This window comes from Thermobia domestica, chromosome 8, assembly GCF_964235325.1.
Source record: "Thermobia domestica chromosome 8, izTheDome1.hap1.1, whole genome shotgun sequence".
Lineage (NCBI taxonomy): Eukaryota > Metazoa > Arthropoda > Insecta > Zygentoma > Lepismatidae > Thermobia > Thermobia domestica.
In genome coordinates this window covers 223,453,093-224,606,525 of record NC_137461.1, presented here as the reverse complement: position 1 = coordinate 224,606,525, position 1,153,433 = coordinate 223,453,093, and the positions used below count along the sequence as shown (strand labels likewise).

Here is a 1,153,433-nt window from a genome sequence, read left to right as displayed (position 1 = left end):
TGAGGCTCATCCTATTATTTTGGCTTTTCTCCCAGAGCCGAATCAAGACTACTTTAGAACTAGTTAATTTCATGACCTCCGTCATACACTAATACATATAACATGCCATTACACATTTATACGAACACTATCATAGTAAATCAATATTAATCGCTACCACTTAAAACTAAATTTATCACTCATTCTCACACGCACATACATACTGGACAGCGTATCGACATGGGTGAAAATAGTTTAAAGAAACCATCTAACTACAATTTGGTGAACGTTTATTACATTTACTGAGAAATTAAACACAGAATTTTATAAACATACATATAAATATGTCAATCCACACACGAGATTGAACAATAGTAATGCAAGGACATACACACACACACACACACACACATATATATATATATATATATATATATATATATATATATATATATATATATATATATATATATATATATATATATATTAACAGACAGATTAAAAGGAAAAAAAATATAATTTTATTTAACTTTTGATAAATATGATATAGGTCCATGAATAAGTACAGTATACGTACAATACGATAAATGAAAGAAAGAAGAAAAAGGAAACTTATGAGGGTTAGAAATGAGTCTTTATCTCATATATGAAAACGTTTAAAGTAATGATACGAGTCCTCTCTCGTAGCTCTAGACGAGCTATAATATCATACGTATTATCGCAGCACCCTTTCTTGTGTCCATGCATTTAACTTACTGCATTCCTTATACACACATAAGATTACGTTTACTAATCGTAACTGACACATATTCTGTTCGTCGAAGTATCTATCCAAGACATTTCTCCCATTTCTGGGATTAAGAGATCAAAGTCTTGTCACTGATATCACGGTGACTAATGTTACTTATTCTTTCATTCACTTACTATCCCATTCATTGACGATCTTTCAGTTAATATCACATTATTTATTTATTTATTTACCCCCAACAGAGTACAAGCTCCAGTTCCAGGAGGCTTACACAAGGTACATTTGTATACATATTATGCAGAAACACAAAAATATATAAGAATGTAACATCTAAAAAGCTTCACTTTTCACTTCTGCAAAAACTAAATAAAAATAAATTTAAAAATTCACTTGATGTTAATTAAATCATTATGTACTCATTTACAAATAAAACATTTTATCAAATCAGTTATAAAATATTTTACATTTTATAAAACTTGTCTAATTTCTTCTTAAAATTCATGATATTTTCGCTAAAATCCAAATCTATCTCTTTCTTTGTCGAAATTATTAAATTATACTTCGAACACATTCTTATAAGTGGTGAATTTCTATATATTTCTGTTCTGGCTACCTCACAATAAAATAGATCTCTACTTCTTAAATGATTTTGTTTTACATTAAAACTAATTTTATGTAAAAAGGAACTGTTTTGTATTACTCCATTTATGATTTTATAAAGAAATAGTTGTTTAAAATATTCTCTCCTGTTAGTTAACGATATAAAATCAAACTCTTTCAATAGTGCAACATACGGTATTTTATTTTCATAGGCAGACATATTGTATTTTTTAAAATATAACCATCTTAAAAATTTCTTTTGAATTTGTTCGAGCTGTCCCTGGAGAAATTTCTGATATGAATTCCATATAAGAGAGCAATATTCTAATTTTGATCTAAGCATAGCATTATAAATTACAATAATGATATACAAGTTATGAAAATATTTTGAATTTCTAATTACAAACCCTAATCGTTTATACGCATCTTTTATAATGTTTCGTATATGGTCATGAAATGGTTTCGTATGGTTCGTATATGGTTTCCTATGGTTAAAATTCATTGTAACTCCCAGGTCTTTTATTGAATATAATCTTGATATAGCATTACCATTAATTGTATATGTACGTCTTTCATTGTCTGTTTTACTTACATACCTTAAGTAGTAACACTTTCTGAAATTCAATGGGAGGTCATTATCTACACTCCAATTGTATATAGTAGTTACATCATTTTGTAATAGCAACGTATCTTCGTAACTATTAATTTCTTTATATACTTTGATATCATCAGCATATAGGAGACATTTTGAACTTTTAATTTTGGTCGGAAGGTCGTCTATAAACAACAAGAAAAATAATGGTCCCAAATTGGATCCTTGTGGAACTCCTGAGTTTACATCATATTTAAAAGATTCTACATACTTATATATTACATACTGTTTCCTATTACTAAGATACGAAGCCACAAGATTTAACATTTCACTAGACATACCAAAGTTAGAAAGTTTTCGTAATAAGATATCATGGTTAATTTTATCAAAAGCTTTAGCAAAATCTATATATAATATCCATCTGTATTTTTCTATGAAATGCATCATAAACATCCTGGGTAAAATTTATTAAGTTAATTAATGTTGATCTACCCGGGTAGAAACCATGTTGGTTTTCAGAAACAAAACATTTGATATGATTAAAAATACGCATATATATTATTTGCTCTAATATTTTCGCAGGTGCACATATTATGCTTACAGGTCTATAATTTTCTACCTTATTTTCTCCTCCCGACTTATAAATTGGACAGACTCTGGTAACTTTCCAGAGACTGGGAAATGATTGTGTCTTCAGGATTAGATTGTAGATTGTACTACCAGGTGCGCACATTGAACGTGAGATTCACACAATGTATATGTAGGAACGAGAATTTTCCAAGTTCAGAAGGACTTACGTTTGTATTGAGAAACACGACTACTGAGGTGGAAACATTGGTCAAGTTTGAGCATTCGTATGGGAGGGATGGAATCTAAATGTAGCCTTACAGAAGGATTTCAGTTTACTAACTTGACTGTAGACTTAAGGATACATTAGGGTGACGATGACCTGCCGAAATCCTATGCTACACGCAGTTAGTGTAATATAGATGATGTTAGTCATGACATATGTTACTTAATAATATTACAAAGTTTGAAGAGAATATCTATAACATGCAGCGGTATCTACTAACATTACATTTTACATTTATCGGATATCTCGGAATTATAGCAACAACCAAGAACCGTTCCGGGTAGGTACCAAGACCCTTTACACATATTTATTCAATTCTCCATTATACATTTTATTTCAATATTATAGTTATATTCCATACATATTTATATCTTAATATACATATATTCAATAATCATTTAAACTTTCAGATCAATAACCCCGAAAAATTAAATTTTCTAGGTTGCAACACTTCACCTAAGAGAGAATCCGAATATATCACACATTTACAAATAACTAACTGACCGCACATAATAATAAGATTAATATTCCCAAGCATTTTATTAAGACTGGTAGACATTTAATTCGCATGACAGGCACGTAAACACAGAATATGTATAAATATACGGTTCTGAAAGGTTAACACTACTTTTGGGCCCAAAACAACTACAAAATTTACGTTTATGGTTACCAATGGAAACAAAAGTAAAAATGACTGACAACCCGAAGGGGAATTCCGAACGAATAATGAAAAAAGGAGAAAAAAAGTAAAATTTAATCGTGTACTGAACCATCGCTTACTATTGCGGTGGGTCGAAATATGATGGAAAAACGTTTCCTCAATATTCCACATCAACGAATACATCCACGAATCGTGTCTCGCGACATCTCAGTTGGTAAATCAAGTTCAAATGATCCGGGCCGGATCAACGGGGGGTGGGGGGATAATTCGGAGCATTTGCCCCGGGGTGCAGCTCGTTGAGAGCATGTAGGGGGCGCCATTTAGAGGCAAGATTAATGATGGCAAGTTTGGAAAGCCATATGGACGATGATGGGATGGTTGGTGGAATGAAGAAAGTGGGAGGAAATCTGAGCTGAAAAATGTTCTCGCACTATTTGATGAAATTATAACCACTTCCTGTAATTCAGAAGTCAAATCAGTTGCCAAAAACTTAATGAAATCAATCAAAGATCTGAAATTTGTAATTAATTTAGTATTTTGGAACTCGGTTTTGCATGAAATAAATGGAGATGATAAAGAAATACAGAATAAGCTGTGTTTCTTTTAGAAAAAAAAAACGTTCCTTGGAGGCACACTTGGTATTTGAAGCGGCACATATTATTTTCACACGGTACTATTCTATTTATTATTATAGACGTATTATTTTGTTCTCCTCCGGAAGGGCTTTCTGAAAGCTCTGGTGGGTAGTGCCCACCTAGAAACATGTCTGGAAGAAACACTGAGAATGAGGATTTGACTTTGCAAAGGTCTCTTGATTAGTTATCTGATCTTTTAAACACAATCTCCAGGTTTAGAATTATGGATTTGACAGATGGCTGTCGGAAGCGAAGGTTACTGTTAATTTGATCGATGTAGAAGATCAGTTCAGAGAAAAGTGTATCTTGAAGAAGAGAATGTCAGGAAAGGATAAAGCAAGACTTTTTACTGAAGAGGATCGCCTTAGAAAATCTTTCTTCAGAATTCTTGACCTTTTACGGGAAGAACTCTTGAGTAGAATGGACAGGCTCAAAGAAGTAAGCAAGAACTTCAGCTTCCTCAGAGGAAGCTCATTGTGTGAAATTTCTTCGGTGGACCTGAAAAAATCGTGCGCGGATATCGCTTTGAAATACCAAGACGATTTGAATGCTGTAGACTTATGTGTAGAAATTGAGTGTCTTAATGACCAGGTTGTTATATTCTTGCCGGATCTCAAGAAGTCCACCCCAAGGAATATACTCGACATGATTACCGAAAATGACCTTCAAAGTGTCTGTTCAAACGTCTCAGTGGCTCTTAGAATTTTCTTATCCTTCCATGCAGTGTGACAACTTGTGAAAGAAGATTCAGCAAACTAAAACTCATTAAAACATACTTACGTTCGTCCATGGAACAGAAAAGGCTCTCAGTTTTAGCAACATTAGTTATAGAGAGCAAGGTTGCTCAATCAATATTTTTGAAAAAAAAATGAGGACTTAGCACAAAGGAAAGCCAAAAAACAATTTTTGTGAGCGCATGTTACAAAACGAGAAGGGAATTATATAGAATACCGTCATTAATAGAACTCACCTGTGTGTAAATACAGTAATTCTTCTGTAATATGCCTAAGTTTAAGGTAGATAGTTACACACGTTTCACATCCATTTATATGTAACAATAACTATAGAGAACAAATATTTTTATTTATAGTATTTGTTCTCTATATTTATTGTTACATACAAATGGATGTGAAACCTGTGTAACTATCTACCTTAAACTTAAGCATATTACTAGAAGAATTATTTACACAGAGGTGAAAGGCCCACATATACAGGGTGGTAGGTAACTTCACCGACAAACTTTGGGAGGTGATTCCTTATATGAAATGAAAGAAAGAAGTTCTGATAAACATAGGTCGAAAAACGTCTCCTTTCAGAGTTATGAACCGTCGAAAATTCGAAAAATCATGCTTCGAAACGCCCTGCCTTAGAAACTATGGGACCTATCCCAAGCGGTTTAAGGAATTACACAGGAAGTACTATGCGATCTATCTAAATATCCATGTTTTAACATCCTCCGTTACCGGCGAAACGAACGGCGCCATTAGTACTTAAAGGAGTATCCCTATACCTCAACTTCCTTTTTACAGTTCGTTTCGCCAATAACGGACCACGGTAGAACATGGATGTTTAGATGGAGCGCATACTAGATCCTTTGTAATTCCTTAAACCGCTTGGGATCGGTCCTGTAGTTTCTAAGGCAGAGCGTTTCGAAACGTGAATTTTCGGCGGCCCATAACTCTGAAAGGAGACGTTTTTCGTCCATGTTTATTAGAACTTTTTTCTTTCATTTCATATAAGGAACCACCTCCCAAAGTTTGTTGGTGGAGTTACCTACCACCCTGTAGAGTGAAGCAGGGGCGTCATTTCAGATTTCGCTTGAAGGGGGCAAGAGCACCACCGACATAAGAAGACTTTCACGTTTGTACTAGTATATTAGTAGTCAATCCATTAAAGTATATGTATTACTCAAACTCTTGGGGGGGGGGGCAATTGCTCCCTCATGCCCTCCCTAAATGACGCCCCTGGAGTGAAGCCAATATACACATGCGAGAAAAAGGCAATATAGACACGTGAAAAGCCAATATACACATGAGAAAAGTCAATATCACTTGAGAATAGTTGATTTTGAGTTACATACTCATCTATACAAAGGTGGAAGGCCCGCAAATAAAGTGAAGCCAAGAATACAACTGAAAAGCTAATATACATACACAGGAGGAATCATAAAGTAAATCAATGAAGAAGAATTTCCTGAGCCAACAGAAAAAGAGGAAGCTACAGATTATCAAGTTAAGAGTCCGTATTTATAGATTTTTTTTTATTTATAAAGGTAACCAAGAAAGTTCTGTCGCTTTTTCACCCACCACATTCGAACATCAATATGTCACCTAAGACGTACCTGGAAGATCAAAAATAGTCCCCATCAGCATCGACGACCTTCTGCCAACGTACTGAAAGGCCATGAATTACATCACGGCAGACCTTGGTGAACCGTGAAGCGAAGGTGTCAAGAAGGTATCAAAATACACCTCTACTAGGAATTTGAACTGGCGATCTCTAAGGCGTCCAAGGAATGGAACAGGTGATAATTAGACGGTGCAATGTCCGGAAAGTATGATGGATGCAATAGTGTTTCCCATCCAAGGCTTGGAATGGTGTTCTGGGTCATCCTAGCCACGTGGGGCTTAGCGTTGTCCTGTAAAAGAAGGACCCCTTTGTGATTCAGAAGTGCTGACTCCAAACTGCTGACAGTTCACAGTTGCATTAATGCCCTGACCAGCTGGTAGCAGTTCCCGATGCACGATGCTGCGAGCAGTCCATCAAACACACAAGAGGACCTACTTCTGGTGTAGTTCTAGTTTCGGCTTTTTTTCGAATCGGTTCATGGGATGTTAACCAATGATGACGGCACCGTGGAGCTTCGTACAGCATTCGACCTGCCTGGTATAACGATATTTTTGATTACGGTGAAAATGAATGAAACTATGATACGTTGTAGATGTCATGATCCTGAGAAAAATTGTCTAGTGCTTTCCAGGGTTTTCCTTTGTACCTCAAGATGAACATCCGAATTCTGTCTATGCTTAAATGATGTTACACGCTACTCTCCCCATCCCTTTTCCGGGTTGTTGGATAGGACTTTTCGTGGCTTCATACAACTCCACCAAAATTCCAGAATATCCTTACCTTCTGCTGTTTTAAGAAATGTGGTCCTGTAGTTGCCAAATGATTAGTGATTTGTGGTTGTGTCCATTGAGACGTTTTCTCAGGATCACAATATCTACAATATATTAATCCAGACAGTCCTTCTGCTGTTTCAAAAAACGTGGTCCTTAAGTCGTCAAACGGTCAGTGGTGGGTGGTTGTGCCCATTGAAACTTTTCTCAGGATCCAATATTAACTACATATTATGGCTTGAAGCAATTCCACCGAAATTCAGAATACAGTTACCTTCTACTGTTTCAAAAAAAAAAAAAAAAAAAGTGGTCTCCTAGTGGCCAAACGATCAGCAACATATAACAGTTTCAAGCAATTACAGAAATCCAGAGTACCGTTACCTTCTGCTCATTTAACCTTTACAGGACGAACGTCTCAAGAGTTGAGCCAGCAGTTTAAACCCCCATCACTTCGCTCCTAATTAACCTAAAGAAATTATTTAGATGTCTATCTCTTTAGGAAGGATCAAACTTTCAAACGGTGTGCATTTCGTCTACATCGAGAGTCCAGAAGCGGAAGAGTAGGGGGAGAAGTTGGATGTATATACAAGTTTCCCCTCCCCTTCAGCATTTGGGGGAGGAGACTCTCCCTCCAAAGGAGCTACAAGCATAAAGATAGTATCAATAAAGATAAATAAACACCCTAACTAATGATACCCTGTGTATGGCCATTCTTGTGAACGACAAAACAGTGTTGCCAACTTCGGAAAATGTATTTTTTTAAATTTCATTTTTTAAAATTTCTTTTTCAAATTCTTTTACGGGTTGGGCACGAGAGGCACAGAAGTTACCTCGTTGAAATATGTGTCTCACAAGCTTTCAAATGAGGTATGGCTTATATCTTTGTGTCAATTAGGAACTTCAGGGTAGACCAAAATATTTCGAAAAATATGTACAGGGTGATTCTCGTAAAAAACATATTTTTTCTCACTTGATATTGAACTTTCGCCTTTCACTATTTGCATGATTGTACCAATGACTGGAGTACACGTGAAAATATTTTCCTGCGTACGATAAGTAACAGTGTTGCCAGCTTTTGACAAATTTCCTAAAACAAAATATCTCATTTTCTTCAAAACTTTCATCTTCTTCTTCTTCTACAAGTGTAAAATGTGGCCCTATAGTAGCCAAACGGTCAGTGATAGATGGTTGTGAGACGTTTTCTTAGGATCACAATATCTACAACACATCACGGTTTCATTCATTTTTACCGAAATCCAGAATACCGTTACCTTCCACTGTTTATAAAAATGTGGCCCTGTAGTGGCCAAACTGTCGGTGATTGGTGCCTGTGCCTATTGAGACTTTTTTTCACTATCACAATATCTATAACATATCACAGTTTCAGTCATTTTCATCGAAATCCAGAATATCACTATCTTCGGCTGCTTTCAAAAAAGCGGCTCTCTAGTGGCCAAACGATCAATGATTGGTGGTTATGTCCGTTAAGAATTTTTCTCAGGATCAATATATATACAACATATCACAGTTTCAGTCATTTTTACTGAAATCCAGAATATGGTTATCCTCGGGTTTTCAAAAAAAGTGGCCCTGTAGTGGCCAAACGGTCAGTGATTATTGGTTGTGCCCATTGAGACTTTTTCTCAGGTACACAATATCTACAACATATCACGATTTTAAGCAATTCCACCGAAATCTAATTTCCGTAAAGATTGTGCGGGTCCTTTGTCATTTTGAAGGGAGCCATTGCCCCCTTAAACTCTTTTCTCACAAAAACGACAAAACCCGTATTTCCTACTTTGAAGTCATCTTTGCATCGGCAGAGTTTCGTTCCTTTAATGTGGCCCTTTTAATCAAGAGAGCCCATTTTTGGAAAGGGGGCCTTTGCCCCGCTTAACCTATTTTCCGCAAGAAACAAAAAAATACGTGTCGATTTATTTTTGGTTTACTATATATGTGCCAAGTTTGAAGAAAATCGGATGAGTGGAAACCGTTGTGAAGCTATCTCCTTTACACTTTCACTTTTTGGACTTAACCTGTTTTTGCCCCAAAGTCTTCAATTGGTGTAGTGGTGGTTGGGGGGATTGAGAATTCGGGGCCGGGGCCAACTAGTAGCCAGTCCGGCCCTGATTTCACTGCAAGAATGAAATTTTTCTAACATTAATTTAGGCAAGTGTTCGGTTCTTCAAGTCACAAAGATTGTTCTTGTGTAGCCTATTAAGGATATCTAATTAGCATGAAAACTCTCAATGCAATTATTCATGTGGGTGTACGGAGAAATAAGAAGTGTTTTTAAGGACTATGACCTGCCGAAAGAAGTATTACTGAAAATTGGGATAATGATAGTCTACCCAAACACAACCGATCCAGAATTCAACGATGGTGCATCCAGTTCCAGCGCCTGTGCTAGCTGCGATGTAATCGATGATTACTTATTTCAATTCGACTATTAATTAATATGGCTGTTGACTTTCACAAATCAGATGAATTGTTGATGGATTTTATTGTAATTTAAAGTAATGTATGTTCCTTGTTAGACTTCAGCGAACATTTGAAATTTTACTATAACTTACTTATAATCCTACAGACAAAAAAAAAAAAAAAAAAAAAAAAAAAAAAGTTCAAAATCTACAATGTGGGCTATAGGTTAGCAATTCAAAATCTAGCCAGTTTTTGCATAAGAAAGCTTATTTCTAAAGATCATCTAGCCTATTTTCTTCGGAGGTTGTTGGCAAGACTGTCTGCTCCTAGTAGAAGTTCGACTCGTAACGGCTGTGTGTGTACAGCAATGTTCGTAGTTTTAAGGAAATTTCCCTAATCAAGGAAAATTTTGCAGGTAAATTTAACAAAAAGGAAAAAAGGGAAGTTTCTCGATAAAACATGAAAATCCAGGGAAATTCTCACGCTGATTGAGTGACAAATATAAATACTGTTTTTTTTTTTTCTTTGTTCTTCAGAAATAAATAAATACAATAACAATATTTTGTGTACGTGTGTCTGTTCAAAGTAGCAAATTTGCTACAATTGTTGGCAGGGTGTATTTGTGAACATTGGTGCAAATCCCGGGGTTGAGGGGACATGTCCTTTCGAATCTTGAAACTAGGAGGACTGTTCCCCCCAATAATCTGATTTGAAATGTGTGTTTTTGGGAGAAATGTGATGATTTGTGTCCGATTTCCGAAAAGCAAAGTGAGATGAAATAGATGCTCTCCCCCTCCCAGAATAAGCCTCAAATTTGCCCACTTCCCAATGTTGAAGACAACTCTGTTCCCCTGATCCTCTACACCATTGTTTTTGAACTTTATAAATATTTTGAACACCGCTTTTTTTTTTTTTTTTTTTTTTTTTTTTTTGCTTGGTCTTACCCGTCCACCCCAATGTTGAAGACACTTGCGCTGCTGTTTGTATTTTGTTTTGTTAAAAAAAAAAAAGTGAAGGAAAAAGTAAAAAAAAAAAAACAAATAAAAGCTAAAAGCAAATGATTGAAACAAATGTGGTTGATTATTCCATTAATACAGCTAGAACTTCTGTCCTAGGAATTAGACACTGAACCAACTACGGAAAATTTGATAGGAAAAGAGAAAATTTTGTGTCAGTGGAGGGAAATTTTTTTAGAGAAACCTACGAACGCTGGTATAGAGTATTCTTTCTGAATGCCTGTTATTTTTCTTGCGGAATGGCCGTTCACCTTGATGAAGAAATGTGTGTTGTGTTTCTAATTTCAAGCAGATCATGAGCGCCCGCAGGATATTTTACAAGGCAGGGCAAGACACACACCCACACACAATCGCTAGAATGAAACCCAACAAAACAAAACTTCATTGCTATCAGCACCGCGTCAGCAAACAACCAAAAGCGAAATTGTCTTTTCAACTCAACTGACGGATACCATCATTCAAAATACTTAGCATTGCATGCAGCGGAATATAATTATTACTGAAAAAATATGAAACATCACATGGGGCAGAGAAGTAGATTAAAATCTTAAAGATGTATTTGACTAAATTCTATTACTCTAAATCATTTAGTGAATGATGATTTTAAAAGTATACTATTGTCACCAGAAGAGCCTATAAATGTTAACCTTTTTCGAAAATCCAGGGACGGCAGTTGCCCCCTCTTGCCCCCATCTGTGGGCGCCCATGAAGCAGATATTAACTAAAATTACATTTCATGTCTTAGAAAGGTTAATGATTTTTATTCGTATAATTTTTTGTATAATAGTTCGTTAAGTTCGATAGCAATAATAATTTAAAGTCAATTGTAGTGCAAATAAATATATATATTTATAAATTCTGGTTCTTACACACCCCTATTACTAATGTTTACAATATTACTTAATTTCGTGACAAAAAATATTCTGGTCATATATAGGTTAAGAAGAATCTACTAATGTATCCAAGCCTTACGAAAGGAAACGAATTCCTGTGCACACCCATAAGAAATTCTCATTAAATGGGATATATTGGTCAAAACCCTCCAATTTTTTTTTAAAAAAATGGCAATTTTATGCCCATGAAAGGGAACAAGATGGACCACCCAAAATTTACAATAGTACCAGTATATATTATGGTCCTAAAATATCCACCAAGTATTATTTTTTGTCAATTCCCAAATTTTAAGAGGGATGCACCAATTTACGATGTCCTACAAAAGGGAATGGACCAAGATATATACATACCCATATAATCATATAAAGTAATGACACCTCATCAAAGAGGGTAAATGAGGTTAAAAACCATCGGAATTTGAACTTCTGGCAACTTTTTGCCCATGAAAAGGAATAAGATGAACTACTCAAGCTTACAGAGGTAGAGTACATATCCTGATCCTACATTGCCATACCAAATGTTTAGTTCTGGTAATTTCCAAAGTTTAGTAGCAGTAGTCCTAGGTACCTCCTGAAATTTAGAGGCTGGGCTCTGGTACCCTTGCCAAAATATAGAGGGGCGGACCTATGCACCGCTGGTTCTTGGCACCTGAACGGGTATCATGGCCTTTGGACCAGGGATCCAGGGACACAAAAGTGCGATAGGGTGGATCCATTAATACTTTAGACTGGTCGTAGAAAGAAGATGTCCCATGTTACGTAATGTGGAAATTTGAACAGCACGTCTATCTGTAGGGTAGCAATTCCAATGGTAGACCCTATTTATGTGGACTCAGTAGCTCGAACCGTTCCCGAGAGCTATTAAAAGAACTCTCTTGGAGTTACAACACTGCATAAAATCCTGCGTGCCTTCCAAACCACAGAAACGACAGCGTAAAGCCTAAAAAAGAACAGAAAAGCTGTAACAAAAGGGTAACAAATCTGTGACACACAAGTACTCAGAATCGATTCGCAAAGATAAATGACCTGTCAGTCGAGAGTAACTATGATCAATGTAAGGCTTATCCACGCCGTATTACCGGCTTATAATCGAAGAATGAATTAGAAATACTAAATTTGTTACTTTTCCTGAAGGGTCTAATTCTTTGCTCCTATGGCGCGGGGACCCAACAGTGGCGAAGCGAAAAGAGGGTCTGCAAAACTTTGCCTACCAGTGCCCCTCTGCTCAGTAGTGGCCATGTTACGTCCAGCTAAAATATAAAAACCACAACGATGCTCTATAATTATTTGTACTATCAAACATTCATAATTACTTGTAATGCAATCATAAATATTGTTAAAATCCCAAAAGTATCAACCTTTGAACTGAGTGCAGAAAACATTTATTATAATGTGTTTTAAGTAAAATATTCGTTATAATGCTATACTGTTTGGTGGAATTGAATTTGACAAACGCTGTGTGCGTTAGTTTTGTCGAGGTTCTCCTTTCTTTTCAATTTCTCCATTTCACCTTTTCGCTCGTCATTAACATCACATGCCCGTAGACAGGGAGGAGCTAGAACGGTCGGTTATTGAAACGCACTATTTCTTAAAAAATAAATAAATAAATAAATAAATAAATAAATAAATAAATAATAATAATAATAATAATAACAATAACAATAATAATAATAATAATAATAATAATAATAATAATAATAATAATAATAATAATAATAATAATAATAATAATAATAATAATAATAATAATAAAATAAATCGTTTTATAAATCATGAATGGGCAAAGCCTACTTTTGAAAAGTGCTCTTACGTCATAAAAGAAAAAGAAGACATATTAAGTAAATAAATAAAAAGAATCATTTGAAACTAAATGATGAATTTAATTTCCCTAGCCACACACAAGAGCGCCGATTTCTCTGTAAATTTGGAGGGCGGCCTTTTCAGATGCAGAAGGTATATATATGAGGACTTTAAGACAAATTGCATTCGCAAATGTTGTATATTCATAAATACAATAGGTGGACCCAAATGAGCTTTGGCGGGGGGGGGGCGCCCTTGGCCACACATCCCGAATGGAGATGCCACTTGTGTATTATACTAGATTTCTTCATTTTTAAGGTAATAATTGAATTCCATATTTAGATATCCTTATCGCCAGTTGGATCAAATGCACTTTATATTGTTCATTTGCTTGCTACGAGAAAGAAAGAAAAAAAAAACAACAACAAAGATTTCTCTGCTTATTTAATCCAAAACGCGCAACTAATCAATGCAAGAAAAGAAAACTCAGATTCTTGCTAAAGTAGTGTACCAGTTATGAGATTCACTGTTCATTTCATCATTACACTGTACACACTTTTGCATCCTCGAAAACCACTTTTGGAAGCAGTGTTGCCAGTCTTTTTCTTTAAGTGTTGAAAGTTCATTCTCGTAAGCCACTACAGCTTCTTCAGGGCTGCAAAATCTCTTCCCATGCATGCGATCTTTGATCCTGGTGAACAGAAAAAAATTACACGGAGCCAGGTCAGGGCTATACGGCGGAAAGCCATAAGTTTGACCTCCGTAGATTCTAAAAACTGAATTGTGATGTTGGCCGTATGTGCAGACGCGTTGTCATGATGCAGGATCCCACGCAATCCAGTTCTTGAACGCCGTTCCCGAAGCTTCTGGAACACTTTTGTTAGGCAAACAGTGGTGCACCACTGAGCAGGCCCGTAGCCAGCCTCCAAATTTAGGGGGGGCTAAATATAAATTAGGGTGGGCACACACACAAAGAGAGACATACATTATATATATATATATATATATATATATATATATATATAATATGTGTCTCTCTGTGCGTGATGGTGAATAATTTGTTATGCTCTTAAAACTAAAACTACAGCGTGAAGGAATTATTATTAAAATTTTCCCCTATAGCGTTAGTACAACTGTACCTGAAAGCTAGAATACTATGTGTTTCCTTTTTATTTATTTGTTATGGCAATAAAATATTTCTTCCGTTTTCTCATCTTGAACGAAAGAAAATTTAAAAAAAAATAGTTGGTCGAACGCACCAATCATTAAAATTTCCAAAGAATTAGTACAGGAAATACGTTTTTTTAATTTTTGATTGACTGAAAAAATATTTGTGAAACTTGAAAACATCTAGAGAGTAATGGAATTTAATACTATCTTTAAAGAGATTCTCACTGGCGTCTCTGCCATGTAAAATTTGGGTGGGACATCAAAGAAAGTGATTTAAATGGTACTACCTACCCTAACTTGTTTATTATCTTTCGATTCCATTTGTTGCCTTTCTGCTTACCTTGACGGACCCCCTAAGGTATATTAAGAACACTGTTATAATTGTTTCGCAGCCTGAATATTATATTCCAAATAAATATAATGATTATTATTTATGTTATTTTGTCGATAGTAACTAAATTAAATTAGAAAAAATATTGAATATTTTGTACTCCAAAATATTGGAGGGGACGCGTCCCCCTCGTCCCCCCCGCCAGAGACGCCCATGGAAATTCTACAGAGAAGGGTCTCAAAATCTTAAATCAATATTTTGAAATGCATGTGGCCTAAACAAATATATGCATATTGGAAAAATGAAATTAACATCTTACCTGTATTATTTACATCTCCTTAGATATGAAACTTTATATTTCTTCAAATATCATGGGCTTTATTTTACACTTGTACTTCTAAACATTTTTGATCTGTTTTTTATGGTGATGTTCGTAAGAAATAATGATATGTTTATGGGTTTTTGCTATCTACAAATTTATAAATTTCATAAGATTAAGATACACAAACACAACACGCATATATACACTCCTCATGTTGGAACACTATAGTAGAAACAAGTTGAACATTTGAACAATCACTAACAACACAATCACAGTATAAGCCTCCTTGTTTAGAATGCCAATCTTAGAACAATTGTGTCCAGATAGAGGTTTCTGGTGATGTCCTTGTTGTAACTCAACAAAACAAGATCGACACGGTGCAGTTAATGTACAACTCCTTTTGAAAAAATGCCCTAACAAAGAAGGAATTCCTCTCACCTGAAGTAGTCCTATATAGCGGTTGACCGGCTTCAGGGCAGAAATTTAGTAAAGAAAATATTCAAATTTACAAAAGTAGGTATAATTTCTAATTGCTTTCTTTTTAGTAACTGAAAACACTTTTTGCATAACAGCTGTGAGTTCCATTTTATCACAACACATTTCAATTTTTAGACATCGCGGACCCCGTAGCCAGGTCACGCCGGGGTCCGCGGACTCCAGTTTGAGAACCACTGCTCTAGACTCTTTGAAACACTATCAACAATCATTTAGGACGATTGCTACTAAAGTCATGTTTAAGTAAAAATAATCTGTTCTGTTTTGGTACTCGAGCATTCAAATAAGAAATAACTCCAAAAAATCCCTGTTCTAGCGCAGTTACCTTCTTTCTCGAAACGAAATTGATAAGAGAAGTAACAGTTCATTAAATTTTCTTTGTATAGTACAATTCATATCAAAGTATACATGAAATTCTTCTTTACATTGTACAAATAAGAATTCGAGATCAGTTTCTTTCGTAGTTACTGAAAAGTTTAAGAACTAATGATTTAAACAGCTATTTACTTATTTCTATTGAAGATATCTTTTCTTCAAAATGAAACTACATTAACAAATTGCTACTTTTGTGGACTACCCTCATGGGTACAGCGCTCGCCTTCGGCGCGTCTGGTTTCGGGTTCAAACCGTACTGGGAGTCCTCGGATTCAAACCGATAGTGATTTGGATGTTACTTTAAGCTATAGGTCCTGTGTCTATATAGCCTCCCTGCTAAACTCCCCAACGCAGCCTGTTTTAAGTCAAAAGTCAAATTTCAAATTTATAAAGCATTATACATATTATCATCCAATAAGGTTCAATTTTTAATTGAAAATTCTGTTTTTCCTATAAGTGCAACTACTACCTCCGTTTAGTCCGCTCATTTTTTGTTTACATACCAGAAGATTTCAAGGTATTATTTTACAAAGTAGTAACTTTGGATGATTTGGCTTACGTCTGATGATTTGCATGAACATTTGATTCTGGCACCAAAGATTGGCAACAATTATTAAATTATTTTAATGTAAGTATCTAATAATTCATCCCCGATAAAGATTAAGTGAATCGAACTTATCTTTAGTTTAAAGATATATTAAAAATATTACTTACCTATTCCAAATTATTTAACAAATAGTCAAGTTGCTGCTACACTACAATTCTCATTCTCCAAGTCAACTTCGGTGCATCTTCAGAAACCAGCATCGATCAACTTTCAATTGCAACCATGTTCAACTCACAACACAACAAGAGTAAATACAATTCAGAATAGGAAACTTTTCTTACTCCGTTATCAAGTGACATAAAACGTAGTCAAAATTCACCCCCTCTCTCTACCATGTCCAATATACACAAAACTAACCCCATACACCTGTGTGATTATTAGAGCGAAGCAGTTGCGACCCCCTCTTGAAGGATGCTGTCTTTTCAATCTCTCGCATATCCACGGAAAGCCAATGACTCACAGCAAAAGGATGTTTCCAGTTGCAAATTCCAAAAAGGACAGGAAGAAATAAACTCTTCATCCGCAGATTAAGGTAAAAGTATGTTGTTTGTGAACACAAATGCATGTTTGCCGATAGAATAACCATAAATTATTTTTCTCTTGCAGCGAGGGTCGTTTGCACATGAAGCATTAAAAAAAAAAAAGTCTGATGATCAAAGAAATATTAGCAATTCAAAGAAGCGTAGCGCATAAATAGGCCAATACTTTAAATGAGGATAATAAAAGTAAATTGTAATTTAGCACTCTAAAGTACATTTGGAAATACAATTTCTTCCAACATTTTAGTCAGTGTTCGAATTAAACTTACGAACGAGACGGGGATGCTTATGTATTGTTGCTGTAAATGTAGAAGGCGAAAATTTATCCCAGACAGGGATGTTATGTTACTTCTGTGATACGAGCCGGACATAAATTTTTACCGAAGGGGAATTTCCCCGACATCCCCCGTTAATTCGAAATATGATTTTAGTTAGGGGGCTGCAACAAATTTAGGGGGGCTGAGCCCGCCCTAGCCCCCCTGACTACGGGCCTGCCACTGAGCAGTAACAGTCCTTTGTTTCTCAAGTGGAACAGTTGCAACATTGCCCGATTTGGAGAAGAAATTTGCAACCATCTTCTTCCCCACACATCGCGGTCCCTTCACTTTTGTGGGTGGATTTCCGCCTGGAAAAATCCAAATTGTGGACTGGCGTTTATTTTCAGGGTCAAACTGATAGATCCAAGTCTCATCACCAGTAACAATGTCAGAGACGCGTCGAGAATTGCCTCCATCAAATCTTGCCAGCATTTCTTCACACCATTCCACACTCATGCGCTTCAGCTGTTCAGTCAAAGTGTGAGGCACCCAACGAAATGAAACATTCCTGAGCCGAAGATGATCATGAAGAATTTTGAATTTTTGTTACTGCTGGCTATCCAATGTTCACTGTAGATTCAATGTCCTTGAAAGTTGTTCGAGGATTTTCTCGAATCATCTGTTCCACAGCGGCAATGTTTTCATCTGACACAGCTGTTGCCGTCCAGCTCTTTCTTCATCTTTAAGCGATGTCCGGCCCCTTCTGAACTCACCAAACCACCGAAAAATTGTAGCACGGGAAGGAGCAAGGTCCCCTGCAATCGTCAAGGCTTTGTGTCTCGTTCAAACCACTTTTGAAATCGTAAAGGATCATTGCCCGAAAATGTTCCCTTTCGAGCTCCATTTTAGACAGCCGAATACTGCTCACATCAACAAACAAATGAAGGCGATACGGCCACGCCGATAAGCGATGCGAGTTGAAACTTGCTTCGCTTCTTTGCTCTGGATACCACTACCGAACGCAATTATTGGAATTCAAATACTGTGCCACAACAATGCGTATTTGAAAACTTTCGTAGTGACCCTTGTATATATATAATAAACAAATAAACTGTTTTACTCAAGTTGCTTTTATTGCTTTTAGGTAGTATCACTGTTACAACTCATAAACTACATTAATCTAAATATCCAGAACGATGAAAGTCATTATTAACTTCATCAGAAATAGATTACAATAGTATTCCAAATCAATGTTCATACACGTTTATGTTTTCATAAAATTTCAGTTTGTAATGAAATTTTGAATGTATTATTCGATTTAATTAATTACAATCTCGAATAGTTTCATTATTTGATTTTGTTATTTACTTGGATCATTCACATTGGAACTTTTATTTATTATAGTATTATGAATGTTAACCATCTACGGAATCTAATTAAGACTGACTTATACAGATATATTACATTACATATATATATTACATATATATAAATCTAACCGCATCTGTCAATCTGTCACCTGTGGATTGAATGTCTTTGAAAATGTATCGCTACAATCTGTTTTTATAACTTAACATCAAATTTGCAACAAATACTAAGCATCTCTGGCTACTACACCTAGCCATGAAACATCCCATTACACTATAGTTACTACTTGATGATGATCTATGAAATATATACATATGAAATGCAGCAACAAATGAAAAAAATCTACGTAACAGACTACTGACATAACTATGGAACGCATTCTTGGTACTCTACATGTCAAGACCTACATTTAGAAGACAAAACATTTACATTTTTGATCAGCACCATCCCTTAATTTAACCAGAATGATAATTATTAGTTAGTCTTCCTATAGGAAGGGCAGCAAACTGAAGCTGAATTCCCTTTAAACGCGTACATGAGGCTAACTAACTTATATTCTCCACGATTTCTTCAGACAATCATATAACAACAATCATTCTATATTATCCTAGCTAATACGAATAATAACAACGGAAAGAAATTTTGTTCGATGTTGCTTTCATATCAGTACCAAAAGTTATGAAGATGTAACAAAGCGATTTCATTCTCGAAAAGAAACAACGAAGTGAAATCATTCATAGGAGATAGATAAGATGCATAACGCAACACTAATTTAGCTAAATATAATAATATGAGACATTTATATATTTAACTGAGCTGAGATTATCGTCACAATTACTACACATGCACTATATCATCATGGTAACATTATCATGGTAGCTCAATCGTCGCCATCTTGGGCTGGCAACTTCAATCTCCTGATAATTAAATGTAGAAAAATTCGGTTACCTGAACTGCAGGTATGTTTACCCGTAGACAGAGAATTCCTGACACAAGCGAGATTCCGACTCTGATCTCCTCTTCCTCAGTGTTGGATCCTCTCCGTATCTTGATTTCTTCATTTACTAGATTCTGGTCCACATCAAAATGGCTGACATGGAACCCACTGGCTTCTCGGTGGCATTAGCAAAAACAGGTTAAAATAATAAATTTTGACGGAAACTCTTTAACATCAAATACAACGAAGGTTCAGCCTAAATATCAATTTAGTCCCAGGTTTAGTTCCAAATTGCACAAATTTCCCGTCTTAATTTTTAAAATTTCTAGGAGTTTCCTACCACCGTTCTTCCGCTAACTCTATCATGGGGTCGGTTTGAACAGACTTATCGATTCGGGTTTGTTTAGGTTAAGCTATGAATGTTTTCCTTATGTATGGTTTCTTATTTTGAAACTTTACACCACTAAGATTGTCGTGATAACTATTAGGATTGCACTCCAGGTCAGCTATTCTAAGTATTAAGTCCTGAACGGTACTAACCAATCCTAGTTTAAGAATTTTTGATTCTTCACTTGGAAGACAATCTAAAACCAAATCTTTCAATTCTTGGTCAGATGGCGACTTGACTATAGAATTGTACGTTTCTATAATATATTGAACAAATTCCAGTAAGGAAGAATATTTACTTTTATCATATCAACGAATAGAGACGACGTTTTTGCGCCCTCTCCATCCGTTCAGATATGTACTGTAATTTAAACAATTGCACGAAATCTTAAAAAGTTTTGATTTGACTTGCCACACTTCCGTACCAATTTTTTGCAGATCTCCCTAAATATCGACCAATTATGTACATACGATCTTAATCCGTTAATACGTACATATTCATGGTCTGTATCAAGTCATCAAGGAAAATCTGTGCTACGCCTTGAGTCATTTGTCCGTCAAATCGTGGAAAATGGTGTAGTTCGCGCAAATAAGATCCTGTGCGCATCTTGTGCGATGGACTATTTTCCTAATGCATACTTTCTTTATTTCGACCCGAAGCTTCTATCCCTATTCTATCTTTTACAACTGTTCCAGCCTTCTGACATTGATTAACATATGGTTTGCGACACGAAATTTCCTTTCCGCCATTTTGAGTTTGTAATACGTTTGTGTCTAGCCTGCTGTTTATTCTTTTCTTCATCCAAATCTGATGAAGAAAAAAGTTTGCCTGCACAAGTTTTTTTGTTGACTGATTCGCGTTCCATCTAACTTAAATGTTTGAGTTTCATTACTCTATACAGATATATTACATTCAACTCTATTTGTTTCAGGCGAATTTCCTAGAAAGTTTTGATTAGTATTGATTCACTGATTATTACGTCTACTCTAATTTTTTTAAATTTTTGCGGAACAAATTTTCGTATCTACCTTGCGCTTCATCCACTTGTTCCTGTAACAATTGCTTTAGGTTTTCTGCATTCCGCTCACATTGGTCCCGTCCATGTTTATAGGCATCAATCACATCCCGTTCCAAAATTTTCACCATATATACCGTTTTTTCATTTAATTTATGGCATTTCCAATTCTCTTCAGCTGGCTGCTGTTTTACAAAAATTTTAGTCCTTAGGTTACATAAGGCCACCAGAAAAGAAATTTATAAATCAGGTTTCTAAACCCAGTCATACGCATCCTTCACTATTTATATAACATCATAAAAAAACTTAATAAACTAATAAAACCATAACAAGAACAAAACAAACAAATTTCAAGCTTATAATTTCAATTGTAGGAGGAGCTAGTACAGGCGGTGAGATTTTCGCCTGTCTACGGCGGCGAAGCGCTTCAATTCAGTTCCACCCACCGCCTCCTCGATTCACTAGAGGGAGCGGACGACGGATGTAGAAGGCAGTGGTTCCACCTCATCTGAGGCCTCTTTCAGTATCGATCTTCGCCAAACTTGCGGGGTCACAACGCAACGCAACGCAAATAATACAACAAGCAGTTATAACTGTTATGCCAATTATCGCCAACTAAAATGTAAATTTTACGCTGCGATAACGCAAACCAGTACACAATAAGATCCCTGATGTTTTAGTTCTATTTATAATAATATTTTTATTCTCTTTCCTTTTTTTCCCTTTCTTTGTCAGTCCTTGTGACTGAATGCGCGCCCCTAATTTTTTCAAAGTTTCTCTATTTTATACTTTCTTACAAGACCGCGTCCTGTCGCTTTTGTTTACTCAAACACCCGAAAGTCTAGACTTTCGTCAGCCTTCGTCCACTTTCGTTGCATTGTGTTGAATTTGTTTATTGCTCATGGTTTTCGCCATGCTAGAATAATCTCTTATTTCTACCATTGTTTTCGTCTGCTGCGGGTGACGGGATTACATGATAAAGGCGGATGGCTAGCAGCCCATAGAATACAATAAGTTCTTGCAGAAGCTTCGATCTATTCTGACGTGATGTTTAAACAGTGCATCCTAAAATAAATCCATTTTAATAAAATTAATTGTATCGATCTCCAAAAGCAACATTTCAGGCTGATGTATTAATAAATGGATAGGCTAAGCCTTATAGCCTTAATGGACACTACGTTCCTGCATGTATGTGTAACGTGTCTGTTTTGACGCAGGTCAATAGTCACACCAAGGATGTTATAAGTAGAGGATCTGCCCATATGTATCTTCATCCTATTAAATCGATGAAGCCAAAAAAACAACCGAGTATCGACACGTCTGATTAGCTACTCTCGTTTCTGCCATTGTCTGATTGGATACTTTCGTTTCCGCCATGATTGTTGGCTCAAAACATTGCGATTCTATTGGGCGGAGTGGGCAGAGTAAGGGTGGCGAAACTGTGACGTATGGCTTCAAGATTTTACTATAAGGGCATATCCTCTATTTTATAAGATCCTTGAGTCACACTAAGCATCCTCCGCTTTTCCGGCGCGTAAGTCACTTCGTTTCTTTTCTGTTAGCGCTTCATTAAATAGGACGTCAAAAACGTCAAGAACTCTTTTGGTTATCTTGTAAATACAACAACTTTAAGATTAGAATTTTTGCTTCTTATTATCATTTTTTGGCGACAGTGATATGAAATCTACATAGGATGACAAAAATGATCGAAAAAAGTTATTTTTTTAAAAAAGTAAAGGTATAGTGGAGAAGCATAATTTTCTTTCAATCCAATGGGGTGCATGCGCGCCGCCTACGTGGGTGCCCCGGGACTCCGACACCCAGTGAAATAATCTTGTGGGTGCACCGCACCCACAAGAGTTTTAGTTTGGATTCGGGTTTGAACCCGTTTCTGTTGCGTTTAAGTCAGCCGTGTTACCGACTGAACTAGGGCAGCCCCAACTTATCCTTATAGTAGCGGAATATTTTACTTTATCACAGCACAGGCATTTATGACAGGGTTCATAAAAGATTTTAACTAAAAATAAATTAATCAAACATTCAGACTTCCCTGAAAACACGTCTCGCTAACACGTAACATAGGCTAACACGTCCCGCTATTGAAATGTACCCACATAAATTTTGGAAAGTCGGCGCCGTTGATGGGGTGAATGCTCTCCTAGTCATAGTCCCTTACAAGAAGTCGGCTATTTGCGTATTGTGCAGCGAAGAATAAGAAAACGTTGTACTGTGAAACTTGGCAACACGAATCATGACCTTCAGTCATTCATCTTGTAGTCAGCCGATTGCATGTTGCATTAAAATGTCATCCTGAATTGCAGTAACGGAAGGACAAAGGAGACATTGTTGTAATGCATGGATCAACTATGTAAAACATAATAAAAAAGACTTTGTTCCAGCTATGTACAGTCAGAAACAATATTAAGTATAGGTTGGAGCTATAATTTCTTATACCTCTAACTTATACTTAATATTATTTCTGACTGTACACGTGTACTTGTTATGTAAGGTAAAATTAACAAATGATATTATTTTATGATTTGTATCTATTAAGGGAACGAAAAGCATAAAACTAATTTTAACATTTCTTAGCATTTCGTTTGTATAAGTGGGGTTGAGTACTGAAATTAAAAAAAAAAAAAAGAAAAAAAAAACGGAGTGATTTTCTAACAGTCAGATTTCTGGACTGACTGTGAGTACTGGAATTACATTTGCGTGAAAATGCGTTCATATCGTGCCCACATCAAGTATTCTCTTTCACATTGTTAGTCATACGTGTATATACGGTAAAATCCACAAATTTAAATTTTCTAGTAATAGTGCATAGGCTGAATACTTTTGATTTGAAAACCAGAAGTCAGTCCTATTGGTATTATTACAATTACAAATATCAATTTCCTAAAGTTTCTGAAGTTATTATTATTTTTTTTTTTTACTCATTCCTTTCAGATAAATAGAAAGAAATAGATGTATAGGGAAGGAAATTGGAAGTCATGAAAGGAAATCGTAGTCAAATTCACCAATATTCAGAAGATGCTCTCTACAATGCACTGAGAGCAATTGGTTATATATAGGGCTCCCAGATTTCTAGACTAAAAACCTGGATTGCTTTATAAAAATTTGCATATATATGGGTTTGCTTCTTGGTGAAATATCAGAATTAATTACAAAGTAAGTCAGTAATCACCAAAAGTGAGTGATAAGGAGTCAATTATTTTTATTAGTTGAGTATTGATGATTACTGAAAGTGGATTTTAAAAAATACTCCAAGAATGGTATTAACTTATGTTTTGGAGGAAAACCGAGATATTTGAAGATTTTGAAAATTTTTTGGAGGGGGAAGATAGATAACGCAAATTCAGGATTACCCCGTTTAAACCCTACTATATGTGAAGTAACCAGAGAAATTCATGTTCCACCTAGGACAATGCAAGATAGAATTCATTGTCGAGTATCTAAAAAGAAAAACTGAATCTAGTGTTAACTATAGCAAAGGACAAGGTATAGTTGAGTGGATTATTCAAATCACCGAAGTTGTATTTGTTCGAAATAAAACGGGCATTTTGAAATGAAATCTTTAAGTTTTATGTCCCACGGTTATGCCGGTTAGGCTAAAGGAGACGGTATGATGAGTAATAAATGAAATGGTGGAATGAAGAAAGTGGGAGGAAACGGGAGAACCCCGAGGAAACCCACGCACACGGTGTTTGTCCACCACAAAGTTCACTTGACGGGGGCTAGGATCGAACCCGGGACCCCAAGCACCAGAGGTGAACGCTCTATCACTGAGGCACCGCGGCATTTTGAATACAACGCACAATGTTATAAAATGCAACAACAGAAAGATGTCTTCCAAAGATAGCTACTCAGGATAGAAATGATATGAATCGTTTTAAACAAGAAATCCAGTATTAGTTTGGAGAATTCTTGCAGTTATTACCTTGGCTAAAGCAACAGTAACTGAGGACTTTTTCAAAAGTGCTTTTAAAAACTAGAAGAATACCTTCAAAGTATTAACGCATCCAATATTCTTTAAGATACCATCCGAACCTTTAATGGCAAGGAAACTACTATAGTTTTAGCTTTTGCTCTAAATCGGTAAATTTATGGAATCGAAAGATTGGGGAAAATGTCCAAGAAATCCATCGCAGGAATGATTAGAAACAATCATTGGTCTTTTGGTTTTGTCTGCAAATGGCCAGACTTTATTTCCAATGGTTACATTTTTTGGCATATTAGATTACCACGTCTTGTCATGGAAACTGTCAAACAGGGCCGGCGCGAGGGGGGGTCGAGCCGTGCTACTGCCCAGGGCGGCAAGTCTAATGGGCGGCAAAATTTGAAAAAGAAAGGAATACTATCAAAATATAATGTTTCGTAATCGGCCCAAAAATGGGAAAAATAAACTTTTCACCTGAGGATGTCATTGAACTTACTTCACTCACATTCAGGAAAATACTCACTTAGGAAATTCAGAGCATACCCTCTCATTTTCAATTATCAAACTATTAGCCACAGGTATCTCACGTTCAATATTTTGCTTGCAGCAGCGTAGATAAGATTTTCAAATAGAATGGATAAGATGATCAAGGTGTCTTTTATATTTTTGTTCTATTCAGCAATGTCCTAACGTTCCACTCCAAGTATGCAAAAAGTACGCTCCCAATTGAGACCTACAGCATCTACAACGTCTAGAGACATTTAAGTTCTAACAGCGAGTTTTTAACCAATTTACAAATTGTTCATTCCGAATATAGGAAATTGTGCAGCATGTTTTTTTTCTTGAGGTACCCAGAAGAGAATTTAGAAATAAATTTCCGAGCCTTCTATGTTGTTTGCAGTAGTCATTCACTAACCCTCATCGTTAATGGTGCAGTCACAGCATCTCAGTACGTCGTTTCATTTTATTATTTTTTTTTGTGTGTGTAGTTAAAAAAATGACTTTTTGCGTCAGTTCAACGTTGGACCACGCTAAAGGAACATATTGGCAGTCTCACTTTAAAACCATTAAGCACCACAAGGTGGGAGAGCCGAATTGATGCTCTGACTCCAGTTAGATATCAAGTTGGGGAAGTTTAGGGTGCCTTACTTCAAATAAGTAACTACAATAGAAGAGATAGAATGGTCACCCACAATGCTCTGTGTATAGCAAATCAGCTGCGTGATTTTACTTTCCTTTATTCATTCGTTGTCTAGTATGACTTTTTACTCCACATAAACATAGTAAGCAAAAATCTCCAAAGCATTGATTCTCATGTGTTGGACACAGCCGGGTTTCTTAAAAATATATCTGAGTACTTTAAATGGAGCAGAAACGATGCAAAGTTTCACTCTTACTTAGTTGATGCGATGGAGTTGGTTTTAGTATTAGTATAGGTGATCCACGAATAGATAATACAGTGCAAGCTCGAAGTCGAAAGAAGAGACAGTTTCAGTACGAGGCAGAGAATGAAGCTACTGAAAGTCCACAAACAAGATACAAGATCGATTTTTATTACAAAGTTCTAGACGCGATTGTGTTAGCTTTAAGAAAAAGGTTTGAGCAACTTAAACATCACAGTGAGTATTTCGGTTTTCTTTGCGACATAAGTAATCTTAAAGATATGCCACTTGAACATTTGTCTGACAAGTATACTAAACTTGCCAGCCTTTCAACACACGAAGAATCGAAAGATATTAACCACAGTGATTTGAAAGACGAACTGAAAGTGTTATCCGCTATAATTAAGCCTAAAAGTTCACCAAAAGGGAATTTAAAATGAACTAAGGAACATGACTTTGCTCGCAATGTCAGTGTTGCTCTTAGGATTTTGTTAACCTTACCGGTAAGAGTGGCAAGTAGAGAAAGAAGTTTTTCGAAACTTAAACTTATTAAAAACTATCTACGTTTTTCCATGTCTGAAACAGGCTTGAGCTATGTGGTCTAGCGATGATATCAATAGAACACGAATTGGCAGAAACATTGGACTACGCGAATGTGATACAGGAATTTGCTCACATCAAAGCAAGAAAAATTTCTTTCAACTAAGATATGTTGAATTAATGTATATATATTGTGTTTTAGTACATTATACGGCTTAAGCTAATCGCTTTGTTTTGCCGTAATATCTGATTCACTATATTATCTTCATGCACAGTACTCTATTGGAAACACCTTTCGATATATAATAAGCTTAAAAAGTAATATTCTTGGTCATGACTAAAACATATTTTTATTTTATTTTCTGCATGCGCTACTGTATATCACAGATATAGAGCGAAATCGAGCATACTGAATATTGTGTCATATATTGAGTCGTTTAAATATTACGTAAGCATTCGAGAGAGGCAGTTCAATTTTGTTTATTTTATTTTATTTATTTTATTTCATATGTGTTTTTAAATGGAGTGTCTTACTTTTTCGTGACACTTCAACGTTTTCTGTCTAAAATAAGGTTTGCGGATTAAAAGGGCGGCATATGAAAGTACGGCCCAGGGCGGCAAAACTGCTAACGCCGGCCCTGCTGTCAAAGGACTGGTTTTTGCAAAGATAAGAATCAGGCAGAACGAGAAGTGATAATTTTCGTGAATATATCTTAAATGATTTACACAAATGGCTGAAATAAAATAATATTAAAATAAATAGACAGGAATTGTATTTCTTGATGGACACCGCATCCACTTAGCTATGGAACTTAGTGTGTTTCTCGGCGAAAATGGAATAATTCCATATGGATTAGTACGTAATACGACACATATTCTTCAACCAGCAGATGTTAGTGTCTTCGAACCTTTAAATACAGAATGGAAGAAGACATTCGTGATTGGCAAAGCCAACTGAAGAACGTAAATAACTGTTATGATATATATAACTTCTCACATTTGTCGACAGTAGTCAACAATTGTTTCCCCTGTTCTATCGGAAATGATTTTAGGAAATGTGGCTTGTTTCCTTTCAACCAAATGCTGTCAACTATTCCAAATACACTGAAAGTAGCCTAGAAAGAGACGTTTGGAATAATACTGCAGTTTCTCGGTTGCCGTTTACTCAGAACACTAAATTACATCAGTCAATAATTTCAAATGTTAGAGATAAATTTAAACAAAATTGTGTAAACATTGAAAATGTTAAGTGTTATTAAGAAGGAAACTTCAATATATAGATCCACTGGAAATATGGAAAATCTGTAAACTGTTAGTAACACATCTCAAGCCAAATCTCAAGTCTACTCGTCTGTGAGATCCCCTTGTCAGGTAGATGTTACTGAAATATGGGTTCATAATCCAGGTTCACTTATGAGGTTCTGAAAGATTGTACATTACGTGAAGTTCAAAGCGCTAATTTTGATTTTCAGAACATAGTGATAACACAAAAGCTTCCGAAGTGTTTGAATAAGAATGGTCATAAGGAAGTACCACCAAATTTTAAGGTTCATATAATTTGGGTTGGATCAATTGCGAAGACTTGGAAGAAGAAACATAAGAATAAGAAATTATCAAATGTTATATCGCCATATGAATGAAGAAAGATAATGACGGCCAAGATCTTGAAACGAGATAAAGTAAAACAAGAGCGGAAAAAAGAAAGGATAAAGAAGAAGGAAAGAACGCATAACGCAGGGATGCAAATAAGTAACAAAATTTCACTAGCCCAGGAAAAAAGCTACATCCCACATCCCACAATAGAAATCATTTACTCAGCTTCGGCATGATATTAAATACTCGCCCGGCCCGGGCGAGTGGTTATTTGCATCTCTGGCATAACACAAGTGCGATCCAATTAGGAAGATCCACATAATGAAGGCTATTTCTGTAAAAGAACACTGCGGTACACGTGAGGAAGACCTTTTGAATGACATAGATAAGGAGAACACTAGAATGTTGCTTGCGATGCATGTCCACAGTGGTTTCATTTAAAATGTTCCTCATTTCATGGCACTTCCTGCGAACAATTAGCTTGTTTAAAGAACTTTGCTTTGCTCTGTACGTACCAGAAGATTAATGCGGGATGGGGAAACGGTAAATTTTATTTTAAGTTGTTTTAGAAATTCGTATATCTTTGTTTTAGAAATTCGTATACCTATAGGATTAAACATGATCTCTCAAGAACAAGGTATAAGCGTTTATTCCTTAATTTCAAATGCTCACAAGGGACGGGCATAAACGTGTCATCTGGACATCCAAATCAAACCTAGTCCATTCGATGAAAATAACAAAGATATGTTCATGCACAAAACATTAGGTACCATGGACAAAGGAGTAAGTTCCTGGGGCCCATTAACCCTGTTAGTATAAAAAAAATCGTTGACTCGCAGTGAAATAGCTATTGCATCAACACTGTTCATTGGAAAGTCATGGTTTATAGTTATCTTCAGCATGAAACAAGCTTTCCAGAGGTGCTATGTATTAGGCCCATAACATACTTGAACCAGGAAAATTGGGAGAAGGTCGAGAAAATTCCCTCCAGAAATCCATCCCATTAGCTTTGGACCCCTCTGGAGTGGTCCCGGGTAAAAGCACACAATCCAAATGTATCTCGAAAAATACTATAGGTGATAAGAAATGAGTATAGCAAGTTTGTTTTAATAGACGAAATAGGTATGAGGGGAAAGGTTGTATACCAATGCGCTCTGAACATAGAAAACCGAACCTATGATCTGACCTATAAACAGAACAGAATATGAGAACAGAGTACAAACACAGTATACTATATTGATATCAGGATTTGTCAAACATTCTCTGTAGAATGAAGCAAGCGTTTTAAACACCAACTGTGCTACATTGTATTGGGATAAACCCACATTATCCACCAACACTCCCACCCCCACCCATGCCCTTCTGTTCTCTATGCCGTTCTTACTGTGTCATACTATATCATCTCCCTTGTTTTAAGTATATACCACCTGAATTGGATACAGGGGTGTCGCTAAAGGGTGGATAAGGGAGGAGCTTCCCCCGAAAGTTTCCAATTTCTTAACAAGTTGGTAATTTGAAGAATGCCATTTTATTCAATTGACTTATTTGGTTTAACATTTTCTTAGGTACCCAGTTGCTGTAAATTATTATCAGTTCTTTTATAGACTTGGCATAAATTTTGTGTAGTTTCCTATCTGGAAATAAATTGATATATTCGTTTAAAGCTTCTTTACTTGTTGCAACTGATCACACTTCACTTTTGTTCATTTGATATTCTTAAACATTTTAAAGAATCTTGAGTGAAAAATCGGGAATTTGTACCACGGACAAAAGTAGAATACAGGTTACGAACAAAATTAAAACAAAGACAGTCAGAAGAGGCGTTTCGGTGGCAGGTAAAGCCTTGGACGCAAAAGCATTTATGTAAGACCGTATACAAGACAACAGGCAGATTGTGGAGATTAATAAGAATTGATAATAAAACAAGAACAAGGCAGTAACTGGTTAGTATAATTTTTTTACTATGTATAGTATGTAAATTTGACAAATTAGTCCGTTGTCCGGATATTGCACGCCAATCAGTGGCATCCTTACAAGCTGCACATGCAACATAAACTGAACGAGGATGTCCTTGATCGCCGGTTGGAGTTCTGCATGTGGGCTACTGAACAACATGAACTGAATCCTGCGTTTGCCAAGAGCATACTGTTCAGCGACGAGGCGTATTTCACTTTGAACGGGGAGGTTAATCGACATAATTGTCGATACTGGTGTGACGCAAATCCGAACTGGGTTGACCCGAGTCGAGAACATAGTCCAGCAAAGGTGATGATGTGGTGTGGCATATGGGACACCCGCATCATTGGACCATTTTTCATTTACAACACCTTAACTGCACCACAGTATCTGATGCTGCTGCAAGAACTTGTGTTCCCTGCCACACTGAATGCTGACGGCATTTTCCCATCTTATTTTCAGCACGATGGAGCCCTTCCACACTATGGACTTTGTGTCCGTGAATGGTTGGATGAACAATTGCCAGGGAAGCGGATTGGTCGCCGTGGTCCTGTGGAATGGCCGCCCAGAACCCCTGACTTTACGCCCCTTGATTTTTGCCTTTGGGGACATCTTAAGCAGATAGTGTATGCTGAGACAATCCGTGATTTGATACACCTGGAGGAACGCATCCAACAAGCCTGTGATCAAATTTCAGGAGACATTCTCCTCCATGTGCAGTCAGAGTGGTTGCGGCCACTATAGTTGTGCATTGCACGGGATGGACAACACGCAGAACATGTGTTGTAACATTCAGTATCAAGGTAATTTCCCACCTTTGAACATTAATAACTTCTAAACTGTACAAGATAGAAAAAAAAACAAATTACACCACTAAATTCCTGAGCTCAAGCTAGTGTTATTTGGTGTGTCATACACCCTCTTCCCATTTAAAAAAAAATTCTTGAATCCAAAATGAAGGATTTCAAGATGGCGGCCATGAATGACACACTCCAAAAGTTGCGGCTCCTCATCAAACCTCTGTTCCCATCATCACTTTTTACTTTTCCCGTCGATTTTCAAACTTATGCAGGTGTCCAAGGACTTTTGACTCACCCTGCACAGATGTTTGTTTGTGTAAGAAATTAGAATAATTGACAGCCTACATTCCTTTTTCTTTCTATTCAAGATTCTCGAATAATAGGCTTTTTCCTTGACTTGAAACAATGTTTTGAATTTCTAAGAAAAGCGTATGATTGTTTGGGGAAGAGGTTGAATGCAGATGTGCGTTGTTATTCTTCTATTGTTCACAGAGAAGTAGTTGGAATGTTAACCTTGAGTGAACGCATGTTAAAAATTCCAGGAATTTTCGAGAATAGGGCGGCATTCTTTGTTGAGAAGAAAGTCATTGGAATGTTCACGAGATTGGATACGTAAGTCGGTAGCGGACGTGTGAACTTGTTTTTGTTAGGACGCCATGTTGTTGTGACGTAAATGCTTAAATACTGAGTTTCAGGAGATTGTTGTATGTATTTCGGTATGGCTCCCGTACGCAAGTTAGTTTTCAGCGAACTTGACGACGAGGAGACGCTATCATCTCCTCCGCGAAGGAAGAAGGTAAAGTCCGAGAACAGTCGGATTTCCCTGGAAGTAGTATACTTATCATCATCTTCGGATGATGAAATTTAATCATCATCCTCGGATGAAGAAAGGAATTGGAGGAACCAAAAACACCATCTTGAACGGTGTCGCCATCGCCACCTGCATCACCGTCATATTAAGAGGATTGACTTCAAAATTTTGGAGTTTGAATTGTTTATGCAGTAGTCAAAAAGTGGATCGTGAATGTATAATTGACGCCATTACTAATTGGGACACTGATAAAATTTTATGTTGCGGTGGGAGTGCAGAAGGATTGGAAAATCAAATGGGACGTGAGAGCTTGTTTACGAGTCCAGAGGAATCAGAAGAACGTGCGCTGAAATCCTTGATGGACGTTAAAGTGAAAGACATATTTTGTGTATACGCAAGATCACATATTATAGGTATATTTACTCAAGAACTTTTTTATGAAACATTTTGATTTAATTGAAGAAAAGGACGTTAATTTTATGAGTGAAGTAGTGAGAATTTTTGAAAATAAAGACAAAAGAAATCATATGGAAAGTGAATGAACTGAGTGTGTTCCTGTAAATAAGTCCCTTATTAGTGACAAATCATATGCAAACTGATTTATTGAAGTGACTGTGTTTCTGTAAATAGTTTGTGTTTAAAAAAGAGGTATTCTCATATTGGTAGTGGTAATTATATTTGTGTATCTTGTAGTTAGAATAACATTAGTGAACTGTGTGTTTTAAAAACTATAAATGTATACTTACGATTAAATATCGTTTCCTGAACAATGTAAGTTGAATCTTACGCATCAGTGTTCATGATATTGTAACTTTTGCTGTACAGCATTTATCGAACGAATAACTCTTATTGATTTGTTTGGTGTTTGAAGAACATCATAGTGAAATCTCAATCAGAAACTTTAGTCGAAAACGCGTGAATGTTTAAACAACATGGAATTTTTTGGATAAATTATACCGTTTTTCTTGCATCGTAAACATGAATTTTCACCATACGTTAATGAATACATTATTGACATACAATGTTTTCTAAGATTTCAAATAACGAATTTATTATTCGTGAATTTTGTTCAACTGCGTGTGATGATATATTAAATTTGCATTGTTTAGTAATATCACCGTTTGAAGACAATCAATCATATATAGGATGTCAAGAACAAATTTATTGGTTAACATCAAACTTACACTGACTAACTTGGAATAATAAAAACGGGTATACTGTATCACATATACGTAACCCTGTATATCAATTATGTTTGCAAGATGAAACCTTTTATTGTAAAGTTGCAGAGAAATCCATTTGGAATAAGAAATTATTTTCGTTAGATAATGTTATTGGTCTTGAATCAAAACAATGTCCACCATTAAATGAATTATGTGCAAATGTTATGAATGAATATTGTTCTTTTCATGAACAAAATACAAAACTTGATAAAAATCAGGTTGTGCATATCGAAATGCACAACTTAATTATTGGTGGAAGTTCCAACGATCAACAGCATTAACCAACACATTTTCAATGTTACAAGATTACCTTTATGTTTATGTTCGTGAAATGAAACAAAAGTAAAATTTCAAAGTTTTATCTTAAAAAGTTTTTCCCATTTATATACATTTATGTACATAATATATAAACAAATAAATATATTATTGCAGGCAAATGTTTTGTTTTCTTTTTAAAAATATTTACATGGTTATATACAATTTTATCACTTGTTAATTTTTTATGAAACAAACCAAGTTTTTCAAATGAATTTTTCCGTACTATATGATACATGAAAAATAATACAAAATATTCACACAACACGGATTCTTCGTTTTGGTATGTTTGAATATTTACATAATAAACTTTAGATTTTTTCATAAGAATGAATGATTTGTTTTGGCACTGGCATTCGTAAACTATCAAAGTAAAATCCTTCATGATTTTTGTTTATGTATAATCCAACTCAATGAGTTCCTCCGGAGTGACTATCGATATTAATGATTTGTTCAACAGGACATTGCATTGTTTGTGGAATTGTATCAATGGAATAAATACCACTCACATATGACCCAGTTTTTTATCACTGACAAGTAAACCTTACGTTTGGGTGAATCGAGTTGCTGACTGAGACACATATGAGAAAGTAATACTAAATGTGGTCAGTATTTCAGTGAAGTTGTAGGTGCGAAGCTCCAGGGGTTTAGGAGATACAGCTACCAGAACATCACATGGAAGTACAGAATAGTCTTCATACAGTTGGAGGTAAAAGCTCTGTAAGACCTCTTGTAACGACAAAAGAGGAATAACAAATACATGGGTACATATTAGGACTAGGGGGAAGTCATATAGTAAGAATATACCTGACGGCGGCCATCTTGAAATCCGCCATTTTGAATTAAGGTTAAGTTCTTAAAATAGGAATAGGGTCATGTGATACATGATTTAAGGCTCAAATTTAATCAGAAGAACAATGGTGATGTTAATTTTGATTTACGCGCAGTTGGTAAAAAGTTACAGGGAAATTAAATATTGTTGCAGTATATGTGTTAGTCCTTTACCCCACCTTGTAAATTGTGTGTTAATGATAATAATTAAATAAAAAGCAGGTGAATAAATATTAGGTCAATGGTAAGAGTTGCCTTGATGGCGGCCATGTTCAAATCCGCCATTTTGAATCAGACAAAAGTTTTAAACAAAACGCATAACAGTGACACCTTATCAATAGCAAATTTTACCATAACTCCAACGGTATAACCATTTTGCTTTATCATTAACCAGCACAAAATTAAATGGATCGCTCCTTACGACTACTGCTTTGACGGAATTGTTAACGAAAAATGTCAAGTGTAACTCGATTGAATTTGCCAGGTGTGCTCACTGTGAGCAGAGCATTTGTGCAAGTCATGCACCCTTTTCTGAATTACATATTGATTGTACTAATTGAGGACTTTTCTGGAAGGAAGACCCAAGTTCAATTATGACTCAATTCCACTTTGGTGATTTTCCCTAAATTAGAAACTTGTTTATGCGATAACAAATGCTGGTTAATGATAAAGCAAAAATGGTTATACCGTTGGATTTATGATAAAATTTGCTATTAATAAGATGTCAATGTTATGCGTTTTGTTTAAAACTTTTGTCTGATTCAAAATGGCGGATTTGAACATGGCCGCCATTAAGGCAACTCTTGCCATAAACCTAATATTTATCCACCTGCTTTTTATTTAATTATTATCATTAACAAAATTTACAAGGTGGGGTAAAGGACTAACACACTGCTTTGACGGAATTGTTAACGATACTGCAACAATATTTAATTTCCCTGTAACTTTTTACCAATTGCGCGTAAATCAAAATTAACGTCACCATTGTTCTTCTGATTAAATTTGAGCCTTAAATCATGTATCACATGACCCTATTCCTATTTTAAGAACTTAACCTTAATTCAAAATGGCGGATTTCAAGATGGCCGCCGTCAGGTATACCCTTACTATATGACTTCCCCCTAGTCCTAATATGTACCCATATATTTGTTATTCATCTTTTGTCGTTACAAGAGGTCTTACAGAGCTTTTACCTCCAACTGTATGAAGACTATTCTGTACTTCCATATGATGTTCTGGTAGCTGTATCTCCTAAACCCCTGGAGCTTCGCACCTACAACTTCACTGAAATACTGACCACATTTAGTACTACTTTCTCATATGTGTCTCAGTCAGCAACTCGATTCACCCAAACGTAAGGTTTACTTGTGAGATGAACTTCAAAATTTTATCTGTATACATTTTTTATTTCTTTATTGGAAAAGGAATAAATTTATCATTGCTATTGTTCACAAATAAAACATAGTATTACACTTTTACATATTCACTGTATAACAAGGCTTCATGTACACTACACTTGTCCAAAGCGATGATTATAACGTGCACACTTTGGCGCATGGAATCCTAGAGATGTGTAGTGTGGACAGTCCAAATCCTCGAGATTGATAATATCACGTTGAAGAATTTCCTGCAGAAAGTCCTGGCGAGTTTTCCCATATGTATAAACAGATGAAATATTTGTGCAGTATTTTCGAAAAATTTCTTTAAGGTGTATTTGACATCTCCTTCGCGCCATTGCATTTCGTAAAAATTATCATACAAGTATTTGCCTCTATTATTGTTTCACACAGTTCAGTAGTAGCGCACGGAGGTTTAAATGTCCAGGTTTGTATGAATGGTACATCTGGATTAGTAACTCTTTAACAATAAGTTCATCGTCGTCTTCACCATAGAAAACGGAGAAGTGAACAACAACCCTCATGCTACTGAAATGATTTAATTTAAAAATGAATTATCACTATATACATTTCTATCTTTATCTATGTGTATGAGAGAATCAAATTGTTCTTGTACAAGTGATTGGTTGTGCTAATGATTCTTTAAATGAAACTTTTAAATTAACAGGAGCATCGCGTACAATATACCATATAGTATCATCCAATGTAGCAGTAGGAGATACAATAAATGAATAAAGAGTGTATCCATGTGGGCATTCATCATAGGTAATAGTATGGCCATCATCTTTATGAAATATTCCTGTACCGGAGAACAGAATCTGGAACCATAGAACGTATAAATTATTTGAAAAATCAGGGGTAGGGAGATTGAGAAGAAATGATTTTGAACTAACTTGTAGTTGCAACTTGTTAACATTACATTTTTGGAATTAAAAGGAATAAACTTCTGATTTTCCATCAAAGGCCGCGTTAGAGACAAATCTGATAACGATCGCTGTAGGTACATTTCCAACGAACAAATGATCAAGATTCTATGAATTTACTTGTTGAGGTATTGTATATGATCGAGTTTCAACTCTTGTGAAAGGCAGTTTGGCCGTTTCATGCATCATACCTGCATTTATTTCCATAGCAACACGTACAGATGTGTCTACACGTCGTGCATACACCGTAACTTCTTCAAGCACTACTTTATAAGATGTATTTGGAACATGCATTAAACAAAACATATCATTTTTCGATCTAATTTAATATGCAGACCAACTTTGTTTGGAAGGACACGACCTAAACTTGCAATATCAGCATGAATACGTCCATACATTTCAAACGGTGCACTATTCTTAACAAAAGCAGCACGTTTGTCAAAGCCAGTATTTTATCATATAATGTATTAAATTGTTATGTGGTATCTTTGTACCATAAAGAAGATGTCAAATGTGTTTTCGATGCATCATTTGAATAATTTAACAAGATTTCAATATATGCGTAATAAGGATAAGATCGTGATGATGAACTTATTAATTTATCATTTAATGAAGTATCAACTGGACTAAATAATGAGTGTAGAAATTTATTTACTGGTGCAACTACATCGCTGTCATCTGAATTATTAGCATTTCATTTTGTAATTTTACAACGCATGTAAAGATAAAGATATGGTGGAGGAATAAATTCCCCTGTTTCACTAGGAATAACAAATTCGATAAATCCTACTGAAGTTAGTGTAGAAATAGGAAAATATTCCACGTGTGAAGTTGCTTCTATAGCAGTTTGTGTCATTGGAACTGAAAATAAGACAAATTCCAAAGTATAACACTCATGGTTATTCGAATTAAGTAGTACCATTATGAAAATATATCTTTAGTCTTCCTTCTTTTTGTTTTACGTTGAAGAGTACGAGATGGTTTACGTTTCACTGGTGGTCCAAATCATATTACGGGAGTTTTACGTTTTCGTGGCAGTCTCTTACCGCTAGCAGATAGTAACTGACTAACTTTATTTACAGCTTTTGTCTTTAATGTTTCACCAGCCTCTTTTACATGCGTACGAACCCATTTTTATTAGATGGTTTTCTAATACATGTCCTGTTACTTAAATTTCTGTTTGTAATGCGACCTAATGATTTTGCAACTTGTTTAAGAAACGGTAATGCAGTACGTGCTAAACCTTTAAAGAAACTACCAATACCATGTCCCCGTTGATATGCAGATCCTAAAAGTAAGGTATTTTTCGACCGCGTTCATAACATATACGTGTAGATTTCATTTTTACTTTGCAGCAGCATCGGCGCGCTTAAAATGAAGTGTTACCGCCAATGTCCCAGAACTAAATGGCAAATTTCACTCTGCATGGTCCTTTAGTAGTACTTCGATATTGTTACAACAAAATTTTGCAACTGGTAAATAACGAATATATTGAAATGTGATTGTTTGAACTTTACTGTATTTTGCATCAAAAATTGCTGCAATACGTAATAGTGGTGCTTTGGTATCACCTAAAAATGATATTGCAAAATATCACTATGGACGAAAATTTGATGTGCGTAGCCAATATCAACGTTAGATTGTTTAAATCCATGTTTATGTAAAACAAGATCTTTATTTTCTGGAAATACTAATTGTAAGGACAATGTCAGTGATTCAACACGATAATCGCAACCTACAAATACAGTATTTGAAAAATAAAAACTTATAAATTTGGAAACACGGTTGGATAATATCCAGGTGTAATTTTAGTTTTCTGAGGTTGTGTATCTTTTATTGTAAACCATACAACATTTTCCCCATCGGTAACGTTATGACACGTTAATGGAATATTATTTCACTTAAGCCAACACAGCAATAAGATTCAGATAATCGAAGAGTATTATTTAATTCGTTAATAAAATGTGATGGATTATTCTTATTATATACATCAATACTAGCGTTTGAAACGAGTGTAATGTAAGAACTATCATCAATACAATTAGAAATCATTTTTGTTTAAAGTGTAGTGTTAAGTTTGAAGTTCCGAATTGAAGTAGTAGCTTTAGCCCGTATTCATCTTTTAAGTTTACTTCTATTGTGTGAAAATACTATTTCTCTTTTAACATAGTGCGGTGTATGAGAAAGAAAACATTTTATGAGTGCATGCTCTTCGTCATAACCATTAAGTTTTCGAAATAAAGGTCCAACGTCTTGTTGTTTTACATCAACACGAACATTTACTTCAGTTGGAATATTATAATCTAAATTGCATGGGAATTTTCCAAGTGGAAATGTTCTATTTTGTGAGTTTGGCTGTTTTAAGTATACAACAGGAGAAAAATCTGTTGAATGTTCATTATTTAATCCTAAAATGTGTTGTAATCCTTTTGCAATACCAATCATACATTGATCTGATGCTTTTAAAATATGTAGTATAAATACTTGATTTTTATTTTTATATCATACGTACATTTTCAGGTATCCTAAGTAAAATACTTTTGACATAATAATATCCCGGAGTGATATTAATTTCGTGTTGTTAATGTTTACCGTCAATTATACTATATATGATATATTTTTCGTTTTCACCAACATTATAAAAACTCCAAATAATGTTAATTTTTGTTAATTCAACACCCCATTCCGCCTCCCTTAAATCAATACGTTGTGTAAGTTTCACTCTATAGGATGCTGTTGTATTATCAAACAGTTTACTACTTGCATTTGACGGAAGACTAACGTAAAAGTCGTGTTTAAATGTTGAATTCATCTTGGAGACTGAACAGATTTCGTTTAAATTCATGAATTCATACCTGACGGATACCTTAACCACGTTACATAAATCCATTCCTTTTTTCGTTTAAGTACTTTTGCAATCAATTAATTTTTATTTGAGTTAATTATTACCTTTTATAGTTCTTCTGCATAAAATATACCCTTAATTTTATCACGATTTCAAATTTTTAATAGCTATAGGATCCAGTATATGTTATAGGATTCGATTTAATACAGCGATCTACAAGAAATATTTCATGTGACCATTTTGGCAAATATCTTTTTCCTAACTTATGTTTGTATTTACTGACACGTACATAATCACCCGGATGAAATTTACATTTTTGTTACATTTTTTTTCATTTTTATTGTTCCGTATAATGTTCTCCATACTTAATTAATGTTTCAATAATTTACATGTACAGGTGCCATTTTAATACTTCTGTGATACGAATGATTACAGTTATGTACAATTTTATCGAGAACTTCAATGCAACGATAAGTATTTTTTGCTTTAAAATACCTATACAATTTTTCTTTTATTCCGCGTATAAAACGTTCTGCTAATGAACACTTAATTTCTGAATGTACACTATAATGATTAATTTCATTTTCTTGAAATAAACGTTTTACATACTTATTATAAAATTCACCGCCTAAATCCGTTTGTACATGAAACACAGGTAACTTTAACTGTTTTAAAATTTTTGTGATTGCCTTAACCATTTCCGGACACTTTTTGTATTTAATGGAACGCAATATGCATACCGTGAGAAAATATCGACATAAAATATATTTATAGTTATTATTATACTTTACAATATTATGCATATCTGCTAAATCCTTTGTAATGTTTCATTCAGTGTACTAACATAGTATTTCTTTCACTCGAAAACTTTTCGTGTTGGTGCATTCAATGTATACGCGTCTTGTGACGCTAACCATTCTTGTTTTTTGTGATAATTTAGTTTTACGTTGTAATGTTATAATACTAGATAAAGAAGCACGATTTGAATAATCATAATATAGTTTTGATAACTTTGTCATTTTTATTACATCTTATATTCTTTCCAACTTTTTAAAAAATCTGGTTTACGAATTTTACTAGTAATGATTTTAGGTGTACTGACAGGTGTAGAAATATATTCTTTTGGAACATTAAGTTCTTCTAACAAAATTTTAAACTCTTGAATTCCTACACGTTGTCTTTAATTTTTTCGCGTACGAACAACATCATTCACTAAATCTATAATATTTGAAAAAGAAAGAAGGAAGGAAAAGAATACAAATAGCCTTCTCATACAGGATGTTTCTCTATATATCTTTACAATTTCCAAGAATTTCACTAAACCCAATTATTTCATAAAATGTTTAGGGTGTCATTCACATACATCTACAACAGGGAGTTTCTGTTCATCTCGCAGCAAGAATAAAATTCAACATCTTTTCTTCTCATCTGATGCTCATAACTAATAAGTCGGAATCCCTAACAATTTCTAAAACCGATCTATTTTGTTTTTTCTTAGAACTCAATAAGGCGGTGTTTCGATATCAAATTCAAAGAAAGGATCTCTTTGCTCCATTGTGATTTTATGGAACAATACATGCTACAAGATGTAAAAATCATATAATTTTTCTAATTGTCACACATTGTCCTCTCTTCTATTTAGTAAATTCGACTTCAAACGATACTCTTTCAAGAACACATCATATAAATTTACCAATCTTAAAATAAATATAGATACAGCTGGTCACAAGTAAGACAATTGAATTTCCTCTTCTATTTCGAAAATTCGAGTCAAAAGATACTCTTTCAAGTACACATCACTAAATTTATCAATCTTCACATTCCGTTATATTATCTCGAGTTATAAACAACTACCACCTGCATACTTTCAATGACAGTTACACAATTCAATTTCCTCTGTTCTATTTCGAAAATTCGACTTAAAAGATACTCTTCCAAGAACACATCACATAAATTTATCAATTTTGGCATTTTCTTGAATTCATGTTTTATTATCTTCTGTTATAAACGATCTACAGCTGTCTAACTTCACAGGATGATAGACAATGTCCCTTTATCTTCAATTTCATCTTGTAAATGTCCAAAATAAACTAGAAAGAGCCCTGCTGTTATTTTCCCGAGAACGGTGTCATACTTCTACTTGTCTCGCCCCCCTGAGACCTACCTGGATCGAATTTTGAAAAAACGCTTCGTGTTGATCTGGAGCCTAGACCAAGGTACCCTGACCAAAATTTGGTAACTCTCAGTTCACTGGTCTGGTCCCCAGATCGTTCCCGGTGAACGCCCCCAGAGATCCCCCTGGTTCGAATTTTGAAATGATACTTTGTCTTGGTATGGAACCTGGACCAAGGTACCCGTCACCAAAATTTGGTAACACTCGGTCCACTCGTCTGGTCCCCAGGCCGCACACAGACCGACATATAGACTGACAAACAAACTCTTTATTTTACTTATATTAGATTACCAAACCTTCGTGATTTTACATGTTCTTGTCATGTAGTTTCAAATTTCAATGGCTGACTTCAGGTTCTTAAATGGCTAACTTTTAGAATGCAGTACCGACATATTCAGGAAATTTATAAATATTCCTAAAACCGAAAATTAACATAATACATTGATTTTGTTATAAATTAGGTTAAATAATGTACACAAATCTCTTATTTTGTTTAAAAATTAGAACAAAATTCACATTTGAACTTGGAGGCTGAACACTGGCACATTCACCCTTTTTTGTGTTAATGATGAACTTTCGAGTTCGGAGATTTATGGACCGCTCTGTCAACATAGTATGCTCTTCATAAAGCAAGCTCAGCTCTGTTACAGGTTCCAAGATTGTGGTGTCACTCACTGGCATCTCTGGTGTGGAAAATTTGCATGAGACATCAAAGAAAGTGATTTAAATGGTACTACCTAGCCCAGCCTGTTTACTATCTTCGATTTAATTTGTTTCCTTTCTACTTCACGGATTCCCGGAGGTAACAACATCCTATATGGCTGGAAATGATTCATAAGGTCAAACATGTTTCAAATTTTTCTTCGGATGTAGCAATAAACTCTTTAAGAACACGCAATCCAATATCACAAACTTAACGTGTTCCTTCGTGGATGTATGAAGAACAGAGTTCGTCGCGAGAGACCTCAGTTCGATTCCCGGTAGAGACTCATTTAATTCGGAACGCACGTTAGGCTATATAGTAAAATAATAATGCCTAATAATAATGATGATATTGAGTTACTACATGCCTGAATTCCTAATCATAATTCCCAATCCATCCACAAACTATTGAAGGCCGCGGTGGCTTAGCGGTAGAGCGCTCACAAGCGTTGCGAGGGATCTCTGGCTTGATCCCAACTCTCACTAACTGAGCTTCGTGTTTGAGAAGGACTGTGCGCGTGGACTGTCTTGGAATTATGTTTTCTCTGAAACGTTATTTACTTTCGTTACGTTACATTCCATGATTCGAAATGTATATTTATACAGTTCACGAGATTATCATGAATCAAACAACACAATTATGCACTTTTGAATGTATATATTCACTTCCAACATATATCTTGTTTGTCACATTAAAATATTATACATTCATTCTATACAATATGTCATTTCGTTCTTTTTTTCTTTCATAGTTACAATAACAACGACATCAAACAGATAAACAAGTCGTCATAGCAACGAGATTAACAAATATTTCAATATGATACAAACATTTAAATTATTTCTTTATATTTTCTTCTTCTCCTCCTTAATTGCTTGTGCCTCTAAAATAGCTCTTTTGCCCTTAAATATTAACAATATTTAGAAAATACATACAAAAATATACATTATCGTTGTATCTCCCACTTCCTGCATTCCAGCATTTCCTTGATTATCATCCCCATCTCCCATTCCTTTGTATAGGCGCATAAATGTGGAGTAAAAGTTAATATTTGTAATTCACGTGTTTCTTTTCTTTTTTCTTCCTTTTTTGCTTTTAAATACACGTTGAAAAGGAACTGGCCACTCTATCAACGCTCTATGGCCCTTCCCTCTGGCCTAGTCGTTAGCGCGTGTACTTCGTGTGAAGAGTAAGACTTCCTGTGAAAGAATATTAAAACTAAAACGCAAATTATGGTGATTCATATTGTATCTAAAAGTTTAGATCTAAGTCTCTAATACTGTATAGGCCTAATCTCGGTACCGGAAAGAGACGCTAAACTGCAACCTACAACAATCTGTGATCTACGGTGATAGTGACTCCAAAAAACCGACTAAAAGAGAAACACTGGCGGAGCCAAGGAAGGGCCAGGGGGCCAACCTCCTTGCTCAAATTCTTGGCCGCCCTAGTGGCCCCAACACAGTGTGATACTGCTATAGGTCGACAAGGAGAGAGTTGATAGTCACCACAAGTGAAACTACTTTCGGTGGCGGTATTATTATGCGGTATTGAACCAAATCTGAAACATGTTATATTTATTTACTTCCATCATTCCATCCGGCAAATTAGTCTGAACTGCACAAGTAGGAATGTTTTGACTGCTGCCATGTTATAACTGAGCTTCGCCTTATCTCAAGTAGATGCAGACATGTCAGACGGTTTGATTTTTTTTTAGATTCACTAGTTCAAACACTGTCGAAGATGAAGTCTGGAGAATATGACTCTCAAAGAACATTCGAACAAATTTATCAAAAATGTTTGGAAATATGCAAAGAAAATGGTCTTGAAATTCCAGAGTCGCAAAGAGATAAGCTATAGGGGTTCCTCGCGAAAGCGAATTAGACATTTCCCATCGAAATATTACAAATTTATTTTGGATGAATCTCTTCCTTCATTGGAGGCAGAAAACGAATTTTCTAAAGATAATATACTAAGAGACATTTTCCTACTTACTGTTGATAAAGCAATCACTGAGATAGAAAACAGCTTTGAATCATGTAGCAAAATCATTAGATCAATTACCGCTCTACATCCAAAAAAGTGAAAACTTTCTAAATTACAGCATTGTCGAGCCTATGGCCCAGAATCATGGAAGTGATTAGAAAATATTCAAATGGGAATTCAAAATCCTCCCAAACACAATTAAATTGTATGAAGACGAGAGATTGATTCTTGATGATTGACCCCAAGTTGATTTCTTGATGTATTTCATTGATCTTTTTTTGCTTACAAAAACGCATTCCTAGAAACCTACAGGCTAGATATAATCTCTGTGACTATACCAGTTTTTAGTGCTACATGTGAACGGTCATTCTCATGTTTGAGAAGATTAAAGACCAGTATACGCAATTCAATGAGTAATGATAGGTTGAAAAACTTAGGATTACTATATATTGAAGAAAATTTTTAAATCGTTAGATCTTGAAGAAGTTGTTAAATTTGCTGCTGCCCTCAAGAACAAAAAGATCCTCTTTTAAGTAGAGCCATGAACCTGTAAGTTATTTTCTTCACCTATAAAAGTGTATTTATCTGCTTCCACTTAAATCAACCAGCCACACTTATTTTAAACGCCGTGAGAAATCAATTGTGTTAATGTATCCTAATTGAGATATTACTGTAAATTTTCACTGTAAAAGAGTAAAATCATGAACACAAAAATGAAAACATTCACCTTCAACCCACACACACACATTAATATATATATTAATGTGAATAAAATTTTTCATTAATTATAGATGGTACCCTCCTCAAAATTTTCTTCGGCCCGTCATTGCTCTCCCTGAAAAAATTCTAGCTACCCTACTAAATTGAACCCACCTTAGAGCAACCCAGAGGCTGATCTAGAACATAAAAACTGGGCGGGGGCAGCTAGAACCCAGATTATGATAGGTATATTATGAGCTTACTATAAACTTTCAAAAATATATAAATAAAGTTTAAAATTTTTGTCACTCAAAAAACTGGGTGGCCACTGGAGCAACCTACTGTACCGGTGCTGTGTCATCAGTTGTAGATCAGAATAATCTCTAAAATACTCATAGAATAATGTAACTATTGGGGATGAAACTGATGCACAACACGGTACTTAACTGCGATATTATGGTTGAATTTAAATAAAATTCAAATATTTTAATTTTGAAAATGACTAGTTAGGAAAAGGTGTGAGAGAGAGATTGGTTATGATTAAGAGATAAAGGATGAGCACTAGCCTGACATTCCGATATGACTAGTGTCTTCCTGGTCATCTGGATGATGAATGGTTTTCCCTGGAGGAGTCTGGATGTACTGGAGTCAGTCAACAACTGGATCTTAATCCTGCTGGACTACCAGGGGCCTCGAGTTCTCTCGTCTTGATGCGTTTCCAATGATGTTCTTCTACACCTTCATTCCACTAGTCAGATATTGGACTATTGAATCTGCGGCGATGAACCGATAGAATGTTATTCCTAAGACATGCAGTTGGTTGTTCTTCAATGAAGCGACGTGCCTCTCGTGACGATCCTGCACTTTCCTAAACCTTGTGGCGAATAAACCTTGTCGATCTGTTCTCCGTGTTTTGTTTGACTGTGAAATCCTGAGCCTGTCATTCAGAGAACGGTGAAAAATCAAGCTATGCGAAAGGGAATGCGGAAAATCAAGAAGGAAACTAGTCGAGTTTATTAACAATTTCAAAAGCGAGAATTAACAAATACATGATTACAGAAGCTGTCTGGAAATGTACAACATTAACATGGGCGTCTCTGGCGGGGGGACGGGGGGGACGCGTCCCCCCAATATTTTGAGTGACATAATCTAAAATTCCGCTGAGATACTAGCAGTTAGATCATTTCCTTTGATGTCCCCCCCAAATTTTACATGCCACAGACGCCAATGGTTCTTCTGATTAAATTTGCGCCATAAATCATGTATCACATGACCCTATTCCTATTTTAGAAACTTAATCTTAATTCAAAATGGCGGATTTCAAGATGGCCGCCGCCAGGTCTACCCTTACTATATGACTTCCCCCTAGTCCTAATATGTACCCATATATTTGTTATTCACCTATTGTCGTTACAAGAGGTCTTACAGAGCGTTTACTTCCAACTGTATGAAGACTATTTTGTACTTCCATGTGATGTTCTGGTAGCTGTATCTCCTAAACCCCTGGAGCTTCGCACCTATAACTTCACTGAAATACTGCCCACATTTAGTACTACTTGCTCATATGTGTCTCAGTCAGCAACTCGATTCACCCAAACGTAAGGTTTACTTGTGAGTCTATCTGCTGCATTCCTCTGCTTTTGCGACACTTTTCTATCGGTTCCCCTCATGCATCTGGATCTTCCTTTTTGCTTTTGCAATTGTAAAAATTTTCAAAAAGAATCAAAGATAACGCTTCCGCATGCGCAATATCAAGCAGATCGTCAAGCGCTTCTACCTAGGTACAAACTTTGTTACTAGTCCAGTCAATATGTATACGTACATTAACCCGAAAAAAAATCATAACAACCTGAAATTTCGTACATATCTTTGGGAAGCTGTATATAACAACATACTAAAAGTCCTGAAAAATCTGGTGACGGGTTTGGCAGCCATATTGGAACATAGCCGCCAAACCATGTCTTTTAAAAAGTAACTGGTTCTCACTTTAATAGCTGTAACTTACGTTCTATTTGCACTATGGATATTATTTTTACTTCATTCGAATAACAAAGAATTAGGCTTGCAGACCATGCGTCATACTCACCTATTTACTGCACATGTGGAAATAACAAAGGGGTTTCTTTAAAAAAAACAAAACAAAAAAAAAAAAACAACTAAAATTCTCCTTCTTCCGATTAGTTTTCTTATATATTAACCCAGAAAAAAATCACAACAACCTAAAATTTTGTACATATCTTGGGAAGGGTGTACATAACAACATATTAAAAATCCTGAAATACCCGGTGACGGATTTGACCGCCATATTGGAAAATGGCCGCCAAACCGTTATTTTAAAGATAATAATTGGTTCTAACTTTAATAGCTATAACTCACGTTTTATTTGCACTATTGATGTTATTTTCACTTCATTTGAATAAGAAAGGACAACACTTACAAGACACTATTCTACTACACATCGGGGAAGTAATGGAGGGATTTAAAAAAATCCCCAAATTTTCCCTTCCGATTACTTTTTCTTAATCAGTTGACAATTTCGTCCTCTAAGAGTAGCAATTAAACTTATATTAAATACAGCATAATCAGGGGCGTCATTTAGGGGGGGCAGGGAGGGGCATTTGCCCCCCCTGAGTTTGAGATGTATATAGATTTTATCAATAGAATAGTAGTAAATCAGAGAAAAATGCAGAATTTTACTTACATCAAGGGGTCTTGCCCCCCCCCCAAGCAAAATCTGAAATGACGCTCCTGAACATAATACACAAAATATAGCTTCCATGCTTCATTGGAACCATAATAATAGAAAAGAAACAACAAATATTTATTTAACTGGTGTCGTAGAGGTCTATCGGAGGCCAGTTTACCCCTAATCTTAGGCAAATCATCTACGAGTCCAAATTCTCTCTAATTTATCAATAGTATCACTTTTAAGAAATAAGAAATCTGATAACGTGGACAGTTTACAATAGTTCCAATTAAAGAGGCATTTACAATGTCTTCATGTTTTCAAAATGAAAGGCAATCATAATTGTAGATTTCGTTAAGAACAGAGTGCCTTTTTCAGTAAACAGTATTTCTAAATGCAGTCTGGATTCTCAATAACGATTATTACGTTTCAATAGTGTCCACGTTCGTATTTTCATCGGGATTGATTCCTTCATAATAGGAATTGGTGTAACCATTGTCATTACAATGTACACACAACGGGGTACATATCAATCCTATTTTTGGCACTTAAATACGCGTTCACCTCCCATCTTGCAGCTACAGTATATAAGTTAAAATAGAGAGTCCAGTGCTGGAGCTTTCACTGTCATGATTGGTTCCAATCATGTTTCAATCCTCTGCGATCTCCAGGAAGTAGGGGGTAGCTTGTTACCCTTTCAGAGTTGTACCTGATGGGCTACTGCACTGGTAGGTGACAAAACTTCCAACTGAATTTCACTTGTGACAGGACATTTCGCAATAGCTCTCATGACTGCTCGATAACACAGTTGATCTAAAGTAAGCACTGCCCTTACAGCACCGAACAAAGAAGAAACAATTCATCAGGAGCAGTGACGGATTCAGAGATCGCATTCTCATCATTGAAAATGCCGACTTGTTTTTGTAGGTCTTTGCGATTGTTCTGCAAATGGTATGTCTTTCACTTTCCTTGGCCGTAAGGAGCTGATGATGTATCGCACCTGTGACAGCATATAATAATGTTAAATGTGTCTTCATGTTTTCAAGCTTTTCTTGTAATTTTCTGGAACTGACGACTTTAGAAGGTACTTTTCCCCTGCCAGGTTTAATGAATGTAACATCTATAAAGGTAACCGACAAAGTTCTGTCGCTTCTTTACCCACCACCTTCGAACATTGATATGCCACCTAAGACGTACCTGAAAGATCAAAAATAGTCCCCGTCAGTATCAGCGACCTTCTGCCAACGTTCTGGAAAGCCATGGATTCCATCGCGGTAGGTTGTGAAGCGGAAAACATATCAAGTGCATTTTGTACCTCTACTAGGGATTTGAACTGGAGTCCCCCAAGGTAATTATCTAAGGAATGGAACAGATGGTAATTCGACGATGCAATGTCCAGGGAGTGTGGCGAATGCAATAGTGTTTCCCATCCAAGACTTAGAATTGTGTTCCGGGTCATCCTAGCCACGTCCCCATGAGGAATTGTCCGCTGCACATCGTCGGGCCAATCGCTACTATGGCGGTATATAAGCGGATTTCGAGCGGGAACGAGGCGGGACATCGAGTCGGTTGAGTAACTGCAACCACTGGCGGACCGATGACGGTTTTGTCGGGGTACCCCTAAACGCGGTACTGCGACGGATGTAGCCTTCGGACCATACGCTGATCGGGGCGGTTATCCCTGCTTACAGTCGTGTGGCGGGAACGGGTCGGCTTTGCATTACCCACAATTCTTGACTCTTCGCGTGGTGAACGTCATTTGTTCTGGTTTTCATATGAACAGAAGGGAAGTCGGTAACGTCCGCTGACCTAGGATATAAGAGCAACAGGTGGCAGCACTGTACTCATGTAACTATTGTCAGACAGTTCGTTGGTTTACAAAACTATTTTCCTGACCGGTTACAGCAAAACATATTACGTTATTTGTTACTTGGCAAAATGGCCTAAAGCTTTGCTCATTGCAAAGAATCAACTCCAAAGTTACAATTCTCACTGACAATTACGAGATACTTTAGATATGTCTGGAAATTATTGCCTTCTACAGCCCACCCATCCCCGGATGGGAATGGAATTCTTTAAAAAAATGGTGTTAAATCTTTGTATTTTAATCATGTATTGGTACAAAGGTTTCAGCGCTTACGTGCCAATACGTTGTTGACAAAATTGAGAGTAGATGATGTCGCAAGTCACAAGTCGATGGACCTACGGCGGCCCACTGCCGGAATGTTTATGGGTGTGGGTCTTATCGTTGTCCTGTAACAGGAGGACCCCTTTGCGATTCAGAGTGTTCAAAACTCCAGAGTTTTGAGTTTTTCTTAAACACGACTCAATTGCTGAGAGTACACAGTTGCATTGATTCTCTGACCAGCTGGTGGCAGTTCCCGATGCACAATGCCGCGAACAGTCCACCAAACACACAGAAGGATATTCTTCTGGTGCAGTGCTGGTTTCGACTGTTTTGGAACCAGTCCTGGGATGCTAACCAATGATGACGGCGCCGTGGAATCTCGTACAGGGCCCACTTCTCATGACATATCAACTCCCTGTCCATACTCTGGCTCCTTCCTCAAACGACACACACACACACACACACACACAAAAGATGTCTGCTTGCGTTGTCTTCTGACCAGGAGTCAAATCTGTGGGACCCATCGATTCATCTTGTAATGCATCACAAGTTGATGGAGGAGCTGCTGAATGGTTTCTTTACTCACACTGAATTGTAGTCCCAGTTCCTCAGATGTCTGTCCACTCTTCGCCTCAATAGCTACATGAAGATCTTCATTTTGTACTCTGTCAGAAAAGTAAATGTACATCAATTTTATTTGTCTGGCATTCTTGCGCTCTAACCGTGGAGAATATGAGAATTAAATCAATCAAAATTGTAGAGAAGGGTAAGCAGAATAGCCTAATCTGAGCAAGACAGTGCAGAGGGGCACAAACTGTGAGTATTAATAGCTGCGTGGTGTAAATAAACTTGTGTGAATCAAATGTTTTGGCATTCGGGATATGAGTGGTATGTGGTTCGGATCTTGGAACGTTAGGTGAACGGATAGTTTAGTATAATGCTTGCAATAATCAGTTTGATGTTTTATAGCTGTTTGTATTAGGCATTATTATTATCTAAGCGTCTATTTGACATCTCGTCGATTTGAAGCACGCATCTCTTTCTCAGTTTCGGGAACATTTCTCTCTCTTTCAATCTCTGTATATATATATAGGCTATATATATATATATATAAAGAGAGCTCCTCCGTGGCTAAGCGGTTAGCGTACGCGCCTTTGGCGCGGGAGACCCGGGTTCGATTCCCGGCGGGAGCTCATGTGGTTCGGATTCCACGTTAATCAGTAGATCCACGTCTCATATAGCCTCGCTGCTGAACGGGACGATAAACTCAAAATCAACTCAACTCATATATATAAAGAGAGCGGGAGAGAGAGGAAGTTTGGAACTGAGGATGATTTTCGTCTCAGTGGGTGATGATAGACAAAAATGCATAGAAATTTTGTGGCTTTTCTGACATGATGGTCTCTGCAATAGGCACATTTCTGAGGAAATTTGGCTATTGTAGAGATTCACATGTGCGAAATACGGGAAAATTTCGTTTCTCCGACCACCGGCCTGTGATATATACTCCTGATTAGATATACTGTACCTGCTTCTTCGTTTACATTGTTTCACTTCTCTAATAAATGTCACTGGAATTTTTACATAGTTTTCACTTAACATATTAAACGGGTAAATACGCTCTCTTTTACAACCTCTAACATGCTGTATACATTATTAAGAAAAATAAGTACTCCTGGGATTAGATTCGAACTGACGTCCTTTGGATTTATAATCCAGCGTGTTAATCACTATACCAAGATCACTCTATGGTAAGTGACTAGTTGTTGGCATATTTGTTCGCATTTGTATTTAATGTCCCCACTTCGACAATTTTTTACTGTTTTCTCTTCGTTTACCTGTTATTTCTGGATTTATCTTTCGGTGTTGTCCTTTATATACACTATGCACTATTAATATTCTTAGTTTGTGCCCCTCTGCACTGTCTTGCTCAGATTATGGCTTTTCTCCTTACCCTTCTCTACAATTTTATTGATTTAATTCTCATATTCTCGGTTAGCGCAAGAATGCCAAACACATAAAAGTGATGTACATTTACTTTTCTGACAGAGTACATATGTTGGTCTTCCGGCACGTTGTGCGTCTTCGAGTGTTTTGGCATTGTCCTTAAACTTGTTAAACCATCGCTGCACTGTTCGCGTAGTCACGACACCCTTACCAAAAGCCTAGCATATCTTCCGCACCGCTTTGACCCCAATTTCAACTCGCACAGCTTACACGACCTTTGACGCTCCGTGGAGGTCCGATTTTCACTCTGTCCCTAAGCAAGTTCAAGGTGTAACTGAACTGTCACAACCAGGTAATATGTTGGATATGCCCAAACCAACAACTAACCTTCACCTTATCTTCATTCGCATTCAACTCACGGTGTAAGGGCCAATTGCACACAGACCTCCACAAAAGAGATAGAAATTTCTTGGTTACTTTTATATTTCCTGACTTGCTAATGATGCCAAAAGTATAAGCAAATCAATATCTTCTCCAATAATTGATACTGGATGTGGCTGTTTGAGAGAGAGTCCTATTGCTGTACGTACAATCTGGGTACCTGCATTTCCAGAGTAGGGATGGCCAAAATATCCGGATTACAGATATCCCGATAAGAAATTATCCGGTATCCATTTTTGAGGAAACGGATAATCCGGATAACGGATAATATCCAGATGACGGATAACGGATAGAATCCGGATGACGGATAACGGATAATATCCGGATGACGGATAATAGATAATATCTGGATGACAAAAAACGGATAAAATCCGGATGACGGGAAATAATGACTGATAATATCCGAATTACGAATAATATTCGCATGACATATAATCGAATAATGGATAAAGGATATCCGGATAAAGGATAATGTCCGGATAACAGATAATATCCAGATGACAAATAACGAATTATATCCGGATAATGAATGATATCAAAATTAGGGATAACGGAGAATATTTGCGTGACGAATAAGAAGATAATTATTGATTATCTGGAAGTTAATTATTGGTGACTATAAAATAATTGCAAGATAGTGTTGTTCGGGTTTTTACAATTGGTTATTAAATTCAATTTATTTCTTACAACAAATATATGATTAAAAAGTTTCAGAAAATTATATATGTTGTGCGTGTGTGTATTTTAAACACATGAATGTTATGGAAGAAAGAAATAAAGTATGTATTTAATCAATTGTAAGTGAAAAATGAGATTTACTGCATCTGTTTGTAACTCACTATTATGCCTTGTAGCCTGTACCATAAATCTTTATTAACGAAAGTGAATGATTACTAAGGATTTAATGGCATAAAGAAACGGAAAAATTCCGAGATAACCCATGAATACGACATTAGCCATACAATATTGTCTGATAACCAGAGATCCCTTTCAGTAGTCTACCACTGAGTCATTTTGTCCCCATTCTTTGAGTTTAATTAATATCGTCATTTCGCATCCAAGTCAATTCATGGCCTGACTTAAACAGTATTTTCACTTATACATGCTATTTACTGCCTCAATACTTCTAAAAAATTAAATAGGTAATAGTGTTGCCCACGAGACAGAAAATATATTGTCTCGTCTCGAAAATGATACGGATGTCGTGACGAGAAGTAGATTTTCAATTTGAGACGAGACGAAAATTTTCTGTAGTCCATAATAGTTCGTCAAAGTTTTAGATCCCAAACCATCTTTTGTCGTTACATGATTCGTAATATAAAAACTATAAATTCATGGAGTGATTATACGAACAAAATGAAGAGCATTAATAAACGTTTGAAGATAAGCAAGTCACTATAAAATATACTGTAATAATAAACACATTTAAATGTTATTACATTTTACTCTTCGAGGAGTTATCGCGGCGCTGAAGGATTTTTATCAATTCTTTATTAAATTAAGAAAACCAACACGGCAAAAATTGTCTATACAACTTACAAAACGAGGCAAGAAAAACCGAGACCAGACGAGAAAAAGTTCCGAGAATCGAGACGAGACAATATTTCTACAATGGTTCTCGAGGTGAGAAGAGAATACGAGAAAATCTTCTGTCCTCTCTCGTTTCGTCTTGTGACCAACGTCAATTGACAAACATATTGTCTATTCGTAAATATGTCTCTAATAATACAAATCGCGTTATGGAAGGTATTTCAATATATGTATATATATATATATATATATATATATATATATATATATATATATATATATATATGTGTGTGTGTGTGTGTGTGTGTGTGTGTATGTAATACCAAAGGAGGTCCCTCTGAAGGCCTAAGAGCTACAATTCTTTCTTGACTTTAGCGCTCATGAAGGTGATGCTCTCGGTATCAAGTGCATGTGACCTCAACCTCACGAATTGATCGTGAGCTCATTGTGCGTGATGTCAAGATCATGATGTAAGTATAAGGTCGAGTGATTAAGGTCGAAAGGATATTAAGTATGGTGTCGAATGTGAGAGATGTTAATGTAATGAGTAAGAAATTAAGTGATCGTGTAGTCGAAAAGGTGTTGTGAGCGTGATGTCGATTGTCGAAATGATGTGAGTGTGAGGATGAGTGAGTGTAAAGTTGAAAGGGTGTTGTGATCGTGATATTCGAGTTATGTTATAATCGTGATGTTGAGTGAACGTAATGTCGAAATGATATTATGACTTAATGTGTATCAGTTCGAGTAAGTGTAATATAGGATTGATTAGGTAAGTATAAAATTGATAGTATTCGCACGATACGCACAAAAATTAAGATTTTCTCGTGTTGTCTGTTGAAGTGTTGACTCGACTCTCGAATTTTTTTTTTCGTCTAGTCTCGATCGATTCTAGAAAAACTTTCTCGTTCTCGTAAAGTTATACATAAACTTTATCAAGCCCCTTCGTGGCTAAGCGGTTAGCGTACGCACTTTTGGCATGGGAGATATGGGTTAGATTCTTAGTGGAAGCTCATGTGGTTAGGATTTCAGGTTAATCTGTAGGTTCCGTCTAGTATAGCCTCGCTGCTGAAAGAGTCATTAAACTCAAAATCAATTCAACTGTATATCCTGAATTTGTTTCTTAATTTCATCTAGAAGTTACCAGAATCTTTTCGTGTCAGAGAGGTTCATGTTCAGGAAGGGTATGATGTACCTAGATAACAACATTTAAGCCATATTTATTATTGAAGTATATTATATAAGACTTGCGTATCTTTAAACTTTGATAAATGGTCTTCATGGTGTTCGCGCAATCACTGTATCAATAGTGATTCTTATACTTTTACTTTTATCCTATGGATCATATAACAATAAAGCAGTGTTTGAGATGTAGGACCTGGTGAATTCGAGTTCCCCATGTGATCTATTATGGTTCTCATCTCGTCTCGAACTGAAAAAGGTATTAATCGTCTCGAGACGAGAATCGAAAAAAATATTCTCGCAGTTTGTTGTGAATTGTAAGCGTGATGTTAAGTAGGCATTCAACGTGATGGCAAATATTTAATATCCATCTGAACAGAACAGCCTGTAGAGTTTGATTTTTATGCGTATTTAGGCTATAGGGGACGTTTTATCCTCTTGGGTTGGTTATTCAAAGCAATTTCTTAAAAATATTTTCATAGTAAAGATAGATAATATTTCCTGTCTGAGTAGTGCAAAGTATCTGTGTAGTAACAGTGATTTCACTGTGAGATGACTGTGAACTATTGATTTAATTTGTTAAATTCCGTTTTATTATTTTACAATTATCTTCGACAGTATCATGAACTCTTTAAAATACAACAGAATGAAACAAACTTTTATTAATGTTCATTGGCGTCTCTGGCATGTAAAATTTGGGGGGGACATCAAAGGAAATGATCTAACTGCTAGTATCTCAGCGGAATTTTAGATTATGTCATTCAAAATATTGGGGGAACGCGTCCCCCCGTCCCCCCCGCCAGAGACGCCCATGAGAAGAACAATGGTGACGGTTATTTTGATTTACGCGCAATTGGTAAAAAGTTACAGGGAAATTAAATATTGTTGCAGCATATGTATTAGTCCTTTACCCCACCTTGTAAATTTTGTGTTAATGATAATAATTAAATAAAAAGCAGGTGGATAAATACTAGGTCTATGGTAAGAGTTGCTTTGATGGCGGTCATGTTCAACTCCGTCGTTTTGAATCAGACAAAAGTTTTAAACAAAACGCATAACATTGACACCTTATTAATAGCAAATTTTACCATAACTCCAACAATATAACCATTTTTGCTTTATCATTAACCAGTACAAAATTAAATGGATCGCTCCTTACGACTACTGCTTTAACGGAATTGTTAACGACAAATGTGTCAAGTGTAACTCGTTTGCCTTTGTCAGGTGTGCTCACTGTGAGCAGAGCATTTGTGCAAGTTATGCACTCTTTTCTGAATTACATATTGATTGTACTAATTGAGGACTTTTCTGGAAGAAAGACCCAAGTTCAATTATGACTCAATTCCACATGCTGGTTAATGATACAGCAAAAAAGATTATAGCGTTTGATTTACGGTAAAATTTGCTAATAATAAGGTGTCAATGTTATGAGTTTTGTTTAAAACTTTTGTCTGATTCAAAATGGCGGATTTGAACATGGCCGACATCAAGGAAACTCTTACCATAGACCTAGTATTTATCCGCCTGCTTTTTATTTAATTATTATCATTAAGAGGGAGAAGGAGTGAGCCACAGCGGTCGGAATATTGGTGTTCAATTTAACATGGGATCTCAACCATTTTTTAGGGAAATCATGGTTTCATTTCGTTGTTTCGCAAAAATGTCTCAACAGCTCACTCAATATGATGCATCTCATTTTAAAGGTGCAATTTGAACTCTGTGCGTGATAATTTCTTCCTATAAATACAGATAATTATAATCCAAATTCCCATAAGAAAATGATCAAAATTAGGGGGAAAATTCTTCTGTTTTTTTACAGTAAGGAAAAGAGCTAAAAACTTCGGACTTTTTTGCGAATGGTGTACTATCTTTGTATTTGTGCGCTACTGTACTATCTTTTCGCTGTTTCCAAATACATCCATTACACAATCGATAAGAAATTATATCCTTCATCATTGAATCTACAGAAATCAGAAATCAGACTTTTTCGTGTTCACGTACTTGGCCGTCTAACTGCTAGATGGCACTATAGTCATTCCTCATCCCACTTTCCTTCTCAGCGGGAGCCAGTCCTTTTGAAAACCTACTTTGAACTTCTCAATAGGGGCGGGAGGAAGGAAATCATTGTGAAGAACGGGAACTTCAAACACGAGGAATGGCAAAATTTATGACCTCTTTAGTTGATGGTTTCTGTTTCAGCAGTACAGTGTATTTCTAGATGGTTTCTATAAGAAGTAATTTAGGAAGTCAACTCTTCGACAAAGATTTGTGAAGGAGAAGCCAAACCAAAGTCTTCGTTTATGTATTCCAAGAAAGAAATGAAAACTTCCTGCAGGACTGAGAATATACATGCAAGAGAAAAGATAAGATACATTAGTATAATCTTTAGGGTAGATTAATCCCCGAAATATTCTTTGTTTACCTGTCAAAAAAAAAAAAAAAATCAAGAATAATATAGAGCTCTTTCATCAGCTTCCATCGTACAATACTAGACACACACATATCAAGGCCGGCCTTAGGTGGTGCGAGGCCCGATTGGGAACATTTTGTGGGGCACCGGGTTTATAACTAATTTGCACCAAGGCCTGTAGAGCCTATATATATATATAGGGTCTAACTCAAATGTCAATACAGAGAGTGAATAAATTTTTAAAATACATGTTTCACCCTTGTGCTTTGCAATTTTTTAAGAAGGTTCTGTACCAGTATTTCATAGTTTTCATCTCTTACAAGTAAAATTATCGATGTCGAAATCTAGTTTCTTGATCAACTTGGCAGAGAAATGTAGAATATCAAGAAACGAGCGTAAGCAAAATTTAAAGTGCTTCTGTCCATAAAGATAGCCGCAGTGGCGAAAAACCTGACTGACCAGAACAAGCCATAACAATGCGTTTTAAATTTGAAAATTTCGTTTTATTTGTAAAACGGGTAAACGGATGAAAACCAAAACCACATTAACCGACACCGGGGGAAGTAGACATCTATTTGAGGGTATGCTTATCATGGCTGCCATCTTGTATCTCACTTAACTTCTATTTTCCTTTTAATAGGAAGGTGGTCACATGTAATATATCAAATTGGGGTAGACTTTTACAAGAAATACAGTGGTGCAGTCTATGTTTCCATAAGTTTATATTTGTAAGACATACTGAAATACACATTGATATAAATTAGTTGGTTCAAAGATTCCTCAACAGCTGTATCTTTTTGAAAACAATTGAAGTCAGGGAAACCTAAAGTACGCTAGTGAGAACATCGTAGATAGCTAGTTATGAAAGGTATAATCAGCTTGAAATCGTCATCGACTGTAGACAAAATAAAATGGTGATGAGAGGATTACAAACTTCAAGGAACTGATTGCAGATGAATGACATTTTCCATTGGATTCTTCGAGTTAGAACACAAACCTTCATAAGCAGCCACCTATTCAGTATGCACGAGTATACATTCGCTTTTCCTGACTTCATTAAAAAAAAAAAAAAAATCCACGGGATTTTTTGCAAAAGAGGGCAAAGTTTGTCCTATGGTTTTGTATTTTTAATATAGCTATAATAAGAGAAAGGATATGCAAAGAGGCTGATTTATTTGATACCATCTCGGTAGTATGACATGACGTAATCAGTAAAAATTCCAGGAACTTTTCAAAATAAAATAAAAAGGGTGTGCACCCAGAATAATGATATACATTTTTACACAAACTCAAAGAAAACAATATTTTTAAGCCCAGGGATGCGTGTAAGGAAATTTAGGGGAGTGTTAAGGTGTGCAAGATACTCCCTAGACATAATATCTATTTTTACAACAGGAGTTATAAACATTAAAAAAAAACTAAAGAAACTACTTCAGCATTAAATTCAGAAAATATTTGCATATGCCCGGAAACTTAATATAAACTATTCATTTACTTGTTAGGGAGATCCATGGATATACCTGTATTGTAATATGCTGTTGTGTGTACTTGATTCCAAGAGTAGCAGAACAGATTCACTTGACTGGGGTCCTCGCGAACATAATGGCATGTATTAGGAGCAAAATTTAGTCATAGGGACCACAACACACTTGTTTGCTTTGAGCTTAATATACTGTTAAAACGGTACTGGAGAGTAGATTAGACTGGACAATAGAGTAGACGACTCTAGCGCGGGGCCCGATTGGGAGCAATCGGTCCAAGGCCGGCCTTGATATATATATATATATATATATATATATATATATATATATATATATATATATATATATATATATATATATACAGTGGCGGATCCAGGATATGATCAAGGGAGGAGCTAAACCATTGTTTGCCTCTTTATTCAGAGTAAACAGACTTGAAGCCCATTTTATCCAGTGTATACTTGAGCGTCAAGGGGGGGGCTATAGCCTCTATAGCCACTCTTGGATCCGCGCCTGTATATGTATACTATTTACAGTGCCGGATTTACGTGTAAGATAAACAAGCTATAGCTTAGGGACCCGCTCTCTTGGGGGCACCAAAATCTAAAGAAAAACTGGATATACATTTCTACAATATAAGAAAATTAAAAAAATAAATTAAATTTAAATACGTAGCAACAGTGCTTCCTACTGTGTACTCTACATTCATGGGGCTCCATGTAAATAATGGGGCTCCTTCTGCTAGTCTCCTTCCTAAATTATCTCTAGTTTCTTTATTTTTGTATGTAGGGTGCCTATGTTCATCTGGACACATAAAGGGCCCCATTACCTTAAACAGCTTGGGGCCTCACTAAAACTAAATCCGACTCTGACTACCTATTTATGCATGTTTGCTCCCTCTCTTTTCGAGTGTTTCTTTGATATTGCTTCCAATTCCGGCAGGTTTTACCAAGGGGGGAAAAGTCCTTACTCATTCCAGGCATTCAAACTAGGGACTGGGCTACTTGCTTCCAACATTCTGTCCCCTATGTATCCCGGTCTGAATCAATTGTCTAAAGCCCATAAAACATTCAAATACAAATGTAGATGTTGCTCATCAGTGTCGACACCTAAATATTTCTCAATCAACGGTAGGGGTGTTTGGTACCCTCAATCTATCTCCCTCTTATTGGCTTAGAAACACTCTATATTCGGTAGTAATTCTTAAAAAAAAAAAAAAGTGCTGTTTAATGTATGTAGTAATGCATAGGAAACTAAATTTTAATATACTCTAGTATTATAGAAACGCATCATACAGTACCTTACCAAAATAAACACCCTATGCCAAGGATGGAAACATTAACAATAATAAAAAGATAATAATAAACATTTTAAAGAAATTCTTTCATTAATCAAGTCTCACTTAAAAGTAAAAAACAATTTTGTTTATGCATGACCCCCCAAAAAGAGAGAGATGCACTCTAACATAGGTTTAAGTTACTTTATAAATTCTTAAAATGACGCGCCCCATTCTTTTTATTTAGTCTTGCACAAATAAAATTATTTTTAACTTTTTAGTACGAATTGATTAACAAAAGAATGTGTTTAAAAGGTGTTTTATCATTTTTTTATTCGTTGGACAAATTTTCCAAATCCTAAAGTGATATGCAACCAGGGAAACCAAGGCTGGTTAAAGACTATTATTTATTTTAGGATAAAGAAGTTGAAAATAAAAACATATTAAAATTTGCTTTTAAAATAAATAGATATATTGCAAAGTATGAAAGTAGCAATGGAATGTTGTATTGTCATCGGACTTACGTCGCTCTGGAACAGTTCTTACTTGTTAGTTCTATGACGTTAGGAAATAAGTTCAATTTATACGAACACTTATTCAATGTTTGAAACAAACACCTGTTACGTCATTGTACACTCATGTCCAAAATGATTGTCGCATATCTATAACTGTCTTATAAGAGTATAATGTAATAATGATTTTGCTGGGTACTTTTAATACTGATACTATGTGTACAATTGGGAAATGTATATGTGGTAAATTTCATAGGAAAATATTTATAAACACGCAAATTAGAATGAGTAAAACAAAATGTTGCTAAATGGACACGAAACTTTTATTTTCGTTTTATTGTTCTTATTTACTGCTCGTTTGACATGAAATTTGCCACATACATGTCTCTGCCGATTGTACACATATTAACATTATAAGAAATACCGGATGAATTCGTTATCAAATTATATTCCTACAACAACATATTTATAGATATGCGACAATAATTTTGGACATGAGTGTACCTTCCTGAAGAAGGTGACACATCTTTTAATTCTATTGTTAATGAAGTGGTCTATTTCCCCAAATAAAAACCAACACCAAGCAGGACATATGCTCCCTCCTGTCCTTCTAAGCCGGTCCCCAAGGCTGAATGTAACATTGCGGCCCTTTCCTGTTATGATAGGAAAAACTCAGGATTGTCGGCTACTGGTATCGAATGTGAAGGTGAGAGGGTATATCTGGTGGTCATATTTTGAAAAGAAAATAAGGAAATGGATTCCACTAAAAAAGAGTCACATTGTCAATACATTTCAAATCTTTGCCTGGGTTTTCTGCCTTTCAATTCCAAGTTTTTTTAAACCACGAAGGCTCTAAATAAATTAGAATATCGACTCTTCCGCGTTTTTTTTTTTTTTTTTTAATATTGGCATGGTTCTTCATTTTATATCAGACTCTTCCCGCACTATTCTGTTATTTACCATAGGTAGAATTCTTTGAGAAAGAGACAGGCGACAAGTGCTTTAGTTCTCTATGGTATGTTTGTGATCGTTGTAGATATTTGAGTGGCTCTCTAGACACGGGGCTGAGGGCTGATATCATGTTGGTCCCTCTTTCTTTTTCTTCAGTTCTGTTTTTCTTTTAGCCAAAACAAGGAATTTCACTCTTCTGTCTCATTTGCAGCCGTAACCACCCCCTCCTGCTCTGTCCAACTTTGACCACATGCAGGGTAAAGAAGGAAAAGGAAGGGTGCCATTTGCTTTGACGGCATTTCAGCAACAACCCCATCTGTTGCCAAAATAAGGAAACACTTTGTAACTGAGGAAGGCTGATATCTTCGATTTGTCAAGGTCACTTGAGTCCCGCTGACTCTTAACACAAAATTTACAAGGTAAGGTAAAGGACTAATACATATGCTGCAACAATATTTAATTTCCCTGTAACTTTTTAGCAATTGCGCGTAAATCAAAATTAACGTCATCATTGTTCTTCTGATTAAATTTGCGCCTTAAATCATGTATCACATGACCCTATTCCTATTTTAAAAACTTGACCTTAATTCAAAATGGCGGATTTCAAGATGGCCGCCGTCAGGTCTACCCTTACTATATGACTTCCCCCTAGTCCTAATATGTACCCATATATTTGTTATTCACCTATTGTCGTTACAAGAGGTCTTACAGAGCTTTTACTTCCAACTGTATGAAGACTATTTTGTACTTCCATGTGATATTCTGGTAGCTGTATCTCCTAAACCCCTGGAGCTTCGCCCCTATAACTTCACTGAAATACTGACCACATTTAGTACTACTTTCTCATATGTGTCTCAGTCAGCAACTCGATTCACCCAAACGTAAGGTTTACTTGTCAGATGTTGAAGAGCGCAGAAAAAGGGCTTATACGGAAGTGGAAGAAGGTAATATATTTTTCATTCCTCTTGCTACATAAGCTACTTGCTATGAAGAGCCTTTTGCAGTGGCGGCTAATGTTAGTGTTGCAGCGTTGCGCAACGACCAAAGTATTTCAAGAAAAAAATATCAATAGTAGTGAAGAACAGAAAAAAATACTTTTTAACACTCGCATATATACACTTTAAATAACATATTTTTTATTTCTGTAACTGTCCGTTCCGTTAATCCGTTTTAAAAAGCGAAAAATAATCCGTCGCAGAGTCTCTAATTTATATTGTGTTGCAGCGAGCATACAACGACCAGATTCCTTCAGCGCGGGAATTGGAGCAAATGTTAAGTCTCCTTCCCCCTATCTCAGAAGTTAAAGAGACTGGTCGTTGCAGTGCTTCTGCAACACAGCACGGTTTGCAGTGAACGAGAAGGTTTTTCGCGCTAAATAAGATTTCTGAATTTTCTTTCACTAGCAATTACAAATGGAATTTGTTTTTATGCATTCATTGCAGAATTACAAAATAAGAAAGAAAATATCTAGTAGAGGAGAAAACAAATGAAAGTAGACCCGCATTTACAAGTTAATTCTTAGCTTATATTGATAATGAGGGTTTCTTCTACAGTAATTTGTGAACCAAATATTAATAAGTCAGTATGTAGAATCGCCCCCCACCCCCCTCTGTGGATAGTATTTTAGTATAAACATATTTCTTTTTATAAAATAAGTATATTTTATACTCTTGATAATTTCCACATAAAACTGTATGATGGGGAACGCCACATTGAATTTGGGACTAGTAAGCAATGCTCAGGGGCGTAGCCACGAGGGGAATCCACGGTCCGGACCTCCCAAAAATTTCGAAACTTGACTAACATTTGTAGACTTTCTTAACGAACTATACTTGTTTAACAGAAACGATTGATGTAGGCTAAATATTTTATTTTACGCCTCATCATGTACTCTTCTTATAAAAATAATCGTTCTGTAATTTTTTTCTAAAAATATAGGTGACAGTAAGTAAGAATTACTTATCGTCTTTTCGGGTGCAGTATAAGACAGATTCCATATTATTGGACGTATTGGACCTCCCTCAAATACTTTGGACCCCTCCCAGTTAATATTTCTGGGTATAGAACTGGCAGTGCTGTTTGTTTTTACGTTCTTTGATTTTTGGCTTCTGTTACATGCGGATTCTTCATCTGGCGCGTTTCGAGGTTTCCTTTCCAGAACATATCACATTGGTAAGCGTTGCTTTGCCTCATGTGGAAGTATATTGTGTTCATCGTGCATTGCGTAACAATCAAGACGGATGATTTGGAATGTAGTTTTTTTTTCTTTTACGCACATGTGTGTGTGTGTGTGGGTGTTGATGTATGAATATGTGACATTCGGAATACCAGTACCTCCTTTGTATCATCTGGTTTGGTTTTTAATTATTAGGTTTAATTTTATTGTGTGTGCTTTAATTCTGAAAATAACCTACAAATTCTGAATGAAGTGTATACCATGACTTCTGTAAATAACTTACAAAAAACATTGACCAGCTTTCAACTGACAGTGAGGAAAGATTTGCAATTAATTCTTAGACAAGACAAGCAAACCTTCAGGAGAGTGTTCGAAAAAAAATCCAGTTTAAATTCACAGGATATCTTATGGCAGTAGTGTTGTTTGCACCAGATACATTTTCTCAATTTATTTTAAATTTTCCTGGATAAACTGTGAATAAAGTGTGTTCAATGTACTCCCATGCGAAAAAAAAATTGCGCGTATACAGTAACTCAAGATTTTTCGCATTTATTCCATTTTCCGTACGTTTATGGGTAAAATTCAGTTATTAGTGTGTGGAGATAATAGAAAGCAATTCATCTAAGGAGATATTTCCAAAATATCTAATAAAATAATAAAAATATAAGCAAAAAACAAAATTATGCTCGGTTTTGTGTATACTGGCAACGATGATTTCTAGGGATTTTTTCAGTAGCAGATCACAATTGCGGAGGGAATTCAGTAGGGGAATCGAGAAGTTGGATCAAGGAACTGATATTGGACTAAAATGTTGCATTTATTGGTTAAAACCTAGTGTGTAGATTGCCTGCCAAATATAAATTAGCTTCTGTAACTAAGATGTCGTACGAAAATATAGAATTAAACAGAAAAACTCTTATCTTAAGGTTCGAAGCGATACGCACCATGGTTATGAAGATTATTTCTTTTAAAAAAGAGCCAACACAACGTAGCCTCCGTGGTTAGGTGGTTAGAGTGGCGGAGTCGTAGTTATAGAATACGTGTACTATTGGAAACAGTTATTGTTTTCAGTTTATAGTCTTGCATGTTACTTCCCGTTCTTGCAGCAGACAACTCACTTCGGGTTTGTGTGTCAGGAAGAACATACGCGACCTTGACAGTCTGTTCAGTCTTACCCATTGTTACATCGACCTGATGTTAAATGATCGTTTATGTGCGTGTGTGTGTGTGTGTGTGTGCTTGTTTTTTGCTTTTTAGAGTATTGACTCTCTCTCTTTTTTTTTCATATCCACAAGTGCAAGAATGCTTTCGTTGAACATAACTAAATTATACAATCTATGTATACGGAACACGAATATTTCCAAATATAGAATGAATATGAACGATAATCATACCATATTTCTACATTATATAGTAGCGTGAAAAACTGATATTAAAATGATATAACAAACAGGCATAAGCTTTTTTTTTTTCTAGCATGGCAACACATTAAACGTAACTCATTAAATTTTGGGAATTACAAATTATCACCTTACGTGTCGTTGTATTCCTATTCTTTTTCACGTTCAAGCGACGAAAGAAGAAATTGTAGTAATAGTGATAAAAATCGAATTCGAGATTTCAATGAATTCAAGTTTCACGCCCCCACATATCGAAAAAGTGATTTTGATGTCTGTCCATCTGTTCGTTTGTCGGTTCGTCATGCTTTTACATGCATTCAAATAGAGGCCATACTGTTCGACGTATCTGGACCTAAGTCTAGACATGAAGTTTTTATAACACTTTATCGTTTCGAATTCTATATTCTCCGACACATAAAAATAAGGGTAGTTTACTGAAGGATGAAAATTTAAAATAATTAAATTGTTTCAAAAATATCTGTAAAGATTTTGCTTATTTTTTTACAAATATAGTTTGAATCACTGCTCTGAAAAAATACGTAAGGTGTAATTTACTGTATGGGATGCGTTTTTTCGAACAATTTTCTCAATCACATTTTATAAATAAATGTATCATTAATAACCTAACAATATGACACAACTCGTTCGTCCTGTAAACATTCAGAAGGGTAGTTTAGCCTACTCTTCGACGATTTTCCCATTAGCGCCTCACCCAATTTTGTTCATATTTCATAAATAAATGTCACATAAATAACCTAACGATACGGCATAATTCCATCATCCTAAAAAGCTAGAAGTGGTATAATACATTTCGGAGTAAGATTTACCCTACGATTTTGTGGAGAACGACTCAGGCAATTTTGTTCGTATTTCATAAATAGCATAACTCGTTTGTCCTGAAAAGATACACAAGGTATATTTTATTCTTGGGGATGACTTTTTTGACGATTTCTCAGAAAGTACTCGGACACTTTTGCTCATAGTTCACATACAATTATTTCCTTAATAATTCTAATATATGGCATAAGTTATTTCTAACAGAAATATGACCAATGGGTACTTTACTTTTGGACATAAGTTGCTTCGAACAAAGTTTTCCAAAAACACATTATTTTATTCGCATTTCCCAAATAAATGTTTCAGTAATAGCTGCAGCCTAACACGAGTCAGTTTAAGAAATTCGAGCGAGAAAATTCAGTGCGTTTCATCCGTACCCATTCTTAAATAGTTTTTAAATGTTACACCTAATCACAATTTTCCTAACAAAATCGAAACTTCTATTTAAATGTGCCTTGTTGTTGCCAAATGGTTCAAGTCCATTGGTTCTGGATTTGATTCCCGGTGAGAGCTAGTGTATTTTTATCCAACGTTAAGGTATAGGTAATAAGTAGGTGCAAAGAGAAAAGTGTTGAAACAAGCCTAACCAACCTAATAAATAATACAAAGAAATAATACAATATTACGAAATTATAGAAGAAACGTTGTTAATATTAGATATTTGCGTGTGAGATTGTCCAACCGATGACTGTCAACTCCAAAGGTAAGAAAGTGAAACATCCAATACCAGGTTAATTAGTGGTCTCTAGGTAAACCTATCCTACTAGGAAGTGATTGAGATACCAAAAAATGTTGTAATCGCTGGGAGACATGTTAGGAGAATACATTGGGTGAGAGACTTTAATTCATGAATAGTCTGCACCTTCGTTGGTGTATTGAAGTGCGTAGGTGGTGTGTGTTTAGCACATCGGGTTCCTTTGTTGTTAGTCCCAGCTTTCTAGACCGGATGCAGTTATTCCCGGTAGAAAATACAATATATATACCAAAAAATGTATATATTGAGATATATATTGTATTTTCTACCGGGAATAACTGCATCCGGTCTAGAAAGCTGGGACTAACAACAAAGGAACCCGATGTGCTAAACACACACCACCTACGCACTTCAATACACCAACGAAGGTGCAGACTATTCATGAATTAAAGTCTCTCACCCAATGTATTCTCCTAACATGTCTCCCAGCGATTACAACATTTTTTGGTATCTCAATCACTTCCTAGTAGGATAGGTTTACCTAGAGACCACTAATTAACCTGGTATTGGATGTTTCACTTTCTTACCTTTGGAGTTGACAGTCATCGGTTGGACAATCTCACACGCAAATATCTAATATTAACAACGTTTCTTCTATAATTTCGTAATATTGTATTATTTCTTTGTATTATTTATTAGGTTGGTTAGGCTTGTTTCAACACTTTTCTCTTTGCACCTACTTATTACCTATACCTTAACGTTGGATAAAAATACACTAGCTCTCACCGGGAATCAAATCCAGAACCAATGGACTTGAACCATTTGGCAACAACAAGGCACATTTAAATAGAAGTTTCGATTTTGTTAGGAAAATTGTGATTAGGTGTAACATTTAAAAACTATTTAAGAATGGGTACGGATGAAACGCACTGAATTTTCTCGCTCGAATTTCTTAAACTGACTCGTGTTAGGCTGCAGCTATTACTGAAACATTTATTTGGGAAATGCGAATAAAATAATGTGTTTTTGGAAAACTTTGTTCGAAGCAACTTATGTCCAAAAGTAAAGTACCCATTGGTCATATTTCTGTTAGAAATAACTTATGCCATATATTAGAATTATTAAGGAAATAATTGTATGTGAACTATGAGCAAAAGTGTCCGAGTACTTTCTGAGAAATCGTCAAAAAAGTCATCCCCAAGAATAAAATATACCTTGTGTATCTTTTCAGGACAAACGAGTTATGCTATTTATGAAATACGAACAAAATTGCCTGAGTCGTTCTCCACAAAATCGTAGGGTAAATCTTACTCCGAAATGTATTATACCACTTCTAGCTTTTTAGGATGATGGAATTATGCCGTATCGTTAGGTTATTTATGTGACATTTATTTATGAAATATGAACAAAATTGGGTGAGGCGCTAATGGGAAAATCGTCGAAGAGTAGGCTAAACTACCCTTCTGAATGTTTACAGGACGAACGAGTTGTGTCATATTGTTAGGTTATTAATGATACATTTATTTATAAAATGTGATTGAGAAAATTGTTCGAAAAAACGCATCCCATACAGTAAATTACACCTTACGTATTTTTTCAGAGCAGTGATTCAAACTATATTTGTAAAAAAATAAGCAAAATCTTTACAGATATTCTTGAAACAATTTAATTATTTTAAATTTTCATCCTTCAGTAAACTACCCTTATTTTTATGTGTCGGAGAATATAGAATTCGAAACGATAAAGTGTTATAAAAACTTCATGTCTAGACTTAGGTCCAGATACGTCGAACAGTATGGCCTCTATTTGAATGCATGTAAAAGCATGACGAACCGACAAACGAACAGATGGACAGACATCAAAATCACTTTTTCGATATGTGGGGGCGTGAAACTTGAATTCATTGAAATCTCGAATTCGATTTTTATCACTATTACTACAATTTCTTCTTTCGTCGCTTGAACGTGAAAAAGAATAGGAATACAACGACACGTAAGGTGATAATTTGCCGAATACAGCCACCGCGGCCCCTCTGAAATTATTTATAGGAGAGAGGGACTGCTTTTATGAAAACTTGATATCGAACACATTTGCTTAAAAATACCAGCTTTTTGTGAAATATTGCTTAATATTCAGGAAAACCTAAGTCAATAATAAAATAATAATAATATCTTAAATTAAAAACTCTCTGGACCTAGTGCATTGGCACAATTCCACGAATCAAAAAGAATGTGTTAACTTATCATATAAGTGTAGAAGGACTTAATCCCTGTTGCTTTCAATATAAAAAGAAAGTGTCCAACTGTCAAATGATATGCTACATAAAATGCCCTATGCAACATAATGTAGTATAGAGTCATCATTCCAGGTTGTCTAAAGAACACTTTCGTTTTAGCAAGAAAGGAAGAAAATAGAAAATACTGAGTTTTAACCTAGTAGAAAGTTTGCAGATTTAAGGGAAAATGCACAGAGTTGTTGGATATAAAATGTAGTTCGGATTAATGGAGTAAGACACCGTAAATATTTTATTGTTTGAAATATACTGGGAGTGACCAAGCCATTACATATGGAAATATCGAAAGAGATACGTTAATGGTGTTAGTTGCAAACTTTTTTAGAAATGAAAAAATTAAGGAAAGCTCTAAAACTCTGATATCACAGATCCAAATTGACTGACTGTTAAGTAAAACTGCTAAATCTGAGTAAAGCAAAAAAAAAAAAAAAAAAATGTATTAATGACCTGTGTTAGTTTCAGACATATCATTCTCATATCAAAACTACGATAGAAGTAAATTATGAATAAAGGTGAATTCACAATTCTGGAATACCAACAAATGATTTTGCTAGATGTAACTTTTCAGAAAACTTTTTTATAAGGCTTTAGATTTATTTATTTTTATTTTATATATATATATTTTTTTTGTTTGTTTGTTTATTAGCTTCCCCATGCCGTAAACGTCGCCAACTTCTAGTGGTTCACTTGCCGGTAAATGGCGATTGTCGATATAGCGACGCGTCGAAGGATTGCCGCTAGCGTGCCACTAGTGGCAGGGATTCGTCGAGTCGAAGCAGATATCTAGACTCGGGGGTATTGAAGTTACCACAACGTAAGAACGAGGACTTCATTTTGGTCCGCGCTCGTTTGATTTGTCACGGAGAATCGTAAAGGGACCAACATGAACTATCGCCAGTCATGTGCATGCGGTTATTATTATATATTATTTTTCCCTGACGAATTGTTATTATAAGGACAATATTTGAGCTCCGGGGGTCAAGAGTAACTCCTGCCTTTACATCATGAAGTGAAAAATCTTGAGGTGGGTGCGTATAATTGTATGAATTTAGTTGGCAACTGTCGCCGATCACTAGCAAGTGAATATGGGAGAACTATGAAAAAAGTAAATAGTCGCTTGCCATTTTGTTATAAAATTACATGACGAGTGCATTTGATTTGATTCCGAACAGTTGTCTTCAAATATACACGGTTAAAGAAGCACTCTGATTAGAAATATTAAAAAGACTTCAACGATTTATCACTCTACAAGCTGTGTCTTCATAATCGCCTCCGTGACGAATTCGGAAGAACACGCAATTAGTAACCCTAAGGTTGATGGTTCACGCCCAGCTCAGGGCACTTTCGTTTTATTTTTTTAAAAATGTTTTTAGACTCATCTTGATGCAAAGAAATTATGCATATAGGCGATTTAACGTATTTTAGGGGAATAATTTTGTGGTTCGTTGGCGTTCCGTCGCTTCTCTGCCGGTGGTGGTATAATTTTCAAAACGGAAGTGGGACCAATTTTTGGCTGCGGGACCGCCAATTTTTGGGGACATGTCACTAGTTGCCTATCGGTGGTCCACCGACGCTTACGGCATGGGATTGTCCCCTCACGAGTGAGGCAGATTGTAATCGACCAAGAGTGTTTTGGAAAAATGGGAAACATCTTCCGACTTCGACTTCTGAATAATCCGTTTAGGATCAAGTCGAATCAAGGCTGCGCCACGGGAAGGTAGAACAAGTGAGGCAATCGTTCCAAGCACTACGCTCGACAGCTTTCGTCTCATTCACGACTTAGACTCTTCAGGAAAAGTAACAAGTTTATTACTTGTAATTTATTCTTTGTGTCAAAGTATTTTGCAATAAACCATCGTTTTGTAAGATATTTTTACGATTGTATACTATTAATTTCGAAAATTGTACTCATAATTTCCCATCATGGATTTGAAAAAATCAAAGTTGGAACAAAGACAGATCTCCGATCCACATGTCTCTTCATGTTTGATATTGAAGTCTCATCTTCATTATTGACTCTTAATTTATTTTAGTCCTAGGCAACGCGAATCGACGGGATGGCTCTAAGTGAAAACATTCATTTAGATGGTTAGTAATCAGGAAATTCCTGCTGTTATTTCACGAAACACAACAGAACTTGAGGGAAAAAAAAACAATTTTGCTTACCAGGGGAGGGAGTAAATCATCTGCTTACGTTTGCTTAACTAGGAAGAAGGCAAGGGCGCCGATCCTGGGGGGCCGGGCCCGCTCAAAGCTCATGTAGGCCTCCTTTGTATTTATGAATATACAATATTTGGCATTATTTGAGTGTAATTTGTCTTAAAATTCTCATATATATATCTTCTGCATTTGAATGCCCCCTCCCCCCAAATTTAAAGAGAAATCGGCGTCCTTGGAAGATCTAGTGAAATGAATAAAAATGTGATAACGTAATACTTGAACAACTCTATCTAATGGAGGAAAGTAAATTAGTATTCAACACTTCTTTCAGTTTTAAGCATTTCAAAGATTCTCGTAATTTAGTAGCGTCCCGGATTTGCATTTTTGAAGTACGGGAACTTTATCTATACCTTAACGTGGGAATCGGTTTCGGACCATGCACTTAAGCCGCTTTGCCATAAGAGGCACAAGGAGTTTTTCTTTCGATTTCCTCAGGAATATTGTGAATGGTATAACTTTTAAAACTATGTTTAAAAAAGAATACACATCGACATAATAAGATGATAATCTGATACCTAGGAAATATATTGAATTGTTTTTAATTTGTTCTCACGCTTCCAAATCAGTACTTATGCTTTTTTTTATTCCAGCCTTTTAATATAAGCATTTCAGACTATTGTCTGTTCTAGGACGATACAATTCTAGTTCATGTATATGCTAGCTTTGGAAATACAGTAGAGTTTCGCTTATCCGACATAAACAGGCAGGCAGAACGCTGGATAATATGGATGTGTTAAGAAAAGACCTATTAAAATTAAAACTTATGATATAATTTTACATATTACGCATCTAATAATAATGTTTTATAACAAATAACTGCACTGCACTGAATCAGGGACGTATCCAGCGTGAGAGCCTGAGAGCTGTCTCTCTCCGAAACTCAAGCACTTTTTAATAAACTTGCCTTTACCCTTTTGAGGTTCTTTTATATCAGTTTAGTAGTAGTCAGTGTCCAAACTTTGGGCAATGTGCTGTTGTCTTGTTATAATTCTAAGAACATACCATAATGCCATTATACCAGGTGCAGTGGCGTATTTAGGGGAGTGGCTTCCGGGCTTAAGCCCCCCACGAAATCTTACTTAGTATAGTAAAGTAAATGAAATATCTTGCAGAATTTTCACATTTCCAGGCAAAGCCCCCCTGAAAGGTAGCAAAGCCCCTCCCGAAACAAAATCGTAAATACGCCACTGACCAGGTGAAATTAAAGAACAGTTTTAAATAGGATTAACATTTCGTTTCCGTTCTGTTTTTAACTTTAATATATTAGAACGATACACTCCATGTCTTCTTGCTATTTTTGTTATGTGATATACGTAGCAGACAGTTTTCTTTAGTTACATTTCTCTCGAAAATATGTTTCATTTTATTTGTGCTATAATGCAGTTTCCAAAATAAACCGGTTTATAAATGAAAAGTAGGAAAAAGTTTAAGAGAGGTACAGAACTGTTGCATTATTATTATTATTATTATTATTATTATTATTATTATTATTATTATTATTATTATTATTATTATTATTATTATTATTATTATTATTATTATTATTATTGATATTTAAAAACATTAGAATTACGTGCTTACGAGGATTCGTGTTGGGCCCCCTCCGAATAGAAAACCTGGATACGTGTCTGCACTGAATGATAGACGTAAGAGTCAAGGTGTAGACGGCGCGCTAGGCGATAGACTCCACAGCATGAAAAATAGATTAAGACCACAACTTGCAGATCTTCTTGCCGATTGGTGCTATTTGCAATGATATATCGGATCATATGGTATGTGGAACAAAGGATGGTCGGATAAGCGAGATCATGGTGTATTGGTGTTTCACGCACCTAAACCTGTAAAATGTTTGTATAAACAATTATCTTTCACTCCCTAGCTAAATTTGTTTGTATGATCACACACCTTGCCTCATAAAGTATAGTCTTATAAAGAAAAAAATCTTTTTTTTTTTTTTTAGCTAAAACCTAAAGAAAAGCCAACTTCATATTTTTTTCTTTTTATTAATGGCAAACTAGTCCACTTCATCACGATAAATCACGTTTGGTACTAAGATGTCTTTTTCTGTCCGTATATATTCTTCACACTTCGTTGGAGACAAAATTGTTTTTTCCCCAAGAAAACAGGATGAGAGAAACTATACAACAACATGAACAGAAAACAATAGCTATTAACAATAGTTCTCTAATCCTGGATAAATACGTCATTACAGCAAAATATCAGTAAGTTGTCCTTATTATATTGCTTCGGTTCTTATTAACATGAAAATTATAATGTTTTGTAAAAAAAAGAAAAAGAAAAAAAGAAAAAAAGAAAGAAAGAAAGAAAGAAAGAAAAGGAAAAGAAATGTGATGGGATGGGATGGGATTCGATGTGGTGTCAAAATAATAAAATAATTACGACTCCGCTACTTTACCCACCTAGCCACGGAGGCTACGTTGTGCTGGCTCCTTTTTTTAAAAGAAATAATCTTCATAACCATGGTGCGTATCGCTTCGAACCTTAAGATAAGAGTTTTTCTGTTTAATTCTATATTTTCGTACGACATCTTAGTTACAGAAGCTAATTTATATTTGGCAGGCAATCTACACACTAGGTTTTAACCAATAAATGCAACATTTTAGTCCAATATCAGATCCTTGATCCAACTTCTCGATTCCCCTACTGAATTCCCTCCGCAATTGTGATCTGCTACTGAAAAAATCCCTAGAAATCATCGTTGCCAGTATACACAAAACCGAGCATAATTTTGTTTTTTGCTTATATTTTTATTATTTTATTAGATATTTTGGAAATATCTCCTTAGATGAATTGCTTTCTATTATCTCCACATACTAATAACTGAATTTTACCCATAAACGTACGGAAAATGGAATAAATGCGAAAAATCTTGAGTTACAGTATACGCGCAATTTTTTTTGCGCATGGGAGTACATTTTTTTATAACACTAATATCTGCTACGAACTCTCTTCAGTCAATGCTGAAGAGGAATTCGGATCACTGTCAGGGACTGAGTTTGCTAGAATAAATCGTTCACAATAATCTAGAAAAAATATTTAGTAAATCTACAAAGCTTTGAAATTAATATTAACAGTACCTATGGCGTCAGCAAAAGACGAAAAGTTTTTTTCCACATGAGAAAGAATTGGCACTTTTCAAGGAATTGAATGTCCCAAGAAAGGTTATCACCATTGGTTATGCTTTCCATCGAAAAAGACCTGACAATAAGAATACTAGAGTTCAACCAGCATGTATTAGACAGATTTGCTCCAATCAAAGAGAGAAGAATGAACTCACTAATTAATTAAGGTGATTAATCGGATAAAATGTTCTGCATTTTTTATTTTTTAAAAAAATATTTAATTTAACGTGTCACATAGCATTTGCATCTAAAGTTAGGCTGATTAGTCAATGAGTCAACTTTATATCTTCTGTCTCTTATCGTTCGTACTGCAACACCCGAAACCACAATCCACCGACCGCCACTGGGCTTTTGTATTTCGTTCACTTAAACACAGTGGCATAGTCAAAGGGGGTGGGGGTATGAAGTTGACATACAGAGGTAAAGTATTGTTCCTCAAAATGAGGTATTTTTTTCTTTACAGATAAGTTATTGGCAGCCCTCGATAAGTACAGAATTAGTGATAGAGATGTCGTTCATGTGATAACAGCAACTGAACTACAATCCGTGAACACTGATTTTAAGTATGTCATCCATAAAGCGTGTAAGGCAAGAATTTAGGAACAGGAAGGCCCAGGACATTCAGGACCAATTTTATTTAAACAATATGACCTCTCTCATTGTGCACTGGGATACTGAACTTCTTCCTGAAGCAAGTGCACACGTAAATGTAGACAGATTACCAATCGCAGTGCCATTTGCTGAAGAAAAAAAAAAAAAAAAAAAAAAAAAAAAAAAAAAAAAAAAAAACCTGCTTGGTGTTCCGTAACTGGACAGTGGTATGGGTAAACATCAAGCGAAGGCAGTGTTTGACATATGAAATGAATGGGATGTTACAGACAAAGTTAAAGGGTTGTGTTGCGAAACAACGGTCTCCAACACTGGACGCGTTAAAGGTGCCTGTGTTCAGCTGGAACAACTTACCGGACGAGAGCTGCTTTACTTACCTTGTCGAAGGCATATTTACGAAGCCTGGAGTGAAGAACAGTTTTGTGTAGCCGTGTGTTCAGAGTACTCGTGACAATATGCGTCACTTTACACTTTCAGTACCGATCACTTTTCACTTTCAAACAGCAACAGTGTAGGGATAATTACAATGAATTCTTGGAGCTCATCATAATATTTCTGGAAGGACCGAACGAAAATAATTTCCACTATTCAGGTGCCTCATATCATGCGAGATGGATGTCAAAAGCTACCGTTTGAAGATATTTATGTTCCGAAAACAGTTCCTTCTTTCAAGTATTGAAGAGAAATCCCTACCAGACATTTGTGTATTTCTTGTTAAACTGTACGTCAAAGCTTGGTTCGCATGCAACACTGCTATTGCTGCACCACACTGGCGCAAGTCCCGGGGAGATGAGGGGGACATGTCTCCTCCAATCTTGGAACTTGGGGGACTGTCCCCCAATAATCCAATTTGAAATGTGTTTTTTTTTTTGGGGGGGGGGATGTGGTGATTTGTGTCCGATTGCCACAAAGGAAAGTGAGATGAAATTGATGTCACCACCAGAATAAGCCTCAAATCTGCCCACCTCCCAATATTGAAGACAACTCTGTTCCCTGATCCTCCACAGGATTGTTTTTCAACTTCACAAATATTTTGAGCATCGCTAAACACACACACACACACAAGGAAACGGTTTTATTTGTCACCCTCAATGTTGAAGACAGATTTCCAATTTTTTAAAGAAATTGAGGGAATATCCGGGCCAAACCATTTCCCAAACTGCACTGCGCAAGTTTTGTGGCCAACTGTGGAACCCGTCACTCGAAATAATTGACATTTCTTTATTTGATAAACGTCTACCAAAGAAACCAGAGTGAACATAGTGAAAGCAGTGAAGTCATGTGATGTATCCGAAGAAGCTTGTAACAACATGCTTGTCCTACGTTTGGATGGCATTAATGTTAGTAATTATCAAAGATTTTAGTGAATTCGTTGCTCCCCAGACAGTGAACTTCTTTACAAAGTTTCAACTTTCAACTGGAAACAAAAGAAAGCTATAAGGAACCATTTGATTTGATTTCAAACTTTTTTTTGGCCAATGATATTGCGGAACGTTGTATCAAATTAATTCAGGTATATAATAATGTGTTGGCGAAAGATCAAAGTCAAAAGCAGTACTTGTTACAAATGGTGAGTGATTACCATGCATAATACCCAGACAGTAACAAAACAAATATAATGAATATTTAAGCTGGGCTAATCCATTATTATTACTTCTGCTGACATTACTTGTCTATTGTTCGCATGCTATCATTCTGTTTTCAATGTAAAAAAAAAAAAAAAAAAAAAAAAAAAAAAAAAAGATGTACTTGGATTCATGTGTCGCGAAATTAATATTTCCATGTATATCCAACACTAGCAGCGTTCACCCCGCTTCGCTGCGGTCACCCCGGAACGCAATAAACTTTGTTACTTAGATAATTTTTACTTTTTCGCTTTCAAGTGATATGATAAAAACCATAGAAGATTGCAGTAAATGTTAACATTATATCGCCTGTCATTTATGTTAACCCGCCCCGCTTCGCTGCGGTCACCCCCGAACGCAATAAACTTTGTTACTTAGATAATTTTTACTTTTTCGCTTTCAAGTGATATGATAAAAACCATTATAACGCCTGTCATGTATGTTAACCCGCCGAGTGACACGGTCATGCGGGTTGCATATAAATACGTTTATTTTTATACCTATGATGAACTAACAAAGGATTTGTACGTAATGGACACCTGAATGGTCAATTATCTCAAGACACTGGTAATTGAAAATTAAAGTGATATGATAAAAACCATCTAGGGTCCAAATCCTAATAACCCCCCAAAAATAAAAGAAATTGGTTCAGCCGTATTAGCGTGATGAGCGGACAAAGGATTTGTACGTTCTCTTTTATATATATAGATTACCAATGCAGTCTAAAGTAAGTAAAATAAATTCGCCTTGGGGCACCATTTATCATTATCCAATTTGCCTTAAAATTTAAACATAAACATGACATCAGAAAAGAAACAATCCTAGGGGGTGAGAGCAGCGCGATCTGAAAAATGATATTTATGAACCACCCTAATATATATATACAGGACCGGATCCAGGATTATCTGAGGGGGGGGGGTGCGCCAAATAACTGCAAGTACATTTGAATTAAATTTGAGTTTTTAAAATGCCTTTAGGCATCTGTGGTGTGAATGAGGAAATGCCCTGGAAATGCTAAGTGTCTGCTCTTTGATGAATTCTTTTCCTTCAACCTTCAAAAAATTGACTGAAACTATTGATTTTGCAAAACTCACTGCTAGATTCTCACTTTAGGTAGTGTATATTTCCAACGAAGGGGGATGGGGATGCACGTGCACCTTTGCACCCCCTGAATTCGACCCTATATATAAAAATGTTTCCCCTATATATGTTTCAAAATAATACCGACAACGTTTGGAAATGAAATCTGGAATTTTACGTCCCACGGTTATGCCGGTTAGGCTAAAAGAGACGGTGATTATGAGAAATGAGTGAAATGGTGGAATGAAAAAAGTGGGAAGAAACGGGAGTACCCCGAGAAAACCCACGAGCACGGTGTTTGTCCACCACAAAGTCCACACGGCGCGAGCTGGGATCGAACCACGGATCCCAAGCACCGGAGGTGAACGCTCTACCACTGAGCCACCGCGCCCCCTCACCGACAACGTTTGGGAGGTGATTCCTGACATCAAGATAAGACAAAAAGTGTAGACCAACCTGGGGGCACAAATGCTTCCTTTCGGAGCTATAGACTGCCTAAAACATGAAAAAGTGAACTTTAAAGACCCATGGCTCCGACCTGTGGGACCTACCGCAGTCGGGTCAAGACTTCGCTTAGGAAATACTATGTGCCCTATCCAAAAATCCATGTTTCAGAATCCTGCGGTATTTCCGCAACAATTTTTATAGAGGTAGTTGATGAGTACTTCGAATTATATGCCGGTAGCCAAACTCAGTCTATAAAAACTGTTGCGTATATATAAATACCTTAGGCTTCTGAAACATGGATTTTTGGATAGGGCACATAGGCCTACTAGTTCCTAAGTGGTCTTAACCCGACTATGGTAGGTCCCATAGTATTGGAGCTATGGACCTTTAGATTTCATTTTTTTCATATTTTTGACACCCTATAACTACAAAAGAAAGCATTTTTACACCCAGGTTCCTACTTTTTGTCTTACCTTGGTGTCAGGAATCACCTCGCAAACGTTTTGAAACACCCTGTATAGGGTGAATGTGCCAGTACTCAGCCTCCTAACTCAAATTTTAAGTTCTAATGTCATTTTTGATTTTAATTTTGAACAGAATGAGACTTCTTCATGACATATGTATTCATTATTTAGTCTAGTTTACAATGAAAGGAATGTTTTTAATGTCATTTTTAGGATTTTAACAATATTTATAAATTTCCTAAAAATGCCGAAAAATACCAGTACTCAGCCACTACATTCTAGAACTCAGCCATTAACAAACCTAAAGTCAGCCAACAAAATTCGAAACTAATGATAAAAACAGATGTAATATAATGGAGCGTTTTTTTATTTTGCGACATTACACTACAAATATAACAGACTACATTATAATTGTCTAACAACAACAAATAATAATAATAATAATAATAATAATAATAATAATAATAATAATAATAATAATAATAATAATTTCTCGGAAAAACAGGAACAAAATTGTATTGAGCGTACCCTTCGTAAAAATATAAGCAACCATGAAGCTAAAACATTTCAAATAGAACTAAAGTTGTTAGATCATAGCTAAATTTCATGACCAGTATATCACAATATCATTTGACCACTCCAGTTAAAAGTTAGAAAACGCAAAAAGAAAAAAAAACAAAAATATGAAATAAAATCGAATTATGTCTTCATAAAAATGCTACGAAGTTTGGAATATTTCTCATAGAACTAGAGTAGAAATATGTCATAGCCATCAGTTTATCACCATTATTGTTTGAACACCTTTATTAAGCTAGAAAAGGCAAATAAAACATTTAATAATAATAAAATTGTAGTAGTTGTCTTTTCACAAAAAATCCAGAAAGTTGGAATTTTCTTCTTTGCTCTTTTTTTTTCTTTAGCCATTTGTTTATACCATTTACAATATACTCATAAAAAGTATCAATCCTCATCCAGGCCTGTTTCTGATCTTCCCCAAAACCAGACCTTTGGCATACTTTCTATCAGTAAGTACGCCAGAAATTTTTACTTGGGGAGTGTTCAAAATAAAAGGGGGGGGGTGTTCTCAGAATAGTGATATAATTTTTAAACAAACTCAAACAAGAAAACAGTATATTTTGTTACGCAACTATTGCAACACTACTACTACTACTTCTACTACTACTACTACTACTACTACTACTACTACTACTACTACTACTACTACTACTACTACTACTAATAATAATAATAATAATAATAATAGTAATAATAATAATAATAATAATAATAATAATAATAATAATAATAATAATAATAATAATAATAATAATATCAGCTCTTCGCACTGGTAGGTTCAAGAAAGTAAGTTCACACATTTCAGCATTTATTATTATTATGAAACTAAGTAATACAGTGAAACCTCTCAAAATGGACATCGGTGGAACACCATTATTTGCCCGTAAATGAGGGGTGTCCCTAAAAGGAAGGGTTCTCTTTTCACCCCAGCAAGTTTTAGTGGGTTATTTTTTTCAAAAGTATTAATTAGGAAAAATTCTCTCGTCCCATGATGAAATCACATTCGTTTAGTAATTTATACCGTACATAGTTCCAATTTCTTTATTTTAATGTTCTAACGCTGTTGTTAACGTTAATTGTTGTAATATTATTTGATCTCTTAATGTCCGTTCCTGCCCCTTCCTGGCTGCGTTATTGGCTCTGAATATCTTTCATAGGAAAATTATTCATTGATTTAGTTGTTTTCCAGAAATCCAGTTTTTCAATTTACAAATATTTTGTATCTTTCTGTTTTGTCTTCTTTAATATACCCTAATTTTAAAAATCCCAGGGCTCATAGTGATCTGGTCTCTTGTAAATACTTGAAAAGTGACCAAAAATGGGCAAAGCACACGAAAAAGTGACCAAAATTTCATCATGCCCCTTTTTTGTTTTGTCAATTTCTCCATCACCTCTCTCTTTCTTTGTTTGTTTTGTTTCCTCTTTCCTTCTTCTTTTTGAGCTTCCTCCTTTAGGTTTTCAGAGTAAGCTTTGTAGTTATGTGGTAAGCAGACTTAGCACATGTAAAAAGCTCCTGAGTAAGTGGAACCAGTTCTGGCTTATTTCCGAATTTCTTCGTCTCAGACATTATCGTTCCTCTCAAAAAAGTATCTTTTAGTGACAAATTTGAAAAAAAAAAAGTAACTTTCAGTGACCAACTTAAAAAAAAAAGTAAATTTTAGTTAAAAAAGTGACTCGTTATGAGCTCTGTTCCACTCAATCAGTTTACGTGAACAAAAATATACTTTACAAAAATTAAGCTAGCGCCAAATGCGTTCCTGCATAACACTAGACTCAGTCTAAAATATTCTTAATTCGATCGATCTCCTCATTTCTAAAAACGTTTTGGCTACACCCTTCTAACGTCCGTCCGTTGATACACCACTTACAGAGCAGGCTCAAAACCAGCCACAGAGCTTTGGGGAGCCACGAATATGTTAGGAGGGGCCAAGTCATTAAAAATTTTATTTTCAAATATCTAAATTGTGCATGTTGTATTGAGGTCTGGAGGGGACATGAAAAATTAAGGGAGAGCCGGGCCCTCCACAGTCCCCTCTGGTTGCGAGCCTGTTACAGAGTAGTACTTACCAACTGAATCTGGTATAGGCTTATTACTATATTGTCACATTTTTCCTTGTTGAGGAGGAGGTAGGTGAATGACCTCTCAAGACGTTGCCAATTTCAGTCATCTGCATCTGTACATCAATCTCTTTTCTCGGAAACGACCGCGGAGCCCAGGAGGGTAGGTATAAAGCGGGTCCGTTTTGTCAATTATTTTGATCGAAACACCGCCCGAAACAATGAGGTCATGTGGTTCTTGAAGCCCGTACATGAGAACGAGGTCGTTTCATATTTTGAAGTGAAATAAATAAAACCTTGCCTTCTTTCCTAAACGCTAAACCTTTTTTAACTTGATGTAATAAATAACCTATATGATACTGATTGATACAATTGGATTTGGGGGAGTATTCCTTTTCCATCCAAGGGTGTGTGTAAAGAAATTTGGAGGGGTGTTAGGGGGGTGTTGGGGGGGTGTAGATTACTCCCTGCTTTCTATGCTGTCACGCGAAGGTTTAACATACGGGAAAATAACCATTGGAAATACAGTTTCGCCGTTCGCAGAGAAAACTAGAAGAACAGTGATCAGTAAGTACGCCAGAAATTTTTACTTAGGGGGGTGTTCAAAATAAAAGGAGGGGTGTGTTCTCAGAATAGTGATATAATTTTTAAACAAGCTCAAACAAGAAAACAGTATATTTGTAACGCAACTATTGCAATATTATTATTATTATTATTATTATTATTATTATTATTATTATTATTATTAATAATAATAATAATAATAATAATAATAATAATAATAATAATAATAATAATAATAATAATATCAACTCTTTGCAGTGGTAAGTTCAATAAAGTAAGTTCACACTTTTGAGCGTTTATTATTATTATTATTAAACTAAGTAACACAGTGAAATTTCTCAAAACGGACAACGGTGGAACCGATTATTTGTCTGTAAATGAGAGGTGTCCCTAAAAGGAAGGGTTCTCTCTCATAACACCACATCACACCTATTTATGGCATGGAAAAATAAGAAAGTTTGTCCTTTTACGAAGATGTCCACTCAATCTCTTTTCTCGGAAACGACCGCGGAGCCCAGGAGGGTAGGTATCAGCGGTCTGTTTTGTCAAATGTTTTGATCAAAACACCGCCAGAAACAATGAGGTCATGTGGTTCTCGAAGCCGTACATGAGAACGAGGTCGCTTCGTAATTTGAAGTGAAATAAATAAATAAGAATATTGCCTTCTTTCCTAAACACTAAACCTTTTTCCAACTTAATGTAATAAATAACCTATATGATACTAATTGATACAATTGGATTTGGAGAAGTATTCCTTTCCATCCAGGTGTGTGTGTAAAAAAATTTGGAGGGGTTTTAGGGGGGTGTTGAGGGAGTGTAGATTACTCCCTGACAGTGATTGTTTCTTTGTCAATTGCACGTCGGACTTCATAAACATTTTTCAAACCTTTGGATGCGATAACTTTACCAGCTTCGAGGCAAAGGCTAAAACTAGTTTCATCACCAGTAAAGATTCGGGTGGGATCTTGAAGAATATCGGATGCGTTAATGCTTTGGAGGTACTCCTCGAGTTCTTTAAACCACTTCCAAATAAATTCTTTGGTGACTTGCTCTTGCCTTCGGGAACTCTGCAAACTAATTCTGGGTTTCCTCGTAAGAACAATTTATACCAGTTCTCTCCTAGATAGCTCTCTTTGAAAGGTTTCTTTCTATTGTCATTTTGTACAATATTGTATACTGTATTCAATATATCCATTTTATTTTGCCCAAATCTAACTTTGGCTATTTTAGTAATTCACTAAACTAGCTTATTTTCTTCTGGTAGTGTTAACACTCTTGACTGGAAGACCAATCGGAAAACGACCATTAGGAAGACCTAGGCGCAGATGGGGGGACAATATTAAGATGGATCTCGCAGAGATTGGAATGCAAAGTAGAAACTGGATCCAATTGGCTAAGGATAGAAGTCAGTGGAGAGCTTTTGTGAACGCGGCATTGAACCTCCAGGTTCCATAGGCCATAGAGTTAGTTAGTTAGTTAGTGTTAACACTGGATCTGGTCCCATTTTCCTTTCCTTTTCATTTACTCGACCATGAATCCTATCTTGTAGTGTGTTGTGAGAAACATTGAATGTTCTGCTAGCTTCACATATAGTCATTCCATTTTCTACCGCCCTCAGTGCATTGTAGAGGGACTCTTCTAAGTACTGGTGAATTGACCACCATTTTCATTTCTGAACTTCCATTTTTCTTCCTTTTTCATTCATTTATATTTACTTACATAAAATGAGTAAGTGGGAACCTGGTTTTAGCAAATTTGGATATAGATATTTAAAATTACAGTAAAATTACCAACAGGGCTGACTTTTGAGGCACCAGTACTCGGCCTTTGCATTTTTACCGGGGCTGACTACTGGAAAAACAAAAATCTGTGAGTCATGCTGTATGTTATTAACAGAAGGGAAGGGGATATTTGGTCTGGGCATGTGATGGACGAAATTGCACACATATGTGATAATTCCAGTACTCAGCCCTGGGGGCTGACTATTAGAAAATCACTCATTTTTCAATTCCAGTACTCGCTCTCCCCCCCCCCATACAAACGAAATGCACAAAATCTACAAAAATATTTTTTTCTGTTTTAATTTCCTTAATATATACAAATTAAAAATAAAAATAATATTTATTATTTTTACATTAGATAACAAATACACACTTATAACAAAAAGTCTCGTCTGTTATTTTTTACGTAGCAGATTCACGCATTACGACATAGCGTCTTTTTTGTCCACCTATTGCGACACTAGGTGACATTTCGGTGTGACATGTGATCGGCTGTGTACAGGATGAGTGTCTAAAAGCTAAGTTTCATATTGATAAGGGTCAAAACGTAACATTTTCTTATTTTTGTTTCGAAAAATGCGTAAGTGGCTGACTACCGGTGAGGGGCTGACTAGTGGCACATTCACTCTATAAATTTTTATCATGAATGACTCCTTCACGGTCCCCTAAAATTAATCCTGGCTACGCTACTACCTCTCAAGAGCACTGACTGGGGCAACTGATCCATTTATTCCACTCACGCGACGGCTCTGAATATATGAATTTTATCACCGCTCTTCCTAAGAACGATCCAGCCCCGACCCTGCTAGAACTTACAGGTCATAGCGTTTGCCTCTGGTCCAAGGGGTCTCTGGTTCAAAAATCTCAGACCAAGTGAGTTCGTGTTAGCTAATATGTTCGTGAGTTTTCAATGGGTTCTCGTTTTCTCTAACATTGTCATTCCACGATTTATTTCATAATAATTCACTTTTACTAATATATATCTCCTTTAACTTAAGGGAGGAAATTAATATCGGACGTAAAACTAGAAATTTTATTTCATTTCCTGTTAGGAACTTATCATCCTGCAGCACCGTACGCCACTTACGCTGAAATGAATGCAAATAGCCTATTTGGGTGAATCGTTTCAAATCGCATTCAGACAGTTCTCCATGTCGTAATAATCAATGCCATTCAAGGACGAAAGTTCACTCACTATAACATACGAATATACGTGTTATAGGTGTGCATACATGTAACTTTCGTTCTTAAGTGCACTTGTTTCTACGATGCCCGTTCTTTTTATCCTCATTACTTCATGATCTTCATTCTCGAATAATACCTGGTGACGTCATTGAACAAGTCACGTTGAATGCGGCGTGTTCAGGTGCTGTTAGAGTTCGTGGGACGTTGGCTGTTTGTTTTTGTTGTAGGTGGGCGCGTAAGTGTATGATAAACGTGTTAGTGTAAACGTTTTTTTACATTGCAATAGTGACAATTTGAGTGAGACAAAATGAACAATCTTTGGTTACAAGTGGTATTTACGGGGTAATTATGAGTGCAGAGAAAAAGCCCAAACATACTGTTCATTGGTTCAGAAAAGGACTTCGCTTGCATGATAATCCCAGTTTGAGAGAAGGACTGAAAGGTGCAACTACATTTCGTTGCATTTTTATATTAGATCCTTGGTTTGCTGGCTCTTCTAACGTTGGAATTAACAAATGGAGGTAATAACCTATTTACACTAACTTATAAAGAGAGAGTGAAATGCAGGTTTTGAGAACAAAACTCAGATGATGCGAATCAGAGTTCTGTACAAGTAACAAAATAAGATCGTTTATGACAATACAGTCCAATAAATGCAAGTAAAATTGTAGTGTTGATTGCATATAATGTGGTTAAATAACTTTTTACATAATTTTATACGAAAATACGGATTGAATGACGTAAAACTAATTTAGTAGCTGGAACTTCTTGCTTCCTACTTGACGAGCAAATACGATTCTGCTAAGCAATACGGGAGCCAGGTGTGAAAGTTGACGGGTGAAATTATTTCTTCATAAAGAAAGACTGATGTTTAGAGAAGAAACACAAACCATGTACCTCTAAATAATAATGAAAACGTTACTATGATTTTATTTACAATAAGAGTGAGAAAACCCTAGAAACAGTATACATACTTGACATAAGATTTACCCTACGGTGTTATGAAGTCTTCGTGGCTTCAAATAGCGCCAAATCACCATGTTATATTCCTTTCCTCCCTCAAGCCCCCACACTGCTCTTGTATTTTGTTCGCATTCACATCTCCATATGTATCAAATGTATATCGAACGTTTTAAGGGACATGACACATAATAAGCGAGTGCAGATTTACAATAGGAAACCAAATATAAATTCACTGCACATATAGGCCCTACTGCTTTTTTCATCTTAGTGCCTTTAGGAATCTTTATAATGCATGGGTTTGCATGCTTCAATGCATCTTAATTCCAGTAGGGCTTTTCAATGAATATTTCGTTTTTTTTTTTTTTTTTCCAGAAAGTTTATCGCAAATATCCTCACAAACTTATGCATGTTTACGAGCGTGTACAAGTATGACAACCAATTCCGTTCTGGTTTATAATATGCTGTGAGAACGACAAGCACGAATAATACGCACCAAGTAGTCATTACAAGCTACATTTCAGTGTATTCTAGTTCAAGGGAGGGCAAAGCTGGTGGGCCCATTCGGGGGTGCGACCGTAGGGAATAGCGTGAAGCATCGGTGAGTAGGCGCGTAAACAGGTAAACTTTTGTTAAGTATTCACTACAAGCAGGATTTCCATTTTCCGGTATTTATAGTCCAGCTGTTAGTCACACACTATCTACACAATTCAGTATTCAAACAGTCCGTGTGTGCTTATCTCACGGACACTTCTGTGGTTGCGAATCGTGAGTTAACACGCTGCTTTCGCCTTCCCATATCGTGCAGAATGGTTTGCTTATGGAGAATTTTCGTGGTTAATACCTTCCATTTTCCTTCCTCTGTTTCTTCATAACTACACACGGTATAGACAGATAATTTTGTATGTAGTTTAACGTCGTACTATTATACCTTTTAGGCTAAAAGAGACGTACGAATAATGAAAGTGAATGATTGTGGAATTAGTTTTTTGTGTTCTGCCGGGAATCGGACCCGAGACCACGTGCAACAAAAGCACACTAGCCACAAGACCAGTAGGAAGGGCTACACACGTCATAGATAATTTTGCATTCTTACACAGTGCTCGTATTAAATTAAAATCAATAATTTCTAGTGTATATTTTACAAATTTTGGAATTGTAAATTGTTACCGTTGTAAGTTTACTTGATTTCACAATCTTCGGAAAGTTAATTTAAAATATGTGCTTTGTAAACTAAAATACATGTCAACACAACTTCTTTAGCAAAATATTAAAGGAGATAATTGTTGCATTATTAGTTGTGGCTTTTTTTAACAAGTTTAGTCAGTCACATAAAATCGATACCATAAACTAGGACTACTTGGAAAGTTTTTTTTCGTACTACTACTTGTTATTTATTGCAATTAATTTTTCTTCTTCTTGTGATGTTTCTAGAACTTAGTTCATGTTACCTTTCTCTGTAGTCATAACAAAATTTTACTGAGACTGAAGCCTCCCAAGAGCGAAAATGCGCTGTTTCCAAGTAGCTCCGCTTTGGGGGCTACTTGGAAAATATCCGGTTCCGGTAGTAAGAGCTGTGTGAAAGATGGGGCTGTGTGGAAAGAACCACTTGCAAGATCACACTTTTCTGAGAAGATTGATATGCAACATACCTATGTTTCTTTCATAGTGTGTTCCCCTAGGCTGTTTTAAATTTAAAAAAGTCTTTTTTGTACAACCTTTTAGTTAAACATAATAAATTCTTGAATCAATCTAAACTAGCTACAATGCTAAACTTGTATTCCTGAAGGCCTAGAGAACCAGTATTTTTTTCAATATGCTTTTATAAAAGTTTTAGTTCTTTTTAACAATGCAAGGGAAATTTTCAAAAATGCCAATACACGCATAAGCTCTTGGACTTCTTTAAGGCACTAAAAATGTCGTACATAATTTTATGAACGTTATGTATGTATCAGATCAGTAATTCCTTACATTGGTTCACAAAATTGGATGGCATTTGGTATCCCCCAACTCGTTTCATGGTTCCAGAGCTATCCCTTGGAAATCTGGAATGGCCCATTTCCATCCAGTTTGATAGGTCCATAAACCGCAAATTTGGATGGCACTGTTTGAATGTCATCACAGGCAGGCCAATTGAAACCACTTAGTTCTTTTTTCAACAATTTAATCTTGCACGGTCCTTTATCTGGAAAAAGCAATAACCCTCCGAACATACCTGTCAAGATCGTAGTACACAGCGTAATACATTTCCGAAGATTTTGCTCTGGTTGGATCAATTTCTTCTGGTAAACTTTCATATCAGATGATGATGAAATTAGTTGATCCAAAGCATATTCTCCACTGTCACTATCTATACACGTGCTCTGACTGAATTTCCAGAGTATGAACTTTCCTGTTTACTTTTTACCTTTATAAAAAAAAAAGCAGGTTATACTGGTCACATGCGCTAAATAACCATAAATTTGAACTGGGGTAATAAGAGACAGCTGTTTTATTATCCCTTCGAAATTTCTAAAAGGGGTAATAAGAGATATGCCCTCAATTGACCCTAAATACAATGTTTCAGTAGTTTTCAAAATTTCACATCGATCTTCATAATCTTAGTCACAAAGTTACATAGCAGTCATTTCCACATTTGTAACTCACTTTTCACAATAAAATTTTATTTTAAAACAGTCACGAACTTCTATGGTAAGTTCAAAGTGAAGGTATTTTTTTATACTGTGACAACAACATAAAAACCGATATTAGTTCATACGTACAAGTGGGGTAGGAAAGTAAAGTATTGGCGTTGCCATTATTATTTTTTTTTTTCTTATAATTTTGATTTGATATTTAGGGTATTTTTTGGCCATGTCTCTTATTACCACGGTTTCCCCTACTGCTTTTTCCTAACTTCTAGTGTTTCTCTTTGCTGTCGTCTTCTTTACATGAAGAATCTTTGAGGGATTTGTCGTACTTAAATTTTTAAATAACTTACACAGTCTCTAAGTGGGCCTTCTCCGTATCCCGTGGATTCCTAATATATGTTTAGTCTCGGTTTCTTTTCTGTCTGAATGTGTGTTAACAGCTTATCGAAATTCTGCTTCTGTCTTATGTAAAACTTTGCTGGGTCAGGATGTTCCCTTTGATTCAGATTTTTTTTTTTTTTTTTTTTTTTTTTTACGTAGGCTGCATCCCTTTATTTCTTAGTACAAATCCATTATTATTATTTCATACATCCATAGTATGAGTAGCTTGTTTTTTAGTACATTCATTTTTCCGTGTTTCATAATCTAACCTGCTTTCATTCACATGTTAACATTTATCATTCTCGATCTTAATATATCCTATACTTCCCCTTGCTACCTGTTTCCTTGTATGACGATGTTTTCCAATGTTTCGGTTGTTTCATTAATACTTTCATCTTTGCCATCGTTTCCTCCCTGCAGAGCTTCTTTTTTTGAATATTAGTCTGCTATTAATTCTGAATCTTCCAGAATTTTGGGTCTTTTAATGTCGAACTTACCCAAGTTTACGGTTTTTGCGTTCTTATTCCCAAACGTCTTTGCTATATCTTTACAATCACAAAATTTGTTCCAGGTTACAACGTACTTTTACCAGATCTAAGATATTGGACCTGTCTCAGGTGATCTAGCAGAACGTGATAAGTTTGTTTTCTGCTTCAACCATGCATAGATTTAATCGAATTATTTTCGTATGTTCTCGGGTTTCCCCTAAGATTAGGCTTTTTGTAGTTTCCTTTAATATTTAGAGCTCCAAGAAAACTATTACAATAAATAAATGCAAGCTAGTTACAGTCCTTAGAATCGAGAAATTAGAAACAGAACAATGCATACGTTCCGTGACTCTGTTGCTGTGAGTTATTGTACTGAACTAGAATTAGAAATTACTTCACTTAGGAAATATGCATGCGTGATTTTTCGTGTATTAACGTCATGAGATGCATCGTAGGATGTCGACGAATAAAAAAACTTACCGGACATTTTGAACTTTCATTACCGGTATTTTATCACGTACATATGCTATTGTGAGTATTTACCAACCGTTATAATTCATTCATATGTTGAGCACTGGCCAACCGTTATCATACATTAGTCGTAAAGACTTAGCTATTTTGAGCTCAAGTCTTTATTCCATGCTCAAATAGCGTAAATTGGTGTGGAAAAGTATGTTGACACTCCGTGGAAAGACAGATTCTGCTATTGAAAGAGTTGAAAGGAAAATCTATAAAAGCTTTTGTCTTTTGTAGTGTACGAATATAACAGTTGGTCTCTCTTGCGCGCAGGCATGAACATAGACAGGAAATTTCGTATAGAAATTAATTGATTCATTATTAAACATTAATAATCAGGGTGGATTGATTTAAATCAGTCTGATTTAAATCACGATTTAAATCAAGATTTAAATCACTTGATTTTTTTAATAAAAATCGTTTATTTAAATCGAATTTCGAAATAAATTAATTTAAAGTGAAAATAAGTAATATCCAGTTTCTGTTCTGTTCTTTTGATTATGGAAGTTAATAATCATAATACAATGAGACTCAAAGGTACAGTATAGTATGAAAACAAGTGCCATGCAGAGGATGATTAGGGAAATCCCGTTTTGAACAGGGAACGGAGCAATCCTGCTTTCTTCTTTTCGTAACATTGTGTTTGGGTTTTAAAATCGTTAACTATTCCAACGGGGAAATCACCATCAACTTTTAAGACGAAAATTCTTTTTTGTGCGTGTCTGTTTGTTTGTTCCCAGATAATAAGGTGTATTTAGAGGGGTCCTATCCTCTCTCCATATATATATATATATATATATATTTTAATTTTATAACTTTAGGCAAAATTTATGTATTTCATGCCGCAAGCTAGTTCTGAGTTTTTAAAAATAGGCTCCTGCCAAATATCAGTAACTTCTGTGGAAAAAAAAAAAGTGTCATTTTGATAAACATTGCTGTACTTTTTTCCTTAATGCTTAATCTTTTAAACTATATCACCTATTTTTAGGTAATAGGGTAGAATCTTCATTATTCGATTAAAAAAGTACCAATAAGGCTTTTTACTTCGTTTTCTTCAAGACTGGTGGCATTTTAGAACACGTTACATACGCTTTCACGCCTTTCTGCGTTGAGGCATAGTGTGTGATGACATCATAAATTTAAAAAGGTATATTTTGTTATGCGTATTATTTTTTGGCGGGTTACATTTTGCATTCAGAAGACAAATTGTGCACACTCGTTCAGTGCACCCCTTAATAATTTTCAGATCTCTGCGTGGAAACAGCGGGGTCCAGAAGGGCAAAAATGTTTTTAAAAAGGATATTTTTTAACAAAAATAGCTTTTTTCGTGATTTTTCCGCCTCAGATAGAGACATATGAATGGTACCGTTTGAAAGGCTGTTCTATTCTGAAGAAAATTATGTACGTACTATGCTCCTAGGATAGATAGGGATGTCTCAGGAAACTGTTACCTGAGATCCTGTTTTATACGGAAATCTGGGATATTTGGGGAATATTATTTTTCGCTGGCTTACTTTTGCACCTACAAGATTGAAATTTTGCACATTTACTCAATGTACCCCTCAATATTTTTCAGATCTCTGCCTTAAAACAGGGGGAGGGATCCACAGAGGTATTTTTTTTTTAATTATATTTTTAACAAAAAATTCCTTTTTCGTGATTAACCCGCCCCAAATACATGACGGAGACATTTGAAGGGTACCGTTTGAAAATTTGTTTTATTATGATGTGAATAATGTACAAATCATTATCATAGACAAGGTTGGCTGATTTAAACCAGCTGGTTTAAACCAAAAAACGAAAAATGTTCGTAAAAGTGAGTTCGTAAAAGCTTGATGAACACACATTTGTGGGTTATCACGTTTCACTCCCGTATATTATTCGTATTATATTCAGACCTACATTCCCCATTCATTACTCAAAGAGATTATACTGCAAAAGCATCTTTTTTTTTAAAAAAAAAATATATATAAGTTTATGAATGTTTCTTTTGTGATTTTTTATAGTTTGTTATTATTGTTATGCAATTCCAAACGAAGAAATTCTAAATATTGTTTCGTTTTAATAATGTTTACTACTGATAAAATACATTGAAATTCCGTACTTGGGAGGTGGGGGTATACAAACCCCACGAAAGGCATTTATTGAAATCAGAAGTATCTTTTGTAACTATTTATGTATAAATGGGTCAGAGCCAAAGTGTACTCAAATAATTCGTATCTTTATTCACTTTTCTTACTGATATGCAAATTATGCCGTTGTATTTCTTTAACTTGGACTAATAAAAGTCGTTAACTAACTTGGATTAAATTAGTTCTTCTGTACTATGCACTACTTTGAAATATCCAAATGTAATTCTGTATAATGGTTTCACTTGTGCAACTGACTATCTTTTTTCCTTCTGAAATGACTCTTGACAATTATATTAACAAGTATGTAAAGATTAGTACAACTTTTTTTTTTTTTTTTTTTTTTTTTTTTTTTTAATCAGGAGTCCTTTGTGAGTGAGTCGGCAGACGTATCGCATTTGTAACCAATTAGTCCCGGTTCCGAGTTCAAACGGAGGATAATTTCTCTCGGCTGTAAGCCGAGAAGCTGTCTGAATTTCACTTTGGGCTTATGTGACCCCTTCTAGCATAACCCGGTTGTTGCATAATAATACCAAGGCGAAAAAAACTTGTTTCTGTCCATATGTGGTATAAGTACGTAAAGCAAATTATTTAAACAAACAAACAAAAAAAAACGGATTTAAACCAAAAAAAACTTTTTTGTTTTTTTTCTTTTTTTCAATAAAAATCATGGTTTTTGCCAACCCTGATCCTAGGATAAATAGGGATGTCTGAGGAAATTGTTATATTACATCCGGGTCATCTGGGGCATTGTAGGAATGTTCTTAACTCATTGTTAAATAGTTTCCTCACCCTTACTACTCAAGGTAGAAGCTTCAAATTTTGTACACACATTTAGTACACCCCTTAGTATTTCCCAGTTGATTTTGAGATCTGTGCATTAACACAGGAGAGTCCAGAGGGGATCAAAATTTTAAAACAAAAAAAAGTTTTAAAAATGCCGATTACTCTCAAAATTTCCCGCTTCAGGGACATGATAGGGAAATGTGAATGTTACCGTTTCAAAAGCTGTTCTATTCTAAAGAGAGTGAGTGATATATGTACTATGATTCTAGGATAAATAGGGATGATGCTGTAGTTGCTTGATTGAAAGTCTATAATTTACCTTTAAAAAGAGCCATAATTTAAAAGGGTTAAGAAACATTGTTTGCGATTGATATAGGTTAACGATTGGGGATATTCAAAATTCAACCCCAATACTTTCACTTAAATGACATAATTAGCATTTAATACTAATTCCTAATGCTTTTTCTTCAGTTCGCGACTTGTATTATACGAGGAGAAAGATTTGATTTAAATCAAAAAAATCAACAAAAATGATTTTTTAAAAAAAAATCATGATTTTTTTCCACCCTGTTAATAATCAGGGTGTCTACTGGTCATGAAAGTCATGAAAGTCATGAAAAAGTCATATATTTTGCTTAGTGGTCATGAAAGCCATGAAAAAGTCCTTTATTTACCCAACTGATCATGAAAATCTGAAATCTCAGAGTATATTTTTATATTTCATACTTTTATACCTCATACTGCATGTACTGAAACAGTTGTATCACGTCAGTAATTGTGAGAATTTCCCCCACCAGCTAGTGCTGGCTAACTGGTACTTTACTGTCTTCCTAGCTGCTCCCTATTTCATCTTCTAGTCTCTGTAATGTAGTAACAACTTTTTACTGTCCAACTTTGTGATCTGCTATTTCTTTACTTCTAAGAAATGTAAATTGTGTATTTTTGGGCCTTTAGACTTATGCAAATAATATTATTCGTTTGAGTTTGCAGATTTTAAATTTGATGATCTATTTTTTTAAAACGAATTTCTTGTATAATTTGTTTTGTCTTTGGGCAGTTCTCTGAGTGCTTAATTTCAGACAAATTTCTGCTAGATGGATAATTATACTCAAAATTAAAACTTCAAATGCAGTATAGAGTGATTAACTGGTAAGAGCAGGCCCGTATTTTGGTAAGTGCTATTCTGTGCTCGAGCACAAGGCGGCAGAATTTTAGATTCTTTCTTTAAGATTCACAATAAGTGATATTTAAGACTAGCAACCCGCATAGTTCCGATGCACCACTGATGGTAGGGGTTTATTATTACTAATGGTAAATTTTTATCGCCATGGTCATGAAAATTTGAACAAAAAGGTCATGAAAAGTCATGAAAAAGTCATGAATTTACTTTCTGGTATTCCAGTAGACACCCTGATAATGGACTTTACCTCGGATTGTATCAAATGTCAAATTACCTTTGTTTCGATAGGGTCTCCCATCTTTTTCAGCGGGTAAGGTGAAACCTGAACTTGTTAATTTACCTCACGTCTCCTGGTACTATCTTTCACTTCATGAAACTTAACCGATATCGTCCAGATGAGTGAGCAGGTTACCACTTTTATTAAAATGAAGCAACATAGGCATAGTATAAAGTAAGAAACTATCACAAAAAATGCATTTTTGAAGCAAGTAGCGAAGAACGAAACGTATGTAACATTATCGTTTCTTGGAGAGTAATCCAGGTAACGAATCTGCTACCTACCTTTGGGTACTGGCTCCTAGAATAGTCTCTAAAGAAACAGTTAACAACAACCTGGTACAGAGTTCATGTCCTGTTCAAACGCAAATAAAGAAATATGACATGGGTAGCCTCAGTGGTTCGGAAATCAAGGCTTGCCTGTATTTTACTTTTGTACATATGTATGCATATATACAACTGGCAAGCTGATGATTCCATAAATATTAACACACGCACAAATAAAAAAGAAACAAGATACCTTAAATGAATTCCTATTTATTGAATATATTCGCATGTATATGTAGTAAAAGAAAGGATACTGATAACACACAAATTTTCACTAAGCATGAACGCTTGAGCAAACAACACTACGCATACAATTCAGAAATATGAAATACTTTGTACGACAAAACAAACAAACAAAAAACAAAAAACAAAAAAAAAAAAAAAATGAAAGAATTTAGAATATAGCCCTTATGGTTATTCCTTTTATCACATACACTAAAACACTATTTACGTTGGAGTACGCTTTCACTGTAAAACAGGGGCAGTAAGTAAGGGGGTTGGGTAAAGCACCAGTTTCCAGCGAGGTCTTGCTGTTTCAAGAACGACACACTTTATAAAATTATATAGAACATTTTGTTCACTTTCTCTGTTGAGGCTATGGTTGTAATCCACACAAAAATTTAATACTTAGTCGAAGTTGTATGCATATTAGGATATAAGTTCGTCGACTGAGGCTTTTGCGTACCTAACTTTATTAACACCAGCGCAAACTCCTCGTTTCTACTAACACTCGGGAAGATTCCAGTACAATGTCTTTGGTTGGCAATGTGGAAAATTTAGTTTTTATATTCATACTTAATGCAAATATAGTTATGATATATTGAGTAGTTCTGACAACACGTCTTTTAGTCTCGTGAGAAACTAAGAACTCGAGACTGCAATTAAATAAGTGTTTCAGATCAATTTGGTAAGAATTCAGTCTTATAACTAATGGATACTTCGCATGATAGTCCAATATAAAACAGTGTAATAAAAAAAGAATACAAATTGGCAATTGTGGAGATTCAGTCTGCAATTCACACAGATTACAAGCGCAGTTCCCACCGTAGTTGAGATAATAAAGCAAACCTCGAGGTGTGTCGTACTCGCACCTGTGTACAATATAATTATTTCGTATCTAAAAAGGTTTCCAAGCGTTGATAATCATTATATTATGAAAAGTATACACAAAATAGTCTTAGTAGCCAAAATCATGGCTTGGTAACTTCACTCAAGCAAAGAAAAAAGTTTGCTGTTTCAAAGCACTTTGCTAATGAGATCAACATTTAGTACAATAAAGAATGTTTTTTTTTGTGTTATTGACGGCGCCAATCTGTCTAGAGAACACCTGTATGCAAAGAAATGTAATAGTTTCTCACTGGCTCCAAAGCGTTCAGGGCGAAGCAAAAATGTAACTTTTTCTTTTACTAGGATAAAATATTAATTCTGCATGATGATTAAAAATCGGCGAAAATATACTGTTTGTCCAAGAAGTGAGTTGTTATGGCCGACCTGGCGAACATAAATCTATTAGTTTTGCTGCTGATTATTATGTGAGAGAAATGGTGGATAGTTTTATACAAGGACGTTACATTTGAACTTTTTGGTTGTTTTAAGTCTACTGTCTTTATAACAGTTTCAAAACGTTCAGGTTGAGCCTGGAGATGTAAAGTTGAACAGTTGAGATTTCGATTTGACCGTTGAAGAAAATAAAAGATTCTGTCGAAACCTTTCAGTGATTTAACATTGTGACACAACCCAAGTTAGTCCATATTAATCTTCTTCTTAGGTCATATTCTTTCAACTGATTTGATGCAACTTTCAGTTATTCCTATTCTGAGCCAGACTTTCAATCTTCCCAAAACTTAGGATATTCACTAAGGAAAAATAAAGAATGTAACCTAAGGTGGAAGTCCACGATATGTACTTGCCTTCAGATTTAATGCAGGTAATTAGACTGGTGTGGTTAAAATAGACAGGACCATGATCCTGTGAAAAATAAGTACAGGATTCATATAATGTTGGAAGGTGTTTGAGTAGGTCGAGGCATAATACCTGGCAAAGTCTGAGAAAAGGTTGGTAATAACAATCAATATTTGATTAGAATAGAACTCCTACTCTTTCGGCGTATGAACCTTCGGATACCTTGAGCTGTTGAGTTACCGTATGCTATGTGTAGAAATATAAGTTTTTGTTTAAACGTAATTATGGAGTGACTAATTTTTAAAGCAATAGTTCATACAAATAGACATATAAATATATATAAATTACATATACATTTCATATATATTTATAAATTATATACTATTAGTAGAAGTGCCCGGCTTCGCACGGAAAGAATAATATTTATGCACAATATTAGAATGCCAAGCAACGCCTTTGGTCTTACTCCTGTCACAGATGAAGAATTGGACTAAAAGACCACGACCAATAGTACCAGGCCAGCTGAAGTACTGCTCCATGAACTTACTACGTTTGGTATCCCATCTTTCGTGGGGTGCTGGTGCGACACTACCGTAGCCTTATCCGTTCACAATTGGATTATGGCTATGTTGCATGAGGTTCTGTTCGAACTTCTTTTTTACGTTATTGCATACTCATCATCATCTTGGACTTCATCTAACCTTTGGAGACCAGCCTTATTCCTAGTCTTTATGTTGATGCCCATGAATCTTCTCTCTCACACCTTTGGGATCCTTGCTCCTGCGCTATTACATCCATATCCGCGCACAACCTGGTCATCCTTTAGCATTCGCCCTTGAAGCTGGTGCTCGCTCCGTTATCAAGCACGACCTACTATTACTCGGCCTCTTGGCATTCGTGCTGTAGACCTTATCGCTTCTCTTGGAATGGACGTCCCTGCACTTTGTCCATTAGGCTTCCTGCCCAATCATCCGTGGACTGTTCTTCCACCAGTCATTAGCTTTCATCTAGCACGGGTTAAGAAGTCTGTCATCACTACTCAAGAATTTTGTCAGGAGTTCTTCTCTTTTCTGGATCAGGACCGAACCTACACTGTCTTTTACGCTGATGATTCGAAACATGCGGACTCTGTTGATTGTGCCTTCATTACGGCTTCTCATAGCGCTGGTTTCAAGCTCCATCCAAACTCTTAGTGTTTCTGCTGAATTAGTAGCTGTTTTGCAGACTCTGCATTATATTCGTCGACACCATCTTCGACATGATGTTCTTTGCTCTGATTTCCATCAGTGCTTAATGTAGCCTTACTGTGTCGACTTTGCACCACTTGTTCAGCAAATTCTACTTTCCTGCGACTCCTTACGTGTGGTTGGCTGTGATGTACAATTTTGTTGGGTACCTGGCCATATTGAAACGAGAGTACTGACCGGGCTGCCAAGGAGACTGCCCTTACAAGATCTGACTGCAGGTTACCACTCTCCAGCTCAGATCTTCGTCCTGCCGTCGACCGTAGTCTCCTTCAGCGCTGGCAAACAGACTGGAACGAACTCCTACGTAATAAACTGCGCAGTTCATTGTACGCTAGCAAGTTTCAGCTTGGTGTTTGGCACGAGTTCTCGTCCTTCACGGCTAGAAGAAAGAAGATTAGCACGCGTATGTATCGGGCATAGTCATCTGACCCGTGGGCCTTCCCTCACCCTTTGTGGTTCATTACTCACATTCTGCCATCTTCTCGTGGAGTGTCTTCCTTTTACTTGAATGCACCTTGAACTACCAGTTGATATGCTTACTTTGCTTGGAGACGATGCCCAGATGATCCTTAAAGTGTTCTTCCTACACCATGCTCAAGTCCTATCTTTCAAGGCCCTTCTCCTCCCCTTAGCATAGGAACCAAAATGTTCTATATAGTTTGATTCTCTAAAATCACGTTGAAGTATGTGAAGTCAACAGTGTGAATTCGTGTAGGGGACAAACATACATTCTCTTATATATATATGTAAGATTAGTTATTATAAATTAGTTTTTTGAGTCTCTATTTCTAAAATGTTTCTTGTTCACTTTACAAAACTTTCAAAAAATCAAGTTTTTTAAAGTTTTTTTTTTTTTTTTTTTAATCTTTATTTTAACGCCTGAAAAACAGCGCAATAAGTTTGTAAAATGTAAATTAAATACCTGAACATGGGATAAATTATCCCAAATTGGGTATTAACAAACCATAAACAATGAAAATAAAAACTCATTCCAAACAAGTGACAAGAAAATTTTTAGAATTTGGTGACTCATTTGATATTACAGGCCATAGAGTTGGTGATAATTAGCTTCACTATCTTGTCACCCGAAAGACAGAGCTATGAGGTACACACTACTACCACGTTGTTGTGTAGAAAGGTTACAGACATTTAGAAATATGACAAATATTATTAGACTAATATGTACTGACAGAATTGGGTCAAGTTAGATCTTCCAAACTCGAGAATTAAGCAAATTTTATATTCTTAACTTTCTGTAGATATCGTGTATGAAAGTGTATATATAATAAATCTTTTGCTTCTAGATTTCTTCTTCAATGCCTTGAAGATTTGGACCGAAATCTTAGAAAACTTAACTCCAGATTATTTGTTATTCGAGGCCAACCCGCAGATGCTTTGCCGAAGTTATTCAAGGTAAGTTTATTAGTTCACATATAATACATACCAGTACTGTTTTATCCATTTCATTGAGGCGTTTACAAATGGATTATTCGGTTTTGTGCAGGAAGACTATATACCTACCTATCTTCAGTTCGTATGTAATTAACTTGTTTTAATTTCGAACAATAATAGGAGTGAACGTTCGGTGACAGTGAAATTCGTCCTTCGTGTTGATTTGTATATGTTTGCCTAGAATAGTTTTCAGCATATCCAGATCAGATTTTGAACTCCAGATTTTTGTAAGATTGTTTCTTAATTTTCGTTTTACGTTTAAACATACGGATAGTTCACTGAAGAGTGAAAATTAAAGTGTATGATTTTCTCGAATACAGTTGTAACGATTTTGCTTACATTTCATAAGTCAATATTCCATCAAGGATCTTATAATATGGTATAAGTTGTTTTTCTGGGGAAAAGCAACTTACATGATTTTGTTCATATTCCATAAATATTTCGTTAACAATCCTATATTGTGGTGTAAACCAGCGCCACAGCTGTTAGAACAATTGCAGACTCTATAGCGTTCGAAATGTGGGTGTGCAGAATAATGGAAAGAATTAGTTGGATCGAGCGGAAAACGAATGAGAGTGTCTTAGAATTGGTGGGGGTGAAAAGAACAATTGTAGGTATTATTAAGGAGAGAAAAAGAAACAGGTTGAGACATTGGAGCTGAGAAGGAACTGTATCATGAGGGACGTAGTAGAGGGTATGGTAGCAGGAAGGGGGCGAAGGAGACTACAATAAATGGATGATATCAAGACAGAAAAATTGAACATCAAACCGAAGAGGTTAGCGAAAGACCGTACAGCATGGAAGCTTCTGAGTTGCGGCAAGTGACCTGCCAATACTGGTAGAATACCTATGATAATGATATTAAGGTAGTTGAAATTTATGGTCGAGTATTCTCTGTAAGTGTGCAAGAATAAAGGTACACTTATGATCAAAATTATTGCCGCATGTCTATAAATATGTTGTTCTAGGAATATAAGTTGATAACGAATTCTTCTGGTATTTCTTATAATGTTAGTATGTGTATAATCGGCAAAGACATGTATATAGCAAATTTCATGTTAAAAGAGCAGTAAATAAGAACAATAAAACGAAAATAAAATTTTCTTGTCCATTTAGCAACATTTTATTTTACTCATTCTGATTTTCGTATTTATAATTCTTTTCCTATGAAATTTACCACAAATATACATTTCCCGATCATACACATAGTATCAATATTAAAAGTACCCTGCAAAATCATTATCAAATTATATTCTTACAAGAAGACAATAATAGATATGCGACAATAATTTTGAACATGTTACATAATTGTTTAACCCTCTATAGCACGCGTGGTCACTTATAACATCAAGGCGCACGCGCGGAGTCTCACTCCGCAATATTTATTTATCTTATTGTAATGGGTATTTTGTTCTGAAGTGATATTAAATTGTTTAATATTTTCTTTGCAATGTTTCTGACAATTCACCACGTATATTTTACAGCACAAACTCCTTTAACAGTTCTAAGAAAACTAAAATTTCTCTATCCACGGAGTGTGAGCCCGCGGCGCGTGCTACGGTGGGTTAAAGAGGAGAAATTGTTTGTAATTGAGAAGAAATGTGTCTGAATACTTGATAGACTACTCCTGCTCTGTATTGTGTTTGAGTTTTTTTTTTTTTTTTTTTTTAATTTTCCTAAATTAGAAGAAAGGAGAATGGAACTTAACCAAGTCTGCGAATACAGTTTTGTTTTTTATACAGGGTGTATCAAAAGTTCATGGTCATAGGCCAAATTCGTTATGAAAAGATACAAAAAATGGAAAGAGATTAAAGTTGTTAGAAATAGGTGGTTTTTAATCTAAAATGGTGGAATTTTCCCAATCGCACCAGCCGTTTGTACTCGACACTAGTATAGTCTAGGGTGCAGCGTTTTACCACTTTTTTTTTCGGAACGAAATGTAATACCTGGCAAAAGTGGCCCACCCACATGGACATTACAGGTATAGATTTTTTTTCAAATCGGATAGTATCTTCTATGAGAACTATTGTCTCAATTTCACTGAAAATTACAAAAAATACCAAAATTGTTCGTTATTTTTAGTTATGTTAAAGTAAACATTTTTTGATTAAATACATGTCAGTTGCTTAGAAAACTGACATTCAAGTATAAAAATGCCAGTTATGTGCCCTTGGGTGGGATAGGGATGCCTCCTCTGGGGCCAGAAAAGGGGGCAAATTCAGTACATTTAAGCGGTTGTGCAGTTCCTCGCTCACCTGGTCATATAGCCTGTCCAAGCGTCCCAGAGTCTACCACGTGGAGGTGGCTGCACCTGCGCCAGCCCTATCCAACCAACCAACCATACATAGGGACGGATGGACTAATCCAATTCGTCACTGTCATGAAAAATTGTCACAAATTGGGACTTTGATTGAAATTTAGACACAGCTTGCCTAGAAAGTAAGGTTGACCTGATGATCCTGTTCCTAGCATCACTACCACATACTCGAGAGGCTGCTTCAGTGACTAATTTCACTATCCGTTCTATTGCCATCATGTGGCATGGATAGACGGTGGAGGACTATTCTGGCACAGTGTTGTCAGAAAGAGAAAGTTTGTCCATGAGCTATTTGTTTGATACTGTCCTTAGAACTGGTGGTATAGTTATTGAAACATCAGTGCTTTCCCAAAAGATCATTTCATTGTAATCTTTTGCCTCAAAATTCAGTCTGGGAATGATGTTATATCTAATAGTGTTATGAAGATTCTCTGCTTCGTGTTTTCGAGCACTAAGAATCTTATGTAAATCATCTTGTCGGACAGCAAGTGGACCATCAGTCATCATGGCGAAAAGAACATTCTCTGGGAGTGCGAGAAATACATTCGTCTGAATGGATGAACGGATTACAGCCTGGTATTCATTTGGTAAGATCTAGACCTATGAATAGTCTCAAAGACGTGACGAGGACCATTAGCAATGGAAGACTTGAGATAAGTATCTCAGGTCTTTACTGAGTTTTCTGAGCTCTTCTGAATATGATGAGATAAGTCACATTTTATTGGTTTGAATGTCACCACTGGAAGCTTTTCACACAGTCAGATAGTTTTGAAGCTATGGGACCTGTGTAAGAATAGAGGCTTGAATTAGCGCCAATATGCGTGAAGAGAGCTCGGAAAGGCAGTTCATTAAAATGCAAGAGACAAATAGCCTGTTAGTTACTTTAATTTTCGACGAATACCTCCCTTCCATCACACCCAAGAACCTCAACGTCATCAAAGCCACCTTCGATTTGGTTCATGATGTACTCGAAAATAGCCGTGGTCTCGCCATGGCCAGAGCCAGACGATGGTGTCACGTCACCAACGTATTGAGAGTTAGGTTCAGCCACAAGTGATAAGTGCTCTTCTCTAACGATGCGTGCGTGTGTTTTAGTGTCTTCCATTTGACCACCAAAGTATAGGCTTTTAATGGGATCATCATTTCTAGAACTTTCTTTTAAATTCCGAGCAATTTTAATTTTCGCATGCCTTATTTTGCTCCTGTCCACAATTAAAGCAGAGTTATGTTGCTAGATTGTTTAGAAGTTATAATTCCGGTCTTTAAAGCTGACTGAAGCACAGTTGATGTTATATGTGCCGCAGCCCTTTCGTTTACATTGTATCTCTGAGCAATCATAGCAGTTTCAGTCAAATCTAGCTTCGGTTTAGATGTTCTGTCTCTGGGTTTGGTCTCTTCCTCAGAAGAGCTTTCCTCTGCTTTCTCTTCAAGGTCTGCTTCATTGTCACTGAAGTCATTTTTGTGATATAATAAATAATATTGACTTTTTAAAAAAAGAAATACAGAATTTTCTGTGAAAATAGTGTTTAGCAAACTATTATTTGTAACAACTAATTCATATAAGCTGAAGGCAACAGTAACCAAATATAGCGCTTGAGAAATGGCGCCCAATTTGAAGCGTATCTGACTCGTTCCTGATACTGACGCTGAGTTACGCAGATCGGGACAAGAGAAGGGCGTTGTAGTATTGTGAGGTGGAGGGGTGGGAGTGTCATAGTGAAAAATAACAATGCTCTGATACCACTATGAACCACCAGTAGAAGGAAAAGGTAAGGACGAAAATACCTGTAGAAACGCTTAATTGTACTGAATTTGCCCCCTTTGCCGGCCCCAGAGGAGGCACCCCTATCCCACCACAGGGGCATATAACTGGCATTTTGAAACTTGAATGTCAGTTTTCATAGCATCTGGCATGTATAAATCCAAAAATATGTTTACTTTAACATAACTAAAAATAATGGACAATTTTGGTATTTTTTGTAATTTTCAGTGAAATTTTGAAACTTTGAGGCAATAGTTCTCACAGAAGATATTATCTGATTTAAAAAAAAAATCTATTCCTGTAATGTCCATGTGGGTGGGCCTTTTTTGCCAGGTATTACATTTCGTTCCGGAAAAAAAGTGGCAAAACGACCCACCCTAGTATAGTACCCTATGCTAAATGAAAAAGCAACTTTTCAATTCAGCAGGCTCTTCGAACAGAGCGTAAAGACACGCAAAAATAGTCCAAAGTACTTGCACGTTGTTGTGTAAGGGAACCTGGAACACTTCGAATTTGTTGCCCAGGATGTATTGTTGGCAGAGTGAGAATCTAAGGCAACGTGCTAAACTGCTCACATTGCATTTTCATTTAACATAAGGCGCCCTGCTAATGTAGAGCACAAACGGCTGGTGCGATTGGAAATATTCCACCATTTTAGATTGAAAACCACCTAATAGTTTCTTCATAATTTTTTTTTCGTATCTTTACTCATAGCGGAGTTGGGCCAATATCCCCAGGTTTTTTTTACACCTTGTATACATTTCATTATATTTTGTTAATTTTTGTTCATTCTAATGTTTGAAATTTTTCTATTGTTTATCAATTATTTATATTAATAATAATATTATTATTGTAACTACAAGAATTAATGTAGAACGCGTCGTACACGTGTATCATCTGGAGGTAGGATGGATGTGCCCTTATCGTTTTGAGTTTAACGTTCCACAATTATGCTCTGAGGCTAAGGGAGACTGTTATTGTGATTATGAACGAAATTGTGGAATAAAGGAAGTGGGAGGAAACAAGAGAGACCGAGTAAAGCCACGCGCAGTGTTTGTTCACCACAAAGCCCACTTGGCGCTACTTGGGATCGAAATACGGACCGCATGTACCAGAGATAAGCGTTCTACCACTAAGCCACTGCAGCCTATATCCTATCTTGTATTATATTGTATTTTTAGAGGTAGACTAAAGATAAACTCAGCATTCTGGCGCTACAGCCTAAGAAATGAAAATTAAATTAAATTTTTAGTTAACATCTGATGGTTATGCTCTTTAGGCTAAAGGAGATGGATAATTAAGGAGAGTGAATGACTGTGAAACGAGAATCGAACCAGGACCACTTGCAGCAAAGGCACACACCAGTGAGTAGGAATGCTATAGCGTACAAAGAGCTACGATTGACAAGAGGAGCTTGCTTATTAATTTGAGTGATCGATAGCGCATCTGCTCTCATTACAAGAGTTCACGGTTTGGAGACCAGAGTTCGCTACATCTTAATTCAGGCAGCTTTTCAATTGCTTCACGATGATGGATCAATATCAAAATTTGGTTCTTCCCTTGGGAATCGAACCCGAGATCCCGCACACAATTACTTTACCTTTAAAAAAAAAAAAAAAAAAAAAAAAAGTCGAAAGTATGCACTTTTAGAGATAGGCCTTACTAAAATATTTAAGAGGATCGATCGCATATAGTCCGAGAAATACTATTTTATCTTTCGTTCACTCCTTAAATGTAATTTGAATTTTTTAAATATATCTTGGTATCTACAGAGCAGGAAAAAATCTTGAGAACTTGTAATTAGCCTGGTAAACGAAAGTTGTACTAAAATGTGGGAAGTTACTTTTTTAAATTGCCACTCTTGGTTACTTGTTAGCCTACTCTGTAAACAATTAAAAGGAGGAACGTTTAAATAGAGACTAGCATTTATTAAACCGGCAAATTTAAGTACAATGAATTTGACATTTCAAATCAATAACACTATTTATTAGTTTCATTTTTGTGGTGGACAAACACCGTGTGCGTGGGTTTTCTCGGGGTTCTCCCGTTTCCTCCCACTTTCTTCATTCCACCATTTCATTCATTATTCATCATCACCGTCTCCTTTAGCCTAACCGGCATAACCGTGGGACGTAAAACTTAATGATTTCATTCCATTTTAGTTTCATTTTTATCTTGTGTCAGATAATTTCTTGATATTTGCTGTATTATTTTTAATACATTGTTGTGCATAGTATGAATAAATTTTTAATATGCAATATTTGTAATAACTGGGCATTCCCTGTTCAAGAAGTATATAGGTAATATTAACTATGTAGATTACCGTGTGATAGGAAAGTCGCACAAGTAATGATGAGATAGTACAAGCATAGCAATTCTAAACTTTTAAACTGTAAATGCTGAATGCATATTTGACAAAGCATGAATCATACCGTTTAATAAAACTTAAGTTTTTTTTTTTTAATTTGTTTTATTTTTTTTATTTCTTTTATTTAGTAATTGGGCGTTTTGTAGAGGAAGGAGTAGTTGAGGAAGTAGAGGAGAATTAATAATAGTTTGAGTGTAGTATATACAAGGTAAATCGTTTATTTTGAAACGCCGTTGTAACTTTTAAACTAATAGAACAGTGAATACGTATAAGTTCCTAAAAAGGATACCCGCCAGTTTTTATTGTAGATCTTACTTTTCTTTTGACGCTTTCCATGTACAGAGTGGTTCGATTGTCTTGATATGCCGTTGTAATTTTTAAATTAACAGATAAAAAAACGCTGAAGTTTTGTTTCATAATTGTTTGACACGAAACCCCCAGGTTAACAGTTTTTTTTTCCAACTGACACTGCGTCATGTTAATACGTATTTCAGATCTGTGTGTGTTAAACGAAACATACAATACAATATTGTCTCCGTGAATTTTCTTCGGATTCTCTCAGGTGCTTCCACAAACTTTTATCTCCAGCTCTTCCTTTCTTTCATACACTTTGTTATTCATCTTCTTTAAATCTAAATAACACATCGTTAAATTAATGACGTGAGGTAGAATCAGGGACTGTTGTAATCTGTTGTACAGCGGGGGACACTTCTAAATGGTACACCTTAGCCGTAAATCTCCATATGACTGTACCATTTAGAAGTGTCCCCCGCTGTACAGACATACCTGAAAAGAATGTCTGATACAGATACATTTCTTTACACGCTTTGTTGGCGGGAGGATTGTGTCAGTAAGGGTATATCTGTAGTGCTTTTGTTGCAAGCATAGGTATGGTAATATCATGCTTACAGTTGTAAGTACACTGTTTGTAAATAAGTTAAATGTTTTCCATATCCAACATTAATATTTCGAAAATCTTGAATCGATACTCCTGCAAAGAATGTTGAAAGTGATTTTTCTTATATTCTTTCTACAGTCGTAAGTTAATTTTCCCTGTGTGATTTGGAATAATAGGTGAATATAAATGAAATGAATTATGCAGGGAAATAGTTTGAATTTTGTCACTATATATTCTTTTTCTGAGAAACTAGAAGTTGTTATACATAATAAGTGTCTAATGCAGCTCTACTAATCAATAGTTTGTTTGTAGTCGATATTAATTGTGTCGAATGTGTGTTCCAGGAGTGGGGTACTACCTGCCTCACTTTCGAAGAGGATCCTGAACCATTTGGTCGAGTGCGAGATCAAAATGTTATGGCAATGTGTAAAGAACTTGGCATCACCGTCGTAACAAGAGCATCACATACGCTTTACAAGCTTGAAACGTGAGTATATATACATTGACCTATTTCGTGTGTTTGTAATAATACTAATAAAAGTTTGCACCCTGTACTGTCTAGTTGGCCAAATCTCTTTGCAGACTGTAACACCTGTCAATTTTCCAGTCTTAAAGGCATAGGAAGCATATAACGAATTATTTTAATATATAATCGATAATTTCAGTGGTGCTGTCAAGTGTCGGGGACTATAGACAAGTCCGTTATGAGTAGAGGTGCGAAAAAATGGAAAGAGGAAAATTGTTCGATATATGGTTTTCGATCTGAAATGATGGAATTATTTCAGTCGTTCAGCCGTTTGCGTCCCATAGTGATAAAGCGCCTTATGTTAAATGGAAAAGCAGCGTTGCTAGTTCAGCATATCAACAATTTGAGTTGTTCAAGAATCGATTTTGAGGTGTTGTAAAACTCGTCACACAGCAATATGCACGTTCTCGGGTTATTTTTGTTCTTTCGTTTCGGTTCAAACAGCTTACTGAACTGGAAACATTGCTTTTTTTTTCTTTTAACATACGACTCTTTATCAGTGTGTGCCGTAAAAGACTAATGCGAGTGAAAAATTCGACTAGCTATTTCCAACACCTCTTTATTTATTTATATTTTCAGACAGTATGCAAACGCTGCCAGGAATTTTTAACCATCTAAAGTTTGACTCCTTTACAATCATTGCGTTTCCAAGCTTTCGTCTCTCTCGAGTTTTTTTTTTTAATTATACAAAATAGAAAACTATATTTATTGGAAAAAACAGTTCTGTTACATACGTGAAGCTTCCTTCGTTTCTCTACATAATCACTACCTTCATATAGACATCTGTCATAGCTGTTCACGAGCTTCAAAACTTCTATGTTATACTCTTCTACCACCGGTTCATTAAGCCAGATGGTTATTGCAGTCTCCAACTCTTCATCACTTCAAAACATTTACTTCCCAGGTACTTTTTCAGCTTAAGGAAAAAGTGGAAATCGCAATAACAATCTGCATTGATCGTATTACCTTTTGGTATGAAATTCCCAAAAAGTGATTGGCGCTTGCTCTCTGGAGTGATATGATACACTCAGGTCTCATCACCAGTCACAATCCGATCAAGAAAGGCATCTCCATCTGTGTAATATCGTGTCAAGAATGTGATGGCAGTGACCAACCGGCTTAATGAATGACAGCAGAGTATAATGTGGTAATTCTGAGCCTTGTGAACAGATAGACAAATGTTTAAATGAAGGTAGTGATTATGTAGAAATGTAAAGGAAGCATCACGTATGTAACAGAATTGTTTTTCCAATAAATATTGTATTTTTCATTTTGTATAACTAAACAGTCTTTATTTTGTATAACTAAACAGTCAGACCAAGTGGAGACCTCGAGAGTGAGAGAGTGAATGGCTGTTCTGGGAAGCGGACTGGGTGACGTAGTGGTTAACGCATCGGCACGGTATGCCGGAGGTCCCGGGTTTGAGTCTTGGTCCAGTCAATCACTTTTTCACTCTTTGTGCGTAATATAATATTCTAGTTTATGGGTTTATTTGCTCCGGCTGTTCCAAGCTTAAGATATAAGTGAAAACTCATTAAAAATAAACTAAGTCTTCCTTATGGATAACAATAAATGATATAAAATGCAATGAACTGTTCAATACGGTACTGTATACCTACTTTTGGGCCACCCTGTATATATATATATATATATATATATATATATATATAATATAATATAATATACTACCGCTCAAAAGTTTTTGAACAAACAGGATTTTTGTAATCATCTACTGTGATCATATTATTTTAATACGAGAACTTTGCCGCTTTGTATCATAGATGCTGCTGCGTTTAGCATAAAATTTGATGGCAGTTGATTTGAGATCTGAGAGGTACTGCAGATGATGTCAAATTATAATTCTTCAATTGAAACCAAAAAAACACACTTTGATACAGATATTGCATAGTGTAAACAAGAGTGTGGAAGGTGAGGCAAGATATTAATTTTGTTTGGAAAGTGTAGACATAGAGGGTCAATACAGTGACAGAAATTGGTAAGAAGTAGCTTTCCAAATTGTACCTTGTTGATACGCGAACATTTAAAACTCCACAAATACCATATTTTAAAAAGTGTTTACGATGGTTTCACTATTGTTGCTCGTTGAAATAGTAACGATCAGCATTACATATACGCTTCCACTGAGCGACAATTGAGCAGAGAAGGATGCATATTGACCCTCAAAAATATTTCTGAAAGAATAGTGTTGTTGGCTTTTTTAAACACCAGCATATCTACGAGATATAGAGAACTCCAAATTTTGGAAAACTACTACTTCTTTCAAAATGTCTGTCATTGCATTGACCCTCTATGTCTACACTTTCCAAACAAAAATAATATCTTGCCTCACCTTCCACACTCTTGTTTATACTGCACAATATCTTTATCAAACTTTTTTTTTTCTTTCTTTAGTTTTAAGAATTATAATTTGACATATCATCTGCAGTACTTCTCGGACCTCAATTCAACTATCGTCAAATTCCATGCTTTAGGCCGGAGTACCTCTGATGCACGGCGGGAAAGTTCGCGTGTCAAAATAATAGGATCACAGTAGATGCTTACAACAATCCGGTATGTTCAAAAACTTTTAAGCGGTAGTGTATATCATCTTATCTTCGACTTCTGATTATTTTATTTTGTTTTTATAAATAACCTACCATAATGAAAATTAAAGATCCACTAAAACTACTGTTATATTATTTGGTGATAGTGACATTCCTTCGTTCCTTAACCACTCAAGCAGTTGTGATGTGTGTGAATGTCACAATGTAGCTCGGTTCTCAGGTAATGTTTATATTGTTGGTTTTCAGTATTTACTGGCGCCACTTTGTACTTTTATAATTGAAATGAACAGAGGAAGGTAGTGTTGGGATTGAAATATCCATTGTATGACCCCAAAAGGCGAGAAAAACAACTATTTGAGCGGTATTGTTTTCAGAATGTTTACGTTAGGGTGTATAGCGTTTTGTTGATAAAATAACAGTGTCAGAATGAATTATTGCCAAGTTTGTTCTTTCTCTAAGAATGGGTAACTTTTGTAACTGAAGAGCCTTTTCTTGGAGGTAAATTTTTCCATTCGGTATGTTGAAACCTGTTGTTGTCGACTATTAAATTTAAATCATATTTAATGGTAACTTTTCAGGGTAAAAAAAAAAAAAAAAAAAAAAAAAAAAAAAAAACTATTTTATGAAATTATTAATTATCATTATTTGTGTGCTTTGCAACAGGAGATTTGATGAAGATATTTAGGCACGATAAGTTCCACCGTTATAGAAATATTTAGTTCCATATTTTAGAATGAAACAGGTAAAATCCATTCGTGATATGTATGATTTAATTGTAACCTGGAATGCACAGCCCGTACAGCAGTCTTCTATTACAGAATAATTGATAAAAACGGTGGAAAGCCTCCGCTTACATATCATCAGTTCCAGAATGTAGTTGCCTCAATGGAATCTCCACCTCCTGCAGAACCTAGTATTACATCCAGATTCACGGGAAATTCTTATACTCCAATCTCTGACGATCACGACGAGAAATACGGAGTTCCATCGTTAGAAGAACTAGGTACGTGCAACTGATAGAATCGTTATGTAAGTGGTATTAGCTTGTAGTGCGTAAGTTCGCTAATAAATTGTGAGGCAATTTAAGGAATTGTGTATAAATATGTCTGTCGAAGCAAGAATGTTACGCTTTATGTATTATTTAAGTATTGTTTAAGACTTAGTAGTGCACATATTAATATCAATCTCCAGTCATTTGTTGAGTTCATAAGGCATGCTTGTATATTGAGTAGATGCACGCTTTCTGTTTTACCAATTATTTACCTACAATAATTCTGGTGTAGGTAAAGTAATTAATACATGTCGGAGAAATGAAGGACAGCTTTTCCCTATGCATGTGCTGAAAAGCGAGAATTCCTTATAAATGCATGTAGATGTATTTATTGACGATAAACTATCATATTATTTCAGTTTGCCGAGTAGTAATATGACGCTTTGGTTATGGGGCCTGGAGAGGCATTTCTATCAGTTGTGTACTTCTTTTTTAAGGTAAGGAGATTCACTTTCAGAGAAACTGGAGTCAGGTGTAGAAACTTGATACATTTCTACGCACGAGATCAGAATTACGTGGACAGCAAAATTTATATTCATCGAAATATCAATGTGTGGCAAAGCTTGTTAAAAATTAAAATATTTCATTAATTTTATAATGCTGAATAAGTTAAATCCGTCATATGTCGCGCTAGTCAAGCATGTATATGACTAGCACGATATACATTTTCAAGTTGCTGGTACACATCCTTTGTTCATGAAGTTATATATTTATTTACTTTCTAAATTTCGTTTACATCTGTTTGTTTGTTTCTTCATTGTTAATCACGTGAAGAAGTAAATTTCTAAATTGTGCCTAAATGCTAAGATATCGGGAAGTATTGGACTGAACGGATGTGCATATATGGAAAAACTGTTCTCGCAGAGAATCCTGCAGTTTCTTTTTCTTGCAATACTTAATCTGAAATTTTTATGGTAGGCATGGGTATACCAGCTGTAGAAATAAAGAACTCAATTTCCGTTTATTACAGTTCTCTGACATACGTTACTTTTTTGTGTGCATTTAGTATTTTACGTTCTTTTATATCACTACTAAGGAACAATGTGCTTAGCAAATCTTGTGCGTTTTTAGACTATCGTAAAATCAACTTTTATATCGTTTAAAACCACAAAGTAAAGATCAATTGTTCCTCTCACAGTAAGCCATTACACTTACGATAGATCAATGTTACTGGAGGTTATACAAAGATGATATTGACTAATAAAATGTATGGAATACATATTTAGAAATTAGAATAGAACGCGCATAATTGTATTTCGGAAAACAGCAGAAGACTGTCCACTCGCGGCTCAAGAAACGCTAGGATTAGGAATTAAAGTTTTAGACTTTCGGCAGGTATGATGAAGTATGATGGATGACGTCCCTGGACGATCATACTGCCCAGGGAGTTTGGGAGGAAGAAGGGAATGGGGAAGGAAGAAAGCTGCTAGAACCATTATGTAGCATTTGCGTGGTGTGAATAAGGAAACCCTAGGTAAACCTCAGTCGGGACGGTTTGCCTGGGAAAGCTGTTACATTTTTTCGACCGAGTGTCCCACCGGGACTGTTCTCGCACCAAAGGGGAGCGGTAGCTGCTACACTACTTGGGCCACGGCTCCACAAACGGATTTGATACTTATTATATTAGGACAAAAACTCCTAAATTGAACAATAAAATAGAGAATGGAGTACTGTTATTACCAATCTTTAATATAAAAAAATAAAAAAAATAAAACGTTGTTAGACTTGTATCACATATCTTCATTAATGTACTGTATGTACATTACTAACAATTTATTGCTTCGTATTTCTATATTGCACCGAAATGTGTGTGTGTGTGTGTGTGTGTAAGTTTTGTCCATTTTTGAGAATAAATAAATCATAGTAATAAAGATACTGTAAGTGATTTGGCAACAATGATCTTCGCATGGGTTTCATATTGGTTTTGTGTATAAGGCTGAAGATACATCACGATTATCGGCTAGGAGAATTTTCTCATTTATCTGTAATAGAAGTTATTTTTTTATATATAACAGATAATTCTATGATAGGTGCATTTGCATAAATTTGAATTTAATAGGGCAATAATATAAACATGTTTTCCCCCCACATAAAACAGACATCACTTTAAAAAATACATTACAAGAAATTTAAAGGATGCCACTAATATTGATTGAAGAACCATGTGAAAAACCTTTTGGATAACATGTGTTAAGCCTTAGTTTTCCTCGTAAAAAGGACACTCGTGTATGTATCCGAAATATTAGGCAGTCTTCTGCTCTTTGCAGGAATACAATTAGGTGGGTTCTTCTCTAATTACACAAACGTGCTTCATGAAAATTGAAATGAAATGAAATATTTAAGTTTTACGTCCCACTCTTATGCAGCCTAGGCTAAAGGAAACGGTGGTGATGAGAAATGAATGATATATTGGAATGAATAAAGCCCACTGGGTGCCTCAGGGAATAATATATTTAGTATCAGTGGGTAAAGAGAGGCAGTCATTATATATTTTCAAAGATGAAATAGAATTTTTCGTGCCGATACTGATTTACACATTTCATAAATATACACTGGAATTAATCATTGGCATTTCGTTACTTCATATCGTACCGGTAACATTTTTAAATATCTTACCCATTTGCAGATGTTCTAATCATTATCGAATTACTGCGTATAAATAGGATAAAAATAAGAAACACTTTACAATTAAAAGATAATTTAGAATGGACCTACGATATTGTGAGAAGAAATAAAACTTTAACATATAGTTATTAGATCTTCGTAAAATTTCTCTCATCGCGACTTCATCCATATCTGCAGATCGATACATATTTCCTATATTATAATTTTGTTTGCAGTAAGACTTATTGAATATCAGTGTGTTTCTTTTCCAATTGTTATGCGTGGGAGAGGAATAGTTCTGCACTTAAAGTAATTCATATTGATAGTAACATGTCGATAAATTTTTTGTTCTGAATAAGTGAGAATTTTTTAGTTTGTCACATCCATAGTTATTATTTTGACATTACTATAAAATAGTTTGTGTTTCTTTGCTACTCAGAAATGGTATGAGCATCCATAGATGCAAGTTTCTATTGTTGTAGTAGTATCTTGTGTATAGCAGAGTAGCTTTTGCTTAAAAAAAAAGCAACTTTAAAATGGTACGCTTGGTATTTGTTCATTGTAGAGTGAAGGACTCTTTGTGTTTGAGGATTGCGTCTAGCGTACCTGATAAGAATATGATCTTAAGAGTATAAGTCTACCTACTGACATTATGTAGATAAATTATCCTTTCTTCTAAGATCTAAACAAATACTAAGTGTGTGCTTATTTTCCATTATTTCAGGTTTTGAGACTGAAGGTTTGCCTCCACCAGTATGGCAAGGGGGAGAGTCGGAAGCCTTAGCGAGATTAGAGAGGCATCTTGAACGCAAAGCATGGGTAGCTTCTTTTGGACGCCCAAAGATGACTCCACAGTCGCTGCTAGCTAGTCAAACAGGACTCAGTCCTTATTTGAGATTTGGTTGCTTATCAACAAGACTATTTTATTATCAGCTCACAGATTTGTATAAAAAAGTAAGTTTCAGTTCAGTTTGAGTTTTAAAGCAAGTTTTGAAACTCGTTTATAATTAAAATTACATAAATCTTGGTGGCTTTGTGCCAAAGTAGAGTTGAGATTTCTAAAAGTCTAATTCAGAATTATTTAATGCTAAAAGAACATATTTGTCGTACAATGAGTAGTAAGATATAGAAAAGAAAAGAGCAAGATTGTTAGTATTGGGAATGAAGTATAGCTTTAATTCAGATAGAATGACAATTTTTTTTTACGTTAACTGGTCATTCTATTGGGACGTTTAATCAGACGTGTTTAAAATTGAAAATTTACGAAAACTATTTTTGAAAATATAAAAGATGCTTACTCAGGAATTAATAAACATATAAACACTATATAAACATGCATTTTTATCAATAAGTTATAATAGAATATGATTTATTTATTATTTTTATTTATTTATTTATTTATTTTGTTTCAGATCAAGAAAGCATGTCCACCACTCTCTCTACACGGGCAGCTTCTATGGAGGGAATTTTTTTATTGTGCGGCAACAAGAAATCCAAACTTCGACAAAATGATAGGGAATCCTATCTGTGTTCAAATACCGTGGGACAAAAATCCTGAAGCTCTAGCAAAATGGGCCAATGTGAGTAAATACAGTATAGCCTACATTCTATGTATTGTAAGTTTAAAAACTTAATTTTTCTTTTTATAGTAGTGTATTGAGTGTTTATTTTAGTGTAATGTTTTTTTATTATGTTTTTATTTATTCTTTTACTTTTTATGGGTTTTTCAAAAACGTTTAGTGTTTCTTTCATTAATATCATGTCTCTCAAACACACACACTATTCTCTAACGTTCATTGAAACTAAGAAAAGTCCTATAATTGTAGAAGATAATCGAATTCAATTCAATGAATTTAGACGTTGGTCATTCATATGTACAGAGATCTATTTGCCATACTGGCGAACGGGTCGAAATCATGTTTTAAATTTTGGGACTTCGGAAGATTCCGTATTTTCTTCGCATTGTCAGATAAAAGTTTCAGAACGAGTGATTATAAAATAGTATACATTTTCAGAGAAAATATATTTACAACTCTTTTTTGCATAGATTCTCATATGTTGTAACAGTTAACTCACTTTTTAAGTAATCTACTAGACACAAGATTTTTCATCTTACGAACTGCCTACTGAGACATCTTTCCAAGTTCGATACCCGTTAGTAACATTTTTCAATAGGTAGGCGCGAAATAAAGCCTTAAAAGAGACAAGAAATTTAAGCTTTCGAAAATTACATTTCCCAGTGATTGGTGGGTGGACACATTTTTCTGACTGAGACTGTACATATCAAAAGTAGGCTCTCTCATGAATTCGCCATCATGAGATTGCCGTTAACCCCACTCAGCAAAATATTAAATATAAGTTTGAGAGTCCCAGTTACCGTGAGTTTGAGGAGTAGTGGGGTGTTGTGAATTGATGGGAGTGAGCTTGAATACTAGTGCAAGACGTGAGGTTGAAGTTGAGATGTGATTAGATGGTTTGAAATCGAGATTGAGAGTGGTTTGCAAACACTGCCTAGCTCTATACAGTACAATATTAGATCAATGTTTTATAGTCTCCAACGTAAGTGCATCCATTAATATAATTACATAGAAATCGCGAAATGAAGACAGCAACCCTCTGTGTAGATATTTCAGTTTGTTAAATGGGAACTAAGTTATATCAAAGTACTTGAAACTGTACTCAAATCGCTCTAATACAACGTTCTTAGATGTGTATGTGCAACTGTAGCTAGCTCAGATGGCTAGCTTGAAAATAAGTGCATTTTAAAACAAAAACTATTATAGATTGTAACTTACTCATTTCTAATGCAATAACTTAATCTACGTCGTAGTTCGTGTCTATAAATAATATGTAATAAAACTACAACGTAAAAAAATATAATGAATATTTAATTTTTCTAACCAGACACTATGATTTAAATGTAATTTCAGTATGGTAAATTACTTACAAAACGCTAGGGTAGACTTTTTTATTGCATATTTAATTTTGTTTCGCCTGTGACGACAGATGCAGGCAAAATAATGAAGGAAATACTTTAAACATTCATGCTGTGTTAAGTAGCGAAATACCAAAAGCAGCCCTTGGTTGTAGATCTACAGATAAGTACGTTCATCCTATTAGTAAATGTTGAGCAGCACGGAATTATACTGTTATCTTCTTTGCTTTTTACACCATCTAACAAATGTCCTGCAAGTTCCTAGGCGGTAATGCTTCAAACATGAGGAAGACAAACCGCGTACACAGCTCAGTAAATTCGTCCATTATAGATTACGAAATGTCTTGCAGTGTAGAAAAGAGATGAATGGAAAAGCATTCGTCGTAGACCCACCGATAACTTGACAAAAGGCAGTAAACTGTACAACCGCCTGCTGTATTTTTGGAAAAGTTACCTTCGATAGACAAGGTTTCCCTCATTTCCCGAGTTCATTAACCTTCCAGAACATAAGGAGTGAAAGATGTTCTGCAAGAGTTTGTAGGAAATGGTCACTTGTACTGTTGAATGTTCAGGTTTCCAATATGCAGAGGTAAATTTATTGTGAACAGCGTAAAAGTAACGTTGCTTCAATGCGGTCAAGATTCAACATAAACAGATGGCCAACTCCCAGAGCAAGAAATGATATATATCTTATAGGAAAATGCAGATTCCACAAAAATGAACCCATGTTAACAGGTTTTACCCCACTTCTTAAAATTTGTAGTCTAGTTATCATATTTTATTAGAATCACGCTAGTGGGTCTTGTAAGATCGTATTGTTAATATCACATCTATCCGTCTATCCGTTTGAACGAAAGTGAATTTTTGAACACAGTTTCTTGCAATTGCAGAGCGATTATCTTGGCCGAATTCGTTAATGGACTCAGTGTGTTACATCTTCACGGGTAACGATGGCGATCCATATCTCATTCATTCACAAACGTACGTGTCACGTAGTGCTCCGTACAATCTTAAGCGAAGTTGATAAAAAGAGCTAACAAACATATTCCCGATCATTTATTTAAAACGAATGTGACTTTTTAGATTTTCTTCCCAATGAACTTTTCGTCTGTTAATGTTAAGGTTTTTCTTACTTGCGTTATTACGTTTTGTAGTACTATTACATAATGATTGAGTCAATAAGAAAGTTAAATACGATATAACGTGTAATAAGTTCTTTCCATTTTGTACACTCCTACATATAATACGGTCTATTGAACTGTAATCTCAAATGATTCGTTTCAGGGTCAGACTGGCTTTCCTTGGATAGACGCCATTATGACACAGTTAAGAGAAGAAGGCTGGATTCATCACTTGGCACGACATGCTGTTGCCTGTTTTCTAACCCGAGGAGACTTGTGGATATCATGGGAAGAAGGAATGAAGGTTAGCTTATTATATATTTATATTATTTCGATTGAACATACGTGAGATTGTCATTCTATCCGTACAGTTTCTGGATATAATATTGAACATAAAATGGAAATGCAGAATAAAGATTTCAAAGTAATACGAAAATAATTTGAGAACAATACAAACAGTGGGAGGAAATATGAAATTGATAATGATGTACTTGCTGGTGATGGTAATAGTAATGGTACGTACTGATGAAGATACCTTGTGAAAAACTTACCAAATACATTCACAAACTGGAGGGATAGAAACAACAGACAGATTACGACTTTATATATTCAATCGAATTTGGTTAGTTCACCGGGTGCAAAGATCTTCATGGATGCAGTCTTGCATTTACGAAGAATATGGATCATACAACTCATTTTAGTGTTGATGAAGAAAATGAAAATACATTAGAAATAATAGCTAGTGAATTTCCTTGAAAATCTATGCTTATTTCTCATTCACATTATTCTATTCTTCTTCGTCATTTGAACCTACATTACATCAATGTACAGTCATGATCACTCCATTACTGTTATTTATTTATTTCTGTTAACTTAGGAAGCTATCCTCTGTAAATGAAATTATATCTGATATTTTTATCTTTCTTCCCAGCCTTATAAAAACATTCTATTAGTAAAATGTAACAAACTATATTAGTAGAAGGTAACAAATGAGAGTAGGTGTTCAAGAGTTGCGAATTTGATTGTACTTCACCTCCGCTTCGAATATGCAGTATAATTTCAAAGCCAAGAATTTTCCTCCACACTATGAGGATTCATTGATGTATTTTAGAACAACGTCTTCGTGTAAGTTATTTGAATTACTGAATCCGAACATGAACAATACTCTCTTTGTAAGGAAACAGATATGTTTAAATTCTCAGTAAACTCACATGTCAGTGTTTAATGGCTGTTGATCACTGACAGGTTTAAATATAAATTCCGTTTCGTACATTATAGAACCTAGATATGTATTGATGATAACATTTAGTTGTATAACTTGGAAAATTCATCAACTTGATACTTGTAACAATGTAAACCTAGTTTTGTTTTGCAGTCCGGTTAATTTAAGCAAAGTGAATGTCTAAATAATTGAAATGTATATTCAACATTATGTTAACATGCAGTGAAATACAAGAATTCAAATCGTAGTAGTCGATCATTAAATTTTGCAATATGGTGACATACAAGGTCTGGAAAAGAAGTAATAGCAACATTGTTATAATTCGTATCTGACTTCGTGCACAGAATAACACTTGTTACATATCGTCAGTGTAGTTGCTTCTCATCTCTCTCATCTTTTGGCACACGGGTGGAAGGTGTACTCCGTCACCGCATCAATCTTTCTTTCTTCATGTACCGCAGGAACTGCCGTACGGCACGGATAATTGTTTACCTTATGTCATAGTGCTTTCTGCTAAGTTATTTCTTCATTTCTGCAAGAAGATCGTCACGAAGTTCCTGAAAATATTGTTGTGCACTACACCCATGTGCCACTTTAGTCTTAACTAATTCATCCACGTTATGCGTATTTGCCAAACATATTGTTACGGTACTTCCACTTTCTTTTTCGATTTTGCGACGCTACTGCTTTTGACTGAATAACACAGAGCCATTACTATTCGCCACACGTTTCCTTATCACCTATGGTAATCTTATAATGCTGAGACACAGCTCTCTGACGTGAAAACAGTGTTGCCATTACTTATTATCCAACGTATGTATTTTAAAAAGTAAACATCTCCGAATTTTTGAACATTATTTTTTCTAACACATACATAATTTATTATTAATAAATAAATAATAGAAGCGACGTCTGACAGTTTCTTGTAATAGCAAGTAATATAGAGGCGCGTAACATTTCCTAACTAAATATAAAACTACATGAACTCACTCACTGACATAAAATAACGGGTAAGTCCAGTTGACGTGGAAAATTGAAATTTGACATGATTGTAGCTTTTCGGGACTAACCCATAGGAAAATTGCCAAAAGCAGAGCCGGCATTAAATGATGCGGGGCCCCAAGTTTAAACTAACTTACACTAAGGTCTGTAGAATATATATATATATATATATATATATATATATATATATATATATATATATATATATATATATATATATATATATATATATATAACACTCTCCCTGCTGGTCTAGTGGATCTAGTGGTTAGCGCGTGCGCCTGTGGTGTACATAGTCTCAAGCCCGATTCCCGGTGGAAGAGCACAAAATTTAATTGCATTATCACTCCCTCTCATTAATCATCCTTGATTACTTGAAAAATTCTTGGTGTCGTATCTTCTTGGCGATGATTGTGGAAATACCCTTAGGTTTGATTGAGGGTAATGTAAAAATTATCTAAGGCTGATGGTATAATGTGCAGCTTCTTCTGTAGAATCCCATTTTTACGTACAGTTTCAGTAATAAACGTTGTAGCACTGATAACACGTATCTGCAAATTTCAACTTTCAAAAATGTGTAGAGAAAAAACAATGCAATCTTATCTTAATCACACGTCCTGAAAACGAATTTTTTTTTTTCATCATCATCCTCAGATTTTGTGCTAGGATAATGATGATGATTAATTGCTGACAGGAGTAAATGTAATTTGAGATATAAAATAAAAAGATGTTTATAAAGATAAATTCTAAGTTTTACATGTATGTCGTAGTAAACATTGCAAACACATCATTTACAAACTTATGTGTATATCATTATTACGTACCCATATACAAGGTATTCCAGGAAAAGCCGACAAACTTCGCATAAATGTTCAGAACCTCAATACAAGAAAAATCTTCAACTTCAATCGAAAACACTTAATTATGGAGATAGGGATAATAAAAGGGTAAGGGGAACGAACAATTCCAGTAATAACTTTTAATTAGCTTTCTCTCCGTAATTAAGCGTTTCCGACCAAAGTTGCAGAAAAAAAATTTTCTTGTATTGAGATCCTGAACACACACGATAAATTTGTCAGTTTATCCCCGGAATACCCTGCATGTTTACTTATAAATTTGATTAAGAAAAATGATTAACAGCAAAGACAGTTTCGAAACATTTTCCCGTTTCTATTATCTGGAGTCCTCTTTGAGGAGGAACTAACAATAACCTCTCATCATGGACGGGTTCTATTTCCCTTTATAACGTTTTCCCATCTGCAAAATGTTCTGGTGAAAACACTTGACCCTGTTCATTGCTTATAGCAGCTAATTTTTCAGAGAAATAACTCAAATGGGAGTGCAGACGGTGAATGAATTTTAAAAAATATTTCATCTTTGTGCCTCGCAATTTTTCAAGAAGGTTCTGTACCAGTATTTCATAGTTTTGTTCTCTTACAAGTAAACCTATCGATGTCGAAATTTAGTTTCCTGACCACACTTGGCAGAGAAGTGTGGAATATCAAGAAATGAGCGTAAGCAAAATTTAAAGTGCTTCCGTCCATAAAGACGGCCACAGTGGCCAAAAACCTGATTGATCAGAATAAGCCATAACGATGTATTTCAAGTTCGAAAATTTCATTTTATTTGTAAAACGGATAAAGGGATGGAAAACAAAAACATATTAACCGATACCGGGAGGAAGTAGACATCTATTTGAGGGTATGCTTATCATGGCGGCCATCTAGTGTATATTTGGTTTTCCTGACTTGATTTTAAAGAATACATCCAAGAGATTTTTCGCAGGAGAGGGTAAAGTTTCCCCTCTGTTTTTTTTTTTTATTTTTATAATAGCTTAATAAGAGAAAGGATATGCAGAGAAGTCGTACTGAGTCTGGTTTATTTGATACCATCTCAGCATTCACGGTAGTATTACATGACAATCAGTAAAAATGCCAGGTACTTTTACGTAGTGGGGTGTTCAAAATAAAAGAGAATAAGCACCCAGAATAATGATATACATTTTTACACAAGTCAAAGAAAACAATATTTTTACGTCCAGAAGTGTTTATGCAAGGAAATTTGGAGTAGTGTTAGGGGTGTGCAGAATAATCCTTGGACATAATATCTATTTTTACAACAGAAGTTGTAAACAAAAAAAAAAAAAAAAAAAAAAAAAAAAAAAAAAAAAAAAACCCTACTGCAACATTAAATTCAGAAAATATTTGTTTATGCCCGGAAACTTAATACGAACTATTCATTTACTTGTTAGGGAGAGGCCACACCTTCCCTTGTGGCGTCCATGGATATACCTGTATTGCAATATGTTGTTGTGTGTACTTGACGACAAAGAGTAGAAGACCCAACTTAACGGTACCATAGCCACTTGGCCGGGGGCCCCGCGCGCAGAATGGCATGTATTAATATATGTATTAGGAGCAAACTTTGGTCATAGGGACCACACAACACTTGTTTGCTGTTAAAACGGCACTGGAGAGTAGAGTAGATGACACTAGCGCGGGGCCCTATTGGGAGCAATCGGTCCAATCGGCTTAAAGCCGGCCCCGGCCAAAACTGAATATTTTTAATATTTAGGGAGTATAAAGGGGGGATGAAGAAATTCTCCATGTCATTTAAATGGGCTTTTTCTTACTTATAATCTCACGTTTTAAGAACTTGGAATTGGAATAAAAACTGAAAATTCGGCATGCTTATACGTTTTCGTTAGGGTTACCTAAGTAAATTACCAAAAATAAAAATTTCGAACTTTAGTGTGTTTTTATGGGGAACTGAAAAATCTTTCCCATGTTATTTATATAGGACATCTTCTACATCCCAAAATGTTTAGACACTGCCGGTAGAACTAGAATGGTGAAATTTAGCATGATTGTAACCTTCTGGGACTAACCCACAGGAAAATTGCCAGAAGTAAATGTTTTTAGTTTTTAGAAGTCTAAAGGTGGGACGAAGAAATTTCCATGTTATTTAAATGGGCGTTTTCTTGATGGGATACAAAATCTTATCTTTTAGATAGTTGAAATAGGAAAAGAAACTTGAAATTTGGTAGAATTGTGAGTTTGAGGTGCGAGGCCGTAGGTCGAGCAAACGCGGAGGTCCGCGGGATGACCCCCCCCCCTTCCTCCCAGTCAAAGGCTAGTGTTAATCTACATCAGTATGTTACATTGTATCTTGTGGAGGTTTCACTCTAAATATTATTTTTCAGGTATTTGAGGAACTTCTGCTGGATGCAGATTGGTCTGTCAATGCAGGAATGTGGATGTGGCTGTCGTGTTCTTCCTTCTTTCAGCAGTTTTTCCATTGTTACTGTCCTGTAAGATTTGGAAGGAAAGCAGATCCAAATGGAGATTATATCAGGTACAGTCAGAACAATTTTTTATGAAGAATTCTTAATATTTTACCTTTTGGAATCATGTGTTTATTTTTAAAAATGTATGTGGAAGGAAAAAATAAAAGATTTCAGTGTCAATCTTTGAATGTGAATCAAAAGTAAGTTGGTTTAGTTAATTAAAAAGCTTCATCTTTTGAAACCACTCAGCTTCTTCGGTACTACGTTTAATTGTATAATTACAAGATACCTTTCAGATGATCAAAGAATGTATGCATTTGTATGGAACATTCCTGCGTACGAGTTTTGTTACGGAGCTTATAAAAGAAATTGTTTTCTTTTTTCCGTATTGAACAGTGTTCTGATTATTATTAAAAGTTGAAATAAAATACAAGATCATCTTTTTGGAGGAAGTGTTACTGGATGATAAAATGTTCATTTGTAGTTCATTTCCAGTTTGTCAGTTTTGTGCGTCGACCTTCTGCGCTATGTCTGCACGTTTTCTCGGAACACTTCCGTATTATCACTTTATGATTCGAAAATTACTTTAAAACAATTCGGTCATTTGCGTTTATCATTACTTTCATCTTTATCATAAAGGCCATAATTGGGAAACATTAAAGATTTAGTTTTCTGTATACTTTCAGAGGATAAAGGGAAGCAAAGATGTAAATTTCGAAACTCTGCATAGTGACAATTGCTATTCATTGTATATTTAGTGTGTTCAAAAATATTTAATATGTAGAAATTAATGATAATCACGGAAAGTTACTGGATTTATAAGTGTGAAATTGGTACTCGTGGATAAAGAAATTGTAAGGTCATAATTGCTTCATTTTGCTTTTGAAAGCCTTTTATTGATGTGTTACGAGATCATCCTCAGTTAACCTGTCATCCTTAATGGTGTAGCGGCTGGTCCGCGTACCTTTGGTGCACGGATCGTGGGTATGATTCCGAAATTTGAACGCATTAGTTTTCCGGATTCTAAACATTTAAGGAAAGAGTCAGTCGCCGTCCAGACATATTCAAAAATTAGAGATGCAAGAAAGTACTGTTAAGTACATAATTGGAAATAAAGAAACCAACGATTCTAATACTACTATAAAACATGTAATACTAACCTACCTAAACACACTAAATATAAACGTTGGAAGATTCGTTTTTAAGCTTTTGGTAAAACCACCAGGGTGTCTTATCAGTCCCGAAATCAGAAAACGGTCATGAAAGTCAAGAAATTTGTCTTTTGGATCACGATTATATATATATATATATATATATATATATAATATTTACAAATATAATTAGAGACTGTAAAACTTTGTTCTATGGAAACGTCAAAATTCACCGCCAAAAATGTGAGCTCAAGAAAGGTTTAAATAATATTAGCTAACTTTAAAGAGAGAGAGAATCAATCAGTACAACTGTTTAGAATCAATGTGACATTTTTAAAGGACTGCTAAGGATTTGTCAATATATGTGTATTTAGATATGTAAGTTTAAGATTAGTGAATTTGTGAGTGTTTGCTGTTGGTTAGTTACCGAACTTAAACCGACTATATACAGTGAATATATTAAAAGTGATGTGAGAAAACACCAAGTTTTTAGTGTATATGCCTTTGACGTGGAAGACCCGGGTTCAGTTTCTGGTAGGAGCTCATGTGGTTCGGATTCCACGTTAATCAGTAGGTCCATGTTTCATATAGCTTTGCTGCTGAATGGGACGTTAAACTCAACTCCACTCAACTCAACCAAAATTTTATCACTCAGTGGAACAGCGTTTAAAAGTAGAGATAAGATAAAGATAAATGCTGAAGAATATAGGTACTGGTATTAATTTTTGAATGTTACGAAATTTTATGGTTTGATAGAGAAAAAGGTCACGAAATTTCATTTTCGAATTTTAGTAAGACACCCTGCACACCTACCAAGTCGTGATGTATGAGAGCCGCTTTTATTCAGTTTAATTGTATTTGAAAATGCTACAGCCATGCTGAAGTTTAACAAATTAGCCAGATAAAACGTTTACATTTTTAAAAAAAATAATCTATTTATTAATTTATATGTTCACACGTGAGGATTCTGAAACAATTACATCACATATCCATCGTTCTTTAAATTGTGTTTTCAGGTAAGATTTCTAGAGTTGCTTTATTATTACAAAAAGAGTTAAGGAAACGAAATTGGAGAACTTAAATACAGTAACTCACTCACTCTATAGCCTATAGAACCCGGAGGTTCAATGCCGCATTCACAAAAGCTCTCCACTGACTTCTATCCTTAGCTAACTGCATCCAGTTCCTACTTTGTATTTCAATCTCTGCGAGATCCATCTTAATATTGTCCTCCCATCTGCGCCTGGGTCTTCCTAATGGTCGTTTTCCGATTGGTCTTCCAGTCAAGACTTTGAAAGCGTTTCTATTTTCTTCCATTCTAGCTACATGACCCGCCCACCTAAGCCTCCTAGACTTCACGACCCTAACAATGTTGGGTAAACCATATAACTTATGTAGTTCTTCATTATGAAGTTTCCGCCATTCCCCATTCCCGTTCCTCTTGGGTCCGAATATTCGTCTCAGGATCTTGTTCTCAAATACTTTGTCTATGTTCTTCCCTCAGAGTAAGTGACCATGTTTCGCAACCATACAGAACAACCGGCATGATTATCGTTTTGTATATTTTAAACTTCAAATTCCTCGACAGAATTCGCGACAACAATAGATTTTGAACCGAATAATAACACGAATTCCCTGCTTTTAGTCGACATTTAATTTCTTTGTAAATATGATTTTCGTCTGTTAATATTGATCCTAGGTATTTGAAACTATCCACTTTATCAAAAGTATTATTTAATATTTTAACGCATCCGTAATTTGCTGTATTACGGTGGCGACGCACTTCCGTGTTTAGTTTTCTCTGCGTTTACTTTTAAACCCATGTCCCTGCAAGCGTTTAGTAAGATCTCTGCATTTCTTTCTATTGTTCTCCTATCATCCTATTAAATTTACATCATCAGCATATGCCATAACCTGGTGAATACCGTTCAACTCTAGGTCCTGGTTGCTATCTTTGATTTTCCTTATAGCGTATTGCAGAAGAAAGTTAAATAATAATGGCGACAACGCATCTCCTTGTTTCAGGCCATTTTCGACGTGAAAGCTCGTGGACAAGAATTTCCCTACTTAAATACAGTAAGAAAAGTTTAATAATCTCAAAATACTTGCATCAAATGTAAAACCTACAACCTTATATCTCTAGATCCTAATGCATTAAGATTACTTTTTAAGTAAACTCGCATATCACATTTTTATATTTTAAAAAATACTGTCGTGTATTACATTTTTATCATTACTTCCAACAAAACACTGCAGTTTATACAGGGTTATTAAAAAAAAACAGATTTCAAACATTTATTTTTTCCAAACTACAAAAGATAGAAACATAATTCGAACGTTACTTGCTTAAGAAAAGTTTACAATTTAAACAGCCCGGATAGAAGTTCCAATTACGGCCGCATTGGCGCTGTTGTTTGTTGTTATTTGTCTGTAGTGAAATGGCGGCGTCTCCACAGAAGAAGTCTTTTTGGCAAAACTTGAGTCCATTGTTGCAGTTCAGAGAGCATTTCGCCGTCAATTTAATAAACAACAAGGTCTACGACATCGAATTGTTGAAGCTATGAATTCGAAAACTAGACCAGCTGATTTGTGTGGGGCAAGAAATGAGCCACCGTTTTGACATTTGTCGTGTAACACACGGTGCTCATATTGAATCCACACCATAATTACCAACAATAAATTGTAAACATTTCTTAATCAATCATGTTTCTATCTTTTGTAGTTTGGAAGAAATAAATGTTTGAAATCTGTTCTTTCTTTTTGGATAACCTTGTATTTTAATTTAGGAATAACGCGTATATTGTAAATGTCATTATTTCCATTTGAGATCTCTGCGTTGCATAGTATCAGTATTTAAGTATTGCTGATAAGTTTCTTTTTTCTTGCAGGAGGTATCTTCCAGTGCTGAAAAATTTTCCCACAAAATACATTCATGAGCCTTGGAATGCTCCAGAAGCAATTCAGCGTGCAGCGAAATGCATAATTGGAAAAGACTATCCAATGCCAATGGTTAATCATGCCATAGCAAGTCGCATCAATATTGAAAGAATGAAACAAGTGTATCAACAACTTGCTAAATATCGTGGATCAGGTCAGTATTTATAACCACTTCATGTATGTTAGTTTTTTTACATCCTATACAAGGTGAAACAATACTCACACAGCCTCAGTATGTCCGTTATATATATATATTGTAAAGTAAAAATAACGAAATAAATAAGAATAAGATATTGTGTGAGTTTCTTGGATAAACTAAGATAAAATTTATGAGAGAGGATTGGTAAAAAAAAATAAGGGAATGTAGTCATATGTAAGTGGTTTTGAATAAAATCATGGATTTGAAGTGTAACTTCTGGACTCCTGCCAACACTGACAAACGTAATATTGGGACTGGAAATTACAAATTACTCTCGTGACTAAATTCTTGTAATGTTTTAAGAAAAATTGCGACGACACATTAAGAGTAAATTCATATGGATTGTACATTTTCGGATTTTTGTGCACTTTTAATTTAAGTAGTTGAGCGTCTTCTTCAGTCATCTAGAAATAAAATGGTGTTTAGATACTTCATGTTAAAAGTTTTTGGAGACCTAACCTCTCTCGAATGTAAGACTGTTGGTACCGGGCAGATTTTCACCAAAATGGAGAGTCCTTTTCAGAGGTCTGTGGGTGAGGCTCTAATAGGCCTAGAAATTTTAAACAAAAAGCAAGATATCCAGAATAAAATAGGCTTTAAGAGCTGCCCGAATCATCGTTTCAAAGGGATGGCAGATTGAGAGCGCGCCTCGCTGGGTTCATGTTTGGGTTCATATCCTGTCATAAATACCTTCCCCCTCTGCCCCTCCGAATACTGTATGTAACCGAAGCTGATTGACAGAAGTGCCAACAATCAGTGTTGGTCTAAAGAACGACTTTATAGTATTAAGTATGTGTGTGCAAACTAAGAACACTACAGTATCAAAAATACCCATTTTATTATTATTATTATTATTATTATTATTATTATTATTTTTTAAGTCTCCACAACACTAACAGCACAACTGAAACGAACTGGGGAATCCACATTTAAAGTACTTACTGATGGATACCATGCATATGATACGATGTTTTTCGAATAAATCTGAACAAAGTTACACAGTGTTGATTTTTTTGAAAGGCTTTATTTCGAAAAAATGTTACATAAATATCATATTTAAGTACGTGTTTGGTTTCCAAAGACAAATCCTTTTGCCGTTTACTGCAATTTTACCTCAAATCGATCTGGAGGTACGATAAACTTGGTCAAGTTTGCAAAACTGCTTAAAATTATTGTGAGAACTTGTAGTTACAACTACCAAAAGCTTTACTGTAGTGTTATAAAAGCAAAGCAAAACAACAATCATTATAAACATTTTCCACAAATACGTCATTTAAGCAGTATTGCAAACTTTGCCATGTTTATCGACTTCCGGAACGGTTTAAGATACGATAAAAGTACTTAGATATACTTATGGAGACATTTTTGTTGAAATATATATATACAAGCATCATCTTAAGGTTGATTTAGATAGAACTTCTTTCCAGTAAAACTATTTATTAACTTTATACCATATTGTGAATGTAGTACATATATGGCACAAATCATTAAGCATACTGTTAATAAGTTTAAAATGTTCATGAGTTGAAAATTTTCTCACACTTCATTTAAAGTTGTATGACCTATTGTATCAAATAATTCAATCCAATGGAATTTTAGTGTATTATGAAACTATACAAGAAATGTGATGCTGTGTTTGAGATATAGGTACCATTGCAGGAAGTAGCACTTTTCTCTAATTTGGTAAAGGTCCTCAAGTCTTTTTCCATCCAGTTCCCTGACTACTCTTTAAAGAAAATTTGAAACGTAAAAGACAGACTGTATATTTTGAATATACAATATAAATTAAATTTGCATCTAAGCTGTAATATTTGACATGATTTATACTACTTAGGTGTATGAATATTATATGTTCTCTTAGATTGACATAGTAACATTGTTGTTCTTTGCAGGTTTAAAATCAAATCTACCAGCTAATCAAGAAAAATCGACGCAATCTGAGTTGAAAAAGCTCTTGATAAATGATATGAAAGAAAATCAAATAACACAGGTAAGAAAAAAAAAGTATCATAAATGCATATAGTGCATTAAGAAAGTAGATATGATCCATAATACATAATGTTTAATTAAGATTTGGGGGCTTGGGGTCTCTGGTTCGATCCCAGCTCGCGCCGTGTGGAGTGTGTGGTGGGCAAACACCGTGCTCGTGGGTTTCCTCGGGGTTCTCCCGTTTCCTCCCACTTTCTTCATTTCACTAATTTCTCATTAGCACCGTCTCCTTTAGTCTAACCGGCATAACCGTGGGACGTTAAACTTAAAAATTTCATTTTTAAATTAAGATTGAAATGGCATTGCTGTATTCTCTGCGTAATATGAAAGAATAAGTGATGACTTTTTTTTATTTTTTTATTTTTCATATAAATAAAATAATTAAAGACCAATTAAACTGACCTAACACAGAAATGCGTCGTGTTAAATTAAGTTCCAAAGGATGATTTACTTCCGAGAACAACCATTTCGAAGCTTCCAGCTCTCCCCTGGGGCCTTGGTTACAGAGATTAAAAACAGAAGAAGGAAGAATAAAAACATCAGGAAAAAAGAAATTATTGTTCCTTCCTGATGTTTTTAATGTTTTTTCAGCTGTTTTCAATCTCTGTGACCAGTGCTCCAAGGGAGATCCGAAAGCTTAAAAGTTGTGGTTTTCAGGAATTACAGTTACTTATAAGTAAAAGGATTGAAAGAATTCCTCAGCGTGTTACGGCTTCAGCGGCAATTTTTATCCTCCTTAATGTGTAACATTTTGCCAAATTCTAATCATCTCCCAAATTTTCGTATTATCATCATAGAATTGAAGATTAAGAACAGTTGTAGATTGGGTACAGTAACATTTGAAAATTTGAACCATTGTCCTTCAAAAGTTTAATTGAAAAGGTTGGGTTGCTTTCATTCTCACTTACGCTAACAGCTGATATCCTTGTTTCCATGAAAGATCAATGTTTTAGTTAAGAGGGTATTATGATAGATAAATAGAATAATTGCTGTGAATATTCACTTCATATTGAAGAGGAACAGTCTAAGAACAAGTTAGAAATAATATTTTGTGGACAGACATGATGCAGGACTGTGATTGCTTACCTCTAATAGTAATATAGAAGGTGTGAACAGAACAAATTAAAATGCTTAGGCAAAGTAATAGTAGTAGTTAGTAGCAAACACGAACAAAATTACTAAGAACCAAGCAGATTAATGCATATTACTATCATCCACTGAACTTTTCGTTGTCGCGACTATTGAAGAAATAAAAGAAAATAAATAAAAGCAAAGTATTATTAGCAAGGCGTACGCTTAACGCTTACCGTCCATGTTGGAATATAGCCACCATCTTGGTTTTGCAAGTTTTTAGTTTGAGTTAGTAGTATTTAGATTGTCATTTTGTGACCATGATGTATTGTACCGTACTTTAACCTAATACTTTTTAAAAGTTTGTTGTAGCGAGTATAAGCTTGCCTAATGTGTTTAGATTTTTATAGTACAAATAAAATAATTTTGCCTCAAAAGAACAGTTGGTTTGTATTTTTGAATTAAAAGATGCCCTCTCTTACTGTGCCTGAGTCGTGTGACACGGTAAGCCAGAGACGTGGTTGCCAATTCCGTATACGGTCGTACTTTTTTATCAGGAATTTTCATAGTTCAAATTTTTGTCTATTTCCCAAACATTCTGCAGATTACTATTGTTATTATCAGTCAAAGAATAACCTTACAATTCATCTGTATAATTGTTTAGAAGTTACAAATTCAGAAGTTAGTAAAAACGTGTTTGTAAATCATGTTAATTGTTAAGGAATTCGTTGCCAAGAATTAACATGAAAATGTGTTCGCATACGTATTTCTTGTAATGGAGAACATTTTAATAACACTGTTTACCTCAGTAAATAATATTTTGTAAATATTGGAAAGAATTAAAGATAATTATGTGAATTTGTAACTTAAACTAGAAATACAAATCACTCAACAAAGTAACGTTTATTTAAAAAAAAAAGGAGCGATGTTGATCGATCAACAAAGAGAAACTTCATAGAAAATATGGAGGAGAGGATCGTGTGGATTAGTAGTGACAAAAGGCAGGGAAGACAGGAATTTCACAAGCAATTTTAGAGACCAACGGATATGATAAAGGAAAACTAAGGATAGAAAGGATAAGTAGAAAGGACCGGAATAATGAGGAAGATAAGAAAGATAGAGGGGAAGAAAAGAAGCAGCCATGGTGGGGTATAGAAAGTATGGAGGGAGACACTGAGATAATCAAGAGAGTTCTAAAGAAAATAGGAAACGTTTCAACATACAGGAAAGTGAGTAAGAGACCATTGGATGTGTTACCTATGGGGTCAAAGAAGAAAGAACAACACAGCACAAAGATTATTTGGTCTAGGAATTAATTCGTGCGGGTGGACAAGAGATGGCGCAACGAACGGAGCGTCCCACAGTTCCATGTATCCACACATGTGTTGCAAACCCCTGTCATCGCGTATCGTTCGTAGTATAGGGCAGTGGATTAAAGCGTCAACAACACCAGTTTGTAGTTAAGTGAACATGGCGCAATTTGTGCCTGATAAAGTGTTTTTGCGGGGTGTCCTGCTGCATTACTTTAACATGCAGAAAAGTGCGACTGAAAGTCATCGTATTTTGGTGGAAGTGTATGGTGACCATGCTCTAGCTGAGCGAACGTGTCAGAAGTGGTTTGCACGGTTTAGAAGTGGTGATTTCGGCTTGGCAGACCAAGAGCGAGCTGGACAGCCAAAAAAATTTCAAGACGAAGAATTGACAGCATTGCTCGAGCAGGATTCGTGTCAAACGCAGGAACAACTTGCAGCAGCATTAGGCGTTGATCAAACAACAGTCTCCAAACGCTTGAAAGCCATGGGAATGATTCAAAAGATGTCACATTGGGTTCCACATGAATTGAAAGACAGAGACGTTGAAAGACGAAAAACCATTTGCGAAGTGCTGCTTCAACGACAGAGCAGAAAGGGGTTTCTGCATCGAATTATTACGGGTGATGAGAAGTGGATCCATTACGAGAACCCTAAACGAAAAAAGGCCTGGGTGAAACCAGGTGAACCAGGTCCATCACAACCAAAATGAGATATTCACTGTGCAAAGGTTATGCTGTGCATATGGTGGGATATGAAAGGTGTGGTGTACTATGAGCTGCTGCAACCGGGTGAAACTATGAATGGAGAACGTTATCGACGACAATTAATGCGTTTGAAGCAAGCTCTGGCCAGAACACGACCAGAATGGGAGAACAGACATGATAAACTTATTATTCAACATGATAACGCTCGCCCACATGTCGCAAAACCGGTCAAAACCTATTTAGAAAATGTCGGATGGGAAGTTTTACCCCACCCGCCGTATTCACCAGACGTTGCTCCTTCGGACTACTACTTGTTCGATTGCATGTACAACGATTTGATTGGACAGCGGTTTACTTCTTCAGAAGATATCGAAACATGGGTCTCTGACTGGATCGCTTCCAAGGATGAGGACTTCTTTCGCCATGGAATCCGTACATTGCCTGACAGATGGGCGAAAGTGGTGGCTAGCGATGGACAATATTTTTCTTAAGGTATTTATGTATTTTGTGTTTGTACTACAGCTTCAATGTGTGCGTACCAACCGCACGAATTAATTCCTAGACCAAATAGAAAGAGAAAGAAATGCCAACTTTAAGTATATGAGGGACACGGTACATTATTGGTGCGAGGTTGAATGGACGGAATGAGGAGTGGAACAATGGACGTTAATAAGAAAGTGGAAGGAGGCCAGATTTATTGAAAAACAACAAAGCTGTGTTATGTATTGGAAAGCAGGACATAAAATTGACAAGCAGTGGGGCAAGTTATTGGAATAACGTAATTTGTAGCTTATTTTTCTTGCGGACCAGGCAGGGAAAGGGATGTATGATGATCAGTTTCACTTTTGTCAACTTCCTGTTATGATTGGCTAAATCTGTTCGGACCAGCCAATCAGCATTCAAAACTAGTTTCTAGGATCCTTTTATATTTGTGTGCAACTCCCTCTTGTTTATTACAGTTTCTTTTAAAGCCAATATATTCAGTTAGTTGGCGAAACTGTTACACGTTTATTACCTTTAAATGAACATTGCTTTGTACAGTTCTTTGTATTTCTAGTTATTTAAAATAGCAAAGCTAGTATGAACCTATTAATTATTGAATTTGTTGTATTGTGGAAAACCTGGTGAAGTGGTTGGGAAGCTGATGTACAGTTAGTTATAAATAAAATAGAATTGAGTACTCTATTGCTTAGTAGTTTTGGAATACATTTAAGTTGTAAACTAATTCAATTAATAATTAAGTGTATATTATCTATCTTTCACATTGTGATGGTAAGCTTATTGTGGGATCAAGTGATGAAATTAAGGAGTGTTTGACCATTTGTAGCTTGTGCATTCAACCATTAATTTATGTGTATTTAGTTGAGGAAATATTTCGATAAATATTTATAAAATTATTGTTCGTTTTAGGTTTCAGAATGATGCTGTTGAAGTCCTGTTGATGTGACAAATACTTAAGGAAATGCATATCGTAATAACAAAATGAAATCTTTGCCAGTACCAAACAAGTTTGTTTGTTTATGTACGTGTGTGTATGTGCGCGTGATATTATCCATTTTCTGAAACGAGTTCGTCGTGTTGTTGTAAGTTTCTGTAAGTACGTCTTTTTACATGGGAATTTTCGAACTGTTTTGTATTCGACATTAATAAAGTATCCCACAAAGCTACGTCCAACAGATTGTTGAAATGTGAATCTTCTAGAAAATTCAAGAGCTTACAAAGAGTCGACCTAATTGTATTCACAATCACAAATTATAATCGAAGACTGCTGTATGTGAACGTGAAAAAATATATACTCATATATATAGTGTCCAGGAGTGGATGAGCCAGTGCGTGTAACAGTAAAATACTCAGAACATGGTGTCTGGTGCGAACACTGTTTAGTTTGTTCCAAAAGATATACGTAATAGTTATGTAATAGTTGGCCATGAACTGAATTGTTGGAATATGAACATATATTTTATGTAGCATTTAATTTATTACTGCAAAAGATAACTAAAGAGCGTTGTATTGTATAACAGTGTACGTCAAGTTGTGACAACTATATAATAAAAATTGTAGAAAATCTCATTGCATTTTTAATATTTTTTTGCCAATAGGAGATGATGTAGAAAACGACTCATATACTGCCACTTGGAATCAATCAGGTTATGAAAAATGCGAGAACGCAGATCATTGTCATTTTTCATTTTGCTTTCTCTCTCTCTCTCTCTCTCTGTGTGTGTGTGTGTGTGTGTGTGTGTGTGTGTGTGTGTGTGTGTGTGAGTGAGAGAGAGAGAGAGGAGGAGGGAGGAAGGAATTCGAGTAAGTGACAAAAGCACTACGTATTAATAAATTGAGACAGTTCCTTGCTTTCATTATGTAATTGCTTTCATTATGCATAGAAAGTATTGGCAGTATAACATTAGCATATATATATATATTTTTTTTTCATTCACGCTTTTACATAGTATCCCTGCATTGGAAGAGTTGGCTTTTGCTGGCAGGAAATTGTCAATCTGTGATTTTCCTCTCTGTGCAGGAAATTTCTACTCGCTCTGTATCGGTCATCAGGATCGCTTGTGCCTGTACGTGCTCTTAATGTTGTTTGTAAACTTTTTGCTTTTCTGAGTTCATTTCTTTAACGCGATACCTTACAACGTGTTGAAGCCTGGTGATACTGAGCAGATTATTGGCTTCTTTAAAGTGGGCACAAAATACAGATTTCTATGCAAATGAGCATGAAACTGAGAACAGTAGAACATCTGGTGCAACGCTTCAAGGACGAAGATGAGGTCACAATACTGCATCGGAACCCAATGTCTGCGGGTATCTAAGAAAGTGCCTCGAAGTGCGTTGAATATCATGAAAAGGCAGCTGGAGAAGCAACTTTCTCGAACTTTTAGGAAGTTAAAGGGAAAAAAATCCTGCTCTGTTTGGTAATGTGTCCCTCCGAAAGGTACGGAGGGTTACGAAGTTACGTCATCTTGACATATGGTTACGCAGTTACAAAGCTTGCTGAAAATCTCTCCTTACAGAGAAGCATCATCAGGAAAGACTTAACTTTCTGAAAGATGTATAGTACCTGGACTGTTAATGACTTGGAAAAAAGTGTTGTGGACTGATGAAGCTACCTTCTTTGTTAAGGGCACTGGTTGCATCCTCCTGGTACAAATCCTACGCCTTCCTGTGTAGACATGTAAATCTCTAAAACATCCTACTAATATTATGGTCTGGGGTTCCTTTAATTCCGGTGGTGTAAGAAAGTTTTTCTGCCTAGAAACTGCCCATTTTGATCTATTAAACGGTGTTTTGGAGTTGTCCTTTTCAAGAAAGAGGTTTTTATATGTTTATGTCTCATATTTTAACGATTGACCAAGACGAAATCCAGATGTGATCCCCATAGAAAACTTACTGTCTACCATGAAGATATATTTAAGAGACATGATCAGTTCTACATTGCTTATACTAGAAGCTACCATTAGGGAAGCTTATACTAGTAGCTACCATTGAGACAGTTTCCCGCTTGCTACCTTCCAAAGCTAGATTTAAGTGTTCCAAAGCGACTGAAAGAATGCAAGTATAATTAGTCCAATACATTAAGTTTTGTTCGTTCTTTATTGATTGTTTCCTTCCAGTCTCTTATAACACTTCATTTCTTTCTAATCCTCTTATTCCTTTTCATTGTATTTCATATACTGGTTATTTTACATTCTTGTACACATACATAACTTGAGGTTCATCATGGCAGTGGCGGATCCAGAAATTGTTTTTGAGAGGGTCTGGAACAAAATAATTTAGAACAGTGGAAGTCATTTTTGCTGCTTAAATTTGATAGTAATATGTAATACACTTGCATATAGGTTAGTTCATCAAACTAAACAAGGCATTACGTTTGAGTTTGTTAAACCAAATCTCGAGGTCAGTTCACTTATGAGGTGATCCAGAAAAGGAATATACACATTGATCTTGAAATTTCATGTGGGGTATGTGCTTCTACATTTGGACGGTGAGTTTGGCGTTTTACAGTTCAAGGAAATATGATATCAACATCATGAGAAATAGCAACCTCTTCGGTCTTATTAAAGAATTTACTATAATGATCACTGCTAATACGATACTGATTGGGTAACTTACACTGTCAGCCATGGTATATCATTGACGAAGCTCCACGGTAGGATTTTGAAGCTGACCGGACAAAGTAACAGTCACTCCCAAGAATTGTATCTACGATGTAGAGAGTAATGATGGAGTCGAACCTTAAAACAGCAAGAAGGAGAGCAGCAGATTTTGGTGATGGAACTACTTCAACAGACTCGAAAAATGCCATAACTACATTTTACATGTCAAGGAAGAAAATAAGGGCATCATGGCATTCAATAAAACGTGTTTCACATAAGGATTTCAGTTTATTGTGCTTGTTTCCAGGATTCACTTCACTAATGTTTTATTTTTTCAGTTCTTTGAGGTGAGTCTCTTATGAAGTTAAGCACGTTTGATACAGTCCCTAGCATATTCCTTATATTCTGCTCAGAGGTTGCGTGTGTAAGGGGCAGATTTAACTGGTGACACAGTGAATGAATAAAGATAGTGGCTGTAATTCTTTCAGACAAGCTTGTACCCCCTTACACTTTCCTGCAACCCAACATTATATGCTTGACACCTCAAATATGACAAATACAATCCACTCTTCAATTTGTTTAAGGATAATTTTAATGAGACCCTCACCAGTAACATTATCTGCTTCTATAAACCATAAGAACATTTCTGGTTTCTTCGATATCTAAATATCTAACACAAAAACTGATTTATTCAATTGTACTTGAATCCCGAGTTTCGTCTGCAATCAATGAAAACCCACAACATTCTATATAATTTTTAATTGATTTGCCAAAAATTTTGCATTTTGAGGAGCTGTGCTTAAATGGCTTTCCTGTATCAACTTTAAATCGGAGTAAAGCTCGAAATTTTCCCTCGTTTTTATGAGTTACGCCATCTGATATTAGAGGTTTTCCATCATGGTGTGCTCACACTGGAATGTTTTTCCTGCCACACAGCATAATTGTCTTTATAGTAGGTATGAGACGATTACGGTTTATGGCTGTAGGTGTCTGTTTACAACTTAGTTCGGGATGGCTGATAAGGCCATCAGCACTAGTAATTGGAAAGACCAGCTGTTAATATCTGAAACCAAACACAAGAGGAAGCCTCGATCATCCATTTTCATAATTCAGAGAAGACTTATTTATCACTTCATCAAAATTCTCAACATTTTTTTTTAGTGTGAATGACGTCAAATTCCTCTTGCTCTGATATTTTTTTGTGTGGCTTCAGCCCCAAAGAACACCTTAAAAACCGCTACTGCCTCGTGGCTATATAGTTAATATCTTTGGCGCGGGAGATCGGGGTTCAATTCCCGCTGGAAGCTCATGTGGTTCGGATTCCACGTTAAGCTGTAGGTCCGCGTCCCACATAGCCTTGGTGCTGACAGGACGCTAAACTCAAGTCCAATCCAAAAATCACTTAATTCTTTTTAATCTCACGTCATATTTATGTTTTGTTTGTTCTTTAATTTTCCCATGTCCCTCAAAGTGCTTCATATTCATTCTTTACAACTAACTCTATATACTATTCTTTACTCTTCTAGCCTTATTCTTTTTTCTTATTCTCTCTTAAGGGTATTCGAGTAGCTCACCTCCACTTTTTTAATTTTAGTGAATTTAGGCAATGAAAAATATGAAAAAAGTAGAAAGTGAGAAATATATTTTTATAAGGTAACCAAGAAAATTCTGTCACTTTTTCACCCATCACTTTCAAACATATAAGGTCACCTAAGACGTACCTGGAGGATCAGAAATAGTGGCCATCAGCATCGACGACCTTCTGCCAACGTTCTGGAAGGCCATGGGTTCCATCGGGGTAAAACTTGGTGGGCCGTGAAGCGAAGAATGTATCAAGAGCATTTTGTACCTCTACAAGGGATTTGAACTGGCGTCCTCTGAGGTGATTGTCCAGTGAATGAAAGAGGCAATAATCGGACAGTGCAATGTCTAGGGAGTATGGTGGATGCAATAGTGTTTCCCATCCAAGGAGTAGAATGGTGTCCCGGGTCATTCTAGCCATGTGGGGCCTATCGTTGTCGTGTAACAGCGTTGTTCTGGATTCCTCTTTGCGATTCAGAAGTGCTGGCTCAGAGTTTTGAGTTTTTTGAACACGACTCAACTGCTGACGGTACACAGTTGCATTGATGCTCTGACCAGCTGGTAGCAGTTTTCGATGCACGATGCTGCAAGCAGTTCATCAAACACACAGGAGGACCTCCTGCTGCAGTGCTGGTTTCGGCTGTTTAGAACCAGTTTATTGGATGCTAATCAATGACGGCGGCACTGTAGGGCTTCATACAGGACCCTCTTCTCATTACACGTCAACACCATGTCCAGAAATGGCTCCTTCCTTAGATGAGAAAGCCAAGATACGCAGGTGTCTGCTCGCGTTGCTTTCTGGCTCGGACTCATATGGGACCCATCGACTCAACTTGTAGTGGTTCCGAAGTTGATGGAGGTGTTGCCAAATGGTTTCTCCACTCACGCTGAATTGTAGTCCCAGTTCCTTCACATGTCTGGCCACTGTTCGCCTCAATTGCTGCCTGAAGATCTTCATTTTGTACATGTGTTGATCTTCCGGCACGTGGTGCGTCTTTGAGTGTTCGTGACCGTCCTTAAACTTGTTAAACCACCGCTGCACTGTCCGCGTAGTCATGACACCCAAAACGAAGGTCTGGCATATCTTCCACCCCGCTGCAGCGGCGTTTGACCCCAGTTTGAACTCGTACAGCATACACGTCCTTATGACGCTCTGTGGAGGCCCAATGTTTACTCTGTCCTCATGCAATTTCACGGTGTAACTGAACTATCACAATCAGGCGGTAATGTTGGATATACCCACACCAACAACTGACCTCCGCTTTATCTCCATTCGCATTCAAATCACGGTGTGAGGGCCAATTGAACACAGACCTCCACAAACAGCGACAGAACTTTCTTGGTTACTTATATACAAAATGCTATAATAAACTAAAAACTTTCCTTCTTTGTGTCAGCATTCGATAAAATCTTATCAAATTTTGATAAAATTGTACCCATATTAGTATGATAAAATAATTGGATATTATCAGTGCGGATTTAAGCAAAATCTTTTATTAAAGATGCGTTAGTTTCAGTCTTGAAATAGATAAAACATTAGTATTAGCTAGATACTCAAAAACAAATTAGAATACAACACCCCTGTGCATAATTTAGTTGTTGATTCAGGAAGGAAACTATATAGTACTCTTATTGATTATCACTAGAGTCCGGATTTTTATGTAATATCAACCCCCTAAATAAATATGTAACAAAAATCGCTTAAAATGTAAGAAATATGTAATATATAAGAATATGTAGTATTATATATGTTACATATTTATGAAAACGTAATATTAACACGCGTATGAGTATGCAATATTTAAACGAATTATGAAAACAAAAAGGAAAATTTACTACACTTGATCCTGCTCAATGCAAGTCCCCCAGTGAAATGAAATGCTTGAACAACTGAAACAGCCATTCGTCACTGACGTGGCTGATTGCAGGATAATAAAAATCAGACGCGAATGAAGGAAGATGTGAATCGGCTAGAGAGAAACAGGAAAGCCCCGAGAAAAACAATGCATACAGCATTTGTACGTCAGAAATCTCATGTGGTGTGGTGTGGACCCGTTTCAAATCTAGAACCTCTTACACTAAATGCGCATCCGTCACCTCGGCCCAATCATGAAATGAATTATACGTAATATACAAATCGAAATACTAAATCAACTTAAGTCGAAATGTATTGTTATATACAGACTGTCCCATAATTCGTGTGTAAACTTTAATTTCATAGTACTCAGAACTGGTAAAAGCTAGAACTGTGAAATTTGCAGGCAATTTAGAGGAAGGTCAGAAGATTTGTTTGATAGCAAAATTAGATCGCGGGTATTATTGTTTGCGGATTTACAGGGTCAAAGGTCAAAATGCGATTTTTTCCTTATGGGATTTCAATGTTAAATAGTAGTCTCACATGTCATTTTTTTGAATATCTATCTCCGGTAGCCAAAATTGGTATATCGACATAAATTCTGATCCGAAATAATGTGATAACGAGAAATTTGGGCAATCGTGACCCGGTGACCTCTAGCAGGTCATCTGTGACCCTTGAAGAAAAAGCTCCCTTTTCAACAGCTTATTGTACACAACTAATTTAGTTGAAGATAATGTTAAAAACACATATGCACAAAGGATCTACTGAACATCCTTTTTAGCAAAACGAAGAGGTCAGCAATATCATCAGAGGTCAAAGGTCACGTAGTTAAAATGTCATATTTGATGTGTTAACAAATAAGAAACTGTGACATTGGAAATAATGCTTTGAAGTGCCATAGAACACATGCATAATGATCCTTCCAACGAGTGTGTATGGGCATAGGGAAAAGGCCATCATAAGAGGTCAAAGGTCACGCAGTTAAAATTTCATGTTTGATGTGTTAGCAACTATGAAACTGTGACGTTTGAAAAATGATTTGAGCTACCATGGAACACATGCATAAAAGGTCCTTCGAATTGGTGTATATGGGCATAGGAAAAAGGTCAACAATGTCATAAAAGGTCAAAGGTCTCAAACATCAAACATGACCTCTTATGATGACCTTTTCCCTATGCCCATACACACTCGTTGGAAGGATCATTATGCATGTGTTCTATGGCACTTCAAAGCATTATTTCCAATGTCACAGTTTCTTATTTGTTAACACATCAAATATGACATTTTAACTACGTGACCTTTGACCTCTGATGATATTGCTGACCTCTTCGTTTTGCTAAAAAGGATGTTCAGTAGATCCTTTGTGCATATGTGTTTTTAACATTATCTTCAACTGAATTAGTTGTGTACAATAAGCTGTTGAAAAGGGAGCTTTTTCTTCAAGGGTCACAGATGACCTGCTAGAGGTCACCGGGTCACGATTGCCCAAATTTCTCGTTATCACATTATTTCGGATCAGAATTTATGTCGATATACCAATTTTGGCTACCGGAGATAGATATTTAAAAAAATGGCATGTGAGACTACTATTTAACATTGAAATCCCGTAAGGAAAAAATCGCATTTTGACCTTTGACCCTGTAACTCCGCAAACAATAATACCCGCGATCTAATTTTGCTATCAAACAAATCTTCTGACCTTCCTCTAAATTGCCTGCAAATTTCACAGTTCTAGCTTTTACCAGTTCTGAGTACTATGAAATTAAAGTTTACACACGAATTATGGGACAGTCTGTATATATATATATATATATACATATATATATATATATATATATATATATATATATATATATATATATATATATATATATATATATATATATATATATATATATATATTATTGTTTTATATAAACGACCGGTGGAAATACCGCATACAAATAGAGTTGAAAAATCGGAATCATCCTGAATATCAACTGTAAATAGATTTTAACACTGTAAAAGACATCTGTACTTATCTCAAAATTTTGTGATCCTTAACGCAGGGTCGTATCAAGTGACCGGAGATCTAGAAATGTTCATGGCCGTGCAGAAGAGCTCAAGGGAGAAGGGTGAGAACTGATCTTCAAATATAGGGGGAAAATCAGCTTTTATTTCGGAAACAAAACCTTTATTGTCTCACGTAAGCTGAAATTTAATGGTGCCATTCGGACCACCAGCACTCGAATCAAAGTGCACTTGCCTTCAAACTTACCTCGATGTACGGCTACTTCTGGAAGTAAACCTAACAATATTGGTACCATTGGAAAGATAATATAATGCTCTACACATTTAATTAGGGGTGTTCTTTCCATATCTCAACTCATTGGGGAGATACAGAGCAAAAAAGAAAATATTAAGGACAAAATATGTTACTTTTGAATGTTTATGTTAAATTTTCCGAAAAACCGTTGGTTCTATCCAAAGCATGAATAAACGAAATTGTAAAACACACCTTACAGATAAAACCGGAAAAATAAATTTATTAATATCTTGATTAGTAGTGATGAGCGCAAGAGTTTTGGTCTTGCAGTGTCTGCAAGAGTCTTGCATGCAAGACTAAGACCAGGAATCCCGATGCAAGACCAAGACCATACCTGCAAGACCAAGACCAAAGCTCTTGCGCAAGAGTCTTGCACAAGTACCAGCTCAGTGGCAGAGTATTCACTTCTGGTGCGGGGGTTCTCTGATTCGATCCTAGCTTGTTATACGTGAGCTTTTTTGGTGGACAAACATCGTGTGTGGGTTTTTTTCGGGGTTTCCCGTTTTCTTCATTCCACCATTTCATTCATTTCTCATCATCACCGTTTCCCTTAGCTTCGGTGCATAATCATGGGTAATTAAACTAGATATTTCATTTCAAACCAAATTAGTGGTGTTCTTCCAAAACTAAAGAGAAATGTAGTATTGAACATCGGCAATTCCATACACCATAGGTGCCGACTACATGGGTATGGTCTTGGCTCCAAGGTTCAAGCATCCGATGGAAATTTTTCACGTGTGCTCATAAAATATCTAAATAACATTTTCATGACATTGACAAAAACTTAGTATATGTGACCGCAAGTTTGATTTCATGGGCGGATAGTTATACGTTGAATAATTGTTTATCAATATAACTTTTAGCCTCCTTAGGTACACTGAGAAAAATCCGCTATCTGGACACCGGTATATTGTACAAATATACGGGATCTTTTTGTTTACTACAGAAATTAGTATGGAGCATGTTACATATGCTACATAAATACTACCCTCTTTCCAGCCTATGTGTTACACCGTGCAGGATGTCTGACATCTAACAGTCTTCCGTATATTACTTACATATACGTATGTTATATATGTCAGCTATATGTTACATACGTTCATCTGTATGTGAGATCCTGACAGCCTATATACAGTTCTTTCGTTCGTACAGCAAGTACGTTTATTCGAACACTTACACGGAAAGAACGTGCAAAATATACTTTTTCAGATATACGTTTGCAGTAATTTAAGTCCAAGAACTACAGGATTTCCACATGTAACCTACGTTTTTACGTACGCCACATACGTTTTGTTTTCCCAGTGTATACGGTACATCGAGGATTGAGCGATATAACATTATACAACAATAAATAATCCATATTTACAAGTGAGAGTGATTTTGTACAGTTATTTCAAATAACTTAAACTTTGATGTCGTCATTTTGTATTTCTAATATAGGTCAAAAGTATTTATATGAATTAAGTTCACAGAAAAGACATAGGTAGTTGAGTCGTTTTCAGTTTTCACTCAAATTATTTTAAGATATTAAGACGTTTGGTTATAATCATTATTACTTTATTTTTTCTCTTTTTTTTTGGGGGGGGGGGCAATGTTGCTAAATATATACTCATCATCATCATCATAGCTGTTCTGCCATTATTGGTAGATCCCTTGCTGCAACTGAGAAGCTTCGATGTACGGTGATCCTCAGCTTGTCTCTTCGTCTTAACGTAGCAATTTTCTGTTTTAATACATTCATTCTCCTTCACCTCTCCCTCTCTTTACTTCCACCATACCCTATAGCACGTCCCTCAGCCAATGTCCCAACCAGTTCCTCTTCCTCCTCTTAATTACATCTAAAATTCTTCTTTTCTTCCTTACTACTACCATTTCTAACACCTCTTTCGTTTTCCGTTAAACCCAGCTAATTCTCTCTTTTTTTCTCCATGTCCACGTTTCGAAAACTTCCAACTTTTTTTTTTCCTGCTCTTTAGAGTACATATTGAAATCAGTGAAACAAAATCTCAGCACATAATTGGAAGTTTGTTTAATACAAAGATTAGCTAATCGTGGTTCAAAACAAAAAATCTGACGCCTTTATAATCTAAAAATAATTTTGCAATTAATGGTATTTCAATAATCTGTGCCGTCTTGATTTTCTTTCATGCGTCTCAGGGTAGCCTGCCATTTTGGGAACCAGTGGAGTATTGGATTTGTTAATATATATATATATTACGAAACGCGTGAGTAAATACTGTTGAATTCTATTGCTAAGCGAGAGAGCCTAGGCGAACAAAACTAACTAAACTAACTAACTCTATGGCCTATGGAACCCGGAGGTTCAATGCTGCGTTCACAAAAGCCCTCCATTGACTTCTATCCTTAGCTAACTACATCCAGTTTCTACTTTGTATTCCAATCTCTGCGAGATCCATCTTAATATTGTCCTCCCATCTGTGCCTAGGTCTTCCTAATGGTCGTTTTCCGATTGTTCTAGTCAAGACTTTGAAAGCGTTTCTACTTTCTTCCATTCTAGCTACATGATCCGCCCACCTAAGCCTCCTAGACTTGACGACCCTAACAAACCGTATAAATTATGTAGTTCCTCGTTATGAAGTTTTCGCCATTCCCCATTCCCGTTCCTCTTGGGTCCGAATATTCGTCTCAGGATCTTGTTCTCAAATACTTTCAGTTCACTAGCGTGCGCAGGACATTGGGAATGTGGGTGCCAGATCTAAAGTACCACCATATGGAATGTCGTCCTCCCCCCGTTTCCCCTAAGGAAAGATAGCGTCATTGCACCCGACGCTGCGTCGGCGACGCACGGCACACATGCAGACGGGAAATAAATTACACGTAATCTCTTCTCAGTTTGTATTAATTCTACATAAAAAAGTTTGTCTAATGGGAGTGCCAAGGCACCCATGGCACCCACGTTGCGCACGCCTATGTTTCAGTCTATGTTCTTCCCGCAGAGTAAGCGATCATGTTTTCGCAACCATACAGAACAACAGGCATGATTATCGTTTTATATATTTTAAGATTCCTCGACAGAATTCGCGACGACAGGAGATTTTCAACCGTACAGTAACACGAATACCCTACTTTTAGTCGACATTTAATTTCTTCGTGAATATGATTTTCCTCTGTTAATACTGATCCTGGATATTTGAAACTATCCACTTTATCAAAAGTATTATTTAATATTTTAACGCATCCATAATTTGCTGTATTACGGTCCCGACGCACTTCGATGCATTTAGTTTTCTCTGCATTTACTTCTAAACCCATGTTCCTGCAAGCGTTTAATAAGATTTCTGCATTTCTTTCTATTGTTCTCTTATCATCCCCTATTAAATTTACATCATCAGCATATGCCATAACCTGGTGAATAACGTTCAACTCTAGACCTTGGTTGCTATCTTTGATTTTCCTTATAGCGTATTCCAGAACAAAGTTAAATAATAATGACGACAACGCATCTCCTCGTTTCAGGCCATTTTCGACGTGAAAGCTCATGGACAAAAATTTTCCTACCCGGACTTTACTTTGGGATTCATTTAAACATATCTTAATTAATCTAATTAGCTTTCTCGGCATTCCAAGTTCTGTAAGAACGTTGTATAATGTTTCTCTCCTAACCGAGTCATACGCCTTTCTAAAATCAATAAATAGTTGATATACCGGGGTATTGTATTCCCACTTTTTTCGAGTATTTGGAGAACGCTAAATATTTGGTCGATAGTTGATGGATTTCGTCTAAATCCGCACTGATAATCTCCAATAATTTTACCTGCGTATGGGGCCATCTTGCTAATAGACTATTTGAAAGGATTTTATAGGATGTTGACAGAAGAGAAATGCCTCGATAATTATTACAGTCAGTTTTGTCGCCTTTCTTGTGAATTGGAACACTGATTGATTCTTTCCACTCTTGTGGCAATTCTTCCTTGTTCCAGATAAGGAGAATGAGTTTGTGTATCTTGTTCCACAATTTTTCGCCTCCAGCTAAAATTAACTCAGCCGGAATTTCATCTACACCCGGAGATTTGTGTTTCTTTAATTTCTTTACAGTGGTTTCTACTTCTATTCAGTTGGGTTCTGGAATATACGGTTCTGCGGTGTGTATCTCCTTTTCCCCACGCACACTAGTTTTTGGTTGCGTGTTAAGTAAATCGTCAAAGAAATCTTTCCATCTATTTAAGATGCTATCCGTATCAGTGAGAACTGTACCGTCAGATTTCTTTAATATATAAGCACGAGGTTGATAGCCATTCTTAAATTCGCTGATCCCCTTATACATGTCCCGGATGTTTTTATTTCTACTAAAGTTCCTTAATTTTAGCTTTCAAAAAATCGCGTTTCTTTGTTCTAAAAGTTTTGGAAGTTTCCCGCCTGATATCTGCGAAATTTTTTGTAGTTATTTCATTCGGATTTTGTAGCCAGCGTAATTTTGCCTGTTTTCTCTTCTCTGTTATTTTAATGCATTCCTGGTCGAACCATGGTTTGTTCCTACGTATTTCCGCGTGTCCCAATTTTTCTTTTGGTGAAATTTTAATGCTATCTCTAATTTCAATCCAGGTATCCTCAACACTAGTGCACTCCGAATCTTCTAAAGCCGAGAATCTATTCGAAACCTCAATCTGGTATTCCTCTCTTACCTGACTCTCTTCTAATTTCTTAAATTGAATCTCTCCGTTTTCGGACAATGAATATTACCTTTATTCAACGATAATCTCTCTCGTATTATCGCTGCTACCAGGTAGTGATCAGTGTCACAATCAGCCCCTCTAAACGACCGGACATCTATTATGCTAGATTGCCTTCTTCTATCTACTAAAACGTGATCAATTTGATTATGTGTTTTTCCGTCTGGTGATGTCCAAGTGTATTTATGAACGTCGCGATGTGGGAATTTTGTACTCTTCACGATTAGGTTTTTGGATGTTGCAAAGTTCACGAGTATAACACCGTTGTCATTACTTTCCTTATACAGACTTTCGTTCCCTATAATCGGTTTGAAAATATCCTCTCGTCCTACCTTCGCATTGAAATCCCCTAATAGAATTTTCATATGGTATCGCGGGAGTTGGTCATATATCCGTTCCACTTCTTCGTAAAAACTGTCTTTTATATCATCATCTTTATCTTCAGTTGGGGCATGTACATTTAAAACAATAATATAATACCACCGTCCCTTAAGAGTAATAAAAGAAAGTCTGTCAGTAACAAATTCAACCCGTTTAATTGCTGGTAATATTCGTTTGTGAACGAAAAACCTTGTTCCTAACTGGTGATTTTTATTTCCTTCCCCGTAGAAGAACGTAAAATTTCCGGAATTCACAGATCTATTTCCTTCCCACCCAACTTCCTGAACTCCTACTAGGTCCATCCTGTATTTCTCTAACTCACTCGTTACGGATTTTAACGCACCTGCCCTATAAAGACTTCTAATATTCCATGTTCGAAATCTCATGTCCATTTTCTTTTGCTGAGGTCGTGCCAAGTTATCAGTCCTTGTCCGAGGCTTTTGTGAATATTTCTGAACAAGTGGTTTTTTTTTTTTTTTTTTTTTTTTTTTTTTTTTTTTTTACAGGATGAGGTTGTTAGCCTTACCCAAACCCCCAAGTTGGAGGACCACTCCCAGTCGGCTGTCCGCGACTGCTTATTCAGTATATTCGCAGCTAACCTCTATATCTAGAGGCCTTCTCCTCGATCCGCAACCTGAGGACGCGCCATGCCGTGGTGACAGGAACCCACGTTACACGCGAGCCTTGGCGAAAGGGTGTGGATGATTATTTCCGAAAAGTGATTGAATTCTTTGCATCCACTTCTATTTATCTTAATTTTCCTTATCCTCATTTCAATATTATTAGAAGCCATCCCAGTTGCTTAGTCTTTTCTCATTTCCTTATACAACCAACAACCTATCTGCATAACATAATTAGATTCTCTTCTCACTTCCGCCTCCCCACTTGTTTGGGATAGTGCCGAGACTGATTAGCCTTGGTCTGTCTTGTCTTTTCTTGAAATTTCGACGAGATCGATACTGGCTTTTATAAATCGAAACGAGACCAAGACTTTTAAGTTACATGTAAGATAATGGAACAATTGCCCGTGGATGGTCTACTCATGGGCGTATACATGGCAGGAGGAGGAACAAATGCCACCTGTGATCACGTGGTATACCGCAAGTGTTTTAAGCAGCATACAATTTTGAGTTGGGATTCAATGGGCCTTATGCAGAGTCGTTCTGACGCGTTATTAGTGCCATACTAAAGACTTCGACTAACATATGTTTCCTCCATTAGTCAGGCCTTTAGTATGACGCTAGTCACACATCGAAACGACTCTGCATAAGGACCAATATGTTTTAATACCTTTCCAGTAATTTTACTTACTCAAAGAACATGTCAACATATTTCGAAACATAATTCTGTAAAGAAAACACATAAGATTTCGAGCCTCCACAGGGTTTTCTCGGGGAAATCTCGTTTCTCTCTCACATTCTCATTCCACCAATTCTTCCATCATCATTCACTTGCCTTAATTCATCTCCCTTAGCCTAACGAGGGATGTTAAATAGAAAGATATAAGACACCCTAAGTTATAAATGTATGAGAAATGAGGCTATAGTACGCGGCAAGCGAACTGGCGTATGACCTTCAGCGCCGCTATCACGTCGATCAACCCGGTTGCAGTGACGTTGGCAGCCGAATGAAGTGGAAGACTAGTTCGGCCGAAATTAATATCTGGAAACATTACGTTTACAATCTGAAACAATAATTGAGACTTGACGAATATACTTTTCTGATAGTATTGGTGAGACAACTATGATTTTAGCTTTATTTGTTCATATCCTGCAGTCGTTTCGTTTTCCTATAATTTCTTATTGTATTTATTGCTTCATTATGGAAGTACATTTTACCAATGAGATTTAGCATAAATATATTAATTCTATGGATCACTTTTTACTTAAATTTGCGTCATGCATAACATTATATCAAGCATAGGATCAGTTCTAATATGCAAAACTGTTCAAGGATGTTAACTTCAAACATTCTTTTAAATCACATTATTATTATAAGTATGTTATAACAGCGATTCCTAACCTTGTAGGTCTACCAAGAAGCCGTGGATTGCCGTAAAATATTCGTTGACGTGTTTATATATGTAATATGATTATTACTTTTAGGTACACTCATGTCCAAAATTATTGTCGCATGTCTATAATTACGCTGTTCTAGGAATATAATTTGATAACTAATTCGCCCGGTATTTCTTATAATATTAGTGTGTGTATAATCGGAAAAGACATGTATATGGCAAATTTCATGTCAAAAGAGCAGTAAATAAGAACAATAAAACGAAAATAAAACCTTCTTGTCCATTTAGCAACATTTTGTTTTACTTATTCTAATTTTCGTATTTATAATTCTTTTTCTATGAAATTTACCACATATATAGATTTCCAGATTATACACATAGTATTAAAAGTACCCTGCAAAATCATTATCAAATTATATTCTTACAAGAAGACAGTTATAGATATGCGACAATAATTTTGGACATGAGTGTGCGTCGTAATTCTAAATAATACTTCAATTGTTTATTTCACAGACATTTCTTTGCGCTCATCAAATAGAGGTGATAACTTGACTCTTCTCAAAGTTCATAATAATGAAAGATAACTTATTAGCAAATAACTTAAATACAATGAATAATATGAAGAACGTAGAAAGTGAGCTAGATAGTATTAGTGAATAACTTCAAAACAATGAATATAAAGATGTAGAAAGTGAGCCAGATAGTATTAGTGAATAACTTAAAGAGAATGAAGAATATAAAATGTAGAAAATGAGCCAGGTAGTATTAGTGAATGACTTAAAGACAATGAATATACAGATGTAGAAATTGAGTCAGATAGTATCTGGAAAACTCTTACGACTTGTTTTCAAGACCTTCCACATAGTTAGGCTTGCCAGACGTCTCAGTTTTGAGGGGTTGTCCCGGCTGATTTCGTGTTTAGTCCCTGTCAGTTGAAGAAATTTAGTTTCTAGCCGTAAAGTTATTTAACAACCTCTAGCGCTTTTTTCCAAAGAGAAGATTAATGGATAAGTCAACAGTGAGAGGACTAATGCTGTGCAAACTGAACTTGGCAATGACTTGCAGTGAATTCTTTGATAAAGTAAAGAACAATAAGTGGTTTTTTTTTTTTTTTTTTTTTTTTTAGAAAGGTTCATTCAGTGAAAAGAGTGATAAGCCTAAATAATGAGTAGTAGTTTTTCCTTTCTTCCTCGTTTTGCGGATATTAAACTTGTTACTTATTAAATTTTGTCTTGCTAACAATTTGTATATTATATATCCACAAAATAATATATACAATAGTCTATGACGTCATCAAAAATATAATTGTTAATATCTCGCTTACTATGAGATAGAGGTTTTACTGTGTTATTAAGCCCTATGAATTCTTTAAACTTCCATGAAAATCACGTACTGAAATAGTTTTTTATTTATTTATTTATTTTTTTAAAGAAATTATACTGAGGTACTCACTTAACCTTTAGAGATACGATCACACTTAACGGCAGAACGCCCATTAAATTATTTATTAAGGAACACATATTAGTTTTCTGAAATTTTTCTCCTTATAGCAAAAACCCAAAAGTTCAAATCCATAAGGGTCTCTATTTTTATGATGTCATGAAATATATAATTCCTTACTCATTTGCTATATTAGATATTGACACGAATTTCTGCTGTTTTACACAATTCGATGCAATCTTGAAACTTCCCGAAGAAAACTTAGAACTAGTCTTTCGATGGAAATTGTACTGAGCTACTCACTGAACCCATAGAGGAACCATCATATTTAATTTTTTTTAGCATTAATAATTGTTTCCGAAATTCTGACATCTAACACGCATTTATTTCAAGGTGCTTCTCTAACCGTTAACTGTAACTGTATTTCTAACACACTTTTAACATGTAAAGATATAGCCTATTTTTAAAAACATTTAAAATTTAACCTTGATTTTGCCAGATTATATGATAATCTAAAATCCTATGTAGATACCTAATTACTTTAGGGTGAAATTGCTTTTGGAGTCTTCTTAAACTTCCGTGACCGGTTTATATTTATTGAACAGATTCCCAGATACAGCATAATTGCGCCATTTTACACAAGGAAATGTTAACAAGCAGGAAAAGAAAGAGGAGGAGAAAACAAAAAGAGGAGGAAACAAAAGAGAAAAGGGATAAAACAATAAAATAAATAATAACAACAGTAACAGCACAGTTATCACCAAAGAGTGCACAAGTAATATTATTTGGCCAGCATGCGTTTTATTGCTCTTTCAAACACCGGGTAGCTCGAAAAAGTGTCCACCTCACTAGTTTGATTATTACAATAGTTCGGTACTCGGTTAAAAAGAGACCTCTGAATAATTGTCAACCTAGGGCGTGCAAGATGGAATAGGTGTGTATTCCGGGTTTTGCGGAAAGGGACACTTAAGGATAGTTGCTGAAGTAGGGTTTCTGATCTTAGGTTCCCATTAACTATCTTATGAAGAAACTTCAGATCAGAAGGGGCCTTGGTGGCTCAGTGGTAGAGCGTTCACCTCTGGTGCTTGGGGTCCCGGGTTCGATCTCAGCCCCCGCCAAGTGAACTTTGTGGTGGACAAACACAATGTGCGTGGGTTTTCTCGAGGTTCTCCCGTTTCCTCCCACTTTCTTCATTCCACCAATTCATTCATTATTCATCATCACCGTCTCCTTTAGCCTAACCGGCATAACCGTGGGACGTAAAACTCACAGATTTCATTTCATTTCATTTCATTTTCACTTCAGATCAGAGTTATTTCTGCGTACTTCCGGCGTCTGGATACTAAGATATCGCAGAATTTCCTCCTTAGGTAATATTCAAAGTGCAGGAACACGAAAACGTACTATTGCAATAAAGAAATTGAGAACAGACTCAAGTCTAGAAAGATGTGGAGGTGCGGCCATGGCCCATATGAGAGAGCAGTATTCGATCTTTGGTGCTATTAGAGTTTTATAGAATGTTGCTAATGATGCCACAGTGAATCGGTAAAGAAGCCCCAGCACACGCATTGATTTCTTAACTATAGAGCAGATGTGGCCAGAGAACGAGAGTTTCGAATCAAAGATGACACCAAGATCATTATGACTAGCAGAATGTGTTATAGGGGAATCGTTAATATGATATTTGGAGGGAACAGGAGACTTTTTCAGAGTAATTGTAATACTGTCACATTTCTTACTGTTAAGTTTCAATTGCCACATTTCACAACAGTCTACAAAATAATTTATGTCTTCCTGTAGGGCAATTGCATCATGGAAACATGATATTTCTCTATATAATTTGCAATCGGCAGCAAAAAGTAAAAGGCCACTAGGATTAGCTGATAAGTGAAAGTAGAGATCGTCTATATACAGGACAAATAGCAGGGGCCCTAGTACGCTTCCCTGAGGCACCATCAAGGTCACAGGTTGGGGGTTAGAAGACGCCCCTGAAAAAACAACTTTTTGTTTACGGCCCTTCAGATAGCTTGTGATTAAAGAGAGAAATTTGCGATGTACATTAAACCTATTGAAAAGCTTGTGGAGAAGAAGAATGTGACTGACAATATCAAAGGCCTTGGAGCAATCAAAATAAATGACATCTAATTGAGTATTGTTATTTATGCATTGAACTGCACAGGAAAGAAGAGTACTTAAGTTTGTGAGACTTGAGCTTTTCGGTAGAAAGCCGTGCTGATAAGTGTGAATGTAAGGCGACGTGAATTTGAGAAGCCTGTCTTTGATTTTTTCATAGGTTTCAAAAATTTTACCATCTAACATAATTGTATGGTGCATATCTTTCATTTGATATCTTGATAGCTGTTAGATATATCGAATTCCAGTTTTCGTTGGATACATGTCTGCAACGTTCTTCAAAACTTTGTTAAGAAATATTTTGGAAATATGTAGGCTATAAATTAATAGTTGTACAAACTCCATGGTATGCCGTAACCCCATAAGGATGTACATTTGTTTCGGATTAGAACATTCTGGGAGTTGTTGTTAGGCCTTAGTAATTAATTTTTCGAAATTGTACCGCCTAGTACGCATACCCCCCCACTCCTATGGTGTCGGTTTTATGTAAGGGAGTCTCTGTAAGCCGTTAGGTATCCCGATTTGCTGTTTTCTGTAAACACATATCTGTAATGATTTTCAGAACTTTGTTAGGTCATATTTTGGAAATATTTAAAATGAGTTTCACGAACCCCATGAAACTCCCAAACTCCATAGAAATGTACGTTTATTTAAGATTGCAAGTGTTCTTGGAGTTGTTATTAGATGTCAGTAATTAATTTTTCAAAATAATTGCAAATTGCACATTCCTATTATGTCACTCTTTATTTCCCCATATTTCGGTAATCGTAAGCCTTGCAGCTGTCGGTAAACAGTCAGCTATAACGTTCTTTAAAACGTTTTAAAGACTTTTTTTTTTTTTTGAAATGTTCAAGAATGGAAGTTTTGCGAACCACATGGTACCCTCAAACACCATGTGGATGTATGTGTATATTTTGAATTGGAACTACTCTTGACTTGTTGTTAGGCCTCAGTAATATATTTGTATTTCAAAATTTCACAATCTAGTGCGCAAACCCACACTATTATAGTGTTTGTCTTTATTTTCACATATTTCGGTAACTATAAGGAATATCGAGTTGTGATTTTGGGTAAACAGATATTAGTAACATTCTTTACAAAATTTTAATTCTATATTTCAGAATATTTAAAAAGGTTGAAATTAGGTATCTCATGGTACCCCGACTTCCAGTGGGGTACCCACCAACTTTTGCATAGTAATACAGTTTGTTGTCGTAAAGCCTCAATAAATACTTTTTTGACATTCATCGTTCTTCTATCCTAATCCCAAAGTCCATACCCGATTCTTCTTATATTTTTTCCCCTAGTTTTCTCCTCCTAATTTGGCCTTGTAAATTTCTTTGCACCAAAATAAACTGTGTAACATAAGGAGTCCGTTATTCAGGGTCATAGCAAACTTAGATTGTAGTTGGCAACAATATCAACAATAAATGACAAGCGGAAGCAGGATTACATGACAACGCAAATCCACAATGCGCAATATAAACAGTTCAAAAGGTCGAGGTTCAGACAATTTAATAGAATTAGTATTTGAAGAAGAAGTTTGCACAGAACTAATGATAAGAGCTTCACACCAGCATGTTGATTAATATAACATTTATTCACCATAAAATGAGAGTGCCTGACACAGAGTTGTAGTGAAAATGAGAGGTACATTTATAAAACCATTAAAAAGTGCTATACTTTTATATCAAAGGTTACTCGAAAAATACCCATGGAGAACAACATCTATACAAACAGGTATGTAGGTTCACTGTCGAGGGTTATCAGAGTAGTGCACTTCTTAGCATACAAACCCACATGTGCTCCTACCCGGAATTTGAACGCTGGTCTGTGTATGAAATGCGATATGGTTTCAGATTCTGTATTTGCACTTGCTATTTGATTATTTTGCACTTAAAAATACGTTACTTGAAATGAAGCGAGATTGTATGTAAAACCAAAGTCAGATTAATAATATCCTCGCATAAAAGTGGAAATTTCTCGTTAAAAATATTATGTCACACAAAACTAATATGCATGGAATGTATTTATGCACCTGCATGCTTATTTAACTAGTTTTAGAGAGAATAGTGTGGCATGTGTCGGCCTGAGGGACCAGCAATTTTTCCAAAAAAAGAAAAAAGTTACTTTTAAAATATTGCCTATTTTAGGATAGGTAGAGTTAGTTTAGTGTTAACTGCTGTATCACTAGATCAATTTTAGGAAATTTACCGGGTCAATTGGAGAATTTATTTAAGTGTGAGGAAGAATGAGTGAAAGTGAGGTAAGGGAAATAGTAGAAGTTAACAAAGTTGTTGTTTTTTGGGGGGGGGGGGGGGGTATGTTTAGTACAAGGGGTCCAGAAGCACGTAAAAAACACAAAATTTACAGGAGAAATGAGTGATGCAAGTACTTAGATGTAACATAACGTAACCAAATCTAATCTAACCTAACATAAACTAACGTAAGCTAACCTGATCTAACCTAAACCAACGTAATATTAGTAGAAATAGCGAAATTCTATCATTTTTTAAAAAAAAAATTATGCGGGACTCCTACACTAATATAACATAAACTAAACTAACCTAACGTAACCTAAACTAGCCTAACCTAACTTAAACTAACCAACCCTATCATAAACTAACCGAATGTGAACAGAAATTACCAAAATTGTAACAATTTTACGGAAAAGAGCTGGACCCCTTCTGCTAAACATAGGCCGTTTTTTTATGTTGTAAGCGGCACTGTATATGGAGGCGGATGGATTATTTCGCGGAGAGGTACACTTGTTTTACTCTACGGCTCCATAGATTGTAAAATGTACAAAAAAATCTGGGCAAGTCTTTAATTTGCCCATTTCATGTCGAGAACAGAACCCAACCAACACCTGTGGGGCTTCTGACATGTTCCTCCTCCTACTACCACTACTACGGATCCGTATAGTAAAACTGCACGCCTAACGTAACGTAATCTAACGTAACTTAATGTAATCCAACCAAATATAACTGTATACGATACATTTTGGTACTTTTTTTCCATTTTGAAATTTGTCCGGCGATACAGCAGTAATGCCTTAGTTTAGTTTAGGTTAGGTCAGGTCAGGTTAGCTTTATTTCAATGTAAATTATGTCTGTACTTATCTTGGCCCCCCTCTGTTCGACATAACCCGAATAACTTTAATAATGTAAGCATCAGTGCCATATAATCCTTCGTAAGGGAGGCAAGGCACACAACGATTATGTACACATCGACCCCTTACATACACTTTTTTTAAAGGTGTTTTGAGGCTCAGTTAAATGTCTGCACCTGCGCCTTTAAGAGCTTTCCCTCTACAGGTATGTTATTTGTCTATCTTCGCTTGTTAGCTTTTCCTCAGGTCCCTAAATTAAGATTAAAAGTATTAGGAAAGGAATTTTGTAAATAAAAATAAATTAGGAAAAATGTAGCGTTAGGGATTGCTTTCTTCTATTTGTTCCATTTATACAGTGAGGGCCGCTGTGGCTCAGTCGTAGAGCGCTCATCTCTAGTATGTGGGGCCCCTAACTCCTGCCAAATGGGGTTTGTGGTGCACAAACAGTGTGCGTGGCTTTTCACGGCGTTCACCCTTTACCTCCCATTTTCTTAGTTTCTCCATTATCATCGTCTCTCTTAGCGCCTATTAGAGCATGCTGTACGTATTGAAGCTAAGCCGTACATTTCGCCTATTTTGGTCAATGTATCCTTCAGAAAATTGCGGGAAATTCCTCTCTTCCTTTGAGAAGTCCTTTGCGCCCTCAGTATACACAACCAATTACTGCATCTTTGGATTCTCTGTGTACTGTTTGTTTGCCGTCTGTCGCCGCAGTTCTATGACTCGTCGTTTTGCCACAGTTCTAAATGGACGTTCATTTCTTTACACTTGCCGATGCCTGTAACTCCGGATAGATGCGCTATTCGACTTTGTATTACATAGACACTTTTCCGTGTTTTTATCTCTAGAATCACCTCCCAAGTGTTGTAAACACTGAGCTGTTACACCCTGTATATATAATCTACAGGCTGACCATTTATCTTGAAACACCCGTGTAACTTTCAAACTAATAGATAAAATTTGATGGAATTACGTAACATGGAAATATGGACAAGAAAACATTGTTTGACTATCAATTCAATACCGACCAATTTAACCATAACCTGCACACGAAGGAAACTAAGACAAAACAACGTAACCGATGTAATAATTTACGAAGTCACTAAATTCTTTGAATGCTGTCTCGACTATCGTTATTTCTAACTTGAAAAACATATCTGCAAGCTCAGAGACGATTTTCAGATGGAAGCCTATTATCCTCTCTACATAGTACCAATATACTTGTGGATAATTTCGAAAGGAAGATTTTTAGCAAAGGGAAATACGAATTCCTTAGATACTTTGGGCATGTTGCTGATTGATCATTTACAAAGATAAGAACACCTTCTCGGACCTGGTCAAAGAATTCAACAGTATTTACGACAGTATAAAATTTAAAACGGAAGCTGAGTCAGAAAACGGTCCAATATTTTAGACATTCACATTTCCAGGAAAATTTATTATGAAACTACGCCTAATAGCCCAGGGGATCAGCATAACATCTAAGTGGCACGAATCACGTCAGGAGAAACATCGGCGTCCTCCCCTGCACAATTATTTTGGAGCAAAAGACTTCCTTCGTTTCACAATAAACGTACATGCTCATGTTGCAGGTTTCTTTGCTGTTGACTGTACCAGAACTTAACACAGAAGTAACAGAACTTAAGAAATACATCGAAATATGTTTGATTGAGGGAAGAAAAATGGTTTTGACATACACATGTTAAAAAATGAAAAAGTTCCGCGTGGGAATATTTCAAAAGATTAAACAAGAAAGTTGAGAAAAAATGGTTTCCCTTACCTGTTTGGTCAGGCCTTTCTGAAAGGTTAAAAAAAAAAATAGGCAATACATTTGAAATCAGTTTCTAAGTAAAATCGGATACCACAGTCGAAAGTTCCTTTATACATACAAAAATTATTTCCAGGATGAAATGTCTTCTTCAGATATGTACAATATATCTGCATTAAAGGAGAACATCCGGCTTCTCGAAACATCTGCTGGATACAGAATGTAACATAGAATGCACCACAGTTTTATACCCATAATCTAATACTATAGAAATAAATGTTCTTGTGTAAATTTTCATCAGGATCAAAGGACCTAAACTTAACTTAGATAAGAGTAAGCTAGATCACAGTGAAACAATATAATCAACATCTCAATTAAAACATAAAATTTATTGACAGTATCTAGGTATTTATTTATATTCTATTACATTATAATTTTGTACAGATCGTTTCAAGTTTACACAAGTTTTCCCGTTAAGAATATTAGCAATCTTAGTAGGGAACCAAAATAGGATCTCAGAGTTGAATTGTCAATTGAAAATTGTTTCGCAAACTCACACTTAATGCCAAAAAAAAATGTAGAACTAGCTTTCATAAGAAATCTCATTAACAAACTACACAAGTCAAAATAAGTGTTCAGCACCTTAGTTATAAAATTCATAAAATTTGCGAAGTGTTAAATCTGCCAGTTGTGTTTACAACAGCTAAAAACAAATTGAATGACAACCGTATAGAGCATAAATTAAATATATATTGTGGAATTCCGCATAAATTATTAATGGGGATAGTGTTTTCGTAAAAAATAGTGAATCGATGGGAGTACGCGACATTTATTAATTGAATTAAAAAATCAAAGTTAAGGGAGTACGGGACAATTATTAATTGCAGTCAAAAACCAAAGTTAAGTCGAGGTGTTGAGTCTATTTTGAGTTTAACGTCGCTTTCAGCAGCGAGACTATATGAGACGTGGACCTACTGATTAATGTGGAATCCATGAGCTCCCGCCTGGAATCGAAGTAGGGTCTCGGACGCCAAAGACATGTACACTAACTGCTTAGCCATGAAGACGCTGTCAAAATTAAGCCACTGAATACTTTGCGCTAATTGTTCTTTTCATTAAAAAAAAAAAAAAAAAAAAAACTTACAACAGATGTAAAATTAAAGATCCGTGCTACAGTAATATAAATGGTGCTGATAATGTTCCTAGAGGTACAAGGTGAACTATTTTTCTTATAAATATTCCTTTCATTATTATCAATCCCCACATACAATGATATAGAATTTATCTAAACATTTATCAAGAAATAATTTTAACTTTCATAATAACACGTACATATTTTAGAAATGTCTTTATTAGTGAAATAAATACACATCTTTTAGTAAATTGAGTTAAACATTTGTCGTCTATTTGGTAGGCGGGGGTTGTAAGATGATGATGTAATGGCAAAGGATGTCAGGGTTGGAAGGGTACTTATAATACTCACATAGTATTAATTTGATTATGATAACGACAGAAATTCAAGTGACTTTAGAAGAAAGAAGAAGAAAAAAAGGCCTGCCTTGTGTAACCCTCTAATAAAGCGATGATCTAATTTTGAACTTCCATTTTAACTACAACGCATGAATTCACGTTTTACTGGGCACTAAATATGCAATGTGTCACGAATGAATATTCATTATAATTTGTTTTAAATATAGATATACACTACAAAATGTCATATACAGAGTTTATGAAAAGGCCGAAATCATAGACCAACTCCGTTATGATTAAAGATACGAAAAAATGGAAAGAGAGGAAAGTTTGTGGAAATAAGTGATTTCTAATCTAAAATAGTTTAATTTTTCCCTTCGCACCAGCCATTTGGGCTCCAGACAGGTGAGATCCGTATATTAAATGAAAAAGCAACGTTGTCATTTCTACAGGCTGTTCCTTTGAGTCCTAATGATACCAATAATACGGCATTATTTAGAAATGGACTAAGGTGTTCTAGGTTCCCTTACACAACAATGTGCACGCTCTCTGTGTCATTTTTGCATGCCCTTACTTTCAATTCCTGCTGAACTGGAAACGTTGCTTTTTTTATTTAACATAGGGCATTTTACCAATGTGGAGCCGGCTGGTGCGATTGGAAATACTCCAGCATTTTAGGTTTAAAACCACTTATTTCCAGCACCTTTTCCCTTTTAACCCATTAGTGCACAAAGTTTATCAGCTATGTTATTTCAGATTATTTGGTTGTTTTTCATGCAGGGGACTGCTATGAACAGCTTTTGATCAATATATATTTTTGTTACGTCATAATAGGGTAGTTACGTAACGTCCAATAAATCGGACGCTGTGCACGATATTCACTTAAATTGTTAGGACTCGTTTTATAATGATTCTGTATTTTCTTAAAATGTTCTTACAACGAAAGACGGTAATATACATAATTTTGAATAACGAAGAACGCATATATATATATATATACAGGGGCCACGAAGGAGCTCTATGATCAAGGAAGGGGCTCAACCATATTTTGCCGTTTTATCCAGTGTAAAGCACGATTGAAGCTCATTTTATTCAGTGTATACCTGAGCGTCAAGGGGGGGCAATAGCCCCTATAGCCCTCCTTGGATCCGCCACTGCATATATATATATATATATATATATATATATATATATATATATATATATAATTAGAAACGAAAAAATACAACAAAATTTTTATACAATTTACAGTTTGTATATTACGGGATTGTTCTCAATTCGTATACATTGTTTATTCTTATATTACATTATCATTTTACTGATGATACGCATGGAAATGTTTAGGATGAACTACTCTAAGGCACTTATGAACTTAGACTTTCCTCAGCATTTATTATAAGCACATTTTCGTTCAGGTTTGCTTACTATTGGCCAATGATCATAGCGATCATTGCGCTCATCTTGAAGGGCCTTGTTTATTGACTTTCCTTGTCGAAACACTGTTCCGTATTTCGTCAATAATGAAAGGGCCTTCTAAAACTGAGAAGTGAAACAATGTATTTCTTGGATTGAAGCTTATTTGCCAATAACCAAGAATTCACAACTGAAACAAGTAGGAACTATGCAAATATTGACCAGTGTCATTTTCGCTTCCTTGGTCTTGTTCAGTACGATACCACACTGATCTAGTAAATCTACCCCTTCAATTCCTTTATTGTAGCTGGCTATATTGGTAGGCTGCTCCACGCTTATCCTTGACATCTTTTAGTGAGACCACCGACTTGTTGAACCAAACGAATTTTTTTCGTAGCTCGTTGCCACCATAACTCCATTGCTGTCGTTCAACTAACAAGGTTGGCCTTTTCGTTGCTAGGATAGTCATGTGTAAATCCTGGTTCTTTCTTCATTTCTTTGATGTCCCTTAATGGGCGGTTGCGGATTCGTCCTTTCTGAATTGTACCTTGTGCACGAATACCCATATTACTCAAATGATTCATGATATCTATGGAAATAAAGTAATTGCCAAAGAATATTTTATACCTAGCATTACGTGGAATGCTTGCTGAAGTTAGCAAAGATAATACGACACTCCCATCCAGTCCATACTGATAGTCTCTTTCTTTTTCTTTTTCTGTATTCAGTTGGAAACACATCATATAACCTGAACTGGTACAAATGATCCAGCTTTGGTACCCTAAGTGAATGGGCTTTCCTCTTAGAAATTGTTTTGCATAAGTATCATACTTTCGTCAATTGAAATTATTTCCTCAAGACCACAACGTTTTTGGAACTAAGACGAAAGGTTGCCTACATATGGTTTCAGCTTGTATAAAGGATCCGCATTAGCGACTCGTTGGGCATCGTTGTTCAAATGAAGTTACACTGTATATTACATTACATAAACATTTAATAATTAGAAGTAATTGCGTTATTCCTACGTAATAGTAGATACTCATTAAAAAAAAAAAAAAAAATACAACGCATTTAATGTAAAGTGTTTCTGAAATTAACCATAGACTCAATACAAGCAAAATTCAAAACAAACAATGTGTATTACCTAGTCAAAAATTGAGCTTGTAGTGAATGCGAAATGTCCCTCATGCACAACGTCCGATAAATCGGACGCCTAAAATTTACATCTCACCTATCTCGTGCTAATGGAAATCATAACTAAATATATAGTTAGTAATAAATGTTGATATCTATACTTTAATTTTTATACAAAATTTAAAGCTTTACGAATACTATTATATTTATTTATATGTAAAAGGTAAAGCCATACGTGAAACAGCATACTGCCTCGCCACCATGTTTTATTCTTCGACAAATGAAGTACAGACAATCAATGTAATTGAGTCAACCACAAAAAACGTAGGAAGAATAGATAGTAGAATCACGAACTACAAAGAATTAAAGGGCTGAAAACATACAGTTTCTTCGAAAAATGAATAAAAGCACGCGTCCGATTTATCGGACGCTGTGCACTAATGGGTTAACATATTGTTGTACCTTTACTTGTAATGGAGTTGACCTATGGCCTTGATTTTTGATATACCTTGTATATTACACACGATAGTATATATAATATTTATACACGCTAAATTCATAAGTTATTGTACAACTTCAGTACTCTATATATTCGAATACACAGATGGCAATCTTGTTTGAAATTTGCAACAAATGTAGAATCTCGGCAGGATTAGTTTGCCTCACACCCTCGCACTATTCTTAAATGAAAGAAATATTAAAATTAGTTTACGAGTTTCTATTTCTAGAAATTCAGTTTTAAAATTCGTTAAATTCAGATCTTTAGTACGTGAATGTTAATCCACAATTCCCTTAGAGACGAAAATTAAATAAAGTTATTGTTGGTAGCAGAGGTTGCTCAGCAACATCAAGTGCAAGCAAACTGGCGCGAAGACATCGATTTTACATGACACTACATTGGAAAAAAAATTCCCTCCTTAACAAGGCCAGTGACTTACTTTCCCTTTTTTGCTATGCTAAAGAAGGGAAAACTAGAGAGTTCGTTTTGTTAATTACCAGCGTAAGAAAATGTATAGTGTAAGTAAAAAGTAATAATGTTGAAAAAAATGTATTAGAAATTGTACAGTAGGATAAAACTAAAATTTCTCATTATAGTCTGGTAATCTGCAGTAATTCTAGTTTTTTTTTTCTTTCTTTCTTTCTTCTTATTGGTATACTTATGGGTTATAATTTTAGGAATTCTAATGGGAGCAGGTGATGTTATATCGCAAACGCTGGTAGAGAAAAAGCAACTAAAAGATTTGGAAGTTATACGGACTGCAAGATTTGCTGGAATTGGATTTTGTGTAGCAGTAAGTTCTTGTCTTTGTGCTTTTAAAGTTAATTTTTAGGTTGAATGTTATAGTTTTATTGCTTAGGGATAGTGCTTTGTATAATTTATTATACTTATAACAGACACTAAAATCGTCTTAAAAAGCATTTAAGTTAGAAGTAAAGGCAGATAAAATTCACTTCGTGAATCTCCTTTACTAAAAAATTGCATCAGAAAAAGACTAGAGTATACGTTAGGTTGAAAAATTTTTAAGCTACATATCATTAACATTTAAGCTACATGAACTTGAGTAACTCGAAAAGTGTTAGTTACATATGGTGCTTCCTAGCCGTAACCTACCGTAAATCACGTAAGAACTTTAGGAAAATTAGTGAGTTTTATTAGCTTTAATTTAATTTGTATTGCATCATATTATTTTTTTTAGTACTTAGCTAGAATTCCAGAAATAGAGTGAAGTGGGGCAATTATGGTAGGTAAACGTAAACCTTAACTTTAAATGCTTATATCCCAAAATCTTATGTTTTAATTTTGACAAATACCCTAATTATTGTGTGTTACCTCTTTATTATTTGCAGGAATTAATAATAATAATAATAATAATAATAATAATAATAATAATAATAATAATAATAATAATAATAATAATAATAATAATCACCATCATCATCACTATTATTATTATTATTATTATTATTATTATTATTATTATTATTATTATTATTATTATTATTATTATTATTATTATTATTATTATTATTATTATTCACAAACAAAAAGAACAATTTAACTGTAAAAGCTCACAAATAGGCTTTAAAACTCGTAAGCCTTGAGACATGTAAAATATTTACAGTTTCTGCATATTTTGGAAAATGTAAAGAGCTTATATTGTCAGCTATATTATGACACTTGCTAAAAGCACAACGTAACTATCGACTTCTCAGTCAGAATCTGAATCCGGATCTATTGGGAAAAGGTCATCTTTATATCTAAAACCCACTTGTACATTTTCCCAGCCATTTCACTGTTTTCTGCTATAAATGGTTCACGTCAGTTTAAGATAAGAGGGCGGAAAAAATCCACTTCAGTACATCAACATCGAAAAAGTTCTTCAAGTGTATTGTAGGTATCTATGTTACAGATGTTTACAAAGGTATTCAAATTTAGCAGACCTTAAGCAGAGTTACAATAAGTATTGTTCTGATGCATTTTCTTCTTTAAATGTTATAATCTTGCCAAAAGAGAACGCTGCCATAATTACTCCATAGCATAACAAAATGGGGCAGTTATAACACCTCTAGTAAATCTTATCATTTATTGTAATAACTAATGTGCTTATTTTTTTTGCAGTGCTTTGGAACATTTAAAACCACCAACAAACAGTATTAAATTTTAAAGAAATGACTAGCTTAAAAATTAACTCCAGGCAAAATGTTACGAAGTCCCCGTGCGATGGCTGAAAGCACTTTTTTATTCCTTATAACAGCTACTAAAACCATTTTTTTAAAAAAACAATTATGGTTGCCTTGCATGTGTTGTGCTAAATAACTTACATTATACTAAATTGAGCTATAAAACTGAAGTACATGGAAATTTTATGTTCCTGCCGTAATTGTCTTGTGCCCAAATTGCCCCACGTCACCCTCTTATTTTTAATTGTGAAGGTAGATATGATGCGGTTTGCACATTAAACTCCAAACAACCGAGTAAAATGGCAGTAAGCTTTGTCTTGTTTGCTTTTCCCATATAACTTTTTAAATTTGTACTGAATGTATTTTAAACTACTATCATGATATAAATGTTTTGAACTTGTAAAACGATTTTATAATAATGTTTTATCTAACTATAAGAAATATAGAAATGAAGCAGTTTAATGTTTAACTAGACAAAGACATCTATATAGGGTAAAGGAAACGTGGTTAGTGGCTACAGTGTGATAGGCAAACAAAATTTTATAGTTTTATTTGCCTAGTTTGAAAAAGTCAAAAGCCACAATAAGATAACTTTGTGTTTTAAACAACATATAGATTAACATAATTAATGTAAAATAAAAATTGAAACATTGTATATAAATTAAAGTCAGCACTTTCATTCCTTTTTCTTACTTGAATGGAGAATGGCCCAAGGATTTTCTTAATGTTACAATGATTACATTGCCCAAGAAAAAGCAAGCAAAGAAGTGCAGCGATCACAGAACCATTAGCCTAATTTCCCACACTGGAAAGATTATTGCACGCATACTAAACAAGCGGTTGGAAGGTAAGATAGATGAGAGGTTAGAAGAAGACCAATTTGGTTTCCGGAAAGAAAAAGGCACCAGAGATACAATGGGTTGATGAGAATTATATCAGAAAGAATTCTTGATGTAAAGGAAGAGTTATGTTTGTGCTTCATCCACTGGCGAAAAGCTTTCGGCCGACTCAATTGGACGAAACTTCTGAAAATAAAGAAATCGGAGTCAACTGGAGAGATTGACGACTCATTCAAAATTTGTACATAGGACAACGAATGAAGTTACGCTTTCATGAAGGAGAAACCAATAGTGTGGAGATTGGAAGAGGAGTCAGACAAGGATGTAGTATGTCGCCCCAAATTATTCAACATTTACAGTGAATGTTGAATGAAGGAAGCACTAATGGGAATTGGAGATTTCAAGTTTGGAGGGCAGATCATTAACAAGATAAGGTATGCAGATGATATGGTTATAATAGCTAAAACCAAAGGAGGACTACAAGAGATGATTGACAAAATAGTTGACACTGGAAAACTATGTGGAATGGAAATTAAGATCGAAAAGTCGCAAGTCATGAGAGTATCCCGTAGAAACACGCCCTTACGGATCAGAGTAGAACAAAGAGAACTTGAAGAGGTTGATAATTTCAAGTATCTGGGAAGTATTTTGACGAGACACACTTACTGCACCAAAGAAATCAGGTCAAGAACTGCCATAGCTAAAGAAGCATTCAACAAGAAATGATCATTGTTAACTAGCAGGCTCAATATTGGACTTAAGAAGAAGTTGGTCAAGTGCTATATATGGAGCATTGGACTGCATGGTTCAGAGACTTGGACATTACGGAAGTTAGAGAAAGAAATATTTGGAGAGCTTCGAAATGTGGAGTTGGAGGGAAATGGACAGAGAGAGCAAGAAACGATGATATTTTAAAACGGATAGGAGAGAAGAGGACACTTGTAGCCACCATCTTTTGTACGAGAGTCAATTGGATGGACATTTCTTGGAAAGAAATTGTCTTCTTCACACCGCCATAGAAGGAAAGATGGAAGGGAAACGAGGAAAGGAAGAACACAGCTGATCGATGATTTGAAAAATAGAACAAAATATTTTGAGTTAAAAGAGAAAGCTGAAGATCAAGAAACGTGGAAGAATCATTTCCAGGTCCAAATAAAATAAAATAAAAAAAAAAAAAAAAATAAAATAAAATAAAAAAACCTCATTAGTTCCAGGACCTGCCAAAAAACAGAATACTTAATAATAATAATAATATAAATTAAACTTACTTTTTAATGCATAGTTTTAAACTACAGCTAAAAAAAAAGAAAAAAAAATCACCTGCCATACCGCCCATAGGCGGCCACCTAGTTCGCCTATATGATCTAGTCGGCCTTGCCCGTATGTTCTTTAAGTCGTTTATAAATAATTGAATGTGAGAATCATCATTAATTATTATAGAAAAATATGACTCTAGTAAATCGTAAATAATTGATTTAATATGATATCCAGAGGATTGCTAAATTCAGTTTTTATTTTATTATTTACCATTTTGTTTCTTCAGATTTCACCTACGGTTTGTTTTTGTAGAGAAAATCAATTTGGAAATGTATTTGTATTTTTATTACAGGGACCAGGATTACGACTATGGTACAGTATTCTAGATCGACATATTGGTAGTAAGGGAAAAATTGTTGCTTTAAAGAAATTAGTTCTGGACCAAGGCTTTTTTGCACCGACGTTTCTAGCAGTTTTTCTGACAACTTTGGGTGCGCTTCAGAACAATACCTGGCCAGAAATAAAACTGAAATTTAAAAATGAATACGTGGACATTCTTATTGTAAGCTATTCGGTAAGTTGCTCCTTCTACAGACTTATCACGTACAGTGATTTCATATTGAAAGTCTAATTTTATTTTTTGGTGAGTTAATATCCTTGTAAAGTTCTGAATAAGATTTATGTAATTTACTGTAAACTATTCGTGCACTAAATTAATTTATTTTTATTCTTTTATCGTGCACCGATATCATTTGTAACGCATGCAAATTAAAACAAAAGGTGGTATCTGTATTCATATAAGTAATTTTCAAGGGAATTTAGTTATTTTCAATGAGTGATAGTTATTGAAAAAATGTGCTTATGAAAATGACTACATGGAATCAAACATGCTCTTCCTTACTAAAAGCAGGAAGGCTGACATTTTAATTATGAGGTTTTATAAACTGTAGCAGTTCAACAGTCTACCGGTACGGATATTAGTGTTTGTAACTAAATGTGCTAAATGTAACTAAAGGGGGATTGGGAGGGCACCAAAATAAAAAGCAGCACATTACGCTCCGCTTTGTGTATTAATACTGTACTTGCATTAATATTCACTGCATAAGCTACTATACCTTTCATTTCACTGTTACGAGTTTTGAACCTACAGTTGCAATCCTGTTACACCTTCTTGTGTCGAAGTCCTGGAAAATTGGTGATTTGTCCTGGAAACGTCCTAGATTTTTTTTTTTTTTTTTTTTAAAAAAAAGAGTGGGAATCCTGATTATGATTTGCGTAGATCTACTCGTCATAGATTGTATATAATATTCTGTGCCTAATAACTCGTCAGTACTATTATGTGCAAATTTGTGTCGTGCATTTATATTGAGATTCGTTGTCAAATGTCTAATCTCAACGAAGTAAATAACAGAGCTACTTCTTCGCGTCTTGTTTACTGTTCTAAGTATTTAACTATTTGCCAAGTTCTGAATTATAATATCACTGGGGCGGACTGAGGTCCCACTGCATACTCCGAGACACGCCTGATCTTCTGCGGTTACTTTGTTACCTTTTCTTTACATTAAATATTAGTCGAGGACGACTTCGGTTGTGAGGAGATGCATTACAATTGATCTAACTTGTCGATTCTTGTCGAAGTGAACTCTTAATGAAACGAAACAACGTCCACCAACCAATCACGATGTTGATGATAGTGGGAAGTTTCACTTACAGAGTATCCAGTGATCGGTAGTTTCAGGGAAATTGGCAGGTACAGCTCTGACAGTCGATTTTTGATTTCGTTGGAGATAAAACGCTAAGCAGTCGCGCAGTGTATGATAAAAATATACTTCGAATGGATGAATTTAAACTCATATTTTGTTATCAGGGACTACATATTTGTAAACGTACTATACCTGTTTTCATATTTGTTGTTCCATAGCTATATCATGTCAATTAATGGAAACCCAGATATGAGGAGTATCCTGATACGTGGAAATTTAAGCGTCGACTCGACCTGTGTGCGAAGACTTTTCACTTGTAAACTAATTAAAATGATGAAAATGTGTTACGTAAGTTACTAATATTGGTAGCAAGTTTTACAGAAAATGAGAAATCTTTCACTCCCACTGGTAAACGGTCATTATGAGAGTACATGAAATGGTGCAATGAAGAAGGTAAAAGGAAATGGGGAACACCCCGAAAAAAATCCACGCACATGGTTTTGTCCACCACAAAGCCCACTTGGCGCGAACTGGGATCGAACCAGAGATCCTATGCTCCAAGAGTGAACACTCTACCGCGTCTCCAAGTTTTATAGATAACTTTTATGGGCAAATTTTCATGTACTGCAGCTTCGTCGTTCTCGTTTAATGGAGTAAGAGTGAGTAAATTTTGTGACCAAGTAAGTTGATATGAAGAAGAAAATTATCATTCCTAACCAAATAAAGATGAGTTTTGAGAGTTCAGTTTGTATTTTTTGCATGTTCCCTCGTCCGTAACACGCCAGGAAACGAATAACAGTTCACTATAAATTTGAGTTCCATACAGTGGTGGCTCTTGAGGGAAGTCACATGGGTAAAAAAAAAAATAATTTTGCCGTTGTATGTTAAAGGGAGAAAACTTATCTAATATACAAAGTCTTGCATACAGTTTTCTGAAGCTATATGAAGCTTTTTTGTATTTTCTGAAACTGTATAAAGCTTTGTTCCAGCTTTTTGAAACTATATGAAGCTCTCTTTCAGCTTCCTGAAGCTGTATGAAGCTCTCTTTCAGCTTCCTGAAGCTGTATAATGCTTTCTTCCAGCTTTCTGAAGCTGTGTGAAACTTTCTTCCAGCTTTTTGAGGCTGTGTAAAGCTTTCTTCCAGCTTTCTGAAGCTGTACGAAACTTTCTTCCTGCTTTCTGAGGCTATAAAGCTTTCTTCCGGCTTTCTGAAGCTATATAAAGTTTCTTCCAGCTTCCTAAAGCTATATGAAGCTTTGTTCCAGCTTCTTAAAGCTATATAAAGCTTCCTTCGAGCTTTCTGAAGCCATATGAAACTTTCTTCCAGCTTTCTGAAGCTGTGTGAAACTTTCTTCCAGCTTTCTGAAGCTGTATAAAGCTTTCTTCTCGTAGCTTGTAGCGATGAAGTTTAAATTTTTACCATCAAGAGCTTCCACTGGTTTCATGATACAGCGAAAATAGTGTCCGTTTACCAATTTGATCGAAACAATTTCTCATCATTAATACTAGTTAATTCACAGTAGAGTAAAAGGTATGCTCTTTCTGATATGCGGGGAGGAGAATAGAAGACACCATACTAAGATTTGAGAGAAAAATTGTTAGTTGCTTCGGAAAATTAAGTTTTTCAGTTTATATTGACTTCTTACCTCAGCAAACGGTTGTTTATTCCCACATTTTGTCTCGAAATCCGAGTCTGATGAACTGAAAGTCCGTACATAAAATTTATCTAGAGAAATTGTTGCTTGAAACCTCATTATTATTTTTCCTCTGTGTTTGGGGTCAAAATAAGGAGAGAAGAAATTAGAAACTTTCTGGGTTCGTTTAACTATTTCTGAATATAGAGGGATATATTTATTTCTTAGTAGCCTCGTTTTTTTTTTTTTTTTTTTTTTTTTTTTAATAATAAGTAAATCGTTAATAATAAGAAAATAATATGTGTCTGTCTGTCTGTCATCAGCTTTTCACATAAAAGGAAGCCATCCAATTTCATACACAGATAGATCTTAACCACATCTAATCCCACATGAAGTCACTTTTTTGGCTTGGGAGCTCCTTCGTGGCTAAGCAGTTAGCGTACGCGCTTTTGGCGTGGGTGACCCGGGTTCGATTCCTGGCGGGAGCTTATGTGGTTCGGATTCCACGTTAATCAGTAGGTCCACGTCTCATATAGCCTCGCTGCTGAACGGGACGTAAAACTCAAATTCAACTCAACTTTTTTGGCTTGGGTGCAGAGGTCTGCACGGGCCGGAATTTTTAGCCCGGGCTTGGCCCGGCCTGTGAATTTACAATGTGAGGCCCAACCCGAGTCCGAAATATGTTTTATCATTTAGACCTGAGCTCGTGTGATAATCAAATGAGCCCGAAATAAGCCCGGAGTACAGAAACTTAATAATTAAAGTAAAATTGTATTTTTATTTACAGTAATTAGATGTGTAATTTTGCAGTTGTGCTTTAATAATTCTCCAGAAAGAACGGTGTAATATATATCGTTGTATAGTACATTTACAAAGTTAGGCCCGAGAAATATGGTTGTATATTTAAAAACTTACGACCCGAGCCCGAAGTGATATATGATTTGTAGGCCAGAGACCGGCTCGCGGGCCGGGTCGGGCTCGGCCCGAACCCGTGCAGACCTCTACTTCGGGGTTCTTATGTCTAAAAACGCGTTGTCTATTGCCTATATGTAACCTACATAATTTCTGTGTTATGCTGGTTGACATAACACCAGAAGATAAATACCCAGATAGTGCAGTTGCTATGGAGAAATCCTTTAAGGACATCCTTCTTCCTCAGTTTTTATCCAGGTTCTGAATTAAGACTCAATAACGACGGGTGCTTACAAGTAGTAAATAAATAAATAATTTTACAGGGATGTGGGAAAGTCTCTTTTGATTAGCTCAAATCTATACGAAAAGAATTAGGCAAAGAAACTCGTCCATGACCAACAATACTAGCTCAGAACATTCTATATTTTTTGCCTAACAGGAAAAGATATCATTATTATTATTATTATTATTATTATTATTATTATTATTATTATTATTATTACTACTACTACTACTACTACTACTACTACTACTACTACCACCACCACCACCACCACCACCACCACCAGTAGTAGTAGTAGTAGTAGTAGTAGTAGTAGTAGTAGTAGTAGTAGTAGTAGTAGTAGTAGTAGTAGTAGTTTCGTATAATGCTTGTTAATCCCAAATATTAAAAGTATTTGTTTCAGAGTAATAAGAATGCCAATGTCCCTTGTTTCAAAGTACCGAACATTGTAGTCATCTGTTGTTGTATGTTATTGCTTATCTACAACAACTCTAGAAATATGGTTCGTCTTTGTTGAAACGAATAAGAAATGTATCGATTAGACACTTCAGGGGCGGATCCAGGGGGGGGGGGGCGATCGGGGCGATTGCCCCCCTCCAGAAGAGGAAACTTTCTTATTTTGTATATATAAATAAAACCCATCCCAAAGTTTGGAGCCCTTAAAAGTAGCAGTATGACAACCCACTGCCCCCCCCCCCCAGAAGTCGGTCCTGGATCCGCCCCTGCACTGCATAGTATCAAGTCGACTCATATTCCCCCTATTTAAACAATGAAATTGATCAGACCTAGTAAAATTGCAGTGACACCCGCGCGGTATACGCAGACAAATAATGTATAATTTCATGTTGTTTACCGTACAGAAGAAAGAAAAAAAATGTCCAAATACATTGTTTATAAGGCGAGGCAAGAAAAGACAATGAAAACGATGTAAATATTGTGTGTCAGCAGAACAAAGTCACGTAACCTTTGCAAAATTTACTTTTCTATAGGGAGGATTCAAACATGGATGTAACAGGGAGTTGAACTGAGAAATAAAATTATTGAGCATTTTTTTTTTTTTTTTCGTTGAGTAATACAGTTGATGCGTTTAGTGTTGACATAATGATTGTAAGAAAAATACAAATACAGCTTACAACTGTAAGCGATGGGCAGTAATAATCAAAAACTTATTATAAAGTGGAAGTTAATTGTGGGAGTCGCAGGCAAGAAGGCGTGATAAAAGAGGGTCGTGACATAAAATAAATTGAGGAATCCTCATCATACTATTGCATCATAGTAAGTGTTTGGCAGTCTTTTATCTTAGTGGTCGTTGTTTGAACGAAGTATAAGAGAATTTAATTCGATTATTATAATAATGGAATATCAGGATGCATACTTAAACATGCAGGTATAAAAAAAAATAAAGAACTCATACATATACTTTTTGTGTGACAGTTAGATACTAACAGACACGTTGTGGTCTGAAAATAGTTGTACAAAATAAAACTAAAATTAAATTTTGTATTCATACCAACACAGTATCAAATGATCCTGAGTAAAACGACTCTTTCGTCCTTCTATTTTTTAATGTTTTGATAAAAGGAAGAGGGAAGGTACGGAGGAGGATAGGGTGAGAACGTAGCACATCACTAATTTGTCAGATAGAAAGCGGAAAGTATTCTGAATGCCTAGCTGACCCCAGTGCCACATTGAAATTAGTATTCACACATCAAGTTATTTGTGTCTTGTTATATTTGAAACCATGTGCTCCGACTACGTGGGTGCTCCGGGGCTACGACACCCACAGAAGTAATCTTATGGGTGCGCTGCACTCACAAGAGTTTTAGTTTGGACCCGGGTTTGAACCCGTTTCTCTTGCGTTTAAGTCAGCCGTGTTACCGACTGACCTAAGGTAGCCTAAACTTATCCTTATGGTACTGGTATATTTTACTTTATCACAGCACTGCCCTTTATGACAGTGATCATAAAAGATTTTAACTAAAAATAAATCAATCAAATATCGAGACTTTGTTGAAAACATATAGATTAACACATACTGCCATTAATATGCATTCACATAAATTTTGGAAACTCGGCTCCGTTGTCTGAAATTTATCAGCTTTGTTGAAATAAAGCTGTCCATGTATAGTTAATGAAAGAAATACCCAAATTATATTGGTTTGTCACTTGAAAAAAAAAACTGAATGATGAAAGAAGAATTTTTGGGAAATGCTTTTTTTCTTTCTTAATATTAGTGGATATCCTATCCCGAAAGCTTTCTTTTATGTAAGGAATATAATTTAGCGATATTATCCTCAGCCATCATACATTATTGAAATTTTGTTTTGTGTTGTGATGGTGTATATTGTTTCCTTTACAATTGTAAATGAAAATAAATTCTCTATTACAGTTATGGCCAGCTGTACAACTTTGTAATTTCTATATAGTTCCAATGAATTACCAAGTTTTGGTAGTGCAAGTGGTAGCTTTGTTTTGGAATACATATTTAGCTTGGAAGACACACAAACCAGTGGAGGAAAAGGCACTTCTTAAAGAAAGTACAACGTGACTAGACATGAAGAGCCAAATCCCAGACTTCAAGAAAAATAATGAAATGCTACTAGTCATGAATATGTTTTGTGGTACAACATTTTAATATCTTTTTGTGTGGCAATTGTTATTCATAAGAAACTTTATGGATTTTATAGTATATAGCGCAGTTTTTTGAAGTTGTACCTCAATGTAGTGTGAAATAGAAAATATTTTTTCAAAGCTTTGCTATTTTTTTTAATATAAATATATTCAAGAGTTTAGGAGTAGAAAATAAATTTTCTTGTATTTACTTTTGGTCAAGGTTTTCTAATAATAAATCCCAATCATATTTCTTCATATTTGGGTAGCTATGTAGTAAAATGGAGTTTACAATTCGTAAATACAGTATATAGAGCTGTAAATGTAGATCAAAATATTTTTATATGGGCATATGTTTTATATTTCTTTTGAATAGTAACAGAATTAAAGATTTTTTCTATCTTATGTATTAGAAAGTGTGCCATAGCTGTGTTTTGTGTGCCATGACTTTTTGTTGAAATCAAATATTAGTATTAGCTATATGAGTGTTATAATTGTTTATAAGTTTTCTAGAGGGTGTATCAAAGATAATATGTTACTAGACTTAGTGTTAAATCATTCCTTTCCTATTTCAATGTTAGTAATTGTGCAGTAACGATTAAAACACAGCGTAAGATAGTCACATTCCATGTGGAATGAACAAAGGAAATAGAGAAAATTTCAAGAGAGAGGGAGTTTTCAGCTATATACGTAATATATTTTGAAAAGTATGATTGTATTCTTTCGCTTTCAAGAACAACAAACATTTTCTTTTAAAATGATGTGTATATATGTATATATATTACGCTAAGCTTTAACCTGTATTTTCGTAAGTGTAAACTACGCATGGTTCCAGTGATAATGTTGCGATATGGGTAAGATAAATACCTACTGGTAATATGTGATGTGGGTCGGATAAATACCCAGTGAGTAGGTAAATAAAAAAATGGATATTTTACCCTTTCTGTGGATAAATATCTAAAATTGGGTATTTATGGAAATTCTAATTGTTACGTACGATGTTACTTTCAATCGGAAACACTAAGATCTATCAGAAATAAGTATATTAATTGCAAGCAAGAGCAAGAAACCGTCGCTTATATCATGTTATTTTATACATACACTGAATTTTTAAAATGAACAATTCAATAACTTAGACATATTGTCATAAGAACAATATTTTCAGAAGAGATTGGCTCGTACTCGCTATTTATGTCAAAATCAACAATCAACTTAGATGTCAATGATATTGTAATCATTTTAGTAAGTCTTCTCGGGTTATCAGCCAGGTGAAGGTATTAGACATTCGACGTTTCGAATGCAAACATCGCATTCATCTTCAGGAACTGTAATGCAGAGACCGGAGACGTGAGCATGTATATATAGTGACAACTTAGGGGCAGAGCTATGAATGGGGGCTTGTGATTGGTTGAGGGAAATGCTGGCTTCTGATTGACTGATGGATGCTGGCTCCTGATTGACTGTTATTGTGGCTACGAGAAATGGCTTTGTTGAATGTCTGTCTGTGTTCCTGAAAAGGGCCGAGCGATAGGGGCTGAATTTCATTCATAGCTCTGCCCCTAAGTAGTCACTATATATACACACATGATTGCATCTCCGGTCTCTTCATTACAATCCTTGAAAATGAATGGGATGTCTGCATTCGAAACGTCGGATGTCAATACTTTTACCTACCTGAAGCCCAGAAGACTTACTAAATTACGTCGCCAGGAAAAATTCAATTCTTTCTTCATATTGTAATCAGCTTTTTGCTTATTGAGTGCGCCAGAACAAAATAAACAGGCATCCGTTTACGTATCTGAGACGTGAGTTTGTTTCGTATTATTTCACTGTCCTTTTAAAGTATAAACCAAAGAATGATATAAATCATTAAATGAGAAAGAAGAGAAGTCCTGCGTGGCATTTGTTTTTCAAAGAAAAAAAAAAAAAAGCAAGTACTTCATCAAAGAATACAAACATAATAATGTTAGAAGAGAGAAAGAAAAAATGACAGTACATATTAAGAAGTGTTTTAATGTTTATTTTGAAACTTATTATTCACTGTTGCTGATGCTGTAAATAAGCATTGTATTTTCAATAAAGGAGAAAAGAAAGTCATATACATCGTTGAAATTGTAAATACCTATTAAAGTAACCGGATATTTACCAAAGGTATTTACCTGTTAAAATAAACAGGGTATTTTACAACACTAGTGATATGTGCGAGAATGTTGTAGTCGTAAGGCAAGAAGAGGAAGCAAGCAAGCAAGAAAAAAGGAATAAAATGAAACATCCATTGTCCTGTTTATAATCAGTATGCTATTTCATTTGTGATAAATGGTTCAGTATGCTGCATAGATGGCAGCATGATAAATTTCATAAATATGTATCAAGTTTTTTTCAGAATATTTTTGTAAATTCAGTTTGTGGCTATTGTGATTACTGAAACATACTAAAGGATGCATTTTTTTTTTTTTAAATAAACTTTTACCTCCATTTTTGTTTTAGATTCTGTTTTCATAATATTCCCGTCATCTCTGTGACCATAACATTTATGTGCATGATGTGCGATGTAAGCTAAAACTATCGCTATAATTTCATTCAAAATAATGTTCCTTGTTCTGTAAGTGGAAAACTGCCCCCAAATATTCCCGAAACCACTCCTTCATTGTCAGTTAAAATTGAACACAGTAAATTTGAATCAACTACTTCCTTGAACTAAATTTCTATCCATGAGATGTTATCGTAATATGTTTCAATATCATTTACATACAAGTCTACATTTAACAAACAATGTATTTTTTATGGTGATTAACTCCTGGCGTGTTACGAGTTCTTCGGAGAACTTACATACATATGTATGTTCCGCTATCACATAGAAATGCATAATAACACAATCACTATCGTAGTTTTCACTTAAATTCTGTATTAATTGTGTGTTCTTTGAGACGAATTGTATTTTTTTTTTTTTATTAACTTGTCTTTTCAGAGCACATCTTACCTAAACTGAGGACTTCAAATGAACTGTGTGGATCAGTGTTGTTAGATTAAACTTTAATGTGTGAGCTTCCTCAGAAACTGATGTCATTAGATACAATCTTGTGCTGTGTATAAATCAAGGAATAAAGTTCTCTCTCTCTCCCTCTTTATTTCTTATTTATTTATTTATTTATTTATTCTTTTTGACAAATGTAATTTATTGTTTTAATTCCATTAATTACAAATTTCCTTATTTCAGAAACAGCACAAGCTGCAACGCATTGGGATTAAAACAATAAATTAAATTTATTAAGAAAAAGAAACTTTATTCCTGGACTTATGCATAGCACAAGATTGTATATAGTGACACTAGTGTATAAAGCAGCCTCACACATTGGATTTTGATCTGGCTACATTGATCCACAAAGACTTTTTTGAAATCCTCAGTTTTGGAAGATGTGCTCTGAGAAGACAAGCCAATAAAACAATTCAACTCGTCTCAAAAAACACGCAATTGAAGTGAAAACTACGATAGTGATAATGTTAGTCTTATTATATATTTATGGTAGTGGATGTACATATGTATATAGGTTCTTTGAAGAGTTGGTAACGCGCCACGAGTTACCCACCATAAAATTATATAGTTTGTTAAAAGTGGGCTTGTGTGGTAAGTGATATTGAAATATATTACGATAACATCTCATGGATAGGAGTTTAGTTCAACGAAATGATTGGATTCAAATTTACTGTGTTGAATATAACTAGCAGTGAGAGTAGTTTCTGGAATATTAGAGGGCTGTTTTCCACTTACAAGACAAGAAATATTATTTGAATGGAATTACTGTGATAGTGTTAGCTCACATGCTACATCACACATGGGATCATGATCACAGAAATGACAGAAGTATGAAAACAGAATCTTAAAGAAGAATGGAGTTCGTGGAGCAAAGTAAGTGTTTATTATGGCTAATATGTTTATAAGAAAAGTAGAATAGAGTGTCTAGTGAGCATGCTGTGTCATCGTACAAATGTTCAAATATTGGCATGCAAGTTTTATAATCGTGTTTGATACATAGATTTTGATATTAATTTTATCGTTACCGTCAGGGGAGTGAATAAAACCACATTTTCATCTTCGTGAGTATAGAGCTCCTGAGATGCTCTAGGATTGCTATAGGATGAATAATAGCAATCTCGTAGAAATGATTGAAATTTGAAATTTAGCGGACGACACGCTGGTTAACTCAGCTTTATTTTTTCTATGGGTAGGGGTAGGAGTAAGTAGAAATAATAATTTAGAAATCTTGATTGGTTTTTACTTGACCGTTACAGGTAAACAGAAATGTTTATTTTAGCTTACAGAAAATCTGTTCACCTGTACATACTTTTTTTTTTTTTGTACAGAAAATATCAATGAGGGAAAAGCTTTTGTATATCGAGACATGTACAGAAATAATGGAACTTTCAAAAGCACTCAAGTCACTGAAATCATCATAAAATCTTTCTTTGGAGGAAGTACAATGGAAAGTCTTAAGGTCATCCTCCTAGAGTAGACTTCTTGAAGTAAAATTTCTTATTTCTGTATTTTAAAATGTTCTTTTGTAGAATAGTTCTACATATCCATCATCACACACTTTGGCCACGTATATTTTATTAATGTTTTTTTTCCTTCTCATTTTTTTTTCACTACAATGTCACTACTTTAAAGAGAGTAAGAAAAGTTTTATCGTCTAATTTTTCAAGTTCAAGAGGCTTATGTTATTTTTCTTCAAATGATAGCAACAAGTAAAAATATTCATTAGTGCTTACAACTTTAAAATACACCATAAACATCAAGGAAGCACGTAATAAAAATAAAAATAAAAAAAAAAAGTGGATTTAGTTCATCAGTGGCTTTTGAATGGTATCAATTGACAAACTCTTAGCATTACAGAAACATTTACAAGAGTGAAAGTTATGTTGTGTTTCTATTCACCCCATAAATTAAAAAAGTTTTGCTTTCTCCGAAACACCTAATTTTATAAAACATATTTCAATTTCAATTTAACTGAAGCAAAACACGGACAATTACTACCGTAATTAATAAAGCTAACAGAAGTTTTCTAATAGGATTAATCCATATGGAATAATCAAATACTTTTTTTTTTTTTTTTGTTGCTTGACCATTTTTGACTTTTTTTTATTTATTTTCATTTTTTAAATAAACTATTATCATATTTATTAGCTGCACAAAACTGCTTTTCAAAAATTTTATTCCCATCCCGTTTGTGAGTGGCGGCCATTTATGTTGAGCACCGAGTGCCAATTAGTGACTGTAAGACATCAGCGTAAACTTATATATCAGGACTGAATTATTCTAAAACATTTGCAACAAACACCATTTTCTTCAGCACACACTGTTTTTTTTTTTATTATTATTATTTTTATTTATTGTGTTTCTTACCATGAAAAGCCCTAATTGAACCCTCATAGGTCAGAATTACTCTCTAAGTTTAGTATTGACATTTAACGAATTCCAAATTTTAGAGCTGAAGTTTTTAATGAAGGGATGAAGCATCAAAGCTAATTTTTTTATTATAATTACATATGATACTATAGTTACTATAGTTAGTGACAACACTGATACATGTCTCCTAATTTGTATGACTTTTTAACATTTTTTAAAATTTTGTAATATTTCTAAAATTTGAAGTATGGTATCTGTACTGGGACATGGATTTTTTTTTAACAGAATATACATCTATAAAAAGAAAAATATAGAAAAAAATTTCAGCTTTTATATTTAACTGTGAACAAAGATAGAATTTTCGAAAATTGGTCTATTAACGTGAATTTTCGTTTTAACCAAATTAAAAAAGAATACTTTAACTTGCACAATACTAGGGTTGTAAACTCACATTTGAAACGAGCTTAGCTCAGTTCAAACTTAGAGTGTAAACAGTAAGTTAACTCACACCCAAACTCAAGGTTTTTAAAGGAGCGCGCTCGCTCAATTATTTTGAGCTACGCTCAACACAAGGAAAACACACTGATTTAATAACTAAAAATATTTATAGTGATGCAGATTGGATAACAACTGGCAATATTAGGGTAAAATGCAGTAGCGTATTTAGGGAGTGGCTATCGGGCTCAAGCCCCCCTTCCCCCGAAATAAATTTGTTATATGCAAAACTTCATTAAATTTTCGGCCCAAAAAGAAAAATTAAGTGCTTATTCACGTGTTGTGCATAGCCTCCTCCCCCGAAACTAAATCCTAAGTACGCCACTGGTAAAATGTATTATTTTACAAAGGAAGAATAAAATCCAAGGAACTCATTTATACAACCGGCAATCTGTAATTACAATAATAAGATAGAACGTGACCTCCATATATGCCTCCATAAGAAAAGCACCCTACACATCTTATTTCCCTGACAACTAATGAGCACTTGTTTGAAGTATAAATCAGTGCGACTTTGAATAGAGCCTGTTACGTATTCGGAGACTTGACATTATGTCGCTTGCTTGCCTTCGTTCTCTCAGCCCTTGCACCTACCTGTGTGTTATGAAACCACTATCGTTGCCCATATGTTTAGCGAAATGGCAGTCTTCTAACAGAATAATTATATTTGAAGCATCAAAATATTTGTTTGGCGAAAAATAAACATTATTGTGTTGTAAAAATAAACATCATGGCAGTTCATAAACCGTATGAAAAAGATTAAAGTAATCTTCATTGCGCAAGGTTTCAATAAATGCTTTAAAAAGGAGTCAATCCATATGAAGTTGCTTGGCATCAATAAAGATTGCTCCACCATTTTTAATTTTTAGATTTTTTTTTTTTAAATATACGTACTGTTACATATATTGGTAGCACAAAAATTGATTTAAAAAATTTTAATCCCAGCCAGGTTGTGACTGGCGGTCATTTTTTGAGCACTGCGTGCCCATAAGTGACTTTGCAAACGTTAGCGTAAACTTGTATATCTTAGGACTGAGCTATTCGAAAACATTTTAACAAACACAGTTTATTTTAGCACTTCTTTAATTTTGCCTTTTAGCGTGAAAAGCCCTAATTGAACCCTTATATATGAAAATTACTCCCTAACTTTAGTGTCGAAAGTTAACAAATTCTACTTTTAGAGCTAAGGTTTGTAGTGAAAGTGTGAAATATCAAAATTAGTTTTTTTTAATTATAATTCAGGGTATCTATCGGTCATGAAAGTCACAAAATCAGAAAAAGGTAATGAAAGTCAAGAAAAAGCCACGAAATTTAGCCTTTGGGTTATGATTTTTTATCTGTATAAATAATAATAGTAGAGACTGGAACATGTTGTTCTATAAAACGTCAAAAGTCGCCACCAAAATATCTATGGTCGGCTTTAGATGCTACCAAATCGCAAGCAAAGCACGCTTCTATCGCATGCATGAAAAATTCAGTGAGGAACACGAAAGACAAAACAAAATCAAGATAGGAGCAGATTTCCTTAAAGAGTTGAAGAAGAAGAAGAAAAGGAGATTGTTACAACTGACCGAAGAGGAAATTGAAGTACTTCAGAAGGAGATCGAAAAACTCAAAAAGGATAAAACAATATTAGCCAACTTAAAAGAGAGAGAGAATTCATCAGTACAACTGTTTACAATCAGTGTGACATTTTTAAAGGATTGCTAAGGATTTGTCAATTTATGTGTACCTAGGTATTTAGATATGTAATTTTAAGATTAGTGGATTTGTGTTTGTTGGTTAGTTACCGAACAAAACAGGCTATATACAGTAAATATACTGAAAGTGATGTGAGAAGACACCAAGTTTTTATCGCTTCAGGGACAACCTTTGAAAGTAGAGATAAGATAAAGATAAGTGCTAAACAATATATGCAATGTTATTAGTTTTTAAATGTTACGAGATTTTATGACTTGGTAAAGAAAAGATCACGAAAAAGTCATGAAATTTCATTTTGGAATTTCAGTAGACACACTGTAATTTCATATGGTACTATAGTTACTGTAGCTAGAATAACAACGCTGATACAACTTTTATGATTTTCTAAAATTTGAAATTTTTGCAGTGTGATGTATGATACATTTAGCGGAACATGAAATATAATATATATAAAGAGAAAACTACAGTAGAAATTTCAACTTTGATTGTAAATGAAGTTGTAAATTTTCAAAAACTGCATGAAAAACGCATGTTTATACTACTCTCAGCCATATGTTTCTGAACTAAATACTTAACCAATTTGAATCGTAGAACACATTGTTTTAATTTATTATTTCGATTTTAATGTTGAATGACTTACATCTTAGAATACGCTTACAACATTCAAATAAAAACAGTTAATTTTGAAAATAAATAAAATCGATTACCAATAACGAATAAAAATAAAGCAGAGTATCACATAATAAATTAATAGAGCATTGAAAACATGAAACTAATTACTATAATTGAATTAATAATAAGTATAGTAGGTAGGATTCTGTACACTCATTATTTACTTTTTGGATGGACGTGGCAGCCAATATAAGAATAGAAAAAAATTCAAACATTTGCAACCACAAAACAGATTTTAGACTAGATTTTTGCTTTTATTTTCCTTTTGCCATGGGAAAAATGGCAACGATGGATAAGGTGGCACAATAAAGCGTGCTGTAAGTAAAGCCAGATTGCAAAGAACAAATCAAATCCTCAGTGTAGAGAAAATGTGCGATTTGTGCAAATAAAACATTAAATGTATTACCTATTTTCTTGTCCCACAAGAATAAATTGTTACTCGTATCATGTCTACCTTAAAAGCTGCGAAAATACGATATGATTACACAGTGAGTTCTAATCTACACAAGGTGATGGTTAGAATTTCAGGAACCTTATCCAGTATGTTGAGTTAAAGTATATTTTAATAACCTACAAGCATCGCCTTGTAAGAAAATTCATGAAAAAGCAGGAAAGAAAACAAGTTAAAAATAAAAGGTAGAGCCTGTCTATTCCGCTGTGCCTTCGGAAAATATGTGAACTATGCTTCGGCCCCACCCCCGCCATCCCCTGGCAGACGAAACCTTTCCTTTGCTTAGAGAAAAGAAGCGAATGACCTCAGCTGTGTTGCCAATTTGTCCATTCAGTCGTTTGGTCTTGATGAGTGAAGATCGTAGGCTACTTAGAGTGGCTAACAAGACAGAGCACAGCGAAGTCCATGAAATAATTCATTGTGGCAACGTTTATGTATCCAATAATTGAAAGATCTCGGCCGCAGCAATTCGTCCCTCTTCTTTCGAGGAAGGTACGGGAAATCACATATCGACAGGAGCGCCAGCAAGGGCACAGTTGAAATAGAAAAGCTCTACTGGTTACCGCATCGGTTTCTTAAGTAAAGTTAGGTTGCATTTATTACGGAGATATTTATTTATGAAACACGAAAAAAAATTATAAGACACCGGAAAGCTTTCTGAGAATATTTAAGCCATTTATTAGAGTTAAATATGAAATATTTGTTTATAGATTATCAACAAAATTGCACTCGTCATTAACTTTTTGCCATCAACATCCCATAATACACTGCGTGTGTCCAACTTAAAGTTCTCCGCAGAGATCAAAACACATATTTTCACTGAATTTGCAACTACAGGGGTTCTACCCACTTTATTTTCTTGTTTCTTTTTTTACTGGTACATGCTCAATTACTGGTGCCATTACCTTACGCATAAAGTTTCGGAGCCTGAAAAAAGCGTGCCAAACTAACATTGCTTTGTAACACTGTTAACATCTACAAGAGTATTGGCATCTTATCAGAACATCTTTCGACTTTGAAACAATAGTCAAAGGAGATAACAATGAGAAATCACATGATTACAGGTTTCTTTTTCTGGGTCGTTCCAAAATATTTATGAAGTTTGGTTTTATTCTCCCACTGTTTCTATTCACCCCAAGTAACGGTGTCTAAAATATACACAATCAAACGTTTCACTATTGTTGAAATACGTAAGTTTGAGTCTGATGGTATTATTTATTAGTATTAGTCACAATTAAAAGTGATAGTTGTTGATTTATGATGTTAACGAAGAAGATGTTTGTCACGAAAAAGTAAGTCAAGTATCAAGAAATCTTTCCAATGTTTGTATCAAGTAATGATTTTTAGATATTTGACTTTATTTGAGTTAAAATAACGGAGTCAGTGGCAATGAATGTTTGTCATGTCTTAAGTGTAGCTGAACAAAAAACATTATAACATTTATTTATTTATTTAGAAGATGAAAACAAAATTGTATTCAATGTACATTTTTCAACCAGTCAAATAGATTATTGTGCAAACTACCAGTTCGTACATGCTTTATTTATTTATTTTAGTGTGTAGTTCGGCTGGTGAGCAGAGTAATTATGGATAATAAAGTGTGAGCTGCTTAAAAAATAATCTTGTCAATAAATTCAAAAGAAATTCACCTTGCTCTTCAGTATCATATCATATATTGTTAAAGAAAATAAGTTAAACGTCGAATTTTACCTGCTGACAGCTGTCATCCTTGTCAAGATATAACAGTTCTATGTCAGATAGAGCCCGAAGATTTAGTGGCGGACGGATTTACATAAGCTGTCTATTGTCTTCTGTCCTTAGCCAACTGGATCCTTTGCTACTTTGTATTACTATTTCTACGAGATCCATCTCAATATTGTCTTTTCCGATTGGGTTTCCAATTAAAATTTCGAAAGCATTCCTACTGTCTTCCAGTCTGGCTACATAATCTTCCACTTGAACCACTTATTGACTCTAACAATGATATGTAAACAATAAACTATGCAGTTCTTTGTTATGAAGTTTCCGCCATTCCCGTTCTTCTTGGAGTCCGAATATACACCTCAGAATTTTATTTTCAAACACTCTTAGTCTGCATTCTTGCTTCAAAGTAAGGGACCATCTTTCGCAACCATATAGCACAGCAGATATAAAGGTAACCAAGAAAGTTCTGTCGCTTTTTGTGGAGGTTTTGTGTTCAATTGGCCCACAAACCGTGAGTTGAATGCGAATAGAGATAAGGCGAAGGTCAGTTATTGGTGTGGGTATATCCAGCATACTACTTGGTTGTGGCAGTTCAGTTACACCGTAAACTTGCGTACGGACAGAGTGAACATGGGACCTCCAAAGAGCATCATAAGGGCGTGAGTAGGTAGGTTCCCTTCCGTCACCAAAGCATGATGGCGGACGTTGAATTAAACTGATATCACGCTGTATTACGGGCTTCTAGCGCTGCGGCGTTGCCAAATTAGGCTCTAAAAGGGTTGAAATTCCCTATATTTTGCATATTTATAGTGTAAATCAGGCAACATTGTAAGATATAATTTAATTAAATTTTGATATCAATTTAATTAACCCTTTAATCAAACTCCTATCAAAATGATTACCCCTTTAATCAAACTCCTATCAAAATGATTACCCCTTTAATCAAATTGGTATTAATTTATTCAATTAAAGATGATTTCGTAGAATTAATGTAATCGCGTATGATGATATACGTACCGTTATTACCTTATAGTACTATTTAATTATATCAAATTTAATTAACCCTTTAATTAAACTCCTATCAAATTTCATTACCCCTTTAATCAAATACCTATTAATTTATTCAATCACATATGATTTCCTAGAATTAATGTAATCGCGTCTGATCATACACGTGACGTCATTACCTTGTAATGGTGTTTTATTACGAACGGGTTTAGCGTATTATTGAATTTTAAAGCTAATTAACTTATTGAATTAATGAACTTATAATACTCAACTTACCTGAAACCGAAGCGCGAGGAGAACTACCACCGAAAGCACCCGAGCTTATCCGAGCAGCGTTTTGATCCCGGAGTTTTTTTTCTTTTCAACACGGACGATTACATCATCCTCAGTCCTGATCTTTTAATTATTTCTAAACGAACTTGATTTCCACCGAACAACTTACAATTATTTAATGTTACATTAATATTTTCATATATTATAATTATTTAGGGATAAATAGTTGATTTAAATATTATTTATGCACGTGGAATAATAAATACTAGAAAGTACACAATTACAGTATAAAGTATTTGATAGGAAATTTTTTTTTACGGTACAATGGTGACATCTGTTATCCATAAACTTTTTACGCTCCTTTTTTGTTGAAAGAAAGAAACCAAAGGCAAGCCGGCTATACATCTTCCTTTGCGTGTTGATACCTCCGAAGCTAGATTCCTCTTTGCGTATAAGGAGGTGGCGACATCAGGTAACAAGTCTTTGTACTACAAGGGGCAGGAGGGAAAGACAGGATATATGACCTGGAATGAAACAACATTTTCAGGTTTCGGCGTGATTGATGAATAGAAATTTTTGTTATTTATTTAATGTTTACCTAATACAAGCGGAACGTTTATTGTCATTGAAAATTTGGAACACAACCTTGAAACCATGTGGAATTTATTGATTCTTAGAATGTGATTTACCTCTAGTTGAAATACAACTTGTTGAAATATTTTCTTTGATGCTTATGCCTATTTTGTTGTACATAATCCCTATGTTATTAGTGAGAAGTAAAATAGAGCAATACAAATATTTTTTGAAAAAGGACGGTGGTGCACTATTTGTGCGGACAATATCTGATTAGTACCCACAACCGTTGTAATAAAAACATGCTTTGATCCCTTGCGTTATTTTTTTGAACCACTATGTGGCTGTCTCCTATAAAGGTTATTATTCGGACTGTAGATACAGTGAGCGATATTATCTGAAAGAACAACCTTACGATGTTTATGATTTTTACCTTGATCCTTTATGGTGTTTACGATTTACTTATGTGAATGGATTTATGTCTGCAAGACGCCTCTAACTATGTACTAATACACGAATTGAAAGGAACGACCTCTAAACGGATGAATTTTAATTTAAAGGAAGAAAAAAACTGCTACGTTAATTGGTGTCGTTATTTACTGGGTTATTGCTAAGTAACCACCAAAAGGTCCCCACAATTTTCTCTTTTATGTGATCCCTCATTCAATATTTTTGAATAACATGTCGGGTAGAAAAGAAATAAAGTAAATTGAATAGATTCATGCAATTGTGTGATGTGTTTGTGCAATCCAAGAAAACAGGACAGGCGAGGGGACTGAACCCTCATTTATTATAGCTGATGAAACATGAGGAAATCGAATTTTATCCATCTTTTATTTTTTTCTTTTAAATGAACATGGTGCAGGCGTCTGAAAGACATCCGTAACTGGTCATAGATGGGAGAAGTGGGAGGGAATGAACTATCACATTGAACGGATTTGGGGTTTATAACAACACGACCGAGCAGGGCCATTTTATTCTTCTTTTAGTATTGCGTTTGGTTTTAGAGAAGTTTTATCGTGTGGCTGTATTAAAATTTGTTGGAGTGGTAGTTCGGGTGTTTGATTTCAGCGGTTACCAGTATTGACAACGAAGACTGTTTCAGCGCTTATGCAGAATTAAGGTAAGAAAACTTTAACTAATTTATACATAGGAAATATACAATTAAATATTGCAGAGATTGATTAATTCATAAAATTGATATTTCATTTTCAAACTTTGTTTTATTGAAAGAGATTTGTTTCATCATGTTGACTTTAGTTAATTTTGAGTTTAACGTCCCTTTCAGCAGCGAAGCTTTTTTTTTTTTTTTAAACGAAACGGACAAACTTTGATGACTGTAAGCAATGGAAAGTTGAATTGAATATTGCTTCGTAGGAATAAAAATTAAATGCCAAAGGCGCGTACGCTAAAAGCTTAGCATGAAAGAAGCTCTATTATTATTATTATTATTATTATTATTATTATTATTATTATTATTATTATTATTATTATTATTATTATTATGAGTTGAAGTTTTTTTTTTGTACATTTTGAGTTTGATTTCAAACGTTGTTTTCCGTTTGGAGATTTTTGTATCTTATTATTATGCAGTACAGAATTAGAATCAAAGGCTGTAGGAAAACGATATTTGTTGAAGTGATTTTATTGGAGTTGAGTACTGTGAGATGCGGATTTTACTTTTACGTTGACTACTTTAGCACATTGGTGTTTAAGGTTTTCTAACTAGGAATTAATTTGAGATTATATATAAAGAAAATCCTTCGTTCAGCAAAGAGAATGACGTGTAAGAACATTAACTATGAGTTATTTGATTGTCTCCCATAGCCCTTTATCAACATTAGTTTTGTTTTCCTTATTTTGTAATATGACCATCAAATTGTGATGTCAGTTCTATTGAATTACATTTATGATGTTTCCTTATGACAAGTTGTTATCAGACTTTTTATTGCCGACCCCATATACTGATAGTATTTTTATTATAGCTTTGTATAAAATATTGACTTTATATGAAACGGAGCATTGCCAGTGTTACAGGAATTGCTGCATGACAGAATAATTAAGTTTAAAAGGTTTGAATTCTAAAATTTTGGGAGTATCCAGCGAGTTGGTAGCAGTAAAAATAAGGAGTGTTCAGCTAGGGACAAGTCATGAGATGAAATTGCGGTACTTTGTACATAATTTGCATTAACATCTAGAATGTTATGGATTGACTTTTAGCTGTGTTATGTATAATAAATGCCGTCGACGTTTTAGATTGAAGTTTACTAGTTTTAATTTTTTCTTAGATGCTTCACGCTGCATAATGAGAGGAGTCTACGCTTATTGACCGTACTGTTATTTATTATATTAGCCTTGTAATTGAAGATAGCGGAATTTGAATTTAGATCTTTTCTTGATTATGACTCCCCGAAAATGTACTCTTAATTTTACGGTTATTGAGTAAAAGTACGTTTAAAGTCCAAGATAATGCATACAGTTCATTCAACACTGTGGCTATATGAAGCATAGCTTAGCGGTGTTTGCCCATTGGTGGGTCTCCCGCAACTAAAACGTGTACGTTAGTTGCTTAGCAAGGAACATGATTTATTATTATTACTTTTAACAGCTAGGCTGTATGAGACATGGACCTATATTTTATTATATTTGTGAACCACAGGAAGTAACATGGTGGAACCCCACAGGGCTAAAGCCTTATATGCTACCCCGAGGAAGCTTAATACTTTATAGATGTTATCTCTTTTGGACGCATGTAAAATTAAATTTTATGGGGAGGAGCTTAAATGAAAGTAGAAATTGCGTAGAGCGAAATAGTAGTTTTAATTTATTGGATGTCAGAAAATTTAGTGTGAAACAAAGCGAATAGATTCATGACTTTCAAAATAGCGTAATACAGGTAGCATTGACACTTAAGGAAATTGGATAGAGTGTATGAACTAAGGTAATTAGTTTTCTTAAATGGGGAACCTCCAGTGTCGGAGACATAAGTTTTAAAGTTATGGCTATTTGAGACATGACCCTCCAACGGTATGATTATATGAGGCACTTAATATATATACAACCGTATATTATTGAATTAGTAGCGCTGCTTTGTTTGGATTGAGATCCTGAAGGCTGTTGGTAATTTTAAAAATGAACGGCACACACGAATTTTAAAGTTTTGGAGATTGATAGAACAAATTTAAAGAATCCCCTTAACTTTGTTTACTGCACCATATTGTTTTAACATTCCCCCCCCCCCGGGAAAAACTCACAGTCATAGTGATCTGGGGAATAATTCCGACTTTTGCAATTATAGTTGCTAACTTATGAGGGAGACGGTGGTGATTTGCTCCTTTAAAATAGATAGAACCCCTAAAAATCTATGGACATTGTTATAATGCCATAGCTTGCTTTCGAAGTAAGCACTCTACCACTGATTCCCCACAATTAAAGAAATATAGAAAATATTTTGGTATGAAGACAAATTGATCAATACTGAGGCTATATAAAGGAGGAGTTGTACTGATTTGCTATTTAGACTAATCACATTGTATTTTAGTTTGTAGGTTACATTTTTATTAAAAAAATAGTGATGATTACAGGGTCCGTAGACACAATTTTAGATACAGCGAGTTATAGTACTCTTGAATTTTGTTTGTAGCGTACTATTTGAGTTTATTGAAATTAGTATTCCCTGAAACCAAATTTGATTTGTACCCGATTGAGTTTCAATATTATTGGAAACATAATTTTATATCGGAATTATCAAATTAGCTATTAGTTCCGTATTTGTGTAAAATAAGTTGAACAGTATACATAAATTGTGTTTTGCATCCTTGTTTACAGTAATATTTGAATATTAGCGTACCCGATTTGTTTTATATCTATTTCCGTTTGATAATACAAATGAGAAATTGTTTAGATGGACAAAAAATTAAATGAAATTTCTTAATTAACAAATAGAGTCTTTAGCTTCCTTAAAATATTTGATGCCGTCGAAAAAAAAAATGTTATAGCACTCCTCAATACTTGTAAGGTTGATTAGTGGGATGTTCAGGACAATACTCAGAAATACATATAGAATTGGAATTAAGATTTTAGATTTTCTAGGCCACTTTGGATAATGACTTATTTGAGGACATGCCGAGACTTGTATATTTTGACATTTAAAATGCTTAACGTACAGGAGGTTTAACTATACAGGGAAGAAACACATATACTTTAGGAACAATACCAAACATATTTAATAGAAAAGTGCCTGAAATGTTATGTAGACTAGATAAGCACGTATGTACCGCTGGGTTGCATACAACTAGGGATAACAGATTGAGTCTGATACTACCGTATCTCAACTTATTCTTTGAAATTTACTATTATAATGAGATGAAATATTTTAGTTTAGCGTCCCGCAATTATGACTTTCGTAGAATACTCACCAATCTTCTTTCAAATGTAAGCCAAAGGGGAGGGGTCCCACCACAATTTATATAAGATTTAAACTGTTATGAAAACACTTGACCGGACTCTTAAACATGAACGCTTTAGCACCCCTAAGATTGGGACAGAGGGAATTTTGTATGCACTTGTTAAAGAATCAGTATCTTTCAGCTTACGGTGATCATGAGAAATGAATCTTTATATTGACTTGCTTTACAAAGAAAGCTGATGAAAAAAGTATATAGAAAGTGGAAGGAAACTCCGGGAAAGCCACGATTACGCTGTTTGTTTACCACAATTTATACAAAACACTTGCTTTTGTCATGAGAACGCTACAGGATTTGTTGAACCAAGAATTCCTAGCATCGGCCCCACAATTTTACTATTGAGTATGTCATGCATTCGAGTTAAATGGACGCAATTTTAACTATAAGTAGGATACGCATTTAGTTAGAAGATTTCAATATAAGCAATGACGGAAGAACTGCACGCTGTTAATATTTGTGAAAGTATGGGTGGGCCCTATTAATAGTCAATATGAATAATAGAAGCAGAAACACTTGTTTCAGTTCAATGTGAATACTATTGTTCAAGACACTAACACATGTAAAACTAAGAAAAAACTGTTTCATTTAGTTTCAACTTACATTTGCAGATTCTATTGAGAACAGTATTAGGGCCAAGTTATTGATATTGTCAGAAAATATAGTTGTTTATATTAGAGTGATACATTGTAAAGACTCATTTTCAAGCTTAGCAATAATAATTATTAAATTTAGGCATGCCTTTTTTCTTATAAATAGTCACTAATTTAGTTCAATGTAGAATGCTTACCCTGGAACCCTACATTAGATAAATGCTTACTCAATGAGAGTCTACGTATATGGAAACTTATTGTATATGTAACAGAAAGTATCTAATTAAAAGTAAATCTGTATTAGCTGAGGCCGTTACATATGTATTTACCTTGTGTTCTTAAGTAACTAAGTTCTGAATTACAGATACTTTATATATGTAAAACACATGATCGTTGAAGCTACATGAACTCCTATTATTACTACTACTACTATTGCTACTCCCGCGACTCCTAATACTACTGCTAGTACCACCACTACAACAACAACTAATACTACTACTACCGACTATTAGCATTATTACTGTCACCATCACTATTGCTACTAGTACTCTATCAGTACTACCACTGCTACTACTACTATTACTAGTACTACTACCACCTCTACTACAACTATTACAGACTACTAGTATTACCACTGTCACCGCCACTACTGCTACTAGTACTCTATTAGTACTACCGCTGCTACTACTACTACTACCACCTCTACTACTACTATTACAGACTACTAGTATTACCACTGTCACCGCCACTACTGCTATTAGTATTCTACCAGTACTACCTCTGCTACTACTACTACTACTACTAATACTACTGCTAGTACCACCACTACAACAACAACTAATACTACTACTACCGACTATAAGCATTATCACTGTCACCATTACTATTGCTACTAGTACTCTATCAGTACTACCTCTGCTGCTACTACTACTACTAATAATACTACTGCTAGTACCACCACTACAACAACAACTAATACTACTACTACCGACTATTAGCATTATCACTGTCACCATTACTATTGCTTCTAGTACTCTATCAGTACTACCACTGCTACTACTACTATTACTAGTACTACTACTATTACAGACTACTAATATTACCAGTGTCATCGCCACTACTGTTATTACTACTCTATCAGTACTACCACTGCTACTACTACTATTACTAGTACTACTACTACTATTACAGACTACTAATATTACCAGTGTCATCGCCACTACTGTTATTACTACTCTATCAGTACTACTAATACTACTGCTAGTACTACCACTACTACTACTACTACTACTACTATTGGTTGCATGTGAACTATCGAGTATCTGGTACTGCTTGTTGCTTTGCTGTTATTTCTTTTCTTCCGCTTGTAATCTAACCTTATTTCTTCTACTACTATGTCTACCTTTGCATGTATGCCTCTCTCTCTCTCTCTCTATCTCTATGTCTACCTTTGCATGTATGCCTCTCTCTCTCTCTCTCTCTCTCTCTCTCCCTCTCCCTCCATCTCTGTACCTCTCTCTATGTTTGCCTTTGCATGTATGCCTCTCTCTCTCTCTCTCTCTCTCTCTATGTCTACCTTTGCATGTATGCCTCTCCCTCTCTCTCCCTCTCCCTCCATCTCTGTACCTCTCTCTATGTTTGCCTTTGCATGTATGCCCTTTTTTTCTAACCAAAATTTCTTTTCTTTGTGTTTCTTCTTAACTATTTTTACCTATTTGCTCTATGTGGAATGCTATTAGATTTCTATTTCACCTATTGTTCTATCTGCACCCATTTATTTATTTCTATTTCACTCCTTCATTGATCGGCTTCTAAATTGTCTCTTTCTTTCGTTGGTTTATTTCTATTGAATATTTCTCTTTTTTCTCTTGCATGTCTGTCTCTTTCTATAGTATAAAATGATGAAGTAGGTAAAACTAAGTAAAGTCCCTTTAACAAACCATCTCTTACAGATTAGTATCTTCTCTTGCTTGGGTCTGACAACTTTCTATGTAACCTGTCCTAACCTAAGTTATTCCAATTACCCTAATTTTGATGGCCTTGCAATTAAATTTTACATAAATTACGTCCTGATCCGCTCTTTCTTTGGTGTCTTTCCAACTATGCTTTAGCTAACATATTCTTGCTTCTCTTTGATTAACCCACCCGCCTTTACTTGTTAGGTAATATATATCTGTCCTTCATTGTCTCCATGGTATGAATCGCTAAATATTTTCTTTCTGTTTGTTGTCCTACATGATTTCCTCTTTTACTTTGCCGCCACTTCTATTCCTGCTATTATTGTACTTCCTAATGTGAACTAAATTTAATTTATTGTATTTGCCTCAGTCGTCAACCGCCAATGACCTACAATACTTATTAAACGCCGATACGATATTATGATCATGATCTGAATAACTTGTTTTGAATTAATTTAAACTTTTAAGATCTTGTCCGCTTTAAATGTATCCTAAACTAAATGACTTGAGCTCATGTCCTGCTTTTACTCGCTAACTAATTAGTTCGTTACTTCTTAATTAATGCTAGACCAGTGTGTTCTTTTAACTATTGCATACTCAAGTTTATGTTCCTATCCTGAACTAAGCTTAAGTTATTTGAAAGTTTTTTTTTCTGCCCCCCTGTTTGCTATTATATGTCTGTTACCAATTCTATTATTAGATGCCTCTTAGAATTTCCAATTGTGCGCCTCTTTGTAGATGTCTTTTAACACTGGTGTATGTGTTCTTTATTGTGCTGGCATTATATATTTCTTAACATGGTTGCTTGCTATTCTATTCTGTTTACTATATTCCTTACATGGTTTGTAACGTATTATGACTACTGCTATTTCTTAAGATGTTTGCCCGCTACTGCAATCTATTAGTATCCGCTGTACGTGGATTCTTATCCTTTTTGTCTGTATATCCTATGCCTTTCATGTTTCTGTATGTGCTTGTAACTTATTTGATATTAGTCTGTATATCCTATGCCTTTTTATGTTTCTGTATGTGCTATTGTTTCTTTTTATGCTCTTATAATCCGTTTCTTATGTTTTGTCATATGTCTTTATGTATGCTATTGTTTCTTTCTATGCTCTTATAACCCGTTTCTTATGTTTGTCATCTGTCTTTATGTATGCTATTGTTTCTTTTTATGCTCTTATAACCCGTTTCTTATGTTTGTCATCTGTCTTTATGTATGCTATTGTTTCTTTCTATGCTCTTATAATCCGTTTCTTATGTTTGTCATCTGTCTTTATGTATGCTATTGTTTCTTTCTATGCTCTTATAATCCGTTTCTTATGTTTTGTCATCTGTCTTTATGAATGCTTTTGTTTCTATGAATAATTGAAGTTCTTATGTATGTATGACTGCTTCTGACTTCTCTCTTAATATTGTTTTGAACTCTAACCATGTTTTTCTAAACTTCTATGAATGTTTCCTTTAGGTCTCACACTCGTAGAGTGTGCATTTACAAAATTTCATTGCCATCTAGTGTGCTTACTCACATATACTTTATTCATCTTTTGACTGCCCAACTGTTTTCAACCTTATTATCCCACTACTCCTATTTGAATGCTTTTGTTTCTATGAATAATTGAAGTTCTTATGTATGTATGACTGCTTCTGACTTCTCTCTTAATATTGTTTTGAACTCTAACCATGCAGTGGGATAATAAGGTTGAAAACAGTTGGGCAGTCAAAAGATGAATAAAGTATATGTGAGTAAGCACACTAGATGGCAATGAAATTTTGTAAATTCACACTCTACGAGTGTGAGACCTAAAGGAAACATTCATAGAAGTTTAGAAAAACATGGTTAGAGTTCAAAACAATATTAAGAGAGAAGTCAGAAGCAGTCATACATACATAAGAACTTCAATTATTCATAGAAACAAAAGCATTCATAAAGACAGATGACAAAACATAAGAAACGGATTATAAGAGCATAGAAAGAAACAATAGCATACATAAAGACAGATGACAAACATAAGAAACGGATTATAAGAGCATAGAAAGAAACAATAGCATACATAAAGACAGATGACAAACATAAGAAACGGGTTATAAGAGCATAAAAAGAAACAATAGCATACATAAAGACAGATGACAAACATAAGAAACGGGTTATAAGAGCATAGAAAGAAACAATAGCATACATAAAGACATATGACAAAACATAAGAAACGGATTATAAGAGCATAAAAAGAAACAATAGCACATACAGAAACATAAAAAGGCATAGGATATACAGACTAATATCAAATAAGTTACAAGCACATACAGAAACATGAAAGGCATAGGATATACAGACAGAAAGGATAAGAATCCACGTACAGCGGATACTAATAGATTGCAGTAGCGGGCAAACATCTTAAGAAATAGCAGTAGCCATAATACGTTACAAACCATGTAAGGAATATAGTAAACAGAATAGAATAGCAAGCAACCATGTTAAGAAATATATAATGCCAGCACAATAAAGAACACATACACCAGTGTTAAAAGACATCTACAAAGAGGCGCACAATTGGAAATTCTAAGAGGCATCTAATAATAGAATTGGTAACAGACATATAATAGCAAACAGGGGGGCAGAAAAAAAAACTTTCAAATAACTTAAGCTTAGTTCAGGATAGGAACATAAACTTGAGTATGCAATAGTTAAAAGAACACACTGGTCTAGCATTAATTAAGAAGTAACGAACTAATTAGTTAGCGAGTAAAAGCAGGACATGAGCTCAAGTCATTTAGTTTAGGATACATTTAAAGCGGACAAGATCTTAAAAGTTTAAATTAATTCAAAACAAGTTATTCAGATCATGATCATAATATCGTATCGGCGTTTAATAAGTATTGTAGGTCATTGGCGGTTGACGACTGAGGCAAATACAATAAATTAAATTTAGTTCACATTAGGAAGTACAATAATAGCAGGAATAGAAGTGGCGGCAAAGTAAAAGAGGAAATCATGTAGGACAACAAACAGAAAGAAAATATTTAGCGATTCATACCATGGAGACAATGAAGGACAGATATATATTACCTAACAAGTAAAGGCGGGTGGGTTAATCAAAGAGAAGCAAGAATATGTTAGCTAAAGCATAGTTGGAAAGACACCAAAGAAAGAGCGGATCAGGACGTAATTTATGTAAAATTTAATTGCAAGGCCATCAAAATTAAGGTAATTGGAATAACTTAGGTTAGGACAGGTTACATAGAAAGTTGTCAGACCCAAGCAAGAGAAGATACTAATCTGTAAGAGATGGTTTGTTAAAGGGACTTTACTTAGTTTTACCTACTTCATCATTTTATACTATAGAAAGAGAAAGACATGCAAGAGAAAAAAGAGAAATATTCAATAGAAATAAACCAACGAAAGAAAGAGACAATTTAGAAGCCGATCAATGAAGGAGTGAAATAGAAATAAATAAATGGGTGCAGATAGAACAATAGGTGAAATAGAAATCTAATAGCATTCCACATAGAGCAAATAGGTAAAAATAGTTAAGAAGAAACACAAAGAAAAGAAATTTTGGTTAGAAAAAAAGGGCATACATGCAAAGGCAAACATAGAGAGAGGTACAGAGATGGAGGGAGAGGGAGAGAGAGGGAGAGGCATACATGCAAAGGTAGACATAGAGAGAGAGAGAGAGAGAGAGAGAGGCATACATGCAAAGGCAAACATAGAGAGAGGTACAGAGATGGAGGGAGAGGGAGAGAGAGAGAGAGAGAGAGAGAGAGAGGCATACATGCAAAGGTAGACATAGGGAGAGAGAGAGAGAGAGAGAGGCATACATGCAAAGGTAGACATAGTAGTAGAAGAAATAAGGTTAGATTACAAGCGGAAGAAAAGAAATAACAGCAAAGCAACAAGCAGTACCAGATACTCGATAGTTCACATGCAACCAATAGTAGTAGTAGTAGTAGTAGTAGTGGTAGTACTAGCAGTAGTATTAGTAGTACTGATAGAGTAGTAATAACAGTAGTGGCGATGACACTGGTAATATTAGTAGTCTGTAATAGTAGTAGTAGTACTAGTAATAGTAGTAGTAGCAGTGGTAGTACTGATAGAGTAGTAATAACAGTAGTGGCGATGACACTGGTAATATTAGTAGTCTGTAATAGTAGTAGTACTAGTAATAGTAGTAGTAGCAGTGGTAGTACTGATAGAGTACTAGAAGCAATAGTAATGGTGACAGTGATAATGCTAATAGTCGGTAGTAGTAGTATTAGTTGTTGTTGTAGTGGTGGTACTAGCAGTAGTATTATTAGTAGTAGTAGTAGCAGCAGAGGTAGTACTGATAGAGTACTAGTAGCAATAGTAATGGTGACAGTGATAATGCTTATAGTCGGTAGTAGTAGTATTAGTTGTTGTTGTAGTGGTGGTACTAGCAGTAGTATTAGTAGTAGTAGTAGTAGTAGCAGAGGTAGTACTGGTAGAATACTAATAGCAGTAGTGGCGGTGACAGTGGTAATACTAGTAGTCTGTAATAGTAGTAGTAGAGGTGGTAGTAGTAGTAGTAGCAGCGGTAGTACTAATAGAGTACTAGTAGCAGTAGTGGCGGTGACAGTGGTAATACTAGTAGTCTGTAATAGTTGTAGTAGAGGTGGTAGTAGTACTAGTAATAGTAGTAGTAGCAGTGGTAGTACTGATAGAGTACTAGTAGCAATAGTGATGGTGACAGTAATAATGCTAATAGTCGGTAGTAGTAGTATTAGTTGTTGTTGTAGTGGTGGTACTAGCAGTAGTATTAGGAGTCGCGGGAGTAGCAATAGTAGTAGTAGTAATAATAGGAGTTCATGTAGCTTCAACGATCATGTGTTTTACATATATAAAGTATCTGTAATTCAGAACTTAGTTACTTAAGAACACAAGGTAAATACATATGTAACGGCCTCAGCTAATACAGATTTACTTTTAATTAGATACTTTCTGTTACATATACAATAAGTTTCCATATACGTAGACTCTCATTGAGTAAGCATTTATCTAATGTAGGGTTCCAGGGTAAGCATTCTACATTGAACTAAATTAGTGACTATTTATAAGAAAAAAGGCATGCCTAAATTTAATAATTATTATTGCTAAGCTTGAAAATGAGTCTTTACAATGTATCACTCTAATATAAACAACTATATTTTCTGACAATATCAATAACTTGGCCCTAATACTGTTCTCAATAGAACCTGCAAATGTAAGTTGAAACTAAATGAAACAGTTTTTTCTTAGTTTTACATGTGTTAGTGTCTTGAACAATAGTATTCACATTGAACTGAAACAAGTGTTTCTGCTTCTATTATTCATATTGACTATTAATAGGGCCCACCCATACTTTCACAAATATTAACAGCGTGCAGTTCTTCCGTCATTGCTTATATTGAAATCTTCTAACTAAATGCGTATCCTACTTATAGTTAAAATTGCGTCCATTTAACTCGAATGCATGACATACTCAATAGTAAAATTGTGGGGCCGATGCTAGGAATTCTTGGTTCAACAAATCCTGTAGCGTTCTCATGACAAAAGCAAGTGTTTTGTATAAATTGTGGTAAACAAACAGCGTAATCGTGGCTTTCCCGGAGTTTCCTTCCACTTTCTATATACTTTTTTCATCAGCTTTCTTTGTAAAGCAAGTCAATATAAAGATTCATTTCTCATGATCACCGTAAGCTGAAAGATACTGATTCTTTAACAAGTGCATACAAAATTCCCTCTGTCCCAATCTTAGGGGTGCTAAAGCGTTCATGTTTAAGAGTCCGGTCAAGTGTTTTCATAACAGTTTAAATCTTATATAAATTGTGGTGGGACCCCTCCCCTTTGGCTTACATTTGAAAGAAGATTGGTGAGTATTCTACGAAAGTCATAATTGCGGGACGCTAAACTAAAATATGTCATCTCATTATAATAGTAAATTTCAAAGAATAAGTTGAGATACGGTAGTATCAGACTCAATCTGTTATCCCTAGTTGTATGCAACCCAGCGGTACATACGTGCTTATCTAGTCTACATAACATTTCAGGCACTTTTCTATTAAATATGTTTGGTATTGTTCCTAAAGTATATGTGTTTCTTCCCTGTATAGTTAAACCTCCTGTACGTTAAGCATTTTAAATGTCAAAATATACAAGTCTCGGCATGTCCTCAAATAAGTCATTATCCAAAGTGGCCTAGAAAATCTAAAATCTTAATTCCAATTCTATATGTATTTCTGAGTATTGTCCTGAACATCCCACTAATCAACCTTACAAGTATTGAGGAGTGCTATAACATTTTTTTTTTCGACGGCATCAAATATTTTAAGGAAGCTAAAGACTCTATTTGTTAATTAAGAAATTTCATTTAATTTTTTGTCCATCTAAACAATTTCTCATTTATATTATCAAACGGAAATAGATATAAAACAAATCGGGTACGCTAATATTCAAATATTACTGTAAACAAGGATGCAAAACACAATTTATGTATACTGTTCAACTTATTTTACACAAATACGGAACTAATAGCTAATTTGATAATTCCGATATAAAATTATGTTTCCAATAATATTGAAACTCAATCGGGTACAAATCAAATTTGGTTTCAGGGAATACTAATTTCAATAAACTCAAATAGTACGCTACAAACAAAATTCAAGAGTACTATAACTCGCTGTATCTAAAATTGTGTCTACGGACCCTGTAATCATCACTATTTTTTTAATAAAAATGTAACCTACAAACTAAAATACAATGTGATTAGTCTAAATAGCAAATCAGTACAACTCCTCCTTTATATAGCCTCAGTATTGATCAATTTGTCTTCATACCAAAATATTTTCTATATTTCTTTAATTGTGGGGAATCAGTGGTAGAGTGCTTACTTCGAAAGCAAGCTATGGCATTATAACAATGTCCATAGATTTTTAGGGGTTCTATCTATTTTAAAGGAGCAAATCACCACCGTCTCCCTCATAAGTTAGCAACTATAATTGCAAAAGTCGGAATTATTCCCCAGATCACTATGACTGTGAGTTTTTCCCGGGGGGGGGAATGTTAAAACAATATGGTGCAGTAAACAAAGTTAAGGGGATTCTTTAAATTTGTTCTATCAATCTCCAAAACTTTAAAATTCGTGTGTGCCGTTCATTTTTAAAATTACTAACAGCCTTCAGGATCTCAATCCAAACAAAGCAGCGCTACTAATTCAATAATATACGGTTGTATATATATTAAGTGCCTCATATAATCATACCGTTGGAGGGTCATGTCTCAAATAGCCATAACTTTAAAACTTATGTCTCCGACACTGGAGGTTCCCCATTTAAGAAAACTAATTACCTTAGTTCATACACTCTATCCAATTTCCTTAAGTGTCAATGCTACCTGTATTACGCTATTTTGAAAGTCATGAATCTATTCGCTTTGTTTCACACTAAATTTTCTGACATCCAATAAATTAAAACTACTATTTCGCTCTACGCAATTTCTACTTTCATTTAAGCTCCTCCCCATAAAATTTAATTTTACATGCGTCCAAAAGAGATAACATCTATAAAGTATTAAGCTTCCTCGGGGTAGCATATAAGGCTTTAGCCCTGTGGGGTTCCACCATGTTACTTCCTGTGGTTCACAAATATAATAAAATATAGGTCCATGTCTCATACAGTCTAGCTGTTAAAAGTAATAATAATAAATCATGTTCCTTGCTAAGCAACTAACGTACACGTTTTAGTTGCGGGAGACCCACCAATGGGCAAACACCGCTAAGCTATGCTTCATATAGCCACAGTGTTGAATGAACTGTATGCATTATCTTGGACTTTAAACGTACTTTTACTCAATAACCGTAAAATTAAGAGTACATTTTCGGGGAGTCATAATCAAGAAAAGATCTAAATTCAAATTTCGCTATCTTCAATTACAAGGCTAATATAATAAATAACAGTACGGTCAATAAGCGTAGACTCCTCTCATTATGCAGCGTGAAGCATCTAAGAAAAAATTAAAACTAGTAAACTTCAATCTAAAACGTCGACGGCATTTATTATACATAACACAGCTAAAAGTCAATCCATAACATTCTAGATGTTAATACAAATTATGTACAAAGTACCGCAATTTCATCTCATGACTTGTCCCTAGCTGAACACTCCTTATTTTTACTGCTACCAACTCGCTGGATACTCCCAAAATTTTAGAATTCAAACCTTTTAAACTTAATTATTCTGTCATGCAGCAATTCCTGTAACACTGGCAATGCTCCGTTTCATATAAAGTCAATATTTTATACAAAGCTATAATAAAAATACTATCAGTATATGGGGTCGGCAATAAAAAGTCTGATAACAACTTGTCATAAGGAAACATCATAAATGTAATTCAATAGAACTGACATCACAATTTGATGGTCATATTACAAAATAAGGAAAACAAAACTAATGTTGATAAAGGGCTATGGGAGACAATCAAATAACTCATAGTTAATGTTCTTACACGTCATTCTCTTTGCTGAACGAAGGATTTTCTTTATATATAATCTCAAATTAATTCCTAGTTAGAAAACCTTAAACACCAATGTGCTAAAGTAGTCAACGTAAAAGTAAAATCCGCATCTCACAGTACTCAACTCCAATAAAATCACTTCAACAAATATCGTTTTCCTACAGCCTTTGATTCTAATTCTGTACTGCATAATAATAAGATACAAAAATCTCCAAACGGAAAACAACGTTTGAAATCAAACTCAAAATGTACAAAAAAAAAAACTTCAACTCATAATAATAATAATAATAATAATAATAATAATAATAATAATAATAATAATAATAATAATAATAATAATAATAATAGAGCTTCTTTCATGCTAAGCTTTTAGCGTACGCGCCTTTGGCATTTAATTTTTATTCCTACGAAGCAATATTCAATTCAACTTTCCATTGCTTACAGTCATCAAAGTTTGTCCGTTTCGTTTAAAAAAAAAAAAGCTTCGCTGCTGAAAGGGACGTTAAACTCAAAATTAACTAAAGTCAACATGATGAAACAAATCTCTTTCAATAAAACAAAGTTTGAAAATGAAATATCAATTTTATGAATTAATCAATCTCTGCAATATTTAATTGTATATTTCCTATGTATAAATTAGTTAAAGTTTTCTTACCTTAATTCTGCATAAGCGCTGAAACAGTCTTCGTTGTCAATACTGGTAACCGCTGAAATCAAACACCCGAACTACCACTCCAACAAATTTTAATACAGCCACACGATAAAACTTCTCTAAAACCAAACGCAATACTAAAAGAAGAATAAAATGGCCCTGCTCGGTCGTGTTGTTATAAACCCCAAATCCGTTCAATGTGATAGTTCATTCCCTCCCACTTCTCCCATCTATGACCAGTTACGGATGTCTTTCAGACGCCTGCACCATGTTCATTTAAAAGAAAAAAATAAAAGATGGATAAAATTCGATTTCCTCATGTTTCATCAGCTATAATAAATGAGGGTTCAGTCCCCTCGCCTGTCCTGTTTTCTTGGATTGCACAAACACATCACACAATTGCATGAATCTATTCAATTTACTTTATTTCTTTTCTACCCGACATGTTATTCAAAAATATTGAATGAGGGATCACATAAAAGAGAAAATTGTGGGGACCTTTTGGTGGTTACTTAGCAATAACCCAGTAAATAACGACACCAATTAACGTAGCAGTTTTTTTCTTCCTTTAAATTAAAATTCATCCGTTTAGAGGTCGTTCCTTTCAATTCGTGTATTAGTACATAGTTAGAGGCGTCTTGCAGACATAAATCCATTCACATAAGTAAATCGTAAACACCATAAAGGATCAAGGTAAAAATCATAAACATCGTAAGGTTGTTCTTTCAGATAATATCGCTCACTGTATCTACAGTCCGAATAATAACCTTTATAGGAGACAGCCACATAGTGGTTCAAAAAAATAACGCAAGGGATCAAAGCATGTTTTTATTACAACGGTTGTGGGTACTAATCAGATATTGTCCGCACAAATAGTGCACCACCGTCCTTTTTCAAAAAATATTTGTATTGCTCTATTTTACTTCTCACTAATAACATAGGGATTATGTACAACAAAATAGGCATAAGCATCAAAGAAAATATTTCAACAAGTTGTATTTCAACTAGAGGTAAATCACATTCTAAGAATCAATAAATTCCACATGGTTTCAAGGTTGTGTTCCAAATTTTCAATGACAATAAACGTTCCGCTTGTATTAGGTAAACATTAAATAAATAACAAAAATTTCTATTCATCAATCACGCCGAAACCTGAAAATGTTGTTTCATTCCAGGTCATATATCCTGTCTTTCCCTCCTGCCCCTTGTAGTACAAAGACTTGTTACCTGATGTCGCCACCTCCTTATACGCAAAGAGGAATCTAGCTTCGGAGGTATCAACACGCAAAGGAAGATGTATAGCCGGCTTGCCTTTGGTTTCTTTCTTTCAACAAAAAAGGAGCGTAAAAAGTTTATGGATAACAGATGTCACCATTGTACCGTAAAAAAAATTCCTATCAAATACTTTATACTGTAATTGTGTACTTTCTAGTATTTATTATTCCACGTGCATAAATAATATTTAAATCAACTATTTATCCCTAAATAATTATAATATATGAAAATATTAATGTAACATTAAATAATTGTAAGTTGTTCGGTGGAAATCAAGTTCGTTTAGAAATAATTAAAAGATCAGGACTGAGGATGATGTAATCGTCCGTGTTGAAAAGAAAAAAAACTCCGGGATCAAAACGCTGCTCGGATAAGCTCGGGTGCTTTCGGTGGTAGTTCTCCTCGCGCTTCGGTTTCAGGTAAGTTGAGTATTATAAGTTCATTAATTCAATAAGTTAATTAGCTTTAAAATTCAATAATACGCTAAACCCGTTCGTAATAAAACACCATTACAAGGTAATGACGTCACGTGTATGATCAGACGCGATTACATTAATTCTAGGAAATCATATGTGATTGAATAAATTAATAGGTATTTGATTAAAGGGGTAATGAAATTTGATAGGAGTTTAATTAAAGGGTTAATTAAATTTGATATAATTAAATAGTACTATAAGGTAATAACGGTACGTATATCATCATACGCGATTACATTAATTCTACGAAATCATCTTTAATTGAATAAATTAATACCAATTTGATTAAAGGGGTAATCATTTTGATAGGAGTTTGATTAAAGGGGTAATCATTTTGATAGGAGTTTGATTAAAGGGTTAATTAAATTGATATCAAAATTTAATTAAATTATATCTTACAATGTTGCCTGATTTACACTATAAATATGCAAAATATAGGGAATTTCAACCCTTTTAGAGCCTAATTTGGCAACGCCGCAGCGCTAGAAGCCCGTAATACAGCGTGATATCAGTTTAATTCAACGTCCGCCATCATGCTTTGGTGACGGAAGGGAACCTACCTACTGGCGTGTATGCTGGACGAGTTCAAACTGGGGTCAACCACCGCTGCAGCGGGGCGGAAGATATGCCAGGCCTTTGATTGAGGGTATCGTGACTACGCGAACAGTGCAGCGGTGGTTTAACAAGTTTAAGGACGGTAACGAAACACTCGAAGCAGCACCACGTGCCGGAAGACTACCACATGTTCAAAATGACGATCTTCAGGCAACAATTGAGGCGAACAATGGCCAGACAGGTGAGAAACTGGGACTACAATTCAGTGTGAGTAGAAAAAACAATCGGCAGCACCTCTATCAACTTGGGAAGCACTACAAGTTGGGTCGATGGGTCCCACATGATTTGACTTTGAGCCAGAAGGCAACGCAAGCAGACACCTGTGTTTCTTTGCTGTCTCGTCTGAGGAAGGAGCCATTTCTGTACATTGTGTTGACATGTGATGATAAGTGGATCCTGTACGAAGCTCCACGGCGCAGTCATCATTGGTTAGCATCCCATGAACTGGTTCCAAAACAGCCGAAACCAGCATTGCACCAGAAGAAGGCCCTCCAGTGTTTGGTGGACTACTGCATCGAGAACTGCTACCAGCCGAGAGCATCAATGCAATCGTATACTGTCAGCAGTTGAGTAGTGTTGAAGAAAAACTTAATGAGCAGGGTCTTTCCAGAAATGTCCATAGGTTTCCTCGCGGTTCTCCCATTGCATAGCATATTTTCATTCCCTCAACTCCTTCCATATTTCTTTAATTATCCGCTTCCGTTAGCCTAAGAGGTAACACTGTGGAGTATTAATTTGTTTCAAACAAAGCTGAAAGGACAAGTTACTAACTCTTATCGAGGTATTTATCTTCTTAATATGACTTTTCCCTCTTTTTGTTACATAACCAGTATTGTTATTTTTATTTGTCATACGATGTAAACAATCTGTTGTTCGCTACGTGGGAGGGAGAAAAGGGGTACATGGTAACTCAGTGTTAGTATGCACCTATATGGCAAGGAGTTCCACTTTAGATCTACGACCAAGTGAGTTTGTGATGAAGAACATTGTATCTATTATTCTTATAATCTTTTTTTTTTTTGGGGGGGGGGAGATACTCCATTTTTCTCGCAAATCCTCAAGGGTTCAATTTCTCAAAAATCATTACGCATTATTAATCTCTGTCTCCATGGAGATACAGATCATGACTATGGATCATGAACCTGCATATGTAATGGTTTTGCTTAATTTCCTTTTATACACTAAATTCAGCCCCAACTATAGTTATGCAACTACGCACAATACATCAAAAATCCTTCGCTATCTTGATTTTGTTCAAAATATTGTCTTTCAAAGGTTTTCTGTTACTTCGTGGTACGTTGTTCTATCTGTCATGAATCGGACCCATCTGTTCTAACGGAATATCCGGGACCCCTCACTTCCTGTGGGGGACTCTCTTGCGCCGCCATTGAACGATTCAGAATCATGCATTTTTGGATAGAGCAGATTACAAGTCTAAGACAATAATATACCGCCTCAGCTCAATACATAATAGTTTTCGAGATATTCGCCCTCGAAGTTCATTTTCTCACGGTTTGGACAGTCATAGCTTTGAAACTATGCACTTTTTACCCCGGGTCCGTGTGAACTTTTTTCTTATTGTGATGTGAGAAGTCACCTGTTTCAGTTTGTCGGTGTAGTTCATTAACACCTTTGATAAGGAACAAAATCAAGAAGAATAACAAGAGCAAGTTGAACCTTAAACTTTCCACGTTAGTATTTAATTTGACCAATAAGAGTGCTACTTGAGCCATGTATTAGATTAAACTCTTGGGATCGGCGAAAGTGCTCCCGGGATTTCACAATAAAGATGGATATCTTTTAAAACGTAGAGTAAGGATGCGCATCCAGATGTGGATGTGTGAACTTTTTGTTGCTTTTGTTCTGTTCATAATACATTGTTAACTCTACAATCACAACGTGGGGCCACCGGCGACCCCAGTCCATATAAAATGCGTTCTGCGCCCGCGCCGTTGTGAGAGTGAAACATGATATTTCGTCTAACTTCAGGACAGATCATGCTGTTGAATCTGCATATTGCATTGTTGGGTTAGTGCGGTAATTTATGTGGTATTTTGAGTGCTGGGGTCATATATGACCCCACGTTGTGATTAACGAAACATTTTTTTCTTTTGAGCAGCCATATAGCAAAGTATATTCGTGAGCAAATTTCTTTAGAAATGGCGAAATCAAGAAGATATTCGAGTCAGGAAGACATTGCACTCATTTTTAGATGAAACAGATGAGGATATGTCCGATGTTGATGAACTGGTAAGTGAAAATGAGGGTAATGAGAAACAGGATGAACAAGAAGATGAATTTGAAAATGATGCTAATAATGATGATGTTACAGACTTGTTACAACGAAAAGTGATTTATGGGGAGAATAGAGGATGACAGTAAGTGTACACTAAACTGTTCCACCAAAAATCTAATAGAACCTTGAAGAAAAACATCGTTAGTTAACATCGTACATTATATTGTATAATTAATAAAGAAACTAATTATATCCACAAATGTAAAATGGATAAGATGATACACCTAAAATATATAACATGATATAACCTATCAAATCTAACCTCACCACACCTAACCTAATCAAACCTAACATAAACTCACTTCACATCACCTCACTTCACCTAAACTTACCTTACCTTACCTAGCCTTACCTTGCCTAATCTTAACTAACCTAACCTAATCTCTCTTAACCTTTCCCAACCTAATACAACTACTCTCCAGATTCGGGTCGTATATGACCCCACGTTGTAATTGTAGGGTTAACATGAGTACTCCAATTGAGTATCCCGCCAGTAGTGAAATGATGTCGGTCATACGATTTCTGTTGGCGAAAAACACTAAACCAGTTGACATTAGGGATGGGCACGAGCGAGTTTTCATTGAAATTCGACTTGACTCCAAACAGACAACTTTCAGCTCGGCTCGAAAAATTTCCTTCAACTCGACTCGAGTTTCGAGTCGAGTCGAGCCAAATGTGTGTAGCTTCAAGTACTTTCTTCAAGTATTCTAGACAATATAATTATTATCAATGATACTACTACTACAAATTATTATTATTATTATTATTATTATTATTATTATTATTATTATTATTATTATTATTATTATTAGTAGTAGTAGTAGTAGTAGTAGTAGTAGTAGTAGTATAACAAAACCGTTGTATAAACATGAAAGATAGGTGGTTTGTATCTGAATACTAAAAAATAGTTGAATGCTGATCTTGGTAGTTGTGAAGTCTAGGAGGCAAGGACATCATTCACGAGGTTCTGGGTTTGAGTTCGGAGGAGCAAGTATCCGGGCTCGAACCAAAAATCGTTAAAGCTAGAGGGCGCCGGCCAAAATAGTGCTCTCAAACGGGTCGGGTTGTCGGGTCGCGTCAGTCGGGTCAGCTCAGGTCGGGTTGTCGAGTCAGGCTACTCGGGTCGGGCCAGTCAGGTCAGTTCACTTTGGTCAACTGAGTTTAGGTTGAGTTTAAACTCGGCTGGAGTCGAAAGCTGCTGTTTTTCACTGGCTGCCTAATTAAAAATAGCAATTTTCAATTGATTTTATAGAAGCCATAAATCTATTTTGAACACTTGCATCTAGTGTTTTTACGGTAAATGCTTATTTTTGTACTTGTCTGTACTTTAATTTTTAAATGTGGAAGATTGATTTTACCAATCGACTGTAATATTAATATCTACGCCAATATGGAGTCCGGATTTAGAACAAAACTAGTTGTTGTTTAAGCAAGGCCAAAAGAAAGATTGGATATGGACACCAAGCCCAAGCAGGGCTGCGGTAGCTCAGTGGTAGAGAATTCATCTCTAGTGCATTGTGTTCATGGTTCGATCCCAGCTTGTGCTAAGTGGGCTTTGTGGTGGAGAAACGGCGTGTAGTGGGTTTTCTCGAGGTTCTCCTGTTTCCTCCCACTTTCTTCATTCCACCATTGCATTCATTTCTCATGGTCACCATATCCATTAGCCTCGGTGCAGAATCGAGGGACCTTAAACTGAATATTTAATTTGATTTCACCAAGCCCAAGAACATCGATACAAGAATAAGATAAAGATTGGATATGCAAGACGAAGTGCATAGTAATCTTGCTCTTGGCCTTGTTTTGGTGATCACGAAGTAGTGATGAGCATATTTTCTTGCTTTCCGTATAGTATGAAAGACCATAATCAAAATCACACTTTGTTTTCATTTGTACCGATGAGGCGAGCATTGTTGGCTCTTGTATAGCATGAAAGACCACCAAGACTACGAAATGTAGGACCAAGACTTGACTGTGCAAGACAAAGAATAAGACGCAGTATTGATGTCCAAGACCCAGGGTGCGAATTGTTTGAATTTCATGGGCTGAAAGTGATGAAATAAAATTAGTACTTTATAATTAATTATCATACTGTATTTTTAAATTTTAAATTACAAAATTCATATTATGTATCTTCTTACTTGCAACTATATATACTGTAAAATACGTTTTAATTACCGAGAAAGAAAAATCAAAGTGGCGCGGGTCCCGGAATCATAAGAATCTATTTTGGAGTGAAAGTTGAAGGGTTGGAAAAAATCACAGGTGTTCTCCCGTTTCCTCAACCCTTATTATTGTAAACGATTTCCTTTTGTCTCCGCCAAGGGACTCTTGCTACTGCCTTCTGAGAAGACCTCCTGCCGTCCGAGCAGGTGAGAACGCTGACCTTGAATAAAAATTTCGTCACATAGAACTAAAGCAAGAAAACAACAAATTTCTCCCACGTCGGACACTGGTATCAGTTATAAAAAGAAATAACCAAACCTCAGCGCCAAATATTCATTAAGATGCATATACAAATCCCCCGCTTGATCTAGCTAGTGGTTAACGTGTAAGACTTCGGTACACGTGGTCCGGGTTTAATTCCCAATGGGAGTGCATTTTGGCGTTCACCCAGTGTGTTCACCATAGTGCTCTCAAACGGGTCGGGTTGACCCGACCGACTCGGGTCGGGTCAGCTCGGTTCGGGTTACGGATCTGGTCGGGTCAGCTCGGGTCGGGTTATTTGGGTCGGGTCGGGTTGTCGGGTCAGGTCAACCCTAATAGCATGTTGGTTTGCAGCAAGTCTCACAATATTTGATTTGAACTTGCTAGACTTTCCGTGCACTGTACACCTGCTGCAGGCCTTTTGAAAGAGTTACCCGCAAAAAATGTAATTTGATTTTCACTTGCTAGATTTTACTTGCCTCGGAGGCTTGGTGCAACTTTGTAGCAAGTGTGTCAGTTCTAGTTTCTACCAACAGGTGGCCAAAAGTCTAATCTTAGAAATCTCCCCGCCAGGCCGCCATTTGTAGTAGGTGCGAAGTGTATGAAGCATTAAAACAAGTGGATAATTAAGAAAATTACGTAAGTATCCAGTATGTAGAAATAATATATATTTTAAACGTGTGTTGTTTGACAAAGTTGTTGAGAAAAATATACTGTGTGTGTGTTCGTATACAGTAAATGTTCGGTTTGTAAAAGCCATGCAATGCAATGCAAGCATATACTTGCAGAAGACTTACTACACTCACATGCTGAAGACTTGCTGTAGACTTGCAATACAAGTATATACTTGCAGAAGACTTACTACAAACTTGCTGTAGACTTGCAGTGCAAGTGGTATCCTTGTTGAGACTTGCATCAAACCTGCACTAACTTGCTGCCGACTTGCTGTGCACTTGCAGTAGGCTTGTTGTGCAAGTAAACCCCTTGCAGAAACTTGCTTTGGAAACTTAACATACACTTGCACTACAGACGTGCTGCAAGTTCGAAGAGCGTCAACTAGGAAGTTTGCATTAAACTTACATCAAACTTGCAGACTTGCGTCACAAATCTGCTGCAAGTTTGCCAGACTTGAGTTGCAAATCTGCTGCAAGTTTGTTGCAAGACATTTTTGCTATCTGGGAACTAGGCCGGCTCGAGCCGATGGCTCACCTGAGATGAGTCGGTGCCTCATCTCAACCGAGCTGGCTCGAGCTGTTCGCTCAGTTGAACTACCCGGATTTGGCTTCTGCGTCGGCTCAAAACTTCGACCGTGCAAGTCTTAGCGTTGGTAGTAAGAACTACAGTATTCCTGTAAGTTGGTGCTCACGACATTTGAGGCTGTCCCGTTATAAAAATCATTGTCATCTTGTTAATCGAGACGAAACGAGATGCGAGCAGTGTCCCATCTCGTGAGCAACCCTAAAAATATTCCACATTACTGCTTACCTTTCTCATAGCTTTCGCTTTCCAGTCTAATTAAGCAATGATTTCAAAACGAGCTAAACCTGAGAGCCATTTATCAAACGACTCGAAACTCGATCTCCAAACGGTGACTCGGCTTGGAACTCGACTCGAGGAAATTACCTTTCGCTTCGAGTTTCGAATCGAGTCGAGTTTTAGCTCGACTCGTGTCCATCCCTAGTTGACATTAATCGACAACTGTATGAAATTTACGGGGGCGCGGTGGCTCAGTGGTAGAGCGTTCACCTCTGGTGCTTGGGGTCCCGGGTTCGATCCCAGCCTCCGCCAAGTGAACTTTGTGGTGGACGAGCACCGTGCTCGTGGGTTTTCTCGGGGTTCTCCCGTTTCCTCCCACTTTCTTCATTCCACCATTTCACTCATCTCTCATAATCATCGTCTCCTTTAGCCTAACCGGCATAACCGTGGGACGTAAAACTTAAAGATTTCATTTCATTTCATGTATGAAATTTACGATAAAAATATGATGAATGAAAATAGAGTGAGTGAGGCGTTGCTACCTCGTGTTTAAAGATGGCAGTGGTGACGATGATAACCGAAGTGGGCGACTGAACATTGTGGACTCAATAACTCTTACAGACCTTTCATTGGAAGGTTTGCAACCATCCGCCATATAGTCCGAATCTCCCATCAAGTCACTACCACTTGTTACCCTACACCCAGTGTGACCACCACTAGTACTCTCGAACTAAATCTAGTACTTTTCTCCTCCTCTTCTTTTCTCATAAATACATTTGGGAGAGAAAAAAGAATCTCATGAAAATTTGGCAATATCCGAAAATTTCACTGTTCCTGGTAACTTTTTTCCTCTTTTTTTTTTTTTCAACAGTTGCATTTATACTGCTTGTAGACGATCCAAGAAAGCTCGAACAAGACTCTTGTTCAAGACCATTCAAGACTATTTGATGAAAAAGACGTCAGCAATGACGTCATTTTTCTCTTCAATTCAATAGTTTCGTTCAAGAAATTTCGTTTCGGTCATGTTCTAAACAACCCAATTCAAGAGCCAATCAGCGTTCGAGTTCGAGTGCAGGAAAATACAAAACAAGTATGATGGCGTCGTGAGACAGAGCTGCAGTTGAATAAATATACTTTCGTTATGCTGTTTGTAGACGATCCAAGAAAGCTTGAACAAGACCATTCAATACCTCAAATTTACACGTTCAAAGGAGTATTGTTCAAGACACTTGAACAAGAGTCTCGAATGGACTTGAAACAACTTTTACACGATCTTAGAGGTATTGAATCTGTTTTATATTCTTGTTAATAGATGGCAGTCCAAAACAAATGACTGTAACTATGAAAACAAATGAAAGCGAAACTGCGTACTGATAATAGTTCAGACCTGCGCATGAATAGTTATAATATTAGCATATTTTTCGTAACTTTCTGTAGGCATTTGTAATTTAATAGATTATATTAAATAATTAAGAAAACAGGTCAATTGATTTTGCAGCAAACCAATCGAATTTTCACTAAGTAGTTTGTCCCTTTTACATTAAATGCGAGTTACGTTAGTTAACGTTAAAAAAGTAAAGTGCTGCTTAGGTATAAAATCGTTCCCTATACTAACCTTTTTTTTTAAAAAAAAATATATATATATGGCATGCTGTTGACAGAACCACGCTCAAAAAGAAAAATCGAACTATTTCCTAAAATTGTGTGTATCATGAGGCATTTGATGTTATTTATGCTATGGCATTGAAGACTTTAAAGAAAAGGCTGAAATCACAGAAAACCAAATGAAGCAATGATAATATTTTTTCAGCTACTGGACTTACCGCCCATATCTGCATCAGACTTTCTTCACAAATCTATCCCTGATTTGGTTCTGATTAAGAATAACCCGTCAAACATCTGACAAGGAACCCTAGGTATCTATCAGAGCCCGATTTTCATGAAACTTTGTATATAAATAGAGTACCTCGGGAAACACGCACATCCAAAATTGTAGCTGCAGAGTCCAAGACGTTGGGACACTAGGGCTCGAGAAAGACCAAATGTGGAACTTCTGTACATTAAGGACATGGTGAGAAAATGCAAGTTTTTCTTTAAAACTCGTCATTGTAACCACACGAAATGAACATGCATGGATACGAGATGGTAGATATGATCTGTTAAAAGTGATGAAAAGAATATCTGCCATCTCGAAAAAGGCTATGTTGAAACTGGTGCGATTGGTATAAATGAGAAGAGGGTCATGCGATGCATCAATTTGAACGTAAATAGATGCAAAACCCCGTTGGTGAAGTCTGTTGTGGGATTACATTATTTCTGTGCTTCTGGTAGAGTGGTTTATGTACAAAATGAGCAAAGGTATCTCATGACAGTCGAACAGATGGAGGGTATGGAGCGCTATGAGTGAACTGATAGGCGTTGTGATTTCTGTTCGAATTAATGGAAATATAATAAACAGTTACAAATTAATGCTAACCATGGCATTATTATGAAGAACCCGTTGTATCAGCACATCCACAGGAATTATATGTTGACTCTGACACAAATCATGTAGTGCTAAAATTATATTTCGCTCTGTTTTTCTAGTTGCACTGCTCCCACTCATAGCGTACCATAACCTGCATCTGCTCGAGTGTCATGAGACACACTTTGCTCATCTTGTACCTAAACCACTCTGCCAGAAGCACAGAAATAATATAATCCCACAACAAACTTCACCAACTGTTTTTTGTGTATATTTATGTTCAAATTGATGCATCGCATGACCCTCTTCTCATTTATACCAATCGCACCAGTTTCAACATGGCCTCTTTCAAGATGGCGGATATTCTTTTCATCACTTTTAACAGATCATATCTACCATCTCGTATCCATGTATGTTCATTTCGTGTGGTTACAATGATGAGTTTTAAAGAAAAACTTGCATTTTCTCACCATGTCCTTAATGTACTGACGTTCCACATTTGATCTTTCTCGAGCCCTAGTGTCCCAACGTCTTGGACTCTGCAGCTACAATTTTGGCTGTGTGTGTTTATCGAGGTACTCTATTTATATACAAAGTTTCATAAAAATCAGGCTCTGATAGATATCTAGGGTTCCTTGTGAGATACCGTAATTAATGCCCACTGTCGGAACATGCCTGTATAATGTAGGAAACCAGTATTTTATGTTTAGAAGTTTAATGTTACCAATATCACATCATGACAAGGGCTATAGTTCAGTTCAAATGGGTGAATACGAAGTCAAGGGTTTGTTGCACTATTCTCATTTATACATGATTCTTATTCTTGCATTATAACCTTCGTCGATGACGCGCCTGCTCCGTACGGACGTTTTCTCCCTTTGACCCCTTCAATGCTCCTTCCCCGACACTGTTAAATAGCATTATCGATATATATATATATATATATATATATATATATATATATATATATATATTGCACTGTCTTGTACGTAGCATATGTTAGGATGCACATTTGTACCTTACGGGAAAGAAGTGGTAAAATCAATCTGCACGCGTGAAAGCAATCTCTACCTTAAGAAATAACTTCTGAAATACTACGTGTGGATTTCGTGATAAAATAATTAGATTACAATAGGATAACACGTAATCATTTCCAGGATATTTCAGTTTGCGAGGATATTGTCAATCTGTACGCAATTATTTGATATTATCAGATTAATAACAGTACAAAACGTCTTATTAAATCGAGAAAAGTCAGTTATATATTTTTTTTATTTAATGGACTCTTCTTTCTTAATCTACACCTGGTTTTCTTATATATTAAATTCTCAAATTAATATTTATACTTCCCATTGCCTCAAAATTTAACAAAAGTTATGGGCATGCAAACATTATATAAATCGTGTATGTTATCAACAAAAAATTCTAACAATATCTCCCTGCGCAAATATTAACTTTTGTTCATTATTACAATGCACACTTGGAATATCAGATGTTTATGGAAAAGAGTAACGAAAATATATTTATTCAACTGTAGCTCTGTCTCACGATGCCATCATACTTGTTTTGTACTTTTCTGCACTCAACTCGAGCGTTGATTGGCTATTGAATGCTCTTGAATTGAATTGTTTAGAACAGGACTGAAACGAAATTTCTTGAACGAAACTATTGAATTCAAGACAAAAATGACGTCATTGCTGACGTCTTTTTCATCAAATAGTCTTGAATGGTCTTGAACAAGAGTCTTGTTCAAGCTTTCTTGGATCGTCTACAAGCAGTATTACTCTTTCCATAATTATCTGATATTCCAAGTGTGTATAATAATGAACAAACCTAATATTTACCCCGGAAGATATTGTTAGTATTTTTTGTTGATAATATTCACGATTTATATAGTTATAATGCTTGCATGCCCATAACTTTTGTTAAATTTTGAGGCAATGAAAGTATAAGTATTAATTTGAGAATTTAATATACAAGAATACCGGGTGTAGATTTAGAAAGAAGAGTCCATTAAATAAAAAATATATAACTGACTTTTCTTGATTTAATAAGACGTTTTGTATTGTTATTAATCTCTGATGATATCAAATAATTGCGTACAGATTGATAATATGCTCGCAAACTGAAGTATCCTGGAAATGATTACATGTTATCCTATGTAATCTAATTATTTTATCACGAAATCCACACGTAGTATTTGAGAAGTTATTTCTAAAGGTAGAGGTTGCTTTCACGTGTGGAGATTAGTTTTACTAGTGCTTTCCCGTAAGGTACAAATGTGCATCCTAACATGCTACATACAAGACTATGCAAAAATAATAATAAATAAATTAAAATCAAGATGCTATTTAACAGTTTCGGGATAGGAGCATTGAAGGGGGTCCACGGGAGAGTAGTCCGTACGGAGCAGGCGCAAGGTTATAGTACAAGAATAAGAATCATGTATAAATTAGAATAGTGCAACAAACCCTTGACATCGTATTCATTCATTTGAACTGAACTATAGCTCTTGTAATCATTTGATACTGGTAACATTAAACTTCTAAACATAAAATATTGGTTTCTTACATTATGCAGGTATGTTTCGACAGTGGGAATTATTACGATATCTCAGATAATTGTCCTTCATACACACTCACACATTTTAACAAAAAAAAATTAGGCCTACTATTCATTTTACGGGTTATTCTTAACCAGTACCAAAACTGATAGATTTGTGAAGAAAGTATGATGCAGATATGGGCGGTAAGTCCTGTAGCCGAAAAATATTATCATTGTTTCGTTTGGTTTTCTGTGATTTCAGCCTTTTCTTTAAACAGTCTTCGATGCCAAAGCATAAATAACTTCAAAAGGCAGTCATGCCTCGTGATACACACAATTTTAGGAAACAGTTCGATTTTTTCTCTTTCGACGTGGTTCTGTCATCAGCACGCCATTTGAAAAATCAGATTTTTTTAAAAAAGCTTAGTATAGGGAACGATTTTATACCTAAGCAGCACTTTACCTTTTTAACGTCACCTAACCTAACTCGCATTAAAAAGCAGGGGTGCCCACAAGGGGGGGGGCTATGACGCAAACTGCGTCATTGAAATATTTGGGGGGGTTAAATCTATATAAATATGTTTGATGAGGGGGTAAAATTAATCGAAAAGATTTTTTTCATGGAAGAACACCTACGGATAGACAATTGGGGGTGTGCGTCATTGACATAAGGGGGGGGGGCACCACTGTAAAAGGGAAAAACTACATAGTGAAAATTCGATGGGATTGCTGCAAAATCAATTGACCTGTTTTCTTAATTATTTAATATAATCTATTAAATTACAAATGCCTGCAGAAAGTTACGAAAAATATGCTAATATTATAGCTATTCATGCACAGATCTGAACTAAATCAGTACGCAGTTTCGCTTTCATTTGTTTTCATAGTTACAGTCTCTTATTTTGGACTGCCATCTATTAACAAGAATATAAAACAGATTCAATACCTCTATGATCCTGTAAAAGTTGTTTCAAGTCCGTTCGAGACTCTTGTTCAAGTGTCTCGAAAAATACTCCTTTGAACATGTAAATTTGAGGTATTGAATGGTCTTGCTCAAGCTTTCTTGGATCGTCTACAAGCAGCATTACAAGAGCTGAAGTGGGACATAGGTATGTCGTCTCCTCCAACGTGAAGGAATTCTGGCAGTTATTAGTTGCTCCTCGCTTGATAATTCATAGAGCTTGCGAAACGGGATGATAGACATAGTGCTTCTTTATGAATCGCGGCAACTGCGTTTGGGGCAAGTGTTAGGGTGGGGGTGGGGAAGAAGCTCCAATTAAGCAGGAATTCCTCCAGGATTTTAGTTTGGAGGTGTAAAGTCAAAATTGGGAAGGTGTAAGTGGTTCGCACGATTTTTATCGATTTTTGGCTGTAAAAAAATTAAAGCTGGGGTTCTTTCAAGAATGTAGGGGTCACTTACCCACCCAAAGGTTAGGGGGAGCTGCCGCAAACCTTTTAATAAGATATTAATATCGTAAAATATCATAAATAGGGTGAAACGGGACCAGGTAAAATTTTAGTATATTTTCCCCAGATCTAGCAGGATACCTAATCAATTTGATGAGTGGGAGAACGATCCGATTTGTGTTTGACTAAGGACAGTTTTTCGCCCATAAAAAACTTCCATAGCACATACCTCATATTTCGGACTTTTTCCATATTCAAGTCATTATAATTTACAGTAAAACCTGTGAACTTGGCCACCTGCTTATCTTGGCCTGGTTCGGGTTGAACCTGCATTTTCCCATAAGACATTCGTTACTTATTCCTCTGTAAGTTGGCCACCTGTCTATCTTGGAAGTTGGCCACATTGAAGCAACGTTTGCCCTATGATGATAATGATAAATTTACCTGCGTTTCTTGGCCACGCAAAATACCGTTTTGTTATTTTTCATAACTCTTTCTTATCCCCATATGAGAGACAGATGTTCTCTATTTGTGACTGGACACAAAGAAACATGGATTCGCACGATTGTTCTTGGAGGTCAATGGCCAGAACACTACCCTCATAAAGGGTTGGTGAAGGAAGATGTGAATATGAAAAAGCACGTACAGGAATTCAGGAAATGGTTATACGTATTTGTTTACCCTGTCTGTTTTGGAAAAACGATTAGCTATATCGGCTTCTTTCATTTGGTGGAGAGCTTTAGTAATTCCGAAAAATTCTCAAGGTTAAAGCTAACCATGTCAATTGTCAAATATTGGCACCTGACGGCTTATCGAAAGGTAGCGGAAGTTTGAAGATATGAATACCCATAAGATTTTCTAAAAACAAATTTTGCTCCAAGGAAACACTTGTTGCTCATTAACAAGAAGTAGTTAACTACAAAATTAGAACGTGTATATGTGCTGAAAAGAATAATGGAAGTACGTTTAGAATGAACCACGATGAATAAATTTGTATAATAACTGATTTTCTAGTTTTTCGAAAGGTATCTACAGAAAATATTTGTCACTTCGAAAAACAGACATATAAACTGCACATAATTTGTTCACTTTATAATTTTGCTTTTCTTGTTTTCAATCTGAAATGAAATCTTTACGTCCCACAATTATGCCGGGTCCACCACAAAGTTCACTTGACGCGAGCTGGGATCGAACCAGAGACCCCATGCACCAGAAGTGAACGCTCTACCACTGAACCACTGCGGCCTCTGTTTTCAATCTAAATAACTCTGTATGCTCCAATATCAATTTCAATAAATTGCGTGAATATGTTTCTATTGTATGGTTGTTTGTGTTATTGCGCTTTCAATCCGAATAACTAAGTGTACCGGACTAGTTTTCAGGAAGATAAAGGTACATATATTAAACATACTGTATGACTTTTTTCTAGTACTGTATGACTTTTTTCTGTTAACTACTTCTTGTTATGATTATATACATTATTTAAAAGTAGCTATGCTGTCATTGCTTATTAAAATTTTACAATCAAGTAATACTAGAAATCCTATCTTAAAATCACACCAATCACACTTATTTTCTGTAAGTTGGCCACCTGTCTAAGTTGGCCACTTTTCAATGGAACCGATGGTGGCCAACATAGACAGGTTTCACTGTACCTTTATGCAGAGTTTCACGTCTCTATCCCATTGGGGAGCACCTAATCAACTTTATGAGTGAGTGAGTGAAACGATTTCTTGCTTAGCTAAGGACAGTTTTTTGCCCATAAAAAATTTCCCATAGCACATTCCTCAGATTTCGAACTTTTTGCATACTCAAGTCATTATAGGGTACCTTTATGCAAAGTTTCACGTTTCTATCTCATTGGGAAGTACCTAATCAATTTGATGACTGAGTGAGTGAAACGATTTCCTGCTTGGCTAAGGACAGTTTTTTGCCTATAAAAATTCTTATAGCACATTCCTCAGATTTCTGACTTTTATCATACTCAAGTCATTACAGAGTTTCACGTTTCTATCTCACTGGAAAGTACCTAATTATTTTGATGACTGACTGAGTGAAAGGATTTCTTGCTTAGCTAAGGACAGTTTTTCTTTGCCTATAAAAACTTTCCCATAGCACATTCCTCAAATTTCGGACTTTTTCCATACTCAAGTCATTATAAGGCACCTTTGTGCAAAGTTTCATGTCTCTGTCTCATTGGGAAGTACCTAATCAATTTGATGAGTGAGTGAGTGAAACAATTTTTTCCCTGGCTAAGGACAGTTTTTTTGCCCATAAAACATTTCCCATGGCACATTCCTCAGATTTCGGACTGTTTGCATACTCAAGTCATTACAGGGTACCTTTATACAGAATTTCACGTTTCTATCTCACTGGAAAGTACCTAATCATTTTGATGACTGAGTGAGTGAAACGATTTCTTGCTTAGCTGAGGACAGTTTTTCTTTGCCTATAAAAACTTTCCCATAGCACATTCCTCACATTTTGGACTTTTTGTATACTCATATCATTATAGGGTACCTTTACGCAAAGTTTCAAGTTTTTATATCTCATTTGGGAAGTACCTAATCAATTTCATGAGTGAGTCAGTGAGTCAGTGAGGCCGAAAACTGCATATTTTAGGAGTCCAGTACTCGAATATGGTTGAAGGTAGGAATGTGAAATTTGACATATGAGTACATCTCTCGGCGCGGAACTTGGCTGCCATGCACTGCCGCGCATGTTGATTAGTTTCATGAAGCGTGAAGAGTGAATATTCAATTGGATTTAGAACAATCGCTACTACAAATTTAATTGACAACTAATAGCTTATGTTCATTATTTCTGTCCATTTTCTACAAATTACTTGCAGAGACTATTCGGAGTAAGTGTTTTATTTTAGTAATGTTTCATTAAAGTTTAGTCATATGTTAAATACCGTTTCAAATATTTATAAGTTCCCCCTTCCGATTGGGATAATGATTAAAAATGAAGCTTCCTCTTTTTATAAAATTCTTGATAATTGTAATACTTTATTTAAAGGACGTAATTCTGTGTTTTTGGAAATATTCAAATAAATTAGAATGAAGACGATAATACTAAGCAACATTATTAGAACAAAACATTGCTGTTTAAGAAATTGACAGAATCAAGCTTTTCTAAAAGAAAACAAGCACCGTAGAGTATGGGATTCGAACTGATGATCGTGGATAAAAACGAAATACTCAGGGAGCGTGCTTTAACTGTCTACTCTACGAAGATATGTTTATGTTCATTCTCTTAGTAAACGTATATTAGAAAATCACTGCCACAAACTGCCTGATCGTTTTGCATATTTTGTGGCTTATTTCCTTTTATTTGTTTGTTGACGTATAAAATGTTTAATATCTATTATTATTAGAGCTGTGCAATATGTATAGTAACTAACATTATGAAAGATTTACGTTGTATTTCTAATAAAGCATAAAATTCTGTTTCTCTCTGTAAATTTTGCTGCGCGTTTGCCACACTTAGGAAAATGGAACTTAGAATTTGGCGATGAGTTTCGGAGATTTCTTTTATTAATTATAACTTCTTTATTTTTTTAATTTTTTACAGAAATATTTTTTTTTGAAATATATGGATTCGTTTTTCTGCATATTTCTAAGAAGGTATTTAACATTTTCTATCATAAGAAAGAGAGTTATTTCTATTTATGTAATTTTGAAAGACATTCGATAGAAATTCTGGATAGAAGTGTAGTTCCTTCTTTTATTTATACTCACTCCATTTCTACACACAGACAAAACAGCTTTCCTCCATTTTATTGTTTCTTTAAACAAATCACGTAATGACCCATACCTTTGATTCGGTCCTACTTGTTAGCTCTAAAATTCATGCGTCTCGATTTGTTTGTTTTTTCCTTTTCTACTTGTGCTGAAGAAATAAAAATGGGTCTGCGAGCGCGGGAATCCGTCCGTGGACTACAAGATCTTCAGACCACCTTGCTATCGAATACTCTGCGAGGGAGGATGCCCAGAGCAGAGAAACTATTTCTTTGTTCAAGAGACCTACGCACATTACTCTGGCTTCGTTACCTCGATCTGTGTGCGAATTTACACAAATAACTCGGTCTTCAAATTTTACACGTGATTTCGCTAACAAGTAATTATTAGCTTCAACGCTACATGCAACGTTGATAAAGCGTTAAAGAAATAACACAAATTACAAATAGTGATCGAACTTACCACTTTATTCACAAGGAGGATTCTATTCAAGGTGTCACCTCACCTTCCTATCTAGCAAAAGACCCGGATTCGATTCCCGGCAGGAGCTCATGTATTTCGGATTGCACGTTAATCAGTAGGTCCCATAGGCCTATTGTCTCATATAATCTTGGTGCTGAAAGGGACGTTAAACTCAAAATCAACACAACCTATCTGGAAGTAGGACGAAACAAAATTCATTAATGCTACCAGCTAACACATATTTATACTCCACTTTTTGTTCTCATAAAATTATAATTCTATCCGTCAATCCATAAATGTAATAATATTATTACGTTCATGTGTAGACCTAAAAAGAATCTGACATAAAGTATATCTCTTCTGTTCCTATTAATAACTTCGACTATGTGTCTTTTTCTTTCCTTCTTTTGTCATTCTATTAATAATAAAATTATTATTATTATTAATAATAATAATAATAATAATAATAATAAGTGGACACTGTTTTCGTTAGAAACTTGCGACTTTAAGGTCTAGAGTCACAGTGTAGAGCTCTGCCAACGACAACACACTGGACATTATTTATAAAAAGACCGAAAAACATTATTCGCTAACTTATTGTCTACGGTTTGAACTGCAAGAAATGATCATATTTCTTCGCGATAATGTGAATACAAAAGTGAAATGTGTTTCTACACAATTTCCTTTTCTCGAATGACTGGATAGTTTAAAAAAAAACTTCTATTGTTGTAAAGAAAATAAAAAGCATGTCTTCAGGGGGAATCGATCTGAGGAACCCTTGAACGTGAGTGCACGCTGTTACCGATTACACCATCAAGACCTGTTTGCAAGGAAAGCGCTACATTGAGTGATTTGTAGAAAGAGTCCACTCACTTTACATCGCATTGTATTTTTCCTTGTTTCGTTTTTATTGCGTTCACTCTGTGTTTTTCATAGAATGCACGAAAAACAAATACGTTTTTCGCCACGATGCCCGTGAACAAGGGCGCCCATCAGGGGGGATCGCCCCTATTTAGAGGAAATTGTGCTTGGGAAGATCGAAAACCCAATTAATATTTTAGAATAGTTACCGCAAAATTTGAGATTACATTTGAAATGTCGCTTATATTTACCCCCTTGAAAACCACAACACGGGCCCCCTTGCCCATGAATACTGTTTTAACTGATAAACCAATAGGAAGCCACTGGCGAAATGATATTGGGCAATGTGTAGTATTTTTTTTCATAGCAGCAAGGGGCAAGATACTATCCCGCGGAAAACATGCATAAACTTTCTTCACAGAGAATACACAATCGCTTAGAAAAAGAAGCAACAAATGCATCAAATGTGGGAGATGAATTTAGAACACCTAAATGTAGCATGTGTAGCACTTCTTGTGCTGTTAGAGTATCTGAAACAGTATGTACCTGAAGGACGTACCTAGAACATGACAGATATATATCCCAAGTGACAACATAAAAACAATTGACTGTTAGAGTGCGAAACTGAGCCAGGTTTATAAACGCTATATTTGTGGTACATAGTTGCAAATATCAATTAGGTGTAACAAGTACCTAAAAGTGTAGGTAACTGTAGTACATACTTAGCACATGAATATCATATGTACCAAGTGTTGGGTACCTAAAAAGCAGCTGGGACACCTAAATGGCACATGCCTAGCACATCTTGTGCTTTAGGAAAGAGACGAAGACTTACAGCTTCAGGGGACCGCATATTGCCGGCAGGATAGCTTATCCAAGCCAAGGAGCAGTACATGCAGAAAACTGTAACAATGAAATTTAGACTTACCGGTACTCTTGCCGACTTGCTCTCGTTTTTTCCATTCAAATAGGATATATGATCCCGAGGGAATTTCATGGATCTCGGGCAGAACTTCCCCCGGCCGAGCCATGAAGTCACCACTGGTCCCGTAATTCTCAAGGTAATCTATAATCTAATCTAACATCTATTACCAATAGTCTTACACCAAGTACGCTATCACTCGCTTATTTTATATCAGGTAGAATTTATTAGCCCACAATTTGATCTTGTATTTAATATTTGTAGTAACGGAAGCAAAATATCCTGCAAGCTTCTTTCAAAAATCGGTACATATTTTTCAATTGGTTGCCATCAAATACAGGGTGTTTCAAAACAACTCCGATAACGTTTGGGAGGTGATTCCCGACTCCAAGATAAGACAAAAAGTATATACCAGCCTGGATGCACAAATGATTTCTTTCGGAGTTATAGGCTGCCGAAAACATGAAAAAATGAACTTTAAAGGTCCATAGCTCCAAAACTATGGGGTCTACCGTAGCCGGGTCAAGACTTTACTACGAAACTGATATGTTTTCTATCCAAAAATACATGATTCAGGATCATGCAGTACTTCAGCAACAATGTTTATAGAGGTAGTTAATGAGTACTTCAGATTATATGCCCGTAACCAAACTGCCTGCACAAAACTTGTTGCGTGAGTTCCTTAGGATTTGGAACATGTACTTTTGGATAGAGCACATATTAGTTCCTAGGTGAAGTCTTGACCCGACTACGGTAGGTCCCGTAGTTTTAGAGCTATGGACCTTTAAAGTTCATTTTTTTCATGTTTTCGGCAGCCTATAACTCCGAATGGAAGCATTTGTGCACCCAGGTTGGTCTATACTTTTCGACTTATTTTGGTGTCAGGAATCATCTCCCAAACGTTGTCGGTGTTGTTTTGAAACACCCTGTATATCATTCATTATCGCTGAATCAGCTCAACGAATTCGATAAACTCATTAACATTTTCAAATATTTGGTTTGCACGGAATATATGCATTTTATACAACAACAGGAACTGCTACGTGAGCTTCTTTGTGGCTAAGCGGTTAGCATACTTGCCTTTGGCGTGTAAGACCCGGGTTCGATTTTCGGCGGGATTTCATGTAGTTCGAATTTCATGTTAATAAGTAGGTCCACATCCCATGTAGGCTCGCTGCTGAACAGAACGTTAAACTCAAAATCAACTCAACAGCAGTGTTTCTTTCAGAAAAAATGTTTCGGGGGGCACACTGCTGATACTGTTCTAGTATTTATTATTATATTATAGACATATCATTTTGGTCTCCTCCAGCAGGGGGCACTCTGAAAGCTCCGGAGAGCAGTCCCCCCAAAAAAAACTGTCTGGAAGAAACACTGCTTGACATGAACTGCTATGGGGTAGCAAAAGTCCCATACTGACTAAGCTATCCCCTTGAAGCACCCCCAGCTATCCCCTTGACTTAAGGGGAGGTTGCGAGCTTGTTTGACCTTGCGGGAGAACGCAAATTAAGGGTACCATACGCAGGGTGACCATACGTCCTACTTAACCGGAACTGTTCCGTTTTAGGGGCGTGTTCCGGCCGTCCCGTCAGAAGATTAAAAAAGTAGTATTTGTCCCGTTTTATGCAAGTGGAAGAAGTAAATAATAAACGCTTGTCGGAACGGTGGGTACAAGTTTTTGGTATTGGAAGCAGTTGGAATGCCGTTGTTCCTGCCTCGTACATCTACTCCTATCGAGCGTGTTTCTTCAATCATGAGTTACATATGGACAAATGCAAAATCTTCCTTACATGTTGCAACAATGAAATGTATTATTACTGGTACGAGTAAACTTCACAGAGAACTGCTACTGCAATGAATTTTATGAAAGACTAGTGAAGAATAAAGCTATTCTCAAGAAGATATGTTCAAGAAGAGAAATACTCCTGGCAATCTTCAGGTCAACAGTCAACTTCTCACCTGATGTAATACTAAGACTTAGAGCTAGGACAAAGGAGCAAATGCAGGTAGCATCATGTTCTACTATACATTGTAAGTTAAATGCTGTTTATGTTTTATAGCTTATATATATGTATATTATGTTATATTACAATATAAATATAATGAGGAACAAATTTAAGCACTGATCTGTTTCTCATTTCTCATGATTTTTTAAAAAGCCGGAACCTGTCCCATTTCAGCTGAAAATTTTATGGTCACCCTACCCGTACGTAGCCTTTAACAAGTAAAGGGTCCAAATGGATGAATCGAGTTGCGGGATGAGACATAGTACGCCTGATAGAGGCGTGAAGATATGTGTATGTGCAAAGTTATAGCGGCTGAGCGCCATAAGAAACGTTAGGGAAGGGGAGTCAAAATTGGTGGGAGATGGACTATGGAATTAGAAATACTTCAAGTAAAATGTTGAATCGTAAAAATAGAGAAAGATAAACAATGCAAACAGCGGTAGTTTCACATATTGGCAAAAGAAGAATTGGCAGAGTAGATCACGAACCTCCGCCGCCATCTTGAAATCCGTCATTTTGAATTCTGTGATATTTTTTTTTTTTGAAGTGGAAAGGTAGTCATGTGATATATCAATTAAGATCAGCATGTTCTCAAAAAGTCAATTATGAACTTTAGTGATCGTTATCTGTACTTATTTGGAAGATTTAAGATCATTTTTATAATTATTTACGAAAATCTAGGAGACAGATACTTGCATGTTGAAAGTTTGAATTATCACGAAAACAAATGTGAGTTAAACATATCTGTATATTATTACATTATTATTTATGACACTACTTCCAGTTTGCTTAGATACGTTTTGTTAAATGACATACGTACTAATATAAACCATAACGCAATAAAATCTGATAGATTGGAATGCAATTATTACGTGCTGTACGTAGATCACTATTTTTCTTACCAGTTGCTATATTTTCACTAAACTTTCTAGGCCTTATGCAGAGTAATTTTGACGCGTGATTAGTGCCATACTAAAGAGTTCGACTAATGTAAATGTTTCCTGCAGTAGTCAGGCTTTTAATATGGCGCTAAACATTCGTCAAAATGACTCTGCATAAGGCCCTCTTTGTCCACCTTCGTAGGCAATAGAAACTCGGGACGAGGGTAGCATGTGATATCTGGATATAAAGTAGATTACTGCAGTCGAGTCAACGGCGCCGACTTTCAAAATTTATGTGGGTGTATATCAATAGCGTGGCCTGTTATATGTTTTCAGGGAAGTTTCGATATTTTTTGATTGATTTCCTTTTAGTTAAAATATTTTATGAACACTGTCCTAAAGAGATGTGCTCGATTTTATTCATAATATAGTTCATTTTTTAAAAAAAATTGGGGGCTTTTTGACTAGGCCAGAGAGAGACAAGGAAGGGGTGAGTGTGTTGCTTGGTTGCCTTTACACAAACACATTTGAAACAACCAATTATGTTTTAGAGGTTAGAAATTTTAACTTTCATCTCAATGTTTTAATTACTTGTTATTTTTTGATAACGGCAGGTGAGAAATATTTATTTTATTTTGTTTCCATGAAACTAAAAATCTTGTGGGTGCGCTGCACCCACAATATTACTTGTGTGGGTGCTGGAGCCCCGGAGCACCCACGTAGAAGGCGTGAATAAGTCGAATGTCCTTTGGTGATAATGCAAACTTTCAACGCATGAGTACCAGTCTGTAAATTTTCGTAAATAACAATAAAGGTGATCCTAAATCTTCCAAGTAAGTGTAGATAACCATCACTAAAGTTCATAATTGACTTTTTGAAAACATGCTGACACTAATTGATATATCACATGACTACCTTTCCATTTCAAAAATATCACAGATTTCAAAATGACGGATTTCAAGATGGCGGTGGAGGTTCGTGATCAACTCTGCCAATTTTTCTTTTGCCAATATGTGAAACTACCGCTGTTTGCATTGTCTACGATTCAACAGTTTATTTGAAGTATTTCTATAACATTGCATAGTCCATTTCCCATTAACTTTGTATCCCCCCTTCCGTTTCTTATGGCGCTCAGCCGTTATAACGTTGCACCATGGGCGGCGATTAGGGGGGAAAAGGGGGGCAGTTGCCCCCGCACTTTTTTGAAGTAACCCGTTAATGTATATAGTTTCATTTAGAAAAGTAAAGTTTTTGTATGTATTTACTGGTTCATAGAAAAAATGGTGCCATATATTTGCTGTTCCGTGAGTATGTATTGGTTGTCTTCCCGTGGAGTAAAGAAAACTACAGAAATTGCGTTTTAATTTCTTAAGGAACAACTATCTTTTCCATTGTTTTGTAGTGCAATATATGAGTGTAGTGCTGTGTTAGGGGTGTACGAGTGTATATACAATTAAATTTAGTGACTTCAACATAATTCTAGATTTTAGTGTTATTTTGTATTTATTTTATTTATTTATTTATTTATTTATTTATTTATTTATTTATTTATTTATTTATTTATTTATTTATTTCGTCTTTTTAGTCATACATATTGCACGATTACATGCGTATGAATAAGACTCGTCAAGGGTACAAATATATAAAATACGTAGTAATGACAAATACATACCTATTGAATTAAGCTACTATGCTACATCTACGATATAAAAGCAGTACATAACAATGTATATTTCCAAAACAATCAATAGACAATTGAATTAAACTACTATGCTACCCAAAACTATCAATAGACAAATTCACTTACATATCTAAAAATTCGTTTACAGAATAAAAACAGTGCTGCAACAGATAAGTTTTCATTAACCTCTTGAACTCTTTTTGTTCTGTCCTTCGATTATTCTGAGGAAGTTTATTGTACAATATAGTACCCATAAACATTGGATTTCTTTCATTTAACTTAGTGAAGTGCTGTTTGTTGGGGATTTTATCCTTACGCCTGGTATCATATTTATCTGTTGATGGTGTGTTAAATAAGTCAATGTTGTTTTTGACAAAGAGCAGCAGTCGAAATATGTAAAGAGAGGGTAACGGCAAAATTTTAAATTCCTTAAATATTGGCCTACATGGGTCGTTTATTTTGACTCCTGCTATAGTTCTTAATAGCCTTTTTTGAATTACAAATAACATATTACTTTTTCGAGAATTTCCCCAGAAGATTATGCCATATGTAAGTAAAGACTGAAAGAGCCCGAAATATAAGTTACGAATCGTGTCAAGTTGTAAAACATGTTTAATTGATTTTAATGCATAGAGCATTTTGTTGAGTTTTTGGGCCAGTGAAAATATGTGAGTTTCCCAGGAGAGGTTGTGATTTAGCCAGAGTCCCAAAAATTTGGTTGAGTTTGAGTACATAATTTTATGATTATTTAGCATTATATCAATCTCTACGCACTGCTTATTTTGAATGTGATGGAAATTTAGAGCTGTAGATTTGTCTGTGTTTAATTTGAGTTTGTTTTGGGCAAACCAGTTTTCTAAACTACGAGTTGTCTCGTCAATTTTATCGCAGACAATATCATAGTTTGTACCTGTTATTGTTAACTGGAGTATGGAGTGATTCTAAGTATTGTCGTGTTTTGAAGTGAAAACTGCACCTAACGGCAACGAACATGTTTCGGGAAGTTGCAAAAGCAAAAATATTTCAAAAACATACATTTAATAGCATATGTGAAATTAAAAATTAAGTTGTTCATTAAGCCCTGTTTCAATATGACTTGCAAAACAAGCATTATTATTTATTACTATGATTAATATTATCCTTTCTCTTTATTTGTTTCGCAAATTTGTTATTCAATAATTTGATCTCACACTTTTTCCAGACAGAATTTTAAGATGTTCATGAGCAAGGAATCAAATCTTTTCTTACAGTTTTGTAGTTTTAGAGTACAAAGGGCTACTACCTACTGGCGTTGCTTTTGCTTTCGTCAATTTACTTAATAAAATATGAAATACTATATAAGGTATTTTAACTGAAAGAATATAGTATCCTATTAGTTATACAACTTTTCGTCAAACAAAATAGAAACAAGCAGGAAAATTAACATTTATATGCAAATATTCAGACCATGTCTTGCCCCCCCCACTTTTAACGCCCAACCGCCGCCACTGCGTTGCACATACACATATTTTCACATTCTCTATCAGGCGTACTATGTCTCATCCCGCAACTCGATTCATCTCTTTAGACCCTTTACTTCGCGTAAGTATTCCGCAAACTATGTATGCCACCCTGAGATACCGGGAGTACAACGTGTGTGGTAGTGTAAAGATGTATTACTTTGAATCCACACTATTTTTATATCGACTTTCTTTTTACGTGCAGGTATATCCTACATTTTGATAATTTTTACACCAATGCATTCCTTTTTGTTTTTTTTTAAATAACAATTTATTTTAGTGCCACTTCATTTCTATATTTACTTAATATTTTATAATTGTTACGATATGTGCAGAATGAGGCAATTCGGTTCGTCCATGTCATACATTTTTATTTTTATTTTTTTCACTTTGGAGTTTTATTGGGTAATCCTTTTATTGCATATTTTAGGGTCGTACAGACAATTGTTCTGACGCGGATTAGTGCCACACGAAAGAAATCGACTAACATAAATGTTTCTTGCAGTAGTCAGGCCTTTAGTATGACTCTAATCATACTTCAAAACGACTCAGCATAAGGTCTTGAATGTTTTCATAATCATTAGTGATACTATTTCAGTGATTCTGTCGACACATCTCCGAGGCTGGGACCCAAGTTAGTAATTGTCAATACGTTTTAAAGAAAGAAAGTAAAAGAATTTTGAAGTAGATTTTTTTAAAAAAGAAATTATAATAATTAGTATGGATATAGCAACACTGGGTATAAAGTAGCAGTGGCGGATAGTGTTGACAGATACTGATTAAAAGTTGTATGAGTAAACAATTAAAAATGAGTTTTGCATTTGCTATGAATGGTAGTGGTAATAGTTACAGTACTTCTCTATTGAGAAGTTGTTATTCTGACTGTGTGTATGATATATGCTAAAGAAACAGAATGGAAAAAGAATGTGCAGAGAGTGAATTTACAACTGCAGAAGTCAGCAACGAGGATGTATCCAATATAAATAATGAACGACCTTTTAAGAACTTTAAAATAGACGATTCAGAATTTTTAGAACACATTGATCAACGAAGCATATGTGTAAAATGTAATAAGTCAAGGAAGTATTTCTGTTATACATGTTACTTACCTGTGAAGGAACTGGAAGGTAGAATACCGAAGTTAAAGGTATCGTATTTAGGAAGCCTGTAATAGTGTGTAATTTTACAGTAGGCTTTTTTTTTTTTTTTTTTTTTTTTATAATGATTCGCTGAGACATTCTACAGTGTATTTCCTGGCACGTGCGCAAATAAGACTTTCGTGCTGCAGAGTAGGTTCAATATGTTCAATCTTGAAAACATTAAAATTTTGTTAGAAAATTCACTGCCATTAATATAGAAAGTGTTTCTCAAGAAGGGAGTTACATTCCTCTCAATCACTTCAAGGGGGCTTTAGCGTACTGCAAACGAACATCTACGTCCGGACATATGCCATACAAACTACTATGTAATAAATTCCAACCTGTGCTAGGTACACACTAAAAGTACAGATGATGTCTTACAGAGTCAGGACAGGGAGAAGCCGGTGTGCCTGTACGTCCATAAGTAGACGTGTCAGCGATAGTGGGTATATGAATATACGAGAATGTTGCTAAAAACGAGGGCCTATGTTTAGCAGAAGGGGTCCAGCTCTTTTCTCTTAAAAATGTTACAATTTTGGTAATTTCTGTTCACATTTGGTTAGTTTAGAGTAGATTAGGTTAGGTTAGGTTAGTTTAGGCTACGTTAAGTTAGTTTAGCTTATGTTAAATTAGTGTAGGGGTCCCGCATAATTTTCCAAAAAATGATAGAATTTCGCTTATTTCTACTAATATTAGCTTAGTTTAGGTTTGTACAGGTTACCTTAGGTTAGTTTATGTTAGGTTAGGTTAGATTTGGTTACGTTATGTTATGTCTAAGTACTTGTATCATTCATTTCTCTTGTAAATTTTGTGCTTTTTACGTGCTTCTGGACCCCTTGTACTAAACATACTCCAAAACGAGATACTGTTGTAGTTTCGGCGCATCACATTTTGGAGGATTTATAGGTTAAATTCAATACTTTGCATGGAAAAACATGTTTATTGGTACAAATTTGAGCACTGAACGGAAATAAATACGGTAATTGTTTTTGATGGGGGCCAACACTTATGAAGGTATTACTGCTGTATCGCGGACCAATTTGAACATCGAAAAATGTACTAAAAAGTACTGAATTCTATTATATTTTCTTGGATTACATTACGTTACATTAAATTACATTATTAGGCGTTTAGTTTTACTATATGGATCCATAATATAAGTAGTAGTAGTAGGAACGGGTTAGAAGCCCCGCAGGGGTTAGTTGGGTTCTGTTCTCGACATGAAGTGAGCAAATTAAAGACTTGCCCAAATTTTTCTTGCCCCCTTTTACAATCTATGGATCTGTATAGTAAAACCCAGTGTTCCTCTCCGCGAAATAGTCCATCCGGCTCCACATACAGTGCCGCTTATAACATAAAAACAACCAAAAAATACAACCGTTTTCTTAACTGACCTTCACTCAGTTACTCCCCTTACCTGACTTTCACTCATTCTCCCTCACAAACTTAAATAAATTCTTCAATTGACCCGGTAAATTTCCTAAAATTGGTCCGGCGATACAGCAGTTAACCCCTTATGAAGACAAAAAAGAACGTGCCTTGCGTGGCTCTAACCCGACCTCACTCGCTGACACTTCGCTCGTCAATACTGTCTGAATTAAATGTTATTAACCTATCCTAACCGAATGTGAATAGAATACCAGAAAAAAGTCGGTTAAAAACCTGGGCTCCCAAAGCTAAACGATAGCCGAAAGATGATTCTATTAGATGCTATTTTCCACTGATGTTATATTTCTGCATAGTGCACAGAACTTTTATTTTATGTTTACAAGTGGAGCGTACTGTTATGAAACCATGACAAGTGCTGTTGATACTCGTATTATTGCCAAAACGTACTTCTTTTCACTACCCTGTCGTACACGCATACTTAACATCGCTAACGCATCTGCACCCCCGCGCGAGATTATGTACTTCGCCCTGTTGGTTGGGTAGGATTCATGTCTTAGTGGCCACTAGGGTTGACAAAAACCATAGTTTTTATTGAAAACCCAAGAAACCCGTTTTTCTTTTTTTTTTTCTTTTTTTGTGAGGGTGGGTTTAATCCAGGTTTTATTGGTTTAAATAATTTGTTCTATGTATTTATATTGCATATGGACATAAATAAGTTTGTTTCGACTTGGTGTTATTATGCAAAAACAGGGTTATGCTGGAAGAGGTCTTATAGACGGAATCCAAACGGCTTCTCGGCTTACATCCAAGAAAAATTGTCCATTTGGACACGATACCGGGACTAATTGGTCACAAATGCGATGAGTCCGCCGACTCACGAAGGACTCCTGATAAAAATACATTCTAGTGACCTTTACATAGGCCTACTTGTTAGTATAATTGTCAACAGTCATTTCAGAAGGACAAAAAGATATACAGTCACAAAAGTAGAAACATTACACAGAATTATATATAAATCAGGAACTCCCGCCTTAGCTGTTGGGAAAATCTTGTTATTATTTTTAACGTATTTTCATGTAAAATTTTAAGGTCAGCGTATCATAATCAGTACGCTAAAACTGAGGTATTAAATTACAAATTTAGTATGTAGATATCATTGAATAAAATTAAAACAAAGTCCAATTCAATCTAATGTTGGAAGCTACGTAGGCAGTTGATAAATTTTCCCAATTTCTATCAATATATTTAAGCAACGTTGTCTTTATAAAACAACAGGCTTTCAGGCAAGCAGAAATATATAATTTGGTTTCATTTCCTATATTTAGGCTTAACATTCTTATGAAATACCAAGGATCTGAAGAAGTGAAGAAGGGACCAGTGAAAGAATTATAATTTTTCAACAATTTTTTCTAGTTGTGCGCCAAAATAAATTAGTACGAAAAACACTAGGTTAAGTTCCTCTAGTTGCTTTCATAATACATTCACACCGTCAATCGATATTCATATTGAAATATGTAACTGTTTCTTAATCATTTTAAATGTCTTCCTACAGTTACCACACTTTTTGCTGAATTTCAGTAATCCGTGCCTTTCCACAAAACGTAATAGCTCTTGTTCTTCACAATATACCTGGTTATAAAACTGGAATTGGAAATGTCAAATGGAATTGCTATCTTTCATTACGTGGAACTAATTGCGTCATTACACTCTAATGTTACGTCAGCATGCCTCTACTCAGGTGGTAGAGTGTTGACTTCAAATTCGGGAGGTTGTGGGTCCAATTCACGCTGCTGAATCTCCTGACTGGGGTTTTCCTCAGTACTACTAGGCAAATGCCGGGATGGTACCTACCAGGGTGGAAAAAAATCATGATTTTTTAAATAAAAATCATTTTTGTTGATTTTTTTGATTTAAATCGATTTTTTTGATTTAAATCAAATCTTTCTCCTCGTATAATACAAATCGCGAACTGGAGAAAAAACATTAGGAATTAATATTAAATGACAATTATGCCATTTAAGTGAAAGTATTTTGGTTTAATTTCGAATTAATCCTCAATCGTTAAGCTATTTCAATCCGAAACAATATTTCTTAAGCATTAAGGAAAAAACGTACAGCAACGTTTATCAACATGACACTTTTCTTTTCACGAAAGTTCCTGATATATTTTTAAAAAATCAAAACTAGCCAATGGCACGAAATACATGTAAAGTACATAAATTTCGCCCAAAATTAACTAATTAACTCTATGGCCTATGGAACCCGGAGGTTCAATGCCGCGTTCACGGAAACTCTCCACTGACTTCTATCCTTAGCCAACTGGATCCAGTTTCTATTTTGTATTCCTATTTCTGCGAGATTCATCTTAATATTGTCATCCCATCTGCGCCTAGATCTTCCTAATGGTCGTTTTCCGATTGGTCTTCCAGTTAAGAATGTGAAAGTGTTCCTATTTTCTTCCATCCTGGCTACATGACCTGCCCACCTGAGACTTGATGACCCTAGCAATGTTTGGTAAACCGTATAAATTATGTAGTTCCTCGTTATGAAGTTTCCCCCATTCCCGCTCCTCTTGGGTCTGAATATTCGTCTCAGGATCTTGTTCTCAAATACTTTCAGTCTACGTTCTTCCCTCATAGTAAGCGACCATGTTTCGCAACCATATAGAAGCAGGGTGTCTACCAATCAGAGAAAGTCAGGGAATTTGCAGGGTCAGGGAATTTCATTGTGTGTCAGGGAAAAATCTTTTCCAGGCTGTGACGGGTGAAGGGATGCCACTAAAATAGTCATAAATTACAGGTAAATGAATGGGTTCGTTTGTACGTTCGTAGAATATTGTATAAGCACATAAACAATGGTGAAAACTTACAGTTCACTTTAAAAAAACATGGGGGCGCGGTGGCTCACTGGTAGAGCGTTCACTTCCGGTGCTTGGGTACCCTGGTTCAATTCCAGCTCGCGCCGTGTGAGTTTGTGGTGTACAAACACCGTGGTCGTGGGTTTTCTCGGGGTTCTCCCATTTCCTCCCACTTTCTTCATTTCATTCATCACTCACCCATCACCGTCTCCTTTAGCCTAACCGGCATAACTGTGGGACGTAAAACTGAAAGATTTCATTTTCATGATTTAAATATAAGTTACTTTTCATGAGTTACTAAGAAAAAAGAATGACAGAGTCAGGGAAAATTATAATTTTGTAAGGGAAAGTCAGGGAATTTGATTATGCTTGCTTGCTAGACACCCTGAGAACAACAGGCATATATATTTTAATCTTCAAATTCCTGGACAGAATTCGTGACAAGAGATTTTGAACTGAATAATAACACGAATTCCCTGCTTTTAGTCGACATTTAATTTCTTCGTAAATATCGTTTTCGTCTGTTGATATTGATCCTAGATATTTGAAAGAATCCACTTTATCAAAAGTATAATTGGATATTTTAACGCGTCTAAAATTTGCCCTATTACGATCCCGAGGAACTTCAATGCTATGTATTTAGTACATAAATTTCGCCTACAGTTTTATTATTATTATTATTATTATTATTATTATTATTATTTTGGAAAGGGGATCGGGCCCCTCTAAATACGCCCCTATTATCTGGAAACAAACAAACAGACGTGGACATAAAAAAATTTTTGTCTTAAATGTCGATGGTGATTTCTCCGTTGGAATAATTAACGATTTAAAAACCCTATGTTACGAAGAGAAGAAACCAGGATTTTCCCGTTACCCGTTCAAAACAGGATTTTCCCTAATCATCCTCTGCATGATACTCGTTTTCATACTGTGCTGTACATACATTTGAGTCTTATTGTATTATGATTATTATCTTCCATAATCGAAATAACAGAACAGAAACGGGATTTTACTTATTTTCACTTTAAATTAATTTATTTCAGAATTTGATTTAAATCAACGATTTTTATTAAAAAAATCAAGTGATTTAAATCTTGATTAAAATCGTGATTTAAATCAGACTGATTTAAATCAATCCACCCTGGTACCTACTAAACAGGCCCTGGCAGATACCTTCCCAAGTCCTTTCCATTGTTGTTGTTAGGTATCCAGTATGGGATGGCCTCTAAGCTGTATCTGGTGATTGTTAAATAAATAAATAAACAAGACGCAGCTTTTATCATTTAAATATAACACGTTGAGCTTGTGTAGTTCTTATGAATTTCACGCAAAATAACCGATTCATCATTTCTTTCCTGTAAGTTTTGTATATTTTTCATGTTTCTGGCCATACCGTTCTGCACTTAACCTCTATATAATTGCGTACAAACTGGCGTGCAATATATAAGATTAGTCATGCAAAAGCACGCATCAGTTTATGTTTTTTTTCCTTAAAATAAATCCTTAAGGCTCTCTGCGCTCTTTTCATAAAGCCTGTCCAAATATTTGCGTAGAGATTAATAATATGCGTGCAGTGGAAAACGTACACAACAGCGTGTGCCAGGATATAGTAGAATAAGGTTAGGTTAATAATGTAGAGATCACATACCAACAACTCTGCTACTTCGGATAATTTTAACCTATTTAGTCTTTATGTTCCTTCCAATAGATATGTAGCTTGTCGTATTCTTATTCTTCCAAAGGAATACTTTAATTGAAAACATTTGTACCGAAGATAAATACCACGTTTTAGGATTAATAAAATAACTTGTCATCTGATGATTTCCTTTTTGATTCTTTGAAATACAGAAATATTTTGTTTAACGGTTAAAAGATTTGATTTGATTGTTAGTTTAGCGACCCTGTCAGCAGTGAGACTATATGAGCAGGGTTTGAAAAAGCCCAACCCACCTGGGCCCATATGGGTTTTTCGGGTTTAATTGGGTTTTTTCGGGTTTAATCGGGTTTTTTCGAAATATTTCAATGTCTTTGGGGTAAAAGTGTTAAAATGTGATTTATATTTCAAGATTGTCATTGTCACAACTTGCAACAATTTTCTACTTACTGCTGTTTTGAAAAAATGGCCGCCATTTTGAAATTTTACATTCAATCGCCGAGAAAATCTATACAGCAAATTTAACATATTTCGTGCTTCCACCGTCAAAATTTCAATTTAAAAGACTAAAAATTCCGCTTCGTAGCATAGATACTTGCTGTTTTGAAAAAAAAAATTGCCGCCATTTTGATATTTTACGTTGGTATGCCGCCAAAGTCTATACAGGAAATTTAGAGTGTCTCGTGCTTGTATTCTGAAAATTTTAACTTCAAAGGCCGAAAGTTGTACCCTGTAGTGTGTGTGGTAGAGGCAGACAAACGAGTTGAGTTGATTTTGTGTTTAACGTCCCTTTCAGCAGCGAGGCTATATGAGACGGGACCTACTGATTAACGTGGAATCCAAACCACATGAGCTCCCTCCGGGAAGCAAACCCGGTTCCCACGCCGAAGACGCGTACACTAACCGCATAGCCATGAAGGAGCTCGGCAGACAAACGAACAAATGTAGATCAAGTCATCCAGAAGCCTGACTGACGTTCGCCAAATATGAATACCAAAAGGGGTCTATTAATTTAAAACATAGATACAATTCATGTTGTATGAAATAAATAAATGTTTTAAAATGTCTTATATGAAATGAACATCCTCCAGCGTAAATAAACCTGCCATATTTTCTCCATGAGAATACGGGACACCTCAGACCCCCCCTTCCTCAAGTTTCCAACACAATGCAATGAACTGTAGTCTGGTTATGAACAAAAGTATAATAGGCCGCGGTGGCTTAGTGGTAGAGCGTTCATCTCTAGTGCATGGGGTTCCTAGTTCGATCCCAGCTCGCGCCAAGTGAGCTTTGTGGTGGACAAACACCTTGTGCGTGGGTTTTCTTGGGATTCTCGTTTCCTTCCACTTTCTTCATTCCGTCATTTCATTCATTTCTCATCATCACCGTCACCTTGAGCATAGCAGGCATAACCGTGAGACTAAAACTAAAAGATTTCATTTTATTTATTTATTTTTTCAATAATATAATAAGCGAAAGTTCACTAAGCAGCGGCTGCTTTTCTCTGTTCGTACCCTGCAATTAATTGTATAGACTGAAGATGCCTAAAAACTTAAGATGTGCTATAAAAATGCTTTACAGGAAAACAATATGCAGATTATTTAAATCAGTTGTACAATCTACTTTCAATATTTTTCGCGCGTTGAGCAATATTTATATGGCTGTATCTGCCAAAATTACGTTCGTCAGTTTAATCTGATGAAAAGCAGATTTTTCTTCTTGTGTCGTGTGTAATTGTCAGGACCAGATTTACATTTTTCTAAGACGTGGACCAAAGCACAATTCTGTGCCCCTAGCCTCTGAAAAAGATTATAACTCTTGTTAGCTTATCTAATGTGTTGCTGAAGAAAAGGTTCGTCATCTTCCCTGTGTTTGTAAATGTAGAAACACTTAAAGCCATCTTTTTTATGTTCCGGAGAGTATCCGAATTTCCATCAAGTGCAGTGGAAAAAGTAGCATTGCAAATTTCGCTCGCCATCAAGTCGAACAGGGTGGTGTTATAACTTCCTCGAAACTGTTATGCAACAGCGTACTGTTCATTCACTTATTACAGGATTCCCAATTTTTTGTTTTTCACTTTTCGAATAAGCTGATATTGATAGCTGAAATGGAACGGAGTTAAAATACGGGACATTTCCCTGTCCCGACTACATTTACGGGGACACTCGGGCCCAAAAACGGGACATTCCCTTTTTTTACGGGACGTATGGCAGGCTTAAGCGTAAAATAAATAGTTTTATTGTTGAAGTATTCATTTCCGATCCTTCTGCGTTTAATTCGGGAATTTCCCGAGCACTTCTTTCACGGCGTGTACATCAAAACTTCCACTAGTACGGAAATTTGAACTCAGCACTTGAAACAGTAAGCGTTACATAGTTTTCGGAACCCCGAGCATTAAGCTTCTTAAATTTGACAAGAATTTTTACGCTATTCCTGGTGTTGATTCTACAGAATGCTTATTTGAAGAGTACTAACTAATGACTGAACTAAACTACTGTTGTTGGAAAATCAAATTTTAGTTGAAGAACCTCGTATTTTACATCAAAGGTAAGAAATAATACTAATAGTTTTACTAATGTATTTACATATGTACTATTAGTACCGGCACCTATGACCTTAAACTCGTCAAGCGTATGAGTGATAATGTCCCTCGGTGTCGCAAGTCGACGAGCATACTATTCACGGAAAATATTTTTTAAAGTACAAAATTGCTTATTTTACTTCAAATAGGCTATAAGCATAATCCATACATTAATTTGTTCTATAACTATCTCAAGCTAAGGTAAGTTTTTTTTTTTTTAAATTGATTTAGTGGATTCAGAACTTTAAAAAAGGTCTTATGTTGAATGTTGTTGTATACCTTAATGTGAAAGCCTCTAATTCGCCCAAGGAAAGTCTAAAATCTGATAAAAATCACTTACAATGTGATCACCTTAGTTGTATCAATAATATACTAACAAATAGGTCAAAAACCCAGGTGGGTTTTAAAGTGGGTTTTTTCAGGTGGGTCCAACCCGAAAAATCCCACCGGGTTTTTTCGGGCTGGGCCCACTTGGGCAAACCCTGTATATGAGACGCAGATTTACAGCTTAACGTGGAATCTAAACCACATGAGCTTTCGCCAAAAGTCAAACCCGGGTCTTCTGCATCAAAGGCGCGTATGCTAACAGTTTAGTCAGAGGGAACTCACGATTAAAAGAAATTGAGGTTTGAGGCAAGGTATGGTAATTGTATTATCATATATTTTATGCTATAGCAGCAGGGACTCATCTTCTGGTAACACTTTTTGTAACCGATTCTATTCGTGAGAAACTGGTTCCTCGTGATATTTAACGAATTGTTCCGGGGAAGAGTTTCTTACGAATCAGTTCGTTGAACGATTTATTGAATGAAATGGCCAAAGTAAAAACTTACCAAACTTAATAATAAAAATTATAAAGAGCTCGTATTCTCCATTTTGTTGATATTTGGTGGATTTTGCATTTTGACAGAAATAAATAAGAGCTTGAACTCGTAATCTTCGGTTTATTATAATGAATAGAGTATCTGTGCTTATTTGTACAATTGATTTATTATTACATAAGATTAGTAGATCATTTTCGTTATATTTCAGCTTCCGGTGAAGATAGATATTATAAAACATTCTCGGGAAATCGATGGCAAAAGTACAGCCACACACGCAGCAGTATTAGCACCAAATGATGTATCGATATACACGTATCCATGCATACCAGATTATGATTCGAAGAATGAAGTGGTAAGAAAGACTAACTCCCTTTTTTTACAATAATCATTGTAAGTTGTAATCAGAACAGATGCTAAGTTTAAACTGTATTGCACACGCGCAGATTTTAGTTTGTTCTTACTTTCATGAGTTATTGTGTAAATTAAAGTTCTCTAATTAGTTCCAAAAGTGGTTGTAATGTATTTTAGATGTAATGTAATTAACTTATATGACAACTAAGGACTGATTTTGCTTGATATTTAACAGGATGAAAGTAGAAAAATAATAATAATTGTGAAATATTAATAAAGTCTTCTTGGTGTTTAATGGAGAGTAATAATACATGAAAACGTATAATCATTTTCTCAATTTCATGTATCCATCATACAAATTAAAAAATGAATCTTCCCGCTAATCTAGTGGTTCAGTAATAAAGCACTTACTTCAGCTGGACAATCTCAGGTCATATGAATTTGTGCGTACATATCGTCGTGCCCGTAGACTTCCTTGTAAGTCTTCCGTTTATATGTAAGATACTGTGCATTCCACGAATAACTCTAAGGCCTGTCTCCTGAAGAAACCAAGGCAGATAGAAACATGAAATCTTTCGTATCCTTCAACTGACATAAAGAACAACATTATGTTGATATGAAAAACCCCGCATGGGGTGCGCCCAAGGGGGTTACGGGGGGTAACTATAAAATTTTAAATAGCAATCCCCATCGTGTGGTACCTCGTTTGAAAGCTAATGACGTGTAGAGACCAGTTCTGGAAACTGCTTGTCGCTGTCGTGTCTCTGTCCATCATGGCGGCCATCCGGAAGTACGGTCGAAGTACTCGTAACCCCCTTAGGCCCCTATCATGGGGGATTTTCCTTATCAGCATAATGTTATCTTTTGTGTCCCTTCAAGGTTACCAAAGGTTTCATGCTTCTGTCTGCCTTGGTTTCTTCAGGAGACGGGCCTTAGTGTTATGCGTGAACGTACTTCGACCCTACTTTAGGGATGGCCGCCATGTTGGTTAGGGGCACGCTAGCGACATGTGGTTTCCAAAATTGGTCTCTATACGTGATTACCTTTCAAACGAAATACCACGTGGTGGGGGTTGTTATTTGAAATTTTGTAGTTACTCCCCGTAACCCCCTTGAGCGCACCTCATGGGGGTTCTCCATATCAATATAATGTTGCCTTTTATGTCCCTTGAAGGTTACAAATGGTTTCATGTTTCTATCTGCCTTGGTTTCTTCAAGAGACAGACCTTAGTGTTATTCGTGGAACGCACTGTATATATAAAATTAAACTTCAGCACTTCTTGTATTCGTTATTCAGTTGAAATTAGTAGTAGTCTTGTATAACATCTACGGTCCTGTTCTACTTAGTTAAATTTATTTCCTTTTAAAATTAGATTTTGTGTGAACACTCAACTGTTAAGTATATATATTTTTTAAAATCCTCATCTTGTATGAAAACTTGTTCTGTAATAATTATTATCAGTACTTCTTTACTATCTCCAGTACATCACTGTAAATTGAAATTCTTGCACTAGATTGCAGGGCATGCCAACAAACTTTCCAAACAAAAATGGATAACGACGGTATCGAAAAAAAAAAAAAAAAATGCTCTTCCTCTTTCGAACACAGAATTGAATTAATTTTGTTTGCTTGAAAATTAAGATAAGGGGAAAAAGTGGATTGAAGACTGAATTAAAACGTCAGAAACATCACGATTTAAAATGCAACCAGGAAATTTTAAGTGACTTAAGAACCGAAATACTTTAAATGAGAACCATAAAAAGTTTCAAGAACCGAAATCATAAAACTCTCTGTGCGCGACATTTATTTATTTATTTATTTTCAATTTGACACTCATTGTACCTAATCGACAAAGGTGCGATGGAAAAGAGTTTTTCTTAAGTTGAAAAGAAAGAAAAGTTATCTACCTAGAGGAAATAAGCACTATCGTTAAATTAAAGATTTCATTTCATTTCATGATTCTAATATTATCTGATGAAATCATTCCTATTTCGTTTATCATGTCATATTATACTAGGTGGATCAGATTTTCATATTTCAGTTTATTCTTGTTTTAAGTTTTACGATTACGAGATAATTACAGTTGTGGTTAACTTATTTATAATTTTATGTTTATTTATTTTTAAGAAAACTCAAACAATATAGCAAGAAGTAAAAGAACAATTTAAACTCCTGTTGCGTAGATCTTGAATCCTATTTGAAACATTTTACTTGATTTATAATTATTGATACAAACCTTACTGTGTCCCTAATTTAAAGTACTTGACTCTTCACACAAAGGTTACAATGAAGAATTCGAAATTATTGAGTCATGAGTCAAAATCTCTAAATTAAAAATAAATACAATAACCTGTGTATCATATAATTACAGATTAAAATATATTCCTTGCGTACAATGTCTAATTTTACTTGATAGTTCTATTGTTTTTCTTGTTATAAGTAATTGATTACCTGAACCGAAAATATTCATTGATTAACATGTAAAACTGTAAGAATTTAAATATTTCTCGTTAACATTGTTATTGTTTTAGGTTGTCCTAGTATTTCCAGGAAAAGATGCCCAGACCGTGAAAGATTTTGTGACAAATAGGAGGTGAGTTTTTCTTCCCTTCTGCCTTTTGACAATAAAACTAAAATATCATAAACAGAGCAGTGAAACAGTATACATTTTATTGCTTACACAAAATATACAAGAAAATTAGTAAGTAAATAGTTCTACATACTCTACTTGAAATCTGTAGCCATTTTATATAACCTAAAACGCATAATCTATAAATAATCTTAATATTAGGAATGTTTAGAAATGATTTTAGTCGTTTTGAATAAATTTAGAACATAGTCTACAAATAATTGAAATATAGGAAGTATTATGATCCGTCTGAAGTTGTCACGATTTAACACAGTAGCTAAGATTATCGATACTACAAGTATTCATTGTTAGCAATTAGTCAAAATAAAAGCAAATCAATTAGAACTTCCGATACTCTTTTATTGTAGTAAATTCCTGTTCTTTTCTGAGATAATTACAAAGGTTAATACAATACTAGTATAAAGTATCAAAGATCCTGAGTTCGAGGATCGTGCTGTCCAAAACATAATATATTGTTACTTTAATTGACAGCATTAATACGTAACATAATAATACACAGTATAATTATTAGTGTATCCAAAGAGTTATTCGCCATGAAGACGAATTTCGAAAGAAAGCAATATTAAGCTCCCTATCTACTCCAGAATACACTGGGCCAACGTCATAATGAGACCTTATCTTGAATCACCTTAATCAGTTATGCATACTGAAATATATGACTTCTTATATTTACAGAATTACAACCATTCCTACACTATAAAAAAAATATAACCCGACTACACAAAGTGACTTAAGCACAACAACACTTTGGCCGTAAATTAATTTAGCTAAATGAAATAAATTTCGGGGCTAATTGTTTACAGTCCTACAGACCCTTCGCGGGTTATGAAACACGATAGACTGTGTGGAGAGATCCAGCTCACGCATGGGTCTGAATCGTACTGATTACTGAACGAACTAAACAAGTCGTTATAAACCATCTCAAGTCTCTTCCACATTACAAACTGTAACTTTGACCCAACTACGTCATAGCCCTGTATCCTATTTTTTTTTTCTTTTTCGAAAATCTTAATATGCATCTGGTTATAGCATATTTGTATCATAGCATTGTTTCTTTCAGACGTAATTTTGGGGAGGTGTGCTTCCTTGGAGCTAATAAAAATTAAATTTGCTGTTGTCATTATATATCAAAAAAGTGTTTCAGTGCAGCCTCCTCACGGCCCTCCGGGATTTTTTGGAAGAAAGCCTGAATGATAGTGCAAAAATTGTATTGGAGCAACGTCGTAACGTTAGGACGTGCAATGCAGACGGCCTCGTCATGGCTTGTCTGCAGATTCTATTATTTTCTGATTGAGAGAGCCCAGGTTATGCATTACGGCAGTTTTGTAGGATACTCCTAAATATTTATTATGGGTAAAACAGAGGAATTATCAAATTATAGAATAATTTCGTATTTTAATTTTGTGCTGAGGTCTGTGCAGTTTTTAAGAATGTTCACTGATATACAAGCTGTCCAATATCGGCTCTCGCGCAAGCGAAATGTTTTCCTTTCTTTTGATATTGACATACATACGAGTAGCAACCGTAAAATCTGGAGATTCCAACATTGAAATCCAGAAGGAATGTCTAATGAAAACTGAAGAATAATATTGCAGTTAACGACTCGCAAAACTGTAATACAATTCACATATATGATACCCATTCCACTCAGTTTAGTAATTTAAAATTAGTTTCTCGTCAGTATTTTTCATTGCGTACACGCAGCTGTTATGAAATGAAATCTTTCAGTTTTACATGCCATGCTTATGACGTGTAGGCTAAAGGAGACAATGCGAATGAGAGTGATCGAAATTGTAGAATAAAGAAAGTAGGAGGAAACGGGAGAACTCCGAGAAAAGATTCTTATGATGTTTGTCCATCACAAAGCTCACTTGGCATCAGCTAGGATTGAACCGTGAACCCAAGTAATTTTTAATCTAGGAAAATATTCTGTGAAAGAATGGTACTAGAGATTTTAGCAATGACATTAGGAGGCATGGTGGCTCAGATGTATTGCTCTTACCTCTGGCGTGTAGTGTCCCTGGTTTGATTCCCGGCCGTGTAAATTTGTGGTGGACAACATCGTGTCCGTGGGTTTTCTCGGAGTACTCCCGTTTCCTCCCACATTCTCATTCCACCATTTTTTCCATCATCATTCACTTGCTTTATCATCGTTTCCCTTAGTTTAACAGACATAATCGTGGGATGTTAAACTGAAATACTTAATTTCATTTTCATTTAGTAATAACCTTAGCACCTACAGATGTCTACAAGGTCTTTTTATGCTTAATTTTGATTTAATTTTGCCTTAATTTTGATTTAATAAAATTCCCCTGTTTAAGGTATCGGTACACTTAAGAATTGAAATTGGGAAGACTCAGTAGGCAAACATACATGTAATATGATTTACAGAGTGAATAATAAATAAAATAAAATAAACATTGATAATAGTAAAAATATCTGATACTTTCAATCATGATACGTGTTTTTCTTACCTGCAATAAATCTTTTACCACTCACTTAAGATAAAGTCCTGTATTCAAAGTAATTTCAACATCAAATTTAATAGTTTTCCTATTCACTGTAATTCCCATTGATTGAAAACGAGAAATCACTCCAAATATTAATATTTATTAAATAATGTTTATAAGTTTTTTTTTTTTTTTTTTCAGTAGGCAAAAATTGATGGTAACTGGAAATTGAATTTCTGTCTCCTATATCCATTTAAAGAATGCTAACAAGATGATGATCTCAAATTAGATAGCTGTTGCTGTACTATAAAGAAAATATACTTCCTTCGAACACCGTGGCAGAAATACTATCTGCGGTAGCGATTTCTCTATTGAGAGAGACTTGGTGAACAGTATTCCAGATTTCAATCAGCAAGCAATACAGAGGTTGTTTCCGATGTATGGTGACGATTTCAAACTGCACCTACCTTAATAGAACCCATGTCACTTCCATAGAGAGTGCTCTATTTGATGGCCCTGCATCTGGGCAATTGCCCGACAGGGAAGTTTTTGCTGTAGGATACTGGCACGCAATGTAGTCATGTAAAGCCGCAACCACTCCTCCTGACAGGCTTTCTATAGCCCTTCAACGGTGTGGGGTCTCCTGGACACAAGGCTCGTATCAGGAGGCCGAAGGCGCAAAAGTCCATCGGACACATTAGATGACTTCACTGGAATGTCTGTGAATGAAATGGCACGAATTCTAGTTTCTGATGCCATTTGTTGGATGAAGGGGCAGGTTGAGCGCGTTGTGTGACTTGGCGTCTTGTCTTGATGCACCCACACGCAATTCTTGTCCCTCCCGCAGAGATGGAGAATGTCATGGTGATAAACGGGTGTCAGGACGTTAGCCTGACAATATTCCGGATTCGCCTTTGTATTTTTGGCTACTCGATGTATGATTAGCTTGCTCTGGTACGAGTATCCAGCAATGATCATGAAACCTGACCAAAACTTTCCTTGCATTCAGTGAACCATTTTTCAAAGTCCCTCGCACCTGTCGATCGATAACAAAATTGCACGTGGCCTGTGACAGTCATCCAGGTAAACATATGCCTCGTCCAGTGTTACTACAAACTTCCGCTTTTCACGGCAAGTACCGCTCATACAACTTTCGACAGTTGGTGCGACGTTCCTGGATGTGTTTTGGCAAGAGGTTATAAGATACCCCTTCTGTCGCGATGAATGATGGTGTGCACTATCTTCAGTGATGTCTTTAGCCGGTTCGCGATACTTCTCTGTGTGAGTGGATTCTCCATGGTCACCAGAGCCCCGACTTCCCGAATTCTAGCTCGTGTGCAGCTAGTGGCAGGTCGGAGGTTGGCCTCTTTCTGCCCCACAGGTATCATCCCACGCCTCGCCTTACCTGCCCCTTTCAACATCCGTGATATGCCATTTTTGGGCACAGTGGATCCACACTTCTAGTAGATAATGGCACTAGCACTCTTACTAGAGTTCACATCGGAAAGGGTAGTTATGTAGCCCTCCCAATAAGCACTTATTTTCGGCGACATTTATCCCAACATGCACTTACCACACCTGTCACGCACAGCGAATGGTTCAAAGTGCCCACACGACTGGCAATTTCTTCTCTTCCCGCTCGGGTGCTGCACAAGGTGTGTAATTTCGTCACCATAGATCAGAAACAACCTCTGTAGAAAAATTTGCAGCTCGAAAAGAATGAAGAATTGACTTACCTTTAAGTAACGTATGGTTTAATTAATTAATTGTGTTTAACATCGTGCATGAGTATATACATTTGTTGTTTTTCTTTTTCCGTAACGCCCTCATTCATGCATTACAGCACATGCTATATATTCTTTTTATTTATTTATTTATTAGTTTAACGTCTCACAATTATGTTCGGAGACTAAGGGAGAAGGTGGTGATATGGTTGACAATGTTGGAATGACGAAAGTGGGAAGAAACGAGTGAATCGTGAGAAAATCCTCACACACACATACATACAGTGTTTGTCCACCACAAAACCCACTTCAAGGACTGAATCGAACTAAGAACTCCATGTGCCAGCGTTGAGCGCTGTACCATGAGCCATCGCGGCTCCGATGTGTATCTCTTGTTCAACACATTGATGTAGAAGTTTTGGTACAAATAATGTGTAAACGTACATTGATAGTGATTGTTCATTTTTCTTAAAAAATAGAAATATAAATCAATATTAGTGAATATGCTTAAATAATAAATATGAAAATAGAGCTTGAAGGGACTTTCTTTTCATAGTTCCTAAATATTGTTTGGATAAGACTCAAAGCATCGGAGGAAGGAACATTTACGCGTACACACATAATGCAACTCCTCCTTCTGCTGACCACATCCTGCTACTGTTCTACACATTTTAGCGATAAATTTTATAATGTGTAGGTTAATTGTAGGTAGCATATAATGATGTACACCGTACGTACATACAATTTTAAAATAAACAAAACATTAACATAAGCGTAGACCTAATTCCAATATATCTATATATATATATAAAACACATTAAGTGTCGAGTAGATCGTTAAAAAAATCTTTATTTTATTATTTATTTATTTTATTGGAACTGAACCGAATACTCACGACCCGGATAGTCGAAAGTCTACTGTAAATGATTTAAACTTCCTTTTCTGTTCATTGATAAATTAATACATAAATGTGAAAAAGTTGACCTAAACGAGTCAAAACACAGTTTTTAGTTTTTGAAAAAGTCTTTATAGATTAATGCTTTTTCTTCCCAAAGTCGCGCTTTATGAAGGCGTTACAAGTAGAGTACATCGTTAAAAAACCAGTTTCTCTTAATTTTTAATTTTTTTAATTTTTTTTTTCTTATTTGGAACTAGTCCGGGTAATAAGGAGGTCGGATAGTCGAAAGTCTATTATACCTACTTTTTCTCCATTAACGATTTGACCTCATGTTCGATGCTTGGGGATTTATCGTTTCTTTGAATGTGTTTCTTGGTTCAGAATTTCCCATACTTTCTTTTTCTTTGTTATTGTATGATTTTTGTCTTAAACTCTTCGACCAAGAACTTTTATTACCATCTACTCCCACAATAGGTACCATTTCCATGTTCCCGAGTGCTTTTCTCCATATTCTATTAGTAATTATGTAGTTTGTCACTGATTTCATCTTTCCGTCCCAACTGTTATCTGGTTTGTATTCGACGTTTCTTTTCCTCAACCATATACTCCGAGCTTAATTCATTCTTTCAACAAAAAATGTTGTTTCTTGAAAACCAATGTAACTCAATAGCTTTTTGTGTTTTCTTCTGGTCTTACTAGTTTCACATTCATGTTACTTAGTATTATTTTTACTTTCTGTATTTTCTTCTTCTGTTCTTCTTGATTGTAACCTATTTGTGGAGTACATACGTGCATAATTTTTAGTTTCTTCTTCTTGTTATAATTTTTATACTTCTGCCTAAAATTATATCTGACTTCCTTGACGCGTCTTCTAATTTTTACTGGCGTTGACAATCCAAGTTTCATTCTCATCTGGAGCTCATATGGTTCATGTAATGGGTTGCCAAAGATTTTAAAGACACTGCAACAAGTAAAATCTTATATTGTGCATATGTTCGATCCCATTTGGAATTTGCTAGTTTAATTTGGAATAGTAATCTTACTAGTATCACTCAAGTTCTCGAGTCAGTCCAGATTTCTTTCCTGACTTGGTTAAAATATAAATTTAAATTACACGAGAAGTGTAATAGGGAGATTCTTGCTAAGCTTGATTTACTAGTTCTTCAAGTTCGGAGAAATTTAAAGCAAATAAAATTTATTCATGATATAATACATGCTAGAGTGAATTTAATTGAATATTTATATATTAAAGTTCCCCCTATAACTCTAGGATTTACCGTTCTATATTAGGTAACAATCAATTGGTAGGTTCTCCACTATTTACTAGTGTTGACAATACAGGGTGTCCGAGAAGTCCTTCCCTGATTACAGAAATTGATAACTCAGGCTAGAAATAAGATAGAAATATGAAACTGGTGTTGAATTGTTTACAAACTATAAAAGTTTTTGTCTGTGTTAATTTTGTTCTGTTTTACCAAGTCTCAATTTTTTTTTTTTTTTTTGTTTTGTTTTAGGTTTGTAGTACGTAAGTAAGAAGCCCAAGAAGCCATGCCAACTAACCAGGAGAAGGCACAGTGTGTCCTGTGGTACCATGAGACACGATCACCAACCACGGTGCAGAGACAGTTCCAGACAACATTTGGGAGGACTCCACCTGATGTCAAGAGCATTAAAGCCTGGTATGAGAAGTTCAAGAACACAGGGTCGGTTGCTGACCTTCCGAGGTCTGGTCGACCAAGAACCTCAGCAGACACGGTGGAGGCTGTGCGGCAGTCTTTTCTGAGAAGTCCTAAGAAATCGGTGCGCAGGGCCTCACGTGAATTACAGATGCCAAAAAGCTCTGTGCTTACAAAGTGCAACTCGTTCAGGCCTTGTTGCCCGACGACGGTACACGTCGATATGACTTTGCGGTCGAAATGCTATCACGTATTGAGGACGATAATGGTTATCTCAGACGAATTGCCTTTTCCGACGAAGCGACATTCTTTGTCAGTGGAGTAGTGAATCGCTATAATGTACGCATTTGGGGTTCAGAACCCTCCAGGGAGGTCAGGGAGTTCACCAGAGGCAATCCAAAGGTGAATGTTTGGTGCGCGTTATTGCACGATCGAATTATCGAGCCATTCTTCTTCGCTGAGGGCACACATATCGCCTAGATGTGCTACGTGCTACCAAAGGTGCTCATGTGGAAGTGTACTGATGTGACCAAAACTTTTATAGTTTGTAAACAATTCAACATCAGTTTCATATTTCTATCTTATTTCTAGCCTGAGTTATCAATTTCTGTAATCAGGGAAGGACTTCTCGGACACCCTGTATAAATAAAAATTCTCTCAAAATTGATTTATTTGATCCGAATTTTTCTTTACTGAAAAACCAATATTTGGAATGGTCTACTTAATAAATATATTAAATTTACCATGGTTTGGTATATTGTCTATTGAATTCCTATTGTCTGTTTTATCTGCATTGTTTATATCTGTTTATGTTTATTATTATATAATTTCTTTGTAATTTGTTCATTTTTTATTATTATGTTCATCATATTTAATTTCTTAATAATACATTATGCTCGATTTAATAGCTATTTAATCGAGGTTATGTCGTAATTTTACTTTATAATTTAGTTTGTATCAAACTTATGAGCTAATTTTTTATTTGGTATTTGATCGAGATGATTTGATATACTTTTAATTTATTTGTTTTGTTTTGTCTGTATCTCTCTTGTAATCTTTTATTGTATATTATTGTACATTATGACCATTTTGGCTTCGGCTGTGGTCTTTATTATCAATAAATTCAAATTATTATTATTATTATTATTATTATTATTATTATTATTATTATTATTATTATTATTATTATTATTATTATAGTAAAAAGTGCACACCTTCTTCTGATCCATACAGTTAAACCTCTGGTGCGTTACAGTGTTTCTGATTATCACATTGTCGCTAAATTCAGATAATATCGAAACCTAACTAGGTTGATGTATCCAGGTGTCTAGAAGAAAAATAGTTGGTGGTACGCCACTCTGCATATTCCATTATTATGGCTCTTGTTAGTTTGAATTGCCATTGTCAGTGTCTGTTTCCAAATGTAGTTTTGGTGGATTTTCTTTTATATGGGCGGTTTTTGAAAGATAGCATCAGTGGTACTTGGTATCTATCTATTACGCTGTATATTATATTTAAAATAATATAATAGTAATAATGTGTTATTTTATTTTTCAGATGTAGCACATCAGATACAGACGAAGAAAGTTACGAACCCAAATCTAAGCGCCCTTTGATAGAACCAAGTAAACAGTTTTCAGTAGACAGAGCTATTTTCATAGACAGCACATGGAATCAGAGTCGAGGCATTTATAAAGACGAAAGACTTCATGGTTAGTATGAAAATTTGATAGTTAAATTAAATCATTCACTCTAACTTTAAAAAAATCGCTATTAGTATGTAGTGATCATTTGTTAATATTTAAGCAAGATTCATACAGTAATTGCAAATCTTCTAATAAGACCTGAAAAATTCTGTCAGGTTCTGGGCGTTTAAATTTGTTGTTGTATTTTCTGTGTTGGACAACTTAAGACCGACATAAAAATCGATCATTAATATTAATCTCAACCTCAGCACTGTGTATTCATGACAAACATAGTTGAAGAAATTAAAGAAAAATTTTACGGATCAAAAATTAAGATAGGGAAAAAATAATTCATTAAATGGAAAGTTAATGTAAGAGAAAATAACGATTAAAATTAAAAGTAATTTTAAAATTATTCCATTAAAAGTAAAATTTTAAAGATCCATTAATCCATTAGATGTATTAATCCATTAAAATTAAAATTGTAATATTAATCCCTTAAAATTTAAAATTGCGGTTTTCATATTTATGAATGAAAAATGCCTTGAGTTGTGAAAGTTAAGTAAAATGTAATTAATACAATTAAGGGCATTAGAAAATTAATCGATAATTATAAGAATTTATGATTTTCAAAGAAACTTTTAATTAATAAAAATATAATAAAAATACCATAAAATTTAGGAAAATATCAATGAAAATTATGTATGTATTTAATGTAATTTTTGTGTATTTGTTTAATTCTACGGGAAAGAATTTTTAGATTATATATATGTTAAAATGCTAATAATAACTCCCATTAGCCCATGATCCAGACTTCAAGGCAAGTTGCAGCCACTTTGGAAAAAGAGCCTGCTTTAATCCACTTTGTAGTACAACCGCCCATGAAGTTCTGGAGATAAGCTACGAAACAGTTCTTGCAGAGTATCCATTTCATATAGTTTGGAGAAGAAAATAACAATTATTTTTTTTAATTGTACGATTTGTTAAGGATTATCAATTAAAAATTAACTTCGGGGAAATTCAATTAAATTGGGGAGGCCGGGGTAATAAAAGACAAACGGGTAATAAGAGAGAGAAAATCTAGCACTTGTATTGATTTCTTGAGAAACTAGAAAAAATGTATGTGATTGTACTAAAAAATGAAACCTGCTGATGTATTAATACATTTTTCCAGTTGCTTTTTCATGGGAAAAAAAAAACTAAAAATTTTTTTAGTCAGTGTCTCTTATTACCCCTAAGGGGTAATAAGAGACAGGGCTCTCACTGCTCATGCAAATAGAATAGAAAATGAGTAATAGTTTTAAGAAACATCTTCAGACAATTTTGAACAATTTACTTTTTTCATATCAGAAATATGTACATATGTTCCCGAAATATCAAGATTTAAAAAATGAAATTCAGTAGTTGGTTCGGAAAATTTAGTTGCCTGAGTATTAAATATCAAAAACCATTAAAACAAAGTATAGTTGAGTTTTACGTAATCTAGATGCATCATGGACAAAACTCTCACTATCAAATAAAAAAGAATGATGTCAAGAAATTTTCTGGAGAATGTCGAAAATGAACTTGAAAAGTGCCTAAATTCGCAATAAAGAAAAAACCGCATTTAAAAAATAGTTTTAGCTAACTTAAATGGATTGAAAAAGCTGTTAAATTGTAATCATACAAGAAGAGAACATTGGAAAATGTAAACCTATTGGTGATCAAATTTTATGTAAAATGTAGCCTATGTAGAAAATTACATTTTCGAAAAATATGTAAGATGAATATTAAACCTCTTACGATGTACAGTCGAACGAACATATGAAAAATGTGCAAAAGAGTTTGGAAATGTTATGCTAGCATATGTAAACTCCAAGTTAACATTTAAAAACCTCATAAATGTAATTTAAACTTTAGTGTAACATAATTATAGCCTTATTAATTATCTTAGGCAGGACCACTTAAATAAACATATGAAAAATGTATAGACCAAAAAGAACTGTTGGCATATAGGCATGAGTTTAACAAATGTTAAGAATAGTCCTACAAACACCTACACCTACCAAAAGAAGAGGAGTAATATTTAATTTTTCTGTTTTGGTTTCAGAAGTCCTTTTTCACTTTGCTATAAACACAACGATTTTTTTTTGAGCTATCCTCTGGAAATCTGGAATGGCCCATTTCCATTCAGTTTGAAAGATCCATAAAACACAAATTTGAATGTCACTGTTTGAATGTCATCATAGGCAGGCCAATTGAAACCACTTAGTCCTTTCTTCAAAAATTTAACCTTGTACGGTCCTTCATTTGGGAAAGCAATACCCCTCCCAATATACCAGTCAAGATCATAGAACACGGCGTAATACATTTCTAAGCAAGATTCTGCTATGGTTGGATCAATTTCTCCTGGCAAACTTTCACTAGTTGATGATGAAATTAGTTGATCCAAAGCATATTCTCCACTGTCACTATCTATGCACAGTCTCTTGACTGGATTGCCAGAGTAGGAATTTTCCCATTTACTTTTTATATATTAAAAAGAAAAATTAACAGGTTATACTCGTCATACTCATGCGCTAAATAAACATAAAGTTGAACTGGGGTAGTAAGAGAGAGCTGTCTCTTATTACCCCTTCAAAATTTCTAAAAGGGGTAACAAGACACACCCTCAATTGACCTGAAATGCAATGTTTAAGCATTTTTCAAAACTTCATATCAATCTTCATAATCTTAGTCACAAAGTTACATATCAGTCATTTCCACATTTGTAACTCACTTTTCACAATAAAATTTTGTTTTAAAATAGTCACGAACTTTCGTGGTAAGTTCAAAGTGAAGGTATTTTTGCATCGAGTGATAACAATATAAAAACTCCTATTAGTTCATAAATACAAGTGGGGTAGGAAAGTAAAGGTATTGACGGTCTCATTACTTATTTTTTTGATAATTTTGATTTGATATTTAGGATATTTTTGGCCGTGTCTCTTATTACCCCTGTCTCCCCTAAATTAAAAAATAACAAAAAAAGAAAAAAAATAGGTGATTAATTTAATAGATAGCTGATGACAAGTCTGCACATTTACCACTTATTACGTCTCATCTGAACAAAAAGAAGGAAAAAATAATTTAAAAGAATATAAAGAACAAATTTGTATAGGAGATTGGGAACAAATTTCGTTGGAGGGGATAGATTATTGACAGAAGATTGATAGTTATAACTTGTAGCCGTATTATTAAAATGATTAAAAAGGAATTTTGGAATCAGAAAAACATCAAGAGAACTGAAAACAAATAGGTTGAACTATAAACTACTAAACGGACCAAAGTCACTTGTCACAAACACTATATCATTACGTAACGAACAATATTTCGCTAGATTTCTGCGGGTACGGCGACTCTGAGTAGAATGCGTACCTCTGGTGTGGCATTCCTGGTCCAGTCGTAGGCTATGTGAGTATATAATGCACAACATCGTGTTTGTAACTTTTCTTGGGGGTTCTTCCGTTTCCGTCTGCATTATTATTCCACGAATTATTTCATAATGACTCTTTTTCATTTATTCTTCTTTAGCTTCAAGTGCATATGTATGGAACCTTAAACTAGAAATTTCAATTCTTTTCGTTTTTCACTTCGGCAGACACACAGGCATCTTATCTTGACACTGCATTTTTCCGAAGACTGCGTTCCTTTTTATATTGTAATGTTTATATATATTTTTTTTTTTTTTTTTTTTTTTTTTTACAATCTTTAAGACTTTATTGGAAACAGATGTAAAAGGAGAAATATTACTTGTAGAAAATTGATAGATTTATCCTACACGTTGTAGCCGTATAACTAAGTGATATATTTAGGTAAAAAGAAATTTTGAAACCGAGAGAGCTTAAGACAAATGAATTGAATTATAAAGCACTAACAGGAATTAAAGACATGCACTTGTCACACAAAAGAACTTAAAGCCACAGTTCCCCACAGGAGCAATATTATTGCTTAACGAGCGGCACTTCAGAAAGCGTGGAGCAGTAGTGTCTTCTTCCTTTTTTTTCCCTGGATAAGTTTGTTTCCATGGTTTGTATTTTAACCATGACCAAGGCTCTAAAAGAGCCGAAAGCAAGATAGTACGAAATTCTATAAGCAATAAAAATGAGAGGCCAATAAAATTCCTGAATGTGCTTCTATGTTTATTGACTGAGATAATGGACTTATCTTAAGGCACGCTTATGTCGTTACTTATGTGACCCGCTACCTCAGAGTACATAGCAAACTGCAAACTTGGAAAGATATGATGATTTCTTGTGTAGCGAATGAATCTCTAACTGGCTGCTTTTTCGCTCAAGGAAAAGCATATTTCAATGATCTCAATTCTCCTACTAAGCCTTAAATGGTGCATGTGTGATGTTTTATGACAAATTGTCATCATCATTACTGAACTGAAGGCACTTCGTTGCAATCTCTCTCTCATGGTCAAGGACCATTAGTTATATCAACAATTCCGCTTCCTTTGATGTCGCATGGGGACGGTTTGGTCATGGCAACTTTAAAAAGTAGTTGCGATTTCAAATGTTCCGTGTATTGTATTAATTAAATTATATTTAGAACTGGAAAGGGGAAGCTCGTTACGATATCCAGATGTGTAATTGAAATACACAATTTTACCAGTATGCTTGTAATCATAGCACACGCTAGAAAGAATAATACGGACTGCTTGTTTGGAATTTAAATATATCTCTTTTCAATGTCGAGGCAATGTGAGATTTCTGGATACAACCAGGGACGTAGGGTCCATTAAGGCTACAAGGCTAAGTCTATCCAAATATTTATACATCAGTCTCAAATGATGTTTTTTAACATTGATACAATGAAGTTTATTAAAATGAATTTAGTTTATAATGCACTGTATGAACATCAAGCGAGTAATAATATATTTTGAAGTAGAGCTCCTGAAACCTCACATTTTAGGTTATTTTCACCTAGCCTTCAGCCTTTCTCATGGAATCAAGTAGAGTGGGCGGCAATAGCTACTCACCCATCACTCTCAGCAGACGAAAACTATTTAAGGGATACAGAAATTCAACACGATGTGACGAAAGTGGACGAATGCTGATGAAGCTGTTACGGCTAGCCTTTCGGCTGTTCGGGAAGACAAAAGCGACAGACGCGGTGTTGTTGGGAAATAGAAAACAAAGTCTAAGAAAAATTTAGCAGCTTGCATTCAGTAAAACTTCTTACGGAAAAAAAAAATATGTTATCATGTATAGTATCTTATTCCGTACTGGTTTGCGTTATCCCAACGCAAAATTTTAATTTTAGTTTGTGTTAATCGGCATAGTAGTTACAATTGCTTTTATTTTTTGCGTTGCGATCAGCAAGTTTTGTGAGGACTAATACAAAATGACGCAAGTGAGGCTTTTTTTTTTTAAATTTATTTATTGACATCTAAAGAATAGCTATTTCCGTAAAAGCATATAAGAGAACAATTGATTGTGTATTGCAGCACTACTGTTTTGTATTAGTACGCTGATACGTGTTGTTGTGGGGTAAGTGGTTAAGTTTGTGTGAATGATTTGGGAAAAATATACTTAAATATAGGTCTATATCCGTTTTTACTAGTTTCTTTGACAATGTAGTTCGTCAGTTTTGTGTGATACGCGTGTATGTAGGTTCAATAGTGAGGTGACATGAAGATCTTCTACGGCATTATCGCGAAACTTAGTGGACGATGTTATTGAGAACGAGACCTATTTCACCCGTCTCACAATAGAGGAAAAAGTTGAAACAAACAAGAAGCAACCCACTTCATCTCTCTTCGTTGTGGAAAAAGATGAAAAGAAGTAAGACATTTGCAGTCTGCGGTACCATACAAAAATATGGTTAACTGGGAGAGCAGAGTAATGGATAATAACTTCAGTTCACTGTACATTCATATTTACATGCAACAAGATTTCATGCGACTGATACTGATCGTAAGAGGACTGGGCCCCTCCCATTTCTAAATTTCACGCTACGTTACTGGATATAACGTAGCTGATATCTGAACCTCATTCTCCACTAGGGTTCGAACTTAGAACTACGAGAACAGAAATTGTACGTGGTATCTACTTGGTCACTAAGGATACCGGAATCAATAATAATAATAATAATAATAATAATAATAATACAGTAGACTCCGAACTATTTGCCCTAATGTAGCGAAAGGGCAGGCCGTATGGCAAAAAGACTCGATAGGTCGGAGTTCTATAATTACTCACTTCTTGCCACACCTATACCATTAAAACACACACTTTTTTTTTTATCCGAAAGTGGCTCTTATTGATATTTTCTAACCTCTTAGTAAAGCCAGTGCTTTGTAAATGTTTGTTATGTATTGTACATTAAAAAAATGTTATTGTTCCAGAAAAAGGAAGTCCAAGAATAAAAATATTATACACATTATAAGATAAATTTTATAATTTCTAATTTAATTGCAGGAAACAAAATGATGCACATTGTACAAACATATAATTTTAAAATGAACAAAAGATTAACGTAAAGCGTACACTGTTCATTGATAAATGATAACACAAGCGTGAAAAATTAGACCTACAAGAGTCAAAACTTCACAGTTTTTTAGTTTATGGAAAGGTCCTTGATAGATGACTGCTTTTCTTCGGCAAAGTCACGTTTTTATAAATGCATTAAAAGACGAGTAGGTCTTTCAAAAAATTGTTTCTCGTTTTATTTCGGAGGTTTTGTTCTTTTATTTCGTTCCGTTTTGGAAGTAGGGCGGATAATATGGAGGCTGTATAGTCGGTAATAATAATAATAATAATAATAATAATAATAATAATAATAATAATAATAATAATAATAATAATAATAATAATAAAGGTATAAGCTTTGCACTTTAAAGAAACTCGTCCCGCCGAAGGCGTTAGGAAAACATATATAGGCCGACACACACAACGCAAAACATCAGTCGGTCTCTATCTACTGTGTATTTCAGTGGACGAGAGCTGTTTGTTACGTGACACAGGGTGTCTTAAAAAAAAATCACCCACTGTTGATTCCGCTTGAATGTCAGGTTGAGTTGATTCTAAATATTCAGATGCTGTATTGGCCTGCAGAGATGGCAATTCCGGTGAACCTGTTCCAGTACTAATTTACATTAAAATGTAGGAAGCAGGAGTCTGTCGTCTTATGCCACGCCCCATATTCTAACAGTCTAGGGATATAATTAAATATTATAAACTTTAATAATTCCAAAGCAGGCAGCGCGAAGCTTTTCGTGTAATACGAAGCAGTAGTAACCGATCCTGGAAAAGAAGCACTAGGTTAGGGTTTCGCGAGTATTTATTTATTTAATATGGATATCCGATTATGTACAGGGAATAGATTACCTCATAATCCGGAAGAGGAGAATGCAAAGAATCAGTTCTAGTTATGAAATACATCATTTTGGAAGAAAATGCGTAATTTCACCGTTACATCATTTTAGGATTCTTCGTTTCGTATTGGTTTTTCGTTATAGGAAAGATGACCGTAGATAGACCATCTTAGTGATGCTTCGATTCTACGTGTTAAACTTGACTTTGATTGTTTCCAGTATCTCAAAATTTGCTAATGCAATGCGATGTGTAAAGACATTATGGAAAATGTAAATAATGAATAATATAACCATTTGACGGTTTACAATTCTCGACTGATATGGCAAAAGTTGATATGTCCATTTTTGCACTTTTTCAGAAAACGCGTTTCAATATTTTCGTGCCCTCTAAAAAATCGATTTTTTCATGCACTTTTGTGAAATACCTCCAGTTGCTTCCACTGCATGTTGACTGTTACGGCACATCTTGATTTGAGTCGTAGGTTGTCATAATCGTTTCAAAAGGACATATCAAGTTATGCCACATTACGATTGTTCACAACGTAAAGCTGATTTAGGTGCTAAACAGAAAAGCACTTAGTTTCAACTGCAATAATATAATGAATAAATACAACTCATCTAATCAATATATGCAAGTAAGTTATGAACAAGGAGTAATACAGGGAATCTTTTTTTGGCAAACAAGTGAGTAACGCATACGTGCATAAATGCTCAACTGCACTAATTACAGTTACATTTACTGAACGATTACCGTCAAATTTGGCTGCCAAACGATCATCCTAAAGATTACGGTATTACCGCAATATTCATGGTAATACATGCATAAAAGGCTGTATTTAAGTCCCATTACCTTGAATATTACGATAATACCATAAATTTTAGGGTAATCGGTTGGCAGCCAGATTTAACGGTAATCGGTCAGTAAATGTGACTGAAATTTTTTATAGTGAGTATAATATTGTAGTATTATTATGTCTAAAAATAAAACACCAAAATATGTTTAAGTAAAGAAAAGAAAATTCAACGAAAAAGTCAATGAACGCTGAATACATGATCAGACATGTTGAGTATGCAAACTTAGTCTGCTTCCTCCTTCTCGGATGGAGAATTGTCATCAAAAACAAGACGAGCGCGGGTATCCGTGCGTAACTCTTTGTAGAACCCGTGATAGCAAGGATCCATGAAAGGTAACAAGTCCAAAAGATTGGACTTCTTGCGCGGATTTATTGGCAGGGATTCACTGTAGATGCTGAAAGCTCAGGCAAAGTTGGTGGGCGACCACGACGATTTCTGCGAAAGTCAAAAACACGAAATGGTGTACATTCGTCTAATGTGTCCTTAAATTTGACAACACCAATCTCTTTTGTGTACTGCATCCACATGATCGCAAGCCAATTAATGGGGTTACCTTCAGTATCTTTCACACGACGCACTAAAACGTCTGATATCAAGGACTTCGGATCAAGAAAGTCACTGGGAATCATATCCTTATTAATGAATTTCTTCTTTCCACGAACAGTACGAACCAGCAAGTACCAGTCCTAAGGAATGTGAATTGGTACATCTGCGGACTTCAGTTATATATTGATCCTGAAGTTTTTGTTCCTTCACAGACCAGAAGGTATTAAATATCAATTCTCTATTTTCAGTAGACAGTTGCTGCGTACAATTATTATGACAGCATTTACTTATGTCAACAAAATTTTTCTTTGGACGTTTCACTCCTTTTCTATTAGAATATTCTTTTCCAGAATCTTTGAGTCGTTTCATTTGCTTCCCACTAAATTTCTGTTCAGTGTTTACTACATCAGCATTCCTGTCACAGTTTTCAACAGAAGGGTTTTCATTGTTATTGTCGTGTAGTTGTTCAAAACTTAATAGTACACACTCAGTGTCCGTTCTGCTTTTGTATCCCATTTCATGTATATACAACAGTTGAAAACAAACTTGGACTTGCGGAGTCGTTGTCATTCAGGTTCTTTCCAGTTGCATACATCGGTGGTTCGCCATGCTCCTCCATTCCCCGTCTCCCTCCAAGTGGAATGTGGCTATCGGTAGATACTTCATCCCTCTCAAGAATGCACTCAGGATCACATACGTCAGAAGAATCCAGTTCAAGGGCTTGCCTAATACTCGTTTCATCCATATTAACTATCACCTTTCGTCAGACTTTCCTTCACTAAATGTACTTTCTTCTTGTGAAAAACAGTTACATTACGGCCAATTTATTAATACCTGGCAAGGTAATCTTCCATGAAACCTGATACCTAACTACTGTATATTACAACACAAAAACCAATATTAAAACAGCAACGCGACGCTCACATCCAAATTATTTTCTTAGTTATCCTTTGTCTTCGGCAGAGAGAAACTCAAGTTTGTTCAAATTACATTTATTATAATACTAACAAAATTATTCAGTGTCATCTATTGACAACAATTTAGCAATAATTACGATGACTAGAATTGACATGTCTTCTAACAATTAATTTCCCGAGGTCGCAAAACATGATATGTCAAACATATCAAGTTCTGCCAACTCAGTGTTGTGCACATTTTGACTTACCAAGTTTTGACAAAAGAGAGCTGAGACTTTTTTTTTTTTTTTTTTTTTTAACCATACCTGTATCAACTTTTGCCATAGCGTAGATCTGCATAAAAGCAATACTTTACACCATATATCTCAGAAACGGTAAAAATTGACATATCAACTTTTGCCATATTAGTCTAGAATTGTTTCTCACACGGCAGGAATATTTGGCTGTTTACAAAGGTTTTATCCTTATGACATTAATTTTTTTTTAAATAATAACTTTGGTTTGCGGAGATTTTTACCTTGACGTCAGAAACTAAACAATCTCTCCTGCTCAAGCGCATTCCTTAATATATATATATATATATATATATATATACACATATACACATACAGGGTGTTTCAGATAAAACGTCCAGTGCTTATAAATCCGAAACGGCTCAGAACAAAAAGATGAAACAAAAACTGAGATAGGAATATGTCATAGGGCGCATCACATGGTGTTGTTGTGGTGACCCCCAGGGCCCTCTTTCAAGGGGGCCCAGGGGCCAACTTCAAATTTTCAAATGAGAACACGTAATGAATCATACCTCATTCAATAGTACTTGAAAAACGAAACAACTTTTGTAGGAAACAATTTTCGATTTGGGCCACCGTTTTCAAAATGGCTGCAAAAAGTGGGTTCTGCATCAGATAAAACGTCCAGTGCTAATAGGCCTAAATCAGAAACTGCTGAGAATAGAGAGATGAAACAAAAACTGAGATAGAAACGATGATAAAGCATTCAAGTGATGTTGTTGTGGTGACCCTCAGGAAACTCCGTGAAGCGGGCCCAGGTGCCAACTTTAAACTGATACAGGACTTTTTGCGGCCGTTTTGAAAACGGTGCCCCAAATCGAAAATTGTTTCCTACAAAAGTTGTTTCGTATTTTAAGGACTATTGAATGAGGTATGATTCAATACAAGTTCCCATTTGAAAATTTGAAGTTGACCCCTGGGCCCCCTTGAAGGAGGGCCCTGTGGGTCACCACAACAACACCATGTGATGCGCCCTATGACATTTTCCTATCTCAGTTTTTGTGTCATCTTTTTATTCTCAACCGTTTCGGATTTATAAGCACTGGACGTTTTATCTGAAATACCCTGTATACACTTCAAAGTAATAGCATTATGTACTATTTATGAGTGAAACAGGTGCGAAAACATGCAATTTAACAATAAATCGTGTACCAAGATTCTAAACTATCACAATGAAGACCAATGAAGATTGCTTGTCAGTAATTATGCTAAACTAAAATGACATATTATTAAAGCACATAAAATATTCTGTTCCTTTTTCTGATTTGAAGTTTCTTTGGCAGGTTTACCGTGTATTGTTTTAGAGAAGAGAATATCACAGTTCTGGCGTCATCAGGCTGGAAGTCCTCGTTGGTATTTAGCAACCGTCGAAGCGATCCATCAGTTTCTAGTAGAGCTGTCCGAAAGCCAACAGATAGAACATAACGGGGAGTATGATAATCTCCTTTTCTTCTTTCAGTTTATGTTTAACAAAATACATCAATTGTATGATCCTAGTACGCTAAAAGCATACAAAAGATCGTGTGATAAAATTGAAAACAAGAAATGTAAATGGAAATCATAAAATAATATTATTTCTTATAGACAGTGTCATAGTTGGAGAACTGAAGGTTAATTTGTATTTAAAATCGACATTACCTAAAATATATGTTATCCTGTTTTTATCTATTGTTTTATTTAGTACCTTTCCAATAGCGAGTTGAGAGGATTGCATCCCATGTGAAATTTATGAGCGTTGTAAATAAAATATTGGCAGCGATGTCGGAAGGTGAGTATACGCATCATCTAATGCGAGAAGTGTATGGAAGTTGGCACTTGGAACGATTCAAAGTTGTGTAGTGCCAAAAGTAGTCGGTAAAGCGAGTAGTTTGGTTGCACTACGTAGTTATGTGAAGTGTCCTAAAACCATGATTACCAAACTTGAACAGCGTTCTTGGGTAAGGAAAGTAACAAACTATCTTATTTTTGTATATAAGCTGTTGGAACTGGTGATGCTCGTATTGTTTTAAATAGACTTTTACAGTAATAACGCGTATACTGTGTTATTTGTACATAATTAGACCTTCGTTAAAGGTATATAACTAAATACATAAATGAACTCCTAAATAAGTGCCTAAATAAATCAATTCATTCATTAGTAATTTGTGTAATGTAATAAACGATTGTAAACTTAACAAATATTGATTTAATATTATACAACTGTACCGAACTCATAATCTTAATAGTTACACTTTCTACAGGACTTATTTTACAGTATTGATGAATATGTAAGTCAAGATTTCAAATTACTACTAGAATTGGAAGTCACTCTATGTAAATTTTTACAGGATCTGATAATTTTATGCATATGTACATTATATTTCTAGTTTTATCAGCACGTATGGGAAGATTTTCTTTTTGCTACCTGAAAGAGACCGAGGACACGATGGCTTAATTGTAGTGCACTCACCTCTGGTGCAAGGAGAGCCTGGTTTGATCTTAGTCGATATGAGTTTGTGGTAGACAACATCGTGGCTGTGGGTTTTCTCAGGGTTCTGCCCTTTCCTCCTACATTTTTATTTCACTAATTATTTAATAAGTCACTTATTTTCCATAAAGATCAATCCCCTTTAGCCTACAGAGCATAGTTGTTAGACATAAAACTGGAAAATTTATTTTTTGTGTACAATTGAAGATTTTTTTTTTGTTTACAACTTCTATATGTTTGAAAGCATTTTCTGTATTATTTAATTTATATTTTATCATCTTTAAAATTGTATATTATCCTAAACTTTTGTGTTGAGGGAATTCAGTTTAAAACTATTGTAAATAGGCCTCGAATAACAAGGTTTCTCACAACATGGACTTTCAAGAAACCAATTAACTGGCTCATATATATATATATATATATAAAAATTAAACTGATGGTTAATTATCGTGGTATCTGATTGGTGCGTAGAGCGTATATGTACACTATATTAAACTAAATGCCTCATACGTATATACTTTATATTGTAACTCCCAACACGAATTAAGATTTCAAAGTCCATAACCGTATAACAGGTTGAGTAGTGATTTAAAGTTTACATTAAAGTAAAATTCAAGCCTTTCTTTATATTTCGTACTCTATCTGCACATACTATAGTCTTTAATAGGCGAAACGATTTTCACATACCCTAATTCCCATATTGCCAAAATCTGAGTTTCGTCCATTTTATGACTCGTCAATCAAGTGCATTTTGCACCTATACTACGGATTTGAACTGGCGTCCTCTAAGGTGATTGTCCAAGGAATGGAACCGGTGATAATAGGACAGTGCAATGTGCGGGAAGTATGGCGAATACAATAGTGTTTTCTATCCAAGGCGTAGAATGGTGTACCGGGTCATCGTAGCGACGTGGGGCTTAACTTTGTCCTGTAACAAGAGGACCCCTTTTTATTCAGAAGTTAACTCCAGAGTTTTGAGGTTTTCATGAACACGGCTCAACTGCTGATGCACACAGTACACAGTTGCATTGATGCTCTGACCAGCTGGTAGCAGTTCCCAATGCATGGTGCCACGAGCAGTCCACCAAATACTACAACACCTTCTGATGCAGTGCTGGTTTCAGCTATTTTGGAACCGGTTCATGAGATGATAACCAATGATGATGACGCCGTGGAACTTTGTACAGGACTCACTTCTCATCACATGTCAACACCCTGTCCAAAAATGGCTCCTTCCTCAGGCGAGACAGCAAGGAAACACAGTTATCTGCTCGCATTTCCTTCTGGTCCGGAGTCAAATCATGTGGGACCCATCGATCCAACTTGTAGTGTTTCCTAACTTGACGTAGGTGCTCCCGAATGGTTTCTCCACTCACATTGAATTGTGGTCCTAGTTTCTCATATATCTGGACACTGTTCACCTCAATTGCTACCTGAAGACCATCATTTTGCACATGTGTTGCTGCACTGTCAGCGTAGTCACGACACCCTCACCAAAGGCTTGGGTATCTTCCGTCCCGCTGCAGCGGTGTTTGACTCCAGTTTGAACTCGTACAGCATATACGCCTTTATGACGCTCTGTGAAGGTCCCATGTTCACTCTGTCCTTACGCAAGTTCACGGTGTAACTGAACTGCCACAACTAGGTAGTATGTTGGATATATCCACACCAACAACTGACCTTCGCCTTATCTCCATTCGCATTCAACTTCGGTGTGAGATCCAATGGAACACAGACCTCCACAAAAAGCGACAGAACTTTTTTGGTTACCCTTATATATTCCTAAGAAAATTAGAAGTGGTCGACCGAGCTCATTATGTGGTCAGTTTTGTTAAAATACACTTGGAATAGGAAATGTTCTCTTAACTCATTGAGAATCCCCAGTAAATAGCAACAAATAATGCTTTGAAGTTATACAACACATCAATTTGTGGTTTTTACAGTTTTCTTACGTTTAAAAATTGTTCTAATCTTTTTGTATTCCTAGTAGCAAAAACAATTTTGGGTAGTTCAACTACTAAGAATACGAAAAGAGTTAGTACAGTTTTTATTTTGTAAATGTATTCCATACGTTCTATTAGTCAATATCTTATAATTGGTGAATCAGGGACTTCATTCGGAGCTGCAAGGGGGGAGGGGAATTCCCGAGTTCGAAATATATATATATATATATAATGCGTGTGTGTGTGTGTAACAATATAATAATAAACAATGTGAAATCTCACTTATATGGAAGAGTCTTGCTTCGTCCCCTCTCCCAAGCAAGACTTGGAAGGACGCTGTTCTGCTGCAGGCCATTCTAAAACTTCGTAGCCTAAGAATGAAACAACATGAATTAATGAGTCAAAATACATTTATTCTTCAGTATATTCTTCCTTAAGCTCAATACATTTTGTCATTAAGCTCAATTAATTTACCCTATCTCTGAAGTGATTTTCCTTAAGATCTTTAAAGTACTCATCCACTGCTGTTATAACTTCTCCATTCGATGAAAAACGAACTTGGCGTGCAAACTTTGTAGGATACCTGAATCCAAAGAAAGAGCTATTAATATTTTCGCCGAAATGAACAACAGGGAGCTCTTTTACTAGAATGTAAGGTATTAGGTAAGGTAGGTCCTATTTGGTATTAGGTTAGGTGTTGTAAGGTGTTTTACTTCTATCGTTTTTTTTTTTTTTTTTTTTTTTTTTTTACTTTACAGCTCATTTCTAAGGTATTTAGAAATGACTATCCCTAAAGAGGGCATGGGGAACTAATGCCTCATTTCTAGCAAATGTGGTACCATTCAAAAATCTATACTAAAATCTATACTATACAACAAATTTCATTAATTATAAAATTTTATACTTAAAGGAACAGAGTAAACATTTATTGGAAAGAATATTGAAAACTCAAACATTAATACTATATTTATGAATTATCTGGGGTCATCTTACTTGGAATAGTGATTAGTGTATATCAGCATCCTTTATACAGTACGAAATATCATAACTAAAAATAGAAGTAAAAAGCAATACGAAATACCCTACAGATATATATATATATATATATATATATATATATATATATATATATATATATATATATATATATATATATATTTGGTCTAGGAATTAATTCGTGCGGTTTTACAAAAGATGGCGTAACTAGCTTATTGTCCCATAGTTTCGTTGATCCAAACATGCGTTGAAAACTACTGTCATTGAGCATCTTGTTTAGTATATGTCAGTTGCTTGAAGCGGAAACAACAACATTTTTTCTTCAACTGAAAATGGCGCATTTTGTGCCTGATAAAGTGTTTTTGCGGGGAGTTATTCTTCATTGCTTTAACATGAAGAAAAGTGCTACCGCAAGTCATCATATTTTAGTGGAAGTGTTTGGTGACCATGCTCTAGCTGAGCGAACGTGTCAGAAGTGGTTTGCACGGTTTAAAGGTGGTGATTTCAGCTTGGAAGACCAAAAGCAATTTGGACAGCCAAAAGAATTTGAAGATGAAGAATTGAGAGTATTGCTTGATCAGGATTCGTGTCAAACGCAGGACGAACTTGCACAAGCATTTGGAGTTGAGCAAACAACAGTTTCCAAACGTCTCAAAGCCATAGGAATGATTCAAAAGATGTCTTATTGGGTTTCACATGAATTGAAAAGAAAGACGTTGAAAGAAGAAAAACCGTTTGCGAATTGCTGCTTCAAAGACAGAAAAGGAAGGGATTTTTGCATCGAATTGTAACTGGTGATGAGAAGTGGATTCATTACGAGAATCCTAAACGAAAAAAGGCCTGGGTGAAGCAAGGTGAACCAGGTCCTTCACAACCGAAACGAGATATTCATTGTGCAAAGGTTATGCTGTATATATGGTGGGATTTGAAACGTGTGGTGTACTATGAACTTCTGAAATTTGGTGAAACTATTAATGGACACCGCTATCGACAACAATTAATGCGTTTGAAGCAAGCTCTGGCCTGAAAACGACCAGAATGGAATAACAGGCATAATAAACTTATTTATCAAGATGATAACGCTCGACAACATGTCGCAAAACCGGTCAAAACCTATTTGGAAAATGTCTGATGGAAAGTGTTACTCCACCCGCCATATTCACCAGACACTGCTCCGTCTGACTACTACTTGATCGATTGCATGAATAACGATTTGATTGGACAGCGGTTCACTTCTTCAGAAAATATCGAAAAATGGATCTTTGATTAGATTGCGTCAAAAGATGAGGAATTCTTTCGACACGGAATCCGTAAATTGCCTGAAAGATGGGAGAAAGTAGTGGCTAGCGATGGACAATATTTTTGTTAACGTATTCATTTACTTTGTTTTTGAAATAAAGCTTCAATTTTTATTAAAAACCGCACGAATTAATTCCTAGACCAAATATATATATATATATATATATGTGTGTGTGTGTGTGTGTCTGCCCAGCTTTTTACTGCACGCTTTGCCACTGAATTATAGATCGTATGAAAGAAAATTCATGGAAAAATAAACAAATAAATAAATAAATAAATAAATAAATAAAAAACAAGAAAATGTGTTAAGCTCCAGTTAACTGTATAAAACAAGAAATAAGAATGCGAACTAATGGTCGTTCATGGAACAATATTGCCCAAAGACCACAGTAGGTGGCAAAGGTAAGTAGAGACTTCGAAAGACCTCGAACAAGAGAATAATTTAGAGAAGGCATGCATGGTTGATCAAAATCATAGTTGAGTTGAACGTACGTGAAGTTGCGAATATCGTGTAAATTTAGCCGCTATCTTCTATATTTTTTAATATTGATATTAGCACGCAAGCAAACAATTGTTCCTGACTTTATCTAGTGACATAGGAGCCTCCGACCTAGGTCTGCACTTGAAGATGTAAAATACGAATTGAGGTTACATATATACACACTAGCGTGAATTATTCACTTCGCTGGGTTAAAATAAGAAAAATTAATATATATTTCGTTAGTCAATCACCATCCCAGGCCTGAACCTGATCTCTGTTGAAAGTTTGATCGAGATCGGTCAGTTTGTTAAAGAGTTATTAAGTCACAAACTTACTTTTATTTGTACTATATCGCTCGCGTATATATAGCTCCTATAGTCCCCTTTGGATCCGCGCCTATGTATATAAAGAGTTTATTTGGGTGTTTGTTTGTTTGTGTGCGGCCTGGGGACCAGACGAGTGGACCGAGAGTTACCAAATTTGGCCACGGATAACTTGGTCCAGGCCCCAGACCAAGGTGAAGCGTTTTTGTCAAAATTCGTACATGGGGGGGGGGGATCAGGGGGACGTTTACCGGAACATGTAAAAGTAGCAGAAAATGACCGATATTAGTGTCAAATCCATAGTTTTCGCGGTCGCTGAGATCAATTGTGACACTTCCATTAGCGATGACTTGCAAATTCAGTTACAATTGTATGTGGGCCGGGAGTCAGCGAAGGGAGATGGAGAAATACTGAGACATGTAAAAATAATCCAAAATGACCGATATTGGTGTCAAATTCATAGTTTTCGCTGTCGCTGAGATCAATGGTTACACTTTCATTATGGATGACTTGCAAATTCAGCTACCATTGTATGGGGGCCTTGAGTCAGCGGGGATGAAGGGGGGGATACCGAATCATGTAAATATAATCCAAAATGACCGATACTAGTGTCAAATCCATGGTTTTCGCGGTAGCCGAAATGAATGGTAATACTTCCACAAGCGTTGACTTCCAAATATTGCCCCCATGCTGCGAAGAATGGGTATATTCAGCTAGTATATATATATATATATATATATATATATATATATATATATATACAGGGGTGCCCACAAGGGGGGGCTATGACGCAAACTGCGTCATTGAAATATTGTGGGGGGGTTAAAAATCCATATAAATATGTTTGATGGGGGGGGGTAAAATTAATCGAAAAGAAGATTTTTTTCATGGAAGAACACCTACGGATAGACAATTGGGGGGGTGCGTCATGGACATAAGGGGGGGTGGGCACCACTGTATATATATATATATATATATATATATATATATATATATATATATATATATATATATATATATATATATATATATATATATATATATATATATATATATATGTATATGTATAAATATATATGTATGTAATAATCTTGTGGAGAAAAAAGATGTCTGTATGAACGTTTTGTGTTTGTGATGTGTGTATGGACTTTTAGCCACGAAATTTGTATACTATTTGTATTTGGCGTACAGAGTATGAGTATCTCATGTGAGAAGTCGATTTTGCTAAGTTTTGAAACTGGAAAAACGGCAGTAAAGAAAAAAAAAAGTTATTTAGGAGCGATTGTAAGGTAGTTTTCTTGACTGTAATGAAATCAAACTTGCATCAACAGGTACTTTTAAACCAGGGAAAACAGCTATCGCTCGCATGCTACTCGTAAGAAAAAAGATAAATTTCCAATTGTACTTTTTATACTAATTCGAGAATACTGAATCCAATGGAACTATTTTAAAACACATCCATCTTATGGAAATCACGAGAGAAATGACCTGCAGGAACGGATATGGTTAAAAATAGCTCCATTTGATTCAATATCTTGTAGGGTAAAACGCGCAAATAGAAATTTATTTAAGCGGTATGTTTCACAAGTAGTATGAGCTTTCATTCTTCGTTTATACCTTTCAAATATTTTCTATATAGCTTGTTCTTTCTGTGCGAATAACAGACATCCTGCTAGTTACTTTTTAAATTAGAATAACTATTAGTTTATAGCAGAGCTGGATTTATTTTTGCTGGGGCCCTAAGCTATAGAAGGTAATGAGGTCCTTTATGTGTCCAGATGAAGTAGGCGTCCTATATACAGAAATGAAAAAACTAGTGATATTTTAAAAATTAGGCTAGCAGAAGAGGGCCCATTACTTATATCATAGGACTTACACAACACGAAGTACTGTTACTATATGTAGATTTTATCTTTTTTACTGTCTCTTTTATATTTCGGAAATGTAAATCCAGTTTTTTCCTCTATTTTTTGGGTCCCCAAAAGAGTGGAGCCCTAAGCTATAGCTTGTTTAGCTTATACGTAAATCCGGCACTGGTTTATAGTAACGTTAGACCAGTGGCGTAGCGTTAACTTTCACAAAGGGGAGACAGCACAGGCGGACCCACGAGGGGGGGGGGAGTCAACCGGGTTCCGACATCCCCAAAATTTCTTAAGTCAATATACTTTTATTAATTTTTTAAATAAAACTATGCTTGTTTAGTAGAGAAATTATTGATGTAGAATGAAAATTTGATCTTACATATCATCTGTACTATTTCTCTTATAAAAACAATGTAGTTCCATATTTTTTTCTGAAAATATAGATGAAAGTACTTTACAGTTACTTGTCTTATCGAGTGCAGAATAATATCCGTTTAATACTACATAGACGTAGTGGCTTGGTTCCAGGGCCGTAACTTGTGGAGGGCAGGGGGCAATTGTCCCCCAGAGAAGCTCCGCGCCGTTCGAGGGGGACCCATTTTAAGACAAAATTTTCTTACTCCATATACGATACGAACATGAAACTATAAATGAAGCATCAAACAGATTCACTACATTACATAAATAAAACAGCACACTAAAGGAAATAAAACAAAAGAGTCGTGGGCCCATTTTAGTAAAAAGAATGTCTCCTATTAGGGGCCCTAGAGATAATATTTATTCGTATGGCTTTGAGATTTGTCAATATTGTCCCCTTAATTAATTTGTCATGTATGGAACGAGCCCAGAGGTGTAACTAACGGCCCCGCAGACCTTGTCGTACTTGAGGGCCCACATGCCCCAGGGGGGTCATAAAGAGTAAGAGAAAGATGAAAAGAAGGGGCCCAAGAATTAGGAAAACAACTTTTCTAGGGGACCCAAATACGCGTATTAACGCTTGCCCCCCAGAAAAATTTAAGTTAGGGGGCGCTGTTTGATTCCCCCAAACCCTGCACCCCTCAGCCATGAATGGAGTTAGGAATTGTCTGCTCGGGCAGACCTTTTGGTCAGTGTCGGACCTGTGGAACACTTTCTACACATATGTGGAGTTAGCATATAGATGGCATTTTATTTTTTGTCAAAAAGTTGGGGGCAACTCCGCCCTCCCAACAAAAAATTGGGTGCGTACCTGGTAGATATTATTATTATTTCTTCTCGAGTTCAGAACCAACATGAAGTTGTAGGGTCATGTTTCATACAGTTTCGGTGATGGAAAGGCATATGAAACTCCTAACCAAATTTCGTTATAAACTGATTTTTGCGAAGTTGCACTACTGTATATAACATATGGAGACTTAATTTTGATCAACAAAGCCCTCAACGTTTAAATCAAACAACCATACCGATATTAATTCATTCTGAAGAATCTCAGTATATACACTGGATACGTTAAATTGAATTAATAATTTACTTCCTATGTAATATCTTCTTATTTGCTTAGCGTTTGTAAAGTGTGATCTCTAATTCAAAAAGTAACCTCAGAAATTGGCTATGTTTTAAACTTGATACTAATTTTCATACGACAACTTAGCATGCCATTTAATAACAACTGGTGCAATAAAACTATATCTAATCATTTAGTTTTCATATAATACATAATTAATACACGTATCCAAATTCACACAAAGATAGCTAACGATTTTAAAAGCAACAACAGAATAACATACTATAAAACATCTTGCGCTCGCTTATGCCTTTCGCAGTGTTGATACACTGATATTGCGATTAAAAAGAAACCGAAGCTAAATCGTGGAAGATTTATATGAATTACTGGTATTCATAAAACTTTCAGCAATTATTCCGGTTTGGTTTTTTTCTTCTATTTCTTGATTGAATATCTAAAAAGAAGAGGAAAAGGTGTGTTGGATTTACAATAGTACAATTGCGCTGCGTGTGGTATCACTGCTGAAACATGTCTCATTGCCAGGTTCTTTCAGCGAGCGAGAACCCCACACAGCCACATGCGCGCGCAACTCTCAAGTAGGAGCTCCACTGACTTGTTCAGCCGCGTTGAGACAGATTTCTTCATGTCTCTCTGTGGCCTGTTTGACGGAGACAGAACTTTAATTTCCCAGTTTTGAAAAATAAAATTATTTACAAATTAGATTCTACCACTATTGCTATTAACCAACCTATCACGGACCCTATTATTCCTATATTTTTCTACAACATGAAATGTATATTGATTCTTATTAATTACAAAATTCTAAAACTATGTTCTTTTAATTTGAAAGGGTAGACAGTGTCTCAGTGTCTCATAGCACTCTACGCTACTGCGTTAGACATCAATGAGGGTCTGCTTATCTTAGTCTTGGAATACATATTTTATTGTCTATTTTTGCTTTTAAAAAGTTACATTCTTGCATTTATTTGTTAGTAAAATACATTGAACACAATTCCATTATCCATAATAGAGTTACATATTAATTGAAGTATATATTTTTTTAATAGTATTACAAAATTGAAACTAATTTTGTAATGCGCTTAAATTTCATTCGAGTTAGTAACATTGAATTTTGATAATTCCGTGTTGTTGCCTTTTGAATCGTAAGCTAATGTCATAGTCACAATCTATTTGCCTATTTCCTCAAGGATCTTTCTGTTTTCTTCAATTTGTCTCTGTCTTTCATGCAGTTTTGCTTCTGCTTCTCTCCGTTGGGCATCATTTCTTACCGTATCGAGTAGGTGTGTTATGGATAAGAGTAAGTCTCGCTTTTCTTTCTTCCCTTGAAATGAAATGCATACATTTCAATATTTATTGACTTTAATGTGTAGATTAAGTTTAAGGGCATCACTAAAACATTTTCCTGAAAAATAACATTCTTTCACTAATTACGATGAGGTATCGTAAAGTTTTAATTATCACCAGGAAGTTATTAAATATGATGATGAAATTTTGTCAGTGTTACGTTTGGTTCTTACGTGCATGGTGTTAGGGAAATTAGCTCCTAATGATTGTTATTAAAGTGTGCCAAAAGTGACCAAAGTGCAAGATGGATAAGATTGAGGCTCGCAGTGTTCCTGCATTTGAAGGGTAATAATCAGTGGTCGAAGTGAGACGGTATGTGGTGGTATGCCATACCGCCTCTGGTTTTTTAGTGATGAAGGCATACCACCTCTGGTTTTTCAGTGATCAAGACATACTGTCACTGGAGAGCAGATGCTAGATACCTTTAATAAATCTATTTTTATACACAGTAAGTGACGAATAGCTTTGCACGTAAAAAGATTTTATTTCTTATGTAGAAATAATTTCTAAGTTCACAATACAACATTTTCGTTATCTTTTTCCTACCTTTTGTTTTTTAAAGTGAGATTTAGTTTGTATTTTGATGTGCCCTATTGAATTGTTTCTTTCTTATGTATGTGTGTGTCTTCTTGCCTGAATGCATAATGTGTTTCGAGCATGAGCGGATTTAGGGGTTGTGTGCTAAGAGGGACGGATCTTTCGGGGGGTTTGGAATATCCCTTAGTCGAGTGGAGGGTCCGGGACTTTCCCCGCGGAAAGTTGTTAATATAAAAACTCGGTTTTTGAGCATTTTCGTGTATAATTCTCTATAATACAACGTAAGGTTTTTTAAAAGGATGTTAGTGGTAATAAGTCAAATTTTCTCCATGCCCTCCCCCCCGTAACTACAGAAAAGCTCTCCAATGGTCTTCATGTAAATAGAAATGCAATCTTTTAGGCAACATACCCTCATTGTATTTTAACATTTAGATAGCCGGTATGTCGAGTCAAAATCATAATAAAACATACCGCCTCTGCTTTTTTCCCACTTAGAACACTGGTAATAATGCCAGACAAATTCTTGACGAGGTGAAGGCTGTGTATGGCGATGATTGTCCACCTTAGACACCATCGTAAAGTGGAAAAGGAAATTCCAAACTGGTCACATGTCCCTCACAGACGACCCAAGACCTGGGAGGCTATCCCTGACGGACGATGCAGCCACTGTGAAGAAAGTGGAATGTTTAATTCTCTAAAACAGACGTGTAACCATCCAAACAATTATGAATGAGACTGGTCTGTTATGGTAGAGTGTGGAAAATTATCCATTACCAACTTTACATGTCTAAAGTATCTGCGTACTTGGTTCGTCGTTTGCTGACACCTTTTAAGATGCAAGCACGGCGTGACCTTTCCCAACGGATGTTGACGCTGTTACAAGAGAATGAAGAGGATTTTTTTCGGGTGTCTGGTAACCATGGATAAAACGTGGATATATCAGTATGATCCGAAGACCAAAATCATGAGCATGCAGTGGAAACATGCCGATTCCCTCTCTCCAAGGTGCAAAAGTCAGTTGGGAAGATCACGCTATCCGTTTTTTTTATGATTCTCGTGGGGTAATCCTCACAGATTACCTTGCAAAAGGAAAAACCGTCACTGGGAATTACTGCAGCAATCTCCTGGACGAATTGCGCGATGCTCTGAAAACGAAATGCCGCGGCATGCTCTCGAAAGGCGTTCTTCTCCCAGCTGATAATCAGGGTTGTTGGAATTTTCCCCAACCCAAAATTCCACAGTGAGTTGGGTAAAATCCACAACAAAACCCAAAAAAGCCCACCTCAAAAAATATACTTAAAAAGTTGGATTGAAATAATAATCTTAATATGATCATAATTATTTTCTTTAATCGTACTTCTTAGCGTTTGTCTAATTTCAAAATGATCGCTCTTGGAGACACACCCCTGGTAGAATTGGCTTAAAATATGTATTTATCATCAGAACGGAATACCATTGAAAAAAAAGTTTTGGGAATCATTCATAATGAATTTTGCGCTCGATCAAATTCGCTGTAACACTGTTCAACTGCAATATATTATATAAAAATGAAAATAATCTTGTGCGCCCAACACAGGAAAACGGTTAAACTGTTTGGAATGAATTTTTGGATATAGTTATCACGTACCTCGAACTAGAGGTTTTCAATCAAGTTAACGTTGATTAAAATGTGTGTTCTCTGGGGGGGAGCGGATTGTCAAAATCTATGCGAAAATCTTAGTATCGGTACCTCATGATTCTAAGTTAGGAAGATGACTTTTTTAATGTAAACTTCCCATTAAAAGTAAGTGGATCCATGTCTTACTGTTTTTGAGAGTCCATTTTATGTGGAGAAGGGACTCTATAATTTGAATCATATGAAAGCGATTTTCTATATTGAAAGCGATGTTCCCCGTTGTTTGTGATCGCATCACGGGGAAACGGTTGAACAGTTTGAAATGAATTTCGAAACATAGATCATTATTATTAATTTACTGTGTTACTTTGACTAAAGGGCACATCGTAATGGAAGTAAAGGGGAGTTCAAAATTTCAGCCGAAATTACAGTATGTTGTGAGCACGTCAAGTTAGGAAGATGAAATTCGGTAGTCTATATAAAAACCTAACGAAAAGTAAGGGGACACACTACTTCCTGTTTTCGAAAATTTCAATGTTAAGGGAAGAAAGAGGGTGTTTTCTATAATTTCTTTCTTCGCATTTTAATGGACGACGTCTGTTGTTTGCGATCGCGTCACAGGAAATGGTTGAATAGTTTGAAACGAGTTTTAGAAAATACCTACCTCAAGCTGGGATATTATCATGTAACTCTCGCTAAAGGGTGTATCCAAGGGAGAATGGAGTTAAAAATTCATGCGCATCCTACTATTCACTACACTTTCATTGATATGCGTATCCTAAGTGGGAGAGGAGGCTCAAACATTTTCATTCAACCTGTGAAAAGAACGGTCACTTCAGCTAGTATGGAATCAAAAGTAAGGGGGCTACATTTCCCTTGTTTTTGTTACATACTTGTGTATTAATATAAACAGATAAAACGTCTTTCTCCATGTGTCAGTTAATTACAAATCGAGAACCCTTCAATTGAAAAAGAAAATTACTGAAGATACACCTCTATCTTCTCAACACTAACGGCAATCAGATCGTGGAACACTAACTCTTGAGTATCCCCAGATAGCACAGAAAATTTTTTTAAAATGTTTAAAAATTTGCAAAGGCAAACTAAAAAGTTTGCAAAAAACTTGCCTTTTCAAATGAGAAAATTTGCCGAAAGTTCAATGCAAATAACGAAGTTGACGCTGGCTGAGTTTGCAGCAAAGTTGCCTCAGAAAATGAAAACATCTGCTAATACAAACGAAATGTTTGCGACTGCAAAGCAAGAAAGTTTTCCAGGACTTTGCTGCAAATATTTTGTGCAAATTTTCTTTGACAAAATTTCCGAAAATGAGCTGATAAATTTGGTGAAAATATTAAAAGGTTTGCAGCAACATTGCAGAAAGTGTTTTCACGATCGCAAGATCATGTTTGCTGTAAATGTATCAGGTAATGTTTGCTGCAAAATTATAAAGTGAAACCTAACTTTATGAAACATCAAAATTTTTATAATGTGGATCCGTCTTTTCTTAGTGGCAAGCATTATACATCTTTAGCTACTTGCCAAAGATAATAAACTTACGAACGATAAATGCACAGACAAAGGATATCGCAATTTATCTACTTACTCAACGATCATATCCCTGTACTTACTCTCACACACATTCACAAAATAACGTCAGGCTGCCTGGGTCAATAAAAACATCTGATAAGAGACCAGTGAGTTTATTCTGGAGTTCTCTGGTGCATTGGTTTTTCTCGATTCTCACTTCCCGCTTGTTTTGTCACAGTTGATGTAGCACAGTGAATTCTGGGTACGATGCGCGCGCACTCGGTAATATCATCACATATTTGCTTTCAGCAAGTTTTTCGAAACAAGTTTTTTACAGAGTAGCAAACTGTTTGCGACGGCAAACTTTCAACGCTATATTTTCAAAAAAGATGCAAGTTAATTGCAGTGGTGAATTTATTTTTACAAATCAGCGAAAATTTGCAGATCATATTGAAAGCTTTTAATAAATATTAAGACATTTTGCCTTCGCAAACTTTCAGATTGTTTGCTCCACTAAACGAAGCAAAAATTTGCCGCAAGCATTCGTGCTATCTGGGTCTAATGGAGTATGTAAAGCACGGTGCAATTGTTATGTCACAAAACCCCGTAAAATCTATTGTAAGTAACCAAAATGACAACAAAATGAGAAAAAATCCATTTTCAAAATTTCAGTTCTTGAAAAAAGGACTTTTTATTTCTTTTAGTAAAACAACATCCATTCAATAAAGCCATTTTTTTTTTATCTCTGGCTCCTGAACTTGAAATGCTATTCCAGTATTTGCCTGGCGTGTTTTGAGTGAAACTCAGGACGGCTGGCTAAGGAATTTGAATCATACGTGTAAGAGGGGATTTTATTCCTATTCTGTATTACGTAAAATTATCCACCTCTTTCTTACTCCAGAAAATTGGGTACTTCTTTCTTTCTAGAAATCGAAATATAAGCGAGTATCAGTGATGCAAAGTGTGTTCCAAGAAACGCGTATGTACGGGTTCCTTGTGCATAGCCTTTTCTTTCTTTTTTGTTATTCCTGAGTTTAGTTCAATTTCTCATGATTATGCACCAGGGCCAAGGGAGACTGTGATGATATGGATAATAATGGTGGCATGACGAAAATGGTAGGAAACGGGAGAACCCCGAGAAACTCATGCACACAATGTTTGTCCACCACAAAACGCACTTGGCGGAAGCTGGGATCAAACTAGGTACCCGCGCCGGACGTGATCTACCGCAATCCCAAGGGAATTCCATAGTTTCATGTATACAGTAGAACATAAATGCTTAAATGTTATTTTAAATAGGAATATGGCTTTAAATATACCTACAAAATTTAATAAAACCCATATCTATACTAGGCGCTCGTGGAACGAGGATGGCGAGGTCACTACGATAGATTTAAACCCCATTAAAATCATAGCAGCAGGTATGAATGTAGTTTTAAAAAATCACATTTTCAAAAATGAAACACATAAAAATTATAGATAGTCAAGCAACCAATTCACAAGTTGTGTCACAGACCAAGACCTGGAGTACCTGTCCCTCAACTAAGTGAGATCTTATACAAACATAGATATAGTTGTGTTCTTTTCGCAACTATTTTAACTACTGGTCGCGAAATACCTTTCTCACTAAATGATAACAAGATGTATCAGTATCCTGTCCAAATGACACAAATTTGTAGTAGTACGATACAACTGTTAGCCGTTAGCGTGATGCTTTTATATTCCTTAGCGAATGTATATTGTAATATCCCATGTGAAGTTGTTTACAAACAAATCCACGCATCAAGTGTTTATAAACACTACCTCGTGCTTCATCAAGAGGAACTTCCACCAGGGGGACCTGCAATCACCTGCAGACGACGTTTAGCCCCTCCCACGGAGCAGAAGACGAAAATTGAAGCAGCAGCGCCACCGCCACCCAAGGGACGCTATAAATTGGACAGAAGAATCCAGCTCAGTACCAGTTTTCTGGTGACCCTCCTCTAGTCTGCTACGGGACTTTAGGAGTAACCTAACCCCAGGCCTCTAGTCTGCTACGGGACTACGCCTATCCTATCTCCTGGCTTAGCCTGCTATGGGGCTCTGTCTGGGAATCCTAACCTCAGCCGCTTAGCCTGCTACGGGGCTCTGTTGGCCACTTAACCCCTCTTTGCTTGCTACGGAGCATTGGTTCCTTAATTCCACTCCTTTTAGCCTGCTACGGGGCTCTGTTGGAGATCCTGTCTGCGACCTTACGGTCAAAGACCACCTATACTTACCCTGATTCTAGAGAAATCAATTTGTATAGTATTTTTGTAAAAATACTTTTATAGAGGAACATTTTATAATAAAAATACTGGTAGTGGGAGTCGATTCCGGACGCTCTTTTTATTAACAGCTCTACCTCTTCCTTATATACGAGACAAAACTACACAAAGTTTTACAATTTATTCATATTTGTTAACTTGAAAATCATCCGTTGCCTTTATGTTATTATAAACCATTATTAATATTTGGCACGAAGTAAAAAAATCTTTTCAAGCACAAATAGTGATCTCCTAAGAAAAATAATTTTCCTACTCTTCAATGTGACTGATGAGTGTTTGTATTTTGTACAGGTAAGTGTGCGTTATCTGCTTATACATATCTTTTTTAAGGTCACTGTAACGTATAGGTCTCTTTCTATAGATTTCAGAAATTTTTTTAATAACTGAAGACTTTGGGGCAAAAACCCGTCAAGTTCAAAAAGTGAAAAGGTGAATGAGATACCTCCACAATGGTTTCTAGTCATCCGATTTTCTTCAAACTTGGCACATATATACTAGACCGAAAACGAATCGACACATTTTTTGTTTCTTTCGGAAAATAGGTTAAGGGGGCAAAGGGCCCCTTTTCAAAAAAGGGTCCTCATGATTAAAAGGTCCATTTTAAAGAAACGAAACTCAGCCGATGCAAAGATGACTTCAAAATAGAAAATACAGGTTTTGTCGCCTTTGCGAGAAAAGGGTTGCAGGGACAATGCCCCATTCAAAATGACAAAGGGCCCCTCTCAATCCTTACGGAAATTGGATTTAAATGGTATTGCTTCAAACCGTGATATGTTATAGATATGGTGTTCCTAAGAAAAAGTCTGATACGTTGATATGTTGTAGATATTGTGAGCCTGGGAAAAAGACTTAATGGGCGTAACCACCAATCACTGATAGTTTGGCGACTTTTTTGAAAGCAGCCGAAAATAGTGGTATTCTGGATTTCGATTAAAATGACTGAAACTATGATATGTTGTAGATGTTGTGATCCTGAAAAAAAGTTTGAATAAGCACAACCACCAATCATTGATCGTTTGCCCACCACAGGGCCACATTTATGAAAACAGCAGATTTATTCTGGATTTCGGTAGAATTGCTTGAAACTATGATATGTTGTAGAAATTGTGATCCTGAGAAAAAGTCTCAATTTGTACAACCACCCATCACTGACCACTGGCCACTGCAGGGCCAAATGTTTTAAAAGAGCAGAAGGTAACGTTATTTTGGGTTTCGGTGGAATTACTTGAAACCGTGATATGTTGTAGATATTATGACCCTGAGAAAAAGTCTCAATTTGTACAACCACCAATCAGTGACCATTTGGCAACTACGGAGCCACATTTTTTAAGCAGCAGAAGGTAAGGATACTCTGGAATTTTGGTAGAATTGTATGAAACCCTGAAAATTCATATCCCACAATCAGTGGAAATTCATATTCCACAATTTTCCGATTCATAAAAACATGGTCCACTTATTCTTACATCGTTGTTTAGCCGTGATGTGAGGTGGAAAATTTTCTTCTATATTTTTCCGGAAAATTTTCCGTTCTAAACAAATTGTTAAAAAGTGTAAGATCGTTTAAAAAATCTGAAAATTTTCATGGCTCAGACAATTTTCAGTACTATGTAGGAACAAGTGAAAAAGTTTTTCATGAATCGAAATATTTTCTGTCTTCTATGGAAAAGTTGAAAAACGTTTTATGAGTCGATAAACTTTCATCATTTTGAAGCAAAAAGTGAAACAACTTTTTGTGAATCGGAAAGTTTTATTGCTCTATAGAAACAAGTGAAAGGAATTTTCATGGATTGGAAAATTTTCATTCCGATGTAGAAACAAGTGGAAAAACTTTCATAAGCCGGACAGTTTTGGATATTATGTACAGTGATGTTAGGTGGAAAATTTTCCACTATATTTAACTGCACATTGAGATATAAAATTCAATTCCTGTAGAGGAAAGTTAGACAGCAACAAATTATAATTTTCCATTTAGCTTTCGGAGACCGGAAAATTTTGTAATATTTCAAGTTGTGAAGTAAAAATTTAGACAGTCTCTCTCTCTCTCTCTCTCTCTGTGTGTGTGTGTGTGTGTGTGTGTATGTGTAGTGCAGGGAACATACATCGAGTTCGTAGAGAACAAATATCCCATTCCAGTATTTAAAATTTAACATGAAATCGAACACCAAAACAACAAAACTTAAACCTTTCTGAATTTATCAATTATTTGAAAAACAGAAAATTCCACTATTTCTTCATATATAGGCCTGCCTATGTAATGAAATAACTACATAAAAGTTCCTTATGAAGATTATTTTTGTAACAGAAAATAAGAGGAAATGCTTTGATTTTATTGTGTTTAACACTCGTAAATCATAATTTCAATATTGGAATTTTGTATAATCATCTTAGAGCAGATATTTATATTGTAAAACTACCATTATTATGTATAAAAATGTATTGGAAATAATGACGATTCGATAGAACAAGTACATACATATATAAAAAAAGAAATATGTTTTTTATTTTGTAAATTAAAATGAAATTACTTGATAGTGCAGCTTTTTACGTTTCTTTTATTATTTTATTAGAAGAACAAATACACAAATCCCCTTCCTTATTAGTTATATTTCACTTTCTCTTCTGAATGAATATATGAATAAATAAATATTTATTTCCAGAAAATGGTCAGTATTTGTTTTCATGAGTTACTTAAACTCGAATTTTGGATAGTCAAAAATTTACAGTATGTACTTTATATTATCTCTACTTATTGATAAATGTTGCAGTATGTAAATCTAGAAAAGTAGTAAAGCTATGAGAAAACTTCGTCTTGCGCGCATTAAACTGACGAAATATAATTTTGTGAGATCAAAGGTGGATTTTGAGGGAAGAACGCATTGAAGTTATTGACACATTTTTGAAGAAATGAAGAATTGTTAGATTTTCACTTCATGAAACTTTTTAAGACAATATTTATTACCAATAAATTTTACGGCTAACCACCGATGTACGAATAAATGAAGTATGTTTTTATGAATCGGAAAATATTAATCACTTTTAATAAATTTAAATTTTAAATAACAGAATGGGATATTTGTACTCTACGAACTGGATGTATGTTTTCGGCACTTTACACACACACGCACACACACACACACACACACACATATATATATATATATATATATATATATATATATATATATATTATATATATATTATATATATAGTTCAATTGAGTTGATTTTGAGTTTAACGCCCCTTTCAGCAGCGAGGCTATATGAGACGGGACCAACTGATTAACGTGGAATCCGAACTACATGAGCACCCACCGGGAATCGAAGCAGGTCTCCCATGCCAAAGGCGCATATGCTAACAGCTTAGCAACGAAGGAGCTCGCAGAGGGAGAGAAAGATAGATAGATAGAGAGAGAGAGAGAGAGAGAGAGAGAGAGAAACACTGTAAACTTTTACTTCCCAACTTGAAATATTAGAAAATTTTCCGGTTCCCGAAAGCTAATTGGAAAATTATAATTTGTTGCTGACTAACTTTCCTCTACAGAAATTGAATTTTGTAGCTCAATGTACAGTTAAATATACTGGAAAATTTTCCACCTAACATCACTATATATAATATCCAAAATTTTCCGGCTTATGAAAAGTTTTTTCCACTTGTTTCTACATCGTAATGAAAATTTTCCGATCTATGAATATTCTTTTCACTTGTTTCTACAGAGCAATAAAATTTTTGGATTCACAAAAAGTTGTTTCACTTTTTGCTTCAAAATGATGAACATTTTCCGACTCATAAAAAGTTCTTAAATTTTTCCATAGAAGACAGAAACTATTTCGATTCATGAAAAATTGTTTCGCTTGTTCCTACATAGTACTGGAAATTGTCTGTCATGAAAATAATTTTCAGATTCTTTAAACGATCTTGTACTTTTTAACATTTCTATACATGAATTCAATCATTTTTATGATTAATGAGGAATTGTTACTTGATTACTGGTATTTTAAAAGAACATTGTTATGATATTCCGCGAAAAATTTTCCACCTCACATCACAACTCGGAAAGGGATGGGGAGGGTAACGGCGAACATGATTTAAGCATAGCCCATATTCACATGCTCATCTCACAGGATAAAACAAAACCATAGACAATTTTTCTCAGGACCACGACATCTACAATTTTCATTCATTTACACTGAGATCAAAAAATCGTTATATGCGGCTGTAGTGGCCGAATAGGGCTGCCAACTGGCCGGTTTTTCACCGGCCTGGCCGGAAATATTGCTGTTATTTTGATTAAAGTCGGTGATTGGTACACTCTTCTTACCAACCTCTTTATGAATTTTTTTTCTCAAAGTTGCATCTAGTTCGAAGTATAGATTTAAAATATAACTTTCATTCCGTAAATTCAAAACTGTCACCTTTCCCCATCCATAAATGATTAATATACTGTATTTTGTTAATTTGTTTAGATAATTTTAAAGAAGGCAGGGACTGTATCAGTGAAATTTTGAAATTTTCTTGAATTTGAATTTTATATATTTATTGAGAGTGAAAAACGATTTCTTAAAGCAATTTCCTGTAGTTGAAGTATAAGTTTAAAGAATAAATTTCATTTTCCAAATGCAAAATTGTTACGAAAAGTTAATACACTTTTGTTCATCTGTTTCAATGACTTTAAAGAACTGGTAGTTACTGTTAAATACAATAAAATGATCAATGCGATTTCAGTTTCTCATTTATAGTATAATATACCTATTAAGCTTATTAGTGATTGTACTAAGGATATGCAGAATACAGGTGTTAGTGCATTTTTGTTCACGATAGTACATTTCCTTCCCATGAATGGGTCCGAACAGAGTTTCATACTCAGACCTATACCATAGGGAATTTTGAGGGGGAGCTGTTATTATTATTATTATTATTATTATTATTATTATTATTATTATTATTATTATTATTATTATTATTATTATTATTATTATTATTATTATTTTCCAGGGTTGGCAGTCCTATGGCCAAACGATCATAATACGATGGTTGTGTACAGTAAGACTTTTTCTCATGATAAGATCTTCAACATATCTCAGTTTTACTAAATCTTACCGAAAACTAGAACATTGTTACATTCAGCTGTTTTCAAGAAAGTAGCCCTGTAGTGACCAAAGGATTAGTGATTTGTGTCCGTGAAGGCTTTTTCTCCGGATAACAATAGCAACAATATCAGAGTTTCAGTCATTTTCACCGAAATATAAAACATCATTATCTTCGATTGCTTAAAAAAAGAAATGCATCGTAGTGGCCAAAGGGTCAGTGAGTGGTAGTTGTGCCCATTAAGACTTTTCCTCAAGGTCACAATATTTACAACATATCACGGTTTCAAGCAATTCCACCGAAATCCAGAATATTGTTAGCTACTGTTTCCAAAAAAGCGATACTGTAGTGGCCAAACAGTCAGTGATTGGTGGTCGTGCCTTTTGAGACACCTTCTCAGGATCACATCTTCAGCATATCATAGTTTCAGTGATTTTAATCGAAATCCAGTATATCACTATCTTCGGCTGCTTTCAGAAAAGTGGTCTCGTAGTGGCCAAACGATCAGTGATTTGTGGTTGTGTCCGTTGAGACTTTTTCTTAGGAACATCATATCTACAACATATCACGGTTTGAAGCAATTCCATTTAAATCCAATTTCCGTAAGGATTGTACAGAGTAATTTGTCATTTCGAAGGGGGTCATTGCCCCCAGCAACCCGTTTCTCGCAAAAGCGACAAAACTCGTATTTTCTATTTTGAAGTCATTCTTGCATCGGCAGAGCTTTGTTTCTTTAAAGTGGCCCTTTTAGTCATGAGGACCCTTTTTTGAAAAGGGGCCCTTTGCCCCCTTAACCTATTTTCCGAAAGAAACAAAAAAATACGTGTCGATTTATTTCCGGTCTAGTATATATGTGCCAAGTTTGAAGAAAATCGGATGACGAGAAACCGTTGTGAAGCTATCTCATTTACACTTTCACTGTCTGGACTTGACGGGGTTTTGCCCCAAAGTCTTCAGTTTGACCTTTTAATCTTCGGAGTGACACTAGATGGCTAGTTCGGTTATTGGGTCTTGGTATTGACCTAAGCTACCTATATATCAAATTTCAGTCCCCTAGCTGTTATAGGTAAAAAGTTATCTTGTTTACAGAGAAACGTATTTCACCCCATTTGCGAATTTGTAAAGCTCGTTCCTTGCCATATTATTATTATTATTATTATTATTATTATTATTATTATTATTATATTAGTTACCTATTAACGCTCTGTTTTGTGTAGCTTTATACCATACATGAAAAAAGATTTCATTGAAGAATTCAAGATTTAAAAAGGGGAAAGAGGGCATAACTTTCGTTTTATGTATTTTTACTGAAGTTAAGCGTTCGTTTTGAGCAACAAGCATATGAGACATGTATCTATAATTTAAGATGGAATCCGAACCACCACAATGCTTTCCAATTTCATAGCCTTCCGCCGAAGATTCGAACCGGGGACTCCATGCACCACTTGGACCGATGTTATAAGTATCCAAAGAGAACCATCGTAAATCTGATCGATTTGTTCATTGGTTCAGGTAAAAACAAACTATAAATTTAAATTTGCTGAATATGCTTAAATCAAGTAAAATTACTAAATTGCCTGTAAAAAAATAATACAACCATTTCTTTATGCGATATGTTGTGTCGAATGTCTATGATTTTAGAAATTTGTTCAACTTTCAAAACCTAACAAAATAGTGTAACTTACAAGCTGCCCTTCCTCTGCAAGGTCGTCTGAAGAATTAGATGCTGTTGATCTTCAAGTGGAGTCGCAAAACTGGATGTTTTCAGTTTCTTACAAGGAGTACATTGTAAGAGCAAGAGAAGGCTATTGATGATAAATCCAGATAGTCAGACTATTATTGAAGTTGTTGTAGGCAAGGATAATCCAGCATTTGATTGGATAAACAAGTTTTCTTCTTTCGTTGTTACTCACCAGTCAACAAGTGCCGACGGCCAGTTATCTAACTAAAATGTAAAAGTAGTGTTTGTAACTGGTTACCTTGGAATTAATATATTACATTTCTCATTGTTCTATTTGTTTTAACCCTTTGCGCTCTTACGTCATCATTTGTACTCCGATGCTACATCTTACCTGACTTACTTTCATTCTCCTCGTGGGTCTTCGTTTCTACAAATGCTGGGAAAAGTGTCTTTACTTGTTACAGACACGTAGCCAAGGTGGGGGTCCGGGGGTTCCGAACCCCCCCCTTCGAGACCAGAAATGAAAAAATTAAGGAAGGATAAAACAAAATGAAATGACAAAAAGAAGGATCTGCGTTAAAAATTAAAAAGAAAACTACAGGTACCTTTTGCTTACTCTTTGTATTACTTGCAATATGGTGGCGAGGTAAGTGAGGTATTCCGGAAGAGTCAGGGAATTTGAAATTTCAAGAAAAGTTATGGAATTCTCAGAATTCCTGCTACTAGTCAGGGAGATTTCAAGCTTTCGAAAGCATAAATGCCGTTGTGTAACAGCGTGGACATTTTTAATCATAACTTTTCGTCATCGCATCCTTGCAGTATCAAACATGTTATTTCAAGGACAATTTTCTGTTGCTCCTTTAACCTGTCATTTGGAACCGATAGTAGTTGACGGAATAATAATAATAATAAAAAAAAATGTTGAAAAAAAGTTATGTTAGCATTTGATTCAACAGAGAAAGGAACGCATATATTGTAAAACTAGTTGAATATACACATGCTTCGCACAGGGGCTGTATTTGGAAGTCAACGCCTGTGGGAGTATTATCATTGATCTTAGCGACCGCGAAAACTATGGATTTGATACTAATATCCGTCATTTTGGGCTATGTTTTACATGTCTCGGTATCCACCCGCCGCTGACTCCCGGCCCGCATACTTGCAAGTAATCGCTAATGGAAGTGTCACCATTGATTTCAGCGACCGCGAAAACTATGAATTTGACACTAATATCGTCCATTTTGTATTACTTTTATATGTCTTGGTATCTCACCCCCCTTCCGGTGACCCCCGGCCCGGAGCCGAATAGCGTGAATTTGGAAGTTAATGCGACTGGAGTTTCACCATTGATTTCAGCGACCGCAAAAATATGGATTCGACACTAATAGCTCAAGTGGTAGAGCGTTGGCTTCGCATTCGGGAGGTCGTCGCTTCGAATCCCGCTGCCTACCATCCTGACTGAGGTTTTCCAGGGTTTCCCTGGCAAATGCCGGGATGGCACCTACTAAACAGGCCCTGGCCGATACCTTCCCAAATCCTTTCCATTGTTAATGTTGTTGGATATTCAATGTAAAATGAACTCTGAGCTGTATCTGGTGATTGTTATATAAATAAATAAATAAATATCGGTCATTTTCTACTACTTTTACATGTCCCGGTAAACGCCCCCCTGAGACCCCCCTGGTTCGAATTTCGACAAAAACCTTTAACTCTGATCTGGAGCCTGGACCAAGGTATTTGTGACTAAAATTTGGTAACTCTCGGTCAATTTGTCTGGTTCCCAAGCCGGTTTCGGTGAACGCCCCCTGAGGCCCCACTGTTTCGAAATTTAAAAAAAACGCTTCGTCTTGATCTGGGTCCTGGGCCAAGGTACCCCTGACCAAAATTTGGTAACTCTCGGTCCACTCGTCTAGTCCCCATGCCGCACACAGTCAGACAGACAGACAAACACACAAACTCTTTATTTCATTTATATTAGAAGATAGTTTACAAGACAGTATTCAGTATGTACTTTTTATAATACTTGAGATCATAACGAAAGGCACATTGTTATATTTGAATAAACAGGAGAAGGACGCAAATATTGCAAAATCTTTTTCAATACTTTTTTTTTAAATTATTTTGCTCGAAATTTCTTCATAGTTTATTAACATACTTGCCAACATATCCTCATTTTATTGTCCTAACAAACCAATATATGTTGATAGTAAAGTAGTTTAGAGTGATCGAGCTCCTGGGCCTTCAGAATTTCATGTCACCCCCCCCCCGTTACGAAATCCTGGCTAAACGAACCAATATATGTTCCAGTAAAAAGTTTAGAGTAATCACCAGAGTATTTCATGTCACTGACCCCCCCCCCCCCTTCACGAAATCCTGGCTACGTGCCTGCTTGTTAGCATTTTGAACATTTTAAAATTGAAATTTCTGAGGACAAAGACGCCGTGGAATAGGTGATACTCTTCTATGGAATAAAAATAAAGTATAAACAAATAGATAAACCATCTCATGCTTCACGCTTATGTTGAAGTCAAAACAAATAAAATTTCAAACGGTTTGTAAGTTGTTTTCAGAACATTTTAACTGTAATATCACCTGCAATAATGCTAAAGTAGTTTGGCGTTGTTTCAGTATATGCTGCTTCAGAATTCTGCTTGTCTGCGAAAATCTGGCGAGTTGATTTGTTAATCGTGATTGTAAGGGTCATGCCACTCAACATATCTGGACCAAATTTGAAATTTTAGGGGAAATGTCCGAATTCCTTCCTATCCTCCCAAATATTGTAGTTTATAGAAGAGTGAAAACGAAAACGTAATTTTCTGGAAAAAAGGGCTCTGAAGTTTTTTCATAAATCAGTATTTCATTAACACTCCTCTAATATATAGGGAGGCAGGGTGGCTCAGTGGTAGAACGTTTATCTCTGGTGCGTGGGGTCCCTGGTTCGATTCCCAGCCATGTAAGTTTGTGGTGGAGAACATCGTACTTGTGGGTTTTCGCGGGGTACTCCCGTTTCCTCCCACTTCCTCATTCCACCAATCCTTCCATTATCATTCACTTGCTTTAATCCTCCTCCTCCTTGGCCTAACGGGGATAACGTGGGACGTCAAACACAAAGATTTCATGTAATTTTTTCCTTTAATGTAAGCTATAAGTTGTTTTAAAAAAATCCAGAGGAGGTAGTTTGTTGCAAATGAAACTTGTAGTTCCTTATTCTTGGGGTGATTTTTATCAAATATGATTTAGGTTATTTATTTCTAGATCATAAATAAATTAATTCATATTAATCTGTAATAAAAATAATTCATTAACAACCCTATCATGTGGAGTAGTTGAATTTTAATTTTTTAAAAAAATAACGAGTTTTGGAGTGAATTTTTTCTAGGTAGTTTTTCCAAAGTGTTTCAGTTGATTTCGTTGATGTTTCATATATAAAAATATCTAACAATCGTACAATATGACATAAATGATATCCCATGATAATCAACATGGGGTAGTTTGTTCTTAGGAAAGAGTTTTCTTCAGACAAAAATTTCCGAAAACGTTTATTACAATATTTGTTCATATTTCGTATATATAAGTGTTTCTTTTTTTCTCTTCTAGCTTCAGCACAGATCTACACGTCGTGTCCTTCGGAAATATATTTCAATGATTGGTAAGTATACAAGTTTAAATAATTAATATACATTTCTCATTATCTCTATTATCAATATATATACATTTTTCTTTCATATCGACTATCTTCTTTTAAAAGAATATTTAATTTCTTATATTTTTCTTTCCTAGTATATTAAAAATTTCTTCTTTTATTTACCTGTAGGTTAACAGACTTCCACTACATTAATAGATTAAAATTCCAGATATAAACAACGTACGTGAGTAATGTAGAACTTCTATATAACTTATTTTAAGAGATCATAAATTTCTATTCTCAAAACATTAAAATAACATGTTCGAAATCATTATTGAACTGTTATCTTAAATTGTGTCACATAACTAGAATCCCAACTATTTTTCTAACATGAGTTTCAGTTGTTATATCATAAATTCATTTTGTGTTGATATCTATTCAAAATGCATCAGATACAAAATTTTTGACGAGTTCTTGTAAACATAAAATTTTGAGGAGTTTAATCATGTTAAGGTGGCAGATGGTTTAGGGAGAGAAAGAAAGTCTCTCCAGTCCTCAATTAACATAAATTGGGAATTAATGCTCCTAAATATTTCTCTCTTCTTCTACCACAAAACGAACAACCATAATTATGTATATATAAATGTTACCTGTAAATGGTTTTCTTCAAACTACCTTAATGTTATAATCTTCAGGAAATCTGTAGAACTTATTAAATTATCGTATTTATATTTTCTTTACATTACAGGTCAACTTTTAAAACCAATATGTTGTTTACTTAAATTTATTTAATATTTAATAAGCATATTATAAGGCATCTTAGTGGAAATGGCAGTGGATTACATTATGTAACATAAATATTTAATGATATCAGAATAAGATATACAGTATATATCGCGTACACAATGATGAGTATGATATAAAAGATTAGCGAGTAGCGAATTATTGAGTTTACAATTAGAGCATAACTGTCCTCCAACAAAGCATAGTGCTTATAAAAACAATTTAAAATATACTATTAATTAGTCAAGCAGTCTTCCACCTTCGCAAGAGTTTCTCAACTGTTCTTTGGTTGTACAGTTGTTGTTCAGTTAAATATATGTTCAGTGTTGTTCCTTATATTAGAGAAGAAACGCCTCATCCAGCTCTCTTCCAGCCGGCAAGATACCAAAACCCGACGACACGTTGCCACATTGGACACCAATAGCTATACGTTGAATTAGGAAAGATGTTTAACGAACATTTCCAGAAACGATAGAAATGCGTCTGTCTACCTCTATAATAAAATCAAGACTTCTAGATCCCCAACCACTAACTGTCTTGGTGACAATTGGAGCAAAAATAAATATTTCAAGGTGGTTGTTGTGGTTGTTTTATTTCATTTGCTTTTCTTCGTCTCTATTACTAGCAACATTGCCAGCATTCATAACAGACAAAGGCAAACTTGAATGGGCAAATGTATTTGAACATGTAAAGTCCCATACTAGTAATTTGCTTCTCATCCAGGGCACAAATGTTATATCATCGGGTCGTTTCCCATCTGAACGACAACAGCCTACAAGTTCACGTATGGAAGGAATTCCTTCCATAGTAAGAGTTCGTAAAATATTAGCAGATGAGTATGCCAAAGCTCTTCATGCGTGAAAGCCCATGCAGGCCACGTTGGGTTACTTGATTCCACGTTGGGTAACAAACAGCTGAACCTAATCTTAAGGCGACAGCAATTCGAAAGGCTTCATTAGACATATGAAAACCTAATGGTGAGGAAGATAGTGCATTCAACCAAGCCCCAGCATGGGGAATGAAGCAACATGGAGCCTGGCTTTATCCTTCGGAACAACAGACTGTAAAAAAAAGTTCATGGAAATGAGCTACAAATGGTGTATACCAAGATGTCTGAGTAGCTCTTTTGCTGATTTCTGGAAGATTCGTATCTGTTAGATTTTTCCATTCCCTAAAGCCTTCTTGAACTGTTCCATCTGGGTCCAGGTGGTAACCTTGCGGAAGGAGAGTCTCGACTGAATGAAGAGAATGGTAGAATCCTAAGAAGGTACGAATCGACATATCAACGGTTCGTCGAACACTTGAGATCCCTAATCTACAGGTAAGGATGCTTGCATCCAAGAGTCGTTACTTAAGGAGCAGTTCAAAATTACTTCAGATCCGTTTTAAGAATAAGATTATATTTCTCCAGCAGTGTAGTCTCATTCCAAGATGGAAAGCACTTTAAAATGTTTAAACGAGGGATTGACAAAGAGGCACGTAGTAGAAAAAAAAAGCTGTATCGACTGAAATCAAGGCAAAACGAGACAAAATATATTCCAACTTAGATATTTTGTTTAACGGCACTTCAGTAAATGCTTCATTCGTGAAAGCAGCATCTAAAAGACAAACATCCTGGTTAGTTAGGAGGCGTATTCCTAGGGCAGCTTCGTCAAATCTTCTAAATAATTGGTCGATTGTGTGCTTCATCTGATCCAAGAAAACCAACTTTAGATGTTATTTACTTATATCGATTCGAAAAATTTTCTTTTTGTGAATGAAATATTGAGGTAGAGAACAAAGTATTTGTCACCTACATTAACTAAATTTTCCCAATTTTCAAAATTAATATTTACTATTTCATGGATTATTTCGGAAGTAGAAAAATAACTAAATAAATAACATAATAAATAACAAGTATATCACGAAATATACTGTGGTACAACTATAAAATGTCGTGTAATTACGCTGTGGTACAGATGCAGAATAGTGGCATTCCAGTATATAGAGTAACAGAAGTTTAATGTGTACGTATTAAAGAAAGATGTGTCAGCAAATTTAATTATGAAGATAATACTTGAAGTTTACTTGATAGTTATCCGTTATTTGTAGACTTTAATTATTTTTACCTAAAATGATAATATTGCAAGTAATAATATACTCTTACAACGTTATTAAATGCCATAAAATTTGCCTTAACAATATACTAATTTTAATGCAAAGAGTAACCATAATGATTTGCCTCAGTAATGATTCCTTTGAAAATTACTTAATTATGGAAACCAGGTGTATTTTTGTGTTACCACTAAGCTCATATAAAGTTCCCCAATCATATTGTATTTAAAACAAAATGCAAAATTATTAGTTTTCTTCCCAAGTTAAGCGAGATACTAACACTTACTATTAGCGATATGATGTGTTAATTACCTAAAACTGTTAAATATATAAAGTTAAAGAGTTTAGCCAGAATAGAAAGACATAAAAAATAATAATTCTAATTAAGTAAGTATATTTTGTTTCTTCAGTCATCCGCATACGCCCAGCAGTCTTCGATTTCATTCATGATTATTGTGATGTTATGGTATCACATAACTTGATATAGAATATTCACGACATACACTTTTCCAATATTATCATTTCATTGTTTCCAGTGGGAAGAACTAGAATTGTCAAATTCGATGTGACATCACAAGTAAGTGGTATGGTGTGCTTCGTTTCATCTTCCTGTTCCCCAGTCACTGGATTGAGTTACATAGTCCCATTAAAGTTACATCTACATCGCTTAACCGAAGGCCGAAATCAACCTTGATACTTCTTCTAGAAACCTTTATCTTCTATTGCGGATGAAAGATGCATGTGTCGATACCGTTTTTCTCTTGTTCATTCAGCATACAATATTGTAAAATTCTGTCTCTTTAGAATAAAGCTAGAAGATGGTACACGAGAATTTTGGACTTTTCCCAATTACCTTCTTTTATTATAAAAGTTTCTTAGTATATACAATAGTACTGAATATTACAGATAAGATATAAATTCTTCTAAGATATTTTGGTGGTTTGTAGGTGCCCAATGACCAAGCGTCTTAGGGCGACATAAACCAAGGATCTTGTAACCGAGGTGTGTATAGGTACTTCTCAGAGACCAGGCATCTTAGAGAGATAAATTAAACCCAGAGATTAGGCGTCCTAGGGAGTGGTGAGGGGTTTACAGTAATCAGACTTTATTGCAAAAGGAACTGTCAGAAACACGTCGTTCTAGAGAGTGATAAGAATAAAGGATCTCTCAGAGACCAGGCGTCCTAGAGAGTGATAAGAATATAGGATCTCTCAGAGACCAGGCGTTCTAGAGAGTGATAAGAATAAAGGATCTCTCAGAGACGAGACGTCCTAGAGAAAAATGAAATGAAATCTTTAAGTTTTACGTCCCACGGTTATGCCGGTTAGGCTAAAGGAGACGGTGATTATGAGAAATGAATGAAATGAAGAATGTGGGAGGAAACGGGAGAACCCCGAGAAAACCCACAAACACGGTGTTTGTCCACCACAAAGTCCACACGGCGCGAGCTGGGATCGAACCACGGACCCCAAGCACCGGAGGTGAACGCGAGACGTCCTAGAGAGTGATAAGAATAAATTATCTCTCAGAGACCAGGCGTCCTAGAGAGTGGAGGTGATGATCAATCGATGGAGATTGATGCCTTCTGCAGCGTTCTGAGTCCTTTTATCCACAAATGTTGCTGACTGCATTAATCTTCGTCATTTGGCGATTATTGATGATGACTGACAATGTCTTCCTCGTAGTTGTCGTCTGACGTTTGTTTACAGCCAGCACGTAGTGTTGGAAGCACATGTCAAACCTTACACTCTCCTGGCGTAAATAAAAATTAATCAACAGGATTATTTTTTGTTTCGAATCTGCACGTTGGTTGCGGTATAGATTGGGAAGCATCATTAGATCAGTGAACACACAAAGTGAAAAAAGCACTGGTCACTTAGGCAACTTTCACATTTTGTCCTCTGGCCCAAGCACGACCAGTAGAATAAAGTACCTCATGTTCTTCAGTGGAGAGGCTGTAGAAGCTTTGATGCTATCAATTAATATTTATACACTAGGGTCACTGACCGTAATGGCCGTAGTATGTTGTGACGAAGTTTGCATGTCACTTGGAAATGTTAAGTGAAGTAAGTCCATCGGAATAGGTGGAGAGATCTCGACTGTAGACAAATCTACTGCAGGTAGGTTCCTGACATGTTGATATAGGATACACAGAAACACAAAACTAGAATGACTATGGTAGCCGTTGTAACGATCGAAAGGAGAAGTTTTGCAGACGGTAAGAAAGTTTGTCAAGTAATGGATCTTATTTCTAAACATTTTGTATATAGTTTATTTCATTGACAATCATAAAGATTGCTGCAATGAAAAGGAAGTGTTGTTGTTGCTGTTGTCGTGAGAGCGTTAACTTGATGCGGAAAGAAAAGGAAACGCTAAGGTTGCAATTTTATTCGATGAATGGAATTGTAATTATGCAGGCAATCTGAATGATAGATAGCAGTGAGACGTGCAAGGAAAGATAAATCGAAAGCAAGGTATCACTCGTTTTAGTGATACTAAGGTAAGTAGAACATTTTCATTATGTTAAAGATTTAGCCATATGATATTGTATGTCTTTCTGTAGTATCTTGTTTACTCCTCCCTCTTTTTTCTGGCTGTAATATAGGTTGTTTTCGATCATTTTTGTCACCTTTTCCCCCTCCCTATTTGTTCATGAAGATCTTACAACCACAGCACTATTTTCCTGACTGTAAGTAATATGCATACAAAATTTGGTTAAAACTGATCGAGGCGTTCCACGGTTATACTTGAACATACACACAAACATATATACATACACATATACATTTGTATTTGTGCATGTTTACATATGTACATATTTATATAAACATGCATACATAAAGATTAACCTTAGGAACCTCAAATAGTTTTATATTGTCCTGCATGTTTTTCGATTTTAAACTGGAAACAAACGTTAGTAAACGTTAAGAAAATCATATGTCATGGATTCGATACGGACTAATAAATGAGCGAACAGTACCACCGGTGGCTTAACAAATTTAAGAACCCCGCTGAATCTCTCCAGAACCCTCTACACCCACAAGCTACATGTATATACATTCAAATCGGGCTATTGAGGCTGAAACTAGTCAAACAAGTGAAGAAAAAATGGTAGAAACATTCAGCTACAGTGTACAAACCATTCGCCAATATCTATACCAGTCTGAAAAAAAATAGAAGATGGGTTCCAAAGATTTGACTAAGGCTCAAAAAACGATTCGAGCAAGTGCCTGTTTTTTGGTGATCTCATCAGGGAAAGAATTGGTTTTTGGAAATAGTGCTAGCGTGTAATAAGAAGTGGATTCTTTACGATTCTTCACGGTAACATCATCATTGATTGGCAGTAAATGAACCTACTCTCAAGGAAACAAAACCACTTTGGCTCTGTCTTTAGTGGACTGATTTAACTAACTAAACGATCAATGTGGCCGTGTACTCGTAGAAATTTGATAAGTGAAAATATTAAAAATAGTGAATTCAGTGGTTATGAACTGAAGAAATGTTATTCTCCTTCAAGAAATGCCAAGCCAAACCTTATGTTGCTAATATTACCTGTGGTATCATTATCCGGCTTGGTTGGGGAACATTAATACACATTACAATATTCTTCAGACTTTGCAATGTCAGATTACCATTTGATACATTTTTAAGGTAACTATTTAAAAAAAGACGGTTCCTAAAACTCGAGGAGGTGGTCCACACACACTGGAGGATTGCGGAGGATTGCTTTGTTTTCACGTCTGTATTAATTTGTACTGCAATGAGACCCATACAATGCTCGGGCTTTGCAGGTAGGTTATTAATACTGATTAGTAGAGCAACCCACATTATGCTTTATTTTTTTGTTTAATTATGCTTTATTTTTCCAAATTATGCTTTATTGTTAATTTCAATCATTGTTTTACATTAATTGTGTATAATGCATAATATTTACTATACATTAAATATTCTAAATATCTTGATCTATTTATTCATATTTTATGCAACTAGTTTCTTTCATATTTAATGAACTTTCTACCTAATGTACCGTAAAGAGATTTTTTACTTGAGTCTGTTTTTTTTATCACTTGTGTGCGCCTTAGAGGTGCATATATGTATAAAGGGAAAATAAAAGATGCTACCAAAAAGTACAGAAAGTGCTCAAGTTCAAGAGCTACATATAACAATATAGTGTGGAGTTCTTGTGCACTTTTTGTACATTTCGAATCTACACTTCTCTGATTGGCAGAGGGGGGGTGCCGTACTAACTATAAAATCTTTAAACGTTACTTCAACTTTTTCTCTCAGAACTCCGCAGTTACACTTAGAAGAAAACTATTTTACTTCTTCTTTTCCTTTTTTCTTTTCTTCACTTCAAAGGATTACACTGAAAAATTTACAGAAATAAAAATAAATTTAGCTTTTCATTGTTGCATTGTTATGTTCTTAAAGATTTTGCATTGTAAATATTGTTTTTTTTAATATATTAATACAGTGTCTTAAACTTGCAGTTAAATAGAATTTTCCAAGAATTGTGCTATATGTTTAAAATTATGCTTTATGCTTTATTTTCTAAAATTATGATTTATTATGCTTTTAAACTTAGTTGCTTCTGGACCCTTAGACAACCACAACCATGTTCTAGGTGCCAACCATATGTATAAATTGCTGTTATGCGTTTTATGCTTTTGGGTTGCTCTACTGATTAGGGTTGCATGCGGAACAAGATTTGAAGCTATCTCTTCTCGGAAATGTGTCGTGAAATTGATTTCTTGTCGTGGAAAATGTATATTTGAATTAGCTCGTCTTGGCTTGTAGGCAAAACCACTGCTGATGGAGAATATTTCCAATTTTCAAGGTACTTACTTTATATTATCGAATTCCTCTATGCAGGGCCAAAATCCTAAAGAACCCTCGGTACCTTGTGACAGAGTTACTCAAATTTATGGTCTGCGAATTACAAGTGGTAATCGAGGCCTGCCTTTGTAGTCCTCTTAAATTGGATATTAACAACTAAAGACAGAAAATTAAAATTCAATCAAGTTGCATATGACACACTACAGTTGAGAATCTCAAGCAGATATAGATTATTCAAATACTGGATAAATTTAGATAATCGTAGATTGTACGATTTAATGTGTTAAAGATGATATCAATTGTAATACTTTATAGCCCTATAAAATAATATATATATTTATTTTATATATGTATATATATACAATATATATTAAAATATGCCTGATCTTCAATTGTATAATTCTATATCTGTATCTATCTATATTATTTTGTTAATATCAACGTAAGATTAAGGGAATTTCGATTAATTTAACTTTAGAATATAAGTATACTGATATATAGTGGTAAGTATACTGATATATACACTCTTAAAAATTCTGGTGGTTTCCCAGAAAATTCACCGAAAATGTACAGTTCTTTTATCAGAATGGGCATTTCAGGTGAAATTTCATTACAGTGTATTCCGCTTCTGAACATATCTTGCTGAATTTTGTCTAAGAAAACAAAGAAGTACAGAAGGCTGTTTCATCCTTATGGTAGCAATTTGCAGTCGCCACTAGAGGCGCTAGTTTCGCGTCAGCAACGTGACGCACGCAGTACGGAGTAGCCAGACACTTGTGTACAAGCCGTGCAGAGGAGAGACGTCTGTGAGCAGAATGCCGCCGAAAATCGACCCTTTTTGGGAGGGCTACATCGTAGCACTTTCTGATATAGGTTACAGCTATAGCCGAATAAGAACACAGTGCATGAAGAAAGGTTTCACAGTGTCTGATAAGGGAATTAATGCAGCCATCCGTCGTAATGCAAACCCAGAGCAAACCATTGCGTCATCAAAAGGGGCAAAAGAAGCAACCGGCTCCACAACGCAGTCAAGACGTCATTGCCAAGGTCCGCCGGTTTGTGACCCAGGAGAATCCACCCACCCAACGTGACATAGCGAAGCGTGTTGGACGGTCATCTGCAACTGTACACCGAATCATACGCGACAATTTGGGACTCAGAAGTGCTCACAAGTGGCGGGTCCATGTTCTGAAGCCAACGCACATCGCACAATGGCGGATGGCATGCAAAAGGCTGTATGAAGGTTACCTGGCAGGTGACAAATGGCGTTATGCGATCACCTTAGATGAAGCATGGGTCTATTTGACAGGATCCCAGCAGATGCGTGCAATTTACTACCGCCGCTTTGATGGAACCGATCATGCAAAGTGGGTTCGCTCCTGCAAGAAGAGTTTTCCAAAGGAATTTATGGTAGTGACGGGTTTCTGTGCAAAAGGAAAGCTTCCGACACACCGGGTGTCATCAAATGTCAAGGTGAATGCAGCGTATTATATCGAGCATGTACTGGAACCCATCTATCGCCAACATGCCTCGGCTTTGTAAGGCAATGGCACTGATAGAGTGTTTATCCGCCAGGACAAGGCCAGCAGTCATACTGCCAAACGAACGGTGGCCTACGTGACACGTATGGAACAGGAGACAGGTGTAAAGGCTATCCCATTTCGAGACATCCCAGTCAAGTCACTAGATGCACCCCCTATGGACTTCTGTGCTTTCGGCATCCTCAAACGGAACGTCAATAAGCGTCATCCGACCACACTTGGTGGCCTTTGGAAAGTGTGCAAGGAGGAGTGGGCGAAATTGGATGAGGCAGTGCTCAATAGAGGTCTCCTTCAGTGGAAACTACGATGTCGTGCAATCGTTCACCAACGGGGCTCTCACATCGAACATGATTGCTGGTGGAAACGGGGTTTTACGCCGTAGGACACGAATCTGTACTTCACTACAATAAAGCTGAAACAGCCTTCTGTATTTTTCACTCCAGTTATGTGATTGGTTTGTGTAATTTTGAGTCTTATTTTTATACAAAGAAATCATACACAGAATCTTGGCTGCCGTGCACTGCCGTGCAAGTTGATTACTTTATCAATGATATTTCTTCTTCTTCTTCTTCTTCTTCTTCTTCTTCTTATTATTATTATTATTATTATTATTATTATTATTATTATTATTATTATTATTATTATTATTATTAAACCTTGTGTAAACATGAACGATAGGCTGTTTGTATCTGAATACTAAAAACTAGATGCTTGCCGACTTCGATAGTCGTGAAGGCTAGGAGGCAAAGACATCTTTCACGAGGTTCCGGGTATATATTCCGGAGGAGCATCAGACACGTTGCCAGACGGGATCAGGAAGTGAACCCTCCCTCAAGGTTAATTGACTCTCTGGAACTGTGAGTTGTGATAACATGTGTTTTAGAATTTCATGTTAAAACAGGAATTTGCAATAGAATGCAATTGAAGAAACCACGCTTTCATGATTAATTTACGTCATATAGCCAAAACAAGCCAAATTGTGTTTGTAGTTTTAAGTACTCTGGGCCAAAGAGAATGGAAGAGACGAGCATATGAAGGATTAAGGATCACACGCAAATTCAATGTCTACCCTCCATAGCGCTGACGTCATCATCAAAGGCGAGGGGACAGGTAAAAAACGGAACTGAATTAAATTTAATTTCAGCACACTGACATCTTGGCTTACGCCGTTGGAAAGAGATGGGGGAAGTTGCAACACCATCTTGCAACCTACGATGTCCCAGAAGAAGGACAAATCCATCTTTATTTCTTTATTGAATGCCGTTCGAAAAAAAATCCCTCATAAAAAACAAACACTACAATAAAGTTTTATAAGTAAGGAGAGATCCGATGCATGTAGAACCACTATTTCGGAGCAAAATTTGAGAATCTTAAACATGGGCGTCTCTGGGGCGTGCCCCCCAAATATTTTGAAGTACAAAATATTCAATATTTTATTCTAATTTACTTTATTTACTAACGACAGAATAACATAAATAATAAAATTATATTCATTAGGTGTATAATATTCAGGCTATGAAACGATTAGGCTATAAGAGTTCTTGATATACCGCAGGGTTCTTGATATACCTCAGGGGGTCCGTTAATGGAATTGAAGATAATAAACAGGTTGGACTAGATAGTACCATTTAAATCACTTTCTTTGATATCCCCCCCAAATTTTACGTGCCAGAGACGCCAGTGATCTTAAATGAAAGACACTTCTGAAATTTCAGTATAGTGTATCCAACATTTGACAAAAAGTTTCTTTGTTGTTGCTAATATATTTCTAATAATACAGCGTGTCCAATAAGATTACAACATTTTGAAAGTATATATATAGTGGTAATTTTTAGTGCGCGCAATTGCAATCTGAAACAATCTATTATTTCAAAATGTAGGCTAAAGGAGCGTGCACAGTTGGTGTGGTGTTATGCTGAAAGACAAGTGATTCAAGTCGATCGAAACTTTCGTCGTGTGTACAGCAAGGATCCTCTGTCATTTAAGACTATAAAGAAATGGTGTGATCAGTTTTTGCGACCGGCAATGTTATGAAAGGACACGGTAGTGGTAAACCCAGAATCGACGATCGGGTTGTAGGAATTGTCCACAGAAGTCAGTTAGACAAGGAGCGAGAGAACATGTCACGAAACTTTCGACAGTTCACAAAGTGCTTCACTATCGACTGCCCTTGTACGCATACGTATTAAGTTATACCAAAGAAAATAACTTTGGGTTAATCGTAAAACAACTTGATGAATTATTAAATACTTTTAGTTTTCCATCTAGTGGTTGTGGATACTGTTCTTAGTTATGACAAACGAAGGCCGTTTCGGCAACCGCAGCTTCTGCATATCTCTTGTTGAATCGCGTCTAAGAAAACCAAGAAGTATTTTTCGCGTCAGGTATACGATTGATTTGTGTGTATCTGAGACTTATTTTTATACAAAGAAAGGCACTGTCATTCAGATTATGTGTAAGTACATTTCTTTTTATAAATATACTGCTAAGATATTATAGAGATATACTGCTAAGTATATCTGTATCCTACTCAAAATTTACCCAAGTATACCAAATTTTAATTGAATCACTAATTTTGTTCCAAATATCTATCAAAAATTAATTGACATTTATCACTTCATCGTAAGCCATTATATTATTCAAAAAATTAAAAATGGTGTGATTGGTTTAATCAAAACAAATAATGGTCGTACACAGAACAATATTTCAAATTACACTTCGTAATGTGATGTAATCCTAGTTAGGGAAGCAACAGTGATGAGTAGAATAACAAATACTTTGGATATGATGCATAGAACAGTATATTGTTTAAATTGCAACAAGCTGTAATCAACTGAATATAATATGTAGGAGATACGAACAATTTGAATCGTTCTGTTCGATTAATGACTGAATCTTTATTTTTCATGAAAAATATAATACAATGTTTTATCGTTTCCAAGGATACACATTTGCAATTTACAGTACTATGAAATCACACAACAAGCGTAAAGCATAATTATTAACACGCATACAAATAAATATTTGGTATAAAATAATATACATGGTGAGATCATAACACATAATAATAATAAACTTTAAAAAAATAAATACTTCTTTTTAATTTTTTGGAATCACTGTAACAAAAATCAGAAAAAAATAATTTTTAAAAATTTTCTAGTAACATACATCACAGAAGTTTGAATACTCAGAAATACATTCCTGGCAAGTTCTCCCATGTTTGGAAATAAATATTGATTGTATCATATGAAATACCAATCTCTAATTTCATACAGGAAAATGTAATTATGTTTTAATGCTGTGAAACTAACTTTTATCCTCCTAAAAAGGCATCTTCCTCTTATACGACATTGAGTTTTCCCAAAATGTTATTATTGAGAAGGTGTAATTGAAGCATTTATTCAAACCAACTTCTACCAAGATGAAATATAAATTCAAAATATTGTGTGCTAATTACAATTTACTTTAAATGATATTGCAACATATGGCAATACACAATATAATTCAAAATAAATGCAAACTAAAAGTCTAGCAGCGTACATAAAATAATGTCACATAGGATTAATCAGTATGTGTAAACATAAAATTTCATTCATAAATTACAAGTAATACCTTATGATAAATTATTTAGAAGACAATATAATATTTATTCAATGTACTTGTTAAATATAAACGTGCATTTTATGTGGTTTTAAATATAAATATTTGTTGCAAATAATTTCAACAAAATCATAATGTGTACTGCTCACTAAAGTACGTATCATTTTTGCTGTAAAATTCTTGAGTTATCAAGGAAAAAATAGGTAAATCCAAATGCTCTTCGTTGAAAATTTTCGGTATATATTATATTGCAATTATTCTTATGAAGTTACAACTCAAGAAAATCTATTTATAAAGGTAGAGTATGTAAATATTAATAATTATTGTGTTAGGGCCTTTGTATGGAGGTTTTATATTTTGCAAAAGCACTTCCTATTTTAGCACACAATACTACAAGTACCAGTATGTTTAAGAAATTGCTTATGACACTAATAAATTCTATGGACATTATTGAGGAATTTTCTGCTTTTTGTATTGTATAAGCTTCAAGGAATAAAAATAAAATTGCAATCAATAATAGTATTCGTATTTCTGGTAACCCATATAAAATTTAAAAGTATAGTTTTTCCTTCTACATCTGCAATAAATACTTTGTTCGTTTGTAAGTCAAGGAAACCTTATGTTATTCGTTGTGTTTTCGCTTATTTGCACTAAATGAAATTAATATGGAAGTAGTGGTAGAAGTGTTTTTTCTACTATTAAATATTAGTACGTTTCAGGACCTTATAATAAACTATATACGATCTCCAGGAATTAAACTAAAGCTTTGAATTACTATTTGTGTGTTGTGGACAGTAATTTGTTCGGCATTTCAGAATCTTGTTTCAATTTTGGTTCCATATGTCGTGTTATAAAATTTTTATGATCTAGCCCTAAAATACAAGCTGTTTTTAGCATTATTAAGGACATATAAAAAAACCTTTTTTGAAGCAAAATATGAAGGACTACAAACAAAATTTCTTTTTTAGCATTTTCCTAAAAGATGGTAAAACTAGCTCACTGAAATATGGTTGCAGTCGCTTTTATTAAAATAATAATTAAGGATTGATCCAACATTTTTATGTGTACAATTGCGTGCTCATTGTCTATTATCCAAATGGTTTTAGCATCGAAGACTGTACTAAAAGGAGTTGCAAAATTGTAAAATATTATATATTTGCCACTACCTTCTATCCTTCTCTTGCAATATAACATGCCAATTAATGTTCAAGCGTATCTAGCTCAGCAAATGTATCTTGCTTTTCTTGCAATTAAAAAAAAAACTTAAGTTTCAATGGCAATTTTGCACATGCTGATTAAGTATCTTCTACGAAAGAAATTATGAAGAATTCAATGTTCTTTTCATATCTAACCATCCATTATCGTACATCATATTTTACTGCACAAAGAACCAGAATTTGATAATTGTATTGGATAAACTGTTACTGTTTCGGAAGCATTAGTAGACGTACAATCTTGAGCAACGTCTTGAGACCACAATATATTATGTATGATATCTATTACTATTGTACGTCATAAACTCTACTGACATTATTGTTGTAATTTTTTACTGTTTAATGTGTTTTTAGTGCTGAGGTCCAAATTCTACTTAGTCTGTAAATGTAATTTCTATCAGTTATTATAAATAATGATTACGCAAAGTATTGAATATGATTTACGACAGCTGAATGTAATATTTTAAAATATCACATGAAGTCTGACAAACTAAATTTGACTAACTAGTTGTTTCCAGCCCCTTAATACTATTGGAACTTGCTCTGTATTTCACAAACATTAGCAAATGATTACACAATAGGTAACAGAAATAGGTAAAAGTTTATACACATTTACACACACATGTTATACTAATAATATATATATTTTTTATCAACTCGACTAATATAGCATCATTTAGTAAATTAAACATAACATCATCTTTTATTGAACAAAGTTAACTTTGGTTCAATATGGACGCAATAAAATGTTACAACTCATTGTACTTAAAATTTACTGAAAATACATAAGCATTTTTGACATTGCTATTTAAAACAAATCTGAATGTAGCTTTAATAATTCTCAGATCATAGAAGCATTTTGAAAACTGAATCTATGCTAAATAATACAAGCTACTTCATATTATATTATAATTTTAGAGAAAATAATATTTTCTTGTTACATGTTAAACTATTTTGATGAAAATATTCATTCTGCAACAATGAATGGTTTAGCTCTCATCCCATACCTGTTGTAGCATAAGCATTTAGGTGTATTAAAAGTAAAATAATAAACAAAATGATTTCTCATAAAAAGTAATCAAAAGATATTAAGGCTCAAGAAGAAAGTGTGTTTACACGTTAAATACTTTTAACATGTAATTCTTTAGGCCTAATTTTCTATTATTCCGAATCTCAGAAAAAAATAACACATGCTTTTAAAACTGAAATTAATCAGTTGATATACTATTAATTTTAAGAACAATTTTTTGATTAGTTTTTCTTTAGAAAATAAAAATTATTTTGTAATCAAGAAACAAAGCTTTATCACACACGTTACAAGCGCAGGATAGTTTAAAAACAAGACTTAAAAGAATACAGTGATATTCAATTTTGAAAAATAATCTTGCTTGTTTGCATAGCCTGCATGTGAATTTTCCTGTTACGGTGGTGAATGTTACTAAGATATTCACAGTTTACAAGCTGACATGGGAGACTTATTCCTGCTCAATGAAGATTTTTAATTTAATAATATTTACATATTATTGATTTGTTTTTTTAAAGAGATGTGTATCGGCTTTGTACATTCAGAAAGCTGGTCCTGCAGCTTTTGTTCTTTATTTGGGTAAAAATAAACCGGTAGAAAACTAAGCAACATAATGTTATTAAAAATATATCTGAACTGCCTGATCTTCACTGGAGACCCACACTTCTCACTCGGGATGCTAAATTTACTTCAGAAAGTTTCTTGTTGCTGAAAATAAAATAAAACAAGTGAATTTCATTTCATAGTGTGAAATTACGGTAGACTTCAAATTATACAAATTGAATACTCAAACTTGAAGTAGTACATCTATAACTAGTGGTGACAATAGAGGTATAGCATCAAAGATAGAACTGTTCCTTAGACGCTGAATTCATATCAAAAATATCTTAGGCTAGTAAGTTATGAAGTGATAATAATTTTACTCAAATTACTTTTACTCAAAAAAGCAACATCAACAGTATTTTAGGCAAACACCTTACTACTAGCAAATTATAATTATTCCTAATCATCCAGATGCTTCCCACTCAGACTTTCCGTCAGGATTCCAAAATCAAAGGGGGGGGGGGGGTAAAAATTTAAGGGGATGTAGGTGCTTGACTTTCAGAAAACATATAGCTATTATTATTTTTACCTTTCTCGTATTATCCTTAAATTCTGCAATAACAAGAAAAATGACAACTTTCCACTGCAACCCTAACTTTAAGAAAGTAAAAAAATGTTGAATTCGCCTTTTCGTTTCTTGTTTTTTCTATTTTGCGCGAATACCCATTAGAATCAAGATAAGTTATAATGTTAATGATCTAATTCATTTGCCTGATGTTGAACTAATATCCGTCGTAGTTTTCTTGATTATTCTATGCATGGGGAAATAAACGTCGCATGTTTTCTAAATTTATCTTTTCTTTTGTTTCTTAGATTTCTATTTGCCCCGCGTAAAATAAAAAAAACTTCATTTTTCACGACTGAGATCAGTCAGTGGTTAGGTTTGGTTAGATTAACTCAATCTGATATCTGAAGTGCTAAAACAACATGATATATTAGAACATTTATTCTAATTGCAGATATTGCACATTTATCGCAATGTTGTAGGGGTAACTTAATTCGTTAAAATTTATAGTCAATTCAAATGTAATTTTGTATTTACCAATTTAACTCATATCCATGAATGAGTTGAGTTGATTTTGATTTTAACGTCCCTTTGAGCAGTGAGGATATATGAGACGGGACCTACTGATTAACGTGGAATCCGAACCATATGAGCTCCCGCCGGGAATCGAACCAGGGTCTCCCACGCCAAGGCGAGTACCCTAACCGCTTAGTCGCAACGAAGCTCTTATCCACGAATATATTAATAGTCTTGATGATTATGTATAGTTTGACAAACTCTCCTCTGAACCGTTATTAGGCTTCTTTACATTTTAACACATTGTAACAGCCACTTTATAATCTATACATGCCTTATGCGGGTTCGTTCAATAGACAAATTAAATGCTTCTTGTGTTCCTAATGAAAAAACAAATATTGGAAATATATTTACGAACATGCTTGTAAATCGCGGCACACTCTTTAAAAAATTGAAAATTACTATTCCAAGTTCCTTAATGTTCTTTGAAATGCAAATTCATTTATTTTGATTCAGCTATGGTGCAAATGAACCGATGCCACTCGTATACGACTTCTCAACCATTCCTCGTATGCCCAACTTACAAAATTTTCAAAATTAGCCTCAACACTTTTACTTTAACTTGGAACATTAGGAAAAGGTCTCTCGAAGGTCACCATTAAATCATTAACGCGTTCTGGATTGAGACGGCACTATTTCAAAGTTAAAATTCTATTCGTTGTTGAAAAGTCTCTCTCCACTGAAGTGGTACCGATTGGAAGAAGCAGTTTTGTTGCCAGAGCTGACAAATTAGTAAACATAATGTATTTATTTCCTTCACAGGAAAGTTTCAATGAGAAATCCGTTGAAGAAAGTTCTTCTTTCAATCGTTTGAGAGTTTTGCATTCAAGTTGGATTTCTTCGCACAAAACATGATATACGTGAAAAATTCCCTGTTCAGGTTCGGAAAACAGAAGTTTGGAGGGGTGTTAAAGGAAGTTTAGGGGGTGACACTCCCGTATTGGGGGAGTCTGGCGGAATCCTTCTTCCCACTAAACTCTTAAATCCTTTATACCCACATATGACAGAATAATACTATATGCTGCAGAAATGGAGGTCTACTTTTATATCAGCCATACCAGAATTAGATAAGTACTTTGTATACAGAACTACATTGGGTAAATTAAATGAAGCACGTTATTCTAAACCCGTCAAATCTACTTTTTCCTCTGAAATGTAAATTTCACTACAATATTTACAGACCTCTTCATCAATGACTAGGAGCTTGATCATCAAACCCCATTCCGCCTTATGCAGAGTCGTTTTGACGTATGATTAACGTTATACTAAAAACCTGACTACTGCAGGAAATATATGTTGGTCGAATTCTTTAGTATGGCACTAATCACGCGTCGTAACGACTCTGCATAAGGCCCACTATATTCTTACAAAGAATCTTTTAAATTCTGTCCAGACTAAAGGTTTTTCACATAAATGGAGGAAGCATCAGTTATGTCCAATTCTGTAAGCATCAGTTAACGACTTCTAATTAATATGTTGTCTAACTTTGAAAACATATCTATTCACCGTTTATCTTCGAATTTATTTTTCAAATAATTTTTCCCTCAACATTAAGTAAAATTGTGAGTTATGCTCTCTTACCATGCTAACCCTATTATTTAGAAAGCATTCACTCATACCTCAGTGATTCAAGATGAATAGAAATCTGGTATTTATTATGTGTTACTGAAAAGAGTGTTTGTTGATACTACATTACAATTATTGACACATATTTTAGTTTGAGAGTAAAAATTATGTCTTCTAAGATGTACTAATTTTTACTATTCTTTAAAATTTGAAGAAATGAATGTAATGGGTTATGGTATGGCAGATGTCGAATTAAATTCGAGAAATCGACTTTGTTTATGGTGATTATTAACACGTATACGTTGGTAACAATATTCCAAAACATAAGTTTAGTTTTCTGCAATAACATACAATTTGTTTTTAATAATCTATTTAGGTATTATTTTATTATATCAATTCAATACCTTTTAATAAGTAAAAAAAATCTTTAATGCGTATTTGAACAATATGGAAATTCTATCATAACTGTCCTAAATGAAAGCGTTTGTTGAACTTCAACACCATAAATTTTGATTCATCTTCTTTAATTTTATTAATAAAATCGTTGATCAATGAAAAACGTAATTTATTATTAGCAAATAATAATTAAAGTATCGGAGATATAATTTTTCTCCCTTAAAATACAAAGAAATTTGATTTTTATAAAATTTTCGAAACTTTAAAGTGTTGAATATTTCAGATAGAATTTAAATATTCATATTAAGTTATGAGATAGTGAAAATCTGTTAACTCAAAAATATGCAATGTTTGTAATATCACTAATTAAAGAGAACACAATGAAATAATAATCTTAAATGCAACGAAATTAATAGATATATTTTTCTAGAAGCAAATTAACAAAATTGAAACTCCTTTGAGCTTTTGTATAGGCTACATTTCAATTTCAATAATAAACTTCCCTGTTGCAATAAAAATTATCATAGATTCTAGATATTTTATTCAATAGCTACTTATTTTAAAATTGAAAGTTTCCAAGTAAAGTTGAGAATTTTTGAGGTAATATAGGGAAGATTATAATGTACTTTTACGTATTGATTAGAGTAGCTTGGTTAAACTCACGTGTGTTTGGTGCAACTGTGATGCAAAGTTGTTCAAAACATCTCCCATCCATCTGTGATTCGAACTCTTCAAAGGATAGTATGATGATTCCGATCTATAAGAGAAATTAAAAAGGTGTTTGAAAACTGATATATTAGCTATAGCTGCAATCAGAAACATAAAAGTGTTGGTATAACGCCAACGGTTTTCTTATTGCAGTAGTTTCTGTTTGACATAGTGTACATCAAAAATATTGGTTATTGAATAACATTACCTATTTTGCAGTGTATAATGTATTTACAATTGTCATCTAAGTTTCGTCATCTAAGGTGTTCCTTGTAAATTATGTAAATTTACCAAATTTAACAGTGCTAACACGTTTGTTTGACGAAACTAGAAATTATAAAGAGAAAATAATTTCACTAAACGTATGCCTTCTTATGAATTGACCTTTCAGGTGTAGAAAAAGAAAACAAAACTAAACAAGACAGAAAGATATTTGTGCTTATAACATTTGATGATGTTTTTACACTGATATACATTACTCTTCTGTTCCGTGGCGTGTTGAAGGGGAGTTTCCAGGATTAAATCTCTGCTTTTGAACAAGATACTATGAAAAAAATAAAGTCTGCTAAAGACAGCAAAAGAGATCACGCCTAGAAGTCTTAATTTCGTCCAGTAGATATCAACCGCTGGAGTATGTTTGCTTTTATCTAACGATGCATAACTTGTAGTATTCTAGAATCATATACCTTTGTTTTAATTGAAGAAAATTAAATATCGGCAGTCACCGTTAAAGTCACCGTTACCACTGAATAAATTAACGAATTGACTTCATTAACGAACTCGGACAAAAAACCATTCTATTCGTATCAACTCACGGGTCGCGGAAGAGCGATGAGGAGACTCAACACTCGTCGCAAAACAGCAGGTAAGTTGATCGCTAAATATCTGCGAAAATCTTCAATCTTTCTGCTCAGCTGTACAGAGGGGGAAGTTTCCTTTCCTGCAGAGGGAAAGCGGTTTTGAAAAATATTTGGGACCTCATTCTGTAACGGTTTGTGTTAACAGAACGTAAAATTTGTGCTTTGATTTTGATAATAGGTATAGAAGTATTGTTTGATTTGTGCACATCTTGCTCTGAGTTACGCTCTGCAATTTTTGCGAAGGCTAGCACGGATTGACAATCTTGCAACTGTAAGCATATGACGTAAAATCTATTGTTATCGTCAACACAAAATTAAGTTGGATTGGATTTTGAGTTTAGCAGCAAGGGTATATGATACGTGGACTTATACCTTAACGTGGGATCCGAACTATATGAGATTCCACAAGGAATCGAATCTGGCGCTGTTGCTATTCACATAGCCACGAAAGAGCTCTTACAAAAGTAAGTGTATTTAGTATATTTTATTATATTCAGTAGTTAAAGGGCATCTTCATCCAATACATTTTTGACTCCCTACTTTCTTGACCGGTGAATACCATGGTCGATATGGGTATGTAGAGAACCTCACGTACACGTTTGTTTTGATGTCACAAAGTGAAGTGTGTTCGAACAGGAGTCGAAAAACCGATTGATGGTCCCGACAGTGTAGTCACTTCTCGGGTCACTGTGCGCCACTGTAGAGGTTTCCTGTGAAATCTTTGGGTCTGTCCTCATTCCTGACTCTGCTGCATAATTCTATGCCGAATATTACTAGCCTCATTATCCAATAGGATCCAAGACGTGACAAGAACCGGCCCAGAACACGAATTGCTTACTTGTAGGGACGCGTATCTTCGGTGACTGACGGGCCCCTCGGGCATTGTAGGTATATGGAGAACGTGCGGACACGCTAGTTTCTAATATGTAAACTCTGATGTCACATTTGAAGTTGTTGAAATTATTGTGCCAGAGCCCAAAACAGCCAGACACTGCTGATCGCTCTCCGCTATTTCGCCCCATGCTTCAGTTGAGCTTGGTTTGTGTGTATATGTTTGTCAGGGAACAAATTGAACTGTGCCTCCCTCATAACACACTCCTAGCTACAGGCCTGCTGCGTATGACAACTAAGAATGGGTTTCAACCCGATAAACCAACAAAATGCAATCTAGCCACTCGACTAACAAGAAAACTTAAGAAAAAATACACTAGAATTTGTGACTGTAATGCTGTGTATATAAATTTAAGCTTTAAAGAAGTAAGAAGAACACAATAGAAACAGACTCAACAATAATTGCACATTCTAGAAATATGTACAACATTAAGCTATGTCACATGAACCTAACAACATTACATACGTGCAGTACTTATTACTTCTCGCAGTTATATGCTTTGGGAGGAGCTTAAATTCTGAGTTATTGTATCATGTTCAGATAGCTAGGAATCTAACAATAATCTTCTTACACCTTGATAGAGATGCTCCATATGTCAGCGGTAGATAGCAATAGTGTTTGATATCAAGAAAATAACGAGATCTGAAGAAAATAACAATGTAAGTAGGATTTTCTCTCTCTTTGTCTCTCTCTCCCTCCCTCTCTCTTTTTCACGTGTGAAATTTCTATTAGCTGCAGAAATCTTCGTACGTTACTTCATTGTATCCCCAGAGAAGGTGCCTATATGTAAGGCAGCAGATCTGATTGTGTCTGCACCATGAATTAAAATTGTGTGGGATTCACATTCAAAGTACCTTATCCATGAGTATAATGTGGAATGTTCGTACTCATACAAGCTCTCGTTGTGCTTGAAGCTCGCAAGTACATGATTTTGAGTGTAGCTCCGCCAATCTCACATGGTTGCTTGGATGACTCTGAGATGACATTAAATGCTTTTCCATCGATTATTGTTATCAGGGTTCCCACCGACCTGGAGAAACGGGAAAACCTGAAGAAATGAGAGCATTGAACTTACTCGTAAAAAGTCCTCTAAAAGTAGGGAATATTATGAAAAGCTGTGGGAACCTGGTAAAGTCAGGGAATTTTAAGCATGGGTTTATTTCTGAAAACAAATTGTTTTAAATCTTTATTTTGTAATAGCTTACCGGTTATTCAGTAGAGGATATTTTATAAAATAAATTAGTTTATTTTGCAAGACTTCTCTACCTACAAACATACCAAGTGCAGTCAGAAACAATATTAAGTATAGGTTGGAGCTATTATTTCTTATACCTCCAACCTATACTTAATATTGTTTCTGACTGTATATGTATAAAGATGAGGATCCCTCTGGACGAGAAAAATATAACTGCTTCTTAGACCTGGAAGTTTGTAAATCGTGAAGTGGGAAATATAAAAATGTCAAGGAATTCGTGATTCCCAAATATGTGGGAACTCTGAGTAAGCAGAATTAGTGGTGTACGTCCAAATCCAAGTTTCAATTCATGTGGCGAAAATGTTTCCAATTTGTTCCTTTAGACTACTTCTTTTCTTATGACCTGAATAGCCTATTTTTGGAACAGAAGTTGTAATTTATCTAAATATTCATCTCCTTTAATATCGAGAAAACTATCTTGTAGCTTAAATTTTACAGTATGTAGTATCTCATTTCATATTCTGTGTATACCAGGAAATTGAGAACAAGAATGCACTAGACTATCGCTCTTATGATTAATTGCACTTTGGTAATAATTGAAATGGTGTAGGATGATTTCGTACATAGCAATCGAAATTCCAAACCACTATTCACGTAAACACACTGGGGTACCGTTAATACCATTTACGTACAAAATGACCAGAACACTGACAACACAATATGTCTTGTGAAAGCGGTGATAAATTGTCATTTGATACCATGCTCTCTATTACCTGGCAAAACAGGAATTTGCATGACGACTCTTGTTCAAGAGCAAGTCTTTTCTATGAGTTCCCACTGCAATTAATTACTATGCAATTTTTCTTGGATATTAAAACATGATTTTTAATGAACTTGCTTTGCTTCCTCGTAACTGTTATATTTAGTTAATTTTGACTAAATTAAAAGCAGGCTTAGTAGTACAAGATTACATATTCTACTTAATAATGTTTGAAAAATAAAGTACTATTAAATGGGCAATTTAAAATTTCCGGTTAAAACTTTGAAAATATTTCACCTTTCATATTTCAAGTAAAAATTCTTAGCTAAGTTAATTGCATTACGTGGTGAAAAGAGATGTTAAGTCCTTGAATAAATAAATCAACAAAAATCTTCCAAAAAATATTTATGTACAGCTTCCTCGTTTGTACACAGTGATTCATGCGTGTCATGGAAAGGCATCATTTTAACCACTAACAAGGGAAGGTCCCACAAGTTGTCGCTCAAATCTGATTCCCAAATAGCACACCTGATAGAGCATCGTGAGAAATGAAAATGAGCAAAATTTAAGGGACTATGGACCAGAAGGGTAACTTATACGGACTCAACGTTTGAATATATAAAATATTTTATCATGGAAATATAAAATTTTTAAGTGAATATCTTGAAAACCGTTAAAGCAATCAAAACAAAAGGTGCACAATATAATGAGAAAAAAGACGTATCGAAAACCACAAACAGTGTTGCCAACTCAGCATAAAAGTATTTTGTTTGAAATAGCAACATATACAAATATGCACAGATTTAAAATGGACTATTATCAAAAAACATAACAGTGAAGTGTAGTGGTACACTGTTGCACACTGTTGGAGCTACGTATGCTGAAAATGTACAATGGAAAAATCTGATATGTGGCGATAGAGGATAATAAAGGAAAGCATTAGAAAAAAGCAAGGGATCTACATTACTTTTCCGTAGCCCCGGTGAATAAGCAAACAACTCGCGAATACAAAATATTACACGCGCGGAAAGAAACCTTTTTTCTAATTCTGTAAACTGCTTTTCCAGATTATCGTATCCAGATTTGGTAGAGTACTTTCTTGGTTTGTCTTTCGTGTTAAGTGACATATTCTTTTATTTCCTTTCCTACACATCATATGATTATGCTTCTGTACACTGTAATATTACCATATTCAAATTGGAAATATAATTATTTTATTACTACCTCATTTCGTTTTTGATCGGCCCGGAGGGCCGTGTAGTCTAGAAGGCTAGGGCACCGACTTATTAGGGATCGTGGTTACAATTCCTGCCTCGGATATGGAGGCTTTGTTGTACTTTTCACCTTGCATTTCAGTGTAATCTTTTGTTTTTCATAGTGGTTCGGATCCCATTTTACGCTGTAGACCCTGTTCTATATAGCTTCGGTGCTAACACATGACGTAGAAATAACAACTCAATTTTGTTTTTCAAATCCATCAATCTTTTGTAATACTGCTGAAATTTTGCCATGTTATACTATCGAGTTATTATGGATTTGAATTAAATTCATAATATGAGACCCAGACTCCTTTATTACCCTTTGCCACATATCAGACTTCTCCATTGTACATTTTCAGCACACGTAGCTCCAACAGCGTGCAACACTGTACCACTGCACTTCACTGTTATGTTTAGTGATAATGGTGCATTTTAAATCTGTGTACATTTGTATGTGCTATTTCAAACAAAATATTTTTATGCTGAATTGGCAACACTGCTTCATCTATGGCAACATGGTTTGTGGTTTTTCGATACGGCATTTTGTTCTTATTATTTTGTGCACCTTTTGTTTTGATTGATTTAACGGTTTTCGATATATTTACTTAAAACATATATTTCTATGATAAAATATTTTAGATATTCAAAAGTTGAAGCCCCGTAGGTTCTACCCTTCTGGTCCATAGCTCCTTAAATTTTGTTCATTTTTATTTCTCATGATGTTCTATCAGATGTGCTATATGGAAATCAGATTTGAGCGACAACTTGTGGGACCTTCCCTTGTAAGTTTCTGTACTGTGGAAAAGATTCATTCTTCATTGACTTTTTAAAAGCAAATCTTCATTATAAATCGCAACGATAACGTTTATGTATATTTAGTTATATGGCAAGAAGGACAATAGTTCGGTACCTTATGATAACAAATCTTGTGGCCAGACTTGTTTAAATTTGTTTTATTTATGCTGTTAAAGATACAATAAGAGAAGAAACCATAAGTGATTGAAGCATATTTTTAATTTCTGGAAAATGAATGATAAGTATTAAAGAAATTCAAAGTTTAAAAAGTAACAAAAATAGTTTAATTTATTGAAATAACTATCTTGGTAAGCTTTTGTGATTATTATTTAATTTGTCATTATTTAGTATCTTATTCCTCAAATTAACGTTTAATACTTTCGATCCTAAGACCGAGTCAGATCCGTTTTGTATGTTTATTCCAAAACGCCGGAGCCCGAGTCTAACTCGTTTTTTACGTAATAGCCTCTGTGTAACTTATTATGTGCTCCGGTCGGTTTTCGGCCGTGTTAAATGCTTATTGACAAGGAGACTTACGGAAGTGTCATTCACCGATCTGAATGAAACTTTGCACACTTGTAGAACATCGAAAAATAATCGACAAGTATATATATATATATATATATATATATTGGCAATGGTGAAGATTTAAGGGTAGAAACCATCCTTTGATCGTTAGGGGTGATTTCCAAGCATAGACAGAAAACAATCATTTAACATAGAAGAAAACATATTGCCATGGGTTTTTTAATAAAGCTGATTCAGAATCTGACGTCAAAATTAAAAATGGCGGATCCAATATAGTGATTATAATTACAAAATGTCTTCTGGTTTGAAATTCTCTGCAGTTAGCCAAGAACAATTATAGTTTGCACGGTTTACTACGAGAAGATTGCAGAGCGATTTGAAATCCGTTTCTACTGATTTGAAACCCCTTTATTTTAACGGAAGGCTTGAATAAAGTTAGTCTCTTCACCTCTTCCTATTCGGGGTGCTTACGTATAGCGTATCCCCTCGCCTCTCACTATGTCAGTACTACATATATCCTCAATTGTTATAATTATGCATTTATTGAGAAAATACTTCACAGTAATAATATTTCGTAAAAAAGTGTGTGATGCATAAACATTGTTTACATCAAGCTCACCTTATTACAGCAATAACTGTGACAAATCGCACGATGCAGCACAATCATCTTCCAAGTAACTGTTTTCGTATCATGCATATCTAATAAGATTTGCAAATCTGAGAGAAGAAAACTGATCATGAATCAGGACAATATCAGTAAAATGTCTCAAGAAGTTTTTCCACGGCCTAAAGACGAACTCATTAAGAGGCTGAATCCTACCAGTTGTTAGTGCCGAATGGTTTCTACCTTGAGGTACTCTTTTGTTCGTAAAATAGGTTGAAGAGTTGATGAATTGTGACCACGCCACGAATCTAATAACAAAATATACTTTACATTAGACATTGGGAGAAAAAGCTCTTGAAACCATGATCTCACAAGACCTGATGTTGATTTGATGCTTTCACAAGGACATTCTCAGATTAAAAAAGGTTGTTTTGGAGTATAGGCTAAAATGTTCCATTTTTCCTGTAAAATAATTAACAACGGTGATAACAACACCATTTTCAGAAATTAAAGGCTGTATGGTGTAGCTATGAGTCATAGATTTATTGACTGTGCCACATTTTATACTATTTGCATCCCTTTAAACGCTACAGTGAGAAGTGCAGGGACTCATTTTAATCAAGCATCCCATGAAAATAAGTACAGAAAGGGGTTTCAAATTGGTCTGCAACCTCCTCGCAATAATCTCTGACAACTATAATTGTTCTTGGTTAATTGCAGAGAATTTCAAACCAGAATATATTTTGTAATTGTAATCACTATATTGGATCCACCATTTTGAATTTTGTAATTTTGACGTCAAATTCTGAATCAGCTGTTCTAAAAAAAAAAAAAAAAAAAAAAAAACCCTAGCAGTATGTTTGCTTCTAAAGTAAATTATTGTTTTCGGTCTATGCTTAGAGACTACCCCTAACGTTCAAAGGGTGGTTTCCACCATTAAATCTTCATCATTGCCGAAAAAAAATACGTGTCGATTATTTTTCGATGTTCTACAAGTGTTCAAAGTTTCATTCAAATTGGTGAGTGACACTTCCGTAAGTCTCCTTGTGAGACTCAGTCCTTAAGGAAATACTATTCACCTGACATCCAGCGAAGAGTAAACGAACTTTTGCAGGTTGATTGTTGTGATCAACTTTCTGTGTTTGACTGCAGCACTTTCGATGATATAATGGAATACTTTGTTTCGATAACTATTTAATTTTACAGAAACTGTCTTGTTTGAAGCAAGTAAAATGAATATAGAAGAAATATCAAAGATTTTTGAAGAGTAAGTTTAGATCTCATTTTGCAAGATGAAATTGATGATTCAGATTTTGACCCTGATTTCGAAATTTAAAACGTGAATACATGTGCAGTGCTGTGCCGTGGAAAATCAGCGCACGACATGTGAGTGAAGTCGACAGACCAGTCGCGAAGGACACCCTGGTTGGCGTCCGAACATTTTGAAAAATAAACCTGCTTTTTCTTAATTTTGAGCCCTTTTCCTTTTTTCCTTCCGAATTTTGCGCCCACTTCGGCGCCCGGGGCGTCGCTCCGCCCACGGCACGGTACTGTACATGATAACACCCATATAAAATATTTGTACGAGGCCCATCCAGAAAGTAACTTTCCCATGCGTTTCATAGCTCGGAAACCGTATGTGGCGCGCAGCGACTGCATTGACGTGAGAGAATAAGATCCTAGCTTGGCTCATGCGCCAGCTGAACTTTCCTAGTGCTCTCAGGAGCGTCGTGGCAGTGGTTGAAGATGGAAGTGGTTTCCTATTCCAGGTCCCGCCGCGTATGAAATGCGAGCAGTTATAAAGTGTTTGAATGCATAGGGCATAGCGCCCATTGAAATCCATCGTCAGATGTGCCATGTCTATGAGCCGAACGTCATAAGCAAGCAGATGGTGCGTTGCTGGTGTAGACAATTTGCAGCAGGACGCTAAAATGTGAATGATGATGAGCGCAGTGGCAGGTCAACCGTCATCACAGATAACTTTGTGGACCTTGTTCGGGGAAGTATAAACGGTTCACAATAACGGAACATAGCGGTCAGTTTCCGCAGACTTCCCGCTCCTTATTACTCAGCAGTGTTACTGGTCGCCTTCACACTTAGCGGGAGTATTATTTTTCTATTGTAAATTTTTTTCGTTTGTTCAAAAAGTACATACTTCAAACAACAGTGTAGCGAACTACCCCTTCTTACATCACCAAGTTATATATATATTCATAATAAAATCTAAAGTCCAAAAGCTTGTTTTCAATGTTTTTAGTGCGTCTATTATTATTTACCGATGTGCTATACATTTTTAAAAAGGCCTAAAAACCTCAAGATATTGGAAAAACAAGGTCAGATTAGCCCAGTATCGAAAGTGTTAATAAAAGCCTTGTTGGATGTATTTTTTTCCTAAATAGCAATTAAAGACTTTCTTTCTTTCTTTGCTTTCTTTTGTTCTTTTTACTTCTTTTCTTTTCTTTTTCTTTTTATTATTATTATTATTATTATTATTATTATTATTATTATTATTATTATTATTATTATTATTATTATTATTATTATTATTATTATTATTGCAAAAATTAGTTCCAAACTCCAACTTTGGTAGCCGGGAACAATGATTTGCATACCATAATAATTTATATGCGTATTAAGCTACCATGTCAAGTTTGATTCAGATCGGGTAATTTCGATTCAACTCGTACGACTACTCCCTGTGATTAATTTCATTGAAAACATCAAAGAACTAAAATGGAGGAACGAAGAAGACATTTTTTAGTAATTTATCCATACGAATGTAGGAACTACATTTAGAGGTAGTACATTAAGATTGAAGTGGCTCTTAATTAAGTATAATAAAATTGTTAGCAAGGTTAATTTGAGGTCAACTAACAAATTTAATTTATTTGTTTTTTTATATTTTGATATCTCATTTTAGTACTGACATTCTATGTAACGTATCGTCATGTGTACAACTAGGGAACAAATTATGTTTGCGCAGAACATGAATACTGTACTTCAAATTCGCTAGCTATCCAGTTATTGGGGAAACCTGTCTCATTTGTAAGAGAATAACCATCTGTAGTCTTTGATTTCAATATGTCTGAAGATATACCATTCAAAATAATAGATCTAAATTGAATTGATTATCAGAATACTTTAAAAGTTAAAAAAAAAACTATTTTAATAAAAGATCTAAGAACAGTAATTTCTTTATCTTTCTATAAAATTTACTTCATTAATATTTTTATTTTTATTTTTATTTCCTTTTTTTTTTTGACCAAACATATTTGCCTTCCGACTACCCAATAATGATGACAAAGCTGTGATTCGTCAGATTGTATTTCTGAGAGTGTCTGCAAGAAAAAAAGAAATCTTCAAGATGAATAAATTGAAAATTTGTTCCAACACACTGAACATCTGGGAACGCTTTTCTCTAACTCAAATCATTTGCACCGTTACTTTTTCTTTCGAAATATTTGTAGTGGGAAACGAATTTAAAAGAGCATTATTGAAAAATTCCAAGCAGATAAGATTTGACAAGTTCAGTCAGGTGAATGTAGGCTCCTTGGTTGACTCTAAAAATACATGATTTGAAGTAAGCAAAAGAAGGTAAAAAACTAATTCTTATTTATCAAGGTATAGACAACTGACAATTCAGAGAGATTATTAGGAAGAGTGAAAACAGATTTTGATTAAATTAATTCATCCTTTACATTGCTGGGTTACTAATCCTAAAACTAATTTGTGAAAAAGGGAAAAAGTTATTTATTAAATTTAAATAACAAAATAACTCTCGTGATAGTTGTTACCAGTTAATATAATTCCTAGAAGCGTTACACTTTTCAGCATTTTCAGCAAGAAACACGTAACTCCTTCTAGTATATGTTACAATTAAGACAATATTAAATTATAACCAGTTGAGAATGCTCCAAAAGCATTGTCAGAACGAATTTAAAAAGAATGGAGAGATGGAGTGGGAAGGATAACTGTGATTGTTCCTACATGTAAAAGGAACTACATGTTCCTACATGTTCTTTTTATCCGCACCTTCTGTTTCTCGCAAAATTTCGCAAAATATCATCTCTCTATGACTTACAGTTCCCGAGATATGGCTCTTTAAATCTCCCAAAATTCGAAATATTTTGGCCAATAACTTTGGAACGGTGGTCAGTTGGCCCGTGGACACCGGTTGCTATCTGGCACCAAAATATTCACCATCCTTTTAGGTAATGATCAACACCAATATGATCTCTCTATGACTTACGGTTCCAGAGATATGGATCCTTAAATCTCCCAAAATCGGAACTATTTTTGGACCAATATCTCGGGAACGGTAAGTCATAGAGAGATGATATTGGTGTTGATCAATACCTAAAAGGATGCTAAATAGTTCGATACCAATATTACCTGATAGCCACTGGCCAAACCAATTGCCAGTTGGACAGTGGCTTCGGGTATATTTGGTACCAAAATATTCACCATCCTCTTAGGTATTGATCAACGTCAATTTAATATCTCTATAGTTTATTGTTCCCGAGATATGGCTTCTTAAATCTCCCGAAATTAAACATTTTGTGGCCAATATGTTAGGAACGGTAAGAGTGACGCGAAAAATTCCATCACTCTCTCAGATAGTTTTTGATGCTCTATCGAGTGGACGGCTCAAAATTGAAAAATTCGCTAATAACAGACGAAGAGACATAGAGAATTTAGTAACGAACTTCTAAAGTTCGTTGATAATGATTACTGTTTTCATTATACTTCCAAATTTTGGTATGAGTAAAATACCAAACTATGTTATAACCTTCGAGACGAAGGTTCAGAAAGGATCTTTTGAAAATACTTCCCATATAGTAAAAGCGTGAAATGATTTTGTATTTAGTACATTGATTATAATTTTTATACAGAAGTATACAGTATTATGTGTCATATATTCCCTTGATTGTTTGGCGGAAATACCAGTGAGGAAATTGCAAGTAATTAAACAAACATGGCATTAAGTGTTAAAAATATATTACTAGGAATGCAATGGATGTACCCGATTGCAATGAAATGAGCTGAGCGAGCTTAAACTACGTAATCATTCCTGGCCATTATGCAATAATAAATGCCATTTTTAATTATTGACAAAAAAATCGCGTGAAAACTTTTTCCCCATGTTAAGTCTATGCAAGCGTTTTTCGGTGATTATTCCTCGATGGTACATCGGATTTTTGATTTCGACCTATGTTTTCACTCAGCACGACATACTCTATCAGCGTGCTAAGTTTGGTTGAGATCGGCCAAACGGTCTAGGAGGAAGCGTTTTTCGGTGATTATTCCTCGATGGTACATCGGATTTTTGATTTCGACCTATGTTGTCACTCAGCACGACATACTCTATCAGCGTGCTAAGTTTTCTTGAGATCGGCCAAACGGTCTAGAAGGAAGCGTTTTTCGGTGATTATTCCTCGATGGTACATTGGATTTTTGATTTCGACGTATGTTTTCACTCAGCACGACATACTCTATCAGCGTGCTAAGTTTGGTTGAGATCGGCCAAACGGTCTAGGAGGAAGCGTTTTTCGGTGATTATTCCTCGATGGTACATCGGATTTTTGATTTCGACCTATGTTGTCACTCAGCACGACATACTCTATCAGCGTGCTAAGTTTGGTTGAGATCGGCCAAACGGTCTAGAAGGAAGCGTTTTTCGGTGATTATTCCTCGATGGTACATCGGATTTTTGATTTCGACGTATGTTTTCACTCAGCACGACATACTCTATCAGCGTGCTAAGTTTGGTTGAGATCGGTCAAACGGTCTAGGAGGAAGCGTTTTTCGGTGATTATTCCTCGATGGTACATCGGATTTTTGATTTCGACCTATGTTGTCACTCAGCACGACATACTCTATCAGCGTGCTAAGTTTGGTTGAGATCGGCCAAACGGTCTAGGAGGAGTTCGCGGACAACCAAACGGCTAACCCGAGTACAAGAGCTTCGCTTCGCTCAGCTCAACTAGTTGAACGGGAATATGTTTATGGAAAATATTTTAAAAGGTATTTGATCACTTTTTAAATTTTTTTTGGCTCCTTTCGATGTATATTTGATTCAAAGTGAAATGAAGAAAACTCAACCCGACTCAAGTGCTATGCTCAAAAATACATTTCAGATGATGAAGCCATTAGTCTTTCGTGACAAATTTTAACTCCCTTTTTCTCCTTCAAGCAAAGTGAACTGACAAAAACACAGGATGGAAACCATTTTATAACTCACTTCACTTCACTTTAACCATTTTATAAAAAACAAATGGGAAATTAAAACAGTTTAGAAATTGGCATGGAAAACGCTGCAGCACGTGACCATCTATTCTGAATGACGAGTTTTGTGTTTCCTCTCTCTTAGAGATGAGAAGCTTCTGAGACACACTATTCTTTTTTTTTTTTGCTGTACATTTTTAGCCTCTCCCCCTTTAGAATAAGTATTTTAATGAAAGTGACATGATGGAAATCCGCCCGATCCAAAGTGCTAACTACGTTCAAAAATCCATTTCAAACAACTCATTTGTTTTCGCGTGATGAAACAAATAATCCCGATGTAATTTTTGTAAATTCACAAACAATATTAAAAAATGCCCCCTCCCTCTTCTTAAAAGGAGCGGATTTTTTTAAAAAAAATCTCTCCTTTTATTTTCTATTTGTTTGTCATAGGAAATTTATAAACAACGTTTCTTCTCCCTAACGTGAGATGCTTATGAGACACTTTAGTTTTGACGTACATTTTAAATCCTTTCTCTGCCCCCTTGATACGCATTCTAATGAATGAATGTGACGTGATAAATAAAAGAACAACTCGAGAACAGTGCTAACTAAATTCAAAACTTCATTTCAAACAATTTAGCCAATTCCTGTGGTGATGAGACAGACAGCATAGAATTCAAGCAGAATTTTCAATACATTGTAATGCCCCACTTTGTTGCACTACTAGTATACAGTATAATATCAGATAGTATAAAATGTAGTGAGCCTCTTGCGCACGAGATAGCGTTAGTGTCCTATATTTCAGGGTATATGAGTCTCAGCCTGTCAGATCTAACGTCAATTGACTTTAGACAGGCTAGTCAAATAATAATAATAATAATAATAATAATAATAATAATAATAATAATAATAATAATAATAATAATAATAATAATAATAATAATAATAATAATCTCTTTATAAACAAGATACGCTATCAAAAGGAAGAGTCAAAAGATTATTTAGTAGCTTTCGTTCTGGAAAATTTGATCTCTAAGATACTCCTCTCAAAGGCTGACTAATCATAGAAAAAGTGGATGGTATTCTGACAAAAGTCGAGCAAAACTGGTAAGTAAGTAGTGCTGATATCACCAATGACCTAAACAGTGTTAAACCATTTGGAGAAACCTGTCTACAGAAAGAAGCCAACATTTGAGTGCCAGATGAAATTACTCAATTTTACTCAATCGAATATTTATCTGTGAAGATCTACTGAAATATAAAGATATCTAGGTGTTTCTGTCGCGGTTTATCACGAGTGAGGAAAAATGGATAAAGTACGAAACAACGTATGAAAGGGATTGTGGTTGAAGCGAGGAGAGGTTGTCAGAAATACAGAGAATTTGTCTGGGAAGTTTTAATGCATCCACTGTATAGCTCGGACCTAGCATCGTTATACTATCATTTGTCTCGTTCCATACAGAACTCCCTGGATGATATTAAGGTTCAAAAGAAGTCTGTGGAATCCACATGTCACATTTTTTGACCAGAAAGCACAGAAGTTCTATAGCTATGGATTATGGTGTTACTGGAAAAATGAGTTCGTCATTCCTCGAAGAAGACTTATACATTCTGAGATACATGTGACTGGGCACTATCCCACTGAATATAGCGTCCGGGGCTGTCTGAAGGAAGGATATGACCTCGGCTACTATAGCAGTCACTGGTGAGGCTGCTCTGCATGTGTAGCAGCGGAGATAGCGTGTTGTGCCTAATAGTGAGTGCTCCACGCTCAAATCTGTCGTTCGATTGATTGAATTCGGGTTTGGCATCCTTTTCAGCAGCGATGTTACATGTGATGTGGACCTACAGTTTAATATAGGATCCGAACCACATAAGGTCCTACCAGGAACCGAACACATACCCACCTGTCATTTGTCCTCTGTAAGATAGGATAAAGGATAGTAGATTGCGCTCCCCACGTTAGTATACGGCCATGACTGCCATGACTGTAGGATATAAAGCGCGATGAATCCGAAAGGATGACTGTCTGGCACTTACGTATACTAGCAACTGTGTTCATGCACCGTCATGAGCTCGTGGCTATGGGTCAATAAAATGTATGTGTGCTACCAGACCAGACTTCAGCAAGCGCTATCGAACTGTAGACTCAGATAGTCTCACCCTTATTATCATGCATCATGATTGACCTAATACTTTGAATGATGCCGTGTATTACGTCATGGCTATGAAGATGAAATTTCTATCATCCCGTGGTGAGGTCGCAGTGATCCCACTGTCTAATCGTCGCAGCGCATGTTTCTTTTCTGTTAATTGTTTCCATATATTTTTATCGCTTTTATCAGAAGTTAAGTTAATACGTAAGCTGTTCAATAAAGACTGATCATCAGTGTTTATGAGGTGAATACAACAGCATGGCACAGAAAAACGAAGCACGTCTATGTAGTGGGAGAAGTGATGAACAGATCGAACAAGTTTAAAGGCCATGAAGTCATCAATATGACCTTGACAGTCGTTCAAGCACACGCAATTTTAGTTTCGCATGAGGCAACATGAAAGTGACACGCGTAAAACAGTACAGTGCGTTCAAATTCTGTTTTTGCTTGAAGAAAACAGCAGCTGAAGCATATACGATGTTAGAGGAGGCATATGAGGAGTCTGTTCTTCTCTATAGCACAGTAAGAAGATGGTTCAAAATGTTTAAAGATGGGAGACAATCAACTGCAAAGGAAGGTGGGCCCGGTGCTCCAGTAACTGCTCTGACGGAAGTGAACATCAACACCGCTGCTGTGATAGTGAGAGAAGATAGTCGAATCATGGTAAGAGAACTAGCACAAAGAATGGACATTTCATTTGGTTCCGCTCATACGCTGCTCACAGATAAACTGCATATGTCACGTGTGTGTGCGCGGCGGGTTCCACGATTGCTCATTCCCGATCAAAAGGCTGTGCTTGTGAAGGTTTGTTAGGAGTGGAAATCAATGCTGCAAAACGATCCCATGTTTCTGTCGAAAATCATCACTGCCGATGAAAGTTGTCTTCATCATTATGACCTTGAGTTCAAGCAGCAGAGTTCTGTGTGGAAGTCTCTTTCGTCAACACCCAAGAAGTCGAGAGTGATTACTTCTGCTAACAAAGTTATGGTCATCTAATTTTTCGATATTCGAGGCATGATGTACCAACATGTCGTCCCACCTCATACAACTGTCGCGGGAGTGTATTATAAGGAAGTATTGCAAACCCTCCAAGGTCACATTCATTGGAAACGACCACATTTGAAAGAAACAGGATGGATGTTACATCATGATAACGCCAGGTCCCTTATTGCCAATGTCGTTATTGACTATCTTGCAAAGATCAACGTTCCGTGTGTACTCCATCCTCCACATAGCCCTGATTTAGCCTCTTGTGATTTCTTTCTTTTCTGAACTTTGAAGAAACAAATCCAGGGACGACATTCCGCATCTTCAGAGGCAGTGATGAAAGTTGCGGAGGCAATTTTGAAGACTCTGTCCAACAATGGCTTCCAGCATGTCTTTGATCACTGGCAAAAATGTTGGGATAAGTGCATTGCATGTAATGGGGACTATTTTGAAAAAGACTACCAACATTTGATGGATTAGACACGTAGTTATGTTTTATTCATTTATGATCATTATTGATCAGCCTTCGCAAAATTCACTTCTACACTGTTGAAATTCAGTAAATTACAAGAAAAGAAAACATACCGCATAAAAAATGGTTAAATATAATTTATAATTACAAGCATTTTCTACAGGATAAATATGGAGTAAGTGAAGTGTAATCAGCTAAATAAAGTTAATAAGAGTGGATTTAAATTTGCCCAATTAAGGCTAATATCTTCAGCATAGATATCCATAAGTTAAAGAATACTAGGATTATCCAAATAAAGAATGCGCTTATATGAAAATCAACTAAATTGAAGTCAAGTTCATCAGGTTTTGAAAATTTACTTTCGACACACACTTGACTTGACATGATGACTTCTCAGTGATTTTGTTTTGTAGTCAGTTCCTGCAAAATCCCCTCTAGTTATTGCTCCCGCTAGACGGAAATAACTTTTAAATTCCACAAGTCGACTTCATTTCTTTCAAATATTCCTTGTAGACCTAATCTGTTAGTATTGGTGTTTTCAGTATGTACAATGGATTTTCAGAAAATTTAATAAACATAAATTATTAAACAAATAAACAAAGAAGTTAAACTTTACCTTGTGTTTCCTGTTTCTTCTGAGTTTAATCTGTTTTCGTTAGAGTTGTTGACGTTGTCTCTGGGGAATTCCTCATTCTTGCTTTTGGACTCATTATCCGATGCTTGTGCAGTCACATCCCGTTTGCCAACAGTATCAAGTATCTTGGCGTTGGCCTGAATTTGGTTTGCAGATACTCGCATCTTCCTTCGTGCGAGCTCCAAGAGCAGACGTTGACGTAACACTTCCAAAGGGTTCACTATCGACAGGGAGGGTCCATTTCGCTTTACTCTTTTCCCCTGAAACAATATACATGTTTTAATATTCATGAAATTTAGAATAGAACACTATGCATGAAAGCAAATTTCTTGCAAAGTGCCTTAATCTATGAAACATTGTATCACTATGTGAAAAAAATGTCGCATATCTTGTAAATGATGTTTCATAAAAAAAATAGCTTCTTTTTCGTTATATGTTCGAAATATTTTAAGATTTCAATAGGAGGAAATAATACTAAAATGAAAGTGAAATGAAATGAAATATTTCAGTTTAACGTTCCACGTTACATCCTTTAGGCCAAGTGAATGATGATGGAAGAGTCGGTAGAATGAGAATGTGGAAGGAACGGGAGTACCTCGAGAAAAAACCCTCTTTGTTGTGTACTAACTTTGAGCCAGATTCATGAATTCCTACTGTGTTCTTAAATGTATTTGCGCTAGTGTAATTCTGTAGTTCTCATATTCTATACATTTTTTTGAGCTTATGAAATCTTACCTTCCCGTGAGAAATCATGTAACGACTCTCTTCTCATTTAATTACAAATTCCGAATATTTATTTTCTTCTTTTGTCCTATATTCTAAAAAAAAAAAAAAAAAAACCCATGCAAATAGGTATATAATCTACACTTTAATTCTTCACTTAATTATATATTTTGGATTCTATCCCCCCCCCCCCATAGCATCGGTTCTGAGAGAAACGTTAAACTTTGTAACAACTAACCAACCGATCTCGACAAGTGAATATCCCATATTAACGAAATATCAAGCTAACATATAATATACGTATTTTACATTAGTGGCGTACAAAGAATTTCACCCAGAATTACACCTTGTATTTTGAGACATGAACATCTAATTTTAAAACTACTATACTTCGAGATTGTTCACACAAACGTACCTTTGAAGACTGTTAAATTGCATTACAATTTATTTTGTTTTATTTTTAAAAGATTCTGTAATTCTATTATATAGTCTCTCTCTCTCTCTCTCTCTCTCTCTCTATATATATATATATATATATATATATATATATATATATATATATATACATATTACAGAATACATTGCTTGATTGTTTTATTAAGATAGACATAACGAAATCAATGAAAGAGTGCATTATAAAAAGTGTTATTTTTTTTTATATTGAAAGTAGTGTTTACGTCTAGATATTTGATTTGAAAGAACGCGAACCATTTCCAAGACAGATTGAAGTTTTAATCGATAGTTTCATCAGGTGTATGAAAGTTCCTAAGATTCTAACAAACATATTTTTTCTACAAATGCATGGGGGGAGTGGTAGAGAGCTTACCTCTGGTGTGAGGGGTTCCTAGTTTGATTCCTGGCCAAGTAAGTTTGTAGTGTACAACATCATGTCCGTGAGTTTCCTGGGGGCACTCCCGTTTCCTCCCATATTCTCATTCCGCCAATTCTTCCATAATCATTCATTTGCCTTAATCATTCGACTGCTTTAGGTTAAAGAGCGCAATCGAGGGACGAGTTGAACTGACAGATATTTCTACAAATGCATAGGCCTTTCTAAAATCGTGACTAAAGAATGAATAATTCATTAGTTATTTTTATGTTTAATGGAAGAGAAATGATCAAACTCTTGCTGAATGAGGAGCAATTGTAACTTAAACATTTGAACTTCTGCGTTTATATGAACTTTCTTACTGTATTCACTATAAAAAATATTGCAAATCGTGGCCATGAGTACGGCAATAAAAGATTTAAAAAAAAAAAGTTATTGCCGTTCGTGATCTCAGAAACAGACAAACGTACAGCGCATGGTGCTTAGCGTTAGATTTCGAAGGAACCTTCATCAGCATCAGACACCTTCTGTAACATATCTGCAGCTGCGGTATGCCCTGGCGATGAAGCTTAGGGGTCTTGAACAAAGAAGTCCGTGAGTGTGTGTGACAGGTCTGCCTCATTGAACAAGGATTCCGAACGGAGGTGATTGTCCAAGGAATGAAGCAGGTGGTAATATGATGGTCCGGTAAGTATGGTGGGTAGAAGTGTCTTCCAACTAAATCGCTGAATAGTATCCCTGCCGTCCTTGCCACCGTGATTTAAAGAGTTAGTGAAGATATAGCACCCTTGCGATTAATCAACGCTGTGCAATAACACATATAGTTAAAAATGTGGACAAAAGTAATTTTTCGAACTATATATATATCATCGACTCAAATTAATTGTAGAAATCGCCTCCTATATTCAATCTATTAGAATGAAACCACTATTTTCACAATTACGTAATGCATTGTATTTACGTGCGTTCAAAAGTAGCTCAACTTCTTGTTTCAACGAATTCTCGATTCCGTAACCCAATTTTGAATATCCCCCCCCCTCATATCAACAGTATGCATAAAAGTGTATATATATTATTTTTATGTTTAGGTTATAATGTCTAAGTCTCTGATAATAAATATAATGTGCACTGTAGTGCTACAGTTTCTAAAAAAAAATACAAAATATTTATGGAGTTATAAACATATTCATAAAAGGATATCTCCAAACTTACAGGTTGTAAATAGTAGACCTTTAAAAATTGACAGAAGGTTTAATTACGTCATTGAAAGGACTTACGTCAATTTCAAGATCTGGAAAACGTGTTTCTGTATCCCCCCATCACGAAGTGCACACGAGAAGCATTTTCGGACAATTACTTTTATCGACCTTGAAACAGAGAGATTACTTATCTGTCACACTTAACCAACTTATCCTTAAGTACTTTAATTTGTCAAGAGCAGGGGCGGATCCAGGACCGACTTCTGGGAGGGGCGGTGGGTTGTCATAGTGCTACTTTTAAGGGCTCCAAACTTTGGGATGGGTTTTATTTATATATAAAAATAAGAAAATTTCCTCTTCTGGGGGGGGGGGCGATCGCCCCGATCGCCCCCCCTGGATCCGCCCCTGGTCAAGAGCTATCTTTTGTATATTTTGCTTCTGTCTATTGTATAGTGTGATGAGTAAGAAAGACGTTGCTTGTCTCGTCGATAATTTCATGACATAATTACAGGAAAGAAGAGCCTTGCGTGCAACAAGAAAGACATATTGAGTAATATGTAAGAACAAAAATCTTTGAGTTTTACGTCCCATGGTTGTGCCACTTAGGCTAAAAGAGACGGTGATGATGAGAAATGAGTGAAATGGTGGAATGAAGAAGTGGAAGGAAACGGTAGAACCCCGAGGAAGCCTACGTACACGGTGTTTGTCCACCACAAAGTTCACTTGGTGCAAGCTGGGATCGAACCAGCGGCCCCATGCACCAGACGTGAACGCTCTACCACTGAGCCACCGCGGCCCCCTATATAAGAACAAATTTCGGTTAAATTTCTACATGATGTATTGATAATGTGTTTTTTCTTACATGTTATCAGCGCTGGAACAAGTGTTACAGCACGGAATATGCGTTCGTTCATAAATATAGAGACTAGTTATAGATAAATATGAAATTACCAATTGCAGATATTCTGTCCACCTCTTCATCTGAGGAGGTGGGGAGGCACGCGTGTCCGTCAAAATAATTTCGTGAATTTAATGACAAACGTAAGATATAGAAAATTAAAATTCGCAAGGAAAATAATAAGTGTAGCTGAACTTTCTTATAACTCCGATGTTGTATTCAAGGGCAAAGTTGGAGCAAAATTATATATATATATATAAAAGACTAAAATAACAGTTACAGGAGATAAGAACATTCAAGATACATGGTCACAAGAAACAAACAAACAAAAAAAGCCACTAAATTATCAGAACGAGAAGTTTTATTAATTATTATGACTGCAAATTTAACGATACATTAGTGCGTGACGATTAGAAAGCTTTCAATGAAACAAAGTATGGCCTATATCCAGATAACTCTTCAGTTATGAAATTAAAATAATCAACTATCATTAAAAGAAAAGTGTTAGTAAATGACGTTAATGTGAAATGAAAATGCATTTTTTAATAATCCACATAATAACTAGAATTTTAGAACTTCTACTAGAAAACGATAGACCAACTACAAACAGAATATTTTACATTGCAAATAGGGTTTTGACGATAGTTGTGTCCTTTGAGATATAAACTGATGAGGGCTCAATGTGGCAGTCGTGACGAAAATTTATTTATGACATATATTGTTCCTTTACTATTGGATAATAATGAAACCAGAGATCATGCGTGGAGGACTGAATGCACATCATCAACCGTTTTTGTAGGCCTATTTGTTGCCAGTGGATTCATGGATGTAATTATCTAAGTAGAAAGAGAATACATGAAAAAGCAGAGAAGTGACAATATGATATACATTATTTCTTGTCATTGTCGATGGTTGGTGTCTAAATATGTCATGCCACCACTAATTCCATGAAAGGTTGGAAAGAAGAAAGAAAGTTATCCGAGACATCTTTAAAAGTAGAATGGAACTTATTGTGGATGTACCTAAGTCTGTTAATGGTATTACAAGTGATGATAATATTGCCCAAAGGTTTTTCTAGAACACTGAAATAGGTTCAAAATCGACAGAAATAAATCGAGAGCTCTCGTTTCACAACAGAATTGAAAACAATTTTATGTGGGCATAAAATGAATATAATAATATTACAAACCTACTACATGGAAGCAGTTGAGTTATATGTGAGATCGTATCCGCATGTATGTCGCTAATAGTACAGAAAATTCTTATCGACAGAGCAGTAGTTCTACATGCAACCATATTACAAATTGAAGAGATTTCCGAAGAATCAATTAAATCTCGAAACAAAGATATTAGAAAATATAGAGAAATCTACGAAAATGTTTAAGGAGAAACACCAATTTAGATTTCTTCCACACGTTAAGTTCTGACTTACTAACTTGAAGTTTAGTTGAACTTCAAAGGAAAACAACTTCAGGAGTGACTGGTCTTCTGTGCATATCTAAAGAAGTAGAGGAGAAAAAAGATGACAATGACAACTCTTTAAAGTTTGCTTCCGAAGGTGAGTTAGACGAGAGCTCTAGAGAGTTATTATTTTATATTATATGATGATGTAATTTCTTTAGTTAATTGTGTCAAAATACTTTTGATGTGTTTTTCGCTATACTGCTCTGTTTTCTTCTGCTGCATAGCATATTGTACCCATTGCAACTGCTGCAAATACAAGTTCGCAGTAATCGTGGCCAGTGGCATAGGAGCTCGTAATGCACAATTTGGCGACTAGTCCACTAGACACAGAGCATGACTTTGCGTGAGTGAAAAGTTTGTCTTGAAATATGAGGCATAGGGCGGATGGTGACAATGTCTGGTACGCTAAGAGGTGTCATATTGGACCCAATTTTTGTCATTCGTGAGTGTTTGACAATTATGGGTGTGTTGGGGTAACGAGACAGAAACGACAACCAGGTTGTTACTCGTTGTTCCTTGTTGGCTGTCGACAATTTAAGGGATACCCATTTGCTCAACTTATACCTTTCTCTATGCGGTGGATGTAAAGTATAGCTGTTTCCACAGGGACCTGGAAGCGTTCAGCAAGTTCATTACACTTTTGATTACTGTCCTTCTCTATGGTTGCCTTCAGATCGTCATCCAATACCTGTGATCGCTACTGCTAGATCATCAAAAAGGGCCAGATTTCCCGACCTGAACCTCTCAAAATAAAATCCTGGTGGTATGTTAGTTCACGGCATCCTCCCAAAATTTCTGACGTATTCTACGTCTTTATGAGGCTGCAACTTAAAGTCACACAACAAGCAATAGCCATCAAGTTGCTTCGATACCTCCATTTCTCTTCGATATTGAACCAGCTGTGATTGGTGTACGTGCGCAACATGTATGTATTGGAAGAGGTGAATAGTCACACTAGCCTTCCATTGCTTCTCCAGCGCGTAAGTCACTTTGTTTCCTCTCTTCGACCACTTTATGAAATAGAACGTCAGCAAGGGCAAGAACTTCTTTGGTAATCTTGTATATTCTAAGTGCCTCTACTATTATCTGAATCAGTGTCATAGAGATACGTGATAATTATTATAGTGATTACTAACTATTGTCTTATACAAAATTGTAATCCGCAGGAACCTGTGTCATAGTTCGTAACGCAACTCTCTTACAGACAAGATAGTGAGAGAAGAAACGACTTGATTTATGGTAAATGATGTTGTGTGAGGTCTTCGAATTGATTAACTGCATCAGATTTATAAGTTCAGATGTGGTTCGGAGGCTACGAAAAGTTTCCTATAGATGTAAGATGCTTAAAAAAAGACCTTTAAAAAACGAAGATTTTTCTATAGCTTTTTCGTTTGGTCTTTTAAAAATTTTAATTTTAATGAGGAAAAACTAAGTTATTCAATATCAGTTTTCCTATTATAACACGGAAAAGGAAAATAACATTAAATCATCATGTTCTAGAGGAAAGCGAACAAACTTTAGCGAATAAAAAAAGTAATTGCATAAATAAATAAAAAGGAAACGAACGTGGAGACTGCTAGTTCTCTACTTCCAATGAATATATACTATCGTAATTTCATGACGTTTCATGACGTAGTTTCATGACATGTTCCAAAACAAAAGTCTTTTAGTCGAAACTTTAATAGTGACAGTGATGACTGTTGAAAGTACGGTGGTCATATTTTGTTTCTCAGAATGAGCATTTATACCTTAGCTAGTCACATACTTTAAAAGAATAGACATTTTTATGGGAAAACATAGGCCAAAAAGTCATAACATTTAGGAAACCTCAAAATATATGAGTAGGTAGAATTTTGTTGTACTTTACTATTAGGAATATTCATATTTAGTCAATTGATTAAACGTCCTTGTCAATATCGAAACTACAGCTTAAAGTGGTACATGAACCACTACTTGCTATTTTATCCGAAGCTACGCACTACCGGAGATCGAACCTGAGTTCACGAGGAACAAACTGCACAAGCATTATCGATTTGACTATGAAAAGATTTGTGTTTTGTTTCAAATACCAAGTGAATAAAAGAATATTTATCACTATGCTATGCTTAGAATACTTTTATAAAATCAGAGCTGGGGAGCACGGTGGTTCAGTGGTAAAGCGCTTTCTTTTCGTGTGTCGGGCCCCTGGTTTGATCCCCGGCCAAGTAAATCTGTGGTGGACAACATCGTATCCGTGGGTTTTCTTGGGGAACTACCGTTTCCTCTCACATTCTCATTCCACTAACTCTTCCATTATCATTCACTTGCCTTAATCACCCGTCTTCCTTAGCCTAACCGACATAATTGTGGGACGTTAAACTGAAAGATTGTATTTTGAGAAAAATCAAAGCTTTTCAAGCTGAATGCAAAATAGAGTGATTATTGAACAAATTTTGTAGGATTAGTTTGAATTTTAATGTCCGTTTTCAGCACGGAGGAGCATCATATTTAAAGTTGGTTGTTTCCAAATCAACTTTCCTCACCTGAAATTGAACCTGCGGTCAACCGCGTAGAAAGCATGCGTATTAACTATGCTTGAACTCAGAAAGTGATATAAGCGTGCATCTAATAGGGAGTTAAAACAGTACTTTCATGCTTTTACATGTAGTTATTTGTTTCCTTACTTTGCTTGTTCATTGAAGTTTAGCATCCGTATTCAGCAATGAGTCTACCTAGGTATAGCAGACACGGATCTACAATTTAACGTGGAAGGGAGGGTCAGGTCCTCAAAATAGTATTTCAATTGCAACTATGCAATCCACGAAACTAGTGGCGGATCCTCATGGTAGTCACATCGATAAAAATTTAAATTTTAGCGATGCAAAATAAGGGTACAAAACTTAAGTAGTGTACTGAGTGTTGAATAGAGCATCTGAAGCTTACTTCCCTTAGCTTGCTTGTTTATGCAAATGCACGCAAACCATAAACAGAGCAAATGCAGACCAACGATAAACAGAGCACAGAGAGAGGTTCTAATTAGAACCTTGTACGTATTTACAATCATGTGAACAGAATCTCTACAGGTTTTGGTGCAAGATGAACCCACATATTACCAAGTAGTATTACAAACAATTAAAATTCGGATTAAAAAAAAAATAGTGAACATTTTAGAAATATCTAATTGGAGAAACTTCGAATAATGAACCAGAACCAGAAAATGGTACGCAGTCATGGAAAGAAAATGGTAACATGAGTAGGAAAATTAAATTAGAGGATGTACATTGAACCAGACCATTAAAGTACGGAAAGAAATAAGAGTATAAAACATAGAAAGTGGAACCAAAGTACTCACATGTCATGATCTCCTCAATACTCACATTAAAAGATTAAATATAGAATATAATCAAATATTTTACTGCAAACTACACTAAACGCCGGAAAATGTAATTTAGAGTAATGTTAGGTATGAGCAAACAAATGAGGCTTGGAATAATATAAAAAGGACAATATAAAATTAAATAAATTTCAGAACTTACAAGTAAACCTTACGTTTGGGTGAATCGAGTTGCTGACTGAGACACATATGAGAAAGTAGTAATAAATGTGGTCAGTATTTCAGTGAAGTTGTAGGTGCGAAGCTCCAGGGGCTTAGGAGATACAGCTACCAGAACATCACATGGAAGTACAGAATAGTCTTTATACAGTTGGAGGTAAAAGCTCTGTAAGACCTCTTGTAATGACAAAAGGTGAATAACAAATATATGGGTACATATTATTACTAGGGGGAAGTCATATAGTAAGGGTATACCTGACGACGGCCATCTTGAAATCCGCCATTTTGAATTAAGTTTAAGTTTTTAAAATAGGAATAGGGTCATGTGATACATGATTTAAGGCGCAAATTTAATCAGAAGAACAATGGTGATGTTAATTTTGATTTACGCGCAATTGATAAAAAGTTACAGGGAAATTAAATATTGTTGCAGCATATGTATTAGTCCTTTACCCCATATTGTAAATTTTGTGTTAATGATAATAATTAAATAAAAAGCAGGTGGATAAATATTAGGTCTATGGTAAGAGTTGCCTTGATGGCGGCCATGTTCAAATCCGCCATTTTGAATCAGACAAAAGTTTTAAACAAAACGCATAACATTGACACCTTATTAATAGCAAATTTTACCATAAATCCAACGGTATAACCATTTTTGCTTTATCATTAACCTGCAAAAAATTAAATGGGAATAGAGTAATGCAATAGATGATTTCGGGCTGATACAGCAGTAACAGAAAGTGACGTGAACATATGGCACCGTGATAGGTTCATACAACTTCAGTTGTTTACAATTTACCAGTTCAGTGCTCCTCGTTTTCGCAATATGATTCGATTCGCTTTCAATCAGACTGGAATGCAGAACCTGGACGTTGGATCGCTCCTTACGACTACTGCTTTGACGGAATTGTTAACGACAAATGTGTCAAGTGTAACTCGATTGCCTTTGTCAGGTGTGTTCACTGTGAGCAGAGCATTTGTGCAAGTCATGCACTCTTTTCTGAACTACATATTGATTGTACTAATTGAGGACTTTTCTGGAAGAAAGACCCAATTTCAATTATGACTCAATTCCACTTTGGTCATTTTTCCTTAAATTAGCAACTTATTTATGCGATAACAAATGCTGGTTAATGATAAAGCCAAAATGGTTATACCGTTGGAATTATTGTAAAATTTGCTATTAATAAGGTGTCAATGTTATGCGTTTTGTTTAAAACTTTTGTCTGATTCAAAATGGCGGATTTGAACATGGCCGCCATCAAGGCAACTCTTACCATAGACCTAATATTTATCCACCTGCTTTTTATTTAATTATTATCATTAACACAAAATTTACAATATGGGTAAAAGACTAATACATATGTTGCAACAATATTTAATTTCCCTGTAACTTTTTATCAATTGCGCGTAAATCAAAATTAACATCACCATTGTTCTTCTGATTAAATTTGCGCCTTAAATCATGTATCACATGACCCTATTCCTATTTTAAAAACTTAACCTTAATTCAAAATGGCGGATTTCAAGATGGCCGCCGTCAGGTATACCTTTACTATATGACTTCCCCCCTAGTCCTAATATGTACCCATATACTTGTTATTCACCTTTTATCATTACAAGAGGTCTTACAGAGCTTTTACCTCCAACTGTATGAAGACTATTCTGTACTTCCATGTGATGTTCTGGTAGCTGTATCTCCTAAACCCCCGGAGCTTCGCATCTACAACTTCACTGAAATACTGACCACATTTATTACTACTTTCTCATATGTGTCTCAGTCAGCAACTCGATTCACCCAAACGTAAGGTTAACTTGTTAATGCAGAATTTGTGAAGAAGAAGATTAGAAAAATAAGAAAAAGAAGATTTATATGATTCTAAGACATCAAACTGTAAAATTTTATAGAAGAAGACATGGAAATCTATTATAAAGAAAACAAACTTTCCCGGGAAATAACCCGGAACAATTGAAAAATGAAAATGAAATCTTTGAGTTTTACGTCCCACGGTTATGCCGGTTAGACTAAAGGAGACGGTGATGATGAATAATGAATGAAATGGTGGAATGAAGAAAGTGGGAGGAAACGGGAGAACCCCGAGGAAACCCACGCACACGGTGTTTGTCCACCACAAAGTTCACTTGGCGGGGGCTGGGATCGAACCCGGGACCCGAAGCACCAGAGGTGAACGCTCTACCACTGAGCCACCGCGGCCCGCGGAACAATTGAATCTCACTTTCGTCTATGTGCGTGTGTTCCTTATATTATATGTGTTTGTGACTGTGAACGTGTTTGTGTTTAGTGTGGCAACAAATCAAAAGGAAAATTGAACTAAACAGAACAAAATTATGTTTTGAACAAAGAAAACAAATCCAAGAACAAGCATTAATAAAACATCCCTTTTGATTATGTCCTTATTTTAAATTTTATTTCTGTGCGAGCGGTCCCGGGTTCGATTCCCGGTGAGGCAATCGGTCGAAGAAGTGTAGAAACTTTTTCAGGCTAGTCATCCGAATTAGGATTTCCTGGGTTTTCCTCATTCACACCAGGCAAATGCCGAGGTAGTACCTAACTTATAGGTCCCAGGACGCTTCCTTCCTTCTCTTTCCCCGGATAGCGTGAACGTCGAGAGATGTCATCCCTCATATGTGACGAGCACACTATTCGGGGAAAGGGAAGGAAGAAAGAATTGGGGAAGGGAGGGTGTCGCCAACGGGAATCAAACCGGCACCGCTCGCACGAAACGCGAGAGCGTTAGCAACTACGCTACGCGGGGGCACAATATATGATTTAATAAAATTAGTGGAATAAAAATGTGAAAGGAAAAGTGAAGATCCCGAGAAAACTCCTGGCACAACGATGTTGTTCATCGCAAACTCAGATGGTCTGGGATCGGACCAGGAATCCCTCAATGTAGAGGTAAGAGCGATGCCACTGTGCCACCATGATGGAGCTCAGATTTATATTGAATTTCAATCTGTGAGGTTGGATTCAGTTTTGTGTAGGTGTGATTCCAGTTCTCATTGTCTTCTATAGCATAATATAATCATATTATGGAAACAATTTTTAATCAATAATTAAAATATAAGCATATTTGCCTTCTTTTAAATATAAAATATTTACCTCAAAAGAATTTTGTAAGATAAAATATAACTGATTCTACTTACATCCAAATTTCTGTCACTGTCGGTAAGAACGAAGAAGCGTGGGTCATCCACAGTTTCCCATTCGGATAAGTCGTCATGAGGATCCAAGATGGGCGTCGCTGCTTGTCCGTACTGGGAGAGCATCTGAGATTCCTCTTCTCCACTCAAAACTGGTTCACCTCCCAGGAGGATGGGGAAGGATGGCGTTCGAGGTCGCTTCATTAAGGGCATTAGTCTGTTGTAAGGGATGGTGAGTGTTGCAGCATTGGAAACTGTGATGCAGCATACGAGGAACGTCACAAACGTTGTAAGGTATGATGGACTCATACTTAATACTGAGGAGAAATCCTGAAAGTAACAAAGAAGACAGCGGAATGTTATTTTATTGTAAATCATGTAAAATGAATTATAGAAGACTAAAACTTAAGAATATTAATAAATTATGTCCCACAAAGAACGCAAATTTTGAAATGCCCGCCATATATGTTGTAGTAAGTTGGCAGTACTGAACGGTACACGATTTTCATTTGTTGTCCTTATGTGTTGTAGTCACGGAACGCTGAATAGCTCATAACTATCATCTGTTTTTTTTTTTTTTTTTTGTACGGGTAGGAATGGAGCACTTCACGACGCAAGAGCGTGTTGTAATAGTGAAGAGTGTAGTTAAATTTACATTAAAGTTGCATCATCTAGTCGTGACCTAATGTCACGTAGTAATTAGTCCACTTTGCACACACAACTGTATTGATAAAAAAAAGTTATTTACATACGTTACGAAACATAGCTGAGCGAGCGTTAGCGAGCGAAAGGGGTTAGGAGACCCGCAGGGCTCGTTTGATTCCACCTTTGCACCCTGATAATATCACGTGACATTACGTCACGCTCAGGTTGTGCTACTTCGACGTAAATCTAACCTTACCTCATAGTGAAAACTTATTATAAATGTCCTGAAGCGCTCCATTCCTACTCGTACAGAAAACAAATCACGATCATGCGCTATTCGGCGCTCTGTGACTACTAACCACATAGAGAACAGATGAAAATCGTGTAACTTTCAGTGCTGCCAACTTACTAGAACAGAAATGGCGGGCATTTCAAAAGTTGGTTCTTTGTGGGACATCCCTATAAATACCACATACTAAGTACACGTAGAGGGAGTATCAGTACTAACATATGTGTTTAACAACAACATTATGATGTTTAAGAAAAGATAAAGATGAACAAATAGAAAGAAGAATGCAGTAGAATGCACTTCTACAGTAGTCTTTTTTTAGGTGTACGCGTATTTAGAATCATGGGTCCAAATCAAGCTATATGCTACGAAAAATAATTATTAGATATATAAATTATATGTATATAAATTTGTTGGGATGGGTTGGATTGATGTTGATCTCTTTCAGCACCCAGGTTTTATCAGACGTGGACCTGTAGCTTAAAGTGAAATTCGAACCACATGAACTCTCAACGGGAATCAATTTAGCACTCCTGAACCAAAAGCTCCTGCACTCCTGTACGCTAACATGTATAAATCATATGTATAAAACACATTGTACATAAAATTTGTCGATAGTACACAACGTTTGTATGTTATACTGCCAGTTTCTGAGATTTATCCTGCATTTATAAAATGCTTTTAAAATATTGATTCTTGTTCCATATAAAGTAATAAATCAGTTTTATAATAAATTAATCTCAAGGGCACTACATTGTAAAAAGCGGTAATTGAAACTTTATTTTCGCCAAGAGATAACCACTTATGTACCTGCACCTTCACTTAATATATATATATATATATATATATATATATATATATATATTTATATATATATATATATATATGAAGTCAGGGACATCTTAAAATATCATAGTGTCTTGTAAGGTAGAATTTTACTTTCATAATATATTTTAGATCTCCTTGAAGCAGATAATCATAATCGCAGAAAAGAGGTAGAGGCGACTCGTGAGGGAAGTCACATTGATAAAATATAATGTTTCCTCGCTTCAAATTAACAGAAGAAAATCTAGTTAATGTTGTAATTTTTGTATACAAGAATAGAACTTTAGGTAACTCTCCTATCTTTAGCTTGAAAAAGTAAAACACCATTCTTTTTTTAGTGATATAACTTCTCTCACAAGCCGCGCCTGAAAAAGAGGTAACTAAAATGTGATTAAAATTTAAACGTAAGCTTTATGTCATCATGAAATTAAGAAGTTTGTTAATCTAATATAGAAACTAATTCACTCTTTGTTGCTGTTAGAACTCAGATCATTTATTGAGTTGATTTTGAGTTTAACGTGCCTTTCAACAGCGAGGCTATATGAGACGGGACCTACTGATTAACGTGGAATCCGAACCACATGAGCTCCCGCCGGGAATCGAACGTGGGTCTCCAACGCTACGAGAGTTCATTCATTTTCGTATTTGTTTATTGCAATATCCCGCACATAGTTATATTTATTAGATGCTTTAATTTGTAAACAGCAGCACATGCGATTTTACTACAAGTTGCTATAAGAAGCAGACGACAGGAAGCATCGCCATCACTGTGTGTTAAGATGGAAGAAGAACACCGGCGCCACCGCTATCCAGGAGAAGGTATAAAATTCCAAGCATAACAACAACCGACATCAGCTTCTTCTGATCACTCCTACTCTCTTAACCTGCAGTGCAGCTCTGAGAGAACTCTAACTTAACCCAAGCCTCTTATCTTGTAGTGGAGCTCTGAGGCCTCCTACCCATTCTGCTTGCCCTTTAGCTTTGAGAACTTAACCTATCTCTTAGCTTGCAGTGGAGCTTTGGAAGATTTCCAACCACAACCACCCAGCTTGCTGTGGAGCTTCGTGGTTTTCCTTCTCGCTCAACTTGAAGTGAAACTTTGCAGAGGAGTCTTATCTCTCTTTGATTGCAGCGGAACACTGAGAATCCTAGCTCTATCCGTTGGCTGCCAGGGCTTTGGGACACCTATTTATCCTGATTACTTGGAGGAAATTGTAATTGTCTGTGCTATACTGTTTTATAAGAGTTTCTTTTTAAAATAAAAAATGTGGTAGAAAATCGATTTCTCTGAGTTCCTTTCTTGTACCTAGCAAGATAATTTTTTACATTAGTTATTGATATCAATAAATCTTTCAGCTAGAACTGACTCACGCCAACTGCCCTTAAAGTACGTCAGGTCACGGGTCATTATCCTGGAGCTGTCCCGAAATAAGTAACAGAAAGCTGTATCCTCTTCTTTGATTATCATCTCTTATTATCTATAATGTGTAGATGTCACCATACAAATTTTCGGATGCAGAGAAGCAGAAAAAAAAATAAAATTTTAATTGTTAATTTGTCCTGAACAAAGGCACTGTAATCTTCCAAACTAAATTGATTAATAAATTCAACTTTATGCTCTTCAGTTATTACTTTTCCAGTTAATATGGACGTGCATTATCAGATTTACGCTCCACGCTTAATGTTTTTTTTTTTTTTTTTCTGTTAAGTGGATAACACATGCAAGCAATGGAAACTAGGATCCCGGTAGCACTCCTTACCTTGAATAAAATAGAAATCTCATTATAATATTCAATAGGTCCAGTCCTATATACTCTTGGTGCTGAAAGGGACGCTTAATTTTAATTAAACGATCAGATTCGTCATAATATCTCAGGAACCTTTAGATACATCATAGGGGAGAGCTTTGCTCATACTCAAGGTGCATTTCGCCAGCCCCCCCACCTTGGAGTTTCGAAACAAAACCTATGCCAATCGTTTGTGCTACGTTTGTGCCGGAATGTACCGCAACAATTTTCGTTCGTACCACTTCCAGTAGGAAGTTATAATAGTTTTAAAGTGGGGGGGGCTGGGGAAACGGCAGCCCCCCCACCTTGGAATTTCGAAACGAAACCTATGGCAATCGTTTGTGCTACGTTTGTGCCGGAATGTACCGCAAAAATTTTCGTTTGTACCACTTCCGGTACGAAGTTATAAGGGTTTTAAAGTGGGAGGGGGGGCTGGAGAAGCGGCAGCCTCCAAACTTGGAATTTCGAAACAAAACCTATGGCAATCGTTTGTGCTACGTTTGTGCCGGAATGTACCGCAAAAAATTTTGTTTGTACCACTTCCGGTACGAAGTTATAAGGGATTGAAGTGGAGGGCTAGGGAAACGGCAGCCTCCAACCTAGGAATTTCAAAACAAAACCTATGCCAATCGTTTGTGCTACGTTTGTGCCGGAATGTACCGCAAAAATTTTCGTTTGTACCACTTCCGGTACGAAGTTATAAGGGTTTTGAAGTGGAGAGTCTGCAGAAACGGAAGCCTGCAACCTTGTAAATTTCGAAACAAAGACTATGCTAATCGCTTGTGCTACGTTTGTGCCGGAATGTACCGCAAAAATTTTCGGTTGTACCACTTCCGGTACGAAATTGTAAGGGTTTTGAAGTGGCGGGCTGGGGAAACGGCAGCTCCCCCACCTAGGAAGTTCAAAGCAAAATTTATGTCAATCGTTTGTGCCTGAATGTACCGCAAAAATTTTCGTTTGTACCACTTCCGGTATGAAGTTATAAGGTTTTAAAGTGGGGGGCTGGAGAAACGGCAGCCTCCAAACTTGGAATTTCGAAACAAAAACTATGGCAATTGTTTGTGCTACGTTTGTGCCGGACAAAAATTTTCGTTTGTACCACTTCCAGTACGAAGTTATAAGGGTTTCAAAGTGGGGGGCTGGAGAAACGGCAGCCTCCAACCTTGGAATTTCGAAACAAAACCTATGCCAATAGTGTGTGCTACGTTTGTGCCGGAATGTACCGCAAAAATTTTCGTTTGTACCACTTCCGGTACGAAGTTATAATAGTTTTAAAGTACGGGGCTGGGGAAACGGCAGCCCCCCACCTTGGAATTTCGAAACAAAACCTATGAAAATCGTTTGTGCTAGGTTTGTGCCGGAATGTACCGCAAAAATTTTCGTTTGTACCACTTCCGGTACGAAGTTATAAGGGTTTTAAAGTGAGGGGCTGAGGAAACGGCAGCCCCCCACTTAGAAATTTGAAAACAAAACATATGCCAATCGTTTGTGCTACGTTTGTGCCGGAACGCACCGCAGAAATTTTCGTTGGTACCACTTCCGGAACGAAGTTATAAGGGTTTTGAAGTAGGGGGCTGGGGAAATGGCAGCCCCCATCTAGGAATTTCAAAGCAAAATTTATGTCAATCGTTTGTGCTAGGTTTGTGCCTCAACGTACCGCAAAAATTTTCGTTTCTACCACTTCCGGTACGAAGTTATAAGGGTTTAAAAGTGGAGGGGCTGGAGAAACGGCAGCCTCCAAACTTGGAATTTCGAAACAAAACCTATGGCAATCGTTTGTGCCGGAATGTACCGCCAAAATTTTCGTTTGTATCACTTCCGGTACGAAGTTATAAGGGTTTTAAAGTGGGGGGATGGAGAAGCGGCAGCCTTCAAACTTGGAATTTCGAAACAAAACCTATGGCAATCGTTTGTGCTACGTTTGTGCCGGAATGTACCGCAAAAATTTTTGTCTGTACCACTTCCGGTACGAAGTTATAAGGGATTGAAGTGGGGGGCTAGGGAAACGGCAGCCTCCAACCTAGGAATTTCAAAACAAAACCTATGCCAATCGTTTGTGCTACGTTTGTGCCGGAATGTACAGCAAAAATTTTCGTTTGTACCACTTCCGGTACGAAGTTATAAGGGTTTCAAAGTGCGGGGGGCTGGAGAAACGGCTGCCTCCAAAATTGGAATTTCGAAACAAAAACTATGCCAATAGTGTGTGCTACGTTTGTGCCGGAATGTGCCGCAAAAATTTTCGTTTGTAAAACTTCCGGTACGAAGTTATAATAGTTTTAAAGTGCGGGGCTGGGGAAACGGCAGCCCCCCACCTTGGAATTTCGAAACGAAACCTATGAAAATCGTTTGTGCTACGTTTGTGCCGGAATGTACCGCAAAAAGTTTCGTTTGTACCACTTACGGTACGAAGTTATAAGGGTTTTAAAGTGGGGGTCTGGGGAAACGGCAGCCCCCCACTTACAAATTTCAAAACAAAACATATGCCAATCGTTTGTGCTACGTTTGTGCCGGAATGTACCGCAAAAATTTTCGTTGGTACCACTTCCGGTACGAAGTTATAAGGGTTTTGAAGTAGTGGGCTGGGGAAATGGCAGCCCCCACCTAGGAATTTCAAAGCAAAATTTATGTCAATCGTTTGTGCTAGGTTTGTGCCTCAATGTACCGCAAAAATTTTCGTTTCTACCACTTCCGGTACGAAGTTATAAGGGTTTAAAAGTGGGGGGGCTGGAGAAACGACAGCCTCCAAACTTGGAATTTCGAAACAAAACCTATGGCAATCGTTTGTGCCGGAATGTACCGGAAAAAGTTTCGTTTGTACCACTTCCGGTACGAAGTTATAAGGGTTTTAAAGTGGGGGGGCTGGAGAAGCGGCAGCCTCCAAACTTGGAATTTCGAAACAAAACCTATGGCAATCGTTTGTGCTACGTTTGTGCCGGAATGTACCGCAAAAATTTTTGTCTGTACCACTTCCGGTACGAGGTTATAATCGTTTTGAAGTGGAGGGGCTGCAGAAACGAAAGCCTGCAACCTTGGAATTTCGAAACAAAAACTATGCTAATCGTTTGTGCTACGTTTGTGCCGGAATGTACCGCAAAAATTTTCGTTTGTACCACTTCCGGTACGAAGTTATAAGGGTTTCAAAGTGCGGGGGGCTGGAGAAACGGAAGCCTCCTACCTTGGAATTTCGAAACAAAAACTATGCCAATAGTGTGTGCTACGTTTGTGCCGGAATGTGCCGCAAAAATTTTCGTTTGTAAAACTTCCGGTACGAAGTTATAATAGTTTTAAAGTGCGGGGCTGGGGAAACGGCAGCCCCCCACCTTGGAATTTCGAAACGAAACCTATGAAAATCGTTTGTGCTACGTTTGTGCCGGAATGTACCGCAAAAATTTTCGTTTGTACCACTTCCGGTACGAAGTTATAAGGGTTTTAAAGTGGGGGGCTGGGGAAACGGCAGCCCCTCCACTTAGACATTTCAAAACAAAACATATGCCAATCGTTTGTGCTACGTTTGTGCCGGAATGTACCGGAAAAATTTTCGTTGGTACCACTTCCGGTACGAAGTTATAAGGGTTTTGAAGTAGGGGGCTGGGGAAATGGCAGCCCCCACCTAGGAATTTCAAAGCAAAATTTATGTCAATCGTTTGTGCTAGGTTTGTGCCGGAATGTACCGCAAAAATTTTCGTTTCTACCACTTCCGGTACGAAGTTATAAGGGTTTAAAAGTGGGGGGCTGGAGAAACGGCAGCCTCCAAACTTGGAATTTAGAAACAAAACCTATGGCAATCGTTTGTGCTACGTTTGTGCCGGAATGTACCGCAAAAATTTTTGTCTGTACCACCTCCGGTACGAGGTTATAATCGTTTTGAAGTGGAGGGGCTGCAGAAACGAAAGCCTGCAACCTTGGAATTTCGAAACAAAAACTATGCTAATCGTTTTTGCTACGTTTGTGCCGGAATGTACTGCAAAAATTTTCGTTTGTACCACTTTCGGTACGAAGTTATAAGGGTTTCAAAGTGGGGGGGGGGGGCTGGAGAAACGGAAACTCCTACCTTGGAATTTCGAAACAAAACCTATGCCATTTGTTTGTGCTACGTTTGTGCCGGAATGTACCGCAAAAATTTTCGTTTGTACCACTTCCGGTACGAAGTTATAAGGGTTTGAAAGTGGGGCGGCTGGAGAAACGGAAGCCTCCAACCTTGAAATTTCGAAACAAAACCTATTCCAATCGTTTGTGCTACGTTTGTGCCAGAATGTACCGTAAACATTTTCGTTTGTACCACTTCCGGTACGAAGTTATAAGGGTTTTAAAGTAGCGGGGCTGGAGAAACGGCAGCCTCCAAATTTGGAATTTCGAAACAAAAACTATGGCAATCGTTTGTGCCGGAATGTACCGCAAAAATTTTCGTTTGTACCACTTCCGGTACGAAGTTATAAGGGTTTTAAAGTGGGTGGCTGGAGAAGCGGCAGCCTCCAAACTTGGAATTTCGAAACAAAACCTATGGCAATCGTTTGTGCCGGAATGTACCACAAAAATTTTTGTTTGTACCACTACCGGGACGCAGTTATAAGGGTTTTGAAGTTTGGGGCTGGGGAAACGGCAGCCCCCCATCTAGGAATTTCAAAACAAAACCTATGCCAATCGTTTGTGCTACATTTGTGCCTGAATGTATCGCAAAAATTTTCGTTTGTACCACTTCCGGTACGAAGTTATAAGTGTTTAAATGTGGGGGCTGGGGAAACGGCAGCCCCTCACCTAAAAATTTCAAAACAAAACCTATGCCAATCGTTAGTGCCGGAATGTACCGCAAAAATTTTCGTTTGTACCACTTTCGGTACGAAGTTATAAGGGTTTTAAATTGGGTGCCTGGAGAAACGGCAGCCTCCAAACTTGGAATTTCGAAACAAAACCTATGGCAATCGTTTGTGCTACGTTTGTGCCGGAATGTACCGCAAAAATTTTCGTTTGTACCACTTTCGGTACGAAGTTATAAGGGTTTTAAATTGGGTGCCTGGAGAAACGGCAGCCTCCAAACTTGGAATTTCGAAACAAAACCAATGGCAATCGTTTGTGCTACGTTTGTGCTGGAATGTACCGCAAAAATTTTCGTTTGTACCACTTCCGGTACGAAGTTATAAGGATTTTAAAGTGGGGGACTGGAGAAACGGCAACCCCCTACCTTGGAATTTCGAAACAAAACCTATGCCAATCGTTTGTGCTACGTTTGTGCCGGAATATACCGCAAAAATTTTCGGTTGTACCACTTCCGGTACGAAGTTATATGTCATTTAAAGTGGGGGGGGGGCTGGAGAGACGGCAGCCTCCAACCTTGGAATTTCGAAACAAAACCTATGCCAATCGTTTGTGCTAAGTTTGTGCCGGAATGTACCGCAAAAATTTTCGTTTGTACCACTTCCGGTACGAAGTTATAATAGTTTTAAAGTGGGGGGCAAACTTCAGAAACATCAAATTCAATACAAATAGAGATAGAAACATTGAGTTAACGGGAATCGTTAGTGCACTTATAAGCACTAACGTTAGTACTATCATATTTTTTGATTTATTCAAGATTTTTGGTGGGGGGGCCAACTTCAGAAATATCAAATTGTATACAAATAAAGGTAGAAACATAGTGTTAACAGCAATCATTAGTGCATCATTAGTGCACTTAAACGCACTAAGCACTATCGTTAGCGCTACTATATTTTGAGATTTATTCAAAAAATTTGGTGGGGTGGTCAACTTCAGAAATATCAAATTCTATACAAGTAGGGATAGAAACATGGGGTTAATGGCAAACGTTAGTGCATCGTTAGTGCACTTAAACGTACTAAGAACTATCGTTGGTGCTACCATATTTTGGAATTCATTCAAGATTTTCGGTGGGGTGGTCAACTTCAGAAATATCAAATTCTATACAAATAAAGATAGGAACAGAGTTAACGGCAATCGTTAGTGCATCGTTAGTGCACTTAAAATATTAAACACTGACGTTAGTGCTACAATATTTTGTTATTTATTCAAGATTTTAGATGGGGGCCAACTTCAGAAATATCAAATTCTATACAAATAGAGGTAGAAACATGCAGTTAAAGACAATCGTTATTGCATCGTTAGTGCACTTAAATGCACTAAGCATTTAGGTTAGCATTACCATATTTTGGGATTTATTCAAGATTTCTGGTGGGACCAACTTAAGAAATATCAAATTTCATACAAACATTTAGTGCTTTCTAGAAGCACTAACGATACATTAATGAATGGCATTAATTTTTTGTTAGTGCTTGAAGTTGACGCAAGTTCACCGTGCCCTCCAAAGATATTGTACCTGTAGCACCTACACTAATGAAGTACTAACGTTAGGGGTTGGTGCACTAAGAACCAGTAACAATTGCACTAGAAGATATCATTAGTGCTTTTGAATATGGCGGAAATTTGATGCAATTAAAAATTCCCAATAAATGTCTTATAGGAGTTTAGTGACATGTAATTGTCCATAACTACACTAATATTGAAGGACAAACGAAACTGTTAGTGTTTTCTAGAAGCACTAACGATGCACTAACGATTGCACTAGAATAGATCATTACTACTCTTGAATTTGACGGAAATTTGACGCAATGAAAACTTTCCCATAAATTTATTATGTGTTTCGTTACATGTAATTGGCCATAAGTAAACTAATATTGAAGTTCTAACTAAATTGTTAGTGTTTTCCAGAAGCACTACCAATGCACTAACGAATGGCACTAAGTTTTAGTTAGTGCTTGAAGTGGGGGCGCTAAGTTCACTCTGGCCTCAAAAGGTATTTTAATTGTAGCACATTTACTAATGAAGCACTAACCTTAGGTGTAGATGCGCTAAGAAGCACTAACAATGCACTAACGATCGCTCTAGAAGAGATCATTAGTGATTTTGAATTTGGCAGAAATTTGATTCAATGAAAAATTTGCCTAAATTTCTTGTGAGTCTCGTGATATGTAATTGGCCATAACTACACTAATAGTGAAGCACTAACGAAATTGTTAGTGCTTTATAGAAGCACTAACGAATTGGACTATTTTTTCCGTTAGTGCTTAAAGTGTCGGTGCGAAATTCACGCTGACTTCTCCATCGGTTTTTTTACTTGTAACACCTACACTAATGAAGCACTAACGTTAGGTGTTTGTGCTCTAAGAAGCAATTACGATGCACTAACAATTGCACTAACAGAGGTAATTAGTGCTTTTGAATGAGATGGGAATTTGATACAATGAATAATTCCCCATGTGTTTTTTATGGGAGTTTTGAGACTTATAATTGGCCATTTCTACACTAATGGTGAAACACTAACGAAACTACTTGTATCTTCTAGAAGTACTAATAATGCACGAATTTTTTCGTTAGTGCTTGTAGTGGGGGCTAAGTTCACGATAAATTCGAAAGTTTTCTTTCCTTGTAATATTAGTGCTTCCTAGTGCACCAACACCTAAGTTTCGTGCTTCATTAGTGTATGTGCTACAAGTAAGAAACCTTTGCAGGCCAGCGTGAACTTGGTTCCCACTTCAAGCAGTAACGAAAAATAAGTCCATTCGTTAATGTATCCTTAGCGCTTCTGCAAAACACTCATAGTTCCGTTAATGCTTAACTATTGATGTAGATATGGCCAATTATATGCCACAAAAATCCCATAAGAGATTCATGTGGAATTTTTCATTGCGTCAAATTTCCGCCAAAATCAAAAGCACTAATGACCTCTTCTACTGAAATCGTTAGTGTTTCTTAGTGCATTAACACCTAACGTTAGTTCTTCATTAATGTAGGTCCTACAAGTTAAAAAACCTTTGGAAGCTTTCATGAACTTGGCGCCCCACTTCAACCAATAACGAAAAAATTAGAGCTGTTTTCGTTAGTGCTTCACTATTAGTGTAGTTATGGCCAGTTACATCTCAGGAAACTCACATAAGAAATTTAAGGAGAGTTTTTCACTGTGTCAAATTTCTGCCAAATTAAAAAGCACTAATGATCATTTCCAGTACAATCCTTAGTGCATCGTTAGTGCTTCTTCGTGCACCAACCCCTAACGTTAGTGCTTAATTAGTGTAGGTGCTACAAGTAAAATATCTTTGGTGGTCAGCGTGAATTTGCGCCCTCTTCAAGCACTAACAAAGTAATTAGTGCATTCGTTACTGATTCCTGAAAATACTGACACTTTGTATGGAATTTGATATTTCTGAAGTTGCCCCCACCAAAAATTTTGAATAAATTTCAAAATGTGGTAACACTAACGTTAGTGCTTAGTGCATTTAAATGCACTAATCACGCTCTAACGATTGCCGTTAACTCCATGTTTCTACCTCTATTTGTATAAAATTTGATATTTTTGAAGTTGGCCCCCCACCAAAGATCTTGAATAAATCCCAAAATATGGTAGCACTAATGTTAGTGCTTATTGCGTTTAAGTGCACTAACAATGCACTAACGATTACCGTCAACCCCATGTTTCTACCTCTATTTGTATAGAATTTGATATTTCTGAAGTTGGCCCCCCCACCGAAAATCTTGAATAATCCCAAAATATGGTAGCACTTACGGTAGTGCTTAGTGTGTTTAAGTGCACTAACGATTGCCGTTAACTCCATGTTTCTACCTCTATGCGCTAAGTTTAGCGAAAATCTGTCTGCATAAAGATGGGTGGGGGCTAACTTCATATGAAGTAGGTCCCAAACCAAAATCTTCAATATCTCGTAAACGCTGATAGCACTAACGTTAGTTCTAAATGCACTAACGTGCACTAACGATGCATTAACGATGTGCAACGTTTGGTGTGATTTGGGAGAGGTGGGGGGCCAACTTCAGGCACGTAATTTTTTTGCGGTACATTCCCGTAAAAACGTACCACAAACGATTGACATAGTCTTATCTCGAAATTCCAAGATGGGGGGTTCTGGAAACGGCAGCCCCCTAGTTAAAAATGTCATACTTTTGTACTGGAAGTGATACATACAAAAATGTTTGCGATACATTCCGACACAAATGTTGTTAAACGATTTGCATAGGTCTCGTTTCGAAATTCCGAGGGGGCATCAAAACGGCAGCCCCGTATCTTTGTACCGGAAGTGGTACAGAAAAGAGTTTAGCGAAACGTTCCTGTTCAAAAGTAGTGCAAAGAGTGGGCATAGGTTTTGTTTCGAAATTCCAAGTTTGGAGGCTGCCGTTTCTCCAGCCCCCTCACTTTAAAGCCCTTATAACTTCCTACCGGAAGTGGTACAAATGAAAATTTTTGCGGTACATTCCGGCACAAACGTAGCACAACCAATTGGCATAGGTTTTATTTCGAAATTCCAAGGTAGGAGTTTCCGTATCTCCAGCCCCCCCACTTTGAAACCCTTATAACTTTCGTACCGAAAGTGGTACAGGCGAAAATTTTTGCGGTACATTCCGGCACAAACGTAGCACAAACGATTGGCATAGGTTTTGTTTTGAAATTTTTAGGTGGGAGGCTGCCCTTTCCCCAGCCCCCACTTTTAAACCCTTATAACTTCGTACCGGAAGTGGTACAAACGAAAATTTTTGCGGTACATTCAGGCACAAACCTAGCACAAACGATTGACATAAATTTTGCTTTGAAATTTTTAGGTGGGTGGGCTGCCGTTTCCCCAGCCCGCCACTTCAAAACCCTTACAATTTCGTACCGGAAGTGGTACAACCGAAAATTTTTGCGGTACATTCCGGCACAAACGTAGCACAAACGATTAGCATAGTTTTTGTTTCGAAATTCCAAGGTTGCAGGCTTCCGTTTCTGCAGCCACTCACTTTAAAACCTTATAACTTCATACCGGAAGTGGTACAAACGAAAATTTTTGCGGTACGTTCAGGCACAAACCTAGCACAAACGATTGACATAAATTTTGCTTTGAAATTTTTAGGTGGGGGGGCTGCCGTTTCCCCAGCCCGCCACTTCAAAATCCTTACAATTTCGTAGCGGAAGTGGTACAACCGAAAATTATTGCGGTACATTCCGGCACAAACGTAGCACAAACGATTAGCAAAGTTTTTGTTTCGAAATTCCAAGGTTGCAGGCTTCCGTTTCTGCAGCCCCCCACTTTAAAACCTTATAACTTTATATCGGAAGTGGTACAAATGAAAATTTTTGCGGTACATTCCGGCAAAAACGTAGCACAAACGATTGCCATAATTTTTGATTCGAAATTCCAAGTTTGGAGGCTGCCGTTTCTCCAGCCCCCCACTTTAAAACCCTTATAACTTCGGACCGGAAGTGGTACAAATGAAAATTTTTCCGGCACATTCCGGCACAAACGTAGCATACACGAATGGAATAGGTTTTGTTTCGAAATTCCAAGGTTGGAGGCTGCCGTTTCTCCAGCCCCCACTTTAAAACCCATATAACTTCGTACCGGAAGTGGTACAAACGTAAATTTTTGCGGTACATTTCGGCACAAACGATTGGCATAGTTTTTGTTTCGAAATTCCAAGTTTGGAGGCTGCCGTTTCTCCAGCCCCCTACTTTAAAACCTTATAACTTCATACCGGAAGTGGTACAAACGAAAATTTTTGCGGTACATTCCGGCACAAACGTAGCACAAAGATTGGCATAGGTTTTGTTTTGAAATTTTTAGGTGGGGGGCTGCCCTTTCCCCAGCCCCCACTTTTAAACCCTTGTAACTTCGTACCGGAAGTGGTACAAACGAAAATTTTTGCGGTACATTCAGGCACAAACCTAGCACAAACGATTGACATAAATTTTGCTTTGAAATTTTTAGGTGGGGGGGCTACCGTTCCCCCAGCCCGCCACTTCAAAACCCTTACAATTTCGTACCGGAAGTGGTACAAACGAAAATTTTTGCGGTACATTCCGGCAAAAACGTAGCACAAACGATTGCCATAGGTTTCGTTTCGAAATTCCAAAGTGGGGGGGGGTTCCGTTTCCCCAGCTCCCACTTGAAAACCCTTTTAACTTCGTACCGGGAGTGGTACAAACAAAAATTTTTGCGGTACATTCCGTACAAACGTAGCACAAACGATTGCCATAATTTTTGTTTCGAAATTCCAAGTTTGGAGGCTGCCGTTTCTCCAGCCCCCCACTTTAAAACCCTTATAACTTCGTACCGGTAGTGGTACAAATGAAAATTTTTGCGGTACATTCCGGCACAAACGTAGCACAAACGATTGCCATAGTTTTTGTTTCAAAATTCCAAGTTTGGAGGCTGCCGTTTCTCCAGCCCCCCACTTTAAAACCCTTATAACTTCGTACCGGAAGTGGTACAAATGAAAATTTTTCCGGCACATTCCGTCACAAACGTAGCATACACGAATGGAATAGGTTTTGTTTCGAAATTCCAAGGTTGTAGGCTGCCGTTTCTCCAGCCCCCACTTTAAAACCCATATAACTTCGTACCGGAAGTGGTACAAACGTAAAGTTTTGCGGTACATTCCGGCACAAACGTAGCACAAACGATTGGCATAGGTTTCGTTTCGAAATTCCAAGGTGGGGGGTTCCGTTTCCCCAGCCCCCACTTGAAAACCCTTATAACTTCGTACCGGAAGTGGTACAAATGAAAATTTTTGCGGCACATTCCGGCACAAACGTAGCATACACGAATGGAATAGGTTTTGTTTCGAAATTCCAAGGTTGGAGGCTGCCGTTTCTCCAGCCCCCCACTTTGAAACCCTTATAACTTCGTACCGGAAGTGGTATAAACGAAAATTTTTGCGGTACATTCCGGCACAAACGTAGCACAAACGATTGGCATACTTTTTGTTTCGAAATTCCAAGTTTGGAGGCTTCCGTTTCTCCAGCCCCCCCACTTAAAAAACTTATAACTTCATACCGGAAGTGGTACAAACGAATTTTTTTGCGGTACATTCCGGCAAAAACGTAGCACAAACGATTGCCATAGGTTTCGTTTCGAAATTCCAAGGTGGGGGGGCTGCCGTTTCCCCAGCCCCCCCTTAAAACTATTATAACTTCGTACCGGAAGTGGTACAAACGAAAATGTTTGCGGTACATTCCGGCACAAACGTAGCACAAACGATTGGCATAGTTTTTTTTTCGAAACTCCAAGGTTGGGGGGGGCTGGCGAAATGCACCTTCATACTCACGTAGGAGAAGAAAATAAAATAAAATAGGATCAACTGAAGAAAACGAATTGTTACATGAGGTGCTTCTGGTAATGCATGAGTCCCACTAGATAATGGATCATAACTCTTCTATGATTTCTGATAATAATTGATGCCCTATTTCCTTTAACTCGTCTGTGCTGCACTTCCACCTATTTCAAAAATTATTTTCTCGAAAAATTAAGGGGAAGTTATGTAAACATACAGCAAACAATACTTACTGAAGGGACAACGTATGTTACAAGGAAAACGCTACGTGTGTACAGTTCAGAATTATGGTGCTTGCTGATACAGTATAAACTTAAGAAACAGGAAAAGTACACAAGTTCCAAGTCAGTAGGGGCTCTATTGCAGAGATTCTTGTACATCATGGAGACCTAAGTAGTCGCTGAACACGAGATACGTGATGTTCCATAAACCGAGATTTGTAATCTCCTGAGGAAGAAAATCAAGGAAGGTGAATAACGTTGACAACTGACAACGGATGCGAAGGATTTACTTTCGCTGCAAATGGCTTTGGAAGGAGAGGTGCATTAACATGGAAATATAAAAAGAACGCACTTTGAAATGAAATCCTTATTTAAAATTCTTGCCATTATAGTATAGGTGTGATGTAAACAGTAAAATAGCTAATGTTCCAGTGAAAACAAGAAAAATAAAGCCCCCTGGGTGACGTTTACGTATTTTTGAATTTGTAATTGTAAGTTGGCGTGTTGAAAGGCCTTCTCTCTAATGTGGCTGGGAATTAACAATATTTTAGATGAAAGAAAATAAGTTATGATCTTTAAAGTTATATATGTATTTAGGTAACAGATTTTAGTCCGAGGAATGATTTCCCTTAACAGAATTCCAGTAGAGAAGAAATAGGGCACAGAAGAGGTACGTAATATGCATCAGAGGTACGGTGGAATATACAGAGTGAGAGGAAAGTAAATCCCTATATTTAATATTTTCCCCTCCTAAAATATTGTAAGTATAAACTCAACATTTTGCACACATGTATGTTGTTTATTATATACCATTATTTTTCCAAAAGTTACAACTCAATGCGTGTTCCAGTATTTTCTGGACATTATCTCAAACGAGCAGGTACGTTTGATACGACCTTCCTCAAGACCTCAGCAGGAACAACGCTTATGACCTCACAGATCTTATTCGCCAAGAGTTTGTGGTTTGGTGCGATACTATAAAAAGAAATCGTATAGGGTGAGGTCTGGACTTTGCGCTATTCATTCTGTTGGACCCCGGCGACCTATCCAGCATCCTGCGAGCGTTCATCAAGTCATTGTCTTACAGGTAAGGCATAATAAAGGCAGCTCTATCTTGCATAAATAACAGTTCATGTGACTCGTCCCACTCAGAAATTGTAGGCCTTAAAAATATTTCTAACATTTCCAAGTATCTTTCAGCGTTTATAGTGACTCTCAACAGATAGGGTCCAATAATGCGGGAAGAAATTAATTCACACCACACTGTCACTTTCTTCTGCTCTGCATTTTTTCAACAGTCCCTTTAATGGCTATTATGACGATTAACGAATACTCTTGTGCATGAAACACAGATTCATCACTCCGCAGAATCTTTTCAAACAGCTGTGGATGATTTTCATGTCACGCGAGCACCATTTCACAAAATTCAATGCAACTATTGCAATCATCTGGATACAATTTTTGGACATAATGAAGCTTCCATTGTCTGTAATGTAACTCTTTGTGGAGAGTTGTGCCACGCTTTCTTGCAGTCTGCCTTGTTGATTCTGAAGGGCTTAGCTTGAACATCTCCCTCACTGTGGTCACCTTTTCGTCTGATACCAAAGTCGAGGGTTTATTTGATCTCTTAATGTCCACGACACTTCCGGTAGTCATTAATTTTCTGTATCAATTTTAAACTGTTTTTGCATCCAGAATAGCTTGACTGCCATGTTGGCCTCTCCATCTCCAATGAACCTCAATTACAGACTGCCACATCCAGGGGTAAAAGTGAGGGGGAACGCGGGTGGACGCCGTCCCCCGCCTCCAAAAAATATATACGGCGTCCCCCAGTTCATAAAAAATTACAATGAGTAAAGATAGGCAGTGGGACGGCGTGATGTCATGTCGCTACCTACCATCCCTCTACCTTTTCAGATCCACTTTTACCCCTGGCCAATCTCAAACCTTGCTGCAATCTTTTCTCTCTTGATCGTCCTGGCATTTCCATGGCTTGAAAGGTACAACAAAAAGCTTCACAGAACCTAAAAAAAAGGGGAAAAAATGCATACTTTATGTCTATAAAACAAGATAATTCATAATTCAAAATAGGGTGTTACATCCCGCCCACCCTGTATATAACTGTTTACTCGATGGTTGTGAAAGTTAATCTTATATTTACAAAGAAAAACAGACACTGAGCATTTCGAAAGGGAGTTTACAAGAATAGTTTAGGTAAAAAGAAGAACCAGTCAATGAAAAAAAAATATTGAGGAAGTCACAATAATTGCAAAGCATCGAATATCATACGAATAATAAGATCGAGACGTCTAAAAACAACCAGGGCACTCCTGTGCATCCAAACATGAGCGGAATACATTGAGTACGTTGAAAACTTGTTTGCGTAGAAGAGGTGGATATAAGAATAATATAAAACAGGATGTTCACAAGGGAGGTAACAACAGTGAGTGGATTGGCTCGGCAAAAGATAAGATCTAAAGAAAAACGTTGTTTCTGCATTGATAAACACAAAACTACAGTCAGCCATCAAAATGAAAATAGTTGAAATAATGCTGTTAAAGATCTTTAACTTATTAAAAGAAAGATATAAATTTTGTGAAAATGGCCGTAGGATTCAAAGTGGCAACCTCGCACTGTATGTTGTCATTCGTGAAGTATAGAACATTCCGCTTTCAATTTTGGTTGGTTACAGTTTAGCGTCCCTTTCATTATTGAGACTGAGACGTGGTTCAACAGTTTAAGATAGAATCCGAATCATAGTAATATCTTTAAATCGCTCCCACCGAGAATCAAACGAGAGATCCAGTGTACCAAAAGCTCGCGAGTTATCTACTAGAACAACGAGAGATGATGGTGAAGGTGGATATACTTATTAAAAATTATTAACATATGTTGTCAAGTCCAAGGATTTAGAATATATACCAAAATGTCAATATTTCCATTAACTTGCGGCGAAGATACTGAGGAATGAAATTATGACTTTGAATGAATTTTAGTTTAGAAGTCCAATCTTAATGGGTAATATCTTTAAAATGCTATCTTTCATGGTATTAATTTCAACAAACCAGTTCTCTAAAAAGGTCAAAATAAAGGACCTGTAAGAAAATCTGATAGACATTTAACAGAACATTTATAAAGAGTCTTCACTACAGCGAAATTAAACTACCGCTAATTTTGGAGTTTTTTCTGTAATATCTTCAAAACAAATAAAAAATATTCGAAAAGCAGAAAGGTAGTGAAGTAGACAACACGATTTTGAATGTGATACCGTTATCACAAATCATCTATCTGCTTTCGATTTGCAACTCTAGATAGATTTAACATTTTTTTGCGGGTTCTGTGAATAGCGGCATACCAAAAGCAGATAGGTGAATTGTAGTAAAGGTATCACATGCACAATCGTATTGTCTAGTTCACTACGTTTCTACTTTTCGAATAGTTTTATTTGTTTTGAAGACATTACACAAAAACTCTAAAATTAACGGTTGTTTAATTTCGCTGTAGTGAATAAGACCCTTAACAATTAATATATCTCTAATATTATATAAATAGTAGAAGTAAGTCACTAATCACCCAGGTCATACTACTGTAAATAGAAACGCGAAATTTGGACAGAATAATTCTCTTTTATTTATTTATTTTATTTATTTATTTTTTACGAAAGTAAGAAACAAGAAAGGATGCTTTGAAACTCTCGAGGTAAAGGAGGGTTCAAATATTCTGCTAAGAATTGAGTATATCACAAATATCTGAATTAGAAAATGAAATGAACTCTTTCAGTTCTGCGTCTCATGATTATGCAGTGTAGCCTAACGGAGACGGTGATAATGAGAATAAATGAAAAGATGGAATAAAGAAAGGAGGAGGAAACGGGAGAATCCCGAAAAAATCCACGCACACGATATTTGTCCATACAAAGCCCCCTTAGTGCGAGCTGGGGTGGAGCCACAGACCCTTGAATTAGAGGTAAAGCTGAGCATATTCACTTTTCTATAAAAGTAAGAGAACACATGTTCTAGCGTTTAAATAAATCTGATCGCAAGGGGAGAAATGGGAAACATTTCTATTTTAAGCAGAAAGTACGGAATATAACGATTAAGTGGGAGGTGTAAATTAAACGTAATCCAGTGTTTTCGAAAATCCCACTTGTGAATGAGGAAAGAAGGAAATTTCCTCAACATTCAAATTTTCGGTTATATATTTACTGCATGTTGTTCTTATTGAAGAAAGGACACTCCTACTAATTTTATCTATAAATTTTAAAATAACTGACTTGATAAAGTAGATTTGTTTCTGAAAGAAGTGTGAATGTTAGCATACATTTTTCTTATGTTGAGGCGACTTTCTAATCTGACAAGTAAAGGTCCATATGGTTGTCGCGCAAATTAGGTGCAAACATACGGCATCTGATTGTGTATGAAAAGTCATGGAGATAACCAAAATTTAAGCTAACACGGACGAGGAGCTAGGAAGGAGAAAACTTTGAATGTCACCGAAATGAGAGAAAGGCATCAATCTTAATCTATGCACGTTGTTCGTCTTTCCGAAACATATTGTTACCACGATTACACTTTCTTCCTCTACTTTACGGCACTGTTGCTTTTCATTGAATAGCACACAGACATTTCCATTCGCCACATTTCATCGTTTCATATTCCATTATTAGCTACGGAACTCTTGTGGTGCTGAGACACAGTCCTCTGACATAAAAAACAGTGTTGCCACTACTTTTTACCCAACCTGTATACACACACAGAAGACTAAGAAAACATCTACACAAAGCATCAAAGATTATGGAAAGCTGAATAAAGCTTAATTAGTTTACTTTTAGGCACAAAAGGCACATCACCTTGACGTATGCTTTTGCATATGACACTATTTTATGTAATACTAGCAGAAAAGATACGAGAAATTAGAAGAGTGGAGAAGAATTTTGGAGAACAGAAGATTAAAAATTTGTAGGAAGAAAACAGAATATATGAATTTCGGAGAAGATGGACAGAAAATTATACAAATAGAAAGACAAGAACTACAGAAAGTAAACACAATTAAATACCTAGGTTCCCCTGTGAATAAGAATGGTAGTTTAGATGCGGAAGTAGAGCACATAATGAAGGTCGGATGGACGAACTGGAAGAAGATCTCAGATCTTATTTGTAGTAAAAGGATAAATATCAAGGTGACAGAAAGAGCCTACAAGACTGCGATGCTGAGCGGAGCAGAAACTTGGGGAATTAAGAAGGAGCGAAAGAAGAAGTTAGACTGGCCGAAATGAAAATGCCGAGATCGATGTCTGGTGTTACCAGGTTGGATAACACCAGAAACGAAATAATAAGAGACAGCGTTTAAGTGACTGAGATGTTGAAGAAACTATAAGAGAAAAAGATTACAATAATAATAGTCATGTTATGAGAGGAAATGATGATTATATCGGTAAGAGAGTGGGAAAGATGGAAGTAGAAGGCAAAAGAGGAAGAGGAAGACTAAAAGCAAGATGAATAGATTGCGTAACTACGAAAAAGCACAGAAAAAGGTTTAGTACAGGATGGTGTTTGGGAACAGAGCAAGGTGGAAGCGAATCATCAAAAATGTCGATCTGCGTAAGCGAGAAAAGACAGAGTAAGAACAGAACGGGAATTATAAATTGCTTTCGTAATCAATTTTTTACAGTTTTATTGTTTATCTTTTTTTAGTATGTTCGAACTTCTTACCTACGGTATGTTTGATTACATGTTGTTGAACAATAGTAAGTGTAGAAACAATAGTAATGTACAGGTGGTTTAAAGAGTACTTTTTCAATGATGAAAATTAATAAGTAACTAAACACATGGACTAGAAATATTCTTTTTTTTTCCTGCAAGTGCTTCGTCAACATTTTAAGCACACCACGTGTGGTTTCAGTTAACTTTAACTGAGTATTCGACATTCCATTACGCTTTGATCATGAAGATGAAGCAAAGCAATTTAATTCATCACAGGAGTTATGAGTATGAGTATGAGTATAGTAACAGGTAAACTTGATATAGTCATCAAAAAACAATGATCATATGCTGTAGCTAATATTCAAATAATTAGACTCTAAAACACCATTATTTTCATTAATTTATGAGGAAGGAACTAAGGAAGGAAAGCATATTTTAGAAAGCCATTATGACCATTCTAACCATTAATGTGTTTGATGTTCTAATTTCCTTTATGGTATCAAACTCAACAGATGAAATGATTAATATTTGTCGCAGTATTCTTCTAGAAATTGTAAATAAGGGACCTATACGGGAATCTTTATGTTGAGAAATAAGAGTTTAGTACATTTACTTTATATTTACTATATAAAAAAAGTTGGCTTATAGGAAATTAAAGTCAGCTAATATTAATTTTGGACCATTTATAAAATATACTTCTCAAATATACCCAACATTACTTCTAGGACAATTATCGTCTTACTATAATTTGATTCTACAAAGCTCTATTTTATGAATTACTTATCGTGCTTCTTTAAAAATTACTTTAAAAATAATAACTAATTGTGATTTTTTGACAATTTTCCATTATCACTTAATTCTATCCTTTTGTATCACAAATCAAGGATTTATGTAGGGGAACATATTACAATGACTAGGGTGTATATCAGTGGGGGATGTGGACCTTACTTGTGACAATTTAGCAATTGCTATACTACCATTTAATAGAAAACATATTCAAAACAGTTCAGAATCTAGGAATTCCCTCTGACCCTGCTTATTCCTATGGACGAACAGTAAAAATGTTCAGCTGAAGTATTATTGAATCTTATACTGTTACAAATTGAAAAATTACAAAAATGAAATGTTCGTATGAGGAACCAAACCTCAACAATCCAAATTCTACCCGTTAATCATTTTTTTTTACAATTTCACATTTTGCACAATTAACAGAAAATATTTGGTCTAGGAATTAATTCGTGCGGTTGGTACGCACACATTGAAGCTGTAGTACAAACACAAAATACATAAACACCTTAAGAAAAATATTGTCCATCGCTAGCCACCACTTTCGCCCATCTGTCAGGCAATGTACGGATTCCGTGGCGAAAGAAGTCCTCATCCTTGGAAGCGATCCAGTCAGAGACCCATGTTTCGATATCTTCTGAAGAAGTAAACCGCTGTCCAATCAAATCGTTATTCATGCAATCGAACAAGTAGTAGTCCGAAGGAGCAACGTCTGGTGAATACGGCGGGTGGGGTAAAACTTCCCATCCGACATTTTCTAAATAGGTTTTGACCGGTTTTGCGACATGTGGGCGAGCGTTATCATGTTGAACAATAAGTTTATCATGTCTGTTCTCCCATTCTGGTCGTGTTCTGGCCAGAGCTTGCTTCAAACGCATTAATTGTCGTCGATAACGTTCTCCATTCATAGTTTCACCCGGTTGCAGCAGCTCATAGTACACCACACCTTTCATATCCCACCATATGCACAGCATAACCTTTGCACAGTGAATATCTCGTTTTGGTTGTGATGGACCTGGTTCACCTGGTTTCACCCAGGCCTTTTGTCGTTTAGGGTTCTCGTAATGGATCCACTTCTCATCACCCGTAATAATTCGATGCAGAAACCCCTTTCTGCTCTGTCGTTGAAGCAGCAATTCGCAAATGGTTTTTCGTCTTTCAACGTCTCTGTCTTTCAATTCATGTGGAACCCAATGTGAAATCTTTTGAATCATTCCCATGGCTTTCAAGCGTTTGGAGACTGTTGTTTGATCAACGCCTAATGCTGCTGCAAGTTGTTCCTGCGTTTGACACGAATCCTGCTCGAGCAATGCTGTCAATTCTTCGTCTTGAAATTTTTTTGGCTGTCCAACTCGCTCTTGGTCTGCCAAGCCGAAATCACCACTTCTAAACCGTGCAAACCACTTGTGACACGTTCGCTCAGCTAGAGCATGGTCACCATACACTTCCACCAAAATACGATGACTTTCAGTCGCACTTCTCTGCATGTTAAAGTAATGCAGCAGGACACCCCGCAAAAACACTTTATCAGGCATAAATTGCGCCATGTTCACTTAACTACAAACTGGTGTTGTTGACGCTTTAATCCACTGCCCTATACTACGAACGATACGCGATGACAGGGGTTTGCAACACATGTGTGGATACACGGAACTGTGGGACGCTCCGTTCGTTGCGCCATCTCTTGTCCACCCGCACGAATTAATTCCTAGACCAAATACAACTGAAATTTGCATTGTTCCTAGTCTTACTTATGTCCAGCTTCTTATTAATTAGCTTATAATTTCAGAGTAATTAATTAAAATTTACGCTAAAAATATTATGGAAAATTAGGAGTGATTTGAATTTTAATCATGTCCTTTATGAAACACTTTCCTAATTATGAGTAATAAAATTAGCTAACATGTTATGATTTACATTTAATCTAGTAACTAATATTATTAACAGTTTTCGAACCTAAACATAATAGCTAAATTCATTAGACCATTATTATCGTAATAAGTGACCAACATTTTTTGTGGAATAGAATCCAATTCCCTTTATTAATTTTGTTTGATTAGGTTTACACGCGTTTGTGCAATGTTTACATAAAGTCTCTACAATAATTAGAAAATTCATTTTGTTATTTGAGAACTCATTTGAAACAAATTAAGAGATAAAATATTTGCCCCATTAAATCCTTTGCGTATGAGTTCAATGTGCTGTGTTACTAGTTGAAAACACGCAAATCCTCATTTTGAATCAGTAAGCAGATATGGGTTAGATACTACCGTTTCCTTTTTGTTATTTTGTAGTTTATACCTGTATATCATGAAATGAAACGTAATTTAACCAAAACAAGGCTTTGGCAAAATAATCTCTTTGTGATTTGAAAGCCACAATAGAAAAGCTGTCTGTAATATGAACATGCTCTTAGCAAATACTACTGAAATTAACTTAAAATACAAGCAAAGAAACAAAGGCAAAATCAATAATAAACTTTGTAACACAAAGGATTAAATAAAATTTTGCATGCTTTTAAATTTCGTCTGTTTAAACTTAAGAAATGATAAAAGGGAAAGAAGAGAAAATGATAATTTTTGTTTGTTACAATTACTCGTAAATATATATATATATATATTTAAATTCTTGTTTTCATTGTTATGAGATAGGCCAACTTCAGGACTGGACTGTAAGTAAATACGTATAATAATCAACGCAGAAATGCTTTTCAATTGGAGGAGATACAAATGTATTAACAGGTGACATTGTACAAGGATTCCTGACTTATTAATGCCATTTCAGCTCTCCATGCTTGAACTTGTTGATCACTATTTCTGGTACACAGCTTGTGGTCTGTAGCAGTGTTGCCAGACTCACAGCTCGGAATTATTCCAAAACCTGATCGAAATTATGCTAGATTCGGTCAAATTATGCTAGATCCTCATAATTACTAATTGAGGAGTTTTTAAAGAAAGAAAAAAAGTAAGATCCTATAACGTAACTTAAAATACGCAGAGCGCAAGAATGCGAGGATAGAATTCAATACTTCAAGCACCAAATCCTTAATTCAACTAAACTAGTGCAGTAGTTGCCAGACTCAGAACTTGGGATTATTCTGAATAATCTTTCATTTTAAGAGCAGAAAAAGCTTGCCTTCTAAGAATAAAGATAGAAAAATATGTCGTATAAATGAATATAAAGTTTTTGTTTACATATTTTGAAACAAAATGATATCGCAGTCAAAGGATTAGAAAACCCTGGATGGAGCAACAAAAAATGCTCTCTGGGGTGGACTGGGTCAATTTACTCCCACGATCCTTCTCTAAAGGCATCGGTAAAGGGTTAACCTCCCGAGGTTTCAAACTTGCTTCGAACAAGAAGACTGCCTGTATGGTTTACCGAATGTATGAATCAATGGGAGAGGATATATTTCTGCTGTTCTTTTTCTTCCCACGATCAACTTCTTTCTCATCTCCAAGTTTTGCGACTTTTTGAAATTATGCTAGATTTGGGCAGGATGCTAAAGGCAAGATGCTAGATGCTAAAGACATGCAAATTATGCTAGATCTGGCACCGCTAGTCTGTAGCCACATATGTCTGGCTGTTTACCTGAACTTTACGGTAGTAATCATTGTCAATATACATTTAATCTCCTTATAATATACTGTTCCCTGAGGGCTTGGGCCTAATATACTCTCCCGAAATTTATCATTATTTTTCCTCAAACGTACTATCTGCCATTCAAATGTATCTTTCTGCTGCGAAATTTACTATTCTTCCAATTACATTTTCGATGAAAAACTATGTCCCATAAATAATTTTATGAGCGCAACCTACGCTCTAAAACCCCGCCTGTGGACATCCATGGGAGAATATTTCCATCATCCACCACCCATGACTACGCCACACAGTGGGGTAAAAACTCAAAAACGCAAATAAGATTAAATTACTTTTCCCTCCTCGAACCAATTAGCTGCAAATATGTACTGTTTACCATCTAGGGCTATATGTACTCGAGTTTCAGAAGTCTATGTTGATTGCAAGACCGTGGGGAGTCGTTGAAGGTGAAAAAAATGGAGAAAAATTATAAAATATTTAGTAAATTTGCATGTAAAAAATATTTTAAAAAAATATTTTCTTGAGTTGAGTATGAGTCGGAATGTTTTGGTCTGGTTAACATACTATAATATTAAAAGTGAGAAAAAGTTTTTTTCTTTTAATATTTAAAATCATAAATAAGAGAAGTCAGAACTGTAAAATTGCCTAGGCAATGAGTTACAGGATTTCCATGGGTCTCCTTTATTCCAATGTTAAATGTCACAAAATATCATATTGAGGTGTGCATAAAGATCCCATACCATGATAAGATGCAAAACCTTGTACACTTTGGACCCAGAGCTCGAAACACCCTACAAACACGAGATAGTGAGTTCACATTCTAGGTAAGTAGAACGGTAGCGAGGATGCATTTCTAGACACCATTCTTCCTGAGAATGGGGATAATAATCGATCGGTTGAAGATGACGCTGAAGATTTAGTAAATAATGTCGTGGAAGTGAGTAGAGCTGCTTTTGATCCCATGGAGATTGATAAGTACTAAGTACTTCAGTAGTTTTTAATTAATAGTTTTTAATTTGGAATATATTCCATCACTTATTTTTTTAAACATTGTTTTCATTCACACAGAGATTGTCGTTTTAACTTACCACCAAGAAGTAGGTACGTGTGCTTCATTACCTACATAAATATGTGATTTAATTGTTAGAAAAACATTGGTTAATATGATTTTCTAAAGAAAAATGAAACTGTTTTCTTTTTAATATAATTATATCATTTAATATTTATTTTGTCACATGAACATAATTTTCCGAAAAAAAATATATTTTGCTAAGGGCTAAGTTTTCAATTTTAATATACGATGCAGACGTTACAACAACATCAAAAATATTAATTTTGGAATAAAAGTCTATTTCCATTCCTTTCCACACCGTTGTTTTATTTTTTCAACCGTTTAATATGATCAAATTGGCTTAGCCGACTAAACCATTAACTTTATGGGTGAGACTAGCGAGTAAGAAAATTTTTGTTCCCGGCTCAATTTTTTCCAAAAATTATTCATTTTTGAACTTTTTTTTGCCGTTTTCCATAACTGTTCATGCTATGCGCCGTTTTCCATAACTGGAAATTGATAAGCTTAAAAGAAATAAAATTCACGTGACGCTCACGAGAGTTTAATTTTTTGGGTTAAATATACTGTATATTTCATCATCATTCTTTCCTTTTCTTCTTCGACATGCGCTGTACCCAGTGTACCCGTTTATTAGAGGGGGAGCGTAATGAAGAGGTAAATCTACATAGTTCTTATGCTTTCGTTTTCGTTCAAAGAAAATACCGTAATGTTTAATATCGGCTGTAAGAGTAGAATTTAATATACTGTCGCATATTCAGCACTCTGCAAATTTGAAAGGAACTTGTGAAGAAATTTGCTTTCCTGCACACAGAAAAATTTCAAGTGAATGAAAAGATTTGTTCTACTGTGCCAAAGGCCTTCTAATGGAAATTTCGAAATCGACTAGTAATGCAAGTAATATCAGGTGAGAAAGAATAGAAAATGCATTTGTAGTAGTATGTAATATTACATTTGGGTTTTTAAAATATTATCTAGAAGAATCGTACTCCATATAATGAGATTTCAATTTCAAGAATTCTACAGTTTACTTTGATAAAAAAAAAAGTTAAATAACTTCTGAAACCAACATAAGATAGCTATGTCTTTTAGATCATATATAATGATGTGAACCATTGTTCTCTTATTAGAGTTGCATTTACACAAGAAATCTTTATAACTTTGTTGGTCTTCCAATTATTCACTTCGTCAGATATAACATTAAGGCCAAGGGAATTTGGTCCATTCAAAGTAGCCTTTAACTGGAAACTAAACAAACGAATGCATAATCCAGGTTCGACAGAATTCACAAAAGAACATTTCAAAGATGTCTCGCTGTGCTTACAGGCTTACAACAAGAACAGAAAGGACAATCTATTCATTCAACTATAAGAGTTCATCCACACCACACAAGGTCTTAGATTTCAAAGTCATTTTAATGTCAGAAAAACGAGAACTTAGTAAGTGTAATCAAGATTTGCTGTAAACTCTATTGTTGACGTAGCAAACATGAATAAAGAAACCGAGAAAAGTCCTTTAAAGGAAGGAAATATTAAAGAAACGCAGCTAAAAATGAACTAATAACTAATGCATACACACACACACACACACACACACACACACACACACATACATACATACTTACATATATATATACAGAAAGAGAGAGAGAGAGAGAGAGAGAGAAAGAAAGAAAGAAAGAAAGAAAGAAAGAAAGAGGGGGAAAATTTCAAGAAAAGTCGTAAGTGGGACACAAAGTCTTGTACCTACAGTATATTCATCTCCAAGATACAGATCGAACTGCAAGAAGAAAATTGACTACTTTAAGACGGCATGTAAAGTCCGCGTTCGTTTGATATAATGAATCATAAAAAAAATAAAAAAACTTCTTTTTCACAGTATTCTTGAAAATGAAATATTCTCAACAATATAAACTCTCAAATCTTGACTTACCACATATTTCAGGGTTCACGATCTCGAAAGAAAGAAAGTTCAATATGTCAAATTTCTAATTTCTATGTCGAACGGTTTAACAGAAATATGTTAAGATAGTGAAATTTTCGATGTGGTACTAATTTTTTCAGAACACCTGTGATTTATCGTCAATTTCATAAACTCAAAGTATATACAGAGAGTTTTCTTTCTCTTGGCCGAAGGTGAATCAGCAAATAATATGATAGGCTTATTTGAATGGAGATTAACCCGCTTAGTGATCCTGACTTCCTTAGTCAAATAACATTAAAATGATTATCCCTCTCATTGGAGCTAAAACTAAAACACGTACGGCCTTTTTTCTTCTTCCTATTATTATTATTATTATTATTATTATTATTATTATTATTATTATTATTATTATTATTATTATTATTATTATTAATCTTCTTGTTCACCTCAACCATAGGTTGGTGGGTAACATGGAAATCTTAAAACTTTTCTCTCCCTTGGGAGAGCTGCTTTATACTTTGATAAGGTCTCTTCTTCGTAACTGCATCTACTATCCATTTCATAAAGATAGGCCCTTGACTTCGTGGTGCTGCCGTGACGTCCAGTCAAAACTTATATTGCATTGTCGTACCTCGTTGGAATTGCTGGAATGTTGTCTTTTCAATACTTCTGACATAAAAATTTTCTTTGTACTATGTAGTGAGAAAAAAATAAAAAATTCATGAAAAAGTGCGTATTTTTTCGTACTTTTTTGGTAGATCAATGTTTATAGGACTATATCTCAGAAAAGAGACCACGTGAAATAATTTCCTGTGTACAATATGTAGATGCATCCATTAACTGTAAGTTGTGAAAAATCCAGTTTTCATCACTTGATATTTTTTGTGTAATTAAAACAAATGTACGACGCTCTGATCTCCTTTACCGTGGTAGGTAGAGAAACGTACAAAACACTGTTCGAAAATTTGGAAGTCTAGTGTTCCAAATATTTGGAACTATTAACAAAAAAGGGTTTAGTTGGTAGAGTATTTATTTTTTTAAAAAAATTACTTCAACATATTCCCTGCGTTAAGCAGTGAGCCATGTTGCAGCCCAACCTTTAAATTCCCTGCGCTTATATGAAGAAACAGCACATAGTAATGGAAGCAGCGTTGCCAGACTCACAGCTCGGAATAATTCCAAAACCTGATCAAAATTATGTTAGATTTGGTCAAATTATGCTAGATCCTCATAATTACTAATTCAGGAGTTAAAAAAAAAACGAAGCTGAGATACGATAACGTAACTTAAAATACGCAGAGCGCAAGAATGCGTGGATAAAACTCAATACTTCATGCACCAAGGCTTTAACTCAACTAAACTAGTGCAGTCGTTGCCAGACTCAATGGCGTATATATCGTATAAATGAATGCAAAGTGTTTGTTTACATATTTTGAAAGAAAATTACCTCGCAGCATAAACGGAGTTGGGAATTGTCTGCTGGGGGGCAAATTTTTGGTCGGTCTTGGACCTTTCATTTCAGGAATAAAGATTGTCATGAAGTCATAAATAAAGATGGTGAAGTTGTCAAATAGTTGGGGGGATAATGGCCCCCATATCCCCGCCCATGCCTCGCAGTTAGAGGGTTAGAAAACCCTGGGTGGAGCCCCCCCCAAAAAAAGCCCAAAGCCGTTTCTAACTTACTTCGGAAAATGAGACTGCCTGTATGGTTTACCGACTGTATGAATCAATGGGAGAGGATACATTTCTGCCGTTCTTCTTCTTCCCACGACCAACTTCTTTCTCATCTCCAGGTTTTGCGGCTTTTTGATAAACTTGCTGAATTTATGCTAGATTTGGGCAGGATGCTAAAAGCAAGATGCTAGATGCTAAAGACATGCAAATTATGCTAGATCTGGCAACGCTGAATGGAAGTGCGGCAACGCTGTCGTGCAGTGTTGTCGCGTTCAGGAAGCTTGTAGCGCGAAGCCTACTTCATAAGAATGTAATAGGAAAAAGTATTTATTATAACCTTTCACAACATCATAAAAATAATAATGCACCTACACTCATGTCCAAAATTATTGTCGCATGTCTATAAATATGTTATTATAGGAATTTAATTTGATAACGAATTCGCCTGATATTTCTTATAATGTTAGTATGTGTATAATCGGCAAAGACATGTAAGCTATGTGGCAAATTTCATGTCAAAAGAGCCGTAAATAAGAACAATAAAACGAAAATAAAATTTTCTTATCCATTTAGCAACATTTTTGTTTTACTCATGCTAATTTTCGTATTCTTTTCCTATGAAATTTACCACAAATATACATTTCCCGACTCTACATATAGTATCAGAATTAAAAGTTCCTTGCAAAATTATTATCAAATTATATTCTTACAAGAAGAGAGTTATAGATATCCGACAATAATTTTGGACATGAGTGTACACATCTCAATGTAATCGAAATAAAACGTTGAAGTAACACATCCGAAACCTCATCTCTTAATTTATTTACTTCATTCACTTTCGTCATGGCTTTGTTGACCCATCGCTGCTCCTGCTGTCTTCCTGAATAATTATTAACGATGGCTCCATTTCTACCTCAAGATCTATCACTATACGCACTTTCCAGCTACGAACATGTTAAAGGTAAAAAAGAAATGTACTGTAGCCTTGGCAATCATGTGTTCACCCAAGTTCTGCGATCAATTTCCCTGTCGAATGTAACACAGAATGGGTCCTTTGTTTTCTTTCAACGAAAGTAAACAATTCAATGAGTAGGTGACGAGGGCTGTATTTGCGTCTAATCACGTCGCACTGATTAAGTCTTCAACACTTCCCTTCGGTTCGTAGGCGTCAAAAAGTTACACACGCACTCACATCATGGGTTCATTGCAATGAGATGGACGAATTGGCATTTATATTTTCCTGAGTATATCTTGTGCTTTTTGATTGAAAAAAAAATGGATATTCCTTTACGAGCGGCGGTATTACAAAGAGAAGAGGCAAAATGTTTAGCGATAATGAAATTGCAGAACTGATGAATGACTCCGACTCAGACGGTTATGAGGTAGTAATTAATAGTAATGATATTGTTTATTCTTTGCTCAGTGGCGTATCCGGGAGTGAACAAGATAGTAACTCTGTTTCAAGTAAACCTGAGGCTGCGCCGGGAAAGAGAAAAAATGCGTCATTCCTATTCAAATGCAGATTCTGATGTAGCTTGGAGCGATAAAATTCAAGTAAATGCAAAACCCCTGTTTAGTAGTGTCCCGAGCATTAATCAAAATGCTGGGCTATCTACAGAGTATTCCGCATATAAAGTGATTCAGCTGTTTTTACCGATGAAGTTTTATAGTAAAAAGAAAAGTTGAGTTGATTTTGAGTTTAACGTCCTGTTCATAGGGATGCATTCGAGTCGAGTCGAGTCAAGTCGAGATTTAAGCCTGTCTCGACTCGTCTCGAGAAAATGTTGTCTCGACTCGTGTCTCGACTCGAAAATATGTTTCTGTCTCGACTCGACAGTCTCTGTCTCGACTCGACTCGAATTCGAGTCGAGACGTCTCGAAATTCGAGTCGAGACAAAATGTACGAGTTAAAATATACGCACACATCAGCCAGACCATCATGACTACCTACCTAATTGTCAGTATGTCGACTTTTGGCATGGATAAAAACAGCGACACGTCTTGGCATACACGCAATGATCCTTGATAGGTCGCTGGAGAGAGCTGGCACCACATGTGCTCACTCAGGTCACCTAATTCCCGTAAATTCCGGGAAGGGGGGCGATGTGTTCTGACGTCACGTTCAATCACATCCCACAAGGGACATCACTCAAATGTCCGGCTCCAATTTCAATGAAACTTTTTTTGCTGATAGAAGGCATGTATGCATCATTACTTGTGATGACAAATTTTTGCCATGGTGCATGTTTTCTATTTTTTTTAATAACTTTTAAGAGTTGTGATGTGGTTATTAGAGATTACCACAGAAGTCCCTTACTACCCTTTGTAAACGGAGCGTTAATGAAGAAAAGTGAAGAAAAACCATGTGGATACATACAAGTCCTGGGGGGAAGTCGTATGGTAGATATGACCTTGATGGCAGCCATCTTGAAATCCGCCATTTTGAATTAAGGTCAAGTTTTCAAAATGGGAATATGGTAATATGATACATAATTTCGGGCTAGAATTTAATTAGAAAAATAATGGTGAGGTTAGTTTTAAGATACATCCATTTGGGGGAAAGTTACCGGCATATTAATTGTTTTTACTTACTGTGTGCGTAAGACCCTTCTTACTTTCGTCTCAAGACCTGTAAATCGATCGCAACGGCAGAGCCCGGTTTCGCACTAGTGTTTAGAAATCTTTAAACTCACTTGAGGCAATATTTGTGGATTATTGTATTGTATTTTGCCTTTAATTAAATTTGAACCCACTTCATGATCTTGTGTAAAGTATCACTAAAAGAGAATTTCTGTTTTTATGGAGAACGTAAGCATAGCAATTATAAAAGGTGAGTAAGGTGCGTATGTATTTATAAGAAAGTTTATTTTACGAGTCTTTTGTGGTTCCGCCAACCTATTCTTTAGTTTTTTTTTCAAAATACTCATATCTCATAAATAAAAGAGCTATTATAAAATCTCTTACCACCTATTCTTTAATACTTATAAAATTTTATTTATTGTAAAATCACTGGCGAGATATTTCTTATCGCCCACTAAAATTATGGTGGAGCTCCTTCGTGGCTAACGGTTAGCATACTTGCCTTTGGCGTGGGAAACCTGGGTTTGATTCCCGGTGGGAGTTCATGAGGTTCGGATTCCACATTAATCAGCAGGTCCACGTCTCACATAGCCTCGCTGCTGAACGGGACGTTAAAATCAGAATCAATTCAACTCAAAATTAGGGTTTTGACTTTATTATGATGTCATTAGTTTAAACGCCCAACTGCCCAGTAATTATAAACATTGACTACATTATAAAATTGTAATTTGTGACGACTAAAATATCAGAAATTAAAGATTATTCTTTGGGTTTTGGAACATTTTGAAAAACGTGAAAAACTGGTACTGCACCGATACAACACACCTTTTGGATTTGTCATTGTGTAAAGTGATACAAACTAAAGAAGAATTACAACTTTATGAAATTGTATTAGGACTTATTATTTAGAAATAAACACCAAATAAGTGTAATAGTTCATATCCGTATCAAATACCAAGTTTATGATGAATCAACTACACAAAGTAGGATCCAAAAACGCTCATTGCAATTTGTTGCATCCTTCAGTCGAACCAGGAACTGAAACATAAAGAGTGACATTTTCTTTTTAAAGATACTTTGTCCAGCTAAGTATTGTGAAGGTTTATGTCAGTAGAAGGAATTGCATTCCATTATACAAGCGCAATTTCACAACTTTATGTACACATTACTAAATATCGAACACCCTTGTTCATATGATTAGCGTACGCGTCTTTGGTGCGGGAGACCTAGGTTCGATTTCCGATGGGAACTCCTGTGGTTCTGAACCCACGTTAATTTGTAAGTTCACGTCTCATATAGCCTTGATGCTGAAAGGGACACTAAACTCTAATCTAACACTAAATACAAATATTTAAAGAAAAATGATGACGCACCAAGATGACGTGAATTTGGCTATCAAATCCATTTTTTTGTGTTTTCAGTTATTTTCTAGTAGTATTTTTTCTAGGCATCCTTTCAAAAGACAGTGATGCAAATTTTGTAACTGCGAATTCCTGTTAGAAGCCATGAAATTATCCGATTAGATGCAAAATTTCCCGTCCACTAAAATAGATACCGTAAATTTACAATATCTAACAATAAATAATTTTGAAAGATATCGCTTTCGAGGGAAAAAATGAAGTGAAATCTTTGAGTTTTACGTCCCACGGTTATGCCGGTTAGGCTAAAGGAGAGGGGTGATGATGAGAAATTAGTGAAATCGTGGAATGAAGAAAGTGGGAGGAACGGAAGAACCCCGAGGAAACCCACGCACACGGTGTTTGTCCACCACAAAGTTCACTTGGTACGAGCTGGGATCGAACCAGGGTCCCCAAGCACCAGAGGTGAACGATCTGCCACTGAGCCACCGCGGCCCCGCTTTAGAGGGGCCATGACGTATAGTTGAACTCATTCTCGTAGTATGAAAGGCATTATTTATAATTATGCATGATAGGATCACAAACAAAATTTAAAAATATTATGTGCACTTTCTTTTAACAAACATTATATTGTCTTTTATGGTGTGGAAGGGAATGTTATGTTCGAAAAAAAAGTCCTTAACACGATTCTTGTTGCTACACACTGCATGTTTCTAGCCACAGAAAAGATGCAGCGATAGGTAGGCTATTTTTCAATTGCTTTACATTAGCTTGATGTTTCAAGTCTTTTGTGTGTTTCTGAAGTTCACTTTTACCACAAAAGAGCTCAATATTAACATGTCTTACATAGCTTTGGTTCGATTCTCAACACGGACTGCAACTACCCGTTAAATTGTGCATCCGAAAACCTTACAAATACAAAAGACTGCGCTTCAAAGAAAGTTTAGACACAGGTGTTTCAATTTTCTTTTAGCATCGTTCTTCAGCAAAAGAGTCGGTTCATTGTATTCGAAAAAGAGAAGGGAGAAAGGGTGAATTTATATTTTATGTGGGGGGTAACGTTGTAAGTAGTATAAACAATACATACCGCTTTCGACTCTGTACGCATACACTAGCCGCGGAGTTCACACACACACACACACAATCAGAGTCCTCACACACCAAGGGTGAGAGCTGTGCCACTGAGTCACAGCGGCCACGGGGCTAGGTCGAGTCCACTTTACGTTCATAGTTTCTTAGTACATAAATGTTACGATTATGAAATAGATTTTCCTTAATGAGCTGCATAAAAACAAAAGCTTTCGAAATGCATTAAACAATTAGCTCGATTTGAGTGTGAACTTAAAGTTATATCAGAGTGTAAATACGGATACGCACCAAAGCTCGAAAACTTAATACACTATTTCTCCTATATAGTCAGCATGTATCAAGCAATCATTCAGCTTTCATTTGAGAGGATGGAAATCGAAGGCCCCTGAACAACTATGTTACTAATGTGCGGAATGTATTTATCTTACAGTGAACTGCTTTGATGCCAAGTGGCCTAACTCCAAAATTGAAATTTTCCAGGAGTGAAAGTTGAAGTTCAATATCTCATGAACAATCCATATTTCTTTTATGTTCTGAACTAAAACCATAACTACTGTATGTAGTTCATTGTTTTATAACTTAGTGTTTACAAAAATCCTTTTAAAAAATACCTATTCATAGAAGTGGATGGTACTTATCTGTACTAGTTCTTGGCATCCAAGCAGTCCATTTATTGTAATATGAGCTTAATATACCCATTCTTCGCATGGGGGCTGTATTTGGAAGTCAACACCTGTGGAAGTATCACCATTCATTTCAGTGACCGCGAAAACTATGGATTTGACACTAGTATCAAGCAATATGGGCTATTTATACATGTCTCGGTATTCCTCACCCGCTGACACCCGGCCCGCATACAGTAGTAGCTGAATTTGCAAGTCATCGCTGATGGAAGTGTCACCATTGATTTCAGCGACCGTGAAAACTATGGATTTGACACTAATGTCGATCAATTTGGATTACTTTTACTACATATCTCGCTAAACGCCCCCCTGAGACCCCCAGGTTCCAATTTTGACAAAAACGCTTCGCCTTAGACTGGGACCTGGACCAAGGTATCCGTGACCAAAATTTGGTAACTCTCGGTCAACTTGTCTGGTCCCCAGGTCGGTCCCAGTAAACCCCCCCGAGACTCCCCTGGTTCGAAATTAAAATAAAAAAAGCTTCGTCTTGATCTGGGGTCTGGACTAAGGTACCCGTGACCAAATTTTGGGAACTCTCGGTCCACTCGTCTGGTCCCCAGGTCGCACAGACAGACAGACAAACACACAAACAAACTCTTTATTTCATTTATATTAGATAAGATATACTATGTAAAATAGTCTCGTATCATAATATGTGATGTACAACAAATGTTACATTATATATTATCCGTAGCTCGTGATATGCTGCAATATATTAAAGCCTCAAAATAGTTGGGCAAGCGAATAATCCAGAAGTTACGTAACCCTATTGCGTTCATGGGAACGAAAACACAATAATTATAACTATGCTAAATTACTATAGACTACCAACTGCTCATTCAGAGAATTTATGAAGTTCACTCTATCGCAATAGTTTTATACAAACTAGATTTAGACTACGGATAATAGTTTTATACAAAGTAGATAATCAATTATTATTATTATTATCATTATATTTGCAGTACAACCAAATACAACGACATTAACTATTAGTTCTAATTAACTGAATTGAGCTGAAAATTAAATCTTGATCTTTAAAGATTAACTATTAATTTTATGGGTTCTGTACCTTTCTGAAGGAATAAAACCTGGAATTGGTTTCAAGGCTGTTTCTGAGTGAATACTTTCTTCAAAATAATATTAAAAATTATAGAAAGATTTTCGAGACATTCGAGTCGAGTCGAGATTTTTAAGAGCCGTCTCGACTCGACTCGTGTCTCGACTCGAAAATTCGAGTCGAGAAATATGTTTGTCTCGACTCGTCTCGAATTTTACAAAGTGTGTCTCGACTCGAATCTTGACTCGAATTCGAGTCGAGTCGAGTCGAGATTGGAGACATGTCTCGACTCGAGCGCATCCCTACCTATTCAGCAGCGAGGCTATATGAGACGTGGACCTACTGATTAACGTGGAATCCAAACTACATGAGCTCCCGCCAGGAATAGTAGTAAAAGAAATTAATCAATACGCAAAACAGCAGATTGAGAAAAAGAAAAATTACTAAAACAAAAATCTTTGTTTTCTAAATGAAATCGTGTTACTTCAATTAAAAACAAGGAATTTTAACACTAATTATTCACATATGCCTTATACGGAAGCCAGCTTTACGCGACTTTTACAAATCAACTACGCAAGAGCTATTAGTATGTCTGTCAAGTGGTGGAAAAAGCTGTTTTTTCTGCTGTTTGACTTATCACACATGTCAATGCTCACATACTGTACAGGAACAAAGCAGGAAAACATATCGCACTTCGAACTTTTTATGCGAATGTAGCAGATAAACTGCTGTACTCAGCAGGCATTGAAGTACAGGGACCTTCACCCCGTAGAATTCTGGTAGCAAGGGGCCATTAGAGAGTTTCCACCAATATCTGCAAATTCTAACAGAGTAGGACAAAGGAGATGCAAAGTGCGTAGCATCTGCACGGTATTGCAGGGATGCAAATAACCACTCACCCGGGGCATGTGGTTCATCGGTGCGGGCGAGTATTTCGTATCATACGGAAGTTAAGTAAATTATTTTTATTATGTGATGTGGGGTAGTAACTTTTTTCTTGGGCGAGTAAACTCTTGTTGCTTATTTGCATCCCTGGTTTATTGTATGATATATAAAGTTGGACTTTGCGTGGGAAAGTACTTCGAAATGTACAACACTAAAGAGAAGTACTGGGACTCTTAGATCTGAAAACAGATTTTCTGTGAAGTGTAAACTCAATATTACATATCAACTAAGGCTGTGTCATATAATGAACTTTGTGCGTGTATTTGTTTCTGTGCAAGTGTATTTTGTACTGCGTGCAATAAGTGAAAAACTGACAAAAAGCAACAAATTTTCGAGGACTATCACATGCAAATCCAAACAAGATATCCACAATTGGCACCTTATGAATAAATAAAGGGAAATTTCGAAACGATTGAAATTTTTCCCCTTAGAAGCAAAATTTCAGAAAACGCTCAAACATATATTTTCTTATTTTGATTTGAGTTCACATATCGAATTTCACATCTTCAATTTAAGTGAATCCTCACATTTATGGCACTTTATGAATAAGTAAAAAGTAACTTCAAAATGATTGAAATATTCTTCTTTATTCTCCCTTTGGAGCGGAATTATCAGAAATGCTAAAATACGTGTTTTTTTGTTTTTAATTGAAAGTCTATATATAACATTTCAAATCTCTAGCTTAAGCGAATAGTCACACTCCGCACTTCTTGATTAAACAAAATGAAATTTCAGTATTTTATAAATATCTCTCTTGTCGCCCTTGGAGTGGTATTTTTAAAAATACTGAAACACATGCTTCCTTATTTTTAATGAATAGTTCATATGTCGAGTTTCATCTTTCTAACGTTATAGATTCGTGGGGTACGCTGTTCTTGTGGGAAATTTAAACACTCGTTTGCCTCTTTAGGATAAATATTTCCAAAAAATCCTTCTTACCCCTTACTTTGTGAAAAGACGAATATTCTCTCCAAACTTCACGTTAATACCTATTGGATTAGGAATTAGATTTCTGGGCTTTTGTCATCTATGGCCATGTTAGCCCATCGTGTATGAAGAATGACGTTTCTAGCCGATCACACTACCTAGGGAACCGGGGAGGGAGAAAGAAATGGGTAAGGAAGCAAGCGACCTGGGACCATTATATTGGTAATCATTCCAGTATTTGTCTAATGTGAATGAGTAAAACCCAGACGAACTTCACTCAGGATAACTGCCCTGAAAAATCCTTTAAACTTTTTTGACTGCTTCCCTACCGGGCATCGAACCCGGGAGCTCTCGCACCAAAGGCAAGAGCGTTAGCGACGTTAATAACTATGGTAGTATGGCCTGGATGATGAAGAGTTATGCACTTCTACTCTTTTATATAGTCATCATCATCATCATAGGTATTCTGTCTTTATTGGCAGGTCACTTGCTGCAGCTGAGAAGCTTCTATGCTCCACGGTCCTCCGCTAACCTTTACGTCTTCGCGTATGATCTTTCTGTTTTAATATCATCCATTAATTGTATTTTCCTTCGCCCCCTCCCTCTCTTTCCCACCACCATACCTTCTAGGACGTCCCTCATGATACAATCTCTTCTTAGGCAATGTCCCAACCAGTTTCTCTTCCTCTTCCTAATAATATCTAAAAGTGTTCTTTTCTCACCCACCATTTCTAACACTCTCTCATTCGTTTTCCGCTCTACCCAAATAATTCTTTCCATTCTTCTCCACACCCACATTTCGAAGGCTTCCAGTCGATTTTCGTCACCTTTACGTAATGTCCACGTTTCCGCCCCATACAGTACAACACTCCACACGAAGCATTTTATGAGTCTTTTTCTCAACTCTTTGTTCAAGGTCCCACAAAACAGACTTTTCTTTCTTTTAAAGGCTTCTTTCGCCATTCCTATCCTTGCTTTTATTTCACGTTCGCATTTCATGTCATTACTAAGAATACTACCCAGGTATCGAAAACTATTCACTTGTTCTATTTTCTCCCCTCCTACTTTTATATTTGACACAGACCCCTTCGTTCCAATCACCATGGCTTTTGTCTTTCTAACATTTATTTTCATCCCATATTCTTCAAAGCCCTTTCTCATTTTTTCTATATACTATATACTTTTATATAGTAGTATAGATTAATTGCATTGGTACAGGTTGAAACTGAATTCAGCCAGCTAGAGTAGCTTCTCATTTACCTCACGATTTTGCCGTAAATTTAGTTGAGATCTGGAAACATTCTTTCTTCTAGTCATCTCCTTCAATTTTTATTTGCTACAGATGTCCATGCTCACAGAAATATGAAGTTAACAGCCAAGAGAAGTAGTAATATCTCAAACTTGCTAAGAAATTACTTAGATTGTGAATATATAAGTTTCGAAGTTTCTGTATACATATTCTCTATTTTTTTCCCAGTAAAAAGTTTCCATATTCTTCATGCTGACAGATTGTCAATATTTCTAGAAGCAAGGTTATTTTGGAGAAAGTTGTCAGGTCGTTTCAGTGAAACCAATATATATTCAAACCCAAGAAGAAAGAGAGAAAATGATGACAGGTTGCAGTTAGACATATGATAAACGTCAAATAAGAAATAAGAATGTCTTGAATGAACATAGTCTACGGCACAACTCATCTAATGTTTATTTTTAGCCAAGAAATTCTCATGTTTGTTACACATTTCATGACAATATCAAACTAACGTCTTTGTTTGGTAATAATTCGTTTTGGTCGAAGTTAAGATATGTAGATGAATCTGCAATGTAGCGCCAAATTCCATACAGTCTTTGTTAGAATGTGTGTGTGTGTGTGTGTAAAAAAAAAGACAAGAAATCAAATTCATCTGTTTATAGTGAAAACTTAGACTTTCACTTCTGCAATCTCGGAGTAGATCATTATGTAGATATTGTTTAACTGCCACATTTCTAGAAATCATTATATTTCATTAGGAGTTGACTCAGCATTATGAAGCAATTACGGCAATTATGAAGTTTTAGCCGACTCCGGGTTGTTATCTTAACTAATGACGCTGGGAGTAAACAAGTCGAATATTCATTACTTTATTACGTAGGTGCATTCTGGCCAGCCATAGCCGTTGTTAAGGTGTCACATTTACGCTGTCTGTTCATGTGTGTGGTGTCTGTTGTCCAGAAGACAAAAAAATTGCAAGAACTATCGATGGATCACTACTAATTTTGGGCATCATGTAAAGAGTAAAAAGTTAGAAAGTAACGGAAGTGGTACAAACTAGCATTTCTAATTTTAATGCTGCTCACTGTAGAAAAGAACGGTAATAGATAGCGAGAAACTGTTTCCTGCAATCATTAAATGTCCCATGCCTACACTTAATCTCCATCCTTAATTCTCTACTAAAACCGGAAGTGAAAGAAATCCACTCTAACTTTCAGTTTCAATATCTTCTGTATATGACGACACTCCACTTACTCAACAACTACAGTAACACCCAGCAGATGGCGGATGCCATCGACCAACATGTAATCAGAGTTGAGTTGATTTTGAGTTTAACGTCCCTTTCAGCAGCGAGGCTATATGAGACGTGGACCTACTGATTAACGTGGAATCCGAACCACATGAGCTCCAGCCGGGAATCAAACACGGGTCTCCCATGCCAAAGGCGCGTACGCTAACCGCTTAGCCACGGAGGAGCTCAACATGTGATCCGAGAAAGGACGAACTTTATCACCATCCCAATGTTCTACGACGAGTCGAGGACTCACGAAGAATGGGTATATAGGACATCGCAACACCTTCAATTATCTCTCTCCAATTATTATGGGTAGGAAAAATTCCTAGCATTTCGGTCACGGAACTGAGACTCCTTTTCCACGTCTGTAAAGTTGTCCCGCCCACCTAACGAATTTTTCATTTTCTTTTCTACATCGTTAGTTTATAGTTAGTTTACGTTAGTTTTGCTAAATTATCGTTAGTTTCGAAAATATAAAATTTTTATTCAACAAATAAATGGGCAGGCCAACTTCACGGTTCCCCACCCACAAACGAATTTCAAAAGTTTTTCATGTCACATCGTTCGTTTATCGTTAGTTTACGTTAGTTTTGCTAAAACTATCGTTAATTTCGCAAAAATAACGATTTTACTCTAGAAATAAAGTTTCCCGCCAACTGTGAATTAGCCCGCCCATATTGAATTATCATAAAATAACAAACCCATATCGTTAGTTTATCGTTAGTTTACGTTAGTTTTGTTAAAACTATCGTTAGTTTCGCAAAAATAACGAATTTATTCGAGAAATAAAATGTAAAGTTTCCGGCCCATAAAGGGTTATCATAAATTTCCATTTCAATCCTTAGTTTATCGTTAGTTTACGTTAGTTTTACTTTCCTTAGGGACATACTGGACACATTCCAGTGTACCTGACGGAACATGATAGGCATATGCCTGCTATGTTATTGTGCTGTTAGGGTTTACATTTGGCGGAAATCTTTATTAATCGTATAAAATCGTTATTTTTGTAAAACAAACCTTAATTTTAGCAAAACTAACCTCAACTAATGATATGAGTTGGAAGTTTAAGAGAATTCAATATGGGCGGGCTAATCCACAGTTGGCGGGAAACATTATTTCTTGAATAAAATCGTTATTTGTGCGAAACTAGCGATAGTTTTACCAAACTAACGTAAACTAACGATATAAGTTGGAATTTTATGAGAATTCAATATGGGCGGGCTAACTTTACATTTGGCGGGAAACCTTATTTCTCGAATACAATCATTATTTTTCCGAAACTAACGATAATTTTGGCAAAACTAACGTAAACTAACGATAAACTAACGATGTAATATGGAAATCTTTTGAAATTCGTTTGTGGGCGGGGAACCGTGAAGTTGGCCTGCCCATTTATTTCTAGAATAAAATCGTTATTTTTGCAAAACTAACGTAAACTAACGATAAACTAACGATAAACTAACGATATGAGTTGGAATTTTATGAGAATTCAATATGGGCGGGCTAATTCACAGTTGGCGAGAAGATCATTTAAAATAGCCCTGAATGTTACTGTTTTGGCAAAAACTCCAAATCTACTTTCAAGAATGAAAATATAAGTCAACCAACATAACTAGACTGTTAAAATAAAAGGCATCTTATCCCTTGTAGGGCAGATTAAACAGGGCCCATCAGTAACTAAAATAATATTTTTCAGTTTTACGTCCCAGAACTAGACTAAAGTAGACATACGACGCTTTCGATGCATAAGGAAGTCAAGTACAATTTATGGTCATTTTGAACATATTTAATCTCTATTTGAAGATCCTTTTAGAGCTTAAAAAATCGTGTCCATTTATTGTAAATAACGCTCGCAATGTTAAAAAACAGTGTTTACTTTTCCATTTCTCACAACTTTGGTACTTAATTTGCATTTCCTTCAGTTTTCAACGCCACATATGGCTTCTTTATGGATAATTATTAATTTACTGAGTTAAGAACCTCAAAGGTTTGTAGTGGTAGAAACTGATACCGTTCATTAAATCTTGACAAACCGTCACCTGCTTAGTGTGCAAATTATTGTTTTGCTGTGCACATATTTGGATCCTGAGTTATACACCTGCAAAGTTGAGATTTGGAATAACTCAAAATTTCAATAAATAAATAAATAATAAAATGGGCATGAAACAAACCTGTTAAACGTTAATTTCAGCTATAACTAAGCAAATAATGGGATAATTGTTTAACCATGTTTGAAATGTAGCCCTGTTTTAAAGGTGGCCGTGGCGCAGGAACACATCACAGGAATAGTCACGTATCTAATGTTACAAGCTCTGTACTAAAGTAAATTAAGCTCCTGGCGTAATAATCATGAGGAGACCGGGGAACGATAGTCGAGTTCTGGCACACATGGCCTTGAGGGTGATTTCTGATCAGCACACCACATTCTCGACGTTAATGTTGGCTTTCTAGGCCGAGTTCGATACTTCTTTCTTTCAGATTGCTTTCCAAACGTTCTCATGATATTGGGTCAATGCTAACACTGTCTGGTAAGTACGAACGATCGCCCATCTTCCCTCTGACTAGACCTAGCACTGCTTGGTTTTGCACGTATTCTAGGGCAGCTATGGCATTGGCTCACAAACTCTGTACACTTTCAGCAAACATACTGGGTTATTCAGTCAGTCAGGAAGCAGTGCACTGTTGATAGAGTACTATGGAAATGCACCAGGGAGAACCCACAATTATGAGTGAGTTTTCTTTGCGAATTCAAACTAGAATATAATGCACAGCAAGCCACAAAAATCATTAACGGTACATTTGGGTCAGGAATGGCGAATAAACGAAGTATTTATCTTCAAATTTCATTCCGGTGACATAGTATCGTAAAATGTGTTCTGCGGGCACCGACAAACGTCATGTTGGGATGAGTTCCTCGTGAATTCTTCACGAACACCGGAAAAGCGGAAACTTGGAAAAATGTTCGTGTCATTGCATATACCATATTCCATAGTTTGTCATTTGGCGGCTCTGTCCAATCGATAAGGTGAAAAAGGTGGAAAAGGTGCAACATGAGTTCACACTGGCCAACAAAAAATTCGGCGTTTGGTTTGTGAGGTTCTCTGAGTGAAAGGAATAACAAGGAAGTTTCTTGCGACGGATTGTTATTCAGATGAAAAATTCATCTACTGACAGTCATAAACGGACAAGACAATGGTGTAATGTGTTCAGCAGTCAGAACGCTTCCAAATCAAGTTTGTGTTGTTGTTGCTGGTATGGTGGTCTATAGGTAGAGAAACCTATCATCTCTTTCTCAGGCGTGGTGAAATCATCAAACTATATCATTAAGGTCCTGAACTCCATGAAATACGCAGCAAATTTGTCCTTAAGTTTCTTACAATTGTCAAGACACGGTTGCTCACTAACATCCATGTTCCGGAAAGGATGGTGCAAGATGTACATGAGTTACAGTATGAAAGCCTTCCTCACTCACCGTATTCTCCCGATGTCTCTCTCACTGACTACCACCCCTTCTATCACCACCCTCTCGATGATTTCATGGGAGGAAAATTTTTTCTTTGATGGTCGAGTGATGCAACATGCAGTTAAGGATTTCTTCGCATTACAGACTCCGGCCTCCTTTGGCACGGAATTAAATCTTTGGTTTAGCGATGGTTAAAATGATGGTTTCAGACGGTTTGATTAATTTTAAGTTTTTTGGCCTTTGAAAATGATACACCTAGGGTAGACATTCCATTCGCATAACCTAATGGTTCTGTAGTCCTAACATTCGTACCTTCCTGGGTTCGAATTCATAGCCAGAGGTACCTGTCGTCTTCAGAAAATCCTTTATTTCACATTTCATTTGTTTCAATTCCACAGTCGAAACTATTCCTTCTTGTCTTTCTCCCTTCTCCATTCGATTGAACATAGATTTGTGTTTTTGTCCATCAATCTTCCTCTCGAGAACATCTGTATTTATCCGATTTTAATGAAACTTCGCAATTTATTTCCTGTAGGATTAGGGAATAAACCTATTGTTTGAGTCTGAAATCTAAGTACAATGGGATAAAAGGCGTGCAAAATCAATCCTACGTTGTAAGTTTGTGCGTATACGGGTTGCAATAAGAAAACTGTTTTACTCTGTAACTTTCATAAAACTTAATCTACTTTGACGCAACATTGCGTATAGTTCTTGAGCAGAAGCGTAATTTCAGCTTTTGCTTGGGGGCGGAGGGGAGGGGGGGGAAAGATTCCTTGATATAAGTAAAATTTCGCATTTTTCACTGATTTACTACTATTTTATTGATAAAATCTATATAAATCTTAAACTCAGGTTGGGCGATTGCCTCTCCTTGCTCCCCCTAAATGATGCCCCTGTTCTTTAGTGTTTCCAAGACGATTTACCAGTAAATGTTTAGAGTTGAAATTAATCAAAATAAGGCTGGAAAAGGAGATCAATTCACTGGAACTTTGAAATTTCCTCATTTTCATAGTATCCTTACTTATTATTATTATTATTATTATTATTATTATTATTATTATTATTATTATTATTATTATTATTATTATTATTATTATTATTATTATTATTATTATTACCACAACTGTCATAAAGATTCATGTAATCACGGTGTCTATTTGTCTCTTAAGTTTCCCAACTAAAGTTTCCAATTGCATTTGCGTTGTGTATGGTTCCCTTCTCCATGTTCCTTAAATATACCCTATGTTCCCTGACAACCATCAAATTTGTAGAATAAGTTGAGATGTGGTCAAAAGAGATTATATTAATCCTTAATTTCCAAAATTCATGTGTACGTATAATTATTATTCAAGGTAAATACAATAGAAATATTCAAATTTGATCTTGTATATGGCGTATACTTGTGTTTTTTTCGAGGATGTTCAGTTTTATTGTATGAGATTTAAATCGGTCAAGGGTTAAGAGATGAAATTAACTTTTCTTTAAAAAAGACACATAAAAGCTTTTATATGTTGTATGTTCCACGATGATTTTTTAATAAAAAAGTTTGTTTTAAGGAAATAATAGTGTATTTTCTTTGAAAGTATCATTTGAAATTAGGGCTGATGGGGCAAATTCATATCTTCTTGAAACAACCTTTAACTTTTCTAAAAGCTACCTAATTTTTGATGAAATACGACGTGAGCTTTGTTTTAGTTTTTTAAAATTTTTTCAATGAATACTGTTCACAACCAACAGTCAAGGGTAAGTGGAAGAATTCATTCCACTTTTTTAGGAAAAAAGTTTCAGAAAAGAACAGAACCAACTTTTTTTTCTTAAAAAAAACTGTTTGTTGTCTACGGCAAATTGCTTTTATATATAAAAGAAACAAACCAAAGATGGTAGATTATTTATCTCTTATAACTAGAGGAAGAATAATTGCATATGAGAAGCTGGAATGCCTAAAAAGCAGGAGCGATCGTCCGCCCCCTCCAGAAGAGGAAACTTTCTCATTTTATATAAAAGTAGCTCTTAAAAGTAGCTCTAAGTATCAGTATTAGAACCCACCGCCCCCCCCAGAAGTCCCTCGAGCCATGAGCTTGGATATGAAAATAGTAAGATATTTTCAACTAAACAATTCGAAAAGAATTACAAACCAATGCGAAACTGAGTAGACAGCAAATGACAACGGAAGACGAAAATCCTTCGATTTTTTGAAGCTAACGCAGCAAACCCATTCGCTGCTGCAACAAACCTGAAAACAACTTTAGGTCTGGAACGCAGTGTGGAGACATGTAACTGTACTCGTAATATTTGTTATGCTTTACAGGTCAAACTAAAAGATGCACATATACATGTTCGTTTAGAGTTCGCAAAGACGCACCTCAAAACTTCTGGAACTGTGTAATCGGGAATGATAAAGTGATTAGTTTATACAAAGGGGGAAACCTGTTTAAAACGTTCTACGATATGTTGTTTTACGAAGACACATGCTCAAAATGGAGGGCTCAAAATTGAAAAATTCGCAAAATATCATCTCTCTATGACTTACCGCTCCCGAGGTATGGCTCCTTAAATCTCCCGAAATCCGATTTGGCCAATATCTCGAGAACGGTAAGCGAGGCGCGAAAATTCCGTCACTTTCTCAGATAGCTTTTGGTGCTCTATCGACTGGAGGACTCAAAATTGAAAAATTCGCAAATAACACACACACACACACACACACACATAGAGAGAGAGAGAATTCAATAACGAACTTTCTAAGTTCGTTGAAAATTGTATTTCCATATTTCTGACTTAAGAATAAATACTAACTTATTGGTTCGGATTAAGAATGTGAAGGATAAGATTCTAAATTCCCTATCCTAACTTTACAAACAGAGAAAACGCAAATGCCTTAATTGTGGATGACTCAAATAATATTATTTATTAAGATTATATTTGGGCCTTACAACTTTCTAACATTGTAATCCGTCCTTCCGTCTGTTACCCCACACGATAACTCTTCAACGAAGCCGATTTTAAAAAAAAATGTTTGCAATAAATAGTAACGACAATTATCTCGCTCGAATTGGATGGAATCAATCCTTTAACATCTTTCCCAATAACGGTGACTTTCAAGACTACTCGTTATTTCAAACGATAACCCTGAATAAAAGGGACTTTTAAATTCTGATTTTTGCAATAAATAACTACGGCGATTATCTCGGCCAAATTCAATGTAGTGAATCCATTAACATCTGTACGAATAACGGCGACTTTAACGTCTGTCTGTTATTCCATACATAACCCTTGCACGAAGGAGACTTTTTAATTCTAATTTTTGCAACAAATAGCTATGGTGAGTATATCACCCATGTAAGATGAAATCAATCCGTTACCATTTCTACAAGTAATGATTACTTTAATGTCTTTTCGTTATTCTATAGATAACCCTTGCACGAAGAGATTTTTTCATTCTAATTTTTGCAATAAATAGCTAGGGTGAAAATGTCGCCCATGTTCGATGGAATCAATCCGTTAACGTCTCTACGAGTAATGATGACTTTAACGTCTGTTCGTTATTCTATAGATAGCCCTTGCGCGAAGGAAATTTTTTAAATTCTAATTTTTGCAATAAATAGCTAGGGTAAATATGTCTCCCATGTTCAATGTTCGCTATCCATATCCCATTGATTCATATATTTGTGCGTTTCGGGTGATACTGTTTATGGTCTTCACCAGAGTTTATTTTATTTTATTGCTATCCACGCGCTTATTGCAGAATCTGAAGGGAAAATCAATAAGATGTTAGAAAACTTGAAGAAGTTGTGTGAAGAATTTGGGATGAAAATAGTATGTTAGAAAGAAAAAAAAAACGATGTCTATTGGAACAAGGGGCCGGTGTCAAATATAGGATAGATGAGTAGTTTGCGATATCCGAATAGTATTTTTGGTGATGATATGCAGTGTGAACATGAAACAAAACCAAGGATGTGAACGACGAAAGAAGTCTATAGGAGGAAGAAAATATTATTTTGTGAGACCTTGAAAAGAGTTGAGAAAAATATTCATAAGGTGCTTCGTATGGAGAATTGTAATGTATGAGGTAAAAACATTTACATTACGTAAAAATGATGAAAAACAACTGGAAGTTTTTGAAATGTGGGTGTAGAGAAGAGTGGAGAGAATTAGTTAGGTCGGGCGGAAAACGAATGAAGGGAAATGGTGGAGGAGAAAATAATAATTTTAGACATTATTAAGAAGAGGAGGAGAAGCTGGTTGGGATATTGGCTACCGAGGAACTGTGTTATAAGGGACGTGTTAGATTTTTTTGTGGCAGGAAAGAGAGAGAGAGAGAGAGAGGGAACGAAGGAGACTAAGGTTTTACAATTGATAGACAATATCAAAACAGAAAAATCGTATGAAGACGAAGAGGTTAGCAGAAGACTGTGGAGCATGGAAGCTTCTCCGTTGTGGCAAATGGCTTGCCAATAACGGTAGAATATCTATGATCATGTTGCGTGGGATGTGTCTTGTTAGGAGACAAGATCTGGATATACAAGTCATATTGTGATTATCCCGGAAGGATTTCAGTAGTATCCCACAGGAAGAATCGTTCCTGGAACATAAACAAACGTATGGATTCTTATGTCTCTGTGCGATACGTGGGGATTGTTCAGAAAGAAAGAAAGAAAAATAGGTATAATTTGCACTGATAAGTTTAAGTAGAATTATTTTTGTATGTCAATCATCTTGTGCAATATGTTCTCATTATTGTTTTTGACAATAGCTTCCATGAAACAAACAGAACTGAAAGTGTTGTTTTAGATACACACCTTTCCGCAAGTCTGTAGCTATATCTATTGCAATTTTCTCAACTAGAATTCACTTCTCTTTGACTTCTTGAAGTCCCATTCGAACAAGAAAGATCTTTTTAAACAATTTTAGTACGGTGGCAATAACGATTGTGAACGTTTACTTTTGACACCGTTCATAAAGAGAAATAAGTGACAAGGCGATGGTTGAAGAAAAAAAAGTAAGTATGACTATCCTGAGGTTGGAAAGAAGAAAAACGTCATTTCCACCTAATGAGCTTGATTTCCCCTTCTTTGATCTTGTACTAACAGTTCTTGCTTGTCTCAGTGGAGCAACAAAAATAGATTAAATTACTTCTACTTGTTCTTAGATATAGAATCTTCGTCCTCGTCCTTTAGAAAGTCATTAGCAAACTGTCCGGAAACACCCTCCCTTGCATCTGTCCTCGTTCGAGATGATTTTCTGCTTGTCTTCAATCCATTTTAGTTCAGTTTATTTTTCGGAAGGAGAGAGAGAAACAAGTGTTCCAAGAATCCAAGACCTTAATGAATATAAACTTCATGCTTTTCTGTTAAAATGTACAGCAGAGACATTCCGAGCCTTCTAGTTTAGTTTGCTCAAACGTAGTTACTTATCCTTAAGAAGATTTCATTTTTTAGAGGAAATGTAAGCTGCTTTCTTGTTGTCGTTACAAACGTTTCGTATAACCCATTTTATAAGCGTCTGAAAAAAAAGAAGCACAATGGCTAAAAAAAAGATATTTTATCATGTGTAACAAAAACCTATGAAAATTGTTATTGAAGAAACAAAGTTTATATAAAACTGAAACATTATCTCCTTAGCAACTTTTTCTAACTAAACAACTCTACGTACAAGAAGCCTTTCTAAACTTTATATACGTATAGGAAGTCCTATAGACCGAATGTGTCCGTCCCTCTGTTCATCTGCCGACAAGTTTCACAGCAAAAGTAATAATACATATATACAGGTTCGAAACATATGTTTCATCTTTGCTCTGATACTCTATTAAGTCTCTCAATATTGCATCTTCAAACAGGAACAACATAAATAATAGCAAGAAAAGGCTTTTTATCCTATTAAAGGTCAACATAGGTAGTAGTTAATGTAGAATCAGTGACCCATGAATAGATCCCGGCTTTGCGTCTATTTCTCTATTCATACTAGAAGTGGTATCTATTTCATCAGTTTTAATACAGGATATCCATAGATATTAAGTCTATTATACATTTAGAACATAAAACGAAAGTCACTCGTCCTTAATTGGGATTCTACTTTCTTTATCCGACATAATTTTGTGGTTGCGTACTGCCTGAGTGATATGGTACTTAATTCTGGTAAACAATAACACAGACCCCGATCCCATTCTATGTTCGGCCTCTTATGAATGAATATTATATTGGGTTGATTCATTAATTCGTACTTACATTAATTGTTCACTTTTAGAATTTTTTCTTTGGTCGGGACGTCGATGCTGTAGAATATGCCAAAATGTAACTACAGGGGGCGTTCAAGAAGTTTTGCAAAGATGGGTATAATATTTTTATTAGTTACAATATGATGATGAAATTTTAGGTGAACATACTTTGATTCTTTCATTTCAAAATGGTAATAATTGTTGTTTCCTATTGTTCATAGGTAATCTACAATGGACATTAAAGTAGACTCTCAGGATCCGACAATGGTCGGTAATAGAATTCCTGTTCAAAACCAATGATGAATCAGCCACATTAATTCATAGGAATTTGCTTTCAGTTTACGGAGATCACACATTGGAGTAAGGCAATATCCCAATGCAGTGGTTTTTTTAAAAAAATCTAGATTTTCCACATTAAGTCATAAAATTACGGCCATTTTTTTCTGGGACCAGTGCGGTGTCATTTTCATAAACTACTTGGAACATGGCTCCACAATGAACAAATACCGTCATTGTTTGTCACTGGTTAAGATACGACTTGCTCTTTACACCAAATGACTGGTGCTGCAAGGGACGGTCATCAATGACGGTACTTGTCCATGACAATCCCAAGCCTTACACTGCCATGATGATACAGAAAAAAATCACGAAAATGGGATGGGAAGTCCCTTAGCCTCCCTATAGTCCGGACTTGGCTCCTTCGAATTTCTTCCTGTTTTTTGTCTGAAGGCCTACCTGCGGTAAAAAGAAAACATTCGACCAGTGATAAAAAGTCATATAACATAACATTCTGTTTTTCAGTCAGCGCGACAGTGCTAGATGGTACAGAAAGAGAAATCTCATTCTTACATCCTGATGGTTCGGACTTGGCCGAGCACTTTTGTAGTTCTGGTGATAATTAACAGGTAAGTTGAAAACCACGTTTAGAACTATATTCTTTGAACGGTCAATGCAACACCGCAATGCTATACGTAATCTCTTCATCAAGTTCTGAGAAATAGGAAGTGCGTTAGGTGCAAAATGCAGCAGGTGACAATCAAGATAAGAAGAAAATGTGCGTAGCATTCATGAGCAGATTGTACAGAGTCCCTCCAAATATGTCAGACAAATATCACCTCAGACCAGCACGTCAAAGTCTACATTGCATAGGATTCTCCAAAACCAATTTTGCATACATCCATACAAGGTGTCAGTTGTTAAAGAGTTGTCACAAAAAACCTATCAATTGATTGCGTGTTGGATATTTCAAGTAATTTCAATTTTTTCTTGTAATAGTAGGCTAGAGAATTCTGGATATCACATTCTTTACAGATAAGGCATGATTTTATCTCTCCGGCTTTGTGAACAACCAAAATACAAGGTTGTGGTATGCACATAAGCAGCATGCTCTTCATTAACAAGCTTTTTATGATCATCAGAAGGTTATGTGCTTCATATGCTAAATGAATTGTAGGGTCGATTTCTTTCACGACGTAACATCAGAAATACGGAAATGTGCCGTCACGACATATTGCAAACATTCGTTTGGCATCTCACTGAGGCATTATTACAGATGCTTGGTTACAGCAGTACGGAGTTACATCACACACAGGCTGGCAACCATGGCATTGTTCGAGGATTATTTTTGTAATTGACTTATCTCCTGTGGCATCTGTCCTACATGGTCCCCTTATCTTACTCTATCAGACTTTAATCTGCCGGATTACTCCAAGAGACGTGTTTATGAGCACAAACTATAGAAACTTGCTGAGTTGCAACATGCAATCTCCATCGAAATATAGCACGTCACTCCAAAAATCTCTTTTATGGTAATCATTTCCAATACCTGTAATATACGCAACCTTGAAGTATCACGATACGCTGACATTTGCTGATTTCCATATTTCACAACAAACTCTTTAGAGTGAGATATCAGTAGGGAAACACTTTTCGGACATCCTACATACACACACACACACACATATATATATATATATATATATATATATATATATATATATATATATATATATATATATATATATATATATATATGTATATACCTTCTAACGTTTTTACACCTATATCCAGATTTAACTCAATTTTAATCAACGTACTTCGTAGCCGGTATTAGATGCAATCTCTGAGCATTATTTTATTACCATAAATATTTTCGGTTTCCAGACGCGTATTTTTTTTTTTTTTTTTTAAACAATGTACTGGTGAACAGTGTTGTATCCAGAAACATGTAGAAAAAGAAGCACAACACATCGAAGCAAAATCTATAGTTGATCAAAATATGGTATTTGGTTGAGGTGCAGCAATGAAATAAGCAGAAATAATGCAGTCTCGCATTTACAAAAGAGAACACATAAACGAATTTTGTACACGGTTTTAGCTTAACAAAAGCACAAAATACTAAAAAAAAGATTCTGATGAAGACAGATACATCATTTGTATTTTTTAAAAAAGATCGCTCTTACAAATAGAAAGCTGCTGACAAAACAGCAATTGCCGTAGGAAAATCAATGAACTAATCAGCTTGCATTCAATTACATTGTCTTCAATAGTTTGCATCTTCCCTCCTTATATTACAGTAGCGTCCATTCAGCTGCTAATCTGGTATCAATAGAACCAGTTTCAAGAGCGTAGCTTGTCAAAACAACAGAGCCTTTCACACAACGAGATTGCTGCATTTTTTCTTTCAAGTTTTCGGGACGGAAAAAAAAAAGCTTGAGTTTTGAATAGAGCAAATGAGCTGTTGTAAATTTAGTTGAAAATTGCTGTCCCTTGCGTCGTTATCATGTGAGCCAAGACAGTGGAAGAGGAATGGTTTCCCCCGTTCATTTGTATCGATTCTATGTCTTTCCGTTTGAACTGAGAGCAATTTCTTGGAAGGAGACGCATAGTTAATGAATCGAACAAAGATAATTAATTTGTCCATTTAGATTGTATGTAAGAATAAACGCAAGCGCTTTTAACGAGAAAAGAATAATTTAAGTTGAGGTTTCTAAGATTCTAAATTCTGAAAGTAAGCTAAAGACCGAACCCTTCGCAGAAGCGGGCATTGAAACTCAAGGACTGCGTATGTGTGGAGGAGAAGTCTTCATATTTTCTTGACTTCGGCATTCTTTGAGACGAAATACTTAACACACTGTTCGGCCATTTTACTTTCCCCCAAGTTGGCCCAAATACCTATTTTAAATGATACGATGCAGTGATGCCAACCTGAGACTTTACAAAATTCCATATGGAGAGGTAGAAATTCCCATTTTGCTCCTGAATTTCCCATGTTAAACTAATTACAAAATTTAACATGTTGTATATCACTCAATATATGGGTCTATTCGTAAATTTTCATCTCAGAATTTATCAGATTGTTTATGAATACCTTTTCTAAGTATTTTTCTTAATTGAAAGAGAAAATTGATTTTAGATTAGGATTTAGATTTTTAGGCTTTCGGTATATATTACCGTGATGAGAATGAGGAAAACCCAGGAAAACCTCTTTCAGGATGGCTGGCCTGAGACAGCTATTTACACTTTTTCGACCGCGTGCCCCCACCGGGAATCGAACCCGGGACCGCAGTATCGAAGGTGGGAGCATTAGCGACTACGCTACGCGGGGCCACAGAGAAAGTTGAAAATATGGACGAAAGGTAGCAGATGTTTGCCAGCAATTGGCATTTACCTTATGGCTTTGTGAGATCATCGTTTAATGAACGTAACGATATTGGAAGAATTTCATTCCCATTTAGTTTCTGTAGAACATTTTCTAAGCTGGTTGTTTCTCATTTTATATTTTATTTTCGTTATTTTGTTTAAAAAATATTTATTAAGCACCAGAGCCCAAATTACGTTTTGTTTTATGAAAATCACATGTGTATTTTCCGGTAACAATATTTTACAATTAGCACATACAGTATTTCAAGCTTATTTAGGAGTCATTATTCTACCTCCTCTTCTTAGAAAATTCTATTGATGACGACGAAGTATAAAAAATTCTATAATTATATGTTGCGGATCGTGAAGAAAATTCTCTTTATCCATTTTCGAAAAATTAATGTCAAAAAATCCCACAAAGTGGAATTTTCCCACTGGTTGTCATCACTGGTAGGAAGAAAGTCAGATACGCGTTGGAAAGAGTGTAGAACGAAATTTCCCGATTCCACCAGGAAACAAATTCAGTTGGCAGGAAGATGCTTTACCAACTGTACTAACGCTCCTCTAATTATAAATTCTGAACTTTCCAAAAGAGTGAAAGAAAACAAAATGACAGATTTTTGTAGGTTTCATTCTTTATACGGATATCAAGAAGCTGCAGCTGGAATGAACTGACTATTGTGATCTAGTTTGTATGGATTCAAGCGAATATTTAAGATAAAACGTTAAACGATTTTTAAAAAAATAATGTGCAAATATAGCTTGAAATGTAGAGCCCATATTTCATATTTAATGGAAAAACTAGGTTAAAATCGCATATGCATAGTCGTAAACTATTGCTCAAAAGCTTGTTCCTAAGGGTCCTTCCCAATGCATTGCTAGCTCCTAGATCATGATCCCAGGACACATATCCACTGATTGATCTCCCTGGCCCCAAAACCCTTTGCCTAGGATAAGGTCACTGAACTTTATTCAATATTATTTTCTATACCTTTCAATAGTTAAAAAAAGATTGCTCAAAAAAATCCATACAATAAGAAAACATTTTTGGAAATAACATTTTTGAATAACTGATTTTCAGTAACGACTATTCTATAATATGGGTTTTATCAAACTAGATTTGGCTTAGGATAATTCAGCTTATCGGATCCATAATACCGAAATAAACTTTAATCTATTTCACACTGTCCTCCCTATTAGTTTGGTTTTACTTAATCGCGCGCATTGTTTATTTCTTGAAGTTTATTGTCCCTTTCCGTCACCAAGGTTACATGAGCGGATCTACAGTTTAAAATGGAATCAGATCTACCGTAATGTGTTCAAATATAAATGCTTTCCCAGCTGGAATTGAACCGGGACCACGTGTGTCAAAAGCACTCGCATAACTGCTAGATCAGCGGGAAAGCCTCTAGGATAGTGCAGGGAATATATTTGAGTTTGATGCAGTAAGGTGCATACACAATATGGTGCATGTATTGTTCATTTTTTAAAAAAAAGTATTTTCAATAGTTTCAATTGCTTAATACTGAAATGGGCAAAGAATAATGAGGTATCACATTCTCTCAAATTTTATATAGCAACATTTCCTGAAATTAAAAAAAAACGCTTAGTTTTTTAAAAGAACTATATTTTGTTGGACATTAGGGACTTAACCCTATAGTTTGAGGATTAAAATTAGTGATAAGGAAGTCGTTCGCTTCAACAATGTCCACCAAAACCAGTTTATAATTTTAGTAACTAATTCAAGCGAGAGAAGCGATCTTCTACCATCTGATCCTTGGTCCAGTCCCCAGATCAAGACGAAGCGTTATTAAAAAGAAAAATCGAACCAGGACCGGCCTCCAGGGGGTCTCAGGAGGGGCGATTACCAGGACCGGCCTGGGAACGAGACAAGTTGACCGAGAGTTGCCAAATTTTGGTCACGGATACCTTGATCCAGACCCTAGAACAAGGCGATTTCTTTTTTGTCAAAATTCGAACCAGGGGGTCTCAGGGGGCGTTTACTGGGACATGTAAAAGTAGTAGAAATTGACCGAAATTTGTGTCGAATTCATAGTTTTCGCGGTCGCTGAGATCAATGGTGAAACTACAATCGCACTCCGAACTTCCAAATTCACCCTATTCGGCTGCAGGCTGGGGGTCACCGGGGGGGATATCAAAACATGTAAAAGTAATTCAAAATGACCGATATTAGTGTCAAATCCATAGTTTTCGCGGTCGCTGAGATCAAAGGTGACACTTCCATTAGCGATGACTTGCAAATATAGCTACTATTGTATGCGGACCGGTGGTCTGCGGGAGGGGGGGGGGAGATATCGAGACATGTAAAAATATCCCAAAATCACCGACATTAGTGTCAAATCCATAGTTTTCGCGGTCGCTGAAATGAAGGTGATACCCTTACAGGCGTTGACTTCCAAATACAGCCTCCATACGAAGAAAGGGTATATTCAGCTAGTTAAAAAATAAAGGAAGGATTAGCTACTCCACGAGTTCCACGAAGTTTAACGATAACGTTTCATAAAACTGATTCGATTTTGATAGAATATAGGTATATATTCTTTGAAACTTTCTCATAATCCTCAGTGCTTGGGATTAAAAGCAGTTAAAAATGAACGGTGAATTTAGCCCCTAATGTAGAATGAACCTATCTCCATATTGGAAAAAAAAATATTTTCTATATGTTTCATAAGAACTTTACATGATTTTGATAACTTTTAGATTTTGATACGATATATTGCATACTTTTTGACTTTACCATCACCCTCGTTCAATAGATTTAAGTGATCGGAAACGGGAGAGTTTATTTATCTATCTCCTCTGCACAAGTTTACAAAATATGTTAAACAATAGTTTTCGTAAGAAAATATTCCATTTTGACACAATTTGGTGCATATGTTTATTCAAGCTTTCACACAATTCTTAGTGTTTAGAATGGAATTGAAAATAAATGAAATCTTTCTGTTTTACGTTCCAGGATTATGCCGGCTAGGCTAAAGGAGACGGTGATGATGAGAAATGAATGCAATGGTGGAATGAATAAAAAAGGAGGAAATAGAGGGACCTCGAGAAAACCCATGAACACGGTGTTTGTCCACCACAAAGCCTACTTGGCGTAAGCTGTGATCGACCCAGAGATTTCACGCACAAGAAGTGAACGCTCTACCACTGAGCCATCTTGCCCCCTGCGTTCAGAGTTGAAGTCAGTTAAAAATGAAAAATTACTTCACCCTTCTTCTTATGGTTTTTAAAAAGTATGTCCCATGATAGGATTCGTATATTAAAAAAAAAAAAAAAACATCTATTGTGTACTAGACCTAATATGACGTAATATTTTCTGAGGATTCCCAATCGTCTGTAAAGCTTGGAATTAAAATTTGTCAATAATACCGGAACAATTCCCTAATTCTAGAAGCGTTCCTTGAAAATTGTCTAAAACTACTTCGATTTTTATAAAACATGATGTGTGCTTTATTCGAGATTAGAGACATACTTGTACAGTCAGCGACAGTAGAAAATGGAGGTTGGATACATAAGAAATGACAGCTTTTTCCAGTAGCAGAATAGTTTCACTGTATGTCTGATAGTTGGACAACCAACATGACAGCAAATACATGCCCGAAAACATAACATGCCAGGATATTCCTCCATTTGGAGGAAAAAGTATTACTATCTGAGAGCATCACTTAGAGAAACAACCACGAGATAAATCTACAGAAATTCCATTTACTTTAAGATCAAAGAGATAGGATTAATGCAAAGGAAACGAAAACAATAATACGCATCATGCAGAGACCGAAAAAGTATGGAAAGCTAAACAAAATGAGAAAAGAAGGAAAGGAAAGAGCAAAAGACATGGGAATAAATTAAATTTTAACACTTAAGGATAAACAGTGTCCATCTTTCCCCCTGACCCCATCGTGGGTTTTCTCCCTTCATAGGATAAATCTCTTTCAGTATCAAACGCGAACATCATTTATAGTGTTGAAAAAATTTAACTCAGTCTAGGCCGAGACTCGAACCCCACACCCTTAGAATGACAGTCTCACGCGGTATCCACTTACCTACACAGGCTCTATCAATAAATCACCTATTACCAGCGCTGTTACCAAACGTGTTAAATCAGCCATTGTCGGTGAGCCACCCCAGTTCCATTTGAAGTTTAAATTTGATTTACCTCACTTAGCCATCTATGGGTAGCAGTCCCCTTGCTTTCATAAAAAACATTTGTTGTGTAGATTAAAATCAAGAATGAAGTAATCTGTACTCTTGGGAGCTTACTGGTGCACCAACATATGTATCTATCTATCTATATGTCTATATATATATATATATATATATATATATATATATATATATATATATATATATATATATATGTGTGTGTGTGTGTGTGTGTGTGGGTGTATGTGTGTGTGTGGGGAATTGATTTTGGATTAAAAGAGCGACTTCGTAAATTTACGGAACGCGTGTTAACACAACAGTAAGGACATCTCGTAACGTTGTTACGTAACACACGCAGTGTAAATAAAGTTTCAAAACCAGAAGTCGGAAGATATGCCGTGGGTAAGTCGGTAAGACGTCTGCTTGCTGAGTGGAGAAATCCGGGTTCAAATCTGGGCTGTTACGTTTTTTTTGTTCCGTTGAAAATACATTTCTATATTTTTGCGTTTGAAATTGCTTTCTTTCATTTTTTGTAGATTATCTTAAATTAGTGAAGGCCAAGTAAGGTCAGATTACGTATATGTCTGCTTTATCTGTGTGTACAGTCCAGAGATGGAGTGAGTCAATTGGGTCAAGATTTATGAGTAGGTCAGTGGATCGTGGGTCAACAGGACGTGACTCACTGTGACACACCACCCACCGTGACCTCTCTGACTCACACTGGCCCTATGTTTTAAATTTTAAGTTTTCCCTCTTTATTCGGCCTCCCTCCTTATTATTAAATTCAATGTATAGATAATTATCGAGTTGAGTTGATTTTGAGTTTAGCGCCCTTTTCAGCAGCGAGGCTATATGAGACGGAACCTACTGATTAACATGTAATCCGAAACACATGAGCTCCCGTTGGAATCAAACCAGGGTCTCCCACGCCACAGGTATATAATAATGTCTTATATAGCAGTTAATATTCTTGCTATAAAGTATAAAGTTAAAGAAAACTTGTAGCTTCACGAAACGCATTTGTTGGTCCTTCAAGGTGAACACAAGAACAAAAATGAAAACCTAATACTAGGTGTGCCTTTACAAGTGACTACTATGATAACAACAGAATGCTGCCTACGTTTAACATATTATGCCTCCGGGGGTTAGTAAAACGCTTAACTGTGTGAAAATCACTGCACACAACAGGTCTTAGGAACACTCACAAATACGTAAAATTGAAAGAACAGAAAATAGTGCATTTTTGAAATGAGCATACAATTCACACTTCACGCAAAGTTCCAATATGGGAAATCAGTCAATATCTTCAGTTGGAATTACTGAAAAAGACAGAAACTGGCTATTTAAAATTCCAAGTGTAAACCTGCGCTTGGAGCGATTTTATTAGCTATATCACAACGCATTTTCGTGAGTTGTCTCTGTGGTCAAGCGTGCTTAATAGCGCTGTTAAAGTTCTAGAACCGGAGGGCGGCGGTTCGAGCCTGAGTACAGTAATTTTTTTTTTCAAAATAGGGATGGCTTTTTAAAAGTACAGTGAAACCTCTCTAAAGCGGACAGCCGTGGGGAATCAAAAATTGTCCGCTATAGAGAGGTGTCCGCCTTACAGAGGTTTCAATATTTTCTTACGTAAATTAATAAACAAGGTAATATGCAATTAGAAAAAAATATTTTTGCATGAATCACATATTTATGAATATTACCAAAATGTTGCTGTACCTGCATTATCTTGCGTCATCCAATTTCCTATGTTTGAGGCACAACATAGGAATAAGATGTTATAGTTCTCTGCACTTTACATTTATCGTTACTTACTACGTTTTTCGGTGAGTTGCTTTAATTTATGATTTAATTACAGCCCAGTAATGACTTTTTTTAAAGACTATGCGTACCCTTGGTAAAAATACCAAACTTGTCTTCTGTTTGGTTAGAGATTCCAGCCAGACAGTAGAATGATGTGTCATTCCAAACAGTGGGCAACTGTCAATCACTTTTGTTTTTGAAGCAGGTTAGGTGGGAGTGGAATACAAGCAAAGGATATAAGGGTGTTGTGAAACAGAAACCCTTCCTCAGGGTTGCTGAACAGTTAGTTGAGGAGGTAAAATGTTGTCATACCCTCATGTTCTTCCTTGGTGACATAGTATGAATTACTAAAAGTGTATTTATACTCTACTTTTCAACTTCTTTTTAGAGAAAGTGTCCATAATGCGAGGTAAATAATACCTATAATAGACAAGAAAGACTGTCCGTGTCCGTACTAGAGAGTGTCCGCTTTAGAGAGGTTTGCCAATGTTTTTTCCTATTACGGTGTTTGGGGATTACAAAATATGTCCGTTATGGGAGGTGTCCGCTTTATAGAGGTGTCCGTTAGTAGAGGTTTCACTGTATATATAAAGTTGTATTTTGATGTGATTGTAAAACAAATTCAGATGAACTTTCACATTTCCAAGCTCACTCGTATTTATTCGCCATGTCCCAAATTTCACAGAAATAAATCCCTACGTTAAGCGGGTTTACATATCCAGACTCATAACAAGGAAGGGTCACGCAGTGGCTCCGCTGAGATCCGAACGAGACAAATGTGTTTTCATTTGCTATATTATAACTAGATAGATCCCAAAGTTATACGTGCCACCGAGCGGAATATCGTGAGTTACAATATATTTTGTAATGTAAGAACTACAAAGCTGGCAGAATATTTTGACCGAATCATTTGTTCGGAAACGGTTGGGTAAATGGAAAACTCGGATAATATGTATCCCGTCATTTTCAAGAACACACTTTTTCGGATAAAAAAGTTTGCCCAGGATCCTCGCAGGGTCCCACACGGGGTCCAACTCAAAATTTTCAAATGACAAGAGGGATTAAGTAGCACATCGTTTGAAAGCTGTTGCAAAATGAAAGAAGATGCAGCAAGTCTCGACTCTCTACGACAACCCTGTGCAAAATGGCGAAGGGTCAAAATGTAAACAGAAACTTAATTGAAAAGTCAATGGTCACTCCTATAAATCGGAAACGGTGAAAAATGTGAAAATAGGAAAGGAAGTGTGGCATTATTTTCAAAGTACAACAATTTAAGGTAAAACGTCTTGTCCCAGGGTCCCCACATGGTCCCAGGTGGGGTCCAACTAAAAAGTTTCAAATGGCAAGAGGGGTTAAGTAGCTCATCGTTTGCAAGATCTTCTTAAATGAAAGTAGATGGAGCAAGTCTCTACTCTCTACGACAACTCTGTCCAAAATTGCAGCGGGTCAAAAAGTAATCAAAAGCTTATTTGATAAACTATGGCCACCTCGAATCCAAGATGGCCGGTTAAAACTTATGTCGTTTATAACAGTGCAAATTTAAATCTCTATTTTTCTCTATTATATATTTAGAAACAATAGGAAGATTAAAGAACAATTGAATTTCGATTCACCTCAACTATAATTTCATTCGGTAACAACACATGTATGTTTTGTTTGGTTCCCTCGCCATCATTTACTTTAATATAACGAATATGCGATGAACACACAACTCTGACTTCCTCTAATTTTGTCATACGTAATTCATGCATAAAGGACTTGCTGCACCAGTAGGTGGGTGGCTCTATTGTAATTCGTAACTGCGTATTCGTGGCGTTTACATATTTATGTCATTCGTTGGTTTGATCACAATACTCCAAGCAATACCAAATATACAAAAAAAAATCATTTGCAAGATTGGCGAGTAGCACCAAACCATGTGTAAGTCATTTCAGTATTTCGAGTTGCGCCAAACTTTGTTGGTTTAATTACAGTATTCCAAGAAATAACATATTTATATATAAACTCATTTTTCACGCTGGCAGCCATATTGGATTACCTCCAACACCAGTGGTTTGAGCTGGACATGCGTTCGATACATACTATGGCATTTTGAACTCAAGACGTTTCGTTTTTTGAACATTTCGCATCTTTTCGTCATCCACTGATCAACATTCATGCCAAATTTGGTTTTCCTAGCTTCAGCAGTTTGGTATGCCTATCCTTTCGATATAGGTTTTAAGCTGTCTCTTGGATTCAAGGTGGCCATAGATTTTCAATTAAGCTTTTGCTTATATTTTGACCCGCCGCAATTTTGGACAGGGTTGTCGAAGAAAGTCGAGACGTGCTCCATCTTCTTTCACTTAACCAGAGCTTTCAAACGATGTCCTACCTCTCTTGCCATTTGAAACTTTTTAGTTGGACTCCACCTGGGACCATGTGGGGACCCTGGAACAAGACATTTTCACGTTGTGCTTTGAAAATAATGCCACGCTTTCTTTCCTGTTTGTACATTTGTTTTACCGTTTCCGATTTATAGGGGTAGTCATGGACTTTCCAATTAAGATTTTGTTTACACTTTGACCCGTCGCCCTTTTGCACACGGTTGTTGTAGAGAGTCGAGACTTGCTGCATTTTCTTTCATTTTACAACAGATTTCAAATGATGTGCCACTTAACCCCCCTTGCCATTTGAAAATTTTGAGTTGGACCCTATCTGGGACCCCGCGGGGGACCCTGGGGCATTTTTTTCTTACCACAAAAAGTTTCTCGTTGAAAATGGTGGGATAAGTGTTGGCAGAGTTTTTCACTTACTCAACCATTTCCGAACAAATGACGGTTCAAACTATTCTGCATGGTAACTTTTTGTAGTTTTTACATTACAAAATATGTTGTAACTCACGATATTCCGCCCGGTGGCACGTATAACTTTGGGATCCATCTAGTTATAACATATAAAATGCAAACACAATGGTCTTGTTCCGATCTCAGCGGAGCCACTGCGTGACCCTTCCTTGTAAGTATGAAAACATTTACGCTCACTCCAACCTCAATCATTTCATGATATCAACCTGATTTACATATGTTATTAGGACGTAAAATTGAATGATTTATTCTACAAACACTTTTATACATTGCAAGAGCTGTGGCGTCTAAATATTCACTGAGAACTCATAGTCGTATCGCAATAAACAAAAGCGAGTATGGAACAGTAAACTGCTTTCACAAAGGTTAAAAGAAAGCCTGCAAAAGCATGCAAAATGGTCGAGTGGTTTAGGTCGATACTCTATCAATCATATGTTTGTGTGTTAAAACCCGATAATAAGTTTTTCTAAGTCTCTTCCTATTTTCATTTGGAGGCGGAAAACATTTCTTTGAATAACCCATTGGAAACTTCTTTTGTTTCAAATTCGGCTAAGACGGAACAATATATCAATTGCAAATCTAAAATCCATAGCTGAAAACAAAATATAAAGTATGTTTTCCCATTATTATCCTCCGATTTGTGACGAGACCCGGGTTCGATTCCCGGAGGGAGTTCATGTGGTTCGGATTCCACCTTAATCATTAGGTCCACGTCTCATATAGTCTCGCTGCTGAACGGGACGTAAAACTCAAAATCAATCAATCAATCTCCAAGAGAAAGAAATAAAAAAAAAACTTTGTTATGGTAAATTCTAGTTCAAAGTTCGAAGCACTTGCTTTTGCACGTGATTTTTTGTTTCTTTTTTCAGGGAACAGAAAAGTTCTGGCGCCTAAGAAATTATACCATATGATATTGCAAATTTGCAAGTGGATGTATTTACATTGCAATTTGTGGTAATAAAGATATTATGATTAGAAAACAATATTGTAATAAGTAAGTTTAATTTCTTCATCCATCGCAAGTCTTAGGGGCCCCTTATACCTCGCCGCCCCCCGAATATCGATATCGAAAATTTGGAATGATATATTCATGTCCATATATTCGCGATATCGAATGTTGATATATGATAATATATATATATATATATATATATATATATATATATATATATATATATATATCGACGATAGCGATTTATCGACATATCACAGGCCCAGGTCTGAGAAGTGATGCTTGAAATATACTGGAATCAACAATCAAATTCTAAATAAGTTCCCCATTTCCGTATTCAATGTTGAGGGGGAAGAGTGTGAACCCGAATAGAAATTTTAAGAAAAACAAATGTTAAGATAAAAGTAGGTTTTCCGTCTCCCCTTGAATATAAAAATTAACAGAAAACTATTACTGCAATTTACCTTTTACTTCTGTTTCTGATTGTTATCACAAATCAGCGACAGTACACATACTTTACATAGTATACCAATACACTCTATAACTTTTCACAACCAAGCAAGCCGGAAGATGAATTTCCTGTAATATTAAAGTGGAATATTCTACAAAATAGTCATAATTCATTGGCCATATTTCTATCAGTACTTTGGTACGGACTAAGAGCTACAAGACTAACAGAACTAGAAATTAAAGATTTCATTCCTTTTTTTCTCTCAGACTAAAAGACTTCTGCATTTTCCTAAGATTTTCATTTTCTTAATATAAGTCCCCTATCCTGGGCTAATTCTGGCTACCGCGGTTTCGAGGTAATCGGTAAACGAAAGAGCAAAGTTTGTCGACTCTCAACTCTCGACAGTTTGTAAGAAGATATTTCACAGTTCGTGTTGTTATTTCTTCGTTACAAAAACACTTCTAGTTGAATCTATTCATGGTGAATTACTGAACTTATAAACATTGACAATTATTGAAAAATGAATAATTATTTTTAAACATAAAAGGCATTACAGTTCACTAGAATGCAGTAGTAGAATGCAGAAGTGAAAGAAAACATTGTTTATTTGTTGAGATGCGCAAACTGAATGTGAATAATAAGTTTTTCCCATTCTCTTGTCCAGAGGTGGATCTACAATGGACTTCTGGGGGCTCGGTGGTTGGTAATACTCCTATTTAGAGCTACTTTTAAGAGCTCCAAACTCTGGAATGGGTTTTATTTCTATATAAATAACAAATATTCCCTTTCTGGGAGGCTATCGCCATGATCGCCCACTGGATCCGCCCCCGCTCTTGTGTAGCAGACTTTGAAGATATTTAGCTCCTGCGATGGTGATTAAGGATTGTAACATCTGGATAATTTTTATACTGATATCGGATAGAAACTTATCCGGATTTGCAATATCCGGTTGACGGACAACAAAACGGATGACGGATAACGGATAATATCAGGATAATGGATGACTGATAATATCCGGATAGCGAATGACGGATAATATAGAGGTAACGGATATTATCCGCATGATGGATAACGGATGACGGATAAGATCCGGATAACGGATGTTATCCGGATGTCGGATAATGTCCGGATAATGGATTTATCCGGATAATTTATAAAATTAAGATAACGGATAATATCTGGATAATAGAACATTCGGATAACTGATTACATCCGGATGACGAATAAAGGATAATATCCGGATAAAGTATGTGGTTTGAAAAAGACAATATAGGAGAGAGACTTATCAATGCTTTCTCCTCATGGAGTTATTAAAAGACGATCATCGGGCAGTGGTCTTTACCATTGAAAGATATTGCTTCTTAAAATGTTTCCTAGTAACTTCCAATTTTCTTGTTCTTGTTGAGTGCGGTGGCTAATGGTAGACCGCTTACTTTGGCGCGTGGGGTCCTTATTGTTTCGATCCCCGGCAAATAAGTTTGCGGTGGACAAGATCGTATCCGTAGCTTCTCTCAGGGTATTCCCGCTTCTTGCCACTTTTCACTCCATCAATTCTTCTATTATCATTGACTTACTTTAATCATTCGACACGGCAGCTCAGTGGTAGAGCGCTTCCTCTTTTGCGTGGGGTCCCTATTGTTTTGATCACCACCCAAGGAAATTTGTAGTGGACAATATCATATCCGTGGTTTTTCTCAGAGTACTCCTACTTCTTCCCACTTTTCATTCCACAAATTCCTCTATTATTATTGACTGGCTTTAATAATTGCGCGCGGTGGCTCAGTGGTATAGCGCTTCCTCTGGTGGACCAATTAACATTGAGGTGGATGAGATCGTATCTGTGGGTTTTGTCAGGGTATTCCCGCTTCCTCCCACATTTCATTCCTCGAATTCTTCTATTATCATTGACTTGGTTCAATCATTGGGCGCAGTGGCTCAGTGGTAGAGCGCTTCCTCTGGTTTGCCAAGTAAGTTTGTAATGGACAAGATCGTATCCGTGGGTTTTCTCAGGGTACTCCCGATTCTTCCTACTCTTCATTCCACCAATTCCTGTATTATCATTTACTTGCTTTAATCATTGGGAGCGGTGGCTCAGTGGTAGAGCGCTTCCTCTGGTGCGTGGGGTCCTTATTGTTTCGATCTCCAGTCAAGTAAGTTTGTTGTTGACAAGATCGTCTTCGTTGTTTTTCTCAGGGTACTCCCGTTTCTTCACACTTTCCATTCCACCAACTTCTCTATTAGAATTGACGCTTTAATCGTTGGGCGCGATAGCGTAGTGGTAGAGCTCTATCTCTGGTGCATGGGGTCCTTATTGTTTCGATTCTCGGCCTAGTAAGTTTGTGGTGGACAAGGTCGTATTCGTGGGTCTTCCCAGGTACTCTCGCTTCCTCCCACATTTCATTCAACCAATTCTTCTATCATCATTGACTTGCTTTAATCATTGGAGATGCCTTGGTCCCTTGAGGATTGCGGTGATGTCAGAAATCAGATTCGATCCCAAGCATTTGGGTTGTGATGTAAACATTTGCTGTGGTTCAGTCTTAGTATTTTATTACGCGAGATAAAGCCATCCATACAGCTATAAATGTTGTTCTATCTTGCGCAAGCAGGTATTGATTTTGAGCCAATTCGGAACCACATTTTTGGCGCTTTGAGGCCAGAAACCGATTTCGGACATTACGCTGTCCTCAAACTACTAGGATCTTTTCAATGTTACCATCCGCGTCCAACAACCCCATGTTTAAAAGGGAAATAGAAAGAGCCCGTGTCTAAAACTTCCGGACCCAGTTTCTTGAGGTTCAAGAGTAGGGATCCATTTCTGATATCACCATTGTGCTCAACGGATCAAAACCTTTGAAATGTCGCCAACGCCGTCCAATAACTTCATCTTTAATAGGTGAATAGAAGGGACCTGAGCCCATAACGTCAGGACCCCATTCCTTGAGCTTCGTGGTCTGAGCCTGATTTCTGACATTACTACTGCACTCAGGGGCAGTGGTTAGGGATGGGCACGAGCGAGTTCGAGTGAGTTTTTTTTAAAACTTGATTCGACTCGAAACAGACATCTTTTAGCTCGACTCGGGAACTCGACTCGAAAAATTTCTTCCGACTCGACTCGAAACTCGACTCGAATTTGCCAAATCGAGTTGAGTTGATTTTGAGTTTAACGTCCCGTTCAGCAGCGAGGCTATATGAGACGTGGACCTACTGATTAACGTGGAATCCGAACCACATGAGCTCCCGCCGGGAATCGAACCCGGGCCTCCCACCGAGCCAAATCGAGCCAAATCTTGTGTGTAGTTTCAAGTTCCTTTTTCACTTATTCTGCATAAACAATATAATTATTATCAATGTTGCTACTTCCACTACAACTTATTATTATTATTATTATTATTATTATTATTATTATTATTATTATTATTATTATTATTATTATTAAATTCTGTAATTAAGCTTGAAAGATAGGCGGTTTCCATCTGAATACTAAAAACTAGTTAACTGCCGATTTCGGTAGTCGTGAAATCTAGGACACAAGGACATCGTTCACGAGGTTCTGGGTTTGAGTTCCGGAGGATCAAGTATTCGTGCTTGGGCCAAAATTTGTTAAAAGTTATAGCGTGCCAGGCAAACATGTTTAAAACTGTTCTGCCTGGGTCTACGGTTGTCAACGACTTGTGCGGCTTGGCTCACAGCTTATTCAATATCGAACCGAACCGAGAACCGAATCGGATGTGCACGAGTCGAGACACAATTTGTAAAATTCGAGTCGAATCGAGACTGCTCGTAAAAATCTTGATTCGACTCGAATGTCTCAAAACTCTTCACATATTTTTAAAAATGGTTTTGAAGAAACTAATCACTCAGAAACAGTTATATATATATATATATATATATATATATATATATATTATACAGGTGCGGATCCAAGGGGAGCTACAGCCCTCTTGACACTCAGGTATACACTGGATAAAATAGGCTTCAATTCTGCTTTACACTAGATAAAGCGGCAAACAGTGATTTAGTCGCTCCCTTGATCATATCCTGGATCCGGGGCTTTAAGGGTTCATAGCTGTAAAACTATGGGACCTATCGTTAGGGATGCGCACGAGACGAGTCGAGACAGAATTTTCCTGACAAATTTCGAGTCGAGACACAGCTCTTGCAATAAAAAAGAATACATTTTTCGAGTCGAGACATCACATTTACAGCACATTTTCGAGACGAGAAAGCCTCAAATCTTCTCTCGTGCTCATCCCTACCTATCGTAGTCGGGTTAAGACTTCACTTAGAAACTATGTGCGCTATCCAAAAATACAATGTTTCAGAATCTAGAGTACACATGCGACAATTTTTAGAGAGGAACTTTGGCTATGTGCATATAATTTGAAGTACTCACCAAATACCTGTATAAAAATTGTTGCAGAAGTATGTTAGAATTCTGAAACATGGATATTTGGACAGCGCACGTACTAGTTTCTAAATAAGGTCTTGACCCTACTACGGTAGGTCGCCTAGTTTTGGAGCTATGGACCTTTAAAGTTCATTCCTTCATGTTTTTGGCAGCCTATAACTCCGAAATTAAGCATCTGTGCGCCCAGGTTTGTTATTACCTTTTGTCTTATCTTGGTGTCAGGAACAGTATTTCTTCCAGATATGTTTTTGGGGCACTGTCCCCCTCCCGGAGCTCTGAGAGTGCTCCCCGGAGGAGACCAAAATATTACGTCTATAATACAATAATAAATAGAATAGTACCAGCAGTGCTCCCCTCACCCTGAACATTTTTTCTGAAAGAACAACTGGTCAGGAATCTCCTTGCATTTTTTAAATGGAGTATCGCATCGCAGTTTGCAGTGCAAATGGGAATGCAATGCAGCGCAAACATGGAAATGCAACATTGCATTTACATGTTTGCACTGCAAATTGAAAAATGTATTGCAAATTGCGATACATCTTTGTGTCTTAAATTACTACATAAGCTAAAATAAGGAGCAAGTTAAAAATATATTTCAAGAAACTTCCCCGACTTGAAGGGTCGGTTATTGCAAGAAGAAATGCCTCGACTTTGGATTACAATAGTTTTCCACTTTTGTATTTCCTTTCCTTTGTCAGTTTATTGTTACTGGGTCATTCTCCAGATCTTCTCAGGTTTCGGGTGATTATCCTTGTTTCTGAGCGTGTAATAATAAAAAAAATGTTCCTTGAAGAAAAGGTGCATTGGCAGCAGATTGGACCTAGCCGATATATGGTATATATAGCATGATTGTGGGTTGGTTAGTAAAACGCAGAAGTGCATACAGTAGATCAATAAAACAGTAACGGTATTCTTCAATGCCAAAAATACAGTATAGGAAATTACTCATCTTTATCTCTCTTTTCTTTTTGCTTTTCATTTGAAGTACTGATATACCTGATACCTATTTACGTTCCTTGTTAAAAACAACATATGTTTTAGCAAGATTTCTTCTTGGGAGACGCCGCGAACCTCAAAAAAACATCCCGAACAAATAGACTCTCTCTTTCTGTGTGTGTTTGAACCAATGAGTGTTTTTTCCTAAACCTAATTGTTGAATTTGCCGCTGTGGTAAAACTATTTCACTCAATTTGACAAATAATATAATAAAATATAATACTTATCCAGCAATGAGCGTGGATTGCAAGGAAAAGCAGTGAACTCTAAAGTACCCCTGTAGCAGGGGCGGATCCAGAACGGACTTCTGGGGGGGACGTGGATTGTAATACTGCTACTTAGCTAGTTTTAAGAGCTCCAAATTTTGGGATGGGTTTTATTTATATATAAAATAAGAAAGCTTCCTCTTCCGTGGGAGGGGGGCGATTGCCCCGATCGCTCCCTGGATCCGTGTCTGCCCTATAGCCTCTCCTCGAAATTAAATGCATTGATCTATTATTTCCAATTCGAAGTCATTTTCGCTTCCATGTTAATGGTGACGGAGTTCTTGTTCTTTGTATCTCTGTACTCAAGAAAATAATAATAATAATAATAATAATAATAATAATAATAATAATAATAATAATAATAATAATAATAATAATAATAATAATAATAATAATAATAATAATAATAATAAAGCATCTGAATAATAACGATATTTTTAACCTCCCTTCTTTAAACTTTCTGTGTATTTCTCTGAATCTGGATATGTTGTTTTATAGTGTATAATGCAAAAAGGCTTCAAACAGCAATCAGGCAAAAATTATTTGTGTAAAAGACACAAACGCCTTATCAGTGGCTCTGCAAAGAAGTACTAAACAACTGACGTTGTTTCTGCTTGCCTTTAAACATAATGTTACGATTTACAAGGCACAGACAAAAGTAGAGAGCAACGTGAAATTTCGCCTAAGGGCACCTTCGTTGCTAAACTGAAGACTAGCACTCTGTCAACATATTGCATAGCTATCAATAAGTCACACTCAAAGGTTCTTTCTAAACGTTTTGGTATAACAGGTTAATCAAACTACGCTGTTGTAGGTAAAGGGATGAGACTCTGAATGACCGATAAGTGTTGGAGTTCAGAGCCGTAGCTAGAAATTTCGTTGCCCGGGGCGAAGTAGAATTCGGCGTCCCCCGACACTCACCTTACCAAACTTTGACTTTTTCTTTCTGTGCTTTTATTTTTAACATATAAGAGAAACAACTTTTTGTTGTTATGCTACGCTGTTTTTTCTTTTTTATCAAGCCGCTTAGACAGACCATTGCAACAGCCAAAAGCGATCGTTATGTATTCTTTAACAAATAAGAGCCACTCTCAAGAGGCTTATTTTAGATCTGCTGCTAAACTTGCCAAACTACCTTGTATACAAATCCATTTGGAGAATAATTGTGAAAAAAGCATGGAGTCGATTCTCCTACGTCAGGACGACCATGTTAGACATGGAGTTGCTGGACGCGAGTGGTAGCGTTGGAAAGGTTGGGTCACCGGAGTGCAGTAGTAATGTCAGAAGTCTGGCCCAGGCCACGAAGCTCAAGGAATGGGGTCCTGACGTCATGGATACGGGTACCTTCTATTCACCTATTAAAGATGAAGTTGTTGGACGGCGTTGGCGGCATTTGAAAGGTTTTGATCCGTTGAGCACAATTGTGATGTCAGAAGTCGATCCCTAAACTTGAACGTCAAGAAACTGGGTCCGGAAGTTTTAGACACGGGCTCTTTCTATTCCCCTTTTAAACATGGGGTTGTTGGACGCGGATGGTAACATTGGAAATATCCTAGTCGTTTGAAAACAGCGTAATGTCCGAAGTCAGTTCCTGGCCTCAAAGCGCCAAAAATGAGGTTCCGCATTGGCTCAATATCAATACCTGGTTGCGTAAGATAGAACAACATTTATAGCTGTATGGATGGTTTTACCTCGCGTAATAAAATACTGAGACTGAACCACAGCAAAGGTTTACATCACAACCCAAATGCTTGGGACCGAATCTGATTTCTTACATCACCGCAATGCTCAAGGGACCAAGACCTCTCCAATGTTTAAAGCAAGTCAATGATGATAGAAGAATTGGTTGAATGAAAAGTGGCAAAAGCGGGAGTACCCTGAGAAAACCTACGGATACGATTTTGTCCAACGCAAACTTACTTGGCCGGGGATCGAAACAATAAAGACCACACGCACCAGAGTAAGCGGTTTACCATTCAGCCCCACAACAAGAACAAGAAAATTGGAAGTTACTTGGAAATATTTTAGAAGCAATATCTTTCAATGGTAAAGACCACTGCCCGATGATCCTGTTTTAATAACTCCATGAGCAGAAAGGACTGATATGTCCCTCTCCTATATGGTATTTTTCAAACCATATACTTTATCGGGAATATTATCCTTTATTCTTCAATTCATGAATTGTTTGAGGTTGAAGTGAGCGTAAATGTTTTCATACTTAGGAGTCTGGATATGCAAACCTGCTTACCATGGGGATTTACTTCTGTGAAATTTGGTCCATGAAGTTATACAAAAACCGGTAAAATAAGGAACGTTAACATTCTTACAATGAGAACAGATTTCAATTCCCGGTGGGAGTTAGCGTACGCACGACTTTATCGTGGGAGACCCGGGTTCGATTCCCGGTGGGAGCTCATGTGTTTCGTATTCCATGTTAATCAGTAGGTCCACGTCTCCTATAGCCACGCTGCTGACCGGGCAGTTAAACTCAAAATCACAATCACCACCACACGGCGGGAGTTTACATGGTTCGGGTTTTACCTTAATCAATATGTCCACGTCATATATGGTCTTGCTGTTGAAAGAGACGTTAAACTCCAAATCAACTCAACTCATTAAGATCAGAGTTCTGAGTTTAATACCAACTTGAAACCATACGTTCAAAACAAAAATTGAAATAAAATGAAATCTTTATGTTTAACGTCCCATGGTTATGCCGGTTAGGCTAAAGGAGACGGTGATAATGAGAAAGGAGTGAAATGGTGGAATGAAGAAAGTGGGAGGAAACGGGAGAACCCCGAGAAAACCCACCAGCACGGCGTTTGTCCACCACAAAGTCCAAACGGCGCGAGCTGGGATCGAATTAGGGACCCAAAGCACCGGAGGTGAACGCTCTACCACTGAGCCACTGCACCCCCCAAAATGAAAATTATTCATGCTTCTGATACCTATATAAAAATGGAGAGAGAGAGAGAGAGAGAGAATAAATATGGTTGTATTTTTCATAGGGCCAAAGTGGCTTAGTGGTAGAGCGTTCACCTCTGGTGCATGGGGTGCTTGGTTCGATCCCAGCTTGCACAAAGTCAGATTTGTGGTGAAGAAACACCGTGTGCGTTCGCTTCTTCAGGATTCTCCTGTTTCCTCCTACCTACATCGTTGCACAATTTTCGTTCACTTCTCATCATCACCGTCTCCTTTACCTAGTCGACATAAGCATGGGACGTCAAACTTAATTTAATTTCATTTCATTGAAAAAAATACTATAATTCATAATCTGCATCTTTATAAAGCAACTTTAACAATCATATGGATGTATAATGCTTAAAATTGAATTAAATCGCAATTGCAGTAATCTGCAATATTTTAGGTTTCTCATTTATTTACATCAAATGTTTAGTTATTTGATACTTTATAGCAAGAATATTAACTGCTATATAAGACACTATTATATACCTGTGGCGTGGAAGACCCTGGTTTGATTCCCAACGGGAGCTCATGTTTTTCGGTTTCTATGTTAATCAGTAGGTCCCGTCTGATATAGCCTCGCTGCTGAAAAGGGCGCTAAACTCAAAATCAACTCAACTCGATAATTATCTATACATTGAATTTAATAATAAGGAGGGAGGCCGAATAAAGAGGGAAAACTTAAAATTTAAAACGTAGGGCCAGTGTGAGTCAGAGAGGTCACGGTGGGTGGTGTGTCACAGTGAGTCACGTCCTGTTGACCCACGATCCACTGACCTACTCATAAATCTTGACCCAATTGACTCACTCCATCTCTGGACTGTACACACAGATAAAGCAGACATATATGTAATCTGACCTTACTTGGCCTTCACTAATTTAAGATAATCTACAAAAAATGAAAGAAAGCAATTTCAAACGCAAAAATATAGAAATGTATTTTCAACGGAACAAAAAAAAAAAAAAAAAAAGCAACAGCCCAGATTTGAACCCGGATTTCTCCACTCAGCAAGCAGACGTCTTACCGACTTACCCACGGCATATCTTCCGACTTCTGGTTTTGAAACTTTATTTACACTGCGTGTGTTACGTAACAACGTTACGAGATGTCCTTACTGTTGTGTTAACACGCGTTCCGTAAATTTACGAAGTCGCTCTTTTAATCCAAAATCAATTCCACACACACACACATACACACATACACACACACACACACACACACATATATATATATATATATATATATATATATATATATATATATATATATATATATAGACATATAGATATAGATAGATAGATAGATAGATATGTTGGTGCACCAGTAAGCTCCCAAGAGTACAGATTACTTCATTCTTGATTTTAATCTACACAACAAATGTTTTTTATGAAAGCAAGGGGACTGCTACCCATAGATGGCTAAGTGAGGTAAATCAAATTTAAACTTCAAATGGAACTGAGGTGGCTCACCGACAATGGCTGATTTAACACGTTTGATAACAGCGCTGGTAATAGGTGATTTTTTGATAGAGCCTGTGTAGGTAAGTGGATACCGCGTGAGACTGTCATTCTAAGGGTGTGGGGTTCGAGTCTCGGCCTAGACTGAGTTAAATTTTTTCAACACTATAAATGATGTTCGCGTTTGATACTGAAAGAGATTTATCCTATGAAGGGAGAAAACCCACGATGGGGTCAGGGGGAAAGACGGACACTGTTTATCCTTAAGTGTTAAAATTTAATTTATTCCCATGTCTTTTGCTCTTTCCTTTCCTTCTTTTCTCATTTTGTTTAGCTTTCCATACTTTTTCGGTCTCTGCATGATGCGTATTATTGTTTTCGTTTCCTTTGCATTAATTCCTACCTCTTTGATCTTAAAGTAAATGGAATTTCTGTAGATTTATCTCGTGGTTGTTTCTCTAAGTGATGCTCTCAGATAGTAATACTTTTTCCTCCAAATGGAGGAATATCCTGGCATGTTATGTTTTCGGGCATGTATTTGCTGTCATGTTGGTTGTCCAACTATCAGACATACAGTGAAACTATTCTGCTACTGGAAAAAGCTATCATTTCTTATGTATCCAACCTCCATTTTCTACTGTCGCTGACTGTACAATTTGCGGATCAAGTTAGCAAAAGGGAAGCGGGAGAGTCGCTTGCTACTCCATTCCACATTACTATTTGTATTAAAACAGCCACAATCTTCTCCAATGCACTCATAGAAACATTTTTTAAAAAGTAAAATTGATTTCAGCATATTACATTTTTTTTTTTTTTTTTTTTTTTTTTTTTTAGTTTCAAGTTTGTTGTTAGAGTCATTGAGCGTCCGGAATTAATCGATATGTAGGTGTTTGTAAGCAACTCATGCCTATGGGTTCTTCAACAGCTTAAACACGAAATCGAGGAGTTGGAAGAATGGAGATTTAATGTTAAATGGTTGTATTAGCGTCGAACAACTGGACAAGGGGAAAATTCTCTAACATGCAAAACCTTTTTCTCTGGGTATTTTTAAAGTTGAGCTTTTGAAGTTTTAGATTAAAATGCACGTAAAAATGATGCAAGAGCAATCCTGATCACAATATTTTTTCTTGATATTTCTCTTTAGCTATATAATTTACACTGTTGAACGAAATGAGAAACGAAGTCAAAAGTCCTATAACATCGGTATATACATTATTAATTGCCATTACCATGACTGGTATATAGAATAACTTGTTATAACTTGTTTAACGGCCTTTATAGAATTCTTCAATTAGTTTAACAACAATAAATGCAATCTACTACGTAACATTTTATATTATATTTTTTTACGGTACATATTCTATCAAAATAACTATCAACTGACATCTAACGACATACTTTTTTAACGTTGTTGCATCATTTGGCCTACTCCTCATTTCGCTTGACAAATCATCTGACACTTTTATGACAAATCAATGATAAGATTTGTTTTCGCTATTTTAGTCGAAATGAGGATCGTTGTTTGGCCTAATTCTCGTTTTGCCTAAAATGGCATATTATTAAAAGATCACGGAAATGAAACTGGAGGGAAATTTCGAAACGAGTATTTGCTTTTGGAAAAATGTTTGACCAGTTGTGTTACGATTATTTTTACTTTCCATTTTGAGAACATTAACATTAGATATACTTTTCATTTAAACTTAATGCCCTCACAGCGTGGATAATGTCAATATTTCAGGTGAGAGAAAAACAAGTTACACGTAGTTTATTCCTTGTTATCAATATAGTTTAAAGATGAGTGTTTATCAAAAGTAAATTTTAGTTTGCAGTTTGTTTCCAAATATCTGATATCTTCATCGTCATAGGTACCATTATGTCATTATTGGCAGATCACTTGCTGCAACTGAGAAGCTTCCGTGCTCCACAGTCTTTCGCTAACCTTTTCGTCTTCACGTACGAGTATTTTGTTTTTATATCATACATTAATTGTAGTCTTTTTCGCGCCCATCCTATGTTTCCTGTCACCATACTCTCTAGCTTTCCCCTCATGATACAGTTCCTTCTTACCCAACGTTCCAACCAGTTTCTCTTCCTTTTCTTAATAATATTTAAAATTGTTAATTTTCCCTCAGCATTTCTAACATCCTCTCATTGGTTTTCCGCTCGATCCAGCTAATTCTCTCTATTCTTCTCCACACGCACATTTCGAAAGCTTCCAGTCGTTTTTTTTTTAGCACTTTTGCGTAATGTCCATGTTTCTAACCCATACAGTACAATACTTCACACGAAACATGTTATAAGACTTTTTCTCAACTCTTTATTCAAGGTGTCACAAAATAATATTTTGTTCCTCATAGAGGCTTCTTTCGCCATTCCTGTCTTTCCTTTTATTTCACGTTCATATTTCATATCATTACTAATAATACTACCCAGGTATCGAAAACTAGTCACCTGTTCTATTTTCTTCTTTCCTACTTTTATATTTGAAACCGACCTTTTCGTTCCAATCACCATGGTTTTTGTCTTTCTAACATATATTTTCATCCCATATTCTTCACATCCCTTCTTCAAGTTTTCTAACATCTTACTGATTTTCTCTTCAGATTCTGCAATAAGCGCCACATCATGAGCAAATCGTATACACCTAATCATTCTACCTCCTACTGAAATGCCGTCTTCATTATGTAGGTTCTTTCTCACTATTTCTTCTAGATAGATATTAAATAATGTAGGCTCGAAACAGCATCCCTGTAGAACTCCCCTGCACTGTCTTCTGTCATTTTCTCCGCTATTCTGACACTTACTTATTGGTTCATATATAAGTTTGTTATAAATATTCGATCTTTCCATTCCAACGCAACTTCCTTTAGAACTTCCAACAGCAATTTCCAATTCATACGGTCAAAGATCAATAAATAGCACATACATCTTTTTCTCTTTTTCTATAAACCTTTCAGCGACCACCATTAATAATCCAATTTCATCTCTCGTGCCCCACCTCTCTGGAACCCGAACTGTTTCTTCACAATCTGATATTGTCATTTTTTTATTGTCCGCCATTTTAGGCGTTATGAGAATTAGAACAAACGAGGATCCTTTTTTTGGCCCCTAAATTGACAAACACAAATCTTATAGCATTTATTTGTCTTAAAAGTTTCAGAAAGGGAAACGAGGATTAGGCAAAATATGGCGACACTCTTTCTAACACCAGAAAATTAGTTTTTCTTTCGATTTCTGGACAACTCTTCAATGAGAATTTATTTTCAATCATGTCATGTTGTTCAGCTCGATGGGATTTGTCGATAAATAGAAGTCTTATGATTGCAAAATATTATAATAAAGCAAAAAATGAAATTTAATAGTTAATCATAACTTTTGGCTGTATCTCATTAGCTATGTTATATTCTAGCATCTTGTTGGTATTGTAATTTAAAGCTTGATGAAGTACTTCTTAGTGTCAGCTTCATCTTAATAAGTGGAACAATTACAGTACAGCATCAGCTTTTAGGTTTAAACTCGATTTTACACTCACCCCATATACTTTTGTTCAGGTGAACGAGATCTACCAATTGGTATACCTCTCATCTTTCGACACTTTTTCGCATTAAACACCAATAATTTTGTACACTGAGAAAAAAAAACGCATGTGGCGTACGTAACAACGTAGGTTACATGTGTAAATCATGTAGTTTTGGGATTTAATGTGCGGCAAAGTATAACTGAAAAAATATATTTTATACATACTTTCAGTACAAATGTTCCGAATCAACGTACTTTACGTACGAACGAAAGAACTGTGTATAGGCGGTCAGAATCTCACATACAGATGGCGTATTTAACATATAGCTGACGTATATAATATACGGAAGACTGTTAAATACATCTTGCAACGGCATGATGTAACATCTAAACGGGAAAAATATGTAGCATATGGATAACATATGTTCCGTACTAATTTCCATAGTAAACCTAACGATTCCATATAGCCTATTTGTATATACATACAATATATCGCTGTCCGGATCTTTCTCAGTGTATAGGCATAAATTCATTACAGCACTCAAACTCTTTAAGACGTGAATCTACAGCCTAATGTGAGATATGAACTATATTACAATCGCATCGGAAATCGAACATAGGTCTCATTATGCAACACCAAAAGTCACTGATGGCGTAATGTTAATTCTAATAATTGATGAATGTGGTAATCCAAAACCACGACTAATGAGAAAGTTCTTCAAGGTATGATATAGTAATGAGTTTGCTAATGAGCTTCGCCAATTTGTGTGTGCAGTGTGGAGGAGAAGTAGCTCTCTATCTTGAAATTCATCAATTTTGTATAGTTTTGTAGATACTACATTGAAAGATTATATTAATACTGTAACTTCGAAAGAACCCATTTCGCTCGTCTAACAGCTTGCGCGCGCGCCTTTTAAAAACGGGGCTCCGGAATCGATTCCTGGCGGAAAAGCCAGTGACTACCGCCGATAGTGTAGCAGGCATCCTAAGAATTGGTAGACTTTTACCACAGCGGTCTAAGGTAAAACGATACCACTACAAGAAGTGTTAGATCAAAATCCCTTCAAACCGACAAGGCTAGGCTACATTAGATGACTATGTTGCACATGCTGTTTTCCATGAAGAGTTAGAGTTTATTATTTCCAAGAATTGTTTCCGCAAGATTGTTACCCGAATGGAATTTTGAAGAATGACGCTTGTGTAAGAGAAAGAGTGTACCAACTTATTCAATATCCTTAGGAACTTGACTTCATATAAGTTGTTTTGTTCTGAGAATAAAAACCATTATTACGCAGATGAGGATCCTTAAGAGTAAAAGAACACCGAACAAGCCAATAGCAGTCTGACACAGAATAATTTCTTCTTGTACGCTTGAGCTTTATGTCACGTGAGATACCATGATTACCGGACGTTACTTCGAAACGTTACAAACGTTTGTGGGTCAAGATCTTCTCCATGGGAAGAAGATCACAAGGTGATATGTTTGAAAATATTTCAGTTTAAAGTTTGACGATTATGCCCTTAAGGCCAGGGAGATGGAAGAATTTCTCTGTCGAGAGTTGGATGCTGATGAGAAAATCCAGAGAAAACATACGGACATTATGGTGGTCTTAACCATAAGTTTACATGACTCCCTAAAATCTAACCAGCAATCTCTGACAAGGATGCTTTACTAGCTAACCATCATGCTCACTAGACAGTGTTTTGCTAAGTAATATGCTATCAAAATACTTGTGTCTCCCATCGACGCCAGCTACGAATTTCTAGACTTCTTAATTTGAATAGCTCCTCGATTTGTCTCACGATGCTGAGTCAACACAGAATAGTCTGTGCCTTCATCGGGAATACAACTTGTAAATGAGTTTAATGGAATTCGAAACTGCATTTGTTGTTTCCCATGAATAACCCCTTAAAGCCAAGATCTGTTTGACACCCGAGTATATTAATGAAATCAAATTTCTATCTCTTAATAAGGAAGCATTGTACCTTTGTCCTTTATGCGTGAACAACAGGCACGCACTCTGAAATTTTTGTTGGGAGGGGCCCAAAAGTACAAGCCACTTCCTTCTATGGTATTGAGCAGATATTATTCTGTACACAAAAAGACTATAAGTAATTTTAAAATACCTTCATCTATATATTTATTAAAAGCATTATAGAACTAGATTGTTTTTATGAGATAGGATACAGATGAAGTGTAAAATCAAATTTTCATGCTACATCTAACATTTTCCTGTTAAACAACTACAATTTTGTTGAGAAAGTGTATAAATGTATGTTGAGTTAGGAACTTTTTGAGGGGGTCCGTACCCGGTGGATCCCTCGTGGGTGCGACCCTCACTCATAATTCTAATTGTGACATATTACTACTAGTAGGTTTTTGCTTTTAAAATTATAAAGAAACAACAATACCAGTGTGTAATTATGATACTTAAATATTAAAAACATGTTTAGGTCGTAAAACGAACCTGAACTTCACCCTTGCTGGGTATATACGCTTATCGCTGACTACTAGTGATAGAATTCAGGGGTAATAATGTGAGGGAACGCGACGGGAAGCCGTCCCCTACCTCCAGAAAATATGTACGGAGTCCCCTCGGTTCCTAAAAAAATTACAATTGGCAAAGATACGCAGGGAGACTGCGGGACGTCATATCGCTACCTACCGCCCCCTTACTTTTCCAGATTCACTTTTATCCCAAATAGAATTTAGTTTTTGCTTTGTTTTATCTCATACTTAATTCAAGAAATAGTTTCATATAATTATTTTGTAAAGGGTGTTTACTGGTGCTTGGATACTTTTTTTTTATTGCATCAACATTTCTTTTTGTAACTTTTACAATAACTGTTACTAACAATACCTAACTTCTACAAATATACGAAATCCTTCTGTTTACTATGAAAATCTGTATGGAACTTGCGTTATCCATATGCTACATACGTAGTGTCCTTTTCTCGCTTAGATCTTACATCATGTCGCTGCAGGATGTTTGACATCTAACACTCCTTCGAATATTACTGTACGTATACGTTTGTTACATACGTCAGCTGTATGTTATGTACGTTCATTTGTAGTCTATGTGAGATCCTGACTGACCATATACAGTTCTTTCGTTTGTACGGAAGGTACGTATAAAACATACGTTTTCAGTTATATATTTGCTTCAGGATGTTACTTCCAAAGCTAGATGATTTATTCATGTAACCCACGTTATTACGTACGCCACATTGTTTTTTTCTCAGTGTAAATACATTAAAACGCATATTAATGTGAAACGAAATGAAAAGAAGTTTCTAAATTTTATGTCCTGTAAGCTATGGATGTTTTCGTGTAGGCTAAACGATGCGGATGATTAATAAAATTGAATGCTTACGAAATAATTGGTGGAATAAGAATGTTGGAGGAAACGGGCTGTCTTGAAAAAAACTCATGAACACGATGTTGGCCATCAGAAACTTACAAGGCCAAGGATCAAACCAAAGACCCCTCGAGTCAGCGGTGAGCGCTTTAGCACTAAATCAAAAAAAAAGAAAAGAAAAAAGAAAAAGAAAAGAAAAAAGAAAAAGAAGAGAAAAAGAAAAAAAAAGAAAAGAAAAAAGGAAAGAAAAGAAAAAGAAAAAAGGAAAGAAAAAAGAAAAAAGAAAAAAAGAAAAGAAAAAAAGAAAAGAAAAGAAAAGAGAAAAGAAATGAAAATTCTTCTCTTCCTCTAGTTCCTCTTTCTTGTATTTTTCGTGTCTATCAGATTCGACAGGGACACAAGCACAGAAACAGCGAGAGAAGGACTCCAACCTTTGATGGGGTTTGCCTCATGATCGTCAACTTAATACCTCAAACCACTTGACTACATCGTAAGGAACCACTAAGCCACTGTGTTCCCCAAGATATATATACAAATGTACGTCAAATGATTGACAACAATATTTAAGAATCTGTATTTCTATTTATCGTCATTCTACACTAATATTCCATCAATGCCATTCCTTTTATGCTTATAACTGGTTACTTTAGAGATACGAAAAATATACTACGCGTAGAGCTAAATTGAATAGAGAAAATAAGATATAGACTGAATAATATATTATCTAAAGGAAGTGATGGTTCAGGTGAATCAAAATGAGGAAAGTGAAGTAAAATAGAATTTGGAATGGGAAAGCAAACATTCATAGGAAATGCAAGAAAACAGAAGAGGCAAGAAGAGTTCTCCAGCCAGGTCGTTTATAAGGAAAGAAAACAATGAAAAGGAAATTTTTTTGCTGAATTTCCTTTCGAGGACTAAAATAACATTTTAAATAAACATTATTTTCAATTTGCCTGTCGTTTTCTCAAATATCACTAAAGTAAAAGAGTCATGTTTCCCTTCAACATATAGACTAAACTCTAGACGAATGAAGAAACACTATCACAGAGTGCAACTACTCAAATTGAGACTTTTGTTTGCTTTTTTTGAGACAATTATATTATCGAGAAAAAGTTGAAAAAAACTGCACTTCATTTTTGCTAATCCGGTCCATAATATATTGGATTCTCAGTAATTCGATAATCGAAAGATATTTTCCTTTTACGTTGTCATTATCACTATGAAATGAAGAGATTGCATGATAAAGCAGGTTTCTACGAGCATCGTCAGTAAAATAAAGCAAAAATGTGACGTTTCAAAACGCTGATACCACGGGTATCTATTTTGAGCTTACCTTACTCAATGTCATACTGATAATATCATTTCGAAATCATGATACGTCAACCTCACAATCACAATGTTCGATATCACGCTTATCTGAACTTACGTTGATATGATTGCGAACTCACTTGACTTCATACTCACATCATTCTCGCTTGCTCATTTCGTGAAGTTGAGATCGAATGAGCGTGAGTTTCCAATTCGTGATCACCGACCTCATGATTTCGGGCACCTTTGGCCTTTACAAGATAACAATTCGGACTCTTATGTACTGTATCCGGTACTGTATTGTGCACGTAAATGTCTCAGAGTGACTCAGCTGAAATAGATACCGCGAATTGGACGAAAATTGAAGATACAATTGATGCGCTATTTTCACAGACGTCAAGTGTAAAGAAGAGCTGACATTAGTAACCAGTTAAAAATACTCGAAAAAGTATTTTGTTTTAAAATGGAAAAAGTGTTTTAGAATGTCATGCAAACGAAAATACAAGTGGTGAGCAGGGTGCCCATAGACGGGTTTTACACTGAGAAAAAAAAAGATGTATGTGGCGTACGTTAAAACGTAGACTAGATCAGTGGCGACCGGTGGTTTGTGGTTTCGGGTGTTGCAGTACGAACGATCGGAGGCAGAAGATATAAAGTGGACTCATTGACTAATCAGTATAAATTTAGATGCAAATGCTATGTGACATATTAAATTAAATAAAAATCTGTTTTTAAAAAAATAAAAAATGCAGAACATTTAATCCGATTAATCACCATATTTTATTAGTAAGTTCATTCTTCTCTCTTTGATTGGAACAAATCTGCCTAATACATGCTGATTGAACTCTAGTATTCTTATTGTCAGATATTTTTCGATGGAAAGCATAACCAATGGTGATAACCTTTCTTGGGACATTCAATTTCTTGAAAGTGGCAATTCTTTTTGATGTGAAAAAGAACTTTTCTTCTTTTACTGACACCATAGGTACAGTTAATATTAATTGCAGAAGCTTTGTAGATTCACTAAATATTTTTTCTAGATTTTTGTGAACAATTCATTCTAGCAAACTCAGTCCCTGACAGTGATCCGAATTCCTCTTCAGTGTAGACTGAAGAGAGTTCGTAGCAGAGATTAATGTTATAAAAAAATGTACATTAAACACGCTTTATTCACAATTTATCTAGGAAAATTTCAAATAAATTGTGGAAATGTACCTAGTGCATACAAAATTACTGCCATAAGGTGTCCTGTAAACTTAAACCGTTTTTTTTTCGAACACTTTTGAATTGCACTTTGCTTGTTTTGTCTAAGCCTTAATTGTAAGTTTTTCCTCAGTTGAAAGCTGGGAATTTTTTTGTAAGTTATTTACAGAAGCCATGATATGCAATTCATTCAGAATTTGTAGGTTATGTACAGAATTAAAGCACAAACAATAAAATTAAATCTAATAACTAATAACCAAAACAGCTGATACAAAAGAGACACTAGTATATGAATTGCGAATGTCACATATTCATACATAGGGCTGTAAACTGGCCGGCTTTTCATTGGCCTGGCCGGAAAAATTGATGTTATTTTGATTAAAGCCGGTGACGGGTACAAACGTCTCACCAGCCCTTTTATAACCGTTTTTTTTTCAAATTTGTATCTAGTTCGAAGTATAGATATTGAAAAGTAGCTGTCATTCTGTAAACTCAAAACTGTTACCTTTCACCATGTATCAACGATTAATATATTTTGTTCACCTGTTTAGAAAATTTTAGAGAGATGACAGGGACTGTATCAGGGAAAATTTGAAATTTACTTTCAAGGAATTTTATACACTTATTAAGAGTGGAAAAGGACTTCTTAAAGCAACTTCCTATAGTTGAAGTAGAGACTATATGTTTAAAGAGCGAATTTCATTTTTCAAATCCAAAATTTTCACGAAAAGATTATTATACTTTTGTTCATCTGTTTCGATAATTTTAAAGGAATGGTAGTTACTGGTAAATACAATAAATTGATCAATGCCGATTGATCAATTTCAGTTCTCATTTATAGCACAATGTATCTATTAAGGTTATTAGTGAATGTTCTAAGGACATACAGAATATATGTGTTAATGCACTTTCGTTCACGATAGTACATTTCCTTTCCATGGATAGGTCCGAACAGAGATACTTCACGCTGAGACCTATATCACAGAGAATTTTGAGGAAGTGTCGGTTTTTTTTATTTTACAGAGTTGGCAACCCTATTCATATATCAACACAGACACACACACACACACACTTGTCCGTAAAAGAAAAAAAGAACTACATTCCAAATCATCCGTCTTGATTGTTACGCAATGCACGATGAACACAATATACTTCCATATGAGGCGAAACAATGTTTATCAACGTTCTGGAAAGCAACCTTGAACCCGCCAGATATAGGAACAACATGTTAGCTGGGAGGGGTCCAAAGTATTTGAGGAAGGTCCAATATGTCTACGTAATAACGAACCTATCTTTTACTGTATCCGAAAAGATAAGTAATTCTTAATTACTGTCACCTATATTTTTTAGAAAAAATGATAGAACGATTATTTCTGTAAGAAAAGAAAGAGTACATGATGAGGCGTAAAATAAAATATTTAGCTTACATCAATCATTTCTCTGTTAAACAAGTATAGTTCGTTAAGAAAGTCTACAAATGCTAGTCGAGTTTCGAAATTTTGGGGAGGTTCGGACCCGGTGGATCCCCCTCGTGGCAACGCCTCTGAGCATTGCTAACTAGTCCCAAATTCAATGTGGCGTTCCCCACCATACAGTTCTATCAAAGTATAAAATATACTTATTTTATAAAAGAAATATGTATATACTAAAATACTATCCACAGAAGGGGGGGGGGGAGATTCTGCATATTGACTTATTAATATTTGGTTCACAAATTACTGTAGAAGAAATTTTCATTATCTATATAAGTTAAGAATTAACTTGTAAATGCGGATCTACTTTCATTTGATTACTGCTCTACTATATATTTTCTTTTTTATTTTGTAATTCTGCTATCACTTTTTTTAATTGTCATTATATTGATTTGCTTCAGTATAAGTACCGTAATATAAAAATATGAATGCATAAAAACAAATTCCATTTGTTAACTGCTAGTGAAATAAAATTTAGAAATCTTATTTAGCGCGAAAAACCTTCTCGTTCACTGGGAACCGTGCTGTGTTGCAGAAGCACTGCAACGACCAGACCCTTTAACTTCTGAGATAGGGGAAAGGAGACTTAACATTTGCTCCAATTCTCGCGCTGAAGGAATCTGGTCGTTGCATGCTCGCTGCAACACAATATAAATCAGAGACTCTGTGACGGATTATTTTTCGCTTTTTAAAACGGATTAACGAAACGGACAGTTAGAGAAGTAAAAAAAATGTTATTTAAAGTATATATGGGAGTATTAGAAAGTATTGTTTCTGTTCTTTACTACTATCGCTAATAATATTTTTTTCTTGAAATACTTTGGTCGTTGCGCAACGCTGCAACACTCATTAGCCGCCACTGGACTAGATGTGTAAATCCTGTAGTTCTTGGACTTAACACACAGCAAAGTGTAACTGAAAAAGTACGTTTTATACGTATAAGTGTTATGAGTGAACGTATTTTCCATACGAACCAAAGAACTGTATATAGGCGATCAGGATCTCACATACAGATAGACGTATGTAACGTATAGCTGACTTATGTAACATACGTATATGTATGTAATATACTGAAGACTGTTAGGTATCATACATCCTGCAACGGTATGATGTAACATCTAAGCGTGAAAAGCATATGGATTACGTGTGCTCCGTACTGATTTCCGTAGTAAACAGAAAGGTTCTATATATTAGTACAATATACCGCTGTCCGGATAACGGATTTTTCTTTGTAAGACGCAGCTGCGCCCATGAAGTTTTTTTAAAGGATTATACACTTTCTAATAGAGTATAACACAATCAAACTTCGATTGTCTGTTTTCCTTTTTTTAAGGAGAAAGGAGAATTGTAAATTTGGTGGTATTGTGCCAATACACTTGTAGAGTCGACACTGATGGTAAGAATATCAACTGTGTTTATTGCACTCGCCTGGTGCAATACATCAAGATATATCGTCGAAACGAAAAACAATACAAATGCCCTATTAGGCAGTACAAATACAAGCCAAGTACCATGAGCCAAACTATGTTGTCCATACTGTAGTTCGAGGTCGGGTCTGTGTTTTGTATTAGACGAGAACGTCCTCGGCACTAGCTGTGAGAATTAAGCGAAATAGAAGATAGATTTGCTAAAAGAGATATCATTTTTGAATACTCAAAAGCTGATATGCTGCTAGTGTATGGAGGATGTAGAAAGAATGCTGTGCTGTCGTACACGATTGACCTGCTTCTTCTTCTGTTATTGGTTCCATCTTCAACAATTGTCTCATGCGTACACATTAACAGTGTTAATTTGTCATGACTATCCTGTGGTAGGTATCTCGAATAGAGTACTAAAGAAGTCTAGGTAAACCCAATGGAAACAGTCGAGCAGTTTGAGAGAGTACTTTGATAATTATAGGCTTAAGTTCTGGAGTAGGCCAAGTTTTTTTTTCTATTTTTTCGTACTTCTAAGTTAACCTGGCGGTTGGGAACATTTTTAAAATAACCCTTTAGCAACTTCTTTACTTTCAAATTTGATTAAGAAACAATAATATACAGTTGTAAATGTAAAACGTCATAGGTAAAAACAAAGTAAGATGTTTGCTATTATGTCTATTAGTATCCCCTCAAGGGTGGAAGACCAGGGTTCAATCCTCAGTAGAAGCTCATGTGGTTCGGATTCTACGTTAAGTTTTGGGTTGATATCTCACATAGGCTCCCAGATGAAAGGACTGCTTAACTTTAATTAATCAACTATTTTCCTTTGATTCGTAACTTAAAAGCATCCGCAAGGTATTCTTAATAAATTGGATAGTTCATTTCCTTTTTAAAAATAAATATTTTGACATGGTAAAATCCTAACCTTGGTAGAAATGAATATACACATATTTCCGTTGTTCTTATTATAATTATTGTGTATTATACCGATTTCCGCATTAGGAATATGCTTAACTCGAATTTAAAGTCAAGTACTGTTTTTATTCCACTTTAAACTCCACTCTTATACAGTGGTGCCACGATAACACGAAGCTGAAGAGAATAGATAAAAATTCTCTATAGGTATTAATGGTGACTGGCGAAACGTAAATCGGAGCAAGCGTCAAATTGTATTAAAATGCTAGTTTTATAAACTGTTAATAAAATCACATTGTTAAAGCAGCGGTTAAGTTTCGATTTCCACTTCAGATGGCATGATATCTCACATTGTAAATCTATCTTCATTCTAAAGACGAAATAGCATTGAACAAACATTGTTGACCAATCCATTGAGTATAGTGTCTGACATCAGTTACGCACTTAGAAACTCTTGAAGAGGAAGGTTTACACTCATATGTATATACATTATATAGGACTTGAAAAATCCTTTGCATTAGGGCAGTATGGTGACTGGAAATATGAGTCTGGCACCTACCTAATTTAAGGGCAAAACATATAATATTGTATATCAAATTGTTCACCAAATCGAAAATTTCAATTGCCAGGTCACCATTGGTGACTTAATATTTTAATTTGAAGAAATTATTTGCATAAAGTACATCTATATGAAAAAAATGGCCACAAAACTGTCTATCTGGTTATTGAATTCAGACCTGAAATTTCGAAGCCTGTCCGTAATATAATTAAAACATTATATAGAGGTCTTTACTTATGGCTTGGAAATATCTGAAATATATCAATTGAAGCCAAAAGTTAGCCGCGTACAGGGCCGACCTAACACACTCTGGCACCTAAGGATATACTTTAGAACTCTCCCCCTTCAAAGAATATGTGTATTTCATGTGTTGTAAACTTCAATGATCGAATTGTCGTTGACAATCGGTTCAGTATTTAGTCGCGGCTACACAACATCTCATTGCTGAATGCACGTTTATGCGCAAAGATAAAAGTGTATAATAATATGCAATGCACAAAAACTCACATAGGAAATTTCTAGCATATGATATAAATTTATTCTGTAACATCTAAGTAGCCCGATCAAACACGAGAGAGTCAAATAGTAGAGAGGCCAATACAAAACCGTATAAGAACTGAGCATGCGGTTGATACTGGATTGTCCTAAAACAATCTAAGGATCTAAAGACAAACTGAGACCCGTTTTTGGTTCCTCTCCACGAAATTCGGAGAAGTCTGGTGGTGCCGACTTAATCTGAACATACAATTTCTCATAGCAGGCCAAAGACTATTTTAGCATCTAGACCAACATATTCAGAACGTTTTAGTGGTTATGCAACCAAGCTTACTTTCAAGTCAATTGGGTTGCAGATAGGTAAATGGTAACCGATAGAATTAACAGTAAGAAATCAACTGAAAGAAGTTTATTTCCTCTTCTTCAAGGAAAAAAATCTTCCCGGGTTTGGAGAAATAAACAGTTAAACATAGATAGAATTCCGAAATATTCAGGCCATTCTTACACATATATGTTGTATAAATTACAAGATGTGGAAACAAGGACACCCAATGCATCCAAGATTGAATATATAAAGACCTAACAATACATTTATAATTGAGGAGCAGAAATACAAAGGCCGACAGGGATATGAACAAAAGAAAAGAAAAGTAGAGTCCCCAAAAGATAGAGATAAAAAAGATGGAGCACCACCAAATCAAAACAAAGCTTTCAGCAGAAGAGAAGATGAAGGAAAATATTAGGGAGGGAGGAAAATATTAGGAGCAAATGTAGGGAGAAAGAGCAGGAGGAAGTAAGGAAAGAAGATCTTACGCAAATATAAGTATCTACTGGAATTTGTCGATACTACAGTTAAAAAAATAAAGCAAGTAGTATTAAAATTGCCAAAAATATTAAAAGAGAGCTCACAAAATGACTAATTCAAGAATTCAAGAAAGAAGGAATAAACAGTCATTTAAAAATGGAAAACGACAAATTAAAACAAGAAAACGAAATACTCAAAGGCGAAATCGCACAAATAAAGTCAGAAAATGGAAAAGAAGTTCAAAATATACCTACATACTCATCAGTCTTAACAGCACCACAAAATATCATACAGGGAAGCAAAAGAACACAAGATGTACAACTTGTACTTACGAAACAAAAACACAACAGAATGAAGAGATAATAGAAGTAAGCAGAACATTTTGTATAACGATAATTCGGCGAAGGAGCAAATAAAGATGACAACATTGAAACAAATGATTAATAGATTGATTGTTGAAACAGCTACCAAGAAAGATATAAATATAAGAAATAAGAAGAAACTTCAGGAAATAGTAGTTGTTAAACACCCAGAAAGAAGCCACTTCTTGTCTTATACAGTGTCCCATCTGATTTTAAAGAGAAGAAATAATAGATACATTGATAGAGTAGAATTTTCACAGAGAAGAAATAACAGAAGTACAGAGAGAAATTATATTTATGTTCAGAAATTGACCCAAATATCAAGCAATGTCTTATTTCAATAGACGCCACCTCCATAGTTAGAAGAAAACTTCTACAAAATGGCAGAGTATACCTCAAACAACACATTTAGTTTACTCATATCTTTCCTTTACTTAATCAGAATCCCACGCTTCACTTCTTGATTTCTCAGCACTGGGAGACTGTTCTGTATTATACTGGCTCAGAAGTCTCTGAAAGTAAGGTTGCTCTGTAGGTAAAGTGAGGACAGGTATTTTTCAATATACCTGGCTATAGCAGCTTTTAGCAGAATTTCAGTTCAATATGCTACCCCGAGTTTTTATCATAAACTTTTACTTTTTCTGGCATTATGAATGTTTATGTAACCAAACCGCTTGTCGTCTTGCTTACAGTTATGGTTTTTGATCTGTATTCAATTATTTTATAAAATGTCACTTTCCACTTATCTTGTTTAGTAAATGGAGACGGTTCTTTAATTTTTTTTTTAAAAAAACGGCCTTAAAAGCTTTAGTCATACTTTGTTCACTTTAACCACATTAATATTTCTTGATGTATTTTATGATTTATATCCATTTATCAGGTATGTATACAACATCCTGCTTACGCTTAATTAGTTGAATGTGAACGAAGTCAGGCTAAACTCGTGCCAGCTGATTGCTTTCAAGAACAACACAGGTTCATGGACTTCTGTTCTAATGAAACTCAACGCACTACTAACATGGCGAAGATACGGGAATCTGTGTTGTTTTGAATGTCAAACGATAGAGCTCAGACCATTACAACGATGTATATAACTCATATACATATATAACTCATGGAACAACTGGCGTCAATTGTTTTATGGAATAGATAATTAAAGCAATTACTTCAACCGAGCTCGTTAATGGAGTAAACCTGTTAACGTATTAACAGATAACAGTGACTTCCTGTAGCCCATATCCCATATACTATGTAAGCAAATTTTTAAATTCTGCTCACTTCAACATATAGCTAAAGTAATTACTTCGATCGAGTGCTAATGTAAAGTTATTCCGTTAACGTATTAACAGACAACGGTGGTTATCTATAGATCACATATGTAACGGTTTGTAGCGATTATCTTGGTGGAGTTCGTTAATGGATTGAAACCGTCAACGTATAAACAGATAACGGCAGCTATTTGTAGCCCATGTCCCGTATATATCAGCGATTTTTTTCAATAGATAGCTCGGAGAATTACCTCGACTTACGATCCTCTAGTTCGTTAATGGAGTAAAGTCGTCAACGTATTAACGGACAACTGCGACCTTAAGGGCGACTTTTTTGAATGGTGGCCTATATATGTAAACGACTTTTAAAATCCTGTTTTTTTTTTCAATAAAGTGATAGAGCAATTACCTCAGCTGACTTCGGTAGTAGAAAAATCCATTAACAACTTAACGGGTAAAGGTGACTTTAACGCAAGCCATCTCTATACCATGCATGAAACCGAATTTTAAGATTCAATTTTTTGCAACAGGTTGCTAGAATGATTATCTCGCCGAGTTCGTTGAGTCAATTTGTTAACATTTTAACGAGCAACGGAGAATAAAGTTGTCTATTCATATCTCATACTTAGAAATAGCGTTATTCCCTTAAATGTCTTCAGTACTTTTACCTTTTAGTATTTTTTTAATTTGACACTTCACTTTTATTGTATTATTTTGTAATGTATTAACATTTTCTCAGCTTATGAGTATGATAGAAGTAATGCTTTTGATAGTTCGTTTCGTGAGGGTAGTCTCTTTTATGAAATGTGTGTGTCGGAAATTAACCTTTGCGTGACGGAGACAAATACAGTGAGAAAACTCCGTTCTTCGGACAGCGGTATCTTGTACAAATATATGGAATCCTCTTGCTTACTACAGAAATCAGTACGGAGTATACGTTATCTGTATGCTACATAGGCACTGCCCTTAGGTGTTACATCATGCTGTTGCCCTTAGATGTCTGGTTTCTAACAGTCTTCCTTATATAGCATACATATATGTATGTTACCTTGGTCAGCTATATGTTATATACGTCCATTTGTAAGTGAGATCCTGATCGCCTGTACTGTTTCATACGGAAAGTACGTACAGATTGAACACTTATACAGAAAGTATTATAAAACATGGTTTTCAGTTATACATTTGCTGTACGTTGAGTCCAAAACCCACAGGATTTACAAATGTAACACAATTTTATGTACGCCACATACAATTTTTTTCTCAGTGTAGTTTTGTGTTGACGTCCAATTAAAACTTAAATATTTGTTTATCCATTCATTGAATCATATGATGTTAAAAGTAAAGAGGCACTCTAGATATACATACTTAGGTGGGAATTTCTCCTACATCTGTTTACTGTGCTCTAATCTCCATTTTCAATAATCTCAAGCAGACGCCAAACTCGCGAGTCCAACACTTACTCTCAACCGGAATCGGGATCAATAACGTAGCACAAGCACGAGTGAGTCAGAACCCTTTTAAGGGTAGCGAGCCCAAGCCCTAATCAAGTAAATGGCAGAGTCCAATTGAGGAAACTTTGTCTAAACGCGAGTGATCGTGGACGCATTGAAATTACTTAGCCTAAGCCTTGTTAACGCGACCCCAACGAGTTTACTGAATGAGGGCCCCACTGAGGGTAGTAAGATGAACACCAAGAGTGTGCGAGCTGCAACGAGCTTGCTAAGTGCGAGCGACATTGAAAGAAGTAAATTTGAGCCCAAATGAGTGCGAGCCCTATTAAAGGATGTGAGGATATACGAGTTAATGAAAATAGCAATCACTGATCTCAATACAAGCGGACAACATGAATATATAATTTACTACCCTTACGGAGAAAACAAATGGTTTTCGCTGCGATCGTTGGCGTTGACATGTAATCTAGATCTCTTGTAGGCGAAATAGTGTGGTGGGGAATAACCTACACTGTAACGGTTAACCTTATATGATGAACGATGCTCCAAGCGCTGTATTCAAGCTCCGGAGCGCTTAATAGTAGAATCTGACTTTCATAACTTCAATGTTGAATAAAGACATGACCCGTTATTCGAGAACTTCGATCTGTTTGTTAAGGAGGTTTCTTGTCAAGCGTATTAATGGTGTGCAGGAAGTCTTAGAGAATTGTTCTAATAATTCAGTCTATACTATTGTGTACCACAATGTAATCAAACAAAATATTTAATTGAATGGGAAAATGTATATAAACTTGACAATGTATGAAGTGAAGGCAGTTTGAATAATCTTTAGGATTTATAATCCAATGGAAAATTTAGAGTGCCTTGACTTCTGAAATGCAAATGACCGGCTATTGACTTCTAGAACTAGGAAGACGAACAAAGAATGTTGCCATGACGGAAAAATCATATAAATACTACCGGATTCTCTTCCGGGTATTGGAAGTTCTATTTTGACTTCGAGACTCTGTGAGTCAGAGCATTCATCATTAGTTTTTTCTACTCTGTCATTCTGTCCATCAAAGGTTCTGCTTATCACCGTTAACAAATGTAAGTGATTATGCATTGTCTTCTCAAGTCTTAAAGTCATACCAGTCCATACCATGCTCTGTGATTGTTCAATTATTCAACATCAGATCATTAAATTATAATTTTAAATTATTTCTGTGCTATCGATTTTTATGTTTGAATTTCTCTTCGAATGTTTGTAATCAATTCTGACCTACGTTTTTACGCCCCCACGACGTGCATTAACTTAAATTTCTTCTCGGAGGAACTGGGTGGATGTCAAGACCATTCAGTAATTTCATATATTCTCATATATGAAATAGAGACCCAGACTAAAGGTCTCCGTTTGACAGACTTTGAAAACATTCCTATTTTCTTCCATTCTGGCTACAGGACCTGCCCACCTAAGCCTCCTAGACTTGATGACCCCAACAATGTTTAGTAAACGTATAAATTATGGAATTCCTCACTGAGAAAATTCCGTTCTCCGGACAGCGGTATATTGTACAAATATACGGAATCCTATTGCTTACTACAGAAGTTAGTACGGAGTATCTGTTATCCTCCGATGCTACATAGGTACTTAGATGTTACATCATGCCATGTGCAGAATGTCTGATATCTAACAGTCTTCCTTATATTACATACATATATGTATATTAGCTTCGTCAGCTATATGTTTTACGTCCATTTGTATGTGAGGTCCTGACTGTCTATATTGTTTCATACGGAAAGTACGTACAGATTAAACACTTATACAGAAAGTATTATAAAACATGAGTTTTCAGTTATATATTTGCTGTACGTTAAGTCCAAAAGCTACAGGATTTACAAATGAAACATATGATTTTACGTACGCCACATACAATTGTTTTTCTCAGTGCTTGTTATGAAGTTTCCGCCATTCCCCATTCTCGTTCTTCTTGGGTACGAATATTCGTCTCAGGGTCTTCTTCTCAAATACTTTTAGTCTACGTTCTTCCCTCAGGGTAAGCGACCATGTTTCGCAACCATACAGAACAACAGTCATAATTATGGTTTTATATATTTTAAGCTTCAAATTCTTCGACAGAATTTGCGACGAAAACAAATTTTGTACAGAACAATAACATGAATTCCCTTCTTTTAGTTGAGATTTAATTACTTCTTGAATATGGTTTTGTCTGTTAATATTGATCGTAGATGTTTGAAAGTATTCACTTTATCAAAAATATTATTTGATATTTTAATACATCCATAATTTGCCATATTACGATCCCGATGAACTTCCATGTTTAGTTTTCTCTGCATTTACTTCTAAACCCATGTCGCTGCAATCGTTTAATAAGACATTTGCATTTCTTTTTATTATTCTCCTATTATCCCCTATTAAATTTATACCATCAGCATACGCCATAACCTGGTGAATACTATTCAGCTCTAGACCCTGGTTGCTAACTTTGATTTTCCCTATTGCATACTCCAGGACAAAGTTGAATAATAATGGCGACAACGCATCTCCTTGTTTCAGGCCATTCTCAACCTGAAAGCTCGTGGTCAAAAATTTTGCTACCCGGACTTTACTTTGGGATTAAGTTAAACATATCTAAATTAATTTAATTGGCTTTTTCAGTGTTCCAAATTCTAAAAGAATGTTGCACAATGTTTTTCTTCTAACCAAGTCGTACGTCTTTCTAAAATTAAAAAATAATTGATGTACCGGAGTATGGTATTTCCGTTTCTTTTCGAGTATATGTCAGAATGGTAAATATTTGGTCGATAGTTGATCGATTTCGTCTAAATGAATGTTTCACCGTATTACAAAAAAAATCTATCAACAACATTATGTTAGTCTTGATCTTAATACCAGTTACGTGTTCGTGATAATTTTATGTTCGATGCAACACGGACCATCAAATCTCCTTCGCAGCCCTGATTTACAAAATAAATTTAAAAAATAAAACTATTTCATGGTCAAGGAAGGTAAAAATATTTTAGAATAGTAAAAACGATTTCTTGTTAGTCATACGACGTGCATGCTACTGGATGATTAAATATGAAAGAAAATGATACTTCTTGATGATATTTCTTTTGTTCCAGGACAATGAAATGGGACTGAAAACAAGGAAAGCACTGCAATATACTATATATAATGGGAACAAACATCTGTTATCAATTTGCTGCATCATCATTATCCAGCATAGGTTGCAGAGATCCAATCTTATTTACATATTTTTCTGTTTCATTTTTATCACAGAACGTCACACAAGGAAAGGAATTGCTTTCTTATGATTGAAGGAATCAATAGAATTATATACTATTTTCTCAAATTGAATTTTATCTTCTATTGTACGTAGAACATTGTTCTTGTATTTATTTTGTATTGTTTTGATACAACAAATAGAGATTCATCACAAGAAACTTGTCATCAAAATGTTATGCGGGAGGAAAAATGAGATTTTTAAGCTGGCTCACAAGTAAAAATATATATATGTAAAGTGCATAATTTATACAATATTATTTTAAAATCAATTACGAACGTGAAAGAGAAGGATTAAAAATCAAAATCATAGAGACAGATTAAAATAAATATTATTTTCGTGGCAACACATGTCACGAGAAGTCATCCGATGTACAAACTGTTAAGACAATGGAAGCAAACTACGCAAAATACAATAAAGAGAAACGTACATTTTTGAATGATTAGGCTTGCATTTACTATATAAGGATTCAGAATATTAAATATTTTCGCCTACACGATTATACAACCTTAACTCTTCAATGTTTTGAGGGTTGCATAAACGAAAATAACATTTTCTATGAATTTGTGGGGTATGATTAGCCAGCGTTAAAGTCACCGAAACCCACGTAGGTGTTAATAGATTGACTTCATTTACGAACTCGGCCGAGAAAGACGCTTTATAGATATCTATTGAAAAAAAAAAAAAAATCAAAAATCGACTTTGTTCAACGGTTATGTGGACTAACAGACGGTGAATGTGCTAATATTACAATCTTACAAGGACCACTAACGTGATCCTAATTTTAGAAAATAAATGTATTATTCATACCTTTGTTTCAATATTTTTGTACACATTTTAATGAACTTTATTATAATGATAGGGTGTTGTGAGGCTCATATGCGCTTCGCAAGGGTATGCCGTACACCAACTAAATACTGCTACGCACCTGTTTCTACGGAACTGTTATCAAATTCGGCCGCTGCAGCGCTCCAATCGGCACCTGGCGCATGCGTGGTGTGTGTCTACATCTGTTGGCAAGCCACAGACGCCATTTACGGAAACATTCGACAGTGTTTACGTTGTGTGTGTGCCTCTGGCGATTGAGAATCCCACCGATTGAAATATGAGCTATGAGCGATGGAATGGTACGGAAATTGGTCAGCTTTTAAAGATGTCAACATGAATGTTCATGATGAAAAATGAAGTTGAGTGCTCAGCGCCACGACGACGATGATGAGGTCAAAACTGCCGTGTTGCAATGGTTATCAAATCAAGCGGCAGACTTCTATAAATATGGTATTCAAAAGATTGTTATACGATATGATAAGTGCCTTAATATTGGTAGAAACTATATAGAAAATTAGACTAGATATAGCTATCTCGTCGGCGGCAATTCAAAACCTGCTATGTGCATTTTGCAGGAGAAGCGAAAAACAGTATCCTGGTTAGATTTTTCGCTTTATAAAAGTGATGTTATAAGTAATATTTGATGCTGCACGTAACTGGTACCTTCTCAAGTTACTTGAAAAGGTATCAAGTTACGTGCAGCATCAAATATTACTTATAACATCACTTTTATAAAGCCAAAAAGCTAACCAGGATACTGTTTTTCGCTTCTCCTGCAAAATGCACATAGCAGGTTTTGAATTGCCGCCGACGATATGTACGGACGTTTGAAAACGAAGATCAACAATGTCATGCAGTTACTGATCATCAAATAATTCTAAGAATTTGGAGGAATACGTACAAGATCTGATTGAAATGTCTGATGTTGGAGAAATATCAATTTGGATCCCGGAAAGAAAAAAATATATCAAAAATGTTATCAAAGATGTTAATTAAAATGATATTAGAAAGAAGTCTTGACGTAAAGGACGAGTTGCGTTTGTAAAAAGAGAAAAAAATATTTAGAGAGCTTCAAATTGTAGTGATGGAGGAAGATGGAGAATATTAAATGGACAGAGAAAGTGACAAACGAAGATGTTTTAAAACGGATAAGGGAGAAGAGGATGCTTTTAGCCAGCATCCTTCGTAGGAAAGCAATTGAACTGGACACATCTAGCGAAGAAATTGTCTTCTCCATCCCGCAATAGTAAGAAAGATGGAAAGAGAGCGAGGAATAGGAAGAAGGAAAATACAACTAATTGATGATTTAAAAAATAGAAGAAAATATTTGGAGTTAGAAGAGGAAGTTGAAAATCGAGAAACGTGGAAAAAACATTTTCAGGCCCAAACATAAAATAAATAAATAATAAAAAAACTTATTAGTTCCAGGGCCTGCCAAAACGCAAAATACTTAATAATAATAATAATAATAATAATAATAATAATAATAATAATAATAATAATAATAATAATAATAATAATAATAATAATAATAATAATAATAATATTTTTTCAAACGATTTCAGGAAAACAGTTTATATTTTTTAAATCAATATTTCATTAGCAGAATACCACTACTATTTGTGTTTCAATTAATGAAACCATGGGAACGAAAACGTACTGTATTCAGTACGTTTTCCTTAAAAAAAAGAGTTAATACGTATATCACTGAAGAAATAAATGCTTTTCTTTCTGTCCTCGGCATATATAACTATGAATTATGAGTATTGAAGATAAACACTAGTTTTACAGGAGAGATTCTCTGTTTCTAAACGGCGTGGAAACCAGGGTTCGATTTTCTGTGGAAGCTCAAAACATAGGTCGAAACTCATGTGATTAACCTCTACGGCCACATTTCATGTGGCTGGAATGGGACGTTAAACTCTCAACTAACAAACCAAACAAAGTGAAAATGCTACGAATATTAAATTGCATACCAGAATGGTTGTCCAAGCAGATAAAACGTATCGAGTTTGTTGGGAATTACATTTTGGAATTTGGATTTGATTCTAGTGTCTCTCTCAGCGGCGAGGCTATATGAGAGTGGACCTACAGATTAATGTGTGATCTGAACCACATGAGCTACCGCCAGGAATTGAACCCGGGTCTTTAGCGCCAAAGGCGCTTCCAACTGTTCACATAGCCAGGAGGAAACTCGTGAAACAACTTGAATTAAATGAAAGGTAATGTTGAATAGGCACACGAGATCAATTTACTGATTACCAACTTAAATACAATGCAGTTCTCGTTTTGCAGGCTGTGAAGGAAGTCATAAAATTTGTTCCTAGAAAAATGATTTTGCTGTGTCGTCATGTTGCATCTCCACTAAGACTTTTGGGGTCATGATGTCGGCCGGCAATGAGATGGCGAATCCGGTCAAGAAAGCACAGTGCGTTGTTTGGTAAACTGAAGCTAAATCAGTGATCATTATAGAGCATAAGTTTCGTTTGCTAGTGTGGGAGAGACCCATCAACAGATAAGAAATGAAATCTTTTAAGCTTTACGTCCCACGGTTATGCCAGCTAGGCTAAAGGAGACGGTGATGATGAGAAATGAATGAAATGGTGGAATGAAAAAGTTTAAGGAAACGGGAGAATCTCAGAAAACTCATGCCACGGTGTTTGTCAGCCACAATGTCCACTTGCCGCAAGCTAGGATTGGATCAAAGACCCCCTTCACAGAGGTGAACGCTCTACTACTGAGCCACCGCGGCCCACCGTCCCATTTCAGTTGTCGCCACTGTTGCCACACTTGGTACAATTGTACCAAATTCAGCCCTTTTTGTCATTCATCGGCCCGTTGGTACCACGCTGACATTTTCAGCCCCTTTTGTGAAAAAGTTGGTACAATTCTACCCAATCCAGCACTATTTAACAAATACTTGCCACATTTTCATGTGTATATGTATTATGTGTATGTGTACTGCACTAGATAGAAATAATAAATACCATTGGTATTTAAAATCATTAATAATATGTTGTGATGACTTTCAGGGAAGATTCTAGGACAACGGACCGGTTTTACATTTTTTACAAATGTCAGTTTACTTACCTTATATTTTTCTTACAGTCTGTTATCCTTCTTCGGACGTGGAATAAGCAAAAATAAGGCGCGATAATTTATATTTTAATTTAACGTACTGTTTACACACGAACTTGGAGATCATGGATTTGTTCCTCGTTTTTTTTAAATATATATATATATATATATATATATATATATATATATATATATATATATATATATATATATATATATATATATATATGTAGCCATAATGCCGTTTTGGTTTACTGGTCACTTTGAAATAGAGGCGCGTTTTGTTTCCTTACAATACATACCTAAGATGATAACTGTTTTCCCTTTTAATTTGCGGCCTCTATTATACTTCCTACGTGCGAGAAAAGTTTCGTCTACTTCCGCGGTTGTTCGGGGTCGTCCTATTTGGATGTATTTAAAAAGTAACTTAAAAAAAAAAGCATTTTCTTAATTTGGAAGAGGTGGGGGAAGGCAGTGTTCTAGAACTTTGCCTATTTTAATTTCGTGTTATAGAGCCATGCATTACACTGGTACAAAATAATGAATTCAGCCCTTTTTGTTTCAATTTGGTACTATTTTTCAGCCCATTCCAGAGCTAGGACTGTGGCAACACTGGTTGTCGCGTTTGTGCAGCTATGGATAAAGGATTTCCTGGCAGATAGTTCGACAGAGGAGGACCAATTACTTGTCCTCTTCGCAGCCTTTGGAATTTTTCCTTTGATAACATTTAAAAGATCTGGTGTACGCTAAACATTCAAGTGGTAGATCACCTACAACATCGAATAAAGAGCACAATCACATCTATCCCACCAGAAAACTTATGGAACGTCCTGTATACTATAGAGCTAACTTGAAATTAGCATAGGATATATTCTTTGTTGCTTAATAACTCTGTTTGAAACCATAGAGAACATATAATTTTGTTATAATACAGTATTATAATACTCACTTGAAACTTTTTGAGCGGGTGGATCTATTCGTCAATTGTTTGCAGGAGCTGTAAAGAAACAAAATAATCTAATTAGTATCACCAAACATAATATGCTCTGAAATTGGAGTTTTGTTTCATTTATTGCAGAAGCAAATAAATCAGACAAAACTAACAAAAGGTTTGAAAATGAGCAATGTATAAGAATAATCGATTCCAAATTAGTTCAAATACAATATCTTGTTTCATTTAAAGCTTGTGACATTTAACTGGAGCCACTTCCGTCCAAAGCACTTGGTTCTTCTGGAAGGGTTCGTGCTAATCCCATATACATGTTTCTTCTGTAGTATAGGTGAAGTTTCATACCTACTCAACCATATTGGATCATTTTAAGTTGGTGGAAAATTTTAATGCTTTAAGAAAACGAAACTATGGAGATAAAAATTAACACTTGTATTATTGCAATAAGTAATAAAATTGAACAACATTGTTGTTCGTTAAATCTGAAGAATAATTACTAATGCCACTATTTTTCACTGCACCTGGAAGTAACAAATAAAAATATGTACATCTATTTCAAGTTTTATATTTCAATGATTGGAAATAGGGGATATATAATGAGTGCTTAACATTGACGAACTTAAAAGTATTCTGTCGAAGTAAGAAGAGATTATTCAGATATTAGATGTTAGGTGTTGTTATTCAAACATGAGCGTTCCCTTAATTTTGTTCAACAATTGTGTACGTACGTCAATGGATATCTTGTCTTTGAAATTTATAACAAAATTGTCTGAAACATCCTTTGAAAAGTCAGCATGGACTTATCAACGGGGAAAATAGAGTAATCCATTAAATTATTTACACCTAGTTAGTGCATTGCATCCTCGGAATAAGTGAAAAAGACTAAGTTCCAGGATAGCGCAGGTTAAACAAGCATTCTAAAGAGGAATGCTAATATCAGGAAATGTGTCGTTGGACGTTTCGTAAACGATTTATTAAGACCCTGGTATGGAGCGTGGCCACTGGGGTCGTTAGCTTTTTAAATCTGGGGGAAGGGGGTTGGATGAATCAAAATCAAAACCCTCTTTCCGACAAAAGTTATATATACACAAAGTAGTACAGTTTCTTTAAATATATTCCACTAATATCTGGGGGGAAGCGTCCTCCCCGACTCCCCAGCTAACGACGCGACGCCTTTACGGATCAGAGAGTATACGACGCTTTATTCTTATACTAAGAAAAGCTGAAATACCTAAGTTGGAAGCATTTGAAATGTGGTGTTGGAGAAGAATGCTGCGCATATCATGGGCCGAAAGAAAAAGGAATGAAGACGTACTTGAAGAACCTAATGAAGGACGACAGATAATGAAGATAATAGGAAAAAGAAGAAACGGCATGCTTAGCCAGCTTATTCGGCACTCTGATTGGATGACCGTGCTGATAGAGGGAAAGGCAGAAGGAAAACCAGGAAGAGGAAGACCAAGGACAATATTTAGATGCATTTTTGAATAACAGACCTTATCAAAGTATAAAACAGCTCTCTCAAGGGAGAAAGAAGTTTTAAAATTTCCATGTTCCCCATCAACTTATGGTTGAGGTGAACAAGAAGAAGTGCATTCCATATGGCTTGTGTAAGCTTTATGAAGTGATGTACATAATATTTAACTCGAGTCGTTATAGCATACACAAAACAAGATTTAAGAGAACAAACTCGATTTCTCTCCAACTAACTACTTTATTGAAACACTTGCTTAGTTATCTGTTCACTAATGCAGGAATGCCCACTTTCCTTTTCTCCATTAACAAAATCTAGGTATGAAAAATTTACCTTATAAATGCTTACAAAAAGCGTTAGTTGCTTCTAAACTCATGTAATAGTTCTATCTTCGAATAGATCTTGATCAGGGGCGTACCCACAGGGAGGGTACACTGGGTCCGGAACCCCTCCAAACCTCCTAACTCAGTAAAACTATACTTGTTTAAACAGGAAAATGATTGATGTAGCATAAACATTTGATCTTACACTTCATCTCTATTCTTTCTTTATAAAAACAATTTAGTTTTATCATTTCTTTTCTGAAAATATATGTGGAAGTATTTTAGACTTACTTAATCTTTTCGAGTGGAAACTAATACGCGTTCAATACTATATAGACGTAGTGGCTTGTAGTATTGGACAGTGGCGTATTTACGATTTTGTTTCGGGGGGCTTTGCCTGAAAATGTGAAAATTCTGCAAGATATTTCATATACTATAGTAAGTAAGATTTCGGGGGGGGGGAGGTTAAGCCCGGAAGCCCCCCTAAATACGCCACTGGTATTGGACCATCTTCCGAAGCTTAGACTCCTCCCAACAAAAATTTCTGGGTGAGCGCCCGGTCTCGATTAAAAAGTGTCTATCTTGTATATTAAAAAAAGAAACAGTTTTATATCTTTCCCCGCACACTTTACAATTAAATTTGAGTTGAGTTGAGTTGATTTTAGTTTAGCGTCCCGTTCAGCAGCGAGGCTATATGAGACGTGGACCTACTGATTAACGTGGAATCCGAACCACATGAGCTCCCGCCGGAAATCGAACCCGGGTCTTCCACGACAAAGGCGCGTACGCTAACCGCTTAGCCACGTACAATTAATTTTCTACGAATCCGCTCTGAAATAATAGTAATACATTATTAGCTCCTTGTACGCCGTATTACATGAAAAATAAGTTCTATATTCAATGCTAAATATATCAATCACTAAAGTATTGCATACGAAAACACTTTATTGCATTACAATTAATTAATTTGGGGAAGATTTCAACAGACGGCAGTGTAAATAGCAGTTTGTCATCAAACAGAAAGTGAATCGATTTTGCAATAATGCTATTTACTTGCTTTTGATTGGACCTTGATGAAAATCAATAATAATCAACACACGTGAATTTGTTTTACACTAGTAATCTTTTATTTAGTGTAGTAATACTTTAGTCTAACTTAAGCTCAATGTAATACATACCGTATCTGATTTATAGCCACTTACGTTTTAACGTGTCTATTTCGCTGTAATTAAGTTCATTTAGTTGAAATTTATATCGTTAGGATTATTAACCATTAGTATTTCTTATTGGATGTAGCCTATATATAGCGCGTTCAGTGCATAAAGGAATCAAGTCCATTTTGTTTGGTCATTTTGAACATGTATTTCATATTCAAGATCTCTAACTAAAGCTTTTTCCAGAGCTGAATAGATTCATGTGAAATATTGTAAATGCAATAACTCATAATGCAAAACATAGTGTTTACTTTTAGATGTGCTTAACAGGTTGACTGGTATGAGATCCAAAACTGGTCTCAAGTACGGTCATTGGTGAGTCTCCCATTTTAGTGTCTCACCTTACCAGCAGCTTCAAGCCGCGTCACCCGTATATGGGTTTCACTTGTCATTTGTTAACATGGTAAAAAAAAAAAATAATAATAATAATCTTTTGGCTCCAGAATGCTACACGATACTCGTACCTCGACCCTAGAAAGCAACCGGTGCTTATAACAATGGCGTTAAAATGTTGATTCATTTTCGCAAATTTTTATTACTTGGCTCCATAGAGCGTTATACACAATCTGGCCTTGGCACTGAACCTGTTAAGGTATCGTACAAACTTTATGTAACTTTTTTTTTAACAATTGTGGTAACTGAATTTGATTCTCTTCTGCTCTGAACGCCCCATTTTATGTTTATACTATAAGGTAACCAAGGAAGATCTGTAGCTTTTTGTCGAGGTCTGTGTTCAATTGGCCCTCATACCGTGAATTGAATGCGAATGGAGATAAGGCGAAGGTCAATTGTTAGTGTGAGCATATCCAACATACTACCTGGTTGTGGCAGTTCAGTTACGCCGTGAACTTGCGTAAGGACAGAGTGAACATGGGACCTCCACAGAGCGTCATGAGGGTGTGTATGCTGTACGAGTTCAAACTGGAATCAAACGCTGCTGCAGCGTTGTGAAAGATATGCCAGACCTTTGGTGAGGGTGTCGTGACTAAGTGGACAGTGCAACGGTAGTTTAAAAAGTTTAGGGACGGTGATGAAACACTTGAAGACGCACAACGTGCCGGAAGACCAACACATGTACGTAATGAAGATCTCCAGGCAGCAATTGAGGCAAACAGTGGCCAGACATGTGAGGAACTGGCACTACAATTCAATGTGAGTGGAGAAACCATTCGGCAGCTTCAAATTGGAAAGCACTACAAGTTGGGTTGATGGGTCTCATTTGACTCCGAGCCAGAAGGCAACGCAAGCAGACACCTGTGTTCCTCTGCTGTCTCGTCTGAGGAAGGAGCCTTTTCTTGGCAGGGTGTTGATATGTGATGAAAAGTGGGTATTGCACGAAGCTCCACGGTGCCGTCATCATTGATTAGCATCCCATGAACCGGTTCCAAAAGAGCTGAAATCGGCACTACACCAGAAGAAGAAGAAAGCCCCTCTATGTGTTTGGTGGACTAATCGCCGCATCGTGCATCGGGAACTGCTACCAGCTGACCAGAACATCAATGCAACTCTGTGCTGTAAGCAATTGAGCCGTTTTCAAGAAAAAAAACCAAAACTCTGGAGCTTGTTCTTCTGAATCGCAAAGGGTCTTCCTGTTATAGGACAACACTAAGTCCCACGTGGGACCTGGGACACCATTCTACTCCTTGAATGAGAAACATTATTGCATCCGCCATACTTCCCGGACATTGCGCCGTCCGATTATCACCTGTTCCGTTCCTTGTACAATCACCTTAGAGGACGTTAGTTCAAATGCCTAATAGAGGTGCAAAATCCCCTTCTTCCCTTCACGGCTCACCAAGTTCTACCGCGATGGAATCGGTGGCCTTCCAGAACGTTGACGGAAGGTCGTCGATGCTGATGGGAACTATTTTGGATCTTCCAGATACGTCTTAGGTGACATATCGATTTTCGAAGGTGGTGGGTGAAAAAGCGACAGAACTTTCTTGTTTGCCTTTATACTTACATAAAACTACGTGCGACTTCCTATTCTTCTTCTCCTTCTTCCTCTTATTGTTATTTGCACGGAGTTGACATATTAGCACCACAGCTTTGCTAAATTTTCGACAAGTGTGACCTGAAAATATTTTGAGTTTCGGAACCATAACCTAAATATAAGTTTTAATCCGGTTCTATTCCGGGAACAGTACTGAAATATTTTTGTTTACATAACACCTTTATTCCCGGACCCTAAAACTACAGCATCTTGGGTTTCGGTACCAGAATCTAAATAAAAGTTTTAATTCGGTGCGGTTGTGAGGACAGAACCGAAATAAATTTTTACATATTTATTCCGTTCCGGAACCGAAAATCTCAGTGTTTTGAGTCTTTGCACCGTAACCTAAATAAAAGTTTTAATTCGGAGTATTTCTGAGAACAGAACTGAAACACATGTTTACTTATCGGTTTTGTTCACGGAACCAAAATCACATTAAATTATGTTTTCAAACGATTTAGATCAAATAGTAATTTAGTAATTCTTTCTCAAATTGTGAATGGCAATCTCAGGCAGTCAGAAATATTCTTAGAACGTTCCTTGAATATTAAAGTCAAATATTCGGAATGTATTTGTACTTGGTTAGTTTGGTTACTTAAAGAATATCCAGAGAATATTCGGCAAAGGGGAAAAAGTAGTATGCAAGGAATATTCAGAGCATGTTCTCCGTCTGCAGACAACTAACTGTCAGGATACTTTTGGATATTATCTACAAAACATGTCTTGGTGTCACAAGTTTATAGCTCTGGAAATTAATATTTCCTTGTTGATTACTAGTTATTTCAAAGTTAAACTGGGATGTCACTTTCTGAACATAGCATGCTGTCTTTATTTCATATTTTTTTTTCGCTCGGACTCTTCTCTTCTCGTCCTTTTATCCTGATCCTTCTGACGTGGAATCAGCTGAATGTTACAACTATTATTGGAGAAATATCTCACAATCCTATGCGAATTAACAAGGTAGAAATACTTGACATCGGAATACATTTCGAAAGGCTTTGAAGACAGAGAGTAAACTATTTTGAACAAAAAACAGAACTTATAAAGTTTCCTCTAAAACCTCAATATTTATCATCATCATCATCAAACGCATTTCATTCCCATCCAAAGATGGGCGGGCCTTAGAAGGTGACGCCTTCTCTTGGCCAGAGTAAGAAATATATTATGGATACAAGTGAAGGTAGATGGTCAAAAGAATATAAATGAAATCTGGTGAAGTATTGTAAGCGGCCTATGTGTCCAGCTGGATATTAAAAAGTATAGTGGTCGGTAGCACAGGAGACGATTAAAACATTAAAGTGAGTGCAGTTTAGTGAGGATAGATTGACGGATGGCTGTGATATATGCGACGAGCAGGGTTGTAGTCAGCTGTATTTGCCTCTCGTTCATATATTGCGAGTAGATGGTCCAGGGGTGGGTAAGCTCTGCGTGGTACTGCCGGGGTTTGATCCAATAATTCGGCTATGATAGGATGGTTGCCTAGTACATGTTGTACAATATAACGTGTGCGTTCTTTGTCTATAGTATATATACACAATTTATTATTTATTATTAGGGTTGTTAATACAGGGTGTTTTTTTTTTAAAAAAACTCACTGATTTCATTTGACTGTAGAATTTCTAACTGAATTCCAATTTTCATGCGGTTTGTTACGTGTGTTAATGTATTTTTAATAAATTCGATAGCAAAAAAGCTGTTTCCCCTATCACTAGAACTTCCAATGCCATCTTTTATGAGTTGAATAATGCTCTGACTTACGTTTTCTGCTAACAGATAAATTGTCTAGTTGATTTCTGTTCTTTCTTTTTAAAACTGTGGAACTTTAACCCATAGTATCATGCAACCGTGCACGTATTATTTAATTTTTATCCTAAAATTTTTCAAATTGTTACTAGTTGTTGTGCAAAAAAGACTTCCCTGCTCTGTATCGCCACAATAGTTTTGTATCTAAAGATTTGTTCATGCTATCGTCATCTATTTGCATCAACGAGGCAGCGAACCTAGTGATCAGGGGTGGATCCAAGACGGACTTCTGAGGGGGCGGTGGGTTGTAATACTGCTACTTAGAGCTACTTTTAAGAGCTTCAAACTCTGGCATGGGTTTTATTTATATATATAAAATAAGAAAGTTTCCTCTTCTGGGAAGGGGGGCGGACGCCACGATCGCCCCCCTGGATTCGCCACTGCTAGTGACATCTATTAGCGCAACTGTTAACTATTAGGAATTAGTGTTAGGCAGAGACTCATATGTCTTGCTTTTATTATAAGGATTATTGTTTTATCTTTATTTCTTTGTTTCTCTAATTGTTTTGGGACTTTAGCTCCCCTATTCCACACAAGTGCTTTAGTATATATATATATATATATATATATATTGTAATTATCCCCACATCACAACATGAGCACATGTTTATGGACGACACGTGCTAACGTTTACAAACAAGCAGACGATATACTGAAAGAGAACACACGAAGATCAACACAATGGGAACCTAAAGAGAACGAGCTACCTGAAGATTACCTATAAAAGAGGAACCACAGAAGAAGGAGGTATCAGTTAACCACTGATCGCCAAGCCACAAGAGCTCTGGAGGTCGCACTGGACTAAGGGGCTCTACCTATCCTAATATCCGTGGAGGCTGCTTTGAAGCGAAGGGGATTCCTCAACACAAACTATACCTCACGAGGCTGCCATGAGCCGGGAAGGTTTCCTAGGACTATAACCTGAAGTCGCTACAAGAGGATTCCGTATATTTGTACAATATACCGCTGCCCGGAGAATGGATTTTTCTCTGTGTGAGAGGAGTTGACAATTGTTGTACCTGATCCATCATATTTTATCATTGGTAAGAGTCCAATGCAATCCTCCCCGGTGGCTGCCGTGAGCCAAGGGGTTCCCATATGAAACGTGGCTTCCTTCACCCTTGGTCATAAGGGAGACCCTGATATATTAACTTTGTAAAACACAAAGACTATTTTGTGTTTTTATAAATAAATCGGTGAAGGACTGGATTCCTGGTCCAGTATTGACTCTATCTACTTAAAATATTGCAATATATATAAATACATGCATATAGATATAGATATATACGCCACTCATTGTTTACTTCTCAAAATTTTCAAGCACTCACTGGTTATACCATTAATCTGAACGTTTCAAATATTTGTAGCGAACAAATATTTCTTCAATTTTCAATATTTTCCCACTGACTTGACTTCTTTTTTTAAACTTTTGCATCTTGCCACGTTCAAAATAGATCTAGCTATGAACGTAGGTGCAGGTAATATGTTTTTCTTGTGTCTTGGACTCAGGGCCTAAAATTCAGTGGAGTACTCCACACTTTGTGGAACTGTAGGAAAGGAGTGTGGAACTATAATTCTTAAAGTGTGGAGTGTTATTAATGTGAATACCTTACTTTTCTCGGATTATGCATTTAAAGGCGTTTAGTGTGTCAAATTAAGTCTTACTGATTCAATACATTCATTATGCAATGGGTTACTCAATTCCATATAACTGCCAGTATATGACACTAAGCCAGAGTTAATACGTATAGGTGTCTCCCAGATGGCAGGGAAAACCATTGACAATTTTGAGGTGAAGGAACCTTTTAACTATATTTAGTTTTCAAACATTTTCGTTTGCATTCATATAGTTTTAAAATATGCAACTAACTGTACGTTTATCTGTTGTTTCAATAGGACATTACACTTTTCCGATATAATGAAATGTGTTTTTGTAGATAAAAATTACACGATCCTTTAAATCCGTTGTAGAAATATGTTCTACCAGAGATAACATACATCAATAACCGCCAAAAATTTAGCCGAAGCATGGTAGATGCTGAACAACCAATTATAACCCAGGAAATATTATCCATTCGTAAGTTTCATGGGGAAAAAATCTCGCTAGCCGGCCCGGGTTAATTCTTTTGTCTATAGATCAGTGTTCGCTGTTTGGTGACTATGCATTGTTGTCTTTGGTAAAGTAATTTCCTTTAGTTCGTCTTTATGCTTGTATACACGACATCTGACACATGGTTCTCATCTAGTTGATTTACCGGTACTTTGTGCCTACAAGCAGCATAGGGTATTCAATTTTCCATGTTGCTGGGCGTTGGACATTAGGTCTATTTATTTTTATATGGAACATTGGAATTCAAAGCCTCAGTAAAATTTTACAGGGATACCTCCAGGAATTTCTTAGTGTGGGCACCCACTACAGGCAAACCACCATCTCACACCGAACTGTTAGATTGCATTGTTGAGGCAGATATAGAAAATGTACGAAAAGCCCTAAAAAAAACACACTAGCTATATCACTGAGAAGCGATGATAGTGTCGACAGAATGCAGTTGCACAATCATCACGTTATGGCCAATATTGTTGACGAAAAGCGTAAGAACAAGCTATTGTTTTTGGGCTTTGAAAAACCAGAAGGAAGAGCTTCCGAAGCGCATGTTACAGCTTTACGAAAATCAGTAGAAAGAGTAATGCCATGGAAAGAACTGTTTCCCAGAGTGACTTCGATAGTTACTGATGGTGAAAACGTGAATACAGGAGAACACAAAAGAATGTGGAAATTGTTAACTCATGAAAGAGTTGCTTCAGGTGAAACGTTGCCTCTGTTGAAAATTTGGTGTGCTGCCCATCGCATTAATTTAGCATGGAAAAATGTCAACAAGAATATCCTAGAAGTTTCATCTCTCATACAAGCAGCATCTGGACTGTGTGCTTTCTATCACTCTTCAGGGCAGCGAACGAAAGGTTTAACGATGGGTAGCTTCAGAAAATAACTTAGAAGTTTTGCTCTACCCAGAATATTTTGACGTCAGGTGGACAGTATTTTCATTTAGTATGCTCACTACTCTTCTAAAAAAAATGGTATCCAAGCTGCCTTTAGCTTGCAAACGGAAAGTTATGGATGTAATGAAGCAAATGGTCATCTGCGTAAATGGATAGAAGTAGATCGCCTTCATCTTCTGTGTCTTGTGACAGACGCTCTATATGTTTTCAAGAACTGCCAGCAGAAGTTTGAGAGTGATGAAATGTTTCTTTTGGACATAATAACAAATAAAAATAGAACTGTAGCACAATTGGAGAGTATGAAAGAGAAACCTCTGTTAGGCGGGTGGGAAGAAACGTTTTTAAACGAACATGTGCAAGAGAAAGTCAACGGAGAAATACAGTACTCATTACATGGTATTCAACTTCATTGTAACACACGTCGCAATAAATCCCATAACAAATATGTGAGTGAGAAAAGAGATTTTACTCTAGTACGCTACGAAGTCCTGGATTCCATAGTTAACTTTGTTAGTCAGCGTTTGGTGTATGAAGACAGTATTATTGCTTTGGAGCCTTTGCGTGTTTTGCAAGAGGATGTAACTGATGATGCCCCAAGAGAATACCAGAAAGTTATTTGTCCTGATACAGATCTTTTGCAGTTCGCAATGCAATATAGAGAGGCATCATCGTGCAGTATGTTGAAAGGTGTGGACGCTAAAAGCCTCCTCATGAAAATCTGTGGAAATCAGTCATTTCATGCTCTGTCAACAAGTCTAGCCCGAGTTGTTGCTTCGAAACCATCTTCTTCCTATGTTGAAAGACTTATAAGTGACTACAACACATTGAAAACAGATAACAGACTCTCTTTGGCTCCCACTACTGTGAAAAATTACCTTCACGTTATAAATATGGGTCCGTTGGGAGATTTTAGCCCAATGTCTGCTGTTATAAAATAGCTGACCAGAAAGGAAAAGCGTTTTGAAGTTGGTAGGAAGTCAAAGGAACAGCCCTGGTATAACGGTCTATTTGCCTCGGCAGAAAACAGAATGAGACAGCGTGATGATCACGGAAAAATGACAGTGAAATTCTTATGTAAGAAAAAGTTACTTTTTTCTTCCAGTGTGACTATTTTTCTTACCGGTTTGTTTCCTGTATTTTATGGTTTAATACAATACAAAATTTTGTTTGCTCTGGATGTCAAAATTTTCCTACATAATAATAATAATAATAATAATAATAATAATAATAATAATAATAATAATAATAATAATAATAATAATAATAATATTTTTTGGTCGGAGGTAAACATGATGTACTGGGCAGAACACTGATTATATGTCAAAACAAATGCTGACTAAACTAGTTTTTCTATACTATATAAGATTTTTACCAGTGTAGAGCTGTGATTTCGTTGAATTTTAGGCCCTGCTTGGACTGTGATCGTTTATTTCTTGTACAGATACGTACTTCTGATTTGTTCTTGATGAACTGTTTTTATCATCCTTTTGTACATCATCAATCCATTCAATTACAAAGCCGAAACTTTCTCTCAACATACTTCGTTACATTCCAGAACTGTTAAGATATTCCATGCATCCAGAGAAGCTAATGATCAGCTTTACGTTTAATCATTATTATTAAACGAAGGTGTGTTGGAGTTAATTCTCCTTTGTGTGTACTCTGATGGCAATAAAATTAAAAGAGATTAGCGTTTAAACATAATCCCAAAGATCTACAATAGTCATTAATTCATTTAAGGATGAACGTTACTGAAACTTATCCCACATAAAGTTTATGCACGATATATTCGTATTGTTAACTCAGGGACTTTTGTTCCTAATCCGTTCTTATCGATCTAATGTTAATGCAGTTGTCCATTGAGCAAATGGAGTCTTGAAAGAAGCACCAACACAGTTGCTCTTCTTCGCTTTTCTTCTCAAATGTTTGAAATTTAAAAAAAAAAACATAGTATTATGATGCATCTTAATTTTTATTGTAGCAATCTATTTTATTAATTATAGTAGAATAGAAAATATTCATACTTCAGTTCCTGAGTTTTCTTTCTTTTCACGCCTTGTAAGGAGTGCCTACGGAAGTGGGAAGAGTTCAAAAGGAACCAGTTGAGAATGCTCAAAGAACATTGCCATAACAAACTTAAAAAGAACTAATAGTTCCGAAATTTATAAAAAAAATGTATATTAAATTTATTTGATTAAATTCAACCGATAATACTTACATATTTGGAACCTGCGTATTAGGGGATCTATTGAATTAGCTATATTGAGCTGTCACTTTTTATCACCGTATATATACTGAAAATACAGATATAACTATTGACTACCGATTGGTACCAAAATATTCACCATCTTCTTAGGTATTGATCAACACCAATGTTATGTCTCTATGACTTACGGTTCTCGGGATATGGTTCCTTAAATCTTCGAAAATCCGAATTTCTTTTGGCCAATATCTGGAGAACGAGGGCTAGTTGGTCAGTGGTCATCGGTTACTATTTGATATTAAAATGTTCACCATCCTCTTAGGTACTGGTCAACACCAATGTCATGTCTCTAATTTACGGTTCCCGAGATATGACTCCTTAAATCTCACGAAATCGGAACATTTTTAGCCAAAATTTCGGAATGATAAGAGTGACGCGGAAAATTCCATTACTTCTTTGAGATAGTTTATGACGCTCTATCGAATGGTGGACTCAAAATTGAAAAATTCGCAAACAACAGACTCACACACAGACATAGAGAATTCAGTAACGAACTTTTTAAATTCGTTGAAAATGAGTCATTATTATTTTTTGTTTTGTTAAAGGTCGCCCACGAAAAGTTACTTGAAACATATGAATCAACTATTATTTTAAATTAAAACACATAAAGCAACTAATTTAATTAACAATTCATAGAAGAAAAATACAAAGTGTAATATTTAAGACCCAAATGGAGTATTATATTTTAGAAACTTGAGTAAAATTTTAATCAGGTATCGCTTTTTGAAAAGACTAGAGATAAGGAGAATTCGATTATTTGAGAGGGAACGTAGTGGACCATTCTTCTTTTGATTGTGAAATGAAATAAAATTTTCAATTTGATGTTCCACGATTATATCCTTTACGCTAAAGGGGACGGGTGATTAATGAAAGTGATTGTTTTACAACAATAAAAAATGGAATTATAATGTGGGAGAAAATAGGATAACCTCGAGAAAACCCATAGCCATGATCTTTTCCACCTGAAACTCCCGTGGTCAAGGATCGCACCAGAGTAGTCACTCCATCACTAAGAGATCGTGCTTTCCATTTTCTGTGTGTTTTAAGTCCTGGACACATCTTGCAAAGAAATTGTCTTCTTCATAACGCCATAGAAGGAAAGATGGAACAAAAGCAAGGAATAGGAAGAACAACTCTGCTGATGGACGATTTGAAAAATAGAAAAAATATGGGGGTTAAAAGAGGAAGCTGAAGATTGAGAAATGAGGAAAAAATATTTGCAGGCCCAAACCTGTAATAATAATAATAATAATAATAATAATAATAATAATAATAATAATAATAATAATAATAATAATAATAATAATAATAATAATAATAATATAATGCATCACAGAGGTTATGAGGGACAACAAGTTGTCATTAACATGGCTCCAAACTACGACCGAGACTTGAATTCTGTAAAGTTGGAGGGTACACAAACCATCACGTAAGATCTACCCTCAAAGTATATCACAGTTCCTCACCACACTATTTCACCACCTAGGGATAATGGAGAAATAATTTTCCTGTTCTGAGAATAGTGGTCTTCTCAGTTGTAATGTCTGTCGAATGACAAGGGATGAAAAAGTGTCATGTAACAGAAAGAAGAAAGAAAAAGGAAGGCAAGATTTTGAAGATTTTATACGTGTCATGATCTATATGTGCTCTAACGTTTCTCTTTTCTTAGATTATTCTGTTCGTTCGTTCAGAAATTGAACAGTGACAATGTAAAATAATCGAAAAAAATATTCAAAACTTGATTGTTTTACGCTCTATGAAGGAGCTGCTTTTATTTTTCCAGGTTTTACAGTTAGAAAATTCATATTTTCTTAACGCTTTTTCAATGGCTATGCACTGAGAAAAAAATGTACGTGGTGTATTTCAAAAGGTAGGTTACATATGTAATTCCTGTAGTTTTTGGACTTAACGTAGAGCAGACGTATAACTGAAGACACATGTTTTACAATACTTTCCGTATAAGTGTTCCATCTATACATACTTTCCGTATGAAACAATATAGGCGGTCGGGATCTCACATACAAATTGACTTATATAACATATAGCTGAGGAATGTAACATGTGTAACATATGTGATATACGAAAAACTGTTAGATGTTATACATCCTGCAATGGCATGATGCAACATCTAAGAACAGTGCGTATGTAGTATATGGATAACGTATGCTCCATACTGATTTCTGTAGTAAGCAAGAGGATTCCGTATATTTGTATAATATACCGCTGTCCGGAGAACGGATTTTTCTCAGTGTAAGAGGAGTTGACAATTGTTGTACCTGATCCATCATATTTTATCATTGGTGAGAGTCCATTGCAATCCCCTCACCATGACTATTTTTTAGAACAGGAGGAAGAGAGAGATGTGAACAGCACTATCGACAAAAATAGCTACACGCAGAAGTAAAAATGAGGGACAACAGGGAGAATGTCGTACTTCTGCTTCGAAAAGATATCCAAAAAATTACAATATGCAAAGATAAGCACGGGGGAAGGCATGGCGTCATCTGTCTCTCTACCTTTTCAGATCCACTTTAACCCCTACACGCATAACCAAAGGAGCATTGCATTGCATATAGTAATTACACTTTACTCAAATTTTTCCTTGTGAATAACTTACAACCACCAAACTAATGATAACGTCTCTCTGTTATGTAATGGTTTAATTTAACGATCCTCTTCATAAGTGCATCGGAAAAGGATTGCAAACACTATCTGTATTCTTATTATTTCAACCATTTGCTGTCTTTGCAAAATTCTCAAATCAGTGATATTTATTGTACTACAAGTGTTAATTTGTTTTCCCGCCTGAAACCCTTAGTAGGTTAACGTTTTTCACTATATCAGAAACAGAAGATCACAACTGTAAATCATCTGAACTTTAGCATCAAGGAACCATTTTATTTAACTAATAGTATGCTGATGAAAAGACACTAGTTAAACTTTGTGTACCGAACAAAAAAAATTAAATTATCATAGGCATAAAGGGATGATATACATGTTATTTGTTTCGTACAGCTTTATTATGATAATGAAATAATTTGTGGAACGAAAATGGGAAAGAAAAGAAGGGAACTAATAAGCAAAATGTGGCCTATGTTAAACTGACATGGACTGGAATAAAATCAAGAAGATCGAGATACATCTCATCAATACATTCTTCCAATTAAACATTGTTTCACTTTCAAATGTTTATTATTGAATTTTCAGTGCTTTTTCTTCATTACTTACTTTATTTATTTTTAGTCTTTTGGCTTGTTTTCAAACTGAAAATTTAACAACATGTTGAATAATAATTTATTAATTGTGGATATATATTTCTTGAAGGCAAGTGAATGATAATATAGGGGAAAACTGGAGTATCCTGAGAAAACTCATGGACACGATGTTTCCTACAAACTTACTAGGCAGGGGATCGAATCAGAGACCCCACGCACTAGAGATAAGTGTTTCAGCTACTGTCACCCCCATTTTAAAGTAAAAAAAATAAATAGATATTGGGCATTGTCACTTTTTGATGTGTGAAACAGTTCAGACTTGCCAGTTGGTAGACCTTGAGAACTATATATATATATATATATATATATATATATATATATATATATATATATATATATATATATATATATATATATATATATATATATATATATATGGCAGGATTTAGGGGGGTGCAAACGTGCACGTGCACCTCTCCTTCGTTGTAAATATACACTAGCTGAAGCGAAAAGTTAACAGTGAATGTTGCAAAATCAATAGTTTAAGTCAATTTTCTGAAGATTGAAGGAAAAGAATTAATCGAGAACACACACTTGACATATCATACGACATACTCGTATTTTGACAACTTTTGATCAAAAACATTATATGTTTTAATGTAGGGATTAACTGAACATTTCCTAATTATTGGGATATCTAATATTACTAAGTATTACCGAATCTATTGTCTGAGCGTATTGGAATATATATATATTAATTCGGTATATATATTAAATTCTCGATTTGGCTAGAGATTTCGTTTTACGAATGAACTGAAAGTAACTTTTTAATTTAATTCAAAATCTTTAAATTGGCCCTCCTGAAAAGTTGTATTAGATATATATATCAACGTTTGCCACTGTAATATACACACACACAGTTTTGTTTTGAAGGAGAACAAATTTGAACTTTTTGAATTAAATTTTAAATACTTTCAGTTCACTAATAAAAATGAGATATACATTGCTAAATAAGGAATTTTTTATTTAACTACTCCAGACTCACTCTTTCCAGACCTCAGTGTGACGAACTATCGGAGCGAAAGATTAGAAAATGGACCAAAACTGACACGTCATATTTTGCTTTACTTTTCTTTGTTTTGCTTTGCTCTATTTTCTTGTTTTGCTTTAAGAAGAGGAAGAGAAACTGGTTGCGACATTGCCTAAGAAGGAACTGTATCATGAGGAACGTCCTAGAAGGTATGGTGGCGGGAAAGCGTGGGAGGGGGCGAAGGAGACTACAATTAATGGATTATATAAAGACCGAAAGATCATACATGAAGACGAAGAGATTAGCGGATGATCGTGAAGCATGGAGGCTTCTCAGCTGCGGCAAGTGACCTGCCAGTAAGGTCAGAATACCTATAATGATGATTATGACTTTTCTCCGAAACTGTACTACGATATGTTTGAATAATACAAGTTTCAAAATAGGTAACATAATTGTCAGAACATTTAAATTAAAATTATCATTTCTGTCAAAGAAAGCTGTATACACTATATGTTAAATTACCAATATTTCAGTCTTGTACTGATATATAAAAATTCCTAATATGAACGTCTAAGAATTCCGAGAACGAAAATATTTAACAGACAGGATAAACAGTTAATTTCGAAAACTTGAAAATAGTGCAAACACCGTGCGCGTGGGTTTTGTAGGGGTTCTCCCGTTTCCTCCCACTTTCCTCATTTCACCATGTAATCCATTTCTGATCATAACCCTGGGATGTAAAACGTAATGATTTTCATTTTTGAAAATAGTAAAATTATTGAATTCCTCTTTAATCAAAATGGTATAAAAAATGGACGTGCCAAGAAACCTATGTGAATAAAAACTTAAAATTGTAATTGCAAAAATATAATTTCTTCGAATGTATCAATGTTTCGGAATCTACTGTTTTAGATTCTCCAACCTAACATGATTTGTGATTTTATGTTTAAGTCTATCATCTTTAATTACTTCATTTCTTCTTCCTCTTCTTGTTTCTACTATGGCTGGGCTTGCTTTATTGATTCAACGTTATGTACTCATATTAGCTGGAATTTGCTGTGAGATACAATTCTTACAAGTCAAATTTTTTCACATTTTCTTCTACAATTTTTTTCTATCAAATTATGACAATCGGCATTGTAATTTTCTGTATCCACAGTATATTGAATAATGCGTTAAGATTTAATAGGTCAAAAACGATCATTTAAGCAAAAAGTAATGACATATGTCCAGGAACAGCATTTACTCATGTGTTATGTATTTCTAACTATTGTAAGTCAATAGAAGATTATGTGTGTCTACACATTTTATTTGTGTTTACTTCAAATTTGTCACATTTATAAATAAGCGCTTTAACTTATCAATTTGATTATTATTCTGTTTTTATGAGAAGGAAAAACGATCATAGTTTGTTTTATAAACGTTTATGAATTCAGTCTAACAGTCCTGATTTTAATGTAAAAATTATTGCAATATACGCAGGTAGTGTATGTTTGCAATGTACCAGTTATTTTTACCCAATCACATTGGGCAGTGTACTTGATTAAATGTACAGGATTGTATATTCCTTCTTTCTTTCGGAATGTTGTTATGGGTGTTAGCAATTGCAAACATAGTGTCGAAAATTACGGATAGTCGGTAACATCAAATCGGAAGTGCCATCTTTTAATCGGATAAGACAAGAGATGAGGGTATAAAGGGTTTTATCATTTCTAACCGAATAATATGCTTAAATTTTTTATTCTTAAATTGACCTCTAAATGCCTTACCTTCTGCAAAGATTTCTTTGTTGCAATTATCCAACATGTGCGTAGGCTGTTGATCAAAACGTATCACCAAAGGCAAACGAAAGCGAAAAGTTCTAGTAAACCATTAGTTGTAAACACATCGTTATGGAAGCAGAAACATAAAAATGTCGGAATTTTTAGGAAGCTACTTCTGACCAGAGTTTATGTTTGAGCTTTTCTGTTTTATGTCTTTATGCAACACCTAAGTTACGAAGAACAGGACCTACGATTAACGTTGTCTCTGAACCACGATCGGGGCTCAGACAATATCATAAAATATCAAAGTAAACAGTATTGAACGTTCTTCACCAAACTCTAAGAGATTAGATCGAATTGATGTTACAAAATAATACGCTTCCAGTTCAGCTGGAAGAGTTCCACAAACAGGGTATTCTCTCAAAGTTCTTTTTGGTACATAGTTGGCTGAACTGAAAGTGACGTCAATTCAACTGATTCGAACACATACCGACTATGTCAAAATACCCAGTAGCGTACAATATAATATTTCTTTCGGTTACTCGGTACCCACGTCTAAGTTATGTTTTTGAGTGTTATAGCAAATCACCAACAATTTGGGACGTTTCTGCAACCTAAACATATATATTCTACGTTATGTTTATCAGGCTTCAATAGTGGGTCTATCAAGACTATGTTACTCCACATCCAATAGACATTGTATAGTTCCCTTAATAACATGTGAATAAAAGTGGATTTTTCAATTATTCTTTTTTTTTGTAATATACGCTAAGAGAAAAAAACGTATGTGGCATACGTAAAAACGTAGGTTACATGCGTAAATCCTGTAGTTTTGGATTTAACGTACGACTGTAGGTAACACCTGAGGCAAACGTATAATTGAAAAGGTATGTTTTATTAAAATTTCCATATAAGTATTCCATCTATATGTACTTTCCATATGAAACAAAGAAATGTATATAGGCGGTCAAAATCTCACATACAGATGGGTATATAGCTGACGTGTGTAACATACGTATATGTATGTAATATACGGAAGACTGTTAGATGTCAGTCATAGTGCAGCAGCATGACGTAACATCTAAGCGTGGGAAAGGCAGCACGTATGTATCATATGGAAAACGTATGTTCCGTAAAGATTTGCGTAGTAAACTTATAAATTTCGTATATATGTACAATATACCGTTGTCCGGATAACAGATTTTTCTCAGTGTGATTAGACCTTAGATGAATTTGTTAAAGAGTTAATCCGTTAACATCTTAATGGGTAACGCCGTCTGTCCACACGCTAACTCTTGAACAAAAAAAAATTTCTAAATTGTGTTTTTGCAAGAGATAACTATATCTCGGTGCGTTCGTTAATGAAGTCTATCCCTTAACATCTCACAACAGGAAGCACGTGAGATACATACGTGATACATACGTGTTGCCTAAACGGATAACGGAGGTTGCCCATATCATATACATTGGCGAGTGATTCTCTTTACTGTCTTTAGCAGAGTTTATTATTGTAAGGTTTATCTTTCATTTGCTGCAATGAATAATCTCCCAAAAACAGTAGCTTATGAAAAACAGTATCGAATGCTCTCAGCCTAAAATCAATTAACCACTATTAACAAGAGATAAGCTACTCGTACCATATCATAAAATTATCCTAGGTTGACAAATGAAGCAAATTGTGTTGATCACTAATTGCTTTGTCACCGCACTGATTGCAATTTGCATTATACATTAGTGCTTCATAGCCTCGAGAAATCTTTTAATTTACGTAGTTAGAAGGCATGATTACCTAACAAAAGGACTTCCGGAAATATGGAAATATTAAACATTATTGGCTTCACCAGAGATGAACGCTCTGTTTTCGTGGAAAATCTGTGCATTTGATTTCGTTATAAGCACTGAGAAATAACAATGGATGGTCATTGTCCAATAATTATCATCTTTGAATTTAATATAATGATCGTGGTTCAATTCTAGAGGAGCGTTCAGTGATCAATGACTTCATGTAGGAAGTTAAAGACAATATGTTATAGTTTAAGGTATTAATATATCTGCATCATTCATTGATCGTAAAAGTAGTGACTAACGAAGTTCCTGTCTGATCTCCACTTTTATTTTTCAATTTGCTCGGAAAAGAAAGTGCCTATTTGAAATATGAATTTCGGTAAACTAAGAGAAATATTTTTTTCCGATATATTTTTATATATTTTTAGTCTTGAAAGTTACAGTATTTTAAATTAAAATTTCATTCAGTAAGAAACAATGATGTATCTTTGGAATAAATTACTTATTGCATTATTTTTCTTGATCTTTTTCTTGTCAGTGATAATTCTAATTAGTATATTTTTAATACAATGTAAAATTTCAGATAGCATTGCAAAGGGGACCGCAGATTGCTTCCCGAATAAACAGGGGTCTGCGTTATCGGAAAGTTTGAGAACCACTCATGTAGAACAATATCGAAACCGGGATATGTAGTGGATTTCTATCACTTCTAGTTTCAGTAGAGAATTAAGAATGCAGATTAAATATATTCTTAGCACGTGCAATCGGTTGAATGAATGAAATTGCTTCTCGCTATTACTATTTTTGGATCAAAAGATCCAATATATTTCAATCAAAAATTTTCTTGTTCGCTTTATATCTGGAGAACTACATATAGTGTAACCAAACCCAAACTATCAGTTAACTCAGTAAGATGTGCTTATTCCGTAGAAGATACGAAAACTCGATTTAGGGGCCGTCCAAAAATTTTGTGGCCCCTGATTAAAAACTAGTTATTGGCCAAGATCACAATCTTTTGATCCATTTTTTGGGAGTCATTTCTAAATGACAGCGAAAACAAAAGTCTTAAGCAGATCTTCTATATGGAGAGTTAGTGCAACCTACAACAGGTTAGTTAAAGAAAATTTCAACCTGGATTTACTTACTGGCAATGGATGTAAGTAGTTTTAAGAAGTCTATTAATTCTGTAAGACAAATATAATTATGACCAATAGCTTTGTTAACCTATATAATCTGTGTAACGTATATACTATGTAACAATCTAATTAGGCCTGTGCCTGTTGTGTTATATGTCAATAAATCAAATAAATCAAATCAAATAAAATTCTTGTTACTGTCTAGTGGTCAACGATTAAATCGGAAATTGTTGATTACTACCACTTTCGGTTTGAATATCATCTCTATCAAAGAACTCGATTTCTAAATTTTTAACCCTCTATATTCGGAGTAAAATTGATGGTGATCCGTCAAGTGGTTCCTGAGAATTTTTGTCTTCTGAACGGACGGACTGACACACGGACAAACAGGATAAATATATAAAAGAGTTTTGATAAACCAAGCTCAGTAGAAAGTAAATAAAGTCTATATCCAGTATATACTTTGGAAGTATTTCGAAGACATCTTAGACGCTTAATATCAATGTTCTCCGTTCTTCGTCATTAACACCTTAATATCATTTTCTGTCCTTAATGCTTAGTTTTTCAAATATTTGCATTGAAAGAAAAGTTTCAAATAAACATAGTATAAGCAACAAAGTTTATATTGACGTGACAAAGTAATTCAATTTATGGCTATGAAATATATGTATATGCTGCAACTATCCTAGCAAACAATTAACTCTAATATAAATATGCATATACTACGTACGTACTATACATACAAAATGAAACAGAATGTTAAACAGAATGTTAAACAATCACTGATCGAGATTCAGTGGGGAACTCGTATTTGTCAACGTCATTGTCACCCTGTTGCCTCTTGTCATCAATCAGGCGTGTGAAAACGAGAGGGAGGTTGAACGTGCTCTGAATAGTTAGTAAATATTTTTGTGAAGTTGATAGCAAAAGATTAATTTCATTTATATTGAGTTTCATTTTTTCTTAGCTTTCAGCTTTAAAATATTTCAAAAATATTTAGTTATACTATCGTGATACTACTTAATGTCATATACTGAAATTTATTAAATGGAGAAATTTTAAACAAATGAATTTATGATGTACGTTAAACACAGTTATTTTCACTATATATACCTTTCTTCAGGAAATCTGTCTTAAATATTGTACGATCATTGTAATTTGTCTTTCAAGTTACACAAAGATATTTATGTCAATTTTTTAGTGTTTACATTCAAGTTATTTCTCTCATTTTTTCATAGAACATTAAACTAAAAATTTTGAAATTGTACTAATGATTATACAGTACAACCCCTCAAATCCGAACTAATTGGGGTTGAAACCTGTCCGGATTTCGGGGGGTTCGGATTACCCGGGAAATAATATTACGTACTTATTTCGTCACTGAATTGGCGGTAAAACAACGACTGAGGTTAGACAGAGTGGCCCAGTGGTCGAAAGGGCAGTGACCTTGACTGGCGGGTGTACACTCATGTCCAAAATGATTGCCGCATAACTATAACTGTCTTCTTGTAAGAATATAATTAGATAATGATTTAGAATAAGCATTAAGTCTAAACATGTTAAAACCTTTAAAAAAAACTAAATTTGTGTGATTAAATCTATTTTTTTAAATTTTCCAGCTGTAGTTATTTTTTTCTCCTGAGAACGTGTTCGGATTTGCCGGGTTTTCGGATTTCCGGGGTTCGGATTTGAGGGGTTGTACTGTAATAATTATAATTATAATTTTGGCATAATTATAATTTTGAATGTTTCAACAGAAATAGGCTACTAGGAATATTTTATTACTATACAAGCGACATCTAATATTTTATTCTACTTATATATTTGCAGAGTGACTTGGGGTTAAAATGGACTCCGTTTGAAATTTATCACAGTTTATGTTATTGGTTTTCTGCACTTTTCACATGAAATACTTTGTACAAATCTTTCAGATTAACGTCCCATGATTATGCCTGTTAGAATAAAGCAGACACATATTTTAGGCAAGTGAATGATGATGGAAGAATTGATGGAATGATAAAGCGGGAGGAAACGGGAGAGCCCAACAAAATCCATGGACGCGATGTTGTCCACCATAAACTTATTTGCCCGGGGATCGAATCAGGGACCCAAGCACCAGAAATAAGAGCTATAACACTGGTGGCTCGCTGCTTCCCCAATTCTTCCCCACATCGGAATCACATTGTTTGAGTTGTGACACTTGTGGAAGTCAGACGTGTACCACCAGTTGAAGCAATAACAAATAAATGAAAGAGAGACATTGACACGTACCGTTACACCACCTGATTAACAGTGTTGCCAAGGTTATCATCTTTTCAAAATAACAGCCAACATGTAGTTTTATTTTTAAAATGGCACTATGGCAGGTTAAATTTGCACGTTAACAAAACCTTAGATATAATATCATATTTATTATTCATTGTTTCAAACTTAGGATGCTATAGTATCACAGACGTCCATAAACATCTAAATTTTGGAGACCTCTACAACAGTCCCGTAGCCAGCCCAAAAATGTAGGGGGGGGGGCTGAAGTTAAGGCTGGCGATCCAACCATTTTATAGTTCATTTTAGGGGACGCGCAAAATTTTAGGGGGCGCGCAAAATTTTAGGGGGGCCCCTAGACCCCCCTAAATACGGGCCTGCTCTACAACAATAATAAAGTAAATGATATTGGAAGTACCTTAATATCGAATATTACGTATTTCTTACAAGTAATAATACAGTTGAAAGAGATTGAAAAATTTATTTTTTTCAAAAAGTTTCGTTTTTTAAAAAGTGCTTAGATAATCACATCAAGTCACATAGGTGGTTTTCAGTAAACATAAGAAATTGTAATGTCGTTTAGAGAAATTTAATATTTCAACCCATTACGGAGATATACTGAACATTGATAAAGCTTATAACATTGCTTAAAATCCATAAATGTATGTTTACGCCTCCAGACAGGGAGTGAAGGATCTCCAGCAAGGTGCTGATACCCATTGTCCTGTATTTGCTAAAATGCATTTTACGATAAGCGAGGAGCAGTCTCGTCTCAGTGTGCAGTAGATGAAGTGAAATATAACAGATGCTTAGAGGTGTTAATGGAAATTGGTATTTACTGCTTCCGCTACAGATGAATCCAGCCTGAAGAAGTGCTGTCAGGGTCGGAGGTCAGATGACTATCCCTTTGATAAGTGTTAGATGTAACTGATGTTGTGAATAAATAGAGCATGATTACACAATAGTAGAAACTAGGTGAACTGAATTACGATATATCTATCCGTAGCGGTAGTTGTTGGGAAATAAACCTGTTTCTTCAACATCTTCTCTGCGGACTTGTTGAAGATGAACTCCAAGTCTCGTGTGCATTCATATTTACAGCAACAGATTAACATTGATGAAACCGTTCGATGAGGTCTACCTTAACAAATTCGATAGCAGCATCGATGAGTTGTTTGACTTCTGTTACGGAATCATTTACTGGTTGATGATTTACTGAATTTGTATGAAGTGGAGCGTCTGCTTTGGTCGCTGAGAATCTTCAATTCTCGTGCTAGATGTCTTTTGGCTCTGTAAAGAGACAGTTTATTGAGTGACAGCATCTCTAAGAACTGTATTGCCCTAATGTACGGTATAGCATTGAAGGGACTTTAACCCTTTAGGAATTTCAACTTTTTCAGATAAATTTTAGACTTTCACTCAGCTACTACTTCTTTACTATTTATCGTAGGATCATGGTTCATACCTCATTGTTTTCAGGATATATCATACTTTCCAGTAGTACTACTCGCATGCCCGTATTGCGCACCAGAAACGGGAAAATCGAAAAAACCAAGAGATTTTTCGAAAAAAATTCGAAATATTTGTACCCTCCGGCCCAAGCTTAGGGATTATTCATGTAGGGATCTGAATTTTTTAAACAAATACGTTGTTAAGTACATAATGCGTGTGCAAAATTTCATTCTTGTATCTTGAAAACTGAGATGGGGAGAAATTTTTGAAAGTTTGAAGGTGATCCATTTTTTTTATAAATGTATACTTCAAAATGTACTGCGTCATTCCTATTTAACCTAGAGTCATAGTTCAAACGCTATTTTCTTCAGTATAACGAGCCCTTTTCAACGGCGCCACTCATATGTCCATATCATATATTTAAACTGGAAAAATCGAAATGAAAAAAAAAAAACGGAAATTTTCTGAAAAAATCATCTCCTTGAAACACTTGCCCGACCCCGGTTTCACGTAGGGATCTCAGAAAAATTTGAGAAATACCCAAAGGTACACCCATTTCGTATGCAAAGTTCCAATCTGATGTGAAAATTAAGGGCGTGAAAAGTTTTGAAATTTGGCAAAAATAAAAAGTCATGCAGCTCCACCCCCCATTCGGTGCCGCCAAGTTGACCATCCGGTTCCAAAATGCATCTGGGATGTTCTTTGGTCCATCCTTGACTTGACTAATAAAAAAAATCTGGCCTAATTACCTGTTATAGAACCTAAATAAGCGGTCAAAGACGATACTACGCCATGGCAACAAAAGTTATCGAAAATCCTAAAAGGGTTAGGGGCGATTCCCACTTCTCATGCGTCTTATAATTTTGGAGGTAGCACAGAACATTTTGTTGATGTCCTCGAGAAAATACGTGTAATTTATTTCCAAATCTGGGTACTTTATTAAGAAAGTTTTGGATCCAATCCGACGTATCATATTCGATCAAAACGAGTAATCTGGTATTCCTACGATATCATAAATTCCGTGTTATTATAGATAACTTAAAGAACTTGACCCAAAGCTTTTTTTCAAAGTTTAGAGACGAGGCGAAAACACTCTTCAGTTCGCTCTTGTAACTCATTGAATGGAAAGTAGATGTTTGTATGTTTGAGTAAGTGTGCGTCGAAAAGGGAGAAAGGAAGCCAAGAATAAAGAAAAGACAAAAGTTGTCATTTTAGTGTGTGTGTGTGCGTGTATGTGTTGCATGTTGACTTTGGAGCCAAATCGATGAGCACGTAAAGATAGTGGAAACAGAGTGACAACTTTGTTACCCTCGACAGCCAAGAACACACACAATAACACATTGAAATAAAGTCTGAAGATTGGAAGAGAAACTGTGCGTCTCCATACCTTATGGTTCCTTTCTTCAAAGCAGCTTTCCAAGTGCACAAGCATATTTGTTCTCCTTTGAAACCTTAAAGTCGATTCTTAATATATCATTCTTTCCCTAGAGACGCTCAATAATTTTCATCCTTTGTTCCAGCAGAATAAAAGAAAACGGGAAATCACAAAAAGAGACATATAAGAGTCCTATGCGTTGTTTAGCACTAAAGAAAACGTATGATCAGGAAGACCGTGCTGCCTTCAGGTGATCACAATGGGAAACTATATAGTTAAAGGAGAAGATGATTTTCATTCACCTTTATAGCTTTAAGATATATGCAGATAGTTACTACAAGAGTAGAAACACCTAGGAAAGTGCAACTTCCAGATTAATATCATATTATAGTACTTTCCGCCCTCAGAACAACTCCATATTTGCGAACTTAAATTCCGTGGACATTACAAGAGCATTTTGAATCGCACACATCTTATTCTGGTGTTCTTGGTTTACCTAGTATAAGTATCACATAATTTGTTATATCTAGATTACTTAGACATGTATCGTACAACAACGATGAAACGAAATGCTGTCACATTATAAAGTGTCATCAACGAACTTCACGAATGATGTAAAATCAACAAACTTCTTAAATGCTAAAAAATGCACGTAGTTTCATATCTAGAAAAAAATACTTCTTTCAATTTCACTATCAATCAACAATGCTCTATTAAAACGATTGTTCATGTCTGTGATCTTGAAGTAACAATAAGAACATATCTTTCATTTGACCTTCAAATTAAGCAAATAAGAAGTGAAGCATATAGAAATCTCGCACATGTAATGAGCTTTGGAAAACAATCCAGAAATCCTAATGTTCTTTAAATATTTTATACTGCCTATGTATGCATTATACTAGAATATGTAGCTATAATTTGGAATCCCATACTAAAACCGATTAATACAATCTAAATGTTCACGTTTTTTAACATACTAGCATCAATTACCCGCTTTGCTGAGTTAAATTTAAAAAAAGTAGTAATATATTTCGTTAGTCAGCCACTTTTTACTATTGCTAAAGCGCTCTCTGATATCGGTCATTTTCGATTATTTTTATTTCTCCCTCCTCCCTTCTCCGTGGCTTAATTTAGATTTAAATGGCATCGGTGGTGTCATTGTTCATCTCAGCGACACTGAAAACGATGTATTCCACACTGATATTGGTAATTTCGATCATGTTTATGTTTATGCATATCTCCCCCTCCCCTCCCAAAGTTACGTGGCTGAGTTTGGCTTTGAACGGCATCAGAAGTGTCAGTGTTCACCTCAGCGACCTCGAAAACTATGGATTTGGCACTAATATCGATCATTTTCGATGATTTTATACATCTCCTTCCTCAACCGCCACAAGTTATGTGCTGAATTTGGATTTAAACGGGATAAGAAATGACACTGCTCATCTCGATGACCCCGAAAACTATAGATACGACACTAGTATTGGTCATTTTAGATCATTTAGATCATTTATGTATATATATATATATATATATATATATATATATATATATATATATATATATATATATATATATATATATATATATATTCCACTCCCCAAAGTTGAGCGGCTGAATTTGGATTGAAATAGTATCGGAAATGTCACTGTTCATCTCAGTGACCCCGAAAACTATAAATTCGCCACCAATATCGGCCATTTTCGATCGTTTTTAAATGTCTCCCTTCCCTCCCCTAAATTGCACCGTCAAAGTGATATGATAATAACCATCTCAGGTACGAATTTCATCTATGTTGAAAATTTCATCGAGATCGGTTGGGTGATTCAAGAGTGATGAAGTCACACAGACAGTTACTTTCATTATATATATATATCCCCTCTCCCTCACTCCTAAGTTGCACCGTCAGCGTAAAATAATGAAAATAATCCCAGACCCCTACTTTATCTATGTTGAAATGTGATCGAGATTGGTCTGGTGGTTCAAGAGTTATTAAGTTTATTTATTCTTATATATCTTCGCCTCCTCCCCCTTCCCTAAGTTGCACCGTCAAAGTAAAATGATAAAAATCGTCCCAGGCCAGAACCTCATCTATGTTGGAAATTTCAAAGAGATCGATCGAGTGTTTCAAGAGTTATTTCAAGAGTCAAGTTCGATTTATTTGTGTATATATATATATATATATATATATATATATATATATATATATATATATATATATATATATATATATATATATCTCAGTCCAGCAATTTCTACCGTCTAAGTGATACAATAAAAACCACCCCAAATCCGAATCTCATCTATGTCGACAATTTGACTGAGATCGATCAGATGGTTCAAGAGTGATGAAGTCATAAAAATAGTCACTTTCATTTCTATTTTTTCACACATATATATATATATATATATATATCCCTCCTCCCGTTCCCTACGCTGAATAGTCAAAGTAAAATAATAAAAATCGTCCCAGGCCCAAACATGATCTATTTTGAAAATTTTATTGAGATCGGTTGGTTGGTTCAAGTGTTATTAAGATTTGTTTATTTAGGTTCGTTCTACCGCCAAAGTGAAATTGTAAAAAAAAAAAAAAAAAAAAAAAAAAAAAAAAAAAAAATTCCAGTACTAAACCTCATCTATGTTGAAAGTTTGATTGAGATCGGTTGAGTGGTTCAAGAAACATTAAGTCACAAACCTAGTCACTTTTATTTTTATTTATAATGATTTTTGTATATCTTCCCCTGCTCCTTTTCCCCCACGTTGCTATGCTAAAGTGAAATTATAAAAGACATCCCAGTCCTGAATCTCATCTATGTTAAAAAGTTGATTGAGATTTGTCGTTTGGTTCAAGAGTTATTAAGTTTTATTTATTTTTATAAGTCCCCTCCTTCCCCTCCCCTAAGTTCTACAGTCAAAGTGGAATGAGAAAATCACTTCCAGGCCCGAACGTTATCTCCTTTGAAAATTTAATCAAGATCGGTTGGGTGGTTCAAGAGATTGAGAGTCACAAACATAGTCACTTTCAATTTTATAATATATACAATGAATCAGGCATCTATCCAAGAATTGAGAAAGACACAAACCTCTTACATTATTCACTAGAGTCGCTTGAAACTAGGAGATCTAATTTTCATATGTGCTTTCTACATAAATTGATATATGGTTACATAAACTCACAGAACATGACATCAGAACTCTGCTATCACATTCTTAACAACAAAATCCTTATCGTCTAGTAATGGATCTTCTAACTCACCTTCAATTGTTTGTCTACATAGAGACTAGATAGCAGACAACTTCCCAAACAAGTTTCAGATCTGAGAACCATATACTTAATTTTTTGGGAATTTTTTAAACATTGCAAAATTTTGAAAATCATGTATTTTCACCATCAAATATCTCAGGAAGGACAGAAGTGAAAAATCTGAAAATTTGCACAAATAAATGATAGTTATTCAGTAACAAGTGAGTAAACTTGCATCACTGAGACTTGAGTAGTTTCTGAGTTATAAGCTTTCTCTTCACTGGGACTTAATATCATGAAGTGCCATGAGACGTGGATATACATGACGTTGTAGCAAAAGTCAAAATAACACGACAGTAATGTTTAATGGGTAAAGTATGCATAATTTATGAATCATATCTTGTACATAAAACGAAACGCCTCTGTTATTTCTTTTCTGCCTATAGCGCTGCTGTTAAGACATCAGTGAGGTAAACGATTGACTAATTTGTGTACAGAGTTTGGCACTGAAAGTACGACCTGTAAGAGTTGTGAACTCTGTGGGTGTGAGTTTTCGGATTGAGTGATTGGCACCCACACTTTGTCATTCGTAGATAGTTTAAAAATGGTTCTTGGATCATGGGTATGGAAAAAGTGAATAAAGAGATCGTTATTTTCCTGGCTGATGCCTTTAATTTCCCATTCCACCATTTTTCGTCATAAACACAGGCTACGGTATCATTAGATGCAACTGACAATATGCTATGTTCTTCATAACATCTGATTTGTGTTTGCGTCAGAGGTACAAATCTATGATATGATCTGGCAATGATAATTGTTTTACAAGTAGCAAATTTCGAATTCTTTCAGTTTGACTGCACTTCTTCTGATGAAACATAGATAAATTGTATGTCTGAGATACAATCAACACAAAACCTGTACATCTGTTCAGCAGTTAAAATCGCGAATTTCACATCATTGTAACAACTTATAACTCATAAACCATTCAAGTCTCAGAGATGCAATTTTACTCATTTGTTACTGCATAACCATTGTCTATTTTGTGCAAATTTGAGATTTTTACTACTGTCCTTCCTGAGATACTTGATGGTGAAAATACACGATTTTCGAAAATTTGCAATATTTAAAAATTTCCAAAAAATCACGTATACGGTTATCAGATCTGAAGTTGTTTAGAACGTTGTTTACTATCTAGTCTCTATGTAGACAAACAATTGAAGGCGAGTCTCATTTATTTCGTTTCAAAATGTACATTCCAAAATGGCCATTTCTAGGTTTCTAACCTCAATGTTCAGAGCTTCTTCTTTTAACGTTCTGAGGTACGTCTCAATGTGCACAGAACAATATTGTCCATTCTATTAACTTGCATATGGTTTTGATTTGAACTAATTATCTTTAAAACCTAAAAGGTTGCAGCGTTTTACGGAACCCTCTGAAAAGTACAAAATGCGCACACGTGCCTATATAAAATATCCGCTACAAACAAAACTGCGCGGCTAAAAAATAAATGAATACTTGTTTTCAACTCCCTGAATGTGGTACAATCTTAAGTAAAAAAATTTAAAAAAATAATAAATTTTGTCAGCAACTTTTGACCTGGAAATTGGTTGATTTCATTTGGATTGCCCCTGATGGATCACTTGATTTTTCTTTTTTGTTGTTGAAATAATGAGTCAAATAGTCTTGTTAACAAATTTTATATCATTAACTGTGTAACAGTAGTGCTAGTGGCTTTACTGAACTGTATTATTAGGTGTGTTCCTATAATACTTAAATAAAATTAAAAAATATTGTTACATTTTTAAAAGGATAAAGTGACTTCATTTCGTTGTCTCTGATTAATTTTAATTCCAAATAATGAGGATAATCCTGAAACCTAAAAAAAAAAAAAAAAAAAAACCGCAACGTTTAATAAAAGTGGGAGAATTTTTAAGAACACACACACACCCCGACACACACACACACACACACACACATATATATATATATATAGAGAGAGAGAGATAGATAGATATAGATAGATATAGATATATGGAGAGACAGAATTTAATTGAGAGTATAGCTCACATTAAGGTGAAAACATTTTCTGCAAATGTTATCGTGGAAATTTGCCTTTATAGCATATCGTAGTGGAAAATGAAAAATGAATATCTAGAAGTAATGGTCTTATATGAATGAAATTTTATACACATATTCTAAACGTTGTACACTATACGTGATCATGCATTGTGTACCGTCCTTCAGCTTTAACGAAGGCCTGCATTCTTGAAAACGCCATTTCCCTTCCTGTAACTAACTGGTTCATATTAGTTTTGCTATCTTAAATAACTTGAACCACAAAAACAAATCACAACGTTATTTTAAATTAAACATTGCTTTGTACAGTGATTTATTTCCCTTTCTGATCCTGGGAAATGCATTGCACGTCTCTTTTACCTCGTAACGTAGATATGAAAGTTTGTCGGTGGAGTTGCAGACTGGATCAGACGCTACGTAAACGACGCTGACTCATGCTTCAAGAGGAAAACTCTGGTTTGGCAGGCCATTGGAGGTAATGCATACCTTGAAGAGCACATTGTGTGATATGAGCTATATAAACATGTATTGAGCTGTTTTGAGTGGTCATTTCCTTGCTAGTACAGGAAGGCAAAAGAGTTGCATCGATGATATTCTGAATGTTCGCTGCGCTGACTAATGCTCTCTGTATGATTACTAGAAGCTAACAGTCATTAGATACTGTGGTTGTTCACACTATGGTGCCTGATATTGGTCCTTGTCTCATTGATACCATGGATATTGTGTAAGATGACCACTCATTCAGTTGATGATATACTCACAAACAACAATCGCTAGATCCGATTCTTACTAAACATACGACATACTTTTAATTTCTTTAATTGATTCTTTCGCAACACTATTGATGGCCAGATACAAGATGTCGAGGTGAGAAAGGATGTTTGTCAATAAATATCCGTAAGAGCAGTGCTGCGTCCAGCAAACTGTTGGCTAAAGTTTTCGCTCATGCCTTGGATAGGACATAGTTCCTAATCTGTGATGCGGTCGCCATATAATAGCAATTCATCTGAAGCTGTTGTCAGGGCGTGCATTCTTACTTCCATGTCGTATGTGTACAACTTCTTTGGGATAATGATTCTAAGAATAATGCAAACTGAACACTTCCCACCCAACATGTTCCTCAATTACGACCACCAGACCTGTTACAGCCCTAAGATGCGCCCTCATTCAAACTCTGTTAACTATCCGAAATGAGATTGTCTATATTGTCCTAGCTGGTACTAAGTGTCCAACATGCACAACAAATTTTATACCGTATTTATTCCATTAATTAAAGCCTTAGAAGAAGAAAGGACGAAAAATATGCTGGTTGTGATGCTTACCCTTAAAAGCACAAGGTTTTTGACTCTTATTTTTTATGGGTCACCTCTTTCACTTTGTAAAAATGTTGTACTCAGAAAATAAAAGTTCGAGGAATAATTAGCCTAAAGAGTTAGAGTATTTAGTACTATTAGAGATGTTTAAATATAATCAACATTACACTTTAGGCACTTCTAATTCTCAATATCCACCAATGATACAAAATTTTCCCTAAGTATTTCATATTGTTCCTCATTGTTTGTGCATTTTTTAAATATTGGTGGTGAAAAGAAGAATTTGGAGTCGCATGTTTTCAGTATGTAATCTCATTTGAGATAGTTGTCTCATCAATTAGTTTTCTCTACAATGAATTATATATAAGAATATATAGTTAAGGTATCCATGGATTGATTTTGCTTCAAGAACGGAATCACATTGATTACGTGAATTAAAAATGAAGTCAGAATTGGAAACAGATGAAGTTGGCTGGTGCACCTTGATTGATTGTAGATTCGACCCTTGTCCTAATATATTTCATTATTTTATTTTGGTCAAACAAATACCTCTGTTTTACCAAGTACCTCATATGGTATAGTATATTCCAGTTTGGTACTAGGTGAACTATTATTCGTTTAGCGATCATCTGTAACTGATAGAAAGCAACCATTATTTGCAGTGATAAAATACTTCGGTTTGGGACTAATCGACGACGAGCTCCTCGTGACTAAGCGGTCACCGTCCGCATCCCTGGCGTAGGAGGTTCGGGTGCGATTCCTGGCGAGAGCTCATGTGGTTCGGATCTCGTACTAAATTGTAGGTCCACTTCTCATAGCCTCGTTGCTGAACGGGAGGCTAAACTAAACAAAAACGAAAATTAATCGGTGACTGATTATTTGAACGAAATTCTCAGTAATCAAGGAACCGGTCAGTGATTCTCAGGGATCAATGATTCTGCAATTTTAATTGAGAATAGACATAAGGTAATCATCGTCAATTGAATCTGGATCTCCCGCGCCGATCACTCTTTTGTATATAGTGGTCAAATACAGGATTTTTTCAAAATTCTATAAATCAAGTAAATAAATAAAATAAAATTAAGTTCGATATAAATGCAAGCAATATAGTGCAATCTTCATAAAATTATTTAGCAAAACGTAATGTTTTTTTCATATGGTAACAAAAGAGATCTCCACTGCGAACAGAAAAGGAAATTAAACTTCAAAAGGAATTTCATGCATGATACATCACCTTGCAGAACCTCTTTTGAACAAAGTCTTGCCATTTTTTTTCGTCCGCTATTACTTTTCCATTTCTTTTGAAATTTCCTTTTCTATTCTTTCTCTATCGAAGCCTCTTGATATCCATTAAGATATCAAAAATGGCACATTTCTTATTTGAGGATATTCTGTGTTTTATCTGAGAGATTAGGTCAGTGTGATTTTACTTGTCCAATAAGTTTTGACCAGTCAGCGCCACTTGATAAATTGTCTCAGGTCATCACAGAAGTTTACTCAAGAAGTTTTCAAATCCTTTTCTTTCAATTTACAGAAAGAAAAAAACTAGAGAATTTTACAAAGAGAGTAAGAATGGGGAGAAAAGCATGGAGACAATCGTAAAATTAGGGATAAATTTGGTTGACTTTCAGATTTGATTTATATGAAATGAATAGTTTTTCGTCCCACGACATGCCGTGTAGGCTAGAGGAGACGGAAGTGTAACGAAGTGTAGTCGTTTGCCCATGTCTTCTCATTATTTAAATTTATTCCCATTTTATTTAAGGAAACTAGATTCTTGTTCTCTCTCTTATTATGTGTTTTTGTTTAGTTTTGATACTGGAAAATTTGTGAAACCATTAAGAACTCTGTCAAACAGTGTAGGTCAAAAGTGATCTATATTTCTATAGTATCTTTAATCAGTGATTGATATTCTACTTATAAAATTCAGACTGTTAACTTTATTCAAAATCTAAATAACGTAAAGTGAACTTTGGCTGAGTAATTCTCTACGCTGATCAAATTAATGGTTTCCTAGTCTCGCCCACTCAATCATGGTTAACCGCACAAAGCATTATCTATCTATCTCCCGTACCCACAGGTTACTGGTCAAAGCTATACCTTCCTTTTCATTTATTTAAAGAGCTTATGTTTCCACATTCTCTAAGGTACCGTATTTGTAGAACGTATTGCTTAAACTAAAAAAGAAGTAAAGTGGAGTTCCAAGTTGATGTTTTTTTTGTGCAAGATCTGGAGCTTTTGAAACTTCAGGAATAACTGTTTTTGAATATTTAATGAGAATATAACAGAGATCGTTGTTTTGTCAGGTACTTATCACAGTGCTATAAAATATAGTACACTAGCGTAGATTACTCGCTTTACTGGGTTGAAATAAAAACTTTAAATATATAACTCCTTATATCGTATGATTGGTAAAAATGATAGTAAAAATTAACGTTACTATTGTGTTACTATTACTGAATTTGATTTGAATGGCATCGGAAGTGTCATTGTTTATCTTAATGACTTCGAAAACTATGGATTTGACACTAATATAGGTCATTTTCGATTATATATATACACTCCTCCCTAAATTGCGAGGCTGAATTTGATTTAAACGATATCGGAAGCAGGGTCGTGCCGTGGGGGAAGGCGAGCGGGCGACGGCCCCGTGCGCCGAAGTAAGGGGGGTGAAAATTCGGGAGAAAAAAGGAAAAAAGATAGGAAAAATTGATTGGAATATATGTATGGGGCGCCGTCGTGTACTCTCGCCCCGGGCGCTGATTTTCCACGGCACGGCCCTGACTGGAAGTGTCGTTCTTCATCTCAGCGACCCCGAAAATTATGGATTCAATACTAATATAGGTCACTTTTATGTATCTCCCTCTTCTTCCCCCCGAAGTTGCACTGTCAAGGTGAAATAACAAAAACACTCTCAGGCCCGAAACCCTTCTATCTTGAAAATTTGATCGAGATCGGTCGGGTTGTACTGTACAAGCGATGCGAAGTCACAAAATACTTTCATTTTTATATGTATCAATTTTTAACGAACCTTGCCACAGAAAGAAAACACCTTATCTCTCTACCATTCTACTGTCGAATTTGATCTTACCCTTTTCGAACAATTCATAGTCCACATTGTTTTTATCCATCTCTCTCAGATCTTATTTTGTATGTAGGTCTGTTATTTCTCATTTCCTGCTCGATCTAAACAAAGGACTTTTACTACTAGCTCTCAAACCTAAAGTGTTGTCCACCCCGGGCGTTTTCTTTATTTCTCATGTGATATATGAACAGAAACGGCTCGTTAAATGAGGCATATTAAACTCAGCATCATACACATTTTTAAATAAATAAATAAACAAATAAATAAATATATTTTTTTAAAAAAACGTCAAAATATTTTACTGTTACAAACCAGAACTTCATGTTAATATGTTGTTGAAAAGTTTTTCATTTCATAGGGCAAGACAATTCTGGTAACTGCACTGCACCGTAGTGAGTGCAGGGCAGTTATCCTGTGCTGAGACCACCGACTTTACTTCACTGGAAATATTCACGTAAGCCTTTACATTATACGGGAGACAAGAAATCTAAATGGAGCTTTCTCTTTGCTATCAAAGTTAGCGTAAACACTAGTTTGAAATGGGCTAAATTACTGAAAAGTAAATAATTAATTTAATTAATATGTCTTTAAAGATAGCTAAAATTTGATTTTAGAGTTCCAAACTATACTATACAGAAGTATGGAAAGTCTTATAGAACACCTTATGTGCATCCATCTGTTAGTTTATAGGTACAATAGCAAAATTAGTAAGTAAAACCGTTTATTTATTTGTTTTTGTTATATATATATACATACATATATATATATATATATATATATATATATATATATATATACATATATATATATATATATATATATATATATATATATATATATATATATATATATATATATATATATATATATATTATATATATATATATATATATATAAAGGTGTATATATAAAGATACCAAGAAAGTTTTGTCGCGTTTCCACCCACCACCTTCGAACATCAATATGTCACCCAACACAACACAGGAAAATAAAAAATAGTCCCCAACAGCATCAACGGCCTTTCACCAACGTTTTAGAAGGCCATCGCGGTAGAACTTTGTCAGGCGTGGAGCGAAGAAGGTATCAAGTGTATTTTGCATCTCTACTAGGGATTTGAACTGGCGTCCTCTAAGGTGATTTTCCAAGGAATGGAACAGGTGATAATCAGACGGTGCAACATCCGGGAGTATGGCGGATACAATAGTGTTTCCCATCCAAGGCGTACAATAAGGTCCGGTAACAGGAGGACCATTTTGTGATTCAGAAGTGCAGAGGTTTTTCTTAAACACGGCTCAGGTACAGTTGCATTGATGCTCTAACCAGCTGGTAGAATTTCCCAATGAATGATGCCGCGAGCAGTCCATCAAACACACAGGAGGACATTCTCCTGGTGGAGTGCTGGTTTCAGATGTTTTGGAACCGGTTCACGGGTGGGATGCTAACCAATGATGTCGGCGCCGTGGAGCTTTGTACAGGACCCACTTCTCATCAAATGTCAACACCCTTTTCAGAAATGGTTCCTTCCTCAGACGAGACGGCAAAGGTACACAGGTGTCTGCTTGCGTTGCCTTCTGGTCCGGAGTCAAATCATGTGCGACCCATCGACCCAATCCGTAGTGCTTCCCAAGTTGATGGCGGTGCTGCCGAATGGTTTCTCTACTCACACTGAATTGCAGTCCCAGTTCCTCACATGTCAGGCCACTGTTCGCCTCAATTGTTGCCTGAAGATCTTCATTTTGAGCATGTTTGGGTTTCCCGGCACGTGGTGTGCGTTTTCGACTGTTTCGTCACCGTCTTTAAACTTGTTAAACCACCACTGCATTGTCTGCGTAGTTACGACATCGTCACCAAAGGCCTGGCATATATTTCGTCCTACTGCAGTGGCGTTTGACCCTAGTTTGAATTCGTACAGCATACATGCCCTTATGACTCTCTGTGGAGGTCCCATATTCACTCTGTCCTTTCACAAGTTCACGGTCTAACTGAACTGCCACAACCAGGTAGTATAGTGGATATACCCATACCAACAACCGACCTTCGCCTTATCTCCTTTCGCACTCAACTCACGGTGTGAGGGCCAATTGAGCACAGATCTCCACAAAAAGAGACAGAACTTTCTTAGGTATCATTGTAGATCCAGTGAACCAAGAATAAGTCCTTACCACTATATTCAAACTAGAAGTAGTAGAAATTACCATTTCTGTTTTCAACGTTCATCAATATAGAGCAAACGCGGTAATAGATAGCGAGAAGTGGTTCTTTGGAATAGATTCAGCGCTCCAAGAATACATACCAACTTCACATGTTACAAGTAGATTCTCTTCCTGTTTTCAATAATATCTAAAATTGTTGTTTTGTACACACCATTTCTAACAACCCCTCATTCGTTTTCCGCTCAGCCTAACTGGTTCTCTCCATTCTTCTCCACACCCACAATTTCAAAAGCATACAGTCGTTTCTCATCACTTTTGCATAATGTTCATGTTTGTGCCCCATACAGTATAATCCTCTCGAAGCATCTTATCAGTCTTTTTCTCTTCTTTAGTCTTTATTGAAGGTCTCACAAAAGTAATTTTTTTCCTCCCAAAGGCTTCTTTCGCCATTCGTACCTTTACTTTTATTTCACGTTCATATCATAGCTAGTAATGCTATCCAAGTGTCGAAAACTTCTCACCTGTTCTATTTTCTTCCCTCCTACTTTTATATCTGACTCCGATCACTTCATTTTGTAGCAACTGAAAATTAAAACAACTTACACTAACATTGTCTTGGAGAACGTATTGATTCAGTGGTACAACTCTCACTTTGAGTGCGTGGAGGATTCGATTCCAGTTCGCACCAAGTGGACTATGTGGTGGACAAACACCGTACGCATGGATTTTCTCGGTGTCCTCCACCTTTCTTCATTCGTTATCATCATCACTGTCATTTTCACCTGCTGTCAATTAGACGTTTACCCAAACACAAAGAACGTCCATTTCAATCGGAATTCACGTGTTTTGGCACTTGTTTTGTATCCTTCCTAACATCGATCTTTTTTAAATCTGTAAGTGTTTTGACGTTCTGTTACTTATTACGATTAAAACCACTCGATTCTACTCATTGTACTTTATCTATGATGTCGGCGAGGAATTACTACTGAAATATGTGTAAAATTTTCGCCTGAAAAACGTGTATTCTCTCTAGGTTCGCTCATTTTCTACCTACTTCCTCCATTTCATCATTTAGTATTTTCTTAAAAGGGACTAAAATCAATATAAATTAAAGAATCTCTTACAAGCACTTACTTTGTACTTTTTGTATTGTATAGCACATAATGGCATATGAAACAAAAATTTAATGGATAAGAAAATTTAGTGGAGCCCCTTTTGCTGCGGGCCTGTTCGGAATCCCGATTTACTTAGAGATGGCGACGAATAGACTGGGACGAAAATAATACCATGGTGTTTCAAAATAAGTGCTGCTGCAAATAGCATTTCAATTCATATTTTTCTAATAGAAATTTTGATGCAGGAGAAATAAAATGCTGTTAAGAGCAAATAACTAGAAATTGGCAATTATCGATGCAGAATTTCTGACCAATTATATCTAAAAGCTAAATCCCATTTTTCCTAGCTAATCAGCATATAAAATGACTAGATTTAGCCATAAAATGACTTAATTGGCCACACTGCTTGTAGATAAGGAAATATACAACTAAATGCTGTAGAAAGTGATACAATCAAATATGACTTTCAACTTGGACAATAAATAAATAAGATATACTATGTATAAAATTTTTCATATCTTCGTTCAGCAAATGCTGGTCAACACTGGTCAATATTAGAAATGAAATTGGGCGAGATAGTCAAGAGTATATAGCATACGCAGAACTGTGTTCTAAATGTAAATCTGTAAACAACTTTTGAAATTAGGCTACCAGATTTGAACGGAAAGTTGCGTTACATGCATATAGATATAGCCTCCTGGAAATGCTTGGGAATTAAATGATTTTTCTCCCCTTCTCTTTTGTTTATAAAATCACTAATATATTTTCCCTGGGGGAAGGAGGGACAAGAAACATTGTCTATGTTAGCAGTGGCTTTCACAACGTGGAAGGACAAGAAAGAGCCAACCCTGAACTACAAATAGCAGCGAAGCAGAGACGACCACTGGGCTTTTTAGCGTAATTAAATTGCTAAGGGTGGATAGTCCACTGCACTTTATCAGTTTTAGAAACTCCCAGGATAGCTAATGTTACGATGAAACTTGCGTAATGTGCTTTTCACTGTTATTTAACAGCAAAATACATAGTTTTGCCCTCCTTCGTGAACACATACGGTTTTCTCTCTTTCAATGTTTAGTAACGTATTGTTTCCGTTTCTTAATAATCATATTTAATTTCATGTACGTTCTTTCTCTTATAGAATACTTGGCTATCTTATAAATACAGAGTATTAATGAACTATACCGACTAAAACGAGATGCTCCCTCACATCAAAATAAGAAAAAAAGTTAATATGGACCTGTGGGGAGAAGTGCATAATTTCAAAGCTAGGATTGCCCAAAATCGTGGAAAACATGATTTCAACATACATTATTTTTAATTCGAGAAACCATCGAGTGGTAACCCATATCAACCTGAAAGAAATTGACACATACACCATCCAAAACTGCCTATTTCAGCAACGTGAAATGGACGCACATTGAATTCTCTAGAGGACAATATTCCCAGACATTTTCCCAATAGAATTCTCAGATATGCACTCAATTCTAGGTCGCTCCAAAGTAGGCGAAAGGTAATCCTTGACAGTAGTGAAACACGGAATGTTTTTTGCAGGAAGTCGGAAGTATCAGGGACGGTCCTTCGCTTTCGGAATAACGAAATGCTCCAATGTATTTTGTCACGGTATATTTCACGTTTCTCCACTTACAAGAGTGAAACAAAACACCGCAGCACGCTTTATTCTATACTTGTGGCTAATCTAAGCTTGCAGTGACGTAGCACTGGCCCACTCATAATCAGAAGGAAAGTATTGTATTCATGCGCGCGTTCAGGAGAGTTTTCTAGGGCTGACAGCCGTGTATGAAGCAAAGAGCTTTCTCATTGACGATCACGTAGCAGTCAGTCACTTTCGAGGATCAGTTAACAAACAGTAGAACAGAAACAACTGAAATTTCTTTATCCGTGGGATCCTTGTGCCTCACATTGCACCAAAATTTATACACTTTCTGACCCTAATCATAAATAAGAGCCATACCACTAAGCCACCGTGCCCCCATATAGAATGGAAGAGAATGAAACTTTCTTAGAAAAGCGCATATTCTAACTATATAGCAAGGAAGCTCAGGAACTTGCGTAGATTTTATATTGTTTCCCTTGTTCACATTGAAGTTTGTGGAAAGAGGCGGTACAAATTGTATTGTACAGCATAAAAATATTTTTGTAACTCAGGATCACTGTTGATTTCAGCCGAAATTTCTTTAATCGAGCGGAGCATTGTTGTTTCCATTGCACCAAAATGTATACACTTTCTCACAGATGACATTCTTTGTAAAATCGTCCATTTTTTTTCTGTGGATGTTGACACTTTCCCCTCTTCCGAGAATTCTTTTTCAACGAAAAAAATCAGTCACTGACCAACTGTCATATCAGCAGTAGTTCTAACATCATTCACATTCTTACAAGGATCGGCACGTCCTGAATATGAATATATGTTTGAAACAATTTGCCTTGCTTGGCTATTTAATGGACTACCACCTCTATGTAATCGAAAATAACACGCAGGTGAACAGACACTTTGACGGCAAATTGTACAGTAGAAAACGAACTATTTTATACATATATATGAATTATTGTACTTCACAGATGTAGTTTTTTTTAAAAATCAAATCATAACTGCGTAGTTTATTCTACACTAAGGGTAATTTTCTTTAAAATATGTGAATACTTGTTTGTGCGCATCAATAAACCTCAATGCTTGTTGTAGAAAATGTTGTGGTCCTCTGTTTGTTTCTATAACATAAGATCATTGCGTATTTTCGAGCATGGATTATGTATATATTAACAATTTGTTACTTCAAAGTACTAATAATTTTAACTATGTCTCGGTAAATGTAAAAAATCAGGTTTTGTAGTAGGAAAATCCTTCATAATGGTGCAGTTTCAACACTATTTGAAATTACTTACGGTTAGTGATTTGGTGCTTCTGAAACTACGTCACTGAAAGCTTGTGTTGACCATGAGATGTGATGCTGATGGTTAGTAAAAATTCCAACTTCTCGGCAAAGCATTCTTTATTCAAAGCTGTCACGGATTACCTTTTGCCTACTTTGGAACCACCTTGAAGTAAGAGTATATCTGAAAATTCTCATGGAGGCATATCTGGAAATCCTCTATGGAATCCGATGCATATTTATTGCATATTGCTGAAATATGCGTCCTTGGATGGCGTATGTATTATTTCCTTTACAAAGATATGTTCTTTCATCCCCCAGTTTCTCGAATTTGAAACAATGCGTGTGGAAATGTAGTTTCTCCACGATTTTGGACGACCCTAACATTGAAACTATGCATTTTTCCAACAGGTCCATACGATTTTTTCTTTTTTTGATGTGGGGAATGACCTCTTCGAGTTTGTCGGTATAGTTCATTAACATTCTGTATATATATAACGGTACATAATGTAGATAATATGGAAAATTTTTCTTTATACTTACTTTCCACATTATCTTTAGTGGATTATAGATAATGTTAGAAGCAGAATAGATATTGCCAAATATATTTTGTTAAGGTATTAACAGATGGAATATTAAAATGGAATCATTGTTTTCTTTGAAAGAGGGTAACTTATGTTTACATTCATAGTTACGCAAATGCTATTATTATGAAATGGTTTTCCTTAATGAGCTATATAAAACAAAAGCATTTGAAATTCATTGAACAATTAGCACAGGTTAATATGATTTAAATAACTTCGGAAAATTGAAAATTAATAATAAAATTAATACATAATGCTATCAAATAATCAAATGATATAAACCATGCCTGCCTGTGAAAACTACTTGAAATTTTCTTGAAGAGAAGAAGGAGAGGAGAACGTAAATACAGGAGCAGCCAGGTAAGCGCAATAAGTGAAATGCTCTTTCTGATAAAACACTTAAATGTATGAAAATAAGATACATGTAACTAAATCTATTCTTCCTTCAGCGATATAGGAATTATAACTTGTGAAATCAATAAGAACAGAAACTTCCACGATAACAATGCTGCCAAATAATAATAAAAAAAAGTAACAGTGTCACGTGAACACCATGTGAAGGATTTTGTTTTATATGGCGTGATACACTTCTCAATTAATAATACAAACCATATTAATATTAACAGAAGATTTCTGCTTCTTCTGGTTTTAAGAGAGGTTAAGGTGGAGATGAAGTGTACCCTTGGAATGTTTAATCGATTGCAGGATACCGCTTTTCGGAATCTATTACTGATTTTTAATCCATAGTGACCAATGTTAAAACCGGAAATTGTTGGTTTCTCGTTTTGACTCGATTTTAAACTTTTGGTCGTCTACATCCCGGCCAATATTGATGGTGATCGTTCAAGTAGCTCTTGAGATTTTTTGTTTTCCAGACGGACGGAAGACAGACGCAGGCCGGTAGCCAGCCCAAAAGTGTAGGGGGAGGGACTGAAGTTAGGGGGCCCTATCCAACAATATTATAGTTCTTCACCATATTATAGCTCATTTGCAAGCCTATCATTAAAATTTTAGGGGTCAGCAAAAAATTAGGGGGGAGGCCCCCCTAGAACTCCTGGATACGGGCCTGGATAGATGTAAATGTATAAAGGTGTTTTGATTGGTAAATCTACCTCCTTAAAAATACTCCTGACGCCTTTCTTGAGAAAACAACGGACTGGCAATACTAAATTCTAAATTGGGTTCTTTATTCCTCCTGGATGTATGATTCTATGATTAGCATTTAACTACAAATTCTATATTTAGAATATAACAACTAATTCTATATTCACACATAAAACCGGTTCTAACTACCTGTTCTATGATTAGTGTTTAACAGCCAATTCTATGATTAGTATATAACTACTGGTTCTATGATCAGTATACAATTACAAATTCAGTGATTAGTGCATAAGAACCGGTATCCACGTGGATGTAGAAGTTCGAAAGGTAAGAATTGAGTTCGTTCATGGAGCTGATATTGGAACCGGAAGTGGCTGAAATCGACCACTTCCGGTTTTTAACATCGATCACTATATTAAAAACGGTAATATGTAGCGACAAAGCGGTTTTCTTCAATCAATTAAACGTCCCAAGAATATATTCCATCTCCACTCTAATCTCCTTACTAAAACGGGAAATAGTAGAAGCTTATTACAAGTTCTAGTTTCAATATTAATTGAAAAAAATATCAGGCCATCCAAATCAAACTCCTGCACGTGATGCACACCTTACAAACTGATAAAAGTAATGGAGGCTGAGCCAGCTTTTAGCTATAGGGCTCATTATAAGGTGTAATTTCAGAAAATTAAATTAAATGTGATTAATTCAGAAGGAAGGTCAGTGGTTTCAGGGGTACTTGTGTCACTTATAGCATTATTTTGAATAGAATTATGCTCATTTGATTTTCATTTCACAGTCCCACGAGGGTTGTCCATACAAGATATGGACAATAATAAAAAAAATCCTCACCATGTATTCTTATGGGAGCAGTTATAGATACCATCCTAGTTTGGCAGACTATCCGCAGTACTGATTAGATTAGCTGGTTAGTATAATGCTCAGCGTGCAATACTTATCTGTCATAATTCAACGCAAAAATGAAACTAAATTATTTTCTGTTCCACAAACCTAAACACTTTATATATATAGGCAGGTGCCATATTGGTAAGGTGCTATATATTAGAGGTAAGGTGCTATATTTAAGCCTAGGCTTGATAAAATTTAGCTTGTTAAGAAGTTTGGTTTACCACAAACCAAAGCAAACTCCTTTACGTGGAGTACACTGAGACAGCGCTATTTGTTATATTATCTCCATAATCTCCATTCGTCTATATATACACAAATAACTGTCAAATTCATGGATACCCTCGTGACCGGCAATAATATTGTTTATACGTTAATAATAAGCTTTACTTAGGAAATCCAGGCTGGCTTCTGTTTTATTGTGTTGGGTGATGATAAATAGTATGTGAGGTGGTGTAGTAACAATTCTTTTGTTTCATAGCTCAGAATATGACAGTGAACAACAGGAAACGTCTCTGATTTTTAAAGACTGTAAATTATGGGTGCGGGATTCTTTCACGAAACATAAAATGCCTATGTCTGTCAAATTTGCTAATGCTTAATTGCGAATAGTTGTTATTGGTGTATTTATAATTTTACAGTTAATTTATGATAGTAGCTTGCAGCACCTTGCTCGCTCTTTACGTTTCTTTCAGAGGGTGTGCACTAACTTATGAATCACCTGTGAAATTTCTACAGTGGTGTCATTTATTTGTACTTGTATAATTTTAGTGATTTTGTTAATTACTTAACTCTAGTTTGCACACAGTAAAATGTTTGGTTGATTTCTGAGTGAGTACCCTAGTGGCAGTATATCAAAACTCTATTTATAAGGTAAATATTATCTAAAAAGAATGAAATATTTATCTATTGTCTTTATTGGTGACTGTTGTCTAAATTTATGAGCAAAAATGTTTATGTCATCTTTGGAACGTAACTGTAAAGAAATACGTTTGACATTTCTGTTTCCTTTCGGGCCATAATTTTAATGTTGAAAATTGGGAGGATTTTTTAAAAAACGTCATAAGTTTTGTATTTTCAAGTAAGTAAAATATATTGTGTTCAAAGTTAATTTACGTGTCTAAAGCCTTACTTAGCATATTTTCAATAATTTACATCAAATCTTGACCTTTCTAATTGATCATAAATCAGTAGCGTTTTTGTGATACATATACGTAAACATTCCAATTATAAATTACTACTAACATTATTTTACCAAGTTCTACGTATTTGAACTCTTTTTTTTTATTTGTACAATAAATTAGCTTTCACACTCCTCTGAAACAACAAACAATCACTACGGAGATTGGGTGGTCATAATCACGTGCGTTCCATGCAAAAGATGTTCACTAACAGCGGTGGAGTCTTCATAGGTGACAATGCATCAATACGGACAGCCAGTTACGTTCAAGCAAATTACGAGATTGGTTGGATTTCAGGTCAGCGATCCTTTCAACACCGATGCTATATAAGACATGGACATATTGCTTAAAGTGGAACCCGAACACTATGAGTTTCCTCCTGGAATCGAATCCGGACCTCTGCTGCTAGTACTGCAAACATGTACGCTGAGGATATTGCGACAAGGAATCTGTAATTCAAGCGAATTTAAAAATCATGAAGATAAATTTCAATACCTTCCCTGGTCCGCTTAATTCCATTACTAGTACATTATTGAATATTAGAATCAATTTTAGATCAGAACGACGGGTGACACATTTTCTCCTCCATTATCACTGAGGCAAATAAGCTTTACACTACAGAAAGAAAATAGTAAATTATTCCGCGAAAACGATTCATGAGTCATACGCTTCAAAATATATTAGAGTGTTTGGAGAATTGAAAGCAGTTTTGAAGTCTCTGTTTTCGTAATCTTTCAAATAATTTATGAAATGAAAATTTTAACACATAGTGAGGAAGAACTTAACGTAATCCTGTGTCTTTTTTTTCCCACCCAAACCTACATATTGCCACACGTTATCGGCCTTTTTATGACACGTGTTTCAAATTAAAAAAAAAAATAATTAGACAAAACTCTGGCATCACTTTTTTTAAACTACAGTATTATCAATGGAAAGATTACCAATGAAAAAATTATCAATGGATTAGTAGCGTACCCACGGAGATCCACTAGGTTCAGACCCTCCCTCAAAAAATTCTAACTCAACATACATCTTTCTCAATAAAACTATACTTGTTTAATAGGGAAATGATTAATGTAGCATAAGAATTTGGTTTCACACTTCATCTGTACTCTTTCTCTAATAAAAAAACAATTTAGTTCTATCATTTTTTCTGAAAATATAGGTGGAAGTATTTTACAATTAAGAGGCCTCATCACTGCGAAATTAAAATACCGCTAATTTTACAGTAATTATGTGATATCTTCAAATAGATAAAAGATAATCGAAAAGTGGAACAAGACCTCCCTAGACAATATTATTCTCCTTGAGATACCGTTATCATGACTCATTTATCTGCTTTCGATTTCCAGACATTTAGAAAATCGGCATTTATTTTCGCGTTTCCAAATAACTGCAAACGGAAAGCTACTAGGTGACTCGTGATAACGGTACGTCATGCAAAATAACATCGTCTAGGGAGGTCTTGATCCGCTTTTCGATTATCTTTTATCTATTTGAAGATATCACATAATTACTGTAAAATTAGCGGTATTTTAATTTCGCAGTGATAGGGACTCTTAATTATTATCTTTTTGAGTCCAAATAATATCCGTTCAATACTACATAGACATAGTGGTTTGTGGTATTCAACTTCCCTTTTCCAAAAATATGGATCCCTCCCAACAAAAATTTCTGGGTGCGCTCCTGGTTGTTATACTTACTTCTTTAATAATACTTTTGAATACAATTACAAAGAAATATTTTATTGGTGACCATGTAAATGTATTTTGTTGCTAAGTTTCAGATCTTTTTTTTTAAATTGACATTTATTTAATCACTTTTAAGTAATTCCTGAGAATTTTTTTTAAATCTTTCTATTGAATTTTTTAATCTTAATTAAAATTGTAGAAGAACGTAGAAATACCTTGCCGAAGGGAATAAAATAGAAGTTTCTTATTCTTTCATAATTATAAATTCTTTCCCTCAACTTTTTAAGACAATATTTTTAATTTGTCTTCCTTCAAGTAATTACTCCACTTTCGCTTTCTTCTTTTCTGAAAGTTACGTTTTATCTTCCGTTTATTCTTGTTATTTTTACTTTGTAGTAAACTCATTGTTTTGTCGTAATTAAAGATTTTTTTTTCAACAAGAAGATATTTGAAAAAGTTTTCAGATGAAAATAAAAATTCCAGCAAGTACTGAGGTAAAATAATATTGTATGAGTTTCTTAAATCTTTCTCATATTTCGTATTTTTAAGGAAAGAAGGAAACTATTCAGAAAGTTTCCTTAAGACCTTAAGAAGTTCAGAAATTGAAACATTAATAATTTCTGTTCCAAAGCTTATAAAAATATTATTCCATTGCTCTCTCTTAAGAATTGAATTGTTATTTAGGTTGATTAGATAATGTATTTCGTTATTTTTTATCGATTGTCAGTGTTAGCTAATACAATGCTATAATCGTACTGATTAGGAATAGGAGGGAAAGTGGGAGACAAATGTAATATTTAAAGGTTATTATTAAACTAGTTCTAACTAACTCGCTCTATGGCCTATGGAACCCAGAGGTTCAATGCCGCGTTCACAAAAACTCTCCACTAACTTCTATCCTTAGCCAACTGGACTCAGTTTCTAATTGGTATTCTTATTTCTACGAGATCCATCTTAATGCTGTCCTCCCATCTTCACCTAGGTCTTCCTAATGGTCGTTTTCTGACTGGACTTCTGGTTAGAAGATATTTCTACTTTCTTCCACTGTTTGTATATGACCTGCCCACCTGAGCCTCTTACATTTGATGACCCTAACAATGTTTGGTAAACAGTGTAAGTTATGTAGTTCCTCGTTATGAAGTTTCCGCCATTCCCCATTCCCGTTCCTCTTGAGTCCGAATATTCGTCTCAGGATCTTGCTTTCAAATACTTTTAGTCTACGTTCTTCCCTCAAACTGTTATTAGTACTCGAAATATGAACGACAATTAAGTTTGCAGCCGCCTGTGAAATTTAGGTAGCCCACGTTATCTTTTAAATTATAATAATAGGCAACATTTATAGAGTAAGTAACATTTCTGAGAGTGCTGTAACCTATCTGCATATTTGACAGCCAGTGATAACACAAGCTTTAATTACTTTGGGAAGGGACAACAAGCGGGAGCCAAAGACATTTTGGGGGCAGCTATTTTTTTGTATACCAAATATAATAGTTTTATAGTACTTGACCTACATTACAATAAAATATATTTGCCAGGCAGTCAAGGGGAAGCAGATGATCTCACCGGGTGGTGTCCGCCCTCTTGCTCACCTTTAACGTCGCCACTGGTAACTATGATAACATTGGTATCGTCTCGTAAAATGTTGAATTTCATTCTGTGTACCCTAAATCCAGAGCCGTCACAATCAGCGGTATAAAGGGTCTCCGCCACTGCTGTTTAACCCGCGATCAGCCACCTTGCGGAGTAACGCTATTGGTCGCGTGTATAGATTTTTCTAACGCACCAATTTATCTTCATTATACCAAGATACTTAATAATTCTGGGCTCGACCGTTTTCAGTATTTCTGAAATGTTGCGGAGATGGCATGTTGTTTCTCTCCATGGCACTATATTAAAAAAATATAATAATTTCACAGTGAAGAAAAAGAGAAGACAGTAAAAAATGTATTATTGTTAGATTTTTTTCTAACGGCGGAACCGATCTCGTACTAACGCCGTGCTGCTTTCTCGAAAAGCGCACTACGCAATTTACAACAATTGTTATTATCTTTCCTATAAAGTTTTGATACTGTAGATATCAAAGCAGAAAGCTTATTGTACAGTGCATTCCCAAAGAAACTAACGTTAAGTTAGTTTCCTCTCACTTTCTGCCAAATCATTTAGTATAGAGCTGTAATACAGGCTCAACAACGCAAATAAAATGTACTTACTATTGTTACAAGAAAAATATAATGCTTCTAAATCATTTACAACTACCAAGTGCAACATACACTGATATCCAAAACATTACGATCACCCGTTACTTTTTGAACGAAGTCATTGAGCCGATGGGGCGTAAAAGAATCGTTCGCTAGACAGTGACAGCTCATTCGATCAGCCAGTATGATGTTTATGCGTAAAATGGGGAAGGTTGTCGATATATGTCAGACCAGGCCGGTAGCCAGCCCAAAAATGTAGGGGGGGGGGGCAACCCAACGATTTTATAGTTCATCACCATATTATAGTTCAATTGCAAGCCTACCGTGAAACTTTTAGGGGGCAGTGAAAATTTAGGGGGGGCACCCTAGCCCCTCTGTGGCTACGGGCCTGTTACTTTCATTGGGGCCGGATTGTGATGGCCAAAGAGTAAGGAACGAGCGTCTCGGAAACAACATGGCTTATCGAATGCTCTCGAGCTGCCACGCAGTGGTCGAAATAGCAAAACAAGCTGGACAAAACTCCAAAAGTGAACTCTATCATTGGAACGAACGTCTATTAGTCTTTTAATAGGGAAATGTCCACTCTATAGAGAACAGATTTGTTTTTCATCCTGGCTTCAATTGTTCATGAGAAAACACCTGTCGAAAGTGGATAATTAGCCGTCGTTGTAAAAATGCTTTTCGTGTCTAGTAGTACGACGGACCTGTTACTCTTAAGTATGTTGATAGTTGAGATGTTAAATATTAGTATTGTTGATCAGAACAATAGCAATCCTTTAAGGCCAATAGCAGGCCTCTGAGGCACTTCGTATACGCACTGGGGGCATTTTTACAGCACTATATTCAAAATCAATGCTTTGCTATATATTTACAGACTTTTAAAATTTTCCTAGCAAGTCCAAGGTTTCATTTTCATTTTAATAATTTACGTGGTCTCTCAATTAATGATTTTTGTTAGAATTAGCTGCTGCTACCTGGCAAACGAAGCGAGCTTCAATGAGTCTGGGCGTGCGCTCAATGCTCACAGAGACTGACTTCTAGTCCCGTTATCTCGTGTCGTCTTGCCACCTAGACAAGTCTTCGCGCACATGGTAAATCGCAGGAGAATTTACTATACCCGCAGTTCCTCTCCCAATAGAGATGCTAAGTGAAAAAGCTCAGAAGTCTCTAAACAGGCTTCCACAGGTATCGCGAGAAATGGTGCCGGAAAAACTCTAAGAAAGATATAAACCTAGACTTGCTACACATTTTTTGTCATCGTTTGGCCCGATAATTTCATCGTTCAGACCCAGTATGCACCAAATCATAATAATATGCCGAACGTAATGTTACAACTTTTAAATAGCAATCGCCAATTTCGTGTATGAGCACCAGAAACTTTTGAAAGTGATAAATTTCTCAATCGAATCTTTTCATTTTTATTGTACTTGATTGAACGACTCCCACTGTTTTGTTTTCAGATATGCATGTTGCGAGATAGTTTCGTTTCTGTGAACATTTCACACACGGACTGACTTTTGGTTATATTCATTATTCATGTTTACATGTAATTTTTCGTTATTGTTCAAAAACATGATTATTTTGTTTATAATGAGATTTTTACTCTGCAATTTTAATAAGAATAGCATTACCATAAGTTCTAAATTATTTTATTTTTCATAACGACCCAAGGTGGTATTTCTAAACCCGATTTTGAAAATGTCGATTTTTTTTACTAACTACATAGGTAACTCGCATCACTGACCATAAACGGTTCACATTACAGCAGAACAATCGAAAATAGCTTAATATGCCTTCAAAAAATACCATGACGACAAAAATACGCTTTTAATACGCCCACAAATAGTCTCGCCGCATTTTCTCGTCATTCATACCACTGTGTGTCTTGGTTAGTGTCTTCTGAAGTTGGAAAAATGACGGTGAAACTAGCACCAGACGTTGGGAGGCCATACCTAATTAAAGATGTCGGACATCGTAACTGTCGAGATTAGTGCAATAGGATGGGTGCAAGCTGTGACATAATTAACGGACATCCTAGACTGTCGAGATTAGTGCAATAGGATGCGTGAAAACTGTGGCATAATTAACGGACCTCATAGACTGTCGATATTAGTGCAATAGGATGGGTGCCAACTGTGGCATAATTAACAGAAGACTTTAAGAGTGAAAAAAGCGGAGTGTATCTGAACACACACTGCATCGCAAGTATATTGTTAGATATGGGCCTCCGCATGTGTACCAATGTTAATCACATGGCATAATCGATAACGACTAGAATATGTCTATCGACATTGAATCGCCGAGCAATTGTACAACGTTCCATGGCCTGACGAATCACGATACTGCCTTCATAACATCGATAGCCGGGCCAGAATCCGTCATCTTCCAGAACAGCTACCCGAAAAGTGCACAGGCGGATGATAACAGATCGTTTGGGGTTCTATTATGGTTTAGAGAAACTTCATACATGGGCCAAGTTGTAAGTGTGAAGGGAGCCCTGACGGCCCCTAGTTATCCCCAGGTTATTGCTGATCATATACCTCTATTCATATCGGCCATATTTCCAGCTTTGAATGGTATCTTTCAGCATGACAACTTTCCCCTTCACACGGCCAACGTTGTGCTGCAGTGGTTCGAGGAACACAGTGGTGAATTTCAATTGCTCGAATGATCCTGTCGAAACTCACCCAATCTTAACCAAACTGAACACCTTTGGGATGTCATTGAACGTCAGATCCAAGCTCATCTCCACCCTCAGAGAAATTTACACGATTTAAGTTACTTGTGTGTGTGCAGGTGTGATGCTTTATATACACAGCCACGTATCAAGGTCTCATTGCTTCCATGCCAAACTGCATTGGTGCTGTCCTGCGAACATTAAAGGATAATTAGTAGATAGTCATAAAGTTTTGATTGATCATTGTATATTCTCCTTCTTTCAAAAGACTAAGCCTTGTCTTTGAAGCCACAGCTTCCTACTCTCAGCAGTTCTTTTCATCTTCTTGTAAGAAGTACATCACATCTCATTAATCATATTTTTATAACACGATGTTTTCGGTCGTCCGTTTATGTTCTTCCGTAATATAAGGCACAAATGGCATGTACTTAATTAGACTATAGGAACTTAAGTTCCTAGATCGTAGAATGTATTTCGAAACCCGGGCACTATATGAGCAAGGAGATCTGGAACTCTTTCAGCATTTGTTTTAAAGGTTGGTGGTTTTGCCACTAGTCGTCCCTTTAATTTTTGATATCAGCTAATATCGCTTGGGATTAAAAGTTTTGCTATCATATCTCGTGAAGAGGTAAGATGTGATGAGAATCCCCATATAGCAAAAGCAATAAAGATAGCAAGGAATGGTTTATCGAAGTGGAATGAATCTCTCAAGGGAGATTTTTGTCCCCACAATTATCCCTCCATTGAAACCAGTTCCAGTACTGCATCCCGATAGAGTAAAAATAATAAGACACATCGAGAATTTCTTTTTTAAAAATATAGATTTAGCGTTCCAAGATTATGTTACATCTTTGGCCTTATCCTTGCTTTGAAACAGGTTTCAGTATTGGATCCCGATAGAGTAAAAATAAATGATATCGAGATTTTATTTAAATATAGTTTTAGCGTTTCAAGATTATGTTCCATCTTCGTCTTTATCCTTGCATTGAAACTGGTTTCAGTACTAGATCCCGATACAGAAGAATTTGTGAACGTAGCTATAAATTGTTTTTTAATGTGAGTTCAGTGTTAAAAAAAAATATTCCATCGTTACACTTATCCTCCTATTGAAACTAAAAGTGAGAACCTCTCTTTTCCTTTTACAATAATGGAATTCCTATACTTGAGAAGTTTCCTCCAGGTTTACAATGTGAAACTAACCTCATTTGTACCAAAGTATAAAATTATTTAAAAATAAAAGTTTAAAAATGTGTGGTGAGCAAGATTTTTAAAATTTAAATAATATGAAAAATTACAAGAAAGAAACCATTTTGTCCAGTGATGAAAAGTGCTATTCTATGATAGAACGTGACAACAGCTGAGGTGACGTCATTTTTGCTGGGCGCAGCTGCTAAATCTTTTCAAGTGAAAGTGGAGCTTTACGGTATATTAATTCACACATCTCGGAACAAAGAAAATAAGTTTCAAAATCTCCTTCTGGAAAGCGTTCTCCAGTTTTCAGCTTTTCTGCTACATAGGTGCAATTTGAAACTGTCTCCTGTGATATTCAAAAACCCATCTCGCCTCTCTGCAATAGTGATGATCTTTTTCATATCTTAGAATTGCTTTCTATTTATTGATCTCCTAACATCCCTGGCTGTTTCTGCATTTTTAATACTATAGTATTCAGTCTCTCAGCGTCACCACGGAATTATTACAACAAAGGAGATACCGAAACCAATCTCGTTGTACGGTCCTTGCTGAAAATATATATATATATATATATATATATATATATATATATATATATAAATGTTTTCTTGTTTACAATTTTGATACAGGTGTATGAATTTGAGTGTATTTTTTTTTTGCGTCAGAGAATATAATTCGGTGGAAACCAAAATCTGCATAAAATATAGAGGGCACGGAATCTGTGTAGTAGAGCGCTCACCGCTGGTACTAGAGGTCCCTGATTCGGTTCCAGGCTAATTGAGTTTGTGGAGCACAATACTATTTTTGTTTTCTGGTTTCCTCCCACATTATCATTCTGGTTTCCTCCCATTCCTTTATTATTTACATTCATTGATCGTTCGTCTCCTTTAGCCTAAAGCGGGGCGTCGGTGCCTCAGTGGTAGAGTGTTCACGTCTGTTGTATGGCGTCCTTCGTTCGATTCCAGCTCGTGCCAAGTGAGCTTTGTGCTGAACAAAAACTGTGTGTGGGATTCCTGAGGTTCACCCGTTTCCTCCCACTTTCTTCATTCCACCATTTCATCCATTTCTCATCATCACCATCTCCTTTAGTGTAGCTGGTATAACTGTGTTACTAAAACTTAAAGATTTCATTTCCTTTCATTTAGGTTAAATGACATAATTCTGAGATATTAACTAACTAACTCTATGGCCTATGGAACCCGGAAGTTCAATGTCGCGTTCACAAAAGCTCTCCACTGACTTCTATCCTTAGCTAACTGCATTCAGTTTCTACTTTGTATTCTAATCTCTGCGAGATCCATCTTAATATTGTCCTCCCATCTGCGCCTAAGTCTTCCTAATGGTCGTTTTCCGATTGGTCTTTCAGTCAAGACTTTGAAAGCGTTTCTACTTTCTTCCATTCTAGCTACATAATCTGCCCACCTAAGCCTCCTAGACTTGACGACCCTAACAATGTTGGGTAAACCATATAACTTATGTAGCTCCTCGTTATGAAGTTTCCGCCATTCCCCATTCCCGTTTCTCTTGGGTCCGAATATTCGTCTCAGGATCTTGTTCTCAAATACTTTCAGTCTATGTTCTTCCCTCAGAGTAAGTGACCAGCTTTCACAACCATACAGAACAACAGGCATGATTATCGTTTTGTATATTTTAAGCTTCAAATTTCTCGACAGAATTCGCGACGACAAGATATTTTGAACCGAATAATAACACGAATTCCCTGCTTTTAGTCGACATTTAATTTCTTCGTGAATATGATTTTCGTCTGTTAATATTGATCCTAGATATTAAAACTATGATTTCACTTTCATTTAAATGTCCGTATGGAAAAAATGACTAGAGAATGTCTACGATGCATTAATTTAAAAAATGAATATGAGGGGTTCGAAAGAATATAATAGAAGCTTAGCCTGCTGGTCTGGTAGCTAGCGAGAGTGCTTTTGGTGGACGTTATGCCGGGTTTGATTTGCAGTGGTTGTGACCTTTGATATGTGAATGCGTTACTCTTCAACCTTAAACTGTAGGCCTAATTCCACGTCTCACATAGGCTTAGTGCTGATAAGAGACGCTAAATCCCAACCTCCTAATTAATATAATACAACTTTCTTCAGAAAGTATGAGTATCTGGAAGTACCAATAGAAAAACATTGATAAACCACCTTATGTCTATATATTGTTAGTATACGAACTTTTCTGCGTGGTAGATTTTGGCTCGACTTCTACTGGGAACTCATGTTGTTCGAATCTCAGGATAACTTGTATTTCATGATGTTTTGGAACTTAAAGGGACGTCCAATGTCCAAATGATTTAAGACAACTATATTTATTAAAAAGTCGGAGTAAGAAATATCACTCATAACTGTTAAGTTTCTTGTTACACGTAGCAAGATTTGTGTAGATTGTCCAGTTCTAATTGAATATTTGAAAAACGTGTCTGTTATTTCTTTATTACATTTTTAAGGGATACACCGGAAGTGTTGAAATTTTATGAAGCATCACAGCCATTATGAGTTATACATTCCAACACAACACAATTGTATATAGGGGTTTGTTTCATTGCAAAATGATAATGAAAAACGAAGATAACAATTTCTCCAGGCTAAGATGAATCTGTACTGTTTGTAGTGTTTTGCCCAATAAACACCATATATCACTGACATTTATATATTATAATTAATTGAGTATGTAATTGCTTATTACATACTGCATGCAAGAAGAAAGAAAATACTGATCATACATGAATTAGAAACTTTAACCGGAAGTAGATTCAATCTTGCAAACGGTTCGAGATATTGAAAACGTAATCCCCCCTTTATGGTACTCCCCTTTATGGTACTCCTTGCCGACTTTTATCAAGACGTCTTTCATTTGTGTCTGTAAAGGAACATGTATACATATTGTGAGGAATGACAAGGAGATCTACGTTCATATGTGAATGATGCGCTGTGTATAGAGCGCAGGTTCAGCTAGTTACTTACAAAAATAATATGTCCAAAAATATAGTTTGCGTTAATGCGTTAATAGACAGAGAGGTAATGCGGTCAGCATTTTAAGTTCCTTCCCTTCTTCAAAAATGGAAGAAGTTTTTTATTTGAGATGAACTTGGATTTATGAACACTTTCGACTGAAAAGTTTGTAAACTAAATTTTGTCAACTCCGTGATATTTTCTCCTGTTACTTCCAAACATGTGGAGGATGGACTTATTCGCTATTTTTAGTTATGAAGTTAATTTGTTCTATATATATACACACACACAAATTACTAGTTGCATTTTCCATCATTGTTACTGTCATTATCCTTATTATTTATTTTGTAAAGTATATGTAGCAACCAGCAAGTAATATGTACTTTACATATGCAAATTGACAATGTTATATTTAAATGTAATCAAATATAACTGGTAGTTGTGGCAAAAAGATAAAGATGTAAGAGATTATATTCCATTACATGCTAAAGAAAGTTGTATATTCTCAGAAAAAATTGAAAAATTAAAAAAGTTTGTGTTAATATATGTCTAGTTGCAATATATGAAAACTAACCGTAGCTGTTTATGTCTATTTTCGAAAAGGGAGTGCTCTAAATTTTCGATGATATAAGGAAGTAACAGAAGAGCCAAGGGACACTATGCACTCGACGCTCATCCACTACAACGACTATCTATTGAGTGACCTCCAATCTATAACGAAACTCGGAAGCCTTCGCTCCTGAGACATTCTACTATTAGTTCACTGTGGCGGATGACTTACTGTCTGTTACATTTTATTTCTTCTTCTTCTTTTTTCCTCTCAAACCGACGTTACTAAGCTTTTCCCCCCGTGTTTATATGTTTTCAAAGATGATGAAAATATCCACTTTTTCCCGAAATGAAAATATTTTGTTAGAGAACTCGTTTGATGAACTCTGCTACATATATGTAAATACCTGTGAGCAAAGGTGAAATTGAAAACGTTTAGATAGATGAAACCTCCAGTAAAATACGCTTATTGATTGATGTTCAATATTCGCTTGAGGGGAAAAATATCATGAAAACGGGAATACGAGTCACTAACTACAAGTATGGTTCTGTATACAAACAAAACAAAGGGATAATGAAAAAGGACGCAAACCTGAAATGGGATTCTGGGTGACTAATTTTGATGCAATGTAAAACTTTTGATCTTGTGACTCCTAAAAGATTCTTGATCATCGTTAGAAGCGTTTTACAATCAATACATTAAGCACATAATATCCCACTTTATTTGTTGTTTTCTAAATTATTAAAAAGTGAATGTGAACACAGAAATTAGCTTTGAAAAATATCAAAGATACACATTTTGGAAGTTGTGGTTTGTGCAATTGATACAATACAAATTCTCCTGTAGTTACAACTGAAGTGTGAAAAACTGTAATATAGTTCATGATGCATCAATATATTGCATAATTTTCACATACACTTGCATATGTATATATGAATATATGCACATACAGTACATCTGAAGAGCTCGGGACGAGATAGTGTTATACAAGATTTGGATCATTTTGAAATATATGAAAATTCAGTTTTTAAAAAGTTCCATAAATAAAAGTTTTATTTTCTTCTAAGCTTTGACAATTGTGGCATAGCATTATATTGCTCGAGACTATATTATTTATAAAAGATGCACTCGGGATAAGGTAATGATATGTCACATTAGAATGATATCGGGAAGAATGTTAATAAAGGTTCCAAATTATTCAATAATTGTCGTTTAATGCTTTTTCTTTATAATTCTATATTTTTGTGTTTAAAATGAAACAAATATGAAGAAAATATTATGAACACTAACTTTTTTAAAAAAATAAGTTAAATTAAACAACAGTTTGCACTCTACATAAGTTCAGCAACATATTTAAAGTAAAATAATCTTCTCTGTACACTACAGAGTTATTTTTTCACATACTCTTAACATAAACTTAACTCCCGTATTCAACATATTTTCAGCCTACTTATATCATACTTCTCACTGTAAGTTTATTGTAATACCAAATTTGTTGGTGTGTGTGAACTGAGCAGGACTACTTTTGAAAATTATAAATATTTGCATCCCATGCGTTTCTACTGCGTTTGTACCGGTTTGTACCGTAAACATTTTCGTTTGTACTTTCTTCAAATTCGAGAAAATCGAATAATAAAGTTGGTGCTAAGTTCACTTAAGCATAGCAGGACTATTGACTAATTTCTTCAAAATATATGCATTCCAACAATAATCATATGTGTAAAAGTCCTAAATTTGAGATTTTACATTGATACATACCTCCATTGACTTTCGTTTTGTAATCTCTAATTTTCTTGTCGTTTTCACATTATGTTAAAGGTATGTCATGAAGAATCTTGGAATTTCTAGTTTTTGGTACTACAATTGTAATTTTCTGTGTATGTAGCTTGGTATTCATTTGAATGCTTTTTATGGCTAAGATCATTAAAATTATTAATAATTTCAAATTAATAAAGATAATTCTGTGAGAGTTGCAATTACCTACAACCTCTGGTTAGTTATCCTTTCAATTAAGTTAAGCAATTTACACTACAAGGAACAGAATTATAATTTTCCTATGGAAGTATCGAAGAACCGTAAGAAGGTTGTAAATGAATACGAACTAATGAATTAGATTAGGATTTGGAATTAGATTTCTGTGCTTTCGGTATTTATGGCCAGCTGAGTCCGTCACGTATGAGGGATGAAGACCCTCAGCGGTTACACTACTCGGGGAATTGGGGAGGAAGAAAGGAATGCGGATGGAACGAAACCCCTGGGACAATTATGTTCGGTACTGTCCTGGCATTTGCCTCATGTGAATGAGAAAAAACATGGAAATTGTGACTCAGAATGGCTCACCTAAAAGAATACACTTTTTCAACCAAGTATCTCCACTGGGAATTGTGTTGCATTTGTAAACTTGTGGAAACAGTAAGAAACACGAATTCTGACCCTGCTATGTTCACGTGAACTTATCAGAACCACTTTATTTTTCGATTTTCTCGAATTTGAAACCGGTACAAATCAAAAGTTTTACGGTACAGCGAACCACAAAAGTATCCCCCCTAAGTGCTATAATTCCATTACTTGGGGTCCAGGTCAGTTGTGAGAACGCCTAGACAGACGCAATATAACTTACAAGTAACTTTTCTCGGCACTGACAGCAGTTGGTAGACCTGATCCAGGTGTTTATGTAGGTAAAATTGTAAAGTAGATGACTAACAAAACAGTTCTCCATACTAAGATGAATCTGTATGGTTAGGATCGTGTTTTCCAAAGAACTCCATATATTAATCTCAATATCGCTATGTATGTAATGTATTATTTCATTATATACTGTATGTTTAGAAAAATAAAATTACCAACCACGCATGAATCAATAAATGCCTGTAAGTAGCTGAAAATATCAAATCTAGAACAACTGCTGGAAATAAGTTTGTAAATGATTGCCTCTATTGAGAGACCTCCAATTCTCCTCATTCCATCTTTCTCTTTTTAGAGGAGAGAAGATCTTGCTTACCACACTGAGTATGTATTGAAATTGAAATCGAAACATTTGAAAAAGTTTGAAGCTGGCCGGGATTTGAGCCCGGATCAGCCGAATAGAAGTTCAATACACTAACTACTTACCGCGTCACTTCATCTTTCATCTAAACTATAAAGTAATTATAATCGTTGCACGTACGACTATACAAAGTACTAATGCTTGTATAAGGAGACGTTCCTTATGAATGACACAATGACTTACTCGAGATTTCCTTCTTTAACTCAAAAACAAGTTATATAGGCCTTCGTCAATGAGGAAAATATCACGAAACGTTCTTCAAGTTGAGGCTATCTCACCGCTTTTAACTGCTCCCGATTTGCATTACTACTATTTTTCCTCATCGTAACTTCTAATTTCCAAAGAAGTAAGACCGACAGCATTTACGCCGATCCCAAGAGTTTCAGTATTCGCGCGCTACCCTAGCTAGCTGTTTGAAGTTGGCCATGTAAAATGTACAGAAAAATTTGGGCAAAAGAACAGAACTTAACCAACTCCTGCGGGGTTTCTAATCCGTTCCTACTACTACTACTACTACTACTACTACTATTATTACTATTACTACTTCTACTACTACTACTATTACTACTTCTACTACTACTATTATTATTATTATTATTTCTACTACTACTATTACTTCTACTACTACTACTACTACTGCTACTACTATTACTTTTACTACTACTACTACTTTACTATGAATCCGTATAGTAAAACTGCAAGCTTATTTTAATGAAAAAGTGTTATGAAAATTTAAAGAAATAATCGGTAAATCACTTTTTTGAGTATTATTTCAATGAAAAAAGTGTTATGAAAATTTTAAAAATATAAAAGCTTACCTTGGGCAGGGTTTGAACCCACGACAAAAACGATGTTCATTACTAGCATGTTGCGCAACCACGATTGGCTACGAGGCCCGGCAGCAGTTGGCTTTTACTTTCCGCTATATGTAAATGATGGCTCTTGATGTCCTATCTGTACCGGCGAATAAGATCAGAGGATATTTGAAACTCTTGGGATCCGCGAAAATACAAGCCGGCAGACATTATTTTTGCATTCTTTGAATTGCATCAAAATGTGTAGAAAAGGAAAGTTCCTTTTTTACCTTCCGTAACTATTAGTTTATTGTTTTATCTTCGTATGAGGAATTTGTGGTGGATTGGCAAATTTTGAAACTCGTATGGCAGAGACACGGGTTCGAATCCCGTCGTGGCAATTATTTATTCCTAATTGGAAGGAATTGTTTATGTAATTGCTATTCTAATTTTGTTATTCCTTTATTATTATTATTATTATTATTATTATTATTATTTCAAGGTCGAGACTTGGTTACATATTTTATATTTTATGAATTTTCTGATTGGATTTCTTCTTTTTGTTGAACAATCAACACACTCCGTTGTAGGAGGTTTGGGGAGAGAAATATCATCCTGTTGCTTTTTATTTGTTTACTTGTACGCTACACCAAGCCTGGATACTACATTTCACCTTTCTATATCTACAGGAAGTACCCTAAAGGTGTTGATGATCATAAGAGGGTAAGTGAATAAGTCTGTATTGGGTTCGAAGCAATCTAAAGGCTAATTTCTCCTTCATGGCCTTACGTGTATATATGTCTTTTTACTTGTCAATTTAAAATTTAATTCTCTGGAGTATGTCTCTGCATAATACTTTACTATTTTATCATAATTGTAATCGTAAAAGTTATTGCAATCGTAAAAGAGAATCAGAAGTAATTTCTGAATCGTAATCAGAAATTATGACATTGGAATTGAAAAAGTGTATAATTACTGAATTCCTTTCACATCCAGTTTTTCTCCTTCTCCCAGAACAATGATGTCTTAGAGTACTGGCTTAAGCTTTTGTTTCATAATGTTGCGTTCTGGGTTCGATTCCCGATGAGGTAATTAAGGAAATTTTTATAATTTGCAATATTGATACTTCTGATGTATACTAACATGAAAAATATTAAATTTCTCTGGGTATCAGAGTTGAGACGACTTCCTTCACAGGTGTAATGGCAACAATACGAAACTACGTCATCCGTATCAACCTTGATTCGTACTGTCTGGGAACGTAACGTGTTTGGACAACAATTGATTAATACATAAGGGCTAAACACGTCCTTACTGCTGTAGTACGGGCCAAAAATGAGTTCCTAAACATTGTTCCTAGCTGTGCACAAACTACAAATAGTCATCGAACTTACAACTCTAGTCACGAGAATAATCGTATTTAAGATGTCACCTCACCTTTCTACTTAGAAGAAGGGCGAAACAAAACACATTACTGTTATCAGCTAACAAATCTTTATATTCCATTTCTTATCATAAAATGATAATTCTATATGTAAATCCATAAACGTAATAATATTATTGGGCCTTTGCAGAGTCGTTTGGAAGCGCGATTAGTGCCATACTAAAAAGTCCAACTAACATAAGTCTCCTGCAGTAGTATGTAGTATAGTATGACGCTAATGGTACGTCGAAACGACTCTGCATAAGGCGGATTGCGTTCATGTGTAAACCTACGGAACATCTGACATACTGAATATCTTTCCTGTTCCTATGAATACCTTCAACTATGTTACTTTTTCTTTTCTTTTGTGGTAATAATAATAATAATAATAATAATAATAATGGAATAACATAATTACAATACCAATTACATAAACATTACCTTCCCATACAGAAAAAATAATAATTGCCAGAACGGGATTTGAACCCAGGTAGCTGCAATGGGAATTTTCTTTCACAATTTTTTTTAAACAAATCGCCCCAACAGCGGTATTGTTCGCCACTGTCACCTCATGGCCTTTCGACGTATTCCAAACACTACAGGGACACGAACACAAAAATACCGAGAACAGTTAAAATTCCGACCTTGCTCTTCAGAGGTATTCGAACCCTCGGTCACTCGGCAAGTGCCACCGGCTCAATTTGCCACTTATTCCTCATATGAATATAAGAAAATAAACTAGTAATTATGGAACATAAACATAGAAGTGTCTACTTCTACATGTGTTGATACAATTCAAAGAATGTGAAAATAATTTCTGTCGTCTTTTCTTCTTTGGAAATTAGAAATTATGGTAATGAATAAATCTATTGTAAATCGGACCATCCCTGAAACCGATTACGTAGCCTCAATTTGAAGAACGTTTCGTGATGTTTTCCTCATTGAGGAACATCTATATAGTTTGTTTTTTTAGTTAAACAAGGAAATCTCGAGTAAGTCATTGTGACACTTACATAAACATTAGTATTTTGTGTATATTCTTCCACAAAACGACCTTTACTAGGTATTAATTTGGGTGGAAAATGAAGTGGCGCGGTAGGTGAGTGGTTAGCGCATTGAACTTCAATTCGGTAGACCCGTGTTCAGATCCCGACCAGGCTGAAACTTTTTCAAATATTTCAATTTCAATTTCATTGCATACTCAGTGTGACAACCAAGATCTTCTGTTCCCTAGAAAGAAAAAAGATGTTGGAATAAGGAGAATTGGAGAAGGTGTGTCAATGCAGACAGTAATTTACAAACTTATTTCCAGCAGTTCTAGATTTGATATTTTCGTTTACTTTCAAGTATTTTCTGATTCATGTGTGATCAGTGTTTTTATTTCTTTTAATATACAATGCATAATGAAATAATACATTACACACACAGCAATATTGAGATTATTATATGATGTTAATTGGACAATACGCTCTGAACCAGAGCGATTCATCTCAGAATGGAGAAATGTTTCGTGCGTCGTCTACTCACTTTTATTTGCATAAAGACCTGACTCAGTGCTACCAATTGCTGTCAGTTCCGAGAAAAGATACTGATTTGGGTTGCATCTGTCCAGGCGTTCTCACAACTGGAAATTACCTGGACCTCAAGTAATGGAATTATAGCACTTAGGAGAGGAGATATTTTTGTGGTTCGCTGTACAATCCTTTACAAACGCAGTACAAACGATTCGTATAGAATTTGTAGAAATTTGTAGAAATTTGTATTCTCGCCCTGCTAAGTTCACGTGACCACTTTATTTTTTTTTGATTTTGTCGAATTTGTGGCCGGTACAAATGAAAATTTTTAGGTTACAATCCGGTACAGATGCAATACAAACGAATTGTTCAAGAAAATCTTCAGATTTGTGGATTTAGCAGTGGTCTTGCTAAGGTAACGTGAAATTTAGGAGGACCACTTTATTTTTCGATTTTCTCGGATTTGAAGCCTGTAGAGACGAAACTTTTACCGGTACACACCGGTACAAACGCAGTACAAACGTATGGAATTCAAATACTTGTAATTTTTAAAAGTGGTCCTGCTAAGTTCACACCCGTAATTTTTTGTTCGTAGTTTAAATGATTTGCTGAACAACATATCAAACTTTCAACGCTATATCTCAAATTTGAAAGTAAAGTTGTGATATTCCAGCTGTGCATATTAATATCTCAAGGAATATTAAGAGTTATATTCTTTAACTACCTACAACTCAGGTTAATAGAAAACAGAGTAACTTTAAAATATATTATTTTAATGGCTTGAACTGAGTGTTCCTTATAAGAAATTTAAATTTGGTATTAATATTCGTAAACCTAATTTTCATCTCAGAATTTTGTTCTCAAATACTTTCCGTCTACCTTCTTCCCTAAGAATAAGCGACCACGTTTCTCAACCATAGCACAAAAGGTATGATTATCGTTTTATATTTTAAGCTTCATATTCCTCAAAAGAATTCAAAACGACAAAAGATTTTCAACTGAATAATAACAAAAATTCCCTGCTTTTAGTCGACATTTGATTTCTTCATGAATATGGTTTTAGTCCATCGATATTGATATATATTTGAAAGTATCCACTTTGTCGAAAGTATTATTTGATATTTTAACGCACAAATCATTTTCCTTTAATTGTGGAACAGGAATGTTATTACTGACACCCATTGTTGCCACACTTGGTACAATTGTACCAAATTCAGCCCTTTTTTATCATTCATCGGCCCTTTTTATCATTCATCGTTGGTACCACGCTGGCATTTTCAGCTCCTTTTGTGAAAAAATTGGTACAATTTTACCGAATTCAGCACCATTTAACAAATACTTGTCACATATTTTAAAGTGTCAGTAAGACTTTCTCTACATCTCTTTCTTTTGATGTCTTTCAGGGAAGCTTCTAAGACCCTGGACCGGTTGTACATATTTTTACAAATGTCAGTTTACTTACCTTATATTCTTACAGTCTCTTATCCTCCTTCGGTCGTGAAATAGGCGAGAATAAAGTGCAATAAGTTATATTTTAATATTTTATAACGTACTGTTTACACTCGAACTCGGAGATGATTGATTTGTTCCTAGTTTTATATTTTTTTCATATATGGTCATAATACCGTTTTGGTTTATTGGTCGCTTTGAAATAGAGGCACGTTTGGTTTCGTTACAATACATATCAAAGATGGTAACTGTTTTCCCTTTTAATTTGAGGCCTCTGTTATACTTCCTATGATCAACAAAAATTTCTTCTACTTCCAAGGTTGTTCGGGTTCCTCCTATTGGGATGTTTTTAAAAAGTATTTTTTTAAAAGAGTACTTCCTCGACTTGCACTCTTGGGAGAGGGGGGAGTGTATCAGAACTTCACCTCTTTTAGATTCGTGTTATTATAGAGTCATGTATTACACTGGTATAAAATAATGAATTCAGCCCTTTTTGTTTCAATTTGGTACTATTTTTCAGCCCACTCCAGAGATTGGACTGCGGCAACACTGCTGACACCCACTATTTACGCTCTGAAAGAAAGCTGTTAGTCACTGTTGTTTTTATTCTGGTACAACAAAAGCCGACTAACTACCTCTTGACTATTGTTATATCGTCCAGTTTATAAGTTATTTCTTTGAAAGCCTTAGATTTCTGTAGCAATCTGAAATTCATAGAAACTTCTAAGGATCTGCTGATAACAATATTTTTACACTTGTAGTTTTCATCTCAAAGCATGGAGCCCTCGTTACATAGCTACTCTGTAAATGGGAAGATGAAAGTTTTGTGTTGCCAACCCCTCGCAAGAGGACCTTGCTTTTTGTTTTGTCCTTAGGTTAAGTTGTAACGGTATGCTTAATATTGCGTGGCACAATATTTCTGGAAGATAACCTATATATTTCCTATATACATAAAAATGAAAGTGATTATGTCTGTGCCTTAATAGCTAACCACCCAACCTAACTCTCTTGAACCACCCAACCGACCTCGATCAAATTTCAAACATAGACAAGGCTCGGGCCTGGAATGTCTTTCATAACTTCACTTTGACGGTGCAACACAAGATGTATATATATATATATATATATATATATATATATATATATATATATATATATATATATATATATATATATAAATGATCGCGACTGACCGATATTATAGTCGAATTCATAGTTTTCGGGGTCGCTGAGATGAACAGTGATACTTCTGATAGCGTTTAAATCCAAATTCAGCCCCACGATTTGGAAGATGTTGAGAAATACGTAAAAAAAAAAAAAGATCGAAAATGACCCATATTAGTACCGAATCGATAGTTTTGGCGTCATTGAGATGAACAGTGACAATTCCGATGCGGTTTAAATCCAAATTCATTCCTGCAACTTGGAGGACGGTGTAAATATATAAAAATGATCGAAAATGGCCGATACTAGAGACAGCTTTAGTAATAGTAAAAAATGCGTGACTAATGGAACATATTACTAACTTTTTAAAAAAATTTTAACCCAGCGATGCGGGCCATTGACAATAGATTTTATATATTATGTGTAAACGTTCAACGTTCAAACTATGAATTCTCTGAGGTAATAAAACAATTTAGTAAAGAATTTTGAGCTAAAGAATTAAATAGTAACATTAAAGGACACTGCTTCCTCCGAGAATATATAAGCTTTTATTTTTTCCCTTCTCCAACCATGTTGACTATGTCTGTCTCTCTTGGAGCTAACTTGATAAAATTATCGACTTGTTTAATTGGTAACCAAACCATAAGCCGTAGAACTGTGTTGGTGGATTCTGAAGTTAGCCTGGTTGGTTGGTGAATTCAAAAGAAGCCTTCTTTCGACTGAATCGCGTAAACAAGCTGATATTCTGAATGAAACTTTGTAATTACCTTTACTGAGTTAAGCAGAGTTTATACGATGGGGGACAAGCATCGAGTAACACACAGAGGGAGGAAATTAGCGGGAACTGAAAATTAGCTTCTGTCAACTTTAATTTTATACATTGTTTCCACGACAGCAATCGATATACTCAGTAAGAAAACTTAAAGCAAATATGGTGCAACCAAAATAAATTACATTGATGGAGAAAGTTAACATTTTGCGTATAAGTTGTTCTTTCTATATTGGTATATAAGTAAGAAATGACGTTCGATGCTATTTCCATATTGTATTATCAAATATTGTATTACTCCAGAGTGAAACTAAACTAGAAATCTGAGGTTCCTCGCACCTATATGGTTATTGTAAGCACCTATATGGTTGTTGTGAAAACCCATATTTGATTCCCGGTGATTGTTTATGGGTTCGGATTCCGCGTTAAGTTGTATGTACTAAAAGGGATGCTGAACTTCAAACTAACAAGTAAAATAAAAAATAAAAAAAAAACTAGTCGGTGCAGGAACCTTGAATATTTATTGTCGTCCAGGTAGATTTTGGTTTGTATGATGTGTGGTCAGCACGTGTTATGACTTGAAAAAGTGTATTTAGTGTCATTCTGGGCAGTGTGCATTTACAGCTTTCTCTCTCTCATTTCTCCCTTTCAATCGCGCTTCCCTTTCGTTTGAATTCATGTACGAGAATGACAAATTGATATTGGCTAATGATAGAGAAAAAGACAGTTTCTTTCAATTCAACAGTTTAACGGAAATTTTCCCCTCCTCGATTATATTGAATTCTTGAGACTAAATAACATTATTTATACCACAATCAGTTGACAAAAAATCCACATGTACCAAATTTCATATTCTTACGTAAAAATGTCTGTTTCGTTTCATATTCTGAATTTACGGTATACTTAAAATTAAGGGGATGCAATATAGAAATTAGAAGCAATAGATGGGTAATAGAAAATAATATCGGAGATATACTCTGTTGGTGGGACGCTGAAACTATCTGAAAACAATTTCAAGCTGTTTTTCTTTACAGTTTCTGCCCTATAGGAATTAGGGACGCTGAATCCATATGAAAAACAATTTCAAGCTGTCTTTTTTTATTTTTACAGTTTTAGGTCTATAGGAATTAGAAACAATGAATCCATATGAAAGTAGTTTCAAGCTGTTTTTCTTTACAGTTTCTCCTTATAGGAATTAGGGACGCTGAATCCATATGAAAAATAGTTTCATAATGTTTTTTTCCACAGCTTTTGCTCTATAGGTATCAGGAAGGTGAATCCACATGAAAAACAGTTTCAAGCTCTTTCTCTTTCTTTTTTTCTTGACAGGTTTTGTTCTATAGGAATTAGGGACGTTGAATTCATATGAAAAACAACTTCAAGCTTTTTTATTTTTACAGTTTTAGGTCTATAGGAATTAGAAACAATGAATCCATATGAAAGTTGTTTCAAGCTGTTTTTCTTTACAGTTTCTGCCTTATAGGAATTAGGGCCGCTGAATCCATATGAAAAATAGTTTCATAATGTTTTTTTTCCCACAGCTTTTGCTCTATAGGTATCAGGAAGGTGAATCCACATGAAAAACAGTTTCAAGCTTTCTCTCTTACTTTTTTTTCTTTACAGGTTTTGCTCTATAGGAATTAGGGACGTTGAACATACGCAAACAGTTTCAATCTGTTTTCTTAAACAGTTTTTGCTCTATAGGAATTAATCTAGAAACCGGGGGTTGTACTGGTTTTAATCCTTTGGCTTTTAATAATAAGAATAAAAGCTGAAATTGAAATGTATCATATTCTTAAAATCCTGAATCCAGAAGAGAAACTTTTGTCTCCTCCTGTTATCGTTTCCAGGATATGCGAATCAAGTTTGGAACAGGAAACGGAATAACTTTCGATTTTAGTAGATAGACCAGGTATGAAGTAGAACATATTCTTCGAACAGTGAATGATTATCAAAGAAATAGATGTTGCTTTTTTTCTTTAGCATCTTTCCTTTCTGACAATCAGCCTTAAAGTGGAAATCGTAGATTCAGACCACTTCTGGTTTGAAACAGAGTGTTAAGAGAGGAAATAAGACTTATTTTTTGACAAACTGAATTCATATCAAGAAGCCATTTATTGTTCTCTTACCATTTTTGTTGTATTGACTCCTGTATTGAAACAGTAAGTTACAGTATTTTTTTTTAATTTCCGGTTTTAGTAGAAGAATAATAGTAAAGACGTAACCTATTCTTTGAGACCCTGAATTCTTTTTTTTTTCCAAAAAAAAAAAAAACCTCTCGCTATATATTTCCATTTTTGCATATATGATCAACGTTGAAACCGGATATTATTTATTTCTATCACTTCCGGATTGAATAGAGAATTAATAAAATTAAATGGAACCCATTCTTAGGACACAGAATCCATATCATAAAAACGTTTCTTTCTACCTGTCAGCGTTTTTCCACTGATGCCCGTCGTCAGCCATTCTATAAGAGGCCTAATACTTATGCATAGGATAGTTTTGGAAGTCTAAAGGCAGTAATAATAATATTGAAATATTTTTACTTGTCTGCAAGCGATATATAAAATGTTGCAAGAGGTGATGTGTCATCATATGACAAATATTCGTGACAAGCGAAGTAGCTTTTTGCTAACGGTACAGTTCAAATGGAGTAGCTTTTTATGTAATCGATTGGATATGCAAAAACATCTTTTAGTTTAATTTCCAACGATTATGCCCGTTAGGTTGAGCGAGACAGATGATTAAGGTAAGTGAATTATGACAGAATTGGTGGAATGATAATGTGGAAGGAAAGGGGGTACTCCGAGAAAACCCACTGACGCCAAGTAGGTTTCTGGTGGACTGGAATGATCAAACCAGGGGCCCCACGTATCAGAGGTAAGTGCTCTTGCCATTGAGCCACAGTACCTCCTGTATATGTTAATGAATGAAGTATTTGATAGCAGTACTTGGTTGTAACATAAGTAGTTCATTCAGTTCGGCTAGGAGTGAAAGACTTCCAGAAACTTACTGGGTAAGACTTAATAATTGAGAAAATCAATTAAATGTTTCCTGGTTGCAAATGACAGCCTCAAGTTTTAATTATACGGCTTCCTCGTTTGCCTTACTAATGCCTCATTGCAATTAATTGCTTCGCGTTAAAGAAGGAAAGAGAAACGCCACTGAAAAGAAATTTCTTGATCTCTGATTGCCTTCCTTAATGAATGAGTTCTTACGGTTACCAGAAAGGTAAATACAAAGTATTCTTGTATGCTAATTTTATGCTGTTTCTGTAATGTAAGGCTGAAGTCTCTTACATATGACTGAATAGTAGACAAGTAAAATAAATAACTCTGTTCAAATCACGCGCATACTTTACGTATGGTAGACGTACTTTAAGTATGCGGATAATTCTGGGTTCCACGCTTAGTGAAGACACGCACAACTTAGGTGTTACTTTAAAGTATAGGCAATGTTTCATATGTTCATTATCACCTTGCTAGTATCTGCATGCATGATCCATCCACACTTCTTATTGCTGCTCCGACCCGTCTTGGTGGTACAGCGGTTAGTGTACTTGCCTTCGGTGCACAGACTTCCAAGTTCGATTCCCGGGTGGAGAGCATTGAAATTTTAACGCATTACATTGTTTCAGATTCCATCTTAAACTGTACATCCACATGTCATATAGCCTCGGTGTTGGAAAGAAAGCCAAACTTCAATAGACAAGCTTAGTGCTCCTGAAAAGCTAACAGTAGTGTGTGGCTCTAAAGAGTGTTTAAAATTACAGCTATTCCAGTACCTACTAGAAAGGTAAATCGGTCCATCATACTTTAGTGAAACGTTTAACGGAATATCGTAAGACGACGTTACTTTGCTCTTCAGGGGTAAATTTGCACAAAATATTAAAATAATTGCACAGTCCTCTGTCGGTAAAACCATGAACTGTACAGAGAAAGTTTCAACTGCCACCGTAAGATAGAACATTTAACTGTATTTTGGCTATAATGTTGACGGTTAACATCAGTTCTAATTACCCGGTGGATTGTTGTTATAGAGGTATGGAAAGCAGTCACTGTAAAGGCAGACAACATTTGAAAGATATCACCTACAAGAATTTATGTCAAAGTCAGTTTCGTAGAATACTATTGTGTACAATGGGACTTTGAAGCAATAGTTGAAATTGAAGTGTAAAACGTTCTAAAGTCATAAAAAATAAAACTGGGAGAAGGCGGTTTCAGCCTCTAATCGGGGTTACTTTGCTTAGGTCCAAAGTAATTCTTTGATAGAAAATTACTATTACTGGTACCTCCTGCCTTCTAATTTTAGGTAAATTTCCTATTTAGGTAGATGCCTCAATGGATTCCTTGTTGGAAAATAAATTACGAACAGTGGTGGATCCAGAAAAATAGTCTGAGAGGGGCTTCACCCATGTAAGCTTTTATATATATATATATATATATATATATATATATATATATATATATATATATATATATATATAAACCACTAGACTTTTGCGGGAGAGGGGTAGGCTTGAAGCTTATACGTATAGGAATGACTAACATTATATTTTCTAAAAAAGGAAATCATGCCACTTGGGTGGGCTTCAGCCTGAAAGTCCCAAACCCCGTGAATCTTCCACTGATTACGTTTGAGATGATATTCTTGGACATAAAGAGTAACCAAGGCAAATCAGTTCACTTGGATTTTTTTTTGTTCTTGAGTTGGCATTTTTGTGGGGCATAATGTGGATCCTGTGCCGATACCAGAAAATACATTGTTTTCTTTACAAATATCGATAATTCATACTAAGTATTGATACCGGTACCATCATTCTAATATTAATATTTTTAGACTGCATGCAGTTTTGTGTAGGAAGTGAAATGTATAAATACTGAAAGGAAAACCTTGCACAGTATGTTCGTATCTGGAACATACTTTTTTGTATGTTGTTGAAAAGTATCCCCACCTATGGGGTAACTTTTGCACCAAAGTTTATATTTCAGTAACTATGGTAACACTGAATGTTTACTAATGCACTGGCACGAATGTTTTCCTTATATATCTAGCTATTATATGTTTAAAATACAGTGTTCTAAATCATTTCGTTTTTAAGTTACATGCTATTTTCTTTAAAATTCCTTAAATCTGGTGCAAAGTAACCCCATCTTACGGTACTGTATTTACTCTGTCAGTATGTTGAGAACATTTGCCTGCACCATTGTAGTATTTTCAGCAGTATTTAAATTTACAACAGAAGCTATAACAAATTACTTTATTAATAAGAAATATTAAAGGAGTAATACTGTATAATCAAAGAAGATCTTTCCTTGGAATGTAAATACTTCTGTAAGAATTAATTTTGTTGAGTTTCAAAATCCCTGGTGTGGGTTTATGTCTAAAAGGCTTTCTTTCTGTGCGAGAGTTGACAAATACAAGTTCTTCTAGAAGTTCTACACCTCGGATATAGGTCTAAACCTGAAAATGGCACGGGAGATCGGCACTTGATTCCAAGTGGGAGCTCATGTGGATTCTGATTCCACGTTAAATTGTAGATCCACGTCTCATATTGGCTCGGTTTTGGAAGAGATGTTAAACCCAATCCAAGCAATCAATAAATCCGAGTAGTTTTCCAGATACTTCTTGGACAATTAGTTATGTTCTTCTTAATTAAGAAGTTGCATTAAGGCATAAATCAGAATCACAAATGCCATGATCCGTGTTCACACCCAGACCCGTATTTGCGAATTGGATATAGGAGCCTAGGTCAATTGTGGTAAATTTCTAGGGTCGGCATATTTAAAAAATCGATATTGTGGTACGCGTGGAAATTTAAGGGAGACCTATACTGAAAACAATATTGGTACAGACCGCGTCACAGAAATCAATACAAAGCTTTCCCATTGAAATTGCTATTACCGTGTTGTTTTGCAGATATATAGGCAACCCTACTTAAATCCTCGATGGATTAGTAACGTCTAGTTTTCAATTCCTCCCCTCCTTTATGTTACACCTGAAGCAGTTTTCTTTCAGCTTTTTGCTGTTGTGAAGTAATATACTTCCTCCATTCAGAGAGAAATTTGCCTGGGGCAATTTTTGAATCGTACATTACAATATGTTCATGAAGAAAGAAAAGATGCACGTGGAAGGTGAGTGGACCAGAGTACCAGTAGCACTCAAGGAAAGAGCAAGAAACGTTGTTGGGGAAACAAAAGAAAGAGGTCTCATTGATATAGAAACATGGTAGTGGAATAAAGAAGTTAAGATTATCACCTATTCCATTCCTTGGACAATCACCTTAGAGGACGCCAGTTTAAATCCCTAGTAGAGGTGCAAAATGCATTTGATACCTTCTTCGCCCTCCAAGTTCTACCATGATGAAATCCATATCTATACAGTCTATTCTGAATTATCTATACAGTCTGCAAGTTATCAATTCTTGAACATCCAAGGAGAATGAGACAAACCGAAAATATGCCTCTTTCTAGAAAATGGCATAAGAATAGAATGGAATATGCCTCTAAGAGATTAATGCATATAACAGTTTGTAAATAAAATTTCTAAGAACAGAATTAATTTTTCATAAATTTTTTAAAAAGTATGTTTATTTCAGGATTATACGAAAAAATATTTTTCTCCGCGCCTTTTCATTTCCGAGCCACTGTTCCCGGGATTAACAACTGCTGAGTTTACGTTAATTCTTTTGTATAAATTGATTGTATACTGTGAACGGATTAAAGAAAGCAACACAAGGCTTCCTTCCTTCCTTCTTCCACTTCTAGCCTGTTATTGATATCCGATATTATTTGAGTTTAAAATATACTCTGTGTCTCTAGATGCCATTACAAAGGAATATTATGGAGTTACCTAATAAATATAAAGATTTGCGGTTTAGTTGCTTCAATTGAAAGACTAAATTTTACGAAAGAAATATATGCTAGTGTGAATAGTTCATAGTTTGCTGATATTATTCATAATTCTCTTCTATTCACGTAGTTAGTTTGTTTCCCTTTCATGCACATGAATTTCAGAGTTAATGCACCATTTGCAGACATAAACTAAACTAGGCCTAGTTGTATTTTCTAGAACTCCTGCCAAGTAGGCATATATTGAATCGAGAGATGCGACTTCCAGTTCCGTTTGAGCTGCTTTTATAAATCGGAGTTTAGTACCGTCATATCCTACTCTGCATGGGGAAGCGAAAATGGGAGAGCCAAGATTCTCTGCCGACATAAGTAGAGTTACCTTTTCATTAGTGTATTACTATACTTTTGCTCAAAAATGATATTGCTCAAACTCATAGGAGTAATTGTCCTCCCTTTTCTCTCTACAATGACGCCCCTGTGGAGTTCATTGCACCTCAATTCAAATAGCTTCCTAATTGCCTAATGGTTCTGAGTCCAAACAAAAAAGTCTTCACTCCCACCGAAATCGACCTGGAACCACACGTAAATAGGGTATGCACCTTCTAACAATTCGCCTATGCGGAAGTACTCTGCCCTTGTGCCCAGTTAGAACACACCCTTTTGGTACAGGAGACCCACATTTGATTCCCAGTGGCTACGCTAAATTATAGACCCAAATTTCATGTAGCCTTGGTGCTCGAAAGTACTCCCAATTTCAATTGCGACATGCCAATAACACACACAGGTGATTTGGGGGTCAGGTCTTAAACACACTCGACGCTGGAGATGATATAGGTTGAGTCTCATTCCTCAGCTCACATCATCAATCCAATGTCGCGCTCCTTAACTTCACACTCACAACATGATGTTGACGTCGTACTTAATCATACCTACACTTACAACATGGTAGAATTGACCACGAGATGAGACGAGATAAAATTTTCGTTACGAGATATGAGACGAAATTAACTTTTCGTTACGAGATATGAGACAAGACAGAGTCCTTCCAATATAAATGTATACATTTTGAGACGAGATACCTTGAGACGAAGTGTTTTCACGACACCTTTTTGAAATGAGACAATCCCTAATATTGTTGCAGCGGCAAAACTACAACCTGATTACCACATCACACCTACTTAACCTCGTTCAGATTACTAGTCTGATATCAAACTCATTCAACTATATCCTCAACATGTGCCCCGCTAACGCTCTCGTCTTTGGTGCGAACGGTCTTGGGTTCGATTTCTGGTGGGGACATTCAGTCTAAAAAGTGTGAAAAGCTTCTTCAGTCCAACCATCTTGAGTGACGTTTTCCTGAGTTTTCTTCATTACCAGGCAAATGATACCTGACGTATAAGTCTCAAGCCATTTCTTTCCTTCTCTTTCCTGGGATAGTATGATGGCGGAGGGACGTCATCCCGTCATACTTGACGAGATTACATGACCATAGATTCCGAAATCCCAGGAATCTAATTCCTAATCCTAATCCTTCATCCTCAACTTGACCTCATGGGCGCCTTTGACCAGCACTATGTTCTTCCCTCTTTACTACCGCTTTCCACGTGTACCAAAATTTCAAAGGCTGGGTGAGCCCCTGCATTGCATTATAAGTGGGATACAATGATAAATCCGGAAATCAAACCGACGCCTCAGATTGGTGAGTAGATGCGTACCAAACACGCTACTGTGTTTCTCTCGCTGCTGAACGAGACGTTAAAGCTCTAATCAACCAACTAATGAAAGTATTCTTTGATTAATTAAAAAAAACAAAAAAAAAACAAAGATACAGCAATCGTCATCAGTCTATTGATTACAATCCTTTTCCTGCTGTACTTCAAAGACAAGATTTGTTCATTAAATCTGCAGCAATAAATCCTTAACTTCATATGGATAGAGGCCGTTTCAATAATAATATCGATAATAATACTTTCAATAACGATTCGTATAATATTTATAGCTTCTCTATTTTCTATACATCTATAGTTTCCGTAGAAAGAATTTGCACTTGTACGCTGTCAGAATCAAGTACAAACATGATGTTTATCTTAGGCTCAATATTAAAGAATATCCTGCGTATGTACTTTCTGTCTCTTGTAACAGGGATCTAATGGTTATACATGTTCTATTTCGGTAGAATCTATATGATCATAAAGGGAGAACAAACTGAAACGCCAGTTCACTTCCTTCTCTTTCAAAATCGCTCTTCTGTCTGTTTTATGCATGACACTGTAATCGGATCACGAAGCACATATTAATATGAGAACACATTTACACAGAGACAATAAAACGTTCTCTAGGGAACTTTATTCTCATGAATTGGTTGGTAGAAAAAATAACCTTGGATACTGTAGAACTATACAGACTATTATGACCTTACAAAATTATTCAAAATGTCAGTAATAGCTATTACACATTTTTTCCGTTTTTTTAAAAAATATTTATAGGATAGTTCAAGTTTGGCTAGTTAGATTTATATAGAATAAAGCAGACAGATGATAGACTCAAGAAAATAATGATGGAAGATTTAATGAAGTGGAAAAATTAGGAGAAAACGAAATGTAGAAAACCATGAGCACGATAATGTTCGCAGATCCTAAGGAGAGTTCAGGGGGCCTTTTGCCCCAATGATTGCCTAGGGTCTCCAGGGTTTGGCTATCTAGCAATGAAACACATACTTTAACGCCCTTTCTAAAGTTATACAGAAATCAACGCCCCTGGACACGATATTATCTACTCACGTGGACTGGAATCGAAAGCCACAGACTCATCCTACGGATGCCTTTTACACAAAGAGAATTAACCTTAGTGTAAAATAGTAAGCGTAAGAGTAGGGGGATTAATGGGGACCTCAACATCGAGGCTATATGTCACTATTAGTGTAAAATAGATAAAAGGTGACTTTTTATAATAATCTCTATAATATAGATGGTAACTTATAGGTAACAAGAGTATTTAGTCTTCATTTCTATAATTATTGTGTGTGTGTATAAAGCTAAAATTTTTGTGTGTGTAAAGCTAAAATTTGATACTGTACGATAACCACGTTTCAAAGCATCCTGTTTAAACAGCGTTACAGAAACTATAAGCATTCATATCGAGATAAGATTCCGACCTACTAGGCATTTTGTATGTTCTTTTGTTGTAGCTTAACGAACTTTCTAATAAGAATAAACTGGCACATGATATCCTTCTATGATGCAAATTACCTTCTTTTCTTTGTTCTAGTTATTTTGACGTTTTCGTAGCGTTAAAATTATTGCTTGGTCTGAGAATTATCAAGTATGGCAACTTTTCGGTTACACAACGATCTTGCTGCTTACGAATTCCGACACACCAGTTAACACGGAATAAGGTGAAGGTTCACGAAAGCGCTTGGTGCAAATGGAAAGTCGAAATAAGTGCAGGACAATATGGTTTGCAGGAGATGACAAGATTTTATTGTCCTATGGGTAAGGTTTTATCTAAAAAAAAAAAAAAAAAAAGTATGCATAAGGAGGAAACTCAAATTTTCTAATTTACTTTTCAAAATTCTGTAACGTTTTCAAAAATGTTTTGTCCTGATCTCAGGAATAAATTAAATGAATGTGCACAAGCATCTGCCATTGTAAGGCAATCTAAACGACCCAAACTGCGTAGTAAAAGGAATTCAATTAATGCAAGCAATATATATCGTTGCAATAGTTATATGTTGAAGGTACTTTATGGTGAATGCCACATTTGTTGCCATATGTATAAATTGAGTAATTTATTACGCACTCATGAAAGCAAACTCTCTCCTATAATCATCCGATAACAAGCCTTGTTCCGGATCAACAGAGGAATACAACATTCTGTTAAATCTTTCGACATATGATTGCATAGAGGACAAAACAAATATCTTTATCTTAATGTTTGACTTAACCTAAATCAATCTAAAGGTATGTTATGGTATATTTAAGTTTGTTACAGCTAAAGTCATTGGATCTTTATTACGTATTGCTAATAAACTAAACAGCTGGTGCGAGCCGCCAGATAATAGCTGTTTTTGTAAATGTAGTTGACTTTGCTCCAACGATCTACTAAATGTTATCTTTATTTACTTCTATTAGGTGCCTGTGCCAATATGAATCCTTATGCTATTGATGCATATAGGTAAGTGTTCATTTCCCTTCGAAATCGGCGAAGGTTTTAATAGATTCCTCTTTAAACCTACTCAAATACTGTAGTATGCGAAAATTATAACATAAAATAAATTATTTTAATAATTATAAATTCTGTAACATTATGAGGGTATGACGAAAATAATTTAAGAACTTTCTTTCTTCAAATACTTTTTAGAGATTTCACACACGTAACGTAGCTATTTAAAATGTCACCAACAACATAAGGAGTACAACGAACTATAAAGTGCTCCGAAACTTTGCAGTACAACCCCTGTACCATTATGCAACCATAATCACTCTTAGGAGTTTATGGTTACCTATAAGTATGTTCAGGTGTTTCGTATTCTAGCTTCAAAGATTACCATCAGATCCTAAAGAAACTATATATATTCTCGAAATAGTGTATGCCATCTTTAAGTAACAATTGCTCTGTAGACTGAATCTTATCAATTTGACTGAATTCAACGACTGTGGCATCTATCTTTTTAATCTTTCAAAACTTCCTGACAGCTGTCAGAAATTATTGTAACGTTTCAGGCTCCGGAAAAAACACACATATGGATGAAGTACAAAGGAACCAAAATTAGTTCTAAATAAACTGGCATGAAGCGCATCAATAAATAACTGACAATTTACCCAGAAGAAAGTGTACTAGGTAGCACAGAAAGAATAAATTGTTACATTACTGGTTGGAAGTAATGTTTTGAACAAAGAAATACGTTTGAAGGGTTGATTAATCGTTACCTCTAGCCCACTAACTAAAATTGAAATTGGTTTCTCTTCCACTGATGTCAAGCATTGGAAAATAATTAACTGAAATGAGTACCAATTATTTTAAAAGGGATGGAACTGCGATTCTTTAACAAGAATGAGCTCATATGATAGAGCTATAATTGCTGTTATTTTGAAATAAAACACAGAACATGTTAGAAAAGGTGAGAGGGTTTGCAAGGAATTCTAATTAAGGAGATTGGTGAAATAGAGTATGTCATTGTATCTGTTACTAGGTCAGTATCTTGGTAAAGATATAAGATAGTAGAAGTCTCTATGGTATACAGATATAAAGTCCATGATATAATGATGTTTACTCCGTGATCAACTCTTTGTAATCAGCCCCAAATCTTTTCTATTAAGTACTTTTGATAGTTCGGTGGAAACCGTACCTCCTCCTCTGAATTACTCCATCACCATATTTATTTCATTTCTAATGACTGTAAGGACACCCAACAAATACATCAGATCGATGTAGAAGTGATGTCTCTGAAATAGAACGATGTCGAGGTCGATGGAAAGTAAACAAGCGGATACGTTACCAAAATCAACTTCTGGATTCCTGCTGATATACTCCAATAGTGACGTCAGAGGCGCTAGCTTGCTAGAATTCTTCCCTGTTTTAAACAAAACTAAAACCATGCATTGAAAAAAGATAATAGTTCCTACTGAGATGAATGAAAGTGAGATTTAACGACACATCAGAGTTTAATTGAAGTCAAGAAAATAAATTTAATTGAAGGGTAAGGGAAAGTAAAGGAATGCTGGATGCGGGAAAAGCAATGTTGTTGGTAAACGTTATTTAGCTGTCTGTACTGATTTTAATGCTTGTGAATGTTGGAAATAGGATTTTGGATAGAAATGCTTACAAATATGAGTATGTCCTATATGTAGTTAAGGATACATAGTCTGTACAAATTGAACACAGAATTGCGATGGATGCATAAGTTGACTTTACGATGTAAATTATTATGAAGATATTGTAGGTATTAAATATGCAGTATCTGTGAAATGATAACGATGAATTGTGATAAGTAAAGAGTGCACTGGGCACAGATTAATAATAAAGGTGTATTGAAGAACGCAAGTATTTTTTGTACATACAATAAGATTGAATATAGTTGCAAAGAGGATTAGTCATATACTGTCCAGTTATAACGGTTGGCTTAGTAGTAATAAACATTTCAAGTATTAACAGTGAAATACAGAATTATTTTGCAATGAAACAGGAAACGATAACGATTTTTTTAAATGTCTACATATCCTTGGTGAATGTCTGGAACTAACTCGAGGGATGTACCCTCCTGGAATCGAATCTGTATATTCTACCATGGACATCCTACAATACCCCGAACCCCTAACCAGGCATATTCAAAAGAGGACGATTCCTGATGATTAGGCCTGAAAAAGTGATAAAAGTAGGGGATGGAAAGAAAAGAAAAGAATGAAAGATTTAGATAGAATCCTGAGAAATACCATTCACACGGTGTTTATTCAACCAAAGTTCACTTAGTACAACTGGGATAGAACCAGGAACCCCATCCTGTCAAGTTAGTCAAATTGATCATTAATAAGATTGGTAGGATGAGTACTGATTTACTAATGATTAAGTTATAAAAAACTTAAAACTTCATTGTCACTTTCATAAAAAACTTCATTGTCATAAAAAAAACTACATTGTCATTTTCTACATCTACATTGTAATTTCCATTAAATCAAACATGTATCATTTAAGTTTTTCAACATCAGTTTCGAATAGCTACTCCATTATTCAGTGTTATTTTATATTAGATTTGTACATCTTAACGTATGTTAAATTTACTATTCAATATTCTAAGGAATTACAGCATACGTGGTCTATAGCCCTTACAATATTGATAATGAACAACCAAAATCTGAGCTACGGCTAGGTGCTAATATACGAGTTATTAGTAAGGTAATGGTTACGAGAAGTTCGCTCTGCTTCTCGTAGTTAAGAGGAGCCCGTAAGAGATAAGAGCAGAACTCTAGTCTAGAAAATCAGAAACAAAGCTAAGCTTGTGCTCGACAACATTGTGTCCGTGGGTTTTTGGGCTACTCCCGTTTCCTCTCACATTGTCATTTCACCAATTCGTCCATCATCACTCATTTGCCTTAATCATCCATCTCCCTTAGCCTCGTGGGGAACGGAAAGATTTCATATTTCAAAGAAACAACGCTGTCGGGAACCGATGGGGTAATCACGTACCAGGCAGTAGAACGTACTCATTCTGATCGAACATAGCTATTTGTGAAAATGTAATTACGTGGTTAATGTAATGTTTTACAGCTCGTACTGCACATTAAGTAGACAGATAAGAAATGTAGATGAATGATGACGGGGAAATAGAAACGCCTTGAGAAAGCTATCGAATTCTATGTTATTTAGTGCAATTACATGGTCTGGTATCTAAAAAGAATCCATAATATCAGTATAAAAAATCTGCCATGATCGCCTCCCTCCTTACGATTGAGCGCCAGATAAGTTTAGAATTTGATTAGGGTTAGTCACACTGCTTAAATTCGTACCTGCTTTAATAGGAACATTGACATCGAGAACCTTGAAATCGATCTGTCCACTAATGTAATTTCCTCTGGTGCCCCTTCCACGTACTTGGTTTATGCCCTTCTCTTTCTCTTTACGTTCTGATTGAAATTAAAGTTGTTAATAGGCCCAACTAGAGCGTTAAAATTCTCATACATCGTGAAATGTAAGTAAACAAATGAAAATGATCATCTAGTAAGGATATAAATTGACGAATAGCATTTTCAAGTTTTAATCAATCCATTCTACTGTGCAGTGCTGCTTGGGTGAGAACTTGGTTATAAATTGACAGCGGTCGTCATAAAACAGCCATTAAGCAACTCGCGTTCTACTTCATTAATGAGATGTTCTCTGCTAATACAGTGGAAAGGTTTTTTCTTTTATAAAGTACTTACATACAGAGAAACAGTTCTTACACTATTCTTCTAATTTAAAGCAGGTAGGTGGTTTAAACATCTACAGCAAGTTCTCTTTTGTCCGCAATATTTTCTTACTCCCAGAAGTAACTTGTTACTCTGGAATTGCACTTGGATTTTTTATGTTACATAAGACTTGAAAGTGTATATTTACTAAAATGTTTTCGAACTTAAAAGTTTCTTCAATAGATCAAGTTAATAGAAATGTATTTGATATATAAATTACTTGTGTTGAAATTTACGACGACATCTTCTAATGTTATTTCGTAAACTAGTTGAGTAATACATGAGAGTTTTTCTATATCCAGAATTTGCCTGAACTAATAACATATTGAAGAACTTTATGTAGTTTGTGTATGTTTTTAGAATACTTACATTTAAATTAAATATTCTCAAATAACGTATGTGGAAATTTATCTGTTTAATTTCTCTTATCCAGACTTCTGTTATTTGGAAATAGTTTGCTTGAATGGAAATTATTTTTCGTGCTATTGGTATTGATAAACGAGGAAAAACTGACTACCTTTTCACTTTAGATTTAATGATTTGAGATTCCTTAATGTTTTACCAATGCAGTTGTCTAAGGAAATCAAATCTGCTACACAAATGCTCACATCATTCATTAACTTCAAGAAGAAATTGTTTACACTTGTATTTCGAGCATTATTGGTTTGCAAAGCTTTCCAAATTGAGGATCAAGTGCTTAGTATACATCATTATTATAGGTATTCTGCCATTATACATCATAATCCTAAGTATTGTGCCATTATACATCATAATCTTAGGTATTATGAAAGTATACAACATAATCCTAGGTATTATGACAGTATACATTATAATTCTAAGTATTATGGCATTGTGCATCATAATCTTAGGTATTATGACATTATACATCATAATCGTAGGTATTATGACAGTATACATCATAATCCTAGGATTATAGGTATTCTGTCACTATTAGTACTGTAGTTCTCTTGTTGCAAACTGAGAAACCTCCATGCACCTGGGTCCTCAGCTAGCCTTTCTGTCGTGACCTGGTGTTAGGCTATTTAAATATCGTCCACTAATTATAGCCTCTTTCATTCCTCCCTCTTTGTCCTTTCAGCATACGTTTTATTAAGTTCCACATGAGAAGTGTTCTAATAATTTCTCTTTCTTTTTAAAATTACATTTAAAACTGTTTTCTTCTTTCGTAATGGACACATCTTGACAAAAAGAAGCTTACTTGATTAATGCGACATGTATTCCGCAAGTCAAGGTCAGCGATAGTGAAGAGAAGAAAATCTACACCGAACTGATAATAGATATTAAACAATGTCAGAGTGTTGTCACGAGCTGTGAACGTAGTCATCACCTTGGATACTTTTGTTCTCGGTATACTTCATACATTGCCATTCTTCGATACACTTAACTCTACTGATCACAGATAAACAATTTTTCCTTTTCAAAAATCAAAGTGTCGCATTTGGACCATCTGGTCTATACACAGACGAATCCGTACTACACTATCTGGCGTACTATTTGCTGTCACACAACACACCACTAACATAAAACAAATACAGTGCATGGATCCCGCTGATTGATGTGCAACTACCGCAACTTCCTCACTGAGATTATATGTTGCAGTATGTTGGTGTTCTCAATCTTTTGATAACTATATATAAGTATGCAAGTTTATAGTCAGTATGAGGAGCCCATGTTTGAGCTTCTAGCTCTCGTGCACAGGATCATGGATTCGATCATAGATGATGTGATTTTGTGGTGGAAGATATAGTCCGTTCTTGTTCATTATGGAATGCTCACCTCTGGTTTATGAGGTTTCCGGTTTGATTCATGCTCGCTTCAAGTCAGTTTTATGATGGACACCCCTGTTATGTGGGTTTTGTAAGATTTTTCCAGTTTCCTGGCACTTTGCTCGTTCTATGATTTCATTCATTATCATTATTATTATCTCCCTTAGCCTTGGTGCACAATTGCAGGACATTAAACTAAAAAGCATGCAAGTAAACAAAGAAGTATCTTGTTCAATGGGTTCCTACCAACACTTCCTTTCATCATTTATTTTTTATCTTGTATTTACATGTAAACTATCATTACCTTATTTTGCCTAAAAGTTGCATTTGTGAAATATTATATATATATATATATATATAGTCTTCGTAAATATCAATTTTATATTATAAGATACTACAAAAAGTAGGAGTATCTCTGGTATATTAAGTTTAAGGTTTTAAAACGGGATGTTTATTTTGCTTATATTAAAGATGTTTGTGTGCTTAACAAAAGTGTTTTCTTATATAACCTCTGTAACCTTTCCTATGAGAAGATATTAGGACACAGATTTTTTTCTTCTAGAAATTCACAAGCTAGTGAAATTCTAATGCATGTTCATATCTAATGAGAGTTCATATCAATTTGCGTTTTAAAGGAAAATCTCACTTCCGCTGATTTTTTTTCTGCATAAGTTTTCTAGGTCTAATCTAACTCCAATTATTCTAACTCTATTCATTCGGATCACCAAATATCTGGATCGGTATCATGAAATAAGATATACATTAGAAACAATAAAGACGAAAAGAAAAAATAAATGAAATATGAACTAGATATATATATTCGTTCATAAAAAATGTGAATTTCTTGACATTTCCATTTAAATCAATGTTAAAATTTTAATATGTTTTGCGAGTATAAGTATTTTAGTATGTTTTGCTAGTATATTAGTATGTTTTGCTAGCATTTTAGCATCTTTGCTAGTATTTTAGTATAGTTTGTGAGAATTTTAGTATGCTTTGCCAGTATTATAGTATGTCTTGCTAGTATTTAGTAAATTTTACTAGTATTTTAGATGAGTTGAGTTAATTTTGAGTTTACTGCCTCTTTAGCAGCTAGACTATAGGAGACGTTGACCTACTGATTAACGCAGAATCCGAACCACATGAGCTCCCGCCGGGGAGCTCGAACACGGATCTCCCACGCGAAAGGTGCATACGTTAAGCGCTTAGCCACAGTATTTAGTGTGATTTACCAGTATTTTAGATGTTTTGCTGGTATTTTAGAATTTTTCCCTAGTATTTTAGTATATCTTGCTAATATTTTAGTATGTTTTTCTAGTATTTTGGTAGGTAGGTATATGTCTTGTAGTAGGTATATGTTTGGCGAGTATATGAATATTTGTTGGTAGTATTTACGTATGTTTTGCGAGTCATGATGAAAATATTAGAGGATTGTACTTCGCAATAAGTTTGTTTATTGCCATTTACAATTAATATTGAAATAGCCTATATACAGGCATGTCATAGATCTAAATATTTTCTCATCTTCATCCAACTGTATCTGAGTTCTTTCAAATTCTGCTACTTCTATATGCTTGCGATTTCCCACTTCTTCTTCTCTTATTGTTAATACAAGTGCCGATTTCATCCAGTGGGTGTTTGAATAAACGGGGTGGAAAGGTACAGTAAAATTACTGGCAACTCAAATTGAGCCCAAACGTAATTACTCCTGAAAGTAATCATTGACTAGACTACTACTAATAATAATAACACGTTTTTGCAGCATTCTTTCAAAGTCCAAGAAGGACAATCAACTAGGTGATTATTGTCAGAGAATTGGCCCGCGATTCCACTTCTGGTTTTCATTTATATACAGTATAACTGTTAATAATAATAATAATAATAATAATAATAATAATAATAATAATAATAATAATAATAATAATAATAATAATAATAATAATAATAATAATAATGAATTGCTGTTGTTTCGTTATATGGAGAACGGCTTCCATAATGTATAATGAACTTTGAGCGCATTAGTAGCAGCAATAGTGTAGAGTTCTCTAATTCCCGCCTAGAGGTGAAGTATCACCTGTACAAAAGAATGTGTTTCTTCCGTGTAAGACGACAAATGGCGAGTGATGAGAGGCCCTATGTGACGATGACGTCTGTGTCTCAGTTAATGAGAGGGAGAGATCGCCGAGAGGGACAGAGCAGAGAAGCGCTAATCCAATCACAAGCGAGGCAAACGAAATAGGTAATCCCGTTGGTAATTTGCTGAAACACGATGTATGTACGAGTCAAGGGAGTAAAACCCTAATACGAAGATGATGGACTTTATATGCACTCTCTGTCAGCAAGAAGGAGTACAAAATCCTCAAAAGGAAACTTATTAAAATAATGTCTGCCTTTACATTGAGTGATTAAAATGCTTTAATGATATCGAGTTTCAATATACTGCATTTGCTGCTTTCTCACCATTTTTACAAACATCTTTTCTCCCTTTTGAATAGAATAATTAATATTTATGTCCACGTGATACAATGAGAGACTAATGTAATAAAACTCTCTGAGTATTAGATTGAATTTCAAATTATTGTGTGTATTTAGTGACATACAATAGAAACTGAAACCACATTTGAAAATAAATAATAGAATTCATTTCAAAGATAGAATAAATTAATATAATTTGGTGAAGGAGTAATTTCGACTTTTCTCATAAGTGACTATTAAGTTACTAATTGGTGATACTAAAGTTTCTAATTCAATTATCATTATTTGCATCTTTAATAAACCTAAACCCTAACCTCACTTTACATCCTACGAACCACTACGTCTGGTTTGAAAGCTGTTAACTGAGTGAAACGCTTTCGTCACCGCTATTGTTGGCCAGAGTTCGGTATACCATGCCTCTTAGCTCAGGTAGCATTCCAATTGGTTCTCAATATTCGAGAGCAACGAAACTCTGCGCTTTTATCTGGAATGAAATCCGGGAATAGAGGGAAGAAAGGAAATCACATCAACTATTTGTCTATATTCAGGGTAACCATAACTTCCTCTTCTATCCGTAAATGTCATTAAGAAAAAGGTAAAATAAGCTTCTGGGTAGTTTTAGTCTCATAATGAAATTGTCCGGGTTCTCTAACGATTCGAGAAAACTGGGAAGTTAAAATAAACAATATAATTTCGATTCTTGCATATATTTGTATCTATCAACACATATGAAGGGTGAAATAGTTGAACGTAGTTCAGAAGCCGTTTATCTGCTAATACTCCACCAAGCTTATTAGAGAGAAAGATTGGGCCTAGGGCCAAGGCCTGGGTCAGTTACCCCACTTGTCCCACTCAAGGCACACCTTGCAGTGCTACTATGATTTCCAACTCAAATAAGTAACTACATAAGACCAATAGATTAAAAATGTCTCAAAACATAGCATTTTAAGTTATGTACCTTGTGCATACATAGAAAAACATACATAACGTACCTTATTTCTCTTTGAAATATAGAATGCTACCCATATTTGGACTTCCTTTTGATAATACTGCATTGGTTTGTACATACATTTAAGTGTCTTATGCGAATAAATAATATATTTTATCACACATTTTTCAATTGTCGGATTTGAATGGGAGTATTTTTCTCATAGCATTTTACTCAAAATCTTAACCACTCCTGTCTTCTGGCTTTGTTCCAATAAAAACCAGCGAAAAAGTACTTTAAACTCCCGAGCAATAAACAACCAGTTTTTCGATGAAACAATTGGTAAAACAATATGGTAAAAATGTGACGACGCAAAGTGGGCGCGGGAAAACTTTCTAGTGATATAATGTGGATCTGTTCGCCATTTCACAAGTAGAAATGTTCATTTGATCTAGTTTTTGAACCTCTTAAATGATAACTGGAGTCATGTGACGCATCATCTTAAGACTATAGTAACCCTGGCATCAAAGTTAGTACAGTAGTGCCGTAGGGAAAGAAGAAAACGAGAACAGGTCCGATAAAAGTGTAGAATTGCCATATAAGTGGTACTTCAACGGCTGGCGGATAATTTGTCAGGCTCCAGGATATGATCAAGACAGGGGCTAAACCATATTTTGCCGTTTTATCCAGTGTATACCTGAGCGTCAAGGGGGGCTAATATATATATATATATATATATATATATATATATATATATATATATATATATATATATATATATATAGGTGTGTGTGTGTGTGTGTGTAATTTTTTAAACACAATTATTCTTCATCTGTTTTGAGGATTATGAGCAGGTGTTGGGATTTTATTTTTCAGAGTTGGCAACCCTATAGATGTGGCAACACGATCTATACAAGATGAATTGCGATAATACAAGAATTTTATGTATTATGTTCATTTGACACTGCTAATTGCTGTTTATATAAATATATTGGGCCTTATGCAGAGTCGTTTTAAGGTATAATTAGCTCCATACTAAAGGTTTGACTTATGCATTGTTACCAGAAGCGTATTAAGAACCTCTGATTAGCACGTAGTACTTGATTAAGTTAATCACATGTGACTAAATAATTTAGAAGAGAGGGTACCCTGGATTAGCCACGATAAACTTACGTTATGAGGACACAAAGGCAATTAATTACCTGCTTCCTTTCTTTTTTCTTTCCTTTCACCTCATCGAGTGAGTTAACTACGAAGCAGCTATTAAGTCGAGTTCTTTGCAATAACAGCGTTGTTTTTTAAAGTGAACAGTGAGAGATGAGTAGAAAATTTCCAGTTTTCTAAGGACTGAATACAACTGATGTATAAATTATCTTCCCTTATAATTACAATATGATCTCTCTATTATCGCTAATTACAATATGATCTTTCTATTGACTTCTACTTATTCCGAATACATCCCTTAGAAATGAATATGTTAATTATTCGATTATGTAACTATTTTGTAAGTTGTTGTGACGTCAAACTACAAAGAAACCATTTCGTATTTCATATATGTTCATTTTTACATATTACGCATGCGCACATCCAGATTTCGATAGTTACTATATTCATTTTTCTCGAGGTATTAGGTTTATATTAATTAATCAAACCAAAATCAACTTATTAGCTGAACTCCAAGCGGACTCTAAATACCAAAAAGTGCATCTTCCTTACTACAGAGTTAATACGACATTAACGAGGAAACGGTCTTAAGTGTAAACAACCGATTTGGCTGGGGTCCGGATATGTGTTATGGGAGACCGAAGTAGGAGACACGTATTTTGGCGTTTGGGCCCATACGCAGAAATTTCCGAAATAGGGGCCCCATGCATGTATTACCCATGCAATTCTGAACAGATGTCCAGCTGGAACGAGCCGTCGAGGGGGATCTGCTGACCACGAGGGTGTCAACGGAGCGAAAGAATGTTTGCGTTTTTCGCTTGTATTTCTATGGCTAGGCTGTGTGGAAACCGGGCACAGTGGCGGAAGTAAAGTTTGCCGCCCTGTCAGGATTTGTCGGAAGATAAACTATATGTCTTCGACTTGGGCTTATAATAGCCATATCCGGATCCCAGCAAAATCGGTTGTGTACAAGTAACGTCATTCGCTTCCTAGTTATAGCATGTAGGGTTACTTTGGGATCCCGTATTTCGAAAATTTCTGCGTATGGGCCCAAACGTCAAAATACGTGTCTCCTACTTTATTCTTCCGTAACATATATCCGGACCCCAGCCAAATCGGTTGTGTACAAGTAACGTCATTCGCTTCCTAGTTATAGCATGTAGGGCCACTTTGGGGCCCCGTATTTCGGAAATTTCTGCGTATGGGCCCAAACGCCAAAATTCGTGTCTCCTACTTTGGTCTCCCATAACACATATCCCGACCCCAGCCAAATCGATTGTGTACAAGTAACGTCATTCGCTTCCTAGTTATAGCATGTAGGGGCACTTTGGGGCCCCGTATTTCGGAACTTTTTCCGTATGGGCCCAAACGCCAAAATACGTGTCTCCTACTTTTGTCTCCCGTAACACATATCCGGACTCCAGCCAAATTGGTTGTGTACAAGTAACGTCATTCGCTTCCTAGTTATAGCATGTATGGCCACTTTGGGGCCCCGTATTTCGGAAATTTCTGCGTATGGGCCCAAACGCCAAAATACGTGTCTCCTACTTTGTTCTCCCGTAACACATATCCCGACCCCAGCCAAATCGGTTGTTTACACTTAAGACCGTTTCCTCGTAAGTAATCGCTTGACTAACGCTTGATTAATGAATTATCTCTGAATACTGTCCATTATTCTATTTCGATCATATATATTATTGAATACCATAGTTAAGCATTGAACTGTTGTATTCTTCCGCTACAAATAAATAAGTAAAATAATAACTATACAAGAATAAAGCTACCGAAAATAAAACTCAGATGCTTTTTGTTCTTCTGTAAGGCTATGTATTGTTAAATGCAAAGTCTTCAGGAGAGAGGAAAAATGCCTTTTGTTTTTCGTTTTATGAAACGTAATCCGACGAGAGAAAGAGATAATTTGCGGACAGACTGGGAGACATTTTAATTAAGTGGTATAAAAGACTGATTAAGAAGATGCCACAAAAACCTGTTTCGATCTTTATCCAACTATTCTCTTGACCCTGCGTTCTCTCCTTATCTACAAACGAGAAAGTCAAATCCTGAAAATAAACAGGCAATTAGGACGAGAGACACAACTTCCTCAAATAAACAATGATAAAGTTCATGATATCCCTTATGTTAAAAAATAATAGATTAAATTAGATAGTTAAATATGTTTATATGAGGTTATTACTAGGTGTTCTAATTCACAGTCCAAAACTGAAGATCTGTGTGGAGTATGTAACATCCTTGGCTTAGCGGGGGCCTCTCCCAAAGAAAATTTGGAAATTAACCCTTCTGATAATGCGGTTTTAGATATTTTAAATCGAAATTGGAGCTCTTTCCACAGTGTAAAATATTCTTAAATGAGGGTGTAACCGGAGAAGTTCTAGGTTCTAACCCCCCTATCCTTACTTCTTGTCATGTTGTCCTGAACTACAAGCTTTGAATTTACAGATTTTAAAAGGAAAGAAAGCGAACGAAGTTAGTTAAATAATGCATATAACTTTAAGAGCGCATTATTCTGTAACGATAGTGTACACAATGAAGCAAATTGAAATGGAAGGCTTGTTTTTAGTTAAAAAATTAAAGTCTTAGGGGGAATTTCTAATTGTCATTTAACTCATAAAGAAAGTGCTTTATTAAACATTAGATCGTTTGATGAAAATGTTAGCCTCAGTTTGGAAGTTCAATTCAGTTCCAACTTACAGTTTGAGAACATGGATGACTGCGTTTTCCTTTGTGTGTGTGTGAGTACTGAGCACCCTCAAAAAAATTCTATTAACTCGAACACTGGAGAGTATCCTTGCGGTCGACGTCCTTGATTATTATTAGTGAATAGAATTTATGAAATGAATTTACAGTTAATAGGTCATTACTTGCATTGTTATATTACATCGATTAGTTTCTAGATATGGTAGCATAGTTTTATACACCAGAAATTGCGTGTTATGAGCGAAATAAACTCTTTATCGAACTGGCTACAAAAATTGCATCTGTTTACAACGCATAAAAATATTTTGTTCACCACAATATTTGAAAACAATAATTGGTAAATTGCTTTAAAGATGGTTGGACTTCGTAACTCGAAGACGACTTAAAGTTTCTCTTATTGAATAGACTTCCATTACTTCTATCTCATGCTGAAAACCAAGTTGAAGTTAATCTTTTAATAACCTGAGTGATTTAACTTTGAGTAACCCTAGTACAGGGCGCAAAATTTCAAAGTCAGACGCACTGGCCAATTCAAAAATGATTGTTAGCATTATGTCTCACGCACAAATTATGAGACGTCCCCCCCCCTCTGGCCTTTGTTTGACAAAGAAAGACATCATATTTCGTGTTTTATCTCACTCAATGACAATTATTTTCGTGCGAAACAGAAACTGCGCAGCCCTGTGAGTGAGTATGGCAGAAACCATTCCTACCAAACACAGATCGCCAGCTCTAAATTTCTAGTCGCAAATGGCGACCTGACGACAGGAAATTTTGCGCCCTGCCCTAGAATTAATTCAATTTGGCTTCTAAACAAAGGATTCATTTCTTTTCTATTGACTCCATTTCCATGAAATTGAAATGAAATCCTTTAGTTTGATGGCCCATTGCTATACAATTTAGAAAGACGAATAATTAATGAACGTGAATGATCGTGAAATGATTTTTTTGTGATCTCGTGCTGGGAATCGAACTCAAAGAGACAACATGTGTATCAAAGAGACGCGCGTTAGCCACTAGATATCGGGACTACTTGGTTTCTAATTCTTTTGGAAAATATTTGTCACAAAACAACGTATTGTTTTACATAGTTATAATTTCCAAATTATTGTTTTCAAGTCGAATACTTGAAAACAATAATTCTTGAAAATAATTCTAATGTATTGATTTTAGTCGTTTTTCTAAATGCTATTTGTGGTCAATTATTAAAAAGAACTCTTCTTGATATTATAATGACACTATTAAAGTTTATTGTCTATTTTTAGTGGCTTCATTATAGCCTGTACTTTAAAGCTAAGAAAACTATTTTTGTTTTATTAGGGAAACAAAATGTAACAAACAAATTTATCACAAGATTCAGGATTAATGAATTTTTCCTTACCATTCAATACTAATACAGTGTGTCCAAGCGACGTGATAGTTGTTTAGAATTTAGTACAACACATTCTTTGTGAACACATGGTTAACGTTTAGATTTTACGTTGTCCTATTAAGAGTAAAATACGAAAACCTATTCCGCGTAATTTGAAAATTGTTGAGATATGAGTGCAAATACTTTATCTACTCCAATTTAAGAGTCTTCATTTTTGTTTTCAAAATGCAATGTTAAAAATACATTAAGGGTGTTTGTAATAAGCATAATATGTTTTTGGACAAATCGTAAAAATAGCAGTAGATGATATTTAATCTTTTTCTGTGGTGGTGACAGTACAAAACAATATCACTCACAAAAAATATGGTTGTAAACATCTCGATTTCTGTTTTCTAAAGTGCTCTTTCTCATCTTTACCTGTATTCTTATAGATTTTTAATAAAGAAAACCACCTGATTTCTTTGAGAATTAAGAAATTTTTGGAGTGAAAATCAGTTAAAAATGTAACACAATATATCGCACACCCGGTGGAAGTGTTACATTTTAAAAAAATGGCATTTTTGAGTTATCATCCCCATTCGATAGAGAGAAGCGAGCACTACCTTGTGTTATTTTCTCATAAACGTAACTCAAAAATTAATCCCTAGATGACAGAAATACCACTACTTCATGGAGCTGGTACAGTTGCTCTCCATGGATGGGAGAATACAGTTGCATGTCAGTCAAGACTCAGCATTCGGCGACTCTCGTAAAATGGCGTATGTACATTTTGAATTATACTACTATTCTTCTCCACCCAAAGCTTATCAAAACAGGAATTTCAGAAGAAAGAAAAAAAAAGCGTGATCTGATGCCTCTGGTAAAGGGTATTCAAATTCCCAAAGTGCATCATGCATTTTATAAAAATGTAAGATAAAGACAGTGAGAGAGTGAAAGTACAGGAAAATGTGCAACTACTTGAAAGTGGGTGGCACGTAAGTATCAGTAAATTAGATAATCTGTCGGCAAATAAATGGCGGGAAGTTAAACAGCAATATTAAATTTTCTTTTGATGTTATTGTAATCCAATTTTAGGTTTTCTTCATTTCAAAAGTCGTAGTTCTCACAATTAGATTGTATGAGTTGATTGAAGAGAATTGAATGAAAATGGAAACGGTACATATTCCATCTGGCGTTGTTTGTGCGAATCTGAAAAGAATACGGTTTTGTATCTTACGCTAAATTACACTGCTTCATAATAACTTTCCTGCTTTGGAGCAATTAATAATTCCCAAACAGTAAAATCATTGTGAAGCACTGTAATTTAGCTACAAAATAATTCTCTGTTTGGTTCTAAAAACACGTTCGATGTAATATTACCTTCTTCAACTCACTCATTCTATTATGATGTCTTTTCTTATAGACTTGATGCTTATCTGGCATAAATCTTGTAATTATATTAGTTGTAAGAGAATGTGTCTAAACATCATAAGCTGTAAGGGAATTAATTGGTATTTTACAGTAAAAAACCTTTAAAGTACTAAACATTTAAAATAAATGTAACTTGCCTTACAATTTAGGCACTAGTTAAGTATCCGATGACCGGACGTCAATTCGGCGTCCGGCAGTAATGCCACTTCCTCACACTGAATGTTTATTTGACGTTCGTAACACTGGTGTAACTGAACACAGTATTTTTGTGTTGTCCAGTTGGTGAGGAAATGACTATGGTTATAATTGAAATGAAGTTTTAGTCGTTCCTGACTCAACGCGTATTTCAAAATACTACTACTACTACTACTACTACTACTACTACTACTACTACTACCACTAACAATAATAATAATAATAATAATAATAATAATAATAATAATAATAATAATAATAATAATAATAATAATAATAAAAGATGCTGAAGATAATGCGAAACATGTAAGCAAATAGGAGAAGTAAAGCGGAAAATCAAACCTAAGTTAAAGAATTTACATAATTGTAAATGTTCACATAGTAAAAGAAGGGAGGGTATACGAGAATGAAAACAAAATCCAAAATTTGTGTTTCTTATTTAGGAAGATTTTGATTCATTTTTATTTCATTTGCATGCATTTGATTGTAGGTGTTTTGTGTTATTTTAGGCGAACAAGTTATTCCAAATTAAATTACTGGTTTTACACTGGGAGTAGCCTACATCTTTAACCACTAAGCTGACTCACAAGATTCATCCGATAGTTTAAGAGCCTTCATATATCAAGGCCGGGAGTGAAGGGACAAAGATCGGACCACTTTTGCAAACTGGTTGTGTCTTTTCAATATGATGATGTCTCGAATAAAGTATTTGCTGCAAGGAGGTGACGTTCCTGTCGGACACGTAATCGGTGCCCAGTTACCGGACACGTAGCCACACCTGTTTCCAATACTGAGAAAGTTACTAATAACGTTTCATTTTACTAAGACTATGGCAAATATTTTTACTTTGTGATAATGCAATGTTACAGAGATTTCAATCTTGCAACAAATGCCATATGTATTTACCGTCATGTTCCTTTCTTTGTGTCCAATGGCCTGTAGGTTTATGAAACCAAAGCATGTAAAATTGCAAAGAAAATATAATCGGAGAAAGTGTAACATAAAACTACTACTTAAATGTGGTATAACTTTAAATTACTTTGAGTACGAAGTAAGAATAGGGTTACAACTACAAATATTTTTTTCTCCTTCACACCCATCGTATACAAACAATACGAAAATACTTATTTGTCCTCAATATGACTAACAAATATTAGAATATATTTTAATAGCTACAGTACTACTTATTCAGACCCACGCATTGCAGGGAGAGAATACCAAACTTTAAAACTCATTTTCTCAAAAAAGTGTATTTTTGACTTGTAGTATTCTTCCACCGGGTGTGCGATATTTCTAGGTCTAGATTTTACAACTAACAACCCTGCACGCCCTAAGAAAATTACCAGTATAGTAAAATACGTATTCACTTACTCCTTGCCGAAATATTAAAATTATTTAAGTAATAGGTCAACAACTCACCAAAAGTGACTGACAGAGAATAAATTATTCCTATCAGCTGAGAATCGATTAAAAAAAGTGTTTTGTTTTAAATATCATATGAATCATATTATGTTTTGTAAGGAAACCAGGTCTTTCAAAGTCACGAACAGTTTCTGTTAGGACAGATGATATATATTCGGAGCTGTTACGGTTAAACCGGGACATATATATTCACTCCACCAATTAAAAAATTAATAAAATTAAAAAAGTAAGTCCTTCGCTTGTTTATGCAATGAAAGCACCACTAGTTAATACACGGTATGATATCAACATAATTCAAGTTGTATGTTTCAGAATATAGTAATATATGATTTTTCAAAAATAGTTCTTATTAACTTTTGCATTCCTGACGTATGAACAACAATTGGAATTTGCATACATTGATTTTCATTACGGTACATGTTATGATAAATTATTAATGGTTAATTAATGTGGTCGGAATAGGTTTTTTGTTGTGGAATGTATGGCATTTTAATTGGTTTGAGTCTAGCTCACAGGTATTGGCATATCTATTTTTTCTTCATAAATTCGCGTTTTAATTTTCATTCTGATAATGTCAGTCTTGTTACAGATAAAACAAAAGTCTTTTGTTAAATGCAGGCTGACAATCAATTGAGAAATAGATAATCATTAAACAAAGAAGAAAATTATGAAAACGTTTATATAGCAACATTTACATGTATAATGTATTGCGCATAACGGTATTGAAAATACAACATTCTTTTCTTTACATTCTTCTTAACAATCATAACATTAGGTGGAACACATTTCTCTGTAGACATCGAAACATTGTTAGTGATACACTATGGCCGTACTAATAGTAAGTCTTGTACATATAAAGTATGATATTATATAATGAAAGAACTGTTTTAAAATCATGATTAGATAGAATATTTGTCAGTGCAATTTTTTCTGCTTATATGCCAATTTATAAAATCACAGCATGATTAAATTGAGAAGAAAGCACGATGTTGATGGAAATTTAATGGGTAGTGAGCATACACCGTATTTCCCTGTAAACTCTCCACTTAAACTGCTATTAGTTGAATATTTGTGTAATATTCTTTATGTTATAAGAATCATAATTACATTCTCTATTGCTAAAGTAAATATGTACGTTTCTGGATTCCTACAAATGTCATACTTGATTTTTCCGGAAAGTAATGGATCCAGGAAATAAAATCTATTGATCCAATTGGTACAACCTGTTAAAATTCTTCGAAGTACTCTCTTTGGCTATTGATACACAGCTGTCAGAGCGATTTTCACACTGCGTACGCATCTTGAAAGTCAGCTTCCGACAACCTCCTTAGAACACCCATCGTTTCTGCTTGGATAGCGAAAGATCGTCAAAACGGCAGCTTTTCAAGCTTCTTTTGAGCTTTGTTAATATAAAAAAGTCATCTGGGCTGATGTCGGGACTTACTGTGATTGTAGCAACTTGGCAACGCCGATTCTATCTAGTAATGACGTCACAATGAATGTGATGTGACTCGGTGCGTTATCGTATTGGAGCTTTCAGTATTTGGAAATCTGTTATTGCGTTGTCCTAATCGTTCGATGCTGCAACATTTGAAGAGAAATGTTAAGTCGTTTTTTTTCTTTTGTTTGTTACCCAGCAATTTTGATACACACTTCTCACAAATCTTAAGTGTTCAAATTTTCATTAACAATTTCGAGCACCACTGTTTTGGATAGAGTCAGTTCTTCGGCTATCATTTTTATACTCAATTCACGGCCTTGGTCCAAGAGTTCTTTTACTTTGACGAAAGTTTCGTCCATAGGACTCTCGATATTGTCCAGAGCGTTAGTCGTCCTCCACATTTTCTTGTCCGCTGTTGAAATCTCCATATGAACAGAAAATCTATGACTATCTCTTGACATTGCTTTTGATAGACCTTCAGAATAAACGTCTCAGAAGCAGATTTTTCAAGCTTTAAGCAAAATTTAATGGCGTATTTTTACTCAAGCGAACGCTTTATTTTGAGCTTGCAAAAATCTCAACGTCGTTTTTAAACACAGTTCGCACGATAAGTGACCCTTGCTCTACCAGATCTCGGAAGCAATTGATCCTGATATTATAGGTTGTCTAAGATCCACCAGTACTAATTCCGTTCGCGATAGACGCGATGTTGACGACTGGAACACTGTGTGTTGGTCACGCTTATTACGTTCCGGATAAATCCTGTTTTTTAATTCTCTTTTTTGTTTGTTTGTTTTTCTTTCTTTTTTTTTATATTGATCAGTTTCAGCGAATTGGCCCTGTGTTGTATGAAACTTAGTGAATAAATAAGTAAATAAATAAGATCTAAAGTAAAACCTACATTGTTATTCAAAGAATGAAGCTATTTCTTTTCCATGGTAGCAAATTTATTCTTCGTACTGTATGTTTATAAAAGCTTTGATCAATATATCAACAAAACAATATTTTACTATAATCAAATCTTAATGACAAGCACCTATTTACAACTCTATTTATGACCTAGAAGATGGGTCTGAGAGTATGGAAACAACAAGAAGAGAATTTAAAACACCAAAGTTTAACCTAAACATGGAAAATCTTATTTACAAAGTTAATGCTGAACAATGTAACACACTCTTCGATCCTAAGGACAAAATATAAGAAATAACTGTTAGATTAGGCTACAGTACAAGGACACATTCAATACGGATTAACAATCTACGCCTCATGAAAAAGATCCTCAAAAGTGGCTGAAATGAGAGAGTTTTAAATACAAAACTGAGATCAAATATATTTTATATCTCAAGCAAACTTACTGCTATATTGTTCTATAGTGCAAAAGATGGGAGACGTATTCAATACTACACACTACAATTTCTGCACTTGTCACAAGATATAGCTTTACTTTCACTTAACTGCTTCGTTATTTCTTGATATACCTAATTCAAAATGAATGTTTTGTTTTAAATACATTTAGTGGTCTTAACCGTGTATTGTAGCATACAATGAAGTTGTGAAGTGTACTATCTCATTGCTGTTGTGTAGAGTGTAATAGTTTTGCTACAAGCTCCACCCCACGTGGTTCTCGAAAGAAAAGCAATATTTCTTTACCTCAAATTTTTGTTTGTAAAAATAATGTAATGTGATGTTGAGTTAAAATTGGTTTAATTTTTGTATTAGCTCATTATTATTATTATTATTATAGACTTCCAGTATATGCAATGCATAAGTCCTTATAGAATGTACGTCCATCCGTTTGTTGACAGGTATCAGAGCAAAAGCGATAAGAAACATTGAAAAATGTTTTTTGCAATCGATCCAGTCTCCCGAGAATAGTTCCATATTCTCCGTTAACTCTCTATTCAAACCTTGAAGTGGATCCAATTATCCATTTCCGGTTTTACGTTTGCTGTCATAAAGTGAAAAACCGTACATTTGAAAAGCCACCCATATAATCTCTTACAATATCCCAGACTATAGTCACTGTTACGTTTTTCCTTTTCTTTCTTTCTGATATTTCTTTTGTTTTTTCTTTTCCTAGAAAACTGAGTCATCTAGAATCTCTTCTTTGATTGGGTACCGGTGTGTTCGCATTTCATGAATACTTCCTCTCTTTCAGGCACCCAGAACTCGACACCTATAACTATTGTGCCGGTGCTGTGCCATCAATTGTAGCTCAGAATAATCTCTAAAAATACTCATAGAATAATGTAACAATAGGGGATGGAACTGATGCACAACACAGTACTTAACAACTAAATTATGATTGAATTTAAATAAAATTCAAATGTTTCTAATTTTGAAAATGACTAGTTGGGGAAAAGGTGAGAGAGAGAGGAAAAGGTTATGATTAAAAGATAAAGGACGAGCACTAGCCTCATAGATCCATCGAGACTGGCGTCGTCCTAGTCATCTGAAACGATGAAGGGTTTGCCGTGAAGGAACCTGGATGTTCTGGTAACAGTCAACACCGGGATCTCTATTCTGTTGATCTGCAAGGGGCTTCGTGTTCTCTCATTTTCATGCGTTTCCAATGATGTTTTCCCACATCTTCATTCCACTACTCTGGTAAAATACTTAAAGGTGTCTGCCGGCGATGAACCGACAGAATGGTACTCTTGACCTATGGAGTCGGTCGTCCTCCAATGGTGGGATCTGTTTGTCTCCAATGATCCTGCACCTATCTTGATCGTGTGTCGAATACCCCTTGTTGTTGTGTTCCTCGTGGTTTTGTTCGGCTGAAGAAATGATGAGCTAAGAGTCCAATGAATCGGGAAGTTTCAGGCTATGCTTGAAGGTATGCGGAAAGGAAAGAAGGAAGCTAGTCGAGTTTATTTAACAAATATGCATTTACAACAGGTGTTTGAGAATGTACAGTTATAATCAAAGTTTTCTTTCAATGAGTTTTCTAAAGTTCATGTTTCTTTATATCCAATACACTGTTACTTCACACTATACATTCCAGAAAAGCATTCTTCTTCGTGTACTGCGCCAGGTGGTCGAGACATGCCATTATAAGCTTCGGTGCTGAAAAGAGAATAGAGGTTTATCCACGAGGGGAGCCACCCAGTTCGCATCCACCCAATAAAAGAAACTTCGCAACTCAACATATATTTGTAGTACATTTTCTTAAAAAAAATATACTTGTTTAACAGAAAATGATTGATGTAGACTAGATTTGATCTTATGTATTATCTGTACTGTTTCTTTTATTCAGATTAAGATTAGGAATTAGATTTTTGGGCTTTAGGGATCAACAGCTATGTTAGCTTATTAGGGATGAAGAATGGCGTCCTTCGACGATCACACTACCCTAGGAATGGGGAATGAAAGAAGCGACTTAGGAATATTATGTTAGGTACCATTCAAGCATTTGCTTGGTGTAATTAGAAAAACAGGGAAGTCTCACTCAAATAACTGACCTGAAAAGGTTTTGCACTCTTTAGACCGAGCTTCCTCACCGGGAATTGAATCCGAGACTGCCAGCTGTAAAGGCAAGAGGGTTAGCTACTACGTTACGCGGGACTACTCTTTCTTTTATTAACTTTTTCTAAGAATATAAGCGCCAAAGCTTCAAAACAGTAACGAAACTATTTATCATTTCTTTGGATATAAAATAAAGCAGTTCGATACTACACAGACGTTAGTGTCTTGTAGAATTTGATTCCCCTCTTTCAAACTTTGGGCCCATTCCATAAAATAACAATTCTAGGTGTACAACTGAAAGAGAAGCAAAACTCTGATTTAGAGAAGAAGATCTAATTCAACCAACATCATTAATATTGACACTCAAAAATAATTCTTAATTTCACTTAAGCAATTCATAAGAGAATATACGTATCTTGCCATATTTTGTGTTAAAATTTAATAAAGGTATCTCGATACTCCTACAAAATATTAGGCTATGGTAAATTTTAAGAAAAAGCTTAAGGCCTCACATAATCTGTCTTGTCTGTATACAGGGACTTACATTTATTACAGAGGATATTATAAAATACAAGTCTTAATCATGTCTCACTATCATTTATTGTTCACGTTAGTACTCGCTTAACTTAGAAACGAAAATGGAAGGAAAATTTTGCATGGTATACCAAATTGCTAAAACTGAACAAGAAGAAAACATTTGAAAGAATCAGGGCTGTAGTGGAGAGTATACGACTGTATATGCAATACATCCTCTGCTTAATCTTGGTCATTAGAGTGTATTTTCTGCTTCAAGACACATAGTGCTTTTGTTTCGTTTTTAATTATTTACTTAACCGGGTCATGACTCCAGTGATAAAGTGACTATGACTATATCACATTCTTTTCTCTTCTATTCTTAGCCGCTCTTCATGCAATCATGCGAAAAAGTCCGTTTTTTCTTACTACTCCACGATCACAAAAGAAAGAGAAAAAGAAGAACAGGAAGGTTACATCAGCTTTGTCCAATCAGTTTGTCCATTGTTTTGATTAGTTAACATCAGTATGAAATCTTTGATTAAATATGATATTCGTATTTCCAACCTGGCCCTCACCACAATTTTCTCAAATCTTCCTTTCGCATCGGTCATGATTTTCTTTGTTTTTTTCTCATAGTGGATTTGTTCATTCTAACCTACATCCTAAATTTATAAATGGAGTGATTCATCTGAAGAGAATCACGAAAAAATGTCAAAAATCCTTTTAGACTATACAATAGTATCACACCCTTTATTAATATATTCGTTTTACGTGGTTAATTTAAAAAATAGCTTCTCTATCGTTATATGGCTTATTCGAAGTGTATATATGTACCTAGCAGCGTTTTATGTAAGCGGTATCGCATCGCAGTTTGCTACACAAAATTCTAGAAATGCGATGGAAACGAAAATGTGCGTCGCAAAATGCGATGCATGTATGGTCATAGTTTATTATCCTAGTGTTTTCTTTTGCAGCAGAAAACAGTCATGTCTTCCCTTCTATTGATCTTGCGTGCAGTTAAAGCACAATGATGAATCTCATCGAAAACTCGACATTTTGTGTTTGATGGTGCTCAAGAACACAATCTATTACGGACTACATACCAAATTACTGGAAACTTTCTGTGAAATTGACGAGAGATGCCTTATCTGCTTCTACAGTTTATTTTATCTGCAGAGATGAGTGTCAATGGGCTCTCAGGATTCAAGAACCAGGCTTACGTTTCGGGAACTATGTTACTAGAAAAACATTATTGCTCTTTTATATTCCGATATTGTTTTTTAGTATAAATATAGTTCGTTTTAGTACACTTCCCTGTTTTGCATTGAAACGACAAAGGAAAATTAACGTTTGATTTTAAACATTTAAAGAAATGGAAAAACTAACTGCACCCTTGTAGCAATTGATTACAATAGGGGTTAGGAAATAAGCATTAGTGCGAAATTAAGCAATTTTGGTTTTATTGTAGAGAGAAGAATTATGTCGTAGACATAATAATTTCAATTCTCCATTTCTTCAAGTCATTACGGATTGAAATCTTAGGAAAAAGCTTCATATAAACCAGGGGCGGATCAGGACCGACTTCTGGGGGGGGGCGGTGAGTTGTCATACTGCTACTTAGATCTACTTTTAAGAGCTTCAAGCTCTGGGATGGGTTTTATTTATATATATATATATATATATATATATATATATATATATATATATATATATATATATAAAATAAAAAGTTTCCTCTTTTGGGGGGTGATCGCCCCGATCGCCCCCTGGATCCGCCACTGATATAGACACTCAAAACCAACTACCATTGCAGTGTGTCAAAGATATGACATTTTAAAAACACAGTTATTGCTTTTTCCCTACTTTGCTTTTCATTATCATACTGGCTTGTGATAGTACACAGTCATGCCTACATAAAAGGAATAAAACTAAAACTAATAATAATAATAATAATAATAATAATAATAATAATAATAATAATAATAATAATAATAATAATAATAATAATAATAATAATAATGTTTTCCTTCGTTACCGAAAATGCGATACAAAATTGCGATGTAAATTTAAATTTGTTTCGCAGTTTGCTACGCAAATAGCCAAACCTTTAAAAAAATAAAGAAAAGAAACACAGGTACAGTCCGCTGCAAAACCCTGCAACATGAGCATGGAAGTTTATTGTGAAACTACGCCTAACAGCCCAGGGAATCAACATAACGTCTAAGTGGCACGAATCAGGCAGGAGAAACCTCGGCGTCCTCCCCTGCACACTTATTTTGGAGCAAAAGACTTCGTTGTTTCACAATAAACTTACACGCTTATGTTGCAGGTTTTTTGCTGCGGACTGTACATAGGTATATAAATGTGAGTATGTGTACATATGTATCCTTGTAAGAGTATATGTATTGAAACGATGTATTATTAGATCGTGGCTGTCTGACAGTTGTCTCGGAGCGAAGTTCTCAAGGCTTTGGCCAACAGCATTACTTTTTTGTTTACCATCACACAGGGTTGCTCGGTCGAAAGTTCAATATAATCATATAAATATACCGTAAATTTGTTCCATCTTCTGTTGAAGAATATATTTACTCAGCCTTTAATAGTAAATCAATATAAAGTAGAAACGATAGAAAATCATTTCTTGTTATCTCTGTGTTTGCTTGAAGTGGATTTTTCTTCTTTCTTATTAAGAAGAAAGAAAAAGAAATGTATTTCATCTTTTCGTTTTGAGGGAAGACACTCGTGTCTTATGTGTAACTTGTTAAAAACAGACATTCTTTGCACGAGGACAATAGGTTATTTAAAATATTTGAATCCCATTTCCTCTTCGGATGCACATTTCAATGAAGTTGTAATGGTAAAATTCTCTGTTTTTGGAATAAATTTTCCATCTCTCTCTATTCCCTTAGGATGCGTCCTTCAATCAAAGTAACATGATAAAATCTCAGTTTGAGGTTGGTACTACATTCCAAATGTAATTTCAAACAGTTTATCCACCTTAATCACTGAAAACAGGCAATGTTAATTTCAATGTTTCAAAAATAATAAGGAATGGATATGAGCGCGTCATCCCAACATCCGAATCAAACCTAGTCCATTCGATGAACACAGCAAAGATATGTTCATGCACAAAAAATTAGGTGCCATGGACATCGGAGTAAGTCCCTGGAGCCCATTAACCCTGTTAGTATAAATAAAGTCATTAGACTCGCAGTGAAAGAGCTATTGCATCAACATTGTTCATTGGAAAGTCATGGTTTATAGTTCATGCTCTTTAGCATGAAAGTAGCTTTCTAGAGGTGCTATGTATTGGGATCCATAACCTACTTGAACAGAGAAAATTGGGAGAATATCGGAAATATTCACTCCCATTAACTTTGGCCTTTTCTGGAGTGGCTCCGGTTAAAAACACACAATCCGAATGTTTTTCGAGAAATACTATAGGGGATAAGAAATGAGTGTACCAAGTTTTGTTTTGATAGACGAAATAGGTATGAGGGGAAAGGTTGAATACCTATACACTCTGTACCTACAAACCGAACCTATGACCTGACCCATAAAGAGAACATAATATAAAATATATAAATGTAGTAGTTCCTTGTAAGTAAAAATATTGCCCCCTTTTTCTCTCAAAAGCAGAATTCTAGAAAACTCCAGAACGCCTATTCTATTTGACTAAACTTCGGCATAAATGCTACCGGGACTGTTGTCGATCAGCTTAGTGACCCCAAAAACTGTGGATTTGACAGTAATCTCGGTCATGTCAGACAGATTCTTTTAATCCCTTCTCACTCGCCACCTCATGTCTTATAAGATAAAAATGTAAATGCTATATTTTATATCCACAAAGATAATTTCTTATTCTTATTGTACTCGATTGTCTTTTAAAATGGACAAAATGACGCATGAATATATGTAGCTGGCAACTTTATACTGTGCCAAATCTGGGATATAAAAACGGCAAAAAATAGACAAATAAAATAACAAAAATAAATTACTCTCTCTTGACACACAATCTCTTTTCCCGGTATGATTTGTTTAAGGTGATATTATTCTAGTACAGGTATTTAAGCAAGATAAACTTATGTATTTCAATTTACGATCATAACAAGGCTATTTTTAGAGTATACTTCTTTAACTTGGGAGATCCTTGTTCGAACCCCGTTGGGAGCTCAAGTGGGTCGGCTCGTACGTTAAGTTGTAGGTCCACGTCTGATATAGACTCGGTGTTGGAAAGGACGTCAAACTCAAAAATTCAAATCCAATAGCAAGACCTATAACTTTCTTTGATTTCTTTTTAATCCGGAGATGTGACGCCTGGTGGAAAGTACATGAATGACACTATAGATAAGGAACTATACAAATGGACGTTAAACTAATACGTTGACTGATTTGTAGTTTAAGGTCTATTTTCAGTAACGTAGCTATATATGGAATGTAGGATACATTTCAACGTTAGACCGAAAGAATATCAGCTCGCTTTGGGAATCGAAACAGAATCTCCCACTCCGAAGACGCATTTGCTACCATGCACATGGGAGTCTTAGAGCTGAAGCAATCAATCATACTTGACTTCGCATATCAAAGAATACTTACACCTCAACCAAATTTTATATTATTAAATTTTTAGGCTGGATAGCGCAAACCGACAGAGTATGAAACGAGTTTTGTTCAGTTCCCCCTTTTGTGCCCAAGTAGCTAAAACGCTCATTTTCTATATATGTGATCCATAATTCAATCCCTAATACTGTTTTACCTCTGATACATATGCCTGTAGTGCTCGGATTTGCTTTAAAAAGTAGCTATGTCTCCTGTAATCACGATACTGAAAACAGACGTGAAATTGAAATAAAATCAAACAATCTTGCCAACTTTGCCAAAAACTGTTGTCTTTATTGTGTGTGTCTACATTTGTGATTCTCAGCTTCTTAGCCTTTAGGGTGTAAAACTCAATAAAGAAAACAATGATGTTAAACAATCTCATGATTTACTTTCTGGCAACTCTGCAGTAAACATTGAAAACTTGTGCATAGTCTTGCTATCTCTTCTTGATAAGGAGGTAGCTATGACTATGGGAGCGAAAAATTTCTCCCAGAGCTGTACTTCGACAGGCATGGAATAGATGAGTAAATGTGTATATGTGGATTTGTATGTAACTAGATGTATATTATTGCTTCATATTTTATATTGTTTGCAATATTCTTGTATATGTATTGTATTTTTTATTGTAAATTAACTTCATAAATTCATTGTGAAAATTCCTATAACTGAGGATAACATCTCTGTTGAGTTAGATATTATATCATAAATAAATAAATGTGTCTTTTATACCGATCATAGATGTTGACAAAACAGCGTATACCGTGTGAAAGTTTTAGGACTAGAGCACTGGAAAGAAAGAGTTAAATTTCCTGTTTTAAATTCATTGTCATTGTCTAGGGATAATTTATGATTGTACAGACTGAGTTCACAAAAATGTTTAATTAAACAAGAGGTTGACAGTTCGTTTACTCTTTGTGATTCAGTTATATCGAACATTTCTATGACTTTTAAATAGTTACAAGCTATTGTTTTCTTTTATTCGTCTGATTGAGTTGTAGCAATGAATCAATGTTACAAGCTAAACTGAGGCTTCACAAATCAATACGTTTTCCCCAATTTAGCCCACTTCTTTATTTCAGAGATATTTGTTTCAATTGAAAACTAAAAATGCCAAACTAAATTCTGATGAATTATTTGAAAAATCTGCAGATTGTATTTAATAATTTTCTTATAAGTAAGTTTGTTCGTATCTTTACATATAAAAATACAAATAATTATCAAAATAATGGAAACTCTGAAAAAACGAATAAAAAAACACAACTTGCTTGATTGAGACAACCGGAACAGCTCTGATACGTCGTGGAATTGAGATATATGAGTCCTAATGATTTTGAGAAGGGTACTAAGCCATTTCTTATGCAGTACAACACTCACTATCAGTCTCGTTAGCAACGAGGTTGGAGCTCTGAAACTCTGAGCTATTGTCCAAAACTGACCATAGGTGTTCGATAACGATGAGGGCTGGAAATTGGGCGGGAAATGAATGGTACTGTAGTTCATTCGGATGTTCATAAAAGCACACTTGAACAACCATAACAATATGAATTGCCACATTGTCATCTTGGAAAATTTCGTTATTCATCTGGTCTACGTGGACTGTAGCTCGTAGTCACCGAAAAGGTCGATAAAATCACTTATAGTAATGTGTCCTCTGAGTGTAATCATAGGACCCACGGAATGTAAGAAAAATATGGCCAACAACATGACACAGATGCAGCCATGTTTCATGCTAGGAAGGAGAATGCTCGAAGCATAATGTTTTTTGGGCCTCTGACATACACAAACAAGATACGGACCTGGAAAACAATGTGGAAGAGGACTTGACGGACAATATCATATGTTTACAATCATCGACAGTCCACTTTGCATGTTCTCGGCGTCATTTTCTTCGCCCTAGAGGTTGTTGGCGGTGATCAGCGAATTGGAAATTTCAGTCCGACCACTGATGGTCAAGTTAAGCGGCTCAAGTCATTTTCTGTAGCAATTAGTTGTTCTGGGCAATAAACCGCGTACTCATATCTAGTTTTCTTCGAAAGTCAGAGAGATCTCATATTTCACATGATCAATCGTTTCAACGCCTGGCTCCATTCTATTCCCCCTAACGTAATATAGACAACGACCTAACACACTGTTAAGAACGGCCAGGTGCCTCAAGCATAATCTTCTTATGTGTTGCAAACTATAGGTGTTTCCATTATTTTGATAACCATTTGTAAATCAAAAATTCTTAGACTTTCATATGATGCTATTCATAAATGTATAGAAAGATTGAACGTACGGTATATCCTAATGCCCATCAATTCGTCAGTCGACAGGTGCTACAGATCAAAAACGGTAACAAATAGCGAGAAATAATCTATTGCTATGAATAAAGTATTCCAAGAAAATGTTCCATGTTTGTTCTGATCCCTCTATTACTACCGAAAGTGATGGAAAGCCACCATTCCCGTCAGGGCCGGCGGAAGGGGAAAATATCACCCTGGCAAAGAATCCATATGGCGCCCCCTACAACCCATTGGTATTACTGAGTTTAAATTTGCTATGCTACCTTACAGATAGCTGCTTTTAAAGAATAACTCCTTGAACTCTATAACTATAACTATAAGAATCAATTATCAAACTGAGTAAGATCTTAACTTTTGTCAGTTAAATACACAGAGTAAGTTTTGGTTAACGATATACGAAACAATTATTTACACATGAGCATGCAAAATATTCTACGTCACTGATTAGAAATTTACAGAACGATTCAAGAAACAACGATTTATATAAAATTAAGATTGATGATGCGATACAGCATTTATTTACACATATATACATAAACAACCTTGTTAACTGCGAAAGAGAACACATATATGAACAAAAGAACATACAAATATATTTCGTAACAGCATTGTACAAAGATTTCGTAATACAAATAATACAACCAGTAATATAATTTTATATCTTTATACAGTTTTAATGCAAATTGTCCTTTGACTGTTTACAATGCTAAGTAAAGTTAACTTTTCGTGCCTTTTTCTCTGCAAAGTCTTTAATTAAAGTATCAGTGTCAAGCTCACACAGAACATCACATTCAATAGACATCATAGAAAGGCCTACAAGACGCTCTTGCGTCATCGTTGATCGTAGGTAGTTCTTTATAAGTTTCAACTTGGAGAAACTTCTTTCTGCTGAAGCTACACTTACAGGAATAGTTAGTAAGATTCTTAGAGCAATAGTTGCATTTGAAAATAACCCAATAAGGAAGTTCTTACAAATATATGTAAGTTCTTGCAACGGTTTGCTCCCACTTTCAGAATCGAGAAATGAAGGTAAAAGTAAGAGCTCTTGATATAATTGAAATCCGTCAATATCACAGTGATCTTCGTCTGTTAAAGATAGTTGTAAGTCCTTGCAACACTTTAGTAAATACTCTTTGTCCGTTGTTGGATGGATGTCATACAAAAACCCAAATATTTCATATCTTTATTTATGTGACTCCACAGTTTTCCTGCCGTTGAAAAGCGGAAAGTCCGGGGATTGAATTCAGGAACACGTAGACATGAGTCCAACGCTTTAACCTCTAGACTATGGAGGCCCTCTACTTAATTAATAGATGAATGCTTGAAATACAGCTAAAGTTGGTTAATACACATCTAACGAGTAAGTCTTATCGCTTTGGTACATGTATCAAGCATCAGTGTTGGTATAGAATGTAATTATTACTACTTATATCAATGGGGAAAGAACTTTCTTTGAGCCTGAAGTTCGCCGTCTATCTGAGAGGTCACCACCCTACCCACCTCAGCCTGCTAAGACGCTACGTGTGTAAACACCTCTTCTCTATTAAACGTAATAAAACGAAAATACGTTACGTAACGTAGGCCTACTTACCTGTACTGTGATGTTATCTTCTGGAATATTTGTTGATTTCTTGCTGGTTTCCTCATTCTCTGGTTCTACGTTTTCATTTGCATTATTGTCTGTTCCAGGAGTACGAAAGAATTTCTTTAATGCTGCTGCCTGTTTCTCATTTTCAGCCGCTAATTGTGCTCTTCTTTTTCTGTATACATTTCCAGAAGGCTTCTTTTTTTCCGACATGTTGATAAAGAACACATTAACGCAACGATTCTTCTACTAAGAGTCGAAATTCAGGAGACAAAAGAAGAACACGCACACCATGAAGCCTGCACTACATGTACATGACTTCTGATTTATAATTTTCTTTCACGAGACATTTGACAGTACAAACAGGACTAATTTCTTTTTGGTTGCCGATAACTCAGTATTGTTTGTGTGTATTGTTAGAGCGGCCGACATAGCTTTGTCGGAAGGAGTGCAATTGTCGGCACCGCGGCAGTTGTAAGTGTGAGAGCGTGTTATTGTTGCTCAAAACACCCAACTCTCAACAATAGCCTTTAGCTTTGCCAGCGGAGATTTTTTTTTATAGACAAATAAGGTGAAGGGATGAAGGGATTTCCTTTATAGCAGATTCAAGAAGAAACCGGGGTTGTTATAATGAGTGAGGCTTATGGCATGAGGTAGTAACCAATGTTGCTACACAATTTAGGAAAAAGTTAATTTTTAGTTCACCGTTTACAATAATATAAATTTAGCAAGGATTTTGGCGCCTCCAAACTCCTCTAAAATTTGGCGCCCCGGGCGGTCGCCCGGCTCGCCCGGCCCTTCCGCCGGTACTGATTCCCGTTTTCAGCGATGAGCACCATAGAACAAAAACTTTAACATACACCATAACGCAGCTTTTTAAAATATGATTATTATTGCTTTGCTTTATATTGCCTGTATGAAGAGACGTCATTAGTTGAGTTATTTATTATTCCATTCTTCAACTCAGAAACAGGGCAAATAGACCATTCACAATGGTAGAAATGTCTCAAAACACTTTTCAACACTTTTTAAAGGCACAATTTTTAATGTTGATTCCGGTTACCTATGAAGAAGAAAACATGGCAGACGTGATTTTGTAATTTATTTAAATTATATCCAGCCGTCCATGAATATTAATTAGGTTTCAAGACATCCTAAAATCAAATATGCTTGACAAACGAATTGCACATGTAACTAGTACTTTAATTTGTCATCTTTACTCGAAGGACTTGTAATGTAGTAGTATCGTTAGAAATTAGCAAGCAGCGTGTTTGAATACCGTTGTATCAGTAAATTTTTTCATCAAATTTTGTTATTTAGGTAATTATGATCGTAATTCTATTTTTCTTTTATTATTATTATTATTATTATTATTATTATTATTATTATTATTATTATTATTATTATTATTATTATTAACGATCATTCCAAACCCTAGTTAATTCAAGGATTCTGTTTAACGTAAGTTATTGGACGTAAAATAAAATGTGACTTGTGGAGTAACTATGTTTATATGTTACAAGAGCTGCTCCCAACTATTCACCGGTAACTTAGTAGAATCTGCTGACAAAATCTGTCGTGAAACAGAAAAATAAAATATGATCATTAAAAAAAAAAAAAGAATTCGAGGTTTTAATGGATTTTTTAAGTTTCGTGGCCTCTATATACCGAAAAAGTGATTTTGGACATCAGTTCGTCTGTCCCAATCTAAAATGTTCACTCGCCTAAAAATCTTATAATCCAACGAATCCGCTCCAAATTTTAAAATTAGGGCTCTCTACGAGAGTTTTCGCGAATTTTCTTCCTACCTCAAAAATAAGGGAAGTTTACTGAAGAGTAAAAATAAAAAATAATACTTTCTTGAAAAAGCTCTAATGATTATCTTTATAATACTTATTATCTTTATACTTATATTGCATCTTTCATTCATTTGTTTATTTATTTTGAAGTATAAAAAATCAAAATATTTTCACTCAATTTTTTAACATCAATTGTGGGAAATTGAAACGCTACAATCCATTTATTCCCTATTGAATATACGCATTTCCATTCAGAAAACAACGAAACGATGCATGACAAGGAATGATGGTTTATATACCTTCCACATACAGTCATTATGAACAGGATGTTCTCAAATTCACGGTTTACTCGTCGTGTTTGCAGTAAACTATCACAAGAGAGCAATCGTAGCGGTGATGAAACACTATTTATTGCAATACAAATCGTTGTTGTGGCTTTTTAGGTTCACTGCTCTAGTTTTCATGAGGAATGGTATCCTGACAGCACGTTTTTTTATTTTTTTATCAGACCTATCTAGTTTCCCTCTTTTTTTCACAACCGGTTCGCTCCGTCCTGTTTACAATCATTATAACTAGGCTAGTTCGAAACGCCTTTTAGACTTTGCAATTCATGTAGTCATTACGTTTCTTAAATTACTACATTGTTATTGATTTTCCAAGGTTCCCATTTTAAAGACGCTGGGTGAATATCAGGTCCATAATAGAAAGACAATGTAAGAACAAAAATTTTCAACTCACATCTAGATCGAACCCGGGTCTCCAAGTTGGTAGGCAACTGTTTTACTGATCACACCAATGCATCTCTTTTAAAGATGTTAAGCGTATGTTTCCTTAGACGATAAAATTACCACTGTTCGCGGCAATGGCAGCGGTGATGCTAATTTGAGGGAAATTCCACGTGGCGTAGGGAGATTTAGCGAAGATTTTGTAAGGAGGGGGAAGGGAGATTTAAATATGAGATAATATGTAGGGAAATTTAGCTTTTCAACAAATGTTATGTTAGAAAGCACTGCGACAATATGACGCAAGACCGCAAGACGGTTGCATTCTTTCCAGAATCCCCACACATCTTTTATTTCCACAAGCCTTTCACGGCGTTGCTTTAAGATATCATTATAAAAGATAACATTGAAGTAATAACAGATCAAAATCACAAATGTATGTTTTGGAGATATGAACACGGCATAATCCATAGATACGCAATAATGCAGGGAAATTTTATCTTAAAAAGGGAATTTTTGAGCATTTGTGAGGGAAATTTTAACTTTAGGTCCTAGCATCATTGACTGGCAGTTGGTGAACTGTGAGGTGATTCCAGTTTAATGAAATTTTAATAACATTATTCGAGCTATGATCCATCCTCAATTTTCACTCCAATTCCTCCACAAAAAATATATTGAACTGAACATTTATTGAGTTCAACGATTTACATGAGATTGGAGACTGATATTGAAGCACTAATTTATTTTTAGAACATCTTTTAGATTCATCCACTGCACTTTTGATCTTGTAAGACCTTCTTTTGTGCAACATACATAAGTTTTTCAGTTTTTGCTTTCTTGCTATTATCATAATGATTTGTTTTGGATTTTGGTATGTTGTTCTTCGTAAAAGCAATATGTGTCGGTCCACCTGTGGTCTACTGAGCCTTAGGTTAAAATTATCTGTGAAATTTTCTGATAAAAAAAATAGAAGGTAATGATAGTATCAGAACACTTAGCTTTAAACAACGCGTACAGTTTCAACACGAGAAACGCATCAGAACATTAATGTGTCTCTTTTACAGAAGATTCACTCATATAATCAAGGTTCGTATATACACTACAGGTTGCGCCAGCCCAATCGTTGGATGTGTGACGTCACCGGGTAAGCAGACGCGAGTATTTTCTTGCAGCAAAATTCCCGTCCAAAGCCACAAAATTTCCCGATGTGATGCAAAATTTCCCGCTAACCTAAATTGATATAGTTTACATCTAGTAGTAAACAATTTTAAAAAATACCGCTTTAGACAGACTATGATGTACAATGGAATTCATTCTCGTAGTGTAAAAAGGTATTATTTATAGTTATGCATGATAAGGTAAAAAACAAGTTTTTTAAAAAAAATACTGTGTACACTTTTTTGTAACGAACAGTATGTCGTTCTTTATGGGTCTTCTTCCTTCTTTTAGGAATTGCAGTTTAATTTAAGGTGCAGATGTCTGTCCCTGTCGTCTGTCACCAATTATCTAAACGATATCAATCAATGAAAATGATCATAATTTAAACATAAATAAATGATTTAAAACAATAAACATTTCTGCTTTTCGAATATTTTTATTAGTTTTGAAGATATTAGAAGATAGATAGAAAAACTAAAATTAGAGATAGTTTAATTTCGCTTAAGTGAAGACCCTTAAAGAAAGTCCTCGTAAAGTGAATCTGCACTCATGAATGCAACTCCTACCCTGAGAAACAATTTTTAAGGCATTAAATTAATTTCGTGAAGAAATAACAACATATGACAAGATAGCACATGATCGTTCCATACACATCATATACAGGCATATTGTCAATCTGTACGCAATAATCTGAGCATGCGCCAAAGTAATAACATGCCAGAACGTCTTAAGAAATCTTTTAAATCAAGAAAAGTGAAAAAAATGTTTGCTTTTTTTTAGTCACGGAATATTCTCAATCTACGCCAATTTTGGGAAGTCGCCTGTAGTGCTTAGCACTAATATCCTTTAATTTTATAGTTATACAAAACAGATTACTGCTAGTATGCATCAAAATAATGTCAATTGCTTTCCGTGTCCACATACTCAATTTTAGTGCCACCGCATAGCGATTTTCGTTTGTTTTATTTGATATAATGTTGGATAGAAATAGAACAAGTTCTAATTTAGAGCAGTTGTGTCAAATGTTGTAACCAACCAAAAGTTGCATACAACTTGGTATCCTAAATGTTCAAATTCCACTTTGATGAAATATTTGATACAATATATGATGGAATATTTGTTCGTCTATAGCGTATTTAAAAAAGTTGAGAATGTCTCCATTTCCCGTTTCCAGCCTATTTTAAAGGAAAATTCCCGCATTCCCGCCAGTGCTCAGAATTTCGCATTTTGCGGGAAATTTCCCGCAAACTGGCATCACTGGCTTGGCTGTGCTTACCACATGACGTCACACGTGTTCGGCATAGTTCGTAATCTCAGTTTGCGGCGCCCCCCTGCATATAATGATGAAATTTCAGAAATTCCTCCTTGATTTTTTCAAAGAACAATGTTGCTTTCCCGGTTGTTGTCCTGTGGAATCTATCTTGCTGCAAGTGCTTTGCCAATGTGTGCAAATATCAGACTTGACTTGAATGTCAAAAGAGATAGACGATATTGACCGTAACAAAATGACGTATGAAGGCTAATTCCAATGCATAGTTTTCAAGAAAATTGTGAAAAATTATTTTTTATGGCCCTAAAAGAATGTCGTTTGTTGCCATTAATAATGTTGGTTACTCTGCGGCAATGGATTGTTCATTTGCGTAGTGTATAGACCTTATATGAAGAAAACAAATACGCTATTAACTAAAGGATTCTATCTACTGCAGTTAGCTCTTTTAATTGTGATACACATAATCCTAACAATGAAACAGATACTTCTATCAGTTACACCCATATTACTTATAAGAGTAATCAAAAAACCAGCAGAAAAAGAGAGTGAGGTGAAAATAATTTTAAAAAATGAACTTTGTTTTATCAGTTTTTGGTGTTGTCCGTGTTTAGCGTACCGAATTCTCACTCTGCTGATTTAGGTTCGGATTTTGCTCACATCAATGATTTTTCTTGTTTGGTTTTGCCATTCGGGAACAGTATTGGAGAATAGTAGAACGCTTAATAGGTGTACGAGGTATCATCAAATGCTAACATCAAAGAGTGTCAAAATGATGGCTTTTCTATCTTCACTGCAAAAAAAAAAAAAAAAAAAAAAAAATACTTTTAGATACAATAGGACACTTTACACATTACCGATACTTTTTGAACACCTCCAGATTACACACTTTCAGCCCCTTTTGTGTTTTTCAAGTTATGTCCCAGATGCATTTGCAAAATGTGTCATCATTTTGTTTTCGAACTGAATGCCGAGAAGAAATGTTTTAAGTATGTCATACTAGATACTGATTTTGGAGAATGAACGCTTTTGGACACGTGAAGCACACTTTATAAACACTATTTTATCAATTTCCCTCTCAACATCTGTACTAAAAGTGTTTCACTGGAGTTTTATTTTTTTACAGTGTTGTAATATTAGTAGCGTTCTGCTGAACACTCGCCTTGATCCATAAAGGCCACGTTTCTGATAAATAAACAATTTCCGACTAAAGTATTTCTGCAGAGGATTTTCCTAACTTCAAGTATAAACAAGTATAGTCTGATAAAACTGTGTGTCAGAATATAAAGTTAAGTTTAGTAAAGTTGGCAAAGAATTCCTATCCAATTCATTCCGAACAAGGGGCATTCTGGAGCAAGATGTCTCAGAAAATTACTCTTACAATCGGCAACACTGCTACTTGTTATTCTTGTTCACCGTTATCTAGTTATCATTCTTGTGTATATAAAGGAACCAATTGGTATATTCGATCACATCGTAACAAAGGAAATTATGTAACTACAGGCTTAATTTCAGCACATATAATCTTATTAGTATCACATCCAGAAAAATAACCAAGGCGTTGATTTGTGTTTGAGTTACAGTATAACTTCACAAATTCCTGTGTCAATGGAAAACACAAAAGTATTTCATTTTTGATTTATGAATTAGACAATAGAATGAAGAGATTAGGAAAGAAAATCCTACTAAAAGATTTCCATCTACAAAATTTGGAACTCCAGCTAGGAGATATGGGCTTCAATGCAATCTCAACACCTACAGGTACTTAGTGTTGATGCATATTGTTCACTTATTCAGTTGAGGATTACCATGTATAGTTCTTACTGTGAGAATTAAATTGTTGTGTACCTTATTCGAAACTTAAATATACAGTATACCTCGTACTTACATAACAACGTGATAAAGTTATTACTTTAATTTATCATTATTTGTTTATTCTTAGCATTTCATGGTATCTTACATGCTTAGGTTTTCTACTGTTCTCCAATATTGTTTCTGAATCACAAAAAGCAGACAAAAAAGTAATTGGTGTTAGTAAGATTTGAATCCTAGTCTATTGCGTTGAAATTCGGTATGCTAATCACAATTTCAACCATTTTCTGACTCATGTATGATGAGATGTTTTCTTTCTCCTCACATACAGAATGTGAAATAATACATTATACATACAAATAATAATCTTATCGTTGATATACAGCACTCATTGGACAACATTAATAATTCTTCTTGCACCAAATCTACAGTGAAAACCTATTCCAGTGTTCCACAGGCTTACCAACTGTCGCCTTCTGGTTGAAATGTTAGGTGTTGGATCTGTTGAGGCATTTGTGGAAACAGCAAAAATACTGAACCCAATCCAATGGAGTTTAGCAGTCACTGAGGGGGAGATACTTTTGTTGTTGATTGTACAAACCATGGATCTATAGTAATTAGAATAGGAACAACAGGTTCCTAGTCCTTCTTATAAAATCCTTATTATAAAACAACAACGTCTCAGTCTGTGTGTACCGATAACTTTTAATAGTTCAATCGCTCTGATAGATGTCTCTACCTGCGCTGCCTGAAGCCAATAGATGGCGCAAGCATGTAAATTATTTGCAGATATAATTGTAAATTAACAATTGCATTGTTTAATTAGTTCAAAATAGCGTAAAGTAGGACTTTAACCTATAATGTTAAACAAGGCGAAAGTTTGTGCGAGTGGAGGCATATAGATCTTCTATATATATAAAAGAGAACGCACAAAATCCTTTGTCCGCTCATCACGCTAATACGGCTGAACCGATTTCTTTCATTTTTGGGGGGTTGTTAGGATTTGGACCCTAGATGGTTTTTATCATATCACTTTAATTTTCAATTACCAGTGTCTTGAGATAATTGACCAATCAGGTGTCAATACGTACAAAAAATCCTTTGTCCGCTCATCACGCTAATACGGCTGAACCGATTTCTTTCATTTTTGGGGGGTTGTTAGGATGTGGACCCTAGATGGTTTTTATCATATCACTTTAATTTTCAATTACCAGTGTCTTGAGATAATTGACCATTCAGGTGTCCATACGTACAAATCCTTTGTTATTAGTTCATCATAGGTATAAAAATAAACGTATTTATATGCAACCCGCATGACCCTGTGACTCGGCGGGTTAACATAACTGACAGGCGCTATAAATCACTTGAAAGCGAAAAAGTAAAAATTATCTAAGTAACAAAGTTTATTGCGTTCCGGGGTGACCGCAGCGAAGCGGGGTGAACGCTGCTAGTGCCTCATAAAATTGGAGTCTTAAAAGGGTTAGGAAACGCATAATAATTTTCTTGATCTACAAATTGGTTATGATTATATATGTTTTATACAGAAAAGTTACGAATGAACTATTATCAAGCTTTATTTAAAGTTCAATGCATATGCATATTCCAAAGCTCAAACCTTACTTTTAAAATCACTTATCAAACAACAGGACTGCTGTACAAAAAATGTAAATGTTGTCAACAATATTTGGCTCTATTTCTATTTTTTTTGGGGGGGGGGGGTGTCCTTGTTTTCTTCCCCTTTCATGATGACAAAGGTATAATCATTTGTAGAATTTTAGTTTTATAGAGAAATAAAGTTTACGACAATCCTTGTTTATGTTCTCCTTTATGGATGTCCGAATATCTTTTCCTTTTTCTTTTTCTTTTTAACGAAATATCTCTACAGCAGCTGAATCTACTACTGTCAGAATCTTATCTGGACTTTATCTTCTTTAATCAAGATTTAGTATTTATTTCCATTTCACTGACTTCCATTTTGATATACAGTTCCTTTTTTTTAATATTTGGTTTCTCTCTCTTCTCTTCTCTAAAGAAGTAGGTTTATTAGTCCCACTCGCTTCAGAGAATTCAATCAATCTCTGTTCTTTTGTTGATGCTACCGCAATACCGCAATGCTCTTCTTTTTCATTCTCAAATTGAGGAAAAGTCATATGAAATATATATAAGATCAACTTTAAGCATACATGTAAACAACCTTCTGTTCTTTAAAAAAGGAAAATACAATGGAAATACAAAAATGAAAAAGGTATTCCAAGAAATATACCTAGGTAGAGCACAATCTTGTCTTCAATAATATGCTAACACCACAGTCTCAAGATTTCTGAACATGAAGCAATAGATACTAATACGAGTCTTGAATTATTAGCTTCTTCCGAAGTAGTTGAATGTTTTAAGTATTCTATAGTCTGACTATTGTTCCGTATTTGCTGTTGTTGGTGGTTGAGTTAGCGCCGTTTTCAGCACCTACATTGTATGACACATGGGGCTACAGATAGAGTGGAATTTGAATGACCGTAATGCCTTCAAGGCTTTTATCGGGAATCGAACTAGATACCCTGTGCAACAAAGGCGTATGTTCCAGGCAATAGACAAATGGGCAGGACTTCTTCATTTCTAATGTCAAATTGGTTTTTCTCGTAGTATAGTTGGTATCTATGAAATTTGTGCTACTGTAAAAAATAGCAACCGTATATATATATATCTTACAATATGAATTGTAGTCAATGTCTTACTCCTAGGTTATATATCGTATCCAATAAAATAAAATCTTCAGATATCACTTCTTAGTGTTTTATGTTATATTCCGCACGAAGTATTACGACAAGTATCATTACTGCAACGCACCACATTGTTATTCAAAGTCATATAACATGTTTCAATTCAATAAGCAAAAGCACAGACTCGACCCAGTCTCTCAGAACTTAAAAGCTGACGTAAACTGTTCGTCTTCTCTAGCCAATGCTCGCACTAACATTTCAGTCTTTCTATCCAATAGTAGTCCTTTAATGAAAAGAAACTCATGCTATTTAGGCTAAAGAAAAGGGTAATTAATGAAAGTGAATGATAATTGGAGAATTGGTGGAATGAGAATATAGGAGGAAAGAGAACACCGAGAACATCCACATACACTATGTTGTCCACCGCAAACTCATTTAGCCTGGAATTGAATTAAGGGCCCCAAGCACTAGAGATGACCACTCTACTACTGAGCAAACAAGCCTCTCTGATAGTTCTTTGATGTCACAGCCCAAAACGAATTCGGTTTGGCGACTTTTCATTACATGTTCTTCTTCTTCACCAATTTAACGCCCCAGGCTAGAAACACCGTTGGCCAGTTATTAAGAATATCAAGCATGTAATAAAGTAATAAAAGTGTATTACATAGTAAAGTATTAAAAGTATAGAGTGGAGAAATAGGGCATGAAAGATGTCACCACCTCTCATGTCGTGACACGAATTTACTTACATGTTATACATCGAGTTTGCGTTGAATTTGATTAGCTATCGTGTCACTGTGTGTCGTGTGACTCAGAGCGCAACGCAATGCTGCCAGATGTATGGTCCCGACCGTACAAATACGGTAATTTTCCCATATCGTACTGCTTTATACCGGACCGTAAGCGTTATGTACTCTACAGCTTCTCAAAAATGTAATATCAAACTATTTTTTTAAATAATTTTGTCATATTTTCGATCTTCCAATGACTGCTGACTCTTTTATTATTCAGTAACACAAATTTAATGAAAATGAAAAATCGACATAACACTTGCTATCTCGACAGTGAAATAACGTAATTTAGCCAGTCAGTTGTGTTCAATATAATGGATCCACACATGACAGTTTCACATCACTTGTCTTCCGTATAGTTTAAACACAAAGTCACATTCAACAGAAAGTGTAGATATGTATCTTTGGGAGATAACTTCAGTTTTGATTATTGACAAATCGGTGAGTGTTTATTTCTTCTGTTTTGTCATATTGACGTTAATATTATTACTTTTTTTAAAAAAAATAATTGTCATAACGTACTTTTACTTTTACTTTATAATTTTAAAGCAGAATAATAAACATATTTTTATACAGTGAAAAATTATATGTTTAATAAACAAACGTTTTTATCTCAAATTTATGGTTCAATGTCCCATGGATAAAACGGTTCATTGTTATATTGCTTATCTACGGTTTTCGCGTTTTGTGATTCTGGTGACGCTAGCAGACAGTGAAGAATTGTAGTTAAGGTATGAGACTCTAAACTCTTGATAGTGCAGACAGTGTAAATTGTATCATTGCACGGTACAAAGCTTCTTTTTATTAATTTCATATCTCTATATATAAAAATGTAAGTCACTATATTTGTGACTTTGTACCTCTTGAACCACGCGACTGATAACGATGAAGATGAGGTTCGAGTCTGGGATGGATTTTATTATTTTACTTTGACGGTGCAACTGAGAGGAGGAGGGTGAAGCTATTTAAAAATGATCGAAAATAACTGATATTAGTGTCGAATACGTAGTTTTCGGGATCGTTGAGACGAACAGTGACACATCCGATGCTGTTTAAATCAAATTCATTTCTTTATGTCCAAAATGAAACTATTCTCCCCGTAGGAAGAATAGGTATTCTGCTAGTTATGAATAACTTCAACCCCGGTACAAAGTTATGCTCAACTTTGAAGGAGTATGCTTTCAGATATGTGTGTTTCTCAGATATCCAAATCCTAGGGGCACAAGCAACTTTTGATGAATGGGCTCGAATCCCCAAAATCATATTTGCGCCCATGGCCCTGTATGTCAGACAACTTTAAGCAGTGTTCCCTGAAATAGAATGCCACGTGGGAAAGAAACCATACTTTTATATTATTACTGGCGGAATGCACAAAGGGAACCGGATGTCCTTCGTTCAATATCGAGATAAAAATAAAAGTAAAATAATATAGTAGAGAGAGAGCTGGTCTACAAGTCTGATGAACTGAAGCAGAAGGACAGAGTTCCTCAGTTGAATGCCTTCTCTTGTCATAGATGCTCCGCTATCGAACGCTGTCTTTGTCTTTTAAGGCAGTAAAATTCTTGGAATTTTGTCTTCGAGATACACATAACACAGAATAAAGTAACATCTTTTTTGGATTTATTTCCTACCCGCTACAACTGCTTGACGTAGCATATCTAAAATTCCTAAGAGATATTCTTCTTTTTTTTAATCCTTAACATCTCTTTATATAAAATAATATTTAAAATAACATCTGCATTTCAGTGGTTTCACGCAAATATATATATTCTTTCTGCATAGTTTGGTTATTATTTCTATTTGACAATTTGACAAAGTTACTACATCCAATGTTGTTGAAAAGTGGACGATACAATGAGAACGATATAATATAAAAGCTCGTTCTTAAAGGAGTTGACTATCTGCTGTAACCTTGTTTCTTTAGTGGATTGATTTATATTAGTGGTTTACAACCTTGTTTATCTGACACCATCCTTCTTATACCATGCACACTTCACGCTGGCCTTCTTCCAGCTCGTTGGTCATACGTCATTTTTGTCTGATCCCATCTGGGATTTTAGATTCAAAATGTTTCGGCGTTTTCAAAAGGCGAAGTGTCGAAATGTCTAGTGCCCAAACGCCCAGTTATTAAAATGTAGCGTAGTTCATGCCAGAATGACCAGACACAAACGCCAAATGCACAGTAGACTACGCGTAATCACACAGACTACAGATAATTTTAATTTCTTCTTATCGCATGTCATAAAATGTTTCTCAAAATTAAAAGAAATGTAAAGGTGTTTCAAAACAACACCGACAACTTTTGGGAGGTGATTCCTGACACGAAGATAAGATGAAAAGTATAAACCAACCTGGTGAGGAAATGACTCCTTTCGTACTTTTAGGCTGTCGAAAACGTGCAAAAAAGCTTTAGTCCAGTAATGTACTATCATATAAAATAAAAAGAAATGATTTGAGTTGTTCTCTTTTCCTATGTACGCCAAATATCTTTGCAAACTTCGACTAATGGGTAACACGGAGATAATACGTGGGCTACAAGGGGCCACTTATTTTCAAACCACAATTATACATTTCCATTTCCATAATTTTCTGAATTTTCTTTTGTTGTGGAAATATATGTTTAGTCTATTCATTTATTACATGATTAGAGTGAAATATCTAATAATCCTTCTGTGAATACAGAACAAGCAATCAACAAAAAGTTTAAATAAACAGGTTTGAATTTTGTGAGGAAACCCGAGATATTGCCCAGCTAGTACGCTACGATATAGTCTAACTCTTACTAGAAATGGGCACGAGTCGAGCCAAAACTGGACTCGACTCGAAACTCGAAGCGAATTCGAGTCGAGTCAAAGGTAATTTTCTCGAGTCCAGTTCCGAGCCGAGTCACGTTTTGAGGTCGAGTTTCGAGTCGAGTCGAGTCGAGTTTGATAAATGGCTCGCTCGTTCAGTTCGTTTTAACTCGTTTAAAATCATGGCCTGATTAGACTGGAAATCGAATCCATGAGAAATGTAAGCAGTAATATGGAATATTTTTAGTGTTACTCACGAGATGGGATATTGCTCGCACGTCGTCTCGTCTCGATTAACAAGACGACAATAGATTTTTATAACGAGACAGTCTCAAATGTCATGAGCACCAATATAACTTTATACTGTAGTTCTTACCATCAAGATTGAGACCTACACTGTCGAAGTTTTGAACGCAAGCAGAAGCCTAACCAGAGTAGTGATGTCAACCGGCTCAGCTCGATTCAACTGAGCAAACAGCTCGACCCGGCGCAGTTGGGGTGAGCCATCAGCTCGGTTCGTTTGCTCTTGAACCGGCTCGGTTGGGAGACATGTTGGCTCGGGTCGATAGTGAATGAGCTGTGAGCCGAGCTACTCGAGCCGTTGACAATCCCAAACCATGGCCAAGGAGTTTTGAACATATTTGGCTGGCGCCCTATAGTTTTTAACAATTTTTGGCTAAAGTCCGACCTAATACTTGCTCTTCCGGAACTTAAACCCAGAACCTCGTGAATAATGTCCTTGCCTACTAGACTTCACGACTACCGAGGTCAGTAGTCAATTAGTTTTTAGTATTCAGCTACAAACCGCTTATCATTCATGTTTATACATAGTGCACATTGTAGTAATAATAATAATAATAATAAATATAATAATACATTTTTAGTAGTAGTATCATTGATAATAGTTGTATTGTACATTTAGGATCCTTGACAAAATAACTTCAAATTACACACAGCATCTGGCTTGATTTTGCTCGACTCGACTCGAAACTCGAGTCAAATTCGAGTCGAGTTTCGAGTCGTGTTGGAGGAAATTTTTCGAGCCGAGTTCTCGAGTTGAGCTCAAAGATGTCTATTTCGAGTCGAGTCGAGTTTCAATGAAAACTCGCTTGAACTCGCTCGTATCCATCAATAACTCTTACAATGTATAACTTATTAAGAGCTAGCTCTGACATTTCTAAAAATACAATAAAAATAACTTTATGAATGATCAACAATCCCTTATCAACCTACTGTTGTTAAAAAAATGCGATACATGATTCAAGGAAAGGAAATTTATCTTATAACCGTTTCCATACAACTTTTCAACAAAACTGCGCTACCAGGCTTTTGTCGTCAGGTGTTTCGTCTGCATACGAACCAATTTTGCTTCCTCTTTTTGAGATAGGGCTCCTTTGGGAGTCGCCTAGGTGTATTGTTGGTGTTTGATGCTAAATATTTGAATTTTCATTTTATTTCTTACATGTACCTGAGTGATACTTGCATCACCTAGAACTTACAAAAAAGGTACAAGATAAGTATTAACACTGACCTTCATTGTTTTTAGTTGAGTAATGATGTCCCATTAGTGGCTGAGTAATACTATTAGTTTTACAGGGTTATATTATATTGTCCTGCTATTACAATATCACAATACAAGATGTTAATAATATGATACTATTGTTAATGCCAAAATAAAATACTCAATGATACAGGTGTAACACAGAATTTTAATATGTAAGCTGCAGTGGCTCAGTGGCAGAGCGTTCTCCTCTAGTACGTGGGTTCCTGGTTCACTCCTAAATCGCGCCATTTGGGCTTTGTGGTGGAGAAAATTCACATTTTTGAAAAAGCCGACGAATAAAGTACCTACTGCAAACAAAGAACATGCCCAAAATTACCCAAAGTCAGACACGAATGTGCTATAAATCTCAAATAGTGGTGTTATTATTATTATTGTTATTATTATTAAGAAATTATTTATATCGAAGGGAATAATGTAAGAAGAAATTATGATAATTGACCTACAAATTACTGAAGTGACATCAGTTCATATGCTTCTCACAGAGGTAAAAATGTCAACTTTCGAAAGAATTAGAAAATAAACAACATAAGATTATTGTTAATTTAATTCGTAAATTCGCTTCAGCTTGAGAGAAGTACCTGGTGTAAAGACATACATAAAAATGGAAAGTATCTAAGTTTAATGAAACATGTCAAAAATGCACTTACAAATAACAAAGCTTTTTACAGTCGCCTTCCTTAGTTAAGCATGCAATCACGGATCTCTGTCAAATCTGTCATTTTAACGATTATGGCCTTTAGGCTAACGGAGACCGATTATTAAGGCAAATGAATGATGATGGAATAATTGGTGGAATGAGAATGTTGGAAGAAACGGGAGTACCCCGAAAAAACCCACGGACACGATATTATCCACTACAAACTTACTTGGCCAGAGATCGAACCAGGGACCCATGCACCAGATGTAAACGCTCTACCATTAAGGCACCGTACCCCTACAAACACACAACCTACAACGTATTTCAATCTTGATGCCTGTGTTCCTGAAAGATGTGCCGCTAGCCACAAGAAGAGACATCGTTTATCATCATAATGGCTTTCCACCCACTTTTACCGAAGTGTGCGACAGTGACTGGACAAGAATTATCCACTTAGATAGATCGGTCGAGGTGGCTTGATACCATGGCTGGCGCGCATTTCGAATTTAGCGTCATGTAACTTCTACATGAAAGGTCTGGTATGCCGTACACAGGTAGCATCCGTAGAAAAGAGTTGAGAAAAGGGAGCTTGGTAGCTGTCCAGTATAAAGACACATTCTTAACGTGAGTGACATTGACTGACTGAAGTACGTCGTAGATTCAACAATTGTAAAGGAAAGGATTTGAACAAGATTGTAATTTGTAAATGTATTTTCAACTTGTTTTTCATTGAACTTGATTACTTTGCATTTATTTTCATTTATTTCTTTCCACTGACAACTTTCTCATGCTCAAGTGAATTTACGAATCAAATTTACAAATTAGGTTTCACAAATTGTTCCATATTTACTTACTAACATTTTCGAAAGTTGACAACAATTGTACCCTTATGAAAAGCATATGAACTGATGTCATCATTTTAATAATTTTTACTCCAATTGTCATAATTTCTTTATGAGTTATTCGCTTTGATACGAGGCAGGATCAGAAACTAAGGTTACAAGGCTGATATTTCTGGAGTTTTGTCTGTTATAGAGGAATGAGGAGTGTGCGGTAATTTTAAAACATGGGGTTGGCAGCTATGCAGAGTTTCAGCCACCTACGCCGCGAGTCGTATGTAAACACAAATGGCGACTCGTTTGGATAACTGTCTCGTGAAGAAGTCCGCTCAGTTTTTCTATTTCTATGGGTGAAACGTAACCGCGGCTGAAATGCACCGGCAGCTGGTAGAAGTTTACTGAGAGAGTGTAGTGTCTTGTCAGTATTCGCAGAATCGTGTCGAAAGTTTGCGGCTGGTAGAGAAAACGTTACCGACGAGAAGCGCAGTGACCGACCCAGCATGGCATCAACAAATATGATGTCATCGCGCTCCCTCCCTACAGCCCAGACCTCGCTCCAAGCAACTTTCACCTGTTCCCGTACTTGAAGGTTAGTCTATAGTACGGAAGGTATAACGTTGTTGGCTTCCCGCGAAAAGTTGTTCTGGGGAGTTGCCAGGTTGGTTACTCGTGGCTCGCTGAGCGCATTGAATGGTGGGTGGTGATTGGCTATCCTCTTACCACACCCCCAGTGACGAGCAGGTCCAAGCGCGGGAAGCCAACCACCTTATACATTCTGTACTTTAGAAGGCCGTCGCTTCACTTGAGATGAGGAGGTGGAATACTTCCTAACAATGTGGATGAAGACGCAAGGACAGGATTTTTATCAGGAGAGAATCTTCAAATTCATCCCACGATGCGACAAGTGCTTCAACCGATATAGAAACCATGACGAAAAATAGCCTAATGTATGTACGTACTATCTGTTGACTGATAGTACTTTCTGCAGGATAGTACCTTACTTTCTGATTATTTTTCGTATAACGGATTCGTTTAAAACAACATAACGATTTGCTATTTATGACTCATTCGTCTCTGACTTTATGGTAATTTTGATTATGTTGTTTATTTACAATAGTTAATTTGTTTGATTATGTTGTTAATTTGTTTGTAAGTTGGGTTAATTTTTTTTAAACGCTGAAACCACTGATTTTTGATCGACTGGTTCATTTTGTACAAATTAATTATAGAATTTGTCGATCCTACAAGTAATAGGTCGACTTTACAGTATATATATATATATATATATATATATATATATATATAGTTAATGAAAATTGCAGAACTTTATTCTACTTTGGTGTGTAAAACATGTATTCTCCTGTTTCGAACTTATAATCACTGTTTAGAAAGCAATCTGCTGTTTTCATGCGACACTTTTTTTTTTTAAAATCCCGTAGCCTTCTCCTACGTGAATAAGGACTATTGTGCTTGTCAAATAAGACCATTATTCTGTACGTTCAAGTTACAGAACAGTTTATTGTCAATTAAAAGTATGGATGCATATGTCGCTACAGTAAATAGGAAAGAAGGCGTAAACTTAGCAATGTCGAGGATGCTTTACCAATAATAACAAAATAAAATATTGCTGAATTGTGAAAGTGTTTTGCTTTTTAATTTGTTATTCATGTTATAAGGTTGTTTTAAACAAAACGCTATCAATTTCTGCATTGTTTTTCCATGTTATTGAAACTGTTTCTTTGCTTTCTAATGAAAATTGACCAATAATCTATTATTATGTTATTATTAATTATCTCATAGTGAGAGTGACCATAACGGAACCGCTTTAAATGCAGTCTGCCACCCACCATTATAAAAAGTCATTTGTTATAATTTATAGATAAACATACCCTGCTGAGACCTAAAATTAGCAATTTGTGCACCAACACAACCACATGACCAGTAGTGGAAAGCACGAACGTTACAAATTCGTAGATATTCAAAAAGTGACAAAGTGACTAATATGTTAAATGGAAAGAACGGATTCAATGCATTTAGCTTTTAACTAAACCATGATTTCCCATCGGGTTCTGCAGTGAGACAAACAAGTCATTCTTACCATTAACTTACTATGCCTAAATTTTTATAAGAGAAATGAAGTAATATTAGAGCATGACGTACTTTTCCTCGATGATTTTTTATTTCATCCAGATTATTTGTTGCTATGGTTTTTTTTAATACAATAAAGTGAATATGTTCATTATAACTGTATCTGCAGTTTCCTTCGGAGCGAAAGTATGTCTTCTGTAGATACAGATACAAATTCAAGTAGCGGAGTCCACGTAAAGGAGTTTAATTTGTTGGGCATGATATTTCCTTTATTAACATTGAATTTACTACTTTAGGTAAAATGATGAAAAACGACTGAAAGCCTTCTAAATGTGGGTGTGGAGAAGAATGGAAAGAATTAGTTGGGTCGAGCGGAAAACGAATGAGAGGGTGTTAGAAATGGTGGGAGAGAAAAGGCCACTTATAAATATTGTTAAGAAGAGGAAGAGAAACTGGTTGGTACATTGCCTAAGAAGAAATTGTATCATGATGGACGTCCTGAGGGTATGGTCACGGGAAAGAGATGGAGGGGGCGAAGGAGACTACAATTAATGGATGATATAAAAACAGAAAGATCATACTTGAAGATGAAGAGGTTAGCGGAGGACCGTGAAGCATGGAAGCTTCTCAGCTGCGGCAAATGACCTGTTAATAATGGCAGAATACCTATGATGATGATGAATATTGAAACCGGAAGTACTCGATTTCTAGTACATTTTTAGTACACGGTCTAGAGTGGAGATGGAATACCAGTATTTTAAGGATGCTGGGTTGAATACAAGAAACCACTTCTCCCTATCTGTTATCGTTTGTATTCGATAATGATCCAATTAAAACGGGAACTGCTATTAAGATTACATTGCAAATGGAATATATTCTTGGGACCGTTTCTCGCCGACTATCACAGTTTTATTCTACGAAGATCAAACGTTAAAATCGAAAGTGGTTAATTTCTGTCACTTTCGGTTTCAAGAGTTCTTAAGAGAGAAGATGGTACGTATTCTTAAACGGCAAGTTTATTCTAAGAAACAGCTTGTCGCTACCTTTCCCTGTTTTGGCTATAAGAAGATCAGTAGTGAACACTGAAGTTGTAGTGAATTTCGATCACTTCCGATTTTAGTAGAGAGTTCAGCATGAAAGCAAAGGTGAAATGTATTTTTGGAACGCTCAATCGTTCGCAGAAAACCGCTTCTAGCCATCTATTGCGATGTTCGGTCTCTATTGATAAACTTAAAACTGGAAAAGGTTGAATTCCTATCATTTCCAGGTTGACTATCGTCTAGATCAACAAACAAGATTCTTAACTTTTAACCTCGTACACCTTGACCAAATGATGTGTGATCAGAAATTCAAAAATGCCGTTTTCAGATAAGGTTTGAGGTTCTTTCCAAAAACAATGTCTTTCTCGGGGGGAAATTGAAATGTTTGGTTTTAGGACGTTTATGAATTTCTTTTTCAAGTATCACATTTCTTTTCTTTATTGGATTCTTCAATTAAAAAAGATGTCTTAACAATATTCATTACTTGACCGTTGTCAGTGCGGTGCTGGCTGTCTTTATTGGATTTCGATTTGGCATTTCATTGGTGGCCAGTAAGTGTTCGTTATACAACCTGCTATATCACAAAGGTAATGCTGGTTGCCTATCCACCTTTTTCTAATTTCTGGAAGTTAAACATTTTGTCATGAGTGTTGTACGGGTTGCCTAAATTCAAACTAGCAGACAAGAAAGAAAAAGATATCATGAACCAAGAAACATATACAAACTCGTATCTTTTTGGTATAGAATTTCGCTTCCATCTCGTTCTCTGTTCGGAAAATGGTTCATTATAAGCTTCCTATATTCTATGATAACCTAAAATCAGTTTACAAAACTAAAGCCGTAAAAAAAATTGGGTATAGTGTACGAACAATTGTACGAACTAGAAAAATATTGCATTCACCGATTTGTTCATATCCTTTCTTAATGCTGACCAATTTGCTTCTAAAAAATCCCAAGAATATAATTAAGTAATAAATGAAAATCGAAATATGCAATTGAGCGAAAAAGAAGTTTATATATCATTGAACACTGAACACATAACTGAGATGACTTATCCCATTAAATTATATATTTGAATAGAATAAGAAAATAGAAGGGATTAAATAATTAAAATTAATGAAGAATATATTGCACAAGTGGTCGAAGTGAAACGGTATGCGGTGGTATGCCATACCGCCTCTGGTTTTTCAGTAATGATGACATACCGTCTCTGGTTCTTCAGTTATGAAGACAATATTTAAATAGGCGGTATGTTGAGTCAAAATCATAATTACACATGCCGCCTCTGCTTTTTTTCCACTTCGAACACTGTGTTGGACCAATATATAATTTTGTTCTCTACGAAACAAGGTTTATATAAACCAAGATAAAACAACATGGCAATATTTCCAGAAAAAATATCTATGTTTTACATTACTTAACTCACACTCTTGATTAAAAATGTATATTTTAATTCTAATAAGTAAAAGGTAAGATCAATCGCACTAATTTTTTTCTGTTTCATACATTACATTCAGGGAATAACTTGTGTGGGGAAGGGGGCAACTGCCCCCCCCCCCAAGGAAGCTTTCCGCCGTTAGAGAGAGGCCCACTTTAAGAAAAAAAATTCTTACTCCGTATAAAATACGAACATGAAAGTACAGTGTTCGAAGTGTAAAAAAAGCAGTATTATTTTGCTCAGTGGGTAGCTTAAATTGGATTTAAGACATCCATAAATAACTTCTTCGCCATATAGGGGCAGGAATTGTATAAATCCATTGAAGTTTCAAATTAGTTTTTTTTTCGCAATCACTCTTAAAGACCCTCGAAAAACATTTTTAAAAAATGTAATTTTAAAAGCAAGACTTTTTTTGTGATTTTTCTAGACTTGTTGTAATGCCGTGTACTTTTAAACATGGATTTCATTCTTATGACACTTATGGCAGTTAAGGACAGGAAACTTTTAAAGAAAAACAATTCTTTTATGAAAGAAGCTTGAGTAGGGAGGGAAGGTGTCGGAGGAAGAAAGAAAAGACTGGTTACGAAAAAGACAAATTGAAATCACCACTTATATTAGTTGCCAGGAAACCAAGAGCTTGCAGGATGAAGCAGCAGGGAGAGAGAGAGAGACCACATCCAGTGGGGAATAATTTCAAAGCAGAAGCAGAGAATACATTCAACAACAAAGTTTTGTAAACGTTTTTAGAAAAAAAAGCAAATTATTCGCTAGGGCGTATATCAATGAAAAAAAAACACAAAAGAAACTGAATTGTGTGAAATAAAAAAAGGACGTAAAATAAGGACTGATGAATGAAATTGAGACTGTTGGACCAGTTAAAAATTCAATCAAAAGATTTTTCTCTTTCCCTCGCTTTCACTCGAATACCTTATCAACGTCAGTGGTGAACGAAAAATGAAATGAAATCGAGGGTAAGCGAGAAATGATTTATTAATAGAAGTCCCATGAATTTAAAGTTCAAGAAACTTAACCAAACAAAATTTACAAAAGGAAAATTAACTTAATGAAATGTAAAATATAGACTTCATAACATTTAGTTTAGCTTTATGACTCACCTACGCATACACTCATATAGAACTTTTTTTGAAGAAACTTCTTGATATATATATATATAAACAGTACCGGATTTAGGGGGTGCAAAGGTGTACGTGCACCCCCTTTCACTGTAAATATACACCATCTAAAATGAGAATCTAGCAGTGAAAATAGCAACCCTTTCCGAAAATTTCTGCCATTATATTTTCATTTGGTGCTTAAAAGAAAGGAGAACTTTGCAAAAGCAACAGTTTAAGTCGATTATCTAAAGGTTGAAAAAAAAAGGGTTCACCAAGCAAGACAATATAACATTTGTCAAGTAGGGAAGAAAACAGAACCCGGAAGGAGAGAACATTTTTTCCTGCATAACATTTGCGACCCTCTTTAAAAATTGTCCTCCGTTCTATGCATCAATGTTGTCAGGGTGAAGAATATTGTCATATGTCACTTTGAAGAGTTTCAGTGTGATTGGTTATTATGGTAGTTAATATATATAACATTAACTTATATATTCATTTCATACATACATACATACATACATACATACATACATACAAATTAAACATAACTTTCTTACAAGGCTGTCTATAATCTTTATTATAAATTAACGAGAAATGTTACAGTTTCGGAAGTATATCACTTCCTTCTTCAGACTACTACTCCAACTCTAGTTTATTTATAATAAAGATTATAGACAGCCTTGTAAGAAAGTTGTAATTAGTTTGTGTATAAAACTTTAATTTACGATCGAGATTTTTTAATAGAAATAATTATTTTACAGTTGTTTCGTAATGTACTCCTACATTTGTTTTAAATCCTGCAATATTATTAGAGTTTAAGAAGGGAAGTTTAAAGTAGAGACGTTGTTAATCGGAACATCTTATTGTGCTGAACAATATGACATGTTTTGGGGTAAATTCTCATGCATAAGTTTCGAGAAAATCTAGAAAAAGGATTTTTATGGTATTTTGAAGCAAGTTGTTCATTGTCTATCTAATGCAGTTTATTACCTTTATTCTATAGGAATGGATTAATTTACTGTATTGTATATAAAAATACACTTTGTTTACTAGGAAATACAAGTATTGTCTGATTTCGTTTAACAGTGACACACATTATTCTAACAGGAATACATATAGTCTTAAAAGTGGCGCACATACGGCTAACAGTGACAAATGTAACACTTACAGTGACGCATATAATCCTACCAGTTACACATAGTATTTACAGTGACACATATACTCCTACCAGTGCAACACATAGTCCTTAAATTAATGCACACACTCTTAACAGTGACATATAGTCCTTATAGTGACGCATATACCCCCACTAGTGACACATAGCATTTACAGTGACACACAATCCGTATCCTGCTCATGAGTTTAAATACTTTATATAAATCTATTATTCAAGTGCGAAAAATGAAAATTTCAATCAGATGCTCGTCAAAGAGGGACCAACAAGAATCTATTGAGTTCCTGCATCGTTGTTGATTTTAGCCCATTGATTTATATTGGGAAAGATTTAGTCTTTCTTGTTTGCAGCGGTTTCGTGACTTCTAGTTAAATGTCCCCTGCTTTGACATGACGCAATTATGTTATACATACATTTAACATAGCATGTTAAAATTACACAATGCAAAATTTAATTTTCTCAAAGTAAGAGATATTTAAGTGAATTTAAAGAAGAAACCAGTAAAATTAAAGCATTAAAATCCCATTGCATTTTTTGAAAAAGGATAAAATATTTCCCCATACAAGTACATGAACTAAAAAAACTATTTTTATACCTTTATTTTTTATCTTGTGTTATTCCTGCTAATTGAATTATTAAGTACAGTTAGATTTCTTCTTATGAAATTTAATGTAGCAAATCATCACAAAGAAATGTTAATTAAAGGCCAGCTTTACTTCGTTCATTAGATTTTACATGCATACGTACATTGAACAATTTTTTACTTTCCTTGCTTATATTTTACTTTGAATATTAACATTTTAATTGAATTTATCTTTAATTTAATTATACCCAATTTAGGAAAGGTAAGTTGAAAATATCTACCTACTTTGATGTGACATAAAGTAACTGCAAGAAGACACATGACTCAGAATTTTTCAACATTTACATATTTATGTTCACAATATTTCCAAGATACTGACTTATCTTTATAATTTTGCACGTAACACTGCCACACACGACCTTTCTTCCTACCTATTTCTCGAAATTCCAGGCGTTAATTCACATGTAAGAGAAGTCCCAGTGCTTTTTCAGAAATTCGAGTCAGAGACAGGAGACATACCGACGTCTATTACTAACGATGTTTCGGGCTGTATTCAGGGATAAAAGTGAGGGAAATGCCGTAACCCACCTCGAAAAATATATGTATGGCATCCCCCCAGTTACTAAAAGATTACAGTGGGTAAGGATAGGTAGGGAAAACGGTGTGACATCATGTCATTGCCTTCCGTTTCGATACCTTTTCAAATCCACTTTTAACCCTGGGTTATTAATGGTATTTCATCTCTATATCTACATAATTTCTACATTACTTTAAAAACTGGTTTCTTTTCATCATTTCTAAATTAGTACTTTGCTACTTTTTAGTGCAAATGGAAATGAAACTTAACACATTCCGGACGGACTGCGAGCATAGCTTGCAGTGAATGTTTTGTCCCTGTAGACGGGCTGCGAGCTATGCTCGCACTGTACTATTCTTTTTTGTAGCAATGAAACGATGGGCGACGCTCGCACCTCGTTTCGTGTATTTGTTAATCGTGAGTACGTGGTTCAATTCCAAGCGCTAGGTGGCGTGTGTGTTCAGTTTTTGTCAGAACTGAGCTGTAATTACACCTTTGTACGAATACGCGTTTTTTGCCTTTACTTGTGAAAATGGCGTCGAAATTATTAGATGCTGATGAGATTGTGGACATTATCTGTGATTTTCGACTTTCCATGTGGACATAACAAGTATAATTGTTGAAACTCTCACATTGTGTATTTTGTGGCTCTTTTCCAACTATAGCTTACATATTACATGCGTATAGGATATTTTTGTAGTTTTTGTTACATTGTAAAAATTTTTCTCGCTTTGCGTAATTGATATATATAGATATGCAGTAAAAATTAGAAAATGTATACCAAGTGTTGAATGTTACACACCTGTGTAAAGGGGACGTTTTGTAGTTTATAAAATGGTATAATAAATAGCATTGTGTTGAAAACTCTATTTTCTACGAATTTTTAAAATATGCCAAAAAACCGTCGTCTACAGGGAAAAATCAGGTATTAAAAGGCCCGTCCGGAATGGGTTAAAAGATCATATTATTAGTTATATGAAGTACAGTCAACGAATTTTAATTTTTTTAACCTCCAAATTATTTAAAACCTAGAATGAAATCATAGTAAATTAAAATATATCAATTAGTCATATGGTTCTTATAATTTGGAAAATAAAATAAAGAAATGGAAATTAATTCCTTCCCGGGAATTTATATGCCAGGGAAAAACCCGGGAATATTCCCACTTTTTATTTTCCTTCCCACCGGGAATATTCCCACTGCCCATCACTAGTCAGGATAACAGTGGGGCGTAAAATTTAAATATTTCATTTTCATCTACGAGATATTCAGAGAGATATTTTGCACTAAGAAAGCTCATTTCCTTTTATCATAGGCAACCAACATTGCTTTGTCTTTGTACAGGTTGCATAGAAACTAAGGAATGTTATAAACTTCAAAGATGATATGGATAGCCATCGTTACCCGTGAAAACGTTAGCAGATTGACTACGTTAACTAACTCGGCCAAGGTAATAGCTATAGTTTCCTATTGTAGAAAAAAGAAAAATCTTATTCAAGAATTATTGTATGGACTAACGACGGACGGACGTACTGTCATTACTATCTTAGAAGTTCTTCTGCGTGATCCTAATAAAGTTATTTCAGATGATGACTAATTGCATCGAGAAGCGGTATTTGTTTTATTGCATTAACAACTAAGCGTGCTGGATTGAGTTTATTGGAATAAATATTATATTGTGGTTACTTCTATTGAATTTGTAAAATAATCAGGGGAAAACTGCACTATCACTATTTTTTAAACTGATAGTACATTATCGAATTAAATTTCTTTGGTTCAATATCGGGAAAACTATCTAACATCATTCAGTATAATTATAGTTCTTCAGTCTATTTCACTTAAAGAGAGTGGATAACTTCACAACAATGTTGTGCCTAATCTACGCTCTGATATTTCCTTTCCATTGTATGGTATTATGTTCTTTGCATTCTCTTGTCACTTGGACAATTTTAAAATCGCCATGAATGAAAGAGAGATATGAAGGAGAGTTAGAAATACGTAATTCATTTCTTAAATATTATCGTTCACATTATGTGCGGGTTTCGAGATGCGATCAGATGCGGGCGAGTGCTATGGTAAATGAATTAATATACGATATTTTTACATTTAAATGATACAGCGAGTTTCATTGTAGGAATGCCCTCATCCTAATTCATTCTCTTATATTTATAGATACTGTGAAAGCTTACTTTTCTCTAGTTTCATTCTTATATACAATTATGATAAGAACAGATATGTAGTATCACGTTTACATAGAATATTCATTTCATGTCAACAGGTTGAAATAATTTCAACTTTAACCTTAAAAGGGATTTTGATGCAAATTGGCATCATAGTAAATCAATAACAACAACAATAATGATGATATTCTTAAAATGTGTACATTAGCGAATAGCGCACGCTGATGTCATGTGGCACCAATGGAGTTAAGCTTTCTACCACACAGTTTTCGTCTAGTGACATAGGTCGGACAGAGAGTGTCAGAGAGCGTCAAAAAGCATATAGAAAGCACTAAACGTGCACATTTGTTACTTGTAAACTTTTCCACAAAACCTTTTTTTTTTTTGTTTCCTTAACATTAAAAAAAATAATTGTTTCACAGTCTTCCATACTACATGGTTTCTGCTGATGTTGACACTAAACTCTGTTTTCACTAGTGTAATAAAACCATGACATCTATCCTGTAACTTCATACCCCATATCATTATTGAATATTATTTACATTTATCTACGTAATTCACAAGAAGAAGAAAGAAGAAAAATAATTTCAACACGACCAAAATTAATTCGTGCAGTAAAGGGATAAAAAAAAAAACATTTTCAATTGATCCGGAGAATACAGGATGGACTATAATGTGCAATGTGTATTTAATATTATATTCTATCAAACAATGTAGAAGGGAGATTTTCATTAAAAGGTATCATGAAATCTAAAAATTGACTGAGTATTTGAAATGAATTAACAATTTCACATATTCACCACACACATGGCCATATTATAGCGTGGTCTGGTTTTATATAGTCCAAGGTGACAACATCTAAGGGTCTGATGGTGATAGCTCTACAACACTATAGCTCAAGCATTGATGACACTAATGAACATTCTTAATATACTTTCATACGGAAAGGAACCCTCGAAATCTATGGAATAATGTAGATAAACGAGGGTAAGGCTCATGTATATGCAAGAAACATCAGATCTCCCAGAAATCTGTTCAAAATGACAGTATCAACTGTATCCGATCTTGATCCAACTTGTCGGATTTTTACCCAAACGCAAATGCCTTTACACCATTGTGATCGAATTTATCCTAACTATTTTCAACTTAGCATACGCCTTCTCGTGATTCTTCGTTCCATTTAATAATAATGTCCTAATCTCCATAACAAGTAACTCTCCATACCAATACATAAACAAAGAGTATTTGGATCAAAATATTCAATGTATTTCAGGCACTAATTTTCATGGAAGACTTATATCTGGAGAACTACATATAGTGTAGCCAAAACCAAATTATCATTTAACTCAGTATAATGTGCTTATTCCGTAAAAAAAGAATTACCAAAACTCGATTTAGGGGACGTTCAAAAATTTTGTAGCCCCTGATACAGAAACTAATTATTGGCCAAGATCGCAATCTTTTGACGCATTTTTTTGATCATTCATAAAATTCTTGTTTCATATCCATTTTGTTTTTGACATTTATTTGCAATAAATGATTTCCTCGTGATGGCTGTACAATTTTTTCCCTTTGTAATTCTTATGTATAATATTTCAAGTACTATCAAAGAGACTTTTGGACTACTTACTTTTTTATTAATATTTTTTTTTTTTAGAATTTCACGTTTAATTCACAAGGAATTGGCAATTTTGTACATATTTCATCTTCAATTTCTACCTGAAGCTTCTTTCAGAGCTTAAAGAACCTCTAAGAATCAAGTCCAGATATTGTAAATATTCTTATAATGTAAAAAGCTGTTATCTTTCTATGTACGTAAAGCGCACCATACAAATTATGACTCAGTTTCTCACAGCATTGATAATTGAACTTTATTTTCTTGTGCTCTCAACGCCCCATATTTATATATATGAAACTTAATTCAATTTCGAGTTTCTTGGGAATGTTTCACCTCTAATTTAGAGCGAAAATGTTTAATATACAATGTAACGATTAGCAAACTCGACCTCACATAGTTACATGATCTACGAAAATCTATAACCAATCCCAAAATATTACAAACTTTTGAAAAAATTATTAAGTTCCTAAAAATATGCTTAGGTAATTACTTTTAAGATGTTAATTCGATGAGCCAAAACTTTCATTCAGTCTAATCTAAAAATGTATTTTTTTCATGACACACATGTTTTCTTCTGGTTTCTCATTTCTTTAGTTTACTTGAATAACTGTTCTTGCAATTGAGAAGTTTAAATCCACTTTCTCATGTCATAAATTTACTTAAGTAACTAATAATAAGCCAGTTTCTTTCCACTTTCTACTTTCATTAATTTAATTGAACAACTTTTCTCACGACACAAAAGTTTTCTCCCATATTCTCCTTTCCTCAACATACTTGAATAACTGTTATCATAATAACTCAAGTTTTCTTTCACTTTCTCATTTCTTTAAATTACTTCAATAACTGTTCTCACAATACAAATTTCCTTCTACTTTGTCATTTCGTTAACTTACTTAAATAACTGTTCAAACGAGAAACAGTTTCCTTTCACTTCATATCATAATATTTGTGTAATTCTACCCGCGAAACAGTACAAGGATAACCTATAAGTATAGCAACCCACATTATGCTTTATTTTCTGCTTAATCATGCTTTATATTTTTTAAAATTATGCTTTATTGTTAATTTCAATCATTGTTTTACATTAATCATGTGTAATATATTCTAAATATCTTGTTCTATTTATTAATATTTTATGCAACTTGTTTTTTCATATTTAATGAACTTTCTACTAATGCACTGTAAAGAGATATGCTTTACTCGAGACAGTTTTTTAATCACTTGTGTGCACCGTAGAGGTGCATATATAAAGAAATGGAAAGTAAAAGATTCCACCAAAAGTGCTCAAGTTCAAGAGCTACACATGTGGAGTTCTTGTGCACTTTTTGTACGTTTCGAATCATCATGCATAACTACGCAGTTACACTTAGAAGAAAACTATTATTTATTTATTTATTTATTGTTCCTCGTTACCTTTTTTCTTTTCTCCACTTCAAAGGATTACTCCGAAAAGTTGACAGAAATAAAAATAAGCTTTTCATTGTTGCATTCTTATGTTCTCAAAGGTTTTTCACTGTAAATATTGATTTAAAAAAATATTAATACAGTATGTTAAACTTGCAGTTAAACAGAAGTTTTCAAAAATTGTTCTAATAGAATTTTTCAAGAATTGTGCTATATATTTTAAATTATGCTTTATGCTTTATTTTTCAAAATTAAGCTTTATTATGCTTTTAAAATTAGTTTCTTCTGGACCCTTAGATAACCACAACATTGTTGAAGGTACCAACCACATGTGTAAATTGCTGTTATGCTCTAGTTCCAACTCCTACAATAACAATTCACGTATCAAACGTTGTTGAGCACTCATCGTCACTGCCACTAAACACTAACTGAAGATACTGACGGAGACGTGGCCTCCGTGTTACATAGTTCACTGGCCATACTATCTCATGGACAGTTTGACCTTGTACTTAAGGCCAATCACGGCGTATACACTCGCCTTCTGCTTGGGATGTGGAAATATTGCAAGAATTATGACTCAACCTTGTAGCAGAATTTATAGTTACTATTATCAGTCCAACTATAAGCTACCTTTATATTAAATACATTAAAATCTTACAGTAATATAATATTGCTTATTGGATATATTTTAGGATTCTTTTTAATAGATTCTATTCATAAGTACTTACTTCATATTTTATACGTCTCTCGTTATATGTGGTGTCTTGTTTATGCCATTAAAAAGGAAACAAGTCTCGTGTATACATATATATTCTTTCTGCGTTTCACATGGTTATATCTGTTATATTAATTTAACATGAACAAATAATACTATACTTACTATACGTACATTTGTTTGATGTACTTTTTTTGTGAAATAAATTTCAAAGTATTTAACTACGTAGCATGCATTACAATTATTTTAGAACCCATATTCTGAATTAATTAAAAACAAATTAGAAAATGACCACTGTAATGAAGATAAAATATTTGTATAGTGCTACTTACAATTATGAATGTTAGAGATTTGCTTACCTGAAATAGAAAAGAAAACTATGTTACTGATTTATAAATTAGATATTTTAATTTCTATAGTAACGCTACAATTACAGTTACTAATTGTTTATGTAATTTACACTATGTAAATTGAAATATTTGTTTCGTTATATAATGTAATTAATTGTAATTATTTTATCTCTCCCTACGAAGGTTTTGAAACTTATCTCAGTTCATATTGAAGCAATTATCACATTTTATTTGTTAAGAAGCAAATTATAGAATAAGCTCCATCTACTGTCTGGCATTCATGTCTGGCTGTAATACGAAATATTGAGTATAGGAAATATTGCAGGCTCACCGCTGAGTGTGCTATTCTTATGTGCATGGTATCCTAGTATTATGTGCAGTATTACGTACACATAGAAATTTCGGGCAATTTCCATTATTGCTAACTTTGACTTTGTTACAGTATTTAAATATATTGTTGCTACCATTACCATGACAAAAGAATTGGTCATTGATTAACAAATTTCTGAATGATATACAAATTATTCCTTCGATAGTGCCACGTTTCGTTTTTTAATTTATATAAAGGACATCAATAAAATTTCAGCATTTTACACGGGTTTAACGTCTTGTAGATTGTAATTATATTTTTGTATTACATGTGAAAATACAAGGTCAAAATAAATAATAAATACAAATGAACATTTAAAAGAAAAAAATGAAAATTGTTTTAACTAAGTTTTGACCTTTCGTAATATGATAATGTATTGAATATTTTTGTGTGAGTATGTATTATTTATATATTAATTTTAATGTTGCTCTTAAGCGTTTTCTGAAACAAGATGTAATATTTAACGCATAAAATTCGAGGTAATAATTTGTTGGCTGGTTGGAATTTAGTGTCACTTCTCAGCACCGAGGTTACATGAGAGGGGGATCGACTGTTTAAAAAGAGATCCGAAACAATATCCGGGTTTGCAACCGAGGTAAATATCAACTCAGGGAATTGAACTCGAAGCTGGAAGCACAGGGATTGCTTCCAATAGTCTCTCGGCAACAAAGATGCTCTTCGAGGGAAAGAGTACAAAATAATATTGAAATTGTCTTTAGAAAGCTTCACTTATTCAAAGAAAACGAGAAACTGTTGTAGAAATTTACGAATTAGGTAGGAAAGGACGAGAATCGTACATATATAATTTTAACTATACATTATACGTTATACGTAATCACTCAATATGAAAGAAAGAAAATGGAACACATAATTTTGAGCTTAAATATAGAACCAAATAGTAAAAATACAACTAATAATCGCAGTTCTGTAAAATAAATAATAACGTAACTTATTATTTAAGAAACAAATTTCTTTCGGTACACTTGAGTACATGGAAAGATAACATTGCTATTTTACATTCTAGGAGTTATTTACAATAGCTAGAAAGAATCTTTTAAACTCTGAAAGGAGGTTCAGATAGAAATCGTAAAGATGAAGAATCTCCAAAATGACTAAAATTGAACTTGATTTCCTTGTGAACTGAATGTGCGAAATGTTGATATTTTACAGAATTGAGACAAACCATAACTCATATATTCCCGTTATACAAATTTAATAATCTAAAAATTGAATAAAATATAAACATTACAGTAATATCTATGTCCTGCATGTGCGAAGTGCTATACTATATATTTGAATTATTTAAAATACATGAAAAATCAAATATATTTTTTCATGTCAGATATTGGCTGTTGTGGCAAAATAGGAATACGTTGAATATGGAATCCGAGCCATACAGGGCTCTTTCGTGGCTAAGCGGTTAGCGTACGCGCCTTTGGCGTAGGAAACCAGGATTCGATTCCCGGCGGGAGCGCATGTGGTTCGGATTCCACGTTAATCAATAGGTCCACGTCTCATATAGCCTCACTGCTGAACGGGACGTTAAACTCAAACTCAATTCAACTCAACCGAGCCATACACTTCACTATACCTCTGAATGTCGTTGATAAGAGATATTCCGAAGAGCTTTAGAGATGAACAGTGTACTGACATTTTCATTTTGAGAAGTCAGTTGTGTGAGATTCTATTTGAGGACTCCACTTCGCTAAATCTCTGAAGAAACCTTCGCGAATCTGATAACCTTAATTAGAAATGAAAAATAAATATACCGAAGAACAACACGAAAAAGACTCACTTGTAAGCTCTGATGTGATTAAATGATTAATGTATTAGTGTTTTGAAAGATAAATATTTTGGTTTGTTCCTTGGAGTGGTCAAATGATTTTCAGATTCCATATAAGGACGTAATGTCAAAGTCTCATATAGACTCGGTGTTAAAAGGGAAACGTTAAATTCAAGAAATCAAATGAAAGTACGTGACTAGTATTTCATCTTGTACAGAATATATAATGCAGACTAAAGAAGAAAAAATCACTTCTTTGGAAAAGAGAATCAGTGATAGAAAAAATAAAGAAAATAAGAAATGGGAGATCATATAATACGAGAAGATGAAAAGAGAAGTACAACAAGAACACAGTTACAGTTTGCATTTTTTTTTTTGCAAGCTTGAGATGAAAAGACAAAGAAAAACTGGGGGAAGTAAAACCTAAATTTATGAGAAATTAAGAATGATTAAGTACAGCTATAAAGCGTAATAGAACTTTATTGCGATCTGATTTATGCGGAAAAAATATATTGACTTCAGCTGAAACTCTTGTGAACGAGTATTGGATACTTTTTATATTGTATTTACTGGTAATTCTTTTACAATGACCTGCAGCTTAACCACATGCAATTTGCCCTCTTTGTACATAATTTTTCAGGAAAATGAACTACCAGGATTTCATACGGAAGATCATATATTTACGCTTTATTGTGCGAAAAACCATGGACCAGTTTCTACTTAGTGGTCTGATGAAAGAGCTATACACAATATATACACGTATATGGTTTATTATTTCACAACCTAAAACTATATTCATTATAAAATTTTGTTTCACACACAGAATGAGCTATTTTCGACTATTGATGGTGTGCTCACGTTTAGTGCGTGGTCTCCGCATAAATAGCTTTAGCGCTAACATAAATATTGAAAACCACAAACAATTTATTAGTTAACGGTAGTTAACGGCGTAGTTTTATTTCATTAAGAATACAAAGTGCTATAATTTAAAGAATAAGATTAATCATATGCTTCAATGCTTCTAGCTTAAAACTATATACTAAAGCCAACACATTCATTGTCAATTATTTAAGCAACAAGGATGCTTGACGGTTATTTAAATGATACACACACTTTCTTGCTTGCGTTAATATCTTCACATACTTTCTTGCTTGCGTTAATATCTTAGTGCTTCTGATGGCAATATTTGTGGTGTTTTAGACTGAAGTTCTCTCTCCCGTATTTGATTTAGCTCCTTAATCAACTAACGGTGCTAATTTAATTTTTTTTGTAACAAAAAATCTTTAATTAAACGACAATGGAACTTGTACTTGCTCTCACTAAAGGTACACAAATTACTACTTTTTAACATAAAATAATATCCAATTTACGCAAGTTAAAGCTGCACCAGTTTCAGCTTAATTTCGCCTCCAAAATCACAGTGCTCGTCAGATTCAAGATCAAATTTACGAAGATTGAGTCTTGTGATAATAAGTTTGTGTACAGCACTTATTCATTGGAACGATAGCTTCTGCAACACAAAGAAAATCAGTCTCAAATAACAAAATGTTTTCCCGTTGTCGTTCAATTCACGTTCATCGAGAATTACTGTATGAGATTAAACTTGTGCGCACTACAAACGCATTGTACAAGATAAATAAAGTGCTAGATAAATTAATTGTTTCATGTGGCAACTACCAACCGATTATGTGTAACATAAACATGTGTAAAATAAATATTGTCTATGGAAAGTAGAAATTTTTTTACATGTGTATATACGGTAATAAAATAATGTGTGTGTATCTATCACCAGGTTTTCACTAAGAAAAGAGTCACCTATCTGTATATAGATAGATTTTATCAGATTTAATCACACATGAAACCGTTTTATCGATTTTTAAGTTGGGCTATTGCGGGTGGTCCAAATTTATGGATGTCTCACGTTTCTAATGTAAGAATGCCTTCCTACACTGCAAAAAATGCAGAAACTATTTTTATACACGATAGGATACTGTACACGTTACCGACACTCTGTGAACACCTCCCGATTACACGTATTCACCTCTTGTAGGTACTGTGTTGTTCAAATATCTCCCAGATGTATGTACAAAATGTACAAAATATATGTCATCACTTTGTTTTTGAACTGTTTGACAAGAAGTGTTTTTAAATATGTCATACTAGAAATACGTGATGATTCTGAATACATTATGAAATAACCACAAAAGGAAAAAAAGAAAAACACGGGTTCAGACATACAATAGACAAGATTCAAACTCTCGATAGCTCGTTCTTTCGTCTTTACCATAAAGGTGCTCTACCATGCCAGCTGACAAATCTCTAATTGATTCAACATCTGTAGTTACTTGCATATAAAAGTGCTCGCTGACCCAGTACTTCGAGGAAATAAAATTAATCATGCAAAAAAAAAAAAAAAAAAAAACTGCTAATATTTTACAAACAATCGAATCAATATAGAGAAATATTTACAAGGAGTGTTTGAAATACATCACAAAACGTTTCATCGTAACTTAACAAAACAATAGTTTTATGGACATGATATGAAATGTAAATATTTGAAGAAAACACAAAACAAACATTTTACATGCATGAATTCAAAGATAATATTTCCGAGAACGTAAATCTATTCTATACATAACAGAGATTTTCTTTTGTCGTTCATGGTATTCTTTCACTTAAAAATACAAGGAATTAAAATGCCAGAATTTTCAAAATCTATACACGTATACAGAAGTCCGTTTTATAAATAATCGTTTTCAATCTTGCTTGCAATTTAATCTCGCTTTCAAAAGTAGAAGAGTAGTTTAGTATTACGGTAAAATGTTAATGGAATAATAATAGAAAATATTGTTGATGGAATATTTTGTTAGTTTAGTAATTAGTAGAGGTATTCAACACTGAAACAGTTTCCATTAGCTGAAATTAGTTCAAAAGTTTGATTATGATTTGATTTGATTTTTAGTTTAGCGTCCTTTACAGCAGCGAGACTATATGATATGTGAACCTACAGCTTAACGTGAGATCCGAACCATATGAGTTCCAACCAGGGATCAAACATTGGTCTTCCACGTCAAAGGTACGTATACTAATCGCTTATCACGACGAAGCTCTTTCAAAATTTTGGAGGACAGTCGACCAGTGTCTATATTTTAATACGAGGGTAAACCAAAAATTATCCGCAACGTAGCTATAACTTTTCTTACATTGTTTATACTAACTTATTTCCTCGTTTATTTTATTGGTATGCTGTTGTGGTCATGCTATGAAAGTTTGATCCTAATTCCTCCATTTGTCTTCCTTTTGTTGCAGATAGATCATGGTTGTTCCATTAGAAGTTTACACCAAAGAGGAACAACGAACAGTGAACGTGGGATGGTTCTGTTAGACAGACAAGCGACTATTGATAAAGTAGCACATCGTCTGGAAATTAATCATGGTTCTGGGTTCGAAATCATCCATAACACACTTGGGTTTTATAAAGTCACTCATCCTGCTCCTTCCGACCATTTCAACGCTTGTGCGTTCGTTTCTGAATTTCTCAATCCATTCGTAGGCACTCCATTGCGGCAAGACCCTATTCCCGTATTGTGCCGAAAGTCTTTGATGGATTTGCGTCCCCAGATACACCTTTCGACCACAAAAACGTATCACTGCTCGTTGTTCCTCTTTGGTGCAAACTTCTAATGTTGCGGCCATGTTCTATCTGCGAGAAATGAAAGACAAATCGAGGAATGAGGATCAAACTTTCATACTATGACCATAATAGCATAACAATAAAGCAAACTACGACAGAGTCAAAATGAACAATCTACGAAGTTATAGCTACATTACGGATAATTCTTGACTTAGCCTCGTTTGTTATCATAGTTAGCATTCTCTTCTTCCAAGTGAGACATAGTTGTTAAAACAATATGGATAACACTCGACAAAACGCAAAACAAGATAGATAACAATTCTCCTATGAAATTGGTTAATACAAGAATGGACCCATGTAATACATTCAAAGAAATTTTAGTCAAATTATTTAGTCATACGAGGGATTGACAAACTTGCTGTCAATCAATATTTCTTGTATTAAAACCAACAGCAACACAAGAATTAATGTCGAAATTTACATAAAAATGATGTGTTAAAATAACCCATAATAATATTTTTCAAAATTTACTTTTTGGAAATTTACTGGAATTTTTAGAGCTGACAGCCAGAAACCAACTGTAGCACTACATTGTACATACTGAACAGACTGAATGAAGATGCAAGTATTACAGTAATTATGATGGAAATAAGTACATTCTGTTTGGATAACATACACGAAAATTCTAAGACACAAACTAACATTAATAGACAAACTAACAAAATAGACTAAATACATGTGGCAGATACTGAGATATTCTCCGTTACCATTTACAATTTGCAATTTCATTTCATTTGGTAAAATTTATCTACAGTTTAGACTGTCAGTTTAAGTACTTTTAGAAGTGATTGTTTATTTTCGTTTAAATGTAATAAACTCCTTGTCCTGATTTTGTAAGCTGGAATTCGGAATAAGATTTGGCTCAAAGTTAACTGACCATTTTACTCAGTCTCAATTAATTTGTCAACAAAATATTCCATATAATAATAATAATAATAATAATAATAATAATAATAATAATAATAATAATAATAATAACGTAATGAAACTACCATAGGCTTACAAATTATAGGAGTTCAATATTTTATCCAAGATGGATAGATTTATCAGTTAAGGTTTCGATCGACAAACACGATATAGGAGGGGAAAGCATCTGTTTGTAGATCGCTGAGTACATGTGAAATACAATTTCTCGCTATTTCTTACTGTTCTTGCTGTATGGTAACTACTACTAAAAGTGAGAATGATAGATTGGTACCAATAAAAGGATTAGAAGCTAGGTTGAACGATTCTTGGGACCGTAAATTCATATCGAAAAATATTTTATAGTTGTCTATTATTCTTTCTGCACTATGGACATCGATGTGCACACCTAAATTGCACCGACCTTGAACCACTTCGGGTTTCATTAAATTGAAAAGAATGGAGGTGGAGTCTATTCTTGGGACGCAGAAGACTTTTCGAAAAAATGCATCTTACTATGTGTTACATTTTTAAAAAAAATTTTTTCCTAACATTGAATCTGTAAACGGGTTTACCACTTCTGGTTACAATAGATGTATTCTTATGATGCTGAATTCATATCAAGAAATGTCTTTCCATCCTCCCTTAGAGTTTTCGCTGTGATACTTGTCGACAGATGGTACATGGACTAATATAGTTGCTCTATATGCTCCAATAGCAAGACAATATTTCGGTAAGTGGTAGAAGGACAGGTGTATACGGATTTCAGATGATATAGGACTTGTTACGGAATTTTCAAAAGAAAAAGGCAAGATGTTAGGAAACTTTAGAAACAGCTGCGAAGAATGTGGGGTGAAAATAAACTTTAGACTGACAAAATCAATGGTGATTGGAACAAACTGGTCAGTACCAAATATAGAAGTAGGAGGACAGAAAGTAGTATAGGTAACTAGTTTACAGTGTCTGGCTTGTATTATTAGTGAGGACATGAAGTGCAAACGGGAAATGAAAACAAGTATAGTAATGGCGAAAGTACCATTTGAGAAAGAAAAATATATTTTGTTGGATCTTGAATAGTTAAGAAAAAGATTCATAAAATAGTTGGTTTTTGGAGTACTATATCTATGGGGAAAGAAACATAGACACTGTGCAAAGAAAGAGAGAAAAATAGAAGTTTTTGAAATGTGAATGCGGAGAAGAACAGAGAGAAATAACTGATTCAAACTGAGAACAAATCAGGAAGGACTATACCAGAAATGGTACAAGAAAAAGGAATTTTAGATGTAATCAGCAAAAACAAAAGACACTGCTTGAAGCATTGGATAAGTAGGAAGTGTGTCATGAAGAATGTGTTAGAAGCAATGATGGCAGGAGAAAGAGGTATGGTGTGAAAAACTACGGTTTATGCTATAATATTGAAACAGAAGTTCACTACGTGAAGACGAAGACGTTAGTGGAAAATCACGTTGTATTGATACCTCTCAGTTTGCGGTAACTTTCAATAACGCCAGAATACAAATGCTGATTTATGTTACACTTATGCTTATTATAGTTTGCAAGTGTATTAATAATAAATCATTATTATTTGAAGATCAATCGTTTTCCTTCTTTGAAATATCGTTGTGAATTAACAAAGATGGAGGACAAAATTCTCTCGAGTGACTCATTGCAGTTTTACTAAGAAAATTATTTTTTGTAGTATATGAGGAAAAAAGCTCCTTTGTTCTTTGAATGCCATATTACTCAGCCATCCTTAGAGCATAATAGGTCACCTTATATACTGCATCATTTTAAAAACACATGAGGTAAATTTAAGAAAGTCTAAAGGAAGCCATGTATACAATAATTAGTTTATAAGGGCTCTGAGAGCCTGTTCCACGATTCTTTTGAAACAAGTCACCGTAAAAATTGTGATGTATAAATTGAATTAACTAATTTTCTACAAGCGAGACATGATAAGATTTCCTACAAAAGATTAGCCTTTTTGCTCTTTATGATTTTAAGTAATATACCATGTAGTATGCATGTTAAAATATGAGGAAGTTTATATTATGTAGAAAATACTTAAGATCGTCTCAAGGGTATATTGGCTCTTATAGTTTTACACTGTAGATTCATTAAATTGCTATTCCATAATGTATTCTATCCTTTTACAGCGCTGATGCTGTGTGAGACGTGAAACGGGAACCTCCTACTGATAATAGAATTTGGGTCTTACATACCAAAGATGCGTATGTTAAATACGAGGTATGATCAAAAAGACGGGGAATAATTTTATTAGAAAGAAAGTAATAAGAGAACATGAAATTTGATTTAATTTCCTTGAAAGTACTGCTCTTGGCTAGCAATGCACTTATGCCAACAATGAATCCATTACTGGAAGCATTTCTTGAAGGCTTCTTTTCGAAGGAAGTTCAGCTGTTCTGTCATGGGCCTATCAATGTCAGGAATGCTGTCAAAACGTTTTTCTTTAAGCACGGTTTAAATTTTTGAGAAGAGCTAGCAGTTGCATGGTTCTAAATAAGGCGGATGTGGATAAATAGGAATATTTTTCTGTCAAAAACTCGCGGATCAAAAGCAATGTGTGGCACAGTGCTTTTTCATGATGAAGGAGAAAGTAATTTGCCCATTTAATGGCGGTTAACGGACCTCTACGAGACACTTAGTTTTTCCGAAAGCTCTCGCATAGTCATTCTCCTGTTTGAACGAATCATTTGTGTCACTTTTTTGGGCACATTTTCATCTCTTTTTGATGTCGGAGGACATACCGATCCTTGCTCGTTTCTAACCGATTCTTTGTCACTTTTAAATAGCTCATACTACTTGTAAACAGTCTTCAGTGCCACTGCTTCATCGCCATACACTAATTTTAGCACTTTTTGAGCTTCTTTGGCACTTTTTTTCAGCTTAAAACCAAATTTAATGTTGACGCGAGACAGAAACTCACTGTTCTGCCTCTAGAAGTCAACTGACATATCACAATTCGTCCGAACTCCAAGCTAACTATCCGAAAGTTTCAGGGTATCGAGCTCACTTGTTGAAATGGATGAAACATAGATAAGTGGCGCTGTACAACTACAATTACCGTAGTTATTGATTACACTCTGTATATTGCCATGTAGGAGCTCTTTTACTTTCAAGAAATCAAATGAATGAAGTCATATAATATAAAAAAAGTAGAAAATATTTCAACAAGTTACACGTATATCTTCTAAAACATTTACTCGAAAAAACTAATAATTTATTGTTGCTTATCTCCCTCAATGAATTATAGCCAGTCCCTGTATTTCGGAGCAGGAATACATTAAGTGCCTGTTGTGTCCAAAAATTTTACGACTGAGGCTATTTTGTTCATATTTCAGAAATAAATGTTACATTAATACCCCTATAGTATAGAATAAGTTTCTCATTAAAAATCCTAAATGAAGTTGTTTTGTTTTAGACGTCAGTTCTGTTTGGACGATATTCTCAAACACGACTCAGTCGATGTTGTTCATGTTCCGTAAATAAAGTTTCAGAATTATCTACAGTATAAAATGATTCAGTTTAAAATGAATAACAAAGTTTAGTATGGTCGCTCGTACCTCATATTATTTTAGTAATAGCGATAAAAAAATAACATGATTCAAAGCACCACACACAGAAAAAATTAAAAACCTTTCTCCAGCTACATACAGACTGCAGTAAAAGAAAGTAACATACAGTCATGAGCAATTGAGATACTGGGCCAGTAGCGCGTAATACCTCCTTTTGTCTTGATGATGGTGGCGATGTGACGTGGCATGGGCTTCACACGGCATTGGAAGCCATAATTATCCATGATCGCTGCACAACCTTCCATAATCCACGAAGATTGGTTGAAGCATGGTCCAGTGCGTTCACGTCTCTTTCAACACTATTACAAATGTGAGCAGTAGGATTGAGATCGAGGCTACTCGGGGACCGGGAAAGCATCTTCACTTCCGTGGAGTGCTCAAAGACCCAATCATCCTCAATTTGGGGTGGTTGGTTAGGGCATTTTCTTGTTGTAAGTACATATCACCTACAGGGTTCTGGAGGCGAAAAAGGTTTGAACAAGATTTGACCGCAGATTCCCTTAACTTACGCCGATGAGGAATATTAGTAGAGGTATCAGAGGTCCCATTTCAACTCACGTGAAAACGACAAAACCACTATTAGATGATTCTGAATGGTAAGGCTTCCGACACGTCCTTGTTGTCCACTACTAAGTTCATGATCTCGTACACTGTGGCCCGTCTATTCGTTCTTATCATCCGAGTTAGCCTACGGTCACAGTGCATCCGATTTTTCATTCTGGCGATTACGGTCGACTGGTCGTCCGATCGCGTCTGCCGACTGCTTGGTCACACTGCAACCAATCCGTCGTCAGTCTGTCTTCTTGTGAGATACAGTATGGACGAGGAATTGCTGGTATTAGAAAATTCTGTGTTAAAAATATTACTTTTAGAAAAAAATAGGAGCGAATATGTTAAGACTATTTTTCAAGAAAGAGAGAAATATGGCGAGTTTCACACGCTATTTCCAAAGTTAGTGGAGCAATCACAGAAGTTTTTCAGGACTTCAGAATGGAACAGGATACATTTTGGCACATCTTACAGAAGATCCGAGGACGCATACAGAAGCAAAGTAATTTTCGAAAATAGCAGAAGAACGGTTGCTGTAACATGTAAATGTAAGTCTCAATACCTACGATGAGTTGTAAACCACCCGCCAGTCTGGCGTAGTCTGACGACAAAAACAATTTTTTTTTCTGATCAGTGGTCGGTAGAAGTCGGCCGTAGTTGCCAGACCATGTCGGCGACAATCTGACTACGTACACTTTTCTCAATGCATTTGTTTATTTCTCTGATGTCGTCAGAGCATGTCAGACTAAAAAATCGGTGAAAGTCGGATCCACTGTGACCATAGGCTTAGCCGATGGCGGTCCCTGTCATCAACGGTCGTACACTACGACAGTTGACCCTAGCAGCAAAGGTTTTTGCCCGAATCCACGTACAGAGAGTACACTCTTGACAAATTTGCCCTTGGAAAGCTCAGAGCCTGCACAACGTCAGAGATGGAGTGACCTATACGTCTACGTCCAACAATCTCGCCGCAATCAAACGTGCGGAGGTTTCATGTCTGAAATATCCTGTAATCAACTGTTTCTTATACAGCTCGTACGAAATCTGACGTGCATACTGTTACATATGTCCTGCTTTAACAATCGACAGATCAAGTACATCATCATTTCCCAGAACGATATGTATAATTTAATGCTTATCAGTGTGTATGTATACTATATAGATCACACGATTATGCCTTTTGGCTAACGAAGAAAGATGATTAAGGTTTGTGAAGATGATGAAATAATTGGTATAATGAGAACGTCGGAGGAAACGGGAGTGTCCGTGCGGAGAAATGGCGTTGTTCACCACTAACTTTGTCGAGGATCGAACCAGGGATCCACATGACAGAGGTAAGCCCTCTAACACTGAGCCATCGTAACCCCCGTCAAACAAAGTTAACGAAGAGGAAAATAGGTTTTGGTTAGAGCAATAGTTATTACAATTTTACAAAAACTTTAATAGACTCGGATGTTGTTCTCCAGATGTTACCACATAGAATGGACAAAACACTTTTTGTAGCAATCAGTAAAGTGTGTTTTCTAGAGAACTTCAAATATAGAGGGATGCATCAATTGTAACTATCAAACAGGAAAGTACCCTTATAACTGAGAAAAGGAAATGATCGAAAAAGAAGGAGATAGAGGTAAAACTAGAATGCAGTGAATCTAAAGGTAAGTGAAGTAAACAGTGTCAGTTAGTATCCCCAGATACCGTAAATTCGTGAAAATGAAAAGATTGGAAAATAAATTCTTGTAGTTAAAGTGCAGAAGAAAGAATGGATTATTCAGATGAAGACGAATAAGTTAGAGGAATGTCGCAAGTGGTTATCTGAGGAATTCGATAATAGGTATACGAGGATTGGGAAATTAGAAGAGCTAGAAGCACAAGAATGACACAAATTTTAGTTGTAGAAGAGCAGAAATGGCGTACATACATTAAGAAAGAATTGGAGAAGAGAGATGATAGGTTCGTTGTGTTAAGAGCAACCGTTGAACCTTTTGGTAGAAGGTCAGCTCTTGAAGAAAGATAAATAAAAGTTATTTCTGATATGTTCTCCTAGAATTGTGGGTTATACATGCAATTGTAATTTTATTCGAGTAAAGAGGCAAGAGTGTTGGGGGAAAAATGTGTCACTTTGATGCAAGGATGTTATAAATAGAAGATCTGCTCATATATAGGCTATCTTCATCCTATTAAATCGGTGAAGCCAGAAAGCAACCGAGCATCGGCACATCTGATTGGCTACTCTCATTTCTACCATCGTCTGATTGGCTACTTTCGTTTCCGCCATGATTGTTGGCTCAAAACATTGCGATCCTATTGGGCGGAATGGGCAGAGTAGGGGTGGCGAAACTGTGACGTATGGCTTCAAGATTTTGTTGTAAGGGCAGATCCTCTATTTTATAAGATCCTTGGTTTGATGTACTTGCCTAGAGATTGAAATAGTTATTGCAAAAAAGGTAGTTTGTGATATAGTTGGATACAGAATTGAGTTAGTGTGAAAAGCAAGTTGATTGTCGAGTATATTTATTTTCAGAAATATGTATACGTTGATTAAATGTAATAATTAAATGGAGTAGAAGGCTGCGAGTAAACCCTGTAAATTGTTATAAAGAAATACTCGGAGAAAGTGAGTATCTTCTTAGTACCAGCTTTCCTTTGCAGTATAACTGTATGTACATTTTCATTGAGAGAAAAATAACAAATAAAGCGAATGCTGCAGAACATATTTTTTTAAATGGAGGGCATCAATAATTTATTTACCTACTTTCATTTGTTTGTTCATTTAATCATTTAACTCAACACATTGTTTTAGTTTCGATTTATCGAAATGGTTGTAAATACGAGTATAATTGAAAAAAGTAATATATGAAGAAGAAAATCAAACATTGAATGCAATGGGAAGCATGGTGTTTGTATGAAATTATTTATTCAATCTTATTATATTTACTTGTTTAATTGTTTAAGAATCAAAGCATAAATGCACAAGCGGTACAGACAGTAAACCAAACAGTGGAAAAGATAGGCTAACCAACTGTCAACGCTGCTTCTAAGTTATATTTGATCACTTTACCGAGCATTTGCCATTCAAATCTTTACCAAGGTAACCCTTACGAAAGACATGTAATTCTGCTTGAGAGTTTGAGATCCAAACTGGGTCTCCCACGTCAAAAGCGCACACACTAATCTATTATGTGGGAAGCTCTAGTCATTGTTATGCCATTATTTGTAGTTGTGGTTCCTTTATAGCTCACCGGCACTGACTGGATGACAGTCACATGATCTGAAGCCATAGTTGCCAATGCTCATTAAATTTGGACAAGGTTATCTTAGGCCCTAAATTTTAGGAGTACCTAGGACCACCTCCATCAAAGTTCGGAAACTAAAAATCAGCGCAGAGCGAGCAATAAAAGGATTACTATGCTGGGTTTTCAAAATAACCAGACCTTTTATTTCCGTATTTAGGCTTGTTCTGATTTTAACTTTTACCTTATTTTTTGTCATTTAACAAGAGCGTGAATTGGACATCTATCTTCACTTGAATCTAATATTTTTTGATGACCGAATTTCTTGTAGAAGAGTGATCTTTCCTTCGAAAGGCTGTAGAAGTCCATACAAGAAATATGCCTAAAATGGTACCTTGTAATTTTACTACGTAACCAGTGACGATGTCAAAATATTTCTCTCCGGAGGAGATTTGAATAAACAATGGGTAAAAGTAGTGGTGCAAAAATGCTGATAACCCAGATTAAACACAATCGAAGATCTTACTCCCCGAGACATCTCCTGTAATCATAACTGTACGTAACAACGAACCGAAAACGGATTTTTTTTTTTAAAAAAAAGAACATTTAATCTCGTTTGATTTTTTTTCGGCAAAACCGGAAGACTTTGTGAAAAATGGAACAATCACGTTGCAAACGAAACGGGACGTTTGGTTACCCTATGCTAGGGTACTAACGACTGTTATATATGTTAAGTCCAAGAAGTAAAAAGACATAAATAATAATAAGTAAACCATTGGTTAATGTAAAGCATTGAGCTGTTATCTCAGCAGTAAAGCCCTCGATTATGGAATAAATTTAGTCCTTCAAGAAATTCAAATTCTACAGTTCAAATATATATTCAAATATTTATAATGCGAATGTTTGGAATGAAGTGAAGTGAAATAAGTTTAACAATTTTAAAATTATAGACATTTGATAGTAATTACAATTTCAAAATAATTTTCTTCTTTTAAAATTTTTTACTTCCGACGCTTATATCGGCTACGCTAAAGGAGACGGTGATGAGAAAAGAATGAAATGGTGGAATGAAGAAAGTGGAAGGAGACAGGAGTAAACCCACTCATACGTTGTTTGTCCATCACAAAATTCACTGGGCGCGAGCTGGGTCGAACCAAGGACCCCATGCATCAGAGGTGAACGGTCTATCACTAAGTCACCGTGGCCCCTCTGAATCGGTGAGATTAAGAAGGGAAAGTTTCCACTTTTTTTGTCAAAATGAGTTGAAATAGCCATTTTGTTCCTTTAATTAAGACGCATATTTTGGCATGAAAAACGGAAGGATTCCTTTCATCATTATGACGTAAGAGCACGTGAAAAATTTGACTGAGGTTAAGAAAGGAAACATTCCAGGAATCTTTCCCTTCTTAGTCTCAGCCATGGAGTTAAATAAGAACATACTGAAGTGCCTAGGTATGTGAAGTTCCTATTGTTTTGCTATGGAACGGAATTTGTTCAAATTCAGGCCAGTTTTCGGTTATTTCCTAGGAAAGGTCCGTGTTGTCACTGTTAGAGGCTTCACATATGCAGTTCCTCTAGTTCATATTATATCTAACTCCATTAGTACGAGTGTTGTAATTGCTTTTTATAGAAAATATGATCGGTTAATATTGCCGAGTTAAGGTCCGTTACGCGGACATGTGGTAGTCTCAATTTACCCTACTGGGTAGGCACTCCAGTCTGTTCGTGAGAGGAAAACACGATAACCATAAGAAATTTCCCAATGTTGTTTTAATAGTGCTAAAGGAACACATCGAGTCTTACCCCAAAAAAACCTCCCACTATTCTTCAAATCCTGTTACATATTTAGAGGCTGGGCTGACATGCACAAAGAAGCATAAAATGCTTCTGGAAAAGCATCCAGAACTAAAAGACATAATAAAATATGAGTACTTTTTAACTTATTACAAGGAAAATGATGGGTACCGATTCGGTAGGCCGCAAGTTGACGTGTGTTCAACGTGTGAGGACCTAAATACAAAAACAGCATCATCGACATTGAATGACAACGCTAAACGGGTCGCGTTAGCTGAATTGATGGTTCATAAAACAAGAGCAAGTTTTACAAGAAAATGGAAGAAGTAACTGAACTATGCTCTAATAGCAATGACGTACATGGAATCTGCTTTGATTTTATGCAAAATCTTCCTTTGCCGTGCATACCTGTTCAAGAAATGATCTATTTAAGGAACTTATGGCATTACGTGTTCTGTGTTCATAGCTTAGGAAATGAAGAAGCTACTATGTACACCTATTATGAAGGAGTTGCAAAAAAAGGAGCAAACGAGATGTGTTCTTTATTGTATGACTATATAAACAACAGTGTTGACCCTCAAGTAAAAACTCTATACGTATTCAGTGACCCGGGAAAACCGCAATCACACTTTGGTGAGATTGTTCCTGTTTCTTACTATTATTAGGCGATTTAATGAACTACATGTATTTTTTCCAATTAGAGGACACAGTTTTCTCCCCTGCGACCGGAACTTTGGTGTTATTAAGAGAGCCATGAAACGCCACGATAGGATTTATTCCCCTGATCAATACAACGATATGATTAGTACTGCTAAAAGCAAGCAGCCTTTGTTTCAGGTGAAATCCGTTTCAAACGAACAAATTCTGAACTTCTAAGGATGGTGGCCGACATGTTTCAAAAAGACTTGTGCTAGTGTTCGAACCAAACAGCCTTTTAAAATCATACCTACAAACACTTAACATTCACAGCAGCAAAAAGGTGATATGTTACAGCTTACACTTTTATAGACGGGCTACAAACTGAAGTTTTTAAACTGTACAAAGGTGGTGAAGCAGACCCTCCTGTTGAAAAGGCATATAATGGAATCGTTCCCATATAAAGGAAGAAACTCGAGGATGTTGCCAAAGTGGTTCACTATGTGCCGGAACAAGCCACAGTAATTTACATTAAACTTTTAGAGTGGCCTACTGATGAGCATGAGAGTGAGGACAGTGAGTAGTAATAGAAACAGTGTACAAAGGCACAAACCAATATCTCATGTATTTTATTTTTATAACATGTGTGAATAATGTTTAATTTTCATTATTTTTGTTGGTTTAACAATAAGTAAGGAACAGTTTTAAGCTCATAAATACGTTTTTCTTTACTTTTTTCGACCTCTAAGTCTATTGAGATTAAAAAGGGAAAGATTCCACCGTTTTTAAACTCATATAATAACCATAATAAGAATGTAATGGTAAAACACTTTTGCGTATATGTTACTTAAGGTTATAAAGAACAACTTTTCAATAGTACGTTTCTTCCTGTGACTATTTGTTTGGTTACTATGAAGTTTTTTTCAGTTTCCCAAAAGTTTGGTTATGTGAAATCTTTCCCTTCTTAATCTCACCCGTAGGAGTAAACCCACTCATACGTTGTTTGTCCATCACAAAATTCACTGGGCGCGAGCTGGGTCGAACCAAGGACCCCATGCATCAGAGGTGAACGGTCTATCACTAAGTCACCGTGGCCCCTTAAAATAATTTTCATAAAATGTGATTTCTTTTCACATTGATCATACCATATTTTTTCAAATGCAGTAAACGAGATTGCAAATACTTTTCGTTCGTCTTTATATTTTTTTAGGTTTAAGATTTACGGTAATAAGAACTGCACTTTCCAAATAGAGATATACCATTAGAATATGAATATATAACAATACTTCCATGCTTTTAACAAATTGCTTAGAGTTAGTTACTTGTTCCACCACACACACCGAACCTATATATGTTACATGCATACCACTGGTATGTGTGTGTGTTAAAGGTGAAACTTTAACCTCATTCATTGGCATAATCTTTTAATGAATCATTTTTAGTGAGAAAGAACTGTATTTTAAATTTACCGACATTCCCGTTGTTTTTTAAGTAGCATCATTTTATATTACTGAGTCGATTTAGGTTGGTAGTACTCGTTTTACAATTTCCTTAAAAAAATATTTACTAAATTTTATTCATATTAAGATACATTACATTCCTAATTTTCCTAGAATACTAAAGAAAGTTGAAACCACTCCTTGTTTCATGTTTGTTCTACAGATTGTGGTAACATAGAAGGTGAAAAAGGTATTTTATATTATAGTCTCTTGACTATTTTAATCTTAATTATGTATTATTCTGATGCAATATATTTTACTGTCCTACAATTCTTTTCTATAATGATACCAGAGTTTGTATACTAGTCATAACTATGGAAAATGCGTACATTTTATTTATCCCGGTAAGTATCCTGGCATAAAGATTTTAAGAGCAGGAAAATGTTACATTTCATTTGGTATAAGAACGGGAAATGCTTCGGATTCAATGGAAGAAAACCTATCCGCCATTTAAAGTGTCTCTTTGGTGAATGTTGTATGTATATATGTTCAGAAGTTGTAAGCAAGTTCGTATTACGAACATGAGTTTCCTTTTACTTATGTGAAATACATAATGTATATGGTCTGCTTCGTATTTATTGATTTGCTTCAATATAGAAAACGCGGCTTTACTCAACCGAATTGGCATATCTATAAGCGAATATCGCTAAAGTAGATCTCTGTTGCGCAACGTCTTTCAAATGAGTTCATTTTCTGCAGTATATTTGTCAATGTTAGACATTTCAAATTACTTTCTTTTGTTCTGTTAATACCATTTTAATATAACTAAATGTTCTTCATTACTGAGATTTTATGAAGTTGGAAAATTTTTGATATGTTAAAAGTTACTTCCTTTGTTACACTATTCTGTTCTAAAAATCTAACACATTGATATTGTAGTTTCGTTTGATGTATTCTTGTTGATCTTAGTTACTTCAAGCTCAGAAAAAGTCTCTTTAGCGAACAACAAATGCAAGCAAATCTTTACACATAGAGTTAGATAACAGAATTGCAGATTCATGTGTCAAACAATATTTCAATTGTTTTGTTATCAGAGTATTGAGCTACAAATAACATGTGCTACAATCACATAGATACTGATAAGCATCGTAACTCTGTAAATGTTTAATTTATGATTGAGATTCGAAACTTTCATTAAAACGTAAAACTTTTTTAAATACTGCAGTTTAAGTCATTACCTGCTCCTTTCAGGCAATTTAAAAAAAAAAAGAATTACTAAAATAACTGTCTGTTATAGAGCTCTCTTATGGATCGAGCATACGCTTTTGACACTAGAATCCCTTGTTCAATTCCTGATGAAAGACTCTGGGGTTGGGATCCCACGTTAAGCTAGGTTCATGTTCCATGTAGCCTCAGTACCGAAAAGGAAGCCTAAACTTGAATCCAACTTACTAAAAAAAAATGACTATTAAGTAGTTTTTGTCAGGTCAGAAAGAAATATCTTTTCAATATACCTGCAATTAATCTGTACTGTAACCTGTACTTTCAATTAACTTTACCTTGCCTTATAACCCTTCCCTCTTTCAAGTGTGCCTTTGAAAAATGTGTGAAACATACTTCGGCCCACCCCCGCCACCCTCTTACGGAGGTAACCTTCCCTTTCCTTTGGGGAAAGAAGTCAATAGCCTCGGCTGTGTTGCCAACTTGTCATTCAGTCGTTGGTTCTTGGCGAGTGAAGATCATAAGCTACTTAGAATGGCTAACAAACCAGTGCAGTGTAACCCGTGAAATAACTCGGAATATTTCAATGTGGCAACCCTGTCCGCATTCAACGTTAAAGGACTTCGACCAAAGCAACTTATCCCTCCACTTTCGGGGGATTTAGGAGAAAACACACATCATCAGCAGCGCCACCAGGAGCATACTTAAAATAAAAAGGCTCTAGCTAATGTGTCTTTAAAACATGTAATCCTGGATTCGAAATAATTCCACAATCATTCACGTTTATTAATAATTCGTCTCCTTTATCCTGAAGGACATAGCCATAGGACGTTCAACTAAAGAATTTTATTCAATTTTTCCCTAATTAGTCCATTAAATCCTAAATTATTGGCAAATGATTCTTGATCTTTTTGAAATAAGTCTGAATTCTGAACTTTTTTTAACATCCTCATACCGTTACCATTATGATTAATAATGTCTGTTCCAGGCAACCTGATAGGAAACTCCCCTGCCTTCCACCACTTACCACTGCAGAAGGGGAAAGCAATTCGTTGACCTTCACAGGGAGGGAAGCTTTTTTATTAAACAGAATCGTGTAAACTCTAAATTCGTACGTCAATTCACTCGCACCTGATGTTGAGAAAGCACTGCTGTTTCTTTTAGCTATCAACCCCGTGTAATAGACAATTACTGTTTTTAACTTTTGTCTTGTAGAAAAGTATTGCCTATTATTTATGTACTAAAATTTACCCTACTGTAAAACATTTTATTATCTTAACAAATATTGAAAACATTAAAATCAATAAGAGCTCAATCTGTCCAATTTTGTATGAATCTGGAAGTTGATCCCTAACACGAATACAAGAACGGGAATTGCGGGGTTTCGAAAAAAATATATTTGGAGCGAAAAAGGCAAACATTCAGGTGAATTAAAACGCTATACAAAGTTTTATTTCAAACTACAGGTCACCGAGTAGTACAGAAATAGTGAAATTAATACGTATAAGATAAGCATGACACGTTGCTTGTATGGGAAATAAGCACTAAGTCACCAAGTCCTATTCAAAAAGCCTAGGAGAAGGAGACCATTAGATGGGCGATGGAGAAGGCTTCCCGGACAATGTAAAGCAGGATCTTTGAAGGATAGTTGATAACAAACATAGTACATTGACTTTTTGAAGGTTAAAATCTAATTGACGTATTTGTTTCTGCTACGATGAGCCTTTGAGCTTTTTAAGCCAAAGCGTTCGTTATTTTACGAACTCGTATTTATCGTTACTCTTTCTTTCTTATACAATAGTCAACTCTTGTTACAACATTAGACTACCCTGCATACCTGGGGCCGCGGTGGCTCAGTGGTAGAGCCTTCACCTCCGGTGCATGGGTCCCTGGTTCGATCCCAGCTCGCGCCAAGAAAACTTTGTGGTGAACAAACACCACGTGTGTGGGTTTCCTTGGGGATCTCTCGTTTCTTCCTACTTTCTTCATTCCACCATTTCTTTTGTTTCTAATCATCACCGTCTCCTTTAGCCTAACCGGCATTACCGTGGGACGTAAAACTTATAAAGATTTTATTTTCGGTTTTATATTATAAAATCCTTGTATTAATAAGTAAATAACCATTCAAGTACCAACCATTCCAACATTATTTCACAACCCCGACTGTCAAAAAAGAAGGAAAATAAACAATACAACTGTTCAATAAAATTTCCATTAGAATAACACGTGTTACCTTACTAATACAAGCAAAGTAATTAAGTGTATTAAAATACGTAGTGTTATTATGAAAGTTGTAATTTATTATTTAGACATATTTAGATACAGTCTGAACCTCCGTGTGCGGGGGCTGATGGTGGAAGACGGAACACCAACATTCACCTGTTCTTAAGCGTTGTGGGGGGGGAAAACTTCTTCTTTTTCCTATCAGCTTGCGTGAAATAGATTATAGTTACTATAATGTTTGTTACTTCTTTAAACATTAATTACAGATTAACGTGGGTAAATGATGTTACATCAATTTCAAAGAAAAAAATGTTTATTTATGGCATTACTACTCCACTTTCATTTGCGGCACACCACTGTTATAATTGATTTCCACTTCAAAAAGCCCCCAAATTGAGCATAGAATATTAATCTGCTTTATAAATGTAATTTCCGTTTTGCGGCTTCATGAAAATTAGTTGCTTGGATTGGAGTTTACTTTACTATCCGTTTCAGCAGCGAAGCTATGTAAGACAGGGATTCGAATCACATGAGCTGCCACCAGGTATCGAACCCTGGTCCCGTGCGCCAAAAAGTACATATGCTAACAATATAGCAAGGAAGAAGATCGGTGCTATGTAAAGAATACACGTTTAACAGCTAACCTTTACTTGAAATATCTTCCTGTGTTGCACGTATAAAAGTCAGAAGACGACTAATATTTGACTAATCTGTATTTTTGTTAAAGTCAAAGAAAACAAACGATATTCCTCGATTTTGTTTCTTTCTCTCTCTCCTCTCTCTTCATTTCGTCATCCATTTGTAATATTCTTCTCTGCACGGCTGACGAGATGTAGTAAAGTTTCAAAGTGATTCGACATTTTTGACTCACAAAAACCCTTTGGGCCATTTCTAATGTGCACTTCTTCGTTATAATTCCGTCACTTTTGAATGATAACACAGCCAAACAAAAAAGAAAAGTTCTGTGCACCAACCTTAGGGTATGGTTTCGATGTAGTTTGTTACACAGAATTCAAATTTCAAAACGCCAGGACGATCAATCGTGTCATTTTTTTGTGGGAGAAAAACTTTAGTGATTTTGAATAGGGAATATACACGTAACACAGCTGTACAAAAAAATCTATGCAGAGGACCCCAGGGTATAGCTTCGATGTATTTTGTTACACAGAATTCAAATTGTGAAACCCCAGGACCTTCGATAATGTCATATTTTTTTGTGGGAGAAAAACTTTAGTGATTTTGAATAGGGAATATACACATAACACAGCTGTACAAAAAAATCTATGCAGCGGACCCCAGGGTATAGCTTCGATGAATTTTGTTACACAGAATTCAAATTTTGAAACCCCAGGACCTTCGATAGTGTCATATTTTTTTGTGGGAGAAAAACTTTAGTGATTTTGAATAGGGAATATACACGTAACACAGCTGTACAAAAAAATCTATGCAGCGGACCCCAGGGTATAGCTTCGATGTATTTTGTTACACAGAATTCAAATTTCAAAACATCAGAACGATCATCCGTGTCATTTTTTTGTGGGAGAAAAACTTTAGTGATTTTGAATAGGGAATATACACGTAACACAGCTGTACAAAAAAATCTATGCAACGGACCCCAGGGTATAGCTTCGATGTATTTTGTTACACAGAATTCAAATTTCAAAACACCAGAACGATCAATCGTGCCATTTTTTTGTGGGAGAAAAACTTTAGTAATTTTGAATAGGGAATATACACGTAACACAGCTGTACAAAAAAATCTATGCAACGGACCCCAGGGTATAGCTTCGATGTATTTTGTTACACAGAATTCAAATTTTGAAACCCCAGGACCTTCGATAGTGTCATATTTTTTTGTGGGAGAAAAACTTTAGTGATTTTGAATAGGTAATATACACGTAACACAGCTGTACAAAAAATCTATGCAGTGGACCCCAGGGTATAGCTTCGATGTATTTTGTTACACAGAATTCAAATTTCAAAACACCAGGACGATCAATCGTGTCATTTTTTTGTGGGAGAATAACTTTAGTGATTTTGAATAGGTAATATACACGTAACACAGCTGTACAAAAAAATCTATGCAGCGGACCCCAGGGTATAGCTTCGATGTATTTTGTTACACAGAATTCAAATTTCAAAACACCAGGACGATCAATCGTGTCATTTTTTTGTGGGAGAAAAACTTTAGTAATTTTGAATAGGTAATATACACGTAACACAGCTGTACAAAAAATCTATACAGCGGACCCAGGGTATAGCTTCGATGTATTTTGTTACACAGAATTCAAATTTCAGAACACCAGGACGATCAATCGTGTCATTTTTTTGTGGGAGAAAAACTTTAGTGATTTTGAATAGGTAATATACACGTAACACAGCTGTACAAAAAAATCTATGCAACGGACCCCAGGGTATAGCTTCGATGTATTTTGTTACACAGAATTCAAATTTCAAAACACCAGGACGATCAATCGTGTCATTTTTTTGTGGGAGAAAAACTTTAGTAATTTTGAATAGGGAATATACACGTAACACAGCTGTACAAAAAAATCTATGCAACGGACCCCAGGGTATAGCTTCGATGTATTTTGTTACACAGAATTCAAATTTTGAAACCCCAGGACCTTCGATAGTGTCATATTTTTTTGTGGGAGAAACACTTTAGTGATTTTGAATAGGTAATATACACGTAACACAGCTGTACAAAAAATCTATGCAGTGGACCCCAGGGTATAGCTTCGATGTATTTTGTTACACAGAAATCAAATTTTGAAACCCCAGGACCTTCGATAGTGTCATATTTTTTTGTGGGAGAAAAACTTTAGTGATTTTGAATAGGTAATATACACGTAACACAGCTGTACAAAAAATCTATGCAACGGACCCCAGGGTATAGCTTCGATGTATTTTGTTACACAGAATTCAAATTTTGAAACCCCAGGACCTTCGATAGTGTCATATTTTTTTTTGTGGGAGAAAAACTTTAGTGATTTTGAATAGGTAATATACACGTAACACAGCTGTACAAAAAAATCTATGCAACGGACCCCAGGGTATAGCTTCGATGTATTTTGTTACACAGAATTCAAATTTCAAAACACCAGGACGATCAATCGTGTCATTTTTTTGTGGGAGAAAAACTTTAGTAATTTTGAATAGGGAATATACACGTAACACAGCTGTACAAAAAAATCTATGCAACGGTCCCCAGGGTATAGCTTCGATGTATTTTTTTCACAGAATTCAAATTTTGAAACCCCAGGACCTTCGATAGTGTCATATTTTTTTGTGGGAGAAAAACGTTAGTAATTTTGAATAGGGAATATACACGTAACACAGCTGTACAAAAAAATCTATGCAACGGACCCCAGGGTATAGCTTCGATGTATTTTGTTACACAGAATTCAAATTTTGAAACCCCAGGACCTTCGATAGTGTCATATTTTTTTGTGGGAGAAAAACTTTAGTGATTTTGAATAGGTAATATACACGTAACACAGCTGTACAAAAAATCTATGCAACGGACCCCAGGGTATAGCTTCGATGTATTTTGTTACACAGAATTCAAATTTCAAAACACCAGGACGATCAATCGTGTCATTTTTTTGTGGGAGAAAAACTTTAGTAATTTTGAATAGGGAATATACACGTAACACAGCTGTACAAAAAAATCTATGCAACGGACCCCAGGGTATAGCTTCGATGTATTTTGTTACACAGAATTCAAATTTCAAAACACCAGGACGATCAATCGTGTCATTTTTTTGTGGGAGAAAAACTTTAGTAATTTTGAATAGGGAATATACACGTAACACAGCTGTACAAAAAAATCTATGCAATGGACCCCAGGGTATAGCTTCGATGTATTTTGTTACACAGAATTCAAATTTCAAAACACCAGGACGATCAATCGTGTCATTTTTTTGTGGGAGAAAAACTTTAGTAATTTTGAATAGGGAATATACACGTAACACAGCTGTACAAAAAAATCTATGCAACGGACCCCAGGGTATAGCTTCGATGTATTTTGTTACACAGAATTCAAATTTCAAAACACCAGGACGATCAATCGTGTCATTTTTTTGTGGGAGAAAAACTTTAGTAATTTTGAATAGGGAATATACACGTAACACAGCTGTACAAAAAAATCTATGCAACGGACCCCAGGGTATAGCTTCGATGTATTTTGTTACACAGAATTCAAATTTTGAAACACCAGGACGATCAATCGTGTCATTTTTTTGTGGGAGAAAAACTTTAGTAATTTTGAATAGGGAATATACACGTAACACAGCTGTACAAAAAAATCTATGCAACGGACCCCAGGGTATAGCTTCGATGTATTTTGTTACACAGAATTCAAATTTCAAAACACCAGGACGATCAATCGTGTCATTTTTTTGTGGGAGAAAAACTTTAGTAATTTTGAATAGGGAATATACACGTAACACAGCTGTACAAAAAAATCTATGCAACGGACCCCAGGGTATAGCTTCGATGTATTTTGTTACACAGAATTCAAATTTTGAAACACCAGGACGATCAATCGTGTCATTTTTTTGTGGGAGAAAAACTTTAGTAATTTTGAATAGGGAATATACACGTAACACAGCTGTACAAAAAAATCTATGCAACGGACCCCAGGGTATAGCTTCGATGTATTTTGTTACACAGAATTCAAATTTCAAAACACCAGGACGATCAATCGTGTCATTTTTTTGTGGGAGAAAAACTTTAGTAATTTTGAATAGGGAATATACACGTAACACAGCTGTACAAAAAAATCTATGCAACGGACCCCAGGGTATAGCTTCGATGTATTTTGTTACACAGAATTCAAATTTCAAAACACCAGGACGATCAATCGTGTCATTTTTTTGTGGGAGAAAAACTTTAGTAATTTTGAATAGGGAATATACACGTAACACAGCTGTACAAAAAAATCTATGCAACGGACCCCAGGGTATAGCTTCGATGTATTTTGTTACACAGAATTCAAATTTCAAAACACCAGGACGATCAATCGTGTCATTTTTTTGTGGGAGAAAAACTTTAGTAATTTTGAATAGGGAATATACACGTAACACAGCTGTACAAAAAAATCTATGCAACGGACCCCAGGGTATAGCTTCGATGTATTTTGTTACACAGAATTCAAATTTCAAAACACCAGGACGATCAATCGTGTCATTTTTTTGTGGGAGAAAAACTTTAGTAATTTTGAATAGGGAATATACACGTAACACAGCTGTACAAAAAAATCTATGCAACGGACGCCAGGGTATAGCTTCGATGTATTTTGTTACACAGAATTCAAATTTCAAAACACCAGGACGATCAATCGTGTCATTTTTTGTGGGAGAAAAACTTTAGTAATTTTGAATAGGGAATATACACGTAACACAGCTGTACAAAAAAATCTATGCAACGGACCCCAGGGTATAGCTTCGATGTATTTTGTTACACAGAATTCAAATTTTGAAACCCCAGGACCTTCGATAGTGTCATATTTTTTTGTGGGAGAAAAACTTTAGTAATTTTGAATAGGGAATATACACGTAACACAGCTGTACAAAAAAATCTATGCAACGGACCCCAGGGTATAGCTTCGATGTATTTTGTTACACAGAATTCAAATTGTGAAACCCCAGGACCTTCGATAGTGTCATATTTTTTTGTGGGAGAAAAACTTTAGTGATTTTGAATAGGTAATATACACGTAACACAGCTGTACAAAAAATCTATGCAGTGGACCCCAGGGTATAGCTTCGATGTATTTTGTTACACAGAATTCAAATTTTGAAACACCAGGACGATCAATCGTGTCATTTTTTTGTGGGAGAAAAACTTTAGTAATTTTGAATAGGGAATATACACGTAACACAGCTGTACAAAAAAATCTATGCAACGGACCCCAGGGTATAGCTTCGATGTATTTTGTTACACAGAATTCAAATTTCAAAACACCAGGACGATCAATCGTGTCATTTTTTTGTGGGAGAAAAACTTTAGTAATTTTGAATAGGGAATATACACGTAACACAGCTGTACAAAAAAATCTATGCAACGGACCCCAGGGTATAGCTTCGATGTATTTTGTTACACAGAATTCAAATTTCAAAACACCAGGACGATCAATCGTGTCATTTTTTTGTGGGAGAAAAACTTTAGTAATTTTGAATAGGGAATATACACGTAACACAGCTGTACAAAAAAATCTATGCAACGGACCCCAGGGTATAGCTTCGATGTATTTTGTTACACAGAATTCAAATTTCAAAACACCAGGACGATCAATCGTGTCATTTTTTTGTGGGAGAAAAACTTTAGTAATTTTGAATAGGGAATATACACGTAACACAGCTGTACAAAAAAATCTATGCAACGGACCCCAGGGTATAGCTTCGATGTATTTTGTTACACAGAATTCAAATTTCAAAACACCAGGACGATCAATCGTGTCATTTTTTTGTGGGAGAAAAACTTTAGTAATTTTGAATAGGGAATATACACGTAACACAGCTGTACAAAAAAATCTATGCAACGGACGCCAGGGTATAGCTTCGATGTATTTTGTTACACAGAATTCAAATTTCAAAACACCAGGACGATCAATCGTGTCATTTTTTGTGGGAGAAAAACTTTAGTAATTTTGAATAGGGAATATACACGTAACACAGCTGTACAAAAAAATCTATGCAACGGACCCCAGGGTATAGCTTCGATGTATTTTGTTACACAGAATTCAAATTTTGAAACCCCAGGACCTTCGATAGTGTCATATTTTTTTGTGGGAGAAAAACTTTAGTAATTTTGAATAGGGAATATACACGTAACACAGCTGTACAAAAAAATCTATGCAACGGACCCCAGGGTATAGCTTCGATGTATTTTGTTACACAGAATTCAAATTTTGAAACCCCAGGACCTTCGATAGTGTCATATTTTTTTGTGGGAGAAAAACTTTAGTGATTTTGAATAGGTAATATACACGTAACACAGCTGTACAAAAAATCTATGCAGTGGACCCCAGGGTATAGCTTCGATGTATTTTGTTACACAGAATTCAAATTTCGAAACCCCAGGACAATCGATCGTGTCATTTTTTTATGGGCGACAAATTTTAGCGATTTTGAATCGGGAATACTTTTAAAAAAACTATACAAAAAAGAAAGAAAGAAAGAAAGAAAGAAAAACAGAAGTTCTGTGCAGGGTACCCCAGCGCTCAAGTTTTTCGCCTATAAAACAAAATTGACAGGGTCATTGTTCTGGGGTTTCGAAATTTCGATTCATCGTAACAAAATACATTGAATCCATACGCTGGAGTCCGCTGTAGGCCTACAGAGCTTTTATTTTTTCGTACGGCTGTTTAACCTGTATATTCTCCATCCAAATTCGCTTCTCCATCCATTCCAAGTTTTTCGCCCATAAAAAGTTGACACGATCGATCGTCCTGGGGTGAGGTTTTGAAGCTTATATTCGGCGTAACAAATTACATCGAACCAATACTCTGGAGTCCGTCGCAAAGAACTTTTATTTTTTTGTGTAGCTGTGTTATTTATTTGCTACTTTTTTTCGTATTAATCAATATTTTTGAGCCTAAACTTCTTATTTATTCATATTTACTTTTATGTACAGTTGAATATTATCTTTGTACATTAGGTATAAATGTGGGCGCCGATCCTGGGTAGGAGGGAATCCCAAAGTTTGGTTGGATCCCTCATGATCTTGTTACCTTTACGTAACAAAACAAAAGATATCTGAAAAGCAAAATGCACATGTGCTTGAGCGTCCCCTTACCCGAGAGTCAAAGAGAAATCGGTTTCACCGAGCACGGAATATTCCAGTTTGCAATAAACTCAATTTTCGTCCGTTTAGCGATCACCTGTGATTAATAGGTACATAGGATCTGTCTACTACGATAAAATAGTTCAATTTGCTATCAAACAGTGATTGGTTCCTTGAATGAAACCTTTGGGAATCAGGAATCCTTGAACTGGTTTTTAAGCTCAGTTATTTTTTTAACTATTAATAGAAATAAATTAACTAAGGCAGAAAGTATGAGTGATCACAAATCTTTGCGTAGCTCATTTCAGCAGAATATTAACAATTTCTCAATTATAATAGAAGAAGTACCAAAATGGTATCGGATCAAAAGCTTTTGAATGAAAATGAAAAATATGAAATTTCTCTAACATTTCACTGACAATTTCACATTTTCTATTTTTTTAAAAATAAAATTCCGGATATCCATTTTCCTTCATGTCTGCAATACTATTTTAAAATAATTCGCTCACTTTCCATTTTGAATAGTGCTTTTCTCCATTAATTAAGTATTCCGAAAGTTTATGTAATTAAGTAACTGATTATTTTTCATTATGTTCTGACAAAATGGTATTTTTGAACAGAGATAAAATGTTCATATCTAACGACTTATGAACTCTAAAAGAAAAAATAATTATAATAATTTTTAAGTTACAACAATCCTGACTAGATTGCCTTAGCAAAGAACAAGGTATAATGATGGATTGTTTTATTTCTATGGCGATAATCTTCGAATTCTTAAGCTATTGGAATTCTTAAGCTTGGAATTTGTAGAGCAATCAACTTCATTAAAACACCAGTGTTGATTCTAGGGAAACCTTTTATAATATTTGAGTTGTGCAAATAATTAGAATACGTGATTTCCAAGTGCATAATTTTGAGTTTCATTCCCGCTGAGGGACAAGATTTTCAGTATTGATTCGACATTGTGAAGCAATTAAAAGATTATTTGAATTAACTCGTAACGGATTACACTCCACTAAAGAGAAGAGAACACTGATAAGGTCGATATTCTGATTCACATCACCTGACCAGAGACCTTTTCCTGTTGCAGTCTCTGGAATTCAATATTTCTCGGCTTGTTAAAGTGATTTTCATATTATGGGGATAGTATCCCATCCAATAACGAGCATTTAACGTAATTTGAAGAAAAAAATATTTAAAAGGACTAATTACTTTTCGAAAATTATTACTTCTAATTAACGGTTAACCTCCATTAAGAAGGTTCTCTGAGTATTAAAGACTAATCATCTGATAATATTTAGTTTTATCGTGGTTTTCTCCTTCAGTTTCAATACATCCCATATTTTTTTCTTGATCACTTACACGCAGATGTGCTTCGAGACAGTTTTGTTGAAGTGGGTCCGAAGTTGAGGGTGTCCAATATTAGAATACATTTCATCTATGTAGTTACGAACTGATGTTATTCTATATACAAGGCAACGATAAGTAATTTTCAAATACTTTTACTAGTACTACCTATTCTTCCCTAGTACTTGGGAGTAATTCTACAAATTTACAATACCTTTTCCAAAATAGTAAAAGACACCCACCAAAATTAGTTATGACAAAACCAAGATGATTTGATATGTAGCCTAAATTATATTTGATCTCCAAAGAATTTTACGATATAATTTAATACTGATTCTGACATAATTTAAAGATTTTGTGATGCCCAAAAAATCCTCTGGACACAATTTGCACTCTACAACCAGTCTGTGAGCACTTGTGATTTTCACCCATGATAGGAAAAAATGCGTCCGTGATACACACAAAGCACAAGTATTAAAAAGAGTTATGAAGTTTAGAGGGATATCCCCAACCGGTGGATCCCATTATTGCTTACATACATTCATTATCTTCCTCCTTCAGTGTGCAAAACATGAGAAGTTAAATAAAGATTTCATTTCCTTTTCTTTTAGAAACACATGATGAACTTTAGAGTGACATGCCATTTTCAATGGAAGCTTTGTTTTCCTTCATTTTTTAAAGAAAAAACAAGAAAGAAACTTTTCTAGATACAACCTATCGGTACTTTAATATAAGAAATTTGGAATGGAATACACCATAATAATAATAATAATAATAATAATAATAATAATAATAATAATAATAATAATAATAATAATAATAATAATAATAATAATAATAATAATAATAATAATAATAATAATAATAATAATAATAATAATTATTATTATTATTATTATTATTATTATTATTATTATTTTAAGTCACTTGTTAGCATCAAAATTACATAAAACATTGAACTATAACTATAGAATGTAATTCGAATCTCACAAAACAGATCTCTCGTGCTAAAGGCAAAGTGCTGACTCTTTAGACAACAAAGAACTCTAGGACGCTGTGTTTCCACTTATATAAATATTATTTTCACTAAGAAAGTATTGATACAAGTATTTTGTGCTTCTATTAGTTGTATGTTAAGTAAACTGTAAAGTTACTTACAGTAAGCTGTAAGTTATACTGTAGTTAAGTAAGCTGTAAAGTTATAGTTGTCTCGAAAATTTCCAACTACAAAGATTGAATTTAGGATTTACATAAGTTTTTTTAAGTGCTATACTATGATGTATTATACAATTATATATCAACTTACTAGCAGAAGACCCCTTCTTCGCACGGGAAGAATACGTTTCATTTTGGACACAAAAGGCACCAAAACTGTCTCCAATCAATTTACAGACCTTGAATTCGACATTAATATCGGCCATTTTCCACTATTTTTACATGCCATCATTCCCCTTGGAAGTACTAATGGGGTCTGATTTGTATTTAAACGCTATCAGAAGTGTCACTGTTCATATCAGTGACCCCAAAAGCTATAAATTCGACACTAATATTGGTCATTTTCAACCATATACGTATATATATATATTATCCCCAAGTTGCACCTTCAAAGTAAAATCATAAAAGCCATCCCAGGCTTAAATCTATGTTGAAAATTTGATCGAGATAGAGTGGTTCAAGAGTTATTTAGTAACAAACATAATCAATATCACTTTCATTAACTGACAAACGTAGTCACTATCATCTTCATAGCTTAATTAGGGGCTGAGCTATTGAGGTTTAAATTCAGTCACATTGAGGGGCGTCCAGAATGTGACTATTCCACACCGCCAAGCAGCTCAATTTCCAATTTCCCTACACATGGTCATATGATATATATATATATATATATATATATATATATATATATATATATATATATATATATATATATATATATATATATATATATATATATTACTTCTCTACTCATAATGAATCCGCCCCTCAAATTTTGCCATACCTTTTTGTTATACCATGTATATTGACCTAACAGATGTTCGGTACTCATACAAGATGATCCGAGAAGGAATAGTAAAGAACAAAATATTATTATTGGTATTATTGTTCCAGTAAGTTGTCTATTTACGACCAACTTCGGTTCTGATTGACCGATAGTAAGTTGGCCACAGTACCTTACAGTATGAAATAAAGAAAAAATAATCTCTCGTCGGCTATTATTAAGAGTTAGTTGCTTCCTTACTGTACCTAATTATGCAGTTATACTTAAATTATTTATAAAATCACAGTAGAAGCATATGATGTTCTCAAACACATTAATAATAACAACTTCTTAATTTAAATTTTCCAACTGGTCGTTAAGTGCGGATAGTTGTAAGTTGAGGACTGAGTATATTATTTTTATTATTATTTTAGTAACTAGCAACTGCACCACATAAATAAGATATTTCATTCACTTTTTACTGTATTAGTGAAATCTATTAGTGATACAAAGAAATAGAAATCGACAACTGATTCGAATGTCTGATGTCCAGATGAATTCTTCAAATAACCAGTCACCATTTGATCGCAAATTGGAATTTAGTTTTTCGTGGCTCATTAATCTTATCATCATAACAATTAAAATTAGTCGCTATACAGTCTAAAATGTAAACTGGACTGATCGCAAACCTTACAGAATCACCTGGCACAGACACAATCTGCATACAATTAAACATAACAGTTTACTTACGTGAACTGTAATGGAAAAGTTATTTCTCCATTGCTCCCGATTTACTCGATTTCCATTTTCTATGAATATCCCACATTTTTCTTACTCATTTCAAAAATGCAACAAACTAAACGTTAAAACAAAACTCATTCATACACAGTACGCTTATTACATGATAACCATCTCAGTGCAATAACCAATCAGTTCTTAAGGGCCGCGGTGGCTCAGTGGCAGCCGGTGGGTGTAGCCGAGCGGTCTGAGGCGTTAGGCTTATGATCGTGAGGTGAAGCCCATTGGGGGTTCGAGTCCCTCTGTAGTAGCAAGGGTGGAATTTTAACTGTCCTCGATGTTTCTGTGTTCGTGTCCCTGTCGTGTCTAGTAGTCCTGAAAAGTGGTTGAAGTAGAAAATAAGTAAGGAAGCTTTAAAAAAAAAAGTGGCAGAGCGTTCACCTCTGGTACTTGGGGTCTCGGGTTCGATCCCAGCCCTTGCCAAGTGAACTTTGTGGTGGACAAACACCGCGGGTTTCCTCGGGGTTTTCCCGTTTCCTCACACTTTTTTCACTCCACCATTTCATTCATTACTCATCATCACCTTCGGCATAATAGTGGGACGTAAAACTCAAAGATTTCATTTTCATTTTTTTTCCAATCAGTTCTTAAATGTAGAATGCTAGAAATTTAGTGATTAATAAATAAATAATATTTTAAAATTGAAAGTGACTATGTTTGTGACTCTTAATCTCTTGAATCAGCCAACCGATCTCGATCAAATTTTCAATGTTGATGAGGTTCGGATCTAGGTGTGTTTTTCATTTCACTTTGACGGCAAAACGGGTGGTAAAGGAGGGGGAGTTACAAAAATAAAAATAAAACTTAATAAGTCTTGAACCAAATGACCACTCTCGATCAAATTTTAATATAGATGAGGTTAAAACCTGGGGTGCTTTTTATTATTTCAGTTTGACTAAGCAACGTAGGGGAGAAGGAGGAGAGGGAGATATACAAAAATCAATATAAATAAAATAAAAGTGACTTAAAGAAGCAGTTCGAATTAAAAGTGCATGCTTTACAAATTATTTCCATTTGTAGAGTTGAAAATTCTAAAAGGAATGGTGTTTGTTTGATCGCAATACGTTCAGTCGTTAGCGAGTAACAGAGGACAAAAGATTTTGTGGTGGCGTCATTTGTGGTCAAGTTGCGAGAGCAGGCTTCCATACAACCCAGTGTCAAGCATTTCGCTGTGAAAGGTGCGGTGGCACGTTCTTAACTGCGATCAGTCTTTCCAGAACAGATTGCAAAGAGAGAAATGTTCTGCATGTAGAAAATAAAAAATATCTGATGGTGGGCTGCATAAAAGTTTTTATAATATTATAAAACTTAGTTTTTCCTACAAAGCATACGTTTTGCGCTTTACAAAAGGAACTAAAATTTCGAAACAAATACCATTTCAATAGATGACAGACGAGACTGCTACAATACCTAAGTACCTTTCCTTTAATCATGGTTCCAATTCCCAAACATAAGTATGTTCCTTTTCACGTTTTGTTGCAATTTTTAATGATGATCCTATAATTTTGTGCTTCAAAGTATGTACAGGAGCGCGGCATATGTGTAAAAAATGAAGTTTGCAAAGTTTGCCAGAATACGAAAACTACTTTACCAGTTAAATTTATTTTATTCCTATCGCTCTCCGCGGAACAACTCTCGTCACCCGTTTCATCATCACTGTCACTTGATACAGAAACATTAAAAGATGAACCTATGTCCTGAGGAACACTGTCATCATCACTGATTCCTTCTACAAGCCGGTATATTTCACTCTCCAATTCACATTGTATAGCAGTTGTATTTACATTTATTTCTAAAACAGTAGGTACCTTCAGAATCATGAGTGACACCGTAGCTATTAACCCCTAATGCTCCATCTTGACTACAACCGTGAACTGCGTCATGTACAATTTTTTCACGTTGGTAACTAGTCATACATCGGCGCTTGTTCAATCGCCCCAGTTCTAGTATACTTGGAACAAAATTCTTTCTCAGTTTGCGTGTAAATCATTCTCCTGGCATTAGCTTTTCTATCAGTAAACATGACTGGTTGAAGCCGGATTCTTCAAAATGTTTGGAACAAACATGATTATATTTATTTGTCACAAAACTTTTCCTGTTGATTTTCTTGAGCTATAATTTATATCGATCTGGTGATTTCTCACGACTTGAAACCGTAAAAGAAGATACCTCATGTCTCTCAGCTTTAATCGCACGAGAATTACAACCAAAACCACAGCACGTGTTACTCATTTCTACCTTACTTCACAGACACGACACGCGCTCTACTAACACGTGTTTTTTACTGCGCGCAAGTGTTTCTTTCAGAAAATGTTCCGCGGTGGGCACACTTAGTATTCGGAGAGGCGCATATTATTTTCACACGGTACTATTCTATTTATTATTATATTATGGACGTATTATTTTGGTCTCCTCTGGAGGAGCATTCTCAAAGTTCCGGGAGACAGTGCCCCTCCAACAAATATGTCTGGAAGAAACATTGCTTCGCACAACGATGTAATCACTATTCTCTCTCTATTTTTTTTATAGTAATGCTGACGGAAAAACAACTAACAAAAATGTTTCTAAAGAATTCAATACAAAGCAAGATTAATAGCGAACCGAACACAATCTATTAAATCCATTGTACTATTAAAGATTTATCAGTTACCCACAACGCACAAGGGTGTGGTTGCTAACTGACAAGAGTTGTTCTCTAGCCCACGGGTGACGTCAGTGTTTGCGATTCATCTAAGACAAACGCCTATAGAAGCTGAACGAGACCGCCTATCAAAATTATATAAAATAGGTGTCTCTTATTTTTCTGAAGTCTTTCTATTGGACCAAACTCGAAATACTCCTTTAATAACTCTTGAACCACTCAACCGATCTCGATCAAATTTTCAACATAGATGAGGTTCGGGCCTGAGACGATTTTTATCATTTTATTTTGATGGTGCAACTTAGGACTGGAGTAGGGGGAGAATATATATACTGCCTTATCACTGCCTTATCACTTCATCACTCTTGAAACATCCGACCGACCTCAATCAAATTTTGAACATAGTTTATATTCGGACCTGAGATATGTCATATCACTTTGACGGTGCAACTTAGGGGATGGGAAGGGGGAAAACATTTTAAAATGATCAAAAATGACGGAAGTTAGTGTTAAATCTATAGTTTTCGAGGTCGCTGAGTTGAACGGTGACACTTCCGATCCCGTTTATGTCCAAATTCAGCCCAGTAACTTGGGGCACGGTTATATACATAAAAGTGGTCAAAACGACCAATATTGGTGTCGAATCCATAGTTTTCGGGGTCGCTAAGATGAAGAGTGCACTTCCTATCCCGTTTAAATGCAAATTCAGCATCGCAACTTAGGTGAGGGGAAGGAAGGAGATACATAAAAATAATCGAAAATGACTATTATCAGTGTCGAATCCATGGTTTTCGGGGTCACTGAGATGAATAGTGACATTTCCAATGTCTTGCCCTGCAACATGGAGAGGGGAGGGAGAGATATATAAAAATAATCGAAAATGACCGATATTAGTGTCGAATCTATAGTTTCTAGAGTTGCTGGGATGAACAGTGACACTTCCGATGCCGTTTAAATCTAAATTCAGTCACGCAAGATGGTGAAAGAGGATGGGAAATTAATATAAAATAATCGAATATGACCGATACTAGAGAGCGTTTTAATAATAGTAAAAAGTGACTATTACTAACGAAACATGTTACTATTTTTTCTTAATTTAACCCAGCGAAGGGAGTAATTAATGCTAGTAATAAATAAATGAAAAGCCACAATTCAAACGTTATAGAACAGAATGCATTATTTTGTTACTAGTTGTCAGTTAATATTAATCTGATCCTTAAAGTGCACATTTTGCGTTTAGTTATATTGATAACTCAATTCTTGTGTTGGGGGCACGATAGTTCAGGTGCGTGAGGTCTCTGGTTCGATCCCGGGCATTAAGTTTATAGTGGACAACATCGTGTCCGTGGGTTTTCTCGGTGTACTGCCGTTTTCTCTCACTTTCTCATTCCACCAATGCTTCCATCATTATTAATTTTCCGTAATCATCGTCCCCCTTATCCCCAAAAGACAAAATCGTGGGACGTTAAACTGAAAGATTTTAATTTTCCATTCTTGTGTAGATGTAATAAATAAAGTAATAAATAACAAATGAAAATGAAAATCTTCTTAGTAAAAGTAATATTAAAACACAAATCGTAAAAGTCTTGCGGGTAGCACACAATGGTTTGGAGTGTTAGCTCTATGTTAGAACGAAAGTATTGTAAAAATATTATATACAGGGTGGCCCAAAAGTAGGTATACAGTCCCGTACTGATCGGCTCTTTGCATTTTATTATTACTTATTGTTATCCACAAGGTATTGACTTAGTTTCTTCCTTATCTGTTCTTAATTTATTTTCACTTATGACATAAGCTTGGAACAAACCGAAGCAAATAAATTCATTATCTTAGTCATTTAAAATGCCACACTTTATCGAGTCTGGTCTGTATACCTACTTTTGGGCCAATCTATATTGTCATCGGTCTTACGTATGTGTACAAAATTTCAAGGTCTTAGGTAATGGAAGCGATTGAAAATTGAAATGCAAGCTTTAACATTAACAAACAGCAATGTAACCTAATACAAATTCTAAACCTATAAGTGAAATTTTGATGATGAATGTACAAAATGTACAAAATCTTTAAGTGAAGTTTTGATGAATGTACAAAATCTACAAAGTTTACAAAAAAATTGATGATGAATTTACAAAATCTACAAAATGAACAAAAATTCTGATGAATTACAAAATCTATAAGTGAAATTTTATGATGATTGTACAGAATCCACAAAATGTACAAATAGTTTGATGATGAATTTACAAAATATACAAAAATGCTCATGAATGTACAACATCTATAAGTGAAATTTTGATGATGATTGTACAAAACCTTCAAAATGTACTAAAATTTTGATGATGAATTTACAAAATATACAAAAATGCTCATGAATGTACAACATCTATAAGTGCAATTTTGGTAATGAATATACAAAATGTACAAGAAAAGATTGTGAATGTAGAAAATCTACAGATTCTACAAAATGTACAAAAATGATGATGAATGTACAAAATCTATAAGTGAAATTTTGATGGTGATTGTAAAAAATCTACAGAATGTACAAAAGTGATTATGAATGTTCAAAATCTAAAAGTGAAATTTTTTACAGTTAACTTGAGGAAGAAGCTCTTGAAGGAATTAAAGCTAGAAACGTATAGTAAGTTGATTGTTCTTCTATTGTGAGCAGACAGCTTTGTTTAGTTCATCTTTCTCGTGCTAACAGCAGATAATGTAACCGTGCAGTAGACAAATGGACAGCCAATTAACAGTGGAGACAATGTGAGAACGGAGCACATAATAAAGTCACCAGACCGAGTCCTATTCTATTACAGAGGAAAGCTTAGTTCACAATGATGGAATGTCCATTTTCTCAGAGGATATAACATAACGGAACAAAGCCAGAGATAGGTGTTGTGTAACAAGTACTGTGCATACTGAATATTCTATTAGGTGAATGAATTTTAGTAAAAAATAATTAGTAACTTTTAAAAGAAAATATTAATTTACAAACTGTTCGGAAGTTTATTCCATTATTATTTTATTCATGCATATACTGCTAATATTACTGTTTTCAGTTAAAACGTTCTATCAGTTAAATAAGAAGATAGACAATACAATTAGACGGGGTCAAGAGTGGGCTATCAAGATTGGGCTATTGGCTGCTACTTATCCCGTTACCACTCGTTCGTTAGCACGCTCCTATAAAATTGATAAACATTAATATAAACATTATTTGACAAGAATTTCTCTTATCCGTAAATATTACTTTAGCCATTTGCTTGAGAAATTTTCCGGTAAGGACAAGATTGTCAAATTTTGTAGTGACTTGACGGTTGCTAATCGCATTAGTTTACTTAACATGCTGTGACTTCAATGTTTGGTCATACTTTCTAGCGATTCAAAGTATAAAGAATGTATTGCAACCCTGTTTGTGCAACTTTGAATTTAAAAATATGTGGGTATCCGAAGGGCAAATTGTTGATGTCATTAATTTCCACTTGACTAACTTAATGAGCTCTCTCGTGGCTAAGTGGTTAGCGTATGCACCTATGGCGTGGGAGACCCGGGTTTGATTCCAGCGGAAGCTCATATGGTTCGGATTCCACATTACACTGTAGGTCTACGTCTTATGTAGTCTCACTACTGAAAGGAACGCTAAATTAAAAATCAAATAAAATCAAATTCACTAACTTAAACTTCTATAATTTGCACTTTTGCAAATAGTCTATATGTTAATATAATAACCGACTCTCCTTAATAAAAACTGCATCAATAACTAGTAGCCTATTTTTAAAAAGTAGAATTTTTTATGTGCGTGTGTGTGTGTGTGATGCTCACGAAACTACATGAAAGAAATGCTATGTGCTCCCTCGTTTGAATATGGTTAGCGTACACGCATTTTATGCTGGATACAAGGTTAGATTCCGGAGGAGATCTCATATGTTTCGGACTTCACGTTAGGTTGTATATCTGGGTCTCATATAGCTTTGCTGCTGAAACGAACGCTAAAATTGTCCACCCAATTGAAACACTAGGTATCACATCAACATTGTTCATTGAAAAGTCATGGTTTATATTTTATTCTCTTCAGCATGAAACAAACTTTCCAGAAGTGTCATGTATTGGGACGCATAAAGTACTTGAACAGGAAAAATTACGGGAATATTAGGAAAATTCACTCCAAAAATCCCTCCGATCAATTTGGCCCGCTCTGGAGTGGCCCCGGTTAAAAGCACACAATCCAAATATATCTCGGAAAATACTATAAACATTAGAAATGAATGTACCAAGACTTGTTTTGATGTACAAGATTGTTTCGATGCACAAGAATGTACAAAATTTGTTTTGATACACGGAGTAGGTCTGGGGAGAAAGGTTGTATATCAATAAAACACAATCTATGACTTGACCTATAAAGATAACATAATATAAAAAATATAAACGCAGTACTATTTACACTGAAATCAAGATCTGTAGCATGAAGCAAGCATTTTAAAAAGCAACTGTGCTAGAGTTGTATTGGGATACACCCACGTTATCTACCAACACTCGCATCCGTGTCCTTTTGTTCTCTATTCCGTTCTTACTGTGATATCATCTCCCTTGTTTTAAGGATATACCACCTATCCGTACCTCATAGTGTTTTTCAATGTGTATTTTAATTGTGTACTCCTACCAGTCTTCGACTTATCCTCTGAAGAATGTCTCCCATAAGTATTGAACTTTCCCCATGTTAAATTTCTCGGATATGCACTTTATTCCCTCTTAAAAATGTTCTTTAATTTACACATTGACTCCTGACGGCTTTGGTGTCGCTTCAGAAGACGCACTTCACAATAGAGCTATTTCGGAATACGTTTTTGCGACGTATCAAAAATTTCCCTTCCCAGATGTCACGGAATAATATGGTGATAACTATTGAAACGCTTACTTCATTTTACAGAGAATGTGGTACAATTCTTGATATCAGGATAAATAGTATTGCATTTATATTTTTATATTATGTTCTCTTTACAGTTCAGGTCATAGGTTCAGTTTTGTATGGTATACAACCGAATACAGAGCGTATTGTTATACAACCTTTCCCCTTATACCTATTCCGTCTATCAAAACAAAACTTGGTACCTTCATTTCTTATCCCTTATAGTATTTTCCGAGATACATTTGGATTGTGTACTTTTAACCGGGGCCACTCCTGAGGGCGCCAAAGTTGATGGGAGTGATTTTTTCCAATGTTCTTCCCATTTTCTCTGTTCAAGTAGGTTATTGGTCCCAATACATAGCACCATCTCTGGAAAGTTTGTTTCATGCTGAAGAGATTGAAATATAAACCATGACTTTCCAATGAAGAATGTTGATGCAATAGCTATTTCACTGCGAGTCTATGGTTTTATTTATACTAACAGTGTTAAGGGGAACCAGAAACTTACTTAGTTGTCAATGGCACCTAATGTTTTGCGCATGAACATATCTTTGTTGTGTTTATCGAGTGGACAAGGTTTGATTTGGGTGTCTAGATGACACGTTTATGTCAGTTCCTTGTTAGTAAGACTTTCAAACTGTAATGAGTGCTTCAGATTTCGTTCGTTGATTCCGATATCCATTAAATTCAAGTGCGTGAAACTGAGGAATAAGCATATACAGGGTGTCTACTAAAATTCCAAAACGAAATTTTGTGACTTTTTCGTGACCTTTTCTTTCCCAAACCATAAAATTTAGTAACATTTTCAAGAGGAAATTTGGGTGCGAATTGAGTCGAATTTTCATGCACGCGATACAAGCGTGCTTTGCTTGCGATTTGGTAGCGTCTGAAGCCGACCATAGACATTTTTGGTGGTGAATTTTGACGTTTCATAAAACAAAATTTTCCAGTCTACACTGATATTTGTACAGATAAGAAGATCGTGACTTGAAAACTAAATTTCGTGACTTTTTCTTGACTTTCATGACCGTTTTCAGATTTCGTGACATTTTCATAAGTCGTGGCTTTCGTGACTGATAGACACCCTGATATAAATACAATGGATTTTATGAATATACATCTGTAGATGTATGTTGAGTGCATGTTAAAAGTAGTTTTAATATCGTTCAATAACACTCAAGTGTTTACATTGTGTGTCAAAATGTGTTCTGTATAAATCACATATGTGTATAGGAAGAAACAACCTCTATTTTTTTCTCGTACAAAACCCTACTGACGACTATGGAATGCGACTATATATGCAAGGGAATTAGAGTAAATAAATGAATGTTATAATTAATGTTTAACACTATCTTAAATAATCTGACAGTACATTAGAAATAAGCCTATAGGTATATATAAAGTGTTTATATCTGAATCATTTCAGAAGAGTTCGTGATTAGGGAAAAATCTGAAATCTTTTGTGATTCTTTTCTTGTAAGGGCCTACCTGGTTTCAATAATGTGAACACACTTTGTAGGAGATAGCTGAAAATCACATCAAATGTAGAAGACATTGTGTAGATTCTATATTTCAAAAGCAAATTGGTCTAAAATGGATGGAACATCGTCAAAAAGCACGAAACATTAACATTCATGTCAATGGAAAATCAATGAAAAATTGAAGTCGTCCACATAGCTCAAAAAACTAAAAAAAAAGATATATAATAAGGAGATGGTTAGTTGAAAGCTTATTGAAAAGGAAGACCTTAAAAACGGTGTTTAGCACATAAGGTAAATATGGATAGAACATTGTCAAAAGTAAAGTTGTTTGAGTAACCTCAATAATAATGATAAAGTATATGCATCTTCTCTTTATTACCCAGGGAGCCCCAAACAGAAGGTTGTGTGCTTGAAATATCTCACATCCGGATTTGGAATCTCCAGACTCGACTTGGCACGCATTTTGACCGGATCACATGACACAGTTTGGTCCTTATGGAAAATCGGATTGGTCCTTAAAGTTATTTCACATTTTGAAAGTTTGATATTATTTATCATTAAGATTAAACCACTGCTACTAGTAAATACAGCAAATCTTACTACATTTAAATTTTAATAAGGATCTTGTTTGCGATGCTTATTGAAATTTAGAAAACGGAAAATATCAACGGTAAATACGTGCCACAATTTCTGGTTTATGGATTAAAGAGTTATTTGCTTCGCTCTAAGTCTTGAACAAATATCTCCGGATTCTATAAATACATATACTCTGTGTATTTGAAGAATTGACCTCCAACATTCCAGTGCAAGATCTGCCAACAAGCAGAATACTTAATAATAATGCCAGACAGCTCATTTTAGAAACTTGATACTCTATTCTATGCAATGTAAACTTATAAAATCTAGAGATGAACTAAAGTAACTAGAAGTGATAAAATAGAAAATTATTTACTTACTTGTTCATTGAATCACGTTACTAAATGCATTTATTCCTTTAGATTCTTAGAATTTACGTGCAAACTCTTTCGTTTTCCTATTACTAACACAAAAATTTCACTTTTTGAAGTCAAATTAAATTATTTTCTAATTCAACTGTTATAAAGTTATTTCTCAAATTAACTTTCGGTACCACAGAAACATAGTATTGTTGTTGTAATAAGTGATTAAAACAGAGGATTTGTTCATTGTAATACTAGTATAGTATTGGATATTAATGACTGCAGTAAGAATTTTATAATATAACATGTAGTATTAATAGTATTTATTTTTATTAAAAATACACATTGCACAAACCTTTGTTACAAGTATACACAGGACTTAATTTCCGTAAAAGGTTTGTTAAATTCAAATCCATATTTTGATGGGTAATAACTCGAGAACAAAGGTTTATACTTGAGCAAATTTAAAATGTTGGTATCCTTTAATAAGGTTAATACGCATATCAAATATTATGGTGTTCAGATCTTTTGATTCAGGAGAGTCATTGATCATCAAATATGGGGTTTGTACTCAAACTAAGTTCAAACCTCAATATTGATGGCAAATAACTCTGGAATTAAAGATTTGCTTACCACACTATTTCTCGTACTAAACTCTCAAATGTCTAGCTACCAGCGTACTAAATTTGGTCAAAATCGAATGAGTTCGCTCAATCACGTCGTTGATTTTTTTTTTTTTTGAAAGTTTGACTACGTCCAGACCCTATGACCGGAGATATAAGTCGAAAACTGAAAGCAGAGTTGAAAACTGAATACAAATTATTGATATTTTCTTCCAGATAAAATTTCCATTGCTTTCCTCCACACGCACACTTTAAGCACTAAGACAGTGTTAATACCATTTGTTAGTACAACGTTTGTGCTAGTTTCTGCATGAAAGCGTCTTGTTTGTATTTCATTAGTTTCACAGATATAAAGAAAACAATCTTATGGTTAACAGCTTCATTGCAAGCACGAACGATGATAATAATACAATTCGTTAATACATCATTTATGCACAAAATCTCATAATTTGTACTTTTATAGTTGCTAACATATTGCCCTAATACTAAAAGTAGAGTTGGAAACTTGATACATATTCTTATTATTTGATTTCTGATTAAAAGGTTTAACCTCGTCAGCCACACACATACACATAAAGTACTAACGATAGTTAGTGTCATTCATTAGTGCATCGCATGTGTGTAGAATCTCTACACTTGTGCTTCATTACCTCCTGGAATCAGGGGTAAAAGTGAACCCGAAAAGGTAGGGAGACGCATGACGTCACACGGTCCTCCGTGCCTATCTTTGCCCATTGTATTTTTTTTTTTTTAGAAAGGTGGGGACGCCACATATATTTTCTGCAAAGTGGGAGACGGCATTCCCCCACGTTCCCCTCACTTTTACCCCCTGCCTGGAATATAGACAAAATGGTGCTGGGACACTAGACTCCCTATCTTATGCTTGTTACTGCCTGAGATAAGATGAAAGTAAAAGCAAATTTTTAAATTAAGTTGATTTTTGGTTCTTTCTTTCTACCCAGAGCAACAAGATTATTTCAACTTCCTAGGCTTGTTGCAACGAGGAAAGACAAGTAAAAACTTAGTTTTTCTCTCCCGAAATAGAGTTAGTCTGTTAATGTGTTTAATGAATTTGTTTAATATTATCAGTAAATAAAGAATTCCCAATAATCTCCCAATCTAAAAAAAAAAAAAAAAAAGCTTATTGAGTGGCTGATCAACATCCACGCCAAAGAGCTTAAGCTAGGAACTTGAAATTTGAATGTTATATAAAATTTGTGCCTTAAAGTAGCTCTAAGAAAGATTTTTTTGTAAAAATGAATACGGACAGAAATTGAATGGTAATTGTTACAGAAGATGTTCATACCTCAGAATCCATTTACTTTAGAAAAGTGGAATGTCCTTATTTAGATTTTTTTTTATTTAAAATAATTAAACATGTGTTTCAGTGTTGCTGATAACTTACTTGGAAGGGAAAGGGCGTGAAGATTGCCATTATTATAATAAGACTAGCTGAAATGCCCACGATGAGTTTCGTGCACAAATGAGCACGAATGAAGAACTAATGAATAGCATTATGTTCCTCATTAGTGCTTGATGTGGGCGGGAGAAGCAGTATAAACTTGATCCTCTGACAATTTTTTACTTATATCTCCGGAACAATAAAGCACAAACGATGGGGTTTCGTGCACAAACGAGCACAAACGAAGCACTAACAAACGACACTAATCCTATCGTTAGCGCTACAAATCCGGGGCCAAGTTCACGCAGCTCAGAAATTACTTTGTTGTTATATCCTTGTTTTAATACGTATCATGGATTCACCCAGCCTCTTTGAAATGCGGATCTAGGGAAACTTCAGGGGTAATGGTAGCCGAATCATGCTACTCAGTATCACCTGTATGTGCCAAAGATTGGTTAAGTGTGGAATCATCTCCACGTAACCCATATGACCTCTCTTGAATGGAGAGTGTCCTTGAAATTCGTTTAACTACTGAGCAATAAACAGTCAACTTGGAAAGGTACTTAAAATATGCTGAACATTGATGTTTGAAGTGTAAATACGTGTATATTAAATTTCAATTAGTAACTATTGCAGTCAATTCAATTGCAGAATTAAAGGAAGTGAGAGAAATAAAGGCTTACGTATATATCTGTAACGCTTCCAATTTAGAACAAGCCTTTTGTTGTTGAAACGCTTTAATGGGATATATAGGAACAAAACTAATAATTTGTAAAGGATAAAAGAATGCATGGTATGCTACTTTCCTTTGGCACAATATTGCCTGATAGAGCTACCATTGATTTTTTTTAAACATTGTAATCTAAAGAATGTCGTGTTTCCAGCTATTATTGTGTGCGTCATATAAGAGGTACAATAGTCAATTTCAATTCTTTGTCGTGGTAACTAGACAATATCAATATATTGTTTCCTGTAGTATGACGATCACAAGCGTATAAAAAATAAATATAGATAAAATGTAGACATAATCTGTTTTTAATTATTAGTTCAAGCGTTGGCATGTTCAAAACTTTAGTGTTTAATTTTCAACGAACTTAGAAAGTTCGTTACTGAATTCTCTATGTCTGTCTGGCTGTTCGTCTGTCTGTTGTTTGCGATTTTTGCAATTTTGAACCCTGCATTCGATAGAACATCAAAAACTATCTAAGAAAGTGATTAAATTTTTCGCGTCACTCTTACCGTTCCCGAGATATTGGCCAAAAAATGGCCGAATTCCAGAGATTTAAGGAGCCATATCTTGGGAATCGTAAATCGTAGAGAGATGATAAGTGTGTTGATCAATATCTAATAGGATGATAAATATTTTGGTTGCAAATATTAACCGGTGGCCACTGTCCAACTGGCCACTAGTTTGGTCAGTGGCTAGTTGACCAATCGCCACCAATTAATATCGGTACCAAACGGTTTACCATCCTTTTAGGTATTGATTAACACCGATGTCATCTCTCTACTACTTACCGTTTTCGTGATATTGGCCAAAAGATGGCCCTTTTCCATATATTTAAGGACCCATATCTCGGGAACCAAAGTTATAGAGAGACGATACTGGTGTTGATCAATACCTAAGAGGATGGTGAACATTTTAGTACCAAAGTAACCAATGGCCACTGATCAACTGGCTATTGGCCAACTGGCCAATGTTCCCCAGATATTGGCCAACAACTTTCCAATTTCGGTACATTTAAGGAGCGATATCTCGGGGATTGTAAGTCACAGAGACATGATATTTTGCGAATTTTTGCGGGAAACAGAAGGTGCGGATAAAAAGATTTACTTTTACATGTAAGATTTACTTTTACATCGGGAGAATTACTTTTACATCGGGAGAATTACTTTTACATCGGGAGAATTTACTATCACAGTTATTTTTTCAGCTCCATCTCTCCATTCCTTTCAAGTTCGTTCTGGCAATGCTCTTGGAGCATTCTCAACTGGTATCTTGTGAATTGAAACGAGGTAAACTCATCCGATAGTATTGTATATAGATATATATAGTATTGTTTATAGATAATTTATAGATATTTTCAGTAATAAAATCTTTGTAATTTGGTTTCTTATATGTAAATTAGATTTAAAAAATAAGTTGAAAGAATGAATGTTTTCTATACATTACAGCTAGTATGTGCATAAAGAGCATGCGTGTCACTGTTAGTAACAGAAACAACAACAACGAGCTAGGTAACACTGTATTTTGCTATATAGGTATATAGTCTTTGTCGATGTCCTCGAAAACTGCAGAAATTAAGATATAAGGAGATATTGTTAATTTTTGCTTATGTCTCATTAACTATATACTAGATACTGTCGTTTCCCTAATAAAGGCCATAATAAGGGTATACTGTATTTCAGTATGAGTTTCACTTCTCGTACAGTACCAAGTTTTTGGTTTAATAATTGATTTTTTTCTCCATTTTCTCGAGGGGACACGGTGGTTGAATGGTAGAGATTTTACCTTTGGTATGTGGGGGGGGGTCACTATTTCGATCCCCAATTACTACGTTTCAAAATGACTGATATAGAGGTTGGGTGAATCCCTAAATAAACCGCCTCGGAAAGATGGTAGAATGGTAAATAAATTACTTCCTACTGGAGATCGAAGCAAGACCACCTGATTGTGAAGCAGAACTCTTATTATGCTCCCATCACAGTCTGATGAACTGAAACAAGTAGCAATGTCTCGTGTATACCACGTGAAGGAGTTTGATTTGTATATAGCTTGACATTTCCACAATAAATACTGAAACCGGAAGTGGTATACATATAGTACATTGACTTGATCCCTAGTCTTCCGTTGCAAGCGCTGCTATCCGCTGAAGGAATTTCACTCGCTTTCTCTCGCTTAGCAACAGCTGAATCCTTATTGGCTCAACACGAGGGTGTGTGAGGGTGTGAGCTTTGGTTCGCATTTTTGCCACGGCTCAAGACATTTTGGCAGCACAATAATAGTTTTCTACAACTTTCGATTTTAGTAGAGAGTGATTAGCATGGAAATGGAATATATCTTTAGTAAACTTAATTGATTGAAAAAAAAAAAACGCTTCTCGCTATCTATACTATATTTACTCTATAGCAGGGATGCAAATAATCACACTCGCCCGGGGCAAATGGTTCATCGCTGCGGGAGAGTTTTTAATATCACTGTTTTAATACTGAAGATAAGTAAATGATTTCTATTGTGGGATGTGGGCTAGTAAAATTTTGTTGCTTATTTGCATCCTTGCTCTATAGAGATCAACTTTTAAACCGGAAGATTTTTTATTTCTGCCATTTTCGGCTTGAATAGAAAGTTGAGAAAGAAAATGGTATCCATTTTTAGAATGCTTAATGAATTTGTAATAAAAAAAGAAAATTGATTTTTGTTAACTCTTATTGCTTTTGTTCTATGTAGATGAATATTAAAATTGAAAGTTGAAGTGGAATTTTATAACTTTCAGTTTTAGTAGAGAGTTATGGATGTAGATAAAATATATTCTTCAGACGCTTAATCGTTACTATCTATTACCATTTTTGCTCTATAGTGATCGACATAAAATCCGGAAATGGTATTATTTCTAACATTTCCGGTTCGAACATCAACTCTAACAGTCAAGGCGATTCCTAACTTTTGAGTCTCTCCATCCTGCCAAAAATGGATTGTGGTCCATCAAGTGGTTCTTGTAATTTTCGCGTATCCTTGGTGTATAGAGGAACTGACGAACCATTGACAGAGTAAATATATAAACTGGTTTCGGTAAACAACGTTCCTTAGAAAGCAAGTGTTCAGCAGGAAGTTTTCCCCGAAGATCCTAATGAATTGAGAACAAATGTCTTAGTTTCTTTTGTTTGTTAAGAGAACGCGAATGGCAATAAATAGTGATAAAAGAACAACATTTTTGGATTACTATTTAAGCATCCATCCACTAAAGTAGAAATTCGTACATTAAAGAAAACTAACACATTATCACCAAGAGATACTTTCCCATAATAAGTATATCACACGCTAAATATTAGTAAAAGATGCTTAGTCTTTTGAAAGCAACAACAAATATTAAATTTCGAAAATCAAGTGCTAAAAAAAAAGTTTTCAAAGTAATGACTTCAAAATACATAGCGTGGAAAACTGGTATTAGAAATGATTAGAATTGCAAAATATAATGATACTGGATGTAGAGAGAATTACTACATTTCAGTAACATAGTGATGATATTATTAGAGTATGCTGAAGTTTAAAATTTTTTTATTTTGTATGCAATAATAATAAAATGAGAAACAATAAGTATTTTAGAGGAAAATTCATTATTATTAGGATTAAGATTAGGAATAAGATTTCTAGGCTTTCAGCATCTATGACCATGTTAGTCCGTAAAGTATGAGAGATGACGACCCTCGGCGATCACACTATCCGAGGAAAGTGAAGGAAGAAAGGATTCGGGAAGGAATAAATCGACCTGTATGTTAGGTATCATGCCGGCATTTGCCTGGTGTGAATGAGGAAAGCTCTGGAAAACCCCACTCAGGATATCTGGCCTGAAAAAGCTTTTCACACTTTTTCGACCGACTATCCCCACCGGAAATCGAAGCCGGGACCAATTCATTATTAAGATAGAAAATATAAATGTTAGTTTTTATGAGAATTATGAAGGCTAGATATCTTCTTTTCTTTTTACCCTTTTTGAAGCGGGACTCGAGCTAATATATTTAGGTTCTTATTAACTTTAGCGCTCTAATCACAAGTTCAAATCAGGTCCACTTGAAATGGTTTAAACTACAATTTAAATATAACATTCATATCACAAACTATTTTAGTGTTTACTTCACATAGGAGAAAAAATTTTGAGGAGGAATTTGTTTTCTAAACATGTTTGTTTCTGCTGTCGTTGTTTCATTTTTTTCACTTCTAGTTGTAGGATAAATTTCTTTTTATGAGTCCTGAGTAAATATGTTAATTGCCATATAACTATTACAGCTATCATTTATAATCGTATTTACAAAGGTATAACATCGAAGACTATGCATCTTGATAAACATTCTTCTCCAATTTACAGTGAAATGACATAAACTGTCAAATATTTCATAACGTTACAATCTTAACTGTAATGTGTAGATTTGTTTTGGTTTGCTGAAGTTTTATCGCCTCTTATCAGCACCGAGGCCATATGAGTGTGGACCTCAGTTTATGGTGGAATTTGAACCACTCTAACGCTCTCAAGTTTCAAGTATTTTCAAATAGAAAATGATCCTGTGACCCCTGTATTAAAGATTAGATTTATTTTGAGTGAATTAAATATGAGTATTAATTGTTCTTTTGTTGTTACTTTTTTTTATCACTTATCAAGGCAATAAAGAAGGTGGAGTGAAAATTTAAAGTGAAATTCCAATTACTGCAGTGCGTTCCATGTTTTCCCGCCGGGAATCGAATGCGGGAACCCATGCACCAACGTTTCCGTGAGCTAGTCAGTAGATAAATATAAAGATCTTACTCTAATTGAGGACGTTAGTATACATTCAGCAGCATACAAAAGAAATATCTTTGGGTTAGTTAGTTAGATTTAAGTTTAGCATCCCTTTCTGCAGCGAGGCTATATGAAACGTGGATATACCCCTTAATATGGTATGCGAATCATTATGAGCTTCCATCGGGAATTGAAGCCAGATCTTCCAAAGGCACATACGATATCACATATTCACGAGGAAGTTCTTAAACGTCTTTGAGAGACAATAAGCTTTGCACTTAAAAGTTAAATCACATTATATATTTCTCAGTAGTAGAGAGCATTTTGAAATTCGCAAATGAAAGCTTTCTCTCAGCACACTCAACTATACATGCATGAGCAGATGCGCATTTAACAAGAATATTTGCACATTTAAATTAATTTTCTTCGCCTACCAGGCAAAAGTAGCTGAGAATACAAGCTTGTTGTTACCATATTGTTCTTTTGTGCGAATATGCTTCGGCATGAAATTCGAGATAATGAATGTGAAACAAGTGCTACAATGTGGTGGTTGCCCAAAGGTTTCACACAAATTTTAGTCTCCTCGACGTGAGGCTTGTAAGTGACCATCCTATTAGTAAACAATACGGCTGTAAATTCATGTTTCAATTGAGGCACCGTAGGAGGTTAATGTGTTTCTGACAATCGTTACCTCAGCCACATTGAAGGACTCATATTACAAACACTAGTAGTTATACATAGTTCAACGCATTTGAGTTTCCACGTTGCTTTAGTTAACGAGAGAATTTGATATATACTAGAAACATAAAGTGTTGTATACTTCCAAATAATATGAACCTTGGGCTAGAAAATTTTACCTTGTTTTCGCAACGTTTTTGTTTCTTTAAACTTCCAATCTATAGTATGTACATTTGTAGCTTATTGAATGGTTATGCCTGCCCGATTGTCTATCTGTCGAGAAATATTAGAGCAACAAAGGTAGAAATATACCATTTCCAGTTTCAACACTGATCCTCGTACAGTAGAAACGGCGAGAGGTTGCGAGAAATGACCCAAGAATCGAAAAATAGTTTTGATATGTTTTCAGCGATCTCAGAATAAATTCAATACTAATGAAGCCGGAAATGATAGAAATCTATCGTTTCCTGTTTTAACACTGATCTCCGCAATGTAGCAAAAACAGTAAAGTGAGCGAGAAATAACCCAAGAACAGAAAACCATAAGAGTTAAACGATCTAAGATTAAACCCATATTAAGTTTTATCGCCTCACTAATTAAATCGGAAGAGATACAAATCTACAAAAGACGGTTTCTTGCAATCAATTAAACGTGCCAAAAAATAAATACTATCTCCATCCGTAACTCTCTTCCAAATTCAAAAATGACAGAAATCAATAACAACTTTCGATTTCGATATTGATCTAAGCGATTTCCTTGGAATCCATTCATCGTTTTAAGAACACGTACTATTTTCTCTATTATCCCTCTATGCAAACCAGAAGTAGTAGAAATCTACTTTCAATTCGGTTTCAATATTGATTGAGAATATATCTCGTCATATAAACCAAATTACTTTAAGCTGTGTGCACGTGATATTCCTACTTGTTTAAATAGCTGAGTTATATTTATCAGCCTCAAACTCTATGCGAATTGAAGATGCTGCATTAAATGAGGTCTAACCTATAAGAGTTCCCAGTGGCAAGAGAACTTAAATGTCTTGTTCCAAAAGTAGAAATCCATTTATTTAACTATGAAGTTAGAAAGGGGCCCTGATGTATTATATAGTGCATATCTTATGGTGTACACATCGTATAATAATAATAATAATAATAATAATAATAATAATAATAATAATAATAATAATAATAATAATAATAATAATAATAATAATAATAATAATAATATATACTTTTCATTGTAGATCGTGGTCCCGTGTGGCGTAGTCGCTAACTCTTGGTGTGAGCGGTCCCTGCTTCGATTCCCGGTGGGGTACTTGTTTGAATGAGGTTTTCCCGGTGAGGCCAGCAATCCTGAATGAGGTTTTCCTAGATTTTTCTTATTCACACCAGGCAAATGCTGGGGTGGTACTTCACTTGTAATCCCAGGCAGCTTCCTTCCTTCTCCAATCCTTTCTTCCTTTCCTTTCCTCGGATAATGTACTCGCTGAGGGATATCATCCTTCACACGTGACGGGCTAAATGGCCATACGTGCCGATAGCCCAAAAATCTAAATTCTATATCCTACATCTTGATTGTAGATCATTACATTAAGTGGCAATTAGGAAGAACAGAAAATGTTTCGGAGGAGATTCGTAACAGTTCTTCACTAGATTTCCATTCTACTTTTTGTTTTTTTCATTTTTTCCCACACCCATGCTTTAAAAGCCTCTTAAATTCGTAGTTTGAAGATTGCCAGAAATATGTTAATAATATATATTTTTTAAATATAAAATTATAAAATTCGTTCTTTTCCACTGAATATCCCATTGAAGAGACTGAACGGAACGCATCTATGGCAATAATAATGTTGCTAATACGTTATCCCTTCTTCTTACCTGTTAGAATATTCTATGGCAGTGATATTCGATTTATAATACACTGTGGGCCAAGTAGAAATAAGAACATTCTCTTTCCTTTGAGGTGACGGGTTATTGAATAAGCGTAAGTCATACAGGGCCTTATCAGAGTCGTTTTCAGTGCCGAATTAAGAGTTTGACTAACACATAGTGGTAACTTCTGATATGTAGAGACACGTTAGTGAAGTTAACAATGATGTGTGCCGAAAAAGGGTTGTCCCGCGAGAAGAGAATAATAGGTAAGAGAAAAGTATGAGAGAATACTGATATGTTCCTTGACTTATCCTAGCATGCTTAGTCAAACTTGCAGAGACGTTGTGGTTGGCCTTGTTCGAGATAAATCGTTATTAAGAACCTGACATCAAAAATAATACAAAATTTACCATTTTTCTTTGGCTTGTATTTCATAAGTGAAAGGAGATAATGAAATACAACTTACCAAAATTATAGATAATGTTATTTTACAACAGAAAATATGAACCTGAAAAATTTTCAAAGTTGCCATCCCTAGAAATTACAGTGTTGCCAGAATAACATTTCCCTCAAAATCTAAGTTAAGGCAGCGAGTAGAGAAACGAATTCAACTGCATTTGATTACGTATCATGTTGTTTTGGTATCCTGTGGACTACTTTCTAAATAACATTATTATTTAATTTTAATAACTGTATGTTAAAACTTTTGTTTCTTACAAACTAAATACAGCTATTATTTAAAAAGTAGTTAACAGGATACCAAAACAACATAATACGTAATCAACTGCAGTTGAGTTCGTTCCTCTGGTCGCAGTCTTAACTTGGATTTTGAGCGAAATGTTATTCTGGCAACACTCTAATTTCTATGGATGGCAACACTGAAAATTCTTCAGGCTCATATTTTCTGTTGTAGAATAACATTATCCATGATTGTGGTAAGTTGTATTTCGTTATCTCTTTTCACTTATGAATAAACAAGCAAAAGAAAAATAGTAAATTTTGTATTATTTTTAGTGTGTCAGACTCTTAACTTGACTAACGTGAAGTCGGCACCATGTGTTAGTAAAACTCTTAATAAGATATTGAAAACGACTCTACATACGTCCCAGATTGTCTAAATCTTAGCTCTATTCTGAGAGCTCCGTTTCTTGTTGCATGTGTCTGGGCCAGTTTGGGCTTGAGGTATGTGCATTTGAAAGTACTACACTTCTCTAAAATTCAAAAATGTACAAACGTCCTTGCTTTACAGAACGAGTTGGTAACCAACAGGTTTAAAAATATATTTTCACTGTTAAAAGCCAAGTATCGTTTAACGTATATTATGAAGGTAAGCTAAACTCTTTCCTGTTATGAATGGAATCACAGAAAATAAAAACTCATACATTTCTTACTTTCTAGCGATGACGGAAAAGAAGAAACTATGGTAATTGTAAAAAAAAAAAAAAAAAAAAAAACTAATTAAAAATTTTAACGGATTGACATGTTTCGTTTCCTCTACATGCCAAAAAAGTTATTCTTCGATGTCTGTTCGTCCGTTCGTTCTGATGTACACTGGACTAGAGGCCATACCGTTCAATGTATCTGCACCAAATTTTAAACTTAAGTTTTTAATGGGGTTCTTCAGAGGAGTGTTTAAAATTTTCTTCCAACCCCGAAATAAGGGTAGATAACTAAAGGGCAAAAATACAAAATTTGTTTTTCTTGAAATTGGCTTTAATGATTTTGCTGTTTTGTTAAATCAATATTTTATTAAGAAACCTATAACAAAGTATAAGACAATTCTCTGGAAAAATTCGGAATAGGTAGTTTACTATTAGAGGTGAGTTTTTCTCGGACGATTTTTCAAAAACGACTCAGGAAATTTTGTTCATATTTCAGAAAGAAATGCTTTCTTAACAAAGTCTACAATATAGTATAAATCATTTTCATTTATAAGCTCATAAGAGTTAGTTTGGTCTTGGTAGTGAGTATTTCTCAGATAATTTTCTCAAAAACGACTCAGGCAATATTGTTCATATTTCATTGCGTTTCATTAACAAACCTACAACAGTATAAAACATTAGAAAAGTCCAGTAGTTACTCTTGGAAGTGAGTTTTTCTGGGATGATCTTGTCAAAAACAACTCGGATAATTTTGTTCAAATTTCATAAATAAATGTTTCATTAACAAACATAACAAATAATGTTTCACTAGAGATTTCGCAAAGGGTAGTTTAGTCCTGGTATTAGATTTTCCCAGACGATTTCCTCTAAAAACGACTTGGGCAGTTTTGTCCATATTTTATAAAGAAATTTTCTCTTAAATAAACCTGTAGTAATTTATAAATATTTTTTTAAAAAACAGAAGGAATAGTTCTTTCGCGGTGTCTTCTCTTTGATAAAAAAGGTTTCTGAGAATATTTTTTTAAAAATAATTTTGCTCATATTTCATTCCCAGATGTTTCTGTAGTAACTATAGCATAATATGAATCAATGTAAAAAATGATAGAGAGTATGTTTAGTGTGGTACCTTTTACTTTATTTTTTGTTCGTAGGCCAGATTCAGCCCAAGGACTGCGATTGAGCCATCACTGTTCTATAGTATTGAGAAATGTTGCAATCAATTACGTAAACACGTATTGTGTATAATAACAATTTGAAATTTTGTTACGTTCTAGTAATTATTTCGACAATTGATATCAAATGTTGGATGACGATTACATTACATATGTAGCGAATTTTTTTTCACTACAGCAGTCAATCTCTGCATAAACTATTTTTTTACTTGCCAAATAGTTTTTGTGTTATATAATTCGTAGTTGATAATAAGATAGCTTTAAGATATTGCTTTTAACGAGGAAATTGCTAAAAATGTTGTCCCGTTGAATTCTTGTTTGTATGTTGTTTATACACGATAAATATTTATTTTGCTTGTTACTTGGACATACTTTTAACTTGTTTTCATAGTATTGACCTTTTAACCTTACCATTGAAGGAGAATTTTTCAAAAAAATCATTAACAAAAAGGAACTACCACTTTTCAGTAATGGACAAAAGCTGTGAAAACAATTCTTTTGAAAACATTCATGGGAATATCAAATATCTGGACTACTTCCTTGTTTTGCTTTCCCTAGAAAAGGAAAGGAAGCAACTACCAATGGCTTCTGCGCAAAATAGCTTCCCAGGCCCTTTTTATTCTTCCTCGTAAGCCTAGAGAGCGCAATTCATTTGATTTGTTGTGAATTGTTCTTCCAGAAAATCTCAGTTTTACAGGAATTCCAGAACTATTTGTTTCAGAAATTAATATTAGGTTCAGAAAAAAAAAGATTTGCTTTTAGCTCTATCTGTGAGCTTATTTGCTATAGAAAACAGAAAATAAAAGAAGATAATGGAAAGCGCGATATATTAGATAGGATTAAAAAAGTTAGGGAAAATTGATGATAACTTGGCAAAAACAATAAGTGGATTCAGCAAATTAATTACTGTTTTACTTTAATTCGAGTGTAAGGAAAATAATGCAACCCATATACATATATAAATTTTATTTCTACACTCTCTCCCTGGTCTATATGCACATTGAACACATTCTGTACCTGGAATTTCACTGAGTTCTCCCGTTTCCTTCCACATTATCATTCCAACAATCATGATATTTCATAACCATTCATTTTCATTGATCATTGATTTTCATTGAACCAACAATTATGATACTTCACAAACCTTTCCTTAGTCTGAAAGACATAACATAATCATGGGACATATAGCGCGAAATTTCATTTCAATTTCTATGCTCTGCATAAACTGGAAAAGTCTCATAGAATAATTATGTTTATCTGTTGACAAATATAAGACCATAAAAGGTAGGAGAGAGCGTAAAACGAATTTTTAAACATATATATGGCGTGTTCAGTGCACAAGAATATCAAGTCCATTTTTCTGGTCATATTGGACATTTAATTTTTAAGATCTCCGTCTGAAGCTTCTTTCATAGCTTAAAAGGTGTCCAACTATTGTGAATAACTCTTATAATGTAAAATAATAATAATAATAATAATAATAATAATAATAATAATAATAATAATAATAATAATAATAATAATAATAATAATAATAATAATGTTAACTTTTCTGTGTACTGGACGTACTGTACAAACTTTATGTCACTTTTTCTCACAACTTTTGTAATGGAACTTATTTACCTTGTGCTCTGAACGCTGTATCTAACGTACCAAGAATAAGTTACTCAACCCTTATCCCCGAAATGAAACTAGAAGAGAAAGATTGAACCACTTTCAGTTTCAATGTTTCAGTTTCAACTAGATACTCTATCAGAAGAATTAGTGAGTGAAATAAACTATCAACCTCAACACAATATAAACAAAATCGCTTCATTGGTTATTTCTTCTGTGAGAATGCAATCTATATAGTTCTGATTACAATTGTAGACGTCCAGACGGTTTTTGAGTTGTATCACTCAGTCATTATTCTCCCCATCTCAAAAGATATTTTCTTATATAATTCCGAAGTCATATTATAATTCGATATTGAGACTTCTAACTGGAATTCTGAGAGTTGGTCTCCACTCCCAAGATCACAATTCCTTATAAAGACGCTCCTCGTGACTGTGTAGATAGTGTACGCGCCTTTGTGCGGAAGACCTGGGTTCGATTCCCGGCGGGGGCTCATGCAGTTCGGATCCCACCTTAAAGGAGCAGTTCGACTTAGAAATGCATTTTTTACAATTTATTTCCATTTGTAGAGTTGAAATTTCTAAAAGGAATGGTGTTTGTTTGATCGCGATACGTTCAGTCTTTAGCGAGTAACAGAGGAAGAATGATTTTGTGATGACGTCATAGGTGGGCAAGAAGTGAGAGCAGGCTTACATACTACACAGTGCCAAGCATTTCATTTGTGAGAGGGGCGGTGGCACGTTCTAAGTGCGGTTTCCTTTTCCAGAACTGATTGCAAAGACTTACAAATATCATCTGCATGTAGAAAATGATATCTGATGGTGGACTGTACAAATGTTTTTATAATATAAAACGTATCCTATAAAGCATGAGTTCAGCGTTTCAAAAAAAAAAAAAAAAAAAAAAAAAAAATCGAAATCAATATGTAAATAGATGGCGGACGACATTGCTGCAACACCTAAGTACCTTTTCTTTAATCATTCTTCCGATTCCCAAACATAAGTATGTTCATTTTCACGTTTTGTTGCAATTTTTAACGCTGAAAATATAATTTTGTGCTTCAAGGTATGTACAGGAGCGTAACATATGAGGCTAAAATGAAACAACATCTGTAAAGTTTGCCAGAATACGAAAAACACTTCACCGGTTAAATTTCTTTTATTCTCATAGCTGTCCGCGGAACAACTCTCATCACCATTGTCACATGATACAGAGAAATTAAACGATGGATCAATGTCTTGAGGAACAGTCATCGTCACTGATTCCTTCTACAAGCCGGTATGTTTCATTCCCTAATTCACATTGTATAGCTTATTTCTAAAGCAGTATCTTCAGGATCATGAGTGACTTCGTCTCTATTACCCTCTAATGCCTCGTCTTGACTACAACCATCAATTGCGTCTTGTACGATATTTGTACGTTGGTAACTGGACATAGATCGGTGCTTGTTCAATGGCTCGGATTTTAAACCTTTCAATAATATACTTGGAACAGCATTCTTTCTCAGTTTGCGTGTAAATAATTCTCCTGTTATTAGCCAGAAGTGAATCTAGACAGTAAAAACTCAGGGGAAGGGGGGAGTCAGAACCCAGACTATGATATGTTTATCATGTTTACTAAAAAGTTTCAAAAATATCTAAATAATAGCTTAAATCAATTTTGTCACTCAAAAACTGGGGGGCCTAGGCCCCCGGCCCCAGCCTAGATCCGCCACTGGCATTGACTTTTCTTTCAGTAAACTTGACTTCTCAAAGGCAGGCTCTTCAAGAGGTTTGGAACACGAGTGATTTTATTTGGTACATTATTTTCCCATTGATTTTCTTGGACCATAATTTATATCGATCTGGTGATTTCTCACGACTTAGAAACGTAAGAAAAGATACTTTACGTCCTCAGCTTCAATTGCACAAGAATTACAACCGAAAGCACAGGAAGTGTTAGGCATTTCTACTTCACTTCCCAGACGCAGCACGCGCTGTACTAACACGTGTTTTTTACTTCACACTAATGTTTCTTTCAGAAAAAAATCCGGGGGGGGGGGGGAGGGACACTTAGTATTCGGAGAGGCACATTATTTTTACACAGTACTATTATATTTATTACATTATAGACGTATTATTTTGGTCTCCTCCGGGGGAATCTCTCAGAGCTCCGGGAGACAGTGTCACCCTAAAAACATGTCTGGAAGAAACAGTCTCGCACAACAAACGTAATTACTGCTCTCTCTCTCTACTCTTTTTATACTAATGGTATAGGAAAAACAACTAACAAAAAATTCCCTCAAGAATCCAACACAGAGCAAGACTGCTAACAAATCCAAAACACAATCTATTACATCCAATGCACTATTAAACGTTTATCAGCTGCGTACAAGGGAATGGTTGCTCACTCACATTGAGTTTCTCGCGTATCCCACCCATGACGTCACCATTTACGATTCATCAAAAACAAATGCCTGTAGAAGCTGAACGAGACGGCCTATCAAAATATAAAAAAATACGGGTCTCTTATATTTTATTTCTCTTTCTATTGCACCAAACTTGTTTTTAACTCGAACTGTTTCTTTAAGCTGTAGGTCCAGGTCTCATATACTCTTGCTGCTAAACGGACACACTTAATTAAAATCCAACCAATCCTACCTCTTTATAAAGAAGACATACAATTGATTAGAAGCAGCGAGGTTTGCAAAATTATATTGAGGGTACCGGAACGAAACTTCAACTGATTGGCAAATAACTTTGTTTGATTTTTGTCGAGTTTCAGATTACACAATTAAGTTCTGTAGGATAAAATGAAATGGAAATGAAATCTTTCAATTTAAAGTCCCACGTTTATGCCCTTTAGGCTAAAGGAAACGATGATTAAGACATGTGAATGATGATGGAAGAATTGGTGGAATGAAAATGCGGAAAGAAACGGGAATACCCAGAGAAAACTCAGCAACACCATTTTCTTCACCACAAACTTACTTGACCGGGGGATCGAACCAGGGACTGTGTACCAGAGTAAGCACCCTACCACTGAGCCACAGTGCCCTCTGTAGGCTAAAATGAAATTGAGAAGCTTTAATCAAATTGTGACAAACTCAAGAATGAACTTCATTCGCATATGATGCTGAAAGTGGTCCTAAAACCTAGAAGTGTTTTGTATAAAGAAATATTACAGGCGAAGGTACCTGTCACTCCTCCTAGGAAGTAATAATGTTGTGTGTTTGCCCATATTAACCTGCAGCAATTCAAATCTTCAAATTTCTCACTTGAAAAGTTGGTGGTTTTGAATTATGTGACTTGTTTATTAAAAAAATATCATAAATAATTGTAATGAAAGAACTGGTAAACAAAAGTATTCATCCAAAAAACCGAGTCATAATTTGAATCATGTATAACAGCCTGAGTAACGAAAAGCCGGGGCTAATTTCAGTCAAATTATCTGCAAGTAGTATAGTTATTTTTTATGGCAGTAAAGGTTCTTCATGATAATATTCTTGGAAATTCTTTGTCTCTTTCAGTTACAATTATTAGAAGAATAATCATATAAATTTGGTCTTTTGTGTTGTTTACTCTTATTGTAAGTGAAGAGTCAGATTTTTTAATATGTAGATTAAATTTCTTTTATAGCTCCAATCTCTCTCTGAAGTTAAACAAAAATATTACTTGTTTAACGATGATGAACTCATTGAGGTTACTAGCAAGGAAAAGCTTGAGCCGATTACCCTAGGTCCCATAGTATTGAAGCTATGGACCTTTAAATTTCATTTTTTCATGTTTGCGGCAGCCTAAAACTCCAAAAGGAAGCATTTGTGCCCTCAGGTTGGTCTATGCTTTTTGTTTTATCTTGGTGTCACGAATCACCTCCCAAACGATGTCGGTGTTGTTTTGAAACACCCTGTATATACGAAATGTTATAAAGACAGACAATTTTGAGGAGTAAAATTCATTACATCAATTGTAATATGTGTTTGGTATATCGTTTTTCGTAATCAATATGTAAGTTACAGTATTTCAGTCTGTAAGTCAGAGTTAACAGGTTTTCCCTTTGTCTGTTTTTTTTTTTTAATATTTTAAGTTACGTAAAGTTATTAGATGTAGATTAGTAGTTGCGTGTAGATAAATGACTCCTTATTTCTAAAATCTTATTAACATTTAACAGGAAAAGATGTCCTAAACTGAGAAATACAGCAGCCAATAAATACCAATGAGCCGTAGAAAGCGATTTGGATAAACGTAAAATCTCATTTCGTGCTTTCTCGTACTCAATGATCACTCACTTTCCGAAATTTTAGTTTTTCATGCATCAGATCATACACTCTGCCGTACGAAATGTTGAGCATGTTTGACAATATCCGAAGATAGATTCACTGATTATTACGAATTCCTTCTTCAACAGCCGTGACATTGTGTTTGCTTGATGCTGTTACTGGAACCGTGGTATCTTACAAATACGCAAGATTTATATAAATTTTACCACTCGGAGATGCTGGTACGGTCCATAGAGTCTATCCTTACACTATTTACCTGTGAATTTCACTTTTGCTTTGTAATTTTGCTTACAAAAATCAAATCATACCACTCTGATTTTCAAAAAGTTACAATTTTCAATTTTCACTTTCCAGTAAACTATCAAGTATTTTTGGAGTGAGAAAATTGTGTGGTGTACATTTACAAACTTAAAAAGATTCAATCTTAATTTCTTCAACTGTAATTTTTCTTGACATGTAGTGATCTTCATATACGGGCAAACAAAGGGATTTTAAGGTTTAGGCTAGCTAGCATTAGTTAGCATTCAATATCTTAAACTACCGTGTTCAATAACGTATTGCACTAAAAATCAAACTAATGTGTTCACTCCTATGTATAACCAGAACTCTTTATTCTTCCATTAAATCATACCTTTAATCTCAAATCTTTCGACAATATTCTCTTTGAATCTTTCCCAATTCATATGTTTATATCTTCAGTCTAATCTTTGTCCTTACGACATATATTTACAATCTTGAATTCATCTTGTTTATCTTAGTCACTACTTGATCTACATTACAACTAGAGGCTACAAACTTTACGCTACAGAAGTGAATTCTACCGTGATACTTCCAGCCATCATATATATATATATATATATATATATATACAGTTCCACGTTCCACGAATAACACTAAGGCCCATCTTCTGAAGAAACCAAGGCAGATAGAAACATGAAACCTTCTGTAACCTTCAAGGGACATAAAAAACATTAGGCTGATATGGAAAACCCCTTGTGAGGTGCGCTCAAGAGGGTTACGGGGATAACTACAAAATTTTAAATAGCAACCCCCACTGTGTGGTATCTCGTTTGAAAGGTAATTACGTGTAGAGACCAGTTCTGGAAACTGCTTGCCGCTATCGTGTCTCTGTTCATCATGGTGGCCATCCGTAAAGTACACTGAGAAAAATAAGCGGTAACCTAGTGAAGGTTAATGGACAATTTGGCTGCTAGAACTAGTTAATAATTTGCAACAATCCTTCTGAGACAAAAAAGGTTAATTTTACGATGTCACCGGTAATCAATCGAAAAAGGTTACTGGAAAATGCGTAGAAACAATCCAGTGTTTGGTCGTTATTAATCTATAAAGTAGGTTACAACAAGGTAACCAATTCAAGAAGGTTAGTGTAATTTACAACACTTTGTTGTTATCAACCGATTTTCACACAAGGTAAAGTTAACCCTCCAGAACTTGTTTACTAGTAACACTGCATTACTAGAAGCACAAACAGCGAGGTCGCTACTTGCAATTTTAAGAATGAAAAGTTTTAACAATTGTGAATACAACCGAATAGGAATAGAAAAACAGTTATTAAAATATGTATTTTACATGAATTAATAGAAAAATGTGAAGCAAAGTTTATTTTAATGAAGTTTATATTTTTTCTGACATTTAAATGAAAATAATTTTGAGAAACATCTTTCTAGTACAAATAATCACACTAGATGGTAGCACTAGTAACCATGCAACTGCCGTCAAATAATTTATACACTCGTAACAATAATTTCGTGATATTTACAGGAAACGTAATACGTTGTACGTTGCTTTACAGTGTAAATACCGAAAATCTTTTACAGCTTTGCTTATAGGAAATAGTAACACACAAATTCTCACTGTTGGTTTTTTAATACTTCTGATATTGAGAGCTTACAAGGTATCACATAAATTACCCGAAGAAAGGGCACAACCTTTTAAACGGGACGACGAACAAAAAAAAATCACATAAATACAACTAAACAATAAACTTAGACAGTTGTTATCCATTTTAATATTGCATTTTTGATATCACATCATCATAAATGTGATTGAAAGAATTATACAAATTATTGTAACTGATTAAAAATATGTTATGTTAATTAAAATTCGTGGTTAGGAAGTTGATGCACCCTGTTTCGTTAACCGAACAGTCGGTTGTTCTCACATCCTAACTAGGTTACCGGTTACATGCTATGATTGGTAGTGGTAACTACGTGGTCGGTTACCGTACCCCGATGAGTTATTACACTGTAACTTAGCAAGATTAACCTGTAACACAAGGTTACGATTACCGTCTCTCGTTAACCTTTTGCGCTTGGTTGCTACGACACACGACTTTGTTGTCCATATATTGAAAAACGAACTTGGTTACTGCCCACCTTTTTCTGTTTACAAGTAACCTTTCTTTTTATTGCGTATAGGGTCGAAGTACGTTCCAAGCATAACACCCAGGCCCATCTCCTGAAGAAACCAAGGCATAAAACCTTTTGTAATCTTCAAGAGACATAAAAGACAAAATTATGCTGATAAGAAGAGTCCCCCAAGAGGAGGGCTTAAGGGAGTTAAGGGGGTAACTACAAAATTTTAAATAACAACCCCCACCGTGTGCTATCTCGTTTGAAATTTAATCAAGTGTAAAGACCAGTTTTGGAAACTACATTACGCCAGCGTATCTCTATCCAACATGGCGGCCATCCGTAAGTACGGTCGAAGTACGTTCCACGCATAACACTAAGGCCCGTCTCCTGAAAAAATCAAGGCAGATAGAAGCATGAAATCTTTTGTAACCTTGAGGGACACCAGAGGCAACATTATGCTGATAAGGAAAATCACCCAAGATGGGGGCCTAAGGGAGTTACGAGGGGTAACTACGAGTACTTCGACCGCACTTACGGATGGCCGTCATGATAGATAGAGACAGGATAGCGACAAGCAGGTTCCAGAACTGGTCTCTACACGCCATTAGCTTTCAAACAAGGTACCCCCCGTAACTCCCTTCAGTGCATTTCATGTTTTTTTTTTTTCATATCAGTATAATGTTGTCCTTTATGTCCCTTGAAGGCTACGAAAGATTTCATGTTTCTATCTACCTTGGTTTCTTCAAGAGATGGGCTTTAGTATTATTCGTGGAACGCACTGTATATATATATATATATATATATATATATATATATATATATATATATATATATATATATATATATATATATATATATATATATATATATATATATATATATATATATATATATATATATACAATTATTGAAAATCATTTTCTCTGTATACAGTGAACATAGAAAGAACATATTCATTCAAATATCAAACTCGACGTTTTGAGATAATACTCCCTTCACTCCAATGACAGCCAAATTTAACACATTCGAATCTTCTAACGAATGTAATAACTTTTATTCTTTCCGTTAATTTAAACGCTATATGGCTATCCGTTTTCGCCTTTCAGCTTCTCGAAAACAATTTGATCCCCGTAGTGTTTGGAAAAATATCGTGATGGCAGTGCTGCTACAAAGCAAATTTTGATTCTTTCAAAAAATATGCTCCATTTTTGATAGTATTGTAGGCAATGTATTGATAAGGGAACGTTTTCGTTTCGTAATTGCATTTCTTGTAGGATGTATACAGAAAAGAAACCAATCGAATATGACTAACATTCTATGTTCCATCTGATACTGCAACATAATATATGCTTACTGAAGTGCGATATACATAGACGGCAAAAAGGGAATAGATAAATGCTCGGAAAGGTCCTGTACTTGCTCTGAAATGTAAGAACTGAAAACTTTGCCTCTTGAAACTTTTATTTATAAATTTAGTTCTTTTTTTAGTATTACTGAGGCTGTCATATGGAGAAAGTGCAACGAAAATCAATCAAACATTCGTTTGTATTGTTCATCGGACTTTTTCTTTATATGGAAACACTATAAATGTAGCGAAAAATATGTAGAAGTATGTAAATGATTTCCATATAGTGTATTTTGTTGTTTTAAGTATTTATCTTAATAAAATAAATACCAGATTATCCAAAAGTTTCTAAATGTTTTATTAGAAAAATAGGAAAACACGGTAAAAACTGTCGAGTAGAGGTGAAAAAATCACAACCAATGGTCTCTACCTGAATGTGTTAATAAGAAAAAGGGTGTGACGTTACACATGCTAAATTTGGAGTTTCCAAATACAAATATAATTGGCTACAAACCTTAATATGTTAACTACAATCGTTGACAATTGGAGTACTTGGTTCTTACTTTGCTCTTCGCTACACTTTATTATGATTGAATATTTGGTTCATATTCTATTAAGATCCTGTATGAAGATCTATTACACTCAGACTATTTAAGAGCTTACGCTTTAATATGTGACACATAACCAAGTTTGCAATACGATATGATTGTTTAAATATATCGTTTAAAAATTTACATCTATACATTGCGTACAGTAATAAACAATAAGCACATTGACTTATTTCAGACTAAAAATTTCAAAAAATAATTTTCTCAAGACATGACTCATATCAAAGTTTATAAATTGTATACGTAACTTGCTAGTTAACAACCAAGCTTTTTTTCTTTTTTAAGGTGATAAGGTTGCTCATTCGCAACATACCTTATTTTACCTCAAAACATAAACAACAGAACTACTTACTGATTCTCGAAATCCGTACAGAAATCTTATCATACATAAGTGAATACACTTGCTTCTCAAATTCGTTTAAGTATATAAAGAGGACGCATCAACCATCAATCCTCTATTTACACATTTTTAAATATCTATTTTAAATATCCAATTTTCATAGAATAACCTATAAGATGGCATCTCTTTGACAACAGAGGATGTTCAAGTTATAGAACATTCTCTACCCATAAGAAAATATCTAAACCAAAAGTTCTAAGAGGTGTTAATTCAATTGCCGAATAATGTGTATTTGTGAATGACTTGTTTCGATTGTTGTTTTGTATGCTTCGTGCATTTGTGGTCATGCTATCGATTATGATATGGTTACTCCTGATTCTACTATGAACTCTCATATACAAAAGCATAAGCCGTAAATTGAAATAAAACAATCAAAATAATGCCTTCGAGCATGCCTGATAATCACTTTATTCTGTTCCATGCCATGTTTAAATTTTTGTGTACGAAAGCCCTTCTTTGACGATAGTATAATTTATCAAACTTAGTTCCTTAGTTGAAAACTCTTTCCTGGAATAAAATACCGTCCAGGGACAATTACTCACAGGACTTACTCTCTCTTTTATTTAACTTTCTATTTACTGCTTTTGAAGAAATGGTTTTAACAACTTTTAAACGAACTTCTGAGGAAAAGCTGCGACAAGTTCTCCCGTACCTCAAGAGCACTTCTGGAGAAGAAAAGTTTTTGTAGGGAGGCTTCTTGAAGACAAGTATTCAAACACCAACACATAAGAAAATGTAGAAAACGACAAAAGAAACTAGCAAATAGTGTTTACTAAATGACGAATGTTTATTCTCAGTGCTTGTGAATGAAGAAAAACATTACTAAGTGGATCAGGTTATATTGATTATATCGAAAATGAACTTACAAATGACTATGAAAGAACTATGTTTAAATATTTGGTCTCCAGAAACAATAGTTCTCCCTGCAGATATGCTTTTTAAACGTAAAATTCAATAAGATAAAATTATGATTGTACCTACGGTACACGTGATCATTAATTAGGATTACTGTTAATTGATTTATATTTTAGCACAAATTTATTGTGAGTCAAAACTCTGTAAGATAATTAATAATAATAGGGAAAAGTTTCGTTTAACGTTGGATTAAACACGATTCATTGGCATTGGAATACGTTAACATTGAAATTCCATGAAGGATATATATTTTTTATGATTCTGTTAACTTCTATATAGTAAGTCTTAAATTACAGCTGTGACCGTTTGCCCGGCCACAAAACTATGTTTTTAGACGACCAGTGTATTTCTTTTTAACTTTGCAACGAAATTATTATTTTACTCATAGAAACGAACAGCTATTTTTCCTTTTGGTGAGAACTTCAATTCTTTCTGTTTATGCAGGTGTTCTTCAGTCGTTCTTATCGTTTCTCACGATTGAACAAAGAACTTGTTGTTTTTCAATGCAACGCGTATCGTCTAGCCAGAGTGCTTCGTCGCAGCAAACTTCTTTTTTCTTTCCCTAAAATAGTTTCCAACTTATAGTCTTCGTCACCATGACTTTTCCGCATATACGTTTTTTATAACAACATTTATTAAGATTGGGAATATTTTTGGATACGAAGTTGATATTGTGTGTGAATGATATTGTGATTGTCGTGTTCTCACGCACTCGTATTACGTCATCCTTCCTACCGTGAGAACAAGTGTTCATATCCTGCAGGAGTCGTAGGTGAAATGACTCATACACACAATTACCATCGTTCGCTCCTTTTCACCGAACTGTTTTATGTATAATAGTAGTGCATAAAAATCCAATAACCATGGGAAGAATTTATTAGTTTAGACTGCTACACTTTTTTTAACCATTATTTCCAAGCTTCTTTCTCACGGGACCCAATCAAATGTTGCCAGTGTTCTTTATTATAACATCGACCCATTGGCATTGTCTATGAATGCAGAAAACATTAACATTTTCTTTATTATTTGATAGAGTGCATTGTCAACCCTAAGTGTCGAAAACGGGTTGTTCCTAAGAGTGAGTAGAAGCGGGGAGTTAGCAAAAAGAATTCGTAGTAAGAGGAGTTAGCAAAAGTTCGTCGTAGAGAGAGCCAGTGCAAGACATCGTAGGAAGTGATAGTATGAAGAACATTGTGTCCCCACATTAATATATAGGATGTGAAGCAAAAGGACAAACAAATACCTTCTGGATATGTAGCGTCCTTTAGAAGTCAAGATACTTCATTCATCAGTATTTCCCCTTTCCCCTTGTCATTATTACATAGTGGAAGTCTAGACTCAGTGCGAAGAGTCAATTAATAATTTACTGTAATTTAGTAATTAGAGTGCTGTAATTTATAGTGCAAGTGATATTTAAACAAGGGCTATGTTTCTAGTGTTCGTAAATAGTGTGCGCATATCTACTTTTACCATGCAGTGTTAAGAGTTTTATTCTTCATTTCGTTTATCCGATTGCCTCAGTGCAATTTCTTCTGTTTGAGCATTTAGCTCTGTAAAGTGAGAATTTTGTGTGTTGTTAATATATATATATATATTTATTCCGTTCCGTACCCACATATATTCATACTCAATAAATAGGAATTTACCTAAGTAAATATCATCGTCTTCATTCATGTGTGTGTGAATTCCTGCGAGCAGACGACTTGCCAGTTGCGTATATGCAAGCGTGTGCATACGCAAAAGTAAGTATAATACAACCTGAGTCTTTAAAGCACCAACGTGGCTCATGTCAAATCACTTGTCATATTTCAATATTATCAATCTGCGTCCAAACAGAGTATGAGCCTAGACCAGAATCATCTGTTTTCTTAGGGAGTTCTTCGGGAGCCAGCACCCAAGGGAAACGGTAGGTAGCACAGCATATCTAATGTTTATAGTTTGTTTCACTTTTTACATTTCTAACAATTTTTGAAATGTAGTGCATAGTGAAATATTGTGCAACAGCTACAGTAACAGTGATATAATCTGTATACGAATAGTTTTGGCCTACACGGATGGTTACTCACTAGTGGTGATCCTATGTAAGCAAACATTTAGCACGCGTGTCTTTGATGGAAACCAGAAATAACGTAAATCTACGTACTGGCCATACACCATATACTTATAAGTTGTCTCGTCATTAAAAACTTTCCATAAACTACGACAGCAGGAGCTTTTGTTTTTGATGTTCAAGATGTACTACTTCTGAAGTATTATCATTCCAATTAAAGGTGTGGTGTTTATGGTTCGTATATTTCCATATTATTCATGACATTTAACACCCTTTTTCGCGCCTGATATTAAACGACACGTACGAACGTTGACCCATAGCTTAAGCCGATCCGAATGATATTCACTACTATTCATGAGCATAGCCAGAACTCTGCGAATGGATATGCACAAAGGTATTGGAAACAGAATTTTTCGTATTGGTGTTCACAAAATATTGAATTCCCATAGTTTGGAAGTCTAGTCTAGTTCAACATTGTGAAACTAAACTTACTTGTTGAACTTCCAAATTATGCCATGCAAAATGGCCGAAGTCTTATAGAACGACTTTGTCCGTCCTTCCGTCTGTTGACAGGTGTCAGAACAAAAATGGTAAGAGATATCGACAATTTTATGTAATTGATTCAACTTCCAAAGAATAGATTTAATTTTTTCCGTAAATCTTCATTCAAAACAGAAGTGGTTGAAATTTATAGCGACTTTCGGTTTCAATACTTATTTTCACAGAGGAAAAACTGTAAAAGATATCGAGATAAAGTACTTTTGTCAGTGCTTATTGCCATGGTATAAAAATGGTGAAAGGTAGGGGCAGGTGGTAATCGATTTGTTGTTTCAAGGGAGCATATCGTTCCAAGCCGAAGGACTCTACCAAAATTGAAAATGGTTTAAATTTACCACTACTTCCGGTTTTAATATTGATTTTCATTGAGCAAAACAACATGAGATATTGAGATGTTTTTTGTAATTGAATCAGCGTTCCAAAAAGAGGTTTCATCTCCTCCGTTAATCCTTTATTCAGGATTAGGATTTGAATTTAAGATTTCTGGGCTTTCGGAATCTAAGGCCATTTAACCCGTCACGTATGAGAGATGACGTCTCTCGGTGAGCACACTATCAGGGGAAAGAAAAGGAAGAAAGGATGGGGGAAGGAAGGAAGCGGCCTGGGACCTATAAATTAGGTACCATCCCGGCATTTGCCTGGCGTGAATGAGGAAAACTCAGGAAAACCTCATTCAGCATGGCTGACTTGAAAAAGCTTTTACACTTTTTCGACCCACCGGGAATCAAACCGGGAAACCCTTTATTCAATCCAGAAGTGGTTCAAATTAAAGATTTCTGGTTTCAATCTTTATCGTCATAGAACAAAAACAGTAATACATAGCAAGTACTGACTCTTTGATATAGATTCAGGGTGCGAGGAACATATTCTATATTTGATCTTATTGATCTACTTCGTCCAGTAGTTTTAGATGTTCTACTTGAAGTTTGAGTATTGAATTCCGATAGTTTGGATGTCTCCTGTTGTTTCATACTATGAAACGAAACTCACTTGTTGTATCAAATATACCTTTATTGTATTATGTTCTTCTTTCATGTTGCAGGTGTTTATTTTTTCGCTTCGGATATGAAATATAATTAGTTAGTCGAAACTGATCAGTGATGAGTAATATGCAAGATCGCGAGATTTATATGCACTATATAGTAGTCTGTTGTTGAAGACCAACTACGCTGATAGAGTCAATATTATACATATGTTGTGGTTGCAAAATCAATCAAAATCTTCCATACAAAGATTATACAGAGAACTGATAACGATTCAACATTACGATGTGGAGGAAGATACCAACACTAAAAGAGATATTTAATCGAAATACTTCCAAATACACAAGGCAGGCCTCAATGGCCACATTTGCAATGCTGTACATATTGTTCTTTATGAAAGGTTACATTTTTCACCATGGAAGTCCCGATTTGTTTCGGGGAGATTGTAATTGTTGTATGGAACTTCGTAAAGGTACGCATGCATGGAACGAAAGGTAGACCGATGTATACGGCACTATTCTTTGAAGTGATGAACTAAGTTTATGTTCCATAGTCATTAACATACGTAACAGCTACTATTCGACAGATGAAGATCTACTATAGCACGGCCAACAAGAGATGGTCTCTGACGTTTCTCACCACATGCGGTGGGACATTGCAGCCCCTACTTTGATACCAGTATTACCAACCACGATCACTCTGTCTTATACCATTAATTAAATTGTCCCTACAGTTGCACCGAAAAAAACCTTGACACGCGAGTAGTGGCAATGTCACTGCGAGCTGTCAGAGACGTTCTCTTTCTGGACGCACTATAGAAATAATTGAAAAGTCGAAATGACAACTGATAAAGTATAACTTTTGTATTCTTCATTCGTATCTAATGCGAGGATACTATGAACACCAAGTGGCACTTGAAAATACTACGAACATTTATGTAAGCGAGATTTCTGCATGCAAAAGAGTTGCGCGAGTTTATATTTGTACGACATAATACTCCAAGCGTTTTGCCGACAAGTTAAAAATAGGCTCAATGAGCATTTCCGGACAATGGAGACCATCGAAACCCTGCATGTTATACACCCTTGGTTACATTTTATGGGAATGGGCAAAGAGACGAGGATATCGGAGTAAACATAAAACTCATTAGTATGTTTGAAAACAAGATCTGTGAAGAATATAGCTGTTCTCGGGCAATCAGCCAGGTGATTCCACATCATACAAGGCTTTGATAACTGATAACGCTGTTCTCGCCTTTAGGGTAAAGTGTAAGAGACCAAAAACAGAAGCCTTTATTATATAGGTGCTGGCAGGAAGGGGGCCTATTTTGATTGGTCAGTGCGACGTCCAATCAGCGTCAGTTTGTGACCTCAATTGAAATTTTCTGGTTGACTGGGTTGATAATTCTTATTTCTTATTATTTCAAAGTTCTGTGAAATTATAATCGGTGTGCTGACGATTTCCTAAAGAAAGCCATAGAAAGCGTTCTTGTCCATTTAGAGAAATATTTTGAAATGCAGGGAATCGAGATGTAACTTCAGGAGAAATTAGCATACAATACATGTCGACACCACATAAGTGGGAAAAGACGGAGAGAATAAAGAAGCATACAACAAGCAACATATCAAAATATTTTTACTCCTAATTTGTATATTTTGGATAATACAAAATTTTTAACTTAGACAGTTCTTTCTCTTTCATTTCCGAGAGGCACTCTTTTATATGTAGTACGTTCATAAAATCTTGATTGTTGTAGCAGTAACATGCTTTAAAAACGACTGGAAAATAAATACATTATCTCAAATTTAACATTATCATAGATCATAGAGGATCATTGATGACTAATGTGTTCTTCCTAGGGTAGATTTCTGGTGGGGTACTAGCTACAGTTAAAAATATTTAATTCTATTTTGTACCTCCTCAATCAATCCATTATTTAATGATCGAAATTTTGCAACTATATAATTCACTTTCACGTTCTGCTATTTAAAATTTCTGTCTGTCCTCTCTATAGACGTTTTGAGCTTTTAATATATTTTTCTTTCTACTTTCAAGAGAATAAGAGTCTTAAATTCACGCTGCTAACATGAATTATATTTTGAATGACTCTTACATATTGAGAAAATATACTTTTTTGTTTGTCCAAGCTTCCGTGCTTCTGTGTGCACAGAATCCTAGAGGCAATGTTGGACAATATTTCGATACCATATTTGAACTTTGGTAATTACAGCATTTCCGTATAGTTTTCATATTTTCTTTCAACTGTAGTGCAGTTTACTTACTTTAGTTACCAAAATACGCTTATGAGATTTTTTCGTTTTCATAAATAGTTGAGATATATGATACAATAGGACTAGAAGTGAAAACGTTCTTAATAACTATCATATCTTTATAAAGTATTTCCATTCAGATGTAGCTTTTCATCCATTTAAACGATCCTTTAAGCACCTACTAAAGTCCTTACCAGTAAACTTCAATAGCCTCTCCTAAGTTGTCAAGGTTTCTCCTTTGACGATTTCCTTTCAGTTTCGGAAATAAAAATGAGTTAGATAGCATAAAACTGCATCATGCAAAGTAGTTAACCAATTGGTTAAATGGCTCCTCCATACAATTTCATTTTCTACATTGCATTGTTAGCAAAGAGGGTTGTCATGGTAAAGGAAGAGGACTCGGAAACTCGTCTTTTGTCATCTTTCAGACATTTTCCCCAAACCTCAAAACTTCCAAGTACGAATTGGAATTAACCGTCTTTCTGTTTCCAGAGAGTTATGGCTACATGTTTGCTATTTCGGAAAGAAGCTGACACAACACTCAATCTTTGATTTCACAGGAGTTTCATCATCTGGAAAGATTTAAACTGTAGATTGTAGTTTTGATTCTGGATTATATTATTAACTCTAGCTCTTGTTACCTGAGATGATAAGCTTTTACACATTGTGCGGCCTCGTTTTGAAAGCATACATGTCCAGTCAATCTTGATGCTGGTCTTCTGGCAGCGAGTGTGGCATGTATCAAAATAAAATTTTTCTCACACAGATATGTTATATCAGGATGGTGTGCACTCATGATGTGATATATAGAGTCTATTTTATGTGCTAGTATGTCTTTGTGGAACCATTCAAAAATGTTCGTAACAGCCATTACATTTTGATCAGCCGTAGCCATGACAGTCCGTCCACATCTCACTTCGTCTTTCAAAGATGTCACATCGCCTTGAAGTTTCCCAAACCATCATTCCATTGCATATAAGCAAATGCAGAGGCGACACCTTTTTGTAACGATATTCGGCAAGAGTGGTTTTGCAAAATGCTGCAGTACATGGGTTTTCCACATCCGGATACTTAGTGACTCTTGTGTATATTTCATTGATAGTATTTATAACACTGCTTCCTGCTTTGGAAAGATGTAGCTAACTAGTAAAGATAAGTTAGTTCGGAAAATTTTCTGTGAAATTACTGTAAAATGTTTGTTCGTTCGTCCATAAAGACATATTTCATTGATTTGATTTTGAGTGTATCGTTCATTTCAGCAGCGAGGCTCTATAAAACGTGAACCTACAGCTTAACGCGGGATCTGGGATTCGAATCCGAGTTTCCAACACCGAAGGCGCGTACGCTAATCGCTTAGCTACGAGAGAGCTTTAAAGACATATTTCAGTAATGGTCCTATAACACTATGTAATTAATTTTATTTCAGAAAATTTAAGTATAGAAGTAGAAATAGTTTATTTGTTGGTTGAGGTGAACGTGGTACTCCATAAACCGGCAATCGTAGTTATGGTTGATCATTAGTGAAGAGCGTTACTAAGTTTTATTCAAAGCAGAGATACGTCTTCAGTTTGATAAAATTAAGGTAAATATTCTTATGCATTTCTATCAACAGATTAAACAGATTACTATTTGAGCATTACTTATGTTGTAAGGAATATGTAAACATAAACAAATTTCATATATAAAACTGAACATAAAGAAGATTAGCTTAACTCAGTTTGCTGAGTATATTTTCTTTTCAAAGTAGACAATTCAGTTCGGGTTTACGCGTAATAAATAACGAATGAAATGATTTAATCAATAGTTTATGTACTACACATAACTTCTTATATTCTAAAAAAAGAGAAGTTTCGTCATATATGACAACACCAGTGTTATCAGTGCTATAGAGAATTCATCATTCATATAAAGAAAAGTTCATGCTTCACATTTACTGTGAGTCTATTTTGAGAAGTTAAAGTTTTGTTCATCCATCTTCAAATATTTACCTGTTCTTTCCGTGGCCATCGAAGCGTCAACAAAGTCCATCTGCTGTAACACGATAAGAAAAATGGAATAGAAATTGAAGGAAGCTGGTTCAGATTCTAAATAAAAAAATAAATATTACGTTCTATTTTCTTTCTTTTTGAAGGATAAAGAATCGAATTTTTGTGAAGGCTGAACAAAGTAAGGAAACTGAAAGTTTTACAGAAGAAAAGCAACCATTGACAATGTCCAATGAAAGGTAATGTATCTCGGGTTTTCACAGATAGGTGTTAATAATACATACGAGTATATATATATAATTGTAGTACTAAAGTACTTTATTCCATTAGCTTTGTGGATGAATTTGTTGATGAGCACTGACGTCTTAGTTTCTCAGTCCAGTGACTTCTATAAGAAGTTCTTCTTCTTATCCCTCTTTGCCCTCTTTGCTGATTTAGTGGCTAGCACGTACATGAGGTCCCGGCTTCGATTTTCGGTTGGATATCATTACAATGTGAACGCAATACAGTAGTTTATATTCCATCTTAAACTGTAGGTCCACAGCTCATTTATCCTTCATGTTAAGAGGATTGCTAAACTTTGGCAAAAAAATAAACAAAAATCTTTTATTTATTTATTTTATTTCAACTTACGTTTCAAAGCCAATGAATGTGTTCATAATCAGAGTTCAACTAATTTGAGAATTGTTGCACAATTATCGTTGTAAATTACAACAGTATTTGATTGTTTGATATTGAAATATAAAATTATAAAATGTAACAACTAAAATATTAATTAATTAATTATTTTTGACAATTGTATGACATCTGAGGAAGATAACGATACGTTATGGAGACTTTTATGAAATATTTGAATTTTTAATAAAGAAGTAATACAACTAAAATTATATCATAATGTTTGTACATGAATTCTCAAATTAGTTGAAACTCTGATGATGAATGCAGTCAGACCGTTTGGAACGTAACATGGATAGGATATCAAAATTTGAACAATTTGAGTTACAGATATCTCCGTTAAAATTATGTGGATTTTGATTTATTTGAAACGAATGGGCAATTAAATTAATTGATTCCACTGTTTTAAGTGTTTTACATATAAACTTATTGTTATCAAAATTAAAAATTAAGTGAAGTCCGTAACTTGAGTCCCGTGGTTATGTACTTTAGGCTCAGAAAGAGAGAGAGAGAGATAATTAATAAAAGTGAATTATTATGGAATAATTGGTGAAATGATAGTTAGGGAAGAAATGAGAGAACCACAAGAAAACGCAGACATGATGTTGTTCACTAGAAACTCACATGAGCTGTGGTCCAACCAGGAAGTCTTCGCAACAGAGATGAACGCTTTGACAGTGAGGCACTGTGACTCCTTATTTAAATTAAATTTGATTATTTGTATTCAAATTGCGTATTACATAATTCAATTTTTTACAAAATAAGGACCCTTGAACAGAGCTGCGGTCTACCCACGAATTCATTTTCTCTCATTCTAAAAGGTCTCAGGGATCTACGCAGTCACTGAGAAATAGTAATCTTGATAAGCCTGGATGAAATGTGGAGATAAAAGGGACCAGAATGTGGTTCTGATTATATGAAGCTTTCAGAAGCAAAGTATCCGGAAACATCTTCACTTTTATTAGGATGCTGAAATCGAAGGCAAAAATCCTCAATGTTGTCTCATAGTATTTTTCATACTATAAATATCTCAGAAAGAAATGTTCATCAGAATGTATAAAATTACAATATACTGTATGTTAAGTGGCAATACGCTGGTATATCAATTTCAACATACTTTGGCTTCCACCTTTTGATTTAATCTTTTATTTGTTATCATACATATCTTTTCTTGTTTGCAGTGCAATGTCTGTTTTCAGAATCGACTTCAGACTACCTATGTGACCTGCATCTACAATTGAAAGTAGGATATGAATCACATCTACTCCCAGCGGGATTGGAAAATAGTTCTCCCACACCAAAGACTAGAAGGTTAACTACTTAAGATTGCCAAATACTGCGCTTTCTTTTTTCCTAAGCCCATTCATGTATGTGGGGAATTTTTGTCTTTTCCTTGAAATAAATGGAATTCCCTTAATGGTTTGGGTTTATTGGTTCTTCAAATTTATCTAAATGTCCTTAAATAGTGCTAAAGTATATCCTCTCATAGAGACTGGTGACGTAAATGTACTACTCCACTTTTTTGGGTTTGGTATGTACAAGAGGCGTGCGAATCATATAATACAAGTTCCTTTTACTAATATATTTTAAGCAGTATTTGCTTGAAGTACTTTATCTAGACCAAAACTAGTTGCTTAAATGATAAAGGCCCTTATTCGATTTTCAAGCGGAGAGTGTCTTAGTTATCACTGAAGCGGTATTTAATAGATAAGAGCAAAGTTCAAGTAATATTTCAGATATTTTTAAAGGATTAGAAATGTAAATGTGGTCATTTATCCGACTCACGGGACCCATATGTCTTATGGCAGTTACAACTAAAAAAATGACTTTAAAATGTCTGTTCATCTATTTGTCTATTAGTCCTTCTATATGTGCAGAAATATGGAAGTCACAGTATTCAACATATTGACACCAAATTTTAAATTTAGAGGATTCTTTAAACACACTTTACAAATTTTCCCATGCATTTAAAAATGAAGTTAGTTTACTATAGGATGGGAACATAATTTTAATATTATCTCGGAACGTCTATAGATCTCCTTCGTGGCTAAACAGTTAGCGTACGCGCCTTTGGCGTGGGCGACTAAGGTTGAATTCACGACCGGAACTCATGTGGTTCCATGTTAATCACTAGGTCCCGTCTCATATAGCTTTGCTGCTGAAAGGGACTTTAAACTCAAAATCAACAACGAAACGTCTATAAGAATTTTCTTTATATTTCACAAATAAATTTTTAATTAATTAATGTTTTATATTTCTCTTTTCCCAGAGAAATTTATAAAGGAACAAATATTAATGTGAGGTACTGAGATTTGGGTTCTTTTTCTGATACAACCACATATAGACATTCTTCAAATCTCTTCAAACTATGTCATATGAATAGATTGATTAATTAGAGTTTACCATCCTTTCTCAGCACCAAATGTTGTGTTATTTCATTGAGAAGGGAAAATCTTTATTTTTTAATTAAATTATTAACATATTGATAGATGAAAACCCACGGAAAAATAAAATCTGTTTTGACAGCTAGGTAAACAGAAAATTGAAAGATATTTCCAAAACAAAAGCAATACATTAGATGATATCTCCCTGTACAAACGAGGCTGACAAATACGATGTATGATATTTTGATTTCACTGTGTAAATGGAAAATAAGACAAAAATTCAATTTGACCCATTAACCAGTGGATGAAGTCTAGTATATAAGTTTAATAAAAGCTACGGATTATTTGTTCAATTGTCCTTTTCTTTCATTTCGAATTGTCTTGGACTCTGCCGCTTGAAATCAAGTTATAGAACCAATAGATTTGAAGTCATTCTCGTCTTGTTAGGTTTCGGAAGTTGTTAAAACTCATGTTTTAAGTTTAAAAATAAGATCGAGAAGGATGAACATTCACAACTTCTTGTATTCGTGGGGTAATGGTTTTTTTATCTTTATAAGTTAATGGTTAATGCATTATTCTTGTTCATATTTTTGATAACCCGCGGTTTTGGTAGTTTAGTGTTCTACCACACCAACCGTTGACAGATTATTCCATATTTATTTATTACTTGCCGAATGACCGAATGGGAAATTGATTAACATTGATATCACTGTTAAAAATTTCTATTTTATAAATCTTGATTTTGTTATTCAATAAAATGGTTATTTTTATAGAAAAAAGAATTTATTTTATTATTATCATTATTATTCCACTACTATTTACACATCAATGAATAATAACATTTATTCTTGTATTTGCATAGTCTCCTTAATGACCAAATATGCTGATTTCTATGTTAACCTACACAACACAATATATTTGAAGTTAGCACGATACTCATTATAAATTCTGTTCTGTGTAATATTTAGATGAAAGTGTATGATAGTATTCTTTAAAAAAGCGTACATTTGCCTTTCAAACCAATTTTTCCCCAGGCTGTGAGTGTTTATTATACTAATAGGCCAGCTAAATTAAGCTACGATAAGAAACTAGTGATCAGTGCTCACACACCGTGGGCAGCTCGGCCTGAGGAGCAACATCATCTCTATATGCCCATATGGTAATCTGCCCGACTCCCTGGTATAATGCAGCGGTAACCCACGGTGTGAACAACACGGCAGTCTAATTGTTACTGAAAACTCTTCCTTAGATAATAGAATATGTAATCACACTAAGATCTAATATGAGGCATAAAACTATATATAAACAAATGGACTATATGAATGCCAAATAGTGTAGCTCCGAAATTGAAATTTTCCAGGAGATAACTTTGTACTTCAGTATCTCATGCAAATCGTATCAAGATAATGTTATTTACTATCAGGATTAGAAAATGAACTTTTTAATTATGCTTTTGGCTGTAACTATAAAAGAAATATGAATTTTTCATGAGATATTAAACTCCAAAGTTCTTTCTTAAAAGAAAGTCATTTCGGAATGACACCACGTAGCATCCAAGCGGTCCTAATATGTCTTGCTATTTGGTGTAACCTGTTAGTTTTGATTGATTGGTTGGTGTTGACGACTTTTGGCAGGAGCGAGACTATATAGGGTAAAATCTACATTTTAACTTAAGAACTGACCCACTATAGTAATTATGATGCCCTTATACCAGGAACTGAACCTTGCATCTCATGCACCAAAAATACATATGCCAGCCATTAGACTTCGAAACGATGTGATATAACAATGGCATAATGATCAAGAATCATTAACGATACATAATGTTTTTTTGTCTCAATCTTTAGTTCGTTGCTTAATTTTTCTTATCTTGCAAATTCTTTTCATAGAATCATGTGATCGAAATTGTTTGTCATTTCTAGTGTCAAACAAGTATTGTATGATAAGTTTAGGAAGTTATGAATATGTTACATGAAATATATTGGAAGATGTGTGCAACTCGTTGAACCGCAAACAGACTTGAAAATTCGATTACGTTGGTAACATGCACAGGTATTCATGAGCATCATTGCTTCATAACTGATAAATGCAAATTTGTTGTATATTACCAAGTCTATTCCTGCTGCATCTGTATAACATTTCCTATTGAGATCTTTATTTTTCTACACCAGAAGACAGTCTGGAAAGTTTCTTGTAGTTTTAGAAGTTTTGCTCCTGGATTTTTGTCTACAGAACAAAAGTTAACTAAAGTTCTGTGTCGAATCTTGTGGATGAACATCAATAGGAAAGCTGTTTGAAGCACATGGGAACATGATGTAACTTTGAACAGTAATCACTGCTCTTCGTATTACATGAACTTTCACTTCAGTTACCTAGCTCAGAAATAGACAGAGCACAATAGCAGAAAGCTTATCACAAAGTTTGAGCAATGTAGAAACATACAGTAATTCACTCATACCAATTTTCAATAAGGGCAAATGAACGTAGAAGGACTTCATATCGATGAAATTGTGTTAATAAAAACTACTTGGTTTGTATTCATTGACTGCTCTTAAGGAAAGTTACATAGGTAAAAATTAGATTCATAGATATATGCTAAAGCTTGTGGAAAAAAGTTTAATTTTTACCGATATGACTTTCCTCAGGAGCCCCCATGTTTATACTGCAATTTCATTGGATTTGATTTCATGTAGAAAACCTTATTGCTTCAAAATAGGATATAGTGCAATTATTCACCAATTTATGTGTGATTAGTATTATGCAATATTCTGAAATGAGAAAGAATACAGTCTACCATACTAAACTTTCTCACTCAAATTTTAAAAATGAAATTTTGTCATACTACAGTTATTGCCGGAATATGAACAAACTTACAACAGCATTTTTCGGAAGACTAAGTCTGAAGGAAACACCTTATGGATATTTCATGAGAAATTAGTTACGTTATATTGGAGAATTATTTATGGGATATGAACAAATTCATCTCAGTCGTATCTGCCATTCTTCAACTGAACCCTAATAGTCTGAAAAACTCAACCACAATAGTAAATTGTCTTAATGTACGCATTTTTTCAGAAGAATTGATTTGTGCCATATTGTAGGGTTGGTAATGAAACTTTTATTTATAAAATACTTACAAAATTATCTGAGTCGCTTTAAGTGAAAGAAAAATCTGAAAAAGAGCCTACTTTTAAGAGTAAACTACCCGTTGTAGACTCTTGTACTTAATGGTTTGAATCCTTTTCTCACCAAGCCATTTTGCCATTAGAAATTGCTCCTAGTGGGACAGTAAACGGCATAAAGACACCTTACTATTATGGTATTTGTTTCCCTTAAGCCCTTGGCTCTCTGAATATCATATATTTAAATCATGCTAAATTAAAAGCATAGTTGTTTACGTCACTCCAAAAATCAATGAGCTGTAGAGTATACACACTGAACTGTAGCTGACTGAAAACGTGAAGTGTGATCAAACGAATCTGGTTTGTGTCCTGTTTTTCAATGATTCAAACCGTTGAGCACACCATCCAATGTACCACCTTTACTTAGAAAGTATGGAAGATTTGGTTCAAACTGAAGGACTTCTGTAATAGTATAAGAGTTTTTTTTTTTTTTTTTTTTTTTTTTGCATCATGATTTGAATTCACTAATACAGATGAACCAACACGTTTATTTCCACATTCAAATTGACAACCTGTCACTATTTCTCCATCTTCATACTAAATGTGCAATGGAAAATTTTATATTTCAAGATAGCACTGCCGCATAGGACTCAAAGTATTCACATTGTTTGGGGAACACTGAGGCACACTGCCCTCAAGTGAAAATGCAATTGGAAATATGTGGAACTATTTGAACCAGGGGGTGAGATGCAGAAGAATAAACTCTTATATTGTATGAACTATACCTACTGGTGACCGAAATAACTTACATCGCTGTGGAATACCTGCAACATCTTGTGAAGTCACATTCCAACATAATCCGGACAGTTGTTCCAGCTAAATGCACTGCTATCCGATATTTCTATCCGATAACTTCTACGGGTATATCTAATATTTTCTCCGGTAACATTACCTTTAGATTTAACTTGGTCAAAATGGATAAGTTGAGTAAGCCAGTTGAACTTTGGATTTGTCTATTCTTGGAACCGCATATTATATACTTTAGTAGCAAAAAGAGATATTAAAGTGTAGATGGAATATATTCTTAAGATGCTTAATTGATTGCATGAAACAGCTTCTTACCACCTATTTTACTCTATCGTACTCAACTTTAAAATTGGAAGAGGTCGATTTATCACTTTTGGTTTTAATAGAGAGTTAAGAGAGAAAGTGGTGCCTATTCTTGGAACACTAAATCGATTCTATGAAAAAACGCTTCTTGCTATTTCTTATGCTTTCTGCTCTTAATAGATCACTGTTGAACCCAGAATTAGTAGTAGAATTCTATCATTTCATGTGTTAGTAGAGAGTTAAGGGTAGAGATGGAAATGTATTTTTGGGACGATTGTAGTAACCACTTCTTGCGATCTATTACCATTTTTGCTCTATAGTGATCAACATAAAAACCGGAAATGGTCGCTTTCTAGTACTTCCGGTTTGAATATCAGCTCAATCAACAAACTCGATTCCTACCTATTTAACCATGTATATCGTGGCCAAAATTGATGATGATCCATCAGGTAGTTGTTAAGGTGCATTTAAGTGTAACATTTTTCGTTGAACTTTTAGGATGTAGGATTTAGATTTCTGTGCTTTCGGCAACTAAGGCCATTTAGCCCTTCACAACTTGAAGGATGACATCCCACTGCGAGCACATTATCCGGGAAAAGGGAATGAAGGAAGCGGCCTGGGACCTATAAGTTAGGTACCACCCCGGCATTTGCCTGGTGTGAATGAGGAAAATCCAGAAAAACCTCATTCAGGGTGGCTGTCCTGAAAAAGCGTGTTACACTTTTTCGACCGAGTGACCCCATTGGGAATCGAACCCGGGACGTTGAACTTTTAATTGTGTTATTAAGCGATATAATAATATCAGACTTTAGTAGAATTACTCCAATTAATTGTTAATTTTCGAATATTTGAGAGTAAATATAGTTATTTTTTGCAATTAAGGATGAATTACGACTCATAACTATATACGTATGAGGACATAGCGAAGTAAGACACTTTTTTTTTATTAAATTAAGATATTAAATTAAGGTATTAAATAAGCATTTCATTTTACTTCCTTTATAAAGGCATTGAAATAATTCTAAAATCAATCCTTGCAAATATTTAGGCATTTTATAATAAATATACGCATTTCACGGAAATAGATGGTTTACTAATGCAGTTACTACTTTTCTCTTAATTGCATTACAAGTAGTATTTACGCCAATGTTAAGAGTATATGTGTCACTGTGAGGAGTATGTACGTCATAGTTAGGAATACATGTGTCACCATGAGAAGGTAAGACAACAATAGATAAAATCTCCAAGTACATATTGTATTTCTACATATACAGTTCATAGTGAACAGAGAATATTGTAATGTTCTACAAGTGTTTTCCACACGTGATCGCTGTAAACAACTTCAGACTATAGCCACGAAGAAGGTGTTATCGAACATCGTCAACAATCGTCAGATGGCGAAGACAGCCGACATTTTAGGATAAAAGAAGCCACAGCACTGCAGAAGTCATTTATCTTTTCCTCTTGAACGTCATCACCAGTCTCTAGGACACAGTTATTATTTTAAAATAAAAACAGACTTTGTTCAATGATTTATATTTCTAGTTTAAGTTATTAAACATAGCAAAGCTAATATGAACCAGTTAATTATTGGATTCCATCCTTTTAGTTCACCGATGATTGGCAAGGACAAAAACCTGTCGGAAGATGCAGATGAAACAGCATCTAAAAACTGACATCGACCTCTTTTTCCGGGATCCAGGATACTTCGTGTATTTGAAGTTCGCCAGTGTTGACGATGCAAAGTTCTCTTTTTCACGTCGACAGCAGATTCGAAGTGGCTGCACACACGTCAAGGAACAGGGAACAAGCAGCATTTGTGAACCAGCTTTCGGGCATCTTTTTCTTGTCCTAAATCAAAGCCAGAATGCGAATAAACTCGATTTCTCCGGAAATATTTAAATCCAAAAATTTTTAAAAAAATCAGTACGAGGTGAATATCCGACAATTTAGATTTTAAATATCTTATTTTGCTCTCCAAATTGTGGCTCGTTCCGTGGCGGAACATGCTATTTTACGAAACCCCATAGAAAAATAGAGTTGAGTAATGATTCAAGAAACAGCGATACGAGTTGGAACGCGAGGGCATTTTCAAACGATGGTTACGATCACTAACAATCATTCCAGAAAAGCATGTGCGATAAATGCAATGCTGAGATATCCAAAACACGGAATTTTATTGTATTGTAATTCTCGCAGGATTCGTCTTCAGTCATACTGGTGTCTAGTAGCGTCTTCGAATCCCTTTTGCATGATCCAATTATGTAAGATATATGTTCGCAATTTCTCACAACAGTAAAAATATTTATTTACTTATTTATAAAAGAATAAAATAATTGAATGAAATTATTTGCTTAAGAAATACCATATAAACCTGATAATAAAAATAAAATTTCCAACAAAAAAAGGGCGATACCAACGAAAACGTTAATCCCCTCCTTCCCCCTTATCTCACTTCGTTACGCAAGGTCTAACCCCCTCTCTCCTTTGTTGCGTTACGTAATAAAGGGACGAGCTCTAATGTCATTTTGCTAGTGTCATAAGGAAAAGCCTTATAGAAATATGCTTCTGTATCAGTTTTAACTTAATAAGGGGTGTAGTTATTGTAAACCATTAATTTAATAGGGTTACAGAAAGTAGTTTTTCTCGGTTTTTCTGAAAAATTACGCATGAAAATTTACACTCATTTTATATCATTTTGTTCAGTTTAGTGAGACCAATAAATTAGTTCCGTACCATTCAGATGACTATACAAAAATTTTTGTTGGAATGAGTTTTTTTTTTTTTTTTTTTTTTTGAGGTGTCCCAAACTTCTATGAATTATTGAACTGTGTTATTTTGCACCCGGAAATATAAAATAATAGTAAATTACTGCCACTTAAATTTTCATAAAAATGATAGAACTAGAATATTTTTTTGTAGTCTAAGAACAGAAAGAACACAGATGAAGCGTGAAATCAAATCTTCGGGCTATATCACTCATTTCTCTGTTAAACAAATGTAGTTGTGTTAATAAAGTGTACGAATGTTGGTAGAGCTACAAAGTTTTTTCTGGGAGTCCGGACTAGATGAAATCTCCGTGTGGGTGCGCCCTTAGTATCATTTACATGCTAATATCAATAACATTGTAAAATTTTATCACCCGTTTCTTCAACTCTTAGAGATATAATGATAGGTATTAAGCTAGAAATGTGGTTTCATGTTCGTTTCTTTCTTTCTTTTCTGTAACGCAAACTGTTATTTCTTAAATTGAACTGAAAACAAGGAAAGAACTTTTGTCCGTATCGAGAAGTTATGAATGTTATCAGATTATTCCTTCCTCGCCAGGCTGTTTTTAACCAATTGAGCTATGACCGTAAAGAACTTTCTAAAATTATTTCGTATTAATAATTTCTATACAAACATAGAACTCTGTAAACAGCGACTAAAAAAGGACATGGAGAACAGGAAACGAGAACACCTGTTTCTCAATTAGTTTCTATTTCCCATTGTTTCCTACGTGGTATTTGGTTATTAATAGGATGAAGGTTAATGAACAAAAGACCCATTGTTCTCGGTAAAAAAAAAAGTATTCTTTCCTCTAAACAGTGTGACAGCAGTAAAATTACTATAGTGAAACCATGAATTAGCAATGCATAAGAGTTAATTAAAATAAAAATGTACAGTAAAGTTGAGGAAGTGATCATATTCACCTTGTTCCAAGGAACGAAATTTCACTTTTCTCAACAAATATACATAGATATAAGCTACAAATAGTATGTACATCAGAAAAATGAAATGAAATCTTTAAGTTTTACGTCCCACGGTTATGCCGGTGAGGCTAAAGGAGACGGTGATAATGAGAGATGAATGAAAATGGTGGAATGAAGAAGGTGGGAGGAAACGGGAGAACCCCGAGAAAACCCACGAGCACGGTGTTTGTTTACCACAAAGTTCACTTGGCGGGGGCTGGGATCGAACCCGGGACCCCAAGCACCAGAGGTGAACGCTCTACCACTGAGCCACCGCGCCCCCCAGTATGTACATCAGAGTTATGCAGCATGTGCGTATGTAGAAGTAGGGTAAGTTGAATAAAGGGATAAGCCAACATGCAATCTCAAAGTTTCTTTAGATACATCATAAAAAAAGAAAATATTTCCACAAACGACTATTGTAAAAATGATTCCATTTTTGTTGAACTATGACGCATATTTTTCCGTTAACATTTATTTTTACCTTTCCCATAAGATGAGATAATCTCCACCGGTTGGGGTTAAAATTGGCCAAGAAAGAGGAGTGAGTTTATCAACATAATTTTGAATAATATGTTTGACATAAACGATATATATAGTAAATTTGCCTATTGCGGAAATTCCTTATTTGATTTTTAGGGCAAATCTTTATTATAATTATACAATACAACATAGCTTAACCTCTGATCAGTTACTTTGTTTGTTATGCTTCAAGTTAATGTTTAACACGTTTATTGAATACATTTTTTAAATAGCAGTGAGATTTTTTTTTTTTTTTTTTTTTTTTTTTTGCAAAGACCAAATTTAATTTTGATCGCCTCTGTAACTCCGGAACCGGAGACTGCACACCATAATATTTGGCAAGCTCGTATAGTACGTCAATTATTACCGCCATGAAAAGTTTGCCTTCGACCGGATAATGTCCGTCCAACTTGTACGATATAATATTATTGTGATAAACTTATTTGAGTGGAGAATAACAATTGGAAGATGAAAATTCTCCGGCTTTATAAATGCTAAATGATATCCTTTCTTTGAATTATCAGCATTTCTTATGAAGCTTTGGTTACGCTTTCTTTGAGGGTTTCCAAGAGCCTCTTGCATCTAATTGACATCAGACAGAGAGGGAGAATTTACCTTTAACTTTAAGAACATATGTTGCATTCAGTGCACAAGGGAATCAAATCTACTTTTATTTTGTAACCTTCGACATATTTAATCTATAAGATCTTTATCTGAAGCTCTTTTCACAGCTTAAAAGATACGTATCCAGATATTGTAAATAACTCAGTGTTAACTTTTTTATGTACCGTAAAAACCTAATATCTGTTTTTCTCACAACGTTGACAGTTGGAGTAGACACTCTTGTGCTCTGAACGCCTTACATTTCAGGGTAACTGTCGTAAAAATCAACTTCATGCAAAAGTAGAGTATATTGTCTTTAGGAAAGCTACAGGAATTAACTTATTGAATTGGATCATTCTTTCATGAAGACCAGAAGATTAACTGAAAATGTTTAGTGAATAAAAGATTCTCAAATTACAGATGAGCTACCAGTAATAATACAATACTTTCAACGATGATGATGTATATTTACAAGTAATAGATGCACCATAGTTAAGTGTATATATATATGTCTCTGTTACGTACGTATATGTATGTCATTGTTATGAGAAATTAAACAACAACACATATTCTTCTAGTTTATAGTGTATAATGATCATATACTACGTATCATGAAAAGGTAAGTAACTTTTACAACAGAATAGAAAAACTATTTACTGCATTAGATTGGCAAAGAACGTTTCTAACGCAATCAAATTTCGTTTTTCTATTTTTTTCAACACTACACATGAAAATTGATTCTCAACCATAGGGATACTCATTCTTCCCAAAGAGCTTAGACGCAAATTCTAAATTAACCATTCTTTGCCCAAATTTATCATTTTCTTCCAAAATTTACGATTCTGCTTCCCCAGATCTACCTTTCTTCTCCCAAATATACCATTCTGCTTCTCCAGATCTACCTTTCTTCTTCCCAAATATACCATTCTGCTTCTCCAGATCTACCTTTCTTCTCCCAAATATATCATTCTGCTCTTCCAGATCTACCTTTCTTCTCCCAAATATACCATTCTGCTTCTCCAGATCTACCTTTCTTCTCCCAAATATATCATTCTGCTCTTCCAGATCTACCTTTCTTCTCCCAAATATACCATTCTGCTTCTCCAGATCTACCTTTCTTCTTCCCAAATATACCATTCTGCTTCTCCAGATCTACCTTTCTTCTCCCCAAATATACCATTCTGCTTCTCCAGATCTACTTTTCTTCTCCCAAATATATCATTCTGCTCTTCCAGATCTACCTTTCTTCTCCCAAATATATCATTCTGCTTCTCCAGATCTACATTTCTTCTCCCCAAATATACCATTCTGTTTCTCCAGATCTACCTTTCTTCCTACTCCGCAAATGTAAGTTTCACGCCCAAATTTGGCATTCACTTTCCAAATTGACCGTTCTGCACCTATCTTCCTCCCAAATTTAACGTTTTTCAGTTTCCTAGTAAGTGTAGTGCATATCATTGTGTCCGTGGGTTTTCTCCCAGATTCTCATTCCACCAATTTTTCTATCATTACTAACTTAATCATGGTGTCCTTTAGCCTAAAAGGACATAACGTGGGATGTTAAATATTTCATTTCTCATTCTTCAGTTTGATTGCATAATTTTGAATGAAAAATTATGTCCCTGAAATTTCCTCATGGGTTCAATCTGCACCCTAAAACTAAGGTTACAATTTTGAAAAATAAAATTACCGGTAACCGCTCATAATCCTGAAAACAAGAAGAATAGTTGTATTTTAAAACTTAAAATATATAATTTAGCCTGACAAAAAAAATCTTGAAAAATAATTACCACTTGTCAAAGTTATACGTATAAACCCTGCCATTTGGAACTTCTGTCCAAGCATGTCATTGTGTTCAATTCGATGTATTGGACAAGAACGTAGTTAAATATAAACCTGAAGTTTAATAGTTAATCTTATAGTTTTTGTTATAACTCATTAACCATATGATATACTATCATCTTGCTTCCACTCAGTGAACAGAATCCGTGGGAAAAATCCCATTTCGTGGGATTTTTTTGACATTAATTTTTTGAAAAGAGATAAGAGGAGTTTTTATCGAAATTGGTAACATGTATAGGATTATTCATGTATATCAAATCTACGAAAACAAAATTTTCTCGAGATGGAAAACAAACATAATGAGTAATTTATAAGCGTGAAATTAGTACTGTCAAATTTTAACATTTTGTTAAAATTAGAAAATTGTTCTCTGGTACTAAAACAAAGAAGACAATAAAATAATGAACGAGTGAATGAAAGAAAGAACAGAAAACAAAATCAACTGATAAACAATCAATTTCCAAAACATTCCACAGAAACTATATGATGAAGAAGTTCACACCAAATCGTGATGAAAGACACTACACTTCTGACCATAATTATAGAAAAAACTTGCTTTCGATTAAGGAAATACTTATTCACAAACTATCTTGCATACGTGGAAGATCGAATAGTTTTATTATTCACATTTTATTACTGTATTATTATATTATCTTGTAATTAGTATAACGTGGGAAATTCAAAACCAATGGGAGTTTCGGACTCTCAAGATGAGATTTTATAACTTTTCAGGTTGGCATCACTGCTTGCATTCTAATGAAAAGCTTGAGTAGTGTGTACTTGGGTATCATCTTCATCTTAATAGGAAGGATCGTTATTGTGCATCGTCAATATTTAGGTTAAAGAAGAAACTTTTAAAAAATCTCGAGACCCAACCATAGGAACTTACACTCATCAATATCTTTTGGTTCAGTTCAATTATTTCGATTGATTGGTTATTACTATCTTTGGAAAATTGTTTTTGTTAAGTGCTCATATTAGTCTAGAATTAGTGAAATAAACACCAGTTGATTTTATAATTAATAACGCTGTTTCATGTCATATTATAAGGGTGAAAATGTAATGACATAAAAAGTTAGTACATAGTAACATTTAATATGGATAAAATCAGGCTCGTTACCAGGATTTCGTGAAGGAAGGGGGGGTTCGTAACATGAAATACTGTGATCATCACACCAGGGGCTCGATCATTCTAAGCTATTTTACTGCAACATATATTGGTTCGTTTAGCCAGGATTTCGTCATGGGGGGGGGGAGTGATATGAAATTCTGAAGGCTCAGGAGCTTGATCAATGTAAACTACTTTACTATCAACATATATTGGCTTGTTAGGACAATAAAATGAGGATATTGTTGGTGAGTATTTTAATAACAAACTATGACGAAATCTCGAGTAATAAAAGAATAAAAAAAAGTATTGAAAAAGATTTTACAATATTTAAGTTCCTTTCTTTGCTCATTCAAATATAACAATTTTCCTTTCATTATGATCTCAACTATTATGAAAAGTATATATTCACTATTATAAAAAGTACATACTCAATAATGTCTTGTAAAATATTTTACAACATACGCGTTCCTTTTTCTGTTGAATCAAATGCTAATAGAACTCCTATTCCATAAAAATATTTGTTTTTATTATTCCGTCAACTACTGTCGGTTCCAAGTGACAGGTTAAAGGAGCAGTAGAAAATTGTGTTTGAAATAACATGTTTGATTCTGCAAGGATGCGAAGACAAAAAATTATGATAAAAATTGTCCACGCTGTTACTTAACGGCACTATGCTTTCCCAAGCTTGAAAATCTTCCTGACTAGTAGCAGCAATTTTGAGAATTCTGTAACTTTTCTACAAATTTCAAATTCCTTGACTCTTCCAGAATATCTCGGTCACCTCGCTACCATGTTTTGCAAGTAATACAAATTTTCTCATAAGAAAGAGTAACCAAAAGCTTCCTGTAGTTTTCTTTTTTTTAATATTTAACGCTGATCCTTCTTTTCCTCATTTCATTTTGTTTCATCCTTCCTTAATTTTTTTCATTCCTAGTCTCGAAGGGGGGTCCGGACCCCCCCCCTTGGCCACGTGCCTAAGAGAATGGCATGAAAGTAACAAAATTCGTGCTAAAAATCAATGTAGAAAAATCAGTGAAGAAAATGTCAAAATTGTCAGTTTAAGTCAACCTAACAAGCGTGCCAGCTATAACACATTTGTGAATGAACATGTCAAAATAGTCTCTACCAATAAGTCGTTATGGGTACTGTAGATTTGATTGTATTGTGGCGCAAAAAATTGTTCTTTAATTATATTAGTAATACATAGACATACTTTATACGTATGAAGTTGCTTTTAAGTTTTTACTCGTAGAGTGTTTTGCAATCTTACTAACTACTTACAAGAGACCGTGATAGCTAGATATTTGTGAAAATTGGTACCCTGACTAATTGTGGAACGCTAATTATCGTGGTGATAGTCACTTGGAGCGGAAATGCCTTGTTTACAACACTACGTATAATACATATACCAAGCAGTGATCGGGTGAGGCTGTGCTGATTTGTACCCCGAAAACGCCGGGAAAAGGCAGAAAATGAAAAATATATCCACGTAACCTGATACTTACTGGAGGGAGACATGTGACCAAAAACTCAGTAGTATTGTCACACAAGCAGTGTTGCCATCCCAACACAAACTTATAGTTTTCCGAATAGAACGTATATAATTTTATGACATTGAAACTATTGGCATGAAACGTGAAAGAAAATAAGCAAATGGTAAGTTATTGGCATTGACAAATAAGGTAGATATGAGGTTTTAAAGTTGAGAAATTATGAGGTCCGTACGATGAAACGAACAAGTGTTCAACAAGACTGTAGAAGGAATAAATGTACAGTGCGGAGTAAACCACAGCAACAGCATACAGTGACTAATGGGCTTAATATGTCATATCGATTGTGCGGCTAGGGCGAAAAGTTATGTATTTTGCCATACTATCTATGGCTTTTCTGTTGTATACATTAGTGTATTATGTTAAAATATTTTGCCCCTGTATATCCCTGGTAATCCGAATGTAATGTGTTTTATCTTCATTGCTGTCTCACATGCTAACGTTTCCTAGACTCTCGACTAACACCTATCACAGATCATTAATCTTTGCGAATCGATTCTAACGTAGTTTATGTCATAGAGCTTTTCTGTACTCTTTCCAGGCGCTACACCGTCGTTTCTGTGATTTGGAAGGTATGCAAGATTTTATGCAGTGTGGCAATCTCAAGATAGTTCATTTTATAGCTCTCGGGAACGGTTCGAGATATTGATTCCGCACAAAACCATTGGAATTCCTGCGATACAGGAAAACTTACTGTTCACATATCACATGGGACTTCTTTCTACGCCTCCTCTAACATGTGCCCTTTTCGGGTGAATTCTGTATCAACACCTTTTTTACTAGATGCTTGGCATGCGGTAGTTTACTCCGTACTGTACATTTGTTTCTTTTCCAGTTTTGCTGTTGTTGAACACTTGTTCGTTTCTCTGTACGAACCCACAATTTCTCAACTTTAAAGACTAATATCTCCCGTATTTGGCAACACTGATAACCCACCTTTCGCTTATTTTCTTTTACATTTTATGTCAATTGTTTTAATGGCATGAAATGGTATACGTTCTATTTGAAAAAACTATAACTTTGCGTTGGTATGGCAACACTGCTTGCTTGACACTTCAGCTGTGTTCATGGTCATGTCCTCCCCTCCCGTAGGTTACCAGCATATATTTTTCATTTCTTGCTCTTTTCGGGCTTGTTTGAGGTATAACTCAGCACAGCCTCACCCATATATATCATACGTAGCGGATAAACAAGGCATTTCCGCACCGAGTGACTATCACGACCATGATTAGCGATCCACAATTAGTCGTGGTACCAATTTTCATAAATATCTAGCTGTCTCGGTCCGTATACATCCCTTGTTAGTAGCAAATATGAAAAAAGAAAGAAGAAAACATGCGCATAAACGTCTGAAAATTCCAAATACCTTCCAGTCGAAGCTGAGCTTTCTGAATTACAAAGATTTACGTACTTCAATTCATTCTATTCATTTTATCATGATAATTATTTACTGTAAATTATAAGCAGATTAAACACCTACTAGAACATACATATATATAATGCCTTGCTCTTTTATTTCTTTATATATACTTCTATAAAGCAGAGCCTTTGTCTGTCTAGACTGGTATTAAATTCAGACCTTCCTAAGGATGTGCATTAACAATGAAATACTTTGTTAGAACTTTAAATGTTTACATTTAAGAAAAGCGTTTACGAAAATGAAATAAGGTAGAGATAAAAGTAGGAAGCATGTTATTACGGAAATAAGAAAGTACGCATGTACTAAGAAGAGATGCAAAGATTGAGCTCAAGTCTAATGTAATCCATGATGTATTTTGTAAGATTCTTTGAAAGATATGTAAGTACATACAGAAAGGTTAAATGGCCTCGTTTGCTTATATTTAGACAAAAATCTTCCTTTTCCTTCATAAGTATGTTAGAGGAATATATTCAAGAGATGAGTAAGGGAGAAAATATGTTATAAAGGGAAAATACTGTATCATGACAAAGATAGGAAAGGGAGATAGAGGAGGTCTACCTTTCATTAAAAGATTTCAGACAACCCAGATTTTGCTCTAATGTGTTTCTTTATGATTATACATATCTACGAGTTTTCAATGCGTTTGTTAATTAAAATTTTAAATAATATCAAATAAAAGCAGTATACATATATATGAGGGCTGATCAGAAAGTAAGGTTAGAACGTCTGCAGTGAAAAGTGTAATAATTATTTCATAAAACCAATAAAATCAACAGATAAATACGTACATTACAGTAGATTCTTTCTCGAGATAGTCTTCACATCGTTTGAGGCACTTGTCGCATCGTGGGATGAGTTTGAAGATTCCTTCCTGGTAAAAATCCTATCTTTACATGTTCAGTCACATTGTCACGAAGTGTTTCATCTCCTTGTCTGAAGTGAAGTGACCAAGGATCTTATAAAATAGAGGATCTGCCCTTACAACAAAATCTTGAAGCCATACGTCACAGTTTCGCCACCCCTATTCTGCCCACTCCGCCCAATAGGATCACAATGTTTTGAGCTAACAATCTTGGCGGAAACAAAAGTAGCCAATCAGATGATGGAGGAAACGAGAGTAGCCAATCAGACGTGCCGATGCTCGGTTGTTTTTTGGCTTCATTCATTTAGTAGGATGACGATACATATGGGCAGATCCTCTATTTATAACATCCTTGGAAGCGACAGTCTTCTAATTACTCGCAAACGACATTCCCAAGTCTGCCATCGAATGCCGTAACATGATCTTCCACTTGTTCTGAATCAGCTTCTCCATACGAGCCGTGTTCAAATGTGTTGGTGCAGGTTCGGCATCAGCGCTTTTCGTCGGTGACTTTTTATCTACCAGCCGCAAAGTTTCGACTCCACTCTGCGACGAGCTCTGACAGTCTCTCCGCAAACCTCTACCAGCTGGCAGTGAATTTCAGCCGCAGTTACATGTTCCATCCACAGAAATCGAATAGCTGAGCGGACTTCTTCGCGAGACTAGTTTTTCAAATGAGTCGCCATTTGTGTTTATCTACAACTAGCGCCGTAGGTGTTCAATTGCTGAAACTCTACACAGTTGCCAACTCCATGTATTACAATTACCGCACACTCCTTATTCCTTGGAGGCCGCGGTGGCTCAGTGGTAGAGCGTTCGCTTCTCGTGCATGGGGTCCTTTGTTCGATTCCAGCCTACGCCATGTGAGCCTTCTGGTGGACAAATACCGTGTGCGTGGTATTTTTCGCGGTTCTTCCGTTTCCTCCCACTTTCTTCCTTCCACCTTTTTATTAATTTCTCATCATCATCGTCTCCTTTAACCGAGCCGACATAATCGTGGGACATAAAACTTAAGAGATTTTATTTCACTTTCCTCATACCTCTGTGACAGACGAAACTCCAGAAATATCGGCCTTGTAATCTTATATGCTGATCCTTCCTCGTATATGGAAATGCAGAATACGTCGAGTTGAATATTAACTAGTGATATGACTATATTAACTAAGAAATGGGGCCCGGTGGACTCAGTGGTGGAGATATCATCTCTGGTGCAGGGGATAGCTGGTTCAATCCCAAATCATGACACTTTTTGATGTTCGACATCGTATCCATAAGTTTTCTTCGGAATCTCCCGTTTTCTTCCACATTCTCATTCTATCACTCCATTTCCTAATCATTCGTTACCAATAATCATTTCTCTCTTTAGCCCACAGGGCATAATCGTGTGGGCGTCAAATTGAAATATTTCATTTATCATTTGAGTGCTGAAGAAATAGATTTAAGCTTACTATGTTTAAAAGGATTTTTTGATTATTTATTTCATATTTCTTCATTTTAAACTTATTTATTATTTAAACTTTCTGTGCAGCAAAAAAATCAAATTGAACTCGTTGTACGAGGGTATTTCCAGAAGTTATTTTGTCTGATATTGAAGTATTGCTGATACTACTAGTAATTTATCGTTCATTGCACATAGTGCACAAGCCATAGTGTCTCACTGCAGCCTTGACAACAATAACCTTGTAGACTGTACAGTTAAAACTGATACATTATTTCTTCCAAAGATGACTATGTAACATGAACGGCCTTTTATCAGTGTCAGGCCGGGCCTTTGGGAAAATGGACGTCAAACAACGTCGTTTTGTATAGCGCAGAAGTTTCTTGGAAGCAATTAACTGCGTTATGCAAGGTATATTCTCATACATTATTATGCATTAGGAAAATCACTTCTGTACTATATGCTCTGGAAATTTTCACTCTATAATTTGGATTGGGAACACTGTATAATGTTTCATCTATGTTTTAATTGGTTAATAATCCTTTGAAAATTATATCCACCTTTATCTTACGAACAGTTAAAACTAAATAAAATATTTTAAACAAGTAATAGTTACAAGTGTACACCACGTGAAGAAGTTTGTTTAGTTGGCGTGATATTGTCTCAATGAATATTGATATCATAAGTGGTAGTTGATTTTTACCACTTCGAGTTCTAGTAGAGAGATTACAATGGAAATGGAATATATTTTTGGGACGCTTACTTGATCGCAGAAAAGTAGCTACTTTTCTCATTATTGCCATTTTCATTCTGCAGCGATTAATGTTGAAATCGGAAGTCTTTGATCTCTGCGACTTTCTGTTTGAATACAGGGTTAATGAAGAAAGTGTTATATATTCTTAAAACGCTAGATCGACTTTTAAAAAGACACTTCTTATTATGTTTTATTATTTTGCTTTATGTAGATCAAATTGCCTGCTGCTGCTCTAGTCGCTAGCACGTGTGCCTTTGGTGCAAGTGGTAACAGAATAGGTTTCCAAGAGACAACACACAAAAAAATAATTTCACATCCGTCTTCTTTACCCTAAAGGACATGAAATACGCACGTTTTGTTACATTAAACTAACAAAATGTTTCATTTCATTTCCATGTAGATCAATATTGAAACAAAACGTTATAGTGAGTGGATTTGTATTACTTCAGGTTTTATTAGAGAATAAATGATGGAGATCTATTACAGCTTTTCCTTTATAGTGATCAACGTTAAAACTGTAAATGGTCGATTTCTACGACTTCTTAAACCTAATAAACTTAAAAAACATTAAGCGGTCTTCCTAGGATTTAAGTGAAATGCACTAAAAACGAGAAAATATATTTTTATTTGGTAAAGTTGAGAAATATAAATTAACCTAAAAGCATTGGACGTTCTTCTTAAGTTTTATGTGAAATGCATTAAAAATTAGAAAATATTACGCTATCATTTTTGATTTGGTAAAATGAAATAATAGAAATAAACCTAAAACCACTGGATGTTCTTTCTAAGGTTTGTATGCATATTAAGGAGGTGATTGGCTATAATTAATTATAATCAGTTCATGGTTCTAACCATGTGTTTATCAAATGCGCACAATTACAAACCTATGATCGTCGATAATGAAAAAGTTAATTAAACATCAAATCGTGCCCAATGCTTTTAGGCTTAGTCCGATTCCTTCATTTTATTCCATCAAAAAATCTCCTTTTAGTTGCGTTTTATGGCAATTCATTGCACTCTCCTAATTTCCTTAATAGTACATGATTTCAATATGTGTAATAATATACTATTTTGTTTTCTAAGAACATTTTGTAAGACCTGCAACAGTTTATTGGCAAAGTTTTTACCATTTCCGTTTAAAGGCGCCATATAAAGGTATTGAACTAACACTAAACCACTCTTCCATCTCTTAAAGTAACCCTTAATTAACTGACACTGCCTACGCACATATGGAATGTAAATACATTTGTAATTACTTAACGGGGGCACGGTGGCTCAGTGGTATGAAAATGGTAATAGCAAGCCGTACCCGCTGGCCTAATGGCTAGCACGTGCGCCTTTGGTGTACGGGGTCCCGGGTTCGATTCCCGGTGGGAGAGCATTTGTGATTTTAACTGTCCTCGATGTTTCTGTGTTCGTGACCCTGTCGTTCTATGTGATTGGAAAAAAGTCAAGTAAACGAGTAAAGCAAGTAAAATTAACTAACAAGTAGTTCAAGTAAGTTACTGAGATACGTTCAGTGAGTTAGTTAAAAAAAAGTGGTAGAGCGTTCACTTCCGGTGCTTGGGGTCTCTGGTTCGATTCCAGCTCGCGCCGTGTGGACTTTGTGGTGGACAAACACCGTGCTCATGGATTTCCTTGAGGTTCTCCCGTTTCCTCTGACTTGCTTCATTTCATTCATCTCTCATCATCACCGTCTCCTTTAGCCTAACCGGCATAAACGTAGGACGTAAAGATTTCATTTAATTTTCTTTTGTATACTTAATTACAATGAAATAATAAACTAAAGCCAAAATTGTGAAAATGCCGTTTTCTTATCGGATTTGCGTATGTGAAAATAATTTCAGAGCTGTTGTTAGTATGGAAGTTGAAATATACAAACAGAAAAGTTACTTAGTCAAAGCGACCTATAAAAAGCTCATTCTTCATACTTTCAAACTTGGGAAATATCTTTACCAGTGGAGTGCTTAATAGTTTATGTAGTTTCTTCTGACTTGATTTTGATTTAATTGAATAAAACCCTTTTTGGTAATTCAGTTTTATGACATTACTACTTTCCTGAAGAGTTAGGTAATTACATTTCATTAAATCTCGTCCTTGAAATACTTTCCTTTGCATCTCAGAAAGTGATCGGGAGAAACTGGATTTGTTCCAGAAACCTTTGGTGTAATTAACCTTTCTTTCTCCATTTCACAGGGCTAAACTACTTTTTTCCTTTATTCCCGTAGGAGAATCGAAATCCATGTGAGAGATAGGAGGGACCTTGAACTTCGAAGAACTGTTACCCACGGGAAGCTTCACAAAAGACGAGAACTTCTGAATATAATCTTTGTTTGAAACTACAGCACAAAGAAGTCTCTATTCTAACTTAGACATAGCTTGATCTGTTTATCTGTCTTTCCTATTATTATTCCATAGTTTTATTTAATTTAAAAGTAATTCATACTACTTTCCTATAATATAGTTAGTCATAAATTCATTAGTGTCCGCTGTACATTTCTTCGAAAAGAAAAGGATATATTGAACTAAATAAGATAGTCACCTCAGACTTTCGTAGCAGGTTTCATTTTTTAAAAATTTTCTTTTGTTTTGTTTTTAAAAATAGAATCATATAATTTATTTTCATACAGCTCATATTAATATGCCATGTTTACCCTTCAGAATTACGTGATATAGTTTGTTCGTCAGCTACACGTTTTCTGTAATTTGCATTGAAATCCCAAGAGTTACACTAACACATAAGTGCCCACCAAACTCCATAAAATTTCATGATACACCCTAACGATGCAACAAGTCCGCAAAAACCTTAAAGCTAAAATAGTGGTGATATTTTGCATTAGCGATAAACCAAAATTTGTAACTGTCATTCACAATTAAGTTCTGAGTTTGCGACTACATGTTGTTCCAGAAAATGCAATTTTGACGTAATTAACTTATGAATTTTAGTTTGCAATTGTCAAAAACAATGTATTTTCAACGTAAAATAGTATGAGTGAAAATTAAATAAAATTCGAATCTGTACAAGTGCTTGAACAATTAATGATCAAATTCAGCTCAAACAGAAAATACAGCTAAAATTTAAAAAAATAATAATTAAAAAATGTGCTGAATGTTTGTACTTTTAGCCGCTCCTGGTGTACTCTTACACTTATATTATGTCAGGTATTGATATAAGCTGGTGAATAAAATATCAAAAGATATCAAAGGAAACCCCATCCGAAGAATCCAATTATGCATAAGTGATGGCGAAACAGTGGCGGCGCTAGAGGACACAAACGAAGTTAATACAATGCGGCGAAAAGTGAACAACTTACACTGACAAACTGTAGGATTGGATGTTAAATGTAACATCAGCAAGAAATGTTAATGAACAAAGACAACAATGTCTACGGTGAAGGGACACTATGGGAGGCGGAATGTAGGAATAAAGTATCTTTGTAACGGAGAGAAATAGGAATGTTGGGTCAAAAGATATCATAGGAAACCCCATCCGAAGAGTCCAATTATACGCACGCACTGCGGAACAGTGGCGGCGCATGGGAGCTACAAAGAAACTGTTAAACACTCTTAGTTTTGATACGTGCAAATCGTACAAAACACGTACGGAAGATGAGGCCCAGTGTACTGTAAAAGCAAGAGGTATTGTACTTACCGTGGTCTATATAATGTTGTCTTAAAAAAGGTGTTCAATATGTCCTCCTTGTTCTTCGAGACAGTTACACGATGGCGTAAGGATTCTCTGACTTTTGGCAATAACGCTGGAGTTTGTCGTAGTGTGGCAAATGCAGCACATACACGCTGGCGAAGATCTTCAACATCATGCAGGGGCCGTGTATACACGAAACTCTTTACGTAACCCCACAGGAAAAAGTCTAGGACATTCAGATCGGGTGAAAGTGGGGGCCATACTCCTTTGCTTCCACGATCTATCTACCTGCGTGGAAATTTTTCGTTCAGATATGCACGAATAGTGCGACATGAATGGGAAGGGACGCCATCATGCATAAACCACATACACTGTCGTGTCCTCAGTGGCACGTCTTTAAGTAGAATAGGTAGGCCCTAGTTCAGGAACTGGAGATACGATATTGCTTACGTTCAATCGCTGTGGTAAGAAGTGTTGTTTCACAACGTCGTCATCAATAATACCAGCCAACACATGGAATCAGAAACGCTGATGATGCTTCGTCTCTACAATTGCATGCGGGTTGTTGGGTGTCCAACGATGGTCATTGCGGACATTTGTGATGCCATCCCGTATAAATGACTCATCCGAGAACAACATCTGTGCTAGAACTTTTCTCCGCGTTTCATTCACTTTCTTTGTGCCCCTTGGGCCGCCACTGCTTCGCCATCACTTATGCATAATTGGATTCTTCGGATGGATGTTTCTTTGAAATCTTCTTAATCGACATTTCTATTTCTCTCCGTTACAAAGATACTTTATTCCTACATTCCGCCTCCCATAGTGCCCCTACACCGTATACATTATTGTCTTTGTTCATTAACATTTCTTGCTGATGTTATGTGTAACATCCCTTCCTACAGTTTGTCAGTGTAAGTTGTTCACTTTTCTCCGCGTTGCATTAACTTCGTTGTGTCCCCTGGCGCCGCCACTGTTTCGCCATCACTTATCCATAACTGAATTCTTTGCATGGGGTTTCCTTTGATATCTTTTGACCCGACAGTCCTATTTCTTTCCGTTACAAAGATACTGTATTCCTACATTCCGCCTCCCATAGTGTCCCTACAGCGTAGTCATTGTTGCCTTTGTTCAATAACATTTGTTGCTGCATGTTCAAAGTAACATCTCCTCCTACAATTTTTCAGTGTAAATTGTTCACTTTCTCCATGTTTCATTCACTTTCTTTTTGCCCCCCTCTAGCGCCGCCACTGTTTCGCCATCACTTATCCATAACTGAATTCTTGGGATGGAGTTTCCTTTTATATATTTTGACTCGACATTCGTATTTCTCTCCGTCCTTGCGATATTGCAAATTGGCGCCTCGAAAACTGACATTTCAGACGCCTCTAGCGTCCAAACAAAGCCGCATTCACTTAATGTCCATATGACATTTTTTGCTTGTTTTTACCTGTAGATTAATCTCCCGAATTTTCCGTCATTGATGCACGACCACCTTGTATATATACATATATATATATATATATTGAGAGAGAGAGAGAGAGAGAGAGAGAGAGAAAGAGAGAGAGAGAGAGAGAGAGAGAGACAGTAGATGGATAGGTAAATAAATAGATATAACTCTCTTAGGAAACAAACCGTACAAGGTAGACAAAAGCGGTTTTTTACTGGATGCCACAAGTGACAAGAAGCGACCTACACAGCATTCTAGTACAAGGTGGTGTGACGAAATTAGGTACTGCCGCAAATATCTAAGAAACAAATTACCTAACATAGATGGTTGTCAAAAAGTATTGGAAAGACCTTAATCCAGCAATGGATCGGCAAGTGTTGATAATATGTATGCGTTTCAAATATACGTAGACCTAAATAAGCCTTATCACGACACTCATGTGATCCCAGTTTTTATTCTTGATATCTCAGCATTTGAGATTAAGAAATAAATCGCTTATACTTTGTTTCTCGGAATCATATGTTAAACCCTTTAGCTGTGAGAATTTCTAAAAGCAAAGATAGTTAAACTAAAATTTACTGTTCCTGAGTATAACTGGGTAAAATTTGAGGTTATGTCTGGTTATAAAAACGGTTCTGCGAACTCGGAATATTTAACAAGCGGTTCTAGCAAATCGATCGGAACCGGCTGAATAACACCACTGTTTGTAAAAGACGTTTTCATTTATTTTATCCCTGTTAAGACTACAATGTGTTGGGTACAGAATATTTCAGTATAGATTACTAATTCTCACATTTTTTCGTATTACGACCCCCTTTTATTACACCCTCTTGCCAGTAACTCTCATAAGTACTTTCTTGGTTTAATAAGCTTTCTAGGTAGATTTTAAAATCTAACTACTATGGATATTTCACACCCTTTATCAATACACATGGTGAAATAAAAGTCCTCACCACCTGTTTATAGGGAACGGGTTGAGGGAGAATGATGAAACTTAAAAGAGGTCTGACACATCAGATGGTATTATCAAGCATCATGGCGGACATCTTTAATTGCAATTCGAAATTTCAAATGCAAAGGGAATCATTTTACATGTTTTAAGGTTAGAATTTTACCAGAAATACGCTTGTGCGGTTATTTGAGCCCTAAGACAAGTCATTTCAAAGTTACTGTTTCTGAAAGTTTTCTAGTTATGTCCTCAGAAGCTAAACTCATGTATCGTGAGACGGGTGAGAGTTTAGTTGCAAAATTTCATTATTATTTCAGAACACTGATGCTGATAAAATAATTTATAAATAATAATATTTCCAAAAAGTAATATTTGGAGCACACTTCGCGTTGTGTTAACTTTAGGATATTTTCTGCAAGCCTATATAATTGGTTCCTTTTTCAAGCCAATAATGTATTGAAGAAAAGTAATGTTTGGGGCGTTCAGAGCACAATGGATCCAAGCCCATTTTCAATAAGGTTCAGTTTTATTCAGTAAATGAATTCTATTTCAAGACGTAATATCTTCGCAGTCAAGAGTCCGAAATAAATGTAACTAAAACCACGTAAAATGACGTAGGATAGTTTCATATGACAGCCGCTAGACAGGGGCATCAGTGGGGCAGGAGGCAGCCTCCCCAACCCTACCCTGAATCTCAGATTTTGGGTACAGTAAGGCAGTTTTAGAAACCTTTAGATAAGCAAAGTCCAACAGAACAAGTTTGAGATCCTTACCAGGGTTACCAACCGTTCTGATTCTGTCTGGACTGTACCGATTTCTGGCTTATTTGTCCCGCGTCCCGACCGGACTTATGCAGAGTCGTTTTATTGGTTTTCAAATTTAATTAATATTTTACTGGTCCATTTTTACAAAGAAATAACATTCTTTTACATGCAATTTTAAGCACAGATCACATGTAAGAAATGTATGTTTTAATTTGACTCATAAAAAAATAGCAGCTCGTCTTTAATTTATAGTTATTCCCTAATTGTTTTGGGTTGATAATCCAGCCGATTATGATGATAGTATATTCCATGCACCACTAAAAATATTGTTTTTGCAACCTCTTTTAAACGTTGTTTATGTTAAATAAATTACATTTACTTTGATTTGAATTTTTCGCATGATAATAGCCAAAGAATAAGTCTTCTGTAATACTTTTTGTCAGTAATTCCTTAACAATGTTATGCACTCATTTGTGATTTAAAAAAAATCTATACAGTTTTCTACCTAAATTTTGTTTATATTAAATAAATTACAGTTGTTTTGGTTTGAATTTGTTGAATATATTGCTTATACTTAGTGATGAGCAGTGGGTGGGAAAATAAAAAGAAATAAAGTGCCAGATTCATTCAGGTTCGTGTTATTTAGCTGATTATTTACATTGTTTTCAACGACTTGCCGTATATTTAGTTTTTTTTCGGGGGGAGGGGAGGGGAGAGCGGTTTCCAACACCGATTGTTCCGTCCTGATTTTTTCTTAAGAGAAGTTAGCAACACTGGTACTTACACCGAATAAATACGGAGGAAATATAGATGATCAAAACTGGAACGTTTCTTTGGCCCAATTTCCAGAATTTTAAGCAGGCCCGAAACTCGAAAGTAGGTCCACCTTTGAAATTCTAAGTCAAAAAATAAACGAGAGTGCAATTTAGGCCTATAGTTCCTTACGTCAATAGAAATGATGATCAAAGTCTGTATTTATTCGGTACAAGGACTTCAAATTTTTTCTGTGGATTTTGCTCATCAAAGGGTTTCTAAATCTGCATTACTGCTCCCAACATCTGAAATTGAGGCTAGGGGGCGGATGGCCTCTAAACGGACGCCCCTCTCTAGCGGCAATCATATAAAACTCTAGATTGTTCCTTGTCATGTAGTTTTTCTTTCTTACATTTTGGATTCTTTCTTTCTGTAAAGATGTATAAATAAAGATTGAGAACCAACACTGTATCAACGAATGCCTGGGATATTTCAGAAGCACAATTTAGCAAAGAACCCTTTGTGTCTTTTCTGAATACAACACAAAACTTGTTTCCATTATAATTCTTGTATTTTTTATATCAGATCTATAAGAAGTCCAACCTTCTACTACGACTCTTTGTCGGAAGTTAACTGATAAGCATTTAAACAGTACAATAAACGTTAAAAACAAGGGAAAAAAGAGACAAAAGAAATTGTAGATCACCACATTGACCTGCTGTAGCCACGAGAAATCAAAACATTCACATGGGAAGAAAATAGTCTTTTGAATGAGAAGCACTTTTTGACCATTTTCTTTCTCTGGCAGATTTTTTTTTTTACAAAAATGAAATAAAATAAAAATAAGTATATGTTTAAAACAAGACTTAAAAAGTTCACGTGTTTAAAACAAAATGTTTAAAACGTATATAAAATTTATTTAAAACAAAATCAATTGTTTAAAACAAGTTTTAATCATTTGTTTTAAACATTTTGTTTGAAACAAAACAATCCTGGCTAACAGTAGTATTTAAAAACGGTATGGTAGCTCACAAGCTTCGTAAGTTCGGCGACTACAGATCTAAAGTATAGTTGTTTCTGCGACGAATAAAAATAAGTATATGTTTAAAACAAGTCTTAAAAAGTACACGTGTTTAAAACAAGTCTTAAAAAGTACACGTGTTTAAAACAAGTCTTAAAAAGTACACGTGTTTAAAACAAAATGTTTACAACGTATATAAAATTTTTGTCTTACGCGCGCACGCAGAAATTTTCGTTGGGATATGTCCACTCTTTTGAAGGGGGGAACTAGCTCTGTGTAATATGGAACCGCTGTCATCTGTACCAGAAAAGGCGATAAGTAAATGTTAAGTACTGCCACTCATATTCTCAGAATATATATTCAGAATCGCATCTGAAGTTTCATCAAACATTACTCTGCTAAAAAGTATAATTTTATTGAGATAGTACATAAATGCATATCCAGTTAAGGGAATTTTAGAGGGGAGATCCGGACTCGGTGGACCTCGCGCGTGGGCTCGCCTTATAACTGGCGAAAATTCATCGAGTACTTTCCAAATATTATCTTTATACTCTAAAACATTTAATAAAATCGTCACGAGAAAATATTATGTCAAAAAGGATAATTAAAGTTTTTCCAATTAGCGTGATACTGGACTAGCACGAACCAACCAAGACTCGTGTCTCAATTAGTGGAATCAAATTGCCCGTAGTGACATATCGTTCACTTCCCCTCTTCCCCCTTTCCTTTTCAGAGAGGAAAGTTTGACATACTCACTCGAGGGGTGTAGAAAAATTATATATATGTGTGTGCTCTTTGCTTGCTTGCACGTATTCATTTCCATATTATCTAAAACTTTTCTATGAGTTTCAGAAGAGAATCTATTTAGTTCCAATAAATCAAAAGTATAAATCATTTACTTGTATCTGAGTGAAGTGAAATTATCGTGTTATTTCTTTAGTCCATGCATACAAAGAATTTTCATTTCCTCAATTTGTTTCTAAAAAAATGATCAATAATTAGTGCACAAGATTGGAGCAAAAGATAATGTTACATAAACATTAAACAAAATGAATCTAAAAGAGGTGCAGCATGTAATTCGTATGTTCACGTAAGCGTTTCCATAGTGTATATACAGGATGGTCAATTTTAATCTTTTCACGGAAATGTCTCGAAAACGATTGAACACAAATGAACTGAACAAAAACTCAAATAGAAAATACCATGGGATAAATCGGATTGTGATGTTGTGCTGCTCTCCAGGGTCGATCTTCGTGGGAGACCGAGGCCCAACTTTAAAATTTTAAATGGAAACATGGGGCTGGTGACACCTCGTTCGATAGATCTGTAAAAATTAAAAAGCGATAGGGCAAAAGATTTTTCATATCGGTCACCGTATTCAAAATGGCCGCTAATATATGTTACCTGTATCAGATAAACGTCCAGTACCACAAATATGAAAATGGTTGAACAAAAATGAACCAAACAACAACTCAAATAGGAAATGCCATGGGTCAAATTGAATGATGTTTTCGCGGTGCCCCCCGGGGCCGCCTTTCATAGGGGCCCAGGCTCAACTTAGAAATTTTAAACTAAAATATGGTTCAAATGATACCTCATTCGATAGATCTTCATACACTAAACAGCGTTGTGGCAAAAGATTGTTCATATGGGTGTCGCCAAGTTTTCAAAATGGTCGCCAAGTCATGGTGCCTGTATCAGATAAAACGTACAGTACCACGAATATGAAGACGGTTGAAGATAATAACGGATGAACAGAATAAAATTCGTATAGGAAATAACAGAGGGTATTTATCGTTCCATGGCTCGAAAAAGTTGCAACATATTAGAAAATGATTAGAGTAAAACTGCCATAATGCAAAAGAGGAAATCTAATTCCAAGAAAATCATCGTTCCAACGTTCTCTGTAAGTGGGTGAAGCGGGACGGGAAGGAACGGTGAAATTGCAAATGAGAACCTTAGTTTTTGCAAATTGTATCTACACAACAAAATTATCTGAATTGTGTTTTTATAGATGTCTGTAATGGGAAAAAGGAGGTAAAATTCTTCTTAAGTGGTATCTTCCATTTTGATTTTAGGCAATGATTAGTGCAAACGTGAATCAACTGAAATGCGAAACAAATTTGTCGAACAATGCAATTTTAGAACAATCTGTACAAACATTGGTTTTCCTCAAAAGTCTTCTGCATAATATTGGTTCATTACAGTATCAGTCACTTGTATACACAAGTGTTTTAGACAAACCATACCGATTGCAAGTAAAAGTAGGGTACTCATTTGAGATTTTACCATTCATTCCCACTTCACCCACTTACGGAGGGAGATCGGAAAGATAATTTTCTAAGAATTAGATTTCTTCTTTAGCATTATGTCACTTATACCTTAATAATCTTTTTCTCCGTTGGATTATTCTCGAGGCGTGGAATGATAAATACCCTCTGTGATTTCCTATACCAGTTTTATTCTGTTCATTTATTTACAACCGTTCTCATATTAGTGGTATTGGACGTTTTATCTGATACAGGCACCACATCTTGGAGGCCATTTTGAAAACGGTGACCTATATGAACAATCTTTGGCCACAACGCTGCTTAGTGTATGAAGATCTATCGAATGAGGTATCACTTGACCCATATTTTAGTTTAAAATTTCTAAGTTGGGCCCGAGCCCCTATGAAAGGCGGCCCTGGGGGGCACCGCGACATCACCATTCAATTTGCCTCATGGTATTTCCTACTTGAGTTTTTGTTTAGTTTATTTATGTTCAACCGTTTTCGAGATATTTCCGTGGAAAGATTAAAATGGGCTACCCTGTATATGGTTTACGGTTTCCGATTTCAGTAAGAGGGAGGAAGCTCTGCAAGATAAGGCGATGGCATCAAATTCAAATTGTGACTTAATACATACCATTAGATCCGGGATGAGATAAGGAAATACTTCGACGTATAGGCTGTATCTCTAAGCGGAATGCGGTAGCTACTGAATGTATAGAGATAGATAGAGCCGGGGTTGAAGAAGCTCTCTTGGTCATGTCTGGAGCTCCTAGATTGGGTTGAACTCTGCCAGGCTGTGATCATACCGTGGGATTTGATAGCTTATGTGAGCTTATCCCAGAAATCTGTGCAACAGCGAACATGAGCAGGAGGTAGCTCGGGCACTAGGCCCGTAGAGCAGGAGGAGTTGACTCGTTAGCAGGACCGCTTAAACCAGTAGATTAACTGATAAGCCTTCAAGATCTCTGTTTGGCCTCGCAGTGCGCGTATCCCACTGCCTTAGAGAATAGGGGTTACATCGCAGTTGAGAGTAGAGGTAAAGAGACATACTTTGACACACACTGTCCACATCTGAGGAATTAAGGAGCGGATTCATCTAGCGGAGCCGGTCAAGAACTTAGGCCAAACGGCCAACACGTCTAACCATAGTGCAAAGTGTGGAAGTAGATCACTAGATCATAACAATATATAACACTGTTCGACAAAATTCAACTTTAAAAAAATTTTCTGCATGAAAGCAGGTGTTCTTTATAGTTTTCGAGCTGCTGAAAACGAATCTGATCTTAATTTTGATCTTGCACTCTCAGATTTTGAAATAATGTCAGTTATAGTAGATTTTGGTTAAAATTGTAAGGAAATCGCAGAAGAGTAGGTTTGAAACCTCTCTACTTCTTTCTTAACTATTCCAGAATAACAAATGATACCTCGTTGGAAAGGGCATGAAACACACATTCCAACGGTAAGCATTTATTGCCCATCGCGCTTAATGTGTAGAAGAAGAAGAAGAAAAAGTTTGAAAAAACTGGGAATACCGAGTTTTTTGAATAAATTTAGAGAAGTTTGCAACACTGACAGTCACGGTACGCAAACATAAGCTCAGTAACCATATCCCATATATTTACATCTGTTATATTAAAAACTCAAAGAGATATCTCAAGCACAAGAGGAGTAAAACAGTGTGAAAGTAATTTTAAAAGGAAGGAAAATTTAATATTTGGAGAAATTGAAAAAAAAGTTTGCAAAACTTACACTTGCGATACTTACACATAAGCTCACAAGGGAACCTTCCGAAAATGATAGTTGCAGTGAAAGATATGGCCTACGCCAATTGAAAGAGCTGTAACAGAGATGAGCATTCCCAAAAAATTAGCTGCCCATAGCAATAGGTTCAAGAAATATCAGGGGTGGAAGTTCGGGAAACAGCAAGGTTGGACAAGGGGGAAAAGTGCAAATTCCGCAAAAAAAAAAAAAAAAAAAAAAGGGGGGGGGCACGGCAAAATACAATGCTGGCAAGTGATGTATAGAAAGAGACTTGCCACAATAGGGAACAAATGGAGTCCACCAGTGGGGTTAACAGTGTTGCCAACTGCAATGAAAAGTACATGTTTTGCAAAGAGCACTATATGAATTGAGTGCAATATTCAGTGTCAACCTGTCATGTAGAACATAAGATATGACGTGTATAATCAGTGGTACAATCTAACAAAAGAAATAGAAAAAACAGAAGTACGAAAAATACGGAAAAGACGGAGTTGGTCATAATGCGCAACATTTGATCACGAACTGTACATATTATAATGAACAAAACAAGAAAGCACCAACTATGCAGGAAACCGACGTACCTAGAGTCGAAAAGAAAAACGAGTTCGAAAGTTGGCAATACTTGTCATGAAAATCCAGACAATTATAATATAGTTAGGCCACTCGCTTCACAAAAAGAAAGTTCCGGCAACAGGCATCACTCGGAATGCATCAATGCTAGAGTGATTGAGGCAATGCCAAGTCGGGGAACATGAAATGGTTGGGTTGAGCCAACAACCTATAATAGAAGTAAACATTATGTCATGGTTGGGTCGTATGTGGGAATATACAGGATGTCCCACCAAACTTTGTGACCTGGAAGATTTGAGAAACGAGAAAAAATGTGACGCATCCAGTTGTGCAGGAATGTACCAGTGTCAGGGGATGATAAAAGTCTGTGAGAAGCAAGTGCCCCCAGGATCCCCATCATAGGGCCCCAGGAGCCAACTTCAAACTTTCAAATGGCACAGGGACCGAGTGGTACCTCTCTCGATAGATCATGGAATGTGCAACAACACATTTGGGAAACATTTGCTATATGAAGCATGTTTTTCAAAATGGCCGCCACAAATATATGTTGTGTCTTAACATGGCATCGAACATTGTGATCTCAAATTGCTTCGAAGCGAAAAGAGATGTTGCAAATTCAATTGCACAGGAAGGTACTCATGTCGAGGGCCAAGAAAACTTTGTAAGAAGCAAGTCCCCAGGGTCCCCATCATAAGGCTCGAGGGGTCGACCGCAACATTTCAAATGGGAACAGGGAGCGGATGATATTTCTCTGGATAGATACAACACCGCCTATAAGAAACATTTGCCGCATGAAGCACGGCTTTCAAAATGGCCGCCAAAAATGCACGTTGTTCTTGTCACCGAGCAGATATTTTTGGCGGCCATTTTGAAATCCCATATAGTAAATATTTCTTATATGCGTTGTTGCATATTTCATGATTTATCGAAAGAAATATAACTCGACCGATGGTGTTATTTGAAAGTTTGAAGTTGGCCCCTGGGACCCTATGATGAGGGACTTGGGGGCACTTGCGTCTCACAGAAGTTTCTCGCCCGCTGACATGGGTACATTCCTGCACAACTGGATGTGTCACTTTTTTTTTTTTTTTTTTTTTTTTGCTTTGAATCTATTTCAGTCGCAGAGTTAGGTGGGACACTGTGGATACATCATATAGGCGGTGATAGTACTGCAGACAGCAACACACAGCAAATCAAGCCTTTGATTATGTTTGCTTTCTACTGGTGTGGATATGTGATAGAAAGACCACCAAAGGAGGTCCCAAATAAGTATATAAAATTCAAAGGAGGAAATTCTATGTAAAGAGAGGCAAAATATGGAGGTGTTCAAAATAATACAATAGCTGTTGGATAATCTAATGTGGAAGAAAGTATGTATTTTGGATTTGGTGAACATGTTATATCGTTAACGTTAAACAAGATGGTTCTTTGTGAATCAGATTCTCTACAATGTGAAGTAGCTTTATGAAGAATCATACACATTGAGTTAATTATTGTATTGAAGTTTTAGAGAGTTTCTCTGAAGTTTATTGAAAGTCTCCTGTGTATTGGAAATCCCGTCGGAGGAAATCTGAAATCATTACTGCTTAAGGTAATGAATAAACTATTGCTATTTCCACAAGAGCAAACATTTTCAATAATTCAAAAGTATACTGTTCAAAGGTAAACAAATGTTTTAGTTTAATTTGACTTTTTATTTTTCTTCTTTCTTCATCTCTTTTTCTGTTTATCATGAAGAAGTACTTTACTCTAACCATAACATTTTTTCAAAAGGAAAATTATGTGAACCTGTTTCATAAAAACAATCAGCAGAACTAAATTAAAATACAAATGGAATAGATTTAATAACATTTTGGGAGATATGTCATGTTTCGATGTATGTGTTAGAATGGTGTTTCCTTCACATCCGTTCAGACAGCCCCCGACCTCTTTCGTATTTCATAAGCATAGTCTCAAACGTTTGTGCACTTTTGTGCATGAGAAACTGGTGTTTGAGCACAAAGCAATCTTAAAGTATTCAAAAACTAATTTTGGAAGGCTGCCTCAACTGTCGACCTCGCCTCTCCCCTCCCTCTGCCCTGATGATTAGCGTCAAAATTGCCTCAATCGTTAGTGCATCCTTTATGCGCGTTTGTGAACGCAAAATCTTCGTTTGTGTACAACAAGATGTTTGAGATAGAGGCCTATCTAGTTTAGGCGCCAGCCCCTACCAACGCTGATTGGAGGCAAAATTGTGCCAACCGTTAGTGCATCCTTTTTCCATGCAAAATTTTCGTTTCTGCCCAACAGAAAATCTGAAGTATTGGCGTATAGAGTGTCATCTGGACAGTGTGAACACTGCATGTCGTATTAATTGTACATACAGCAGGACGCAAAGTTTAAGAAAACTATTGCTGCGAGCTGGGATAGAACTAGGTAACTAGTTCGCCAGAGATATGCCTTCTGTCACTGTGCAACGGTGGCTCACAATTAAGAAAATAAAGAAGAAAGTAGTTGTAGGCTAACAGTTTATTTGTCGAGATATACTGTAGAATAAGAAACACTTTCCAAGATAACTCGGTCCTGTAAAGAGTAAATTCTATGTCTACAAGGCCAGTAGCTTTTTGTTACAGACTTAGGTATAGCAAAGAGACAATAGAGAACAGAGAAACACGAAATCCTTATGCGTGACAATGTCAATAGCACAATCCCAGCTGAGAGAAGAGCATGTGCCAGTAACAGTGAGAAAAAGTAGGGGCAGAAGCAGCTGCTTTTAGAATATTTAAGACAAATAAAATTGCACTGGCCAAGGAGGTTTACATCAAGGTTGGGAGTTTCCCAGCACAGTTTTTGATCCCTTTTAATCGTTTGTCTGTTTCAGTTTGAGTGACACAACGCGTAGATACGTTCTGTTCATACGTATACCGCTGTACCAATAGAATATTAATAGAAGCTCGCATCTACTGCAGCTGTATTCTGGAAGGTTCTTCCCATAAGGAGTGTTGGATAGATAATACAATCAGTTCTACTATAGTTCAAATGGGTTTAATCAGAAATTGTACTTTATCCGTGTATAATCATAATGGTTCCCACTGTCCAAACTTTACTTATTATAAACTTAAATTTGATCTAAACTATTAACTGAACAACATAACAAGTTTATTGTAAAAAATACTAGCATGTAACAGTTTCACCAACTATTCACTTTAGCTTCATCAAACTTTAATGATAGTGTCTGATGAAGCCAAAGTGGATAGCAGCGAAACTATTACAAGGTAATAATGTTTTCAATAAACGTATAGTTTTGCTCAGCGAATAATTTAAATGTAATTTAAGTTTATAAACATACTCTTAAGCCACTCAAAAGACATGATTTCCCTCCGTGCACCTTTATTTCAAAAGATATATCTATATATAACCATTGTCAAAAGTCTAAACACACGATTGAGTTTTCAGAATTAGAGAAAAGACATGTATCCATTGAAAAAAAAAAAAACAGTTTTAGGACTAAATCTGTAAAATAAACATCATTGCTCATATAAAGAAATTAAAATATATGGTTTTGTTTCCACGGAGACAAATTTATTATGTTGGGGTTCAATGAAATGCCGACTCTTACCCTTGATAAGAACTTTACAAATTCCAGGTAATTGTTTGATTAATTTATCCAACTTTTGAGAAGCTATGGAAGTCCAGTAGCTCTGAAGACCCTTCCAGAAACCTTCAGTATTATTTGTCATCTATTTACGGACTATTCTGTCAAGTTCAATTCACAAGAGCTCGACGGGTAATAAATCCGGTGACTGTGGCACCTGTTCCATATTTTGGTGGCGTCTTCTTTGTATTGCACATAATTACTGCATAGCTTAGAATAACGTTTGGGATGGTAATTCTGTTGTAATACAAAGTTACTGTCTCAAATTCTCGTTCCTGGTGCGTCTCACTTATAGGTTATGAAACACGTTTTCTTCTTCATTATTCCATTAATTCGAACTAAATTATAAATTTAGTAGTATGTAAATCATCCCAAAGAGTTACGCTACCTTCTCCGTGTCTTGCTATAGATATTACATGGTCGGGATGAAAGTACTTTTCAAAACGACGAAGGTAAAATGTTGGAATTTAGATTCGTCGATCCAAAGTGTTCCCTTCCATTGTTCATCCTTCCAGTCTTTATTTTATTAGCCCAGGAGCATTTTTGTAATGTTTTCTGCTTGAAGCACTTTTATATATATATATATATATATATATATATATATATACCACAATCTTACCCCCAAGACCATAGATCCGAAAGCAATGGGTCACCATCCTATTTGATACTGATTAGAAATGGCTCTTCCACAGTTCTGTTGGTTCTTCCGGAGCGGTTAACGTCTATTTCATTTGCTTTTCCTCCCAATGAACTTGTTCTTAAGAGAAGTTGTCACTTTTAAGTGACTTTACCGTGTAATATTTGCATTATTTTATGACTATCTTTGACCCCACTGCGCCGCTCGATCACTGAACGATTTTTCGCACAGAATGATTTTCTCTCAAAATAACCACTTCAACACGTGCTTTAACTGTCAGTCAACAGTTTCGCATTTTATAGTATTTGCAAGTTCTTCACACCATTCAACTGGTTCACGCGAATGGAAACAGTAACATCGCATGTGACCATGACACGATTGAATAGCGCATACACAACTGTTCGTTGAAGTAAAGAGATAACTACTGACAAGGCTTCATACACATATCACTAGATGTCGTTGAAACAATGCATCATCAAACCAGCGTTGCCAGATCTAGCATAATGATGCTAGATCTAGCATAAATTGCATGTCTTTAGCATCTAGCATCTTGCTTTTAGCATCCTGCCCAAATCTAGCATAATTTCAGCAAGTTTATCAAAAAACCGCAAAACCTGGAGATAAAAAGGAAGTTGGTCGTGGGAAGAAAAAGAACGGCAGAAATGTATCCTCTCTCATTGATTCATACAGTCTGTAAACCATACAGACAGTCTTATTGTTCGAAACGGCAGGAGGTCATCCCTTTTACCGATGCCTTTAGAGAATAAAAACAATTTAGTGTTTCTGAAAATGAGTTTTATTGGAGACGGTAGCTTCTTGACGTTAAGATGAAACATATAGCACACAAATGCAAGCGACTCAAAAGCTTTACGCCATGTGTTTGACCCAGTCCATTATAGAGATACTTTTTATTTTTGCTTTCTTTTTCTAGTTCCACCCAGGGTTATTCAGAATAATTCCAAGCTTTGAGTCTGGCAACGACTACACTAATTTATTTGAATTAAAGATTTGGTGCGTGAAGTATTGACACTTCTATCCTCGCACTCTTGCGCTCTGCGTATTTTAAGTTACATTATTGTATCTCAATTTCGGTTTTCTTTTCTTTAAAAATTTTGAATTAGTAATTATGAGGATCTAGCATAATTTAACCGAATCTAGCATAATTTAACCGAATCTAGCATAATTTCGATCAAGTTTTGGAATAATTCCGAGCTGTGAGTCTGGCAACGCTGCATCAAACAAAGTGTGACATTAGTTACCTGTGTATTGCCGAGCAGGTTTCTTCAGTGAATTTGCCTCGATGTCAACAAGACATTAAATTTTCGTGTATGTTCGCATTATACACGAGTTGTTTGTTTTCAAAAATGTTGTTTATTTTCAAAAACGAGTCCAAAAGATACGGTTTTGTATAGACATAATGTCCTTATTTGGAAAATTCTGAATAATCAATAGTGCTCAATCTTTTGACAATGACTGCCTGTGATAAGTTTCACTAATTACTACTATTGTTTCTTTAAAACTTTCCTTGTCAGTATTCACACCAAGAAGTACACTACTCTTTAGTGTGAAAATTTCAGGCGTATTCGCGCGAATGACAAATGCGAACATTAGACAACAAAACAGTACTTACATAATAAGTTGAAAAATGATTCAGTTTTGCTTTTGGATTAATGTTGCATCGCATTCAATTAAGTGAAGTAGTTACTGTTATATATATATATATATATATATATATATATATATATATATATATATATATATATATATATATATACAAACACAAAGTTCTACTCAAGATTAGACAAAGCAGTACTTTACTTTTTAACGTTTCCATGCAGCTACCGTAATTTTAACGCTAGTTTCTACTTATTTTGTTTCTAAAATTGTAGGCAAAGATTAAGGCCCCAGCTTATAAAGCGAAATTACAGAACTGACTATTTAGAGAAACAGAGAGTTTTTAAAAAGGAAAGTTAATGCTCAAATGTTTGTTCAGAAAATATAGAAACAAAAAGTCTTGGTGCTCTTACCAAATATGTAGAGTGATTCTAATTACCAGTAGTTTCAAAATGTGTTTCTGTAGTACTTTCCCTTTTGAATGAATGACAATTTTAAATTACGTGCATAATGTATAATCTTCGTTTTATTCTTATTCTTTTGATACCTTTCATCCGACCTGAGTTCTAGAACATTATGCCTGTAGCAAGTAATTTAAAGGTGCAATTGTATTAACAACTGGGAAACAAAGAACGAACATTTGTTTCTAGCTACCAATGTCCATAACTCGTAGAAGCTGCCTTCACTTGTAAGGAAGTTATTATCTCGCGTTCTTTTACTGGCAACAGCAGTTGTTCCTAAGTGTCCAATTTCACGTAATATATTACGGAAAGACGCTTAATGTTTCTGTTGAACAATTTATGCAGCCTTTCCATTACAATAGTCTCATTAATAATAGATGATACAAAAGGGTCAAAAGATGGAAAGAAGCCGGATAACAATGGAAAATAAAATAGGTGAGCTGCAAAGAAAAAAATATTAAAATTTTTATTTACTATGTGCTTGTATTGTAATTGAATTAGTCGTGGTGAACGTAAGATTACTTGTTAAGAGTATTTTTAAATATTAGTTTCGAATACCTGAAAAAAATAGTTTTATGTGTGATTTGTACATTCATTCAACTGAAGGAGTACTTGAAACCAGTCACACAGTAGAGGTCTGCACGGGCTTGGACCTACAAAGCATATAACACTTCGGGCTTGAATCGGGTGTGGGCAATAAACTTTTACATATACAACCATATTTCTCAGACCTTTTCGGGCCTTTGTGAATATACTGTACAAGGATATTTATTGGACCGTGCTTTCTGAGAAATTTTTAAAGCACAATTGCAAAATTAAACTTCTAATTGCTGTAAATGAAAATATAATTTTGCGTTAATTATTAAGTTTCCATAACTCGGGCTTATTTTAGGTTCATTTGATTATCACTCGAGCTCGGGCATAAATGCAAAAACATATTTCGGACTCGGGTTAGGCCCAACATTATAAATTCACACGTTGATTTAGAAAGCCCCCCCCACCTTGTCCAAATTGGTCGAAAACCCTGTCAATCATTTGTCCAGAATTGTGCAACACAAATTTTCGTTTGTGCAACAATGAACAATGAGCTAGAACGAAAACAAAGTGGGGTAGGGGATCTCTAAACAATAGCCCCCCACCTTGTCAAAATTGATTGAAAATGGTGTCAATCGTTTGTGTATCGTTTGTGCAGAAATGTGCAACAATGAATAATGAGCTAGAGCAAAAACAAAATGGGTGTTGTCTAAACGGTAGCCACACCACCTTGTCCAAATTGGCCGAAAATGGTGTCAGACGTTTGTGCATCGTTTGTGCAGAAATATGCAACACAAATTTTCGTTTGTGCAACAATGAACAATGAGCTAGAACAAAAACAAAGTGGAGGATGTCTAAACAGTAGCCCGCCCATCCTTGTCAAAATTGATCGAAAATGGTGTCAATCATTTGTGCATTGTTTGTGCACAAATGTGCAACACAAATTTTCGTTTGTGCAACAATGAACAATGAGCTAGAAACAAAGTGAGGGCCTGTCTAAACAGTAGCCCCCACTTTGTCCAAATTGGCGGAAAATGGTGTTAATCGCTTGTACATCGTTTGTGCAGAAATGTGCAACACAAATTTTCGGTTTTGCTATAATGAACAACGAACAAGAACAGAAACAAGGTGGGAGCTCTCTAAACCGTAGGACCCCGGCTTGTCAAAATTGATCGAAAATGGTGTCAATCATTTGTGCAGAAATGTGCAACACAAATTTTCATTTGTGCAACAATGAACAATGAGCTAAAAAAGACAAAGTAGGGGTGTCTAAACGGTAGCCCCTCATCTTGTCCAAATTGGTCGAAAATGGAGTAAATCGTTTGTGCAGAAATGTGCAACAAAAATTTTCGTTTAGACAACAATGAACAATGAGCTAGAACGAAAACAAAGTGGGGTAGGGGCTCTCTAAACAATAGCCCCCACCTTGTCCAAATTGATCGAAAATGGTGTCAATCGTTTGTGCATCTTTTGTGTAGAAATGTGCAACAATGAATAATGAGCTAGAGCAAAAACAAAATGGGTGTTGTCTAAACGGTAGCCACACCACCTTGTCCAAATTGGCCAAAAATGGTGTCAGACGTTTGTGCATCGTTTGTGCAGAAATATGCAACACAAATTTTCGTTTGTGCAACAATGAACAATGAGCTAGAACAAAAACAAAGTGGAGGATGTCTAAACAGTAGCCCGCCCATCCTTGTCAAAATTGATCGAAAATGGTGTCAATCATTTGTGCATTGTTTGTGCACAAATGTGCAACACAAATTTTCGTTTGTGCAACAATGAACAATGAGCTAGAAACAAAGTGAGGGCCTGTCTAAACAGTAGCCCCCCACTTTGTCCAAATTGGCGGAAAATGGTGTTAATCGCTTGTACATCGTTTGTGCAGAAATGTGCAACACAAATTTTCGGTTTTGCTATAATGAACAACGAACAAGAACAGAAACAAGGTGGGAGCTCTCTAAACCGTAGGACCCCGGCTTGTCAAAATTGATCGAAAATGGTGTCAATCATTTGTGCAGAAATGTGCAACACAAATTTTCATTTGTGCAACAATGAACAATGAGCTAAAAAAGACAAAGTAGGGGTGTCTAAACGGTAGCCCCTCATCTTGTCCAAATTGGTCGAAAATTGAGTAAATCGTTTGTGCAGAAATGTGCAACAAAAATTAACGTTTAGACAACAATGAACAATGAGCTAGAACGAAAACAAAGTGGGGTAGGGGCTCTCTAAACAATAGCCCCCACCTTGTCCAAATTGATCGAAAATGGTGTCAATCGTTTGTGCATCTTTTGTGTAGAAATATGCAACAGAAATATTTGTTTGTGTAACAATGAACGATGAGATAGATCAAAAACAATGTGGGGGCTGTCTAAATGGTTGTTCTTCCATCTTGTCAAAATTGAAGGAATAAAATAAAATGTCCGTCAAATTGGCCGGGACATTTGAGGATGACACATATTTAAAGGCATTTATCATTTATGCTTCGTTATGCTGAAATGTGGTCTAGTTTTAATGTTTGTACAATAATATTCATGACATTATTTACATTTCAAAAATTCCGGCCAACTTGGCGTCAAGTTGGCCGGGATATTTTTCTAGTAAGTAAATTTCAATATTCTGATTATTTGTTCTACGTTTGTGCAGGTAAGTGCTGGAGTTTCATTGCTATCGGAGTGAATTAAATGACGTTTGAAATGTCCCGGTCAACTTGGCGTCAGGTTGGCCGGGATACTTTCCGAAAACAGTTTTCAATGTCAATTTATTCTTCAACGTTTCTGCTAAAAAGTGCCTGAATATTGTCGTTTGTTCAGGGAAACTAACGGCGTTATAAGATAAATAACGAGAAGCAAAGTTGTAACATTCATAATCTCAGTTGCCTGAATTTGGCACTCCGATTTGGAGCGCGAACGTTTGAGATTAGTGTCATTGGTTAGTGTTTCGTTTGTGCACAAAACCCCAACGTTTGTGCTTCAATAGTTCATGGTGAGTAATAAGCCAAAAACCGAAAAGAGTTAAAAACTAATATCTCCATTTCTCCAAACCTAATAATGCATAAACGATAGAGTTTCGTGCATAAAGGAGGATAAGTGATGCACTAAGCAGCGGCACTAATCCCATCGTTTGTGTTTCACATGTGGAGGAAATGCAGGCATTTTATTTCAAAAGAAATGGCAAAAAATTGTCTAGTTTTCTCCTCTGTTGTCAGTTTTTGGTTTATAACTCAGGAAATATTGAAACACAAACGCACTGTGCGCAAACGATGCTCTAACAAACGGCACTTCTTTCATTGTTTGTGCTTGAAATTGGAGGACCAGAGTAAACTCGGCCCCTACCAGTGTTTCGCTTATATCTCCGAAACTAATAAAGCACAAACGAGGGCTTTCGTGCACAAACGAGCACAAACGATGCACTAACCAATGACATTATTTCCATCGTTTGTGCTTGAAGTCGGGGGGCTAGATTGAGCTTGGCTCCCTACCAGTTCCTCGCTTATATCTCCGGAACTAATAAAGTACTATTCTGCACAAACGAGCAGAAACGATGCACTTAACGATGACACCATTTTCATCATTTAAATTTGAAGTCGGAGGTCCAAGTTTACGCAGGCCCTTACGTTTTTCGCTCATAAGTTCAGGAGCACAACCGAAGCACTAAGAATTGACACTAATCTCATCGTTTCTACATCACATGTTGGAGAGATGCAAGCATTTTATTTCAAAAGAAACATCTGAAATTGTACCCAGTTTCCAGCTCTTTTCAGTTTTTGGCTTAAAAGTCACCAGGAATTATAGAAGCACAAACGATGGGATTTTGTGCACTAACGAGCATAATCGATGCACTAACGGCATGAACCGCAATACTTTCATTGTTTGTGCTTCAAGTCAATGGGAAAGCGAGAACTCCACGCCCTACCAGTTTTTCGCTTATATCTACGGAACTGATAAACCTCAAACTACGGGTTCATGCACAAACGAGCACAAATGATACACTAATGAATTACAGTATTTCCGTCATTTGTGCTTGAAGTCGAGGATCAGCGTGTACGTGGCCCCTATCAATTTTTCGCTTATCTCTCCAGAACTAATAAAGCAGAAACGATGGGGTTTCGTGCACAAACCAAGCGCTAAACAATAACACTACTCTTTACTCAAAGTCGGGGGAGGAGGGCGAGTTCACGCACCATAAATTATAAATGTTACCATTGTGTTTCACGTTTGTATCTAATAGCGCCGTTACTTTCCCTGCATAAACGACAATATTCAAGCACTTTAGAGCACAAACGTTGAAGAACAATTTGATATTGAAAACTGTTTTCGAAAATTGACCGGCCAACCTAACGCCAAGTTGACTGAAACATTTTAAACGCCATTTAATTCACTTCGATAGCAATGAAACTAACAATTTCCTGCATAAACTTAACACAAATGATCATTTACTTATTATAAAAATGTCCCGGCCAACTTGGCATCAAATTACCCGGGAATTTTAAAATGTAAATAACGTTGTTGAGCATGAAAAAGAGAGCACATTTCAGCACTAACGAAGATGTGGAGCTACCGTTTATACAGTCCCCAATTATTTGTTCAAGCTCATTGTTCAATGTTGAACAGTTCTGCACAAACAATGCTCAAACGACTGACACCATTTTCGATCAATTTTGACAAGATGAGAGGCTACCGTTTAGACAGCAACCACTTTCTTTTTGTTCTGGCTCATTGTTCATTGTTGCACAAACGAAAATTTGTGTCACACATTTCTGCACAAACGATTGACACTATTTTCGATCAATTTTGACCAGGATGTTGAGCTACCGTTTAGGCAGCCCCCACTTTGTTTTTGTTCTAGCTCATTGTTCATTGTTGCACAAACGAAAATTTGTGTTGCAGATTTCTGCAGAAACGATGCACAAACGATTGACATAATTTTCGATCAATTTTGACAAGGTGGGGGCCTACCGTTTAGACAGCCCCATACTTTCTTTTGTTCTAGCTCGTTGCTCATTGTTGCACAAACAAAAATTTGTGTTGCAGTATTCTGCACAAACGATTGATACCCTTTTCGATCAATTTTGACAAGGTGGGGGCTACCGTTTAGACAGCTCCCAGTTTGTTTTGTTCTAGCTCATTGTTCATTGTTGCATAAACGTAAATTTGTGTTGCACATTTCTGCACAAACGATTAAGACCATTTTCGACCAATTTGGACATGGTAGGGTGGCTGTCTAAATGGACGTTAAATTCACGTGCCGGACCGGGTCCGAGCTAAAAATTCCGGCCTGTGCAGATTTCTACCACACACTACCCCACAAGTCTGTAATCACAACTGTTTGAAACTATCAAGTAGAAAGTGCAGATTAACTCATAATCGTAATATATGGAAGAATCAGATTATTGGTCTATTTTCCTTCAGAGACACCGTAAAAGATTATAATTACCTAGATATGTTACACATCCAGCATTGCCCACTCTGTTAAACACAGGAGTTGACCATCCATTCTTTCTCCACTATTTGTATATTTATAGCTAAAAGGTTTGCTACGTAGAGTGTACACAAGCAACCCTAATAAAATGATTTGATACTTTCTTTCGTTAATTTTCATTCCTTCCAAAATGTTCTTGCCTGTAATTCTTCAATTCATTGAAATAAATATTGTCTGTGTTTTTGTTGTCCAAGTAAATTTGTGATAGACAACATCGTGCCCGTGGGTTTTCTCGGGGTACTTCCGTTTCCTCTCATTTTCTCATTCCACCAATTCTTCCATCATCATTCTCTTGCTTTATCATCGACTCCCTTAGCCTAAAGGGTATATCATGGGACGTTAAACAGAAAGATGATTCTTTAAGAAGTAGAATGGTTGTTTTACACATCAACTTTTACGCTTAGAAACATGTATTGTTTTCATTTTCTCGAAACCTACGCATGAGATTCTACACCTATGCATATAAATTATTCAGCTCGATAAATGTATCAATTAGTATATCTTATCTCTGGGCTTTTTTCCGTTAAAAGTTTAAAATATTGTAGAATTATATTAAGTTTATGTGAAATTGGTATTAAAAGATACTATTATGAAGCACATTATTGTAATACAACCAAGATCATATTACACTATATGGTTAATGAGGCATACGATGAAATTATAATTAATTCTTAAATCTTAATTTCGTTCATTAAAATATTGTCCAACGACATATATCAGGTGGAATAGCTATCCAGCTGAACTGATAACATGCTTCTGGTCAAATTCTAATATGCAGTTTTTGGGGAAATCGAAAGAAAACTAATTTTTCGGAGCAAAAATAATTTCATTTCATTTCATTTATTTGCCTGCTTCATTAGTTTACAAAGCATGAGAAATTCTCATGTAAACATTACAGTTGTCAGAAAGAAAAAAGAAATATATAATATTGTCAAGTACCAGAGGTATACATAATGCATCTTTCTAAAATACAAAACCACGTAATAGGATATATTAAGTATAAAAACATGACAATTTGCATCTAATTAGGTAACTGTTTGTACCACACCAGGCATGTACTCACGGGTAAGTATCTGTTACCAACTCTTCAGTTAATGAGTCATTTAAATATTCTTTAATTGTGTAATAGCACTTTTCAGTGAGTAGATTATATAAAGTCTTACCAAGAATGGAAACATTGGTCATATTTTTCAAGTACAGAGGAAGTTTATTATACAATCTGATACAATTCATGTACACGGTTTTGCTTATATTAGCATATTTTTGATGCATCACAAATATGTCACTACATTGTCTTGTATTATGGCTATGAACATTTTTGTTAAAGATAAAAAGATGCTTGTTTTTCGCAGTAAAAAGAATAGATTTATAGATGTATAAGCTGGGGAGTGTTAAAATTTTTGCTTCTATGAAAACCTTTTTACATGTCGATTTTGTGGGTAATCCAAAAATTATTCTAATCGCTTTCTTTTGCAATCGGAAGGTGCTTAAACTATTTTCAGCAGATCCCCAGTGTATTATACCGAAGTTAATTAATGCATTAAACTTGGCTTAGTAAAAGCTAAGAAGTGCTTCTCTCGGCACAGTACCTTGAAGTTTGTATAAGGTAAAACACACGCTACTTAGTTTCTTGTTTAAAGTGGAGATATGAGTAGACCATGGAAGATCATCACTTATGATTACACCTAAAAACTTTGTTATGCAAGAATATTGGAGTAAGTTAGAAAATATTTTTATTGTAGGTGATATACGCGGTTTTCCTGGAAAATAAAAATGTAAGTGAATCGATTTATCATTATTTATAATTAACCTATTTGCTGTTAACCATTTTACTAATTTGTCCGTAAAAATGTCAGATTTTCTCTCAACTTCTTCTATTGATTTTCCTGATATTATCATACTGATGTCATCAGCATATAGAATACATTTTGCTGGATGTATAAATTCTAACCAGTCATTTATATATATCAGGAAGTGAATAGGACCCAAAATGGAACCTTGAGGAACACCTCTGATTACAGTTGATAAAGACGAACAAGTTGTTTGAAACCCATCTGCAGCTAATTTTGATATTTGTACCGCTTGTTGCCTACTGGATAAATGAGAGAGAAGCCAGTTGTGAGCTACTCCTCTAATACCATAAGCATACAACTTGCTTAAAAGAATAGCATGATCAATTGTATCAAAAGATTTGGATAAGTTGATGAATAGGCCAACAACATATTTACTGTTTTTTAATTCAAGAGCTATATTGGACATGTAATCAAATAAGGCTCTTTCAATACTTTTCTTATTTTGGAAGCCATGTTGTGATGGTGATAGTAAGTTACATGACTCCAAAAAATTGCAGAGTCGTGACTTCATCACATATTCAAAAAATTTTGAAAACGTGGAAAGAATGGAGACTGGGGGAATAATTTCTTACATCATGCATACTCCCCTTTTTATGGAGAGGAATTACTTTTGCCACTTGTAACATTGATGGAAAATATCCTTTCTCAAGAGATAGGTGTACTAAATAACAAAGATGATTTACAATGAAAGGAAAACAAAATTTAATAACAATCACTGGAACTTCATCAAAATCTGAAGATCCCGAATTACACATCCTACTCAATATTTTCCATAACTCCTCTACTGTTGCTGGAATTTAAAAATCCTATGTGAATGCATTGGAAATTTCATCGAGTAGTCATAACTCTCTTGTATGGGGTCAGGTAATGGTACACTATCTAGAAAATAATCATTGAAGACATCTGCAATCCGCTTAGGTTCTTTAATAATTTCGTCCCCAACTTTAACATACTCAAAGTCGCACTTTTTGTTGTTTGTTCCACCATTTAAGATTTTCCACATAGTTTTTTAGCTTTATTAGTAGAATTAAGTATTGTGGAGCTATTTGATATTATTTTAGCTGTTTTAATTACTCTTTTGTATATTTTCCTGTACTTAAAAATATAATTTCGAAACCTGTGAGGAAGTGATATATTTATTTTGAGTAATCTATTGTATCTAAATAGGTTACTTTTAGAAATTTTAATGCCTTTAGTTAACCACGATTTAGTGGACGACGTCCGGATTTTACGAGTAACTTTTGGAAACGCCATATTGAAGTAATGTAAGAAAGTTTCAAAGAAGTATTTAAACTTACATTCGGGTTAGACGTATTATATATGCCATTCCAAGACTCGTGAGAAAGAAAGAAATTTAGATATTTCATATTATGACTGGAGAAAATTCTCTTTGTAACTGTGTATACTTTAGACTTAAGAACAGTGGTATTGTTTAAAGTGATTTTTAAAATAATCGCATCATGATCAGAGAAACCGGGATCAAATACTTTAAGGTTATAGGCAAATTGGTTTTTACTAATGATGAACTGATCTAGCGCACTTTTATTTTGACGTGTCGGTACATCCACTAGCGCTTGGAGATTGTACACATTCAGCAGATCTCGTAGATTGGATTTCTTTTTTTGCTTCCAGTATCCAATTTACATTAATATCACCACAGACGATCATTTTTCAATGTCTTTTCGTATGAAATCCAAAAGACTTTCCGAGTTTCTTTAAGAAAACAGTAAATATGCCGGATGGCGACCTATAAATGCATATAATACAAATGTAAACACTTGGTAATTTAATGGCTACAGCTTCAAGGTCAAATTCACAGGTGAATTTTGTAATATCTATTTCAGAAGCTTTTAGACTATTGCGAACAAAGATGCATACACCTCCACGTTCGTGTGAAACACGAGAGAATTTAGTGATAAGATTAAAGTTTTCAAAATTGACCTTCTTAATAAGTGTATCATTTAGCCAATGTTCACCAAGACAAATAACCTTACATTCTTTCATATCATCATCTAAAAACACATCAAAGTATTCGAGTTTATTCTGGATTCCTTGTACATTCTGATGAAAAATACTTATTGTATTAGCTATCTTGGGTTCGGATTTTTCATCTGGTGTGCTAAAAAAGTTACATTTTTTACGTTATTTTTTCGGCTGCAAACGATACTGTATTATCATTGCTAAGACCTGTACGGGGGAAAGTAAGGGGAATGGGATCCCTGTTCCTGTTCTGAGCCTTAATCACATTACTTAAATTTTCACATACATGACCCTTTCCTAGATTATTCAAATGTAAACCATGATGGGTGTGAAATTCTCGTGGAAGACTGCTTACATCTAATAACTGTACATTTTTAAATCGACTACAAACTTTACTAATGATGCTATTTGTTTTATGTACTTCTGAGTTAACACAAGAACTCTTCAATAGATCATGCCGATGTGGCAGATTAACTACTATTACATTTGTATGAGTAAAAGTGCTGAGTGTAGTCTTCAAAACACGGACAGCATCTTCAGACTCATTTTTGACACATCATTAGTGCCTCCTATAAGTACAACAGTATCAGTATCTGAGAATGATTTCTGGTCCACACATGAATTTACAACGTTATTTAGTTTTGCACCAGGCTTAACAATACCTACTATGTTCATATCATCACATTCGTGCATTAATCTGGAAGCAAGACGACGACCGTGACTATCCCCTACAATGAACACCTTCCCTTGCACTTTTTTACTCGCTTTACTGAAATTGAGTTTCCATTTTCAACACCAAAACATGACTTACTGCTTGAATCCTGTGACGGAAATCTTGGGTGATCCTGCTGGTTTAAACGATCTACACGTCGCACTTGAATAGGCCTATTTCCTAGGCTAACTTGCTTTACACTATCACACTGGCCACTTAACTCACTGAATCTGTTTTTGCTTCAATATTATAATCGTATTGTAGACCTGATACTTTATTACCCAGTAGTTTACCCTTAGTATTTGAGTTGCACACAGTTTCGTGTCTTTCTGCAGCTTTGATACTCCATTGGCAATTTGCTCTTGCACTTGCGTTGTGGATAGGGCTACAATGAATTTCGGAGGGCTAGTATTTCCACTATATTGTGATTTACAACTGGAAAAAGATGGTATCTTCGCGCTGTTATTAGGTTCACTAGTAGCATTTGGGACTTCAGCCGTAATCCTTACGATGTTGCTCCAGGTCTTTCTATTTTTCCTTGTACTAAACGATTCTTGACCCAATTGTTGAAATTCATCTTGGCGTTGCAGTTGCTGGATATCTTGTGCTAAGAGTTCGACAATTTTACGTAATGAATTTAGTTCCTCATGAAGATTTGAACCAACCTCAGCTGAAATTGATACCTCACTACTCGCTTTTTCACAAACCTTTGCACTCTTCAAAAACAAACCGCGTAACTCAATTTGAATCACTACGCACACGAGTATTCAGCGATTGGTGCAGGAGAAAATGCTTCGTCTGTTTCCCGCAATATTTCTGCTTCTGCACGTGCATGTAATCCTTCACTGGTAACCTTCCTGCCTGCATGGCCAGCGCGCGCTCTGCGTATTTGTCAGTGGGTGTAACTGTTTTCCTGTTAAATTTAAATTTTTGTGTAAGATGTCAATCCACATATAGAGATGTGCTTTTAATTGAAACTAAAATGTTCTTAGTGTGATTTAAAAATACAATAATTGCTGCTTAGGTTGAACAAGTGGAATTTCTTGGGGACTATTTTCTTATGGAAGAATAATGGTCATTTGGCTCATTGCAAGTGTTGCTCACTTCTGATTATATTTCGTTTTTTTTTTTTTTTTTTTTTGTGAAGAATTGTAGTCAGACTGTTTAGTCAGTTTCAGAGAACTGGGATGCAAATGTTCATTATGTTAACCAAAGGAAAAACTGAGCCCTTGTGCTAAATTTCTATTTAATATATTAAATGCATTATACTTCAGATAATTGGAGAGCCTTTCATTGTATATAAAAAGTTGTAGGCCTATTATTTTAAAGATAAGTAAGAAATAAAGATAAAAGCAATTTCACCGATTCGAAGTAGCGTAACGTCTGATGCTAATTCTGTATGTTATAATCAGGGGTAAAAGTGGATCTGAAAAGGTAGGGGTACGGTAGCAAGCGGCATGACGTCACGCTGTTCCCCCGCCTATCCTTGCCCATTTTAATTTCTTAAGAACTGGGGGACGTCGTACATATTTTTCCGAGGTCGGGGATGGCGTTCTTCCTCGTTCTCCCACTTTTACCCCTGGTTATAATTCGCATATCGATTAAAAGAAACGATCGGGTTTAACTCTTAACATACCAAGCGGGGTCCTCTAGGAACCCCAGAGGGCGATATTTGGTGATACTCCTGCAACTATAATAATCAATTTATTCTGGATGTTTATGTGTGTACTGCATCCGTTTGGAATATACTATCTATTACATAATTATATCAACGATGCGTTCGTTAAAAAAATACAAAAAATAAAAACACACTTGAAAATGTAAAAGCTCCATTGTTAAATTTGTATTTCAGATTTACGAACACAAAAGTATAAAATTGTACGAAAAACTGAATATTGCTCAAGTAAACATAATATTTGATGTCAACAATGCTCATTTAACTTAGGTATGCTTTTAGACACCCAAAAAATAATAATTTTGAGTTGCAATACTATGTTGAGAAATTAAAATAATACTTGGGGTCCGCAGAAGACCCCAACTTGGTAAACAACGTTGACGAGTTAGGCTTGGTACGTTAAGGGTTACATGAACATTTAAGAATCGCAAGAATGATTGTCCGTTCTCAGGAGTAACTAAATATCTGAAAAAATCTTCAAGGGATACTAAAATTGTAATCTATTCAATAATTAATATCTTTCTTTTTTTTTAAAAAAAAAAAATGAACAATTACTTGATCCACATGTTCTCTTGGCTCTACTTGAGAGTCACGTAGTGATCCGAAACTCAGTTTTGAAATGGATGGGGGTAAAAGAGCACATGTTTTAGTACATCTGCTAGTCAAGCTAATAACTATAGTAAGACAACAAAGACTAGAGAACATAGTAAGATCCAATAGCTCTGATTCTAATTTTCCATGTTATCCCTTGACGCTATGGGCAGGCTAAATAAAATTTAGTAGTGATAGATTGAATATTTTGAACCATTAATGCGAACTCCCTGATATACAGAGGACGAAGATTTATGGTCAACCACAATTAGCCATGATTTGACGTCCGCAGGACTTTTTCAAGGAGGTAAAATACTGATTCCACGGGGGGGGGGGGACAAAAGACCGACACACAAACTCAGTCGCGAATACACAATATTTTGATACACGAGGGCACATAATACATCAAGTAAAACAACAGTTATTTACGCCCGCATGCTTATTAACTACAGTAAATAATCTATAATATCAGATACTATAATATTTAATATGAATATATTAAGTGTTATAACATTTAAGTAAGCAAATTAGTATGTCTTGACATGCACTTCCAAAAACCTTTTAAAACCCAGGGAGGCAACATCCCCTTTGCCCCTTCCCCGCTGCGGGCAGCCATGCTTCCTAGTGTTCTTTGTCTATATTTATATGCTGCTTCAAAGATTCAGGAGAGAGAAAATGTATCTTGGTAATCTATCAGAAGTCCATGCCATTTCATTTTCAATCTCTTGGTCTTCGGTTTGTTTCTTAATTTGTTAGCTCGAGGTTTTCTATAAACTTTTTAGTCTGTTAGTTGGCAACATTTACACACTGCCGTCTGCGTTGTTTACAAGAGCTGCAAAGCTTCGTGAAAAAACGTGTAAGTTGATTGTCATTTGTTTTTTCACAGCTACTACACGACATGCAAGACCAGCTTAAAATATTGGAATTTTTGTCAACTGCACTGCACTTGACAAAATGAAAGAACTCCTTGCATCTTTCACATTTTATGCCGTTTTTCAATACTCTTTTACATTTACCACATTTAGTATTAACTGTAAAATTACCTGACATATGGGGCCCATTTATACTGTCCAACACAATGTCCGCCACCTTGAATCGTTCGTCGTCATTTGTTGTGGGAAATAACTGACATTTTTTTTATTTTGCTGGAAGCAGTTGTTATTTATTTGTGTACTATATAAAATACAAACCTTCGGGTGTAGTCAAAATTCCATCTGAGTTAATTTTACTTGTAGAGGAAAATTGTGAAATAATATACGCAAAATTCATTTTCCTTATATGGAACAAGGAGGAATTGCCAGGAGAGTAAAATGAATCAAATATTATTTCAATTCACAAGAAAGGAGACAGCTGATTGTAATAATTATCGAGGCATTTCTCTTCTGTCAACATCCTATATAATACTCTCAAACATTCTATTAGCAAGATTAATCCCATACATAGATAAAATGATTGGAGATTATCAGTGTGGATTTAAGCGAAATCCATCAACTTTCGACAAAACCTCGAAAAGAAATAGGAATACAATATTTTTCTATTATTTATTGCTTTTAGAAATTCTTACTACTGGGTTAAGAGGGAAACATTGTACAACATACAGAATTTGGAATAACAAACAAGCTAGTTAGGTTAATTAAAATCTGTTCAAATGAATCCCGAAGGAAAGTCCGAGTAGCTTGTCCACAAGCTTTCACTCGAAAATGGCCTGAAACAAGGAGATGAGTTGTTGCCATTATTATTCAATTTTGTTCTGGAGTATGGCATAAAGAAAATCAAGAACAGCCACCAGGGCTTAGTGCTGAATGGTATTCACAGGTTATGGCGTATTCTGATGATGTAAATATAACAGGGAATGCTAGGAGAGCAACAGAAAGCAATACAGAGGTTTTATTAAATACTTGCATGGACATGGGTTTCGAAATAAATGCACAGAAACCACATACAAATTTGTAAGGATCATTATACTGCAAATTATTGATGCTGGAAATATAAAATAATACTTGCGACAAAGTGGAGACTCAAATATCTAGAATCAATATTAATAAACCCAAAGCAAATTCACAAAGAAAGTAAATGTTGCCTAAAAGCAGGCAATTCCTGTTATTATTCAGTTCAAAATTTTTTGTCGTCGAAAATTCTGTCGAGGAATTTAAAGCTTAAATAAAGCGATAATAATACACGTTGTGCTGTATGGTAGTGAAACATGGTGCTTACTTTGAGAGAAGAGCGCAGATTGAAAATATTTGAGAATAGAATCCATAGAAGAATATTCGTACCCGAGAGAAACACGAATGAGGAATAGCGAAAACTTCATAACGAGAAATTGCATAATTTATACCGTTTACCAAACACTGTTAGGGTCATCAAGGCTAGGAGACTCAGGTGGGTAAGTCATATAGCCAAAATTGAAAAAGTAGGAACGATTTCAAAGTTTAAACTGGAATTTCAATCGTAAAACGACCATTAGGAAGACGTAGGCGTAGATGAGAGGACGATATTGAGATGAATCTCGCAGAAACAGGAATACAAAGTAGAAATTGGATCCAGTTGGCTAAGGATAGAAGTCAGTGGAGAGCTTTTGTGAACGCGTAAATACAGTGCTTGCCAGCAGATTAAGCGGGTGGATGTGCTTTAGTAAGTTTTGCGCACATTCATATAAAAATATCTTTTTTTAAAAAAAAAAAAAACTTTGTGTATATCCGTATGATAAGTTCTTGCTACACCTATGATTGTAAGAGAATACCGTGATCACTAATTTCCAGATTATTGTCAAAAGGTTAAAATTATCGTATTTTTTCACCCAATCAGAGAAAAAAAACAGCCACGAAACGTTTTTTTCCCTACAAAAATTATTTTTTTCTTTTTATCAGTTATAAGAGAAATTTCACGTAGCTCTTCAAAAACAATTTGTTTTTATTTTGAATTTTTTCAGCTTTTAGTCATAAATTTTAGAAATGTACATATAGAAATATATGTATTGATACTTTCAAGGTGTAGTAGAATCAAGCTTCAAAACAACTACATCGAACACTTTAGTAAAAACCAGAAGTGATAGAAAAAATATGAAGACTTTCGCTTTAGATAATTCTGAAAATATCGCACCATATAAACCAAACATCTTCATATGGTGTGCATGTTCCATTGCTGGTTGTTTTTTTTTTGTTATACGCTAACAACATACTCGTATATAGAATTATAAGAACAACATTTAAATATATACATTTGTCTCTCACACAACAGCAGAAGGTTTCAAAGGTTGTTACATACTTTAAATGCGTATGAAGTTCAAACACTATTTTATTCAGTTCGTGGAAACTCATTCTATGGCTCTTTGTTTTCTCTTTATTGGACATGCCTCTTTATTTTCCACAGATAGTATCACGAAGACAAACAAAAGTGGAAACGTCACACTGCGGGTTAACAAAAAAGGCATTGATTAGGCCTTTATACCAATTTTACTGTACAAACACTGATAGAACCATAACAAAGTAACTTCTCTCTCTTTTAGCCAAGTCTATTTTTATAAGCAAATCTAGACTAATTAAACGCAGAAATTGGATTCCTAGAAGCTTTGTAAGAAGAAAAAATGTGAATTATGTTATCATATACTCGACTTTTGTTGGAAAAATGCTTAAAAAAATAGTGTTTTGTTCTTTCATAGCACGTATTGTAATAAAAACATTTTAAAACATATTCAGAGTTATAGATAATAGAATGGTACACGGTTGCGTGACATTTTCATATAGATAAAACTGACATTTGAGTAATACATTTATTACATTTAAAGAAACTGGATGTTTCAGAAAGGAAATGACGTTATCAATTCTGAAATATATTTATCTATATTTCTAAAGTAATCTGTAGTTTTCTTTCAAAAGAGGTACTGAAGTGTTCATCAATAATAGCTCATGATTTTAACACAAAGTTACAAAGGAACTGTTTTAGCACACAGTTACAAAGGAGCTGTTTTAGCACAAAGTTACAAAGGAAATTAATCTGCGTATGAGTTTGGCAATTTTAAATTTCTGTCCACAATATGATAAAAAATAAAATTAAGTTATACATATGTCTGAAAAGTATACAATTACGCAGAAGTACAAGAGTGACGACAAACTTAAAAGACTTGATAAAGCAATTTATAAAATTACTACGAAACAATGTATGTATGCTATTACACGTATATACGTAAATGTATTTATGAAGAGTCAGACTGTCATAATAGATACTGGAAGTACAGACTGTACTTGAAGGAATATTGGAATTGTAAGTAGTGAATTTGGCTGAAAGTAAGTAGTCTAAATTACATAGTTATATACTGGGTCACGGTGGCTCAGCGCTTATCTCTGGCTCGTTTGGTCCCTGGTTCGTACCCCGGCCAAGTAAGTTTGTGGTGGACAACATCGTGTCCGTGGGTTTTCTCGGAGAACTCCAGTTTCCTCCCACACTATCATACCACCAATACTTCCATTATGATTCACTAGTCATAACCATCCGGTTTTCTTAGCCTAAAGGGCATAATCATGAGACGTTAAATTGAAATACATACTTATATACTAATAAATAGTGTGTATAATAACGAGTTACGTCGAGCCCTAGTTACATTGATGAAGAATCTTGTCCCTTTCTCTATCAAAATCCAAAATTTCACAACTCCTTTGTTGAAAGACATAACATACGCCCTTTTTGCTTACATATGGTTGAAACAGTAACTCTAAAAACATTGTCTCGTATTAATGGAAAGCTGTTTCATCACCCTCCCGCATGTTAGATGTGGTGCATTTAAAAAGAAAAAAAAGTATTGCACTTGACGAAATAGAATTCAGTCGTTTAAGTGGTCTTCGTTCGGGTATGTATTTGAAAATTATCCCCATAACGAGGTAGGAATAAATAATTTTACAAGACGAAATCATTGTAAAAAGGAAGGAGAGTGTGAACCAAACATGACATTCAGAGCGTCTTATTTTCGTATTAACATTGTCACGTGCACACAACTTGAAGTAATTTGGTTTGTATAGCGTGATATTTTCTCAATTAATATTGAAACCGAAATTAGTACTAGATTTCTACCATCTCCAATTTTATTAGAGAGATTAGAGTGCAGATGGAATACAGTATATTCGTGGTATGCTTAACTCATTGCTAGAAATTATTTTTCACTATCTACAACTATTACTGCTTTTAGTTTATAGCGATCAATGTTAAAATCGGAAGTATTTGGTTTCTAGCACTAGAGGCTAGGGATGGCCAGACGGATCCGGATCTCGGATATCCGGATTCTATAAGATCCGGATCCGGATCCGAAATTTCGGATCTTGGATCCGGATATCTGGTTCCTGGATCCAGATCCGAAGTTTCGGATCTTGGATCCGGATCCGGAATTTCGGATCTTGGATCCGGATCCGAAGTTTTGGATATTGGATCCGGAATTTCGAAGTTCAGATTCGGACTCCTGTTTTGAACATTTTAGGCCTTAGATTAAGACCCAGAACTAAAATATCCATATGTATAAAATTTACTAGGTGAATTTTATCTAACTCAGTGGGAAGACAATTCAATTTAAATGACAAAAGATTACATCAAAATCTCATTTTCACATTTTTCGGGATTGGACCACTGTTGCGCACACCCCATCCATCATTTAGTCTTTAGTATATCTTTAAACGTACTACAAGTATGCCACTTTCATCTCAAGTCAGTAGTTGTATAGATCTGCCTTTTGTTATACTATATTAATCAAGTTAGGATTAAAATTCGATTGTTTGTGAGACCTATGATAATATTTTCAGAATGAGTTAAAACGTTGAAAAACTGCATAGTAATGCTGCATATTTTCTTTGTCCCACATTGGAAATTAATGTAGTGTATCTTATACAGTCGGCTCTTATGATTATTCCAATGATCTGAACTCCTGCAGTATTACGCTAAAATCATGAATGTCTTTGAATTTTCATCATTTCTATTTTTTATTACGAGCAAAATAAATATCATAAGCGGTATTTTACGTAATACATATATACGCAGATCAGTCAGTTGATTGCTTAAAGTTTATAGCAACGCTATTACGTCTCTAAGACACTGGCGGCCTTAGAACAAAATCCATGGCTTTCCTATAAAATCTTAAATCTCTCTATATAAAAAGGGCAAAGTCCTGAGTGAGTGAGTGACAGATCATCGTACAGGCCAAATCGCTTAAGCTACAAATTTGAAATTTGGACAGTTTATAGGCTTTGTGACGTAGGATACCACTAAGGAAGGACTTTGGGAAATTCGACGAGGAAGGGGGAAAATGGGGTGGAAAATATTGATGATTCTTGACGTTAGATACTTCAAATTTGGTATTTGGGTTTCTCATTGAAAATAATTTGATACTTGTTTAAGTGTTTTTTGATATTTAAATTAGAAGGGGCAGAGAAGATGTAGAAAGTAAAAGAAGGGGTAGTAATTGCAATTATTGCAATCAGTATAATAATATGCCTATATCTCGGAAACTTAAAGGGTTAGAAACATGGAATTTGATATTTGGACTTTTCACTTAAAATAATTAGATACGTATTTCAACGTTTTTTTGATATGTGGCCCAGAAGGGAAGAAAAAGGGCGAGTGGGGATTACAATTATTTTATTAATATGTTCAATCCTTTGAGGTTAGAGACTAGAAATTTGGTATTTATATTTCTCATTGAAAATAATTTGACATGTCTTTCAGTGTTTTTTGACGTTATAGTAAAAAGGAAACGAAAAGAGATGGAAAAGAAAGAGGGTGGGGATTATAATTATTATAATAACATGTCGATATCTGCGAACCTCTGAAGGTTAGGAGCATAGAATTTGGTATTTGGACTTTTCATTTGAAATAATTAGGTATGTACTTCAGCGTTTTTTGTGTGTCTTAGAAGGGAAGAAAATTGGCGGGGAGAAAAGACTTTTATATCTCAGAATCCTGGAATGTTAGAGAAATGAAACTTGTTATTTGAACAAAAATTCGTTATGAAATGAAATCCTTGAGTTTTACGTCCCATGCTTATCCCGGTTAGGCTAAAGGAGACGGTGATTATAAGAAATAAATGAAATGGTTGAATGAAGAAAGTGAGAGGAAACGGGAAAACCCCGAGAAAACCCACGAGCACGGTGTTTGTCCACCACAAAGTCCACACGGCGCGAGCTGGGATTGAACCAGGGACCCCAAGCACCGAAGGTGAACGCTCTACCACTGAGCCACCGCGCCCCCTTAAAAATTCGTTATGTTTGCAGGCATATGATGTGCGAGGCCGTAGACCGAGCAAATGTGTGGGCTGGGGGAAAGCCCCCATGTACTCGCACTGAAATTCGGTATATCTCGGGATACCGGAATGTTATTACATACAACTTGATATTTGAACTGAGATTCGGTATGGTTGTAGGTTTACGAGGTACGAGGTCATAGGCCGATCAAATGAGATATCAGAGGGTCTAAGGGCAAATCCCCAGACATTTCTTTTTAAATTTATTATGATTAGAGGCTTTTGTGGTGCGAGGCCCTAGTAACGGGGGTCTAGTGGCGAAGCCCCCAACTAGCCGAGGTCTATTAAGTATATAAATGTATTTGCGTAATGACTGGAAATTGCATATATGCCTGTGGACAAAATTGCATAAGTAGCCACGAGAAATGACAATCCTTTAAAATGAAAATTTTAAAAAGCCACCAAAATGTACTCTTGAATGAGTTGTATATTATGTTTACGCAGGGGCGAATCCAGAACGGACTCCTGGAGGGGGCGGATGGATTCTTAGGGGGCGGTTGGGGATGCTAGCAGTGAAAAATTACTTAGATGATCTGAAATTGCCACAAATTACTACTAAAGTACACTGTTAATGGTGGCGCTGGGTAGGGGCGAACGACTTTTCGCCCTCCCCCTGGATCCGCCTATGTGTTTACATGAATGGTATAGCTCCTTATACAACCTATGCAGAGTTAATAGCAGTGGATTACTAATTACAAAGATACGTGTTACTGCTCGAGGCTCCATATGGTATTTTGTATACATTAATACATTGATTTTGATGCCTTAATTGCCATTTAGAACTTTATTTCTATTACAATTCTTAATTTTATCTGAGTGGTACGGTCACAGAGAAACGTATTTTTAAAGAAAGAAAAAAAGTTTATCAAGAGCAAGAAAAGGAAGTTGCTTCTTAATTTGATTTGATCTATATTTTATGGTCTGTTCTATTAGCAATGGCCTAGCCCATCACGACTAGGAAATGACCTCATTCAGTGACAACAACAACTAGAAAGAATTAGGAAAGTAAGCAGCCTGAGCCTAATGAAGAAGCTTGTGCTTGAGACTGTTTCATCCCAGCATTTGACTAGTGTTACAGAAAACAAAGGACAAATTTTTCCACTAGAATCAAATCTGACAATGAGATTGCTCTCACCAAAGTCGACAGTTTTACTCAATCAAATTTGGAGCAATTGTGACATATTAAGGCACGAAAACCAAATTCAACAGAATGAAGAGAACTCAAGGCTGTCACACGATCACATACCAAAAGTGTCTTAAAATCTTATTTTAAGCATAGGAATGAAAATCACTTTGTCAATAATTTCGAAAATTTTGCTTATTCGGAACACCCTAATTTTCTGACACAGGGTTTCGGATCCGGATCCAAGATCCGTTTTTCGGATCCGGATCCAAGATCCGAAATTTCGGATCCGGATCCAAGACCCGTTTTTCGGATCCGGATCCAGTGTCCGGATATCCGGATACCGGATATCCGGACCCAAGTGAATCCGGATATCCGGATCTGGCCATCCCTAGATGATACCTACTCTTAGGGTAAAGACATACCGATGAGAACTCGCGATCGAGGTTTAAGTCGCGGTCGCTACCTCAATGTCTAGGAAAGAGGTCCTCACTGTACGTTCTCAGTTTGAGGAACAATATTACTGTGACGTGTGTGAAATTATTGCACAAAAACCACTGCAAAACGACATTTTGAAATTGAAAGCACCAAACAGTTTATAAATAGGAATGGACACGAGACGAGACATGAAAAATGCCAAAGTCTTGTCTCTTGTTTCGCAGAAAATATTCCGTTTTTCAGCACTCAGGCAAGAAATCATTTCCCACTAAAATAAAAAAAAGACATGTCTTTAGGCTTCGAGGTGAAAGGGGTATTAATTTCTGCAAATGAAGTTACATCACTGCAGATACATTATTCGACATTTCCTCCCTATCGATGTGTGCGTCTTCACAGGTATTGCTTTACCTTGTAACAGTAACGAATGTAGAAGAAACCCTTCTTTATTAATCTCGGAATTGGGGAAGGGGGGCATGGAGTTTTTAAGTATAGATATAATTAACAGTGTTTTTTTTTTCTTTAGAAATTCCAGCCCGAAAGCCTCCTCCATTTAACCGCCACTGCCTTATATAATAATAAGCTACAGTATGATTATCATATAAATATGAATAACTTATCTGACATTAACATTTCAGTTGCTATTTTTATTCCATTCTCTATTTAAAACGTGCCTATTATAATGTTTGTGTTTCTTATCCCATATTGCTGGAACATTCCTAACTGGTTCTGTTAATATGTCTTTTATAATCAAATTTAATAGTGCAGCAAAACCTCTCGAGCATAGGCACACACTATCCTCTGCAGATGAAATTTTAAACAAATTAATACTTTATTCCGTGCAGCGCTTCAAGGAGAATCAATGAGAACACGAGCCACAACGATGCTTCCGCTGAACATCGATGTAAAAACAAACTCGGTTGTTTATCATCGCGACCACTAATTCACCCTCACGGTCGACCTGAAGGTCGCGATGTAGCGTACATCTTTGGCATGCGCTTACTCATTTGAATCCATGGGTTTGTGCGACCGCGACTTAAACCTCGACCTCGATCGCGAGGTATCTTCGGCATGTTCTTACCCTTAGAGTACTAAATAGATTCCAAGACTGACCGCTTCTCGCCATCTTTTATTGTTATTGTAACCGAAAGTTGTATTGAGTTTCTATATCACTTCCGGTTTTAATGGAGAGTTAAGGATGGATATATAACCATGTCTTACTGAGTTACAGGAAACTTGTTTTTTAGATATCTATTACTGCTCCTACTTTATTGTGTTAACTAACGTTAACATCGTTTATCATATCTTTGAAATATTAAAAACTTTTATTGCAGCTTTGAAATATTAAAAACTTTGGTTCATAATTGTACTGTAATTCAAGGTACTTTCAAGACATACAAACAGAATTTATTTTAAAAGATATAGGAAGTAGCAAATAGAAAACAAATTCAAGATAGTCTATAAGGATGTATGACGTACTAGTTGTTTATGAATTTCATGTCAGTGAACGTGTTTAAGAATTTCATATAAATACTTCCCAAAAATGTCAGTAGATAGAAGGAAAGGACTATTTACTAAGAAACATATTACAGTACTCACTTCGAAGAAGACTATACAGAACTTTCGAGAAATGAGAATTTCACAGCTTCGAACTATTCATGTAAGTTTACTTTTTGTTTTAATTGAATTTGTCTTGTAAATGAGAATTTATTTTGTACACTTCTCATGGAGGTCTCTTGACAGGCCCATCTACACTTAGTTCTTCATCTTTGACATTTTATAAAGGAAAATAAACTGTCAAATTAATACTCACAAACAGCAGTCTTAAAAGTACACATAATACATATTCTTGTGAATATGTCTGCTGTAAATGTGTTATCTATTGTTTAATCAAGAAAGATTTATAATGTAATAAATACATATTGATGGGAATTTCATTCTTTGACAATTAGCCTTAGTTTGCAGTAAATATGAAAAGATACTACCACTATAAATACCACACATGAAAATCTAGAGTTTAAGATTAATTATTCAATCTCTCCTGTACTGAGATCATTTTATATTGAGAACCATATTTTCACTAATGAACACACTATGGTGATTTTATGTTAAAACTGGAAATCGTTGATTTTCACCATTGCTGTTGCACGTACCAATGCACTCAACGAACTCAGTTCCTAAATTTTGACTCTTTACATTCCGGACACAACTGACGCTGATCCTTTAAGTATTTCTTGAGAATTATTGTCTCCCTGACGGACTTACACACCCACAGACAGAGAGGGTAAATATGTAAGGGAGTTTTAGTAAACCAAGCTCCTTAAAAATTATCACAACAGACTACCTACTCGAGAACTATCAATCACGACCAGAACAATATGGAAAGTGTTATAGTGATCGCTACGACTCGTGAAGCCTGGGCTATACACGAAACACAGAACTATTTTCCCTCACGTGTGATGCATCGGAAGTATTCGGAATGAATCGTGAAGCTGCCTTCCGAACGCTTACTTGGGAAAAGTGAAACAGCGGAGAAAACATAGCAAACGAGCGACAAAAAGAATACAAAAGGTGCAGTTAAAGAACTATAACACGAACACCAACAATTATTCAAATTAAACGGTAACAATAATACAGTAATAGCAAAAATATAAAACAACGACAGCTAAATTACAACAGAACAAAACTTAGCGGTAATTCGATAACACTGCGCTCTCAGATGTATTCCTACAACGCGAGAGATGACGCTGACAAAATTTCTTGAGTGGGGGTTAATGACCGGGACACACTCTCGCGTTCTCTTGGATGATGAAATTAGTAAATCATATTCTGATGTATGTACAATTTCACCATTGAGTTCTCTCATGGCTATGTAGCTAGGATACGCGCGTTTGGTGTAAAAAAAAACCGGGTTCAATTCCAGGCTGGAGCTCATGGGTTGCGAATCACACATTAAGCTAGATCCACACCTTATGTAACCTTGCAGCTGAAAGGAACACTAAATTCAACTAAAATCAAAGATGAAGCAGATCAAATAATGTTGTCATTCACATACAATAACAAGCAACTGTTGTTAAGAATAATTCTTTGTAATGTTGTTTCTAGCTATGTATCAGCATTTCACCTCATTGGGAAATGTAATGTACTGCATAACGTAAATATCTGGGAAACGTAGAATTCATACTAAATATTTGAACAGCAAACCTTCTCCTAAACTTTTGTTTTTTAGTTAATAAACAATAAGTATGTTTATGAGACGTTGTTTCATAAGACATGCCTATCTTTTAGGTATATTAGTAATGGTTCCTCTTTCATCTGCAGCAGTTATTTTTGATTGGCGAATGTATTGTATGACGTTCCTTCAGAAAAGGTAAAGAAAAGAAGGGGAGAAGATGACGAAGTAGAATAGAATACATAAGAATTTGCAGCGTGCTTTTAATGTTAGATCCGCAAGCGATGTACGTTTCCGCAAAATCATCGTTGTTCTAGCAATGTTTTCCAAAACCATTGGCTCTATCCACGTCAGTTTTTTGTCTGCTCTTTGTTCTCTCTTTATGGTTTTGTGAAAATAGGAGCAGAAACTGAGGTAATACAAATGCTCCAGTTTTCTGCTGAAGATCTGCAGCATGAATGAAATAATATGTATTATTCGTTAATAAAGGAAGATGTGGTCCAACATTTTCTACGAGAGGTCTTCACATTTTAAAATTAACTTCTTGCATACCTCCGGATCAGCCGTTAAGCTCCTGCGTCCTGAGTGGTCCCCGTCATATTAATCCAATCCACCCATGAACAAAACCGAAGATAAGACTTGGGCGAAGCAGCGTAAGAACCAGAAAAAGGTTTCAACTCTTAAACTCTTTAAAACGCAAACAATTAGAAATTCCCCAAAAATGTTTTGGTTTGCTTTCATGGTTGAAATACATCTTTCTCGCCATAATTTTGTAGTTTCTAAAGGATTCTTTTTTGTATATTAGATACCAAATACAGGATGTTTATTTCCAAGCAACATTGCTCTAAAATAGTTAATCTTGTTTTGCTCCTGTGTAGCATTAACTTAGTATGGTATTCGGAATATTTCTCACAAGGGAACATCTTATATTGATAGTAGCGTCGCCCAATCAAACAATGTGCAATCCATAGAGGAGTGAAGAAAATTGAGAAATCCAAAGTTTTACGGGCCGACACTCAGAAACACAGGAGATACAGAGGAAAGAAGAATCTAGAATCATGTGAAGATATCAATGCAGAAGGTACACTGTCACAGAAAGAACTTCAAAATGATTGAAGTAATCAAAATGACATTTACACAACAATATAGTAAGAAACATTATACCGACGAACATGCTCAATAACATCATACGTAATGCAGTGTTGCCAACTGAGCACAAAATGAAGTTTTGTTAAATGGCACGGAATACAAATTATAACATGATAAAATCTAATTAAGAGTAGGACAAAGGACGAAGAACAGTGTAGAAGCAGATTTGCCCAAGTAGAAAATCAGAATAGTATCAAACACAACACACAAAACTAAAATGATGCATACTCTTGGATTGACTATTGATTAGCAGGCTCACTTTTCTGATACACGTAATATTGTATCACCTCACACATTATTGGCAGTCAATTTTTCAGTGTTGCTGTTGATAAAGAGCTAAGCAGTATGTTGGTACTGTATGTACTCTTCTACATCCGAGATTCATATAGGCCTATCTTCAAATGTTAGCAACACTGTATATCTTGACTTAACAGGTATGGTTCTACTCATAATTAGATTTTCTATATGTTCTAATTTGTGTTCCGTACCATTTAAGAAAACTTCATTTTGTACTCAGTTGGCAACACTGCATTACATATGATGTTGACAAAAATTTTTAAAAAATCTTTGAGTTTTACGTCCCACTAGTCAGCTAGGCTAAAGGAGACGGTGATGATGGAAAATAAATAAAATGGTGGAATGAAGAAAGTGGGAGGAAACGGGAGAACCCCGAGGAAACCTACGCACACGGTGTTTGACCACCACAAAGTTAACTTGGCAATATATGATGTTATTGAGCATGTCTGTGGCTACAATGTTAACTTACTATACTGTTGTGTAAATGTCATTTTGATTACTTCAATCATTTTGAAGTTCTTTCTGAGTCTGTATCTTTTGCATTGCTATCTTCACATGATTCTAGATCCTTCTTTCCTCTGTATCTCCTGTGTTTTGGGGTGTCGGCCCGTAAAACTTTGAATTTCACACTTTTCTTCACTCCTCTATCGATTAAACATTGTTTGAAAAGCAAGATGTTCTCTTGTCAGAAGGACAAACTAGCAGCAGTTCCGTTGAAATATATTCCTATAAATTAAGAAATCACAAATAAAGCAAACTTTCGCGGTATTCGGGAAATAATCTTTCTATTGACTTTCACTGTGTCCTGTTCATGAAGATTACAACTATCTAAAAAATAATAGTTTACAAATGAAGATTACAACTATCCAAAAAGTGATTTACAAATGAAAATTATAACTAGCTAAAATGTTATTTACAAATGAAGATTACAACTATCTAAAAACAAGGTAATTTACAAATGAATATTAGAACTATCTAAAACGTTATTTACAAATGAAAATTACAACTATCTAGAAAAATGATTCACGAATAAAGATTACAACAATTTAAAACAAGTGATTTACAAATATAGATTACATATATCTAAAAAAAAATATTTACAAACGAAGATTACAACTAGCTAAAAAGTGATTTACAACACGTAAATAAATAAAAAAAGTAATTTACAAATGAAGATTACAACTATCTAGAAAAATGATTCATAAATAAAGATTAAAACTATTTAAAACAAGTGATTTACAAATAAGGGTTACAACTATTTAGAATGTTATTTGCAAGTGAGAATTACAACTATCTAAAAAGTGATTTACAAATGAAGATTACAACTATCTAAAAGTGATTTACAAATGAAGATTACAACTATCTAGAAAAGTGAATTACAAATAAAGATTATAACTATCTAAAAAAAAATATTTACTAATCACATATATGAATGTTATACGAAAGCAATAATGCCAATTAAACGATCCGTGAAGTTATAATTCGTGCATATAAACATTGGTATATAACGCAATTTAAAAGGGTTGTTGCTAGTGAGGAACTTGGCCAAACAAAAGATTAAACTCTGCCTTGAAGAATCTACCCTACTATTTGCAAAACGAAAAGTTTAAATTTTTAATAATTTGAAAAATGCATAATGGCTTTCATCCAATAATAGGAAAAGAGTCTAACTGATCAAAAAATCTCAGACGCTCCCTAAATATTCTATCGTTCCTAAGAGACACCACCATTTTAAAAAACGAGTACGCCCCCTAAGGGCCGTTAACGCCCACGTTGAGAACCGGCGGTCTGTTTTATGCTCCTGAGAGTGTGGATGCGAAAGGAAAGAAATGTGTTTTGTTATATGAATGTCTATTAATTTTGTCACGTCAAAGGAACAAGAAGCAATACGTAACTAATGTGGTTCCTGAGGTGAAAAATTAAAAAAAAAAAAAAAAAGAAATTCTTAACGAGCATTGTTTCTCAAGCACCTGACAGCATGCGAACAGTGCAATGCTCTCATCTTTTAATATTCGATTTGTCTCCACAGCAGTTAGAGCCTTCTTTTTTTTCAACTTTTATTTTTTTTTTAAATTTCAGTTGGTGAGAGAGCTTAGCAGTGAAGAGTTAACCCTTCACTATTATTACAGAAGGACCTTTGCTTAATGAGTATGTCCCGAGTTCTGAAACCACAATTTACAAGAGCCTTCATTTGCTGACAAAAAAAAGAACATTTACCTTTAGCACTTAATATAGACGAAGGAATCATTTCACTCCTTTCTCTGTCTCTCCTGTCTCTGACTACACTGTTTTGCATGTGAATTGGTAAGTCTCGTTTATTGACTCTCTCGTTCGCTGAATTACTACGCAAGCCACTATAAATCCAGTAGCTTGTCTTGAAGCAAGGATTCGTCATATAATCATGAAAGAGGAGTTGATGCCATACAGTTGCGTTACTACTCGTGATGTTGATGCCGATTACAACATGCACTGGAAAATTGAAACGTAGGTGGTTTCGTAATAATATTACTAAAATGATTGAGATGATGATTAAGATGTGCACTCAAATGAAAGACGATAATAATTGCTATATCAAAAGAAGGTAAAGCGATGCTTGCCCGTTCGAGACAGGCTGTGGAATCCACCATATTGGCGTAAAATAAAATATTTTGCCGGTAAACGATGATCACTTACTTCTGAGAATTGAAAGAATCTTACCTGCCGTCCAACAATATTCTAAAGGGTGCCAACAATGTTCTAGAGAGACTGGCCCTCTAGCCTGATTGTCCGCGGGCATAATGGAAGTAAGACTTCAAATTTTCTCGACATTTGCAAGTACAGGGTGTGACAGAGTTAGCCTTATACTCTTGTAGTCTTTATCTCCTAGATTTGTCCAGGTTCCCACTTTACAGTGGATGAGCAAACTCCTGAATAAGTTTGGATCGAGAGTAGAACCTCCTTACCGGGACCAAACTCGTGTCTTCCAATTGTAGTTATAATCCTTACTGACTCGTTAGGGTGTACAGTATGTCTTTTTGACTATGTTACAGTTCTCAGAACTGTGGATTTAGAACAATCGACAAGTAACGGTGCGATTTAACTCCCTAATGAAGCCCCCTGCACTATTTAAGGAATATGATCCATAATAACTTTCATAACAAAATAATTCTTGGATCAGTATGGCATATATTTCTTGACAATACAATCATTGCAATCATGCTGCATTCACAAAGTTCTTCATTGACTTCTATTTTTAGCGAACTGGATCAAGTTTCTACTTTGTATTTATATTTTTGCAAGATCCATCTTAATATTGCCCTCGCATCAGCGCCTAGGTCTTCCTAATGCTTGTTTTCCGATTAGATTTCCAGTTAAAACTTTAAAATCGTTTCTACTTTCTTTCACTATCTACACGATCTCCCAACTTGAGATTCCTATACTTCATTATCCTAATAATGCTTGGTAAAAGGTATAATTGTGCAGTTCGTCATTATAAAGTGTTTGCCATTACCCATTCCTATACCTCCTCGTTCCGAATATTCTCCTCAGGATTTTATTCTCAAATGCTTTCTGTCTGCTTTCTTCCCTCAAAGTAAGTTACTATGTTTCGCAACTATACAGCACAACAGGTATGATTATACTTTTATATAATTTAAGCTTCAAATTCCTCGACAGAATGCGTGAAGACAATGAATTTTGAGCTGAATAAAAACAAATTCCGCGCTTTCAATCGAGATTTAATTTCTTCGTGTATATGGTTTAGGTCTGTTAATATTGATCACAGATATTTGAAAGTATCTACTTTGTGGAAATTATTATTTGATGTATTGATGTATCCATAATTTGCAGTATTACAATCTCGGCTAATTTCCATGTATTTAGTTGTCTCTGCATTTACTTCTAAATACATAGCTCTGCAAGCGTTTAATAAAATTTCTGCATATTTTCGTAATGTTCTCCTATCATCCTTTATTATATTTACGTCAACATACATCGCAATCTGGTGAATATCATTCACCTCTAGGCCCTGGTTACTATCTTTGATTTTCCTTATAGTGTACTCCAGGATAAAGCTGAATAATAATGGTAACAACGCATCTCCTTCTTTTAGATCATTCTTGACGTGAAAGCTAGTGGATTAATGTTTTCTTATTTAGACTTTACTTTGAGATTCATTTAAAGATATAATTCTGGCTTGCTCTTTTGGTATTACAAAATATCTAAGAATGTACAATGTTTCGTTCCTAACTGAGTCGTAGGTCTTTCTAAAATTAATAAATAATCGTTTATTAATTTTAGAAAGGCCTACGACTCGGTTAGGAGGGAAACATTGCACAACATTCATCAAAATAAATTATAATTGCTGTACTGGGATATTGTATTCCCATTTGTTTTCGAGTATTTGTCAATGGTAAATATTTGGTTTATAGTTGATCGATGATGCCTAAGTCCACACTAACAAACTCCAATAACTTCATCTGCATACGGAGTCAATCTTGCTAACAGAATGTTTAAGAAGCTTTTATAGGACGTCGACAGAAGAGAAATGCCTCGATAATTGAATCGCTTTCTGTTAAAAGGGCGTTAGTAACATTTTTCACAATTTTAACTTTTTTTAAAAGAAATAATTATTTTAGAGGTAGATGTAACAATTTGTGTTAAAAATGACTTGTGTTTCTTCAAACGTGTTATAAATATGACATTTTTCTTTTCTTCATATACCAAACAGTCTCGTAAAACACAGTTTTTGTCATTTCCCGACAATTTTTTTTATTGTACGCACGCCTTTTTTAGCAGAAAGCGATTCAATTATTACAATCAGTTTTGTCGGCTATCTTGTGAATTGAAACAATGACTTATTTTTTCCATTCTTGTGGCAATTTCTCCTAGTTCCAGATAAGGAAAATGAGTTTGTGCATTTTGATTTACACTTCTTCCCCTCCAGCTGAAATTAACTTAGCCAGATTTTCGTCTACAGCCGGAGATGTATGTTTCTTTAATTTTATATTCCTGTATCACATTCTAAAATTTAAATTGTCATATAGTAAATGTTTCGCAAACGCACTTGATTGTATATACATGAAAACAGAAGATATACATACACTACTATTATCATATGGTAGTAAATCTACTAACGAATGAAGTGGCTTATGTTCTTGTATCGATAAGTATTAATTGAAGGCTGTGAGGCAAGAACGTGGTAACCCACAATTTTACTATTTTCAGAAATTAGAGGTTTTCTGCTGTAGAATTCATTTTCAAAGTTGTAAAACTGATTTTTCAGATAAGACTATACATGAAGGATTGAACAGGCAAGATTAAAAGAAGCGGTATGCGTTGCTTTCTATCGGGTAGTGCTAAACTTGGCAATTGCAAAGTTGTGGGTTACCATGTTCTTGCCTTACACTCTTCAATTGACAAATGTTTAAGAAGTATTTAAGAAGAAACACAAGAAAATTATGTTTCCTCGGTCATTAAAGTGAAAACAGTGATGTGTTAATAAACATTTTTTCTCAATTCTATGAAACACATAATTTGCAAAATACTTTTTAATGATTGATTTTTATACGTATTTAGTTATCATAATTAATACCCATTACTATCACCCTCATAAGTACTCATACAATGACTTACTTTGTAAGTCGAGAATTCTATGCATTACGATTTGTCTTATCTTTCTCGTCGTAGATTTAGAACTGAACTGTGTGTACTATTTGTCAGTTACCATTTTCGCCTTTATCACTGTTATGACCTTAATAATAATAATATAATATTGATAAAATTTGTAGTATGGTCCTTCAAGTACGTTGATCTGGGGTGGCAGCCAACTGTACAGATTCATCTCCAGCGCTTTTAATTGTAATTTTAGTAATTTTAAATCTTAGGTTTTGCATAAGGATATGCAACAAAATCAATGAATTTACTGTTTCAATTAAATTGGTTAAACATAAAATAGTATATTTTGAAATATATGCACTGAGAAAAAAGGTTAGTCCTCGCTAGCTGAAGAGAACAAGTCTACATAATTTGTGCTTAAATCATGATGAATCATTCATTATCCGTATCTAACACCATTTAAGGAGTGGACTTCACACTATGCCGTGACAGTATACTCGACTTGTAACTAGAAAGCGGCTGGTACTGACGGTGGACTATGAACAGAAGGTTTGTACAGAGAATGTCTGTTGTATACTAACATTGCAATCTCTCGACAGAATGGCATGGAACTCGAAAGCGTGATTGGCCAGAAAAAACGTAGACAACACTATATTGGACGCAACCCACCTCAAGTGGGGGCAATGTTCTGGACGTCAGTAGTCTATAGACCTTTGTCTCTACCCAGTGATGTAAATTTTCCGATTCATGAAAACATACTCCATTTATTCCTACATCGTTGTTTAGCTGTAAAATTTATTTGCAATAAATATAGTCTGAAGAAAGTTTATGAAGTGAACATCTAATTCTTCATTTCTGCAAAAATGTTTCAAAAACTTTAATGTATTCTTCCCTCAAAATTCACCTTTGATCTCACAAAATCATATTTCGTTAATTTAATACGCGCAAGCCGATGTTTTCTCATAGCTTTAAACACAATAAAATCAAAGCATTTTTCTTATTTTCTATTACATAAATAATCTTCATAAGGAGCTGGAATTTTTATGTAGTTATTTCATTACATAGGCAGGCGTATATGCCAAGAAATAGTGGAATTTTCTGTTTTTTAAATAACTGATAAATTCACAAGGGTTTCTTTTCGCTTTCTTGTTACATTTTAAACAATAGGATGGGATATTTGTACTCTACGAACTCGAATTATGTTCCCTGTACTTTACACACACACACACAGAGAGAGAGAGAGAGAGAAAGAGAGAGAGAGAGAGAAACAGACAGTTACTTGCCAACTAGTAATATTAGAAAATTTTCTGGTTCTCGAAAATTAACTGAAAAATTATAATGTATTGCTGTCTAACTTTCTTCTACAGGAATTCAATTTTATAGCTCAATGTGCAGTTAAATATAGTGGAAAATTTTCCATCTAAAATTACTATACATGACATTAAAAATGGTCCGGGTTATGAAAAACTTTTCCACTTGTTGCTACATCATAATGAAAATATTCCGATAAATGAAAATTCCTTTCACTTATTTCTACAAAAAAAATAACTTTCCGATTCATAAAAAGTTGTTTTACTTCTTGCTTCAAAATTAAAATTTTCCTACTTATAAAGGTTTTTTCAATTTTTCCATACACGACAGAAAATTTTTCCATTCATGAAAAATTGTTTCACTTGTACCGGAAATTTTCTGATGCATGAAAATTTTCAGATTCTTTAAGCGATCTTGCACTTTGAAACGTTTCTATGCATGAAGTCAATCAATTTTGTGGTTAATGAGGAATTGATACTTGATCACTGATATTTTTTTTAGAACGGAAAATTTTCCGGAAAAATATAGGGGAAAATGTTCTGAAATGAAAAATTTTCCGCGGGAAATTTTCCACCTCACATCACTATCTCTACCCCCACTTAATTCCACTGTTACCAGCACGAACTAAAGCCCTCTTTCAGCTGTGACTGTGAGATTGCCTTTGGACAACTGGTCACCATTTGATGTTGTCGAGAGATTGGTTGCAGTACACAGTTCTAAGACAAATGATACAATCATAGCTAATACTCATTACAGCTCCGAGTTCCCTTCTGCAACATTACTTTTCTCTCGACATGTTATCCAATAACTACTCTCTGTTCTACTTATCTCATTGTGATTCACGGTGGGTTCTTGGCAGAGAGTGAACCACTCGTGCTTGGAGTTGCTAGTTTCATCCCAGCTCCCGCCAACATTTTGTTCGTATATCTATTGTCTTGGTGTAAGTGCATGTTTATACAAAGACCAGCATCCAAACTCTCCGTATGAAAGTCTATCCCCTAGAAATGTGAGAGCTTTCGTGTCAACCAGTTAGGATTATTTGTGGGCAGTTCACTTGGTTGAGAAGTTACCAGATTAACGCACAGGGTATTTTTATTCCTACAGCATCCATAGAATTGAATTGATTTTGAATTGAACGTCCCTTTCAGCACCGAGGCTATATGAGACAGGAACTACTGATGAACGTAGACGCCGAACCCGAGCTAGCGACGAGAATCGAACCCGAGTCTCCCACGCCATATAGCATGCTAGACTATATGTAACGAATAATAAAGATATTTTATAATTTATAGACATGAATAACAAGAAAAAGAGTAAACAAACAGGTTTTCATAATATTTATAGTTATACTAGTGCTTCGTGCTATTCATGTCCAATTTACATCGTATTTAAATTTTAAATCTAATATTTCCAATATTAAATAAAATGAAAATGAAATGAAATTTTTAGTATTACGTCCTACGGTTATGCTTTTTAGGCTAAAGGGGAAGGACGATTGGTAAAAGTGGATGATTATGAAGCAATGGACAGATAATATGGAAGAAAACGAAAGAACCTCAAATAAACCCTCAAACACACGATGTTGTCCAAAATATACCTGCTTGATCTGGGATCCAACTAGGAATCTCTCCCCCCAGAGGCGAGTACTGTACTATTGAGCCACCGTGGCCCTGTTTTCAATATTAGTTTAATTCATTAATTTTGGCATTCATCAAATGCTTTTAGGTACTACAATTGTAGCATAATTTGGTATGGCGGTAAACGGACGAAACTAGGAATTTTATGGTACTTACTAGCGGTAGTAATGCCGTTCTGTATCTTCTACTGCGTCCTTCCTATAGTCGTTTTATTCTAACAATCAACCTGAAGAAACTTGTGTTAGAATTTGCGGCATGAATCACCACTGTAAATGATACTCAAAATGTTAATCTTACTAGCATACTGATACCTAAGAACATTAAATGATATGGTAGCATTAAAGGTTAATATACTTTAATCTTCGTTCCAAGGGAATGAATGCAACAAATCTGTTTTCCTCAGTGTTTGCGTAGCATTTTCACAATGCTGCAAGCAATTTTGTGAACCTTCAAAGTGCTATTTGAGTTTGGATACTTCAGTTCTAATATAAGCCACTGAACATATTGCTGTAGAATGTGACATTGAGCGTAAAGAAAAAATAAACCCGGTATGAGCTCTACATATGAATCACTAGTCGTGGCAATTGCTCTTGGCATCTTACATTTTCAACCATGCGCTTTCAGTAGAGACATTCGTTAATTCTGGACTGTTCTCTCAGAATTTGACTTTGCACCACTAAAAGTAAACTTACTTTGATGGAAAAGCAGATGTGCCTGTGGGGAATTCACTGCGGCTAATGCATGTCGACATTTTCCTTGCTCCCGTCTTCGCTCTTTTTCTCTTTCAAGTACTACAAATTATCAAGAGATTTTTATTACACATCTATCTAACAATAGAATACAAGCGGCGAGGGTATTTTTTGGAGGGTAAATGTACCACAGGATGAGAGATTTATCATTTAATTCTTTCCTCGTTTTCTAAACTAACTTGAGGTTTTGTTAATTTTTATTTTTCCCGTTGTTTTCCTTCGTGAATACGTACTTATGCGTTGTTTAAAGATTCTTCAAAACATTGTGTTTCTTTGATTAAATGAAAACTGTTGTAGTTGAAACAAATAGTTCACACTTGATTCTGTTTCTTAGCATAACAGTTTATTATTATTATTGATATAAGCATGCCTTCCAAATCCGTAAACAATTAGGTTGCTTCCAAAAATGAACGCTTTCATCGTTGGTAATTCTGTGGTTTCAGGTATTGAGATTCCTGAAAGGTGAAAGTACTCAGATCCATAGTCTGTAATAAAACCTCACCAGAGATTTTGATTTGTTAAAGATACATAATTATATAGATGAATGCTGATATAAGAATTATTGAAATGAAGGTAAGAAGAAGAAACTATTGAACTTCGAACCGTTATTGCGACCCGGTGTTCAGCTACGCTGGAGTCAAACCAAATACTTTCCACAACAACAATGAGTGAATTACTGTAATCCACCTTATTGTTTACATATAATAAAACTTTTAAGAGCTCATTTTCTAGACAAAATATTTTAAAGGCAGGAGAAAATGTAGCGTTTTAGGTAGAAAAGCTAGAATTTTATTTCTGAAATAACCTCCAATTGCTCATAGGAATATCTAAGGACCTTCTCTGGAATTCATTCTGCCTTCCACTATCTTCATTCCATCAGAACTTTTACAGTTTATTTTCAACGACCACTCGTTTCCCTTTAATCTAAAACCTTTCTCATTAATCAAGATGCTAGAACACATATTTTTGCTAAACTAAGTTCTTAATTAAATTTCTGGTCTTTAATGTTTTGCAGTCCTTCGAATCCCACTTTTAACTGTAGGTCTCATCCTGTATAGCCTTTCTACTGACGAGAGACGCAAATAAAACTGACTAAATCTCTATGTATAACAGAAGAAATATAAACAAAATGAATGCTCAATGTCTAGGCCAAAACTGCCTAAGGTAGAAACTTGATATTTGAACAGTATATTGATACTTGAAATTTGAACAGGATTTCTGCCTATGGTACCATTAAGGAAGATTTTTATTTTCAAATTCGACTTAGAACGGGAAGAGGGAAATGGGGATTGACATTATCATAATAAATTGGAATACCTTAAAGCTAGAGACATGTAATTTTATATTTAGAATTTTCATTTAGAATAATTAAACGCATGTTTAAGCATTTTTAAAATAATGTCTTTGTTCTAGAAACAATGAAAAAGGGGTGGAAATGGTTCATTAAAATGAAAAAGCAGAACATTTGAATTTCGGGCCAGACTTTGAGTTCAAATGAATTATATATGAAAAGTACAGAAGTAAGAACGAAAATATTGCCTGCAATAACACGTGGGGATATTTGTTAATCAATTAATGAAAAGAAGAAGTTAGAAATTCAATATTTCTGCGCTTTCGGCGTCCATGACCATTTCACCCCGTTACGAAAAGGGAATGCCTTCTTTGGCGAGCACACTACCTTGGGAAATAGGGAAAGAAGGAAACAGCCTGGGCACTATCCCAACATTTATGTTAGGTACTATCCCAGCATTTGCCTGGTATGAATGAGGGAAACCCAGGAAAAAACTCACTCAGAATGGCTGACCACAAAAAGCTTTAACAACTATCCGACCGAAATGAAGTGAAATTAAATCTTTGAGTTTTACGTCCCACGGTTTGCCGGTTAGGCTAAAGGAGACGGTGATGATGAGTAATGAATGAAATGGTGGAATGAAGAAAGTGCGAGGAAACGGGAGAACCCCGAGAAAACCCACGCACACGGTGTTTGACCACCACAAAGTTCATTTGGTGGGGGCTGGGATCGAACCCGAGACCCCAAGCACCAGAGGTGAACGCTCTACCACGGAGCCACCGCGGCCCCCAACTATCCGACCGAGTGTGTTTCCACAATCAATTAAAAGAAAAAAGCAGAACATCTAAGTTACCATTAAATTTTCAAAGGACGAAATGTTGTAATATCGTCTAACCAAGCACAGATACTAAATGAAGAACGATTAAACTGAAAGTATAACTATTTCTAATATATAATCGTAATAATATTAACATGGTTGGTTCGAGTGCTTTTCTCAAAAATGTTTTGATAGCAGATAGCTTTGGTGTATGAATCATGGTATGCAACCAACATAACAAGAATGTTAGAAAGGTTTCATAAACAGAAGGTGATCATAAACGAATTTTGTGAAATCAAAGCTTCAACTGTCTACGATTTTCCGTTTTCAGTTATAGATGAGTCAAAATTATGTTTACGTAACTTTATTATTTTATCAATGAGATATAGACGAATCAAGAGAACAACATTAGTTGCTGTGTATCATTATTGTGATAGTATCAGTAAAAGTAATTGGCTTTGTATTTAAACCGATCAGAATTAATTGGTCAGAAATTTATAATTAGCCATTATTCTAATTCTAGCTAGAAAAACCAAATTCACTATTAATGAAAAATATAGATAAAAAATGAATTTCTACTTCATTCGCGGAACCTTAACATATGAAGCTTATATCATGGTATGTTTTGAATGATTTCGCCTTTTGTTTAAATGATGAACTATGAAAATAAATTTCATAAGAGATAAACACTAAACAAATGCACTGTATTGTTTTTCAAATTCACGTTAGGGCCCGATTATTGTTAAATATTCATGTTCTGTGAATTAATTTAAAAAATTTAGACCATTTTAAAAAATTATTCTTAACATAAATCAAGTTTCCATTTCGCTACACTTGCTAAAACAACAGAATCAATGATTGCAGAAAGAACCTGATTTGACGTTTCTATATACAGAAAGCTGCGTAACCGTAGAGAATTAAAAAAGTGTAAAAACTAGATTTTAGTCAAATGTGACTCGGATTCTTTCTGCATTCATCCATTCAATAGTAGTTTTTTTACAATATTAGATCACATTGTCTGTATAAAAAATAGAATACAATAAAATATTAAGTAAAATCCGAACTTCCTGCACTCAAAGGAGATGGGTGGTCAGATGGGTCTTATTTATATTAAGTATGATCAACATTAGCTTTCAACGTCTTTCTTTGTTTCTGAAGTTTACTTGAATCCTCAATTGCTTCTCAGCGTTGATGCAATGCAGAAAGTTCTGTGATCTTACTTAGAATTAAGGCTGGACAACAAATGAATGTGCTCTATAATCATTGAGGTAAATCAAACACGAAATACAGACGTAGATTAAGAACTATTTTTCAATTTAGGAAATACAAACACCATAATAGTCACATTGATAACGTGTTTGTCAACATAGAATTTGACGTTAGATGAGAAGATTAACGTCATCGAATGTTATTGAAATTAGTTATTGTAGTATTAGGATTTACTTAGTTATTGTAATAGGAATTATTTCTCTCAGATTTTTATCTTCTATCAAATACTTACAGATACTTATTTACGTAAAACCTTTAAGTGGGAGTACTTACATATGATTAATAAATTTCAACCACTTCCGGTTTTGGTAGAATGTTGCGGGTTGTGACGCTGTGTTATCTTGACACTCTGTATTCACTACGGATAACAACTTGTAGCTATATGTATCCATTTTTGTTCTAAGGTGATAAATGTTGAAACCGGAAATTATTAATTTTAACCATTTCCAATTTGAATATAGCGTTAGCGGAGTAGATGGAACCTATATTTTTAACGCGGAATCAATTGCAATAAACAGCATCTCGGTAACGTCTATCATTTTTGCTCTGTAAAAATCAGTATTAAAACCGGAAATAGTAGTAAATTACAACCACTTCCTGTTTTGGAAGCGTATTTCGAGTTGTGGCGATATGCTCTCTTGAGACTCCGAGTAGATTACAGAAAACCGATTATTATCACAGCTATCTATTACAATTTTTTTCAGTAGCGATAAGTGTTGAAACCAGAAATGGCTGATTTGAACCACTCCTGGTTTGAATACAGTGTTATTGAAGAATATGAAAACTATTCTTAAAATAATAAATCAATTGCAAATAACCACATCTATATATGTCTTACGTGGTTGTTCTGTGGAAATCTGTATAGAAACCGGAAGTAATATTAAATTTTAAACACTCTTCGGTTTGGTAGAGTATTCAGGATAGTCATGGTACGTTCCCCTGAGACGCTAAATCGTTTGCAAAAAGCTGCTTCTTGCTTTCTGTTAACATTTTTGTTCTATAGCGTTAAACGTTGAACTTACATCTGTAAGTACAATAGTGGTTGCAATAAATTAATAAAATCTAGGATACAACTCTTCCTTGGAAGTTGAATCCATGTAAAAAAAATAATATTAGCTTTAACTTAGTGTTTTTGTTCTATGGCAATAAAGTTTAAAACCGGAAATCATTAATTTCAATCATTTCCAGTTTGAATAGGGAATTAACATAGGAGCTCAAATGTATTCTTTAGACGCTAAATCGGTTGAGAAAACTATGTCTCCATATCTCTCACTGTTTTCCTCCGACGATATCTGATGACAGACAGACGGACAAAGAGACAAAGCCTCTTTATAAGACTTCCGACATTTATGCATAGCATAGTATGGAAGTATAATAAATTAAATGTTTAGTTTAATATGCAGCAGATATTAGTTCCAGGCGAAAGAATTTGAACCATAAGTGTAAGAAAATAATCAATATCAAAGAATGGAGATGATGAACGGGAACTCATAAACAACACGAACATTGTGTCAGGCATAAACGAGGAAACATGGACAAGGATAAAATCTATAAACTTATCACATCGGATAGGAATCACTAACATAATTTCTTTGTTTCATCTTTCATAATGATGTTTGCGACTGGAATTAGATAATATTTATCGTTTAATAGTCAAACCCAATAGTCCAAATTTCTGTAAGAGACATTTTTTGTTAGTACCCAATACCAAGGGGGGGACTTAAGTAGATATTGCTATACTGCTTAAAATAACATACTTTTTGGGAATTAATAAAAATAACTTTTGCTTTCCTTTCCTTCTACGACAATATAAAAAGCGCTTTTAGAGTTGTAATTACGACGAGTTCTCGAAATTACATAAGTTTAAATTTTGTTTCGATATTTAAAAATGTCTATGATACTCGTATCTCCGGAACTGCCTGAAATATTAAATAACTATAACCGCATTATGATCTATTGAAAACAATCTATACGATCGGATGTGATAGTTATCTAGGACTTCTGAAAAATGTCCAATTCTCAATCTCCTGTAACCTTACTCCTGTTCACTCAAAATCCATCTTATCATAATTATACGATTTTTTCATGGAATTTAGGATTTAGATTTATGGGCGTTCGTCACGTAAGACCATTTAGCCCGTCATATTTGAGAAACGACGTCCCTCGGCGAGCACACTATCCGTGGAAAGAGAAGGAAGGAAGCGGCCTGGGACCTAGAAGTTAGGTACCGCCCTGGCATTTGCCTGGTGTGAATAAGGAAATCCCAAGAAAACCTCATTCACGGTGACTGACTTGAAAAAGTGCTTTACACTTTTTCAACCGAGTGCCCCTGCTGGGAATCGAATCCGGACCGCTCGCACTGAAAAGAGTTTTTCATAAATAATGCAAACAAGTTTTGTTTTTTCACAGTTAGCTAGTTCACCTGCTTCTCAACAACTGCGTCCCAACGTCTCGGAAAACTTGTAATTCCATTTAGGTACTTATTTTTGCTTAATTATTGAATTACGCTCGTTACCACTCCAGAAGCCTATTTAGGAACGAAAAGTGTTGATCACGCATTACATTTTAATCTTGAAAAATAAGTTTAAGTCTGCTGGATTTATGTCTGGATTGTATGACAAGCGAGGCAGCATTTTTTATTAGTACTTCCTCACGAAATCAGTTGCAAACTTCTCCGGATGTAGATGTGCATTGTACCAACTAAGTGGCTCATTCCTGACGAATACACTGCTGTTACACTTGCTTCAAATGAAACTATGGTTGTCACGTTAATTCCTTGGTTATCATAGGTAAAGATTGTGATTTGCTTCACCTTTGATTGTGCTTGCTGATTTATTTTTCGAAAGATAAGGTTCCCAAGGAGAACAAACTTCCTCACTAGTTTGACTGAGATTTTATTTTCATTTTATATTGTATTAAAATCCACCGTCTTCTCATTACATATGAGTACCGTTTTTTTCAAAATTCGATAGAGAAAATTTTGAGAAACGGAGGTATGTTTATTTTTGTATGCTTTTTCTGGTATGCTTTTTTCTGGTATGCTTTTTCTGGTATGTCTTTATGCTGCCAATCGAGCTGTGAAATCAGAATTAACAGATATCAAAATGTGCCATGTGTATAGAATACTAACTTATGGTTTTGTCAGAACTCGATAACGGTTATGTACAATAAGAACAAAAATGCAACTTTTGTAAAAGAGATGTTTTGTGCTTTATCGAGTTTTAAAAAAACGCTCCTCATATTTTAACGAAAGCACTGTCAGTTTTTTTTAGAGATTTGAACCGCATTAACATACAATCATTGATTTTTGTTCTTGATCTGCAACCATCACAGTCTGGAGATGTCATTTCTAATACTTGTTATGTTCAAGTGGCTTATACTCGGAAACTTAAAATTATTCTCCCTCTACAATTCTTCATTTGCAAATAGTACGGCTTTCATACCATCATTCAGTTTGCAAAGTTGTCACCAGAAAAGAATTTTTTAAAAATGGTTATATAAAATTAGTATTGATTTTAACTAAATCTTCACTTCAAAAATTATATATATATATATATATATATATATATATATATATATATATATATATATATATATATATATTTAAAGCATACATAGTTTGTTGTCATTAAAATTATTTTTTGATACATATTTGTTACTCTTTTTGTTTTCGTTTGCTATAATAAAACATACTTTTAAATGTCTTTCCATCAATCGTAATCATTTTGCTTAATAGGTACAGATATAACTAAAGTGTTTGAGGATGTACTCAAGCATACGACATAATACTGTGTGTTTCTATGTTTTCATCCTCATTTTGTGACATCAAAAAATAGCATTCATAGCAATTTAAAGAGTAAATTAAATATTTGTCATAAAGAACTTTCAATCACTCTCTTTACAAAACTTATATTAAGTGTTCTCGTAGTGGTATTTGAGTCAAGAAATCCAGATAAAATAATGATGGTAATGGATGTGTTTTGATCTAACACCATTCAATCAAAAGCCTAATGGTCTCCAGAGAAGGAACTATAATTTAAGTTTCCTTTTATACTGGCTGACATGCTCGTTCGTCGCACTGGAAAAAAATGTTATAGAAAATCTTTGAACCTCCATTTCCCACTTTGGACACGTATTTGAATGAAATTACAATAATGAAAACCTATTGGATACTATACTTTAGGGATAAACTTTGTACCGCTCTATTCCCGTAGGGTATGTCGTTTAATGAAAGTGGTATAATAAAATCCCGTTTCAGGACAGGTACTAAAGGTGTTGCAGAATTCATTTCAAACAGTTCAGTAATTTTCGTGTAATGCGATAACAAATATGAGATAACGTCGATTTGAGTGTGACGAAAGTGCTTACAGACATGATCCCTCCCCCCATCAAAACTAAATTTTCGAAAATTTAGAATAACTGTCCACTTATCGTTCTATTCGACTAAACTTGGGCTTAAAAGTAATTGGGGATGTCACAAAACAGCTTAGCGATCCCGAAAATTATGAATTCGACTGCAGCCTAGATCAATTTTAACTTTTTTTTATTTTTCTTCCCTTGTCTTCCCAGGTCGATGGAGGATGAACTTAGATAAACTTAGATGAACTAGACCTAAATGGCAAAAAAGGTATAACTATTCATGTCATCGAGTCCGGAAGTCATGTATTTGACACAAATCGTTCATATTTTCAAATACTATCCCTTCCCAACTCCTACCCTATGTATATTAGATTCTCCATGTCGATGAGATTGCATTTGGATTTCAACGACATTCAGCTGTCGCTACTCATCTTAGTCAACTCGAAAACTATGGAATAATCGACACTAATATCGATCATTTTCAAATATTTTTACATCTCATCTTCCTACCCCCTTCAAGAGAGCTAAAGGTGCTTAACCACTGCAGAGTATTCTTCTTATTTGTAAGTCTTAAGTATACTAAATTTGGTTGAAATTGCTAAAGGTTTTTCATAGTTATACATACTACTACATGCACACATAAACTTATATATTGATATCAATTATCTTTGCACTTTATCCTTTTTGAATGTGATATACACCAAGGTAGCTCAACATATTGAATATATTTCTTCCGCTTTGTAAAATACTTTCTAAACCAGAAAAGACAGGTAATTTATAAAACATCTGCATTAGACAGAAAGTTTAATTAATATCACGTCCAAAGTCAATCTCTCATTAATAGCTTGGGTGGGTGTGTATTTTTGTACATAATACAGCACATCATGAGCACCTGGAATCATACCATTGAGAAAATACATTTCGAATAAAGTCAATACTATATATATTCATTTTTTTTAAAAAAATATCCAAATACAAAGAGTAAATCATATCATGCATATATAAACAAAAATTATGTATTAGTTAAGTTGAATCTAGTGTTGACTTATGAAAAGACGATATTAACTATGGTACATTTAAAGAATGGGGGTACAGTATCTCAGTAGTAGACGATGTGTGCAGACGTGTCGGCTGAAGCTTACACTGACGATAGTAGGGCGAAACCAATTGAGGTTGAAGTCCCTCTGAAGAGAATGGGTGTTTTTAAACTCTCCTCGATATTTTGTGTTATTGTTCCTATCTAGTATGGTAGATCCTCTGGTGCATGGGGTCCCGGCTTCAAACCCAGCTCGCGCCGTGTGAACTTGGTGGTGGACAAACACCGTGTGCGTGGGTTTAATCGGGGTCCTTTCGTTTGTTCCCACTTTCTTCATTCCACCACTTCATTCATTTCTCATAATCACCGTGTCCTTTAGCCTATCCGGCATAAACGTGGGACGTAAAACTCAAAAATTTCATTTCTAGTATGGTAGATATTAAAAGTATCAGAAAGTTGGAAAGAGTTTTCTTTAAAAAGTGATAGAGTGCACATCTCTTCTACAAGAGTTCTTTGTAAATCGCGACCTCGAACAGTGGCTTTTGTTCAGTGAATCATTTCTTGGAAAAAATCACCTAAATGAATAAATGAAAGATTGGAGATATAAAGAAAGATTGGAGACATAAACCAATGAAGGGTATGTCGTTATAATCAGAAAATTCTCTTCTCAATCAGATAGCGTATCTGTGAACGCGTTTTAATAAATATTCATAAATAACCGAGTTTTTTCCTATTACTCACAGCACAAAAGAACTTAGTATAGATCATCATTCTGTATTAATCAATTCTATTTATACTCTTTTTAAATAAATTATATGAACATAGCCTCTTTCCTGCTTTTGAATTTGACTATTTTTTATATGTCATTATATCTGTAGCTTTTAAATATGCACAACCATTAGAAGCATTGACATCTATGGTGCGTTGCATCTTGTTTAGGAAACTAATACTCAGGGCACAGCTCTCTGTCATTGATATCAGATGATAGACCCCAGAGAGAGAGAGAGAGAGAGAGAGAGAGAGAGAGAGAGAGAGGATAATGACTGACGATCAGAGACAGGCAACGAGAGAGACTCATTCAATACATGAAAGCAATTTGGGTGTAAATCGCGTATCAGATTTCATTCAACACATAAAATTGTTTCAGTTCCATTATGTCACTTCACTCGAGGCTATCATCAACGATCGGCAATTTTGAGTGTGAGGGAATAGAGAAGAAATTATATTCATACACACATTCTATATTTATAAACTATGACGAACGACAAAAAGTTTCTCATTATTATTAAAACCATGTACTCATCATGTTTAATGAGCCCACATGTAAGCAAATGAGAAACATGATCACACTTAATACACATTTTTCATAGTTGAATACACATTTTTCTGGTAAAAGTGTTTTTGTTAACACTCTAGGCAAAACCGCGAGATATAAAAATTAATAGAAAAATATCATCTTGCTTGCTTGAAGCATAATGTGCTTGGTCCATTCAATGTCGAGGCTACTCCAAACGTAGATCTACATATTACGGGTATACGAACTACATATCATCTCACCAGAGATTAAAATCATGTTTCCAACATTAAAATAACTATAATAATTTCTTTAGGGGATACATGAACAATTTTTGTGAAAAGATTACATATTCAGAACAAAGCAGAGTTTGTGTGAAATTTCAGGAGGTGACTACTTACAACAAATTTAATAGTAATATCAATATACGATTTCTATTTAATTGCACATAGACATACACACTGAAAAATTGCTTTCTTTGTGATTCTTTCAATGTTAATATTTAAATTGAACATGCTCTTGGGGTTTTTGACTTGCAAACAGCCTAGCTGAGTTCATTCATATTTGAGTCATCCTTATGAGCCAAAGAAATGGTAATGTTAACAATTCTTTTTATTCAGGGTTTTGTTAGTCGTTGCTTTGATACGTTGGATCACTTTTGCTATAGGTTTCAGTCAGTATGGTATTTTCACAGTCTCCGGGAAGTGAAAATTGATAGTGTACACGTTTGTAAAGCAGTAGATGATAATTAATGACTTGCCATTTAACAATCTTTTTAAGGATGTCTTTTATAGCCTTTGAAGCATCTATATACTATATTTACTTAAATATGCTAATTTTGTAATTTTTTAACTTTCTTACGGCTTTTAACTGATATTTGTTGAAAGCAAGATGGACTGACGGACTGACGGACATAGCCGTCCTATAAGAACTCGAATACTTATAAATAGTATAGTTTCGAAGTCAAATGAAAAAAAAGAACCTTAATATTCTAAAGTAATTTTATGAGTTGTACAATACCTGTGGTTATACAAAGTGAAAATAAGCTTTATGCATTACGGAAACAAAAACGGTATAGTCTCTCTTTTACTGATACAATGAGTATGTATATACATAATACCATGATAAGTTGGTGAAGCAAGAAAAGTTATTGACAAACCTGTTTCGTTCTACTCTAGTTCTCAGTGCTATTATCTTTGTACACAATATTGTTTGCAACCTGTTGAAGTAAATGTGCGTCTCCTAGAAACAATGCTTTTGTCTTTCCTATCTCCTGAGGTCTAATTGAATTTTAGTTTAAGTCGAACACTTTGTTTTCTTTTTTAAAACGTTCAAGGTTACACCTTAAGCTTTTTCGCTAAATTTTAAAATCAGGAGCGTTGGAGGTTGAACGAGATTTGCGGAATTGTTCCCATAATAAATAGTCAATATGCCACGTTCTTCTATTTTGTTACGGCTAGCGATACAGTATGTTCCAAAATAACTTTATCTACAAAACTAGGGTAAATGATCACAGCTTTATTTAACGTTCCAAAGAAATGTCCCAAAGAAAAAGACCGTATCTGCAGCAAAATCGATATTGATTACGATTTTCTGTTTAACTATAACACGCAAGTTTACGGACGTGGTAAAGTTTATACCTATGAAAACGTTGTTAATATTATAGTTATGACAGTTTGCTTTTGTTAATAGATGCCCTTGTGGTCAAGAACTCAACTTAGATCAACTTTTTGCCTTGGTACGGAAGCATTGTACACTGGTTTCCTTTGAATAGATTTATTTACATTCTGAGAACTTAAATAAAAAAAAGTTTCTTTAATCAACACTAGTGTTATACAAAAGTAAGTACCTGAAGCTTTAAGGTAGGCATATAAGGCAATGTCTCGTGTTGTGTGCTTAAAGGAACCGAAATTATCAACTGAAGAGCTACCAAGTTGATTGTAAAGTTGAAATAGTTCATGTAAAAAGCAATTAATCACTTTTACATTAATTAATAATTTGGATTAATTATCCGATGAGTTCGAAAAATAGGGCAGATCGTGCACGACTTTTCCCTGTTATTTAACATTCAATCTAACATTGGACCAGATTCAAATTTTACTTCATAATAAATACATAAATGCACATGTGTATATGTGAATATTAAAAATTTAACATATTGACTTCCAATTTCGAAACTTCTTACAAGAGAAGAAAGAACTTAAAAACACTGACATTTGCACGCAAGAATTTGAATTAACTTTTCAAGGTAAAACAATCTTACAAGAACAAGGAATTCTATCTGGCGTAATCTGTTATGTTAAACAAAAATGAGAAGGATAATGCCTATGAAATTCAGGTAACAAAGTGTTCTCAGTTTCCAAAACAGGTAAAACAATTAGTTTTCCACACCATATATTGAAAAATATAATTTTCAACAATAAAAAAATCCTTTATACATTGCAAAGATCGAATATTATATGTTGTTAACTCCGAATAGGGAATTTTATTATTTGGAATGTGCAAATTCTTAAGTGAAATTCATATTCCCTTTCCTCGTGTGATTTATGAAAAAGGATTTAATTTTTAGGGTCAAATTGCACCATACTTTTGCTTAGTATACTAAAATATTGACATATAGAGACTTGCTATTTGTTGCATTCCTTTACTTAAGAACATGAGAATGATTGATTCTGGGACGTTGTTACGTATAGTCAATAGTATATTAAGTCATATAATCAAGATTATTTTAAAAAAATATGTTCATACTATGCGTAATATCAGTCAATTAAATTAGTCAAAATTATATTTTATGCTTTTCTTGTAAATTATCTTAAATAATTACTTTATAGTAAAAAGTACTGAATCTTTCTCGATATGTTTTACGTGTAGTGGAGATAACCTTGATCTTTAAATGTTAGTTCTTTCCAACTGTACAGTCACCTACTCTCCGTTCTGTGATCTATAAGTAACTGGTTTATTCTTCATGAAATTTCATACTACCTAAATGTGAACACTGAATTTGATTTCAAACTATATTTTGGAAGCCCGCGGTAGAAACTTTTTACATTAGTAGTGCGTAACACATGAAAATGTTGTCCAAAGGTGAGATATATGGGCTGCTTGGGTTCCAAATGGTCTAAGCCTAAAATTGTATTTTCATAGAAGAAAATTACAGTTCACCATCATCTGAAAAATTCATAGTTTTATTACTTTGGCAAACAAAGTCATAATTATGTAGCTTAATGTCTAATATATCTTAATTTATAGCTCAATAACTACATAATATGTCTAATATAGCTTAATAGCATATATTATGTAGCTTAATTTTCTGTTTATAGAAGTCTTTTTTTTAAAAAAAAACACTCATATGTAGAAATGCATAATAGCGTTATTCCACTTTTCAATATTTCAGACTTAGTCCATTGGTATCCAAGCAGTAGAAAATTCGCAACCGAAAAATCTATTCAAGATAAAAAGAATAGCAGTCGTGTGTACACCGCATGAAGGAGTTTTGCTTTTACAGTGCGATATTTTCTCAATTAATATTGAAACCGGAAGTTATACTGTATTTCTACCACTTCCGGTGGTTGGATCATGTCCAGGACCCAAAATTTCAAAGTCAGACGCACTCGCCAATCCAAAAATGATGGTCGCCAATATCTCTCACGTACAATTTATGAGAACCCCCCCCCCCAAGGCCTTTGCTTTAACAAAGAAATAGGCTATATTACATCAGGGCATAAAATTTTAAAAACAGACAATTAGATTCAGGATAATCAATTTAAATTGGAAAACTCATGTACATATTAAAAAACAGCTTACCGTAATACTTCACGTTTGTGTAACTCTCTCTCTGCACTGAAGTACCAGTTGTCGATTGCAGTTTTCGGATCAAAGTCTGTAAGTAAAGGGCTACTGATAGAACTTGTGAGCAAACCATCCAGTGTATCAGTCTTAAATGGATTCCTGTAGGCAGTCTTAACTCAACTGAGACTGCTGGAACCCCTCTCACATGAAGCAGTTCTCACAGGTAAAACTGCACAAAATGTGATCATTTCAATTGAGGGTGAGAAAGGAGGAATTACAACGTTGTGGAGACTTTGCTTTCCATGTTCCTAGTGAAGACTTCACACTCCGTGTTTTCTCCGACTCAGTGACAATTATTTTTGTGCGAAACGTAAACTGCGCAACCCCTTGACTTTAGACAGAAATTATTTCTATTAAACACTGGTCGCCAACTCTAAATTTCTAGTTGCCAATGGCGACCGGAAATTTTCGCCCTTATATCCATCAACCAAATTGTTCTCTAGCTCTTGATCCTCTAGATTCTGAACCAAACTGAGACACCAAATTGATATTTGATTGTCTTCTGGAGGATAGGCACACACACACAAACATGCATACATACACACATACACACTCTCACACGGACACAGCCAAACAGGATAAATACGTAATGGAGTTTGGAAAACCAAACTCAGTAAAACTCACATGTTCGAGGATAAATCTTTATATTCAGTTTTCGAAAAAAAATGACAAGAACGAATTTTGTTGTTAATATGAAAATCGGTGTTATACGAAAGCCATGCTACCTATTCAAGTCAATCTGAAACTAAAACATTCTTTACACGTAACGAGCCTTTCATTATGACACTTGGAAGTGACAGTGTACACTATTGTTAAGGGGATAGAACATAAAATGATCATTATCTCTTATCCTTAAATCTTCATTTATAATGTACTGTATACACAATGCCAATCTAAAAATGTCATAGCTCACTTGTAAACACAACAGATAATGAATACTTCTAATTTACTGAAAGTTTCCAACTCATAGAATTAACTATATTTCTTGAATTACGACGTATAGTTTTTAAAAATATTTTTGTATACTTTCATTTTACATTTGCACAACGCTAAAGAATGATTTGTAATAATGATTTAAAAGGCTGTAGTTTCATTTAGAACTAGATATTACCATTCTGAAAACTCATAAAATTTTGCGTGGTTTCATATCAGACAGTGGTATATGAACTTGAGAGAGTTAATTTAGTCACATTCTTGCTTTTAACTTCAGTAACATTTTGTAGGAGATTGTTGACACTTGACATCTTCATCGCTGTCAAACAGTTGAAAGCAATTCTGTCGAAAACGAAGCTCCTGCTTTTTGCTCTCCTTCTTTTCCCTAGCAAACGAAGAAAAATATGCTTCTTGCTTGTAGAACTGGAAAGGAAGAAACGATACGAGCGTCTCCGAGTGACAAATTCTCTCTGACAGGATCGTGGTAAATGGAGAGAGACGAAGAGCATTGACTGTTACCATTGCATTTACTTGGCGCGAAACGAAGAGAATTTTCCTTTTTGCGTGAAAGGGATTTTAGTTTGTTTCTAGCGCTGCTCTTGACTCATTCGTCTTTCGAGAACAGAACACATAGCAGGAACTCAAAATTGATTTGCAGTGTAAGCAAGAAATTCCTAAGATTAGATATTAACGCTTTGATCACGAATTAGTACGAAAAGATATGAGATATTTTTAAACAGATATAGCATTTGTTAAACTACATCGTAAAATTCCTCTAATTCATTGGCATTGTACTGTTTATTAGAAAATTATTTTGTATTGCTTATTACAAAATAAGTACAAATATTATTTAAAAAGTAGTTAACCAGAAACCAAGACAACATAGTAAGTCATTAATTATCGTTGGGTTAATTTTTCTAGTCGCTGCCTTAACCTAGATTTTTGGGTAATTCATATTCTGGACACACTGTAATTTCTATGAGTGCCAACTCTGAAAATTCCATTGATTCGTATTTTCGGGTGTACAATAACATTGTCTACAATTGTAGTAAGTTTCGTTTCCTTATCTTTTTTTCCCTTAATGAAAAACGGGCAAAAGAAAAATGGTTAGCTTTTGTATCATTTTTAGTAGCCTACCCCCTTAAGGCTAATGACAGGCACATGCTACTAATAGTATAAAAGGAAAATCGAAAATAAAAATTCCAAAAATGTATAAATCAAATATAAAATCAATGAAAGAATAGACGAAAGAAACAATATTATAATGATATTAGAATATTGGTTACAAATTTTAAAAGAATAAATAAAATACAAAACAAGGCTTTAACTATTTCAATCGTCCGATCAAAACTAAGTCACTTAAAGTAGGATTATCACCCACGACCTGATTAATATGCAGTCCTAAACGTTCTCTGAGGTAACATGACAAAAATGTGCCGAATACTCAGTGGATAGATATAGTCTTTACCATACGAATGGGCTACGGCCAAGCACGTCATAGGATGTGTGAAATGAGAGTGTCTGATACAAAGGCGTATTAGGGTCACCTACCTCGAAAAGGATAGTCTTACGGAAGATTCTTATCAGTTTATACTAGATATAAGTCATTCCATTTTAGCATAGAATTTGACTAATACCAAGGGTATATTTTCAAGAAAGAAGACAAACTGTATTATTATTATTATTATTATTATTATTATTATTATTATTATTATTATTATTATTATTATTATTATTATTATTATTAAACATATTAACAAAAAAATTAACACGAGAACCTTTAACGTGCATGATTTCTAGTAGAGGACAGACTTTTGAACATTAATGTATTACCTTAAAGCAATTAGGTGCTTCCTTTAACAAGTTAGGTGTTCAAACAACCTAGTTAGATGTTCAAAGATAGAAGTCATTGTACTGACCACACATCACAACATTAAAGGCAGTCTGGTTGAAAGTTCATTGACGATATAGCATTTGTATTTTTTTCCTATAGTTTTATTCTTGAGTTTAACGAGAACAGACTGGTTTTATTATGAAACTACCAAAATATGAAATTCTTTGTTTTATTCATAATTATACGAAAATTGTTTAATGTTATCGGTTATAACTTAGTTCCTTAAAACCTTAACCGACTTCTGATTATCTCATCAATCCACTTATTTTAATTTCGCACATATAGGTTGCAGTTCAGGTTTGACAATTGAGTTCCAAAGTTATTAAATTACTCTTAGTTGATGTCGGTTAATGATAGTATGTACAGAGAAGAGCATGATTAATTTGGACACTATCGTTGAAGTTATTTCCGTAAAGATTTAGTTTGCTGATGATAGTTTTTCTAAGATTTGAAGTTGTGTTGTCATACTGTGTGTGAGTCGAAGTGTACCCAGAAGTCCTACATCATGTACTATTGAATGGTAAGAATAGAATTTGCATGAATACTGGTGCATGATTCCAACGGATTTATATAGATATGGCCAGAACTTAGGGCAAATAGTCAATTCTGGAACACGACGTTACATCATTTATGTCCTTATTAAGTATATAGTTTAGGTCAATCAGGTATCTTTCCATTACTTTTAGTTGGATATGAGATTAACCTCAGCTACACCGTTGTAAAAGGTCCGCTATTGATACTAATTCAGAAAAATCCTTTCCTGTCCTCTTCAAAGGGTAGGATAAATTATTCCTCATGTTTGTTGTGACTACTCAGTATGGAGTGATAAAACATACAACCTAAATCAGGTATAAACTTATCTCTTCCTTTCGCTCTACTACTCTTCCCTGTGTTACAGTTTGGCATTACGACTCGACATAAGGCATATCATGCATGATTCCATCTGCATACAAGGCTGTTTTATGATATGAAGGATGTAGTTTCTGAGATTTTCCAGGGTTAACATGTCCTCTTTCTAAATGCATATCTCTTTTTTTTTTAAATTGTCACTTTCTTTATTAGGATCACCTAGTTGGCCTCATACGATTATAATGTTAGTATACATACATTACTCTAAATGATAACTGTTGAACGAAAGCGAGTTCTTGTACTCTGTTTTTCGTAATTGATATCCATAATAATAAGTATCTCGGCTGAGTTCATTAATGCAGTTAATCCGTTAACATCTTCGCAAATAACGGCATCTTTAACAGTGGCTCTTTAACAGTGGCAACACCCACTTCATTCATTTATAAATTAATTTTATTCCTAGACTGTTAGCTAACCTTCAAAACAACTAATCAACGTGGGTTGCAGCATCACACAGGAAAAAATTCTGAGTTTCTTTATAAGTTATTATTATCACAAATTTTGTTTGTCTGTGGTTGGCAAACAAAAGAATATAACGTCATTCTTTAGCAGAGTTTATTTTTATGTATGCTTTACTTTCCTTGGTATTTTCTCTGTTACTTTTACCACAATGGAAAGCGGCGAGTTTGTGATATAATGCTTAACATTAAGCAGCATCTTCCCGTCTTGCCAGCTGCTTCTCGTTCTTCGACGGCCAAGGAAGAATAATCAAATAGCTTACATAATTTTAGTTTAATTATTTTTAAGGAACAAGTACAATAGTACAATAAAAAGAAAAAAAATATATACATACATAACTAAAGTTGTACGATAACTTCTTTTTTTATTACTTTCTTTTGAAATCAATTTGGCGTTTTCAGACTCCCCAATGATTACGAGGATCAGGCAAGGATAAAAAAGTGAATATTATTCAAAAGTTCGTATAATTACAAAATTACAAGATTTCGGATATAATGCGTAGTACTTGATGAATGTAAGTTTGGCATTCCTGATATTTCATGATGGGGACAAATAGCCTTGGCACTTATGTTCTCATTAAATCTAAATCAATCAAATCCATCACTGGAACAGAGTATAATAAAAAAAGAAAATTATCATTTCCAACGAATACGTGTTCAAAGTGATATTTTATTGGCAATCCCTGACACCATATAACAGATTAAAAACATTGTACCTCGGGAACTCAGCATTTGAAGATAGTTCCGTATCAAATTGTACAATGTAAACAAACAATGTATAGGTAAATTGAATTGTGATTTTGCCAATCAGTAATATTACATTATTTATATTAGTTGGTTTAATAAGTGTACATGTCTTGACTCTTTATCTGCATGCTAAAACTTGATTTATTGTATTTCAAGCAATGTTCCAATATTTTTTTCCAGGCAGGGTATTGTTCTTAAAAGGTTTTAAAAAAATAATATTAAATTTAAACGCGAGTAATGACAAAAATCTACACCCATTATATGATACATAGATGTGTGTCAAATCTGAATTTTTATTCATTCCAATACATTTCCTTCTGTATATATACATAAATGGTGTCCATTCTTCCATCCTGATGCTTAATAAGAAAAGTATTTCTTTTAAAACATTATAGCTATTTGAAGCAATCTTCCGTATAAATAAAGTGATTCTAGAACAATTTCTACAAACATTTTTGTCTAATTTAAATTGCAACATGTTCCTTCTCTGCTTCTAGTTGTACGGATATTCGAGGAAAAGAAAATATTTCTGTATTTTAGGAATGTCATTATTTGAAAGAAAAAAATATATTGCCCGTATTGTAAGAAAAAAAATAGAAACTGACATTTCTAAAATATTCTCGTTTCATTCTAAGTAAAATATAACATTCTTTTCTTGCTGGAAAGAAACTCAGATATGACAGTTGGACCTTTCTGAAGGTTCTTTTAAATGTGATCATATAAAAGCAAAGCGCCATTTTGTGCTTTTTTATTCTATTATTTAAGAATGACTTTCATTGTTTTTCACGACAAAAAATTGACTGGGACATTTTTAAAATTATTGACTTCAAACCAGGTAAATATTCAAGTTTCAGTATTATATTCATGTAAGTCTAATGTAAATGCCACACATGTAAAACATTAACATATATAGGGCTTGTTCAGTTCCTTACAAATTCTATTATCTCTTTTAAACAACAGTTTTAAAAACTCATATTTTATTAGTAGTTTTCTTTATGATAGTTCGTTCTAAGTATGCACTTTGAACAATATTGTTGCAACTAACGTAATTTAACTGGCTGATATTACCTTTTAGAAAAAATGCGTCGCACATCGTAAATATACAGGGGATTGACGAAAAATTTAAAAATACTTCAGTAGTAGGCCCCGACGTATGGCTTAATGGCTCAAAGGTCAAAGGTCAATGACCTTGGCCCAGGGTCAATGACCTAGGGGTACCTAGGACCACCCCCTCTAAATTTTGGCAGGGGTACCTTGGCCCACCCCCTAAATTTTGGCAGGGGTACATAGGACCACCCCCCCCCTTAAATTTTGGAAATTGCCAAATCTAAAAATTTGGTATGGTAGCCTAGGACCATAGTATGTACCTCTATCAGTATTGGGTGTCTATGTCGTTCCCTTTCATGGGTAAAAAATTGCCAAAAATTCAAATTTCGGGGGTTTTTGACCTAATTTATCCCCTTTGATGAGGTATTATTACCCTATATAGTTATATGGGCGTATACAGGGGTCCATTCCCTTTCATAACATATGGGTATATTAATGCACCCCTTGAAAAATTTGGGAGGGGTATCATGGCCCACCCCCTTAAATTTTGGAAATTGCCAAATCTAAAAATTGTGTGTGGTAGCCTAGGACCACAGTATGTACCTCTAACAGTATTGGGTGTCTATGTCGTTCCCTTTTATGGGTAAAAAATTGCCAAAAAGTCAAATTTCGGGGGTTTTTGACCTAATTTATCCCCTTTGATGAGGTGTTATTACCCTATATGGTTATATGGGCGTATACAGGGGTCCATTCCCTTTCATAAGACATGGGTATATTAATGCACCCCTTGAAAAATTTGGGAGGGGTACCTTGGCCCACCCCTTAAATTTTGGAAATTGACCAATTTAAACATTGGATATTATAGTACAGGACCCTAATATGCATTATGATAAATTTGGGTGGTCCACCTCATTCCCTTCTAGGGGTACAAAATTGCCAAAAATATAAACGTAAGCAATACGTTGTACCACGTGTTTGGTTTTCGACCTAATTTATCTCCTTGGATGAGGTCCTATTACCTTATATGATTATATGGTCATGTATAGGGGTCCATTACCTATCATAAGACATAGGTACATTTGTGCACCCCTTTAAATTTTTAGGAGGGGTACCTTGGCCCACCCTTTAATTTTGGAAATTGCCCAATTTAAACATTTGGTATTATAGTATAGGACACTAATATAGATCACTATAAATTTGGGTGGTCTACCTCGTTCCCTTTTAGGGGTACAAAATTGCCAAAATTTTAGTACAACCACGTGTTTGGTATTTGGTACATTTTATCCCCCTTTGATGAGGTCCTATTACCTTATATGGTTATGTATAGGGGTCCATTATCTATCATAAGACATAGGTACATTGGTGCACCCCGGGAGGGGTACCTTGGCCCACCCCTTAAATTTTGGAAATTGATCATTTTATATATTTGGTATTATAGTACTGGACCCTAACATGTATTATGATAAATTTGGGTGGTCCACCTCGTTTCCTTCTAGGGGTACAAAATTGCCAAAATATAAACGTAAGCAATACGTTATACCATGTGTTTGGTTTTTGGTCGATTTTATCCCTTTGATGAGGTGTTATTATCCTATTTAGTTATATGGTCATGTATAGGGGTCCATTACCTTTCATAAGACATTGGTACATTTGTGCACCCCCAGGAGGGGTACTTTGGCCCACCCCTTAAATTTTGGAAATTGCCCAATTTAAACATTTGGTATTATAGTACAAGACCCTAACATGTATTATGATAAATTTGGGTGGTCCACCTCGTTCCCTTTTAGGGGTACAAAATTGACAAATTGTAGTACAACCACGTGTTTGGTTTTTGACCTAATTTATTCCTTTGGATGAGGTCCTATTACCTTATATGGTAATGTATAGGTGTTCATTCCCTATCATAAGACATAGGTACATTGATGCACCCCGGGAGGGGATTCGGTATCATAGTACATGACTCAACATGTATCATGATAAATTTGGGTGGTCCACATCGTTCTCTTTTAGGGGTACAAAATTGCTAAAATATAAACATAAGCAATATGTTGTACCATGTGTTTGGTTTTTGGCCCAATTTCTCCCCTTTGATGAGGTTTTATTACCTTATATGGTTATATGGTCATGTATATAGGTTCATTTCCTATCATAAGATATGGGTACATTGATGCATCCTTTAAAAATTTGGGAGGGGTATCTTGGCTCATCCACTCGGTTTTAGAAATTGTTTAATATAAGCATTTGGTATCATAGTACAGGTCTCCAATATGTACCACTATAAATTTGGATGGTCCACATCGTTCCCTTTTCATAGGTAAAGAACTACCAAAAATCAAATTTCGGAGGTTATTGACCCCTATTTAGCATGTTATATGGATATGTACAGAGGTTTATTACCTTTATATGTTTATGTTTCCTTTTAAATTTGGGAATTATCAAATAACAAAATTCGGTAAACGTTTTCTAGGACCCATTGTAGATGTTGATGTTCCTCTTATGGCCAAATATTCAAAATTTAAATGTTATTGACCGGCTTTATTATTGAATAAGTACAGGATTTATTACTTTTTTCATAAGACACAGGTGTATTTGTGTACCAATCTTAAATTTTGGAAGGGGTACATTTCTTATTGTCATATCAATAATTGGTAATTGGATTGTATCTCATTCATTGGGTAAATCATTATGATCACGTGATCGGTTATTGACCTATGATGGGATTAGGAGTCCAGGTCATTGGTACATTGAAACTTTGTAGGATAATTTGATAATGCGTCATTGGTTTTGATTATTCCCGCCAAATATAAACGTAAGCAAGACGTTGTACCACGTGATTGTCCTTGATGAGGTAGTGTACAGGGATTCATTTCCTTTGTTGTGGTACTTCTTAAGTTTGAGTACACACACACTTCTAGAAAACAGTTGGTTCTACTCAGGTAAACAATTGACGGACATTATTGACCTTATTGAACATATAATGATATGATTAACTCTAAGACTTAGGTATATCAAGAGAAGTATTCTTTAAATTTGGGAATGGTGATAAACAGAATTTTAACATAAGGTGCGAAATTTGAAACAATACATTGAACTTTAGTCACAGCTCATAGTCTAAGATCATTGGTGGTGATTGATTTGAAATCTGATAGCTAACCTTATTGAATCTTATGACTCATAGACGAAAGGCAATACATGCTACAACAGTTTAAAATTTAATCATAAGGTGATGTAATCTGACACTAGCAAAGTTATTGTTAATGCAATTTGATTGGATGATCACTATCTTTCCTGCAATCTGATTGGTTGATCACTATCTTTCGTGCAATCTGATAGGTTGATGAGTTTTAAATCTTTTTCTGCATTCAGTTTTGTTTTAACATTTAAAAAGTTTTTGAATTTTTTTTTGTTTGAAACTTTGGTTTGACATTTTTTCGTTTCCAAATGTTTTGTTTAAAATTTTTTGTTTGAAAATTTTCAAAATTTTGTTTGAGATTTTTTTTGACAACTTTTGTTTCAAAATTTTTTTGTTAAAAAATTTTTCGTTTGAAATTTTTTCGTTTCAAAATTTTGTTTCAAAGATTTTTGTTCTAAATTTTTGTTTCAAAGTTTGGTTTGACATTTTTAAAAGTTTGTGCACTCATTAGTAAAGAACCGGAACTGTTTAGAACAAAAACCTTTGACAACATTGTGGTGCAATAGTACACGTCAGAACCTGGGGTTGTACTTGAAATGAAAAAACACAATTCATTGAAATGGATCATTTTATTACACTCCACATACATCCATACCAGATAGTGGTTCTGGATATTGTCGATACAATGTATTTTGAACTTCTTGCACTAGTTTGTCTTTAGCATATAATTTTAATTCCAATTGAAGTCTTTTAAGGTCTAATGCAATATCAATTGGTGGAAACTCAATGTCCATTTGATCACAAATAAACTGTTTATCAATACAGGTATGCACCCACGAACGATGTTGACAACCATCACAATATCTAGATACATGTTGTACAATATGCATAACACATATTTCAAAATAGTACTTTTTCAGGAATATACTTGTTTTGTTGCACACTTCCACTGCATGTTTCACACACTGAAATACGCTGATGAATTTGTTCCATTCCGTTTGTGTTAGATACACCATATTGCGAGGGACATGGAATGTACTCTTTTTACGTAACAGTACCATCTTCTCTTCGAGGACTGTACGCAGCACCACTTCATGATTTGAGCCTAATGATTTGACTATGGTCACATTTAGCTCATCATGAAAATAATCGTGCATTTGGTCGATTCGTGCCATTCTTCACAGGTCAGTTGTACACCAAATTGTTCTGCTTTGCCCAATCGAATCACAGGTTCAAATGTTCTTGCACTGATACCAATCATCACATGTTTTGTTTGAAATATATTTATTGGATAATAGCTTGCGAAGATGAACTCTTTGTCGTTAGAAGTACACATCTTTCCTCCTGAAAAGCACTTGCTCAAATGATTTCGTGGGATGACACTGTATTTGCTGGTTTATAGTTATTGCTGACGTCATTGGAAAGGAATGTGCTGACGTTTGAATTCATGATTTCATCACAGTTGCTGACGTCATGCCGACCAACCAAATTCATACAACTACGGCTGACGTGCTGACGTTTGAATTCATGATTTTGCTGACGAATCTGGCTGTGTACTAAATTCAAGTTGATGACTTCGACCCAAGAATCCTTTGTAACATAAAGATACAGATCCAGTATTTAAGAAACGCAGCAGTTCTTCTTGTTTTGATGCTTCCATGGGTAAATATCTTGCTGGTAAAATTATATTCTTATCATTTTCAAGCTTCACTACGATTCTTAATCCAAACTTTGTAGGGATCATTTGGCTAGCTAAGATTGTATAAGGTACATTCTGTTGTAAATCAGTAATCTTGGTAAATGATTTCATCACATCACGCGTGTTTAGAAACTGCAGACAAGTAGCCATGATGATGTTATCATGAATACTAACTCGAACGATACTTATATATGAAGAAAAACTGATGACGTTGCATTATCATGTTCTGACGTGTACTATTGCACCACAATGTTGTCAAAGGTTTTTGCTCTAAACAGTTCCGGTTCTTTACTAATGGGTGCACAAACTTTTAAAAATGTCAAACCAAACTTTGAAACAAAAATTTAGAACAAAAAATCTTTGAAACAAAATTTTGAAACGAAAAAAATTCAAACGAAAAAAATTCAAACAAAATTTTGAAGCGAAAAAAATTTCAAACAAAATTTTGAAACAAAAAATTTCAAACAAAAAATTTGGAAACGAAAAATTTCAAACAAAAAATTTTAAACAAAATTTTCGAACAAAAATTTTCAAACGAAAAATTTTTAAAGAAAAAAATTTTGTAACAAAAGTTGTCAAAAAAAATCTCAAACAAAATTTTGAAAATTTTCAAACAAAAAATTTTAAACAAAACATTTGGAAACGAAAAAATGTCAAACCAAAGTTTCAAACAAAAAAAAATTCAAAAACTTTTTAAATGTTAAAACAAAACTGAATGCAGAAAAAGATTTAAAACTCATCAACCTATCAGATTGCACGAAAGATAGTGATCAACCAATCAGATTGCAGGAAAGATAGTGATCATCCAATCAAATTGCATTAACAATAACTTTGCTAGTGTCAGATTACATCACCTTATGATTAAATTTTAAACTGTTGTAGCATGTATTGCCTTTCGTCTATGAGTCATAAGATTCAATAAGGTTAGCTATCAGATTTCAAATCAATCACCACCAATGATCTTAGACTATGAGCTGTGACTAAAGTTCAATGTATTGTTTCAAATTTCGCACCTTATGTTAAAATTCTGTTTATCACCATTCCCAAATTTAAAGAATACTTCTCTTGATATACCTAAGTCTTAGAGTTAATCATATCATTATATGTTCAATAAGGTCAATAATGTCCGTCAATTGTTTACCTGAGTAGAACCAACTGTTTTCTAGAAGTGTGTGTGTACTCAAACTTAAGAAGTACCACAACAAAGGAAATGAATCCCTGTACACTACCTCATCAAGGACAATCACGTGGTACAACGTCTTGCTTACGTTTATATTTGGCGGGAATAATCAAAACCAATGACGCATTATCAAATTATCCTACAAAGTTTCAATGTACCAATGTCCTGGACTCCTAATCCCATCATAGGTCAATAACCGATCACGTGATCATAATGATTTACCCAATGAATGAGATACTATCCAATTACCAATTATTGATATGACAATAAGAAATGTACCCCTTCCAAAATTTAAGATTGGTACACAAATACACCTGTGTCTTATGAAAAAAGTAATAAATCCTGTACTTATTCAATAATAAAGCCGGTCAATAACATTTAAATTTTGAATATTTGGCCATAAGAGGAACATCAATATCTACAATGGGTCCTAGAAAACGTTTACCGAATTTTGTTATTTGATAATTCCCAAATTTAAAAGGAAACATAAACATATAAAGGTAATAAACCTCTGTACATATCCATATAACATGCTAAATAGGGGTCAATAACCTCCGAAATTTGATTTTTGGTAGTTCTTTACCTATGAAAAGGGAACGATGTGGACCATCCAAATTTATAGTGGTACATATTGGAGACCTGTACTATGATACCAAATGCTTATATTAAACAATTTCTAAAACCGAGTGGATGAGCCAAGATACCCCTCCCAAATTTTTAAAGGATGCATCAATGTACCCATATCTTATGATAGGAAATGAACCTATATACATGACCATATAACCATATAAGGTAATAAAACCTCATCAAAGGGGAGAAATTGGGCCAAAAACCAAACACATGGTACAACATATTGCTTATGTTTATATTTTAGCAATTTTGTACCCCTAAAAGAGAACGATGTGGACCACCCAAATTTATCATGATACATGTTGAGTCATGTACTATGATACCGAATCCCCTCCCGGGGTGCATCAATGTACCTATGTCTTATGATAGGGAATGAACACCTATACATTACCATATAAGGTAATAGGACCTCATCCAAAGGAATAAATTAGGTCAAAAACCAAACACGTGGTTGTACTACAATTTGTCAATTTTGTACCCCTAAAAGGGAACGAGGTGGACCACCCAAATTTATCATAATACATGTTAGGGTCTTGTACTATAATACCAAATGTTTAAATTGGGCAATTTCCAAAATTTAAGGGGTGGGCCAAAGTACCCCTCCTGGGGGTGCACAAATGTACCAATGTCTTATGAAAGGTAATGGACCCCTATACATGACCATATAACTAAATAGGATAATAACACCTCATCAAAGGGATAAAATCGACCAAAAACCAAACACATGGTATAACGTATTGCTTACGTTTATATTTTGGCAATTTTGTACCCCTAGAAGGAAACGAGGTGGACCACCCAAATTTATCATAATACATGTTAGGGTCCAGTACTATAATACCAAATATATAAAATGATCAATTTCCAAAATTTAAGGGGTGGGCCAAGGTACCCCTCCCGGGGTGCACCAATGTACCTATGTCTTATGATAGATAATGGACCCCTATACATAACCATATAAGGTAATAGGACCTCATCAAAGGGGGATAAAATGTACCAAATACCAAACACGTGGTTGTACTAAAATTTTGGCAATTTTGTACCCCTAAAAGGGAACGAGGTAGACCACCCAAATTTATAGTGATCTATATTAGTGTCCTATACTATAATACCAAATGTTTAAATTGGGCAATTTCCAAAATTAAAGGGTGGGCCAAGGTACCCCTCCTAAAAATTTAAAGGGGTGCACAAATGTACCTATGTCTTATGATAGGTAATGGACCCCTATACATGACCATATAATCATATAAGGTAATAGGACCTCATCCAAGGAGATAAATTAGGTCGAAAACCAAACACGTGGTACAACGTATTGCTTACGTTTATATTTTTGGCAATTTTGTACCCCTAGAAGGGAATGAGGTGGACCACCCAAATTTATCATAATGCATATTAGGGTCCTGTACTATAATATCCAATGTTTAAATTGGTCAATTTCCAAAATTTAAGGGGTGGGCCAAGGTACCCCTCCCAAATTTTTCAAGGGGTGCATTAATATACCCATGTCTTATGAAAGGGAATGGACCCCTGTATACGCCCATATAACCATATAGGGTAATAACACCTCATCAAAGGGGATAAATTAGGTCAAAAACCCCCGAAATTTGACTTTTTGGCAATTTTTTACCCATAAAAGGGAACGACATAGACACCCAATACTGTTAGAGGTACATACTGTGGTCCTAGGCTACCACACACAATTTTTAGATTTGGCAATTTCCAAAATTTAAGGGGGTGGGCCATGATACCCCTCCCAAATTTTTCAAGGGGTGCATTAATATACCCATATGTTATGAAAGGGAATGGACCCCTGTATACGCCCATATAACTATATAGGGTAATAATACCTCATCAAAGGGGATAAATTAGGTCAAAAACCCCCGAAATTTGAATTTTTGGCAATTTTTTACCCATGAAAGGGAACGACATAGACACCCAATACTGATAGAGGTACATACTATGGTCCTAGGCTACCATACCAAATTTTTAGATTTGGCAATTTCCAAAATTTAAGGGGGGGTGGTCCTATGTACCCCTGCCAAAATTTAGGGGGTGGGCCAAGGTACCCCTGCCAAAATTTAGAGGGGGTGGTCCTAGGTACCCCTAGGTCATTGACCCTGGGCCAAGGTCATTGACCTTTGACCTTTGAGCCATTAAGCCATACGTCGGGGCCTACTACTACTTCATACAGGACACGTAAGTTTGGCCCTCCACTGCATAACACCTGTTGTGGTTGCCCATAGTTTTTAGTTTTCAATGTGTCATGTTTACCTTCCTCTTCCGTCAGCAGTAACCAGTTCCCCTGTGAGTGTCGTGGTGTGAAAGTGGTGCGGTAAAATGAGCGACCTGACAGACTTCCAAAGAGGCATGATAGCTGGGGCCCGTCTGGTTGGATCTTCAGTGGCAACAATGGCGAACATTGTGAGGGTATCGAAAGGCACTGTGTCTAATGTCACAAGGGCATACACAATTCATGGGCAAACGACGTCTGCAAAGCACAACAGTGGTCGAAAGACGATCCTGTCAGATACGGACCGGAGGGCATTAAAACGGGTTGTAGCAGCTAGAAAGAAGACCACTGCAATGAAAATTACGTCTGAACTCAATTCCGGAACCAATTTCATCGAAAACAGTTCGACGGGAACTTCATAAAATGAAAATTCATGGCAGGGTCGCTATCGCCAAACCCATGGTCACAGCAGTAAATGCGAAGGGGCGTATCCAGTGATGCAAGGACCACAAGGCGTGGACTAATGAGCAGTGGAAACACGTAATGTTGTCCGATGAATCGATCTTCATCTTGTTTCCAACAACTGGTCGTATTTACGTATGGAGAACACCGTCGCAGGCCTATGATACAGACTGTCTGCTCCCAACTGTAAAGCATCGGGGTGGTTCTGTTACAGTATGGGCAGTGATATCGTGGTTTTCTGCAGGTCCCTTCATAGCCCTGCATGGAATGATGAATGCTAAAGCGTATGAGGCCATTTTCGGGGCCAGATTCTACCCATGGCCGAAATATTGTTCCCTGATGGTGATGGCACTTACCAAGATAATTTGACACCGTGTTATGCTGCAAAAACGGTGAAATCATGGTTTGAGGAGCATGACCAGGAGCCATCACACCTCCCCTAGATCCCACAATCATCAGATCTGAACATCATTGAGCCATTGTGGTTTGAGTTAGAAAGCCGTGTTCGGTCTCATTACCCTCCACCAGCATCCCTTAAGGAACTGGAGCATGTTTTGGAGGAACAATAGTACAAAATTCCACACACCACGATTCAGGAGCTGTATGCGTCCATTCCACGTAGGATCCAAGCTGTTTTGGACGCAAGAGAAGGCTCCACACCATACTAGGTATGATTTTCACACTTTTGCAAACGTTTTAGATTTTTTGTCCACCCCTGTACATTTTAGTGCTATTTTGTTGGTTCTAATGAAACGATTGGTTTCATATATTGACTTTAGAAATATATTACAACAAAGATAGTATAGCAATGTAGAAATCATAATGTTATTACAAGTTTAAAAATATATAGCGTAGCACACACTTCTTTCTTCGAATAATGTCAATACTCAGTAAATTGTGAGGATCCTTTATATTTTATCCCTTAGTCTATGGAAACGTATGTTTATGATGAAAGAGAAATAATGAAGACCCCTTTCGATGTGTCTAAATTAATGAGTTCCAGTGACTCGAAAGCTCATTCAGTAAACAGAGATAAAGTATCTATACCTTTCCAGCTTCAAGTGTAACAAAGAACTTCTACGGTAGCTCAGTGGTCGAGCACTCACCTCTGGAGCTACGGGTCCTACAATTGATGTCAAACAATGTACGTTTGTGGTGGAAAAATCATATTCGTGGTCTTTATGGAAAACCTCGTGTTTCTACTCACATTATTCTCATTCCACCAAGTATATTATAACCACTCACTTTTAATAATATTGTAATTTGTCTCCTGTAGCTTACACAGTATATATGAGGGAAGTAAAACTAAAAAGTAAATGAAGACTTCTATGAGTCAAATTGGTCATTATAAATAGAATTTTTGACTTCTTAGATGATAATTGACATGATTTCATTTATTGTGGAAATGTAAATACTGAATAATTGAAAAAATATAAGTAATATTTCATTTGTAGTTTGATACTACTCATAGCTCGTAGTTTTGTTTGGGGTTGCTACTTGCACTCTTTAAAATCCATCTGAATAATTCATTGATTGAGAAGTAGATGTGTGAATATTAAGGGTATATTAGTAACTAACTGAACTAACTCTATGCCTATGGAACCCGGGGGAGGACAAAAGTTCTCCATTGACTTCTGTCCTTAGCCAACTGGATTTAGTTTCTACTTTGTATTCCGATTTCTGCGAGATCCATCTTAATATTATACTCTCTTCTGCACCTAGGTTTTCCTAATGGAGGTTTTCCGATTGGATTCCCAGTCAAAGCTTTGAAAACTTCATACTTTCTCCCATTCTGACTACATGACCTGCCAAATTGAGCCGCCTAGACTTGAGGACCCTAACAATGTTTAGTAAACGGTATAAATTAAACAGTTCCTCGTTATAAAATTCCGGCATTCCCTATTTCCGTTCCTCTTGAGTTTAAATATTAGTAACAAAACCTTTTCTCTTGATCAAATATACACTACAGTTGAAAGTGGTTCCTTAAGTTTCAGGCAAGACTGTCATGTAAAAAAACGAAGATTGAAAGCATAAATTAATGCCAACTAATTGTTTGCTAAACAAAACTATATGTTTTCATTAAAATTCAACAACAACAACAAAAAAAGATATACGATTGTACAGTTATCCTGTATCACATAGTGTCTGATGAAGCCAAAGAGTTAGTTGGTGAAACTGTAACACGTGTTGAATTTTAATGAAAATATACAGTTTTGTTCAGCAAATAATTAGTTTGTATTTAATTATAACAAAGCAAAGCTTCTACTTATGGAAAATAAATTAATGGTAAAAAGCAAAGATATTTAAAAGATTGCAAACAATAAAGGCTGGTATGCAATAAAATAAAATAAAATATGAGCACAAATAATTATTATGCTAACATTTTGATTATAATTATAATGAAAACTAAAATCTTTGGATATTTCTCTGGAGAAGTGATAATATTTACAGAACTTGAAAATATTTGTTCTTTAATTACCAATGTTCCACCACTTGAGGATATAATTATCAAATGAAAGACTTGTTGCAAGTTTGCTCACTCTTATTCCAAATTGACTGAATGACAAATATATATATAATACATGTAAAATATATGGCTCAAACGAAAAGGAGAAGAAACAACAATGATCAAAATAGTATGTTTCTGTTAGGACCCGTGGCGAAACGACTGCCTCGTAGCTCCCACAGTTGCGTATTTCGTTGAAAGTTTCTTCTAGTGGCAGTCAAATAAATTATTTGTAAATCTTCTTAAAACTTAGTTACCATTTTACCCTAAAATTGTTGATTTTTAGCGGTTACAACACCTTGTAATGTCGTAGATATATTTTTTATTTTAGTTGAACCGTTTTTACATGCTTATAACTGAATGAAGTTCGCCCGTTCTAAAAAATCACTATATATATATATATATATATATATATATATATATATATAATAGATAGATATAGATATGTGTGTGTGTATTTATATATATATGTATAACATGTAACTTTCTAACGATCTAATTTACGTGTAGATATGAAAGTATATATTTTATGTTCATTATTCAATAGCAGTACATCTGGATCAAAGAATGTGATCGCGGTTAATTTGTTAGTTATCAAATCAGAAGTTTAGATCTTGATATGGAATTGAGTTTAACCACTTATTGCATTAAAAATGTTAAAAGTATTGCAGTAATTTATAAAAATATTGAGTCGGAAAGAGTAGCAAAAATATTGTGAAATAGCACAATTTAATTTCTTATTTTTAATTAAATATATTTTTTAAATATAGGACTTAATAATGGAAGTTTCTTTACTTACATGTCTAATCATACTTTCGAATTATATCTTTAACATCGGTAAATCACAAGCATGCATTAGTGTCATTTAGCCGGTTAGCGCCGGTTTACCTATAAGAATCATTTGAATTTCTCAAGTTTCAGTAATAGATTGTTAAAAGTCTCTCTCTCTCTTCCCTCTATATGAAGTATTTACGAAGACAATTCTCTGATTCTATTTTTGAAAATTTAGTATATACTTTTTCATTTGCAGCTTTTAAAAAGACAAAAGTTGTTAGAGTTAAGACATTACTCTTTGATAGAGTCCGAACCACCGGAATACGTTCAGATTTCATGGATATCTCATCGGAAATCAAACCCGGGATCACGCGTACAAACGCGCTTGCATTAGCAACTAGACCAGCCTGGAGGTTTTTAAAATACTGTATTTATTATTCGATAACTATGTTATGATTTTGATTGAAGTTATTGTCAGTTATGAAATAAACGACTTGTGATCTGTATAGATGTGTATTATCGACTATAAAGAACGTGGCAATTCTTATAAACTTCTTGGAAGGCACCGTGGCATATCCTTCTAAAAATTATTATAATTATTTTTAAAAAAAATCACCCCTAATCGATACGTTAAGTATTATTGCACAATCATGAAGCACATGAAACTATGTGAATAATTATGAACATAACATCCGTCTTTTGTCTTTTGACCACTTTTGACTCAACTTATCACCTAAATCATGAACAAAGAATAAATCAGAGGCAGGAGCTCACCCACGCGGTTGGTCCAAGGAGTCTGTACCCGTCAAAAAATTTCGAACCTTCACATATATTTGTACATTTCCTTTGTAAAACTATGCTTATTTTGCAGAGAAATGATTCTTAAACATTTGATTTTACACTTCATCTGTATTCTTTCGTTTCCTTTAAAACAATCTAGTTCTATAATTTTCTCTGATGTTATAAATGACAGCACTTAACAATTACTTACCGTCTTTTCGGATGCAAAATAACCCAGATTCAATACAATATAGGCAAAGTTTCTGGTGCCTCTTATTTAGAGCGAAAACCTGAAATGAATCGTGTTCTTATCTTTATGACTTTATCCCATGTCGAAGTTATGAAGGACAGGACTTATTATTAACTTGGGCTTGAAACTACCATCGCTGCTTCAATTTGATGCAGTTGGCGGGAGCTCTTCAGACCATTATGCAAGGGCAACTCTCAGGGGTGCTCGAAGAAAATTTTCTAGGGGGGCATCTCCCTGGTTGCTATATTACTTTTGGCATTTTTTATTTGTATTAAGAAAATCTTAAGAAATTTAGAAATATACGACGTACATTATACATTTTCGTAAGCCGGGGGGAGCGGGCCCCCCGTTGGGGGTCAATACAGCCTTTACGGAGTAGGCTGTTCCCCTTCACCCTATCTCACCTCAGAACTCCCGCTTGGTCTAGTGGCTGGCACGCTTCACTTCGGTTCGCGTGGTCCCGGGTTTGATTTTTGGTGGAGATAGAGTTGAACGACCAAAGTGGTTCGGATTTTACTATAATCAGTAGGTCCGAGTCTCCTTTAGCCTCGCAGGCATAATCGTGAGACGTTATACTAAATCAAACTAAACTATCTTACTTCTAAGAGAGATGATTACAGGACCACAGCACCTGTCTTTAATGCCAAGATATGAGTATACAGTGTTGTACAATGATTACATTTTAGCTTTTGCTGTCGACTTTTTTTATTTTGTGTTGTAAGCTTTATCTGTTGTAATGGTAACAAAACTTGGTTTTTATATTTACATAAACAATTATTGATTATGATAAACAATATTACATTGAAAAACACAGGATTGCGAGGTACAAATTATAATCATTAATCCCTATAACAAGAATTTTAGGCATGATCCAAAAAATGGATCAATATTATACAAAATTTTCCCTAATATCTATTCCGTCTATCAATAAGAAACTCGGTACACACATTGTCTAACCCCTGCAGTATTTTTAGAAATACATTTGCATTGAGTGCTTTTACCCGGGGCCACTCCAGAGGGGTCCAAATTTTATGGTAGGGATTTCTGGAGAGAATTTTCCCGATATTCTTCCAGTTTTAATTGTTCAAGTACATTATGGGCCACAATACATAACATCTCTGGAAAGCTTGTTTTATGCTGAAGAGAATGAACTATAAAACATGACTATCTAATGAATAGTTTTGATACAATGGCTATTTCACTGCGGGTCTATGATCTTATTTATACTAACAGTGTTAATGGGAACCAGAGACTTACTCCGTTGTCCATGGTACTTATTTTTTTGCGCAAGAACATATCTTTGTGTTATGTTTATCGAATGGACCAGGTTTGATTCAGAAGTCCGGTTGGCATGTTCATGTCCGTTCCTTGTGAGTTAAGTGATAGTTTGTGTTTGGCTATACTATATGCAATTCTCCAGATATAAGGCGTACAAAAAAAAATTAATTGAAATACATTGGATATTTTGATGCATTCTTGGATCAGGAGCCACAAAATGTTTGAACGGCCCCCAAATCGAATTTTCGTATTTTTTTTATGGAATAAGCACTCATGCTTAGTTAAATGATAGTTTGGGTTTGGCTACACTGTATGTCGTTGTCCAGATATAAGGCCTACAAGAAAAATTTTGAATGAAAATATTGGATCTTTTGATTCAAAAATATACATCTCCTAACATTGATATATACGACAAAATTTGTTCGAAGTAACTGCGAAAATACTCAACAATATACAAGAAAAAATAAAATAAATAGGAAAACAGACAGCAGTTTTCTTTATCGTGCAGTCTTATAGCTTCCATACGTATTTGTCTGATACCAATATTGACGATCAGATTAAAGGCTTTTATGCTCTGCAATTGGAAAAAGAAAACGTCGAGGTAAATTTTTTGGTTGATTGCTTTTTAAGGCGTGGGCAGAAACTATTAACATATTTAATTCTAAAGCATTGACTTCAAGTTTAGATGTCACCGGATAACCACAATACGCAAAGAGATCAGAATATATTGATACAACAAAATTCTACAACCAGATAAAAGGACTAGTGAACGGAACTTTAAAACGTTGTTGTCCATTGAACAACCTTATTGGAGATATTTATCTGTTACCAAAAGCCATAGTTGCTAGAGGCTCTGTAACTATATCCTGTCGTTTCAGTGGTTTTAATGGTAGTTGCCCCTCTATTCTGTTCTCGTCTGATAACACAAGGAGAAGAGATTAACACAGAGAACTCGTGGTTTCAGATAGTCTAATAAACTGCCAAACTGTTCCTTTAACTTTGCTTACCCTCTACGCCAGAACATCATATATTGGAGTAGAAAGTAACTATATTTAGAGTTTTTAAAGTCAAACAACTGTATAAACAACACAATTTGAGTTTCAACTACATTTCACAGAATAGAAGTGAGCTAAATATCTCCGAAACAAGAGATCTTGATCAATACGAAAATACATTCCTTGAGGATATTAATGGGACTATTATTTATCTGAGTTTAATATCCTTTAGACACAAGAACTGAAATATTCTTCTATTAAAATGAAATAGAGTTGGCTCATATATTCAAAGAATTGATATATTTATAGACTCAAAACATATCTAAAGGAAATAATACATATATTACATTCATTAAAAAGCATTGTATTGGTACTACTCGATACTATATTTTAAAAACTAAAAGTAAAAATTAAACATCATGCTGGATAGGTTATGGAGGCTGAAGGGCTGTCTGTGAAGGTACAATTACAACAACTTTCTTAACTGTGACATTCATAGAGGTCATGTACTCTGCACCGCGCACCTGCATCCTTTCTTATCCAAGATTATCAATAAGTTATCAATGTACTAATTTTAAAGAGTAATTGTAAACCTCAGAGTAGCATTAGAATAAGGATAGATCAAAAAAGAAGAATTTCTAGCCTCCAACACGGATTGTACCCGGCCGCCCAGTTGTAGGTAGATGCATTAACAACTACACTATCGCGGCTATCATTTTATTTACTAGGAGAGAGCAATCGATTGAATAACCAAATTCCAAAATAATCATGGGTTAGTTTATTCCCTCTAGTATATCAGAATAAATTCCAGAAACCGTTTTATTATCTGTAAGAGGATTTTAAAAACGTATATCATTGCTTAAAAAATAATGAGCTAAGTCTTCATATAACATCCAGTATAAACTATTACTCTTTATACTTTTAAGTTAGTCGTGCACAATAAACAGGGAATTATCTCGTTAATGCTTTATCCAAGTGGTGTGCGTCTACACCAAAAAGTAGATAGTCTACATTTGTGCATGAACAATGAGTAGACAACACCATCTCTGTAAATATCGCTCTTAACAATGAGTAGTAGTAATTTTAAATTTAGGTTTACCAGGTGAATGTAGCTTAATTATCTGATTACAGTATCTGATTTTCTTAGTCCCACAAACACAGCTGCATTATGAATACGTCTTCACAAATACGTTTCATCATTGCTATCATTCAATCGATCATCACAGTACTGGTCAATAAAAGTCACTCCTTACTCTTTCTCGACACATATATCCAAGCGAAGTGGTTTGTTCTCTCATCCTAATTCTGGTGGTCTATGTTTAGGATTTTCAAATGTTCTGGTTTATCCAGAACCATCCCGGATTAATACTATCTGCTCCCGCAAAAAGCGTTTCCGGTTTCCTTCCAAAACATACGTTAATACCATTCGTGCAACATTAAAAAAAACACGCTTTTCTTAGTCATCCATACTCAATTAATATGAATTATCTACTCTCGGCCACACCTACTTTAGTGAGTGTTCATCTAATATTTAAAAAATTTTGATACTGCAACAAGAAGCAAGTGAATAACTATGAATATAATATAAACTTTCATAAAATATCCTGACTTTTTAGTTTAGACATACGGGAGACCTATCTGTGTTACAAATAAGTTACCTATTTAAATAGTGTAACAGGTAAAGTGGAAAGAGAGAGGTAAATTTGAAGATACTAGATATACACAAGGGGCCGCGGTGGCTCAGTGGTAGAGCGTTCATCTCTGGTGCTTTGGGTCCCGGGTTCGATCCCAGCACCCGCCAAGTGAACTTTGTGGTGGACAAACACCATGTGCGTGGGTTTTCTCGGGGTTCTCCCGTTTCCTCCCACTTTCTTCATTCCACCATTTCATTCCTCATCATCACCGTCTCCTTTAACCTAACCGGCATAAGCGTGTGACATAAAACTCAAAGATTTGATTTCATTTAATTTTTTTTTAGATATACACAAGATCAGCGGAGATATGGCTTCGTATACATATATTCAATTGCATATATTGATTAGTATTATTAATATTCTTTGAATAAAGGGGACAGAGGCGTGTTATGGTGTCAAAAAGCCAAATCATTTAGAGAGATATGAAACTAATCAATGCGACTTCGGAATTTGGTGTGATTTGTGTATGTTCGTAGCTAACAGAATTAAAATTTCAAATGTGTATTTATATTGTGCTGGAATTATTTCAAATGTTTCCATTATGTATATTTGCAAATAAAATTTGACAGAAATTTTTATTTTAATATGAAATTTCATTATACCTTAATTATCCTCAGTATGGGGAATTTGCATTGCCTGGTTTACGAGATAGTTTGAAGAATTACTATATATATATATATTTTCTTAGTATAACATGAGCAGTAAAGAAATCTGATTATATTTAAGTGATACTGTGAAAAAGTTTGGTATTTTTAAAAATGTGAATTTGTGCCGTTCCCGTTAAACTAGCGGCTAGCACTCGTCCATTAGATATATGGGGTTACGGATTTGATTAACATTAAGAGATACTTAAAATCTGAATTCATTACAGTGGTTCAGACACCATCTAAAACTGTAAGACCAGTCTCACACGGTCTCGGTGCTGAAAAAGGTCACTAAATTTTAACCAAATAGATCTAAATTTATCATATTCCGCTAAGTTACTAAAATTTGTTAAAGTAACTAATTGCTGTTACTGTATTAGAGAAATTTTGACAGGAATATTAGTTGTTTCTCAGTACATGCGACTTATATCTATGATTTCTTAATAGGCTTATTCAGATTATGTTCATAAATAAAATAGACTGCTGCAAGATGTTCTGGCGAAACTAATAGACAAAATACGCTTATAACATTTTTCTCTTCCTTTGGACGATAATTCTGGTTTAAGTGTCATAAGACACTTCTCCTACCTTCTCGAAGCTTACGAAAATTAAAATGTACGCTTCTTCATTTATGGACATCGTTCACTAAATGAAGTGTACTGCATTCATAAAATGGTTGCCTGTTTCTTACGTGACAAACTGAAAAGAAATAAATGACAAAGCAAAATTCATTTTCCGTCATCTCAGATTTTCTTCGCAGCTAAATGATTCCTTTGTAAAGAGATCTTGTGTGGGGTGCAACATACGCGGGTTCGAATCTATGTTAGGACTGAAGTAATATGGATTCCAATGTCATATCATCTGAAAACTTTATTTGTTTTTCTAAGTGCTTTTATTTTTAATTTTAATGTAATTAAACCGGAGTTATCACAGAAAATGCCTCGTTCCTTTTTTCATTTTCCTTGGTTGTTTTATTGTCAAATAGTATATAACCCCATAGCTTATTACTTCAAACGAATTGATTTTATTTTAAGAACATTAAATGTTGCTAGATAAGACCCCCGATGCATACTACAAATATATGCATGCATGTATATGAACATCTTTGTGTAGTGTGTGAGTGTGTGTAAAAGAAAGAAAGAGAAGGCCAAAAAATAAACATGAGAGAAAAGATCTTACATGATTGGAAATCGATTAAATGCTTTTCTAACAGCCACGAATAACACCATTGCGGTGAACGACTTCACTGTCGAGGGCGAGAAGTGATTCATTTAACCTCTTTCTTTTTCTCACGTGTTTAATACTCCAAGAGAAAAAAAATATTGTTACGAGCACAGTTTAAATAGGCGGGCGTTAAACTTTTACAATACGATATATTTGATGAGGTTCCTTCACTTACTTTCAGTGAATTAAATATTGAAGCCGCAAGCGTCATCAACATCTTTTAGGTTTTCTGCTTTAGAAACTTCACTCTGAGAGTTCATGACAAATTCTTTACTTAATGGTTGCAAATCTCATTATTCTTGTTTGTACTTTTTACACGTAACAAAGAAGTTCAAGTGTCTTTGTCAACATTATTTCATGAAAATTTCTATTACCAGTTCTCGTAAACATAAAGACGGGTTTTACGTCATGACTTTATCATTTATTATTTCACAGACACGCTTACCATCAAAAGGCCCATATACAAACTTGTCAAGGTACATGACAAATTGATCCTCCTAAAACGTAAAGTACACAGGACGTTGAAATTGTCTTATTATCAGAGCCTACTATGCTGATAAATTATAAATTTATCTTGTTATCAGAACCTTTATATTAATATATTAATTATAATTATAATTTATTAATATATTAATTATAATTATAAATTTCATTTCTTATCAGAGCCTTTATACATAAATAATACATATCCATTATAAGAGAACATTATACTGATAAATAATAAATTTCTCTTGTTATCAACGTTTGATAACCATGAACACATTTCTCTTGTAAGCTTGTATTATACTGATCAACAATACACTTTCACGTTATCAATCCCTTTTATACTGATAATGTATTTCTTTTTTTTACACATACTATTCTCAGAAATAACCCATTTATCTTGTTATCAGTGCCTGTTATAATGATAAATAATGCATCTCTTTTGTTGTTAAGGACTATTATTCTGATAATGTAGGGAGTTAATTTCAAGCGTCATAGGTAGTGCTTCTTTACAAATATTTTTTATGTTTGCCAAATAGGCGAGTGTAACTTGACAAAATTAAGAATGATCTCGGACATTTATAATGAAATTGAAACTTTCAGGCTAAAGTTTCACACCTTCTCTTGCCACATACTTAGGAAAACACTATCTAAAATGTTAAAGTTATTTCCTCACTTCAGACACTTAAATAATTAGATTCTATAAATGCTTTCAAACAAAATTGTACATCTTACTGAGATTTGAGATTTCCACCTTTTAAACTGAACCAAATCTAATATTCCCTTTAAAATCCTAACTATTGTACTGTAATAATTTCTATCTTCTTTCAAAATTCTAGTTTAAATTGCATTCCATTATAACATTAATTATCAAGTGCCTTTTATGAAAAGAAAAGAGCCAAACTGAAATATTGAGACATTTGCTCAAGTGATAAGATTGAATAATTTCTTAAATATTTGGCACATGAGGAATACTGCTAATACAGCTTATCGATTGAAACATTGCTGGTAAAGTGCGAAAGTATAATTAAAATTCTTATTTTATTTTCCATACAAGATGTGAACGCACTTTAGTCATAGCTGCGGGTTAATACTCACTGTACTCGCAAAATTTTTGTTACAACCGATTTATTAAAATATCGAAGTTCGATTGAGAAAGCGAAATATATATACTGTATGAATACTAGCAAATTGTCCAGCACATTTCTAATTCAGCATATTTTACTAAAGGTTTACAGGTTTAGGATAAGATGAAAAATAGCATAAACAACTCTTAAAGGTTAATTTGAAACATTTAAGAAGTATAAAACGCAAATTGTATCTTTGTATCATAAATAAGGACTCTTAATAGATATCTTCAAATGCTTTAAAGTAAAATGTTGGTATAGGTGTTATTGAAGTAAAACTGAAATGCTGTACATTTAACTGATTCGAAATTGTAAGAAAGGATGTTAACGCCTTCTTATGGGTATTTTAAATTTCCTCACGCATGTTTATAATTTTCAGTCTGACAAAATACTACATTGGTTCATAAGTGTTTATAATTAAGTAACTATCTCTATTACCTATGGAACTCAGTATCGCATTTACAAACCCTCTACTGTCCTTAGCCAACTGGATCCTAGGTAAATGGTATATAAATTGTGCTTTTCCTCGTTATGAAATTTCTGCCACTCTCCATTTCCATCCCTTTTGGGGCCGAATATTCGCCTCAAGATTTTATTTTGAAATACTTTCAGTTTGTTCCCCTAGCACCGCGAATAATTATTATTATTATTATTATTATTATTATTATTATTATTATTATTATTATTATTATTATTATTATTATTATTATTATTATTAGGCAGTATTAATAAAAACATGAAGTGCGAACTTGAAATAAAAGCAAAGACAGGAATGATGAAAGAAGCTGTTAGGAGCAAAAGCATATTTCATGTTTCATTGAATAAAGGGTTAAGAAGATGATTCCTTAAATATTTCGTGCGAAGTATTTTAATTTATGGGGCAGACACATAGACATTATGCAAAAACGATGAAAAAGACTAAAGGTTTTCGCTACAATCAATTTATTAAAATATGGAAATTACATTGAAATACCAAAACAGTGGAATACCTTTAAATAATGACCCACAAATTGTCCATCATATTATGATTCAGAATATTTTACTTAAGATTTCCTGATTTAGAAGAAGACAAAAATAACTTTCGAAATGTGGGCGTGGAGAAGAGAAATAGAGAATTAGCTGGGCCTATCAAAAAGTATAAAAATAGTAGCGAATAGTAGTAGTAATAGTAAAAAACTTCAGATAATAGAAAAGAGGAAGTAAAACAGTTTGGAACACTGGTTAAGTAACACTATCATCGCGAGGGACATGCTAAAAAGTATAGTGGAAGGAAAAAGAGGAAGCAGCGAAGAAGATTATAGTTGATGGAAGGTATTGAAACAGATACTTACATGTAGACGAAGAGGTTAATTGAGAATCGTGGTACATAAAAGATTCTTAATTTTCGACAAATGACCTACCAACAATGGCAGAATACCTATGTTAATAATTATGTTGAAGATATTAACTGTGAGCTTTAATGATGGTTGGTAAAAATTAGTTCTTCGTGATCAGTACCGTAACACTTAATAAGCAAATTGAAATAACAATCTGTTTGAATGCCAGCTCACATCAAAAGTATTACATGTTTATTTACTTCTTAATTATTTTAGTTTGTTATTTAGAACACTATCATTCACAAGCACATCGATAAATCCACAAGTATAAACCTCTCTAAAGTTCAAGTATTACCTAAATGCTACCTGAAAAAAATCTGTAACTCAAGTGAAAAGGTTATTTTGTGTATATAGGTAGAGATACATAAATGCAAGCTTAATATTTTTATTCAGAAGGTCAGCTGAAACGTCAGCACTAGCCTAATACAATATTAATGCAGAAGATAGCGCTCATCCTGCAAGTATGTTCAGTAACTGGACGATCGAATGTTATGTTGGAGAACAGGGAGTTTTATATTATCATACAAAAGAGAAACTCCTGTTGCTACCCAAAATAAGTGAGTGGAAACACTTTGCTTTTTAAAAACGAAACAACATAAGAGATTAGGTGTATAGTTCTTTATTTAAGCGAAGTACTCATATTTACATATAAAATCACTTAATATTCTCATCCATCATGCTAAGAAGGGAAAGTTAGTGTTATCTCATTTGACTTCGTGAAAAGGAACCGTTTCTACTCATCTTGCTGCTAAGCTTGTAGTCTTTCAAGTCCTATTCACACGTTCTAACACTAAGCAAGATAATGTCTTAGACGTTAAAGAGAGAGAGGGAGATAAAAATGTTGTTCAACGTGTTCTTCATATCTTCCTAATCTTACTTCCCGTCATTTCCTAAATTCTTGGTTTTAAAGCAAACTTAGACTTTATACAAACAAAAGTTTTTTCCTTGAAAGGTCAAGACCTACAAACTACGATATTGAAGGAAAGAGTAGGTCAATCTTTTTGTGTCCTATGGTGACAACGAAAAGTTTCTAACCCTTTGTAATAGTATCCACGTCTGACTCATTAGTGGTCCACTTGTCATCCTAATGGTATTTTGACATTAACTTTCCGACTGAACTGAACTGAAGGTAAGCCCTGATACAGACGATATTTTTGTAATTGAGAACACAAATTTGAAACTGAAGATTTTTACTATATTATACGCCTCGCAATTAAAAAATGCAACAATAGCGCCAAAGTTAATAAGGGAAAGCTGATGGTAGAAGTAGCGAATGATTAAACTTACTGCTCTGTGATGTGCGTGACAGCGGAGGAAAACTGATGGTAGTCAGTAGCTTGTACACTCACCATGGACGGTCAGAATGGCTGTAACACCGCGAGCTATAGAGAGGATGAAAACTTGGATTCCTTTTTGGGTACGAAATGCAATGGCTCATTACCACAGCTCATCAACTGTAGCAGGTGTTTGAGGCATTGTGCAGCCACTGACTAGGCATATTCAATAGGCAAGAAATCGGTGGAACTCGCCGGCTAAGGAAGGAGAGGAACATTTTGTCTAGCCAGATAGCCAACAGATAGCCAAAACATGTAGGCCAGTACGTACAACGTATGATATTTGCGGGACGTAGTATGGTCCGTTGTGTCGCTTCGTTGTGTCTTCCCGGAGCCTTCAAACCCACACACCGTGGTTATATTCTGTCTAATACAGGCACTAATGTTGCGCGATAAACCACACTTGCGATATGCCAGTATTGTTCTGCAATTGATATCTGCTAGAAGGACTTCCACTTTTGACGACAAGGCATCTTTTCACTGTATGTGGATATTCACTTCACAGCAACTTTTATCTACTACTAAATTGCGGCTCTCTATCTGGCTTCCCCTTGATATAAGTAGATTATATACCTGGTGCATCTGCTGCTTTACGATGTTGCCGTGCTAATGACTGTTTACCCTGTCATATTCTGCAAAATTGCACTTAATATGATGTATCATTCTTGTATCTGCATTTTTAATGATATGCAGTGTATTACCACCTTTACTTCTAACATTTATACCCACTGTTGCTAACACTACCATTACCAATAATCCAACTGTAACAATATAAATTAATACAAAATTTAGTGATTATAGATGCCTACGTTACTATTCATATCTTTAGGAGATCTTCTACGAAGAAGTCATATTTTCTAGAACATTTTTGTAGAAATTTTGATAGATTATTTTCACTCAAACCAACACAAGTGTAGTTAACATGGTGTTTCTATCATCTGACAATAAGGATTGTATTACTCTAAATATTAGTACGATATGTTCATTCGTACCTAATGTAGCGAGAATATACTTCATTATTTTTAACAGATTTGTGTATCTGCTTTTAGATCAAGAACTCACTCCACAGTTTTGAGTTATTGTTATATTTCCTATCAAAATCTTACATACAGTGGACTTTCTCTTTAACCGCCTATCTCCTTAAATACTCATCTTTCAAGAAATAAGTAATTTTCGTTATGAGGTTTGATTCATGTTTCACAACAATATGTGTTTTTCTTCGTCTAGTGACTGAGTTTATAAAAGCACAGTACTGTAATTCATTTAGTATTGCAGGCACGATCGTGTTTTTATTCGGTTTTGGTTTTCTTCAGTCAGAACATATACACCCAAAATAAGTTTGTGGTTTGTGCGATATTCTAATGTGTTTTAATCAATAATCTAGTGTGTTTTATTCAATAACCTAGTGTGCTTTATTCAATAGTCTAATGTCCTTTATTCAATAATCTAATGTGCTCTATTCAATATTCTTATGTGTTCATTCAATAATCTAATTAGCCTTATTTAATATTCTAATATGTTTATTCAATAGTCTAATGTACTTTTTTAAAAAAATACTCTAGTGTTTTTATTCAATATACAGTATTTCGTTCAACGAGTGTCACTGGAGCAACTTGTGTCTGGATCTTCTGATTTTCGTAAGTTAAATTTATTGAATTATAATACAGTCTTTACTAACAATCATAAATATACTTTACAATTTAGAGGCTATAGAGTGGCGATTCTCGTTTGAATCAATTTTTCCGTTAACCAACAAAAGCCCGGTTGCGTCGCGTTAACAGGTGCCTACTGTATTTTAAAGAAGAAAATCGATTCTATAATTCACTTCCAACGAAACTATTTTTTAAATTCATGCTCACTTCTGTTAATGAAAACAATGCTGTTGCCGCATGAGGGTATAAGAGGAACAATGAAACTAATTTAAATTTGACCATTTCTTACAGTAAAAATATAATAATATTGCAAATAACTACCAACTATCAGTACAACATATACTATAAGGTACAAATGATATAGATAATTCATTATAGGTTATTTATTGTTTAATCCCATAAGTTTAGTTTGTTGGCCCGTTGAACCCTAGAATATATTTGGAATTCTAGCACTCGGGGCGGCACCTGGAGAACTAACAACTCTATTTTGATAGTTTTATTGCTGATAAGAAAAGTTGATGTAATCTGTAATTTACTTTCATTAACATTTGGTTCAAATCTTTTCCAGTAGGCATGTTTCAGTAACACATCTTGAACTGAATGAATCGATGGTTAAAAGAAAACAAATTTAGTCATAAGTAAAATATATTACTAGAAGCCACAACTACCCATGCCTCGATCCCATCTTGTATCAAGTGGGTTTTGCACTGGACAAACACCGTGTGCATGGGTTTTCTGGAAGTACTTTCGTTTCCTCACACTTTCTTCTTTCCTCTAGTATCATACATCTCATCATCACTGTCCCGTTTCCATCATCGTCGGACATTAAACTCAGACATAAAATTGAATCTGAGTAAGAATTGGTCACGAAAAATAATTGGTACTAGCTTCGTTGAAGAGTACGGCCGTATACTTTGTAGTAAATAAATGCCACCTTTGCATTTAGTGTAGTATTATTCACAGTCGAGAAAAATATACATATTTTGTTAATTTTTCGTACAGGTTGAAGAACCAAAGATTTAGTTCTTGATGTTCCTTGAGTTAGAAGTTTCCAACTAAAGTAATTCTAATTATTATTTTATGCTACGTGATTTCTGTGGTTAGTGCGTCATAGCAGAAATAGCTTAAGAGAAATTAACCACAGTTACACGATGCATTTAAGAAACTGAAATAGATTAGCTCCAGAGATGGGCTGTGGAGAAGTAAGGCGGCTGTCTTAGGGTCAGAATTTTGTGCTGTACATCTTCCCTAGTCTTAGTCATTTGGAGTTTTGATATTATGGATGTCTATCGCTCATCAAAGGTTGGATCTTCTAGTCTCTCCTGCTAAATGTTAACGTAAGTGACAATCCTTCTTTTCTGCTAGAATATGGATAAATGTCTATTTATGACTTTTAAAAATATAAACAGTTCAAGATTTTTAAGATGTAATTGGAATTGTCTCCCATATAGTTCTTTTTTCCATGAAGCATCTAATTCAAGTACGTTCAACTAATAAATGTTTTATATTGGGTTACACACACACACACACACACACCTATATATATATATATATATATATATATATATATATATATATATATATATATATATATTAGAGTGTCCCTTATTTTTGGTAATTTCGTGTTGCGATACGCACCCCCCTAATTTATTCTATATGACCATAAGCACGCATTAGTGAAATAGCAGCTCTCTACAAGAACGTTAACCCGTGCCGACTTGACGACAAAGTCATGAAATAGCGTTTTCACATTATAATATAATTTAGAATTTCCAACCGTGATAACGGAGAAACTAAAAGAGACAGAGAAACGAAACTTTGCACAAAGCAACTAGAAAAAGGGTGACATCTGTTCGTGTATTGACAAACAGCACCGAATGAACTGTGTTACCAACCCAAGACAAAGTTTTTTTTTTAAAAAATGGAATGACCTAAATTGAATATTATCGTTGGAAGTAGCAATGAATATAAAGACAAAAGAGATTGTAAATGCAGATCAGTGTTGCAAACTTTTCGAGCAATAACGTGTAATATGTGTTGGCTCACACGGAGAGTGAGGTACTAACGTTTTCTACACATTTAGTCAGATATTGACAAGAATTGTTTGCGTTGCGGAAGTCTAGAACCATCCGCTGAAAAGTGTTGCCATCAACTGAAGAGAAAAATTGAGTTTTGAGGAGATACAATAACTCGGAAAAAGTGAGATCGATAAGAAGCTGCAATAATATGAGAGTTTGTTATTCATTTTCTCGTATCACACTTTATCATCAACGTCATCAATATACTTATTCTGTTATTATTGACGAGATTTTATGTTTCTTAATAATCTTTTTGGTTTGACGTTAGAATTTTTCTGAGATTGTCAAAGATGTCGCATCCACTTTTTCCACAAGTTTTTAAAAAGAAATTCACAACACTTCATGAACAATTGGCTGCTGTTGTCTCATGACCTGTTTTCAAACATAAAATGTCACCTTATATGGTTCGTGTCAGCATGTTCATGAGGATAATTTGTCTGCTTAAATTTTCTGGTACTTATTAACACCATTTATTAAGATGTTTACTGTCGCCAATGTGATTCCCAGTATTAAGAAACACGTTCTTATTGTCAACTCTTTAATATATATAGTTACGTATGTGTAAATTACAATTTTTATTCTTGCGTTAGATAGTTAGAGTGATTATCTCAGTTGAATTCGTTAATGCAGTAATCCGTTAACATCTTATCGGGTAAAGGGATTTTAATGATGGCTATCTAATTCTCTTATCCTACATGTGCAAACAAATTTTTGAATTCTGTTTCGTGCATTATACAGCTACAGCATCAAATTTCTGTCACTATTAAAAGTTTATGTTCATTCCTAACACTATGTGTTTCACTGTAAGAAATATTTTGTCGGTATTAAAAGTATATGTCTATTCTTAGAACTATGTGTGCCAATGTTAGAAATATTGCGTCACTTTTAAAAGTATGTTCATTCTTAGCAATGTGTGTATTACTGTTAGAAATATACAGGGTGGTCGTGCATGAATGTCGGAACATTCGTGAGATGAATCTACAGGTAAAAACAAGCAAAAAATGTCATATGAACATTGGGTGAATCCGGCTTCGTTTGGACGCTAGAAGCGTTTGAAATGTCACCTTCCGAGGCGGCAATTTGCAATATCCCAAGAACGGAGAGAAATACAAATGTCGGGTCAAAACATATCAAAAGAAACCCTATCCGAAGAATCCAATTATGCATAAGTGGTGGCGAAACAGTGGCGACGCTAGAGGGTGGCACAAAGAAAGTGAATGAAACATGGAGAAAAGTGAACAATTTACACTGAAAAATTGTAGGAGGGGATGTTACTTGGAATATGCAACAACAAATGTTAATGAACAAAGGCAACAACGGCTAGTCTGTAGGGACTTTATGGGAGGCGGATTGTAGGAATACAGTATTTTTGTAATGGTGAGAAATAGGAATGTCGGGTCAAAAGATATCAAAAGAAATGCCATCCGAAGAATCCAATTATGTATAAGTGATGGCGAAACAGTGGCGGCACCAGGGGAAGCATAAAGAAAGTGAATGAAATGCGGAGAAAGGTGAACAATTTACACTGACAAACTGTAGGAGCGCATGTTATATGGAACATACAGCAACAAATGTTAATGAAGAAAGGCAACAATGGCTACGCTGTAGGGAATGTAAGGTGGAATGTTGAAATACAGTATCATTTTAACGGAGAGAAATAGAAATGTCGGGTGAAAAGATATCAAAGGAAATCCCATCCGAAGAATCCAATTATGCACACGTACTGCGGAACAGTGGCGGCACATGGGAGCTGCAAAGAAACTGTTAAACACTCTTAGTGATGAAACGTGCAGATCGTAAAAAACACGTATGGAAGATGAGACCCAGTGTACTGTAAAAACAAGAGGTATTGTACTTACCATGGTCAACATAATGCCATTCTATAGCAGCTGTTCAATATGTCCTCCTTGTTCTTCGAGACAGACAGTTACACGATGGCGTAAGGATTGTCTGACTGGTGCCAATATCGCTGGCGTTTGCCGTAATGTGGCAAATGCAGCATATGCATGATGGCGATCTTCAACATCATGCAGGGGCCGTGTATACACGAGACTCTTCACGTAACCCCACAGGAAAAAATCTAGGGGATTCAGGTCGGGTGAACGTGTGGGCCATGCTTGTCTTTCACCACGACCTATCCACCTGCGTGGAAATGTTTTGTTCAGATATGCACGAATGGTGTGACATGAGTGGGCAGGGGCGCCATCATGCATAAACCACATACCCTGTTGTGTCCTCAGTGGCACATCTTCAAGCAGAATAGGTAGGTTCTGAGTCAGAAACTGGAGATACGATATTGCGTTCAATCGCTGTGGTAAGAAATGTGGTCCCACAACGTTGTCGCCAATAATACCAGCCCACACATGCAATTGGAAACGCTGTTGGTGCTTCGTTTCTACAATTGCATGCGGGTTGTTGAGTGCCCATCGATGGTCATTGTGGAAATTTGTGATGCCATCCCGTGTGAATAATGCCTCATCCCAGAACAATACCTGTGTTAGAAAGGCTGGTGATACACGGCAGCGGCCGTGGCCGGTTTCATAGTCACCATCGTATAACGCATGCGTTCGTTGTACGTGGTATGGTCTGAGATTATTACTATGCAAGATGCTTAGCACGACTTGATGCGAAACGTGTTCCTGCCTTGCTATTCGTCGGGTACTAATACTCGGGTTCCGGGTCACATGTCGGAGTACCCTCTCTTCCAGGGGGGTGTTCGAACGCGTCGTCGTCTCTGAATGTCTGTGTTGGGAATGACCCAGTGTCCCGCAATCGCTGTTGAATAAGAATAAACATCCCCGGTGCTGGAATTTGTCGATCTGGGTAGCGTTCCGCATATAACCTACGTGCTTCTGCATTACCCTCCGCTAAGCCGTACATCAAATGCATATCTGCCATTTCGGCGTCAGTGTATACTACCCTATTCATTGTGGTGCATTACACATAGTGCTTGTCAACATAAACACTGTTTCACACGACACAAAGTAAACCACATTCACATACACATGGATTACTGCCCTGCCTGTAGAGTGTAGCACTAAAACGCTTGTGCTGTTACTGTCATTGCCCCATTCAGTACGAATGAACTGTGCGCTGTCCTCTGCACCTTCGATGCGAACGCTCTCGTTACCCACGCTTTCACTACTCCTATAACTAACTCTACTACGCGACGCTCTGCACGCCCCCTTGTTCCACCTACTGTAGCTATGCGCCCTCTGTCATCGGACATGTATCATACAGTACATCTAGAGTTGTATTCCTTGTTTCCTGATTGCTTTCAAATAGTTGTGTTTTCACCAATTTCAACTTTTCTCCATGTTTCATTCACTTTCTTTGTGCCACCCTCTAGCGTCGCCACTGTTTCGCCACCACTTATGCATAATTGGATTCTTCGGATAGAGTTTCCTTTGATATGTTTTGACCCGACATTTGTATTTCTCTCCGTTCTTGAGATATTGCAAATTGCCGTCTCGGAAGGTGACATTTCAGACGCCTCTAGCGTCCAAACGAAGCCGCATTCACCCAATGTTCATATGACATTTTTGCTTGCTTTTACCTGTAGATTCATCTCACGAATTTTCCGACATTCATGCACGACCACCCTGTATATGTATGCGTCACTTTTATGAGGAATCAATCTACTGCTTTATAATTTCATATACAGTACATAAATAACCTATTTTAATGCTGTTGGGAAGGAAGGACATAGTTTTTAAAGTCACAAAAAATGTTTTTCTTGAATTTGTGAGAAATCATGAATAAGAACTTAGAGATCTAGCATGTCGATTTAGTCACCTCAGTATGATTTATTGATTGGCACACACACAAATATATTTTATATAAATAAAAACGAAAGTGATTGTTTGTGACTTAATAACTCTTGAACAACCAGACTGATCTCAATCAAATGTTCAACATAGATAAGGTTCGGGCCCGGAATAATTTTTATGATTTCATTTTAACGGTGGAAGTTAGGGAGGGGAAGGGGACCGATTTTAGTGTCGACCAGTTTTCTGGGTCTCTGAGACGAACAATGACACTTGCGATCCCATTCCCCCATTAGTACTCCTAAGGAGGGATGATGACACGTAATCATAATTGAAAATGATCGATATTAGTGTTGAATTCATAGTTTTTGGGGTTCCTAAGTTGATTGGTCATAGTTTGGGTGTCCTTTATGTCCTAAATGAAACGTATTCTCCCAGCGCGAAGAACCGGCATTCTGCTAATATATATATATATATATATATATATATATATATATATATATATATATATATATATATATATATATATGAAAAATTATTTTGGGTTAAACAGTAATAATAGATTTTCTTTATATCCAAGAACGTTTATTTTATCTTCAACTTTTACGTACTTAGTTGATCATATAAAATGATGTTCGTATACATCACGCCAAGTTGAACAACAACTTGTTCTGTTAGAAAGTTTACAAATTCTGATGAACAAAGTTGCTTGTGGTTCCTCCTCATTCTCCCCTGAGCTTTAATTCTTGATTAGGGACGTAACTACTATCTAACAATAGCCCAACAGTTTTGTAGTGATTTAACCTTTTTTCTAAAAAAAGAAAGATACACTGTAAATTATCTGGCTTCTTGATACTACAAGAAATTATTGTCCGTTATAGAAAAATGTTGATATATGGAAGTAAATATTTGTATAACGAAAATATAATTACTCACTTTCTATTTACCTAATATTTGAAGGCAGTATTAATGTATTGCAATTGTCGCGTGAGTCAAGGAACATTGTGTTAAATGGTGCTATTTATGCATCGCCACACAGTTCTGCTTATTTAAACTAATGCCCCTTGAGTAGTGCAACACAAACTTGCCCGAGAAATACGATGCGTTAAAAAATAAATCTCAGTTTATCCCATTTAACTCCAGTTCCAAGTTATTGCTTTCCATATATCCTTTTGGAGTAACGGAAAAGTAACTACTCACCCTACCTTTGCTGTATTGGCTCCGTGACATACGTAGAAAGTAAGTCAGGATTTTATATATAAAGAAGTATCCAAAAGCAATGAATCGAGTTGGAAGTGCTATGACATAGTTTTCAAGCATCTTCACGGAATAAATTACTAAAAGAGTAGCTTTTTAAATTTCTATTAGTTGTCAGCAGGGAGCCCTGGATGCATCATTTCCTCTCAACCCTTGGTAACTTGCTTACATTCGGAATGGAAACACATCAGCAAAGGGCGTTCTGTTCTCGAGTTGGCAAAAGCCTGTTCGGTTCTTTTCAGAAGACAATACAACAACACCCCGCCCTCTCCTACCAACATTAAACAGAATTCTTTCTACAGTTTGACTACATTGGACTCAAAACAAATGCTACAAATTGTTTGGAAGATTCCTTCATATCGCAGTGATGTCCATGCTGCAAGTGGTGAACACTTGTAGGACAGAAGGTAAAACTTGAATATCAATAGAATATTTGTAACTTAGTTATAAGTTAGAAATACTTGATAAAACAGTTTCACGAAATTGGTTCTTTTCTTTTCAATAACTCTGTATTTATAAAATTTGTTGCAGTGCTTACAGAATGAGAAATTGTTGAGCAGTTGGAACCAGATTGCACACATTGCACTGAGTGATAGAGTGATGCCTGGACGGAAGATCAACGTCTCATGTCACTTCTGTATGTGCTATGTTTATGCCAAATTTAGCTACTTTTTTACTCAACGCTTCTAAAAAGTAAGGATCCAGTGGTTAATAAAACAGAGAGAAGTCCATCATTGGATCAATAACAAATCAATCAAATCCAGTAATGGTTATTCTACTCAATTCTCTACAATTTTGTTTCATATGATCATTGTATTTAGTTTTTTGTTGGATTTCGAACCAAAATTCTAGGCATCACATACGACTTTGCGTATCACACTGATATTAGTCAAGTAGCCAAAATATTCTATCATATTAAAGGGATAGCCAACTTTTTATGTTTGAGGGCTACATACATTTTACATATTTTAGAGGTCAAACATAATGCAATAAACCACCGAAGGTCTACCCATCTGTTAATTAGACCGCTTAAGCGGATCATATAACAATAACAACGATGAACATAGACAATATGTCAGACCACCAAGCACTACCTCTCATGACTTGCTAATAGACCGAGATCGACAAATTGACCACCACTGTTATATTAGGTAATGAGTTCATATTGTGAATTCCACTCATATAAATTTCTTGACTCTTTTTCCCTCTCTTTCTGTTTCAATTATTTACTTGTTCATTTTTTCGACAATGCACAACCCATGCTTCTCTCTCGACGTTAGTGAGCAATTTTTAGATGCATACTGTTGAAAGCAAATTGAAGCAAAAATCACCTTCAACATAATCGTGTTTTGCTATATACGAGATACTATTTTAGATAACTCTCACCATTAATATACGTTTAATTTTATCATTAATTTCGTCCTTATCCGTTACAATTCCGTTTACAAATAAAAAATAAGTGAAATGAAAGCTTTAAAATTAACATCCCATGGTTATACTCTTTAGGTTAAAGGAGACGAATACTAAATGAAAGTGGATGATTATAAAAAAAATGCTGGAAGAACAATATTGGAAGAAACAGAATACCGAAACAATTTACGAACACAATATTGTCCACTACAGTCTCACATGACGTGGGATCGATCCTGAGACTCCTAGCACCGTAAACGATCTCTCCACCAGTAAGCCATCGTGCTCTTCTACGATCACGCTTACGTATCTAAATGTATGACCTTTTCTAGTATTCATATTTTAAATAAACAATGCTGGATTTTTTTTAAAAAAATAAACAACTAAGAGGTTTATGAGCTGTGACGATAGCTGAGCCAATAGCCGTTTATGAGCTGTGACAACATTGAGACAGGTAAGTATTAGTATTCTTGATATTCTAAAAAAAATGACTTTTTTTAAAAAAAAAGTTTTTGGTATATAAATATACTGCATGTACATGTTTAATATCTGATAAGAGGATTAATGAGGATGAGAAACTGTCAATAGATTCCAAAAGCTTGAGTCTCATATATTCATGAATATGAAAAAGAGGAAATTAAACTGAACAAGACTGATTAGAGTGTCTTGTATACTAATTACAAGTTTTAATCCTTTCCATTTAAATGATATTAGAATTGATTTAAGAAAAAAAAACATGCTTAGGAAACAAAACCTGTCAGTATAGTATTAGCTAATTTTGAAATGTTAATTGAATTTCAGATGTGTTATGTTTGTATCCCTCTGACAATGTCAACAGCTAAATTAAAACTTTATTAATCTGTTTCATGTATCAGCAGCTTAAAAGATAAATCCCACGCACCAAAGTAAAAAATACCAGAGTTTATTATTTTGATTTTATTGAGAGCTTGCGTCAATCCTTTCGTGTGTAAGTTTTAACTAATGAAGCTTTGTTATTTTGTATTATGAAATATTGATAAAAATTAAGATTTTATTAAATGTCATATATATATGTCATGAAGAGGGCACAGTATATATATATACTGTGCCCTCTTCATGTCTACTGTCCCTTTGTATTAATAATATTTGTAAATAAAAGACTCTTTTAACATACACTTTACATATTTCAGAGGTCAAGCATCTTTATTATATAAAATATTTCATCATTCAATCACAAGCAATCAATATAATCCATCTGTCATATTTACATAAAATGTTGAAAATTCAAGCACGTTACCTTGACAGCAATTCGATATATTATCATTGATATGTATGCGAACGAAAGTACCATTAATTTATTAATTATATAAACCTGTAAATACCGTATCAAAATAAAGCATCTGCTTGCTTGAAATACTGCTTCCCACAAAAACCAGAAGATATTTTCCTGAAAAGTTACTTCTAAAAAACACATATAATAAGCGGAAATCCTTGGTCAACTTTGCAAAACAATTATTTAACAGAAATAAATTATATTACAATAATTTGTAATTTCATATTAACTTCAAATCCGGTGAGCGAGATGGCCAAGTAGTAGATATCTCTGATCATCATTATCCACTTCAAACATTAGGTCCCGACTCAAACAACCTTGATGCCGAAAAAAGACTTCAGACTGTATTCAGTTTAATCCACAGTTATTGGCAGATCTAGAAGGTAAATTCTTCGTGGGGCACCCAGAACCCAGACTATAATAAGTATATCATGAGTTTACTATTAACTTTCAAAATTATATAAATAGTAGCTTTATTTATTTTCGTCACTCAAAAAACTGGGGGTCTAGGATTCCAGGCTCCGGACTAGATCGACCACTGTCCAAAGTGTTCCTCAAGTCAATCCAAAATGTTCCTTTATCTATTATCTTCAAAAGGGCCTCGGTGGCTCAGTGGTAGAGTGCTTGGGGTCTCTGGTTCGATCCCAGCTTGCGCCAAGTGAACTTTGTGGTGGCCAAACGCCGTGTGCACCGGGCTTATTCCATTTCCTTTCACTTTCTTCATTTCATTCATTTCTCATTATCACCGTCTCCTTTAGTCTATCCGGCATAAGCGTGGGATGTAAAACTTAAACATTTCATTTCATTTTTTCCTATTCTGTGCACTTGTGTGAAACAAAGTGTTATTATTGATAACGTAATCGACAGAATAAGTATGAAAATTGTTTTGAAGTTTAAGACCACAATCATTCATTAAGCTTTTGTTTCGATCTTTTGTTAATTTTAGTCTTTATTCATTGTAATTACTTGAAAAAAAATTGAAATAAAATTTTACAATTTTATGTCCTACGAATATGCACTGTAGAATAAGGGAAATGAATAATTAATGAAAGTTTATGATTATGAAAGAATTATAGGAACGAAAACATACGAGAAAGCGGAAGTATCTCGAAAAAACCTACAATCAATGATATTGTACTCCTCAAACTCATACAGTCTGAGACCGAATCAAGGACCCCCTGCATCAGACTGACATTTGCAATAAAGAAATACAACTTTTATTTTGCCATTGAGTCACCATGCCCCCTATTTTATTTGGAGTTTAATGACCCTTTCCGAACCAAGACTAAGTGAAACGTGAAGTCACATCTTAATGTGGAATTCGATCCACAACTATTCTAGCCACTTGCCCTATTAACCTAACTATACTCGGAATAATGTTATGTATAATATTTTATTATCCCGAATTTACTTGCGATCTATTACAAAAGTTTGCACATTTCTGCTAATCCGAGTGTACTTCCTAGGACGTTAAATGCTTGTAATTACTATTGTAGCTAACAGATAGCATGGCTGGTGCTATTGAATTGTGTTGGGATGTGCTGTCACCAGTGGAAAAGGTGTACATTATGTAGTTTTAAATTTGAGCCCCAAAACTTTGAGCCCCAGAAGTGTGTGATCTTGAGAATATTCCTACAACAGAGAGAAAACAAAATCTAACAAAACAGTGTGCCACGTGCAGCAGAGTACTGTTCGTGGAAAGAAGATTCGTTGTGAATCCAGATATTACTGCCCAGAGTGTAATGTGACTCTTTCTGCAATACCACGATTTCGAATGTAAGAATGCAACTTGTAAGGGTGGTTTTCTTGTTAGCCCAGGATCTCTTATTTCCTACTCAGTGACCTTATTTAGGTCATGCAAGTTTAGTGCCAATAAATATTCAATTTCAACAGCATCTAGTATAGTAGTTTTCTTGCACTTTTTTTTAAAGAGAGCTAATTTTGTACAATGTTCTTAGAAAAATGAGTTAACTCAGGATGATAATTTTAAGAGTCTGACAGAGAATTTTATTTCATATGAATCAAAAGTATTAATCTGGTTGTAGTTCTATTTTTCTTCGTGCCTGTATGTTTGAAAGGAACAATCTGAAACTATGCAAAATACGATATAATTATACTTATTATGTGCATTGTTTATAGATAAACGAGTTAACTCGAGTTAATAATTTAAGGGCTTTTCTTCATACTGCTCTGACGTCATAGGACCAACAATTATGGATTTCATGTTAAGTAATTTTATTGCCAACATCTATATATTAGAAAAAAACTAATTGAAAAAATATGTAACATTTTTGTAAATGTAATATATAAGGCAAGTGGCTAGTTAACCCTAGAATCGACTCCAAACCTTTACATCAAATTATAGGACACCAATAATATAGCAACAAGTGAGCACTCTTGAGTTGCTACATCAATAATATTTATATAAACGCATTTGTTAAATAATTTATAAATCACCATTACTTGAATCATATATAAAAGCACATTTTAAATAAATACAATTTAATTATATAATTGAATCGAACGGACAACTCGTCTGAAAGCATTTTGATAAATGGCTGCAATTCATCTCTGTCCCTGAAGCAACATGTGGTCATTGGGAAGAGGATTGTCATTTGGAGACAGCATATCCACGAATGATACATTGCTTTCCCCACTGTTCTCTGTGTATTGTTTGTAAGCTACGATACAAAGGGATTTACGTGCGCAATCAATGCTTTGGTGGTTTAGAAACGTATTCCTCACGTCACAGTGTCGATTGGTTTAATGAAAATATTGAAACAATGGCTAACATGGCAGAGGACAGCTAACAAAATATGAAATCAATGTTTTCTGACTTTCGCAAAATAAAGAACAGAAATAAAGCAAAACAATTCTAAATGATATATGGTAGCCATTAAATAGTCATTTGAGAATAAATTGAGATTCCCTTTCTGCATTTTTCCCATTTTCTTTTAACATTGGTGAAAGTTTACAAGATTCAATATACGAAAGGGCCTGATATTTTTTATATTACAATTTTTTTTAAATTTTAAAATATGTTTTCGTATCTATTTTATATTTTGCATTATACTATATAATATTATTGCTTTAGTTGTTAAAAGATCAAAATGGTTTGAAGAATTGCCGTCCATGACAATCTCAAGATGAGGCAAATCTTTATAAGAAATGGTCTAACGAAATCGAGAAGGACCGTGGAGTAACGTGGAATAGGATTAGCCTAGGTATATGGTAATGGGGAATAGTTTGAGAGACTAACATTCAGCAATGGATTAATGATGATTAATAATGATGATGATATTGATGATATCTAAAACAATATTTTCTTTTTTTGTTTTTAGTTAGATTTGGTTAAATGAAGTTAAATTTAAGCGACAAATGAAGTTAGGACATATGTAGAAAGATATGCATTCCCTGTACTTTCTCAGAAAGTTTTTTATACATAATTATCTAAATAAAAAATAAAATAACTCTAGTTCTTTTACATATATGATAAAACTAACAACTACCTATCGTGGTGAATGCATTTGCAAATGGAAATTTAATCTTGGCTTAAGCGTTATACTTTGAGGTTCATTTCTATCACACACCTATAACAGTACTTATCAAACACGAATTGTTAATAATTCGAGCAGAATTAACATTTCTCTTTGATGAATGCATGTGGTTCTAATCACATTACTATACATTCAATGATAGCTTCGTATGAAGCTATTTTGTCCTAATCTATTACCTAAATGAAGCTACATTGTTAGTAGAGTTGTAATATTGTAATACGAAAACTTCCCACTCAGTCTTGTGTTATGGCACTAAATTCATTATACAAATCATGTTTACAGAAGTGTAATACAGCGTAGAGCAGTTGTGGTTAAACTAACAATAATTTCTGTTGATCGCTTTAGCAGACAAAGCCAAATACTACTACTATGCGCCGCTAAAGACCTAGGTGGGCTTTGGTAGGAAAAAATCTGCCTCCATTCCTTTCTGTTCGTCATCTTATCTCCTCACTTTTTCACTTTCGTAGTCTTTAAATCTTTCATTATATTATCCACCTATTCAGTCTAGAATATCTTCTTCTTCTCATATACAGTCTCCCTTTACATATTTTCTTGAATATTACAATCTCTGTCATCCTTTCCATATGACCTACGCATTGTATTCTCTGTGTTTTGATGAATCTTATTATGTATTCTTTCTTATTTAATATATCGAGTTCATCGTTGTTTCTTATTCTCCATTCACAATCTTCCTTCACTGTTCTATACATCGTCCTTAGTATTTTTCTCTCAAATGTTCTTAGGTTCTTTTCGTCTTTCGTTGATAGTACCCACAATTCTTGATTTGCGTGTCTAACCAGTATTTTGTACATCAATATTTCTGCTGTTTTTGGTACTAATTTACTACGGAACGATCCCATGTTAGCATAATAAGCGATTTTTCCCGACTGTACTCTGGCCTGGACACAAGTACTTATTCTATCAATGTTCTATCTGGTTCTATCTGGTTCTATCTATGAGGTTTTCTAAATATTTGCACATCTTTACTCTCTCAAATTCCTTTCCTCCAACGTTCGAACTTCTTCTCTTGTAGCAGACACAACTTGCAGACCGCTTGCAGTAAGCTTGAATTGCAAGTCGGCCAAACTTGCATCCAGCTTGATTGGCAAACGTGCAACATGCCGGAAACTGGATTCCAGTAACGAAGTTACATGGGAGCAACCTTGCATTCAGTGTTCCATTCAAGCTTGATGTAAGCGTTTTACAAGTCAAGTCAAGTCAAGAGCCAATGAACGGCCAGTGATGCTATGACGCTCTGCGAAGGGTCTAAAGCATCACTTGCAAGTACAACAAAAGGCAAATTGTATGAAAGCATGCTTTTCAAGTGCAAGCGTAGAAAGCCAAAATCCAAGCACGCGCAAACTGGCGGAAACCTTTCTTGCTACTACGAACCTATCTATTTTCCTCTTCTGGAGCTGCTGTTTCCATCTATTTTCTTTTCTATTTGTTTACTTCGAGTCCCATTATTTTGGCATTTGTCTTCACTTCTTGATTCACTTGGACTAATCTTCCTCTTCCGTTCTGGTTATAATGGCTATATTAACTGCATATGAGCATATTTGAAAATATGGCAGTTCTCTGATTGATGACCTTAACAGTCTGGTGCGAAGTCAAGATTAATAGCATTAATGATAAGTTATCTCCTTGTTGTACTCCATGGTTAAAGTGAAAGATAACAGTTAATTTGTTGTTGGTTTTTACTCTAGCATGCAAATTATTGTATTTCTCTAAATCTACTTAATTTCAATGGGATCTCCATGCAATTTAAGGCTTGCTGTAGCTCTCTCCTGCTTGTGCTATCAACTATTTGTTTTAAATCAACAAACGAAATGAGTTATTCCGATCCATGCTCAATGTGCTTACCTATTAATTGACTGATCACAAAAATTTGATCTACTGTATTTTTATATGTTTGGAATTTGTTTTAATACTCGTCTATTATTTCTTTGACTATCTTCTTAATTCTGTTATTTAAGATATTGGGAAAAGAATCCTATAAGCTGTGTTAAAGAGAATGACGCTTTTATATTTCGAGAAACGTAGCTTGTCCTCTTTCTTCCATATTAGGCAGATAATCCCGACCTCCCAGCTACGCAGCATCGTTTCCTTTTCTCGTATTTGTGCATCATCTTAGTTATTGCTTTTATAATTCCTCCACCTCCATTCTTTATCAATTCGATTGTGATGTTACCTTCCCCAGGGACTTCGTTATTTTTCATTGTGTGTATGGATTTTACTACTTCTTCCTGTATATGTGAGTGACTGTGTTCATAATAATCTTCTTGATGTATTCTCCCATCTTCTATTTATTTTGATTCATCTTTCCCTTTCTTTCCTATTCATAGTTTAGCAGTTCCTTGAAATATTCTTCCCATCTCTTCAGCACATTCCTCCCTGTTACCAATGGGTGCAATTGGCACAATTTAACTAACGGAGTGTGTTGTAAGCCGGGTCAGATATTATATTGAATGCAAGAATATGCAAGTACGTATATGCTTGTCCTTGGTTTGGAATCACTGAGCAAAGGTACTGCTTAAAACATTGATGCAGTCATATGAGTATAAAGATAACTAACGTCATTGTAGCATCACTTGTCATTTATAGTTTCACGTGATAGTTATTGTTTTATTTACAAGTGCTTATTTTTAATCAATAGGAATGGATTTTTATGTTATGAAGATGACTATTGCCAGACCTATTTATGTAATGAATTAAAGTGACACTTGCAATACAACAATTATTGAGACTAGAAGTTGCTAACCAAACACTTATATCATGGCTAAACCTCTTGTGCCAAACGTTCTTGATAACGTGTATATATACGAATTAATCTCTTCAGCCATATCAAAAGTATACATATTGCAGTATTCATATCAGACATAATTAATATAAGTGCTGTCTTTCTTTCCCTCCATACTACTATCCCCTTAAATCCCACGGTTGATATAAAAAATGTGGGTCTCTTTATTATGTCTTTAGTGTCTACTGTATAAGTTTCATTAAAATCGCCGTTTATTACCTGGATACCTTCTTTCTAAGTACTTTCGTAGAGCTACAATTCTTATTTCTTGCCTGTATTCTTTCATTGAAAGCAATGGAATAAAGTCTTCCCACATTTAATTTTAAGCCCTGCATTATAGGGAATTATTAGATATTTCATTCAATGTTTTTTTAGGTTACACGTCGTGTATTTTTAACTCTAAACCGACGATCATTTAGCTGGTTTCACTGGCAGCTTCCTCAGAGACAGTAATACAATCTGGCCTCTTACTATTCCTAATGAGATCAGAAGTAACACACCAGCAAAACGATAATCGATTTAGCTTTAAAAATAGAAGTTGTATTGTCTGAAAATCATATGTTGACCCTCATTGTGAAAGCTTAAAACAATGAATTATTAGATGTGCCACCAATCTTCTGTTAACACACCATGTCCTTTAAAGGAAATTCATAAATACAATATTTAATCTTTTTCGTGAGAAGCAGCTGTTGAGAAAGTCCAGTTCTATGCCCTACAGTGAACTGCTGTAAAAGGTTAGTGCAAAAAATGAGAGCATATAAAAATCCTACGAACAGGGAAAGGGATGAAAATGAGGGATTAAACAGTTTAAAGAGAGGTCTGTCTGCTCTTTACTGAACGTGACATTGAGGCCTCCAATAAGCTAACGAAGATCGTTGTCTGCGCCCATCACAGACAAAATCGAAGAGTATAACATTACAGTGTATGCACATTTCTACCGAGTATTCACATTTTCAGGTTGTAAGAGCAAAGGCTGCCGTTTGTTTGGAGGTGAGAGATATTTGACCATATATATATATATATATATATATATATATATATATATATATATATATATATATATATATAGGTTTCATTTCTGTGCGTAGATTTCTATTTTTAACATAATAACTTATCATGAAAAGGAACCAAATTAAATATGAAGTAAATTGACTAGTATTCATTTTACCTAAGCTTCTACGAGGCAATTGAAACAAGCTGCTTTACTTTCCTTCTTTTGGGAATTGCAACGACGGAAAAACAAGTAGCAGGTCATGTATACACAGTGTGAAGGGGCTATGATTGAGTGGAGTGATATTCTCTCAGTTATTATTGAAACCGGAAATGTTAATAGATTTCTACCATTTCCGGCTTTAATAGAGAGATTAAAGTTTAGATCGAGCATATGACTGATTGCAGAAAATACCTTTTCTCTACCTGTTACCATTTTCACTTTAAATGAGTGAGTGTTAAAATGGGAAGTGACAGATTTTCTGCCACTTCCTTTTTTATAGGGAAATTGGAATGGAGGTGGAATATATTTTGGGATGCTTAATTGGTTGAACAAAACCACTTGTTCCTATATGTTATCATTTTAACTGTGTAACAATCAAGGTTAAAAACGGAAGTGGTTGATTTCTTCCGCTTTGAATAGGGAGATAAGAGAAAAGATATCTATTCTTGATACATTAAATAGATTCCTTTTAAAAAATCATCTCACTATCTCTTATCGTTATCTTATTTTGACGAGGGTAAGCCCAAAAACGTTTTTTTTAGAAATACATAAAAACGTTTATTTTTAATAACGTTTATGTCATTTTAAAGCTTCTGCATCTATATATTTACTTTACACTATCGCCATTTCGGTCGATGCACTTTTTGTAGGCACTGTGGCAGCTTTTGTATGGTTATGTCATACCAGTCATATATTTGGAAAAATATTGATTCGTATGTTTCACCTTATTGTCGTTGCTGAAGCGTGTTTCGGCCAAATATTCTTTCAGCTTGTGCTAATCACTAGTTTGCTCAACCTTCACCACTGTCTCGTCGAAAATTGACGGTTTCCCGCTCCTTCCTTTCTTCGTCGTAGATTTCACTACGACAGCTGTAAACTTCCTATACCACTTACGGAAGTTTTTACTTCCATATATGGCTCGTCATACACTTCATTTAATTTATAATATACCTCCATCGGTTTGGCGTTCAAAAATCGAATAACTGGGCGAACTTCGTACTTGGCGGTAGCGCCAAGTGAGAGCTCCATTACATACGCGCGTTTATGTCAAGACTCATCATCCCGTGAGGTGCGCGCAGGTTTGTTCGGGCATGGGAGAAACAGTGTTGCCAGCATCCGCACGAACAGTTTTCTTGCTTCTCTAGCTCTTTGGAGATCTTACTTTTGGAATCACCCTCGTATATCAATTTTGAAACTGGAAATTGTAGTGAATTTCTATCAGCACCGGGTTTAGTTGAGAGTTAGTGATGAAGATGAAATATTCTTAAGTAGTAATCAATTGTAGAAAGCCATTTTTTTATTATTTATACTGCCTTTGTTCTATAGTAGTCAACGTAGAACTGAAAATCGTTTATTTCTGTCACACATGGATTGAATATTGCCTCCATAACGAATTTCATTTGTATTTTCACCCACTACATCCTGAGTAAGTTTTGTGATGATTTATCAAGTAGCTTTTGATATTACTTTCCTCCTAGACAGATGGACGGATAAGGTAAATATATAAAGGAGTTTCGGTAAATCAAATTCATTAACAAGATATTATTCTTGTCAGAGAGGGATACGTTTCGTAAAATACATTATTGTGTATGATCTAAGTTTCCACTCCAATTCCTTCGATCTTGATGTCGCTGAGAAGGCACATACGTATATTTTAACCACTATTATTCCCTACCACCAATAATAACTGTATTTAATTTTAGTTTTTGACACAAGTATTGATTTTATTATTTAGATATTAAAGGTTTCATCTTATAAATATTTTAAATTGGATTTTTTAAGAAATAAGAACATTAAGAAGTTATTTAAGCGATTTTAAAAATACGGGGAGGTTAGGATGGGAACCACTTTTGTCAAGATTCTACTGTTGATTTAAATTTTAATGAAAACAGTATTCTACGGGATTGTATAATCGAATATCTAGAGCAATATCTTCCAACCATTATTTTACTTTCACACTCAATTTAGTACTTGCGATTTTAAACAAAGCATTCACTGATATGAATTATAGAACATACGCAGATACTATCCTAACGAAGACGGTTTATTTTAGATATATTTAATTTCTTTATATGGGACTTTCTTTTCCTTTTTTTCCTTTTTTCTTTTCTCTTTTTTCTTTTTTTTTCATGAAACAGATGTTTCTTAGTTTCAAGCTGCATGAAACGAATCTATGTTTAAAGTTTATACCAGATAAGCTGATAGGCAATCAGAACAGATCTCCTTTTTCCCTACCTTTTACAAAACAAGTTGCTAATCTTGACATAGAGAGAAGCTTCTTTTACGATACAATATCCTGTAAAATATAAATATTTATCCCTATTCGCTTGCACCTGATGTTGAAAAGGTATTGTTGTTCTTTTCAGCTCTGTTACCAAAAATTATTATTTTTTAATGTTTGATTTTAAAACAAGTATTCATTTCGCTTTAGAAGTATTTTTTTAAACATTGAATTTCTAGAATTAGGAATTCATTCTTTATAAAGTTAATTTCCATGATTCTGTCATAAGAGTCGGAAGAGGTTGTGAATCAAATTAATTCTGTTGAAATTCTACTTTTATTCTTTTTTTCTTTTCTTTTTAATATAAGAACATATGTTAATAAGAAGTCCGGACGAGACATGTATTGATCATCATTTCAAGTTCCGCCGCATTTTCTCATACATATTGTATTTATTCTTGCATTGCACATAATTATGAAATTGTAATATGACTATACTAAGTATAAATTCTATTTCCAACCCAATCATCATTTGCAATTCCAACATAATTTCACATTCCCTACTATCAAGAAAATAACAACTAATTTATTTATTTATTATTATTATTATACTTAGAGATGTATTAAAAAATTTCATTAATACTGATAAATGTAATAGTAAAGTTTTAAAAAATATTTCGAGGTATCATGAAAGTTATAATATTCTTTCTAGGTATATTTACGTATATTCTATATTTCTGTATGCGGGGCTTGCCAGTGCAAAGAAGATCACCAAAGTTCGCGTTTATCAGACCACGTGTATGAGAGTGATAGGGTAAAATCTTGTTCTGATAACCTGTCACTTTTATCTACAATGAACTATATTATTCCTCGTGTATCCTCCAATTTAAAAATAATGCTAGTAATAGCCATTTTAAATCATGTTCTTTTAAAAAGGAAATTTTAGTCTTTCACTTAGGAACCTTATGCTCTTACCCTAATTACCTTAGACTCATGTTTCATATATCATTATCTTTCAAATGATTTGTAACTTCTAAATGATATTATACATAGGCCTCACGATCCATAAATTTGAAGAAGTCCGAGAAAATTCGAGAAATTTTTCCGAGAAACGTTTCATTGAAGTACAATTTATAGGAATGAAAATAGATTTTGTTTTCTAAATATATTGCGAAACTTTGAAATGGGAAACTATCAACGTACTTAATTAACTCCTGGTCGTATCCTAATTCTTATAGGTCCATGATTCGTACTCCACGAATAATAGAGGTCTTCAGAATAATAGAGTTTTTTGAATCATAACACACGAACCATAACATCTATAAATCCATAAATTTGGGAGAATTTCAATAAAATGTTCTTGAAAATGTTAACGTACATTTTAATTTTAGGTACATTTATTGAAGCTCCAATGTCAGATATCTGCACGAAAGATATCGCCGAAAAATTTTATATGATACTGGTTATATATTACGATTCGCATTGAAGTGTGATAAGTAATAATTATGGTATAGTAAGTTTTCGAACCAAGAACAATAATTTCACAGCAAATATGACTTATTAAAAAGAATGAAGCGAGCGAGGGTGATAAATATATATATATATATATACAGAGAGAGAGAGAGAGAGAGAGAGAGAGAATATGTATACAAATAAAAATTGTCTATGAGAACAAAATTCAAAATAATAATTATTTAACAATATTTTCCGGTATTAGATTCTAATTATATTTATCTCTTTCGCTTATCTTCGCGACCCCCAGATTGAAAAATTCTGTCATATAGTATTTCTTCTTCTTGCAGACTTCGTGTTCGTGTGGATTGCGGCGTCAAGCCAGCGACTCAAGGGTCCTGAATTCGAATCCCGGCTAGGGTGTAGTTGACTGTGGATTCTAAAACCTTTATAGCAGTGCTAGAGGACACTCAAGACCGGCCGAAATCCTTCGTTACTGAACAGGCCCAACAATACCTTTGTTGTCTTCTTCCTCTCATTATTATTATTTTTACTCATCATACTGCTCATATTAATAATACTAATCATACTACTACTAACACTAATATTAATATTAATAATAATAATAATAATAATAATAGTCATAGTAATAACAATAATAGTAATCGTAGAAAGCCATTTTTGAGTTGGGTTACAGCGTGTCTCTTTTCTGCACCGGGTAAACATGTTCGTTTGGAACTTACGATCGGTGTATCGTGTCTTGTTCCATTTAACATCGATTCGCATCAATGACGTACCAGAGATCACAATCACCACCGATTGTTATCATCTTGAGTTTGGAATATTTGTCTTCGTGAGAAAACAGGTTCGAGTGTATCACATTTTGGCATGTATGACCAGAGTACATAACTTTCAGCGACTATGGGAGAACGATCATTCTACTTCCGGTTCGAGGACGTTGCGAATTGTAAGAGTAAGTATATTTTCATATTTGAGTATGTCCTTCCACTTGTGCAAGTTTCAATGTGATACTCGTCGAGGAGTTGGATAGCTTACCATATCTTGTAGGAAGATATTGCGGAGGTAGTTTTGATAGTTTCCCAAGTTAGGTGACTAGTACTTTTTAGCTATATAGGCTGCGCTATACGTTGTCGTCTTGAGTTTCTTATAAAGCACTTGGGGAAAACTTTATGCTGTTTGTTTTATCAATACCAATGATTCACACTATTAGACAGGATAAAAAACAGAAAGCATACAGAAGAATAACTAATAATCGAATACCAGAAATTGATCCAGTAATTTGATCTATGAGTTTAAACCCTTATTCAGAGATTTCCATTTATTTAAATCATTTATAGCATGAATCGGTATTCGTCACTGCAACGTCCCAGTACTAATCACTCACGAAGCCTATGGGACAAATTCGCAATATTGCTATCAAATAAATATGATAATATCAGCAGTAGATGAGAGTGACACTTTCTAGCACGAAACACACACTTTCCACCTGAGAGTAACATTAACACTTTCCCAACTAATTTTTACCAGCTTACTTCATAAATGAGAGGTATTGCTATAAGTCAAATGTTCCATGTTCAAGTATTAATTCCTACTCTGGACAAAACGGCAAGATTACACATGCAAATATGTGACCTGATATTATATTTCGATCTTTCCATACAATCAATGCTTGATTAACCAATATGTGCTTCAACGTAACATTTCTATGTGGCCAAGGAAATAACACAATACGAGGACCATATCTTTAAAATACGTGGATTGCTCATTCAATGTTGCCAATTTCTTACAAAGTTATGACTAGCAATTATTATGGATTTGTCATAAATCAATTTAAAACTTTTTTTTTTAATTTTTGTTGTTTGTACGTCCGAAGTGTCGAGTAATAGAACAAGGACGAGAACTGCCTCAAAACGTTTTAGATTTCGGATGCAGTTGTATACATGAAGAATCAAGAAATGCAAGGTCAGATGAGGTCACTTCTATTCACTCTGATTCTTTGCTTGGAAACTTTTACATGAAGTTTGTAGAAAATATTGGAATTCATAAAAATCTTGATATCTTTCTCACTTTCTTCAAATGTTTTTTATTCGAGAAACTACGTGCAATGATTTCTGGATTAGTTGCTTTCTGCTTGCAACATACTGATCAAGGTATTGACCAATATTTTTTTTAAAATATTGTTCACAACTGAAAAGTTTTCTTGTGTATTTATTAGTTTAGTAAATAGTATATGTTTAATAGCAAACATTACTATTTGTAATACTTTTTTATAGTGTTACACAAATAGTAATCTTCTTAGCAGTATAAATGAGCACTAATCATCTACGAAAAAGAGAAGCAAACTTTTTTTTATAGACAGATACGAGGGGAGGAGCAAAACAAACCGAAATTTTAGTTAAAAATGTGTATTAACATTTGCGAGTTTCAACTTGTATCACTTTTAGAATAATGTTGAAAATGCTCCCCACTTTTTCGTAACTCATTTTTTTTCAAACACTCAGAGTATTGATCTTTTCATCCGTTCCTTAGCTCGAGAATAGTCCTTTGCGATGTTAGTCTACAAGTGGCAATTCACCACTCTTAAACTCAATTTAATAAACTCAATGCGCTAGCAATAAATGCAGTGTGGGCCCTGTCTAAAACCACTACAACTAGAGTGGTGCAAACAAAGCCATCATTTTCTGGAGGCTTAAAGGAGATGATTTGCTGATGAATTATATTATTAACAGGATGTCTTTACGTGCTTGATTGTTGCAAAATAATACAGGATTTCATGTGCCTTCACTTTGAGTCATCATGAAACGTGGTGTCTGTAAGCCTTGCTATGTAACCCGTGAAGTCTTATGATCTGCATGTTTCAGCTATGTACACACAGGAAACTATACTACTATCGTCTGTTTTCTGGTCTACAAAACACATTTTTTTGCAAATCCTGTTTGATTTGAATTGATTTGAGTTTAGTGTTACTTTCAGCAGCTAGTCTGTATGAGACATGAACCTACAGATTAACGTGGGATCCGAACCACATGAGCTCCAGTTAGGAATCAAACCCGGATCTTACGCGGTTACGCTAACCGCTTAGCCATGATGGAGCTCTTTTGGAAATTTGGCTGCAGAGGTATTAAAAAAAAAAACTCGATGTAATCAAGAAGTGTGATTCTGACACGAAGACTTAAGCTTAAATGATAAGGAAAGTCACGAATATCCTTAAACTATTGACGACGACTAAGTTAAGGCAATTATCAAACAGATCTGCAGGAAGCGATACGAAGTTGGAAAGAAACTCAACGTTTTGATAATTTGGCTATAACATGCCATTTGGAGGCTCTAGGAAAAGTTAAGTGGAGTTGATGATTGGATGTTACACGAATTGACTGAAAAATTAACGAACATATTGCTTTCATTTCTGCTCTTGCGCTACGGAAGTAATTCATTTCTCAATCACATTCGGATACGTGATCTAAAGCAAATATTGTACGATTATCGATGTGGTAGTGGTTGAATTGCTCCTAGGATCTATTCTATCATGTCTATAAGTGTGAAAATAAGAAAATATGAAGAAGAAAAATCAACATCAGAAAGTAATACTCATCTAAATCTGAAGCTAAGAAAAACGAGGGTAAAATATATATGCATAATGTGAAATTCATATCTTATACAGGTATAACGGTGCTATAGTAAAATTTTAAAAAGTCCATTAAATGTTTATTACTTTAGTCCAAGAGATGCCCTATGACTTGCTGTTTGAATAGTACTTCCCTACAATAAAATATTGTATTTCAATTGCCTACGATTTTTTACTCGTGAATATTTAGTACGGCAATTGTTTGAACCTGAAATACATATCCTTCAGAACTAAATGCAATTTCAGAAAGAAAACAAAATGGATGAAATAACAAGCCGATATTAACAACCACAATTGTCTCATTATGCTAAATGAAACGAATTATTTTCGAAAGAGAATGATTATGAGCAACTTAGTGTGTTGACAGTCTTTCTTGTAATGTAAAATGTATATTTTTTTATGTGTGTTTAATGGAAAGTCCGATTCTACCTGCTTTTCTGGCTTACCTGATGGTGCTTCTAAGCCAATAGAGTAATTTGGTCAGCTCCTTTACTTTCATATTTTAAAAAATATGGTATATAGAAAATTCAATTAAAGAAAGCATATTAATTAATATCAGGTCCTCTAAAAGGTATTGAGTCTTTTGCACACGAGATGGCGTTACAATCTCAAATCACGGGTAATTGAGTTGTATAGGATCAGACCTAACATTTGACAGCTGACAGTTGAATCAAATAACTAGTTGTGCAGAAAATGGTGGAATTCTTGTAGCCAGACGTAAGGCATTGCCCTGAATATGGCTGAACTTTCCGCACAACTGCACTATATTTTACAATTTTATCTCGATAAAAGCGCTAATACTTTGCAAGTCCATAAGGAAACTTGTGCTGTTTATAGGAAAGAAGAGTAGGTCATTAAAAATAACAGCCGAAAGATGGTTCAGTCGCTTCCGTTCTGGAAATATTTACGTCCAAGATGCCTCCCGCAGTGGGCGACCAATCATAGAAAAAGTGAACGATATTGTGGCCAAAGTCGAGCAAGACCACATGTAAGCAGTCATGACATCATCAATGACTAAAATATGCATCGCTAATGAATATTAAACCATTTGCGGAAAGCTGGCTACCCAAAGAATCTCTACATTTCAGTGACACTTGATCGGACTCAAAAACATTTATTCGATAGAATTTCTATCTGCAAATATCTAATGAAATGCGACAAACTCGAGAGATTTCTGACGTGATTGACCACGAGTGATGAAATGTGGATAAAATACGATACCAATGTACAAAGCAGATCGTGGTTGAAGCGAGGAGAAGCTCCTGTGCGTTTGGTGGGAATGCAGGAGCACTGTGTATTACGAGCTGTTGCCTCCTGACAGAACGATAAACTCGGACCTGTACTGTCGACAATTAGCGATAGTGCTCCTTTCAATGCAAAAGAAACGGCAATTCAGAGAAATTGATGAACAGAAATGGTGTTCTTTACGACGCAGATAACGCCAGATCGCATATATCTTTAACTACTGTCAGAACTTGTCTGAGAGGTCTTAGTTCATCTACCGTATAGCTTGAACCTAACACCGTCAAATTATCATTTGTTTCGGTCTCTGTAGATCTATTTCAGTGATGTTAAATTAGTTTCATAAGAGACTGTGAATACCACGTGTCATTGTTTCTCCTAGAAAATATGGAAGTTCTATAGTGACGGTTTATTGTATTGCCGGGAAAATAGCAGATTATGGAACGATATAATTCAGTGGTGGGTCTAGCCTGGTTCCGAGGGGACCTAGCCCCTCCTAAAAAGGAAAAAACACTTTTTAGACAATCTGATTTTACGGATTGGGAAACAGATTGTTACAGAATACAAGCATAAATTTTCATATAGTAGATTATGACGTATCTATTCGTCACACAGTGTGTAACATATACTAGAGTCACTGCACTTTCCGCATAGTCTTGTTCCGTAAATAGGATAATCGATTTTATTTTATTTATTTGTTTATTTATTTTTGCAAATTTAAATGCAAATTTAATTTTCAGATGTAAATTTCTACATTACAGTCTGTAATTATCGTCCTGAAAAATCTCGCTACTAATAAAAGACGCATATAGAATTCAATTAATCAAACCATTATTGATTTTGGAAATCTTTTTTCTAGCCGTAAAGTTTGTTTTCTACATATCAAATAACATTATACCATTACTTTGTTATTGAGTTTTGTTTTGTATTATTATTTTACTATAAATTTACTTATTGTATAACGCTAGCTTCGCATTTAAGAAAAGTGCCATGAGGAGACATTTATTGTTAATTTTAATTTAAAAATCTTACAGTTTTATTCGCATTATATTCTCAAATATGGTGTAAGTAATTTTAAGGATTTTATAAGAAACTTACTGTTAAAGACAATAGAAGATTTTATTTTTTATTTTTTCCACTAAATACAACAATAAATATTAATCTTTATTTATGTATTATGAACAGCCTATTAGCAAATATAACACCCTTCATTGGATGAACACACTTTGAGAAACCTGCACTATATAAATATATAAATATTTAGATACAGAGTGTAAACAAACAGGTTATTACCGTCATCATATCATTGTTTTGTACTATTTATATTCTGAAGAACTGTAAGGACTGTTAGTGACATTATACTCTAAATGGTTTTAGTCAACGTCCAAATTCATGACATAGGTTACTTGTTGAACATTGTAAATTATATTGCTTTAGCTCTGGTTAAATGAACCGATCACTCTTGTTAAAATTTCAGACTTAAGTTCATTGAAACCACTATTTATTGATTTCTAGTATTATATGTCAGTACTGTTATATCTATATTATACTGTACACTGGCAATATTTGCTGTAATATGGTATCTATTACTTGATACTTTTTGAATAAAATCTTTTTCAATACTTCCTCCTGACAGAATATATGTAGTCTCCAAAATCTTTACTAATATTTTTAAGTACGTGAGTAATGTTCATAATTCATTTTAAGATATGGTAATCTGTTAAAATAGATTCAATATTATTTATGAATTTCATCTGATTCGAATTCCAATCTTGATTTAACAAGCACCTCATATATAAATATATAAATGAATTGTCGTTTTTGTAATCAGTCCATTATTTGAATATGAACCTTACAGTACTTCAAGTTCTTGTATAATAATAATAATAATAATAATAATAATAATAATAATAATAATAATAATAATAATAATAATAATAAAAGTTTCGGAGATAGTTTAGTTTAGTGCTTGATACATAAATAAGGTAGAAGATTAGTTTGCACTGTGAATATGCACGTTTCCCCTTAGATGTGATATAATGTACATAATTTTTACTTCCAAAGATTATCTTGAAATATATGGAAGCAAAAATGTAGCATCTGAACAGAAGTTTAAAGAATTATTCTTCGCCAAAGAAGCCTTCTAAAAAGAAAGATATGATGTTACCACTTGCAGCTTCAAAGGATAAAAATCAAAGAAGACGAAATAAATTCCAAATTCTCACACGAATTTCAGCCCCCGTAGGGGATTCTTCTGCAGCCGCATTGGCAGTGAAGATTATCGAATGACAGCAGCTGGTAGTGTGGCATCATTTTTTTTTCTCAAAGAATGGATCTCCTTTTTTCAAGACTCCATAAAAAGGACAGCGGTAGCACTCAGCCACTGCTGAATTTCCTTCATCAGAGAAACATGGGAAAAATAAAATCCCTCATTGAAACACACTTACTAGCTGGTTGACCTATTCTCTGTAAACATCAAACAACCTTTAACGTGTGACCTTTCTTTCCTTTTATCCTCTGCAGAATGAATGATCTCCTGAGTTTGAAATGGTCCTATAAAATTCTGTATTATAAATGTGTGTTAGAGATCTGTGATGCCATAGCATGTTAGACTTCAAGGTCAATAGCAGAGGAATTAATGAGAGAGTTTAATTCTTTGGGAAAACTTTAATGTGATGACTAAAAAATAATCAAGTAGAAAAGTGTTATATTTCCAAATTCTACATCTTGATCAGTAAACAGTAATAGAATGAATTTAAACAGTCAAGTATAACGTTAAACAACTAGGACTCATATAAGAGAAATTTCTCACTGTTTTGAGGAAGGGCTTGCGATTGACACCGAAGAAATTAAAATTATATATGTATAAATTGGGATATGAATCGCATTCAGTTCCTCTTTAATTTTCCATCAACAAAACATTATCCTTCAAATTGCGGTATTGTCATCTCTTTATCAGTTCAAACAGAAAATTGCTATAAACGATGCTATGATATTTTGTTCGACTATAGGGAAAGTCGAAACGGGGCATGTTCGTACGTGGGTTGTTATCATGTCCATTAGTTCCACGTGGAACTCAAATGCCTGAATCGATTTCAATAAATAAGATAACGTTGAATTGTGAAAAAAGTCCCGGTAATATAGAATAGGTAATGTCAGTAAAAGGTCAATAAGGTGTACGTCATTCATCATTATGTCTAAGCTGAAAAAAATTCTCACCCTACAATATGGGTACCAAATAAATATAGTACAATCCTATCAAGATTATACATATATTGTAAAGATAGGAAAGGATATCGATAAAATTGAAGAGAAACAGAATTTGGCACCCACAGTCATTTAGAATACACAAACGGTGATTATTTATTGAACTTTTCTGTGTTTATCAGGTACTTCAAAGCTCATACTATACATTGAAAAGAAAGAAAAGCTTAACAAAAAAAATGACTTTGGTCAAAATAATTCATAGCCCTTTCTTCCCAATTGAAAACTTAAAAAAATGAGTTTTTAATTATTAATAGTAAATGAGATGTCAAAACAACCATAAGTCGGAGGTCTTCAAATCTATATGACTTGGGGTATATTAATAACAAAGGTAAGTTCTCCGACTTATGACTGTTTAGATTTTTAATTAATATTAATAACTGAAAACTTATTTTTTAGTTTTCAATTCGGAACAAATGTCGATGAATTATTCTCACCGCTTTTGTTTGTTTTTTGTTCACACATCTTGTAACTTTGTAATGTAATCTATTGTGCCTATTTAATGGCAATACGTCATACCATGATCATAGTAGTTGATACTAAGGTACTTCGGGTGTAGATTGCCCCATCTGTCTCATTTACGTTGTTACTGCTCTAAAGGTCACCAAAGTTTGGGTTGTGTGATACTATAACGTCCACACTTTTAACACTGGATGAAACATGTGATGTTGTAAGTTTTCGCTTATCATGTAGATTTGAAATATCTAATATACTAACAAAGTACCATTTAAAAAACAGTGCAACTTTATCCTGGGTTGACAACACTGTTAATCTAGTAGTAGAGTATGTGAAACACTTTATCTGTTTTAATATTTAGAACGTACCAAATTTCATCATTTTCTTAAATTATTATTTTAGAAGTGACCAAAGGGGTTTCAAGTTAAATGGTATGCTTTATACCAAACTAATCTTCACAAATTCTAATAAAACATTAGTGAACAATGTAAAAAGTCAACCTCATAAATCCAAAGCATAATAGATAACATGTCTGTACCTATTACGAGACGTAAACCAACGACCACTATTTTTCAAGAATACGTGTCAACTAAAGCAAATATTTTTCAATCTCAAAATCTATATAAACATCCGGAAGGATATTTTGAAAGTAATATATAGCATCAGCTTTACGGTAATGTAGAAAATTCGATCGCTTCAATTAGCAAGACAATAGTAACCGAAATACTAAGAATAAAAGAAAGAGAAATGTATCACCAGGACTAAATTAAATTTAGAGTGCTACTCTGAAACACTTACTTGATCATACATTAGAACTTATTAAAGAACAGTTATTTACATATAGTTACCATACCTACGGGTTGGAATATTTAATCATAATGTTAGTTACGTAATGTAACAAGGACGCTTCAAAATCTATAAATTATGCCCAATAACATTGATTCTTCCCAAATTGGTAGAAAAAATAGCGGTGTCAAGAATTCGTAAATATTTTGAAGAGCTTAACAAGTTATTTCAGAACAAGGTGGTGCCTGACCAACATACGCCAAAATGAACAGTTTTGCTCTAATATCTCTACTACTAAAGCAATCTACTGCGGCTTCAGGTTTCGATATCAGTTAGGAATAAACTAAATTCCAATACGTGTTGTACACGTGACACTACTACTTTAGGTTAGTAGTAGCGGAAGACAAGTACGTAGGAATTTATTTCTTGAGTGGTCGAATGTGTTTCAGGGGCTCCAAATTGAATACAAGCATAAATTATATTAAAAATTTGTAAGAGATTAATTTATCCCTAAAATTAAATTAAATTTACTAAAAAAGTCGAAATTTAATGGAGATCAAAACTCCCAGTCCCATCTACTGCCTACATCCCCTGCTAACGAGTATTGAATAATTGTCATGTTTTTTGTAAGTCTAAAGTTATAATCATTATACAAATACAATGTAAAACAGAGAAAAATCATTACATGTATAGTGATAGCCCCATGGTAAGAAAAAGCGTTAGTTAAACGAGTCAGCTTCAATTATCGGTCTTTTCATAATACTCAGTAATATTTTCTTGGATTACATTAGATTTTAATTTTACATATATTCATTAGATGCTATCCCTCACGTTTGAAATAGTTATTTTTAACACTTGAAGACACGTGATTTACCTTCCAATAAAAGTGAATTATGGGTATATAGAGGAGTGATTAACATGTTTCTCTGTTTTCATTTTAATATAACAATTAATGGTCTTACCTTTTTGAAATTAGCACTAAAGAAAAAAAAAATAATCTTTCGAAAGTTGTTGTGATCAATATTTATATAACGACCTACAAGCTTAATTACTTTCGCTGGTATAATTAAATGATTTTGATCCTTTGGACAAACGCTGATCCCGTTTTCTAATACTTTACACATTGTCTCTGCTGCATGTTTAAGAATCGATAATCAGCAGGAAGAGAATGTTTATCATCTTCGATCATATGGGAAAGCTTCCGCCTACTTATTGCTAGCAGAAGAGATGCTTCTCCAATATCGTGTTACATTTTCTTCAGGTCTCCTTCAACCAGGCACTCATATGAGGTAGAGTCTGTGTGATTAAAGAAAGAAAGAGTGCTGCTTGTATTAAGACTCTTAGTTTGTGATGCTCCGAACATCTCTCTCAAAATTCAAGATTCTATTATGTTATTAACGTTTAAAGAAAAAAATATGTCCAAATATGAGTGATTCGAGGTATTCTCCGAGAAAATGGAGAAAATAAAGTTTCCTTGAAAATCTTAAAATGGATGCTGTATGGGTACCATGCTCCCTTATTGAGCAGAAATTGATGTAGGCGTATACTTTCATTAAGTCTTTTACAATGACAAACTGATACTGGCGAATACACTCATTAAGTTTTTTGTTATGGCACACTGATACTGCCGAAAACTCTCACTAAGCTCTTTATTATGGGAAACTAATACTGGTGAATACTGTTATTAAGCTCTTTATTATGACACACCGATACTGGTGAATTCTGTTATTAAGCTCTTTATTATGACACACTGATACTGGTGTATACTCTCTTAAGCTCTTTGGGAACACTGATACTGGTGTATATTCTCATAAAATATGCTCTCATTAAGTTCTTTGTTATTGCACACTAATACTGGCAAATACACTCATTAAGCTCTTTGTTATGGCACACTGATACTGCCGAAAACTCTCACTAAGCTCTTTATTATGGGACACTAATACTGGTGAATACTGTTATTAAGCTCTTTATTATGACACACCGATACTGGTGAATTCTGTTATTAAGCTCTTTATTATGACACACTGATACTGGTGTATACTCTCTTAAGCTCTTTGGGAACACTGATACTGGTGTATATTCTCATAAAATATGCTCTCATTAAGTGTTCTTTGTTATTGCACACTAATACTGGCAAATACACTCATTAAGCTCTTTGTTATGGCACACTGATACTGGTGAATACTGTTATTAAGTTCTTTATTATGACACACCGATACTGGTGAATTCTGTCAGTAAGCTTTTTACTAAGACACATTGATACTGGCGTATACTCTCTTAAGCTCTTTTGGAACACTGATACTGGTGTATATTCTCACAAAATATGCTCTCATTAAGTTCTTTGTTATGGCACACTGATACTAACTTATACTATCATTAAGCTCTTTATTATGGTACTGTGATACTGGTGTATATTCTCGTTAAGTATACTCTCATCAGGCTCTTTATTATGGCACACTGATACTAACGTATACTATCATTAAGCTCTTTATTATGGTACAGTGATACTGGTGTATACTCTCATTAAGTTCTTTATTATGGAACACTGATATTGATGTGTACTCTCATTAAGCTCTTTACTATGACACACTGATATTAGCGTATACTCTCAGTAAGATGTTTATTATAGCACTAGGAATATAACAGTACACAATATTTTTAACGAGATATTAGCTAAAATTATCATCAAGTAGCTATTAATTTTTATTTTCTGTTTAACTAAAATCGAAGATGAATTTTTGTGGTACTGAAAAATTTGTTGTTTGTTGATAATACTAGTTGATAGTTCGTCTCTTTCTCAAAGAAATTGTTAGTCATTGATGTACTGTATAGGTAGCAAAGTAAACTGTTAGCTAGCACGTTATCTCTTCTTCTTAATAGTTATATTCCTTTACCCTCATATTAATTGTAGTGGAATGAAAAACATGAAAAGTTTGGGAGGTAGAACGTCAATATATATGAAATTTTATGAAATGAAGTAATGGAAATTCCCAATATCAAGCATATAAATAATAGTACAGTACTGTTAGCGTCGGAGAATTACGATACCACAAACTCATCCAGTGCTTTTCTGACTAAGTAAAGATCTGGAAATAATAGTTGGCCAAACCCCTTAACACTAAAAAATAAATAAATAAAATAAAGGACGCTGACTGGCCAAACAGTGTAGCTTTGGGCTGATTGATGTGTAGTCAACGGGTCAGATCCAGTTGCTTATACTTTCTAGTTCGATACACTTTAATTCCTCAACCTTCTTTTTTGGACCTTATTTACAATCAATACTCGAGCTACATGCACTAAATGTATGAGAAGTGTTTACATGCAGAATAGTTGCGAGTAAGGGAAAGCTGGTCATTAACGACAGAGAAAGAAGGGATAAAAGGTGAGTCCGTGCCACCTACTGTGTATGCTATTTGCAGGCAGAAAATACGAGAGAAAGCTCATTAGCTAATATATGCGATATCAGTAAAGTAGTCAAGTAGGATAGAGTGGTTGGTAGGAAGGTTAATGTGCCCTTGATCGGTGAGCCATTGTTGCGAAAGTCCTAGAAAATGACAAGGTATATCCTAATTCATCATTTGGAAAAGTTATTTCTTCCTGTGGGTGTGAATATGTGTCACCAGATAATTGTGTCATTATTAGTGCATGAGTTTGGGACATGCCACAATAATCCCTCTGCAGAAGATCAGAAATGTAGATTTTGGTGAATATTGATACAGTGGACGAAGAATAACAAACATTAGAGATAGATGATAGCGTGTCAAGTGAGAACAGCTTTTCTGTTTTCATCACACTCTTATAGATAGTCTCCACATCAAGTGTCCTTCATAGATTGGTATGTATCTTTCTCAGCATACTTCCTTATGTAACGATATATGTTATTTTCTTTGAGATGAACCACGTCGTAGTTGTACCTGTAATCGCCAGGCTTCCACTGTGTTGACTGTTTTAGCCTAACGACAACTATCCATCTTTAACACTGCGACATTACCAGCTCTTTGCATGTGCAAATGCTTTTTGTAATTTTTCTCTAGATGTGCATCTTGCGCCAACATTACGCCGACAGGTTATTCCGAAGTGTGTTCAAATATCATCTCACGACTTTCTTGCATGTTACTTCTCAACTCACAATAAAGTTACTACAAAATACTAAAATGGCCAATAAAGTTACTACAAAATGGTTAATACCAATGAATTCCTGGTAAAATTTCAGTGTTATTTCATATGCCACATGATCCACTTTCTCTTTAACATTGTTAATCCTAATTCAAGATGGCCATTTCCAATATGGCGGTCATGATGCTCATACATATAGCAGATATTATCATGAATCTACTATTAAACATTTAACCTTAATTTCTGTGCCCATTCAGCCGCGGAACGATTGATTCCTGAGCTTTCTGTGTTGCTGGGCCCTATGGTTAGCCATATTTCTTTCGGTTCTCCTGCTTCTCCATGTTGCCCTCAGCCGCTATAAATTTGCACACGTACATAGTTTTACATCCTCTTTCATGTCTGATACATGTCGTTCGGCAACTCGGGTGACCCATTCGGACCCTTTCCTGGTCAGGACCTTGTTCTCAAATACTTTCAGTCTACGTTCTTCCCTCAGAGTCAACGACCGTGTTTCACCATATAGAACAACAGGCATGATTATCGTTTTATATATTTTAAGCTTCAAATTCCTGGACAGAAATCGCGACGACAAGAGATTTTGAACGGAATAATAACATGAATTTCCTGCTTTTATTCGACATTTAATTTCTTCGTGAATGTGGTTTTCGTCTGTTAATATTGATCCTAGATATTTGAAAGTATCCACTTTATCAAAAGTATTATTCGCTATTTTAAAGCATCCATAATTTGCTGTATTACGATACAGACGAACTTTCATATATTTAGTTTTCGCTGCATTTACTTCTAAACCTATGTCCCTGCAAGCGTTTAATAAGGCCTCTGCATTTCTTTCTATTGCTCTCCTATCATTCTCTATTAAATTTAGATCATCAGCCATAACCTGGTGAATATCATTCAGCTCTAGGCCCTGGTTACTATTTTTAATTTTCCTTATAGCATACTCCAGGACAAAGTTGAGTAATAATTGAAAATAATGACAACGCACCTCCTTGTTTCAGGCCATTCTCGACGTGAAAGCTCGTGTAGAAAAATTTTCCTACCCAAACTTTACTTTGAGATTCATTTAAACATATCTTAATTAATCTATAGTAAGATTATTCATGGCTTTGGATTAATTGTTTTAACAAAAGAGACACTGACCAAAGCTTAAAACTTTATTTTAAATTATAATTTGTAACTGTTTCGGATATCTAGCATATCCTTCTTCAGACACGATAGAAATTAATGAAAATACAGACATATATATAAATGTTGTTATCTACTTTATGTTACAGACATTTATATATATGTCTGTATTTTCATTAATTTCTATCGTGTCTGAAGAAGGATATGCTAGATATCCGAAACAGTTACAAATTATAATTTAAAATAAAGTTTTAAGCTTTGGTCAGTGTCTCTTTTGTTAAAAAATTAATTAATCTAATTAGTTTCTTTGACATTCCAAATTATGTAAGAATATTCTACCTATTTATCTATCTATCTATCTATCTATCTATCTATCTATCTATCTATCTATCTATCTATCTCTATATCTATATCTATCTATCTATCTATCTATCTATCTATCTATCTATCTATATATATATATATATATATATATATATATATATATATATATATATATATATATATATATATTAATTTCCTGATATCGATCCGTATAGTAAGCGAACCGGATGACTTAAGTTTGATTAATCGGTGTTATACAGTATGGCTTATTTTCTAGTTTGTTTGCATTATTCGTTTGTGTTTACGTTATAGACTAAATTTCAAGAAAGACAGCTGGAGAAAGTAAAAAAGGTTCCTTAATGTGTTTTTCTTTATTAAAGCATATCCTGAACCAAAAATTAAAATAATAAGAGTTTAAATATTTTCTTGTTAAAAGAAATAAAACTTTGTGAGTAAAACCAATTTTACGTATAATAGTTACACCTGGAATATATAATTATCAGAAAGCATTGTAACAAGGAAGTCAAATGCATCAAATAAATACATTTTATATATGCAATTTCTAAACTTTAGCATCGATCACACGTTACGAGTATTAAATGCTACGCAGAATGTTGAAAGTAAACACGTCTGAACTTCAGAAATAGTTTTCTGACACGAAAAGGAAGAAATAAGTGATACAAACATGATTTGAAATCATTGAACTCTGATCAGGTAAATGAATATCAATGTAAATGAGTCATTCAAAGCTAGATATTAGCAGATTACTATTTTGCTTAATAAGCTCCATGGACATAACGAAATAGAAGAGTCTTTCTTTCATAAATAGAAGTTCATTGAATTCTATCCTGTGTTAGGCATTATAATTAGATCTGTTATTATTCATGTTTCTAAGGCCATGCTCATATTATTCAACAGCAAGAAGAAACAGACAGCACAACAAACCATAGAAGCAATCCAGGAAGCCATGCAATCAATTATGAAATGGGTTGCTAGCTTCACCACCATAGTCACGAACTCCTCGAAGTAAGAAGAACACTAACCCAAGCCACCCTCCTTGCTGATCTGGCGACTAACGTGTGTGTCTTTGATGCATATGTCCCGGGTTCTATTCCCCCGGTTGAAAAAACATTGAAATTTGAGTATTATGATGGTTACGATTCTAACTTAAACTAGGTGTTACGTCTCATGAAAATGAAAATGAAATCGTTCAGTTTTATGTCCCACGCTTTTCATGTGTGGGCTAAGTGAGACGCTGATAATGAGAAATGAAGGAGATGGTGAAATAAAGGAACTGTGAGAAAATGGAAAAACTTCGAGAAAATTCAAGCACACGGTGCTTGCCCGTCACAAAGCCCTGAAACGCACCACATGTGAATGCTCCATCAGTGAACCACTGCGGCCCCTGTGACGTCTTATATAGCACGATATTGAAAAGGGACAATAATTTTCAATAAACAAAAAATTAACCCAATGCATTAAGAATGGCGACCATTACATACTACAGACACACCTCAATATCATCACTTTAACCCAAGGAAACATAAGATATAGTTCGAATATTACAAATTACCGCATATACTCTAACTCAAAACAAAGAACAATTCTTAGGGAATATCTGAAGACGACATACAAGCCAAATCACATATTACACTTGATTCCCTTACACCCGTACACTGTACAACAATATGTAAAAAAAAAAAAAAAAAAAAAAAGAAGTCACACATAAAAGATTAAGACACATCTACTGCAACAGTCTCCTATCAAAACAGCAAATGGGGCAAAATCAACAAAGTAAAGGGAAGAGAAGGCAATTTTCTGAAATTTATGACGAACACTCACACACCGTGCCAGGTAATTGTCATCGACGCAGCTACAAATGAAGCAAGACATACGCAACCAGAGAATAGCATAGCGGAAGAACAGTCCAACCACGCCAGACTTGTATCACCAATTAGGAAATGTATTTACTCACAATTATGCGCCTTCTTCCTTTACTCACAGCGCCTACTTCCTTTACTAAAAACTATAATTTCACTGTTTAATGTAGCAGCCATGTTAGACATCAGTCGGGCCCCCTTCGAGAAGCGCTATACCTTCCTTTTTGATTTCTCGCTTGGTCTTCCTGCAGGTTTGTTTTTCGTAAGCTTCCTGACTAGGGTTTTATGCACCCCGTGTATTACTCATACTAGCAGACTATACTTCATCTTTATTACCCACATGATATTTCGTGATCTCTTGTTATTGTATAGCTTTCAAAATTCACTAATACGTAATAATAATAATAATAATAATAATAATAATAATAATAATAATAATAATAATAATAATAATAATAATAATAATAATAATAATAATAAGAAGAAGAAGAAGAAGAAGAAGAAGAAGAAAGAAGTTCGAAGCTCTCGATACTTCAAAAATACGTAACTTGAAATGCTTTAGAGAGAAGAAATAGCTAAAAGAAATAGGCATACGGAAGAATTAAGAAAGAAATAAACAAAAGAAACAATATAGCAAAATCATGAAACCATAGTAATTCGGACAAAGGGCAAACATAGAAATGAAGCAGGCTGCAGCTTACTGGCAAATATATTGACATACTGAGGTAATTCGTACATCAAATCGAAATGGTGAAATGTCGCTACTGACCAAACGGTTACCATTCTCGCCTCGACATGATACACTTGGCTTCCATTCATATTCGGACTAAAAGGGAAGATTTACGTCTATAAACAAATTTACAGTCTGTTCAATTATCCCATTCATTTGTCACAACGATTCTTTTCCGCAAATCGTTGTTTTATTAATAGGACATATATTGTTATTTAATGTTTGAGGCTTGAGCAATAATAGTTGAAATCTCTTTTAGTCTACTAATCCAAAGAGAACTGGATCACAATGTAAGATTTAATTTATACTATTCGTTCAGACACATTGGGTATCAAGCACGATAAGAAGAATCTAATTATTTCATTAGGATGTCAATTTTCTTAAGAATTTCTTTGCTAACGCTAGGCGGTAGTATTCTACGTGTTTGAGAGAACAATATAAATCAAACCTAATTCGTCTTTTATGTTAAATTGTACATCAATGTCTCAGTGAATGAAAAATAATGTTAAACTTCGAAGAAACCGTCAAAAACTCACGAAAGTGTTTAAAAGGATCGTAGTGTCAAAAACGACCACGGTTCTGGTAGATAATCTTCGAATAATGGCGTAATAGTTATGATATTGATGATGATTTCTTGATCATGCCTATATCACCTATGCGTTTAACGTTCTACCTTGGTGTCCATATAAAATGACTTCTCTGTTCAATAAATTAACTTATTTATGCACATTTTTCGGTAAATTAAAAATAGACTGACTTAAGAAACTCTTGTAATTAATTAACTAATACGTACATCCATAGGGCATAGCCCGGACAAATTTCACTTTAGGTACACCACTCTTCTCTCGACTCCATTATTTTGAACGTCACATGATTCTGTGATGTATATAGGGTGTTACAAAAATTTCAAAATATTTTGAGAACAGATACCTCATATCAAAATAAGAATTAAAAAAGTTCATATGGACATGTGTTCAAAAGTGGATAGTTTCCGAGTTATTGAGTACCGAAAATGTGAAACAAGTGAATTTTAAAAGTTCATAACTCCACTACTATAAGACCTATCGTAGTCAGGTCAAGACATCACTGAAGAATTCGTATGTGAACTATCCAAATATCCATGTTTAAGAATGCTCCAGTAAGTGCACATCAATTTTAGAGAGGTAGGCGGAGAGCGATTAAGTACTTCCAAATAGCCTCTCTAAAAATGATTGTGTAACTACCAGAGGTTCTGAAAGATGAATATTTGGATAGTTCACATATTAGTTGTTCAGTGATGTCTTGACCCGACCACTATCGGTCCTATAGTAGGGGAACTATGGACCTTTAAAGTTCATTTTTTCACGTTTTCGCTCCCTGTAACTAAGAAACTATGCACTTCCGACCAAGGTCCATATGAACTTTTTTTTATGTTGATGTGAGGGTTCTACTCCAAAAATACTGGGACACATTTTTGTAACTCCCTGTATACTGTGAATTACCTTGAGTTGTTGTCATATATCTTTAGCGTTTTACGTATTTTTTAAAATTTTGTTCAGATAAAGTTTACTATTTGTTTAGTGTAGTGTATGGCAGTGGAAAACTTTCCCTTGGATTACTGTGGTTTCCAAGAAGTTTATTCATAGTTTCAAATTCTTCAGAAAACTTCATGGCAAACATAATTTTTCATATATCTAAAATATGAAGGATGAGCACAACGCATCTTTGTCTAACTTCAAATTATAAAATTTGCTTTGATGGAAAGGATTAGTTGTAAGATACGGAAAATGTGAGACAAAGTTTAATAATGATAATCTCATTTTAAAAAATATACAGTGTTAAGTTTGCAAAGTGGTATATTTCTTCCATATTTTTTTTCACACTAAAGCCTTTTGAATTTACAAACTCGACAACAGAACAAGGACTTAGATGAAAGGATGCACACCATAAGCTTCCTTCAGCTTCAATATTAATCACTGCAAAGTTTATATTTGGAAACAACAAACTGCGAAGAGTTGTAGAAGATGATGAAGTAATATCTTTGATAGTATTTGCTTCAGTGGTATTTCCTATTGTGTTAATTAGAGACTTCATTAGTTGGTGTTGAAGGACTTCTTGCTACAAAGAAGATTTTCTCATAGCTTTTATTCCTTCGACTATTGGACTCCAAACCACAAAGAGGATGTAGATTATATTTTTAAAAGAAAAGCCATTTATTTGAAACTGAAAGTGAACTTATTGCTTTCTATTTTCACTCCAGAGTAATTTACTTGTCCTATGTAATCTAAACAAGTAATGAATCACTCGCTATTTCACACGCTGAATGCAATGCCTGAAACATCATTAACAAAAATCTCTCAAATGATTAGTTTTTCATAAGATTTGGAGGGGATGGCGGCTCAGTGGTAGACTGCTTACCTCTTGTGCGTGGAGTCTCTGGTTCGAGCCTCGGCCAAAAGAGTTTGTGGTGCTCCCTTTTCCTTCCACATTTTCATTCCACCAAATTCTTCCATCGTTATTCATTTGCTTTAATCATCATCTCCTTTAGGCTACACAGCATTATCGTGGGACGTTAAACTGAAAGATTTCATTTTTTCATAATATTGTAATTAACATAATAATAAATTCAAAATATTACAGATTTGTTTTGTCAAATTAAGAAAAGTCAGAACAGAAGAAGTTAAATAATAAAACCTGACTCTCAGAAAACTCTTCATTCCAAAGCTGAAATCTATAATGGTTGAACTTGTATTATAATTATATTGTTATCTTCTATACATTTTTACGTCTAAACAAAGTTGTTCATTTCTTTTTTTTATTTGAAACATAGTTTCTCGAATCAATCCAATATAGGTGTAATTCAAGGATGTTATAAAATAGAGGATCTGCCCATACAACAAAATCATGAAGCCATACGTCACAGCTTCGCCACACCTACTCTGTCCACTCCGCGCCAATAAGATCGCAAATTTTGGAGTCAACAATCATGATGGAAACGAGAGTAGCCAATTAGACGTGCCGACTCAGACGATGCTCGGTTGCTTTTTTTTTTTTTTTTTTTTTGGCTTCATTGAGTTCGTACGATGAAGATACGTATGAGCAGATCCTCTATTTTATAACATCTTTGGTGTAATTCACTTTGCTGTTCTTTTCCTCATAATCAGTTCGTTAAATTTAGGCTTTAAAATAATAAAGGTATTCTTTATATAAACAGGGCTAATTTTACTTAATATAATTTATTGTTTGCATGAAGTGTGATCAATTCTTCTTGTACTGACTATGTAACTAATGGATTTGTGTTATTTTAGGGTCTAGTATTCACACCTGCTGCCTGGATCAGAAGAAATGTTTTGAGTACTATATTATATACTATATGAGCGGTTTGGAGAAGACGATGATATGACATATTTTCTAACTTTGGAGTAAACTAGAAAAGGAAGTTCAACATTTCCATGCAATGTAATACAGTGACACATATTAAACTAACTTCCGCTTCTATCTGCAGATAAATTTCCGAAATTAATCTGTCTACATACTGTTCTGTTTTCCTGTACCAACCCATTCCACTAATAATTAAATTTCATCGGAAGAGGCGCTTATTATTGTCTTTTTCCCAGCCGCTCATATATAATGTATCGTTCAGAATGTTTGTGATATCTGTGCTAGCATCTGAAACGTTCATGCCCTTCTCGAGTGCAGCAAAACAGTTTTTCAGGCCCAGTTGAAATATGTTACGTTGCTTTTGAAGAATCTTCCTTTCTACATATGTTATTGCAGTCTACAAGCTTTCTGATTTTCAGAGGCGAAGTTTATACCAAATTATTCGGTTGTAACTTTTTCTGTTGAAAGTGTTCAGAATATTTCAGTTTTCAACCATGTATCTTCTGTTTAAAATTAAATAGTCCGATTTGCTTGTGCTTCCATTTTGATGTTGCCATATCCATTCTTGTGGAACTCTTCCTTGAGTAAATCCATAATGGAAATTTTTTCAGCTACCAACATGTTTCTACGTTCGTCTTTATGACCACTTTCGAAATTTATTTTTCATTTTTTTACTCTTTTGGCCTATTCTATCGTTGAAGTCTCCTGTGATAATATTTACATAGTTATTTTGTCTGTTATTAAACTCTCTACTTTCCTGCTCTCTAATTTCTTGCACTGTCTCTACTGAATGACGTATTGTGGGAGCCTGCAAAGAGTGTCTGAATCTGATAGGAAGTAAATGCTAAGAATGAATTAAACGTGTGGAAGCGGCCGGATCTACCACCAAATATCTTACCCGTACCTTCTGATTGTGAAGACTGGAACTTCTTATCAAATGGTGAAACTTTCAGGTTGTAACTAATAAAAGAGGACGGACAGGAAATGATATCACTAAGAAGCATGTGCAGCATGGTAATAGTTACGAACTTATTTCACCAATCATGACAGGATAAGCCAACGTCCTGGTTCTTGAATTGTGACTGAACAAGGCAACGTTCAGAACTACATGCAGGCAGAAGGTACAAAGAATACTTACAGTTACAGGTTACATTAATATTTGAAACTAACCATTGCTAACTATAATGCGATATTCCTCTTATCAGAAGCAAGAGGGCAATGGAAAATCAAATGGGACATTATCAAATTAAGCAAAATGAGAAGAAAAGAGGCTGAACTATCGAGGTGAAGTACGTTTACCTATTATATTACAAGGAATCAGAATTTAACAGGACTGGTGGTGTTTGGAATTTTTAGTAATAAAACACTAAATAGCAATGTCTTGAAGATTCTAGTACATCTAATCGAATAGTAAGGGTTCTATCAAACTCTGTCATACATTGCCTGATGCTCAAAAAAATTCTTGTGACTTAGGTGTCAATTCCTGTAAACCAGAGACTACAATAATACAGACCCAATTTGATACATAATCCTATATTATTTGACTTAAATTATCTAGGCGTCAGATTTGTATTTTCAGTTGGTATGGCCGAACTGGTCCCCAAGAATCTTTGAGTCCTGTACATGAGACTAAAAATGGGGATATATATCGCAAAATCAATTGACCTCAGGATAGCCTTGGGAGACGAATGCCCCCCGTGGATCCGCCACTGTCCTAACGTCATTAGAGTAAATAGCATTCCAACCGTTGAATATATATAATACTTTACAAGTTCATGTTTTCATGTTGAATGAAATGGTCACCTTTGTTGGTGGGGAGTGTCTTCCTAACTATTTGTAATTCTACATGTGAGAAGCGGACAAGTGTGATGTTTTGTTTTGTTTAATGGACAAAGTTTCTCTTTTAATTTAGCTATAATGTATGGACCTTATTTTACTGTCAAATTATGTATACCTCCCTATATTAAAATAATAACTTCTATTTTAATTTAAGTGAATTTCAACCATGTTAATGATCTAATACAGAATTTTAATATTCTAGCCACATTTGACATATGCCCAGGTTTACACTTCTGTTTCTATCGATCATCCAAACTACCATCTATCCATTAATCACCAAACTACCATACGTGTTTACAGCATGATAAGCTAGTATACACAGAGTTTAATGTATGCATATCAAAGAGAACATTGTGTAGTGTAGTGCATACGTATCTTCGCTTCGTAATAGGCATTGTAGGAGCTCATTCAACCAATACTTAGTATGCTTCTCCTGATAGACTCAAGGTCAAAATTATGCTACAACAGGCCTTTGAGTGAAACCAAGAAGCTTAAATTTGCTGTTTTTTTCTCCTTAGAACTCTGGTACACGGAAGTTGTAGCATATGTTGTAAATCTATTTAATGAAGGTCTTATTTATTCTTTAATTATTTTATATTTTTTTCAATATCAGACAAATAATAATAACTTCGAATCACTTCCGGTTTTGGTGGAGTCATGAATAGTCATGATATGCTGTCTTGAGATGGAAAATTATTTGCAAGGGTCGCTTTTTCCTATCTATTACCATGAATATTACGTGGTGATAAACGTTGAAAACGGTAATAACTAATTTTAGCTACCTCCGGGTTTGAATAGAGATTGAGCGGAGGAGATGAAACATATTCTTGAGACGCTGAATGTTATTACAAGAAAAGCATCATAATAGCATCTACTGTTTTGCTCTCAGTATTTAAACCGGAAGTAATAGTAAATATTAAACATTTCCGGTTATGATTGAGTGTTGTGGATTGTCATGAAATGTTATCTTGAGATACTGAATTCTTTACAAAAATTACGTTTTCGGTCTATAGTGATAAACATTCAAACCGGAAGTAGGAGTAAATTTAAACCATTTCCGGTTTAGTAAGAGTATTGTGGATAGTCAATGATAGTCATGATATGAATCATTTGAAGAGAACAATTTCTCGCTGTCTCTTACTGTTTTTATTCTATGCCGCTAAATATTGAAACCGGAAGTGGCTAATTTGAACCATTTCCGTTTTGGATAAGGGTTAACGGAGCAGATGGAACCCATTCTTGGGACACCAAATGGATTGCGAAAACACACTTCTCGTTATCTTTTACTGGTTTTGCTCTGATTTGTCTTGACAGACGGACGGACGGATTGACGAAGCCGCTCTATAAAACTTCCGACGTTCATGTATAGCATAGTTTCTAAGTCTATTACCCCTGTATTATACCAGGACTCCGGGCAGCCCAACATGTGGGCATATATACAGTAGATGTTATTGTTCAGGTCGAGCTGTCCTTGGTGTTATAACGAAATACTTTAGTTTGTATAATATTTACCTGTACCGTGGGCAAAAAGTGCTCATAAATATGTAATATACTTAGTAGAATGTTCATTTTAAATTAACAAAAAAGAAGAATGTTTTTAATATATGTAGGAGATTATTATGGGATAGTTGTGGCTATGTACATGTTATGTGTTGACCTAGTCAAGTAAATTTATGTATTTTACGGTCTTAAAAAGAATATTTAAGACATATCAAGCAATAAAGGTGAGACTAATAATCTTTGAATATCTGAGTTGATTCTTGCATAAAGAAAAGTAATTATCGCTTCATAACTGATATTTTACAAGACGGACCAGGTTGACGACGCTTTTCTATAGAGTCGTTATAAAAATTTGGTTTACCAAACCCGGGATCTTTTGAAAATTCAGTTCCCGAAGAAGGAAAGTAGGGCTGAATTTACTTGGATATTACCATTTATGAATACGAACTTAACCGTATTACGAAGCGGTAAGGTCATCAAAAGAAAAATGGATAGTGAAATAGTGCAACAGGAATCTAATACCAGTAATCCAGGTGAAATTAGTGCAACACCAAGTTTGTCATCTGAGGATCGACTTTTGTTAGCTGTGCAGCGACAAATTATGCAAATGACGACTGAGATAAAACAAACCATGGAACAGAAGCTCAATGAATCTAACACAAACATGGAACAGAAGTTCTATGAAGCTAACCAGACCATGGAACAGAAGATAGAACTGAAGTTCTATGAAGCTAACAAGACCATGGAACAGAAGTTCTATGAAGCTAACCAGACCATGGAACACAAGATAGAACTGAAATTTAATGAAGCTAGCAAGCAGTATGAAGAATTAAGTAAACGAATAGAACGGATAGAACTGAAATCAGACGATACGAAACAAACAATCGTCCAGGTGATGAACGACATATCCTCGCAGTTTGAAGAGAAGTTAAAAAGGTTAGCCGATGAGTGTCAAGAAAAGCACGATCATCAAAATCATGAAATCTGTGCTGTAAAAAAGGATTTAACGTTAATAGAATCTTCCGTTAATCATCAAAAGATCCAGTTGGCTACTATGCAGGAAGAAATTAAAACGTTACAGGCTAGAGACACCATTTATCGCAATAATCTGGGCAGTGATCGCTTCGAGTTTCCCCAATCACCGGATATAAATACGCCTTCGCCGGAATCTGAGGAGGATATTATATTAGAGGAAAATTGTCCGAAGATCACTGATGAACGAAATATAAATGGTATCATGACACAGCACGCTACGGACCGGAACAATCACACCACAAGAACAAGGAGTGAGAAAAGAAAGGTAAAGCTAAGTGTCAAGATGAGCGAAATCAAAGCCATGAGTAAATTTAGTGGTAAGTGCAATGAAAATGCTAGTTCTTTCTTAGAGAAGTTCCAAGACGAATGCAGTATAATGTCTATCGACCGATCACAATACATGAAATTAATACCCCATGTATTACTCCCACCTTGTTCCTTATGGTTTAAGGCAATACGTGATCACATTAGTACATATGAGGAATTTAAAGCGGCATTGATCGCGAATTACGAAAATGACTTTTTGCTGGCAAACAGAGATGCCACTCTTAGAAATCAACATTTCAATCCTCGATTGCACAAATCTATTGTAGAGTTTGTTATAAATGTCTATAATGAATTAAAGGTTGTTAATCCCTTGCAATCGGAATCAAGAATAATTGCATCGATTCGCAATTTGCTTCCATTTAAATTACAGCAGATCTTATTTTCCACACAGTGTATGAGTTTCAGTCATTTATTAATGCTTGTACAATGCTACGAAACTCAATACCATGCTATGAATCTAACACAATCAGGAATGGGTAAAAATAAGAATAATTCAGATCATTTGGTCCCTGTTCGGAATTTGAATATCCGAAGTGTGAATAATAATGAACCGAACCTAAGACGAGTATACTCTAGCAATCAAAATGAACATAATAGACAAGGCTATGTAAGGAATCCGCCTAACCTAATCAACCGAAGTAGACACAAAAATAATAGAAATACATGTCGAAATCCTAGAGATGCTATCAATCCTATGTATAGACATAATCATTGTTCACGAGATGGTACTTCGTATCCAAATTCAAATCACGATGAAAGACAGGTACAACCTAATGTAGAACCTAACCACGATTGTGCGGTACAATGCACTTTATTAGATTCATATGCCAGTGCGAATGTAACATGATTACTGTTAACGAAATTAGGTTAAACCCATGTTGGTTATAGATTCTTGTGAATTTTCGTTTTAAAGTTTGTGTTAATATTAATAATGAAAACGACGGTTATAAATATTTGAAATGCATCTAGTTAAAGAGTTAGTAGCACCCAACATTCTTGATCAAATAAATAAGAATGAAAAATAACAATAATAATGAAAAATGTGTTTATTTAATAACAAAAAGGTGTTTTTTGTTTCTGTAAAATAAATTTATTTACTTCCATTTGATTATTAAAACGTAGGTTATGTCTAATTTTTATTCTTTCTTATTAATGTGAAGAATCATAATTTAATTTATAATTAGTTAAAGGTAAAAAAAAAATTACTTTATATCAGATTGATTTGTGTTTAATTGTCAAAGATTATGTTAAGAATAAGATCCATTCTATAAAATCCATTATTCAATAACTACCTTGAATGAAATTCTCCATTATTTATGACATCTTAGTGCTACTATGTATACATTACAATTGCAACACCTAACTTATTTGTTATACAATGCGCCCGAAAAGAATAAATATTATTTGTCACATCATCGTTTGTAATAATGATCGAAACTAGTAATCTTGATAATTTGTGTTTCACCCTCGTTAATTATATTTCTAAGCGACGATGTTTTTAATGATAAAGAATAAATAATAATGTAATAAAAGAGAAATATTAATGAAATCAAAGATTTATTGTAAATGTATTTATGTGAATGATAATAACTAATATTTTATATATATATGAGGGTTAACAAAAAAAATAATGAAGATATATACGAGGTGTGATCAAAATATAAAGAACATATGTAATGTACGAACATTAATCTAATCAGACCAGTGGTTCTTGAATATAAAAGCCAAGCCTACTCATGACTTTTATATTCAGTCCCTTTATCGGGCGACATTTTCTATAACGAAATACTTTAGTTTGTATAATATTTACCTGTACCGTGGGCAAAAAGTGCTCATAAATATGTAATATACTTAGTAGAATGTTCATTTTAAATTAACAAAAAAGAAGAATGTTTTTAATATATGTAGGAGATTATTATGGGATAGTTGTGGCTATGTACATGTTATGTGTTGACCTAGTCAAGTAAATTTATGTATTTTACGGTCTTAAAAGGAATATTTAAGACATATCAAGCAATAAAGGTGAGACTAATAATCTTTGAATATCTGAGTTGATTCTTGCATAAAGAAAAGTAATTATCGCTTCGTAACTGATATTTTACAAGACGGACCAGGTTGACGACGCTTTTCTATAGAGTCGTTATAGTGTGTGCACACGAACATTACTTTCTTGCGGAAGCTTCATTTAGTCGGCTTGCTGGTATAATAAATTGGAAAATATACACATAATTTTGTGGTCACGAGAGCAATACATATTGATCATGCAATTTATGACATATAACACATTACCCATGGCCTGGGTGGAACAAAAAAAATTGTGGCGGCAGTCTATGTGTTAACATATTACTACCTGCTCTCAAAAATACAAAATGTGTAGAAAATAACCGAAAATCTTTGGTAGAAGATAGTTAGAGGAGTTAGAAATAGCAATTTAGAGAGGAAAGTTCAGAGAAGTGACTACAGTAAAAGAGTCCAAAATATAAGTACATTATCTATAGTACCTATATTTCCATTATAGTAGGTCAATTTATCATTTATACGAGGAAGTTAGGCTAGATTAATTCTAGAATCATGTTCATACAGAAATAGAAGATGAATTAAAGTATCGAAATCTAGACACTTGTTTTAAAACGCAGCAAAACAGAAAGCATTTCACTCTGTCTAGTACAAATGAATTTGTACTAGATAGGGTGAATTCTGTAAATTGCCTAAGTTAGTGCTAAATCAGAGTATAATATCAAAACATTTTTATGAGTTTGATGACAGTTGTTAAATTTGTGAATACAATAAGATTCAATAAATGGATAAAATTTAAAATTTCAGAGAAAATTTAAAATTTAAAAATATACATAAAATACAAAAAGTAAACTAAAATTCAACTGATTTTTTTAAGAAACCAAATTTAAAGCTACACATGGAAGATAGAATTAAACACCATTTGCAATAAGGAAAAGAGTGCTAAATTTTATATTTGATAATAGATGTATTTAGCTCTCCGTTGATAACATATATTATACATCGGCGGGTGGTAACATGGGGTTACTGATAACCCCAACACTATAAGTGCATGTTCTGTTAACATGAAGTACATGTACAATAACAGAAACAGCTGATCTTGTCTTTCTTGGTGAACCAAGTGTCTTAGGCTCTACCTTTTTACAATATTGCCTGAATGATTGCTCACTTCAGCCTCTGAATCCGATACCTGTATTTACGCTCCGACTCAAACTATACTTCAATATTTTCCTGCTCATTCCTAGAAACGCCATCAGTACTGGACCCAGAATATTATTCCAACTCAGAAGCAATAGGTTTTCCAAAATTAAGATCGGACATGGTCTCAACTGCAATTATACGTAAAAGTGTTCAATGATTTTATTAAAGTTTATGAACGCAAATGGTAACATGGGTGGCCAATCACCTCAACAGTCTCATAATTCACTAAAGAAAGGTGATGCGAACAAAGAACACATACACGCTAATAAACAATGTAGTTTCTGAAGTTTACATGAAGGAGCACAAACCTGAGAATAGTATTTCTAGTATTAAAGAACAGAATAATCCAAGATAGGGTTACGCGTCACCACTGTTACCAACGGAGAATTAATTGTGATTGTCAGAAACAAATTAACATGAAATAATTTTTTCCATATAATATTTTAATTACAACTTCCATAACTCCCAGAATCACACGAACTCCCATAGAGAATAGTACCTGGGTCCCATTCATTGAAGAATTTAACGTTAAATATTTAGTAACGAAGGAACGCATTAATTACCAGCGAATGAAATATAATGAAACAAAATATATGCAAGGAGCAGATAGAGATAATTTTGTTCAATATACGTAAATTTGTATGATCTTCGATCTAATTATGTTTGTCTGGTAATCTTTCACGAATCATTTATTATAAGAGAACAAACTGTAATAAGTTTTGTATATGAAGGTGGTATCATAGATCAGAAGAAACTATATTTTTTGCTTGATAAAAACAAAGTAGCTCTCAAAAGAGTGAAAATAAGGTAATCTACGTACGTAATTATTTTAAGAAATTCTGAAAATAAGTGTCATCATAATTGGTAGGTACGAAACTTTTAATAGATGATGCAATAGGATGCTGTAATTTCGAAATCTGTGAGAATGAAGTACAGATGCATTAAGTTACATTTCATCGCAGTTTGAACTGCGACAGAAAATCAAAGAACCTACTGACAACGAGCACAAGACAGGAACTGATCAGAAATTTAATGGTTCGAAGATATCGATTTGAAACATGTCATGACAAGAACACTGATGAAGGAGTGGCATCTCTCCAAAAATACATAGAAAAGGAAATCACAACTTTTCTTGCCAGAAATATTGCCAGTTGTAAAAACTCTAATTAGAGAATTAGGAATAAAAGTTATCACTATATACCTACGTAGAGGGACAAATATGTTAGATGTTACAAATGCAGAAGGACATTATTCTTCTTAATTGCTGAAAATTGAAATTAGGCCCATGGCTATGCCCCGGGTTGCCATCTTTCCTTAAGAAAGCTTCTGGACGGGACAATCGGTGTTGAAGCCCCCCTTTCCCGAAGACGACTACACGTACGACAAGTCGTTGAAAACAATGTAAATAATCAGCTGAATAACACAAACCTGAATGAATCTGGCACCTTATTTTATTATTTTCCAACCCACTGATCATCACTTGATATAAGTAATATATGCAACAAATTCAAGCCAAAACAACTGCAATTTATTTAATATAAACAAAGTTTAGAGAGAAAACTATATAGATTTTTTTTATCACAACTCAGTGCATACCATTGTTTGTTAAGGAATTACTGACAAAAAGCATTAGTAAAATCAAGCCTTATTCTCGATAAAAGTAAAATATTAATTGACTTATCGGGACGGATATATTAAAATCGTTAAATCGGGACAATATACGTCCCGACGAGTGTCCGGTCGGGACGCGGGACAAATAAGTCAGAAATCGGTACAGTCCCGACAGAATCGGGACGGTTAGCAACCCTGGTTATGCACTTGAGCCTAAAGGAGACGTATGATTAATAAAGTAAATGGTTATAAGAATTAATTGATTGAGAATGAGGGAAGAAATAGAAAACTCTGAGAAAACAAACCAATACGATGCTCTTCCTACAAACTCATATAATCTGAAATCGAACAAAGAAATGTTCATACCAGAGGTATCTGCACTGAGTCAGTGTGCCGAATTCTTCCTTAATTGTATGAAGAAACTAAAAACTTTGCCATTAGGTGATGCACCTCATTGAAAAAGTATACAGATTTGATCCACTCTACAACATCCCAATATATAACATCTGCATAATAATTTAAATATAATATACCGCCATTTTATTCTCCAAATTTGATTTTATTCAATATGTGTTAATTGAGTTCCAGATATACGTATGTCAGAGCAAAATACTTATACATTCTACTTTCTTTATGAATTTCAATTAAAAGTCAATCTCGATCTATTTTTGGAAATATCGTGCCAGCGAGAGAAAAATATTCAAAACTAGAGCAGACACCGTAGCTAATTCATGGGAGATTACATACAACACCTGCATCCAAAACATTTCAAAGAAAGCATAGAACAACTACGCACTAGGTACGAGGTAAAGTGGTAATAGAGTGCACAAAAAACAAATGTTAAAGCGTTTCTCTTCTATATTCATGTGGTAAAATTTGTATAGAGCACAAAATATATAGATGTCAAATGATTTTCGGTTATTTAATCATTAAATTAGTGTATAAACCTCCAACACTGTAGAAGTTGTTTAATAAAGAATTAGAGTTTTTAACCTTTTTACAATAATTTATAATGTGAAAAGAAACGAGTAAGTTTAGGCCGTCTTTTGAGTATGTTGAAAATCTCCTTACATTTCTCATTAATGAACATAAACGCTGAAGTGCTATTGGATATATCTCCTTTTCATTCAAATAATTCTGTTAAACTTTCCCAATTCCGAAATTCCTATGTGTTCTAACTGACTAATCACAAAACTTTAGTGGACATTATGCTCGGAGTGAGAAAAAAACTACATGTTGTAATATGTTGTGAGGAAAGTCATATTAACTTAGAAAAAGAGAAAAGTAAGTTACTGCTAGCGCCCCAAAAGTTAAGCGGAGACTATGAACGCTTCGTAGGTGGCTGGGAAGCTATTAGTATTCTGAAGGAGACTTAGGTAACATGTACCTGAATAGAAGTCAAAATTAATAGAGATTATGAGATCATTCGAAACATGTCAAAATTAAATATTTTAATTAATTTTAATTTTTAATTACATTTCGTACAATTTGGTGCTTCAATTTTAGAAAATCGAGAAAATTTTCTGAATTTCATTTAATAGTATTCTGTATTTTTCTACATTTATTTTCGACACACTATTAATTCCGCACATTGCATGTTAGAAAATATAAATGAAATGTAAAATTCTGTAATTCTTGAGGGCAAGAAATATATTTTATCAGAAATAAAACTGTATAAGGACACTGAAGAACTGTTAATTTTAAAAAAATCTATGCTACGGAAAATGATAAGTTGTACAATGAACACAATGTAGTGCGTAAGTTTGAAACATATGTTGAAAGTTACGAAGTTAATAAGTATCTATTTTCTAAAGTGCAAAACATTTAACAAGACTTGTTAGGAACATTTTTACAACACGCAGCACTACAACACATTTCAAGTATTTGGTTTTAAGTATGAAAGATACATTAACACAGTGTATATTAAACTATACATTCATTGTTGAACGTGCCATTTTACAGCCAATTTTATCAAATTAATTTATTAACGTTTCTAAAAAACTATATTTTATTTTGGAATCTGATTTGGATACAAACAATTTATCAGTGAAAAAGCAAATTCAGTGAACTAGAACATAGCAAAACCATTTCTATAGTTTCATCAAACATTCTCAATTGGTAGTGACTGGAAATGTAAGCCTTGAATGTAATATTTAATCAGTCATTAGAAGATTGAATTTAAACATCCTAACTACGTACATAAGGTAAGCGCTATACTTACAAATATGTTGTTGAAATTATAATATAGACCTACTTATTAATTCGTTTCAGATCAATTGTTATTAGAGGGTAAAGAAAACGTTAGAGCATTTGATAAGCTCCCTTTGAAATAAACGATCAGACTGTTTACATTATCATGGATTTAAAAAGAATTGCTTCCCTCACAACATTGCAGACTCGAGAAACTATGAACGATATAATGTAAAATGTTAAGTATTGGTAGTAATCAGGAGCAAAAAAAAAAAATCTATATAAAGGATGGTCCATAAAGAACTTTTGAAGCCCGCCATTTCTGCTCTAGTAAGTTTGCAGCCCTGAACATTACACGAGGTTCATGTGTTGTCTTTGTAGTTAGTAATCACGGAGTGCCCAATAGCGCATGATCGTCATCTGTTTCCTGTACGGCTAGAAATTCACAACATTTCTTGTAAGTTTTCATTATGATAACACACTGTTCCATCGTGAAGCGTTCCATTCCTATCCTTACAGAAAACAGGTGACTATCATTCTCTATTCAGCACTCCGTAACTAACCAGAAAGACAACAGATGAAAATCGTGTAACATTCAGTACTGCCAACTTACTAGAACAGAAATGGCGGGCATCTCAAAAGTTGCGTTCTTATGGGACACCTTTTAGTTAGCAAGACTATAGACTTTCAGTTGTTTACTGTAATATGCAATTACAATAAGCACCGAATTAACTGAACATTATTGCGATATATAACATCATACGAGACAAGATCTATAATCGTATATTTGTCATCGCAAGTGTAATGTAATATTATGTATTAGTTGTATATTTGTAAAGCGTATATTAATAAATAGGAGAACAAAACATACGAGGAACCATCGCCAACAGGTATAGAAATTTTTTACAGAAAATAAATCGAAATATTATTTCAAGTGCCAAATAAACAGTGTTTACTCACCATGTTCACTTCATTAAATGCCAGTAGTAGTAGATGAACCCAAAAGAAATAATCTGCTTCAGTACTCACCTGTAACGAGATTCAATATCAGCCATTAGTAAATATTTAACAAAATCAATTTATATGTATGCATTGTCATAATCACATCGGAGGTTGAGGAAGACTAAAAGCATTTTCTGACTGTAAATTGTCTATAAATTGTTACTAGTTACTTGTTTTTAATTAACATGCAGGCCAAAGGTAGTCACGTCATTTGAATCTTCAGGGGTCTATTTCTCAAAGCAACAAGTTTTATAATATGTTCTTTACGCGTCGTAAAATATCATGAAGTAGAAATTCTAGAGTGATAGAAAGATTTATTTTTTAATATTAATGTTAATACATCTAATTTGTCTTGATTTCAAGGTATATACACTTATACAATATTTAGTTTTGAAAGAATTTATACTACTATTACAAAACTAGAAGTTCAGAAAAATAGACCGCTGGAAAAAATCCCTCTGAGCTATTTATAAGCAAAAGAAAATACGAGAAAATGGAAAGAAAAGAAATTTCTTGGAACTAGATATTTTCCTAAAATAACAAGATAAGACATTTTCTTTGTTAATTTTCGCCAGACTGAATCACTTTTGATGTATTACGACGTATATTTCCTTTGAGACTTTTCAATAGTCTTAGATGTACGGAGATAAAATCAATCAAGTATCAGGGGTAGAATTTAGCTATCTCCTACATGTTGGATATACAGGGTGTTTCAATATAACACTGCCAACGTTTGGGAGGTGATTCCTGACACCAAGATAATACAAAAAATATAGACCAAAATGGGTGCACAAATACTTCCTTTCAAAGTTATAGGCTGCCGAAAACATTGAAAAAATGAACTTTAAAGGTCTATAGCTCCAAAACTATGAGACCTACCGTAGTCGGGTCAACGCTATCCTATAATGCAAGTTTCATAATCCTGAAGTACTCACGCAACAATTTTTTAAGGATATTTGGCTACGAGCATGTAATTTGAAGTACTCACCAATTATATTTATGAAAATTGTTGCGGAAGTACCCCAGAATTCTGAAACATACATATTTGGATAGGGCACATACTAGTTCCTAAGTAAAGTCTTGACCCGACTACAGTAGGTTCCACACTGTCGGAGCTATGGATCTTTAAAGTTCATTTTTTCAATTTTTCGGCAGCCTATAACTCCGAAAGGAAGCATTTGTGCACGCAGGTTGGTCTATACTTTTTGTCTTACCTTGGTGTCAGGAATCACCTCCCAAACGTTGTCGGTGTTTTTTGAAACACCCTGTATTTCTGTTCAGCTATAACTTTTGTAACAATTGTTAGAAATTTATGGAACAGTGTATATATATTCTTTAAATCTGCATTTTTGTGAATTATATCACCATTTTTCGTACTTCTCTTAAAGGATATACGTAAAACTCTAGATCTATGTTTTATAAATTCGTTTATTATCCGTTAGTAAGAAATCTAAACTGAAGCTTATCATCAAATACTAAAATCAGTTATAAATGTTTTTTGGTTTTGAAAATTTTCTTCTCCTTTTCTACTAATGCCATGTTTATTATCATAAACAATCCAGAATTAGTTCATTTATGTAAAGAATCCATTTAAAACAATTTGTTGGAAAAGTTTAAATCGAAAAAATGCAGAAGCAAAATTTATTTCTTTCAGCTCTTCGTCCATAATGTTAACTACAGCATATTACAGTATTTTTTAACAATAGTAATATGATGTAAAAAATCTATTGAAAATCCGCCTTTCTAAAAATTTTAATTCAGAAATATCACATTGTTATTTTCTGTTTTGTTTTCCGAAAAATGGTTATACTTATCAAGGACAAATTCAATACCCTGTTTCACATATTGATCTACAAAGTATTGTTTGCTGTCTCATAAGAGTTTCGTCACAGAATTTCCCAACTTCCGCTATAAAAATATTCAAAAGATACCATTCTCGTTCGTAAGTATATCTTCTGTAATAAATTCAATAAACGAAATCAATTATTTTTCGCTTAATTTTAAATATGTATTGTATGTAAGTACTTGCACCATACACTATTCTAATTAAATGTTGAATTAAAAGTTGATATTTAGAACTGAATGAAAGAAATGTAAGTGGGAACTTACCTGACACGGGCATTTAAAGATAATAATTCTTATTTAAGCATCTCTCATTAAGAACGTGATTTTTTCCGGAGAAAAATATTGTCCCGTACTTTCTGGTTTACATCATTAACAAAAAAAACAAAAAAAAGTTACCTTCTGTGGTAAAGAATCTATATAGGTAAAACGCGGATTACACTTGTTTCTTGAGCTCGTACGCTTGAGATACGTTCTTTTTAAAACACATAGATTTCATTTTAGAAGAAATATGTTTTCAATCGAAGCTGAATAATCAGACTTAAAAGTATTGTAATTAACATTTTTGTGTTGAATAGTTTGATTCCTGTTTATTTATTTTTTTTTATTAATAATTATTATGCGTGTTACGTATGTCTACACTGGATTAAGTCGCCACGAGACCTTCTCTAGTGAACTTTATAAAAATGAAGACACCATTGTTAAAGATTATATGAGTACCTCTCTAATATTATGCTGATATAACACATATTATTGTTACAACTTTTTAATACATTATATCAATATCTGTTGTTGTAGAAGTTTAGTATCAATGGTTCTGAGCACCGAGATGTGGACCTACAGTTGAAGATGGAATTCGAACCATTATAATGCGTTGAAATTTCAATTCTCATCCGTAAATCGAAACCAGGACCCTATGCAACAGGGATACGCGCGTTACCCACTAGATCGGTAGGGAGAGCTATTTCCTTCTATAGCATTCATAAAATTGTTTAGTAATTTTATGATATTTTATTTCAATTAAATATCAGTTTTCTCTGAAAATCCTAACTATTCGTAATAATAAATTGATTTTCCCATGTTCATAGTTTTAACCATTAAATTTTATTAAGTAAAAGACAAATTCTGACCGAAGGATATACTATTTAATAAATAATATCGTTATAGTTTCGGCAAAGTATTTTTGCCTTCATCAGACACATTATAAAATAAATTTCTAAGACTACAGATTATATATCTCAAAACATGAGAGGAAGTCATATCTATTAACCAATCAGATGTGTTCCTCCTATTTTCAACAATTTTAATTGATTACATATTTGTAACTTTATTATTATTATTATTATTATTATTATTATTATTATTATTATTATTATTTTATAATGTGTCTGATGACGGCAAGTATACTTTGCCGAAACTGTAACAATAATATTTATTAAATAGTATATCCTTCGGTCAAAATTTGTCTCTCACTTAATACAAGAAATTTCAAAGCTAGAATGAGGTGTTCACCTGCACAATATTAATAAAGTGCTATTTTAATTTTAATTTAGTTAACTATAATTTTTACCGTTACTTTGTCCTATATAAATTTATATTTAATCATTTTTTTTTCAGAGATTTACTATTAAATTTTAATGCGTTAAATTTGTCACCAATTTTTCCAACTTTGATTATATAGAGTTGGTATTTTAAAAAAACTGGGACATCTAAATATTTTCCAAGTGAAAAGATCAAAAACGAATTTAATTTTAAGGCAACTATTAGGGCAGCAATTATTATCTTTTTGAAAAGTTTAAAAACTGATATGAAAAATAAGTACCTAAGAGCAGACGCCATTAAAATTAACAAACAAACAAATAAATTAAAGCGTAACCAACTAGATACAACAGGAAGGTGAGAGACTAAATGATCACTCATTTTTTCAACGTTCCCTTGCTCCTCATTTATCTACCTTCAAAGGCTTTGCTGTGTGGTTACCAACGACGGCAAAACGACCAAGTAAAGATTGAAATCCAACTAGCAACGTGGCAACACGAAACCTACAGTGGGCCATCGTAGAATTTAGGATTCTAGCCACTATGTAAGTCTAAAGTTTCGTCTAACCTCAGCTTACGAAAACAAAAGATGCTGTGTGAACTGCGGGTAGCGAAAATTGGTCTCCTGTGTAGATATATTGATTCTATCTTAACTATGTATCTACTGTAGCATAGGTATAAGTCATGTTTCATTACAATTTACAAATATATCTTAGACAGGAACTTTATGGTCAACTGGATCTATTTCGACTATATTGAAAACAAGTTTTAAAAGACACGAACATCAAATAAATTTTAATTTTACAAAACATTATTTAATGTAGAAGACAATATTTAGTGAAAATTTAACACACAATTTAACGAGTGGAAATATACATTGTTACAATAGATTTACACTTAATTAATCCTTACAGGTTTGATAATATTACTACAAAGCAGAATACACGTTTCCTTCACCCTACAGTTACTGGGTGTGCTCAAAATAGTTGCAAACCTACCCAAAACCAGGCGAAAAAGCCACCTTTAAATTGTAAGTGATCTTCCTGATCTTCCTGATCTTCCGTTCCTTGAGCATATGACAAATGGTGTAATGCGTCTCAAATTTGACACAAAGCCGTGTATATTTTCAAGCATGTAAAGGGGTCTGTATGAAACTCACGCTTTCAATTATGTTGAACTTCGGTGACATTTTCCAATTTGTAATACCATGTTAAAACGTACTTCAATTCCTCAAATGTCAAGCTCACACCGGTCATTTTGTTTATTTATAATACGTCATAAGTCAAATGTTACAATAATGAGAGCACAGCTATCTATTGAGAAATTACGTACTGCAAACTATAATGGCAATTCTATTGTTCTTCGAAAACAATACGCAAATATAATCTATGAAATTGAATATACGAGTACACTTTTGGACAAACTTTCTATGGAGTATTATATTATACTCCATATATATTACATTTACGATAAGCAAAGCCTTTATGAAGACAGTGCATAATTGTAATGGAAAAAATGAAGAAGTTGAGGAAGAACAGTTTGTGTTCAGGAGAGGTAAGGGCACACAAGATGGAATTGGATTATTAAGGGTGATTGGTGAAAGGTTTATAGAAAAAGAGAAAGAAGCATATGTTATATTTATTAATGTAGAAAAGGCTTTCGACAGCGTGAGTTACTAGTTGTTGTTGGAAGTTCTGAAGAAGGATGGGTTGGAATAGAATGATTGAATACTCACAAGAAACTTAAATATGAACCAAAAAGTTAATGTTAGAATAGGGGAGGAAATGACAGAGGAGAGTACAATTAGAAGGAATGTTGTCTCTCGTCAACAATATTTAATTTCTATTTAGAACAGATACTGATAGTCTACACACTGAAGACAACATTTCAGTGGTTAATATAATGATTAGGTGTATAGGGTTTGTTGATTATATGGCGCTTATGTTGGAATCTGAAATAAAAGATAAGATGTTAGAAAATTTGAGGAAGAGCTATGAAAAGTATGGGATAAAAATAAATGTTTGAAACACAAAACCCATAGTGATTGGAACGAAGTGGTGGATATGAAATATAGAAACAACAGGGGAGAAGTTTTCGATATCTGGGTAGTATTATTAATGACAATATGAAGCCGAACGTGAAATAAAAGCAAGGATAGGAATGACTAAAGAAGCCTTTAGGAAGAAGAAACGTCTATTTTGTGGCACATTCAATAAAGAGTTGAGAAGAGACTTATAAAATGCTCCGTGTGGAAGAGTCTACTGTATGGGGCAAAACATGGACAGTACGCAAAAATAAGGAAAAATCAATAGAATCTTTTGTAATCTGGGTGTGGGGAAGAATGAAGAGATAGCTGAGTCAATTTGAAAATGATTGTGAGAGTGTTAGATATGGTGGAACAGAAAAGAACAATTTTAGATATTATTGAAAGGAGGAATAGAAAGTGGTTGGGACATTGGCTAAAAAGTAACTGTATCATGAGGGACGTTCTAGAGCGTATGGTGGCATGAAAGAGAGGGTGGGTGCGAAGGAGACTACATGGATTATATCAAAACAGAATAATCGTATATGAGAATGAAGAGATTAGCTGAAAACTGCGGAGCATTAAAGCTTCTCATTTGCAGCAAGTATCCTAACAATAATGGCAGAAAACCTATGATGATGATGATATGTATCACCATTTAGAATTTCGTCATGTTAATATAGACCAGAGTTAATCTGAAATATAAAAGTGAAATTAATCCTTTTAGTGATCAAAACACTGTAAAAGTGCTGGATTTCTTGAATTGAATTTTAGGATACCTATGTCGAATTATTTTTTTAACATATCAGTTTGATTAACACTCTCACACCTGACCTTATACTTCTGTATAACAACTCAGGTTTCCTGCCAATTTATCGAATTTTCAAAATATGTATATCAGGTAATATAAAAAAATAGGTATTAAGAAATATACGGCAAGTAAATCTTTAGACATTCTGCTTTAAGGTGAATACAAAATTTATTTGTATAATGGGATAGAATTGAGGAGTTTGATGTAATAAGGGCGTAAGCGAGTTTACGCCCTTGTTTATCAAACGCATTTGTGGCTTTTGCCATGCTTGTTTACCTCCTGGTAACATTTTAATTCAATATAGAAATAAAATGCTTACATATTACAATGCATATTACATTGTCTTATGTAAGAAAAAACTACTTAAATTTTCAACATCGTTTTTCTAACTGCATGTTTTAGACTTACGCCCTTATTGCATCAAACTCCTGAATTGCTACATTATGCCCATTCGTTCGTTTGAATTCACAAGTTACGCTGAATCCTACTCGAGTTTACGATGGAAAGTGTTAAAATGTGTATCCTAAGGAACATATGCAGGGGATCAAACTGTGAAGGGAGAATAGAGTAACTCACCAGTCCGTTAAGCTAGAAACATGAAACTTGGTATATAAAGTCCTTATTAAAATAAGCGGACACATGTCCTAGCCTTTTTAAAACTTCCTGTTTTAAGAAGGCAGTAGAAACATTTTCTATGTTTTCTGCCACACTGAAATTTTCCTCATCCATTTCTGATCATATTATGGAAAAACAGTTGACCCGTTATAAACAATTTTAAACACAGCTCATGCTTATCTGGAGCTTGATTTCTATAATTTAATTTCGACGTAGAGGGCTCAGAAAGTTATGACAAAAATAGATTATAATACGAGTTTTATCATTATTCATAAAGAGAAAGGGATTTAAATACTTCCATAAACATATTCTCCTTGTGTGGAGAACGAGCATTTGAAGACAGAACTTCACTTTCATCTTCTTGCATTTGAACTTTTGTTCGATTTAATGTAATATATCTTCTGGTTGTCCAACTTCTAAGGAAAATAAAATAATGTTCGTATAATTTGTTTTTATTTTCCATTCCTCTCTTCCCGAAACATTTTATTTCGTGAATACAGTCATTAATACAAACCACTTTGATAATTCAACAGATGCTGCACCCGTCTAGATCCACCTGCTGCTTTCCATTTCACAGATACACACGTTCATTTGCATCCTTGTTCTTTTTGAATACTTTTAAATTCAACCCATCAGTTTCATTGCTGTCTCCTAGCAACAAACACAAACCTTCATCCATGTATCACTTGATATTAATTTTTATTCCTCCTTTAGTACTGCATATATGTGTGGTTACACACAACTGCTCCTTTATTACCCTAGATGCGAGATTGAAATTTAAAGAAATGGATATAAATTTTGTGCATATGTATTTATCTAGCTAAACTAAAAAGAGTAAGAAAGTTTCAGTTGTTCAGCACTTAAACCATTGAACAATTTTTTGTAATTAATATCACTGTGTCAGTTCAACCAATCGTATTTTACAAAATTCCGTAATGTTTATTACATCATTACGAAGAAACAACAGAGGACGATAAAGGGTCTTCAACGATGAAGAACAGTAGTTAATTGAAACAAAAAATCAATGAAGAAGTGTATTGATTATTAAGGAATTAAATAACAATATTAGATATACAAAACTTGTTAGAGTATAGCTTCAGATGAAACGGTATTCTGAAAGAAAGTAAAAGATATAGTGAAAGCCAAACTAAGAAGAAGTGAAGACTAGAATTGTCGGTTGAAACTACGGCACAATTATTCAAACATCAAAATTAAGTTAGGATGGGACAGTGGACGTTTTTCGAATTGAATTAAATAATCTGTCAGAGAACATAAAATATTTTTGATTACGTTAAAAAATGACATTGACATGAACAATAAAAGTGACATCCTGTTCGTGATTAAGTTGTATTCAGAAATAAAATTTATTATGCTTTTCTACAGGAATCGTATTGCGAGATTGGAATGAGAAACGAAAGAAAAAACACTGAAATCTTGCAGCAGTATAGAAACACGATTGTATAAATCTCGTAAATGTGGAAAATATTAGACAATCAGCACTTCGTTCTCACTAAAAACTCAGAGCTAGATTTTCGTCCATTTTTCAGGAAATTCAGATCAAAAGACATAACAGCTGTGCTATGAGAAGTGATGAGAAATTAACTTTCTAAGCCACAGCCGGATTTGAATCTCGTTAAGTCCTATTTTTTAATTTTATTGTTGTTTTAGCTTTTATTTCAAGACAATGTCGAAAAATAAAATATTACGTGGAAGGCAGATAAGGTCTATAGAATCCGACGAGATAGCAACAACTATAAACGTGAAATTGAGTTGACAGTTTTGATTTTAATATTTATATTTAAAAAATACCCATTATTAATCGAAATAAGTTGTATATTCCAACCAACAATTTATTCATTCTTCGTAGTTTAGTGGTCTCTATATATGATTCATCAAAATTATCATAATATTGTAAATATTCTGCCATTATTGGCAGGTCACTTGCTTCCTTGCTCCACGATCCTCAAGCAACCTTCCTCTTCACGCACTATTTTTTTGTTTTGATATCGTCGAGGAGGTAGTCACCTCCGCCTTTCCCTCTTTCTTTCCTGCCAGTCCCTCATGATTCAATTTCTTCTTAGCCAATATCCCAACACATTCCTCTTCCTCTTCTAAAATTGTTTATCTGTTCCCCTCCGTTTATGACATCCTCCCATTCGTTTTACACTTAACACAGATAACTCTTCATTCTTGTCCACACCTACATTTCTAAAGATTCCAGGCGTTTCTCATAATTTTTGTATAAGTTTATGTTTCTGACCCATACAATACAATACTGCACGTGAAGCATTTTATGATTATTTTTCTCAACTCTATTTAAGGTCCAACAAAATAGATTTATCTGTCTCTTAAAAGCTTCTATCGTCATTCCTATCCTTGCTTTTACTTCACGTTCGCCTTTCATAACATCACTAAAATACTATCCACGTATCGAAAAATTAGTCATCTGTTCTACTTTTCCCCTATTACTACTATATTTGACACCAACCGCTTCGTTCCGATCACCATAGTTTTTTGTCTTTCCAACATTTATTTTCACCCCATGTAAAAGGGAGAGTCGTCGTTGCCATAGAAACCACCGTTTCTTAATTTTGAACATACTAGATTCGATTGAAGCGAGAAAACTTTTTATCGGACTTCTAAAGAGAATGAAATAAAATAACTAAATACATGACCGTGTTTATTACATCTAGGATTCCCAGTCACGACCCCCTTTTCAGTTTTATTAAAAAAAAAATAGAAGAAGAAGATGAAGAAAGGAAAAGGAAAATAGAAGAGGAAAGAGGTAAAGTAAGAAGGTAATAAAGAGGAAACTGTTACTGAATATTTTGAAAACATATGGTAAAGAAAGTGAATAATTATCGAATTCCAATAGCTATTGGGTTAATATTTGGTATTCAGGTGATTAAGGGTAGACGCATGTTAACCCATACATCCCCGATCTAGATCCATTTAACCCCAACTACCAAATTATCCCGATCTAGATCTGAGATAGACGAGAAAGTTTAAGTTTACAGTTTATTCAATATTTCCAGAAGTTCTAGACTAATATCCAATATTTGAAAAATAAAAGACGAAGTTGATGGCATGTTAGAATCGACCACAAAGAAAAAAAAAATCAGAGTATTACATATTCGTAGAAGATTTTGACTCTCACAGTTCTCCCATGCTGATCATTCGTTCAGGCTACTTCAGTCCTTTTTACTTCCTTCATAGAGCCAACTTAAGTTAGTATTAACATTCAATGAGTTTAATTGATAACTACCATTAATTATAATAAGTCACACATATATGTCAAAATAATGGATGCACTTAATAATGAACCTACATTTCACTCACACACACATTCATACAGGACAATGTATACTTCGGGTTGTATTTAGTTAAATTAAACTAACCTAACTACATTACTATATACATTTATTACATTTCAATAAAAGAAAAATTAGTTGGACATAACAGGGAAAAAATTTAATACATGGAAAGAATGTTTCATTAACATGCATAGAAATTCGCTAATTTTATCAAGACCAAATAACACATTTCTCTTCCTATATATATATTAAAGGTTGAATTACATAAAAGAGAATTTGACAAAAAAAAATGAAAGACAAAAATAAAAAAAATTCAAAGATCAATACATTTAGGATTCAATGTAATGAATATATAAATATCGTTGCGGAAAAAGAAAGAAAAAATAAATAAAAAAAAAAATATATATATATATAATTGGTTAATCATTCTAAAAAAAAATACTTTAATAGCATTTTATTAGGTCTCTGTCCCAAGAGGAGACATTTCGACGATTTTATGAGTCTTTGTTCTCACATCGATAATAGCTCCTTTTTCCAACTCTCTTTTCGCACTGTGGTTTGTGTCCATGAGAGTATTTAATTATTTTTGTTTTAGCTATAGACAAATAGTCGCTTCATATCATATATATATATTTATATTTCTCATTTCGTCACTCGACGCACTCAATATAAAATTTCAAAGTTTATCAAGGTTAAAAAAATTTTGAATCCAGTCACAGACATTGAAAACATATTTCCATATTCCGGTATTCACATTAAGTTATCAACTAAATTTCTCTTCATTAAATTTAAGACCAGTAATTTTCTTTATAGTATAGATCTTGTAGTCAAAAGATTCTAGTCACTGAATAGTTAAATTTCTGATCGTAGGGGAAGGATTTGTTTCAGAGTCTACTGATAGAAGATTCGTTGGTGGGGCACACTGTTTCGTAGGTTATTAATTTCACTTTGATCTTGCGAATAAATTTGGATGAGGATTAGGGTTATTTTACTTATCTTACGACCTGCTACTCGTTTTACTTACATGCGGTATTTAACATTATATTCAACTTTAATAGTTACAGACATCAGTAACCACTCAACAAAATGTAATTTATTACAATATACGCGGTAACGCTATATATCACAAATAGTTGGTAAAGGTCGGGTGTCAAAAACCTTTGGCAACCTAAATAAAACCAGGGTAAATACCGAGCCCATTACATACATACTCGTATATATATATATTCATATTACTCAATACAATAAATTTTACTTTAATATCCATCGTAGTATTTTGTCGACGTTTAAATTTTACATAACCGTTCATATTCGACAAGTATTCATATTTTATAAATATTTATATTTTATTGGCTCAAAGACAAAACAAAAACCCTGACTATCAAAATTCACTTTTTTCTCTCATAAGGTTGCAACATTGTACTTTCTATGTATAAACCCGATAATCAATAATCATTTTCAATTTACTAAAGATCCGCGTAGATATATAAAAAATAGTTGGTGTTATTTAGTGACATAAGAGGTGGAAATGTAACAAATTGAGCAGGCACGTAACTTTTAAAACTATGTAAGCACATATATAGATGTATATAAAAAAAAATCAATGTTATTGGAAACTAGTGGGCCCAGACTACTAATACATACACACTATATGACCAATCAATAGAAATAAAAACCAGAAATCAGTTGTCAATGGATATAATTTGTATGATCCATGAATAACGAATGTTTCTAGGAATCCGAAAGCATAGTGTACCTTCCCATCAATTTCTCCAGTGGTGGATTGAATATCGCGAAAATGGTCCCGAGATGTGCTGCAATACCTCCACGAATTGCATCCCTCGATGTCTCAGTTAGTACATACGATCGAAATAAGTAATATGGAATATTGTACATTTTCATGAGTTTCAGAAACCAGGGGGGGGGGAAGGTTGAAAAAGTAAAAAAAAAAAATCTCGAAGTAATGAAGACAGAGAGAGATAGAGAAGAAGGAAGACGAAGAATAGTGGCGCCAAAGACTTAAGTGAGAAGTAACTAACGCTACAAAGACGAAAGTCGAATTTCTATCTCAACAAATCCATAGCCAAAATATTCTTAACATGCCAAAAGGGTGGTCTACTCAAATACGTAGACTCAAGGAACGCCCTGCTGCCAAGGATGCAAGTTCTGTGTCCATCAGATCCCAATCCCACAAGAATTTGGTTGTAAGATTGAAATCCGATCCCCGTATCCGGCCCAAACCAGCAGGTTCCCGGAAATCGTCCGGAAGGTTAGAGAAGGCGCTAATTTAGAATTTCAAGAAAAAAAATCATCCGACCTCTTGGAAACTAGAAGATTCCAGAATAGGGATGAAATTAGAGTAATAGCTAAGGTATCCCTAATTAGTAATTCGCCAAAATTAAAAAAAAAATTAAATAAATAAACTGAATTTTGGATCGGTGATTTCAATTACCGAAACATCACCGATGGCTACCCAGCGCAGACATGCCACCGTCTGGGACGTCGTTAATTTCCCTCATCTAATTAAACTAAGAAAAGACATGAAAAATACTCAAGGGGACTAGGGGTCGACGTCCGGGTACGCTAATGACATGAATATTAATTTAGTAGCAGTTGATTTAATCGGATAGTCCGAACTGAGTTATATGAACACTGCACAATAACTAAATAAGGTAAGCGACAAAACAAAAAAAATCTCTGAGAGGCAATGAATGTTAAAGGTATAAATGACCGAAACCTGTACTTTTCGATGATCACAGAATATAGCAGTTGGTTTTCTTAATTATCATTTCTGTCAACCTTTAGAAGTAATTCCCACATGATGCTACCCTATCTATTGAAAGTTTTAAGATTCCGGGGCTGTTATCATGAGGTACATAAATGCAAAGACAATTTCCCAACTACAATTTACTATTCAAGTAGCAAACTCGGTTGGATGAATGTACTGGTGTAGAAGTCAAAACGCGAGAGATCTTTTCTTTTCTTCGTAAACATATTCATATTTTCACTATAAAACATACACTAGGCCTATCCATTTAACTATAGGGGTCATCATCTCATTTATATTTTATATCATATTATTAATATACCATTATATTCATTCATTATCTACTAATTTTCGCGCGAAGTAATATTTTATAGACACCCTATTTCATACATTTTACACGCAGGCCATACACATATTTACATTACACAGTAATAAATATATATATAATTATCACAATCTATCACGCTCAAACCACCACACGATCACATTCATCGAACCACGTACTCTTTGTCTCGAAACACCCAAATTGTATTTACTTCGCAGGTTTAAAACAAAAATCATACATGTATTTACTGAAAGTTAAGTTGTCAACGATTAATCTATTTGCTGATAAAACTAAAGCAACAATGGAATTTTCTACAGCCACGGGAAAAGAGAATTTAATACTACATTTTGAAACAAACAGTAACAGCATATGGGCTTTACTTCTATTAAGAAAATAGGCATTCTTTATTTTAATGGATATTTCGGGTTCTAAACGACATAGCAAGCTGTAATTTTCCAAATAGTAAGATCTCATGCTATCTTATATGAATGTATACTCATCTGAACCGAAAACCATGTCCAATGAAAGTAATTTTTGAATAAATGACTAAAATCCAACAACCTAGATCACTAAGTTATGCGATGTCGTATTGTCAACAAACAATTGAGTACCGAAACCGGACGCTGCGGCGCTGTAGTGGAGGCATAATTTACCGTGTACTGAAATCTATACTTGTACTCATTAATCAGAAATTTAATATTTACTCTGGTTTATTTCTGTTAGGAAAATGGTACTAAATTAACACATATTTATACACTGTCCTAACCAAAAATTCACACACTCACACAAGACTACTAACTACATACACCACTGCTAATACTATACATAAAAACAACTAACTAAACCAAACATGCACCATTTAGTTACATGCATGTTGACAAAATAAATACTCCCTTCTGATATATACCGTCGGCTCTATTTAATTTAGAGGGGGCAAAATGAGAAAGATAACCACTAGGTCCAATTGACCTGACCAATTGTTTACATAATGACTACCAAAAGTTGATGCCCGGGGGGCACCTTAACGAGGTTTATGGAGGGACCCTTCCCCTGAAAGGGGAAAAGGCCCTAAAACGAACAATAACTAACCCATTCCCCCGCTAGAACCGGTTCAATTTAGAAAAGGGGATAGGAGCCCTTTTAAGCTAACTTAAGCTGCCATTATGATTATTTACAATACTATCAAACCTACTACATACATGCAATTACGAAATAAATAATAATAAATCACATTTACTTAATACACGACCAACATGCACTAATCAGGTCGTAATTTCCCTAATCCCTAATTGAATTTGAAAAGATAAAAAAAAAATCACTTTCCTATATTGTCTATCCTATCTGGGCAGCAAACATGGCTTCCTGCAAACCGAAATCCTGAATCAGATATTTTCCCCTGGTTTTGCAGTTCTTTCAACAAAAATATGGGTTTCCTGGCTCCTGATTGATCACACGACGTTTACGATGACATTTAGTCTAAATTTTACCTGTTTTACACTCGAAATCCACGTCTTTACCAGCCAGTATAGCGTAGTTGATTTCCACGGCTGTGCTCGTAGAGTCGTTCTTGATTAATCTGATAACATTGCGCCGAAAAAGCCAGAGGTAGGAGAATTCCTCCAATCAGAACGAAAACTTTAGCCGCGGAAATTACAAAGCGAATGGAAATTTGGTAAATCCAGATATAACCGGATCTGAAAGTGACTATGGACTACTGAGAGGGGGTGAGGGAAAAGGTTAGGTACCTGACTAAATTCTACATTGGTCTGAAATTAAGAAAATTTATATCCAATGACAGAACTATGTTTCGGTATGACGTCAGAATGGTAAACCTTGAAACTTTTCAACTTATATATCAGAAAATGGGATTTACACTTAATCAAAATATAAATAAATATATTATACAGTGGGAAATATGGTTATTAATGAAACCTTTCGATTCATTATATTTAATTCGAAGTAAAGGGAGTAAATAAATTGTGTAGCTAAACCGAAATTGAATAAAAAAAATATTACTAGGTACAGGGTGCGTAAAAAAAAATTGCCATTACTTTCAACTGTAATGGTACATTACAGTTTTCCCCGGCCCATTAACAAAATTTTGTTAGAATAACAAAATTTTGCTAATTGGGAATACTAACTACTGATGCTTGTTAAATTAACACACTCATTCATCTCATTCAAACATTACCAGTCACACTAGGACAGTATATTATATCTACTTGGGGTATTGCGCGAGTAATTCATTACGTTTATCTTCTGTACAATTGAAAATCTTTAAATTTCGAAAATTGTGAGTTCCGATTTTTTTTTTTTCAGTAGTGTTCATATAGCAATAGAACGGACAGAAGTTCTAACTGAGAAATCGACAGAGAAAATTCGTAAGGCCTCAGCCGTCGACTAGCATATCGATGACATTAGGCCGCAGTTTCCCGTCTATCACTGCCATTTAATATTGTTCTAGGCTCACCGTTACCACGCACTTGCGAAGGGACTGAATTCTGGTGTCGATTTACATTATTGTTACTGTTATTGTTATTATTATTGCCCTGACTATTACCGTTCTCCCCTCTTCCGTACGTCCTGTTAAAATTCATCCTGGCGTTATCGCCCCTATCCGGGTTCGATGCCATGTTGGTACGGTCATAGGGACGATAACTCCGGCGATTGTTGAACATGGGCCGATTCCTAAATAGTCGCCGGCCATTATTGTTGTTTTCTGAGCCATACCCACTAGGATAACGAGATCCAGCTTGGGTATAACTCAGGAAATCCGTCTGGCAACTTGCCGTTACCTTCGTCTTCGTCGGTTTTAGAATCTTTGCCTGTCGGGCGAAGTATCGTTTTGGTGGACCACCAACTTCCTTACCGCACAAGGCAGCTAAACGTGAGGTGACTTCTCGCACCGTTTGGCACAAGTGGGACGCTATGGCCCGGGACTCATCGGGTGGAAGAGCGTTAACTATAATATCTACCAGTTCGGCCTGCGGGGGATGTTCAGCTATCTGATAATATAGTTCGATAATTTTCCAAGCATAGTCCAAGAGGGATCCATACTTGGAGCGATCATACCGGAGTGATTGTAAGTTTCTTTTTTGGAGTCGTTCGATGTGCTCATTACAATATTCTTCTTTGAAAAGAATCAAAAAATCACCGAACGTCCGGATTTGGTATTTAACCGAGGCAAACCATGCGCCCGAAGCGGCGATCAAACATTTTTCAACTATTTGTAGGCGTTCTCCATCAGTAAGTTTGTACATGTCTAGATATTGCTGCAATCTTCGCAGAAAAACTCTAGGTAACCCGTTAGTAATGTTCCCATCGAAAGTGGGGAAACGTTCAATATCCCGGAGGGAAACTTTAGAGCTCATACTATACGGGGCAGGAAAAGAATCTAGTGGAATCAACGCATTATCCTGAGCGGTTGGGGTTGTCACCGGATTTGCCACCGACGGAGTGGTCACTGAACTGAACGCTCCCATATGACCAAGAGAGGTTTTATAGTTAGTATTGACCATGTAAGGTTCGAATTTAGGACCCACCACTGCAGTAACTGACGGTCCGGCACATCTCCTTTCCCCTCCTGGCAGCACGCTGTAAGATTGTACCATTCCAAAGGTAGAGTGAGCATTTACGCTAGTGACTGTTGTAGTCACAACACTCGACTGCATCGGTACATCGAAATTACTCAACCATGATTTCGAGGTTGGCTGATGCGGGGGACAATACATGGTTGTGTCCCGTGCATCAGGCAACACTTGACTCTTTCCCGGGAGGACGTTACTCGTTTCTGGGAAATTTTTCCCTATAGAATCGCTATCAGGAAAAGGATAGGAGATGTCAGACTTGACGATTTCCAGTTTAGTAATCTTCCCCTTAATACTGTCTACCTCAGTTTGAATTCGACTAATTCTTTGATCAACCGACTCTAGTTTAGTTTCTATTGATAGGTCGGATATTACAACATTCAATTTACTTATTTCAGCCTGCTGCTGTTCAACCTTTCGTTCGATGTCACCAAATCTTTTGTTTGTACCCTCAAACCTTACATCTATTTCGTTTAATTTCTCATTTGTTTCGTCTCTGAGCTGCTCGGTAGACTGTTGGGCCTGGTATCTAACCTGCTCCAGTTCAGCAGACGTTTGCTCTTTCAATTTACTAATCGAAGAAGCAAAGTCTAAACAAATCTGGTCAAATTTATTGTTTAATACCTCGAATCGAGCATCGGTCTCTCGTTTCGAGGTATCAAACTTTTCATTTATTTCACGTCTCATTTCTGCATTCTCACGCCTCAGATCTGCACTATTTTGATCAAACTTCTCATTTATCTCACGCCTCATTTCTGTATTATTTTGTTCCATGTTAGAAAATTTTTCATGCATCATTTCCATCATCTGGCGAATTAATGCAGACGTGTCAGACCCTCCAGATGACATTCCTTCCTTCGGGTTTGCCGTCTGATCCCGAGAATCACTGTGATTTTCATTTTTTTCCTCATCGTCGAGGTCAGATATCTCCGCTGGAGATATTTGGCCTCGGTCCTTTTCACAGTCCTCACAATATTTTTCTATTTCGCCGGTTTGCACCTTTTCTGCATTTTCCGCAGTATCATCTAAATTGGAACAAGCAAAGTGGATCCATTTTTGTCCACAACCGGTGCATCTAATTAATCTTCGCGGGGCGCGAGATCTTTTCTCTTTTTCATTTAATGTGCATTGAGTGCACGTGATTTCACACTCGCCCTGTGACACCACAACCTTTTTTGTTGCCATAGCTTTGAGACACTTTACACTTTACAAAAGACAAGATATATATAGCAAAAATACACATATACTATAAAATACTTATTTGCTATCCAGACAAGTATTATTCATGACTTAAAGGACTCCCATTCTCTTTCCTTCCTTGAAACCCTTCTAGCGTTTAATTCTAATTTTAGAAAAATTTGGACACTCCTTCTCTTTCTCCCCCTTAGAAAAGGAAACAAAAATGACAAAGTAGCCAACGACTCTACTTATTTCATTTGACTATAAAATTTCTCTTATTAATTTCAATGTTGTAATCAATTCAACATGCCTTCAACCTCACTCTTTGACATTCTTAAAAAATTTCAAATCTATCGGTTGCCATTTAAACTGAGATCCGTTGCCATGGAAACAAACGTTGCCATAACAACCATTCTTATCGCGGTTCACCAACTCAAACTGATTGGCATGATAACTGGTATTATTCAATAAGCATTTTCAGATCCGTTACCACAGTAAACATGGTTACCATAGCAACAGTCTTGTCACGTGTCGCCACTTTAAAACTGTAAAAGGGAGAGTCGTCGTTGCCATAGAAACCACCGTTTCTTAATTTTGAACATACTAGATTCGATTGAAGCGAGAAAACTTTTTATCGGACTTCTAAAGAGAATGAAATAAAATAACTAAATACATGACCGTGTTTATTACATCTAGGATTCCCAGTCACGACCCCCTTTTCAGTTTTATTAAAAAAAAATAGAAGAAGAAGAAGATGAAGAAAGGAAAAGGAAAATAGAAGAGGAAAGAGGTAAAGTAAGAAGGTAATAAAGAGGAAACTGTTACTGAATATTTTGAAAACATATGGTAAAGAAAGTGAATAATTATCGAATTCCAATAGCTATTGGGTTAATATTTGGTATTCAGGTGATTAAGGGTAGACGCATGTTAACCCATACATCCCCGATCTAGATCCATTTAACCCCAACTACCAAATTATCCCGATCTAGATCTGAGATAGACGAGAAAGTTTAAGTTTACAGTTTATTCAATATTTCCAGAAGTTCTAGACTAATATCCAATATTTGAAAAATAAAAGACGAAGTTGATGGCATGTTAGAATCGACCACAAAGAAAAAAAAAATCAGAGTATTACATATTCGTAGAAGATTTTGACTCTCACAGTTCTCCCATGCTGATCATTCGTTCAGGCTACTTCAGTCCTTTTTACTTCCTTCATAGAGCCAACTTAAGTTAGTATTAACATTCAATGAGTTTAATTGATAACTACCATTAATTATAATAAGTCACACATATATGTCAAAATAATGGATGCACTTAATAATGAACCTACATTTCACTCACACACACATTCATACAGGACAATGTATACTTCGGGTTGTATTTAGTTAAATTAAACTAACCTAACTACATTACTATATACATTTATTACATTTCAATAAAAGAAAAATTAGTTGGACATAACAGGGAAAAAATTTAATACATGGAAAGAATGTTTCATTAACATGCATAGAAATTCGCTAATTTTATCAAGACCAAATAACACATTTCTCTTCCTATATATATATTAAAGGTTGAATTACATAAAAGAGAATTTGACAAAAAAAAATGAAAGACAAAAATAAAAAAAATTCAAAGATCAATACATTTAGGATTCAATGTAATGAATATATAAATATCGTTGCGGAAAAAGAAAGAAAAAATAAATAAAAAAAATATATATATATATATAATTGGTTAATCATTCTAAAAAAAAATACTTTAATAGCATTTTATTAGGTCTCTGTCCCAAGAGGAGACATTTCGACGATTTTATGAGTCTTTGTTCTCACATCGATAATAGCTCCTTTTTCCAACTCTCTTTTCGCACTGTGGTTTGTGTCCATGAGAGTATTTAATTATTTTTGTTTTAGCTATAGACAAATAGTCGCTTCATATCATATATATATATTTATATTTCTCATTTCGTCACTCGACGCACTCAATATAAAATTTCAAAGTTTATCAAGGTTAAAAAAATTTTGAATCCAGTCACAGACATTGAAAACATATTTCCATATTCCGGTATTCACATTAAGTTATCAACTAAATTTCTCTTCATTAAATTTAAGACCAGTAATTTTCTTTATAGTATAGATCTTGTAGTCAAAAGATTCTAGTCACTGAATAGTTAAATTTCTGATCGTAGGGGAAGGATTTGTTTCAGAGTCTACTGATAGAAGATTCGTTGGTGGGGCACACTGTTTCGTAGGTTATTAATTTCACTTTGATCTTGCGAATAAATTTGGATGAGGATTAGGGTTATTTTACTTATCTTACGACCTGCTACTCGTTTTACTTACATGCGGTATTTAACATTATATTCAACTTTAATAGTTACAGACATCAGTAACCACTCAACAAAATGTAATTTATTACAATATACGCGGTAACGCTATATATCACAAATAGTTGGTAAAGGTCGGGTGTCAAAAACCTTTGGCAACCTAAATAAAACCAGGGTAAATACCGAGCCCATTACATACATACTCGTATATATATATATTCATATTACTCAATACAATAAATTTTACTTTAATATCCATCGTAGTATTTTGTCGACGTTTAAATTTTACATAACCGTTCATATTCGACAAGTATTCATATTTTATAAATATTTATATTTTATTGGCTCAAAGACAAAACAAAAACCCTGACTATCAAAATTCACTTTTTTCTCTCATAAGGTTGCAACATTGTACTTTCTATGTATAAACCCGATAATCAATAATCATTTTCAATTTACTAAAGATCCGCGTAGATATATAAAAAATAGTTGGTGTTATTTAGTGACATAAGAGGTGGAAATGTAACAAATTGAGCAGGCACGTAACTTTTAAAACTATGTAAGCACATATATAGATGTATATAAAAAAAAATCAATGTTATTGGAAACTAGTGGGCCCAGACTACTAATACATACACACTATATGACCAATCAATAGAAATAAAAACCAGAAATCAGTTGTCAATGGATATAATTTGTATGATCCATGAATAACGAATGTTTCTAGGAATCCGAAAGCATAGTGTACCTTCCCATCAATTTCTCCAGTGGTGGATTGAATATCGCGAAAATGGTCCCGAGATGTGCTGCAATACCTCCACGAATTGCATCCCTCGATGTCTCAGTTAGTACATACGATCGAAATAAGTAATATGGAATATTGTACATTTTCATGAGTTTCAGAAACCAGGGGGGGGGAAGGTTGAAAAAGTAAAAAAAAAAAATCTCGAAGTAATGAAGACAGAGAGAGATAGAGAAGAAGGAAGACGAAGAATAGTGGCGCCAAAGACTTAAGTGAGAAGTAACTAACGCTACAAAGACGAAAGTCGAATTTCTATCTCAACAAATCCATAGCCAAAATATTCTTAACATGCCAAAAGGGTGGTCTACTCAAATACGTAGACTCAAGGAACGCCCTGCTGCCAAGGATGCAAGTTCTGTGTCCATCAGATCCCAATCCCACAAGAATTTGGTTGTAAGATTGAAATCCGATCCCCGTATCCGGCCCAAACCAGCAGGTTCCCGGAAATCGTCCGGAAGGTTAGAGAAGGCGCTATTTTAGAATTTCAAGAAAAAAAAAATCATCCGACCTCTTGGAAACTAGAAGATTCCAGAATAGGGATGAAATTAGAGTAATAGCTAAGGTATCCCTAATTAGTAATTCGCCAAAATTAAAAAAAAAATTAAATAAATAAACTGAATTTTGGATCGGTGATTTCAATTACCGAAACATCACCGATGGCTACCCAGCGCAGACATGCCACCGTCTGGGACGTCGTTAATTTCCCTCATCTAATTAAACTAAGAAAAGACATGAAAAATACTTAAGGGGACTAGGGGTCGACGTCCGGGTACGCTAATGACATGAATATTAATTTAGTAGCAGTTGATTTAATCGGATAGTCCGAACTGAGTTATATGAACACTGCACAATAACTAAATAAGGTAAGCGACAAAACAAAAAAAAATCTCTGAGAGGCAATGAATGTTAAAGGTATAAATGACCGAAACCTGTACTTTTCGATGATCACAGAATATAGCAGTTGGTTTTCTTAATTATCATTTCTGTCAACCTTTAGAAGTAATTCCCACATGATGCTACCCTATCTATTGAAAGTTTTAAGATTCCGGGGCTGTTATCATGAGGTACATAAATACAAAGACAATTTCCCAACTACAATTTACTATTCAAGTAGCAAACTCGGTTGGATGAATGTACTGGTGTAGAAGTCAAAACGCGAGAGATCTTTTCTTTTCTTCGTAAACATATTCATATTTTCACTATAAAACATACACTAGGCCTATCCATTTAACTATAGGGGTCATCATCTCATTTATATTTTATATCATATTATTAATATACCATTATATTCATTCATTATCTACTAATTTTCGCGCGAAGTAATATTTTATAGACACCCTATTTCATACATTTTACACGCAGGCCATACACATATTTACATTACACAGTAATAAATATATATATAATTATCACAATCTATCACGCTCAAACCACCACACGATCACATTCATCGAACCACGTACTCTTTGTCTCGAAACACCCAAATTGTATTTACTTCGCAGGTTTAAAACAAAAATCATACATGTATTTACTGAAAGTTAAGTTGTCAACGATTAATCTATTTGCTGATAAAACTAAAGCAACAATGGAATTTTCTACAGCCACGGGAAAAGAGAATTTAATACTACATTTTGAAACAAACAGTAACAGCATATGGGCTTTACTTCTATTAAGAAAATAGGCATTCTTTATTTTAATGGATATTTCGGGTTCTAAACGACATAGCAAGCTGTAATTTTCCAAATAGTAAGATCTCATGCTATCTTATATGAATGTATACTCATCTGAACCGAAAACCATGTCCAATGAAAGTAATTTTTGAATAAATGACTAAAATCCAACAACCTAGATCACTAAGTTATGCGATGTCGTATTGTCAACAAACAATTGAGTACCGAAACCGGACGCTGCGGCGCTGTAGTGGAGGCATAATTTACCGTGTACTGAAATCTATACTTGTACTCATTAATCAGAAATTTAATATTTACTCTGGTTTATTTCTGTTAGGAAAATGGTACTAAATTAACACATATTTATACACTGTCCTAACCAAAAATTCACACACTCACACAAGACTACTAACTACATACACCACTGCTAATACTATACATAAAAACAACTAACTAAACCAAACATGCACCATTTAGTTACATGCATGTTGACAAAATAAATACTCCCTTCTGATATATACCGTCGGCTCTATTTAATTTAGAGGGGGCAAAATGAGAAAGATAACCACTAGGTCCAATTGACCTGACCAATTGTTTACATAATGACTACCAAAAGTTGATGCCCGGGGGGCACCTTAACGAAGTTTATGGAGGGACCCTTCCCCTGAAAGGGGAAAAGGCCCTAAAACGAACAATAACTAACCCATTCCCCCGCTAGAACCGGTTCAATTTAGAAAAGGGGATAGGAGCCCTTTTAAGCTAACTTAAGCTGCCATTATGATTATTTACAATACTATCAAACCTACTACATACATGCAATTACGAAATAAATAATAATAAATCACATTTACTTAATACACGACCAACATGCACTAATCAGGTCGTAATTTCCCTAATCCCTAATTGAATTTGAAAAGATAAAAAAAAAATCACTTTCCTATATTGTCTATCCTATCTGGGCAGCAAACATGGCTTCCTGCAAACCGAAATCCTGAATCAGATATTTTCCCCTGGTTTTGCAGTTCTTTCAACAAAAATATGGGTTTCCTGGCTCCTGATTGATCACACGACGTTTACGATGACATTTAGTCTAAATTTTACCTGTTTTACACTCGAAATCCACGTCTTTACCAGCCAGTATAGCGTAGTTGATTTCCACGGCTGTGCTCGTAGAGTCGTTCTTGATTAATCTGATAACATTGCGCCGAAAAAGCCAGAGGTAGGAGAATTCCTCCAATCAGAACGAAAACTTTAGCCGCGGAAATTACAAAGCGAATGGAAATTTGGTAAATCCAGATATAACCGGATCTGAAAGTGACTATGGACTACTGAGAGGGGGTGAGGGAAAAGGTTAGGTACCTGACTAAATTCTACATTGGTCTGAAATTAAGAAAATTTATATCCAATGACAGAACTATGTTTCGGTATGACGTCAGAATGGTAAACCTTGAAACTTTTCAACTTATATATCAGAAAATGGGATTTACACTTAATCAAAATATAAATAAATATATTATACAGTGGGAAATATGGTTATTAATGAAACCTTTCGATTCATTATATTTAATTCGAAGTAAAGGGAGTAAATAAATTGTGTAGCTAAACCGAAATTGAATAAAAAAAAAATATTACTAGGTACAGGGTGCGTAAAAAAAAATTGCCATTACTTTCAACTGTAATGGTACATTACACCCATATTCTTCACAGCCCTTCCTCAAGTTTTCTAATATATATATATTTCAGATTTCGCCACAAGCGCCATATCATCTGCAAATGGCATAAATTTAATCATTCTACCTCCTACTAAAATGTAGTCATTTCATATAGGCTTTTTTTTACTCTCTCTTGTACGTAGATAGATATTAAATATTGTTGGCGAGAGACAGCATCCCTTTCAAACTCCCAATTGCACTCTACTGTCATTTCCTTCTCTATTCTAACACTTACTTGTTGGTTCATATATAAGTTTCCTATGAGTCTTCGATCTTTCCATTCCAACTCAACTTTCTATGTACGAAAAGATATTAACAAATTAAAGTGGCCATTCTGATTTGATATCAAGCCAAAATCGCCTTTTTTACAAATAAACTTTAAAAAACGAAACGCATGTCAATCGTTAGTGCTGGTAAGTGCTACTAGCATAATGTTAGTGTCCCTACGTACAAAAAGGTATTAACAAATTAAAATAGCATAATCGTCAATTTTACAAATAAATTTGCAAGGAAGAGAGAAGCTGTTCATCGTTAGTGTTCATTAGTGCTTGTTAGTGCTCCTACGTACGGAAAGTTGTTAATAAATTAAAGTGAGATCTGGTATGTCGTAAAGCAACAATCATCATTATCTTTAGAAATAAGCTATGAAGGAAAAGAAAAGGTGTCAATCGTTAGTGTTGATTAGTGCTACAAATACATCATTAGTGCCCCTAGGCAGGGAAAGGCATTTACAAACTACCGTTGAGGAGAGCTGAGGAGACGTCTATCGTTAGCGGTACGTTAGTGCTATATGAACAACGTTAGTGTTCCTACGCACCAAAGATTATTAACAAATGAAAGTGATTGTCAACCCAAAATCGACATATACACAAATAACCTTAGCAGGAAAAGAAAAGGCTGTTAATTGTTCGTACTACCTAAGTGTTAGTTTGGGCTATCATCAAAACGTTAGTGCTCCTGAGTACAGCAAATTATCAATATATTGAAGTGGATATTCTGATTTGACGTCAAGCCAAAGTAATCTGGCTTGATATCAAGCCAAAATTGTCACTTTTACAAATGCGCGTTGCCGAAAAAGAAAAGGATGTCAATAGTTAGTACTTAGCCAGTGCTGGGTAATGTAAAGTAAACGTTGGTGACCCTAGGTACTGAAAGCAGTAGCCAATTAAATTGATGCTACTGCCTTGACGTGAAGCCAGAGTTGTTACTTTTAGTAATAAACTGCGAAAAACGAAAAGAATTTCAGTCATTAGTCAGTGCCGGTTAGTGTTACTTGGAAACTTATTGCTTTCAAGAACGGAAAGTTATTAAATTAAAGTCTCTGTTCTGGCTTGATGTCGCCACTTTTATTTGTTCATTTCTTTCTTTACGTAGTAGCACTAACCAGCATTAACGTTAGATACTCTTTTCATTTCCCGTAAAGATTGTAAAAGTGGGGTTTTGACTTGACGCCAAATCGTTTGGCTTGCTGCCAATAATTCGATAACTACTCTCGAAACGTTATGAGCAACGTTCTGCTTGTAGCATTAACCAGCACTATCATAAAACAATTGACACCTTTTTTGATCTTTCCAAAGCCTTTTGTTTGACTTCAAGCTAGCATCAGACTTGAATTTCTTAATAACTTTCCGTCGTAGAAGTAATAACGTTGTGCTTGTAGCACTAATCAGTACCAACGTTTCACTAAAGATTCATTACCTTTTCGTTTTCTGTAAATATTGTTTATTGAAATGGCGATTATTGTTCGACTGCCGATTTAGTTTGTTAATAACTTTCTCTACGTACAAGCACTAATCAGCACTAACGATTGACATCTCTATTGTTTCTCTAAAAGCTTATTCGTAAAAGTGTCCATCTATAATTTGTTATAACTTTCCGTATCTTGTAACACTAACGTTATGCTTATAGCAAGAGCCAACAATAACGTAACACTAACGATTGAAACGTTTTTCTTATTTCCCGCGATGCCTATTAGTAATAGTGAGGATCCTGGTTTCACTGTCACATTAATTTCTTAATTAGCCTTCTCGTATGTAGGAGTTTTAACGTAATGCATAATAGTACTAACTAACAATAATGAAGCGCTAACGACTGGTACACTTTTCGGCAAAGCTTATTTATAAAAGTGTCGATTTTGGCATGACGTCAAGTTAGAATTTCCACTTTAATTTGTTAATAAATTATCATGCATATGACACTACTGTTATAATTGTAGCGCTAACCATCATTACCAATTGAAACTTTCTTTGTGCTCCACAAAGTTTATTTGTAAAACTAGCGAATTTTGCTTGAAGTCAAGCCAAAATCGCCACTTGATTTGTTAATAACTTTCTGTACGTAAAAGCACTAACATTGTGTTTGTAGTACTAACCATACTGATATAATACTAATGATTGATACCCGTTTCGTATTTCGGGAAGCTTATTTATAAAAGTAGTGGTTTGGGTTTGACTTTTGCAAGGATTCCACTTTAATTTGTTAATAACTCTCTGTGCGTAGGAGCACTAATGTTGTGCCACAGCACTAACCATCACTAACCGTTTTTGTATTATTTGAAGACTACAGTGGAAAAAGGAAGCAAGTCAGTTTTTTTAAAAAAATAGTTTTACACAACTGTCCTGTTTTGCACTGACTCACCTACTTCTTGCCCTGTAGGTAAACACTTTAGCATTAAATTTCTTAGTGACTAACCTTCTTGTTACTGTGGTATTTAATCCATGCAAATTATATCTTTCAGGCTACATTATTCTGCTGTTAACTCATTTCCGACCGTTTCTTGACTTACCCCCTTTTTCCCCTGTGGTCTTCATTTGTAAAAGTGGCAATTTTTGTTTGACGTCAAGCCGAAATCACAACATTGATTCGTTAATAACTTTCCGAACGTAGAACTGCTTGTGCTTGTAGCACGAACGTAACATTAACGATGGGCACCTTTTTGTTTTCTCCAAAGCTTATTTTGGCTTAATGTCATGCCAGAATTGACGTATTAATTTGTTAATAACTTTCTGTACGTAAGACCACTAACGCTGTGCTTGTAGCACTAACCAGCAGTAACGTAGTACTAATGACTGACACAATTTCCGTTTTCAAAATATTATTTGTAAAATTGGTAATTTTACTTGATATCAAACCAGAATTGCCAATTTTATTTGGTAATTACTTTTCTTATGTAAAAACACTAATGTTGTGCTTGTAGCACTAACGATTAGTATAAGTTTTATTATGATTTTCAGGTGTAGCAATCTTGGCTTGGTATTCGTTACTTTAGTTGCTGTTTGAGACTCTTTCAGGAAATCCGTAAATCGATTAAGACAAGAAGAGTAGTCATATGATGCACTTATCTTAAATATAAATCAAAGAGAAAAGGATAAAGATATATACTAACCGGTTTCTTAGGAAAGCAATGTTTAATTTTTCATATTGTTTTACTTCTTATCTTTTCTCTGTTTTTTCTTTTTTTGTTTCTCTCTTTACTTCAAAGGTTTAGTGTTTATACACTCATTCAGTTACTAGGTAATGGAGAAAGAAAAATCACAATCAATCTTCACCATCTCAGTCAGAAAAATAAAAAGATATGCACTATGTGCTTGAGTTTGTTTATTACAAGCCAAATTGTAAAGCAGATTTCTATCCTGAGCTCCGCTATTACCCACTCCCTATGTATGTATACATGGAATCGACGGGACATATAAATCTACTTGTTTTCTTCTATCCCTGCCTCAATTTTATCCAAACTTTCCTTCCTACATTTCTATTTCTTTCTTATCCTATCAAGTATGTTTTCAATTTCCGTTTCTTTCTTCTTCTTGCAATATACTATTTATGGATTCTATAAATATTCTTTGATATCTATCTTACATGTAAATATGTTTTTTCCCTTTCGTCTTCTTTTCTCAATCGAGAAGGTGAAACATCCGTGAAATGACTTCTTTTTTATCTACAAGAAAGCAGGAAGTTTGTTTCTTTGCAAATGGCGTGAAAGGTAAATGATGAAAACTTACCTACATCCGTAAATGTAGTGTACAAAAAAAGAAAAAAAAACGCAGTTTACTTAAATAGAAACAGTTATTTTTGAATGATAAGTTGTACTTGTAGCATTTTAAATTTATTAATATAAAACCTTTAGAATACTTTGCGTGAGTTTGGTTTGTTTTGAGTATAACGTTCTTTTTCAGCACAGCAGATAGTTCTTTTTTAGTTTAACTCCCAACTATTGTGCTCCCTAGCTATGGAAAACGGCAATAATGAGATGAATGAAAATGATGGAATGAAGAAAGAGGCAGAAAATCGGATAACCCTGAAAGAAACCCCGCAGATGGTTAACCATAAAGCCCAGAAACCCCAAACGTCAGACATAAGCGCTCAACCACTGAACTACCACGGTTCTACTGCGGTATCGTGACATGTAAACCTACAAAATGAAAAGAAATCATAAGAAGTGGTGGAGTGAGTATTTAGGAGGAAATGGAAAATATCAAGAAAATTGAAAGGCACGATGTTGTCTACCACAAACTTATATGACCTGAGATCGAAGCAAGGACTCCTTGAACTACATATGAGCGCGCTAACATTAACCCAGAGCAACAACGTCTACTTTCCATTTTTTTTTTTTTTTTTGGTGCTTATCAATGGCGGGAGTCTTAGCCTATATGTTTTTAGGGAAGTCTCGATATTCGATTGATTTATTTTTAGTTAAAATCTTTTATGAGCATTGTCATAAAGGGCTATGCTGTGATAAAGTAAAATATACCAGTACTATAAGGATAAGTTGGGGCTGCCTTAGGTCAGTCGGTAAGACGGCTGACTTAAACGCAAGAGAAACGGGTTCAAACTAAAAATATTGTGGGTGCGCCGCACCCACAAGATTATTTGTGTGGGTGCCGGACCCCTGGAGCACCCACGTAGTAGGCGAGCAGGACCCAGAGTGTACTCACGTGTAGCTACAGTTTTGCCTAAAATCCAAAGCAACCTAGCTTCAAACCCGGATCTCCTGTGTCCCAAGCAAGAACGTTAACTACTTAGCCAAGAAGAAGCTCGTTTTACCTGTGTTAAGAACATATTATAACTCGTTTACTTAATGTATGGTGTTAAAGTGAAAGAATAGATTGCTACTAGAATTCATAGCTTCAAGTTGTTTCAGGACACGACACTACCAAAATATGTCTCTCATGCAAGATACACTTTGTACAAATAGTAAACAGGAGCGGATCTAATCAGGTTTATTGGGGTTATACCCTCTTTTGATCTGCAAGATTGTACTGTAAAAAAATAAAGTATATTGGAATATTCCATCATATTAGCAAACAACACTATATGGTTCAGCATAAGCATGGGCAAGCAGCCGACAGATACCATCACCGAGTGCACACGAAGAAATACGAAATGAACTCCTTCAAGCCCTCCATAGACTTCGCCTCCAGAAAGTAGCTATAAAAATGGACACATATAGGCAGAAGGCATCAGTCACCAACTAATCACATTCTCAATCTATCTCCGCGCTGCATCAGGCAGGAGATACTATCCTACCTCTGCGCTGCTTTCGGCAAGAGGTTGCTTCAGACCCAGCAGCATCGGGCAAGGTCGTTCCTAACCAATAACCATAAACCTAAACACTGCTATGAGTAGGAGGTCCAAGTTATAGAGGAAGAGAATTACTAAAAAGTACTCATTTATAATCTAGTATATTAACTGTATAGAATATATTAACTGTAATAGAATATATAAATCTAGCATATTAACTGTATAGAAACTTTTATAATAAGAAAGATGAGATAAAAGACCAGTGTACCATTTCTCCAGCGAACATTACACTACACTTGTTAGTTACATTTAATTTCTTCAAAATGTTGATTTTTCACCTTATCGACAGTAACGTGAGGAGTGAAAGTAAGCAGATGACTATGCGATTATATAATTGGAATGAGTTTATTTCTTGAATTTTGCATACTTATTCAACAATGGGATTATGAAAAACAAGATCTACTCCGAACCACGACCAGGGTTGAATCTGTTTGTGCCTGGCAGGTTCACAAATCATCGTGTAACATCAATTCTCACGGTATAGGCTGTTCCCCACCACGCTATGTATCCTCCAATCGATATGAATTACAATACTATGCAACCGATCTCAATCTTGATTTGAATGAAGATAACGTAAGGACATGCAAGAAATTGAAGAAAATCTATTTGTACATTCTTGTGTATATCAAATACTTAAGTTGCGTGAAACAGAGTCAAGAATCATTTACGCCAGAGGGGAATATGTCAATAAATTCAAATGGATTCTTTTTTAAGAAAATAAGTGAAAACAAATATTCTAGCATCAATACCTCCGAAGCGTATAGTATAATCTACCAATATTTTTATTCATATATTTCAGCTTCTTTTTTCTTTTTTGTTTCTTTTTTAGTGGTGCATTCTTCTTCCTAACATTCCAAGTCCTGCTATACACTGTAATATAAATCCTAGGACATCTCTTATAATTTTTCCCACAGTCAAAATCTCAACGTGTATGGCATCAGATAGCATGTCATTTTCTATGTTCTGAACGATCCAATGAGATTTCTCTTGTTTGGAGCGCGCTCTATTTTGGAAGGAAAATTCGAAAGATTTCGATTTAAGCTACATCAAGTGACCGAAAGTGAAAATGAATTTGTTTCCTCACAGCATGAGCTGGAGCAAAAATGATATTTGCACACTTGTGAAACAGAAGTGTAATCATATTCCATGATCATATGTGGGTAAAAGACCAAAAATACTCGACAAAAAGAAGAGTGGTGCAGAGACTGATGAGGTATGTTTCGTCATAATTAATAGTGTTGTTAACACTATTCCCACACTACCAATTGCTTGTTCAACTGTAGGCGACAGTTTTTACCACAATGCACTATGGATCAACATTTCGCAACGTAATTCGGTCAGACAGAAAAATCTTTACATGTATGGCAGGGTATACGGACAAAATCTCGCGGCCGAAACATCGCCGCCCAAAATCTCGCCGGCTAAAACCTCGCGGGACAAAATCTCGCCGGCCCAAAACCTTGCGTGGCCAAAACCTCGCCGCCCAAAACCTCGCGTGGCCAAAACCTCGCCGCTCAAAACCTCGCGGGACAAAATCTCGCCGGGCCAAAACCTCGCGTGGCCAAAACCTCGCCGCCCAAAACCTCGCGAGCCAAAATCTCGCCGGGCCAAAACCTCGCCACCCAAAATCTCGCCGGGACAAAACCTCGCCGCGAATGAAACTTTTCTTTAAAATTTACCCAATGTGTTTCCTAATATGCAATTCCACATTACAAATAATAATAATAATAATAATAATAATAATAATAATAATAATAATAATAATAATAATAATAATAATATACAAAACAACATAATATACGTGTGCGTGGGCTTTCTCGGGTTATTCCCGTTTCCTCCCACTTTCTTTATTCGATCATTTCCTTCATCCTGGACATCTACGTCTCCTTTAACCTATAGGACATAATCAAGGGACGTCGTAAAAACTCATATATTATTTCATATTTTCATAAATATTATTAGATTTTTGTTAAAATTTTAAGTTTTTGGATGTTCCAAAGTTCACGAAACTAACCTCGTTAGTTGTCATTACTTTCCTTATGCAGACTTTCTTTCCCTATAACCAGTTTAAAAACATCCTGTCGCAATACCTTGACATTGAAATCCTCTAATACAGAAATAGAATTTTCATATGGTATCGCGGGACTTGGTCAAATACCCGTGATACTTCTTCTGAAACAGCGTCTTTTATACCGTCATCCTTATCATCTGTTGGAACATTTACATTTTGGTCAGGCGATATTTTGGGTATGGCGATATTTTGGGGCGCGAGGTTTTGGCCCGGCGAGATTTTGGCCGGCGAGGTTTTGACCAGGCGGGGTTTTGGCCTGGCGAGATTTTGTCCCGCGAGGTTTTGGGCGGCGAGGTTTTGGCCAGGCGAGGTTTCGGCCTGGCGAGATTTTGGGCCGCGAGGTTTTGGGAGGCGAGGTTTTGGCCAGGCGAGGTTTTGGTCCGCGAGGTTCTGGCCGCGAGGTTTTGTACCCAAACCGTATGGCAGAAAAGGGTAGGATTTCCTACGAGATATGTCATAACATTTTTTAAAGATATTTCCTAGGATTTATCTCATAGTGTACAGCAGGTCTACCATTCTTAACTTTTTCTTACTTTCGTATGAAATATAGTGTATAAGAACCAAAGGGATAAAGATCGAAAGCGATTCTACAACCTGCTTTACTGTTTCTATCATTATTATGGTAAATCATCAACTCCCACGAAAATTTTGATAGCTTGCATAATTTACAGAATGGAAATATTAACCTAATGTGTAACAGCAAAGGGAAACGTTCTTAATTACAAGGGAGTGCGTACAAGTATTACTTAAATAAGTAGTTAATCTTACATCAAACTAATAATAATACTAATTGAATGGTAAATCAAACGTTTTATGCTTAGCATTTGAAGCAATTATCTCTATGGCGTTTTAAAATGTTAGCAAAAAACGTGAGCTTTTTATGTATTATTCAGTTAAAACACAGTGATGAATTCACTCATCCTTTTAGTTCATTATTGAAATAGCAGGAGTTACGTTAATTAGTGATTTCATATGCGTATTTGCTTTGGATCTGCTAAATTCATATTTACGATAATGGAAAGCTTGGGATACCGTTAATTTTCAGGATTAGAAAAAATTCAATATATGTGCTTCTCTCCCCATCATATATACATTTAAAAAACACCAAAAGTGTTTAAATCTTCCAGGAAAGTACGCATCAATAACGGTATGAAATTGCCTTTAATTACGCACCGGGTGTAAATAATAGGATCAGAGTGGTGTGAACCATTTGTCATATTTCCTTATATGATGAAATTTATGAACTTGGACACACGTGTAGTAACATAATAGTATGTAATTCCTTTTGATATGTTATATTTATGTATTCAAAAAAAACTATATTATTTTGTCACAAACTACTAGCTACTTTACTCAATCACACATCTTAATGCCTACTTAAAATAGCATAGTTAAATGGTAATTGATTTATTACATGAATATTCGTAATAAATGACTATTGATAGTCATTAACTATCAATAGTTGTCAATATATAATTACTTAAAAAAATCACAAGTAAGTTGACCTAATTATTTTTCTTGCGTGCAATTTTGTGGTCACAAAAATTGCATATTATATACTACAATCTTTAATAAGGTTTTCCGAGTTTATCTTTCGTACATGAAGTTTATGATTATGTTATTTGCAGGTATTAGAAATTGTAGAGGAGAAAACAACAATTTTAGATATTATTGAGAAGAGTACGAGGATATGATTGAGACATTGATTAAGAAGGAACTATATCATGAGGGACGTGTTAGAGGATATAGTGGCAGGAAAAAGAGAGAGGGGGCGAAGAAGCTACGATTGATGGACTGTATGGAAACAGAAAAATCGTAAGTAAAGGCAAAAAGGTTAGTAGAAGATCGTGGGACATTAAAAGTTCAATATTGGCAGAGTACCTATAACGATGACACAAAGTGAACGATACTACTGGAGAAGCTCGTTTACTAGGTAGAATTTATGGGTGTAGAAAATAAGAAATTCTAAAGACTAATCTTTCTTGTTTTCGAAATTTAAAAAGATTTGTTTTTATTACGTTTTGTAAAATTTTTTATAGCAAGTGGATTTTTTAATCGTACGAAGTCTATCATGAAACTTATAAATAAATAAATAAATATATCACTTTAATATAGTCTAAAACAGTTCTACAATATTATTGACATGTAATGAAAAAAATCCAAAGATGAGACATATACCGATCGGTTGATCTTATCGAATAAAACAATATAATATGCTTGAAAGTAAAAGCCTCATGCGTTTTTCGAGAAATTTTTAAAAATATATTTTGTAAATCTAAAAAATTGATGCTAGGCGAGTACCACGCCATCTACTAAGATGACAGCGATACTAAAATATACCCTCATGAAGTTCTTCCTTATGGCACTTGCAAAAGACAGTACGCAGTATGGCTTAATGAGATATTGCTCAATGATATAATTATTCTAAACTCCAATTTCTGTTTAACGAAAATATTTTCCAAAGGTACAACTTATCAATTATTAGATCAGATTGACTTGAACAAAATGACATGATTGAGAGTAAACTTTCATGAAACTCGAGAGAAACTGATTTTATGGCGTTAAAAGGTGTTATTTGTTGCCAATTTAATGTTGCTAATACATTGCAAAAAAAAAAAAAAAAATGGAAACTATTTTTTAGACGATAGGGCAATGTATACATTACCGACACTCTTTGAACACCTCCAGATGACACACCATTCACCCCTTGTAGGTACCGCATTGTCCAAGTATCTCCCAGATATATGTACAAAATGTGCAATATGTATGTCATCAGAGCTCCCTCGTGGCTAAGCGGTTAGCGTACGCGCCTTTGGCGTGGGAGACCCGGGTTCGATTTCCGGCGGGAGTTCATGTGGTTCGAATTCCACGTTAATCAGTAGGTCCACGTCTCATATAGCCTCGCTGCTGAACGGGACGCTAAACTAAAATCAACTCAACTCAATGTATGTCATCGCTTTGTTTTTGAACAGTTTGCCGAGAAGAAGTGTTTTAAATATGTCGTACTAGATACTGTTTTAGAGACGTAATGCTTTTGGACACGTAAAGCACACTTTACAAACACTATTTCATCAATTTTCCCCTCAACATCTCTACTAAAATTGTTTAAATCTTGTTTTATTTTTAGAGTGCTCCGGTGCTTGGGGTCCCTGGTTCGATCCCAGCTCGCGCCGAGTGGACTTTGTGGTGGACAAACACCATTATCATGGGTTTTCTAGGGGTTCTCCCGTTTCCTCCCACTTTCTTCATTCCACCATTTCATTCATTTCTCATTATCGCAGTCTCCTTTAGCCTAACTGGCATAAGCGTAGGACGTAAAATTTAAAGATTTCATTTCATTTCATTTTTTCTGCTGGAATACATTGATTATGTATTGTAAATGAGTAGGATTAGGAATTAGATTTCTGGGCTTTCGGCATCTATGGCCATGTTAGTAACTCACATATAAGGGATGGCGTCTCTTGGCAATCATACTATCCGACGAACGGGAAGAAAGAATTGATTGGGAAAGGAAGAAAGCGCCCTAGGACCTGTATATTAAGTACTATCCCAGTATTTGTCTGATGTAAATGAGCAAAACCCAGGAAAATCTCACTCAGATTGGGAGGGGGTCTGGATAAGCTTTTTCGCTTTTTCGACCGAATGTTCCCACTTGTAATTGAACCCTGAGTATATGAAAAACAAATAATGTTAAATAGTAGATTGTATATATTGTTAGATTTCTCCTAACAGTGACACCCCCTAAGAGTAACACAGATACATATTCCTAATAGTAACACAAATACACATACTACTTGTAATGTACTCAAATAAAAGGTTATATTTTTCGTAAAGAGCATTTATTCTATGGGGATTTCAGATTGACTTTCGTGAGAAACGCGTTCTTCAAAATGTTGCGTTTGAAAATTGATAAGAAGGTTGAAGCTTAGAGGAATCCTTCTTATATCATTTACTACACCGTATGGTATCTAAAGAGACAATACATTTTTTTTAGAAAGAAGTATTATCTGATTTCAACAAAAGAGCTAAAAAGCAGATAATAATAATAATAAACCTCTTAAAAGCAGAAAATAATCCATTATCTATAAACAAAGTTTTGAAGTTTGTGCCAAGCTAAGAAATTAATGCATTATGAAATAAACATCCAAAGTTATTTTATATTTATTAAATATAAATTTCTTTGAACTTTTTCAGATTTCAAATTCTTTAAATCATATTCTGCTTTTAAGCTCTTTAATATTACGCTTATTATTATTATTATTATTATTATTATTATTATTATTATTATTATTATTATTATTATTATTATTATTATTATTATTATTATTATTATCTGCTTTTTAGTGTAATTTTGAAGTCCGTTAATTATCTTTTAAGTTTGTTTAATTTTTCAACTTTTTCGTTACTAGAGTAGTTTATTTAGATACCTGAACTAAAGGTTGCACACTAGCTTACGGGTCGGCCTACGAAACATGCATGAACAAATATATTTTTAAAAAATCGGTCTACGCGTTATGGAATTATACGTGAACATACATATGGCATCAACTATCAGCAGGTGAGGAGTTTTACTGTTCTAGCTACAAAACTCTCATCAGATCCTGATAAAATGGATCCGAAACCTGCGAGAAAGCATACTATTTGAAATTAAAACAGAATAATCAAACTCGAAACGTATGTTGAAGTTATGTGTGAACATGCACACAATGAAGTAGGTTAAGTGCTCATTACCACTTAGCCATTCATGAGTTTCCACTTAGTCATTCATGAGTTTCCACTTAGTCGTCCATGAGTTTCCACTTAGCCGTTCATGAGTTTCCACTTAGTAGTTCATGAGTTTCCACTTAGTCGTTCATGAGTTTCCACTTAGTCATTTATGAGTTTCCACTTAGCCATTCATGAGTTTCCACTTAGTCGTTCATGCGTTTCCACTTAGTCGTTCATGAGTTTAATGGTCTAGCTTCAGAGACTATCGTTAGGTCTCGTGAAATTTATATTGTGTCATTGGAAGAAAATACTCTTTCAAACAAAAAAATAATAATTGAAATCGGTGGGCTTACGTTGAAGTTGTCTACGAACACACATATATTACCTATTGTTTTCACAAAACACTTGTTGAGGTGTTTCATGGTCTAGCTTCGAAGATTATTACAAGATTCCCTTGAAATATAAATGAAACCATTTCAACTGTATACTCTTTCAAACAAATAAAGAAGCATTAAAATCGGTGCACCTATGTCCAACATTTGCGTAAACAACACACAGCATATACACATATACACGAATCGACTTGAGAAAGTCCTCCTTTTCTCGAAGTCGGTAAAAATGCAAAAGACCCATATCCAAATTATTGTGATCTTTGATTATTGTGATCACATAGATTTCTCTGATCACGTTACCTTTCTTCAGTTTCATTAAACGTCCATTTCACTTAGCGTAACACACAGCCCCGTATGGTTTCTTCATAATACAGAATTTAAAAGTAAATTTTAAGCTATCTTAAAGGTCTAAGCCTTACACATTTTATTCGAATGATGCAAATGGTGTTTAATAAGATTTAGGCCTTTACGTTATTCCACAAGATAACTGTGGAACAAAAGCGTTTTATTAAAGTTTGTTGCTTACACTATAGATAACAAGAGAAATTTCTCTGAGTCTCAGATTTAATAAAGTCAATCCGTTAACATCATAACGGGTAACGGTGGCTATCCATATCCCATTTATCCATAAATGCACGTTTCGCGTAATCCTTTTCACTGTCTCTAACAGAGTTTAATTTTACCATCCTTTAGTAATAAATTAAAATCGATTTGGGACAAATTATGCCACTGATCGTCTGCTATGGCATGAACAATGCTTAATACTAACCTAACTTAAGGTAAGTGTGTCGCAACGTAGCAGGTGTTCACTAAAGTGTATCGTGCCTGTTATCACCTTCAATGGCATGAGTAATGTTTAATAATAACCTAAGATAAATGTACCGCAATGTCGGATGTGTTCAGTAAAGCATGTCCTGTTGGTTATCGCTTGCAATTGCATGACCAATGCTTACTCACCTGTCTTAAGATAAATGTGTCGCAATGTTACAGGTGTTCAGTAAAACGTGTCGTGCCGGTTATCACCTTCAATGGCATGAGTAATGTTTAATAATAACCTAAGATAAATATACCGCAATGTCGGATGTGTTCAGTAAAGCTTGTCGTGTTGGTTATCGCCTGCAATTGCATGACCAATGCTTACTCACCTAACTTAAGATAAATGTGTCGCAATGTACAGGTGTTCAGTAAAACGTGTCGTGCCGGTTATCACCTTCAATGGCATAAGTAATGTTTAATTTACTTGGCCGGGTATCGAACTACGGACTTCACTCACCAGAGGTAAGTGGTTTTACACTGACCTACCGTGCTTCCCTGGAGGAAATCGGGAACAACTAATTTTTGTAGAGATATAAAAGCATGTCTCCATTACTAATATTAATGGTAGTGTATATTCTGTTGGAAGTATAATAAAAGTGTTAACTACCAGATATACGAGTATTCTCCTAACCATGATTTACATATTCTTAAGATCGAAACGTATTCCTAATAATAAGACACATATTACTCATCAATTAATAAAATTTCCTTAATTTGGTGAAGTAAGATTTGTCCCAAGAGATCCAAAATCACATTTTCAATACCAAATCTGCGACTTACTCATCATAGATTACTTCTGTACTATTCAACTATTATGCGTCCTAATTATATTCATTTACGTCAAGGGAAATTTTCAGTAAAAATTTTAAATATATATTACGTGTAATATGTTTTTATTGAATATCTCATACTTAAATGAAAAGTAGACATTCCATGTAACATTGCACTAAAATCTAGAACATGGTTTTTCCTTTCCTTTTCTGCTTCAGTTGTGTTTGTTTCATAATCACGAATCGTGCCCATCCATTGGCCCAACACGTGAGATCTTTTCTTGGCATTGTCGCTTTCTCATTGTGAAACCTACAGAGCGTAATTAAAGCCATTGGTCAAAGGAAGAACATTCGTAGGAAAAAGAGGGTATCTTGTAGTTTCTTCAGGACCAATTAACTGAAAACGAATCGGATCAGAATGTTCTTTTTCCTTTCAGACGGCGATAATCATCTACTTTTGTAGTAGTTCTAGGTTGCGATACTGGAACAAAATCAATATGGAAGAAAGAACTGTCATTGAAGAAAGAAAACCGAGTTCCAGCATTTTTAATCACTTTTATTTTCTGGATCAGAAATTCAACAGAGATTGTTTAAGACTGCTCAAAATATATATATAATACCATGCAAATGAAGACTAACCTTGTTTTAAAAACCGGAAGCTGGATAGGTGGTAGAATACATGGAGCAACCATCATTCAATATACAGAGTGATGCAAAAGATAGTCGTGATTTCAATATTATGTTTTAATGTGAGGAACAGAAAAGAAAACCGTCAGATGCATAACCAGTTAGATTGATACAGAAACTCGTAAAGTTTGCTTTCAGCATATGTGATGTCTAGTAGTTCTGCATTTGGACGCTATGTCGTCTTCACGATAACAGCAAACTCCAGGGAGAAGGCATTTTGTGTACTGGAATTTGTTGAAAGTTACTCAGTAACCACTCTCCGACCTTAACTTCATATGATAATTTCGTGTGGGATTTATGTAATGGATTAGATATTTCTTCCACCTCTTTCTTCAAATATCCGAGAATTGCAAATGCTAATCAAAAATTGCCATTGACAACATCACCACTGACATGGTGCAAAAAGTACGACATTTGACGACTACCGCATCGATATTTTTAGAGTTCGAAAGAAACACATATCAAGCATTTGTAAATAGTTGTACAAAATTTTCTAGAATCATCCTACCAAATGTATAAGCACTTTTGTGTGTTTAAGCACTTGGTATTTTACTTGAACTACTTGAGATAAGTGTGGTAAGCCCAAGCTATAGTTTGTAATCGCTCTGTATTGTACAATACTTCATGATTCTTCATCTACACACGACATAATACTTTGTAGCATTACTGTTATAGTTACCGATTAGTTTAATAGCCAATAGTGTAGCAGAACATACATCTTTGTGAAGCGATCACACATAATTAGCTACCTTTCTTACCTTGTAATCAAAAGTTTTAAAAATAAATCACATTGGTAATTTGTTTCGACGCCATACATTTTTTTATAATCATGCAGTACACAGTATAAGTACCGCATAAGAGGGAAAGTGGTTGCGTAACTACTGTTTATTGTTCGAAATATTTGTAATTCTGTACGTGTAGTGCAATGAAATAGCGGTTTCAGGAATTATGGATTTATAGGTGACTGATGAGAGATAGTCAACACACAACAGCTTTGTTACGAGGTAGATAAAGGTTGGGTGTGGCGTAGTTCAACCTTCAAGTAGAAATAAGTAGAATGTTGATATACGGTATGAAGGTTGATACCATATATAAAGGTGATGTTCTAAACTAGCTCACTTTGAAATGAAAACTGATGCTGGCAATCACTAGGATCACAATGTATATAAAGTAATAGAATTCGAGTATATATAAGGAAATAGATCCAGATAAATTTATATATTGCTCATTGAAATATTTTTGGAATACTGCTTACCAGTAAGAAAGAGAAATCGAAGGAAGTTCAAATTTGCAGAATATGCAGACTATGGAATAATGAACACTTGATTAGTATGACAGCTCCGTGAAGCAGCAGAAGCGATGGATATGCAGTCTAGTGTCAGCAAGGGAGACTGCCCAGAGAACTATAGTTCAGTAGTAGACGAAAGTTGTTGCGGCAGAAGTTTGTCCATATGGTAAAAAAAAGTCCACGTAATCGAGTTTGGAAGTTTTACCAGCAGGTGTCGATCTTTGAGCGCGGATACTGAGTACTAGGAGTGTGGTTTATCTTCTCCGATATTCGGTCTGTATTGGAGGGAATAATGCCACAGTGCAGCGCATAAGAACTTGTTGGCTCTCCGAAAGAACTACGCAGCGACACGCCGGGTTCCAACGGTTCAATTCTACGCTGTCTTGCAGAGCACTGCGCTCATTGCTGTTGCTTCCGCTGATTACACAGCATAGGTATAGGAGACTAAAATAGCGTCTCAAAAACGTCGCGCATAGAGCGGCAAATGGCAGGACATCTCTTCAGACGAGTCCCTCTTCTGGCCGCAGAATCGTGATGGTGTCGTCTGTATCTGGAACTACCGTGGGAGTAGACTGAGAGATGTTTGCATTTTGCATCGACACTTCGGTTCGGCAGCGGGTGTTATAGTGTGGGATGCCATTGAATTCCATGCTCGTTCGTGCCTCTTATGCATTGATGAACATTTAAGCAGCGAACGTTCGTACTCTTTAGTGAAGGTTCTACACTCCAGAGGTAAAGCTCACCCTCATGTTGTACGTACTATTCAACATTTCCTAGCTGGACACAGCGTTTCCCCCATTGTCATCGATTGAACAAGCCTGGTCGATAGATGCACAACACCTCTCACACCTGTGAACTCCGTCAGCTATATTACTTGATGACTTTCGACATCAAATCTCATGGTTTGCCATATCCAAGGGCTCATCTTCTCAATGCCTCACCGTGTTGCAACCGTTCTGACTGCCCAGGGTGAGTCCACACGCTACTGGCAGCCACGTATGAGGAACGATGTCCCTAGGCGATCACACTCTTCGAGGAAAGGAAAGGAAGGAAGTGGCCTGGGACTTATACGTTAGATACCATCCCGGCATTTGCCTAGTGTGAATGAAGAAAACAAAGGATGACTGGCCTGAAAAGTTTTTGCACTTTTTCGACCTAGAGTTCCCACCGAGAAGAACCCAACCGGGACCGCTAGAACCTTGGTTCGATCCCAATCTATTTGAATTCGTGGTAGATAACATATCCATTGGTTTTGTCGGATTTGACCTCCTACAAATTCATTCAGCCAACGATTTCATACATACACTTTTTTCAATTATTCATCTTTTTTAACCTAAAGAGCATAATCATGGAATGTTAATATAAAAATTTTAGTGTTTCAAGTTAAAAGTTTTCTTTTTAACTAGATGGAGAATTCTAAACGTGTAGCGAAGAGAATTTAGAAAACACATTATATACTACGGAGGATTGGAATATCTGGTTTAGTTATTCGTTTGTCTATTATCCATAGAACGTAACCGAATTCAATTAAATGTTTTCTGAAAGAGAGTACGTGTGGTTTTATGCAATTAAGAGAAATTAACCTGTCTTTTTATTCTAATGCACAAAATGTCACATTGGATTATCATCAAAGTCTGATTACGCACCGTCATCTCCTCTTTTTAGTTTCTGCATTGCAACAGCCTCTGGCCTTCCTCATCATATCTGCCTCTGATTTTCATTACGAGAAAACTCTTTGTAGAAAATGAATTTTTACCTTAACTGATTATACATAAAGGAAGATTATATTTAATTATTTGAATCTATCTACCGGTATATATATAGGTATATTCTTTGACTTTTCAACTAGAAATTTATTGGCTTTTAAAATAATATTTTTAAAAAACTTGATCAAAATATGTTTGATCTACGTATAAAATATGTGGAATAACAGTGAGAGAGGGAGAGGGGAGATAAAAAGGAAAGTAGTCAAAATAATTATGTAGGCTCTGTAATAGGAAACCAGGTCTTGCATCTGATATTCATTGCCTAAAGAGAGTTTAGAAGAGAAATCTTTAAATCTATAAAAGCAACTAAAGTTGCTGCTGCTAGCAATGAGAATTCAAACATTCCCAGAGTCAAGATGATTAAACAAAGCTGTAAATTACGCAAAGGAAAGAAACAATGAACAACTCGTTAATGAAGGATTATAAATCAAGGAGAATAATTAATCAGCTTGAATGTAATGATGTTGAAAGACCAATTTTCTAGAGAGCAAAGCAAGAATGGTTTACTTTAGAAATTGAAAAGAAATCCCTTTCCGTATTTAGTACTGAATTTTCGCATGTGTTGTATGATGTAAGATGTGCCCCCCAGTGGATTTGTGTTCGGTCTCTGCTGTCGCCAGTCTTTCTTTTTAAAAAAAAAAGTTATATTGACGTTGCCTTGACCTTCATTTTTGAAGCGCAATGTATTATTCTTTTGTTGATCATTAAACTCAGTGTAATAGAAAGGTTCCTTCCTCCCTCATAGTTAGGGGTACACCCACGAGGGAAGGCCCACCGGGTCCCGAACTCCCCAAACCTTGATAACTAAACATATATTTGTACACTTTCTCAATTGAAACTATAGTTCTTTTATAAGAAAATGATTGATATAGCATGAAAACTTGATATTACACTTCAACTGTACTCTATTATAAAAACAATCTATGTGAGCTATTAATATTTTTTCTGAAAATATAAGTGAAAATGTTTTAGAAGCCTTATATTCTTTTCCGGTGCAGAATAATATCCGTTCATACTACATAGATATAGTAGCTTGTAGTATTGAATCCCTCCTCCCAAAGCTCAGACGCCTCCGCTGCTCGTAATTAAATGTTCTGCATTCCCTCATTTCCTTACTTTCCTACCTTCTGCTATTTCACCTAGCTTTACATGTGTCTCTTTGCATTTCCTTGTGTGTCAGCCATTGTATACCAGCAGATCAGCTACTGCCGAGTCATTGAATGTCTTATTGACAAACAGCGCCATCTTGTAATTTTACCAGGAGGAAGTTCTATTCCTGATGCCATCCAACTGAACATTTCTTATGTCTAAATTTTATTTCTATTTCGATTCTGCTAAAATAGAATTTACACATCGTATACTTCCATCTCGAGTGATGTCGTTTCTAGACAACCTGTTTGCGATCCACACCTCTAGAGATATATATCATGTGTCTTCTAGAACTTTCAATTGACGTCACGACATGATTGTGTCTGTTATCTCATTGTTAGTCACTTCAGGTACAAGGGGTTCATTGTTGGTTCCCAGGTCATATGAGTTCGTAGTGGACCTTATCATGTCCGTAGATTTAATATATAAGATTCTCCCACTTCCTCTCATATTCTTATTTTACCGAGTCTTTCATACACGTACATTTTCATAAGTCATCTGTCTCCTTTAATGTAAAGAGCATAATCGTGGGACATTTCTTTTTCACACGCATCCCACGATTATGGGATGTGATGTGATGTGATTTTAGTTTAGCCTCCCGTTCAGCAGCGAGGCTATATGAGACGTGGACCTACTGATTAACGTGGAATCCGAACCACATGAGCTCCCACCGGGAATCGAACCCGGGTCTCCCACGCCAAAGGGACGCACGATAACCGCTTAGCCACGAAGGAGCTCTCATCCCACGATTATGTTCTATGGCGAAATGAAATTGAGTAATATTAATAATCAACGATAATAATAAGAAAAATAATTACTGACAAGCATGGATACTATTAATACAAGTAGTGTTTCAAGAGTAGCATTCCCAAGAATTAATGAGAAAATCGGTGAGTGAAGAATGATACTTAAATGGATAAGAGTTCAGTGTTCCGTTCAGCAACGAGGTCATATGAGACGAGGACCTATGGCTTAAATTCGGATCCGAACTTCTTGAGCTCTCGCCATGAATTGAACTCCTGTCTTCCGCTCCGAAGATGCGTACGCTAAATACATAGCCACAAAGGACCTCAAATGAAGTTTATGCGTATGCAACACCGAGGTTATGAACGACGGGAGCTGCTATTGATGTGCACTTCGATCCACGGCTGAAGTTAGCATTCAGTGCAGTTGGCGAGTACATAGACCATCATGCAAGATCAAAGATCAGAGTCCTCCAAAGAACTCGATTACAGGATCTCTCTACATTAGCATGTGAATTCATCGCTGCCAAAGTGTGTGAGAGAGGGGAGGGGGAGATGGGTATGTTAAAAGAAATCCTCTTCGCAATTGATTGGATGTTTCGACATAGAGAGTTCATATATTTAAACATCTAGAATTGAGTGGCTTGGTGATAACAATGCTAATTGCCATTTCCGGTGAAACTGAGTTATTTACATGGAATGGATTGGGATCGGACCACAGAACAGTATGTAGGTAGTTTAATTTCGGAAATGTACCTGCAGATGGCAGGTAGAGGAAGCTTGTTTGGTATGTGTCATTGCACTGCATTTGGATGAGAATGTAGAACTTTCTCTTCCAGTTTACTCGAAAGTTAGAAAATTTAACTTATCTTTGTCTGTTCTCCCCCGCTAACTGCTACTTGATTCATTACTTACATATGAAATATATGATAATTACATATAAATTATTGTTGTTAATTTGCAAAATTCTGACAATAGTATCTCTTGATACACACTTCACATCAAATTATTAGCTGGGAAATTTTCACCAATTCTTAGCTAGTCTACATTACTTAGGAAGCAGCTTAAGTGTAGGTAATTAAATCAACGTATCTAAAATGGGCGATACATATATTATTTGCATCTTAAATATGCAGAATTGGGAATTTTAGAGTAAGTTACTAACAAATCTGAAGACAACAAAATGTAGAATATTAGCAATATGAACTTTTCAGATTTGATTTGACTGACACGAGACGGGTAATCCATCGTCTAGTGTTCGATTCTGCGGCAATAAACCTTCAATTTGCTTAACCCTACAAAACTCATTGATATATTTGGCTACAAGGTTTAAACTCTCGCAAATGTTAGAATTTTATCACTTGATGATAATATAGTGAGTCGTCGTTGTTCTTGTAATAAACAGCTACAGTTTTACCCTATAAGTGAAAATAATTATCAGTGATTGAATAGGTCAACTAAGACTGATCTCCTTCTTATGTGTTCTAATATGCTTTTTTTGATTTTCGTAAATAGAGTACGAAATGGATAAGTTACGGATGAAAGATATGATAAACACTTCATTAATTTATTATTCGTTAGATTATAAGAGACACACTTACTAATATCATCATAAGAAAATGACTACTTAAATATCCAATCGTAAAATACAATGGAGATAGTGGTCATAATTTAAAAAAAAAGTTAAAGAAGTTTGAAAATCAATAAAAAGATGAACTTGAAGATGCGTTTTTGCGTTTTTTTTTATTAAGAAATATAGTTCAAAAGAGTTCTAGCTTTTAAAAAAGTACGGAAAAATAATATCTCAAATATATAGTTTATATCGTAATAGTTACATAAGTATTGTGATTTGGGCATATCAAATCAAGTAACTTCTCTATGTGGAGGTGAATCTTAAGCTTCCATTCATTGTTCTTTAAAGAGAAGAGAGCACTCAATTTGACTATCAATTTTTTTATTGAGTTTCATCGTGATTTTAAAGTCCAGGCCTTCAAGGTGAAGACTAAGGTTCTATTCTCAGTGGAATATCATGTGATTGTGATGTGCTAACATATTTCACACAAGCTCGATATTGGAGAGAGATAAAACTCACATTAACCAACCAATAGTTTGTACTTCAACGCGTTTGGAATATCAAAGAGAAAATAACATTCTAGTATATATTACATCTCCAAAATTTAAGCTAGAGCAAGTAACTGCGTAACAGTGTACACTATGTGAAGGAATTTGGTCTTTGGTCATCTCAACAAGCTAAATCATCTCAACAAGCTAATTTTTACTATACCCGGGCTTAAATGTAGCATTTTATCTAAAATTAAGTGAATTATGCTTTAAAATGAATGAATAATTGAAGACAAAAAAAAATACTTAAATTGTTAGAAATTCATTAGTTTCATTTCGGCGTTGCATTCCCCCAACAATTTAATATTTTACATCCTAAGCATTATATTAGCCCACTAATCTCAACAGCATTACGGGCAGTGTATCATGGAAAGCTATATCATAACTATTTCCATAGTAATTACAAAGAGAATCCACTATAAAATTTTGTACACAAGAAATTCAGAGTTTATTATAAAATATTATGTACAGTAGTAATAAATGTTACAAATAAAAATATAATTTATTTTTAAATATTTTGTGGTTGATTGGTAAGTTTGTAGGAACCCAATGACCAAGCGTTTTAGGGCGATAGAAACCAAGGTTCTTGCGGCCAACAAGGTACTTTTTAGAGACCAAACGTTCTTGAAAAAGGAATAAAACCCAAGGACCAGGCGTGCATGGAGTAGTAAGGTGTTTGTAGAAACCAGGAGTCTTATTTTAAAAAAGAAAACTTTCAGAAACCAGACGTTTTAGAGAGTGGTAAAAATAAAGGAATTTTTAGCGACCAGGCGTTCTAAAGAGGTTCAGAAGATGATGCTCAATCGGTGAAGATTGATGTTTTCTGTGGTGTATGGGCTCCTTTTATTCAAAAATGTAGCTGATTTTAATTTTTTTGTTACTTAACGATCATTAACATGATTGACAATGTCTTCTTTGTAGTTGCTGTTTGAAGGTTGTTTGCAACCAGCACGTCCTTGCACTAGTTTTCATTGTCTATATCTTGGGATCAAATAGATGGATCACTTTCATCAACGAACTGATTCCTAAATCTTGACCTTCTTCAGCCTGGCCAAAATAGATGGTGAACCAGTAGTTCTTAAGGTTTTGTGTCCCGTGGTAGAGAGAAATATTTCTTGTCACTCAAAGAGAATCTTCACCTCCAATGCCTGGGGTCCCTGGTTCGATCCTAGCTCTCGCAGTGTGGACTTTGTGATGGACAAACACCGTGCTCGTGAGTTTTCTCGGAAATTCCCGTTTCCTCCCACTTTATTCAATCCACAATTTCATTTATTTCTCACCATCACTGTCTCCTTTAGCCTAACCGACATAGCCATGGGACGTAAAACTTAAAGATTTCATTTCATTTTCATTTCAAAGAGAATCTTTAAGTGGCTTAATGAATTTAATATAAATAAAATAGATTAAAAACAAGTATATTTAACATTATTCATCTCCCCGTTACGCTTCATAAATTTAAGATTCACCTTAGAGGAATATAGGTTTCAAGGTGAGAGTCTTCATTTCAACCATTACGTGTTACAGCGGAAAAAGAAAACAAAACTAAAACTTTTCCTTTTTTAATAACACAGAAAAAAATTCAATACATTATTATTCAAAAGTATTGAAAACTTTTTAACAAACAAAATAAGTAATAAACTAAATACAAAGAAGAACAAGTTTTATTTTGAGTATCGATTCCAGATTAAATTAAATATGAAATCTTTTTAACAGAAGAAGCTCTTACACATGATAATGACGAAGAAGAAAATTTCCGCTTCTTGCAAAAGGTAAAAGAAGAATACGTTAAGAAGGAGGGGGGGAAGTGTGTTTATAGTAGGTAAAGAAGACAGCACAGGATAATATTAAACTTTGCCACAAAACACAGGAAAGCATCTGCCACGAACGGGGTTGATTGCCTACTTTTTTTTCGATCAGACAGAGAGAGAGAGGGAGATACCTTGTTAATATGGAGAAGCACCGGGATTGCATTATTAAAGAGGAAAGGCCACTACAATGAGCGCTGTAAATTCTTAACTGCTGTTAAAGCTATTGCTTACAAAAGATTGTAAGATAAAAGGTGTATTATCTTACAGGGCACTGTTAAGCTCTTGAATAATTTGTGTTATATAAATTGTAACTCAAAACATGACATTTTTCGCTGGTTGTAAGCCATACCTTAAAAATACTAGTAGTTTTGTAGTACATCATTTTACAATATGCAATATGCATTATGCATTATATGCATTATATGAATCTTAATTTTACAGATTTTTTACAGTTACATTATAGGATCAATAAGCTACTGTATGTTTAATCTTAAAACAGCTTGTCATTATTGTGACGTTATGCTAATATGCTGTTCTAAACAACAAAACTATCAATGTTAATGAAATCAAATTGATTCACAGCCTATTCTGCTACTTAGCAATCTCTATGGTTTCGTCTTGGTTTACTCGTAATCTATGAACATCTTGAACTTTATTTCTGGTCTTCATAGTTCCTAATGTATGCTGTGGTGATTCTGAAGTGGAACATTTGTTTCCTTGAGTACGGTGTTCAATAGATTGTATACCAGCTTGTACTTCGATGATATCAAAATCTCAGTAGTCTCCTGAAGTCATCTTGATTGGGTGTCTGTGAATACGAAGAGGTGACTCTAATCTGCTTTCGTCGATAGAGAGGCATGTTGGAGAGCCAATTCCACTTCATTGCTTGGAGATGGTAATATAAGGAAATCTTATTGTTGAATTGGAGTATTATGTTTTGAGGCATAAGCAGGAGAAGTGCTTGGAGCCAAGGGTACTGCTCTTGACTCTAGCATGTCTATGGATATCTCATCCTTATAGGATAACTACGTTGCTCTCTTCTCTTCTGTACCTACGAGAGCAGTAGTATTTTTTAAAGCATTTGCCTTGTATATTAGTTAAATAACAATGGTATTCTATGAACCATTTGCCATGTGAATCCAAAAATACCAGCTTTTCCAGAACAATAAACCCTTTTAAGACTGTTATAGGATAGCAAAACAATAGCCTGTTCATAAAAGTTGTGAATGCATGGTTACAATGAATTTAAAAGTAATAAACATGATGTCCGATTTCTCGGATCGCATGCAATAACATTTTAAGCCATATATTCCCTTATCGTTCTTGTTTTGTATTTTGGTTTATTTTGGAAAATAGTTTCGACCTGTTCTTGGTAAATTTAGTGTCATTTCTTTTTACTGATCTCCCATTGGCTAGTTATGATACTTGGTCGAAAACGACCCTAGGGGCAAATATATTAGCTTTAGTAATAACAAAATAAATAAGTGGGTCGTATTCGACCCGGGGGTGCTTAAATCGGTTAATATTGGAATTTAATACTTTTCTAAAATGTATAATCATAAGTGTATTTGAAATTTAGAATGATTAGTATAATAACTTGTTTTATCTGTCTTTATTAAAGGAAATATTTATATGGCGAAATGGAGTAATTTGGAATCAGCGTAACGCTGTATTATCTATCATCATATTTAAATTATATTTTACAGACATTTAACGAAGCTTTTCCGGAAAGTTGCGACTTCCTTTCCCAAGAAAGGTTTCATTTATTATATCTTCTATTTATCTTGGGTTTCATTACTTAGTACTTGAAGATTTTGGTTTTATCTTCACCTTGTTATGTTTTCAGTATATCTAACCATATAAAAACTTGCACTGTATCTTTGGGTAAAACATTCTTAAGAGTTTCGTTGGTAGTCCCCACAAGACACACAAGTCGAATAAGAATTCTATCGTTAAGTCTAAACAACAAACGATTTTGTAGGAAAATTAACATTCTTTTCTATTTTCTTCTATTTTCATTCATGCATAACGTTTTGGGGTTTTACTATTTTGATTAGCTCATTTAATACTTTTTTACATTATTCTCAATTTCAAGTATATATACGTAGTTATCCCAGTGATTAACGCCATTTAACGTTAGTGCATAACATTTCTTTCTCTGAATTACAATTTAGTAACTCTATCATTTTGCAATTTACCATAGAATTTTTAAACAGACACACAATCATAGTCACACGTCTTTCGAATAAAATCAGAAAAATGAACACACTGCTGAACAAGACTGCATTTATTTAATACTGGTGTAAAATGTGTTTTTATATTAAATAACTGCAGTCTTATTCAGCAGTGTGTTCAATTTCCTGATAGAATTTTTATATACTTGCTTGTAGATAAAATACAATTTATCATTTTTGAAAAAAACATCATCATATTATTTTCGTCTACTTTCGAATTTTAGTTCAGAACCTGTGCGCCTAAATGGCAGTGTTCTTGCCTTTGGTATGAGTACCCTTAGTACAATTCCGACAGAAGTACTGTGCATGTGATTCGCATTTTACAGATCAATGTTTTATTGAAACAAGCGAAGCGAAATTTCCATCATTCTACTCGTTGGGATTCGCGTGTCTTTTCAGCTGTTTTTTTCACAATAACTCTCGTAAAACGTAACCGATCTTAATAAAGCTTGGTATGTACCTTCCTTCAGCTTGTATAAATAAACTTATTGCTTGCAGTTGCAGTCCATTAAGAACAACGAATAGTATGGTGTAAAATCTATCCCCATGTTGTAAGTTTGACCTTAAATATGCATACCAGTTATTCAATTTAAACCACATAAACAATTTATATACCGGTAGCATTCGATTATGACAAACTTTGGTGTATAGTTTATTTATACCGTTTGGAATATTCTCATAATTTGATATTAAAATGTTCTCTAAATGTTTTCAAGAACGAAAGAGTGGGCTCACCCACCTATCCCTATTTTAAAAATATGTTACTAAATTTAAACTATAATTTTCAATTTAAAATGTTCGATTTTGGTATAACACGTCGTACATTTTCTTTGAGCGTTCCTAATTATCCCCTCTGTACGGAATTAAATTCATTCGGTTTTGATACAATAGTATGTATATTTTCTTTAATTCATTGCTGTAAGTTACAATGTTACGCTTAAAAATTAATCAGGAATGTTCGGTGAATTTAATACACTAATGTGAGATGGAATACTTCCCTTCCTCTGGTAAATATATAATCCATGATATTGGGGCCGCGGCGGCTCAGTGGTAGAGCGTTCACCTCTGGTGCATGGGTTCCTTGGTTCGATCCCAACTCGCGCCAAGTGAATTTCATAGTGAACAAACACCGTGTGTATGGGTTTTCTTGAGGTTTGCCCGTTTCCACCCACTTTCTTAATTCCACCATTTCATTCATTTCTCACCATCAACGTCTCCTTTAACCTAGCCAGCATAACCATGGGGGGACGTAAAACTTGAAGATTTAATTTCATTTCATTTAATCCATGATATCTTTTGTAAAAATACTGGATCCTCATGTAATATAGCAGTTTTTTTAGAGGCTTCAAAATGATTCCCACTAATTGCATTTAAAATCCACCGAAAACTTGAGAGAGTGAATCCATCTTTCCCTCTCAGGTTTAAAAAATATCTTCTATGTTAACTGTAAAATATTTGTTTCAATTTTGACGTTATATGGTATATTTATTAAGGTTTTCACTCAATCTTTACTGCTTGGAGTGAATTCATTCAAAGATTAGTTTTCAATAACTCCCTCAAAGACTAAATAAGTGTTCTGGCGTCTGGAAATTAAGATAGAAGATATGTTAAAGGAAGCTCAACACTGATTTTGAAAAGAAAAGGCACCAAAGATGCTATTGAGTGATGAGAATTATATCAGAACGAGTCCTTAACACAAGAGAAGAGCTGTGTTTGTGTATCATTGAGCTGACCAATTGGGCCAAACTTCTGAAAATACTTAAAGAAATCAAGCTCAACCTAAGGGAGACTCATTCGCAACCTGCACACATAACAAAGAGTGAAGTTGCGCTTGAATCAAAGAGAAACCAATAGTGTGGAGGATAGGAGAGGATCCAGACAAGGATGTAATATGTTACCACATTATTTATCGTTGACAGTTTACTTAATGAAGGAGGCATTAATGGAAGCTGGAGATTTCAGGATTGGAGGGCAGATTATTAATAAGGTCAGGTATTAAAGATAGAACTAAAGAATGGTTATAGGATATGATTGATAAAACAGGAATTGGCCCTTGAAACAATATGGAATGGAAACCAACATCGACAAGTCGAAAGTCATGAGAATATTTCGTAAAAACATGTGCTTATAGATCCGAGTAGAAGAAAGATTTAAGAGGTCGGTCAATTTAAGTATTTTGACGAGAGATGCTTACTTCAAAAGGATTAGATCAAGAATTCCCGCAGCCAAAGAGGCATTCAACAAAAAATGATCACTCCTAACTACCAGATTTAACGTTAGACTAAGTAAGAACTCGGTCAAATGCTATAAGAATTGTATTGTCTGCTTCGGACACTTGGATATTACGAAAGTCAGAGAAGAAACACTTAGAAAGCTTTGAAATGTCGTGTTCGGGAAAGATAAAGAAGATAAAATGATGGAGAGAGTACCAAACGAAGATATTTTAAAACGGATAAGAGAGAAGAGGACGTTGTTGGCCAGCAACCTTCGTAGAAAAGCTAATTGGGTTGAACATCTCTTACAAAGAAATTGTCTTCCTCATAACACTATAGAGAGAAAGGTAGAAGGAAAGCGAGGAATCGGAAGAAGAGGAAAAACAGAGCTGCTGTATTCTTTCAAAATCAGAAGAAAATATTGGGATTTAAAAGATGAAACTGATGATCGAGAAACATGGAAGAAACATTTTAAGACCCAAAACTAAGAAATAAAATGTCATTAGTCCTAGGGCCTGCCAACAGAAAGAATACTTAATAATAATATTAATGATGATTTATGTAAAAAAAATGAAAATGAACGAATATTGACTGAAAATTTCCACCCGTTTTAATTGCTTGGAATTGTAATGGGTATATGAAGACAAAGAACATTCTCTCCAGTTTTATAACATATTTCGAGTAAATATGTATTAAAAATGGTATTTCTATAGAATCTTGTAGTGAATGTTTTTTTAGAGGTTAGAGTCTTCCTTCTTTGGTTTCGGGTTGAAATGAGTGAGTGCGCTTCAAGAATGTGCAGCATAGCTAGTCTAGCTTTGATTCTGAAACGGACGTAAAAATTTATTTAAGAAACACTAGGCAAACTTAAATCAACTGAAATCTCTCAATAACAAACACCGATGGGACATTAACGTTCATAAATAATTATTGTCCATCATAGAGATGTTATATAAATTTAGATTACTTGCAGCTCATGCGGAGACTGTATAAAGTAAATACATTTATTTATCATAATACACGATACTCAGTTACTGGGGAAATGAGGATAAAATCGCCCTCTGAAAAAAGTATTCTGGTAAGTTCTATGTGTCTGTACTGTGTGGGTGTCTATGATGTTTGTTGCACGTCCTTTGAAATTAAACGGGGAAATAAAAACCTCAAAGAAGGGAGAAAATAATTTCAATTTCAGTTTACAACTGCTCTGTGTGATGATTCACTAAATCCTTGACTTATGACAAAGATATTTTGTGGCGAAGGGATTTTCTCTCATACCGTATTCCAGATGTATTTTCTGTGCTAAATACGTCTGAACTTATACGCGTAATAATTAATGTCTACTAGGAAGAAATTACTAAAACTTTGGGGGTTAAAAGATGACTGTTCATGTCAGTGCTGACAAGAGGAGATCCTACAAGTTGTCGCTCAAATCTGATTGCCACATAGCACATCTGATAGAGCATCATGAGAAATGAAAATGAGCAAAATTTAAGGTGCTGTGGACCAGAAGGATAGGAGCTACGGGGCTTCAAAATTTGAATATATATATAATGGAAATATATACGTTTTATGATCTTGAAAATGGTTAAAGCAATCAAAACAAAAGATACATAGAGAACAAAATGCCACATCGAAACCCACAGAGTTGCCATAGATGAAGCAATGTTGCCAACTCAGCATAAAAATGTTTTCTTTGAAAAAGCACCATATGCAAATGTGCATACCGGTAGATTTAAAATGCACTATTATCAATAAATATAATATAGTATAATGGTACAGTATTGCACACTGTTGGAGATACGTATACTGAAAATGAACAATGGGGAAGTCTGATATGTGGCAACAAATGGTAATTAAGGAATCTGGATCTCATATTGTGAATTTAATTCAAATGTAGAATAACACCGATAGTAAGACATAGCGAAATGTCAGGAATGTCGCAAAAGATTTATGTATTTGAAAAATTGAATGATACCATTTTTAGGTCCTGTGTCAGCACTGAAGCTATATAGGATGGGACCTACAGAGTAAAGTGGGATCCGAATTACTTTGAAAGTTGAAAGATTATAATGAAATACAAGGGGAAAAATACAATAAAAACCTCCATATTTGTGCTGGGATTAGAACCTGCGATCTCTAATAAGTCGGTTGTCTAGCTTCTTGACCAAACGGCTATCCGGGCTGATTAGAAACGAAATGATATATTGTGAATATGGTAATATTACAGTATACAGTAACATAATCATATGATGTGTAGGAGGGGATGTAAAAAAATATGTCACTTAACACCAAAGACATAAACTAAAAAAGTGCTCTACTAAATTTGGACATGATAATCTGAAAAAGCAGTTTACAGAATTAGAAAACTCGGGTTTTTTTCCTCGCGTGAAACATTTTGTTTTCGCGAGTTGTCTGCTTATTCACCGGGCTACACAAAAGTACTACAGATTATTCACTTTTTCTAATGCATTCCTTTATTGCCCTCTGTTGCCACATATCAGACTTCTCTACTGTACATTTTCAGCACACGTAGCTGAAACAACATTGTGCACCACTGTACCACTACACTTCACTGTTATGTTTAGTGATATCAGTGCATTTTAAATCTGCGCAGATTTGTGTATGGTGCTATTTCAAACGAAAAACTTATGCAGAGTTGGCAACACTGTTTGTAGTTTTCGATACGGCATTGTGTTCTTATTATATTGTGCACCTTTTGTTTTGATTGCTTTAACAGTTTCCACGTACTACTATGAGCAAAATAAATGACGCGTCTCTTTATTTTGAAATTTTCTCAAAATATCACCATTTACTTTGTATGTTCGAAATTTTGGAAGGTTTCCCCAGCAGGAAACGTTAATAACAAACTAGTTATTAATATTTGTGTTAGATATTAGCTTAAAATAAATAAATTAGAAGCGAAAAACATTAAATCGACCGAAATTACGGGAATTACCAACTCTGCTAAAGTGGGAAATTTTTAAGAACGCGAGGGAATTCTGCAGTTCAACACGAAGCAACGACATCTATGAAATTGAGAGAAATGTGGATTAGATCTACAAACGAAACTTTTAACGAAACATTTCTAATATGTCTTATTACGTGCATTATCTGCAAACTCCAAATATATGAATCTATACTAAGTATTAACGTATAGATAGAGCATATAGTGGAAATTGCCTATGGAAAAGGATGAATTGGTAGCACGATCGTAATGAAAAATCATCTTTACCGTAGAACATGTTCAGTTTGCGTAAGAAAACAAATAGCTCAGTTAGTTAAAGCAATGAGTCTGTATGCCGCGGGTAGCTGGTTCGAACTCCACAGAGGTGTAGCTGTCATTTTTATCACTGTGGTTATTTTATTTATTTTTTATGTGGGAAAGAATCAAATTGTAACATATGTGTAAAACTCATGACGATACCAAAAAAAGAAAAAAATGTTGTCGCACTTGCATTAGTGTCCCTAATTTTGTTTGCAAACAGTTTCGTAATTATTTTCCCTGTGCTCACTGCTCACAATATGCTCGGTGGTGCATAATGAATGTTTCCCAGTAAACGCTAATTCTAATTTGGAGATTTTTATAAAGTTTCACAATGTTTATCATTAAATAGTTTTCTATCTAATTTTTTGGACACTTTGATACCATATTTCCCTATTAAATATTTAATTTTCCGTAGAGGTTTCATTACGGAAAAGTTTTACAGTGTATTTGTCTTGAATTGAAATTGTTTTGAATTTACCCCATGAGGTAATTAGCCCGAAGGAGGAGAACTGAAGTAACTGATATTCTACGTAAAAGCAACCAATTTTAGATTGATGACGCTTCTTACCTTCAGCACATGATCTTTACGTTAGAGAGTCAGAGAGAAAAATCCCTTTTTTTCCCTCCCCTTTGACCACCCATCTTAAAGCTCTACATGTAGTGATTCGTGTCATATAATTTCGTCTCTCCAAAGACATTCATATAATAATAATAATAATAATAATAATAATAATAATAATAATAATAATAATAATAATAATAATAATAATAATAATAATAATAATAGTAATAATAATAATAATAATAATAATAATTATTATTATTATTATTATTATTATTATTATTATTATTATTATTATTATTATTATTGTTATTATTATTATTCCTGAATATGCCACCCTTACATAATGTAGTAACCTTAGACATCTTGGTTTAAAGTGCTTTCTTTAGTAATAATTTGAGCAACCACGTAACAAAATTTAAACTATAGGAGAGGCACGACGTTTTATTTTGCTCCTCCATTTTCAGCACCCTCCCAAAAGAAAGTATTTAATTGCTGACAAGCAGGGCAGACAAAATGAATAAGAAATATATTTAGAGCATCCTTTCCTCCGTGAGTGGAATATCACGTAGCATTTTTTATTCTACCGAAGATGACTCTAGGCGGTTATGATTAGGTAACAAAAGAAATACGTAATATATTTATAGCACCCTTTGGCTGTAATATTACCGCTTCTTTATTTGTTCGAATTCGCCCTACACAACCAAGGGTGACAAAAAGAATAGGAAAAGTGTCTAAAGATTATAAAACACTTTATATTTTCTCAGAAGCGTGGCAGTGTATGCACAGCATTGCTTTCGTTAACAAGTGTTTCACCCTTGAGTCGCTTATAAAATTAGCCAGAATAAATTTTTGCCGATCGTTGCTCGAGAGGGATTTGTCCAGGATGGTTTGCTGTCGGGCTAATAACAATTTACAACACCGTTAAAAAATATCAAACTTTCTGAAAGGAACTTACTTAGGAAATATCAAATCCTCCTTATACTTAGCCAGAGCCCATTCTGAAATATTGCATCTGGTGTTCTGGGTGAAAGTTCTATGGGACTATTAGAAAAATATATATTCCCGTTTCCACGCTGACGGTAGAATTTCTGAAACAGTTATTGAATTACGTTTGAAGCATTGGCGTAAATAGCGTCCCCACAACCCTGTGGCGTCGGGACCGCACAAGCTGCAAAACCAAAAAATATATAGAAAGTACGCAGGGACGGACCAGGCCAAATTTTGACCTGGGCAAAGTGACTTTATGGCGCCCTCCCCCCTTGTATTAGCTTATATTTTACATTTTATCCTAGTATTTTTAATAGTTTAAACCAATTTTTCAAAAAGACATTCATTACCTAGGAAAACTTCACAAAGAATATGGCCTGCTATAAACAATACGAACACCTCCCAACCAGCTTGGTCTAGTGGCTAGCACGGCTGCCTTCTGTGGTCCCGGGTCCAATTCCCGGTGGGTTACTATTGAACGATAAACGTGGTTCGGATTTCACTATAATCAGTATCCACATCTCCTTTGGCCATTAAGGCATAACCATGGAACGCTAAACTCAAGCAAAGAAACAAACAATACTTACTCCCCCTCCACTCTTTATTCTACATGCCATCTCTCCATTTGTCGATACAGTCCCCTTAATGCTATGAAACTCTCTTCTTCCATGGTGAAATGGAAAAATATTATGTAATTGCCGCTACTTTACAAGAATATAAACCAAAAAAGTCAGTAGGAAACAGATTATAAAATTTACTTTTTGTGGCTCGTTTTGGCGTCCCTCTGACTCTGGCGCCCGGGCAGTCGCCCAGGTTGCCCGGCCCAAGGTCCGACCTTGAAAGTATGGACGCATAACTAAGGGCTGCGGACGTGAGGTTAACCTTCATGTTATGCCACTGGTGTTTGAAATGTTCAGTAACTAATTGGTTAGTGAAATAATTTCGACGGTTACTGATATTTAAAGTTTAGCTAAGACAAAGTTACCTAGCCAAATACATTTGATATCGCAATGTTACAATTTGATTTCTCCTCACATAAAAAAGAGAAAAACAATAGTAATAAAAACTCTTACTCCTATTAGGCTCGAACTAACAACCTAATTCGTACAGACTAATTTCTCTGACCAACTGAGTTTCGATTTCTTACGCGAAGGAAGTCTGTTATATAACGAGGCATGCTTTTCATTATGATCGTGCTGTTAATTTATTCTTTCGATAGGTAATTTCCACTCTTTGCTTTACCTATATAAATCAATGTATGGATTCATATATTAAGTGTCTTTGGGTAATGTGTGTAATAATTTCGCGACAAATATACTTGCTTAAATGTATTGTATGCTATGATTTGCCCTGATTGTCTGTTCATATGGTGGTTGGAAAACACACATCAAAACTGTTCGAAGTAATACAAACACAGCTTAAGAACAGGGACTGAACTGAATCATCACTCGATTGACCTTGAGGGCAAAAAACACCAAAGGTTAGCTATAAACGAAAGTTCAGCATGCATTTCTATAGAGCTCTGTTCAGTATCACGGTTCTCTGGCAAACACGTTTGTTCTTAGGAGTATACATTACAAACCTAACCTTTCGATAGAGCGCATTGGCAGAGAACCAAAGTAAAGAAATTCTTGTCTTGTTAAGTGCACTAAAAAATATCGCGTCTCCTTGAAGTGATACTTTATCAAAAATAACTCGTTTTCCTTTATATATTCGAAGTTTCTGAGGGTTTCAAAATGAGGAAACATTACTGACAAACAAGGACGCATTTAGGGGTGGGCTCAGGGGGTCCGGACCCCCTCTGAAATCCCAACTTTTCTGTAAATTTAACCTAATTTTGGGGGTTATTTTTTAAAAAAAATATAATTTATCCTAATATTGAAGTCGGACCCCCCAGATAACTTTGGACCCCTCTCGAAATAAATTCCTACATACGTGCCTGCTGACAAATATATTTTCAATATATTCGTTAAGTAATAAAGTAAAATAACTAAATTAGGAGCAAAAAGCTTCAACACGGTCCAACTTTTGTCCACTGCCAATATTGTTAGAAGGGATATTAATAGCAAAAATTCCTAGTCAATACTGAACCTTGGAACTTCATCCCGAACACAAGCATATTTTCGAAACACACTAAGGCCTAGCCAGAAAGCATTGTAAGCGAGTTACGTTTGGCAACATCGCACGGAAACAAATGAATGCTGAATTGCATTGTAACCCGTTCCTACTACTACTATTTTTACTACTAACTTTGCTATGGATCTGTATAGTACATGGGCAAACTTATTTTAATGAAAGAAGTTTAATGAAAATTAAAAAAAAAATAATTGTTAAATCACTTTTTGAATATTATTTTAAATCTTTTTTTAACCAAAGAAGTGTTATAAACTTTTTTAAAAAATAATAAAAATAATTCTCCTTAGGAAGGATTTGAACCCACGCCAAAACCAATCTTTCTTACTAGCATGCTGCGCTAGCTCACTGAATATTTATTGTACTCTGTCACTAATATTACATAGCAAAATTACATGGAGACAATATAGGCGTAATCTAGGACCGACCACTGGGAAGAGAGTCCAAGATGTGATTCTGAGCAAACTTACTCCGCTGTACGATGATAATGGTTATGCATAACAAGGAAAATGTTCACAAGCACAATTCTCACTCAGCTACAAGAGCCGACAGCGCTTAGTGTTTTTTATTTTGTGCTATATTCACGTCATGACTCGTGATGTCACCAACAGGATCACGATATAGACGTCATTATTTTTCCTACATTGCAGAGTCCCCCGAGATTTGATCATTGTCTACTCGCAGTGGAATTGTCATTTTGAACAAACAGCTGAATATGAAGCCAAAGATTCCTTTAAAATAGACGAAAACTTCGAATGTTTTAAGAATTTTAATATTTTTGCCTTTTCCCATAAGGGGGTCATAGCCTCTACACCGAAAAGCCCCCCGAGATTTGATCATTGACCACTTGGACTGAAATTCCCATTTCAAACCAAAACTTTAATATGAAGTAAAAATTTAAAGTTTTCATCAATTTGAACTGACTGGGTTCCGGTTAACCACACTATTATGTTTAGTTTAGTTAAGTGGTAATTTGTGACAGCTTCACATCATCAAAAGAATCCTTCACTTCACCGCTTCCCCCCCTCAGGAATCCGTGCTGGATCAGCCACTAGAATCAATAGACACTTTTCCTATTCTTTTTGTCACCCTTGGTTGTGTAGGAGCTCCCTCGAACAAATAAAGAAGCGGTAATATTACAATCAAGGGGAACTATGTATTAGGTATCTTTTTAGTTACCTACCCCTAACCGCACAGGGTTATCTTCGGTAGAATTAAAAATGCTACGTGATATTCCAATCATGAAGGGGGAGAGGGTGATATAAATATATTTCTTATTCATTTTGTCTGCCCTGCTTATCAGAAATTACGTAACGTTGTCTCTGTTTGTCAGTAACGTTGTCCTTGTCTGTTGGGAGGGTACTGAAATGAGAGGGGCAAAAAACGCCGTGCCGCCTCCCACATGGTTGCTCAAATTATTACAAAACAAAGCATTTTAAACTAAGATGTCTAAGGTTACTAAATTAGGTAAGTATGGCATATTCAGGATTATTATTATTATTATTATTATTATTATTATTATTATTATTATTATTATTATTATTATTATTATTATATGAATGTCTTTGGAGCACCGAAATTGTGTAAGACGAACCATGGTATGTAGAGGTTTAAGATGGATGGTCATAGGGGAGGAAAAAACAGGATTTTTCTCCATCTGATTCTCTAACGTAAAGATTATGTGCTAAAGGTAAGAAGCATCATCATTCTACAATAGGTTGCTTTTACGTAGAATATCAGTTACTTCAGTTCTCCTCCTTCGGGCTACTTACCTCATGTGCTAAATTCAAAACAATTTCAATTTAAAACAAATACATTGTAAAACTTTTCCGTAATTAAACATCTACGGAAAATTAAACATTTAATAGGGAAATCTGTTATCAAAATGTCAGTTAACATTTACTGGAAAACATTCGTTATACACCACCGAGCATATTGTGAGCAGTGAGCACAGGGAAAATAATTACGAAACTGTTTGCAAACAAAAATTGGGGACACTAATGCAAGTGCGACATTTTTTCTTTTTTGGTATTGTCATGAGTTTTACACTTATGTTACAATTTGATTCTTTCCCACATAAAAAAATGAATAAAATAACCATAATAATAAAAGTGACAATTGCTTCTATGGGGCTCGAACCAGCTCTCTCCGGCATACAGACTCGTTGCTTTAACTAACTTTTTTTCATTTTTTTATTTAGATGCAGGAAAGTATTATACATTGGAATATATAACAATTCTTTGTTTCCAAAAAGGATAACATATACTGTATTATGAACAAATAACAAGGAATCAAATCACAAACAGCAGAAACATTAAAAATAAAAAAAAAAACATTAGTAATACAAAAATTATGAATACATCATTGTTAATTTTTCATCAACAACAGCTAAATAACTCGAGAACTGTTTCCGTTTGATATTTTCATTTATCTTCCATCGTTCTTTCAACAGGTGAAAATAGTAGCCTGCAAGGGTTGGCGTTTGACTTTGCATCAAATATTCCACAGTTACACCACACAACCAGATGACACTATTTTGTTTGTAATGAGGATAATATGAAAAAGCAGGAAATAAAATCATTAGCGGGGAAATATCGAAGATCCCACAACGAACTAGAATACACATGATACGTGCGAACGTCAACCATATGTCGTGCACCAAATCTCAAGTTGAAAGCCGATGTTGTAAAGTATCGTCTCTACTACAATGCGAACATGTTCCGATAGACATCAGCTTAATCTTCTGTAACTTTATATTAGTTGGTATGACGTCATGCACAATTCGGTACCACACAGAGCGTTGATTAACATTTAGGACCGTGTTATTGACATTTTTCCAGATCATATCCCAATTATAGTTAGGAAAGTTGTATTTTCGTTTAATAGTAACATTTTGTTTACACTGATATGAGCTGTACAAAATTTTAATAATCTGACGTTTGGGAGTATCTAAGTCTAGAACCATGTAACTAGAATTCAAGAGTACATCATACAAATATTTTACAGTGTTTGGAAGAATCGACATATTAAGAGGAGGGGTGACCGCCGTGGCCTGTACCCAATAGTGACCCCAGGTTTTAGCAAAACTGGGTGTATTTAATTGTAACTTGTACATCCAATTAATCAAATATAAAACAGTGCTTTTGCAATATATATCCACCATGTTGAGACCTCCAGCATTTTTAGATTGAGTAAGAACATACATGGGTGTTTTAAAAATGTTACCTCTCCAAACAAACCAATAAACTGCAGCTTCTATAGAGCGGGCAATTCGACTTGGCAACGGTAAAACAGGACTTAAATAATAAAGGTGAGATGTAATATATGTATTAACAATCCAAATTCTTTGTTCAAGACAGTAGCCACGAAATTTCCACGTTTGACATAAACCTTTCACCTGGAGGGCTAGAGCCCAATTTTCTAAAATCATTTGTTCGACCGTGCAATAAAAATAGACACCTAAAATTTTTATCCTATCAACATGGAGAATAGGAAAAGTAATCATCTGAAAGTCCCAAGTACCAAATGCTAGCAATTTTGTTTTCTGAAAATTTATGCATGCTCCACTAGATTGTCCAATATTTTGTATGACATGAATAACTTGATTAAGTTGAGCTTCGTCTCGTACTAAAACAGAAAAATCATCAGCATAGGAACGCACTGTAAGGTGGAGATCAGCAAAGGAAATACCTATTTGCATAGCATGTAATTCACAAATCAATGGTGAAATGTAAATATTAAAAAGAGACATAGAAAGCGGACACCCCTGTCTAATAGATCTATTGATTGTTACAAAAGGTGTTAATTAACCATTCACCTGAATTTTAGATCTCGCAAACATATACAAAATTTTCACTTGATTAATTACAGCAGGATGAAATCCAAAATTTTCCATTACTTGATATAAATACCTATGGTTAACCAAATCAAATGCCGTCCTTAAATCTATAGATAGAAGGCCACCTTTACAGTTGTTGTAATCAAAATATGCCACTGCATCGCGAAGATCCATTAATACATCAAGAAGTTTATTACCTTCTAGAAATCCTGCTTGCATTGGGTGGAGAATGCTTGAGAGCACTGTTTTTAACCTATTGAAAAAGCATTTTGCTACTATTTTATAGTCAACATTTAACATAGTTAACGCTCTATAATGCTTAAGACAAGTAGGATTTGGTAACTTTGGTACTAATATAATGACACCTGTAGCAAAGGATTCACTAATTACACCATGATGCAATATTTCATTGACAATAGTAGTAAACTCATCTGCTATAATAGGAAACATCTTTTGATAAAATTCTGCTACTAATCCATCAATTCCAGGAGTTTTATAACGCTGAAAACTGAGTATTACATCATGGATCTCATGTTTGGTATATGGTTGCATTAACATGTCGTTATAGTCAGATGTCACTGTATAACCTGGCAGTGGCGTAAATTGCCAAACAGGAGTCGTGTTCTGTGGTACATTATACAACTCTTGGTATGTATTATGAATGTGAGCTCTAATTTCACTCGGATTAGTTAGTACTTGCTGAGTATTAGAGGTTAATCGTGAAATTAAAGCTCGATTTTTACGTTTCTTTGTATGAATTAGATGGTATAACGTCATACGCTCGTTTTCTACCACAGTGTTATCTTTACAATAGTAACGAAATTTTTCAGTACATTCTCTCTGCAAATGTAAAATTTTACCTTTATAATACTGCATATCTCGGTACGATATGGGGAAAGTAGCCGATAAACCACTAACAGACTGTAAACATTTCATATAAAATTGCATCATATGGTTACTATTGGCATTCCTATCTCGAAAGTGATCAATATATAGCCATTTGATTTTGGGTTTTACATATTGCTCCCACCATTTGAGGATTATGGTATACCTGTGGCGGTGGTGAAGCCAGACTGACCAGTGCCGATGAAACTGGTTAAGAAAAGAAGGATCATGTAGACCAAGGGGGGACATTTTCCAGTAGGATCGTCCCCAGATACAGTACGGCGAACCAATATTAAATTCAAGAACTAGGCCCAAATGGTCAGTAAACGGGGCTAAACAGACATCATATTTAACAATCAATTTAACCAAGTCTGGATTACAATAGCAACGGTCAATTCTGGACGCCGCATTACTGCGCACGTAAGTAAAGATATGGTCCTTTTTACAGTAGATAGCAGTATCAACCAGCCTATATTGAGAAACAAAAAATTGTAGTGCAGGACTATATGATGGGGTCCCGACACAATCATTAGCTCGAAGTACACAATTAAAATCGCCCATGAGCATAATGTTATTAAAGGGTTCAGAAAGCAAATACAACAAATCTTCAGAATATAAGGTCTCTCTACCCGTCTTCCCTTGATGCCCCGAATTCCCATATATATTGACAATTACAGTATTTTTCCAATACAACGCGATCCCTCTGCCATCCACCAACATTTTAAGGGAATCAATTTGTATTCCTTCTTTCACTAATATAGCAGTTCCAAAACCATGTACACCAATATTAACATGACTCTTATAACCATAGATGGAACAGTGTTCATCGGAGATTATTTCCTGAAGACATATAAAATCTGCGTCATAATCATAAACAAATTTTTTAAACAATTCTTTTTTAACACTATTTTGCATACGGTTTACATTGAGGGAAACAATACGTGTAATGTACAGTGTTAGAAGTAAGAAAACAAAAAAGCAAATGTAAGATTGGAACATATCAATGTATTACTATAAACAGAAGACGAGAACGTCAATATAGTCACACTGACAACAAAAAAGCGAAAAAAGTGTTTACAAATCTTGAAGGTCAGTGAGCACACCTGAGGCAGTATCGTCGTGACGTAAACATTCAGGGATTGAAGCACCACGTCTTTTCTTCTTTCGAGTTGTTATGACATTCACAGGTTGTGAATAAGAACCACGTAAGCCTCGTTTCTTTCGTGAACGTAATTCCCTTGTTGTGTCAGGAATGTCTGTTGTTTCACTTTCCAGGTCAAGGTCACTACCGTCTGTATCTGAAGTAGGTGCAATGAATTCCATATCAGTTTTTTGTTTCACAGCTTGGAGGGAGCCCTCAGTGCCAACAGGCTGTTTACCAGGGAGACAAGACGGAGTATCGATATTATCAACACTTGCAAAGTCACTAACATTGACACTAGGTGTATGTGTTTCTTCACCTGCATTATTGATAAGGCCAGATTTGGAATCAGTGTTGTCATCCGTATGAGCAGCAATCGTAGTAGAGGTGTCAGTTACTGATTCTGAACTGTTTGGTTGTAATTGCACATGTTGTTCACAAGATATTTTTGGAATAGTGCCGAGGGATGACATTTGTAAAGGCAGGGGCGGTGCGCTAGATGCGGGGCGGAGTGGGGGGAAAAACTCGGTAAATCGAATGTCAGACGTTTGAGACGTATGAGGGCCATTCAGTTCTTGTCTTCTTTTCTTATCGCAGTCACTAAGGCGGTGAGTCAATGATCGACAGAAAAAACACATTACAGGCTGGCCTTCATATGATATGAAGCCACGAAAGCCGTTGAAGAGTAAACGTGAAGGGATAGGTTTTTTAAGGACAATGTTCACAGTTCGTATTCCATTGGACACTGCAAGGGGATAATTTTGAGACCATGTCTCATTGGTTATATTTTTCACTGTTCCATATTCAGTCAGAATTTGCACAATAACGTTATTATCTAGTTGAATAGGTAAATTAAAGACTCTTACCCTGGTCCATTGCGTTGACAAGTTTGACAAAAGAGGTACTACCGTCACTATGTTTAAAGGGTACCGTAGGTTCGAGCTTACTTAACACTTTTTCAAAAATGGCATCAGTATTAAAGGTCACAAACACAGCATATTCATCAGAGTGAAGTTGGAGCGCAATAATGTCATGGCAGTCCTCTTTAAATAAACTTTCGATCCATTTATGAATAGCGATGGGTGACGGGCGATTATTACGTTTCTCCTTGTCAAATACACATTTGATGGTATTTTTTCTAACGAGCTGAGACATCGTAATATTTTACAATATATAGTCACTTACACAAATAAACCACACGTAGTGGTAAAGCTAAGCACGCCAAACTGCGAACAAACACTACACCGGACAACACGTCCTACCGCTAGCACAGTTTAACAGCAACTCCATTGAGCTATTTGTTTTCTTGTTTTACGGTAAAAATGATTTTTTCATTACGATCGTGCTACCAATTCGTCCTTTTCCATAGGTAATTTCAACTATTTGCTCTATCTATACGTTAATACTTGGCATAGATTCATATATTTGAAGTTTGCAGATAATGCACGTAATAAGACATATTAGAAATGTTTCGTTAAAAGTTTCGTTTGTAGATCTAATCTACATTTCTCTCAATGACATAGATGTCGTTGCTTCGTGTTGAACTGCAGAATTCCCTCGCGTTCTTGAAAAATTCCCACTTTAGCAGAGTTGGTAATTCTCGTAATTTCGGTCGATTTAATGTTTTTTGCTTCTAATTTATTTATTTTAAGCTAATATCTAACACAAATATTTAAAACGGGCTTGTTATTAACGTTTCCTGCTGGGGAAACCTTCCGAAATTTCGAACATATAAAGAAAACGGAGACATTTTCAAAAAACTTCAAAATAAAGAGACGCGTCACTTATTTTGCTCATAGTACTACCTTTAAAAGAATGTTTACTTTAAACTTATGTAATTTTACGATATAGTTTTTTCTTGAGATATTCAAATTTTGAAGCCTCGTTGATCCTATCTTTCTGGTCCATAGCACTTTAAATTTTGCTCGTTTTCATTTCTCATGATGCTCTATCAGATGCGCTATGTGACAATCAGATTTGAGCGATAACTTGTGGGACCTTCCCTTGTGAGAGTGTTCGTAAAAGATAGGATTGCGTTGAATAATAATAATAATAATAATAATAATAATAATAATAATAATAATAATAATAATAATAATAATAATAATAATAATAATAATATACACGCTTCAGAAAATACTACCCTAGACTCCGTGGGATGCTTGTATGTATCAAATGAAATAAGAACTTTGAATAAATATGAGAACAAAATGCTCTCTTTCAGTTATAAACGGCCAAAAATGCGAAACATTACGTTTTAAATCATTCTAGTTTAAAAACTATTATGCCAATCGGAAGCAGTTGAAGGAATTACACGAAAACTACTTTACATTTTATTTAAATATATGTGTTTTATAATCCTCCGGTACCAGAGAAACGAATGCTCAATCAGCAATTCAAAACTGTATTCCCGCCCCTAAACTTTTTTTATATAACTAATTTTGCCGGTACTGGGATATTGTAAAATATGAATGGTTAGATAGATTACACATCAATTACTGTGTAATTTGTTGAACTGATTCCAATAGGCCCCATAACAATTAATTGAATTTAAGGTGTTTTAAAACGTAATATTTTCAGTGGCTTATAACATTGAAAGGAGGTATTCTAGACCTACGTTTATTAGAATATTTTCTCTTCGTTTGATATATATATATATATATATATATATATATATATATATATATATATATATATATATATATATATATATATATATACTATCCCCGAAAAGTTTCCGGACAGACACGAAATAAAGACATTTTCAAAATGTAACATAAGAATGCATTACAATTTGCTCACAAATGAAAGGAGAAACATTTTAGAATCCGACAGGAGAAAAGGTCTTGGCCTGTTGTGGATGAATTAAGGAAAATAAACTTAAATATCGCGCCGCTGTGATGGTGCATTACGTACGCGTGCGAAACAAAACGGCCATTACACTAGAAATTGAAGGTCGAACACACAATAAATGCCTCATATGAGTCTCTCAAGCTGCTCTGATTCTTTCACAGATCTCACTGTTGGGAGTTGTCTATTTCACTCTAGTTGTTGTGTGTGTGTGTGTGTTGAAGTGAGGTGTAGTGTTCCCTATTAGTCACCATAATGCTCCGTACGAAAAGGGAATTGGGCATTGAAACGAGAGCAAAAGTAGTTACTTTACGGGAATAAGGCTATACAATACGGGAAATAGCCGCAAAAGTGAAAATACCCCATACTACAGTGCATAATACCTTAAAACGATTTGCTGAAACAGGGGAAAATGGCTCTTGAGCAAGATCTGGAAGGCCTAGACTTACTACTGCAAGGGAGGACAAGTACATTATAATTACAAGCAAACGCGACAGGCTGAAAAGAGTGCCCCAAATACAAGCTGAAGTGAACGAAACTCGCGAAAAGCCGATCAGCTATGAAACTGTACGGACGCGGTTAGTTAATGCGTGACTAAACGGTCGTGTGAAACTAGGAAACCGCTCTTGCGCCCTCAAAACAAAAAGAAGAGGTAGTAGTGGACAAGAAAATTTGCAAACTGGGGGCCAGAGCAGTGAAACAAGTGCTTATTTACTGACGAATCAAAGTTCAAGCTCTTCAGTCATAGACGCAGGGTTTTCGTGCGTCGCTCCAAAGGCGAAAGACTGCTCCCGTCGTGTATTTTGCCAACGGTAAAGCACGGGGGTGGTTCTGCGATGGTGTGGGGTTTCTTTGATAACAATTAAGTGGCTAATTTAGTGCAAATACAGGGTGCAATGCAGAAAGAACAGTGCCATCAGACTTTGATAAGACACGCAGTGACATCTGGGAAGAGGCTCATTGGTCGTGGGTTCATCATGCAGCAAGACAATGACCCAAAACACACATCCGGACTTTGTAGAGGGTATTTGTCAGCAAAAGAGCAACAGGGAGATCTCAAGAATATGGTGTGGCCACCACAATCACCGGATTGTAAACCAATTGAGTTATTATGGGATGAGCTTGATAGGGAAGTTCGAAAGATGTGTCCCTCTAGCGAGAAACACTTATTTGAGTGTCTTCGCAAAGCCTGGATAGCAATCAAGCCCAAAACTCTACAGAAATTAATACGGCGAATGCCCAAATTCTGTAAAGCTGTTTTCACAGCACGTGGAGGCTACTTTGATGAATCAAAGATTTAAATTTTTGACAAAACAATGCTTCATTTCTGTTAAATTTCTGTATTTTCCTCTCAAATACATATTGTAGGTTCCAGATAAAAATAAATTCCATTGATATGTTTTTGCTTTTTCTCGAATACACGTAAAGTATACATAAATCTACTTTGTACGGAAACTTTTCGGGGGTAGTATATATATATATATATATATATATATATATATATATATAGGGTGTTTCAAAACAACACCGACAACGTTTGGTAGGTGATTCCTGACACCAAGATAAGACAAAAAGTATAGACAAACTTGTGCACACAAATGCTTCCTTTCGGTGTTATAGGCTACCCAAAATCATGAAAAATTGAACTTTGAAGGTCCATAGCTCCAAAACTATGGGACCTACCGTAGTCGGATAAAAACTTCACTTAGGAACTAGTATGTGCCTATCCAAATATCCATGTTTCAGAATGCATTGGTGCTTCTGCAACAATTTTTATAGGGGTAGTTGGTGAGTACTTCAATTTATATGTCCGTAGCCAAACTCCCTATATAAAAATTGTTGCGTGATTACCTTAGGATTCAGAAACGTGGATTTTTGGATAGGGCACGTATTAGTTCCTAAGTGAAGTCTTGATCAGATTTGTGTAGGTCCCATAGTTTTGGAGCTATGGACCTTTAAAGTTCATTTTTTCATGTTTTCGGCAGCCTATAACTCCGAAAGGAAGTATTTGTGCACCCGAGTTAATCTGTACTTTTCGTCTTATCATGGTGTCAGGAATCACTTCCCAAACGCTGTCCGTGTTGTTTGAAACACTAACATGAGAACTATCAGTTACGGAAGGTTTCACTACGTTACTGTAATATTTAGTTTGTATTGGAACCAGTACAAAGTAATTTAATCGATTTACTTTATTGTTACCATTACGAAAATAAGATTCGAAAGATATCCATATTAGAAAATTTAACTACAAGTAGAATTACAATTAATAATGACATAACTTTCAAGATTATTTACAGTAAGTTGAAAGAAAGCTTGATACTTTTTCATTAAGAGCATGTCAAAACATTCGAGTGAAGTTAAAACATAATTTTGGTCACAAATACACATCAAGTTTCAGACCAACAATTTAAATTAATATAGTTGTTAGTTAAGGTAGTGAAGCAATATAGAACACAAAAAATACTACTATTGTAGAACTGGTGGTACAATTAGATACGACCCACTTATGACTTCTTCAGTTTTAAAGAAATACATCCAGAGAGTGTGCTTCGGTACAGGATAACTTACTGACTCAGTAATTAAATCCTCATTACTCATTCCTAAATTATTTCAGTACTGTTGTTCTATGTTTTCTTCCCTCTTCTCTTTTTCTTGGTCTGAGTATAACATAAAGATAAAACTAAGGCCCAATTCGGGACAGCCATTGTACCCCAAGGGCAGCTTGAAAGTAGATCTTAAGGGTGCACCGACATTGCGCAAATTTTCCCACGCTTATCTGTTGACACAGATAAAGCCTTAATGAGCAGGCAACAAAATTGGAAATTGCGAAAAAAATCTTGTGCAACGTTGCCATCATTACCATAAGTATATCGACTAATAAAAACAGTCACCAAAATGCAAGTCGTTTTAACAAAAAAAAAATACAAAGTAATGGATAACAATAGCATTTTCCGTCATCTATATTATATGTGTGCAATGGCGTCGTTAGAGAGGGTGACTGGGGAATGTGTCCCAGTCATTCATTTTCCGTATCATATCTAACTGTAAGATTAAAACTGTAAGAATATAGTTATTGAAAGCAAATAGTTTTGAAATACTGTAAGGAAAACAAACATATATAAAATAAACAATATATATAAATATTTCTAGAAGTTCTCTTGAAATATCGTGAACAGACGTTCGACCAATCAGAAATAAAGATTTGTCTATACAAGTGAAGTTTTAGAAAGGAAAGATATTCATAATCATTGTGAAGATGAAGATGGTGTTCAACGGCATTTTCTTAGAGAGAATTGTAAGCGACGAGCCACTGAACAATTGAACGAGAAGCCAAATAAAATTATAAGGCAGGAAGTTTCAAAATTGGAACATCATGACACACTTGATCATAAAGAAATTAAAAGATGCCGAGACGTTATTTATAAAAATCGAAGAAAGGTGACTCCTCGTCTACCCAGAAACACCGTAGAGGCTATACAGCAAATGGTTCAGAAGCAGGATGATATAGCAATTGACGGAGAAAGATTCATCTTTGTTGATGATGAAGCTAATATAATTCTTTTCACGTGTAAGAAAAATATCGAGTAAGTATAATTTCATTTATAACCATTAACTTTGAAATGAGTTTCATTTACAGCATCAAGAAGTAGAATAGGAAGTAGTTGCTTGAACAGAAAAGTTCCTTTTTCCGTCTTATTTCCAAATTATAGTAAAATATTTTTTTTTTTTTTGATTCTCACAAAATATATCGTAACATAGCATTTCACCTAACGATATGACACTACAGTCTTGTTTACTATTTTCTTTTCTGACACTAATCTTATTTTCTTTTCAGTTTTCTGTGTGAGTTCAGCGGGTTAGAAGTATTTGCAGATGGAACTTTCACTTATGCTCCTAAGCATTTCACACAGTTATATACAATACATGCATATAAAAATGGATATTATCTACCTCTATGTTTTGCATTTTTGCCGAAGAAAGACAAGAATACGTATGTGGCCATGTGGAAGATGATAAGAAACTTAGACAGTAGATTCGACTTGAAAATCATTTACGTTGATTTTGAAACAGCTGCTCACGAAGCCATCAAGAATGTGTTTTCAAATTGTGACATTCGTGGCTGCAGATTCCATTTGGGACAAACATGGTGGCGGAGGATTCAAGCCGACAATGATCTGCGACAAGCATATATGGATCCAAAATCTGAACTAGGTATTATTGATATTATTATGGTCTATTATTCTTTATTATTAATTTAATAATACCATGTGGACTTTGTTTTGTTATATATTAATACAGAATACAGTTGAAAATAGAATCTTATTCTGTTTGACTGAAGAATCTTAATTCAGTCACCATTCTTAAAAGCAAATAAACTGCTGTTCTAATAATGTACGAAATGAAGAAATTATAAAGCCAACAGTAAGATCCATCAATTTCACTACTTTCCCAATGCTTGCTTATTCTAACAAATTATTATTATTATTATTATTATTATTATTATTATTATTATTATTATTATTATTATTATTATTATTATTATTATTATTATTATTATTATTATTATTGCTTTTCTTACAGGTTCATGGATAAAGGCATTTTTTGGGTTGCCATATTTACATCCAACAGAAGTATCAGATGCCTTTACTCAACTAATATCAATGACGCCGGATGATACAGGGCATAAATTTTCCGATTACGTCCTAGAAAACTACATAGAAGACGGTTGCAAGTAAGTAGCTTCCTTTTGAATTTCATCTATAGTAGCACATGCTTCAATAACTCTTAATACTGCAAAAACTGTTGTCCTAGTTTGAACACAACATTAATGGTTGTGCTGATATGGTATTTTCTCTCAATGCAACTTAATTATAGTGAAATTTTCTTCTGTCTTCATGTAAGACGTAGATTAAAATGCAGGTTTTGATAGTTGTAAACAAATTACGGACCAAGACTATAAATATTTCTTGAATCTAGTGTTATAAATGTTTTAGTGTTTTATATAAATTGTCAATAATTGTGTGCATGAACTAAGGATCTTTTTATTTTATTAATTTTAGGTATCCACCTGTCATGTGGGCGTCTATACCATCCACGATGCGTCGGACGACAAATGGACCAGAAGCTTTTCACAGACATTATAATAGTCAATTTTACTTCCCTGCTCCTGATATTCATACGGTGATTTCTGCTTTGTTAGAGATCCAAACGGAAACTGCCATGAAAATAACGTCCATATTAAAAGGAATTTCAAAGGCCCAAAGACCAGCAGAAGTCAAAAGGAGCGAGTTTGTCATGAGGAAGTATGCTGAGTTCAGGAATTCGCAGAGAAACTATGAGAAGGCACGTATGACATTTTTAAAAGCTGTAGGATTTAAATTTCAAGCATTCAAACTGTAAAATGAAATTTTCTGTAAATAAGTATGTTGCTTTGTAAATATTAGAATGCAATAAAATATATCTCATAAAGGAATAGCTTTATACATTTCATTTCGATGCAAAATTTCACACAATTCCTTAAATCCTGTTGTTGGCAACGTCGCGGCGGAAATTTGCGCAATTTCAGCACTTTCTGCTCCTCGTTAATAAGACATAAATTACTTAGATTATCAACGATCTAATCTTTAGAAAAATTTGCGCAATGTCGTTGCACCGGATCTTAAACTTCCATTACCGCAGCACTTTGCGGAGATATTTCGGTCTGTGTCATGCTTTACTTTTACCGTGTTCCCCTGAAAATAAAACCTATCCAGAAAAAAAGCCCTAGTGTAATTTTTAGATTAATTTTAATCGTATTATAAGTTCTACTCTATGAATAAATCCTACCTCCAATATATGCTTAAGTATTTGCAGGACTTCAAATGAGTTATTATTGTTAAGTATTCTGTCTGTTGGCAGGTCCTGGGACAAATGATTTTTTTGTTCGGGTGTGGAAATGTTTCTTCCACATTTCTCGATCTTAAGCTTCCTCTTTTTACTTTCAATGTTTTCTTCTATTTCTCATATTATGGATCAGTTGTGTTCTTTCTACTCCTTACTATCCTTCACATGGCAGTATGAAGGCAATTTCTTCGCAATGTGTTCAGTTCAATTGGCCTTCGTACAAAGGATGATGGCTAAAAGCGTATTCTTCTCTGCTCTCTGTTTTAAAATGTCTTCCTTTGTTAATCTCTTTCCCTATTTTATCTTTCTCCAACGCCACATTTCGAAATTATCTAAATATTCCTTCTACTAACTTCCGTAATGTTCAAGTCTCTGAACCATCCAAATGGGTTACTTTACACGTAATAAGTGTATGCAGATATTTGTATTTGTGAAAATAAATAAAGTTTATTGTGCATTTTTGGTATTAAAAAATGTAATGTAAGACCCGATCTTATTTAGAGGGAAAGACGGTATTTAACCCTCAATCTTCCTTTCGTATCCATTTGATAGAGGCTAGGAAAATCCTTGAGCAGCAATTGGGCGAGGGTGGATAGGAAGGACAAATTTATCCGCTCAGAAAATCATACCAGAATAGTACAGTTTTCAGGTAGACAGACATTATTGTGTACGCCACTGCAGCTCTGTGAATATAATATACTTTTCAAAAATACAAAATAAAATTCTTTAAAAAAAATCAATGTTAAGAGTAACCATGACACAAGCAACGTTACAGAAGATCGCAGTTTTTGGAATAAATACTATTACGAGTAAGTCAACATAAAATATGTTTTTATACCCTATTCTCTCATATCCACTTGTTTTTTTCCTTCAGTTACAGAATACTATTACGAGTAAGTCAACATAAAACATGTTTTTATACCCTATTCTCTCATATCCACTTGTTTTTTCCTTCAGTTACAGAATACTATTACGAGTAAGTCCACATAAAACATGTTCTTATACCCTATTCTCTCATATTCACTTGTTTTTTCCTTCAGTTACAGAATACTATTACGAGTAATTCCACATAAAACATGTTCTTATACCCTATTCTCTCATATTCACTTGTTTTTTTCCTTCAGTTACAGAATACTATTACGAGTAATTCCACATAAAACATGTTCTTATACCCTATTCTCTCATATTCACTTGTTTTTTCCTTCAGTTACAGAATACTATTACGAGTAAGTCAACATAAAACATGTTCTTATACCCTATTCTCTCATATTCACTTGTTTTTTCCTTCAGTTACAGAATACTATTACGAGTAATTCCACATAAAACATGTTCTTATACCCTATTCTCTCATATTCACTTGTTTTTTCCTTCAGTTACAGAATACTATTACGAGTAATTCCACATAAAACATGTTCTTATACCCTATTCTCTCATATTCACTTGTTTTTTCCTTCAGTTACAGAATACTATTACGAGTAATTCCACATAAAACATGTTCTTATACCCTATTCTCTCATATTCACTTGTTTTTTCCTTCAGTTACAGAATACTATTACGAGTAAGTCAACATAAAACATGTTTTTATACCCTATTCTCTCATATCCACTTGTTTTTTTCCTTCAGTTACAGAAGTTTATTCTTAATCTAAGGAGTAGTATGAGTTGTAGGATAGAGGGAGAGAAAATCGAAGACGTTAAGATGTTCCTCTATTTAGGAAGCCTAATACCCACGAAAGAAGTGAAAAGGATGTAAGTTTAAGAATTGTGCAGACTATACAAACATTCAATAGGGAAAGAGGACTGATAATATCAAGAAATGTGTCGTTGGATTTATTAACATTCTGGTATGGAGCGTGGCGCTTTACGGATCAGAGACGTAGAAATTGAGAAAAGCTGACATATCCAAGCTGGAAGCATTTGAAATGTGGTGTTGACCCAGAATGCTGCGCATATCATGAATCTAAAGGAAAAAGATTGAAGACGTACTAAAGGAAGCTAATGAAGGAAGACAGATCATGTAGATAGTAGGAAAAAGAAGAAACAGCATGCTTGGCGATCTTACTCGGCACTCCGATTCGATCACCGTGTTGGTAGAGAGAAAGGCAGAAGGAAAATCAGGGAGAGAAAGACAAAAGATATAATATCTAGATGCAGTTACGAAGAAGAAACCTTATAAAATTATAAATCATTTCCCTCAAGAGAGAGAAAAGTTTTAAAATTTCCATGTTGCCCACCAACTTATGGTTTAGGTGAGGAAAGTGGAAAGATATACATACAGTAACTCAACATAGCAACATAGAATAGAAAAAGTGTATAAGAAAACCTTATACTGCGTTAAGCTCACTATTTCAGTCCCATGAATAAAAGTGAGAATATAGTCACCAGACACCACATTATCTCAAAAATTCTAATTAAAATTTTTTAGGTAGCCTTAAAATTTTAAACGTCCTTAAACGCCGGCTTAAACGTCCTTTGAGATTTTAGTATTTTGAGAATTCTACAAAGAGCACTAGGAAGGTCTTACAATACAGTTTTATTTATTTATTTTTAAAAAAATAATTTCCACCTCACTCAATACACCTCTCCATCCTCCAATCGTTAAGCCAAATCTGCCTAGTATCACTTGAAATTAAGGCGCACTCGTTGTCCCAAGCTCTCAGAAGATACTAATTACTGGAAATCCGCATCCCTTTCAGTTCATTCTCAGATATGGGAACAGTCCAAAACAGCAGAGAGCAAGGTCTCAACTGGAAGGACCTCGAGAAGTTTCAGTTCTATAGTGATCAAATATTCGGTGTAGGCTTTCGCGTGGTGAGTTAAAGAATTGTTATGGTCAAGGAACATCTGTCTATTTTTCAATTTGGTCGTAGGCTGTTTATAGATTTGATGTCTTAGGCAAGCAGGCAGTGTGCCATTTAGCTGTGACTTTACTGATCGGGATTTTCTGACAGCTAGAGGTGTAATCAAATCATCAAAAACCCAAACTTTTGAGTCCTGGTCGGTACATCACAATAACACAACCAAATCTCGTCAATCGTCGCGACGTTGTTCACATATCGAGATTGTCACTTATCGAACATTTGCAGCATCTCCCGGCACTATGTTACACGTCATGTAATATGCTCTTCAGTCAGACTATGCCACACCCAGAGACAACAAAGTTTATTCACGTTCAAATGATCACGCAGAATCAATTAATTACTGGTACATTTGAGCCTAAGGTATCATTAATCTACTTGTAGGTCTCTCGCCTGTCTTCGTCAAGCAATTTCCTAACAGTAGTAATGTTTTCCTCCCTAAATGACGTTCGTGGCCTTCCCTCCATCTCAGCTTCCTCCAGAGTGAAACTTCCCCTTAGGAATTTTCTGTAACATCTGAACATAGTCACACGAGTGGGCAGACATTAACCAATGCACGAGTATCTCATTTTGTGATTTAGATAATATTAGTGGTGAGCACAAAAACCAGTTTTTCGGTTTTCGGTTTTTAGAAAAAACGAAATCAATTTTTGAAAATTTTCAAAGAAACGATTTCGGTTTTATCCAAAACCACTTGCGGTTTTCTTCAAAACCAGTTCGGTTTTAACCGAAACCGGTTATCGATTTTGTTCAAAACGAGTTCGGTTTTTCACCGGATCCGGTTTCGGGTTTCTTCAAAACCGGTTCCGTTTTTTTTTTAATTTGTTCTATTTCTGACCAAAATAGTGTTTCGTTGTTCTCCGGAAACCGAATCCGTTTCCACAGAAATAGTTTTATGTGTTTTCTAAAAGTTTTCACCTAAACCAGTTTCGGTGAAAACCGAACCGGTTTTGAAGAAAACCAAAATCGGTTTGGGTAAAAACCGAACCGGTTTTGGAGAAAAGCGAAATGTCAGTTTTTCGCTTTTCGGTTTTTATAGAAAGCGGTTTCTGGTTTTTATAGAAAACGGTTTTGCACATCCCTAGATGATATAGTAAGAACTGTAGACTACCATTGCTAATGAATAACTCAAACCACCCACTTCGCGCAGCCGTTACTCTGTAAATATGAATATCTCCCAGTATGCACCAAGAAACGGACTCCTGAGACACATGATTGCGTTCTATTGCAAAACTTTCCTAGTACCCTTTGTACAAGAATTTGCTGAATGACCAGTGGTGCTATTCAATCGTCACAATATGAAAGGTTAGTACGACGCACATAAATAAGAATTTCTGAGATGAGGATGTCCAATACACAAACGTGTAGGGATCACTTCATCTCGGCAACGACATCTACTAATTGACCTAAATATGTTTCACTGAATATAGTTTATTTTCGTCGACCTAGATCCTATCCGTTTGCCGATGAGAGCGCATTCGTTATACAACATAGGGTAGCTACGGAGATTTGAGCATAAGAATAGTAGGATAGAAAACATAGGCTATTTTAAATTATAAGAGTCTGCAGTGGAAATTTTCAAATAATCCTTTTCTAAGGAAGCGGTTAATAAGGGCGATTACTATAAAGTTTTTCTATAAACGTGAAATTGATATTGTGTATCGAATCATCACACACACTCGATTAAATAGTTTAAAATGAATTTTTAAACCTAGCACTTAAATTAATACCATGGATTTTTATCGTTACATATGCTAAGGACGGATAGTTTAAATTTTTCGCAGAGAAAAGAGCTCACCGTTTGAAATACATTTTTGCGCAAAGTTAGCACGGAGGTCCAGCTGGGTATTTAACACTTTATTTTGTTTCAGACATCTATTCTAAGAGAAAAATATAAATAAAATTTCCATAAATCTATTCTTCCCATGCGAAGAACGAGCATTTCAAACAGTTTTGAAATAAAATCCGGGTCATTTTATCGAACATTCTATAATTTGCTTAAAAATATTTCACGCTCATATTTATTTATATTGCGGCTTATTTAACGTCAAAATTAGCGCTGTAAGGAACTTAAATCTGTTTAAACATTGCAAAGAGCAACACAGCCGAAAACGTAAAGAATAGAAAGCAATTAATCGGAATCAGAAAGATTACATTCTATGATATATGTTTTAGAAAAACTATGTACACAGGCACATATAAATATAGTATCATTGTTTCTCATTCATAGCATAGTAAGCTAATTATCCTAATTAGAACTTTTGTTCTATTTCGTTCTAGTTTCATCAGGTCGATTAAGAGAACCTAGTCATGTACTGTTTCACTTTAAGTGACAGGCTAATGTATTGGCTAGTTTGCCTCCGTGCATATTCACTCCAGCTCCAAGAACAGCAAGTTATAAGCCCTTTGGAAATATACTACTGAAAAAGACACCCATACTAAATATTAAAATATAATGATTATAATCAATCGTCAGAACACTTGAAATTAATTTGGAAATGATTCAACTGTCTTGAAATTTATACATATGAATTTGATTTGCATAAATATTATTTATATATTTTTTAAATATACATTCGTTTACCAAACATTGTCAGGATCATCAAATCTAGAAGGCTCAGGTGGAGAGGTCATGTAGCCAGGATGGAAGAAAGTAAAAACGCTTTCAAAGTTTTAACTGGAAGTCCAATCGGAAAATGACCATTGGGAAGACATAGACGCAGATGGGAGGATAATATTAAGATGGATTTCGCGGAAATAGAAATAAAAATAGTAAGTTGATACTGTTGGCTAAGGACAGACGTCAACAGAGAGCTCTTGTGAGCGTGGCATTGAACTTCCGGGTTTCATAGGCCATAGGGTTAGATATACATTCGTGTTCGTGGACTTCTTCGAGGTACTTCCGTTTCCTCCCGCATTCGCATTCTACCAATTATTCCATCATAATTTACTTACCTCAATCATTCATCTTTCTCAGACTAAAGGGCATAATCGTGGAACATTAAATTGATAGAATTCATTTCATTTTAAAATACATAAAATAACGGCTTCAAGCTTCATGTTATTTCTTTTAATGTACAACATTACACTCTTTTGTAAACATGAACTAATCATATTGCTAGAGCTCACAAATCTGAAAACAAACTTGCTCGATAGGTTGAATATTGTATCCTGTAATGAAATGAATTATATTAATTGAGAAATCATTAGATTATTTTTTCATGGCATGAAGGTGTAATTTCAATATTCATTCCAATGATGAGCACCCATTATCCAGCAATTAAAATATTTGGTTTGGTTTTATGGTTGAACCATGTCTTCCTGATCATAATTTCGTGATTTTTAAAGTATTTTTGAGCTTTGATTACAAAATACAGGATGTTTATTTCAAAGCAACATTGCTATAAAATAGGTTCTATGTGTAGCTACTGAGCAGCATTGCCCTATTATAGTCAAATATCATAAGAATACTCTCAGTAATTAGCAACAGTTTCGTTGAAATATTTTCCTACAGAGCAAGAAACCACAAATAAAAAAAATAAATAAAAATAATGACTTTCGCAGAACGTACGAGATAAAGCTTATACAATTCTAAATTTAACTGCCCCTTGTTGACGAAGGTTAGAAGTATCTAAAGAAGCGACCCGCAAATCATGTTTATGAATATTACGTGAAAGCAATAATGCCAATTTAATGATCACTGAAGTTATAATTCGTGCGGATAACGCAATACAATGCGATGTTGCTTGAAAACAATAAAGGGTGTTAAAACAAGATGTTATCAACCAGTTATAGTTATTTACTTGTTTGTTAATTACACTTCCTTAAAGAATTTGCCATAGTGACGTGAACAATTAGTTCATATGTAGCCAAGAAAATACGGTAGTAAGTCCGAGTAGCCACCCTTCCCCCTTCCAACGCATTGACACTACCTGGAACTATTTCATTTGAACATCATAATTAATTTAATCCAAGCATCAGGCTATTACCTGTCGAGAATATCAAAGTCAATTTTTATCTCTCTTGTCTCCGAATTAAAAAATTATATATCTAAAAGGGGCCGACTTTTAATTTTCTCAATGGGTGTCCAGGCTTCTTCACTAATGTCCCATATATATAGCAAATCCAATAGACCAATAGTTCCCAAATTCTTCTCGAGAGGCAAGAAAGACTATCAAGACTGCTGAAATAACATTATTTTTAATTGTAAAGACAAAACAAATTTTTAATTTATTTTATTTCAGCACAATTTTCTAAACTTTATATTGAACAAAAGTTCTAAACTAATATTTTGTGAATTTCAAATGTGTTTAACAATGTTGTCCAATATAAGGAAAAAGAAAATTAATAAAATAATAATGATTACAGTCGAACCTTTAGAACATTTGAGAATACTTGGAAATCATTCAGCTGTATTGTAATTTATATAAAGCATTTTATACCTTAAAAATATAAATTGACGACTTCAAACACGAAGTTCTTTCAAAAAATAATTATACAAAATCATACTTACTGATTACTATTATCGTTGTAATGTTACAGCGATCGATTATTGGTATGCCGTAAACCTGAAGAGCCTAAAATAAGTATTGACAAATTATTATTCAACATATAAATCCGTATCTAAAGTTTAACCTCGGATCATACGCACTATGGTATAATTTCTTTTTACTATTCACCGCATGAAAGTGTAATTTCGAAGTTAATTCTAATTAAAAAATTCAATGAGTGCTCTCAGCACTCACTAAATACCTCCGATGGGTGCTTGAGCCCTGGAACACACACGTAGTCTGCGTCTATGATGTATCTGACCACACTGCCCAGCCAAGTAACAGGTTTGTACTATTCGTGGGAGATGTCTCTCTTTTTATACACTTTCTTGTCAAGTCGACGTCAACAAAGGATACTGCAGCTTCTTGTACAAAAAACAAAAAACAAGTCTTATGTGTTTTATGAACGAGAGTACATGGATGCTTATGGCTAACAAAAATTTAATTATCTCATTTAATTTTAATTATATAAAAATTACTGAGATCAGGACCCTCCCCCCTTAGCGTGACATATGACCTAAAATAACTTGGAAATCGTTGGCTTAAGAATCTCCTTTGGATGCTCCCGGTGCCTGTGATATAGGAAGTTAATTTTGATATGTGTTATAATCAGTGGCGTATTTAGGGAGGTGGCTATGGGGATCAACCTCCCAGAAATAATTCCATTAATATATTTTGGCATTACACGTACAACACAAATGCTTATTACTGGTTCTCAAGCCCCCCGAAACAAGATCCTAAATACGCCACTGGTCATAATAAATTACAGTGAGTTCGCTATTGGCACTATTACAAATCCTTCTTAACTTATAGATGAGTTAATTAAACTGAGTAAGTTATGTACTGAGTAGAAAGGATCTTTACCACAACGAACTTCTTACATCTTACCAGCTCAAACCTGATATCATATAGTTCTTAAATGAAATTCTTTTCTCTTTAAATTAAAAAAAAGAAAAGGTGGGTTTGAAAATATCGTAGTAGACACAACCATTCTTAGGTACTGCAGCAGATATTTGAATATTCATCAAACAGATTCTAATCCGTGGAAATGTATGTAAATTTTATGTTGAATATGTGACAAAAATACACACTTTAGTCCTGAACGTTAGCTTTTTCGTTCGCAGAAAAATCATCTCTTCCTCTCATCTTCTTCTTCTCCTTCTCCTCCTCCTTCCCCTTTCTTCTTTTCAATTTTCGTCGTACGTATTATTTTCACTTTGATTTTTGAAATCAGGAATCAAGAAATGATTTAAACTAACACTATTATTTGATTCCTAATTCTGACATTTATCTTCATCGTTCTTCTTTATTATTACTATTATTATTATCATCAAAAATGAACAATCGAGTTTTAATAATACAAAAGTCATAAGTTTCAAAACACACAAACCTTTTTAATCAAAGGCAAACGAAGAAATCATGAAAGTTTTCTTTTTCTTTCCTCTCTCGTAAGTTAAACAAACTCCTGAAGGCATTTGAAATTCTTTGAAGAGCTACCTAATGATTTGTTTCTCTCTCTCTTTTTTTCTTTGTACTTTTCTTTATGGTTTCCTTTAACAATCTTCTGATCATTTCCTTTCATCTTTTAACTTTTTTCTTTCTAGGAGATTATTGGTGGTAATCACTTACAGGCGTCTTCGTAAACATAAAATTCATTACATTTTAAGTGTGTTTTTTTTAGCACGAAATATGTTTAACGAAGTTTTTAAGAAGGCAGCCATTCAATATGTATCTTATGATTTATCCCTATTCTTTAAGATTGCTAATATTTGTGTTTGACATACTTCAGGTAAGAAAAGTGTTTATTTACTTTGTAAACTACAAACAAAGGGTCTCCTCCATTAGAGTGTTTCTTTAACATTGAACAATGTACAATATACAAGTCTGCAAATGTTATCATGCAGTTACCATAATTTACCAAGAATGATCACTGCTATAAGCATTATGAGCTCCTTCGTGGCTAAGCGGTTAATGTACGTGCCTTTGACGTGGGAGTCCCTGGGTTGATTCCCGGAAGGAGCTCACGTGTTTTAGATTCCACATTAAGCTGTAGGTCCACGTCCCATATAGCCTCGCTGCTGAAAAAGACGCAAAACTGAAAATCAAAATCAAATCAAATAAACATTATGGATGAGAATCTACTAATGCTTCACGTCGAAAATCCTATTGCTCTGCTCTCATGCAGTATTAACATTTTTGTCCATATAGCATGTATAACGTAATACCAGATTGCATTACCTAAACTAAATAATGGATGTATTAAAATAGTTAAAACGCTGCTGTTACTCCTGCGTTTGAAAACTATCCTATGTGGAAATAACGCAAGACCTCTTTTATTCCTATTTTCCGTCCGTCCGTCGAAACTGTCTGTCAAAATGTATTAGATCAAATATGATATAAGATAGTTAGAAGTGCTTCTTAATAGTTCTAAGAACAGATTCTGTTTCGTACCTTACACCACTATTGAATCATGAAGTTGTAAAGTCTACCATTATCAGTTTCAATATCGATTCCATTGAGTACAGTTGATTTAGTACCCACAGTAAGCGCTTTTGGTGTACCGAGGCCCGGATTCGATTTTCAAATTTAAGAACCTTAACATTTGGACGCATTACGGTGATTCGTATTCTACCTTAGTCTGGAGGTATACGTCTCATATAGTCTCAATGCTGACAAAAGGAAGCTAATCTTCAACTAACCCAATCCAAAAAGCCAATAGAGCAAACATAGCATTAAGAATTATAGTAAATGCATCTTCTTTATTTGCATCCAATATCTCAAGATTAAATTTCAATTTTCCTCTTTTATTTCTCTATTAAAACTGCTTTTGATTCACGAGGCTTGTTCAAAAAAGACATAATTTTTGCTGTGAAATCTGTTTTATTCATTTCACAACTTTGAAACACTGTCTTCCTCAAAGTAGTCCCTTCTACTAGCAACAAACTACTCCCAATGTTTCTTTCATTTTCAGAAAGACTCCTGGTACGCACTTCCTGAGATGATGAGCAGGTCTCTTGTCGCATTGTTCTGAAAACTCTTCTGTAGTTTGGAAAGGAGGTCCTTTCAAGGTGATTTTAAGTGCTGATGCTAGAAGCGGAGAATATGGTGGGTGGAGCACAACGGAAGTCTGATGTTTTCCCAGATAACTGCGGATGAAGAGCAAAGCCTAAGTATTCGCATTGGCACGTTGCAATATCCAAGTCTGGTTTCCTCAGAATTCAGGCCTCTCCTGCCCACAACATTCCTCAACTACTCTAAATTGTTCGACTGTTTGTTTACCATTTGACTGCGTGATACAAATTCATGATGGACAATGTCTTTTCTATCAAAACGCACAACAAACATCACCTTGATCTTTGACAGATACATATGTGCTATTGTTGGACGAAGGTACCATGAATGAATTGGAAAAGTAATTTAAATGTCTCTGTAAATATTTTGCCAAGTTTATAGCAAAATTTCACACTCATATGTTGTTCTTCAAGCTTTTTCATTGTCATTGTGTCATTAATCCCACGAATAGCTTGTGCACGTGTACGTGTTCACTTTAGTGGCTTTAGCTCGGTGACTAACGTTCATAGTGAAACGAGTCAAATGGCAAATTTGTCGTCCAAACCTGCCGTTGGGTGCAATCAGTAGCCGCAGCGCGCTCCCTCTGGTGGTTGACGCGCTATTTCAAAAGTTCGGTTTCTTTTTGAACACACCTCGTACTTAGTCTATTCTGCTTTTAATATTGAATCTCCATAGAACAAGAACAGTAATAGATAGTGAGAAATAATATTATAATTATTCTAAGTTAAAGCAGTACATTCCAACTCCATTCCTTTCTATTTCAAAAATTGAGCTCCTGCTATTGGCAAGTGTACCGTAGTATCATAATGTACCATTATAGAAACAATTTACTTTTATCGTGGTGTTATTACGAAAGACTGCAAAGCGGAAAACCTTTAATAGTATAATTCTTTAAGTTTATTGTATAACTGTTTGGATAATATAGTACTTTATACAACACAGCCGAAGACACAATAGCCCAACAAAAGGACTACACTTGACAGAAAACCAAAATTGGCCAAAACGTTTGGAGAAAAATTAAAAAGCGAAGTGGAAGAATGTCGGACAAATTTTGCTTTATTATATGTAATCAGATCGAAAAAATTACATACCACGGAATATTCATTAGAATAATTAGATTCGACCTTATAGTCTACGTATTAATAGGAAAAATGAAGTCAGAAATATCAGGGATATTTTTTTATATTAAAGGATGGAATTGAGGAAGCTCTTTGCAAGATAAAGAACAGAAAGGCAACTAGTATTACTGAAATGCTAAGTGAATTTATTGAAAATCCGAGTATAAAATAATGAAAATGAAATGAAATCTTTCAGTTTAACGTCCCACGGCTATGCCCTTTAAGTTAAGGTAAACGATGATTAAGGCAAGCGAATGAAGATGGAATAATTGGTGGAATGAGAATGGGGAACGAAACGGTAGAACCTGAGAAAACATTCGAATACGATGTTGTCCACCACATTCTTACTTGGTCGGGGATTATAAGAGAATAAAGGAAATGTTTCGAACTTTATAATCAAATTAAACAAAAGAATTGGCAAAATATTTTCTAAAGACTCAGTGTAATGATCCCGTTTGCTATAAAAGCAAGTGCAGAAAGATGTAAGAAACTATTAATTAATCTTGTATTACATGGTTCTCTCACACACAATATTATGTTTGCCTTTATATATCAAATTTCTGGAAGTTGATAGATTAAAATATTGTAAATAACTAGTTTGAACCTTCTAAGAGGGCTTGCATGTGACACACATAGGGATCCATACAATGTTGGCTTGAAACCTCTGAGCATTACGAAAATGAGATGTTTGGCGGGAGAAGTGAGACAATAACTGAGGGTGGTGAATAAAACCAATTTTGACAGTCACTACTATATTAGATTAGTGCAGGACAATATCCAAAAAGATGCATTGGTTTCTACCGTTTGAATCTATTCTTTATTTAAGCCATCAAGTTAAAAACTCAGAGAATATTCCTCCAACACCATAAATAAACCATTCAATAGAATACAATTAAGCCAGAAATGAGTGTTGCTGATTATGGATGAGAGTTGATTGCTTTGGTTGAAAGCGTAGCGAGAAGAAAAAAGATTTAGTGCGCAAAATCGATAATTCAAACATGGAGCGAAGCACTTCTGGTTTGTTTGTTTGTTTATTTTTAATTGAATATGTGATATACATAAAACGAGAGTAAATATGAAATTTTAAAATACCAATAACTGTCCAACAAGTTACTGAATAACATTGAGTGAACGCCAGTGGCGTAGTGAAGATGCTTCCCTCTATCATATCAAACAAACTGTTATAGAATTGCAGTTTTACTAAGTAATAACAGTTTAAGATTTAATGATAATAAAGACTCAGCAGAAGTGATCGTAGATCTTTGCCTGCTAATTGTTGGAGATATTCATTTCAAGCACGATTATTATGCTCTTCATACATGGCTTGAGAATTTATATAAAGGTATATAAGAAACCAGGTTTCTCTTAATGCAATTATACATTGACAATTATTTTATTGTAGCAGATTCAGTTCGAAATATCTTGTCATCGGGAATTCTGTCGAGGAATTTGAAGCTTAAAATATATAAAACGATATAATCATGCCTATTATTCTGTATGGTTGCGAAACATATTCCCTTATTCTGAGGGAAGAACGTAGACTGAAAGTATTTCAGAACAAGATCCTGAGACGAATATTTGGACCCGAGAGAAAAGAAAATGGGGAATGGCGGAAACTTCATAACGAGGAACTACATAATTTATAAGGTTTACTAGACATTGTTATGGTCATCAAATCTAGGAGGCTCAGTGGGCATGTCATGTGGCAAGGATGGAAGAAAGGAGGAACGCTTTCAAAGTCTTAACTGGAAGACCAATCGGAAAACGACCATTAGAAAGATCTAGACTCAGATGAGGGGATAATATTAAGATGGATTTTGTAGGAATAGGAATACAAAGTAGAAACTGGATTCAGTTGGCTAAGGATAGAAATCAGTGAACGCGACATTGAACCTTCGGGCTCCAGGCCATTGAGTGAGTGAGTTAATTAGTTACCACATTCTTGCTTGTTCTATATTTCATAGTGTAAATACATTTAAACCTACGTTAAGTTTGGTTTAATTGGAATTATATTGGTATATTCTTAGTATTCGACATAAATAGCGATTCGGAGAAAGCATAGTTCTGATAACTGGGAAAGCACCACTTTGGAATATGTTCTAGTATATAAATATCAGTATAATTATACTGAAACTGAGTTAAATATCAAGAATACTGAGAGTACATAGTAAGCAATGCAATTTTGTTTGAGTTCAATTTGAACTGCAAAGTTCAAAGTTTATTTAGAAAGTATCTACACAATGTTTAGGTCAGTTTACGAATATGATCGGAATTTATTTCAGAACTATCACAATGTCGATATAGATTAAAAGAATTGTTTAAAGATAAACGAAATAAAACAGTATTGAATAAATGAAAAAAATAAGGCAATAAATATTTGATAATGCCTTGATACTCACATAGTTGTCTTTGTTTAGAGTTTGTCCCAGATATTTCTTGTCTTTTAAGATAGTGTTTGTGGTAGAAGATGGAACGTTATTATGCGAATTCCAATCGTTGTGTGTGAACTCCATTCCCAAGAAGAAATAGCTTTTATTGTGATATTCTTTAAGATCGAACATCGCACACATATTTCTCATCGAGCACTGAATAGCATCCAGGCGAGTTTGCTATTACAAATATTTGATGTTAAGATTTCATTTGTACAAAAATGAAAACGCACTTCTCTATCCAAACGTCCTAGGCGTAAAATATTAAAACGCCCACTTTCGTCCTGGTCTTCTATTTCTTTTTCTGTCTTTCCCTTTCTCTCTCTCCCTCTCTGTGTGTTTCTTCTTCTCTCTGTCTTTCTATCTCTATCTTTTATTCTTCTCCCAACGGAATAAATGGTTATCATTGTCGTGCTTTGGGTGGAAAAGCCAGGTTTGATTTCTGGTTAAGAGAAAAGAAAAGAAAAAAGCTAATGTGACCGAGATTCCATGTCTCATTTAGACTGTGGAATCACATTGAATTTAGTCTTCTTGTTAAAAAAGAGGTTTTACGTTAAAAACATAGATAATTTATTGTCGTGCTTAATTAATTGTTCTACTAGTTTACATTATTTTTATTTAATTAACTTAAAGCATAAGTTGTTTTTAATTTCTTGGAGGTTCGTTGGTAAAGTTAAGGATCCGAATGACTATGCATCTTAAGGCGTGTTGAATCCTCGTAGGTGTCTCTCAATGACTATGCGTCTTAGAGAGTAGAGTAAGAATTTTTAATGACTGAGCGTCTTAAAGAATTTGGTACTTAGGTGCCTTTCAATGACCAAGCATCTTAGAGAGATAGTAAAGGAGCTCAATGAACATAAATTTTAGAGTGTGTAAGAAAGTACCTCTTAATAACCATGCGTCTTAAAAAGGAGTTTAAGGGCTGGCAATAACCAGACGTCTTAAAGAGTTGGTGGTTTGATTTGATTAACTGGGCGAAATTGATGTTTTTGTGGTGTTTAGTCATTTTTATGCAGAAATGTTGCTTACGGCTTGCATTTGCGCCAGCTGCCAATCGTTGGCGTTGGTGGATATTGTCTTTTTTGTGACTGTTATCTAAAGAGTGTTTACTTTAAGAAAGTGGTGTAGAAACACATGATTACGTTTAGCACGTGGTGTGAAAACCCGTGAAACCTTACAATATATCTTAAACTATATAAGCAAGAAACTATATTTGTTGAGCAGATAAATGATTAATGTAGCCTGATGATTTCGATCATATGCTTCATTTGTACTATTTATTTTCTTACATTTTTGTTGAAAATATAGGTCGCAATACAGTCGCAACAATTAGTTATAGTTATCGTGTAGAATAACACCGGTTCAATACTACATAGGCGTAACGTCTTGTAGTATTGAACCCTGCTTCAAATTTTAGACCCCTCCCAATAAAAAAATTATGGGGCGAGTCTGGTATATAGTATACCGTAGTTAATTAGATATATATCTCAAACTTATGACTAAGTATTAAACTTTATTTTTTAACTATAAAATTCTCCAAGAATAAAGCACGTGTCAATGATAAATCATACAAAACTAAACAAAATGAGATAATCGAGAATAAATTCTCATGCATAATTTTCGAGAAAATCGTTAAAAAACATATTTTTACGGCATTATAAAGTATATCGTTTATAAATCACTGCAGTTAGACCAAAAAAGGGCAAAACCCGAACATTCAAAAAAAAAAAAAAAAAAAGCCGAAACATTTTCTAAAATGATCATGATGCTCTATTCAGCAACTCAGAGAAAGTCCCAAAAAATTGCGCGTCGGGTTTGGTCACTATGGGGGGCCATATTTCCAACGCCAAAAGTATTCGTGAAAACTATAGCATTTACTTTAACTGACTATAATTCAGGTTGTAAACACCGCAGAGATATAAACTATATCTTGTTGAAAAGATATTTAATTAGTTGTTCTTATTGTGCAAAAATTGAAAAGATTTCAGCTTGTGAAAATTGAAAAGATTTCATTTTAGGAAAGGTTTCATCTTGTTTTCTTGAATTTCCGGGTTTAAACCTAAGTGTACTGTACTATTATTGCTAACCCGATATATTTAACCCTAGGAACACCAAAAGGGGGCCTCTGAGGCCCACATCCCTTGGTTTTTAATGTAACCCAAAAATAGCTTGGTATTCCTAGGATTAACATTTTGTTTATTCTACTGGATTCTTTATTTATTATCACTATTTGTATATAATATATTCAAATTAGCAGATTGCATCTATTATCGTTTTATTTCTCCTAACAGTAACATTCACGTCTGTGAAGTTGTCCCGCTCACCTAATGAATTTTTCTTTTTCTTATCTACATGGTTAGTTTATCGTTAGTTTACGTTAGTTTTCCTAAAATTATCGTTAGTTTTGCAAAAATAACGATTTTATTCGAAAAATAAATGGGCAGGCCAACTTCACGGTTCCCCGCCCACAAACGAATTTCAAAAGTTTTTCATATCACATCGTTAGTTTATCGTTAGTACGTTAGTTTTGCTAAAACTATCGTTAGTTTCGCAAAAATAACGATTTTATTCAAGGAATAAAGTTTCCCGCCAACTGTGAATTAGCCCGCCCATATTGAATTTTCATAAAATTCCAACTCACAACGTTAGTTTATCGTTAGTTTACGTTAGTTTTGCTAAAACTATCGTTAGTTTTGCAAAAATAACGATTTTATTCGAGAAATAAATGGGCAGGCCAACTTCACGGTTCCCCGCCCACAAACGAATTTCAAAAGTTTTTCATATCACATCGTTAGTTTATCGTCAGTTTACGTTAGTTTTGCTAAAACTATCGTTAGTTTCGCAAAAATAATGATTTTATTCGAGAAATAAAGTTTCCCGCCAACTGTGAATTAGCCAATCCATATTGAATTCCCTTCAACTTCCTACTCATATCGTTAGTTTAACGTTAGTTTACATTAGTTTTGCTAAAATTAACGTTTGTTTTGGAAAAATAACGATTTTATTCGACAACTAAAAGTTCCCGCCAAATGTAAACCCTAACAGCACATTTAAATAACAGGCATATGTAAGAAGTATATAAGGCACATACTGGACACATTCTCATGTACTGTACCTGAGGGAACATGATAGGCGTATGCCTGCTATGTAATTGTGTTTACATTTGGCGGGAACTTTTATTTGTCGAATAAAATCGTTATTTTTGCAAAACAAACGTTAATTTTAGCAAAACTAACGTAAACTAACGATAAACTAACGATATGAGTTGGAAGTTTACGAGAATTCAATATGAGCGGGCTAATTCACAGTTGGCGGGAAACTTTATTTCTCGAATAAAATCGTTATTTTTGCGAAACTAACGATAGTTTTAGCAAAACTAACGTAAACTAACGATAAACTAACGATGTGATATGAAAAACTTTTGAAATCCGTTTGTGGGCGGGGAACCGTGAAGTTGGCCTGCCCATTTATTTCTCGAAGAAAATCGTTATTTTTGCAAAACTAACGATAATTTTAGCAAAACTAACGTAAACTAACGATAAACTAACGATGTGAGTTGGAATTTTATGAGAATTCAATATGGGTGGGCTAATTCACAGTTGGCGGGAAACTTTATTTCTTGAATAAAATCGTTATTTTTGCGAAACTAACGATAGTTTTAGCAAAACTAACGTAAACTAACGATAAACTAACGATATGAGTTGGAATTTATGAGAATTCAATATGGGCGGGCTAATTCACAGTTGACGGGAAACTTTATTTCTCGAATAAAATCGCTATTTTTGCGAAACTAACGATAGTTTTAGCAAAACTAACGTAAACTAACGATAAACTAACGATGTGATATGAAAAACTTTTGAAATTCGTTTGTGGGCGGGGAACCATGAAGTTGGCCTGCCCATTTATTTTTCGAATAAAATCGTTATTTTTGCAAAACTAACGATAATTTTAGCAAAACTAAGGTAAACTAACGATAAACTAACGATGTAGATAAGAAAAAGAAAAATTCATTAGGTGGGCGGGACAACTTCACAGACGTGTAACATTCACACAGATCAACGAAGAACGATCATATGCAACCCATTGTTCTTATCAGTAATTTGGGTTGCATAACTTCCATTTTTAATGACAGTTATCGAGAATCCTATTTTCATACGAAAAGAAATAAAAGAGATTTGATTTTCTGTTTAGCTTCCTTTTCAGCAGCTAGGCTATATGAGACGTGGACCTCGAGCTTAACATGGGATCCGAAGAACAAGAGCTTCCGCCGGGAATAGAACCCAGATGTTCCACGTCAAAGGTGCATATGCTAATCGTTTAGCCACGATGGAGCTCAGAAATAGAAGACAAATCTGTGTTAAGCTATACCTACGTTTACTGGTAGTAAAACTAAGTCACGGTAAAACTTCTAGCTTGTTTAGAAGTAACTACTCTTCAATATAATAGAAATATTCGTCTTACCTATGCAACATTAAAGAAAAAAGTTTAGGCGCCGCTACCCCACAAACTTATTGACCAGTTCATTTTTAGCAATAGCCTAAGGTGTGGCACAAGAATAGTATCGCCAATTGTTAATGAAAGTCTCCCATCAGATTAAGATACAAATCTCACCGGAATATTACTGACATAAAGATACTTGCTACAATTCTGCTAACAAGAAATAAACTATTTTATTTATTGTCCCATCCAATTGTATCAATTAAATATAGTTAAAAGTTAATTTAATAATTACATTATTTTATTTACAACAGTCATACTTTTATACTAATTAGATTACTCATTTATTTAATTAACTTACAAGGTAACATTCCGATTTGGTGAATTTAATTGCTGAAAATGACTGCTAGCACTGTATTCAGCACGAAAACAAACAGTGAAAAAGGTGTTTAGTGGCAGACCATATACAGGGTGGGAGATAAGTGAGGGCAAAGTGCGAAGATAGAACTAGAAAATATCTAGAAATGCCATGTTAATTTTGAAAATAGCAGAGAGATTGAGGTCAAATGTTGTATGTAAGGAATGCATGTAGAGCTCCACTGAATAGGCGTAATGTGAATCACGGGGGACATCTGAAAAGCCGTCATGTTGGATTTAGCGCAAGAAGAATATACGGAAAATGGGTCATTTGACATATGGCTCTTGACGCACATCGTCTATTGAAATCAATACAGTTTAAGACCTCTGTTTAATTGCAAATGTTATGGACCTTAATAATGATTGTGTGGTTAATACAAAAATGGAAACAACAGTGGGCACATTTGAAAATGATAAAGATAGACAATCGGGCTCGTCACAGTTGTCTCTGGCATATAAATTAAGCAGTAGTCGACATGTATCATGAATGCGCCAAGTACTGTTTGCAAATTTGGAAATGCATATAGCAGAACAACACGTTGCATACGATAAGTAAGATAATCATTTAGCAAATACAGGAATTTATTACGAAGATTAAATTTGTTGTATAGCTTGTGAAAAAGTAGATGGATGTCAATTTTATCGAAAGCTTTTGAGAAATCTAAGTATATTACATCCAGCTAAGAAGTTTCTCAAACACAGATTTAAATAGCATGAATAAGAAATTCTGTTGGGTTGTTAAGGCATGATTTCTGTTTCAGGAAACCATGCAGTGGACTGTGAACTTGTAAAGTCTGTCCTCTATGAATTTCTAGCAAAGAATTGACAATGGAGAAAGAAAAGAATTGGGTCTATATGAACTTAGATCAGTTTTAGTGCCAAATCTATAGATTGGAATAATGTTAGCGTGTTTCCAAAATTGGGAGGGGGAAATGGACCGTGCTAGTTTTATGTCACACAGTTATACCCTCTAAGCTAGAAGAGACAGATTAATAACGAAAGTGAAAAATAATTAAGGAACTAGTAGGAGGAATAAAGGAATTATACTGCGAGGTGTTCTTGGTTCACTCCTGAATCGTAAGATTTTGTGGCAGATTACGTAGTCTCCATTCGTTTTCCGTAGGTTGTCCTAGCCTACAAGACATAAACGTGGGACTTAAAACTAGATTTTATTTAATTTGCAGTTCATACGAGAAGATCATTTCGCGCACCTAACGCTGCAACAAAAATAACAGATTTCTCATAGTAGGGTCTGATAGTATATTTATACCGTTCAATTATTTGCATTCTTTGTTCTGAAATATTTTGAAATGTACCATACAAATTTAGCTCACCTACAGAACAGCAACTGCTAACAAGAACTTAATCCATTCATTCATTAGCATATTCAAGCTCCATACAAACAGGATTTGAGAAAGATTCTTTTTATTTTTGTGTCTTTTGTCATTCCATAAAGAAACAGAGCGTATTCTGAAAATATTTTTTTAAAAAACTTAGTATATTCATCTTTTTTTTTAAAAAAAAAACTAATGCCTGGCTCACTCAGTAGTTACTGCGTCAAAAGGAAATCTCTTGAAAGAGCATAAAGGAATCCAGAATTTTAAAAACAGTTAAAGGTTGGTAATTCTACGAACGTAAAAGGCTGTTCTATCTTCTTGATGCAATAGAATATACGTTGCATATATAATAGGTTACATTGTATTATGCACATTTATAATATTTGGAGCTTATCCAACTGTAGGATATGAGTCATAAAAAATCGAAAAGAGAATATTTACATGTATACTTTCTACGAAAAGTATATTTGGTAATAAGACTGGCTTTATTTTATAGTATTTTTCCTTTTCCAAAGAATATATGTCATGTATTGATGTCCAAGTTTATAAATAACAGTCTGTATATAGTACATGGACAAATTTCAGGTTACACATTTGAAGTTGTTTGGTTCAATATCAAATCTAAACTTGAGTATACTAAATTTGCAAAGTTTTCTTTAAAGGAGAGCAATTCAACTATGCCCATATTGATCTTTATATATTTGGTCTAGGAATTAATTCGTGCGGTTGGTACGCACACATTGAAGCTGTAGTACAAACACAAAATACATAAATACCTTAAGAAAAATATTGTCCATCGCTAGCCACCACTTTCGCCCATCTGTCAGGCAATGTACGGATTCCGTGGCGAAAGAAGTCCTCATCCTTGGAAGCGATCCAGTCAGAGACCCATGTTTCGATATCTTCTGAAGAAGTAAACCGCTCTCCAATCAAATCGTTGTTCATGCAATCGAACAAGTAGTAGTCCGAAGGAGCAACGTCTGGTGAATACGGCGGGTGGGGTAAAACTTCTCATCCGACATTTTCTAAATAGGTTTTGACCGGTTTTGCGACATGTGGGCGAGCGTTATCATGTTGAACAATAAGTTTATCATGTCTGTTCTCCCATTCTGGTCGTGTTCTGGCCAGAGCTTGCTTCAAACGCATTAATTGTCGTCGATAACGTTCTCCATTCATAGTTTCACCCGGTTGCAGCAGCTCATAGTACACCACACCTTTCATATCCCACCATATGCACAGCATAACCTTTGCACAGTGAATATCTCGTTTTGGTTGTGATGGACCTGGTTCACCTGGTTTCACCCAGGCCTTTTTTCGTTTAGAGTTCTCGTAATGGATCCACTTCTCATCACCCGTAATAATTCGATGCAGAAACCCCTTTCTGCTCTGTCGTTGAAGCAGCAATTCGCCAATTGTTTTTCGTCTTTCAACGTCTCTGTCTTTCAATTCATGTGGAACCCAATGTGACATCTTTTGAATCATTCCCATGGCTTTCAAGCGTTTGGAGACTGTTGTTTGATCAACGCCTAATGCTGCTGCAAGTTGTTCCTGCGTTTGACACGAATCCTACTCGAGCAATGCTGTCAATTCTTCATCTTGAAATTTTTTTGGCTGTCCAGCTCGCTGTTGGTCTGCCAAGCCGAAATCACCACATCTAAACCGTGCAAACCACTTCTGACACGTTCGCTCAGCTAGAGCATGGTCACCATACACTTCCACCAAAATAGATGACTTTCAGTCGCACTTTTCTGCATGTTAAAGTAATGCAGCAGGACACCCCGCAAAAACACTTTATCAGGCACAAATTGCGCCATGTTCACTTAACTACAAACTGGTGTTGTTGACGCTTTAATCCACTGCCCTATACTACGAACGATACGCGATGACAGGGGTTTGCAACACATGTGTGGATACACGGAACTGTGGGACGCTCCGTTCGTTGCGCCATCTCTTGTCCACCCGCACGAATTAATTCCTAGACCAAATATGTTTAAAAATTGTTTGCAACTAAATCATACTCAAAGGCAAAAAATTAAAACTAAGGAAAGCGGTGTGCTTTACGTGCACAATGGAGTTACGAAATATAAAAACCTATAATATCTGAACCAATATTCGATTTATACTCCAAGCGTAAATACTTGCAGGAGGACTCGACACATACGAGGTGTGTTCAAAAAGTATCGAACCTTTTCTTGGCAAAAATACATTTATTTATTTGAAAATCCGAAACACTTATCCTCTTCAAAGTAGTATCCTTGGTAATGCATACACTTCTCGCGCCATTGTTGGAAACACTTCTGGGACGTAGCTTTGGAATGGTGAGCAACCGTGTCGTCGCATGCAGCATAATATCGTCTCTTGACTCGAATTGGGATCCTTTTAGTGGCATTTTCAGCTTGGAAAATATTCAAAAGTCACACGAAGCCACATTGGGTGAGTAGGGATCCTGACAACACACAGGAATGTTGTGTTTGGCGATGAAAGTCTGAATGAAATTTCGCGGAAACTCTCCAGATGCCCAAATTCTTGTTCAAAATCGAATGTACCGATCCGATTAAATGGTTTCCGCTTGGGTATCGCCAAGTTTTAGGCAAAATTTGATGCAAGATCGCTGCTCAAGTTTTGCTGTCATTTTACAGAAAACTTAAATACGATGGCCGCTCTCTACACGCCTTCCCTCGTTGACGGATTGCCAGCGACTAACGCTTTTTGTGGCCGAGGAAAAAAATTCAACATTGCGCATGAGTGTTCCGTCTACATTTACACTGAAAAAAGTATCCCGCGCTTCATTGGTTTACGCGGGGCAAAATAAGGTTCAATACTTTTTGAACACACCTTCTGTGCATATACCAATACGAAGTCGATATTTCTGGGTTCCTACAACGTACCTTGCTATTTTTTAATTAGTACCTCTTTACTTTACGATTCTAAGTTTAAAAAAATATGATAGAGGTTCTATATCATACTTTCTTTGCTTGCCAATTCTCTAACACTCACCTGATTAACTACGTAAATCAAATGTAAAATATGCTCTCTGCATGAATGTCTTGCATCTCTTTAAAATTGTATTCTACAGTTATGTAAACAAAAAAGTAACAGTATCACGTCTATATCACGTGTATGGCGTGATGTTTTCTAAATTAATATTGAAACTGGCCTTTCAGTAGATTTCTATGACTTTTGGTTTTAGTAGAGAAACTAGGTAAAAGACAGTGCCAATTTTTAGAACGCAAAATCGATTTCATTACAACTGCTTCTCCCTATCTCTGATAGTTTTTGCTTTATGTAAATCAATGTTGAAACCGGAAGTTGAGTGGATTTCTTCCGGTTGTAGTGAATTTCTTGTTGTAAAATACGCTTTTACTAAAGGAACTCTTTTTTTGCAGATACTCCTCACTGATCAACTATTCTTGGTACGTGAATTTTTGCTCATTTTAGCGCATCCGCTGCCACTTGGCAATAACATCTGTTGAAGGCAATACGTTTTCTAAGGTTCATCACAGATACCACAAGCAACGATACTTGTAAATATTCTCGCGTTCCTTAATCATTATATTTTAAACTCATAGAGTTCGATAATTTTTGAATCACACTGTATAATGAAGATAATTGAAAACAAACCATTCTAGTGAGGATAAATAGAAACATATATTGTAAAACTTTGTCCCATATAGCTATAGGTAGAGTGTTAATAAAAAGAGTGTCCGGAATCGACTCCAACTACCGGCTTTTATTATAAGTTTCACTATAAAAGTATTTTTACAAAATACTGTACAAATAATCTCTCTAGTATATAAGGTTAGTTAAAGATAGTCTTTGACCGTAAGGTCGCAGACAGGATCTCTACAGAGCCCCGTAGCAGGCTAAGCAGAGGGTAGTTAGGGACCCAATGCTCTGTAGCAGACAGAGGAGGGCTAAGTGGCCAACAAAACCCCGTAGCAGGGTAAGTAGTTAGGATTCCCAGACAGAGCCCCATAGCAGGCTAAGCCAGGAGATAGGATAGGTGTAGTCCCGTAGCAGACTTGAGGCCTGGGGTTGGGTTACTCCTAATGTTCCGTGGCAAACAGTAGGAGGGTCACCAGAAAACTGGTACAGGATTGCCGTCGTCCAGCCAATTTATAGGGTTCCTTGGGTGGCGGTGTCGCTGCTGCTCCGTGGGAAGGGCCAGAAGCCCGTCGTCTTCAGGTGATTGTAGATCCATCTGGTGTGGAATCCCCTTGCCAAATCAGGTGATGGTGTTTGTAAACACTGGTGTTTAGAATTGTTTACTCACTACATCACGTGAAACATTACAACATTCGAATGAGACCCTCATTCGAAAATATAAAGGTACTTTTGTCTCTAAACATGTAGATATGTAGTACGAGAGACATATAGTATGATAAACCTAGAATTAGAGAAACATTCTTTATTTAAGGTAAGAAAATAAGATATCAATAATTTTATTCAGGAATCTCCTAACTTCAGCAATAATAGCTACGAGCGTATCATCTTTAGAGAGAAATTCGTGCTACTGTTGTTACAGCAATCAAAGGCAAGTTCTTAGACTTAAAACTACACTCGTAGATACTTGAAATTCAGATATAAAGGAAAAAACATGCAGATAATGAAAAAATAGAAATTTAATTATTTGGAGTTCGTATTGGCTCTGATTTGGTTCAATGTCTAGATTTGACGTAAAATGCACTTACATCACCTTTCTAATGTCGTATTTGCTTGAAAAAGGAAATGTACATATAAGGATATCTAAGATTTCAGAAGTTTTTATTTTTTTCCCAACATTTTCCTCTTCAATTTCCAAAGGCTTCAATTAGTTGTGACATCAAAAGCGGGGGTTAATTTACTGCAACTTTGTAGACAAGAAATTCAATAGTGAAGTTCTACAAATACCTTGTTGCTAATCAAAACTGATAAGGTATCCGTCTGTGGCGGAAGATGAATTGAAAAAGGGCTGCAGAATCTCTGCAGAACTTCTTTTCAACATCCTAGAGCATAGGATACTGTGAACAACATCGGGTTGATTACAAACAACTAGAAAACTCCCTTTCGAACTATATTCTTCAGAGAAAAAAAAAACCTATTACTTGTTGTTCTGGATGCACAAAAACTAAGAGTTGAAGAATATTTATTCATTATTGCCACCCGTAGCTAATAATTTCAAATTGAGACTTTGAACAACAATGTAGCAGCCTCACATGTACAACATGTGAAGGTGTTTGGTTAGAATATTGAAAAATAACTGGATGGCATGCAAACAAACTTACCTTTAGGTACAATTGGGTTACATACTACAAAGGGGTAGGTCATCTATTATAATCCTCTATGGCAGAGTTTTTCAACCTTTCACATTGCATACCGCCATAAATCACGCATCACCTAGCAGTGGCTCGCGTACCACAGGTTAGAAAAAAACATGCTATATGGAAATACGTGGGGGGAGAAGAGAATACCTTCGGAAAAACTGAATGAACAATCTCCATCCACGAAGTCGATTCCTAATCCCCTACATCCTGACCAAAATTGATGGCAATACCTAAAGTAGTTTTCCTCAGTTTTTTATTTGTTTCGCGGACGAACAGACATGATAAATATAGAAAGTAGTTTTGGTTAGTAAATCTAAATCCTTAATTAATCGTGTTGTTGTTTCTCTATTTTGCTTTTGATTCCCAAGCAACACTAACATAGAAACTCTTAGAAATATTCTCTTTATCCGCCTATTCATATGTATGAGAACACGGGTAAAAGTGTGGGTGAACGAGAGCGGGTGCGGTTCCCCTGCTTCCAAAACAATATCTAAGACGTTCCTCTACTTACTAGAAAATTACAATGGGCGAAGATAGGCACAGGGAACGACGTGACGTCATGCGTACCCTTACCTTTTCAGATCCACTTTTACTCCTGTATGAGAGTGAAAATGAAAAGAGATTAACAGAAATGTATTTTGACATGCATTTTGCGTTCCAAGAATAAATCTCATGTTAACGTAGTTCCTGGTTTTTTTCCAGGTAGGATAGGATAAATATTTAATTTTACAATCATTACTTTCATTGCTCATCTGTCTCCTTTAGCCTAACCCTGGGACGTTAAACAACAAAAATCATTTGTTTTCTGAGATTGAACTAGAGACTTCAGACGCAAGTATGTACCACTGAGTTATCGCATTCGGGTTGGAAGATGAGTATGCTGTGTAATTATGATTCCCTATTATTTAGGCTCTAAGACGGGTATTTCTTGGTATTACATACTAAGGGAACGACTTACCAAGAAAGCGGCAGAGAAAATCGTCATACGTAGAATACACTAGAGTATACTACGTTGCTACTTTCATCAACCCATCTGTATTCGATTTTCTATTATTAGATGGGTTTGCTCTTTACTTTCTTAACTACAATCATTATATATTTTTCATGAGTTACTTACGTTGTCCGCGGTTCTCTTTGCTTCTTCTACACCTAGTTTGGGCAAAGAACGTAAGATGCAAGATGAAAATTAATTAATTTCTCAAAGCCTTACCGTATCGTGGTTTTACTTTCACTACCTCAATAGAACAAAAAATATTTATATGGTAGTCACGCACTAAGTCTCGTCTTCTCTAAGAACTACAATACTTGTTGAAGTAGCAAATTCCTCAGAGGAAAACCGACGTACAAAAAGTAAAATAGGAGCTTAATCTAAACCTGAAGAGGCTTGTCTTGCAAGGTTAATAACGAGTTCACTCCTTTCCAATCACTTTTTATATTTTGCTCAGCAAACATGAAAAATTCAGACATCATTGACGTCAAAATCAACTACGTACTTTCTATTGCAAGTCTTCGCATTAAATCCAGAATTTTTCAGTTCTGCGATCTTTACCTAATATCATCTTCTTGATGTAATAATTGCCGACTTTAGTACAGGTCAAAAAAATGCTATGTTTTTCGCCGTTTGCTATTTGATGTTTCTAAAAAATTAAAAATTAAATACCGTAAATACCGTATATTTCTGATTTGATTTTAATTTTGAATTTAGCATCCCTTTCATCAGCGAGGCTATACCAGACATGGACCTACTGATTAACGTAGAATCCGAAACACACGAGCTCTCGCCGGGTATCGAAACCAGATTTTCGACAAAAGGCGTGTACGCTAACCGCTTAGCCAGGTAGGAGCTCTGTATATTTCTGAATTCAAGACGAGGTTTATTGCCGCAATATCATACCAAAAAATATAGGATCTTCTTGCTTTCGCAACATGGCTTTTGTTTACTAAACAGAATCACCAACCTGGGTGAACAAATGCTTTCTTTCGGAGTTATAGGCTGCCAGAAACATGAAAAAATAAAATTTAAAGATTCATAGCTTCAAAACTGTGAGACCTACCGTAGTCGGGTCAAGATTTCACTTAGGAACTAGTATCTACCCTATACAAATATCCATATTTCAGAATCCTGAGGTACTTCCGCAACATTTTTTATAAAGTTAGATGGTAAATACTTCAAACTATATGCCCGTAGCCAAACTCCCTCATTAAAAATTGTTGCATCAGTACCTTAAGATTCTTAAAAATGTATTTTTAGGTAGCGCATAAAATAGTTCCTAAGTAAAAGCCTTGACCCGACTACAGCAGGTCCCATAGTATTAGAACTATGGACCTTTAAAGTTCATTTTTTCATGTTTTTGGCAGCCTATAACTCCGAGAAGAAGTATTTGTGCACTCAAGTTGGTCTATACTTTTTGTCTTGTTTTGGTGTTAGGAATCACCTCTCAAACGTTGTCGGTGTTGTTTTGAAACATCCTGTATACAGGGTGGACACAAAGTCGCTTTCATCAATACATGAAGTAATACTTATTTAAAGAAAAACAACTTTGTACTCACCTTTCCTTCTTCTCAAATACTGTTTCTAACTTCTTTTAAGATACTTTCTTGTTACTTTCTTTCCTACAGAAGCATTTTTCTAATTTTGTACGGGTTCATCCAAAGCGCTTGAGAACGGGGAAGATGAAACAAAGAGAACGAAAGCCTGCACAATCATAGTTTATTAATTCAAAGGGAACATGTAGGAACAATAAGCTAATACAATTTGTTTCCCTGTGTTATGAATACAGTAATGTGGGTGCTTATCAGAATCAATGAGATAAACCACAAAATTTTAAACATGTAACATTTAAGAAAATTATATATATGGGTTTACAAACTTTATTTTATCTCAAGATTTAGGGTGAGTAAAGAATATATTATGATAATAGAAAGATGCTGAAAGCATTTGAGGTAAGGGAAATAATCATTACAGGGTTGAAAACTAAGAAGCATTAAGAGTAATTCTGAACATTGAACTTCATATCTCTCTTGTTAATTGAAGGATGATCTGTGTCTCCGACATCAAAATACATGTTCATGTCACTGAACTTGAGTGTGTACTTAATGACTGCTTCAAATATTTTATGAGCGCCATTTGAACTTTATATAAATACTAAGAATATTTTCTATCATTTATTTCACGAACAACTGTTACAAAATAGTATTAAATAAAGAATATGTATGTCACTATTGGGAAAAGACGAAGAGCAATCTGCTAGTTTATCATGTATTTTGCTACATATACAGTGCATATACAAATAACAACTTCTTCTAGCAAATTAAAACTCTTGATTATTATCGGCAATCAATGATATACTTTTGTCTCCACAAAAGTTTGTTTTATCTATTTTCTCAAAAAACTACACATGAGAATGTACGCTCAAGTGTGTTAGCTTATTCAGCTCGATATGATATATCGGCTGATAAATGTATGACTTTTGTTTGTATAAAACAAATTAAAATCGAAGATTTAATGGCAACTTCAGGCAAGAGGAAAGGGAAAGGAGAATGACAGAAACGTCATAACGAGGAACTGTAATATAATTTATACCGTTTATCAAACATTGTTAGGATCATTAAGTCTAGGAGTCTCAAGTGGACAGGTCATGTAGCCAGAATGGAAGAATATAGGAACGCTTTCAAAGGTTTTATCGGAAGTCCAATTAGAAAACGACAATTAGGAAGACCTAGAGCAGTAGGATGAATCTTGCAGAAATAATAATACAAAGTAGAAATTGGACCCAGTTGGCTAAGAACAGAAGTCAGTGGAGATCTTTTGTGAACGCGGCATTGAACTTCGGGATTCCATAAAGCACAGAGTCAGTTAGGCTATATCTAATTAACCATACCTTTTTTCTGTCGTCTTCCTAGTGCCATAATCAAGACCTTTGCATGAGTATATTTCTGTATCAGTTTAACCTCAATAAGTGACAAAGTTCTTGTACAGCATTAATTTTTGGGTTTATAAATTAATAAGTTTTCTTCCATTTACTCAAAAACTAAGCATTAGTTTTTACATTCACCCACATTATTTCACCCAGCTGAATAGCATCTACTGATTAGAATATGCACCATCTTTAGACATTTTTTTCCTTAAATGTTAATAATATTGTAAAATTTTCGACGTTACTAAGGCACATCAATCTCTTTAAAGCGGATATGTTAAATAAAACTTAAACATAATGCATTTTAAAATAAATTAGTGGAACTACCCAAAGAAACCACTTCAAAATCTTAGGCAAAGATTTCTGAGAAATTATTTACAAAAATTCAAAGAAACGGTAGACTAAGAATTGATTTTTTTCTGGAGACGGGATTTTTAGTACATCTTCTCGGGATAACAGCCAGGTGAAGGTATTAACATCAGACGTTTCGAATCCAGTGTCTGCATTCAAAACGTCGGATATCAATACCTGCACCTGGCTGATAGCACGAGAAAATTTACTAAAAAATGGTAGAATATTTTGGATAAAGTATAGCAAGGTTTGCTAAACGGGATGCCACAAATAAATATTGTCACTTAAAAGTGATAACTAGGCTAACAATAAAGTAAATCTACTAGTTTGAATTTTACATAGATACATACATACATACATACATACACAGACACACATATTATATATATATATATATATATATATATATATATATATATATATATATATATATATATATAACATTTATAAGAAAATTAACAAATCTCATTATTTTTCAGGAGCATAAAGTTCTTTTAATTTCGTATAAATAGCATTGAAATACGTAATTTCGATGTGCATGATTTTTTAAAAGAAAATATGCAACTCAAGAGAAAAGTGATTCAAACAGAATAATCAGATATTTCCAACGATATGTCACATGGTCATATTGGCATTTAGGTGAAATATCTCCGTAACCAAGAAGGTACACCGATAGAGTTGAAGTTAAAACGTTTATTGCATTTATTGATCCTACTTAAAATCAAATGTTACATACCTGATTTTTTTTCACATGTATGGTTTCATTGTGAAATAATTGTGTTTGATCTTTAATTTAGGCTACTATGTATATATACGAGGAGATATTTGAATATTTGTGCAATAACTTTGGAAAAAGCGAATTACAAAACGCCTCCGTTTATGTGTTATTCAGCGGTGCTCGTGGGTTAATCACATAAATTTCGACTGGTTTCTATGTTTTATATTTTTACATGTGAATAAAGAAGGCCTCACGATTGAAAGATGGTCATCATTTTATGTCTCTAGGTAAACCAGGAGGACAAATTTTGAATGAAACGAAACCGGGAATAAAGCTCATCCTATAAGGTGGTATTCAGGTGGAATGAAAATTCTAAAGTGGTTAAATGACAATTTTGGCCCCCAGAAGAGGAAGAATATCCTTCACAAATGTACTCTGTCGGAAAAGTGGAAAAGGTGATACTAGAGGATAATCATTGAAATATTGTTATAAGTTGTATTATGAATTTATGTAGCACACCATAAGTCACCTGTGGGTTCTTCAGAAAGTGTCGGACGATGGATAAGAAGACTGCTTATATCCTGTTTCCAAAATATTCGAGGGAAGAACTAGGATTGGTATACCATACGAGCTTTATGAAAATTTTAGTCATAATAGATTAGGTTTAACTTTTTGATCTATGAGTATTAGATTCCTGTGAATGAGATGTCTACTTTGAGAAATCATGACAAACTCACCCCATAAAACACAACATAGACTGAAGTCATATGTCTAACATCACGTCCAGCAAACAAACTGAAGTTCCCAGACGATCAGTATGTTGTTGAACAGGGTCCTATAAAAATGCACCGTCGCGAACTCACAATTGGAACTAATTTCAATTTATAAATTCAAACTGGAATGTTCTTCACTGCAATCTGCAAGGAACTATAAGAGTGGAGTTGGACTAGAAATGGTGAACGAATTCACTATTTGGCATTGGTTCGTCAAATTTGGTTCCCTTGACACAGTGTTGCAAAATGAGCTCCGTGGACACAAACTAAATCATGTTCCAATGAACTTCTCAGGAACACTGTGAAGGCAGACAATCGGATAATTGTTCGTGCCATTGCAGACATATTAGGTCGGAGATATCTTTTTTTAACCTCTACGAAAACTAGGTTCACCCCAGCGGCATCAATTTCTGTGTAGCTTTGGGACGAGGGTAAAAGTCAAAATAAAAACACCTAGATACCAAGGAGTCCAGACCTCCTTGCTCCTCTAAAGAGTGGCACCAATGATCCACTCTGCCCATTTAATAATTCTATAAACCACTTAATATCAACAGATGATAGCTAGAGAGAAAGCCATTATAAATCCCATCCATTCGAGGGGTATTAAAGCTTTTGACGAAGATTTTGGAATATGAAGCAAATAAATATCCAGTTTTTTGGGGGGGAAGGGAGAATGGCAAATATAGTGTAAATAATCAATTATCAATATCATTAATGAAAAATACCTATAGCCAAAAATCAATAAATTCTATTTAGATTTAAATATTTATTGCAGAATTCATTATATTAATGATTTTCTCGTTTAATTCTTCCCTTACTTGTTGACGTATAGCATTTCTTTTTATTATCGAGGTTTTATAAGACGTGAGCGTACAGTCTAAGGTGAAATCTGGACAACGTAGTGAGTTCAAATATCAATGCTCTCGCACTGGAAATAGAAACAAACTATTGTTTTCCAGCTGCTCCGTGCAATTGGTAAGGTGAAAGAATTGGACTAGTGGGTGCAACATGTGATCAAAAAACAAGAATCACCGTCTGGAGGTGTGCAGTGTAATAAATTACCAGGAAGATTTCCCGCGTCAAGTTGTTACTTTTGATTTTTTATGGGTCTACCATGAGAATAGTAAACGGTCAGTACAATGGTTGGACCGTGATGAATGTCCAGGATGGTTTCATAAACTACCTCTCCACTCATAGAAGATATTGTTTCTGGTATGGTGTTCTACAGTGGGAGTGATCCATCATATCTATCTCAGGCGAGGTGAAACCACCAATACAAATATCCCAGTTCTGAATACCATGAAATCCATCGCAACATTTTCCCTGTGTATCCAGCAATGGTCAACATATATAGTGTAATATTGGACGATAATGCTCGCCCTCATGTAGCCCAAAGGACAGTGCAAACTCTTCATTAAAGACTTCCTCATACAGTGTATTCTTCATATATCTTTAGACTAATTAGCATCTCTTCTTCCAGTATTCCGATGACTTCCCTGACAATCAGGTAGTGTAACGTTATGGTTGAGGACTTGATTGCATTGAAAACTCTGGACGTCTTTCGTCACGAAATCTAATCTTTGGCTGAGAGATCACGAAACTGAATGTTTGCAAACAGTTTGATTATATTGTAGTTTATTTCAGCCTTTATAAACAATAAATTTGGGGCAGGTATTTAATTAGCACACCCTAATACATAATGGGAGTACAACTCTTCATTTATTCAGCCAAAAGATAGTGTAGGGATAAGTCATTAAGATGATTTGGTCTGGAAGTATGAGGTGGTTATCTTGTCAGACTACCTTCTACACAACCAAACAATTACTGGTGACCATTACCGTATTTTCGGCTCAGTTATGTGAGGAATAATTAAGCCAAATCATTTCATTATTTCCGTTATCAACAAAAGTAAGAAGTTCTGAACGAGTTCGAGTTTCAAATCGTATTACGTACCACCAACTAAAGAAAGCATTAGTTGTCATATTTCACATTTAGTTTTATTCATGAAAATATCGTAACCTTATTTCTTTAAAGTACCTTGTTTCGGAAATTTAATAAACAAATTACAATTCTCTCTGACTACAAACAATGTTTATAGATAATCGCAGAAACTAACTATTGTGAACTTATGCATAACAGTTCTCGTCCAAATCCTCATGAAGCAAGTGATATCGGGTCGGACGTTCTAAAGGAGTGTATTGTGCTTGATTCATTTATTAAAGCAGAAATAGCGAAGAACGCTAAATAAAACTCTATTGCAAGATAACGATAATTTCGTCCATTTCAAATCACATCAACTACTATTTGAAAACTCTCTCTTACATTTCTTACTTTACCGGCCTGACACATTGTGACTTCTTCAATTTCCCTAAATTGATATATCCGTTCAAAAGATATCATTTTCATTACTAGCTTTTCTACTTGTTCTGAAATAAAAGTTATATATTTATTTAGTTTTCTGAATAGACTATACTTGTTAAATATACTTAAATACTATCTAGAACATAAACGGAAATGTTTATATAAATCGCTTGGATGCTAAGTGGATCAAGTCCAAAACAAGAATTTTCCAAAAGAGAAAAATTTAGTTCAATACCTCATGAAAAAAATCATATTTCTGTTATATTGATAACCAAAATCACAATTAGATAGTTTTTGGTGTAATAATTTACTGTTTACCAACGCCGTTTATAATTAGTTCCATCTGTAAAAGTGAATCCTAGCAGTAAATTATTTACCTTTTTTCTTTCCTTTTTCTGGCTTAGGCCACTTGATATCAAAGCAGCCCATGTATTAGTAGTGGGAACATGAAGAATTCATAATATCATAATAATATAACGCTTCCCAAATGGTATAAAGCTTAGCGCTCGATATAATATCTAGAAGTCTTTCTGACCTATAATGGAGCAAAAAATTTTAGGAATAATAAAAAAAATGGATCAAGAGATTGCGATCTTGGCCAAGAATTTCAGGAATAATGATAACAAATGCATCAAAAGATTGAATCTTGGCCAGTAATTTGATTTTGAATCAGAGACCACAAAATTTTTGAACGGCTCCTAAATCGAGTTTTCGTATTTTATACGAAATAAGTACATCATAATAAATAAAGCGATAGTTTGATTTTCGCTACACCGTATGTAGTTCTCCAAATATAAAACGTAAAAGAAAATGCTTGATTGAATTAAATATATTGGATCTCGGATCAGGGGCCACAAAATGTTTGAATGCTTCTAAGTCGTTTTCGTATTTTGTACTGAATAAGCATATCATACTGAGTTAAGTGATAGTTTGGGTACGCTGTATGTAGTTCTCCAGATATAATGCGTACAAGAAAATTTTTGATTGAAATATATTGGATCTTTTGATCCAAAACTGAAGTTGAGAGTGACTATGCAATCTTTCCCAAGTAATAATCATTTGGAACTCGTAATGTTTTCTAGTTCATGCTTAGAGATTTGTAGTAGTAGGTTTCAAAACTATTATGATGGATATTACAAACGATACACACAAGAAGATGCCTTATGAGGCAAAAAAAAAAGCACTTCTTGCAGAAGTTTAGTTAACGCTCACAGTTGAACTAATCCTCATAGTAAAAGCATTAATCATAGCCCCTAACATCTCACATAGGATATGAGCACATGGCGCCATTCAAGTAACCCAAGATAAAGGAGTCGAAATTAGTTATTCTAGTGAGATTGTCACGTAAAGAAACGAAAGCATTACGTTTTATTGCTGATGAAGATAAGCTAGAGCGACCAACTCTTATGTGATGGTGTTCCATTTGGTTGAAGAATCATTCACAGCTGATTCTCTTTCAATTCATTTAAAAGAAAGACAACTGTGCACTTACATTACGCATAAATGGCCAGTTCAGTGCATAGGAAATCGAACTCACTTTTAGTCATTTTGGATATACGTTTCTCATCTTTAAGGTCTTTGTTTGACGTTTATTTCACAGCACAAGAGATGCATGTCCAAATAGTGTAAATAATTCTTACAATGTGGAAAACATGTTCAATTTTCCACATAATAAAGCGTATTATACAAACTTTGCCTCTTACTTTTCATAACTTTGGCCATTCGACTTAATTCCTTTGTGCTCTAAAACTCCGATATCCAGGTGTATATGAAAATATGTATTTACTAAATAGGAACGGTTCGAATCTTAATGAGTTTAGTTTACCAAGACTCCTTTATATATTTACCATATCGTCCGCCAGTCCGTCCGAAAGAAACAAAGTCTCGAGAACTACTTGATCATTTATTACCAAATTTTGTGAAAAGTTAGGATTCAAATGCATTTCTGAATAATATACTCAAAACGGAAGTAGTAGAAATTGTCCATTTCCAAAACTGGTAATAGATAGAGTGACACCGTTTTATGCAAATAATTAAGCGTCACAAGAATATCTTAAGTCTCTATCCTGAAAGATCTACTGAAACCGGAAGTGGTTATAACCGACTACAACTTCCAGTTTCAATATTGATCTGCATAAAGGAAAAGAGAAAACGAAATCAAATCTTTTAAGTTATACGTCCCCCACGATTGTGCCAGCTAGGCTAAAGGAGACGGTAATGATGAGAAATGAATGAAATAGTGGAATAAAGAAAGTGGGAGGAAACGGGAGAAATCTGAGAAAACAAATGCACACGCTGTTTGTCCATCATAATGCACTTGGCGCGGTCTGGGATCGAACCAAGGACTCCATGCACAAGAGGTGAACGCTCTACCACGGAGACACCGCGGCCTCTAAAGCAAAAGAGATAATAGATAAAGATAAGCTGTTTTATGGAATCAATTTAGAGTTCTAAGAGTACGTACCATTGTCTCTCTTACCCTCTATTCACACCACAAGTGGTAGAAATGAACCACTTCCGGTTTTAACATTGATCGCCATAGAATAAAAGCTCTAATAGCTAACAAGAAGCGGTTTTCTATAATCAATTAAGCGTCCCGAGAATATATCCCATTTTCAATTTAATATATCTTTCACAACCGGAAATGGAAGAAATCAACCACTTTCGGTTTTGACGTTAATCACTATAGAATAGAAACCGTAATAAATTGAGATAAGCTGTTTTTTGCAATCAATTAAACGTTCCAAGAATACATTTCATTTCCATTCTTTCTCTACTAAATCGGAAGTCGTGGAAATCTACTACGACTTCCGGTCTCAGCGTTACTCTACATAGAGGAAAAGTTGTTTTAACGTTGATCGCAGTAGACTGAGAACGGTACCAGATAGCGAGAAGTGATTTTCTCTGATCGATTAAGCGTTCCAATCACTCAGCTGAAACCGGAAGTAGTATAAATATCACACAATAAAGGACAAACTACTTGACATGGTCCACAAGTGACACTACTATTTGTTTTAAATATATACGGTTTGTGCATGTATGCAGTGTGATAAATCCGTTATCCGGATAGCGATGTATTGTACAAATATACGGCATTCATATGTTTACTACGAAAATATGTACGGAACATATGTTACACATATACTACATACTTACTCTCTATTTTCCGCTTAGATGTTAAATTATACCGCTGTTGGATACCTGATATCTAACCGTATTCTGTATATTACATAGTATATGTATGTTACATACGGCGGCTATATGTTATATACGTCCACCTTTATATGAGGTCCTTACGGCCTATGCAGTTCTTTCTTTCATACGGGAAATAAGTATAGATGGAACACATTCGGAAAATATTATAAAACATACATTCTCAGTAATACGTTTCGTGTAGAATGTTACAAATAAGTCCAAGAACTATTGGATTTAAGCATGTAACTCTACATTTTTACATACACCACATACAGTGCGTTTCTCTCTCTATGTGCATGTACTCGCATATAAATTTTTTGTTAGTAGTTTCATAAAAATATGAACTTTTTCTTTTCGTACCACTAAACATGAAAACACAGTAATAAGAATATTATTAGTAGTATTAATAATAATAATAATAATAATAATAATAATAATAATAATAATAATAATAATAATAATAATAATAATAATAATAATAATAAATACAGAGAAACATAATTATAAATGAATTTGCTACAAGTATTTAGAAGATATTAATACCATATTTTCGTCCCATAGAGTAAGAAGAGTATTTCTAATTTAAATTATTGCTCCAATATTTTACTAAAGGAGATTATGAACTTCTACTTATTCATTTGCAATATGTAAGTGAATTTATTAGTATTCTCGAGGATATTCTAATGACGTGGTTTCTTCATTAAGAATACCAGATCCAGTAACGTAACTTTTGTATAAATAAGGTTTTATTTACTATAACATCTAAATTTCAATTGGGTTACAATTCTGCTGCAGATTAGTAGCAATAGAATGTTTTATATCAAGCCAGTGCTAATCTTTTAACAATGTAGTAATGCATATTGTATGTGTAATTAAATATGGCCGTCTTTCTAAAGTGTAGTTATAACCTCATAATCGTGATGCGTTTGTCGGAAGTGACTTAGTGAAAAGACTGAGCATAATTTGTAGTCTGCTAATGCATATAAAGCGATAATTTCACTCATTACTACGGATTTCACTTGTTCATCACGCTAAGAGAAAACAACACATTAGTGCTGTAGGAGAGGGCTAATCTGCAATATGGAGGTAAACAAAGAGACGTATATGTTCAACATATCTAGAGTGACGTTGTTTATTTTAGAATACTTTCCAGAAATATTTTAGTAAAATTTTCAAAAGGTTTTATGAAATCGATTCAAAATTATACACAGACTAGTAAATGACCCCACGTGTTGCTATGGGCAATCATTTCCGTCCTTTCTTCTGTACCTTTTATGAAGAATTCGTCTATACGCGAAGTCTCGCAACAAAATTGGAACGTCTTAATATATGAGCACCTTAGGGAGACACATATGTACACCAATCCTGGGATGGTCGAGGTGTTAGAGCTTCTCAAAGATTCTTCGATATTCCAGGATCTGGATAAATTTGAATGAATCATTGCATGGATATTTAACACATACTTGAACGCCCCCTACAGTTATACAAAACTCAGCGCCGCTGGAAGCAACCCCTCCCGTTTTCCACTGAGTTTAGGACAAATATCTAAAAATGCTGAAACACGTGTTTAGTAATTTTTTTACAATACATTTTATCAACTGTTAAGCTATTAGAAAGTTGACTTTGGTAGAGGAGGGTGAAATAAGTGAAAGTGTATCTGCGTTCGAGACATGTACAGAAAATTCAACTTCTTCCAGATATCTTGTTATTTTATCTAATATGCAAATAAGGAACATGGAACGAAGAGAGGTTTTATTTTCTAGACATGTAGGGTAGGATCATTACATATTTATTCGTCGTACAATGTATCTCTGTTCTAAACTATTATTTTTGTCAGCTTCTATCAATATTGAACCATCAACTTCATTCACATATGTAATTTGGTTCAGTCTCTTAAGTGAGTCCACCTTTTGATTCCTCCAAATTCAATCCAGTTCCTCCCAGACATTTGACACTTTCACTCCAACGACACGAATTCTTTTGGAACAAATCGTTCCTGAAATTACCTATCACTACGTAACATTGTGGGAGTAGTAGTCGACATTGATCCACGAGTAGTGTTTCTGCAAACTATTGACTGCGCTACTGATGTTCTTCTGTGCCTTACACTACTGTCTGTCAGCAATAGATGTACTTCTTGTTCTCACTGTGTGGGTTGCAGAAAAGGAAGCAGAAAACTATAATATCCTAGAGCATTCAGTTAGAAATGATTGTTATACACTTAGAAAATAAGGAACTTAATTTCTTCCTTCCCTCATATTCGAAACGGAACCTACAATAGTATTCCACATGCGTCATACTTATTGTACACATCTTTGCACACACCCGTTATCCTTGTCTTGTAAATGTAATTAGAAAGTTGGTAAGTTTTGGAAGATGTGGCCGCAAACTTCATATCTCTCTACATGCAGCATATCTTGAATTATGACGCCTTTTTCTATTTTCAGGAAAAATACCTTATGAAGATCCTATATTTCCTTTTTTTTTAAAAAAAAATAGAGGCAAATGTGAGACAGAATTCTTCTGCATCACTTTTTGTGTCAAGGCCACTTTTTCTTTTTTGCCGAGAGCCATGTCCACTCTCTCAGGCAAAAAGGAAAAAAGGCGACTTGATTAACGAATTAGTGTTGACTGGCACTTCTGCGATATCTCAACGATCACAAATCTAATCAACTCAGCAATATATTCATCTCATGTCCTTTCCTGTAATACATGATATGCACGTATACATTTACACACATTATCTCAGTAACATACATATATATTCCTGGAAAAAAACACAATTAGTTCACTTCATAGATTTTTTTATTAGTTCTATTGAAGAAGAACTATCCTGTAATTGTGACGCCAAAACGATTTAATGCAGAATTCTAACTGGAATTGTCTAACTGCGACCAATGACTACCCAGTTTCATTTTATTAGGATTACGCTAGCGGATTTTATAAGATTGTAACGTTACCGCATCCGTCCGTCCGTTACTTCACACGACAGTTCTTTAACAGAAGCAAATATTTATTTATTATTTATTATTTATTATTTATTTTTGCATTAGACAACTGGACCTATTATCAATACCGAGTTCTTTAATGAAATTAATCCGTCAACACCTCAATGGGTATCTCAAACGGAGGTTATCAATACCCTATATATGAAAATATGTGCTGAGGTTAGATATTTTTTTAGGTTAAGAACTGAATATTTTTTTCCAGTTAACAGATTTTTGGTTAAACTTGCAAAAATATTGGTGAGGTTAAAATCTTATACTTGGAAAATGAAAATAAAATGAAATGAATATGTCAGTTTAACATCCGACGTTTACGCTATTTAGGTTAAGGAAAACGAACGATTAAGGCGAGTGAATGAAGAACTCATGGAATGAGAATGTGGAAGGAAACGGGAGTACCCGAGAAGAACCAAGAACACGGTGTTGTCCCCCATAAATTTACTTGGTCAGGGATGGAACCAGGGACCCCACGGACCAGAGGCAAGCACTTTACCACTGAGCCACCGTGCTGCCTACTTCGAACATGAAAGGGTGCATAAGACATAGAGTATAGTTGTTGTTTAAATTGATGCCGAACAGATGTGTTTCCCAGAGGTTTAAAAGATTTTTGGTTAAACATAAATAATATATTGATACATTTCTGGTTTATGAGAAGAGCATATACATTTCATATACTTGGAGTATATGAGGAGATATAGAAAAGTTTAGAATTTTTAATATTTGGCATCAGTTTAACCTCAAATATAAATTTGTTTGGTAAATCTCAAGAAATATTGTTTAGGTTAAAAGCTCACTACTTCGGATATGAGAGAGTTTATAATCTGACAGCTTCAACTATCAGCATAGATTCACTCATAAATGAAAGATTTACATCATCTTCTTACTTACTTTGCCAGAATTTAATATTGATTTCCAGCACATGTAAGGGTAAAAAAACACTTTAATAATGGAAAAATCACATGCGGGATGTAATTCTATATTTGTTAATGTTTTACAGGGTATGTTGTAAGTCACTTGAGAAAAATGCATTTGAAATGTATTATTTATCAACTGTGAAACTATGATATGATGAAAAGTTATACTATAATGTTAAGTTAGGTTACCTAAAATAAGTATTTAAAATTTTCTTAATCATTTTTGATGCACTTACATCATTTAAGCACAGAATAACAAATTACACCACTCATATTGTCGAATGATAATTTACCATCCAACCTCTAGGAAGGTTCACTACAGACTATAGTGATCGCGATGAGTCGTGAAGGCTTGACCTAAATTTATCAATTTTACCACCAATAGAGCGCGAGGGTGTGTTCCGGTCGTCAACTAATATCTTTTGAAGTTCTGCGTTATACCGAGAACACCTCCTAGGTGCAGTGTTGTCGGATTGAAGTTAAGTTTCGTTTTGTTGTTATTGTTGTTTACTTTGTTTCCTATTCTTGCTATTATTATTCTTAATTGAATATTGTTAGTGTTCTTGTTACAGTTCTTCTAATATTGTTTCCTTTTTCACCCTTTTCCTTTAAGTTTGGCAACATTGTTTGTGACTTCTACTGTTTCACTTTTTCTCAAGTGTCCGTTCGGAAGGCAAGTGTATGAATCGTAACCGAATTCTTCCGATGCATCAAACGTGAGGGAAAACAGTTCTATGATTCGTGTAGAGCCCAGGCTTAAAACGTGGTCGCAGTCAATATAGTCTGTTCAAACGTTTCTTTTTATTTAAGTTATCGATTGCTTGTCGAGATTAAGGTACAGTGTTTATAACACGCTGCACAAATAGCTCTCAATCATATCTTAGAAATTGTGGTCATGTAACATTCACTTTTGAAGTTTGAACACAGTTTTACACTTTGACAACTTTCTCCATTCATTATAAAACTAACTTAATTTACAAATATAGCAAGGTTCACATCTTTATATAATTACTTACAGCATATCATTTACGAATCACACCATAACGTATTATTTACGTCCATCGGCTACTGCTACAACTGAAAAATAAATAACTGCTTGTGTCAAACGACCTATGGCCCATGCAAATATATTTAAGGACAAAGTAGCTTTCTTTTAAGTCTTCTTCAAGACGTAAACTCCAAAGGTTTATAAAACTGATTTAATATCAAGAAGTATAAATTATTTCGACTCGCGAGATAATTTTTTAAAAAAATATAGTTAAGGAAGCATAGATGAGAAAAGGTATTGAGCTATAATAAACAATTGTGTATTCACTCGAAGGCACTATAAACCATGTTACTCTAACATACACAATTTTGGTTTCAAGTTTAACGTTTTCTTGCGTATAGAATCTACACGAGACGATAGTGGAATCCGACCTACACAAATTATCATGGAGAATCGAACCTGTAGGTGGCGTACAGAAATTACATATATGGTAATGATATTACCACAAGGAAAGTCTATTGATATAAGCAGAATAACACTATTTACAAACAAGTAGAACGAATTTATGCGTTAGATTGATTGTACATTACTTAAAGTGTTATGCTAGAATTTAATTTCTATCTTGCCTTGGGCATGACTACTTTTATTTTACCATTTTTTTCATTATCGTTAGCTTTCATTATCGTTATCTATTTTTTCAACTGCTGCTTCAGCCCACAGAAGGTAATATTTGATTGCGAAAAAAATTGTTATTGTGCAATCATAGGAAGAAGTTGATCAAGTGCTATATATGGAGTGTTGGACTTAAAGGTTCAGAGACTTGGACACCAAGTTAGAGAAGACATGTTTAAAGAACTTGGTGTTGGAAGAAGATGGAGAAAATAAAATTGACACAGAGAGTAACAAACGAAGGTGTTTTAAAACGGATAGGAAAGAAGAGAACACATTGAGACAGCATACTTCACAGGAAAACCAATTGGATTTAACACATCTTGCGAAGAAACTTTCTTCTTCATACTGTTATAGAAGGAAAAATGGAAGGAAAGCAAGGAATAGTAAGAAGAACACAGCTGATAGATAAATTTGAAAAATAGAAGAAAATATTGGGAGTTAAAAGAAGAAGCTGAAGATCGAGAAACGTGGAAGAAACATTTCCAGGCCTGAACCTAAATTTAAAAATACCCTCATTAGTCTCAGGACTTGCCAACAGGCAGAATAGTTAATAACAGTAATAATAATAATAATAATAATAATAATAATAATAATAATAATAATAATAATAATAATAATAATAATAATAATAATAATAATAATAATAATAATAATAATAATATATGCTGGCAACACCGATATAATTTCCCTGCCTCATTACTTTTACACTACCGGTACTTTCTTTGTTGTTGATAAGAGGTTGTTATGATCTTGGGAATGGATAAGCATTTTCAAAGGATCAAAATGTCAGCCATGGGCTAGAACCTCTTTCCGAAGGAAATCTCCACATGTATACGTTCTAACATTAAAGATGTATGAGAACTAGAGATAGAGCTTAAAGTGAAATTCAAAACACATGAGTTCCTGATGGATATCTCTTACTAATGGCTTACTAAACCTCTCCTTATCGTTTGAAATATAGTGAAATCGAAATTAATGTTTTGAAATAAATTCTAAACAAAATGGATAATTACTACTTATTTATTCATTTGGTTCAAGAAGTAAACGATACTTTCTACTGTAAATTATAATACAAAAAAGAAGTTTATAATACCTATTAAAAATGATAATTTCTCCAACGTAACTGAAAGAGCTATTAGAAGACTTGCAAATGGGAAAGGCCACAATTTCCATTAACAGAGCCCTTTATCAATAAAGCTTTCGTTGAAAATCTTCTTCCAGAAGATCACATTAGTCATTAGCGAGCAATGAAGCAATTAGATAACCATACATACATTTAGAGACGGATCCAAGTTAATATTGATTTATAAATGAGCAAAAGCAGTCCTGGAATACTTCATTAAAATTTCATGCTACAGCGAAGAATTTTACAACCCTCTATAATGATTCCGTAATTACTATATTATACCATATTAAATACTATTTATCTAGCTAACAGACAAGCCTCAGGAAATAATCTTGGCATCAATAAGCCTATAATTAATCAATAGGTAATTCGCTTATATTATGAATAAAGCGATATTATGATCTTTTTAAAATTGTTTTTGGTGGGAAGGTGGGAGATAAGAACTTTTATATCTGTGAATTGGTTGTTAAGATCATGTAGTAAATTCTATAGAATTGTAATGTATATCCGTATAATGTATAAATGCATAATGTATAAAATAATTGTAATGTATAAAATTATGTAAACCCATGTGTCCGTTACTCCACACGATAGCTCTTGAACGAAAGTGGATTATTAAATTCTGCTTTTTTTTTTTTTTTTGCAATACATATCCAAAGAGACTATTTCGGCAGAGTTCGTTAATTGAGTAGATCCGTGAATATCTTAACAGGTAACGGTGACTATTACAGTGGATATTCATACGCCATAAGTGGGGGCATGATGGCTCAGTGATAAAGCGCTTACATCTGTTGCGTGGGATCTCTGCTTCGATCCTGGCCAAGTAAATTTGTGGTGGATCACATCGTATCAATGAGGTACTCCAGTTTCCTCTCCAATATCATTCCACTTATTCCATCATCGTCTACTTCCCTTAATGATCTGTCTTCCTTAGCCTAATGGACTTAATCGTGGAACATTAAACGAAAGATTTCACTTTCATATCCCATACGTGAAAATATATGAGCAAGTTTATTTTTTAGGCTAAAAGGTAAAATATTTTTTGCGGTTAAAAATTCTTTTGTAGTTAAAATGTTTTGAAGTTAAGAGATTTTTGGTTAAACCTCAAAAAGTATTGGTAAGATTAAAATCTCACATATTTGGGGTATGTGAAGGTATGTACAACCTAGAATAAGGTTACTAAAACTGAAGTCAAGCATTTGCTTCCTAGAAGTTAAAAGATTTTTTTTATTAAACCTTAAAAAATGTAGGTGAAGTTAAAACCTCATTCACTTTGAGTATGAAAAGATGTATACTTCACATACTTGGAGTATGAGAGAAAGGAGATATAAAATCTAGAGTATTGTTGTTGTTTCGAATAAGTTTAACCTTTAACATACTGGTTAGGTTAAAACCTCACATACTTAGCTTTAAAATGAACTATTTCAGTTTAATATCCCGCGATTATGCCCTTTAGGCTAAGGGAGACGGGATTAATGCAAGTGAATGAAAATGAAAGAGTTGGTGGAATGAGGAGTACCGCGAAAAACTCATGGACACGATGTTGTCCACCACAAACTTACTTAGCCGGGGATCGAACTAGAGCCCCACGCACCAGAGGTAAGCGCTTTATCACCGAGCCATAAGGGTGGTCCAAAACACAAAACTAACAGTGATCGGGCGTCCACAAGGCTTTATTTGATTCCTTCTGATGTATACAAAGAACGAACGAAATTTCAATACAATTAAGTCATATTTACAGCTCGCTCCATTTTGTCTTTTTCCAGCTGTCAAAACTTTTTAGAAAAAATGTCATTCTTTGTGTTCTCAATTTACAAAAAACGCTTCTCCAGTGGAGCGGGAAAATTTGTATGATAGTTTTCAACCAATTGAAGAATAAAATGCTTCTCTTCCTCACTTTTTGTCAAGGATTCATTATACTTGTGGATGAATCTTATACATATTTCGGCTACATCATTCACCACAGCCACTTTTTTTGATAATTCACAAAATTCTGGAAAAAAGTATTATCTCGCCAATGTTATAAAGTTTGTTTGAGAACAGACTGAGACTTCTATTTACCTTTTTCCATTAGGACATAAAATATCGATAGTGTTATATTTGTTACTAGATCGTCCAAATTAAGTTCTTTGGGTTTCTCTGTCAGCTTTAATCGTCATGGAATGTTGGGTAACGCTGGCTTTGAAGCATCTTTTCCCTTGTTTCTTCTGCTATTCTGTCATCAAAAAATGCTAATTCTGATAAATGTTCAGACAAAAAGCAGAGATGTCTTGAAAATGATGTGTACGCATTACTGTAAATAGATTCGTCTAGATAAGTTTTCTGAACTGACAAAAAGTTAATGCCATTTAGAGGGGCTAGGTTGGCAAGTAGAGCTTCAAGAACTATTATTTCTCATATCGCCCTCTAGTGATCATATTGAAAGCTACCAACTTATATCTATCCAGCTATTAGCACAAACACTGCGTTGAATCACATTGTAGTATTGACACTTATAATGTAGTATACAGAAATATAATGCGGAGTATACCTATTACCCACCTAATATTTTTGTAGTGCAGCATATATTTACCTTAATTTTACGAATGAACAAGTATAGGTGGACATATGCTATATTTTTGAAAACGATCCAGTGTATACTTCCCAAAAATTCTAGCATTATATCATTCGTAATACTACATGAACAAAAAAGTTTAGGATGGAGCGAAAGGTTTGTAAACAATGAGCAATACGGGTGAATAGGGGTGAACAATAAGGGTAAGTAACTTATGAATAGAGGAACAAAATAAGCCATGTGGAGAGTTATTTTGAATAAGTTGATTTTTTGCAATTGATTTTAGACCACCCTACTGAGCCACCGTACCCTTTGCCTAGGTTAAGTTATCTTGTTTAAATTTCATCTGAACATTCAAGAATCTGTAAATACAATGAATGTTAGCAGTCTTTTGGTAAATGTAAGTTCATTGAATTCTTCACAATATTTATTATTGATTTCCTCAATATTATCAGAATAAATTTATTCATAAATACGAAAATTCTTTGTCGTTTGAAACGTGTTTCATTGCCAATTGCAAGAATACACAATAGTACATTACAAACTACGCTCATTCCATGGCAGTGTGTGATGGTTTCTTTGGAAGACTACTTCGAGGGGCTCTAAGAATGTCACAGGTACGTGTTCCTGCCCTGTATTATTGGATACTGTTGTAATTGACAGTAGAACACGTTTGAAACCACAAAATATGTTTCGGCTTTTTTCTCGTGCTGTATCTTTATGGTGATGTGTGTGTTCATCCATCTCCTTACATGTAATGTTTACATAATCTTCCATTTCCATAATCTTGAACTAATATTCCATTTCAGAATTTTTTTTATTCGTTACCATTTTCGAGAAAAATAGTTTCCAGGGCTTATATATACATGTGTGTGTGTGTGTGTGTGTGTGTGTGTGTGTGTGTGTGTGTGTGTGTGTGTGTGTGTGTGTGTGTGTGTGTGTGTGTGTGTGTGTGTTCAGTTAATTATTTATTGATACAATAAGTTGTATTAAAAGTTATGGTTTCATTAATTAAGGTAAAATTCGGTTGATGTATTTCGATAGTATTGTAATATATATTGAATATTTAAACGTTTGTTGACTGCTAGAAATTTCTTTTTCGTAATTGCTATTATATACAGATTGTACAAGAGAGGCTATGCAAACAAGTTACAAGACTACAGAGCAAACAATAATTCCAGATTTTCAGCGAATTTATGACACTTGTCAACCAAAATGTTATTCCTTGATGTGTTTGTTCTCCTATGTTATATGGAGAGGCATAATAAAGAATTTATTCGATGGACCGGAAACAAAGTTTAAACTTGATTTTTTTTAAAAAAAAGACTTCCTCAGAGTTTTTATTTCCGTATTATATATCCAAATAAGAACAGTTGGCAAATGGACACGAACTGATTTTTGCTTTTCTCAAAAAAAAAAAAAAATGTTTGAAAAAATATTTCCACATTTCGTGCATAATTCTATATATATGAGTATTCATTTCTATCAAATAAATTCAGATGATTTCATTTTGCGATAAGTAAAAGTTTCTTTTGTAGGACTTTCTTGAATTATGATCTTCATATTTTGTTCACATATCAGAAATCTACACGTTAATAATGAACTTTTCTTTGAATAAGAGTCAGAAATAGTAGCCTTTGTTAAATGTAAATTTCATTTAAGGGTTGAATTGAACATTGCAAACAAACCCAGTTAAACACGAAAGTTAGCACGATTTTATACACACACACACACACATATATATATATATATATATATATATATATATATATATATATATATATATATATATATATATATATATATAATCAGAATTTAAAAAATTCTGAAATGGAAGATTAGTTCTTATGTAAACATTACATATTTGATCCCCGGAATTTGAAAAGAAAAGTGCTTATCACCTTTAGAACGCTGTACGATAAAACGAGCAATTTTTGTTGTAAATTTTAACTTGAACCCTTTCTAGCAATCTTTATAACATTTGATGGAATAGGATTTTGAGGCACAACAGGGAGATTTAAACAGGTTTCAACATATAAGAATCTAATTTAAGAAGTATGTAGGAAACTTCATTTCAGAGATCACGATTTTTCATTAAATTAAGTAAATTGACTTCTCTACGATTTTGTGCGCTATAAGACAGATGAGAAAGTATTGATTTTTGGAACATTTAGTGAAGAACGAATTGGAGGAATTCGTTTTGGGAACGTCCATAGTATTTAGTGGCACAAACTGAGAAAACTCTGTGTATTTTAGAGAGAGGAAATTGTGGTCACGGCTATTTGAACAAGTGTGTCTAAAGCTGTTAGGTGTATCAAAAGCAATAGTATTTAGGATGATGATGGTCGTGACAGCCACAATGGGCGGAAACAAAGCTCAGATAACAAGGAATGCCAAAGATCAACAAGATTGTCAAGAAAGAACTGTAGAGATATTTCGGCATAACCAAGTACAGAAATCAATCAGCATCTGAATGATCTTTTTTCTAAAATCTTGATCTATCAAAAGTTTCATAACATCAACATAGGGGATGAATTATGATTTCGAAATTTCCTGTTACCGCCGATATCGCGGAACGCGGAAAAGATGGTGCTGAGATCAAAAAATGGATTACCAATGACTGGAAGATTTCTCGTTTTTGGATGAAAAGATCCAATATATTTCAATCAAAAAATTTTCCAATAATAAGTAGGGTTGTTCAATGTTGTAAGCCTAAGATACGTTTACTTCAAACTGCCTATTTCTTACAGTTAAACATTTCAGCAGCTTTGTGCTAGGGGTAAGAGAAATTTATTGTATTTCGCTGGTTGTAATATTATTCTCAAAGACCGCAAAATTGAAAATGATTATAAGCACATTTCCAGCAATCAGGTGCACACGATGGTATTAGTGTTTTCCCCGAAAATTTGGAAGATTTTCATGGCAAAGCGCCAATAAAAACATATACATATCAGACATGTGCATGCGTCATTTAAGGAACATTAGTATGAACTTCAACGCCTTCCTTGGCCAGCTTGATTTTCTGACTTGAACGTTATTGAACATCTATGCCTAGCTTTAAACCCCAAAAAAATCTGGTTTCCTCTTTTATCGTCACAACAAGTACGAAGAGTAATCGTTGTTCCTGTGGAAACAAATCATTCACGAGCTATATACCTCAATTCTGCTAGGAATACAAGCTGTATTACAGGTTTGAGATATCTTTAAGGAATATTTTTTAGCACTTCAGTATGTATCTGTCTATAGATATTTACCTCTTATGCATGTAATAAATGTAAGAAATACTCGTAATTTAAGACCATGCAAGTGACAAGACAAAATACTGAAGTTTAAAAGTAATCAGATTAGACTGGATTATCGGGTAAATTTTAATTGTTTGATTTTTTTATAATAAAGTTAATAATAATAATAATAAACTGCTTGTACTACTTTGGGGAAAAGTATTGAGACAAATACATTCGAGTTAGGGACCCGTTAATACTCTTGCTATTATTGGGTGCCACAATTGAAGCTTCAGATTTAATGTCTAGTGAAAAAACGAACTCTGTAACGAAAGCAATGGATGGACTGAGATCACAGGTCAGAAATTCCGTACATGTTCAGTAAATCAGGGTTGTATGAAAGTGCAACACGAAGAACACAATTGTAATTTTCCATTACGACTTCAAACTGTGACTTTCTCCATATTAGCTGCAATAAACTTCAGCAGTGCATTTGAGCCAGGGGTGAAGCATGAACGGACCATATTGATTCTTGAAGTCTCTTCTGGTGTCACGACCTTGACACCGACGAACAATATGTTCTGATGATCTCCTCAGATGCACCGTGAAAGTCTCGGGTAAATGAGTCAAACACGCACTCTGTCGCTGCTGTTGTGCGACTCTGCGTAATCGGTAAGGTGAAAAAGTTAGAATCATGAGTATCACATGAGTTGATACCAGTTAAATAGGATCGCCTTCTGAAACTGTGAAGTTATATGAATGTACAGAATAACCACAAAGGGTTCCCACATCGATGTGTCCTTTCTGAAGAAACGTGAATCTGCTACGAAAAATATAAATGGTTTGGACTGTGACCAACGTTCAAGATGATTTCCAAAACCTCGGAGAATGTATTGTTGCTGGTATGGTGGGTTGTGGCACGCGTGATGCCTCATGTCTTTCTCCGTCGAGTCGAAACTATCACTGTGGATCGTTATAGTGCAAAGCGTCATGAAATACGTCACAAATTACAATTGTATTCAAATATTTAATAGGATGGTGTTAGGTAATCTTATACGAGAAGCTATTGATTCTAGCGGCGAATTTACATGCCTTTGGTGCACAAGATTCTAAGTTCGAGTGTCAGTAAGAGACAGTCAAACATATTATAGTGATTCAGATTTCACTTCCGAGCTATAGTTTTCATCTTACACAGTATGCCTCAGTGCTGCCTAAAAATGTAAATACACATCAATCCTCAACTGGAAATTCAATGAAAGCATACGTCACGCAAGCAACATGAATTCTTTTGTAAAAAGTAGCAAGAGTTAAAATCCAGATTACATGATCATGAAAAAGTAAGCATCTTAAATGTTGTAGCAAAATATGGACAGTGAGACAGAGCATATTTATTTATTTTGTTCGAATGTTGTCTAGGCCAATAAAGTTCTACGCCCTGGGAGATTTGTATGAGAATTTTTGATTAAAGAGATATATTTGGATAGATATAAACATTATATACAGCAAAGTTACGAAACATAAGATGATGTAAATTTTACTAAATAAATAAACAGACACAGGAACAGCAGTATATTATAATTCTAGAGTCATTTTTTTGTGTAAGAATCGTGCGAGAACCAACCATAGGAAATAGCTGTATAAAGTGCAAATTCAAAAGGAAAATGTCAATGTAAAATTTTCAATGAATTCAGCTCCCTTCCTTGACATATGGATCAAATACGCATACATAATCAGACATTCACCGTCTACAGGCTACACAGCAAAGCATAGGAATCAGGGAAAAAATGACAGAAGTGAACAACAGTATCGTGAAAACTAAAAGTATTGAAGTGGCAGTGAATCGGAGAAATTGCAAGAAAAAATTATGGTCGGTGGATAAAAGCAATCCTTGACTAGATAGTAAAGAAACAATAAGAAATCTAGGAAGCGTCTTCATATAACGTGGTATGACGAAATTAAAAAAGCATCGCGCAATAACATGGAAAATAATTGCCTATGAAAAAAAGATTACACAATTTCATATAAAAAAGAAAGCAATGTCAAATTTTCCACAAACGTTGCTTTGGATGTAGACATTTTCAAGGATGATTCATATAGAAGCTGAATTACTGTAATTTTTGTAGTCCATAACACATATAACAAAGTTTCAGAAACATTAATGGAGACAAAAGAATATGTAAGAATTTTTCTCTTATTTCATAATATAAAACAAAATTGCTTACAGTTCTTCATATTTAACTGGAAAAGTCAATCTACAGATACGAACATATACTGATACAGTGAAACTTTAAAACATACACACTTAGTGCATTGCTACATATATGAGTAATGAATTTCTGTGAGTAATAGTACGTACAGTAAATACACTTTTCTTTCTCTTCAGTCATCTCCCAGGCGGACATTGCAACTCTGCTGCTGAAGTAAATAACAGCTTGTGATGAGCAGATGGCCCTCTGTATCTCAGCACTGTTTTGCAATACCAGCTGCATTAGCTTTTATCTAGTCTCGTAAAACTAAATTTACTTCCTATATTTTTCCCCTTGAGGGAGAGACACAAATACGAAAAAGAAGAAAAAATGAGTCAGTTTCGGATTTTCTTCCGCTATTCTTTCTTCCTTCAACTCTGTTCTTTAAAAAAAAAAAGGACTAGGAAATGAAATTTAAAAAAGCTGTTTCATCGATCTGAAGTGGACGTATGCACATGTAGCAAAACACTTTTATTCGCGAATTATGTGCTCTTCGGACAGAAAGTTGTGCAACGTGCAATGACTCTCGAATGCAAAACAGTATTCTGCATAGAAATGTAAATAAAAATTGGTGAAAAAATTGCACTGTTATTTAAAGAGTTGTGTTTGTGAGGATTAGTTTAAAATATGTTCGACAAACTTCTTTTTACTCCAGAAATATAACAATAAAAATAACCACATGTAATACATTGATTATAAAGGTATACAGCCTGATATTGTCTTCCCTTTTTATCAAAATCATTGAGTTACCATTTCACAAATTGCTTCTACAAGAAAATTGAATCTTGAGACTGGCGTTCTGCTGCGCCCCATTTGCATTATATAAACTTCCAAATAAAGGTATCGTTATGTTCAAATTAAGAATGTCAATGAAATTCAGATATACTACAGGCTTTTATGATAAATTAGGTAACTATTTTCTCATATCAGAAATGTTAACCTATATAAAATGTGTTGTACCTAATAGTTACACAGAAGGAGCACGGTGGCAGTGGTAGAGCTCTTAAGTCTGGTGCTTGGAATTCATGATTCGATCCCAGATCAAGTTAATTTGTAATGGACAGCATCATGTTGGTGGGTTTCTCCGGGGAACTCCCGTTTTCTCCCACATTACCATTTCATCAATTCTCCCATCATCATTCACTCGCCTAAATCATCCATCTCCCTTAGAATAACGAGCATAATTGTGGGACGTTAAACTTAAAGATCTCATTTTCAATAGTTACGCAGGGCTCCCTGGTGGCTATATAGTTGGCGTATATTTTTTTGTCGCAGGAGAAAAGGGTTTGATTCACAGTCGAAGATCATGTGGTTCGGATCTCAAGTTAAGCTGTAGTGTCACGAGTCACATATCCTTGCTGCTGAAAGGGATGATAAACTCAAATCTAATAATAATAATAATAATAATAATAATAATAATAATAATAATAATAATAATAATAATAATAATAATAATAATAATAATACATTGATACACACCTAAAAATGGAAGCTTTCATACTTATAATTTACTGACATCTCTAATTTTTCATTAACAGTTTTTTTAAATAGATAATACTGTGACTAACTGTCGAATTATTATATTATTGTCATTTATTTGTGTTTAGTGTCTACCTACTTGAGTTTAATTCATTTCAAAAAAGAAATTATCTTGATAAAAATAATTGCATCAATTGGGAAAACCTTTTAATACCAGTGCACTGAGGAAATCCTTTCTCAGAAGCGAGATTTTGAAATTGTCATTTATGAGGAAAAGTCTCAATAGTGAGAAAATCTTTCTCAAACATGAGAAATAGAGACTTCTTGTTTTTTTTTTTTTTATTTAAGAATAGTTTTCAGCTAATTTAAAGAAAATAATTTTGAAGGCTGTACATAACCGCTGGAAGGGCACACCACTTACGCCTTCTGTCGCCACTGCATCTCGGCAGAGACAAAACAATGTTTAGTTTGTCCACTACATAATCGCATTGATTTCCTTATTTCATGCTTAGTTTCTTGAGATCTTGTTATCACATCTCAGTTCACATCTCAGTTCTTATAAACTTCCATACATAGTATTTATGTCGTCATATGTTTGTGCTAATATTTTACTGTGAATAATTTGCTGAGCTTGATTTATTAGATTAACCCGTTCCAAATTCTCGGGACTGTCGGTTTCTATCCCTTGACTGAAGTTGAGGAAATTGATATTTAGAAAAAAGTATGTTGTGTGTGGAAAGTGAATTCATTAGTTTCTTACAAATATATGGTGCCATTCATTCAAAGAGGAAATTAAATGCAATAATGTGAGTTTAGAGAGTTCACTTAAGGGCAGTATATAATGAGACATCTTGTACTTTAAGCTTTGCACCGTTTCTACGGAAACCATTCAGATCTGACATTTATGAAAAATGGGAATGTCTTGCACACGTACATACGTGATATTTATTTTCCACAGAAACTAATATATATATATATAGTTTTCTTGATTCATAGATAGATAGTTCTCTTATCTTTAACAATATACGAGGGGCCGCTGAAAAGTTCATAGTTCAACCTAGAAGGAGTGCAGGTAGAATGATGAAATTGAACAGTTTTAAAGAACATATAATCGTATGTACAAATACACATTTTCATAATAACGAAATTCTTATTGTACTTTTTAGGCCCCAGAAGCGATAATGTGTGACCAGCCAGTGAATTTCACTAATTTTGAGGTCAGGGTTGTCATCAAATTTTTGTTCCACCAAAGAAAGTCACTGAAGTAAATTCATGACGAAATCAGTGAAACACTACGGAACTCTCTTCCGTCATTTGTAATGGTGAAGGGGTGAGTGACACGAAATTTTTCTACATAGGCTTTCCCGTGGTTTTTCCCTTTCCTTTCACACTCTGAATTTAGGATTTAGGATCTAGATTTCTGGGTTGTCGGCAACTATGGCTATGTTTGTCCATTACGTATGAGGGATGACGTCACTCGGCGAGCACATTATCCGGGGAAAGGGAAGGAAGCGGCCTGGGACCTATAAGTTAGGTACTACCGCGGCATTTGCCGAGTGAGGAGGAGGAAAACCCAGAAAAAAACTTATGTAGGATGGCTGTCTTGAAAAAAAGCTTTTTACACTTTTCCGACTGAGTGTTCCCACCGTGAATCGAACCCGGGACTGCTCGCAACCGAAGGCGAGAACATTAGCGACTACACTACTCGGTTCCACACACACTGATTTCATTAATTCCTTTCATTGTCATTCAGTTTCATTAATCATCTGTCTTGTCCGGTCTGTAGTCTTCTCTAGTCTAATCATGAAACGAAAACTGAAAGATTTCATTTTTGATTTACAATTTAAAGATTTTTTAATTACAAATTTTATATGCTTTAAAGGATTTTCTGCATTATTAAGATTATAAAAATAAACATTTTTTGTTCTTTTTTAAAAAAGTTATCTGCGAGTCCCTAAGCAAGATACAAAATCTCTCAAGAACAACTTGATGCATCACAATTAACAATGGCCAGGATTTCGAGGGTTAAAAGATAGGAACTGAGTCCGTTGAGGGAGATGTTTCAATCAGTAAGAAAGATATGGAAAAGCAAAATTCGGGGATTTGAAATAGGAATATAATTTCTGGGCCTTCGGCATATATGGCCATGTTAGCCCGTTACTTATGAAGGATGATGTCATCTTGGCAATCACACTATCCGAGGGAAGTGCAGAAAGAAAGGATTGGGGAAGAAAGAAAGGAAGCGACCTGGAACCTGTATGTTAGGTACCATCCCGGTATTTGCCTGGTGTGAATGAGTAAAACCAAGGAAAAACTCTCCCAGATTGACTTTTCTGAAAAAGCTTTTACACATTTTCGACTGAGTGTCTCCACCAGGAATCGAACCCGGGATCGCTCGCATCAAAGACAAGAGCGTAAGCGACTTCGTAATCAAAACTCGATTCTCTATGTATTCGTATGGGAGTAACGAAGAATATCAGCCTTGCTTGATAGACTATCTGCAGCGCTGTTGAAACCAGCGGGTTAATATAATATTCAGGATACAAATACTAACTTATTCATGACCTATAACCCTAAATGAAACTAAATCTGAAAATTTAAATATTTTCTATTTTCAAGTATTAATTCACATTAAAATATAGTTCATCTAATATGAGATAAAGTGCTGTATTTAATTCAAGTATGCGGAAGAGTTAGCTTGTTAAGGAGTTTGGCCTACCAAAAAGCAAACCAAACTCCTTCAAGGGTGTACACTGTTCCAGTGGTACTTGTTAAGCTTGTTCTAAGATCCAAAACCTTTTGTGGTAAACAAATTGAATTTAATCCCTTTGTAAACAGACCTCAAGTAACGTGGTTTTCCACAGCACGGACGTTTCTTAGAATTAATTAACACGTTATTCAGGGTATTTCTGTGCTAATAGGAGAGTCAGAGGAATTAATATAAAGGGAGAAAACTAAAGTATTTAACTAATTTTAATTATTCTTCCTGCTGTAGCTGACAAACTAAGAAAATTTATGAGTCATCATATTTGACTAGTTTGATCCGTAGAATGATTTGCTCATGTGGGCGTATGCTAGCGACCATTAGACGTAATATTCGCGACTTCTAATCGCGTCAATCTTGTGGGTGGTTATTTGTTACATCATCGTATAACTCTTCCACAGTCACCTCCTTCAGTGTCTAGCATACAGCTTGAATAAGTAAATACGTAAACCGAAATCCCATTGTATTTTTTAAACTTAGGAACTGCGCTAATGCAGGAAAGCTATATAATTTCATGGCAAATAGAATTATTATGTTCAACGCAGCAAAAGCAAAATTCTTTCACTAAATTATATCTCTTTCTAAGATGGCATAGTCAGGATCACCATAACTCACCCCAAACCAACATTATTTATCCCTCCTGGTCTTGTGAGATATCTTTCTTCTATCAGCTTTCCCATAATTTTTTGTGAGTTTATATACAGGGTGCCCGAGAAGTCTCTAACAATTTCTGGGAAGGCACAGTGTTAATAATATCAAAGAAGACACCATAAGTCAATGAAATCACAGCAGTTCTACATGACCATCCTCCATATATAAGCAAAGTTGCAATCTCTCCCCATTGCAACTGATTACACGCTGCAACATTGTTGGAATAATTGTAAGCACTGATGCCAAAATGCATTCAATCAGGTACCCCAAACCCGTGTGACTCCATACAAAGAAGTCACATTTCGGCATCGGTGAGTACTATTACTCCAGCAACGTTGCAGCATGTATTCAGGTGCACCGTGAAGAGATTGCAACTCTGCTTGGATATGAAGGGCAGTCATGTCGAACTGCTGTAATTTTGTTGGTTTACGTTGTAATTTTGATATAATAAACACTTCATTTGAATATAAAGTGCTTTCTTCAGAAATGGTTAGGGACTTCTCAGTCCCCCTGTACTCGAAGCAAATGTCACAAATGAACCAGTTATTTAGTTGGATTGGAGTTTAGTGTCCCTTTCAGCACCGAGGTTATATAAGACATTAATCGATAGTATAAGATGGAATTTGAACTACCGCAAAACTTTCAAATTTGAACCTTCTCAAACCTAACACTATCTGAACTTGGCTCAAGCGCTAATCACGAGATATGAAAAAGTTGTTCTGTCTGTTTTAGGACAATTTGATCTAAGAATTTCTAGTGCATCACACTCTTAATTATTCGATGTAACGTCTGGTTAAAATGATCCAATGGTATGTTTATGATTTTCTCATACTAAACATATTGATTTTGCAAAAATGATTAGTATAAGAAAATCATTAACATACCATTGTTTTAATTAAACATATTGCTGCATTGAAATTGCATAGTTATCTTTAGTTTTCATAAATTTATGCAGTTCGACGTCTTTAACTTTTGTCTATAAAGGGACATGTACAGATGTTGTGAGGAATGGCAAGGAGATTCATGCTTATATGCGAATGATGCGCTGTGTAGAGAGCGCGGGTTCAGATAGTCTATATATTAAATTGCTAGGTTTATATGTTTGTCACCAATCCTTTCGACAATGATATCTCGAAAACCACACGTGATAGAAACGTCCCGTGTTCGCTGATCAATTCCAAATTTTGTGTAGATTGTCCAGCTCTCATTCAAATTTTCAAAACTTGTGTCGTTATTATTCTATTCAACATTTTAGAGGCCATTTTGAGATTAACATTGTTGCAAGCCGAAACTACGGCGTTAGGCAATCAGTAGAGAAGTTATGTATGGTGGGTTGATGGACATTGCAGGCGCTTTGCTTTAATCTGAATGGTAACACCTATTGGGTGCTGGCAACTGTAAAGGCCTCAAGAAACGCAATGAGACATGCTCCGAAGTATATGGAATTATTAGAAAAAAGTATTTCCACTTGATATTGTGTTACTTCTACAAATTTTCTACAAATTCACTCCAACATCTATATATACCAATTCACTTCCTTTGTGAGCCTCCTATCCTTTACTTGTGTGAGTAAGGAGACATGTACAGTGGGAAGGAGATTCATGGTCATAACAGAATGATGCTCTGAGTAGACAGAGCAGGTTCAGCTACTAATAATTATAAAACAATAATAATAATATTAATTGCATTTAAGAAGCAAATTGACGTATACCAACCAATAGATCTCACTGAGTTAAAAAATATATATATGAATGATTGTAAATCCTGATGCGTAGTTTCTGAAAAATCGAGAAAACAATTTTCTGGTAAACAAAAATATAAAGTATAACAACCACGTCACTCTTAAGATGAAACCGATACTCAAGTAAATGTTCATTAAAGTTTACATTGACAGTATACTGTATGGTTCATGACATGTAGCCCAAAATTACAGATTACTTTTTAAACTTTAATGTGCAAAGGCGAGGCATATATGAATCTGTGGTACATATTGAAATGGACAAAATGAAGTCGTTGAAGGTCTAATGCAAAGTTTTTGGGAAAATTATGAAAAAATGAATTTTCTATTCAAATGCTTTTTTAAAATTGCTTGTGTACTATATATGCAAATCATAATCCTGTGTGATTTTAAGTAACATATTTATCTATTTTTTGTTTATCCTGTAACGGTAATTAAATACACGCATGCTATTATTATTATTATTATTATTATTATTATTATTAATAATAATAATAATAATAATAATAATAATAATAATAATAATAATAATAATAATAATAATAATAATAATAATAATATATTCTACGCTCCTTTATCGTGAGAGATCCGGGTTCGATTCCCAGCAGGAGCTCAAGTGGTTTAGATTCTACGTTAAACTGTATGTCCACGTCTCATATAGCCTTGCTGCTGAATGGGACGTTAAATTAAAAAAACTGAACTCAACTCAATAATGATATATTACAATGCAAGAATAACCCATAGACTGGATAATTCGCACACAAATAATAGGGAATTGTCCTGTATGTCGGCAGAAAGTGAAAATTTAGAGTTCTGAGTACCTTTTCCATCCTATGCTGTCTTTTTTGGCAGAGAATAGTAAAAATAAAACGAAAGGTCAATCGGAAGTTGAAAACTTTTCTGTGAATCTGTCATCAAGTAAAAATACAATATATTCATTATTGTGTTAATAATTTCAATTGGGCCTGTAACTATACCTAATTATAGTTTAAATGGTGCCAAATACTAGGTGTTCTATGTTTTAATAAAAATAATGAATCTGACAGTTATGTATATATATATTTTATATTTCTGTCTGATAGATCTTTTCCTTTAGTTTTCTTCCGTTTGTTGTCATTTCATTCTTCAAGTATTTCGGTCCACAATTTTATTTCCTACTTATTTCTTTACATTTGGGAGTGTCAGCACTTCTGTTTCTCTACTTATGCAAAGGAGAGGAGATAAAGCCAATTGACTGATACAAAGAAGACGTGACGTTGGCATAGCAACTTCTGGATCCTTGCAGTCACTTCGTAACTGTTAGAATCCTTAAGTGATTCTAATCGGAGCATTTGTGAATGAAAGAATCGCTGTGACATAGTCCGTGAAGGTCTGCGATCTTCTATAGGAGCGGGATTAATTCAGTCGTTGTACCTTCATCCAAATGCAGCTCACAGATTCACCTAACCTTTGTCAGACGGGTACCTGGGGATAACTTGAGGATTAAAGGTAACCAAAGCATGGTACTGGTGCGCTACCTCGCTTATTTAACAAGGTGATAGAAGAAAGAAGTCTTACCTTCATACTGTCATGGAGATTATGTCATATTATCCAGAAATCTCGATCGAACCTTTACTATTTTTTATTTGAACGAAGAGAGTGGAACTCAACTTTCCTGAAGGAATCTAAGCAGATTTGCAGACATCACATTTATACACCTAAATAATTTTTTAGTAAATTGGATGACTAAATTGGGAGGGGGAATGAAAGAAAGTGAAAAAGGAAGTTTAACATTCCCATTCAATGTGATGTAATGTAATGACACATACCAAACAATGTTCCCCTGCCATCTGCAGTTACACTTCCAAAATTAAACTACCTACATACTGTTGTATGGTTCAATCCCAACTCATTCCACCTAATGACTCAATTTTACAGAAATTGTGGCTTGCCGCTGTTTTGCCTCGAGTCGCTCAAATTTGTAAGAAAAATTGATCGTTCATAGGAAGCACATAAAGTGATCAAATTCGGAATCCCTCGCATCACGGAGGAATAATAACCGAAAAATCACTTCCTCCCATAGACTTCAATGAAAAGTAGTAAAAGGTATTTGATTCAGCACTTGACTCGCTCGCTTCCAATTCTAAAATTGAACAAGTATCATCCTACAGTTATTAGGAAAACATTTATTTCCAAAATATGAACGAAACCATAAATAGGCGTTTTCGGAAACCTTGGTATCGAAGAAAACTCACCGCCAAGAGCAAACTATGTTTTCCTTATTAAGGAAATGTCAAGGCGTTTCAAGAAAATCAACCTTAAGGAGATTACTCTAAGAGTAAGTAACTATTCTTTGTGAAATGTTTCATGCAAAATGATTTGTGCCATATTGAAGGGTGTTATTTTTTAATATTTATTTATAAAATAAGAATAAAATCAAATGAAGAATTCAAGTGAGAGAAAACTATTCGGAAGCCTTACAGGTAAGATTCAACTACGCCTTATGAACTTTCCCATGCAAAACGAATTATCTCATAAGCCATTAATGAGTCGTTTACATATGGAATTTGAACAGAATCTAATGAATAGTTTTCTCATAGACTTTATGGACTTTCTCATGCAAAATGAATCATGTAATGTTATAGTGTTGTTAATAAAACGTTTACTTATGAAATTTGAACAAAATCGCCTGAGTCATATTTGGAAAATTCCTAAAATAAATCATCCCCAAGAAAAATTATCCGTTGTGATTCTTTTAATGGAAAATGACATACCTTATTGTAGGTTTGTCAATTTAACATTTGTGTATGAAATATGAACAAAATTGTCTAAGTCATTTTTGACAAAATCGTCCTTAAAGAGCAAACCTCCAAGAGTAAACCACCTCTCCTGGATATTTGCCAGAAGAATAATTTGTATTATATTAATATTGTTTCATGGAAAAAAAATAATAAAATCTCTACAGTTGTTTCCTAGATAATCACACTTTTCTTACCTTTATCTTTCAGTATTTTGATGTTAGGAAGAAAATTCGCAAAAGAAGCCTGGAGAATCTTACAAAAGTCTTAAGTTTAAAATTTGGCTCAGATACATTGAACAGTATGGCCTCTGGGTGAGTATACATCAGGATGAACAGGTAGACAGACATCGAGAAATCACTTTTTCAGTATGTAGAAACCATGAAACCTGTAAATCCGTTTACATCTCGGATTCAATATTCTAACGATTACCAAACTTTCTCATCTTCTATCATTACTCGAAAGTTAAAAAGACACAAATCCACTTTAAATTGATTCAAGAGTTAAATCCCATTTTTTAAACCTAGAAAATATGGTAAAACCCTCCCCTTCTTTTTGTAGAAGTTTGTTTTCAAAGTGACTAAGGCAGATACTGCCCAAATATGAAGTGATGTTTTAGACTCGTTTTACGTGGCTTCAGTTTGCCAGTTTTTACAATTACATCTAATGGAAATTAACATATTCTTTTCTCCATTTAGGATAATTTCTCCAACACAATATATTATGTCGAATGAATGAGCATATTTTTGTAAATTAGAAACAAAATAACGTCAAGTTTTATCAGGGGTGGATCTAGGAGGGTGATAGCCCCTCAGAAGAGGAAACTTTCTTATCTCATATATAAATAAAACCCACCCCATAGTTTGGAGCTTAGCTCTGAATAGCACTATTACAACCCACCATCCCCCAGAAGTCCGTCCTGTATCCACCCGTGACCCACTATTATGACACTTAGGCTAAGGGAGGCGAATGATTTAGAAAAGTAAATAATTATGAAATAAGTGGTGGAATGTTAATGTAGGACCAAAAAAGAGAAACTCAAGAAAACAGAGACTATGTTGCCTACCAAAAACTCGTGTAATCTGGGATCTAACCATAGACTTCTCGCACCAGAGTTAAACGCTCTTCCTTTGAGGCACTGTGCCCCTATTTATGCATTCATTTACGAAGTAACCCGAAATCAGAAAGCCACTACTGCATTCCAACTTTTATTTTTGAAAGCCTAGCTAGTAGGTCTATTTATAAACTGAAGTTTCAGGTACTGTAGATCGTAAGAGCTTATAATATACTTCATTGAATGAAGTGCTATGTGTTTCAGAGGTAAAGACTAACATGAAGAACCTAATTTACGCTTATAGATGAAAGACGGCATGTTATAAATGCTCGTGAATAATAATGAATACGTCAATGAAATTAATATAATGTGTAAAATTTAAGAACTCCTAGAAGACCCACACATAATCTCTATAACCGATATTATCGGACAGAACCAAGTCATTTTGTACCAAATTTATGTGTTTCTTTGTCGAAATTTAGTGTCCCTTTACAGTGCCATGTTCCCCGTACTCCCACCATTAAAGATGGAACTCGAACTAGCATGTAGTTCGTTCAAATTTTAATGTTTTCCTAGCCAGAATCGAACCCAGAACCACGTGCTCAAAAGACGGACGCGCTAGGCACTAAACTAAAGATTAGTGACAGTTTGCATCAATAATAATTGCTCCATCGCATGAGCTACAAAATATATGACTATCTGAGGAAAGTGCTACTTTTTTATTGATACGTATGCACAAGTATGTCTAAAGCATTAAGATATTTAGTAATAAAGGGGAGCGGAAATGCTTTTTCAATTAAAAAAATGAACATCCTGTTTGATTATTAATGAACAACCTAAAAAACACTAAACATCAACCTCCTGAAATATGTAGCATAAAGCGAAGCTAAAGTAGAAGCAATTCTCTGAGATATTCACTAAAGTAGTTAGTATCTTGTTACTACTGTAATACTATGATAAAATCAGCTATTTAAGAACACATAAAATCCTATTTGACACCAATGTTGCAGTTGAGACTCAATATACATATACTGTATGTGTTCCAAGTAACTAACAAATGCACTTTTCATGCCATATGTGTTCCAAGTAACTAACAAATGCACTTTTCATGCCATTCCTTCCGAAGTGGGTGTGTTTTATGTTATTACAAAAGACGTTGCTACAAATGACAGCATAGAATAGTTCATTTTTTATTTATCCTATGGGAACAATACCTTCACGAAATTAATATGAATATTTCCTGTCACAATACCAGTAAATGTGAATATCTAGCTAGTTAGTTTATAACTGAGTAATAAATATCAACTTACCTAATTACAAAGTTACTTTTCTATTATCGAGTTGAGCCAATGCAGGTAATGTGTTAAATCGATGAAAAGAATCTAGGTCAAGTACAATGTCTAAATAAATCAATGTCCTTCATGATGATTCTAGTATATTCAAGTATATAGTTTACGATCTCAGGTTCTATTCTGAATATGTGCATTAAAGTCCTAAATTATATAGCAGAAAAAGTAACGAGGATATTATTTTTAAAAACGCATGCTTGAAAAATACCGATGAAATAATGATAAAGCAATGATGGCGTCTTAATGACAAACATTGTCGAGCAACAGCAAATTTCATAAAACTTGTTTCACTTTTTGATTTTTTTATTTGATTTTTTTACAAGTTGTAATACATTAGGAAGCAATAACGTTAGAATAATATAAAACACTAATGTTGTTATCTGAAAGGTTTTAGTCGTATAAGACGGTAAAGTGCCCTTACACGGATTGCTGTCATTTTTATACCAAAGATACCTTATATCCAAAGATATCTTTGGCCTGAAAATCAACTTTAAATTCTTTCGAATTTCGAAGTTATTGTGGAAAATTCGGAAATCAAAACTTGATCATACCTCTTAAACGACTTAACTTACGAGGTTGAAACAAAGTATGAATATACTTTGCTTGAAGGGCCACACGGAAAACTGGAAACGATGCATTTCCCTCTTCAAAGTTTTAAAGCGCTTCGAAAATATCCAAATTCAAATTTTTTTCTTTATGTTTCAGTGACCACCTTCTATTTTCCACCATAGAAACAGCATCAATCCACCTATAATATATCTTGACCATGGTTTGATACTCGCGGTGCAACTTAGTGTAAAATGAGGAAAACCAAATTCGGACACACCTGGAAGATATCCAAACGGAGTTACGCCATACATGTTTTGGCCGGCACGAATATTGTCAAAAGTCAAAGATGATCGAGTTAGAGTTTCTGACTCGTCATTAATGGTTCTACGTGGAAATATAACTCTCATTATCGTACCTCTTTCAGAAACAGTGTAAGAGCACTAGTGCCATTGATTTTCAATCTGTTTTAGTAGTTAGTAGTATACCAATATTTCAAATCGTGATTTACAGAAAACAACATTTTTGATTATCCCTACATATAATGTATATCGATATATAATATACAAAAAATTATAATGCACAACATAATAGTACAAAAATACTTAAAATGTTTTTGCAATTTCTTTCCTGTATTAGAAAACATTACAAGGAAAATGAAAGACTTTTAATGGAACTTCAATCTTAATCACTTTGTGTGATTATTACTGGAGTGACAAGACCGGTAATGCACAATTTACTTTTAATCTTTGTAGGTCGAACAATCTTAACAAAGTATCGAGCACGTGAAAGGTAATAAATGTTCTTAACATATGAACAACATAATAAGTTTATAGAATGATAAAGGGTTTAGTATTTCCGGGATGAGTTCGAAAAGGCTATATCCGAGATTAGAAATGGAAAAGCAACAGGGATAGATAATACCAATCGAATTCATTAAAAATATAGAAGACATGGGAAAGGAAGAATTGTTCCGACCATGCAATGAAATACATGAAACAGGAGAGTGGCCAAAAGACTTCCTGAAGACGATCATGATACCGATGGCTAAGAAATCGAACTCAAAGGGACGTGAGTATTAAAGAACTATTAGTCTCATATCTCATGCAGCTAAAATTCTGCTCCGAATACTGAACAGAAAGTTATATGGAAGAACAAATGAAGAAATTTGGGAGGCGCAATTCGGGTTCAAGAAGGTAAGGACACAAGAGATATATTGGATTATTAAGGGCGATAGTTGAAAGATTTATAGAAAGGGGGAAGAGGTGTATGTTGTATTTATTGATCTAGAAAAGGCTTTTGAACGCATCAATTTTGAATTGTTCTTGGGAGTTCTAAAGAAAATTAGGTTGGAATGCAAAGATCGAAGACTCATAAGAAACTTATATATGAACCAACAAGTAAGTGTTAGAAGGAATGAAGGAGGAGAGTGCAATTGGAAGGGAAGTTCGATAAGGATGCTGTCTCTCGAAAATACTATTTAATATCTATCTAGAAGAGATAGTGAAAAAGAGGTATGATGAAGATGGCATTTCAGTAGGAGGTACAATGATTAGATGCATAAGATTTGCAGACGATATAGCGCTTGTTGCAGAATTTGAAAAAAAATCAACAAAATGTTAGAAAATCCTGAGGAAGGGCTTTGAAGAATATGGGATGAAAATAAATGTTAGAAAAACAAAAGCCATTGTAATTGGAACGAAACGGTCCGTGTCAAATATAAAAATGGGAGGGGAAAATCGAACAAGTGAATATTTTTCGATATCTGGGCAGTATTCTTAGTAATGACACGAAATGTGAACATGAAATAAAAGTAAGGATAGGAATAGCGAAACAAGACTTTAGGAATAAGAAAAGTCTGTTTTGTGGGACCTTGAATAAAGAGTTGAGAAAAAGACTCATAAAGTGCTTCGTGTGGAGTGTTGTACTGTATAGGGTGGAAACACGAACATTACGTAAAAATGATGAATAAAGACTGGAAGTCTTCAAAAGGTGGGTGTGGAGAAGAACGGAAAGAATTAGTTGGATCGGGCGGAAAACGAATGAGAGGGCGTTAGAAATGATGGTGTAGGAAAGAACACTTTTAGATATTATTGAGAAGATAATGAGAAACTGGTTGGGACATTGCGTAAGAAGAAATTGTATCATGAAGGACGTCCTAGAGGGTATGGTGGCAGGAAAGAGAGGGAGGGGCGAAGGAGACTACAATTAATGGATGATATAAAAACAGAAAGATCATACGTGAAGACGAAGAGGTTAGCGGAGGACCGTGGAACAGGAAGCTACTCAGTTCCGGCAAGTGACCTGCCAATAAGATCAGAATACCTATGATGATGATGAACAACACGAAACTGTTGAATTTCCATGTGCACATTCACAATTATACGAATTAAGACCCGAATACCTATGATGATGATGAACAACACGAAACTGTTGAATTTCCATGTGCACATTCACAATTATACGACTTAAGACCCGAATACCCTATTGTAGTTGGAACAAAATCAATGTTATACCTCTATGTCTTCCTACTAATATGTCGAGATCGTACCTCGAATTTAACGGTGTTGGTATTTTCTTTCAGGAAATGGAGATTGATGCTGTTATCTTCATTCATCATTGCATGAATTGAGTTGATTTTGAGTTTAACGTCCCTTTCAGTAGCGAGGCTATATGAGACGTGGACCTACTGATTAACGTGGAATCTGAACCACATGAGCTCCCGATAGGAATCGAACCCGGGTCTCCCACGCCGAATGCGCATACGCTAACTGCTTAGCCATGAAAGGAACTCTCGTTCATCATTTCAGCCGAGTAGGAAACTGCCTGAGACAACTGATAGGAACCTGCAAAAATGAATATTTAGGTCTCTTTCTGCCAACTTCGGGAAGTCCACAGATATGACTTTTGCGAAAGATTAACTAGTGGTGTAACTACTATGGCGCGAAACCCCGCAGTGCGAAGGGGGTAGCGACACTTCCAAGGAGGCCCTTCAGCCTAGCCTCTTAATATGTCGAATCAACATGCTTTTCAGTTTTGTATTAGTCGGCAATGTTCAATCCTCCCCTTTTTTCGGCTATCTTTGGGAGGCTTGGCGTGTAGGTCAAGCATCGCGAACAAAAAAGAAGGAAAGTTAGTTCGGTCGGCTTTTATAGGCTATATATTTTTCTTCGGCGGGAAATATTGAATTAGACTTTAGAATTAACATAAATTTACAATTACATTGTCGTTTTACATCTTTGCGTGATACAATATCCAAATTGTTTTGTTTCCTGACAACATATTTCATCTCATTGATGATGAAATTCTAAAAAGCGCACATATACTTCAAACAAATTACAGTTTTGATATTAGTTCTTCGTTTCCAATGGAAATAATTTGTTTTTGAAACAGCTGAAATCTGAAATAAGTGTTCAGAATTCTGTGTTTGACCTACAAGGCGTTTAATCGTGAAATATAAGTCATTGACACCTAGTTTTCCAGAACTTATTACCGCGTATTTGTTGTTTGTGACGCTCCCCGTTTCTGTCAGTTCTGCGGAAAGGCCGTTCTCAAACTTTAAACTAATATAAAACTATGTGAGAAGCACAATGGGCTAAAATAGATTAAGTAATCTAGCGCTGCTTTCAACAAATGCGGACGAAGCTGAAAAAATGGATATACGGCAGTTAGTAAAGGATTTTGCTAACAAGAAAGAAACCATTCAATTAATTCCTGCTATTCTTCATGAAAACTGCCATCACTGACTGCGAAGAGTTAAGCCCATCTTCCATTCTGAAGCTTATTGAATAAATTATATGTATAACAAAGTGATTAACATTTATAAATACTTAGGTCTAGTAATTGCACGCATTAACTCATTATTCACAGATAATAGGGAAATATGGTTATTTATTATGTTATTTATCATTCTACAAAATATGTTATTAAGGCGGGGGCATTCTCTTGCTGGGGCGCATAAAACGTAGTTACCCCACTGCCAGGTACACCTGTTCTAACCACGCTCTTCTATTTCTAATCTTAATGTGTTCTCTGTGATGTGCTGTTGTTCTATTTATGAACATCCTTGTCGAGGCTATCATCAGAATTAAGACGATTACCTAAATTTTATGTAAATAAGGATCTATCCGGCATAACAGTCCAACTTGAGGAAGAAACATGTTGTCCAGTTGGTGACGTAGAAGGCAATACTTGTACAAGAATATCATGAACGGCCTCAACAACCCAACGAATTTTTATAACATAGCGGAAAAAGTTCGCTTCAATCGTTGTCAATGCCTGCTCTTACCTTTCAGTGTAGGCATTAAAACTGTAAATCCTCTTTCTTCCAAATATTCAGTTGTATCCCAAAATCTGCGATTCACACAATAAATATCTCCTTGTGCCATGGGAATCGCCAGTCCGTTTGGATCTTAATAATATATGTTGGCCCCAAAATATCTACAATATAACCAGTCTTAGTATAAATAGTAAATGTTTACATATAGGCAGCATTTTTTGGGGGGGAGGGGGGTCCAGGGTACGATTTTCATTCATACTCATTATCCGACCTCTTGCTGTGTCGCATACATATCTTTCATCCACGATTAGCACCCAACTGTCAACAGTATTGTGAAATTTCACTGCCACAATAAGTTTTTCAATTATTATGAGCTCTTCTTGAGAATAGGTGCAACTTTGAACATATAGGGTAAAATGATTTTTTTTCGAAGGATGTCATAACAGATGCACACATATCAGAAACTTGCTGATCCCTTTCCAGCCCTAGAATTGCAGCACTAAAACTTTTCGGACTGCCAGTGCGCAGTTTAAACAAAAACGTAATAGTAGTTAAATGGCAGTTCGACTATCTGCGACACTAGCGCTCTCACCTAGTTTCTCGAGGAGGTACGATTACGAGAATTGTATTGTCATGTAGAGCCATTCATGACGAATCAGAAATTCAAACTCGATCACCTTTGACTTCTGACAGTATTCGTGCCGGCCGAAAAATGTATAACGCAACACCAGTTGCCTATCTCCCAGGCGTGTCCGCACTTGGTTTTCCTCGTTTTACACCAAGTTCCATTGCGAGTATCAAACCATGGTTAAGATATATTATAGGCGGGTTGGTGCAGCTTGTATGGTGGAAAATAGAAGATTGTCACTCAAACATGAAGCAAAAATATTTGGGTTTGAATATTTTGGATGCGCTTTTCACTAGGAATTTGGAGGGCGAAATACACTGTTTCTAGTTTCCGGTAAGGCCCTTTAAGCAAACTATACGCATATTTTGTTTCATCCTCGTAACTTAAGTCGTTTCCGAGGTATGAACAATTTTTGATTTTCGAATTTTCAACAATAACTTCAACATTTGAGAGAATTTGAAGTTAATTTTCTAGACAAATTTACCTTGTCTTTGGATATAAGTACCTTTGGTATAAATATCACAGTAATCCGTGTAAGGGCACTTTTCACTGCCTTATCCGGTTACACCGTTTGTCGTAATTTTATGCAATAAGATAGTTACGTTTGATATTTTAGACTTTCAAACTATGCTATGCGTACGTATTAGAAGTTTTAAAAAGATTTTGTTCATTCGTTCGTCTCTCTGTTAATGGCTATGCCAGCAAATACGATAACAGGTAGAGAGAATATTTTTCTATATATAGGCCTAGATTCAACGCCGCACGAGTAAGTTCCATCTTCGTCCTTGTACTCAATAGAAACCGGAAGTGTCAGAAATCTACCAGCTCCGGTTTCAATACTGATCCCCATAGACCACAAAGAAGAACATCCAATATTGCTTTTATTAGAATCATGTTAGTGAGCTTATAAGGATGCAATCATGTACATCCGTCTATATATCCGTTTGTTACTTTACAAGCCTACGTCCTTCCACAAGGTTCTTTTCGAAGGACTTTTGCTCCGAGCTGCCAGTCATACCAACATGATTTTTTTGCGCTAACACTAGAGTTCATGTTCTTTCTACCAGGAGAACATTCTGTCCTGCTGAAGTACAAAAAGTACTCTAATTTATTGATAAACATGGTAAGACTTTTAGAACGTTACATCCTGCCGGAAGAGCGTTGTACGTTCTATCATTAACGTTATCTGTCCGTATTCCACTCCCTCATTTTAAAAAATACGTTTCGTTTAACGATAATATGCAAACCTCTGAACATCTCAGAGTAGCGGGTTGTATAACTATTTAGGCTAAAATATTTATGTTTTCTTAATTACTGTATTATAAACGCAAGCCCATTCGTTCATAAATGTATGAATGGTTTTATATTATTTAGCAGTTTATTCCTCTATTGAAACATAAAAGTATTTCTTGCTTCAATATTGGATGTATATGTAGCAAAACCTGTAGGAGATGAAAACACGTTTTCTTCAATGCATTCAGTAGCGACCTCCATCACTATGCTTGGATTAAAGTTGAAATAAAATGAAATGACAATTCTAGTTTAATGACCCGCGATTGTGCACCGAAGCTAAGGACTATGATGAGGGTGAGAATGAAGAAAGTGGAAAAAAGCAGTAGAACCTACAGAAAAACCTAGCACATGGTGTTTGTCCACTACAAATTTCACTTGGCGGAAGTTGGGATCGAATCAGGGACTCCATGGATCAGAGGTGAGCACTCTACCACTGAGCCACCGCAGTCCCTATTGAAACTGACAATGGTAGCTCCATCCCCCTCCAGTTTCAATATTGGACCTCTATATACAGTTTAGTAAAATACCATACTTTCAAAAGTGAAATCAAACTTACTTATATTTGCTTTACACTTATGTTATAAGAAGACCACTTCTGTGAAACGATACCTAGTAAACACAGAACTAAATTGGCTAATACATATTTGTGAGTAATTAACTCGTTTCAACCAATTTATATGTTAATATTGTTTTTTAATATTAAAGTTTATTATTATTGATCGATAAATTAAAATAACTTCTTCAATCAATTAAAGGAAATAATAAAGAATGTTTAAGAGAGTAGGAATCTTTTCTATTAAAAATTTGAAAATGCAATTTGATGTTGTTGAAAATATTGCTAGAATAATAATCATAAGAAGACTTTGTACCAAACCTTATGAAATTACACTACGAGCTCACTACACCTCTACTTCTTTAATCTAAAGGCCTTTGCTTGAACCTACGATCCTTAATAACAAAATAGTGGGTCCAACAATGGCTCACTTAGCTCCTTTGAATATATATATATATATATATATATATATATATATATATATAAAATTTTATATTACAAATAGCTACGAGGCATCTGAAATAGTCCATTCAAGTTTTATTTTCACCATTTGTTCTTTTGCATGTCGACTAAAAGCAAGGAATTCGTGTTACTATTCGGTTCAAAATCTCTTGTCATCTCGAATTCTGTCGAGGAATTTGAAGCTTAAAATATACAAAACGATAATTATGCCTGTTGTTCTGTATGGCTGCGAAACATGGTCACTTACTCTGAGGGAGGAACATAGACTGAAAGTATTTGAGAACAAGACCCTGAGACGAATATTCGGACCCAAGAGGAACGGGAATGGGGAATGGCGGAAACTTCATAACGAGGAACTACATAATTTATATGGTTTACCCAATATTGTTAGGGTCGTCAAGTCTAGGAGGCTTAGATGGGCGGGTCATGTAGCTAGAATGGAAGAAAATAGAAACGCTTTCAAAGTCTTGACTGGTAGACCCATAGGAAAATGACCATTAGGAAGACCTAGGCGCAGATGGGAGGACAATATTAAGATGGATCTCGCAGAGATAGGAATACAAAGTAGAAACTGGATGCAGTTAGCTAAGGATAGAAGTCAGTGGAGAGCTTTTGTGAACGCGGCACTGAACCTCCGGGTTCCATAGGCCATAGAGTTAGTTAGTTAGTTAGTTCTTTTGCATTTACCATCAATAAAATATTTATTTCTATAAGTTATTTTGAACTTTGTTTTATTTTTTGAAAAGATTGGAACTTAAAGCTTACAAAATTACAGGCTTGAAACATGTCATGGTTTTCATTCTTCTAAACGGAGATTATTTCTCATTATTACTAAAAGTAAGTTTCAGGACTCCTCTACGATTATGATGGTAAGTCTCATAACCCTCTACGATGATCAGCAAAGTAACTAGCTAGTTGTCGCCCAGGGCAAGAGCTCGCTTTAGCGGCTCCCTGTCCAACCAAGCCAAAACGTTTCCTCAAATGTTTGCCCAATTTTGCTCTCTCCCAATCCGTCTCGCAGGGCACAAGCCCCGTTTGCCCCACCCTAGCTACGTCACTGACGATGATGATAACTCTCGATTATTTTAAGGACTCTAATTATTTGAAAAATCGAAACAAATATTGAGTTAATTCGACAAAGAACAAGTTGGTTTCCATTTGGAAGTGGCAATTTTATTTCAGAAAAAGCAATGCCTTTGAAACTTTGCTACTTTAAGCCAATTTCTACATCAATTCTATGGAGATTGGTCTTTCCTTGAAGAAGAAAAAAATATGCATCAAACTTTGGTAATAATTTTACTTTCACACAATCATCAATTAGAAGTGAAAAAAAAAATCATCTTCTTGTTTGTAAAGTGTTACTTTGCATAGCTATACGACCTTATATATGACCAGTCGCATTGTGTTAATAGAGTAAAGTTATGATAAATAACTAGAACTGGAATGACTACATTTATCAATCAGAAAGCTAAGTGCTTCAGCTTGCAGGATTAGTGAGACAATCGCATTATTAAGCTTTGTAGTAGATAGTGCTCAATAATCCTAATGGAATCAAATTGTGGTTTCAACATATCCTTATATGTAGTAATGGCACCGTATTGTCTTCCACTGTTATGCTACTGATAAAATTTAAGAGGAATATTAAAGCATTTCTTAAAATATATTATTTAATACACTTATTTAACCTTTCAACTACGGAGGTAATTTATTTGAACTTTAAACTATATTTAAAGCGTTTACGTAAGGGTTTACAAAGAAGTCCATTTCTTCACTCCTGTTTATCGAAAACACGTGAAACAAAAAGTGTTAAAAACGTTATTTTAGTACTATTTCGAAATCGAAATATCTGTAGTTAAAAGAAGCAATAGGGTATTTCGAAAACTTAATATCCCGGAGTTCATAGATTAATATCTATATTTAATATAAACATATATGTAATGTACTGACTATTTGTATTTATTGATCTAGAAAAGACATTTGACCTCGTGAATTGGGAATTATTGTTGGGAGTTCTAAAGAAGATTGAGTTGGACCAAAATGATCGCAAGCTCAAAAAAATTGATTTGAACCAACAATAAGTGTTGGAATAAGGGAGCAAATGAGAGTGCAATTAGAAGGAGAGCTCGATAGTAATGCTGTATTTTGCCAACCTTGTTCAATATCTATCTAGAAGTGATAATGAAAAAGAGCCTACATAATCAAGACAGCATTTCGGTAGAAGCTACAATGATTAGGTGTATAAAGTTTTCAGATGACATGACACTTGTAGTGGAGTTTGAAAAGGTAATCTATAAGAAGTTAGAAAGTTTGGGTAAGAAGTATAAAGAATATGGGGTGAAAATACATGTTAGAAAGACAAATGCCAAGGATATTGGAACTCATAATATAGAAATAATATGGAAGAAAATAAAAAGAGATGACTGGTTTTCGATATCTGGATAATGTTGTTAGTGATTGCATGAAGTGTAAACCTAAAATAATAGCAAGGATAGGAATGGTAAAAGAAGCCTTTAGAAGGAAGGAAAGTCTATTTTATGGTACGTTGAATAAAGAATAGAGAAAAAACTCATAAACTATTTCGTGTGGAGTATTGTACTGCATGGGGCAGAAACATAGGCATTACACAAATATGATAAAAAGCGACTGCAAGCTTTCGTAATGAGGGTGTGGAGAAGAATGGAAAGAATTAGCTAAGTCGAGCGAAGAAAACGAATGAGAGAGTGTTAGAAATGATGGTGTAGGAAAGAACAATCTTAAATATTATTGAAAAGTGGAAGAGAAACTGGTTGGAACATTGGCTAAGAAGAAACTATATCATGAAGGACGTGCTAGAGAGTATGGTGGGAGGAAAGAGAGGGAGAGGTGAAGGAGACTACAATTGATTGACGATATGAAAACAGAAAATTCATAAGTGAAGACGAAGAGGTTAGCTGAAGACCGTGGAGCATGGAGGCTTCACAGTTGTGGTAAGTGACCTGCCTATAATAGAATAATATGTGATGATGATGATATAATATTGTAGTAATGTTCTCCTCGTTTTATTGTAAGTTTTCAAGAGTAAATTAAGGCAAATGGACACATTTAAGTTTCCATCGTTAATAATTGTGGATTATCATCAGCAGCGCCGATTTCGATATAACTTTAGGGAAACCTTCAAGTATATTTGTTTAGTTATTAGATAATCAAGTACAGACAGTCGGATCCTTGAGAGACTAAACTAACAGTGAATGAGTTCTGGATCCCCTTGGCTCCCAGGATTTGCATCCGTCATTGCTATGGCAATGTAGTAATTACAACCTTTAGAGAAAGTACAAACCTTCCTATAATCATCAGTACAAATAATTAATTAAGATGATCTTGACTCTGATCTCATTATACGAAAGTCGCTGAACTGTTTGAAGTAAAATTTTTAAATATATATAAATAAATATAAATATATAGGGTGGTATTCAGAGAGAATTCGTTAATGAAAGGTTAGCCATAGACTAATTAGCGGCATACTAAGGAAGGTGTACTTTTTGCTATTCAGAGTCTACTTTGAATACAACTAAAATGTTGATTTGGGTATGATTAACTAATATAACCTCAATGCATCGGGTGAGAAAAATAAATATGGCAACTACGGAAAAGTAGATGTGCGCATGCGTAGTCTGTAAATATGAAAATGCATGAAATCCGAAATCCGAAATGTTGTGTCGCACAAGCTAAACCGTGGCTAAAAGGGTACCGCTGCTCTAGATTAATTAGTCACATGTGATTAACGTTGTCAACTACTACGTCCTAATCAGAGACTCTGAATACACTTTTGATAACCATCCGTTAGTCCAACCCGTAGTAGTTAATCAGACGTCAAAACGACTCTCCATAAGGCTTATAGTGTCTATCTTAAACTAGGCTTTAAGAGTATTACGTCACTGTTATTAAAATGCGTCTTCTAAGGAGAGAAAAGAGGTTCAAAATTTATGCAGAAATAGAATATCTCAATGAGCCCCTCAAGTTACGAAGATGAACTGAGTATATGAAATCCTCATTAAAAGTAAACGAAGTAACGTTGTCTGTGTCATTATCACGGGAAAACTGCGGAACCGTTTGAAAATATTTTTGTACATAGTAACTATTTCAAACTGGGATTTTTTTCATGACTTTCGTTACAATATGTACTCTAATGGAGAAACAGAGGTTCAAAAGTTATGTAAAAAATAGAATATTTCAGAAGGTTCTCAACTAAGGTAGATAAACTCAGAATATAAACTTCTTATTAATAATAAGTTGGCCTGTGTCCCAGCAGATGTAAATATATATATATATAATTTTCCATTTTGCATTCATAAAATCATAAAATATGAGAAAAGGAAAGCTCGCATCGTTTAAAGTTGTTTTAAACATGGTTAGAACAGGGTCTAGCTGGATTTTTTATAAAATAATTTTGATTAAATTAAGCATCGTAAGCGGGTGAAGGACTTCAAATATAGTTTTAAATATCTTCCATAAGCATATCCTTCCAGTGGATGCCAGGATATGTAGTGGTAGAGCATCCATCTCTGGTGCGTGGAATCCCACGTTCGATCGCAGCTCACGAGAAATGAGTTTGTGATGGATAAACACAGTGTAGGGTTGTTTCTCGGTGTTATCCCGTTTTCTTCCATTCCCTTCGTTCCACAGTTTCATCCATGCTAATTATAACTGTCTTCTTTGATCTGCAGCTCATAAGAGTGGGACATAAAACTGAAACATTTATGTTTTCTATTCTTCCTGTATAAAGAAGGAACATTTTTGCTAATTTTAAATGAAAATTTTAACAACACACGGGCATTTGCCCTCCCTCTTTTCGCGAAGAAATGATAACCAAATTCATTAAATGTTCCAAAGCTATTGATAAAGCAATATTGTAAGGCTTTTATTTTTTTATTTATCATTATTCTTTGCTGGAGGTTGTAACAAACTGAGAAAGTTAAAGTACTGTAGATAGAGAACCTTGCTTTGAGTGGAAGGATCACACAATACGCAAGATTCATTGTGGAAAGCGTAACTAACATAATTACCGTAATTAACAATTGGTTTATAGAAATTAAGTCAGAACTTAAAATTGATACTTGTAATTCAAGTTTATGCTCCATCATAGTAAACTTTTATCCTTAATCAAACAAAATAGTCAGGCAGAATACCCCCATTAACAAATAGAAATGGTTTCACTCAAAATATGTTGTCATTATTTGTAGGTGACCGGTAAAACTGAGACGTTTAGATGATTTACGGTCCTCTACTATCATCTACATAACTATTTTCTGTTTCTATTGAGTATATCGCTTTTAGCTTGTTTTACTCCCTTTTTTTCCTTCCATCGATTATCATACTACACTTTCGGGTTTTATACTATACGGTCGATATCCCAATAAGCTTTCTTCCTCCTTTTAACTATACCAGTGGGGATTTATTTTTTCCCTTCTATTTCGTGTACTTCCACACTACTGTTAGTTTGATTCACTTAATTTTCTTTATTCTTTTCTACATTCACATTTCGCAAAACTAATAGCTTTTCATCTTTTTGGGGTAATATCCTTGTTTCTGCTTCGGAGCATATACAATACACACGAAATTATGCAAATCCTCAAAATGTTACCCCTTGAGGGCAGATTTGAGCTTAGTGAAGAGAATGAAGTCAGGCGAATACGGGGTGTTCAAGGACTGTAACCTTTTTTTGGTGACAAACTGTCGCACAAGAAAGCTGGTGTGGGTCGTGCTTAGCAATATCCATTCACGTGCGATATATATATATATATATGTGTGTGTGTGTGTGTGTGTAAGAATCTTTTATACTCCGTCGGTTAGCGTGAAGCAGCTTATTCTTTCAAATCTGACAACCCATAAAGAAACGGAACGATTGAAAATCTGACGTTAGTGCTGAATAGTATTCCAAGGGATGATTATTCTAGGGCATTACGTAGCCTTCGACCCCTTGGATGTGTATTTTAGGAGGAGATGTATTTAGAAAAACTTACAAAGAAGTAAATTTTTCTCGCATCGTTAACTATTTTATTACGAGGCAGATCTGGAACTTATTGAATTAATATGAATATTTTTTTCTTTTTATCTAAATGCTCCTATCATCATTTCTATCCTTGCTTTTGTTTCATATTTGCTGTTCATATGTCCTATAACAGAATTATCAAGGTAAACTTCTAGTCGTACGATATACTTACAAATTTAATTAGATCGCTTCGTTGCAAACAGCATTGCTTTTGCCCTGCTATTATTAATTTGCATTCCATACTCTTTGAATCTTGTTCTGTAACACTTCATTAATTTTCTTTTCTGACCCAAACAGTCGCGCACAAGGTACGTAGACACGACATCTCGATTGATTTTTTCTCCTTAATTATATTAAATGTTCATTCAAAAATATCTTCGAAGTTGTTTCTGTATTTTATGAAATTCCGTTTTATTTTGAGATCAGCATCTAAAAGGTTTACAGCGGATATGTCGTTTTCTCTTCGTGAAATATACAATATTAATTTCGCACTATAGTTTTTTTAAGGTAAAATACGTTAAATTGTGAATATGGCTTGTATGGTCAGTGCTTCTTAAGATAATATGTTATGTAGACAGTGCTTTCATAAATGAAAGAACAAATAAAAAGCTATTGAAAAATAATTTATAACGCAAAAAATACCTACTTTTCTCCTTTTGAAAATTTGAAAGTTGCGTTCCATATAATGTTTTGTTATACCGTATTAAGGTATACTTACTCTTCATTCGTAGTATTCAAATAAATAAGAAAAACCAAATGGAGGCTACGAAATTTAATGTTTGATATAACGTAAAATTTATAAAACGTTTTATGTAAAATGTGTTCTAAGAATTTTAGTAGACTTATACAGATACGACAGTGATCAAAATAATGGAAACACCTATAGTTTGGAACACGTAAGTGTGTGACGCGTTAACAATAAGGATACGTATGCAGTATGTATGCAGCTGCCAGCTGTTGTTAATGATGTGTTAAGTATGTTTCACGTCTCTGGACGTCAAAAAAAGAGAAAAAATGAAATGAAATCTTTAAGTTTTACGTCCCACGGTTATGCCGGTTAGGCTAAAGGAGACAATGATTATCAGAAATGAATGAAATGGTGGAATGAAGAAAGTGGGAGGAAACGGGAGAACCCCAAGAAAATCCACGAGCGCGGTGTTTGTCCACCACAAAGTCCGCACGGTGCGAGCTGGGATCGAACCAGGAGCCCTAAACCCGGAGGTGAACACTCTACCACTGAGCCACCGCGCCCTACATTGGTAAACATATTGTAGAAAGTAAAAATGGAAAACAGTATTTTAATTTTATCATAATCTCTATGTTCATTTCACGAACGTGGATTTCTTAGTTTTTTCTATCCGTTTTATCCATACATGTCGGAAAAGAATAGTGTTATATCTACATATGTGAATTACGTTGTTTGTCCCCACTATATAACTTGCGTGTCATGTAAAACTGTCTATGCTACAAATTGTATCAAACTGAAAGGACATCCCAGTAAGTTATGTTGATGAACGTTATTTCTCAAGTTGACATTTTTCTGCAATGTCGAGATTTTGTATTTGAGACACCTCCACGTTTCAATACTATCTCTTCCGTGGTTTATACACTGAGGACATCCTAGTTTCATTGATTCGGTCTCTAATATAGTCATCCGCAACTAGGAGACCAACACCTATATCTTTCAGAAATAAACAGCAGAGTCCGTAATGCTAACTCTCAACTTAACATATCCTATCAGAAGTAACACTCTCAACTACCATCTATCCTCATTCTAAGTTGCATTGGATAAATAGTGAATCCAGTGTATTTCGCGTCTAGTCAATCTTCAGGGACGAGCCGTAAGAGGGAAAACATCTACATTATCAACAGCAGGTTAATGAGAGAGCAATATATTCCTTGTATACACAAATTCACTACACTACATTGCGCACTCTACATTTCTAAATGTTCAATTAAAGACTGTTACATTCAGATTTAAAACATTTTTGTCTGCGAAAAGAGTAAGATTGTCAATACGAGGTTGGTAAAGTACATGTCCCTCATGGCACTGAATATTGTAGCATTTAGGCTTTACCTTCATCCCCACAACAGTGTCCTTAAGACATGTCGTCAATACACTTGTACAGTCCTTTGCTGAATTGTATGTTAAAATCGTTTTACATTTTTTTCTCTAGTGTTATATGAATGAATCAAAATAGATGAGTAACAAATAGTAAATATTCTGGATAAGTTAATGTTTGATTCTACTTTTAACGGTAAGATTATAATTAGGCATCGTCAAAAGACAACCAGAAGGATTAATTATAAAAGAAAGAAACATAAAATATTCATAAACATCAATTTAATAAAAGAACATTTGTTCGAAGTGATATTGTAGCTATTCCATCTAGGGCATCATTTGGGTATTCAGGGGGATTGTCCAATCCTCCGAGTTTGATATATATATATATATATATATATATATATATATTTATAATTATAAATCTAATCGAAATTCTTTATCACACCACTCAAACTATTGAGTTTGCCATTTTTACCTTACAACCCAAAAAAAAAAAATAAACAACTCAAGAAATAAATTGTCCGCTCACTGTCGCCTAGGTAACAGATTCTATATACGATTGAGTTAAAATGAAAATTCATGGAATTTATGGTGGATAATTAGTTTATTATAATTAAAATGTCTTTAATTTAGGTAAGGTGAGTGACTAGTAATTTTATAGATTCGAAGGACGTTACTTTGCCCTTGAAAGACAACTTTAATATCTTACTCGACTTCTAGCCCCCATTCTGCCTTCGTAGGTAGTTTAGTATTACTTTTTTATCTTCGAAAACGATAAATTTATTCTCATTCTATATTCTCTATCACAGTAAAACATCTACAAACGTGCAAAAAAGAAATATATATATAATGAAGATATATGAAGATATTTCATTAAGGTAGTTTAATGAAGATATTTAAAAACAAATTTTGAATGACTAAGATATAATTGCCCCAAAAAGTAAATACAATAGATGCTAGGAGACATTACTTATACATTTTAAGCAATATTATAATAATATAGTAATGAAATAACGTGCATTTATAGTTACATTCTCTGCTCCAAGCAAAATCTGAAACGTTGTTGCTGGATTAAAGATGTATTTGCCAACTGTTTCGCATACCTACTTTTTTTCGCTACCTGACATACATCTTCATTAAACTACCAGGAAATGGAATCTGCATATAAGTACAGGAGCGAAAGTTTTAACACCTTTCCTTCTTCATTTAGGCATACCCAAAGATCTTTTACTAAATAAATAATTTCATGTAGTAAATAATACGATAAAAGTTACTGCACAGAATATCAAAACACATAGTAATTCGAGATTCAGTAACTGAAACGGGTAAACGTTAGAATTCATTTTTAAAGTACATACTTCTATATTGTTTATTTTCTTCCTACGTGTTGAATACCGTAATAGGAAAGAAAAGCACTGCCGGATGAAACTTGTAAAAACAGTGGGAATGCAAGGATAAATTAATTATGTTTTAAAACGCCTACGAGAAGTATCCTTAAAAGCAATCTAGGATTGCATCGCAAAACGTACTGTGAATAACACTTCAAATTACTTATCGCAAAGCAAAGAAAATTAGATAATAAATTTAATTATGAAAGCCTGTTTAGCATTCAAGAAGTGTGTACCGAAAATGTCGTTGCGGAAAAGAAATAATGACTAGTTGGAAAACAATAGAACACGACTTAAGACCAAAATAATCAATAAATGAAGGTTGACTCTTCTGTGACAGTTAAGACTGTATCGTTGTCCATAATGCAAATGGGTGTAAATTCAATATTCATCCACTGTTTCTAAGAAATAAAAATAGATTTTCAAACAAAAACCTGAAAAAAAATACCAATGTGTACAGAGTGTTCTAAAAAAACTACGTAGAAATAAAAATCATCAAACTCAAGAAGATTTTAACAACTGTAAATCGAAAACTATCATGTGAATTTATAAAGTAGAAAGTTGTATGATATAGCAACAGTATCGGGAGATTGTAAACAAATTAAACCTATATTAATTCTCCTAATATTCATATTTTGGAACTGTGCAATAATCAATACTTAATTTACTGAAAACACTACCCAAAGTATGTCCTCTAAGATTGAATAACGAATTTCCGTTTTCAAACATTAGGAAAAAGATGGGATTTTGATTTGTTGTTCTTACATAAATTATTAAACGGTAAAATTGATTGTTCAGAATTAGTTTCAGAAGTGTCATTACGTGCCGCAACAGGTAAGACTAACAGCTACCTCGTATCTCAAAAACAAAACACAACTTTGCAGGAGAAGAAAACAAACGTTTGAAAAAGTTGGAGATTAGTTAAAAGTCAGCTAGTTTTCTGATGGAGAAGTCAATTTGTTATCGTAATTGACTTCTCCATTAGAGAAGTCGCTGACTTTCAACTAATCTCCAACTTTTTCAAACTTTATTTTCTTCTTTAAGTTGTTTTGCTGTTGAGATACGAGGTAGCTGAAAAGTACCATCGATAAGAGTCTCTTCTGTGGAGAATGTGTGTTTCATATAATAAAATGATTACATTTCATGTAATAGATGTATCGATGTAATATATGCTCGAAAACAAGTTCAAAACTATTGTCAGGCAATAACTTACGCATAATTAAACAACGTATACAATGCGTTCCACGAATAACAAAAATTCCCATCTTCTGAAGAAACTAAGGCATAGAGAAACATGAAACCTTTTGTAACTTTCAAGGAACATACAAGACAACATTATGCTGATAAGGAGGGGGCTCAAGAGGGGACTCCAGAATTTTAAATAGCAACCTCCATCCTGTTGTATCTCGATTGAAAGATAATCACGTGTAGAGACCAGACCGTATTCACAGCCAACTCTAAAGTCTAACGTAGGCCTAGTTTGGAAAGAACACACAATACATGTACCACTCGTTTAGCACTGTAACAGTATTGGAAACACAAAACATGCAAATTGAACTAAAACGGATAGAAAAGAGAGTAATCCGTATTAACGAAAAAATAAACCTTCCGAGGCTCGAACCCCAAACCACAGGTGTACTGAACTCATGTGTTACCACTGCGGTACAGTCAAACTGCTACTCTTGCGGGCGAAGAGGTGTAGTTCATGAGGACAAGCTGCTGGTGCTTTCGTGTTGAACACACGTACTTGAGCAAAATCACTCTGTTTACTCACTCACTGATATCAGATGTGGTTTTCCGACCAACAGTGCGCTACATTACAACACGGAGCAGTAGGTCTGAAGACCGTACGTGTGTGTCTGTCCTGGTGCGTATGACCCTCCTACATTGTAGACATAATATGGTCTCTTAAACAGAGAATCGAAATTGTGTTACTCTTTGGTGCTACGAATTGTTCTTACAATGCAACAAAGCGTGCGCAACCCTATTAGTGTTACCTCTGCATGCCGTTTATTACTCAAATTCTTAACGCCAGGCAGTTTTACCAATGCCCCAAAACCTCGAAACCCTAGTGTTGCTACCGAGGAGAGACAGATATAAGTGTTAGCGGAGCTGACTGTGCATTCATCAACAGTCCATAACAACGGTGGCTCAAACGTAAGGTCTGTCTTTCATAATGACACACAGAATATTTCAAAAACTTAACTTCCATTCATAGAAACTATATATGGTCCAGGAGTTAAGTAAACATCATCCCGATATGCGTATCAAATTTTGTAAGCAGATGTGTGAGATATTGGCACGTGGGAGTGCTGACAAACGAGTGTGTCAGCGATGAGAGTACATTTTACTTGAATGACGAGGTCAACAGGCATAACTGCCGATACTGGTATGACACAAATCCTCATGTAGGGTCTATTTCGTGAAGGCAACATGCAACACCCACAGTCGCTGAATGTCTGGGCGTGTACCCTCAGTAATCACATAATCGGACCCCTCATCATCGATGTAATATTAACAGTTGAGAAGTACCTGGCGATAGTGCAAGACTTGACTGTACAATTGATTGTAGAGGCAGGGGAAGAGAATCCGCAAGAATTTGAAAAGATTCCACCAGTTATTCAACACGACGGCTGTCCTGCCCATTTTCATTGCTTTGTACATGACTATTTGGACCGTGTTTTTTCGCAACGATGGATTGGTCGTCGCTACACCATTGAATACCCAGCACGTTCGCCAGATCTTGCTCCACCCGCCTTTTTCTCCGGGGTTATTTAAATACTATGGTATTTCGCACACAGTCCAACAGCATTGCGGAGTTACGCCAAAGTATAGTTGATGTCTGTTATTTCATACCGGTAATGACTTTTATCCGTGTTCGAGACGAGTACGTCCAACGTTTACATTAATGCCAGGAGGTGGGCGGTGCACAGTTCGAGCATCTCCCACATTAATGTGGTATGCCCCAAACGGTACCACGTTTCTCTCTGCTTACAGCTTTGCAATATTTCTTCGACCGTACTTTACGGATTGCCGCCATGTTGGTTAGAGAGATGCTAACGACTAGTAGTTTCCAAAACTGGTTTCTACACGTGATTACCTTTCAAACGAGGTACCACACGATGTGGGTTGCTGTTGAAAATTTTGGAGTTACCTCCCGTAACCCCCTTGAGTCCCCTCATGTGGGGTTTTCTTTATCAGTATAATGTGGCTTTTATATCCCTTGAAGGTTACAAATGGTTTCATGTTTCTATCTGCCTTGGTTTCTTCAGGAGACGAGTCTTAGTGTTATTCGTGGAACGCACTGTATCTGTGTATGTGTAATAGTCCATGTTACATATTTATGTACACGACATTATAACTGGGAATTAAGTTTGTTCTGTTGTCCTTATGAAATAAATTTTAAAAAAATGAATTTGTGGGTATCGAAAGGCGTTTATAAGTGAAAATCTAACATAACAAGATTCTGCCAATGATGGCTAAATTGTTTGATTATATAATATAGATATCTGTTATGAACTTCTTGATTTTAACTTAACGATGAATAATTTAATCAGCTATCATGACTTAAGTTAAAAGTCCATCAGCATGCCTTATTCTTTATTGAATAACACAAGTACTAAATTTAAGAAATGAGTAATTTACCATCTATCGATTGTAAACACAATTCTTACTTTATTAATAGAATTGTCTAAAAAAAATCAAACTGGGTACATTCTAAAATTTTGATACTATCCACTGTTGTTGAGCTGTTAACAAAAATTCAGAAAACTAGCTATGAGGCTCATGACGAACATGAATATCTATTATTTTTTTATATTGACCATATATTTGTAAAACAATTGCAAATAACATAAAAAATGCTATCAATATTTAAGATTTACATCATAATTTTTGAGTACGTACCTACAAATTGCAAATGTATCACAGCTATTTTCAGGACTTCCTTTCTTTAGAAGTTCGCCTTAAAACGAATGTGCATTTATGCATTTTGGTACCTTGGTAACCTACTAGTCAACTATCAGAAAAATATTTTAATTCAATGGCTATTGTAAATTATAGCCGTTCACGAGTACTAAAGATCATGATGTAAACAATTTTCTTTGTAAAAATTACAGAAAGTAGATCAGGTGTAAAATTCAATCAACAGTATTAAATATTTGATAAGTCGAATGAAAGTTGTAATATATTTTTATTTTTTTAAAAAATAAAATACGTAGTTCCCATTTACAAAACTAAGATTGCATAACGTTGTAGTTGAAGTTGTTAAAGTTGAGCGTCTCTTCTTTATCACCAATGCTATATGAAACGTAGACTATAGTTTGAGGTACAAACAGAGTATCCTCATGCACTCCAATTTCAATGTTCCCCCACCGACAACCAAACTTGCTCCTGCACGAAAGACGTGGCTCTAACCACAAGACAATCGAAGGAACTCCCTACTGGTTAAGCGATTAGAGTACACCCTTTTGGAGTGGGAGACTTGGGTTCGATTCCTGGCGGGAGCTCATGTGGTTTGAATTCCACGTTTAATCAGTACGTCTACGTCTCATGTAGCCTCGCTGCTAAAAGAGACGCTAAACTCAAAATCCAATTCAATGTAGACAAGCGAAGAGGGTCTAAAATTGCATAACGGTAACATGAAGTGAATGCGGTAGTTTACAAGGGAAGGATTTCATGTCGAACAGGATATATATATATATATATATATATATATATATATATATATATATATATATATATATATATATATATATATATATATATATATATATATATAAATTGCATGCTGATACATTTGTTTATATGTCCGCTTTTAATCTCTGGTAAAGCGTGAGTTGATATCTCAGCAGGTGATGAAATGTCAATCAGTAATTAATATGTGCTCTATGAGTCTCTCTAACCCAGGAGTGACAATTAATCAAAGCTGGGATCGTTGTCGTGTATCTTTAATCTTGCTCTCTTTTCGGCGGGATAATGCGATGAGGAATGACTTATACTGAGAAGATGAGTCTTGCATAATTGTCTTTGAACCAGATGTGGTTCGAAGGCCACGTCATTCATAAACCTGGTGTTGCATAAAGATAAAAACTTAAAGTCTCAAAAACTAATCGATCTAAGGTGCACAATGCCCCTCCCAAGTTCTCTTAATCCTCATTCCCACTACCGCAACATCATTTCTCAAACTTTCTCTCAACGGTCCTGAATTCCAACAACCTCCTTCCCCATTTTCTAGTCAGGATTAAGTTTTGTTCTTTTATAAATCACGTGTTTTTATTGAAACTTGTAGTTGTTAACTTCTTTTAAATAAGTTACTTATTAATTAAAATTCTAATGACGCGTGATCCCCGTTGCGGTCATTTTTGCATAACCAGATAAAAGTAGATGAGTGTTTAGTGTTGGCGCTTCACAGTCGAGAAAACCCGAATTCAAATTGTGATCCGGAGATCTTAACTAATATTTTACAAACTTTTTCCACAGAACCATCTGTTGGAATTGCGATGCTGTGTTTAATATATAGATTCATCCACTTTTCAGTAATTATTTCCTGGAGAAACGATTGTTCCATAGTAGAGCGCTCATCTTTAGCCTGAGAGATCTCTGGTCTAATCTCAGGTCAATGTGAGTTTGTGATGGACGTCGTGTTGTGGTATTTCTCGACGTTTCTTCGCAGATTCTTGTTAGGATGTTTGTCAAAGCAGAAAGTTTCATAAAAAGAAAAGCAAATACGGTTGTTATGGCAATAAAGACTGAAAGAAGATTCAAACTGATTTGTGAGAACCATGATAAGAAGCTAGAAAGAAAAATTATATAATATATACAATAAAACTAAAAGAATAAAATAAACCAGTAATTCTGAAGTGGGCGTTAAAGCCTCCAGGGGCATTCTCGTTTCCAATGACAAAAAGGAGCAATTGAGGAGCGATATATTATTTTGGGGCTTTTGAGATTTCATGATCTGCTAGAATTTTTGTTATTATTATTAGACGAATATATACCTAGGTACATTCTTCGAAGCTGGTTTTAAGAATTCAAGCCTTTTTCTGGTTCTTAAACTGCTTCGTCTAAGTTTTATTTTCAGTCTTGTACAGCGGGGGACACTTCTAAATGGTACAGCCATATGGAGATTTACGGCAAGAGTGCTCCACCAGTTGAGTCCAAAGTATTTGCTGGAAGTATTGCAACCGAATTAACTTTAAAAGAAGGCGGGTGGCATAATCGCCAGACATGAAAATTCCCGTACACTTGGGTGAAATTCCCACTACCGTCTACAGCATCATATCTCCAAAATAAAATGAATCTTATACGTGTAGTTCTTATGCCAAATATACTATTTGTTATTCGTCCTATTCGTGAAGATAAAGTGCAACAACAAATAAAAGCCCAATCCTGTTGCTGTTGGAATGAACTCTCTTAAAGTCGTTTGATCTGAAATGACTTTACAGAACCTAAATAAATATTCTGTCACTTCAGAGGGGGGGGGGGTTGGAAGAGCAAAAGCTCCCCTCCTACAGTATGAAAACATATACTTTTAATCAAATGCTTAGCGAGAGTGAACCCATTGGTATAGCGCTTTTATGATTTGAAATCTTGCTCCCAAACCATCTTTTGTCATAACTGACAACATAGGAGAACGGGAGATGCAAATATGATGAAGGAGAAATACACTCACATGTGCAAATTCAGAATTGGAGACAAAATGATCGGATAGCATCCATATTTTGTCGAAAATTTTGATTTTGTAAGTAGACATGTAAAAGCTCACCCGAACTTGAGAGCATCCCATTACCAATTGCTGAATTCAAGTGGAGAACTCAGTTGAGAGCATCAGATGATTACGGAGGGAGAGAAACATCTTAAGATATGGGGAACGAACAATGGAAAAAAATACCAACTTGCCTCGACCGGACTCGAACCCTAAACCCCATGATTACGAAGCCACGCCTTTGCTCACTCATCCACGGAGCCACACAGAGTCATACGTCAGGAAAAGCGTTCGTTACGACCAGTGATTTGTTTGTAGGGGGAAGCTAGGGAAATTCCCCGTCTCTAGTTTTTCTTTCCTTGGCACTAACTTAATTACTGTTGTCCCAGCCTGAGAAGAATATTTTCCACCACTCTAGAAAATTTCCTAACAATTTGCATACATTTTAAGCAACATAAAACATTTATTCATCGCTGTTCTGCATAATTATAATTACACAAAGGAATTATTTCCAATTCTATGAATTCCCGTACCAGGTAAACAGAAGTACTGAGTATGAAATTCTATATCTCGCGAATAGTTTTGCAGAAAATACCTAAGCTAAATTTTCTATTGGGAACAGGGAGAAGCACACACGCGGGGCTTAGGAAGCAGATTGCGCCCATAAGATTTGTTTTGGTCAGTAAGGGACATAAATTTACATTCAAATGGCAAAATCACACGTTTAATTATGCTATAATTTTACTTTTAAGAACTCCAAATGCGTAGAACGAAGGCATTCTTTTTTGCTTGGAAGAATAAAATTATGGCTGAAGGTACTACACATTCCTTGCTACCGTATCGCGATTTAATTAAATGTTTTAAAAGTTTTTAAAGCTCAATCCCTAACCAAATTGATAACTACATGATCTATCTCTTTGCAGTTCACTTAAAACACTATAGAAATATCGTAAAACTTAATAAAAGGAAAAAAAGTTATTTCACAGCGTGAAGCTTACGATTAGTACTATATACTTATAGCGTAGATTGTTCGTATATCTTCTTTCGTAGCTCATTGGATCCGTATAGAATTCCCATTCCTGCGACCCGTGTTCGAATCTCCGCGTCGCTGTTTTTTATTTTTATTTTATTATTGATCAGGTAGGACTCCAGTAGAAAGAAACATATAAGAAAATGGTCTGCAGAGCTCTTTGTAGAATGTCTGTTATTAGTTGTAGTAGTTGGTTTTACTTTAGCGTCCCATTCAGCAGCGAGGCTATATGAGACATGGACTTACAGCTTAACGTGGGATCCGAAACCATAGGCTTCTACTGAGAATCGAACTCCGTTTTTAGGAAAAAAATCTAACCACAGTCAGTTCCTACCCGTTGGGGTTAGAACATACCCTATTATTATACTGGTATTTGGAAGCAGTGATAATTGGTTACGGATTTCGTGACCTGGAACAGACCTGGATACGACGACACGTCGTGATACGCACGATGAAATTGTATGATACTGTTAAATATTAAAGTTAATGCATCATTTTTATATCAATAAATAACTTAAATAAAAAAGACAGTAACAATACTATTAACGTATATCTACATAGTATATACATTAAAAATACGTTGTCTATTATAGCGAAAAATGGCTGAACCGTTTGAAATGAATTTTATTGACATAGTTAACCTCTAGCTTGGACTAGGTTGTTGAGATCTTGCTCGGGAGAGTACTCCCGGTAGTAGTAACTAAATACACGATTCTGATTGGTTGGCGTTATCCGTATCTTGCTAAATAGCCTATACCTATGTATATAACAGAAATCATACGCTTGTTACTATCGGTCCTCGTGGTCGTGTGCGCTAGCGATGTAGGCTGGTAACAAGAATTGCTTTTGGCGTGAGTTCAAACCCGGCCGAAGGAAATTTATATTTTTTTTAAATCGTTCATAACACTTTTTTCAATAAAATATGATGAAAAAGTACTCAAAAAGGAGATTTGCTTACTTTTGGGGAGATAAGTAGTAGTGGTAGTAGTAGTACAGCAGAAGCGAAGATATATATATAACTTTCCATGAAATCATGAAAATAAAAAAAATGACTTCCAACTCTATTCAGAAAGTAGGTATATTGGCACGTGTCGAGCCGAGTTGTTTGCTACGCGACGTTATGCCTTCAGGCAAACTTCTGGCTATCGACTAGGTAAGTCTTAAGGGCCACTATGAAGAAAGAAAGAAAGAAAGAAAGAAAGAAAGAAAAAGGTATGCTTATTTAATGGGGAGAACAAAATATAATAGTCTATCTGCTCCTTGACATTAAGTGTTTGAAACCAATGCTGTTATCAATATCCATTATTCTAATTTCCTTAGGAGACTAAAGAGAAACGTTAATTCTCCTATATATGAAAGAAAAATATATATCTCATATATCACACAGATAACGAAATAAAATAGCATATTTATCTACGATTTGGTGTTAAGTGCTTTAAAATTGTTCAGAATATTTTCCTTATTCCCATAATAAAAAGAAAAAAATGAGAATTGTTAATTCCCATAGAAGAAGAAAGAAAAATATAATTATATTTATTAAACAAAAAGAATAAAATAAAATATATTTAAAATATATTAAAATAAAATATAACTAAACTACGTAAAACATTTACTCCGAATAGTCTCCAAGTAATTTGTAGAAAATTGTCAGAAATAATGAGCATAAACTATCAGGTCTAGTTCTAAAAGTGTAGCAAGTGATAGTTCTAAACTCAAGTAGAATATTCACTCTGCTTCATTTAAATAATAGTCATTTTACAAAAATAATGATCTTTTGGCTGTATCGTAAATATTTTAGTGAATAAATAAATAAAATACATATGTATAATTTAATAATCGCAACTGGATAGCTGATTCTATGGGTGAAGATAATGAATATTACTACAAACTGTTACAAAGGTGTGGGCCGCAGTGGCCCAGTGGAAGCCGGTGGGTGTAGCTAAGCAGCCTGTAGTGTTGTCAACGGCTCGGCTCACGACTCAGTCACCTCAACATACCGAGCCGGTTCGAGATCCATAAAAGTGATTAGATGCTAATACAATACGAAGTATATGTTCTATAAGCCTTTCCCACAATTCTACTGCTTGGGGCTGAAATCAGTCAATACTGAGGAAGTTAATTATTCGTCCCTGATTGAAAACTGTTCCGCGAAGACATCTTTAAACAAATCCCATTTTTATGGAACATAGTGAAATTAATCAAAGACAAGCGCTACAATTCGACTCAACTGACATTTGTGTGTATGTGCGGCCGTTTGCCTGTTTCACAACTATCTTTTATTGTTTTGGTTTCATTTTAATGAAAATTGGCTTATGGTTTCAACTAATAATCCTATTGTTTTGGATTTAACTCTATCAAGAATAAGGGGTGAAAGCTAAAACACTCACCCTTTGCACATTCACATATATAACAATTTTGTGTTATAGGCAAAACAACTGAAGATCATTTGATTAGACAAAACATAGGCTATTTTTACTTTAGGCCATCCGCATCATTCGAATTTGTTGCGGGTGAAATTGGCAATGGATAAGCGCGTAAAAGGGACCAAGTTCCTCTGAACTTCGAAACTTGGTTATTTAAATATTATAATAAAATATGTTTAAAAATAACTTCCACCATATTGAGTCAATTTGATTCAAGATGGCGTATATTTTCTTTGGGGCTTCTCGATCATCCCTATTAAACGAATTCAATTGGGGTCAAGAGAAAAATGAAATTAATTTGTTATTGGGAAACAGTAATGAAACTAGATAAGAATTTCATTACCTGGATCCGGTATGACCTAACAAACCTGAAGACGATGGAAATGAAAGTGTCTAGGACACAGTTAAAGAAGCCCTAACCGTTCCTGTTGATCTAGTGGGTAGCGTGTGCGCCTGTGGTTCGTGTAGTCTGGGATTTGATTTTCGTTAGGGGATCATTAAAACTTTACTTCAAGAAACATTAGTTTCGTTGATGATCCGTCTTCTTTAGCCTAAAGGACTTTATCGTGGAACGTGAAACTAATTTTTCATTAATGTTCATTTTTAAGTTTTAAATGGAATTATAACAACACGATTCTGCTTTCTCTTCTTACTAAATTTATATTTGCCTTTCTTGTTTGATGAGTGCGACTGTGTTTGTCAAAACATTGCACTGAAAGATAACTGCAAGGTCTGTAAGAGTATAAGCGCTTGAGAATAACAGAAAAGATAAGTTATTTGATTTTAAGGGATTGTCAAAATTCAATCAAGCGAGCCAGTAAAATTTGTCTTGTAGAATGTACAGGGTGGGGAACGGGGGTTATTGCTACACGATCCTAATTAAATGGTCAAAGCAAGGAAGTAATTTAACTGTTTACAATGAATTTTGAACATGCGTAGTTAACACGTGGATTGACTGGAATAGCTTTTATCATTCGCTGTTTTTCTGGGAGAGGAAAGGGGCTTAAATATTTCCCAAATAACATTTTCGTACACTTATTCTTCTCGTATGGAGAATGGAAATTGTAATTAGTTGGTTGATAATTTTTAAACTGATGTGAACAGTGAAAACGTGCTTTGAATATCCAGACGAATGCAACTATGTGTCTAATTATTTTTACATATTTATTTTTAAACTCTGGGTTTACAGTTATACTCAGTCAATAATTTTAAATTAATTGTTGATTCTATTTCATGAGTTTTAGAATATATTTAACTATTAGAGATGCGCACGAGACAAGATTTGAAGCTGTCTCGTCTCGAAAATGTGCTGTAAAAGTGATGTCTCGACTCGAAAAACGTATATTTTTCTATTGGAAGAGCTGTGTCTCGACTCTAATTTTCTCAGGAAAATTCTGTCTCGACTCGACTCGTGCGCATCACTATTAACTACTTAGCCAAGCTTATATTAGGGACCCATAGGCCCAATTTTTAGAAGCTAAAAATCTGAAATTTAATTTTAAGTCACGATGCTTCAGTGAGAAATCAACTTTTATATCCAGCATTGTGATTCTCATTGTGGCTTTTTTAATTGCAACGCATCACGGATCACACCAATCACTTTCTCATAATACTATGAGCTCTAAGACTGATGGGATGAATGGTTAGAATTTTAACTTAATTTGCAGCACCGAGACTATATGATACATGGGCTTCAGTGTTGGGCAAAATCAATTGAAATCAATTGCAATTGATCAATCAATTGAAAGTAATTGCTCTGAAAATCAATTGCAATTGATTTCAATTGCAATTGATTTCAATTTGTAATTGACAATTAATTTCAATTGCAATTGAATTCAATCATAAAATTAGCAATTAAATTTTCGTCAATTGTTAATTGTTAATTGGTCACCAGGCAATTGAAACTTTTAATTGTTAATTGTCAATTGCAAAGGGTGCAATTGAAACATTCAATTGTTAATTGCAATTGACAATTGAAACTTGTAATTGTTAATTGTAATTGTTAATTGCAATTGAAATCAGCAATTAAAACTGAAGATAAGATGTGTGTATATTGTATTGTCCACTTGTTACTGTTTTACATATTTCAAATAAGGTACTTATAAGAAATGCTGGATACCTACCATCCATTCCCCCCCCCCTGGGAAGAAAGCCGTCAAACTAAGTATTTTTTAAATATATTATGTTTATGGTTCTATCCCCCTTGAAAGAACTCAATATGCCCGTCATGCATACAATAGGAATGAGCACGAGCGAGTTCGAGCGAGTTTTCTTTAAAACTCGACTCGACTCGAAGCAGACATCTTTGAGTTCGACTCGAGATCTCGGCTCGAAACATTTTCCCCCAACTCGATTCGAATTCGGATCGAGTTTCAGGTCGAGTCGAGCCAATTCGAGCTAAATCCTTTGTGTAGTTCCAAGTACTATTATCTTCAAGTATCCTACATAGACAATATAATTATCAATGATACTACTACTACTACTATAACTAATTATTATTATAACACCGTGTACATGTATAAACATGGAATATAGGCGGTTTGTATCGGAATACTAAAAATTAGTTAACTGTCGATCTCGGTAGTCAAGAAATCTTCAGGAGGCAAGGACATTGGTCACGAGGTTCTTGGTTTGAGTTCAGGAGGAGCAAGTATTAGGGCTCGAGCCAAAAATTGTTAGAAGTTATGGGACTCCAGCCAAACATGTTTAAAACTGCTCGACCCGGGTTTAGCGTTGTCAACGACTCAAGCGGCTCGGTCACAGCTCATTCACTTATCGAGCCGAACCGAGAAGTGAGCCGAGCCAACAGCTCATCCAACCGAGCCAGCTCGAGCCTAACCGAGCCGAGCTGATTGCTTACCCCAACCGAGCCGGTTCGAGCCATTGGCTTAGTTAAGCTAACTCGAACCCAGCCTATGGACTCGTTTCAACGGAGCTGGTTCGAGCCATTGGCTCCAATTGAGCCGAGTCGATAACTCGTCTTTACCGAGCCGGTTCAAGCCATTGGCTCAATTGAGCCCAGTCGATGAGTAATCCCAACCAAGCCAGCTCAAGCTGTACGCTCAGTTGAACCGAGCCGGGCCGGTTGACATCATCACTATTCCGGTTGGGCTTCTACTTTGGCTAAAAAATTGAACCGTGCAGTTCTCAGCCTTGATGGTAAGAACTACAAAAAATGATATGAAATCTTTAGTTTTACGTCCCACGCTTATATTGGTTAGGCTAAAGGAGACGGTGATGGTGGGAAATGAATGAAATGAAGAAAGTGGGAGGAAACGGAAGAACCCCGAGAAAATCCACGAGCACGGTGTTTGTCCACCATGCTCCATAAAGTCCATAAAGTCCATGTGTTTGTCCATAAAGTCCAAACTGCGCGAGCTGGGATCGAACCAGGGACCTCAAGCACCGGAGGTGAACGCTCTACCACTGACCCACCGCGCCCCCTGGTAAGAACTACAGTATATACTTATATTGTTGCTCACGGCGTCATTAACTTGTTCCACTACCAACGAATTTCGAGGTACTTTGTTTTGCATCTTTTGTGCGTGTTTTGTGTCGCTTTGTGCGCCTATTCCCACATTTTGTGCATCACCGGAAGTGGGTCAAAATGGGCCTACAAATATGGCGGAACAAATTATTGCTCTTCCGCCACCAATGAATTTCGAGTTCGTTTCCTTCATATCGTTTTGTGCCGTTTTGTGCGTCTACTTCCGTTTTGTGCGTCATGGGAAGTGGGTTAAAATGAGTCCCCAAGGTGGGACGAAAATGACCACAAGAGTTCCGCCACTATTAAATCTCGAGGTCGTTAATTTCACATCGCGTACCTTTTTGTGCGTCTATTTCGACGTTTTGTGCGTCACTTGAAGAAGGTCAAAATGGCCTCAAAGGTGGGACGAAATTGACCCACTGCTCCGCCACTACCGAACTTTGAGGTTCTTCCTTTCGCATCGACTAGTGAATGTGTCGTGCCGTTTCGTGCCCTTATTTGCACGTTTTGTGCGTCACCGAAAGTGGGTCAAAATGGGCTTCCAAGATGGGACGAAAATGACCAAGAGTTCCGCTACTATCGAATTTCGAGGTCGTTAATTTCGCACCGCGTACCCTTTTGTGCGCCTATTACGACGTTTTGTGCGTTACTGGAAGACGGTCAAAATGGCCTCGAAGGTGGGACGAAAATGACCCACTGCTCCGCCACTACCGAATTTCGAGGTCCTTCCTTTTGCATCGACTACTGAATTTTCGTGCTGTTTCGTGCCCCCATTTTCACGTTTTTTGAGTCACCAGAAGTGGGTCAAAATGGGCTTCCAAGATGGGACGAAAATGACCCACTGTTCCGCCACTATCGAATTTTGAGGTCGTTAATTTCACATTGCGTACCCTTTTGTGCGCGTATTTCGACGTTTTGGCGTCACTGGAAGACGGTCAAAATGGGCCTCGAATGTGGGACGAAAATGACCCAGTGCTCCGCCACTACCAAATTTCGTGGTCCTTCCTTTCGCATCGACTAGTGAATGTTTCGTGCCGTTTCGTGCCCTTATTTCCACGTTTTGCCAGTCACCAGAAGTGTGTAAAAATGGGCCTCCAAAGTGTGACCAAAATGACCCATTGTTCCGACACTATCGAATTTCTAGGTCGTTTCTTTCGCATCGTTTAGTGCCCTTTTTTTTTAAGTTTTCTGCGCCTATTTCTCGTCTTGTGCATCACCCGAGGTGAGTTAAACGGGGCTTTAAAGTGGAAGTTAAATGGCTCACTGTTCCGCCACTATCGAATTTCGGGATTGGTTCTTTCGCACCGTTTAGTGTGTATTTTGTACCGTTCTGTTCGCCTACTTCCACGTTTTGAGCATCACCAGAAATGCGTCAAAATGGTCCATCAATGTGTGAGGAAATAGAGCCATTGTTCCGCCACTATCGAATTTGGAGGTCGTTTCTTTCGCATCGTATAGTGCCTACTTTGTACTGTTTTGTGCTCATATTTCCACTTTAGTGAGACAACAAAAATGGGTCAAAAGGGCCTACAAGTATAGCGGAATAACATAATGCTGTTCCGTCACCATCGAATGTCGAGGTCGTTTTCTTCACATTTTTAATGCATGATTTGTGTCGCTTTGTGCATCAGTGGGAGAGGGTCAAAATGGACCTTTAAAGTGGAATGGATATGTCTTTTTCTGCCATATTGGTAGGTCGTCTTTGACCCACTTTTGATTGATTGATTGATTTTGAGTTTTACGTCCCGTTCAGCAGCGAGGCTATATGAGACGTGGACCTACTGATTAACGTGGAATCCGAACCACATGAGCTCCCGCCGGGAATCGACCCCGGGTCTCCCGCATTGACCCACTTTTGTTGGCCTACAAAACGTGAAAATATGCGCAGAAACGGTAAAAACATGCACTAAACAATGCCAAAAAGCGACCTTGAAATTCGATACTGGTGGGAGAGTGGATCATTTTTCTTCCCACTTTGAATGCCCATTTTGACCCACTATCATTGATTCACAAAACGTGGAAATAGGCTTACAAAACGGTAGAAAACACGCACAAGATGATGTGAAGGAAACGACTTTGAAATCGTTCCTGACGGAACAGCATTAAATTGTTCCGCCATATTTGTAGGATAACTTTGACCCATTTCCGGTGACGCAGAAAACGAGGAAATAGGCGCACAAAACGACGCAAAAAATTTCCATGTAATTAAGCTGAATTTCCATTTAAGTTTGTAAGCTTAATTATATGGAAAATTTTATACATTTTTCCTTTTTCGTTGGTCTACTTTACGTTGATTTTGGACTTTTAAATTTTATTCAGTTTTCCACTGAAAAGTATCTATAATTCAACAAGGAAATAATTATTAATTATAATTATTATCTATATAATTGAATTCATTGTAATTTGTTCCATAACAAACACTTTACCATTTCGTACTAGCTGTTATGCCCGTTCTTCGCATGGATCAGATAAAATATCAATGTAAACGAACTGAACAACGGGAGAACAATCAAAAAACATTTCTAAAATTGGATATATTTTGTGTGAATATATATCCAACAACCGTTTCCGTACATGTGTTTTCATTGGGAAGGCTGATGGGGGCTGAATTTGAACGTATACACTATCGGGGGTGTCACTATACGTCTGAGCAACCCCAATAAATATGGATTCGAAACAAATTCTACTACTTCGACATGTCAAGGTGAACCACCCCTCAGACCCCCTTGGTTCATATTGTGAAAAAATCTCCTCTGGCCCCCACCAACCCCCAACCAATACCGCGAAAACTATGAATGTGATACTAACATCTGCCATTTTCTACTACTTTTTACATATGCCGGTAAAAGTCCCTATAATCCTCTGGTTCCAATTTAAAAAAAAAAAAAAACAATGCCTCTGGCCCACAGCCGATGGGGGCTGTATTTGGAAGTCAACGCCTGTGAAAGTATCACCATTCATCTCAGCGACAGCGAAAACTATGGATTTGACACTAATATCGGTCACTTTCCATCATTTTTACATGTCTCGCAATTTCCCACCCCCGGTGACTCCCCGCCCGCATACAATGGTGGCTAAATTTGAAAATCATCGCTAATGAAAGTATCATCATTGATCTCAGCCACCGCGAAAACTACGGATTTGACATCGGCCATTGTGGATTATTTTTACATGTCTCGTGATCCCTTTTATAATGCCCCCTTTCTTAGCTGATGGGGGCTAAATATGAAAGTAAACGCGGTCTTGAGTTTCACCATTGAGCTCAGCTATCCCGAAAACTATGGATTTGACATTAATATCGGTCATTTTCGATTATTTTTACATGTCTCGGAATCCCCCCCTCTGCTGACCCAAGGCCCGCATACAACGGTGGATGAATTTGAAAGTCATCGCTAATGGTAGTGTCGCCATTGATATGAGCAACCGCGAAAACCATGGATTTGACACTAATATCGGTCATTTTGGATTACTTTTACGTTTCGGTATCCCCTTCCCGTTGACCCACGGCCCACAGCCGAATACGCTGAATTTGGAAGTTAATGCGATCGGAGTTTCACCATGGATCTCAGCGACTGCGAAAACTATGAAATCGACACTGACATCGTTCTACTTTTACATGTCCCGGTAAACGCCCCCCGGAGACCCCCTGGTTCGAATTTTGTTGAAAACGCTTTGCCTTGGTGTGGGACCTGGACCAAGGTATCTTTGACCAAAATTTGGTAACTCTCGGTCTACTTTTCTGGTCTCCAGGCCGGTCCCGGTAAACGTCCCCTGGGGACCACCTAGTAAGGAATTAAAAAAAAACTCTTCGTCTTGGTCTGGGGCCTAGACCAAGCTACCCGTGACCAAATTTTGAAAAGTTTCGGTCCACTCGTCTCTTCCACAGGCTGCACAAAGATAGATAGACAGACACACGAACAAACTCTATTTTATTTATATTAGAAATGTCAGATCCGCCGTTATTGTATTAGTGCGGTGCTTGAGCGATTGATCGTAGAAATTCAAACTCCGATGAGTGATAATTTTATAGGCTTGTTTTATTACAAGTTTAGACTCTTTAGTCAGTAGATAATAGGGCGTGAATAGGGTCAGAGTTGATGACAATGGGTTTTGGTGGGTCTGTGTGTCACAGTGGGTAAGAGTGGTTTATGATGGGTGGTGGGTCAGAGTGGGTCACGGTGGGTCGTGGGTCACGACGGGTGGTGAGTCAATTGGTCGTGGCTAAAGTTTTCATTGCCCCACGCCCTCTCTGAACTATAGTGTTGAAAATTAATTGTGAAAATCAATTGCAATTGATCAATCAATTGAAAGTAATTGCTGTGGAAATCAATTGCAATTGAATCAATTGCCAATTAATTTCAATTGCAATTGAATTACAGAATTCAATTGCAATTACTTTCCACTGCAATTACTTTCAATCAATTGATCAATTGCAATTGATTCTCCTTTTTCAATGGCCAACTGCAATTAACAATTAACCATTACTTATTTCAATTGTTAATTGCAATTAACAATTAAATTTACAGATTAATTGTTAATTGTTAATTCAATTGAAATTTGCCCAACACTGATGGGCTTACAGCCTAACGTGTTGTCCCAAACCAGATAAACTCACACTGGAAATCGAACCCAGGTCTTCCGCACCGAAAACTAAGACAGAGCGTACTTCCATTTTTTCATTTATCGTTGCATAATCATAAAATGTTACATTTCCTCTGGATCTGACACGAACTTTTCCAGGTATAATACAAGGTTCCAGGACACATATGGCCTTTAATGATAATAACGCTAGTTTATTAACCATATTTTGGTTAAATACAGGACATGGTTTATTTTTCCAACATGCTTAAAGATCTAATAGACTGACGCGGATAGCTCATATTTTTTTCTTTCCTCTCTTTGTTTTCACAAACAGACCAATATTTCATTGACATAATGTGTCAGAACTTAGTAGAAGAAGCAAAATGCTTCACTTCACAGGTAAACCAAAGACAAGACACGCATTTCAAACGACCTTCAGGCGATATTGCTTTGCCTTTCTTTGCCTCTAGCGTTTAGTGATGATTCATTGAATAAGTAGTTGCTTACTACTGAAGGAAATTCCAATGGGTGAACAGCAGCGTGGATTGATTTAAATCAGTCTGATTTAAATCACGAATTTAATCAAGATTTAAATCACTTGATTTTTTAAATAAAAGTCGTTGGTTTAAATCAAAATCCGAAATAAATTAAAGTGAAAATAAGTAAAATCCCGTTTCTGTTCTGTTATTTCGATTATGAAAGATAATAAGAAAATACAATGAGACTCAAATTATGTAAGCACAATATGAAAACGAGTATCATGCAGAGGATGATTAGAGAAAATCCCGTTTTGAACGGGTAACGGGTAAATCCTGCTTTCTTCTCTTTGTAACATAGGGTTTTTAAATCGTTAAAACTATTCCAACGGAGAAATCATCATGCAAATTTAAGACGAAAGTTCTTTTGTGCCCACGTCTATTTGTTTGTTTTCAGGTAATAGGGTCGTATTTAGGAAAGCTCGATCCCCTCTGCGAAAAAAAAAAATAAAAAATAATAGAGTTTAAAACTTCAGGGGAAATTTATGTACTAAATACATAGAAGTTATTCGGGATCGTAATACGGCAAATTTTGGATGCGTTAAAAAAATAATAATTCTTTTGATAAAGTGAATACTTTCAAATATCTAAGATCAATATTAACAGACGAAAACGATATTCACGAAGAAATTAAATGTCGACTAAAAGCAAGGAATTCGTGTTATTATTTAGTTCAAAATCTCTTGTCGTCGCAAATTCTGTCGAGAAATTTGAAGCTTAAAATATATAAAACGATAATCATGCCTGTTGCTCTGTATGGTTGCGAAACATGGTCGCTTGCTATGAGGGAAGAGCATAGACTGAAAGTATTGGAGAACAAGATCCTCAGACGAATATTCGGACCTAAAAGGAACGGGAATGGGGAATGGTGGAAACTTCATAACGAGGAACTACATAATTTGTACGGTTTATCAAACATTGTTAGGGTCATCAAGTCTAGGAGACTCAGGTGGGCAGGTCATGTAACCAGGATGGAAAAAAGTAGGAACGCTTTCAAAGTCTTAACTGGAAGACCAATCAGAGAACGACCATTAGGAAGACCTAGGCGCAGATGGAAGGACAACTTTTAGATGGATTTCGCAGATATAGGAATACAAAGTAGAAAATGGATCCAGTTGGCTAAGGATAGAAGTCAGGGAAAGCTTTTGTGAACGTGGAATTGATCCTATGGGTTCCATATGCCATAGAGTTAGTTAATTTTAGGCGAAATTTATGGACTTTATATGTATTTCGTGCGGCTAGCTAGTTTCGATTTTTTTTTAAATATGGCCCTGCCAAACATCAGTAACTTTCGCGAAAAGAAAAGTGTCATATTGATAAACGTTGCTGTAAGCTTTTTTCCTTAATGCTTGAGACACATTGTTTGGGATTGAAATAGGTAAACGATTGGGGATTAATTCAAAATTAAATCCCAATACTTCCACCTAAATGACATAATTAACATTTAATCCTAATTTCTAATGTCTTTTCTGCAGTTCGCGACTTGTATTATACGAGGAGAAAGTTTTGATATAAATAAAAAAATCGATTTAAATTTTAAAAAATCAAAAATGATATATATTTTTTTAAAAATCATGATTTTTTTCACCCTGGTCAACAGTCTCACACCCAAAAACAAATAAAAAGATCCACACTCGTCATATTATTTTCTCAAAAATAGAAAAAGAGTTTAGTTAGAGTTATATTTATATTTGCGGGTAGTAACTTGCTTCTTTACAAAAATAAAATTAATAATACCCACAATGAACATGCATCAATAAATAAATCAACCCATAATATTACTCTGATCCTTATTACATGCCTTCACATTCATACATCCTGTGGATTATTTCGTTTGTGATTCCAGTATCAGCAAAAGTGCCTAGAACTAAAGTAGTGTCTGTGTTGAGAGACAAAGCTGTTGAACTAGGATGTTCACATAAGACAGTAAGGCAACGGTTTACTGCGGCTGGACTCCATCACGCACAACCAGCTATGAGAACTATTTTGACAGATTACCACAAGGAAAGGCGTTCAGAATGGGCTAAGAAGAACGTGAGTCTTTCACAAGCCTATTGGGATCTCGTCATCTGGTCTGATGAGAAGGTGTTCCTCTCTGATCTGCAACCGAGAATGATATTATACAGGCCACGCGGGACACGATACTTCCACAACATGTCATTCGCACCGGACATTCAAGACGAGTTTCAGCTCATTTTTGGGGCTATATGACAGCTGAAGGTCCGCGCGAGATTATTCCTGTTCCTGGACGAATGACTAGTGCGACTTATATCCAAGTACTGGAGGATACACTGCTTCCGTTTCTACACGAAAAATTTCCAGAACAAGAGGAATTCGTGTTTATGGAAGACAACAGCGGTGTTCATACCTCGACGCAAACTCAAGCATGGTTGGAAGATCATCCAGAGCTAATATGTATAGAATGGCTTCCTCGATCGCCAGACCTTAACCCCATAGAACATCTTTGGGCCTTAATGGTTCAAGAATGGAAAAAACGTCAACAAGACCGTAACAAAGGAATTCTTGAGGCACATGTAATAGAACTCTGGAATAATATCCAACAACATCCAACTATATTCTCGAATCTTGTAGCTAGTATACCTAATCGTTTGGGTGACGTTATAGAAGCAGAAGGTGACTAGACAAAATACTAGAATTCTTTCATTTCCAAATATTTGCCTTTTATTGATCTTTTCTTCTTTTGTTCAATGGTAAAGAACTTATACATTTCATTTTTGTTCTCAATTAACCTAAAAGACATTTGAAGCTGGATTAAATGTCTTAGGTTTTCTTCATCAAATTCAACTTTGATTTTATTTTCATCCCAATTAATGTTCAAGAGACCTTTGGAGCTAAAGTTAAATATTTTATTTCGTTTTTAGAAAAATTAGTTTTAATTTTATTTTTTTCCTAATTAACCCATTAGTGCCCAGAATTTCCCACTGGTATTTTGAAAAGTTTTTTTCGCATTTTGGTCTTAATAGTACTCTAAAATAGATATTAGAATATTTTTGAAAAATATTTATTTTTTCTTGTTTTTTTAGCCCGGCAACTTAACTTGCCAACAGGCATATACATATTAAAAAAGGGAAAATTTTCAAAAGTTACAATTTTTAAGGAGAAAATACACTGGAAAATCATACCTATTAAAATCAAATCAATCCTTCCTTTACAGACCTTCAATCCTTCCTTCTGTAGTATTTCAAATCAATCCAGTTGAGTCTTTCTCTTCAAAACACATTGTACCCAAAAAACAGTGCTAACCTCGCATTAATATATTATACAAAGAAAATGCAAGAATGCTATAACGAAACAGACTCCAAAATTATTTTACGGTTAAAACCAGCAATGCCAATAAATGAGTTTTTGCGCTATGACGAAAAATTGCCGTGGCAACTTAAGTTGCCAAGGGGCAGCAATGGGTTAATGCCCAAAAGGCATTTGGGGCTAGAATTATATATTTTATTTCTTCTTTACAAAATAACGTTTTTTCACACTACTTGTGTTGTGTGTTAAAGAAGCGAGCGGATTTCGTTTCAACTTTTACATTTACATTATCTTTCTCTTCATCAGTTTCAGTCCCTACCAACAATAGTAGTTCTTACACTTTCAAAAAAAAAAAAAAGTTGCTTCATGAAATCAGGTTTAACAAAAGCACAGAAGTTATCGTAAAATGTAATCTTGAAATTGGCTTTATTTTCCCAACTCTCATGAATAACAGCATAAACAATAGACCTAACTACAGCCTGAAAGAAAACATACCTACTATTTCATGAAAAATGGGAACTTTGGAGAAAAAATGCTAACAGTTTCTCGAAATGAAATTAATTCACCTTTTTTTCCCTCCAACTTCAACTCAAAACAATAACTTTATGCCTCTAATTTCAAACAAAACACATTATGTTTCACAAAACTAATTTACACGAAATATTTCGTGTTACATGACAAGAGGAATGAAATTTACTCCTTTATTATTGGCCAAATATAATTCCAAACAGCGGAGTTAATTGGGAACCTACAAAACAATATTTGAAATTTTGTAAAGGAACATGATTGGGAGGGGGCGATTGGTCATTCTTGACTGATTTTACCCCTAAAAGTGTGGCTTGTTCATAAACTCCAAATTACATTTGCACCATATTCTTTAAAAATTAAACACTTTTTACAGAAGTTATACTGGATCTTTTCTAAACGGCAGGGTAAAGTAATTCAACCTCTAATTCTTGATAGCCGGCGTACTTACGTCTCCTCCCACATTATCATTCCATCAAGTCTACCATCATAATTCACATCCCTCAATCATCGTCCCCCTTAGTCTACAGGGCATAATCTTTGGACGTAAAACTGAAAAAAGTTAATTTCATTTTTCTCTTGACCCCAATTGAATTCGTTTAATAGGGATGATCGAGAAGCCCCAAAGAAAATATACGCCATCTTGAATCAAATTGACTCAATATGGTGGAAGTTATTTTTAAACATATTTTATTATAATATTTAAATAACCAAGTTTCGAAGTTCAGAGGAACTTGGTCCCTTTTACGCGCTTATCCATTGCCAATTTCACCCGCAACAAATTCGAATGATGCGGATGGCCTAAAGTAAAAATAGCCTATGTTTTGTCTAATCAAATGATCTTCAGTTGTTTTGCCTATAACACAAAATTGTTATATATGTGAATGTGCAAAGGGTGAGTGTTTTAGCTTTCACCCCTTATTCTTGATAGAGTTAAATCCAAAACAATAGGATTATTAGTTGAAACCATAAGCCAATTTTCATTAAAATGAAACCAAAACAATAAAAGATAGTTGTGAAACAGGCAAACGGCCGCACATACACACAAATGTCAGTTGAGTCGAATTGTAGCGCTTGTCTTTGATTAATTTCACTATGTTCCATAAAAATGGGATTTGTTTAAAGATGTCTTCGCGGAACAGTTTTCAATCAGGGACGAATAATTAACTTCCTCAGTATTGACTGATTTCAGCCCCAAGCAGTAGAATTGTGGGAAAGGCTTATAGAACATATACTTCGTATTGTATTAGCATCTAATCACTTTTATGGATCTCGAACCGGCTCGGTATGTTGAGGTGACTGAGTCGTGAGCCGAGCCGTTGACAACACTACAGGCTGCTTAGCTACACCCACCGGCTTCCACTGGGCCACTGCGGCCCACACCTTTGTAACAGTTTGTAGTAATATTCATTATCTTCACCCACAGAATCAGCTATCCAGTTGCGATTATTAAATTATACATATGTATTTTATTTATTTATTCACTAAAATATTTACGATACAGCCAAAAGATCATTATTTTTGTAAAATGACTATTATTTAAATGAAGCAGAGTGAATATTCTACTTGAGTTTAGAACTATCACTTGCTACACTTTTAGAACTAGACCTGATAGTTTATGCTCATTATTTCTGACAATTTTCTACAAATTACTTGGAGACTATTCGGAGTAAATGTTTTACGTAGTTTAGTTATATTTTATTTTAATATATTTTAAATATATTTTATTTTATTCTTTTTGTTTAATAAATATAATTATATTTTTCTTTCTTCTTCTATGGGAATTAACAATTCTCATTTTTTCTTTTTATTATGGGAATAAGGAAAATATTCTGAACAATTTTAAAGCACTTAACACCAAGGCGTAGATAAATATGCTATTTTATTTCGTTATCTGTGTGATATATGAGATATATATTTTTCTTTCATATATAGGAGAATTAACGTTTCTCTTTAGTCTCCTAAGGAAATTAGAATAATGGATATTGATAACAGCATTGGTTTCAAACACTTAATGTCAAGGAGCAGATAGACTATTATATTTTGTTCTCCCCATTAAATAAGCATACCTTTTTCTTTCTTTCTTTCTTTCTTTCTTTCTTCATAGTGGCCCTTAAGACTTACCTAGTCGATAGCCAGAAGTTTGCCTGAAGGCATAACGTCGCGTAGCAAACAACTCGGCTCGACACGTGCCAATATACCTACTATCTGAATAGAGTTGGAAGTCATTTTTTTTATTTTCATGATTTCATGGAAAGTTATATATATATATCTTCGCTTCTGCTGTACTACTACTACTACTACTACTACTACTTATCTCCCCAAAAGTAAGCAAATCTCCTTTTTGAGTACTTTTTCATCATATTTTATTGAAAAAAGTGTTATGAACGATTTAAAAAAAATATAAATTTCCTTCGGCCGGGTTTGAACTCACGCCAAAAGCAATTCTTGTTACCAGCCTACATCGCTAGCGCACACGACCACGAGGACCGATAGTAACAAGCGTATGATTTCTGTTATATACATAGGTATAGGCTATTTAGCAAGATACGGATAACGCCAACCAATCAGAATCGTGTATTTAGTTACTACTACCGGGAGTACTCTCCCGAGCAAGATCTCAACAACCTAGTCCAAGCTAGAGGTTAACTATGTCAATAAAATTCATTTCAAACGGTTCAGCCATTTTTCGCTATAATAGACAACGTATTTTTAATGTATATACTATGTAGATATACGTTAATAGTATTGTTACTGTCTTTTTTATTTAAGTTATTTATTGATATAAAAATGATGCATTAACTTTAATATTTAACAGTATCATACAATTTCATCGTGCGTATCACGACGTGTCGTCGTATCCAGGTCTGTTCCAGGTCACGAAATCCGTAACCAATTATCACTGCTTCCAAATACCAGTATAATAATAGGGTATGTTCTAACCCCAACGGGTAGGAACTGACTGTGGTTAGATTTTTTTCCTAAAAACGGAGTTCGATTCTCAGTAGAAGCCTATGGTTTCGGATCCCACGTTAAGCTGTAAGTCCATGTCTCATATAGCCTCGCTGCTGAATGGGACGCTAAAGTAAAACCAACTACTACAACTAATAACAGACATTCTACAAAGAGCTCTGCAGACCATTTTCTTATATGTTTCTTTCTACTGGAGTCCTACCTGATCAATAATAAAATAAAAATAAAAAACAGCGACGCGGAGATTCGAACACGGGTCGCAGGAATGGGAATTCTATACGGATCCAATGAGCTACGAAAGAAGATATACGAACAATCTACGCTATAAGTATATAGTACTAATCGTAAGCTTCACGCTGTGAAATAACTTTTTTTCCTTTTATTAAGTTTTACGATATTTCTATAGTGTTTTAAGTGAACTGCAAAGAGATAGATCATGTAGTTATCAATTTGGTTAGGGATTGAGCTTTAAAAACTTTTAAAACATTTAATTAAATCGCGATACGGTAGCAAGGAATGTGTATGACCGTGGCACTCTGTGTGGCTCCGTGGATGAGTGAGCAAAGGCGTGGCTTCGTAATCATGGGGTTTAGGGTTCGAGTCCGGTCGAGGTAAGTTGGTATTTTTTTCCATTGTTCGTTCCCCATATCTTAAGATGTTTCTCTTCCTCCGTAATCATCTGATGCTCTCAACTGAGTTCTCCACTTGAATTCAGCAATTGGTAATGGGATGCTCTCAAGTTCGGGTGAGCTTTTACATGTCTACTTACAAAATCAAAATTTTCGACAAAATATGGATGCTATCCGATCATTTTGTCTCCAATTCTGAATTTGCACATGTGAGTGTATTTCTCCTTCATCATATTTGCATCTCCCGTTCTCCTATGTTGTCAGTTATGACAAAAGATGGTTTGGGAGCAAGATTTCAAATCATAATAAAAGCGCTATACCAATGGGTTCACTCTCGCTAAGCATTTGATTAAAAGTATATGTTTTCATACTGTAGGAGGGGAGCTTTTGCTCTTCCAACCCCCCCCCTCTGAAGTGACAGAATATTTATTTAGGTTCTGTAAAGTCATTTCAGATCAAACGACTTAAAGAGAGTTCATTCCAACAGCAACAGGATTGGGCTTTTATTTGTTGTTGCACTTTATCTTCACGAATAGGACGAATAACAAATAGTATATTTGGCATAAGAACTACACGTATAAGATTCATTTTATTTTGGAGATATGATGCTGTAGACGGTAGTGGGAATTTCACCCAAGTGTACGGGAATTTTCATTGCCTGGCGATTATGCCACCCGCCTTCTTTTAAAGTTAATTCGGTTGCAATACTTCCAGCAAATACTTTGGACTCAACTGGTGGAGCACTCTTGCCGTAAATCTCCATATGGCTGTACCATTTAGAAGTGTCCCCCGCTGTACATGGGTAGTATGTTGCATTAAGATAACAGAGGATGACGGTCAGGACAATCACATTCACCCAAGGATCGACAAGGTTTAGAGCTACTGAGATAAACTATTGATGATATAGTTTGTTACAAGATAATTGTAAATATACTATACAGGATATGCACTATCTTTGTGTGGAAAATTGATAATAAAACAAATATATTACTTAATGAATGATTTTGTTATTATTATATGAATGCTACACAATCTTGGGTACATAGTTTCATTTAGAGAACTTTAAAATATACGATAACAATTCTCAATCCACAAATTACTTTAAAATCAATCATTTTCATTAGTCAATCGTCTCCTTTAGCAAAAAGGCATAAATGTAGGACGTTAAAATGGAAACGAAATAAAATCTTTAAGTTGTACGTACCTTTACGCTGAAGAATACACATGATTAATGAAAGTGGATGATGATGACACAGTCGGTGAAATGAAAATGTGAGAGGAAACAGAAGAACCCATGGACACAATATTGTCCATTATAAATTTATCTGGCTTAGGATCGAACCAGGGATCGCTAATACCATAGATGAGCGCTCTAGCACTGAGCCACCGTGGCTTCCTTGTGTGACGTTAAACTAAAGATTTCATTTCATTTCTAATTTTTTCTTTAGTTTTGTGCATTGTTTCTCTGTTTCATCGACTGTACAGTACCTAAATCTTTGTGACTAAGTATGATAACGAGCAAACGAATACGTTGTGTAAATTAACAAATGAGTAAATTTTAGTAATCTTTCGCGTCAAGTGCTGATAACGAGATTTCCTTTTGTTTCAAGGAGGTTGTTTTTTTTAAAACAAAAATGGAAAGAAACTGAATGTATAATTGTAGAGGTTTTTTTTTAAATATCGGTTTTACCTCTGTTTCTTATTAGTATACGTTTTTTTTCCTATTTTAATATAGTTAAGAAAATTTACTATATATAAAATTGTTTCTTGACTTTGCGTTTATTAAAAGATCGTCCCATATGCGCAAAAGGAGCAACCATATGCTTCAAATAACTTGACTTAGCCCTTTTTGTTTAAACATCATACATTATATACATATAGTTGGAAATGAAATAAAATTTTCTAGTTCTACATTCTGGGTGTACACTTCAGATCAAAAACTCGAGTGTTTAATTAAAATGAGTTATTATGAAAGAACTAGTGGAATTACAAAATGGGAGAAAGCGAGATAACCTCTAGAAAACCCAAAAACACGTTGTCCGCTACAAATACGTGTAATCTGTGATCGAATTAGGGACTCCTAGCACCAGAAAAAATGAAATAAAATCTTTGAGTCTCCATCTAAAGGAGACGGTGATGATGAGTGATGAATGAAATAGTGGAATGAATAAAGTGGGAGGAAATGGGAGAACCCCGAGGAAACCCACGCACAAGGTGTTTGTTCACCACAAAGTTCACTTGGTGGGGGCTGGGATCGAACCCGGGAGCCCAAGCACCAGAGGTGAGCGCTGTACCACTGAGCCACCCTTCTAGCACCAGAGTTGAGCCTTTTCTACGGAGCCCAAGTGCCCCCAAACTTACAATTCGAGATACTGTACAGAAATTAACCAGGTTAAAAATTTTAAATGAATGTATTACTTAAAATAAATATTACTAGTAATCCTAACTAAATATATTGATACAAGTATCTATAATGACCATGCAGTTGTTATACTTATGTAGCAATGTTTATGGATTTTGAGAATGAAATAGCAATTACAATAAGCAAATAGTGAACGTTACAAGTTTCTAAAATAACCAATTTGGTAGCAAGGATGTTGTAGTTTACCCTCACATTAAATGCAAAATTCAAACATTTGCATTCTATGAGATCTGAAATCAAAATGTTAAGGTACTCGTTTGATTTAATAATAAAAGTAATAATATTTATATATTTTAATATACTTATATATTTGATTTAACTAAATGAATAATTCAGTTTGATTGTTTCTATCCTAACTGTAGTTACTGAATCGCTAATGAGCCAATAAATTAAGTGCTCTAACAACAGTATACGGAAACAATAATTGTATAAGTACAGAGATAAAAATTTAATTATAATTTTGAAATCAATATGATTCTAAAATTTTATTCTATTTTGCAACTATATACTGTTGTTATAGTAAGCTACTGCAATAAAAAAATAATAAAAATTAAGTTAAAAATATGAAAGTGAGGACTTTCCATGCTTGAATATCCCTCTACGTAAAAATTTGAAAAAATATAGCTTAAGAAAAGCTTCAGGAGTGTCAAATATATATATATATATGTTCAACTACGTGTAGAAATGGAATAAATTTACACTTTTAGGTGATATACTTTGAATTGGATATTCTCTTTAAAATTCATTTCTCGACTTCATTTAAGAGTCGATTTTAAAATTGATTATTTAGTACAATTTAAGACCCATCTTTAAATTGAGTTTTTAATTTTATTTAAGGGTCACTTTTAAAATTGATTCTTCATTTTATTTAGGAAATATTTTAAAATGCCTTTCTTAGTTTTTTTTAAAGATTTCGTTTTAAAATTATTTTCTCAGCTTTATTTAAAATTTATTTTTACCCGTAAAATCGATGTTTTTTCAATTTTATTTAAAAGTCAATTTTAAAATTGATTTCTCAGTTTGATTTAAGAACCAGCTCTAAAATGTATTGATCAGTTGTTTTAAGAGCCACTTTTAAAATCCAATTTTAAGAGCCACTTTCATCAGTTTTACTTAAGAGTCAGTTTTAAAATTAATTTCTCAGTTTTATTTAAGGGTCAGTTTTAAGCTGGTTTCTCAGTTTTATTTAAGTGGCTCTACAACAGAAATGGATCAGTTTTGAACATGAATTGTTTTACTTTTTATTCATAATAACAAAGAACACTGGTCAGAAAATGTTATAATACATATAAAGTGGTCCAGCGTAGTGTAGTCGTTAAGAATCTCGAATTTGGTGCCAGTGGTTCCGGGTTCAATTCCCGACGGGGACACTCGGTTAGAAAGGCGTAACAGCTTTATTCCCAGAACTGCATAAACCAAGGAATTTAATCTCTAATCCCCTGATACATAAATATTTAACTTATTTATTTATGAAACCTTAATAAAATAACTTTTGTTTCACATCATCCAAGCCAGTTGATTTCTTTTTTTTTTTTTAGAAAAAAACAACTTGAATTGGGGTTAAATTATATCATTTCGCTTTTATAAAAGAATTACTATGAGCTGTGATAATTTATGATCAACCTGACCACAGAGTTTCTATATAAATGTTTCATAGCTTAAGAGCAAGCAACCCACAGTACGAAAATGAACTGTTGGTTGCCGAACGTTCAACGGGAAAACACTACCAATTATCATTGAATTTACATTAATTTTTCTAAGCAATCCACTAGAGCAGGCACTTTTTATTAAATCTCATTATTTTATTGAGTTCTTTTCGTTTATCATATGCTTTTCATTTAAGTAATCAATCACTAGGATACTGTAAATCGTACTAGATCGACGATCAAATTCATCCAATCTTGACTAACTTTAGCATGGTAATAAATCTTGATGAGCTTAATACAATATGAAATATATTATGTAAGATTTTAGCTCCCGACCTATGAGCCACCAAAAGTAGAGTTTGAACCTAGTCTAGTTTTTCACAACATAAAATCTCTTTCGGATCGCTGAAACTCATTAAATCTTGACTAAAGTTGACACGCTGAGGATCATAACTTGCTTAGTGGAAATGTGAAATATCATAGTGTCTAGGCCAGTAGTTGTTGAGTTACAAACCACCCAAGTTGGTATTTGGATTTTCACTCAATTCAAATTTTAGCAACAAAAAATGTAATTTGTGTTTAGAGCGAAATACATAGAACAAATCTGCTTTAAACATTAATTTAAACCACAAGAAACTAATTAGTAAAGGGTTGATTACTTCATTTATAAATGCAGTATGTACTTATGATAAAACCTTTGCTACAAAGGAATAAACGAAAGGTGAATAGCGTTCCTTTTTTACATTTTAAAGTTATTTTTAACTTCTGTATATAAATATTTATATTTTATCTTTATTTAATTTTTATTCTTATTTTATCTTTAGATTCTTGTATATTAAGTAAGATTTTGAAAATGCCTCGGTCGGCAGTGAAGCGCTGATATAGTCGCAAATTTGATAATAATATCAATTAATCAATGGATTCTCGACACGGTTTGCTTCAAATTAAGGAAAAATCTTGACTGTTTATTCTACACTATAACAAAATTTCTGGCAGTCTTTCAGAATAATAATTTGATATAATGCAATTCATACAGAAGTCAGAACCACATATACAAGAATGACGTGTTTAGCCATTCCACTACAAAAGGAGCATAATTCGTTCTAGAAAAGCGACGTGTAAGCTAAGCTTTTAATTTGCTTTGAAAATTTAATCAAAATTAAAGTTAATTTTGTCGTAAATAAAAATACTTAAATACTTTCCATACTTTCATTCGAATTAAAGCATATTCAATTCTGAACTCATCTTCAATATAATTTAACGGTTATTAATATTCTGTGGTCTACCTTTTCTGCAAGAAAGAAATCATCTCCAGCTATTATGGATTTCGGAAGACGACAATATCATGTCCGTAGTCTTTCGTGGAACACGCATTATTTAATACTTTAAACATCATCCCATTAACACTTTATTAATAATTTGAACACGAAATTATCATTTGCCCATACATCTTCTTCAGTATTTCATTTCATTTAGATCATACAGCAATAACATCTATCTTTCAACATATTTATATTTCAAGATCAGTACATAACAGTCTTTAAATCAACTTTAGAATTTTTCCATATATTTTCCAATTTCCTATTTTAGATTAATAATATACTATACTTATAATATAATATGTTTGATTTATTTTTATCTTTCCATTCTCCAATTTAAACTTTAAATGTAAAGTACTTCATTAGTAATCTATTTCCCCACTGTATTCATATATTTTTTTAAATAAACAAGTAAATGACTAGCCAAAAACATGGAAGTGGATATAGTTTCGAATTTATCCAGTTAAAAGTAACGTTTGATTATCTTAATTAATTATTTCAAGCATTGTGTAATTCACATGTTTCTATATAAATTATATATGTTGCTTAAGAAAATTATCAATAATAATGCATTTCTTTTTAAATATAATTTAATTACTTTGATTTATTCCTAGCAGTGGTAAAAGATATACACAATCAACGACAACGTAATAATTATGTTTCGGACGAGTCATTGCAGGTCGTTTTGGATTACTAAATCAGTTCACTTTCCTATTTAAGATATTTTACTTAACAAATAGCAGATATTTTATTATACAATTCACATAACATAATTGGAATACTTTGGTGAGAGAACAGTAATAATCATAGGAGTTTTCCTAAGATCAAAGATGTTCTTTCACAAGATATTAAGTAAAAAAAGAAACTAAATGTATGGAATGATTTGTTAATATAGAAATGAAACACTTTATAAGTACTATTTTTAATGGAATTTTGAATTCCGTTCGGAAGTTTTGAAACTGTAGTTGACAAGGAAAACAAGGGAACAAAATCTAATAGCTTGAAACTCAATATTAATTAGCACTAAATATGAATTAAGTACTATCACGTAGAAAAGCAATAAAAACAGGATAATATATTTCTTCCCAAAATTATCCTTTTTTCTTATTTAATACCAGGAAAGTATTGCTACCTTCACGTTAAGTTCCCCTTGTATCATTCTAATATAACATTTATTTTTCTACAATCTTATGACACGAAATTTAAACACTAGGATATCCTTTTTAAATCTTAAGTGCAAAATTCTATCTTATTAACTCATTAAATAAAGTTATATATCGGCATCTAGGAATAAAAATTCGACGATTTCTCACATCTCGAAAATTATGAATAAAAATTATAATATTTATACTCCACGGATGATTTGATTAATTAATAGATCACACGTTATCTAGAATATTTCATTTTGGTCTTGATTTTTAAAAATGTAGAAAAAATTCGTTTTTTCCATGATTATTCAATGAAGGCTAAACGAACCAAGTGCTGAATGAAAATAAATTATTATAGTATTATTAGTATATTGAAGATAGTGTTTAAGAGATTTTGCTCCCAGAACTTGATCTGTTGTCATCTAAGATTCCTTGCACCGGAGGTGAGTAATCTGAAATATCTGCTTCTAACATTTTTGTTTGGATTCTTTATTTGTCACATAGGCGAGAGAGCGAAAATTTGCTTCTTTTATCAACAACAGAAAACGCTAGTAATATTTACGATAATCAAATAACCGTACAACAAATTGAAATTCTTATAATCCTATATTCTTTTTTTTAACCCTTCTATATGTATTATTTTATGGTGATCTTTACATGTACTGGAAGGACTATATGTGAAGTCTCTCATGCCGGAATTCCCTACTTGAACATTTTAACTAAGTTGTATCAGGAAAATGTTTATATGGTAGTGCAATTTTTAATGGTGTTTCGAAAGAGGCATATTCCATCACACATGCTTTCAACTACGTCCAGAAGTAAAATAATTATTGGGAATTTTATCTGACTCACCAATTTCTATTTCGTTATTGTAGAAAACTTGTGAATTAGAGTTTATATTATCTCGTTTTGTTGAAAGAGTGCATTAATATTTATAGTACAAATTATGTTAGTGTGTTGTATAAAATAATGCAACCTGAAATTAAAAGGTTTAGGGCAAAATTAACTTTTTCTAAATTAAGGCTCGTATTTTAATTTGTCTTCAACGGAAGAGCGTACATGTATTCAAAAATAAATTAAATGTTTTCTATGTTCCAATATTGAAAATAACTTACTTTATTTTTGAACTCAAATAGTTTCTGGTTAGTGTGCTGAATTTAATCACAGCTCAATTGCATAGCTCTCGTTCTTGAATTATTATCTTCAACAATATAGTGCAAAAAATTTGTTCAAGTTATTGAAGTTTCTTTCAGAATTTGTGATCACGGTCGAAATTTCCTGAATAGAAATTTCAAATCAATTTATGAATTTCTAAAAGTTCGTGGAGTATCTATTCTATAAAACAAATTCAGGATGCTTTATCAACTAATTATTCACTAGATACTAAACCTGTTAAAATGGTTTGATTCGAATGTTTGCTATTCTAATAATTATCTGTATATTTCTTTGCTGTTCAAATAATTGCTCGAATTTTCTAACAAACTTTTTGAATTTCCATTTAATTCGAGTAATCGAGTAAGTATTCCTCGAATATTCGAACACGGACTTATTTTGTTACATTTTAGCTATATTACATATATTTCCCTTCAAAGAAATAAGGTTATCTTGGAGAATTGTATCCGCGAACGATCATTTGAAATTAATGTGTTATACGTGCTTATGTATAATAGAGCAACAAAGTAGATGTATCTATGAAGTTTTTCAACTTCTATTTGTAGTATATTTTATCATATACTGGAAGCGCTTTGAAGTTCCGAGGAGAAAAGAATCTATTCCGTTACTTACCTTGAACTGCTGAGAAGTTAAAAGAGCGAAAACTTTTCCTCCAGTATCTGCCTGTAATCGCACTAACCAAAGAGAAAAGAATGTGCTGTGGGCTGCTTGCTGTCAGGAGCGGCTTTCGAGCGAACCGACTTCAGCGCGCGGAGTGCAGCCGATTGGAGAGGAAGAGTCGTATAGCCGCTGCTAAGATGTGTACGTATATATGAGGAACGTGTAAGTGTGTGTGTGTGTGTGTATGTGTGGCGTGCGTAGTGTTGGAAGGTGAAGTTTCTAGTTTTGATGCGGGCAACAGGTGGATAGATGCTGAGCGTTGGATCGACTACTGTCGCGCACTGGTGATGGTTCGAGTCTGCGGCCGAGATGCCGCTACGCGCAAGCTTTATAGCATCTCTCCACCTACAATGCAACAGCAAATTACTCGATTTCTTGGCTGCCATCACAAAATTTTTTCTATTCTTTTTTTTTATTATTACTCCTTCCATTATATACCTGCAGGCATTCTTTAAATTTATATATGTCTGCCTTTCTGTCTGGTCAAACTCTGAGTTATTGTTCCAAGATCAAAAGAGAAACTTTAAAATATGCTATTTTACATTAGTACATTAAGGATATTAATGTTATAAGGTAAAACTTAATGGTTAATGTAAAATATCATTCAACTTGGTAGAAAAGCATAGGTTTGGTACTTTATTCTCCTAGTTATACTTAGCGTAAGTATAAAGACTCTATTCAAGCCTAATATTGAATTTACTCTCCTCTCTTTTGTATCAAGAACAAGAATAAGAGAATCAATAATAATAAAACTATACCCAATTGTTCAAAAATTATTGGTCTCAATTACTTGTGTTAGAAGTTCTTGAAAGAAGATATAGAGATCTCCGCGCTTAACTTTCCAGCAGCTTTTCCGTAAATTAAATCATATCCTGCTGCATTTATTACTATAGTATTTATATATGAAATAGCAACAAAATTTTCTGAGTAAGTTTTGGAAAACCTTTCAAAAAAAACTTATACTCAAGAGTAAATTTCAAAGTGTGATTTGTTTTACAGAAGAAGAATATATACAGTATTGTAAGGTTGTTATACAGAGAAAAAACTATGTGACTTACGTAAAAACTTAGGTTACATGCGTAAATTCTGTAATTTTTGGACTTTACCATTTATTTACTAACAGTACTTTAAATCATTATGCGAAAGGATTCGTACATTGTGCTCGAACGGTACTACTTGGAAACAATTTTCTATTTCTGCAAATTGACTAATAGCTGGCAGGATGATGTAGAAATAAGATACTTCCCGTTAAAGCCATTTTGCTTCAGGTAGTCAAAAGGCTGAGTCGCTATAGAGTATTTGAGAGACCCTATATATATATATATATATATAATTTTTATCAACACGCTTGGTAGTAATATATTCATCTTTAAGTTTCGGAATCCTTTAAGTGTTGTGTGCGAGAGAGCTAGTTGCTTTCGTTTTACTTACAAGGAAATAGTAATTCGATTTGCTTTTGCGTACTTTACGAGATACATTGAGTGATGCAAACCAGAATGCAATATAAGACAACTATGTAATCCGAGTCCGAATTGAACGAAATTTGTTATAGATACTAATTTGAGGTCGGTGAATAACGTAAGAATAGTCATTGGATTCTCTTTTGCGTCCTTTACGAGATATACAGGGTGATGCAAAGCAGAATGCAACATAAGACAACTATGTAATCCAAGTCCGAATGTAGTGCTCAATTTATATTCTGGCTGCGGTTAACCATTTTACTGTAATAGTTAATTTTAATCCTGACTGTACAATGTTTACATTGACAGGAAAGATCTGATGAAAAGTAATTGCAAACCGAAAATGCTAGTATTTAATTGATTAGAATTCTATGATAACATTGTATTGTCGTAGCAAATATGTTGTGCGTCGACGCATGAAGATGTTATCAGGTACCCATCAATCCTCTGCAAAACAACAACAAATAACAATTGAAAGTAATTATAACTACGTTAAAATTTTGTCAAAGGCTCAGCTATGCCATGAAAACGCACTAACCATGTGTTTCCATAAACTAAGCCAAGACTTTGGCCCGGATCATCGGAATCGCCACCCAAACATGTAATGGTTCGGGAAATCAATCAGAAGAAAAACCAAGATTCAAGGGGTAATATGAGGTGTAACATCAGGATAAGTTTATGTGATTAAAATGCTACGATATAAAACAGAACCATTGACATAACATTTCACCGTATATCTGAGTATTGGTTTTTAGAGAATAATCTTAATAATCTTAAAATTTAAATAATTTCACTTAGAGACTTTATTTCGTTATGATTATATTTATAAATTATGTAATGAGACTTTATGTTTTAACCATACTAATATATAGAACCAGTACAACATATCACAAATCCACATCTATCATTGTATTTAGTTTTGACTGTAAGTACATTTACATCGCGTCCTGCCTAAGTAAATACTATTTGCAGCTAAGTGGCGAATACCATCATTAGTACATATATTTAACATATTCTCCATTATTTTAAAATTTATCTATAACTAATGGTCTTCTTTAAACACACGCATATATATAGCATTAAATTTATAGCGTTAGTAATATATATAGCATTAACTTTAAATACTTATTCTTCTCATTTCTATATATATTACTGACTCTTTTCTTCCTTAGTTTAAATAAACTTCTGACACATTGCTTGACATTTCTGATGAGGACGGCGTATGTACTATAACGTATTTGTGGATTATTCTTTTAGGATCATATTTGGTGCATTTTATATAACTTGTATTCAACAAAATTCTAATACATTCTAAGCAGCATAAATAAAAGAACATAGTTACCTGACATCCAAAATCGTGTAAGAAAATCCAAATCGAAGTTTGGAAATTTAGGTAATTTAACAATACTGTATCATATTTCTGAATTTTCGTGGAGGTTGTTTAAAATATCAAAATATAACATGTTGACTAAAATTGAAAAAAAAAAACATAAAATTATGAAAGGTGTATCTTACATTTTATTATTCCATGATTTTGAATTTGGCAGACCGAGATATGGGAAGAGAAGAGTCTCCCCCAAACTCTTATTTAGCAAATCATGATTGTTTTACTTTCTTTTCTTTCACAAAATTCATACCTAATTCTCCATTTTACCTGATATTGTTTTCTTTAGTATTTAAAATCGCATTAAATTGCGATGAATTTGTTTTATTTTATATTTTTCTTCAAAAATCATAACACTTGTTAATCTCTACTTCTTACACTTTGTTTATATTTATCGAATCGAAAATATTATTCTTTCCTATGTTTATACAATATGGTGCAGTCCAGAGTACTTGTCACTATTTTCACAAGATGTAATGCGCTAGGTACAGATCAATAAAAGTGGTACATTACATGAATTACACGAAATTTCTTATAGGTACTAATTTGAGGTCGGTGAATAACGTGAGAATAGTCATTCGATTCGCTTTTGAATACTTTGCTAGATATACAGGCTGATGCAAAAGTAAAGTAACATAGAAGCATTCTGTAATTCAGCGGTATTGAATAATGAAAGCCCACAAGTGGATACCAAAATGAATATGTGGAATCTCGTGGCGATAATGAGGAACGCAGTGGCCTCGCAGGAAAATCCCCCGTTAAGTAAAGGGGGTTCCACATGGAAATGAAAGGAGAATCACTGTTCGATGTTGAGATGCTGGAAAGAAGTACGAGTCTTTGACGACACATGTCTCTGAAATCGCACCGTTTACCAATTGCAGTAGCACCTTGGAAGGTTAACATTAGAACGGAAACTGGGTTCCAGCGACTGTAAAGTAAACAGTAATAGACCAATTTTGGCAAAAGAAACAGCCCAAGTCACATGTTCGCTTGCGGCACGCCGCGCCTTGCTTGTCAATGTCGCTTGCTGTGCATGTCAGACTGTCATTCTGCATACGCGATTCAAATATAGTAAGTCTCTCTGTTACCTACGAACAGCAGATTCATACGACAGGCCAATCCAAGTACATTCGAAATCATCATTGGAGATGCGCACGCCGATCACGTGATGTACAAATGAAACCTTAATCTTCGCCGACAGTCATAAGTCATAAGGGATGATATACGGAGGATCAACATCCCTGGTTACAATTTCTTACTGGACTCGGATTACATAGTTGTCGTATGATGCATTCTGTTTTGCATCAGCCTGTATATCTCGTAAAATACGCAAAAGCGAATCCAGTGACTATTTCCGCGTTATTCACCGACTTTAAATTAGCATCTATACGAAATTTCGTCCAATTCGGACTTGTGAGGTTGGGATCATTTCCTTGTAAGTAAAAGGAAAGCAAATTGCTCTCTCGCACACAACACTTAAAGGATTCCGAAACTTAACGATGAATACATTACTACGAAGCGTGTTGATAAAAATAAAAAAATATATATATCCGAGCACCTAACTTTATTAGATTAAGTTAGAGGGTCTCTCAAACACTATAGTACCGTGTGGGCTGGGAAGTAACACTTTATGGCTCTTTTTACTTTCTTTCTTTTTCTTTCTGTTTTGTTTTTTTATTTTTCAGGAAGAATTTCGTAAACCCTTCTCCATGAATTGTGGTTGAAACTTCTTTGAATAATTGAAGCAGACATATATCTGACTCCGATGTAAGGAGTGGTGCATGCAGGCACGGAGAAAGGGTCATTTCTTTCCATAATTGTTTTATCATATATAGAGTAGAAGGGGGAATTGGGATGTATGTTTCTTTCAATCTTTTTTTCCTCACACGTTATAGGTGTTTTTCTAGTTTTAAAGACCTGATTGTACGTTGCAGATTCTTCTACACCTACCGTGGTAGTGGTAAGCTTTCGGCATCTTTACTTTTGATGCTGCAACATTTTTATTATTGTTGGCCTGACTTCCACCCAATTATTTCAAAGGGGGTGATTGGGTGCAAAATGATTAAACCTTTGTTTAAGCAAAATAAGGAGTAACTTATTTCTAAATCTCAAAGATATTTGAATGCCTTTTCAAGCCTTCCAGTTATTGTTTATAGCATAGTGTATTATCCTGTGAACTTAATGCAAAATGTATTACATACGAAACAAACTATAAGCTGTCAAAACTTCAGTCGAAAACGTAAAAAAAAGTAATAAAAAATGAAAACCAAGAGAACAGGACCTGTTATTCAAACAAACATAGGAGAAGATAATAAGACTAACGATAAATAACTGTAAACTCTTACAATAGTACATATGTTGGAACTGCGAATTGATAAACAGATAAACCAGTATCAGTACTATTGGCATACGTAATGGACACTGGAGGCCTAAGTTGAATAAAATAGCTTAATAAGCACAATGCACTATGAAACAAATGTGTATACACAAAAGACAAAGATAGCACAGCATTTAAATGGATTCTAAACAAAAAATGTTCACTTAAGGCATTCTACCCATTTACCCCACATCATGCGCCCAACTACCCCCCTGGGGGTAAATGGGAGGTACAAATTTTAACAAAATTTTAACTGCCTGATAGTGAGGATTCAAGATTACTGCTCTTCACGGCACCATGCTTATGATGTTTTTAAGCAGCAGTAAAAAATCTGGATTAAAACATTAACAGATACGCGATTTATTGTGATTCAAACCAAAATATACACAAACCTGGAACCCGGTTTCAAATATGTCATTTCACAATCAAATCGGTTTCTTTTGGTTTTTATTACAACCTCTCAGATTCCATCTAAGCTTTTTTTCTTATCAACATCTACCCACCCAAAATTTGGGTGTAATTAAATTTCATAAAAATATACTGAAATGCAAGATATAAACTTTTAAAAAGTTTTCCGCCCAATTGCCCCTTCTACCCTAATGTATATTTCGAAATAATCTTGAAAGACATGTAACGTGGGAAATTTCAGAAAAATTAAAATAAATATTCATACTATTTAGTCATAAATTGATGCATGTGACAGAAGGTGGGATGGGGCATTCTTCTCCCATATTTTATTATGGCCCTTTTTTCTAGTCATCAGATGGATCCAGCGGTATGAATGAGATTTGTCATTACTTTTTCGAAATGTTTGTACCTCTGGCTACACCTGATGAATTGTGTGAATTGTTAATACATTTGGAAATAATTGTATTCTGTAAAAGTGTTGCGGTGCACCATATATTATCGATTTATTGTGAAGCATGTTAGGAAACAAGAATAACTTAGGATAACAAGGATAATAAGAAAATCGAGCATTTTTTCTAAAAAAAAATCCCTTATTACTAATATTGAAAAAGCAGAAAAACAAATAACGAGACTACTCAGTATAAAATATTACAATCAATTCTTAACTATGGCATGAAATAAATATCGCATTCTTTGTTAGGAATCAAAATCAAATGTGGGAGCAAGCGGCAGGAGGGAGGAAAGTGGGAATGTCCAGCAGCAAAATAAATTTACTTGTACGATATTTATGTAATTCTCGTAGGGTCAAAATATGGTCGAAATTAGTATTGATGTACAGCCACTTACAAAAGTATCTCCCCCCTAAGTGCTCTAATTCCATTACTTGGGGTCCAGATCATTTGCAGAACCCCTAGACAGATGCAACCCAACTTACACGTAACTTTTCTCGGCACTGACAGCAGTTGGTACACCTGATCCAGGTGTTTATGCAGGTAAAATTGTAAAGTATGTGACTAACGAAACAGTTCTCCATTCTAAGATGAATCTCTATGGTTCGGCTTGTGTTTTCCAAAGAACATCATATATTAATCTCAATATTGCTGTGTACGTAATATATCATTTCTTTATATACTGTATGTTTAGAGAAATAAAAATACTCACCATGCATTTATCAGGAAAGTAGCTGAAAGTAGCTGAAAGTATAAAATCTAGAACAACTGCTGGAAAGAAGTTAGTAAATGATTCCCTTCATTGAGAGACCTTCTCCAATTCTTCTCATTCGAACATCATTTTCTTTCTGGAGGAGAGAATATCTTTCTTGTCACATTGAGCATGTATTGAAATTGAAACATTTGAAAAAGTTTCAACTCCGCCAAGATTCGAACCGCCAGTAACACTCGGCCACCCGGCAGGGATTCGAACCGCTAGCACTAGAACGGACGGGTGAAAAAAGTTACATGAACGGAAGGGTTGGGTCTACGGGACCCAGAAAAAAAATCTTATTTAAACAAACATGTAAAGTTAAATTTATTTATTTATTGAACCAAACTATATATTGTACTTTTCTTTTTCCCAAAATGGTATATAAAGTAATTTTAAGCTGAGAGTTATTGTTTACATAGTAAATTTACAAAAATTTAGGTATGTGACGTAATGTTTTCCACTATTAAAAATATATAGAAAACTCTGAATAGTATACAAGAATTTTTAACCTATTGAATTTCAGAATGTTTTAACTTAAATTTATACTGTACTCTGTGTTTTAGTGTTTAAGTTCAACACATTTTCCACATATTATTTGTGTGTGTTACAGACATACCTATACTTTGCAATATTTGCAAAAATATTTAGTTTTGCTGTCCCCTTTTTTGGGATCATAAGTTTCACTTGCGTGTGTGATAACACATTCACCACTAATCCTTCCGGCCAATTCCCTAATATGCATTGGCAGTCATTCATGTTGAGCCCATTTGAGGTTTGAAAGCAAAGTAAGTTCTTTGATGAATTTACGACGTGTGAGTTACTCAGGATACAGTGCTTTGTTTTCTTTCAAAACAAAGTATGCATGCAAATGAGTGACAATATTGTGACTTCTGGTTTGACAATTCATAGGTAAAACGATTTTGTTCCATTTTGTTCGTTTATCTCGTCCAACATATTTTGATGTTGAATCACAGATCTCAAAACAGACTTCATTTTCACCATTACCAACATGCAACATTTGTCTAGACGAAGGAAAATATTACGACTTTCAGATAACACTTCAACAGAATCATCTTTTAAATCACTATCCGTTTTATGTCCACTAACTAAAAATCTGGATCTGCATCAACCATCGAATTCACTATATTCTCTTTCCAATTCATTTTGTATTTCATTATAATTTTCAAGGACTTTAGCCATTTCGAAACATTTAAATACGTTGAAAAACAATACATATATACAACATGTATAAATTGTTCGCTAAACTAGATGAAACTTTTACGAGGAACATTGTTCAATATGACACAAATAAAGTTTCGTCCTGGTAACTAACATTGATTCCAAACGACTGACATAAACTAACGGGTTGGGTCTTACGGACCTAGAGCAATTTAAATCCTTTGTTGTACACAGCCAAATGACAACTGAAATGATATGTGCATACCACTGACATACTGACATCTAGTGACATTACTTGAAAGGTATAGAGAAGGACTTGATTTTAGCTTAAAAATTCTTCAGAAATGCAGCACGTTTACGTATGTACGGGTCTGAGAGACCCAACCAGTCCGTTGTAGGGCTAGGGAAGAAACTAGCCATCCCAGCTTTGTTCTATTTTCGTATTAGCTATGCTAGGCAAACTGACTAGAACTTGTTGCCACTAGATAGAATATCATACAAGAAAAAATTAAATATCAGATCCCAGTACTGCCGTAATTCATGATATAGTTGACTGTTTTGAAAATTAATTTATTGCCTACATCTCGTTATCCACTGTTTGCTGTCTGTATCCTTTAATATTTGCATTGTTTGTGAAGGTTACAAAAAGTTGTGGGAGTTGAAGTGAAGTGGGATTCTAAAACAGATAAAAGAAAATGTCTCGAATATTTGTTTCTTTCTCTTTCAAGTTACGCCATTTCAGTGTAGCTCCCACACAAAACTATTATTATTACATTTCAATATTAATCATAATAATAAAAATAAACTTAGATGCTGTTGACGTCCTTAATTACACGTCTTGTGCAAGAATATCATTCTGAACTAAGATCCGAAATAACTCATCATCATACGTGCATGTAGTACAGGGTGCCTCTAAAGTCTTCATTCGATTTTTAAAAAATCTTGAAAATGGTTAGTTGTGTCTGTATGAAATGCCTATAGTTCGAAAGAGATTTGTTCAACTTTTGTTTGGTTGCTGGGATATGTCCCTAGTGTAGAGGGGCGACTCAAAGAGTAATGTCTCCAGACACCAATCAGTCAATTCATAAATTTACATCCACAATTAGCTCTGTGATGGTAGACATGGTATGTAAAGTGTAAAGAGTTCGCTATCGACTTAATGTCAGAGGAGACCAAGTTAAACATTTCGCATCCCCCAGAATAAAACAGTCGTAACTCTAAAATATCAATTTTGCAGGTAAGTAACGAACCTTTTTATCTAAAGAAACTTGATTCTCTTTTCAATTTCTATTTCCTGAGAATTGTAATATTTTATATACATATATATAAAATATTAACTATTTTAGAGAAAATCTTTCTTAAGTACATATAGTTTACAATTGTTACATATCAAAATTTGATAACAATATACAATCTATTTCAGGTTACGACAATCTTATTCTGGCAGCACTATTTGTGAACTTGACTACTTGGTATAACTATAATTATTTTGAATTTTGCAACAAATTTGTATTGATTTTGCATGCTTTTACGAATACTCAAGTTCAACCGTGCATCAAATCTTGTAATCTTAATTTCATTTCCCATCTTCATACAATGATGAAATGTTGCACAGCAACATAAGTAGAACAGCAATACAACCTTTCATTGTTACTTTATATTTTTCTATATAATATTTTTTTACTAAGAATAATATTTAGTTGAACCGTACGGAGTGTGTTCTCAAATCTTACAACTGTAATTTAACTCCTTTCTCGACGTCGTACAATGATAAAAGTTTACACAGTGACGTAAGTCACGTCACAATACAATATTCCATTGTTACAATATTTATATGCCCTTCCCTTTAATTTACATGGGTTCAACCGAGATATAAAATATTGCAACCTTAATTTAACTCATTTCCGTACTTCATACAGTGATAAAATTTAGCACAGAGACAAAGTAATACGATATGATATTTCATTGTTACTTTCATACATTTCTATATATTTCTATATTTATTAACCCTTAACTAGTCGCGTGAAAAAAGTTACTTAATTAGTCGCATGCGGAATTGTGTTCCGTATAAAAACTACATAGTAAAACTCGTGTAATATTTGTTTTTTTTTTTAATTTTTATTTAATTTTTGGTTAAAATATTTGTTTTAATAGGCGTCTTAATTTATTTTATTCTAATGAATACCTAAACTAATATAAAAAAAATACGTTAGACATAATACCTAAACAATGAAGAAACTATTCTGCTTTTTCTCAAATAACAAGAATAGTAACATTCATAGTTAGACCTGATAGGAAATATAGTTTTTGTGTATTTTGAAACGTTCATATAAATTATGCTTTTGCCTCTCGGTTTACATATTCATACTACTTACATATCCTCGTCTTCAAGTTCCTGCATTATATCTTGATAAACACATTCTTTGTAATATGCGACAGTTTATGCACACCGCACACAAATTTTTGACACTTGACACAACAATATTTTGTCTTCCAGTTTTCTTTCCTCGTGCAAAAAGCACAACTCCATGAAATTGGAACTGGATCAGACAGAGTAGATGGATCTTCTGGTATTCCTTCATACCTTCGGATATTTGATTTTAATTCTCCGGGGATATATTGCACACTTACTCTTGCCTTCATGTTGTCCAAGCAAAGATATTTAGCTAAGACTTTCATAAAATCATTCCTGTTCATGTTACTGTGTGTGTCGGACTACAAAATCATGAAGCTGTTTATACCGGCGATATTCATCAAAGCAAAGAAGACAGCTAGTAGTCATCTATGAGTTCTTCTAGATACAGGTTATGTAGCTGTCATTTGGTCTAGCGTAAAAAGTTAACATTTCTGGCTTTTTGGCTTCTCCGGAAGATTCATCAATATCATCAGAAAAGTGCATGGAAGAGATAAGAGTAACCACTCGATTTTTCTTCGGTACATACGAAAGGAGAGTCATATTTTCACCGTAACCAAACAAACTACTGCATTCCTCACGTCGCTTACCTTCAGTAAATATTGCAGGGATTTCTCCTTTATTCTTCCGCAGAGTGGCAACTAGAGACAGTCCACGATTTTGTAATTCTTTTGCCAGTGGTATGGAACTAAACCAGTTGTCAGTAGTGACATTTCTTCCTGTTCCGGTTATAGGGTCTACTAGCCTAAGTACTATCTGATGAGGTCTATTGTCCGTCTGAAATGGTCCGTCGGGTTTCTGACCAACATATACCTCCATGTTGACAGCATAAAATACTCTTGCATCACACAAAGCAAATATTTTGATTCCATACTTAGCTGGCTTTGACTTCTTATAAACACGGAAACTACATCGTCCTCGAAAAGGCTCAAGCATTTCGTCAATTGTGGTATATTTCCCAACAGAATAGCAATTTTTGCAGTGCAAGTTGGATTCTTGAAAAATATCTCGAAGAGGCGCAAACTTGTCAAACTTTCTTCTCTCGTATCTGTCAACTTTGTTATCAAAACGAAGAGCTTATAGGAGAAATCTCAGTCTTCTAAGAGACATTGTTGCTGGGAAGAATTCAACTCCAGTCCCATCCTTTACATAGAGATCGTCCAGATTAGCTTGAGATGACTTCAGTCCTCCTGCAAGATAAAGAATGTCCAGCAAGGTCTTTACTTCTGTTATATTAGTATTTTGAGCATCCCTTTCTCTGCTATTAGCGTCCCTATGTGTTTCAATCCACTAGTTTGTAAATTCAACGATCCTCTCAAGCATAGACGTACTAAAGAACAAACTCCAACATTCGCTCGGCGTTTTCCCTTCTTTAGCATGTCCTTTGACTCCTGGTAAATGGGTCAAAATATTCTGACTTCTTCTTCATATATTTTGCCGTGGAGCATGTGCGTACCATTTAGTGACATTGTCCTTTACTAGAAGATATGATCTCCGTGCAGTAGTATTTGAGAATGGTTCCACATGATCTGCTTGTGGCAACACTTCACCTTCATCTGCTGATTCTTCACTGGCGAGATATGGTCGCTTTCTTCAATGATATCTTCTTCATTGCCATCTTCCATATCCGGAAAATGAAATTGTCGTCTCCAGCCAGAACTTCCAGCAACATGTTTCTAATTTTGTCCACATCACGTTCAAAATGATCCATTTTGAAAGAAAAGACTGACTCTCTTCTCTATGTATTTATTTTTAGAGCGCACAATGCAGGTATGAACCGCTTATAAGCTCAGTTGCTTACAAATGAACTGCACCTGAAAAAATATGTTTGTAAAATAAATTTAAACAAATAGTGGTGGTGGCGCTTGCTTGTGATATGTTTTGTAGTCACCGAATCGCTTAATTGTTGTCGGCTAAAAAAAACAAACTGAAAGAAAGCGTAAAATTTGTAGGAGAAAAAGAGGATAACTTATTTAGTCGCGCGCGGAACTTTGCTCCGCGAAATGCATCACTCCAAAATAAATAATAAAATATTGACTGGTGGCTTGGTCAACAATTCAAATATGTATTGCTGTTTAATCATGAAACTTTAAAAGACAGCTAGACAAAAGTTCAAAAGCATGCGATCGAAAGTAAGGAAAACAAAAAGAAAAATGTAAAAGTGCGGAACAAAATTCCGCATGCGACTAATTAAGGGTTAACTAGGAATTGTTTGCTTGGACCGTTCGGACCGTAACATATCTTTCAAACTTAAACTTGTTCATTTCGCGAGGCGTCATATGTACAATTCTGAAATTTAGCACTGACACAAAAGTCAGATGACAACACAATATGCCATTGTTATATTCGTATATTTCTATACATTTATATATTTTAATAGAGGATAATTTTAGTTGTACCGTACGAAAATGGGTCATATTTTATTATATAGAAAGGAGAGCGATGTTTTCTCTGATCGAGTCACTGGAAAATGGCTGAGCTGATTAAAATATTTTTTTGCACATAGTTATCAACTACCTCAAAATGGGCTTTTGTCATGTTACTTTGATTAAAATATATCCTAATAAGAGAGCGGGAGATCATAATTCATCCCAAATATTTAATATATCACGATCCCCTCAAGCTAGGAACATAAAACTTGGTATATAAGCTCCCCATTACAAATAAAAGGAAAGGTTATCCGGTGTTTTTAAAATTTTCATTTCTATGGAGTGCAAGGGAAATTTTAATACGTTCCAGCATAACACTGGAACACCTTGGACAATTTTCCTAACTTATTATGCATATGACTTACAATCTCAAAACGTATACTTTGGCGGTGAGATTATCTAGCTCCCAAGGGAGGGGTAGCAAGGGATAGAATGTAAAAATAATTGGAAACGACCGATATTAGCTTCAAATCCATAGTTTTCGTGGTTGTTGACATGAAAAGTGACGCTTTCGATGTCATTGAAGCTCAAGGTCAGTCATCAGTAAAGTATGTAAATACTCTTGACTCCTAGAGATGGCAATGAAAGGGGCTGATATGTAAAGACAAACTTAAACGACCTATATTAGTGTCGAATCCATGGTTTTCGGCATTGCTGAGATGAATAGTGACACTCTTGATGCGTTTAAGTTCAAATTCGGCTTCCATTGTCATGGGTTTAGGGTTTGGAGTGGCAACGGGTGAAATGTGAAAATAATAGAAAACGACCGATGTTAGTGTCCATTCCATGGCTTTCGGTGTAACTAAGATAAATAATGGCACTCACAACGTCATACAATGCTGAATTTTAGACAGACACGGAAGTCAAGCGATAATGCAAAATTCCATCGTCATATTCGTATACTTCTATATATATATCGCTGATTTGAGAAACATCATAAGGCAACCATATGCCTAAAATGAGCTTATATGCTGCTTTGATTCTTCACGGGTAACTACAACGTTGGGCTGTGATATATCAGAAGTCACGCTAACAGTTTGTGCAATATCGAGCTGCAAAAAGCTGATTTACGGGATTATTGACACTATTGACTTACGACGTTTCGCAAATCAACGATTCACATATTTATATATATTTTAATATAGAATATTTAGTTCGACCTTTCGAAGATCGACCATATTCCATTATAGTGTCAATCCATGCAAAGTGACCGAGGAAAAAGAAAAATTGCCGCTCGACCTTTACAAAAAAAATCTAATTTTTTCATGAATGTTTATCCTATATCAGGGTACTTCAAAACCCCAATTAATTATTTTTTACAACATTGCACGACGACGCAGCGGTTGCCGCCATTTTGCATTTTTTTTTTCGATTTTAGGTGTTTACCTTGTTTTGAGTATCTCAACATGTATTTGTCCTACTAAATTGAAAATTGCTGGACGTCTCCACCTCGTGCAGAGGTAAAACTGATCTCTTAACATTTTTGCCTAAAACCGCTTGAAGGGGGTGAAATCAGGGCCTACAGTAGCAACATTTTTGGACATTGAAGACATGTTTGGGAAGAGGGAACAATTGATGTAGAGGTCTGAATTTGTGTGTGCATGTAGTTCGGGGTCATAAGTTAATGCAAAAAAGTTTACAGACCTGTAGCTGCCCCCAAAGGCCCGAAATAAAATCGTAAAGTTGGGGAATATTGCCAATTTGGCATGTTCCACTGTCCAATATCTCCAATGGGCCTTGATTTAAAAAAAAAAGTCTGAAATTTTGGGAATAGTTAGTCCTTTAGTATACCATAACACACAACAAAGCGCCTTTTGTGTTTCTGAGCAGAAGAGTGTCAAAGTATTAAGGAATGACGTCATACCCTAGGAGATGTTTTGTTCATAAATTTAATTGGAAATTTGTTGTTGTCGGGCTTGTTGAGATTAACAGTGATACTTCGATGGCATTTAAGTCCAAGATACGGAGACATCCTTTCAGTTTCCTTATACAGGGTGTCCAATATACAATGCAACACATAGTTTGGGATAGACTAATTTTTTAACCGGAAGTGGTACACAAATAATGGTTATACCAAATGAAACCTTGTTCATGCATATATTTTTAAACTAGGGAGTAACGATTGAAGTACACTAGGAATCACATAGTGTTGCGAGAAGTAACCGAAGGTGTAAATCAATGTATTTGCAAGTAACGTAAATTGACTCATAACTCAAACGTATATACAGGGGATAGACAAAAAATCTAAAAACACTTCATACAGGACACGTAAGTTTGGCCCTCCACTGTACAACGTGTGTTGCGGTTGCCGATCGTTTTTTGTTTTCAATGTGTCATGTGGACCTTCCTCTTCCGTCAGCAGTAACACGTTCACGTGTGAGTGTCGTGGTGTGAAAGTTGTGCGGTAAAATGTGCGAGCTGACAGACTTCCAAAGAGGCATGATCGTTGGTGAGCGTCTGGTTGGAGCTTCAGTGGCAACAGTGGTGAACATTGTGAGGGTATCGAAAGGTACTGTGTCCAATGTCACTAGGGCATACACAATTCATGGGTAAACAATGTCTGCAAAGCACAACAATGGTCGAAAGATAATCCTGTCAGATAGGGACCGGAGGGCATTAAAAGGATTGTAGCAGCTAAAAAGAATAAACTCAATTCCGGTCTACAGAACCCGGTTTCATCGAAAACAGTGCGACGGGATCTTCATGAAATGAAAATTCATGGCAGGGCCGCTATTGGTCAAGCAGTGAACGCGAAGAGGCGTATCCTGTGGTGCAAGGACCACAAGGCGTGGACTCATGAGCAGTGGAAACACGTAATATGGTCCGATGAATCGACCTTCACCTTGTTTTCAACAACTGGTCGTGTTTACGTATGGAGAACACCGTCGCAGGCCTATGATACAGACTGTCTGCTCCCAACTGTAAAGCATGGGAGTGGTTCTGTTACAATATGGGCAGTGATATCGTGGTTTTCCGCAGGTTACATCATAGCCCTGCATGGAATGATGAATGCTAAGGCGTATGAGGCCATTTTGGGGGACCAGGTTCTACCCATGTCCCAAATATTATTCCTGCTGGTGATGGCATCTACCAAGATGATTTGGCACCCGGTCACGCTTCAAAAACGGTGAAATCATGGTTTGAAAGGCATGACCAGGAGCTATCATACTTCCCCTGCGTCCCACAATCACCATATCTGAGCATCATTGAACCATTGTGGTGTGAGTTAGAAAGGCGTGTTCAGTCCCATTACCCTCCACCAGCATCTCTTAAGGAACTGGAGCATGTTTTCGAGGGACAATGGAAAAAAATTCCACATACTACGATTCAGGAGCTGTATACGTCCATTCCACGTCGGATCTAAGCTGTTTTGGACGCAAAAGGAGGCCTCTCACCATACTAGGTATGATTTTCACACTTTTGCAAACGGTTTAGATATTTTGTCCAACTCCTGTGTGTTCTGTCGTTAATTTTCAGTTTTTATATTTGGAGTAGCTTGGAAACTATGGAATGAAAAAAAAATACTTTTCCTTTCCACCGATAACTAATTGGATGAGGTCTCTGTAAGGGGCTACTAGGGAAACGTGGTTTTCATAAATTAACATTTTGAATTGACAACAGTGCTGATGTTTCAGTGTATCAAAAGGTGTGTTAAGGATCTGTCTGTATCATGCAATTCATGAAAACAATGAAAAAGAAACTTTGATATATTCATGATAAAGCTTTTACTTACGCGCATCCGGAAACACTGCTGTTCATCACGAACTGACTTGTCAGTTCTACGGCAGATTCTGGAAGTGCCCCCGTTTTGATTCAATGAATTGCAATGTTGCCAGGTGCATGTAAGTAAAAGTTTTATTACGATAATTTCAAGTTTCTTTTTCATTGTTTTCAGGAATTGCATAATGTAGACAGATACTTAACATACCTTTTTATGCACTGAAACATCAGCATTTTTGCTAATTCAAAATGTTAATTTATGAAAACCACGTTTTCCCTAATAACCCGTTACAGAGGCCTCATCCGATCAGTTATCGGTGGAAATGAAAAATTATTTTTTCCATTCCATACTTTCCAAGCTACTCCAACTATAAAAACTGAAAATTAACGACAAAACATCTATACGTTATGAATCAATTTACGTTACTTGTTAAAAAAAAAAAAAAAGATTTACACCTTAGGTTACATCTGGCAATACTATGTGGTTCTAGTGTACTTCAGTTGTTGTTTCCTAGTTTAAAAATATATGCATGAATAACGCTTTATTTTGGTATAATCATTTGTGTACCGCTCCCTGTTCAAAAGTTCTACTATCGTAAACTCCGGGTTGCATTGTATATTTGACACATTGTATTTTTTACCTTATGGGTGTAAAATTTATTGCTTTATTAAGAACAATGGGAGATAATTCCTTGATTCCGCTCGGACTGTTGGAGTCGTTACTAGTTCTTGGAATTGTGTCATCTCCAATTACAAGATAGCAAACTACCGGAGCAACAAATCTTGTGTTTATCAACATAATTATATTTAAAAATACATCCTAATTTCACTCTTGTATTTTGAACTTCTTACAAGAAAGTCAATTCCCATGGAATTTAGGATTAGGATTAGGAACTGGACTTCTGAGCTATGCCATGTTAGCCCGTTACATATGAGAGATGATATCCCTTACCCGGAGAACTGGGGAAAAAGGAATTACGTGGCCGGAACGATTATATTAGGTACCATCCCAGCATTTGCCTGTGTGAATGAGAAAACCCTAGGTCTGGTGACTAACCTCAAAAAACTGTCACGTTTGTTCGATCGAGTATCAATACCGGAAAGGAAACCTCGGAGCTCTCGCACTAAAGGAGTGTTAGCAACTACGCTACAGGGGATCCTAAAGAATTTAAAGAATATTTTCCCATGAATTGGCTTTGTCATAATACTTAATATATTAAAACAAATGTATGGTCGTCCCAGCACCACTATGGAGCTTTCACAGAGGGAACTAACTCTACTCTCCTAGCAGTTTCCTAGACACATCCTCAACACAGGTTCAACGTGGAATCAATATAGTCAAGGTATGAGGAAGTTGAGTTTGAAGAAGGGATTTTGGTACATGATTTATAATCTGAGTTGAGATATTTTCAATAAAAGAGAAACGTAGAAATGATTATATCATAACAAGAAACTTATAATACTTCGATAAGTAACTATCGGTTTTATGTGTTGCAGTTATTGTTGTACTGCCAGCTCAAGCATCCCCACGAGACGTCTTCACCCGTGACTTTTCTTGGAGCGCAAATAAAGGAATAATGGATCAAACGCTCACCAAATTCAGCAGGATGCAACTAAGAATAATTGGTAACGTGGCTCATCCTAGTCACTTTTTGCATAGAAGATAGCGAGGAAAGCTCGAAGTAAACGTACGTTTACTTGCAATATCAGTACCACAACCTTCATAGCATAATCAAAATAACATAACAACAAAAAGTAAACCAAAATTTGAAGTAACGATATGCACTAATATAGGGGAACGGCAGACCGGTAGCCAGCCCAAAAATGTAGGGGGGCCCGACCCAACCATATTATAGTTCATTTGCAAGTCTACCGTGAAAATTTTAGGGGGCGGTGAAATTTAGGGGGAGCCGGCCCCCCGTGGATACGGGCCTGGGGAGCGGTGGATAAAATGATCCCCGTAAGACAAATTGGACTCCAGATCTTAGCTCCAATGAGCCAAATTGTGATAATTGTGTCAGTAGGATAAGGTGTTATCTCAAGTTTCTAACTTCGCGATGTTGAACATTGTCAATAAACATTTTCCATATTATGACACATTTGACCTATTGCGAAAGGATCATTTTGCCTTACGGGGGGGTAAAATGATCCCTCCATTGAAAATAATAGAAAAATCTTGTGAACTTACAAAAATGGTTATATTTAAGTAAAATGGAGTACAGGATGTAGTAATACTGAATTAAAGTACGTTAGTAATAATAGTATTTATATTTATAGTTTGTTAAAGTAGGCTAATATATTGTCCAATTTATAAAACATTTTTTGAACACTTAGTTCTGTTATGCTGTTTTTGGGATCAGCTTTCTTATAGCCTAAGTGGCTGAACACATGTTACACACAAATAAATTTTAGTCTTCATCAACACCAGCACACTAATCGTGGGCCCATACTTGTAACTGCTGATACATCCAACCCCCACCTCCAGCAGACGTTGAATGTAAGTCATGACAATAGATACACTCGGTATCTGTCATGGATTCGCCATCAGAAGCAGGTGATACTTGATATTTCTTTTTTGTTCCTTGCAATTTCTTCATTTCAAAAATCATTGCCTTCTTTTTATATTCCTTTAATTTTGGAACAGCAGGCCTAGAATGGTTCTATGGGTATTGCTGGACATCTCCAGGAATTTCATTGCTCATCTGGATTATCTTAGTCAAACAAACAAAATGATCTCTAAGAAAATGGAATAATCCTAAGGTAAAATGATCCCGGGATCGTTTTGCCTTTTCATATGGCTTCCATTAAATACGTTCTTGTGTGATAAAACATGGAGAAGACTTCCACCTACATTGCTAAATGTATAGAGTTAAGGACTGACTTTTCAATAAATAGTGTCTCGTCTATATTCGAATTCATGCGTTAGTACAAATACAGCAAAAAAGTAGCACTTACCTTGTAAACAATGTTACGAAAATGTTATTTTTTTCGTCTGGAAGACTAACAAAACGTTTCTCATTAAAGAGAACTGATGAACAAGGATAGTTTATTTTGTGTGACGTAGCAACTACGTGATACGATAGGCAGCACCACCAGTTTCCGCTGTAAAAATAAGGGATCGTTTTACCTGCAGGGATTATTTTACTCACCTCTCTGCTACATTTTGGTACGAATACAGCGATCCCTTTTCTTGAAACTTGAACCTTAAAGTAATCATCCTGTCTGCAAAGCAGCTGAATAATTACTTTAGAATCTGTTTCCTATTATGTTCTGGTTTTGTAATATAAATTGAATCTTGAGTGGTTTTACGGAAATTAATCAGGATTGTAAACAAATTTGCAAATTCTGATTCGAAGAAAGTTTAAAAATAACTGATTTGTTTATCTCGATTTGTAATTAAAACAGAATAAATTATGTCAAAATTCGTAGGAACCTAATTTTATATTGGAAAGAGCGGCTTATTATTATTATTATTATTATTATTATTATTATTATTATTATTATTATTATTATTATTATTATTATTACGCAAGAATGATGCTGATTTTTATCATGTTAAAATAACCTTTACGTATGTTAAAATATAATTATCCCTGTCAGTGAAAGAAAAAGTTTAATGTGATTCGTCTAAAATCATGCCTTCTGAAAATTTCATTAGCCTAAATTTATGTGATTTAAAGATATTACCTAAATTTATGTGATTTAAAGATGTTAAGAATGCTGTTTTTAATGTAAGGAAAAGGAAATTTTATACAGAGTATCTGTCATTTTCTCTACTGCAAAACATCTAGGTAGGACTTACGTTTGAAGAACAACGAAAAGGCGCTGTGAGAAACTTGCTTTGTAAATACCAACAATTTGTTTAAGAAGCATGATATGTATAATACAGCATAGGGGTTCAAACCACATAAGTTTCCTGCTTGCTACACTGCTGCACAATAATTTTGAACTTAGATTCGAAACATGGTTGCAAAATTAAGGTGAGATCATTTAACACTTTCCTCTACAGTTAAAAATAATGAAATATGATTCTTTAACTTCTGCCTTGATATCGGCACCACTGTGAACAATTTATATGAAAACTTTGCGCCGCGGACCCTCGTTCCTTTCCATTACTGCCATTATACATATATACACAATTGTATTCATATTTAATTTTAACAAACAAAGTTTAAAGCAGAATAATTAGAACCGTGTTTGCTACAATAGACTCTTCCTTCCAATAGAGTAAATAACGTACACAACTACAAATCCAGTGAAAATTATATATTTTATACAAATATTAAAGATATATTGCACAAATTGAGCACTTCTTACAAACGAGATCGGTGAAGACTTTATAGACGCACATAAAACAATTACAAGGTTTAAAACTGTCCAGTATAATAACATAAGAATTTCCATGGCTACTGCATATGCAGTCTTAGGTAAAGTTATGTCACGTTAAACCGCTGGAAGCTACTACAGTATAAATATGAATGGCTGATATATGGAATTTTAAAAAAGTTATTGGGATTTTGTTAGGTTTGCAACGAGGGTGCACAAAATAATGTTAATATCTGTAAGTTGGACAGATGCGCAAGACAGCAAAAAGAAAGGTCACGATAACCAGAATTATTACGTAGCATAAAAAAATTGTATATTAAACTCTAGTAGGTGCTAGCAAGATTATACTAGAGTTGTTCCGATAATCGAGTAATCGATAACAATTCGATAAAATTCCAAAACCGTCTTGTCGATAAAGAATTTTAATTTTATCGAATTATTGAACTTTCGAGACTTTCAAAATGTTTGAGACTCTCGAGGTGTTCGAGACACTCGAAGTGATCGAGACTCTCGAAATGTTCGAGACACTCGAAGTTTTCAAGGTACTTGAAGTATTCGAGACATTCGAAATGTTAGAAATATTCGACGAGTTTGAGACACTCGAACTGTTCGTGAGTCTCGAATTGCTTGAAAGCAACAAATACTGAAAGATCTCAGAATGATTGTAATTTATCGAGTTGTTTGAATATTTCGAAGAGCAGTATTGTCGGAGTGTTTAGAAGAAACAAAGCATGCGAGGTTATCATAGGTGTACATGTACTACATATATGCAGAGTGTTCATTTTAAAAGTTGCCTCTCTTGAAATGAAATGAAAGAAAAGTTTATTCCCACAAACTCGATACTCGAAACTTCGATAATACTCGAACTTTCGATAATACTCCAAACTTCGATAGTACTCGAACTTTCGAGAATACCCGAAACTTCGATAAATTTAAGTACTCCAACGCTTTCGAGTAGCCGATGATAATTCGATAAATTTTCACTTCCGAAGTACGATAGGTCCTCAGCCTTATCGAACATCCCTAGGTTATACTAGCCCCATTGAATTCAAAGCTAGGACTCATGAAACCATGTGTTTGATTTGATACGATTTTGAGTTTAGCGTGTCTTTCAGCAGCGATTGTATATGAAATGTGGACCTACAACGTAAGGTGGGATTTGAACCACATGAACTCCTGCCAATAGATGAACCCAGGTCTCCCACGCCAAAAGGCGCGTACGCCAACCGCTTAACATCGGGGAGCTCATGAAGCCATTTGTAAAGGTTTTGAAAAGAATGAACTTTCATTTCAATATTTTTGTCAGAAGTTCTTTCGTTTAAGTTCCGATAAGATTAGAGGATACTCATTGACCCATAAGCACGCCAAGCTTTGAGATACCAACAATTTGAGTTCATTCTTACTTTCTATGAACAACACGCTTTGTATTGTTTCCGAAATGTTACAATCAGGGGTAAAAGTGAAGAGAAACGCGGGAGGACAAAGTTCCCCCACTTCGAAACATTTATGGCGTCCCCCACTTTCTAAAAAATTACAATGGGGAAAGATAGGCACATGGGACGGCATGATGTCATCCGTCCCCGTACACTTTTGTCCAAAATGATTGTCGCATATATATAAGTGTCTTCTTGTACGAATGTAATTTGATAATGATTTTGCAGGGTACTTTTAATATTGATACTATGTGCATAATCAGGAAATGTATACTTGTGGCAATTTTCATAGGAAAAGAATTGTAATTACGAAAATTAGAGTTAGTAAAACAAAATGTTGCTAAATGGACAAGGAAGTTTTATTTTCGTTCTATTTTTCTTATTTACTGCTCTTTTGACACGAAACTTGCCACATACATGTCTTTGTCGATTATACACATACTAACATTATAAGAAATACCAGGTGTATTTCGTTATCAAATTATATTCCTACAACATATTTATAGACATGCGACAATTCTAAACGTACGTGTACCTTTTTAGATCCACTTTTACTCCTGGTTACAACACTTAAAACCAAAAAAAAGAAAAGTGACATTTACTTGGACCTTGCGGAAGAATTAGCATATGCTTATGAGAAACCTAACTGCAACATGAGACTCAAGATATACTTCGAACACTCCTGTTTGAATGCTCTACCTAAAAGCTATAGTGCATTTAGGAACGAATCCATGGCGTGAATTTACCAGAACATTTCAGTAAATTGAACAGAGATACAAGTGAAAGTGAAATGTTGCAATATTAGCAGAATGCTTAAGAGAGACGTCCGGACGTTGCTCACTTGCGACGGATATTTATTAATCAAGTTCGTTCAATTTTATACTTAATATCTGAGCATTCCATTGTAATATAGGATAAACATATAAGTAAAACATAAACATTCTATTTACTCTAAAATCTGCACTCAAACAAGGTGACATGTTTTATTGTAATTTTCATATTAAGTGCAGCAAAATTGTATTTAAAAAACCAACTTTTGTCTTTGTAAAAATTTCATTCTGGAACAGTGTTATTGGTAAACTTGTAGAAAAACTAGACAAAATATCATATGAAATGAAGTTCAGAAAGCTCCAGGGAAATAGAATGTGTCAAATGTACTGACATAAGGTGATTATGAATCATGTAATTAATAAATAAAATGGCGTACAGGAGAAATCATATATTGATTAGTGTAATTGGTGATGACTTACAATAGGGTATTTTATTTGCAAATATCATTAATGATGAATTCACATATGTTTTTGAGAGTAACATGGGGTGCTCAACTACAAATCACAGGTTATTTTTTTCTTAATTTGTATCTAATTCTCTAATTTAGAATATATTAAGATGTAAATATTTCTTTGAGCGAGGTTTCTTCCTCAAAAAGGAAAAGAAAGTGTTTATCATTTAGGAGAGTATATATACTCTATAGCCAGCAACGTGTAGGTATTAAATGTTTGGAAACATTATTAAATGGACGGAATGGTTCCACGGTACAGGTATCTATTCTATAAGTATAATATAAACTCAATACTGCATAGTCTTGGGAGAGTTAGATGACCTATTTCAACCCTCTGTTATAAGTAGTATATGCATCACTAGTAGAAGACGAACAACAATATATATAGTCTGCTATTTAATATTATCTCTTTCCATGTGCATAGATAAATAAGTAAACAACCTATTGTTCCTAACTAAAAAATTATTAATTATATTATTGGCAACAACGACAAGGACGAATTAGTTAGCGGAAACCCATGAAGCATAGAAGTTAGGGGTGGATGGTTCCTGAAAACGTAAACCGTGGTTTCGGTTTCCCACATAAACCGGTTTGGGACAGGAAACTGAAACCGAACCGAATTGTATTCAAACCGAACCGTTAATAGTCCGAACCGAGCCAAACCGTTCGCAAACCGAACCGTTCACAGACGGAAACGTTCCCAAACCGCATCGTTTAGAAACAGAAATGAATTGAAGTCAAACCGAGCCAAAGACTTTGAAACATGGTCTCTTTTACTATTGGCTAACTAAAACTGAAGCGAATTCAGCTATGTTCAAATGGAGCTGAATTTAATCTTTAACTCACTCGTAACTCACGAGCTGTTAGCAGATTGATGTATAATAAAATATTTTTACCTGACAAAAATGTTTATGTATAAACGAATTATATTGAATCATTGTGGATCACAATATTGTTGAATTTTGTATGAAATATTGTTCTGTTATGTACGAGTTGATATTGACAGAAACAAAAACAATTTCCAAAATTATATTGTATGTAATGATAATGTTAAGTTTATTTTCATGGATTTCGTTAGGATTAGGGATTAATGTATATTTATATTTAAAAATTAAATAATGGTATTTTCCACTGTCCTTTCCTGGTATTTTCCACTATACATATCCCTAAGTCTTAAAACGATGAAGTTTGGTAGGCAGTTAGCCTATTGCTCAAAGGAGTGGAATAATACAATGTTCCTCTGAAATCCCCAAACGGTGGACTGCGGAGTTTTTTTTAAAAAATTAGAATGGCAAAACTCTAACCTCAGATTACGTAGCAATAAGAAATTTTGCAAATAGATATCCTATTATTCAAAGGAGTAATACAAATTATTAAAGCTTAGGTAGTTTTAGTAATCATTTAAATAGTATAACTGTAATATTTCCATTGTGAGATAATATTTCCTTCGCACTAGAATATGATTTAGTACTATTAACTTACTACTAACTACTAAACTAATTACTACTAAGTACTATTAACTACTAAAGTAGTTACCAACTACCTCAGTCGATTATCATGTGTATATGATTCTCATAATAAGATATCAATAGTGTAGATAAAAAAACAGTTAGTTTTTACTCAGAAATACTCATCTTTCCTTTTCCCTTGTATTATATCAAGTAAACAAAAAAGAAAGTTGTGCGGTATTCGTCACTCATCAAACATGGCCTACAAAAATCTTAAACACCCATGTTATTCTTCGAAATTATCACCATTTGCTTCAATGACATACTCCCAACGATACACAAGCTTATAAATACCCCTTTTTGAAAAAAAAAGAAATCTTTTTTTCTGCAGTCCAAAACTTGTGATACACCCTTTGTGACGTTGTCGCGTTTTCGGAACTGCTGTTACCGCAGGTGGTTATCCATGAAGAAAAAAAGGTAATAGTCCGATGGACAATGTCAAGGAAATAGAGTGGATGAGGCAGAATTTCCCAGCCCAATGTTTTGATCACCTCTTTGGTCGCTTTTGCAGTATGAGGTTTGGTAAGATCATGGAGGAGAAGAACTGCTCTTCTGTTGACCAGTGCTGACTACATCTGGAACAGTGCAGCTGAAATTGCTTGCAATTGTAGCCGGTAGACCTTGGCCTCAAAATCTCCATTCCCAAGGACATGCTCTTTCAAAGATTTCATTTCCTAAAAAAGCGATAGCGAAACGTGTGATGCGCTGAACAACTCTCTATCGAATAAGATTTGAAAGGAATGTAAAAATATATCGTCATCAGAATCAATTTGGCCACACTAAAGCGACAAAGGTCCTCAGAAACAGCACGAACTTTTTCGTTACCTGATAATAGAGCACCACGATATAATGACCTACATTGCGTAAAGCATGCCTCCCCCTTCCCAGTCATTTGAGGATGAGTTTAATGTTTCATTCTAAATGTAGCTTCTTCTGGAATAGCATTCACCCTTCAAGTAATTGCCCCCTCTTCCAGGGTATCTCTTCCTAACTCGTCCATGCCGAAAAGTTGTCTTCCAACTGATATTAAAAGTTTTATTCCAATTTCCAAAGCATCACTAAAAGTACACTCACACTATGAATCCTCTACTGGTTGTGTAATAGCGAAATAATTTTACATCTGAATAATTTTATACCGAAAAACATAACATTCAGCCTTATTATAATCTCTGAGTGGACGGTTCCTATTAACACAAACTGCACTCCGTCGATTTCGAATATTTAACTGAAACCGAATAAAACAGTCCTCAAACAAAGCCCAACAGTTCTTAAATTGAACCGAACTATTCTACAAACCTAATCGAACCGTTTCGAAACCGAACTTTTCCCAAAATGAACCCAAACCGATTGATTCAGTTTAAACCGAAACGAATGTGGTTAACCGGTTTTTGGGAACACCCCTAATGAAAGTTTCCCACTTGGGGCAAGTGATCTGCAAATAATGGCAGAACTCCTATGATGATGATGATCGGCAACGAAAGACATACTTTTTTAAGTACCAATAAAGTTCATTTTCTCAATTTATCTAGTAAAATTACACTTTCTGTTTATTACAACATAAATACAATTAATTTTTAAAAAGTAGTTACCAAGGAACCAAGATAACATGATAAGTCATCAATTACTGTTGAATTTATTTTACTATTCGCTGTCTTAACCTAGATTTTTGAGTAATTCGTATTCTGGCCATACTGTAATTTCTATGAGTAACAACACTGAAAATTCTTTTGATTCATATTTTCGAGTGTAGAATAACACTATCTCTTATTGTGGTAAGTTACATTTCATTATCTCTTTTTGCTTACGAAAAACGAGCAAAAGAAAAATGGTTAGCTTTTGTATCATTTATAGTAGTCTGCACCCTTAAAGAGGAGGGACATATACTATAATATGAAAATTTCCGATTTTATATTGAAAATTGTCCAATCTAAGAATTCACTTAAATTGCAGATGTGAAATTTGGTATATTAACATAACTAAAAATAAGGGAATATTTGTTAGAAATGAGTCAATACACGTTGCGATTTTTTTTTTTTTTTTTTTTTTGAAAATTTATATTCCAGAACTGGAAAAGGGACAGTTTCTATAATATTCGAATTTCCTATTTTATATTTATTAAACTTTATTTTTCATAAACTTATTCATTATACAGTGCGAAGCACAGATATGCTTATGTTAGTATTGTTATAGAACATTAGTAATAGTAATTAATTACAGACTCGCAGCAATACGGGAAGTTGGTTATTGTACGCTTCTTTAAAGTTTTTTTCGGGTGTAGTCGTTTATTCACTACTTTCCGTTTACCACCCTTGAATAACAATTGTCCCCGAAACTTATAGAACCTGTGAGACTCTATACTTTTATTGTTTCTATTTATATTATTAGTCATGTTGGGGACGTTTGTTGGTTTGCTCCTTGCCCTTGACCGATTTCAATCAAATCTGACCGACTTTCTGAATTAGTCAATATGCCAGTTTTGAACTAAGTTTGGGACATTGTTACTAAAAGGAAAAATAAAACAAAAAGAAAACAAACATTATTTTGATATTCTGTGTTGAATGATTTTAAAACATGTTGACTGTCGTATGTATGGAATTTCATACACAAACTATTTATTGCACTTTCGTAGCGTTCTTTTTATAGGTAGGTATGCAACGACAAACTTAGAGCGTAGAAGTCCGCGCCACGCAAATTCAAAACCATACCCAGAGGAAATCATACATTTATGCGCCTAAAACAAAGACGAAAACAAAGTATTACTCGCGAACTGTTGCCAGTGGCGCAAGGCGATAACAGTCAACAGATATGGTGGAAATAAAGGTGTTAACCAAGTTTGGCAGGCAACTTAATTCGGCATCTGTAACTGTTGTAACAATTTTTGAAACTGAATGAAATATTTCACTTTTTCATCAAACTTTCATGGCCTGTGAAGAAGATTAATCATTAATAACTGTGAACGAAAGAATTGGTGGAATGAGAGTGTAGATAAAAATGGGAAATCCTCTAGGAAAATCCACGAAAACGATGTTGTCCACCATAAGCTCAAATGATCTAGTATCAAACTAGTAAACCCTAGTACGAAAAGTAAATGCTCTACCACTAAGCTACTATCTTTCCCTCATGACAATTTTCTTCTTTGTCAGCTTTTAAAAGCCGTTTCTAAGAAACTATAATTAAATGTCCTCTTCGGTCTTTGAGCCTTTGTAACAATGTCTCCGAGTCTTGCCGAACTCAAATACTGTTTAGTATTGCAGTATACACAAATAGTGATAGTTTAATGGAAACACCTCAGCTATCTGGATTAACAACAAGTCAGTTGTCTGGGTTGGTAACGATCAGAAGGTGACTGCAGCGCTGCGCTGTTAGTGGTGGTTTGTTAGAGCAAACTTTGTACTAAGTAAGGAGCAGCAGAACGAAAGTGTGCAATGAATTGAGCAGACGGTGATATTGTAAAATGGGTGATATTTTTTTTTATTCTAAAGAGGACAAATTATTTTCGCTCAGTTATGTGGCGATGAAAGTGGCATATGTGTTGGATTATCTTGAGAAATTAAAATATATTCCGTTGGAACTATTGAATATGTGTGCAGTAGCCTTTTGAATTAATGAAAAAAATACTTTTATGTCGACAAGCTTGATTTCCTACCAACTGAAATACTTGTTTTTTGTTGTCTGTATTTAAAACAAATTATAAGTCGCAAACATTATATCTATATCTATCTATCTATCTATCTATCTATCTATCTATCTATCTATCTATCTATATATATATATATATATATATATATATATATATATATATATATATATATATATATATATATATATATATATATTTCGAATTAATATTGGTTCGTACTGTTTTGACATATTATAAACTGTAGCCAGAATAAAATACCAACAGGAATGATTCGTTTGTCATCATTGCCATTATATTATGCGCCTTATAAGCTGCACCTTCCACAGCTTTTGTTTGCCGACAATCACAGTCCGCCGGGAACTATATGACGTACAAGATTGGCTAGCATGGCGAAACTACTTTAGCACAATTGAATGGTGCCGCGAGCCTGCAACATTGACCATTGATGACTGCGAAGATGCGATATGGTCGAATGAGTCATCTTTCACATTATTTCACATCACAGCACATGTTTATGTATTGTGGATAAACAAAGAATTCTATGATTTACAGTGTCTCCGCCCAACCATGTAACTTGGCGGAGGCTCTGTGATACTGTAGGTTGAAATATTCTGGTTTTCAGTGAGTCCTGTGCTGACGCTTACTGATCACGTCACTGTCGGTTATGTCGATATTCTAAGGAACCATGTACGTACATACTATAGTCCAAATGTTATTTTCGGGCAATGACACTATATTCCAGGATGATAATGCAACTATTTATGCAAATGCAGGTATTGTGGTATGGTTTGAAAAACATCGAGATTAAGTTGAACCCCTTCTCTGGCCTCCCCAGTCCATGGACCTGAATATAATTTAATATCTGTTCTCCGTTGGGAGATACGAATCCGGAGCACATATTTACCTCTATCCTCTCTTACGGAACCAATAAACATCCCGCACGTGAATGGTGTAACCCAAGCATTCCATGTCTTATGAGTGGTATTCTGAGGGCCAAAAGAGGTCCAACACCATATTAATCTTATAAGTTGCACTGGTATTCAGATGTTTCCATTAAATTGATAAGAATTTGTATTTTTTAGGTCATTTGGGTTACTTTTTATCTTTTCTTTCCATCTTTCATCAAATTTTGTCTTAGATATTTTCAATAAATTTGACATATTTTTTTAAATATATATTTAAGATGTTTATGTCGTCATTTTAGACCTATATGATGTTAAGTCGAACATTAATGATGGAAGTTCGCCTCAGCTTTGGCCACTGATCCTGGCCAAATTTGCATTTGAATTGGCCAATCTCAATCAAACTTCACACGTCACCTTATGCAGTATTAAATGACTTTATGGACCACTTTTGTTTAAATTTATCGTTATTTTTTTTTCTTAAATATAAAAATACGTAGACACAAACTTCCCAGCCTTGGAGTTAAAAATCTCAATCATTGTACTGGTATATTAATCCCGTGTAGACTTTACTAAGGATAAATAATATTATGACTTTAAACATGATCATGACTTTTCTTTAGTAACCGAAAATATGTCATGAATCTGTAAATAGATTTCTCCGTACATCAAAAATTTGAACTGTTCTTTCTCCTTAATTCTTTTCATATACAATATAAATTCAACAATTAGCTTTGTACTTTAATCAAATATTTTCTTTAAATAGTTAAAAAATGATATTATTCCAGTCACATTTATATTTGAGAAAAATTTCTTCAGCTATTTGAAAGGAAACTGTTTTGTGACGTTTCTGATGACCTTGTCGAATATATCGTCGTCTGAGGTTCAATACCGCGAAAGTAACGTTTCACCAATTTTACAACAGAAACACAAAACTGTTTAAAAACTAGCTTCAGCCTATTACTTTGAGGGAATAACAGAGTCATTTGTCGTGATACAGGTGTACTACTTAACCAGATTCTGCGTCATCCTATACTAATTTCAATGGTATCAAAAACTCAAATTCGCCAAAATCTGCTTAACATCTATTGAAAAGGAGCTCATTTAGCATAAATTGAACATGAATTTAATACTACTGAAAATTAAGCTTTTAAGATAAATTGTACATGAAGTTAATGTTTACTGAAAATTAGCCTTTAGCATAAATTAAACATCAAATTAATATCTACTGAAAACAACGAATTGCTTAGTATTATTAAGCACATCCTTTAAAATTTAATGGCAACTTGAAACAAACAGAAACACCTTCAAATAGAAAAAGAGAAAAGATAATCGTTATAAATAATGACTAATAAAGCAAAAACAATAAAGGATCTTAATTAAGACTGAACAATTATATTACAACTAGTAGTATATCTAATCTGCTTTATCTTGCATTCCTATCATTGATTGCCGAATTTATATTACTGAAGACCGTAAATGACGTCTCAGCATGATGATAAATCTGTTCGAGCTTTTAGCAAATGAGTTTCCTTCCACAATGTGAAAGTACGGCAGACTTCCAAACTATGTGAATTCAATACTCAAACTTAAAGTACTACTTCTATAACTATTTGAACAGAGTAATAAGATCAAAGATTGCAACAGTTCCTCCGACGCTGAATTTATATCAAAGAATTATTACTCAATATCTCTACTGCTTTTGTTCTATAGACAATAATATTGAAACCGAAAGTATCAATTTATGTACGAGGGGGAGTCAAATGAAAACCATAATTATTTTTTAAATATTATTTATTGGTCACACAGGGTCAGAAGTAAATCACTTTTCAACATAGTCCCCTCCTCGTTCAATGCAAGTCCGCCAGCGCTTCGGAAGAGCCTAAATACCTGCAGAAAAAAGTCTTTTGGGCGACGGCGCAACCACTCGTGCACCGCGTTGCGTACCTCTTCATCGGAGTGGAACTTCCTGCCGCCCATTGCTTCTTTGATGAGGAGTGGCGCCACTCCTTGCTCGTTCGCTTTGTTTCAGGCTGATGGTAATGCACCCATGTTTCGTCACCAGTGACGATTCGTGATAGGAAGGCATTACCGTCACGTTCAGCACGCCACAAAAGATCTTCGCACGCATCAACACCATTTGCAAACTTCCGGCGCCATTCATAGATTTGTGGCTGTGACAAACACGCATCTCCATACTGAACCTTCATTCGCCTAAAAATGTCAATCGGTTTCACACCTTCTCTTCGCAAAAACCGAATCACAGAACGCTGCTCCTCGCTGGTGCATGTGGCTAGTGGGGCTGCCATTTTGGAACTGTTGTTGCGCCGGTGTTTGTGCATCTGCCGGCTGCTGCCACCTAGGAGACATCCGGCATACTATCATAAACAGGCATGCCAACTTACAGCTCACTGGCGCTATATGCGGATTTTTATTTCTACTTTTATGGTTTTCAGTTGACTTACCCTCGTATATCACTTCCTATGGCTATAAAGGGAGAAAATCAGAAATCAAACATATATTTACGTAATACATGTCACAAATAATTTGTCGCCATCTATTTCCGTTTAATCCACTGTGCGACCAGTGTTCTATCCGAAACCCATAAATTTTCAGCCTTCTGTTTGGAACAGATAGGTAAAAGTAGAGATAAAACACATTCTTGGGACGCTAAATGTGTATCAAGAAACTGCTTTTCGATATATCTTACTGTCTTTGTTCTATAAAAATAAGTATTGAAACCGGAAGTACTATCAAATTTCAACCACTTCCAGCTTTGGTATACTATTGCCGATTCCGTTTTGAATAGAGAATTAATGTTGGAAATGGAACGTATTCGTGGGGTGCTGAATCGATTGCAAAAAAGAAAACGCTGGGACGAATTACATTTATGTCGATATCTCCCAGAATCATTTAGACTAATACCTGTCGACAGATAGACGAATGAATGGGAACTTTCTGTAAGACTTCTATAAGACTTCTGACACTTATATATAGCACAGTTTGGAAGTCTGAGTAACGGTGATGAAAGAAAATAAATTGACTGCAGATATGCTTGCATTGCTTAAATTTAATCTCTATGTACAGTATAAAAGAAGAAGTCCCGAGTGAGTGAGTGACTGACTGACTGATCAACCCCCAGCCCAGACAATTTAACCTGGAAACTTGAAATTTGGAGAGGACATAGGATTAGTGATATAAGATATCGGTAAGGAAGAATTTTTGGAAATTGGAAGGCAGGAAAAGGGTTACAATGGTTGTTTTAAAATGTCCATATCTCGAAATCTTTCAAGGTTAGAGATATGAAGTTCGGTATTTGGACTCCTCATTATAAATAATTAATTATTCATGTGTATAGGCATTTTTTATATTTATTTGACCTAGATGGGAAGAAAAAGGGATGAAAATTACAATTATATATTAATAGTCCTATATCTCGGAATCTCTTAGAGACATGAAATTTGATATTTGTACTTCTTATTTAAAATAATTTGCCATCTGCAGGTACATTCCCGAAATAAAATTAAGTACTGTCTCCGTTTTAATCCCAACCAATTCCACCTAATAATCTAACTTCACAGGAAGTGGCGTTTATCATTGTCTTTTTCTGAGTCGCTCATTTCACTTTCATTGAATTTCGTATTTTAAGGAGGGAAAGGCTTTAAATTTTTTGCAAAGAATATTGCGTTAAACATTTTTATACTGTACGAAGAACGAAAGCAAAGGCTGAAATATGAAATGCGAGGCTGTAGCTCGAGAAAACACGGGGTGTAGGACGAAGTCCCCAGCCAGCTAGTAGTGGATATATGTATTTTGCATTAATGTACTCATACATCTTCAGTCTAATTCCATTAAGTATCAAAGAAATTGAATACTTATTGTCATTTCTGACAGTAGTGGCTCCCTTCGTGCAGGGGAATTTCACAGCGGGGAAGGAGGTGGTGCTGAGAGACAAGCTTCAATAATCATTCATTTATTCACTTGTATTTGCATGTTCTTTTCCTGCTTTCAGTTGAGAATATCACTAGAGGATTTGCGGGTTGTGGTCAAAGTCTTGGAAGAGGAGGATCAGTGAGTGAATGTTTTCCTCTGTTTGAAGTGGATGAACAACATTCCAAACTCAGTTGTCTGTGAGTAAAGTATTCTTTCCATGTTTTCGTATGAAAGCTTTAAAAACAAACAAAAAGTTCTTTTTAATCCTCATCATTTTATTTGTTTTTGGCTCATGGAGATAGTGGTTTTGTTTATTTTGTTTTTGATCATTTGTTTCTGTTTCTTTGTGTTTTGAGGCCATGTGCTTTCTCGACGACCATAGTGGTTAGATGCTCCTTAACCATGTTGACCACATGCTAATCCCTCCGTGAGGGTGTGCCTACAGGACTGCTACAGAAGTAGTATTAGTTCTTTTAATCATTATTCTGGTGTGATGTTTTGGCAACCATACAACTTCATATAAAGAATACTTTAATGGCCAAAATATCATTAAGGTGTGAATAAGACTAAAATTCAATCTGGTCTAGACAAAGTGGAAAAGACCACTTTAATACCACCATCGCAACTTCTGCAGTTTAATATCTTGTAGTAAAGATAATGATGATGATAGTGCGAGCCTTGACGGGAGCAGTCCCAGTGATACTAAAGGCTTTGCCTCTTTTGTTATTAATGAAGTCGTTACTCACAAAAATGGACTGTTTAAATGCACAGAAAGTTTAGAAATGAAACTCTGTAAATGGAAATTTTTAATGAAGAAGAAGCTAAAAGATATTTAAATTAGATAGGATTGGACCACGTAACCTCTCATTACAACTTAACTGTCTACCGGAAAAGTCGGTTTTAGAGTAATATAGTGTTGGGATCTCTTTAACGCAATTGATGAGAATATTAAATCTTAACTAGCAGACCAACATGTCATGCAGCAAGTAGTATATGGACCACCGTTATATAAATATCGCTATTTAAAACACTATAGTATTTTTACAATCCAAGAATAAAACAACATAATTACATAGAACTTGATTATGTTTAATCATAAAGTACTCATATCTAAAATTACACTAAAACTACAGCAAATCTAATATTACACACATATATACACATTAACATTAATAACCATAATGTATTGTTTCTATTATCCCATTTGATTCTTTCAAACAACTCTCTTCTCATAATAGATTTTGAAATATTTCGCTACAGTATAATTTACCAAATATTTTGCACTTTTCTTCCTTGTTATTTGATTATAATGAAAAGTAATTTTTTGAGATGTCATTATCCACAATCTTCTTAACATTTTCCTAATTAAGATTAAGTAAATTTTCATAATTTTCATAACAGTTTTGTTTAGTCAGTCTTGTAGTACTAACTCATAGGACCAGTGAAGCAAATATTCAACAATATAAATATTTTTAATTCATCTGTCCATTCACCAAGATTACTTCCAGTTTATACTTCGTTGTAATTACCAATATACATAATAAAATAAATATCATAATACGCTACATATTGATCTATGACTTTTCACAAAAAAATGAACAGTTTCTTCGTTTATAAACCGATATTCCAATATTTCTAATTTATTACCTAAAAGTAATTCCTATTGTATTTTATATTTGTGTAACCAACTGATGTTCGAGGTCTCTGTTCCGGCGGCCATTTATTTGTAAGCACTCCGTGTTATCTGGTCGCTGTTCGAGGTTCGTGGTCCTACCAATAAGTATTCTCCCAAGACTGGAACTTACCTGGACAGGACAATGAAGGACCTCTCCAAGAAGAGGTTACAATTTGTTTCCAAATCGCTCATCGGTCTCAACGAGGAGATGAGTATTAGGCGCCGAGAGGTTCGGATGTTTCGTCCCGAAAACCTCACGGACGATCAAACGGTCATCCAGACCATAACGCACACAAACATCATTCGCACAAACAACTAAAACACCCTGGATTAAATAACACTATGCTTATTTATTAGAATGCTAATATATATAAAAATAACGAAGAGAAATGAATACAACACTTAACACAGTGTATGGATAATAATTTTCAAAACTAAAATCGCACTTTGCCTCTTTAATGCACTGTAGCCCTTTGTATATATATATATATATATATATATATATATATATATATATATATAAGATTATAATGCAGATTTCACTACAAATGCTTCTCTCACACCAAGACGCATTTGGGGGATTAGCACTGGGGAAAAGTTGCCTAGACAATCCCGCGTATGAATCCAGTTGCTGCGCCAATCATGAAGCGTAAAGATGAGTCTTCAGCAAATTAAACAAAAAATTATCCAAAGTAGAATGCTGATGTTGGAGGACGCGTATATAACTGACATGTATGCACAAGGTCTGGAACTTCACTAGTTGAGAGCTAGCCATAAGAAAACGTCCTTAGCCGGCTAATAGCTTATGCCCCTTAAGACAAAATCATACTTGGTTCCCGACGCAACGTGCGTGGTGGCTGCGTACAATACCGGAGTCAAACTCCCTGAGCACCAAAACTCAAGGTACGGGCTGCAATGGTCGACAGAAGAGGGTTGGCAGTTCATTCTAAAGACCACTCAGTTAGATCACCTGTGTGCACATGCAAACAGAATACGGAAAATAATTTATGTTAATTTTAGTCAACTGCATACAATGCACGAGACACTGTGATAATTCTGGCGTGAGAAAGTAGAGATAACGAGTTGCAAAAGCAACGCAGTTAGTGCCGCTCTAATGCTCGAAAATCTGGTCAACTAGTATTTCCATAAGCGATTAAAGAAAGCACTTAATTTAGTTTCACATAACTGCAGAATATATACTATGCATAATAAGTCAGGGAGAAACACTGAAATGGTTCGTCACTAACTGAAATGTTCTCACCAAAAGCAATGTTTTAAATATATATATATACGAAAAAGCGATGAAGACTTCTTTGTCCAATTGTGTGGGAAACAAGCAGTTCCCACAGAAGAATGAACTTATACGCGTCGCAGAATAAAGTATACATAAAAAAATAGTCACTGTCTTTACGAAATATACAGGGCGTCCACAAAAAGTAGTTCAATAACTTGGTAGCGGTTATATTTGCAACATATTTTGTTTGAGTCAGGTTTGTCCTTGTGCAAATTTACTCCATATATAATTTAAACATATCTCTTCTACTGCTCTATGACCTAGATTTGGTGTTATTTGATCCTCATTTAAATCAATGTCTGATTGTTCTAATATTATTAATCAAATCGTCTTTTGTTTTGAAATTATTGTCGTAGAGAACTTTCTAATTGATTACTCATAAAATATTTAATATAACCTCTGAAAGATCATTGCTAGTTTCAATTAAATGTTGAATCTGAAAACTTTTAACCAATTTATATCCTTGATCTAAAACTTTCTTTATTTCTACTTATTACAAGTATCTGTAATCATTCTCTGCTCAATGTTGTGTCTGCACATCGCACATTGATTTATCACAAGTTTTATCTATCACGCATTGATTACATAGTAGAAACATTAACTTGTTAATGATATTTTTAATAGACAATACAGAGTGATGTAAACCTTTTTTATGAAAGAATTTATATATATGAATAAAGTTTTATATTTGCATTTTTAAAGAAATATTTATATTGTTGTTGAGTAACTTAAAGGAAACTGAACATAGAATAAAACGGTTGGACACACACTACATGCATCAACATATTTCAATCTGTTGTTAACCATTTGCAATTCTGAAGTATTAATTCTACCTCCAGAAAGTGCATCTCTAAATTTTAATTTTTCAACAATTTCAGTTTCTTCTATTTTAATTAGAGTTTCTATCCATTAACCAATCACATTCCCACATCTTGATAAGATTATAAACGGCTTTCTTTACTTGTCCAGATCTTCTAATCTCATATTTCCGTGATTATTATTAATAATTGGTTTTAAAACATGTTTCACAAACATTCTATTGTTATATAACTTTTCCTCAGAATCATAACCATCAACTTTAGAACTGCATATAGTTGCCTGGTCTTCATTCAAAGCATCTTTAATATTTTTACTGTCAGAAAAATTAACGACGTAATAAGTTGTTTGAATATCATTCTTCTTTTCTTCTTCACTAATACAAACAGTATTTTCTCGTAAACATTTTGACTTATAACTATCCATACACACACTTGCAGTAATTGAGTATTGGAATGGATGAATGTTTCCTACTTTTAAAAACTGGTTTCTTAAATCTTAAGGAAGGTCTTGTCAAAATATCAGCATCTCATTCACAATATTTTTTCAACTCCTTCTCAAAATTAAACACAATTTTCTTCATTTGTTGATTCGATTTAGGTTATTTTATTTGATCTTTCTTCATTGTAAAAACTACATAATATTCTGTGTCAGGTATTGATCCTACGTAGTTTTGAATTTCAGATTTTTAAACAAATATGGAAAATCATCTTTCTGTGAATTTCTAAAAAACTTAAGAAAAGATGATAATGGCTGTCTTACAAAATTAGTTCTATGTATAATTTTATATTAGTCTTTGGTATTTCAAATAATATTAACTTAGATCTATTATATATTGTAAGGTATAAGAGCAATTTTTGTACAATATAGGAGAATAAAAAACGACTCATAAGCCTTACCATTCTGAGCAATACATGTGTAACCTTTAAATGTTCTTGACGTTAACTACTTGCAAATTCATAATTTGTTTCAAAATCATGAATTATTATATAATTTGGTTTCGAATACGTATTTTTTTGTGCTTCGTGATCAAAAAGGCACTTTTTTCTGTGTAGTTACATTTACTGTTAACTTTACTGAGTTTAATTAAGAAAACTTATTTGCATCTTAAGTTGATCTTCACTAAAAATATAATTCTTCTATTTGTCATAGTTATTCTAGTTCTACAGAATTAGACATATGTTCAGGCATCTTTTTCTATGTAAATAACTTATTCTTCAAAAACTTTCACATCATGTAATTTGTATGGCATAATAAATAAATTGATATTGTCAATTTTCTCTAAGTATTACATACACGTTGCTTATTGCAATAAAATATTTCTTTTTAAATTGCATATAACATTGATGGTTATTCTCTTTAGCAACATTTTGAAAATTTATATAAAGGTTGTATCCACATTTGGGTTTTATACTCCTATGCGAAATCTTATTAAAGTTTTTACATTTATTAAATTCTTTACATAAGAGTGGTCATCTATAGATACCTGATTTTAACAGAAAGGTTACATTCCTTACAATAAATTCTATTTTTATCTACATCATCATGTTCCAGGCACGCTATTTATATAATTTCCAACAGATTATTGGTTTAAATTTTTTGTCCTTTATGGTTATAAACTTTGTCATAGTTATCACAATAATAATTACTTCCAAGAAATGGCTTCATACTTTAATTGCATCATAATGATTTTCAATCTTATATAAATAAATTATTATTTTTTCTTTTCCAGAAAAAATAAGACCATTTATATTCTCAACGCATTTACCTTAAATTTAAAAATCTAGTAATTGCTCTTTCTCAAAATTAAATACATATTTTTCTTCATTTGTTGATTCGATTTAGGTTATTTCATTTGATCTTTCTTCAGTGTACAAATTACATAATATTTTGTATCAGGTATTGATCCTACGTAGTTCTGAATTTCAGATTTTTAAACAAATATCGAAAATCTTTCTGTGAATTTCAAAAAAATTAAGAATAGATGATAATTGTTGTTATACAAAATTAGTGCTATGTATAATTTTATATTAATCTTTGGTATTTCAAATATATGAACTTAGATCTATTATATATTGTAAGTTTTGAGAGGAGTTTTAAGAATGAAATACGACTAATGAGCCTTAGCATTCTGAGTAATACATGGGTAACCATTAGGTATTCTAAAAATTAACTATTTGCAAATTCATAAATTGTTTCAAAATAATATTTATTACCTTCAAAAATCAGGATTTATTACATAATTTGGTTTGCGAATACGTATTTTTTGTGCTTCGTAATCAAAAAGCGCCTTTTTCTGTGTAGTTACATTTACTGTTAACTTTACTGAGTTTAATTAAGAAAACTTATTTGTATCTTAGGTTGATCTTCACTAAAAATATAATTCTTCCATTTGTCATACAGTTATTCTAGTTCTACAAAATTAGACGTATGTTCATGCATCTTTTTTCTGTCCATGGCGTATTCTTCAAAAACTTTCACATTATGTAATTTGTATGACAATAAATAAATTTGAAATTGTCAATTTTCTCTCAGTATTACATACACGTTCCTTACGTATTGCAATAAAATATTTGCTTTTAAATTGCATATAACATTGATGGTTATTCTCTTTAGCAACATTTTGAAAACTTATATAAAGGTTGTATTCATATTTGGGTTTTATACTCCTATGCGAAATCTTATTAAAGATTTTATATTTATTAAATTTTTTACATCAGAGTGGTCATCTATAGATATCTGATTTTAACAGAAAGGTTACATTCCTTACAATATATTCTATTTTTATCTACATCATCATGTTCCAGACACACTTTATACATAATTTCCAACAGATATTATTGGTTTACATTTTTTGTCTTTTTACGGTCATAAACTTTGTCACATTTATCACAATAACAGATACATCCAAGAAATGGCTTCATTCTATTAATTGAATCATAATGCTTTTCAATCTTATATAGATAGTTTTTTTTTCTTTTTAGGAACAAGTAAGACTATTCATATTCTCAGCGCATATAATTTTTATTTTAATATCTAGTTGTTGCCCATGTGGTTAATATCATTAACAAAATATTTTTCGTTGTATTGTGTTAAATGACTACATACTACAATGGTAAATTCTGTTTGTATCTTTCTTCTACATCTTAAATCTTTAATGTTTTTTCACTTTACTTCACTGTGAAATATTACATTGATTTAAGATAATTTAAACTCCAATTATTGCGATAGGAGAACATGAAATATCTTAGTAATATATTTCTTATTTCTCTTAACGTTAGCAATGTTTAGTATCCGTAGATTTGTTTTAATAAACCTAGCGTGTGAATCACATGAATGTTAAATGTTGTTTATCAATATCATCTGTCTAACAGATGTTAAAATACTTTGTATTTGTTTAACACATTTCTAGCATTGACTTCTAATAAAATAATTCTCATTTTACCATCTTTTCTAAATTTGGAAGTTTATTTAGTTTTCTTAATCATAACATCTATAGCACTGTATATTTTTCCATGACTTGGGTAAGTCTTTTTCTTTCATATTTATTTAATTTCGTAATCTGTCATATAGGATGTATTTTATGTTGAACAATGGTTTACCTATTTCAATAATATTAAAAACTTCTTTCACTTTTAAATAATTTTTAAATAAGAATATCGTTCTTATTGTTCGTGATTATACTGTTGAAATTTAAATCAATTTTTGGATCTCATTTAACATGTCAGATCTTTTGTTCAAAAGGTCACTAAAATTATAAATACTGTGTAGAAAATATTTTTCGCGTGTGTATTATGAACCTGTCGAATAAAGTATTAATGATGGCCAATAGTTTTCTATATTTAAACAGTGAATACAATCGTGAGTATGAATTATATTATATACAGATGATTTCATAAGTAAATATTAACAGAAGATTATTTGGAAAATCATATCATGGAAAAGCTTTTACAAGATTTTATTAGAGAATTTGCAGACAAGCTAGATTGGAAATAAAATTGTGTGTATTCAAAATCATTAGAAGATCTTATAAGAGAATTTGCGAATCAAGTTGATTGGGAAGAGGTATCTTAAGTCTTAACTTGTCCGAACATTTTATTAATGATGTTATAATTAAAGTTTATTTTAATAACATTTATTACAGAAGCAAACTTTCAGAAGAATTTATACGGAAACATACTGATAGTCTTTTTGGTATCGTTTATCATTATGCCAAATTTATCAGTGAACATTATAAAAGATTCTGCTGATAGAGTAGATTGGAATTTGGTTTCAATGAAACAACGTTTATCGGAAGCTTTTATTTTAGTGAACATAGAGTGCTTTGGTGTAAATTCTTCAATAAAAGATCTTCTTTTAGAGTATATAGATACATTTAGATACTATTTAGATCGGGAGATTATAATAAGAAATTATATAATTAATGTTAATTTGGGTGATGTTTTATGAAGTTATATGGCATTTGGAATAACTGCGGAAAATTTATTTAATTAATTTTTATTTTTTACATATAATATTTATAAAAGATGTAATAAATACCAATAGAAATATAAATTGCGATCATAAAATGTATTTTTTAATTTGCAATTCCTTATTGATATGTTCTAAGTATTTATTCTTTGATTCATTTTCAAGAAATTAGATTTTTAATCTTTCGTTTACAATGTATCTAATTGTAACGTCAGTCTTTAGTTTTCTATTAACAAGTCTTTTACAACACATCCAAAATAATTTGGCAGGTCATTAAAATAATTTTCGTAGCATGAATTTTTTGCTTATTTGATACAACTAGTTAGTAAAAATTACAATATTTAAACTTAACGTATAAATCGACAACAGATCTATATTTGACAATTCTCTCTTATTATAGCTTGAAGTGATGTCAAAATACATTTACAGTTTAATATTAAATCCCATCATTATCAGAAAATAGCTCTTCGCTGTGTTCAATTTTGCTGTGTTCAATTATATAAGGATGAAAGTATGCTCATGATATTACTTTCTCGTATTTAGTTATGTTTTATGATAATATTGTATATTGTAGTGAGTTATCGATGTCCACATCTAGACTTTGCAAAAGATTAGTAAATACATCAATATTTTCTTGCTCATGTTTTAAACAAGTCCATTTTAAGGTGTTCATCACTATCCTAAGAAAGCTTTGTAGCATTTATGTAACTTTTACGATAATCATTTGAATTAATCACAATAAATTGACTTCCGCATAAAGCTTTGTAATGATCTTCTGTTTTAGTTTCTTCATTGGTTTAAAGCTTAAGTTTGTGGTATCTATCTTCCTTTGTCATATAAAATTATTTATGTAGCCTATCCTAATATTTTGAAAAGTTTCCTTTTCGCAAATCTATGCTTTGCAGAGCTTTAGAGTAATCAAATAAATCCTTACCATCATTACCATAAAGCTCAGTAATGTTTATACAATCATTACAGTTCCTTGAAATGGCTTCTAGTCAAGCTCTTGGCATTTTAAGTCAGAATAAATAAAAGATAAACATTAAGTTACAAAGCTTTATTACTTTTATCTATCCAACTATTAGGCGAATCATCAAATCCTAACCACATAACATGCATTTTACCACCCTTCTCCCGTAAAATATTTTGTACAAAAGATACTCATTTTTATATCTAGTTCGTAATCATTCTTGTTCATTAAATCTTCCTTATACTTCATTGTTGTTTAAATCATTTATTCTGTATGCTGATGGATTACAAGGAATAACCTGTTAATAACAAATACTCCCATTGACCAGCTGGGTGTATACCCTTTAAAATATCGTTAGGTTTACATAGATTAACACAACCAATTTTATATTTATTTTAGCATGTTTATATTCTTTCTAATAAACATATTTCAATTCTTTTCATTAACTTTTACAAGCTTGATACCATTTTTTGTGAACTTCATTATTATACTTATTTTCTAATTCGTGTAATATTTCTAACCATTCTTGTTTAGTTTGAGTACTAATTTTTTCCACATATTTTGTTTAAGAGTTCGGAGGTTCCACAACAAAAAAAACTTAACACTGTAAATTGAGTAAAGATTAATGTTATAGCTTTCATTGATTCTCTAAATTCTTTGTTATAAAATACATTTCCTAAATTTTAAAATCTAAATTTTCTGATTTTCAATATAGTGTAGAACAATTTTCTACCATTAAATTCAGTTTTGTTTTTGATGGGAATAGCAACCTTAAATTTGGAAAATACATCGATTATCATCAGTAAATACTTATAAGCATTTGTTATGTTTTGAAATTCGTTTTAATACTGCATTATTTATTTCCACAAGATTACCTTGCCATAAAATATGAATTCCTTTTGTAGCAACCTTTGGCCTTTCAAACTTCTTTCGTGATGGTTTACATATTTCTTCGAATACTTTCTTCTCAAATATATTTTTCTCTCAAAACAAGACGTAAGTTATTTAAGAGTTTTAAGTGCTCTCTACTAATATTAATATTTGGTACATCAGTTTTTCTACTTATAACATTACCAAATATATCCATTCTTAATATACAGCAAATTTTAATTTCCAATCTGACTTCTCGAATAACATTTTTATGATAATGTTATTCCTTTTTGACATTTTCAAATCAACATTTACGCCATGTTTTCTTATAACCAATACAAAATACACTTAACATTCATAAAGACCACCGTAACTTTTTAAATTTCACAAAGATTCAAAACCGCTCTTTGCACTCATATAAAAGTATTACTTCCGTGTGCAGTAAATTCAATGTCTTTTGGTCTGTAAAGTGACCTGTAAATGGTTGTTGACATATTTGTCTATTAACAAACACATAATAATATTTTGAATACTTACGTTCTTTTCAAGCTTTTAGTGTGTCTTGCAACTGTACTTATCTAACACATTATAAAGGTCTTTTGGAGTTTCTTTATTTTGTAAGACTTGTATACAATACAACTGAACTTATTTTTTCGCGTATTATAACACAGTTTTCTTATCCCACAAACTTTTATTCTTTTATCTATATTGTCGGAGGTCCTTGTCTTATCTACTTTAACGAATATTATTTTTGGAAATGTTTTTGAAAACAACTTGTGATACTCATCTCTATATAAAAACCAAGAAATATATTGATTCGATAAATCAACCATTTTGTCTACCTTATTTTTGTCAGTTAAATCTATAACACGAACATTAATGCAATGCATATCATAATTGTATATATATTTGCATCTAAATCATCTGCATGTTCCTCGAAATATGTAAGAATCTTATTGTGTAACTTCCATGTTTAGGCAAAAACTTTCATGGTAATTATCAATAAAAGGTATTAAACTTCACTCACTTTCTAACATATGTATTACATCGTTAAAAGAATAACTTTCACTCGATCATTTTAAAACTTTAATAGAAAGATGCTCGAATTTAACTGGATTAAAATCATGTATGCGATCAATTTCACAAAACAGAATTTCTATTCCAATATATTGTACTATATGTTTGGGTAGTATACCTCCAAACGAATTAAACATATTAAACGTTTTTATCTTTCCAATAATATTGCGTTCAGATGTTGTCAGATTTATCTAAATTTACACCACATTCCTGTGATTTAGGTTTTTATGTAATTCCTCACTCATAAACTCCTCTCTTAAATATTTTATCTTTAAATCTTTCAACAAATTTTTTTTTGAATTTGGTTAACGGTTTTAGTTACTTCATTTCCTATCTTGTTTTGCTTACATTGCTAAGTAGTATCTTTATTGTTCTTCTAACTCTTGTTTGTTTTTATAAACTAGGTTTTAGTGATAGCTACTGCTCCTCCTGTTAAACAACAAACAGCTCCTAAACGCTTCAAGGATAGCGGCTATTGTAAAAATAAAACCTTTAATCTATTCTTTGGTGAATTCTTGATCTTGTTCGTTTATTGAGTTGATTTTGAGTCCAACATCTATTAAAGCAGCGCGGCTATATGAGACGGGACCTACCGATTAACGTGGAATCCGAACCACATGAGCTCCCACCGGGAATCGAACCCGGGTCTCCCACGCCAAAGGCGAGTACGGTAACCGCTTATCCACAAAGGATCTCGCTCTTTCATTTGTGTTGTAATTAAATTTAAATTCATTCTTTTACACTCGTTAATTTTCTTTCCTTTATTATGAAGCAGTTTTCTAGTTGATAAACGATCTATTTTTAGAGTAATTCAATCATTGTGAGGAATTGAAAATATAGCACCTTTAATTGAATATATTTTATATTTATTATAGAGAAAATCTTTATAAACTCTAATCTGATCTTAGTCCTAAACACGAATTTACTTTGACTTTAATCACTACAGCTATTCTTAAATCTGTTACTTTTTCTGTAATCAATGACGTGGATTTATACCTTTCTCTTTCTAACCTTTCTTGTAGCTTGGTACCTGACAGAAATCCTTTCAGTTCCATAAAGGTTGAACTGGATCTTAATAGATCATTGAAGTTGTGAGACTCTTCGTCACCGCACCCGTTCAGCCTCTGAGAGAGCTTATCTGATGCGCGAAGCTCTGGCAATTCTTAAAACTATAGAGAACTACAAAGACTGCCATGAGCTACAGACTGATTGATTATTTTTTTATTTTATGAGTTGTTTCTGTAAGCTCTCTGATCACATTGTAAACCAGAATATTATGTGATATTAAGAGTCAAACTGTCCTAGGAAAATTTCAGTGTTTCTTTCGCTTATTTTGATGCTAGATTGAAGAAACTATTCTTCATTAGCATTTTGTTGATATGTTTTGAGAATTAAAAAAGGCTTGTGACACAACCTAACATTATGGAATTTTAAAACAAGTTCATGATTTTAGAATTTTTGGTCTTATGGTTTAATTTTTAATTAATTTTCTTGATGATAGTTACATTATAGTGTGTGAATTCTTGTTTCTCAATGCAACTTTTGCAGGAATCCCTAGGGTGCAGTCTTACGTTACATTATTTGATATCGCTGTCAACAGAGTTCTAACTCAGCTCTAGGGTCCAGTCTGTGACCAGTGTATGGTGGTGATTCAGTTATTCATTGTTACTCACATATCTTATCGTTATTACGCGACACTTTCAACTTAATTTAATTCGTCTTGATTGAACGAGACAAGTTTCAGTTTTGTAGTCAAAAAATAATGTGTATACCTATCCCGTTAACGAACTTGCCATTTGGCCCAGACTAACGTCTCAGTGCCAGTCTCCAATTTGTTCATACGGTCCGATTTTGGTGTTTGATATTTTACATCGTTGCTTATCAAGGGCACCATACATCCGTAACCTCAAGTCCCTTTGTCTTCGAGCTTTCAACTTGTTCAGTGTATTTTTCCACCTAACTTGAGGTGCTGATCGTATTGTCCTGTTGTGATTATATTGTAGACTAATTTAGTCCAAGTTAGACTACAGTTGTATTCCTTATCCATCTATTCGTTCCTCTTTACTGAAACAACTTGGGACTGCTCATCATCTAGACTTTCGGTTAGCTATTGATGTTTTTCGTACTAGTCCTATTGTTAGCCTTTTATGAAGGAACAAATAAACCATTAAAATTGCTGGGAAACCTCTCAGAAATTGTACCGCCTACGTGCATTATATTTCTGATCGGTCTTGGAGCTTCCGGTTGCGTGGTATTCCTACCAATGTAGAGTACGTTTTCGGGCACCACGACCATGCTGCGTTCATTCTTACACGAGTCTTATCCAATACGAATTTCTAAGGCCGACACTTTCTTTGCTACATGTTTATGCTCTTTCAACATATTGACTTTTCCAATGTTCTACATTCGATTATCATCACACACACCAAACAGCACACTACTATCGAGAAATGCCAGTAAAAGGTTTAAGTGCTACTAGAACAGTACCCGATTTTAATTTGTGTTATAGATGAGGACAGTTCGAAATTTGAGCAGCATCCCATGCATTTGTCAAAAGAATTATATTACTTAAGTTTTCTTTCCTTAGTTTGAAGCGGTAACAGTTTAATTTTTGCAGATATGACCTCTCTCAAGAGCTTTCACTTGTTCTTGTCCAAACTTCCCTGCCTTGACACGAAAATAAAATATAGCATGAAACATAGTTATGAAGCACTTTGCTTTACAAGTATTTCATCATTCCTTCCCACTCATTCTCTTCAATTGCAAGAGCGGAAGACACCTGCTACGGTGTTTTTAATCGCCTGATAAAGAACTGCATGAATCTCTCACGGCAATAAATTTTCTCAAGATGTTCGGGAAAAAATGTAGGCGAAATTATTCATTGGGGGTACGTTAGCATACAAACATTATTCTGGTTGTGAAACAAACTCTTATGTTTATAGTTTTGGGTAGAAACTGTAATTTTAATTAAAGTGAAAATTTTGTCTAGTGGAAATTTGAAACAGTTGGAGACACAGGACTTGCAAAGTGAGTCAAAGTAAAAACAATACAATATGGTGGCAAACAAGGATTATCAAAATAATATTTGAAAAATTGAAAGATGAAAAACAAGTAAAATGGTATCCCTTCCTTGAGGATAATAGTGAAGTAAAATAACAAATCAAGAATTGTCAATTAATGATCGTTTGGTCAATGGATGGTCACTCACTGTTAACTGTTTAGTCGTCCACAGTTATTTGTTGAAATATTAGTCAAAGTCAACGATCTGGTGTTCTTATATATTCTCTAAGAAAAAAGGACTTCAAAATAAATTTGTTACAATGGTAAAGACATATATTTTGATCACCTTTAATGTATATATTCAAGCACCGTGTTCTATTATATAAATTGAACAATATTTCTTATCCTACAATAAACAGGTGAAATTTTGGAGAGTCAGCTCCATCTAACAAGAGACATCACCCAATTGTCCGGCTCCGATTTCAATGAAATTTTTCTAGCTGATAGAGGACATATATGTATTATTTGTGAAGACAGAAATTTTTGCCATGATGCATGTTTTCTATTTTTTTAAATAATTTTTAAGAGTTGTGATGTGGTTATTAGTGATTACTGCAGAAGTCCCTCACTAACCTTTGTAAACGAAGCGTTAATGAAAGAACAACCATGTAGATACATATAAGGCCTAGGGGGAAGTTGTATGGTAGGTACGACCTTGATGGCAGCCATCTTGAAATCCACCATTTTGAATTAAGGTCAATTTTTTAAAATGGGACTAGAGTAATATGATACATAATTTCGGGCTACAATTTAATCAGGAAGACAATGGTGAAGCTAGTTTTGAGATACACTCATTTGGAGAAAAGTTACAGGCATTTAATTGTTCACTTACTACGTGCGAAAGTCCCTTACCTCCGCTTCTAACCTGCGTACTAAAGATAATAAGTGGAGAAAAGCTTCGGTAATACATATTATACCTAGAGGGAAATGAAACGGTAAGGTTATTTTTGACGTCAGGCATCTTGAAATCCGCCATTTTGAATTAAAGTGAAGTTTGAAAAATAAAACCATAGCATGTGACACCTTATTTTAATAGCAAATTTTTCCAAAAATTCGAATGGTATGCTTAGTTTTGTTCTATAGATAACCAGTATAAATTTAAGACTGCTTCTAATGAGCATCAAACGTCCATTATTCTATTTTTCAAATTGGCAACACTCCTAATTTTCACCCCATGTTTTAAGATTCCAACTGGCACTTTGTAGTTGTTGCCATGGCTCATGTTTTCTAAATTTACTACATTTTTTAAGAGTTGCGATTTGTCAGTTCATGAATAGTGTTGCGATAAGCATCCAGCAATTTTCCTGAATTTTGAAGACTTGCCATGTAATTATTTATTTCCTATGCCTGCCCTTCAAAACTCGTTTACTGACATGAATCATCGCACAACGAAACAACATAAGACAGCTGAGCAAAATCCGGCTTTCTCTCCATAGATGTAAACCATGATTCGGCTGGACCCCTAAGCAAATTCCCAAGTACAAGCTTCCGTCTCATCCCATCCCAACCATTGATGTCAGCAATAGATTCATATTTACGCACAAAACGTTCCACGTCTTCCCCTAACCTAGCGTAGAAAGGCTCTGGTCTTACTATGGTATTAAAAATAGGCAACGGTTGGTTATCGCCTCCTGACGCCATGTCTAAACTGGGCTTCTCAACGGTGACTTCTAAAGAATCGGGAGTAATATCGGATAAGACCTCAGAAAATTCTAACTTTTTCCGAAGCTGGTCTAAATAATTTCTGGTAAACTTAGCCGATACAGGGGACGAACAAGCCGCGGGATCGAAATAAATCGTGTCACTAAGATTTAAGAAGTCATCACCCGGTACTAAAAATTCGTCAACAAGACGTCGCAACATATACACAAAAAATGAACTAAAATGGGCACTAGTTTAACGAAATACACAGTGTACATATATAACTACTTAAGTCTAAATAACACATGCAAAAACTTAGAGGGAGGAAGAGAGATAACAGAATGTCTTAAAGCACAAGGGGTATTTGGGGTTTCTCCACCACTCTTCAAAGGATTGAAGAGAAAAGAAAAAAAAATCTTGCGAATAAGAAAGAAAATAAACTAATAGCGTTTTGAGAAGCGTAATACAGAGAGGGTGGGGGAGGGGTAGCGGTGGTGAAAATGATTAGAAAAAAACTTAATTGAAAAGTTGTAAAGAAGAAACCAGTATATCCACCATTTTACGGGGGGGATAAAGGAACAATTACTGATAAAAGATCAGCATCTCCGCCATTTTACGGGGGGGAGAGAGAATAAAGTAGAAATTACTAAGAAAGAGCCAGCATCTCTACCATTTTACGGGTGCTTAATTTGAAAAGTATTTTCAAAGAAAGCTGTGTCGTCAAAGTGAGATTCTTGGGATGTTTCTCAAGGGTAGAACGGGTCCTGGAACCGGACGACACCCGTCTGATTTTAAAAGAAATAAAAATAAGAATTTTAGCTTTTCTTGGAGAAAGAGAGAGAATGGGCAGGTGAGAGGGGAGGAAGAGAAAGGAAGAAATCGGACGTCACAGTACCTGAAGCTTCATCTTCTCTGCTGGGCTTCCTCCTGTTGTTCGTCTGGTGTTCAATATATCGAAAACCGAATTATAGACTGTTCGGTTTGTTTTCCAAGTTACTCCCGAAGTGCCCGATTGACTGCCGTGCACTTCCCGGACCGACTCCGATGTCTGTCTTTTGATAACTTCGCGACTAAAGACCTCGATAACCGACTTCAAAGTCTCCAAGCGACTCCAAAGGCTCCGTGTGACTTCGAAGGCTCCGTGTGACTCCCTGTTTCCGGGATGGAGGGAGTATTTAAAGACAAAGATCTTCTGGTAATCCTGCTGACTCCAGACACGTGTTGATGAGATGTTTTCGTCCCAACAGGTACTCATGACGTCAGAGATGGACAGATAGTTAGGAAAGGAGCTCTCTCAGCTTTATTACATAAAATACACATTGACATAATACATTATATAACATAAACAAACACTTCCACGATTTAGCCACGAAAACACAAAATTACGGAAGAGAAACGTAGACTAAATTCTCAGACATACATGAATTTCATAAACTAAGACATCCGAATAACTAGCGTTCTTCGTCACATAAGAGATAGCTTTATGTAATTAGGAAGAAAAGAAAGAAAAAGGAATAGTCTCACAACACCGAAGATAAGTCTTAAAGAATAAATGATTTTGTGGGAGATCAACGAAAGTCAATAAATATTAGTCTCTTCACACTCCAACTTTGCATTCAGGTAATACCGAAGACGTAGCTTGTGTAGTAGATAAGAGGAAAAATCAAATGAAAATTCACTTCAAAAAGGAAAACGAAATATGATTGTTGCGTAAATCAAGGGTGTTTTATTTTATTTTATATTTATTTCTTTATTATATATTTATTTATTTATTTTCTATGGCAATTTTTTAGTCAGACAAAAAAGACATTCGTTTTCTAGCGATTGTTGTCGATGATTCATGATTGTAAAAGTTATAATCAGTATTGATCGGGAACTCAATTAAGTTGCACCTCTTTATAAACAAGTTGCCTGTTTTCATATTATGCTCATGGTACAATACGAAGCAAAAAACCTGCAACATGAAAGTTTAAGTTCGTTGTGAAACTACGCCAACAACATAGGCAACCAACCTAACGTCTTTGTGGCACTGATCAAGCCAGGATAACCTTCGGCTTCGTCCCCCTGCACACTTCGTTTGGAGCAAGAAATGCATAGACCACGTGACTACAAACCACAAATTTCTCACAAGATGGAGTAATAGATTGAGGTTCTTCTCATTTCTCTTCTCATTTTACATCCTCAGTTTTAAAGAGAGAGAAAGAGAAAAAGGTCAACGTGATAAAAACTAAATAAAGAGGAATATGCGAAATATAAAGGAAAAGAAAACGTGCGCATATATTGACAAATGACACATGCACTTCAAAGGAGACCATCTCAAATTTTGTTATGAACCATATATAATAACTGTGAGAATCAGCAAACCACAAAGACATAATTACACACAGTAAGTGTTATACAACACATATTTATTTAAACAAATAAAAATGCTTGCAGAAAGCTGAAAATGTCTTTAAAATCTCAACCATAACTGAAACAAGAGATTACTTCTCTATTGTTTTTCTTCGTAGCATCCATCTACATGGAGAAATGAGAAAGAGATAACATCTTAAGAGATTCGCACGTATACAATATCGGAAACTGCTAAATGGAAAAAAGTACCGTCTTTGGCTGGGATTCGAACCCAGAACCATAGTGTTAGAAATCCAACACTCTACCAATGTAGCTAGTCTGACAGTAATACCCTGTTCCTCCATCATTACGTATGAAAGATGGAATGGAGTCTGCAGAAAACTACGTCTAACATGTCCACGACAGACCGCCTATGACCTATGTCTAATTGGTACTTAAAAAAGCTAGTTCTACACGTGCATAGAAAAGTAAAATCAAATGAGTAGTTAGTACACATCACTTTGTCTGTCTCACTCTATCTCTGACTATAGAAATAGAGGAAGAAGAAAAAAATATAGAGGTGAGAACACAGGAAGAACAAGCAAAAATATAAGTTGCAGGAAAATGAATATCAAGGAGAGAGAGAGAGAGAGACATAGAGACAGAGAGAAAAATAGAGGGAACGGAGCAAATGATTTAATATACATCGGAAAAGAAGATTCACAACTGTGCTATACATTTAATGTATTGAATACTCTGCAGGCCCGTATCCACGGGGGGGCTAGGGGGGCGCCCCCCCTAAACTTTGGCTGCCCCCAATAAAGGTTTCACGATAGGCTTGCAAATAAACTATAATATGGTGATGAAGTATAATATGATTGGGTCGGGCTCCCCCTAACTTCGGCCGCTCCCCCCCTAAATTTGTGGGCTGGCTACGGGCCTGATACTCTGTTTCTTCTAAATTGCTTGCTAGATGACAAATATTAATTTGTAAAAACGTAGCAAATGCCCGCGTTGTCTTGTTTTCTTACTATTTCATTAATAGTGGAAAACGTGGTTTATGCAACATAATAAATTACTAATTTTCCCACAACAACCATGTAGATGTTGTTGATGATTTTGAGTTTAACGTCCGTTCAGCAGCGAGATTATATGAGACGTTGACCTACTTATTAACGTGGAATCCGAACCATATGAGCTGCTGCCGGGAATCGAAGCAACCATGTACTGTTGGTAAGAAATTTCTAAGCAAAAGAAAAAACTGATCAGCAAAATACATAAAACGATAGTCCTGCAAACTATTACTTAAAGAGAATTTATTGTAAAATCAATACATCCATGTGGCGGTATATAGTCGTAAAGTGATTAGAAAACTTAATATTAAACTGTCGATCACATTGTTTTACTTATTTGAATTCAATGTCGTATAGATTCGGTTTTAGCTCTAGATTTCAGCGTTCTCACTTCGATTCTTAACTTGTTGGAAATATGCATTAATCGAAATTATAAAAATATACGAAATTTAACTAGCTAAAAGAAGAGAATAACATAAAAATCCGGATTAGAGTATTACAATAAACATGTGTATTTTCTTTAGGGTTTGCAAGTCATAGCTTATAGGAATTATAGAAAAAACGTTCGTTGTGAAAGCACAAGAAAAAAACAGAGAATAGACACAAACCTCAGGTGGGTTTGAACACGAGAAGGCGGAGGTAGTAGACTACTCTACTAAACCGCTCGGCTATATCTTAATCCTCTAGTACGGTTTGATAAATATTGTCTATAGTAGTTGCACTTTACTTGTTTCTGTTTTGTTGTTCGTCATATAATGTATACGAGTGGCGAATAATAGAATAGAACTGTTTTAGACGAGTATAAACAAATTTCCCGGACAAGTTGTAATCTTATATGTATCTAAATTGCACAAATAAATCAGATTAAATCTGTAAAGTGCTTCGTGGGTTTTGATGGAAGTTAATTGTTGCATAGTTACGAGTTTTTGTTTATGCCCACCACTCGATGGAAGTTATGTTCTTAAAAAATAGTAACTGCTACTATATTCTAATGTATTGGATTTAAAAAAATGGAAAATATTTTGTTACTAACAGTGAGTGAGTATTTTTGCGTGCAACAACAGTTGATTACAGGCACATCTACTTCTTCTACGCATGCCTTTCATAATACGACGTCATGTATAGCAATATGTTGCATTATCCTATATTCAAAGACGTTCTAGCACTTTTACTTTGGTGTGTAAGGATGGCGCAATATGATCATTCTGTACGCGAGAGTGTTATCGCTCTAATTGAACATGCGGGATTGAGTGTTCCTGAAGCAGGCGCTCGATTAGGCGTGCATCGTGCAACAGCGTTCAGGTGGTGGAAAAAATATGAGGAAACTGGAAGCCCAACTCGAAAATCTGGAAGTGGTCGGCCACGAGTGTCCTCACCGACACAAGACCAACGATTAGTTGATCAATGCTGTCGACAGCCTTTCATGTGTGCCCGAAAACTGCAACAGTCTACCGCCTTTCCAGGTTATGTAACTACAGTCCGACGGCGAATTCGGGCCGCAGGCTTAAGGTCCTTCCGGGCTGCTGTTAAGGAGAGATTGACAGAAGATCACAAAGTCGATAGACTGGCGTTTGCAGAGCTAAATATTATTTGTCACTGGGACACTGTTGTCTTTACAGATGAAAAAATATTTTCCACTGGAAATTTTGGGCCAACACGTGTGTATCGCCCATCTGGAAGACGGTTTGATCCACAATATATGGCCCGTTCAGCGCGAATGGGTCATGTGACGATTCACTGTTGGGGATGGATATGCGAGACTGCAGGTTAGGTGGTATCCATCGAATTATAGGCCGATTTAATGGTAAAAAAAATGTTGATCTTCTCGACTTTATGCTCCCTGAAATAAAAGCACATGTTGGCGACGACGTACTCTAATCCGGATTTTTATGTTATTCTCTTCTTTTAGCTAGTTAAATTTCGTATGTTTTTATAATTTCGATTAATGCATATTTCCAACAAGTTAAGAATCGAAGTGAGAACGCTGAAATCTAGAGCTAAAACCGAATCTATACGACATTGAATTCAAATAAGTAAAACAATGTGATCGACAGTTTAATAATAAGTTTTCTAATCATTTTACGACTATATACCGCCACATGGATGTATTGATTTTACAATAAATTCTCTTTAAGTAATAGTTTGCAGGACTATCGTTTTATGTATTTTGCTGATCAGTTTTTTCTTTTGCTTAGAAATTTCTTACCAACAGTACATGGTTGCTTCGATTCCCGGCAGCAGCTCATATGGTTCGGATTCCACGTTAATAAGTAGATCAACGTCTCATATAATCTCGCTGCTGAACGGACGTTAAACTCAAAATCATCAACAACATCTACATGGTTGTTGTGGGAAAATTAGTAATTTATTATGTTGCATAAACCACGTTTTCCACTATTACTGAAATAGTAAGAAAACAAGACAACGCGGGCATTTGCTACGTTTTTACAAATTAATATTTGTCAACTAGCAAGCAATTTAGAAGAAACAGAGTATCAGGCCCGTAGCCAGCCCACAAATTTAGGGGGGGAGCGGCCGAAGTTAGGGGGAGCCCGACCCAATCATATTATACTTCATCACCATATTATAGTTTATTTGCAAGCCTATCGTGAAACCTTTATTGGGGGCAGCCAAAGTTTAGGGGGGCGCCCCCCCTAGCCCCCCCGTGGATACGGGCCTGCAGAGTATTCAATACATTAAATGTATAGCACAGTTGTGAATCTTCTTTTCCGATGTATATTAAATCATTTGCTCCGTTCCCTCTATTTTTCTCTCTGTCTCTATGTCTCTCTCTCTCTCTCTCCTTGATATTCATTTTCCTGCAACTTATATTTTTGCTTGTTCTTCCTGTGTTCTCACCTCTATATTTTTTTTCTTCTTCCTCTATTTCTATAGTCAGAGATAGAGTGAGACAGACAAAGTGATGTGTACTAACTACTCATTTGATTTTACTTTTCTATGCACGTGTAGAACTAGCTTTTTTAAGTACCAATTAGACATAGGTCATAGGCGGTCTGTCGTGGACATGTTAGACGTAGTTTTCTGCAGACTCCATTCCATCTTTCATACGTAATGATGGAGGAACAGGGTATTACTGTCAGACTAGCTACATTGGTAGAGTGTTGGATTTCTAACACTATGGTTCTGGGTTCGAATCCCAGCCAAAGACGGTACTTGTTTCCATTTAGCAGTTTCCGATATTGTATACGTGCGAATCTCTTAAGATGTTATCTCTTTCTCATTTCTCCATGTAGATGGATGCTACGAAGAAAAACAATAGAGAAGTAATCTCTTGTTTCAGTTATGGTTGAGATTTTAAAGACATTTTCAGCTTTCTGCAAGCATTTTTATTTGTTTAAATAAATATGTGTTGTATAACACTTACTGTGTGTAATTATGTCTTTGTGGTTTGCTGATTCTCACAGTTATTATATATGGTTCATAACAAAATTTGAGATGGTCTCCTTTGAAGTGCATGTGTCATTTGTCAATATATGCGCACGTTTTCTTTTCCTTTATATTTCGCATATTCCTCTTTATTTAGTTTTTATCACGTTGACCTTTTTCTCTTTCTCTCTCTTTAAAACTGAGGATGTAAAATGAGTGGAGAAATGAGAAGAACCTCAATCTATTACTCCATCTTGTGAGAAACTTGTGGTTTGTAGTCACGTGGTCTATGCATTTCTTGCTCCAAACGAAGTGTGCAGGGGGGCGAAGCCGAAGGTTATCCTGGCGTGATTAGTGCCACAAAGACGTTAGGTTGGTTGCCTATGTTGTTGGCGTAGTTTCACAATGAACTTAAACTTTCATGTTGCAGGTTTTTTGCTTCGTATTGTACAAACAATGTTGTGGAAAGTCATATAATGCCTTTTTGATATTTTCTAGCATTGCTACTGTTTCTTTAATGTTGTATTTATTAACAATATTTTATTGTTTGTCGTTTGCGCAACATGTAGGCTACATTTTCTGATAATTTTGTGTTCATATAACACCAATTTATTATAATTTCATTTGTATTTCTTTACATCACAGAGGTCCATAGGTTCTTCATGTATTCTCGTTTAAAATAAATAATTACATTGCAAGTCCTCGAAATTCAGAAAGATTGCTGGATGCTTATCCCAACACTATGCACGAACAAGCAAATCGCAACTCTTAAAAAAATGTAATAAATTTAGAAAACATGAGCCATGGCAACAATTGCAAAGTGCCAGTTGGAATCTTAAAACATGCGGTGAAATTTAGGAGTGTTGCCAATTTGAAAGATAGAATAATGGACGTTTGGTGCACATTAGAAGCAGTCCTAAATTCACACTGGTTAATTATTGAACAAAAATAAGCATACCATTGGCTTTTTGGAAAAATTTGCTATTAAAATGAGGTGTCGCGTGTTATGGTTTTTATTTTTCAAACTTCACTTTAATTCAAAATGGCGGATTTCAAGATGGCTACCGTCAAGGATATCCTTACCGTTTCACTTCCCTCTAGGCAAATATGTATTACCGAAGCTTTTCTCCACTTATTATCATTAATACGAGGGTTAGAAGCTGAGGTAAGGGACTTTCGCACGTAGTAAGTGAACAATTAAGTGCCTGTATCTTTTCCCCAAATGAGTGTATCTCAAAATTAGCATCACCATTGTCTTCCTGATTAAATTGTAGCCCGAAATTATGTATCATATTACTCTATTCCTATTTTTAAAAATTGACCTTAATTCAAAATGGCGAATTTCAAGATGGCTGCCATCAAGGTCGTACCTACCATACAACTTCCCCCAAGGCCTTATATGTATCTACATGGTTGTTCTTTCATTAACGCTCCGTTTACAAAGGTTAGTGAGGGACTTCTGCAGTAATCTCAAATAACCACATCACAACTCTTAAATATTATAAAAAATAGAAAAAATGCACCATGACAAAAATTTCTGTCATCACAAATAATACATATATGTCCTCTATCAGCTAGAAAAATTTCATTGAAATCGGAGCCGGACAATTGGGTGATGTCCCTTGTAAGTTGGTCTTTGGTGACTGGTTTAGTTAGTTTTCTTATAAATAAAATTATACACTATCAAGTTTTCACTCCCTTTCCATTGTCAATAGCCATGATAATACAAGTACCTCATTCCTCAAGCAATTTATTTTACAGGTAATATACTGAAATAAGAAGGATAGTATGGCACTCTCCTGCCCACTCCAGTCCCGAGTTACTTCTTCGCCTATGTAGCTGAGTAGCTGGATTACTCCTATACGGCTTCCGTCCAAGTTAATTCATTTTTGGAAAACTTTGTAAAATTTCTTGTAAACTTTCGACGTCGATTCTGATATTTTGGTTGGACTATATTTTTTTCAGAAATGACAGGTTGTAAAAAAAAAACACGTACGCATACAGAGAAAACATGAACTTTAATGCTATTATTCAAATTTCCCCCTTTATAGCCAAGTTCAGTTTTTCCGTTTCTATACAGAGGAACTAAATTTTATGTTTCGATGAGTTATTCGTTCAGTCAATAGCTAAATATTCGGTTTGATTTCTTTCAAATTAAAGTTTGTAACTTTGGTTTCGTTGATTAATGGGAGACAAGGTTACACTGATGGTAAATAAGCCACGGTAACATAATTTTCATCTTATTACCAATCTTAAGTAGAACGCACTACATGAAATATAACGTAATGCACTTTCGTCCATGAAGTACATTTCTTTCTTATAGATGAGTCCAAACAGGGATACTTCACACTTAGCTCTACCATAGGGAATTTTAAATAGTGCCGGTGATTTTATTTTCCAGAATTGGCAACCCTAAATATTTATCGAGAAACTTCCAAAATTTCTCCGTAAAAAAATATTTGAAATATGTGATGTATAGAGGGCATTATCAAGTTAAATAAATAGGTTAAATGTAGAATACTAAAAACATAAACGGTTCAAGAAAGTTGCTTAAAATATCAAATATTCACAATACTAAATGATTGTATGGTATCAAAGTTAGAACAGCACTGATTAACTTTACATCACTATTTTACCACATTAAAAACCTTAAACCGTGAACCGTGTGTTACAGAACTAATTGCAGGTTTCGAAGGGCAATGAAAGAAAATTTATATTTTTTTATTGTTTAAGTGTATTATGTATCTTTTTCGTATTTTGTATTTGCTCTGAACAAACATGATAACTTTCCCATTCTTTAAGAGTGCAACACCAAGAAGTAGCCCCTCTACCCATTACTATTATTGTAGACAACATTTAAATCGTCGAGTTCAAAAACTGGTCATCTCCATCGAAGTTAATTTGAGAGGAGTGACAAGCAGAACTAATTTAATCAATATGTATCTGACATATAGGGTTATTTTCATTTTTGGAAAGTAGAAAAATGTCAGTTCTACGGTCCAAAAATGAAAACAGGTTTATATATCAGATACACTCATGTCCAAATTTATTGTCGCATGTCTATAAATATGTTGTTGTAGGAATATAATTTGATAACGAATTTGCACGGTATTTGTTATAATGTTAGTATGTGTATAATCGGCAAAGACATGTATGTAGCAAATTTCATGTCAAAAGATCAGTAAATAAAAACAATGAAACGAAAATAAAACTCTTGTCCATTTAGCAACATTTTGTTTTACTCATTCTAATTTTCGTATTTATAATTCTTTTCCTATGAAATTTACCACAAATATACATTTCCCGATTATACATATAGTATCAGTTCTAAAAGTAGGCCTACCCTGCAAAATCATTATGAAATTATATTCTTACAAGAAGACAGTTATAGATATGCGACAATCATTTTGGATATGAGTTTACATATTGTTAGTTTGTCACTCCTCTCAAATTAGCTTCGATGGAGATAACCTGTTTTCGAATACAACGATTCATTTGGGTTGCCAACCGTCCGGTATTTTACCAGATAGTTCGCCTTTTGACCTCCCAGTCCGGTACGACCTCAAAACCGGATGTTAAATGTTCGGTATTTTTTTCATCTTACTAGTCCTATCCTTTGTTCTATTCAGATTATTTTGTAGCGACGAAAGGAATCATTTGTCAATACACATGGTTAAAGCAGAGCTTAACATTCGCTTTGATATCAACCTACCCTGTGCGGAATTTGCTGAAGAGTTGAAGGCAGAAAAATTAACTAAACTTATCAAAGCTGCTAAAGGTCAACAAAAGTACTACTATGAGCAAAATAAATGACAAGTCTCTTTGTTTTGAAGTTTTCTCAAAATATCTCCGTTTTCTTTATATGTTCGAAATTTTGGAAGGTTTCCCCAGCAGGAAACGTTAATAACAAACTCGTTTTTAATATTTGTGTTAGATATTAGCTTAAAATAAATAAATTAGAAGCGAAAAACATTAAATCGACCGAAATTACGGGAATTACCAACTCTGCTAAAGTGGGAAATTTTCAAGAACGCGAGGGAATTCTGCAGTTCAACACGAAGCAGCGACATCTATGTCATTGAGAGAAATGTGGATTAAATCTACAAACGAAACTTTTAACGAAACATTTCTAATATGTCTTATTACGTGCATTATCTGCAAACTCCCAATATATGAATCTATAATAAGTATTAACGTATAGATAGAGCATATAGTGGAAATTGCCTATAGAAAAGGACGAATTGCTGGCACGATCGTAATGAAAAATTGTCTTTACCGTAGAACATGTTCAGTTTGCGTAAGAAAACAAATAGCTCAGTTAGTTAAAGCACCGAGTCTGTATGCCGGAAGTAGCTGGCTCGAACCCCACAGAGGTGCAACTGTCATTTTTATTACTGTGGTTATTTTATTTATTTTTTATGTGGGAAAGAATCAAATTGTAACATATGTGTAAAACTCATGACGATACCAAAAAAAGAAAAAATGTCGCACTTGCATTAGTGTCCCTAATTTTGTTTGCAAACAGTTTTGTCATTATTATCCCTGTGCTCACTGCTCACAATATGCTCGCTGGTGCATAATGAATGTTTCCCAGTAAACGCTAATTCTAATGGAGATTTTTATAAAGTGTCACAATGTTTATTATTAAATAGTCTTCCATCTACTTTTTTGGACACTTTGATACCAGATTTCCCTTTTAAATGTTTAATTTTCCGTAGATGTTTCATTACGGAAAAGTTTTACAGTGTATTTGTCTTGAATTGAAACTGTTTTGAATTTACCCCATGAGGTAAGTATCCCGAAGGAGGACAACTGAAGTAACTGATATTCTACGTAAAAACAAACCAATTTTAGATTGATGACACTTCTTACCTTCAGCACATAATCTTTACGTTAGAGAGTCAGAGAGAAAAATCCTTTTTTTCTTCCCCTTTGACCACTCATCTTAAAGCTCTACATGTAATGATTCGTGTCACATAATTTCGTCACTCCAAAGAAATTCATATAATAATAATAATAATAATAATAATAATAATAATAATAATAATAATAATAATAATAATTATTATTATTATTATTATTATTATTATTATTATTATTATTATTATTATTATTATTATTATTATTATTATTATTATTATTCCTGAATATTCCACCCTTACATAATGTAGTAACCTTAGACATCTTAGTTTAAAGTGCTTTCTTTAGTAATAATTTGAGCAACCACGTAACAAAATGTAAACTGTAGGAGGGGCACGACGTTTTATTTTGCCACTCTATTTTCAGCACCTTCCCAAAAGAAAGTATTTAATTTCTGACAAGCAGGGCAGACAAAATGAATAAGAAATATATTTAGAGCATTCTTCCCTCCGTGAGTGGAATATCACGTAACATTTTTTATTCTACCAAAGATGACTCTAGGGGGTTATGATTAGGTAACAAAAGAAATACGTAATATATTTATACCGCCCTTTGGCTGTAATATTACCGCTTCTTTCTTTGTTCGAAGGCGCCCTACACAACCAAGGGTGACAAAAAGAATGGGAAGTGTCTAAAGATTATAAAACACTTTATATTTTGTCAGAAGCATGGTAGTGTATGCACAGCATTGCTTTCGTTGTGTTTCACCCTTGAGTCGCTTATAAAATTAGTCAGAATAAACTTTTGCCGATTGTTGCTCTAGAGGGATTTGTCCAGGATGGTTTGGTGTCGGGCTAATAACGATGAGTATGTTTATTTACAACACCGTTAAAGAAATATCAAACACTCTGAAGGAACTTACTTAGGAAATATCAGATCCTCCTTATACTTAGCCAGAGCCCATTCTGAAATATTGCATCTGGTGTTCTGGGTGAAAGTTCTATGGGACTATTAGAAAAATATATATTCCCGTTTCCACGCTGATGGTAGAATATCTGAAACAGTTATTGAATTACGTTTGAAGCATTGGCGTAAATAGCGCCCCCACAACCCTGTGGCGTGGGGACCGCACAAGCTGTAAAGCAAAAAAATATATAGAAAGTAAGCAGGGACGGACCAGGCCAAATTTTCAGCTGGGCAAAGTGACTTTTTGGCGCCCTCCCCCCAAGTATTAGCCTATATTTTACATTTTATCCTAGTGTTTTTAATAGTTTAAACCCATTTTTCAAAAAGACGTTCATTACCTAGGAAAACTTCACAAAGAATATGGCGTGCTATAAACAATACGAACACCGCCCCCCAGCTTGGTCTAGTGGCTAGCACGCCTGCCTTCTGTGGTCCCGGGTCCAATTCCCGGTGGGTTACTGTTGAACGATAAACGTGGTTCGGATTTCACTATAATCAGTATCCACATCTCCTTTGGCCATTAAGGCAAAACCGTGGAACGCTAAACTCAAGCAAAGAAACAAACAATACTTACTCCCCCTCCACTCTTTATTTTACATGCCATCTCTCCATTTGTCGATACAGTCCCCTTAGTGCTATGAAACTCTCTTCTTCCATGGTGAAATGGAAAAAGATTATGTAATTGCCGCTACTTTACAAGAATATAAACCAAAAAAGTCAGTAGGAAACACATTATAAAATTAACTTTTTGAGGCTCGTTTTGGCGTCCCTCTGACTCTGGCGCCCCGGCCAGTCGCCCGGGTTGCCCGGCCCAAGGTCCGACCTTGAAAGTATGGACACATAACTAAGGGCTGCGGACGTGAGGTTAACCTTCATGTTATGACACTGGTGTTTGAAATGTTCAGTAACTGATCGGTTAGTGAAATAATTTCGACGGTTACTGATATTTAAAGTTTAGCTAAGACAAAGTTACCTAACCAAATACATTTGATATCGCGATGTTACAATTTGATTTCCCCTCACATAAAAAAAGAGAAAAACAATAGTAATAAAAACTCTTACTTTTATTAGGCTCGAACTAACAACCTAATTCGTACAGACTAGTTGCTCTGACCAACTGAGTTTCGATTTCTTACGCGAAAGAAGTCTGTTATATTACGAGGCATGCTTTTCATTATGATCGTGCTGTTAATTTATTCTTTCGATAGGTAATTTCCACTCTTTGCTTTACCTATATAAATAAATGTATGGATTCATATATTAAGTGTCTTTGGGTAATTTGTGTAATAATTTCGCGACAAATATACTTGCTTAAATGTATTGTATGCTATGATTTGCACTGATTGTCTGTTCATATGGTGGTTGGAAAACACACGTCTAAACTGTTCGAAGTAATACGAACACAGCTTAAGAACAGGGACTGAACTGAATCATCACTCGATTGACCTTGAGGGCAAAAAACACCAAAGGGTAGCTATAAACGAAAGTTCAGCATGCATTTCTGTGGAGCTCTGTTCAGTATCACGGTTCTCTGGCAAACACGTTTGTTCTTAGAAGTATATATTACAAGCCTAACCTTTCGATAGAGCGCAATGACAGAGAACCAAAGTAAAGGAATTCTTGCCTTTGTTAAATTGGGGTACCGCCATGTGCAATAAAAAATATCGCGTCTCCTTGAAGTGATACTTTATCGAAAATATCTCGTTTTTCTTTATATATTCGAAGTTTCTGAGGGTTTCAAAATGAGGAAACATTACTGACAAACAAGGGCGCATTTAAGGGTGGGTTCAGAGGGTCCGGACCCCCTCTGAAATCCCAACTTTTCTGTAAATTTAACCTAATTTGGGGGCTTATTTTTTTAAAAAAATATTATAATTTATCCTAATATTGAAGTCGGACCCCCCAGATAACTTTGGACCCCTCCCGATTCCTGCATACGTGCCTACTGACAAATATATTTTCAATATATTCGTTAAATAATAAAGTAAAATAACTAAATTAGGAGCAAAAAGTTTCAACACGGTCCAACTTTTGTCCACTGCCAATATTGTTAGAAGGTATATTAATAGTAAAAACTCCTAGTCAATGCTGAACCTTGGAACTTCATCCCGAACACAAGCATATTTTCGAAACACACTAAGGCCTAGCTAGAAAGCATTGTAAGCGAGTTACGTTTGGCAACATCGCACGGAAACAAATGAATGCTGAATTGAATTGTAACCCGTTCCTACTGCTACTATTTTTACTACTAACTTTGCTATGGATCTGTATAGTACAAGGGCAAACTTATTTCAATGAAAGAAGTTTAATAAAAATTTTAAAAAAATAATTGTTAAATCACTTTTTGAATATTATTTTAAATCTTTCTTAACGAAAGAAGTGTTATAAATTTTTTTAAAAATAATAAAAATAATTCTCCTTAGGAAGGATTTGAACCCACTCCAAAACAAATCTTTCTTACTAGCATACTGCGCTAGCTAACTCAGCTACGAGAACCAACATCATTTAGCGTTTACTTTGTGCTATATTCACGTCATGACTCGTGATGTCACCAACAGGATCACGATATAGACGTCATTATTTTTCCTACATTGCAGAGTCCTCCGAGATTTGATCATTTTCTACTCGGACTGGAATTCTCATTTGGAACCAAAACTTTAATATGAAGTAAAAAATTAAACTTTTACATCAATTTGAACTGACTGGGTTCCGGTTAACCACACTATTATGTTTAGTTTAGTTAAGTGGTAATTTGTGACAGCTTCACATCATCAAAAGAATCCTTCACTTCACCGCTTCCCCCCCTCAGGAATCCGTGCTGGATCAGCCACTAGAATCAATAGACACTTTTCCTATTCTTTTTGCCACCCTTGGTTGTGTAGGAGCTCCCTCGAACAAATAAAGAAGTGGTAATATTACAATCAAGGAGAGCTATGTATTAGGTATTTCTTTAGTTACCTACCCCTAACCGCAGAGGGTTATCTTTGGTAGAATTAAAAATGCTACGTGATATTCCAAACATGAAGGGGGAGAGGGTGATATAAATATATTTCTTATTCATTTTGTCTGCCCTGCTTATCAGAAATTACGTAACGTTATCCCTGTTTGTCAGTAACGTTGTCCTTGTCTGTTGGGAGGGTACTGAAATGAGAGGGGCAAAAAAACGCCGTGCCGCCTCCCACATGGTTGCTCAATTATTACAAAAGAAAGCATTTTAAACTAAGATGTCTAAGGTTACTACATTAGGTAAGTATGGCATATTCAGAATTATTATTATTATTATTATTATTATTATTATTATTATTATTATTATTATTATTATTATTATTATTATTATTATTATTATTATTATTATTATTATTATTATACGAATGTCTTTGGAGCACCGAAAATGTGTAAGACGAACCATGGTATGTAGATGTTTAAGATGGGTGGTCAGAGGGGAGGAGAAAACAGGATTTTTCTCCATCTGACTCTCTAACGTAAAGATTATCTGCTGAAGGTAACAAGTATCATCATTCTACAATAGGTTACTTTTACGTAGAATATCAGCTACTTCAGTTCTCCTCCTTCGGGCTACTTACCTCATGTGCTAAATTCAAAACAATTTCAATTTAAAACGAATACATTGTAAAACTTTTCCGTAATGAAACATCTACGGAAAATTAAACATTTAATAGGGAAATCTGTTATCAAAATGTCCAAACAAGTAGATAGAAGATTATTTAATATAAACATTGTGAAACTTTATAAAATTCTCCAAATTAGAATTAACATTTACTGGAAAGCATTCGTTATACACCAGCGAGCATATTGTGAGCAGTGAGCACAGGGAAAATGATTACGAAACTGTTTGCAAACAAAAATTAGGGACACTAATGCAAGTGCGACAACGACATTTTTTCTTTTTTGGTATTGCCATGAGTTTTACACATATGTTACAATTTGATTCTTTCCCACATAAAAAAATAAATAAAATAACCATAATAATAAAAGTGACAATTGCACTTCTATGGGGTTCGAACTAGCTACCTCCGGCATACAGACTCGGTGCTTTAACTAACTGAGCTATTTGTTTGCTATTTGTTATTAACGTTTCCTGCTGGGGAAACGTTCCGAAATTTCGAACATATAAAGAAAACGGAGATATTTTCAAAAAACTTCAAAATAAAGAGACGCGTCATTTATTTTGCTCATAGTAGTACATTTTCAAAAGCGCAGCTAGAAATGCTTCATCCTGGGCTACATCTTTCAATTAAATAATGCATCCAGATCGAGTAAAAGCATACAGGCATTATGATACATTACCAGCCCCAGCGAAGCTGGTGAAACTTATTTTTCAAGAATATTTTGTGCACGCCATAATTATATTGTCAATTATATTACCTTTTCTGTTTTAAATACAATGTATTATTGATGGTAGACTTAAAAAAACGCATGTGCCAACTCAACCAAAACTGGAACAAGTAAGATTAGTAAATGCTTCAAAAGCAAATAAAGTTGTTAAATTCGAAATCCGAATCGATTATTTTTATGTGAAGTAACCACTTTGAGATTGTTCACATTTTTGACAAGCAATGATGTCACAATCTTATAAAGTATATGTACTCCAGTAAGCTGTCCATTATTTCCATTTTCAAACGTTGGCAACTCTAACATGATTTCATATATTTTCTCTTTACCTTTGAAGTCAGAAACTTCCAAACTATACTTTACTTATAAATATTTTTATCCTATTGTCAATGCTATTAGCACAAAAAGTATATTAACTTTGATTAGCTTTTAAAATCACAGAAAGAGTTTCAAATGTTAATATTTGTTTTTTTTTTCTTGTTCTAGAAAATCAATTTCATGCTTGTTAGCTCCTGCCGAATAAATTAGGTTTAAACATAGAAATACCCTAATTATCAATTTAAAAAACTGTGAATTTAGACTTTCCCATTACAAGCATGTTCTTTGGTGCAATTAATTCTAAACCGTTACGTCTCCGACAGGTGCTGTTAATGTTATTTTCTCTCCAATTCAAAACTGAAACTTGATCTGCTGCCCCTCAGTAACACTTTAAAAAAAAAATCTTTGTCCTCCTCTCTGTTTGAAATATGAGTAAATTAGGCGAAACAATGTAAATACTTGCACATGAGAAAGAGAGATGCACTTTATAGTGTTACATGAGTGTAATTGACTGCACCTGGGTCGACAGAAAGGGTAAATGTGGTGATTAAAAGCTTTAAAAGCTGTTTGTTCTCGTACAGCAAAGTATGTGGTAAGCACATTTTTAAACAATTACAGAGGATTAATTTATTTACCAGTTCGAAAAAAATATTTTGTCATACTTATAGGCATTCTTCAAAGTATAAGAAGTGAATTAGAAACTACAGCAGAACTCCAAACTATTAAATACGAAAACCAGAAACAGTGAACACTTAATTTGAGCTTTCAATAGAGAAATAAAGTCAAAGATTAAATTTGTTCTTCAAATGTTAAAATCACATCAAAATAGTTTTCCGCTATCTTTTACAAATATTACTGCATAGGAACAAAATAGGAATTGAAGTATTTTCTCGTGTTTCAGTAGAAAAATAATCGTTGAGATATATTCCTCCATGTTTCTCCCCTCTTACTTCCGTTTCCGGTGGAATGAGAGGGAGTAGTAGATTTCTACCATTATATGTTTGAATGGAGAAATAAACTTATTGTAAACAACTAATACAGTACGGGAAGCTTATAAAATTTACGGCACACTGTCAATACGATTGCGTCTTTAAAGGGGATGTTAGTGTTTGGGATCCAAATTTTCGATTTTGTGAAAAATTACATTTTCTGAATTTACGGTCTTTCAAGTTAAAGTACTGCAAATTTTATGATCCTTTGAGAAATGAAAATAGTAGCTACATATCCGTTGTATTTTTGAACGTTCAGAGTCAAAATATGGTGTTTGTCGTACTAAACTTCTAGGAGGCAGTGATTCCAACGCTTTCAAATCAGTGTTGGAGAGCAATTCTTATGGGGAGAATTGTTTAATTGAAAAGAAAAAACAACTTGTAGAAGCAGGACATGCTCAGAAATGAATGGGTGTACGCTTGTATCAGCTTGGTTAAAGACAAAAAAAGGAGAACAATTGGACGATGGGATTCTAATAGGAGGAAAAAATATACTGAATGTCAAAGAATTGACAGCTTACTTATGTGTTATGAGAAATGAATGAGAGAAAATATTGAGAACCTGCAAGAGATGAAGAAAGCATTATGGACAACTTTCTTTCATAAATACTCAACTGATGCAAAACCAACGCACATGTTTTGTCCCAAAGGTAAAGACTTCTAGTGTTGCTATAATACATCTGAAGAAACTGGCAAGCTCTGTCAACATAACCATTCATTGCCTACCACAGTGACATATGCTATAAAAATCTGTCTATAGAGACCTTGCGGATCTCTATCTTTTGGAGAAGTGTTTGCGTGGGAAAACACGTAACTTTAATGGAAATTTTAATTCATTGATCTGTAATTGATGTCTAAAAACTTCATTTGTAGGTTCAAATATCGCACAAATTGCAGTGTATGAAGCTGTTCTGTGTTTGAATAGACTCATGTAATAAGATTTGTTGTTCTCAAAATGGTGGGAATTTGAAGAGCTGAATACACTGACAAACTACTGAAAGACATGGATAGAGAGTGAATGATAAAATCTGAGATGGCAATCCTGAAGCTCACTAAGAAATCAAGAATGAAGAAAAGAAAATAGGAAAGATAAAGAACAAAATGCTACTAATGAAGAATGTGATTGTAGTGCCTTCTGAAAGTTGTGATTTGCATCTATTCATGAAAACTCATTGTAAATATTTACCCTTTGAATTCTCGGATTTTGGACATTCATGTAACATGTTCTCAGAAACTAGTAGTACTAAAGTTTTTACACAGAACTTTCTTATAGCTAAATCTATTTACTTATTATTATTATTATTATTATTATTAATAATAACAATAATAATAATAATAATAATAATAATAATAATAATAATAATAATAATAATAATAATAATAATATAGTTACTCTACTTGTATGTACGGATTGATCCTTGGTGTATGTATAAAGATACATGTATTAAACAAACTACTAAGTGTGTGGAATTGTTTGTAGAGCCGAATTTGTGCGTCCGAAATACTGCTCGTTAGCTGAGAGAAAAATTATTCATAAAACTTGTTCGTAAACCGACAAAGAAATAAAAAACACAGTTATATATTGCCTTTTACACTGATCACAAGTCGACCGCTCTGCAGAGGCTCCACCAGTGCATGTGAATGAAATGCATCGCGCGTAGTGTTTTGTATGATGGGCAAGACTAAGGACCTGAGTGTATTTGACTGTGGTCAAATCGTAGGGGCCAGGTGACTGGGTGGCTCGATTTCGGAAGTAGCTGCGGCCTTTCGGATTTTCAAAGGCAACTGTGTCAAGGATGTATCGTGAGTACCTGGCTTCCGCTAAAACCGCATCCGCACGGTCAAACTGCTGCGGTTATGGGACGTGTCGACGACTGGCCCGTATAATAACAACCGATAGACGGACCACAGTGCGTCAAATCGCGGAGATTTTCAATGCAAGAAAACAATGCTGTGTTAGCAGCCACACAACCCACAACCACCTACTCGCCATAGGGTACAGAAGCTATCGACCCACGCGAGTACCCTTTCTAACAGGAAACAACATCTACCATCGGCAAAGGAACACCCCACTGGACCGTGAAAATGTGGGAAAATGTTGCTTTCACATTGGTACATGCCGATGGACGGGTACGGGTGCGTCGCATAGTGGTCGGAAACTTGAAAAAGCGGACAAAAATAATTTATTCCGAAACAATGGAAGTTGATGGACGTCTCTCTATCATTCTACAAGTAATTGCCCTTTCTAAATCGATTGCAACTACTGCGAAAGTGATTTGAAGAACCCCTGCTACAATATGTGCAGTTACATATACAGGATAGTCCAAAAGTGTGAAACTGCTCGCATAAATGTCAAATGCTGCAAAATATAATGTAGGGAACAATGTAGGGAAAGGAACAATGTAGGAAAGGTGATGAGAAATTGGGAAGAACACAGAACAATGAAAGCCGCCATCTTGAATCATACATGTAGTTTATAAATTGAAAACATAACATGACGCCGGTGAATTGGACATCGCTAGTAGTACGAAGTTATGGCAGGTGTTAATATGCATCCAAGAAGCAGTTAAAGATTCAATGTGCTCTCCCTCTAATTGTACGTGCATCTAACAAAAAGACGGTGTAAAACAAAGTGTATGTGGCCTTAGGATACAAAATTAAAGTTCGCGGTTTTTCACTCGCACCACCTTCGAAGAAACACTAATACTTACTGGAAAGGAAATTAGTTCAGGATTACGTTGTTTCGGTAAGATTAAAAGATTCAGTATAGAATCTCCTTATATACTGCTGCACTGACGTATAATATACAGCAGCTCCACATGACTGATAGTTTATCACTGCAATATGTATGAGGCTTTCACTACAACTTTGATTCCGGGACGAAGGACAATCCAAATTACCTACAAGAAAATATGCCTTTTCTCTTTGTAAGGCTCAGATAGCGGATCTCAATTGCGATCACAACAAGATTACTCATCGCGCATTTCCAGTTATATGGGCTGAGTCCTTCAGCTGCACTTGGCTGCAGCTACTTTCAATGCTCAACCTTTGTACTACTCATGGTCAACTCAATAAACCTTATTTTGCAGATAAGCAAGGATAATCTTAGACTGCAGAGATACTATCATCAGCGTATATGTAACTCTTCAGTAACACTAACAAAGCTATCATATAAATGATGTGAGAATGGATAACAAATAAAACTCTTCACTAAACACACAGTATTTGAGTCCAATGTACTATTCAACCGCTTTCATCAATCTCAGAAATGATATAAATGGTTAAAACACATATTTTTTGCTTCATTTTTTACTGATTTTTCGGCATTTTTATTTGTTCATGTTTACATGTATTTTATGGACAGCGAAAATATTCTTATGTCCTGAAACTCCGGGTTTGAAACCAGGAGAGATACTTATAATCAAATATCAATATTGATTTCGTAGGCGACGAAGTTGACAAAATCGATTTTTGACAGCTTTTTCCTAGTTTCCGACCACTGTGTGTCGCCAACCGTACGAAGCAATGGATCCATCGTGCCAGCAGTTAACTGTGCAGGCCGGTGGTGATGGTATTCTCATCTGAGACACGTTTACGTGGGCTGAAATGGATCCTCTAACACGTGTGACACGGTTCCTCACAGGTGAACGCTACTGAGATATTCTGGATGACCATGTCCTGTCATTTGCTGCAACATCTTGATGGTGACCACATCTTCCAGCAGGACAATGCGCTAACTCATCGCTCTAGGGCGGTCAGACATCAATCCCATCGAACACATCTGGGACGGCATTCAGAAACCTTAGGAATCCATTCCACGGTGGGCAACCGCCGTCATCAGAGTGAAAGGTGGTGCTATACGGTATTAGATATGCGTCTCTAATTCAGCTGGTAATCAATGTATTAATCTAAACTTTGTATTTTCTCTAAACATTTACCATTTGTGTTGAAAATGTCCAGTTCCAACTTTAATGCAAAAGTTGTAATTTCTGAAAGCCAGAAGCCTAAATATTCTTGGATGACTGTTCCAAACTTCTTCAGATAAGTTTTGTCTTTAAATGTCCATAATCCAGAATTTCTTCGATGAACTCTACAAGTGAACGCTGCAATTACTGTATTATATTTTAATACTAGCAGAATACCTGTTCTTAACACAGGAAGAATACATTTCATTTTGTTCATGAAATACTAATGGGGCTCAATTTGGATTTAAACGGGATTGGAAGTGTTACTGTTCATCTCAACTACCCCAAAAAGTGTCGATTAGGCACTAATATCGGTCATTTTTCGATCATTTTAAATATCTCCCCCTCCCCTAAGTTATACCGCCAAAGTAAAATGATAGAAATCATTCCAGACCCGAACCTTATCTTATGTTTAAAATTTGATCGAGATCGGTTGGGTGGTTCAAGAGTTATGAAATTATTAACATAGTCACTTTCAATTTTATAAATTAGATTACATAGCGAGTTAGAAATTAGCAAGTTAAAATTCAGAAATTTATAAATAGTAAGTTAAATAATACTAGTTTCATATCATTTCCTCATGGTAGTCTCTCAATTTCAGACGACGATGTTTGGCACTTTGAGGTTCATCTTTATCTTCATTTGAATTTTCCGCTCCCTGTACATGTAAATTTACATTCTTACTCTCTTCATATTTTAGGACCTTGTTGCTGTAGCAATACCTTATGCAGTATGTTCACATGTTTGAGCATTTGAAGTGTTTTCCGACACTCACAACGCCTTCCACGGTCGCTTGTGCAACAGTAAGAGATAAGGTGGAGAAGGTCTTCTGGGGCAGTGATCTTCGAGAGATAGGAGGCCTTTCACTATCGCCGTACACGCTCGTTCACTATCTTCCTTGCCGAATAGTGTATTAATCCTAATGCTATGCTATTGCTGCATGTAATGAAAGGTTGGATGTGAATGCTTACGAATGTCTGCTGATGTGATGAAGTTGATTGAATAAGCTGTTTCTGGATTGTCCTTCCATAAAGTAGGTAAGTTGTCCAAGTTTCTGCTCTCCTTTGAACTATGTACTGATATAAAGAAAACCTCACCATCATACGCTATTGTTTCGAAGTTATTATAAATATACATCTTCAAACTTGTAATCAGTAGGGAGAAGAGCTATAATTAAAAGCAAAAATTATGTGTTCTCCACTGAAAGCAACTTCATATTCTTTTTCCACTATGTAATAGATGTTATTTAAACCATCTCACAATTTGTTTAAAACTATAAAGTACAGTGTATTCTCTCGTTTACAAATGAATGATCAAAAGCATATTGCTGGTGCTGTTTGAGAGAACTTCAATCTCTCCTGGAGTTGCATAAATAGAATGCTTAACTTTTATTTCCACATGGTAAACCTTCCCTCAACGTTGATGTTACTTTCTTTTATGGTTGTACTTCCACAATGCTTATCAAGTACATATGGACGTATGTAGAACACGCAACAACATATGGTGTATACACTGAAATAGTTTAGAAATATTGCAGACACTATCATACATCACAAGTGACAATGGCGTAGCTAAGAGATCGTCCCCCTGACAGCACGGACGTGGCTTCTTCTCCCTTATTCTATTGAAAAGAATAAGAGGCACTGGCCGATCAGTGCAACTTTCGATGAGAATTTAGTGATGCTACAATTGTTTGTAAAATTCATCACTATAAATTGGAAACCACCACTATACAGTACTTTAAAAAGTCCTATCTATATGAATCATTGAGTCCCAAAGCGTTTTTTGTCCATTTACAGCAAATGCAGGAAAATAGAAAAATATAGGATCTGTGTGTTTTGTAGAGTTAGAAGTACTTTAATATGTTTATGTGAATCACTTGAATACCCTCAAAACATATAAAGTCATATATGTTCTACAAAACATATCAATCCAAAAAATTTACTGTGAATGATTAAGCGCCGGTTTGGAACTGGACGATTCAAACATGGAAAACGATGCTTTCGATATGGAATTGCCATTCTTCAACATTACACTATTTTCGACACTTTCATTTTCCAAAGAAGGAAGGACATTGACTTTCTTGAAAATAGAGTCAATTTTTACTAACAGTTCTGACTCTTTTTCTTTGGCTTTCATTTTATTTATTTATTTATTTCTGTAAGTGCCACTCAAATATTGTACTTTAGCGGTTTTCATTCTACCTATTGTTCATCTGTGCTGAAAGCATAATATATAACGCTAAACAGATTTTAAACAGTATTGTCATGCACACTTTTGCCTAATTTCTAGTTATACCTCTAAAACTTACCGAAGTTTATATACCTATAATGACTCTAATCTATAATGTCAGCAATATTAATAACATTTAGCATGTGTCTTCAGGAGGCGCTGGTTTCCTTTACTAAATGCTTTATTAAAAACTTATTCAACTCGATTCGGTCTTTGCGATTTGGCGTCCCTTGCGTTGTGGGGCAGTGGATATATCCAACATCAGCTATTTATGATAGTCCTCTCTTGAGGCGCCGTTCCAACGTCGACGAAAAAATTTCACACTTAAATGATTTTGTGCTCTTCCTTATTAGAGCTCCTTCATCAAAATAATAAAGAGGATACACTGAAATTCAAATTTGCTATGCGGGATAAGTACTTAGAGAAAAACTGCTTTCAATTACTTCCAAGTATAAATTGATGTTGCAAACAGTAGCGGATTACTAAATAGGCCCACTACGCACCTGCCTAGGGGCGGCAACTCTTGAGAGCGGCAAATCTTTTGAACAGAATATAAAAAAATGTCTTCCGTACATAGTAACAATTGAAACCAATGTTTCAAATTAATGGTTTGTAACACTTTCGCTTCCTACGAAAGAAACCTTCGTGTATCGTATTTATGTGTTATCGAGAAATGTTTCGTCTGCTCTGCCTCCTTCATATTCGGATTGAAGCGTCAATCACTTTGTTTTTTTAACCCTTGCTGTGACATATCGCGTACAATGACAATAATGCAAGCCGCCCACCCAACCTTGCTGGTTTGATTTTGTAAATAAACTGTCGATCTCTCACCACTCTTTCGAAACCAGTGGCCAGGCAACAAGGAAGACTGATTGTTTGACACTCGCATAGTCGCATTGCCGTACAATGTCAGTCTTCAAAAATACATTTAAAAAAAGACAGAGCGAAAGAAAATACAGTCGGTCATATCTGAGACTGCTGTTAAGTGAGTCAGTGCATCTTTCTCATAGGCCGCAAAAGTGGTTGTTTTTGAACCTATTATTAATCTACTCGGAGCTACTTCTGTTATACGCAGACGAGTATTTGTGCTTTGCAATAAATAATTACTCAGTCATCTAGTTCGAAGGAAGTAGTTTTCGTCTTACTGTATTTTCTGGTGCATTTAGTTGGTTGCTTGCGATTTCTTTTTATGCAGCAGCACAAAGCGAACAAAATTAAGTGGGGCGACTCATCGTAAACTTGCAAACGAAAAGCGTGAAAAAGGAGTAACCTTACAGAAAAAGCTTAGTACATTTGATACATTTTTAGGCGAAAGGAACAAGTGATTTCCGAAAGCAGTTCAGTAACTTAAGTGGAAGCGGTTACATCGGGTGAACTCGGTGAAACGAAAAATGTTGACAATATTGTGGGTTTAGTGGAGGAAGAAAGTGCACTTAGTGTCTCCTTAGTTTGTAGGAGTTAGTGATTGTGACAGTGAGAGTGCAAATTTCGTTAGTGACGATCCTGCCGAGTGGTGACTGAATGAGTCTACAATTGACATTCTTCTAAGACGTGGAATTAATCAGAATACTGAAAACGATTTTTCTAAATCGCAAAGATTCATAGCAGGTAAGACAAAAATTTTAAATAAGAGTTTTTTTTTTCGTAAACTTGTAAATGGCGAATCGATTTTGCAGTATTACTTGGTATATTAGTGTAGCACTGGCGCCGTTTATTGTGCATCATGTAGGTTGCTCAAAGACAAGCCGAAAAATTACGTGGTCACGAAGAAAAATTCGATTTTCTGCACAACGGGCACTACATGATGTCTTTAGAGCTTATTGCCGAGTTTGATCCATTTCTTGGGGAACACATTGAACGGTATGGAAATCCAGGGAAATGTCATACAAGCTACTTGTCTTCTACAATTTGTGACGAAGTTATTGAGCTCCTTGCTGACAGAGAAGAAAAGAAATTATCAATGACATAAAACAAAACAAACATTCCTCCATAATAGTTGATTCAACTCCAGATATTTCGCATACTGATCAGTTAGCTTTTGTGTTAAGATATGTGAATGAAGAGGGTAAAACTGTTGAAAGGTTTCTCTCGTTTCTGTCCAATCCAGGTCACAAGTCTGAAAAACTAGCCGAAGCTGTAATAGATATTTTAACCAGACATTCTATTGACCTTACTAATTACAGAGGTCAGTTGTACGACAATGCCAGTAATATGTTGGGGGCATATACAGGCTTACAGGCTCAAATTAAAGGAATAAATTCTAAAGCGTATTATGTGCCCTGCGCAGCTCATTCTTTGAATTTGGTTGGAAGTAGTGTAGCAAGCTGTTGTTGTAGGAAAGCGTGTTGTTTTTTCACTATGCTTCAAAATTTTTACATTTTTCCAGTTCAACAAAACGCTGGAACTTACTTGCTTCTTTCGCGTATCCAGAAACGAAAACACTAAAATCTTTATCACAGACATGTTGGTCAGCACGAGAGGAGGCTTGTACATGTATATATGAAAACTGGGATAGTGTAATTCAGACCCTTACTCATGTAAGCGATGATCCTTTTGAGAAACCTCTAGTTCGAAATGAGGCCCTATCCCTCTTGAATCAACTAAACAGGCTGGAAACAGCTTTCATGATCACATTTTGGAATGATATACTGCAGATTCCAGAGTGGCACCGTGAAATTACAGTGTTAACATAGATTTAACAACAGTACATGATTTATTTGAATCACTTGTGAACTTTATAACTTTTCTTCGTGACATGTTCGACTCTTGTGAGCAAAAATCCATGGAGGAAACTGGTATGGATTACGAGTGTAGTTATAAAAGGTTGAGAAAACGCAGCATTTAAGCCAATGAAGTAAGAAGACAATGATGTTGTTCTACAGGAAGAGAAAAAATTAAAGTTGAGGTTTTTCTTCCTATTCTTGATAAATTGCACGTTGAATTAATTAAAAGAAAGGAAAGCTATAAAATAATGCCTGACAACTTCATGGTTTTTTAGTAAGTTTCTGTAAAGTCCTTGTGTCATTTCTGAACAAGCAGCCAACCTTCAAGCTGCATGTGAAACTGATCTAGAATCAACATTTCCAAATGAATGTGTGTATTTTGAGGGACTTCTGAAAACCAGAAGATCTGTAACTCACCAGCAGAAATGTTAGTGTTTATACTGAAAGAAAAGTTGCAATCTGTATCCAAATATGGAGATTGCATTAAGAATATTTTTGTGTACTGCTGTAACAAACTGTTCAGCTGAACGTTCGTTTTCGGCTCTAAAAAGAGTGAAGACTTATATCCGATAAACCATGTGTAATAAAAGACTGAACGAGTTATCTATTCTCCACATCGAAGCAGACATCTTGACTGGTAGACACATCAACTTTGAAGAACTTATACATGAGTTTGCAGCAATCAAAGTGAGGCGGAAGCAGCTTCATTTATGAGTGGTGAGTGGTGAATTTTATTTCTCTATACATTACATAATTTTAGGTATAACACACACATAAAATGAATTGTTTGTACTAGGTTTATCCCTTTTATTATTGATTTTTATCTTCGCTTTTTATTTCAGTATGTTCACTAATTTTATATTAGTCTTAAAATACTGCAAATACTATTTTTCTTTTGAGAAGGGCGCACATTAAGTTTGTGCCTAGGAAGCCGACGAAGCTTAATCCGCCACTGGTTGTAAATAATGCTAATGAGATTTCCTTTTCATCAATATGTAGTTAAAAAGGAAGTGGAAACTTGGACAACTTGCTTTACGTTATGTTGCAACTAAACTGTTATGTGAAGATAATCACTGAAGAGCCTATAAATGTGTAATTCAAGTTGGCTTTACTTCGACATCAGCAGCTACTCATTGGTATTCAACTGAAGCTTTTTTCTAGACAGTTTTGTTCGGCAGGGTAAGAGTACTTTATTGGAACATTATTTCTTAAAGAACATGCTCTACCCAAATTAAAATACATGCTTTGAGAGAGGGTAAAACCTCTCCAGGAATATATTTGAAAGAAAGTTTGTTTATCAAGTGTACAAAGTGTGGCATTAAGATTAATATACTACGCTGGGACAGAGGATAGTGATGGGTTATCTGTGTCGATAGTGAAAGACGTCCTATACCTCGCGAAGATCATTGACCCAGAAAACCTTCTCCACCTTGTCTCTTGCTGTTGCACAGATGACTGTCGAAGATGCTACTAGTGTCGGAAATCGCTTTAAATATTCTCAAACATTTGAGCGTACCGCATAAGGTATGGCTGCAGCAACAGGTATATAGAAGATGAAGAAGGTGAGGGTGGAAATTTACACGTACAGGGACCGGAAGATTCAAATGAAGAAAATAGACTCAAAGTAGCAAATGTAATCATCTTAAATTGAGAGACTGCTGTCAGGAAATGTAAAGTTATTATTGTCCAATGTAGTTATTGTTTGTAATTATCTGTGTTTTAACTTGCTAGCTCCTAAGGTATTGTGTAACAATAGAATATAGTAATTATAATGTTCACTTATCATTTAGAATTTAAATTTGTAACATTCTGAAAGTATACCAACAATCTAAAATAACGATATATTAGATAAATAATAATAAAAATCACAACTAGCAGCCACTGTGTGTAATAAAGCTGATACAGGTTGCTTGGGATCTTTCTCTGACTAGATAAACAGATTGCTTAATCATTTTGGAAAATATTTGAATAACTATTAAACTTCTGTATTATCAAAACATAAGCGTGTCTTGATACATTAGCGTGTACTAATTTTAGGAGAGTTTGTTTCCTATATAGAAATTTGTCACATTTCATTTCTTATGGTTTCTAGAAAAAGAATCTTTAGAATAAACAAATTACACACGATTGAGAGCAATGGAGAGCATTCAGTTCAAATCTGTCGTAAGAAAGTTTTAGTAAGGAAACTATCAAGCAACTACATCTCTCAGTTGAAAAATTAACATAATTTTGTTATGTTGACAGATATTGAAACGAATTTGGTTTCGTTTTAAAGCTCTTGAAGCGATCCACAATCATTTTGTCGAAATGTGAATAGTAGTTAATAATTACTGCGATATTTACACTTAACGATTAAAAGATGTAAAGAAAAATACCTTTTCTCCATTTTCTGTCTGCGCATCTCAAAACGTATGACCGGTATGAACAAAACACTTAATTTTATCCATCTACGCAATTAATTCCCTTGAATTTGATACTAAAATGAAATGAAGTGATATCTTTCAGTTTAACGTCTCTCGACTATGTCCTTTAGGCTACAAGAGATGAAAGATTAAGACAAGTTAATAAGTTGAGTTGATGTTGAGCTTAACGTCTCTTTCAGCTACGAGGCTATATGAGACGGAACCTACCGATTAACGTGGAATTCGAACTACTGCCGGCAATCGAACATGGGTCCCCACGCCTAAGGCAAGTTAATGATGCTGTAAGAATTGATGAAATGATAATGTGGAGGGAAAGGGGGTAAATCCACGGACACAATATGTCCTGGGATCGAACCAGGGACCCCACTTGCTAGATGTAAGGGCTCTACCACTGAGCCACCGTAGAACTAATTTGGTACTAGAGTGTCATTTCCTCTGCTCTATGAGAAGTGATATTCGCTTAAAGATTGTCCAACAAATTCTGAAGGTGACCTTATTAATATTGTTATACTTATATCTCCTAAACCAACAATTGAATTCTTTAGAGTTTTTGTGAGCAATGCCACTCAAGTAGTAATAAGTACCTCAGCATTTTTACAGAGGCATGGTGGTTCAGTGGTAAAGCGCTAACCTCTCGTGCGCCGAGTGCCTGGTTCGATTTCCGGTGCAAATAAGTTTAAGTTGGACATCATCTCTGTGGGTTTTCTCCCAAATTTCATTCCCAGTTCTTCCATCATCGTTCACTTGCCTTAAGGGCGTAATCGTAAAAAGTTAAACTGAAAGATTACTTTTCGTTTTTTCTCAGCATTTCTTCATGTCTAGGTCGACTGCCAAACGCACCTAATTTTCCCTGTACTATTTGAGTACAAACAATTGTTTATGAAAGACACAGACTCAGACTGGGAACATTCGGTACTATTTTCATATTCTTGCATCTCAAACAGCTGCTACTATAGTCAGTGAAGAGGAAATAAGTTGGTATTGTCAAGCGACTTAAGATGAAAATCAATATTTTGTCTCCAAACATAATTTTAAGGTCCGATTGTTTTGTAGTGTATATTTATAGTACGAATATTTTGAATCCTGGAACTTGTTTTACTTATTTTGGAGTATTTACGCTCCACATCACTTGAGAAGAATAGGGAAAAACTTGTAGTCGCTAAAAGCGTTTCGTGGGAAGAAATTCGTTCAACCCAACTTGTATATTGCACTTTTCCTTTATTGGCTATGAAAGCCCTTTGATTCTCGAAGTTTATGTCTTTTAATAGTTGACCTGGAATACAAAGGACAAAGACGACAACTTACCTCAATGACGTCATGGCTAGTTCAATAAAATATACACAGAGGAAGCCATATTTCATGTTTATTTGTTTGTGCTTCTCTTGGAATTTTCAAATTATATTTTTTTTCTTATAGAAATGCTGAGCGATGAATTTCTTTTTGGTATATTAATAGTCATTATAATAATAATTAGGATAAAGGGCATAATTAAATGAATTTATCAGATTAATCTTTCAAGAAACTAAGAATGTCGAACTTATCTTCATACCATAATGATTCCTCGTAATTTCAGTCTGATCGTATTCATTCAGATAAATATGTAAGGTTATTTTTCATTTAAGGTATTTTCAAACATAGTCGTGACTTTTTCTTTATTTGTTGTATATAAATGATAAATATATATAAATGAAAGGGACATTTTTGTGACAACTCTTGAACCAATCGACCGATCTTGATCAAATTTTCAACAATATAGATTAGGTTTGAGCCTAAGATGGTTATCATTACACTGTGACTTTGCAACTTGGTGGAGGGGGTGGGGGATATATACAGTATATATATATATATATATATATATATATATATATATATATATATATATATATATATATATATATATATCAAAATGATCCAAAATGGCAGATATTAGTGCCGAATCCATAGTTTTTGGGGTCGCTGAGATGAACAGTGACACTTACGAAGCCGTTTAAATCTAAATTCAGCCCCGCAACTTGGTGGAGGGAGAGATATTTAAAACTGATCGAAAATGACCGGCAAGACAAAAAACATCGTTTATTAGAAAGCGCTTCAGTAATAGTAAAAAGTGGGTGACCAATAGAACATATTATTTTTTCTTATTTTAGCCCAACGAAGCTGGTAATTGACGCTAGTCGCCTATAGTGGACTAAAGAAAAAGCCTGAGAATTCTCAATTTATCCCATATCCGAGATTCGAAATAAAAACCTCCTAATTAAGCAATAAAATATTTTTTGTATTCTTGTTATATTATAGGTTTATTGTTAATTTAGATCATGGGAATTCTAACTATGGCCCGTGGGTCAACGGGCCCACGAACGCTACCAATCCGACCTGTCATAGTTTATTCTGATTAAATTGTAAAATTTACGACCAATTAAGAAACAATAACTGACATACATACTGAAATTTAACATTTTAATTGTAGTTAAAAATATAAGATTTATCCTAAAAGCTTACAATAAATGACATACATATGTAATTCACATAGTAAAATTAAATATTATAATTATGATTAATGAGATCTATGTAGTTATAACTTTCCTTTGACAATTATTTGCAGTTGATGATCAAGTTACTAGTGGAAATTATCAGCAGTGACTTCAAAAGTTCATCTGTTAACTTAAATGTGTGTATTTTTATGTATACAATGTATATATATATATACAGTACAGCGTCGATTATCCGAAGTAATTTGGGGACATGGGTGTTCGGAAAACTGGTTTGTTCGGATAATCGAACTGTACATGTTTATTTTGCCAAAAAGAAGTGTGCTGATTGTTGAAATACAGCGACTGGCGGCTTGGCCGGTCAGCAGCGCCTTATGAAGACCCCATTAGAAGCAATGTTCCGCCAGCGGTGGCTCAGTGCGACGACTACTGTGGGAAACTTGGTTTGGGAGTGAGGGGGATGATGGACGGTGGGGTGGGAGAGTAACAGGTGCGAGCGAGTACACAGTTCGGTTAAGCGGACGTTCGGTTGACTGACGTTCGGATAATCGACGCTCTACTGTATATATATATATATATATATATATATATATATATATATATATATATATATATATATATATATATATATATGGGACTGACTTCATCGAGGGAGTCGAGGGAGTAAAAATAATTACTAGAGGGAGTCGAGGGAGTAAAAATATTCACTCGAGGGAGTCGAGGGAGTAAAAAAATTCACTCGAGGGAGTAAAAATATTCACTCAAGGGAGTAAAAATATTCACTCGAGGGAGTCAAAATATACACTCGAGGGAGTCGAGGGAGTAAAAATATTCACTCGAGGGAGTCGAGGGAGTAAAATATTCACTCGAGGGAGTCGAGGGAGTAAAAATATTCACTCGAGGGAGCCGATGGAGTAAAAATATTCACCCGAGGGAGTCGAGGGAGAAAAATTTTCACGCGAGGGAGTAAAAATATTCACTCGAGGGAGTCGAGGGAGTAAAAATATTCACTCTAGGGAGTAAAAATATTCACTCGAGAGAGTCGAGCGAGTAAATATATTCACTCGAGGGAGTCGAGAGAGTAAAAATATTCACTCGAGGGAGTCGAGGCAGTAAAAATATTCACTCTAGGGAGTCGAGGGAGTAAAAATATTCACTCGAGAGAGTAAAAATATTCAGTCGAGGGAGTAAAAATATTCACTCGAGGGAGTAAAAATATACACTCGAGGGAGTCGAGGGAGTAAAAATATTCACTCTAGGGAGTCGAAGGAGTAAAATATTCACTCGAGGGAGTCGAGGGAGTAAAAATATACACTCGAAAGAGTCGAGGTAGTAAAAATATTCACTCGAGGGAGTCGAGGGAAAAAAATTTTCACGCGAGGGAGTAAAAATATTCACTCGAGGGAGTCGTGGGAGTAAAAATATTCACTCGAGGGAGTAAAATATTCACTCGAGGGAGTAAAAATATTCACTCAAAGGAGTCCAGGGAGTAGAAATATTCACTCGAGGGAGTAAAAATTTACACTCGAGGGAGTCGAGGGAGTAAAAATATTCACTTGAGGGAGTCGAGGGAGTAAAATATTCACTCGAGGGAGTCGAGGGAGTAAAAATATTCACTCGAGGGAGTCGAGGGAGTAAAAATATTCACTCGAGGGAATCGAGGGAGCAAAAATATGCACTCGAGGGAGTCGAGGGAGTAAAAATATTCACTCGAGGGAGTCGAGGGAGCAAAAATATTCATTCGAGGGAGTCGAGGGAGTAAAAATTTTCACTCGAGGGAGTAAAAATATTCACTCTAGGGATTCGAAGGAGTAAAAATACTCACTCGAGGAAGTCGAGGGAGTAAAAATATTCACTCGAGGGAGTCGAGGGAGCAAAAATATTCATTCGAGGGAGTCGAGGGAGTAAAAAGTTTCACTCGAGGGAGTAAAAATATTCACTCTAGGGATTCGAGGGAGTAAAAATTTTCACTCGAGGGAGTAAAAATATTCACTCTAGGGATTCGAGGGAGTAAAAATATTCACTCGAGGGAGTCGAGGGAGTAAAAATATGCACTCGAGGGAGTCGAGGGAGTAAAAATATTCACTCGAAGGAGTCGAGGGAGTAAAAATATTCACTCGAGGGACTCGTGGGAGTATAAATATTCACTCGATGGAGTCGAGGGAGTAAAAATTTTCACTCGAGGGAGTAAAAATATTCACTCGAGGGAGTCGAGGGAGTAAAAATATTCACTCGAGGGAGCCGATGGAGTAAAAATATTCACTCGAGGGAGTCGAGGGAGAAAAATTTTCACGCGAGGGAGTAAAAATATTCACTCGAGGGAGTCGAGGGAGTAAAAATATTCACTCTAGGGAGTAAAAATATTCACTCGAGAGAGTCGAGCGAGTAAATATATTCACTCGAGGGAGTCGAGGGAGTAAAAATATTCACTCGAGGGAGTCGAGGCAGTAAAAATATTCACTCTAGGGAGTCGAGGGAGTAAAAATATTCACTCGAGGGAGTAAAAATATTCAGTCGAGGGAGTAAAAATATTCACTCGAGGGAGTAAAAGTATACACTCGAGGGAGTCGAGGGAGTAAAAATATTCACTCTAGGGAGTCGAAGGAGTAAAATATTCACTCGAGGGAGTCGAGGGAGTAAAAATATACACTCGAAAGAGTCGAGGTAGTAAAAATATTCACTCGAGGGAGTCGAGGGAAAAAAATTTTCACGCGAGGGAGTAAAAATATTCACTCGAGGGAGTCGTGGGAGTAAAAATATTCACTCGAGGGAGTCGTGGGAGTAAAAATATTCACTCGAGGGAGTAAAATATTCACTCGACGGAGTAAAAATATTCACTCAAAGGAGTCCAGGGAGTAGAAATATTCACTCGAGGGAGTAAAAATTTAAACTCGAGGGAGTCGAGGGAGTAAAAATATTCACTCGAGGGAGTCGAGGGAGTAAAATATTCACTCGAGGGAGTCGAGGGAGTAAAAATATTCACTCGAGGGAGTCGAGGGAGTAAAAATATTCACTCGAGGGAGTCGAGGGAGTAAAAATTTTCACTCGAGGGAGTAAAAATATTCACTCGAGGGAGTCGAGGGAGTAAAAATATACACTCGAGGGAGTCGAGGGAGTAAAAATATTCACTCGAGGGAGTAGGGGAGTAAAAATATTCACTCGAGGGAGTAGGGGGAGTAAAAATATTCACTCGAGGGAGTCGAGGGAGCAAAAATATTCATTCGAGGGAGTCGAGGGGGTAAAAATTTTCACTCGAGGGAGTAAAAATATTCACTCTAGGGATTCGAAGGAGTAAAAATATTCACTCGAGGAAGTCGAGGGAGTAAAAATATTCACTCGAGGGAGTCGAGGGAGCAAAAATATTCACTCGAGGGAGTCGAGGGAGTAAAAATATTCACTCTAGGGATTCGAGGGAGTAAAAATTTTCACTCGAGGGAGTAAAAATATTCACTCTAGGGATTCGAGGGAGTAAAAATATTCAATCGAGTGAGTCGAGGGAGTAAAAATATGCACTCGAGGGGGTCGAGGGAGTAAAAATATTCACTCGAAGGACTCGAGGGAGTAAAAATATTCACTCGAGGGACTCGTGGGAGTATAAATATTCACTCGATATAGTCGAGGGAGTAAAAATTTTCACTCGAGGGAGTAAAAATATTCACTCTAGGGAGTCGAGGGAGTAAAAATATTTACTCGAGGGAGTCGAGGGAGTCAAAGTTTTCACTGGAGAGCGTAAAAATATTCACTCAAGGGAGTGGAGGGAGTAAATGTAATCACTCGAGGAAGTCCAGGGAGTAAAAATATTCACTCGTAGGAATATTTTTGCTCCCTCGACTCTCTTGGGTGAATATTTTTACTCCCTCGACTCCCTTGAGTGAATATTTTTACTCCCGCGAGTCCCTCGAGTGAATATTTTTACTCCCTCGACTCCCTCGAGTTAATATTTTTACTCCCTCGACTTCATCGTGTGAAAATTTTTCTCCCTCGACTCCCTCGAGTGAATATTTCTACTCCCTCGACTCCCACGAGTGAATATTTTACTCCCTGGACTCCCTCGAGTGAATATTTTTACTCCCTCGAATCCCTAGAGTGAATATTTTTACTCCCTCGAATCCCTAGAGTGAATATTTTTACTCCCTCGAATCCCTAGAGTGAATATTTTTACTCTTTCGAGTGAATATTTTTAGTCCCTCGACTCTTTCGAGTGAATATTTTTACTCCCTCTACTCCCTCGAGTGAATATTTTTACTCCCTCGACTCCCTCGAGTGAATATTTTTATTCCCTCGACTCCCTCGAGTGAATATTTTGACTCCCTCGAGTGAATATTTTTACTCCCTGGACTCCCTCGAGTGAATATTTTTACTCCCTCGAGTGAATATTTTTACTCCCTCGACTCCCTCGAGTGAATATTTTTACTCCCTCGACTCCCTCGAGTGAATATTTTTACTCCCTCGACTCCCTCGAGTGAATATTTTTACTCCCTCGACTCCCTCGAGTGTATATTTTGTTTCCCTCGAGTGAAAATTTTTACTCCCTGGACTCTTTCGAGTGAATATTTTTACTCCCTCGAGTGAAAATTTTTACTCCCTCGACTCCCTAGGGTGAATATTTTTACTCCCTCGAGTGAATATTTTTACTCCCTCGACTCCCTCGAGTCCCTCGAGTCCCTCGACTCCCTTGATGAAGTCAGTCCCTATATATATATATAGTTTTGGAGATTGTTTTTTCTTGTTTTTTCACACAGATAAATAGATCCGAAAGTGAAAAGTGCCACGAGCAAATGCAACTAATCAACCTGTGTGAGTGGAAGAATCTTATAAAATTCCAGCAATGATAAATTTAAAAAAAATATTTTCAAAAACATCACTTCTGCAAATCAATTATTGTCATTTGAAGTTGTGGTGCAAGGCCCTCTAACCATTTCAAAGAATCTTTATTTGTTTCCAATAGCATCAAATTTATTGTGAAACACCCAAAGCTCCAATCGCAATCTACCGGAAATGGAGTCTCAGTTTCCTGACTGAGTGTTTTGCATGTATTAATATTCGTGTAACAGCCTTTATTTAAATTGAGATAGAAAAAACTTTTTGTCAAAAGGACTTACTGTGATTGCATAAATCGGGTAGAAGCTAGTTTTGTCTTTTAATTTTAAATTAAGGTCATTCATATATTTAGATAAATCTATATAGAAAGCTAAATTTCATAACCACTGATTGTTGTGTAACTTAGCTAGTGGACGATTCTTTACATTCAAGAAAATTTCAATTGTTGTTCGGAGCTCAAAAAGTCGCAGTTAGAACTTCTCCACAGCTAAGCCATCGTACTGCAATATAATATGGTAAGTCATTTTCCCCAATCTCTTCAATAAACTCGCGGAATTGACAATGATTGAGCGCATGTGATCTGAAATGATTAACAACTAACTTGATAGACTTAAACTTCTGAGTTCTGACATATGCAAACATTCTTCGCAAAAAAAAAAAAAAAAAAAAAAAAAAATTAGATTAATGATACAATGTACGATTAATGGCTTTGATACATTTTCTACGCCTTTGATACAAAAGCAACACCTTCTTTTTTCCACACATGCTTTTACCACCGTCAACAGTGATACGCTTTAACATTTTCGATTGACGATTGTTTTTCTGAACAGCATTTCCAATTCCTTTAAAAATATATTCTCCAGTGGTCGTGTCGTGAATGTTATGAATGTCAAGAAGCCATTCATATACATTTGAGTTTTCATCTATTTCTTGAATAAAAAGTAACACTTGAGCAATATCTGAAACATCTATTGACTCATTCAGAGCCAAAGAGCACCACTTTAAGTCTCGATTTTTGTCAGACATTTCAGTTAATATATTTTCTGCAATATAATGTACAGTACTCTTCAAACCATAGTGTTTGCTAACAAATTGATGTTTTTACATAAATTAGCGTTTACTATACACATTTCTTATGCTGTTGCTATCACGCGATCCTTATTAATTCGCTGTCAATAAATAGTTTCCCATGTTTTGCTATTGAATCAGCCGCACGGAAACTAGCACGAGTTGCTGCTACTTGTTAAGCATTTATTTTCTTTAACAATTTCTGAGATTTTAACCGCTTTCCAAAGACATATTTTTCTAAACGTAGGCTTCCTATAAATATGGAAGTGATTCTGAAAATGCTTAGCCTGATGTTATATATGTTATGTTGTATTCTTGGACGACTGATATTATTTCATTACAAATTACACACATTGCCTTATTTTTATCATTTGACTTAATCACGAAATAGTGATATTTTCATTATTCTTTAAATGTTGTTCTTCACTTACTATCTATCTTTTGTTTATTTTTCAAAAGACATTCAAATCAAAATAATGCTAATTAATACCATACAAATCAGGGTTCTGAATATAAAGAACGCACTGGTTTTAGCTAGTCGCAGTTAAACACATGTATTTTCACTAAGAAACTATAGTCACAAATCACACTAGTCACACTATATGTCTCTTTTCTTATTGCACTTGTCGCATCAAACTCAAAATTTGGAACTGTCCAACTCTCTGTCGTTTCCTGTATTTATACCACAAGTGGTCGGTGCATATACCATATTCGAAAACACTCGAGAGTACTCAAATCTTCCAGACAGCAATCACGTAGTAGAACTGTTCCAGAATATTTGCTACAAGATGGCGCTGTATAGTTCAACTAACCAAGCGTAATTGAAATTTTGGGTAATTCAGCCGCTCCCTACAAGGTGACGTTGGTGCCTTGGCTCTTGGGACCTTGTGGATGTCAGTGTGCCCTTTGGCTAAAAAGTTTGGAAACCCCTGGTTTAGGTTATGCTGCTGTGAATTGTAGAAAGAACTGACGCCACTACCGTGACTTTGTGCATATAACTCAAACTGAGTCAAACGAAATACACGATATTCTAGACCAGTGCTATTCAACCGGAGGTACGCGTACCCCTGGGGCTACATAATTCTAATATAAGCATATTTTCAATATTTACTGAATGATCATAGTTGGAGAAATTTTTTTCTTTCCGATGGACGATTTTGGAAACGACGTCACTCAAGTCGAATATTTTCAAGTAATCGGTTAATATTTTGAATTTTTAACATGTCCTCAGTGTGCGAATTATCAAGGAGGATGAGGGGAAATCCCCCTCAGTAGAACTGAATGTCTCGCACATGTTTCGGAATTTCACATGTTAATTGTGTTTTTTTTTTTCGGATGTGCAGTTTATCCCCCGGTAAATTGGGATTGGGGAGTCTTTTGATTGGCACACTGTGTAATACTTAATTGTACATATTAATTAACTACATTCATTAAAATTAACAATAAACAAAACGGACTGGCTCTACATTCATCCATTTTTTTCTGCTTTTAGAAAAAAAACAGCAAAAAGCCCTCATTATTTTTGACCACACACGAGTAAACGTGGCGCCAAGTTTATAAATTTTGTGGTTTCTCCCGTAAAAGTTTAGATTAATGCGTCTTTCCCACTCCGACGAGGAGTTTTAATATAGACTGTTCATTAACTAATACGAAACAATACCAAATATTTATTAGAAGATTGTTACTTGTTGGGTGTCAGCAAGACGCTTTTGGAAAAGTGACCATATATTTAGCAGACGGGAGTGCGGTTTTAAAACCAGTGTGGGGGCATTTCCCAAAACTAGCTAACATTCACACATTTCAGACTAACTGAAAACAAACAAACTGAAAAAGAAATGACCAATACATTGCCACATTTATAAGAGATACAAGCACACGAAAATTTTAGTGTATAAATAAAGCTTCACTTCTAACAGTATATAACAAAATAGGTAACATTGCCGTGAGAGAATAATACTATTTAGTAAAAAGAACGCGCGTGAAATAATGAGCTGTATATTAGTAGTAATTGCCCCACTTGGCCTAACTTTTAATAATCCAATTTGGGTCCCCCATGGACCATAGTGAATGAATCAGGGATGCTTTGGCCCGGGATTACGTCACCTATTGAAATTTTGCTTATGCTTATTCAGGGGCCATGCACGATGGTACGAATGAATCAGAGGTACCTTGGCCATGTTATGACGTCATTGAATTGGGAATATTGGATCAGAGGTCATGATGATTCTTTAAAATTACTAAAAATATGGTCTTGATGATTCATTACGTTATGAAATAGTACAGGTTTACGAATGCTTTCGTTCCCTTTTATGGTATAAATTTGGAGATTGTTATGCATGGACTAACACTTGTGCAAATGAAATCTTTAGTTTTACGTCCCACGATTATGCCGGTTGGCTAAAGGCCCATACAGCAGAGGTGAACGCTCTACCACTGAGCCACCGCACCTCTACTGGTATGAATGAATTAGAGGTAGTTGGTTCGATCTAATATGTTCGTGTGACGTCACTGAACTGGGATTTTTAGCTTGGAGCTTATGATGGCTTGTTTCATTCCCTTTTATGGGTATAAAATTACCAAAACAAGGTTTGATCTCTTTCTTGATGACCTATTACATTATGAATTAGTAGACCCCAGTAATAGTATAAATTAGTATTAATATGAAACTCGAAAACTTTGGAGTTCCTCCGTGGCTAACCGGTTAGCGTATGCGCCTTTAACGTGGGAGACCAGGGTTCGATTCCCGACAGGAGCTCATGCGGTTCGGATTGTTATCCCTTTGATGAGATGGACTAACACTGGTGCAAATGAAATCTTTAGTTTTACGTCCCACGATTAGGCTAAAGGTGACGATGAGAAAGGAATGAAAGTGTGGGAGGAAACTGGAGCATAATGTTACCCACCACAAAACTACTTTTTGCGGTGTTTGAACCAGGGACCCCATACAGCAGAGGTGAACGCTCTACCATTGAGCCACCACCTCCCTTACTGGTGCGAATGAAGTTGAGGTATTTGGTTTGAGGTAATGTGATTGTTTGACGTCGGGGTGATCCTATTTCACTTTTGGGACCCCCCACACATGGACCATAGTGAATGAATTAGAGATGTTTTGGCCCGGGATTGCATTACCTATTGAAATATTTTTGCTTATGTTTACTCAGGGGCAGGGATCACTCAGGACACATAAGATCACATTGATTTACATCAGGAGTTGGGGGAGGGAGGGGAGTATCGCACCTCGTACTCTTTGATGAGTATAAAAATATTAAAATTTGGACGTTTTTTTAACTTATCCTATTATCTTTCACGAGACATTTTCGTTGTATAATAGAGTACAATGATTTATTTTGGGAGTTATCGTTCCCTTTGGAGCATTATTACGTTATATGGAGGCATATTTAAAATGATTTCCTTAAATTTGATAAGCACTTTGTGATCCATTTGTTCCGCTTCAGGTGTGAACATGGATACCTTGCAATTGTCCCGAGTTCGATTCTTGGAAATGTTGAAGTTAATTTAATGTTTCCGCGAAAACGATGGTGATAGACCGAAACAGGAAAAACATGAACTTCCTTGACTGAGGATTGAATCAGGGACATCACACAGTAGAGACAAGCGCTAAGCGACCGTACACGTGTGTTGATTACTATGCAATGGTCCCGAGTTTGATTCTTGGTGTTAGTTTCAGGAAATGTTAACGTCCCCCTTGAAACGATGATGAGAAATGAGAAAACATCATAAACTTACTTACTTGCGGATTGAAGCAGAGAACTCACACATCTGAGCCACCATACTCCATTGAGAAGTTCAGTTTGTTGATTACTATGTCATGGTCCCGAGTTCGATTTTTTGTGTTAGTTTCAGGAAATGTTGAGTTTAACGTCCCCTTGAAACGATGATGAAAAATGATAGGAGGAAACATGAACTTACTTCGTTGTGGATTGAAGCAGGAACCTCACTCGTTAGAGACAAGCGCTGAGCCGCCGTACTCCATTCAGTGCGAACAGTTTCGCGTATGAAAAGAACATGTACAGGTTATGTTACATTACACATTTCAGTGCGAGCAGTTTACACTAGGTTTATGTTTCATATAGAAAGATGGAAGATCTGTGTTGTCATCTTTTTACTTCATGTGCGACTTTGACCTTGAAGAAAAACCTTGCTGACTCAGTGCTAAGCATTGGCGTATACACATAATCTTATTGTTTAGTTGATTGTATTTAGAGATGAATCAGACATTTAAGGATGTTGGTTCGAATCTAGTTGTGTTCGCTGTAACTCAGTACCTGAGCGATACTTACCGAAATTTTCCACTGTTGCCAACACTATCAGAATGAATCGATTCATTTAGTCGGAGCAGTTTCGTGACGAAATCTGATTTTTGTTTTGCACAGAAAATTTTTTCTGAAACAGAATTTTGTTTGTACATAAATTTTTTTTTCTGAAACAGAATTTTGATTGTACATAAAATTTTTTCTGAAACAGTTTTTGTTTTGTACACAAAAAATTTCTGAAACAGAATTTTGTTTTCGTACACAAAAAATTTTTCTGTAAACATTTTTTCGTACACAAAAATTTTCTGAATCAGTTTTTTGTTTCGTACACTAAAAATTTTCTGAAACAGAATTTTATTTTGTACACAATTTTTTTTATTTCGTACATGAAAAAAAAAGTTCTGAAACAAAAATTTAGTTTGATTTTTTTTTCCGTAAAACATTGATTTATTTTACCGGTAAACTGATTCAGAAAAAAGAAATTGAAATCGCAGTACAGGAAAAGAATTTGATTTTAGGATGTGAAATAAAACACAGAATCATGTTTTTGTACATTTATTTTAGCATGTGAAATAGAATACAGAATTTCTTTTTCTTCAAAGGAAGACGTGACCGTGACGGGTACAAATTCTGTAAAGAGAAAATAAAAACATATGAATATACATGGTAATATTTATTTTGTTTCCTGTGAAAGAAGAAAAACAGATTATTAACATAAACTAACTGATCAAGAGAGTAATGTGAGAAAAAGAAAAGCAAATGTGACGTACCTGAATTCCTTTTTTTTTTTTTTCTCCACTGGTTTCTGCAAGGTGATGTCATCTGAGTTTGTCTCCGTTCGTGCATCGTTGAAGCATGTCCCGTGAACCGTCTTGATTCTTTGCCGTCTTTGAAAGGTGATGTTGGTGGGATTAGGGAAAAATATGGCTGTTATTCTGTTCTGGCTTTTTTATACCCATAGGGCAATGTCTCGTATGTGTCTGGTATTAATCGGCGTTTTTTGTAGTTGAAACTGTACTTCTTTTCTTCAGGTTTTGTGACAAGATGATGATCGTGGGTTCTGTAAATTTTGTGCGGCGTGCTAATGGAGATCTTTTCACTCGATTGATTTATGATCATTTGCTCCAGACTATTAAAATTTAACTTTTGACTTGCAGTATAATTGAGTGTGAACCCACGAATTTTGCATACATAACTGGTTGATTTTGTGTCGGGGTTGTAGATTTCCAAGGCGTATTGTTTTGGGCCACCAGACACGAATTTTTTAATGTATGCTTTTGGTCCAATTGATTCCAGTTCATTTGACATTGAACCAAGAAATACTTCTGGTTCTATTGTGGGCTGTGATGGTCGCTGCGTGAATATCACGGAATCTGTATCGAAATATAGTACTCTTTCTTGCAGCAATTCTAAATATTTGTAGAGTTCCAGACGAGCTTGACACGTTGTAAATGCTCCAAGGACAACATTAGCATTGTGATTTTGTACTGGAACATCATCTTCATACTGCCAATAAAGGTATAACAACGAATCATTAACAGGTAAAATTTGGTTGACTTTTATATCTGGAGCAGTTAATTTCTGATACAGTTCTTTGGGATCATTAATGATGGTCGTTTGGCTGAAATTGTCTCTTATAGCGAGTCGTCCCCAGAAGGCATTCAAATAGAGTTTTGCAAGACTACGACGTGCTGAATTTGTCATTATATTTGCTGCATCCAAAGTTATGCCTTCACGTTGTTGTACCATTTGAATATACTGCTGCTTTTCTTCTTCGGTGACGCAATTGGCAGGCCAACCAGAAGCTTCCAGCTTAGATTTCAAAAATGTGTTAATGTATTCGCTGAATAATCCGCCAGTCTTGGTTTCTGGATCATATACGGTGATGTCGTAATCCCAAATTTCGTAAATTTCAATGACTTGATACCCAAGTTCAATGGCTTTTTGAATTTCATAGGACACCCACGTTCCTGTTAGACTTCGTTCAGTGTCGGTATGTGTACATTCAGAATCTTGATTTAATGCTGTGGCACAGGCAGCACAAAGTGGAAACAACAACTTCTTATTTGAGCGAAATGGCAGCACTGGATGAAACACATTTCTGCTAGGCAAAATCTTCAACTTGACCAATCCGTTGACATCTTGAATGTCGGGCATTTCTGGATCTCCCTGTAGATATATTCGTGGATGCCCTATTGGATACCGTCCACATTTATTCACATAAGGATACAGGGAAACGATATCCAAGAATTTTATTTCTTCGCCTTCATTTTCATTTGCGACGTGATACAATTTAATGGCATTAACACGGCCACCATAGAAGCTGTCTCTTGGATTTAATGGTGTCTTATTAATATAAGGATGTGTGCTTAAAGAAGAGGCCAATGCTGGATTGGATTTTAACACTTGACGAAATACACATTCCCACATTTCATGTACTTTATATCCCATGGATCGTAATAATTTGATTTTACGCTGTGTTCTCTCGTAGCGATAGTTCATCGTTTCTTCGGAGTTCTCATAAATGGGCTGATCACGGCCTGTAGGGACACATAGAGGACAGCCATGGAATCTACAGCCTTCAAATTCATACACGTGTTCCTCTTTAGTGTCGGGATCTTTGTAGTAACCGTCCAGATGAAAACCAGCAACATAAACTTCTTTCCCTTTGGCCGCATGTAGAATTGGATGGCCCTCTTTTTCTTCCATGTAGGCAAGCCACTGCAAAGCAATCCGTGACTGATTGTTTCTGTGATGGTATCCTCGTGCAGGAAGAATGCTAATAGTATTGGGTTTTAAGAAATTTCGTCGAAATACTAAATTGCACGCACTCGCCAAAGTGATAGCCTCCAGGAAAGGATTGACGTGAGTTTCTTGTTCAAAAGTGGTCATGAAAGATATACAAGCCATTCGAAGTACGTTGACGTCCTGGACACAGTAGTTTACCAATTCTTCTTGGAAAATAAACGTATCGTTCTGGTGATCGTTGTACCATGTCATGAATTTTTTTCGTTCATCCACTTTCATTTCATCTGCACCATAATAATGGATGTCCGGTAATTTTCCCACATACGCTTGATTTGCAGCAGTATTAAAAAAGTGTGGAAAATATCCTTTGGTCGCTGGTAAATGAAATGCCTTGGATAATTTACTTAAAGCCATTGGCATGAAATTTAGAGTCAATAAACGATAAGTGATTCACTTTCATGCTTAAAATTTTTGCTCCGTTCAAGATCAAGGTAGGTTTCAATTCATGTTCTTCCACTAAAGATTTAAGAATAAAATGACCATCATATCCCTTAGAATTATGTGCCAAAGATACAATAAGTTTGATGTTGGGTCGTGGTTGACGTAAATACGCAAGAAAGGCATTGATCGGATCATCTTGAAAAATATGTTCCCGCTGTCCACAAACTTCACACGGATGATGTATATCTTCATCTTGAACACAGTTGTAACATACTTGTTGGGCCACCAGTAAATTGGGCTTATGAATGAACGTGTCTTCATCGAAGAAAGTATCCTGTGTGGCTTCGATATCATAGAAAACAATCATAGCCTTCTTGGCATGTAACACTGATGGAACTCCAGGTTTTAATTGAGTCGTATCAGGCTTCATGTAGCATTGGTGAGTAGACGTAACGTGTTTATGGCACACATTACAAAAATAATCTGTACAATCATGTTTTCTTTCCCCTGTATGGACAAACGAATAAATGCGTAGACATTTGGAACACTGTTTCACCATCTTGCATATTGGTTGGCCCTTATGATATGGTACAGTCAGATGATTTATATAGCATGTTTCACCATAAAATTCACGATTGCATTCTGGACACTGTTTCTCCGTATTGATCTTACTGCATGGCGGTTTCTGCAAACATTTCTCACACATGGCCGAACAGTTCTTGACGTGTGCAATACGATGATCATATTTTTTGTGGCATGCAGCACAATAGTATTTAGTAGAAAAAACAGACGTTAATGACGTGATGATGTCATAATGAGAATTGATGCACATTAAATTGATTGGAATCTTGTCTTCGCCACCCGGTCCTTCATACAGAATATCTTCTCCGGAAAAGCTGGTGTATACGGTAAGTTTATAATTTGTCAAGTAGCGTTGCAATTGTCGCAATTCTTCCACGGATCCCCCATGATCTAAATTCACTGATGATCTGGATAAAAGTTCATGTACGTCAGGGAGAACAACACACTTGCTCTGGTTGTGATATTGTCTGTACAGTTTCTTGTTCGTATCCTTATATTTCTTTAAGCCAATAGCAATCACAATTGCATAAGCCAAACATTTCTTGTCGGTATTTTTTAGTCGTAAAATGCCTTTCTTGCACTTTAATAACTCGTCGTTTAATAAAAGACCTCGACGCACTAATCCAAATCCACGGGGCACATCCACATGATGAAAATGTACAATGAACGGTTCGTTCATGAGAAAACTATCGTTACTTTGAAGGATGCGATCAAAGGAAGCCCATAAAGTCTCCAGTGTCAAATTACTTGCACGCCGAAAAGATAAATAAAACGGTTTGTTCTTCTCATCATGAGATAAAATCGATAATCCAACCATCGATAATTCGTCGACATTTTCCAATAAGTAATCCAGAATCTGTTGAAAGGAGGCCTGAACCCATTCAACAATATCGGTGCCACTGGTCGGAGCATTAATTTGAATTTCCAGCATTCGTCCTTCAAGATTAAAACGCCGATAATGTCTATTGATTTCTCGCAAGACAGTAAAGCCAGAGGTAGCCATATTCAAATAGGAAAAAAGATAAGGTAAGCAAAAAGGAATAGGCAAAGAAAACAAATATCTAAAACGAGAGAGAGAGAAAAAAAGCACGAATTAAAATTGAATTCAGAAAATCGCTAACACGTTTAACTGTATCAAAATGACTACACGATCAATCCTAAAAGAATTATCATATCTCAAATAGTTCTACTGTTAAAATTTTTATTGTCGTCATACTGGAAATCAAACCCGGGACCAACATCAACATGTAAATGACCTAAGTTTCTGTAGTGATAAAAAGAATGAATGAAATTGTTTTTCTAACTGTGTTGAGAGAATCATTGTAGTAAGCATTTTTCCTCTGACACTGAACTTTAAAACGTATGACGAACATGAAACGAAAACAAAATCTCATGCGCTTGCTTTTCTCGAGCTAAGACAAGGAAGACTCGAATTCGTTTCTCGGCGGGAGATCAGATCCCACATTAAACTGCAAGTCCACGTCTCACGTTGTAGGGAACAAATTCGTGCGTAGTTTCTTTGTTTACGTTAATGGTAACTTTCAGAAACTGAGCTAAGTGGTTAGCGTTACGCACATCTGGCCCGGGTTCAACACCCAGTATGCGCTCAGATTCAACATTAAGCTGTACTCCTAGCCCCCCACTACTGAAAGGACGCTAAACCAAAATCAACAAATTTCTCGTGCTTACTTCTATAATGTGTGGGATGTGGCCCGGGTTCAACACCCAGTATGCGCTCAAATTCAACATTAAGCTGTATTCCTAGCACCCCACTACTCAAGGGACGCTAAACCAAAATCAACAAATTTCTCGTGCTTACTTCTAATGTGTGGGATTCCTAATTCGATCCCCGGTCAAGTAAGTGAGGGTTATTCTTCCATTTGCTAAATATTTCATGCTAAAATAAAAAACAGTGATAACAATGTTATCCTCATGCAAAAGCACTCCATTGATATTAAGAAAACACGGTTGATACTTACCTCAAATTCAAGGAACGGAGTAAAGTCACGCTGTCACTAGAGGTACACCTTCGTTCATTCAAGATCTTCGTGAAAGTAGGATTTGAAAATGAAATTAAGAATTTTATTTAGGTCTGAAACGGTTCAACTATAAAGTGACATCACTATCAGCCAATCAGAAACGAGGAAAATGAATCAATGACATCACGGAGAACCAATGAAAACACAGCTTTCATCATGTATCATGAGCCGAAACATGATGTAACATTCGATCGTAACGTCTTTTCTCCTTACACATCAATCGTTACGACATCTAGTATCGCAATTTTGATCATGACATCATACCGTTGACTCGTTAGTTTAATACGACATTCAAATTACCACATCTAAAATGTGATTCATTTTCCTTAAACTTGATTGAAAAAATGTAACACTCATCGATATGTTATGAAAGTGTCTTTGACATAAATGTAAAGTTGAGCTTTAAAAGTCCATCAGCTGAGAAAAATGCTGATGTAGTACTCTTCGTAAAAGCACATGCTGCAATTTCACAATAACAAACTTCTATGCTTAACAACGAGCAGAAATGTGTAATGTAACATAATCTGATCATGTTCTTTTCATACGCAAAACTGCTCGCACTGAAGTTGGCATGGTGGCTCAGCGTTTTTTTTTTCTGATGTGTGAGGCCTCTGCTTCAATCCGCAAGCAAATAAGTTTATGATGTTTTCTCATTTCATCATTTCTTATCGTCATCCTTTCAATTAGCTTCGAAGGGTGTGAAAATTTCCTAACACTAGCACCAAGAATCAAACTCGGGACCATTGCATAGTAATCAACACACGTGTACGGTCGCTTAGCGCTTGTCTCTACTGTGTGATGTCCCTGATTCAATCCTCAGTCAAGGAAGTTCGTGTTTTTCCTGTTTCGGTCTATCACCATCGTTTTCGCGGAAACATTAAATTAACTTCAACATTTCCAAGAATCGAACTCGGGACAATTGCAAGGTATCCATGTTCACACCTGAAGCGGAACAAATGGATCACAAAGTGCTTATCAAATTTAAGGAAATCATTTTAAATATGCCTCCATATAACGTAATAATGCTCCAAAGGGAACGATAACTCCCAAAATAAATCATTGTACTCTATTATACAACGAAAATGTCTCGTGAAAGATAATAGGATAAGTTAAAAAAACGTCCAAATTTTAATATTTTTATACTCATCAAAGAGTACGAGGTGCGATACTCCCCTCCCTCCCCCAACTCCTGATGTAAATCAATGTGATCTTATGTGTCCTGAGTGATCCCTGCCCCTGAGTAAACATAAGCAAAAATATTTCAATAGGTAATGCAATCCCGGGCCAAAACATCTCTAATTCATTCACTATGGTCCATGTGTGGGGGGTCCCAAAAGTGAAATAGGATCACCCCGACGTCAAACAATCACATTACCTCAAACCAAATACCTCAACTTCATTCGCACCAGTAAGGGAGGTGGTGGCTCAATGGTAGAGCGTTCACCTCTGCTGTATGGGGTCCCTGGTTCAAACACCGCAAAAAGTAGTTTTGTGGTGGGTAACATTATGCTCCAGTTTCCTCCCACACTTTCATTCCTTTCTCATCGTCACCTTTAGCCTAATCGTGGGACGTAAAACTAAAGATTTCATTTGCACCAGTGTTAGTCCATCTCATCAAAGGGATAACAATCCGAACCGCATGAGCTCCTGTCGGGAATCGAACCCTGGTCTCCCACGTTAAAGGCGCATACGCTAACCGGTTAGCCACGGAGGAACTCCAAAGTTTTCGAGTTTCATATTAATACTAATTTATACTATTACTGGGGTCTACTAATTCATAATGTAATAGGTCATCAAGAAAGAGATCAAACCTTGTTTTGGTAATTTTATACCCATAAAAGGGAATGAAACAAGCCATCATAAGCTCCAAGCTAAAAATCCCAGTTCAGTGACGTCACACGAACATATTAGATCGAACCAACTACCTCTAATTCATTCATACCAGTAGAGGTGCGGTGGCTCAGTGGTAGAGCGTTCACCTCTGCTGTATGGGCCTTTAGCCAACCGGCATAATCGTGGGACGTAAAACTAAAGATTTCATTTGCACAAGTGTTAGTCCATGCATAACAATCTCCAAATTTATACCATAAAAGGGAACGAAAGCATTCGTAAACCTGTACTATTTCATAACGTAATGAATCATCAAGACCATATTTTTAGTAATTTTAAAGAATCATCATGACCTCTGATCCAATATTCCCAATTCAATGACGTCATAACATGGCCAAGGTACCTCTGATTCATTCGTACCATCGTGCATGGCCCCTGAATAAGCATAAGCAAAATTTCAATAGGTGACATAATCCCGGGCCAAAGCATCCCTGATTCATTCACTATGGTCCATGGGGGACCCAAATTGGATTATTAAAAGTTAGGCCAAGTGGGGCAATTACTACTATATTGCGCTATAAAAAATTAAACGCGTAAAACTTTAGCAACAATTAAGCACATGATAAAAGAAAACAACACCCAAGGCTATAAGAAACCAACACTTTGCTTTAAAAAACAATCCCAAAATTCGGCTACATAAGAGATCCAAAATGGCAAAACATGACGCTAAAAAAATTAATTAATTAACACATAATCAAAAAACAAACCGCATAATAACAAAAACATACCAAAACCAAATTATATGGTCATTTCTAAAAAAATTTCCCAAAACTCTTCGGCATCTCTCAATATTTATTAAAACGCATAACATATACTAAAAAAAATGGTTCCCACGCGGTCAGGGTGCCGCTGTGAGAAAAAGTCTTCAAAAAGCAACCTCAAGAAGAAAAAACATCACAAAACAAGAGAAGACGTAAACAGGAGGTGTAGAAATGCATAGGATAAAAAAAAATGTGTTGAGTATCTTCTTAACTAAAATAATTAGCTAACTAAAATCAATGTAATACATAACAATGCTCAAAGTATACTTCACATCCAAATCTAAAAAAATAAATAAAGCACTATTTCTTTAAAAGGATTTTCCTCTGTCTGTCTGTTTGTCTCTCTTTCTCTCTCTCTCTCTCTCTCTCCCTCAATCTATATTAAATCTATTCACATGCGTGTAGTTATATAAATAATAACATTATCAATCCACTGCTAGGCGAAAAATCATTCCTAACCTAGTTAAAAGCTGTACATAATCTGTGAAAATATTTAAAAATAAAATATTATTATTATTATTATTATTATTATGAACTAGTATTTTGCAATATCAAAAATGTAAAAAGGGGGATCATTTTAATAGTGTGTAAAAAATTCAAGTAGATATAGATATTTTTACAGCAATACCTTAATAACCATTATATATATATATATATATATATATATATATATATATATATATAGAGCTTATAGGTTGTAAATTTCGTCTTATTTAACAAAAAATATTCTTATTATTAACACTATCAGTAGTAAGAATATACTTTTATTTAACATTATTAATACCATCATTATTATATCAAGACAAGATTGCAATGAAAATATAAATATTCGTATTCTAATAAGTAAATAACATCTGAAAAAATCAAATTATATTATTACAAAAAATATATATTTCATAAATCAAGATTAATAAACATTCAAATCTATATTTTAAAAAAATAATTTCGTAAGCTATTCCCATTTATCACTGAAGAATAATTCTAAATTGGTAGTACGGTAACCTAAGCAGGGTGTCTCTGGCCAAAGAGGGTAACTTTGAAAAAAAAGGAAAGGTCTTTGTTAAAAAAACAGGAGAGAAACCAAGGGGAAAAAGGGGTGATCAAAAAGGAGAAAAACAATAAGAAATCAAATAAAACATACTAAAACCAAATTTTAAAAAGTTATTGGTAAAGTTAGACAAATGGTGTATCAAAAGATAAAAAAATGGTCTGTGTGTGTAAAGGACAAATTAAAAAGGAAAAAATGAGTAATAAATACAAAATAATAAAAAAACAAGCAGTTTTCTTGGATACTTTAAGAACAGTTAAGTGAGTAAAATCATCAAACCGCAATACCAAACTTCAATTTAAAATAATAACCCATCAAACAAAACACTTAGCGCCCTAAGCGTTAAAAAACAGTTTTAATAAAACAACAGGCGGTTAAAACGAGGAAGGCAGCAAGAGTATGCTATTTTCGGGCTGTAATAAAAAACAGTTAGTAAAAAACAGTAAAACAATTCCAGCTTACAACAAAAATCCAAATACTAAATAAAATATTTTAATCAACATTTTATAATAATGCAACATTGGTTATAGTAATAAAATTTACTGAATAAAGTAAACGTTTAAAACTAAAAAAAAAACTTTCCTAAAATTCAAACTATCTAAAAACTTTCCAATAAACAAAACAATAAAAGCAACACAAAAACATTCCACACAAAAAACAGCAAAACTACCTTACTAAAAGTAAAAAAATGTTCTGTAAACAGTAATCAGCAAAAAAGTAAAATAACATTTTATTAACTAAATTTTAACTGCAATACGCAATAAAACTACAAACCAAATAACACACCCTAAATTTAAAGTTATTTATAATTTAAACTAAATTAAATTACCTCCCTTTTGTTGTATAAAATCATTATAATTATTAGTATTTAAAAAGCTTAACTTTCATGATTAGGTTTGATAAAAGGCCAAACTTGAATTAGGTGCAAAATACTTGAATTAGGTGCAATATAAAATATTTTCAATCATCTTATGCGTTTAATAAAAATTAGATACAATTTTTTAATTAACATAAAACTAATATTCTACAATAACACTGTTATTCAACATCGTAATAACTGTCTTTATATTTGTAAATTTTATTTTATTTCTTATTAAGCTATTCAATTATTAAAATAACTAAAGTAAACCATAAAATTTTCATTATCTTAAATTTATTGTTAAACAAATAAAAAAAATTATAGTACAAATAACTTTAAAATACTAGCACCAAACAAAAGCTCAACAAAAAACCAAGACTACAAAAAACTAAAATCAAAATAATTAATATATTATAAATCAACACTATTTTAAATTTTATTACAACTGACTGTCCTGTTATGAGTCTATATTTGCCGCGTTTTTAATCAACAGAACATGTGTATTACATTTAATAAGTTAATTTCGATTTAGTTTCTTTTAAACAGTTTCAAGGGTACACAATTGGATGGCAAACTGTGTCTAGGGGTACTCGAGAAAAAAGATTAAATAGCACTGTTATAGACCATAGATATTTACAAACAACTGCTGGATTATTGCTGAATACAATTTTTGGACAATGTTCTTTCCATGGCCTAAAACACATATTTGTTTCTAATGACTGTCTACCTGATCTCCTTGAATCAATGTTACTGGGTGTAATTAAAACCTTATTATAGCTCTTTTTAAGGGATTTAGTTTAACATCATTTATTAACCATGGGACTCGTATATATATTTATTTTGTCCGTCCGTCTTAGAAAGAAAATATCTCAAGAGCTACTTGACGAATCATTATCAGATTCGGCCAGGATTTTTAGGGTCAAAAGTTAAAAGTCGAGATTGCTGATGGAAGTGATTTTCAAACCGAAAATGGTGGAAATCAATCATTTCTGGTTTCAAGTTTGATCACTGAAGAAACAGAACAGTTATACATAGCGAGAAGCAATTTTCTGAAACCAATTAAACATTCTAAATATCCACTAGAACTTCTGGTTTCAATGTTGATCTTAATAAGGAAGCGCAAACGATAAAAGAGAGCAAGAACGGTTATTTTAAAATCGGTTTAGCGTCCTACAAATTTGTACCATTTGTAGGACGTTAACCCTCGATTCAAACCGAAAGTGACAGATATTAACCACTTTCTGTTTAAACATTGATCGTTATATAATAAAAATTTTAATAAATAGTGAGAAGTAGATTCCTCCAATAAACTAAATGTCTCAAGAATATACATTGCACCACTAATATTTCCGTTGCTTCTTAGTAGCTATTTTTAGCATTCAATTATGCATGGATTTAACATTCCACTCTACAGAACATCACGTATACCACAGACCACTATGCTTTGCGTTGGCTGCTGTTGTGGCTCTGTCTTTCGCAAATAACTTAGGCACCGTATTTCACTTGGAGAGAACAAGATAAAAATATATGGGAAATAAAAAATGAGATCAAACTTTTTACACCTTAGTCATGTACTTTTCACTTCACCCCAAAGCCTTACAATATAGTCACTCAAATATTATCAGCATTACCATGTAAGCCAACATCAAAACTATCTATTTACATCACTCATAGATGAACGCATTACAATAGCGGCTCTCATTGTTTAGTTGTGGTAATGTCCTTCTGCCTGGGTAGATTGTTGCTAAAGACCATCCTAATAATAAACAATTAATTTCAGCAATGGACAAAATATAGCTTCCAGCTAGAGATCCGTTCCATCACACTTGTCATAATAAAAATCTGAATGTATTAGAACTAGTAAAACAAAATAGGAATAAAGTTATATGATTATGCTAATAAATGTAATTGTCTGAATCCCTTAGTGCGGCAATGTTTCATTATACATACAAATACAGTAGATCATTCAAAACACTGAATTATTACTGAATCAAAATAATGAAATCATTATACATATAAATAGATCATTCAAAACATTGATTTATTACTGAATCAAAATACTGAAATCATTGTACATATAAATACATCATCCAAAACACTGAATTATCACTGAATCAAAATACTGAAATCATTATACATATAAATAGATTATTCAAAACACTGAATTATTACTGAATCAAAATACTGAAATCATTATACATATAAATAGATCATTCAAAATTCTGGATTGTTACTGAAAATTAGCATCAACAGTATAGTAAAAAGTATGGTTTTCGAACAAAATTTTTAGTATCAACAACCGGATTGTGTTATATTTAAGTTTAGTCAAAACATAGTGTTAAATATATAGTCAAATTTAAACTTTTTAGTTTAACGTCCCATGGTTATTCCCTTCAGGCTAGAGGAGATAGTCAAATTTAAATACAAATAAATATTTATTAAGTTGAATTACAAAATTCTGTAAAATACTGCGACTACAGAATGAATGTTGAGAAACAAGTCTCTCTTTCAACGAACATACATTTCAAATAGGTATATTTGTTGTTTATAGTGCTTACATTTCTAAGAAATCAACTTATTGCAAAACCAGGATCCAAAACCGACTTGACATTTTGAAGAAGTTAGAGACAAGTCTTTTCTTTCATTCAGATTGGCAATGACTTTTTATTCTGTATGCCGCAGAGTTCCAATAAGTTTAATTCTCGCTGAGTGACTTCAAGCCGCAATTCAACAACGTCTTTGAGGTTGGTATCATGGATACCGCGAGATAAGGTTTCCGAATTGTATAATACTAGAAGAGAAAAATTCAATTTTTTTTGAACTTCTGATCTTATTAATAGAGAAACTCTTTTTAGAGTTAACTTAGTGTTCCATTCTGACGGACAGATTGCCATATATTTGTCTATATTTCTATATTTGCTAAATATAGCTATAAGTTCGATCTGAACACAAAACATTGAGTTGAAATTATTAAAATCTATTAAGTCTATTTTTTTAACAACGAATTTTCAATAGTTTTTACACAAATATCATTTTTAAAATTCTTTGTTCATATTTATGTAACACACTAACACATTCAAGCGCATATATATATATATATATATATATATATATATATATATATATAGAGAGAGAGAGAGAGAGAGAGAGTGAGTGAGAGAGAGAGAGAGAGAGAGAGAGAGAGAGAGAGAGAGAGAGCGAAGAAAGTGGGAGGAAATGGGAGAAGCTCAAGAAAACACATGCGCCTGATGTTTGTGCACCAGAAAGTGAACTTGACGCTGGCTGGGATTGAACCAGGTTCTCTATGCATTAGAAGTGAGCTCTTTACCAGTGAGCCACGTGGCACTGCAAGTAGATGAGAGACAGTCAGGCAGAAAAGTGTGAAAAGCTTGATTATACAGTATGACAATTAGGTAACGAGACTGACTCTTTTCGCGAAGTTAGTTCTGGCTCTTAAGTGTGATCTTAGAAACACATGCACAAGTTTCCAACTTGACTGTCACTTGTGTGGCGAGTAATATGGCTAAGTATAGGCTGCTGTTGTGATACCCCGTCATCGTTCCAACCATGGAACAAAGTGTGAATATCAAGTTCTCTGCATACTTGGAAAAAATTCAAACTGAAACATTTGAAATACTTATAAAAGGTTAACGGGGACAACTGCCTTTCTCATTTATTCATTTTTGATATTCAGTACTGGGAGGGTGTCTGAGAGGACAAGAACCGCTTAGGTGCAAGCAGATTTGTCGGAACAACTGAAATTATTGACAAAGCTTGGATATCACTTTTAATGACAGAAATGCAGGTCTCGGGACTTCGTGGGATGAATAAGATACTTGAGTAAGGTTACCGCCTGTCCCGAATTATTCAGGTCTTCTCAAATTTTAAGAATTAGACCAAATTACGCCTAAGAGGAATGTATTATGTAGCAAGATGCCAAATTATCCAAAACACAAAATATACAACAGAAATTTTTAATTAAGATATTTGTAAATTTCGACCGACAATGTGTAGCTATGACTATCGAAATGTAGATAGAGTTCTATCCCTAAAAGTTTTCATCTTAGGAGGAGTAATGTCTCTCTTTGACCGGTTTAACGATTCATAACAGAGCAAACTGAAGTCACAACTTGAATTTCCGTATCCCCATTAGTTTGAAAGACTAATGTATTCTAGTTATAATTCAAACATTGGACCGTCGTCTTGTGTTCTTACCTGTGAGATGTTTATCTACATAGAAATACATTAATCAATGTTCTACCTGTTACGCATTGACTCGTCTATAAGCTAGCACAGTGTGCAAAGTGAAATGAGATGAAGTGAAGTATCTGAAGTCACTGTGCTAACTCATTATGCGCAATCATAGACGTGTCATTGAGTTGAGAAGTCCTTGTGAAATTTACGTAAGTAATGTGTCATGTCATTTTAGAACACCAATGTGTAAGCAATGAAAACATTATCTGCAATGTCCATAATAACGTACAAATACTTAATCCAACAGGTAAAGTAAATGTTTTACGCAATTCTGTGTATGTGCATACACACCGTCACTAACACGCCTGCTCCCTACGAACGAACTCACACCCCATAGCGTGGGCCCTCTTACTATGCTCCCGTCCTGACTCCTTTAGATGGCATTCGTGCATTTTAGAGGCAACCTAGCACTAGTTGGTTAGTGATATTTGCACAATAGCTTTTATAGCATACGTACCTGATGGCTCCCGAAGTGAATCTATACAGAGGAGTCCAAGTCGACACCGTAAAAATTATTGTTTAAGATACAGGGGGTAGATTTACTGAAAAAATACTGTATTTATGCAATGAACTTATGTATGGATCCGTACAATAAATTTGCACCGTTAAACCTTTCTTTTTTGTATGCCTGTATTATTTTGTTATCAATATATACAGTATATAACGATATGTGAGTATATTTTTATATTTGTTTCATATTATAACGTTCTCAGCAGATTAGACATTCATAACACTCACCCCACTAGCATTTTCTTCACATTCCATCTGGTAGAACTACAAGAAGCACGAACCCTTATTTGTAGATATAAAACATTCTACAGGTTTTTTTTTTTTTTTTTTTTTTTTTTTAACCAATGAGCGGAAAGCTTCCTTCAGGCGAAGATGTGTAACCAGAACTTCATGTTTTGAAATGAACTATATGTGCTAGAGTAATATAATACTATCTATGAATTTCGAAACCTCATTTGTATATTAATAATTATTCATTCTGTTATATATACGCAGACAATATACTGAGAAATAATATAACAATAGGCCCTAATAATACTAGCTTCCGGAGTAGATGCAAGCACCATACGAGAAAAGTATGTTGAATTCACAAGCCCAAGTTATCTTACAGTGTGTGTATCCGGCGGAAATCATAGAAATAGTAATGATAATGAAATAATGTGCGATTAATGATACTAATGGTGATGGTTCATTAAATTATGGTCGACGATGATGAAATAATGTTGTGAATGTTATTTATTATATGTTTGATATGATTGCACCTATATGATTTTTATGTATGTGTTGAATCTCTCAAATGTTATCAATTTTCCTCTGTTTTTTGCTTTTTCGCTTTATGGAATGTTTATGCCGATATATTCGTTGATTATTATCAATGTCTATATTTTTGCTGATAATGTGCCCTTGTGTTATGTGAGTTGTAACTTCAGCATGATATTATATTAAACACTGATGACTTGAGGAATTAATTCTTATAACAATTAACTCTAGCTGAAACACTATCTTTGGTAAACTATCCGTACTTATTACTTGTTCCCTCAGTGGTAGAGCATTCACCTCCGGTGCTTGGGGTCCCTGGTTCGATCCCAGCTCGCGCCGTGTGGACTTTGTGGTGGACAAACACTCTGCTCGTGGGTTTTCTCGGGGTTCTCCCGTTTCCTCCCACTTTCTTCATTCCACCATTTCACTCATCTCTCATCACCGTCTCCATTAGCCTAACCGGCATAACCGTGGGAGATAAAACTTGATTTCATTTTTCGTTTCATTTGATTACTTGTTCCCGACACGAATCCTACCAGGAGTTACAATGTCTCGGCTCGGATCTGAAACATCAGCTGAGACGCAACAGGTGTGCAATACTTATTCTCTCTTTACAAGATGGTGGTCCAAGATTCAACCTTCAGAAGTGGTCTTCCTGTCCTCACATCCAGTGGCGAAGAGAAGTTCCACTAAGAAAAAAGAAACAAGAAATGTGGAATTCGTAGTTGGCGTTATCCACTCAATTTGAAATATAACAACTGACCGAAAATGGAACAAACATTATGCGTAAAGTGAAACCTATTAAAAATCTTCTGAAATTCTCTTTGAATTCGTTTTTTTGAAATTCCGGATAATTTTCAAATGATAAAGAAAACAAAAAAGTTTTTTTAAAAAAAAAAAAAACAACTCTGTTATCGTTTACTTTTCTGAACACTATAGAAGCATTATTTTTAAAAAGAAAAAAAACTAATGTGATAGTACATTTTTCACTTTTCTGTTGGCTATTGACTTTTAACTCAAAGCTACGATGCATGAGAGAGAAAAATCGAGTGGAAATTTGTTTTCAATACACGTTTCGAGTAATCCTCGCTTTGGGTGTGAGGGATTATTGCATGTGAATATCGAGATTGCGTTCTCTGGAATTCTTTTTCTCCACCACATGCGAGAGTCATCCAGTGGCCATTTCCTGGATAATCCCTTCTTCGTTGAATGTCCATGCACGTTTCTGCTTCGTTAATCAACATTTATTTTTGCACTTTTTTTACATTTATTGAGTAATGTATCTACTATATATCGGCTATAATGTTGTGTGACGAAGGAAAATATGGCCATATATCCAAGAATTTAAGGTTACGACCCCTGTATCAGAAAAAAGAAACAAACCAGAATATTAAAATTACGTATGAAAATCATCACACGAAAGACCTAAGAGAACAAGGCAAAAAAATCTTGAATTATCGTTATACTGGGAAGTATCAAATGATTCAATGATTACAAAGGTTTTATATTATGAGCAAATAAATATTACTATGTTATTGTTGTTTAGTTAACTAATTGCTGTATCTTGCTCCATATTTTATTTCTGTATCTTGTTCTGTGTCTTATTATCGTATCTTGTCTCTTATCTTATTATTGTATCTTGTTCCATATATTATCCTTTGATCTTGTCTTATATCTTATCTCTGTGTCTTGTTCCATATTTTATGATTGTATCTCGTTCCTTATCTCATTAATGCGTCTTGTTTCATTTCTTATTACGGTATCTTATTAAGTATATATTCCATATATTATAATTGTATCGTGTTCTATATCTTGTTGATGTATCTTGTTCCATATCTTAATACTATATCTTGTTCCAAATCTTTTTACTACTTCTCTTTCCATATTTTTACTGTATATTATCTCATATCTTATTATCGTCAAATGGGGTGAATAGAAACATGGGGGTGAATAGAAACAAAACTTCCAGATTAGTTTTCGATTTATCTGGACGATAAATTAATCAAGAAAACTGAAATTTCTTAACATAGTCTTATACGGCTAAAGTGTTCAGGGCAGAGACAAAATGTTTTACTGAGTTGGGAACACTGAGGTAGACGGCAGGAGCATTAATGTGTTACTGAAATCTTACACGGTATTTCATCGCTCCTCAAACTTCCTTGGTAAGTATGGCATTTTCATATTTGTTGCATTTGAACATATGCCTATTTTGTAGTTTGTTGTTTCATTTACTGACGTTCATAGTAAAAGTCTTCCTTTTGTAAATTATTTTTAATCAAAATTTAACTTTACTGGGTTATTGTTATGTTTTTTAATTTGTGGGGTGAATAGAAACACTTCTTGAGGAGTGGAAAATTCTTGAGAAGCGGAAAAAAGGACTTGATAGGAATGAACCAACCATCTCTAAGAACAAATTTTCAAGTCTTCTGAAGAAAAAAAATGTGTGACAAACTGAAGGAGGAAAATATCAGGGCTGGATTTGAAAAGTGTGGAATTTTTCCCCTTTGTCGAGACCAAATACTGAGGATGCTGCCAAAAAGAGACAATGAACGAGAAGAAACAGAACAGCAAAAGACATCTCAGACTGTAAACGGTTCCCTTATGGATCTTCTCAAGAGCATAAGAGAAGATGAAAAAATTAAACAAGGGAAGAAGAGAGTACGAATAGATGTTTCTGGTAAGAGTTTTGGTTTGTTTTCTGAAAATGATACATTTTCATCAAATCACAACGAAACTCAACCTACCCTTGTATTGTCGGAAGAGGAGAAAGACAACACTCTAGAAGACACCATTCCAGTCGATCACGAACTAGATGGTTTTCTAAAGCTGGTGATTTTGCTGTGGTAAAGGTTTATGAGAAGCTAAAACTCGATGAGACTATTCACTACCCAAGTGGGAAAATGTGAACATCATGGATATGTGAAAGTGTTTTATAAGAGAGCACATAAACAATGAAATTTTCAGAAACTTCTGAAGAATCGCTCTTACTACATGAGGATATTGTTACGAAACTGTTGGGTTTTATTAGAAGTTCGTCAGCACGCTTTACGTATATGATAAGTTTCGGACTCCTTCGTGGCTAAGCGGTTAGCGTACTCGCCTTTGGCGTGGAAGACCCGGGTTCGATTCTTGGCTGGAGCTCATGTGGTTCTGATTCCACGTAAATCAGTAGGTCCACGTCCCATATAGTCTTGCTGCTGAACGGGACGTTAACCTCAAAATCAACTCAACTCATAAGTTTCCCTGGTGATTTCAGTGGTTTAAATCTCATTCAAATATCGTCAAAACTGTATGGTCGTTTGTACCTATATTGTGCATTGTATTGTTTTATAAGTTTGTAACTTATGTAATACTGGTCTTATTGAACTTATATCTTGCAGGTATCAAATAAATAGTTCGTTTGAACAAATACGCTATTTCTTTTTACCTTTCCAATAGTATAAAAGAAACAACAATGAAAATAGTCATTGTTTCTATTCACCCCTACCCATGAGGTGAATAGAAACATTAAGAAAAATCAATTTGAAGAAAAGTGGAGTTGATAAATTAATATGACGTTTACTGAACTTCATAAGCATATTAAGACATTTTTTGGAACAATCATATACGCGAAATCTTTAACATCGCCAAAAATGTGTTTCTATTCACCACATTTGACGGTACTGTATCTTATTCCATATGCGCATTGTTGGAAGTAAACTTGAATATGCTAAGAAGTGATTAATATATGTGTAGCATATTGTTGAATTAGTAGTTGCTAGGTTTTCCAATTAGTTATCTTTACCAAAAGATCACGCAACTCATGAAGGTACTGTTCTTTCTTTGCAGCATTGATATCCCTCAATTTGTCCCCGGTAAAAAACGTAAGTCTGCCACATGGGTGGCCATCTGACATGGTCCCATTTTTTCTTTGTCATACAGACGTTTAATGATTTCCTCGTAGATGTCATCCTGGGATGTGTCACTCCACAGCGTCTCCCTTATTACATAACTCAAACTTCTTATATACTCTTCGAGAAGAAAATTCTTTCCTCCAGTGCGTATATCATGCTACTGAGATGCTCGTTACAAGTTCCTTATGTCAGGTATCACCATCTGTCAAGAAATAAAACATTTTTTTTTTTTTGTATATTATGTGAACTCTCGATACGTCCAGCAGGCTAAACAAACATGGCAAAAGCCACAAATGCGTTTGAGGTAAAAAGGGCGTAAACTCGCTTATGCCCTTATTACTCAAACTCCTCAATTATTAACTTAAACATATTTGGTATAACAAATGAAGAATATTCACAATAGAACAAGTTGAAGTGTTTATTCTTCGAACAGGAAGAAAGGTTTAATGAGCATAAAAACGAAAATATGACTATTGGAAAAATTGCTACTCTTTTCTCCATATGTTCACCTATTTTATCAAATTTCATCCCTCTAATTTAAGCGAATCCTTACATTACGCATATCCTGAACAAGAACCGAAAAATTTAATATTATAGATAAATAAAATAAAATAAAATCGAAAATTGTCCTCTTTAGGGGCAGAATTTTAAAAAAGATTGAAACATGTTTTCGAATTATTTCAATTAGGAGTTTTCATACCTGAAACATAAAGCAAATACTCACATTCAGCTTTTCTGTATAAAAATCAGAAATTTAAATATACAATAACTCTTTCCCCTATTAGAAACGAAATTGTCAAAAGCGTCTAAATATGTATTCTCTTCTTTTTAATTAAGAGTTTAAACACCGGGTTCCACACATCCAACTTGAGTGAATCATCACATGTGGCAGTTTTTCAATAAATAGTTGAAATTTGTAAAATAGAACTTATCCCTACCCACCATTTAAGAGTGGAATTGTTTAAAAGAAAACGTGCTGAAACAAGTCACCAGTTATTTCTAATGGGAAGCTCATATGTAAAGTTTCATCTTTCTGAGGTGAGATACTTTATTTTTGGAAAGAATACTTTAACACCCTTTAGCATCCCTTAGATACGTATTTCAAAATAAATCGTTTTCATCCGTTGTTATCATGATAAAACGAGCTTCCATTTCAAATTTTATACACATACACACACACAAACACACATACACACACACACACACACATATATATATATATATATATATATATATATATATATATATATATATATATATATATATATATATATTGAAACTGGCATTGCTTGTTCATTGATAACACATATCAAAAGTTTCAAATATTTTTTTAAAATATTGATAAATGCAGATAATTTACGAGCTAGTAAATCAGCATTTCAATAATATTTAAATATTTTAAACAAAAGAATTATTTTCATTTCTAACTCTTGATATTTGATTATCTACAGTAAACCTTCTATATGTAATTTCTTGAATACTTTTTTCAAATATATTTGGAATTCACCGAAATACTAATTATTACTCATTTACCAATACAATTTCTTGATTATGTCAATACTGCTCAATCAATCCAATGGTTTTTAGCTATTGTAAAGTGAGGTTTTAAGACCTTCAATATTCTCAATCGCTATGACTTGGTTCTTAGATTTGCAATCTACCTTTATATTTTGTTTATAACACACTTCAAAATGTTATTTATACATACTTCAAATTAATTCTTTGTGCTGGAACAAACTGTACTATTTTATCCCCTATTAGCTGCGAGTTTCAAATACTATACACAGATGTTCTTACTCGATTCTAATGTCTAACTTTCACAGAACATTTGGTGCTAATAAAAATGTGTTTGAATGTACACTCACTCATTTTTACGATGTGTGATCCAAATGATTAATGGAAATTGGAGAGTAATTACAACTTGTATTTTTTCTCTCTCTCTCTCTCTAAATGGCAAAAATAATCTATCAGTTTGACCATGTGTAATGGTAAATATGTGTTATTCCTCTTTATTTCCTATGTCCATTCGGAACTTTTTATAATGTGTTATTTAAAAAAGTCTGTGAAACGCTTTTGAAGTTTTAAATAAATATTAACTCAAATTTATCGAAGCATTTGTATATATTGCTGGTTGCAGCTTAATCATTCGCGTGTTGCCCTAATATCATTAAATAGTAATTTACAGTGGTTATGTGAAGAGCTTTGTACGGTCGAGTTTTTTTTCTGCAATTTCAAGATTTTTTTTCTGTTTTTGTAAAAATAGATCAAATTTACCGACACATTACATTGAGAAAAATCCATTATCCCAACAGCAGTATATTGTACAAATATACGGAATCCTTATGCTTACTACGGAAATCTGTTACGGAGCATACCTTATCCATATACTACATATGTACTGTCCTTTTCCCGCTCAGATGTTATATCATGCCGCTGCAGGACGTCTGACATCTAACAATCTTCCGTATATTACATAGTATATGTATGTTACATACGAGAGCTATATGTTATATACCTTCATCAGTATGTGTGACCCTTATTGCCTAGATACAGTTCTTTCTTTAGTACGGAAAGTACGTTCATTCGTAACACTTGTATGAAAAGTATGTATAATACAAACACTTTCAGTTGTACGTTTCCTGTAGGGTATTACATAGGGTTGTACGTTAAGTCCAAAAACTACAGGATTTACGCATGTAACCGACATTTTTGCGTACGCCATATGTTTTTTTCTCTGTGTGTAGCACTATAGTCTGATGCAGTGTGCATAACGTAAAGAGTCGGGATAGGGTAGTCTCTAAAACAGTGATGACTTCAGAGCAAGAAAAAGGGGACATACATGTATGTCTCCCTCTGGCTATAGCAGTATCCCCCTCCCCAGATTTATATATTTATTGTAATGTAAGTCAAGTAATATAAAACTATATTTTCGGTATACAAAAAAGTGCTCACCACCAACATTTTTTCTGCCCTTCCAAGAAATTAAAGCAGGCGTCGCCACTGTTCTGATGTGTTTATCTGGGTAGCCCGAATTGAATCCCCGGTGGAAGTGAGGAACGTTTCTTCATCTAGCCTCCTTCCAATGTAAGGTTCACCTGACCTCTTAAAAGCAGGAACCCAGAGCAACCTGAAGAAGTAAAGGAGGGTCTGTGTAATGGTGGCTACATCAAAACAATGAGTGCGAAAATCAAAAAAGTGGGGTCTTTCCCTCCACACATAGTTCATTGATCTGTATGACTTTTCCTGAAAGAAGGCTTATCTTCAAGGGCAGCTCTGGGATATTTTATACCCTAGGCGAAAAACATGTCTGCGCCCCCATAATCTCCTTTTCTCCCAAACTTAAACCAAAGTGAAGCTTTGTCACCCCTACATTTTCACCACAACATCCGCATTGTTACCATTTGTTTAAGCATTAAATAAAATATAACATTCCCAATGCCTGTCTCTACAGTATTAATAATCAATCTATAAGCCTTTTTTTCTGTGGCATTTGGAATGAAATTTTACTAATATAACCACAGGACAACAGGAAATTAAAGTTTTATTGTAATGTAAATCATGTTGATGTCCATTGTAAATATAAAACAAAAGATGGTTGTAATCCTTTCTAGAAAGATTTCATAGAAAATGTGATTAGTGACTACAATGTTTACAAAAATTTAACTTTTGCCTCTTTAAAGAAACTAAAAGTTAAGAGTTATACTACAAATAGCTTTGTGTTTAGAACAATTTATACTTTAATAATTAGTCTAAACTAGTAATACAAAGTTTATACTTATTTAAAAATATCAAAGAAAGTTCTGTCGCTTTTTCATCCACCACCTTCGAATATCGATATGTCACCTAAGGCGTACCTGGAAGATCAAAAATAGTACCATCAGCATCGACGACCTTCTGCCAACGTTCTCGAAAGCCATGGATTCCATCGCGGAAGAACTTGGTGGACCGTCAAACGAAGAAAGTATCAAGTGCATTTTGTACCTCTACTAGGGATTTGAACTGGTGTCCTTTCAGGTGATTGTCCAAGGAATGGAACATGCAATAATCGGATGGCGCAATGTCTGGGGAGTATGGCGGATGCAATTGTCTTTCCCATCGAAGGCGTAGAATGATGTCCCGGTCATCCTAGCCACGTGAGGTTTAGCATTGTCCTGTAACAGGAGGATCCCTTTGCGATTCGCAAGTGCTGGCTGCAGAGTTTTAAGTTTTCTTAAACACAACTCAGCTGCTGACAGTACACAGTTGCATCGATGCTCTAATCAGTTCTTAATGCACGATGACGTGAGCAGTACACCAAACACACAAGAGGACCTTCATCTGGTGCAGTGCTGGTTTCGACTGTTGCGGAACCGGTTCATGGGATGCTAACCAATAATGACGGCGCCGTGGAGCTTCGTACAGGGCTCACTTCTCATCACATGTCAACACCCTGTCCAGAAATGGTTCCTTCCTTACACCAAAAAGAACACAGGTGTCTGCTCGCGTTGCCTTCTGACCCGGAGTCAAATCATCTGGGACCCATTGACCCAATTTGCAGTGCTTCCCAAATTGATGGAGGTATTGCAGAATCGTTTCTCCACTCACAGTGAATTGTAGTCCCAGTTCCTCACAATCTGGCCACTGTTCACTTCAATTGCTGCCTGAAGATCTTCATTTTGTACATGTGTTGGTCTTCCGGCACGTGGTGCGTCTTCGAGTGTTTCTTTACCATCCATAAACTTAAAATACTGCTGCATTGTCCGCGTAGTCACGACAGCTTTACCAAAGGCCTGGCATATCTTCCGCCCCGCCGCAGTAGCGTTTGACCTCAGTTTGAACTCGTACAGCCTACATCTTTATGACGCTCTTGTGAGGTCCCATGTTCACTCTGTCCTTACGCAAGTTCACGGTGTAACTGAACTACCACAACCAGGTAGTATGTTTGATATACCCACACCAACAACTGACCTTCACCTTATCTCTATTCGCATTCAACTCACGGTGTGAGGGCCAATTGAACACAGACGTCCACAAAAACCGACAGAACTTTTTTGGTTGCCTTCATATGTAAGTTTTGATTGGAGTAGCTTCATTTACATCCAACAAATATAATAGAAAAATCAGTCCTGTTTGCACCAATGTAGAAAACAAAATAAAGTTCTTGATGTTACTACATTTTACTATTACCATAAGTTGGGATACACTTTAATATTGCCATAAGTTGGGATAGTACATTTTAATATTGCCATAAGTCTCTCACTCACCGTTTAAGCTAAATTAAACAACAGCATTTATAACCTTAACGGTACTTTCCTTCCTTTCATACTTGCAAACTCCTTCACTAGAACTGAAGGGCTTATTTTTTATTCATTTGTTTATTTCAACAGATACTCACATACATCAAAGGGGGCCCGCGGTGGCTCAGTGATAGAGCGTTCACCTCTGGTGTGTGGGATCCATGGTTCGATCCCACTCAAGCCAAGTAAACAAACACCGAGTGAGTGGTGGACAAACACCGAGTGCGTGGGCTTCCTTGGGTTCTCCCGTTTCCTCCCACTTTCTTCATTTCCCATTTCACTCATTTCTCATAATCACCACCTCCTTTAGGCTAGCCGGCATAATCGTGGGACGTAAAACTCAAAGATTGCATTTGATTTCATTTTTCAGATATAGCATAACAAGTGCCATTTCCACAGGGAAACATAACAAATATATATTAACAATAGAAAAATAAAAATGATTAAAAAAACAAAGCAAAGATGAAATTTCTTAATACATTTTTGGTTATTTTGAATTTGTGTAATTATTCTGTCAAAAGCTAAGTAGCTTCAAAATTTTCAAGTCAGTTGTTATCAGAGTATTTAAATTTGTGCTCTGTGAAAATGGACCTTTGAATATTCGACAGCTAGGACGGGAAAGGTGGAAGAGGTGGGTATTTGATGCTACACGGGTAGGAATATGAATGGATAATTTCTGCATTGACTACCTTATGTAGAAACTTTAGGTCACTGACATAAATGTGAGCATCCGGAGTCTGGATATTGAAATAGTGCAGATCTTCTTTAGTCATAGAAAGGACAGTGGGAACACAGAAACATACTATGACCAGATAGATATTCCACTCTTCCACATAAGTGAGTAGTAATCGATCTTGGGTGACCTCACTTTTCATTAACTTCCTCTTCCTAAATATGTAGGGCGCTGGCGCACGTATGTTTCGGCTAATGTTGATAAATCGCACGTTAAAAAATGCCTGCCATTCCGCCCCTAAATGTTTCCGGCCTAGGCAGCCGCCTAGGTTGTCTATATGGCCAGGCCGGCCCTGCCGATCTTCAAATATAAAACCTCAATTAATTACCTTTATTACTACATATAAGGCAAAAATAAATAAATTAATAATTCATTTAAAAAAACTACGGATTGTGATTCGGATGAGGCTTCAGTCAAGGAGACATACAGAGGTAGTGATGAAAATTTTCCGGAAAATTTTGAAACGGAAAATTTTCCAGAAAATTTTCCGGAAAATTTTCCGATTCATAAAAACATACTCCACTTATTCCTACATCGTTTTGTAGCCGTGATGTGAGGTGGAAAATTTTGTTCTATATTTTCCGGAAAATTTTCCGTTAACAAATATCAGTGATCAAGTAACAATTCCTCAGTATTCATAAAATTGATTGAAATCATGTACAAAAATGTAAAAAAGTGAAAGATCGTTTAAAGAATCTGACATTTTTCATGGCTCACAATTTTCAGTACTATGTAGGAACAAGTGAAACAATGTTTTGATAAATCGAAATATTTTGTGTCTTGTATGGAAAAATTGAAGAATTTTTTATGAGTCAGAAAATTTTCATCATTTTGAAGCAAAAAGTAAAACAATTCTTGTGAGTCGGAAAGTTTTATTGCTCTGTAAAAACAAATGTAAGGAATTTTCATGAATCGGAAAATTTTCATCACGATGTAGAGACAAGTGAAAACGCTTTTCATAATCCGGACGGTTTTGGATATTATGTATAGTGATATTAGGTGGAAAATTTTCCACTATATTTAACTGCACATTGAGATATGTAATTCCGGTAGAGGAAAATTAGACAGCAACAAATTATAATTTTCCAATTAGATTTCGGGAACCAGAAAATTTTCTAATATTTCAAGTTGGGAAGTAAAAATTTACATAGTGTTTTCTTTCTCTCTCTCTATTATATCTACTTATTTATAAATGTTGCAGAATGTAAATCTATAGAAGTAGTAAAGCTATGAGAAAACCGTCTTAGGCGTATTAAACTGATGAAATCTAATATTGTAAGATCAAAGGTGGATTCTGAGGGAAGAACCATTGAAGTTTTTGAAACATTCTTCAAATGAAGAATTGTTAGATTTCACTTCATGAAACTTTTTAAGATAATATTTATTACCAATAAATTTTACGGCTAAACAACGATATAGGAATAAGTGGAGTATGTTTTTATGAATCAAAAAACATTCATGAATTTTGATAAACTGAAATTTTAAATAATAGAATGGGATATTTGTACTCTACGAACTCATGTTCTCTGCACTTTGCATACACACACACACACACACACATAGAGAGAGAGAGAGAGAGAGAGAGAGAGAGAGAGGAGATGAATTTAGTTGATTTTGAGTTTAACGTCCCTTTCAGGAGCGAGACTATATAAGACGGGACCAACTGATTAACGTGAAATCCGCACTACATTAGCTCCCGCTGGGAATCGAAGCCAGGTCTTCCATGCCAAAGGCGCGTATGCTAACTGCTTAGCAACGAAGGAGCTCGGAGATAAAGAGAGAGAGAGAAACACTGTGTAAAATTTACTTCCCAACTTGAAATATTAGAAAATTTTCCGGTTCCCGAAAGCTAATAGGAAAATTATAATTTGTTGTTGACTAACTTTCCTCTACAGAAATTCAATTTTGTGGCTGAATGTGCACTTAAATATAGTGGAAAATTTTCCACCTAATATCACTATGCATAATATCCAAAATTTTCCGGCTTATGTAAAGTTTTTTCCACTTGTTTCTACATCATGATGAAAATTTTCCGATCTATGTAAATTCCTTTCACTTGTTTCTACAGAGCAATAAAACTTTCCGGTGCACAAAAAGTTGTTTTACTTTTTGCTTCAAAATGAAAATTTTCCGACTCATAAAAAGTTCTTCAATTTTTCCATATAAGACACAAAATATTTCGATTCATGAAAAATGGTTTAATTTGTTCCTACATAGTAGTGAAAATTGTGTGAGCCATGAAAATTTTCAGATCCTTTAAACGATCTATCACATTTTTACATTTCTGTACACGAATTCAACCAATTGTATGATTGCTGAGGAATTGTTACTTGATTACTGATATTTTTTTAGAACGGAAAATTTTCCGGAAAAATATAGCGGAAAATTTTCCGAAATGGAAAATTTTCCGCGGAAAATTTTCCACCTCACATCACTATACAGAGGTAAACAGAAGTATTGCAATAGTATAGTATTTTACATTATATATATATATATATATATATATTATAAACAAAGTAATATTTATTTAGTAGTATTACACTTATAAACATATAGACGTTACGATTGTGTCTCTCCATAAAACTACTTAAAACACCGTAATGCATGTATTTAGCACACGATCTATACAGTATTTATCATGCGGTCCTACTTATAGGACGACATAAGTTTTCTAACGTGGCCAAACGAGTTGAGAGACACATAATTGAATGTATGCTTTATGCTCCCACCACATAGCTATTGTATTCATACCGTGCCCCGCAACGGCAGCTCGCAGTTGTGATGTACTTGTAAGCGTTCACAAGTGAAATGGTGCTTCGGCGGAATGGTGAAACGGCGGAAGAGAGAAATATTGTAATTAATCTGTAAATACAAAAAAGACAAATCCCTCTTGAAATCGCCAGTGCAGCCAATAGAAGCAAAACCGCGGTGTTCTCCATCAAGGTTACTAGGTTCATCATCATTCAGCGCTTCAAACAGACTATTAGTGTTGTGAACAAGCCGAGATGTGGCGCTCCTTCTAAACTTTGTGCTAGAGACAGGAGGCAAATAATAACAATGGTAAAACAGAATCCAAGGATGACGGTATCTGAGATTAGAGGAAGCCTTGAACAATATTCTGGCACTGTAGTGCATACAAGAACAGATGAACCTGTTTTACATAGTGATAGTTATAATGCCAGTGTTTCTAGAAGGAAACCATAAGTCAATCATATGAATCAGAAAAAGTGTCTAGACTTTACAAACCAGTAGGTGTGAAAACCAACAAACTTCTGGAATCACGTTCTCTGGTCGGACGAGAATAAATTCTGCTTATACAAGGGTGATGGACGTGTTACAGTGTGGAGGCTACCAAATAGAATGGAAACCTAAGAACATGGTAGCTACAGTGAAACATGGAGGCAGCACTGTGATAGTATGAGGTGTATGGTTTCATCAGGCGTTGGGGAACTGGTGTTCATAGATAGGATCATGAACAAGTTTGAATAAAAGAAGGTTCTTGAAAAAAAATCTTAAGAGTGCAGAGAGATTAGGAAATGATTATTACTTCCAAAGAGACAATGACCAAAGCATACTGCCGAAATTGTGCGACTTTGGATCGTGTACAGCATTCCCCATACTTCGAAGATGCCGCCCCAATCGCCAGATATAAATCCTACAGAGAACAATCTGGAATGAACTCGAAGATTGTCTTAGGAAACATCACATCAAAAGTAAGGACCATCTGAAAGAACTTCTTTAAACAGAGTGGAGAAATATGGAGTTTGCAGTCACCAAAAACATGTACAGTCAATGTCCAAAAGACTATTCATAGAAAGTGGATGATAACTATTAGCTTACTCTGTTCAAATACTTATGTCCTGATGTAAGCAAACTATTTTCTGGTAGTGGAAATAAATGTCAGTTGCTTTTCATGAGTTGATATGTTTAGTAGAAGACTCAAATTTATTTTGTACCAGTTGTCTACTTTCTTTGCGTAACTATAGAAATGATAGAACTAGTAAACATGTTTATGTTCAAATACGGTATATTTATGTCGCCCTCTGTTCGTGCTTCTGGACTATCTATGGACAAGGTTCTAAATTTTGAAGACAAATCATAAAGGATGTTTTTCATACAAGGTTACACGGTCCGATGAATCACGATATTATCGTCATTATATCGGTGTCTGTGTCAGAATCCGTCGTCTTCCAGAGGAGCAGCTGATCGAGACGTACACAGTAGGATCATCGCCAGGCTGATGGTGACTCAATTATAATTTGGGGAACCTTCACATTATCATCCATGGACCTGGTGGAAGGTACTATGATGTCTCCTAGCTATTCGCAGGTCATGTACACCCATTCGTGTCGGGCATATTTGCAGCTGACAATGGCGCCTTTCAGCAGGGCAATTCTTCTTATCACAAGGCCAATGTTATGCAGCAGTAGTTCGAGGAGCATAGTAGTGAATTTCAATTCCTGGAATAGCCCGCAAACTCACCCGATCTTAACCCAATAAAACACCTTTGGAATGTCATTGAACGCCAAATCCAAATTCATCTTCAATCTCCGGGAAGTCCTATAAAAAAATTGAGTGATTTTTATATGCAGATATGGTAAGCCACGCCTCCAGCTACGTATCAAAGCCTCATTGCTTCCATGAAAACTGTATTGCTTATGTCCTACGAGCCAAAGGTGGACATACTAGTTAGGCAAGTGGCCATAATGTTGGGTCTGGTCAGTGTATAATACTTACATGATCTGTGATTAGAGTTACCAACTTTTGAAAACGAAAATACCGGACAAGATCCTGGAGTACATATACTCTTAAGATTGTGACATTACCGTTTGTCAAAAACGTGAAAAGCTTGAAAGTGGATATTTCACATAAAATTGGGCGATTTCGAGTTCGAATTTAATAACATTAGTTACTTTTGAAGCATTTTATTAAACTTACTTATTCCAGTTTTGGTTGAGTCGGCACATGTAAGTTTTGTAGTGTAACTTCAATAATATATCTATTTAAAAAGAAAAGCTAATATAATTGGCAATATAATTATGGCGTGCACAAAATATACTTAAAAAATAAATCTTACTAGCTTCACTGGAGCTGGTAATGTCTCATAATGCCTACATACTTTTACTGGATCTGGATAAATTATTTAATTGGAAGATGTAGCTGAGGATGAATGTACTTTTGTTGACATTTAGCAGTTTTGATAAGTTCAGTAAATTTTCCTGCCTTCAACTCTGGAAAAGGCAAAAAAAAAAATGGAAAGGGTTTCATAAAATGAGCTATATTTAAGGCTGTAAAATGAGGCTATATAAAATTCACTACCCCAATGAATTTCCGAGAAAATTGTGCATTAATTTGATTTATTACTTGCACCTATTCCCATTTGAAAAACCGAAAGTTGAATACAATATGGCGGATCCAAGATGGCAGCCATGGTGAGTAACATGTGTCAGAGAAACAGACTTGACCCAACTTGTTTTGGATATGCCCACATTCATGTCGAATTACATCTAAAGAAACTAAAAGCAATTTTGTCTCCGAGCGTTATAGTAGTGTATGATTGAATTCCGGATATATTTAGGCCGATAAATATGCAAATTACCCGTATGGGCCGCTAAAATTAGTACAATACACATTGTGCCGCGGAGAACTTTGCATTTGAATCAATTTTACACGAATCCGGTGGGGACACTTCGCGAATGTACCTTTTAGACCGAATAATACTAGAACTGGTCTAATATGTTTCCAAGAAAAGTTTTGGAAGTTAGTTTTACTTTAAAAGAGATGTCTGAGTCGTTGTATCACCGGTCAAGGAGTGCTCTTACAGACCCTCTCTTACCTGGTAGATTGCGTACATTCTACGTATTACAGCGTAGTAATAAAAGAAGTAAACGGCTTTGTCTATTCTTGAAATGCAGAATCCATATCAAAGCTTTTCGCTGCTTTTCACCGTTTTTACTATATTGTGATTAGCATTGAAACCAAAAATAGCACATTTCTACCATTACTAGTTGAAATACAAGGATAGAAATGGAGATCAAACTATTCTTAGAATGCTTAATCTATCTCAAAAAGTCATTTCTCGCTCTCTTACCACTTTTGCTAGAGGATCTGGAAGTGGTAGTTATTTCTATCACTTCTTATTTTAGTATAGAGATGAAACTGAGGACTGAACATATTCTTGGGACGCTGAATCGATTACAAAATCCGCTTCTCGCTCTCTATTACCGTTTTTGCTCTGGCAACTGTGGACAGATATATAAATTGGCATGGCAATTCTTGACCAACTTCTGCCTTTGGTCAAGTGCCATAGAGGAGTATTGGACTCTATGGCTTGGAGACTTGGACGTTACGGAAGTTAGAGAAGAAATATTTAAAGAGCTTCAAAACATGGTGTTGGAGGAAAATGGAGAAGATAAAATGGAAGATGTTTTAAAAAGAAGATAGGAGAGAAGAGGACGCTTTTACCCAGCATCCTTCGTAGGAAGGCCATTTGCGTTGAACACACCTTACAAAGAAATTGTCTTCTTCACACAGCTATTGAAGGAAGGAAAGCGAGGAACATAAGGAAGAAGAACACAAATGATCGATATTTTGAATAATAAAAGAAAATAATAAGAGTTAAAAGAGGAAGATGAAGATCGTGAAACGTGGAAGAAACATTTCCAGGACCAAACCTAAGCAAAAGAAACATCATTAGTCCCAAGACCTACCAAAAGACACAATAATAACAATAATAATAATAATAACAATAACAATAATAATAATAATAACAATAATAATAATAACAATAATAACAATAATAATAATAATAATAACAATAATAACAATAATAATAATAATAATAATAATAATAATAATAATAATAATAATAATAATAATAATAATAATAATAATAATAATAATAATAATAATAATAATAATAGAGATTCGTTTAAAACTTGGATTACTTGTGCATAGTATGATTTTGAAGTCTAAGAGAACATGGTGTTCTTTGAATTACACAAACGATGCTCAAATTGGATAATTCACTCCGAAGTTTTTAACAAAAATTACGTAGGCAAGTGGTTTCTCTGGCTAGCGACTCTACAGCACAGTTTCAGGTTTAGCTTAGAAATACATGTTTTACTTATATGTGTAACACACTAGGAACATGCACGAAGACAAAACAGAATTTGGAGACTTCTGGAACAAATGTTACCGAACAATATTGAAATGTACCGGTAAAGTTAGATTTAGTTCACAGATGCTCCCTTCCTCTTATATTGACGCTATAAAGTTCTTCAATGGTGAACCAGGACAAAAGCTCTTCGCTTTCCTTCTGAAGTATTCTTCGTACTTCTAAAAGAACTAGAGATACTGTGCATTGTAGAAGCGAGCTATCCTCCCTCTTTCTTGCCAGCAACTTCAACCTCAAACTATAAAAGTAACTCTCAAATTTCCTACAAAAGGCATAATACGTTATATATATATATATATATATATATATATATATATATATATATATATATATATATATATATATATATATATATATATATATATATATATTAACAACCGGAATATTTTCCGAAAATTTTCACTGTACATATTTGATTTAAAACAGGAAAAGAATTAGTTCTATTCTTATTGACCAAATTCAACTTCAAGCAATAGAGTTTATTGTGAATCTCAAGATTTTTTTCCACGTTTCACAAAAATCGATTATTCTTTTTACGGAAGTTATCGTGAAACATATTTTTCAATCAATAGGGGTGAATGGCAAAGTGAGGCCTCTTTTTTTTCTTTTTAACTCACTTCAGTTTCAGGCAGAGTGGATTGTGTGAAAATTCCAATCACCGTGTTGTGTCAAAATCGAATAATTCTGAGATAATTAAATCAAATGTTATCTTAGAATGTATTTATTAAAACCAACAGGAGGAAATAAGTTTACTTTGTTACTCGTGATTCACTTTAAATACAAATGGTAGAGATACTCCGAAGCCTAAAAAAAAGCTTCAATCTTTAAAGATTTTGTGAAAATATAAATTTTCATTTAGCATCGCTTTAACGTAAAAACGGTTTCTATGTTCTTTCTTTCAGTGAAACTTGTCATGATTATGCCCTATAGGCTAAGGGAAATGGATAACTAAGGTAAGTGAATGATAATTTTTAAAAATACTGGATTGAGAATGTGGGAGGAAAAGGGAGTACTGAGAGAAAACTCATGGACATCATGTAATCCACCAGAAACTTACTTGGCCGGGAATCGAACAGAGGTAAGCGCTCTATTGCCTCCAAAATCTGTTTCTATTCCGACCAGCAGCTTAACACAATAAAGATCTGCTTTTTATCTGTTAATCTAGGCAGAAGAGTTAACAAGAAATTATACGTTATTCCTACATGAATTTTAAAATATTTAAGGGAACGATTTGTATTGAATGTTGTACCGAAGAAAATTAATGGCTTTCAAGCATTATTTAGAATATTATCCTCCCTATTGATACCAAGCGTGACTTCTGGGAATTCTCTACACAAGTAAAAGAATTTTTAAAACTGAAAGGAATTTTTTATCTTTAAAAATGCTTTAAATTTGTGACTTCAAACTCCATCAGATATAGATATCATGAAGTATCGATGATATATATATATATATATATATATATATATATATATATATATATATATATATATATATATATATATGTGTGTGTGTGTGTGTGTGTGTGTGTGTGTGTGTGTGTAAAGATTTTGCCAAAACAAACAAATCATTTGTGATGTTACTTTTCAATATCGCAAAAGTCAGCCGCCTGGGACAGTGTCCGACAGCGGTATGCATTTTTTTCCATCACTATCCAAATGCTTTTAATCTAACCCTCAAATAAATAAAAAACAAAATGTGCATGTCTTTGTGCAATCTACCGTAAAAAATCCGTGAGTTAACTAGTTGGTCTAGTGAGGGCGGGACAAGAAATATATTATCTGTATTAACCTTATCAATGAATAAAACATAAAACTCCCAATAAACTTCTTTGATTTTACTATGCACTAATTATTGATAACAGGAAAAAAATAGGAATTTCAGTAAGAAGAAAAGAATAGAAAGTTTTCTTGGGAGGACTAAATGTATGTTGTGGAGGAAGCAAAGTTTCAACTATTCTAAATTTGCGATTAAACTAGAAAAAAATTCTGTAAAGGGACTTTCTAAATTTTAGTTTCTCTTAAATGAGTAATTTACTTCTGTAGAAAGGATGGAAATTTTACTCAAAATTTACTACATACTCTTACAGAAAACGATTCAAACTCAAATCCCAAGGACTTGTTACAAAATTTCAAAACTGCATATATTTACTAAAGGTACTTTTAAGGTGTATCTTGTTTATGGTGGTACTTAACAGAAAAGAAATAAGCTGCTCTCTAATAGCCACAGTATACTTTAGTCCTATCGAAAACTGTAGAGCTCAAATCAGTCTGTTGGATTGATATAGGAATGAGAACAAGAAAAAGTTAATTGAATCCTAAATCATTTTGCGTATTTTATTATGCGATAACAAAAAAGGTTTTTCATAACTAGTTGTGTAAGGGGTCGTCCATAAATTACGTAACGCGGCAAGGGGGGAGAAGGATTCAGTCTTGCGTTACGAAGTGTAACAAGGGTGAGGAGAAGGTTTACGTTTCCGTTTCGTAATGCATGTTTTTTATGTATTTTTTTTTAATTTTTATGCCCAAGTTTGTGCAATCTTTTAGAAAATAATTTCAATCAGTTCTTTGTTATAGGGTAACTTCGGCAAATAACGCCACCAATTCAACATATTGTTCTAGTATTCAAGTGTTTTTATATCTAGAACCGTGCAAATCACACGGAAGATGAAGTGAACCCTCCGCTATAGATCTTACATACACAATGTCGCTCACAATGCACTGAGAATCGGAGTGAGTATGAGATGGCGTTATTACCAGACGTGTCGCCAAATAACGCCACTTGCTTTACAACAACTAAAAGCTGTTAGAATCGTAACGAAATACATTTTGAACACAAGTAAACAATGTTTTAGCAATGTGCTACCTGCCTTGCTAGTACACAAAACTCATAGTCATAGTACATGTCGTTAATCGGTAACTATTATGATGATTTCGGAACCCTTAACGTGACAACTGCGGTCACATGGAGCACTACTTGTCGGAGTCAGACAACAATGTACAACAATGTCGGAGATCACACATTGTACACAAGTCACATTTAACGATACTACCAGAATCACATGATTCGTGAAACCAAATTTTGTATTCAATGAACTGAATCCACTTTTAGGACCCCATGGATAAGAGGAATATCCTTCATAGTCCCCACGGAATGTTTCTTCATTCTTCTTTCTAGAGGATTCTTGTTTCTTCGTGCTGGAAGAAGTGCAAGAGAAGCGAACAGGTTTTGTGTTACCAATACTTCTCTGGCAGCAAGAGAACGCCCCCTGGGATTAGATTTGCTCCTAGTTATTTTAGGTGTAGGAAGAAGCTCGGAGATGGAGTGGACACTCGGTGGTGTTGAAGGAGAGATGGAAGCTGGTCGTGTGTTTGGTGGTGTTGGTGGACATTCCTCTTGTTCTAAGACATAATTTGGAGCAAAAGCGACATCGGGTATAGCATTTATGTTAAAAGGATCGATGCCTATAGCGCTGAAGCCTGAAATTGTGTTCTGAAGTGTTGCTGAACGAAAATGTAGCTTCCCAAGTGTTCTCCCGGGATGTGTTCGTCGATAACTGTTAACTGCTTCAGACCAGTACACTTTTAACGATTTGGAGAAGCTCTTGTCGAGCGATTGAAGTTCATGGGTGCAATATACAGGCAAACACAGAAGTTGAATATCAATGGTCTCAGCAGAATTTAAAATGGTAATATCAAAATGACTGTAATGGCATCTACAATAAGCTGTGCTCGGCCAGGGACTCGGTGTCTGTTTTGAAATGTTCCATAAATGTACGAAATTCTTACTTTATAACAGAGCCTTTAGATGTCATTGCATAGGTGTTACCTGGAGGAAGATCTTCACCAAACTTTTTTTTCATACTTTTCCTTGTATAACACCATTGAAGGGATCCAATTTAAACCTGATGCATTGGTGCATGCAACAACCTGGTGCATTGGTGCTCACAGTATCACTTTTTTCGCCATGTGTGGCATTATGAACTCGCTTGCTCCCTTCCTGTGCCAGAATTTTTAAATGACGTTATTACTCAACTGGTGTTATTTGCCGAAGTTACCCTATAAATAAATATGCTACTGTTTTAGAAAATTGTGAACATATAACAAATAAAAATTAATTATGCAGAAGGAATTCGAAGAGGCTGTAAATACCAGCATAACTGGTGATGAATCCTGCGTGTGTATTACAATACAATAAAACTCCTTAGTATGTCTATCGCCGCATTGCATTTAGGGCACACGTTAGAGTAATCGTCGTTTAAAAATTACGGATGGCCACAAGGTTCCGGTTCTTGGAGATCAGGTTTTCAGACCTGGATACGAAAACTCGGTTACAGAACCGAATCTTAGGAACCAGTTCCAGATCTGGATCTAAAAATCCGGTTCCAGACTTGGATCCGAAAGCCCCAAAAGACCCGTAAAGGAGGCACAAAATTCACCTTCAAAACAATACAAAAGGACTACGGGCTTGTGCCCTCCCCGCCCAGACCCGCTTGTGCCCCCCAGAAATAAAATTTGGGTCCACCAGTGGGTGTTTAGCCAATTGAGTTTGCCAGTTTGTCTGTTTAGCGAATGAGTTTGCCAGTTACCCAGTTTGCCAAATGAGACAAGCAGCCGCTTCCTGGGCTCCTGCCTTTCGCTTCCACCATTTCATCTAAGGGATCGTCCTCATATAATGCAGCAAAGGGGGAGGGGGTCGGGCTTGCGTTAAGAAGTGTAACAAGGGGGTGGAGAAGGGTTATGTTCTCGTTACTTAACGCATGACGAACCCTGCGTGTATTACAATACAAGAAAATTCCATTTTGTGGCTATCGCAGCATTGCATTTACGGCACACGCTTTTCTGAAGTTAGTTGTTAGTGTTTGCAATCACAGCTTGAAAATTCCCTCGCGTTCCTAATCGTATCGCTATGTCTGAGAATATTATTTAAAACTTACCCAACTCTATTCTTTTAATGGGTTTCGCAGCTGAACAGAAGAAACTCTTGCTGGTGAAATAATATTTTCCGCAACGGAACAATCCACGATTTGGAGCAAAATAAGATATTAAAGACCTAATTCGTCAAGAAGAATTTGGACAAGAAGAATTTGGAAAGGGGTAAACTGAAGTCCAAAGAAAAGAAAGATGCTCGAAAGCTTGTTCTCAAAGATGTCACTACTTTTTCACGTATACAGTCACTACGAATTTGTAGTCGACGAGGAAGAGAATTTCTTTGCATCATCGAAACCGGCTAACTTCAAATACACGAAGCATCCTGGATCCCGGAAAATGAGGTCGATGTCCGTTAGATCCTGTTTCACCTGCATTTTATGGCAGTATTTTCTCCTTGTCAATCACCGGTGACCTAAAAAGGATGGGTGTGATCTCTTTGGGAAAACCACAACATGCAATTTCGGAGAATTAAAACAGGTTAATTAAACAACCTTATGAGAATAAAATATTATTACGGTACTGCCATTTTATAATATTTTGATTTGTTGGTGAAAAACACTACAAATATATTCAGAATACAAGCATTTTGTAATAAAAGGTTCTACCATTAAAAATAGTAACTCGCAAACCCGCAAACTAAGCTAAATTAGTGAGAAAACAAAAATCAATAAGTTACGTAACAAAAGGTAAAGTGTTCCACTTTGCGTTAGGAAGTGTGACAAGGAGGAGGGAGGGGGGAAAATTGATCAAAAATAGCGTTACGTAATATGTGGACACAATGCTTAAAGCCAGCCAGCAGCTCGGGTTTAGCGTAGGGATGCCCACAAAATTCCGGTTCCTGCGGAACCGGTTCTGCGAGGAATCGGTTCTTGGAGATCCGGTTATAAGAATCAGTTTCAGACCGGTTCCAGATCTGGATCCGAAAAACCGGTTCCAGCCCTTGATCCGAAAAACCTGTTATAGCCCTGAATCCGAAAAACCGGTTCCGGATCCCGTTCTTCTAGGACCGGATCCGTTCTGAACCGAAAACCGGTTCCACAAGAAACCGGTTCTGGCCATCCTTATTAAAAATGCCCTTGCGTTCCCACTCGTATCACCATTTCTGAGAATATGATTCAAAACTTTTGATTTGAATCATTACTAGGGACGCACAGTGGGGCGAAAACGTAAAAAGCTGGCCAAAATATGATAACTATATTGAAATTGAATGAAATTTAGTATTAAGGGGTTATTGAGGTTGCTGATTACGATTCTGCAACTAACGTTGAAAAAAACAAAATGGCGGATCCAAAATGGCGGAATAAAATTTGCAAAACTCGAAAAAGCGTAGAAATGTTCTCAAAAGTGGCGATAAAGGGGTTATTGAGGTTCCTGATTACGATTCTGCAACTAAAGTTGAAAAAAACAAAATGGCGGATCCAAAATGGCGCAATAACAAGAATGTCAACATACTTCGTAATTTTCACAATGTATCTTTAACAATATTCACTTTTTTCACATATTTTGATGAACAATTACTTGTTACTTACATTCTTATTTATTAGAAATGTATTATTACTTATTACTACGCATTTAACCACAAATTATTGGTATTTGGTTCGGTTATGATAACTGCAACGGCTTGTCACTGTAACATTAAATGAACAATAATTAACATCAACACGCTTCGTAATTGGCACGTTTTGGCAGCTACATTTTTGTCGACAGCATTAATTAATATTCAGACTACCATTCTACAAAATATGAACGTGGTACACGAGGGTGCACATAATGTTTTCAACGCTTTAAGTTAATAAAATATATAAACAATGTGAAAATTTTGCCTGAGTTGCGATTCAAATTATAAATTATTACATCATTATTATTAATTTTTCACTTCATACACTTATTCTACTTACCAGTACGATATAGGAAAACTTTACAGATTTAAAAACTATGAACGCGTTCGAAAGTTACAACCGTTTCAACGGACGCGTCACAATTCTTCTATTGTTCTCTACGCATTTGACCTGCTGAAGGGTCTACTTAAGAGTGGCTCAGGTAGTCGGAATAAAGTAAAAACCCTATTCTATTTATAGATTTGGGCCCTTTTAACATCACTCTAGCCAACTACATAAAAAATCCTATATTACTAATTTTCGTTTTTTTACTTTTGGCCAGCTTTTTGCGTTTTCGCCCCACTGTGGGACGTGAAGTTTTCGTTTAAACGATAACATCGAAAACTTGAAAAAGGCAAAGTACAGTATACAGATATATCTAAAAATGTGATAGAAAGCTGTTTTCTTTGTTTTTAAATCGCGAAAAAACGCGAATTTTTTTACTCTTTTCAAAATAACACCGAAATATACTGCATAAAGCGATGTATTCGCGAAATCGTCATGTTGACCGGTAATACTAATAAAATAACACAAGTTTCCTTTGCAACAAAATGTGACTTACGGAACACCATCAGTAAGGTTAGTTAGTGAAAGTTTGCCCGCCCGGACACAATAAACAAGTATGAAATACAATATGACAATATAATTGCAATTGTGTCAGATTCCGCGCGTTACATGGCGAAGTGTATTGTCTTTTGAAAGATTTTTTTGGGGGGGTCACATACTTCATGTGCAGTGCTGGGCTCATAAACTAAATTTAGTTGTCAATCTGTGGCGAAAAGAAATGGACAAAGTGAATGAAGTTGCGGAAATGAAATCCGCATTTTTGAATACACGGAAAAGGAATTGTTTGTATTTTCAGTTCTCCAGGAGAAATACCCAAATAAAGAAAAGACTCCAAGCCTCAGACAAGGTGGAATTCGTGGTTTTTGTGCTGTTTTCTATTTAGCAACTTACATAGAAGATGCTGTGGATTTCTTCCAAAGAGAGGACATGATATGTATTTTAAATGCTAGAATGGATTTTCTCTCCAACCTGAGCCCGGAAGAATTGAGCGCGGTGGAAGCTTCATCAATTTTCGTGCAGGATCATGCATCGGATCTAGTTCAGACCATTGAATTTCTGGAAGGATTGACGAACACCACTGCCCACCTTCCGGTCAGTAAGCTTCAAGATCTTAAATATGGCTTCCGCTCCGTTAAAGATGGAATCTTCTCCGATTTAACGACTTTAGCATTGTCGTATTTGCCACAATGTGAGAGAGAATCTTACAAGAATGTTC

The 1,153,433-nt window shown here is 35.1% G+C and overlaps 4 protein-coding genes across 4 annotated transcripts; 3 read left to right on the top strand and 1 right to left on the bottom strand.

The window, feature by feature from the left end:
* Positions 1 to 84,905: 84,905 nt before the first annotated feature.
* On the top strand, positions 84,906 to 134,289 carry phr6-4 ((6-4)-photolyase). Its single transcript, XM_081769456.1, has 11 exons — positions 84,906 to 85,449; positions 99,055 to 99,163; positions 106,892 to 107,034; positions 110,456 to 110,640; positions 114,017 to 114,246; positions 114,705 to 114,872; positions 117,512 to 117,652; positions 122,775 to 122,926; positions 126,898 to 127,100; positions 129,038 to 129,135; positions 133,633 to 134,289. Exons 1-11 carry the CDS (start codon positions 85,277 to 85,279, stop codon positions 133,642 to 133,644), a joined length of 1,614 nt encoding a protein of 537 aa, XP_081625582.1. The 5' UTR covers positions 84,906 to 85,276; the 3' UTR covers positions 133,645 to 134,289.
* A 19,875-nt stretch (positions 134,290 to 154,164) lies between these two features.
* On the top strand, positions 154,165 to 175,646 carry LOC145693451 (mitochondrial inner membrane protein Mpv17-like). Its single transcript, XM_081769455.1, has 4 exons — positions 154,165 to 154,468; positions 162,802 to 162,917; positions 166,756 to 166,977; positions 173,325 to 175,646. Exons 1-4 carry the CDS (start codon positions 154,372 to 154,374, stop codon positions 173,481 to 173,483), a joined length of 594 nt encoding a protein of 197 aa, XP_081625581.1. The 5' UTR covers positions 154,165 to 154,371; the 3' UTR covers positions 173,484 to 175,646.
* Positions 175,647 to 229,738: 54,092 nt separating this feature from the next.
* On the top strand, positions 229,739 to 262,527 carry LOC145693450 (tRNA-uridine aminocarboxypropyltransferase 1). The gene is made up of 5 exons (XM_081769454.1): positions 229,739 to 230,177; positions 239,686 to 239,829; positions 242,359 to 242,420; positions 250,783 to 250,937; positions 262,147 to 262,527. Exons 1-5 carry the CDS (start codon positions 229,944 to 229,946, stop codon positions 262,425 to 262,427), a joined length of 876 nt encoding a protein of 291 aa, XP_081625580.1. The 5' UTR covers positions 229,739 to 229,943; the 3' UTR covers positions 262,428 to 262,527.
* Positions 262,528 to 305,053: 42,526 nt separating this feature from the next.
* On the bottom strand, positions 305,054 to 1,020,923 carry Dh44 (corticotropin-releasing diuretic hormone 44). Its single transcript, XM_081769453.1, has 6 exons — positions 1,020,587 to 1,020,923; positions 439,790 to 439,837; positions 338,085 to 338,411; positions 326,254 to 326,531; positions 308,860 to 308,953; positions 305,054 to 305,258 (listed from the first exon to the last, which is right to left on the bottom strand). Exons 3-6 carry the CDS (start codon positions 338,388 to 338,390, stop codon positions 305,241 to 305,243), a joined length of 696 nt encoding a protein of 231 aa, XP_081625579.1. The 5' UTR covers positions 338,391 to 338,411; positions 439,790 to 439,837; positions 1,020,587 to 1,020,923; the 3' UTR covers positions 305,054 to 305,240.
* Between the last annotated feature and the right edge of the window lie 132,510 nt (positions 1,020,924 to 1,153,433).

What these genes read in the sequence shown, in the direction of transcription:
- phr6-4 (XM_081769456.1), top strand. Translation starts at nt 85,277, where the DNA reads ATGAGTGCAGAGAAAAAGCCCAAACATACTGTTCATTGGTTCAGAAAA. An exon ending in TCACAGATTTGTATAAAAAA is followed by an intron (nt 114,247 to 114,704) that starts GTAAGTTTCAGT and finishes ATTTTGTTTCAG; the next exon opens with ATCAAGAAAGCATGTCCACC. An exon ending in CTCTAGCAAAATGGGCCAAT is followed by an intron (nt 114,873 to 117,511) that starts GTGAGTAAATAC and finishes GATTCGTTTCAG; the next exon opens with GGTCAGACTGGCTTTCCTTG.
- LOC145693451 (XM_081769455.1), top strand. Translation starts at nt 154,372, where the DNA reads ATGAGAGGTACATTTATAAAACCATTAAAAAGTGCTATACTTTTATAT. An exon ending in GAATTGGATTTTGTGTAGCA is followed by an intron (nt 162,918 to 166,755) that starts GTAAGTTCTTGT and finishes TTTTTATTACAG; the next exon opens with GGACCAGGATTACGACTATG. An exon ending in TTCTTATTGTAAGCTATTCG is followed by an intron (nt 166,978 to 173,324) that starts GTAAGTTGCTCC and finishes TCTCTATTACAG; the next exon opens with TTATGGCCAGCTGTACAACT.
- LOC145693450 (XM_081769454.1), top strand. Translation starts at nt 229,944, where the DNA reads ATGGAAAAAGAATGTGCAGAGAGTGAATTTACAACTGCAGAAGTCAGC. An exon ending in GTAGAATACCGAAGTTAAAG is followed by an intron (nt 230,178 to 239,685) that starts GTATCGTATTTA and finishes GTTATATTTCAG; the next exon opens with CTTCCGGTGAAGATAGATAT. An exon ending in GATTTTGTGACAAATAGGAG is followed by an intron (nt 242,421 to 250,782) that starts GTGAGTTTTTCT and finishes TTTATTTTTCAG; the next exon opens with ATGTAGCACATCAGATACAG.
- Dh44 (XM_081769453.1), bottom strand. Translation starts at nt 338,390, where the DNA reads ATGAGTCCATCATACCTTACAACGTTTGTGACGTTCCTCGTATGCTGC. An exon ending in ACAGTGACAGAAATTTGGAT is followed by an intron (nt 326,532 to 338,084) that starts GTAAGTAGAATC and finishes ATATTGTTTCAG; the next exon opens with GGGAAAAGAGTAAAGCGAAA. An exon ending in GAAGAAACAGGAAACACAAG is followed by an intron (nt 308,954 to 326,253) that starts GTAAAGTTTAAC and finishes TTTCTCTTATAG; the next exon opens with ATCGGAATCATCATACTATC.